We start from the raw sequence: 1,153,433 nt of genomic DNA on the forward strand, positions 1-1,153,433 counted from the left end.
AGAAAGAAAAGTACAAAAAAGAAATTTAACACTAGGATGAGCTACATGAACATGCAAGGAGGTAGAAAAAGAGCGAAATGGCTAGAGATAGAACAGCAGTTGAACGATGACAAAATAGGTGTGTATGCTCCTTCCGCCGTTTATAGAAGGCTACGTCTGAGAAGGGTGCAACAGAACGAGAGCGGGAAAAAAGGATGGATGGGTAGGTATGTGGATACACCAGGGAACAAATTGGCAAATAAGTAAATCATCTTGTAAAGAACATATCTGGGTATCAGGAACAATTGCCGGCATAAGGACATGGCTAGGAGTAGTTTATTTAGGAACAGGACACCAATGCAGGCAAGAAAATAAGGATCTTGTTGAATGTCTCAATGACGATATAAGACAGTTTGGAGACGGGGCCAATATTATTCTGCTGGGGGACATGAACGGCCACATCGACGATCTGGATGGATACACGGATTGAAACAGGAAGCTAATGCTAGATTTTTGTGAGCGACACGATCTCGTTATAGTAAATAGAAAAACAAAATGTGAAGGCCAAATCATGTGGGAATTCCGCAACAGGCAGACGACCATTGACTATTGTCTAATGTCGCAGGAAATTTATAGCAAGACAGAAAAATGAAAATAGACGAAGAAGGGAGTGTAGTCTGGGAAATGATCATAAACGTATTAGTCTGCAGATGGGACCCTTGATGAAAAGAGAAATGGAACTTAGACAAAAAGTAAACGCAAAATTAAACGACGATCAAATAGCGCAGACAGCAGCAGACATAGAGGAAGCAATAGAGAAAAGCCCCATGGAAGACTGGGATTATGAACAGGTAGAACTACTCATAAGGAGTAAAATTAAGGAGGTTAAAGCAGCAAACCGCTGGAATGGAAAGAGGAAGCCACGGAGCTGGTGGAATAAGGAAATCAGGGAAGCTATTGAACAACGACGGGCTGCTTCAAAGGAACACCGAATGGCAAAGAAAGCACAGGTATCTCAGGAGGAAATCGACCAAAAATGGGAATCATATCGACAAAAGAAGCTTGAGGTGCAGGCCCTCGTCCAAAGTTAAATAAGGCAGTCCACAGATCGCTGGATGGCTGACATACACGATGCCTCTAAAGGCGGAGCAAGAAAATTCTGGAACCATATAAGCTGGCTAGGGAAAAAGAATCAAAGAAAGCAAGATCGGATTCAAGATAACGAGAGAAATTGTTTAAAGGGAGACAACGCAGTGAACTACATTACATCAGTTATAGCCGAGTCATTTAAGAGCGACGATAGGGTAATCTCCGCAAATCAGGAAGCAACACAAGGTAGCAGAATACAAAGCAGCTTAGAACTGACCAATCTAAACTGGAAAAAGGCCGAAAAAAATATTCCTAAAAACTCATCTACAGGAATAGATGGAATTCCGATCAAGCTGATTAATGAACTTGGTCCAAAAAGTAAGGAAATGTTGTTAAAAGCTCTGGAAATAGTCATAATGAATAAGCAAATTCCGGACAGCTGGCGGCAGAGTAAAATGAATTTGATTTATAAAGGGAAAGGATGCACATAAAATCCTACAGGCCGATTACCATAACATCTGTTATGTACAGGTTGGCCATGCAGGCGGTGAAATTAAAGGTGCAAGCATGGGTAGAAAGTAACAAGATACTCGGAGAACTTCAGAACGGCTTTAGAAATGGTAGGCGCTTAGATGATAGCCTGTTTGTGCTTACCGAATGCATCGAAATATCTAGAGTGGAAAATAGACGTTTGTTTTTGGCCTTCCTGGACATAAACGGGGCTTACGACAACGTAAGCAGGGAACTCCTGTTTAGCACATTAAAAGAAGGTATCGGTTATGAGATATTAGAGTTCCTACAGGAAATATACCGGGATAACAAAGTAGAAATTACTTGGGAAGGGATAAGAATTGTACGGAAGATGTCAAAGTATGCAAAGGATTAAGACAAGGCTGTCCTCTATCACCGCTGCTATTCATGCTTTATATGATAAACCTGGAACGGAGGATACAACACACTAACCTAGGTTTTAACCTGTCATATAGATTAGGTGGAAATTCGGTAGAGCAGCGCCTCCCCGATTTGATGTATGCAGACGATATTGTGCGATTGTGCTGCTAGCTGAGAGTCTGGAAGAATTGCAAACTCTAGTTAAGTATTTCGGAGACGATGGGGACCCTCTAGGCTTCAGTTTTAGCGCAGTTAAGTCGGGTCTGATTTATTTTCAACGGCTCAACTGATCAGGGTCCTAAAGTACAATGCCACAAAATACCCAGAGTAGCAGAATATGAATATCTGGGAGTGTGGGTAAACGAAGGATTGGCATACATTGGAAAGCATGAGAAATCACTTAAGGCCAAAGGGCGAAGGAATGCCGGAATAATGAAGCATAGGGCACTGTGGGGATACAACATGTATGAGGTTTTGAGGGGTATTTGGAAAGGAATTATGTTGCCCGGACTTGCTTTCAGAAATGCGGTTTTGTGCCTAAAATCAGAGATACAGTCGGCATTAGAAATAAATCAGAGAGCCGTTGGACGATTAACACAAGGTGCCCACGGCAAAACCACAAATGAGGCAGTAAAGAGAGATATGGGCTGGGCATCTTTCGAAGTACATGAAGCTCAGAGTAAAATATTAGAAGAGGAACACCTGAGGAAATTGGACTGTAACAGATGGGCAGCTAAAGTATTTAAATACCTGCACTTAAAAAGCGTTGACTAACAATGGAGGAAAAGAACTAGGAAACTAACTAGTAAGTATGCTAGTCACAAGGACGAAGAAATAAAGAGCATTAAGCAACAGGTGAAAAACATAGAAGGTAAAAATTAGATAAATTCGATGGAGGAGAAACAGAGTGTGGAATTATACCGAAAGTGGAAAATGCAGATCAGGAAGGAAGCTTTCTTCGATAACTCAAGACGCAGAGCCCTACTTTTTGAAGCTAGATCAGGGTGCCTTAGAACATGCAGCTACAAAAAGAAATTTAACAATGGAGATGACGCATGTGCTGCATGTGGTAATTCCAGTTTAGCAATTGGCCATATTATACTCTAATTTAATGGTATCCATCCGGAAGTTGATGCAGGCGCAGTAACTGTTCCTGAAGCTCTGGGATTTAGAGATACCAGTGGCCGGGTGAATTAACCGGCGGTGGAAACTAGCAAAAATTGACTGGAAGATTGGTGGCTTAAAAGCAGAGAAGTGACATAATGTTAGTACTGTAGAAACAAAAAAATTATAAACAGAATGATGGTTTAGTTAACCAATCTAAATCAATAGTTAAGATATAGGGAGAACAATGAGCATGATAGCTACTGCTACCACCCCGTTTCAAAGGGGACGCTCCTATATTCCATCCATCCATCCAGAACGTCAGCGACCTGCTTTTGTATGACACGCTGAAGGGTGGGAGTGAGCGGCGGCGCAGGCGCAGGCGCTGGCGGGCAGGTAGACAAGGAAAGCTGGCGTGCGACTTCCTCATGAACAAAGTGTTCAGTGTGCTGAATGAGCGACTGTTGGTCCAGGGCACCGTCCCCGGAGACGGCCAAGCTGGAAAGGGTGGCCAGCACGTCGTGTGGAATGCCGCCTTTTGCGCAGCTCATCGAAGCTTTGGCAGAAGCTGATAACCTCGGACACAGTTTGTGGGTTTTTGGCGACGAGCATCTGGAAGGCGTCATCGTCAATGCCTTGCATAATGTGCCCCATCTTATCGGCGTCGCTCATGGTAGGGTTTACGCGCTTGCAGAGGTCGACGGCATCTTCTATGAAACTGGTGAAGTTTTCGCCGGTTTGTTGTGCGCGACTTTGCAAGCGTTGCTCGGCGCGAAGCTTACGTATAGCGGGGCGGCCAAAAACTTCGTTCAGGCTGCTCTTGAGAGCCGTCCAAGTAGAGATGTCACTCTCATGGTTGCGAAACCATAGATTGGTAATGTCGCTCAAATAGAAGATGACGTCTGTGAGCTTGACGATGTCGTCCCACTTGTACGCACTTAGGCGTTCATACGACGCAAACCAGTCTTCCACATCCGTGTTATCGGTGCCGCTGAAGATGGCTGGGTCACGATGGCGCGCTGCTCCGGGACAGATGACAGGCAATGGTGTGGATGGTTGGTTGGCGGTCTCAGGCATCGCGGAAGTGGTAGGCAACGCTCGGCTGCGAAGCTCCAAGTTGAGGGGATTGCTGTCACCTCCACCACTTGTAGTAGGAGACCTTTCACAGGGCGCTACGCCGTCAACAGTCAAGGGAACTTTCGGCGACTAGTGGTAGAGCTTGTGTCAGCACACGCACGAGCGCGAGTGTCGGAGCGAGCGTCGTCGTCGTTGTCTTTCCTGACCGTCAGGCGTTGAACATGGTTGTCGTCGTTCTCTTCAGCATCATCAGGCACTGAACATATCAGAGCCGAATAGCTGTTTTACAATATATATATATATATATATATATATATATATATATATATATATATATATATATATATATATATATATATATATTGACAAAAAATATAGTCGACGACGAAGCGGAGACAATCAGTGGCTAGTTGACGTAGACGATAAAGTGGTTGCTGGTTGGCGTAGACGACGAAGTTGGTTGCCTGGAACCGCTCTCGGACTTCGGCAGTCTTCTACGCTCAGGGCGTTGCCTGGACGTTTGGCGCAATACCCGTTACAGTCTGGTGGAGTCCACTGGGTACGCTTTCCCACGTTTACATGCTTCACGACGGATCTGACTCCGGTCCACCAGCGACTCAGTCGCCGCTTCCGCGGACAGTCGCCTGAGGTTGAGCCCCTTTCCACCCCTACGAGGATAACGCAGCCGCAACTCTCGAGCCACCTCGACATGGCCACTGATATATATATATATATATATATATATATATATATATATATATATATATATATATATATATATATATATATATATATATATATATATATATATATATATATATATATATATATATATATATATATATATACATATACATATATATATATATATATATATATATATTGTTACGGATTTGTTCTCAAACAGAGCACGGAGGAAGAAAGAAGGAAGAGGAAGAAGTGTGCGCGCCCGTTCGACCTCTGTCTTGTGGCACCTGCGTCGTTCCCGCTGGCCGTGTGTACCTAGCGTACTGAACCGACTAGAACGTCTCGGTCGCGACGCTAAGGGCGTAACGTTGTGGTGGAGGTGCTGTTAACGATCCCTGGCGCTACACACAGTACCGATGCAACTGGAGCTTCGCCGGAGTCGTCGCCGTGCGGGCCTCGAACCGCAAACCAGCGCCATGCAATCGGCCAATGACCCGCAAGCAGCCCGTGGTGTCGCGGTGATCCAGGCGGAAGAGCGGCCTGCGGGCGCAGCGAACAGTTCCTCGCATCACTATCGAGAGCCTCGAACTTTCGCGGGAGCGGCAGGCGATGACGTTGACGAGTGGTTGACCCACTACCAACGGGTGAGCTGCTACAATCGATGGGACGCCGCCGCTAAGCTCGCAAACGTGGTTTTCTTCCTAACACATACCGCTCTTGTTTGGTTCGAAAACCGCGAAGACTCTCTTACCATCTGGGACCGTTTCGTTACCGAATTGCGCCAGTGCTTCGGCGACTACCTTGCACGAAGGAAGCGAGCTGAATAGACGCTTACGCACAGAGCTCAGCTACCTGGAGAAACATGTACAACGTACATAGAGGAGGTCCTGAAGCTATGCAAAACAGCAAGCGCTAATATGACCGAGGAAGATAAAGTAGCACATCTTCTGTAGGGCATTATAATTTTCTAATTGCCAAAGGTGACCTGAACGCCGTCTGTGACGTAATTCGTCATGTTCGCACATTCGAGACATTGAAGACTCGTCGCATAACGCCAAAATTTGGGCGGCTTGCCGACGAAGCATCTGTGGCGAGCATTGAAGACAACTTCATGGACTTGTCGTCGACGATCCGGCAAATAGTTCGCGAGGAACTGCAGCTGTTTGAGCCCCCTGTACGGTATCCAGCATCTTTGCCCTCTGACGTTGTCGGCTCTCGAGGGCCACGCTCCTTGCTCCTTTCAATGCTCGTTGTGAATTCTATCAATACGACACACGCTGACGCTTCCTCCAACAACCCGACGCCAAGGTTCGATAGCCCTGGTCGCCCGCCTCGCTACGACTAGCGCCCGACTAACTTCTTGCCGCACTATGATCAGCACTATGAGTACCATCCTCAACCACCACCTGCTCGCTATTTCCGGCGTCCAACCCGAAGACCTGAAGATGAGTTTCGATACCCAATGCACCCTGTCTCCTCGGAGCCCTCCAGGGAACAAGGTTTTCGTCGCACAACCCCCGTGTGCCGGCGCTGCGACATTGAGGCATCGATACTGCCACAGCCGCCCACTCACCCGTTACGATCGGCCCGTCCAAAATGCTCCGCCACGTAACCGTTTCTACAACTCTAATTGGCAATGGCCCCCATCTTCGTATGAATATCCCCAGACCAATGGACCGCGCAGCCACTCTCCTGCTTCCGACCGAAGTGTCTCACCACCACCTGCCTCTTCTGCGCGCCGCTTTCCGTCACCACGGCCACGGCGGCGGTCGGCATCGCCTTTGCCGGAAAACTAGTCAGCGCGGCCGCTGGAGGTCAAGTCGCTGGATACTGTGAGCTGCCTGAAGAAATTCCTCCATCTGCTGTTATGTTAAAGAACACGGTCTATGTGCTTGTGGATGGTGTGGCGACAAAGGCTTTAGTGGATACCGGGGCAAAACTTTCGCAAAGTTATGTTTGTTTGGGACAGAAATGTGAATTTTCATGGCGCGGGTGGTGAGGTGTTGCGTTCCCTGGGAATGTGTAGTGCTTCGGTGTCCATGGGTGGAACGGTATTCGCAGCGGAGTTTGCAGAGCTTTCGCGATGCACGCATGACATAATTCTAGGTATCGACTTCTTGAGAATTTGTGGCGCTACGGTCGACTGCCGCTCTGGGGAATTCTGCGCTGATGGTTCCCTTCCTTCTGGACTCTTAGAGAAGCCACACGTGCGTGAAGATGTGTTCTGCGTAACAGAGGATACCAATGTGCCAGCCCTGTCTATGGTGTGCGTCCCAGTTTTGTGCCCCAGCCGTGCTTCCGACACCTTCGACGCTACTGTGGCACCGCTTCATTCTAACTGTGCAAAGAAATACATTCTTGTTCCTCATTACCTACTGTCGGTGGTCAAGGGCTGCTCACGGCTGTGGGCCAATAATTGTTCTTCGCAACCAGTAGTTTTGCTTGTGAATATGAAGATTGCGACATGCAGCCAAGACGACGCCCCGTTGGTGGCTTTGGTTACTAATGCACCTGGCGAAAGTGCTGCCGCTCCAGCCCCTGACTGACAACTGCATACGATGATCAGCCGCTCTCTAACCAGGGACCAGCGTGACGCTTTGGAGGCCTTACTGGTCAAGTATTCTTCCATGTGATTTTTCGGAGCCTAGCGGCTCACGGTGCATCGCATTGACGCAGGATACTCACACCCATTTCGACAGAAGCCGTACAGAGTGTCACCAACAGAACGCCAGGTCGTCAGTGGGCAGGTTCGGGATATGCTGGAAAAGGGTGTTATTCAAGAGTCATGCAGTCCCTGGGCCGCCCTTGTAATTCTGGTGAAGAAGAAAGCTTATACATGGCGCTTTTGCGTCGACTATCGCCGTCTGAATGCTGCAACAAAGAAGGATGTGTATCCCCTTCCCCGGATCGATGACGCCAATATCCGTCGATCTGCGATCGGGATATTGGCAGATCCCCATGCATCTTGACGACAAGGAAACAACGGCTTTTATCACACCCGATGGCCTGTTTGAATTTAATGTAATGCCTTTCAGGCTCTGCAATGCTCCTGCAACTTGCGAGAGATTTATGGACGCTATCCTACGGGGACTAAAATGGCAATTATGTATGTGCTACCTCGATGATGTCATTTTTGGCCAGCCATTCAATGAGCACAATGAACGCCTTGCTCTCGTGCTGGACTGCTTCAAAAAAGCCGGTCTAGTACTTAATTCGAAGAAGTGTCTCTTTGGTGAGCGTCAGATTTTGGTACTAGGACACCTCGTCGATCGTGAAGGCGTCAGACCTGACCCTCAAAAGACCGCGGCCGTTGCATCGTTTCCAACACCTCAGAACGTGAAGGAACTCCGAAGTTTCCTAGGACTGTGCTCATATTTCCGCCGCTTCATTCCCCGTTTTGCTGACATCGCTAACCCGCTTACGTGCCGTCTCCACAAAGACGCTCCCTTCGAGTGGACATCAGAGTGTGACTCTTCTTTTTGCCAGCTAAGTTTTTACTAACATCACATCCAATTTTCCGGCATTTCAACCCTTCTGCTCCAACGGAACTGCACACGGACGCCAGTGGTGTTAGCATTGGTGCTGTGCTGATTCAGCGTTACGGCGACAAGGAACATGTTATTGTTATGCCAGTCGTTCCTTAAAGCAAACCTGAACGCAATTACACAATCACTGAGCAGGAATGCCTCGCGGTAGTTTTCGCCGTTCAGCGGTTTCGCTGTTATCTATACGGGCGGCCCTTCACAGTGGTCATTGATCATCACTCCCTGTGTTGGCTGATAAACCTCCGTGAGCCATCTGGCTGTCTTGATTGGTGGGCATTCCGTTTACAAGGGTTTGCTTACACAGTTTCGTACAAGAGTGGACGCCGGCACGCTGACACGGACTGTCTCTCAGGTTTACCGCTTCCCACCGCGGAATGTGACGCCGACAATTTTGATCATTACATCGCTGCAGTTTTACCACCATTCCCCGATACCCGTACGTTCCGCACTGAGCTGAGGAAAGATGAGAATCTCCAACCAATCGTTACCGCTGCAGGGGACCCTACAGCTTCCAGCCCCTATTGTATACGGAGTGGTTTTTGTACAAAAAGGACTATTCTCCCACTGGTCTCCGCTACCTTCTGGTGGTGCCCGTCAGCCTACGCTCCTCTGTTTTACGAGTTATGCATGACGACCCCACTTCGGGACACCTGGGATCTGCGCGGACGCTCTATCGCATCCAAGAACGTTTCAACTGGCCTGGGGTGCGTGAAACCAATGAGAAGTATGTGGCTAGCTGTGCTCAGTGTGCGAGTCACAAACGCCCCGCCGGCACTCTTCCTGGTCTCCTTCATCCGGTGACGCCTCCAAGATCCCCTTTTGATGATGATGATGATGATCTGGTTTTTTTTTGGCGCAAGGGCATCTTAGGCCAAAGAGCGCCAAACACATGGTGAAGTATCAACTGAAGTTAATAAAATGTCCGATGTGTGGTGTTTATGATGAACTTAAAAAACGGTGGTGTATAGGGCCTAAAAGTTATTTCGGAGTGTATAGTCTAAAAACAGTGGTGTATAGGGCCTAAAACACTGAATTTCGATGTATAGTGATCCGAGTAAAAGGAAAAAGAAAGCTATCTAAGTAAAAGAAACGGGCTTACGCCCACGTTGATGAATAATTCCATATAAAAAGCCTACTTTAAATAAATATTTAAAAACTCTATCTAAAGAAAACATTGGATCATCACCAAGAAAGATGGACGGATGTGTGGGTATATGTTGGTTGTGTAATTCGGGAAAATGTTGTCTCCTTTGCTGTTGAAGTCTCGGACATTCAATTAAAACGTGGATCACTGTTAGTCGGTCTCCCCATCTCGGGCAATGTGGTGCAGGAGAGTTTGTTAAAAGGTAGGAATGTGTTGTATATGTGTGACCTATCCTCAGTCTGCACAGAGCTACTTCTTTGAATCTGTTTCGTTTTTCTGTAGTGTACCTGCCTATTGTTGGTTTTATTGTGTGTAGTTTATTCTCAGTTGCTGTGTCCCATTCCTCTTGCCATTGTTGTTGAATAATGTTTTTGATGTGTGGCTTGAGGTCCTGATATGATATGTTGTCAATGTCTGCAGTGTTTCGAAGGGCAGCTGATGCAGCAAGCCTATCAGCTGCCTCGTTACCTGGAATACAGCGGTGGCCTGGCACCCAACACAGTGTAATTTTGAGTTCTAGTTTGTTGGCAGAGATAAGAGTGTTATAGAGAGAATTCAGGACTGGGTTCTTATTATGCCACTTCCAAAAGGATAGGGACGTTACAACACTGAGGGAGTCTGTATAGATGATCGATGTCTGTATTTTATTTTCTATAATGTGTCTCACAGCTAGCAGGATTCCATGGCATTCAGCGGTAAATATACTTGTATGGCTGTTCAGTGTTTTTGAAAGTGAAAATTGCGGTCCATGTGCTGCACAGGACACTTGAGCAGACTTTGAAGCATCACTGTAGTATTCATCACAAGTGTACTTCGCCTGAAGTGACATGAAGTGCTGCTGTATGGCAATGGGAGATGCGTGCTTCCCCACTTCAAGAAACGACAGGTCACAATTATCACCGTGCATTTCCCAAGGGGCAATTAGGTCTTTTATGGAAGTTGTATAAGGACTGGTAACCGGAACGTCCAGATGTTCAATATGCGTGGCAACTCTGATTGGGTATGGTGGTGTTAGGGATGGTTTTCTTGAGAAAAGAGCTATGCCAGTTTTATCAAGCAGGAGCCGCCGACATGGATGATCCAGTTGGCACAGTACCTTCATAGCATAAGTTAGAGAAGTAAATTGTCTCCTTCGTTGCAGTGACCATCGGTTCGCCTCGACATAAAGGCTAGCAATTGGGCTAGTTCGAAAAGCACCCGTGGCGAGGCGAAGTCCGAGGTGGTGCACGGGATCGAGCAATTTTAGCGCAGAGGATGATGCTGACCCATAGACCATGGAGCAATAGTCAATGCGTGATAGAACTACACTATTCAGAAGGCTCAGAAGGCAGTCGCGTTCTGTGCCCCATGACCGGTGAGAGAGAATTTTTAGCAGATTCATTGCTTTGAGACACTTCAGTCGCAACTGTTTTATGTGGGCAATGAAAGAAAGTTTTTCATCAACAACTACGCCAAGAAATTTGTGTTCCTTTTTAAGGGCTAGGCTCTGACCATTCAATGTTATGTTGGGGTCAGGCCTGATGCCACGCTGCTTAGAGAAAAGTACACAAACACTCTTTTCAGAGTTAAATTTAAACCCATTGTCATCAGCCCACCTGGACAATTTGTTTACACCTAGCTGAATCTGTCGTTCACAGATGGCCAGGTTGCAAGATTTAAAGCTTATCTGGACGTCATCAACATATACAGAACAGAAAATAGTTTTTGGCAGCACGCTTTTTAAAGAGTTCATTTTGACTATGAAAAGTGTGCAACTGAGAACGCCACCTTGAGGGACACCATTTTCCTGTATGTACTGCTTTGAATATGCATTGCCAACACGAACTTTGAATGTCCGTTCAGACAAGTAACTTCGTATTGTATTCAACATGTTCCCTGTGATGCCAAGAGAGAAGAGGTCGCGGATGATACCTTAGCGCCAAGTGGTATCATATGCTTTTTCAAGATCGAAAAAGACAGATAAACAATGTTGTTTATGTACAAAAGCATCCCTTGCATAAGACTCAAAGGCAATGAGCTGATCAGCTGTTGACCGCCCAGCTCTAAAACCAGCTTGATTTTGATGAAGAAGACCATTGTATTCAAGGAAATGGAGAAGACGACGATTAACCATTTTTTCAAAAAGCTTGCATAAACAGCTGGTTAGTGCGATAGGCCGATAACTAGCAGTAAGTGTGGGTTCTTTTCCGGGTTTTAATATGGGGATGATGATCGCTTCCTTCCATGCTTTAGGAAAGCGTCCTGTGGCCCATACTTTATTATACAGGCAGAGTAGGGTTTCAAGAATGTCCACATGCAAGTGCTTGAGCATTCCATATGTGATCCTGTCAGGACCTGGTGCTGTGTTACCACATGCGTCTAGTACAATCTTCAGCTCCTGCATGGTGAATGGGCTATTGTATCCTCCTGTGGATGGTCTTTTATCATGTATGTGCTTCTTCTCCTCTCTTGCCTTGTGCCGCAAAAAGGAATCTGTATAGTGCGCTGAGCTGAATATGTATTCAAAGTGTTGCCCTAGTGTGTCTGCTTGGTGTTCAAGAGAGTCACCACTGGTGCTGACAAGGGGCGTTGGGATTGTGCTATATCCTTTGAGTGCTCTTATCCTGTTGTGAACTTTGTGTGCATCCGAATAAGAGTTCACAGAAGAAAGGAATGATGACCAGCTTTCTCGCTTGGAAATGCGTCGAACACGCCTGCCATTTGCCTTTGCACGCTTAAACGCTATTAGGTTTTCGGTTGTGGGGTATCGGCGTAGTTTCGACCATGCCCTGTTTTGAGTTACACGGGCAGTCTTACATTCTGCATTCCACCAGGGTCTTCGTTTATTTCGTGGCTTACTTGACGTCTGTGGAATGTATTTTTCTGCTGCCTCTATAATGTGCAGCGTGATCAAGCGCTGAGTTTCATCAACGCCTAAGTCAGTAACTGATGAACAAGCCAATGATGAGTGTTCCCTGAACATCTCCCAGTTGGCTGCATATTCTTTAAACTTTCTAGGATTAGACGCATTTTCATTTTTATTACGAGCATACTTTACAGAGATCGGAAAATGGTCACTTCCATATAGATTGTTAATTACAACCCACTCTGTAGCTGCTAAGAGCATTGGAGAGCCAATAGCTAAATCTATGGATGTGTATGTGTTATGTAATATGTTGTAGTATGTTGGCTCTTTTGTGTTAAGTATGCAGGATCCAGAGGACAATAAGAATTTTTCGATTAGCACACCTCGGGAGTCCGTTCTAGTACATCCCCATAATGGATGATGTGCATTAAAGTCTCCGACCAGCAGCCATGGTTCTGGAAGTTGATCAATTAGGTTTTCAAAACTTTCGCTACATAACCTATAATCTGGAGGAATGTACAGAGAACAAACTGTTGTTATTTTACCAAAAATTAATGCTTGTATTGCCACTGCCTCTAGGTCTGTATTAAGTGAGATGCTTCGGCATGGGATTGATTTTTGAGCTACAATAGCAACACCGCCAGAGGGGCGTGTGCTGCCTTGCCTATCCTTCCTGAATATGTGATACTGCTTGAGGAAACCTGTGTCTACTGGTTTTAAGTGGGTCTCTTGCAGACAAAATATATTTGGTTGGTGCTCGGCAAGGATTTCATATACATCATCCAGATTATTTAGTAGTCCCCGACAGTTCCAATAAACGATACTCTCAGTAGCCATTTTTGTAAGAGCGGGATGTGGATGAGACAGTGGGTTTAAGAGTCGCCGCCTTTATCAGGTGGCTTAACTGGCGTATGTTTTTTCAATTTGAAGCGGTCCGGTGGGCACCGCCTCTCATTGGCGGACTCCCTAGGCGCCACTGACGCTGCGGAGTCCACGCTAACCTCCATCGCCTCTGGTGTAGGCATGGAGGCAGGAGGTTTTTCCAGAGGAACCAGGTTCCTCTCAGATGTCTTTGCTGTCCCGGAGGTCTGGGAGAAAGTGACCTTCGGGATTGCAAAGATTGGTGCAGCCGGTGGCTGCTTAGTGAGGAGCCGTGGTGGGAGCACGTCAGCAGCATTGCACTGCGTGCCCACCGTTACTAGACGCGGCCTGGCCCCTCTGCGGGCTGCGTTAGCATAGTGAGCGGAGGAAAGCATTCTGTGCTTTTTTCGGGCCTCTCCGTATGTTATCTTCTCAGTTATCTGTATATTGATTACTTCTTTTTCGGCCTGAAAGGCTGCACAGGACCGTGAGTATGCAGGGTGGGTGCCCTCACAGTTCACACATTTGTAGTCAGTTGCACTGCATTTATCGGTTGCATGGTCATGCGCGCTGCATTTTGCACAGGTAAGGCGTCCTCGACATGTCTGGCTACCATGCCCGTACCGCTGACACTTGAAGCACCTGCGGGGGCTTGGTATGTACGGGCTAACTTTGCATCGGATAAATTCCACATTGACAAATTCAGGAAGTGTGCTCCGGTTGAAGGTGAGAACAATATGTTTCGTTTTCATTTCTTCGTTCTTTCACCTAATTGTTATTCTTCGTACTGCTGTTACACCTTGATTCCGTAGGCCCTCAAGGAGATCTGATTCTGTTTCGTTTAGGAGGTCTCGCTCAGAGACAACTCCCTGGCAGCTGTTAAGACTGCGGTGGGGTGATACCTGAACGTCAAGGTGAGCAAACGTTTTTGTTATGAGAAGGTTGTCAGATTGACTTTTGTCTGATACCTCTATTAGCAGGTCACCAGATCCTAGTTTTTTCGCTTTGTAGTTTGCCCCAATGATGGCCTTCAGAGTGTTGGCAATCAGAAAGACTGATAGTTCATTTACTGGTTGAGATTCGGTTACAGAGTGCAAGACAAGAAATTTTGGAAAGTTCTCAGTTGGTGTACTGATTTTTTGCGTCACTTCGGTGCGACTCCTTTTCGGGGGTCGATCAGGTTTTTTTAAAGGTAGTTTTTCCATGCAGTATGGAATGTTTTAAGGGGTCCTAATATATGTCGCCTCTGGTTCACCCTTATACGCAGAGGAAGGTCCCGGAGCTCCTCGCCTGGTGGACAGGCGAGGAGCCCATCGGCCGAGGCTTGACCATGGCCTCGACCGCCACCGTTCAAGGTTTCTTCCCTTCACCTCACAACCTATTGCCACGGTACGGATTACAGCTTCGGTATGGGGGCTCAGGGTCCGTGGTGGCACCAAGCACCAACACCTAGTTTACACAAGGTGCCCTTGCGGGGAAGATCCCCTTTTGAGAAAGACGGGGTAGACCTCTTGGGACCCTTTCCCAAGTCTCACTCTTGCAACCGCTGGATCGTCATCTGCACTGATTAGCACACTCGTTACTGTGAGACGGCAGCCCTTCCATCGGCTACTGCACAACAAGTCTCCCTCTTCCTGCTGCAGTTGGTTATACTGCGCCATGGGCCTCCCCGAGTGTTGATCAGCGACCGAGGGCGTCAGTTCACCGCTAATGTTGTCGAAGAACTCCTTCGTTTGTGCCAAACGCATTTCCGGTATTCTACCCCGTATCATCCGCAAACAAATGGGTTGACCGAGCGAACCAACCGGACACTCACCAACATGCTTTCAATGTACGTCGCCGCCCCTCACAGTGACTGGGACTCTGTGCTACCATTTATAACATACGCATACAATACCGCCGAATAGGAAACAACAAGTTACAGTCCATTCTTTCTCCTCTATGCCCGGTCTCCTTGACACATCCTCGACACCATGCTCCCGTTCTCTACAGACGACGATGCTGGGATGGCTGAGATCCTCTGCCGGGTTGAAGAAGCCCACCGGATAGCCCGCCTGAGAACTCTCGCCTCACAAAAGCGCTCGAAATCCCGCTACGACGACCACCATCGCCACGTCACCTACCTCCCTGGCGAGATCATCACATCATCATCACATCACTTTATTACCTTATAGTCTGGCTTTGGCGTCCACTAAGAAAGCGTGGCTTATGTCAGAAACTGCTCGCGCACTATATCGGTCCTTATGTTATCCTCAAGACAATCAGTGACCTCACCTATCGGATTGAGCACCTTACCAAAAGTGGCGGACGTTCTTCACGAACTGAGCTTGCCCACATTGCGCGTCTGAAACCCTGTCACCCTTGTGCTGACGATTGACTCGCCCGGAGGGCTTTGCCTGCGACGGGGGAAGTGTTACGGACTTGTTTTCAAACAGAGCACGGAGGAAGAAAGAAGGAAGAGGAAGAAGAAGTGTGCGCGCCCGTTCGACCTTTGTCTTGTGGCACCTGTGTCTTTCCCGCTGGCCGTGTGTACCTAGCGTACTGAACCGACTAGAACGTCTCGGTCGCGACGCTAAGGGCGTAACAATATGTATATTTATATATCAATGACATTATCAACTTTGATTGTATTAAAAATTTGGGATCTATGCCGATGACACAGCACTGCCATTTTCAGCTGTTACAACGGAAGAACTTGTACCTCAAGCTACACCACACTTCGAAACATAGGATTATGGTCAATGTGCAACGGGCTCGATAGTAACGTCATTAAAACAAAGGCAATTATTTGCCTCCCAAAAAGCAAGATTATATCCACTGATCACAATATCATGCTGAACAATAGTAAAATAGCGATAGTTAACATCTTCAATATATTTGGGGTGACATTTTCAGAAAGGCTAACGTGGGGCGGCCACATAAATAACAAATGGGTCGAAACTTTCAAGTGTCGCAGGAGTAACTTATAGGAGCAGACACGTTCTGCCGCCCAAGGTGAACCATTTTATTTAAGCCTCTCTTTTTTAGTCCCATTTAAGCTACTTGTGCTTGGCGTGGGGGACCATAACCTAGACGAACTTAGAAAAAATACATATTTTACAGAACAACAAGAGTCAGAAGCATAGCAAACTCTGCATACCATGAACCACCAGCCGCACTTCTTTTGCAAATACAACATCATTATACACAACATGTATATTTGTAATAAACAGCGCGAAGGACGAGGATGGAGATCAGAAGGACACAAACACAGCGCTGACTGACAACTGATTTTATTTCCAGAAGTTGGCAAGTATATATATACATGGCTCGAAGCATGACAGAAAAAATAGATGCAATGCGCATGCCGAAACCAAAGTCAATTATCTCGTTTTATGTATATAAAACACATGTATATGTATATGTAACATGTATATGCGCCGCTTGTGCGTACCTTTCAAGAGAGAAACAAAAAACAATACTAACTTCCTTTCTCGTATGGCCTCTTTAAATGATAGTATCGGTATACACAACATGACAACTTGAAAATTGGAACGTGTTCCCTTCTAGGAGTGCTTATGGGGAACAAACCATGCAACGCAAATTTCCTGACGTGTTAAACTACTGCAAGGTTTGTAATATTCAGCTGCACACAATACCTAAGTAAATTTTCATGATTTTTTGTTAACCGGAGTCCTGATTAACTCTTTTATATTCCTGAGTTTTACCACATCATTGCACCTTTGTCGTATCATTGTCGATTCCCAGCATATTTTTATTTTTCTTATTTATTATATACTGTTGGCCTCACTTTGAGGCCGTAACGGGATCGGGTTTACATGCATATGAAAGAGTACGGAAACAAAAAAGACACACAGCTGAGAAGCAACTTTTTCACTCTTACACAAACAAAAATAATAAATCGCACATGGTGACAATGTGTTTACAATTATTCAAAATAGCTTGTCAACTGCGGCAGAAAAGTTTCAAGGCACACTTAGTTTACAATTTCGGGGGACAACGTATTCCACTCATGAATCTCATTGGAAAAAAATGAAAGTTTGTATCACTACGGTATTTGCATTCGGATAGATGCTTTGCATGTTTAGTTCTTGTGACACGTGTATTAGGTTCAAGTAGATATCTGGTCTTATCAAATTTAGTGTTATTGTTTAAAAGGAGGGGAAGAAACTTGAGCGTCAACCGTCTGGCTCGCCTGTGAATCGTGGGAAGGCCGGCTTTTTACAGAAGCAGTGTGGGTTTAGTCATGACGACTATTTATTGAAAATAAATCGGGCAGCTTTTCGCTAGACGCTCTCCAGTCTATCAATCTGTTGTTTGGTGTAGGGCATCCAGATAATAACACCGTATTCTATTACCGAACGGACAAGTGAAATATATGCCAGAAGTTTTGTTTCCGGTGAAGAAAGTCGAAGGGAACGTGTTATCGTGTAAAGAGCAGAATGCGCCTTTGAGGTAGTGTGTGTCACGTGCTTTTTCCATCGTAAATCGGAGTCGATAATCAAGCCAAGATACTTGAAGTGTTCTGCTTTAGTGAGTGTGTTATGTTCGATTTCATAAGGGAAATTTAATGGATATTTCTTTCTAGTGACCGTCATGCAGACAGTTTTTTCCAGGTTAAGGGTCACACCATTTTTACACGTACTGCAGTGAGTTGTTCAGTGCTATTTTGTCGGCAGGGCTATTAATTTCTTTGCAGATAACGCAGTCGTCTGCAAACATGCGTCGATATTGTTGGTTAGATTATTGATATAGAGAAGGAAAAGAATTGGAGCAACTACAGTGCCCTGTGGCACACCAGATAGCACTTCTGCCAAATCCGACTGGCTGTTTTCGAAGTAGACAAATTGGCGTCGACCATTTAAATATGCTGTAAGAGTACGTTCAGTCTCAGGTACTGAGGTCGATGTTCCCGTCGAACCTTTTAACTAGCAGGACAGTCTCTTGCGTCATATTCTTTGTCTGACGTCTTCTTTTTTAGCACGCGCCTTTTTAGATACGCTCGTCTTCTTTGCAACAGTCACCGAGCGTTGGTGCGACACTACAATTATTCCCGGGAGAAAAAGGAGGCATCCTGCCGACTCATGGCGTCGACACAACATTCGGGTCATAACAGGGCTTGATGCGGGCAACGTTCACTGTTTCACGCCCGCGGCGACGCATATCTTGTGTCGGTGCAAGCGGTTCTATTAAGTAGTTCACTGGAGATGTCTGGCAAATAACCCGATATGAACAATGATACTTGGAAGCAAGTTTCGTAGAGAGGACGCGTCCTCTCTACGAAACTTGCTTCGTGTGGCTTTGGGCGGGAACCCAAAGCCACACGAGGGAGTCTGTGGTGTATGAAGGAGCTAGACAAGTCGGTGCGCGAAGGAACTGCTGGTGGCCCTGATTCTGGGTCGTAAATGATCGTGCCAACTGGCGACATTCTTCTGCATATGCGGCCGCTTGAGCGACTGTGGTCGATTCCGAGTTGTCAGGGTGATAAGGGAGTATGGTGTTAATAGTTGAGGTGGGTTCACGGCCGTAGAGAAGGAAAAAGGGGGAGAAGTCGGTCGTGCTTTGTATTGCAGTATTGTAAGCGTACGTGACGAACGGCAGAATTCGGTCTCAGTTTGAGTGGTCGGACGCGACATACATGACCAGCATGTCAGTAAAGGTGCGGTTTAAACGTTCCGTCATGCCATTTGTTTGTGGATGGTAAGCCGAGGTAGAACGGTGGACAATGCGGCACTGCTTAAGAAGGGCTTCAATGGTCTCGGTAAGAAAAACACGGCCACGGTCACTGAGCAATTCTTTAGGTGAACCGTGGCGCAGAACAAGATGGTGCAGGACGAAAGACGCAACGTCTGACGCCGACGCTGAAGGTAAAGAGGATGTTTCTGCGTAGCGGGTAAGGTGGTCAACAGCCACGATGACTCAACGGTTACCAGCTGGAGTGACTGGCAGAGGCCCGTAAAGATCAATACCCACACGGTCGAATGGCCGGCTGAGGAAGGGCAAGGGCTGTATCGGAACGGTGGAGTGGTGTGGAGGGTTTTTGTGACGTTGGCATTCCTGGCATGCGCGGATGTAATGACGCACGAAGCGGTACATACCTCACCAGTAATAGCGGAGGCGAAGACGAGTGTGAGTTTTCAACACTCCGGCGTGGGCACACTGAGGATCAGCGTGAAAAGCGAAGCATATTTCCGAACGGAGGTGCCGAGGAATGACAAGGAGCCACTTGCGTCCGTCGGAAAGGTAATTTCGGCGGTAAAGCATGCCATCGCGGATGGCAAAATGACGAGCTTGGCGACGAAGCGTTCGAGAAGCTGGGCGCAGAGAACGTGTAGATAGAAGCGTGAGAAGAGAAGCGACCCAAGGGTCTTGCCTTTGTTCATTGGGAATGCCGGCAATTTCTAGCGAAGATGAGTCACCTACGGTGATAGCTGTCTAGTCAGAGCTGCATTGAAGAGGTGACCTAGACAGGGCGTCGGCATCAGAATGCTTACGGCCAGACCGGTATGTGACCTGAATGTAGTACTCTGTAAGCGGAGCGCCCAACGAGCAAGACGGCCGGATGGGTCTTTAAGGGTGGACAACCAGCAGAGTGCGTGATGGTCCGTGGCAACAGAGAAGGGAGGACCGTAGAGATATGGGCGGAACTTCCCAATGGCCCAAATGATGGCCAAGCACTCCTTTTAGGTTACAGAATAATTTGTTCGGCCTTTGCTAAGGTGCGGCTGGCATACGCAACAACATACTCTGGGCAGCCGGGCTTTCGTTGTGCAAGAACAGCGCCGAGACCTACACCGCTGGCATCAGTGTGAAGGTCGGTAGGCGCCACAGGGTCAAAATGGCAGAGAATCGGAGGCGACACTAGAATGCGCCGAAGCGTCGAAGAGGCCTCATCACAGTCGGTCGTCCAAGACGAAAGAATGGCGTCACCGGCAAGGAGCTCAGTCAGCGGCGTGATGATCGAAGCGAAATTGCGGACGAAGCGTCGAAAATACGAGCACAGCCCGGTAAAACTACGCAGCTCTTTTAGGGAAGTTGGGCTTGAAAACTCAGCTACTGCACGGAGTTTCGCAGGATCTGGACGAACACCGTCTTTCGAAACGTGTCCCAATATGGGAAGCTGGCGAGCCCCGAAGCAGCACTTTTTCAAGTTTAGTTGCAGGCCGGCGTCAGTCAAACACCTCAGCACATGCTCGAGACGGTCTAAATGTGACGTAAAACCTTTTGAAAACACGACAGAATCGTCCAGGTAACAAAGACAGTCATGCCACTTCAGTCCGCACAGAATTGTGTCCATCATGCGTTCGAAGGTGGCCGGCGCGTTGCACAATCCAAACGGCATGACGTTAAATTCAGTGAGACAGCACAAGAAATTCGGCGACGTAAAAAACACCCTGAATAACAATTCGAGCTGTGCACGCCGCAAGAGGTTGAATGCGATGCGAGCTGGCAGTTCGGAGAAAACTTTTTGGAACAGGCGTCGTAACTTTACGAAGTCGGCGGCAAAGGTTGGCACTTATAACAGACAAAGCGGCGCCAGTGTCCACAAGCGCGAGAACTGCGACGCCATCAACAAACACTTCGATAACGTTGGCCGGGGAAGACAGAGGACTTGCACAAGTAGAAGAAAACGCAGTTCTTGCCTCCGGAACTACGGCTGGTAGTTTTCCTCCGGGCCAGCAGGAGAGCGACGGCGCAGCGGCGAGAGGGAATGACGGCGGGGAGACGGCGATCGACGAGAGGAGTGGGAGGAGCGGTCAGGATAAAATGAGTCCGTAGAGGTGCCAGCAGCGACAGGGGGAGGGGAAGGTTCATAGTTGTAACTGTAGTTGGAAGTGTACAGGCGGGGGCCATTGCGATATGACTGCGCGCGCTGGCGGCAAAGCCGAGCGACGTGGCCAGGAACGCCACATAACAGATTGGGCGGTTATCGGAGGTCCGCCATGGATTATTGGCCAGGCGTCGAGGAGGCAGATAAGGGCTGGGCGGAGGTGGTGGTGGTGGTAACGGCGCAGCATACGCGATAGGGCACGGTGGTGGTCTGGCTGTAACAGCGGCGTACGTTAGCCACAGGCGTAAGTTGAGAGTTTGGCGGTAAAACTTCTGCAACTTGCTCCTGAATGGTTCATCGAAGTGCAGGATCTAGCGATGGGGTGGTTGCGGCAGAAGCAGGGAGGAGCGACAGTTGGCGAGCGGCGTCTTCCCGTATAAAAGCCTTGATCGCTGGAAGGAGGGAAGGCGGTTAAGATGCGAGGCCGCAGGCTGTCGGAGGCGGGAATAACCGATCGTTCATGACAGAACGTCGGGTAGAAGCTCGTTGCCTCCTAAGGACGTCGTAACTTTGACAAAGCTGAACCACTTCGACGACGGTTTGCGGGTTTCTGGCAGTCAACATAATGTTACGTGGTGGCATGACAAGCGATGGAACACGGCGACACAACAGAAACAGAATGACGTGATGACATGACGATGAAATATGCTTTAATGGCCAGCGGGCCTGGCGCGAGCGCTCCGCCCCGCGCCACTGCCCACTTCGTCATCTTCGTAGCATTACCCGGGGCCACCGAGCGATCGTCCCGATCGATTGCTTGAAATCCAATGCATGACGTGACAATGAACACAGACACAGAATTGGGACATGAAACGCTGGACACCACAATGAATGCAAAGATGGGAAGAATGCTTGCACCGGAGCATCAAGTCCAATCTTCACCATTTGCCGAAGGCCAGGACTCATAAACACGCCGAACGGCTTGGGTAGGGGTGCTGTCTTCACTCGAGTGGTCGTGAGGTCGCTTCGTCGTGGTGTTGGTAGGGCGGTAGGGTTGGCTTTGGGTTCTTCCTGGTCGTCGTGTGTTGTGGTCAGGGCTGGGGACGAGGCGGGAGACAGCGGCTGGTCGGGTCTGAGCAAACAGGGCTGGGGCAGAGCTGGGCGGCGATCTCCACGGGCTTTCGGCAGATGGACCCGGCGTACGGTTGGCTTCGACGGTGCAAGGCGAGGATGGGGATGAACTGCACCTCCAACCAAATGTTACGTGGTGGCATGACAAGCGATGGAACACGGCGACACAACAGAAACAGAACGACGTGATGATATGACGATGAAATATGCTTTAATGGCCAGCGGGCCTGGCGCGAGCGCTCCGCCCCGCGCCGCTGCCCGCTTCGTCATCTTCGTAGCAATATGAAACGCATCGTCGGAGATTCCCTTCAGGATTTTGGTGATTTTGTCAGCTTCGGACATAGAAGGACTAACACGTTTGCAAAGATCCACAATATCCTCTATGTAGCTGGTGAATGTTTCGTCAGGAAGCTGAGCGCGGGCTTCGAGGCGTTGTTCGGCGCGGCGTTTGCGCACGGCGGGGCGCCCGAAAACCTCGGAAAAGCTTGTTTTAAAGACCGACCAGGTGTCAGGTCGGGTTCATGGTTGCGAAACCATAAATTGGCTACGTCTGTCAGGTAGAAGAGGACGTTAGCTAACTTGGTGGTATCGATCCACTTGTTTCCTGCGCTTACACGTTCATATGAGGATAGCCAATCGTCTACATCCCGGTCATCTGCGCCACTGAAGAAGCTGGGGTCACGCTGGCGAAGCCCACCAGAGCACAGGATGGTAGGTGTAGCTGTGGTAGCAGTCGAGCATGGTGTAGCGGTCTGGCTTATAGCCTCTGGCATAGCGGATGGCGGAGCGAGTGTGCGACTGCGAAGCTCCAGCGTGAGAGGAGGGAAAGAAGAGCAGCCTCCACCAAATGTAAGAGTACGTTCAGTCTCAGGTACTTTCGAACCTTTTAACTAGCAGGACAGTCTCTTGCGCCGTCTTCTTTGTCTGACGTCTTTTTTAGCACGCGCCTCTTTACATACGCTCGTCTTCTTTGCAACAGTCACCTAGCGTTGGTGCGACACCATAATGCTTTCAACCAGTTGATTGTTCCATTACCAAGATAGTGAACCAATTTATCATCATCATCATCAGCCTGACTATACCCACTGTAGGGCGGAGGCCTCTCCCATATTTCTCCACTTAAGCCGGTTCTGTGCAAGCTGCATCCACTTGACCCCCGCGAACTTCTTAACCTCATCCGCCCACCTAACTTTATGCCACCCCGTGCTACGCTTTCCTTCTCTTGGAATCCAGTTTGCCACCCTAAGCGACCATCGGTTATCCTCTCTTCGCACTACATGTCCTGCCCATGCCCATTTCTTCTTCTTAATTTCCACTAGAATGTGGGTAACTTGAGTTATTTCTCTGACCCACTCTGCTCGCTTCCTATCTCTTAATGTTACCCCTACCATTTTTCGCTCCATAGCCCTCTGGGTTGTCCTCAACTTAAGTAGAACTTTTTTGGCTAGCCTCCACGTTTCAGCCTCATAGGTTAGTGCAGGTAAGATGCAACTGTTGTATACTTTCCTCTTGAGCGATACCGGTAAGCTGCTAGTCATAATCTGCGAGTGCTTGCCAAATGCGCTCCACCCCAATCTTCTTGTTATTTCCTTTTCATGGTCCTGATCTGCGGTTACTACCTGTGCTAAGTAGACCTATTTATACAGCAGTATAATTGCGAACTGTTGTATGCTTTTTATCGAACCCCTTATGAGGCCTGTTTCATATGAGCTTATCTGCTTTTTTATAGTTTAGTGCATATTGCGTGCATACTGGGCTGCATTGCGAGCCTTCAATAAATTTTGTTTAGTTTGTAAGGGCCGGAGGGAGCTGTTCAAGCTTGCCTTCCGGCTTTGTCTTCCAACCTGCCGTCATCAGATTGGATGAAAAATAAAGGCAATATTATTATTATATTCTTATTATTATTTACATTAATATTATTCACGAAAAGCTGGCCTTCCCCGTTGGAAAGCCAGTTGGTGGGCCAAAATGTGGGACTTTCTACGAGGCTGCGGCTCCGCTGTCAGAACCAAACGCCACTCCGCTCGCTCAGACTACAATGGTGGCCCCAATAAACATCACGAGCACCCAGGAGCCAAAGGTTAACCGTTTATTGGAGGAGTTCTCCGTCTGGTCTTCATTAGCCGCGCCCGCGGTGATGCAAGAGCAGAGTTCACCTTAGTCCGTTGGCGTCGTGGACGTGTCCGCCCGCTTCGCTTGTCCGGTCCTCACTGCTTGGTCGCTCGCACTGCCGCCGCAGAAGAAGGCGGGAGGGAAAGGCCCTGCATTCTTCGCTGCAGAAGGCACCGGCGAGAGGGAAGGCAGCCACGTGGAGAGAGAGAGGGGAGCAGTGATGGGCCCAAGAGTATGATAGATTTCCAAAATATCTATAAACAAATTTTTACAAGTCCTGTTTAAACTGCGTATTGATCGTTTCATATTTTCATTAATGTACGGGAACGAAAGCAGCGCTCAATGCATTATCCGACATATTATTTTAACATCACGTTCCTTCTGACAGTAATGTTTGCCTTGGTGGCTCTTAATGCGTGCGCCAAACACAGCACAAACGTATCGCATGCTCCAACAGCGCCCGAATATCGCTACCTCCATGTTCCAAATATCATCTTCGCTGATGCCTCTATAAAACCAAGCGCGAAAATTGACGCTATTTCTATTCCCCCGCCCCCCCTACAGTAACTTTCTTTTGAGAGCAGTCGCCCTACACAGCTTAATATCACAGTTTAAACTATCAATCGATATTCAGCGAAACATCGTAACTATCCTAGCACAATGCGTCTCATTTAGCTCCCGGCGGCCTGCTGGTCGACATAAAGGAGCGTACAGCGTACCTCATTAAATCGCGGCGCTAAATAAACGAAGTGAAAACAGCAAGCTACACACCTGTATCCTTGACGTGGGCCTTTGACAACTTCTGATATGCTTCGTGGGAGCCACGTTTTATACACCTGCGCGCAGAATGCGATTCGTAGCATCATGTCGGCGTCAGAGAATCCCTTGTACCCATCGTGGGACGTGTATTGGAGGATTGGTACCTTGTTTCTAGCCTTTTTGTCCTTTCAAGCAGTGGTAAGAAAGATTTTTGGTTATTTCACCTTAGCTTATAGTGGGCATATTTTCAGCTTCTAAGAGTATTCTTGATTTCTGCATTACGTAGTGTTGGTTATTTCAACAGGTGAATGTAACTGTACTTCATCGCCTGATGTCTACTGTACCATTATTTATTGTAAATCACACTTCGGTATCATTATTCTTTTTAAGTGTGGTACCCTTGCCGATGTGCAATGCGGAGATTAGGCCTTGTCTAGAGACATCCAGTGCATCTTATCTACTCCCCGCGGGCACCGTGATGTACTGTTGAAAACAGACATGATGACGCGATTGGTAGTCACGGTAGATGGCTAGTCCTTCCACGTGATAGTTAATAGTGCGGGAAAGCAGCCTAATCGTCACTGCATTGTCCTGATGTTGATTCTGAGGACGGCGAGAAAGGGACGACGACAAAGATGGAACACGAAAACAACAGGACAGGCGCCACCTTCCTTCTTTATGTTCGTCCCTTTCGCGCCGTCCTCAGAATCAACATCAGCTATGAACCAACTGAATACGCAGTGCCTGGTGTCATCGACGCTACCGGAACCATGGAAGAATGCAAACATTATCCTCATTCATAAGAAAGGGGACTCTAAGGACCTTAAAAATTACAGACCAATCAGCCTACTGTCTGTTACGTATAAGGTATTTACTAAGGTAATCGCTAATAGAATCAGGACAACCTTAGACTGCAATAAAACAAAGGATCAAGCAGGATTTCGGAAACGGTACTCTACTATCGATCATATCCATACCATCAATCAGGTGATAGAAAAATGCTCGGAATATAACCAGCCCTTATACATAGCATTCATTGATTACGAAAAAGCATTTGACTCAGTTGAAACCTCGGCGGTGATGCAGGCATTGCGAAATCAGGGGGTAGACGAGCCGTACGTGAAAGTGCTGGAAGATATATATAGTGGCTGCACAGCAACCATAGTTCTGCATAAAGAAAGTAACAAAATTCACATAAAGAAAGGTGTTAGGCAAGGAGACACAATCTCCCCAGTACTATTCACAGCTTGCTTAGAGGAAGTATTCAGAGACTTGGAATGGGAGCAGTTAGGGATAAGGGTAGATGAAGAATACCTCAGTAATCTGCGATTTGCTGATGACATTGCCTTGCTAAGCAACTCGGAGGATGAAATGCAAATAATGGTTGATGACCTAGACAGGAAACGTAGAAAGGTAGGCTTGAAAATCAATATGCAGTAGACTAAGGTAATGTTCAACAGCCTCGGGAAAGAACATCAGTTTACATTAGGTAGCGAAGTACTGGAAGTAGTAGGCGAATATGTCTACTTAGGACAGGTAGTAACCGCCGATCCGGACCATGAAAAGGAAATAACAAGAAGAATATAAGATTGGGATGGAGCGCATTTGGCAAGCACTCGCAGATTATGACTAGCAGCTTACCGGTATCGCTCAAGAGGAAAGTATACAACATTTGCAGCTTACCTGTACTCACCTATAGGGCTGAAACGTGGAGGCCAACCAAGAGAGTTCTACTTGAGTTGAGGAAAACCCAGACGGCTATGGAACGAAAAATGGTAGGGAATTAAGAGATAGGAAGCGTGCAGAGTGGGTCAGAGCAATAACTCAAGTTACCGACATTCTAGTGGAAATTAAGAAGGAGAAATGGGCATGGGCAGGACATCTAGGGCGAAGAGAGAATAACCGATGGTCGCTTAAGGCTCGACTCCATAGACACCTCTGCTTCCTACGCGCCGGGCGTTGTGCGCATCTGCGCGGTGAGCACCGCGCCCCGGCGCGTAAAAAAAAAAGAAAGAAAAAGCGGTTCACAACTCCAAGCGCATAGCGCGGTGCGCGCCCGGTCACGCGCTGCAATAATCGGCGGAACTTGTCGCGGAGGCTTTTCCACCGCTTCTGGAGCGTTTTTACAGCCTCTGTGACGAAAACCCAAGAACATACACATGAAATGTTTGATATATACGACATGAATAATGAATATACACGCTATGAATAACGAACGATCAGGTTCAGCATCTCACCTTCGCGCGGGAACCCCGGCACAAGTTCCGCGGCCACTGCTATCCATAGAGCCGCCGTCAGCAGCTCCTTCTAATGACGCGCGTGGCTCGCAAGCCATATCAGCTACCATCGTTCGATGGCGGCGATGAGCAGCTCGTTGTTGCCTTCACTTATTTGGCTGCCAATGCAGGACGACGCGCTTCCACTGAGGTGGAGATCCGCCATTTTGCTCAAAACATGCTTGGAAGGCCCGCCAGACCCACCCCGGAAGAAACAGACGCAGAGCGCCCGCTGATTGGTCAATGCTTGCACGCCGGATTTCGGAGGTGCGCTGCCGCACGTCTAAAACTAAATGCCTCAAAACAGTCTAACAGTCTAAACCTCAACCAAAACAGTCTAAAACTCAATTCAGTACAACAAAAGCCGTTCTCTTCCATCCCAGAAATAAAGCATTCGAGCTGCCTTCTCTTGTACTCAGTGGCAGGAAAATAGAAATTGCTCACTCTGTGAAAACGTTAGCCGTGTACTTCTCAGAGCACATGACATGGGATGTTCACATAGAATATTTAGTCAACAAATTATCACGCACAATAGGTTCTCTACGCCGACATTTTCGTGTATTTCCACTTACTATTAACATTATGCTTTATAATTCACTGTTTTCGTCTATCCTGAACTACTCCTTGCTAGTATTGGCAACAACAGCAGAAAACATTACAAAGTTACTACTTCTTCAAAAACGTGCAATAAGAAATATTACTAAAATTTCTTACCTCGAGCGTACAGGACCAATATTTAAGCAGCTAATAATAGTTAAAGTAACATCTTTGTATAACTACAGGCTTTTGCGATTATATAAACAAGGCATCAGTAAAAAAAACAACACACTATCACTCATAGCAGCGCTTCAAGACAACATAAAAACATACAACACCCGTAACCCGGAGCATTGGCACGCTACAGCGTGCCGGACGAACTATGGCAGGCAGATGCTTCGCTTCAGGCTTCCTACCATACCAAATCAATACTTTGGTAATAGTGGTCAAAATTTCTCTCTTCCTCCCATTAAAAAAATTCGCGAAATGTTTCTATAAATCTTCAAAGTATTTATGTGCTTTGTTCTCTAAGTCTTTGTGTGACAGTCAAGTTCCAAGAGACTGGAGAACAGCAAAAATAAAGCCTCTCCATAAGAGTGGTAAGAAAAATCAAATTACAAATTACCGCCCCATTTCATTAACTTCAACATCATGTAAGCTTCTTGAGCATATAATACACAAACATATTTCTGAATTTCTTGACAAGTACAACATTCTATCAAGCGCTCAACATGGTTTTAGAAGAGGTTTTTCCACGTCCACACAGTTAGCTATTACCGTACATGATTTCGCAGCTACAATAAATTCAGGTAAACAAATCGATGCAATCTTTATGGACTTTGCAAAAGCTTTTGACAAAGTTTCACATAAAAAGTTACTATTTAAGTTAGATAAAATATTAGCAAACCCACAGCTCATTAATTGGATCTCTTGTTATCTTTCGAACAGACAACAATATGTTTCTTTTAAGAATCAGAGTTCTTCTAAGGTTTCAGTTGACTCCGGCGTGCCGCAAGGCTCTGTTATTGGACCTCTTTTATTCTTGATTTTTCTCAATGATATTACAAATAACATTGATGTTAAGATTAACCTGTACGCCGACGATTGCGTCATTTATTCTGAAATTAACAGCGCTAATGATCAGTTAAAGCTAAATGAATCATTTCAAAGAGCTGTTTCATGGTGTGAAGAATGGCAAATGGAGGTTAATTTTGAGAAAACAGTATTTATGAAAATAACCCATAAAAAGAACCCTCTTCATTTCAGGTATTCAGCCCGGAATATTTTTCTATCTGAAGTTGAGCAGTTTAAATACCTCGGTCTTTGGATTTCAAAAGATCTTAGCTGGACAAATCATATTAAATACGTAGAAAGTAATGCTAATCAAAAACTCTTTTTTCTAAGACGAGCATTAAAACTATCCACACCCGCTGTCCGGTTAATGGCTTATAAAACCATTGTCCTTCCAAGCATAGAATACGCCTCTATTATCTGGTATCCCTATACACAAAAACACACCAATATGATTGAAAATTTGCAGAAGAGGGCAGTCCGTTTTATTTACAATAGCTTTGGGCGCACCTCAATGACAACACTTTTAGCAAAGGCCAAACTTCCTTCTCTTACCGAAAGGAACAGAGCACTGCGCCTAAAATTTCTATTTCAGTTGATAAAGGGTGATTACAAAGTTGACGTGTCACATATAATTTCTTTCTCTACAGGATATGCCACAAGACAAAGACACGCCCTAACAATAGCTCCTTATTCCACTCGCAATAACTGCTTCAAATATTCTTTCTTTCCCAGGACTATCACCGAATGGAATAAATTAGACAATGACACTGTTTCACAGCCATCTGTAAACTTATTTTGTTCACGCCTTAATCTGTCCGGTTTTGTGTAATCATTACAACCATCTGTTTTGCCATGACTTACTTTGTTTGTTGTTTCCGCCTCTTATTGAACTTTGTATTCTTGTTGTTGTTGCCTATGTTATTGTCTATAAGGATGTATCCCACCCTGCTAAAATCCCGCATGGGATTGCAGTATTCATAAATAAATAAATAAAATAAATAAAATAAATAAATACATATTGTTAAGTTAGGTGTTCTGTCTTGCGGCGTTTCTGTTTTATTTTCATCTATTTTTCCTGATTTACCTAGTGCTTTTTTGTAGTCTAATTATTTCTCCATTGATTGTTTACTCACTGCTTGGGCGTGACTTTCTCTGCTGTGAAATGCCGTCATATGCAGGGGCAGCCGCCACGTCAAGCTGCTCTTCGAAGCAGCTTTTTAGCGGCTGCTCCTTTCCTTTCCTTGTTGTAAAGGAAAAATAAAGTATTATTATTATTATTATTATTATTATTATTATTATTATTATTATTATTATTATTATTATTATTATTATTATTATTATTATTATTATTATTATTATTATTATTATTATTATAGTATCTGGCACTGTCGGATCCGAGCGTCGTGAACGCGCTCGGCTCTGGGCGGCGCGTCGCGCATGCGCAGACTTCCTCTGGCCGGCGCGCGCGCAGCCAAGCGCGCAGGACTCGCGCTTCGATGGCTCATGGAGTTGAACCTTTAGGGTAACAAACTGGATTCCAAGGGAAGGAAAGCGTATCAGGGGGCGGCAGAAAGTTAGGTGGGCGGATGAGGTTAAGAAGTTCGCAGGGGTCAAGTGGATGCAGCTAGCCGAGAACCGGGTTAAGTGGAGAAATATAGGAGAGGCCTTCGCCCTGCAGTGGGTATAGTCAGGCAGATGATGATGATGATGAACCAACTAGCCGAAACCAAAGTATTTCCTGCATTGTCCGTCCACGTAATTGTTTTCAATGCGAATTTAAATAAATGTGTTACTAAAACCCCTTGACAGTTTTACTGCATTTGCAAGAAACCTCAAAGCGGTATCTTACGATGGTTCGCGCTAGAGTGTGATTAGGTTCAGTACGCGGATTCATGCGATTGGTTACGCGGTTTAGTATTCATCTACTGGGAAAGCTACGGCATTCCGTACTCGCTACCGCAAGATGTTGTTACGAGGCGCAAGCCGATGAAGGAAGGAGACAGAACATGACCGATGCCGATGGTAGAGGACGTTTTTATGAAAGATGGCGAACCGGCACCAACGCGCCTGCCCATGCCGATGTCCGCTTCTTTTCATCGCCCGTAACACCATTCGGGCCCACCGAGTGATTGTCCCAATCGGTGGACGAAAAAGAAGTTAAAATTCCATCAGATTTATAACATGACGATGATGTGTGGATTGGTGAAGACAGAAGAGAAAGAAGGTAACGGCTTGCCACTATAATGACCGATGAAGCCTGGCCAAGAAAGTTTTTGCTGCAATGGGCATGAGGTTTTGACGAACGGGACCCAGGCTCGCATTAAACGGCACAGACGGGGGTGATGTCTACACTGTAGTGTTGTACTGGGTGGGTGGGTTCGTCTGGTCGGCGTCTAGGGTCGATCGGGCCTTTCATGCGCTGTCTTGTGATGTGTTCTCGAGTTTTCGTGGTGTCTCGGGTCGGTGGGTCTTAACGTCGGCCTGCTTGTCTTTCTTCGTGTCTTGTGGCCAGAGAGGGGGACTGGGCCGGGGCTGGAGAACGGTGATGTCACGTCGGGTCTGGCAGGCTGAGGAACCGCCAGGCGATGCGGCGTCTCAGGAACCCGCTGCCGACGGCGCAAGAAGACACAGGGGGCCGAAGCTCCGGGACAGGATGATGAGTGCAGACGACGTAGCCCGCGCCTCCAACCAGAAATGTTACTAGGCGGCAAGTCGAGAAGAAAGCAGACAGAACTTGACCGATGGCGATAGTAGATGACGTTTTTATGAAACATGGCGGATTTAGCGCGAGTGCGCCTGCCCACGCCAGTGCCCGCTTCTTCATCGTCCGTAATAATATTCCTGGTTTTGAATCTCCTTTCCCGTCAATTTTTAAGGTGCAAGAATTAAAACAGATACACAGGCGTTATTTTACTGGGTTCCATAAGAGGATTGACATGGTAAGAACGATGATACCGATCCAAAGCACTTCTTAAGGAGATTATGAATGGCCTAAAATGAGGTAAAGCGAAGCCGTCGAGCAATAGGTACTCCCTCACGAGTCAATTCACCGCAAGAATGTTTATGCTAGTTTCATTAACACCGAAGATATCTGCGAATAAAAATAGTGGCTCCTCCTCGGCTCCCTCAACTCAACACTTGCAGACACCAGAAAAAAACGAAAAAAAAAAAACAGATCGGGAACTCCGCCCCGCCTACAAAGCGTCATCGGGTGACGCTCGGTTCTCAGACTTTGGTTGCTGCGCCTATTTTCCCGAGCGTCGCCTACGCATTCACGGTCTCTGCCTTTTCCGTCCCGTCTGCGTTTGCGTAGCTTTCAACCTTGTCTGATGTCTTCCTCGGCGCCGGTTTCTTCAGTTTTTGACCTCTCGGAATTGCGTACGATAGCAGCCCGAACGACTCGGGTCGTTCGAGAGCGCATACCTGTATGTGGGCACGCTGCTGTCCCAGTAGCGTCGCGAGGGGGATGCGGTCCGCACCGTGTGCCGCACTCAGAGGGGTGCAGCTGGGCAGTGAGATGAGGAGAAAAGATGGGGGCGAAATGAATTATTGTGGAAAGATGCGGATACCTTTTTTGACGCACGTTCCATTTAAATATTGTTACCGGGAAGCGCGTGACCGAAGTGGTGTGCTCACAGACAACGACGACGATCGAGGAACGCGTGGACGACGAAGTGTTCAAAAAGACGACGACGCTGACAGAGTGAATGCTGCCCGGCTACTGAAGGCTTTGGGCCGAGTTCCGCCCATAGCAGCGTTAGTTAAATCGAATACATCCCCTTAACCCCTTGGAGGTGCGGGGTGGATGGAGCCGCGTCGGTTGTCATCGTGACGGTTCCGAGGTGATGGCTGCTGCAGATATCCAGCGTCAAAGCTTGTCGAACCCGCGACCTTCATCAATATCAACACGCCGCACAAATGGTCGATGCTGCAAAGACGAGACGGGACTACAGTACGCTTCTGAGCCGTCGGTCGGTACACGAAGGTTAATGCTGCCTTTTTAATCGGTACGGTGTCCAATCGGACCAGCTCGTGCTCTTTTTCCTCTCGTGCGCCGACGTGCACTTTCAGTCGGACGCCACCACCTTCTCGGTTAACATCGAGACCCGAAGCGCCAAGCTCGGGTTCACGCATGCATTGCAGCAATCGAGCCGACGACTTTCGCAGCCACGGGAAGTGTGTCCGTGACGTCACGGCTGCAGCCAATGGCAGCCTGTCGTGACCTGTCACTCTTGGTACTTGTGACGTAGGAACTCACGGCAGAATAGTTTCAGATCTCACCGCCACGCGAGAACCGAGCAGCCCGCGAATTAAAAAAAAAACGCAGTTCTTAAACAATAATAAATCACTGCCTTTTTTGCAAGGCAATTGTACTTTGGGGGAACGCTCGGAAAGATTCGTTCTACACATTCAAAACGTTTATCAGTGACCTTTCTAGCCATTTCCTACTTCCTTTAATTCACCGCATCAGGACACGCAATGTATGAGAACACGCTCTTGTTGGCCTGTCAGATGTCAGGCGCAAGCAAGATCCTTGGTCAGCAATGATGATCGTATGAGTGCTCCCGCATTAACCCATCTGCAAGTAAGCCCATCAGTTTCCTGAATATAGAGCTCTTCGAGTTCTCGGCAGCAAGGGTTTACTCCCACCTCTCGCCTAATACATTATGAAGATGTTCCAGTAGGTGACGCCGCTAATTTTACTGAGGGAACGAATTCAACGTGACTTGGCGACTTATGAATCAGCGGCTGAAGAGGCTGTCGAGATTGTTCTGAAATGCTGGTGGTGGCGCTGCTCCTTCTTCAGCTCGTTGCCGGCGCTCATCACACGCTCGGATCAAGGAGGTTATAAAATACTACTGGAGCGGAGGTCCCGCGTACCCGCCTATGCGACCGGGTGAAGCCTGGCGGCGCGGCCGGCTGCCATCTTGCTCAGGGCAAACGGCGCTCGCGCGGCTAAGCGCTGCGTGGAGAGATGATGTGGCTGAGGCTTGGAAGCGTTCGCTACCGCTCGTTACGACGATCAAATTATTTTTCGCATTATGGGGACACTTAAGGTTTTCTTTTTCTTGGATACTTTGCCCCGCGGCACTTTCATGGGCGGCTGCGTGTGGCAGGTTCCTTGAGGGAAATCTTTGCTCACGTGCCGCCACCAACTCCGCGGCGGTCCATTCAAATCGGCAGGCTATTTTTATCAGCTGGTAGAGTAGAAAAAATGTTTTCTGTAAACAAGAACACTCACGATGACTAAGAACGACAAAAACAAAATAAAAATTTATTTTGTTTCTCTTGATCGCAGTTGAGTTTTCTGATTTTACTCGTCACTCTGTCTGCGAGCAGCTTTAGTGTTCGAATAAAAACTGAACAACATAACTGACGCAGCAGTTATATCTATAAGCTTCTGTCAAGAACAAAAATGATCTGAACCACAACCAGAGGAGGCCTATACTAAATATAGTCATATATTTAGCGGGCTGCAAGAAATGGCGAGCTTTTTTATGCGTCTGAACAATGGAAAGACACTGATGACTACAGGTAAAAAAGCGTGGATATGCTTCACTGGTGCTTGAATATTATCTCTCCGATGAGCACTTGTCTCACCTTGTTTTTGGAGTTCTTTTCATTAATCATCTTTGCGATGGGATGGACCCTGATTTTCATGTACATGTTAGCAACCTTTTTGGACAGGATGTAAATGTGATTATCGAGGGGGTCGCAGTCCAAAAGGTGAGGTTCAAGCTCGCGAAACAGCGCCGGCTCAAACACAGTTGTCACCACTTCTGCCAAGATACTTTGACATCTTATGTGCAGGGTTCTGACATCTTTGCACTGATGTTGAAGAAGTCGTATGCCCTTTTCCACAATGTTACATATCTTTACGACATCCTTGGATGGTGCAACGAGACCGCCTCGGCTTTTTGCGGCTGCCAAAGCCGGGCACTCGGTCGACTGTAATGCCATGCCGCACTTCTCACATGAAGTCGCATCGCGCACTCTACGGGCCACAAACCCTGCTATGTAGGGAACTACTGCTCGAGCGAACTCCGACAGGCTCTTCGGGAGATCCACGCGATCTGTATAGTCGTGATCGTCATCCCAGGCTTCGAGCACAGACCTTTACGTTGCAATCTCTGTCGACGATTCGGCATAAAATACGGTGCTTGACACGTTAAGCACGGTCACTAGATCTTTAGAGCAGTTACCGGCTTCAGATGAGGTGACCTCTGTCTGTATCAGAAGCCTTTTGTATGCAGCTCTGAACTGACAGGTAGTGGGGTTGCAATTGTAACTACCCCTTCCTCTTACGCAACCAAAAAATGTTTCCAAATGGTCCTGTGACGTCTTATATGTCAGCAAGTACCTGAGTTTGCCAGTAGCCACTAGAGTGTCGAAAATAGCTGTCACGCTTTGAATGCAAATGAGCATGTCTGAAAATCCAGTTTTCTTCAGTCCTTCGATCATCGGTTGTCCCGCAGCATCTTTGAGCCCTCTTATATAGGCCTCTGCTGTGTGACAGAATGCCTTCCGAGTGGCTGCGTTCTCTTTGCGAAGGGGGGCTTTATATGACCGTGCTAGAGGATTCCTAGAGTTGAGGATGTCGAAAAAAATGGTCAAAAATGCGAATGAATTCTGCTGTAGCGTGCGCCCCTTGGAACTGCGGCAATTTCAGCGTGAACTCGCAGAAGTCAAGTGCATCTGCAACGGATGAACTCAGGGTTTGAACTGCCAATTTGACTTTCATTTTCTGCTCAGCCCACTAAACGTGAACCTTTCTCAGTTTGTTGCCAAGGTGGAGTCCTTCTTGCCGTTGCAGTGCTTCCAATTCTTCAATATATAGCCATTTCACATGTGAACCATTTGGATCCACGAGGTAAGGAACCGATCCTAAGCAGTTCCGTATCAATTTTATCATGTGACAGGCATCTAGTAAGATATGTACTCTTCCTGCATCTTCTGAGAACTGGAAACTGGTGTTGAATGCCGTCGAGTTGCAGTTCAACTGCGCACCAAGACACTTGGCCATAGAAACATTTGACGCTGCCCCGTCAAAGGTAAGCGAAACTATTTCGATGCCCAGTGATGATAGTCTGGAGAGGCATTCTCTTGCGAGCTCAGCTCTCGGAAAGGGAATCTATGAAGAAGTATGCAAGTGGCAATTTCAGTCTCATATCCATGGCTACAAGCATAAAAACGCAAGCATTTGTGGCTTCCGGCAAGCTGTCGTCCGAGGTTTCGATTCCAAGCTGCCTGCTCGCAGCCTCGTTGTTTGTCCTGTTCTATCGAAACAGCTAGCTTCGAAATGAACAGAACACAGCAGTTTTCTTGGGTGTCCAGCCAACTCGCCGCACTGCGCGCTCCCAGGCTGCACGCTGGGCGGCATCTTTGGGAAACCTGTGATTCACGAACAAAGGTTCACGTATAGTATAAATCCTCAGGCATGTCTTAAACAATGCCATCTAGTGCTCCTACGGATTCGCGCTATAGATAAAGGGTATGATGCAATAGCGTTAATAGCTCCCATCTTAGGCTTCCCTCTTGGTTCCTCTTTCCAAGCAAGTTGTAAGTCGTGTTCGGCGTACTTACACATGAAAAGTTATTCCCCGCGTCTGCTTCACGCGATTGGCAAAGCCGAATGCAACGCACGAGCCCACCATCACCTTCCGGTAGGCTAGAATAAAAGCGCATGCAAAACTCGACCTGTACTGGCGCGCAATGCTGTGCGTGCGCTATGCCGTGCGCGCGCTTTCTGCCCTGAGCAAGATGGCGGCGCCTCGGTTTCGGCGTTTGGGCGCCACTTCCACTCCAGCAGTATTATTGCTCGTATTGAGGTTCCTTCATGGGCTGTCAGTCGAGATAAACAGCGGGTTTCATGTTTGTGTCCAAAAAGTCTAGAGAACAGTCGAGAGAATCCGGGGGCAAATTCGAAGCACGTTGGTGGACACTTTGGCTGTTCATCATCAGTGCTTTATTGGTGAACAGGTGAAGAGGCTACTTGCAGCAACATACCCCGAAAAGATTGTGTCAAGTGTTGCGGAGTCCTTGCTTTCCGAATGCAGAATACTGAAGAAGAGCACTGACAGTGGCCGACCTGAGAAAAAGGATACACCATGCATCCCTTACGTGCGCAAAAGATTCGCACATTAAAAAACATTGTGTAGATGAGGTCTTAGATTGCGTTTTTTTTTTTCAGTAAGAGATAAACTAAGCGAATTGTGCAAACGAGTGAATCAGGCCTGTTTGGAACGCAGTGGCTGCGTGTGGCTTGCCAGTATCTCACATATGCTGGTGTAAGCTCGACATCATCGTCCACCAGATCGATCGGACGGCCGAAATTACACATACGTTCGAGTACGTTTTAAATATTGTTCACTCATTTAGGTCGTGCTGACAGCATAGTGTATATCTTGCTATACAATGATCAACATTGCCCGATTATCTATCCAGACTGCTAGCGAGCGTTGGTAAACAACTTACCCTAAGACTGCCAATATTTCAGGTATCTTGACATGCACTGGACAATCCTGTTCTGTTTGTAAGGATGGAGTTGTTCTGAGATCTTGTATCTGAGATCCTTGGTGTTCAAAATACCTTTTTCCGATCTGTAAATGAACCATAAAATGTCCATTTAACTTACTCTTGTGCATAGATTAGGCGACCAGACTACACAAATTGCAGGAATAATTGTCATCTGCCATATTTGGTAGTAATTCTCGTAAGCCTTTTGACCGCGGTTAATGAAGCTTCTGCCAAATTAGCTAGCGTGCATTGTTACATCACTTAACTTTAGGCAGTCGCATTCCTAGGCTACTCCATTGGGTTGCAGTGTCAATTTACGTGCGGTTTTCGAGATACATGCCCCGAGTGTAACCATTACATCCATGTGAATATGCCCACAGGACACAGAAAATGTTTGAAAAACATCCTTGACGCAGCTAGCTTTTGCGCTGGGCATTTCTTCAATCACCGCATCTAAAAGCGATAAGAAAAGATCTTTCTTCTATGCCCCTGGCAGAATAGTTGCTTTAAAAGCTCTATCACAGAGGAAACAGTTTTGGCAGCCATCGTGACACGGCCGCATGAGGGAACCAAAACTGATTTTTTGAGAGCTGAATAACAGGTAACGCAAAGTCTTTTGGTCAGGTGGTCTTTTGTCCATCTGGCAACATTGCGCCATTTGATGAAGTTTTGATTATTTGCTGTTAAATATCTTCTAACTATACAGATTAGCGGCGCCAAGCTAATTCAATGACTTATTTAATTTTTCATGCCGACAAAAAGGTAGTCAACATTTGACGACGCACTTCACAAAAATGGCGCTACACTACACACAAGGATTTCAATAATACAATGGATCTAGTATGAGGCAAAATTAAAGATGATATTGGGAAAGTGACACTAATAAAATTGTGGAAGACACCTTGCCAAGACGAAAGTGTTAAACGGCGGAATCCTGAAGCCATTGCCACTGATTTGGCGGGACAAGGCACGATACCACAAAGCAGACGGCCGCCATACGTGACCGTGACGTCAGGCCACCCAACAGGAGGCGTCGTCGAGCAAACAGCAGCCGCCGATGCAATGAGTCATTCCATGCACGCACGCCAATCAGGAGGCGCACAACTGCGTCTAGCGGCAGTGACGTCACGACACGGAGGAGAGCAATTAGGAGGCCGGAACGCTGTCACAGTTTTTTCTAAACTTAAACGGAACCCTCTCAAGTTGCGCGCCAAAGATAAAGAAAAAAGCATGATTGCACACAACTGAAAATTGTTGCAACAAATCAGGTCAAAAATATTATTATCTGTGCACGCTGATTTCGGTCGAAAGCGAATTAAGGTGGCGTATTTAGTGCGGCCAATTCGTCTCGATCAAGCTCACACATGACGTCATTGATGAATGCTGCTGGTTTGTTTTCAACTGGTTTTCTCTGGGTATATTTGGATGTGCGCTATTCCGCTTTTCTTTTTCTTTAGTTTGCAATAAACACAGATTGCAAATATTGCAAGCTGTATCCATATACTTGAACTGGACAGCTTATCAAAAATATAAAAAGTTGTTTATATTCATAGGACTCTTTATAGTCCACTGTTTGAGCCAAATGTGCGGATAACGATGCGCCCATTCACTAAAATTATGTCAGCTTTCTTTATCCTTTTAAAGGCCCACTGTCCACCCTCCGGTCGAAAATATTTTCTTCCCCGGTGACTGTGAGACTTCGCCCCTGGAACGCAAGGCCGCAAAATGTTTTTGAAAAGAGTAACTAATAACGCAGTTACAGCCACCGCAATCACCCGCTTCTATCCTGCCTCTCTCCTTCCGTTCCCTCGCAAAGGTTTTCCACTCTCCTGCCCGAGGTCGTCTAGCCTCCGCAATACAAATTCCCCTTCCTCCTCCGCGTTTGGCGGGAGGTGGGGCGTGGCTCTCCGCGAGCGCGAAAAAAAAAAAAAAAACGGTCGAGGGAGCGCGCGCCGCTGGATTCAGTCTGGCCGTGGCGAGGGAAAAGCGCGCTGCGAGCGGTAGACACCCATCCTTCTCCCGTCAGTCAGCTAGACGGACCAACGGACGTCGTTCCCGATAAGTACGTCATTATCGGGGCCCGTCGGGCCAGCGCAGGGAGCGGTGAAGCTGGCTTCTCAAAGGAGAGCATGAGGGAGCTTTGAATTGTATTTCCGATGCTTTGCGGCGCGCGTGTCGCTGTAGAATTTTGCAGACTATCTCCGGTACCTGATCGAAACACTGGGCTCCTTTTCTTAAAAGGGCCTTCCCTGGACAGTGGCCCTTTAAGCAAATGGCGCATTTAGAATGAGGAGGCAAAGTAGTTAAGCTGGGGTTCTAGAACATTCATTTATATTTCAAGGTGAGGGGAAGTTATATCTGAGAGCAATTATGTCCATTGACACAGTAATATATCGAACCACTAATGCTAAATGAATGCGATCAACAGAAGTGTCAAAATAGCATAGCAGTCCTATTCTTATTCGCAAGGCCGGTTTAAGCAAGAAGCTTGACCGCTTCCGGGCGCTGTGTGCTGGCCAGCTCGAGCAGAAGCGGGACGCATACGCTGGAAGGTGACGCAAAAATTTTGTCGCAAATTTTTGGAGATGACAGGGTGCAAAACAATGCACTCGCTGTTGACGGATGCTTCTTTCCTCCCCCTCAAACACTGAAGTAGTGTTCCCCGAAACCCTCCTGTAAGCTCGATTGGCACAGGTAGCACCAGTACTGGCTGACATCTTTCTATCGGTCATTGACTGTGATCTGGCACGCCTTTTTGACGACGAAGTAATTCTGAAAGTTTTTAGACAGGTTGATGACTATTTGGTTTTTGGTAAACATCAACCTAATGTGCCCTGCACTGTGACTGCGGAAGAGATTTTATCCTTTTTTAGACGACACGGGAAGGGTCTAAACTTTACCCACGAACTTCAGGAGCATGACAAACTACAGTTTTCAGATATTAACCAGATTTTAACGCCAGATCACGTATGCTGGATGTACTCATCACGAACCCAGAAAGACCTGTTACCGTTTGGATCGGCACATTCGAAGACTGAAACGGGCCATCGCATGTTATTGTATGGAAGGCTCCTTGGATAAGTCTTGCGTGCACCTGGTAGATGCGAGTCTCAGTAATCAGACAAATAGGTTGGTGAAAGCTGGGTTCCCGATTTCTGTAATTGCCACTGTGACAGAGAAGCTCCTAGGGAAGCTAAAAGCCAGACCGTTTCACGAGGGTGGCAGGTCAGAAAAGGAAGGCCTGCGGTGCTGCCCTACCTCCACAGGGTTTCCCACAACTTGAAGAATATGGCGAAGAGATAAGACGTGCCGGTGGTGCTTTCTGCACCGTGCAAATTGGCCTCGTTATGCCCGCTTATCATGTCCGAAGAGAAAAGTACGCAAGACTGCATGAAGCGTCACGCCGACCCACATGTTAGTTGTCGGACGGGCGCTGTTTACGAGGTTGTCTAATCTGTGGAAGGGCGTACTTCGGCCAGACGGGCAGATGTTTAAATGACGGCTTAAGGGAACACCAGCTTCCTATGATTGGTTTGGTTTGTGAGGTTTAACGTCCCAAATCGACTCAGGCTATGAGAGACGCCATAGTGGAGGACTCCGGAAATTTCCACCACCTGAAGTTCTTTAACGTGCACTGACGTCGCACAGCACACGGGCGCCTTGCTTTTCGCCTGCATCGAACAGCCGCCGACGAGGCCGGGATTCGATCCCGCGTCCTCGGGAACAGTAGTCTAGCGCCGTAACCACTGCGCCAACCCGGCGGGGTAGCAGCTTTCTATGATGACTAAGACAGGGTTGAATTTAGCCTTGGACTGCGACGCTTGTCCGGAAGCTACAGGCAACAAGCCATGCCTACTTTTGCTAAAGAAAACAAAAATGTCTTAAGAAAAGCAGAGACCAGGTCGCACGTGAACGTGCCGAGGCGGTTTTCATTGGTAAGCGTGGGGGCGATTGTGTAAGTGACCGTTCAATCAACCTTTATGAAAAAGAAGGCAGATTTCTGAACTGCGCATGAGTCTAGATATGACGCTTGAAGGCATATAAGATGTGTTTCCTTCTATACGAATTTCAGTCGCAAGTCAGCGCTTGTTTTGTACCTTTCTCGTCCTTGTTTTTTGTGTGCGCAGTATACCTTGAAGATATGTCTCACCATAGCCTCCTTTATACACTCTGTGCCTGGCAACTCTGCGCTCCGCGGCCGTCACCACCGCTCCTCCTCCGTTGACATGTTACGCCGCTGGTTGCCGAGAGATGGCGACAGTGACGTAGGGTCACCCTCACCAGGCGAGTGCCTGGTGCGTCGCGTTGCAAAGCGGCCCGGATAGCCACACGCTGCCGCTTTCTCGCTGTTTCATGGACTGTTTTGCAGTGTGCAAGGTCATGCTTCTACTTTTCTCTGTCTTCGAGTGCTACAGGAATACAGCATTTCACCAACTGGTAAGTGCCAGCTTTGCTTTGTCCTTCCGCGATCGCTGCGTAGTGTTCAGCTGCTTTGAGGCTTGTAAAAAATAGTGACAGCAGCAAACACTGTTTATTAAGCCTGAATACTGCAATAGTAATGTTAGATGTGCACCTGTGCTTTCTGGACTGCAATGCATAATTGCTTCCCTGCCTAGTTCGTCTGCGTAGTGTGTTAGATGAGCTCCTGTGAAATATTTTTTTTTGCAGTATACGCTAATTATGAAATTTTGTGATAAAATTGAAACACAAGATTTACCTATTGTGAAGATGATTACTTTAAAGTGAGTTAAACCGAATCGTGCAAAGCCTATATTAGTTTTCCTTGTCAACTAAATCGCTGTTCCTCTCTAGCATCGGAAACCGCAAAACTCTTACTCAACTGCATTAAGGCATGTAAAACATAATGACAGCACCAGAAGTGCGTTTATTACTCGTCAGTAAGGTAATAATAATATTTAATGCGCACGTGTATATTCTAGACTGCGATGCTAACTTCCTCTCTGTTCATCCCTGCTCGTCTGTGTGGTATGTGACATGTGCTCCAGCGCAGTACTTTTTGTTTCGCTAACTGCGTAATTCCGTGAAAAAATGAAAACACGAGCTTTGCCTCTTGTGACGATTATTTTGGAGTGATCGAAACAGAAAGATGCAACGCGTATATTTATCTTTCCTTGTTTTTCTAGTTAAAAAAAAAAAAAAAAACGTTTGTACGACGCGCTGAACCATTGAAAGTAACAGCTGATACCAAAATTGTTCTCCTTACAGATCTCAATGGCATACTGCGATGGAGTTGTTCCAATTATCTGTAAATCAAGTTGGCGTCTGAAGTGCTATCAGTGACATCTGTCCCCGTGAACATTTTTCCTACTTGTGGCAACCATTCATCCCACCCCTTCTACATGGAACTCTTGTAGCACAATTGCTGTTGTGAAATGTGTAAATAAATGCTGGTGTCTTTCTTCTTAAAGTTTGTTTTATTGCAGCGTAGACTAGCATTGTAATTTTTAATTACCATTGGCGCTAAAGGAGCAGTGATGCAGTTTTTCGAGCCATGCGCAATTTCTTGAAACAGCCTGACATAAAATGTCATATAGAGTTGGTGTTATTGCCTAATAAGTATCATGATCACTTGTTATGCTTAGTGGATGTCAGCCTTACAAGCAAATATGCTGAATATGCACGATTCATGCTTAGGAACAGCGCTCCCGCCCCGCGCCGACGTTCTTACCCGTGCGCCTCGACCCCTACGTAAGTGGTGCCCTCAGCGAGGGAAGCAGTAGCGCCGCGCAACTTTACCCGACGGCGCCGCTCTATTGTTCGCGCGGCGCGTTGACACGGACAGAGAGTATAAAGGAGGCTATGGTCTGACCGACTCGCTCAACAACGCTATCTTTTAAAATAAGAAAGAATTTAATGCGTCGGTTTCCGCTAGACGCGAAAACGAAGACCACTCGGAGTACAGGTTACCACAGTATCGAGGAATGGAATGCAGTCGTCGGTCTCTTCATCGACTATAAAGTTCCTTGACGGTTGAATGGCGTTGAGGTGATCAAGGAAAGTGCGCCCGTGCTTTCGGTCCATGACTGTCGCATTATGAGAGAGGGGGTTCGTGGACGAAAGGCTGCTGCCAATTTCTAACTGCACTCTCAGTTACCAGTTTTGGTGGGAAGAGGGACAAACACCTCTACCCGAGTGTTACTAATGCAGGACCAGGTGGCTAACCGGCGATAGGTCCAAGCTTGATAAGCCACCGACTGGAAGCACTACACAGGAGTCAGGAATGAAAGGAAAATGATTTAGTTAATTAAAAAAATCAGCACATTAAAAAGTGTTAAATCCTAATCCAAAACAAAGCAGGTGGCACAGAATAAACAGAACAGAATAACAGCATCCAAGTATACAGGTGAAGGGATATGCAACACCAAACAATTTGGAAGGGAATAATTAAAGAAAGAGTTCTCAAGATGATATGCAGTGGGTGCTTAGCTGTTCGGGATAGTAGGGTCCGATCCAAGGTGAGCGTATGCTGTCGTCGTCGGCTTGCCTAAGAAATTCCTCGCTGGGCCAGACACCTCGCGATGAGCAGATGCCCCCTGGCTGACGCACCACACACACGCGCTTTTAGCGAGCACACCACCACCACTTTCTGAGTCTCGATCCCGACTGAAGTCTGACGCATTGCACCGTACTCCCTCCCTCCACCGCCGCCGTCTGTAGACAGCCCTGGACGGACGAATCAGCGGCTGCGGTGAAACGTAAACTCCCCGGCCGAACCGTCTCGCCCCGAGCCACCGGATGCCCTCGCAGACGCTCGCATTCCGGGAAACACTGCTTTCCCGGAGTCGGGAGCCAGACAGTGGGAGATGGGGGACGGAACTTTCGAGACGGCGTCCCCGGCGCTAGGTTCAACAACCGCGTCTGGCGGTCGCAACACGGGCGAAGTCTGCTTCACCCGTTAAGAATGTTATTCGCAATAACATTTCACAAAAAGACAGTGGAATTCGCGCACGTTCGCCGAAAGCCACACAATAATATTGCATCGAAATCATATCACTTGTAAAATATCCGCATAGAACAATATAACACTACACAACAAATTGAATACTGAGAACAAAGGAAAAACGCGCTGACTGCTAGTGGTAAGTAACAAATCTGCTGGATGCGGTGGAACTTGACGCCCGGCTGAGGTAATCAGTCCCGACATTATTTTTCCGCCGCATGTTCTGCACTGTCAAATCGTACTGCTACAGTAGGAGTGCCCAACGGAGCAGTCGAGTGTTCATGAACTGCGCCTCGCGGATGTATTTTAAGGGTTGATGATCTGTCTGGGGGGGGGGGGGGGGGGTGAGGGAGGTGAATTTCTTCCCATACCAAAAAAAAATTATTAAATCGCTTGGCGGCCCAAACGATTGCGAGGCCTTCTTTTTTGACTGCTGAGTAGGCTCGCTCCCGCTGCAATAGCTTCCTACTTGCGTAGGCCATGGGAGAAGCACTCTGGAGAAGTACGGAAGTATGGGTGGCTCCGAGAGGAGTGCTTTCAATTCTTCGAAGGCGCGTTCCTCTCGGTCCCCCCACTTTACCCTGTTGGGCGCTAGCTTCTTAATTAGGTCGGTCAAGGGAGCTACCACAGTGGCGTTGTTTGGAGTGAAGTCCCTGTAGTAGCCCGACAGTCCCAAGAATGCCCGAACGTGTTTAGTTACAGGCCTAGGAGCGTCGCAGATCTTCTCCAAGGTGCTCTTCATTGGGCTTAGGTTGCCCCATCCGATATTCTGTCCGAGGAAGGAAAGTTCTTCAAAACCCAGATAGCCCTTTCTCGTATGCGGATTCGATCGAGAACTCTGATTAGAGCCTCAACGTGGTGCTCCCAGTTTTCGGCCGTTATCAAGATATCATCATAGCAGTGGTACACGCTGTCAACTCCTTGAAGAACTTTCCTCATGAGCTTTGCGAACACGGCTGGGGCAGCTTTGATGCCGAATGGCATGTTCTTGAAGCGGTTATGTCCGCACGAGCTAGAGAAGGCGGTCTTTTCTTTTGAGTTTTCCTCCAAAGGAACCTGCCGTATCCCTTTGCTAGGTCCATCTTCGAAAAGTACTTCCTCGAGCCAACTTCAGCAATTAAGCAGTCCACCCAGGGAATCGATTCTGCGTCTGCCACTAGAACGTCATTTAGTCGTCGGAAGTCCACGCAAAACCGGTACGCACCGTCCGGTTTCTTGACCAACACAACAGGGGTGTTGTAGGGAGAGTGGAAGTTTTCAATTACTCCCAGCGGCACCATGTTATACACCTCCTTCTCGACTGCTTGCTGGACGGCGTAAGGGAGTGGACACTGCTTCATGTGGATTGGCTCGCTCTTCTCCGCCGGTAGAGAACATTCTGCCCATGTCGTGAAGCCTGGCTCCTCCATGAAAACGTCCCGATATTTGAATGCCAGGCACTGTTGAGGCGTTAGCTGGTCTGAGATAGCTATGTCTTGTGGGCCTACCTAGTCTTCCAATGGCCACATCAATTCGGCACACTCTTCGTCTGCCGCTACCATGGAGACAATCTGCAATGGGGGTTCTGGTTGCGCCCCTCCCGGGCAAAACAAGTTGTTAGCTTGTTGGCGTGAAAGTCTTTGTTAAGTCCTCGACATCGATAGCGTAGTCCACTTCGCCTTTTCATCCCACGACTGCATACGGGCCTTTCCACTCCATTGTAAGCTTGTTATGCTCCGTGGGCAATATGAGAAGCACTTGATCACCCACCCGCAATTGCCGTGGCTTGGCTTGTTTATCATAGTATGCTTTGTACCACTCTCCCGCCTGTCTCAATGCTTCGTGAGCAATTTGGCATGTCGTCTCTAATCATTCTTTTAGATCGATGACATAATGGTAGGCCGTCTTCACCACTTCCTCAATCTTTCTGCCCGTCCACAGTTCACGCAAGATGGCCAGTGGCCCTCGGACATTCCGTCCGTAGAGTAACACAAATGGTGCGAACCCCGTGCTAGCCTGCGGCACCTCTCTGTAAGCGAACAGGAGTGGTTCGATGAATCTATCCGTCTTTGGCCTGTTCGGCCCACATGCATCGCAGCATCTACTTTAGGGTACCGTCCATTTTCTCCACCAAGCCATTCGCTATGGGGTGGTAAAAGGCGTCGTTGTTTGTAGGCGCAGCATCAGAAGGCTCCCAACCTCAGACATTAGCTCGGAGGTGAAGTTCGACCCTCTATCGCTTAGCATCACTTCCAGCAGTGCTTCGACCACTCGCTCCATCACAACGCTTGGAAGTGCCACTGCCTCAGGAAATCTGGAAGCGTAATCTACCAGAGTCAGAATATAGCGGTTGGCTCGGCTCGTGGTTGGTTTGAGGGGTCCCAATATGTCGACAGCGACTCTGCTGAATGGGGTGTCGACGAGAGGCACTCGCTGGAAGGGAACCTTACGCACTGTACCACGTGGCGCAGTGCGTAAGGTTCCCTAAGCGTTCTGCTTAGGGAACCTTACTAAGCGTTCTGCTTCAGACATCACGCTTACACGAAACAAATCAGACGAAAAATATACGTGCACGCTGCTGTGCCGTTGCCTCGCGGTCAGGGCTAATCGAAGTTAACGCAAGGTCCTGTGCGCGGACGTCAGTTTGGCACGATATGAGAGAAAGGGTTCGTGGACGAAAGGCCGCTGCCAATGTCTCCCCGCACTTTCAGTTACCAGTTTTGATGGGAAGAGGGACAAACACCTCTACCCGAGTGTTACTAATGCAGGACCAAGTGGCTAACCGGCGATAGATCCACGCCTGATGAGTCACCGACCGGAAGCACGGCGGAGGAGTTGGGAATGAAAAGAAAAGGATTTAATTAAAAAAATCAGCACATTCAAAACTTGAATCTTAATACAAAACAAAGCAGGTGGCACAGAATAAACAGAACAGAATAACGGCATCCAAGTATACAGGTGAAGGGATATGCAACACCAAACAATTTGGAAGAGAAGAATTAAAGAAAGAGTTCTCAAGATGACATGCAGCGAGTGCTTAGCTGTTCAGGGTTATAGGGTCCGATCCAAGGTTAGCGTATGCTGTCGTCGTCGGCTCGCCTGAGAAATTCCTCGCTGGGCCGGACGCCTTGCGAAGAGCAGACGCCCCCTGGCTGACGCACAACACACACGCGCGGTAAGCGAGCACACCACCACCACTTTCTGAGTCTCGATCCCGACTGAAGTCTTACCAGACGCATTGCACCGTACTCCCTCCCTCCACCGCCGCCGTCTGTAGACAGCCCTGGACGGACGAATCAGCGGCTGCGGTGAAACGTAAACTCCCCGGCCGAACCGTCTCGCCCCGAGCCACCGGCTGCCCTCGCAGACGCTCGCATTCCGGGAAACACTGCTTTCCCGGAGTCGGGAGCCAGACAGTGGGAGATGAGGGACGAAACTTTCGAGATGGCGTCCCCGGCTCCGGGTTCAACAACCGCGTCTGGAGGTCGCAACATGGGCGCATTCTGCTTCAATGGCCCAGAGCCAGTTGTCCACATACCTTAGAAATACTTTCGTTCGCGGTTCGAAGGTGACCATAACTTTGCTTTCGCTGGCTTTCATAGCGATGTTAGCCGCTGTTACCGACATGGTTGCCTCCTTGATGTGCCAAAAGTCTGCTGGTAGAAGTTACCGCTGTATGTAATATGCGTGTTGGCGAGACAAAAATGCAAGGGCTGGGACAGTTTCGCTGCTACGGACGGTGTTTGATCTTGCCGCGACGCATCCTTCTCCGGACGTTGTTTGCATGCCTCAACTACGAGGTCAAAAGTAACGCTTGCAAATAGCGAGCAGGCATCAAAAGAAACGACCTCGTCTGTGTCTTCTAGGGCGAACACTTTCAACTTGTCAATGAAGTCGGATGAACTCTTGATATCCGCGCCTGTCCTGCCCACTAGCGGAGTCAGAACGCCATGAAGTTAATGTGACAACGAGTACAATTCAGACTTTCTATAATTCAAATTTGGGCGCAGGGGAGTCCCTGGTTTATGCACCTTTGGCAATCCGAATATGGCGGGCGCTGAACCGTTTGGACATAGCAACTGATAATAAAGCCGTTTCATACACCGGGGGGCCCTTGAAAATTTCTGTGAGCAGTTTTTGAACAGATGACTGCACTTTAGGCGTAGGATGCGGAAGTGGGCTCATCTTGAAGCATGGCCTCCTTGTTCATTTTGAACAAGGGAGCTGTAGCGCTCCTGAAATGTCATTTGTGTTTGACCATGATCATTGACCAGTGGACCTTACCTCATCAAGCCTTAATTCATGACTAGACGGTATGCCGTCGAACCCTAGACTGCATCACTATACACCTGCTTAAGTGGTTTATGACCGCAAATCACAATGTGTCCGCTTCAACCAGCTAGGTGAAGTTGCTGCATAGCCAATGGACCATAGCATAGGGGAGTTAATTCTCTTCAACAATTATATACATCAGAGTACGGCAAGCTACATTTAAGAGGGCACACGAACATTGCCATCCGCCGCAAACGAACTGACTGTGGTTGCCCGAAACTCGATATTGCTTGGTCTCGAGCCGGAAAGCATTCCTCGTTTTGAGTTAGCATAAATAAAACAGTAATGTAACCTGCAACATTTACTAAACAAACCCGCGCATGTCTTTCATGTGCAGCAAAAGACATCATTCTCTTGATGCTTACCGCACTCGAAATACGTTGTTCCCACGCAGCGCTGCCTTATAGCACCAAACGCAAAACCTTCATACAAAATTATAAACTTCGCTCGGAACGAAAATGCATATTACTCGTACTGGTGAACAGCGCAATAAAGGACGAAACATCCCGCCTTTTGTGCGCTGTTCCCCAGTATGAATTCATGGAAACTCGCCTGGATCTCAGCTTTACTAAGCATATTACTCGTCCCTAATTCCTGATATACTGCGTCTCAGATTCCAGTCTTGCTGAGTTGATTATTCAGACGGCCTCTGGACATTCCTCCAATTTAGCCCCTTGCCGTCCTCTGCAACAATACCGGCTCCGCTTTCGGAAACCCCCAATCACTAGCGACATAACACGGACATCGACACAGAGTCTTTGAGTCAACCTGCCACAACTTCCACACCGTATCTCATCTGTGTGCATCACTTAATACAGAAATCTAATACAGAATACAAATATCTGGTTTGCTTGTCTTCAGGGCAATGTCCAGAGTTGCTCTGTAGCTCTCTGCATGAAAATGAGCCCAAGCCACGGAGCAAGAAACCATTCAGGAGGTGTAACTCCCGTCAGCGCGAGCGAGCGCGGGCGACCAGATAAGGTCACAATTGTAGCGCCGACGGCGCGGAGCATAACGCGGCCGTATGCAGCTGCCCATCTGTTACTGTCCAATTTTCTCAGGCGTTCTTCATATAATATTTTACCCTGAGCTTCCCGTACTTCGAAAGATGCCCAGCCCATATCTCCCTGTACCGCCTCATTTGTAGTTTTGCCGTGGGCACCTAGTGCTAATCGTCCAACGGATCTCTGATTTATTTGTAATGTCGACTGTACCTCTGATTTTAAACACAAAACCGCATTTCCGAAAGTAAGTCCGGGCACCATAATTCCTTTCCAAATACCCCTCAAAACCTCATACCTATTGTATCCCCACAATGCCTTATGCTTCATTATCCCGGCATTCCTTCGCCCTTTGGCCTTAAGTGATTGCTTATGCTTTCCAATGTATGCCAATCCTTCGTTTACCCATACCCCAGATATTTATATTCTGCTACTCTAGGTAATTCATGGCCTTGCATTTTAAGACCCTGATCAGTTGAGCCGTTGAAAATCATCATACCCGACGTAACTGCGCTGAAACTGAAGCCTAGAGCGCCCCCTTCGTCTCCGCAATACTTAACTAGAGTTTGCAATTCTTCCAGACTCTCAACTAGCAGCACGATATCGTCCGCACACATCAAACCGGGGAGGCGCTGCTCTACCGCCTTTCCACCTAATCTATCAGTTCAGTTTAGTCGTTCAGTCGTGTCCGACTCTTCGTGACCCTATGGACCATGGCACGCCACGCTTTCCGGTCTCTCACTATCTTCCTAACATCAAATAACTTCATCTGCAGTGCCTCGAGGATGCCATCTAACCAACGCGTTCGCTGCCTACCCCTTCTCCGGCGACCCTCAACCTTTCCCAACATCAAATCTTTCTCCAGCGACTCCTCTCTTCTCATCAGATGACCAAAGTAGCTGAGCTTTAACTTTAAAATTTGACCCTCCAATGAGCAGTCAGGGTTTATGGTCGACAATATCTATATGACAGGTTAAAACCTAGGTTACTGTCTTGTATCCTGCGTTCCAGGTTTATCATATAAAGCATGAACAGCACCGGTAATAGAGGAGAGCCTTGTCTTAATCCTTTGCATACTTTGACATCCTCCGTACTTCTTATCCCTTCCCACGTAATTTCTACTTTGTTTTCCCGGTATATTTCCTGTAGGAACTGTATTATCTCATAACCGATGCCTTCTTATTTTAATATGTTCCACAGGAGTTCCCTGCTTACGTTGTCGTACGCCCCGTTTATGTCCAGGAAGGCCAAATACAAAGGTCTATATTGCACACTTATCGCCCCTCTAGCGCCCTCTACTTTTGTCACACTGACGTCACCTGACGTGACCATGAGCTTAACAATGGTCACAGGCAAATTGGTGGCCTTCATGACTATGCCTCAAAGTCACATGGCGACCTCCAGGTCATGTGACCGTGGCATTGACAGTGGTCACGGGCCACTTAGTGGCCTACGTGACAACGCCCCAAAGTCACTTGGCGATCACCAGCTTTTACACAGACGTTTGAACTCAGTGGTTATTAGAGGCTCCAACTACCTAGCTTAGGGAAGTTTTCGCTTCAAAAACAAAATAACAGGCGTTACTGTAGCACGTAGAAATCCGATTGATTGCTTAAATGACAAGCGGAGCAAGCGAAAAAGCTTGTCATTTCTAACAATGAGTCCCATACAAGACTTAAATATTAATTTCTAAATGTGACAAAGATCCTTTCATAACCCGCTGCGTGGGGCCATTGCCACGACTTCGTGGTTATTCCGTTGGGGTTGTAAGCTGTCATTAATGATGTCTAGGTGACATTGTAGGCTGCTTGATATCTGCTACATCGCCTTGACTACAGATTAACTTGAATAATTTGCGGTCCTGTGCTCTGGGTCTAGGACATTGGCAATTTCACTCGACTTGTTTCCAGCCGTGAAACCTCAGATAACTAAGAGCATTCTTAATTACACCAAGGTTAACCCGAATGTGCAAACCCAACATAAGACGGTTGTGATTACTGACCTCGAGCCGGGCATCCTGAAGAGTGAAGTTGAATGGGCCTTAGCCAGCCTTGCTAAGAACAAAGCTAGCGGAATTGATGGCATTCCAGCTGAGTTGCTTCAAAACCTCAACCATGGCGCTGTTAACATTCTGCATACATTATGTCAGAAGATTTGGACAACCCTGCAGTGGCCACAGGATTGGAGGAGGTCAGTTTACATCCCCATTCCAAAGAAAGGCAGCGCCAAATATTGTTCCAACTACTGAACGATCGCGCTTATTTCGCATGCTAGCAAGGTGATGTTGAAAATCCTCCAAGGTAGGCTGCAGCAGTATGTGGTTCGGCAGCTTCCGGATGTGAAAGCTGGGTTTCGCAAGGGCAGAGGAACTAGAGACCGAATTGCCAACCTTCGCTGGATCATGGAAAAAGCAAGAGAGTTCCAGAAACCCATCTACTTCTGCTTTATTAATTATGCGAAAGCGTTTGACTGCGTAGATCACAGCTGATTGTGGCAAGCTCTCCAAGAGATGGGAGTTCCAATTCACCTCATCTGTCTCCTCAGGAACCTGTATGAAGGGCAAGAGGCCACAGTCAGAACTGGGCATGGTCTTAGTGATTGGTTTCCGATTGAGAAAAGAGTGAGGCAAGGCTGCATACTGTCACCCTGCCTATTTAACCTATATGCAGAGTGCATCATGAGGAAGGCCAGTCTGGACGAGTCTTCAGCTGGAGTGAAGATTGCTGGAAAACGTATCAACAACCTTAGATATGTGGAGGATACCACTTTAATGGCAGAAAGTGAAGTGGAACTCAAGAGACTTCTGATGCGCGTACAAGAAGAGAGTGAAAAGTTTGGGCTTAAAGTGAACATTAAAAAGACAAAGATCATGGCGTCTTGCCCTATCAAGTCCTGGAGCATCAATGGACATGAAGTGAAAGCTGTGACAGATTTTCTCTTCTTGGGCTCCAAGATTATCTCGGAAGGAGACTGCAGCCATGAAATTAGACGCCTGCTTTTGGGAAAGAGAGCAATGGTTAGCCTTTACCGCCTAGTAAAGAACAGAGACATTAGTCTGCCAACCAAGATCCGTATAACTAGTGCTATGGTCTTTCCAGTTGTGATGTATGGATGCGAGAGTTGGATTGTGAAAAAGGCTGACCGCCGAAGAATTAACGCGTTTGAATTGTGGTGCTTGCGAAGACTCTTGAGAATTCCTTGGACTGCCAGAAGATCAAATCAGTCGATATTGTCGACCATAAACCCTGACTGCTCATTGGAGGGTCAAATTCTAAAGTTAAAGCTCAGCTACTTTGGTCATCTGATGAGAAGAGGGGAGTCGCTGGAGAAAGATTTGATGTTGGGAAAGGTTGAGGGTCGCCGGAGAAGGGGTAGGCAGCGAACGCGATGGTTAGATGGCACCCTCGGGGCGCTGCAGATGAAGTTATATGATGTTAGGAAGATAGTGAGAGACCGGAAAGCGTGGCGTGACATGGTCCATAGGGTCACGAAGAGTCGGACACGACTGAACGACTGAACTGAACTATATACTCTCACACAAAACTACAGCAGTGTTGTGTCAAATTAAACAGAACAGGAATACAAATTGCAGCGAACCATAAGAAATGAAATAAAAATTAAACATTCGTGGGTATGTTTGCATTTTAAACCTGAGATAATTAACAAATAGACTGTTGGTTGTTACCTAATCTGTCTTATTTCAAATCCCGATGAGTACTGTCACGCCTACAAATTGAAATTTTCGACAAAAGACCAAATGAAATTGAAATCTGATATGTTACGCTGATGAACGTAGTTTTTTGACCGAATTTCCGAACTACGCTTTGCTACATTCTGAGGGTTAGAAAATATATATACATAGGTTTTGCCGCAAATCATTCAAATCTTTATTAATTTCTCGACAGCCGCCGGCAAGAGGCCTTATCACTGCGATTCTGGCACGAGGATCAACTCTGTATTTTTTGTTTGGTCACGCTCGTTGTCGCGAGACGCAGTTTTATCTGTTTCTTTGTCGCGCAAGATGCGTCAAGATGTGTCTTGAAGCTTCCGGAAACTCGCGTGTGTCCACAATGTTTTAGGTTGCGTTAGGCACTGTTTAAAGCGTTATGTAGATGTTTCTTCGCCCCCTTTAAATTCAGCGGTAACGGATTCGACGGGCATTGTATATTCGACGACCGCCGAGCACGATTGTTGCTATCGCTGCCGCCGATTCCTTAGTTCTTTTGCGGGCGCAAGTCAGCCCAATAAAGATTTCATTCAAGTGTAACGCCGGTGTCATCATTTTTGGCTACTAGCATACGCGATTACCTTTTCCTTTCCGCCAGTTTTGTGAACGAGAACGGCGCCTAAGCCAGAACTGCTTACGTCGGTATGTATTTCTGTCTCCGCGTTTTCGTTGAAGTTTAGCTTTCTTTGGTTTGGTTTTTATGGTTTAACGTCCCAAAGCGGCTCACGCTATGAGAGACGCCGTAATGAAGGACTCCGGAAATTTCGACCACTTGGGGTTCTTTAATGTGCACTGACATCGTACAGCACGCGGGCACCTTGCTTTTCGCCTCCATTGAAAAGCGGCCGCCGAGGCCAGTATTCGACCCCGCATCCTTGGGAACAGTAGTCGAGCGCCGTAGCCACTGTGCCACCCCGGCGGGGCGTTTTCGTCGAAGTGTCCAAGGACAGGAGGGGACTGTAAGAGGCGCTTAAGTTCCTTGAATGCTTCTGCTTGCAGTGCTTCCCATATAAAAGCCACATCAACACTTGTAAGTTGCTTCAGCGGTTCGGCGATGCATGAAAAGTCCTTGAAAATTTGACGGCAGTAAGCGCGCAGTCCAAGGAATCTGCGCACAGCTTGATTTTCGGCAGGGGATAGAAATGGCGATCGCAGCTGTTTTCTCCGTGTCTGAGTGAACACCATCCTTTCTAACGATGTGAACAAGGAACAGCAGTTCCTCGCAGGCAGGGGCCTTGCTCTGGTCTTAATGCCAGCCCTGATGACTTGATTGCTTCGAGCACTCTCCGCAGCCTTTTCAGGTGGTCTTCGAAGCTTGAAAAGAACGAAATGACATCATCCAAGTATAGCAGAAAATCTGCCACTTCAAGCCCAACAGCACAGTGTCTATTACCCGTTGAAACTTCGCTGGTGCGGACCAGAGACCAAAACATCACCTCCGGATGCGGATGCGGTCTTCTAGAGACTTCTCTTGTCGATCTCAATTTTACATTAGCCGCTCTCCAGGTCTATCGATAAGAAGTACCTTATATTACAGAGTCGGTCTAATGTGTCGTCGATGCACGGGAGTGGGTACCCATCCTTTTTCGTTATGCCGCTTAGCAGCCAGTAATCAACACAGAAACGAATTGTCCCGTCTTTAGTCTTCGCAAAAACGACTGGCGCTGCCCCTTTGATGACCGGATGACATTGTCAAGAAGCAGGTGCTCAACTTGCACGCGGATGGCTTGGCGTTCTCGCGACGATACGCGGTAGGGGATTTGACACAGAGGTCGGGTGTGTTCATCCATTATAATACGGTGCTTGGCAAGTAGAGGTTAAAGAAAAAACAGCGCGAAAATGAAGACGAGACCACACAACACTACACAGCGCCTGTGTTTTCGTCTTCGTTTTCACGCTGTTTGGAACCTCTGTTATGCACCAACTAGCCCGCCAAAATGCATGCTTGGCAAGGGGTGTTTTTCCAACCTTACATGCTGACGAGAAGCGCTTCGAAGATGACTGCGAATCTGGTCTTTTCTTCTGTGGGGTAATGCCGAAGTGATGTTAAACGTAGGCTGGCGAGCTTGGTCAGGTGCATATATCTTCCAGGAGTTGGTCAAGGAGGGCAAATCTATCTCGTATGACCGCTAATTCGTCTAGAAAAGCAATCGTCATGCCCTTGTTCAGATGCCTGCATTCGTTTGTGAAGCTTGTTATCAGTATCTGAGCTTGTCTTCTCCGGAAGTTGGCGACGCCTTTTGCGATTCCGAGACCTCGTTTCGAAATCGACAGGGTATTTTCGTCGATGACGACTTCAGCGGTTTCAAAGTCTGCCCTACCCACGCAGACTACGACGCTTGATCGTGACTGCGCTGTCCAATTTCCGTTGAGGACCTTTAGAGCGACGTGTTGCTTCGGAGGCCTCGCAGCAGGTACGGCATTGTCCGCAGAGAGGCTTGGATCGGAGCTCGATAATCGCCCTATGTTCCTTTCAAAAGTCCATGCTCAAAATCACGTATCAGAACCACGAAGCTCTTGATGTAAATACACCCATTTACGGTTAAATACGGTGTAAATACACCCATTTACGCCCCGACGGAGTAATGAGGGTATAAACAGCGGTGCGAATCAGCGGGCCATCCCAAGCATACGTTACTTTCCTGAGCTGGGAAGCAAACGGTCCACTGATGACTGAATAGTCAGCTCCGGTGTCTTTTAGGGCAGTGGCTGTACGACCCTCGGCTGCCACTTCAAGGTCGCTTGTTCGCGTCCTCACATTGCACGTGGGTCTTGGTGTCAGTATCCCGGCTCCGTCGTTTACTGACGTGACGGTCGTGGCACACCGTTGTCACTTTGCTAGGCGGCGGTGTCCGTTTGCATTCTGGTCGTGTTGTCGACGTTGTCGTTGTAAATAGCGGCGGTATCACTTAAGAGTCTGGGGGCGAGATCGTCGAAGGCGCGTCGTCTTAAAAGCGGTGTCACTGCTGGCTTCGTCGGCGGCGGAGAATCTTTGACTTTGCGCCGTTCAGCAACCTCACCTCCAAATGTTGATGTCTTTAGTTTCCCCTGCGCCTGCTAGGGAACCTTCCTCGCAGGTAGCTTTGTCCCGGCGACGCAAAGCGGAACCTGGACGTTGTTGGGAAGCGTGACAGAAGACTTGGCGACGCATGCTCTCTCCTCCTCAGGAAGTCGTCGATATCCAGTGGTCGCTCGCCAGGACGAGATCATGGGATTTCGATGGCGAAGCCACGCAGGCCGATGCGCCTGTACGGGCAATGACAAAAGACGTGTCCAGCCTCTCCACAATGAAAACAGTGTGGTCAGTTAGACGTCTCCAGGAGCCGCATTTCCTGGTGCTTGGAGGTCGTTGGTAGTTTTGGCGGGTTGGGGCCAAGGGGTGGGTGTCGGGAATAGGACGGTAGCAGTGAAGGCTTGGGAGGTTACGTCGTAGTGCAGGACGACGTAATGCAGCGTCATAATTCGGAGCCATCGCTTAAGGAGCACCCCACTGCTTGCTCCCTTTGTGGTTTCTGGGCTTTTAATAACAATGTGAAAGCATATATATATATATATATATATATATATATATATATATATATATATATATATATATATATATATATTGTCACGTCACTGTCGACGAGGAAGGATTGTGATGGTCTGGGAGAAGAAAAGGAGAAAGCGTTGGTGCCTGTGGGCTAGTAGGCGTCACCTTATCCCACTGCCATATCACTGTAAATAAACATCCCTTTGCTATTTCATCGTAACAACTTGGTGGAAGGTGCTCCGTTCAATCCCTAAGTACGGCGCAGCAAAACCAACTGGAGTTTCGACGTAGTCGCCGCTTTGCTAGACTGCCACCGCTTCCAACCATCATGGACCACACCGAATCTGACAGTGCCAGCCGCGATGTTGCAAGCCAGGCTGGTGACAGGCCTGCCCCCTCCAGCTCTATTCCCTGCCAGCCTTACCGGGAACCACGACCGTTTGCAGGAGAAGAAGGTGAGGACGTTGAGAATGGCAGCTTCATTATGAAAGAGTTAGTCGGTACAACCGGTGGGACCCTGTCACCATGCTCACAAATGTCGTTTTGTTTCTAACTCACACGGCTATGACATGGTTCGAGAATAACGAGGACAATTTTACAACTTGGGAACGGTTTGCCACCGAGATCAAACAGCGTTTTGGTGACTCTGTACCGAGCAAAAAGCGGGCTGAGCAGACCCTTGCCCAAAGAGCTCAATTGTCGGATGAAACTTGTACCACTTATACAGAAGATATACTCAGATTGTGGAAATGTATGAATTCCAACTTGCCCAAAGAAGACAGAGTCGGCCACATTTTGAAGGGCATCGCGGCTGACGTGTGCAACTTTTTAATCGCCAAAGACACCCTTGAAACCGTCTCCGATGTTATTAAACACATCCGTGCTTTTAAAGCTCTCAAAACGCGTCGTATTGCGACAAACGTTTGGCGGCTGGCCAACGTGCCTACTGTGGCCAGCCTTGATGACCACGCCCAACTAGATCTTCCGTCGACGATCCGGCAAATCGTGCGGGAAGAACTCCTGCGGCTCAACCCACTTCCCCTGCACGAATATGCTGAGGTCTCTGTCCAGAGGGTATCTAGACGGCCGGCTTCACCACCACAAGCGATTACAGTGCAGCCTTTCCCACAAGCTCCTGAAGTTGCAGCTTCTATTGACTATCCTCCTATGCATTTCGCCAACCGGAATGCGTCGATACCTGACGCCCCAAGGTATGACGTCGCCTCAAGTGCACATAGATCTTCAATTCGATCTACCAGTATTCATGAGCAGTATGAGCCTTCAGCCAGACCTACGACGCACCCAGCTGTTCCCTGCTCGTATCCACAACAGCATTTTCTACCTTCCCCGCCGATATGCTACCGCTGCGGCGTCGAAGGTCACATCTCCAGATACTAGCGCAGTAGGTTCCCACCTCGCTATAACCGTCAGGCGCTTCCAACTGTACCCAACAATCGGCAATACAGTCCCGTTTTTCAACAATCAAATGCTCAGCGTGGGTATTACCGCAACACCCATAACCAGAATCTCCGCGACCACACCCTGCATCTGATAGAAGTGTCACTCACCACCCGCCTTCCGTGCGCGTCGTTCTCCATCACCGCGACGGCGCTCCATGTCGCCTCAGCATCCTCAGCAGGAAAACTAACCAGCGCGACCAATGTGGGTGAGGCCGCTGGAAATGTGCTGTATGCCAACATCCCTCCAACTATAATGCTCAAAAACAAAATTCGCTTGTTCATTGATGGTGTGTGTACATTAGCTTTGGTGGATACGGGTGCGACTGTGTCTGTGATGAGTAATCAGTTTAGGTGCTTCTTGGGACGCAAAGTGATGTTTGAATATGACCGTGCTTTAACGTTTTGTGGTGTGAGTGGAGAGGCGTTGCGGCCACTGGGTGTGTGTAGTGCGCAAGTGTCTGTGGGTGGCGCAATGTTTCAAGCCGAATTCGTCGTCGTACCCCACTCTACGCATGACATCATTTTAGGAGTTGGCTTCTTGAAGTTTTGTGGCGCTACCGTGGACTGCCGAAGTCAAGAGGTTCATTTTGACGGCTCATATCTGCCGACTTTTTTTGAAAGTGGCCGCAATGAAGAAACACTTTTTAGTATTACCGAAGACACAGTGGGTGCAGCGGTGGCGTAGCGGTAGAACATCCGCCTCGCATGCAAGAGGACCGGGGTTCAAATCCCGGTGCCGCGCAATTCTCCACCGGATGAAAAGAAAAAAAAATCCGCATGTTGATGGAATTGCATAAACAGGTTTGGGGTGCGACCTGATGCCGGTGAACACCTCCGGCAACGCACTCCCTCACCAGAACAGGAGTTGGCCACCCTGGTGCAGTAATTGGCCACAACCTCCTATGATAAGCTCCATAAAACCCCGGCCCTCAGTCACCAGCGGCTGCGGAACAACTGACCACGGCGGCGGTCAGACCTGTGACGCAGCAGGGGGTGCTAAGAAAGTCTGACCTATGGGGCTGAAACGTGGAGGCTAACCAAGAGAGTTCTACTTAAGTTGAGGACAACCCAGAGGGCTATGGAACGAAAAATGGTAGGGGTAACATTAAGAGATAGAAAGCGTGCAGAGTGGGTCAGAGAAATAACTCAAGTTACCGACATTCTAGTAGAAATTAAGAAGAAGAAATGGACATGGGCAGGACATGTAGTGCGAAGAGAGGATAACCGATGGTCGCTGAGGGTAATAAACTGGATTCCAAGGGAAGGAAAGCGTAGCAGGGGGCGGCAGAAAGTTAGGTAGGCTGATGAGATTAAGAAGTTCGCAGGGGTCAAGTGGAGGCAGCTAGCACAGAACCGGGTTAAGTGGAGAAATATGGGAGAGGCCTTCGCCCTGCAGTGGGTATAATCAGGCTGATGATGATGATGATGATGATGAAGACACAGTTCCACCTTTGTATGCCATGTTCGTCCCCGTGTCCGCTCCATTTCTTGACCAGGTTTCATTTCAGGCCGTGGTGCACCCTGTTCACTCAGCATGCCTAAAAAAAAATGTTATTATCCCTCACTGTATGATCTCCGTGCATCACGGTAGTGCCTCGTTATGGACAATCAATCTACCGTCCGAGCCCACAGTTTTATCAACGGGATTGAAGCTTGCCTCCTGTGGACCCGACGCGCCCCACATCGTTGCTTTGGTCATAGATGCTACGAGTGGCACCGTACCTCTTCCTGCTGTTGAAACTTCGATCTTCCGCATCATCAGCGCCGATCTCAGCTCACCTCAACGCCGTACTCTTGTGGATATTCTTCTACCTTTTTCGCCTGTTTTCCTTTTCTGAAACAGATGGACCGACCTCTCGCCCTGCACATCGGACCCATCATACTATCGACACTCGTTCGGCTCGTCCCATTCGTCAAAAGCCATATCGCGTGTCCCCATCTGAGCACAAAGTCATTCATGAGCAAGTGGAGGACATGATATGGAAGAGAAGGAGGTGATACAGGAGTCATCTAGCCCCTGGGCTGCCCCTGTTATTCTTGTACGCAAGAAAGACGGTTCGTGGCGATTCTGTGTCGATTATCGGCGCCTAAATACTGTTACGAAAAAGGACGTCTATCCTCTTCATCGCATAGAGGATGCCCTCGACTGCATTTCTGTGCGTGCTATTTTTCTTCACAGCGAAGCGCTCAAAATCACAAAGGACGAGGAGGGGACAGGACAATAGCGCACTTTCAACAAATGTTTATTGCTGTTGCGGAGCATATATATATACACTTCAGAATCACAAAAAGAAAGAAGGAAAAACATCTACACGTACCGCCTAAGCTAAGAAATCCAGCTCAGTTTTTGATAGAGCCACCGACGGTTTGCTGACGCATTCCTCCCCTGATTGTGCTATCTGCGATGCTTCCACAATCTCCCTAGTTAGGCTGGTGCAATAGTTTTGTCAAACAAAGGCTGGCAAGGTGTCTCGCTGTCACACTTTTTGCAATGCGCAGCTAACGGTCCGTCTATGGCAATATTGCCGACCTTTTTAGAGTGCTCTTGCAGCCGAACGTTCAGACATCTTCCAGTTTGGCCGATGTAGTGTCTACCACACCAAAGCGGGATCTTGTACACAACATCCTTCTGGCAAGATACCAATGGATCCCCATGTTTGAGATTGCATGCTGGTTTTTGCGTACGTGTGGGACAACTTAACCTACAAAGGCTCATCAGCTTCTTTGGTGCCGAAAACAAAACTTTTACTCCGGATCGCTGCCCAACTTTCTTCAGATTGTGCGAGAAACCATGCACGTACGGAATGACAGCTACCTTCTCTTTATCACGTCTTTCTTTTCTATTTTCTGCTGTCTGCTCGTTACTCAGGCTCGCCTCTGATTTACGTTTGCGATTCAGGGCCTCCGCTACAGAAACTACCCCGTGCCTGAGGTAACCTGCCGCCTCCAATCGAGCCACCTGTGAGCTAAGACTGTCATCAACGGTGTGTTGGCATGACTTTCTAATAGCACTCGACAAGAAGGACAGCGCGATATTCCTCTTGACCAGCTTAGAATGCGACGAAATATACGGTAGGGGAGGCTTGTTGGCCCTTGGCTCATACACCCAACACGCGTGATCTTTAAAATACAATCGCAAATCCAAAAACCTAATGCTGTTCTGCTCGGGCAGTTCTGTGGTGAGTAAAAGTTTTGTTTTCGGCACCAAAGAAGCTGATGAGCCTTTGTAGGTTAAGTTGTCCCACACGTACGCAAAAACCAGCATGCAATATCAAACATGGGGATCCATTGGTATCTTGCCAGAAGGATGTTGTGTACAAGATCCCGCTTTGGTGTGGTAGACACTACATCGGCCAAACTGGAAGATGTCTGAACGTTCGGCTGCAAGAGCACTCTAAAAAGGTCGGCAATATTGCCATAGACGGACAGTTAGCTGCGCATTGCAAAAAGTGTGACAGCGAGACACCTTGCCAGCCTTTGTTTGACAAAACTATTGCACCAGCCTAACTAGGGAGATTGTGGAAGCATCGCAGATAGCACGATCAGGGGATGATTGCGTCAGCAAACCGTCGGTGGCTCTATCAAAAACTGAGCTGGATTTCATAGCATAGGCGGCACGTGTAGATGTTTTTCCTTCTTTCTTTTTGTGATTCTGAAGTGTATATATATATGCTCTGCAACCGCAATAAACATTTGTTGAAAGTGCGCTATTGTCCTGTCCCCTCCTCGTCCTTTGTGATTTTGAGCGCTTCGCTGTGTTGGCGATGAACCAACACGCCCAAACATTCTTCCTTCTATTTTTCTTGTCTTGATCTCAGATCTGGCTACTGGAAAATTCCAATGGACCCTGCGGATAAGAAAAAGCAGCCTTCGTAACGCCAAATGGCCTTTATGAGTTTAATGTTATGCCATTCGGGCTGTGTAATGCGCCAACCACATTTGAACGCTTTATGGACACAGTTTTGCGCGGCTTAAAATGGGACATTGCTATCTGGACGATGTCGTCATATTTGGGAAATCCTTCCAAGAACACAATGACTTTCTAGTACGCGTCTTGAATTGTCTGCACAACGCAGCCCTAATTCTAAACTCGAGAAAGTGCCGCTTTGGAGAGCGCCACGCGCTGGTGCTAGGACACCTTGTCAATGGTGATGGTGCAATGCCGGATCCCCAGAAAAGTGCCGCTGTTGAGTCTTTTAGACCCCCGCGGACAGTGAAGGAGTTGCGCAGTTTCATAGGGTTGTGTTCGTGTTTTAGACGCTTTATACATCGCTTTGCTCACTTTGCTTACCCATTGACGTCCCTTCTCAACAAAAACTCTACTTTTGACTGGACACCAGACTGCGATGCATCATTTCGTCAACTGAAGTTTCTTTTAATATAGAAACCCCTCCTACGTCACTTTGATCCTGCTGCAGTGACAGAAGTTCACACGGACGCTAGTGGAATCGGTCTCGGGGCAGTCCTTGTCCAACGGCACGATGAACGAGAGCATGTTATCGCGTACGCAAGTCGTACCCTGAGCAAGCCGGAGCAAAACTACACAGTCACCGAACAGGAATGCCTGGCTGTAGTTTTCGCTGTGCAGCGTTTCCGTTCATATTTGTACGGACGGTCGTTTACTATCGTAACTGACCATCATTCACTCTGTTGGCTGCGGATCCTTCGAGACCCATGTGGTCGCCTCGCACGCTGGGCCCTCCGGTTACAGGAATATGACTTTGCCGTGGTGTACAAAAGCGGGAGGCGTCATGCAGACGCAGATTGTCTTTCTAGGATGCCGATGGCCACGACTGGACCTGACAGTGACGATTTCGACAATTATATATCGACCCTCGAGCCAGCGTTCCCCGACACGAATGTTTTCGAAACGGAACAGCAAAATGATAGCAGTCTGCAGCCTTTTTTTGCCGCCGCCGAAGCCAGCGTATCTACAAGCCATTTTTGTGTGCGTGATGGCCTCCTATGGAAAAAGAGTTATTCACCTGTCGGCCAGCGGTACCTACTCGTAGTTCCCAAGACGCTGTGCACGGACGTATTGCGTGTTATGCATGATGATCCAACTTCTGGGCATTTGTGATCTGTTCGAACACTTCACCGTGCTCAAGAAAGATTTTACTGGCCCGCAATGCGCTCGACGATTGAACAATACGTTGCCAGTTGCAGGCAATGTGAGCGCCACAAACGTCCAACTGCAACTCCATCTGGCTTGCTGCACCCTGTGAAGACCCCGACAGCACCGTTTGATCAAGTAGGCATTGGCCTCGTAGGTCCGTTTCCGAAGTCCGTGGATGAAAATCGCTGGATTGTAATCTGCGTGGACTATCTCACACGTTACTGTGAAACCGCCGCTCTTACATCTGCTACGGCGCATCAGGTGTCGCTTTGCTTGCTGCGCTCAGTCATCTTACGACATAGGCCGCCACGAATTGTCGTCACTGATCGGGGCCGACAATTCACTGCTGATGTTATTGAAGAGCTCATGCGTTTATGCTCCGTACCTTTCCGACACTCGCCGCCCTACTATCCCCAGACAAATGGCTTGACTGAGCGCGTCAACAGAAGGCTTATCAACATGCTAGGCATGTATGTGGACGCAGGGCATAAGAACTGGGACACCATACTACCCTTCATCATGTATGCGTTTAATACCGCCACGCATGAGACGACTGGGTACAGTCCATTTTTTCTTCGCTATGCCAGACCGCCATGCTACCCCCTGGATACTATTCTGCCCTTCACAAGCCGTGAAGACCCCTGCCTGGCTGAGACCCTATGTCTCGCCGAAGAAGCTCGGAGAATCGCCCGATTACGGTCAGGTGCTTCACAAGAACGTTCTAAAGGGCGATACGATGCCAGTCACCGGCGGGTCACGTACTCTGTAGGGGATTTAGTCTGGCTGTGGCGTCCAAATCAGCGCGGTGGCCTACATCAAAAACTCTTGGCCCACTATGACGGACCAAATGTGTTTGTCAAACGCATCAGTGACTTAACTTATGAAATAGCCCGCCTGACAGCATCGGGTCGTCGGTCTGCCAAAACCGAACTATGTCATGTTGCCCGCTTGAAGCCGTGTCAGCCTCGCACGACTCACGAACACGCCCAGAGGGCTTAGGCTGAGTAGGGGGAAAATGTCACGCCACTGACGACGAGGAAGGATTGTGATGGTCTGGGAGAAGAAGAGGAGAAAGCGTTGGTGCCTGGGGGCTAGTAGGCTTCACCTTATCCCACTGCCATATCACTGTAAATGAACACCCATTTGCTATTTCATCGTAACAATATATATATATATATATATATATATATATATATATATATATATATATATATTGCCCCGCGACAGCTACAAAAGTGTGTTGTTTTTTGGCAGCCGCCGGCATGCAGCCTTATCACTCTGATTCTGGCTCGCGTATCAGTTGGGTATTATTTGTTTGTTAATGCTCGAATTCGAGAGGCGCACCTTTTTCAGTTTCGTTGTCGCGCAAGATGCGCCGAGATCTGTCCGGAAGGTTCCGATCATTCGCGTATGTTTCTACAATGTTCCAGGTTGTGCTAGTAGCAGTTTGCGACGTTATCTAGATTGTTCTGAGCAGCCTTTAAATTGAGCGTTGACGAGTGCGACGGCATTCTTTGTTCGATGATCGACAAGCGCGTTGGTTGCTATCGCCGCTGGCAACTTGCTTAGTTCTATTGCGGGCGCAAGTCAGCCAAATAAAGAGTTTGTTCAGTGGAATCACCGACTCTTCATTTGTGTCATCGACCTTGTCACCATCACGTGACATCTGTTGGAGGTGCTACCCTTGATCCTTCAAGCGAAGACCTCAGCCTAGTTCTTGTCACCCTTGGGGACAAGCCTACAGGTCACCTAGCCAACCGTCGACTCAAATGCCTACAAACCGAACACGGTCTGCTGCCTGACCCAGTTCGACTCCGGAAGGCATCGAATTTGGAAATGGCTCAGTCAACAATAGCAGTCGTCTTCGTGCAGCCCTGGGAGCCCCCATCTTCCAAGGACTGCCCAGTGAAGATACGGAAGACTGGATGGACCTTTTCGACCATGTGGTAGAATTCAACGGCTGGAACGACGCTGCGAAACTCAGGCAAATCTACTTTGTTCTTCAAGGACATGCCCGAGTTTGGTTTGAAAATCATCATACTTTTTAAATTATTAGGAAACATTCAAAACATAGTTCTTGATGGCCTTTGCAAGTTCTGTTTGAAAGGAAAGATCACAAGCCCTCCTCAATCAAGACTTGAACTCCGAAACGTGCCCGCCCTTGTCTACGTAAAGGAGATAAAGCGCCTGTTTCGCCGCGCCGACCTTAACGTGACCGAAGGTGAGAGAATGAAATTTTTAATGCGAGAAGTTAAAGATTCGTTTTTTGCAGGACTTGTCCGGAACCCGCAGAAAACTGTGGACGAATTTGAAAATGAAGCATCGACCATTGAAAAGACGTTGGACACCCGAATGCGCCACTACGAGCGACCACTTCAACCGCACTACTCAAGCCACTACCCAAGCGCATCTGCAAGCGCAGAGTACCGTAGAGGAACGGCTGATTGGGCGAGTTCGTGCACAATGATGGACAGTAATATAAGTGCGCAACAAAGACGAGACAAAGAGGAGAAGTGTACAATGACAGCGCCGTCGTTGTCCGCTTCTCCTCTTTGTCTCGTCTTTGTTGCGCACCTATATTACTGTCCATCACGGAGAGAACCTTCGGGACCTCATCCGGGAGATCGTGCGAGAGGAGCTCCACCGATTGCTGCCATAATCGCGACAACCCCAGGGTTGCGACGCTTTAGGATGTCGTCCGTGAAGAAGTCCAGTAGGCGCTGGGCGTTCCTCAAGCGACGGCTGCGACAGTTCCAGCACAAGAGGCAAAAGCGATGAACTACGCTGCTGCATTACGTCTCCCTGCACCCCGACGTGATGACTTTCCAAGCCCTTGCCCCTACCATCCTTTTCCTGAAACCCGTCCCTTGGCCCCTGCCCGACAAGCTTACCAACGACCTCCAAGTCCCAGGCAGTGCGACGCCTGAAGGACAACAAACAACCGGCCATTATGCTGCCTCTGCGGTGAGGCCGGCCACATTCTGCGCCACTGCCCGCACCGACGAATCGGTCTCCGCGGATTTGCAATCGACGCTCCACGACCACGCCCAGGTGAACGACCGCAAGAAATCGACATCTGCGTAGCGGTGAGATTGCGCCACCAAGCCGTCGGTTCAGGTCCCCATCGCCGTACAGGGTCCGCTTTGCGTCGCCAGGCCGTAAATACGATGAGAGTGTGCGCGGAAGGTCCCCAAGCCCCCACAGGGGAAACTAAATAGAGCAACCTTTGGAGGGGAGGATGCTTTACGGCGAAAACACGAAGATCCTTCATCGCCGACGATGAGGGACGACGACGCAGCCATGAAATCCACAAGACGGCCACGTTGACGAAATTATGACCAGACCTAAAGCTGACATCGCCGCTCAGCGACGTGACGACGGTGAACCCCGGCCGCGACTTCAGTACGAGACAAAGCAGAAATCGAACACCGAAGCCAACGTACGATACTAGGACGCGAACAAGCGACCTTGAGGTTGCTGTCGCTGGACGCACGGTTACCGCCCTAGTGGACACCGGAGCCGACTACTCTGTCATCAGTGGAGCTTATGTCGCCCAGCTAAAGAAAGTGACGACCACTTGGCACGGCCCGCTAATCCGCACCGCTGGCGGTAATCTTATTACGCCTTGTGGGGATGCACCGCAAGGGTTACAGTAAATAGATGTACCTGCCCTACCAGCTTCGTCGTCCTACAGCAGTGTTCCCGCGACGCGATTCTGGGCATGGAGTCTCTGAACGAACATCAAGCGATCATCGACCTCCGATCCAAAACCATGAAGCTCTCGACCGACAAAGCCATACCTGCTACGAGAACTGCGATGCATCACGTCGCTCTCAACGTCCTCGATGGAGAATTGACCGTATCGCGCCGATCAAGCGCCATCGTCCCTGTGGTTACAAAAGAAGTCGAAATAACGGGAGGGGTTGTCGAAGGAAACACTCAGTTGTTACTGGATAGAGGACTCGGCATCGCAAGAGGCATCGTCCGTTTCCGTCATGGACAAGCTGATGTGCTCGTCACGAACTTCTCTGACGAATACCGGCGCCTGAACAAGGGCATGACGATTCCTTTCCTTGACGAGCTAGCGGACGCCCGAGAAGTCTTCGCCCTCCCCAGCCAACTTGAAGACGATGCCCCTAACCGAGCCAAGCCGCCGAATTTCGACATTAACCCAGCGCTCCCTCGAGACAGACAAGCCCTGTTTTGCACTGTTCTTAAAAACTACAGCGAGTGCTTTTCTTCAGCGGCGAAGGCGCGGCAAACTGCGTGGCAGAGCATCGCATCATCATGGACGAAAACGCTCGACCGCTACGTCAAAGCCCCTACCGTATATCGCCGCGAGAACGCCAGGCGATCAAGTTGAGGAAATGCTGCATGATGACGTGATCCAGCCATCCAACAACCCCTGGGAGGCACCAGTCGGCATGGTTAAGAAGAAAAACAGCACGCTTCGCTTCTGCGTTGATTACAGCCGCTTGAACGGCATCACTAAGAAGGATGTTTACCCGCTTCCCCGCCTCGACGACACTGTGGACCGGCTCTGTAACGCTAAGCACTTCTTGCCGATGGACGTGAAGAGGGGGTACTGGCAAATTGAGGTCGACGAAAGAGACTGCGAGAAGACGGCGTTCATAACAGCGGACGGCCTCTTCGAATTCAAGGTAATCCCATTTGGCTTGTGCTCCGCACCACCCACGTTTCAAAGAGTAATGGACACTGTCCTGGGGGGCTTAAAGTGGCAGATGTGTTTGGTATACTTGGACGACGCCGTTGTGTTCTCGTCAAATTTTGAAGACCATCTGAGAAGGCTTCGAACAGTAGTTGGCGCAATCAAGTCCTCAGGTTTAACATTGAAAGCAGAGAAATGTCACTTCATCTACAACGAGATGTTGTTTCTTGGTCACATCGTCATCAAGGAGGGAGTTCGTCCCGACCCACAAAAAACAGCTGCAATCGCAGTTTCCACATCCAGGTGAGAAGAACGCTGTGCGCCGATTCCTTGGACTGTGCGCACATTACCAACGATTTGCCAAGAACTTTTCGCGCCTCGCCGAGCCTTTGACACAGCTTACAAAGGGAGACGTGCCATTTCAATGGGAAGCACCGCAAGTGGAAGCCTTTGAGGAACCTGAGCGCCGCCTACAGTCTCCTCCTGTGCTAGGCCACTTTGATGAGAACGCCAAGGCTGAGATACATACCGACGCGAGCAGTCTGGGCTTCGGCGCCGTTCTCTTCCGCGGCATTCGTGCCGGGAGCGGTGAAGAGGACGCCCATTTCCGGTGGAATTAAAAGTTGTGCAACCAACCAATCGTTCTGAAGAATGCTGGAGAAGAGAAAGTAATCGCCTACGCTAGCAGGCCCTCTCGAAAGCCGGAGCCAATTACTCAACGACCGAGTGGGAGTGCCTCGTGATCATCTGGGTCACTTCAAAGTCCCACCCGTACTTATACGGCCGGCCATTCAAGGTGTTAAGCGATCACCACGCGCTCGGCTGCCTGGCAAATTTGAAAGACCCCTCCGGCCGCCTTGCGCGAAGGAGTATAGTCTTAAGAATTGGACATCACAGTCATCTATAAGTCAGGCCGCAAGCACTCCGATGCAGACTGCTTATCACGAGCCCCTGTTGATGCGTCGGCGAAAGAAGACAACGAAGACGTCTTTTTTGGACCGGTAAGTGTCAGCAGTTTCGCAGAACAACAGCGATCAGACGCTGAGCTGAAAACGCTAGCCGATTACTTAGAAGGAAAGACCGCTTCCTCTACTGCTGTGTTCAGGCGACATTTATCATCGTTGTCGTTAACCAATGGTCTCCTCGGGAAGAACTTCGCACCCAACAGGACCGCGCAGTTTCTTGTTGTGCCCAAAAATCTCCGGCAGGAAATTCTGCAGGCGTTGCACGATGAGCCCACAGTAGGCCATCTCGGGTTTGCGCGCATGTTGCGTCGAATCCAGAAGTATTACTGGCCGCGACTGCCTGCCGAAGTTGCCCACTACGTGAAGACATGTCGTGAGTGCCAACGACGCAAGACGCAGCCGATGAAATTAGCAGGACAACTAAACCCGATTCCGCCCCCAAACCTGCCCTTTCAACAAATTGGGATGGATCTCCGCGGCCCCTTTCCATCTTCGTCTGTGGGTAACAAGTGTATCACCAGGGTTGACGATGAACCAACACGCCCAAACATTCTCCCTTCAATTTTTCTTGTCTTGATCTCAGATTTGGCTACTGGAAAATTCCAATGGACCCTGCGGATAAGAAAAAAACAGCCTTCGTAACGCCAAATGGCCTTTATGAGTTTAATGTTATGCCATTCGGGCTATGTAATGCGCCAACCACATTTGAACGCTTTATGGACACAGTTTTGCGCGGCTTAAAATGGGACATTGCTATCTGGACGATGTCGTCATATTTGGGAAATCCTTCCAAGAACACAATGACTTTCTAGTACGCGTCTTGAATTGTCTGCACAACGCAGCCCTAATTCTAAACTCGAGAAAGTGCCGCTTTGGAGAGCGCCACGCGCTGGTGCTAGGACACCTTGTCAATGGTGATGGTGCAATGCCGGATCCCCAGAAAAGTGCCGCTGTTGAGTCTTTTAAACCCCCGCGGACAGTGAAGGAGTTGCGCAGTTTTCTAGGGTTGTGTTCGTATTTTAGACGCTTTATACATCGCTTTGCTTACGTTGCTTACCCATTGACGTCCCTTCTCACTTGATCCTGCTGCAGTGACAGAAGTTCACACGGACGCTAGTGGAATCGGTCTCGGGGCAGTCCTTGTCCAACGGCACGATGAACGAGAGCATGTTATCGCGTACGCAAGTCGTACCCTGAGCAAGCCGGAGCAAAACTACACAGTCACCGAACAGGAATGCCTGGCTGTAGTTTTCGCTGTGCAGCGTTTCCGTTCATATTTGTACGGACGGTCGTTTACTATCGTAACTGACCATCATTCACTCTGTTGGCTGCGGATCCTTCGAGACCCATGTGGTCGCTGGGCCCTCCGGTTACAGTAATATGACTTTGCCGTGGTGTACAAAAGCGGGAGGCGTCATGCAGACGCAGATTGTCTTTCTAGGATGCCGATGGCCACGACTGGACCTGACAGTGACGATATCGACAATTATATATCGACCCTCGAGCCAGCGTTCCCCGACACGAATGTTTTCAAAACGGAACAGCAAAATGATAGCAGTCTGCAGCCTTTTTTTGCCGCCGCCGAAGCCAGCGTATCTACAAGCCATTTTTGTGTGCGTGATGGCCTTCTATGGAAAAAGTTATTCACCTGTCGGCCAGCGGTACCTACTCGTAGTTCCCAAGAGGCTGTGCACGGACGTATTGCGTGTTATGCATGATGATCCAACTTCTGGGCATTTGTGATCTGTTCGAACACTTCACCGTGCTCAAGAAAGGTTTTACTGGCCCACAATGCGCTCGACGATTGAACAATACGTTGCCAGTTGCAGGCAATGTCAACGCCACAAACGTCCATCTGCAACTCCATCTGGCTTGCTGCACCCTGTGAAGACCCCGACAGCACCGTTTGATCAAGTAGGCATAGGCATCAAATTCACTGCAGAAGAAGAAGCCAACGGTAGCATTCCATTTCTGGATGCCCTAGTGACACGCTCGCCGTCCGGCCTAAAGTTTAGCGTCTACAGAAAGCCCACCCACTCAGGAAGGTACCTCGACTTCAAATCTGTGCACCCATTAGCTCACAAACGCTCAGTAGTAGCATCACTCGTAAACCGGGCAGTACGCACGTGTTCCGATGAGCATATGCTCAAACAAGAATTGGAAGTTATAACAACAGACCTGCAAAAGAACGGATATCCGAAAAAGTTTATTCAAAGCATAACCAAACGACAGATCGAAAAACATTCCCAGCCGGAGCCCATACAAAATTCCACGTCGTCCTCTCGACCAAAACGCGCGCCCATCCCGTACATCCCGGGCATAAGTGAAGCCTTGGCACGTGTTTTCAAGAAGCACAATCTACACATTGCCCACGTGCCAACCAGCAAACTGCGCGGCGATCTCTTCAATGTAAAAGACGCTTTGCCCCGTTCAAAGTTCCCGGGTATCATATATAAGATACCGTGTGACGATTGTAGCTCTGTCTACATCGGCGAGACTGGAAATCTGCCCAGGCGACTAAAAGAGCACCGCAATGATGTCGCCAAGAGCCGGACAGCGTCAAACGCTGTGGCAGAGCATGCGCAAAAGGAGGGTCACGAAATTGCTTGGGATGACGTGGAAATCGTCGCTACCGAAAGAAACCTGTCAGCACGACTGCACCTAGAATCTTTGATCATCCAGTCAACGGCAAACACTATCAACAGAACAAAGGGAAACCTTCCCCCGGCTTACGCAAAATCATTACATCGCCTTTTTTAAAGCTATTTAAGCGCCTCTTCTATCGCCCGGTTCTCCATTGTGAACAAGGAACCCGTAGGGGTTCCGAAACGTCAACCTTATATTTTGACAAGTGGTCAGTGACCCTACAGAATAACTAGGCATTGGCCTCGTAGGTCCGTTTCCGAAGTCCGTGGATGAAAATCGCTGGATTGTAATCTGCGTGGACTATCTCACACGTTACTGTGAAACCGCCGCTCTTACATCTGCTACGGCGCATCAGGTGTCGCTTTGCTTGCTGCGCTCGGTCATCTTACGACATAGGCCGCCACGAATTGTCGTCACTGATCGGGGCCGACGATTCACTGCTGATGTTATTGAAGAGCTCATGCGTTTATGCTCCGTACCTTTCCGACACTCGCCGCCCTACTATCCCCAGACAAATGGCTTGACTGAGAGCGTCAACAGAAGGCTTATCAACATGCTAGACATGTATGTGGACGCAGGGCATAAGAACTGGGACACCATACTACCCTTCATCACGTATGCGTTTAATACCGCCACGCATGAGACGACTGGGTACAGTCCATTTTTTCTTCGCTATGCCAGACCGCCATGCTACCCCCTGGATACTATTCTGCCCTTCACAAGCCGTGAAGACCCCTGCCTGGCTGAGACCCTATGTCTCGCCGAAGAAGCTCGGAGAATCGCCCGATTACGGTCAGGTGCTTCACAAGAACGTTCTAAAGGGCGATACGATGCCAGTCACCGGCGGGTCACGTACTCTGTAGGTGATTTAGTCTGGCTGTGGCGTCCAAATCGGCGCGGTGGCCTACATCAAAAACTCTTGGCCCACTATGACGGACCAAATGTGTTTGTCAAACGCATCAGTGACTTAACTTATGCAATAGCCCGCCTGACAGCATCGGGTCGTCGGTCTGCCAAAACCGAACTATGTCATGTTGCCCGCTTGAAGCCGTGTCAGCCTCGCACGACTCACGAACACGCCCAGAGGGCTTAGGCTGAGTAGGGGGGAAATGTCACGCCACTGACGACGAGGAAGGATTGTGATGGTCTGGGAGATGAAGAGGAGAAAGCGTTGGTGCCTGGGGGCTAGTAGGCTTCACCTTATCCCACTGCCATATCACTGTAAATAAACACCCATTTGCTATTTCATCGTAACAATATATATATATATATATATATATATATATATATATATATATATATATATATATATATATATATATATATATATATATATATATTGCCCCGCGACAGCTACAAAAGTGTGTTGTTTTTTGGCAGCCGCCGGCATGCAGCCTTATCACTCTGATTCTGGCTCGCGTATCAGTTGGGTATTATTTGTTTGTTAATGCTCGAATTCGAGAGGCGCACCTTTTTCAGTTTCGTTGTCGCGCAAGATGCGCTGAGATCTGTCCGGAAGGTTCCGATCACTCGCGTATGTTTCTACAATGTTCCAGGTTGTGCTAGTAGCAGTTTGCGACGTTATCTAGATTGTTCTGAGCAGCCTTTAAATTGAGCGCTGACGAGTGCGACGGGCATTCTTTGTTCGACGATCGACGAGCAAGTTTGTTGCTAATGCCGCCGCCGAGTTTGCTTAGTTCGTTTGCGGGCGCAAGTCAGCCCAATAAAGAGTTTCTTCAGTGCAATCAGCCAACGCAGGAGGGGTTGGAGGCCGCTCTGACCAGCTCGGACGAAAGGGGTCAAAATGAACTTCGAAAGAGCGCGGACAGCAGCCTACGCCATTGGGGTTCCGGACTGAAGACTCTAACCACTGCTACAACCTACTAAACATTTTCAATAAAATGTTTGTGCCACCACCACACCGACTCTTCATTTGTGTCATCGACCTTGTCACCACCACGTGGCAATATATATATATATATATATATATTGTGAACGAAGAACGGATTCACGAAGACGAGGAAGAGAACGACTAAGTGCCGCTGCGCTGCTCGAGCTCGCTTGCTTTGCGCCTTGACGGACTGTGTTCTTGTTCTGTTCGCCGTGCGGCTTACAGAGAGCAATATTCCCTGTTGAACCCTCAGTAAAACCCCTTTCACTTGGCTGAGATGAGGATTTCCATCCACCCTGGAGCTTCGCAGCCGCGCACTACCAACAACAGCCATGACCAACGCTACCACCTGTAGTCCAACCAACTGCTTAGCCCCCGTCTTCTGCGCTCAGGCTTTGCGCCAACGGGACCCTCCAACCCTCAGCGGAACCGGTGACCGCGACGTCGAAGATTGGCTCTCCTCTTATGAGCGGGTCAGTACCCACAAAAAATGGGACGACTGCCTTAAATTAAATAACGTCATATTCTACTTAACAGACGTTGCCAACTTGTGGTTCCGCAACCACGAGGCCGATATCCCATCGTTGTCTGCTTTCAAGAGTACTTTTGCCGATGTCTTCGGCCGGCCTGCAGTCCGCAAGCTGCGCGCTGAGCAACGCTTGCGCGGCCGTGCACAGCTACCTGGCGAGAATTTTGAAAGCTATATTAAAGATGTTGTAGACTTGTACAAGCGCGTGGACACTTCAATGACAGAACATTGCACAGCTACCGGTGGGCTCGGTAGCTGTGCAAAAGCGCAGACTACTAATCCGTTTGTCTTCGTAATGCACGTTGGTAACAAGTTCTCTCTTTTCGCTAAAAAACTAGTAATTACTTCCTTAATGCAGCTGCCGAGCCTGTAGTGCTGCGCTAGTGTTGTTGTTGATTGTTCTCGTGCCATGTCACATTTGCCCTTGCTAGGCGTGTGACCACGTTACTTAAGCGCTCGTCGTGTTGACCTTTGCTTTCGCCAAACACTAGGACATCGTCCATGACATTAACGACCCCCGGCAGGCCACCTAGTATTTCAGACATGCTCTTTTGGAAGTACTCCGGAGCGGAGGTAATTCCAAAGGGTAGTCGCGTGGAACAGTATCTACCGAAGGGTGTTAAGAATGTGGTTAGCTCTTCTGAGTCTTTACTGAGTCGCACCTGGTGGAGGCCTGAGTTGGCATCGAGCTTTGAAAACCATTTCGCTCCCGACAGTGACCCTAGAGCTTGATCCACAGTTGGTAACGTAAATCGCTCTCGAACTACGCATTTGTTCAATTTAGTGAGGTCTACGCACACTCTCAGGTCTCCTGAAGGCTTCACTACCGAAACTATTCCGGCGCACCATTCGGTGGGGCCATCCACTTTTCTGATTATTCCTAAACGCTCCATTTTATCTATTTCGCGCTTCAGGGACTCCCTCAGGGGAATTGGTACCCTGCGTGGAGCGCTTATGGCATGCGGGATATCGCCAGCTTGTAGCCTGATGGTGTACTGCCCTGGCATCGTACCTAGACTGCGGAACATTTCTGGAAAACGAGTCTCGTATTGTAGGTTTCCTGACTCGACCGCGTCTGCAAATTTCACGATACCTAAGACCTCAAGTGCAGGTAATCCTAGAAGGACGTCGCGTAACGGACTGACAACGTAGCATGTTTGATGCACTGTTTTCTCTTTCCATGCGATCTCTGCTACGAATTTGCCTAGTACGTTAAGTTTACTGCCTCCTGCACCTTGTAAGATTTCATCAGTTTTTACCAGTCTGGACGACAATCCCGGAAACGTTGATGGTAATACTGACACTTCAGCACCTGAGTCAACCTTTGCAAATATGGGCACAGAATTTATGGGCACCTGAACGAATCGCGCTTTTCTGCATGCATCTACTGATCCCACGAAGGACTTTCCAGTTTCCTGGTTGACCGCTGAAACGCGTACCTTTCGTTGAGCGGGAGCCGTTGCTTTCTTCAAGCAGGCCTTTGCGAAATGTCCCTTCTTGCCACAGTGGAGACACTTGGCAGCTCTGGCTGGGCACACTGTCCAGGGGTGGGCTTCGCCACTGCAGAAAGGGCACTGCACCTCCGGCGTTCGTTGCCCATGCTGCGGGTGCACTTTCAGACGTCCCTTGTGCCTTATGTTGAACCACCACGTCCACATTGGGGTCCTGGTTACGAATTTTCGATGACTGCTGGCTGTGTTGTCCTCGTAGAGTACTTTGCTGCTGTTGGACGCTTTCCTTCAAGCGAGCCTTCGACAGCGCCGAAGCCAACGTGAGCTGAGAATCCATTTGCAAAGCTTCCGAGAGCTTTGCGTCGCGGAGCCCGACAACCAGTCTGTCTCGGATCATCCGTTCTTTTAGTTCACCGTAGTCGCAACGTTCCGCCAAGCCGTGTAGCGCAGTGACGAACTGGTATACCGACTCTCCTGGCATTTGTAAACGTCTGTGAAAACAGGCGCTTTCGTACACGATGTTGCTCTCTTTTACAAAGGGCCCGTCGAACTTTTTCTTTACGGTTTCATAGTTCTTGGCGTCTTCGTCAGATAGTGAAAACGTCCTGAATATGTCACAAGCTTGCCACCTCATTGTGTACAACAGCGTGCGTACCTGAGCCTCCCCGGAGCATTCGTTGAGTCCCGTTGCATATCGGAAGTCGTCGAAATGTTCGATCCACGCCGGCCACTCTGACGTGCGGTCAAAGTCCAGCGGTGGCGGTTGCTGCAGTCCATGCAGCCGCATTGAAGGCGTCTTCGACATCGTGGATGGAAGGTGCCTTGCTCAGTGGGAAGATTCTTGACCATCTGACATCATGTCGTAGACGGCCACTTCTGACACCATGTCGTGTTAGCCCAGGCAGGGGGGCGTAGCCGCACACGCGCCGGAGCGTTGTGCGGCTACGCCCTGACACCGTGCTCCCGACCGAAAGCAGTCCCGACACCGTGCTCCCCAGTGACGAAAATGACCCCCCGTTTATTATCGCACTCCGCTTTTATACACTTGCGCCGCAGATCCACTATCGCAGTCGCAGCTGCCAGTGGCTGCTGACGTGGCGCGTCAAGCCGAAACAGATGATAACAGCACAGACCGTATCCGCGAGGTCATTCGGGAGAGCTGCGCCGGCTACTTCCATCATCCCAACAACCTCAGGTAGCGACACTTACAGACGTCGTCCGAGAAGAGGTTCAGGAGGCACTGGGCGTTCTTCAGGCGGTGGCTCCGAGGCTAGAGCCCACATAGACGAACTATATATTGCCCCGTTAAGCTGTCCTGCGCTGCGGCGAGACCCTTCAAGCACCCCTCGTCGCGGGTCCCCGCGCGCCAAGTCTAAGAACGACCACAGTCTACCGCACCAACGAATAGGCCACCGCGGATTTGCAGTCGACGTGAACGACCCAGTGAACGACCTTAAAGAAATCAAGAACTATCCACGTAGCGGTGCGTTTGTGCCACCAAGCCGTCGGTTCAGGTCTCAATTGGAGTACATGCTCCGCTTTTCGTCGCCAGGTTGCAGCTACGATGACAGGAAGGGGAAACTAAAGGTCGCAACATTTGGAGGTGAGGTTGCTTCAAGACAAAAACACGAAGATCCTCTATCGCCGACAACGAGTAACGACGTTTTAACCAATGCAGCGCCGCAACACACGATAACGACATCGACAACAATGCGACCGCGCGTATAACTAACACCTCCGCCCAGTAAAATGACAACGGTGTGCCCTGGCCGTGACCTAAACAAACGTCAAAGCAGAGATCGAACACCGAAGCCAACAAGCAATACGAGGACACGAACAAGTGACCTCGAAGTTACTGTTGATGGTCGCACGGTTACGACCTTAGCGTACACCGGTGCTGATTGTTCTGTCATCAGTGGAGCGTTCGCCGCGCAGGTCAAGAAAATGACAACTTGGGATGGTCCGCTAATACGAACCGCTGGTGGTAACATTATTAAGCCGTTTCGGTGATGCACGGCAAAGTGGTGACAGTAAATGGGCCTATTTATTCTACGAGCTTCGTGGTTCAACAGAACTGCTCGCGAGACGTTATTCTAGGTATGAATTTTCTCAATGAGCACCGGGTGATCGTTGACTTTCGCTCAAAGCTCATCAAGCTCTCGACGAACAACGCAATACCTTACACGACGACATCGACGCACCACATTGCTCTAAACGTCCTCGACGGATACATGATCGTTCCGTCCCGATCAAGTGTCGTCGGCTGCGTGGGCAACGCAGACATCGGAACTGCCGTAGGTGTCGTCGAAGGAAGTAACCAGTTGTTCGTGGAGCGTGGACTGGGCATCGCAAGAGGCGTCGTCATTTTCTGTTATAGACAAGCTCAAGTGCTGGTCATGAACTTCACTGAAGAATACCAACATCTGAACAAGGGCACGATGATCGCTTTCCACGATGAGCTAGCGGAGACCCGCGATGTCTTCGCTCTTCCCAACCAACCTGAAGACCACGCACCAAACCGAGCAAAGCAGCACACGTTCCAAAAATAATGCAGCACTATCCTGTGAAAGGCAAGGCCGGATTGGCACTTTTCTTGAAAGCCACTGCGAGAACTTCTTTTCAGCGTCGGAGGTGCTACAAACTCTGTTGGCAAAGCACCGCATCATCACGGACGAACAAGCTCGACCGCTACGTCAAAGCAACTACCGTCTATCGCCGCGAGAACGCCACGCCATACGCGATCAAGTTGAGGAAGCGCTGCGTGATGACGGGATCCAGCCATCAAAGAGCACCTAGCTGGGCGGCACCAGTGGTTTTGGTTAAGTAGAAAGGCGGGACACTTCGCTGCTGCGTTGATTACCGCCGCTTGAACAGCCTAACGAAGAAGGATGTCTGCCCACTACCCCGGATCGATGACACACTAGGCTCGCTCTGTAATGCTAAGTACTTCTGATCTATAGACCTGAAGAGCGGGTACTGGCAAACTGAGGTCGACGAAGAAGACCGCGAGAAGACCGCGTTCATCGCGCCTGACGGCCTTCTCGAATTTAAGGTAATGCCATTCGACCTCTGCTCCGCACCAGCGACACTCCAGCAAGCAATGAATACGGAACTGGCTGGCTTGAAATGGAAAATTTGTCTGGTATACTTAGACGACGTTGTTGTCTTCTCTTCCAACTTGAAGACCATCTGAGAAGGCTTCGAACAGCACTCGACGCATTCAAGTTGTCAGGTTTAACGTTGAAAGCAGAGAAGCGTCACTTCGCCTCCGAAGAGATGTTGTTTCTGGGCCATATCCTGGGACCATGAGATGACTTTTAATGAAATGTTAACGGGCCTAGCGCGAGCGCTCCTGCCCGCACCACTGTCCATTTCTTCTTCCTTGCTTGTCCGTAACAATATTGTCAGCAAGGAGGGAGTTCGCAAGACCCGCAGAAAACAGCTGCGATCGCACAGTTTCCACAGCTCGCTGTCAAGGAAACTGTGCGCCGAGTCCTCGGACTGTGTGCGTATTACCGACGATGCGTCGAGAACTTTTCGCGCCTCGCCGAATCTTTGACGCAGATTACAAAGGCAGACGTGCCATTTCAGTGGGAAGCACTGCAAGCGGAAGCCTTCAAGAAGCTTAAGCGCTGCCTACAGTACCTTCCTGTACTGGGTCACTTTGATGAGAACGCCGATACTGATATATATTCAGGCGTGGTGCCAGCACACAAGAAGGACACACGCTGAGGGTAGGCGGACATGACCCACTCTAGACTTGCAGTTGCAAGTCTAGCATGTGTCCTGTCCGCCTGCCCGCAGTGTGTGTCCTTTTGTGCGCTAGAACCATGCCTGAATTCGTTCACCAATTAGCCCAGTTAAGAGTATTGACTGAGATATACAATATCGACGCGAGCAGTCTGGCCCTAGGTGCCGTTCTCGTTCAGAATAATGCCAGACAGGAGAACGTAATCGCCTACGCTAGCAGGCCCCTCTCGACAGCCGAAGCCAAATACTGCGCTACGTAAACAACGCTGCGTTCGCTGCGCAACATTGCTCAGTTAGACACAAAAATCACTTTGTGCCCTGTCACGAAGGTGTTGTATATTCCATTCTGCTTTCTTGCGGGAAACAATATATCGGGCAGACGGGACGTTGCCTCAATGAGCGCCTCAAAGAGCATCACTACAATGTGCACGAAGCAGTGAAAGGGCACCTCGGCATTCACTGCAGGGACTGTGATAATTGCACGGTATACAATTCGAACAAGCGAGAGAGATAAAGAAACACCGCAATCAGCGAACCCGTGAAATTCTGGAAGCCGTTGAAATCGCGAGGGTAGATCATGATTGTGTTAGTAGTGCTTCGGAGGCTGTAACAGCGAAGGAACTGAGGTTTCTGAACGCAAGCCAATGACGCCGCTGTTGTCATCCGCAGCGGGAGATACTATGTATCTATGTATATCACTGTCATTACGTTTTCTTTTGCTGGTTGTTCCCAGTATATATTTTCGCAGGACAAGCAATAAAGCATCATTTGAAAGTCAGGGCTCGTTTGTGTACTTCTTAAGGCTGAATCGCATGCACGCGAAAACTCATGCGAACGCGACGGCGGCACGCGTCGCGCGAACAGAAATGCATGTGTCGCTTGGCTCGTCGCTCGGATCTGCCGAAATAGCAAATTTCGCTCGTTCGCCCGGAAGTAACCGTACGTCACTGCCGCTCATTTCGCATGATTTCTTTATTTTGCTGTGTTGCATTGTGATAGTGCATTATGGCGTAAACATTTCTCTTTGTACGAACAATGGTGGATAACCAAGGATTCAAAGAACGTCTAATCGCAACCGAAACTACAATAGAAACAAGGGGTCACGTGACTATTCGTGCCGATTACAGTGCAAGTTCACACACATTCGATACGGTTGGCGATAAATACATTTTACTTTGCCATGTTGTCGCAAAATAACTTTAATTCTTGCAATCGCTACGACTGTTGTTGGATTTGGCAATAGTTTTGCGGTGTACTAAGCCACTATGGCAGCCAAATGCTAGCCACACAACCTACATAGAGCGTTGTCGTCGTTTCGCTCGGTTCGCGCTGTCGCGTGCATGCGTCTTCCCCAGTAGGCGATGGAGCGAACTATGATCGCTTTCGCCGCGTCGCCTTGTCGCTTCGCTCACTCTTTCGCTCACATGCGTTTCACGGTTTATGTCCTCGTCCTTTTTGCGCTGTTCACCCTCAACCAAATACTCGCCGACCGAGAAGGAGTGCCTCGGGATCATCTGGGCCAGTTCAGTCCGTACCTATAATGTCGACCATTCAAGGTGGTAAACGATCGCCATGCGCCCTGCTGGCTGCGAAATTTAAAAGACTCCTTCGGTCGCCTTGCCCGATGGTGCTTATGACTTCAAGAATTTCACATGACTGTAGTCTTTAAGTCGGATCCCAAGCGTTCCGACGCTGACTGCTTACCCGCGCTCCCGTCGACGCTCCCCCGAAAGACGATGAGCACGACGACTTTTTGGGACCGGTAAGCTCCAGCAGTTTAGCGCACCAGCAGCGCTTGGACCCGGACTTGAAAGACCTAGCCAATTATTTGGATGGAAAGACCGCTTCCCCACCTGCTGTGTCCATGCGTCATTCATAATCGTTCGGGTTAAGCAATGACATCTTCGTGAAGAACTTCGCACCCAAAAGGCCCGCGCAGGTTCTTGTGCCTAAAAGGCGCCGGTAGAAAATTCTGCAGGCTTTGCGCGATGAGCCCACAGAAGGCCATCTCGGATGGCGCGCACGCTGCAATCAAATCCAAGAGAAGTACTACTGGCCGTGAAAACCATTACGTGAAAACGTGCCGCGAGTGTCAGAGACGTAAGACTCCGCCAAGCAGACCCTCTGAGCTGCTGAACCCGATCCACCTCGACCATTCCTTTTCAACAAGTTGGGAGGGATCTCCTCATCCCCTTTCCACCTCCATCAACGGGTAATAAGTGGATCATCTAGACCACCGAATACTTTACCCATTACGCCGAAGCGAAAGCACTGCCCAGTGGTACCGCAACAGAAGGCGCCCAATATTTTGTCGAACAAATTCTCTTGCGACACGGCGCCCCAGAGGTGCCCATTACGGACTGGGAAATGGCATTTACGGCAGGTGTGATGCCAGCCATCCTGGAATACAGTCATACAAACCATCGACGAACAACTGCGTATCATCCCCAGAACAACGGAGCTACTAAGCGCCTGAACAAAATGATCGCGTACATGATCGCCATGCACGTCGATGCCGAACACAAGACCTGGGACGCCATCTTGCCGCACGTGATGTTTGCGTACAACACGGCCATCCAGGAAAGAACCAGAGCGACCCCGTTCATGCTTGTGTTCATGCTTGCGTGCGCGGGCAGCCCACGGCGACGCTCGACGCGATGCTGCCGCACGTGACTGAAGACAACCACGACGTCGCCGCCTACCTGCAGCGTGCAAAGAAAGCCCGACGGCTCGCACGGCTGCTCATCAAATACCAGCAATGCACTGACGCCCGGTGGTACATGCGATGATGCGACGCAGAGCACAGGCCGGGAGGTCAAGTGTGGGTTTGGACGCCGATACGCCGCCACGGTCTAAGTGAAAAGCTCTTGCGGTGGTATTTCGGCCCATACAATGTCCTTCGGCACATCGGACCGCTTAATTATGAAGTCATCCCCGACGGCACGACCACTTCTCTGCGGCGTAGGACGCACCGAGAAATCATCCACGTCGTGTGCCTGCAGCCTTATTACGCGCGGTAAAGGCCCTGTCTATTTTAATTTCTCATATTTTGTTTAATTTTTGTGTTTGTTTTGCAAGCGTTGAGGCGATGTGTTTTGAGAAGGGAGAAATTCCGCGAATCATTCCCATCTTTGTTCTTTTTATACAGCCGCTGGCACGCGCCCATATCACTGTGAATCTAGCGCGCGCATCGATTCCGTATTGTTTGTTTATTCATGCCTGTTGTCCCGAGACAAAGCTGTATCATTTTCTTTGTAGCGCAAGACCTGTCGAGCTGTATCTCGAAGATCCCTGCCAGTCCCATGCGTTTCTACAATGTTTCAGGTTGTGCTGATCACCGTCTGCGGATTCATCTAGACGGTTCTTCGTCGCCTGCAAAGTGAGCGTTGAAGGGCGCGAAATGCATTCTTTGTTCGGCGACCAGTGAGGACGATTGCTTTTATTGCCGCCGTTTACTCGCTTAGTTCTTTTGCGGACGCAAGTCAGTCCAATAAAGAGGTTTAGTGCACTCCCGGACTCTTCATTTGCTATGATTGGCCTTGGCACCACAACTTGACAATATATATATATATATATTGTAAGGTAACGCGAAGGTCGGACTTGGGGAATCAGGCTTTATTGCAGACCTGAAGCCTTGGTCGCACACTGCAGCCAAACACACTCCGCGAAGACGATGGGTATCTACAAGAGGGAGCAGGATGAAGATGAAGCAGCACGTTCAGCCGTGTGGAAGATGAAGCGCCACACAGTGCTCACACTATTTCGCCCGCGCAGTTGAAGCGGCCAGCCTGACCGCAATTAGTCCGCAGGATTGCGCCGAATAAAAGGTTTCATACGTGAAACGTGGACAACTTCAGTGCCACGGTAACGACAGTCCGGAGGAGGGTAAACAGGGGAGACGCGATAGTTGACCGGGAAGGTTTTTGCAAGAACTGTGTAAGGACCAATGTAACGGTGCTGTAACTTGTCACAAAGGCCAGGAGTGCGTAATGGGGTCCAAAGTAACACCTCGTCGCCGGGACGGAACGAAACTTGGCGATGGGTTGCATCATAGCGGCACTTGTGGTCTTCCTGGCTAGCTTCCGTGTTGACGCGAGCAAGCCGGCAAGATTTGGCTACTCGGGAAAGGAACTGGTCAGGAAGAGAGGATGAGGAACTGGCATGTGTAGAAAGAAAAGAGGCGTCAAGAAAGGTAGCGGCAGAACGGCCGTAAACGAGGAAAAACGGGGTGTAACCCGTGGTCCGCTGTACAGCCGTATTGTAGGCGAACGTAACAAAAGGAAGTATTACGTCCCAGTTTTGGTGGTCCTGGTCGACGTACATAGACAACATGTCAGAAAGCGTGCAGTGGAACCGCTCAGTCAACCCATTGGTCTGCGGGTGATAGCTGGAGGTCAATTTGTGATGTGTGGTTGAGGTCTCAATAACTTCGGCTACAATCGTCGACAGAAATGTCCGACCACGATCGCTGAGAAGCATTTGAGGGGCCCCATGGCGCAGTACGAGCGATTCCAAAAAGAAGGTCGCGACCTCATGTGCTGAGCCATTAGGCAGGGAAGCGGTCTCAGCGTAGCGTGTTAGGTGGTCGACGGCGGTGACGACCCAGCGATTACCTCGTGCGGACAATGAAAGTGGCCCGTATAAGTCTATGCCAACAACGTCAAAAGGAGTAGCAGGGCAAGGTAGCGGCTGTAGTAGGCCAGCAGGAGGAGAAGTGGGCCGTTTGCGGCGCTGACATGGCAGACAAGAGGCGACGTATTTTGCCACACTTGAGGCGAGGCCTGGCCAGAAGAAACGGGTTTTCACGCAGTGGTAAGTTTTATGAAAGCCTAAGTGACCGGCTGTAGCATCATCGTGGAAAGCCGCCAGGATACGGGTGCGAAGCGCTCTCGGAATAACGGGGACCCAATGGGTGCCTTCAGAGCAATAAATATAACGGGAGAGCCCGCCGTTGTCAAGTTTGAACTTTTGGAGTTGCCTGCGCATCCTAGCGGTAGGAGGGTGAGAAGCACCGGTGAGAAGGTTGATTAGGGAAATACAGTAGGGATCTGCTCGCTGGTGTGAAATAATGACGTAGCGATCTGGAGCAGCGGCATGAGTAGCCCAGGTGATGTTTGGAGCTCTGGACGACATGTGGACGTCGAGGGTGCACGCAGGAAGGTGCAAAGAAGCACTAGGTGGTGATTCTGATAGCGGGAAGCGGGAAAGAGCATCGGCATCTCGATGTTTGCGTCCCGATTTGAATATGACATCGAAGTGGTATTCCTGCAAACGCAGAATCCAACGGCCCAGGCGTCCAGTCAAATTTTTGAGGGTTGATAACCAGCACAGAGCGTGGTGATCGGTAACGATCGTGAAATGGCGGCCGTAGAGGTAGGGGCGGAATTTCTGAACTGCCCAAACGACGGCGAGGCACTCTTGCTCAGTGATGGTGTAGTTGCGTTCCGCTGGTGTTAGAGCTCGACTGGCAAACGCAATTACCTTTTTCCGAGAAGCGGTATCACGTTGCAGAAGTACGGCGCCGATACCGAGGCTGCTGGCATCGGTGTGAAGAATGGTGGCAGCAGTGTCGTCGAAGTGAGCGAGAACAGGGCCCGAAGTGAGGGCATTCTTTAGGGTTTGGAAAGGTTTTTCGCATTCTTCGGACCAATTTAAAGTAGTACGGTCGGTAAGGAGGCGATGGAGCGGTGCAGCAATGGTAGCGAAATTGCGAATGAAACGGCAAAAGTACGAAGACAGGCCAAGGAAACTGCGTAGTTCCTTAGTCCGCTGAGGGCGTGCAAAGTTGAAAACTGCAGCAAGCTTGTCAGGGTCGGGTCGAATGCCATCGCGGCTGACGAGGTGGCCCAGGATCTTGATTTCTTTCTTGGCAAAATTACACTTTTTTGTGTTCAGCTGGAGACCGGCGGATGCCAGGCACGTTAATACTTGATCAAGGCGGCATAAATGATCAGAAAAAGTCGCAGAGAAAATAACTATGTCGTCCAGGTAGTACAAGCATGTTTTCCACTTAAGTCCTCTAAGAAAAGTGTCAATCATGCGCTCAAACGTAGCGGGGGCATTACAAAGTCCAAAAGGCATGACATTGAATTCGTAAAGCCCATCGGGAGTAGCTAATGCGGTTTTTTCTTTGTCGGCTTCGTGCATCGGAATCTGCCAGTAACCGGAACGCAAATCCAAAGTGGAGAAATATTCGGCGCCCTGAAGACGGACGAGGGAGTCGTCAATTCGTGGCATAGGGTAAACATCTTTGCGAGTGACTTTGTTAAGTGCGCGGTAATCAACGCAAAAACGCACGGACCCATCCTTTTTTTTTTACCAAGACGACCGGAGATGACCAGGGTATAGCTGATGGCCGAATAATGTCTCGTCGGAGCATATCATTCACATTATCTTCTATGATTTTACGTTCTGATAAGGAAACACGGTAAGGGCGGCGGCTAACAATAGAAGTACCTTCTGTAATAATGCGGTGCTGTGCAGAAGACGTTCGGCCCAAGGTCGGAGAAGTGACATCAAAGGAGGCTTGGTGTTTTCGAAGTAATTCCTGCAAAGCTTGCCGGTGAGTCGCAGGAAGGTCATGATTGATGGTGCCAAAGAGAATACGAAGAGAAGCATCGGAAGAAGCTGCTGGTGAGGAAGAGGGGGCGGTAAGGGTGGTGAGGGATACCGGGCGAATGTCCAGGGCACAAGGAAAACATGTCCCTTTAGTCAGCAGAATGGGCTCTGGGGAAGTGTTCGAAGCAGCGACAAGTGCTGTGCCATGCTCAAACCGAACAAGACTTGGTGGTAGCGCGATTCCACGGGTCAGATGGCGATCAGAAGGCACGATTAGCACATCTTCGTTATCAATGTCAGTAGAAGTAAGCGCGACAACTTGTTCGCATCCAGGGGGCAACACTGAGTTAGTAGCGGCAAGCAGGCGATAACGGGGCTCGGGAGGTTCAGGAGACGGATCGCTCTCGTTCATGTAAATGACCCTGTCGCGACACGAAATGCTGGCTGATGCGGCAGACATAAAATCCCAGCCTAAAATAATTGGGTGAGCGCACGGTGACATCACGGCAAATTGTACATGGTGGCGGACACCATCAACAAAATCTCGCACAGTACACTTAGCAGAAGGCCGAATTATTGCACCGTTAGCTCCACGGAGTTCAGGTCCATCATAAGGCGTTTTCACTTTTCGCAAGCGGGAGCACAAGTCAGTGTGTATCACAGAAACAGCGGCGCCCGTGTCAACCAAAGCCTCAACAGATAAACCTTCAACCCGTACTAAAATAATATTCCAGGGACGTTCCGGAGGATTTTTGGGATGGCCGAAGAGTGCAGTTTTCCCTCCTAAAACTGCAGTGGTCAGTTTTCTGACAGGCGGGGGGTCGTCAGAGAAGCTTGACGGAGAGGCGAGGTTGAGCGGCGAAAAGGCGAAGGAGAACGGCGTCTTGAAGGCCTGTAACCAGCAGGCGGAGCGGGGCTTTCTGGCGGGGGTGATGAACGTCGGGGATAATCAGGGAATGAACGGTGGTTAGAGCCGGAAAAGCGAGGAGGGTAGTCTGCTTCAAATGATTCGTAGTCGTGGCGTTCATTCTGGAGCCTGCGACGACAGAAACTGGAAATATGGCCTCAGTACCCGCAGTAATAACACACAGGGCGGGCTGGGCGCCAGTTGGGGTAGTATGTCGGCGCCGCGGCAGGTGGTGCCAATGCAGCGACATGAGCAGTGGTAGGCGCCGGTGGCGTAGGCGCTCCAACTGCAGGCGGCAAGGACGTGACTTGGGCGTACGTTGGCACCTGAAAGATGGTAGGAGCGACCGATGTTGGCGGGGAATAGGTCATTGAGGCCAGCTCTTCTTTGACAATGCTACGCAGGCCGGCACTAGAAGGATGTGGCTCAGATGCAGGGCTGCACAAATTACCTTGAGCCGAGAGCTCTTCACGAATTAATCCGCGAATAAGCGCACGGAGGTCAGCTTCGGCAGTGAAACCAAATGAAATGGGATCAGGCTGCAGGCGTATTGACTGTAGTTCGTCAAGGTGTTGACAAGTCGATATGATGGCGTAAATTGTGGTAGGGTTCTGCACGGCCAGGGCGTTATAGGCGAGTGGCCCAATACCTTTAAGGACGTGCCGAACCCGCTCGGCCTCTGGCATGGTGTCATTTATGCGCCGACAAAGTGCAAGAACATCTTCGATATAAGAGGTATAGGTCTCATTGGACCGCTGAAGTCGGGCTTCTAGCTTCTTCTTGGCGCACTCCGTGCGAACAGTAGGAGCGCAGAAAATCTGGCGTAACTTTTGTTTAAAGGTAGCCCAGTCCGGAATCGTCGATTCATGATTTAGAAACCACGTTTTGGCCACATCCGTCAAATAAAAGGACACATTAATTAGTTTAAGAGAATCGTCCCACCGGTTGAAAGCACTGACCCGGTCGTAGCTGTCGAGCCAGTCATCAGCGTCGTCGCCTCAGAGACCGGCGAACATCTGCGGGTCGCGCTGACGGCTGCTGACAGTCCAAGTGGCAAGGGGAGCTGGAGTCGAGCTGGTAGAAGCCGAAGTAGCGGAGTGGCCCTCTTGAGTCATGACGATGGTGGTCGGGGTCAAACGGCGGCCAGAACGAAGCTCCAGGTGGATGCAGGTGACGAAGCAGCGGGGAAATCAAGGCGCACCTCCACCACGTGTAAGGTAACGCGAAGGTCGGACTTGGGGAATCAGGCTTTATTGCAGACCTGAAGCCTTGGTCGCACACTGCAGCATGCCAAGCTTTCCGAGACACGGGTCTTTAGTTCGGCAAACTGGCACCACGCGGCGTACCACCGTGAACTCCTCCTTTCTATTTTCTTCTTCCCTTCCCTCTCTCACCTAAGGGAGGGCACGAGCACCGGCCAGAGCTGCCGGGCTCAGCAGCGGGCATTTTTACGTCGCTTCGCAAACGGGAGGGAAGAAGACTCGGCACCACGAACTTATTTCCCCCCCCCCCTTTTTTTTTGCACGCTCGACCACCAACCACCACCACCACAGGGGTGGGGATGCATGGGCACGGGGAGACGAAGCTCTTGCGCGGGCACCAGTACCTCGCTTTCTCGCCACTCGCATCGTCGCGCGGTTGCTCGCCGCCGCAGTCTCCACTGTCCGAGCGAAGCAGCGAGGAAATCGAGTCGGCGAGAAGGCTGGCACAATGACATCGCGTCAGCGCTGCACTGGCGCGTTGTATGTACAGTCCCAGCCATAATAATATGGAGAATGCCTCGGTGATAAAAACTCTCGCCACGCGTAACCTAGCGAATATTAGGAAGTATGTAATTGCATATATTAGTACTTGCCGCCGATGCATACACGAGGAAATTGCGTTTCGAAAGGAATAAAAGAACAATACCAATTACGGCTCCGAAAATTATTCACATTAAATTACAATTACTTCCGATATGTAATTCATTTAGTCTCAGATTACTTTCCAGTTATACATAAAAAACCAAAACGAAAACTAAGTGAACGAAACTGCAACCACTCTCCAGATCGCACTTATTACCACTTTATTTAAGAAAAACACAGTAGAGGCTATTAAAACGTGCGTGAGGTGTGGAAAACCGCAGTAAGATATTTTCCGTAACGGCAACGAGCCGCCGAATCCATACTGCACCGCAATATTAAAAATGTAATGCCAATTCAATAATGACACTCGATGTCCCAAGAATTCGTCTAATTTCTACTTTTAGCTTGAAATTTAGAGCTCACTGTTTCGAATTCCACAGCTTGCATACGTTTTGTTTTCTTCTTTATAAGTTTTCCAATGACGCTGCATTATTTATTTCTCATTGGTGAACTCACCCCCCCACCCCCCCCCCCCCACACACACACCTTGTTTTCATTTGTGTGGGTAGTGGCTGTTGGCTCCCCTTTTATGTATCTCATTGCGAGCCCCTCATTGTGCTTTAATCTTCATCGGCGCACCATTGCATACAAACAAACCGGCTCTGTCTGGAGCTCCACCTGGAACCGAACTGCCATGACACTTTTTGTTGGGATACTATATGAGCAGTGGGTTCTCGTTTAATTTTGCTGCCCTTTATCGTGAACCGCTGGTGTCTGAGCGCTGCGCACTACTTTTCTTTTTTTGCCAACTTTGAGCCATAGGCCTAGAGTGCTGCAGACCAGGCCGAGCACATAGGGTCCCTGTGTGCAGCACAACCTAGCGAACCAACAAACAAACGAAACAAGTTGAGTCGCGTACGCAGAACTCCTTGTCAGTACGCCCCGCGAAGATAACCGCAAGGCGAAAAAGGGCGGGAGGAGGGGGGGGGGGGGGGTAAAGAACGTAAGCAAACAAACGAAAAACAAACAAACAATTAAGGAAGGAAGAGAAGCGGACGCCACGCACGCGGAGTGCGCGTGGGAAAAAAAAGAAAATAGTACAGAAGAAACGAAACTGTTTGGGCGGCCATCAACACAGAAGGGCGCGCGGCGGATGTGTGTGCACACACATTCCTGCGGTGTTCAGGTAGGCGATGATTAGGACACCTTTCAATTTGCTCTACACACTTTTTCCACAATATATTGGTATGCTATATGCCTCCGTGACTTGAAACAAATTGTTGCGAGTTAGCGCTCGTGTGTATCCTGTCCTTCCTGGTCCTCACCTGGATGTGCGTTAATGATTCTATGTCATGTATTACAAGCAAGCCCGAACTGATAGTCTCAAGAAGGCACCGAGCCCATCCCGGAGCCCCTAACCATTTCATGCTTAAATTTACTGTCGATTATGGGAGAGGCAGATAATTTTTGACGTAATCGTTCACATAATGCTAATTTTATAAAGTCTAACCCCGTCATAAAAGGCGTGGATATAATAGGCAGTCGGATATAAGAAAAACCGTTCACCCAAATGAATGGCTGCCGTATGAAATTTATTAATTGGACCTTTGCTTTAACAGACATTCGATGTAGAAGACAGTCGGCTATAAAGGACAAGTTAGCCTTGAGTTTTGGTATACACAGTCTCGCTTATAACAGACATTTTTACTTTAGGTGCGGCACCATCGATCGCCAGGTTCAGTTACAGCTATAGTGAAAACAAAAAAGAGAGACGCGCTTGCGTCATGACGATTAATTACAACTTCATTTTAAAAAAGGCGAGTCAGTCGCCTATCAAATGACTAAAAGAACCACCTGCAGTGGAAATGCAACGTAGAGTAGCTCCCCAGGCTTGCCGCGAGGAGCACAAGCGCGACTGCACATGCGAGCTTCTGCGCGAGCTTACCGGGAGTGCCGTTGGGTTCTCCAATTATTGGAGCTTTCTATCAGGGATATACCGTAGACGTTGTGTCCGCTAGTTAGAAGAATACAGCGGGAATTGTCAATTACGTTGACTTTCAGTATAAACAACAGTCTATCCGAAGAAGGATACACAATGGGGTATTGGTTCACATTGAAAAGGTACAACGCACAAAGACACAAGGCGAAAAGAAGAAGACGGATAGACGTACGCTGACTCGCAACTAAATTTATTGGAAAGAAACGCATTTTTATACGTCTTTCAAGCGATTACAAGAAGCCTATAGCACTTGCGCGAAGCCCATTGCAAGGAGTCAAAACATATCATACGTCATAAACACCAGATGGTAGATTTTTGGGGGATGTTTTCCTGCCATCTCCCGTGAAAACTAAGGCCAATATTATGAATTATCCAGGAACGACGCCTCCTTATCTACTAATATAACCGAAGGCTGGCTTAAACATCGCGACTGTCTTTTTCGGATCAAGTAGGCTTCCATCAGCTCTCTTGTTGTTTTATCTCGGTGTCGAAATAAAATCCTAGTGTTCGCAACTAAAGGGCGGCAGTTCTTCTTTTCTTTCTCTTTTTATCTTTTACACAGTTGCGACCGTTCGTCTTGTGTCTTTTTCCGCTGTACCTTTCCAATATGAACAATCTATCCGGTAAATGCGAAGAAAGCGATCAGCTGGGGCTGCTGACGTAGACACACCATTGTGACTAGAAAGCAAGACATAGCCGAGCCAAATAAACAATAAATAAATAAATAAATAAACAAGACAAATAAACTGCTCTGGTTGCTATTCCACCATGGTTTCAACTTCACTAAGAAATGCTCTGTTGGCTTTTTATTTATTTTGCATCTCCGTAGAGACATTCACAAGTTTGTTACTCACAGCCGATGTTACCCGTTGACAAACAAGCAAAACTTTCCGAGTGATATTTCTGCTGGTGATGTTTTATAGTTGTGGCTGCTTCTAGCACCTTGGTGGTAAGCTGGCTACATTCAAAAGAACGTGGCGCTTTTTTTTTTTTACTTGAGTTGGTGTAGTGTTACGAGACACAGAACTTTTTCCGGAGTTGGGAATCGCTAGCTGCGGTGCCACGTCACATCGCGATGGCACTTTGCAATCGCTGCAAACGCCGTTCGCAAATAATATAAGAAAGTTGCGAAGTGTGTTCAGTGTGTGGTGGTCCATTAAGGAAATGCAGTATCTGAATGAAAGCGATAATAACGCTTATGCTAAAGGATATACATTTCCTTTTCTGCGCATTTTTCCCGTAGGATGCCTAGGTTGAAATAAGGTCTGGTTAGAAAATGGAATTGTATACCCTGCTTATAAGGGACCTCTGATATTGGAGATAAAAAAAACTGCTCACCAGTGCACGTATTTTATAAAAGGATTCAACTGTACTTGTAAGATTTGCAAAAGGAGTCTCCAGGAGGTTGAGAAGTAATGCACCCCGGGAAAGAAGGGCACAGTGACACACAGTGTGCCATGTCTCTCCACGTAGAGCCGTATATTTTCGTTGTGTAATACCAACTAGCCCAAAGCGCCACCTTAGTAAACTCAGATTTACACCCGTGATCAGAAGCCAAACTTAAGTTTATAAAAAGATTTACGCAGTCAACGATGCTGAAACCAGGGATACCGGGTGTTTGGAGAAGCATGTTTTCGTGAAGGCAATTAAAGCGTCTAACGGACCAATGTCAAAAATCATTCAGGGGAGCTGCCGGCTGCGCTAAGATTTTATAATTGCTTTCGCCTGCCTTTGCTGCGGCTGAGTGACCCAGCTGTTTCATCGACGTAATGCTAGTACGAGGTTTGTGTCCGGAACTTAACTTTTCTGATATGAACCAACCATCACGGATAGCTGCGCTCTTCACGAATGTTTTGACGGGAGTGAGACACTCCGGTACAAGCTGAGGAAACAACGTTTTGTTAGACGATGTCTCTCGCTTTGTGCACGCTGAGCGTTCGTGAAATGAGCGGCCAGCAGTGACAAAAAACACTCTCGAAGTTTTTCGTGAACTTTGGCTTTAGCGAACTGTGCTAGAAACACGATCTTCAAGTTTAAGAACTCGGGTCGCGGAATTGCCGACAAACCAAAGTAAGGATAATCCCCCCATAGACACCACCACCACTGCTCTCGCAAAAAGCTGTACAGATCACGAGTAGGATTATTTCTTGGTTCTTTTACATAGCTGTCAAACAGACACATGTACCATTGCTTCAGGTCGATTGTTCAATTTTAATTTAGTTGCTCCAACGACAAGATAGACATGTAAACTTAATTCACTATTCCCGTACGACAGACATCACGTCATTACTCTGTTACGCTGAAACAAAACATGTCGTCTGTTTAAAATATAAGCTGCACTTTTCATAACTCCAGTGCTGTGTAGTCTTGAATTTGGTAGTGGTTGATTTTTTTTTTAAATAATCAAAAAGAAGGAAAAGAGTATGGCCGTCCCGCGGCAACTGCTATCTAAAAAACTGAAGCACTTGAGCTGCGGCCGGCGGGAAGGAAAAGGGGATAGGGAGAGGATAGCGAGGGGAAGTAGAGAGGGGAGCGATAGGAAGAAAGGACAGGGGGAGCTTTGTACATTATACAATGTTTTTCTCAAGTTAACCGCAATGCTGCGTGGTGCTGGAAGTAATTTTGGCACTGTGTGGCCAGGTGTTGTCCGCGGGTCCCTTGGTTGAGGGAAAAGGAGGGGAAACTAGTGGGGTCAGGGTACAAATGTCTTTCCTTCCGAGCGCGCCGTCTTTCTTCCCCTTCTCTGTGTTTATGAGCGCCTCATCCCTGCCCAGTCGGTCTGCAGATGTTCCGGCCTTGAACGCGAGAAGCATCCAACAAAGAAGACGAACAGAAAAAGAAAACAAAAAAAAAAAAAAAAAACAGACGGAAACCTGCGAGCAGTGTTTCGGAATGTACGCTCGCTGGCAAGTGCTAGTTTGTTTTCTCGCGGATCCAAACTGTTGGGCGTAAGCCTGGTGTTAGGAGGGTTAGTGTTTTCGTAGTTTTATTTTTGTCCTTTTTTGTTAAGTAGAGTCTCACATTTCAGCGGGTTCACAGTGGGCGGTGAATTTACTTCTATTTTCAATATTTAGAATTTTGTTCTAATATTGTTTGATATGGCTGTCGCTGGTCTCAGTGCCTGTTTGTCTTAGGTTTTGCGCACGTTCTCCGGGGTATGTATTGCGTTCTGGACGAGGTTGGTGCAATGGCTGTACTGCGTGGCCGACAGCGATTCCATCAGATATATAACGTAGCCGCGACGGACTTTTCTTGAGCTTTGACGTTGGTCACCTTACATGAGCTTCTGGTTTTGCGCGAGTCTGACAGTATACAAGCTTGGATTCGTCTTTGCATGCACGAGTTGGAATGCTTAGTTGCACATGATCCTATTTTGAGTAATTCCTGTCATGTTATCGTTATGTTGGCAATGTTGTACAGTTTGAAGTGATGGTTGCGTAGTGTTTTGTGAATGTTAGTCGAAGTAACTGTCATGCGAGTGTCATTGAGAACGGAGGCAAGGCGGCAAGGCTCATTGCTGCATCTAGTGCAGTGAGTGTGGTGCTGTCTTTAACGACCGTTGCTGTGCTTATTAACACACGAAGAATTTACGAAGTGGAGCATGATATTATATTGTGCTTGATTGAGAGCGTAAGTGCGTGGTGAATTCTGAATGTGTGCCTTGAGCTTGCTCTCCGCCCTCAACTCTCGCGGTGTGGGTAAAAAGCACTTACACCTGCGTGCGCGCTCATCATTGCCATCAGGCCGGTGCATTCCCAATCTAAAGGGGTCTTGTTCTTGATCAATGAGATTCATGTAGCCGCAAAGTGGCGGATGCCGATGCTGCTTTCCGAGAACCAAACGGGAAAAATAATAGTGAAAAAGGAAAAAGTAAAGCTTTCTAGTGCGGTGCTATGAGCTCGACAGGCACAGGAAAGGCAAACTGAGGACTACCGGCCTATTTTTGGCCGCCAAGTGGATGTTGGCCGTCTACGTGGATTTTTCGGTGTGGCGCCCAGGGACCGCTTCAGCGGGAAGCTTTCTTCCATTCTGTTCATTATTCGTTACAGCCTGCCCTGCCAGGCTCCCTTATACGATGGTTATCGCGCGTAATTTTTCAGGGCTGTCTTTCCTGGCAATTACCACGGCGAAAAACCAGCCATTTTCAAGCGTAAGCACCGTAATCTGAACGCAAATACCTCAATAATACAGCTCGTCAGAGTGCTGTTATTACTTAGTGAGCTCTACCGGTCTAGTAGATCTCATTGTGCCTTGAAAGATGCTACATACAGTCTACCTCAGGGGTCTTTTCTGGCATCTTTATTGTTATTAATACATAGCAACACTATTGTTCATAAAGTTTCACGCAAAATGCGCTTGTACGCATAAGACTGCATCATGTGCAGCCCGACACTCAACGAATACAACAGTTAACGATCTAGACAGCTTCCACCAATTGACGCGTCACGGGGAAATGGACGTTCAATTGAAATAAATGCAAATATACTCAATTGACTAGAAAACGTATATCAAGAAGCTCAACATACGGTTTAAATTCTAATCCTTTCGAAAAAAGCTTCCGAATCTAAATTAATGGGCGTGCATACTATAATATGACATTTCATGAAGAACTCATGTCGAATATTTAACTAGCAAAGCATACAGGATATTGAATTTCTCGGCAAAAAATTTCACACAGCCTGAGATGTAAAAGAGCTGCTGTACGTCCCACTTATTACACCAATTCTTAATAGTGTCAGCACTGTGTAACATCCGCGTACGGTAACATCAGACTCTTAGAAGGCACACAGAACCGTGTAGCCGTTTTTTTTTTTTTGTTAATGGCTACAATTTTCGACACAACGTTTCAGCAGTGATGGAATCGTTTGGCTGGGAATTTTATAGTACTGCTATTAGTAGGCAGATCTGTTGCCTTTTGATAAAACTGGGATTGATAAAGCTGTGTAGGCTGCTACTAGATCGACTAAGAAACTCCCAGCCAAACTTCTGAAACGCTTTGCTGAAAATTGTAGGCCAAGCGGGTTACGCGGTTTACACGTTCTAAGATATCTGATAATGTAGCCACACGTAAATCCCACACGGCGCTGACATATTCAACAATCGATGTAATATATGTGTGAGGTGCAGCAGATATTTTACATGTGAGGCTGTATGAAATTTTCTTCAAGATATTCAATACCATGTGTGCTTTGCTAGTTGCATATTCTATATGAGTTCTCCATGAAATGTACTCTCTAATATACACTCTAGGGCATTTAAATTCGGAAGATTTTCCAAAAAAATTGGAATTTAAACAGTATTCCGAGCTTCTTGGATTACGTTTTTTTAGTCAGTGGAACATATTTGCATTCATTTCAATTAAGCGTCCATTTCTCCGTGATGAGTCATTGGTGATGCTGTCAAGATTGTATAGATCGGTAGAGCTCAGTAAATAACATATAGCACTCTGATGAGTTGTATTATGAAGGCATTTGCTTTCAGTTACGCTGCTTACGCTTGAAAATGGTGTGGTTTTTCATTGTGGTAATTGTCGGGAAAGACAACTGTAGAAATGACGCGCTGGGACCACCGTTTAACCGAGTCACGCAGGGCAGGCTGTGAGTAATAAGGAAGAAAAAAAATGAAACAAAGCTTCCCGCTGAAGATGTCTCTGGGCGCCGCGCCAACAAATCCACGTGGAGAGCCAACATCCACTTGGATACCAAAGATAGGCCGGCATGCCGTCCTCAGTTCGCCTCTTCTGTGCGGCCCGACTGCCCACCACACTGCACTAGAAAAGTTTGCTTCTTCCTTTTTTCGCCATTATGTTTTCCGTTTCTTGCTAGGAAAGTAGCACGGCCATTGGACACTTTCTTACTGCATGAACCTCACTGGTCAAGAACAAGATACACCGTCTTGATGTTGATGATGAGCGCCTCGCTGGTGTAAGTGCTTTTTACTCACGCAGCACAGGTTCGGGGTAGAGCATGCCCAAGGCACACAATCAGAATTCTCCACGCATTTACGCTCTAAATCAAGCGGACAATGTCCGCATGTTCCATGTTTTAAATTCTCTGCGAGTTAGAAAGCACAGCGACGGTCATTAAAGATAGCACAACAGTCGCTGCACTCGCTGTAGATGGATGTAGCAATGAGTCTTGCCGCCTAGCCTATTACCCGTTCTCAATCACACCCTCTTGGCACTTATTTCGACTTAGTGCTAAGATTTACAAAACACTACGTAACCAGCACCTCAGTCCTTACAACGCTGCCAACATGTTGATAACATGAGATGATTATTCAAAATAGAACCGCGTGGATCGAAAACGAGAACTAAACATTCTAACCGTATATGCAAAGCCAAAGTCAAGCTTTGACAGTGTCGGACTCGCGCATGACCATAAGCTCATGAAAGGTGACCTCGGGGCTACGTTATATATATGATGGAATCGTTCTCAGCCACGCAGTACAGCCTTTGCACCAACCTCGTCCAGCACGCACTGCACACCATGCAAGGAGCACGTGCGCAAGCCCTGGGGCAAGAAGGTGAGACCAGCAACAGCCATCACAAACAAAATTCGAACAGTACTCTAGATATTGATAGTAGCAGCCAACTGACCGCGTATACTGTGCGCCCACTGAAGAGCAAGAGTCTACAAAAAAGAACAAAAGTAAAATAACGAAAACACTGACCCTCGCCCAACAGTAGGATTCGCTTGAAAACAAACGTGCCCTTCCCAACATGCGCATATTCCGAAACGCTGCTCGCAGGTTTCCCTCTCTCTTTTTTTTTTTTCGCCTCTTTGGGGGATGCCTCTCGCCCACAAAGCCTGAGCATCTGTAGACCAACCCGGCAGGAACAAGGCGCTCGCAAGCCAAGAAAGACAGCGCGCTCGGAAGAAAAGGGCTTTGTACTCCGACCCCAGTAACTCCCCCTACTTTTCCCAGAAACCAGGGACCCCCGGAGAACACCTGAAGAGAGGGAAAATTACTTCTATAGCCTCACGCAGCTTTGGGATTAACATCACTGTAACCTTGTATTTTAGGACTACATACCACTGGAGTCATGAAAAATGCAGCCTACATTTATACAAGCGACATGCTTTGACTCAGCGGAACATAGTAATGACATAATGTCAGGCGAATACTGAATTAAGTTTACATGCTTATGTTGTCATTGGAACCGTTAAATTAAAATTGAACAATTGAATGCAAGCAAGGGTACATGCATGACAACTATGTAAAAGAACTAAGGAATAATCCTACTCGTGCTCTGTGCATCTTTTTGCGAAAGCAGTGGTGGTGGTGTCTATGGGGGGGGGGGGGGGGGAGATTATCCTTACTTTGGTTTGTCGGCTATTCCGCGACCTGAGTACTTAACCTTGAAGATCGTGTTTCAACCACAGTCCGCTAAAGTCAAAGTTTCCGAAAAACTTCGGAAATGTTTTTTGTCACTGCTGGCAGCTCATTTCACGAACGCTCAGCGTGCACGAAGCGAGAGACGTTGCTTAACAAAACGTTGTTTCCTCAGCTTGTACCGGAGTGTCTCACTCCCGTCAAAACATTCGTGAAGAGCGCAGCTATCCGTGATGGTTGGTTCATATCAGAAAAGTTAAGTTCCGGACACAAACCTCGTACTAGCATTACGTCGATGAAACAGCTGGGTCACTCAGCCGCAGCAAAGGCAGGCGAAAGCAATTATAAAATCTTAGCGCAGCCGGCAGCTCCCCTGAATGATTTTTGACATTGGTCCGTTAGACGCTTTAATTGCCTTCACGAAAACATGCTTCTCCAAACACCCGGTATCCCTGGTTTCAGCATCGTTGACTGCGTAAATCTTTTTATAAACTTAAGTTTGGCTTCTGATCACGGGTGTAAATCTGAGTTTACTAAGGTGGCGCTTTGGGCTAGTTGGTATTACACAACGAAAATATACGGCTCTACGTGGAGAGACATGGCACACTGTGTGTCACTGTGCCCTTCTTTCCCGGGGTGCATTACTTCTCAACCTCCTGGAGACTCCTTTTGCAAATCGTACAAGTACAGTTGAATCCTTTTATAAAATACGTGCACTGGTGAGCAGTTTTTTTTATCTCCAATATCAGAGGTCCCTTATAAGCAGGGTATACAATTCCATTTTCTAACCAGACCTTATTTCAACCTAGGCATCCTACGGGAAAAATGCGCAGAAAAGGAAATGTATATCCTTTAGCATAAGCGTTATTATCGCTTTCATTCAGATACTGCATTTCCTTAATGGACCACCACACACTGAACACACTTCGCAACTTTCTTATATTATTTGCGAACGGCGTTTGCAGCGATTGCAAAGTGCCATCGCGATGTGACGTGGCACCGCAGCTAGCGATTCCCAACTCCGGAAAAAGTTCTGTGTCTCGTAACACTACACCAACTCAAGTAAAAAAAAAAGCGCCACGATATTGTGAATGTAGCCAGCTTACCACCAAGGGGCTAGAAGCAGCCAGAACTATAAAACATCACCAGCAGAAATATCACTCGGAAAGTTTTGCATTTTCGTCAAAAGGTTACATCGGCTTTGAGTAACAAACTTGGGAATGTCGCTACTGAGTCAAAAAATAAATAAAAAGCCAACAGGGCATTTCTTAGTGAATGGTTGTATAGCAATCAGAGAAGTTTATTTGTCTTGGCTAGAACAGAACCACTTCTGATATGTTGTTTGTTTTGGTCTTGGCTTTGCTATGTCTTGCTTTCTAGTCACAATGGTTTGTTTACGTCAGGAGCACCAGCTGATCGCTTTCTTAGCATTTACCGGATAGATTGTAGTTTATACTGAAATGCAACTTAATTGACCATTCCCGCTATATTTGTTCTTCTGAACACAACATCTACGGTACGTCCTAATAGGCAGCTCCAATAAAAAAAAAATGCGGTTATGCTCTAGTTAACCCTAGTTGAATTGGGAAAGCAACGGCGGAAGCTTCTTATGCCAGCTACATTATTTGCCTATCACGATCTGTAAGTGTAAGGTGCTACATTATTGGGGACGCTTAAGCACATTCTTTAAGGGTATGAATGAGCTCTGAGTGAGCTCTGAATTTCACGTTCGAAGTAGAAATTATCGAATTCTTGGAAAATCAACATTTATGCACTCTGTGTACCGTCGTACAGATTCCATATCTGCTCTGATGGCGTCCAACAACTGTCACGCGCTCCACTCAAGGCGAAAGTTCTTGCGCCAGAAACGTTTTGTACTTGCTATAGAATCAGGTAACAGCCCAAAAAAACATGGACGGGACACAAGAGCAAGAACACACAACAAGAGCTGCTGCGTGTTCTTGCTCACGTGTTCCGTCCATGTTTTTTGCGCTGTTACCTGAAGATGCGGGCCTGGCCGGGCTCTGGCTTTCGCATAAGTCCGAGCATGTGCAGTGCTCGAAACCCCCCATCCGCGTGGAACAGGGATGCGAACACAGTGTGCGGGTAGCATTCTTCGCTTGTTCTTGTTTCTTGCACATAGTTTTGAATAACGTAATTAGTGCATATAGTTCTGCGGTGCTTTTCTCCGTGTTATTCTCCTACTAACCTCTTCAGTCCCTTTTATTTACCACTGACCGCCGCTCAGGTGCTTACGAAGTAAAACAGCTTCTACGTTCGACAAACACATTTTGTTTTTTTTTTTCGTGTTTATCCTTCTTTGTAACAGCCGCTTCAGAACCTGCAGCGGCTCCTTTGGAGGCTTTCAGTGCCGCGATTGAATTGCCGACGCAATAACTGTCAGTCACCAATTAAGCTTCTGTTCTAAGCAAAGCTTTCCACTGAAAATGTACTCTGCTTTCCGCTTGTAAAAAGCGAACGTTTGGACCGGTCCTCTATGGGTTGTCGCGACTGCTACTGAACAAACAGATTCTCCCATTGTTCAGCACTAGAGCAAAGATGCAGGCCGGCCGCTCTCTCCAAACGGTCGCACCCTCTTTCTGCCTGACTATTCTTTGCTCTTGTTGGACCCCAGTCGCCCGCTTAGTGGGAAGAGGGGGACAGAAAGAGAAAGAAATGGGGATTCTTCTTAGTAAAGAAGCTTCGCTGCCTGTATTTTTTGTGCCCGTTGGCTCTGTGCGGGACCAAGCTTTCGCCACTGACTCCTTTCCGCCCCTCGTCTGTCCTACAAAGGAAGAAAGCATTTGCAGCCGAGACAGGCAATAAAACTGACATCTCTTGATTTAAAGCCCAGCTTATTGCTCGCCTGACGATCCTGAAACATCGGAAGCCCAAGTAAAGAACGTGGGGCCGAAACGTCTGCGCTTGAGCTGAAGCTACAGAACTGGTGTACAAACTTCCTCCTTGCAGCTACCAAGAATTCGAGCACGCGACCAGCTGCAGAAAGAGGTCAAGTGCATTTCCTTAAAGGGACACTAAAGACAGCCAAAGATGGTATGAAAATCTAATAAACTATATTTGGTGACACTGTTGCCGCATATCCGGCAGCAAAAAATCGAATAATTCCTGAGATATTGCGATAAGAAGTTGAGGTTTTTTCTTGTTCCCGCCGGTCGAATTCAAACTGTGGCCTCCAACTACGTAGTTGGAGTTGAGTGACGCACACTATGACGTAAGCGGAGACTCCGTGATAGCTAACGAGCCGGCGCGGCCCGCGGCGTCGCATCCCTCAAGGGCCAACTTGGCAACAGCTTACTAGCAATGACGGCCTCAGCCGAAATAAATAAAACGATGAAGAGAGTAATTTACCGAGCGATGGGCCCATAAATGAAGAAAAAAAAACATAGAGCGCTTGTAATGCACAATACTTTACATGTTTCTCAAGCTTTTGCGCTCCTTCTTGCAGTGTGTATAAACAAACCGAGCCCTCGGTCATCGCAACGCTTCCTGACATGTTTACATACAAATAAGATTTAGTTACCAGCAAAATAGTGTCCTCGCTGCTGCGCTTGTCAGTTTTGAAGCTTCGTCGCACTTTTTTCCTTCAAGGTTTGTGCTACAGCTCCGTTTTCAGCGAAAATTACGTCCACGGTAGCAGAACATGACCGAAGTGCCGGCGCCACTACATTTGCCAGCGCTGTGAAATTCCACATGTTAAAATGGATCCAGTGCACAATATAGTGCGCATAGGCATCCAGAACATTAGTTGCAAGACGTGAGAGCAGGCAGCATGCGCCGATGATCAAGAAGTTATAACTTTTAAACCGACAGCAGAAACACTTTATTGTGAATGGGGCCAGACAGAAAAACTAAAAATATTTGCAAGGTCCTTGTGGCGCGGCGTAGCCGAGCGGTTAGCGCCCAACGTTACGGAGCAAGCAGTAGCGAGTTCGAGTCTTACCGCTTCTGGCGGTTTTTTTTTTTAACCTTTTGTAATGTATTTCTGGTGCTTCGTTATTTTTAGTTTTTACTTTTTACCCGAGGCCCTTTTTTTCGCCGGGCGACGAGCGCAATATATCGACGCTCTCCTTGGTATGAGCGGCAAGTATGCCCCGTTTGTTTACGACGCCTGAAAATAGCACGTTGAAGGTCTTGTTGACGCAGTATATGTTGGTCAGATGTGCCATGATTTAGTGAACAATTGAATGATAATGCGTTTTTCCTTCGGTACTTAGCATATGTATGCTTTTCGTGGCGTACGTAGCTGCAGTCAAGCGGTCAGGTCGCAGTCGAAGCGGCAACGGCGGCGATATGTTGGCGCAGAAGTGTGAACGAAGGAGCGTGTCGGCGGTAGCGGATTTCGCTCGCTCGTGCCTCCGAATGCTCAAATGGGAACCATCAAGGCGCATCTGCTGCTCCAAGCTCGTAATTCAGGCGCTGCAGGTTCAAACAAACTATCCGAGTGCGCACGAAATGCCTGAGCCGAAACATAACCAAAACTGAAGTGGGCGCCTGTGGCGCCTCCAAGTATATTTTTGTATTTGCCTTGCAACGTTTACGTTGTCTTTTCGCCGTCGTTTACGTATGATAAAAGCGTGTTATCATGTTTGAGAAAAAACGTACTACCGCATTAAAACATGCAACGTAATTCGCATTTGTCAGCCTCCGGGATCCCTAGCGCGTCACGTGATTTGTAGTTGCGAGCCTCGGCCGTTTGGCTGTGGTGGCGATACCTGTATTTCTGTTATTCTTCTTTATTACCTTATAACAGCTCTGTTTTCAGTAAGAGTGGTCTTTTTTTAATCAGGAACTGGCATTCTATCGATGCAAACCCACTTCCTTTCTCTCTTTAATGTCCCTTTAACTTTACGAAGGCTATATTGCCGCGAAACCTTCAAAACAGTATTTGTTGTTTTTTAACAGCCGCCGGCATACAGGCTTATCACTCTGATTCTGGACCGCGTATCAGTTCCGTAATCTTTGTTTGTTACTGCTCGATGTCGCTAGTCACACCTTTATCAGTTTTGTTGTAGCGCAAGACGCACCGAGATCTGTCTCGAAGGTTCCGGCCACTCGCTTGTCTTTCCACAATGTTCCAGCCCATGCTGGTAGCTGTTTGTGACGTTATCTAGATTCTTCTGTGCAGCCTTTAAATTGAGCGTTGCCGAGTGTGACGGGCATTCTTTGTTCGACGATCGACGAGCACGTTTGTTTCTATCGCCGCCGCCGAGTTGCTTAGTCCTTTTGCGGGCGCAAGTCAGCCCAAATAAAGAGTTTCTTTAGTGCAGTCATCGACCCCTCATTTGTGTTGTCGACCTCGTCACCACTACGTGACATCTGGTGGAGGTGCTGCCCTTGATCCTTCAAGCGAAGACCTCAGCCGTATTTCTGTCGCCCTGGAAGACCAACCTACAGGTCACCGAGCCAGCCGCCGCCTCCAAGGCCTACAATCCGAACACGGTCTGCTGCCTGACCCCATTCGATCTCGGAAGGCATCGACGCTGACAATGGCCCAGCCTACAGCACCCGTTGTTTTCGTCCAGCCCCGTGAGCCCCCTTGCTTCCATGGACGACCGGATGAAGATGCGGGAGACTGGATGGACCTTTTCGACCGTGTGGCAGATTTCAACGGCTGGAATGACGCCGCGAAACTTAGGCAAGTCTACTTTGTTCTTCAAGGACATGCCCGAGTTTGGTTCGAAAATCATGAGGCAACTATGAAGAATTGGGATTGGGCCCTCCTTCAGTCAAGACTGCAACTTCCTAACGAGTCTGTCCTGGCGTACGTTGAGGAGATGAAGCGCCTCTTTCGCCGCGCCGACCCTAACATGACTGAAGGTGAGAGAGTCAAACTTTTAATGCGAGGCGTCAAAGAATCGCTTTTTGGAAATCTTGTCCGAAATCCGCCAAAAACAGTGGCGGAATTTGAAACGGAAGCGTCTGCCATCGAGAAGACGTTGTACACCCGGATGCGTCACTACGAGCGGCCACTTCAGCCAGACTACTCAAGCCACTACCCTATCGCATCTACAAGTGGAGAGAACCTTCGTGACCTCATCCGGGAGATCGTGCGAGAGGAGCTCCGCCGAATGCAGCCATAATCGCAACAACCCCCGGTGGCGACGCTCGCGGACGTCGTCCGTGAAGAAGTTCAGCAGGCGCTGGGCGTTCCTGAAGCGACGGCTGCGACTGTTCCAGCACAAGAAGCAACAGCGATGAACTACGCTGGTGCATTACGTCGCCCTCCGCCCCGACGTGATGACTTTCCCAGCCCTCGCCGCTACCGTCCTGTTACTGAAAACCGCCCCTTGGCCCCCGCCCGCCAAGCCTACCAACGACCCCCAAACCCCAGGAAGTGCGACGCCTGGAGGACTGCAAACAACCGGCCATTATGCTTCCACTGCGGTGAGGCCGGCCACATTCTACGCCACTGCCCGTACCGACGAATCGGTCTCCGCGGATTTGCAGTCGACGCTCCACGACCACGCCCAGGTGAACGGCCACAAGAAATTGACAACTACCTGCGTAGCGGTGAGATTGCACCACCAAGCCGTCGGTTCAGATCTCCATCGCCGTACAGGGCCCGCTTTGCGTCGCCAGGCCGTAACTATGATGAGAGTATGCGCGGAAGGTCCCCAAGCCCGTGCAGGGGAAACTAAAGGCAGCAACCTTTGGAGGTGAGGTTGCTCAACGGCGAAAAGACGAAGATCCTCCGCCGCCGACGACCACTAACGACGACGCAACCATTTCATCGCCGCTCCACACGACGACATCGACGACAACACGACCAGAGTGTAAGCAGACACCGCCGCCCAGCGAAGTAACAACGGTATGCCCCAGCCATGACCTGAAGAAACGACGCAGCCGAGATCGGGCGCCAAGGCCCACGTGCAATGCGAGGACGCGAACAAGTGACCTTGAAGTTGATATCGACGGTCGCCGAGTCACTGCCCTTGTAGACACCGGAGCTGACTATTCAGTCATCAGTGGACCGTTAGCCTCCCATCTCAGGAAAGTTACAACCGCTTGGGATGGCCCGCTGATTCGCACCGCAGGTGGCAACCTGATTACTCCATCGGGACGGTGTACTGCAAGAATAACCGTAAATGGGCGTACTTACCCCACCAGCTTTGTGGTCTTGCAGCAGTGCTCCCGCGACGTGATTTTAGGCATGGACTTCCTAAATGAAAATAGGGCTATCATCGACCTCCGATCCAAGCTCATCAAGCTCTCTGCAGACAAAGCCATACCTGCTACGACGACTTCGACGCAACACGTCGCTCTAAACGTCCTCGACGGAGAATTGACCGTGCCGCCCCGATCAAGCGTCGCCGTCAGCGTAGGTAGCACAGACATTGAAACCGCTGAAGGCATCGTCGAAGGAAATATCCAATTGCTCTTGGAACGAGGTATCGGCATCGCAAGAGGCATCGCGAAATTCCGGAAAGGACAAGCTCAGGTGCTGGTAACAAACTTCACTGAAGAATACCGGCATCTAAACAAGGGCACGACCATCGCTTTTCTCGACGAATTAGCGGACCTCAAAGACGTATTCACCCTCCACGACCAACCACTGGAAGACGCACCGGACCAATTCCGTCAGCCCACATTTGACATCAATCCAGTATTGACCCACAGCAGGAAAAACCAGATTCGCAGTCTTCTTCGAAACTACAGGGAGTGCTTCTCGTCATCATCGAAGGTACGACAAACACCACTGGCCAAGCACCGCATTATAACGGACGAACACGACCGACCTCTGCGCCAAAGCCCTTATCGTGTATCGCCGCGAGAACGGCAGGCCATTCGCGATCAAGTTGAGGAAATGCTGCGTGATGACGTAATCCAGCCATCGAACAGCCCCTGGGCGGCGCCAGTCGTTTTGGTCAAGAAGAAAGACAGCACACTTCGCTTCTGCGTTGATTACCGCCGCTTGAATAGCATAACGAAGAAGGATGTCTACCCGCTTCCCCGCATCGACGACACTCTCGACCGACTTTGCAATGCAAGGTACTTCTCATCGATGGACCTGAAGAGCGGATATTGGCAAATTGAGGTCGACGAAAGAGATCGCGAGAAGACCGCATTCATCACACCGGACGGCCTTTATGAGTTCAAGGTGATGCCATTTGGCCTCTGCTCCGCACCAGCCACGTTTCAACGAGTAATGGACACAGTCCTGGCAGGCTTGAAGTGGCAAATTTGTTTGGTATATTTGGACGACGTTGTTGTCTTCTCGTCAAACTTTGAAGACCACCTAAAACGACTACAGACAGTGCTGGAAGCCATCAAGTCATCGGGGCTAACGCTAAAAGCAGAGAAGTGTCACTTCGCCTACGAAGAACTCCGATTCCTAGGTCACATCGTTAGCAAGGACGGTATTCGCCCAGACCCGGAGAAAACAGCTGCAATCGCACAATTCCCACCGCCTGCCGACAAGAAAGCTGTGCGCCGATTCCTTGGGCTGTGCGCTTATTATCGACGATTTGTCAGAAACTTTTCGCGGATCGCCGAACCGTTGACGCAGCTTACAAAGGCTGACGTACCTTTTAAATGGGAAGCGCCGCAAGGAGAAGCCTTCGACGAACTTAAGCGCCGCCTGCAATGCCCTCCTGTACTTGGCCACTTTGATGAAAACGCCGAGACCGAAATTCACACCGACGCGAGCAGTGTGGGCCTAGGAGCCGTTCTTGTCCAGAAGAGTGCCGGACAGGAGAAAGTAATCGCCTACGCTAGCAGATCCCTCACAAAAGCCGAAGTCAATTACTCGACGACCGAGAAGGAGTGCCTTGCAATCATATGGGCCACTTCTAAGTTTCGTCCATACCTATACGGCCGACCATTCAAGGTGGTAAGCGACCATCACGCGCTCTGCTGGCTGGCTAATTTGAAACATCCTTCCGGCCGCCTTGCCAGATGGAGCCTACGACTTCAAGAATTTGACATGACTGTAGTCTATAAGTCGGGCCGAAAGCATTCCGACGCAGACTGCTTATCCCGCGCTCCCGTCGATGCTCCCCCGAAGGACGATGACGACGACGCCTTTTTGGGACCGGTAAGCGCCAGCAGTTTCGCAGAACAACAGCGATCAGACCCTGAGCTGAAAGCGCTAGCCGATTACTTGGAAGGAAAGACCGCTTCCCCTCCTGGTATGTTCAGGCGACATTTATCATCCTTCACGTTAAGCAATGGCCTCCTCGTGAAGAAGAACTTCGCACCCAACAAGACCGCGCAGCTTCTCGTAGTGCCTAAAACCCTTCGGCAAGAAATTCTGCAGGCGTTGCACGATGAGCCCACAGCAGGCCACCTCGAATTTGCGCGCACGTTGCGTCGAATCCAAGAGAAGTATTACTGGCCGCGACTGCCTGCCGAAGTTGCCCACTACGTGAAGACGTGTCGTGAGTGCCAACGACGCAAGACACCACCGATCAGACCAGCAGGACTACTAAACCCGATTCCGCCCCCAATCCTGCCCTTTCAGCAAATTGGGATGGATCTCCTCGGCCCCTTTCCATCTTCGTCTATGGGTAACAAGTGGATCATCGTGGCCACTGACTACCTTACCCGTTACGCCGAAGCAAGAGCACTACCAAATGGTACCGCGGCAGAAGTCGCCAAATTTTTTGTCGAACAAATTCTCTTGCGGCACGGCGCCCCAGAAGTGCTCATCACGGACAGGGGAACGGCGTTTACGGCAGAGTTGACGCAAGCCATCCTGGAATACAGTCACACAAGCCATCGACGAACAACTGCGTACCATCCCCAGACCAATGGCCTCACGGAGCGCCTGAACAAAACGATCGCGGACATGATCGCTATGTACGTCGACGCTGAACACAAGACCTGGGACACCATCTTGCCGTACGTGATCTTCGCGTATAACACGGCAGTCCAGGAGACGACCAGAGCGACCCCGTTTAAGCTTGTGTACGGCAGGGAGCCCACGACGACGCTCGACGCAATGCTGCCGCACGTAACCAGCGAAGACAACCTTGACGTCGCCGCCTACCTGCAGCGTGCAGAGGAAGCCCGACGAGTCGCACGGCTGCGTATTAAAGACCAACAGCGCACCGACAGCCGACGATACAATTTACGACGACGCCATGCAGAGTACAATCCAGGAGACCAAGTATGGGTTTGGACACCAATTCGCCGTCGCGGATTAAGTGAAAAGTTGTTGCGTCGATATTTTGGGCCATACAAAATCCTTCGCCGCGTCGGACCACTGGACTATGAAGTCATTCCCGACGGAACGTCAGCATCACAACGGCGACGCGCACGCCCAGAAATTGTACATGTTGTACGACTGAAGCCATATTACGCGCGTTAAAGAATCTGTGGTGTTTAAACTTTGCAGTGTTTATGTTTAAGTTTCTTTGTTTTGGAACATCGAGGTGATGTTTTTTTTAAGGGGGGAGTAATGCCGCGAAACCTTCAAAACAGTATTTGTTGTTTTTTAACAGCCGCCGGCATACAGGCTTATCACTCTGATTCTGGACCGCGTATCAGTTCCGTAATCTTTGTTTGTTACTGCTCGATGTCGCTAGTCACACCTTTATCAGTTTTGTTGTAGCGCAAGACGCACCGAGATCTGTCTCGAAGGTTCCGGCCACTCGCTTGTCTTTTCACAATGTTCCAGCCCATGCTGGTAGCTGTTTGCGACGTTATCTAGATTCTTCTGTGCAGCCTTTAAATTGAGCGTTGCCGAGTGTGACGGGCATTCTTTGTTCGACGATCGACGAGCACGTTTGTTTCTATCGCCGCCGCCGAGTTGCTTAGTCCTTTTGCGGGCACAAGTCAGCCCAAATAAAGAGTTTCTTTAGTGCAGTCATCGACCCCTCATTTGTGTTGTCGACCTCGTCACCACTACGTGACAATATTAAAAAAAGAAAAAAAAAAAAACGGAGATGTCTGTCTCCGCAAAGTGGGGTTCGGACACTTGGGCCACTGCGGGCAGGGGAATAGCTTTCTTCTTGGAAGCGTATTCGCACACTCTGAGATTCCCTGCTGAACGCATGGTAAAGGGGCTTATCCTTAGGTCTTGGTTCATTCTTTTTTTCGCTTTAAAACCCAGCTACGCCCGTCACAGGCACCAGAACAAAGAGCACCATACTGTCGCTTTTTTCTTCCCTGCATAGCCATTCGTTTTGTCAGTTCTATGTGACCAACATGGCTGCCTGACTTGGCCTTCCCGATGACATATTGATGTATGACACCAAGAGTCAGGACAAATGCGCGAAGAGAACGAAGGCTGCAGCATTCGAGTGCTTTAAGCAGGCAAGATTTACTGCCCAGGTTTTATGGGTGGAGAGGGGCGCTTCATGTACAGATACGGAGAAACGAAATGGGACATGGGGCTGAAGCGTGCTTTTGGGAGTAGCGAACGTGCAGCTACACACGCCTGCCCTCCTTGCTCATAGCGTAGCACAGGCGGCGCACTAAATTTGAGACCAAGAAGAAAACTCTCTCTCGTCTGTGCAGTGGATAAATAAACATATACATATATTAGGATCCAGGAGCGCGCGACACACACACACACACACACACACACACACACACACACACACACACACACACACACACACACACACACACACACACACACACACACACACACACACACACACACACACACACACACACACACACACACACACACACACACACACACACACACACACACACACACACACACACACACACACACACACACACACACACACACACACACACACACACACACACACACACACACACTTGCGATTCCGAAAGCTAAATATCTAGTCAGTGAGACTGCGGAGACGTCTCCAGCGAGGGAAAATACACCAGTCAGGTACAGCAGGACTGAAGATAGAAGAAAGCACCCCTGTCCTGCAAGAAGGCGCCAAAACTACGCCCAAGGTTATTTAAGAGGGCCTGACTCCCTTGTACGCTTATTCCTGCATGTGATTGTCTGCCGTTCTGGACCGTTGTTTCTGCACCATCTGGGAGCTCGAGCCACAACATTTGAAACTCTCAAGGATATTGCTACTTTGCCTGACATAAGCTGCATTGGCTGTATAAACCGTGAGCATATTTATATTCAAATTACGTCAACTTTTGCTGACTGATATTCTTTGCTAACCGACAAGAAGTATGCCTTCCTTCTTTTTTCTTAAAGCATTGCTTCTTTTATGTGTCCTGTCTGTTGTGAAATGTTTTTAGCTACGTTCATATTATAGTGACATCTGTAGTGGACTGTTTAGGTTCTATATGTAACAGCAATACATTCTAATGACGCGGTGATTCTGACTGCACAAATTTTGTTTCCGATTGTTGCATAGGACAGTGTGTAATAAAATATTTTATTTTCGCACTATATTCCCCTTTTCAAAACGAACTGCCTTTTTCTAGTAAAGCTAGCAGCTTGCCTAACAGGGGCGATGCGGTTGACTGCGATGGCATGGACAGAGACCTATTCCACTGCTTCGAGTGCCTCCTGGAAAGGATATACAGTAGAACGAAATATAACTTTCAGAGCTTGAAATGTTTGTAAATCATAATTATGCGCGTTTTATTTATAATAAATAATCTGTATGTGCACTCATTTTAAACATGTTTGTTTTATTTGGGTGTAAATGTTTAAAGTTGTGCGTCAAGAACTTTAATTTTTACAAATTTGATTGTGCGGCTAGGTGTCGCTCCGTTTGCAAACAGCGGCCACGTTGGAAAATGTTTTTCCGCTAATACAAGGCCAGGATAATATTCATCACAGTAATACAACAGGCCATAATTTTTTAAAAAGAAACCGAAGATGGTCGAGTGCAATGTCTGGATGAGTTGGCTTGGAATAACCCCGTAGACTCTACAACCCGCGTTGCGCACTGAGCCTTGCGCAGGGACCTCATTAAAAAGCCATAACTATTAGTGCAATGAAATTAGGCAATAAGATTTTAGTGATTATGAAAGCTGATGTAGAGGATAATATGTGGACAAATTTTATGAAATACAAAGTATTTTCATTGTTGTCCGAATTTTCCATTGCGCAGCGTTTGTTGAAGTTAGCCCGATCATAACGCTTAATCGGAAACGTTAGATAGGAGCGCTGGCAGTTTGATAGATAAGTTTCCATGAAATATAATGCGCATTACTGCTGCTTTGTAGTAACCTTTTTTTTATTTAGATACGCAAAATAGCAAAAAAAGTCGTTTTCTGGGCCGACGTTTCGTTAAAAATGTCGCTATAAAAAACAAAAATAAAAATAACTGAGTGGAAATAAAGACATTTTGATATGTAGTCGAACGATTTTATTTACATAACTTTAACATTTAATGTCATTCATAAAAACTTAGCCAAACAGCAGAGCATTTAATTGCGGCGCCAGACCTCTTGGCCATTAATTATAACCGGTGCTTATAGAAAACAAAAATGGATTAAAACCAGTTGCAGATATTTTTTTTGCTTAAACATCAGGAAACATCACACAAAAATTTCGACAAGCCACGCTTTCATCTATCTTAGATGGAATCACCCAACCATCTCCTCTGCGTAACTGCCCACTGCAGGCGCCGTGTTTCATATGCGAGGCGACATCAGGTTGCACATAAAACGGCCCCAGGAAGCTGCATGATTAAATCTATGCCAGATCGACGCAAACCATTTTAATCAGCATATGTTAGGGTACCTAAAACCGGGAATCATTTTCGATATCTATCCGCGTTACGACGCTATACAGTTTCAAAGTCTAAAAAAGAGGGAAATTTTGGTGCCTTGCCATAGGAAGCAATGCATAATATTCAGACGCGCTGGGAAGCTCGTGTAACAAGAGCACAGAGCTGAAACTTCGGCACAATCTTCGGCTAACTATATATTACATAAATCCCGAAATCATTTTGCGTACGTGCTTTTTGTTCACGTTTTACGTATTTTTTTGTACCCGTTCCCATTAAGTAAGGCACCCTGTAGCCGCCACCCGCCGGTAGATGGCGTGAGTAGTACATGTCCCAGAAAGCTGGGCATGCCAAACACACTCCGCGATGACGATGGGTATCTAAAAGAGGGAGCAGGATGAAGATGAAGCAGCACGTTCAGCCGTGTGGAAGATGAAGCGCCACACAGTGCTTACAATGTATATATATATATATATATATATATATATATATATATATATATATATATATATATATATACCGGGTGTCCCAGCTAACTTGAAGCAAGGATTACACAATAATATATTTAAGGTAGGTCAGTAAAACCTGTTGCATACATCTGCCAGCCTCCTTGCGCACTAAAGGCAATTTTTTGTTTTGCAATTGGCTAATTATGTTATTTTTTCTAATTTATTCAATATTAACTTTACACCAAAAATGTGAATTGGTAAGTTGTAGAGCACATTCAGAAACCCCCATTCCATTATTATAGGTAAAGAAAGTCTCATATGTATCCTTTTTTCCGGGCTCAAAAGAAAGCCCGCGAAATACAAATACCACATGACTAGCGCATTTGAGCGCCGCGATTGTGGGGATCTCAGTCGTGGTTTGAGCGAACGAAATTAACTGTGACCGTCTCTCCTCTGCCCCGTTAAAGTAGCAGGCCGGTATACCTGCGATGGCTTCTTCGCCCGCGTAAAACAGCCGGCCCACGTGACGGTGCAAGTAGCAGCGAGCGCGGCGAGCCGACACCACCGAGATTCTAACAAGGCCTTTGCATCACCTTCTCTCCCATCACCGAGCGTCACGACAAACGGATGAGCGATAAGGTATCAGCCACTGGACCTGCGCGTACAGATTCAGTCTTCGAGATGACATTATGTGACTAGACTCAAATTCGCGCTCGCACCTTCATTTGCCGGTAGCTTATCGTTATCCGCCTGTCGTGACATAGGCTGCTGGGGTGCGCAGGCCTTGCCAAGATCGCGGTGGCGACGGGCGAGCTCGAGCTCGCTCCAACCATCGCCAACATTTCAGCCTGCCGCTGCAACCGGACCGTCGGGTCGCGGCCGCAGCTGATTTCGTTCGCTCAAACCACGACTGAGAGCACCACAATCGTGGCGCTCAAATGCGCTAGTCACGTGGTATTATTTGTATTTCGTGGGATTTCTTTTGAGCCCGGAAAAAAAGATACACGTGAGACTTTCTTTATCGCGATTAATGTAATAGGGGTTTCTGAAGGAGCTCTACAACTTTCCAATTCACATTTTTGGTCTAAGGTGAATATTTAGTAAGTTAGAAAAATTAACGCAATTAGCTAATTAAGTAATTGCAAAACAAAAAATTACCTATGTTGCACAAGGAGGCTGGCAGTTGTATGCAACTGGTTTCACTGACCTATAACGCAAATATTTAATTTTGTAACACTTGGTTAAAGTTAGCTTTGACACCCGGTGTGTATATATATATGTATATATATATATATATATATATATATACGCCACCGCGAGGTCGACCTAGAGGTCGACCTACCGAAATGACGGTGGCGCCACGCCACCGTCATTTCGGTAGTGTGGATCGGCAGCCGGCGGCGCTCGCAGAAACGCACGCTGCGTAGGTCTGCTTCCGAGTTTACGGCGGGTTTGTTGGCGATGAAAACGTGTCTTGTGCAGTATTTCTGCAATATTACAGAAAAAAAATCCAAGGATTTCGCCAATGCAGCAGAAGAAGAGCGGATTTTAGGAAAACAAAGCACGCAACCACCAGTCTTCTAGATTTACTTTGTACGTTTCTTGCGCTGTACGCGCTCACGCGCCTAATGCTTGGGCCTGCCTAATGACAGCTTTCTTTTTCTTATCGACTTTTAAACAGTTTGCGCGTGTCTCATGCAAGTGAGACCGGCGAATGCAGTGTCAAGCCCACGCAGATACAAGGTTCGTGCTCTGACGTGGAGTAATTTAGATTGAATCGAGAAAGCCTGGTTCAATATCTCGTACTTGACTCTAGGATTAAGCAGGTGAAATGTAGAATTGGCAGCGCGCTGCATGGCGAGTTGCTTTAGACTGAGTGCACATCAACTCTGGCCCAGACAACCACGCACAAGTATTCCCCAAAAATGAGATCACGCCGACACTATACAGGAAACCTCGCCGCACAGGAAAGCTGATTGTTCACGTGTACAGAGCTGAGTGGATTGAATTTGCCGAGATGCTTTTTGCTGCCACTGTCATAGAATGTGATAGTGTATTAATTCATGCGCCACTAACTGTAAATGATTTCCTGAAACCGAGGAAAGTATAAGGGATTTATTATGTGTGTGATTTCATATATAACGGTAAATTAGTAGAATTATTTTGTTTTGCAATGCGAATAAATTTCACCATGTGAGAGAACTTTTACACACTTGGCAGAATATACAATAATCAGCGATTAATTTTCAGTAACGTTAAAGTGCAAGCTACGAATTACTCGCTGCGAGGACATCGTTATAAACTGCGCATGGGCACTGTCATGTTCTGGGAAGCAATTTTACAGGCTGAAAATTTCTTTATCACTAATTATTTAGCAGTGACTAAATCTTATGCGAAGTAAAATATTAGGGTTGCTTCCAAAACAGATGCCAGATATAAAACTATTCCGAAAGAAATGGAGGTCATCTTATCATGCGACTATAAAAATGTATTTATTCCCGAACTAAACACTGATATTCAAGCCCGCATGAAGCTGTTTTAGTCCCCTTGTCAGAAATGATGAGTTTTGTCGGAAGACAGCACTTGGACGAAAAGGGGTTATAAAGATCATAATAGGCTACCAGTGAAGTACATTGATCTAGGTGTGTTATGTAATATTTAGGGTGACAATTAGGTGCAGGGAATATGTTTCCCAAACATTCGAGCATTTCTCTAAAGCAAAATGTGCTCACTAAAACTTTTACGGATGCACAGAAGCCTTCAACAACAAAAGAAAAGAAAAGAAATGCATATTGGCCCGGGTTTAACGCATGAAAGCGGCATCGGCTATGAAGGATGATTGCAGAGGCTGGTTTCGGTGTCGTTTTTTTTTTTTTTCATTATTAACACATTTACCACGTGGGATTGTTTATTGTGCAGTCAAATCCCACAGCAGAGGAACGCCTTTCGAAACGGTTGTGATTGAATCCCCCGTTCTCGAAATCAGCTTTCGAGCGCTCTTACCATTGAGACACCGCGACAGAGGTTTAAAAGAAAAAAAAAGAAAGAAAAAAAGTACTCACACAACTCTATCGTGCATACAGACGGCATAGTAGGCATAGAGTGGTCTGTTCAAACTGCATTCAGCTGTATGAAGCAGTCTGCGGTGGCATACGTTTTAGTAGCTGCGGTATTACAAACAGAAACGGGAATATGCGATTTCTGAGCGTTTGCACAAACTTCTATTGACGGCAATGACCTGTTTTGCTTTTGACACGGCGGTAACGACAGTACCACTTCGTTTGAGGCATTGCATGTGAAAGGATCTCAAGCGCCGAAGACCGCGATGGATGATGTCCTTCTCCAAGCATGACATGCTCGATACGGGCAAGTATATTTTTTTAATGAAGCGTAAGATTATAGACTGTTCATATTTATTATGCAAGAGGCATATAAGTAAGCAAAAGCTCACAGGAACTGCGAAAAAAAAACACTCCTGTATACGCCGCATGCGCGCGCGTAAATTACTGCGGGCTAGCACGCGACGTGAAAACCCATCCACACTGACTAGGTTTCGCCACTAGGCCGCAAAGTGGCGACTCTGCTCGATCTCGAGGCCAATATATATATATATCTTGTAAGCACTGTGAGCGAACTTCATCTTCATCTGTGCATAATCATCATCGGTGATTGTGTCGTGCGAAGATGACGAAATGTTGATGAGCTGTGGCTAGTCGGTAGCTGCTGCGTCGGCCTATATCTGAAATAGAACGGTGAATTTGCTGGTGCGTCTTCCGCCTCACAAGTGCTGGAGGTGAGTCCTGATCCCAGCGTCCTCAACGCGACACCACCTGGAGCTCCGTTCCGGTCGTGTTCTTTGCGGCACATCAACCGTCATGGCGCAGTCACATCTGCCGACTCTGAGTACCGTTCCGGCACCTGTCGCTACCGATGTGCATCCGACGGCTGCCCATGCCTCTTCTGCACAGCTGATGTCCCATGGTGCACTTCCTCCTCACCATTAGACACATCCAACATGGTCAGTTACCTCACGTCAATGCAACCCTCCTGTTTTCGCCGGTCTGCGCGGAGACGACGTCGAAGAGTGGCTACAACAATACGATCGGGTCAGCGCTTTTAACGGCTGGGACGCTTCTATGAAGCTACTCAACGTCTCATGTTACCTTAGTGACGTGGCTAAGACGTGGTTCCTCAACCATGAGGACGCCGTTTCTGACTGGCTTCAGTTCACGACACAGATCCGCCAAATCTTTGGAACTATTGGTGCTGGTCCGGCCTCTTTCCAAAAGAAGCTAGAGACCCGCGTGCAGCTTCCAGAAGAAACATACACATTCTATATCGAGGACGTACTCACCCTTTGCCGGCGATTCAACAATGCGATGGTCGAAGCTGAACGTGTTGGCCATATTTTAAAAGGAATTGGCTCTTTTGCCTACGCAGCTCTTGCTGCCCAAAATCCCGCCACGGTGGCGGACATTCGTGCCACTGGCCAGCGACTTGACTATCTACAGTCGCGCCTCCTCAATAACACCTGGGATCCGAGCCAAATTTCCGAAGCTGATCTGCGCACCATGATCCGCTCTATTATACAGGAAGAGCTGCACAATGATGTTTCGTCGGTGCCTGCTTTCTCCCGCCCATCTGTTCAATCTCCTGAGTTGCGTGGCATTATCAAGGAGGAGCTTGTTTCATTCAATCGTTCCATGGCTAAAGAACCTCCAGCCCCTCCCTACGTTCCAACGTATGCTGAAGTCACTGCAGCAGCTCCTCCTTGTTCTCCTGCCCATCACGCGCCTGTGCTACCCAGCCTCACCGCCCTGTCCCCGCGACAACCGGTGTATGGTAACTGGCGGCCTCTCCCACCACGTCCAGTGTGTTTCTACCGCGGCATCCGCGGCCATGTAACACGCTTCTGTCGCCGACGACTGCGAGATGAGCGTGCGAGCTACGGGTACGTTCGACGTGGGGACGCCTACCAGCTTCCTCCTCGATACTATTACACCGATAATGACCTCCGTCTTTCTTCATCTCCGTCGACTTCCCCTGACCGGTCTATGACAGCACGGCCATCGCGTCGTCGCTCCCCGTCACATTTTCGCCACATCGTGTGTCTTCAACCGAGCGCAAGGTTATTCAGGAAAATGTTGCTGACATGCTTGCACGCAACATCATACGCCCATCGTCCAGTTCCTCTCATCGCCTGTTGTGCTAGTGCAAAAAAAAGGACTGTTCGGTTCGTTTTTGTGTAGATTACCGTGCTCTAAATAGAATCACTCGCTAGGATGTGTATCCCCTCCTTCGAATTGAGGACGCCCTTGATTCTTTACAAGGTGCCCAATTTTTCTCCAGCCTTGACTTACGATCAGGCTACTGGCAGATCCCAATACATGAAGAGGATAAAGAGAAGACCGCTTTTGCAACACCGGACGGTTTATACGAATTCAATGTAATGCCATTTGGACTCTGCAACGCTTCTACTACATTTGAGCGCATGATTGACACAGTTCTCTGCTGCCTCAAATGGAAAATATGTCTGTGTTACTTAGATGACATCAGCGGTGGCGTAGCGGTAGAACATCCGCCTCGCATGCAAGAGGACCGGGGTTCAAATCCCGGTGCCACGCAATTCTCCAACGGATAAAAAAAAAAAGTCCGCGTGTCGATGGAATTGCATAAACAGGTTTGAGGTGCGACCTGATGCCGGTGAACACCTCTCCGGCAACGCACTCCCTCACCAGAACAGGAGTTGGCCACCCTGGTGCAGTAATTGGCCGCAACCTCTCATGATAAGCTCCGTGAAACCCCAGCCCCTATATAGTCACCAGCTGCTGCGGAACAACTGACCACGGCGGCGGTCAGACCTGCGATGCAGCGGGGGGTCCTAAGAACTTCTGGCTCCGCTGGACAGGCCGCCATTGGAAACTGACCCTGGCAACGTTTAACGCTAGAACCCTAGCTAGTGAAGCTAGTTCAGCAGTGCTGTTAGAGGAACTAGAGGGTATGAAATGGGATGTCATAGGGCTTAGTGAAGTTGGGAGGTCGAATGAGGCATGTACTGTACCGGAGAGGCGAGAACTAGGAGTAGGTTTCCTTGTCAATAAGTATATAGTGGTCAATATCGATGAATTCTATAGTATAAATGGGAGGGTGGCAGGCATTGTAACTGGGCTTTTTTTTTTTAAATACACAGCGCAACAAACATAGGACAAGCGAGTAGACGGGAACAGCGCTGACTATCAACTGCATGATTTATTGAAAGAACACGAATATATACAAAAATGCTCTGACACTCAAGTGCGCATGTTCGCAGATAAAACAACATTTTACTTTAACCAGTTTCGTCAAGATATGAGATTTCTCGGGGATGAATGATAACAGATGGGGTGCTTACGCATGTGTCAGAATTCTTGTGAATGAGATAGGCCTCTTTTAATTCTCGTGTTAATTTCTCTCTGTGTTTGTACAACACTGTAGTTTCTTTGAACAGGGGAGTGCAACATTTTTCAGTTTGAGGGCCAATTGTATTTACAAAAAACAGGCGTGTGCATTGGGTTAAGTGTGGCACCAATTTTAAGTGAAATTTATCTAAGTTATGTTGACAAAGCCATCAATAATAATGTTCCTCCCTTTGTGAAAAAAGTGTTCAGATACGTGGGCGATTACCTTCTGTTTGTAGAAGCGCACGACCTTTCACAGTGCGTCGAAGACGTTCTAAAAGATTTTCAAGACTGCGGAAATGGCCAAAACTTCACATTCAAATCCCCGTCTTGTGACATTCTTCCCTTTCTTGATTTAAGGTTAAATTTAGGGAAAAATCACGTCTGCTGGGCGTTTGCACCAAAATCGAAGAAGCCTTTGCTCAATTTTAAATCTGGCCATTCAAAATTAGTGAAGTGTGGTAAAGCTGTGTCATGCATAGGGTCATCAATTGTAAAATCCTGCCACCATGCCTACATGTATAGCTTCAGGGATCAGATAGACAGATTGAGGTCAGCAGGCTTCCCTGATGACGTATACTCGCTTGCTTGTAACAAGGTCCTGAAAAAAGTAAAGGCCTCTAGAATACGACAGGATCATGAGACACCCCGTAAAAAGAAAAATATTGCCGTCATACCGCATGGGCATGGAATTTCGCATCGCCTACTGCAAGTTGGACATAGGTATGGAGTACAGGTCATGTTTTCTGCGCCCATAAAACTTGGCGGCATTTGCGCTAAAGTAGACCGAAAAATAAATGACAAAAAACGACGTGCAGGTCGTGGCGGATGCCAGGTAAAACATAATGTAGCTTTTCTTCCGTGCACAGAAGGAGTGGTGTACAGAGTGCCTTTTACTTGCGGCAAAGATTACATTGGTCAATCAGGAAGGTATCTTAACAGAAGGCTAAGAGAACATGAAAACTCCCTAGAAAACGCCCCGTCATCGAACCAGGTACTACACCACAAGGAATGTAGACAAAAGCCCCCTTTGCACCCTCCTTGCACTCCCCTGTTCAAAGAAACTACAGTGTTGTACAAACACAGAGAGAAATTAACACGAGAATTAAAAGAGGCCTATCTCATTCACAAGAATTCTGACACATGCGTAAGCACCCCATCTGTTATCATTCATCCCCGAGAAATTTCATATCTTGACAAAACTGGTTAAAGTAAAATGTTGTTTTATCTGCGAACATGCGCACTTGGGTGTCAGAGCATTTTTGTATATATTCGTGTTCTTTCAATAAATCATGCAGTTGATAGTCAGCGCTGTTCCCGTCTACTCGCTTGTCCTATGTTTGTTGCGCTGTGTATTTAAAAAAAAATGATGCACCAACTAGCTCAAATCACAGTTCTTTTGTAATTAGGCTTAATAAGCGTTATAAACTGAAGGTTATACAGGCCTATGCACCCACATGTAGTTATGATGACCAGGCAGTTGAAAGCTTCTATGAAGATGTAGAATTGGCAATGCGAAAAGTAAAGGCGCAGTATACTGTACTAATGGGCGACTTCAATGCCAAGGTAGGGAAAAAGCAGGCAGGAGACCAGGTAGTAGGTGACTATGACATTGGTTCTAGGAATAGCAGGGGGGAGTTACTAGTTGAGTTTGCAGAGCGCAGTAACTTAAGAATAATGAATACCTTCTTCAGCAAACGGAAGAACCGGATATGGGCATGGAAATGTCCTAACGGAGAGACTAAAAATGAAATCGACTTCATAATGTGTTCAACCCCCGCCATTATACAAGATGTCGAGGTAATCGGAAAAGTGCGATGCAGTGACCACAGGATGATGAGGTCCCGAATTAGCCTAAATCTGAAGAAGGAACGCAACAGATTAGAAAGAAAGAAACCCATCAACGAATTAGCGGTGAAGGGGAGGGCAGAGGAGTTCAGGATCTCGCTACAGAATAGATATTCAACTCTAACTGAGGATGGCGAAATTACCCTAGAAGGAATGAACAATAATTTCAGAGATATCATTACTGAGTGCGCTGTAGAAGTAGGCGGTAGGCTAGTTAGGGAGGGTACCGGTAAGCTGTCTAAGGAGACGAAATATTTGATTAAGAAACGCCAGAGTATGAAAGCTTCCAATCTAACAGACCAGATAGAATTGGCAGAGATATCAAAGCTAATCAATAAGCGCAAGGTGGCCAATATAAGGAAGTATAACATGGAGAAAATTGAGCATGCTGTAAAGAACGGAGGAAGCCTTGAAGCGTTAAAGAAGAAATTGGACATAGGCAAAAACCAGATGTATGCGATAAGGGACAAGGCGGGCAACCTCATCACGAATATGGACAAGACAGTCAAGGTATCCGAGGAGTTCTATACAGATCTCTACAGCAGCCTTAGTAGTGAGGACCGTAATGAGATTGGCGGTAGGGAAAAACAGTCAGGCGTTCCACCTGTGATGAAGGACGAGGTCAAGAAAGCATTAGAAACTATGAAAAGGGGGAAATAAGCTGGAGAGGTTCAGATAACTACAGATTTGTTAAAAGACGGGGGGGATATCGTGCTAGAAAAACTGGCCACCCTGTATACGCAGTGCCTGGTGTCATCGGCGGTACCGGAACCATGGAACAATGCAAACATTATCCTCATTTATAAGAAAGGGGACTCTAAGGACCTTAAAAATTACAGACTAATCAGCTTACTGTCTGTTACGTAGAAGGTATTTACTAAGGTTATCGCTAGAATCAGGACAAACTTAGACTGCAATCAAGCAAAGGATCAAGCAGGTTTTCGGAAACGGTACTCTACTATCGATCATATCCATACCATCAACCAGGTGATATAAAAATGCTCGAAATATAACCAGCCCTTATACATAGCATTTGATTCAGTTGAAACTTCGGTGGTGATGCCGGTATTGCGAAATCAGGGGGTAGATGAGCTGTACGTGAAAGTGCTGGAAGATATATATATAGGGACTGCACAGCAACCATAGTTCTGCATAAAGAAAGTAACAAAATTCCCATAAAGAAAGGAGTTAGGCAAGGAGACACGATCTCCCCAGTGCTATTCACAGCTTGCTTAGAGGAGGTATGCAGAGACTTGGAATGGGAGCAGTTAGGGATAAGGGTAGATGGAGAATACCTACATAATCTGCGTTTCGCTGGTGACATTGCCTTGCTAAGTAATTCGGGGGATGAACTGCAATTAATGATTGATGACCTAGACAGGAAAAGTAGAAAGGTAGGCTTAAAAATCAATATGCAAAAGACTAAGGTAATGTTCAACAGCCTCGGGAAGGAACAGCAGTTTACGTTAGGTAGCGAGGCACTGGAAGTAGTATGCGAATATGTCTACTTAGGGCAGGTAGTAACCGCAGATCCGGACCATGAAAAGGAAATATGAAGAATAAGATTAGGATAGAGCGCATTTTTGGCAAGCACTCGCAGATTATGACTAGCAGCTTACCGGTATCACTCAAGTGGAAAGTATACAACAGTTGCATCTTACCTGTACTCACCTATGGGGCTGAAACGTGGAGGCTAACCAAGAGAGTTCTACTTAAGTTGAGGACAACCCAGAAGGCTATGGAACGAAAAGTGGTAGGGGTAACATTAAGAGATAGAAAGCGGGCAGAGTGGGTCAGAGAAATAACTCATGTTACTGACATTCTAGGGGAAATTAAGAAGAAGAAATGGGCAGTGGCAGGACATGTAGGGTGAAGAGAGGATAACTGATGGTCGCTTAGGGTAACAAACTGGATTCCAAGGGAAGGAAAGCGTAGCAGGGGGAGGCAGAAAGTTAGGTCGGCGGATGAGGTTAAGAAGTTCGCAGGGGTCAAGTGGATGCAGCTAGCACAGAACAGGGCTAATTGGAGAAATATGGGAGAGGCCTTCGCCCTGCAGTGGGTGTAGTCAGGCTGATGATGATGATGAAGATGATGATTTTTTTCTTCGTCATTTTCTGATCACCTTACTTGTCTCGATAAAGTTTTGACAGATCTTTCCAGTGCTAGCCTATAGCTAAACACGAAGAAATGCCGTTTTGCATCAAAATCCATTAAAGTGCTTGGCCATCTCGTAAGCAGCTAAAGAATTAAGCCTGACCGTGAAAAAATCGCTGCTGCGCTGCACTTTCCCCGTGCGACTCGGGTCAAAGATCTCCGCAGTTTCCTCGGCTTGGCATCATACTTCCGCAGATTCCTCCGCAATTTCGTCTCTATTGCCTCACCTTTACATGCGCTTCTTCACACCGACACGCCTTTCGTCTGGACTCCTGCTTCCGAAAAAGAATTTGAAACTCTGAAGCGTGCTCTGACTTCGGATTCCGTCCTTTGCCATTTTGATGAAAAAGCTCCGACTATTTTGCACACTGCCTCACAATATATATTTCAAGGAGCGAAGTCTACGAGGGCAAGGTAAAGGTCGTTTTTTTTTCTTTTTATGTTTATACCGTTGGCACTGAGAGGAATTAGTCTTATAGTGATTATGGAGATAAAGAACATTAAATGCATAGCGGAAGGAAAAACAACGCGCTGATGGTGAGAGTCGAACCCACGACCTCCGAATTTCGCGTCCAGTGGTCTTCCAACTGAGCTACATCGACTTTTTTTTTCTTTATTGCCTAATTTATTATCAGATTTAACAGATAAAGAACATTACTCCACACACACACGCAGAATATTACGCGACAAATACACAACATGGGTTAAAACCACGCGATTCGGGTTGCGTGATCCATTACAAATCAGTCATTTGCAGCAACACTTTTATTCTCGGAAGCCACTCAGGGACTTCGTCTTGTGTCTTGAGAACGGCTGTCCAACCTTCCACTTCCTTGGCTACTTACGTTGACTAACCGAAACCTGTCAGCGTGCACCAGCGCCATCCTCATCCCTAGCGGCGGATGTGAAACATCTTGTTATATCGCGAGCGTCACATAGCACGTGATCATCAGGGAGGGCGGCAGCTGGGCTACTACCCTCTTACGCTACCTTTGTTACCACCAGACTGCCAGAACAGAGACCCTCGCAAGCTATTAGGCAGGCAGTTGAAATGGAAATGAGGGGCTCGTTATTAAAGAATTTAAAGGAGTGAACAGTCTCACTGTAAACACAAAAACACCTTTTTGGGCATTTGTTTCATTCAAAACTCGCTTACATTCTAAGTCTTAGGTATCCGTGCCATTGCAAATTACATCTTGCATACCAAAGGGATTTTATGGTTGGAGAATAAGTTCATTTCACATGACGTCATGGCACGAGCGCCGTCCGCCATTTTTTTTGGTCATGTGAGCGACGCCGCCCGGTCGTCGCATACAAAGTTGACATGTGGTGGAGTCACACGACGGATAAAATCGTGAAGCACTATCGCGATCTGGCATTGCGTGACTATAGTGAGCTAGAATATTCTAGCACACTGTAGACGTGACCCTTAAGCCAGGGATTTCCACCGTTTGCTTCCGTCCGCGAGCAGCGTTTTCGCACTTCGCCTCCGGATTCATGCACGAACGACACTTTCATTTTGCTTTTATTTTTTGTAGCGGAAAGCATTCCAGCCACACCCTGGTGCCTAAGCATGTACAGCGTAACATGTATGCTACTAAAACGCCGGAGGTCTCTGAGGGACTGACTGCCGCAAAGCAGGCATGAACGGGCGTCGCACTTTTCTGTATCCCGATCATCTTAGCCCGACGGTTGTAGTGCGCGCAGCGGTATGTCTGGTCAGCGCCTGGTCTGGTACCAACAGTCACAGGAAAAAGATCGCAAGAGCTAATTAGTAACTAGCAATAACTTGAAAGTATTCCTCGCTTTCCTCTAGCGCTTTAGCGCGCTTGCAGTTACGTTGCATACACGTACCGGGAGCAGAAGGGCAGCAGTCCGAAAGAAATTCTCCTCCAAGGGTTTAAAGTAGCATGTTTATGAAGTTGTCATCGAATAAGCCCGATCACTTGCACATACACAACCGCGTATATATCACATCGAGCGGGACAGTAAGCACGGCAATGCTTTAGCAAAACGACGCAGCAGAAGCAACAGTGCAAGAACCGCCACAGCAGGTGTCTACCCCAAAACGTTGACAGCTGCACTGTTCTCGGAGTTTTTACACATGCAGGACCTATTGCCGCCTCCGACAGGGCAACTGACCATTATTGTAGCAAATTACAGAGTTCACAGCACCTTGGATCTTCCGAGCTACCCAAACGAAACCTCTACAGACGAGGACGATGGCCATGGCTATGGCGGACCGAAAGCGGAAAGGCTTCATTTTTCCCATCATCCACCGCGCGGCAGCCGACAGTGAATACCAAGACCGACTGAAATACAGACCTGCACAGATAGCACTGCTCCAGCGCGCACCTTCTAGTTCATAGCCTTCGCCGTTAGGGAAAGAACACTACAGACAGCCTGGCGCTACTGTTAATCTGTTGAATAGAAGGGGATTAGTTTTGTTATTTTTCTTCGCCGTTATAGTTTAATTATCTGTCCACGCTGCAATACACACGCACCTGTTTCGCGCATGCGCAGCGGGTAACTGCAGTGCCGTCGCAAAAAGCGGAATCGCGGTAGGTTCTCTGGCTAGAGAAAAAGATTTAAAAAATAAACACTCTCCGCTAAAATGCAAAAAAAGCAAAATGTTTGAAGTATAATTCGGAAAAAGATATTTTTTTTTTAAATTTGGGTACAGTTTGTTTAAATTAATTTATAATTTGATGATGATGAAATGGCAAACGAACAGGTTAACCGAGCGCTCTCAACGGCGAGAAAGGTAACAAAAGTTGGCGCACGCGTTCCCATAGGACCCTGTTTTTTGTGCAGGTCTGTATTTCAGTCTGTCTTGGGGAATAAAATCATCGCCTCCTCTTGATACAACCTATATGCCTTACGGTGTTACGGGCAAAGATATCACTAATATGCTGAGGGTAGGGCTGCGTAACTTTGTAGCCTTTTATACACAAACGGCGCTGCTGTATTACCCAATATCTTAATAAAGCACCAAAATAACACTAAAATTGAAATTACATACAAGTGCTTTCTAAAAATGAAACTGAAACAAAATTTCACCGCCTGGAGGCCGCCGGTAGCTACCCACGCTCTTTTCAAATTCACAATATGGCCGCTTGCACGTTGGATGCGTTTCCACCGAGGAGGTTATATAGAACTTCGGGAGTGGCGGTCCCCCATGGACGCCAAATGCGAGCGGGTGAAGCCGGCCGAGCCAGCGGCGGCCATGTTGCAAGGGGCAAAAAGCACGCGGCGCCGGTCAACGCAACCGCATCGCGCGCGTTTCGCGAGCACTTGCGCGCATGCGAATTTAGGAAAATCCTAATAAACCATGTTGTGGTCAAAATCCATTGTATAGACTGCCAATTTCTTGTTTCATTTGCCTTACATTGTCATAAGAGTGGATGTAATCGGGGCCGAGCTATCATAATGTTCTCCAGGTTTTTTCACTGCTTCTTGGACCAAAAAACACTCTTGCGCGGCGGCGCGCATTGCACATCCGTAAACGGAGTTTCAAAATTAGAGCCCGCAGTTGACGAACAACTGTTTCGGGATGAGAATATGCCCTTAAATCTGCATTGCGGGACGTATGCTCCTCTGACAGTATGAAAATTTTCTGTCCAAATGAACGGCATTCGTTGCCTGCTTTACCAACGCTGAAACAATTAGGTCTGTTGCTTTAATGATAATTATAGCATTTGAAAACGATATTAACACTGCGACTTCTAGAACTAGTACGACATCTTTCAAATGTTTCGGTAGCACTGTGAGAAAAAATGAAAAATGACAAATATTTTAAGCTGCAAAAGTGTTAAGATGATGCTGCAGGATTTATGAAGTGCAGGAAACAAAGAAATGATCGTGTCTTCTTTCAGATGTTTCTGCCAATAGCTAACCGAGGGGACGCACGTGCCAACGCCAGAGGTTAGTTTCTTTCAAGCGGTCAAAAAAAAAAAAAAATATCGGGCGCCCTTAGCACTCCTTACGTTATCACGCGTTTATTTTACCCTAGTGAGACCCGCGTTAGTTCGGTTTTACATCGTTTTACGTAGTTTACCATTCGATTTTGAATTCTACTCGTAGAGACGTTTTAAACGATATATGACTTTGTTTGCAGCCTAAAGTTTAATTGTTAATAAAATCATTAGCTCATTAGCTAAATACCAGCAAACCGTATAGTGCAGTATCTCGTTCTCGATACAAGCTGTTTAATGATATATGACTTGATGCTGTAGTGGAAAGCTGAATTTTATACAAATAACTAATTTTTTCATTTTTATTTATTTATTATTGATAGCAAGTATAAGGCTTACAATAAGTCTAGTGCAAGTATACTTGACATAAGCTATTCAACAACATAAGACTTGAGGCTCTCATACTCGAGATAATCAACACAGCACATTTATACATACTGTATAAATGCGCTGTGCCGTAGGATCCAATAATGCTGCTCATTATTATAAACATTTTTTTTTTCAAAACTGTTTAGCTGAAGTTTTATTCCATGCGACCCAAAAGAGCGTGAATATTGTTACGACGGGGTAAGACGTCGGAGCGCTGAACAACAAGACGTTAGGGCAGGGAGCTCAGCTGGTCAACGACAGTGCGTCCGGCACGAGACTCTTTTTGCCGTCTTTTTCCTTCACTTGTGTTAAACTTCATCTTCTTCTGTACTGTCACATTTCCCCCCTGGGCAGACGAAGCCCCCCGGGCGAGGTAATTATTCGTTTCCACGAGAGTGACACGGCTTCATCCGGGCGACATGGGCAGCTTCAGTTCTGACTGAGCGATGACCACTGGCTGTCATACGTGCTATTTGGTAGTTCACTTCACTGACGCGCTCAAGCACAACGTAGGGACCAGCGTAATGCGCCAACATTTTCTGGGCTAAACCACGCTTTCGGAGAGGTCGCCAAAGCCACACTAAGTCTCCAGGGGCGTAGGACACATGGTTATGCCGGCTGTTGTACCGAGCTTTCGAACGCTCTTGCGAAGCGAGAATTCGCAACCGGGCGAGACGGCGAGCTTCTTCGGCTCGACAAAGAGTTTCCGCGATGCACGGTTCTTCATGGACGGAGAAAGGAAGAATGGTGTCTAGACAATACCGAGGAGTACGGGCATATTCCAGAAAGAACGGGCTGTAGCCGGTCATCTCATGTGTTGCAGTTTTGAATGCAAACGTTATAAACGACAGTATAGTATTCCAATTCTTGTGGTCAGATGCAATGTACATAGATAGCATGTTTGTGAGTGTGCGGTTTGCGCGCTCCGTCAAGCCGTTGGTTTGAGGGTGATATGGTGTGGAATGCCGAAAATGCAACCAACACAAACGGAGAAGCTCTTCCACAACATCTGCCATAAACTGGGGACCTCGATCACTGATGATCACTCGCGGATGTCCATGGCGGAGGATCACACAACGGAGCAAGAACAGCGATACGTGGTGAGCGGTGGCTGAAGGAAGAGCTGCCGTTTCGTAGTAGCGGGTGAGATAGTCGGCACAAACCACGATTCAGCGATTTCCGTCGGTTGACTTCGGGAAGGAACCCATAAGGTCGATTCCAATTTTCTCAAATGCGCCACGTGGTGGAGTTACAGGATGCAGCAGGCCCTGAGGCGGGGACGTCGGACGTTTGTGTCGTTGGCACTCAGTGCAGCTCGCCACATATCGCTCAGTCGTCTGGCGCATCTTTGGCTAATAAAACCGGTCGCGGGCACGATGAAGCGTTCGTGCAGAGCCCAGGTGACCGGAAGTGGGGTCGTCGTGCATGGCACGCAAGATGCACGAGCGGTAGCTCTCGGGAAGCACAAGCAGAAACTTCGTGCCGGTGCTTGAGTAAGCCTTTTTGTACAAAAGGCCATCACGGAGACAAAATGGGCTGGAAGCAGTGGAATCCCGCGCCTCCGCAAGCAGGGGCTCGAGGCTTATGTCGGTCTCTTGCGCAGTCCGCAAAGCCGAGGCGTCGGGAAACTCGGGCACGACGGAGGCGATGTAATGATCGAAATCACCAGAGTCACATTCGGTCGTAGGAAGAGGAAGACGTGAAAGACAGTCTGCATCGGCGTGCTTGCGGCCACTCTTGTACGAAACAGTGAAGTTATACTCCTGCAGACGAAGGGCCCAGTGTGCCAGACGACCAGATGGATCACGAAGGCTGACGAGCCAACACAGGGCATGATGGTCCGTCCCAACCATGAAATGGCGTCCGTATAGGTAACACCGAAACCGCTGTACAGCGAAAACTACGGCGAGACACTCCTGCTCCGTAAAAGTGTAGTTACGCTCAGGTTTGCTGAGGGAATGGCTTGCATACGCAATTACATGCTCGCCTGTTGCCGAACGTTGCACAAGCACAGCGCCAAAACCAATCCCACTTGCATCAGTGCGGACTTCAGTCGGAGCGGAGGGGTTGAAGTGCCGTAGTATGGGATGTGACGTAAGCAGAAACTTTAGTTGGCGGAAAGACGCGTCATAATCTTAGGTCCAGTCGAAAGATACGTCCTTTTGTAGAAGGGATGTCAGAGGGTAGGCGACGTCAGCAAATCTTGGGATGAATCAGCCCCAGAAAACTGCGGAGCTCCTTTTGAGTCTGTGGTCGTTGGAATGCTGCAACTGCTGCAGTCTTTTGTGGATCTGGCCGAACTCCATCGCGGTCGACGAGATGCCCGAGTACCAGCGCTTGACGTTCGCCAAAATGGCACATTTTAGAAGGAGGGTTGAAATCTGGGTGAGTTGGTACATAGTCAGAGAATAAAAACCAGCCAAGGGACGAGGACGAAGAAAGACGATGTACACACGGAAGCTGGAACTAACAACTGTGCTTTATTGAAATAATAACATTTCCCAAGAAACCTTGCAAGGCATGCGCAGCTCGACGTCCAACACACAGCATAAAAATGACAAACAAAAAGCAACGCTTCGGAGATAGCCAAGATACTAGGGTCTTTGAGATAAATAACTTATTTCTTTCTGCATCAACGATATGGATGCTGTGCTAATACAATTATCTCCTTGCATACTTATGTGATAAGCTTCAAGAACTTCGCGCTCTACCTTACCCTTGCCCCTACCAAGAAATGTGACATTTGAAAACAGCGGATAACAACCGCAATCCCTACAATGGCGGGACAAAGTTTTAGCTCCACTGATGTGTGACAAAGAGTTGTGATGCTCTCGCAGCCTATCATTAATACACCAGCCAGTTTGGCCGATGTAAACTTTTACGCATGTTAGAGGGATCTTATAAATAACACGTGTGGCACAAGGAATATAACAATCATCATGTCGCGTCGAGCATACAGGGGCCTTAGATCTGCCATGAGCAACACGAGAACAAAGACTTGGTAGCTTGCAAGGAGCAAAGAAGACAACTTTAACGCCTTGCCTCGCAGCAACTTTTTTGATATTATGGGAAAGTCCATGCACGTACGGCATCACCTCAAGATTCCTCCATTCAGCTTCAGTAAGCTTGGGCACTTTTTCATTGCCCCTCTTAACTCTTTGTAGCAGCGATTCTGCCACAGGATTCAGAAGTGCATTTGGGAATCCTGCGGCCAGCAGCCGGCCAACCTGGTTGTCAAAGCTACTCTACTCTTGAGGTGATGCCGTACGTGCATGTACTTTCCCATAATATCAAAAAAGTTGCTGCGAGGCAAGGCGTTAAAGTTGTCTTCTCTGCTCCTTGCAAGCTACCAAGTCTTTGTTCTCGTGTTGCTCATGGCAGATCTAAGGCCCCTGTATGCTCGACGCGACATGATGATTGTTATATTCCTTGTGCCACACGTGTTATTTATAAGATCCCTCTAACATGCGAAAAAGTTTACATCGGCCAAACTGGCCGGTGTATTAATGATAGGCTGCGAGAGCATTACAACTCTTTGTCACACATCAGTGGAGCTAAAACTTTGTCTCGCCATTGTAGGGATTGCGGTTGTTATCCGCTGTCACATTTCTTGGTAGGGGCAAGGGTAAGCAAGAGCGCGAAGTTCTTGAAGCCTATCACATAAGTATGCAAGGAGATAATTGTATTAGCACAACATCCATATCGTTGATGCAGAAAGAAATAAGTTATTTATCTCAAAGACCCTAGTATCTTGGCTATCTCCGAAGCGTTGCTTTTTGTTTGTCACTTTTATGCTGTGTGTTGGACGTCGAGCTGCGCATGCCTTGCAAGGTTTCTTGGGAAATGTTATTATTTCAATAAAGCACAGTTGTTAGTTCCAGCTTCCGTGTGTACATCGTCTTTCTTCGTCCTCGTCCCTTGGCTGGTTTTTATTCTCTGACATTTTAGAATTCAGGACAAGGCCAGCCTTCTGCAGGCAATTTAATACAATAGCGAGTCGCGTGTTATGTTCAGTAAAAGTCCGGCCAAAAATAACATCATCTAAATAGCACATGCAGATTTCCCACTTCAGACCACGCAGTATTGTGTCCATAAATCTTTCAAATGTGGCCCGCGCATTACATAGGCTGAAGGGCATCACGTTAAATTCAAATAGGCCGTTCGGCGTAACAAATTCAGTTTTTTCCTTGTCAGCAGGGTCCATCGGAATCTGCCCATACCCCGATCGCAAATCAGCTGAAGAGAAATAAGACGCGGAGAAAAGGCAATCTATGACATCGTCAATACGCGGGAGAGGATACACATCCTTTTTAGTGATAGAGTTGAGGCGACGATAGTCGTTGCAGAACCTCCATATTCCGTCTTTTTTCTTTACCATTATCACGGGAGCAGCCCAAGGACTGGAGGATTCCTGTATTACGCCCCTGTTCAACATGTCTTGGACTTGCTCGGTGATGATCTTACGCTCTGATGGCGACACACGGTACGGCTTTTGACGGATCGGATGGGCAGATCCCGTGTCAATCCTGTGGCGTGCGCGCGACAGCGGAAAACGTTGTGAGCCGTCGGACTGCGCGAAATCAAAAACGGGTAGGTGCTGGGACAAGAGGTTCTTCAATATCTGTCGTTGTGAGGTGTTAAACGATGCGCTGATCATCGGAAGAAGCTTTTCGTCAACAGGTGAGTTAGTAGCGGGGTTGTCTAGGGAAGGAGTAACGACAGCGACACGATTCAGGAGAGTTGCGCTACATGAAACTAGTTTGGAGCCGGCTGGAAAAATAACTGGTTCCGATGAACAACTTATAGTCCACAGTCCGGTACGTCCCTCTTTCACGCGAACCAAGCAATGTGGCACTAATACATTTTTCTTTACGCACTGTAAATTATTAGGCGCCACCGTAGCCTCAAAAGAGTCGTTAATAGCACGGGAGCAGGACACCTGGACACACACTGGACACCTGGACACCTGGACACGGCTTCATCACACACACACAAAACGTCTTCATAATTTGACGTCTCTTCCAAAAGTTCACGAGAAAGAGAACCACTAACACTTAGCTCTCCCGTTCGACAATCAACTGTGGCGCCGCACATGCGCAGGAAGTCAATCCCCAAGATTACGTCGTGTGTAGATCGGGGCAGTACTGCAAACTCCGCCGGAAATACTGTGCCCCCCAAGGAAACTTTAACGCTGCATACCCCAACCGGATACATTAACTCTTCACTTACTCCATACAAATTAGCCGTTTTGTCCCAAACAAATGTAACTTTGTTCTTTAAAAGGTTCTTAAAATCTGAACTCATTACTGAAACTGTAGCACCAGTGTCTACCAACGCCATCGTTGGCAAACCATCAACAATCACATTCACCTTGTTCTTTAACATGCACACAGACGGAGGAATAATAGGTAGTAGCTCACATTGTCCAGCGACCTCACCTCCATTGGCCGCGCTGGCTAGTTTTCCGTCATTGGTAGCGGAGATAGGCGCCGTGGAGACGGGGAGCGGCGCACACGAAATGACGGAGGTGGTGTCACACTACGGTCTGACACTGGCGAATGGCTGCGGAGCCCTTCGTTTTGAAAACGGCCCCTCCTTGTGGAATGTTGTGGCCGATAGCTGTCGATGTAGGGCTGGATGGTGGGTCGGTTCGATGCCGTCGGGGGATCCCTGAACGATGCGCACCGATTGCAGTAGCGGGAAACGTGACCCGCGACACCACACCGGTAGCACACCGAAGAGGTCGGTCATAAAGTGGAGTGTCAGCTGGTTCTTGGATGGTAGGCCGCGGCGAATATCTGAATGGCGGTTCCGGGACGATGTAGCTGTCCCGCGATCGGCGCGATGTATTACTGGAGTAAGGGCGAGGATCTCTACGCTGATGGCAAGAGTGTTGGTAACTCTCTTCCGGTCTTGGTCGCGGAGTGTATAGGTCTTCGCGGCAGGCGAAGTCGGTGGCACTCACAGAAATCGGCGGGCACGCAACCCCATAGGTTGGAAGAGCATATACGTCTCCTCCGAAGCCATTGGGCCGGGCAAGCTGCTCACGTCGTTACATCTCAACTCGAACGATTTCACGGATGGCGCACAGGAGGCTTTGAGATGGCGATTCTTCAATGCTAGCCACTGTAGTCACATTAGCGAGCCGTCCAAATTTCGGTGTAATGCGGCGAGTCTTTAAGGCCTCGACTGTTCGGCAGTGCCGGATAACGTCAGAGAACGAACTGAAGTTTTCCTTGGCAACGAGGAAGTGGTAGACATCTTCCGCAATGCCCTTGAGCAGATGGCCTACCTTATCATCTTCAGTCATCCTGCTGTCGACGGTCTTGTACAACTTGAGTATGGCCTCTATGTAGGTGGTGCAAGTTTCTCCGGCTGCCTGGGCCCTCTGAGCAAGTGTCTGCTCGGCCTGTTTCTTCTTTGCAGTTAGATCACCGAAACATTCCTTGATCGCTTCGACAAAACTTTCCCATGTTGTCAGTGTGTCCTCGTGGTTCTCATACGACATCAAGGCGGTTTGCGTCAGGAAAAAGACAACATTGGCTAGTTTAGCCACCGAATCCCAACGGTTATAGCGGCTCACACGTTCATAATGAGTGAGCCAGTCATCAACACCTTCCTCTGTTTGGCCGGCAAAGGAACGAGGCTTGCGAAACGGTAGCGTCGTATTCGTGGTGCTCGGCGGCACATCGCGAGACAGGGGTAGAGGGTCCCGTGTTGATGTTCAGGGCTGCTCGGTAGTCTGCTGCATTCTTGTTGAGAAGGGTGGGAGACCAGCGAGGCGACGGCTCCGACGAAGCTCCAGCGGTTGAGGATGCATCTTGAGAGTAGTCGTCGATATTCGGTATTTTACCGGCGCGGCGACAGGGGACGAGGAACAAGAAGAGACGACAAGACAAGCGCTCGGACTAACAACTGAAGGTTTAATGAAACATACAAGGAAATATATTCTCACATGACAACCAAAAGCACATGAGCTATCCCTTCCCACCAGAAAACCAAAACATACAGCTATGGATCCAAATATGACAGTTCACAATCATTGATAATTAGTGAAGGTGTGCTAACGCACGTGTCACTATTTTTATGGATGTGATAGGCTTCACTGAGTTCTCTGGTCAATTTGTTTTGATTCCTGAAAATAATCTTAGCTTTATCAAGGATCGGAGTGCATGCGTTTTTCGACACCTTCGATGAATCGGGATCATTAAGATTACAATCTCTGTAATGTAGTGCTAAGTTGGATAAGGGAACTCCTTTAAAAGACGTTTTATGCTGGCGCAGGCGCGTATTGATGCATTTCCCCGTTTGCCTTATATACCTCTTCCCGCATGTAAAAGGAATATCATAGACTACTCCTTCTGCGCACGGCACAAAAGAATGCTCATGCTTGACATCATTTGCTAGTTTTTTGTTTTTGTTCTTTGCATCTCCTATCTACCATAGCACAAATTTTCCCCAGCCTATTGGGAGCCGAAAACAACACTTTAACCCCATATCTATTGCCAACTTGTTTGAGCCTGTGGGATAGCTTGTGAACGTACGGTATTACCGCATAATTATTTTCAGTTTTACTTGTTGTGCCCGATAGATCCCGCTTACCAAATGACTTCAACTTTTTCAGGATTTTATTGCAGGCCAGTATTATCACTTCCTTTGGGAAGCCTGCTAACCTTAATCTCCGAACCTGCTGATTGAAACTGCTGTTGATAGTTTGGACACAGGATTTTGTGATAGCCGAAACTAAACACGACACAGCTATGCCGCACTTGACTATCTTCGAATGTGCTGAATCGTAATTTAATAAGTGCTTTTCAGACCTCTGCTGAAATGACCAGCACACATGGTCCCCTTTTTCTTCTAGTCTCATATCCAAGAACTGGAGCTGATTTCTTTCCGGTGTTGCAAAGGTAAATTTAAGACCGAACCCATTACGGGTATAGATATTTAAAACTTACGGGGTAGTCGTACCCCGCACCTCCACCAATTTGTTACGACGGGGTAAGACGTCGGAGCGCTGAACAACAAGACGTTATGGCAGGGAGCTCAGCTGGTCAACGGCAGCGCGTCCGGCACGAGAGTCTTTTTCCAACGTCTTTTTCCTTCACTTGTGTTAAACTTCATCTTCTTCTGTATTGTTACAATATATTCAGATAAGTGCAAAGTAGCGTAGAGCCACAAATGGGATGCTATATATGGAAGCGCCCCTTGGCGATACCTCCTGCTTGCCCCTTGCAAGATGGCGGACGCCGGCTTCACTTGGTTTCCACCACGTTTCAGCGAATGCTGAATGTGCTTCTTCAATTGTTTACCGGCGTGTAATGTGTTGCGTATCGCGTGCATACCTGTTAAAGAAGTGTGTACGCTTGTGAAGTGCCTTCTACATGTAGTGTTTAACGTTAACGGGAATTTATCGTGTCAGCAAGTGTCCGTGTTTCTTTGTGCTTTGTTCAGGCGGAAGGACTGCTGCACGTGTCATGTTTGAGAGGTTTGAAAAAAGACGGCATTAACGATTTTTTTTTTCTGTGGGACTTAGAGGTATATGCGCCGACTACATTGCACTCGCGCTGAAATCGCACTGGTTGGTTCGGTGCCGGTCATACGAAGGCGGACAGCGTACTACACGGCAGGCGCAATCGCCTGTTAAGGTAAGCATATTGTTACGCACATTGCGCTTTGTGGGAACAGTGTCCTAGTGGATTGCTGTATTCTGTGTCTTTTTGGGCCTGAACAGTCCGGAATGTGCTGAAATGAAAAAAAAAAAAAGGGAAACGCGCTTGATTTCACTTGGCTGCCAAAATGACATCGCACATCTGGTTAGATCTCGCGGCGAGTTACGCAGATTTCGCGCAAGAACATCAGTCTCAACTTGCTTTAACAGAAATAATGTGTGTGCTATGTTTTCCTTGCACTTAGTACGCGCAGGAGATTCAGGAACGAATTTAGTTTCTCGACAGTTTGATACTTGCTCTTAGTTCCTAACGTCTCGGTTTTTTTCTATTATTTCTGTTTGTGCGGCAAGGTCCATGTTGGCGCACCTTAATTATAGCACCTTCGACTCCCTCCTCCTTGATTATTTCTTACACTGCGCTCGCTCGCTCACCTGAAACCTCCTCCCTTTCTCTTGTCTCTTTCTCACCTCCTCTCCTGCATGCACTCGGCGCGTGCCCCGGACCTCCCCCCCCCCCCATCCACCTCCCCTATTTTTTATTGCGAAAGCAATACTACGCTCATGAAGGGCCTTCGTAGCGGTGGCCGGTAGCCACAGCTCGCCGCGCCCATCCAGCTAGAGGCGCTGCGCGCTAGACCTCTGACGTCATACCAGGAGCGAGAGACGGGCTACTAAGTCGAGTTGTCGCGTAGCGGCGGCCGGTAGCCACGCGTGAAGACGCGGCGCATTGCGTTCCTTCTGTTGGAGGCAGTGCGCTCGTTTGACGTCACAATGGAGAGGTAGGTGGCGGAGCCGGGGCTATATACTCGCGTTCATTATTAATATAAACAGCGCGAACACGAAAATAAGTACCAACTCGCCCAACAAAGTATCTTGGTAATACTCGCGTTCACCGTCTGCCAAATCAGTCAGGGAAGGGAGAGGTGAGGTGGTGAAGGGTGGCTGTTCCTGGCCCTACGGGGCTGGGACGATAGGTCAACGCCGCTTGCGGCGGGGGCTATCCAGGCCGTCATTGCATCCGCCACCGCTTAGGGGGTGGACGAGGGCTGTTGCGGCGCGCTGTCTCTCCCTCTTTTTTCTTTATTCTCTACTTTCTCTTTCCTGTCCGCACGAGGCAGCGGAGGTGGCTCAGCTACAGAGTCAGTAGCAGGCCCGTGCGTTTTATTTTCCTTCTTCCTACAGCCACAACAAGTCGGTATCCATGCCTCCACAAGATAAGAGGTGTCGCTGCTAGGAAGCAACGGCGAGCTACGGAGACAGATGAACAGCGTCCCGCTCGACGGTGTGCTCAAGATGCAGCTAGGCGGGCACGTCGATCTTCTCGTGAATCCTGCTCATCTGGGGCACCACCAAGGTACACCAGAAGCCGTGCTAAGGCGTAGCCAAGATGTATTGCTTGCGTAATCTACCAGGCTTAACCAAAGCTAAGCCCCAGCCAATGCTTTTTTTTTTACTCGGAGCATAGGCGCACGCCGCCGCAATGACGTTGCCTCTCCCCCCTCCCGTCCTGCTGTCCTTTTTTTGCACTTTTTGTTCTCGGCGGTCGCACTCTCGGTCTCGAAGGGTGCTGGACGGCCGGCCTGGTTGAACAATAGTTTATTCCAAACTGCGTAAGCTATATGCCGCTATCATCAACCTATGTTACTTTCCCGGCTTCGGAATTTGCGTTTTTAATGACAATGGGAGCAATTTTTACTTTACAGGGATCATATTTTTCGGTTGCATGGAGTGTGAAGTTGCATTTCTATTATACTGATTTTGTTATGGCGTTTACTTTTTCTCTCGAAGAATCGTTTAGATACGTATTTTATTTTCAGCAAGACTTCCATTAAGACACTTGTACACGTGCTAAGTGAGCTGCTGTGATTTAAACCATCCAGTTTTCAATATTTTTGTGGTCACATAACTGACCGCATTACTTGATTTTCGTAGTGTCTTTAGTAGTGACGACTAGATAAATGGACATTTACTACTGATGACTCAGCATTCAAGCAGACGTCGACAGCTTGAATTCAGTGGCCAAATATTGTACCGGAAGTTGCTATTATAGAGTTTGGTTCTGATTAGATGTTTACTTTCTTTTGACTTTTGCTTAAAGGTACAATATGAAGCGGTTGTAATAGCCTTAGCCGCATATGTTTGCCTACTTTGCTGATTACAGTGCGCATATTGCAGGCAAATTTGTGACTTACTGTTATTAAAAATTTGCACTGCATGAATGAAACGCCATACTTGTACAAGGTTTGAGTTATCTTGTGTGACACTGGTTCGGCTAAATATATTGAGACTGTTGTATATATGTGTTACATCGTTTCCTTCAAACACTGCCAGTCATTACAGATTAGAGAAGGATTTTTTTTAACACAGTGCCCGTGAAGTCAGTGTTTCAAAAGCCACAATGTTGCTTTGTTGATAAAAAAATCCTTCGTTCATTGCAAAGTTGTGCAGCACAAGTTGGCTTTATTTCATTATAAAGTGCAAGGGGCAGATAAGGAAAATGCAATATTGCATTCTGCTTTTTTTTTTGTCGACCATTTGTGCAGCATTGATAAGTAAAAATAACCTTTAGGTCTTAATGCTGTTGAACATGCATATTTATAGCAGCCAACCACTTATTATTGGTAAAAATCAACCCTGAAACACAAACTAGCTGCTTGAGTTTTCTCTTTGTGAAGCTAACCTGTACTTTGCCGTGTGTTCTGCTTTTCTAAACGCAGATCGCCAGATTTCTTATTTATTGATTAAATTGATAGGCAGTGTATGCTTCTTTGGACCATGTGTTACTTTTCAGTGCAAAGTAATATTTGGTCCAATCTGTAATCATTGTTATCATTGAAAATTGATGCAGAATACCGAGGCTAAATAAAAACGCGGCCTATTTGGCAATTCAAAATTACATGACAAATGTGTACACAGGAAGGAGCATAGAGATTAAATAGTTTTATAACTTTTTGCACGATAGTTGGAAAGTCCCAATGTCGTTCACATTGATGTTGAAATATGAGAGGAGAAAATCATTATGTGCCTCATGAAAAGGAGGTAACATATTGAACATATTACTGATCCTTGTTTATAGGGGCATTTGAAAAAATGCTAATGTATGTCGTCCTGAAACTAGCGCTTCGTAAGCCTTACTCAGTTGTATTTTTTTTGCTGCCTGTTTCTTGCTCTCATCTTTGTACGTATTGCTGAACCAGTCTCGAAAAGGTTTTTTCTTTGAGAAATGTTCTGAGTTGGGGCATTGCATTAGTCCGCACATCTGCGCATCTATATTCGTTTTTCGTTCGCACAGCAAAAGACTGGAATGACTTACCTGCCGACGTCGTGCTCCATACAGACCCATCAATGTTCAAAGCATCACTCGAAGCAATATTATGCCCTGTAACCCACTCCCTCATGTAATACCCCTTCAATGGGGCCTTTGAGGTCGAAATAAATAAATAAATAAATAAAAATGTATATTTTGTACCACCCACAGGATTCACCACTCTTCATACAAGGAAAAGGTGAAAGTGCTTGAAAGAACACACACGACACAGTGTACAAGGCGAGCACTCGGTCGTACCATGTATGGTGTGAGTATTTTTTATGTAACCTTCCAAAACTTGATGAATAATAGCTCGCCAACGTACGCTACATACGCTTCATCACTCCTCTGAATACAAGAGGTGCAGCCTGCTAGATGTCTTTCAGTGGCTTTGAAGAACTTGTTCACATTTAAATGTTCTGTTTTTGTTTTGTTTTAAGTCAATAAATTACATTGATAGGCTGTTCTCCTTGCAAGGTCTCTCCCAATATTTAAAACACCTGCTATCTTGTACACAGTATTTCTTCAAAAGGCATTTTGTAATTATTCTGTGTGCCACTACAAAAAGATGTGCATGTTTCTGAACTGCAAAAATGCCTTTTTCGTCTATACTGGCACTCGCTGAAGCTGCAAAGTGCCTGCTTGAAGGTTACGTTTAGGATATTTGGCCCGCACTATTTCTGAATTTTTTTTTCTGACTAGCAAAAAGCTACCTCTTGTAAGAATTCAGAAGGTGAAGTAATATTATGAAGAATTTCTGTATTGTGCTTTAATTTCCTTTCACATTCCCATGGGCTAATATTTCTCTCTGGTTGTTCTGTGAATGGCATTTCCAACTATTATTATACTTTAGTGCATGCAGGTGCCATAATTATAATCGATCAGTACCTTTTTTTCAATCTTCTTTATTTCCAGCTATCTTGAAATGCCCTGTCCTGCCACCACTCATCTTTGACAAGAACAAGGTAGCTGAAGATGCATTCTGTGCATCCAGCGTCAGACCGAATCCTGCCTGTCAACTCTGGTGCGGCATCCTCTCAACCTTGATATATTTGTGCAAGATATCACACCCCTAGAACTGCTTGGGTCAGGCATGGGGCATCCTATATAACTCAGGTTAGTTACCGGAGTAGTAATATTTTTATGTTTTGGTATATTGCTCACATTGATGACGAATTTCATTACCGAGTGTCATTTTTCTTACATTTAATGGCCTGTCAGCAGACATTGTCCAAACAATAACAGCGCGAACAACGGGGACGAAGGGTGGAAAAACTGGACAAGCGCTGGCTTCAACTAAAATCTAGTCAGAGGAAACACGAATTTATAAGGGAACAGCCAACAATCGAACAAGACCAAAAGGCATGTGCAACTATGTTAGGTCAAGATAGGCAACCTCACAGTCACGCAGAAGCAGGGATGGTTTGCTGACACACAATCTTGTTTTTTTTTTTCGTTTGGTAATTTTGGTTCACTGATCAACTTGCTTGTCTCGAATAACTTGCAATTGGTAAATGCTGATAAAGATGGTTGCTTTGTCGTATTACCTAAATAGTTTTCAAATAACGCGTTAGTAGCCACCTAGAAATGGATTCAGCCAGTCTCGGCGAATATACAGATGGTAAAAGTCAGGGCTCTACAACTGCTTGAAAATTTGAATCTGGAATGACTTAAAGGCAGTGTAATTAAATAAGGCAAAAATCAACTGTTTGAAGATATTCTTCTCTGCCGAGAAAAATTAAACGGGAATACCATTCCGGGCTATTTTCACGGAGAAGAGTGCCTGGCAACATTCAGTTTCCAGCCATATACAGAAGCATTTGACAGCATTATCTATTGATGATCCTTTTCCAAACTCTGAGTGTGCCATTAAGTTTTTCAGGAGCAAAAACCAGGGCCCGCTTGCACAAAACAATCTTAAGACTGTCTTAGCTAAGTCCAGACTTAACTGGAGTCTAAAGAATAGGCCACTAGCATGGCCGCTTAAGACTGGAGTCAAGACTTGGCTTCAGTCCTGACTTCAATAAGTCGCTTGTATGATTACGACTCTAGTGCTGTCTTGGTTAAGACACAAGGACGCCAGGTGTCTAAGTAGAGAAATTAGGGAAATACAGGGATTCGCTGGCACTGTCCCTGCTGTAAGATGTACACATTCCGTCAATGTTGCGTTGTGTAAAATCCGTGCCATTGCTTTTTGCTGCTTAAGATTGTGTTACGAGGAAAAGTGCCCCAAGTGGTTGCTGAGGCCGTTCTGAGAAGCCACTCTGGTGAACATGAACCCGAAGCGTTCGACGTTCGGAACACGAGCCGTCTTAAATAAGCTTGGTCTTTCTAAAGACACCATTTAAGTCTGGACTTAGCTCGGACTTTATCGTGCAAGCCGGCCCAGGTTTTTATGCTTAGCTTTCAATACAGATGTGGTAGATTTGTTCTACTCTCTTCCGCATAAGGAAATGATGACTGCTATTTTTAATTGTATTACTTTGCACAACTGTGAAGAACAATTAATAATTTTTGTGGTATTTGAGTAGCTGGGTTTCATGAGCTGTTGTTTTTTTACGTCAAGTCTATCATCATGCGAAGGTGGACTCTATACCCAAAACTCGGGAGTTCGTATTGGTTCTAGAGCAGCATCTGCGCTTGGTGACATTTTCTGTCATTCATAGATAGAGGTATCCAGAAAGTGTTGGGTGGGATGACATCGCGGATTTTCAGATACGTCGTTAATTTTTTGATTTTCTTCGAAAAAACGCACTTTTCCAGGCATATATCTGATGTGTTAGAAGTATTCAAAGCTAATACATGGGTTTGCAGTTTACCACTGAGGTACTGGTCGATAACCAGATAAAATTCTTAAAATTGTGTTTGTTGGTAGAGAAGGGACACATGTGTTGGAAATACACACCACTGGTCGATAAGCCGCTGCTACCCTATAAGTTGCATCATTCAAAGGTAGTAAAAAGTGGAATTGTTGTTTCATCCTTGTCATCGGCATTGTCGAAATCCTGTCCCCATGCTATGAAACAAAGCTTCGATGATCAGGCTAAGAGGCTTAGGGATGCAGGTTATCCAAAGGAGCTTTTCACTTTGGGTTGCAGTATAAAATAATTAAAGAGCTGAAAGCCTCGGCTTTGCCACATTCTTTACAGAAAGAACAGAAACGGAAAGAGTTCTCAGTTCTTCCCTTTGTAAACCGTCTTTTTTTGGTCTTAAAAATGTCGCCCATAGGTATGAAGTTGATGTAGTTTTTTTCGGCACCAAATAAGTTACATAAAGTTTGTTTAATTGTTGGAAAAAAGGCCTGCAATCCTAACAAATATTTAGCGTCTTGTGGCATTAAGCATGATAAGAAATATTTGTCGTGCCCCGAGGGAGTTGTTTATAAAATATCTCTGCCCTGTGGTCAAATATGCATAGGCCAAATGGAACGGTGCATTAGGATACTACTCAGAGAATATATTGATTCGTTAGACTCTACCCGCTCCACTAATTTAATTAATCATTGCCGAGACGTTAATGATGTTTCCCTTCTTTATACTACAGTGACATTTGGTATAAACACCCCGACCAGTTGACCAGAGAAATCGTCGAGGCTTAGCAAATGAAAAAAAAAAAAAAACAACTATATTGAGCGTCAGCAAACCATCCTTGCCCCTGCGTGACTGTGAGGTTGCCTATCTTGACCTAACATAGTAGCACCTGCCTTCTGGTTTTGTTGTTCAGTTATTAGCTGTTCCCTTATAAATGCGTGTTTCCTGTGATTAAATTTTAGTTAAAAACCAGCGCTTTTTTGTGTTTTTCTACCCTTCATCCACGTTCACGCTGCTATTTGCTGGAAAATGTATCACCAACTCGCCTGCCTAGCTATCGTGGTGTCAATCAGTAGACGTTGAACTAAACCCCAGACCATACCTAGTACGAATTCATGAGGCATTCAATCGGATTATTCTAAAAGGCCTTCTTGCAGCTGTAACTTATGCAAATACACCATCCTGGCTAAATCATCTATTAGGTTCTGCTCTAAAGAACGTTGAATTTTTGGCTATTTGTCTTTCTGTGCTGGTGAAATAGAAAAGGCTGGACAGACTGAACCTTTGTTGTTTTCTCAAGCTTGGAACGCTGTGCGCCGATTCCCCATACAAAAATGGTCTATGTACTTCAATGGAAAAGTTTATGGTCAGCTATGTCTATCTATGGACATTTATAGTCGACTATAAAGTGCCATTGAAATATTTATAAGCAGCTACAAAAAATTCTATATTACTTTGTCTATAGCTTCTGGACCATACAAAATCTCTTTAGCTAACTATAGAAAACCATATGTCCATGAAGCTATAGACTATTAGTCATATAGTTATCTTTAGCTGTCTATAGAAATTTAAATGGCTCTAAAGCTACAGACTGATAGCCATATAAGTGCAGCAGTGGCATAGCGGTAGAACATCCTCCTCGCATGCAAGAGGACCGGGGTTCATATACCGGTGCCGCGCAATTCTCCATCGGATTAAAAAAAAAAAAAATCCGCGTGGCGATCCATGCGTAAACATGCTTGGGGTGCGACCTGATGCCGCTGAACACCTCTGGCCAGGCACTCCCTCACCAGAACAGGCGTTGGAAACCCTGGTGCAGTAATTGGCCGCAACCTCTCATGATACATTCTAAAACAGCGCAAAAGAACAGGGACGCGCTCGTGTTGTACGTTTCGTTGTCTCGTCCCTGTTCTTTTGCGCTGTTTTAGAATGTATACATACCAACTCGCCCAGGCTTCTATTTTGGCTCTCATGATAACTTCGATACAACCCCGGCCCTCAGTCACCAGCGGCTGCGGAACAACTGACCCCGGCGGCGGTCAGGCCTGTGACGCAGCAGGGGGTGCTAACAATTCCTGGCTCCGCTGGACAGGCCGCCATTGGAAACTGACCCTGGCAACGTTAAACGCTAGAACCCTAACTAGTGAAGCTAGTTTAGCAGTGCTGTTAGAGGAACTAGAGGGTATGAAATGGGATGTCATAGGGCTTAGTGAGGTAAGGAGGCCGAATGAGGCATATATACTGTACTGAAGGATGGGCATGTACTGTGTTATCGAGGTTTACCGGAGAGGCGACAACTAGGAGTAGGTTTCCTTGTCAATAAGTATATAGCGGGTAATATAGATGAATTCTATAGTATTAATGAGAGGGTAGCAGGCATCGTAATTAGGCTTAATAAGCGGTATAAACTGAAGGTCGTAGAGGCCTATGCACCCACATGTAGTTATGATGACCAGGCAGTTGAAAGCTTCTATGAAGATGTAGAATTGGCAATGCGAAAAGTAAAGACGCAGCATACTGTGCTAATGGGCTACTTCAATGCCAAGGAAGGGAAAAAGCAGGCAGGAGATCAGGCAGTAGGTGACTATGGCATTTGTTCTAGGAATAGCAGGGGGGAGTTAATAGTTGAGTTTGCAGAGCGCAATAACTTAAGAATCATGAATACCTCCTTCAGCAAACGGAAGAACCGGAAATGGACATGGAAAAGTCCTAACGGGATGACTAAAAATGAAATTTACTTCATAATGTGTTCAACCCCCGCCATTATGCAAGATGTAGAGGTAATCGGGAAAGTCCGATGCAGTGACCACAGGATGATGAGGTCCCGAATTAGCCTAAATCGGAAGAAGGAACGCAACAGATTAGTAAGAAAGAAACCAATCAACGAATTAGCGATGAGGGGGAGGGCAGAAGAGTTCAGGATCTCGCTACAGAATAGATATTCAGCTACAAGCGAGGATGGCGACATTACCCTAGAAGCAATGAACAATAATTTCAGAGATACCATTACTGAGTGCGCGGTAGAAGTAGGTGGTAGGATAGTTAGAGAAGATAACGGTAAGCTGTCTAAGGCGACGAAAGATTTGATTAAGAAACGCCAGAGTATGAAAGTTTCCAATCCAACAGACCGGATCGAATTGGCCGAGATATCAAAGCTAATCAATAAGCTCAAGGTGGCCGATATAAGGAAGTGTAACATGGAGAAAATTGAGCATGCTGTCAAGAACGGGGGAAGCTTTAAAGCAGTAAAGAAACTGGAATAGGCAAAAACCAGATATATGCGATAAGAGAGAAGGCAGGCAACGTCATCACGAATATGGAGAAGATGAGGAGTTCTATACAGATCTCTACACTAGCCAAAGTAGTCAGGACCGTAACAAGATTGGCCAGTCAGACGTTCCACCAAAAAACAAGAAAGCATTAGAAATTATGAAAAGAGGGAAAGCTGCTAGAGAAGATGAGATAACTATAGATTTGCTGAAGGACGGGGGGGATATCGTCCTATAAAAACTGGCAACCTTTATACGCAGTGCCTGGTGCTATCAACGGTACCGGAACCATGGAAGAACGCTAACATTATCCTCATTCATAAGAAATGGGACGCTATAAGGACCTTAAAAATTAGACCAATCAGCTTACTGTCTGTTATGTATAAGGTATTTACTAAGGTAATCGCTAATAGAATCAGGACAACCTTACACTGCAATCAAGCAAATGATCAAGCAGGTTTTCGGAAACGGTACTCTACTATCAATCATATTCATACCATCAATCAGGTGATAAGAAAAATGCTCGGAATATAACCAGCCTTTATACATAGCATTCATTGATTACGAAAAAGCATTCGACTCAGTTGAAACCTCGGCGGTGATGCAGGCATTGCGAAATCAGGGGGTAGACGAGCCGTACGTGAAAGTGCTGGAAGATATATATAGTGGCTGCACAGCAACCATAGTTCTGCATAAAGAAAGTAACAAAATTTCCATAAAGAAAGGTGTTAGGCAAGGAGACACAATCTCCCCAGTACTATTCACAGCTTGTTTAGAGGAAGTATTCGGAGATATGGAATGGGAGCAGCTAGGGATAAGGGTAGATGGAGAATACCTCAGTAATCTGCGATTTGCTGATGACATTGCCTTGCTAAGCAACTCGGGGGATGAACTGCAAATAATGATTGATGACCTAGACAGGAAAAGCAGAAAGGTAGGCTTGAAAATCAATATGCAGAAGACTAATGCCCCTGTCAAGCGCGCAAAATAAAGTGCACTTACGACGAGTGTCACTTACGAAAAGTGCACTCTACCGCTGCTCAAACAGCGTAACATAAGTGTACTTGCCAAAGTGTGCACTCAGGTCGGAGTGCGTTCACAAAACAGACTTCGATGGCTGAGCGCGTAGCCTCGCCGGCAGAAATTTCTTCGTCACAAATGTATTATGTAATAAGATATGTATACAAGTTGATTTTACGTGTTTTGTACACATTTTCATTTGATGAAATGTTTTATAATAGTGACGGGCAAAATATCAAATAACAAAAACGTGATGTAACCGCGAACGCAACTTCCACATTATGAGTGGTGCGCCACTGCGGCTACGCCATTTTCACTTAGAAGGCGGTTGTTATTGTTCATGGTGTTCGTTGATAAGGGGTCTGTGAATCATGGCCCGGTGTCAAATTTTAAGCATTTTTTAAATGTTTTACTGCTTTAAAAAGCAGTTCCCTGATATTCGCGCTAGAGGTTCCAATGCCTTTTTTTTAAAACATGTTTTTCAGTTGCTAGTTTCGTACCAACGAGTGCTTATGCGAGTGCACTTCGCTTTCCCGTTTAGCACTGCGTAGCGTAAAGTCTCTTTCAAGCTGCGAAATGCACTCCGCGGAAGTGCACTTTAACTTGCACGCTTGACTGGGGTATAAGGTAATGTTCAACAGCCTCGGGAAGGAGCGGCAGTTTGCATTAGGTAGCGAAGTACTGGAAGTAGTAGGCGAATATGTCTACTTAGGACAGGTAGTAGCCGCAGATCCGGACCATGAAAAGGAAATAACAAGAAGAATAAGATTGAGATGGAGCGCATTTGGCAAACACTTGCAGATTATGACTGGCAGCTTACCGGTATCGCTCAAGAGGAAAGTATATAACAGTTGCATCTTACCTGTACTCACCTATGTAGCTGAAACGTGGAGGCTAACCAAAAGGGTGCTACTTTAGTTGAGGACCACTCAGATTGCTATGGAACGAAAAAGGGTAAGGGTAACATTAAGAGATTGGAAGCGTGCAGAGTAAGTGAGAGAATTAACTCAAGTTACTGACATTCTGGTGGAAATTAAAAAGAAGAAATGGACATGGGCAGGACATGTAGTGCGAAGAGAAGATAACCGACGGTCGCTTAGGGTAAGAAACTGGATTTCAAGGGAAAGAAAGCGTAGCAGGGGGTGGCAGAATGTTAGGTGGGCGGATGAGGTTAAGAAGTTCGCAGGGGTCAAGTGGATGCAGCTAGCACAGAAATGGACTTAACGAGATCTCCTCGTTAAGTGGAGAAATATGGAAGAGGCCTTCGCCCTGCAGTGGGTATAGTCAGGCTGCTGCTGCTGCTGATGATGATGATCTGGCTATTGAAAAGTGCATGCTCCTAAAGCTATAGGCTAGTAGTAATACAGTTATCGTTAGCTGTCTATAGAAATGTCAATGCCTCTAAAGCTACAGGCTGCAAGTCATATACGCTGCTTAAACTGGCTATAGAAAAGTGCATGCTCTAGAAGCTATAGACTAGTAGCCATACAGTTATTTTTAGCGGTCTATAGAAATGTCAATACCTCTAAAACTACGTACTGCAAGTCATATAACCTGTTTTAGCTGGCTATAGAATATTGTATATACCAAAAGCTATAGACCAGTAGGCGTACTCTCTTATATGAAAGTACATATATCGTCGGCTCGAATCCCTCGTGCGACTTGTACTCTAGTTTGATTAAGAGTTTTGTGCTGTATGCAACGAGAAACCGTATGTCATCAACTATTACGCTGTACGACAAACGGATTACGTCACAATCTTGGTATAATTGGTGGGAGCACTGTCGCCTGCATGGAAGTACGCCTGCAGTGAGTACCTCCGACCCATGATGGTTTTAGTCGTGGGGACTGCTGGCCAATTTTCAGTTATTTATTCATCGAATTGAAAATAAACGTCCGAAGATATAGAGCATGACACACATGCACGTACACACTTGCGCGTGCACAAACACACGCTCGCACATACACACACATGCGCGCGCGCGCGAATATTCTATAGCTGACCGTAAAAAAATGCTAAAGACTGCAAATACTTACATTAGGACACCAGAAGTAGTCCATAGGTTATAGACTTCGATAGGAGGCTATAGCGTTTTGGGCCAAATATCTATAGCCGACGATACACGGGATTTTCTATAGCTGGCCATAAACGTTGGTATGCGACAATAGAAAATGCTAAAACTGTAGTACATAGGGAGCCATAAGTCTATAGAATAGGTTAAAGACTTCTATAGAATAGACTATAGAAAAGCCTAAAGACTACCATAGGAACGGCTATAGCTTTTTGGGCCAAATATCTGTAGCCGACCATACAAAGGATTTTCTATAGCTTACAATAAACGTTTATACCTGACCACAAAAAATGCTAAAGACTGCAGTAGATAGGGAGCCATAAGTCCATAGAACAGGTTAAAGAATTCTATAGAACAGACTATAAAAAAACTTAAAGACAGCCATAGAAGCGGCTATAGATATTTGGGCCAACTTTTTGTAGCCGACCACACAAAGAATTTTCTATAGCTGACCATAGAAAATTTTGGTATGGGTATGCAGAGTTTGACTCTCAGTGACAAGTACAATAATACTGAAAAGTGCATGCACTAATCAAAATTTGTTTTATTAGAGATGGCGTGATAATATTTTGCAAAAATTGCACTTTTCGGCTTACATCTACATTAGATTTCTGTAAATCACGTGGCTGCCAAACTGGCCTCTCCATTGAACTGGTTTCATGTCTGTTAACATGCCTTATAGTCTTGTTGTTGAAAACATTGATTTGCCAAAAATTGAAGAGATGAAATACTGTGGACAGATTCCTTATCTCAAGATTCCAATGGCCACTACTGTAGCTCTGGCCTCGTACAAAATTTTTCACGGTCTGTAAATCACCTGATCAGGCTGGTCTCCCACTGTTCATAGGAATTTTGTTTGTCTAAGCTTTGCGGTTTGTCACCAGATTTTCCCCAAGTAATATGGTGTGTAATGGGGGTCTTGCCTCACCAAGAGCAGACACCATCATATTGATCTGGGAAGGTAATACTGAGCTATGCAGGTTGAGGAAAGTGTTTGTGGTATGTGCCCATCTCTGGCCTATCCCGCAGTTAGCTGACATTATTGGGTCAGGGAACTTGTCGCTGTATTCATATACAAAATAAGCTTTCAAAAGAGGTAGGAGGAAGGGAAGGGTGACGTCATAGAGGCTGCCTGCTCAGTTTGTATATTTTCGAGCTACGTCATCAGCAGCCGCATTGACCATAAGCTTCTCGCCACCTCGAATAAACAAAGTTGTATCAAAAGAGTGTTAAAGCACAAGAGTGCATAGCGCATTATATATTACCCGTTGTTTACGTTCTTCACCTTACTGTGACAAATCAGTTGGCAGGCTCTTTTCCTCATTTTGTTGGTTTCGATCATGTGTTTCTGCTTGGCCGGTACGGGACCCATTGAGCTATCAGTGAATATTTTCGCAGTAAAAAGTGTTCTAGCGCCTTCAGGAAAATATTTAAAGTTTCTGACAGTAGCCTACATTCCTCATTTCATTTTTCAGTCGTAATTTATTTACCACTTGGCGATGTGACGATCAGAGCTGCACTAATCGAGGTTATATAAGAAAGATAGGCTCACCAATGTGAAATCTAGAAAGAAGCACCTGCTTTCAATTTCTATTCAGTTGTGTATTCAGTTCCAAGAAAACAGTGCTTATTAGGATAATATCTGTGATTTCCCCTTTATCTTGGCCCCAACTTACTGGACTTCCGACTATTTTTAAAATGAGAATGGAACCAGAGGAGACCTAGCACCTGTCCAGCACGTTGTGCCATGTTGGATAACAGCAGAACAGTCAGTCTTTAAAACTAATATCGGCCTTTTTCCCATAATATCAGTGCAATCTGTGTATGACCCATCACAGCTTCACTAAATCTTGCAGGCTGCTAGCGTCCAAAGGAAGTTGAGTTCAGCTCAGTTCATTCGTTCAGTCGTGTCCAACCCTTCGTGACCCTATGGACCATATCACGCCACGCTTTCCGGTCTTTCACTATTTTCCTAACATCACATAACTTCACCTGCAGCGCCTCGAGGATGCCATCTAACCATCGAGTTCGCTGCCTCAACCTTTCCCAACATCAAATCTTTCTCCAGCGACTCCTCTCTCCTCGTCAGATGACCAAAGTAGCTGAGCTTTAACTTTAGAATTTGACCTTCCATTGAGCAGTCAGGGTTTATGGTCGACGATATCGACTGATTTGATTTTCTGGCCGTCCAAGCAACTCTCAAGAGTCTCCGCCAGCACTACAATTCAAACGCGTCAATTCTTCGGCGGTCAGCCTTCTTCACAGTCCAACTCTCGCCTCGATATATCACAACTGGAAAGACCATAGCACGAGTTATGCGGATCTTAGCTGGCAGTGTAATCTCTCTGCTTTTTACCAGGCGGTCAAGGCTAGCCATGGCTCTCTTTCCCAGAAGCAGGCGTCTCCTAATTTCATGGCGGCACTCTCCTTCCGGGGTAATCTTGGAGCCCAAGAAGAGGAAATCTGTCACAACTTCCACTTCTTGTCCCTTGATGCTCAAGACTTGATAGGGCAAGACGCCATGATCTTTGTCTTTTTAACGTTCAGTTTAAGCCTAACGTCTAACTCTCTTCTTGTACGCGCATCAGAAGTCTCTTGAGTTCCACTTCACTTTCTGCCATTAAAGTGGTATCATCCGCATATCTAAGGTTGTTGATACGTTTCCCAGCAATCTTCGCTCCAGCTGAAAACTCGACAAGACCGGCCTTCCTCATGATGCATTTAGCATATAGGTTAAATAGGGAGGGCGACAGTATGCAGCCTTGTCTCACTCCTTTCTCAATCGGAAACCAATCAGTAAGACCATGCCCAGTTCTGACTGTGGCCTCTTGCCCTTCATACAGGTTCCTGAGGAGACAGATGAGGCGAATTGGAACTCCCATCTCTTGGAGAGTTTGCCACAATCTGCTGTGATCTACGCAGTCAAAAGCTTTCGCATAATCAATAAAGCAGAAGTAGATGGGTTTCTGGAACTCTTACTTTTTCCATGATCCAGCGGAGGTTGGCAATTTGGTCTGTAGTTCCTCTGCCCTTGTGAAACCCAGCTTGCACGTCCGGAAGCTCCCGATCCATACTGCTGCAGCCTACCTTGGAGTACATCACCTTGCTAGCATGCGAAATAAGCGCGATCGCGCGGTAGTTGGAACAATCTTTGGCACTGCCTTTCTTTGGAGTGGGGATGTGAACTGACCTCCTCCAATCCTGTGGCCACTGCAGGGTTGTCCAAATTGCTGACATAACGTATACAGAATGTTAGCAGCGTCGTCATGGTTAAGGTTTTGAAAGCAACTCAGCTGGAATGCCATCAGTTCCGCTAGCTTTGTTCTTAGCAAGGCTGGCTAAGGCCCATTCAACTTCACTCTTCAGGATGCCCGGCTCGAGATCAGTAATCACAACCATCGTATGCTGGGGTTGCACATTCGGGGCCTTCTTGTACAGTTCTTCTGTGTATTCCTGCCACCTCCTTTATCTCTGAGGCTTCGCTGAGGTCCATGCCTCGTTCCTCCTTTATCACGCCCAGCTTAGCACAGAAGCTTCCTTTGATATCTTTAATTGTCTTATACAGAGCTCTTGTATTCCTCAATTGGCTGTTGTTTTCAACTGCTTGGCACTATATGTTCAGGAAGGCATTCTTATCCCTTCTTGCTATTTTCTGAAAATCCGCATTGAGAACATTGTATCTTTCTCTTTCCCCCATAACTTTTGCCATCCTCCTTTCCTCAGCTATTTGCAAAGCCTCTTCAGATAACCAGTTTGCTTCCTTGCATTTCTTTTGCTTTGGAACTACCTCAGTCGCAATTTCTTGTATTATGTCACGAACATCAGTCCACATCTCTTCAGGCTCTGTGTATTCTAGATATAATCCTTGAAATCGATTCCTCACTTCCACGGCATAATCTGATGGAATTTGATCCAGGTCATACCTGAAAGGCCTTCTAGTTGTCTGCGTTTTCCTCAATCGAAGCTTAAATGCGGCAATACGAAGCTGATGATCGGTGCCACAATCGGCCCCAGGCCTTGTTTTTACTGCTTGTATAACAGTTCTCCATCTCTGCCGGCAGAGAATATAATCAATCTGATTCCTGTACAGACCGTCCGATGAAGTCCATTTGTACAGGCGCCTCTTGTGCTGTTGAAAATGAGTATTCGCTATGGTCAAGTTGTTTTCTTGACAAAACTCTACTAGCCTCTGCCCAGCTTCATTTCTCACTAAGACCGAACTTGCCTGTAATTTCAGATATTTCTTGACTCCCCACCTTAGCATTCCAGTCTCCTATGAGAAAAAGGACGTCTGATGATGGAGTGCGGTCTAAAAGGCATTGCAGGTCAGCATAAAATATCTAAACGTCAGCTTCTTCAGCAGTAGGGGTTGGTGCATAGACTTGGATAATTGTTATGTTGAAATGGTGACCTTGGATCCGAAGTGAAATCATTCGGTCGTTTTTGGGGCTGTACCCTAGTACTGCTTTGCCCATTCTTCTGTTTACTATGAGAGCGACCCCATTCCTTCTGGATTCGTGCCCAGAATAAAAGATATAATGGTCGCCGGAATTAAATTCTCCAATTCCGGTTCACTTGAGCTCGCTGATACCCAAGAAATCAATTTTCAATCTGTCCATTTCTCGCTTGACGATATCCAGTTTACCTTGCGTCATAGATCTTACATTCCATGTTGCTATGTGATATATCTCCTTGCAACATGGGACTTTCCGGTCGCTTCCCGACACACCCACAACTGGGCGTCCTTTTGGCTTTAGCCCAGCCGCTTCATTCGTGCTGGAGCTACTAGGAATCGCTCTTTGTTCATCCCCAGTAACATGTGGGATGCCTTCCAACCTGAGGGGCTTATATTCCGGCGCCATATCATTAATGCTATTGTGACTGGCCATAGGGTTTTCTTGGCAGGAAATACTGGAGTGGGTTGCCGTTACCTTCTCCAGTGAATCACATTTTGTCAGAACTCTCTGCCGTGACCTGTCTATCTTGGGTGGCCCTACACAGCAGAGCTCACGGCTTCATCGAGTTTCGCAAGCCCCTCCGCCACGACAAATCAGTGATTCATGAAGGAGGGTCCAAAGGAAACATCAGTGCAAAAAACATGCTGCTTTGATACTTGAAGAAGCTGGAAGGTGTTGGTTTTAGCAATAGAGTATCTAGTTTATGAATGCCATTAAACCGTTATGTGGAATACCAGGCAGTAGTTTGGGTAGAACGAATGAAAGAAGATGGTCACATAGTATGAAAGAGCACTGATCAAGGTTGAGGTGAACCTTAGTTCATAATCCTAACACAGTGTTTCCAAAAGAAGACTTTTTGGTTGCAAAGAAAAGCCAGGGAAGGAGGGAGGAGAAAGAAGTAGGGCAAGGTATGAAAGAATGTTTCGTCCCTATGCATTTCTGAACCTAGAAAAGGCGCTCCCATTGGCTTAAAAAGAAAACAAAAAGCAGTAGCAAAAGAAAAAGCTACAATGCCAGGTGGGTGATCATTCAGCACCTAAAGCAGCTTTGATGCTGATGCATTCCAAAGGGTCCTGATGAATACAATTGCAGGAGAGCAGTTATCTAAAACTTTCCACGAGAGCAAAAGGAAAAAGAAACCGAATAATAACCGATCAAGTTAACCACACCTGCCAAGTTCTTTATTTTAAGAAAAGGATTCAAGGGGGAACCAAAGTAGGAAGGGATAAGAAGTAGACCTATTTGAATAACACCTGCAGCTTATGCTATTATGAAAATTGTGTTAACTGCGCGAAAAAATAGAACAGGAAGGAACTCATACGACACTAAGAAACGCATACTGTCAACTTTATTCTTCAAGTAAATGCAAGGCGTATTTAAGCGCTCTTTGCGACGTGCAAAATCGTTAGCCATCCACGTGAACACAAGATAAACACTATATTTCTGAAATCAGCAAGAATGATACTTAACCATGAAAAGACATATATAAAGCAAGCTCTGGGCCAGCTCACGATCACAAAGGTAATCGAGCTCTGCTAAGCTATCAAGGGAACACTTGGCTAAGCCAAGATAACAACAAACATCTCTGTACGAAAAGATTGAATTCAAAATTCCTAAAACACCAACGCACAAACCGTGCAACCGAAAATGAAGGCCTCGACAAAAGGAACACCGTAAGAGACGCCTAGTTATAACCAAAACTGAAAAAAAAAGAATGGCCAAAATTTGCATCACCACTTGAAGGCTACGTCAAATACAGGAGCCGTGAAAAACACTAGTATAAACCAAAACCCGAAAAACATTGCATGAATAGTTCATCAGCTCTTTAAAGCTGCGTCAAGTTATAAGAAACAATGAAAAGGCACCAGGTCAAGAGACCAAAACCATTAAAAAAAGCGAAAAGGCATTAGGACTACAAATTACAAAGCAAAGCTTTCAAGGGGCGAATTTCAGGCGGAACAAACTGAGAGGCATACTAAGAATTAAAGAGTAAAACCACCAGATGATAAGTCAATCCTAAGAACCTTTGGGAAACAGAAAAAAATAGAATGAGTTGTAGGAAACTGGGCCTGTCCTAAAATCCCGCCTGCCCGGAAGGTGTGTGTCTCCTGAAAGCCGTGCAATATAGGGAAGCTTGTACAAAACCTTCAAAAAATGAAAATTCATTCGACATCAGGGCACGGTGTAATATACTCTTACACCGTGCGTCAGGGTTATGGAAATCTTGCTGGAACTGGACAAACGCTGAGGTTAAGCGCAACCTCAGCGTTTGTCCAGTTCCTTTGTCCGTGTAAAACTAAGCAGTGCAGCATTTGTGAGATGTTCCAACTAGCTCAATCTCAAGCACTTCTTAACTTTATTTCGAGTTCAACGGGCTTCTTTGTTCCTCCGTTGCGCTTAACCTCAGCGTTTGTCCTGTTCCTTTGTCCGTGTAAAACTAAGCAGCGCAGCATTTGTGAGAAGATGTTCCAACTAGCTCAATCTCAAGCACTTCTTAACTTTATTTCGAGTTCAACGGGCTTCTTTGTTCCTCCGTTGCGCTTAACCTCAGCGTTTGTCCTGTTCCTTTGTCCGTGTAAAACTAAGCAGCGCAGCATTTGTGAGATGTTCCAACTAGCTCAATCTCAAGCACTTCTTAACTGTTTTTCACACCTCCTGTATTTGACGTAGCCTTCAAGTGCTGATGGAAATTTTGAGCATTCCTTTTTTTTCAGTTTTAGTTATGACTAGGCGTTTATTACGGTGTTCCTTTTGTCGAGGCCTTCATGTGCTGTTGCACGGTTTTTGAGTTGGTGTTTCGAAACTTTGAATGCAATCTTTTCGTGCAGTGATGTCTGTTGTTATCTTGGCTTAGCCAAGTGTTCCCTTGATAGCTTAGCAGAGCTCGATTACCTTTGTGATCGTGAGCTGGCCCAGAGCTTGCTTTATATATGTCTTTTCATGGTTAAGTATCATTCTTGCTGATTTCAGAAATATAGTGTTTATCTTGTGTTCACGTGGATGGCTAACGATTTTGCACGTCGCAAAGAGCGCTTAAATACGCCTTGCATTTACTTGAAGAATAAAGTTGACAGTATGCGTTTCTTAGTGTCGTATGTGTTTCTTCCTGTTGTGCTACTTTTTCGCGCAGTTAACATAATTGCACTATGAACCAATTAGCCCGGAAAATCTTGTTGCTATTATGGATTGGGGATAGAGTGTACAGGCGCTGTGAAACAATTCTACAATTAACGCTATATGGAAATGTTTTCCCAGCGCGTTGTGGTGCAGAGGGAATATATTGTTACGCGAAGACGAAGATCAAGTGTTTACCCTCCTTGCATCGCGGCAAGATAGATGACGACGAAGTGGGACTGTTTTGCTGTGGAGCTGCTCGCTGCTATGCCAGTTGCAATCTTACAATATAGTGTAAATAGATTGAGTGTTCACGTAACGTCTTGGTGGAGGTGCGGGGTAACGATATAGAGTCCATCGGGAATAGGGGGTACAGAGCAGAAGGTGACGTAAGTTGCGGCTTCAGGTGGCAGGCGTACAAAGTCGACACTACAAAGGCGGTGCACACTAGGAGAAGGTGGGTTGAAAGGAAAGAGTAGGTTAAGCTCAACTGTGCTTGTAGCACAGTCTATGATGGCCGGCCAGAAAGTCAGCCCAAGAATGACGTCGTGAAGGGCAATGCTGCAGAACTGTGAACAACACTGTAGTGTAGCAGCCAGATGTGACGTTGCGCCATCTGCGACACGCACGACCTGTACAGGGGCAGGGGTCAGCACTTTTCGCAAGCGACAGCGCAGTTTAGTGCTCAAGACAAACTTGTGCATCAGGGCTTGAGCAGCTACTCCATAAACGAGCAAAGTGAGCACGTTACGGCACGCACGAACAGCTAGACGAGGATTTGTGATCGTAGTTCCTACTGCAGCATCACCTCTAGACGCTGCAGCGCCTAGTTTTCCTTCGGAGAGCGGTCATAGGGACCGGGAGATGAAAAGCGATGGCGTTGGGGCGACCGGAACTGACGGCGGTGTGGGGAGCGCGATCGGTTGAGGCGTGAAGGCTCAGGCTCAACAGCACTTGAATGGTCGTAACGAGGTGAGAAGTAATGAGAGTGGTCATCGTAGATAGAAGAGGGTGGAAGGCGGGACCTTTGTGACTGGAACCATTGATTTCGGCAATAACGGGCGATATGGCCGACGCAGGAGCAAGCAAAACAAATAGGCCGGTTATCAGATGTGCGCCATTCGTCTGGATTACCTCGCCGCGGGGCGACATAGGCAGGTCGGCCAGGATAAACGGTGTGAACGTCGGTGCCATATGCAGGTTAACCCCACGACTTGCACGTCAGCGGCAGTAGGTGGACTGATGGCAGCGACGGAGTTGAAACCCAAGGTGGCGAGCTCTTTGCAGAATTAGAGGAATGTCCGGGTGATGGCCGTCGGCGCAATGTGGCGGCAAGGTAGCAGGAGAGATGGCCTCGAGTTCGCGGCGAACAATACGGGTCACATTTTCGGTCGATGTGGGCAGGTGTACGGGCGGCAAATCTTGACACGAAGATTTCGGAGCAGTATTAGGAAGGCATGCAAATGATGGTACGATGCGACGGCTTTTGTCGTCTTAAAAACGGCGGCATTCTTTGATGATTGTATCAACTGTTTGGCACTCTTTAAGCAAGTTGAATGCATCGTCTGCGATGCCCTTCAAGACATGAACAACTTTTTTGGACTCCGACATGTTGTGATCCACTTTGTGGCAAAGGGCGAGCACATCCTGAATGTAGGGCACATACGATCAGTAGATGTTTGGAGACGGGCCTCGAGGGTTCTCTGGACGTCAAGCTCTCAGCCAAGGGGTTTCCCAAAGCGTTCACGGAGCTTCTCTTTGCAAGCATTCCAACTTTTCAACTGCTCTTCGTGGGTATCGTACCAAGATAGCGCAGTGCCCTCGAGGTAAAAAACAACATTGGCCTGCATGAGGGTGGGGTCCCAGCGATTATATTTGCTGACACGTTCATACTTGCGTGTCCATTATTCCACGTCAGCAGTGTCCTTACCAGTAAAATAACCCGGATCGCGCGGGTGGGTGAGGATGACCGACGGTAAGGCCTCCGGTGGTGTGGGGACGGCATCCTGGGGCATCGTTGGGTTAGAAATGAGGCGGCCGCTGCGGAGTTTCGTCGTGCGGAGATGTTATTTAGTTATTTAGGAATTCTGAACTTTCTTTCGAGATATTTATTCCTGTTATGTCTAGCAGGCTCGGGGTGCGCTCGAAAAGCACAAGCCTCACAACCCACCACAAACGGGCCAAAATGAGGTAATGCAGAGTCGGGCATAACTCCGGGTCGACGCTTGGCCAGCGTCACGACGCTTTAAACGGTACTTTGCCGGCATCTAAATAAAGGTCTACAAACATACATTCCTGTTTGTTCCATTGTTCTAAATTTATGGATTAGATATGCCTCCTTATATTTTCTGCCATTTCAAGATTTAAATATAACTGGACAATAAATAATTGAATTTTTCAGAATTTATTGTCTTTGTGATTGCAATAGTGAGAAACTTCTTTCACGAGGTTTTTGCTTATGTCTGCACTGTTTAGAGTTTTTCTGCTGCTGCAACTATATTTTATTTATCACGCTAATCCCCGGTTTCAGGATATGAAATTCATACTGAAGAAACATTCCTTCACTGCTTGCCCTACTTCTTTCCCCCCTCCCTTCCCCTCTCTCGCTTTTCTTCTTTGGAAGCAAAAGCATATTTAAACCCCTAATAATGATTTTTGCGCTGCCTAGACGCAGGCAAATCCACCTGTCGAAATGTTGCCTCGGCTTGCGACTTGCGGCTCTTCATCAACCGTTGTTTAGTGCTCTTTGATACCAGTCAGTACTTTGGTGTTTTTACCTACATTACATGTCTGCAAAACAATAATTCTTTCAAGCTTAAATTGTGTTAAAGCTATAAGTGTGGTATCCAACTGGGATTTTTCCTTCTGCTTAGTTTAATTGGCTGTTAGCAGTTTTTAACTACAGCTTTAAACAATGAAATAAAGAGCTTAATTAAACGTCGTGGAAAGCAGGAAATTCTCAATCACAGGTGCTTTTGATGATACAGCCTTAGCGTAGCCGTTTTTATTCAACGAAATTGAAGCTGGCATAATTTAAATATGCCATGTGACAGCATGTTCTGGGCATCCAAAAGTACTAGGCTTACAGTGCTCTCATTCGTGACTTGGTGAAACACTAACTGCTGCATGCCTTCTACGCCACCCATGACAGTGCTTTGCATTGTAGCTGGTTCTGAGATAATCACCATTTACAGTTCCCAGCTCTACATAAAGATATCATTGGTACAGCTTAAATGCACTAACGGCAATGCTGTTGATTTGATTTTTGATATTTGCAGTAGATGTTTACTTAGCTGCTCTTTTATGCCTTTTATTCACACGATATTACCCAGGAACAAGAAAAGACTGCCACATCATGCATTGTGAACTCTGTGAGCGGCACTGAGGAAGCTGAGGCGTTGTTTCTTTTCATGAAGCTGCAGCAGCTGCTTCGAGTAATCGACGTAACAGAGGTCATTGTTGCCGTATTGGGACTTTACTGGCTATCCAACCTGCATATGCGAATGGACTGGATATTTTGTGTTGCTAAAATAGAGCAGCAATTATTGGGTGTTGCTGTGTTGAAGGCAAGGTGCACTCCTTGTCGATTTATTTCATTGCAAAAGCCCGAACGTTCTGCAAGTACTGAATAAAAGACTAATTTTCATTCTGTATGAAGCTGTGACTTTTTTTCGTGACATGGTCATTGGAATTTCAGGAAATGTTTGATACTGGTACGGGGAATTTGAAATACCATAGTAATTGCATGCAGCTTCAGCCTGGTAGATTCATGTGCTGGTTTGGCATGACAGACGGTTGCCAGTTATATTATTGAGCTTAACTGCAAATGTGCACACAGGAAAAGAATTAGAGAATGCATAGTGGCAAATGCAATACCTAATAAAGAAATGCAATATATTGATCAAAGCTATAGGAAGTATAACCTACATATTACGATAACACGGAAGGTATACGGGCAGTTTTTTTAAAGGGTGTTAGGTGCAATGTTGTTGCTTACAACCTGCAGTATGTTGTAATGCTGATGAAAACACCTCAGTACATTGGCTCTATAGAAGGGTTTTATGACAACCGAAGCACCCTTTTTTAAGGGTGTACTGGCACTTGGAGGCCAATTTTTTCGAGGGTGTATGGGTGTTAGTTATAGAAATACGAAAACACCTTATAAGGTGTTTTTTTTTTACATGCAAACGTCGTTTTTTATGTTTATACTGTTCGCATTGACAGGAATTAGTCTTATGGTGGTTATCGGGATAAAGAACAATAAATGCCTCGCGGAAGGAAAAAGAACGCACCGATGGTGGGAATCGAACCCACGACCTCCGAATGTCGCGTCCAGCGCTCTTCCAACCGAGCTACATCGGCTTTTTTTTTCTTTATTGCATGAAATGGTACAAATACATCAGTAAGAGATCGTGGTTGCCATGCCCCTTGGCTGACAACCGTGTCTACTGGACTTTCATTACCACAAGTTCGCCCATCAGACTCAAGACCTCCTCCGCAGCGTCTTGCTGCTTCAAAATTTCTTTTAGTTTATACACTTGTTCAACAAAATAATCACATACAGATCGTGCATTGACATCACAGTGTCTATAAGCCATCCTACTCCTCCAAATACTGTGAAGGCCCAAAAGCATGATGAGGTCATACTGAAAATCATCATTAACAGTTGTCAAGTACCGAATTCCACGTGGCGTCAATAGCAGGTCTTTTTAAGTGTCCTTTGTAACACATCCCAGTAAAACACCGCATCCCAACAATCCAGGAACACATGCTCAACTGTTTCAAGTTTCCTACATAGTAGACAGTTCGAGCGCCAAGGTACAAAAGGGCCCTTTTCTTCCATCCATGTTTTGACTGGGAAGGTTCCTGTATGCAATTTAAAAAAGAATGTTTTTACGCCCGGTGCAACAGTCATGTTTTTAACACGCTTGACACGTCTTTCCCTGGGCCTTCACAGTATAAGGTACTGTACAATGGAGCTGGGAACAATTGTGAAATAAGATCCTTGTACAGCCGCTTAGGTGGTACCGTCGCTAAATACTCTACAGAGTACCGCACGCGCAAAAACCTGAACGACCACACCACTTCTCGAAGGAAGCGTTACACAGTGTATGCCAGAGCAGAGCATGAAGAGAGTATAAACTCTGGAATTGCACTGGACAGCATGATTTGCGTAAAGGGTCTCAGAAATGCATCTTTTTGGTCACGTAGGAAACAAAACCTTAAAACCATCTGCCGCACATATAGATGCATTAGAGACAACCCTCCGTCTTTAACTCGCCGAAAGAGATTATCTCTGCTAATTCGTTCCCAGTTGGACGACCAAATGAAGACCGCAAATACACGATGGAACCTTTGTATATTGCTTCGAGCACAATTCAATACTTGAAGTAAATAGATTATTCTTGCCACCAAAAAGGTATTGCATACAGTCGCACGGGCGAAAATAGAGAGGTTACGTCCCATCCATCCTTTCGTCCTTTCCCGTATTTCTTCCGCTTTTTCATTCCAGTAATTCGTATTTTCCCCGTATTTGTACAATGGGACTCCCAAATAAACTCCGGGCTTTGTAACCCATCTTACTCCACAGAAAATTTCCGGTTCCTCTTCCCATTCCCCGTGCCAGACTCCGAGACTTTTCTTTAAATTAACAACACTACCAGTCTGCCTGCCATACCTTTGTGTTACTTTCAAAACTTCCGAAACGTTTTCGCGGTCTTCACAAAAAAGCGCCACATCATCAGCGTATGCCAATATTTTCACTTCACATACTCCCAGCTTAAAACCACGGATGTATTTGTTAGCAGTTACCATTCTACACAATGGTTCTCAATATATAGCAAAGAGGAGAGAAGACAGTGGACATCCCTGCCGCACAGATGCTCTTACATCAATTCTTTCAGATAACACTTTGTTAATCATAAGGCGTGTAGAACAACATGCATAAGCCATTTTAACTCCTTTCAATACAACGGCACCAACACCAATATGTTCCAACAAACAGTACAATATTTCATGACACACGACCAAATGCTTTTTCAAAATCAACTTGAACCCTGGCCACTCTCCTGTTTAGAGCATCGCAGCACTCGAACACACTACGCGCTACATGAATATTATTAAATATGCTTCTGGTCTTTATTCCACATGTTTGATGAGGTCCAACAATATCTTTTATAATATATTGCAATCTCTTAGCTAACACCTTCATCAGAATTTTATAATCAACATTTGTTAACGTGATCGGTCTATAGCTTGTAACTTTTAAAAGCATAGCTGGCTCATCAGTCTTGGGAACCAAGACCGTATGCGCGTTGCTAAACGATGGTGGCAGATAACCCACATCAAAGCACTCCTTGAAAAGCCTATAGAGCATTATAGATAACTCACTTTTAAGGCTCCTGTAAAAGGCCGCACTCAAACCATCTGGACCCGGGGCTTTCCGACATTCAATTCATCAATGGCTTTTTCTATTTCCTCCACACTTATTTCGTTCTCTAACTCTTCAGTAACTTCTTTGCCTAATATTGGCATCAGAGGCAAAAAGTTATCTCTAAACCCTTCTTCACTTGGTGCTTTGCTCGAAAACAGCTCACGGTAATGCTCCACGAAGGCGCTGGTAATTCCGTCTTGATCATCATGCCTCTGCCCCTTGTATTCAATAACCGTTATCTCGTTCGCTCGCGCATATCGCTTTTCATCAGCGAGGGCGCGTTTTGTTGGCGTCTCTACACCGAGCCATTTTTTCGTGCGCGCTCTTATCGCAGCGCCTCTGTACTTCCGGGCATCCAAAGCTTCTAGCCTAACTTTGATGCCTTTTATATCATGCATGAACATACCTGACATTCATTCTTCTTCAAGCCCTAAATATTTTAAGAGCTCTTGTAGTTGCTTTTCTTTTCTTTTCCTCATACTTAATAATGGAAGAACGCTCAATTGCATTCATTTTAACCTCCTGTTGAAATCGTTCCCAGGATTCAATACAGCCTGTTTCGCTCTCATAAAAACATCCATGCTTTCCTTAACTTTTCTTAAAAATAGTTCGTCTTCTGTAAGCCTCGAGTTTATTTTCCATAAGTCCTAGTTCATTTTTGATTTACACTGCTTCGTTCCTCCCAGCGTGACCGTCCAACCTTGCTTGGGTATTTATGTTGACTAACCGAAATCTGTGAGCGTGCACCAGCGCTAACAGGTCACAGCTATATATATATAGTATAAGATGGGGGTTTATTTGATGGTACTCGGATTGGCAAGATTAGCGGCGAACACAGTGACAGCGATCACAGTCAGGTCCAACATGCGCAGCATTAACAATGCCACTGACTGGAATGTTCCCCACGTACTACTTCTTCACAATTACGCGCTGGACGAAGAGGAGCCATCCTGGCTACTTACGGCGTGAGCAAGATGGCAGGGTCGTAATAGGGTTTGAGGCGCTGGACGTAGAGCATGAGACGGCATAAGAGGTCCCACCACATAATTAACCGGAGAGGTGCACTCCAGAACACGGTATGCACAATAGTTATTTAGCAAGAAATTTCGAAGGCAGTCCAGGAGCATTGGAAAGTATCCGCAGCCACACAAGAGCGTCAGAAGAGAAGTCCGGTGTCGAGCGTTGGTGGTCATGGTTGGATGTATGGCGGTACTGGGTGTTGGCCGTGAATGCGCGGGCAATTTGTCGATAGTCTTCCGCATGCAGGGTGGCTTGAGGCACAGGAGTACACTCGGATATGTCAGGCTGATACGGGAGTATGGTGTAGATTGTAGCAGTGGGGTGACTGCCATAGAGGAGAAAATGACAGAAGCCAGTAGTACACTGCTTTGCGGTATTGTAAGCGTAAGTGACATACGGAAGGACGAGGCCTCAATTTGAGTGGTTGGAAGCGACGCACATAGAGAGCATGCTTACGATTGCAAGAGTACGATTGAAACGCTCATTGAGGCCATTAGATTGGAAATGATAGGCGGAGATGATTCTATGAATAATGTTGCACATGGTGAGCAAGGCTTTCAAAACTTCACTGAAGAAAACACGTCTTCTGTCGCTGAGTAGCTCAAGAGGTGCGCCGTAGCGAATAACAAATCGCTGCAAATTGAAGGAAGCTACTTCTGACGCTGCGACAGATGGAAGGGCGGCGGTCTCTGCGTACCTCGTCAGATGATCAACGGCTACGATAACCCAGCGGTTGCCGGCTGCACTGTAGGAAAGCGGCCCGTACAAATCAATGCTGACGGGGTCGAAAGAGCGTAGTGGGCAAGGTAACGGCAGCAACTCTCCAGCAGAATGTTGAGGAGATGGCTTGCGACGTTGACAGGTGAGGTATGAACGAACGTACTTGAGTACGAAGGTGTACATGTGCCGCCAGTAGTAACGCAGCTGGAGACGAGTGTACGTCTTTAAGACGCCCATGTTACCGGATTTTGGGTAAGCGTGAAAATAGTCACAGATTTGCGAACGTAGCTGTCGGGGGACGACTAGCACCACTTGCGGCCATCTGCGCAGTAGTTGCGGCAGTGGAGGAGGGTAACACGAATGGCGAAGTGGGAAGCATGGCGGCGGAGAGCACGCGATGGAGAAGCAACCATAGGATTGGAGATAGAATCGAGGAGAAACGTTATCCAAGAATCTTTTCGCTGCGCTGACAGCATGTCATTGATGTGAAGCGATGGCGGGGAATCGTCGGAAGAGGAAAGGCTCGCGACCTCAGTTGCAAGTGGGCTGCGGGAAAGAGCATCGGCGTCATGATGTTTGCGGCCGGAGCGGTAAACAACGCGGACATCATATTCCTGAACGTGAAGAGCCCATCGTGCCAGTCTGTCGGACGGGTCTTTCAATGAGGAAAGCCAGTAAAGCGAATGGTGGACCGTCACTATCTGAAAAGGTTGGCCATAGAGGTAAGTACGAAATTTAGTTAGAGCCCAAACAATGGCTAAACACTCTTTTTCAGTAAAAGACTAATTAGATTCAGCCTTCGTAAGTTCATGGCTAGCATAGGCGACCACGTATTCAGTATAGCCTGATTTACGGCGAGCGAGCACAGCGCCGAGACCAACAGTGTCCGTGTGGACCTCGGTTGGCGCTGTGGGGTCGAAGTGACGCAGGACAGGTGGTGCCGTGAGGATGCGGCGTAAAGCATTGAAGGCATCGTCGCACGTTGGCGCCCACAGCGAAAGGTCGGAACTGCCAGACAGAAGTCCTGTCAAGAGAGCAGTGATGGAAGCAAAATTTCTAATAAACCGACGAAAGTAAGAGCCCAGCCCGCGGAAGCTACGTAGATCTTTGATGGAAGTCGGTTTAGGAAAGGCTGCTACAGCACGAAGTTTGGCAGGGCCTGGAGATACACCTTCTTTGTAGACAGCATGGCCGAGAATGGTGAGCTGGCAGGCGGCAAAATGGCATTTTTCAAATCCACCTGCAGTTCGGCATCAGAGAGGCAGGTCAAAACGTGCTTCAGACGGTAGAGGTGTGTGTCAAAGTTCGGAGAAAAGACGATGATTTCGTCGAGGTAGCATAGGCATGTCTTCCACTTTAGGCTGCGCAAAATGGTTTGCATTGTCCGCTGAAATGTTGCAGGAGCATTAAAAAGGCAAAACGGCACAACTGCAAATTCATACAAGCCGTCGAGAGTTAAAAAGGCAATTTTGGGGCGATCAGCCGCTTCCAGGGGAACCTGCCAGTATCCGGAACGTAAATCTAGGGAAGAAAAGAGCTCGGCGCCTTGTAAACAATCGAGAGCGTTGTCAATGCGCGGGAGAGGGTAGACGCCCTTTCGCGTAATTTTATTAAGGCGGACATAATCGACACAGAAGCAGATTATTATTATTATTTATTTATACTGTAAGCCTTTTGACAGGCTCATACAGGAGTGGGCGAAAAAAAGTTACAATTTCACAGACAGTGTACAATATATCCTAGAAGACAAAAAAAAAAAAACAACACCAAAGAATAACAAGGAACATTGGACAACAAGGAACATTTTCGTACCGACAATATATGCACATGAAATACACTCAAAGCACTCCGTGATTTGCCAGGGCAATCCGCATAAATGCCTCTGCTCACATTGTTGCAGTTTGCTGGGCAAAAAATATTTCCACCTTGGTGTTGAATTCATCATCTGCAGATGTGGAGGAGACAATGTCGAGTGGCAGATCATTCCTGGCTTCTATGATGGACGGAAAGAAGGAATGTTTAAACGTGTTACAGCGGGTGATAAATGGCCTGATCGTCCTGTCATGGTTTGTTCTGGCTGAATGTTTGTATGGTGGTTTTAGGTATTCTTGTTTGTTGATAATAATACAGTCATGATAGAGAAGGTAAAAAAATTTTAAAGAAGCAATGCGTCGCCGGCTGTTCAAAGTTTGGACGTCTGCTCTGTTGCGCAGCGCGGTTGCCGAGACATGCCGCGAGTACTGCGAAAAAATAAACCGAAGGGCTTTGTTTTGCATCGCTTCTAATTGATTGTTAAGGTATGCTTGACGTGGATTCCAAATTATACTGCCGTACTCAAGGATTGGTCGTATGAGGGACTTATAACTTGCTAGCTTTACTTTAGCTGGCGCTCGTGCAAGTTTCCTCCGAAGGAATGCAAGCTGTCCGTATGCCTTAATGCACGTTTCGTTGATGTGTGCACCCCATTTCATTGTGCTCGTGATGGTAATCCCTAAATATTTAACTCTGTCGACTTCTGTTATTTGAACTCCCATTAGATCATAAGTAAACTTTAAGGGCACCCGTTTTCGGGTTATGCTCAAGGAAGCGGTTTTTTTCATGTTTATTTCCATTCCCCATTCTTGGCACCACCTGGAAATGTTAGTTAAGGAAGAATTAAGGCGTATCTGGTCGTTAATAGTGCGCACTGTAGTGTAGATGACGCAGTCATCTGCAAACATCCTTACCATTATAATAGGTTCGACATGAGAATGAATTTCATTAACAAATATTAAGAAGAGAATGGGACCCAGCACTGACCCCTGTGGAACCCCGGAGTAGACATCTAATTCTTCAGATTCACATTCACCTATTTTAACATACTGTGTGCGGTTTGAAAGATACGCAGCTATCCAGTCTATTACGTAAGTGTCAATACCTGTAGCCTTTAGCCTGTTAATTAGTTTACAATGGGGCACCTTGTCAAAGGCATTGGAGAAGTCTATGAATATTGCGTCAGCTTGAAGTCTGGAGTTAATTACTGTAGCAAAGTAGTGCGTTATTTCGAGAAGTTGGGTTACCGTAGAAAGACCTTTGCGAAAACCATGCTGTTTGGAGTAAAGTAAATTGTTGTCCTCTAAGTAGGTGGTAACTGCCTTGCATATTATATGCTCCATCATTTTACAGATACAACTAGTAAGTGAAACCGGCCTGTAATTGTTAACATGTAGTTTGTTGCCTCCTTTGTGGATCGGAAGAACTTTCGCACGGAGCCAGTCTGTTGGGAGCGTGGCTGTTTGGAGTGATGCTGTGAAAATTGTATGAAGAAAAGGGCTTAACTGCTCAGCGTAACGACGGAGGAAAGCATTTGAAATGTTGTCAGGACCTGGCGATTTTTTAATGTCGAGTTGTAGCAGCAAGTTAAATATTCCTTGCAGAGTTATTTCTACTGGAGGCATCGATAGTGCAGGATCTCTGACAGGTTCACGCCCTGCAATTGCTGGAGTGCGCGTAAAAACGGACTGAAAGTATGTATTAAATGTGTTGCCCACCGTACGTGCCTCATCGATAACAGATCCATTAACCTCAATCTGTGTCACTTTGTTTTCAGTCCTAGATAGGTAGCGCCAAAATTTTTGGGGGGCCTGTGACATAAAAGTTACAAGTGTCGTTGAAAAGAAAACGTTTCTTGCCTGTCGGATAGCAGCTCTCAGCTGCTCAGAAACCTGACGAATATTTTCAGGATTGCGTTTTTTCTTTCGCATCCTTTGTAGCTTTCTTTTTAGGTGAATCACACTACGTGTAACCCATGGGTTTGTACGTTTTGTACGTTTTAATCTGGTAGGAATGAACTTTCTTTGACAGTGAGCTATTATGTCTTTTAGTTTCAGCCATAGATCATTTACTGTGCCGTGCGTTTCAATTTTCTAAACAGTTTTCAAGGTAATCAATAATGCTAACATCATCAGCTTTATTATAATCTTTAACTGCTAGACGCGATTCGTGTTGTGTTGTGTTGTGTTGGGTTTTATGGCGCATAAGCAACTAAGGCTATCATGCGCCAAGAGCAAGGTTAATGTTAAATCTATAGTTTATTTAAAAAGTTTCCTTCTTCTAGGAAACTGAGAACAGATGCTAGGTTTACAAGTGCTCTTTCTCCTAAAAGCAAGGTGGGATGAAATGGGATGGTATGATTTTAAAATATAGTAAAATGTTTTCTCCGTAGTGCCTCAAGTTTTGAGCATGTAATTAGAATGTGGTTTACAGTGAGTATCTCGTCGCATTCTTCACAGGTCGGTTTGTTATGTTTCATTAGCAGAAAGTTATGTGTAAGATGAGTATGTCCAATACGAAGACGGCATACTATCACTTCCATAAAACGTTGTTGATGTGTGCTCGATTTCCATTCTCCTAGTACAGGCTTTATGAGACGCAACTTATTATTTTCTTGGTTGTTCCATCTGGACTGCCATTTATTCATCTGTTTATGTTTTATTAATTTCAAGCAATCACTATGTGGTATGTTTACTATCTGAATCAATTTGTTGTGGACAAGTGCAGCACATTTGTCTGCTCTTTCATTGCCGTCAATGCCTACGTGACTAGGGACCCAACAGAACACTGTGTTATGTCCTTGTGTCGTGATCATTTTTACATTAAGTATTATGTCACCGATTAGAGGCATGGCAGCATTTCTGTGATTTAAAGCCATCAGTACACTCAACGAATCGGTGTAGATGACACTTTTCCCCATGTCTTCATTCACTATTTCTTCTACAGCTGTCAGGATAGCATAAGATGCAGCTGTAAAGATTGATGCGCACTGAGGAAGCCTAATTATTTGTTCCCAGTTCTCTTCAACTACGGCACAGCCAACATAAGTAGAAGTTTTTGATCCATCTGTATAAAACTCTGTATAATTACAGTACTTTTCTTTTATTGTGCGAAATTCTTGTATTATATGCTCTTTAGGAGTTTCGCTTTTGTTGAAGTGTGTTAGAGTGAGATCACAGACATTTGGAAGTTTGTACCATGGGGGTAGGGGGCTGTTTTTTGGTGCAGTGTCGGGCAAGGTGTCCAGAATTTCTAGCTCACTGCAAATGTCTTCGAAACGCATTATCAGTGGCCTCGTTGCTTGTGGTTTATTTGTGAAAATTACTCGTGAGCGGCATGTTGAGACTATTGGATAGCAGAGGTGTTTTTTCTGTGACCTTATTCTAAGGACATAAGCACACGTGAGTGAAGCCCTTCTATATTTCAGCGGAGGCTCGTTCGTCTCTGCATACAGAGTATCAACAGGGGATGTTCTGTAAGCGCCACAAGAAAGGCGTAAACCTAGGTTATGTACCGGGTCCAATTTCCTTAGATATGGTGGTCTAGCTGACCCATAGACTATGGACCCGTAGTCCAAGCTAGACCACACAACAGATCGATATATATGTAGAAGACACGCCCTATCAGACCCCCAGTGTTTCCGAGAGAGCACCTTCAGTATGTTTAGAGATTTTATGGCTTTCCTCTTTAGGATGTTTATGTGAGGCAGGAATGTTAGTTTTCTGTCGAACGTTACACCCAAAAATTTATGTTCGCTCTTTACTGGCAACTCAATCCCATTTAGGTGTAGCTTGGGATTGATCTGTATACCTCGTTTCAGCGAGAACATTACTGCCACTGTTTTCTGTGGGGAAAATTTGAACCCATTTTTAAAAGCCCATGAGTCTGGTTTATTTAGTGTTAATTGTACTTGTCTTTCACAAATTGATATGTTTGAGGATGCGCAGGCTATTTGAAGGTCGTCGACATACAGCGAGAACATAATGGATTTTGGGATTACCTTGCTAATAGAATTCATTTTTACAATAAACAAAGTTGTACTTAAAATGCACCCCTGAGGTACCCCATTCTCTTGAATAAAGTTCCTTGAGAAGGTGGTACCGAGACGTACTTGAAATGAACGACCTGATAGAAAGACCTTCAGAACATTAAGCATCCGGCCTCGGATGCCCAAATCTGCTATATCGCGTAGGATCCCGAACCTCCAAGTCATGTTGTATGCCTTTTCCATGTCAAAGAAAACGGCCAGGCAATTTTGTTTATGTATGAACGCTTCCCTGACAGTATTTTCAAGACGCACTAAGTGGACGGTCGTTGCGCACCCTTTTTTAAAACCACATTGATGAACATTAAGAAATTTATGAGATTCTAAGATGAAAGTTAGTCTGATGTTTAAAACACTTTCAAAACATTTTGCTAAACAGCTGGTCAGAGCTATGGGTCTGTAACTGCCCGCTGAGGTCACCGGCTTTCCTGGTTTCAGAAATGGAACAATAACGGCTTGTTTTCAAGCCTCTGGGTGTTTACCCAGAGTCCAAATTTTGTTAAAGAATTTCACAAGTGCCTCTACAGAGGATTCGAATAAATGAGCCAGCATTTCGTAATGAATTTCGTCAGGGCCAGGCGCAGTCTGCTTTCCAGCAGCAAGGACGTTCTTTACTTCTTGGAGTGTAATAAAACTATTATATGATTCATTTCTGCCACCACTTGTTGGGAGTTTTTGTTTCTCAGCTATGTTTTTGTATTTTAAGAATGTTTCTGTGTAGTGTGACGAACTTGAAACGTGTGTGAAATGTTCGCTTAGTATATTGGCCTGTTCTTCTATGCTAGTCTGAACACCAGGGGCTGTGAGGATGGGAATTGTAAACGGGGAAAAGTTTCCACTGAGTTTACGAACTTGTTCCCACATTTTCTTAGACGTCATTGAGCTATTTATTGACGTGACATACTTCTGCCAGGATTCTTTTTCAGAGTTGCGACGAATGTATCGAGCTTTAGCTTTGGCCTTTTTAAAAGCTGTAAGATTTTCGTGTCTACACACGAAAATCTTACAGCTTCGGAAAACACCCCATGCTTTATTTTGCCGCTTTTTGGCCTCCTTACATTTCCGAGACCACCATGTCTTGTGTTTTTGTCGCACCACACCTAAGGACTGTGGAATGGTGAGGTGAGCGGCAGTGATAATGCAAGTCGTGAACAACTCATTTAGTCTGTCGACACTAAGGGCATCTGAGAAAACTGCTCCTAGATTCGCCTCTACTTTAAAAAGCTCCCAATCTGCTAAGTGAAGTTTACACCGTTTCGGTTTGGTCGGCATGACTGATGGTGAGGATGATAAGCTGATTATTGCTGGCAGGTGGTCGCTACTATACAGGTTGTTCAGAACATCCCATTTAAAATCATTAAAAAGGGAAGGTGAACTAAAAGCCAAATCTAAAAAACTCATTTTTCCTGACCTTGGTGAACAGTACGTGGGCTTACAGGAGTTCAATAAGCAAATGTCTGAACTAAGAATAAAATCCTCGATAAGCTGTCCACGTGTATCACTTTTTTCACTTCCCCACAAAGGAGAGTGTGCATTAAAATCTCCTACTACTAGGTAGGGCTCTGGTAGTTGGCAAAAAAGGTTTTCTAGATCATGGAGTGTTATTTTAAGATTTGGTTCAAGATAGACAGAACACACAGTAAGAGTTTTAAAGGCAATTATTGTGGCTGCTACAGCTTCTAAGGGAGTGTTTAATTTCAGTTCTTGAGCTGGAACTCCACTTTGCAATATGATGGCCGCACCACCCGAAAGCCTGCTTGCTTGCTGTCGATCTCGGCGGAAGACTTGATATTTTTTCAGTATATTCGAGTGCGTGCAATCTAAATTTGTTTCCTGTACGCACAGTGCAACTGGCGAGACTGTATCTAGAATGTCTTTTATGTCATTAATATTCTTTAGAAGTCCTCTACAGTTCCACTGTACCAGGAATGCCATCTTATTTTGTTGAAAGCTTGGAAATTAAGTTAGGTTTTTTCCAGGGCCCGTGATTCGGGCCTTGTCTGTTTTGGTTCGTTCCAAGGAGCTCCGCCGTCTCTGTGACAAAAACGGCAAAGAGCTGTCCGGGCCTATGTCCATTACCTCGTCTGAGGTGCTGGACGAACGTGCCAGAGGCACGTGTTCCTTCTTTTTAGACCTTGCCTCGTGGGCGGAGGTCTTGTGGCCCGCCGACCCTGAGGGACGCGTAGCCTGTTTTGGGGGTGGTGGAGGAGCGGGAGCTGCTTCCACCGGGGCAGGGGATGGCACTACCTCAGCCTCGTTTGAGGTCTGGGTAGGTGCCGAAGGCCGTTGTGGTGCCCCGCCCTGTCGCACCACATCGGCGAGATTTGGTTTCGCTGTGAACTGAAATGTGTTCTTGGTTTTGTTGTACTGGGTACGTGCCTCTTTGTATGTGATGTTCTTTGTTGTTTTTAGTGTTATGATCTGCTTTTCTTCTTTCCATTTTTGGCAGGATCGAGAGTATGCGGGGTGATCCCCCTCACAGTTTGCACAGCGTGGGTCTGCGGTGCAGTTATCAGAGTTGTGGTCGTTCGCAGCACATTTCGCACAAGTTCTGCGGCCACGGCAACTTTGCGAACCATGGCCGTATTTCTGGCAGTTGAAGCATCTCCTCGGATTTGGGATGTACGGTCGGACGTTTATTTTGATGTATCCGACTTCAATTGACTCTGGGAGGGTGCAGCTATTGAAAGTCAGAACCAGTTGTTTTGTAGGGATCTCCTTGTTATCCTTTCGGATTTTTATTCTGTGAATCGCGATGACGTTTTGGTCTGCTAGTCCTTCTGCCATTTCATCTTCAGTGAGAGCAATGAAGTCTATCTCAGATATTACTCCGTTTACAATGTTCAAGGATCGGTGGGGGGTGATGACGACGGGAATGTCCCCAAGCGACACAATGTTTTTCAGGTTGGAGGACTGACACTTGGTTTGTACTTCTAGCAAGAGGTCACCATTTGCAAGTTTTGATGCTTTGTATCCAGGGCCGAGGTCTTTAGTGAGACACTTTGACACTATGAAAGGAGAGATTTTTCGAGCGGGTTTTTCTAGCTCCTCGCTATGTATGACATGGAACTTTGGGAAAGTCTCTTTTGTTTTCACAAAGAAATGGCTTGTAGCATCGGTCCGCCCTCGTTTGTTTGGAGGGCGATCATTTGTTTGGGAGAAAGAATCCATGAAAGGGTTTGTGTTTTCGGTAGTTGTGCCTGCCACCCACCATGGAGCCCAACGAGGGGACGGGACAGGAACTTGCAAGAAGTCCTGCCCACGCCAGCAGTACACCGCTACTACAACCAAATATGGGCAACTCAGGGTAGCTACTCCACACAAGGTTAACCCTCGCCGCCAAGAAAAAAGGAAAAACAAGAAATGAGGAGATAGGAAAGTGAAAGATGAAGTGGAGGACAGGAAAAGGCGACTGCCGATTTTCCCCGGGCTGACCCACCCGGGGGAAATCGGCAGTCGCCCCGGGTGGGTCAGCCCGGGGGTACCGTCTATAAGAAGCGTGGGCCAAAGTGGTGTGTTGCCTCCGCCGAGGGGGCATAAAGGTCCAAACACTCGGCATCGGCTCAACCACCAGGATCCCCTTTTCCCCAGACACGGCGATGCCACGCACGGCTAAGCGTGGGTGCTGGGGTCCGTGGTGTTGCACAGTAAACGCAAACACCTGCTTTAACAGGTGCCCCCTGCGGGCAGACGCGATTCGGGAGCTGCGCCTCTGAAACCAATATTCGCGCTAGATACTGTTATTAGCAGTAGCTTATGGTCCGATATGCCTTCTTCTAGCTTGACATCGGCTGTTAAGTTGTTGGAAATAAAAGCGAGGTCCAATATTGAATGTGCCTGCCCTTTAACGCGCGTGGGATCTGTGACAAGTTGAGATAACGAAAAACTAAATGCCATGTCCAAGAGCAGCTCAGAGCTACTAACATCTCGATTACCGATTGACATCGCACTCCAATCAATAGTAGGCAAATTAAAATCACCAGTAAGAATTAGCTTGTGAAAGGGGGTGTTTACTGTCCTTTAACAGGGATAATAGCCCTCTCCAAGTTGCACAAAGAACCACACAAGAGCACAGCCAGTCTAGGCCTTCCACAAGCGAGCTCGAGCAGCGCAGCGGCACTTTGTCGTCCTTATCCTCGTCTTCGTGGTATTCTCTCCTACTTCATCCTTGTCTTCGTATATCCTCGTGTAGTTCACTACAATTTCCCCCGGGGCGAGGTGGAGCCATCCTGGCGACCTATGGTGAGGGCAAGAGGAGCGGATCGTAGTACGTTTTAAGGCGGCTCACGTGCACAGTTTCGCGGCCGCGATGACGCATGTCCGAAGAGGTAGTGAGTGGCTCCACGATGTAATTCACAGGGGAGGTTTGACGGATAATGCGGTAGGGGCCGTGATACTCGGTTCGAAATTTTGATGACAGTCCCGGTGGGGTGCCGGGAACCCAAAGCCAAACAAGGGATCCTGCAGGAAAAACGTGTGGCGTCTCATCTTTGTCGTGGTGATGCTTTTGGCGGCCTTGAGACTCCGATGTAAAACACCGGGCCAACTGGCAACATTCCTCCGCATGTTTGGCAACGTCTGAAAGGAGAGTACACTCGGAGGAGTCAGGACGATATGGTAAAATAGTGTCCATCGTGGACGACGCCTCACGCCCATAAAGGAGGAAAAAAGTGCTAAATCCAGTAGTTGACTGCGTGGCGGTGTTGTAAGCGTATGTCACGAAAGGAAGAACAGCGTCCCAGTTCGTCTGATCGGCGGCAACGTACATCGTCAGCATATTTCCGAGAGTACGATTGAAGCGCTCAGTCAGCCCGTTAGTTTGAGGGTGGTAGGCCGTTGTGGTCCGATGTATGACTCGACATTCGGCCAGTAGAGCTTCAACGACGTTGGATAGGAAGACGCGTCCTCGGTCACTTAGCAGCTCTCGCGGTGCGCCGTGGCGAAGAACAAAATGATGGAGTAAGAACAGGGCAACTTCACGGGCAGTAGCGGCGGGTAAAGCGGCGGTCTCGGCATACCGGGTGAGGTGGTCGATGCCGACGATAATCCACCGGTTCCCAGAAACCGTGCAGGGAAGTGGCCCGTAAAGGTCAACGCCAATGCGGTCAAAAGGGCGGGCCGGGCATGGAAGTGGTTGTAAGGGGCCAGAAGCACGAGGTGTGGATGACTTCCGGCGCTGACAGGCGATGCAGGAGCGGACGTATTTGCAAATATAACCGTACATGCCGCGCCAATAGTAGCGTTGAGAGATTCTTTGAAACGTCTTGACGACACCAGGATGGGCCCACTGAGGGTCGGCATGGACAGAGGCGCAAATTTCATGTCGTAAATGGCGAGGAATGACGAGAAGCCATCGCCGACCATCAGTCATATAATTGCGGCGGTAGAGAAGACCATCTCGTAGGGCAAAGTGTGGTGCTTGACGGCGTAAAGCCCGAGAAGGTGCAGCAGCGTTAGAAGTGGACACGACGTCGATAAGAGAGGCGAGCCACGGGTCATTGCGCTGCTCCGCAGGCATGTCAGCGATGGTTAGAGAGAAGAGGACGGGATCAGCCGCCGTAGAGCAAGCAGGTTCGTTGGAGAGGGGAGAACGAGACAGTGCGTCGGCGTCCATGTGTTTACGGCCAGAGCGATATATAACGCGGATGTCAAATTCCTGTAGGCGGAGAGCCCATCGTGCGAGGCGGCCGGACGGGTCTTTAAAAGAGGACAGCCAACATAACGCGTGGTGGTCCGTGACGACGTCAAACTGGCGACCGTAAAGGTAGGGTCGGATTTTCGTCAATGCCCACACAATTGCCAAACACTCCTTTTCCGTAACTGAGTAGTTGCATTCGGCTTTAGAGAAGACACGACTCGCGTACGCGACGACGTATTCGTGAAAACCGTTTTTCCGTTGTGCCAAGACAGCTCCGAGGCCAACGCCACTCGCATCAGTATGGACCTCGGTGGGTGCTGTCGGGTCGTAGTGGCGAAGGATTGGTGGCGAAGTCAAAAGACGGCGCAATGCGTTGAACGCTTCGTCGCACTCGACCGACCACGCAGTTAAGTCATTGTTTCCTCTGAGTAGTTTCGTCAGGGGTGCAATTATTGAAGCAAAATTCTGCACGAAGCGCCGAAAATAGGAGCATAGACCTATGAAGCTTCGAAGTTGCTTGAGCGAAACCGGCTTAGGAAACTCCGCCACTGCGCGCAGCTTGGCCGGATCAGGGCGAACACCTTCCTTAGAGACGATGTGCCCCAAAATAGTCAACTCCCTGGCACCGAAGTGACACTTCTTGAGATTCAGTTGCAGGCCGGCGTCAGTAAGGCAAACCAAAACTTGCCGCAAGCGCTCTAGGTGCGTAGCGAAGTCGGTGGAAAAGACAACAATGTCGTCCAAGTAGCAGAGGCAGATGTGCCACTTGAACTTCCGCAAGATGTTATCCATCATCCTTTCGAATGTGGCGGGCGCATTGCACAGACCGAAGGGCATCACATTAAATTCATAGAGGCCATCCGGCGTCACAAATGTGGTCTTCTGTCACAGGCGGCCATTGGTACTTGCCAGTAACCTGAACGTAAATCAAGAGATGAAAAGTACTCGGCACCTTGGAGGCAATCAAGAGCGTCGTCTATACGCGGAAGGGGGTAATTGTCCTTGTGGGTAATTTTGTTGAGGCGCCGGTAGTCGATACAAAAGCGAAACGAGCCATCTTTCTTTTTCACTAGCACCACTGGTGAAGACCAGGGGCTTTGTGATGGACGGATTACACCACGTTGTAGCATGTCCTCAACTTGCTCATTGATCACGCGACGCTCTGCCGCTGACACACAATAGGGGCGCTGTCGAAAAGGCGAGTTAGAGCCGGTCTGAATGTAATGCGCGACTGTGGAAGTGCGGCCGAGAGGTGTGTGGGCGGCATCGAAAGCGAAGCGAAATGTCTGTAAAAGGGCCACGAGCTGAGTCCGGTAGGTGGAAGGAAGAGCGTTATCGATGGCGGTTCGGAAGAAGTCATCTGGCAACGAATCAGGCGTCGGATCGGACTGCAGAGCATCAATGTAGTTACTGCGGTAGGTCTCGGAGGCATCCAGGTCAGCGAGAAGGTGGGCTGGTTGAATAGAACCGGGAGATTCCCCACGTAGCAGAGTAATCGGGCGTGGGGACAGATTGTAGATGAGTAGCTTCGTGAAGCCACCGTGAACATCGAGAACAGCAGATGGCAGCGGCAGGTGCTTGCGGTGGATGAAGGATGCAGACGGCGTAAATAAAACACTAACGTCTGACACAGCAGGACACAAATGAGGCACAAGGGCACAAGCCTCTGGTGCTACGTCGACATCTTCAGCGATGGTGAGCTTTTGAGGACACACTGAACGGTTGTCGTCGGGCAGTGCGTCGCACAGTGCAGAAAATTCTACTTCAGCTCGGGCGCAATCGATCACGGCGTTATGTTTAGACAAGAAGTCCCATCCGAGGATCACGTCGTGGGAACAAGATGACAAAACGACGAACTCGACACTGTACAAAATACTTTCAATGACGACACGCGCTGTACATGCTGCTAAAGGTGCAATTCTCTCTTCACTGGCAGTGCGGAGTGACAAACCGTTAAATGACGTCGTAACTTTTCGTAATCGTCGGCAGAGTTGCTCATGAATCACTGACACTGCAGCACCCGTATCGACCAGCGCATATACGGACAGACCATCGATAGAAATCATTATAACGTTCGTGGGAGAAATATGAGGCCTTGAGCTTTTCGCAGAGTACGCAGTTCTTGCCTCAGGAACCGCGGAGCTTAGTTTCCCTCATCAGCAGGGGGTGGTCGCCGGCGCATTGGTGACAGTGACCTGCGACGTGGAGAAGGAGAACGATTGGTCGTGTACTATGCAGGAGAAGACGGAGCAGAACGAAGCAGCGGTGGGGAGTACTCCGAAGACGCTGGCTGGGGACGCGCAGCCATGCGGCGACGGCACCGACGGGCCACGTGTCCAGGGCAACCACAGTAGTAACAAAAAAGGCGATTGTCAGAAGTACGCCACGGGTTGTAATAGCGCGGAGTCGCAGGATGAAGCGGAGCCGTTTGAGGAAGCGGTGCATGGCGTAGGACAGGCTGCACGGGTGGTAACGGCTCAGGCGGAGGCCGCGCAGCCACTGCCGCGTAGGTCAAAGGGGCTGGGACAGACGGTTGGCTATATTGTAGTGGTGCTCCGACGTATGTCAAAGGAGCGACGGCAGGAGCTTCAGGAAGCGTAGGAAGTGCTTCTGCGACTTGTTCGCGGATGACTTGCTGCAACTTTGGCGCCAAAGAAGAGGAAGCGTCAGGACGATGGGGAACGAGGGACAGTTGACGGGCAACTTCTTCTCGAATGAACTGCTTGATTTGTTGCAGCAAGGGGGACTGTTCTGCGTCAGCTGTTAAAGCTGCAAGAGGCTCCTGGTGTGAGAGCGAAGAACGAGTGATTTGACGGCGCTTGCGTAATTCCTCAAAATTTTGGCATGCATTGATGACGTCGACCACGGTTGCTGGGTTTCTGGCCAGAAGCATCTGGCACGCGTCATCGTCGATTCCTTGTAAAATATGACTAATCTTGGCCTGTTCTGTCATTGAAGCGTCCACGCGCTTGCACAGATCTACAACATCTTCAATATAACTCGTAAAATTTTCGCCGGGTAGCTGTGCACGGCGGCGCAAGCGTTGCTCAGCGCGCAGCTTGCGCACTGCAGGCCTACCGAAGATATCGGAAAAAGTAGTCTTGAAAGCAGACCACGAGGAGATATCGGCCTCGTGGTTGCGGAACCACAGGTTGGCAACGTCCGTCAGGTAGAATATCACGTTATTTAATTTGAGACCGTCGTCCCATTTGTTGTGCGTACTGACCCGCTCATATGATGACAGCCAGTCTTCCACGTCGTGGTCGCCGGTTCCGCTGAAGATAGGAGGATCACGCTGGCGCAAAGCTCCAGCGCAAAACACGGCGGATGAGGGGCCGGTTGGACTGGGGGTGGTAGCGTCGGTCATTGCTTGTGTCGGGAGTGTGCGGCTTCGAAGCTCCAGGACGGCAGGAAATCCTGACCTCCACCAAGTGAAAGGGGGTGTTTACTGTCCTTTAACAGGGATAATAGCCCTCTCCAAGTTGCACAAAGAACCACACAAGAGCACAGCCAGTCTAGGCCTTCCACAAGCGAGCTCGAGCAGCGCAGCGGCACTTTGTCGTCCTTATCCTCGTCTTCGTGGTATTCTCTCCTACTTCATCCTTGTCTTCGTATATCCTCGTGTAGTTCACTACACTTGGAACGATCGTTCAAGCTTCCGCAAATAAAATCTTGTATTTTTGTGATGTAGTCGTCAGTTGCATTTGGCTTCCTATAAATACCGGCGATCAGTACAGGTGACACATTGACGTATACCGTGCACCACACACTTTCATGATCTACAATTCCTTGCTCTTTGCGAAAAGATAACCCATGTTTTATTGCGATAGCGACACCGCCCCCACGACTATCGCGGTCAGAGCGAATGAGAAAGTAAGATGGTGGAAGTATTTCCGAATCATGAATGCCGGCGTGTAGCCACGTTTCAGTTATGACGACAACATCAGGTGAGTGAATTAGGATGATATCTTCTAGTTTTTCTGTTTTGTTAACAATACTCCTTGCGTTAAAGCATAGCACACAAAATGGTATCACAACGCCCTTCTGTCACGCGCTGCTAACATCGACCTTCTCTGCGTCGTCTTGACCTACATCTTCCAAAGGCAGTCTGCATTTTTGTACGTCATCCCATACATACAGTTGATTTTTTATTTTAAGTTTGTCAAAAAACAAGTGTTGGCTTAGCACCCTCGTCTCGTTCGGTTTTACAGGACTGCCAAAGTTTAGTACGTATGTCACCCACCGACGCCGAGAAGTCTTCAGATATAGATAGAGAGCTGTTTTTAAGTTTCTTACAGTTACGAAGAATGGTCATTTTTTCTGCGAAGTCGAAAAACCTTATGATTACTGGTCTTGTACTATTTTCTTTTTTCTTGCCTATACGGTGGACACGCTCAACTGATCTGGTTTCTACACCAAGTTTGTCCTTGAACACACCTGAAACTACTGCTTGTTCCAGATCTTTACTATTTTCATTGCTCTTCTCTTCCAAACCGTAAACAATAATGTTATTCCTGCGACTTCGATTTTCCAGATCATCCAATCTTTTGCTCCGCCTACCCACATCTTTGTTCACTTCGGCAACCTGCTGTTCGCATCTTTCTAGTCTTTCATGGTGCTGTTTGAAAGATGCAAGTGTAGCTTCTATCTCAGCCAGTCTGGATTGAACTCCTTGCAATCCTTCTTCCAGAGCGCGCTGTGATAACTTTATTTCCGTTACGACTTTCAAGATCTCACCCAGTGTATCTGGGGGGCCTGGATTTTCCTCAATGTCGCCACTTAGCAATAAGAACATCAAACGGATTATTCGAAATGAGTCACAGAAACAACATAACATACACTCAGGGCTTGGTAGCACCACTAAGAAGATATCATTTTTGTAACACTTAGCAAAAAGAAATTTCTTTCTAACCTGTACAAGAAGAAGAAAATGGTTGCTCATGGTGTCCGTCAAGGTGCCACCAAGCCCACTAAAGGGGGTCCTTGCTTGCGGCTGCCTTTTATACGCTTCCTCTGACGTCACTGATGACACTGCCTGACCAAAGGGGCGGTGCAGGTTAGGCAACGTAATCTTAGCCGGTGCTCTTTCCGAGGACGTGGCAGTCAGCAGGGTATGAAGCATGATGTAGTGTCGTTCTTGATGCCGTAGGATCGCCAGCGTTCCCGGTGCATGGTGCTCTACTGCTGAAGATGGGCCGAATTTTCCTGTGGTCCCTGTCAGTCCGAGCAGCATCTGTACAAGAAGAAGAAATTGGTTGCTCATGGTGTCCGTCAAGGTGCCACCAAGCCCACTAAAGGGGCTTGGTGGCACCTAGAGCATCTTTCGTTTTTACGAGGACAACAGGTGAAGTCCAAGGGCTGCTTGAGGGCTGAATCACGCCGTTCGGAAGCATTAGGTCGACTTGCTCCTCAATAGCCTGGGGTTCGGTTGCAGGAGCACGATAGGGGCGCTGTCGCAGTGGTGCGTGGGTGCCGGTGTCGATGCGATGAGTGACTGTAGACGTTTGACCCAGAGAACGTGATGAGAGTCGAAAGAGGAGCGAAAGTGATGTAGTAGGTTCAAAAGCTCTGTGCGCTGCGCTGTAGGAAGATCGACGTCGATGGAATGGAGGAACAAGTCTGTAGAGGGGTGAGCGGGCGCAGGTGAACGGGGGCTGAGCGCAATCACGGCAGATTGCTGCGCATCGTCAGGTTCCTCAGAGATCAGAATAGATGCGATTGGCTGGATACTGCCGAGGAATTCACCATGGCGCAAAACAGTAGGAGAGCTAAATTGGTTAGAGACCCATAACATGGAAAGGCCAGCGGAAATAGCGAGCACAGCGTACGGCAATGGAAGGTACTTGCGGAAAGTATGAGCTGGTATGAAGAGAACAGTGCCATCGCTAACAGAGTCACAAGCGACACGAACAAGCACAGAAGAGCAGGGCGGAAGGTCGATATCTTCGGCGACAAGGGGTTTAGCACAGGAATTCGACGACGCAGCGTCTGCCAAGTCATCGGGCAAAGTCAAGAGCACTTCAGCGCAAGCACAGTCGATGTTAGCAGCGTGACGGGACAGAACATCCCAGTCTAGGATGAGCGCATGTGAACAAGATGGCAGCACGACAAACTCGGTAGTATACAATGAGTCCTGGATCATGACTAGAGCGGTGCATGCTGCTAACGGCGTAATGTGTTCAGCAGTGGCCGCGCGCAAAGAGAGTCCTGAAACTGGCGTCTTCACTTTCTTTAACGAGCGACAATATTAGCGTCCATTACTGAAATCGCGGCACCGAGTCGATAAGAGCCATGACAGAAATGCCCTTTACCAAAACTTCAATAAGGATGGCAGGTGAACGCCGAGGTCTTTGAAAGTTCGAATGGGGCGCAGTTCTTGCCTTGGGAACTGCGGCACCTAGTCTTCCTCTTGATTATTCTGGCGACGATGTCGCACTGGAGAGATGGAGCGGCGTCGCGGCGAAGGCGAACGGCGGCTTTAGAGGGCGGAGAGGTCTGGAGAAAAAGGATGACTTGCTTGCTCGTCACATGCGGAGTACTCACTTGATGGAGGCCAGTACCTGGAAGCTTGGCCAGGTGGTGCTGGCACTGAATAAGAGCGACGACAATAGCGGGCAATATGGCCAGGCAGTTCGCAAAAGTAGCAAATCGGACGGTTCTCATTTGTACGCTATGGGTTGCTTACCGTCGACGATATGATGGTAATGGTGATTGCTTGTACAGGCACTGATATTGCAGGGTATGTAGACGGTTGAGGCCTTGCGGCAATTTCAGCATAAGTTAATGGAACGGCGACAGGTCTTGGGCCAACGTTGGTGTAAGTCACAGGAGTGGTAAAAAGTCGTGAGACGTCGGCGTAAGATAGCGGAGAGGCGACAAGTGTGACGGATAGCAGGGGCCAAATACGGTGGCTGTTGGGAGCTAAGGAGAAGTGAAAGCTGACGCGACACCTGTTCACGAACGAAATATTTTATCTGCTGCAGCAGGGAGGAGCTGTCGGTGGCAGGCGCCAATCCGACAAGCGAATCCACTTGCCTTTGGTGCTCGGACTGGGAAGATCAGCGGCGAACACAGCGACAGCGGACACTGTCAGGTCCAACACGCGCAGCGATAACTATTCCACCGATTGAAATGTTCCCCACGTACTTCTTCACAATATATATTGTTACGCTAAAAGCTTTGGTGAAGCACTGGTCGTCGGCAGGGGCACCGTGTCAGCACTCAGTCCTCTGGCTCTACGCGAGCACCACTTTCTCTTTCTTCTCTAGCGCAGCTTCGCCATCCTCGCAGCCCGTTGCATTTCCCCTGCCGAAGCCCGCCAGGCGAGTTGCGACGTTTCACTAAGGTGGCAGGCAGCGTGCGATAGTTGTCTTTTTGCAGAGAGGCATGCAAGCTCGTAGGTCACATCACGGATGCGGTTAATAATCAGGTCCATCGTAGTGAGCCAACAATTTCTGGCCTTCGTAGCGGTCGCCGAAGCCCGGAGCGTAGGTAACATACCGACGGCGTTTATTGGAGCGTTCCTTGGAGCGGTCTTGGGAAGGAATGGTCCGCAGGCGCGCCAGTCACCGAGCTTCTTCTTCGAGACACATCGATGCAGGGTTCATTGATTAGGGAGAACGACAATATGGTGTCCAAGGTGTAGCGTGGTGGCCGGGCGTACCGAAAAAAGAAAGGGCAATAACTCCTAGTCTCATGAGTGGCTGCAAATAAGGCATATGTGACAAATGGCAGGATCATGTCCCAGTTCTTGTGATTCGCAGCCACGTATATTGAAATCATATTTGTCAAGTCCTGTTCATGCGCCCTGTCAAGCCATTAGTTTGCGGGGGGTAAGGTGTGTAGTGGCGAAAATTTGTTGCACATAGATTCATGAGCTCCTTAACATCCGCCGTGAACTGACGCCCCCGGTCACTTATTATCCCGCGGTGATTCATGGCATAAATCCCTGAGCGGAGTAGAAAAAGCAAGATTTGATGGGGTGTAGCTGATGGGATAGCTGCCGTCTCACAGAACCAAGTAAGATAATCGGTGCGAACGACAATCCACCGGATGCCAAAGCAAGAGTTTGGTAATGGACCCAGCAGATCGATGACGATTTACTCAAAAGGCATTCTGGGAGGTGGCACAGGGTGCAGCAGCCCAGCGGGATGCAACTGTATGGTGTTTGTTGCGCTGACATTGTGTGCAGCGTGCCACATATCTGTCAATGGTCGATCGCATCTTTGGCCAATAAAAGCGTTCTTGTGCGCGGTGGAGCGTCCGAGCGATCCGAGATGATCAGACGTGGGGTCGGCGTGCAGTAAGCGCAAAACAGACGAACAGAGGCTTTGGGGAAGTACAGGTAGTACGTGGGCCCAATGAAGAAAAATTCTTTTCCACAAGACGCCATTACGTACAAAAAACAGCCGACACCTCAACGGGCCTGCGGGGCGTTGTAGAGAGTTGCGAGCAGACATGGGCATCCTCACGAGGATGAACCCTCATGAGGGCGTCCTCACCCTCACCTCGTGAGGATTTGATTCAGTGAGGTGAGGGCGAGGGAGGATCGGCGCTGAAAAATTCGTGAGGACGAGGGTGAGGGAGGGCAGAGGCGGTGAGGTGCGGGTGAGGGAGGGAAAGACACAGTGTTTGAGGGGAGGGGGCGAACCTTCCACAAAAGGCGTAGTTTCTGTATTGTAAGAAAAAGCACGCGGCAACATGAAAAGCACGAGTCACCACGCACTTTCTCCTCCACTATTCTGTTGTGTTGTATAGAAAACAGATGGAACGGGGCACAGGTGCTGCAGCAAAAAGAAGCAGGAATGAAAGCCACGAAGTTGCCCCGGTGCTCGTGGTAAAGAAAAGTCTAAAAACGAACGACACTAGAGAGCTGCAGGGAGTCGCTGAAAGCGATATCGCTGTTTCCAGTCTCACGGAACCCGAAGGGACCGGGGAAATACACAGGACAGCCGTTTCTAATTGCTAACTATGTCTTTGCTATTCAGGCAAAAACAGGTCCAGAAAAAAAAAGCGCGTCCAAAAAAGCTGGGACGCGCAGTAGAAACGTTGAACACAAAAGACCGAGGTGGGGTGATCTTATCTGCTGCGACCCTGCCACACGTTTTTTTTTTCTCCCTCCTTCAGAGTGGCTTGCAAGAGTAGTCGACGTATGAGAAGTATTTCTTGACAACGTTTCGTGACTGTCTAGTTAGTAAGATTTTACATAAAACTTTCATAAAAAGTGTAAATTACAATTCGCAACAAAACCAAGGGAATATAAACAGCAGTAAATTTGTGCGGATAAGAGCTCCAATAAAATAAACCACAGTTCAATATCCGATGCAATCTTTGTCATGTGTTTGCAGACACAAGCAGAATTTTTCTATTTCTTTTACCATTTTTTGCTTTGTTGGGAATTAGCAAAATCATCATATCGTTCATTAATATGTGCGGCAAGTAATTACAATGCATTATTTCTTTCTGTAATTTCTATAACATTAGGTCTTAGTTTATCTATGTTCTTAAGTTAGTTTTCTTCAGATGGGTTTTAATATCGTTGGTGAGCATTGAGCACAATTTCAAGAAAGAGTTGTTTCATTTCCACTATCCAAAGAGTGTGTTCGCATTTCGTGTTAACCTGTTGAAGTCCTGTACCGGAGTAATGTTCTCGTATTCTTTATTTGATTTTAACATCCGTTCTGTAGTCAGAATAAGTTTAATGCATCGTAATACCCGACGATCGTAGGGCATTATGTTATGACAGACTCACGCATTACAGGGGTACGTATGACAATGGCGAACCGGGTTCTATGAATCTTTGCCGAATGCGCTTCCGGGTTGGCTTCAGCTATGAGGTGCCAAGGCAAGGGTGCTTTCAGTTCTTAGATACATTTGTTGCTGTTTGCAAAATCAAAGCATGCTGGTGGTATGAGCCTCGCTAAAATAGAAGGTATTTTAAACCACCAGTCAAGTTTCCAAGGGTATTGCTAAAGAAACTACCTGCATGCCGCTCTTGACAAATCGTGCCTACATGAAATGATACATAGCATAGATGTTTGGCTGCAAACACTGATCAGTGCAGGATTTCCCTGTAAGTTGGTTATCCTGTTTTAAAGGGCCTTGCTAATGATGCTAGGGATGCAGAGGAGCACCGCTGAGCTGAAGAAGCTCAAAGTACAAGAGCCGTTGCCATTCCATATTACTATCAAATCTCCAACCGCTTAAAAAACGTGGCTCATCACTGCACCAATAATATTGGCTGGTGTGTGCAATATGATGCAGGGAAAGCACAAGCAGGGATGTAGCATCAAGCGCGTAGGCAGGTTTGTTCCGTCGAAGAGTGCGTTCGTTTACCGTACACGGCTGCCATATGCCAAAAGCTACATAGAACAAATTTGATGTTGCAAAAGCGGCACACCTCAGGAGCTGCACACACGAGTAGGCGCACTGGCGGAGGAAAAGAAAGAGGGGGGGGGGGGGGCAACTAGACGTCTATTGCCGCCACTGCATCAGAACTGAGGCGTGCGACTCGATTCCGTGAAACGGCAATCTTAAGAAGTTCGCGTCTAAACTCAGCAGAAAGGTGTGCGAAGCGTACTGCATTAAGATGGAATTCACCACTTGTGTTAGCAATTGAGGCCTCGGTCGCCTTGTCCGATAACTTGAGGAGTTTAAATATCCCGACATGTCAGCGTGCCAGTCTTCTTAGTTTGCCATTACTTTGCCAAGATCAGCTTCACTGTAGGGGTGGACCATGTTTATGCCGGCTTTCAACGGCTTCTTATCCAAAGCATGGTTTCCTGTGGTTGGTACGTCATGATATATAAAGCGAAAAGGTGATGCTGGTTCAATGCTGCAGAAATAACGCAACCGCTGAAATGAAATTTTTAACTGACACATAGTACGGTTTATATCGAGGACAGCTACAAAGCGTCTCCTCACACTCGGTGATAGAGATTCGCACGGGCTGGGCCCGACCCGCCGTGGAGTGTTTTTCGCCTATTGAGATGAGAGGGCGATATCGAAGTCCAGCCCTCCAGGACGCTTGTATCTTGAGCACAGGCGGTATTTTTAGCTTACGACTTAATGAGATCGTTTTAATAAGTATCCCAACAAGATAGCAAGGTGAGATGAAGTACTTGTATGCATGCCGCCAAGGCTAGAGTCGCATCAGAGAGCACGTGTCTCGCATACTGTTAAAACGTCTGCCAGGTCTGAACAAAAGAAAGACTTCGGGGAAGAAAGCTTCGAGGGTTTGCGTGATACCTGCTCTTGAACGCTACCCTTCAGCGCCTCACACTCACTCTAAGACTGACTCAATAAAGCAGACAGCTGAGGTTAAATGAAATCCAGTTCCGTGTAGTCATGGTATGTACTTGGATCTCTAGCTGGCAGGTTGAAATTATGACAGCACTGCTTTTGTACACCTGATTCTGCTTAGCCATTTCAGTGGAGGGAAAGAGTCCTCCTCTCTTCTGCGGATTCTCTATGTTGTTGTGCAAGAAGTTGTTCGCTCCTCGTGTGAGCGAGATGCCTGCTTCGTCCTGTCCCTTTTTCTGCCTTCTGCACGCATACACCATGTGTGTGTTGCTAAACAAACTAAAAACGAAGCAACGAAATTCGTACTAGGCCGGGAAGATGTTCCATTCAGCGGGCTACAGTGTTCTAGAAGGCTGTAGCCGGAACGTTGTTAGCCGGGACGCAGCTCAGCCTGCGTACACGAGAGCTTTCCGTGGCGGCGCTTTGTTTGAGGACTGTCTCGGCGCTGCTGGGAGACGATAGATAAAGCACAAAACAAGCATGTGTGCGTCGGGCTTTGCCCCCTGACTATACTCCCTTCACAGCGAGGGAAGCTGTCAATAGGAAAGCTGTTTTAAAAAAAATCTCTTCTGCGGGGCGGGCAGACCACGCTCGCTGGTCCATGGCCGGGATCAAGCAGCGGCTGTGGCTGGTCTTATCAGATCTCCCTGAGGAGCCGGGTGGAGACATGGGTGCATGTGGCAGCAGTGCTCTCAGAAGGATACACACGCGTCCACCACCGTTCGTTCCTTTCCCGCTCTCTCTGTCCAAAGGGTCTTCCTTCAGTCCAATCCCCCCCCCCCCCCCCCCCACACACACACACAAAAACAACGCAAAAAAACTACCAGCAAACGGCAGGAACGACGGGGAAGCCCTTCAGTTTGTGTTGCTGTGTGCTTTCAATCAGACCACTCAAGTTGTTGATGCTTATGTTAAAAGCAACAATATGGTGCGCTGTTGCAAATTATATATGCTCAAGGACGTCTGTGCACAATGTTCGCGAATAAGTTTCCATTGCGGCAGTGCCCTCGGATATTTTCGGCAAATGCACGGTCCAAGTCAAAAGTTCGTACATGCAGGTTCGAGGTGAGTTTCACTCTTTTGCGGCTCTTGCCTTCTCAGTGTGGGCAATCCGGTTCTTGGCTTTTGCATATGCGAGTACGGATTGTCCGGAATTAAGAAGATCAGCTAGGAGATGTGGGCTTAGGCATACTGATACAGCTAGAGTGCCGATTCTGGCAAGTTGGCGCGTATGTGTTGCTTTTCTGTCCCCGTTCTAAGTGCTACTTTTTTTCATAAGCGAATCTATAGGTTTAAGCACACAATCCAGGAAGCATAATAGAACCTTAGGCACGAAATGCTGGCCTGTTCATTTTGTACGTCGTACTGCTCTAGTTAGGCGCTGTCTCGTTCTGTTCTCATATAACTTTAATAGAAATAAAAAAAAAAACAAGTTTAAGCTCTACTGAGGCGGCGTTCGCGAAAACCAGAAGCGCAATAGAGTTACGCCCACCCCCCTCGGCGAAGCGAATAAGGGTCAGGACCAACTGACCCCCTCAAAATTTATGCTTCAGTGTGATAGAGTTTTCCTGTTACTTGAATTACATTGCTCTGTTGCCAATATGCCGTCTATGCCTCCTGCCTTCTCCGTCTGCGACTGGCTAGAAGTTCGTATCTCCCCCTGTCGCATGCGGTGTAGAGTATTTCGTCTATATCCTTCAAACATATCGAGTGTGAACTGGTGTACAGGTTTCCCCGGTAAACTATGCCAGTTGTTATTTTCCTTCCTCCTCGAAGTATCGCCTTTTATTGACATGCCTAGGGCGCTGTCCGAATTGTGCTTTGCACTTTTCACAGCCTCTAGCTTCCTCATGCAGTGCATATCTCATTCTCAGCAGCTGTCGGAACAAGTACCAGATGGCTATTGCCTGTGATTGGCTACAGGATGAACGCAGCCACGTAATTTATTTAAGTTCATTATTAGCTCCGAGAAATTCGGATTGCTAAATGATCAACTCGGCTTAACACCGCCGAAAACAGACGCAGAGAAGGATAGTTTACGCCTACTTCGACTCAGTATAACGTTGACATAGATCGAAAATAATGAAAGAGTTAGAATATTAAAACTGCTGAACAGTAGGTTGAGGGTGAGGGAGGGCAAACGAAATGAGGGTGAGGGTGAGTGAGGACTAGGAAAATTTTTTATTCGAGGGTGAGGGCGAGGGAGGGCCAGGAAAATTTTTTAAGTGAGGATGAGGGTGAGGGAGGACCGCCGATTGGAAAATGAGGGTGAGGGATGAAAGGCCAAAATGAGGGCATTTGCCCATCTCTGGTTGCGAGGCCCGTATCTGTTTGCTGTTCCGATCTAAACACTTGAAGATCCGGAAACTCTGCGACCATAACCGAAATATAGTCGTCGAAGTTGTCGGCGTCGCATTCAGTGGTGGATAGAGGAAGACGTGATAGACAGTCTGCTTCGGTAATGTATATTGCGCAAAAAGACGAGACGAAGAGGAGAAGTGGGCAACGACGGCGCAGTCGTTGTCCACTTCTCCTCTTCGTCTCGTCTTTTTGCGCAATATACATTACTGTCCGACACAAAACGCCTAGCTGATGTCCTGGACTGTTCGCCTCACACCTGCCTTATTCTTAATTCCAGGAAGTGCCGGTTTGGCGAGCGGCAAGCAGTGGTGCTCGAACATTTTGTTGACGAACACGGGGTGCGACCCGATCGCCAGAAAACGGAGGCTGTCGAATCGTTTAAGACACATTTTTGAAGTAGAACTCTTGTTTGGGCTAGTTGGTACATTGTGAATCAAAAATAATACGGTGCGTCGGACGAAGACAAAGACATCACACAAACGATAGGACTACCACCTCTTACGATACAAACCTATTATATTAAAAAAGAACGTAGCAGGTGCATGAGCAAGCCTTCCATTACGCTTAGCATTGCAGCGGAAGTGTCTTTCCAGCCGGTTTTATATAGCTAATAGGCTGTCGTTGGACGATGTGTCCGCACGGATTTCTTTTCTTTTTTGATACCCTTGACACAGACTTTGGTCTTATGAGTTGGTTTTTTTTCTTTTGTTTCACTTTTTTTCATGTTTCTATGCTATCACTCCACACGCTGTTGTTTTTATTGCTTTTAAAGTTTTCTGTTGTGTTGATGGTTTCGACTTTTACACCCTCGACGCAGACTTTGGTCTAATTGCACAACTTTTTTCCCCTTTTTTCCACGTTTCCTATTGGTCATCTTATATCACTCCGCATTCGGTTGATAATTATTGTAGATTTGGTGGTTTTGCCTGGGTCAGGCTTGCTTCGTTGTTCTGGCGTAGAGCGAAGGGGAAAGAAATTATTTGTTGTTTTTCTCCCAGATGACCTTGTTAAATATTGATTAGATATCGTTTTTCCTCTTCTGTTAATATGATGTATTCCCTCAGCTGTTGCTCCACCAGCATGCGATAGATGTGTGATGCTCCCTGGTTTTCTACGAAAAGACAGGTGTGATGCGAAATAAAAAAAAAGGCGCTAGTCCTGTGTGACTTCTTTGCCTTGGTCCGTCACGCCGTATTATTTTTGATTCGTTTAAGACACCCAAGACTGTCAAAGAGCTTTGCAGCTTCTTGAGGTTATGTTCTTATTTTCGTCATTTTGTAGACCACTTTGTTGACCTGTCTGTTACACAAGGACGCTTGTGTCGAGTGGACCTCCGAATGTGAAACCTCATTTCGTGAGCATGTTGACATCGCACCCTATTCTACGCCACTTCGATCCTGCAGCGCCGACAGAAGTGCCGACGGATGCGAGTGGCATTCCGGCTATTTTGATTCAGAGCTTCAATGAGAAGGAACATGTGTCCGAATACACTGCAGGAACGTCTAGCAGTGGTCATCGGCATCCAGTCGCCCATTTAGCATTGTAACCGACCATCACTCTCCCTACTGGCTTGTCCCAATGGTCGTCTCGCGCGATGGGCACTTCGCCTCTAGAAGTATAGCTTCGAGGTGGTGTATAACAGCGGCTGACACCATGCCGAAGCAGAAGAACGGCTGATTGGGCGAGTTGGTGAACCATGATGGTATATTGCGCAAAAAGACGAGACGAAGAGGAGAAGTGGACAACGACGGCGCAGAACTGACAACTGAATTTATTCCAAGAATGGAAGAGTATATATATAAGTACACACACATGTTGTACCCACATGCGCATAGTCATAGTCCTCTTCGTCTCGTCTTTTTGCGCAATATACATTACTGTCCATCATGGTTCACCAACTCGCCCAATCAGCCGTTCTTCTGCGTTTTGTGTTACCTATACGTCTTCCCAAAGATAACTACGTCATTAAAGTAGCCCATAAAAATGTCCCATTTTAAACTACGAAGCAACGTGCCCATAAACCTTTCAGAAGTTGCAGGCGCGCTGCAAAGTCCTAAGGGCATAAAATTGAATTCAAAAAGCCCGTCAGGTGTGACAAATGCTGTTTTTCCTTACCATCCAAATGCACAGGAATCTGCCAATACCCGCCTCTTGAATCGACGCAGAAGAGGAGGAGACAGCTGTAAGGCAATCCATGGCATCAACTATGCGAGGGAAAAAATACTCGTCTTTCTTAGTGATGGCGTTAAGAAGTCGATAATTGACGCAGAATCGTCACGTGCCGTCCTTCTTGCGCACCAGAATTAAAGGAACCGCCCAAGGGACTGCAAGACTCCTTAATGACTACGTTGTGGAGCATTTCTCGGACTTCTCCATTGATGATCTTCCGCTCGGATGCTTATTTTTTAAAGGTTTCTGGCAGAGCAAGCCGGAAGAAACGGTGTCAATTATGTGAAGAATCCGGAATAGAAGAAAACAGATGCAGTAGGAGGTCCACTTGCCGTTTAGTACTATCGAGACTGGCGTTCACCATGCGAGCAACTGTCGTATCTACAGGAGGTAAGCTTCAATCCAGCTGGCAGAACAGCAGGCTCTCGCGAGGAATTGATTGCCTACAACCACGCGCGACCGTTAACCTCAGAAAGCAAACATTGAGCACAAGTACAGTCGTGAGCAGCCTTGTCTAGAGCGCGCCGACAGGGCTCTGTGGAGCAAGTCAGCGACATCTAACGTTAGGCTCTGGGTTCGAGCTATGCGTCCCGTGCGCATGCGCGGCAAATCGGAAGGATGCCTGCTCACCACTTCAACATCCAACCCCAGCCTTGCGAACACTTTTCTTGCCTCTAGGGTCGTATTGACTGCATTTGTGATAGGGTGCCTCGATGCGCGCCCGCTCTCCGCATCGAGGCACCATAATTTGTGAGGTTGTGACGGTCCCCAGAACGTCGCGATGACGCCGTGTTTCTCGAGTGCAACGAGACGGCCAGGCAAGCAAGCGCGACTGATAGCGGAATAATGCGCGTTCCTGCATACGCACCACTCATCGTCGCTGTACCTCATCGTGGAGGAAATCAAGTTCCTATATCTATAGCGATGCAAAATGCTGTGTCCCTTATAGCTTATAACTCGGCCCAAAAACACGCCATCAAACGAGACGCCTGAAACGTGCGTGGTCGTAACCGTATACGGACAGGACGAAAACAAACACCTAACAGCCAACTAGGCCCAATTCTCGCACTATTTGCTATGGTGTTTGAAGCGCGCGATTATCCGCTATCAATTGCAATTGCTTTTGAACCTAGCGATAACCCGATATCACATTCCACTTGCCTAGCCGCTTCGTGATTCGCGCGAAACACGTTGGTTTACAGACCGCTGTTACATATCATTAAGCGCGTACCTGGCGGCATGAAGCGCAAGCACTGGATGGAAATGTGGCCGGGAACCCACGAGCAGGCACTGCTTTATTTTGGCCGCGCATGCGCATGGGACACATAACTCGAACTCAGAGCCTAACGTTAGATGGCGCTGACTTGCTCCGCGGAACACTGTCGGCGCGCTCTAGACAAGGCTCTTCTTAACACACGCCGCATAAATAGGCTATACTAGAGCTTCAAAGGCGTCATCACTGAGAGGCGATTGGTGAACATGAGCGCACGCAGTCGTCCACGATGGCACGACTGTGTCTTCGGAGACGCTAAATAAATTTTCCGCATCGCAGGAACGTTCCTAGAGATAAGGCACAAGTGTCTGCTCGAAATAAACCGCCCCACTTCAACAGTCAACGGTAGCGCCAAACATTTTCAAAACGTCCAAATCAAATCCCTTCATGGGTAAAACGTGCAATAACAATATATTCCGCTTGAAAAGTTGATCCGCACAGTTCGACTTCTACGCTACACAGTCCCAAACGCTGTAACGATTCACCGCTTAATGCTGACGTACGGACACACTGAAACATCCCATTGCACCCTAACAATTGTTTAAAGGATAAACTCAATTCTAAAACAGTAGCTGCGGTGGTGCAGTGGTAGAACATTTGCCTCGCATGCAAGAGGACCGGGGTTCAAATCCCGGTGCCATGCAATTCTCCACCGGATAAAAAAAAATTCGCGTGTCGATGGAATTGCATTAACAGGTTGGGGGTGCGACCTGATGCCGGTGAACACCTCCGGCAACGCACTCCCTCACCAGAACAGGAGTTGGCCACCCTGGTGCAGTAATTGGCCGCAACCTCTCATGATTAGCTCCATGAAACCCCGGCCCCTAGTCACCAGCGGCTGCAGAACAACTGACCACGGCGGCGGTCAGACCTGTGACGCAGCAGGGGATGCTAAGAATTTCTGGCTCCGCTGGACAGGCCGCACTTGGGAACTGACCCTGGCAACGTTTAACGCTAGAACCCTAGCTAGTTAAGCTAGATAGCAGTGCTGTTACAGGCAGAGATGGGCAAATGCCCTCATTTTGGCCTTTCATCCCTCACCCTCATTTTCCAATCGGCGGTCCTCCCTCACCCTCATCCTCACTTAAAAAATTTTCCTGGCCCTCCCTCGCCCTCACCCTCGCCTAAAAAATTTTCCTAGTCCTCACTCACCCTCACCCTCATTTCGTTTGCCCTCCCTCAACCTCATGTTCAGCAGTTTTAATATTCTAACTCTTTCATTATTTTCGATCTATGTCAACGTTATACTGAGTCGAAGTAGGCGTAAACTATCCTTCTCTGCGTCTGTTTTCGGCGGTGTTAAGCCGAGTTGATCATTTAGCAATCCGAATTTCTCGGAGCTAATAATGAACTTAAATAAATTACGTGGCTGCGTTCATCCTGTAGCCAATCACAGGCAATAGCCATCTGGTACTTGTTCCGACAGCTGCTGAGAATGAGATATGCACTGCATGAGGAAGCTAGAGGCTGTGAAAAGTGCAAAGCACAATTCGGACAGCGCCCTAGGCATGTCAATAAAAGGCGATACTTCGAGGAGGAAGGAAAATAACAACTGGCATAGTTTACCGGGGAAACCTGTACACCAGTTCACACTCGATATGTTTGAAGGATATAGACGAAATACTCTACACCGCATGCGACAGGGGGAGATACGAACTTCTAGCCAGTCGCAGACGGAGAAGGCAGGAGGCATAGACGGCATATTGGCAACAGAACAATGTAATTCAAGTAACAGGAAAACTCTATCACACTGAAGCATAAATTTTGAGGGGGTCAGTTGGTCCTGACCCTTATTCGCTTCGCCGAGGGGGGTGGGCGTAACTCTATTGCGCTTCTGGTTTTCGCGAACGCCGCCTCAGTAGAGCTTAAACTTGTTTTTTTTTTATTTCTATTAAAGTTATATGAGAACAGAACGAGACAGCGCCTAACTAGAGCAGTACGACGTACAAAATGAACAGGCCAGCATTTCGTGCCTAAGGTTCTATTATGCTTCCTGGATTGTGTGCTTAAACCTATAGATTCGCTTATGAAAAAAAGTAGCACTTAGAACGGGGACAGAAAAGCAACACATACGCGCCAACTTGCCAGAATCGGCACTCTAGCTGTATCAGTATGCCTAAGCCCACATCTCCTAGCTGATCTTCTTAATTCCGGACAATCCGTACTCGCATATGCAAAAGCCAAGAACCGGATTGCCCACACTGAGAAGGCAAGAGCCGCAAAAGAGTGAAACTCACCTCGAACCTGCATGTACGAACTTTTGACTTGGACCGTGCATTTGCCGAAAATATCCGAGGGCACTGCCGCAATGGAAACTTATTCGCGAACATTGTGCACGGACGTCCTTGAGCATATATAATTTGCAACAGCGCACCATATTGTTGCTTTTAACATAAGCATCAACAACTTGAGTGGTCTGATTGAAAGCACACAGCAACACAAACTGAAGGGCTTCCCCGTCGTTCCTGCCGTTTGCTGGTAGTTTTTTTTTCGTTGTTTTTGTGTGTGTGTGTGTGGGGGGGGGGGAGGGGGATTGGACTGAAGGAAGACCCTTTGGACAGAGAGAGCGGGAAAGGAACGAACGGTGGTGGACGCGTGTGTATCCTTCTGAGAGCACTGCTGCCACATGCACCCATGTCTTCACCCGGCTCCTCAGGGAGATCTGATAAGACCAGCCACAGCCGCTGCTTGATCCCGGCCATGGACCAGCGAGCGTGGTCTGCCCGCCCCGCAGAAGAGATTTTTTTTTAAACAGCTTTCCTATTGACAGCTTCCCTCGCTGTGAAGGGAGTATAGTCAGGGGGCAAAGCCCGACGCACACATGCTTGTTTTGTGCTTTATCTATCGTCTCCCAGCAGCGCCGAGACAGTCCTCAAACAAAGCGCCGCCACGGAAAGCTCTCGTGTACGCAGGCTGAGCTGCGTCCCGGCTAACAACGTTCCGGCTACAGCCTTCTAGAACACTGTAGCCCGCTGAATGGAACATCTTCCCGGCCTAGTACGAGTTTCGTTGCTTCGTTTTTAGTTTGTTTAGCAACACGCACATGGTGTATGCGTGCAGAAGGCAGAAAAAGGGACCGGACAAAGCAGGCATCTCGCTCACACGAGGAGCGAACAACTTCTTGCACAACAACATAGAGAATCCGCAGAAGAGAGGAGGACTCTTTCCCTCCACTGAAATGGCTAAGCAGAATCAGGTGTACAAAAGCAGTGCTGTCATAATTTCAACCTGCCAGCTAGAGATCCAAGTACATACCATGACTACACGGAACTGGATTTCATTTAACCTCAGCTGTCTGCTTTATTGAGTCAGTCTTAGAGTGAGTGTGAGGCGCTGAAGGGTAGCGTTCAAGAGCAGGTATCACGCAAACCTTCGAAGCTTTCTTCCCCGAAGTCTTTCTTTTGTTCAGACCTGGCAGACGTGTTAACAGTATGCGAGACAGGTGCTCTCTGATGCGACTCTAGCCTTGGCGGCATGCATACAAGTACTTCATCTCACCTTGCTATCTTGTTGGGATACTTATTAAAACGATCTCATTAAGTCGTAAGCTAAAAATACCGCCTGTGCTCAAGATACAAGCGTCCTGGAGGGCTGGACTTCGATATCGCCCTCTCATCTCAATAGGCGAAAAACACTCCACGGCGGGTCGGGCCCAGCCCGTGCGAATCTCTATCACCGAGTGTGAGGAGACGCTTTGTAGCTGTCCTCGATATAAACCGTACTATGTGTCAGTTAAAAATTTCATTTCAGCGGTTGCGTTATTTCTGCAGCATTGAACCAGCATCACCTTTTCGCTTTATATATCATGACGTACCAACCACAGGAAACCATGCTTTGGATAAGAAGCCGTTGAAAGCCGGCATAAACATGGTCCACCCCTACAGTGAAGCTGATCTTGGCAAAGTAATGGCAAACTAAGAAGACTGGCACGCTGACATGTCGGGATATTTAAACTCCTCAAGTTATGAAATGAAATTTTTAACTGACACATAGTACGGTTTATATCGAGGACAGCTACAAACACAACATCTACTGGGTGCCAGGACACACCGGCATAGCGGGGAACGAACGCGCCGATCAGGTAGCTCGAGGGTACACGAGCCGAGCTTCCTCCCAATCGGACGATCTACCCGAGCGAGTCGGCCCTACGTACTCCGACATTCTTAACTACTATAAGGGGGTACGGATCCGCTATCCGCCGCCTCATCGGGATCTAAAACAACAAGAGGCCGTGTACTGGCGAAGACTGCAGACAGGAACATTCCCTAACCTGCATACCCTGAGCAAAATTTACCCGTCACAATATCGAGACACCTGCCCATGGTGTGGTAGCAAACCTTCGCTATACCACATCACGTGGCAATGTAAAAATAACGACAGCTTTCGTAAAGACCCGAGTGCGGAACAGTGGGAGAGCCGGCTCTCCAGCGGCGATTTGGATTGCCAACTAGGTTTAATCCAGCACGCCCAGCGAGCAGCGAAGCTCAGCGGAGCCCTGGAATAGGGGCACCGACCCTGTGAGAAGACGGAAGATGGAACTCTTCCGCTACTAGCACAAGACCCTCGTAGAGAAACTAACGTATTTCCTATCCTATCCTATCAAGTTATCGGACAAGGCGACCGAGGCCTCAATTGCTAACACAAGTGGTGAATTCCATCTTAATGCAGTACGCTTCGCACACCTTTCTGCTGAGTTTAGACGCGAACTTCTTAAGATTGCCGTTTCACGGAATCGAGTCGCACGCCTCAGTTCTGATGCAGTGGCGGCAATAGACGTCTAGTTGCCCCCCCCCCCCCCCCCCTCTTTCTTTTCCTCCGCCAGTGCGCCTACTCGTGTGTGCAGCTCCTGAGGTGTGCCGCTTTTGCAACATCAAATTTGTTCTATGTAGCTTTTGGCATATGGCAGCCGTGTACGGTAAACGAACGCACTCTTCGACGGAACAAACCTGCCTACGCGCTTGATGCTACATCCCTGCTTGTGCTTTCCCTGCATCATATTGCACACACCAGCCAATATTATTGGTGCAGTGATGAGCCACGTTTTTTAAGCGGTGGGAGATTTGATAGTAATATGGAATGGCAACGGCTCTTGTACTTTGAGCTTCTTCAGCTCAGCGGTGCTCCTCTGCATCCCTAGCATCATTAGCAAGGCCCTTTAAAACAGGATAACCAACTTACAGGGAAATCCTGCACTGATCAGTGTTTGCAGCCAAGCATCTATGCTATGTATCATTTCATGTAGGCACGATTTGTCAAGAGCGGCATGCAGGTAGTTTCTTTAGCAATACCCTTGGAAACTTGACTGGTGGTTTAAAATACCTTCTATTTTAGCGAGGCTCATACCACCAGCATGCTTTGATTTTGCAAACAGCAACAAATGTATCTAAGAACTGAAAGCACCCTTGCCTTGGCACCTCATAGCTGAAGCCAACCCGGAAGCGCATTCGGCAAAGATTCATAGAACCCGGTTCGCCATTGTCATACGTACCCCTGTAATGCGTGAGTCTGTCATAACATAATGCCCTACGATCGTCGGGTATTACGATGCATTAAACTTATTCTGACTACAGAACGGATGTTAAAATCAAATAAAGAATACGAGAACATTACTCCGGTACAGGACTTCAACAGGTTAACACGAAATGCGAACACACTCTTTGGATAGTGGAAATGAAACAACTCTTTCTTGAAATTGTGCTCAATGCTCACCAACGATATTAAAACCCATCTGAAGAAAACTAACTTAAGAACATAGATAAACTAAGACCTAATGTTATAGAAATTACAGAAAGAAATAATGCATTGTAATTACGTGCCGCACATATTAATGAACGATATGATGATTTTGCTAATTCCCAACAAAGCAAAAAATGGTAAAAGAAATAGAAAAATTCTGCTTGTGTCTGCAAACACATGACAAAGATTGCATCGGATATTGAAGTGTGGTTTATTTTATTGGAGCTCTTATCCGCACAAATTTACTGCTGTTTATATTCCCTTGGTTTTGTTGCGAATTGTAATTTACACTTTGTATGAAAGTTTTATGTAAAATCTTACTAACTAGACAGTCACGAAACGTTGTCAAGAAATACTTCTCATACGTCGACAACTCTTGCAAGCCACTCTGAAGGAGTGAGAAAAAAAAAACGTGTGGCAGGGTCGCAGCAGATAAGATCACCCCACCTCGGTCTTTTGTGTTCAACGTTTCTACTGCGCGTCCCAGCTCTTTTGGACGCGCTTTTTTTTTTTCTGGACCTGTTCTTGCCTGAATAGCAAAGACATAGTTAGCAATTAGAAACGGCTGTCCTGTGTATTTCCCCGGTCCCTTCGGGTTCCGTGAGACTGGAAACAGCGATATCGCTTTCAGCGACTCCCTGCAGCTCTCTAGTGTCGTTCGTTTTTAGACTTTTCTCTACCACGAGCACCGGGGCAACTTCGTGGCTTTCATTCCTGCTTCTTTTTGCTGCAGCACCTGTGCCCCGTTCCATCTGTTTTCTATACAACACAACACAATAGTGGAGGAGAAAGTGCGTGGTAACTCGTGCTTTTCATGTTGCCGCGTGCTTTTTCTTACTATACAGAAACTACGCCTTTTGTGGAAGGTTCGCCCCCTCCCCTCAAACACTGTGTCTTTCCCTCCCTCACCCGCACCTCACCGCCTCTGCCCTCCCTCACCCTCGTCCTCACGAATTTTTCAGCGCCGATCCTCCCTCGCCCTCACCTCACTGAATCAAATCTTCACGAGGTGAGGGTGAGGACGCCCTCATGAGGGTTCATCCTCGTGAGGATGCCCATGTCTGGTTACAGGAACTAGAGGTTATGAAATGAGAAGTCATAGGGCTTAGTGAGGTTAGGAGGCCGAATGAGGCATATACTGTCTGAAGGATGGGCATGTACTGTGTTATCGAGGTTTACCGGAGAGGCGAGAGCTAGGAGTAGGTTTCCTTGTCTATAAGTATATAGCGGGCAATATAGATGAATTCTATAGTATAAATGTGTGGGTGGCAGGCATCCTAATTAGGCTTAATAAGCGGTATAAATTGAAGGTTGTACAGGCCTGGGCACCTACAGGTAGTTATGACGACCAGGCAGTTGAAAGCTTCTACGAAGATGTAGAATCGGCAATGCGAAAATTAAAGACGCTGTATACTGTACTAATGGGCGACTTCAATGCCAAGGTCGGGAAAATGCAGGCAGGAGACCAGACAGTAGGTGACTATGGCATTGGTTCTAGGAATAGCAGGGGGGAGTTACTAGTTGAGTTTGCAGAGTGCAATAACTTCAGAATCTTGAATACCTTCTTCAGCAAACGGAAGACTAAATGAATTAATGAACGATAATTTCAGAGATATCATTGCTGAGTGCGCTGTAGAAGTAGGCGGTAGGATAGTTAGAGAGGGTACCGCTAAGCTATCTAAGGAGACGAAAGATTTGACTAAGAAACGTCAGAGTATCAAAGCTTCCAATCAACAGACCAGATAGAATTGGTCTAGATATCAAAGCTAATCAATAAGCGCAAGGCGGCCGATATAATCAATAAGCGCTCGTGTTGTACGTTTCGTTCTCTCGTCCCTGTTCTTTTGCGCTGTTTTACAATATAAGGAAGTATAACATGGGGAAAATTGAGCTTGCTGTAAAGAACGGGGGAAGCCTTAAAGCGGTAAAAAAGGAATTGGGCATAGGCAAAAACCAGATATATGCGATAAGGGACAATGCGGGCAATGTCATCCCGAATATGGACAAGACAGTCAAAGTAGCCGAGGAGTTCTATACAGATCTCTACAGCAGCCAAAGTAGTCAGGACCGTAATGAGATTGGCGGCAGGGAAAAACAGTCAGACATTCCACCAGTGACGAAGGACGAGATCAAGAAAGCATTAGAAACTATGAAAATGGGGAAACCAGCTGGAGTTGATCAGATAACTACAGATTTGTTAAAGGACGGAGGGGATATCGTGCTAGAAAAATTGACCTCCCTGTATACGTAGTGCCTGGTGTCATCGACGGTACCGAACCATGGAAGAAAGCAAACATTATTCTCATTCATAAGAAGGGGGACTCTAAGGACCTTAAAAATTACAGACCAATAACCTTACTGTCTGTTACGTATAAGGTAATTTACTAAGGTAATCGCCAATAGAATCAGGACTACCTTAGACTGCAATCAAGCAAAAGATCAAGCAGGTTTTCGAAAACGGTAGTATACTATCGATCATATCCATACCATCAACCAGGTGATAAAAAGTTGCTCGGAATATAACCAGCCCTTATACATAGCATTTATTGATTACTCAAAAGCATTTGACTCAGTTGAAACTTCGGCGGTGATGCAGGCATTGCGAAATCAGGGGCTAGACGAGCCGTACGTGAAAATGCTGGAAGATATAATAGGGACTGCACAGCAACCATAGTTCTGCACAAAGAAAGTAATAAAATTTCCATAAATAAAGCTGTCAGGCAAGGAGACACGATCTCGCCAGTACTATTCACAGCTTGCTTAGAGGAAGTATTTAGAGACTTGGATTGGGAGCAGTTAGGTATAAGGGTAGATGGAGAATACTTCAGTAATCTGCGATTTGCTGATGACATTGCCTTGCTAAGTAACTCGGGGGATGAACTGCAAATAATGATTGATGACCTAGAGAGGAAACGTAGAAAGGTAGGCTTAAAAATCAATATGCAGAAGACTAAGGCAATGTTCAATAGCCCCGGGGAGGAACCGCAGTTTACGTTAGGCAGCGAGGCACTGGAAGTAGTAGGCGAATATGTCTTCTTAGGACAGGTAGAAACCGCCGATCCGGACCATGAAAAGGAAATAACAAGATGAATAATATTAGGATGGAGCGCGAACTAGTGCGTAAGCACTGTTTTCGGTGTTTTTGTGAAAAAGTCTTGTGTGAAAAAGAAATACAATTTCTGAGCCATCGATAAGGAAATGCTCACAGCTTGCCATGGGCAACCGTTGCGACGTGCAGAGTTCCGGTCATGCATTTTATGTCAATTTTGGATGTTTGTCTTCTTCCTTTCTTGAAACTGTCAGAAACAGTATTTAAAGAGGCCGAGTCTAAACGTCATTTCCAGGTTCAACGCTGTGTCTGCTCTCGTCGTGTGCGCTGCACAGATAATGTCTAACCAACATGCCGAAGCATCTACCTAGTCAGGGACGTTAACTAGGAGATGCCCGGTCGGCTGCCCTACACGTGGTGAAGGGAAGAAAGGAAAAAAACAGGAAAGAAAGAGCGCCATGGAAAGGAGTCTGTCACATGTCCAGAGATATAAAGTAGAAGGGGGTAGAGAGCATACGCTTAAAGCCTAGAACTCAACCTCGCGTCCTCTAAAAACCTAAGCAGCGCCTTCTCTGCTTTTCTTTGTGATGAAGGTTTCGTCGACGGGTCCAGAATTTTAGCGTGAAAGGGTGAGAGTCCAAGCGGCGGAGTGTAGCAGCCAGGAAGGCACGCTCACGCTCAAGCTGAGGGCAGTCGTAACTCAACACACCCGTACTCCTCATACTTTGGAGAGTCTGCCATTCTCGTGAGATGGGAACAGGTGTTTGTAAGAGCTAATCCTAGCCGCAGGCGACGCAGTATTGTAGCATCATTAGTGTCTTGCAGTGTCTGCAGTTTTAAGTAACTGGTCAGAGGTGCGAGCGGGATGTCCACCTTACAGGCGTAGACTATGATTGTCTAGTCACTTTTCAGGCGAGCAGTCGAAGGTGCCTTGCTGCATTGGCTCATGTCAATGGGACCTCGATAGTGTTGGTTGTATCGTGAGCCGATTGAGCAGCATCGTCACCTAAGTCGTTGCGAACAATTCCACTATGGCCTTGCATCCCCTGGTAGATAATTTCGTTACCCTCGTGTAATGTCTGGTGGTGCAAGTGTACTCCGCCACAAGTTTCTCATGGTCGCCATGGCTGAAGACCGATTAAAGACATTGCGGGGCAGAAAATATCACGAGGTGCCAGAGGGGAACATACAAAACACAAATACGTACATGACGTTTCGGCCCTGCTACGGTGCCTTGTTCACAATACGATGGAACGAGATGGTCGTTGGTTATGAAGTTAAAGTGTTGTGCATAGAGCGCATGTACATCTTGGGTAGATATCCCCGCGTCCTGTATATCGCTTCGCTTGTCATTTGGACGTGTAATGATTCCTTGACTGGCGGGTAGATAACAGTTTTTTCTTTAAAGTATCCGCGCGGAATCCCAGTCTATCAGGTGGCCCGTGTCTCGATTTGTGCTCTGCTAGAGCGTTAGAAGTCACTTTTTTGTTCTTAGCTTCAAGCTGGTGTTTTTCAATCATCTTCTGAAATTAATCGCCATTCTCACCTATATAGGAAGGGCTGCAATCTCTGCGAGGAATTTTGTAGACGACGCCAGGGCAGCTTGACTTTTCCAATGGGTCATTCCCCGTACCAGATGGTTTCGGAGATTGCTGAATGGGACACGAGAAACATGAACGTCGTGGCCAGCGAATATCCTGTATAAGGTTTCGCTGACACACTGAACATGACAGAATGTGCAGGACATGGAGAATGAATATTTCTTTCTCTTCCTTCGGTTAGAGGGGCTACAGTGCGTAGTTCTTGATAGCGGAGCACTTCCTTACGCGGCTCATACCACGACCAGGTTTTCCTGAGCTTGAAGAAATCTTGAAGGCCCAATTAAAAATCGCCTGGCTACCGATCCTGACGTATTTTCTGTACGTATTTTAAACCGATGACTGCTGATTACCAGCTGCGCCGGCTCTATTCAGATAGCCCCAGTCATGACAATATCACTCAAGATTGGCGCGAGAAAGGAGCCATACAAATTCCATTTAGTTATGGGACAATATGAGCTTCGAACTGCATGAAGGTGGAGTTGAAGTTTTTCGAAGTTGCTTTCAGTATTCTTAGAATAAAAGGTAGCGCAAAAGGACAAGGACAGAGGAAGGGATATAAACACGAACGCTACTAACAACTGGCTTTATTTCCCGCGGCAGTTAACAATACATATGACTACGCATAGTATTTGCGCATGACAATAGGGCAGCCGCAGCCTTCTTAACAGAACAGGAAATCTCATGACATATCTAACACTCGATGAAAGAACCGGTAAGAAGATAATCAGCCGAGAAAGGATGCCAGAAACAAACACTGAAGAAACCTAATGAAAAACGAGCACGCGCGTAAAAGACGGTACCACAGATCCATGAAGGCGTTGTACTCTTCAGACGAGTCAGACCTTCCTGGGACCACGCAAGCAGACTGTACAAGGTTCTTAGAGCTGAGTTATGATATCAAGGTAGACATTTTAGGACTGGTTACGCTTGACGTGCTGCACCCAGTAGCCAGAGTGGCTCGCTCAATGGATGTACTGTGCCCTCAAGTCCCAGGCTGTGCAGCTTACAGAGGTAAATTTGGCCTTTTAACTTGAGCACCTTCTCAAAAAGGTAGGAAGAAATGAACAAAAAACCACGCGAGCCAGTTTTTGTCGTGGGTAACGTTACTATTACCGATAACGTTCAGAAAGGTTTACAGACAGTGCCTCAATACGTTCTTGAGTCGTATGTGCCAGCTCACGACAAGCTAGCCACCAACAAAAAATTGCCCAGAAGTTCAACGGGGAAGAACGGGAGAGGTGCATTCTTGAAGGTATGGACTGCCTCATGAAGTGCGCTGCAACCCCTTCCAGACATCGTTCGAACCGTATTTTAGACAGCATAGTGAAGTAATTCAACGATCACGAAGAATTTTGTGCACGTGAGGACAGGTGATGTTCGTGTAATAACTAAGTTCATGAACTTCTGCAAAGAGCTCGACTTAACTAAGCTAGCTAATGATATTTCCAGTTGTAGAGGAAACTACATGAATGTCTTCTTGACGGAAAAACTCATAACCCGGTATTCCGCTTAGAACTATTATTATTGGCTCTTGGCAGCAGTGTGTCAGTCGACTCTTGTTGAAAAACCTTAACTTGATTAATTTTAAAAATCCTTTCCTACGAAGTCTCAGGAAGTGGCACAGTTTCTCCAGAAAGACCGACTGGCCGGATAGGCGTTCTCTGTTGATGTTGAGGATTTATTTTTTTTTCTTCCTCAAGTTGAACTTTTAACAACCTTGAAGGAGGCTGTCGAAAAATCAGGGAACCTTCCTTTCAGTCCCCAGCAGGTGTGTCCCTCGATAATTTTTTAAAGCTTCTAGAATTTATTTGAGTATAACGTTTAGCCTATTTGACAAGCAGCCTTTATAGCAACAAAATGACATTTGTATTGGGTTCTGCGTGGCGCCTATTTAAAGTGATATTTTTAAGCTAATATCGATCACCTTTTCGATCATGATCAGTGAAGGCTCAGTTTTAAATATTTTTAGGTATGTTGATGATTATGAATCTGGTTGAAAGCTTTTAACAAGTCTTCTTCCGAACTTTCAGTTCAACATATTTTACAGGTGTTTAATGAACATGGCAAATGCTTGTCTTCTACCCATAACAGCAAGGCGTGACCCGCTTTGTAGACTTGAAGCTGGGGTTAAGCAAGGGACACACTTGCTGGGTGTATTTCCCACGAACCAAGAAAGAACTTTTCCCCTACGACTCCTCCCGCTCTAAGAATGTGAGCCATTGCATCACACTGCTTGGAATCGGAGTTTCGAAAGTCATATTAGCACGAAATGAAAATTAGCTTCAATGATCAGGTTCGCTGGCCTTTGGCTGTTAGCTGCACCGGCGGACAGGATCATGATGACTGGATAGACCATTACGAACGAGACGCCGCATTTAACAATTCAGGCGTCGTCTTGAAGCTTCAAACGTATTCTTTGCTCTTAATGGAACACCGCAGGCGAAATATCAAAACCCCTACTCGTCGCTAACAACGTGGATGAGACTCGTTAGAACTGATTCTTGGGAGAGTTGGTATCCCATTTTAAAGCAGAACAGCGCAACTTGTCACGCTGTTCTTCAAAAAGACGTGGCTGAATTTTACGAGGAAACAGTTCGCAAGCATGGTAAGGAAAGAAAGAGCAGAACTGCTTCTTCAGTCCAAATCCCAGGTCCCCAAACAGTCTGTCCTCGTTTACATCAAGAAATGAAAGCGTGTATATTGACACGCTAACCCAAGCATGGACAAGGAGAAAGTGAAACGGTGATTGCGGGGTGTGAAAGAATCGCTTTTTGCAGGCCTTGCCAGAAATTTGCTAAAAGTGGCCGAATTAGAAAAAAGAAGCATCGTCAATCGCGACACTCTGGAGGCCGGCAAGTGCCAGTACAATCAATCACTAAGCGGTGTATGCGATCTCCTACAACGGATCACCTACAAGCAGAGAAAGCTTGCGATAACTTATCCGCGAGGTCGTTCGGGAAAAGCAGCGTCGACTACTGCCATGATCCCAGAAGCCACAGGTAGGGACTTGCGAATGTCGTCCGTGAAGAGGTACAGCAGGCACTCAAAGGATGGCTTCGACGGAACAGTGAACTGCGATGAAGCACTCTCTTTAAGCCGTCCTGCGCTGCGACGAGACACTCCAAGCTCCCCGCGACGCGGGCAAGCTACGCCTGAACGACGCCCCTTGGCCTACCCCCGCCAATCCTAGGAACGACCGTCCAGCTCTAGGAGATGTGATGCCTGGAGGACCTCAAACAACCGCCCCCTGTGTTTCCTTTGTAGTGAAGTCGGCCACATTCTACGTTATCGCCCGTATTGGTCTCCGCGGTTTCGCCATCGACACCTCAAGACCACGTCCTGGCGAGCGACCACAGGAAATCGAGGACTTCCCATGCAGAGCAGAGAACGCCTTGTCAAGCCGTCTAACCCGTTCTCTATCGCCGTTCAGTGCCCGTTTCTCGTCACCGGGCCGCAGGTACGAGCGAGGAAGGTCCCCTAGTCCCCTGAGGGGAAACTAAAGAGAGCCATTGGAGGAGAGGCTGGTTACATCAAGGCAAAAAAATGAAGATCTTCCGCCACCGATGACTACTGACGACGGCGCCACGTTTACGCCAATGCTCTTTATGAAGACGACTTCGACGATCACGCTCCAAGATTTCTAAGTGACACTGCCACATTACAGTGCCGTGCCCCAGCCATGACTTTGGTACACGACGGAGCTGAATTCGGACACCAAGGCCCACACGCAATGCAAGGACCTGTACAAGAGACCTTGAACTTGCGGTCGATGTTTGCTCAGACACTGCACTAGTAAACACCGGAGTTGACTATTCAGTCATCCGCCGACCGTTTGCCTCCGAGCTCAGGAAAGTGCGGCCCGCTGATTCGACCCCCTGGTGGTAACGTCATTACTCTGTCGGGGCAATGCCTGAAAGAGTAAAATGAGAACTTTGGCGTTCTACAGCTGTGTTCGCGAGACGTTAATTTTGGCATGCACATTCTAATGAATATATGGCAAAAATCGACATCCGATCTAAACTTATCATGCTCTCGACGGGCAAAGTCATACCTGCTACGATGACTTCGACGCAACATGTCGCTCTAGACGCCTTCCATGAAGAATTTACCACATCGCCCAGAACAAGCTTTCGTAGTCTGGGTGGTTAGCACAGATATCGTGCTGCTGGCCAAACACGTTTGCAGAATAACCAGAGAGATTATTGCGGAGAAGACAATAGCTGATGCGGGTACTTCATGCGTCAGCACACCATCGATTCTGTTATCCGAGAAAGAGTTGCATTTCCTTGATGCGCGTAGGTAAAACTGCGATTAGGGATGCCGGGAGATCAGCGTGTTATCTGAACTTGTTGTGTTGTTTACCTTGGAGTTGTCTCGTATTTATTCTGACGCGCTTCTGAATAAAATTTAGTTGTAAGTTCAGGGCTTGTCCCTCTTCCTGTCTGTGTGATTCATGATGCGCTGCCTCATAATCATGGCATACTAACTAGCCCAATTATCTGCTTTACTGAATCTGATTTCTAGTACATTGGGCTCTGTCATCTGTAGTAAGTTGGATCCTAGCTCCCTTATTTCGCTCACTGCAGACGCATCATGCAGAACAAGACTTCTCTCGTTCTGCATCAGGAAAAAGGTTTTGCCACCTAACATAACAGCACTTTTTGGTGCTTAAGCCCTTCCAGAGGGTATGCAACTAGAATATGCAAGCTTCAAAGGTCTGAATGGCAGAGACAGGCGCGCATCTACAAGGATTGCCTTTACGCAGAACTTGAACTACATGGTCCGGTGACGACGAGGAGGAGATTGTGATGTAAGTGGAAAGCCATACCGAACTGGACTATGGAATCTATGTGGAAGATACTTCTCCATCGGCTTCGATACACCTTGCCTCCCACGAAAGGCACAGCTCGGAACCAGGTCTACACAGAGGACACGGTCGTCCTTCCGGAGGGCATTCGTCTGGTTTTGGAGCGAGGACCGAAATTCGCCATGGAACCGAGATTGGCCGTTGCAGAACAGTTGGCTCTGGTGAGACGCATTTCAAAACGGACAACGGAAGGTGATAGCGTAGAGTGTGTATCGCGTGGCGTAGATGTGCCCTTTCAGCATAAGCCATCGACTAGCAGGCTTCCCCTCCATCAGACGTCAGCCTACCTTCAGCGCGAATCGCTCTGTGTCCTTCCTTCGGATAAAGAAGGTGGGCTCGCTGTTTTCCGCGGATTCCTTCAACCGTAAGACCTTGGAGGCTATAGATGCTTTGTTTGATCGCCATAAAGTCTCACTGAAGGTGGTTAAAAGTAAAGCCAAAAAATTGTGCAATTGACTAAATTTGACGAAATTGCCGGATGCTATTCACAAGAGTGAGTGTTCGTCTTTGCGGATGTTCTCAGCGAAGACGCATAAGCCGGAGTGCCCCTTAAGGGTAATCGTGACCGAACGTGGTACTTGGTAAAAGAGCATTGCAACTTTCTTTCACGACAAGCTTAATAAGCTCCCTCTTGATGACCCGTTTCTAATCAGAAATTCAAACGACTTAGCCGGGTACATTGCTTCCCTTGATGGCATGTCGGTGACTGCTTTTTCAATTGATATTAGAGATTTTTTATTGACTTCCGCATGATAGAATTATGCCGTGCGTCGAGAGGTGCATTGACAAGGCAGGAGCTGTTGCTTTCCAGAATGACTCATGTCTAAACGTAGGCGGCTTCTTAGCCGGTACCTCAACGCTTGTTGGCTTCTTAGAGTTGTTACACGTTTATTTGTCATCTACGTACGTAGAATGGGGGGCCGGCATCTCTTTGCAAAAACAAGGTGCCTGTATTGGTTCGTGTATTGCGCCTGTGTTGATCGATTTGCATTTGGCAGAGTGTGATAACTTGTTGTCTACACGATTGGATGGTTGAATATTATAAGGGTGGTTAGATATGTAGATGATTTTCTGATAATAATTGAAAGGACAATGCGACCATGTGACGAAACTATCGGCTGCATACTAGGCAGTTTTGAAGAATGCTTAGCCCCTTTGATATTGACCCCTGAAGTGCCTGAAGAGAACCGCATATGTTGCCAGACTTAAGCCTCCGTTTTAGTAATAAACATACGTGCTGGACTTATGAACCGAGGGGGAAAAACCACTTCTGCCGTTCGATTCGGCAGAAGTGGTTCTAAGCTTGTGAAAAGAGGCATTGCTAGGCTATGCTTCCAAACGCTTTGGACAAGTCCTGCTCTAACACTGTTGAGGAGAGCCTCATGAAGCAGTCAGCCCGTCTCGTTGCGGCCGGCTACCCTAGCCCTCTGCTAGTTTCAGTGGCGGAAGGCATCATAAAAGACAAAAAGGCGCAGCGTCCAGTGTACTGCACCACTGTGGACTGGAGAGGCAGGAACAATTAAAAGAAAAAGGTTGTGGTGACACCTTATATGCATAAGGTATCGCATAACCTTAAGAGTATCGCCCAGAAGGCCGACGTAAAAGTGGTTTTTTGAGCCCCGGTGAAACTGATGAAGTTGTGTCATGCGATTAGCCCTAAGAAGCCGAAACCCGGATGTAAAATAAAACATCAAAATCCATTTGTAGCATGCCAGAAGCCTGTTGTATATGAAATGAAGTGGTCCTGTGGGAAAACGTACATCGGCCAAACATCCCGATGTCTCAACGAAAGATTGTTCGAACATAGCTATAATGTGTGTAAAACCAGATCAGGCTTTCTATCGAAGCATTGCCGTGAGTGCGAGCATGAGCCTGCCTGCCAACCTAACTTCTCGGATTGCAGCATCCTGGCCAAACACGTTTGCAGAATAACCAGAGAGATTATCGAGGCGAAGGCAATAGCTGATGCGCGTACTTCATGCGTCAGCACACCATCCATTCTGTTATCCGAGAAAGAGTTGCATTTGCTTGATGCGCGTATAGGTAGAACTGTGATTAGGGATGCCGGGAGATCCGCTTGTTATCTGACCTTTTTGTGTTGTTTTTGTTGGAGTTCTTTCGTATTTATTCTGACGCGCTCCTGAATAAAACTTAGTTGTAAGTTCAGCGCTTGTCCCTCTTCCTGTCTGTGTGTTTCATGATGCGCTGCCTCATAATCATGGCATACCAACTAGCCCCATTATCTGCTTTATTGGCTTTCAATGCCGATTTACCTTTGGCTGTTAAATAGTAAACTACAACGTCTATAGTATCGCGCAAGGTCTTTAATGATGTCATGCATACAGACGTAATAAAGTCACGGATCGCAGCCTTTTTACTGGAAATACTAACAAGGTTCTCTAAGAACCTAGGCGCAGCTTACTTTGTTCGTGCAGGTAGGAATAATACGATAAGGGCTGTTCTTATTGCACTTTTTTTGATATGATTAAGCCGGTTTTCTAAGTTGAACACATAGAAGGCATGGGCTCCACGCAAAACTTTTATTTCTCTCGTTTTTATTTTGAATTGTACGAAAAGAATACTGGATCACACATTTTAGAAAACGCAAAAAAATCACAAAAAGTAAGAAGAAAGAAGGCATGGTAAAGCGCGCTGCACAGTGTCACGAAGAAAAGAAAAATTGCGCATAACCGCTCTGCGTGTTTTTCCTCCAAAACATCACCCATGAGGGCAGCACAAAATGAGTTGCGAATGGCTAGACAAAAGTAAGGAGGAAAAAATGCAGGTACGCGGAATTTGTATACTTCCACCTTGAGCAATATATGCTGTTAAACATTTCAACGCAACACACTGAATACATAACAGTATCACAGAAATATGCTTATACTCCTGATCGCGATCGAAACTGTCCCGTGCACGTATGAGGAAGGCACTACATGGAGCCCACTATACGCGGCTAATAACAGTAGATGTCCTCGAATATGCAAGCCATGAATAGGCAGCAGCGGCTTTCAGACCACAATGAGAATGCTTTAACTACGACAAGGAACTCGGCATGTAATAATGGTGCATACGAATCGTCAAAAGCGCTTGCATTGAGCAAATACAGCGAAGAAATGCGCAATACAGTGTTCTTGTAGTGCCAAATAAATGTTTGTGAGCCACCGGTAAATTCTGCGTTTTAAACCGTAGTTGTTACGGGTTACTTTAGAAAATTAAGCAAAGAAAGGAAGCACATGTTCTCCAGGAAAACACGATAAAAAAACAAACAGTAACTACACATTAAAAGGGCGTCATGGCTCATATTCTATGTTACATGTGGAAAATATACTCACGTAGCGCAACAAACGACTTACACAAAGGATTCTTTGCTGAAGAAGTACCAAAATAATTCTGCGGGCAAAAGAAAACTCGTTACCGGCAAAACGAGACGACGCACTGAAAAGCGCGGTGAGGTGGGCGTACCCGGCGGCACATGACCGGCGCAGCATCAACATTTATATTCAATGGATAAGAAAAGTGGAAGCGTAGATGCAATGCTGTGTATGTATGATAAGCTGTCTACCTTTGAGATTAAGTGGAAGCCAACATCGCTACACCGCCTCGCGGGTGGTCAGACCCTTACTAGCTCGGCCGCAAAACGGCTCGAGTGTCCGCTCTTTACGTATGTTTCTCTATGAGTGAAGTGTATACCAAAAGTTTTCTTTCTGGTGAAGCAAGTCGAAGGAGACGTCTTACCGGGTAAAGAGCAGAATGCGCCTCTGAGGAAATGTGTGTCACGTGCTTGTTACATCATAAATTGGAGCCAATAATCACGAAAAGATACTTGAAGTGTTCTACCTTAGTGAGTGCGTTATGTTCAATTTCATAAGTGGCATTTAATGGATATCTATTTCTAGTTACCGTGGTCCAGACAGCTTTTTTCCAGGTTGAGGGCCTTCTGACAATCGTCACACCGTTGTGACAGGTTCTGCAGTAAGTTGTTCAGAGCTTTTTGGTCGGCAGAGCTATTAATTTCTTTCTTGATAACGCATTCGTCTGCGAACGTGCGTAGTGTTGCGTCGATATTGGTGCTTAGGTTATTAATATAAAGAAGGAAAAGAATTGGGACACGGACTGTACCCTGTGGCACACCAGATAACATTTCTACCAAATCCAACTGGCTGTTTTTGAAGTACAAAAATTGACGTTGACCATTTAAATAAGCGTTCTACCAATTGATGATTGTTCCGTTACCAATATAGTGATCCAGCTTATACAGCAGTTAGGAATGAGATAACCGGTCAACGACTTTTGATAAATTAAGAAATACTATATCTGCTTGCCTCCTTTTATTGATTGGAATAGCTAGGTCGTGGACCGTTTTAGCAATTGCGTTGTCGTACACAAACCTTCTCGGAAGCCATGCTGACTGGGAATAATAAAATTGTGATTTCCGAATATCGTTATAACATGCTACGAATTAAATATTCTAGGAATTTACAGGCCATACACGTAAGCGAAATAGGGCGATAGGTGTAACTGGGGAAAGAACAAGTTGCAAACTGTGACCCTGGCAAAAATAGATAGGTTGGTCCCTCTCCACTTTTCTGCTTTGTTCTTTATCTCTTTAGCCTGCCCTCTCCAATATTGTTCACTGTCACGGTAAGCCATAAGTGGAACTCCCAAGTACCTATCTGGTGTCGTCATCCAAGGCGCACTGGCAAACCTTCCATTCCAAAGTCCGAGCCATTTCGACCAGTTAACTCCACTGGCGGGACACAATTTCGCGCACACCCTTCACAGCTTGGCCCCCCTTCGTCATAGATAAAAACAGCGATGTCATCTGCATACGCTAACAGCTTAGCAAAGGCATTTGACTGTGTCTAAAATGACCATTTGAATGTCGGTTCTGTTGTCCGTGAGGGCGTGGCCTTGGCGTAATGGAGCTGCACAACGAGATTGATTGTTAACAAATGTTTAGGGGCCCCCATCAGCGTACAGCGACCCCGTTTTCCGTTTGAACACGGTATGAACGCGGCTGTGGTGCTGCTCCGAGCACTGTGCCTTTAATATGGAGACAAATCATCCACACCACATTACCTGCTTCCAGCTTTGGGAGATATTTAGACTGGTGACGCCAATATAAGTGGCGGCTTTGCTCCATTCTGACCTTACGGTTATTGGCTGCCGCTTCTTGTCCCGGATTGCGGTGCGAAGGCAGCATTGGGACTCTCGTCATAAGACATCAGTATCTCCGCTGGGCTGACATTCAAAACACCAGGTGAGGCCCTTTTAGCCAGCAAGGCTACGTCATGGTCACCCGATTTCAAAATGATACTCTTAACCGTCTTTACCATACATACGTTCAACTACCCTGTTTCCCTGGGGGTGCCTCGGACTCGAGGTGACATGACGAAAAAAAAAACCAGTTTTGCAAATTTCTCGAAATCGGCACTGACAAATTGAATAAGAATAAGAATAATGTTTATTTAACATCTTGAGGATGTTGGGTGCGCCGGCAAAAAGCCAGTAGAAAGGCTTGACGAGGCCGACGCACCCTACAGAGGCATTGCAGTGGTACATAGCATAATATCACTTTTAGAAACAAGAACAAACATAAAACAATCGATTTTTTATTATCTATACATTCGTTCACACTGTTTATTTAATTCATGCGGGAGAGGTTGTAGCTCAGTATTTGGTAACCATAATTTGTTCGGATCTTAGGTACAAGCCATTTGGGTGTCGTTCGTGTAGTGTATATTGACTCTGCGTTGCAATCCTGACAGCTTTATTACCAGGCAGTTGTTATTGTGAACACCAATTTCATACCGCCGCAAGAGTAAAGTTTCGTATAATTGTGGCAAGCGGATAATTCGAAGATCATTGAAAATTGGTTCAGTGTGTCCAAGTCGGGGAGCATTCATAACATTTCGAACGGCTTTTTTTTTGAAGGAGGTATAAGCGGTTAATATTAGTAAACGTCGTGGTACCCCACACCAAAAAGCAGTACTTAACAGAAGAAAACAAAGCATTACACAATATTTCCTTAATACACTTTGGCATAAAATATTTCAATCGACATAAGATACCGACAACTTTTGACAGCTTGTTCACCACCATATCAACATGATCATTCCAACTCAAATTCTCGTTGAAAATAACGCTCAAGGTTTTTACCGCCGAGACCGTTTGGATGCATGATGCACCGATCTTTAAACACAGTGGTGGCATATTTGTCAACTTGTTTCGAGGCCTGAAGAGCACAGCTTTGGTTTTTTCAGTGTTTATGTTTAAAAGATTATTTTGAGACCATTCTAGAAGCGACTGTAGGCATTTTGAGGCTTGTTTCTCAAGATCTACCAATTGGGCAGCTTTGAAAAATAAGCTGGTGTCGTCAGCATAGATAACAAAAGTTGGTAGATTACTGATACGGACAACGTCATTGATGTAAGGAAGAAACAGCAATGGTCCCAAGATACTACGTTGCGGAACACCAGAAACCACGTGCTTGACATCTGATAAGCCATTGTTTATTTTTACTTGTTGTGATCGAGAACTTAAATAGGACTGTAATATATAAAGAAACTGTCCGCGGAAACCGTAGTGTTCGAGTTTAGCCAACATTATTTTGTGATTGATGCGATCGAATGCTTTTGAAAAGTCAACGAATATGCCAAGAGTTAGAAGTTCGTGCTCAAAGGACTCTAAAATTAGCTCTTTTTGTGTTAGCAATGCAGTTTCTGTTGAAAAATTCTTTCTGAAACCATGCTGACTCGGCGTTATTATGTTGTATTTGTCACAAAAACATAATATTTGTGTTAACAAGATCTTTTCAAAACACTTTGAGAAAACAGGTAGAATAGATATGGGATGATAATTTGACAGATTATTCCGGTCTCCATCTTTGTGAATGACTGTGACACTGGCAAACTGCATTCTCTTAGGGAATACTGCATGTTCAATGCAGAAGTTAAAAATATATTCCAACACTGGACTGATTACATCAGCTACATGTTTGACTGGGCAAGTTTTGAGGTCGCCGATATCAGGCGACTTGCTGTTTCGTAAAGCCAGGATACAATTTTCGATTTCGCTAGCACTGGTTGGAAACAAGAATGCACTGGAAACAACCCGCGAGTCAATGCACTTCACGTTACTAGAACTGTTATTCCCGGAAACTGCTTGAGACACAAAGTAATTATTGAACTTATCGGCTAGTTGTTTCCCCCTCACTCTTTCATTGTACACCAACAATTCAAGTGATCTAGTAGCAGTTGTAACTCGATTTAAAACTCTATGTTTTGCCACACGAGATCGCTCCTTTTTATTAAATCTTGGTTGAATAGTTTTGCCATATATTCTTTTTTCGCCTGACGAAGAAAAGACGTAACTTTGTTCCGGTATGCTTTGAATTGTACAAGATCATCCGATGACCTGGTTAGGATAAAGCGATTGTACAGGTCTGTTTTTGTTCTTATCATCTTGAGGCATTCAGCGGTAATCCATGGTTTGCGAGCTCTGCGGGGTTTTTTAGATGTTGCAAGAGGAAAACATTGTTCGTAAATAGATTTAAATATGGCAATAAAAGTATTGTAAGCCTCTTCTGGGTCCTCTGTGTTTCGCACAATATTCCAGTTAACATTTAATAATACTGCCCTAAAATGATCCATTGTGTCATGATTAATTCGTCGGAAGGTAGTAAATGGGAAAATACGATTTTTAGGACAGGAGACACTCTCAATAAGCATGTATATTGGAAGATGGTCACTTATGTGGCCATTTATTACTTCAGAAGTCAGACCATCAGCTGAGGAGTTAGTAAAAAACACATCGATTGCTGTTGCTGCTTGCAATCGCGTAGGGACATTTATGACGTTATTAAAGCCGTTGCGCTGCAGTATTGACTCTACCTCTACTTTATTAGCTGAATGTGAAAGAAAATCTATGTTTATATCGCCCCCCAAGAAAGCGTTAATATTGTTCTCTGTGATCCATTGGAGGTATTCGTCAAGGAAGCAGGCAAAATTCGAGAAGTTGCTTTTTGGAGGGCGGTACAATAGAGAAAAGATGTTTTTACCACTTTGCAAAGAGAGTATTTCATAGTCCTCATTAGTTGCAGTGAAATCGGTAAGAACGCTGCCTTTGATATTTCTGTCTATCGCTATCATAACGCCCGCACCTCGCCTATCAACGCGATTTTGCACATACGTGTTATAATGTGGCAATTCTAAGGCTTGGTCACTGCTTTGATACCATGTTTCAGTCACCATAACTATGTTGAAACGAAAATTAAGTGCAGAAAGGAATGATTCAAACTCGTCACCTTTGTTACGCAATGATTGTGCATTAACGTGAAAGAAGGACATGCTTTTCTTTTTCTGAGTACACGCAGGGTTTAGAATAGGTGGCATGAAGAACTGAGGCTTTGTTTGGCTGAAAAGGGAAGGAGGCGGGTTCATTTAGGGTGCGCAAAGTGCATTACTCCCCCTGGCCCCTAAGTAGTTCATCAAGTTTACTTTCCTTTGAGATGACTATCGCTGACAAGCCGTCAGATTTCCTCACCAGTATTTTGCCATTTCGGTGCCAGATATATTTGAAGTCATGTTGTTTTGCCCATTCCTTTGCGTGTTTCAGCAGTTCGCGGTTCCTTTTCGTCAGGTTTTCAAGCACGTGCACTGTACCATCTCCTATTTTTTTCCTGTTTGCCCACCACAAATCCCGGGTTTTGTGCTTTGCGAATCGGCAGATATTAGCAGGAATCGTATCTGGTTTTGAAGGCATACGATGTATGGCATCCTCATAGTCAGGAGAGTGGCGGGAGCTGAGTCTTAGCAGCAATGGCATTAATTTTTCCTAGAAGGTCCTCTTTTTCAGTTTGGGGAATCCCATGAAACTGCAGGTTGGCGCGCCTATTCCGCCATTCCAAGTCATTAAGCTGAGTTAGGAGTGATTCAGTGCATTCACGTTCCTCTAGCCTTCTAATTCTTTTCCTGATTTCCGTTATTTCTTGCTCATTTTTTCTACTCGTTCAAGCAAACCAGTCAACTGATCAGATATGAATTGCACAGCTTTTTCCACATCATCGACAGTTTGTTTCAGTGGCATTAACACTTCCAGTTTTTTGTTCATGGCTAGCAGCATATTCCACATGCTCTGTATACGTTTGGTTCTTCAACTGCGCTCTCAAACGGTTGCGGATTGGCTTTCGGCCCTCTGCATTTAGGACATCTCCAAGTTTTTCGATAGGCTTTTTTTGACTTCAGTGTTGCTTCAGAAACGCCTGCACACTTTCCTACGTGAAACACAGTCAGACATATGCTGCAGGAAACGCCATTTCGATATTCCACCACTGATTGGCATTCCGGACATTCAACATCATCAGGCATTGGAACACGCTTGGCAGCAGCAGCGGTCAAACAATTGACTAGAGTTACGCGTAAAAAAGCGGGAGTACCAACCTGCGACAGCACAGAAAATGCATCAGAAGTATGTCGTCGTGACCACTGCTGCCGCCAATGTGACAATTGGGACAATTGTCGGTCACCACACACTCGGGAATGCCATGTCTCGCAAAAATGCTTTTCTTTTTTGAGAGAATAATGGTGATCTCTGGGTAGCACGAAAGATAGTCTACTACGACAAGTTATTGCCGTCCCTGAATTTGACACAGATGTACCCCTACGTTCTCCCAAGGAAAGGGGAGCGTTGGCAAAGCAATCATCTGTTCGATCTGCTCCGGCGCATGCAGCGCGCAAACGTTGCACTGTTTCACGAAAGACGCTATCTCAGTGCTAAATCCCGGCCAGCAGACAAAACCTTTAGCCACACTGCGGCATCGCGAGATGCTTCGGTGATCGTCATGCAGCTCACTTAGTGCTTCCTTTCGAAGTGTCTGAGGAACGATAAGCCTTAGACCTTTGAGCAGCAACCCGTTCTGCAAAGTAATGCATGCTCTTTTCTGCCAGTATGGCAGAAGATAACAGCGAACATTTTGTTTCCTGGGCCACCCTTTTTGCGCACTACTCGCAGGCTTCGACACACTTCGTTTTTTGCTTGACCTTCTTGTACTCTTGTCAGAAAGTCGTCGCCTGTTTTTAAGCCCAAAAAATTAGAGCACTGCAGAATCTGCATTGTAGTCTTCCGATAACAGCGCAAAACATATGGACGGGACACAAGAGCAAGAACACACAACCAGCTCTGATTATCAAAAAGTTTATTTCGAGGAATACATTGCTTTAAACACTGTTGCGCACCGCACCAGACACAAAAACGTGACTTCTGCCACACGTATCATCATTGTACAGTAACCAACCGCTCCAGCTTTTTTTTTTTCAAAAGCACAGGTGGTTTGCTGATACAATCATCTCCAAGCTTCACTATCTCGGCTGCTTCAATTATCTCGCGAACCAGCTACTCGGCGTGTTCATCGACAACTTTACATCGTGCATACTCAGCCATACAAGTTTTGGATGGGAAATCTCTCGCATGTATTCCAAAATGCCTGCGTGCTTGATAGCCGTTAAATTTAAGTTCTCTCATTATATCGTTAGGGCATCTACCGGCCTGTCCTATGTACTTTTTTATACATTTCAACGGCAGCGAATAAACACCTTCCGCGCATTCGACAAAGCTAGTCTGGTGATTTGTAGCACACCCGCGTAGTTTTTCTAGCTCTTCGCCGTTGACACGCCGGCATAATGTATTCGGGGCTGTGAGCACAACATTAACTCAGCATTTCGGCCTATTTTTATGAGGCGGTGGGAGATGTGGATATAAGGAAGGGCCACAATCCTTCGTTCGTCTTACGGCTTCCCGCTGCTGTCGCGCAGTTTAATCGCTCCGCGACGGATACAAGTAGGTGTAAAGGGTACCCAGCTCTCATAAGGCGTTCAATTTGGCGACGAAAGCTAGCTTCCATCGTGTGAATGCACGACTTCTTAAGCGCCTTTGCCAAACACAGGTTAGCAATGGCCCTTTTAACATGTTTGGAGTGCGCCGATTGGAAATGCAGTGGCGCCTGGTCGCCTATTGGTTCATAGGCCCAGCACACTTCTTCCTTAGTGAAATTAAATCTTAGATCAAGTAATTTGATCGACCCTTGCACTGGAGAGCATGACCAAAGCGGGCTACAGCCTCTACGGTCAAGTTAAAGGGGTTGGTGTCACCGCCATCACAAAGCACTAGGTAGTTCAAATACCTGAACACTTTCAGCACGTTGCTTCCCGTGATGGTACCGAGAAAAGACCTATCTTTTGGTGAAAGGTATAAGTCACTCAGGGGGTAGACGAGCCGTACATGAAAGTGCTGGAAGATATATATATATATATATATATATATAGTGGCTGCACAGTAACCATAGTTCTGCATAAATAAAGTAACAAAATTCCCATAAAGAAATGTGTTAGGCAAGGAGACACAATCTCCCCAGAACTATTCACAGCTTGTTTAGAGGAAGTATTCAGAGATTTGGAATGGGAACAGTTAGGGATAAGGGTAGATGGAGAATACCTCAGTAATCTGCGATTTGCTGATGACATTGCCTTGCTAAGCAACTCGGGGGATGAACTGCAAATAATGATTGACGACCTAGACAGAAAAAGTAGAAAGGTAGGCTTGAAAATCAATATGCAGAAGACTAAGGTAATGTTCAACAGCCTCGGGAAGGAACAACAGTTTACATTAGGTAGCGAAATACTGGAAGTAGTAGGCGAATATGTCTACTTAGGACAGGTAGTAACCGCAGATCCGGACCATGAAAAGGAAATAACAAGAAGAATAAGATCGGGACGGAGCGCATTTGGCAAGCACTCGCAGATTATGACAAGCAGCTTACCGGTATCGCTCAAGAGGAAAGTATACAACAGTTGCATCTTGCCTGTACTCACCTATGGGGCTGAAACGTGGAGGCTAACCAAGAGAGTTCTACTTAAGTTGAGGACAACCCAGAGGGCTATGGAACGAAAAATGGTAGGGGTAACATTAAGAGATAGAAAGCGTGCAGAGTGGGTCAGAGAAATAACTCAAGTTACCGACATTCTAGTGGAAATTAAGAAAAAGAAATGGACATGGGCAGGACATGTAGTGCGAAGAGAGGATAACCGGATAAGAGGATGCCCTCTAATTCCTCTAACAGCACTGCTAAACTAGCTTCACTAGCTAGGGTTCTAGCATTAAACGTTGCCAGGGTCAGTTTTGAATGGCGTCCTGTCCAGCGGAGCCAGTCAACTGTGCAAGAAGGCTGATTAGGCTCATTTTCACTCTGTGAGCGCTCAAGCACATCAACCCGGCCCAGCATTTCACTTAGTGAAGCCGTCATCGCATTATGCTGTTCTTGCACAGCTTTGAGCTCGCTTAAGAATTTTGCCTGAACATTTTCTAACCGTGTCACAATTTCGCAAAAGCCATGGATAGTGGTCTTCGGTGTAATTGCGCTATCAGGACCGGGGTTTTGTTCAACATCGCCATAAAGCTAGAGTAACCACCGGGCCGTATATTTAGAAGGAAACCAAGTGCAGCCATGCAAACACGGCTTAACAGATAATATACACTCAAACACAGCGTCGGAGAACGACACCTCAATAAGGAACGAATTGGACGTGCGATATATCTCAGCGAAGGATAGGTAACTAACCTGTACAAAAAAGGGAGTTGAGCACATGTATAAAGCGATGTCGAGCCCCCGATGCCGCTCCAAGTGGCGGTTTAATAGGCGCGCTGCATCCAATTTGTCACTTTGGGTGCCGGGTTGCCATATGAGGTCCTGGGCACCAGTCAAAGTCAGCGGTAAGTGGTGTATCTCCGAGAAAGTCGCAGGCAATGCAATCGGAAATCCGGAAAAGTGGCTGATGCCCACGCCGGTAGGCGTGTGGTCCTCATATGAAAGAATGCCGTTCAGGAATGGGATGGCAGCAAAAAGGCAAGCCAGGACCTGTACAAGGAAGGGGTGGAGCACATGTCGAAAGCATTGTCGAGCCGAGACACAGTCCCTATTCTTGTGCAAAAGAAAACGCATGGGAACAGTCAGTCACTTGGGCTAAGTGTTTAAGGAAGCGGCCCAAATAATTTGCCATGCCCAAAAATGCGAGCAGTCACTTGGGCTAAATGTGGTAGGAAGCGGCCCAAACGATTTGCCAAATCCAAAATGCTTGTAAGCTCAGTAACGTTTTTGGGTGCTCTCAAATCTTAAGATAGCACTGAATTTCGATGAATCAGGATAAATGCCTTCTTCATTCAGAATGTGATCCAAAAAAGCGTACTTGCCTAGCCCCGAATAAACATTTCTCTTTAATGTCACATTTGCCCTTGCTAGGCATGTGACCACGTTACTTAAACGCTTATCGTGCTGAGCTTAACTTTCGCAAAACACTGGGACATCGCCTATAACATTAACGACCCCCGGCAGGCCACGTAGTACCTCAGGCATTCTCTTTTGGAAGTACTCCTGAGCGGAGGTAATTCCAAAGGGTTCAGTTCAGTTCAGTTCAGTCGTTCAGTCGTGTCCGACTCTTCGTGACCCTATGGACCATTTCACACCACGCTTTCCTGTCTCTCACTATCTTCCTAACATCACATAACTTCATCTGCAGTGCCTTGAGGATGCCATCTAACCATCGCGTTCGCTGCCTACCCCTTCTCCGGCGACCGTCAACCTTTCCCAACACCAAATCTTTCTCCAGCGACTCCTCTCTTCTCATCAGATGACCAAAGTAGCTGAGTTTTAACTTTAGAATTTGACCCTCCAATGAGCAGTCAGGGTTTATGGTCGACAACATCGACTGATTTGATCTTCTGGCAGTCCAAGGAACTCTCAAGAGTCTTCGCCAGCACCACAATTCAAACGCGTCAATTTTTCGGCGGTCAGCCTTTTTCACAGTCCAACTCTCGCATCCATACATCACATCTGGAAAGACCATAGCACGTGTTATACGGATCTTGGTTGGCAGACTAATGTCTCTGCTCTTTACTGATTAAAGGGTAGTCACGTGAAAAAGTATCTACCGAAGGGTGTAAAAGTATCTACCGAAGGGTGTTAATAACGTGGTTAGCTCTTCCGAGTCTTTATTGACTTGCACCTGGTGGAAGTCTGAGTCCCGACAGTGACCCTAGAGCTTGATTCACAGTTGGCAACGTAAATCGCTCTCGGACTACGCATTTATTCAATTTAGTGAGGTCTACGCAAACTCTCTGGACTCTTGAAGGCTTCGCTACCGGAACTATTCCGGCGCAACATCCGCTGGGGCCATCCCAGGCAGCACCAGCTATCGGCCCATTATTGGGGATTGTTAGGGATTACTTGCCAACAAGTGGCCCAATGGTGCCAATGAGCTAGCAATAATGCGCAGCCATGCTATCACATAAACATTATTGGCCCAGTGACCTTCACCCATACCCGTTATTGGCATTCAACCGGCTAACAGCGGTCAATATTGCACATGCATAGCGGTCAATAATGCACATGCATATTGAACCGCTTGCCATTATTGCATACACAATGAGACAACCTGGTAATTATTGGCCAACCAGCTACAATGGTTTGCCAATATCTTCCACACCATGGTATAACCTGGTAAATATTGCCCGGTCAATAACAACGGCTTCTCAATACTGAATATATCTAGGCATACAGTGGTCAATAATGTCCAACCAACTTTGGCGGCTTCCTAACATTGTAATATCTTGGTTTCTACTAGTCGATATTGTCTAATGAGCCTTGATGGCTGACCAGCATTGCACATGTGATGGCATAGGTTAGGCAATAATTTTTGCATATGGCTGTCTTGTCAATATTGAATATATATTGATATGCATTCGTCAATATTGTTCTGACAGTCATGGTGGCCTGCCAACAATGTATACAGATCGGCTTATAGTGGTCAATATTGTTTGATGGACTGTGATGGCTTACCAGCATTGGACATATCATGGCATAGCTTGTTTAATATTGTCCGGCAATTATGGTTGTCTTCTTAACATTGAATATATTGTAAAAGAAGGCTAGGTTGAGACGGCAAGGTCGTGACGGCAAGGCCAGCGATGCCTTGCCTAGCGTTTTAATCCGATGACAAAACCCAGGCGCGTGCTGGAGCCGGCGCCACGGGACGATGATGATGGTATGTACAAATGAAAGAGGAAGATCATGGCATGTACAAATTAAAGAACATCCACGGAAGGCTCACACAGTCTGCCCGGGGGGTAGGAAGCGGCCAGCCTGGCCGCTCCTAACTAAGCGATGCTTCGCGGCGCATAAACGGTTTCAAGCGAGACACACGAACAATTTCAGTTCCACGGTGGCGTCGATCAGCTGGGGGATCAACAGGCGTCAATTTGTAGTTCACTGGGGAAGTTTGGCTTATGGCCTCATAGGGACCTACGTAGCGGTGGTGGAATTTGTCACTAAGGCCAGGGGTGTGCAATGGTGTATAAAGCAGTACTTCGTCGCCAGGACGAAAAGAGACTACTCGATGTGTAGAATCATAGCTAGTCTTGCGGTCTTCTTGGCAAGCTGCCGTGTTGAGGCGGGCAAGATGACGGCATCTGGCCACACGAGATAAAAAATGGGTAGGTACTGATGTGGAGTAGTCGGGCGTAGAGAAGAAGGAAGTGTCGAGAATGGTAGTGGGAGGACGGCCATAAACAAGGAAAAATTGAGAATAACCGATAGTCCGCTGTACTGCTGTGTTATAGGCGAATGTGACGAATGGTAGAATAGTGTCCCAATTTCGATGATCTGGTGTGATGTACATGGATATCACGTCTCACAAGGTGCGATGAAATCGCTCAGTCAGACGGTTAGTCTGGGATGTGGACCGCGTCGGGATACATGGTTCCCACGAGGCTCAGAGGAAGATACTGGAGGTGGGGAGAATCGTCGAGGTGGGCTTGGAATAGACCGGCGTTGATAATATGCTGTTGAAGGCATGTCACTTTCGAAGGTGTCGTAAGCACGGCGCTCGTTCTGAAGGCGGCGACGACAGAAGCGGGATATATGTCCTCTAATACCACAGTAATAGCAGACTGGTCGGGAGGGACGCCAAGGTGCGTGATAGGGTGGTGTAGGTTGAGCCATCGGCATTGCATTGACGTGATTGTAAGTAGGTGCCGGTCGTGGCGGGGGAACCAAAGAAGGGGGGGATGCAGCGACGTGCGCGTAGGTCGGCGCTGGGCGGTTTGCAGAAGGTTCGGATGTCATAGGGTGGCTGATAGTTGATAACTCTTCTTTAATCGTGTTGCGGAAAACGGCTTCACTAGAAGGTGCGGAAGAATGATCGCATCCATGTCGACAGAAAGGATTGAGGGCTTGGAGCTCCTCGCGGATGATTGCTCGAATCATTGCCCGCAGATCAAGGTCAGCAGAGGTCTGACCAGTTGCGAAGCCGGGTTGTAATTGAGAGGACTGCAGCTGGTCGAGGCGTTGATAGGTCGTTGTAATTGAATCAACACTTGAAGGATTCTGGGTAACTAAGGTATGATAAGCCATACAATTGATACCTTTTAAGCCGTGGTGCACACGTTCAGGTTCTGTCATGGTGGGACAGTGTGCCGACAAAGTGCAAGAACAGCCTCTATGTAAGACGCATATGATTCATCGGGACCTTGAAGGCGGGAAGCGAGCTTGTTTCTCGCGATCTCAGTCCGAACTGCCGGGTCGGCGAAGTATTGTCGGAACTGCTGTTTGAAAGTGGTCCAGTTAGTAGTGTGGGGTTCGCGATTAATGAACCAGTTCCTGGCGTCCTCAATGAGATAGAACGAAACGTTGAGGAATTTTAAAGCATCGTCCCACCGGTTATACGCACTGCAGCGTTCATATGTGTCGAGCCAGTCATCGATATCTTGGTCGCGACGACCAGCGAACAGCGGTGGGTCACGTTGACGTGTGGGCAGAGTCGGAGGCAACGGTGCAGCTGAGGTAGAGGGTCCGGCCGGGTCGGGATTGCTCTCGGTGGACATTATTATGGTGGCAGTTGCCAAACGGCGACCGGAACGTAGCTCCAGCGAGAGTCAGGGCCCAAGGCAGCGAGGTGATCGAATTTGACCTCCACCACTTGTGAAAGAAGGCTAGGTTGAGATGGCAAGGTCGTGATGGCAAGGCCAGCGATGCCTTGCCTAGCGTTTTAATCTGATGACAAAACCCAGGCGCGTGCCGGAGCCGGCGCCACGGGACGATGATGATGGTATGTACAAATGAAAGAGGAAGATCATGGCATGTACAAATTAAAGAACATCCACGGAAGGCTCACAATATCTTGGCATGCATAGGTCAATATTTCCCCACCAGCTTTGGTGACACCAACATTGCATATATCTTGGTTTATAGTGGTCAAATTGTTTAATGAGCTTTGATGGCTTGCCAACATTGCACATATAATGGCATAAATTGGTTAATATTGTCCGGACATTATGGTTGTATTGTCAGCTATAAATAAATCTTGGCATACATTGGTCAATAGTGAACCGCCTGTCATGACGGCCTGCCAACAATGTACACATATTGCATTATATTGTTCAATATTGTTCGATGGACTGTGATGGCGAGCCAGCATTGCACCCTAATCATAGGTTGGGCAATAATGTTCTGCCAATATAGATGGCTTGTCAACATGGAATATATCTTGACATAGATTGGTCAATATTATCCCTTCAGATTTGGTGGCATCCCAATATTGTATATATCGTGGTTTCTAGTAGTCATTATTGTCTAACGAGCTTTGATGGCTGGTCACCATTGCACATTTCAGGCTGCGGCGGCGCTAAAAAAACAGTAGAAGCAGCTCTGACCGACAGACAATTTTCAATGTGCATGTATCCCAATATGACTGTTTTTGGGCTAATTTCGTCTCAACTAAATATCTCGCTGGCCCGGACATCAGTTTACTTCAACTGTAGAAAATATTAATATGCCATACGTAATTTGGGCCACCATATATATATAATGTTTTTTGGGATTAATGCACAGATTGTCTTAAAATTGTTTGACTCGCTGACGACACAAAATGCACAGAAGCGCCCATCACGGAAAATGTTGAATATATATTTCTGAATATATTTTCCGTGATTCACGAATTGTTACGGATGACCTGCGAATATATTTGACACTTTTGGCAGAGTACTCTTTTATTGACTATTTCAGGCACGATTAATTGTTATGTAAAATTCTGCATATAATATCTTCGAGACAATTCCTGCAGACTAGAGGGCCGGATGTCGATCACGCGTGGAAGTAGCTAACACAGATTGTGTTCCAAACTTTAGCCATGTTTTGAAAAAATTCTGACAGCACGTAGAATCTACACTGCAGAAATTTGCGAAGGCAAGATTAATGATGCTGCACACGGTGCATCACGTATCATTATCGTTATCAACTAAACGCAGCGTCATTACCATTGATACTGTCATCATTGTTATTATCACTAATTGCGGCGTCATTCTCGTCGCTATCATCACAGTAGACAAGGAGAATTATATATGCTGCTTGTTTCGCGATCCAGGGTTTAGCGCAGTTGGTTAAGGCGCTAGCTAGGCTAGGAGTCCGATTCCCGGTGGAGACGATTTGTTTTTCTGATCTTGTCAAATCAGGATGATTGAAAGGGGTGTAGCATGCTTCCCCGTGTGGCGGTTTCCGCGTGTCGGAGGCAATGGGCCATCTCACCGCAGTGCCGAAATCCCGTGAAGTGCCACGCGTGCATTTCCCCGTGTGTCGACTCCCTATGCTCACAATCCCCTCTCACCCCACCCATCTTGTCGGCAGTCGAAAAAGCCGGAAAGCAGGGGCGCCCTACCGCCCCTCACAGAAGTTAATGGTTTTTAGCGGTCGTCTTGGCGACGAGCTTGTGCGCGTTTCCTTCTTTCTTTTTGTGAAGGGCGCTTGAGGGCGGAGGAGTACAGAGCTGGACCAGGCGACTGGGTTTTGCGAAAAGGGGAAAAATGGCCTTTTGTTCCCCATTCTTTCTTCCAGCTTTCTACAAATAATTCTAAGCTTCAAAAACAGCAAAGCCTTTAATTTTGACAACATTTTTTGCTATGTCGAAAACAGCAGCTGGCGGCTGTTAACCGACTAAGTACATATAAGTAGTGACGGTCCATGGCGTGTGAACACTGTAACAGAAGATACGTGAACATGTCACGCGGCTACTACAGGTGTCTAATAAGCCTCCCGGCGTGTCAACATTCAACAGGCTTTGTTTTGTTTAGAGAGAGTGCAACTGGATAAAAAACAAAATAGCAAAGCCCAAGGTTTTTGTCTAATCTTTACTGCACTGTCCGCTGCAATGAATAGAAGCTATCTTGAGGCCAATTTAAGAGGTTTCTTTTTTGTTTAGAAAAGAGCCAAATGCATCTTGGCGGAAAGAAAGCAAATGCAGTTTTATTTTTTATCCACAGCAACACATTGGAAGGCTATAAGTGACAGCTTTGAAGATGTTTGAGCAAACTAAAAATTGCAGCTGAACTTCGCCTAATTCAGTGCCCAGATTTGGCTCTTTTCGGGAAAAACTAATGCGTTCTTAGTAGTCCTTCTATTTTCTTTCTTGCTTTTCTTCGCGCTTTAAAATTACAAACAACTCGCTTTGCGAACACTTTTGCTTGGGAACACAATTGTGTATCTTAGAAAATGACAATTATATACGAATCGCATATTTGACGATTCACATTCCTTGAACATTGGTTAAAGCGCTTTTTGAAAAGTAGCTGCCGTTTTCTTGAGTGTGACATAGACACCAGGCCATCATACAGCCGCACGAATGAGAGCTCCCGGCTCTCCTCCGCGCGCACTCTGGGCCCGCCCGGTCGGAAACAAACTAACCAACACTAACAAAAGGCAAACAAGAGTAGCACGCCCTTCTTACCCTTCCCTCCTTCTCCCCCTACCCATCATCTCCCAAGCCTCTCCAATGTTCCAAGGAGTGAGGAGGGGTGCGTCGTCAAGAGGGGTTGTCCGCAGTAGGAGAACGACAAAGGGATTCTATAAGCGCGGAGACTGGAAGGTGGGGGAGATAACGCATTTGCAATACTGCATGGTAATAGCGACCTGGGTTTCGACACTTTCTTGTTTCGTGCACACCCCACTGAAAGTGATAGACACATCAGTGCACAGATCCTGAACACATCTCGGCAACAACTCTCGCGCATGGAATTTCGTTTCATGGGACTATATATACGCCTACGAGTGCACAAGCATACGCACACGCTCGAGCACACATCTGACAAGCAGAAGTTTAATAGATGCGTGTCCGCGAAATAACTCCGGCGCAGTCAAGAAACGCAAGGTACTCAAATGCAAAGAACGCAACAGAACGTGTGAGTCGCTTGAACAAACACCAGTGGCTACGTTTGGATAGTAAACGCAGAAATGATGGAATATATCCGGTGAATCCACATCCTGTAGACGTTTGTCTATGATTGGAAACACGCACGCGTAGCATCATTATCTCCGCCTTTTTTTACGCGATAGAAAGAAACCCTATAGAAAGAAAGATAGCAGAGTTGGGAGAGATCGATCGTGCTAGCCAATCAAACACTCACTGCATGATTCGCCATTACGCTAGCTGTTTCCGGCATTCAGCATCAGCACCGACTCTACAACGCCTCAGTACTAGCTGTTGTTATAGACAGATATGGTGGGCTGCTTTCAAGGCCTTCGAGTTCTAATATATACTAAACACAAATCTGCATCTTATTCAGTACTCTTTAGCGCTCTGCTGTGGGCTTCAGCAATAGACAGATAAAGACTGAACGACTTTGGCCATCGGTGTAGCAGCGCATAAAATATTTCAACTCAAAGAAAAAATACAAGCAACATATATTCTACGCTATGTCTAGCTAATCCACTTGACAAGAAAAGAAACCTGAACTGTACTGGAATGGTTGGTATTCTAATGCGACGTAAATCGCACACTGCCAAAACGTTGTGTGCTTGTGGAAGATACTAAAAAAAAATCAACAGCACTACATGTGGCAAGGCAAACGAAAAAAAAAAATAAAACTTTAAAACAATTACCTAGCGTGCAATGAATGCGCGCTCATGAGTCACCAGCATATATGGTAACAAAATTGAAATTGCATAATAACGATGCTCTATATGGAAGTTATTTTTGTTCGAAAGCTGCAATACATGGCTCATAATGATGCATTTGACTACGGCTTTTGACAGCGTTCTCCTAAGCACTGATCAGAAACTATTCTTCAGGCATTCTATGCCTTATTATCCAAGCATATAATCACCGCACCGAAGGCGTTTTCCTCCAGAGAACTAAACAATTCTATTCCATCGTGTCAACCAGGTAGCTAATGGCAATTCATATACATTAAAAGTAATGCGAGTGCGTTATTTAAGCAGTTTTTAGGCATTTTTAGAGAACACCACTCTCGAAGAATTTAACACATGATTGAGAAGTAGGTTTCCTCTAAATATAATATTCTGCCCCTTTCACAAGCGCAGCTTCCGCGGGCTGAAAGATGATTTTATCGCGCTTTTTTCTGAGGACTACACCTTGTCCCAAGTTCGTAGATATAGTTTCAATGTTGACCCTTGCTTTCTTTCTATTCTTTCTTTACTGCCAATTTAGTTCTTCAGATTTTAGCTCGTCAAGTATTTTGTATTTCTTGCTGCTTTATATGCCCACGCTTTGTTCTATGTGGATTTTTTCTTGCTCTAAACGTCCACCTGATTTGAAAAAAAAAATTAATAACATGGTAATTTTAACGTTGAATCACCCGTAGTTATGGTCGTTTTCGCTTTTCTTTTCCCTAATAGGAATACAGCAAGTATACGGGCTGCTGCATCGCTCAGTTGCGCGTGATGACGTTTCAAGAGCACTCCGTCGTGAACCTGTGTGCCATCTTTAGTAAAAAAATATGTCCATTTGTTCGAACCGAGAACGATTCCGTGAAAACTGAAGATTGTTTTACGTATGTGAATATTACTGAAACACATAGGTAAAACGCATTTTGAATAAACAAAAAAAATGTAGCACAATTATCGTGCCGCTGCAAACGTTACCGAGCCAACAGTCGAGGCGACCAAAGAGCTCCGAACGCACTTCTCGTTGTTTTAGCGAAGCTGAGGGCAAAACTCTGCGCCTTCCTCCTGACAAGCTTGGCGCAAAGAACATATGGTTTCCATTCTCTCGTCCTTTCGTCGCCTCTCCGCCCGAGGGCCTTGACTAAAGCAATTTTCCAAACCGCTTTCAAATTCACATCTTGTAGCCTTTTCTCCCCATGAAGCAGTCATCGCGGAAGGGCAGCGATCTTCACTGTCCTTTCTTCCCGGCTAGGCATGCGTTGCTCACAATGCCCCCCACTCTACTCCCCTGCACTCTTCCCTTCCTTCCCGCCAACTTCTTCTTCTAGGATCTGTGGGATATTCTTGGGGGGGGGGGGGGGGGCATACCGGACGCTGGTTATGCCGGCCTAATGTCGCGGTGGCACTCTTGGCGTCCGGGGGAAGGGGAGATGGGACGTGGGGAGGGGTAGGGGGGAGCCAACTTTCCTGGCCGGCAGCCTTCTGGGCTCGCGTGGTCCTACGGGACCTCTTTCATTTCTCTCACCGCCTTTCGAGCATTATGACTGCTCTTTCGACAGATCTCATGGTCTCCTCGATTTGGCTGCACTTTCGGCTCTAGTTCTCAAACGTGCCGTGCTAGTGCAGCGCCAGTTCTTGCGGTGCGAGTGCAGCGCGACACTAGCGCTGTTCGTGGCGCGGCCGAATCGAATGCACGAGTGCAGCAGTGCAAGCCTTGTCGTCTGCTGGACCTGAGTGGAACGCCGGCGCGGTGCTACACTCCTTTGTGTGCATCGGATTTTGCGTTTGCGATTGCGTGGTTCGTGGATGAGCGTGGGTGAAGTTGTTCAGTTAGCCATGGAAATTGTGCAGGACGACGAGTTCGACGCCGAGTTCCAAGCTGCATTTGCCCTCGCGGCATGCAAGCTTCTGCGTGTAGACCGCAACCGCATCAGTCGTTATTTTGAAAACATTACCTCGAGGTACTTCGAGTTCGAAAAACTCTTTAGGTTGTCCCGAGAGACTTTTAACGCTGTGTGTGAACGCTTCAGGCGCTCTTCCTCATATCCTAAGGCTGTGAGCGGACGACGACAATGCTGCCAGATGATGCTGAGATGGCCTGTAGCAATAAAAGGCATGTTTCCTGGCTAAGAGTGGCGGGAAAGGCCCTCATAACACTGTCGGCTGTATTGATGGGAGCCATGTGGATATCTGCAAACCTGAAGAATCCACTGCTTCCTATATCAATAGGAAAAAGTGGCCATCGGTCATTCTGCAGGGAATCTGCAACGGGAAGAACAAATTCCTTGGTGCATTCATAGGGTTTCCAGGCTCTGCGCACGACGCCCGCGTGCTGAAGGAAAGCCTCTTCTTCTCAGAGGCCGCCGGCAAATGTGGAGATGAATGTATACTACCTGCATATATCTGCATACCCACATTTTCCGTGGCTGCTGACGCCCTACAAAGATAACGGAACAAGCTTTGCACCATGGAAGAAGAAGTATAACAAAATAGCCAGCAGAGGGTAGAACACGTTCGGGCTTGTGAAACAGCGCTTCAGGCGGCTCTATATAGTCGATGCAAAAACCATCCTCCAGCGCTGCAGGATTGTGCTGGGCGCCTGCGCACTGCAAAAGTAGTGCAATGCGGAAAGAGATTTCATGGCCGAATTTGCCGATTTTCATCTCGACGACGTGGGCAACGACAATGAAGATGTCGGGATAACTTCGCCAGCGTGCTGCGAGAGCCGAAGGCAAATGATTGCTCGTCACCGGTGCTGAAAACAGCCTAGTTGCGCAATGAAGCAGTAGCCATAGTAGAGTGTTGTTTACACCTTCTCTTTACTGTCGCGAACGGCAGCTATTAGCTCCCGCAGCAGGGCCATTCTGTCTTGGTGGCGTCTCTTCCTTGCAGTCTCTGCCTCTCTCGATCATTATCTGAAGCAAGGACTCCACAGGAGTGTCCTTGCGGCGGCGCCTTCTGCTGACAGTCGGCAGTGGCTGAGGATCAGCAGGCTCCCCCTGCATGTCTTCGTCACTGAAAATTTCATTAGAATGAGCTTTCGTTATGCTATAGCCAATAAAAGCAACTCACCCTGAGCCAGCGTCCTCTTGTTCCGGGGCTTGCTGACTTACGACTTTTACCTGCGTCAGCAGCACAGTCGGAGTGATGTGGTGCTGCTTTTCAAGCACCTCCGACAGCTCGCTGGAAAGTTTAACTAACCCAGGTGTTACAAGTTATAAGCTACAGGCGAAGAAGACATTGAATGCTACTTCTCATAATCACAGTTCGCTCTCGAGTGCCCCGATGAATTGTTTTTTATTTTTGTTTTCTTATATCTTCGCTCTAGCGAATTCCACTTATTTTCCACTTGCAGATAAGTCAGATTGCCCCTAAACTCCGCATTAATTAGTGCGGCAAGTTTGGCCCACATCACCTTCTTTGTTCTGTATGGGTTGGAGCAGAGTATAAACAATACAGTTTCCGTAGCTTGGGTAATGCACGTGCATGTAAGGGCGCAAGCAATTTAAGGTGCAACACCGATGTTTGGGCCCGCTGGTATTAATCAGTCTCGTAAAACGCTAGCAGCACGTAAAAAAAGAAAAATAAAACGTAGAACGCAGTGTTCTTCTTCTACTACATCGTCCTGTCGTGTGTGTTTCTTCGTCCCCTTTCCCCCGCTCTTTTTTGTGCTTTACAAGTTAAGGTAATTTAGTTTTCTTGGTTAAAATAAATTTATGGCCTAGTTTAACATGCGGGTGCTATTGCAAATCAGTTTTTGTTCAGCGTTCACTACAGAAGCTTACCTGAAGCTGGACCACAAGCTCATTAAATTATTTATACTGTGAAATTAAATAAAGCGTTTTGCGCTTCTCCCACACTTCCCGCTCATTATTGGGCGGCAAATGTGCGTTGGCGCTTGCCTCAAGGTCTGCAGCTGCTTCGGATGACCGCCTTCCAGAACCGCAGCCTCTATTATTTAGCTGCCGTTGTCATCCTCCGCGAAGACGACGCTTACGCGAATGCCGTCTATGTAGAAAACAAAAGTTAAATGGATCCGCAAGTGATTACTGGACAGGCCGCATGCCTGCGCTGTCAATCCGCAAAACACGTGTCACTCACCTTCCGTCTGATACAGCAACCCTCCTTGCTCTCCGATGGCGCGGAAGCCGATGTCATCAAACACGGGGAAAACTTCCCGCTCTTCACCATTTACGGGCACGCGCGTCTGCTGCAGAACTCGTGCACTACGTGAACTGGCTACGGCGCGCGTGCAAGCGTGCAAAGAACTCGTGCACTAAAAGGCCTGCACGCGCCAAATCGAGCACCAAAGTGCAGCACTTGTGAACTCGTGCAGAAAGTGCAGCCAAATCGAGGAGACCTTCAAGCAAAAAAAAAGGGAGAGAGAAAGTGAAAACACAATGACCCTTCTGCCCCCTTCCAACCGTGCCTCGAAACTGGACACAAGCGGCGGATTCAGAGGCGTTCGGGCGGCCACACAATCCCCACCTGCTCGAGCTTCTCGAGCTCCCGCAGCTTTGGACAGCAGAACCGAAACACCAAGCATTGTGAAAGTTCCAATTCGTTTTAATGACCATGCCTGAAAGAGGATATCTGTGAGTACCACCAGCATTTTAAGTTGTTTCTAACTCAGCTTTCTGAGATTATTTCTTGCTTTGTCTCGTCGTAGGATCGCTACTTTTTCTTACCAGGTGTAATAAAGCATCAGATCACTGGGATGTACTCCGCGTGGCAACATTCATTTTGGATTGTTGCAACTGAGGTATGGGAATCTGCGCTAGCCGTACGGTAAGATACCTTTTTTGCATGATTTGGTGCTGTATGTTGTCAGCCTTGATCATCATGTCAATAACCGATATGCTTGCGAGAACGGAAAGCCATTTATAAATACCGCACCACTCCAGTCAATTCTGAACTGTATCTTCAGCGCACTATTTTGTATGCATAATTTCTGGTCATAAAGACAAAATTTACGGTGCAGAGGTGGCCAATTTATATTGAAAAAGAAAAATGTGGCCCTGCAAAACATGATGCGTGTTTTTTGTGATTTTCAGGGTACAACTTCATCGCGCATGTTGCGTGTCTGAAGTGATGAATTTATTTCACATACTATATTCAAAACTCATGGTTAAGTTCACCTCTCGGGAACATGGTTTTTAGTTGCGGGCGAATATTTAATATTGTAATTTGCCGTTATGAATGCGCGTTTCAATTGGTCTAAAAGACGTGTAGCTTATTCACGTGTTTGATCTTTCTCCAGCGCTAATCCCGAGTAGTAGAAGTGTCATAAAATATCCAGCAGGTGCAGTTTTACTATCAATTGTACAAAACTAAAAGCGTCCGGAAAGAGGATCTGCCGACGCACTTATTCTTACTGCTAAATTTGATTATCTGCGGAAATATTTAAAAAAAAAACTTGTCGTTCAAAAATGCACTTATCCACAATTATAGATTGTTATATCGCGCAGAAAAAAGGAGTTTGCCTGAAACATGACACTTTATCTTCTACGTGCAAGAGCTTCTACTGTCCGCGCGAGGAACTTTATGAAGAAAAAAATTCTGAAAAGCGGATTCTTATTTACAGTAGCTACCACAGTTCTTATACTTTACCACACGTACAAACTTGTTCCCACAACAAACGTGATGCTAAGCTAAGGATTTCTTGTTTTTTTTTTTCAATTTGAGTATATCATACAAACCCCAAAGCATCTGTGTCGTACGTTGTTTTGGCTCCAGCTTAGACAAATTTTAAAATGTTCTGTTTGCAGTAATGATGCGGTGTACACAAACTTTAGCAGCCGCGGTCGGAGTGCGACTGCCATTTTTTGCGTCTCTTTTTTTTTTCTTGTTTCTTTTAGTTCTTGCGGCAATCTATCCTAACGAAAACTATTCAAAGGAAAGCTATTGATTTGAAGCATGTAGTTATGACGAGGTCTTTCTTCTACAGGTGTTCGATCACAAAGGCACTACAAGTAGAAGTGGGCAAGCACTGACTACCGTTTAACGAATAGATAACGGCAAATATTATTTTGTTTTATGTTTCCAGCGTCAACAACACATCCACATGGGAAGCCGTGCACTGCCAGATGTCGCAACCAATGTAACCAAGCTAATATGGCTGGCCTCACTGAGTATGCAGCCTATTTAAACCTGAGTAAACCAGACAAAAAAGTTGTCTGAGGGCCAACGGGTGCTGCTTTATTTTGCATTTTTACTCCACGGTCTAGCTGTACTTTCACTTTTCAAAAGTTTTCTCTCTTAATGGGATTTATGAATGCTGCTTTTATTTCCAGATGCCATCTGCGAAAGCAAATACATTGTTATGCACGCTGCTCAAGCCCATATCTTTAAAAGCTGCTGGGAGCTGCTGCCCCTACAACCGACCACAAAAGAAGCTGTGATGAACTCAGCGCCTTACTCCAACCTGGGACCTGAGAACACCGTGCCAAGGGACGCAAACACAGGAGGAGCACTGAAGTCTAAGAGTTCTGCCTAAATGTTTCCACGCCCTGTAACCCAACACCACCTAATAAATCACCATGCAATGTACCATTCAGCTGTATTATTTTCTGTGCTTGGATATTCTCAGCATGCTTTATTTAAGTAAAAAGCTACATTAAAAATATCAGCACTGCATACGTATGGGATGGCATTGTAGTTGCCTATTAGCCATAGGACGAAATAGTAACTAGCCGTAGTACTGATTATTGAAACATTCAGCACTATCATGTGCCTGATTGCCAATTGCTCTGGCTGGATGCCAATAATGCAGAACCACTGGGCAGGATTGGATTGGAAATATTGGGTAGCCGATAAATCTGGCTGGATACCAGTTGTGAATATCCAGTGAATAAGCATGGATACAAGATATTGGATGGCCTGTGAGCTTGGCGGGGTAGCCGCTATATAACAACCAGTAAGTGAGCTTGGCTGGAAGATACTGAATAGTCATTGAGTGCCATTGAATGCCACTAAACAAGGTAGTATGCCAGTACTGGTTTTGATAGGAGAGCCATTCAAATTGGCTGGCACATATCTTGGATCTGCCAATATTGGGACCAATATATGCCAATATTGGACCAGTGGCGGTCCATTGACGGCGTGCTGCTTGGAATCCTACTTTTCTGATTGTGCCTAAATTCTTCATTTTATCTATTTCTCGCTTCAGGAACTCCCTCAGAGGAATTGGAACACTGCGTGGAGCGCTTATGGCATGCGCGATAGCGCTGGCTCGTAGCCTGATGGTGTACTGCCCTGGCATGGCACCTAGACTTCGGAACATTTCTGGAAAACGAGTCTCATACTGTAGGGTTGCTGATTCGACCGCGTCAGCAAACCTACAGTAAACCACCACTGCGGAACAATACCTGTGGCCTCAAGTGCAGGTAATCCTAGAAGGACGTCCAGTAACGGACTGACAACATAGCATGTTTGATACACGGTTCTCTCTTTCCATGAGATCTCTGCTACGAACTTGCCTAGTACATTAAGCTTACTGCCTCCTGCACCTTACAAGATTTCATCAGTTTTTACCAGTCGGGATGGTAACCTCGGAAACGTTGACGGTAACGTTGATACTTCAGCACCTGAGTCAACCTTTGCAAAAATGGGCACGGAATTTATGCGCACCGGAACAAAATCGCGCTTTTCTGCTTGTGTCTATTGCTCCCACGAAAGGCTCTCCAGTTTCCTGGTTTACCGCGGAAACGCGTACCTCTCGTTGAGCGGAAGTCGTTTCTTTCTTCAAGCAGGCCTTTGTTGAATGTCCTTTCCTGCCACAGCATTAACATTTGGCAGTTCTGGCTGGGCGCACCGTCCTGGGCGTCGCCACAGCAGAAAGGGCACCGGTCCTCCAGCGTTCGTCGCCCATGCTGCGGGTGCACTTACAGATGTCCCTTGTGCCTCTGTTGAACCACTGCGTCCACTGGTCACGAATTTTGGATGAAGACAGGCTGTATTGTCCTCGTAGAGTACTTCGTAGAGTACTCGTAGAGTCCTCGTAGAGCTGCTGTTGAACGCTTTCCTTTAAGTGAGCCTTTGACAGCGCCGAAGCCAGTGTGAGCTGAGAATCCATTTGCAAAGCTTCCGAGAGCTTTGCATCGCGCAGCCCGACAACCAGTCTCTCTCGGATCATCCGTTATTTTAGTGAACCATAGTCATGTAGCGCAGTGACGAACCGTTCTACCGACTCTCCTGGCATTTGTAAACGTCTGTGAAAACAGACGCTTTCGCACCGATGTTGCCATCTTTTTCAAAGTGCCCGTCGATTTTTTTCTTTACAGTTTCATAGTTCTTCGCGTGTTTGTCGGATAGTGAAAACGTCCTGAATATGTCTCGAGCTTGCCTCCCCATTCTGTACAACCTGTTGGTTAGCGGAAGTAGTCGAAATGCTCGATCCACGTCGGCCACTCTGACGTGCTGTCAAAGTCCAGCGGTGGCGTTTGCTGACGCTCATGCAGCCGAATTGAATATCTGTTCGACATCGTTGGTGGAAGGTCCCTCGCTCTGTGAAGATTCTTGACCATCTGACATCATATCGTAGACGGCCACTCCTGACACCATGTCGTGTTAACCCAGGCTAGGGGGTGTAGCCGTACGCTCGCCATACCGGACCGGACCGTCCGGATTGAGATTCATACCGGACATGATCTGTCCTGAATAAATCTCTTTAAGCTTCATACAGGATTGGTCACACTGGTATGGAATTTATCGGGATAATATAGAACCGGTTAAGACCGGTTTGGCGGGATACGTGATTTTTAACTAGTGTGTTGTCTGTAGGTGTGACCGCAAGCATTCCGTCGCAGGCAGTTTATTCTGCACTCCCATCGACGCTCTCCCGAAAGACGACTATGACAATGCTTTTTTGAGACCCGTAAGCAGTTGCGCAAAATAGCAGCGATCAGACCCTCTGTTAAAAAAACCTAGCAAATTACTTGGAACTCAACACACCTTTTCCTCCTGATGTGTTCAGGTGTCATTTGTCGTTCGCCTCAAGCAATAACGTCATCACGAAGAATTTCGCACCCAGCAGGACCGCGCAGTTTTTTGCTGAGCCTAAAAGCATCAGGCAGCAAATTCTCCATGTTCTGCACGATGAGCCGACAGCGGAGCGTCTCGAGTTTGCGCGCAAGTTGCAGCGAATCCAGAAGTGCTACTGGCCACTATTCCCTGCTGACGGTGCCCATTATTTTAATGCATGCCGTAAATGTCAGCGATGCAAGACGCTGTCGATCGGACCAGCTAGGCTAGTGAACATAATACCTAAGCCAACCATGCCTTTTTAACAAATTGGGAAGGATCTCCTCGGCCCCCTTTCAATTGGAACATAGTGAGAACCGACAGCATATTCGCTACGTCGAAGCAATAACACTGCCCAAGATACCACGGCAAAAGTCGCCAAGTTTTTTGTCAAAAACGTTTCTTGCGATATGGCACCCCAGCAGTGCTCACCACGAACAGGGGAAGAGCATTTACGGTGGAGCTGACGCAAGCCATTCAGGAATGGAGTCATACTAGCTATGGACGACCATTATAAGCTTCATACAGACAAGTGGACTTGCCGAGCCTCTCAACAAAAGGATTGCGGGCGTGATTTCTATGTAAGTCGACGCTGAACATAGGACATGGAACATATCATGCCACCTTACATCTTCACTTATAACATCGCCTTCGAGGAGATAACCATGTCGACCCCGTTCAACCTTACGTATGACAGGGAGCCCACGGCGAAGATCGATGCATGCTGCAGCACGCAAGCGAACCTGGATGGCGCCGCCTACCTTCAGCGTGCAGAGGAAGCCCGACGGATTCCACAAGAATACGCCCCACATGTGGTGTCGTGTTCTTTCTTGTGTTGTCTTTTCGCCGTAGTGTTTTCATTGACACCGGCTTATTTGATGCAGCTACATTTTGATCACTAAAAAGTGTCCTCTTGTGTGTTACACATGCCCACCCGCGCAGGCATTCTGCTTTGTTGTCTCTTACAATCGGGGTGAGACTTGTGAAACATTGAACTGCAATTTTCTGTCTCCCAATCCTTCGACCTGTATAAGATGCAGCCCTGCGCCTGTAAAGTCCTCTTAATAGTTAGTGCTTATGTGCGTGTCTCAACTCCCTTGCCCTTGTCTTTGTTTTCTTTATAAAACCCCTACATCAAACGAACTACGAAGTCGCTCTCAAGAACTTTTAATCGCTTGGTAGAGATTTACAGAAGAGTAAGATCGACTTTGTCCAGTATCCGAGTTGGTGTACTCATATTTATTTGAAAATAATCATATTGTTACGAAGGGGTTGGACGTCGGAGCGCTGCACATATCGAGGAGGCAGGGAACTCAGCTGGTGAACGGCTGCGAGTCCGGCACGGGCACGAGAGTCTCTACGTCTTTTTCAAAGTCTTTGTCCATGTTTTCTTCTGTTTTTCCTCTTCTTCAGGATTGCTACATTTCCTCCCCGGGACAGCCGAAGCCCCCTGGGCGAGGGAGTTAGTCGTTCCCACGGGTGTGGCAGGGCTTCGTCCGGACGACATGAGCGCCTTCTTTTGTGACTGAGCGACGACCACTTGCGGTCATGCGTGCGATTTTGTAGTTCAGGTCACTGATGTGGTCGAGGACAACGTAAGGGCCAGCGTAATGCGCCAATATTGTCTGGGCTAAACTACGTTTCCGGAGAGGTCGCCAAAACCACACGAAGTCTCCAGGTGCTAAAAACACATAGCGATGCTGTCTGTCTTATCGAGCTTCGAACGCTCTTGCGAAGCCAGAATCCGCAAACTGGTGAGAGGCCGAACATCTTCTGTCCGACAAAGAGCTTTGGAGATGTAAGGTTCGTCATGGACGGAATAGAGAAGAATGATGTCGAGAGAATACCGAGGATCACGGGCGTAGAGAGAAAAAAAAAAACGGGCTGTAGCCGGTCGTCTCATGTGTTGCAGTGTTGAAGGCAAACGCTATAAACGGCAATATTGTATCCCAGTTCTAGCGATCTGATGTAATGTACATAGAGAGCATGTTGACTAGTGTGCCGTTCATGGACATAGTTCGCAGTGCAAAGGCACGCGGCCAAAGAAAAGAAGAAAGAAGACGAGGGACGAACACAGCGCTGACTCGACTGTTTATTTAGCGACGCGCACAAGAGTTATATACATCCAGACTAGCGAAGCCGCATACTGTGCCAGGAAAAAGAGAAACAAAAAAGAACGCATCCCACCTTCTATCTCAATAACTTCGGTTGTTGCGCTCCGTCAAACCATTGGTTTGAGTGTGGTATGGTGTTCAGTGCCGAAAATGTGACGAGCACAAACAGAAAGCTCTTCGACAACGTCTGCCGTAAACTGGCGACCCCGATCACTGATAATCACTCGCGGAGGTCCACCGCGCAAGATGACGGAACGGAGCAAGAACATGACATTGGGTGAGCGGTGGCTGAAGAAAGAGCGGCCGTTTCGCAGTAGCGGGCTAGGTAGTCGGCACAAACCACGAGTCAGCGATTTCCGTTGGAAGACTTGGGGAAGAGGGCCATAAGGTCGATTCCATTTTTCTCGATTGCACCACGTGGTGGAGTCATTGGATGCAGCAGGCCCTGCGGCGTGGACGTAGGCTGTTTGTGTCGTTGGTACTCGTATAGCTTGCCACATCCCAAGCAGCACGCCGTCAATGGACCGCCACTGGTCCAGTAATGGGATATATTGGCGTCTGATTGGGGCGCACAAAGATCCAAGATATATGCCAACCAATTTAATTGGCTCTCCTATCAAAACCAGTATTGGCATACTACCTTGTTTACTGGCATTCAATGGCACTCAATGACTACTCAATATCTTCCACCCAAACTCATTAACTGGTTATTATATCACGGCTATCCCGCCAAGCTCACTCGCCATCCAATATCTTGTATCCATGCTTATTCACTGGATATTCACAACTGGCATCCAGCCAGATATATCGGCTACCCAATATTTCCAATCCAATGTTGCCCAGTGGTTTTGCATTATTGGCATCCAGCTAGAGCAATTGACAATCCGGGACATTTAGTGCTGAATGTTTCAATAATCCGTACTACGGCTAGTTGCTATTTCGTCCTATGGCTAATAGGCAACTACAAAGCCATCCCATACGTATGCAGTGCTGATATTTTTAATGTAGCTTTTTACTTAAATAAAGCATGCTGAGAATATCCAAGCGCAGAAAATAATACAGCTGAAAGGTACATTGCATGGTGGTTTATTAGGTGGTCATGGGTTACAGGGCATGGAAACATTTAGGCAGAACTCTTAAACTTCAGTGCTCCTCCTGTGTTTGCGTCCCTTGGCAAGGTGTTCTCAGGTCCCAGGTTGGAGGAAGGCGCTGAGTTCATCGCAGCTTCTTTTGAGGTCGGTTGTAGGGGCAGCAGCTCCCAGCAGCCTTTGAAGATATGGACTTCAGCAGCGTGCATAATAATGTATTTCCTTTCGCAGATGGCACCTGGAAATAAAAGCAACATTCATAAATCCCATTAAGAGAGAAAACCTTTGAAAAGTGGAAGTACAGCTAGACCGTGGAGTAAAAATGCAAAAAAAGCACCACCAGTCGGCCCTCAGACAACTTTCTTGTCTGGTTTACTCAGGTTTATATAGGCTGCATACTCGGTGAGGCCAGCCATATTAACTTGGTGAGATTGGTTGCGACATCTGGCAGTGCACGGCTTCCCATGTGGATGTGTTGTTGACGCTGGCAACATAAAACAAAATAATATTTGCCGTTATCTATTCGTTAAACGGTAGTCAGTGCTTGCCCCCTTCTACTTCTAGCGCCTTTGTGATCCAACACCTGTAGAATAAAGACGTCATAACTGCATGCTTCAAATCAATAGCTTTCCTTTGAATAGTTTTCGTTAGGATAGATTGCCGCAAGAACTAAAAGAAACAACAAAAGAAAAAAGAGACGCAAAAAATGGAAGTCGCACTCCCACCGCGGCTGCTAAAATTAGTGTACACCGCATCGTTACTGCAAACAGAACATTTTAAAATTGGTCGAAGCTGCAGCCAAAACAACGTACGACACAGATGCTTTGGGGTTTGTATGATATACTCAAATTGAAAAAAATAAAGAAATCCTTAGCTTAGCATCACGTTTGTTGTGGGAACAAGTTTGTACGTGTGGTAAAGTATAAGAACTATGGTAGCTATTGTAAATAAGAATCCGCTTTTCAGAATTTTTTTCTTCATAATGTTCCTCGCGCGGACAGTAGAAGCTCTTGCACGTAGAAGATAAAGTGTCATGTTTCAGGCAAACTCCTTTTTTCTGCGCGATATAACAATCTATAATTGTGGATAAGTGCATTTTTAAACGACAAGTTTTTTTTTTAAATATTTCCGCAGATAATCAAATTTAGCAGTAAGAATAAGTGCGTCGGCAGATCCTCTTTCCGGACGCTTTTAGTTTTGTACAATTGATAGTAAAACTGCACCTGCTGACTATTTTATGACACTTCTACTACTCGGGATTAGCGCAGGAAGAAGATCAAACACGTGAATAATCTAAAAGTCGTTTAGACCATTCCAAACGCTCATTCCTAAGGGCAAATTACAATATTAAATATTCGCTCGCAACTAAAAGTCATGTTCCAGAAAGCTCAACTTAACTATGAGTTTTGAATATAGTATGTAAAAGAAATTGATCACTTCAGACACACACAACATGCGCGATAAAGTTGTAACCTGAAAATCACACAAAACACGCATCATGTTTTACAGGGCCACATTTTTCTTTTGCAATGCAAATTGGCCACCTCTGCGCCGTAAATCTTGTCTTTGTGACCAGAGTTTGTGCATACAAAATAGTGCGCTGAAAATACAGTTCAGAATTGACTGGCATGGTGCGGTGGAAATAAATGTCTTTCCGTTCTCGCAAGCATGTCGGTTATTGACATGATGATCAAGGCTGACAACATACAGCACCAAATCATGCAAAAACCGAACGGCTTGCGCAGGTTCGCAGACCTCAGTTGTAACAATCCAAAATGAATGTTGCCACGCAAAGTACATCCCAGTGATCAGATGATTTATTACACCTGGTAAGCAAAAGTTGCGATCTTATGACAAGACAAAGCAAGAAATAATCTCAGAAAGCTCAGTTATGAACATACAAATTAAAATGCTGGTGGTACTCACAGATATCCTCTTTCAGGCGTGGTCATTAAAACGAATTGAAACTTTCACAATGCTTGGTTCTTCGGTTCTGCTATCCAAAGCTGCGGGAGCTCGAGCAGCTCGAGCGGGTGGGGATTGTGTGGCCGGCCGGACGCCTCTGAATCAGCCGCTTGTGTCGAGTTTCGAGGCACTGTTGGAAGGGGGCAGAAGGGTCGTTGTGTTTTCTCTCTCTCTCTCTTCCTCTTTTTTTTGCTTGAAATCTGTCGAAAGAGGAGGCATAAAGCTCTAAAGGCGGTGAGAGAAATGAAAGAGGTCCCGTAGGACCGCGCGAGCCCAGAAGGCTGCCGGCCAGGAAAGTTGGCTCCCCCCCACCCTTCCCCACGTCCCATCTCTCCCCCGGACGCCAAGAGTGCCGCCGCAAAATTAGGCCGGCATAACCCGCCTTCGGTATCCCCCCCTCCCCCAAGAATATCCCACAGATCCTAGGAGAAGAAGAAGTTAGCGGGAAGGAAGGGAAGAGTGCGGGAGAGTAGAGTGGGGGGCATTGTGAGCAACGCTCGCCTAGCCGGGAAGAAAGAGAGTGCAGTGAAGGTGAAGTGAAGAGTGCAGTGCAGCGATGACTGCTTCACGGGGAGAAAAGGCTACAAGATGTGAAGTTGAAAGCGGTTTGGAGAATTGCTTTAGTCAAGGCCCTCGGGCGGAGAGGCGACGAAAGGACGAGAGAATGGAAACCATATGTTCTTTGCGCCAAGTTTGTGAGGAGGAATGCGCAGAGTTTTGCCTTCGGCTTCGCTAAAACAACGAGAAGTGCGTTCGGAGGTCTTTGGTCACCTCGACTGTTGGCTCGGTAACGTTTTCAGTGGCACGATAATCTCGCTGCATATTTTTGTTAATGCAAAATGATTTTACCTATGTGTTTCAGTAATAATCACACACGTAAAACAATCTTCAGTTTTCATGGAATCGTTCTCGGTTCGAACAAATGGACATATTTATTTACTAAAGGTGGCACAAAGGTTCATGACGGAGTGCCCTTAAAACGTCATACCGCGCAACTGAGCGATGCAGCAGCCCGTATACTTGCTGTATTCCTATTAGGGAAAAGAAAAGCGAAAACGACCATAACTACGGGTACTTCAAGATTAAAATTCGCATGTTATGAATTTTTTTTAAAATCAGGTCGACGCTTAGAAAAACTCCGCATAGAACTAAGCGTGGGCATATAAAGCAGCAAGAAATACAAAATACTCGACGAGCTAAGATCTGAAGAACTAAATTGGCAGTAAAGAAAGAATAGAAAGAAAGCAAGGGTCAACATTGAAACTATATCTAGGAACTTGGGACAAGGTGTAGTCCTCAGAAAGAAGCCCGATAAAATCATCTTTCAGCCCGCGGAAGCTGCGCTTGTGAAAGCGGCAGCATATTACAGAGAGGAAACCTACTTCTCAATCATGTGTTAAATTCTTCGAGAGTGGTCTTCTCTAAAAATGCATAAAAACTGCTTAAATAACGCACTCGCATTACTTTTAATGTATATGAATTGCCACTAGCTACCTGGTTGACACGAAAAAATAGAATTGTTTAGTTCTCTGGAGGAAAACGCCTTCGGTGCGGTGATTATATGCTTGGATAATAAGGCATAGAATGCCTGAAGAATAGTTTCTGATCAGTGCTTAGGAGAACGCTGTCAAAAGCTGTAGTCAAATGCATCATTATGAGCCATGTATTGCAGCTTTCGAACAAAAATAACTTCCATAGAGAGCATCATTATTATGCAATTTCAATTTTGTTACCATATATGCTGGTGACTCATGAGCGCGCATTCATTGCACTATAGGTAATTGTTTTAATTTTTTATTTTTTTTTCGTTTGCCTTGCCACATGTAATGCTGTCGATTTTTTTAGTATCTTCCACAAGCACACAACATTTTGGCAGTGTGCGATTTACGTCGCATTAGAATACCAACCATTCCAGTACAGTTCAGGTTTCTTTTCTTGTCAAGTGGATTAGCTAGACATAGCGTAGGATATATGTTGCTTGTATTTTTTCTTTGAGTTGAAATATTTTATGCGCTGCTACACCGATGGCCAAAGTCGTTCAGTCTTTATCTGTCTATTGCTGAAGCCCACAGCAGAGCGCTAAAGAGTACTGAATAAGATGCAGATTTGTGTTTAGTATATATTAGAACTCGAAGGCCTTGAAAGCAGCCCACCATATCTGTCTATAAGAACAGCTAGTACTGAGGCGTGGTTGAGTCGGTTCTGATGCTGAATGCCGGAAACAGCTAGCGTAATGGCGAATCATGCAGTGAGTGTTTGATTGGCTAGCACGATCGATCTCTCCCAACTCTGCTATCTTTCTTTCTATAGGGTTTCTTTCTATCGCGTAAAAAAAGGCGGAAATAATGATGCCATGCGTGCGTGTTTTCAATCATAGACAAACGTTTACAGGATGTGGATTCACCGGATATATTCGATTGTTTCTGCGTTTACTATCTAAACGTAGCCACTGGTGTTTGTTCAAGCGACTCACACGTTCTGTTAGTTCTTTGCATTTGAGTACGTTGAGTTTCTTGACTGCGCAGGGGTTTTTTCGCGGACACGCATCTATTAAACTTTTGCTTGTCAGATGTGTGCTCGAGCGTGTGCGTATGCTTGTGCACTCGTATGCGTATATATAGGCCCATGGAACGAAATTCCATGCGCGAGATTTGTTGCCGAGACAGTACGTTCAGGATCTGTGCACTAATGTGTCTATTACTTTCAATCATCCTGGTTTTATGAGATCAGAAAAACAAATCGTCTCCTTCGGGATTCGGACTCCTAGCCTAGCTAGCGCTTTAACCAACTGCGCTAAACCCTGGATCGCGAAACAAGCAGCATATATAATTCTCCTTGTCTACCGTGAGGATAGCGATGAGAATGACGCCGCAATTAGTGGTAATGACAATGATGACAGTATCAATGGTAATGACGCTGCGTTTAGTTGATAACGATAATGATACGTGATGCACCGTATACAGCAGCATTAATCTCGCCTTAGCAAATTTCTGCAGTGTAGATTCCACGTGCTGTCAGAATTTTTTCAACACTTGGCTAAAGTTTGGAACACTATCTGTGTTAGCTACGTCCACGCGTGATCGACACCCGGCCCTCTAGTCTGCAGGAATTATTTATTTATTTATTTACAGAAGACTGCTGGCTTTATTGCAAAGCCTTAAGCAGGAGTGGGTGTAAAATACACTTTGACAAAAAGAAAACCTCCCTGAGGTACACGCAACTCAGCACACAATACCGAAAGAAACAACATTATACAATATTAGACGACGCCTGGCGTCAAAATGAGCACTGGGGAAAAAAAATAACAATTGTCTCGAAGATATTATATGCAGAATTTTACATAACAATTATACGTGCCTAAAATCGTAAATAAAAAAGTACTCTACCAAAATTGTGAAATATAATCGCAGGTCATCCGCAACAATTAGTGAATCCTCAAAAATATACTCAGACAAATATAGTTCAGTAGCGTGGTTTTTGGGCTTGTTGGTGCATGATTCCAATGCACTATAGCGCAGAAAAAGACGAGGACACAAGAGACGAGAGACGAGCGCTCGTGGTGTTCGTCTCTCGTCTCTTGTGTCCTCGTCTTTTGCTGCGCTATAGTGCATCAGAAAAATATATTCTACATTTTCCGTGATGGGCGCTTCTGTGCGTTTTGTGTGGTCAGCTCAGTCAAACAATTTTAAGACAATCTGTTCATTAATCCCCAAAACATTGTATATATGGTGGCCCAAATTACGTATGGCATATGAATATCTTCTCCAGATGAACGGAAGCTGATGTCCGGGCCAGCGAAAAATTTAGTTGGGACGAAATTAGCCCAAAAACACTGTCATATTGCGATACATGCACATTGAAAAATGTCTGTGTCGGTCAGAGCTGATTCTATTGTTTTTTTAGTGCCGCCGCAGCCTGAAATGTGCAGTGGTGACCAGCCATCAAAGTTCGTTAGACAATATTAGAAACCACGATATATACAATATTGGGATTCCACCAATTCTGATGGGACAATATTGACCAATCTATGTCAAGATACATTCCATGTTGACAAGCCATTCATATTGGCAGAACATTATTGCCCAACCTATGCCATGATATGTGCAATGCTGGCCAGCCATCAAGGCTCATTAGACAATATCGACCAGTAGAAACCAAGATATTACAATGTTAGGAAGCCGCCAAAGTTGGTTGGACATTATTGACCACTGTATGTCTAGATATATTCAATATTGAGAAGCCGTTGTTATTGACCGTACAATACTTACCAGGTTATCTCATGGTGTGGAAGATATTGGCAAACCATTGTAGCTGGTTGGCCAATAATGACCAGGTTGTCTCATTGTGTATACAATAATCGCAAGTGGTTCAATAGGCATGGGCATTATTGACCGCTGTTAGCCGGTTGAATGCCAATAACGCATATGGGTGAAGTTCACCGGGCCAATAATGGTTATGCTGGTAGCTCCTTGACACCATTGGGCCACTTGTGGGCCAGTAATCCCCAATCAGTCCCCAATATTGGGCCGATGGCTGGTGCTGCCTGGGATATCACTCAGTCTTCTGGCACATCTTGGCCAATACAACCGGCTGCAGGCACGGTGGAGGGTTCGTGCAGAGCCCAGGTGACCGGAAGTTGAGTCGTCGTGCATGACATGCAGGATGCACGAGCGGCAGCTCTCGGGAACCACAAGTAGAAAGTCCGTGCCGGTGTTTGAGTAAGGCTTTTTGTACAGAAGGCCATCATGGAGACAAAATGGGCTGTGGGCTGTGGAATCCCGTGCCGCCGCAAACAGTGGCTCGAGGTTTATGTCGGTCTCTTATGCAGACCGCAGAACCGAGGCGTCGGGAAACTCGGGAACGATGGAGGCGATGCAGTGATCGAAATCAGCAGCCATATTCGGTCGCAGGAAGGGGGAGACGTGAAAGGCAGTCTGGGTCGGAGGGTTTGCGGCCACTCTTGTACGAAACAGTGACTTCGTACTTATGCAGACGAAGGGCCCAGCGTGCCAGACGACCAGATGAATCAAGATGGTTGACGAGCCAACGCAGGGCATGATGGTCCGTCACAACCGTGAAATGGCGTCCATATAGGTAGCACCGAAACCGCTGAACAGCGAAAACTACAGCGAGGCACTCCTGCTCTGTAATAGTGTTCTTACGCTCAGGTTTGCCGAGGGAACGGCTTGCACACGCAATTACATGCTCGCCGGTTGCCGAAAGTTGCACAAGCACAGCGCTAACACCAATCCCACTTGCATCAATGGGGACTTCCGTCAGAGCGGAGGGGTTGAGGTGCCGTAGTATGTGATGTGACGTAAGCAGAAACTTTAGCTGGTGGAAAGACGCGTTACAATCTAAGGTCCGCTCGAAAGGGACGTCTTTTTGTAAAAGGGACGCCAGGGGGTAAGCAGGGTAAGCGACGTTGGCAAATCTTGGGACGAATCGTCGAATGTAAGAGCACCGCCTCAGAAAGCTGCGGAGATACTTTTGAATCTGGAGTTGTTCAAATGCTGCAACTGCTGCAGTATTCTGTGGATCTGGCCGAACTTCATCGCGGTGGACGAGATGTCCGAGTACCTGCGCTTGACGCTCACCAAAACGGCACGTTTTAAAATTCAGGACAAGGCGAGCCTTCTGCAGGCAATCCTAAACAATAGCGAGTCCCGTGTTATATTGAGTGAAGTTCCGGCCAAATATAACATCGTCTAAATAGCACATGCACATTTCCCACTTTAGGTCACGCAGTACTGTGTCCATAAATCTTTCAAATGCGACCGGCGCATTACATAGGCCGAAGGGCATCATATTAAATTCAAATAGGCCGTCTGCGTAACAAATGCAGTTTTTTGATGGTGAGCAGGGTGCACCGAAATCTTCCGATACCCCGATAGCAAATCAAGAGAGGAACAACAAGACTCAGAGAAAAGCCAGTTAAGGCATCGTCGATGCGCGGAAGAGGATACGCATCCTTTTTAGTGATGGAGTTGAGGGGACGGTAGTCGATGCAGAACCTCCATGTTCCGTCCTTTTTTTTACCAATATCACGGGAGCAGCGCAAGAACTGGACGACTCCTGAATTACGCCTCTGTTCAACATCTTGTTAACGTGCTAGGTGATCACCTTGCGCTCTGACGGCGACCGAGGTACGGCTTGTGGCGGATCGGATGGGCAGATCCTCTGGCGTGCGCACGACAGCGGAAAACGTTACAACCCCTCGGACTGCTCAAAATCAAAGACGGACATGTGCTGGGACAAGAGTTTTTTCAATATCTGTCGTTGTAATGTGTTCAAAGATGCGCAGATTATCGCAAAAAGCTTCTCGTCAGCAGGAGAATTAGTAGCAGGGTTGTCAAGGGAAGGAGTAACGAGAGTCATATAATTCGGGAGCGCTGCTCAATTTAAAGCTAGTTTAGAGCCCGCTGGAAAAACAACCGGTTCCAGTGAGCAATTTATAGTCCACTGTCACGCAAACCAAAGAATGCGGCACTAACACACTTTTCTTTACGTACTGCAAATTAAGCGGCGCCACAGTCGCCTCAAAAGAGTCGTTAATAGCATGGGCGCAGGACGTACACCTGGATGCACACTGCAGAATCTGGCGGTACAACGACTTCATCACACACACACAAAACATCTTCATAATTTGACGTCTCTTGCAAAAGTTCACGAGGCAGAGAACCTTTAACCCTTAGCGCTCCCGTTCGACAGTCAACTGTAGTGCCGCACGTGCGCAGGAAGTCAATTCCCTTGATTACGTCGTTTGTAGATCATGCCCGTACTGCAAAAGCTGCCGGAAATACTGTGCCTCCAACAGCAACTTTAACGCTGCATACCCCAACCGGATACAATAACTCTCCACTCACTCCATAAAAATTAGCAGTTTTGTCCCAAAGAAACATAACTTAATTCTTCAAAAGGTTCTTGAAATGTGAATTCATTACCGCAACAGTAGCACCAGTGTCTACCAACGCCATCGTAGGCAAACCATCAACCAGCACATTAACCCTGTTCTTTAACATGAACACAGAAGCAGGAATAATAGGTAGCAGCGCACATTGTCCAGCGACCTCACCTCCATTAGACGCGCTGGCTAGTTTCCTGCAAGGGTGACGGAGATCGGCGCCGTGGTGACGGCGCACACGAAATAAGGGAGGCGGTGTAACACTACAGTCAGAATGGCTGCGGAGCCTTTCGTTTTGCAAACGGCCCCTCCGTGTATGTTGTTCTGGGCGATAGGTGTCGGTGTAGGACTGGACGGCGAGCCGGTTCGATGCCATCGGAGGATTCCTGAACGGTGCGCGCCGATTGCAGTAGTGAGAAATGTGACCCGCGACACCACACCGGTAGCACACGGGAATGAGCTGATCAAAAAGCGGCGCTTCATTGGACTCTTGCGAGGTAGGACGCGACGAATATTCAAATGTCGGTTCCGGGTCAACGTAGCTTTCCCGCGGTAGGTGCGGTGTACGGTTGGAGTAGGGCCGAGGGTCCGTGTGCTGATGATACGAGGACTGCCGGTAAATCTGGTTGGGTCTTGATCGCAGGGTGTCCAGGTCTTCGTGATAGGCGAAGTTGGTGTCATTTGCTGGTGTATAGCTGTACGGTGGTGGGCACGTACGTGCATGGGCTGGAAAAGCATATGCTTCGTCCGCTAAGCCAGAGGGCCGGTCAAGCAGCTCACGTCGTGAAATTTAATTCCTAACTATTTCACGAATGGCGCACGGGAGACTTTGCGATGGAGATTATTCGACGCTGGCTACGGTAGTGACATTTGTCAGCCGCCCAAACTTCGGTGCAATCCGGCGTGTCTTGAAGGCCTCGAATGTCCGGCAGTGTCGGATAACGTCGGGGACTGAACTCAAGTTTTCCTTGGCAATGAGGAAGTGGTAGACGTCTTCCGCAATTTCCTTGAGCAGATGGCCTACCTTGTCCTCCTCGGTCATCCGGCTGTTGACGATCTTGCATAATTTCAGTACTGCCTCGATGTATGTGGTGCAAGTCTCGCCAGCTGTCTGAGCTCTCCGAGCAAGTGTCTGCTCGGTCTGCCTCTCGTTTGCAGTTAGATCGCCAAAACATTCTTTGATAGCTTCTACAAAACTCTTCCAAGTGGTCAGAGAGTCTTCGTGGATCTCGTACCCTATAAAGGTGGTCTGCGTACAGAAGAATACGACATCAGCGAGCTTCGCCACCGAATACCAGCGGTTGAAGCGGCTCACACGTTCAACTCATTCTCATCTTCCCCTGGTTGACCGGCAAAAGAACGAGGCTCTCGAAACGGTAGCGTCGCGTGTGAGGCGGTAGGTTGTACATCACCAGACGGGGACAGAATGCTTCGCGTTGATGTTCGGTACTGCTCAGTTGTCTGCGGTATTCTCAGAGAAATGGGAGGAAGACCAACGATGCGACGTCTCCTGAGAGGCTGCAGCGGTTGAGGATGCGTCGTGAGGGTATTCGTACCCAGCGCCTGCCACCACGTTTTTACGATGTGGGTTTGACTTTATAGCCCTGCACATATCGAGGGGGCAGAAAACTCAGCTGGTTAACGGCTACTAGTCCGGCAGGAGCACGAGAGTCTGCACGCCTTTCTCAACGTCTCTTTCTCTGTCTTCTATGTTTTGCCTCTTTAGCATTGGTATAATGTAATCATCGGACATTATTCAATGTAACAAATGCCATTAGCTTCGAAAATAAATTTCACCAGATCTTCCAAGAATGCAAAAACAGTGACCACCTTAGTGAACCTTTTCATAATATGAGTCGCATAAGTGCATATAATTTTTTTTATAGATTTTGGGGGCGGAGTTTAGAACTATTGGATTGGTTATGTACTATACGCGGTTTTTGTCAAACGTTTATAGCCCAAGGGGCTTATTTCTGAGACACACCCTGCGGCTCGTAATGTGTTCCAAATGTCATGGGAGTGAGATGTTTTGCTATCCTTGAATGTTGTTAACTCTATGCAAATATACAATTTCCCTATTACTATATGAAAGCTCCATGGAGCCTACAAGGAAGAATTACGGAAAAAATACGCATAAAATATAGAAAACGTGATTAACACTAACATTTTCTGCATATGAACACAATATTCTCGTAATTTAATATTATCGGCTCATATAAAAATTTGCGATAAGGTTGGCATTCATCGACCACTTCTGCTGCAGGCTCCAAACCTTGCAGATGTCCAGCACGCGTTGACGGAAAGACTTGCTACAAAGTATTGCCGGCGATCAGAGAGATTGTTGAAATTGGTTGCACAATTTCTGTAAAAAGCGCGTATTGCTGCCGATGTCATCTCGGAATGGACAGAGTGGTTTCTTATTCTATTTGCGGCGCCAACAAATTTTGACTTAATATGGTGTTAAATATTGGTTCCTATCCTGTAAAAGCTTTCGAAATAGTCTTCTCTTCGAGCTCATGGACAAGAGCTATTGCGATAAAAAAAAAATCTTAAACAGCAGACTGAAATGCATTTTCTGCTCACTAGTACATGCATGATGCGCACCTGTGTGAAGAGCATACTTTTGGCGATTCATAAAAAGAGTGACATGAATAATGATGTCCTTTCCTGCCTATACCTTTCTGCCTAATTCAATGAACCATGCTCACTTTTCCAGGTTGTAACCGACAACATTAATGCATATGGTGAGTTTTTCTAACTACACTAATGCGGAGCTATGTTTACATTATCCTTTTTTTTTCAGAGTAGGAAAACAAGATAAAACAATTCTCGCATATGCAGTTAAGAGTACTAGGCAAGTTATATATCTAGAGTTCGGGAATCAAGATATATATCCTACTGATACCGCTTCTATTTAAACCTTAGCAAAGGTATCCGTGATTTTATTCTAGTTTCCTGTTTACCAGCAAGATATTTTCTTTCTATTGCAAACACATATTGAAACCACAATGTGCTCGTGTGATGTATTGCAATTTTATTTTTTCGTATTATGTATTTTCGTATTCGTATATATATATATATATAGTGTGAACACTGTGTGGCGCTTCATCTTCCACACGGCTGAACGTGCTGCTTCATCTTCATCCTGCTCCCTCTTGTAGATACCCATCGTCATCGCGGAGTGTGTTTGGCTGCAGTGTGCGACCAAGGCTTCAGGTCTGCAATAAAGCCTGATCCCCCATGTCCGACCTTCGCGTTACCTTACACGCGTTACCTTTGCGACTGACTTTGTTAAGTGCGCGGTAATCAACGCAAAAACGCACGGACCCATCCTTTTTTTGACCAAGACAACCGGAGATGACCAGGGGCTAGCTGAGGGCCGAATAATGTCTCGTCGGAGCATATCATTCACATTATCTTCTATGATTTTGCGTTCTGATAAGGAAACACGGTAAGGGCGGCGGCTAACAATAGAAGTACCTTCTGTAATAATGCGGTGCTGTGCAGAAGACGTTCGGCCCAAGGTCGGAGAAGTGGCATCAAAGGAGGCTTGGTGTTTTCGAAGTAATTCCTGCAATGCTTGGCGGTGAGTCGCAGGAAGGTCAGGATTGATGGTGCCAAAGAGAACACATAGAGAGGCATCGGAAGAAGCTGCTGGTGAGGAAGAGGGGGCGGTAAGGGTGGTGAGGGACACCGGGTGAATGTCCAGGGCACAAGGAAAACATGTCCCTTTAGTCAGCACAATGGGCTCCGGAGAAGTGTTCGAAGCAGCGACAAGCGCTGTGCCATGCTCAAACCGAACAAGACTTGGTGGTAGCGCGATTCCACGGGTCAGATGGCGATCAGAAGGCACGATTAGCACATCTCCGTTATCAATGTCAGTAGAAGTGAGCGCGACAATTTGTTCGCATCCAGGGGCAACACTGAGTTAGTAGCGGCAAGCAGGCGATGACGGGGCACGGGAGGTTCAGAAGACGGATCGCTCTCGTTCATGTAGATGACCCTGTCGCGACACGAAATGCTGGCTGATGCGGCAGACAGAAAATCCCAGCCTAAAATAATGGGGTGAGCGCACGGTGACATCACGGCAAATTGTACGTGGTGGCGGACACCATCAACAAAAACTCGCACAGTACACTTAGCAAAAGGCCGAATTATTGCCCCATTAGCTCCACGGAGTTCGGGTCCATCATAAGGCGTTTTCACTTTTCTTAAGCGGGAGCACAAGTCAGTGTGTATCACAGAAACAGCGGCGCCCGTGTCAACCAAAGCCTCAACAGATAAACCTTCAACCCACACTAAAATAATGTTCCAGGGACGTTCCGGAGGATTTTGGGGTGGCCGAAGAGTGCAGTTTTCCCTCCTAAAACTGCAGTGGTCAGTTTTCCGATAGGCGGGGGGTCGTCAGAGAAGCTTGACGGAGAGGCGAGGTTGAGCGGCGAAAAGGCGAAGGAGAACGGCGTCTTGAAGGCCTGTAACCAGCAGGCGGAGCGGGGCTTTCTGGCGGGGGTGATGAACTTTGCGGATAATCAGGGAATGAACGGGGGTTAGAGCCGGAAAAGCGAGGAGGGTAGTCTGCTTCAAATGTGTCGTAGCCGCGGCATTCATTCTGGAGCCTGCGACGACAGAAGCGGGAAATATGGCCTCGGTACTCGCAGTAATAACAAACAGGGAGGGCTGGGCGCCAGTTGGGGTAGTATGTCGGCGCCGCGGCAGGTGGTGGCAATGCAGCGACATGAGCAGTGGTAGGCGCCGGTGGCGTAGGCGCTCCAACTGCAGGCGGTAAGGTCGTGACCTGGGCGTACGTTGGTACCTGACAGATGGTAGGAGCGACCGATGTTGGGGGCGAATAGGTCATTGAGGCCAGCTCTTCTTTGACAATGCTGCGCAGGCCGGCACTTGAAGGATGTGGCTCAGATGCAGGGTGGCACAAATTACCTTGAGCCGAGAGCTCTTCACGAATTAATTAGCGAATAAGTGCACGGAGGTCAGCGTTGGCAGTGAAACCAAACGAAGTGGGATCAGGCTGCAGGCGTATTGACTGTAGTTCGTTAAGGCGTTGACAAGTGGATATGATGGCATCGATTGTGGTAGGGTTCTGCACGGCCAGGGCGTTGTAGGCGAGTGGCCCAATACCTTTAAGGACGTGCCGAACCCGCTCGGCCTCTGGCATTGTGTCATTGATGCGCCGACAAAGTGAAAGTACATCTTCTATATAAGAGGTGTAGGTCTCATTGGGCCGCTGAAGTCGGGCTTCTAGCTTCTTCTTGGCGGACTCCGTCCGAACAGTAGGAGCGCAGAAAATCTGCCGTAACTTTTGTTTAAAGGTAGCCCAGTCCGGAATCGTCGATTCATGATTTAGCAACCACGTTTTGGCCACATCCGTCAAATAAAAGGACACATTAATTAGTTTAAGCGAATCGTCCCACCGGTTGAAAGCACTGACCCGGTCGTAGCTGTCGAGCCAGTCATCAGCGTCGTCGCCTCAGAGACCGGCGAACATCTGCGGGTCGCGCTGACGGCTGCTGACAGTCCAAGTGGCAAGGGGAGCTGGAGTCGAGCTGGTAGAAGCCGAAGTAGCGGAGTGGCCCTCTTGAGTCATGACGATGGTGGTCGGGGTCAAACGGCGGCCAGAACGAAGCTCCAGGTGGATGCAGGTGACGAAGCAGCGGGGAAATCAAGGCGCACCTCCACCACGTGTAAGGTAACGCGAAGGTCGGACTTGGGGGATCAGGCTTTATCGCAGACCTGAAGCCTTGGTCGCACACTGCAGCCAAACACACTCCGCGATGACGATGGGTTTCTACAAGAGGGAGCAGGATGAAGATGAAGCAGCACGTTCAGCCGTGTGGAAGATGAAGCGCCACACAGTGCTCACACTATATATATATATATATATATATGAAGGAATGAAGGAAAGAAGTACGTGACGCTGTCGGTAACAAAGGACGTTCCACGTCCGCCGCTATGGTTGAGGGTGGCGCTGGTGAACACTCTCAAGGTTCGTATACAGACAACAAATACCCAAGCAAGTAGCAGGAGGGACAGCGGCCGATGTAGATCAGTTGGAAGAGCACCGGACGCGATATTCGGAGGTCGTGGGTTCCGTTCCCACCATCGGCACGTTGTTTTTTCTTCTACTTTCTGTTTAATTATCTTTCCCCTAAACAGATCACATTACTAATTTCTGTGATTATACAAGTAAACATTAAAAAAAAAGACAAAGTACCCTCCCCAACGATTTCTCTGGTCTCGCCGACTGTTGACTTCTTTCCTTCATGTAATATAACAAGCACCCTCATTTCCCCTTAATTGATCTGCTTATATATATATATATATATATATATATATATATATATATATATAAGCAGATCAATTAAGGGGAAATGAGGGTGCTTGTTATATTACATGAAGGAAAGAAGTCAACAGTATATATATATATATATATATATATATATATATATATAAATTTACATTATCCTTTTTTTTTCAGAGTAGGAAAACAAGACAAAACAATTCTCGCACATGCAGTAAAGAGTACTAGGCAAGTTATATATCTAGAGTTCGGGAATGAAGATTTATATCCTACTGATCCTACCGCTTCTATTTAAACCTTAGCGCAGGTATCCGTGATTTTATTCTAGTTTCCTATTTACTAGCAATATATTTTCTTTCTATTGTAAACACATATTGAAACCACAATATGCTCGTGTGATGTATTGCAATTTTATTTTTTCGTATTATGAATAATCATGAGCCCGAGATAAAGGCAGAACTGTTTGCCTCACAAGGCTCCGGGCCCTAAGCGAAAACCACACTGCGGGCAATGCTTAATTATAGGATTCAGATTAATACAGCTTTACAACAGAAGGAGTATACCTTCGTACATTGTCTTTAGCTTTCGACTACCATCTATCCAAAGCAGCATGCCTGTGTTCCACATGTGTTCCACAGGAGTAAACTAAGGAGCATTTCACTTCGTCCCAAACAATTTCTTAGACTCTCGCGCTGTCAGTGCGGATTTGTGGGGGAGTGGCTACCGTCCCTAGTGCCTTCTTCCAAGACGATCTATATATATATATATATATATATATATATATATATATATATATATATATATATATAGGGGCAGAACATACAAGTGGCCTCAGTGACAGCAGAAGTCGCAATAGACCACGCGACTTGTTCGCTAGATTTTAGAGCGAAATTTGTACTAGCCTCCTCAAGCCAAAGCCATAACTGCGGTAAATTTGAACTTCAAATAGATATGGTTTGGGGTGTGCGGTTTAACGTTCCAAATCGACTCAGGCTATGAGAGACGCCGTAATGAAGGGTTCCGAAAATTTCGACCACCTGGGGTTCTTTAACGTGCACTGATATAGCAAAACACAGGGGCGCCTTGCTTTTCGCATACATTGAAAAGCGGCCGCCGAGGCAAGGATGCGATTCCGCGTCCTTAGGAACAGTAGTCGAGTGCCGTAATCATTGCACCACCCCGGTGGGGTCTAAGTTGATATAGGAGCGTCGTTACGTATGTACCATACGTCTCGCCGCCGCAGCAGCGCGCAGAACCGGCGGCGCTTGCTCGGCCCGCACCTACGCGGTACCACGTGTCTCGCCACTCGAGGGCTAAGGCATTTGCTTGGCGTTAGCTGACAGCCCAATATAAACACCATCTCTGAACCCGTCTTTCCAGCGTATCATAGACAACGAGCTGGATGAGATGTTTTTTGGGACACAAAACGGAGTACATGTATAAGTGTGCGCTCTGGCGCCTCCTAGTTTCTCACTAAGGATGAAGCGGCCGGGACCATCTACACCGTCGGGACTGTCTCGAAGACGACCCAACACTCCATAACCAAGCATAATACAACTTTCGCTTTCATAATAGGGCTTAGCGGATCTAAGCTGCAGCCACCTTCTGATTTACAGCATGGTAATGACGCTGGGGGTGTCTTTTGTGTACGATGCCATGAGTGGTTCCTGAGCATTCTAGAAGCCGGTTTGTGCGTTGCATTGGATTGTGCTAACCGTGGGAAGAAATCAGAGATAACGCTTCGCAAGTAAGCCCAAGTTTTTCCTTATATGTTTTAATTCAATTAAGCATGTGTGTGTGTAAGATGACCTTGTTCTAGTTTTTGTGGGCACTCATTTTTTTCTGCTCACGCTAAGCAAGCGGTCGCATCTTTGCTGCTCTTTTAGTATGCCAATTTTCTCACTCCTTTGCGCCTATGTATGTTTTTTCTGTATCGTCTTGATCATTTAAATGCATTCAGAAGAACTTGATAACCATCTGTCGGGGCCGTTGCGCCAAAACTGTATCTAGGTTCGTCGTATAGTCCAAACTGCCGCAACGGCGTTTGCTCGTGCAGTTTATTGGCCGTGTTCTGCATTGTCATACATGTACATTTGATTGTTCGCTCGAGCTAAAAAAACAAATCGTCTGTTGCTGAAGTCGCACAATGTTACCGAAATGATTTAATATTCATGTCACATCGGCGCTTATACAAACACTAATCCGCCTCCGCGACGTTTGCACAATTACAGATTTCCTAAAGACTCCACTCCACGTTATTATTCAATTGCAGCATGTGATTCGATGAGAGGATTGGAGGCCTAAAGGATACGGCCTTTGCTCACCATATTTCGACGCAGCTGTTTCAATTGAACTGGGCAAGCATTTTCCAAGCATATTCAGAACGTTTACAACACCGGTGAATAATTGGCTAGCTTTACGTATTTCATAATTTCAGTGCTGCCAAACACAAACAAAGTATTAAACGTACAGAGGCCTTTTTGTCGAGGAAACTGTTTTCAGTGAAACGACACACACACACACACGCACACACACACACACATGTTGTTACATTAGGCTCCATGACATTTACCCGCTTACCTTCCGAGGCAACAGTATACGTGCCCATGTCACCTTTACCCTCCCTTCCTGACGGCGACTACGTTGTCAACCCCATCACTGACGTCACTATACAGCGTAACGTCGTCCTACCTCTAAACATTGTACACGTCGAGAATATCCTCACCTACATTCCCGTACTCAACTTCAGCATGTCTTCGCAAGTTCTCCCGGGGGGCATTTTCTTTGCCGAGCTGTCACCTTTATCCAGCTTTACTATTTCTGCAGTGCTGTCCGACCGTCATGCCGAGGTACCTGCACAACCTGTCCCGTCACATAGTCCGGAGGACCGCATCTCAGCCATGGTTGCCTCTGATCTTGATCCCGAATATGCCAATGCCCTTGCCAGCCTTTTGCAGTCATACAGCGACATTTTTGATTTCGGTCACGGGATACCTGGGCCAAACGTTCGTCGTCACACATCACATCGATACTGGAGGTGCCTGCCCTATTCACAGACGGCCTTACAGAGTTGCTCTTTCCGAACGGCGGATTATTCAGGAAGAAGTGGAGAAAATGTTGACCAGCAACATTATTGAGCCGTCGAGCAGCCCCTGGGGGCCTCTGGTAGTACTGGTCAAAAACAAAGACAAGAGCTGGAGGTTTTGCGTAGATTATCGACACCTAAACAAGATAACAAAGAAAGATATGTACCCTCTTCCAAGGATCGATGACGCTCTCGACTGCCTGCATGGTGCCAACTACTTTTCCTCCATCGATCTCCGTTCTGGATATTGGAAGATCTCTGTTGACGAAATAGATCGTGAAAAGACGGCTTTTGTTACCCCGGACGGCCTCTACCAATTCCAGGTGATGCTTTTCGGCTTATGTAATGCCCCTGCGACCTTCGAGCGCATGATGGACTCCTTATTACGCGGGCTCAAATAAACCACATGTCTGTACTACCTCGATGACGCCATCGTATTTTCTTCAACCTTTGAAGGCCACCTCCATCGTGTTACGGCTATTCTTAGCGTCTTTCGACTAGCTGGCCTTCAGTTGAACTCCAAGAAGTGTAGCTTTGGTCGCCGGGAACTCAAGGTCCTAGGACATTTAGTCAACACCCATGACCTCCAGCCGGACCCCGACAAAATTCGCGCTGTAAGGAATTTCCCTATACCGAAATCTAGCAGCGACGTGCGTAGCTTCCTCGGACTTTGGTCATATTTCCGGTGATTTGTACCAAACTTCGCGGAAATTGCCCGTCCGCTCACGCAGCTTCTGAAAAAAGAGGTCTCCTTTTCCTGGTGCCACGAACAATCGGCCGCCTTCGTTGCTCTTATTGCCCACCTCACCGGTCCGCCAGTGTTGGCTTACTTCAATCTGTCAGCGCCCACAGAAGTACGCACCGACGCAAGTGGTCATGGAATTGGTGCCGTTCTCGCACAACGTCAGCTCGGTTCCCCTAGCGACATCGCCTATGCCAGCCGACTCCTCCCTGCGGCCGAACAGAATTATTCCATCACTGAACGTGAGTGCTTAACCCTAGTTTCAGCCATCACGAAGTTCCGCCCTTACTTGTATGGGCGGGCATTCATAGTAGTCAGTGACCACCACACATTGTGTTGGCTTTCTACACTCAAAGACCCTACTCGCCGCCTTGGACGTTGGGCCTTGCGCCTTCAGGAGTATAATTGTTTATTAGTTTATAATTTATAGTGCAATGCCTTTTAGACAGCGCTCCATCATCAGACGTCCTTTTCCTCATAGGAGACTGGAATGCTAAGGTGGCGAGTGAAAAAATATCCGGAATTACAGGCAAGTTCGGTTTTGGTGAGCTAAATGAAGCTGAGCAGAGGCTAGTAGAGTTTCGTCAAAAAAAGCAACCTGACCATAGCGAATCATCATCATCATCATCATCATCAGCCTGACTATACCCACTGCAGGGCGAAGGCCTCTCCCATATTTCTCCACTTAACCCGGTTCAGTGCTAGCTGCATCCACGTGACCCTTGCGAACTTCTTAATCTCCTTAATCTTAATCTCCAAAACGAATACTCATTTTCAACAGCACAAGAGGCGCCTGTACACATGGACTTCACCTTACGGTCTGTACAGGATACAGATCGATTATATTCTTTGCCGGCAGAGATGGAGAAGCGCTATACAAGCAGTAAAAACAAGGCCCGTGGCGACTGTGGCACTGATCATCAGCACCTTGTTGTCAAATTTAAGCTTCGATTGAGGAAAACGCAGAAAACTAGGCCTTTCAGGTATGAACTGGATCAAATTCCATCAGAATATGCTGTGGAAGTGAGGAATCGATTTCGAGAATTAGATCTAGAAGACAGAGAGCATGAAGAGATGTGGACTGATGTTCGTGATATAATACAAGAAGTTGCTACTAAGGTAGTTCCAAAGCAAAAGAAATGCAAGAAAGCAAAATGGTTATCTGAAGAGGCTTTGCAAATAGCTGAGGAAAGGAGGATGGCAAAAGTTATGGGGGAAAGAGACAGATACAAGGTTCTCAATGCGGATTTTCAGAAAATAGCAAGGAGAGATAAGAATGCCTTCCTGAACATAGAGTGCCAAACAGTTGAGGACAACAGCCAATTGAGGAACACAATAGCTCTGTATAAGACAATCAAAGATATCAAAAGAAGCTTCTGTGCTAAGCTGGGTGTGATAAAGGACAAACGAGGCAGGGACCTCACTGAAGCCTCAGAGATAAAGAAGAGGTGGCAGGAATACACAGCAGTACTGTACAAGAAGGACCCGGATGTGCAAACCCAACATAAGACGGTTGTGATTACTGATCTTGAGCCGGGCATCCTGAAGAGTGAAGTTGAATGGGCCTTAGCCTGCCTTGCTAAGAACAAAGCTAGTAGAATTGATGAAATTCCAGCTGAGTTGCTTTCAAAACCTTAACCATGAAGACGCTGCTAACATTCTGTATACGTTATGTCAGCAATTTGGACAACCCTGTAGTGGCCACAGGATTGGAGGAGGTCAGTTCACATCCCCACTCCAAAGAAAGGCAGTGCCAAAGATTGTTCCAACTACCGCGCGATCGCGCTTATTTCGCATGCTAGCAAGGTGATGTTGAACATCCTCCAAGGTAGGCTGCAGCAGTATGTGGATCGGGAGCTTCCGGACGTGCAAGCTGGGTTTCGCAAGGGCAGAGGAACTAAAGACCAGATTGCCAACCTTCGCTGGATCACGGAAAAAGTAAGAGTTCCAGAAACCCATCTACTTCTGCTTTATTGATTATGCGAAAGCTTTTGACTGCGTAGATCACAGCAGATTGTGGCAAACTCTCGAAGAGATGGGAGTTCCAATTCGCCTCATCTGTCTCCTCAGGAACCTTTATGAAGGGCAAGAGGCCACAGTCAGAACTGGGCATGGTCTTACTGATTGGTTTCCGATTGAGAAAGGAGTGAGACAAGGCTGCATACTGTCGCCCTGCCTATTTAACCTATATGCAGATTGCATCATGAGGAAGGCCGGTCTGGACGAGTCTTCAGCGGGAGTGAAGATTGCTGGAAAACGTATCAACAACCTTAGATATGCGGATGATGCCACTTTAATGGCAGAAAGTGAAGTGGAATAGACTTCTGATGCGCGTACAAGAAGAGAGTGAGAAGTTTGGGCTTAAACTGAACATAGAAAGACAAAGATCATGGCGTCTTGCCCGATCAAGTCCTGGAGCATCAAGAGACAAGAAGTAGAAGCTGTGACAGATTTTCTTTTCTTGGCTCCAAGATTACCCCGGAACGAGACTGCAGCCATGAAATTAGGAGACGCCTGCTTCTGGGAAAGAGAGCCATGGCTAGTCTTGATCGCCTAGTAAAGAGCAGAGACATTAGTCTGCCAACCAAGATCCGCATAACTCGTGCTATGGTCTTTCAAGTTGTGATGTATGGATGCGAGAGTTGGACTGTGAAGAAGGCTGACCGCCGAAGAATTGACGCGTTTGAATTGTGGTGCTAGCGGAGACTCTGGAGAGTTCCTTTGACTGCCAGAAGATCAAATCAGTCGATATTGTCGACCATAAACCCTGACTGCTCATTGGAGGGTCAAATTCTAAAGTTTAAGCTCAACTACTTTGGTCATCTGATGAGAAGAGAGGAGTCGCTGGAAAAAGGTTTATGTTGGGAAAGGTTGAGGGTCACCGCAGAATGGGTAGGCAGCGAACGAGATGGTTGGATGGCATCCTCGAGGTGCTGCAAAGGATGTTATGTGATGTTAAGAAGATAGTGAGGGACCGGAAAGCGTGGCGTGATATTGTCCATAGGGTCACGAAGAGTCGGACATGACTGAACGACTGAACTGAACTCAATTGCGGTAAAACAACTAATAGATCCAGATGGTGGAAGTATGGTTTCAAAATGCAAGTACCATATGCATCATTCATATCCTGCCTTTAGTGGTTGTAAGATACGCTTTGGTTGCGCTCAGAGACATCTCTTAGAAACAATCGCCTTTGAAATCGCTTATTAGTGACAACAAGTGAGGAGAAAGACGTTCTGGGATTCTACCGTAGAGATAACGGAAACGTAGTTTTGATGGAGCATCAAACTGCACTATGGCGAAATGTTTTGGTGCTGACCTCAGCCTCCAGGCGGGCGACCTGAAGACTTCCTCCTGCCGCCCATCAAGTTCTTGGAAAGAAGTATATTGCCACGTGCATTGTGTCATCTCGAGAGAGCCGAAGAAGAAACAAGGTAGAGTGAAAAGAAGCAGAAGTGTGTGGGGGTTTTGGGAAACGTTAGTTTTTCGTACTTTGTAACTAAATACCGAATTAGTTACTCAGCACGTAACAGCCCAGGTAGCCCAAAGTGGGCTATGAAGGGTGGGGCCTGGTGGGCCCGATGTAGGCAATGCAGGACGGCCCCGGTGGGCTCAATGTGGGTGCTGCAAGAGGGGCCAACGTAGGCCCGAAGGGGGCTGTCGACAAAGCCCCAATGGGCCCCACTAGGGGCCGATGCAGGCAGCCCTTGCGGGGCTGCCCACATTTTTCCGGCATTGTTAGAAGTACACATCCCGCCAACTCTCCGCAATGGTCCTACTTTGGACCGATTTGGGCAGCCGCTTTGGAGGAACATTTTTTTTTATTTCAGTTAGCCCCTCAGATAATGACATAGGACCAATGCGGGTTCTATAGCGCTAGCCGCACTTGAGCTTGCCCACATTATTCTTATAGGGGTCCGACGCAGGAAATTGATGGAAAGCCCTCGTCCAAGTTTTCCCAATCTATATTTATGCACATAATTAAGTAATTATTTTATACATGTCTGCACTTTCTAAACAGCCACAATATTAAATTTTACAATAATTCATACCATTCATCTACCCGAAATGACTTTATGTACATCTTGTTCAGGCTATGGAGATGTGTGTTCTGAACAGTAATATTGTGCTGAGAGTTGCAGGCTGTCCAAAGCAACCACATAAGAGGCAACAGTTAGCAATCAGTTTGTTTTAGCATTTGTAGCGCAATTTGCATGAGCGCGAGAACTAAAGCCATGTAAATTTCTAATCGACTAAACATGGCAACAACTGTTGTACAAATCATCTATAATAGTAATTCAGGGCAAAATATAATGCAAATAAAGGTTGGAAACAATGATTACGCAATTGCACGCACGCCTTCTAGCCCTATCACAGCCGATGTGGGACCTACAGCGGTTTTGTGTGGGCAGCCCCAATTGGGCTGGGTGTTGGTTTTGAACTTAAAGCCCACTTGCTGTTGCACGTGCCTTCAAATTCCCCACAAGGGACCAATTTTGGTATTATGCGGGCCCTCCCGCCTTCCAGCCTCATTACGGCCCATGTGGGATGTAAAGCAGATTTATGTGGGCAGCCCCAATTCGCCTGGACGTTGTTTTTGAACCTAGAGCCCACCTGCTGTTACACGGGCCTTCAAAGTCCCCACAAAGAACCGATTTTGGTACCATGCCGGCACGCCCGCCTTCCAGCCCCATTACAGCCTATGTGGGACCTAAAGTGGTTTAGCTAAGGCTGCCTCATTTGGGCTTCATGTGGGCTTGCCCAAATTGAGCTCTTATTCATATTTCACCTGCCCTCAAGTAACCTACAAGGGGCCGATTGGGGCAGCATGTGGGCATGTCCGTTTTCCTGCCCCACTACGGCCCCACCGATGTAGGTCCCACAAATATTTTATGGGGGCGGCCTCATTTCGGATCTACGTGGGCTTTCCCACAAAGAGCCCACATTTATTTTGGATTGCCCTTAAATATCCGACAATGGACCCTTGCGGTCTGGATGCAGGAATGTGCTCTGCATTAGCCGAGCAACGCCGCTATGGGACCCATGCAGGAGGAATAGGGGCAAGCCCTAATGGGGCTTGCTCACGTTTGCCCCATCGGGGACCGATGCAGGTTTTATGATGATTGCCCCAGCCCCACTTGCCTACATCGGACCTACTGGGGCCCCACATTCTGTGCTACCTGAGGGTATATAATTATTGGTGCTTGCTGCGTGATGAAATAGGTATAAAACTGTTTATGATCAAGTAGTTGCGTGACTTATTTTGATGGCTGGGGTGTCAAGTAGTCATTTGCAGCGAGCAAGACATCACAGGAACGAGTTAGCAAAGGTCCTTCTTGAATGGCAAAAACAAAACATGAAAATAAAGCTCAGTAGTACTTGCGAGCGGGCTAGTTGGCTATAAGACTCCGACGATCTCCGGCGCTGCATGGTTATAGACAAAAACAATACATACACAAGAGAATTGAACCAGGACGTTAACACAGATGATGCGTTCGCTACCAGGTGCCAGTTTTTGTGGTACGAAGAAGAAGAAAGCTTCACACAAAATGTGGGGTTACAATATGAAGAAGTAAACAAAAGAATGTGACAAAAGGTAGACCTAATTTGTCATTATTCTCGTTTTATTTTCATTTATTGTTTTCTGAATTTTTTGCTTACTTCTTCTTTGTTTACTTCTACTTAAGTTGAACTGTGTTCTTGAATTTTGTCCATTTCATTATAGTGACCAGAGTTGAACTTTTGTCCTCAGTTTTTTGTCCATCTTGCTCTGTATTGCTTTATATTCCAATATTTTTGTTGTGTTGCCCCTCTTGATTGGGTCGGCTTATTGGCCTGCAGTATGATTAAAAAATAAGTAAATAAACAAATATGTAACCCCATGTTTTGTGTGAAGCTTTCATCTTCTTCGTACCATAAAAACTGGCAGTTGGTAGCGAGCGTATCACCTGTGTTACCGTCCTGGTTTAATTCTCTTGTGTGTGTATTGTTTTTTGTGTATAACCATGCAGCGCCGGAGGTCGTCGGAATGAAAACTAAGAACTTGCGCTGCAAACCTATAGCTGTTTCATTGCTTGAAGTTACCTCAATTGAAAGGTGCGCATGCCAATCAACGCTAAATCGGATTTTTGACATACTGTTTGACGTTTGATATTCAAGAAACCCACTGTCACGGTTACATAAGTCAATAAAGTTGGAAGGCAATGCAGGTTCATGTAAAGCGTTTCTGCAGAATCAGAAAACTACATCAAGGGGTTAGATGATGAAAGTGTGCGACTGATAATTGAGGTGGAAAAATCTGGGTTTGTCGGCTTCCTCGTATGCACAAAAGCATTGAAGCATTGTTTATTTATTAGGTAGCAAAGAGGATAAGATACTTTTTATCGTACAAGATGTCAAAATACTACTTGGAAATGTTCTTTGGGATCGTAAGGGGAACATGTGGTTACTGCATTAATCCCACTGTATGCCTGTTCGATGAAGCTTAAAAAGCCTCCTCACCATAAAGGGGTTCATAGGAAATTGTTCTGCTGATATTGTAGCAGCACTAAATTGAAGTTAAGTTGGGTGAACGTGGCGGAATCGAGTGTTGTTAAGCAGCAGACATGGTGTACTATACTGGCTCCAGTTGACAATCACCATGATCACACATACCATGTGTATGTACCAAAGAGTTTGTCTGGCTTTGTTCAGTCAAACGTGGCCCACATTTCAGGACCTGCCGCATTAAACGTTGCTACAAGCATATCTTGCGAAGGGAGATTCGCTGCCCTTCAGCCCAGTAGGGTATCAACACTCACCCAAGCAAGGAGCCGTTGTGTGTACTTGCAGCTCCTCCAGAGGATCACATCTGTGAGATGCCATGAAGAACTTTCGACTATTTTCGGAAGAAACTACAATGCTAAGATGCTACACATATCAATTGTAAATGGCTGCGCACGGTACCATTTCTGAATTATGACTTGTTATCCTACGTCGATGTTTAAGAGAGCCTGCTTTTCACAGCCTGAAATACATTTTTTAGATTACGACTCTATGAAAAACCTCATCTACAAACTCTAAAAGCATATTGCAGAGTGCTATCTGAGAATTCGATACATCATATCGCAAAAGAAATAAACCAATGAGATTTTATAGAGGCAGAACAGCGAATGTTATCAGCATTAATAATATTCAAAATAGGAATTCATTCAAAATGTATGATCTCATTTTCTCAATTCCTTTGCTTTGTGTGATCAAAAATGAATGCTATGTAATTGATTTTCTTTCATTGTTTGTTGGAAAATAAATGAAGATGCAGACCCTTTTCAAATTCTTTGTGTTTCACCCCGCGCTGGTAAGCTCGAAGTGGTACAAAAAGTCTAGGTTACAAATATTTTGGTTAAAATACTACCGAGGACGCGCATTGTTTAATAAAACCATTATACAATACAAGTTTACGTTGTAGTACAAACAGCTATTATTATGGCATAGAGGGGGTAATGTGCATCTAGCAGTAGTCATGGGAGTAATAAAAGGTAAACATTGTCGTATTTTTAGCTATCTAACGACTGATCTACAGCAGCCATACAAAGATAGGAATAGAAGGCGGGCTAACCGACAGCTACTATAAGGTGCGTAGAGGAGGTATAGGGCGTCTAGCAATAATTCGGGGAGTAATACAAGGCAACACATTGTCGCGTTTTCAGCTATTCAACGACTAATCTACTGCGGAGCTATGTGAACACTACAAGACAGGCTAAGCGATACAGGCTACAGCTGATATATGGGGCGTATGGGAGGAGGTGTAGTGCATCTAGCAGTAATATGGGGAGTAATAAAAGGGAACGCACTGTGGTGTTTTCCGCTATCCAACTCCTAATCTACTACCATACTATGTAAATTCAACAAGGCAGGCAAAGCCACAGCTGCTATATAGGGCGCAGGAGAGGAGGGAGTAGATTACTAGGTGCACTCTAGTAGATCTAGTAGTAATGCGGAGAGTAAAATGAGAACAAATTGTCGTGTTTTCAGCTGTCCAACGACTAATCTACTACCTTGCCTGTAAAAACTACGAGGAAGGCTATGCGACAGCTGCTATATGGGGCGTACGGAAGGAGGTACAGTGCATCTAGTAATCCTGGGAGTAATAAAAGGGAACACATTACCCGCGCTTCCAGCCATCCAACGCCTAATCTACTGTCATGCCATGTAAACACTACTAGGCAGGCTAAGCGACAGCTACTATTTGGGGCGTAGGAGAGGAGGTACAGTCCATCTAGCAGCAATCCTGAGAGTAATAAAAGCGAACACATTGTCTTGTTTTTAGCTACGCAACGGCTAATCTACTGCGGCGCTATGTGAACACTATAAGGCAGGCTAAGCGCCTTAGGCTATCTAGCAGTATTCCGGGGAACATTAAAAGGAAACGCACTGCGGTGTTTTCCGCTATCCAACGACTAGTTTACTGCCGTGCCATGCAAAGACTACAAGACAGGCTAAGCGACAGCTAATATATGGGGCATAGGGAAGGAGGTACAGTGCATCTAGTAATCCTGGGAGTAATAAAAGGAAACATGGTGTCGTGCTTTCAGCAATCGAATGTCTAATCAACAGCCGTGCTATCTAAAGCCTACAGGGCAGTCGAAGCGACACCTACTATATGGGGCGTAGGGCAGGAGGTATAGTGTAATAGCACTAATCCTGGGAGTAATTAAAGGGAACACATTACTCGCATTTTCAGCTATCCAACGACTAATCTACTGCCGTATTATGTAATCACAAGGCAGGCTAAGCAACAGCTTCTATATAGGGCGTAGGGGAGGAGGTACAGTACACCAAGCATTAATCCTGAGAGTAATGAAAGGGTACACATTGTCTTGTTTTCAGCTATGAAACGACTACTCTACTACCGTGATATCTGAAAACTACAAGGCAGGCTATGGAACACCGGCTGCAGCTGATATATGAGATGTATGGGAGAATGTATAGAATGTATAGAAACAATAAAAAGGAGGAAATCAGCTGGAGAGGATCAGATAACTACAAATTTGCTGAAGGACGGGGGGGGGGGGATATCGTGCTAGAAAAACTGGCCACCCTGTATACGCAGTGCCTGGTGTCATCGACGGTACCGGAACCATGGAAGAATGCAAACATTATCCTCATTCACAAGATAGGGGACTCTAAGGACCTCAAAAATTACAGACCAATCAGCTTACTGTCTGTTACGTATAAGGTATTTACTAAGGTAATCGCTAATAGAATCAGGACAACCTTAGACTACAAACAAACAAAGGATCAAACAGGTTTTCGGAAACGGTACTCTACTATCGATCATATCCATACCATCAATCAGGTGATAGAAAAATGCTCGGAATATAGCCAGCCTTCATACATAGCATTCATTAATCAAGAAAAAGCATTTGACTCAGTTGAAACATCGGCGGTGATGCAGGCATTGCGAAATCAGGGGGTAGACGAGCCGTACGTGAAAGTGCTCAAAGATATATATATATATATATATATATATATATATATATATATATATATATATATATATATATATATATATATATATATATATATATATATATATATATATATATATATATATATAGTGGCTGCACAGCAACCATAGTTCTGCATAAAGAAAGTAACAAAATTTCCATAAAGAAAGGTGTTAGGCAAGGAGACACAATTTCCCCAGCAATATTCACTATTTGCTTAGAGGAAATATTCAGAGACTTGGAATGGGATCAGTTAGGGATAAGGGTAGATGGAGAATACCTCAGTAATCTGCGATTTGCTGATGACATTGCCTTGCTAAGCAATCGCTCAAGAGGAAAGTATACAACAGTTGCATCTTACCTGTACTCACCTATGGGGCTGAAACGTGGAGGCTAACCAAGAAGGTTCTACTTAAGTTGAGGACAACCCAGAGGGCTATGGAACGAAAAATGGTAGGGGTAACATTAAGAGATAGAAAGCGTGCTGAGTGGGTCAGAGAAATAACTCATGTTACCGACATTCTAGTGGAAATTAAGAAGAAGAAATGGGCATGGGCAGGACATGTAGTGCGAAGAGAGGATTACCGATGGTCGCTTAGGGTAACAAACTAGATTCCAAGAGAAGGAAAGAGTAGCAGGGGGCTGCAGAAAGTTAGGTGGGCGGATGAGGTTAAGAAGTTCGCGGGGGTCAAGTGGATGCAGCTAGCACAGAACTGGGTTAAGTGGAGAAATATGGAAGAGGTCTTCGCCCTGCGGTGGGTATAGTCAGGCTGATTATGATGATGATGATGATGTATAGCGCATCTAGTAGTAATCCTGGGAGTAATAAAAGGGAACACATTACTCGCGCTTTCAGCTATCCGACGGCTAATCTACTGCCGTGTCATGTAAACACTACAAGGCAGGCTAAGCGAGAGCTGCTATATGAGGCCTAGGGGAGGAGGAAAAGTGCATCTAGCAGTAATCCTGAGTGTAATAAAAGGGACATAGCGATATTTTAGCGCAAAACAGAGAAGACACACGAGCGCTAATTTCCAACAATTTTTTTTTCCACAGATGCAGCACACTTATACGCCAAAGACAAAATATCACATGTGCTAACAGTATCATCGCCGGAGAAAATACAGTTCCTAATCCCATAAAGAAATCACATAACAGTTCCTTATCACATAAACAATGCCGTATATGCACAAAATTTCTCATAATCTAAAGAGAATTGGACAAAGGGCCAACACAAACATCGTATTTTCGGCTCCGAAAAAACTCACTTCTTTGTGCAAGATTGGCAAAACAAAGAGTAACGGACCTGTTGCTGTTGTGGCTGTAGGAAGAAGGAAAAGAAAATGCACGGGCCTGCTCCTGGCTCTGTAGCTGAGCCACCTCCGCTGCCTCGTGCAGACAGAAGAGAAAATAGAGAAGAAAGAAAAGGAAGAGGGAAAGAAAGATGCGCCCCGCAGCAACAGCCGTCGTCCACCACTGAAGCGGTGGCCGGTGCAATGACGGCCTACAACAGATCAAAATTCGGTGGTAGGCTAGCCCCCGCCGCAAGCGGCGGTGACCTCACAGTAACAGAGCACGTGCTTGCACGACTCTTCATCAGAAGGCTTTTGTATGTGGCATTTAAGGAGTAGTGTATCATATGCCTTTATCATGCGGTGGCCAATACATCGAACAAACAGAACGATGCCTAAATGAGCAATTATTGGAGCACGCACGTAACGTCAAGAACAGGAAGAGAAGTTCACTTGTGGATCACATTCTTTGAACCGACTGCTGTGCTAGCAAGAAGTTTTAATATGACCAAACTTGTAATAATTGAACCGGAGAGAATAAATGCTTCCGGAGAGACATGTGTTAGCACTCCGTCGATTTGTTTATGTGATCTGTCTGTCTTTTCTCCGGCGATGATACAGTTAACACATGTGCTATCTCGTCTTTGGCGTATAAATGTGCTGCATGTGTGGGAAAAAATTTTGTTCGAAGTTAGCGCTCATGTTGTTCGATCTTCTCTTGTGTCTTGTCTGTTTTGCTCAACAATATCGCTATGTCCATGCACCAACAAGCCCAAAAATCTACGCTTTTGTAATAAAAGGGCACACATTGTCTTGTTTTCAGATTAAAATGTAAACTGCGCGAAAAAACGGGACAATAGACGGAGGAACACAACTACGACAACAAGGGCGCAGACTTCCAACTGTTTATTGGTGAACGAAAACACATGTTATATACATGAGGGAACTGATCGAGGCGCGCGACCACTGCTATCTTTCACACAAGAAGTGATAAACGGTAAGAAGGTTAAATTTATCGGAATTTTCTTTTACACTATGAGTAAACATATTACAGAATGGCAAATAAAAGGTCGAGCACTCAAACGTCAAGTCCCAAAAAGGCACCACATCAAAAACCACAATCACACTGAATAAAAAAAAAAAAAGGATTTGGTAAGGCTACGAAACAATGTGTAGGTGTATGGAAAAACAACAGTGGCGTGAAAATGTTGACAGAGATGAAAAGAAAAGGTGAACAAAGTAGAAAAAGCTTTTGCGATAAGATAACAGGTAGGTAGAAAAGTAATGTTCAGTGGTGACTATGCAGTGTTATTCCGTGGTGTCGGTGGTGAACCTTTAGTTCCTCCTGGTGCGTGTGCTTCGGATGTTGTTATTGGCGGCCTCAAGTTTAGAGTAGAATTTGCAGTAGTGCCTCGGTCTACGCATGATGTGATTCTTGGGATTGATTTTCTGCAAGAGTGTGGTGCAACTTTAGTCTGTGGTACTGGAGAGATTGCTTTGAATCCTTCACTACTTTCAGTTCTTGTGGATGACTCGACACCTGAATTTGGAGCATTTGCTGTGGAAGAAGACACAATTGTGCCAGCGTTATCTGCAGCATTCGTGCGGGTTTTCTCTATTCGGAACCAGTGCGAATCTTTTGAGGCTATAGTAGAACCTACGAGATTCACCTGCTCTGAGAAGAGTATCCTTGTGCCTCGCTGCGTCATTCCCGTGACTAGAGGCCGCACTGAGCTATGGAGAGTGAACCACTCCGAAGAGCCAACTGTGTTGCCTCGGGGCCTAAAACTCGCACGTTTCGAGGAAGGCATATCCGGTTCCGTTCTCCGGTTCCGTAAACAGCTCTGTCACTGAGCAGCAGGTGCGGCCAGGCATGGAGACCAAAGTTACGGCTATGATTAGTAAGTTTTTTTCTGAGACTGAGCGTCTATTCTAGTGGAACTACTACTGAAACACGTGACAGTGTTCGACTTTGCCAAGGATGACTCAATGCCACTGCCTACCAGTCGTATTCATCACACGATCAACACTGGGTCCGCCCCTCCAATACGTCAGAAGCCCTATCGAGTCTCAGCAACTGAACGTAAGGTAATAGATGAGCAAGTTCAAGACATGCTAAAGCGCGGCATTTTTCGAGAGTCCTGTAGTCCTTGGGCAGCTCCAGTTATCTTTGCTAAAAAGAAAGATGGGACATGGAGGTTTTGTGTTGACTACCGCCGTTTAAATTCAGTCACGAAGAAAGATGTCTACTCGCTTCCACCTATAGATGACGCAATTGGCTGTCTGCACTCAGCTTCATACTTTTCTTCTATTGACTTGAGGTCCGGTTACTGGCAAATCCCCATGCACATTGCAGATAAAGAAAAAACGGCATTCGTAACACCATACGGACTTTACGAATTTAACGTTATGCCTTTTGGATTATGTAATGCACCTGCCACATTCGAGCGGTTCATGAATACAATTCTACGTGGAATAAATTGGCAAATTTGTTTATGTTATTTGGCCGACGTAGTAATTTTTGGCAAAAACATTTAGTGAGCACAACAGCCGTCTGGATATCGTACTTAATTGCATGGAACGAGCTGGTCTTGTACTGAATGCAAAGGAATGTCATTTTGGCGATCTTGAAACAATTGTCCTCGGTTACTTAGTTGACAAAGGAGGTGTTCGACCAGATCCCAAGAAAATTGAAGCCGTCAAAAGTTTTACCGTGCCCAAATCATTAAAAGAGCTGCAGAGCTTTTTGGGGCTATGCTCGTACTTTCGACGCTTTATACCAAGGTTTGCAGACATCGCTTACCCACTTACGAGTCTACTGCATAAAGATACACCATTCAATTGGACCAGCGAATGTGACTCAGCTTTCCGTCATCTGAAGTTTCTTTTGACCTCGGGCCCAATCCTCCGCCACTTCTGCCCATCAGCTCCAATTGAAGTACACACTGACGCAAGTGGTATCGGTATCGGTGCTGTACTAATACAACGCCATGGACGCGATCAGCACGTGGTAGCGTATGCGAGCCGCTCGTTGAGTAAATGTGAAAAAAATTACACGGTTACGGAGCAAGAATGTCTAGCCATTGTTTTCGCTGTATAGCGCTTTCGTTAACATCTGTACGGGAATGCTTTCACGATTGTGACCGACCATTCCCTTTGCTGGCTCGTGAGTCTTCGTGACCCTTGTGGGCGGCTCGCTCAATGGGCTTTACGCCTAAAAGTGTTTAATTTTACTGTGGTGCATAAAAGCGGCCATAAACACTCAGATGCTGACTGTCTTTCGCGTTTGCCGCTTCAAACGACTGATATTCACTCAGACAATTTCGATGAATATTTGGCTCCAATTTCCCAAACCTTCCCCGATCTCCGAGTTTTCTGAACCGAGCAACGCGAAGACAAAACATTAACTTCACTGTTTAATTCCGCCAACGATCCTATGAAGAACACATTTAGCATTCACGAAGGAGTGCTTTACAAGAAAAATTTCGCCTCTGGTGGAGCACGTATGCTTCTTGTCGTTCCGGAAAGGCTACGTATCACAGTTCTAGAAATGAGGCATGATGACGCCACGTCTGGTCACCTGGGAGTGGCCCGAACACTGCACGGCACACAGCAAGCGATTTTATTGGCCGAAGATGCGTTCAACAATCAAGCGATATGTAGCCAGCTGTGTGCAATGCCAGCGCTTTAAGCTGTCGACTTCAAGCCCACATGGAAAAATGCAGCCAGTCACACCTCCAACAGCCCCGTTTGAGCAAGTTGGCATTGACTTTCTTGGACCTTTTCCACGGAAAGGAAACCGATGGATTCTTGTGTGCGTTGAATATTTAACCCGCTACTGTGAGACAGCCGCGATACCATCCGCTACTGCGTCTCAAGTATCAAATTTCTTACTTCGACTCGTCATTCTTTGGCACGGCCCTCCTGCAGTCATCATTAGTGACCGTGGACGCCAATTCACAGCGGACATTGTCGAAGAACTTCTTCGCCTCAGCGCCTGCAGTTTTCGCCACTCCACGCCATATCATCCCCAAACGAACGGTGTGGTAGAACGAACTAATCGCTTACCACCATGTTGGCTATGTACGTCGCTGCAGACCATAAGGACTGGGATGGCGTTCTACCGTTCACTACGCATGCATATAACACAGCGCAACATGAGACAACAGGCTACAGTCCCTTCTACCTTCTCTATGCTCGCACGCCTCGCTGTGCCCTCGACACCATACTGCCATTTTTCATTCATGACGAACCTTCTCTTGCTACCACACTCTGCAGAGCTGAAGAAGCCCGCCAGCTGGCCAGAGTTCGAATTTTATCTCCACAAGAACGTTCTAAGAACCGCTGCGACGCCCGACACCAACAAGTTTCCTATGCTCCTGGTGACTATGTGTGGTTGTGGACACCTCTCCGTAAGTGAGGTCTTTGTCAAAAACTGCTGTCACACTACACCGGACCATTTGTTGTGTTAGAACGGATCAATGACCTGAATTACGTCATAGCACGCATAACGGCGAATGATCGACGGTCACAGCAGTCTCAGGTGGTGCATGTAGCCCGCCTCAAGCGATTTCATTCCAGAGGTTCTCTGTAACTCGCCCGACGGGCTTCGTCTGCGAGGAGGGAAATGTCACGCGCCTTCGTAGAGCGCCGACGGATGATGAAGAAGAGCGGTCGGGTAGATCAGTGAGGAAGGAAGAAGAGCAAGGGCAGAGGAACGTTTGTACGCTTCGCCGCAGTCCTGTTTGGACCGATTCCTGTACATAAACCCTCCGTGCGTACAAAGCACGTAACAATATATCAAGTTGTTATAGCGCACCTTCTAGGTACTTTTGCGCATACAGTCTTACCAAATAGCGCAGTTTTGCCTATAATTTACGAACAGGATGAGAACGCCAACGGTCAAGCGCATCAGATCGCTGCCTTTACCGCTCTGAGGACGTCGGGGGGGTGGGGGGGGGCGAGATCGGGGCTTCGTTCACGTACACGAAGCCGTCATGCACAACGTATCCTTTACTCGACAGAAACGAACCGTTACACGGGTCAGCAATGTGCTCTCTGTAACTGCAAAATTGAATCGAACCTAATAGAATTGGTAAAGGCCGCGGTAAAAACTTCTCGTATTAGCCGCAAATGAACGTATTTTTCGATGTGAGCACCTGCTCCCTATACGAACCGTAAGTGCTCCGCATATTTGGGAGGGAAAATCTAATCCACATCACCTCCCGCTGCACGCCGTTAGTGCTCCGTTTTTGCAGAGTAAAAAACTACCCCAAATGAATTCCCACGACCACCCGCAAGTGCTCAGTTTTTATTGGGGTAAAATTTTACTCCAATCCAGCATTCTAAACCGAACCTCGTTTAGGGAGGACGTTAGAGGACAAGCCATTTACTCCGGTTTGGGTGGATTCGCGTTTAGTGTGATATATATAGCCTAAACGCGAACACACACCACAGTATGCCTTTGCTCTAAAATCCTATGCAAAATCTTTTCCTGAAGTGGAGGCATGGAGCAAGGCTCCATGTGCTGTGCCATGTCAGTGCACGACAAGGAACCCCAGGTGGTCTAAATGTTCGAATTTCTCCGCTCTTTGTGACGTTACACCCGACAAACTTTTCCTGATGTGAGGTCGCACTGTTTTCTTAAGAATATTCAGCGCTACATAAAGGACACGGACACGGGGAGAAATACACAGGGCAGGCGCTGAGTTGAATAAAATTAGCTGGGTTCAGCCCCCGTCTTATCTGTTTCTTGCTATGTCCGTGACTTTTGTTTAGCGCTGAATATCTTGTTATGAAACCATGCTTCACCAAGTAGTACAGCAACGTGTTATGTTATGAAGTTGATTTTTGAACCGCAGTTTGAGTCGTAAGGTGTGCCATATTTTCCTAACATAGACACACCCCGAATTCCAGGTTGCGGCGTTGGAGTTCCACTTGGAAGAATTGTTAACGGTGAAACAATTAGCCGTCAGCACGTTCCATGGATGGTGGGTAATGCTCCCTTTTCTTCCACATGCCGGTGAAATTTGTTTTGGGATATTTTTTTCCTGAAAACGAAATGACACGAAGTTGGTGTGTTGTGTTATGATTTGCATTTATTGTGCTTTTCAACGGTAGATGTAACGCTCCTGAAAACCACTTCCAATATTTTTTTCAAAAGACATGATCGTAAATTTTGAGGTGAAAATTTCCCATTTTGCCTACCACTAAATCCGAAAACCGAACGTCGGATTTTTTTTACTACGCAATAGGAGGACAAACTTTCCTAGTTTTTTTTTTCCGTGCAGGTAGTGAAAACGTATATGTATATATATATTCCAATTCAAGTATACTGAAATGATGTTCTTGCAGTGCTTACAAAATTGCTGAAATAATTTCATGTACTATTTGATGCCACATATGAATAAAAGAATCTTTTGGGCAGTTTTGTCATGAGCCGACCGAAGCGTGGCAAAAAAAAAAAAGGACCTGCCAAAGAATTTTTACACAGGAGGGGGGAAACTGCATATTTTTCAAGTTCTGCTGATATTACACACACAAAACAGCAACGCGCCTCTGTTGCGGGAGCCTTCCTAACGAGCGTGGAAGTTTTGGCATTTTGATGAAGATTGACAGGGAACAACATGGGGGAAACGGATATGGACACAAGACAAGTACGTGAAAAAAAAAGCGGTAAGGACGCATTCACAAAGACGAAACTGGAAACTTCTTTGAACGCATACTTTCTGCCGCTTTTTTCACGTACCATGCACCAACCGGCCCAACAAGTAACCCTCCTTCAACACGAGACAAGGAAGGACGAGACGCAAACTGCAGAAAATGTAAACCTGCAAGTCGCAATGTAAGTGAAGAAATAAGCTGTCAAGATTCTCTGTGTAGCCCGCCTAGCAACACTGCACTGAAAATATTCAATAGCAGCTGTAAACTGACTCTGAAAGTTATTGAAGCCAAAATTATTCTTGCGTATCCAAGTCACCGATCGGTCTCACTCAAAAGGAAGATTCCGCTTGTCGCGCTTGCCTGATGTTGGCCGTGTTTCTGGCCGATTCACACGTCGGACCATCGGCCCGCGGACCGTGTTTTACGTTATGCTGTCGGCCTGGTCCTGCCCTCTTCAGGATAATGTGCACTATAATTGTCCTCTTGCCTTCTGACCACCCCGCCGCACTACAATAGATAATTGTGCTCGTACTGTCACCCCCACCAGTTTATTTATTTCTTTATTTATTTACAAATGCTGCCAGCCATTTCGGCCCATGCAGGAGTGGTAGAACGTACAAAAACTAGCTGCCAGCTTGATACATCATACCCATTCCAAAAAACACAAACAATACGCAGAAACTTATAAAAAATCTCGAAGAAGACCATGGTGAATGGTACAAATACAGAATACAAATTTCAAAATTACATAAGATAGTCTTCGAGTTTCTTTGCAAAATTATTTGATTCTGTAAGGAAGAAAATGATACAGCGCCGACACAAACGACGATGAAGACTGATGGCTTCCTGGCCGATCAGCTGGCGTGCGCACTGGAAGCTGGGTCTGTCTTGTTCGGGCGAGATTGTGCTTCGCTCTACGACTGTCCTGCATCATCGGTCGCCGTCTCCAGTCCTGCGAACAACCCCCAATAAACCCCTCTTCATTAGGTGGAACGTGCCGGGGTACGACTGTTTTACGATCACCGTGGAGCTCCGCAGCCGTACGATACCTATGTCGACAAACGAGGTAAGCCAACAGCCAGTGGAAGCCCTTTCGCAGTCCATCTCATGTTCCAGTGTCATTCAGCAGCAAGACCCCGCAGGTTTCAGCGGACAGGGTGACCAGGACGTTGAAGATTGGTTGGCCTCGTACGAGCGGGCGAGTCGTCATAACTGGGATGATCGCATGAAGATCAACAACGTCATCTTCTACCTGAGTGACGTTGCTAACCTATGGCATCGAAATCATGAGGCCGACATACCAACTTGGGCTACCTTCAAGGCAAAGTTCACGGACGTTTTCGGTCGTCCCACACTGCGGATACTACGCGCTGAAGAAGCCTTGCGCGCGTACTAACTCAGCATGAAGGTGAAACCTTCACAAGCTACATTGAAAACGTCGTGGATTTATGCAATCGTGTCAACTCGTCTATGGATGAGACTGCCAAGATAATGAACATGATGAAGGGCATTGATGTCGATGCATTTAACCTGCTGTAGGCAAAGAGCCCAACCACGGTGGCTTCAGCATACAACCTTTGTCAAACTTTCGACGAGTTGATCAAGCAACGCCTGTGCAGTCGTCGCTTTCCCGCACCTCCTGCGTCCATCTCTGGCCTGGCTGTGAGCAGCGACATTTTGGCTGACATCAAAGATTTCGGTCGAGGTGAGGTCGCCCGACAGCTTGGCCTTATGCCTGGCCCACGCCCGTCCTCTACAGCCCAGCTGCTTACCCCTACGACCCGATAAACCATCACGCAGGAGGTTGCCGATGCACTTCCCAGTTTGGCTAGCCAGCCCACACCTCTTGCTGCACCATTAAGTCACACCCCCCAGTGGTTGTGCCGCCTCTATCTGTGCCAGTACAGATGACACCCACGTAGGCAGAAGTTACCGCCCGCCCTCCGCCGCCACAGTCCTTTGCGTAGGTGCCGACTATGGCGCCACCGTCTGTCGCTCCACGGTTCCGATCAACGACGGGTCCCTACAATTCTTGGCGCACGAATTACAACCGGCCTATCTGCTATGCCTGCGGTATTCCAGGCCGCATCGCCCGCCTGTGCCGTCGTACTCTGCGTTCCACCTCAGCACGCACTATCCCTGAACACCAGTACAACACTCTGCGCCCACCTTCGGTGACATCTCCAAGGCAGCCGCACAACTCGTCGGCCCGCCAGCGCATTCTATTGCACCGCTCGCCGTCCCCTCTCCGCCGGACCTTGTAGCCAATGTGGCGTTGCAGCATGACACAAGACTTGAAAAACTAGCAGCCGCAGTTCCTGGTGCAAGCACTGCCCACATTTCGCCTACCACAAGTACTCGTCTGTCTCCGCCGAACATTCTCAAAGTTTTTGTTGACGGTGGTCGTGCACTTGCACTCATCGATACAGGGGCCACTCTCTCCGTCATTAGCGAATGTTTTTTGCCGCTCGCTTCATAAAGTCACCGCCCAGCCTTCTGGACTCTCTCTTCGCACCGCCAGAGCCGATTTCGTTCGCTCGTCTGCTGCTTGTACAGCGCGTGTCGCTGTGCCGGACGTCTTATACATCGTCGAGTTCTTAGTGCTTGCCTCATGCTTGCATGACTGAATTCTTCGCTGGGATTTCCTTTCCCGCCACAACGCTGTTATTGACTGCGCCCGCGTCCACGTCGCCTTCTCTGCGCTCTGTGATGCAATTCTTGACGATGCGCCGTCTTTTTCTTGCGCCAAACTTGTTGTCGCCGACGACACCGTCATTTCGCCCAACTGTGCTGTGATGGTTCTTGTGTGTCTGCCCTTTTCTTTAGACGCTACTGTTCTTTTCGCGCCTCCTCCTATGTTTACTTCTCGCCGCCACCTTCTACTTACCGTTGCTATCATCGATATTAACCGAGGTGCCGCAGAAATCGTTGTTGCGAATGCCTCAACCGCTGGGGTCCCGCTACTTCGTGGCGAATGCCTTGGCCATATTGAAGTTGCTGACCTCATCTCGCCTTGTGATATTGATGGGTATGTACCACAGAGTGCCCACGTAGCCTCCCTAACGCCGATTACTGCTTCTTCCGATACACCGAGTTGCGACCTTTTTCAATTATCTGTGGCCAGTGATCTCGAACCGACTCACCGCGAACACCTGTTTGCTCTCCTCAACGAGTTCCGTTCTTCGTTTGACGTTCAGACGACTTCCTTGGGCCGTGCGACCAATGGTGTTCACCACATCGAAACCGGCAGTCATGCCCCTTTTCGCCAGCGCCTTTACCGTGTTTCGCCCACGGAGCGCCGTATCATTGATGAGCATGTCGAAGACATGCTACAACGTCGTGTAATTCAGCTTTCGTCTAGTCCGTGGTCATTTCCCGTGGTACTTGTGAAAAAGAAGGATGGCTCCATACGGGTTTGCGTTGACTACCGCCGTCTTAACAAAATTACCCGTAGAGATGTATACCCACTACCCCGTATTGACGACGCCATCGGTTGTTTACAAGGAGCCGAGTTCTTTTCGTCCATGGACCTGCGATCTCGCTATTGGCAAGTCCCTATGGCTGAGTGACCGACCCAATACAGCCTTTGTTACCCCTGATGGACTATATGAGTTCAGCGTGATGCCACGTGGTCTTTGCAACGCTCCTGCTACGTTTGAGGGAATGATGGACAACATCTTACGCGGCCTCAAGTGGAAAATTTGCCTTTGTTATTTGGATGATATCGCAGTTTTCTCTCCCGATTTTCCGACGCACCTCGTGCGCTTGCACCAAATCTTGAGCTGTCTAACTGGTACCGGTCTCCAACTTAATCTGAAGAAATGTCGTTTTGGCGCCCGCATGCTGATAATACCGGGTCATGTCGTGTCTAAAGATGGCGTCCTGCCCAATCCGGACAAACTACGTGCGGTAACTAAATTCCCGAAACCGACTTCTGTTAAAGAGCTGCGCAGCTTCGTCGGCCTGTGCTCATATTTTCGCCGTTTTGTCCGCAATTTTGCTACCATCATTGCACCGCTTACAAAATTGTTGAATGGTCCCGCCGACTTGCCTACCTGGACTCTTATCTGCGACGATGCTTTCACTACGCTCCGACATCTACTCATTTCGCCGCCCATTCTCCGCCATTACGACCCATCCGCTCCTGCAGAGGTGCACACTGACGCCAGCGACATCGGCCTTGGTGCTGCCATCGCTCAACACAAACCCCGCTTTTCCGAATATGTAGTTGCTTACGCTAGTCGAGGGCTAACGAAAGCTGAAATTAACTACACCGTCACGGAAAAGGAGTGTCTTGCAATCGTGTGGGCCTTAAGAAAGTTTTGCCCCTACTTATATGGCTGCCGGTTCAACGTCATCACCCACCACCATGCCCTCTGCTGGTTGGCTTCCTTAAAAGGCCCTTCTGGACGCCTCGGCTGCTGGGCTCTTCGCATTTCAAGACTGACTTTGAGGTGATATTGTAACCCGCGCTAACCGTGTCAGTTCTGCAGGGAGAAGAAGACGAAGTTCTGCGGAGTGCGCGTGGTTCTGGGACGCCGCTGCTTTTGCCTGGTGAAGCGCCTGCTGTCTGCCTCCTGTGCTTCAACCCCGTCCTTTGACCCTGTCCTTCTGGACTGCCGTCCGGGTAGCGATATAACCCGTGACAATATATCGATCGGGACGCAAACACTCCGACGCTGACGCCTTGTCGTGCTCGCCGCTGCCTTCTCCTGCACCCTCGGACTCGATATCCGAAACCTCCGTTACATCCTTACTTCCGACAGCCTACCTTTTGAACAACGCCAGGTTCCCTGGATATCTTCGCTCTTAGACGCCCTCACCGCGTCCTCAACGTCTTCATTCCCACGAGCCCTTCGTCTCAAGCTTCCCATTTTATGATCCGGGGTGGTCTGCAGTATCGGAACAGCTATCGCCCTGATGGTCGTAAATGGCTCTTGGTCATTCCTCGCCATCTTCGCACTGAAACGTGTGCCCATTATCATGTCGACCACCAAAGCGCACAGGCTGGCTTGTTGCAGACCTACGAGCGTCTCCGCCAGCGGTACTACTGGCAGGGGATGTTCAACTTTTTCCGCCGCTATATTCGCTCCTGTACTGCTTGTCAGCAGCAGAAGTCTACGCGCCCCTCCGCCGGCCCATTACAGCCATTGCCTTGTCCAGCGCGACCCTTCGATCGTGTCGGCATCGACCTCTATGACCCCCTTACATCTTCGACATCAGGCAATCGCTGGGTAATAGTCGCCGTGGGTCACCTCACTCGCTACGCGCAGACTGTAGCCCTGCCTACGGCTAGTGCTCGTGACGTCGCCTCCTTCATGCTGCGTCACTTCATTCTACGCCACGAAGTCCTCGTGAACTTATCAGTGACCGCGGCCGCGTCTTTCTATCACAAGTGGCCCACAAGCTGTTGGAAGCTTGCCAAACAATACATCAATTCATTACAGCTTACCATCCTCAAACCAATGGCCTCCCAGAAAGGTTCAACCGAACTCATGGTGACGTGCTCGCCATGTACTTTTCTTCTGACACTTCTAATTGGGATCAGGCGCTTCCGTGCGTCCCTTATGCCTATAACACAGCGTCTCGGGCAATGACTGAATTTTTCCCATTCTTTCTGCTATACGATCGTGAGCCTTTCTTCCTACTGGACACCATACTTCCTTACCACCCCGACAGTTCAGAGTACACGTCTTTTTAAGCTGTTGCCCGTAATCCTATGCAGTGCCACCAGATGGCTCGCTTTCTTGTCGGGCATTCAAGATCTTCGCCGACATGAGAGCGATCACGGCAAGCCTGCTTCTGACTTTCCAACCAACATCCTTTTTTAGTTCTGTGTTCCGGTTGATTCGAAATTCTCAGCAAAGTATAATGGCCCTTATCGTGTATTAGAGCGTACATCTTCAGTTTACTACGTCGTGGAGCCGGCAATGCCTTCTTCGGACCACCGTTGCAACGGGCGAGAAGTTGGTTACGTCAGTCGACTTAGGCCACACTGCGATCCCCCTGTCGTCTCCTCGCCTTAAGTCGCCAGGATGACTCCCTCTTTCCGCCTGGGCAATTGTAAGGGAGAAGATGATACAGCGCCGACACAAACGACGGTGAATATACTGCTGGGTTCATAGCCGACCAGCTGGAGCGCGCACTGGAAGCTCGGTCTGTCTTGTTAGGACGAGATTATGCTTCGCTCTACGATCGTCTTGCGTCACCGGTCACCCTCTCCAGTCCTCCGAATAACCCCCAATAAACCCATTTTAATTCAGTTATTTTTACCAGCAAGGTATTCCAATCTGCAATGGTTATAGGAAAAAAACCGTTTGAATGCTTCCGTGCGGGCAATAATTGGGGCTAAAGAATTATTGTGATTTTTCGTGCTGGTTTTTCGCGTGTAGTTTCCTGGCGGTTTTGGGTGCTCTCGATCACTTTATGCAATTACCTGAATCTATACCTGTAAGACTTTTGTGCAAAAATATTGAGGTGTTAATGTTCCAATGAGTCTGTAATAGAAGGATACCACGTTGCAGCATCAGAAGTGATGAAGAATCTAGCCTTTTGTATTCGCTAAACACAAAACTGCAAATAATGATTGATGACCTAGACAGGAAAAGTAGAAAGGTAGGCTTGAAAATCAATATGCAGACGACTAAGGTAATGTTCAACAGCCTCGGGAAGGAGCAGCAGTTTACATTAGGTAGCGAAGTACTGGAAGTAGTAGGCGAATATGTCTACTTAGGACAGGTAGTAACCGCAGATCCGGACCATGAAAAGGAAATAACAAGAAGAATAGGATTGGGATGGAGCGCATTTGGCAAGCACTCGCAGATTATGAGGAGCAGCTTACCGGTATTCTTCAAGAGGAAAGTATACAACAGTTGCATCTTACCTGTACTAACCTATGGGGCTGAAACGTGGAGGCTAACCAAAGGTGTTCTACTTAAGTTGAGGACAACCCAGAGGGTTATGGAACGAAAAATGGTAGGGGTAAAATTTAGAGATAGGAAGCGTGCAGAGTGGGTCAGAGAAATAATTCAAGTTACCGACAATCTAGTGGAAATTAAGAAGTAATGGGCATGGGCGGGACATGTAGCTCGAAGAGAGGATAACCGATGGTCGCTTAGGGTAACTGTAGTAGCGGCGGCAGCCGAGCTGGCCGTATTCGAAGAAACAGCCCAGACCAGGTGCAGGATAAGGAATGACGTTTATTCGTTCTTTGACGCGCTTATATAGCCAGCGCGGTTACTTATCCGCTGCTGCTATCAGTTAGCAAGTGGCGCGTCATGCACACGCGCTATCACATTCTTCCTTCCCCCCAAGATCATTGTCTTTAATCCTTTGTTTCAATGACGGAAATCATGAGAAGTGTACCGGTCAGGTGGTTTTCGGGTGCGCTGACTTCTGCGCAGAGGTGTTTGAGAGTCTGAATGAGTTTCGGCTTGCGTCCGAGGATCCCCGATGTCGGCAGCTGGAGGTAGCGCTTCCTGCTCTTTCAGTGGTGGTGGGTTCCGATTTGTAGCATCTTCGAGAAGGGGAGGTGCAGGCGTGCCCACCTCAGGATGCACCTGCTGGCGTGCGGTGAAGCCATCTTCATCCGTGCTGGGTATCTAGGACCAATCGCCTCGGTCTCCGACCCTGCATGTCGGAAACAACTTCGCGAACGCAAATGATCAATATGAACATGCCGGACGACGTTCTGCGTTTCTACAAGGTAGGTCACAGGGCTGATTTGCCGTACTATACGCCCTTCCGTCCATGACACCTTCTCTTTCCTGACTGTTTTCACATATACGAAGTCGCCCTCCCTAAATGAACGGAAAATCGATCTTCGTTGATCAAGCTGCCTTTTTACTACTTCTTGCTTTTTCTCCATGTCATCACGAAACGACGGCTTTAGTAATGAAAGCTTTGTGCGCGGCGTTCGCTTCAGGAACAGTTCTGCGGGAGACTTGCCTGTGACCGTGTTAGGTGTTGTCCGATACGCCAGCAAGAAGTGATCCAGTCTCTCCCGCAGCGATCTGCTGTTAACTCCGTTGCAGTCGTGGAGGAGCTGCTTGCGAAGACTCTTCTTGACCGTTTGAACTGCCCTTTCGGCTGCCCCGTTGGACTCCGGATGGTATGGCGGGCTGTACGTGCGTCGGATGCCACATGTATCGAGGAAGTCCTGGAATTCCTGCGATGAAAACTGTGGGCCATTATCAGAAACCAGTTGTTCAGGGAATCCGTAAGCAGCAAATAGACTTCGCAAGCACTCGATGGTCTTTGCGGCGGTAGTGGAGGACATAGGGAACACTTCGAGCCACTTTGAAAACGAGTCGACACACAGGAGAAATGTCGTTTTTTCAAACTAAAAAAAATCTACATGGACTCGCTGCCAGCAGCGGGCGGGAAACGGCCATGGCTCGAGTGGAGCACGGGGAACAGTATTTTGCATTGCTTGGCAAATGCTGCAGCGTTTTACAGTTTTTTCGATGTCAGAGTCTAACCCTGGCCACCATAGCAGGCTGCGTGCGAGCATCTTCATGCGTGACGCCCCAGGGTGTTCCTCGTGCAACAGTCCTAACACAGAGTCCTGCAACTTTATGGGCACAATAACTCTGTTCCCCCACGTGATGTAACCTGCTTCGAGAAATAACTCCTAGCGTTTGCTATAGTACGGCACAAGTTCGTCATCTTGCACTTGTGCTGGCCATCCTTCCAGTGTATATCGGTATACCTTGCTGAGCGTACGGTCATACTTGCTCGCTTTGGCAATATCTTTGGCCGTCAGTGGCATAGTTTGGAAAACGGCTAGTGTGTATGTTTGATCTGCATTGGTTCCCCCTGCAACAGGCAGTCTGGAGAGCGCATCTGCGACTTGCATTTGAGATCCTTTCCGATATCTCAAGTCGTAACGATAAGAAGCCAAGATCAAAGCCCATCTCTGCATTCGAGCCGCCGCCAAAGATGGAACAGGCTTCTGCGAGCCCAAGATGCCTAGCAATGGTTGATGATCAGTGAACAACGTGAATGTTCGCCCATATAGATAGCGATGAAACTTTTTGAGGCCAAAGATTATCGCTAGCGCTTCTCGCTCGATGTGGGCATAGCCCCTTTCCGCTTGTGATAACGTCCTGGATGCAAAAGCAACAGGTTTTTCCATGCCATTTGGAAGTATGTGAAAAATAACTGCGCCGAGCCCATACTGTGACGCCCCGCCGGGGTGGCGCAGTGGTTACGGCGCTCGACTACTGTTCCCAAGGATGCGGGATCGAATCCCGGCCTCGGCGGCCGCTTTTCGATGGAGGCGAAAAGCAAGGCGCCCGTGTGCTGTGCGATGTCAGTGCACGTTAAAGAACCCCAGGTGGTCGAAATTTCCGGAGTCCTCCACTACGGCGTCTCTCATAGCCTGAGTCGCTTTGGGACGTTAAACACCACAAACCAACCAACCAATCCCATACTGTGACGCGTCGCAGCTCATAACCAAGGGTTGCTTTGGATCGTAGTAAGATAGTACCGGACTGTCCGTGAGCAAGTTTTTTGTTTTCTGAAATGCTTGAACACACATGTCTGTCCATTCCCAACGTTTTCCTTTCTTCAGAAGCTCGTACAGCGGGGCAGCAACTGTTGCCAAGTTTGGCAGGAACTTTGAGTAAAAGGTTATCATTCCAAGGAATGATTTCAGCTCAGTACTATTTGTGGGCTCAGGTGCGTCAGTTATTGCCCTTACTTTGGACCGCAGTGGCTTTATTCCTTCCGCTGAAATTTTGTGACCCAGGTAGCGGACTTCACTGCAAAAGAACTTGCATTTTTCCATGCGCAGTGTCACATTGTGATCCTGTAATCGTCTCAACACTTGTTCTAGCTTTTGGCGACATTCAGTGATACTCGAACCACCAATGATGACATCATCAATGTAACATCCTACTTGGGGAATATCTTTGAGAATACAGTCCATGAGCGACTGTAATATGGCAGGAGCACTTGCGATGCCGTAGGGCAGTCGCTGAAATTGATAAAGACCTTGGTGTGTGTTTACAGTTAAAACAGCCTTCGAGTATTCGTCAAGTTCCACTTGCTGGTAAGCGGCAGCTAGGTCTAGCACGCAGAATACCCTTGAGCCTGCCAACGTTGCGAACAAATCCTCTGGCACGGGGAGAGGGTAATGTTCACTCAACAGTACGGGGTTTACTGTGACCTTGTGGTCACCACAGAGCCGTACTTTTACTCCTCCATCCTTTGGTACTACTACGAAAGGTGTTGCCCAATCGCTTCTAGTGACCCGTTTTAATACGCCAGTCCGTTCCAAGAAGTCAAGTTCCTCGGACACAGCTTGTCTCAAAGCAAAAGGCACTGGACGGGCCTCACAAAACACTGGTTTACTGTTCGGCTTCAAAAGGACTTGTGCCTTGTAGCCCGTTATCAGCCCCATTTGCGGCGAAAACACGGGTTCGAATTTCTTCTTTATCTCAAGTACGGCATCATCTTGCTGCAAAGCTTTAACTTCTTGCCAGTTCAATTTAAGCTTACTCAGCCAATTGCGACCCAGTAGACACGGCAACTCTTCCACCATCATCTACTATCAGCACCGGCATAATCTCAGTTTGATTGCCGTACTCGACTTGCACGTTTGCCGATCCCACGACCGGCACCAGTTCCCCTGTGTACTGTCACCCGCAAAAGTTTGCGGGATCTCCAGCGCGTGGCTAAGCGGCGGGAAACTAAACGGGAAACTGCATTCCTGCGCCATCTGCCGTCAAAGAGCACGGCGTCGAGGCTCACGGAAATGGCGCACCAGGGGCGCTTTGCGCATGCCTGTCCTTTCTTCGCTATCAAGCATGTCTCGTCACTAGCTTCCCCGTGACAACGTTGCGCGTCGTGCAAAACACACCGGCTTGCTTCGTCGTTCATCTTACCCGCCAAAGCAGACACGCGACGATGATGACGCGGCGCATCAGCGGCTGCCGCGAGTGGCAAAAGCGCATCACGGGGAAGCTAGTGACGAGACATGCTTGGGGTCTCGGTTCTGGCAGTCTTGAAGCCATAGGTAGCGTAAGAGGGTTCTAGCACAGCTTTCGCCCTCGACCTTGATCACGTTCTACGTGACGCTGGTTGTAACAAAGGACGTTCCACGTCCGCCGCTATGGTTGAGGGTGGCGCTGGTGAACACTCTCAAGGTTTGTATACAGACAACATAAATACCCAAGAAAGTAGCAGGGGGACAGCGTCCGATGTAGCTAAGTTGGAAGAGCACCGGACGCGTTATTCGGAGGTCGTGGGTTCGGTTCCCACCATCGGCACGTTGTTTTTCTTCTACTTTGTGTTTAATTATCTTTCCTCTAAACAGATTACATTACTAATCTCTGTAATTGTCCAAGTAAACATTAAAAAAAGACGTAAAGTACCATCCCAAACGCTTTCCTTGGCCTCGCCGACTGTTGGCTTCTTTGATTCATGTATTATAACGAGCACCCTCATTTCCCCTTAATTGATCTGCTTGTAGCTTACGGGGGTCTCGGTTCTGGCAGTCTTGAAGCCATAGGTAGCGTAAGAGGGTTCTAGCACAGCTTTCGCCCTCGACCTTGATCACGTTTTACGTGACGCTGGTTGTAACAAAGGACGTTCCACGTCCGCCGCTATGGTTGAGGGTGGCGCTGGTGAACACTCTCAAGGTTTGTATACAGACAACATAAATACCCAAGAAAGTAGCAGGGGGACAGCGTCCGATGTAGCTCAGTTGGAAGAGCACCGGACGCGTTATTCGAAGGTCGTGGGTTCGGTTCCCACCATCGGCACGTTGTTTTTCTTCTACTTTGTGTTTAGTTATCGTTCCCCTAAACAGATTACATTACTAATCTCTGTAATTGTCCAAGTAAACATTAAAAAAAGACGTAAAGTACCATCCCCAACGCTTTCCTTGGCCTCGCCGACTGTTGGCTTCTTTCCTTCATGTATTATAACGAGCACCCTCATTTCCCCTTAATTCATCTGCTTGTAGCTTACGGGGGTCTCGGTTCTGGCAGTCTTGAAGCCATAGGTAGCGTAAGAGGGTTCTAGCACAGCTTTCGCCTTCGACCTTGATCACGTTCTACGTGACGCTGGTTGTAACAAAGGACGTTCCACGTCCGCCGCTATGGTTGAGGGTGGCGCTGGTGAACACTCTCAAGGTTTGTATACAGACAACATAAATACCCAAGAAAGTAGCAGGGGGACAGCGTCCGACGTAGCTCAGTTGGAAGAGCACCAGACGCGTTATTCGGAGGTCGTGGGTTCGGTTCCCACCATCGGCACGTTGTTTTTCTTCTACTTTGTGTTTAGTTATCTTTCCCCTAAACAGATTACATTACTAATCTCTGTAATTGTCCAAGTAAACATTAAAAAAAGACGTAAAGTACCATCCCCAACGCTTTCCTTGGCCTCGCCGACTGTTGGCTTCTTTCCTTCATGTATTATAACGAGCACCCTCATTTCCCCTTAATTGATTTTTCTGTAGTTTTCTGTAGTATATTTCTGTTGTCTGTAGTTCTGTAGCACTTTTTTGTTATAGCTACAGAAATTTCTGACGTTACGACCGAATGTTCTGTTGTCAGAACAGGTTTCCCGTCAAAAACCACACAGAATTTCTGTCGTAACATCAGATAATGCTGTGTAGTTTTTTCCGACTGGGTTGCGTAATACATCTTGCTTTTGCGAGTAATCTTGAAAGTACAATAGTACAAAATATTAGGGCGGGTTTTACAAGAAGTTCCAACTCTGTTTCAAAAACAACCGACGAGCACTGAACACCGAGCTTATCCTGGATCACTTCTTTACGAACTTTATTGCGTAAGTCAGATTCTGATTCAGTTCGGATTTAAAGGACACAAATAACAATTACGTTAGATATACTCTCGCGGTCTCCTAACTCAATGAGTTTGCCACGAAGTGCCTGCATTTGATCCTGAGTATTGCAAACTACCGAACTGATTGTTTCATAAACTCCAGCCTGTGCTTGCAGTTGCTTGACGTTTGCTAGTAAATCACGTAGTCTCTCGTGAAAACTAGTCATCACAGATTCTGCAGAATCTAGATGTGCTTTTAACCCTGCATATAGCCGCGAAACCTTCAAAACTGTATTTGTTTTTAGCAGCGTCCTTAGCGTATGCGTCCTTATCCCTCTGATTCGGACACGCGTATCAATTCTGTATTTTTGTTTTTTATTGCTCAATGTCGCGAGACGCACCTTTATCATAGAGAAACATACTTACGTAAAGAGCGGACACTTCCATAGGGCCGAGCAGCGGCAGCGCCCCGAGCGGCTGGTCAGCCCGGTAATTTCGCCCTCCGAGATTTTCGGCACGTGATTTGCTCTATTTTGGTTTCGGTTTCGATAGACATGCTTTTAATTTTGACCTAACTTTAGCTGTTAAAATATTCAAGTACATCGTCTAGAGTTGCGCGCAAGTGCTTTAATGATGCCATGCATATGGACGTAATAAAGTCGCGGATCGCAACCTCTTTACTGGAAATACCGGCAAGGTTCTCGCAGACATAAGCGTGGCAGACGTAGTTCATGCAGGTTAGAATAATGCGATCAGAGCTGTTGTTATTGTAATTTTTGGCCGTTATTGAGCGGCTTTTCTCATTGGCACACAAGGAGAGAGTGGTTCCATAAAAAAAGTTTATTTTCTTGTTTACAATGGCACAGAAAGGATACTGGATCACACACTTTATAAAATACATCGTATTACAAAGAGCAACAAGACTGAATGTATGGTGAAGCACGCGGAACAGTGTCACGATGATGAAATTCCGCATACCGGCTGTGTGTTTTTCCTCTAAAACATCACTCGTGAGAAGAACAGAAAAGGAGTTGGAAACTGGTAGACACAAGTCAGGAGGACAAAATGCAGGCACAGCCCACGTGGAATTTCTATAAATCAACCTTGATCAGTAGGCTGTTCAGATATTTAAACGCACCACACTGAATACATAATAGTAACCCAATGCTATGCTTGTACTCATGATCGCGTACAAAATTGCCCTCTGCCCGTATGCCAAAGGTATTACAGCGAATCCACTGTTAGCGACTAATAGCGGTATATGTTGTTAAAATGCAGGCCCCGAACAGGCAGTAGCGCTTTTTAGACCCCAACGAGAATGTTTTAGCCATGACAAGGAATTCGGCATATAAAAATGGTGCTTACGAAGCGCAAAAACCCATGCTTTTTGCAAACACAGCGAAGTAAACATCATTCACAAAACGATCCCAAATGCGCAACACGCAGTTCTTGTACTGCCGAATAAAAGTTTGTGTTAAGATACATCTGAGTTACCAATATACTTTGTTGGGCAAATGAGCTAGCGAAAAATTCTTTGTCTTAAAGCTGTCTCAGAAAAATACGCAATCGAAGGAATGCACATGTTCTTCAGAAAAACACGACCCGAAAACATACAGTAACTGCACACTAAAAGTGTTTCACGGCTCCTATTCTATGTTACACTTGCGAAATACGTTGCGCAGCAAACGACTCGCTAAAAACGTTATTAGCTCAAAAAAGAGCAAAATTATTTCTGCAGACAAAAGGAAACAAGTTACCGGCCAAACGAGGTGACGCGTTGAAAAGCACAGTGAGGTGGACGTAACCGGCGGCACATAACCGGCTCAGCGTCAACATTTATATGGAAAGAGCAAGGAAAGCATACGCTTTGATGCAAGCCGGAGGACGTATGATAAGCTATCTACATTTGAGTTGGAGTGGAAGCGAACATTGCTACGCCGCCTCGCGGGTGGTCAGACCCTTACTTGCTCGGCCGCGAACAGGCTCGAGGGTCCGCTCTTTACGTAAGTATGTTTCTTTATGCCTTTATCAGTTTCTTTGTCGCGCAAGCTGGGCCGAGATCTATCTTGAAGATTCCGGCCACTCGTGTATATTTCTACAATGTTCCAGGTTGTGCTAGTGACAGCTTGCGACGTTATCTAGTGGTTGTGAACCGCCTTTAAATTGAGCGTTGATGTGTGCGACAGGCACTCTTGGTTCGACGATCGACGAGCACGTTTGTTGCTATCGCCGCCGCCGAGTTACTTAAATCTTTTGCGGGCGCACGTCCGCTCAAAAGTGGGTTGATTTCAGTACTATCACGGCTGTGCCTTCTTGGAGGGTTAAAAACATCTTAATACTAGGGCCCCGATCAATTTCCACATTACCACAGAATAGGGCTTTACACACTAGATGGTACTCATATGCAATAAGCAAACACACATATGGGCACGGCACAACAACCAACATAATTTCATCGCCTGTCCTAACTTTTGATGCAAAACAACTAACCTGTATAGCAAAAAAAAAAACAAACAAAAAACAATTGCTTGGCGAGCGGCATCATTCCAGCCGCCTCGCCGTGGCCATTGTCGATGGAGCAATTCAGCAGTCCTTTTAAGGGGTCGGTTGATGATGACATCACACACATGCGCAGTTTCCAGTCAAAGAACGATGACGGCAAAGAGCAGCTGTCGATGAACTCAGAGGCGTCGGCAAGCAGTACAGTGAATCCGGTGTTTTTCGATGATCCAGCGCGCAGAAAGATCGATATCTGTATAGCAAAAAGAATTGCGCAGCTTGCCCCGTCTCACGTCGTAGAACGACGACGGCAAGGAACAGCAGTCGATGAATTCAGAGGCGTCGGCAAGCAGTATAGTGAATCCGGTGTTTTTCGATGACCCAGCGCCCAGAAAGATCGATATCTGTATAGCAAAAAAGAATTGCTTGGTGAGCGGCATGATTCCAACTGCCTCGCCGTGCCCACTGTTGATGAAGCAATGCAGCAGTCCTTTTAAGGGATAGGCTGATTTTGACGTCACCCAGATGCGCAGCTTGCCCCGTCTCGCGTCGTAGAACGACGACGGCAAAGAACAGCAGTCGATGAATTCAGAGGCGTCGGCAAGCAGTATAGTGAATCCGGTGTTTTTCGATGATCCAGCGCCCAGAAAGATCGATATCTGTATAGCAAAAAAGAATTGCTTGGTGAGCGGCATGATTCCAACTGCCTCGCCGTGCCCACTGTTGATGAAGCAATGCAGCAGTCCTTTTAAGGGATAGGCTGATTATGACGTCACCCACATGCGCAGCTTGCCCCGTCTCGCGTCGTAGAACGACGACGGCAAAGAACAGCAGTCGATGAATTCAGAGGCGTCGGCAAGCAGTATAGTGAATCCGGTGTTTTTCGATGATCCAGCGCCCAGAAAGATCGATATCTGTATAGCAAAAAAGAATTGCTTGGTGAGCGGCATGATTCCAACTGCCTCGCCGTGCCCACTGTTGATGAAGCAATGCAGCAGTCCTTTTAAGGGATAGGCTGATTATGACGTCACCCACATGCGCAGCTTGCCCCGTCTCGCGTCGTAGAACGACGACGGCAAAGAACAGCAGTCGATGAATTCAGAGGCGTCGGCAAGCAGTATAGTGAATCCGGTGTTTTTCGATGATCCAGCGCCCAGAAAGATCGATATCTGTATAGCAAAAAAGAATTGCTTGGTGAGCGGCATGATTCCAACTGCCTCGCCGTGCCCACTGTTGATGAAGCAATGCAGCAGTCCTTTTAAGGGATAGGCTGATTATGACGTCACCCACATGCGCAGCTTGCCCCGTCTCACGTCGTAGAACGACGACGGCAAAGAACAGCAGTCGATGAATTCAGAGGCGTCGGCAAGCAGTATAGTGAATCCGGTGTTTTTCGATGATCCAGCGCCCAGAAAGAGCGATATCAGTATAGCAAAAAAGAATTGCTTGGTGAGCGGCATGATTCCAGCCGCCTCGCCGTGCCCACTGTTGATGAAGCAATGCAGCAGTCCTTTTAAGGGATAGGCTGATTATGACGTCACCCACATGCGCAGCTTGCCCCGTCTCACGTCGTAGAACGACGACGGCAAAGAACAGCAGTCGATGAATTCAGAGGCGTCGGCAAGCAGTACAGTGAATCCGGTGTTTTTCGATGATCCAGCGCCCAGAAAGAGCGATATCAGTATAGCAAAAAAGAATTGCTTGGTGAGCGGCATGGTTCCAGCTGCCTCGCCGTGCCCTCTGCCGATGAAGCAATGGAGCAGTTTTTTTAAGGGATAGGTTGATGGTGACATCACACACTTTGGCATCTCCTGTCGCAGAACGATGCTGGCAAAGAGCAGCTGCCGATGAAATCGGAGGCTTCGGCAAGCAGTACACTGAATTTGCTGTTTCCGATGATCCGGCGCCCGAAGAGAGCTACATCTGTATAACAAAAGAATTGTTTGGTGAGAGGCATAGTTGAAGCCACTTCGCCGTGCCTACTGTCGATGAACAAAGCAGTATCCTTTTAAGGAATAGGTTGATGATTACGTCACACATGCTTGCGCAGCTCGTCCGGGTAGCACAAAATCGGCGCACATTTTTATTAAGCCGGTGCGGTGCGAAGCCCGCTCGCGTGGCGCCGTATCGAAGTTTATACATTACAAAAACGCCTCCTTCCCAGCGCGAGAGAGCGCGTAGCTTAGTACGCGTCGGCGGCACCCTCTTTCTCATCACCCGGCGATGACGGTGATTCATCATTCCGGAAGATGCCAGCCGGCTCCAGAATGTTCGACGGCATCAGACCAATGACGACGCACGGCTCGTCGGGAGCAAAAGGAAACGCTTCAACAAGCGAAGCTAAGTGTGTGTGCGCGCTAGCCTTGGCGTGTCTTAACAGGCAGATGCGGCGCGCCCTATTTAAGGAGGGCGCGGCGCATCTGTGAGTCAGTCAATGATTGCGGCGTGTCCGCAAGTGCTTCAGCTTGACTCCCGGGCATCAGCCGCTGCTGGCAAGCCCACAGACCTGCGAGGGAGCGACGGTTGTCTTGGATGGCGGCCACATCGTGACTCTCGAGGCGTCGGACTGCAGCAGTTCCCGGTGAATAATTTCGTGTTTTTTATCTGACTCCCTCGTGTATTGTTTTGTATTGTAAGCCTCTGTGTTATGAATACCTCTTTAGTTGCATGCTTAGTGTTGTTTTCTGAGAACCTCTCGTCTGTACATTTTAAGTGATTGCGTCTATTCTGTATCGTATTTTGCTGTGTCTAAAGTTTGTTTTGCTTGCTACTTCTGACTTCGACCCTTACTCTGGCTTGAACCGGCGAAACCTGGGCACCAAACGGCCATCCCTTTCTGTCACTACAAGGTAGTTGAATTCTGAGTGAGCTTGCCACGCAAGTAGAGGACATCTCTTTTGCGACTGAAACAGCTACCCCGTGGGAGTGTGCGCACCGTTAAGGGCGCATCGTTTATAAACCTATAATTATTAACGGGTGATACCGGAAATGTCTCCAGTCGTAGAACGATGAAAGAGCAGCTGTCAATGAAATAAGCGGTGTCGACAAGCAATACACTGAATACGCTGTTTTTCGATGGTCCAGAAAAAGCGATATCTGTATCAGTTCAGTTCAGTCGTGTCCGACTCTTCGTGACTCTATGGACCATGTCACGCCACGCTTTCCGGTCTCTCACTATCTTCCTAACATCACATAACTTCATCTGCCTCGAGGATGCCATCTAACCATCGCGTTCGCTGCCTACCCCTTCTCCGGCGACCCTCAACCTTTCCCAACATCAAATCTTTCTCCAGCGACTCCTTTCTTCTCATCAGATGACCAAAGTAGCTGAGCTTTAACTTTAGAATTTGACCCTCCAATGAGCAGTCAGGGTTTATGGCCGAAAATATCGACTGATTTGATCTTCTGGCAGTCCAAGGAACTCTCAAGAGTCTCCGCCAGCACCACAATTCAAAGGCGTAAATTCTTCGGCAGTCAGCCTTCTTCACAGTCCAACTCTAGCATCCATACATCACAACTGGAAAGACCATAGCACGAGTTATACGGATCTTGGTTGGCAGACTAATGTCTCTGCTCTTTACTAGGCGGTCAAGGCTAACCATCGCTCTCTTTCCCAGAAGCAGGCGTCTCCTAATTTCATGGCTGCAGTCTCCTTCCGAGGTAATCTTGGAGCCCAAGAAGAGAAAATCTGTCACAGCTTCCACTTCTTGTCCATTGATGCTCCAGGACTTGATAGGGCAAGACGCCATGATCTTCGTCTTTTTAATGTTCAGTTTAAGCCCAAAGTTCTCACTCTCTTCTTGTACGCGCATCAGAAGTCTCTTGAGTTCCACTTCACTTTCTGCCATTAAAGTGGTATCATCCGCATATCTAAGGTTGTTGATACGTTTTCCAGCAATCTTCACTCCAGCTGAAGACTCGTCCAGACCGGCCTTCCTCATGATGCACTCTGCATATAGGTTAAATAGGCAGGGCGACAGTATGCAGCCTTGCCTCACTCCTTTCTCAATCGGAAACAATCAGTAAGACCATGCCCAGATCTGACTGTGGCCTCTTGCCCTTCATACAGGTTCCTGAGGAGACAGATGAGGTGAACTGGAACTCCCATCTCTTGGAGAGCTTGCCACAATCTGCTGTGATCTACGCAGTCAAACGCTTTTGCATAATAAATAAAGCAGAAGTAGATGGGTGTCTGGAACTCTCTTGCTTTTTCGGTGATCCAGCGAAGGTTGGCAATTCGGTCTCCAGTTCTTCAGTCCTTGCGAAACCCAGCTTGCACGTCCGGAAGCTCCCGATCCACATACTGCTGCAGCCTACCTTGGAAGATTTTCAATATCACCTTGCTAGCATGCGAAATAGGCGCGATCGCGCGGTAGTTGGAACAATCTTTGGCACTGCCTTTCTTTGGAATGGGGATGTAAACTGACCTCCTCCAATCCTGTGGCCACTGCAGGGTTATCCAAATCCCCTGACATATGTATGCAGAAAGTTAACAGCGTCATGGTTGAGATTTTGAAGCAACTCAGCTGGAATGCCATCAATTCCGCTAGCTTTGTTCTTAGCAAGGCTGGCTAAGGCCCATTCAACTTCACTCTTCAGGATGCTCGGCTCGAGATCAGTAATCACAACCGTCTTATGTTGGGTTCGCACATTCGGGTCCTTCTTGTACAGCTCTTCTGTGTATTCCTGCCACCTCTTCTTTATCTCTGAAGCTTCAGTGAGGTCCTTGACTCGTTTGTCCTTCATCACGCCTTGCTTAGCACAGAAGCTTCCTTTGATATCTTTGATTGTCTTATACAGAGCTCTTGTGTTCCTTAATTGGCGGTTGTCTTCAACTGCTTGGCACTCTATGTTCAGGAAGGCATTCTTTTCTCTCCTCGCTATTTTCTGGAAATCCGCATTGAGAACCTTGTATCTTCATCTTTCCCCCCTAACTTTTGCCATCCTCCTTTCCTCAGCTATTTGCAAAGCCTCTTCAGATAACCAGTTTGCTTTCTTGCATTTCTTTTGCTTTGAAACTACCTTAGTAGCAACTTCTCGTATTATATCACGAACATCAGTCCACATCTCTTCGGGCTCTTTGTCTTCTAGATCTAATTCTTGAAATCGATTCCTCACTTCCACAGGATATTCTAATGGAATTTGATCCAGATCATACCTGAAAGGCCTTCTAGTGTTCTGTATTTTCCTCAATCGAAGCTTAATTTTTGCAATAAGAAGCTGATGATCGGTGCCACAATCGGCCCCAGGCCTTGTTTTTTCTGCTTGTATAGCGCTTCTCCATCTCTGCCGGCAAAGAATATAATCGATCTGATTCCTGTACAGACCGTCCGGTGAAGTCCGTGTGTACAGGCGCCTCTTGTGCTGTTCAAAGTGAGTATTCGCTATGGTCAGGTTGTTTTCTTGACAAAACTATACGAGCCTCTGCCCAGCTTCATTTGGCTTACGAAGACCGAACTTGCCTGTAATTCCGGATATTTCGTCACTCCCGACCTTAGCATTCCAGTCTCCTATGAGAAAAACGACGTCTTATGATGGGGTGCGGTCTAAGAGGCATTGTAAGTCCGCATATAATCTCTCAACGTCAGCTTCTTCAGCAGTAGTGGTCGGTGCATAGACTTGGATAACTGTTATGTTGAAAGGGTGACCTTGGATCCGAAGTGAAATCATTCGGTCGTTTATGGGTTTGTACCCTAGCACTGCTTTGCCCATTCTTCTGTTTATTATGAGAGCGACCCCATTCCTTGTATTGGATTCGTGCCCACAGTAAAAGACATAATGGTCGCCGGAGTTACATTCTCCCATTCCGGTCCACTTGTGCTCGCTGATACCCAATATATCAATGTTCAATCTGTTCATTTCTCGCTTGACGACATCCAGTTTACCTTGCGTCATAGATCTTACATTCCATGTTGCTATGTGATATATCTCCTTGCAACATGGGACTTTCCGGTCACTTCCCGACACACCCACAACTGGGCGTCCTTTTGGCTTTAGCCCAGCCGCTTCATTCGTGCTGGAGCTACTAGGAATCGCTCTTTGTTCATCCCTAGTAACATGTGGGATGCCTTCCAACCTGAGGGGCTCATATTCCGGCGCCATATTATTAATGATATTGTGACTGGCCATAGGGTTTTCTTGGCAGGAAATACTGGAGTGGGTTGCCGTTACCTTCTCCAGTGAATCACATTTTGTCAGAACTCTCTACCGTGACCTGTCTATCTTGGGTGGCCCTACACAGCAGAGCTCACGGCTTCATCGAGTTTCGCAAGCCCCTCCGCCACGACAAGGCAGTGATCCATATAGCAAAAAAGAATCTGTATAGCAAAAAAGAATTGCTTGGTGAGCAGCATGGTTCCAGCCACCTAGCCGTGCGCACTGTTGATGAAGCAATGCAGCAGTCCTTTTAAGAAATAGGTTGATGAGGACGTCATACACATGCGCAGCTCGTCCACGAATGTATCCAGTCTCCAGTTGTAGAACGATGACGGCAAAGAGCAGCTGTCGATGAAATCAGATGCGTCGGGCCAGCAGTACCCTCAATCCGCTGTTTTGCGACAATCCGGCGCCCAAAAAGAGATGTAGAGAGGTATTTGTATAGCAAAATGAATTGCTTGGTGAACGGCATGGTTTCAGCCGCCTCGCCCTGCCCGCTCAGACGCAGGGCGCGAGATGCGCGTATAAGAGCATAGTTACCTATTATACTGCGCATCACCCTGACGGGGCCGAGGCGCTGCTTGCAGTACTATTAAAGGCAGGGGAGGCAGAAGCGCATGGGCCACGTCAGGATGATGCGCACTATAAACGGAAATTGTGCATTATAAGCGCCTCTCGCGCCGCGAACTGGTGAGGTGAAAGTAGGAGCACAAATATCTTTTGTAGTGTGCCGGGGAGATTGGAACGCAAGGCGACTTTTATAATGTGCATTATCCTGAAGGGGGCAGGACAGGGCCAACAGCGTGCCTTGTGTTTGTGTGTGCTTTTTATCTTTTGTGTTGTTAACTGGTCTGCTGCCTTCTTCCAAGAGATGTGCCTTTCATAATAGTAACGTGCGAACACGTATTACACGGTCCGCGGGCCGATGGTTCGTCGTGCGAATCGGCCTAGGTTTGAAATAAGCTGTTGTAAGTCCGCACTCCCATGTCTCTTGTCGTTTCTTTTCTTGTGTCCTAGTCCCTGCTGTTTCCTACCTGCTTATGAGCCTTTCACCAACACTAAGTAGGTGCGAAGCAATTATGCGGCCGCCTGTCATGCAGCCTAGAGAAACTAGAATCTCTATATTATATTGTTCGCGCCAGTTGGTGCAACTCTATTTCTTGCAATTTTTATTAGAGTTGCGAATAATATAGACACACACCTACATGGGGAAAAATTACGCTAAAATCACCAATTTGATATCAACATACGACAGGTTGAAGTACGCGTCTCGACACCAGTGAATAAGCAAAAAGAAAACATTTGGCTTTTAAAGTTAATTGGTGCCCACGGGATGGCGCAAGTGCGATTTGTTTTTTTCAAGTTTCACTGAAAAACCCGCAGCGACATGCCAACACACCTATGTAGAGAAAAATATTTACGTGAGTGTAAGGAGTGGGCAGAATATACAACACCACTCATGGAGATGTGGAGCGCTCTCAGTAATAGATTAAAGCGTTCACTACTTCACTGGTTACACATACAGCCTCTGCACCTGCAAGGCAAGGGCACTATAGTCAATATCCTTTCAGTGAGAAATTGAACAAAATGCCGTCTATCGCGTCGTTAAATCTGCATGCCAACATAAAATGCCTTGCAGGATCCATATAGGCAAGACCACAGCAGGTCATAGATGCTGCTAGCTACACTCTTTCAGACCGCGTCGGAATTGTGCAGAAAGCGCTGTTTCAATTTTTGTACCGGAAACATCGGCGCAAAAGTAGGGATCTCTAAAAAACAGGTAAACCCCACATAGGGTAAATTGAGATAAATGCAATGAAAAAGAAGCACAGTATTTAAATATATCGACACTTGAAATTGCAGATTAGGAAAGAATCGATCTTCGAAAACTCGAGAGGCAGGCGGATCACAGTGCCTCAGGACACGCTTCTACAGAACGAAATTTGGCCAAAAATACACATCAAATCGTGTGACAAATATGTAGAAATTATTGAACACCTTATATTCCATTGTGATTAGACTTCATTTTTAGTACGCTTCTGCCTCGCCAGACGGGTTTCTGTCAAACTTTTGATTGCTTACCTCTGCGTGTCTTCGCTCTCGTAGTTGTCGTTGAGTGTTTAGGGCTTTACTTGCGAACAGTATGATTTCGTTCCGTATCGTTTTGCCTTCAGTCCGTCATATTTCTGTACGTCTTGGTTTGCTGACAACGTGGAGACCACAAAAAATTCAATGTCGTTCCGCGCCATTGACCTTATGCAGCTCGGTCGTCGATCCGTGAGTATGTTTTCTGTCTTCGTTCGCTGACACCGTGGAGGGTGGGAACAGTAAGACATTGTTACCCACTGTTGACCTCGTTCAGCTTTTACGTCGGTTGGTGAGTACTCTTTGAGCCTTCATGTCCGGAGCACGCGGGCTCTTCATGTTAGCCGTTGTTGAATCGTATTTTTCCGGTTCCTTGCCCGCGCTTTGCCTGCGCCGGTCTCGTTAATTGTCCTCGTCGCCATGTCAGCCATTGTTGATCATGATGTCACGACTTAGTATTGAACAAAAGAAGATTTACTGATGAATTAAGCTGGATTACACGACTGATTCCGGTACTCTAGATTTAACGACTTCCGTTGCCTCATCCTCCCTTTCAGGCTCTCTTCTCTTCTGGCGGCGCTCCGCGGAGTTTATTCATGGATTCATAAATCTTTATTCATAAGGATTACGTGAGGCTTAGAAGCGAAGCTTCTGGAGCTTGCTAAACTTGCTGCTGCGTGGCGCTTCCAGTCTTGTTTCATAAAAGGTTTATTAAAATGAATGAGAAGAGCTGGGCGGCAAAGATTTTCAAGTACCTTTACCGGTGCAGTAATAATACGACATGGAGGAGATGAACTAGATGTCTTGAAAATAAAAACAAATGTCATAGGGACAAACGATAGAAAAATCCCCTTGAAACAAACCGTAGAATCCTTAAAAAAGTCCCATTAACAAGAGAATGCTGGACAAATTGACGATGGAGCTACATAGGGTGGCTAAGGTCAAAATTCAAAAGGAAACATTTTGACAATTTCCAAAGTAGCGGTTTACTTTTCGGGGCATGGGTTGGGTGCTTTTGCTACCGGCAAAATATGACAGCCCAGATGACATTCGCTACTGATGCATGAAAATCAGGGAAATGATTTAACATATTGTTACGAAGAAGAACGTCGGCAGTGGCGCGAGAGAAGCCCTCACGCTAGGCCAACCATTAAATCATCCTTCACCCTAGCACCATGTTGTGCTGTCCTCTTTGCTTGTCACCACATAACATTTTGATTGGAGGTGCGGCGTACATGATCCCCAACCTCGCCTTGGAGCATTGACGCCATCTGTAAGCCGGGAGCATCGACCAGGGGCCAGGGACATCGCCGAGCAGCTTCGCCCCAGCCCTTCCAGCCCAGACCCGACGAACTACCACCGCATAGCCCACAGCCCGGATCTGAAGACAAAGATAACAGACAGACCAACCCGAAACCGAGACGAAGGACCCGAAAGACTCGAATGACGACGAACACGAACACGCAACCCCCATCCCAGCCGCCCGACGCGACCTCGAGACATCGGTCCCATGGATGCTCTAGTGGCGGATGGCTGAAGAGCTCCTGGGGAGGCGGATCACCCACGCATCAGACATCGTGATGGCAAGCAAGTCATTCACTCCTGTCTTTCCTTGAACATCCTAACCATTCCGTCAGCATCAGCTTCAGGCGAGCCGATCGGGACGATCGTTCGGTGGCCACGGGAAGTGCTACGAAGAAGATCGGCAGTGGCGCGAGAGGAGCCCTCGCGCTAGGCCAACCATTAAATCATCTTTCGCTCTATCGCCATGTTGTACTGTCCTCTTTGCTTGTCACCACGTAACAATATTATTATAGAATGTAAGGCACTTAAATCACCTGAGCACGACGCCGACGCAGAGATCCGAAACGCACTGGGGTCTCGGACATCCGTGGCAGGCTGAATATGAAATAGTGGATTCAAATAAAAACAGACTTAAGAATTGATAGAAAATGTCAAGGAAGTAGTGTTGGACTGGGCCAAGCATCAATTAACCTAAAAAGTATTGAGCACTAAAAGTAGTTCAAAAAACCAGCGCTAAAAACGGAGACAAAGGAACTTAAAACAACAGGATGGGTGCAGACTACCAGCTGTTTATTCTCGGGAAAACCAAGCACAATATACGCCGAAAGGCAGACGATGCGACCACTTAGAGAAGCGAAATGATAGGAAAGAAAACAATGCACAGTTAAATCAAGTCATGTGTGTACAGCGCTATCTTTTAATAAACGCATCAAGGCACTCTCCGCACATATCTTTGTAGCGCGAGCACCAGATAGCAAAACAAGAGATGAAGAGAGCATGTCATCTCCGCATGACACGTAAAGGATGATTAAGATGAAACTGCTAACAACAGCTAAACACGGCGTGGCATAGGGGCGGTGTCAAACGCAGTAAAATCTTCCGCGAACCCGGCTTCCACGGAGCAGGCCCCGCGATATCTTCAGTCAACAGATGCCAGGGAAAAAGCAACTTGAGACTGTTATCTGAGGTTTAACAAGATAATCAGCGTCCAACAGCAACGGAGGCACGGGCCACTGAATTAATGGGATACCCCAATAAAAGCGACAAGCTACCACCATCACCTAAGAGGGCACAATAGCGTTCATCAGAACATCACATCTTGCATGGCTCGTTGTGCAGGGGCTCCTTCTTTTCTGACCGCTGCAATCTTCCGTGAACCCGGCTTCCACAGAGCAGGTGCCGCTAAATATTCAATCAAGGGATGCCTGGGAAAACGCAACATCTGCGGACGGTTATCTGAGCGTTACGAAGATAATCAGGGTCCAACAGCAATGGAGTCACGGGCCATTGAATTTATGGCATGCCCCAATAAAGGCAACAAGCTACCACTATCAGCTCAGAGGGCACGGCAGTGTTCATCGGAACATGTCATATTTTGCATGGCTCTTTGTGCAGGTGCTCCTTTTCTGACCGCTGCAATCGTCCGTGATCCCGGCTACCACGGAGCAGGCGCCGCTAAATCTTCAATCAAGGGGTGCCTGGGAAAATGCAACTTCTTCGGACGATTGCCTGAGCTTTACCAAGATAATCAGCATCCAACAGAATTGGAGTCACGTGGCACTGACTTCTTGGGTTGCCCCTATAAAGGCAACAAGCTACCACCATCAGCTCAGAGGGCACGGCAGTGTTAATACATTCTGTTCCTGACAAAGTATAAAACGAATAAGTACATGGATGATGAATGAGCCAGGCATGCGCGGTCAATAACTAAAATTTAACAAAAGGCTTCTAAAAAGGCAAATTCGCTATCATGGAGCAGTTTAGACGCTTCACTCACACACACTGAGCCGTTTTGTGCTATGAGGAATGCTTCCTTTAATTCACGGCGTAGGCTGTCTCGACGTCTGTCCAGAATCGCGGTTTCAAGTAATCGAGGCATGAATTTACATTTGCTGCAATGAACCGCGAGATTGGACCCTTTCCTGAGCAGGCGTTCGTGTTCCCTGAAACGTTCATTCAGGCATCTTCCCTCTTGTCTTATATAAACCTTGACGCATGGTAAAGGAACCTGGTAGATAACCCCCTTGCCTACAACCGAAAAACATATGAGCATGCTTTACACCACAGGTTCGCCCTTTCGGACGTTCCTTCTTGATCCTGGAACACAATGTGGCCAGCTTACGAGGGGAGGAAAACACAACAAACACCTTGAACCTATCAGCGACATATTAGCCACTCAGACATGGGCGGTCAATAAATTAAATTTAATGGCTTCTAAGAAGACAAGTTCGCTCTCATAGAGCGTTTTAGAGGCTTCACTCACACACGCTGAGCTTTTTTGGGTTATAAAGCTTTCTTTAATTCACGGCCTACGCTGTTTCGACATCTGTCCAGAATCACGGTTTCATGTAATCGAGGCATGCATTTACATTTGCTGCAATGAACCGCGAGATTGGACCCAGTTCCTTTTCCGAGCAGGCGTTCATGTTCCCTCAAACGTTCATCTAGGCATCTTCCCTCTTGTCTTATATAAACCTTGCCACATGTTGAATAAATCTGGTTTGCGAGACATTTTGCATGACCCGTTGTGCAGGTGGTCCTTCTTTTTTGACCGTTGCCATCTTCCGCGAACCCGGCTTCCACGGTGCAGGCGCACCGGAATCTTCACTCAAGAGATACCTGGGAAAATGCAACTACATCGGATGGTTATCTGAGCTTTAAAAAGATAATCAGCATCCAACAGCGTTGGAGTCACGGGCCACTGACATTATGGGATGCCCCTACAAACACGAGAAGGCACCAAAATTAGCTCAGCGGGCACGACAGTGGTCATTGGAACATGTCACATTTTGCATGGCTCGTTGTGCATGTGCTTCTTTTTTTTCTGACCGGTGCCATCATCCGCGGACCTGATTTCTACTGCTCAGGCGCCGCATAATCTTCACCCAAAAAGGCCTGGGAAGATGCAACTACTTCGGACGGTTATCTGAGCTTCAACAACATAGTCAGGGTCCAACAGCAATGGAGCCAAGGGCCAGTGACGTAATCGAATGCCCCTCTAAAATCGACAATCTACCACCATCAGATCAGAGGGCACGGGGTGTTCATGGGAACACGTAACATTTTGCATGTGCACGTGCTCATTTTCTGACCGCTGCCATCTTCGTCAAACCCGGCTTCCACGGAGCATGCGCCGCGGAATCTTCACGCAAGAGATGTCTGGGAAAAAGCAATTCCTTCGGACGGTTATCTGAGCTTTAACAACATAGTCTGTGTCCAACAGAATTGGAGTCACGCGTCACAGACCTCGTGGGATGCCCCAATAAAGGCGAAAAGCTACCACCATCAGCTCAGAGGGCACGGCAGTGTTCATCGGAACATGTCACGTTTTGCATGGCTTGTTGTGCAGGTGCTCCTTGTTTTCTGACGCTGCCATCTTCCGCGAACCCGGTTTCCACGAAGCAGGCGCCGCACAATCTTCAATCATGAAATGCCTGGGAAAAAGCAACTTCTTAGGACGGTTATGTGAGCTCTAACAAGATAATCAGCGTCCAACCGCGTTGGAGCCACGGGCCAGTGACATCAGATGTCCCTACAAAGGCGACAAGCTACCACCTTAATCTCAGAGGGTACAGAAGTGTTCATCGTAACATGTCACATTTTGCATGGCTCGTTGTGCAGGTCAGTTTCACAACACATACCTTAGTTTTCGAACCAGTTGCTATGCTTAATGGATGGATGGAATATAGGAGCGTCCCCTTTGAAACGGGGTGGTAGCATAAGCTATCATGCTCATTTTTTCCCCTATATCTTAATTATTTTTTTAGATTGGTTAACTATACCATCATTCATTATGTCACGTCTCTGCTTTTAAGCCACCAAGCTTGCAGTCGTTTTTTGCTAGCTTCCACTCCCGGTTTATTCACCCGGCCACTGGCATCTCTAACCCCAGAGCTTCAGGAACAGTGACGGCGCCTGCATCAACTTCCGGATGGATACCATTACATTCGAGTATAATGTGGTCAATTGTTTCACTGGAGTTACAGCACATGCGTCATCTTCATTGTTAAATTTCTTTTTGTACCTGGGTGTTCTAAGACACCCTTATATAGCTTCAAAAAGTAAGGCACTACTTCTTGAGCTATCAAAGAAAGCTTCCTTCCTGATCTGCCTCTTCCACTATCGGTATAATTCCACACTCTGTTTCTTTCCCATCGAATTTATCCAATTTTACCTTCGGTGTTTTTCACCTGTTGCTTAACGCTCTTTATTTCTTCGTCTTTGTGACTAGCATACTTACTAGTCACTTTCCTAGTGCTTTTCCTCCATTGTGAGTCAACGCTTTTTAAGTATAGATATCTAAACACTTTAGCTGCCCTTCTGTTACTGTCCAATTTCCTCAGGCGTTCCTCATATTTTAATCTGAGCTTCCGCGTACTTCGAAAGATGCCCAGCCCATATCTCCCTGTACCGCCTCATTTGTGGTTTTGCAGTGGGCACCTAGTGCTAATCGTCCAACGGCTCTCTGATTTATTTCTGATGTCGACTGTACCTGTGATTTTAGGCACAAGACCGCATTTGCGAAAATAAGTCCGGGCACCATAATTCCTCTCCAAATACCCCTCAAAACCTCATACCCGTTGTATCCCCACAATGCCCTATGCTTCATTATCCCGGAATTTCTTCGCCCTTTGGCCTTAAGTGATTGCTCATGCTTTCCAATGTATGCCAAGCCTTCGTTTACCCATACCCCCAGACATTTATATTCTGCTACTCTGGGTATTTCATGGCCTTGTATTTTAAGACCGTGATCAGTTGAGCCGTTGAAAATCATCAGACCTGACTTAACTGCGCTGAAACTGAAGCCTAGAGCGTCCCCTTCGTCTCCGCAATACTTAACTAGAGTTTGCAATTCTTCCAGACTCTCAGCTAGCAGCACAATATCGTCTGCATACATCAAACCGGGGAGGCGCTGCTCTACCGCCTTTCCACCTAATCTATATGACAGGTTAAAACCTAGGTTACTGTCTTGTATCCTCCGTTCCAGGTTTATCAAATAAAGCATGAACAGCACCGGTGATAGAGGACAGCCTTGTCTTAATCCTTTGCTTACTTTGACATCCTCCGTACTTCTTATCCCTTCCCATGTAATTTCTACTTTGTTATCCCTATATATTTCCTGCAGGAACTCTATTATCTCATAACCGATACCTTCTTTTAATATGTTCATCATCATCATCATCATCATTTATTATTGCCTTAAAGATCCCTATCAGGGACATTACATAAGGAGGGGGGGAGACAACGGTGAGAAATGTGTCATACATTGGCATAAAAAACAGAGGACAAGAATACAAAAATGCATAACATTGACAAATTTGAAAAAAAAAAAAAAACGTTAAGGGAAGAAGAAAAGTCAGGCAACCGATACAGTGTACACAAAATACAGATAACCATGTAGCAAGGCATAACAAAATAAGGATACGTAGTAAAATCAACTATAGTAAACAAGAGAGGCAAACAGATGAATTACAGAAAATTAGACGTTGACACGACAGTGCACGTAAATCGGATCGCTAATAATAGACCGCAAGAAAAAATGTGTATGGCAGGTCGAAGTGATCAGTAACTGCCTAAATTTGGAGGGATTAGACTCGGTAACAATGCTTTCGGGAAGTATGCTCCATTCCTCTATGGCGTTGGGGAGGAAGGATTTGTTGAAGGCGTTTGTGGAACCATGCAAACGTTGTATGCTACGGGAGTTAAATAAACGGCGAGATGAGCGGAAAGGAGCACGGAATAAGTTTTCTCGGAGTGCAGGAAAGTTGAAATATAATTCATGTAGAAGACAAATGATCGCAAGTTTCCTGGCGAAGCGCTGAGGGCTGGAGGCCGAGAGATGATTTCAAGTCCGTAACGCTGTGTCGAGCTGAATACTGGGACGTTATGAAGCGGGCTCCACGATTCTGGATGGCTTCGAGCGACTGGATCAAGTAGCCCTGGGAGGGGTTCCATATTGCTGAAGCATATTCTATTTTCGGGCGGATGTATGTTTCGTAAGCTAGTTGTCTAACGGGTGGAGGGGACATAGCCAGTGTTCTTCGGATGAATCCAAGTGTTCTGGAGGTGCTAGCATAAAGTTTCGTGATATGGTCCGCCCAAGTTAAATTGTTCGTTATTTCAACACCGAGGTACCTGTACGAGTTTGTTAGTGATAATGCAGTGGAGTTTAGGGACTACGGGAAGTGAATAATGGAGCGTTTACGTGAAATGTGCATGAATTTACATTTTGAAATATTAAGCTGCATGAGCCAGTCGGAGCACCATTTCTGGATTTTATTGAGGTCGGCTTGTAAAAGTTCCTGGTCGGTGTTATTGGAAATGCGGCGATAAATTACGCAATCATCCGCAAAAAGGCGGACGGATGACGAAATCCCATGTGGCAGGTCGTTGATAAAAACAAGGAAAAGAAGCGGAGCGAGAACGGAACCCTGGGGTACTCCGGAGATAACATCAGCTGTTTCGGATGCATGACCGCCAATGACGGTGAACTGTGAGCGGTTGGTTAAAAAGCAGCGGATCCAGGTTAAGATTAGAGGATCGAGTGATAGGCATTCAAGTTTACACATGAGACGCTGGTGAGAGACGCGATCAAATGCTTTTGAGAAATCTAGGTAGATGACGTATGTTTGAAGTAAAGAATCTAGATTTAGGTGAAGATCGGTTGTAAATTCGAAAAGTTGTGTTTCGCACGAGAATCCTGCCCTGAAACCATGCTGCTTGGGGAAAAAGAGAGAGTTATGATCGAGGTGATTTGCAATATGGTAGTACAGAATACGCTCAAAAAGTTTACATGATATGCATTTCAGTGAAATGGGACGATAATTCGAGGGGTCACTACGGTCTCCGGTCTTAAAAACTGGCACACCTTTGCTTGATTTTCAGTCATCTGGAATTTGACTGGTGTTGAGAGACTGGGCGAATATGAGTTGCAGGATTTGGCTTATGAAATGCTTAGTTCCCTTAAGAATCTTAGCAGGAATGTCGTCAGGCCCGGGAGATGTAGACGGCTTGAGGCTGTCAATGAGTCTTGATATTCCCTCCGATGAAATGGTAACAGGCGGCATTGAAGCGAAATTCCGGGGCGGTAAAGTAAAGCTGTTTTCGGCTGGCTCGAGAGTAAAAATAGAGGTGAAGTATGAATTTGATGCGTCAGAAAGCTCAGAAAGCGGGACATGTGTGCCATCGTGTTTCTTTAAGGATATATTGTAGGAGCTGTTATTATTGGGTATCAGCAAATTCCAAAATTTCTCGGGGTTAACTCGCAATATACCTAGAAGATCATTGCTATAAAATTTTCTTTTGGATGACCGCAATAACGTAGTGTACTGGCGAAGGCACTCAAAGTACTTGTCCCATTTACCAGATTATCCCGACTTCTTTTCATCACGAAAAAGGCGTTTCTTTTTACGTGATAGTTTTCTTAATGTATTTGAATACCATGGTTTTGTGGCATCCCCGCGGATGCAGATAAGTGGGACGAAGGCGTCAATGAGCGATAGAATTTTGTGTTTGAAAAGGAACCAATTTTCGTTTACAGATCTTGTAGATATATATATATAAGTGAAATGAGGTAAGGGAGTGTTCGAGGTCGGAGTTTATGTTCGCGAAGTCGGCCTTAACGTAATCACGGATGTATTTAACGCAAGGTTGGCGGGTTGGTATTTCAATTGTAAGATTAAAGAAAAGGAGACAGTGATCACTTAGGCCACTGGAGAATGAAAGGAATTGGACTAATTCCTGAGTAGAAACAAGGATGAGGTCGAGAATATTTGAGCCTCGGGTTGGCTGATTAACTGCTTGGAACAAATTGAAGTTAAGAACCAGTTCCAGGAAATCTTTAGACTGGCGAGATGACGTAGTCAGGGCCTCCCAGTCGATGTCGGGGAAGTTAAACTCGCCGCAAAGTATAAGATTGGCATGAGTAAATTTGGATTGCAAGTCAAGAAGTACAGAGTGAAGGTCCATGATAAAAGAAAGATCCGTATCGAGTGCTCGATAACATGCAATTATTATGTTGGTACACTTGGGAAGACACATTTATACACACGTTATTTCACTGTGGCAGTTTATCTCTAATAGAGCGGATGACAGAGAGGACTTTATAAGAGCAAGAATGCCGCCTCCCCGGCGATCTACTCGATCTCGCCTGTAGAAGCGAAAAGATTGGCTGTCATGCAATAATTCTGAATCCTGAATATCAGGTGTTAGCCAAGATTCAGTAAATAAAGCGATGTCAGTGCGATGATCTTCAAGGATGGCTTCAATTGTTTCTTTCTTTGGCATGTAGCTTCGTATATTTGTTAGCAGGGCAGAGATTGTCTGATTAGTTGAAGTTGGACGCAAATAGTTTGACGGCTTGACCTGCGGCAGGGATTGAAAACACGGTGCCGGAATTATCCGCTATAACGGTCGTAGTTCTGCAACTGAGTCAGTTTCGGCGTTGTAGGTGAATACTTTTTTGCCCATAACTAACTTGTCGAACCGAATCTTGAATGAGGCGTTAGTTTTTTGGCCATAAGCGAAAAGCTTTTTCCTAGCTTGTCGGACTTTAGCCGAGTAATCCTCACGGACACAAAAAACGGTTTCTTTAAGTTTATGTCCTGCTACGAGAACTCTTGATTTATCTTTAAAGTGAGCAAGTTTAACTATGATTGGGCGATTTTTGCCTGACTGGAAACGACCCAGTCGATGTGCACCTTCGATGTCTCGAGAGCCAATTGTTATGTCTAAGTGTTCGGGACAGAAAGAAACAATGTGAGCCTCAGACTGGTCCCAACTTTCGCCGAGATCATCCTTAAGTCCAAGGAACAACAAGTTTGAGCGGCGCAAGCGGTTTTCGGCATCATCATACTTGTTTGACAGTGCTCTAACATCGGAATAAAGTTTGGTCAAGTCCGCGTTTGTTGTGGCTGCAGCTTCAATCTCTGGGTGCTTTTCGGCCATTTTTCCAGTATTTCTACTCGCGCTGAAAGGCGGTGCACAGAGTACTGAATGTTTCTTTGTGCGGAGCGGATCAAGCCAAGCTCAGCAAGTACAGCGCTCTGGGAGGATTCAATGCGTCAAATGGCTTCGGCAACAGATTCTAATGACGGTGGTACATTGTCTTTGTTAGGGCCTGGATTTAGTTCAACGTCACCGGATAAGACGAGGAGAAGGCAAGTGAGGTGGGCGTTGATGCAGTGGAAACAAGCAATGCATAGCATCCTTTTACAACAGTCAATGGCGTCTGTGGGGTACGACATCGCCAGCGAGAATGGGTTATTAGAGCGACAGCACAGGGTAGGTAACTAACCTGCAGCAGATGAAAACAGGGCGCCTGCATGACGAGGTGCGATGCGGTGGAGTGCCCCAAATGATTCCAGTGGAACAGCGGCTTATAAAGGTGATCGATTCCCGCGCATGTGCCTGGTTGCCAGATGACGGACCGGTCCACCGCTGGGAGCAGGGGAGGCAGGTCAATGTGGCCGCCGTCAACGTAGCTGTCCACTGGCAGCCAAGCGGCGTCGTTGTCGTCATAGGTCACAAAAAATCCTGAGCTTTCAGCGTTGACGCACGAGGTGGCGGGACTAGATAGCAGGATAACCTGCAGCAGGTGAAAAAAGAGCGTCTACATGACGAGGAGCGATGCGGTGGCGTTCCCCAAATGATTCCAGTGGAACAGCGGCTTATAAAAGTGATCGATTCCCGCGAATGTGCCTGGTTGCCAGATGACGGACCGGTCCACCGCTGGGAGCAGGGGAGGCAGGTCAATGTGGCCACAGTCAACGTAGCTGTCCACTGGCAGCCAAGCGGCGTCGTTGTCGTCGTAGGTCACAAAAAATCCTGAGCTTTCAGCGTTGACGCACGAGGTGGCGGGACTAGATAGCAGGATAGCCTGCAGCAGGTGAAAAAAGAGCGTCTACATGACGAGGTGCGATGCGGTGGCGTTCCCCAAATGATTCCAGTGGAACAGCGGCTTATAAAAGTGATCGATTCCCGCAAATGTGCCTGGTTGCCAGATGACGGACCGGTCCACCGCTGGGAGCAGGGGAGGCAGGTCAATGTGGCCGCCGTCAACGTAGCTGTCCACTGGCAGCCAAGCGGCGTCGTTGTCGTCATAGGTCACAAAAAATCCTGAGCTTTCAGCGTTGACGCACGAGGTGGCGGGACTAGATAGCAGGATAACCTGCAGCAGATGAAAAAAGAGCGTCTATATGACGAGGTGCGATGCGGTGGCGTTCCCCAAATGATTCCAGTGGAACAGCGGCTTATAAAAGTGATCGATTCCCGCGAATGTGCCTGGTTGCCAGATAACGGACCGGTCCACCGCTGGGAGCAGGGGAGGCAGGTCAATGTGGCCGCCGTCAACGTAGCTGTCCACTGGCAGCCAAGCGGCGTCGTTGTCGTCATAGGTCACAAAAAATCCTGAGCTTTCAGCGTTGACGCACGAGGTGGCGGGACTAGATAGCAGGATAACCTGCAGCAGGTGAAAAAAGAGCGTCTACATGACGAGGTGCGATGCGGTGGCGTTCCCCAAATGATTCCAGTGGAACAGCGGCTTATAAAAGTGATCGATTCCCGCGAATGTGCCTGGTTGCCAGATGACGGACCGGTCCACCGCTGGGAGCAGGGGAGGCCGGTCAATGTGGCCACCGTCAACGTAGCTGTCCACTGGCAGCCAAGCGGTGTCGTTGTCGTCGTAGGTCACAAAACATCCTGAGCTTTCAGCGTTGACGCACGAAGTGGTGGGACTAGATAGCAGTATAACCTGCAGCACATGAAAAAAGGGCATCTGCATGACGAGGTGCGATGCGGTGGCGTGCCCCAAATGGTTCCAGTGGATCAGCGGCTTATAAATGCGATAGACTCCCGCGAATGTGCCTGGTTGCCAGATGACGGACCGGTCCATCGCTGGGAGCAGGGGAGGCAGGTCAATGTGGCCACCGTTAACATACCTGTCCACTGGCAGCCAAGCGGCGTCGCTGTTGTCGTAGGTCACAAAAACTCCTGAGCTTTCAGCGTTGACGCACGAAGTGGCGGGACTAAACAGCAGGATTACATGCAGCAGATGAAAAAGGGGCGTCTACATTACGAGGTGCGATGCGGTGGCGTTCCCCAAATGATTCCAGTGGAACAGCGGCTTATAAAAGTGATCGATTCCCGCGAATGTGCCTGGTTGCCAGATGACGGACCGGTCCACCGCTGGGAGCAGGGGAGGCAGGTCAATGTGGCCACAGTCAACGTAGCTGTCCACTGGCAGCCAAGCGGCGTCGTTGTCGTCGTAGGTCACAAAAAATCCTGAGCTTTCAGCGTTGACGCACGAGGTGGCGGGACTAGATAGCAGGATAACCTGCAGCAGGTGAAAAAAGAGCGTCTACATGACGAGGTGCGATGCGGTGGCGTTCCCCAAATGATTCCAGTGGAACAGCGGCTTATAAAAGTGATCGATTCCCGCAAATGTGCCTGGTTGCCAGATGACGGACCGGTCCACCGCTGGGAGCAGGGGAGGCAGGTCAATGTGGCCGCCGTCAATGTAGCTGTCCACTGGCAGCCAAGCGGCGTCGTTGTCGTCATAGGTCACAAAAAATCCTGAGCTTTCAGCGTTGACGCACGAAGTGGCGGGACTAGATAGCAGGATAACCTGCAGCAGATGAAAAAAGAGAGTCTGCATGACGAGGTGCGATGCGGTGGCGTGCCCCAAATGATTCCAGTGGAACAGCGGCTTATAAAGGTGATCGATTCCCGCGAATGTGCCTGGTTGCCAGATGACGGACCGGCCCACCGCTGGGAGCAGGGGAGGCAGGTCAATGTGGCCACCGTCAGCATACCTGTCCACTGGCAGCCAAGCGGCGTCGCTGTTGTCGTAGGTCACAAAAAATCCTGAGCTTTCAGCATTGACGCACGAAGTGGCGGGACTAGATAGCAGGATAACCTGCAGCAGATGAAAAAAGGGCGTCTGCATGACGAGGTGCGATGCGGTGGCGTGCCCCTAATGATTCCAGTGGAACAGCGGCTTATAAAGGTGATCAATTCCCGCGCATGTGCCTGGTTGCCAGATGACGGACCGGTCCACAGCTGGGAGCAGGGGAGGCAGGTCAATGTGGCCACCGTCAACGTAGCTGTCCACAGGCAGCCAAGTGGTGTCGTTGTCGTCGTAGGTCACAAAAAATCCTGAGCTTTCAGCGTTGACGCACGAAGTGGCGGGACTAGATAGCAGGATCACCTGTAGTAGATGAAAAAATGCGCCTGAATGACGAGGTGCGATGCGGTGGCGTGCCCCGAATGGTTCCAGTGGAACAGCGGCTTATAAAGGTTATCGATTCCCGCGAATGTGCCTGGTTGCCAGATGACGAACCGGTCCACCGCTGGGAGCAGGGGAGGCAGGTCAATGTGGCCACCGTCAACGTAGCTGTCCACAAGCAGCCAAGCGGTGTCGTTGTCGTCGTAGGTCACAAAAAATCCTGAGCTTTCAGCGTTGACGCACGAAGTGGTGGGACTAGATAGCAGGATAACCTCCAGCAGATGAAAAAAGGGCGTCTGCATGACGAGGTGCGACGCGGTGGCGTGCCCCAAATGGTTCCAGTGGATCAGCGGCTTATAAATGCGATAGACTCCCGCGAATGTGCCTGGTTGCCAGATGACGGACCGGTCCATCGCTGGGAGCAGGGGAGGCAGGTCAATGTGGCCACCGTTAACATACCTGTCCACTGGCAGCCAAGCGGCGTCGCTGTTGTCGCAGGTCACAAAAACTCCTGAGCTTTCAGCGTTGACGCACGAAGTGGCGGGACTAAACAGCAGGATTACATGCAGCAGATGAAAAAAGGGCGTCTACATGACGAGGTGCGATGCGGTGGCGTTCCCCAAATGATTCCAGTGGAACAGCGGCTTATAAAAGTGATCGATTCCCGCGAATGTGCCTAGTTGCCAGATGACGGACCGGTCCACCGCTGGGAGCAAGGGAGGCAGGTGAATGTGGCCGCCGTCAACGTAGCTGTCCACTGGCAGCCAAGCGGCGTCTTTGTCGTCTTAGGTCACAAAAATTCCTGAGCTTTCAGCGTTGACGCACGAAGTGGCGGGACTAGATAGCAGGATAACCTGCAGCAGATGAAAAAAGAGAGTCTGCATGACGAGGTGCGATGCGGTGGCGTGCCCCAAATGATTCCAGTGGAACAGCGGCTTATAAAGGTGATCGATTCCCGCGAATGTGCCTGGTTGCCAGATGACGGACCGGCCCACCGCTGGGAGCAGGGGAGGCAGGTCAATGTGGCCACCGTCAGCATACCTGTCCACTGGCAGCCAAGCGGCGTCGCTGTTGTCGTAGGTCACAAAAAATCCTGAGCTTTCAGCATTGACGCACGAAGTGGCGAGACTAGATAGCAGGATAACCTGCAGCAGATGAAAAAAGGGCGTCTGCATGACGAGGTGCGATGCGGTGGCGTGCCCCTAATGATTCCAGTGGAACAGCGGCTTATAAAGGTGATCGATTCCCACGCATGTGCCTGGTTGCCAGACGACGGACCGGTCCACCGCTGGGAGCAGGGCAGGCAGGTCAATGTGGCCACCGTCAACGTAGCTGTCCATAGGCAGCCAAGCGGCGTCGTTGTCGTCGTAGGTCGCAAAAAATCCTGAGCTTTCAGCGTTGACAAACGAAGTGGCCGGACTAGATAGCTGGATAACCTGCAGCGGATGAAAAAGGGACGTCTGATGACGAGGTTCGATGCGGTGGCGTGCCCCAAATGATTCCAGTGGAACAGCGGCTTATAAAGGTGATCAATTCCCGCGCATGTGCCTGGTTGCCAGATGACGGACCGGTCCACAGCTGGGAGCAGGGGAGGCAGGTCAATGTGGCCACCGTCAACGTAGCTGTCCACAGGCAGCCAAGCGGTGTCGTTGTCGTCGTAGGTCACAAAAAATCCTGAGCTTTCAGCGTTGACGCACGAAGTGGCGGGACTAGATAGCAGGATCACCTGTAGTAGATGAAAAAATGCGCCTGAATGACGAGGTGCGATGCGGTGGCGTGCCCCGAATGGTTCCAGTGGAACAGCGGCTTATAAAGGTTATCGATTCCCGCGAATGTGCCTGGTTGCCAGATGACGAACCGGTCCACCGCTGGGAGCAGGGGAGGCAAGTCAATGTGGCCACCGTCAACGTAGCTGTCCACAGGCAGCCAAGCGGTGTCGTTGTCGTCGTAGGTCACAAAAAATCCTGAGCTTTCAGCGTTGACGCACGAAGTGGCGGGACTAGATAGCAGGATCACCTGTAGTAGATGAAAAAATGCGCCTGAATGACGAGGTGCGATGCGGTGGCGTGCCCCGAATGGTTCCAGTGGAACAGCGGCTTATAAAGGTTATCGATTCCCGCGAATGTGCCTGGTTGCCAGATGACGAACCGGTCCACCGCTGGGAGCAGGGGAGGCAGGTCAATGTGGCCACCGTCAACGTAGCTGTCCACTGGCAGCCAAGCGGCGTCGTTGTCGTCGTAGGTCACAAAACATCCTGAGCTTTCAGCGTTGACGCACGAAGTGGTGGGACTAGATAGCAGGATAACCTGCAGCAGATGAAAAAAGGGCGTCTGCATGACGAGGTGCGATGCGGTGGCGTGCCCCAAATGGTTCCAGTGGATCAGCGGCTTATAAAGGCGATAGACTCCTGCGCATGTGCCTGGTTGCCGGATGACGGACCGGTCCATCGCTGGGAGCAGGGGAGGCAGGTCAATGTGGCCACCGTTAACGTAGCTGTCCACTGGCAGCCAAGCGGCGTCGTTGTCGTCGTAGGTCACAAAAAATCCTTAGCGTTCAGCGTGGACGCACGAAGAGGCGGGACTAGATAGCAGGATAACCTGCAGCAGATGAAAAAAGAGAGTCTGCATGACGAGGTGCGATGCGGTGGCGTGCCCCAAATGATTCCAGTGGAACAGCGGCCTATAAAGGTGATCGATTCCCGCGAAAGTGCCTGGTTGCCAGATGACGGACCGGCCCACCGCTGGGAGCAGGGGAGGCAGGTCAATGTGGCCGCCGTCAACGTAGCTGTCCACTGGCAGCCAAGCGGCGTCGTTGTCGTCGTAGGTCACAAAAAATCCTGAGCTTTCAGCGTTGACGCACGAGGTGGCGGGACTAGATAGCAGTATAACCTGCAGCAGATGAAAAAAGAGCGTCTACATGACGAGGTGCGATGCGGTGGCGTTCCCCAAATGATTCCAGTGGAACAGCGGCTTATAAAAGTGATCGATTCCCGCGAATGTGCCTGGTTGCCAGATGACGGACCGGTCCACCGCTGGGAGCAGGGGAGGCAGGTCAATGTGGCCACCGTCAACGTAGCTGTCCACTGGCAGCCAAGCGGCGTCGTTGTCGTCGTAGGTCACAAAACATCCTGAGCTTTCAGCGTTGACGCACGAAGTGGTGGGACTAGATAGCAGCATAACCTGCAGCAGATGAAAAAAGGGCGTCTGCATGACGAGGTGCGATGCGGTGGCGTGCTCCAAATGGCTCCAGTGGATCAGCGGCTTATAAATGCGTTAGACTCCCGCGAATGTGCCTGGTTGCCAGATGACGGACCGGTCCATCGCTGGGAGCAGGGAAGGCAGGTCAATGTGGCCACCGTTAACATACCTGTCCACTGGCAGCCAAGCGGCGTCGCTGTTGTCATAGGTCACAAAAACTCCTGAGCTTTCAGCGTTGACGTACGAAGTGGGGGGACTAAACAGCAGGATTACATGAAGCAGATGAAAAAAGGGCGTCTACATGACGAGGTGCGATGCGGTGGCGTTCCCCAAATGATTCCAGTGGAACAGCGGCTTATAAAAGTGATCGATTCCCGCGAATGTGCCTAGTTGCCAGATGACGGACCGGTCCACCGCTGGGAGCAGGGGAGGCAGGTCAATGTGGCCGCCGTCAACGTAGCTGTCCACTGGCAGCCAAGCGGCGTCGTTGTCGTCTTAGGTCACAAAAATTCCTGAGCTTTCAGCGTTGACGCACGAAGTGGCGGGACTAGATAGCAGGATAACCTGCAGCAGATGAAAAAAGGGCATCTGCATGACGAGGTGCGATGCGGTGGCGTGCCCCAAATGGTTCCAGTGGATCAGCGGCTTATAAATGCGATAGACTCCCGCGAATGTGCCTGGTTGCCAGATGACGGACCGGTCCATCGCTGGGAGCAGGGGAGGCAGGTCAATGTGGCCACCGTTAACATACCTGTCCACTGGCAGCCAAGCGGCGTCGCTGTTGTCGTAGGTCACAAAAACTCCTGAGCTTTCAGCGTTGACGCACGAAGTGGCGGGACTAAACAGCAGGATTACATGCAGCAGATGAAAAAAGGGCGTCTACATGACGAGGTGCGACGCGGTGACGTGCCCCAAATGATTCCAGTGGAACAGCGGCTTATAAAAGTGATCGATTCCCGCGAATGTGCCTAGTTGCCAGATGACGGACCGGTCCACCGCTGGGAGCAGGGGAGGCAGGTGAATGTGGCCGCCGTCAACGTAGCTGTCCACTGGCAGCCAAGTGGTGTCGTTGTCGTCGTAGGTCACAAAAAATCCTGAGCTTTCAGCGTTGACGCACGAAGTGGCGGGACTAGATAGCAGGATCACCTGTAGTAGATGAAAAAATGCGCCTGAATGACGAGGTGCGATGCGGTGGCGTGCCCCGAATGGTTCCAGTGGAACAGCGGCTTATAAAGGTTATCGATTCCCGCGAATGTGCCTGGTTGCCAGATGACGAACCGGTCCACCGCTGGGAGCAGGGGAGGCAGGTCAATGTGGCCACCGTCAACGTAGCTGTCCACAAGCAGCCAAGCGGTGTCGTTGTCGTCGTAGGTCACAAAAAATCCTGAGCTTTCAGCGTTGACGCACGAAGTGGTGGGACTAGATAGCAGGATAACCTCCAGCAGATGAAAAAAGGGCGTCTGCATGACGAGGTGCGACGCGGTGGCGTGCCCCAAATGGTTCCAGTGGATCAGCGGCTTATAAATGCGATAGACTCCCGCGAATGTGCCTGGTTGCCAGATGACGGACCGGTCCATCGCTGGGAGCAGGGGAGGCAGGTCAATGTGGCCACCGTTAACATACCTGTCCACTGGCAGCCAAGCGGCGTCGCTGTTGTCGTAGGTCACAAAAACTCCTGAGCTTTCAGCGTTGACGCACGAAGTGGCGGGACTAAACAGCAGGATTACATGCAGCAGATGAAAAAAGGGCGTCTACATGACGAGGTGCGATGCGGTGGCGTTCCCCAAATGATTCCAGTGGAACAGCGGCTTATAAAAGTGATCGATTCCCGCGAATGTGCCTAGTTGCCAGATGACGGACCGGTCCACCGCTGGGAGCAAGGGAGGCAGGTGAATGTGGCCGCCGTCAACGTAGCTGTCCACTGGCAGCCAAGCGGCGTCTTTGTCGTCTTAGGTCACAAAAATTCCTGAGCTTTCAGCGTTGACGCACGAAGTGGCGGGACTAGATAGCAGGATAACCTGCAGCAGATGAAAAAAGAGAGTCTGCATGACGAGGTGCGATGCGGTGGCGTGCCCCAAATGATTCCAGTGGAACAGCGGCTTATAAAGGTGATCGATTCCCGCGAATGTGCCTGGTTGCCAGATGACGGACCGGCCCACCGCTGGGAGCAGGGGAGGCAGGTCAATGTGGCCACCGTCAGCATACCTGTCCACTGGCAGCCAAGCGGCGTCGCTGTTGTCGTAGGTCACAAAAAATCCTGAGCTTTCAGCATTGACGCACGAAGTGGCGAGACTAGATAGCAGGATAACCTGCAGCAGATGAAAAAAGGGCGTCTGCATGACGAGGTGCGATGCGGTGGCGTGCCCCTAATGATTCCAGTGGAACAGCGGCTTATAAAGGTGATCGATTCCCACGCATGTGCCTGGTTGCCAGACGACGGACCGGTCCACCGCTGGGAGCAGGGCAGGCAGGTCAATGTGGCCACCGTCAACGTAGCTGTCCACAGGCAGCCAAGCGGCGTCGTTGTCGTCGTAGGTCGCAAAAAATCCTGAGCTTTCAGCGTTGACAAACGAAGTGGCCGGACTAGATAGCTGGATAACCTGCAGCGGATGAAAAAGGGGCGTCTGATGACGAGGTTCGATGCGGTGGCGTGCCCCAAATGATTCCAGTGGAACAGCGGCTTATAAAGGTGATCAATTCCCGCGCATGTGCCTGGTTGCCAGATGACGGACCGGTCCACAGCTGGGAGCAGGGGAGGCAGGTCAATGTGGCCACCGTCAACGTAGCTGTCCACAGGCAGCCAAGCGGTGTCGTTGTCGTCGTAGGTCACAAAAAATCCTGAGCTTTCAGCGTTGACGCACGAAGTGGCGGGACTAGATAGCAGGATCACCTGTAGTAGATGAAAAAATGCGCCTGAATGACGAGGTGCGATGCGGTGGCGTGCCCCGAATGGTTCCAGTGGAACAGCGGCTTATAAAGGTTATCGATTCCCGCGAATGTGCCTGGTTGCCAGATGACGAACCGGTCCACCGCTGGGAGCAGGGGAGGCAAGTCAATGTGGCCACCGTCAACGTAGCTGTCCACAGGCAGCCAAGCGGTGTCGTTGTCGTCGTAGGTCACAAAAAATCCTGAGCTTTCAGCGTTGACGCACGAAGTGGCGGGACTAGATAGCAGGATCACCTGTAGTAGATGAAAAAATGCGCCTGAATGACGAGGTGCGATGCGGTGGCGTGCCCCGAATGGTTCCAGTGGAACAGCGGCTTATAAAGGTTATCGATTCCCGCGAATGTGCCTGGTTGCCAGATGACGAACCGGTCCACCGCTGGGAGCAGGGGAGGCAGGTCAATGTGGCCACCGTCAACGTAGCTGTCCACTGGCAGCCAAGCGGCGTCGTTGTCGTCGTAGGTCACAAAACATCCTGAGCTTTCAGCGTTGACGCACGAAGTGGTGGGACTAGATAGCAGGATAACCTGCAGCAGATGAAAAAAGGGCGTCTGCATGACGAGGTGCGATGCGGTGGCGTGCCCCAAATGGTTCCAGTGGATCAGCGGCTTATAAAGGCGATAGACTCCTGCGCATGTGCCTGGTTGCCGGATGACGGACCGGTCCATCGCTGGGAGCAGGGGAGGCAGGTCAATGTGGCCACCGTTAACGTAGCTGTCCACTGGCAGCCAAGCGGCGTCGTTGTCGTCGTAGGTCACAAAAAATCCTTAGCGTTCAGCGTGGACGCACGAAGAGGCGGGACTAGATAGCAGGATAACCTGCAGCAGATGAAAAAAGAGAGTCTGCATGACGAGGTGCGATGCGGTGGCGTGCCCCAAATGATTCCAGTGGAACAGCGGCCTATAAAGGTGATCGATTCCCGCGAAAGTGCCTGGTTGCCAGATGACGGACCGGCCCACCGCTGGGAGCAGGGGAGGCAGGTCAATGTGGCCGCCGTCAACGTAGCTGTCCACTGGCAGCCAAGCGGCATCGTTGTCGTCGTAGGTCACAAAAAATCCTGAGCTTTCAGCGTTGACGCACGAGGTGGCGGGACTAGATAGCAGTATAACCTGCAGCAGATGAAAAAAGAGCGTCTACATGACGAGGTGCGATGCGGTGGCGTTCCCCAAATGATTCCAGTGGAACAGCGGCTTATAAAAGTGATCGATTCCCGCGAATGTGCCTGGTTGCCAGATGACGGACCGGTCCACCGCTGGGAGCAGGGGAGGCAGGTCAATGTGGCCACCGTCAACGTAGCTGTCCACTGGCAGCCAAGCGGCGTCGTTGTCGTCGTAGGTCACAAAACATCCTGAGCTTTCAGCGTTGACGCACGAAGTGGTGGGACTAGATAGCAGCATAACCTGCAGCAGATGAAAAAAGGGCGTCTGCATGACGAGGTGCGATGCGGTGGCGTGCTCCAAATGGCTCCAGTGGATCAGCGGCTTATAAATGCGTTAGACTCCCGCGAATGTGCCTGGTTGCCAGATGACGGACCGGTCCATCGCTGGGAGCAGGGAAGGCAGGTCAATGTGGCCACCGTTAACATACCTGTCCACTGGCAGCCAAGCGGCGTCGCTGTTGTCATAGGTCACAAAAACTCCTGAGCTTTCAGCGTTGACGCACGAAGTGGGGGGACTAAACAGCAGGATTACATGAAGCAGATGAAAAAAGGGCGTCTACATGACGAGGTGCGATGCGGTGGCGTTCCCCAAATGATTCCAGTGGAACAGCGGCTTATAAAAGTGATCGATTCCCGCGAATGTGCCTAGTTGCCAGATGACGGACCGGTCCACCGCTGGGAGCAGGGGAGGCAGGTCAATGTGGCCGCCGTCAACGTAGCTGTCCACTGGCAGCCAAGCGGCGTCGTTGTCGTCTTAGGTCACAAAAATTCCTGAGCTTTCAGCGTTGACGCACGAAGTGGCGGGACTAGATAGCAGGATAACCTGCAGCAGATGAAAAAAGGGCATCTGCATGACGAGGTGCGATGCGGTGGCGTGCCCCAAATGGTTCCAGTGGATCAGCGGCTTATAAATGCGATAGACTCCCGCGAATGTGCCTGGTTGCCAGATGACGGACCGGTCCATCGCTGGGAGCAGGGGAGGCAGGTCAATGTGGCCACCGTTAACATACCTGTCCACTGGCAGCCAAGCGGCGTCGCTGTTGTCGTAGGTCACAAAAACTCCTGAGCTTTCAGCGTTGACGCACGAAGTGGCGGGACTAAACAGCAGGATAACCTGCAGCAGATGAAAAAAGAGAGTCTGCATGACGAGGTGCGATGCGGTGGCGTGCCCCAAATGATTCCAGTGGAACAGCGGCTTATAAAGGTGATCGATTCCCGCGAATGTGCCTGGTTGCCAGATGACGGACCGGCCCACCGCTGGGAGCAGGGGAGGCAGGTCAATGTGGCCACCGTCAACATACCTGTCCACTGGCAGCCAAGCGGCGTCGCTGTTGTCGTAGGTCACAAAAAATCCTGAGCTTTCAGCATTGACGCACGAAGTGGCGGGACTAGATAGCAGGATAACCTGCAGCAGATGAAAAAAGGGCGTCTGCATGACGAGGTGCGATGCGGTGGCGTGCCCCTAATGATTCCAGTGGAACAGCGGCTTATAAAGGTGATCGATTCCCACGCATGTGCCTGGTTGCCAGACGACGGACCGGTCCACCGCTGGGAGCAGGGCAGGCAGGTCAATGTGGCCACCGCCAACGTAGCTGTCCACAGGCACCCAAGCGGCGTCGTTGTCGTCGTAGGTCGCAAAAAATCCTGAGCTTTCAGCGTTGACAAACGAAGTGGCCGGACTAGATAGCAGGATAACCTGCAGCGGATGAAAAAGGGGCGTCTGATGACGAGGTGCGATGCGGGGCGTGCCCCAAATGGTTCCAGTGGAACAGCGGCTTATAAAGGTTATCGATTCCCGCGAATGTGCCTGGTTGCCAGATGACGAACCGGTCCACCGCTGGGAGCAGGGGAGGCAGGTCAATGTGGCCACCGTCAACGTAGCTGTCCACTGGCAGCCAAGCGGCGTCGTTGTCGTCGTAGGTCACAAAACATCCTGAGCTTTCAGCGTTGACGCACGAAGTGGTGGGACTAGATAGCAGGATAACCTCCAGCAGATTAAAAAAGGGCGTCTGATGACGAGGTGCGATGCGGGGCGTGCCCCAAATGGTTCCAGTGGAACAGCGGCTTATAAAGGTTATCGATTCCCGCGAATGTGCCTGGTTGCCAGATGACGAACCGGTCCATCGCTGGGAGCAGGGGAGGCAGGTCTATGTGGCCACCTTTAACATACCTGTCCACTGGCAGCCAAGCGGTGTCGTTGTCGTCGTAGGTCACAAAAAATCCTGACCTTTCAGCGTTGACGCACGAAGTGGCGGGACTAGATAGCAGGATAACCTGCAGCAGGTGAAAAAAGGGGGTCTGCATGATGAGGTGCGATGCGGTGGCGTGCCCCAAATGATTCCAGTGAAAAGCAGCTTATAAAGGTGATCGATTCCCGCGAATGTGCCTGGTCGCCAGATGACGAACCGGTCCACTGCTGGGAGAGGGGAGGCAGGTCAATGTGGCCGCCGTCAACGTAGCTGTCCACTGGCAGCCAAGCGCTGTGTTTGTGTCCTTCTATTTTCGTCCTCGTCCTTCGCGCTGGCACCGGCACCTCAACGCTTGTTAACCTCAACGCTAGCGGCGTCGTTGTCGTCGTAGGTCACAAAAAATCCTGAGCATTCAGCGTTGACGCACGAGGTGGCGGGACTAGATAGCAGTATAACCTGCAGCAGATGAAAAAAGAGCGTCTACATGACGAGGTGCGATGCCGTGGCGTTCCCCAAATGATTCCAGTGGAACAGCGGCTTATAAAAGTGATCGATTCCCGCGAATGTGCCTGGTTGCCAGATGACGGACCGGTCCACCGATGGGAGCAGGGGAGGCAGGTCAATGTGGCCACCGTCAACGTAGCTGTCCACTGGCAGCCAAGCGGCGTCGTTGTCGTCGTAGGTCACAAAACATCCTGAGCTTTCAGCGTTGACGCACGAAGAGGAGGGACTAGATAGCAGGATAACCTGCAGCAGATGAAAAAAGGGCGTCTGCATGACGAGGTGCGATGCGGTGGCGTGCCCCAAATGATTCCAGTGGAACAGAGGCCTATAAAGGTGATCGATTCCCGCGAAAGTGCCTGGTTGCCAGATGACGGACCGGCCCACCGCTGGGAGCAGGGGAGGCAGGTCAATGTGGCCACCGTTAACGTAGCTGTCCACTGGCAGCCAAGCGGCGTCGTTGTCGTCGTAGGTCACAAAACATCCTGAGCTTTCAGCGTTGACGCACGAAGTGGTGGGACTAGATAGCAGGATAACCTCCAGCAGATTAAAAAAGGGCGTCTGATGACGAGGTGCGATGCGGGGCGTGCCCCAAATGGTTCCAGTGGAACAGCGGCTTATAAAGGTTATCGATTCCCGCGAATGTGCCTGGTTGCCAGATGACGAACCGGTCCATCGCTGGGAGCAGGGGAGGCAGGTCTATGTGGCCACCTTTAACATACCTGTCCACTGGCAGCCAAGCGGTGTCGTTGTCGTCGTAGGTCACAAAAAATCCTGACCTTTCAGCGTTGACGCACGAAGTGGCGGGACTAGATAGCAGGATAACCTGCAGCAGGTGAAAAAAGGGGGTCTGCATGATGAGGTGCGATGCGGTGGCGTGCCCCAAATGATTCCAGTGAAAAGCAGCTTATAAAGGTGATCGATTCCCGCGAATGTGCCTGGTCGCCAGATGACGAACCGGTCCACTGCTGGGAGAGGGGAGGCAGGTCAATGTGGCCGCCGTCAACGTAGCTGTCCACTGGCAGCCAAGCGCTGTGTTTGTGTCCTTCTATTTTCGTCCTCGTCCTTCGCGCTGGCACCGGCACCTCAACGCTTGTTAACCTCAACGCTAGCGGCGTCGTTGTCGTCGTAGGTCACAAAAAATCCTGAGCATTCAGCGTTGACGCACGAGGTGGCGGGACTAGATAGCAGTATAACCTGCAGCAGATGAAAAAAGAGCGTCTACATGACGAGGTGCGATGCCGTGGCGTTCCCCAAATGATTCCAGTGGAACAGCGGCTTATAAAAGTGATCGATTCCCGCGAATGTGCCTGGTTGCCAGATGACGGACCGGTCCACCGATGGGAGCAGGGGAGGCAGGTCAATGTGGCCACCGTCAACGTAGCTGTCCACTGGCAGCCAAGCGGCGTCGTTGTCGTCGTAGGTCACAAAACATCCTGAGCTTTCAGCGTTGACGCACGAAGAGGAGGGACTAGATAGCAGGATAACCTGCAGCAGATGAAAAAAGGGCGTCTGCATGACGAGGTGCGATGCGGTGGCGTGCCCCAAATGATTCCAGTGGAACAGAGGCCTATAAAGGTGATCGATTCCCGCGAAAGTGCCTGGTTGCCAGATGACGGACCGGCCCACCGCTGGGAGCAGGGGAGGCAGGTCAATGTGGCCACCGTTAACGTAGCTGTCCACTGGCAGCCAAGCGGCGTCGTTGTCGTCGTAGGTCACAAAACATCCTGAGCTTTCAGCGTTGACGCACGAAGTGGTGGGACTAGATAGCAGGATAACCTGCAGCAGATGAAAAAAGGGCGTCTGCATGACGAGGTGCGATGCGGTGGCGTGCCCCAAATGGTTCCAGTGGATCAGCGGCTTATAAAGGTTATCGATTCCCGCGAATGTGCCTGGTTGCCAGATGACGAACCGGTCCACCGCTGGGAGCAGGGGAGGCAGGTCAATGTGGCCACCGTCAACGTAGCTGTCCACTGGCAGCCAAGCGGCGTCGTTGTCGTCGTAGGTCACAAAACATCCTGAGCTTTCAGCGTTGACGCACGAAGTGGTGGGACTAGATAGCAGGATAACCTCCAGCAGATGAAAAAAGGGCGTCTGCATGGCGAGGTGCGACGCGGTGGCGTGCCCCAAATGGTTCCAGTGGATCAGCGGCTTATAAAGGCGATAGACACCCGCGCATGTGCCTGGTTGCCAGATGACGGACCGGTCCATCGCTGGGAGCAGGGGAGGCAGGTCTGTGTGGCCACCTTTAACATACCTGTCCACTGGCAGCCAAGCGGTGTCGTTGTCGTCGTAGGTCACAAAAAATCCTGAGCTTTCAGCGTTGACGCACGAAGTGGCGGGACTAGATAGCAGGATAACCTGCAGCAGGTGAAAAAGGGGGTCTGCATGATGAGGTGCGATGCGGTGGCGTGCCCCAAATGATTCCAGTGAAAAGCAGCTTATAAAGGTGATCGATTCCCGCGAATATGCCTGGTCGTCAGATGACGGACCGGTCCACCGCTGGGAGCAGGTGAGGCAGGTCAATGTGGCCACCGTCAACGTAGCTGTCCACTGGCAGCCAAGCGGCGTCGTTGTCGTCGTAGGTCGCAAAACATCCTGAGCTTTCAGCGTTCACGCACGAAGTGGCGGGACTAGATAGCAGGATCACCTGTAGTAGATGAAAAAATGCGCCTGAATGACGAGGTGCGATGCGGTGGCGTGCCCCAAATGGTTCCAGTGGAACAGCGGCTTATAAAGGTTATCGATTCCCGCGAATGTGCCTGGTTGCCAGATGACGAACCGGTCCACCGCTGGGAGCAGGGGAGGCAGGTCAATGTGGCCGCCGTCAACGTAGCTGTCCACTGGCAGCCAAGCGCTGTGTTTGTGTCCTTCTATTTTCGTCCTCGTCCTTCGCGCTGGCACCGGCACCTCAACGCTTGTTAACCTCAACGCTAGCGGCGTCGTTGTCGTCGTAGGTCACAAAAAATCCTGAGCTTTCAGCGTTGACGCACGAAGTGGTGGGACTAGATAGCAGGATCACCTGTAGTAGATGAAAAAATGCGCCTGAATGACGAGGTGCGATGCGGTGGCGTGCCCCAAATGATTCCAGTGAAAAGCAGCTTATAAAGGTGATCGATTCCCGCGAATGTGCCTGGTCGCCAGATGACGGACCGGTCCACCGCTGGGAGCAGGTGAGGCAGGTCAATGTGGCCACCGTCAACGTAGCTGTCCACTGGCAGCCAAGCGGCGTCGTTGTCGTCGTAGGTCGCAAAAAATCCTGAGCTTTCAGCGTTGACGCACGAGGTGGCGGGACTAGATAGCAGGATAACCTGCAGCAGGTGAAAAAAGAGCGTCTACATGACGAGGTGCGATGCGGTGGCGTTCCCCAAATGATTCCAGTGGAACAGCGGCTTATAAAAGTGATCGATTCCCGCGAATGTGCCTGGTTGCCAGATGACGGACCGGTCCACCGCTGGGAGCAGGTGAGGCAGGTCAATGTGGCCACCGTCAACGTAGCTGTCCACTGGCAGCCAAGCGGCGTCGTTGTCGTCGTAGGTCACAAAACATCCTGAGCTTTCAGCGTTGACGCACGAAGTGGTGGGACCGTGGGACTAGATAGCAGGATAACCTGCAGCAGATGAAAAAAGGGCGTCTGCATGACGAGGTGCGATGCGGTGGCGTGCCCCAAATCGTTCCAGTGGATCAGCGGCTTATAAAGGCGATAGACTCCTGCGCATGTGCCTGGTTGCCGGATGACGGACCGGTCCATCGCTGGGAGCAGGTGAGGCAGGTCAATGTGGCCACCGTTAACGTAGCTGTCCACTGGCAGCCAAGCGGCGTCGTTGTCGTCGTAGGTCACAAAAAATCCTGAGCTTTGAGCGTTGACGCACGAGGTGGCGGGACTAGATAGCAGTATAACCTGCAGCAGATGAAAAAAGAGCGTCTACATGACGAGGTGCGATGCGGTGGCGTTCCCCAAATGATTCCAGTGGAACAGCGGCTTATAAAAGTGATCGATTCCCGCGAATGTGCCTGGTTGCCAGATGACGGACCGGTCCACCGCTGGGAGCAGGTGAGGCAGGTCAATGTGGCCACCGTTAACGTAGCTATCCACTGGCAGCCAAGCGGCGTCGTTGTCGTCGTAGGTCGCAAAAAATCCTGAGCTTTCAGCGTTGACGCACGAGGTGGCGGGACTAGATAGCAGTATAACCTGCAGCAGATGAAAAAAGAGCGTCTACATGACGAGGTGCGATGCGGTGGCGTTCCCCAAATGGTTCCAGTGGAACAGCGGCTTATAAAAGTGATCGATTCCCGCGAATGTGCCTGGTTGCCAGATGACGGACCGGTCCACCGCTGGGAGCAGGGGAGGCAGGTCAATGTGGCCGCCGTCAACGTAGCTGTCCACTGGCAGCTAAGCGGCGTCGTTGTCGTCGTAGGTCGCAAAAAATCCTGAGCTTTCAGCGTTGACGCACGAGGTGGCGGGACTAGATAGCAGGATAACCTGCAGCAGGTGAAAAAAGAGCGTCTACATGACGAGGTGCGATGCGGTGGCGTTCCCCAAATGATTCCAGTGGAACAGCGGCTTATAAAAGTGATCGATTCCCGCGAATGTGCCTGGTTGCCAGATGACGGACCGGTCCACCGCTGGGAGCAGGTGAGGCAGGTCAATGTGGCCACCGTCAACGTAGCTGTCCACTGGCAGCCAAGCGGCGTCGTTGTCGTCGTAGGTCACAAAACATCCTGAGCTTTCAGCGTTGACGCACGAAGTGGTGGGACCGTGGGACTAGATAGCAGGATAACCTGCAGCAGATGAAAAAAGGGCGTCTGCATGACGAGGTGCGATGCGGTGGCGTGCCCCAAATCGTTCCAGTGGATCAGCGGCTTATAAAGGCGATAGACTCCTGCGCATGTGCCTGGTTGCCGGATGACGGACCGGTCCATCGCTGGGAGCAGGTGAGGCAGGTCAATGTGGCCACCGTTAACGTAGCTGTCCACTGGCAGCCAAGCGGCGTCGTTGTCGTCGTAGGTCACAAAAAATCCTTAGCGTTCAGCGTGGACGCACGAAGAGGCGGGACTAGATAGCAGGATAACCTGCAGCAGATGAAAAAAGAGAGTCTGCATGACGAGGTGCGATGCGGTGGCGTGCCCCAAATGATTCCAGTGGAACAGCGGCCTATAAAGGTGATCGATTCCCGCGAAAGTGCCTGGTTGCCAGATGACGGACCGGCCCACCGCTGGGAGCAGGGGAGGCAGGTCAATGTGGCCGCCGTCAACGTAGCTGTCCACTGGCAGCCAAGCGGCGTCGTTGTCGTCGTAGGTCACAAAAAATCCTGAGCTTTGAGCGTTGACGCACGAGGTGGCGGGACTAGATAGCAGTATAACCTGCAGCAGATGAAAAAAGAGCGTCTACATGACGAGGTGCGATGCGGTGGCGTTCCCCAAATGATTCCAGTGGAACAGCGGCTTATAAAAGTGATCGATTCCCGCGAATGTGCCTGGTTGCCAGATGACGGACCGGTCCACCGCTGGGAGCAGGTGAGGCAGGTCAATGTAGCCACCGTTAACGTAGCTATCCACTGGCAGCCAAGCGGCGTCGTTGTCGTCGTAGGTCACAAAAAATCCTTAGCGTTCAGCGTGGACGCACGAAGAGGCGGGACTAGATAGCAGGATAACCTGCAACAGATGAAAAAAGGGCGTCTGCATGACGAGGTGCGATGCGGTGGCGTGCCCCAAATGATTCCAGTGGAACAGCAGCCTATAAAGGTGATCGATTCCCGCGAAAGTGCCTGGTTGCCAGATGACGGACCGGCCCACCGCTGGGAGCAGGGGAGGCAGGTCAATGTGGCCACCGTTAACGTAGCTGTCCACTGGCAGCCAAGCGGCGTCGTTGTCGTCGTAGGTCACAAAACATCCTGAGCTTTCAGCGTTGACGCACGAAGTGGTGGGACTAGATAGCAGGATAACCTGCAGCAGATGAAAAAAGGGCGTCTGCTTGACGAGGTGCGATGCGGTGGCGTGCCCCAAATGGTTCCAGTGGATCAGCGGCTTATAAAGGCGATAGACTCCTGCGCATGTGCCTGGTTGCCGGATGACGGACCGGTCCATCGCTGGGAGCAGGGGAGGCAGGTCAATGTGGCCACCGTTAACGTAGCTGTCCACTGGCAGCCAAGCGGCGTCGTTGTCGTCGTAGGTCACAAAAAATCCTTAGCGTTCAGCGTGGACGCACGAAGAGGCGGGACTAGATAGCAGGATAACCTGCAGCAGATGAAAAAAGAGAGTCTGCATGACGAGGTGCGATGCGGTGGCGTGCCCCGAATGATTCCAGTGGAACAGCGGCCTATAAAGGTGATCGATTCCCGCGAAAGTGCCTGGTTGCCAGATGACGGACCGGCCCACCGCTGCGAGCAGGGGAGGCAGGTCAATGTGGCCGCCGTCAACGTAGCTGTCCACAGGGAGCCAAGCGGCGTCGTTGTCGTCGTAGGTCGCAAAAAATCCTGAGCTTTCAGCGTTGACGCACGAGGTGGCGGGACTAGATAGCAGTATAACCTGCAGCAGATGAAAAAAGAGCGTCTACATGACGAGGTGCGATGCGGTGGCGTTCCCCAAATGGTTCCAGTGGAACAGCGGCTTATAAAAGTGATCGATTCCCGCGAATGTGCCTGGTTGCCAGATGACGGACCGGTCCACCGCTGGGAGCAGGGGAGGCAGGTCAATGTGGCCGCCGTCAACGTAGCTGTCCACTGGCAGCCAAGCGGCGTCGTTGTCGTCGTAGGTCACAAAGCATCCTGAGCTTTCAGCGTTGACGCACGAAGTGGTGGGACTAGATAGCAGTATAACCTGCAGCAGATGAAAAAAGGGCGTCTGCATGACGAGGTGCGATGCGGTGGCGTGCCCCAAATGGTTCCAGTGGATCAGCGGCTTATAAATGCGATAGACTCCCGCGAATGTGCCTGGTTGCCAGATGACGGACCGGTCCATCGCTGGGAACAGGGGAGGCAGGTCAATGTGGCCACCGTCAACATACCTGTCCACTGGCAGCCAAGCGGCGTCGCTGTTGTCGTAGGTCACAAAAACTCCTGAGCTTTCAGCATTGACGCACGAAGTGGCGGGACTAAACAGCAGGATTACATGCAGCAGATGAAAAAAGGGCGTCTACATGACGAGGTGCGATGCGGTGGCGTTCCCCAAATGATTCCAGTGGAACAGCGGCTTATAAAAGTGATCGATTCCCGCGAATGTGCCTAGTTGCCAGATGACGGACCGGTCCACCGCTGGGAGCAGGGGAGGCAGGTCAATGTGGCTGCCGTCAACGTAGAAGTCCACTGGCAGCCAAGCGGCGTCGTTGTCGTCTTAGGTCACAAAAATTCCTGAGCTTTCAGCGTTGACGCACGAAGTGGCGGGACTAGATAGCAGGATAACCTGCAGCAGATGAAAAAAGAGAGTCTGCATGACGAGGTGCGATGCGGTGGCGTGCCCCAAATGATTCCAGCGGAACAGCGGCTTATAAAGGTGATCGATTCCCGCGAATGTGCCTGGTTGCCAGATGACGGACCGGCCCACCGCTGGGAGCAGGGGAGGCAGGTCAATGTGGCCACCGTCAGCATACCTGTCCACTGGCAGCCAAGCGGCGTCGCTGTTTTCGTAGGTCACAAAAAATCCTGAGCTTTCAGCATTGACGCACGAAGTGGCGGGACTAGTTAGCAGGATAACCTGCAGCAGATGAAAAAGGGCGTCTGCATGACGAGGTGCGATGCGGTGGCGTGCCCCTAATGATTCCAGTGGAACAGCGGCTTATAAAGGTGATCGATTCCCACGCATGTGCCTGGTTGCCAGACGACGGACCGGTCCACCGCTGGGAGCAGGGCAGGCAGGTCAATGTGGCCACCGTCAACGTAGCTGTCCACTGGCAGCCAAGCGGCGTCGCTGTTTTCGTAGGTCACAAAAAATCCTGAGCTTTCAGCATTGACGCACGAAGTGGCGGGACTAGTTAGCAGGATAACCTGCAGCAGATGAAAAAGGGCGTCTGCATGACGAGGTGCGATGCGGTGGCGTGCCCCTAATGATTCCAGTGGAACAGCGGCTTATAAAGGTGATCAATTCCCGCACATGTGCCTGGTTGCCAGATGACGGACCGGTCCACCGCTGGGAGCAGGGGAGGCAGGTCAATGTGGCCACCGTCAACGTAGCTGTCCACAGGCAGCCAAGCGGTGTCGTTGTCGTCGTAGGTCACAAAAAATCCTGAGCTTTCAGCGTTGACGCACGAAGTGGTGGGACTAGATAGCAGGATAACCTCCAGCAGATGAAAAAAGGGCGTCTGCATGACGAGGTGCGATGCGGTGGCGTGCCCCAAATGGTTCCAGTGGATCAGCGGCTTATAAAGGCGATAGACTCCCGCGCATGTGCCTGGTTGCCAGATGACGGACCGGTCCATCGCTGGGAGCAGGGGAGGCAGGTCAATGTGGCCACCTTTAACATACCTGTCCACTGGCAGCCAAGCGGTGTCGTTGTCGTCGTAGGTCACAAAAAATCCTGAGCTTTTAGCGTTGACGCACGAAGTGGCGGGACTAGATAGCAGGATAACCTGCAGCAGGTGAAAAAAGGGGGTCTGCATGATGAGGTGCGATGCGGTGGCGTGCCGCAAATGATTCCAGTGAAAAGCAGCTTATAAAGGTGATCGATTCCCGCGAATGTGCCTGGTCGCCAGATGACGGACCGGTCCACCGCTGGGAGCAGGTGAGGCAGGTCAATGTGGCCACCGTCAACGTAGCTGTCCACTGGCAGCCAAGCGGCGTCGTTGTCGTCGTAGGTCGCAAAAAATCCTGAGCTTTCAGCGTTCACGCACGAAGTGGCGGGACTAGATAGCAGGATCACCTGTAGTAGATGAAAAAATGCGCCTGAATGACGAGGTGCGATGCGGTGGCGTGCCCCAAATGGTTCCAGTGGAACAGCGGCTTATAAAGGTTATCGATTCCCGCGAATGTGCCTGGTTGCCAGATGACGAACCGGTCCACCGCTGGGAGCAGGGGAGGCAGGTCAATGTGGCCGCCGTCAACGTAGCTGTCCACTGGCAGCCAAGCGCTGTGTTTGTGTCCTTCTATTTTCGTCCTCGTCCTTCGCGCTGGCACCGGCACCTCAACGCTTGTTAACCTCAACGCTAGCGGCGTCGTTGTCGTCGTAGGTCACAAAAAATCGTGAGCTTTCAGCGTTGACGCACGAAGTTGCGGGACTAGATAGCAGGATAACCTGCAGCAGATGAAAAAGGGCGTCTGCATGACGAGGTGCGATGCGGTGGCGTGCCCCCCATGTTCCACAGGATTTCCCTGCTTACGTTGTCGTATGCCCGTTTATGTCCAGGAAGGCCTAATACACAGGTCTATTTTCCACTCTAGATATTTCGATGCATTGGGTAAGCACGAACAGGTTATCATCTAAGCGCCTACCATTTCTAAAGCCGTTCTGAAGTTCTCCAAGTATCTTGTTACTTTCTACCCATGCTTGCACCTTTAATTTCACCGCCTGCGTGACCAACTTGTACATAACAGATGTTATGGTAATCGGCCTGAAGTGTTGCCGTGCCCTCTGTTGTTCGTATCCATTCTTGATGATTGCTGGTTGATGTTATTACTTCTTTTATGTGGGGATATTGAAGCAAATCCTGGTTGTGACAGTGAAGATGAGTCAATGCTGAGCACAATTTTGGCGGAATTTTAGCTGAATCAAAGCGCGATGCTACTCTTTCATAAATTAATGCAAAGTTAACAAAGTGTGCTCACAATATCTAAGGCAAATGAAGAAAGGATACTAAAGCTCGAGGAAACGGTGCAGCACATACAAAATGTCCTGGCCGCACAAGAAAAACAACTGATAGATTATGAGTACCTCAGTCGCAGGAGCAACTTTGTGGTCTTCGGAATAAAGGAAGATGCTATTGAAACGAGGACCGATGTTGAGGAAAAAGCTCATAAAAACACGTGTAGGGACAAGGTAGAAGTGAATGTTGATTCTCTGGAATGAATACACAGAATTGGCAAAAACGTGATGATCAGCCAAGGCTGTTATTCTTCCATTTTACAAGTATGACGGAAAAACAGTCGTTCTTGCGAATGGCCGCAAACTGAACGATTTCGGAGTGACAATATCGGAAGACTTCTGAGATGCAACCCTAAAAATATGGAAACAGCCAGGGCAATTCTATAAGAATGAAAATCGCCCCTGTGCCAAAATTAAGCTCGTCCACAACAAACTGCATGAAAATGGTAACATACTTCTCGGGACGAGCAAAACAACGGCAGTTTATAGCCGCGTAAAACAGACACCAGGTCTCAGGACTAACAGAGAACTAGACCCGCACGTGTTGCGGAAAAATCACTACGGCTGATATGCTGCTCTCCGATGATCCTCACCTGGATAGCTTCAGCTAACATTCCTCATAGTTGTGTCGTTCCGCCTTCATATACATGCTACAGAAACGACCGTTCTATGAGGGGAATCGCGAATTCTATTTTATGGCCTGATACTTGCCATGAAAGTGTCTCGTGTAGGCTCATGTTCTCGGGAAACTCAATAATTATCGTTGGAATTCAAAGGCCTCCTGGGGCGGAACCAGATTATCAACTGGAATGGTATGATTACCTAGAAATTTATTCAAACCAGATTACTGTTACGGGCGATGAAGAAGAAGCTGGCACTTGCGTGGGCAGGCGCTGTGCTTGTTCCGCCATCTTAGATAAAAACGTCATCTACCATCGCCATCGGTCATGTTCTGTCTCCTTTCTTCATCGGCTTGCTGCATCGTAACATTTTGGTTGGAGGCGCGGGGTACGTAATCATCGCTCATCATCCTGGCCCGGAGCTTCGGCGCCCTGTCTTCTTGCGCCATCGGCAGCGGGTTCCTCAGACGACGCATCGCCTGGCGGTTCCCCCGCCAACCGGACCCGATGCGACATCGCCGTTCTCCACCCTCCGCCGAGTTCTCCGCCCTGACCACAAGACAAGAAGAAAGCCAAGCAGGCCGAAGTTAAGACCACATCGACCCGAGACGCCACGAACACTCGAGAAAACATCCCAAGACACAGGGCATGAAAGACCTGACCAAAAAACTCGACCGACCCGAGACGCCGACCAGAGGAACTTACCAATACAATACAACAGTACACGTGAAGACATCGCCCCCATTTGTGCCGTTTGATGCGCGCCTGGGACCTAGCCGTGAAATCTTGACGTCCATTGCAGCAAAAGTTCCTGGGCTAGGCTTCATTGGTCATCATGTTGTTGTTGTTATTGTCCATATAACGTATGGCACATACCCACAGAGGGGGATCGGCCAAGAATTGGGTAGCAAAGAAATTTTTTGAAGTATACTTGCATAAAAAAATTGATTTGAGGGGTAGAGGAAAGGAAACAAAACGGGAAATAAGTGAAATATAAAATGAAAAATGATAACACACATGCGAGATTGACACTGTAATTGTAGAACAAGTGATGTATAAATATTTAGCGAGGCAAACGATTTGATTCCAGTAAAAAAGTTTGCGTGGCGATGAAAACAGACCTGTGACTGTGCCCGGAGGTAGTGGCGCCAAATGATAACAATGTCGGGCTGCTTAAACTGCGGCCAAGCTGTTGCAATGGCCTTTCTATCAACTGTTTTCTCAACATTGTGAATCCAGGCCTGTAAAGATAGAGATTTAAAGGTCGGATCGCAGCCTTGTTAGAGATTTCTCAAGTTGCCGTGAATGACATAATTTTCTATTCCAAGAATAATTTAGATGCAGGTAGTCATCAGATCTTAAAAGATGTCCGTTTTTCATATTTAATAGAACGTTTCTCCGAAACCTCGCTGCGGTGACGTACGCTGTCACCGGAAGGATAGATAATACGGGGCCATTGAGGGACTCTTTTCCCAAACTATCAGCATATTCATTTAAAGTCTCATTACTGTGGCCTGGTACTCATATCATATGTACAATTTTCAAATGTCTAGATATCAGGGAGAGAAAGGTTTTTACTATTGCAGAATCCACCGACGAAGAGAGGGATGAGCACAAGGATAGAGAGTCGGAAATTACAGCCACTGTAAAAAAAAACAGGAGTCTAATTTTCGTAAAGCGAGTACCACCGCCAGAAACTCCACTTCAAAAATTGGTGTGAAGTCCGGAAGCCGGACAGAAAAAGACCAGTCTAAATGCGGACATTATATATCCACACCCGCCTTTTCATTACTTTGAGATGCGTCAGTAGCTACTACTAAACTAGCAGAAATGCTTTTTAAATGATCTTCTAATAATCCGTTTAGAATAACGGATGATAAGTATTTAGGATTATTCGGGAATATGTCTTCAAAGACAATTTCAACAGATGAACCGATGGTTTGTATGGGTAGAATACTAGGAAGGGAAACATTTAAAGGATCAAGCAAATATTTGACCATAACAACCTGAGGGGTGTGAAATTTAGGCCAATGGACACCGAAAAAGGAAGTCGGTTGACAGCAAAAAATAGACATAGATCGGTGAAACTCTGATTCCTATATCCTTAGGTTCGTCTGAACAGTTAGAATTTCTAATCTATATATCAAGGGAGGAATCCGGGCTTCAAGGTAGAGCACGTTGTTGGTAACAAATTTTGGAAGTCCAAGACACAACCGAAGCGCTTCTCGCTCCAAGAGAACAAGCGGTCGAATTTTATAAGCTGCTGAACCAGAAAACAAAACTGAACCAAACTCTAAAATTGGACGCACATACATAACATAAACCATTAAAAGCACATCTCTCCGCATTCCAGACCTGGGACGACTAATTCGGCGCAACATGTCCACGGCCTGAGCCCCTTTCGTAGCTGTATGGTTATTGTGGGGTTGCCATGAAAGATTATCATCATAAGTTACCCCTAAATACTGTAATGACTGAACCTGTGGTATTATTTGCTGCTGATACATTACAGACAGACTTACAGAATATTTTATATTGAATACGAGGACCGTGCTTTTGTTCACATTTAAAGTGAGACTCAAGCCGCACAACCAATTCTCAATAGAGTTTAGGTACGTTTGCAAGCGGAGATAAAGGGATTGAATATCCGATGCAGTTTCAAAAAACGCAATATCATCTGCATATACGTAAGTGCGAACGTCATGATTGACTGGTATTGAGCTGAGTAGTACGTTGAAAAGGACTGGTGCGAGGACTGCTCCTTGCGGCACTCCCCTGGCTTGCTTATATCTACCAGAATGAACGCCATTTAATGCACAGTAAAACTCTCGGTTTTGGAGGAATTCAGATATCCAGACTACTGGATAATGTGGAAACTGAAGAGATTTTAATTTTAGCTCTAGAATGCTACGTTCAAAGCTATCGTAGGCTTCGGCTATATCTAGCGTTATCAAGGCAGCGTACATTTTTTGGCTCCGCGCTAAAAGAACTCGACTCTCGAAGTCAGCATGCGCTTCCAGATGGAACACTTTTGACGGAAACCAATTTGACAAGGACTGAGGATATTTTCTTTATTCATGAAGTCCGAAATACGTATAAGTATGACTCTTTCAATTAATTTTACAATGTTTGATGTTAATGCAATTAGTCTAATATTATCAACGGACAAGGCACCGCCTTTATTCTTAAGTAAAGGAATTATTTTGGCAAGTTTCCATTCTGGGTGTATCCAAGCATGTTTGATGGAATAATTTACTAGCTCTAATAACGTCTCAGGTGTGACTCCTCAAAAAGAATTTTTAACATTTTTGAAGTTAAGTTACCAGGCCCGGGGGCAGCGGCTGGTAATCTCATAACTATAGGAGAAAGCTCTGAAACGAAAATTTGAGGATCATAATTAACTGGATTCATTGGCATTACAGATATCGAGCATGAAGGAAGTGTAGACGAGAAACGCTTCTCCAGTCCTTTGGCAATTGTTCAATTGTGTCTATTGCTTCATGGGGAGTCAAAATAAGGAAATGTGGATTTTGTGATTGCGGAATCTTTTTCCGCGAACGTGAAAAACAAAAAGAGCCGTTCGGTTGCCAGATTTGGACAGGAAATCAAAATGCTTAACATCATACTCGTCCTTCGTTTTTGCAACTGTACGTTTAAAAGTAGCTGCAATGAACTTATGATCATGCCAGTTTTTCGGGCACTGGTAGTGGAGAAGCTTTTTCCATGCCGCCTTTCTACGTCTGTAATCTCGGGAACAATCAGCATTCCACCAAACAGCTGAAGTATTCCCCTTTGAGCTCCGTACCAAGATCTCGGACTTCTTACGGCAATCCTCAATCACCGAGCATAAGAGTTTCGATTTTTATTCTTCATCTGTGTTAGTCTCTGACACAAGATTAGAGCGTAACATTAACTGAAAGTTATTATTTATTTATTTATTTATTTCCAATACCTCAAATACCCCAGGAGTACGGGGTTTTACATGAGGGGTAGGCTTGACAGTATTTAACAAAAAAAGTTTTCAATGGCGGTTCTGAAATGGCTTGGGTTAGAGTGAGCGACGATGTCAGCGGGAAGATCGTTCCAGTCGATGGCTGTCCTTACAAAAAATGAGTTGAGGTGCGTTGTCGTTCGGGCCAAGGTGTGGCTGCTGATCGGCATGATGACTGCTGTGCTAGATGATAAGGCATGATAAAATTTATGAAATAAACAGAGTCTAGATATTTTACGGCGTGCTTGCAAGCTTAGGAGACCGGCATTAGCTTCAGGTTAGTGGCGCTAGTATTACGAGAATAGTCGGAGAAGATAAATCTAGCGGCACGGTTTTGTGTTAATTCAATGGTAGATATCAAGTTTTGAAGATGCGGGTCCCACAATGCGCATGCGTACTCCATTTTGGGCCTTACAAGGGTTACATAAGCTAGATGTTTAACAGAAGAAGGTGCCTGAGCTAGGTTACGCCGAAGAAAGCCAAGTGTGCGGTTAGCATCGTTAGTAACGGATGTTACGTGAGAATGCCATGTAAGATCACTGGAAATTGTGACACCTAAATATTTCATAAAGGATACCGAGGAGATAGTGGTTCCGTTTAGTAAGTCGTTGTACGAAGAATAGTGTTGGCGTCTGTGGAAGGTAATTAGGGCCGTTTTGTTAACATTTAGGGTCATTAACCAATTTAGACACCATTCCTCGACTTTTGCCAGATCGGCCTGAAGAGCCAAATTATCATTAGGGTTATGTATGGGACGGTAAATGACACAGTCATCGGCAAAAAGGCGGATATTAGAAGAGATGGAGTTGGGTAGGTCATTAATATAAATAAGGAAAAGAAGAGAACCAAGTACGGTACCTTGGGGTACACAGGAGAGAACAGGGGTGAGGCTGGAAGAGTAATCGTTAGCGAGAACAAACTGGGAGCGGTTAGTAAGGAAATCTTCGATCCAATTAAATACAGATGCATTTAAGTTAATTCTTGACAGTTTTAGTAATAGTCGCTTGTGGGGAACCTTATCAAATGCTTTTTCGAAATCTAAGAAGAGTGCATCAGTAGGAATATTAAGGTCTAAGTTGGAAATAATGTCGTTTAAAAACAATGCAAGTTGAGTGTCACAAGAAAGACCTTTCTGAAAACCGTGCTGATTGGGATGGAAAAATTTGATGGATGTTAGGAAGTTGACGACATGTGAGTAAATAACGTGTTCCATGAATTTAGAACATACGCTTGTGAGAGAAATGGGGCGAAAAGTGTTACCTGAGCCCTTCTTAGGAACTGGAACGATCTTGCCTACTTTCCAGTCTTGAGGGACTGTGCCAGATGATAAAGACTGCTGAAAAATGTGTGTTAGGATTATGCTAGTTATATGCTTGGTGTTCTTCAAAACCTTTGTGTTGATGCCGTCAACTCCTGACGATGATGTGAGCTTCAAAGAGTCGATAATTTTTGCTATGCCATGAGGTGTAAATGTGATGTCCGTCATGTTCGGATGAGTTAAAATGGGAAAGGGAGGGAGGTTTGCGTTAGTCTCTCGAGTGAAAACCGCGCTGAAAGTACGATTGAGGGCCTCAGCAATGTCGCCATCAGATAAAGGAATGCCTGACTCGTTAGTTAGACGCGTGTATTTGAACGTTTTGGGTTAATAATCCTCCAGAACTGTTTAGGGTTGTTGCGGATTAATAAAGGTAGTGTCGATGAAAAGAATAATCGTTTAGACTTTACTAGGAGCGAGCGAAAAAGTTTTAATGTAGAATGATACTTCTGCCATGCACGTGGGGTGTTAGTAGATTTTGCCGCTCTGAAGTGTCGTTTTGTTTTGTTTTTTAATCGTTTAAGAGATGATGTAAACCATTGTGATAAAGGACGGTCGCGAATAATCTTCACAGGTATGTACTTTTTGATTAGGTACTGCATTTTAGTTTTAAACATTGACCAGTTTACATCAACTGAACGTTCATTAAACTCAGAAAGGAATATGTCGCAGAATTATTCGAGCTCAGTGTTGATAGATATGTAATCACCTTTGTCGTATAATGATATTTTTTTAATTCTAGCGTTCGGACGTTTGCGCATGCAGTTAAATGTTCCGTGGATTACTATGTGGTCGCTAACGGCGTCAAGATAACTGAGGGAAGAGAGATTATCGAGATGCGATGTTAATATGAGATCAAGTATGTTAGAAACGCTCGCGGTGCTTCTAGTTGGTTAATTGACCATTTGTGATAATCCAAATGTTAAACACGTGTGAACGAAATGACTTTCAATGGTTTGCTTCGAGGTTGTAGCTGCGAGGTCGGACCAGATAACTGACGGAAAATTGAAGTCACCAAACATGAGGATGGGCGCGTTTGGGAATTGGGACGTTACAGCATGCAGGGCGTCGTGAAACTTGGGAACAAAAGTATTGGTTGTGTCTGGGGGGCGGTAGCAAACACCGATGATTAAATGTGGATGCGCGGCATTGCATTTAATGAAAAGAATTTCCAGCGGAGAATTTATTCGGACACGAGTGCACAGCAGTGTGGGATGAGCACCTATAAGGACGCCGCCGCCTCTCCGGTTGAAGCGGTCGCATCTAAAAATGTCGAAATCTGGAAAGCAGGATTCAACTTCGGAGTCGTTATTGAGTTCAACCAGGTTTCTGTTAGTACTATTAAGTTTGCGTGGGATGTGCTGATAAGGCTGTTTAGTGCATCACTTTTCGGCAGGAGGCTTCGGACGTTAGTAAAAAGAAAAGAGATGTGGCCACAGTTCTGAGGTTGAGCTAATACGGTTTGCTATGGTAAACGTTCTAATACTTTCTGGCTTTTATGATCAAACTTATAAGCTTTGTCTCCAATTTTTAAGACATCGTGCCGGAGTTTGTAGGTAGCATTTTGGGATTTTGCAAATTGTAGAAGGCGTTTTCGGGCGGAGCGAGTTCGAGGGCAGAAATCTTCGGACATGCTAACGCCAGATCCCTTGCAGTCTTTGGCTACCCCAAGAACTGACTCCTTATCTTTGAAGTGGGAAAACCTGACGATTACAGGTCTGTTGCTGTCGTCTTGAAACTGACCCAGCCTGTGCGCACGTTCGATATCGCGTGGCTGGATAGTGATTTTCAACTGCGTGGAGCAAAATTCGGTGACCTTTTTTTCGGACTGCGCCCATGTTTCGCCTACGGCGTCCGTCAGCCCGAAAAACACCAGATTTTGTCGGCGCGCCCTATCCTCGGCGTCGTCAAAGCGGCTTGTCAAAGCGGCAATCTGCTCTGAGTTGCTCGCAGAGAGCTCTTGGACAACGTTGACACTTTCTTTGATTTGATGGAATGCGTTACATTCCTTTTCAATTTTTGTTAACCTTTCTTGTATATCTGTGAACTTTTTATCGTTCTCTGCAAGTTGTACTTTTATGGATCTTATTTCATTTAACAAAGTTGACTGACCAGATTTTATCTCATCGAGGGCTACAATTAGTTCGCGGCAACCTCCAGAAACAGATGATTGTGTAGGAGATGCCTGGTTAGTAGCACTAGAGCGGGTATTGGGACCGGGGTTTTCTTCAATATCACCAGATTGCAATAGTACATTGAAAAGAATGCGACCGCAGTCCAAAGCAATCGCAAAACAACAATGTGGGCTCGGCAGCACTAGCAAGGCACGGTGGCTGGTCGGCCGCGCAAATAGGGTGCAATGTTTTTTTACCTGCACGAAAAAGACGGTGTCCCAGTGAAGACATGCCATAGCTGAAGTGCTGCCAAGCCCACTGGAAGGGATGACCGGCGGAGAGCAGTTTTTATGCGGCGCATGGAGCGCCATTGGTGACAAGATGACGAAAAGCCGTTCTGGGGACATGCGCACACTGGGGGGCAGCGAGAGCTCCGAGGGCACGGGGCACTGACGTTGCAGCATGTGCTGTTCCTTGACGAAGCTTGATCCGCTATTCACCTGGCAGAACTTGTCCGGGAAACTGTCACTCTGGGGTGGTAAGCTGGCTTCCTCGGCATTCAATTCGCTGGCAGCGCATGAAGGCAGTACAGGGGCCAGAAGCAGGATCTGCACGAAAAAGACGGGGTCCCAGTGAAGACATGCCATAGCTGAAGTGCTGCAAGCCCACTGGATAGTTGATAAATGACTTCAACTGAGAAGTCGCTGGAGTTCCAGGGCGATTAACGTCAACGCAATCGATATGTGGTCACTAGAGGTGCCACAATCAAGTGTCGACCAATTATTAACAAAAAGACTGGGAAAGGTAAAAGTTAAATCTAACACAGATTGAGTATGTTTTCTTATGAAAGTGGCCGAACCCGAATTTCTACAGGAAAAGTTATTATGTGTTACCCAATCCTAAAGACGCTTGCCACATCCATCTGTCTTGTAGCCCCATGACACATGATGCGAATAAAATCACCAGCCAGAAAAACTGAGTTTTGACAATTAACTAATAGCAGATCTAGAGGTTTTGTATCTTGTACACCGCTAGGAAAATAAGCACTCACTAAGGAAAACGGGCAGTGCCCTCGAATTTCAAAGTCTAGGGCCAACAACCCACAATCTATAGAAGATAGCTGGAAAGAAATCTTAGCCCTGTGACACAATTTTTTACAAACAAATATAATTAAACCCCCTCCTTTTGACTGGCGGTCTTGTCGGAATGAATGATAATTTTGTAAATAGAAATGCTTTTCGGCTGTTAGCCAAGTTTCTTGCAAAATAATTATATGTGGATTTTATTAAGAAGAAATGTAAATATAAATATGTTGAAGCTGTCAGAATTGAACGACAGTTCCACTGTGTAACTTTTAGTGCCCCTATGATTGCGAAATCTGGGCAGCCGCAACTGCCTGCCGAAAATATTATCCTTTGGCTTTGATGCATGCTGATGTTTCTTTGATTTTGTCTGGGACCGCAGAGAAGAATGGTTGGACATGGGAGACCCACACTGTTTTAGAATTCTGACATCTGATTCCGCCTTCTGTGCGTCATTAATGTCTCCATACTCATCTGGAGGAGTAGTCCTGTGAGGCGAAGCAACAGTAGTGCTTTCAAGCAGTTGAGACCTTTCAGAGGGCATGTTTGCTATGAAAGGGGCTGTTCCTTATTGCAGGGCTTGCGTTAGTTTAACTGCCAGAACGTTAGAAAAACTCTCTGTGACAGTAGCAACTATTCGGTCGACCATTTCAGTCATTGAGGCTTCCACTGCAGTCATTATCGCCTTTGCACCCAGAGGCACACCTGATCAGGTTGACACATCTGCACAACCGTGCAATCGCTCTTTAACGCCTGTTACAGCGTCCCGACGAGAACACCGTTTTCTATCTATTACTTCTAGAATTTGAAGCTCCTGTTTTCGAGATTGACACTCCAAGGAGTTTGCAGCGTGGGCTCCACCGCAAAGGCAGCATTTGTCGTTTTGTTGTGAACATGACGAATGATGACCATCGCCACATTTGTAACACCGCATGGAGGACTTACAACCACGAGCACTGTGACTATATCGCCAGCAAGTACTACACTGCAGTGGCTTAGATTCAAGAGTACCGACACGGAAGATATCTCTTTGCTCTCTTCTCTGACGGACGGAAGATATCTCTTACGGACATGAAGTTCCCGCAAATGAGGCAATCACTGACTGTTGGTACCCGCGCATTATTAACCTCCTGGCTGCAACGATACACCGCTACCACACCAGCCGCCGAAAGAAGGTCGAAGGTCTCAGCTTGAGTTAAAGAAGAGTCTACTCAAAATAACGGCTTGAGAGGCTAGTTGGTGCATCATCGTATTCAAATATGTGGCGCAAACAAAGACAAACACAGGAGAAGATCCACAACACACGAAGATCCACGCGCGTGTGTTGTGGATCTTCTCCTGTGTTTGTCTTTGTTTGCGCCACATATTTGAATACGAAGAGTCTACTCCTCGGACCAATCCTTTTGTGCACGCAAGATGAGTAGGAATAAAGCTGCTCACCTGAAGCGAACCAAATGAATTGCATTTGGATCGCTTTAGTGGGCACGGCGCAACGCCAAGATGAAATGCTCAAATCCATTTCTCTTCCTAATTCAGGGTATGCTCGGCTTGCTACCTATGACCAAAGCGCTTGCTACGGAATGCCACGAACAACATGTCTTCCTTCCTGGCCCCCTGCGCGCCGATCCTGGCATTGGAGACGCAGCGGCCTCTACTCGCCCTGCCAGATAAGGACGCTCCACGCAGCGCGACAATGCCTTTCATGGCATCAGCAGGCCAAACGTCCTCGAGGGCCATCGGTATAAAAGAATGTTCCTCGCGATCGGATGGCAGTGGGCACGGCGCCACGCCAAGATCAAATGCTCAAATCCATTTCTCTTCCTAATTCAGGGTATGCTCGGCTTGCTGCCTATGACCAAAGCGCTTGCTACGGAATGCCACGAACAACAGTCTTCTTTCCTGGCCCCCTGTGCACCGATCCTGGCATTGGCGACGCAGCGGCCTCTACTCGCCCTACCAGATAAGGACGCTCCACGCAGCGCGACAATGCCTTTCATGGAATCAGCAGGCCAAACGTCCTCGAGAGCCATCGGTATAAAAGAAGGTTCCTGGCGATCGGATGGCAGTGGGCACGACGGCAACATCAAGATGAAATGCTCAAATCCATTTCTCTTCCTAATTCAGGGTACGCTCGGCCTGCTGCCTATGACCAAAGCGCTTGCTACGGAATGCCACGAACAACAGTCTTCTTTCCTGGCCCCCTGCGCACCGATCCTGGCATTGGCGACGCAGCGGCCTCTACTCGCCCTGCCAGATAAGGACGCTCCACGCAGCGCGGCAATGCCTTTCATGGAATCAGCAGGCCAAACGTCCTCGAGAGCCATCGGTATAAAAGAAGGTTCCTGGCGATCGGATGGCAGTGGGCACGACGGCAACATCAAGATGAAATGCTCAAATCCATTTCTCTTCCTAATTCAGGGTACGCTCGGCCTGCTGCCTATGACCAAAACGCTTGCTACGGAATGCCACGAACAACAGTCTTCTTTCCTGGCCCCCTGCGCACCGATCCTGGCATTGGCGACGCAGCGGCCTCTGCTCGCCCTGCCAGATAAGGACGCTCCACGCAGCGCGGCAATGCCTTTCATGGCATCAGCAGGCCAAACGTCCTCGAGAGCCATCGGTATAAAAGAATGTTCCTGGCGATCGGATGGCAGTGGGCACGGCGCAACGCGAAGATGAAATGCTCAAATCTATTTCTCTTCCTAATTCAGGGTATGCTCGGCTTGCTGCCTATGACCAAAGCGCTTGCTACGGAATGCCACGAACGACAGTCTTCCTTCCTGGCCCCCTGCGCACCGATCCTGGCATTGGCGACGCAGCGGCCTCTACTCGCCCTGCCAGATAAGGACGCTCCACGCAGCGCGACAATGCCTTTCATGGCATCAGCAGGCCAAACGTCCTCTAGAGCCATCGGTATAAAAGAATGTTCCTGGCGATCGGATGGCAGTTTGCACGGCGCAACGCCAAGATGAAATGCTCAAATCCATTTCTCTTCCTAATTCAGGGTATGCTCGGCTTGCTGCCTATGACCAAAGCGCTTGCTACGGAATGCCACGAACAACATGTCTTCCTTCCTGGCCCCCTGCGCGCCGATCCTGGCATTGGAGACGCAGCGGCCTCTACTCGCCCTGCCAGATAAGGACGCTCCACGCAGCGCGACAATGCCTTTCATGGCATCAGCAGGCCAAACGTCCTCGAGAGCCATCGGTATAAAAGAATGTTCCTGGCGATCGGATGGCAGTTTGCACGGCGCAACGCCAAGATGAAATGCTAAAATTCATTTCTCTTCCTAATTCAGGGTATGCTCGGCTTGCTGCCTATGACCAAAGCGCTTGCTACGGAATGCCACGAACAACATGTCTTCCTTCCTGGCCCCCTGCGCACCGATCCTGGCATTGGAGACGCAGCGGCCTCTACTCGCCCTGCCAGATAAGGACGCTCCACGCAGCGCGACAATGCCTTTCATGGCATCAGCAGGCCAAACGTCCTCGAGAGCCATCGGTATAAAAGAATGTTCCTGGCGATCGGATGGCAGTTTGCACGGCGCAACGCCAAGATGAAATGCTCAAATCCATTTCTCTTCCTAATTCAGGGTATGCTCGGCTTGCTGCCTATGACCAAAGCGCTTGCTTGCTACGGAATGCCACGAACAACAGTCTTCCTTCCTGGCCCCCTGCGCACCGATCCTGGCATTGGCGACGCAGCGGCCTCTACTCGCCCTGCCAGATAAGGACGCTCCACGCAGCGCGACAATGCCTTTCAATGAGCAAAAGGTAAAAGACTTGCGCATAAAGTAGATGAAGAAAGAAACGTGACAACAAGACAGAGCGCAATCAGCATCAGATGGAATCAGCAGGCCAAACGTCCTCCAGAGCCATCGGTATAAAAGAATGTTCCTTGCGATCGGATGGCAGTGGGCACGACTGCAACGTCAAGATGAAATGCTCAAATCCATTTCTCTTCCTAATTCAGGTGAGAAAACACTGCGGAATGTCATACCGCAGTGACAATGTCTGCTTGTTGTTGTTGCCGTGCCCACAATCCCTGCAGTTGTGCGAAATGTTTAGTTCGATAGGCGCCTATATGCGAACATTGCTTCTGCTCAGTGGTGATATTGAGACACATCCGGGCCCGTCTGTAGCGAAACGACTGAAAATGATATCTGAGGATATTCAGGAGATAAAAAATGGCAAAGCTGAAACTATTGAGAAGTTGGAAGCAATCGACAAAAACTAGAAAAATGACGAAGCTTGAAAAACTGGTTTCCGACTGTCTGAAAAGAATAACTGATCTGGAAAGTGACCTCGCGTTGAGGTGCAAGAAACTCGATGAGCTAGAAAACAGAAGTCGACGATCGAACCTGATCATTTATGGAGTAAACGAAAAAGAAAATGAAACCCTAGAAATTTTACACGAAACAATTTCGGAAAAGATTTTTGAGGAGATTCTAGACTTCGAAACCACAGGAATTAAAAGAATCCCTCGCCTAGGAAATCGGAAAGCAAACGACGACGACGACAAATGTAGTCCTGTTATTTTAAAGTTGTTTGAAAACCGCGACAAAGTCACAATATTAAGACGATGCTCAAAGCTAAAAGGGTCCGGCTACTCAATCAGTGAAGACTTTCTCGGTCTATTCGGGAAATAAGAAAGAAGCTTTGGGAAAAAACTAAGCCTAACCGAGACCGCAAAGAAAAAGTATTCTTAGTCTACGATAAAGTGCGTATCTCTGGCCGCCTTTTCGCTTGGGACAACGATTCCAACGATATCGTAGAATGTGAAAAAACAACGAAGACCACATTAGCACGCGGACGCGGAGCGCTCGAAACCGCAATCAGCAACAATCCTAAATATAAACGCGCGCAGCCTCGTCAACAAATTTCACAAACTGGAAGCTGTTCTTCTCGCCTATCAGCCCGCCATCGCCATCGTAACAGAGACATGGCTACACTCCAACATTTTAAACCAAGAAATCGTGCCGCCAGATTATGCGATTGTGCGTAAGGACAGGGAAACAAGGGCGTTGCTTTGCTGTTTAGGCGAGGAATATCATTCAGTGTCATGCCCGAGGCTCCCGGGATCGAGGCAGTTTGGTGTACCGTCCGTAAAAAAAATGAAGTGTTCCAAATCGGTGCTGTTTATCGACCACCGGACTCGCATCCACTATTTCTAGAATTGCTCTCAGAATATATAGAAAAACACATAATACGTGGCAGCAAACTAATAGTGGCTGGCGACTTTAACATGCCCGATATAAAGTGGAATTCACTCATCCCGGGAAATGCTACGCACGATAGCATATCAGATATCCTGTTCTCATACAACCTAACCCAGATTGTCAATTTCCCAACCAGGATTGTCGGTTGCTCAAGCTCTCTTTTAGACGTCATATTCGTTAGCAACCACTTCCTTGAAGGCACAGCTCACGTTGAACCTCTAGAAGGCTTATCCGATCACAAAATAATCCACTCCTCTTTAAAACTTTCACATCCTGTCCGAACATTAGGTTCAGCAAAGCGTGTGCTGTCTTTCAAGAACGCAGATGATGCTGCTATTATACATATCTAGCTTTTAAATACGATAATTTCTTAGACTTAGTTTGCAATGAACATTCATCTGTAGATGTAATGTGGACAGAGTTCAAATCCATTGTGATGCACTGTATATACTCACTCGTTCCCCAAGTACAGAAAAGAACTAAAAAACACAGTCCCTGGATATCACGAGACATAATCCACGTAAAGCGAAATATTAAGAGACTCCAGAAAAAAAGAACATTTTGCCCATGTAGAAATAAGAACTGGGAAATAACTCTGCTGACAAGGTCATTAAAAGCAAAGTTCGCATTGCCAAAAACCATTTCCTCAATTATTCACTGCACAGTTTTATCAGGTACTCACCGCAAAAATTCTGGCGCTACCTAAGTGCCAAACGTGACAACATGCTTCATTGACTCCTCAGGAAAGTAACGAGAAAGCTAACTCTTTTAATAAGTATTTTCAATCCATTTTCACCGTCGATAACGGTTCTTGAAACCAGTACCTACCTAGCCACAGCCGGAACAGTGTTCTAGGCATGCCTAAAATATCACAAGCTGGCATTCTGTCCCTTTTGCTGAATATAGACGAAAAGAAAAGCAATGGCCCAGATCGAATACCGAACACGTTATTGAGAAGATATGCAGAACCAGTAAGCAATTTTCTTTATTTAATCTTCTCAAAATCGATCCGTGAAAGTCGCCTCCCAGCTGAGTGGAAGATAGCAAAAATAATTCCGATACCGAAATCAGGCGACTCTTCCTGCCTGTCAGATTACCGCCCAATTTCCCTAACATGTACGTGTTGTAAAATACTAGAACATATAATTTTGAAACATTTGACAAAATTTGCAGAATCAAACAATTTACTTCATTCAAATCAGCACGACTTTCAACACGGACTGTCTACAGTGACAACTGTAGACACGACATCGCACGACATCGCAGCCGCCATGCGCTCACCGCTGTTTCTTGCTCAGGTGCTGTCCTGCGTCCTCTTCTCTTGGTCTCCCGTGGATCCATCATCACTGGATGAGGCATTCAAGCATGCGCCTATCCATTTCAACCTCAGCTCAATTGTTGCCGATGATGCTTCGATAGCAAGTTGCTGCGTCCCGCCTCTGCATCTGCCTCCCAGTTTGGCTCCGACTACGCTGGTGATCTGGCAACACGGATGCACGTGCAGCACTATCTTCGAGGGGCGGTTATTTATTCGTCAGTTTCAAGCCAGCCAGCTGGGGCACGACATCGCAGCCGCCATGCGCTCACCGCTGTTTCTTGCTCAGGTGCTGTCCTGCGTCCTCTTCTCTTGGTCTCCCGTGGATCCATCATCACTGGATGAGGCATTCAAGCATGCGCCTATCCATTTCAACCTCAGCTCAATTGTTGCCGATGATGCTTCGATAGCAAGTTGCTGCGTCCCGCCTCTGCATCTGCCTCCCAGTTTGGCTCCGACTACGCTGGTGATCTGGCAACACGGATGCACGTGCAGCACTATCTTCGAGGGGCGGTTATTTATTCGTCAGTTTCAAGCCAGCCAGCTGGGGCACGACATCGCAGCCGCCATGCGCTCACCGCTGTTTCTTGCTCAGGTGCTGTCCTGCGTCCTCTTCTCTTGGTCTCCCGTGGATCCATCATCACTGGATGAGGCATTCAAGCATGCGCCTATCCATTTCAACCTCAGCTCAATTGTTGCCGATGATGCTTCGATAGCAAGTTGCTGCGTCCCGCCTCTGCATCTGCCTCCCAGTTTGGCTCCGACTACGCTGGTGATCTGGCAACACGGATGCACGTGCAGCACTATCTTCGAGGGGCGGTTATTTATTCGTCAGTTTCAAGCCAGCCAGCTGGGGCACGACATCGCAGCCGCCATGCGCTCACCGCTGTTTCTTGCTCAGGTTGGTTACCGGTTTCCCGCTGTATGCTACTGCAGTTCCAATCGATGTATTATTGCGGTGTCGTGCCCCGACGGCCTGCTTTGTGGTATGAAAAAGTGTGCTGCTATATGGAAGTATGGTCATGCTCTCCTATGCCAAATTTTACTGTTATTATCTGGTGACGTTGAGAGCAACCCCGGTCCCGATTACGATGCTCCTCAGTTTAGTTCGGATAGCGAAGCTATTGCTGGGATTTACGCAGTATTGAAACGTCTAGAACTACGTCAGACGCAGTTTGTTCAGGAACTCCACATGCTCAAACAACAGCAGAGCGCTACAAGTGCGTCTTTGCAAGGCTTCCTGGGCAGTGTCTCTGCGTTAGAGACCGACTTGCATTCCTTACGGCAGACTGCAAATGCTCGTACTTCGAATGCATTACCCTGTATTGACACCTTATCCAGCGATATTGCGCATCTTAAGGCTTGTTTTGAAGATGCATCCAATAGGTCCCGCAGAAATAACCTGCTTATTCTAGGTCTAAAAGATTCCGCAACAGAGAGTTGGTCTGAATCTGAAAAAAATGTGCGCGCTTTCTTTTCCTCTTTTCTTCTCCAAGATGTTCCTTCTGAAAGTATCGAAAGGGCTCACCGAATAGGTCGCTTTGTTGAAGGCAAAACCCGACCTATTGTCGTTAAATTTTGCAGTTATAAGGTCAAGGACAATATCTTATCGTGTGGTTTTAGGCTCAAGGATACTAAGTTCGCCTTGCGCGAAGACTTCACGCCTGCGGTTAGAAAGGCACGTTTCAAGCTTTCACAATACGCTCGTGATCAGGCTTTTCCTTCGAAGTTGCGATTTGATAAGCTTTTCGTAAATAAAAAGTGCTTTGTCTATGATTGTGAACATGACCGAGTTGTTGAGCTTAGGGAATAGCAAAAAGGGAGGCAACTGCCCGCTCACCAGCATGGGCCTGATCTTCATTCTACGCCTTCGGCATCATCAAATTCTGAATTGACAATTCTCATCGTGAATTGCAGGAGTATAAAAAATAAAACTGATGAATTTGCTGCCCATGTTTCCTCCGTTAAGCCTCATGTTATAATTGGCACTGAATCATGGCTGGATGATTCCGTTCTGAGCCCGGAAGTTTTCCCAACTGGTTATAACGTGTATCGTCGTGACCGACACTTGCATGGTGGAGGGGTATTTCTGCTAGTTGAGGAATGCTTTAGCTCTTCAGCAATAACAGCGCCCCTAGTTGGCTGCGAATCAGTGTGGTGTAACCTACGCCTAAGCAATGGAAGGGACCTGACTATTGGTTCCGTCTACCGTCCCCCTTCCACTACCAACCCTGACATTTTCAGATCACTGTCTGATTTCTTGTTTGGCTTAAAAAATGACTTTCTGTTTGGCGGGGATTTCAATATGCCTGATTTCAAATGGGTTGACTACAAACCTCTTCGTACGAATCAATCTTCATTGTCTTTGGCTTTTTGTGAATTAATTACTACTAATGATCTATATCAGTACGTCACTGAGCCTACTCGGGAAACTCAGCACTCATCTTCACTGTTAGATTTACTGTTCTGTAACCGACCATCGGTAGTGCGCGGCACTGTTATCCTACCAGGAATAAGTGATCACAGTTGTGTTGTTGCTAATGTTAGGCATTTTCCTTATTTGATTCCAAAAGGTCTCCCTAGGAAAGTCTTTGTTTTTACCAGGGGCGATTATACATCAATGAATAACGAACTTGCTTCCTTCCTTCCCAATTTTATTACTCTAAGTCAGAGTTTAGACTGCATTTCACTCTGGGAGGTATTCAAAAATAAATTGGGCAGCCTAATTGATCAATACATCCCAACAAAACTTCTTTCTGGTAAGCGGCGCCGCGACAAACCATGGATCACGAGACAAATCAGACGGCTTGTCAGGAAAAAACATCGCCTTCTTCAATCGTATAAAAAGAATCGTTTCCCTGCTGTATTGCAGTCAATTCAGGCCCTTGGCAGTACACTAAAGACTGAAATTAAAGCTCATAAGGATAACTTCTTTAATAATCTGGGTTCTAAACTGCGTAGTAATCCCAAGGAATTGTGGACGTTTCTGAAACACAACGGACGCGAACCAGTCGGAATCCCAAACTTAGACGTTGATGGTGACCTTGTTAGTACTAATGGTGATAAAGCCTGCCGTTTTAATGCATATTTTCAGTCTGCCTTTGCGCCAGCGTACATCGGTGAACTTCCGAACACTCGTGAATCTATTACAGAAACCATGCCTGAAATTGTTTTTACTTATCAGGGTGTTTTAAAACTGCTTAATAACATCAGGACCGCTTCCGCCAGCGGCCCTGATGGTGTACCTACCTTTGTTTTAAAATCATGTGCGAACGAAATTGCTCATTATTTAGTCACCTTGTTCCAAACATCGCTTAACTCGGCATGTTTGCCAAATGACTGGAAAAATGCTAATGTTGTCCCAGTGCATAAAAGCGGTTCGAAAATGTCTGTTGTTAATTACCGACCCATTTCTCTGACTAGCGTGTGTTGTAAAACATTGGAACATATAATTTACAGTGCAGTCATGAAACACCTTGACTCTCATGACTTCTTTACGCCAGTTCAGCATGGCTTTAGAATGGGTTTTTCCTGTACCACCCAGTTACTTGAGTTCAGTAATGATCTGTTTTCCTCTTTTGACCACGGATATCAAATTGATTGTGTATTTCTGGATTTTAAAAAAGCCTTTGATTCTGTACCTCATGTGCTATTATTACATAAGTTACGTTGCCTTGGTCTGCATCCCAATATCCTCGACTGGCTTCATTCATATCTCCAGGACCGCATGCAGCGTGTTGTAATTAACGGTTGTAACTCCGATTCCGTAAACGTCTCCTCAGGTGTGCCCCAGGGGTCTGTCCTTGGACCCCTTCTTTTTCTCATCTTTATTAATGATATTGTTCTTGACCTCACCTGCCAAGTTCGGCTATATGCTGACGACTGTGTGCTTTATCATGTTGTGGAAAGTTCTTCTGACGCATTAAAACTTCAGCGAGACTTAAATCTTATCCAGCACTGGTGCTCAAAATGGCAAATGTCTTTGAACATTTCAAAATGCAAGCTTATCTCGTTCACTCGTAAGCGTTCCCCTCTACCGTCCTGCTACTCAATAAATAATGTTCCCCTGCAAAAAGTTTCTGAATATAAGTATCTCGGCGTATATTTCACCTCTAACCTTACGTGGACGAGACAAGTTGAGCATATTACATCGAAAGCCTGCAGAATGTTTAATTTTTTAAAGCGTAATTTCAGCAAAGCGCAGTCAAATGTCAAGCAGCTCCTGTATTTCACTTACATAAGGCCAATTCTTGAATATGCATGCCCTGTATGGGATCCCCAGTTTATTTACTTATCAGACATGCTCGAACGCGTCCAAAATAATGCTGCCAGATTTGTGTCTAATAATTATAATTTTTCATCTAGTGTCACGTCTATTAAACATCATCTTGGTTGGGAATCTTTAGCTCACCGCAGAAAACATTTCAGACTGCAGATCATGTATCGCATTTATTTTGGAAAGTTCAGCATTGACAAAGACCGGTACCTGCTTCAACCTCACTTTTTTTCTAGACGACTTGACCATCAGTGGAAGATCCGCGAAATAAAATGCCGGACAGATGTGTACAAAACCTCGTTTTTTCCACTGACGATCAATGAGTGGAACCGGCTGCCAGCTGGCATCACTGAGTGTTGCACTGAAAATTTATTTCGGGCTTTTTTATCGGATGTGTGACGTGGCGCCCAGTTCTCTTGCGTGTGTTTCCTTCATTACTTTGTTTTTTGAGTGTTTTCATCACTTTGTTCGTCGCGCAGTTGCCCCCTTTAGATGCATGTTTTTCTTTCCGCATTATCACTTGTGTCCTGTTATTTTCTTATTTTCTTCATTTTTATGTATTTTATCACTGGCGTTCCCAGCAAGATTACGTGTCATCTCTCCCCCTGCAATAATGCCTTCGGGCGCTGCAGGAACTTGTAATAAATAAAAAAATTGTAATAAATAAACTCGTAGAGACCATTCATGACCTAACTCAAAACATTAATGACCAGCTACAGGTAGACAAAATATTTATGGACTTATCGAAAGCATTCGATCGTGTCTTCCATATTAAATTTCTTCGCAAGCTAAACAGCCTACTTGGGGACGGCCCCCTTGTTCGCTGGATCGAAGATTTTCTTTCAAACCGCTTCCCGTACGTGGAATACAAAGACCACTTCTCTGATCGTGTTCCTGTTTTGTCCGGCGTTCCACAGGGCTCTAGTTCTGGCACCACTTCTGTTTTTATTGCACATAGATGATCTAGCAAACCAAGTGGACGTCACCATTCGCCTTTTTGCGGACGACTGCATGTTTTATCATAAGAAGCCATGAGGATCAAATAAAGTTGAATAATTACAGGGTAGTGCAGTGGTGCGCGGATCGGCAAATGGGGATGCATGACGGTGTCAAAGAAACATTCAAGTCTGCTGTTTCCGTACGGTTTTAATGACACCGCTCTTCAAAATGTTACTCAGTACAAATACTTCGGCGTGATCATTTCATCCGATCTTAGCTGGAATGCTCGCATACAACATGTAGTTAAAAAAGCATTGACCAAACTGTTCTATATCAAACGCACCCTATCGCATACCACCAGCCAAACAAGACAGCTCGCTTATGTCAGCCTTATCAGACCGGCGCTCGAATATGCCAACATAGTATGGTTTCCACATAGCAAAAGCCACATTAGCACGCTTGAACGTGTACAGAGAAAAGCGGTCCGCTGTATCTATAACCGCTATAAGCGCACAGATTCACCTACCGAACTCCTTTCCCGTGCCGGCCTCGCAACCCTCGAGGTCCGGGCAAAGCTTCAACGCTTAAAATTCTTATATGCAGATTTACACAATGCTCTACAGCTGAATTCCGCCGCTTTCGTGAGATACAAAAACACCAGACCGACACGACATAAGCACGACTTTACACTAGAAGTTTTTTTGTAACAATGATACTTTTCGCTTTTCTTATTTTCCTCGAGTTGTTCGGGAATAGAATTCGTTAAACCCTGCTATTACTGCCCAGCCTACAATCGAAAAATTTCCCATTGCTCTGGAAGAAACAGTGTGACTAAAATTTGTTTTTCACAACCAACACCTGTGAAGAACCGCTGTGAAAACTAAGGTGAAATACCATGTACTGTAATCGCCTGTGTTTTATGCATGTTTGGTTCCTGTATGGGTTGTCTGGCCTGCATTGTACCTGTGTTTAAGACTACAATGTCCCCACTCCTGTAATAATCCCAATCGGGATTGACAGTATTCTGAAATAAATAAATTGTAGTGTCACACCAACGCTCGGTGATTGTCGACGATGACAAAGACGACGAGCGTTGGTGTGACACTACAGGTGCCGAATTCTTTTCATCTCTGGATCTTCGCTCGGGCTACTGGCAAGTACCCATGGCAGCTGACGATCGACCAAAAACCGCCTTTGTGACACCTGATGGTCTCTATGAATTTAACGTCATGCCGTTTGGATTGTGCAACGCGCCGGCCACCTTCGAGCGCATGATGGACACAATCCTGTGCGGACTCAAGTGGCATGACTGTCTTTGTTACCTAGACGATGTTGTCGTGTTTTCAAAAGATTTTACGTCACATTTGGACCGTCTCGAGCGTGTGCTAAAGTGTTTGACTGATGCCGGCCTGCAACTAAATTTGAAAAAGTGCTGCTTCGGGGCTCGCCAGCTTCCTATATTGGGACACGTTGTTTCGAAAGACGGTGTTCGTCCAGATCCTGCGAAACTCCGTGCAGTAGCTGAGTTTCCACGCCCAACTTCCCTAAAGGAGCTGCGTAGTTTTATCGGGCTGTGCTCGTATTTTCGTCGCTTCGTACACAATTTCGCTTCGATCATCTCGCCGCTGACTGATCTCCTTGCCGGTGACGCCATTCTTTCGTCTTGGACATCCGACTGTGATGAGGCCTTTTCGACACTTCGGCGCCTTCTAGTGTCGCCTCCGATTCTCCGCCATTTTGACCCTACGGCGCCTACCGAAATTCACACTGATGCCAGCGGTGTAGGTCTCGGCGCTGTCCTTGCACAACGAAAGCCCGGCAACCCAGAGTACGTTGTTGCTTATGCCAGCCGTACCTTAACAAAGGCCGAAAAGAATTATTCTGTAACCGAAAAGGAGTGCTTGGCCATCATTTGGGCCATTGGGAAGTTCCGCCCATATCTCTACGGTCGTCCCTTTTCTGTTGTTACGGACCATCACGCACTCTGCTGGTTGTCCACCCTTAAAGACCCATCCGGCCGTCTTGCTCGTTGGGCCCTCCGCTTACAAGAGTACGACATTCAGGTTACCTACCGGTCAGGCCGTAAGCATTCTGATGCCGACGCCCTGTCTAGGTCACCTCTTCAATGTAGCTCTGACTCGACAGCTATCACCATAAGTGACTCATTTTCGCTAGAAATTGCCGACATGCCCAATGAACAAAGGCAAGACCCTTGGATCGCTTCTCTTCTCACGCTTTTATCTACACCTTCTCTGCGCCCAGCTTCACGAACGCTTCACCGCCAAGCTCGTCACTTTTCCATCCGCGACGGCATGCTTTACCGCCGAAACTACCTTTCCGACGGACGCAAGTGGCTCCTTGTCATTCCTCGGCATCTCCGTTCGGAAATATGCGCCGCTTTTCACGCCGATCCTCAGTGTGCCCACGCCGGAGTGTTGAAAACTTACACTCGTCTTCGCCTCCGCTATTACTGGCAGGGTATGTACCGCTTCGTGCGTCATTACGTTCGCGCATGCCAGGAATGCCAACGCCGCAAAAACCCTCCACACCACTCCACCGTTCCGATGCAGCCCTTGCCCTGCCCCAGCCGACCATTCGATCGTGTTGGTATTGATCTTTACGGGCCACTACCAGTCACTCCAGCTGGTAACCGTTGGGTCATCGTGGCTGTTGACCACCTTACCCGCTACGCAGAAACATCTTCCTTACCTTCTGCGTCGGCGCCAGACGTTGCGTCTTTCGTCCTGCATCATCTCGTTCTGCGCCATGGTTCACCTAAAGAATTGCTCAGTGACCGTGGCCGTGTTTTTCTTTCTGAGACCATTGAAGCCCTTCTTCAGCAGTGCCGCATTGTCCACCGTTCTACCTCGGCCTACCATCCGCAGACAAATGGCATGACAGAACGTTTTAACCGCACCTTAAGTGACATGCTGGCCATGTATGTCGCGTCCGACCACTCAAACTGGGACCGGCTTCTCCCATTCGTCACGTACGCTTATAATACTGCCATACAAAGCACGACCGGCTTCTCCCCCTTTTTTCTTCTATACGGCCGTGAACCCACCTCAACTATGGACACGATACTTCCTTATCGCCCTGACACCTCCGAAGCGACCACCGTCTCTCAAGCAGCAGCATATGCAGAAGAATGTCGCCAGTTGGCCCGCTCATTTACAACCCAGAACCAAGGTCACCAGCAGTTCCTTCGCGCACCGTCTTGTCCAGCTCCTTCATACACCGCAGACTCCCTCGTGTGGCTTTGGGTTCCTGCCACCCCTTCCGGCCTCTCTACCAAACTTGCTTCCAAATATCATGGCCCATATCGGATTATTTGCCAGACCTCTCCGGTGAACTACGTTATAGAACCGCTTGTACCGACACCGGATATGCGTCGCCGCGGGCGTGAAACAGTGCACGTTGACCGCCTCAAGCCCTGTTACGACCCGCCTGTTGTGTCCACACCATGAGTCGGCAGGATGCCTCCTTTTTCTCCCGGGGATAATGTAGTGTCACACCAACGCTCGGTGATTGTCGACGATGACAAAGACGACGAGCGTACGTCGAAAGGCGCGTGCAAAAGAAAGAAGACGGCAGACAAAAGACGAAGACGCAAGAGACTGACGCGCTAGGTAAACGGTCGACCTGAACACCGACCTGAGCTTCAACGCACCCTTACAAAATAAAAAAAATTTAAGCAGCTCCTTAACGCAATTGAGGTCTGGAGATCGGCATAGTATCCCGCCACGCCCAAACTGCCTCACTTCTGTGATCGAGTCATACAGGGAAGAGACTGCCTGGAGAGTAGCTCGAACAGTCCTAGGGTTATTCATTTTGATAAATCCGCCATCCCCATGGGCACCAGCGCCACAGGAATGTTTGGAACGCCAGATTGTTGGAACGCTTCTAGAGGTAGATCGTGAGGCATAATGAAAGCCGACCAGGGGGAGCGCCCCTGGCCGGGAGACTGCGTAGACATCACTTTACAGTTACAATCTCTCTGCGGGCGTTATGAACATGGTGAAAAGCGCAAATGCGCAGGGGAGAACAGAAAAAGAGGACCAGCCGCCCAATACTTAGCCGATTCACGCCTTCTGCTCGTAGCGGTGCCTTGCCTATCGTGACCAGTGAGCACCCACCCTTAACGTCAGCCGCAGCGAACGTTCTTCTTCGTCTTCGTTTGAAGCCGTTACGTTCCTCCTCTTCGGTCTGCACCGACCCACACATCATCATGTCATAAATCTTACGACTTCGATTTTTTCTTCCACTGATCGGGACGATCGCTCGGTGGCCCCGAGTAGTGTTAGGGGCGATGAAGAAGAAGCGGGCACTGGCGTGGGCAGGCGTGGTTGCGCTAGGTACACCATCTTTGATAAAAACGTCGTATACCATCGCCATCGATCATGTTCTGTTTCCTTTCTTCATCGGCTTGCTGCATCGTAACTATATCATAATTGCAGGCGACATTAATTTTCCACACATTGATTAGAACATCTCGCAGGTTTTCTCACCCGATGTACGCAGCTCCGAAGTTCTACTTGATATATCGTTCGCGTATAATCTAATCCAGACTGTGCACTTCCTATAAAAAAAAACGGGTCCGCGAGCCACGGTCTCGCCCGACGAGTGACAAATCCAGTCTCTTAAAAACACCGGTTTATTCCGGATAAACAAAAAGCAAAACAAAGAAACATAAGGCGCTACCGCGCTGAGAGCAGGCTGTTCATGTGCGCGACAACTGAACACCAACGGAAAGCGGGAAGAATGTCAGGGTCTTACCGCGGCGAAACCAAACATACTGCGGCGCGAATAAAACGACGAATGGGGCCAAAGGGCCAACGGCGACACAAGAAAGATTGCTCCTCGCGGTACAGCAACTCACAGGAACACGCCTAGACTGTTCCTGCAGGCACTGCTTCCATCGTCGTGTCGGCGATCTTCTTTCAGTCGTCCGTGCACACCCTGCTGGCCCATGACGCTCACCGGTTGCCCCGCGCCGGCCTCTCCGCCGAGGCAAAAAAACCACGCGCCTCGCTTCTGACGCGCTTATCTACCCTCGTCTGTCGCCGCTAACATCACGCCCCCCAAGAGTATCTGCTTGCTCATGCGCACGCGCGCTGCCCGTGCAAACAATACAAATAGAAAGACGTGCGCGCGGTTTAAAACACCTAAAGGGGCTGCGGAGCCCCACAACGCCTAACTAGTTCAGCGTCTTCAATTCTAGACCTCATCCTAAGTTCTGCAGTTATAAAAAATTGCATTACTGAAGTTTGTGAGGGCATGTCTGATCACAAACTGGTATTTTTTATCTGCATGCTTTCACAAAACTTGGAAGGTGCACTCCAAAATTCAAAACTATTAAGCACTTTGACGGGGCAGATTACCCACGTATTATGCCTTATCTGGAAGATGCCCTCTCATCGTTCGACGATGATGACGTAAATGCGTTGTGGGCTGTTTGAATTCGTTTGCGATTACTGCGTACGTAACTATATACCAGACAAAATAAAAAAATAGGAAGAACAAATACTTGGATAAATCGTGAATTGATTCGTTTTGAAGCGAAAAATCAAGCGCTGCAGGAAGAAAAAAATAAACATGTATCACTGATCGCAGAATTAAACGTTTCCCTCAAGCGTAGGTTGCAAGATTGAAGAGAAACATTTTTTTCCGAGACGGTAGGTCGTTTTTCAACAAAACATCCTCGCAAATTCGGGCAGTACCTGTCGAATAAGGATAACAAAACGTTAGAACAAGTAACTACTAAGTGGGGTGTTGTCACCGACAAAAAGAAAATGGCAGATAGGTTCAATCTTCCCTTCCAAAGTGTATTCTCTCGAACTGATAGAAGCTTTGATTACACGTCAGTTGGCAATGACGAAAATAACATTACCACTTCTTCAGAAAGTGTTGTCGAACTTCTATTGCGATTGGATCCACCAAAATCACCTAGTCCTGATAATATAGGGGAGAAGACCTGGGCCAGGGGGCGTTACGCCGCTCTGTGCGTCAGCGCCCTCCATGGAGACCCCGTCAAAACTTCCGCGCACTGCGGCCGCGTCGTCTGCTCCCCGCCGCATAGAAAAGCATGCTATCGTCTGCTCCGCGCTGCTTACCAGCACGTGTTTTCGCGCGCGCGCTCGTTTGTTTCTCTCCTCCTCCGGCCGCATTCTGGCCGCCGTCGCGCTGCAACAAAGGGGGCAAGAAAAAAAAATCTGGAATGAGAAAGTGACGGCGCGCTTTTTCGCAAAACTCGTGAAAGTGTTTTTCTCTCGTCTCTCTTTCGCGTTGAAGCGATGGATGTCGGGTTTTTTTTTCGTACCGCTCGTACCTCGCACCTATGTTTGTAACTCAAGCCGGCCTCAAGAAAAAAATATATGTCATTAATGCCATCACTCGGCTCTTATAAAGGGAAAATACATACGTTAATCGTTCTATCCTCATACGCGATCCTGCTTCGGGAGCTCAAAACTGCGCATTCGCTAGAGGAGATAACTGAACTAGGGATTGCACAGCGTAGTTGTGGAAATAAGAAGACAAAGGTTTACTTGGAGAGATGTCCCCGCCTGCATGAAAAGTCGTCAGGCATTTCCTCGCTCTTCGTCTCGTGGAGAGAGGAAACTGCCAAAAAAATGGCATGCATCGGTTTCTCGTCAGTGATCCAGGTTGTTAAGAAACCTCTCATTGTTAAAGGTAGATAAATCATTGATTTCAGATGACAGGGCCACAGCAGCGAACTCCTCCTGACCGCTGTCACCAGGAACCAAAGGGTAAGGCGGCATGCTTTGTGCATTTGTAGGGAAAGCGTCCTAAACGCGCCGAAAGCAGGCACCACGGCGCCGGCAGCATCGCCTAGAACCTCTGTCCCCAAAGAGTTCAATAGGCCCCTTTCAAGTGAGAAGTCACAGATGGAAAGGAAGCTCCCCAACCAGCGTCCGGAGCACTCGTCGCTGTGTACACGCGTATCAATTCTCAACGACAGGGCTGGACCCTTCATTCTCTGAACAACATGGAAGAGACATCAAGAGGTGCCGCCTCAAGTCCTTCAAAATACCTGTCGCTTGCCTCTGCCTTCGAGTGCCGAATTCGCGTTCGTTTTTTTTATTTTTTTTTTTGTCTTTGCCTGCCAACAAGCGCTCTTTGAAAACAATGTCCGCTGCGATATATTAATCATAGTTTCTCACTTTCGAAAGCACTGATAAAAAGCGTGCCTCCAGCCACCCTCTATGTCAGCCGGGGCACAGAAAAAAGCAAAAATAAGAAACACCACTGGCAAAGAGCGCCGGCTTTGCGCGCACAGACACACGACCATGCCCCCTCGTCCTCACTCTCCTTCTCCCGCTCCGCGTGCACGTGCGGCTGCCTGTAGCACGCGCTCCCGAGCGAGCGGGCTGCGCAGACTCCGCAGCTAGCCGCGCGCAGCGCGGACGCGGATGCGCGTAGGTTTTGTAGTTCCTCTCCGCTCCACTGGAAAGCGAGCGCTGGCGTGGCGGAGCAAACTCCAGCTTTGGTTCCCTATACTCGCGACATTCCTAAAAAGGTATGCAGATATTTTCGCTGTATTTCTCGTCACAATGTTTTAAAAATCTCCAGATTCAGGCTTTGTGCCTCATTACTGGCATGTTGCGCGCGTTGTACCTGTATTGAAGAAAGGAAATCCATTAGAAATCAAAGACCAGTGACCAATATCCTTCACTTCTATACCTTGCAAAGTAATCGATGTATCTAAACCGCGTTTCTCATGTGTCTAAACAGTTCTTTAGAAACGAATGACATAATTAGCAACAAGCAACATGGGTTCCGTCAACGTCTTTCCACTACTTCGCCGCTGATAGATACAGTACATTGGCGATCAAGTAGATATAATCTCCATGAATATTTCTAAAGCTTTCGATAGGGTACCTTATATTAAGCTAATAAGTAAAATGAAAACAATAGGCATTCCTTCCCAAATCACTGCTTGGGTTGCGTCTTATTTACATAATCGTAAACAATATGTGGAAATTGAAGGTCACTGCTCCCGCTCTCTAGACTTTTTCTCAGGCGTTCCACGGGGCTCCGTTTTAGGACCTTTATTGATGAATATTTACATTAACGATTTTATAAGTGTCCGGCAATGAAGCGCGTCGGCCAGGTTATTCGCCGATGGCTGCACTGTCTGTAAAGCTATATACTCTATATCCAATCAACTTGTCCTAAATGCGAATTTACAGCTTCTTGCAGATTGCTGTACTAAGTGGGACATGCCAATTAATTATGATAAAACAGCCTACTTATGTGCTACCAACAAAATACAATTCTCTTATAGTATAGGAGGCTATGTAATTAATCAAGTAAATGAATATAGATACTTAGGTGTGACCCTATAACATCGGATCTAAAGTGGTCATCCCATATCTCGAACAGTTGCTCCTCTGCAAGGAAAAAGCTAGGCTTCCTAAAACATAAATTACGGGATTCTTCAAGTACACTCAGGCTTCAAGCGTAGAAATCAATTGTTCGACCTACACTTGAATCTGCCAGCATAGTATGGGGCAGTCCACATTGAAAAATTTGAAAAAATTGCAAAGTTTAGCAGTAAGATTTATATATTAGCTGGTATAAGCGAAGGGACTCCCCGACAGCCATGTTACTACAAGCATAGTCTAAAAGCAGTAGCTGCTGGGCTAGTTGATTTCGGTTCATATTTAAATAGTATTAAGGTGCAAAAAACAGTCAAGACGCATAGGTAGGTGACAGGACGAAGCGCCTCGACCTGTCACCTACCTATGTGTCTTGTCTGTTTTTGCGCCTTAATACTATTTAAATATGTACAGCAAGCAGCCCTCGAGCCATTGGCTGAAAGAAGAAAGGCTGCCCGGATTCTCTTTTCGCTCTCCGCATTTACAAAATCTAGGTGCTCAGCCACATGACTACTTTGAAAAAGACACAGCCAGACCTTCCAGACATAAGCATAGTCATAGCGTCAAGCCAATGCTTGCCCGCACTAATTTGTTCAAATATTTGTTCTTCCCGAAAACAATACCTGAATAATATTCCTTGCCTCGCGATTCACCTCCCATTTATGCATTGCTGTGACCTCGTATGCGTGAGTGTTTACAGTTAAAATGATGATTGTGATTAGAATTACCGAATGTTTCCTCGTATTTGTTGGTGTGATCGCGGGGTGTTCTTCCTAACAATGTAATTTTTCTGCGACTGTCTACTCGTTTTATTGTTAACTATTTCTATTTTGTTCCCAAGCAGCAATGTTTTGTTAATCAGTGCATGTACCGTCTCCTGCTTGGACTAGTTCGGTCCAGAGTATTGTGGAAATAAATAAATAAATGAATAAATAAATACATAATAAAACAAAAACTTGCTCCCGATCAGTCCGTTACTATCTTACTACGATCCGAAGCAGCACTTGGCTCTGAGCTGTGTTGCGTCAGAGTACGTGCTCAGCGCTGTTATTTTTCACACACTTCCAAATGGCCTACTGCTTTTGGATCCAGGACGTTCATCATTATCATCATCATAAGCAGCCGGTCTATATCTCTTCCACTGCATGCAGGACGTTATCGCGAGCGTATTTCGAGCGAGAAGCACTGGCGATAATCTTTGGCCTCAAAACGGTTCATCGCTACCTGTGAGGGCGAAAATTCACGTTGTTTAGGAACCTCAACCAAAAAAGCCTGTTCCATGTTTGACGGTTGTTGGAATGTAAAGCTGGCAAGAAGCTGGAATCTTCGCATTTTGCCATTACGACTTGAGATATCGGAAATTATCTCGATTGGACGTTGCGTTCTCCAGCCAATCACTGTGGGAATCGACATACCTTTACCGTTATTCAAACTACGTCACTGATATTCCTAAGGCCAGCAAGTATGACCATGGCAGGATATCCTGATGCGCGTCCTGCGCGAATTTTTTTCAGCGAGGCTCTCCATTGGTTTATCGAGATTGTGAAGTTTGTCGATGATAATCCTGAGTGGTTGCCAAAGGCAGAACCTTTGATGGACCTAAAGGAATTTTAGAAAAACGAAGCCAGCCCCTGGCAGGCTTATATCAATGTCTTGTGTGTGTTTGTGTTGTCTAGCAAAAGAGAAAAAAAAAACTGATACACACTGGAAGGATGGCTAGCACAAGACGCCGAGCATGTACCGTACTGTAACTAACGCTCGGAGTTATCGTTCGATGCGGGATGCGTCACGTGGGGGAGCAGAGTTATTGTGCCGACAAAGTCATAGGATTCGGTGTGTGAACTGTTTAACGAGGAACACCCTCGGGCGTCACGCATGAAGATGCTCGCACGCAGCCTGCTATGCTGGCCAGGGTTAGACTCTAACATTGAAACAAATGTAAATAAACTGCAGCATTTTCCCAGCAATGCAAAATATGGCTGCCTGTGCTCCATTGAAGTAATGGCCGTTTCTCGCCCGCTAGTGGCAGCGAGTGCATGCTGAGAACGACACTTCTCTTATGTGTCGATGCGTTTTTAAACAGCTCGAAGTGTTTCCTCAACTACATGAGAGCTTGCGAAGTCTATTTGCTGCCTACAGATTCAGTGAACAGCTGGTTTCTGATACAGTGTTTTTTCATCGCAGCCCTTCCTCGATGTCTTTCATTGCTTAACGAGTCTAATGTGACGATGGCGGGTTTGAAGGTGACACGTTAGACATGTTCTTCGCGGCAAAGACCGATAAAATTAACGTCTCATTCTGAGCCATTATTTCAGAAGCAGGAAGTTGGCAGTACAATGTGTCGAGTTATTTGCAGAAGCACCTTTCAGCGTTAGTGATTCGCGATCCTTTTCTAAGTGAAAAAAAAAAAAGCAGAGAATCTATTGTATTTCCGTGCAGCCGTGTACGGCCGGCATTCGGCCGCATACGGCTGAGCTAGTTTAGTCGCTTTCAACTGTGCGCTTTCATTGGCCTCTGTGTTTCTTAATAATTTTCGCACACATGAATAGTGTTCGCACACAACGAATAGGAGCGTTTCTTGCAAGGTACGGTGCCTTTCCGACTGCTCGTAATTGAGCAACACCTGATTGTTCTCCTGCTTGCCCATTATTGCTTTTGCTGTATCGATTAGTGCGTTGCATAAAAACGAGATTGTCGCCATCATGCTAATTATTCTACGGAGCTCGACTATTTCGCAATTTGTTGACTTATTCAGTCAGAAATACTGCACTATGGAGTCTGCTCTCTGCTGTTAGCAGTATTTGGGAAGGTACGCCCTCTCGATTGATGTTGTCGTGATTGTGTTAGAATTTGTTGCCTGTTTTACTAAAAATAAAATAAGCGACTTGTACAGGAGCTAGTCGTTCCGGCTTCTACTTGGAGGTGTGCTTCGGTTACTAGGTAGAATAATGCTGGCGCTGGAAATGATAATGACATGCATTGCGGGTATTGCGGGTAATGAGCGCTAGCTAGTTGATGTTACGTTTTTCATATACTGAATGTGTTTTGCCATGCTTCCACGCACAAGCATTGCTTTTTTTTATTTATTTAAGGGGTACGGTCAGCCTGCAGGATGTGTTCACGTGATCACACACAATTCTTTGATCATGACTAGTACGCATTGGTCGGTAACCTTCGCTTTGAGAGATAGAGCTCTAAACCCACAAATCTGCTTATTATTGTTGTGAGGAAATATTTCTACAATTGATAAAAAAACCATCCAGAATCATTGCATCAGCTTTCTAAAATTACGAACTTTGAAAATCAATAATGGTTCAGACGTAAAATTAGGAGAATATGTTGCGAGGAACACATAAACCCTTTCACTTGGACGCAAGATGATTTTTTTGTTCATCGTGCCCAGGTTCTTTACTGAAGAGCAGTTTGAGCCGCATCTGTTGTTTCAGTTTGCACACTGCAGCGCAAAAGCCACTTTCACACTCAGGAGGGAAACCTATAGTGATGTTATGTTCGTTGTTCGGCAGGTACAGAAGCAGAAGACGAGAACAGTAGACGATGATCTGATGATGGTCAGGAGAAGATATATATTTACAGATGAAAAATATTATTTACATTGGCAAACAGTTACAGTAACAAGTCACACAGACAACTGCAACTTAAGACAAAATAGACTCTCACACAGAGAAGTCACTACAAGCCCTTACTTTTCTACCGAGCATTTCGGTTAAAGCCTAGGGACTGTAAATACGTGCTAAGCACGGAGCCTCAAACCTGACTGACAAACATGGTCCGAGGACCGCTTTTTGATGACAAACATCAACAAAGGGCCGAGGGCGGTCACCTTCGGTGATCCGCCCCGGAAATAAAGCAGCCAATCAAATTATTCAAAAACATGCCACAACCCCCCCTGGGTTGGGAATAATCTCTGACCCAGGTTCTTAATTACTTCAAATAAAAATACAACATTCAAAACACACACTCTTTCCACTCGCTGGTCCCCAAACCCTCTTACACGGCGCCTGTCTTTGCCTCCCCTCCTCAGCGTGTTTGCGACGCGACCTTGCAGCTGTGCCTTTGTGAAAGAAACGCCGCGGGGGATCTCGAGGCGAGGTCACTCAGCCGTCCCGTTCGAGGAAAAGGGGGTGGGGGGCACTGTCCCAGCGCAGTGTACAGTCGCCGTCGCGTGGAATGTCTCGGGCACAGCGGGAGAACGCTGGGCTGATTGCCTACTTCGGGGGGGGGGGGGGGGGGGGGGGCAAGTGTCGCGCCTATTGTCGCCCTCTGCTGGCCGTAAGCTGGTTCGCAGAAGCGTGCCACTGTTGATCCCGGCTGCGTTCGCGTCTTGGCGACGCCTCGGGGTGAAAGGATGAAACAAACCAGCCTCCCGCGCGCCCCGCGAGCCCGCGCCCAAGAAAAGGGGTGACAAGGAGGAAAAAAAAAACAACAGCGCTCGCTCCTTTGCCTCGGCGCGTGGGGGGATCGACCGCCAGCGCGACTCCACGTGCGAGTCGCTTTTCACTGCGGCCTTACACCTATGAACTGGACTTATTTCAAGCGGGCACACACTAAATAAGACCTACTGCACAAAACGGTGCAGAAGCAAAGAAAAACATTGTGAAGAAGTTAAACTCTGCTAAACCTAGTTAGAGCATTAGCTCTGTTGTTAGGTTTACCTTTCTGCTTGGCTAACTAGCATAATGCATGTATACTTGATTTTTAGCTATCCATCTATCGGGCAAAGCTTGGCTTTAACTGCAATTAACTAATTAACAATAAACATTTTGGGTCGGTAACTAGCACAGCTCATTTGAGCTCAGCCTCAGCTTTAATAATATATATGACTCAAAGGGTGCTTTTGATTGCATATAGATCATAACGCTGATTAATAGGAGCCGCTAACTAGCACAGAGCATTTGAACTGGTCTTACGCTGTTCAGCGGTTATGAATTCCTTCTATAGCTCAAAGATAGATTTTATACGCAATGGATTAATTAGCTCAAATTAATGCGGGTCAATAACTAGCACAGTGCCATTATATTGATGCCTTGGGAGCTAAGCTACAGACAAATTTTAAGGAAATGTGGAAATTCCTAACATCTCATGGACGAGAACCCGTAGGAATCCCGAACCTCTAACGGTGTTACAAGAAGGCCTGTTCATTCAACGATTATATTTAGTCTGTTTTCACTCAGTCCTAGTCAGGTTCCCACTCCGAGTCCCTAACCACCTCTGACTTGGTTATTACACACACCGGTGTCGTAAAACTGCATCAGAATATTAAAGCTGGTTCTGCAGGCAGCCCTGACGGTCTTTCTTCGTATGTGCAGCGCTCCTGTCCCAATATGATTACTCAATATTTAGTTATTATATTCAATAAATCTATTAAGACTAGCTCTCTGCCTGACGAGTGGAAAGTAGCCAACGTGGAGCCGATTCATAAAGGCGGTTCAAGAAATAGTGTAGCTAACTATAGGCCTATCTCCCTTACTTCTATATGTTGTAAAATATTCGAACACATCATTGCAGCTCTATAATTAAACATCTTGAATGCAATAAATTTTTGTTTCCGGTTTTCAACATGGCTTTAGGGCTGGCCGTTCATGCGTAATACCTGAATTCAGTCATGACCTTTCCACTGCATTCGAGAGCCGCAAGCAGATTGACTGTATTTTTTTTTACTTCAAAAAGGCCTTTGACACCGTTCCCCACCTTCTGTTACTTCATATCTATTCGTGTAATCGTTTATTAAGAGAAGTGTTTCAATGAAACAAAAATTACCTTAAAGGCCGCAGGCAACGCGTCTTAGTCAAAGACCAATTATCAGACATGACATCTGTCACTTCTCGTGTTCCGCAGGGATCAGTGTTGGGGCCTCTTCTGTTGTTAATTTATGTCAACGACATAGTGTAAAATGTTACCTGTTGGTGTGGTTTACGCAGATGACTGTGTTCTGTATCATTCGATTAAAATCCCATGTGACTCATATAACCTCCAACAAAACATTGACCGCATTTAAAGCTGCATGTTGCGAAAAATGGGACATGGCTTTGAAGGCTGCAAAATGCCATTCTGTTTCTCTTACCCGCAGGCGTACTCCTATTTTTTCTATCTTTTAAACAACCAGCTTTTACCAAAAATGACTGATTTTAAATATCTCTGTGTTTATTTTTCGGTTGACCTGACCTGGTTAAAACCGGCTAAATACATGGAGACTAAGGCTCAAGAATGTTAAATGTTTTAATAAGGAATTTCAGGGACGCTCCTCAGAAGGTTAAGGAACTTCCATATTTCACTAACATCAAACCAATTATGGGGTACGCATGAGCAGCCGGGGACCCTCGCGTCCAAATCTATTGTGCTATGCTGGAACGCGTGTAAAATCGAGCAGCACAGTTTGTCACTAACAATTATTGTTTTCATTATCGAAGCAGCAACAATAATCAGACGCTGAACGGGGACTCTATGGAGGAATGTCGTTTATGAATTAGGTTAGAATTTCTTTACCGCATTTATTTTCAGAAAACTGATCTTAACGTAGAAACTTATTTGTTGGCACCGCATTTTGTATCCAAAAGGCAAAACCATGAAAGGAAAGTACGCGAAAGAAAATGTCGTACTGATGTATTCAAACGGTTTTTCTTTGCTCATGCCATCAATGAACGGTATAAGCTTCCTCAATGTATTACTGAGTCCGAGGCTAAGCTCCGAGCACTGTTGTCAGGCTAGTGATGTGCATGAACGCCGAGTTGCTGTTTTCTACTTTTCATCTTCTTTCCTTCTTTCCGTGAAATCTGGCTGATGTGAATTCACAGTTGATGCTCTCGTTATTTTGTTTCTGTCATGTGTCATATATTCTTTTCCATCTTGTACGAAAGATTATCACATGCTGTATCATTGATTTTTGTATGTATGCATCCTCCCTGCAATTATGCCTTCACGGTGGTGCAGAAATGTAAAAAAAATAAGTAAATAAATAACTAGCACAGTGTAATTATACATGGTATATGGCTGGATTGTGTAGCGAAAATTTTGGTTTAATTGCAAGTTGCTCAACATTTTGCCCGGTAATTCATAATCATAACTGTAAATCAAACAATGATCACAGCTCATTATTAATCACGTGACTTGTACTATGCTTAGACAAGTAGCTTGACAGTAGCGCAATAGAAGGTCCGCTTTGATCTCGGATATTAAAGTTTAAAGTACCCGCCTCAGTCGCTTTCCGAAGTTTTGCGTTAGTGAACAGAGGTAAAACTCTAAATAGCAAGCACAGACAAAGTTAAAGACAGTTCTAGATAAAGTGCACAAAGTAATACATGTTTCCATGTGACCTAAAGATGTCTGCAGTATTGAGCCGCCTCAAAACAAGGTTTAAATCCTTATTCCCCATTTAACGGCTCTAAGAACTCAACATCTATATAAACGTTACTTTCAGAATTTGCCGTTCTTTTATCATAATTTTTCAAAACACTACTCAAGCGCTGACCTCCCTTGGTCAGCCGGCGGGAGCCAATTAAAAAAAGTGTGTCGTGCAGAGCGAGGAGGAAACGTCAGAGGAGAGTGCTTTCAGATTATCAAGCAGATTTAGGGCTTCAGAGAAAACTCTGCCTAGATCAAAATCCGGCTATAGGTTTCACAGGTTACCTGCTGGCCTGCACGGCCACCATGTTAATGCTTCAAGTACAAGCACACGAACATCTGGTTTAGCAGATTCCCCCTGCGGTGTAAATCACTAATTTGTCAAAACTGCGCGAATAAAACAAAGACCCAGGTGTTCTTGTGTTTCTTGCTCTGTCCTTGTTTTATTCGCGCAGTTTTAAAAAAATGAATGATTTACACCAACTAGCCCGCCAGACGACACTTGTGAACCATATTTCTGCGGGGTAACGAAAACACTCACTGCTTTCCCGGTACAATTTATATGCACCAATTGCCGAGTTCAAAAAAGGCGTTTAGGGACTATTTTGTAGGTCCGCTCCTGCTTCACTTGTACCTAGTTTAAAACCAAAAATATTTCTTATTTTCAAAGCTGCCTCATAGAGAAGCACCTTGCTTTGTCATGAGTTAAGTCGTCATAGTTCCCCTGACTTCCGCATGAAGCTTTGATTTCAGCAAGATGACGGACTCCCAAGTATGCAAGCTCCTGTGTATAGAAGCGGTCGACCCTGCATATTTAATAGCAAAGTTTCGATTACACGAGGCTATGTCACAAAACTGCACATTTTTTCTAGCGAAAAAGATCATTTGTTGTAATGCTCAAGATAAATAGATGGGTTTATTGAAAGGAAAGACTGAAAGGTTGCGCAAATTATTAAAATATCGCCTGCTGCCTGCACTGGGGAAGGGGAGATGGGTGACGATGTGGGAGAAGGGAAAATATATACCGGCACGACAACTTGGTTTACAATCGCGAGTCCAGTGGCGCATAAAAGACGGCAAAGAGCCCGCGCACACTTCCACTTGTGCGGTCAAGCGCCCAGCAGCAATTCCTCCGACAGAGGAATCTTGTTCAACCGCTTCAAAGAAACGACTAGCCCTTTTCGTTCACGCCCATATGTTGGGCACACCAACGGTATATGGTTCACAGTCCCGGGGATGCAACAAGCTGAACATTCCGGGGAGTACGCCTGTCCAAATAAATCACTTGCACGTGACAGCCACATTTAAACGAAGCTGATGTAGCAAGCATGCCTCATAGCGCGGTATCTCACGCGGAACATAAAACGTCAGTTTTCGATCGAATTTTCTCGGATGTATGTGGAATGTGTAATACACCAATTTCTCGATTCAACCAAATGCGTTGTTACGCTCAAGTATAAATTTGTTTTATGTTCCCGTCAGTACCCAATTTTTGTGACAATGTGCTGCATAGCGCCTTCCAGCATGCTCTCTTCGCAGGCATACATTGAGATCCTGTACAAAATCAACGAAACTCGGCGCACCAGAGTCAAATGTGGCGGAAGCATAATATCACCCACCTTTGTCCTCACTGCGGCACATTGCATCAGGGCCAAGTGAGTAATAAAGGACTCGTTTGTTGTACCAGTATGTAATTTGTTTTCCAGTATTGCAGGTGCAGCTTTTGTTGTTGTGAATACCTAAGCGTTGAACAAAGAAAGCCTATTTGTTTCAGCTTTTGTTCTTATGTACCTAAAGTATTTTAAATACAAAATTGGTTCGATTCAGCAAACCGCAGGGCTAAAATGAGGGTAACTAGAATTTATATTCATGAAAATACATAGTTTTTGAGGTAACCGCTCAATAGTAAAAGAAGTTTGTTTCCCAGACCCACCTGCATGGTTTTCTGTCTAAAATTTGCCTGTGCAGCTTTGCTCCGTCTAGTAAACTAACGCATACAATACCGACCGAGTGGTACAGGAAGCGTGCAACGCAATCCGTCAGACATGCATCAGGTGCCTTGAGTATGAAAAGCCCGCTGCATATATGCATTCGGACTGTAAAATGCATTCCACATGATTGGACGAAGGATATAAATATGATCAAATATATGTTTATTGGAAATATTACAAGCAACAAAGCCAACAGTTCGCTGCAGCCATAAAATCACATCCAGCAAAATGCTTACGAAGCTCAGTTTTTCTGTATACTACTGTGTGTTTACGCATGTGTAACACATGGGACAGGTTAGTGTAGTAGTAGTAGTACTAGTAGTATAAGACTTTTATTTGGACAACAATTACAAACGCAGCTTGTGGACAGCCTGTGTGACAAACCTACGCTGTTATCCTCCCCTTCAGGGCCAAGATAGTCGAGCTAGGTGGTGATGGAAGGGTGGAAATCGGACTGCGGAGTAGCTGGGCTGTAAAGGTTAGCACAGGTGGAGGGGAAGATGCGGCAGTGAGTAATGGGTGCATTCGTTTGGAAGTACTGGAAAACTCCACTGTCTGGCACTGTGAGTATCGAGATGAAGATGGTGCTTCCAACTTCCTCCGTGTGGTCGGGCCAAACAATAAACGCGCCTTCAACCTCTTACTGGTCAGGTACCCAATTGAAGAAGAGTGGAACGTTCTACTCAGACAGCTTGCTGAAGAGTGTAGCATGCGCTTCTGTATATGGCTGACGGCGGTTGGAGAGTCGCTATACACTGTGTTCTCCGGAGGGAAGAAGGCCAGGTGGAGGCAAGGTTTTTGGGACGGCGTCAGTACAGACCGTAACCCCAGAATGTTCGAGGAACCTGAAAAGAGGCATTGTAGTAGGCCACTGCCTGGGCAGAGAAGAATGGTGCTCGGCGGCCGCGTGACGGCGTCGCTCTTGGATAAAAGGAGACACTGTGGAAGACACGGAGGAGCCGGGAAGTGGTGTGGAGAGATGGGAATGCCCGGCAGAGATAGTAACCACGGATAATTAGAGATAAAGGAAAGCCGGCATAGCTGGGAGCCATTGAGAAACTTCATAAAATGGCGGAGAGGAAGTGAGACCTGTACTAAAGCTTATAATAGTAGAGGTGGTTTTAGGGTGGCTCAGGTTGGACTTGCTGAGGCTCAGCATTACGGCCTCGAGAGTGCTTAACTCAGTGTCGATGAAGGTAACGTAAGGCACAAAGTGAAGTAAAAGAATTTGCTGAGGTTGATGCATGGGTAACATCGAGAAAATGAATGTCGTGGAGAACCGAGCACAGAGTGAACGCCTGCTCTAGGAGGCAGATCACCGAATCATAATCATCACCATAATCCAGACTATGCCTTCTGCAGGGCGAACGCCTCTGCATATCCTCAAATTAACCAGCTTCTGTGCTAGGCACAATCGATTGACCCCTGCGAACTTCTTAACCTCATCCGCCTAACTGACTTTCTACTGAAACCGCTACCGTACCCGAAGCCAGCAAGGAGTCACGTGTCGAATGACTTCGGGGAACCTGCAAGGATAGGAGTACTGCGGCTGGCGCAAGACGAAAGGTTGAGTCCGACGGCAAATGCCAATAATCTGCTGCAGACGTAGTATAAAGGATGACACTTTACTATTATGGGTATCAAATATGTTACGCGTTTTGATCATCGGTTATTCGTTCTTCGCTCCAAGTGCCCTGCCCATGCCCATTTCTTTTCGTTGACCGCATCAACCCCGATTCCTCCAGATATGCACCTCTGTCCTGGTCAGATGAAGAAGTACGGAGTGGTGGGGTGCCATATTGACCACATCAGCGTCTTCTGCCAGACGTGTTCTTCTTCACTTCCATTACAATGATATTGTTACGTGCTTTGTTCGCACGGGGAGTTTATATACAGGGATCGGTACAAACAGGACTGCGGCGAAGCGTACAAACGTTCCTCTGCGCTTGCTCTTCTTCCTTCTTCACCGATCTACCCGACCGCTCTTCTTCATCTTCCGTCGACGTTCTATGAAGGCGCGTGACATTTCCCTCCTCGCAGACGAAGCCCATCGGGCGAGTTACAGAGATCCTCTGGAATGAAATCGCTTGAGGCGGGCTACATGCACCACCTGCGACTGCTGTGACCGTCGACCATTCGCCGTTATGCGTGCTATGACGTAATTCAGGTCATTGATGCGTTCTAACACAACAAATGGTCCGGTGTAGTGTGACAGCAGTTTTTGACAAAGACCACGCTTACGGAGAGGTGTCCACAACCACACATAGTCACCAGGAGCATAGGAAACTTTTGGTGTCGGGCGTCGTAGCGGTTCTTAGAACGTTCTTGTGAAGATAAAATTCGAACTCTGGCCAGCTGGCGGGCTTCTTCAGCTCTGCAGAGTGTGGTAGCAAGAGAAGGTTCGTCATGAATGAAAATGGCGGTATGGTGTCGAGGGCACAGCGAGGCGTGCGAGCATAGAGAAGGTAGAAGGGACTGTAGCCTGTTGTCTCATGTTGCGCTGTATTATATGCATGCGTAATGAACGGTAGAACGCCATCCCGGTCCTTATGGTCTGCAGCGACGTACATAGCCAACATGGTGGTAAGCATCCTATTAGTTCGTTCTACCACACCGTTCGTTTGGGGATGATATGGCGTGGAGTGGTGAAAACTGCAGGCGCTGAGGCGAAGAAGTTCTTCGACAATGTCCGCTGTGAATTGGCGTCCACGGTCACTAATGATAACTGCAGGAGGGCCGTGCCGAAGAATGACGAGCCGAAGTAAGAAATTTGATACTTGAGACGCAGTAGCGGATGGTATCGCGGCTGTCTCACAGTAGCGGGTTAAATAATCAACGCACACAAGAATAAATCGGTTTTCTTTAGAGGACCGTGGAAAAGGTCCAAGAAGGTCAATGCCAACTTGCTCAAACGGGGCTGTTGGAGGTGTGACTGGCTGCAGTTTTCCATGTGGGCTTGAAGTCGACAGCTTAAAGCGCTGGCATTGCACACAGCTGGCTACATATCGCTTGATCGTTGAAAGCATCTTCGGTCAGTAAAATCGCTGCTGTGTGCGGTGAAGTGTTCGGGCCACTCCCAGGTGACCAGACGTGGCGTCATCATGCCTCAATTCTAGAACTGTGATACGTAGGCTTTCCGGAACGACAAGAAGCATACGTGCTTAACCAGAGGCGAAATTTTTCTTGTGAAGCACTCCTTCGTGAATGCTAAATGTGTTCTTCATAGGATCGTTGGCGGAATCAAACAGTGAAGTTAATGTTTTGTCTTTGCGTTGCTCGGTTCGGAAAACTCGGAGATCGGGGAAGGTTTGGGAATTTGGAGCCATATATTCATCGAAATTGTCTGAGTCATTATCAGTCGTTTGAAGCGGCAAACGCGAAAGACAGTCAGCATCTGAGTGTTTATGGCCGCTTTTATGCACCACAGTAAAATTAAACTCTTGTAGGCGTAAAGCCCATCGAGCGAGCCGCCCACAAGGGTCACGAAGACTCACGAGCCAGCAAATGGAATGGTGGTCGGTCACAATGGTGAAAGCATTCCCGTACAGATATTAACGAAAGCGCTATACAGCGAAAACAATGGTTAGACATTCTTGCTCCGTAACCGTGTAATGTCTTTCACATTTACTCAACGAGCGGCTGGCATACGCTATCACGTGCTGATCGCGTCCATGGCGTTGTATAAGTACAGCGCCGATACCGATACCACTTGCGTCAGTGTGTACCTCAATTGCAGCTGATAGGTAGAAGTGGCGGAGGACTGGGCCCGAGGTCAAAAGAAACTTCAGATGACGGAAAGCTGAGTCACAATCGCTGGTCAAATTGAATGGTGTATCTTTATGCAGTAGACTCGTAAGTGGGTAAGCGATGTCTGCAAAGCTTGGTATAAAGCGTCGAAAGTACGAGCATAGCCCCAAAAAGCTCTGCAGCTCTTTTACTGATTTGGGCACGGTAAAACTTTTGACGGCTTCAATTTTCTTGGGATCTGGTCGAACACCTTCTTTGTCAACTAAGTGACCGAGGACAATTGTTTCACGATCGCCAAAATGACATTTCTTTGCATTCAGTACAAGGCCAGCTCGTTCCATGCAATTAAGTACGATATCCAGACGGCTGTTGTGCTCACTAAATGTTTTGCTAAAAATTACTACGTCGTCCAAATAACATAAACAAATTTGCCACTTTAGTCCACGTAGAATTGTATCGATGAACCGCTCGAATGTGGCAGGTGCATTACATAATCCAAGAGGCATAACGTTAAATTCGTAAAGTCCGTCTGGTGTTACGAATGCCGTTTTTTCTTTATGTGCAATGTGCATGGGAATTTGCCAGTAACCGGATCTCAAGTCAATAGAAGAAAAGTATGAAGCTGAGTGCAGACAGTCAATTGCGTCATCTATACGTGGAAGCGGGTAGACATCTTTCTTCGTGACTGAATTTAAACGGCGGTAGTCAACACAAAACCTCCATGTGCCATCTTTCTTTTTAACAAGGATAACTGGAGCTGCCCAAGGACTACAGGACTCTCGAAAAATGCCGCGCTTTAGCATGTCTTGAACTTGCTCATCTATTACCTTACGTTCAGTTGCTGAGACTCGATAGGGCTTCTGACGTATTGGAGGGGCGGACCCAGTGTTGATCGTGTGATGAATACGACTGGTAGGCAGTGGCATTGAGTCATCCTTGGCAAAGTCGAACACTGTCACGTGTTTCAGTAGTAGTTCCACTAGAATAGACGCTCAGTCTCAGAAAAAAAACTTACTAATCATAGCCGTAACTTGGGTCTCCATGCCTGGCCGCACCTGCTGCTCAGTGACAGAGCTGTTTAACGCCCCGACGGAACCGGATATGCCTTCCTCGAAACGGGCGAGTTTTAGGCCCCGATGCAACGCAGTTGGCTCTTCGGAAGGGTTCACTGTCCATAGCTCAGTGCGGCCTCTAGTCACGGGAATGACGCAACGAGGCACAAGGATACTCTTCTTAGAGCAGGTGAATCTCGTAGGTTCTACTATAGCCTCAAAAGATTCGCACTGGTTCCGAATAGGGAAAACTCGCACGAATGCTGCAGATAACGCTGGCACAATTGTGTCTTCTTCCACAGCAAATGCTCCAAATTCAGGTGTCGAGTCATCCACAAGAACCGAAAGTAGTGAAGGATTCAAAGCAATCTCTACCGTACCACAGTCTAAAGTTGCACCACACTCTTGCAGAAAATCAGTCCCAAGAATCCCATCATGCGTAGACCGAGGCAGTACTGCAAATTTTCCTCTAAACTTGAGGCCGCCAATAACAACATCCGAAGCACACACACCAAGAGGAACTAAAGGTTCACCACCGACACCACGGAATAACACTGCACAGTCACCACTGAACATTACTTTTCTACCTAAACTGTTCTTAAAACTCAAACTCATAACAGATACTGTAGCACCAGTGTCCACAAGAGCCATTGTTTTTCACACCATCAACAAACATTTCCAATTTGTTCTTTAACATAAACACGGGCAGAGGTATGGACGTCATCGACTCGCCGGCGGCTTCATCTCCATCGGCCGCGCCCCCTAGTTTCCCTGAGGCGGAGGGGTAGAAAGACGTCGAGGGGAAGGTGCCCTGCGCGGGCGCTGGGGTGGCGGCGTCACACTACGATCAGATGCAGGAGATGAATTCCGCAAATATATCGAATGGTGTGAGTCTCCAGTAGGCATAGTCGGGGATCGCTGTTGTTCGGTGTGCAGCCGTCCGTGAATGTTCGCGTGGGGTCGGTAATCTTGGACAGTTGGAAAACGACGGCGGCAGTATCTAGCGATATGCCCCGCAATGCCACACCTGTAGCACACAGGTTGAGGGCGCCAGCGATCAGCATAAGAGTCCTCACTAACAAAGTCGCGACGTTGGTTGTAGCGAGGCTCTCGCTGCTGACGAACCACATTTTCAGAGTAGGCGGGTCTCTTTTCCATCGGCTGGTGGTCATAACGTTGAGTACAGCTGCGCTGATCGACCATATGTGAAGTGCCGCTAGGTTGAACCCACGCAGTGGACAGGGCGGCAACATTTGCCTGCGGTGCACAACTCTTCCGCACATATTCTTCACTACAGATGGCGTCCCTAGATCTCGACAATTCCTCGCGTACAATCTCTCGTATCATATCAGCCATGGAAACTGAAGGACAGGCTTCAACACTGGCTAATGAGGTGACATTGGCCAGTCTTCCGAATTTAGATTTAATTCGTCGCAGCTTGAGAGCCTCAAATGTTCTACAATGCTTTATAACATCAGCGGTCGTGCTCAGCTTCTCTTTGCTAATAAGAAAATTATAACCGTCTTCCGCTATTCCTTTCAGGAGGCGACCGACATTGTCTTCTTCAAGCATAGTGGGGTTGACGAGTTTGCATAGCTTTAAGATGGCTTCGATATATGCAGTACAAGTTTCTCCGGGTACTTGCGCCCGGTGAAACAAAGTTTGTTCAGCGCGCTTCTTCTTTGCAGGTTCATCCCCAAATTTTTTTTTTGATTTCACTTGTAAAGATAGCCCATGTACTTAATGAATCCTCGTGATTACCGAACCTGTCAAAGGCAGTGGCGTCAAGGAAGAACACCACATTAGCCAGCTTAGTAGCGGCGGTCCAGTGATTGTATTTACTCACTCTTTCGTAGTGCTTCAGCCACTCATCAACGTCCTCCTCAGGTTTTCCGGAAAAAGTACGCGGCTCTCGATAATGGGGCCAGTTGTTCGCCGTGGATGGTCCTGGCTGCTCGGTACTGCCGTCTTCAACCATGTCTGATGGCATTGGTGGTAGGCCAGCAAGTCTACGGCTTCTTCGGTAGATGAAACACTCCGTGGTCGCTACCCAAGCACCTCTCACCAAGATGTTACGTGCTTTGTTCGCACGGGGGGTTTATTTACAGGGATCCGTACAAACAGGACTGCGGCGAAGCGTACAAACGTTCCTCTGCCCTTGCACTTCTTCCTTCTTCACTGATCCACCCGACCGCTCTTCTTCATCTTCCGTCGACGTTCTACGAAGGCGCGTGACAATATTAACTGAAGTTGATTTCTCTGACCCACTGTGTACGCTTCCTATCTCTTCACGGTGCGCCTACCATTTCCGTCCATAGCATTCTGCGTTGTCTTCAACTTAAGTAGAACCGGGTTATCGTGTCAAAGCTGGCAATGACGCGTGAGGGCTTTGACATTCTTGGCTGCCCGCCTTTTGGCTGCTCGCCTTGGCTGCCCGGCATTTGGTGACGACGGCAATACAATACCAGAGATAGAGAAAGGCTAGATACTGCGCTGTTACGAATAGTGTTTGAGAAGCTCAATCTTGTACTGCGGAGCAGAGGAGAAATGCAGGTATTCTGCATATTACCCGGAGAGCCAGATGAACAGCAGAGAGTGATGCCATCGGCGTAACAGATATGATAGAACAGACATTTGAGCGAGTTGGTACAACTGCGAAAATTTTACCAGCGCTACGACTGGTGACAAAGCAGAGAAGGAAATACAAGCGCTACTAAAAATTGAAGTTTGTACTTTCCTTCTGTCGTGTTTTAGGCAAGACAACTGTGGCAGCATAGCTCAGACAGGAACGGCTTTATTCCGTCATAACGGAAACGAAAGAAATGCGCGCGGTGGCTGGCGCAGCGCTCTTCAATAAGCCTTCTTATCACAGTGGCAAGGGTGAGCGGAGAGAGCGTGGCTAAGGCGAGGTAGTTCCGCAGCTTTGATAACACTTCGCGATACCACACCTTCTTTCCTTTATCCCCTTTCAAGCGCTGGCAAAGTTTTCGAACAGATGTTGTGAACGTCTAGAATTTGATCTAGTTGGGAGGCAAGAGTGGCCATAGGCAGGCTTAACAGGGTTGTGGGCATAACTGCACCTTGAGGTGTTTGATTTGATGGTGACAGGACATATGGGTGCCTACTCGAAAGCCAGCTACTGCATTAGAGCAGAAGGAACTGAGATAAGTGTACATGCCGGACCCACAAACAAGAGAGGAAAATTGTGAGATGTGATCGTAGCAAACCTCACCGAAGGCCTTCCGTAGATCTGCCGTTACCAGACCATGTGGTTGGACATGAAAAGGTGACAGAAAGGTGTTGTGGAGAAAGAACGTTTCCTGATGGTAGACGTGGCGTCGAATGCCAATGAAAGAACGAGAGAAAAGCTCTCCCGTCTCGAGAAAATGAGATGCGACTCAATGCCACCCCTAAGTGCTCTTAGCAGCGCATAAGATCAGAGATATAGTGCAGAGTTTAGAGAGGGAGGTAGGTTTACCTGACTTGCGAATCCTGATAATACTGAAGGAGGCTCATGAGCTAATGAGGCGGCCTCTATCCCAGGTTTCACTAAATATGTGAGGGGAAAGTTCTTTTGCCTGGTCCATGATACTGCAAAGTGTGGTGTACATAATGGCGTCATCAGTGGGTGTAAAACTGGTACGATTAGCAGCCAAGGCCGCTTCACGCTCCCATAGAGTGCAACGACGGTCTAGATTTGTGTTAGGTTCGCGCATGCAGGACGTATGGGAAGGAATAGGAAAGGTTGGCAGATTGATAGGAGCAAGTTAGTCGAAGACGTCAGATGCAGTCTCTTAATTGTGTAATGGATTCATCTAGAGTGGAAGCCAAGGTGTGTCCCGTGTCTGAAAAGATTTCACGAGAGAGCATGTAGACTGGCAGTGCAACACAGAATCGAGACTGTCACAAAGTGAACTCCAACGAGGATGCTCGAATGAGGCGTAGTGGGCGGGTAGTTCGCAGGCAGAGCAAACAATCTGGGAGGAATGTTGGCTTTATGGCTTTGAAGCGTAAAACGTTTGAAGACATTTACGGCCACTGGGTCCTGCATCGAGCGCTGAGAGGGTACCCTCCTGAGTGAAAGCTTTGTAAAGGTGCTGCATGTCCAGGCGTCGTAAGATTAAAAAGAATATGAAGGTAGTGCTGTCCAGAAGGCTTGCCAGTCAGTGTCGGTGACCGCTCGGAATCGAGAATCAAGGAAGAGAGGCTGAGAAAATGATCACTGCGAAGAGTGTCGGCAGTGACCTTCCAGTGACATGAAAGCCTTTGTAATATACAGTTAGTACGAAAACATGGCATATCAAATGTATTAGGAATTCTTGCATTTATGTAGTATAAGGTTCGACGGAACATCATCTGGTCAAGCTGAACTTTGGGTAACTGACCAAGTAAAAATAATTAAGATGACGTTTCTGGTCCCATACGAGGCTCTTGTTCCCAACTGCACTTTCTCAGAAAAAAGGGAAAGCTTATTTAGGTTTTAGTATTCTTCGTAATCGTTTTTGTATATACGATGAAGCTGGCTCTGCGCGCTCTGCGTAGGCCGTCGTATCGTTGTTTAGGGATTCCAAACGTAATCTTGCCGACGTTTTTCTTTCTGTTCTCAAGGGTGCCGCCTCAAGGCACCGTATCTCGTGGCCTGTCGCCAGCGCGTTCTCTGCAATTTCAGTTCTCTTTGTGCGCTTGTTCGGCACATCGATGTGGTGCTCCTTTGTGCGTCGGGGGTAACGTCCTTTTTCTTCAGTGTAAATGGCGAGGCACTCGCTGCATGGTATCCAATAAACAATGCCAGAGGACGTAGCACGTTGTAGTGGGTCCTTCACATTAACAACTTCGGATCGCAGCTTACTTGTTGGCCCGTGGTCAATATTCACTTCGTACTTCTGGAGATTTGAGAAAGGGTCTCGCTGACTTGAGACACGCAGGGGATCGCAGCGCATTTCGTGTTTTTTTTTTCTGATAGCTCTCGTATCGAAAGTTGACGTTTTGCGTCATTTTCTTCACTAAATGTCTGGGGTAACCATGTCGCTAAAGATCCTTTTGTATAAACTTGATTTCATTGCTTAGGCTGGCCCGGTCGGAACAGATGTTTTTTGCACGGTTGATTAGTGAACGCCTGTGAGCAGTAGGGTGGCCGATTCGAAATACAGGTGTCTTCGCGTATGCGTGGCTTTTCAGGATGCTACCAGGAACAGTAGCGTCCCATTCCTGGACTTACTCGTCAAACGCGACGCGCATCGTGTGTCCTTCAGCGTCTTCCGAAAAGCAACGCATACGGGAAGATAACTGTATTTGGAATCGGCTCAGCCTACAGCTCACAAGCGTTTGTATTGCTGGTTAACTGTGCAAAAGCATGTCTTCCGACCCGGCCGGCCTTGGCAATGAAATGAAGGTGACATAGAAGGATCTTGAGCGAAACGGTTATCGCAGAAATTTTTTCAGAAGAGTCACAAAAAAGTCAACCTTACGCGAGGGATACGACCACTATCAGTCAAAACGATGAAATGCGCTGCGAGTCCCTACGTGTCCTCAGATCAGATAGGCTCTTTCTCGAATCTTCGCGAAGCACAGAGGGCATATTGCCCACGTGCCAAGAATTCAGCATCGAGCTGAAGGCGTTAATGTGAAGGACCTGCTACAACGTGTTAAGTTACCTGGGGTTGTTTGTTGTATACCATCCAGCGACTATCCCTGCGCCTATATTGGTGAAACCGAAAATTACTCTTAACCCTTAAACACCGTGGCGTTGTGCAAAACTAGCGCAGCAATAAATGCAACGTGCTGTTCCACCGGGCACAATAAAGGCTGTGTTGTCGTCTCAAACAGGTTGTTGTCTCAACGACCGGCTACGCCAGCACAAAAATAATGTTAGTAATTCTTCCGAAAGTGACCTAGCCGTTCACTGCAGTAAGTGTTGTAACTGTGCTCCATTTTTAAATCAGTGCCATATCATCAAGCGTAGTCGGGACCAACTTAGCCGAGAAATTATAGAAGCCCAGTATATAGCATCACTGGGAAGTACCCGTGTTAGCGCACCTTCGATTTCATTGTTAAAAAAAAAAGAACTTGCTTTACTTAATGTATTGATGCAATCTTGCTTATGTCTTCCTTGCTTCCGTCAGTCTGGGCAGCTACACTTTGTTATCGCGTACGCTCAGACTTTTTTCATGTCCTTGAAGCGATGTAGACTTTATATAGCACTTGAGGTTTCACGAAATAAAAAGTTGGAAGTAGCGCTTATCCCTGCCTGGTTCTCTCAGTCCATGTTGTATTAGCGCTTTCGAAAAATGTCAGATCAGTACGTCAAACAATGACTTACGAGAACAATAAGATAAAAACGATCACGCAAACGATGAGAAGCAAATCAGAAGAGGAAGGGCAAGCTTTCGCCGTTTGCCTCATAAGACACATCTAAGAGACGCTCTTATTGGCACAGAGAAACAGTAGGTTTGTAAACCGCTTTTTGCAGAAAAAGCAATATAGCTTAGGGCACTCCATTAGAGGGAAGCGAGAAAAGTTTTCATGCAAAACAAACGTTGGGTATGAGAGTCCGGAAACGCACTAATGTTCCACTAAATAACATATCGGCATGTCTTTGGTCGGCAGCATTATTTCTTTAGGTTTTCCTTACCGCTTAGCATCAGAAATATTTGCAGTATATTTCAGAAATATTAAGTGAACGTTGAAATGATGTCTGTTTTGTCTCTGATGTCTGATTGTGCGTTCTGCACATCGTCTCAGTTTGACGGGGCTGGAATGGAAGTTTATTTTTCCCTGTGTAGTCCATAAGTAGGGAGAAAGAATGGGCAGAGTATGCTTTGTAAATAGAAAATACGATTGTCGATGCGAGCAACATACAGGATTCAAAGGGAAGGCCGGGGTGAAAAAAGTAGTTGGCGGATGACGTTAAGAAGACAATGTATGAAAACAGAGAAGCGCGCTGATAATTACGCTTTATTCATAAAGGTAGGTATGTTCAAAAAAGTCCATGCGCATGCTATGTTTGAAGCCCTTCTGCAACTGAATGCCGAGGCGGTGTCACCTCTTTATGCTCCTAGTCTTCTTTATTACTTTTAACTCTTCACTTTAAAGCATAACTGAGGCTATGCTTTCGTACTTCTCTACTTTAACTGCCCATATCTGAAAAGCTGCTATTATTTCTTCCTTTCTTTTGGAAAGCCTATTATGGTTGGTCCTTCAAAGTGTGGTATTGCACGCAATGGGCAACTAGTTATGAGTAGCAACTAGGCATGGCGACAACCTTGTGCTCAATCCCCGAAAAAATAGTGCACTTCTGCGATTATATGCGTAATGTCCTGAAGGATACAAGTAACACATGCGAAATTACGCATCAAGAATGTGAAAACGAAGTTATAAGATTCTTTTGGCGCTCGAAATCGATTATATTGGTCAAAACGCAGACGTGTGTGAACACTGGGCTAAAGGAACACTGTAATGATGTAAGTAAAATTACAAAACCTGAAAACCTTGCACCTCATTGCGCGAAACACAAATGTACGCCGGTCTTTGAAACAGCCAACACCATAGAAAGAGAGGAAGGAAAGGGAAATAATAAATGTTTTTCAGATATAGAAAGCTCGAGAAGGCAAGTGTGAAATCACAACCTCAGCTATGCTTTCAAGTGAATAAATAACATTAAAATTAAGTGATCTCTTATATGTGTCTTAAGACGAGAATGGGTAAAGTCTAACCTTCTCTCCTATTTGGCCAACCTCTCTGCCTTTTCCTTTCAATAAATCCATCTATCTATTCTCTCCTATCATTTGCTTCCTATCGTTTGCCTCTTACCGGCGTTCGTTGCAGTGCTACATATAAATATAACTGGTTTACAGGAGAGGAAAGGCGCAGTATATGTCACACTTTCTCCGGCAAGTGGGAGTTTGGACGGAACACCATTGCTCATGTTGCGTGGGGATCCCTGGCGCGTTAAGTGCGGCATTGCAGATGGCTGGAACGCTAGACAAGAGCTAATCTTGTGGCATCTCGCAGGATATGGCACACATCACGCACAGATTCTGCGCACAGGATTTGGTTCCTAGAAAGGCTTTCGTCTTAATAAAGAAGAGCAAGAGCGTAAAAATGCGACACTGCCTTTGCAATGAGTATGCAATAATTCTTCGGACAGAGCACGAGCATGGACAGTTTTATATGTGCCTCCTTTTAGGAATATCCCGTTGTTGTCCTGTGCACGTTGGACGTCCTGTTTTTGTGTTTCTCCTTATGTAGTGCGCAATTTCCGCAAAATGTACGATGGTTTCTTTGAAGGCTAGCATAGTAACTAGAGAAATATGGGAGAAGCTGATGATGATGAGGAAGCAAGTACATTGAAGTAAAATGAAATATATTATTGTTCTTAGCCACATGACTAAGACTAATATAACAAATCTAACTCAATATCAGCCTTGCAAAATTTATTCTCGGATAAAAAGCGATAGCACGTGTATCATTTGCAAGGCCAACCAGATGATTACATTTAGCAAAAACTTCAAAGTTAACGTCGGCTCCAAAAAAAAAGCCGTTAAATGTTTGCTGGTAATCATGCATTCCGACGACAACATGCGCCGCCTCACTAAAAGTGTTAAAATTTGCAAAGAGCAGGAAATGCAGAAAAATATCGCCATGGTAATTTATGCAATGTTAAACGCCCTTATATCCTAAATGGTTTGGGGATCTCCGTAATATGATACCTGGGCAACCAGAAAGATAAAGCAAAAATTTGTAATTAAAGAAATGATATCAAAACTGATAAATTAAAAGTTACGCGGCAGGCACAAATAAAATGTAGACGCAGAGAGTCAAAAACCAAAGAAGTAATTTGAAGCAAGAACAACGGATAGCTTTTGCACTTGAAATGCACTGTGACTCCCGTAACTTACGGAATTTCCATCATTGAAAATAGAATGATTTAGCCAGTCTCATAGTGTCTGGTATAAACGATGTAATAACATTATTTGTGCAGCTGTGTGTGCGCTTAAACGCTAACACGCGGTCCTAAAGTACGAAACAGCAGTAGAGCTTCTACACTGCGAATCATTTTATTGAAATTTATGAAACAAAATGGCTGAGAATTTGCTCCAGAGAACCGAGAGAGGTCTTTTGTAGTGCGATTTCATGAAATGGGCCACACCATTTCGGATAGCTTCAATGTGACAGATTACATAGCCTTACAAAGACCGCAGTAGCACATCAAAGCTTAAAGCGAATGAAAGTTTGATTGGATAGTTTACGAGTGGGATTGAGTGGAAAGCAAAGATACCTTAATTCTGGTCAAATCAAGCTACTTTGTAACACTAAACCGCATAGTTAGCACATGTGAGGGAAAGGTTCCTAATTATTCTCTACTCAGATATGCGCATTGAACTAGCACCATGTTACGCGGCGCGTCACCGACGATAACTTGCTACGGGTTTCGGTCGCCTGTGTACCAGCGAACAATTTCATCTGTTGGCCAGAGTGTATACACGATAATTGAGAAAAGACTACCTAAGGAATAACAATTGGTTTGGCGTTTCGCCACAGTACCTGCGGTTCTCATTGAGTGTATGTCCCTTTTTCTTCTCAGACTAACTTGGTATTCTGCAGGGAAGCCGTAGCGCTTTCGCACTACTCTCCTACGATTGTTGTTCTTCGCTGCCCTTATTTTGGTGCATCAGTTCAAATGCTTCAGTGTGCAGCCGGCTGCAATCATTTTGATATGAGGAAGCAAATAACCCCTTAATTTCTTAAACTCACTCATATAATGAAAGGGGAGATGTAAATGGTTAGTTATTTTTCACTACGTTTCTGCAAGGTATATGCGGTTTCTATGCAGACAGCTTTTATTCGCTAACCACAACGCTACCCCATCAGTTCGTGTGAAAAGCTTAAGTATGTTTTCGCTTTCTTACACTACTAAACACCCGAATGATATTGTTATGGATGAGGAAGGAGAAAGAAGCGAGCAGGAGTGCTCGCGCTAGGCCCATGCCTTGGAACAAACGCCATCTCACTGTCATCGAACATCATCTTTCCGTTCTCTTTCGCCTATGTTCACTGGCTTACCTCCACGTAACATTTGGTTGGAGGTGCCGGGTACTTTATCATCACCTCCTCATCCTGGTCCGAAGCTTCGGCACCCTGCGTCTTCTTGCATCGCCGGCGAAAGGTTAGGATGCATCACATGGCTGATCCTCCACCTGTCAGACCTTGCCGTTCCTCCGCCCCGTCCCCAGCCCTGACCACAAGATACGACGGAGGAGACTGACCCGAGACGCCATCCACGCGACCACAAGACACAGCAACACAGCCGAAGACCATGTGACCCTATTGACCCGAATTGCCAGCCTGAGACCCCACCGACCCAAGACGCCGCCACACATTAACACATGACCCTTGGCCATGTCATGCGGTGCGTGCCTGTGCCTCGGCCATCGGATATTGGAGACCAGTGGTCCTAAAGCCTCCGGGGCGACCATTTATATGGCCCCGGGTTATGTTACGGACGAGGAAAGAGGAAGAAGCGGGTAGTGGCGCGGGTAGGAGCGCTTGCGCTAGCCCGTCAACATTTCATTAAAACGCCATCTCACTGTCATCGAACACCACCTCTCCGTTCTTTTTTCTCCTGTGTTCACCGGTTTGCAGCCCCATAACAGCATTATTAAATTTCAATGGACACTTAAGGTGGTTTTGGTTTTCCTGAAGGTAACGGCTGCAGAACACTGTCGTTTGCACATGATAACATTCTAAGGCATCCTCGCGCTGCATGTATCTTGTCACAGCTTCATCTATCACGTTAGTTTCATGTTCAGCCGTGACTGTGTTAATATATGGCACGCTTCAATGATCTAATTTCTCGTTTCCAAGCATAAATAAAAAGGAAAGCTTGCATGTGCTTCCTAGGAGGGTTCTTTGATGGAAAAGATCCAAAGCATTTTCTGCGTTATCCTTTACACATCTGTGCAAAAGATCTTCGCTTTTACAAACTTATCAAAAAAAGTTAGGGTCATGATGAAATACGATTGCTATAGTAGGGTTGGCAATAACAGAAGTGCGAATGGCATGATGGGCTGTGATCTTTTAACTGACAACATTGTTTTCTCTGTTCATAGACAGAGAGTTCCTTTGCGAGCTATTGTATTCTACAACGACACCAGAAGACGTCGCGGGCCCCGCGCCTTATCTGAAGAGCTTATACCTTATCCTCTATTTCGACAAAAAGCCAACGACATAGGCCTGATAAAGGTGAGATGGTCATTATCACCCTGCCTTTTCACATTACATAATGGTTCCCTTCACATACAGGGTAAGCCTCATAGTTCAGTGCATTTTTCCGCTGTTGACGGAATACCTTGATCAAGTACTGCATATGTTTCGTTAAACTGTGCTTAATTTGAACAGCTCTCTCTGTTCGTCCGGAAAATGTGGCTTTTTGTTGGTGGTGTGAGAGAAAAGCGACAGACATGTCATTTGAAGGTGGTAGAGGCCTCGCTTAGCGCAATGGTCTTTGGTATGTAGGACCCCATGAAGATATTACCAACTCGATCCAGCCTCAGGGACCTCAAATATCCGCAACGTTTTGTTCTCTGGGTAGGTAGGCTACCTTGCAAAAACGAGTGGTACGGCTTTGTTAAAGGAGGCCTTTTACTCAAACTACCCCCATAATTTTGTGCTTCTGTTTTATCACACATACTGAATACCATATAGTCATAAGGTTGAGTAAAAGGCCTCTTGAACGCTCAGTTTTGCAGGTTACCCTGCAAAACCATTTTCTGAGGAAGTTTCTAAAAAAGCTATACAGCTTTCTCAGAAACTTGGTAGTAAGAAAAATTACAGAAAAAATTGAAGGAAAATGCCCGGACAAGGACGAATTTTTCTTTAACTACCAAGTTTCTGAGAAAGCGATATAGTTTTCCTTTGTAGCCGTATGACTGCGCTTGGGTGGATGCCAAAGAGTAATTACTCCCTTATTACAAATCTACTCCACCTTGGGGGGCTTTCCCTAAATGTTCGATCAACACCTTTCCCAATTTCAGTTATAGATTAGTTCGATCTCGCCCTACCATCTGTCTGCTGACTGTCCTGGTTAGCTCAGTTGATAGAGAGACTGCCCCAGAAAGACGGTGGTCCCGGGTTCCGTCCCCGGACCAGGACGAATTTTTATTTAACTACGATATTTCTGAGAAAGCTGTATAACTTTACTATGTAGCCATATGGCTGCGCTTGGGTGGATGCCAATAAGTAATTACTCCCTTATTTCAAATCTACTCCACCTTGGTGGTTCCCCCTAAGTGTATGCCGCGAACTGTTTAAATCTTTATTTGTTCTTGTTCGACAGCCGCTGGCATGCGGCCTGATCATTGTGATTCTAGCGCGCTTATTGATTCTGCATTCCGTGTTTGTTCATGCTCGTTGTCGCGCGATGACGCGCTTTGTCGCGAAAGGTGTGTCGGGACGTATCTCGAAGGTTCCAGCCGCTCACGTGTGTTTCTACAATGTTTCAGGTCACGCTAGTACCGTTTGCGGCTTTATCTAGATCTTTCCTCGCCGCCTTTAAATTGACTGCTGACAAGCGTAACGGGTATTCCTAGTTCGACGATCGACGAGCAAGTTTGTTGCTATCGCCGCCTCCGAGTTGCTTAGTTATTTTGCGGGCGCAAGTCAGTCCAATAAAGACAGAAGAAAAGAAAATGGGACAGAAAATGAAAGCGGGAAACTAAGGGTGATTGAGGCGCACAATTCATTCAGTACAAGTAAAGGCACCAGTTTTTTAGAAAAAGCTAGAAGTACTTATGGGTGTCGTGAGCGTTCCATTCTTGCAAGGAAGGTCACACGAATGTTCGTGATATAACTTGTATTGCCAGCGGGATGCTCACTTCGGTTCACCGTGGCGTGTTTGTACCTGCTTATTGCTTGTACAGCGTCTTTTTATTGCTGATTATTTTGCATGTGCACCCTAGCGCGACTTCTTAACGTAGAAAGACGGGCTGGTTGGTCTTGATAAGTAAAGTGCATATATTATATATTATATATTATATTATTGCATATATAAAGCGCAAAAAACAGACAGGACAAAAAGAGGAGACAGACAAGGGCCGAACTATTTATTAGCACGTATATTTATTGCACGGAGTGTCATCAAAAAACAAATGTCGTCGCCAGGCCTCAGCTACAATAACAGTGTGCGAGGAAGGTTCCCAAGATCCCGTATGGGAAACTAAAGGTAGCAACCTTTGTAAGTGAGGTTGCTATACGGCGAACTAACGAAGATCCTCCGCCGGCGACGATGAGTAATGACGACGCCGCTATGACGCCTGCATTACTTATGAAGACACACTCGACACGCCCAGACTTTAAAGTGACACCGCCGCTATGCACGATCTCAACATCCATGACAACGCGACTAGACTCCAAGCTAACACCGCCACCCAGCGAAGTGACAACGGTGTGCCCCGGCCGCGACCTCAGCACAAGGCGAAGTAGAGATCGAAAATCGAAGCCAACATGCACTACGAGGACGCGAATGAGTGACTTCGAAGTTGCTGTCGACAGTCGGACATTTACCGCCTTAGTGGACACCGGAGCTGCCTATTCTGTCATCAGTAGAGCGCTCGCTGCCCAGCTCAAAAAGGTGATGACCACTTGGGATGGCCCACTAATTTGTACTGCTGGCGGTAGCCTTATAACGCCGTCAGGGTGATGCACAGCAAGGCTTACGCTAAATGGACGTACCTACCCTACCAGCTTCGTCGTCCTACAGCAGTGTTCCCGCGACGTGATTGAGGGCATGGACTTCCTAAATGATCATAGAGTGATCATCAACCTCCGATCCAAGCTGATGAAGCTATCTGCGGACAAAGCCATACCTACTACGACGACTTCGACGCAATGGGTTTTTCTGAACGCCCTCGACGGAGACTTCCCCGTCATCGCCTGCGTGGGCAACGCAGATATGGAAACCGCCGAAGGCGTCCTCGAAGAAAACACTCAGTTGCTCTTGGAGAGTAGGCTGGGAATTGCAACAGTCGCCCATTTCCGTCATGGACAAGCTCAAGTGCTGATGACGAACTTCACCGAACAATACCGCCACCTAAACAAGGGCATGACGATCGCTTTCGAAGACGAGCTAGCGGACACCCTCCAGAGCTAATCTGAAGACAGTGCACCCAACCGAGCCCAGCAGCCTTCGTTCTGCATTAACGCAGCTCTACCCCAAGACAAGACCGGATTCGCATTCTGCTTGAAAGACACATCGAATGTTTTTCTTCAGCGTTGAAGGTCCGCTAGCAAAGCACCGCGTCACAACGGAAGAACGCTTTCGACCACTACATCAAAGCCCCTACCTTGTATCGCCCCGAGAACGCCAGGCCATACGCGATCAAGTTGAGGAAATGATCGAAGAGCCCCTGGGCGGCACCAGTTTTGGGGAAGAAGAAAGATGGGACACTTTGTTTCTGCGTAGATTACCGCCGCCTAAACACAATAACGAAGAAGTGTACCCTCTCTCTCGCATCAATGAATCACAGGACTGGCTCTGCAATGCAAGGTAAATCTCATCGACATACCTGAAGAGCGGCTATTGGCAAATTGAGGTCGACGAGAGAGATCGCGAGAAGATCACATTCATAACACCGGACGATCTATTTGAGTTCAAGGTGATGCCATTTGGCCTTTGCTCCGCACCAGCCACGTTTCAACGAGTAATGTATACAGTTCTCGGTTGCTTAAAGTGGCAAATTTGTTTGTTATACTTGGACGACGTCGTTGTCTTCTCGTCAAACTTTGAAGACCACTTAAAACGGCTGCAGGCAGTCCTGAATGCCATCAAGTCATCGGGACAACGTTAAAACCAGAGACGTGCCACGTCGCCTCGGGGAACTGTGGTTCCTAGGTCACACCGTTAGCAAGCATCGTGTTCGCCCAGACCCAGAGAAAACAGCTTCAATCGCATAATTTCCGCCGCCTGCTGACAAGAAATCTGTGCGCTTATTATCAATGATCTGTCAGAAACTTTTCGCGCATCGCCGAACCGTTGACGCAGCTTACAAAGGCTGATGTACATTTCGAAAGGAAGCGATGCAAGGAGAAGCCTTCGTCGAACTTAAGCGCCACCTGCAGTCTCCTCCTGTACTTGGCCAGTTTGATGAAAACGACGAGACAGAAATTCATACTGACGCGAGCAGTGTGGGCCTAGGAGCCGTTCTCGTCCAGAAGAGTGCCGCACAGGAGAAAGTAATCGCCTACGCTAGTAGATTCCTAATAAACGCTGACGTCAATTACTCAACGACCGAAAAGGAGTGCCTCGCGATAATCTAGGCCACTACTCCACACCATATGGTCGACCATTCAAGGTGATAAGCGACCACCCGCGCTCTGCTGGCTGGCTAATTTGAAAGACCTCTCCGGCCGCCTTGCGCAATGGAGCCTACGACTTAAAGAATTTAACGTGACTGTAGTCTGCAAGTCGGGCCGCAAGCATTCCGACGCAAACTGCTTATCCCGCGCCCCTGTCGACCCTCCGGCGAAGGATGATGACGACGACGCCTTTCTGGGACCGCACGAGCAGTTTTGCACAACAGCAGCGATCAGATTCTCAGCTGAAAGACCTAGCCACTTACTTGGAAGGCAAGACCGCTTTCTTCGTAAAGAAAAACTTCGCTCCCAACAAGACCGCGCACCTTCTTGTCGCGCCTAAAAGCCTCAGGCAGGCAATTCTTCATGCGTTACACGACGAGCCAAAAGCAGGGCATCTCGGGTTTGCGCGCATATTGCATCGAATCCACGATAAGTACTACTGGCCACGAGTGCCTGCCGATGTTGCGCATTACGTGAAAACGTGCCGTGAATGCCAGTGACGCAAGATGCCGCCACTCAGAAGAGCTGGGCTGCTGAAACTTATACCGCACCCAACCCTGCCCTTTCAACAAATTTGAATGGATCTCCTCGGCGACTTTCCATCTTCATCTGCGAGTAACAAGTGGATCATCGTGGCCACCGACTACTTACTCGCTACACCGAAGCAAAACACTGCCCAGTGGTATTGCGGCTAAGTAGCTAAGTTTTTTGTCGAACAAATTCTCCTGAGGCACGGCTCCCCAGAAGAACTCATCACGAACCGGGGAACGGCATTTACGGAAGAGCTGACGCAAGCCATCCTGGAACGCAGTCATACACGCCATCCACGAACTACTGCGTATCATACTCAGACAAATGGACTTACGGAGAGTCTCAACAAAATGATAGCGGACATGATTGCAATGTACGTCGACGCGGAACACAAGACATGAGACGCCATTCTACGCCACGTCATCTTCGCTTAAAATACCGCCGTCCAGGAGACAACCAAGTCGACCCCGTTCAGCCTTATGTACGGCAGGGAGCCCACGACGACGCTCGACGCAATGCTGCTGCACGTAACCGACGAGGAGAATGTGGACGTCGCCGCCTACTTTCAACGCGCAGAGGAAGTCCGAAGACTCGCCCGAATGCGCATTAAAGATCAGCAACGAACCGACGCCCGACATTACAACTTACGGCGACGCGATGCTGAGTCCAAGCTGGGATTTCAAGTCTGGGTTTGACGCCGATTCGCCGCCGCTGACTGAGCGAAACGCTTTTACGCCAATACTTCGGGCCGTACAAGGTGATTCGCCGACTAGAACAATTGAACTACGAGGTCGTTCCCGACGACACGGCAGCATCGCAGCGGCGCCGAGGGCACCCAGAAATTATGAATGTTGTACGCCTTAAGCCATACTACCCGCGCTAAAGGATTCATGTTTGCTTCGCAATGTTTGTTAATTCATGTCTGTTTATTTTGAAACATCGAGGCGATGTTTTCTTAATGGGGCAAGTAATACCGCAAACTGTTTAAATTTTATTTGTTATTGTTCCACAGCCCCTGGCATGCAGCCTTAACATTGTGATTCTAGCGCGCTTATAGATTCTGCATTCCTTGTTTGTTCATGCTCGTTGTCGAGAGACGACGCTTTATCATTCTCTTTGTCGCTAAAGATGCGTCGGGACGTATCTCGAAGAATGCAGGCGCTCACGTGTGTTTCTACAATGTTCCAGGTCATGCTATTGCCATTTGCAGGTTTATCTAGATCTTTCCTCCCTATGTAACGAAAAATGGTAGGGGTAACATTAAGAGATAGGAAGCGTGCAGAGTGGGTCAGAGAAATAACTCAAGTTAGTGACATTCTAGTGGAAATCAAGAAGAAGAAATGGGCATGGAAAGGACATGTAGTGCGAAGAGAGGATAACCGATGGTCGCTTAGGGTGACAAACTGAATTTCAAGGGAAGGAAAGCGTATAAGGGGGAGGCAGGAAATTAGGTGGGCGGATGAGGTCAAGAAGTTCGCAGGGGTCAAGTGGATGCAGCTAGCACAGAACCGGATTAATTGGAGAAATATGGAAGAAGCCTTCACCCCGCAGTGCGTATAGTAAGGCTGATGATGATGATGATGATGATGATGATGATGATGAAAACCAGAGAAAAGACGCAGACAAAAAGAGAAAAGCACACAACACAACTCTGGACTTGAAACTGAGTTTATTGCTAACTCAGATGTCAGTCCAGCGTTGTGTTGTGTGCTTCTCTCTTTGGCTTCGTCTTTGCGCTGGCTTTAATACTCACCAATATGTAAAAACTGACCCAACTCTCCACTCTGCTTTAAATGCAGTGCTGACAATTTTAACGGGTATGCTTAGTTCGACGATCGACGTGCACATTTGTTGCTATGGCCGCCGCCGAGTTGCTTAGTTTTTTTACGAGCGCAAGTCTGTCCAATTGGTTAATTTTAGTACAATCAAGCCTGTGTCTTCTTTTGGTGTGTACGGCCTTGTCACCACTACGTGACAATATTCGATGAACACCTTTCCCACTTCGAATTATAGATCAATTCCATCTCGCCCTGCCATCTGTTCCGCTGACCTTCCTGGTTAGGTCAGTTTGTTTAGCGACTGCCCTGGAAAGGCGGTGGTTCAGGGTGCGGTCCCCGGACCGGGAAGAATTTTTCTATAACTACGAAGTTTCTGATAACGCTGTATAGCTTTCTTGTGTTGCCATATGGCTGTACTTGAGTGGATGCCAATGAGTAATTACTCCCTTTAGAAATCTACTCCACTTTGGGGGCTTCCCCTAAATATTCGATCGAAAAACACATTTTCAATCTATAACTGCAGCTCGGTCGCATGGAAGCTTGCCGTGCAACATGGCGAGGCCGATTTTCAGAATCAAGCGAAGCAGAACGTTTGGTGTTGGCTCCCTGGCGTCATCGCTGCCGCCAAGGAATGAGGGTAGCCAGCGATGGCAAATATATAGGCAAGCTCCGGTATGTATTTGATTCCGCTGATTTGGGGTACCCTGCGCAGTCACGTGCCCTGGCACCCTTTGTCGAGGATGACTTTGTTGTAAAACCGTACGTCCCAGCAGCGAGGGTGCGTAGTCACATGGAAATATTCCGTGCACCAGGCAAGAACAATCTGCAGAATCAAGCAAAGCAGAACGGTCAAAGTTGGCTCCCTAGCGTCGTCGCTACCGCCAATTGATGAGGGTGATTACAAATATAGGCATGAAGAAGACATCTCGAGCTAGTTGGTTCATCACAGAGCAAAAACAGCGCAAACTTCACAATGGACAGAGAAGGGCAGACAGCGCCTGTGTCTCGTCTGCCCTTCTCTGTCCATTGTGAAGTTTGCGCTGTTTTTGCTCTGAAATATAGGCAGACTGCGGTATAGATTCGATGCCGTTAATTTGAGGCTCCCTGCGCAATTGATAGTAACGTGTCCTGCGCCGTTTGTCGGCTGACTTTCTGGTAAGGCCTTATGTTCAAGTAGCGAGGCTGCTCCGTCGTGCTCGGTCCAATGGAAGTTTTCCAGCAACAGCGCGAGACCAATTTGCAAAATCAAGCAAAGCAGAACGTTTTACATTGGCCGTTTGGCGTCGTCGCTACCGATAAGTGATGACCGTAGCCAGCGATGGCAATTATTTAAGGAGGCTGCGCTATGTAATTTTTGCCGCTGACTTGCGGATCGCATTGCAACTGAAGTAACGAGAATGCTCGGTCGCATGGAGGTTTTTTGCGCAACAAGGCGAGACCGATTTTCAGAATCAAGCAGAGCAGAACATTTGATGTTGGCTCATTGGCATCGTCAAGTCCGTCAAGTTATGAGGGCAGCCAGAGATGGCAACAGGCTGCGGAATGTAGATTATACAGCTGATTTGACGTTTCGTGTGGAGTTGATAGACATGTAACCTACCGTCTTTTGTCGGATAAGACTTTCTGGTATCACAGTACTTTCAAGCAGCGAGGGTGCTCGATCGCATGGAAGTTTTCAGCAACATCGGGAGGCCAATTTGCAAAATCAAGCAAAGCAGAACGTTTTACTTTGGCTGCTTGGCGTCTTCGCTACTGCCAAGTGATGACCGTAGCCAGCGATGGCACTTATATAGGCAAGCTGCGGTACGTAATTGATGCCGCTGATTTGACGCTCCTTGCGCCTGTTTCGGCGTCCAACAGCGAACGCGCAGCGCGGAAGCAACAAGAAGAAGAGCGTTTATTCGAGATTGCTTGCTGGTATATATATCCTACAACGGCTACATGATAACGACCAGAGCGCATGCGCGACTGATACAATACATCTTCCTCGGTGTAATCTTTAAAAGTCTGAGAGCACAATACGCGACACTTGGAAATCCTGGTCGTAGTGAATACGATTGGGCTGTCTCTTTTGTCGGTGGATCGCCTTGGCAGAAATTGAGTGGGCTGTATTGTAGACTGCGACGCTTCTACGTTTTCCTGGGAAATGCCTTCGCTGCCTGAGTCATCTTCCGTTACGTCGCTTCGGAATGGCTCACGTGTGGCTAGATGATGTCGGTTGCGTCAAAGCACTTTGTTGTCCTCTGTAAGGGCGCGATAGGACCTTGGTGCCACCAGGCCCATGACTCAAGCCTTGCAGTCCCATGCATTCCCTCGTACTCTTACAACTGCATCTTTTTTGAGTTCGGGAAGATTTTTCTCTTTGGAGGGCCTTTGCTGGCGTGATTGGCGCCGGGACTTCTGTTGACAGGAGCATGACACGACGTCTGGTAGCCGAGTGCGTAACTTTCTACCTTGAAGATGCTCTCTAGGGTACCGGTCTTCGGCTAGTAGAGTCGAGCGATAACCGGGAATGCCCAACCAGAAGTCCTTCATTATTCTTTTGACAATTTGGACTCCTTTCTCGGTGAGACCACTGGACAGTGGGAATCGCGGACTGGACGTCACATGCTTGAAGTCGTATCTAGAGGCGAACAAAGCAAATTCATGTGATGAAAACTGAGGATAGTTGTCGGTGCAGACTTCCAACGGAATTCCCTACCATGCAAAATTGAATAAGCTTAGCAATGACAGTGAATGTCGTTATGTCGGTAAGCTTTTCGACTTCAGTGAAGTTTGAAAACTCATCGAATACGCACAGGTAGGAGTTTCCGCCTTACATAAAGATGTCAACACCCACCCTGTACCAGGCATGATCTTGATCGGCCTAAGCACCACTGGTTTGGTTTCTTGTTTGTATGCGTATTTTTGACAATCAAAACAGGTCTTCACCATGGTTTTAATATCGGTATTCAGTCTCGACCAGAATACCAGGCGACGGGCTCTCTGCACTTATTTATGCCTAAGTGACCTCCATGAATGCGACCCAGTATTTCAGCTCTCACATTCTTTGGAATGACGATTTTTGTCTCCTTCATAATAATGCCCTTAACTTCTGATAACTCAGGACCGAAAGGTTTCATCAGGCCTGCAATTTCTTCTCCATTCCTTAGTTGCCGCAACACTGTCTGCAAGTCTGGGTCAGAGGCTGTCGCTTCTGCCAATCGATCAAACATTTTCTTGCTCACCAGCTCTGAAGTCACGCTCACTGCATGAACGTCGACGTCATCAGTGAAGTCATCACGTTCGATTGGAACGGCTGGCGACGATCTTGAAAGCATATCGGCCAGGAACAGCTGTTTGCCTGGAACAAAGTGAAGAACGTAATCGTATCTTGGCAAGCGCAGGAAAAATTGTTGTTGCAGTCTTGTTGGCATGTCACCAATGGCTTTCGAAACAAGTGCTATCAACGGTCTGTGGTCTGTTTCGATGGCGAACATGCGGCTGTAAACGAAATGAAAAAAAAATTCACAGCCGATAGGAATGGCCATTGCTTCTTTCTCGATTTGCGCGTTTCTTTGTTCTGCCTCTGTCTTTGTGCGGGATGCATAGGCGACCGACCGCCAACTACCACCTTAGTTCTGAAGAAGGGCGGAACCAATCCCATTTTTCGAAGCATCAGCAACGACCTTGGTCTTTTTAGCAGGATCAAAAATGACTAGCAAAGGAGGACCACTCAGTGCGTCACAGACAGCTTGCCATTCCTTACAGTGGTTTGCAGACCATTCAAAAAGGGCGTCTTTTTTAATGAGGCTTCGTAGAAGCGTCGTCCTTTCCGCTAGATGCGGTATATACTTCCCAAAGTAGTTCAATACCCCGAGCATTGTGTGAACGCCGGCTTTGTCCTTTGGCTGAGGCATTTCACTTAATGGTGCGATCAGTGCGGGGTTAGGTCTTATTCCGTCTTTGTTTATGATGTCACCCAAAAAGTCAATTTCCGTGACACCGAATTGGCATTTCGCAGCATTGAGCGTCAGGCCGGCTTTTTTGGCTAGTTGCAAGGCTGTGCGGAGGCGAGTATCGTGCTCTTCCCTTGTGCCCCCCATATCAATATGTCATCGACATAGGTTCGGACCCCTAGAGCCTGGTTGAATATTTCATTCATAGTTCTCGGAAAAACCTCAGGCGCCGAAGCAATGCCGAAGGGAAGTCGCAAGAAACAGAAGCGCCCAAAGGGTGTTCCGATTGTGCATACCCTTGATGTAGCTTCATCTAAGGGGATTTGGTGGAACCCCAAATTTGCGTCGATGCGAGAGAAAAAGGCAGCCCCGGCAGCCTCAGCCTCAATGTCATCTCGTTTAGGCATTTGATAATGTTCTCGCTTTAGGCACTCGTTAATTCACCTGGAATCAATACATATGCGCAGTTTCCCATCCTTCTTTCTTGCTGCAACAAACGGACTCACCCAGTCAGTGGGTTCGCTGACTTTTGGCCACGATGCCAGCCCGCTCCATCCGATCCAGCTCTTCTCGCCGAGGCTCCAGCAACGCCAAGGTCACCCGTCGCACCGTCTGGACTACCCATGTTGCATCCTCGCGCAGAACCATGTGGTAAGGGCGTGCTAGGCAGCCGATGCCCTGAAAGAACTCGGGAAATTCCTTAACCAGTGCTGTTCGTGTGCACAGTGTTCACAAAACACGACAACATATCTAATACTTCGCTTGCAGACAGTCCCAATATGGCTTAGTTTTCCTATTTTACAATGAAGAAGTCGAAGTACCCCCTTTGGTCGTTCACAACTACTTGGAGCGTAGCCACGCAGATGTGCTTTATAACGTCACCGGTGTTTGAGCGGAGGACGGAGGGGCTTGCTCTAAAACCAGACTTCGCTTTGCGCCTTTGAAAAACGGAGTAAGGCAATAAATTTGCTTGCGAGCCTGTGTCTACTTTCAGAGACACTACTTGGGAAGCCACTCTCGCATGAATGACATAATCAGCTCTGTTGCTTAAGCTGACGCCGAGTATTTCAAAACCTTCCTGTTCGCCGCGTACTTCGCTTACTTGAGACACGTTTTTGCAACAGGCCAAAAAATGGTTAGCGCCACGGCACCGGAAGCATGTTTTCCCTAGCATTCATCTTTTTGACGAAGGGGTTACTGCGCTAAAAAATACACGGACAAAAGAAGAAGAGGACAGGACGTGCGCAGACTCCCAACTGAATTGTAATGGATGAAAGATGACATATATACACTGAACAAAATTGCTGTCAGGCCATCACACCGCAAATCATCGCTGTCGTCACATATTTGCTTCCAAATACTTCATTTCGCAATCAGCAAGTGCGACCGAAGGATCACTAATACATCCACTTGCTTTCTTCTTGATAATGTACATGTATTGTTTTGTTCGGCGCATACCTGTTCAGCCTTCCAAATTTCCTCTGCCCTCAGCAAAGTAAGGTCCTTAACTTTCATCATCTTTTCCCGCAATTTCAGATTATTTGTACCAAAGACAACCTGGTACCTGACCATGGAGTCACACAAGGTTCCAAAATTGCAACTTCGTGCAAGTCTCTTCATGTCCCGTGCAAAGCGTTCGAAGGGTTCACTCTCAGCTTGCGTTCTTGAACGAAAGACATACCGCTCGTACATTTCGTTTTGCTGCTCTTTGCAGTATTCCTCGAACTTCTTTGTAACAGTTTGATAATCTTCCTTGCTTTCGTTCTCCGAAAACAAAAATTTGTTGAATACATCTAGGGCGTCTTGCCCGGCTACGGTGAACAGCAGTGCGGTCTTGGCTTCTTCCGTCCGTGGTTCTTTCGTCGACTCCGTGGCCTGCAGGAACAGCTCAAACCGCTGCTTGAAGAGGCTCCAGTTCTTCGCGGTGCTACCGGACAGCACCAGCGGTAGTGACACCGCTTCGATCAGCGTGTTACTGCGTACGTAAACGCCATCGCACTTCTGACACGCCCAGCAACGAACGCGCAGAGTGGAAGCAACAAGAAGAAGAGCGTTTATTCGAGATTGCTTACTGGTATATATAGCCTACAAGCGGCTGCATGATAACGACCAGAGCACATGCGCGACTGATACAATACACTTGGAGCCGTCGCTACCGCGAAGTGATGGCCGTAGCCAGCGATGGCACTTATAAACGCAAGCTGCGGTACGTAATTGATGCCGATGGTTTGAGGTTCCTTGCGACGTTGATAGTTACGTACCCTGGAGCAATTTGTCGGGGAAGACTTTCTCGTAAGGCCCTATGTTCAAGTGCGACGGCACTCGGTCGCATGGAAATTTCCGTGCAAGAGGACGAGACACAATTCCAGAATGAACAAAAGGAGAACGTTTGGCTCTGCCTCCCTGGCTTCGTCGCTGCCGCCAAGCGATGAGGATAGCAAGCGATGGCAATTAGGCTGATTTATGTCAATAATTCCTTTGATTTCAAGTTCTTGCGCACCTGATAGTCAAGTACACTGGCGCCTGTTCTCGGGCCAGGCATTACGATAAGACCGTACGTCCAAGCAGCGAGGGTGCTCAACCTCACCCAAGTTTTCCGTGAAACAGTCCGTGACCAATTTGCAGAATCAAGCAAAGCCGAACGTTTGGCGTTGTCTCCCTGGCGTCGTCGCTACCGCCAAGTGACGTGGGTAGCCGGCGATTTAAGTTATGTAGGTAGGCTGTGGTATGTAATTGATGCTGCTGATTTGAGGTTCTCTTCGCAATTGATTGTCGGCTACTCTGGCACCATTTGTCGGGTAAAACTTTCTGGTAATGCCGTGCATCGAAGTAGCGAGGGTGTTCGGTCGCATGGAAGTTTTTCATGCCACAGGGCGACCACTTTGCTGAATCAAGCAAAGCCCAATGCTCGACGTTTGCTCTCTGGCGCCATCGCTACCGCCGAGTGATGAGGGTAGCTAGTGATGGCAATTGTATAGGCAGGCTGCCATATGTAATTGATGCCGCTGATTTGAGGTTCACTGTGCAGTTGACAGTCAAGTGCCCCGGCACCGCTTGTTGCGTAAGACTTTATATTAAGGTCGTACGTTCAAATAGCGAGAATGCTCGGTCGCAAGGAAATTTATGTGCAACAGGGCGAGACAGATTTGCAGAATCAAGTAAAGATGAACTGCCGCTTAAAATCCCTGGACCCTGACCTGAAGCTCCAGCTTCCGCCTGGCCTACCCCGACGCGAACTTTGTTGTGCCGCCTGTGGGTTGGTGTAGCATTCACAAACTCGTATTCTTTTATGATAGGCATGGCGAACAGCCCTGCATGTACAAACTGTGGATGCGACGAGACTATAGGCCATATTCTTCGTGAGTTTCCCATATACAGTGAGGAAAGACAGTGTCTGTGCCGTACGCTGGAGCATCGAGATGGACGCCCATTGACTGAAATTAAGATTTTAGGTCCCTGGCCACGGCGATCATCTGCGGTGAAGGCCTAATCGAAAGACTATGAGTTTGCTATTAAGTGATATGACTCTGACGTGATGTGATGTGGCATGTCTGTGATGTGACTGTACTAACTTCACCCATCCCTCTCTCACAACTTTTATATCCACTCACCCCCTTCCCCCAGTGCAGGGTAGCAAACCGGTCGCTTTTACGGGTTAACCTCCCTGCCTTTCTTCCTCATCTTCCTTGTCAAGTAAACGTGAACGTTTTGGCGTTGCCACGCTGGCGTCGTCACTACTGCGAAGTGATGAGGATAGCCAGCGATGGCAATTATATAGGCAGGCTGCGATATGTAATTGATGACGCTGATTTGAGGTTGTCTGTGCAGTTGATAGTCTTGTGCCCTAGCACCGTGTTTTGAGTAAGACTATCAGGTAAGGCCGTACGTCCGAGTAGCGAGCGTGCTCGGTAGCTTGGAAATCTCCCGTGCAGCAGTGCGCGAAATTAATGCAGAATCAAGTAAAGGAGAACGTTTAACGTTGGCTCCCTGGCGCCGTCGCTACCGCTAAGTAATGAGGGCAGGTAGTGATGGTAGATTTTCTCTTCTTGGGCTCCAAGATTACCGCGGAAGGAGACTGCAGCCATAAAATTAGGAGACGCCTGCTTCTGGGAAAGAGAGCCATGGCTAGCCTTGACCGGCTAGTAAAGAGCAGATATATTAGTCTGCCTACCAAGATCTGTATAACTCGTGCTATGGTCTTTCCAGTTGTGATGTATGGATTCGAGAGTTGGACTGTGAAGAAGGCTGACCGCCGAAGAATTTACGCCTTTGAATTGTGGTGCTGGCGGAGACTCTCGGGCGTTCCTTGGACTGCCAGAAAATCAAATCAGTCGATACTGTCGACCATAAACCCTGACTGCTCATTGGAGTGTCAAATTCTAAGTTAAAGCTAAGCTACTTTGGTCATCTGATGAGAAGAGAGGAGTTGCTGGAGAAAGATTTGATGTTGGGAAAGGTTGAGGGTCACCGGAGAAAGGGTAGGCAGCGAACGCGATGGTTAGATGGTATCCTCGAGGCGCTGCAGATGAAATTATGTGGTGTTAGGAAGATAGTGAGAGACCGGAAAGCGTGGCGTAATATGGTCCATAGTGTCACGAAGAGTCGGACATCACTGAACGACTGAACTGAACTGAGTGAGGCAATTATATAAGTAAGGTGCGGTATGTAATTGACGCCACTGATTTGAGTTTCCGTGCACAGTTTATAGTCACGTGCCCCGGCGAAGTTTTTTATTTTTTATTTATTTCATACTGCAGATCATAGTGTCACGGTGTTGGCGACTGGGGCTAGGTAACAGAGCCGTTACAGGTGAAATTACACGGTCCAAGGTTTAGTTACGTCCTGCGAGTCCGGAGCCGATTCACTTCAACGTCGTTTTCACTCCGAGCGCCCCCTGGCATTCCTTCCTCCTTAAGCGTACCGCACACAGTCACACGTGCACACAAGCGTACAAAAGCAACCCCCCCCCCCCCAAAAAAAAAAGAAAAAGTTTGTAGATGTAGTTTGTCACAAAGTACGGCTTCAATCGTAAGACATGAACTGTCTCTGGACGAGGTAGCCGACGGCCTGTGTGGTCTGATCCATCCGGGAGCACCTCGTAATTGACGCTACTGGTGCGTCTCACGATTTTATACGGTCCGAAGTAGCGGCAAATTGGCTTGTCTGAAAGGCCGCGGCGTCGAACAGGAGTCCACATCCACACCTGGTCCCCGGTGTTGTAGGAAGCTTGTCTGTGGCGGAGGTTCTACCGGCGTGAATCCCTGTCCTGTTGCTGGGTGATGTGGACGCGTGCTAGTTGTCGTGCTTGTTCAGCATCTTGGGCAAACTGCTCGGCGTCAGAACAAAGTTCGGTATCTGTTTGGCAAGGGAGCATTGCGTCCAGCATCGTCCGAACCTCCCTGCCGTAAACGAGGCGAAACGGCGTGAAACGTGTAGTCTCTTAGACTGCCGTATTGTATGCAAACGTCACATATGGTACGATCGCATCCCAAGTCTTGTGCTGGGCGTCGACGTACATCGCCAGCATATCTGCGATGGTCTTATTAAGCCTTTCCGTCAGCCCATTGGTCTGCGGATGGTAAGCAGTAGCTTTTCGATGCGCCGTACCGCTCAGATGAAAGACTTCGGCCATCATTTTTGAACTAAAGGCAGTCCCTCTATCAGTAATAATACAGGTAGGAGCACCGTGCCGTAGTATGATCCGGCGTACAAAGAAATGGGCAACTTCAGACGCTGTACAACTAGGTAACGCTTTGGTCTCGGCATAGCGAGTCAGATAGTCTGTGGCGATGATTATGCCACGGTTGCCACCAGAGGACCGAGAAGGTCCATGCCGACTTGATCAAATGGTGCTCGTGGTGGTAGTATGGGCATGAGGAGGCCTGCAGGCTTTGATTGCGGAACCTTCCGACGCTGGCATTGTCGACAGCTCTTGACATAGCGCTTAACAACAGTGGTAAGGTCGGGCCAGTAGAATGTCTGTTGTATCCTAGCAAGTGTGCGAGAATAGCCCAAGTGGCCAGAAGTTGGTTCATCGTGGCACTCGGAAAGGATTTCCTCTCTCAGAGCTGTGGGTACCACGAGGAGGTAGGTTCTCCACTCGGATCTAGAGTTGTGCTTATAAAGCACACCACCTCTCAGAAAACCACAACTGGCCCCATGTTGGGCGCCAGTTGTGGTTTTCTACGTGGATATAGGCCACCAACCACCGCGGGTTCGAGCGTCGCGCGAGTCGAAGCCCCGATCAGCCGTTACCACGCGCACACTGAAACACCACAGCGTGCACTCAACCTCCGCAGGGAGGAGAGCGCTTCGCTGCAGTGACACAGAAGACGTTTATTGAACGCCGTCCACCAGCGGTACACAAACACTCAATCACCGCGTCCCAGGAGCGCGCGGGGAGCAAGGCTCCGCTGCGCGCACGCAGTGACAATGAATGCGCGCCGCCAGCACGCAAGGGCGTGCTGTAATCTCTCTCTCGCAGTGACCGGAGGGTTCCTTTGAGAGAGAGTGGGCACCCACCGCAAGGTACGCCTGTCGCGGAACGTTGGATCAAGATCGACAGGCTCGAGCTTCGCTCTCAGGTACGACCCGGAGCAGACGAATTCGAGTACACACTGGTCTGCGCGGACGAAGGCCGGCAGACAGGAACAGTAGCGTACGCACCTTGCGATGTCTCGGAGGGGTCTCTCTGCTTGGGCCCCGCTCGGACGGTCGCGCGAGCGCGGCCGTCGAAGCGGTGCCGTGTTCCCGCCAAAAGGCGCCAATGAGAACAGCCCACTGGGACGCCAGGGCAGAGCTGTGGCCGAGCGACAGTGACAAGTCGTCCGGACATCTCTCCGCCGCCTCAGGCGGGAGAAAGGGAAAGAGGAGAAAAACAGGGAAGCGGGCGGCGGCCGCGCAAAGGGCAGCCGCAGCAAGCCCGAATCCCACAGGGTCACTGCTTTCTCAGTAGAAAACGAGACCGTAGAATTCTGGAGGTCATTAATTGCGCCATATTTACGCAGAAAGTCTACGCCCAGAATCAGGTCACGCGAACAGCTTTTCAGAACAAGGCAGCTTACCACAAATGTTGACTTTTGAATTTGAACTCTGGCCGTGCACATGCCCAGAGGAGTAATCAGATGACCACCCGCAGTGCGAACGTGTGTGCCAGCCCACGGAGTCAAAACCTTCTTGAGAACTGCGGCAAACTGGCTGCTTGAAATAGAATAATCAGCGCCGGTATCCAAAAGAGCTAGAGCATGGCGACCATCCGGTATTATGGGTATGTCCAACGAAAGCTGCTCGCGAATGTCAGGCTTCTGAGTCTGAGTGCTCTGCGTCGGTGTACGCGGTCTGCTTCACCTGCAATTCGTCATCGTTGCAGGTGCGTTGTTGCAGCGTGCATTCCACCGGTAATTCGTCGTCATTGCGGGTGCGTGGTTGCGTCGTTTGTTTCACCGGCAATTCGTCGTCGTTGCGGGTGCTTGGTTACGTCGTCGGTTCCACCGGCACTTCGTCGTGGTCGAGGTGGCGTTGTGATCGGTAAGCGCGGACTTTTCCAATGCCGATGCGTAGTCTTACCGTGTCCGCATCAATCGGGGGTCTCCCGCGCAGCGATATCCAGCGAGCCTACCCCCGAAGGTCGCTGGTTTCAGTTTTCCCTCCGGGGACTGGGCGATCGGCCCTGTGCTGCCTATGAGGAACTCGTTGCAGATGGCGACGGGCGAGCCCTGGGTGACGGTGATCTAGATTGTCGCAGGCGAGACGGAACAATCCGGCGCTGATCATTGACGAACTCTTCAACGGCTCGAGGCCGTTCGCCGTAGCGAGGCCGCGGAGAATCAGCGGAAAACCCTTCGAGACCCAGTCGACGGTAGGGAAAGCGCCGATAGACATGACCCGGTTCGCCGCAGTGAAAGCATAACGGCCGTCGGTCGGGGGTACGCCACTCGTCTGCTTTCCGTGCAGGCGGTCGAGAATCTGTTACGTACTGGATCACGGGGGCTGCTGTTTTCGTCCCAGCTACGTTCGCAGGAATCAGGGACGGCGACGAGGGCGGAGAGTATTACAGCACCTGGGAGTATGTGGGGCGGTGACACTCAGGTGGTGTAAGAGGAGGAGTAGGGCGAGGTTCACCGGTTGGAAATGGAGGCCGGAGTGCTTGCTGCACCTCGTCGCGGACAACGCTCGCAATGGAGGCAGAAGCTGGTTGAGGTGTGCCATACATCAGTCGGAGTTCGTCGCGCACAATCGAACGTATGAGCTCCCGTAGCGCCGATGTGTCCATGCTATGCGATAGGAACTCAGCCGAGACGGAGGTGGCGTGGATGGTGCGATCCTGTGCCGAAGCTCGCTGCTGAAGCACTTTCTCTATAGTGGATGTTTCCGCAAGGAATTCTGCGACAGTTTTCGGCGGGCACCGCACCAGGCCAGCGAAAAGCTGCTCTTTGACGCCACGCATGAGGTAGTGCAGCTTTTTGTCCTCGGACATCGTAGGATCCGCACGCTTAAACAGGCGCGTCATGTCTTCGATATACGCCGCGACGGTCTCGTTAGGCATTTGGATCCGAGATTGTAGAGCGCGTTCGGCCCGTTCGCGGCGATCTGAGCTTCCGTAAGTTGCCGCAAGATGACGTTTGAACTCACTCCAAGAAGACAGCTGCTCTTCATGGTTCTCGAACCACGCCCGAGCGCCATCCTGGAGGCTGAAGTATACACTTCGAAGCCGTGCGGCGTCATCCCAGAGGTTGAATGTAGCTACCCTTTCGTAGTGCTGCAACCAGTCGTCGACGTCTTCGTAGGTGTGCTCGTGAAAGGTCTTTGGGACGCGGGGGTTCTTAAACGTCACGTAGGTGGGGGTCGCGCCAGGCATTCCGGCGACGTCGTGGCTACCGGTAGTCATGCCCGAGGGGGAAAACGCAGGTGGTAGGCCTCGTTGCCTGCGGCTAGTGCGGTGAACAGGCGTTTCCTCGAATATATAACCAGCACTCCTGCTCAGCGTAGGGGTACGGGACATCAGACCTGACCTCCACCAGATTTGTCACGGTGTTGGCGACTGGGGCTAGGTTAACAGAGCCGGTACAGGAGGAATTACACGTCCCAGGTTTAGGTACGTCCTGCGAGTCCGAAGCCGATTCACTTCAACGTCTTTTCACTCCAAGCGCCCCCTGGCAATAGTATAGATTCAAGCAGAACACAAGTAGATATTAGAAATACAAAAGCACAAAGTAAAATGAACAAAATGAAGTTTGCAGCATGACTATGCGCTGTCAGTCATTCTGTCGGAAAACACCACTCTGCTATGGCACGTGGGAGAAAGGGAAATTTAAACGTGTTAGTTCGAGCAAAGTATTGAGTAAGGGCACTGGGATGATGGTGATGTGTAGGGCATGTACTTAAAAAGGATACGTAGAGTGCGGGATCAAGCGCCAGCTTGTTATTTATACGCAAGTGAAGGAATTCTCTACGGATATTTTTTCTTCTTGTCTCAAGGGGTTAGATATTGTGATATTGTTAAAATTCATTGGCTCTGTTTGTCTCAAGGCAGATTCCCCACGCGAATGCAGATAGCTAAAGTGACAGTTTTGCACAAAAAAGGGAATAAAAACAATATCGCGAACTACAGATCCATATCTGTCTTGTCCGTTTTTTCGAAAGGGCTGGAAAAGATAATATTAAACAGAATGTTAAGTTTCAGCAATAAGTACGGGATACTGAACTCTGCACATTTTGGTTTTCGCAAAAATCGATCAACGTAACTTGCTCTATTGACACAAAAAGAGTTTATAATGAAAGCGTTGAAAGAAAAACAGTTAGCTTTAGGAATTTACGTAGATTTTTCCAAAGCTTTTGATTGCATAGATGACAATATACTTTTAAAAAAGTTAGAAATATATGTCAATACAGCGAAGCGCTCAAAATCACAAAGGACGAGGAGGGAACAGGACGATAGCGCACTTTCAACAAATGCGCTATCGAAAGTGCGCTATCGTCCTGTTCCCTCCTCGTCCTTTGTGATTTTGAGCGCTTCGCTGTATTGACGATGAACCAACACGCCCAAACATTTTCCCTTCAGAAATATATGGTTTCCGTGGAACTGCCCTCTCACTTTTAAAATCTTACTTGGCTAGCCGTAGACAGTTTGTTCAACTTGGGCCCTATCTTTCTGACACCAAGTCAATCTTATCAGGCGTGCCTCAGGGTAGCATCCTGGGGCCATTTTTATTTAATATATACGTAAATGATATTGTTGACATAGACGACCAAGCCAAATTTGTCATTTATGCAGACGACACGACATTAATTTTTTCGGCCACTTCGCCTAATCATTTAATTCACCAGGCAAACAGAGCGCTTATAAGGCTTGAAGAATGGTCTGAACGAAACAAGTTAACAGTAAATGCCAATAAAACTAAAGCTATTCTCTTTCGTCTGAAAAATAGAAACGTGCTTATCAATGAAGATATCCGATATAATAATTCAACAGTAGATATCGTTAGCTAATTTAAAATACTTGGTGTCGTTTTCACAGAACAGATGTCATGGGACGCCCAGGTAGATTACATTGTACACAAGTTGTCACGTGCTGTTGGCTTGACTAATATCAACAAACACACCTTCCCTACTCAAGTTAAAGTTCTTATATACAATGCACTGTTTCACTCGCACATAAAATATTGTCATTTGGTTTGGGGAACGACAACCCTAAGAAACATGCATAAAATACATCGACTGCAGAGAAAAATGTTAAGAATTATATCTAACGTTCCTTATGACCATCCATCTCTTCCACTTTTCCAGAAACATAACATAATGGCGATACATGATATGTACACTTATCACTTAGCTTTAGCCTATAAAAAGGAAATACGTAACAATGTCAGCTTTTTGAGAGAACTGCTTGCCTGCAGAGAAAGGAAGTGCATTACACTACTCGTAACTCAGACATATGGAACGAATTTCAATGCCGCACAAATTATGGTGAGCAGATGATTCAATGTCGCCTTCCAAAATTGTTAAACTTACTGCATAAACATGAATTTCAACTCGAACAGTCATCGAAAGATGACGTCAGAGTAGTTTTATCAGCGACTGAACCTGTTTGTCTTTGATATGCTATTTGAAGCCTTCAAAGTTGTTATCTTGATGTACTACCTTTGTGACGGGAATTGATTGCGATTGTTTTCCTTTTGTGTAAAAACTCAATTTTTTAATGTTTTGCTGTCTTTTCTTCTGCTTTTCTGTGTGCGACAGTTTGACACTGCTATTATTATTACTGTCACTGCTGCATTGCTGACACTGCTATTATCAGTACTGCTACATGGAAAGAAATTGGTCCTTTTTTAGTTGTTTTACTTTGCCTGATCCTACTGCGATCTCGCTTTTCTTTTCTTTGTTACCTACTCTCTGTTCATGTGCAATAAGGTGCTGGTTCTTGCCAATTTTTTATGCGCTATCATTGAACGCGATGTCTCGTCGAATATACTTCTATTTATTTTATTTTACTGTTATTTGTGGACACTACACTGCTCTGCCTATGTATATTTACTTTGCATTTTCGTCGGGGGGGTGGGAGCTCGTCAAGCCGATTGCTCGGCTTTTTCTCGCTGCCTCCCCCATCACCTTGATGGAAAATAAAGGTATTATTAGATGGAGAATTAAATGGCGAGAACTTGGAATAAATCAAACTTAGGGCTTTTCTTTGCATTCATTCAAGTTTTTAACATCGGTTTTTACTATAAGGGTACCACACCACGCCTGCATACTCCAGCTTAGGCCTGATTAATGAATTATAGGCGAGTAATTTAACTTCAGCTGGAGCTTTCCAAAGTTTGTTTCGCAGTAAACATAGATTGCAAATGCTGACGAGCACATATTCTCAGCATGTGAATTCCAGGACAGGTTGTTAGTTAATGTTACACCTAGGTATTTAAAACTGGATACTTCATGTAACGGTGATTTCCCTAGGTGATACCTGTGAAGAAATACATATGTTTTACGTGTCGCGCGAAGGCAATCGGTCTTTTCTTCATTTATGACCATGCCCCATTTTTGGCAGCAGGAAATGACGTTAGTTAGAGAAATCTCAAGATCAATTTGGTGATTGATATGCCGGTGATATGCCGGTACAGCAAGCAGTCACCTACAAACAAACGAATATCCGCGCCAGGAACAACTGTTCCAACAATATCACTAATATAAATAAGAAATAATGAAGGCCCGAGTACACTCCCTTGGGGCACTCCAGAAGTGATTGCAAGACCGCCCGATTTCTCTTCGTTAATTGATACATACTGTTTGCGGTTTTGTTAAATATTCTGAAATCCAAGTAACGAACATATCAGGAAGGCCAATTGCTTTAAGTTTTAAAATTATTATGTCATGAGGGACTTTGTCAAATGCTTTGCTGAAATCTAGGATTATCAGATCAACTTGACCATTGTTGTCTAGGGTATGTGCAAGCGAGTGAACGATTGCGATTAACTGAGTTACTGTCGAATATCATTCACGAAAACCATGCTGAAATTTAGATAGAACAGAGAGCGAACCTAATTATTCATTTATGGGATTGGCAATAACGTGTGCTCAATTATATACAACACGAAGAAATTAGGGAAATAGCGCGGTAGTTAGCCATGAGCAAATGATCACATTTCTTGGGTACAGGGGACGACTCGGGCAGACTTCCGGTCATATGACAACTTTCCAGGTCGCAAGGATGGTTTAAACAGAGCACACAAGAACTTTACCAACGGTTCTTCATATAGCCGTAGGAAGATGTTTGAAATGTGGTCGGGGCCACATGTTTTTTGGGTCTTCAAGTTCAGAAGCATAGAAAATACACCCCAGCGTAAGAAACCAAATTTACTTCTGCGTCGTAAAAATGGGCGGATAAAGGGGTACATGAGCTAGATTTTGAAAATACGCTTTCAAAGCAGGTGTTAAATTGCTGCGCAATGGCTCTCTGGTCAGTAATTATGGAATAGTTGACCGATATCTTAGACACAAGGGTCTTGGTTAAATTTATATGATTCCAGAATTTTTCTGAGGCATTCTTTATAAAGTTCCGCAAAGACGTCTTGAAATAGGGATTTTTGGAAACACGGACTGATTGCACGAGTCTCTTGTAATTTTTTGATCACGCAAAGTTACGATTGCTTCTGCGCTTCTGGTGTACGATATCGCTTGTTATCCAGGATGTCTGTTAACTTTCTTTCGTTTGCTCAGCGCAAAGATACCAATGCGGTAGTGGCCCATGCGCTTAAAGCGATCCCACAGGACGCAGACGTCTGTGTCATCGAATTCAGGAAGACAACTTTCAATATGTGCTACGATGCAGGCGTCTTTGGCACGGGAGTAATCTTTAAAATATTTAATCGAGGAATTTTGGCGCTTCTTAAGTGCTGAATAAGAAAAGGAAATACCCACAAGGTAGTGATCAGAGAGCTCCTGCTCAACATGCACAGAATATTCAGTGATATCACGTTTTACGGATACTAAATCTAAAACAGATCTGCTCAAATTATATACACGTGTTGGCTTACCCACCACTTGAATCAAATCATGCGCTAGATTTATATCAAACATAATTTTTATCAAATTTTAGTTGTGATGCGAACATATTTGAAGTAGCTCCCAATGAACACCAGGTAAATATATTCCCCAACTAGAAGGACTCAAGTCTTTTGAAATTGTGACATATGCACTTGCAGTTTCATTAAATAGCTAGGTGGCGAATCCGGAGGCCAGTAGACAGCGCACAGAGCAAAACTATGCCCCTGCATGCTAATCTTATACGTAAACATTCAAGATCAGCAACGAAGTCTAGCATCAAGGCAACTATTTGATTTCTAATCAGCACCGCCACACCACCAACCCTAGATTACCTGTCATATGAGGGTGGAAAAATTTCGCCATCGCTTATTTCATTTCGAAGCCATGTTTCAGTTATTACGGTGATGGGGTCGTGTTGTCGTAATGCAATTTCAAGGGAGCCTCTTTCATTTGTGACGCTGCAAAAATTTATGTTCAGCAGACGTACATGTTTCTTATGACGGTGATGTGAGGGTCGTGTTGTCGTAATGCAATTTCAAGGGAGCCTCTTTTATTTGTGACGCTGCAAAAATTTATGTTCAGCAGACGTACATGTTTCTTATGAACTTCAGCGTGGCGTCAAGTCTCACATTCCGCGCATTCTACAGCTTATCATTTGGTAACATGGCTATTAGTAATCTGAACGCGGAGGGTAAGATTCTGGTAAGGCCGTACGTTCAAGTAGAGAGATTGTTCCGTCGCATAGACGTTTTCAGTGCGAAAGGGCTAGTCCGATTTACACAATCAAGCAAAGTAGAATGTTTCACGTTGGTTCCCTGGCGTCGTCGCTATCGCCAAGTTTTGAAAGTGAAGAGGGTAGCCAGCATTATATGGCAGGCTGCGGTATGAAATTGATGCCGCTGATTTGAGGTTCCTGCGCAGTTGATAGTCACGTGCCCTGGCACCGTTTACCGGGTAAGACTTTCTGGCAAGGCCGTACGTCCAAGTAGCGGGCATGCTCGGTCGCACGGAGAATTTCTGTGCAACAGGGCGAGACCGATTTGCAGGTTCAAGAAAAGCGGGACGTTTAACGTTGGCTACCTGTCGTCGTCGTTACCGCCAAGAGATGAGGCTAGCCACCGATGGCAATTATATAAGTAGGCTGCTTTATGGAAATATTGCCTCTGATTTGAGGTTCTCTACGCAGTTGATGGTCACGTGCCCTGGCGCAGTTTGTCGGGTAAGACTTTCTGGTAAGGGCATACGTTTAAGTAGTGAGGGTGCTCGGTCTCATGAAAAGTTTTCGTGGAACAGCGCGAGACATATTTGCAGATTGAAGTAAACCAGAATGTTTGACGTTCGCTCCCTGGCGTCGTTGCTACCGCCAAGTGATGAGAGGATCCAGCGATGGAAATTATATTGGTAAACTGAGCTATGTAATTCAAGATGATTTGAGGTTCTCTGCGAAGTTGATAGTCACGTACTCTGGCGCCGTTTGTCTGGTAAGAGTTTCTGGTATAACCGTATGTTCAAGTAGCGCATGTGCTCGGTTACATGAAAGTTTTCCAGCAAGAGCGCGATGCCAATTTGCAGACTCAAGGAAAGTTAAATGTTTGACGTTGGCTGCCAGGCATCGTCACTACTTGCAAATGGTGATGTGTTGCCAGCGGTGGATATTTTTCAGTAAGGCTACGGCATTTAATTGAAGACGCTGATTTGATGTTATTTTGATGATGTTATTATGACGGGCTCCAGGGCCCGTCAAACGGCCCTGGAGCCGTTTGACGGGCAAGACTTTCTGATAAGACCGTACATCTATGTAACGAGTGGGCTTGGTAGCTTGGAAATTTTCCGTGCAACCGGACGGGACCATTTTTCAAAATCAAGCCAAGCAGAATCCCTGACGTTGCTTCATTGGCGTCGTCGGTACCACCAATTGACGAGGGTAGCCAGCGATGGCAATTATATAGGCAGGCTGCGACATTTAATTGATGCCACTGATTTCAGTTTGTCTGTGCAGTTTATAGTCTCGTGCCCTGGCACCGTTTTTTGGGTAAGACTTCCAGCTAAGGCCGTACGTCTAAGTAGTGAGCGTGCTAGGGAGCTCGGAGAATTTCTATGCATCATCATCATCAGCCTGATTATACCCACTGCAGGGCTAAGGCCTCTCCCATATTTCTCCAATTAACCGGGTTCTGTGCTAGCTGCATCCACATGATCCCTACGAACTTCTAAACCTCATCTGCCCACCTAACTTTCTGTCGACCCCTGCAACGCTTTCCTTCCATTGGACTCCAGTTTGTTACCCTAAGCGACCATCGGTTATCCTGTTTTCGCACTACATGGCCTGCCCATGTCCATTTCTTCTTAATTTTCGCTAGAATGTCAGTAACGTGAGTTATTTATCTGACCAACTCTGCACGCTTCCTATCTCTTAATGTTACCCCTACCATTTTTCGTTCCACAGCCCTCTGCGTTGTCCTTAGCTTAAGTAGAACCCTCTTGGTTAGCCTCCCCGTTTCAGCCCCATAGGTGAGTACAGGTAAGATGCAACTGTTGTATACTTTCCTCTTGAGCGATACAGATAAGCTGCTAGTCATAATCGGCGAGTGCTTGCATAATGCGCTCCATCCCAATTTTATTCTTGTTATTTCGTTTTCAAGCTGCGGATCTACGGTTACTACCTGTCCTAAGTAGACATATTCGCCTACTACTTCCAGTACTTCGGTACCTAATGTAAACTGCTGTTCCTTTCCGAGGCTGTTGAACATTACCTTATTCTTCTGCATATTGATTTCAAGCCTAGCTTTCCACTTTTCTTGTCTAGGTCATGAATCATTATTTGCAGTTCATCCCCTGAGTTGCTTAGCAAGGCAATGTCATCAGCAAATCGCAGATTACTGATGTATTCTCCATCTACCCTTATCCCTAACTGCTCCCATTCCAAGTCTCTGAATACTTCCTCTAAGCAAGCTGTGAATAGTACTGGGGAGATCGTGTCTCCTTGCCTAACATCTTTCTTTACGGGAATTTTGTTACTTTTTTATGCAGAACTATGGTTGCTGTGCAGCCACTATATATATTGTTACGTGGTGGCATGACAAGCGATGGAACACGGCGACACAACAGAAACAGAACGACGTGATGACATGACGATGAAATATGCTTTAATGGCCAGCGCGCCTGGCGCGAGCGCTCCGCCCCGCGCCACTGCCCGCTTTGTCATCTTCGCAGCACTACCCGGGGACGCCGAGCGATCGTCCCGATCGATTGCTAGGAATGCATTGCATGAAGTGACGATGAACACGGACACAGGATTAGGATATGAAACGCTGGACATCACAATGAATGTGAAGATGGGAAGAATGCTTGCCTCGGAGCATCAGGTCCAATCTTCACCGTTTGCTGAAGGCCAAGGCTCATGGACACGCCGAACGGATTGGGCGGGGGTGCTGTCTTCGCTCGTGTGATCGTAAGGTCGCTTCGTCATAGGGTCAGTCGGGTCGGCTTTGGGCTCTTCTTGGTCGTCATGTGTTGTGGTCATGGCTGGGGACGTGGCTGGGGAGAGCGGCTGGTCGGGTCTGAGCACAAAGGGCTGGGGTAAAGCTGGTCGGCGATCTCCACGGGCTCTCGGCCGATGGACCCGGCGTACGGTTGGCTTCGACGGGGCAAGGCGAGGATGGGGATGAACCGCACCTCCAACCAAATGTTACGTGGTGGCATGACAAGCGATGGAACACGGCGACACAACAGAAACAGAACGACGTCATGACATGACGATGAAAAATACTTTAATGGCCAGCGGGCCTGGCGCGAGCGCTCCGCCCCGCGCCACTGCCCGCTTCGTGATCTTCGTAGCAATATCTTCCAGCACTTTCACGTACTGCTCGTCTACCCCCTGATTTCGCAATGCCTGCATCACCGCCGAGGATTCAACTGAATCCAATGCTTTTTTCGTAATCAATGAATGCTATGTATAAGGGCTGGTTATATTCCAAGCATTTTTCTATCACCTGGTTGATGGTATGGGTATGATCGATAGTAGAGTACCGTTTCCGAAAACCTGCTTGATCCTTTGCTTGATTGCAGTCTAAGGTTGTCCTGATTCTATTAGCGATTACCTTAGTATATACCTTTTACGTAACAGACAGCTGATCGGTCTGTAATTTTGAAGGTCCTTTGAGTCCACTTTCTTATGAATAGAATAATGTTTGCATTCTTCTATGGTTCCGGTACCCTCGATGACACCAGGCACTGCGTATACATGATGGCCAGTGTTCCTAGCACGATATCACCCCCGTCCTTCAACAAATCTGTAGTTATATGATCCTATCCAGCTGATTTCTCCCTTTTCATAGTTTCTAATGCTTTCTTGACCTCGTCCTTCGTCGCTAGTGGAACGCCTGACTGTGTTTCCCTCCCGCCAATCTCATTACCTTCCTGACTACTTTGGTTACTTGAGATCTGTATAGAACTCCTCGGCAACTTTATCTTGTCCATATTCGCGATGACGTTGCCGCCTTGTCCCTTAGCGCATACATCTGGTTTTTGCCCATGCCCAATTTCTTCTTTACCGCTTTAGGGCTTCCCCCGTTCTTTACAGCATGCTCATTTTTCTCCATGTTGTACTTCCTTATATCGGCCACCTTGCGCTTATTGATTAGCTTTGATATCTCGGCCAATTCTATCCGGTTTGTTGGATTGGAAGTTTTCAGAAAGCTTCCATGCAACAAGGCGAGACCAATTTGCAGATTCAACGAAGGTGGGACGTTTGACGTTGGCTCCCTGTCGTCGTCACTACCACCAACTGATGATGCTAGCCACTGATTGCAATTATATAAGTAGGCTGATTTATGTAATTAATTCCTCTGGCTTGAGGTTCTCTACGCAGTTGATGGTCACTTGCACTTGCGTGTTTGTCGGGTGAGACTTTCTGGTAAGGCCGTACGTTCAAGTAACGAGGGGGCTTGGTCGCATGGAAATTTTCATTGCAAACGCGCGAAACATCTTTGCAGAATCAAGTAGACCTAAACGTTTGATGTTGGTTCCCTCGGGTCGTTGCTACCGACAAGGGATGAGGGTAACCAGCAATGGCAATTGTATTGGCAACCTCAGGTTAGTAATTGAAGATGATTTCGGGTTCTCTGCGAAGTTGAAAGGGACGTACCCTGGCGGTGTTTGTCTAGTAAGACTTTCTGGTATGGCCGTATGTTCAAGTAGCGAGGGTGCCCGGTTGCATGGAAGTTGTCTAGCAGGAACGCGATACAATTTTGCAGAATCAAGCAAAGTAGAACATATTTAACGCTGGCTACATGGCTTCGCTGCTGCTTGCAAATGGTGAGAGTAGCCAGCGATGGCAATGTTTCAGGCAGGCTACAGTATTTAATTGATGACGCTTTTTTGATGTTTCCTTCCGTATTGATAGCAATGTGGCCTGGAGCCGTTTGAAGGGTAAGATTCTCTGGTAAGGCTGTACGTTTGAGTAGTGCGAGTGCTCGGTCGCACGAAAGTGTCCGTGCAACAGCGCGGTACTATTTGCAGAATCAAATAGACCAGAACGTTTGGTGTTGGTTCTCTAGCATCGTCTGCCCCGAAGTGATGAGGGTACCCAACGATGGCAATTATATTGGCAAGCTGCGGTATGTAATTGAAGATGGTTTGAAGTTCCCTGGGAAGTTGATGGTCACGTACCCTGGCGCCGTTTGTTTCGTAAGAGGAACGGCGACATCACAGAGACTTGTGGTGTTCCCCTTCCACCCAGAGATATGGGGTCTGATTTGATCGCGCCGAGAGTGAGCTCGTCCGTCCTGTTCGAAAGAAAAGATCGGACGTACCCGAAGACTCTCTCTACAGGATTCAAAAGCGAGAGGCTTTCTAATATCGCCTCGTGCGAGACGTTATCGAAAGCTTTACAGAAATCATGCCCAAGTATTGCCCTCTTTCCATGACAGTACCTGCGATCCAGAACATCCCTCGACAGCTGGATCATGACATCCTGCGTGGAGAGGTTGGGTCTCAATCCTATCATGGTTGAGAAGATGAGATCGTTGTCTGCTACATAACCCTGCAGCCTGTTGAGAACGATGTGTTCCATTAGTTTGCCGAGGCACGACGTTAACAAAATGGGTCTTAGGTTTTCTATGTTAAGCTTCTTCCCTGGTTTCGGTATGAATGTCACTTTGGCATGTTTCTATTCCTGCGGTACCTCTCCTTTCCTCCAGTAGGTGTTCATGAGGTCAGTTAGGGCCGAAACTGAGCCTATATCTAGGTTCCTGAGGATTTTGTTTGAGTCACCGTCTGGTCCCACCGCCGAGGTCGTCCTGAGTTGTCCTATCGCGTACATCTTCACATCCGTAAAGTTCTCGTTCAACTGTTCATTGGGGAGTCCTCCATACATAGGGAGTGTGCTAGTGCTAGGTGTCGTGTTCAGGTATATTTGACATAGTGCTCCGCGTCGATACCTTTATACTTTTGTATAATTTGTGCGAGGTGATCCCGCGCTGTAGATTTTGTTTGCGTTTGGTCGAGCAAGTGTCGGAGTAAAAGCCCGGTTTTTTTACTGCCGAGCTGTCGTTCATTCCATCACAGATTTGCTCCCACTGCTGTTTCTCCAGGTCGCTGGCATGTGCCGCGATCTGCCTCTCTAGTTGTGCAATGCGCCGTCGCAGCGTTCTGTTGAAACGCTGTTTTTCCAACGGCGAAGCAAACTAGCGTGAGCCTCCCAGATGTGCAGTAGCCGCCCGACCGTGGTTGTGTTGTCCTGACCTGCGGATTGTATTTCGGCTGTGGTGCTCTGAACACCATTAATAAGTGCACTGGTCTAGTCTTTCAGGTCAGTTATGTTGGAGGGGGCGGTTTGTTTCCTCAGTTTTCTAAATTTGTCCCAGTCTGTAATTATGGCCTTTGTGGTTAGGCGTTTATGTGGCGTTGTACTGAACTTGACGGAGATGATGTAGTGGTCACTGCCTAGCGAGTGTTGCGTGTTTTTCCAGCTAGCGTCCCGAATGTGTTTGCTTAGTGTTAGATCAGGAGACGTGTCTGCACTTACGCTGTTGCCTATTCTGGTGACTTCCTGTGGATCGTTAAGAACGGAGAGCCCAAAATCTTGCGCCGCTTCCCAGATTACGGTGCCTTTGGGCGTGGTTTGTTGTAACCCCATGCCCTGTGACGTGCGTTAAAATTGCCTACCACCAGTAACTGCGGCCTGGCGCCGTGCTTTAGTACTTTCTCTAGCAGATACCGTATTCCTCACCCTGCCACTTTGGATGAGCTGTTCAAGTTCGGGGTGAAGAGCTTTGTATCTGCTTTTTTCCTGGGGACAATTTCCAGCAATGTGTAACTGGCTTTGGCGTCATCGAATGTATTCTGTATGGCGGTGATATTTCGCTGAATGAAAGTCGCGCTGAGCTGGTCCCGCTTGTTCGACACACCTGTTTGTACAAAAGCTTTACAGCATGGAAAATTGATTGTTCCCATATTTTTTTGGAGTGCTATTGCATCTGCTGAGTTTTGAATGGGGAGCAGCAGGTGGCCCCGCTTGCCGCGGAACATCCTGCAGTCCCACTGCCATACCTCAATTTCTTGACGAGGAGCCATCTTTTTGCTAAAGATTTGACAAGGTCGCCGGAGTTGCCGACATCCTGTCGATAATTATATCTAGTCTGGCGGATTGACTGGCAATTGCTGTTTCTATGGCTGCTACTTTGGTTTCCATGGCTGCCACTCAAGTTTGTAGGTCGCTATCAGTGAGACGTTTAAGGCACTGAGTCTGCTGTGATGGTCAGTTGTGTTGGCATGAATTTTGGCTTCGGGTTTCCTAATGTCCTCGTCCCTGGTTGGTTTTTGAGGAGTTCCCTCAAGGGAGCTTTCCGAAGGTTTTTTGGCTTTGACGCCCTGCTAGTCCCTGGTTGGTTCTTGAGGGGTTCCCTGAATGTATATTTCCGCCGGTTTTTTAGTTATGACTTCCGGCTCACTGTCCGAGGGTGCCGGGCGTTTTAAGCTATTGGATGGTTCAACCTCCATATCTTGTTGCAAAGTCGCGTTTACGATACGCGCGATAAGAACGCCAGTAGGTAGGGGAGGTTTAGGACGCCGTTTATTTTGATGCAGGAACGAACGCTCTCGTGCTTCTTTCGAGCGTTTCTAATCTTTTCATCATGTAAGCTAACTGCTGTCTCAGAAGTTTGTTTTCTGTTGCCAGCTGCTTTTCTAGAGGAGTGGAAGGCGCCGTAATGACTGTGCTGCTCACCTTTGCGTAGATGCCTTGGCTTAGAAGCGGGGGGAATGCTTGGTCCATTCCTTCCTTTGTCCACGCTGGTTGCTCGGTCCGGCCGAGATCGTAGTATCTGGTTTGCCGGCTCGGTGTCCAGGTTTCACAGTCATGTCACTGCTCGGTTGTCGCTCGAAGCGGAGTTCACACTTCCTAGAGTCTGTGAGGTGTTGGTGTCTGCATACGATGCAGCTTGACGTGCAGTTGGGCTGGTCTTTCGGTGTATGCTGCGTTCCGCGCCTCCTTCAGAGGCTTTTCCTCTCCTTTATGCAGGCATCGGCGCGGTGTCCGGGCTTACAGCAATTGAAGCACGCTTCCACCTTAATCCTAGAGGGTTCGCACCGGTAAAGTCGCGAAGCGAACCGCTTACCTGTGGGTACCTGCATGATGCCTGTGAAGGTCACCACGACAGACCTTGACTTTCCTATACGTCTGGCGTCGGGGATCTCGTATTGCGGGTTCACTTTCTGGATGGTCTCAAGAATCTCCTGGTGCGTCTGTCCATCGAGCGCTCCACGTAGGACGCCTTTATTGGAGTTTTCTAGAGCCGCGATGTACGCATTAACGTGTAGCGTCTGGTCTTCGATTTGCACGTACTGCAGGGCTACGCACGCTTCGGTTCTTTTAGTGTAATGCGAGCTTACGGTGAAAAAGTTACTGGTGGGATTGATCCTCACCTGATCGAGGTACTGAGCTTCCTCGAAGTTTTGCTCGGCTGCTTTACACACGGCGCGCAAGAGCGTCTCTACAGTGGCTGCACGGAGGTTAAGACCTCCTTGAGGCCTAAATACTATTTTATAGTGTTCTATCGGCAGTCGAGGTAGCGGCTTCTTTCTCGGTAGCTGCCTCTTGGCCGAGGGCTTAGCAGCTGCGTTGGCGTCCGTGGCCCGAATCGGCAATGTGTTCCCAGGCTTCGGATGGGCCCTGTCGTCGGCTTTGATGGCCAAGGTCCACAGTGCAGGATTGTTATATTCCTCCTCAATGATCTCGTCCCCCTCCACTGTGTACACCATGGTGTCGCATCACGGTGGAACTTGATGTGGAACTCAGACGGAACGCGGCGGCCTAGCTCGCCCGCGGAGCCGATGATCACAAAAAATGCCCAAAAATGGGCCACAGGCAGGTACTTGTCAACTGACAGTCACTCTCCGTGGTCACCACCAGCGTTCTTGAGTCGTGTAGAACCAAACTCGCGAACAGAAAAGTTCTCGACGCAGAAGCTTATGTGAGGCACATCCTCATAGTTCAAGAGAACGGACAAGAATCCTGAATCAAGCAAAACATAAAGTTTGACGTTAGCCCCCTGGTGTCATCGCTACCGCCAAGTGATGAGGGTAGCCAGCGATGGCAATTATATAGGCAGGCTGTGATATGTAATTGATACCGCTGATTTGAGGTTGTCTCTGCAGTTTACAGTCACGTCCACTGGCACCGTTTTTAGGGTAAGACTTTGAGGTAAGGCCATACATCCAAGTATCGAGCGTGCTCGGGAGCTTGGAGAATTTCCGTGCAACAGAGCGAGATCAATTTCAGATTCATGAAAAGCGGGACGTTTGACGTTCACTCCCTGTCGTCGTCGCTACCGCCAAGTGATGAGAGTAGCCAGAGATGGCAATTATACAATGTAAAGACTGAAACTAAGACGCGCTGAGCCGAGCGTCCACTCGATTGCCTAGCCCTTCTATTTCTACTTCCTCCTCTTCCTCCGCTCCACTTCTCTCATCTGTACTTCATCTTTGTTGTTTCGGCATCACAACAAGTAGGCTGCTTCATGTAAGTAATGCCTCTGATTTGAGGTCTTCTACGCAGTTGATGATCTCGTGCCCTGGCGAGTTTGTGGGGTAAGACTTTCTGGTAAGGCCGTATGTTCAAGTAGTGAGGGTGCTCGGTCGCATGGAAATTTTCCAGCAAAAGCGCGATACAAATTTGCAGATTCAAGCAAAGTAGAATGCTTGACGTTGGCTACCTGGCGCCGTCGCTACTTGCAAATGGTGAGGGTAGCAAGCGATGACAATGTTTCAGGCAGGCTGCGGAATTTATTAATTACGCTGATTTTATGTTTCGTTGCGTACTGATAGTAATGTGCCCTGGAACCGTTTGACGGGTAGGACTTTCTGGTAAGGCTGTACGTTTAAGCGGTGAGAGTGCGCGGTCGCATGGAAATTTTCCGTGCAACAGCGCGAGACATATTTGCCAAATAAAATAGACCAGAAGTTTTGACGTTGATTCCCTGGCGTCGTTGCTACCGCGAAGTGATGAGGGTAGCCAGCGATGGCAATTATATAGGCAGACTGCAACATGTATTTGATGTCACTGATTTGAAATTGTTGGCACCGTTTTTTGGGTAAGACTTCCTGGAAAGGCTGTACGCCCAAGTAGCGAGCGTGCTCGGTAGCTTGGAAATCTTCGGTGCATAAGGGTGGGATTTATTTACACAATCAGCCGACGCAGAAGGTTTCACATTGGTTCCCAGGCGGCGTCGCTACCGCCAAGTGATGAAGGTAACCAGCGGTGGCAATTATATAGGCAGGCTGCGATATGTAATTGATGCCGCTGAATTGAGGTTGTGCAGTTGACCATCAGGTCTACAGGCACCGTGTTTGGGGTAACACTTTCAGGTAAGGCCATACGTCTAAGTAGCGAGCGTGCTCGGGAGCATGGAGAAGTTCTGTGTAGCAGGGCGAGACCGATTTGCAGGTTAATGAAAAGCGGGACGTTAGACGTTGGCCTCCTGTCGTCGCCACTAGCGCCAAGTAATGAGGCTAGCCACCGATGGCAATTATATAAGTATAGGCTGTTTTATGTAATTAATGCCTCTGATTTGAGGTTCTCTACGCAGTTGATGATCACGCGCCCTGGCGAGTTTGCTGGGTAAGACTTTCTGATAAGGCCGTATGCTCAAGTAGAGAGGGTGCTCGGTCGAACGGAAATTTTCCGTGCAACAGCGCGAGACATATTTGCAGAATCAAGTAGACCAGAACGTTTGATGTTTGTTCCCTCGGGTCGTTGCTACCGCCAAGTGATGCGTGTAGCGAGCAATGGCAATTATATTGGCAAGCTGCGGTATGTAATTGAAGATGATTTCAGGTTCCCTGCGTTGTTGATAGTCCCATATCCAAGCGCCGGTCGTCTGGTAAGACTTTTTGGCATGGCCGTGTGTTCAGGCAGCGATGTGCCCAGTGGCATGGAAGTTTCCAGCAACTGCGCGATACAAATTTGCAGAATCAAGCAAAGTAGAACTTTTGACGCTGGCTACCTGGCGTCGTTGCTTCTTGCAAATGGTGAGCGTAGGCAGCGATGGCAGTGTTTCAGGCAGGCTACGGTATTTAATTGATGACGCTGATTTGATGTTTCCTTGCGTAATGATAGTATTGTGCCCTGGATCCGTTTGACGGGTAACACTTTCTGATAAGACCGTACGTCCATGTAGCGAGTATTCTGGGTAGCTTGGAAATTTTCCGTACACCAAGACGGGACCAATTTGCGCAATCAAGGAATGCGGAATGCTTGACGTTACTTCATTGGTGTTGTCGCTACCGCCAAGTGATGAGGGTATTCAGGCATGGTGCTAGCGCACAAGAAGGAGACACACAGCGGATAGGCGGACAGGATACACGGTAGACTTGCAACTGAAAATATTTCTGGAAAGGACCCATTTACACATTTCATTTTTTTTTTATTTTTTTTTTCTCCTTCCTTTCCCCCTCCTGCTTAACGTGTGCCGCAGGTGCCGCCTTCAGTTGCAGTCGCGTCAAATGTGATAAAAGCCACTTAAAAAACATTACGTTTACAAAAGCACTGAAGCCATTAAATTCGATAAGCCTGAAATGTAAAGTTGACAAAAACATGGGGAACCCTGTATGAAAAAGGCCCTGGAAAGCAAAAAAAAATATTAATACAAATAAAAACCGTTGTGACGGAAGAAATCTTCAAAAGGCGACCTGAAGGCTGAAACCGACCTGTGTAAAGATGAAACGGACAATACAACCATAAATAATTAAAAAATCTAGATGAAACAGACAATAAAATCATGAATTGATAAAAAACAACACCGCGACAAAAGCAAGATTTCCAGCACATGCCAAGAAGAACCACCACAAGCCTTATAGGGCAGAGGAAATGAGGGATGGGGAAAATTACCCTCCAGATAGTAACAAGGGCTTAGACGAAACATCAGCTACTGTGTGGTGGTAAAAAAAAAAATCCTTCATAATTTTTCATGGCCACCATACCTTTCTAGCAATTGGCATTCTTTATTACTGAGCGCGACAGAAAGCTTACTCACGCATTTTTCGCCAGTTTATTGTAGAGAGCCTCAAGGATTTCTCTGCTCTCCCTAGTAGTCATCTTCCCTATGGCCGCAGTCTCCTCCCATTTTGGAGTAAAGACTGATTGGTGAGGGCACGTTGTGCAATGTTCGGCCAAGTGGCCATCCATCGCAATGGCTGAAACCTTTAGCTGGTGCTCCTGGAATCGTTCGTTAAGGCAGCGGCCTGTTTGTTCGAGGTAGAATTTGCCGCAGGGCAGGGAGATATTGTAAACCATATCTTTCTGACAAGACAAGGTAAAACAGTGCAAAAAACCACGCACAGGACTCAGAAAGGTGAGATGAACACAGGCGCTGACTGACAACTAACGGTTTATTGTTCTGATATCTCAGTAGATATACAGCCGGCATCAAAAACAAGAAAAGAATACAGCCATATCGCAAACAGAGATCAAGCAGGAGCGCTATGATCGCCCAGGTCCCAATAGGAAAAGCAGCTCCTTATCAAGAAGAAGAAGCTATGGAAGGAGTGCTTACGCAGCGATTTTGCAGGCTCGGAATATTCTGGGCCTCGATAATTTCTCCCGTGGTTTTGTCACCACACCTGCGCTGGACATTTGTGTTACTCAAGCCGGGTGTGCATTTACAATCCCGGCAGTGAATGCCAGGATGGCCTGATATCCACTGTGACACATTGTAATTATGCTCTAGTAATCTTTTATTAAGGCATCCACCAGTTTGGCCTACATAGGCACGGCTACATGACAACGGAATTGAGTAAACTACTCCCTTAGTACTAGTTACGAACCGATCACGACGTTTTATGTTGCAACCAATCCTTATTCTGCCGAATTCATTCACAAACTTGCACAGGCAGGTCAACTGATTCGGAGCGGAAAAAAGAGCACCAATACCAGCTCTTCTTTCTATCTTTCTCAGATTGTGTGAAATTCCATGTGCGCAAGGAATGACAACGATCTTACTATTCTTGTCTCTTATTTGTGTCTCTTTTTCTCTTTTTAGCAAGTTCTCTACCACAGAGAATAAAAGCGTCTGCGGGTATCCAGCCCGCATGAGTCGGTGTGTCTGGCTTTGAAAACTATCATGCAGGCTTTGGTCGCACGATTTATTGAGTGCATTGATGAAGCACGAATTAATGGTGCTGCGCTTAACCAACTTCAAGTGCGCTGAATAGAAGGGAAGAAGCAGTTTGTTGGCTCGAGGTTAGAATGCCCAGCACACATGATTGGAGCCAAAATACAATCCTAACTCTAAAAATCTGATGTAGCCATTGATAGGCAGTTCGTGGGTGATAATCAAAGGGTTCAGGATGATTGAAAAATTATAAAGAACCTTGGACGCTTCGGACGGGAGGGTCATTGAGATAATAAAGGTCACACGAGAACCGATGTAATGGACGAACCTATAAATATACCAATCTTCTGAATAAACCACATGAACCTCGAGCCAGATGGCAGATGATTCCTGGCGCAAAAGCAATGCGATGATACAAGTGGAGCAGCTGGACTGCGGGTGTTATAGAGCCAAGAGCCCTAAATGCAAGGAAAGAAAGTGTCCATTAAATAAATGCCTCTAAAAATGATAATAGCATACCACGGCTCTTCTCTGTTTAGTTCACCTATAATTGCCAATGAAAGCTGTCTCAAAAAAATGGATTACTCGCAACTCTATGTTACACAGAGAATAGCATGGCTGTGCCAGCGCGGCTGAGCGATCAGCAAGCATAACAACCGGAAAATGCATACTGATGTTCCATGCAATCTTGACGCTGAAGCAAAGTATCACGTTGCGAAGAACAAAAATAAAAGCAGGCATGGGCACCAAACGTGCGCCACAGAACCGACGCGACTAGACGTGTGCACGGGCATAAATTCTGAGCCCGACCCGGACCTCATGCTACAAACCTGAGCCCGGCCTGGCACTGAAATTGCCTGAGCCCACCCGGCGCTCACACTTAAGGCTCGAGCCCGGCTCGACATGCTATAATTGCAATTGAAGCAACGATACAGTAAGAAAAAAATAGGCGATAATCGCTGGCTATGCGTCGCGCGACGACGACGCCAACGCCTGTCGCTGCCGCTGGTGCACATCGCACGGTGCGAAGGACCTCAGTCAGCGACAGAAACGCGTTTTCAGCGTTGCTTTGTTACCGCCGCCTCGTCGTTCATTAAAGGGGAGTGAAGTTACGCTATATCCACTTTCTTGCTTCAAACAGCATGAAGTACGATAAAACACTGATGAAATTTCTTGAAATGCGTCGCGTCCAAAAAAAAAAGTCCTAGCTCAGCGGTCCGCTACTTCACTGCGATTCAGACATGATTGCAAGCAGTGACTTTCTCCGGAAACTTTCGAAAATTAGCAATATCTAGCCACACTAGCCTTCTTTTTTTTGGATTACTACCCTGCCAAGCTTTTACTAAACCGTCTATGCACGGATCAGACGAAATCAGCCTCTGCAGGCTCTTCGCTCATACCGGACTAGGGAACCAAACTTCGCATGCAAAAAAAAAAAACAACGAAGATGAGTACCCCAAAGCCTTTCGCGATTGGCTGCCTCGCGAGCAGGTTCCGAGCGACATGAGAAATGTTTCTAAAAACCCAGAACCTGGGCAACGAGCGGCAACGCTTTGGCAGTCCTCAGCCCACCGCGCATCGTGCCGCCGCGCGACTCATGCGGTTAGCGCTTTATCGCACCAGAGCCGCATATGCGCCTTTGCAAAAGTTTCATGAGCTCGGGATCGGGGTGCCCGGCCCAGCCCAACGGAAACGAGAAAATATTCCTTTGCGCGGACTCCGCCCACTCCGCCCGAGCCCGAGGCATTCCGAGCGGAGCCGAGCCACGCGATGGCTCTACGCCGCTCCGTGCGCCTTTTCGAATATCCGAAGTTGGCTTTTAGGACTACGATGTCAGGCAGTTGTTTGCTTTTAGAAATCAGTAACACCCCAGCAAAATAGCAACGGTTTAACTTGAAATATGCTGCAAAATGATCGGAATCAAGTCGCGGACACTTTAGAACCACTTTTGAAATGTTAATAACGTAATAAATATACTAAAAGAAGACAAATCTCCCTAGCACATGCTTGCGCAGCCTACAGCAACAATGAAATGTAAGACAACGCTTGTAATTTTAAAAATGCTCAATTTAAGAGGCTAATATTTAGTACCAATATACATGGGGCTGAAACGTGGAGGCTAACCAAGTGGGTTCTACTTAAGTTGAGGAAAACCCAGAGGGCTATGGAACGAAAAATTGTAAGGGTAACATTAAGAGATAGAAAGCGTGGAGAGTGGTTCAGAGAAATAACTCAAGTTAGTGACATTCTAGTGGAAATTAAGAAAAAGAAATCGGCATGGGCAGGACATGTAGTGCGAAGAGAAGATAACCGATGGTCGCTTAGGGTAACAAACTGGATTCCAAGGGAAGGAAAGCGTAGCAGGGGGCGGCAGAAAGTTAGGTGGGCGGATGAGGTTAGGAAGTTCGCAGGGGCCAAGTGGATGCAGCTAGCAAAGAACCGGGTTAATTGGAGGAATATGGGAAAGGCCTTCGCCCTGCAGTGGGTATAGTCAGGCTGATGATGATGATGATGATACATAAAGACTTTATAAAATCGGAATGAAAAATTTGAAAACTTTCATGGAATATTTCTTGAAGAAAGAAGTGTTTTCGTGCGCGGCGCCACCGAACGTCGAGCCGGACGCCATTGGATGGACGAAACAACGGAGCGCCCGCTTTGAAACTAAATGACAACTGCCGCGGTCATTATGGCTAAGCGATTGTCTCGCCATCAACCGGGCTTCGCAGTAATCGCTTTTTCAGCACAACTGCGGCCTCGGCTCTTACCGTCCGTTTAGCAAGCGTTTCCTAGATGGTAGGACTTGAACCATCCTTCAACGATGCGTTGTTACTGCTACTCATCTATGTAGGGCTCTGTGCCAACAGCGAAGCTCATCGTTACTCTGGAGAGACGCCTAGCTGTTTTGTCTACAACGCCCAGACCTGCTCAAGTTGCATTTGGTGAATGCTGTGTTTACTACGAATATTTTGCTTACTGGTAGCATACCAACGGAAATGTTTTCATACAATGGTGCTCAATCGATCGGAATATTTCAATCAACCTGAAATGAGGGTTTGCAGCAAAATTATTGAGCTAAGCATCTCAGTACTACGAGTTGCCACCTCCTTATAAGCTAGTGGCATACGATGCTTACATTTTCTCTCATAACCGCCAGTTGTATATCCACAGCGTCAGCATCATTCTAACTGCTTGATTAGTCGTTTGTGGGCCCGATTCATTAGGCACTTGTTTCTTTTTCACAGTTTAGTTTCTTGCGTATATTAAATTTATTAGCCAAGAAAATGCGGTGAAAATACATTTCTGTATGCAACCTGTTATGAGAGCCCAAGAATGTTTGACAGAACTCTTCAGTGAGTTGGCATGTGGGTGTCATCACTCCATGCACAATATTTGTAAAAAAAGAACCTACCTTCTCCCCGCACGCCTTTAACTGTTACACTACAGGGATAGCTTAGAGAATAAATAAGCTTTGGTAGCGAATTAAGCTCAAATGTAAAACAACGACTGCTTTATTTAATTTTTCAACTCCTTAGTTATTCCTTGTTGCCATATGTAGCACAAGCATTGTATTGCAGTGAACGGCGACGGAATAGCGAATTTGGACGGATGAAGAAAAGCGGAGAAATGTTACAGACTTCTTTTTTTCGCATTTGTGAAAAAAAAAGAAGCCAGAAATTCTAAAATTATGCTACCCATGCACTTGGCAGGCCGTCAGATCAAATGTCGTTCTGCTGAGCTGCCATTCTATTACTGGCTGCTACACGAAGCTCTTTTGTGTTGATATGAAATTCAGTGTGACTAAGCTCCACGTGGATATATTTCGCGTTTCAAGTGCTAGTGAAATGTCGAAGCTAGCCCGCCGCCGTGCCGCGGGCGACTCTAGCTGGCTCTGCGAGCATTTTTGCCACTGCAGTGATTTGAATATTAGCGGCTTGTTTAGCAAATAGCTGGTGTAATCGCTTGCCAAATGAGTGCTTCAAGATAATCATAGAGCATTTACCAGTACCGCATGAGTGCGATATGCCATCAGTGATTAATGCGCCGCGGTCATTGCAGTCGTACTTTTGATTATACATGTATGCGATGGTCTACTCGTTTGCAAAGCCTACGACTTATGTGAAATAGGTATATGAAAGAAATAGCGCCTTTAAGTATAGCGGTTGGCACATTGTGTCGTAATTTCCCGCCTGGGTGGCGGCCGTGTGCACCTTGAACCACACGTGAAGCGTCTATAGCCTGCGTCTTGGATTGCATTGCGCAGCATGTAACCAGAAAACCACACCTGCAGAGCGACCCACTCGGGCAAATCGGCGCCGCTGTTGCTGGCGCCGTGCCGTCCATGTTTGTCTTCCTTTGTTTATAATGTTTTTAATGGACCTAGTAAGCAGCGAACAGAGTGTCCCTATTTCGACGCGAGTGAGTGTGATCACTGGACTCGAACAGAAGTGCGCGGTGCGTCGTCAAGAAAAGCGGACGCTTGAGAAAAAAAATGCGCGAGCGAGTGCGACGAAGAGGAGTAAAACTGTAACCCAGTTAATCTTTTTCAGCATAACCTTATTATTATTATTATTCATATTGTGATTGTACGTGAACTGTTTTCTCTCCAGTTTTATTTTTGTGTTTTCTAATACTTCTTAGAGCGACAACGAAGCAGGAAGAGTCGATACGATTTGCTCTATGTCAGAACGTCCATGTGCGGACCGACGTTTGCTGCTTAATATCTCAGCTTTAATTTAGGTCACCAATGTTAAATCGTTTAAGCGAAAGTATGTGCTGCGACGCTTCGTATTCGTATAGCTTAAACGGCCTAGTTTGTTTTTTCGATGGAAGCGCGCTGGCCATAGTCGATCTGGGTCACATACAAGTTTTAATAAGGTAGACGCTTATCGCTCATTAATTGCATCGCATTGCATGTGCGTCCTGCGGTAATCCTCTGTTTGAAGCCACTGTTTTTAAAACTGATACAGTCGGTGGCAAACACATTCGCTAAAACGTTTGCAATTCTCTTCACCTAGACCAGCAGGAAACGCAACGGGAGAGGCCACGGAAGAATCTAGACCATCACCGAATAGAATACAAAAAATAGCAACCGTTGCCTATGCACGATATATAGCAGGTCATTTTGATTATTTGTAATTTCCCGGTCGGCGCGGAGTTAGCATCGCCGCTGACCTGGCGACCGATGCCGAACTTGATATTTGACGCCATCAACCGATCGTCGGTCTCATCCAAATTTGTCACAGTATACATGCGGATTTATTACAGTGCTTGTTTAAGACAATGGAGGTCTAGTGTAAAAGAACACGGTGTCATGCCAAGCAACATCAATAGCTAGGTGAGATTAAAGAAAACACGATGGTGACCAGAACCGCGGAACTATAATTAATTAGGCACAAGATTTTTTAAGCATTTAAAATTGCAAAGATAACTTGAAAACATTGATTTTAACCGCACAGGTAAAGAATCAAAGTAATTAAATAAGGCGGCTAACCCCAAAAGCCCTTTAATGTGGTTGCCCACAGAATATTTCCAGCCACATGCTAATTTGAATATAATATTGACCAGTAGCCAAAATACACGAGAGAATGCTGACTAAAGAACAAAACAATGCATCTGATTTTGGCGGGACATGGTAACAGAGCTGACAGTATTGTCCAGCATATGCCATAGATTGGCCAACATCAGTGGAGTAATGGCTAACGCTGTTCGATATAGCCATCCTTATGAAATGGTAATGCCAATACCGGTGAAACGTAAGGTATACCAACGTGTGTCTAACATTGGCTTGCCATTGTAACAGAGCTGACAGTATGGTCCAACATATGGCATATATCGGCCGACGTCAGTGGTCTGATGGCTAATGCTATCCGTTTAGCCATCCTTATAAAACAGCAACACCAACACCGGTGATATGCCGGATCTCCAGGCCCATCATGGCATGGCATGTTGCTGGGCGAGTTGGTTATTCATTGTCAGAGACAGAACGCTATAGCAAACGACGGACCAGGAAGAGGAGCGCATGTGTGTGTGTCCTCCTCTTCCTGGTCCGTCGTCTGCTATAGCGTTCTTTCTCTGCCAATCATAACCAGCCTAATATAATGGCAGCGCCGATATTTGTTAAAGCCGCGGATATGGCTTGTCAACGTTGCTATCATTATACACAGGCACTGGCAATATTATTTACCGATGGTATCCTCGGTGCCAGTGGTAGCCGTGTTATAGAATGGCACAACCAATATCAACGGTATAACGGCAGCGCTGGGCCTAGATGGGGCTGATCTTAGCCGGCTCGAAGACAATATTGGCCCAGGCTCTTGTGCTGCCTCGGCCCCTGGCGTCGTTAATGTCACCAAGTTATGAGGGCAGCCAGTGATGGCAATTATATAGGCAGGCTGCGGTAATTGACGCCGCTGATTTGAGCTTCCCTGCGCTGCTAATATTCACGTGCCCTGGCGCCTTTTGTCAGATGAGATGTAATGGTAAGGACCATACATTCAAGTAGCAAGGGTTCTCGGTCACATGGAAGTTTTCCGTCTTACAAGGCGAGACCGATTTCAAGAATTAATCAAAGCAGAACATTTGACGTTGGCTACCTGGCCTCGTTGCTACCACCAAGTGATGACCGCCGACAGCGATTACAGTTACATAAGAAGGCTGCGGTATGTAATTGATGCAGCTGATTTGAGGTTCCCTGCGAAGTTGATAGCCACGTACACTGGCGCCATTTGTCTGGTAAGACTTTCTGGTAAACCGGCACGTCCAAGTAGCGAGGGTGCTCGGTCGCTTGGAAATTTTCGGTGCAACTGGCCGAGACAAATCTGCAGGATCACGCAAAGCAGAATGCCTGACGTTGGCTCCCTGGCGTCGGTGCTACCGCCAACTGATGAGGGTAGCCAGCGATGACAATTATATTGGCAGGCTGCGGTATGTAATTAATGCCGCTGATTTGATGTTCTCTGCGCAGTTGACAGTCACGTTCCCTGGCGCCCTTTGTGGGGTAAGACTTTCTTGTAAGCTATACGTTCAAGTACCGAGCATGCTCGGTTGCATTGAAGTATTCCGTCCAACAAGGTGAGACCGATTTGGGAAGCCAAGAAAAGCAGAAAGTTAGACGTTAGCTCTCTGGTGTGCTCGCAACCGCCCATTGATTATAATAGCAATCGATGGCAATTATACAGGCAGGCAACGGTGTGAAATTGATTTGAGATTTCCTGCGAAGTTGATAGCCACATAACCTGGCACCGTTTTCGGGTAAGACTTTCTGGTAAGCTGTACGTTCAAGTAGGGAGGAGGCTCGGTCGCATGGAAGTTTTCCGTCCAACAAGGCGAGACCGATTTGCAAAATCAAGAAAAACGTGATGAGGGTAGCCTGCAATGCCAATTATAAAGGCAAGCTGCGGTATCTAATTGATACCTCTGCTTTGAGGTTTCCCGCACTGTTGATAGTCATGTAGATGGCGCCGTTTGTCGAGTGAAACTTCCTAGTAAGGCCGTACGTCCAAGGTGGGAGGGTGCCCGGTCGCTTGGAAAGTTTCCATGCAGCAGAGCGAGACCACTTTGCAGAATCAAGCAAGGCCGAACGTTTCACAATGGCTCCCTGGGGTCGTCGCTGCCACTAAGTGATGAGGGTAGCCAGCGATGACAATTATATAGGCAGGCTGCAAGGCCGCTGATTTGAAGTTCATTGCGCAGTTGATAATCTCGCATCCAGGAGCCTTTTGTTAGGCAAACCTTTCTGATAATACCTCATGCACTGCATCAGGACTAGAGCGACTTGCAGAACCAAGCAAGCGGAACGTTTGACGTTGACTCCCCTGACTTCGTTGTAGCCTCCAATTGATGAGGATAGCAATCGATGGCAAATGTGCAGGCAGGCAGCGGTATATAACTGATTTAAGTTTCCCTGCGAAGCTGATAACCACGTACTCTGGCGCTGCTTGTCGGGTAAGACTTTCTGGTAAGGGCTTATGACCGAGTAGCGGGGGCGCTCGGTCGCATGGATGTGTTCTGGCAACAAGGCGAGACCAATTTGCAGAATCAAGCAAACCAGAACGTTTGACGCCGGCTTTCTGGGGTCCTCGCTACCACCACGTGATTACAGTAGACAGCGTTGGCTATTTTATATCAGTATGGCGTATGCATTGGATGCCGCTGATTTGAGGCTTCCCGCGCAGTTGATAGTCCGTAGCCTGGTGCCCTTTATCGGGTAAAACTTTCTGGTAGGGCCTTATCCCTTTATCTGGCAAGACCAGATAGGGCGATGCGAATTTTTTTCTTGATTTGTATTCATTCCTATTAGTCTAAATGTACATCGAAAATATGAGAATGTGTTCGAACAAGGATTTCAAAAAATAAAGAACGTCAACAATTTTGTTATCTGCCAAGATAGGGAGTACAAAGCTGGCAAACTGACATGCGTCAGTCACGTTCTACTTGACGTGGAATTGAAGAAAACAGTTGTTGCCGCTTTTCAGGCACAGGACGTCACATTTCCCAGACGGCCATAGATGTCCGACGGTCGACCGACGGACGTCCGTTTTCGGACCTTCGGACATCCGACGGAAGTCCGGTTATGTTCGATATACGTACAGCGGACGTCCGTCGGACTATCGTTCGTGGATCCGGATCGCGTCCCACGGACGTCCGACGGACAGCCGGAGGCGGACATTCGGACGTTTCCCGGAACTTGCTTGCAGGGCCCGCTATTGGTGTAAAAACTTGCCAATAACATTCGTGTAAAGCTCAGCAAGCATGTGCCATGGAAATTTCAGTCGCATACTAATGCTCAATGCCTTTGTCGTGAGTAAAGCAGACAATAGAATATGCAACAGGTTCAAGTTTCCTGCTGTCTGCTTTACTTTCACACACAAAGCACTGAACAGCAGTGTGCAATTAAAACTTCCATCAAAGAGGCACACATGCTAGCTGAGCTTTACACAAATGCACCATTCCTGAAAACATGCGAAGTACATAGGCATACCAACATGCGAGGTTGCATTTTTTTGGCTTTATTGCAAAAACTGCACGCATAAATAGTCTACACTAAAAAAAATATCGATGTTAAGGAATGGCATGGTAAAATGCAGGCCAACTGGAGTATTAAGAATCTACTTGGAGTATTAAGAATCTACTTGGGGAGGTGGTGGAGGAAAAGGTATTTATTGAAACCTAATATTTCGGAATTAGCGAGGAGATGATCGAGTTCTCTGTGGGCAGCCTCCGCAGGCCGGGATTCCAGGAGCAGTTACTATCCTGTGCATTTGCTCGATCAGCTGTTGCTGGTCTTTCAGGCCTAAGATGGAAAGAGCAGGTTGGGCTCCTCCTGCAATAGAAGGGAAAATGAAATTCAAGTTATCTGTGCTGAACTTTGATTACACATCTCCAAGGACAACTGCCAGTTTCTCTCAATTGCTTTTTCCAGATGGCACGGAACGCATGCATCTCCATTCAGAACTGTCACGTACTATATAGAAAGGTCATATAACTGCAGCAAAACCCATGCAGAATAACAAAAGATACAAACGTAGTTTGACCAGAACCTGGCATTCAGTATTTTAATGTTTTTATGTCATCTCTTTGAACATGCCACTCTGACCAAACATGGCATGTTATGCTTGCTGCTATGCGCCCTCAGCAATGCCCAAGACATGGAGTGCACATGCAGAGAAACTAAGCATAAAGGATGCTGTATATGAACATAAAGCACAGCCAGAGCATTGCAGTATTACACAGGTACGCATTGGCGGCAGAAACCTGCATCTTGAGCGGTTTAACAGGCAGATTTTTAAAGTCATTGTTCCTGCTCTGAAAAGAAGTGATCAATAATAGCATCATTTAAAATTGTTACCTTTTTGTTCTGTAAAGTGCACATTTCGCTGGTTTTCATGTACCCTCTACCGAAGACATTCCCTGGGCGTGTCAGGGGTATATCGACATCAACATCTAGGCTACAAGCGTCTAGAAAACGTCTCCTTAGAGCAGCTGCGACGAAGTAACTTATGTGATAACATGCAAGCTGCTGCAGCAGAATAAAGATAGACATTTGACCTGTGGCTAAAGCCCAATGTGGAAGCATAGCCCGCCGCAGTGATTGCGCAGTGTTCATACTTTTACAAGAGTTAAAAGTAAAGTTATTTGTTTACCCACAGCGCTATATGTGACATTACAATATTATCTGATAACATGCAAGCTGCTGCAGCAGAATAAAGATAGACATTTGACATGTGGCTAAAGCCCAATGTGGAAAGCATAGCCCGCCGCAGTGATTGCGCAGTGTTCATGCTTCTACAAGAGTTAAAAGTAAAGTTATTTGTTTACCCACAGCGCTATATGTGACATCACAATAGCAAGGCTTATAGTTACACAAAACACAAAAAGCTGACAACCACAAGCTCCTGATGTATTACCGGCAGCATGCAGCATGGATGTTAGTTACTGAAATATGGTTGCATAATTCTGGCAACCAGCTGTGCATGTATGTCATGGATTTCTCAACTACGCACAACAAATTACAAAAAAATAATGGTCTTTATAAATGCAGCCAGCTGTTCACAAGAAACACTGTAGCTTTTTTATGGGGAAGGTAGTGGGCGCCAAAGAAACTGCCCCTGTAAAGGCGCCTAATTTGCCCCTATGTAATATCGGGGACAAAAGTGTGTGGACTACACAAACTGCAATCAAAGCACATAACTTTCACATCGACCAGGAAACTCGGATCATACTTGTCGATGTGAAAGTTGAACGTTAGTTCTTTCATGTGTGCAAGAGAAATATGGTCACAATTCGTTTACATCACGATTCTAGTGCAAAATCTCCAGACATACTGTCCAGAGACTTTCGCCCCCGCAGTATAAGCCACCACTTGGGTAAGAGATTAGTAAAAGAAGTGTATAAAAGACATTAGTGCTGTTGGACAGCCATAGCTATAAAAATGGTATTGACATTGGAGTACTGCTTTAAGGCGGGGCCTAGGGCATTACAAAAGCAAGAGTTAGTGTCCGCTGGTCCTCATTTGAAAGAACAAAAAGAGGGGGGGGGGAAGAAATCTACCTCAACTACATGTTTTGAGTGACACCAAGCCGCAGTTAGCATTAAAGATATCACACAGTTTTGTGGAAGATTTGGGAGCGCTTTGCTGCTTTCTTACAGGATTGGACAAAAGAGTTAACCATCTTCAGAAAGGCATGTTATATAGAAATGAAAATAGTGAATTTACTGCATCTGGCCACAACAACTTGCACACGGAGAGGAAGATGAACTGAAAACTTTATACATGAATGTACGTATTTACAACAGGTGAAACAATGACCATGATCTATGCCGAAGAGGAAAGAGATCAAAATCTAGCTCAGAACGAGTTCTCCAGGCCGCGGGGCCGTTTAATTAACTTCGGGACTCCGCCTACATTTCTCATCCCCAATGACAACGAACTCACACATGACTGGCTAACAAACATTTCGGCATGTCTTTCCACTTTCATAAGGTTCTTCACCCTCTCCCTAATACAAGCAATGCAAAAGGGACAACAAATTCGTTTCAAAACAAACGGAATTTAGAGAATGGACCTCGAAATGACTGGCTCACTAGGTCACATGCCAAACTCTCTCCCCTAGGAAATAAAAAAAGAAAAAAATTAGAACCCATCAATACGGTGTCCCACGTGCGAAACCATTGCCCAAAGCTTGCACCCTTGGCGGCTCCTTTTACAGGGCAATTATTGGAATTATTGGCATCCGAGCCAGCAACATTGCGGACCACATCAGAAGAGCCAATCCACATCCTCCCGCTCCGCATCATACTGTCACTGTTACACACTTGCCCTTTTTCAACGCCGCCATCTCCCGCCATTGTTGACATCCAGGGTTGGAATCCTCAACGAGATCCCACTCAGCGCGCCTGCACTGAATAATTGTCACTTTTATGGGCTCCCCAATAAGGAAGAGGGCCTTACACCCTGCAACCTGACAGTGTTTTTTCTTTGAACGATAAGCAGTTCTTCCAAAAGAGGTGCTCGTTTCAAAGCTGTGCTGCCTCCGGGTGATGGGTCCAGTCAGCGTACTAAGGACCCCTTAGTACGTTTAGTACTAAGGACCCCTTAGTTGTATACTGTTCGTAAAGCTCCTTAAAGAAAAATGAGCCCCCTACATGACACAGCAACGAGAACGAACTGCCTGTCCCCGCGTCATCGAGTGCGACAGCAAAGTCCTCAGAATAGGGGACTTCTTTCCCTCTCTGCCTACGTTTCCGTTAAGCACTGTAGCTGCTGTAGCTGCCTCTCTGTACGCGTCTCTCCGCCTCCTGTCCGAGGGCAAGTGGGAGACGGCCGCAGCTGGGCATTGAACAGGTGACCCAAAAAGAGCAGACTAATAATGGTGCCTAGCATACCCACCGATCCCTTACAGAAATCATTAAAGAAATGAAAGTAACACATCAGATAACGCTACAATGTTTCTAAGTGCAAAGTCGACAACACCAAGTCATAAATATATGTACATCTCCGCACATTAACTAGACAGTAACAGTGCAGAGTAAACTAATAGTTCAGTGTCTAGCAACACTATTAAAAGGGGATAAAGGCCACGGGGGGCTACGATTATTAGTACCGTTTTGCTTTTAAACTACAATAACATACTTGTTGCAAGCTTAAAATCAAAGATTCACACCTGTCTCACACACAGCAATGGAACACACATCTGACTCAAGTCTGCAGAGAAAGAGCAAGCTAGACTATTACAGACGCACCCATGGTTGTTTTTCTGGCATTTCTGAGGGTGAAGAATCTGACTTGTCAGTAGCATGTATATGAATAAGAATCCTATGACAGTAAATGCATCAGATTTCCTGGAGTGGCTTTTTTTTGCTGACCACATATGAGGTGAGCTATAATTTATGCAACTTGGCCTAGGTTTATTCTATGAATAACAAAGCTATAGCAGGTACACAGTCGTCCACTCAGGCTGAACATGCGAGTGCGTGGCATGCACCTTTTGAGATGCCACTGCATCCATCACAGCCGCACACCGTAGCGAAGAGGCAGACAGCGTGAAGTACAAGCCTCTAGTCCCTCTATCACCACTGGGGTCCCAAACTAGGGACCCCTTGTTTTTGTCAGGACAATCCCCCTCAGGGTCAGCTAGTGAGTAACCTCCTGTATTTGTATCTGATGGAAATGTTTTCCACCACCACCCACAATACGCAGCTGCGCATATAGCAGATGTGAAGCAACAGCTCCTGGTCCTTCTACGCATAAGCCACTTTGTCTTGATGCATGCCTGCGCACCATAGTAAAGAGGCAGACGACATGACGCAGCAGCTCATGGTACCTTTACACATGAGCCCCCCCATTGTACTTCGATACGCACCATAGCAAATATACAGACTACGCCACACAGCAGCTCCTGGTCCCTCTATGCATAAGCCATTTCGACTCAATACGCACCTGCGTACCTGAGCGAAGAGGCAGACGTGAAGCTGCAGCTCCTGGGCCCTCCATGCACAAGCCACTTAGCATCAATGCACGGCTGTGCACTATAGTAAAGAGGCGAAGGACGTTAAACAGCAGCTCCTGGTCCCTCTACACATCAGCCATTTTGCCTCAATGTGCATCTGCACACCGTAACAAATAGCCAGTTGTGACAAAGAAGCTCCTGGTTTCTCTACACATAAACCACTTTGCCTCAATGCACGTCTGCACACCGGAGCAAAGAGGCAGATGACGTGAAGCTGGAGCGGCTGGTCCCTCTACGCACAAGCCACTTAGCCTTGATGCATGGCTGTGACGGATGCATTGCTATTTTGCAAACTGCATGCCACACATTCCCATTCAAGCTAAGAGTGGACGACTGTGTAAATGTAAAATACTGGTTATTTACTTCAATGGACAATGATAAAAAGTAACATGGTGGACAATGTAAAAAGAATTTGCTCCATAAAGTTTGTTGAAACCAGTTCTACATCCTACATGTAAACAATCTAAAACCTTAATGTCGAAGGGATGTCCTGTGTGTTTAAAATCATCACGCTCAAACAACTTCAACACTGACAATCATGATTCAATATTAATAATATAGATATGATACAATACTCACTTTTAGCCATACTAAAGAAATGATAATGCAAAGGGATGTTCCTGTTTTTTCCCTGTGGATGACAGTTTTCCATGCTCAAAGTGCTGCTTCCTGTTGGCCTACGAAATCGGCTACAGCAAATGGCATCTGAAAAAATTTTGGAAGCCTCATGCTAGTCTTCAACGAGAAAAGCATTGCCATACAGAACACAAATACTTTTACAACACACTAAAAGCACCAACTGCGGTGCTGTTTTTAGGATGACTAGGTACAGGTTTTGCTGTAGCAAGCCAAATGTTAGCCTTCAATAAGGAAAGCATTCCCATACAGAAACAGAACACAAAAACTTTTACAACAAATTAAAAGCATCAATTGCACAAATGCTTGTAAGATGACCAGGTACAGGTTTCTGCTATAGCCCACATCATGTATGTGACCAGCGGTTATCAGAAGCCTTGTATGTGAGCATGATGCCCTAGATTCAATTTATGGCTATCACTGTATTAACAAGCATGGGTTTAAAGCTACTTTAATATGATAATCTAAGAACATGGTAAGAGCTTTCAGTGCGAGACATACGCTCAGTATCATGCACTATAAGGTGCTGCATGGCTCTAGTGTAGCTTTGGCATTATCTCGCTGTCAATAATGCAGTGAAGTTCTGAGGAGCCTTTGAATATCTGTAAGGACAAAGCAACAACAATTTTGTTTTCATCTCACTTTTGCTCAGCTCGTGTTTGTTTTTTTTTCTTTTCTTTTTTGTGCTCAGCTTGTGTTTTTTCTTTTTCTTTTTTTTTTTTGAGCCCACGGCTTGCATGGCCTCCCAGTATGCCTGTTGTGCATAAAAGAAGGCGTTGCAGGCACCAGAGCTCACAGCCCAACTGTATCGCAGCGGCGGTATGTCAAATTCGTGCCAGAACAGCGCAGAACAACGGGTCAAGAAAAAAACAAGTGCTGACTGTTTTTTTCTCTCATCTCCTTGTCCGGTTGTTCTTCGCGGTTCGGTCCCACATGCATAACCAACATGCGCAAGGTGCTGTCCTGGTTTGTCAAAGCTGAAGGAGAGTACTAAACCTTTAGTTATTTAGTAGCTATAGCTACAGCCGTTCCTTCTAGAAACTGTAGTTACCCTAAAGCTCAAAAGAGAAAGATCAGCGGCTGTCCATTAAAAAAAAAAAAAAAAAAAACTCGCGACGTTTTCACAAGTGTAGGCATGTCGCACGATAGGCTCGAGGAGTGCAAAAGTTTTTCGTATAGTTTTTACAACTCAGCAAGTTGCGCATGGTTAACAAATTAACTCCTTTAAAGCTCGGGCAGGCACTCCTTTATCAGAGACAGAGAAGTTGCGCGGCTTACTGGCGCAGCGTCCAGTAATGCCGAGAAAGATGGCCCTCAGACTTGAGGCTGCACTTTAGTTAGTCGGCGCGGAGCCATCCTGTCAGTCTCGCCTAAAACACTCGACCGTTCGGCTGCTGTACAGAGCTGTTTCCTTACCCAAAAGATCAGCACCATCGGTGCATCGAAAAGTTCCACTAAAGAAACAAAAGTTCGGTGAAATACTTACTTTGGAATCGGCGGGTGAACAAAGTGTGCCAGCCTCACCAAGCCACAGCAAAAACAATGCTAGCAGTGCATTACAGCCGTAGGTATTTGTAACTGCGCAGAAAATGCAGAACATGGAAACGTGAAGCCATCTTCCATGACTAAACTTCAACTTGTCAGGTGGATTGGATTGGCTCATTTCAGATTTTTTTGAGGATAGGTTCGGTTTCGTTCTTTTTGAGCTTGCTGCTTGCTGCGTCTATTCAGCCACTGATTAAAATTTCACCGAAGCATCATGATAGAAAAATGTTTAACTTTTAATCAAAAATTTTTGATGAAAGAATTCAACGATGAAACATGCAGAAAATAAAAAAAACTGTTTAATGGAAACGCTTTCTATCGCATCGATTCGCTGTGGCATCATATAATGCAGACTTGACGGCATTACTGATTTATACGCAGTTCAGACGAGCACGACGACTACAGACTATATCATAGCTGTGTAAAAGCAAATCCAGTGGCGGACGTACGGCGGCTGTCCGCTGGGCGAACGGATTCGACCATCCGCTTTCGTACGTACGCCGGAATTCCGGCGGACGTCCGAAATCGGCCGCCGAGTTGCGGCCGAGTTCGGTTGTCCGTCGGACGTCACTGGCCGTCTGGGTTTGGTGCACGTGAAGCCTGACACACCTTTATGGCAGACAGCACAGCGCCATCTGACCTGCTGTGTTGACTTCGACTTCCATAAAATAGCGTTGTTTCCGTGGCTACAAGAAGATGAGTATGTTACTTGTCGGCAAAAGAAAACAAAGACATGAAGTGATGAAAAGCTAACGTTCCGCGGTGCTCATTTTACCTTTATATAAACACGAGTACTCAGATTCTCGCCGTAAACCCTTCCCTACAAAAAAAAGGGACCTTGAGCAGCTCACATACAAGCGGCAACGCAGAGCTAGTTCTAAACAAAGTTTTCTGTGCACCTCTAAGCGTCCTGTATCACGTTCAAACTAAATGTGGATATAAAAACGAACAGCCGACTGCACATTATTGACGGCAAATTTTTACCTTATTCTGGCAGCTCAACAATTTTGTAGACTATGTATGTTGTCCTGCACAGCCGCTTCTGTAGCGAAATAAGTTATACTATTTTGCAAGGGCCACGTTTAGAGACGCCTGTACAAAGAAATAAAATTGTCGTCACCCTTACCTTCGAATACCGGCTGCTTCTGAGGCCAGAACTCTACCAACGTGTCGCGCGCGCAAAGAAGACGATGAATGCCCTTTTAGGTTGAATACGGTCATTGCGGGCCATCTATTGACGACTCATACAACTTTATTTCAGCCTACTTTATAAAAAGGCTACATTTAGATGAACACGTTCTAAATTTAAGGGGAGGCGTTTTGTGGCTGCCTATAGTGGGTCAACAATATTGTTGATCTGCTGGTTAAAGGGCTATGGTCAAGAAGCGAGGGTGCTCTGTTATACCTTTATCGGGCAACAGGTCGAGACCGATTTGCAGAATTAAGCAAATCGGAACGTTTGTCGTAGGCTCCGTGGCGTCCTTGCTACCTCTAAGTCATGAGGGTAGCCAGCGATTACAATTATTTAGACAGGCTTCGGTATTTAATTGATGCCGCTTATTTGAGTCCTGAGAAGCATTATAAAACAAGAGTTCGCCTCCATGACTTCTTCAATCCCCCTCATCGGCCGCCTCTACCAATCGCCTTGTGCCAACGTACGCCCAGATCGCATCCTTGCCGCCTGAATTTGGAGCGCCTACACCAACGGTGCCTACCAGTGCTCATGCCGCCGCATTGGCCCCACCTGCAAAGACGCCGTCATTTACCCCACCTGACGCGCAATCCGCCCTGTTGGTTAATATTGCGGCTACCGAGGTCGTATTTCCCGTTTTTGTTTTCGCCGGCTGAAAAATGAGCTTCGCGGCAACGACTCATTGGAAACAGATTATTCTAACCGCGTATCCACCTATAACCACCGTTCCTGCCCTGATTATCCCCGACGTTCATCATCCTCTCCAGAAAGTTCCGGAACGCCTCATGGATACGGCCTTTCAGACGCCGTTCCCTTTCGCCATTTCGCCACTCAACCTCGCCGCTTCTCCTGGCTTCTCCGATGCCCCCCCCCCCCCCCCCCCCCCTCTGCTATCGGAAAACAAACCACTGTAGTTTGAGGAGAGAAGCTGAATTTTTCGGCCAACAAAAAATACTTCGGAACGTCCCTCCAATGTGATTTTAGTTTGAGTTAAAGGTTTACTTACTCGACATGGGCGCCCATGTTTCTTTGATACATGCCAACTTGTGTTCCCGTTTGCGCAAAGTGAAAACGGCTTACGATCGACCTGGACTCCATGGACATAATGGGACAATCTTTTGGCCTTCTGTTAAGTGTATGGTTCAATTTTCTGTTGATGGTGTCCGCCACCATGTACAATTTGCCGTGATGTCTCATTGCTTTCACCCTAATATTTTTGGCTGGGATTTTCGGTCTGCCGATCCGTCTTCTGACCAGCCCGCGCTCCGGCATCGCCTGCTTGCCGCTGGTGACTCAGTTTGCCTCCTGGAAGCGAACTACGTATCACGCTTACTTCTAACGACATTGATAACGGATATGGGCTCGACGGACCTTCTGATCGCCATATAACCCGCGGAATCGCCGTATCAATAAGTAGGGTTTGGTTTGAGCACGGCACAGCGCTTGTCGCTGCTTTGAACACTTCTCCTGAGCCTATAGTGCTGACCAAAGGGACCTGGTTTCCTTGTGCCATAGACATTTAGCTGGTGTCCCACTCCGCACATACTGCCCCCGCTTCCTCACCAGCACCTTCTTCCGATGTATCTCTCTGTTCTCTTCAGCACCATCAATCCGGATCTGTTTGCTTCTCACCGCCAAGCATTGCAGAAATTACTTCGCAAACACCAAGCATCCTTTGACGTCACTTCTGCGAACTTGGGCCGAACTTCTGCTGCACAGCACCACATCATTACCCAAGGTACCTTTATTGTTACCCGCCGCCCTTAAATTATTTCTTTATCAGATTGTAAACTCATCGAAGATAAGGTGAATGATATGCTCTGACCTCAGCCAGCCTCTGAGCGGTCATCCCCGGTCGCCTTGCTCAAAAAAGGATGGGGTGCACTTAACAGTCTCTTGCAGACATTTATCCTATGCCACGGATTGACGAATCCCTTCAGAGCGCTGCATATTTCTCCACCTTGGATCTGCGTTTTGGTTACTGGCAGATTGCGACTATCGAAGCCGACAAAACAAAACAAAAACCTGCTACTTCCGACGGGCTTTACGAATTAAATGACATGCCTTTTGCGCTTTCCAATGCAATGCTACGTTTGAGCATATGATTGACACTGTTCTTCGTGGGCTTAAGTGGAAAACCTGCTTGTGCTACCTGGATTACATACGTAAGCATTAACGTGGCTGGCGTCTACCGGTCTCCAACTGAACACAAGAAAGTGTAATTTCGCAAAGAAAGAAATCAAGACTCTGGGCGACCTCGTCAACAGCGATGGAATTTCTCCCGACACTGACAAGCTTGCCGCAGTTTTGAACTTTGCCCGCCCTGAGCGAATAAAGAAGCTCGTAGTTTCTTCGGCCTACTCTCATAGTTTCGAAGTTTCATTCGCGATTTTGCAACCATTATAACTTTTGGAAGCGCTGAAACAGACATACACGATAACAGTGGACGTGACAAACGCACTTACAACTGTATAATCGGAACCCTCCTATCCAGAGACCAGTCTTCCTGCTCAGACGCAACAGCATCGGCTGGCGTAACGTAAACAAAAATAAAAGAACCATCAACTAATCAGGGGTTAATGCCACGTGTGCGTGCCTCTAAATAGGCATATATTATGGTGAGGCTATCCAAAAATAGTTGAAAATATGCCTCTGCCCGTGCCACTATGAGGAGCATGTCTGAAAGCTAACTTGTTTTGCACATAAACAGCAACTCTTTCTGCAGCAATGTCACTGACGCTGACGCACGTTTCACCCAAGCCATGATAAGCGAGGCTTCCAATATCTCTCTTTCGAGCACTTTTTTGCCTCGTTCAACGATAGTATTATGTGCAGTGCAGAGGAGCAGCCTGAGAACGTTTTACGGTAGACTGACAAGTTTGAACCACTGCCGGCTCCCAAGGAATGTTCATGCTCCATAAGGCGTTCATTAATACATCGGCCAATCTCGCCAATATACACTTTCCCGCAGCTAAGCGGTACCTGGTAGACGACACCTGTGCGGCAGGGAACATAGGCATATTGGTGCCGCTTTTCGCAATCACCTAAGCGACGCGGCCCTTCTACAAGCCGGCACAGCTGTGAGAGCTTGCACGGCAGGGAAAATCCTAACTGCACGCCATACCGTGGTGTTTCAGTGTTTAGCTTTTTCACGTTGCATGTTGGCAACCTATGAAACTCACTTAGTGTGCTAATAACCATGTTCCGCCGGTTATATAAGCTCGCTACTGAAAATAAACGCTCTTTGTTGTGTTCACCGTTAGGTGAGCTTGTTAGGTGAGGTGTTCACCGTTAGGTGTTCCGCCTTTCCTTCCGCGCCCTTTGCACCTCGCTGTACAACATAAACGGTGACGAGGTGAAACTGTATGACGCATGCCGCCTCCTCCGGACGCGTCTACTTCAAGGGTTCGAGCTCGAATTGCGCCGTCTCCGACAGCAGCCTTTATCGTTCGCGACACCACGCCAGCAAGTTAAGCCTCGCAAATCGCTGGCTCGCTCTGTTGATGCCTGCCTGCACCTCACTCCACGCTGGTAAGCTATAGCTGCCTTTTTCAAGTGCAACCCGCCGCCGCCTCCATTTCTTGCTACGCCTGGTCCTGCATCAGTGCTATTGAAACAGCAGAAGCTTGCGTTCCTGAATTACTTAGGGGCCATCGGTACGGAGGACCTCACGCACTGACGCAGAAAGGCTATCCTACAGAATGCACTGGGCTTGAAGGGTCAGCGATTATATTACAGTTTGGCGTTACTAACCGAGTCGGAGCTGATCAACGTAAACGTCAAGACCGAGCATGACAGCGATGCTTTCGTCGAGGCAGTAGCAATATTAGACAAGCATTTTTCTACAAGCGTCAACGAGCTGATGGAGCGACACCGCTCTCGACAGCGTCGTCAGCTACCGAAGCGTATGCCGCTGCACTGCGTCAGTTCGCCGCAAGTTGCGACTTCGGTGCACAAGCGGAGAAAGCCCTATGAGACCAGCCACTAGAAGGGGCTGCATCGCAACAAATACGTAAACGCCTGCTTTTTGAGGGAACAAGCCTTACTCTGACTCGCGCCGTGGAGCTTGAAATCACATTGAACAAACGCGTCACGAACTCAAGGAGCTGTCAGCTGATTCGGTCGTGCAGAAATTTGACAAGCCTGCACATGGGACTGCTAGTGGCTTTACGGCATGCTATCGTTGCGCGTCTACCTATCATCGTGCCAGTGCAAGGGAATGTCGAGCCAAGAAGGTGAAGTGCCGAAATTGCGGCAGAGTCGGACACTTTGCACCGGTGTGCAAGTTGAGGTAAGTGCGAGTCTCTGGGCAGCCGGGAAGCAAGGGCACGTCTTAAGCGATGAATGCAGTTTCGTTCTCAACTTAAGTCCTGGCTGTGTGCGACGGAAAGGTATCTACATCGACGTTGATGTTAACAATACTACCCTGAGCCTCCTCATTGACACGGGGTCGTCTACCTCCCTTCCAAGTAAGGCAGTTGTCAAGGCCATTTCTTCGGCTGCCCACTTAGGGACACGAAAGTTAGACTGGTGGACTACTCGAAGCAACGACAAAACCACGCGAGAAATTATCGAGGCCCAGAATACTGCGAGCCTGCAAAATCGCTGTATAAGCACTCCTTCGATAGCCCTTATAGATAAGGAGTTGCTTTTCCTATCGGGACCTGGGCGATCATAGCGCTCCTGCTTGATCTCTGTTTGCGATGTGGCTGTATTCGTTTTCTGGTTTTTGATGCCGGCTGTATATCTAGTGGGGTATCATAACAATAAAGTTAGTTCTCAGTCATCGCCTGTGGTTGTCTTACCTTTCTGCGTCCTGTGTGTGGTTTTGCGCTGTTTTGCCTTGTGATGATCAACCAACTAGCCCGCAATGTGTTATTCACGTTCATTTACAGTAAAAGGTTGCTTTCTGGCGAAGGTAGCCTACAAGCAGCTTTGAACATCCGTTCTTTTTCATGCAGTAGAGCAGGGTGCTTCGCTTCTCGGACTCGATGCTATATAGAATCTCTAACTACACATTCAAGGGCATACGGGAATAGAACATGCTGTGAGAAGTTGCCATGATTGTCAAGCTGCGAACAAGCCTGCAAAGCCTGCTAATGCACCCCTGCAACCTGTCACATTTCCGGAGCTTCCGTGAAAGGAGCTGGCTCTTGACATTGTTGGCCCCCTCAAATTGCAGTAGCCAGCCCGAAGCTCATAATCACTCTAGTAGACTATCATCTTCGCCAATAATAGTGACATCTGAAATTGACATAAAAGTTCGGTGTGATGTCTTCAGCCGTGAAGGCTACACTGAAGAACTCGCCTCTGACAATGAACCACAGCTTAAATTCAGAGTTTTTGAGAATTTCCTAAAGGAGAGGGGCATCAAACAAAGTGTATCCTCGGTGTATCACCTGCAAGCCAATGGCATAGTGCAGAAATGTTTAACACAGGGTTGAAAGACTTAATTCAACTTTCTACTTTGGAGGGCCCGTGTGTCCAGTCAACTGTCGTGGAGTATTTGGCTGTGTACAGGGCGACCCCACACGCTACTACAGAATCCCCGGCTGTGCTACTCCAGCACAGCCAGCCCAGGAGTCGCCTTGACATTGTAGGCATGCCATCCAAAGAGGTATTTGAAGAGCTCGCTTTGACTATGCGCCAGCTACGTGCACGTGTTGAAGCAGGGCAGATATATATGAAGGATTATACGGACGAAAGGCGAGCAGCGAAGGCTCCGAAGTTCCGGAAGGGAACCTACGTGTGAGTTTGCACCCCAGCTAAATTAGGATTGGCGAGACGGTCCTCGAAGCCTTTGAGGGGGCTACAGCAGCTGGGATCGAATACATCCGCCTTGAGGATGGAAAGAGCTGGTGTCTGTTCCGAAAGAGTCACAGATCAAGTCGAGCCTCCTACCTACTACGGAGGCTCCAGACCCGGGTGATGAAACCAGCTTCCAACCGTTTCTGAAAGCCCATTCCAAGCCTCCGAGATCACCACATAGTTCACTTTAATCCCCTGCAAATGACAGATCCGAGATATTGATGTCAAGATTGCCGTCTACAAGAGACCGACAGATTCCCTTACGTTTTCAGAACTTCTACCTGTGATTTTTTCTTGTGAAGGGCATGATGCGTTGTCTCAGTATCTAACTTTTCACGTTGCATCCTGTAAACCTATGTAAATCACTGAGTGTGCTAATAACAATGTCACTTAAGTTATATAACCTTGCAACTGAAAATAAACGCTCTCTTTGTTGTGTTCAGTGTTAATTGAGCTTGGGGCTCTACACCGGTGTGTCCGTCCTTCCTTCCGCGCCCTTTGCACAGGCGCCTCGTGATACAACACATCAAAGCAAATCACTTTATGCGAGACTGTGTGCTGTTAGGGCATAATTTCGTACTTTTATTGCGAAAGCAATACTACGCCAGGTCTAACCGCTCGTCGCGTGGTCCGTGGCCCGTGGACCCCTCTGCTCGTCGACCTCCTCGATCAGACTGCCATGACATCTGAATTCATGTTACCCCTTTGCGACGGGCAGGAGCTGCCAACTCGGGTCACTTCTTTCATATGGAAGGGTTGATATCACAATCAGCCTGTCGGAACCATTTCATCATCATCATCATCAGCCTGACTATACCCACTGCAGGGCGAAGGCCTCTCCCAGCCGGTTCTGTGCTAGCTGCATCCACTGGACCCTGCGAACTTCTTAACCTCATCCGCCCAGCTAACGTTCTGCCGCCCCCTACTACGCTTTACTTCCCTTGGAATCCAGTTTGTTATCCTAAGCGACCATCGGTGGTTACCCTCTCCTCGCGCTACATGCCCTGCCCATGCCCATTTCTTCTTCTTGATTTCCACTATAATGTCTGCAACTTGTGTTATTTCTCTGACCCAATCTGCACGCTTCCTATCTCTTAATGTTAGCCCTACCATTTTTCGTTCCATAGCCCTCTGCGTTGTCCTCAACGTAAGTAGAACCCTCTTTGTTAGCCTCCACGTTTCAGCCCCATAGGTGAGTACAGGCAAGATGCAACTCTTGTATAGTTTCCTCTTGAGCGATACCGGTAAGCTGCTAGTCATAATCTGCGAGTGCTTGCCAAATGCGCTCCATCCCAATCTTATTCTTCTTATTTCCTTTTCATGGTCCGGATCTGCGGTTACTACCTGTCCTAAGTAGACATAATCGCCTACCAGTTTCAGTGCTTCGTTACTTAAGGTAAATTGCTGTTCCTTCCCGAGGCTGTTGAACATTACCTAAGTCTTATGCATATTGATTTTTAAGCCTACCTTCCTACTTTTCCTGTCAAGGTCATCAATCATTATTTGCAGTTCATCTCCCGAGTTACTTAGCAAGGCAATGTCATCAGCAAATCGCTGATTACTGAGGTATTCTCCATCTACCCTTATCCCTAACTGCTCCCATTCCAAGTCTCTGAATACTTCCTCTAAGCAAGCTGTGAATAGTACTGGGGAGATCGTGTCTCATTGCCTAACAACTTTCTTTATGGGAATTTTGTTCCTTTCTTTATGCAGAACTATGGTTGCTGTGCAGCCACTATATATTTCTTCCAGCACTTTCACGTACGGCTCGTCTACCCCCTGATATCGCAATGCCTGCATCACCGCCGAGGTTCCACTGAGTCAAATGCTTTTTCATAATCAATGAATGCTATCTATAAAGGGCTCGCTTTATTTCCAGCATTTTGCTATCACCTGGTTTATAGTAGGGATATGATCGATAGTATTGTACCGTTTCCAAACACCTGCTTGATCCTCTGCTTGACTACAGTCTAAGGTTGTCCTGATTCTATTAGCGCGTACCTTAGTAAATACCTTATACGTAACAGACAGTAAGCTAATTGGTCTGTAATTTTTAGGGTCCTTAGCGTCCCTTTTCTTATGAATGAGGATAATATTTGCATTCTTCCATGGTTCCGGAACCGTCGATGACACCAGGAGCTTGGTATACAGGGTGGCCAGTTTTTCTAGCATGATATCCCCCCCTCCCCGTCTTTCAACAAATCTGTAGTTATCTGATCCTCTCCAGCTGATTTCCCCCTTTTCATTGTTTCTAATGCTTTCCTTTCTCACTGGTGGAACGTCTCACTGTTTTTCCCTACCGTCAATCTCAGTACGGTCCTGACTACTTTGGCTACTGTATAGATCTTTATAGAACTCCTCGGCTACTTTGATTATCTTGTCCATATTCTTGATGACGTTTCCCTCCTTGTCCTTTATCGCATACATCTGGTTTTTGCCTATGCCCAATTTTTTCTTTACTGCTTTAAGGCTTCCCCCGTTCTTTACAGCATGCTCAATTTCTTCCATGTTATACTTCCGTATATCGGCCACCTTGCGCTTATTGATTAGCTTTGATATCTTGGCCAATTGTATCTGGTCTCTTGGATTGGAAGCTTTTATACTCTGGTGTTTTTTAATCAAATCTTTCGTCTCCTTAGACACCTTGCTGGTATCCTCTCTAACTACCCCACCGCCTACTTCTACAGCGCACTCAGTAACGATATCTGAAATTATTGTTTATTGCTTCTAGGGTAATATCGCCATTCTCGGTTAGAGCGGAATATCTATTCTGTACCGAGATCCTGAACTTTTCTGCCCTCCCCCTACCGGTAATTCCTTGATGGGTTTCTTTCTTACTAATCTGTTGCGTTCCTTCTTCAGATTTAGGCTAATTCGGGACGTCACCATCCTGTGGTCACTGCATGGCACTTTTCCGATTACCTCTACATCTCGCATAATGGCGGGGGTTGGCCACAGTATGAAGTCAATTTCATTTTAGTCTCCCCGTTGGGACTTTTCCGTGTCCATTTCCGGTTATTCCGTTTGCTGAAGAAGGTATTCATGATTCCTAACTTATTACGCTCTCCAAATTCAACTAGTAACTCCCCCTGCTATTCCTAGAGCCAATGCTATAGTCACCTGCTGCCTGGTCTCCTGCCTGTGCTTTTTCCCCACCTTGTCATTGAAGTCGCGCATTAGTACAGTATACTGCGTCTTTACTTTTCGCATTGCCGATTTTATATCCTCATAGAAGTTTTCAACTGCCTGGTCATCATAACTACATGTAGGTGCATAGGCCTATACAACCTTCCGTTTATACAGCTTATTAAGCCTAATTACGATGCCTGCAACCCTCTCGTTAATACTATAGAATTCATCTATATTACCCGCTATATACTTGTCGACAAGGAAACCTACTCCTAGTTCTCGCCTCTCCGGTAAACCTCGATAACACAGTACATGCCCTTCTTTCAGTGCAGTATATGCCTCTTCGGCCTCCTAACCTCACTGAGCCCTATGGCATCAGATTTCATACCCTGTAGTTCCTCCAACAGCACTGCTAAACTTGCTTCACGAGCTAAGGATTTAGCGTTAAACGTTGCCAGGGTCAGTTACCAATGGCGGCCTGTCCAGCGGAGCCAGGAACAATTTACATTCTTGTTACCCCTAGAACACGCAGGCACGTCCTTACGGCCAGGTTGAAGCGCGACTTTTTATTTATGCTGGTAGCTTAGCTCTCGCGTTATACCCTTAAAGGATGAGCTTAAGTACCCCCAATAATGTAGCACGTTAAACTGATAGAGCGTGATAGGGGAATAATGTAGCAGGCAAAAGAAGCTTCCACCGTTGCTTTCGCAATTCAACTAGGGTTCATCATCATCATCATCAGCCTGATTATACCCACTGCAGGGCGAAGGCCTCTCCCATATTTTTCCACTTAACCCGGTTCTGTGCTAGCTGCATCCACTTGACCCCTGCAAACTTCTTAATCTCATCCGCCCACCTAACTTTCTGCCGCCCCCTGATACGCTTTCCTTCCCTTGGAATCCAGTTTGTTACCCTCAGCGACCATCGGTTATCCTCTCTTCGCACTACATGTCCTGCCCACGTCCATTTCTTTTTCTTAATTTCCACTAGAATGTCGGTAACTTGAGTTATTTCTCTGACCCACTCTGCACGCTTTCTATCTCTTAATGTTACCCCTACCATTTTTCGTTCCATAGCCCTCTGGGTTGTCCTCAACTTAAGTAGAACTCTCTTGGTTAGCCTCCACGTTTCAGCCCCATAGGTGAGTACCTGAGCCAAACCGCAAACAATTGTTTTTCTCTGGCTGGTGTTCTGACGCGCCAGGATCAGAATGAGGGCACTTGTGCTTCTTTAAAAGCGATTCTGCTGCCGCATGCGCGAGCCTTCGGGTAGCCGGCTTTGCTCAGTTTCACGGCCTTTGCGGCCAATGAAACGGGTATCATGTGTTCACAAGACTTTGACAATGCTGATTAGATGATCGTTGTTTTATCGTTTTTACGCTGCGCTAGTCGATGCTGTTGCGTCTGCGCAGGAAGACTGGTCTCCGGACAGGATGGTTCCAATATACAGTTGCAAGAAGCATTTGTTGGTTTGGTTTGGTTTGTAGGGTTTAACGTCCCAAAGCAACTCAGGCTATGAGAGACGCCGTAGTGGAGGACTCCGGAAATTTCGTCCGCCTGGGGTTCTCTAACGTGCACTGACATCGCACAGCACACGGGCGCCTTGCTTTTCGCCTCCATCGAAAAGCTGCCGCCGAGGCCGGGATTCGATCCCGCGTCCTTGGGAACAGTAGTCGAGCGCCGTAACCACTGCGCCACCCCGGCGGGGTGCATTTGTTCCGTCTCCTTCTCTCGTGTATGGCAGCCTCAGCGCTTCCACAAGATATGATGCGATATGAACCAGCCCAGCAAACAACCTTCATTATCATCAGCTGGACTATACCCACAGCAGGGCGAAGGTCTCGCCCATTTTCTTCCAATTAACCAGGTCCTGTGCTAGCTGCATCCACTTGACCCTTGCGAATTTCTTATCTCCTCCACCCGCCTAATTTTCTGCCGCCCCCTGCTACGCTTACCTTCCCTCGGAATCTAATTGGTTACTCTTAGAGATCATCGATTATCCTCTCTTCGAACTACATGCCCTGCCCATGCCCATTTTTTGTTCTTAATTTCGACTAGAATATCAGTAGATTGATTTAGTTCCCTGAACCACTCTAAACGCTTCCTATCTCTTAGCGTTACACCTACCATTTTTCGTTCCATGGCCCTCTGCGTTGTCTTCAACTTAAGTAGAACCCTTTTCTTTAACCTCCATGTTTCAGCCCCATAGGTCAGTACCGGTAGGATGCAACTGTTATATACCTTTCTCTTGAGTAATACCGGTACGCTGCTTGTCATAACGTTTCAGTACCTTCCAAATGCCCTCCATCCCAACCTAATCGTATTCTCTTCGTTATTTCCCTTTTGTGGTCCGGATCTGGCTCACTACCTGTCCTATGCAGACATATTCGCCTACCACTTCCAACGCAATGCTACATATTTCAGACTGCTGTTCCTTTCCCAAGCTGTTCAGCATTACCTTAGTCTTCTGCATATTAATCTTTAGGCCTACCTTTCTACTTCTCCTGTCCAGATCATTTATCATTAGTTGCATTTGGTCCTCTGAGTTACTTAACAAGGCAATACCATAAGCGAATCGCATATTACTGAGATATTCTCCATCGTTCCTGATGCCTAACTGCTCCCATTCCATGCCTTTGAATACACTCTCTAAGCAAGCTGTAATTAGCAGTGGGGAGATTGTGTCTCCTTGCCTAACACATTTCTTAATTTGATTTTTACCGCTTTCTTTACGCAGCACAATTATTGCTGTGCAGCCACTATAGAGATCTTCCAATACTTTCACATATAGCTCACTTACACCCTTATCTGTTTGCATGACCGCTGAGGTTTCGACCGGATCAAATGCTTTCTCGTAGTCAATGAAGGCTATGTATAGGGGCGGTTATATTCCGAGCACTTTTCTATTACCTGGTTTATAGTGTGATTATGATCAATAGTAGAGTACCGTTTTAGAAACCCTGCTTGATCATTTGAATGAGAAAAGTCATAGGTTGTCGTGATCCTATTAGCGATTACCTTGGTAAATACCTTGTAAGTAACTGATGCAAGCTGATTCGTCTGTAATTTTTCAAGTGCTTAGCGTCGCCTTTCTTATGAATTAAGATAATGTTAGCGTTTCTCCATGCTTCCGGTACTTTTGATGACTTCAGGCATTGCGTATACAGAGTGGCCAGTTTTTCTAGCACGATATCCCCTCTGTCCTTTAACAAATATGTAGTTACCTTCACCTCCCAAGCTGCTTTCGCCCTTTTAATAGATTCTAATGATTTCTTAACCTCGTCCTTCGTTACTGGCGGAACGTGTGATTGCTCTTTATTACAGCAAACTTCATTCTTACGCTGACTGCTATGGCTGCTGTAGAGGTCGGTATAGAACTTCTTGGCTAATTTGATTATCTTGTTCATGTTAGTAATGACATTGCCACATTGTCCCTCAGCTCATACATCTTATTTTTGCCTTCTCCTAATTATCTCTTCACCGCTTTCAGGCTACTACCGTTCTTTAGAGCATGCTCAATTTCCGCCATGTTATACTTCGGTATGTAGGCCACCTTGCGCCTATTGATTTGCTTTGATATATCTGCCAGTTCTATCCGGTCTGTTGGGTTGAAGGCTTTCATACATTGGCGCTTCTTAATCAAACCTTTCGTTTCGTACCGGTAAACTGTCTCCTTCGACAGTTTACCGGTATCCTCTTTAACAATTGTGCCACCTAATTCTGCCGCGCACTCAAGTAATGATATCTGAAATTATTGTTCATTGCTTCTTGGCTAAGGTAGGCTTCCTCGGTTAGCACTGAGTACCTATTCTGCCGCAAAAGCCTGAATTCTTCTATTTTTCCCCTTACCGCTAATTGGTTGATTGACTTCTTCCTGACTAATCTTTACCGCTCCCTCTTGAAATCCAGATTACTTCGAGACCTTACCATCCTGTGGTCACTGCACCGCACCTTTCCGATTACCTCTACATCCTAAATAATGCCGCATTTACAACACAGTATGAATTCAATTTCATTTTTGGTCTCCCCGTTAGGGCTTCTCCAAGTTGACTTTCGGTTTTTCCGTTTGCTGAAGAAGGTATTCATGACTCGTAAGTTATGACTCAGCAAACTTTACTAGTAACTCCCCGCTGCTATTTCTTAATCCAATGCCATAGTTGCCCACTGCGTGGTCTCCAGCTTGCTTTCTGCTCACCTTGGCAATGACGTCGCCGATCACTACAGTATAATGGGTTTTTACTTTCCCCATTGAAGCTTTCCACTACCTGGTCATCTTAACTACATGTAGTGCAAATGTTTGTATAACCCTCAGGTTATACCTCTTACTAAGCTTAATTATGATGCCGGCCACCCTCTCAATAATGCTATAGAATTAATCTACATTACCAACTTAGGGTAACAAACTGGATTCCAAGGGAAGGAAAGCATAGCAGGGGGTGGCAGAAAGTTAGGTGGGCGGATGAGATTAAGAAGTTCGCGGGGGTCAAGTGGATGCACCTAGCACAGAACCGGATTAAGTGGAGAAATATGGGAGAGGCCTTCGCCCTACAGTGGGTATAGTCAGGCTCATGATGATGATGACCAGCTATAGCCTTATTGGAAGGAAACCTACTTCTAGTTCTCGTCTCTCCAGTAAACCTCTGTAACAAAGTACATGCCCACCATTCAGTAAAGTATATGCCTCATTTGGCCTCCTCACCTCACTAAGTACCAGGCATTCCATTGCATACCCTCCAGTTCCTCTAACAGAACTGCTAAACTAGCCTCACTAGCTAGGGTCCTTGTATCAAACGTTGCCAGGGTCAGTTTTTCAATAGCGGCCTGTCCTCGGAGCCCAAAAGTTTTAGCACCCCCTGCTGCATCATGTTTGGCCACTGCCGTGGTCAGTTGCACCGCAGCCGCTGCTGACTGAGGGCCGGGGTTTTTAGGACAGATTGTGGCCACTTACTGCACCGGGGTGGCCAACTCCTATTCTGGTGGTTTTATATTTTTTACGTTGCGCTAGTCGGTTGCGTCTGCTCAGGAAGACGGGTATCTGGACAGGAGGGTTCCAATAAACAGTTGTCCCGTCCACTTCTCTCGTGTATGAAAGCCTCAGCGCTTCCACAAGATATGATGCGATATGAACAAGCCCAGCAAACGACCTGGTTAAACTATAAAATTCGCTACCATTGCTTCACCTTCCACCAGCTTAATGTCAACACTGCTTGCACTTGGGTTCAAATAATGCTAAGAAGCGTTTCGAACCGTCAAAGATGCTCTCAATTCAGACCCTGCCCTCGCTCACTTCAATGACAATGCATTCTCTACAGCGATGCCAGCGGCCTTGGTATCGGCGCCGTTCTTCTGCAGCCTGATACCGCTTGTCGGGAGAAGGTAACTGCATTTGCCAGTCGCGATCTGACACCAAAGGAACGCAACTACACCGTCACTGAACAGGAGAGCCTTGCCGTATTTTGGGCAGTTCAGAAATTCCGCCCCTACCTCTAAGGCCACCATTTCACGGTCGTTACTGATCACCACGCTCTGTGTTGGCTATCTACCCTCAAACATTTCCCTGGACGCCTGGGCAGTTGGATTCTGCGTCTGCAGGAATACACCTTTGATATCACCTACAAATCGGGTCGTAAACATTAAGATCGATGCTCTTTCCTGTTGCCCGCTTCTAGAGTCCCCCGGTAGTGCTTCTTCGATACTTCCTGCGTGTAACCTCGACGCCTCAACGTCCTCCAGGGCTACAGACATCACCGGAGCACCTGATGCTGCTGTTTCGGATCACAACGCTCTTGTTTCCCACCAGCGAGAAGATCCATAATGCCGTTCTCTAATCGTTGCTTCTTATCGTTGCTTCTCAGCACCCTACTGCTAGGATGCGCAGGAAACTTCAATAGTTCCCTTGACAACGGAGTGCTTTTCCGTTAAATTTATTGCTCTGAAGGCACCCGTGGGGTTCCCGTGGTACCGAGAGCACTTCGCTCCCATAATCTGGCGGCCCTCCACAATGATGCTACAGCCGGTCACTTAGGATTTCACAAAACTTACCACCGCGGGAACAGCCGTTTCTTCTGGCCTGGCCTCCCCTCAAGCGTGGCAAAATACGTCGCTTCTTGTTGGCCATGCCAGCACCGCAAGCGGCCGATTTCGTCTCCCAGTGGCCGAGTACAACCTCTACCTTGCCCTGCCACTCCTTGTGCCTTTGTCGGCATTGACCTATATGGGCTGCTTTCATTTTCTCCACGAGGCAATCGCTGGATCGTCACCACCGTCGACCATCTAACACGCTATGCTGAGACCGCTGCTTTGCCAAATGGCTCAGTGTCTGAGGTCGCGAACATATGTTTGCAAGCCCTCGTACTGCGCAATGGGGCCCCTCAAGTCCTTCTCAGTGACCGCGGTCGGGCGTTTCTGTCGAAGATTGTAGCTGACATCCTTGAAGCCTCTACCAGACTCAGCAACATGACTTTTAGCTATCACCCGCAAACCAATGGGTTGACAGAGCTATCCCATCGCATGGTTTCCGACATACCGTCTATGTACGTCGACCAGGACCACGAACATTGGGATGTAATTCTTCTTTTTGTTACCTTCGCCTACAACACGGCTGCACAGCGGACCACAGGTTACACGCTGTTTTTCTACGTTTACAGCCGTTCGCCCGCTAATCTTCTTGATGCTTGTTTCCTTTCTACGTCTTTCAGCTCCTCGTCGTTTCTTCCTGACAAGTTCATTTCCCGAGTGGCCAGATGCCGCCGGTTTGCTCGCCTCAACACTAAAACCAGTCATGATGACCGCAAGTGTCGATACGATGTGACTGACCGCCAGGTTTCTTTCCGTCATGGCCACAAGGTATTACTTCGGACACCATTACGCACTCCTGGCCTTTGTGATAAGTTCCAGCGCCGTTTCATCGGTCCACACGTGTCGTGCACGCTGTGTGTTGCCCCGAGCACCGCGAGAACGAACGGTCGGCTTTTGAGTGTTTGTGTATGCCGTGCATCCCGCGAAGCGTTGGCGGACTAAACACATTCCCGAAAGCAGAGCAGCGACGCGGCGGTGGGGACTGGAGAATCGGCGCCGGGAGGACGGCGAGGAGAAGAAATTTATGGGCTCCCGCAAGGCGCACTGCCCGTGTCATTCGAGCTGGCCGCTGCCCGCGGCTGGGAGCGGGAGCCTGCAACGGTCGCCGGCTTCTCGGAAGCGTTCGAACCTCCGAGGTGTCGGGAGCTTGGGACGCCAAGACAGCCGTGGACCTGGCAAGGAGGACTCTCGGAGGGAGAGAAGGATCGGAGGCAGCACGGTGGGCGCAACGACGAGAGGAGAGGACAGAAGGGACTGAACCGGAGTGTCGTGCGGAGAGGCCGCACTCCGAGTGATACGCGTCATATGCGCGCAATATGTAAATAAATTCCTAATAATCAAGATATGCCAAGTGTGGTCGAGCTTCGTCGGGGAATGCCAGAGGGGCAGAGCAAGGGACCTGCCTGACTGGCGCAGTCGACAGGATCTCCGACGTCAAGCGGAACCGACCGGGAACCGGACGGAGGATGTGGGCCCACAGCTGAGCGCGCACCGGGGGCGCCGACGAATTTGCAGTCTTCTCCTGCAGCGCAAGTCTGGACAGGTGGGTGTCTTGTTGGCTCCTGTTTTGAGGGCACTATGGCAACCACGGGATATAACTTGCGGAGTCGCGAGGCCGAAGTAGGGGCCCGAAGCGAAGGGGGGGAGAGGCAGATGGAGCTGGTGTCGACTGCCGAGGTGCGAAGCGTCAGCGAAGGGTCAGTAGTTTCCGTCGCTGACCAGATGGCATTGTTAGAAATGAAATTAAAAATTGCGGAAACAAAATTAGAGCACGCAAGACTGTCTAACAACGGCAGTGCCGGTGCTGCGCTGATGGCGCCTCTGAGCGCGGAGGAAGATAGGAGGCTAAAATACACAAACATGCTGAAGGGAGTGCTGATAGACATGCCAGCGGAAGAGGCGCTTGTCCCAGGCTGGTTTGATGACATTGAAGCAACGCTGGATGCCTACAGCGTCCCAAATGAATGGAGAGCGGGCTTAGTATTGCCCAGACTGAACGAAAAGGCTAGGGGACTGCTCGGTCGGCTCTCGGCGGAGAAGCGCAGGGATTACGCAGCGCTCAAAGAAGCGATTCTCAAAGGGCTCAGGCTGTCGTCAGCTGAATACAGGCGACTTTTTAACTACTCAAAAAAGGGTTCAAATGAATCATGGGACCAGTTCGCAACGCGACTGCAAAATTATTTTGCCTATTATTGCAACAGTTATAACGTTACTTCCCTGGAAGAGCTGCAAGAGCTCGTAGTGGTAGACAAATTGAAGGAGAGGTTAAGTCCCGATGCCCGGGCCTTTGTTGTTCAAAATGAGACTACAGGGAAGGCAATGCGCCCGGATGAAGTGGCCAACCTCGCGGAAAAATTTGATGAAAGCCAGATCGCTAAAGACCCTAATAGGAGCACAGGAGAATCGGTGGGTGTTACAGCGAGCACGGTAAGGAGAGAGAGAAAAACAACTGACTCGGCTAGGACACGCTATGACGGTGCCGGACGATCGGCTCCTTATGCCAGGGCGCGTAGGCTGTGCTACGAGTGTGGCCTTCCTGATCATCTTGCCCGCGATTGTCCGAAACGGCGGTCAGCACAGGCGAACCTCGTGCAAATGACAACAGATGACGGAGGTTTGGTGGCGCGTGTTGCGGGAACTAAATTCGGGAATGCAAACGTAAATAGTGGAAAACGCCCGTTTCGCGCCCTCAAAACGATCGCACTCGGTTGTGGAAAGGCCAAATTCGTGGGGCACTTGGATTCAGGAGCGGAGGTCAGTGTCATCAGACGATCAATTCTGGGAGACCATGTGTCGCTTACCGGTTCAAACATAAAATTAACTGGTGCGTTTGGGGAGCAAGTACTGGCAGAATTGGCATATGTGCAGTTGAAACTGTTGGCTACCCCTAAAGACGTCAGTGTAGCCGCGGCTGGCACAGAAGTTTTGTGTGCTTTGACAGACAGATTAGCCCCAGGGATAGATGCACTTATCAGCCCGGGCACGCACGCGCAGTTGTTGGGAGAGACCGCAGAGACAGCGCATCAGACCACGCCAGCGGGCAGCAGCGGTGATGAATTGTGCGGAGTCGTGGCGGCGACCGGCGTTATTACTGCGACCAGTAAGCCACGCGGTGCTACTGAAAATGACGTTCCTCGCAGCGCAGGCATGGACTCTATGCTGAGAGATGTACGGAAGCAGGTCGGAGCGGTTGGCCACGGCGCGGTAGAAAAGGATGAAGTGAAGAAAACTGATTCTGACATGTTAGATACTGCGCCAAGTATCTGTGCAGTGACAGGTAAGCAGGCATCCAAGGTTGATGCGATCTCTGGTGATGATATACATCCGGAACGGTTAGAAGGTGCAACTGTAGCGTCAGTAGGAGTGACCGCACTAAGCCGGGAGAGCGACAACAGAGAGGAGAGCATAGAAGCAGCTGGGAATGTAACAGTCAGCACCAAGGCTGGTGACGACAAGGCCGTTGTTGAGGGTAGGCGGCGAAAGGGAGAACGAATGCCCCTTGGTCGCCTTTTTCTGTTATTTGGTTTTTGTGTGTCCGCCTTGTTTGGGGTGCCATGGTGCTCTGAATATGGAGCCACGAGACATCTACCCTGTTTGAGTGCCGCGCGACCGGTGCTGAAGTGTGCTGCATTCCTAGAAGTCATGCATCACAGTGGCAATGGGGTGTCGTGCACGCTGTGTGTTGCCCCGAGCACCGCGAGAACGAACGGTCGGCTTTTGAGTGTTTGTGTATGCCGTGCATCCCGCGAAGCGTTGGCGGACTAAACACATTCCCGAAAGCAGAGCAGCGACGCGGCGGTGGGGACTGGAGAATCGGCGCCGGGAGGACGGCGAGGAGAAGAAATTTATGGGCTCCCGCAAGGCGCACTGCCCGTGTCATTCGAGCTGGCCGCTGCCCGCGGCTGGGAGCGGGAGCCTGCAACGGTCGCCGGCTTCTCGGAAGCGTTCGAACCTCCGAGGTGTCGGGAGCTTGGGACGCCAAGACAGCCGTGGACCTGGCAAGGAGGACTCTCGGAGGGAGAGAAGGATCGGAGGCAGCACGGTGGGCGCAACGACGAGAGGAGAGGACAGAAGGGACTGAACCGGAGTGTCGTGCGGAGAGGCCGCACTCCGAGTGATACGCGTCATATGCGCGCAATATGTAAATAAATTCCTAATAATCAAGATATGCCAAGTGTGGTCGAGCTTCGTCGGGGAATGCCAGAGGGGCAGAGCAAGGGACCTGCCTGACTACACGTATCTTCGACAAAACTCCTCTGTCAACTATCACGTTTCCTTTGTTTATCATCCTCCGGACAGATGTTACCGCGGAACTGAAGTTGTACACGTTTCACGCATGAAGCCTTTTATTCTGCATAATCTGCAGACTAATTGCGGCCAGACTGGCAGCTTCAACAACCTCGGGGGAAATAATGTGAGCTGGCGCTTCATCTTTCACGCGGGTACACGGGCTGCTTCATCTTCATCCTTCTCTTGTAGAGACCCATCGTCATCGCTCACTGTGATTCGCTTCGGTGTGCGACCCGGTATTCAGGTCTCCAAACCCGGTCCACCAAGCCCGTCCTTAAAATAGTTTAAAGCTTACTACATTTTTCTCCGCGGAAACATAGCTGCGTTTTTAAACTATACTCTAGTCATTTGATGTCAACGGTCCCTTTGTTTTCTTCGCGAAGTCTTTACCACTTACTTTACCACTGTTTTCTCTAGTATTATAAGCCATGTAACAAAAATTATTGTTGACGTTTTTGGCGTGTTGCCCTCTTCTGAGTTTGTTTTCAATATACACGTACGTAAGCTGCCAGTTCTGCTCGTTTTCCTATAATATTTTTTAAACACTTTAAAGTTCATCGCATATTTCTTTCAGATGGAAATGAGTATTCGCGATATTAATTCTCAAAAACTGCCAGCCTTCGCAGAAGTCCTTGGCCAGGAGTGGGATTACATAGTAAAGAAATTGGAACAGAAAACAAAAAAGCTCTACAAGATACATGTAAGAAAAAAAAGACAAGAAAACATTCATGGTCCGCCCCCTAGGTGGAAAATGCCGCCAGAACATGATATGAGATGAAAGAAGAAAAGGCTTCATCGTTACAGTGCAGTATTTGTATTTTGCCTGTTTATGCATTTTTTAAGCTTAAGTAACATATCTGAAACTTTTAACACATTAGCCGCAGAGGGATACTGGCGGATTTGTTTTCTAACATTTTTCCTCAGCCTAGTCTGTCCATGTTGGTTTTCAGTTTGGGGCTGAAACATGGAGGCTAACCATGAGGGTTCTACTTAAGTTAAGGACGACCCAGAGGGCTATGGAACGAAAAATGGTAGAGATAACATTAAGAGATAGGAAGCGTGCAGAGTGGGTCAGAGAAATAACTCAAGTTACTGACATTAAGAAGAAATGGACATGAGCAGAAGGCCGAAGAGTGGATAACCGATGGTCGCTTAGGGTAACAAACTGGATTCAAGGGAAGGAAAGCGTACCAGGGGGTGGCAGAAAGTTAGGTAGGGGGATGAGGCTAAGAAGTTCGCTGGGGTCAAGTGGATGCCGTTAGCATAGAACCGGGTTAATTGGAGAAATATGGGAGACGCCTTCGCCCTGCAGTGGGTATAGTCAGGCTGATGATGGTGATTTTTGTTTTCCGCTTCAGGCGCACAATGTTTTGGACATCCAGGGATTAGTATTATGCCCAACTTTTCGGTTACATGGCACGAACTCATTTATACATTTTAATACAAGGTTCTTGAAGATAATTCATACGCGGTCGACAGAACATGACTCGGAAAGATAGAGGTGGAAAAAAAGCCATCTAACGCACCGAAAAATTCCAACGTTATCGGCACGTAAAGAAATACACTGCTTTTCTGTTTTCCGGAGCGATATCGAGTTTAGGTTTAGTCTTGGGATTTACCTTCCAAGATGTGTATTTTTAGATCGCGACGAAGCAGTTCCCTAGAGAGAAGAAACCCATCCAGGATGGACGTTGAGCCATTTTGAATGCGTGCGGGCTGCCTTTCGTGCTGAGTTAAATCATATGTCAACTTATGGCTCTGCTGATCTAGATTGGTTCAGGGAATTCGTTATCCCTTTTAATTGGCGAAATATTAAAATGGCCACCTATATTCTTACGCTGGTTGCAATATTTTTGCTCTCAAAAATTATTTCAATTCAGCGATGTTTTTGTGTTCGCTTCTTTCTAGATTCTAGTCTGTCCATGTTGGTTTTCAGTTTTTTTTCTTCCTGTTCAATTGGCCAAGATTCTAGGCTGTAAAAAGCATGCTTTAGGCTTCTTCTGTATATAAGGTCATTCAAGATGAAGTACTGGACACAACGAACTTTTCATATTTTAAGTTAGCTCCATGTGGTCGTTATATGCCCTTTCTCCTAATAGAAATTCATCGTTAGCGCCACAATTATTGACATCTGAAGCTCTGAAAGGTATCAGTCAATGCTAGTGACGTCATATAAAGTAGCATGAAGTAATATCAACGGCTTAGCTACGCGCGACATCTGTCAGCCAGTGTGCGCGGTCTGGGGGCTGATCGGCAGGCACTGCCAGCATCGGCGCCCGAGCGAAACTAACTTTCATTAGTATTTAATTCGAATGAACGAAAAGGCACAGCAGTTCATATGTTGAGGCTTCGACACTGAATGGAAGAGGGAAAGAAAAGATGCAGCATTTCCGAATACTGAAGTTTTTCATTTGATTAAGCATTTTTCTGAAGCTTTTTAACTCAGCCTAAATTTGGCAAAGAAAGCTAAATAACAGCAAATAAAAAAAATATTGACCTGCTGCCTTTTTAGTGTTCTTTTCAATTTTGAGCAGCCATCTATCAATTCTAAGAATTAGCACAAATATTCAACTTTTTATGCGCACCGTTCTCTATGGTTTTTCTTTTTTCTATGTCTCAGAAAAAGGCAAGAAAAAAACATTTTTTAAACTTTCCTCTTGTTCCTTCTCATCTCTACCCACAATGCTACAAACTTCCCGCCCATAAAGCGAAGACTTTTTCTACCTGGTTTCCCAGCTCTTTCATTTACTAGCGGGCAAGATTCTTACGCACAGCGCCATCCTACGAAATGTGCAGCAATTTTTGACACTGCAAAGAAAATTTGCTTATCGGCTACACTGTTCGCCGCCAAGTCGGTTTCCTCAACCGTGTAAAAACGGAGTAATTGAAAAGGAGAAATGGATGAAGTCACCCAGAAGATCCCCGTTTAAAAACGTAATAGCACAACTAGGAAATAAAAACTAATATGATAACTTATCAATGACCTTCAATACATTTCATGCAACTCTGCGTTGACTGCTGTCGCGAGGTCTCTAAGTATTCCCTTTTTGGCAAGGCTAGCCTAAGTTCCAGACTCTAACCTTTCGTCCAATTGCGTAAGGTAAGCACCAGTTTATTACGCATTTGCAATGTGCGTTTTCTCTAAGTGTTCTTCCTTGTTTCCTTTCAGCTGCAGACTCCGATCAGCTTTGACCACTTCGTGCACTCGGTGTGCCTGCCGACTGGAGAGCTTGACCTGGTGGGAAAGTCCGCTCTGGTAGCCGGCTGGGGCCGCATACATGAAGGTGTGTGTATGTAATTCATGGAAAAGGGTGCTACAGCACGCTGCATAGAGAAGGGATAAAGATGAGGAAGGCAATGAGGACGCGAAAAAAGCGAGGAACCATCGCTGGCCATGGGGCACACTTAAATTGTACGCGCTGCCCCCCTTGGTTTTAAATTGAGCAAGAAGGTGGCTCCGCTAAACAGCGGATTCTCTTCCGTGCAGCTTTAATGTTCTGAAAACTGGAGTTTATAGCAGCTGGCTTAAAAGCGCAGCCTTACCGCCTCACCTGCCTGCCAACTTGGCTACGAGCCGCGTGGTCGGTGCATTATGGAAACCTTTACGCAGCTATATGCAGGTTTTACGCTGATGCCTTGAGTTTGCTTTTTTGTTTCTTGCTATGGGAAGCTTGCAATGTGCGACGTCTCTGCACAGTAAATTGCATTTACTCGAGCAAATAAGCATTATTTGCGATCAAGCTTCAAACTAGTGGTGGCTAACTGTCACAGGAAAGTGAAGCTATCTCCATGCGATCTAACAATCAGATAGATTTCTACAAACTGTCGTATTATTTGCTGTGAACGCGTGCAGTACTTGGCTATGGCAATGTTGAAGGACTGTCATGAGTGAAGCAGGGAAGCAAAAGCACTAGAATTGTGCCTTCTGGGCCGCGATACAGAATGCATTCTTTGTGAGGTCGAAGGTGTTGAATACAGTAAAACACGTTGTTGGGCTAGTTGGTGCATTGCATGAAGGAAAGGTCATGTGACTGAGCGCCTATATATATTTGAGCCCCGTTCTTGCTAATAAATCAGTTGGTAGTCCAGCCTCTTTATTTCTGTTTCGATTTTTCCTGTGTGCGTCTTCTTGGCCGGTTAGTCTTACTTCGTGTTGAATACACCTGTAGAGAAACAAAAAGCTGCCATTCCGTTTTGTCAGTTACCGGATTCCGATCGCTTACGACTGCCGTTCGATAGGTTTTTTTTTCTTTGTTTATTCTCACATGCGAATAGCACCAAGATGGCCTACTAAGCATGCATTATAAAGGCTCACTTTGGTGGACTGTAATACGTTAAGTCACCGCAGTCAGCCTGTTCATAAATGTCATGGAGAAATTGTCAGCAAACGCCAATGTGAGCGTTTGAGGGAGAGTCGCCACAACTTCCATTCTCCTTAGCCTCTCTCTTTCTGCGAGAGTCGACAATGAACTGCATCGATGGTGATGTGTCACAAACCCCCGCCTTTACGGTCAAAAGAGGTGCGGGATCCCCTTTACGATTACTCGTCGTTCCTCTATGAGGGTTGTGAACACATTTAAAAGTTAGGCCGGTCAACCCGTGAAGCACGTGTGTCGGTGTGTGATTGAGGAATAAGTACAAATAGGTCACTTTCTTTTACAAACAATTGAAGGTTTATAAATAGCAGACCAAAATTACACTGATAATAATAGAGTACAATGAAAGAGAATACAACGCCACGACAAGATATTGATAAAGACGAAGAAATAAATGATAAGAGAAAAAAAAAATAACCCGACAATGAACAAAACACTGTGATAAAAATATGAAGACTATAAAGATAATAAAGCAGGTATTTCAGATATTATAAGTATAAGCAAAAGTTACATAAGAACACAGCGTAAAATACTACTAAGTCAGGTCAAAAGTTAACAAAGCGAAAATAATGTTCGATTGAACAACAGTCCGTGGCGAATGAAATTCTCACGTCTTTCTTGTTTGCTGAGGCGTCGAAGGCTGTGTTGCTCGGTAGCGGCGGCCGTACAGGTGCAGAGGACGATGCGTCGATCGCGGGCCCGAAGAACACAATACACTTTCGGAGCACCGCGGAGTGGCCGGAAGTTTGAATCTTCCCAAACGCACTGGTGAGGGCGGGCTGCTGTCGGTTATTTTATACCCTCGGCCGACTATGCAGCAGCCGCGTCAAGGACAGGCGGTCGCTGCCCCATCGGCTTGTCGAATCTTGTCCAGAGGAGCGGCGGAGTCCCGTGAATTTCGCTCTATATTCCAGCCATAAGCTCCCGCATCTTCCGCTGTATAATAGGTGAGGCAGCTTGTGACATGATGTAATAGAAAGGCAATCAGTGTACAAAAAAAAAACAGCGTTTCTAGCTTCGCTGCTTGCAGAGGAGTAATTTTGCGGCAGGTGTTATTGTAATAGTGTGTTGTGTTTGACTATACGCTGGTGTAAGCGCCCCCATTCCCCACTTCGACCCGTGCTAACGCGGTGATCAGAAATCGTTGTAGAGTATCTCGCGGCCGAAAACAAAAGTCAAGACGGTCCTCAGCAGTACGTGTGCTTTAAAACAGTCACTCTTTGAAACAGCTGGAGCATGCAACGCGATTTAACGGCTGTTTCTAAAGCTGATAGCTCTTATTACTCACGTCTCAACAATTTGTGTACGTCCATCCGAAAGGGACAATATGGCGGCAGACCACAGGAGAAATTACTTGAGGATTGTATTCATAAGTGGTAAGCCATTATTTCCACATGACCACCCAGAAGTCAACCAAGATGGTTTGGTTTGCGTGGTTTAACGTCCCAAAGCAGCTCAGGCTATGAGAGACTCCGTAGTGGAGGACTCTGGAACATTCGACCATCTGGGGTTCTTTGCCGTGCACTGACATTGAACAGCACACGGGCGCCTTGCTTGCTGCGCGATGTCAGTGCACGTTAAAAAATCTGGTGTCCCCCGTGGATGTCGCGTGTTTCTCACCGCGGTGCTCAAGTGGTCTACCAGGTGATCAATCATGGCTCACCACTATGGGTACAAGGTTATCACTTCTCATGACCTCCAAATAAACTCACCTTGAGGCGCGCCACTATATCGATTATGGCGTGATGTCGCCACAGGGGTAATCGCGCATGGCCGCCGGGTCAGCAGTTACTCTCTACATGCCAGCCCTTTACCCAGTTACCCTCTATATACATGCCAGCCGGACGGATGCCAAGGTAAGACCACGTAGCACCACCATAATAGCCAACATTGTGCCATACTATTAGCACAGTGAGTTCGGAGTGGTTGCAAACAGTTTGGTACGACATGGAGTACAGGTTTATTAGTCGAGTCTAGGCCCAGCGACTGTGAGAGATGCGCATGAGCGACCTTTGTTCCTCGGAGCCTAATGGGGCCCACATTGGCGCCCTAACCAGTGCTCGTACGGCACTTCGTCGAAGAGAGACGTCACTTAGTCGAGTTTAAAAAAGTAAAGCAAATTGTAAACGAATTACAAATGTCATCGTATATAGCGTAAAGCATTTTGAAAAACTTTGTCGGACTTGAGAAATCTTTCTGTGAGGTTTAGGTTTACCGCTCCAAAGCACTGTGGCTACGGTACACGCCGTAGTGGAGGGCTAAGGAAAGTGCGACCACTTGGGGTTCTTTAATATGCACTCATATATCACAGCACACGGGTGTCGAGCTTTTTGGCTCCATCTAAAAACGGCCGCCGAGGACGTTTATCTATATAAAAGTCTAATCGGGCTAATAACTGGACAAGCGCGACGAGGACATGAAAAAAAAGCCTTGGTAGCGAACGCTCTTCGGGAAAACAACTGCCAAAGTGGGGGTGGGTTTTTTTTTTTAACTCCTAAAAGGTAATTGAATTCAACCATAATAGAGACAAGTCAGCGCTATCTGTGCAGGGGCATGCACACTAACTCAAGCAGTATTTACGTGACCAAGGTCAGTAATTAAGCGAAAATAAATAATAATATTTAAGGAACCTATTATTTCTGAATTTAGAAGCCAACATTGAATAAGCAAAGTGGAGACTATGAACACAAAAGCTTAGTTCATTTCATAAATTTTTATCTATCGGCACTATAGTTACTAATACATCATCGCAATAAAAAAAAACGCAATGTGCAGTGCTGGCATCCCGCACTGCACATGTTTAAGATGGCACCCTTGAGCGTTGTATTGTCCCGCTATTCACGTTCACTGATTCTACAAGATAGGGTACACAAACCGACGACATCTTTGAAACAGCGTCGCTGGGCCTGGTATTGGCCCGGTAATCATAATGACTGCTTATACAGCACACAATACACAATGCGACAGCATCATAAAAACGGCGTCGCTGAGCGTTATATTTTCCCGGTAATCAGGTTCACTGCTTAGTAAAATGGCGTCGGTAAGCTTGGATTTGTACCAGTAATCAAATTCTCTTCTTCTGCAGCAGAGATAAGACAAAGCGACGGCATTTTTAAAAAGGCACCGCTTTGCGTGATATTATCAACAAACTCACGTTCACTGCTTCTAGAGGTATCGAATAGACAAAGCGACGACATTCTTCAAACTGCATCGCTGGGCGCGATTGCGAAGGCCTTTTCAACACGGTGTCGTTGTGACCGGTATTATCCATGCAATTATGTCTAGTGCTTATAAAGCATAAAATAGACAAAACATCGCCATTTTAAAGTAGCATCACTAGGCTCGCTATTGTGTTGGTAATAACTTCACTGCTTCTTCGGCAATAATACTCAAAGCAACATTTTTAAACCGGCATAGCTGGGCATCGCTGTTTCGAAAATCATGTTCACTGCTTCTTCAGCATCAATAGTCAAACTGACATTTTTAAAACGACAGACCTGGGCGTGGCGTTGTACCGGAAATCACCTTACTGCTTCTACAGCATAGAAGAGACAAAGCGACGACATTTTTAAAACGGAATCGCTCGGCGTGGTATTGTAACGGTAATGACGTGCACTGAGATAAGACAAAGCGGCAACATTCTTGAGCGGCTTCGATGGCCCTGCATCGTCCCACGCTTCTACAGCATAGAAGAGACAAAGCGAGATTTTAAAACGGCATCACTGGGTCTGGTATTTTCCCACTAACCACGTTCATGATTCTGCAGCATAGTATAGACAAAGCGATGACATTTTTGAAACGGCTTCTGCTGCTATAATACACAAAGCGACGACATGCTTAAAACGCCACCAAGCGTGGTATTGTCTCGGTAATCCCGTTCACGGCTCCTACTACACAGACTAGACGAAGCGACGACAATTTTTAAAACGAAATGGCTTGACCATGGTACTGTGCCGGTAATCACGTTTTCTGCTTCTGCAAAATGAATTTAGCCTCAGCATGAATTCTCTCTTGTGATATCAGATGCAACATTTGACATCACAAGCTTGTATTTTTCAAGCTTTTAGAACACAGTATCCCTCATTTTCGTCTGTCGGTTCGAGAAAGAGGGGTTATGAATCTCTATCCCCCAGAAATATAGATATGAAGGCAGTGAGATGGACTCCGGAAATCAATAAAATGTTCACTTAAAGCATTGACCGAAGGAAACCCTCTCAGGTCAGCACTATTCACTGTTAAGCCTTCCATGTTATTTGGGGAGTAATTCTATTTAAAACTTGATTAAAGCGCCTCCATATTTGTTTAGTGTTATTACAGAATTTCATATCAAAGGGCTATTTGGTAAGTCGTCCTAGCTGTACTGATTTCTTCGTTCGAGAAATTCCGAAATGCTTTTAGGCGACCCATCAATGCGGTATTCTTAGTGCTAATAAATTTCACAAACAGTATTTGTTTACTTTTTACAAGTCGCAGACGTCGGGGCGACATTCAGTGCTTGCGAGTATTTTTTGGCACTTTTTCTTCATTAGTAAAAGAACAATATTGAAAGTTTGGTAAAAATGGCGTCGCTGGGCGTGGTATTATCCTGGTAATTATGTTAAACACTTCAGCAGCATGGAATAGACAAAGCGACGTCCGTTTTAACGCGGAATCCTAAGGGATTTTGCTGTCCCGGTGGTGGTGGTGAACTCTTTTATTGCACCCAAAAACAGGGGACCAGTCAAAAGACCGGTTGCGCAGACTTAGAGGAGGTCGGCGGGGATCCTTTGGGATGCCGCGGCCTCCACCGCGCGCTGGATAAGCCAGCGTTGGTCTGCTGGCTCGGAAGTACACAGGAGAGACTCCCACATCTCCGGGGTGGTTGTGTTGTCTGTGTTGTAATGTGTACAAGTCCACACCATGTGTATGAGTGTGGCCGGAGTTGAGTAGTGTTTACACATGGGGACTATCTGATCCGGAAAGATCCTGCTGTATAAGAGGGGGTGTGGGAAGCTGCCAGTTTGTAATTTGCGCCATTGGACGGCCTCGCGTCTTGTTAGATCGCGGTGTGCGGGAGGACATGTGCACCTTTGGAGTCGGTAGTGCTGGAGCATGTCCGTGTAAGTGGTGAGTAGAGAAGCGCGTGAGATATTAGTGTCAGCGGAAGCAGGGTGGCTGATGATACTCTCGGCTCGGCAGCTGAGATCTCGAGCGAGAGTGTGTGCCTGGGCGTTTCCGCTGAGCGACTCGTGGGCTGGAGCCCAAAGAAGTAAGCGAGATGTGGAAGAGGGTGCTGTAGAACGTAGAATGTGTAACGCCTGGCAAGAGATAAGGCCAGTATCGTAATTGCGAATAGCCTCTTGAGAGTCACCGGAAAACACGTTAAATCCTTCTACAGGAGAGAAAAGACAAGGCAGCGACATTTTTAAAAAAGGCGTCGCTTGGCCTGGTATTTTCCCAGTAACAATGCTCACGGTTATGAAATAGAATAGCCAAAGCGATGACATTTTTTGAAACGGATTCGCTGGACTGGACCCAGTAACCAAGTTCACGTTTATGTAGTATTAAATAGACAATGCGACAACATGTTTAAAATAATGTCACTCAGCGTGGTAATGTCCCACTAAAAACATTAACTGCTTCTGCAGATTATAATAGACAAAGCGACCATATTTTTGAAACAGAATCGTTCGGCGTGGTATTGTTCCGGTACTCACGTTCGTTACTTCTACAGCATACAATTGAAAAAAACAATGACATTCTTGAAACGGCGAAGTTGGCTGGTACTGTCTCAGTAACCACGTTCACGCTTATGCAGCATTGAATAGACCACGCGACGACATGTTTAAAATAACATAAACTGCTTCTGTAGGTTATAAAAGACAAAGCGGCCACGTTTTTGAAACCGAATCGTTCGGCGTGGTATTGTTCCGGTACACCCGTTCATTACTTCTACAGCATGGAATTGACAAAGCAGTGACATTCTTGAAACAGCGTCGTTGGCTTGTATTGTATTAGTAACCACGTTCACGCTTATGCAGCACGAATAGACAAGGCGACGACATATTCAAAACAATGTTACTGAGCGTGGTAATGTCTTACTAATGACATTCACTGCTTCTGTAGATTATAATACACAAAGCGACAACATTTCTGAAAGAGAACCACTCGGCGCAGTGTTGTTCCGGCACTCATGTTTATTACTTCTACTGCATAGAATTGACAAAGCAGTGGCATTCTTGAAACGGCCTCGTTGGCTGGTATTGTCTCCGTAACCACGTTCAGGTTTATACAGCACTGAATACACAACTCGACGACATGTTTAAAATAACTTCATTAGCGTGCCAGTGTCCCACTAAAGACATTAACTGATTCTGTTGATTATATTAGACACAGCGACCACACTTCTGAAACAAAATCGCTCGTCGTGGTAATGTACCGGTACTCACGTTCATTACTTCTGCAGCATAGAATTGTCAAAGCAATGACATTCTTGAAATGGCGTCGTTGGCTGGTATTGTCTCAGTAACAACATTCAACAGGCTTCTGCAGCACAGAGACAAAGCGACACCAATTTTAAACATACGTCACTGAGAGTAGTAATGTCCCGCTAAACACGTGCACTGCTTCCTATGGCTTAAAAAGGCAAAGCGACTACTTATTTGAGATAGGTATCGCAAGGAGTGGTATTGTTCCGGTACTCACGTTCATTCCTCTTACAGCATAGAATAGAAAAAATGATACCATTCTTGAAACGGCGTCGTTTGACTGGTAGTCTCTTTAACAATGTTTTTAATATCTACATAAATGATATAGTAAATACCAGCGCACTTGCATCTTACATCATTTATGCCGATGACACAAGCATTATTTTCCAGTCAGCTAGTATTGAAGAACTCACTGATTTCGCAAATGTTACACTTGCAAAATTCTCTCAATGAACTCAGATAAATAGACTACAAATTAACAATTCTAAAACAAAATCCATATTATTTTCTCCTGTGCAGAAGGTTATCAGTCGAGATATTGACATAAAACTCGGTTCCGCACAAATACAAGCTGTTAAAGAAATAAAAACATTGGGTGTGACGTTCAGTCAACATCTAAATTGAAATGCCCACATGGAACGCATGGCGGGAAACCCGGCAACAGCTTGTGTCGTGCTATGTAAGTTTAGAGTGGTGCTTCCGACTAAAATTAGCCAACCTTACCAAATTAATGCTAATACAAAAGAAAACAATTCGTCATGTAGCAAATGCCTCATATGATGCCCATAGAAGAGAACATTTTCCTTTGGTTAATGTACTCCCCATACACCAGTTACATACACTTAACCTTGTTATGAAGTACAAACACAGTGTTCAAAATAACAATGAAGCTTTCTTCAACTTATGTAATTTACATCGACCTTTAGAAGTGCCCTACATATTCAGAAACAGATAATACTGGTCTATATCCTCTTCCCGCACTAATCAGGGTCGACACATGCCGCAATATCACATGCCTACATATTTGAATTTCATACAAAATAAAAATATAGATATAAATAACCTTAGCAAACACAAGTGGCAGAAATGCCTTATTCTTGAAGACATATGGGTTTAAATATGTTTATTTCTCCGACACAAATTGCTTTTGTACTGCGGATGTATTGTAACTTTTTGCCATCGTCTATTTTCCTGCTTCTATTACATGAACTAGTGTACACCCGATTGTATCTTGCCCTTGGAGCTACTGGCGCCATTATTTTGTTTTCCTGCAAGATAGTTTCTTTTCTTTTCTGTGCGTTGTATTGTGAATTGGAATGAATTGTAACAGTCTGTTGGCCCTGTCAATCAGGCGTGGAAGCTTCGTCAAGCTACTGCGTTTGTAGCTTCTTGCTCCTACCCTAGCATTTCTTTTCTGTTCGTCAGACAAAAATGCTGAATAAAGTTGATTTGATTTGAAAGTTGAAAGTTCAGGCTTCTGCAGCACAGAAGAGACAAAGCGACACCATGTTTAAACTAACGTTACTGAGCGTAGTAATATCTCTCTAAACACACTCACTGCTTCCAAGGGCTTAAAAAAGACTTAGCGACCAGGTTTTTTGCAGTGGACTCGCTCGGAGTGGTATTGTTCCGGTACTCACGTTCCTTGATTCTAAAGCACAGAATAGACAAAGCGATAACTCTCTTGAAACGGCGTTGCATGGCTGGTAGTCTCTGTAACACCGTTCAGGCTTCTGCAGCACAGAGAGAGAAAGCGCCACCACGCTTCAACTATAACGTCACTGAGCGTAGTAATATCCCACAAAACACGTTCACTGCTTCCTACGGCTTAAATAGACAAAGCGGCCACGTTTTTGAAATGTGCGGGAATATTCCGGTACACACGTTCGTTCCTTCTACAGAATAGAATAGACAATGCGATGACATTCTTGAAACGGCGTCAATTGGCTGGTAGTATCAGTAACAACATAAAGGCTTCTGCAGCACAGAGGAGACAAATCGACACCACGTTTAAACTAACGTCAGTGAGCGTATTAATGCCCCGCGAAACACGTTCACTGCTTCCTATGGCTTAAAATATACAAAGCGACCACGTTTTAAAATGGAATCGTTCGGTGTGGGTGTGTTCCGGTAATCAATTTCATTCCTTCCACAGCATAGAATAGACAATGCGATGAAATTCTTCAAACAACATCAATTGGCTGGTAGTCTCAGTAACAACATTTAGGCTTCTGCAGCACAGAGACAAATCGGCACCATGTTTAAACTAACGTCAATGCGCGTAGTAATATCCCGCGAAATACGTTCACTGCTTCCTATGGCTTAAAATAGACAAAGCGACCACGTTTTAAAATGGAATCGCTCGGTGTGGGTGTGTTCCGGTACTCAATTTCATTCCTTCTACAGCATAGAATAGACAATGCAATGACATTCTTGAAATGACAATGCTTGGCTGGTAGTCTCTTTAACAACGTTCAGGCTTCTGTAGCACAGAAGAGACAAAGCGACACCATGTTTAAACTGACGGCACTGAGAGTAGTAATGTCCCACTAAACGCAATCTTTGCTTCGTATGGTTTGAAAGAGACGAAGCGCCCACGTTTTTCAAATCGAATCACTCGGAGTGGTATTGTTCCGGTACCCCACGTTCGTTTTTTCTACAGCATAGAATAGAAAAAGTAATTACATTCTTGAATCGGCATCGCTTGGCTGGTAGTCTCAGTATAACAACGTTCAGGCTTCTGCAGCACTGAAGAGACAAAGAGACACCATGTTTAAACTAACGTCACTGAGCGTAGGAATGTCCCACTAAGCACGTTCACTGTTCCTCATGAATAAAAATAGACAAAGCGGCCACGTTTTTGAAATGGAATCGCTCGGATTGGTATTGTCCCGGTACTCACGTTCATTCCTTCTACGGCATAGAATAGACAAAACGACAACATTTTTAAACGCCATCGCTTGGCTGGTAGTCTCTTGAACAACGTTCAGGCTTCTGCAGCACACCACCACATGCCGAATTACATTAATCTATTAGAGGAAAGCAGTATCGATGTACATAACATCTCAACGAAAAAATGGAAAGAACACCTGATATTAGAAAGCATATAAACCTGCCATTTGCGTACACTATTATTTTTTTTTTGTTTTTTTACTTCTTTTACATTGAATACCAAACAATCATTTGTTGCAAAATGCGCATTTCAATGTCCTGTATTTTCTTTTTTTATTGCTGTTGCTAATCTGAATTTCCGAGCAAGTGCGTAATTACGCGATGTTGTGTTTGAGTCTATGTGATCTAAAGCATTGTGAATTCTGTTTTGTGCATAAGTGCCTGTTTGTTTTTGTCTTCCACCCATGCCTAGACACGGGCAGGAACCCCGTCAAGCTACTAGTACAGTAGCTTTTTGTTCCTGCCATAGTATTTTTTGTACAAAATACTGAATAAAGCATTTGGATTTGGATTTGGATATTGTCCCACTAAACACTTCCACTGCTTCGTATGGCTTAAAATAAACAAAGCGATCATGTTTTTAAACTGGAATCGCTCGGAGTGGTATTGTTACGGTACTCACGTTCGTTCGTTCTACAGCATAGTATAAACAGAGCAATAACATTCATCAATCGTCGTCGCTTGGTTGGTAGTCTCTTGAACAGCACAGAAGAAACAAAGCGACACCATGTTTAAACTAACGTCACTAAACGTAGTAATGTTCCACTAAACACGTTCACTGCTTCCTATGGCTTAAAGTAGACAAAGCGACCTCGTTTTTGAAATGTAATCGCTGGGAGTAGTATTGTTCCGATACTGACGTTTATTTCTTCTAAGGCAGACAGTAGACAAAGCGATAACATTCTTGAAACGAAACGGCGTCACTTGGCTGGTAGTCTTTTTAACAACGTTCAGGCTTCTGCAGCACAAAAGAGACAAAGCGACACCATGTTTAAAGTAACGTCACTGAGCGTAGTAATGTCCGACTAAACACGTTCACTGCTTCCTATGGCCTAAAATAGAAAAAGCGGCCACGTTTTTGTAATGGAATCGCTCGGAGTAGTATTGTTCCAGTACTGACGTTCATTTCTTCTAAGGCAAAAAGTAGACAAAACGATAACATTCTTGAAACGGCGTCACTTGGCTGGTAGTCTATTTAACAACGTTCAGGCTTCTGTAGCACAGAAGAGACAAAACGACACCATGTTTAAACTAACGTCAGTGAGCGTAGTAATGTTCCACTAAACACGTTCACTGATTCCTATGGCTTAAAATAGACAAAGCGATCACGTTTATAAATTGGAATTGCTCAGAGTGGTATTGTTCCGGTATTCACGTTCGTTCCTTCTACAGCATAGAATAGACAAAGCGATACATTCTTGAATCGGCATCGCTTGGCTGGGAGTCTCAGTATAACAATGTTCAGGCTCCTGCAGCATTGAAGAGACAAAGGGTAACCATGTTAAACTAACATCACTGAGCGTAGTAATGTCCCGCTTCGTGTGGCTTTAAATAGACAAAGCGACCACGTTTTGCAATTTTAATCGCTTGGAGTATTATTGTTCTGGTGCTCACGTTATTGCTTCTACAACATAGAACCGGTAAAGTGATTACATTCTTGAAACGGTGCCACTTGCCTGGTGTTGTCTCAGTAACAACGTTAACGCTTCTGCAGCACAGAATAGACAAAGCGACATGTTTCCTATTATAAACAGGTCGTCACTTTGTTTATTCACTCAGTGTAGTAATATCTCATTAAGCACTATCAATGCTTCCTGCGGCTATAAGAGAGACAGCAGTGACGACATTTTCGCAATCGAATCGCTCTGTGTGGCATTGTTCCGGTAATCAAGCTCATTCCTTCTGAAGCGTAAAATAGACAAAGCGATTACATTCTTGAAACGGCGTTGCTTGCCTTGTGTTGTCTCGGTACTCACCACATTTTTGCAATGGAATCGCTCGGTGCGGTATTGCTTCGGTACTCACGTGTATTGCTTCTACACTGTAGAATATATAAAGAGTTACATTCTGGAAACGGCGTCGCCTAACTTGTGTTTTCTCAGTAACAACGTTAACGCTTCTGCAGCACAGAATAGACAAAGCGACAACATGTTTATCATTATAAACACGTCGTCGCTTTGTCTATTCACTGAGTGTACTAATGTCTCACTTAACACGTTCACTGCTTCCTACAGCTATACGATAGACAGCAGCGACCACATTTTTGCAATGTAATCACTCGCTGTGGTATTGTTCCGGTACTCACGTTCAATCCTTCTACAGCATAGAATAGATTAAGGGATTACATTCCTGAAATGGCGTCGCTTGCCTGGTGTTGTCTCAGTAACAACCCCAAGCAGCACAAAAGCAATGACCCTTGATTGGCGTTCTGGTGGCAAAAGGTGGCATGAATATAGGTCCTCCATTGGCATTTGGGCAAATTACTACTTTTTTCAACAATGGCCCCACCATTTATGCCAACGGTATGCCAACCCGTCGCCATTTTAGTGTCCTGAGTATGCCTTCATACAGCCAGCCCTTCGCCACGGGTATGCCAGCGTAGAGCCAAGCTGCCGCCACATTCGCACCAAGCAAGCGTGCGTGCAGCCAACCTGCCACCTGCCTGGTGGCAGGTTTTGCCTGGTGTGCCCTGCACAGCATCAAAACCTCATTTTCTAATCTCCCGTAGGCACCGTGAAGCCATTCACCACCACCTCGCATTCTCTGCAGTCTCCTTCAATTCCTACCCCCCTCTCCTCACATGCAAAAGCTGTATATCAACTTTGAACGATGGTTTACTTTTAAATGGGACAAAAAGTTTCTACGCAAAATGCCAGCAGAACCAAGTGAAATACGCTGAATACAGCAATCAGAGGACACTTTCATAAAAAAAATGAATTTAATTGATATGCTCATGTCGCTCGGGGTGCACGCAGCTGTAGGTACGATTGGGATATTCGAAACCCTTACAAAAAGCCCACCGGACAAACGAGTGTTACAGCTTTTTCACTGAGAGTAAACATCTGCAAAATTAAAATTTTCGTTGCATCGCCACCTCCTTCTGGCTGCGTTCACTCAATCGCTTGTATACCTGTACTTACCTGTACTTAAAAAAATACCTGTACTTAAAATGCGTTGACTCACAATGGAGGAAAAGAACTAGGAAACTAACTAGTAAACTTGCTAGTCACAAGGACGGATAAATAAAGAGCATTAAGCAACAGGTGAAAAACACAGAAGGTAAAAATTGGATAAATTCGATGGAAAAGAAACAGTGTGGCATTATACAGAAAGTAGAAAATGCAGATCAGGAAGGAAGATTTCTTTGATAACTCAAGAGGCATTGCCCTACTTTTTGAAGATAGATCAGGGTGCCTGAGAACACGCAGCTACAAAAAGAAATTTAACAATGGAGATGACGCATGTGCTGTATGTGATAACTCCAGTGAAGCAATTCACCATATTATACTCGAATGTAATGGTATCCATCCGGAAGTTGATGCAGGCGCAGTCACTGTTCCTGAAGCTCTGGTGTTTAGAGATACCAGTAGCCGGGTGAATAAACCGGCGGTGGAAACTAGCAAACAACGACTGGAAGATTGGTGGCTTAAAAGCAGAGAAGTGACATAATGTTAGTAACATAGAAACAAAAATTTAATAAATAGACTGATGGTTTAGTAAACCAATTTAAATCAATAATTAAGATATAGGTGGAAAAATGAACATGATAGCTACTGCTGGATGGATGGAAGGGATGGAATATAGGAGCGTCCCCTTTGAAACGGGGGAGGGGGGGGGGTAGCAGTAGCTATCATGCTCATGTTTCTCCCTATATCTTAATTATTGATTTAGAATGTATGTCAATCCTTCGTTTACCCATACCCCCAGATATTTATATTCTGCTACTCTAGGTATTTCATGGCTTTGTATTTTAAGACCCTGATAAGTTGAGCCATTGAAAATCATCAGACCTGACTTAACTGCGCTAAACCTGAAGCCTAGAGCGTCCCCTTCGTCTCCGAAATACTTAACTAGAGTTTGCAATTCTTCCAGACTCTCAGCTAGCAGCACAATATCGTCTGCATACATCAAACCGGGGAGACGCTGCTCTACCGCCTTTCCACCTAAACTATATGACAGGTTAAAACCTAGATTACTGTCTTGTATCCTCCGTTCCAGGTTTATCATATAAAGCATGAACAGCACCGGTGATAGAGGAGAGCCTTGTCTTAATCCTTTGCATACTTTGACATCCCCCGTACTTCTTATCCCTTCCCACGTAATTTCTACTTTGTTATCCCGGTATATTTCCTGTAGGAACTCTATTATCTCATAACCGATACCTTCTTCTTTTAATATGTTCCACAGGAGTTCCCTGCTTACGTTGTCGTACGCCCCGTTTATGTCCAGGAAGGTCAAATACAAAGGTCTATTTTCCACTCTAGATATTTCGATGCATTGGGTAAGCACGAACAGGCTATCATCTAAGCGCCTACCATTTCTAAAGCCGTTTTGAAGTTCTCCGAGTATCTTGTTACTTTCTACCCATGCTTGCACCTTTAATTTCACCGCCTCCATGGCTAACCTGTACATAACAGATGTTATGGTAATCAGCCTGTAGGATTTTATGTGCATCCTGTCTCCTTTCCCTTTATAAATCACTGCTACCACCCCGTTTCAAAGGGGGCGCTCCTATATTCCATCCATCCATCCATATGTGATAAGCCTTTAAGTCTTGCTGAACTGCAAAACCGAGCGGCTAAGATTCTTGTCTTGCATAAATGATAGATGATCTATATTTCCACGATCGCATTAGACGCTATACAACATTGCGCCTAATCCCGCTAATTAACATTTGTGAACGTCCCCTGGATGCATCTTAACAAAAACGAATAATAACGCTTTTACCATTCTTGAAGTATTACTTCCTGCGCTACTGAACTGAGATATTTCTCAATGAAAGTTGTCCTAAAATCATCATGCGCAGTGCTTTTCCTACTGGAAATAAATTGAAATGAGACACCACATCGAGCAATCAACAAACCGCCTAGAACATTTAATTTCCAAAATTGTCTGAAGGGAAACAGAGTTGTACTCACAAATAGGACTTTGTTGACCGGCTTGTGGACTACGCCGGAGCTGTCGTAAGGTGTCAGAAGATGTGGCTTGCCTTTTCGCTTGCAAAGAACCACGGCCGAACGTAAGCCTGGACTCCAAACGCACACGTGCGCGCCGCCGCCGCTCCGCCGCCATGAGAAATACGAACAGCTCACCACGAGCGGGCAAACATTCTTGTCGTGCTGGTTGTCAGGCAGGCTACCAAACCAGACTCATTACCTCAATTGCTCGAGCGCACGCCAATTGGGTAGCACGCGGGAAGAGAAGGTATGCAGCTGAAAGATGTGTAGAAGGACGAGGAGAAAGGGTTAAGCCACATCATAAGTTTATTGAGGGGCTTTAACCTCATAGCCTCCTGTATACACTGTGTTCCTGGCAACTCCGCGCTCCGCGGCCGTCGCCGCCGCTCCTCCTCCGTTGACAAGTTACGCCGCTGGTTGCCGAGAGATGGCGACAGCGACGTAGGGTCACCCTCACCAGGCGAGTGCCTGGTGCGTCGTGTTGCAAAGCGGTCCGGATAGCCACGCGCTGCCGCTTTCTCGCTGTTTCATTGACTGTTTTGCAGTGTGCAAGGTCATGCTTCTACTTTTCTCTGTCTTCGAGTGCTACAGGAATACAGCATTTCACCAACTGGTAAGTGCCAGCTTTGCTTTGTCCTTGCGGGATCGCTGCGTCGTGTTCAGCTGCTTTGAGGCTTGTAAAAAATAGTGACAGCAGCAAACACTGTTTATTAAGCGTGAATACTGCAATAGTAATGTTAGATGTGCACCTGTGCTTTCTGGACTGCAATGCATAATTGCTTCCCTGCCTAGTTCGTCTGCGTAGTGTGTTAGATGAGCTCCTGTGAAATATTTTTTTGCAGTATACGCTAATTATAAAATTTTGTGATAAAATTGAAACACAAGATTTACCTATTGTGAAGATGATTACTTTAAAGTGAGTTAAACCGAATCGTGCAAAGCCTATATTAGTTTTCCTTGTCAACTAAATCGTTGTTCCTCTCTAGCATCGGAAACCGCAAAACTCGTACTCAACTGCATTAAGGCATGTAAAACATAATGACAGCACCAGAAGTGCATTTATTACGCGTCAGTAAGGTAATAATAATATTTAATGTGCACGTGTATATTCTAGACTGCGATGCTAACTTCCTCTCTGTTCATCCCTGCTCGTCTGTGTGGTATGTTACATGTGCTCCAGCGCAGTATTTTTTGTTTCGCTAACTGTGCAATTCTGGGAAACAAATAAAAACACAAGCTTTGCCTATTGTGACGGTTATTTTGGAGTGATCGAAACAGAAAGATGCAACTCGTATATTGTCTTTCCTTGTTTTTTAAGTAAAAAAAAAATTGTACGACGCGCTGAATCATTGAAAGTAAGTGCTGATACCAAAGTTACTATCCTTACAGATCTCAATGGCATACTGCGATGCAGTTGTTCCAATCATCTGTGAATCAAGCTGGCTTCTGAAGTGCTATCAGTGACAGCAGCCACCGTGAACATTTTTCTCTACTTGTGGCAACTATTAATCACACCACTTCTACATGGTACTCCTGTAGCACAATTGCTGTTGTGAAATGTCTAAATAAATGCTGGGGCCTTTATTCTTACATTTTGTTTTATTGCAGTGCAGACTAGCATTGTAATTTTTCTATTACCATTGGCGCTAGCGGAGCAGTCATGTAGTTTTTCGAGCAATGCGCAATTTCTTAAAACTGCCTGACATAAAATGTCATATAGCGTTGGCGTTATTGCCTAACAAGTATCATATGATCATTTGATATGCATAGTGGATGTCGGCCTTACAAGTAAATACGCTGAATATGCACGATTCATGCTTAGAAACAGTTATCCCGCTAACGAATAACAGCGCTCCCGCCCCGCGCCGACGTTCCTACCTATGCGACCCGTGCGCCTCGACCCCTACGTCAGTGGCGCCTTCAGCGAGGGGAGCGGCAGCGCCGCGCATCTTTACCCGACGGCGCCGCTCTATTGTTCGCGCGGCGTCTTGACAGGCACGGCACATGCAGCGCACTCAGGTGAGAGGGAAAACAGGCTCGAGCAGCCGAGTGAAAAAAGAAAAAAAATAAGGAAAAAGCTCTTTGGGTGGGGAGAAGAGTGGGGCGCTCTTCTGTGAAAAAGGGGCAAGCCAGGAGACGAGCTGCGAAGGTAAGGCTCGGAGGAGGCAAACCTAGCGAAAGAGGACAAAAAAAGGGAAAATGCCTTGTGGGTCGTTCACAGCCAGACATCAAGCGGCGAAATATCCTCTTGCGATTTTTGCAGGGAAAAGCGCGGCTTTGACATAGTTGTCGCTTAGGCATCTCCAAACACTCCCATAATGTGCGCAACCCCGTGCTGTGGTCTTCGTTGGTTAAAGGTGCCATAAAAATGTTGCTATAACATTAAGAAAATAATGTTTAAAATATAATAATCGGAATTGCGCAAAATGCATGCTAATACATTGTTTTACTTAGGATACATGTAGCGCACAAGCTAAGATGCTAAAGCAAAAAAGAAAAAAAATACGGTGGGCAATTGATTCTTTTCGTAGCACAGCAATCTACTACATTGTTTTACTGCAAGAAACCTTGCGGGTCGGCTAGAAACATGATTGTGTGGCCCATCTACCGAAGCGGTGGCCTTGTGGTAGAGCATCCACCTCGCATTCGGGAGGTACGGGGTTCGATCCCCAGTGCCGCCGGGTACCCACCGGTTTCCAATGGGTACAAGATTTCCCCCGGCCTGGTGCTCGGCTCTTCTGGGGTGAAATGCTTGGGAAAAGGGGCAATGAACCAAAATGTTGGTTCAAAAAGAAAAAAAAAGGGCCACATAATGGGCTGTTGCCGCGCAAGGCGGACTTATTGTTGTCCGATGGCGGAACGAATCACTGCCACATCGGCGCAACTATTTGGGCCGTGGCACCTTTTCCCAAGCATTTCACCCCAGAAGAGCCGAGCACCAGGCCGGGGGAAATCTTGTACCCATTGGAAACCGGTGGGTACCCGGCGGTACTGGGGATCGAACCCCGTACCTCCCGAATGCGAGGCGGATGCTCTACCGCAAGGTTCCTTGCGGGTCGGCTAGAAACATGATTGTGTGGCCCATACGTGCCTGCCCAAGCTTTCTTGAAGGGAAGCGAATTGTGGCATGTTCGCATTGCATCGTTATAAAAAAAAAATAATGCACGAGAAAGATTATATCTAAAGTGGGTAAATACTTCGGATGCATCTATTCAATAAATACAACGTCTAAAGCAAAAACGTCGGAAAAGAAATATAAGCACACGCCCAAACAGCAATACATATACTACAAGAACTCCAAAAAATGCTGATAACAAGAATTTACTACATTTTAAACGGAAGGAAAACAAAAACAAAACACGAAATCAAGAAATGCAGGGACATGTGCTAATGACACGATATGCGGAAGCCTGCAATCCTCTCTGCGATCTCTGATTTTAAAACACTACGTGATCGATTTCATTCTATTATTTGCTAAAGCTGTGCGCAAAAGCCGCTCAGAGAATACACTTCTAAAAACTGTGGTGCAGCTGTTCTAATACACGGGTGCAGGCTCTCGACTATGGAAGCCGATGTTTCATGTTAGACCGCGTTCGGGATGATCTCCAGATGCTTGTACCAGCAAATCGCAGAAAACAACTTAAGAATGCCATTCAATCCTTACGAAATAAGCGCCCTTTAATTCCTGGACATCGGTCAAGCGCCATTTTGGAAATGCAGCACCTAGCCCATCTAAGACAAATAATAGGAGCTTGTCTATGCTATACTCGCAGCAGTCATTAACTACTTGACTCGCTAGAGCTGCTTTCCGAGTAAGTATTTTACAGCTCAGTTTTTACTCCGGATGGTTTTCTTCGTTTTCGTTATTATGCGCCAATTCAAAAATTGTGACTGCCAAAGAACTACACCTCATATATGTTGTTTTCCCCTAAAACTGCACGTGTTAAAGTGCATATATATATTACACAATTATTGCGCATTACAGAAGAGAACATCAAGGAATCAGTGACAGGTCCTACACCGCTCCATTTTAAAACATTTACAGGTATTATAGGGGAAACAGCAGACAAGAACTATTGCGGTCAGTTTTTTGGTGTGGCACTACAAATATGGGCAGAGTAAGAGGGACAATCAGGGCCATCGTTGAAAGTGTAACGCAGTGGCAATGCGCATATGGGTAGAAGAGAAGACAAACAAGGCCATCATTAGAAGTGCAACGCAGTGGAAATGCCCATGTGGGTAGAGCAGAGGACAAGCAGGGCCATCATTGCAAGTGTAACGCAGTGGCAATGCCCATATTGGTGGAACAGAGGGCAAAGAATAGAATAGAATAGAATAGAATAGATTTATTTTCATGTATTATGAGTACATACATGAGGAGATAGGAGAAAAAGCTGCAATCATGCAGCTTGACTAGGCTCCCGCCCCCTATACTTGAGCACATCATCAGTTACAAATTCACAATCAATGAAGCAAATGATAAATACATGATTGAACGACAAACAATAAAGTAAAAAAAAAACATTTACAATGAATAGATAACTGACCATAGGAATTCATCACAGTGAATTGAGAAAACAAAAGCACAGAAATGATATAACAGGAAAAATAGTCATATGAGAGTACGTCAATAATTTCATGGATATGAAGAGGAACATGACAAAAACAATCTGTTGAGTGACCTTAAGGTCAGGTTCTCTATATTGATTCCCTCCTTCCTGAAAGCATTCAACACATTCGGAACGGCTACACTCAACATTTCATTTCCGTAATTGGTCTTTGAACGAGGCACAAACCAAAATTCGGGATGACGTGTTGAGTAATGATGACTGTTAGTGTTTAAGCATGCTATATGTGTCAACAAGTTTAATTCATAATTTTGTTTGCTTCTGAATGTTTTGCTAAGGCGATACCTGTACAGGTCTGATAACGCGATTAAATCAAACTTCTTCAACCAAACGTCAGGGTTCCGTGTTGAAGAATTTGGGATAATTTTAATCAGCCTATTTTGCAGTTTTATTAGTTTTTACATATTTGTTGCCATCGTTGTACTCCACACCAAAATATAATACTGTATATGGGAAAGAAAAAGGGAATGACAGAAGACTAGTCTAGTGTTTCTAGGTAATAGATGCCTGTTGCTTAACAATATGCCTAATAAACGGGCCGATTTACTTACAACATGATCGACGTGCGTGTCCCATTGCATATTTTCTTGAAAAAATACCCCTAGTATTTTAAAACTACTCACTATTTCAATGGGTCTTATCCAACATTAAGGGATAAATAAGGTCAACTTGTTTCCGTCTTGCTCGAAAAATTACTGCCTTAGTTTTTTCAGCATTAATGACTAATGTGTTACTCGAAGCCCAGTCTTGAAGTTTCTTTAACGCGTCGGTTGCCCGCTGACAAAGTACCTTGCAATCATCATCTATTAGAAATAGACTGGTGTCATCTGTGTAGATGACAATCGCTATGGATGGATCTAAGTTGGCAATGTCATTTATGAATATATTCAAGAGGTATGGACCTAAAATGCGGCCTTGCGGTACTCCTAGGAAATTAGGTTTAATTGAGCATGAGAATGAATTTAAAGTTACGTATTGTTTACGATTGCCAAGGTACGGCTCAATTACATCATAAGCGGTGCCACGTATGCCGTAAAATCTTAGCTTTTATAGAAGTAAACTGCGGCAAGAGAGTCTAATGCTTTACTAAAATCAACGAAAATTCCTAGTACATAACAGTTTTGTTCGATACCTCTTTCTGATCAAGCAAGGCAAGTTCCGTGGAACGCTGTTTGCGGAAGCCATATTGGTAATTTGTTACCAAGTTATATTTATCTGTGAACCGTACTTATCGTGAAAGGACATTTTTTCAAATATTTTAGAAAATATTGGTAATACCGATATGGGTCGGTAGTTATTCAGATTATTTTTATCGCCTTTTTTATAGAGAAGACACACTTTGGCTATTTGCAAAGCCTCAGAAAAGCAGCCTTTTGTAATGCAGATTCACAATGTAAGTGAGCGGCACTTTGATAAAATGAACAACAAATTTTACTGGGCGTATTTCTATGTCATAAAAGTCGCGGGATGTAGAGTTATTTAACTGCACAACTTTTGAAACTACTTCAGTTTCTGTTACCGGATTTAAAAAAAATTGTATGCTCGCATTCACACCTCATGTAGGCGGCATGGTATCCTAGCGGTGGTGGCGAAATTATATTTACGAAATGGTCATTAAACGCATCTGCCAATTTTTTCTCCTTCAGCTTCACATTGTTAATTACAATTTCTGTAACTGCTGTATCAGCGACTGATGACCCGAAACGCGAGTTGAATTGTTTCCACAGAGCCGCACTGTTATTTGATGATTTGGCCAGTAAGTTGGCAAAGTAGCTGTTTCTTTCACGCTGAATTTCTTTATTTAAACGGTTACGAAACTTCTTAAAGCCCTTCAAGAGTTCAGGGTCCCGTTCAGAGAGGAAACGTCGATACATGTGATTCTTTTTTTCTTAATCTTTCGAAATAATTCTTTACTAATCCATGGTTTCCTGATTTTATTTGGTGGACAGGAGCTCTTTATAGGAAAGCTTTCATCGTAGATTTGCTTAAAAATGGAAAGAAATCGCTCAAATGCGACGGCTGCATTATTTGAGGACAAAACCTGTCTCCAAGATGCATTCGATATTTTCTTACGGAAGTTATCTAGGTTCTGAGAAGAAATATGACGTGTTGAGATGCAAGGGTTCGCCCCTTTTTGTAGGTTTTTTGATGGCTAAAAATATGGGAAGATGATCACTAAGTTTATTAGCTAAATTACCAGCTTTAATGTCGTCCTTAGTAACATTGGTAACAAATAGGTCTATTAAAGTGGACGAATTAATGGTAACTCTTGTAGGCATGCTGATAACATTAGTTAAACCAAAACGTTCGAACAACCATGCCAAATCGTGACTGGCATTATTATCAAATAGCATGTCGAGGTTGAAATAACCCCCACATACAGTTTCAATTTATCAGTACATACTCTATGAAAAAAGTTTTCCAAATGTAGCAACAATTTATATCAATTTCCAGTTAGAGGGCGATATAGAGTAGAAATAATGTAGTTGTTCATCGCCACTGACAGCACTTCAAAATCAGCATTTGAGCATGTGTATTCCTTCAATAAGCTACAACTGTAAATTTTCTTAACATCGATTCCCCAAAACCAGAGCGATCAGGACGATTCAAGCAGAATACATTGTATCCTGACAATGAAAGAAATGTCAACATCATTCGTGTACTATGTTTCCGTTAACATGATAACGTCAAATTCAAATCCTATTTCATTAAGGAGAGCTTCTAAACCTTCTACTTTGTTCATGGCTGATCGTACGTTTACGTAAAAACACGTCAGACCTGATATGTTTTTCCCCAGTTTTTTGGCTAAGTTACCTGGCGAGAGAGCCATTGTAACTCATAGTGAATTAGTGATCATATCTTCCGTCAACCTAAACAAGAGCCTCCAGATCACTTCTGTTTTTGATTACGGTTGCAGATTCACCGTTTCTGCGCCTGACAAGTATCTCCCCGTGGCTGAACCGTCGTTTTCCCGTGCCCATTGCTTTGCGCCAGTAAAAGTGCACGCCCCTGTTTTGTCAGGGTTTCTTGAATCAGCAAATTTGAGCTGCTATCTTGCAATTTCTTGCGGTTTTGCAGCCAAGAATTTCTATCCGATTGCCTGCTGAAACATACAAGGATTCTCGGCGTCCTATCCTTCTTTGCAGGAAGGCGCTGAATGGCAGTGACATCATTGTGTGTAAACTGTGAAGTTCAAGCGATGCTGCAGTTTCATTGATCTTTTCAAGGAGTTCTTCCGAGTCAGCTCACAGAATTTCGTGGAATTCCAAATTCAACTTTCTATTCTGCTATACAAGTTTATTTAAATCTGATTTAATTGCACTGATCTCAAGTTCGTCTTTGTCAGCCTCAATTTTGTCAGTACGTTTTTTTATGCCAGTCATTTCGTTTTCGTGTTTGCCAAGGCCCGCGAGTACTGTGTCGTACTTGGAAGATAGCATCTGCATGCTTCCCTCAACAGCATTGATGGTGTTGTTATGGAGCACCAGAACAAGATGACCAGCGTGGCAGGCTTCTCATTCTGAACAGCCCGTGCCGTGCCTGCGCTCCGAGCACGCGCTGTCCATCTTTATTTTTCTCTAACACTGATCTAAGCGCCTCCGCTTTATATCATCGGTGGGCGCTATAGGGCCCCCCGCCTAGACGAAACGGCGAAATGTACGCGCCGACGGGGCAGAGATGGGGGTGCCACGGCGGCACGCAGGTCTGCAGATAAGCCGGGAACATCTGAGGGGAGCTCCTTGGGAGGTGTCTCGAGGTACGCGGGTTTGAGGCGATCTAGAGAGATGACCTCTTCACGACCATCCAGCAGGATTGTCGCTGACTTTGTCGTCTTGTTGAGGACGTGGTGGGGGCCGTCGTATGAGGGGGTAAGAGGCGCCTTTACAATGTCTCGCCTGAGAAACACATGCGTCGAGGAAGCAAGGTCTGGGTGCACAAAGACTTGATGCGCAGATGAGCGAGGCGGCACTGGGCGTAGATGCTGAAGACAGTATTGTAGGCGATGAAGGTATTGTAGGGGCTAGGACGAGGGAGCCGAAGGTATGAACAAGTCTCCTGGAAGCCGCAGGGATGTACCGCAGACGAGGTCGGCCGCCGAACAGCCAAGGTCACAACGCAGGACGGCACGTAGGCCTTGGAGCACCATAGGGAGGTGGTCGACCCAGTGCTCGCGATCCAGGCGCGCAGTGAGGGCAGCCTTGAGCTGGCGATGAAGCCGCTCGACCATGCCGTTGGCACAGGGATGGTATGATGTGGTGCGGCAGTGTTTAGTGCCGAGTAGCCATGTGAGCGAAGTGAAGAGGGCACATTCGAACTGGCGCCCGCGATCCGTGGTAACAACGCCGGGGCAGCCGAACCGGGAAACCCATGCTGAAAAAGTTCTGGCAACTGTTTGCGCAGTAATGTCCGGAATTGGCATAGCTTCGGGCCGACGGGTGCAGCGGTCTACCATCGTCAAAATATACTTGTAGCCCTGAGAGGGGGGAAGCGGTCCAAGCAGGTCAAGATGAATATGGTCAAAGCGCGATCCAGGTGGCAGGAAAGACTGAGGGTGAGTCTTGGTATGGTGTGCCACTTTGGCGCACTGGCAAGCGAGGCACGAGCGGGCCCACTGGTGAACGTCGGTGCTAATGTTCAGCCAGACGTACCGCTGGGTAACGAGGTGCTGCGTGGCTCGAATGCTAAGATGGCAGATGTCGTGAGGGAATGGAAGATAGCACGACTAAAGGCCTCCGGGATGAACGGTCGCTGTAGAGCCGATGATATGTCGCACCCGAGCGATCCGGGTACAAACTGATGAGGCACGAGCTGCAGACGGAGGGCTTAGAGGTGGGCACGCAGGGCGTGCAGTTCAGGGTCTTCAAGCTACGCCCAGGCCAGAGATTACCAGTCCACAGCAGGTGAAGACACGCCGATGGTTGTAATGCGTGAAAGTGCGTCAGCTGCCTCGTTGTCGGTGCCTTTGATATGTCGAATATCGGTTGTGAACTCTGATATGTAGGCCAGCTGACGAAGTTCACGGGTGACATACTTCGAAGAGTTCGTACGGAACACATACATCAGAGGCTTATGGTCCGTGAGAACGTAAAATGGCTGGCCCTCCAAGAAGTGGCGATAGAGCTGGATGGTGGAGTAAATGGCAAGCAGCTCACGGCCAAATACGCTGTAGTGAGTCTCGGCAGGCTGGAGCTCCCGAGAAAAGAAACCCAGTGGGTGCCACTCGGAGCCGATTTGCTGCTGGAGAACCGCACCAATGGCCACGCTAGAAGCATCCACCATGATGCGAGTGGGAGCGGAAGTCATAGGGTGGATGAGGACGACTGAATCGGCGAGGGCTTGTTGTGCAGCCGTGAAAGCGGCCTTAGCTTCTGGAGACCAGGAAATCGTGGTGGATCAGGACTTGGTGGTGCGGAGAAGGTCAGTCGGGGGGGGGGGGGGCGAAGAAGCTCGGCGCAGTGAGGAATAAAGCGCCGTGAAATATTCACTAGGCCCAGGAACTCAAGGAGCTTGCGTAGCGTAGTGGGGGCTGGAAAGTCCTTAACAGCCTGGACGTGAGAAGGCATTGGACGAATTCCCTGCGCCAAGATGTGGTGGCCCAAGAACTCGAGCTCGGAAGAGCCGAAAACACATTTCTGGGCATTGAAGACCAAGCCAAACTCTTGGGGGCGTTGAAAGAGTTCCCAGAGGTGACGCTCGTGATCCAGGGGAGAGTGACTCGCGACGAGGATATAGTCGATGTAGGAAAATACCGCCGGGATTTCACGTGTCACTTGAGCAACGAATCTTTGGAAAGTTTGAGCTGCGTTGCGTAGCCAAAATGGCATGCGCACGTACTCAAACAGTCCGAAAGGTGTAGTGATGGCCGTCTTCAGAATATCGGCCGGCTCAACAGGGATTTGGTGGTACGCCTTGACAAAGTCCACTTTACTAAAGATCTTGCAGCTTTCCAGATGTCCAGTGAAGTCTTGAATGTGTGGAAGGAGATAGCGGTCGTGGACCATGTGAGCGTTGAGAGCCCGGTAGTCGCCGCACGGACGCCAGTTACCCGGTTCTTTCTTGGACACCAGATGGAGTTGTGACGCCCAAGCGCTGGATGAAGGACGGATAATACCCAGCTGGAGCATGTGGCCGAATTCCCGTTTTGCAATAGCCAGACGCTCACCGAAGAAGCGGCGCGGACGAGCTGAGACAGGTGGACCACGCGTGAAAATGTGGTGGGTTATACCATGCTTGGGTGGCTGATGGCGATTACAAGGCCTCGTGACCTTGGGAAAGTCTGCGAGGTCTTGCGCGTGTGGGCATGACGGAATCAGAGTTCGGATGCCAGTGGAAGCTACAGCCGATATAACGCCAGTGATGTAAAGGCGCGTCTTAAGCGTGGCCCGCATGGAGCGTTTTTCCGGGCGATTCGCCGGCGTCGACGGCAGCGGAGCGCTTTTTTTGCCGCCGGACAGGACGATTTTGCGAAATCGTCGGGATCTGGCTGAACAGATAAAAACGCCGACGACGCGCCGACGCCGGAAGTCGGCAGCGGCAGAGGGCCAATGAGAGCCGGAGCAGCCGTCACGTGATTCCGGTCGGAGCCACGCCGGCCGAGAGAGACTCGCTCTACTCGCTCGCGAGAACGGAAAGAACGACGGGGGTTTGGCGCTCCTACGGCGCCGAGGGTTTCGGGTTTCTCGGCCGAAACGGCCGAGCAGCAAGTAGTCTTTCGGAGTCGCGGGGGTGCACGAGGCGACGACAGCAAATTCCGGGCATCGAGCACCGTGCATTTCCTTTTTTTTAGGTTTTTAGGTTAGAGTTCGGTGAAGGTGGGCCGTCCGCCCGCTGGGGCCACGAGTGCTTACGCTGAGCTCGAAGGTTGTTTATGAGCTGCTAGCCTTGCCAGCGGACCTCTGATACCTCCCTTGTGTTATGGCTTCTGCATTTAGATCCATAGCTGTTGGAAGTGATGCCTGTGCCTGTTTTCTTGACACACCTGACCCAGAAAAAAGAGAGGAAGCCACAACTTGAACCTCGCGGCGACAAGGAAAACCAGATGTGCGCGACCTCGACGCACGGCCGGATGGGGGCGCGTACGTCGCGCAACTGGGCGGCAAAAAAAAAAACGCCGCTCGGCTGCTGACCATGCGGGTGTAAAATCGTCGACGCCGGTGCGGGCGTCGGGCGTGCGACGTGTTTTCGCGTGCAAAAAACGCTCCATGCGGGCCACGCTTTACTGTCGATGAAACGATGGCGACGCATGCAGACGTCCAGATCAAAATGCGTCAGGACTTCGGATCCGAAGATGGGTTGATGTACAGCCTCGTCCACTTCTAGCTAGAACACGGTCACTGCTTTCAAGGTGTCATTGCATCCGACCCGGCCACGCAGTAATCTAAAGTGGCTGGCCATGTGAAGCAGCACATCCGTGTCTCTGTGTGCTTGCATCGCTTTGCATCGATATCTGCCTGCGTCAGATACAATGTTGCTTTAAAGCAGTGACCGTGTTCTAGCTAGAAGTGGACGACCCTGTACATCTGCGACGATGAAGACTATGTGCAGAGAGACGAATCGGAGACCATACATTGCGATGGAGTTTGAGTTGGCCGCACGGAGAATAGGTCCCTGTGACTTGGAAGCACTGTCGGCCTTGGAGGACGGCAGTACGCTGACTTCGGCACCAGTGTCGATGAGCAAGCGCAGGCCAGAAATGCGATCCATGACGACGAAAAGGCGGCCAGGTTGAAGAGCGAGGTCCCACGCCGCCGTCAGTGCATGATCTCGCTCCGCGCTTCCCGACCAGTTGCATGGTGGAGTGCACTGGCGGACGCGGTGCTGGAAAGTTCGGCGATACCAGCAAAGACGCGGAATGCGAGGATTGGACGAGTGCGGACCGCTCGGCGAAGACGAACGGCGACGAGGTGTTGAGGAGAAACCATGCTAGGCATGAGAGGACGTCCGAAGGGCATCGATAGAAGCGGCCAACTGATCGATCCGGGCCTCTGACCGTGAAATGACGGAGGTCTTCGGTGGAGAAGAGAGGGCAGCGACGGAAGGGGAAGTCGCATCGTGGACTCGATCAGCGAGCTGGGCGAGGCGGTCAAGAGTCAAGTCCCCCGCAGCAGCCAAGATGAGGCGGGTGGACTGCGGCAAGCGTTGAAGGAAGAGCTGCCTCAACAGTGCGCCATTCCAGTCGGCATTGCTTTCCCCCAGGAGCTGCCGCAAGCTAGTGAGTAGCTGGGAGGGACGGCGGTCTCCAAGCTATTCGCAGGTGAGCAGCTGCTGGAGGCGCGCACTCTCGGAGAACGTGGTGCGGTCAAGAAGGCCTTGCTTTAGTCGTTGGTACGGGGCATCGCCCAAGGGTCCAGCGATAATGTCCGCTACCTCTTGAGCCACTTCAGGAGGCAGGTTGGAAAGTAAATTACGAAACTGAGATGCATCCGAGGTGATGTGGTGCGGATGGAGGATGACTTCCACTTGGGCGCGAACGAGATCTGCGGACGCTTGGGCCAGAATGCTGGTAGGCGGAGCTGGAGAGCTGCGACGTCCCGTTGGCGCAAGGTAGCGTCAGGCCGAAGGTCGCCTGAGTGCGGTAGGTTGCTGGGGTCTGTCATTTCTTAGGCCGGAGTCATCACTGTTGCGGTGGAGGACCACAGGAAGATTACAATCTTGGCAGGCTTCTCATTCTGAACAGCCCGTGCCGTGCCTGCGCTCCGAGCACGCGCTGTCCATCTTCATTTTTCTCTAACACTGATCTCAGCGCCTCCGCTTTATAGCGTCGGTGGGTACTATAACGGTTTCCTTTAGGCTTTTCACTATCTCTTGCAGTTCTGTAATTGCATATGAAGTGTAACGCAGTGGCAATGCCCAGATGGGTGGAACAGAGGGCAAACAGGGCCATCATTGGAAGTGTAACGCAGTGGCAATGCCCATATGGGCAGAACATAGGCCAATTAGGGCCATCATAGGCAAACAGGGCCAGCGAGTGGCATTGCCTATATTGGGAAGCTAGTGACAACACGGGTACATTATAGGGCCTGATTTGCCAATACTTTGCCATCCCTTTCCCAATATTGGGCCTTTCATTTGTGCTGCCTGGGACATTAACGCTTCTGCAGCCCAGAATAGACAAAACGACGACATGTTTACTGTTATAAACACGTCGTCGCTCTGTCTATTCACTGAGCGTAGTAATGTCTAACTAAACGAATTCCCTGCCTCCTACGGCTTAAAAAAGCGAAGCGACCACGTTTTTAAAATGGAAACACTCAGTGTGAGATTGTTCTGGTACTCACGTTCATTCCTTCTACAATATAGAATAGACAATGTGATGAATTTCTTGAAACAGCGTCGCTTGGCATTGTTAAAAACTAGTACGAAACTGAAAAAATATACTTACATTCCGTTCCTAATGCCAACTTTATCACCACGACTTACCAAACCTACTATTAAGCAACCCAAAGTAACTTTAGCAGGTCTCAAATCCCACGCATCGTTCCCATATTACGTTAACTAACGACTTGCATTAATCTGTTACTGATAACGACTGCGCAGATATTTTTAACCATGCATTCGCACCTGTCTTCACCACCGAGTTTGACACGCCTCCACACTTATCATCCTTGCGCTTGGAATCCTTCATGCCGGCTATCAGCTTCAGCGAAGTAGACATCTCATTCATAACTTTTATTATGAAACTTTCATCTGCAGCTGGTGCGGACCTAATCAATTCAAAACTTTTGAAGAATCTGAACACTACTTGTGCAGCCTATTTATGTCTCGTTTTTTCACTGTCACTCTCTTGAAGAATCATTCCAGCTGACTGGAAACAGGGAAAGGTTGTTCCGGTCTACACATTGGGTAACAGAGACTCACCTTTGAATTACCGCCCCGTTTCCTTAACTAGCGTAGCTTGTAAGATAATGAAAAACGTCATTTACTCACAAATCATCAATTTCCTTGACTGGAACGAATTTTTCCGTCATTTGCAACGCGGATTTCACAAGGGCCTCTCATGCGAAACCCAACTACCCCTCTTCCTTCAGGACTTACATGCTAATCTCCACCGTAACATGCAGACCAACGCATTTTTTCGAGATTTTGCGAAAGCCTTTGACAAGTTCCTTCACCGCCAACTAATACTAAAACTTACGCAGTTCAACCTACACCCTAATATTTTAAAATGGATTGAAGAATTTAAAACTAATTGTTTGCAGTCAATGTTAATGGCCACCTGTCTAAGTCACTCCTAGTAAGATCCGGCGTCCCGCAAGGATCTGTCCTTGTTCCCCTTCTATTCTTAATATATTGTTAAGGAAAGAACACAGCGGTAAACGCTAGTTCACTCTTAGACGCACACAACACACCGCACACCACAGAACGAAGTTAGCTAGGCTTGAGCGTCGTCTTCTTCACTACTTCACATCAGCACGTCGTCGTCGTCTCGATATACTGTGCTCCGTAACAGTTTTCCCCGCGCCGAAGAAGCACCGTCCCGGTGCGTCCTACACAGGAGAACTCGAATGATATGGTTTTAGACGGGCGACATGCACGAGTTCTGGATGAGGGGCTGTGGAAGGATTCTTGGGCTGTAAAGGGGCGATCTCATAGGTCACATCGGTGACTTGCCGCAAGACGGAGTAGGGGCCCACGTAACGAGGCAAAAGTTTTTCACACATACCGACACGGCGAGCCGGGTGCCAAAGAAGTACGAGGGAACCAGGAGGGTAGTGAACGTCTCGGTGATGAAGGTCGTAACGACGTTTTTGAGAGCGCTGAGACGCTCCAAGACGCTCTCGAGCTATGTGGCGGGCAGCATCAGCGCGGGCGATGGCATCCGAAGCGTAGCTGCAGGAAGAGTCGTCAAGAGGCAGCAAGGTGTCGAATGGGAGTAAAGGGTCACGGCCGAAGAGTAGGTAAAAGGGAGAATATCCGGCGGTGTCATGGCGTGAGGAGTTATAGGCGAACGTGACGAAAGGTAAGGAGACATCCCAGTCACGATGGTGATCGGACACATACATAGACAGCATGTTGGTCAGAGTGCGATTGAGGCGCTCAGTAAGACCATTCGTTTGCGGATGGTAGGCCGTGGTGAACTGGTGACGAGTAGCGCATGAGCGGAGAAGGTCATGAACCACTTGAGAGAGGAAACAGCGGCCACGATCTGTGAGCAGTTGGCGTGGAGCGCCATGAATCAAGATGACATCATGCAGAAGAAAGTCGGCAACGTCGGAGGCGCAGCTGGTAGGGATAGCCCTGGTTACAGCATATCGGGTGGTATAATCAGTCGCCACAGCAATCCACTTGTTTCCAAAAGTCGATGTCGGAAAAGGCCCAAGAAGATCGAGGCCCACACGAGAAAACGGCTCTGTCGGCACTGGAATTGGTTGCAAGGGCCCACTTGGTTGAAGCGAGGGTATCTTACGGCGCTGACACAGCTCACAAGCGGCGACGTAGCGACGGACAGAGCGGTAGAGACCAGGCCAGAAAAATCTGCGTCGCACACTGTCATAAGTGCGTGTGACTCCCAAGTGTCCTGCTGTAGGAACGTCGTGAAGTTGGGCGAGGACACTAGAGCGCAGATGAGCCGGAACGACCAGTAAAAGGTCCGCGCCATCTGGACGCATATTGCGTCTGTATAATATCTCGTTATGGAGTACAAACATGCTGGCGGAAGAGTCGGGGATGTTGCGCAGCTGGTCAATAATTGGTTGCAGGGCAGGATCACGACGCTGTTCGGAGCCGATATTGATAAAGTCCGAGATGGACAAAACATAGTCGTATGCAGTATGGTCGGACAAATCGGGAGGATCTACGGGATGGCGGGACAAGCAGTCAGCGTCTTGGTGTAAGTGGCCGGACTTGTACACCACAGTAAATTCATACTCTTGTATTCGTAAGGCCCAGCGACCTAAGCGGCCAGTGGGGTCCTTAAGTGAGGACAGCCAACACAAAGCATGATGATCAGTCACTACACAGAAGGACCGCCCAAACAAATAAGGGTGGAATTTGGTCAGCGCCCAAACAAGTGCAAGGCATTCCCGCTCTGTGATTGAATAATTGCGCTCAGAGGACGAAAGCAGGCGGCTAGCATAAGCAATCACGCGGGAGGAACCATGCTGGGACTGGGCAAGGATAGCACCAATACCATGTCCGCTAGCGTCGGTGCGCAGTTCGGTAGGTGCAGAAGGATCGAAGTGCGCCAGAACAGGTGGGGTGGTGAGGGCGGAAATAAGTGTCGTGAAGGCATAGGCTTGGTCAGAACCCTATGTGAAAGGTACGTTTTTTTGCAGAAGAGAGGTAAGTGGGCGAGCGATGTCTGCGAAGTTCCGAATGAAGCGGCGGAAGTTAGAACAAAGGCCAAGGAAGCTTCGCACGTCACTTGAGCTACGTGGGGTAGGGAAGTCGCGCACGGCTCGAACTTTGTCAGGGTCGGGCTGCACACCATTTGCGTCAACCAAATGACCCAAGACTTTGATTTGGCGCCGGCCGAAGCTGCATTTTTTGGCGTTCAATTGAAGACCGGCGCGGCGGAAAACGTCCAGGACCGTAGAAAGGCGATCAAGGTGGGTTGCGAACGTGGAAGAGAAAACGACGACGTCATCCAGGTAGCATAAACATGTTGTCCATTGAAAGCCACGGAGGAGTGAGTCCAGCATGCGCTCGAATGTCGCAGGAGCGTTACAGAGTCCAAATGGCATCACCTTGAATTGATAGAGTCCGTCGGGGGTGACAAATGCGGTTTTCTCGCGATCCCGTTCGTCGACAGCAATTTGCCAGTAGCCTGAACGCATGTCGATAGAAGAAAAATAGCTTGCACCATGCAAGCAGTCAAGCGCGTCATCAATTCGCGGAAGAGGGTAAACATCCTTTTTTGTTATTTAAGGTGGCGATAGTCGACACAAAATCTCCAACTTTGGTCTTTCTTTTTAACCAATACGACAGGAGACGCCCAGGGACTGCAGGAAGGCTCAATAATATTTTGCGCCAGCATCTTGTCCACTTCTTTCTGTATAACATGCCGCTCAGTAAGGGAAACACGATAAGGCCGTCTGTGAATGGGGTTGGCGTCACCCGTATTGATTCGATGGGTCACAGCGGATGTTTGGCCCAATGGTCGATCACCGAAATCAAATATATCGCTGTACGACAGCAAAAGGTCGGAGAGAGCTTTGGCTTGGTCATCTGGCAGATCCGCGGCTATCATGCCTGAAAAGAGGTTGGAATGAGAAGAAGGCGATATATGCTGCTCCGACAGATACTGAGGGGTTAGAGCCGCAACTTCGCAGTCCGCCAAAGGAAACAGATCAGCGAGTGCGATACCATGGGGTAAAACTTGAGTCGAATGGCTGAAGTTCATTACGGGAAGATAGGTGCGGTTAGCAGTGACAGTCACGACGTTATGGGGAAGTATGACGTTGTGACGGAGAACAACATCGGTAATTGGGCAAGTGACGTATGTGCCGTCAGGAACTGCGGGGATCGGGGCCAGCGGGACATAAATAGCAGCGTCGGGTGGTAGGCGAACAAATTCGGCGGATCGGAGGCGGGGCTTGACATCGGTGTTTTCGGAGCAGTAGGGCAGGTCTAAGCGAAGAAGACCAGTTGAACAATCGATCAGGGCAGAATGGGCCGTTAAAACGTCGATGCCGAGGATCACGTCGTGAGGGCAGTGGTCGATAACAGTGAAGAGGACAGGGGTAGTGCGACCGGAAATACTCACGCGCGCAGTGCCACGACGGCAGCGACGCTTCCATCGGCAACACGAACGGCGGATGAAGCGGCGGGTGTGACAACCTTTTTGAGACGGCGGCGAAAGGATGAGCTGAGGACTGAAATTTGGGCACCAGTGTCAATGAGGGCAGTAACAGGGGCACCATCCACATAGATGTCTAGAAGGTTGCGGCGATGAGCGAGGGTCAGCAGAGGATTTTCGGGCCGGGTCGTCAATGCAGCGTCACCTCCGGGAGCTGCATTGGTTAGTTTTCCGGATGAGAGCCGGAGAAGTGGGGAGATGTGGAACGACGAGAATTGGGCGAGCGGGACCTCCGGGTCTGAGGAGATGGCGAGCGGCTGGGCATGCGCGGGGCTGGCGAGTTAAAGTCACGAGTGCGCGTATCACGGACAAAGGTTGGGTGTGGAACATATTCGGCGTTGCGATCAGAATAGTAGCGAGGTCGAGGTGGCGGAACCCAACGGCTGCGGCAATGGCGGGAAATGTGGCCGACACGTGAGCAGTTGAAGCAGATTGGTCGGTCATCCGAGGTTCGCCATTCGTCCGGGTTGCGGTAGCGGTAGCGGTACCGCGTCTGAAAGGGAGTGGTAGGAGCCGCAGCAGCTACGACAGGAACATTAGGTTGGAGCGAGGGCTGTGCGGAAGGTTGGCCGGAGTTGAAGCCCACGTTCGCTTTGAGGCCCATATTTGCGAACTCCTGGCGAAAGACAGATTGGATTAAGGCTATAGTAGCATCCGCTGGTTGAAAGGAAAGAACACAGCGGTAAACGCTAGTTCACTCTTAGATGCACACAACACACCGCACACAACAGAACGAAGTTAGCTAGGCTTGAGCGTCGTCTTCTTCACTACTTCACATCAGCACGTCGTCGTCGTCTCGATATACTGTGCTCCGTAACAATATATTAACGACTTACCCATGCTGGTTTCCTGCAATATTAGAATGTTCGCGGATGATTGTGTCCTTTACCATACCATTAGCAATCGTGATGATCAACACACCCTTCAGGCAGATCTTAACAGTGTATTAAATTGGTTTCATAATTGGTTGATGTCCTTAATCCTACTAAATGCAAACTCATGACTTTTTCTCGTCATCGTAACTTTTATAACTTTTATTACTCGGTTTCTAATACACCAATTGAGCTACCAGAATTGTACACATATCTAGGAATCACCACCTCTACTGATCTGTCATGGTGTGCTCATATTAGTAACATAATTTCAGCATCGAATAAAGCATTAGGTTTTTTTAAGCCTTATCTCCATCTTGCCCCACCTCAGGTAAAGCTGCTCGCATACAACTCACTGGTCCGACCGAAATTAGAATATGCATCTGCCATCTGGTGATGGAGGCGAAACGAAGAGGCGTCCGTATGCTGTGCGATGTCAGCGCACGTTAAAGATCCCCAGGTGGTCGAAATTACTCCGTAGCCCTCCAACCGGCTTCTCTTACTCTCTTTCCCCTTTCACTCCCACCTTCCTCCCTTCCCTTAGGGCGCGGTTCAGGTTCCACAGACACAAGTGTGACAGATACTGCGCCTTTCCCTTCCAGTGAACCAATTATTATTATTATTATTATTATTATTATTATTATTATTATTATTATTATTATTATTATTATTATTATTATTATTATTATTATCTGCCATCTGGAACCCACATCAAGCATATCTAGTCACTGCATTAGAATCTGTTCAAAATCGTACTATCCGGTTCAATCACTCCTCATGCTCGTACGACACCACGGTAAAAAGGGTACGCCTCATTTCGCAGGTCGAGCCAACGTTTCGACAAGTTGACTTGTCTTCGTCTGGTACCCCCTTTACAATTGTTCAGTGCTCCTTCATATTGTGTAAACCATCTTCTTCCTCTCATTCTACCTCATACGACACCAGTTTTTCAACTTTGAAAGTGAAATCCGGATTGCCACTCCTCTCATTTCGTCGCCGCATCGAAAGCGTCGCTCTTTTTCACAAGTTTTTTTAGTCTTGTTTGAATCAAGCACCATACATCACAGCCGAAGCTCGCATATCTCACCGCACCAGTCACCCACTGCAAGTTGCACACCCACCATCGCACACTACTACTTTTTCTGCTTCGCTCTTTTCTCAACAGCTTCAGACTGGAACGGCCTTCCCTATACCATGTCGTTATCGCTTCGCCATCTGTTTTTCAAGCGAGTGTAACAGATCATCTTCAAGGTCAATTATTCACTGCTGCTTCTTCACATTTTCAAGTATATGACACCGACGTCATCGATTCGCTTCTGTTTTTCAAGGACGTGCAACATATCATCTTCAATGTTAAATAGTCATTGCTGTTTTTTCGCATTGTCAAGTGTATGACATCATCGTTATTGCTTCGACATCTGTTTTTCAAGCGCGTGTAAACGATCCCCTTCAATGTTAAATAATCATTGCTGTTTGTTCACATTTTCAACTGTAAGACATCGACGTCATCGCTTCGCCATCTGTTTTTCAAGGAAGTGTAACAGATCATCTTCAATGTTAAATAGTCATTGCTGTTTTTTCACATTGTCAGGTGTATGACATCATCGTTATCGCTTCGCCATCTCTTTTTCAAGCGCGTGTAAACGATCACCTTCAATGTTAAATAATCATTGCTGTTTGTTCATATTTTCAACTGTAAGACATCGACGTCATCGCTTCGCCATCTGTTTTTCAAGGACGTGCAACATATTACCTTCAATGTTAAATAGTCATTGCTGTTTTTTCACATTGTCAGGTGTATGACATCATCGTTATCGCTTCGACATCTGTTTTTCAAGCGCGTGTAAACGATCCCCTTCAATGTTAAATAATCATTGCTGTTTGTTCACATTTTCAACTGTAAGACATCGACGTCACCGCTTCGCCATCTGTTTTTCAAGGAAGTGTAACAGATCATCTTCAATGTCAAATAGTCATTGCTGTTTTTTCACATTGTCAGGTGTATGACATCATCGTTATCGCTTCGCCTTCTGTTTTGCAAGCGCGTGTAAACGATCACCTTCAATGTTAAATAATCATTGCTGTTTGTTCACATTTTCAACTGTAAGACATCGACGTCATCGCTTCGCCATCTGTTTTTCAAGGACGTGCAACATATCATCTTCAATGTTAAATAGTCATTGCTGTTTTTTCACATTGTCAGGTGTATGACATCATCGTTATCGCTTCGCCATCTGTTTTTCAAGTGCGTGTAAACGATCCCCTTCAATGTTAAATAATCATTGCTGTTTGTTCACATTTTCAACTGTAAGACATCGACGTCATCGCTTCGCCATCTGTTTTTCAAGGAAGTGTAACAGATCATCTTCAATGTTAAAAAGTCATTGCTGTTTTTTCACATTGTCAGGTGTATGACATCATCGTTATCGCTTCGCCATCTCTTTTTCAAGCGCGTGTAAACGATCACCTTCAATGTTAAATAATCATTGCTGTTTGTTCACATTTTCAACTGTAAGACATCGACGTCATCGCTTCGCCATCTGTTTTTCAAGGAAGTGTAACAGATCATCTTCAATGTTAAATAGTCATTGCTGTTTTTTCACATTGTCAGGTGTATGACATCATCGTTATCGCTTCGCCATCTCTTTTTCAAGCGCGTGTAAACGATCACCTTCAATGTTAAATAATCATTGCTGTTTGTTCATATTTTCAACTGTAAGACATCGACGTCATCGCTTCGCCATCTGTTTTTCAAGGACGTGCAACATATCACCTTCAATGTTAAATAGTCATTGCTGTTTTTTCACATTGTCAGGTGTATGACATCATCGTTATCGCTTCGACATCTGTTTTTCAAGCGCGTGTAAACGATCCCCTTCAATGTTAAATAATCATTGCTGTTTGTTCACATTTTCAACTGTAAGACATCGACGTCATCGCTTCGCCATCTGTTTTTCAAGGAAGTGTAACAGATCATCTTCAATGTCAAATAGTCATTGCTGTTTTTTCACATTGTCAGGTGTATGACATCATCGTTATCGCTTCGCCTTCTGTTTTGCAAGCGCGTGTAAACGATCACCTTCAATGTTAAATAATCATTGCTGTTTGTTCACATTTTCAACTGTAAGACATCGACGTCATCGCTTCGCCATCTGTTTTTCAAGGACGTGCAACATATCATCTTCAATGTTAAATAGTCATTGCTGTTTTTTCACATTGTCAGGTGTATGACATCATCGTTATCGCTTCGCCATCTGTTTTTCAAGCGCGTGTAAACGATCCCCTTCAATGTTAAATAATCATTGCTGTCTGTTCACTTTTTCAACTGTAAGACACCGACGTCATCGCTTCGCCATCTGTTGTTCAAAGAAGTGCAACATATTACCTTCAATGTTAAATAGTCATTGCTGTTTTTTCACATTGTCAGGTGTATGACATCATCGTTATCGCTTCGACATCTGTTTTTCAAGCGCGTGTAAACGATCCCCTTCAATGTTAAATAATCATTGCTGTTTGTTCACATTTTCAACTGTAAGACACCGACGTCATCGCTTCGCCATCTGTTTTTCAAGGAAGTGTAACAGATCATCTTCAATGTTAAATAGTCATTGCTGTTTTTTCACATTGTCAGGTGTATGACATCATCGTTATCGCTTCGCCATCTGTTTTTCAAGCGCGTGTAAACGATCACCTTCAATGTTAAATAATCATTGCTGTTTGTTCACATTTTCAACTGTAAGACATCGACGTCATCGCTTCGCCATCTGTTTTTCAAGAAGGTGCAACATATCATCTTCAATGTTAAATAGTCATTGCTGTTTTTTCACATTGTCAGGTGTATGACATCATCGTTATCGCTTCGCCATCTGTTTTTCAAGCGCGTGTAAACGATCCCCTTCAATGTTAAATAATCATTGCTGTTTGTTCACATTTTCAACTGTAAGACACCGACGTCATCGCTTTGCCATCTGTTTTTCAAGGAAGTGTAACAGATCATCTTCAATGTTAAATAGTCATTGCTGTATTTTCACATTGTCAGGTGTATGACATCATCGTTATCGCTTCGCCATCTGTTTTTCAAGCGCGTGTAAACGATTACCTTCAATGTTAAATAATCATTGCTGTTCGTTCACATTTTCAACTGTAAGACATCGACGTCATCGCTTCGCCATCTGTTTTTCAAGGACGTGCAACATATTACCTTCAATGTTAAATAGTCATTGCTGTTTTTTCACATTGTCAGGTGTATGACATCATCGTTATCGCTTCGACATCTGTTTTTCAAGCGCGTGTAAACGATCCCCTTCAATGTTAAATAATCATTGCTGTTTGTTCACATTTTCAACTGTAAGACACCGACGTCATCGCTTCGCCATCTGTTTTTCAAGGAAGTGTAACAGATCATCTTCAATGTTAAATAGTCATTGCTGTATTTTCACATTGCCAGGTGTATGACATCATCGTTATCGCTTCGCCATCTGTTTTTCAAGCGCGTGTAAACGATCACCTTCAATGTTAAATAATCATTGCTGTTCGTTCACATTTTCAACTGTAAGACATCGACGTCATCGCTTCGCCATCTGTTTTTCAAGGACGTGCAACATATCATCTTCAATGTTAAATAGTCATTGCTGTTTTTTCACATTGTCAGGTGTATGACATCATCGTTATCGCTTCGCCATCTGTTTTTCAAGCGCGTGTAAACGATCCCCTTCAATGTTAAATAATTATTGCTGTTTGTTCATATTTTCAACTGTAAGACACCGATGTCATCGCTTCGCCATCTGTTTTTCAAGGAAGTGTAACAGATCATCTTCAATGTTAAATAGTCATTCTGTTTTTTCACATTGTCAGGTGTATGACATCATCGTTATCGCTTCGCCATCTGTTTTTCAAGCGCGTGTAAACGATCACCTTTAATGTTAAATAATCATTGCTGTTTGTTCACATTTTCAACTGTAAGACATCGACGTCATCGCTTCGCTATCTGTTTTTCAAGGAAGTGCAACATATCATCTTCAATGTTAAGTAGTCATTGCTGTTTTTTCACATTGTCAGGTGTATGACATCATCGTTATCGCTTCGCCATCTGTTTTTCAAGCGCGTGTAAACGATCCCCTTCAATGTTAAATAATCATTGCTGTTTGTTCACATTTTCAACTGTAAGACATCGACGTCATCGCTTCGCCATCTGTTTTTCAAGGAAGTGCAACATATCATCTTCAATGTTAAATAGTCATTGCTGTTTTTTCACATTGTCAGGTGTATGACATCATCGTTATCGCTTCGCCTTCTGTTTTGCAAGCGCGTGTAAACGATCACCTTCAATGTTAAATAATCATTGCTGTTTGTTCACATTTTCAGCTGTAAGACATCGACGTCATCGCTTCGCCATGTTTTTCAAGAAGGTGCAACATATCATCTTCAATGTTAAATAGTCATTGCTGTTTTTTCACATTGTCAGGTGTATGACATCATCGTTATCGCTTCGCCATCTGTTTTTCAAGCGCGTGTAAACGATCCCCTTCAATGTTAAATAATCATTGCTGTTTGTTCACATTTTTAACTGTAAGACACCGACGTCATCGCTTTGCCATCTGTTTTTCAAGGAAGTGTAACAGATCATCTTCAATGTTAAAAAGTCATTGCTGTATTTTCACATTGTCAGGTGTATGACATCATCGTTATCGCTTCGCCATCTGTTTTTCAAGCGAGTGTAAACGATCACCTTCAATGTTAAATAATCATTGCTGTTCGTTCACATTTTCAACTGTAAGACATCGACGTCATCGCTTCGCCATCTGTTTTTCAAGGACGTGCAACATATTACCTTCAATGTTAAATAGTCATTGCTGTTTTTTCACATTGTCAGGTGTATGACATCATCGTTATCGCTTCGACATCTGTTTTTCAAGCGCGTGTAAACGATCCCCTTCAATGTTAAATAATCATTGCTGTTTGTTCACATTTTCAACTGTAAGACACCGACGTCATCGCTTCGCCATCTGTTTTTCAAGGAAGTGTAACAGATCATCTTCAATGTTAAATAGTCATTGCTGTTTTTTCACATTGTCAGGTGTATGACATCATCGTTATCGCTTCGCCATCTGTTTTTCAAGCGCGTGTAAACGATCACCTTCAATGTTAAATAATCATTGCTGTTTGTTCACATTTTCAACTGTAAGACATCGACGTCATCGCTTCGCCATCTGTTTTTCAAGAAGGTGCAACATATCATCTTCAATGTTAAATAGTCATTGCTGTTTTTTCACATTGTCAGGTGTATGACATCATCGTTATCGCTTCGCCATCTGTTTTTCAAGCGCGTGTAAACGATCCCCTTCAATGTTAAATAATCATTGCTGTTTGTTCACATTTTCAACTGTAAGACACCGACGTCATCGCTTTGCCATCTGTTTTTCAAGGAAGTGTAACAGATCATCTTCAATGTTAAATAGTCATTGCTGTATTTTCACATTGTCAGGTGTATGACATCATCGTTATCGCTTCGCCATCTGTTTTTCAAGCGCGTGTAAACGATCACCTTTAATGTTAAATAATCATTGCTGTTTGTTCACATTTTCAACTGTAAGACATCGACGTCATCGCTTCGCCATCTGTTTTTCAAGGAAGTGCAACATATCATCTTCAATGTTAAGTAGTCATTGCTGTTTTTTCACATTGTCAGGTGTATGACATCATCGTTATCGCTTCGCCATCTGTTTTTCAAGCGCGTGTAAACGATCCCCTTAAATGTTAAATAATCATTGCTGTTTGTTCACATTTTCAACTGTAAGACATCGACGTCATCGCTTCGCCATCTGTTTTTCAAGGAAGTGCAACAAATCATCTTCAATGTTAAATAGTCATTGCTGTTTTTTCACATTGTCAGGTGTATGACATCATCGTTATCGCTTCGCCTTCTGTTTTGCAAGCGCGTGTAAACGATCACCTTCAATGTTAAATAATCATTGCTGTTTGTTCACATTTTCAACTGTAAGACATCGACGTCATCGCTTCGCCATGTTTTTCAAGAAGGTGCAACATATCATCTTCAATGTTAAATAGTCATTGCTGTTTTTTCACATTGTCAGGTGTATGACATCATCGTTATCGCTTCGCCATCTGTTTTTCAAGTGCGTGTAAACGATCCCCTTCAATGTTAAATAATCATTGCTGTCTGTTCACTTTTTCAACTGTAAGACACCGACGTCATCGCTTCGCCATCTGTTTTTCAAAGAAGTGCAACATATCATCTTCAATGTTAAATAGTCGTTGCTGTTTTTTCACATTGTCAGGTGTATGACATCATCGTTATCGCTTCGCCATCTGTTTTTCAAGCGCGTGTAAACGATCACCTTCAATGTTAAATAATCATTGCTGTTTGTTCACATTTTCAACTGTAAGACATCGTCGTCATCGCTTCGCCATGTTTTTCAAGAAGGTGCAACATATCATCTTCAATGTTAAATAGTCATTGCTGTTTTTTCACATTGTCAGGTGTATGACATCATCGTTATCGCTTCGACATCTGTTTTTCAAGCGCGTGTAAACGATCCCCTTCAATGTTAAATAATCATTGCTGTTTGTTCACATTTTCAACTGTAAGACACCGACGTCATCGCTTCGCCATCTGTTTTTCAAGGAAGTGTAACAGATCATCTTCAATGTTAAATAGTCATTGCTGTTTTTTCACATTGTCAGGTGTATGACATCATCGTTATCGCTTCGCCATCTGTTTTTCAAGCGCGTGTAAACGATCACCTTTAATGTTAAATAATCATTGCTGTTTGTTCACATTTTCAACTGTAAGACATCGACGTCATCGCTTCGCTATCTGTTTTTCAAGGAAGTGCAACATATCATCTTCAATGTTAAGTAGTCATTGCTGTTTTTTCACATTGTGAGGTGTATGACATCATCGTTATCGCTTCGCCATCTGTTTTTCAAGCGCGTGTAAACGATCCCCTTCAATGTTAAATAATCATTGCTGTTTGTTCACATTTTCAACTGTAAGACATCGACGTCAACGCTTCGCCATCTGTTTTTCAAGGAAGTGCAACATATCATCTTCAATGTTAAATAGTCATTGCTGTTTTTTCACATTGTCAGGTGTATGACATCATCGTTATCGCTTCGCCATCTGTTTTTCAAGCGCGTGTAAACGATCCCCTTCAATGTTAAATAATCATTGCTGTTTGTTCACTTTTTCAACTGTAAGACACCGACGTCATCGCTTCGCCATCTGTTCTTCAAAGAAGAGCAACATATCATCTTCAATGTTAAATAGTCATTGCTGTTTTTTCACATTGTCAGGTGTATGACATCATCGTTATCGCTTCGCCATCTGTTTTTCAAGCGCGTGTAAACGATCACCTTTATAGTTAAATAATCATTGCTGTTTGTCCACATTTTCAACTGTAAGACATTGACGTCATCGCTTCGCCATCTGTTTTTCAAGGAAGTGCAACATATCATCTTCAATGTTAAATAGTCATTGCTGTTTTTTCACATTGTCAGGTGTATGACATCATCGTTATCGCTTCGCCATCTGTTTTTCAAGCGCGTGTAAACGATCCCCTTCAATGTTAAATAATTATTGCTGTTTGTTCACATTTTCAACTGTAAGACACCGACGTCATCGCTTCGCCATCTGTTTTTCAAGGAAGTGTAACAGATCATCTTCAATGTTAAATAGTCATTGCTGTATTTTCACATTGTCAGGTGTATGACATCATCGTTATCGCTTCGCCATCTGTTTTTCAAGCGCGTGTAAACGATCACCTTCAATGTTAAATAATCATTGCTGTTCGTTCGCATTTTCAACTGTAAGACATCGACGTCATCGCTTCGCCATCTGTTTTTCAAGGACGTGCAACATATCATCTTCAATTTTAAATAGTCATTGCTGTTTTTCACATTGTCAGGTGCATGACATCATCGTTATCGCTTCGCCATCTGTTTTTCAAGCTCGTGTAAACGATCCCCTTCAATGTTAAATAATCATTGCTGTTTGTTCACATTTTCAACTGTAAGACACCGACGTCATCGCTTCGCCATCTGTTTCTCCAGGAAGAGTAACAGATCATCTTCAATGTTAAACACTCATTGCTGTTTTTTCACATTGTCAGGTGTATGACATCATCGTTATCGCTTCGCCATCTGTTTTTCAAGCGCGTGTAAACGATCACCTTCAATGTTAAATAATCATTGCTGTTTGTTCACATTTTCAACTGTAAGACATCGACGTGATCGCTTCGCCATCTGTTTTTTAAGGACATGCAACATATCATCTTCAATGTTAAATAGTCATTGCTGTTTTTTCACATTGTCTGGTGTATGACATCATCGTTATCGCTTCGACATCTGTTTTTCAAGCGTGTGTAAACGATCCCTTATATGTTAAATAATCATTGCTGTTTGTTCACATTTTCAACTGTAAGACACCGAGGTCATCGCTTCGCCATGTGTTTTTCAAGGAAGTGTAACCGATCATCTCAATGTTAAATAGTAATTGCTGTTTTTTCACATTGTCAGGTGTATGACATCATCGTTATCGATTCGCCATCTGTTTTTCAAGCGCGTGTAAACGATCATCTTCAATGTTAAATAATCATTGCTGTTTGTTCACATTTTCAACTGTAAGACACCGACGTCATCGCTTCGCCATCTGTTTTTCAAGGACGTGCAACATATCATCTTCAATGTTAAATAGCCATTGCTGTTTTTACCCATTGTCAAGTGTATGACATCATTGTTATCGCTTCAACATCTGTTTTTCAAGCTCGTGTAAACGATCCCCTTCAATGTTAAATATTCATTGCTGTTTGTTCACATTTTCAACTGTAAGACATCGACGTCATCGCTTCGCCATCTGTTTTTCAAGGAAGTGTAACAGATCATCTTCAATGTTAAATAGTCATTGCTGTATTTTCACATTGTCAGGTGTATGACATCATCGTTATCGCTTCGCCATCTGTTTTTCAAGCGCGTGTAAACGATCACCTTTAATGTTAAATAATCATTGCTGTTTGTTCACATTTTCAACTGTAAGACATCGACGTCATCGCTTCGCCATCTGTTTTTCAAGGAAGTGCAACATATCATCTTCAATGTTAAGTAGTCATTGCTGTTTTTTCACATTGTCAGGTGTGTGACATCATCGTTATCGCTTCGCCATCTGTTTTTCAAGCGCGTGTAAACGATCCCCTTCAATGTTAAATAATCATTGCTGTTTGTTCACTTTTTCAACTGTAAGACACCGACGTCATCGCTTCGCCATCTGTTCTTCAAAGAAGAGCAACATATCATCTTCAATGTTAAATAGTCATTGCTGTTTTTTCACATTGTCAGGTGTATGACATCATCGTTATCGCTTCGCCATCTGTTTTTCAAGCGCGTGTAAACGATCACCTTTATAGTTAAATAATCATTGCTGTTTGTCCACATTTTCAACTGTAAGACATTGACGTCATCGCTTCGCCATCTGTTTTTCAAGGAAGTGCAACATATCATCTTCAATGTTAAATAGTCATTGCTGTTTTTTCACATTGTCAGGTGTATGACATCATCGTTATCGCTTCGCCATCTGTTTTTCAAGCGCGTGTAAACGATCCCCTTCAATGTTAAATAATTATTGCTGTTTGTTCACATTTTCAACTGTAAGACACCGACGTCATCGCTTCGCCATCTGTTTTTCAAGGAAGTGTAACAGATCATCTTCAATGTTAAATAGTCATTGCTGTATTTTCACATTGTCAGGTGTATGACATCATCGTTATCGCTTCGCCATCTGTTTTTCAAGCGCGTGTAAACGATCACCTTCAATGTTAAATAATCATTGCTGTTCGTTCGCATTTTCAACTGTAAGACATCGACGTCATCGCTTCGCCATCTGTTTTTCAAGGACGTGCAACATATCATCTTCAATTTTAAATAGTCATTGCTGTTTTTCACATTGTCAGGTGCATGACATCATCGTTATCGCTTCGCCATCTGTTTTTCAAGCTCGTGTAAACGATCCCCTTCAATGTTAAATAATCATTGCTGTTTGTTCACATTTTCAACTGTAAGACACCGACGTCATCGCTTCGCCATCTGTTTCTCCAGGAAGAGTAACAGATCATCTTCAATGTTAAACACTCATTGCTGTTTTTTCACATTGTCAGGTGTATGACATCATCGTTATCGCTTCGCCATCTGTTTTTCAAGCGCGTGTAAACGATCACCTTCAATGTTAAATAATCATTGCTGTTTGTTCACATTTTCAACTGTAAGACATCGACGTGATCGCTTCGCCATCTGTTTTTTAAGGACATGCAACATATCATCTTCAATGTTAAATAGTCATTGCTGTTTTTTCACATTGTCTGGTGTATGACATCATCGTTATCGCTTCGACATCTGTTTTTCAAGCGTGTGTAAACGATCCCTTATATGTTAAATAATCATTGCTGTTTGTTCACATTTTCAACTGTAAGACACCGAGGTCATCGCTTCGCCATGTGTTTTTCAAGGAAGTGTAACCGATCATCTCAATGTTAAATAGTAATTGCTGTTTTTTCACATTGTCAGGTGTATGACATCATCGTTATCGATTCGCCATCTGTTTTTCAAGCGCGTGTAAACGATCATCTTCAATGTTAAATAATCATTGCTGTTTGTTCACATTTTCAACTGTAAGACACCGACGTCATCGCTTCGCCATCTGTTTTTCAAGGACGTGCAACATATCATCTTCAATGTTAAATAGCCATTGCTGTTTTTACCCATTGTCAAGTGTATGACATCATTGTTATCGCTTCAACATCTGTTTTTCAAGCTCGTGTAAACGATCCCCTTCAATGTTAAATATTCATTGCTGTTTGTTCACATTTTCAACTGTAAGACATCGACGTCATCGCTTCGCCATCTGTTTTTCAAGGAAGTGTAACAGATCATCTTCAATGTTAAATAGTCATTGCTGTATTTTCACATTGTCAGGTGTATGACATCATCGTTATCGCTTCGCCATCTGTTTTTCAAGCGCGTGTAAACGATCACCTTTAATGTTAAATAATCATTGCTGTTTGTTCACATTTTCAACTGTAAGACATCGACGTCATCGCTTCGCCATCTGTTTTTCAAGGAAGTGCAACATATCATCTTCAATGTTAAGTAGTCATTGCTGTTTTTTCACATTGTCAGGTGTGTGACATCATCGTTATCGCTTCGCCATCTGTTTTTCAAGCGCGTGTAAACGATCCCCTTAAATGTTAAATAATCATTGCTGTTTGTTCACATTTTCAACTGTAAGACATCGACGTCATCGCTTCGCCATCTGTTTTTCAAGGAAGTGCAACATATCATCTTCAATGTTAAATAGTCATTGCTGTATTTTCACATTGTCAGGTGTATGACATCATCGTTATCGCTTCGCCTTCTGTTTTGCAAGCGCGTGTAAACGATCACCTTCAATGTTAAATAATCATTGCTGTTTGTTCACATTTTCAACTGTAAGACATCGACGTCATCGCTTCGCCATCTGTTTTTCAAGGACGTGCAACATATCATCTTCAATGTTAAATAGTCATTGCTGTTTTTTCACATTGTCAGGTGTATGACATCATCGTTATCGCTTCGCCATCTGTTTTTCAAGTGCGTGTAAACGATCCCCTTCAATGTTAAATAATCATTGCTGTCTGTTCACTTTTTCAACTGTAAGACACCGACGTCATCGCTTCGCCATCTGTTTTTCAAAGAAGTGCAACATATCATCTTCAATGTTAAATAGTCGTTGCTGTTTTTTCACATTGTCAGGTGTATGACATCATCGTTATCGCTTCGCCATCTGTTTTTCAAGCGCGTGTAAACGATCACCTTCAATGTTAAATAATCATTGCTGTTTGTTCACATTTTCAACTGTAAGACATCGACGTCATCGCTTCGCCATGTTTTTCAAGAAGGTGCAACATATCATCTTCAATGTTAAATAGTCATTGCTGTTTTTTCACATTGTCAGGTGTATGACATCATCGTTATCGCTTCGCCATCTGTTTTTCAAGCGCGTGTAAACGATCCCCTTCAATGTTAAATAATCATTGCTGTTTGTTCACATTTTCAACTGTAAGACACCGACGTCATCGCTTTGCCATCTGTTTTTCAAGGAAGTGTAACAGATCATCTTCAATGTTAAATAGTCATTGCTGTATTTTCACATTGTCAGGTGTATGACATCATCGTTATCGCTTCGCCATCTGTTTTTCAAGCGCGTGTAAACGATCACCTTCAATGTTAAATAATCATTGCTGTTCGTTCACATTTTCAACTGTAAGACATCGACGTCATCGCTTCGCCATCTGTTTTTCAAATACGTGCAACATATTACCTTCAATGTTAAATAGTCATTGCTGTTTTTTCACATTGTCAGGTGTATGACATCATCGTTATCGCTTCGACATCTGTTTTTCAAGCGCGTGTAAACGATCCCCTTCAATGTTAAATAATCATTGCTGTTTGTTCACATTTTCAACTGTAAGACACCGACGTCATCGCTTCGCCATCTGTTTTTCAAGGAAGTGTAACAGATCATCTTCAATGTTAAATAGTCATTGCTGTTTTTTCACATTGTCAGGTGTATGACATCATCGTTATCGCTTCGCCATCTGTTTTTCAAGCGCGTGTAAACGATCACCTTTAATGTTAAATAATCATTGCTGTTTGTTCACATTTTCAACTGTAAGACATCGACGTCATCGCTTCGCTATCTGTTTTTCAAGGAAGTGCAACATATCATCTTCAATGTTAAGTAGTCATTGCTGTTTTTTCACATTGTGAGGTGTATGACATCATCGTTATCGCTTCGCCATCTGTTTTTCAAGCGCGTGTAAACGATCCCCTTCAATGTTAAATATTCATTGCTGTTTGTTCACATTTTCAACTGTAAGACATCGACGTCAACGCTTCGCCATCTGTTTTTCAAGGAAGTGCAACATATCATCTTCAATGTTAAATAGTCATTGCTGTTTTTTCACATTGTCAGGTGTATGACATCATCGTTATCGCTTCGCCATCTGTTTTTCAAGCGCGTGTAAACGATCCCCTTCAATGTTAAATAATCATTGCTGTTTGTTCACTTTTTCAACTGTAAGACACCGACGTCATCGCTTCGCCATCTGTTCTTCAAAGAAGAGCAACATATCATCTTCAATGTTAAATAGTCATTGCTGTTTTTTCACATTGTCAGGTGTATGACATCATCGTTATCGCTTCGCCATCTGTTTTTCAAGCGCGTGTAAACGATCACCTTTATAGTTAAATAATCATTGCTGTTTGTTCACATTTTCAACTGTAAGACATTGACGTCATCGCTTCGCCATCTGTTTTTCAAGGAAGTGCAACATATCATCTTCAATGTTAAATAGTCATTGCTGTTTTTTCACATTGTCAGGTGTATGACATCATCGTTATCGCTTCGCCATCTGTTTTTCAAGCGCGTGTAAACGATCCCCTTCAATGTTAAATAATTATTGCTGTTTGTTCACATTTTCAACTGTAAGACACCGACGTCATCGCTTCGCCATCTGTTTTTCAAGGAAGTGTAACAGATCATCTTCAATGTTAAATAGTCATTGCTGTATTTTCACATTGTCAGGTGTATGACATCATCGTTATCGCTTCGCCATCTGTTTTTCAAGCGCGTGTAAACGATCACCTTCAATGTTAAATAATCATTGCTGTTCGTTCACATTTTCAACTGTAAGACATCGACGTCATCGCTTCGCCATCTGTTTTTCAAGGACGTGCAACATATCATCTTCAATTTTAAATAGTCATTGCTGTTTTTCACATTGTCAGGTGTATGACATCATCGTTATCGCTTCGCCATCTGTTTTTCAAGCTCGTGTAAACGATCCCCTTCAATGTTAAATAATCATTGCTGTTTGTTCACATTTTCAACTGTAAGACACCGACGTCATCGCTTCGCCATCTGTTTCTCCAGGAAGAGTAACAGATCATCTTCAATGTTAAACACTCATTGCTGTTTTTTCACATTGTCAGGTGTATGACATCATCGTTATCGCTTCGCCATCTGTTTTTCAAGCGCGTGTAAACGATCACCTTCAATGTTAAATAATCATTGCTGTTTGTTCACATTTTCAACTGTAAGACATCGACGTCATCGCTTCGCCATCTGTTTTTTAAGGACATGCAACATATCATCTTCAATGTTAAATAGTCATTGCTGTTTTTTCACATTGTCTGGTGTATGACATCATCGTTATCGCTTCGACATCTGTTTTTCAAGCGCGTGTAAACGATCCCTTATATGTTAAATAATCATTGCTGTTTGTTCACATTTTCAACTGTAAGACACCGAGGTCATCGCTTCGCCATGTGTTTTTCAAGGAAGTGTAACCGATCATCTCAATGTTAAATAGTAATTGCTGTTTTTTCACATTGTCAGGTGTATGACATCATCGTTATCGATTCGCCATCTGTTTTTCAAGCGCGTGTAAACGATCACCTTCAATGTTAAATAATCATTGCTGTTTGTTCACATTTTCAACTGTAAGACACCGACGTCATCGCTTCGCCATCTGTTTTTCAAGGACGTGCAACATATCATCTTCAATGTTAAATAGCCATTGCTGTTTTTACCCATTGTCAAGTGTATGACATCATTGTTATCGCTTCAACATCTGTTTTTCAAGCTCGTGTAAACGATCCCCTTCAATGTTAAATATTCATTGCTGTTTGTTCACATTTTCAACTGTAAGACATCGACGTCATCGCTTCGCCATCTGTTTTTCAAGGAAGTGTAACAGATCATCTTCAATGTTAAATAGTCATTGCTGTTTTTTCACATTGTCAGGTGTATGACATCATCGTTATCGCTTCGCCATCTGTTTTTCAAGCGCGTGTAAACGATCCCCTTCAATGTTAAATTATCATTGCTGTTTGTTTACATTTTCAACTGTAAGACATCGACGTCGTCTCTTCGCCATCTGTTTTTCAAGGATGTGCAACATATCATCTTCAATGTTAAATAGTCATTGCTGTTTTTTTACATTGTCAGGTGTATGACATCATCGTTATCGCTTCGCCATCTGTTTTTCAAGCGCGTGTTAACGATCCCCTTCAATGTTAAATAATCATTGCTGTTTGTTCACGTTTTCAACTGTAAGACATCGACGTCATCGCTTCGCCATCTGTTTTTCAAGGAAGTGTAACAGATCATCTTCAATGTTAAATAGTCATTACTGTTTTTTCACACTGTCAGGTGTATGACATCATCGTTATCGCTTCGCCATCTGTTTTTCAAGCACGTGTAAACGATCTCCTCCAATGTTAAATAATCATTGCTGTTTGTTCACATTTTCAACTGTAAGACATCGACGTCATCGCTTCGCCATCTGTTTTTCAAGGAAGTGTAACTGATCATCTTCAATGTTAAATAGTCATTGCTGTTTTTTCACATTGTCAGGTGTATGACATCATCGTTATCGCTTCGCCATCTGTTTTTCAAGTGCGTGTAAACAATCACCTTCAATGTTAAATAATCATTGCTGTTTGTTCACATTTTCAACTGTATGGCATCGACGTCATCGCTTCGCCATCTGTTTTTCAAGCGCGTGTAAACGATCACCTTCAATGTTAAATAATAATTGCTGTTTGTTCACATTTTCAACTGTATGACATCGAGGTCATCGCTTCGCCATCGGTTTTTCAACGACGTGTAACCGATCATCTTCATTTTTAAATAGTCATTGCTGCTTTTTCACATTGTCAAGTGTATGACATCATCGGTATCTCTTCGCCATCTGTTTTTCGAGCGCGTGTAAACGATCACCTTCAATGTTAAATAATCATTGCTGTTTGTTCACATTTTCAACTGTATGACATCATCGTCATCGCTTCGCCATCTATTTTTCAAGCCCGTGTAACCGGTCATCATCAATGCTAAATAATCATTGCCGTTTTTTCACATTTTCAACTCTATGACATCGTCGTTACCGCTTCGCCATCTGTTTTTCAAGCGCGTGTGAATGATCATCTTCAATGTTAAATAATCATTGCTGTTTTTTCATATTTTCAAGAGTGTGACATCGACGTCATCGCTTCGCCATCTGTTTTTCAAGTTCGTGTAACAGGTCATCATCAATGTTAAATACTCATTGCTGTGTTTTCACATTTTCAACTGCATGACAGCGTCGTTACCGCTTCGCGATCTGTTTTTCAGGCGCGTGTAAATGATCATCTTCAGTGTTAAATAATCATTGCTGTTTTTTCATATTTTCAACAGTATGACATCGACGTCATCGCTTCGCCATCTGTTTTTCAAGCGCGTGTAACAGGTCATCATCAATGTTAAATAGTCATTGCTGTTTTTTCACATTTTCAACTGCATGACAGCGTCGTTACCGCTTCGCCATCTGTTTTTCAGGCGCGTGTAACAGATCATCTTCAATGTTAAATTATCCTTTTTGTTTGCATTTTGAAGTGTTTTCCCTCCCCTCACCCCTTATATAGCACCCTCTGGAAAGCGGGTCTTTGGGAATCAAACTGAACTGAACTGAACTTATAATAGAAAAAACGATGACTTTTTCAAAACGGAATCGCTAGGCGTGGCATTTGTACTGTTATCACGTTAACTACATATGCATCATGAATACAGAAAGCGACGGCACTATTAACACGGCGACTCTGGGCTTCGTATTGTCCCGGTAATTACGTCCAATACTTTCACAGATTTGAATAGACAAAGCGACTGCATTTTTGAAACGGCGTCGCTGGGCCTGGTTTTGTCCCAGTGACTACGTTCATGCTTCTCCAGCCTAGAGTGGACAAAGGAGCGACATTAAAACAACATCACTCATCATGGCAGCATCCCAGTAAACACGTTTGCTGCTTCCTATAGCTTATAATATGACTAAACGTATTTTTAAAACGAATTGCCTTTTAAAACAAAGGACAGCAAAAGCTGCAGGAGTTCCCGAACGAGGGCTCAACCACGGGAGATATATATTATTTTTTTTTGCATTATATAAAGTTTGCTCCCTCTCTCTTTCTCTCTCTACAGCATAGAATAGACGAAAGACCACGTGCTTGAAACAACGTCACTCAGCGTGGTAGCGTCCCAGTAAACACCTTCATTGCTTCTTACGGCTTATAATAGTCAAATCGACGACATTTTTAAAATGTAATCGTTAGGCGTGGCATTGTTCCGGTTATCACGCTGACTGTTTTTGCTGCATGAATAGACAAAGCTACGGCATTTTTAAAACAGTGACGCTGGCCCTGATCTGGTCCCGGTAATTACTTTCATTACAGTACAGCATTGAATAGAAAAAGCGGCGACAATTTTGAAACGGCATCGCTGGGCCTGGTTTTGTTCCAGTAAACACGTTCATTCTTCTACAGCATAGAATAGACAAAGGGACGGCAAGTTTAAACCAACGTCACTCAGCATCGTAGTTTTCACTGTCAATTCACTGCCTTCGACAGGTTATCAAATAGAAAAAGCGTCAACATTTTTTGAACGGAGTCGCTGCGCATTGTTTTGTCCCAATATCTACGTTCATTCTTCTCCAGAATAGAACAGACAAAGGGACGACTTGTTTAAAACAGCGTCACTATATATTGTGGTGTACCGGTAAACACGTTCACTGCTTCCTACAGCCTATAATATGACAAAGCTATATTTTAAAAAGAAATCGCTAGGCGTAATACTGTTCCGATTATCATGTCCTGTTTCTGTGGCATGAATAGAGAAGGAGACTATTTTTGACACGGCGTCGCTGCGACTGTTATAGTCCCGGTAATTACGTGCATTGCTTCTACAGGATAGAATAGACACAGCGACGACATTTTTAACGCGGTTGCGTTAAGGAGCTCGTGTCGCAGAAAAGCCGGTGTCGTCGGCGGCGTTGGCCGTGAGCGATAAAACCCGGCATGCACTTCATAAATAAACATGCACTTCATAAATAAAAAGCAACTTCCAAGATGGGCTGGGTGGGAATCGAACCAAGGTCTCCGGAGTGTGAGACGGAGTGGAGACGGAGACGCTACCACTCAGCCACGAGTTTTTTTTTCTTTATTGCCTGTTTTGAGTTCACATCAATTCAAAAAAGATCCACAATAATGGTAAAACTCGCAACAACCAGTCTTCGGCTGTCACGAAAGGTTTAAAATTTCTTGAGGACAGCCAGTTCATCGAGCACACTGATCCAGTCAGGTGGATCAGAAAGCACCCGGTACGTTTCTCTAAGGAGCAGCACACTCTCGATAAAGTTCTCGCGTACAGAACGCGTGTTGACATCTGCATGTTGCCCTTGCATCCTTGTTTTCCACAGGCTGTGGAGGCCCAAGACAATGACTAAATCCAAAGGAATACCCTCACTCTCGTCTGGAAGGAACCGTATGCCATACGGATCTAACGGAAGGTCTTTCTTTAGTGTTCTCTGGAGAACATCCCAGTGAAAGACTGGGTCCCAGCAATCCAGAAAGACGTGCTCGATTGTCTCTGGTTTTTTGCAAAGGAGACAGTCTGTTGCCCAGGGAACGAATAATCCTCTTTCATGTAACCAGGTTTTAACAGGTAATGTGTTGGAATGTAGCTTAAAGAAGAACGTTTTAGCTGAAGGCCTAACTGGCATCTTTTTCACACGCTTTAAGACATCCTGTCCGGGGCCTCCACGGTGTGGTGCACGGTAAATCGGCAACGGTATCGTCACATCCAGAAGATCTTTGTACAGCTTCTTCTTACACACTTTGCTCAAGTATTCCATTGAAAAACGCGCATGCAACATTCTGAAAGACAAGACAACTTCGCGCATGTACCCTTTTAAAGCGCCACTCATATTCTCACCAGAACAGACAACGTATTCTGGAAGTATTTTACACAGTCGTACTTGCATGACCGTCCTCAAGAATTTGTCGTTTTGATCACGAAGGAAAAAAAACGCGAGACAACTTGTCGCAAAACGAGATGCACAAGGCCCAAGCCCCCCGCCTTAACAGGAAGAAAGAGGTTGGTTCTGCTGCACTTTTCCCATGTTGATGCCCACATGAAAACGGCAAAGAGACGATGAATTTTTTTAATGCTAACACGCGTCGCCGAAAGCACATTCATTACGTACCATATCTTTGCCACAAGGAAAACATTGCACACATAAGCGCGTGAGAACATTGACAACGGCTTGCCCTGCCATGAATCAGCTTTCTCTTCGCCCTCTTTGCTTGGCCAGCCCAGAAAGGGGTGGGATCTTGGTACAATTCAAGCGGCACGCCTAAATACTTGGTCGGCAATTTTGACCATTGCAAACGGGAAAAGTATTCAGGCGTAACATCCCAGTCTCCATGCCAGAAACCGGCACTTTTTTCCCAATTTACTTCACAGCCTGTCTGTCGGCAGAATTTTTCAACAAGGACAGTAACTTCTTGAATGCTTTCTCTGCTTGAACAGAATACAGCGATGTCATCAGCATATGCCAGCATTTTGACCTGTGCTGACTGTAGCATAAAACCAGTTATACGTTCATTGTTTATGATAGACCGGCAGAGAGGCTCGAGGTAGGCCGCAAACAGCAAGGGTGACAGGGGGCAGCCATGCCTCACTGACGACAGCACACGAATGCTGTCAGTGAGCTCTCCATTCACAATTATCCGTGTCGTGCAGTTCTCATACACCATTCGAATACCTTCCCCAATCACTCGCCCTATGTTTGAGTGTGTCAATACTTCGAACAAGGCATCGTGCGAAACGCGATCGAATGCTTTGGCGAGATCCAGCTGTATCATTGCCACTCGAGATCCAATCGCGTCACAACACTCCAAAGCAGTTTGTACCACGTGCACATTAGTTGCGATGCTTCGACCTTTAATGCCGCACGTCTGGTGTGACCCAACCAGACTCGGTATTACACTTTGAAGCCTTTTCGCCAGCACTTTCATGTATATTTTGTAATCCACGTTGGTGAGGCTTATCGGCCGATAAGAACCCATCAACAGGCGTTTTCCTGGCTCATCATACATCGGAATCAAAACAATGTGCGAGGTAGAAAACGAAGGTGGAACCTGCTTACGCTCGTATGACTCGTCTAGCACTTTAAGCAAAATCTGGGCTAGCTTCCAATGGGAAAGTCGCCAGGACCTGACGGGCTTGGCGCTGCTTTCTACAAAGCACTCAGCCACGAGTTCGATGCTTGAAAGCGGTACAAAAGCGCTTCTAGTGAATGCGGTGTTGCATTATAAACGTGCCGTAGAACGTTATACTGCGGTGTATATCGGTAATTATGAGCATGTTACTTACAGAAGTCGCAGTTACACGAGTAGCGAAGTACGTTTCCGCTACATTTCTTCCGCGCTCTGCGCACATGCAGAGCCATCTTGCGGCAAACACAGAAGAACCCCTCCTCGCAATGTGCGGCGCTGCCCCGACACGTGGCGCGCCACTCGCCCCTGACGTTTCGCCGTGCACCCTCACGGGTTGTAGAATCAAGCGTCTTTCCTTTCTTTAGATCACTATCTTCGCTCACCCGCTTCTCCCCTTCGGGCCGCGCGGGTACCGGTGGGAGGATGCCCCAATACCCTTGCGTTTAATAAGTTTTCTCGCTCTCTCCCCTTCCAACATCCAGCGTGCGTCACTCGAACAGTGGTGTTTAGGCGACGCGGCTCCTCTTTCCGCTCACAGCCCGATTGCTAGGTGCAGCGTCTGATGCCGGACGCCTCTGACGTGATCGCTGCGCCGTAGCGCTTCTGCTGGGAAAGCGTCCCCTGCGATGTGTGCCGAGCTGCTTCCAAGGAATCATGCTTCTGCGTGGTGCTCCCAAGAGAGATAGAGGACGATCCCATCAAGGCGTCTGCCCCATGATCGCGTCCGCCTTCATGGCGCGTCGCTGCCCGGCTTTCTCCCTCCGAGACACCGAGTTCTTTGGTTCGTTCCGCTTGCTCAGGCGCACGTTTCGTTGCCGTGCCGAACGCTGCGTTGCTCGGCGCTCACCGCGTGATTCGTGAGTGCAAAGTCCGACGCGGGGTGCATCATCAGTGATTGCTGCGCCGTAGCGCATTGTCTTACACTCCTTGGCAGGTCGACGGGTGTTGTATTGCAGGGCCTTGCGCGCTCGCTCTTGAGACGCGTGTGATGGAAGCGGCGCCGTCTACCAGTGCCGGTAGCGCTGGGCGGTGCGAACGAGGTGCAATAACGCTATCGCGTTCCACTCTTGAAGGCGAAGCTTAAGCGTCCTCCAAATTATTTAAATAGAATCTCTAGGCATGGTATTGTTCCCGTGATAACATTCACTGCTTCTGCGGCATGAATAGACAAAGCAACTGCATTTCTGACACGGCGTCGCCGGGCCTCGGTAATTACCCTTCCCGTTAATTACGTTCACTACTTTTTACGCCATTGAAGAGACAAAGAGACGGCTTTTTTAAACGGCGTCGCTGGGGCTGGCATCATCTCGGTAGCTCCGTTCAATAATTTGACAGCATATAAAAGACAAGGCGATGGCATTTTTAAACGGCGTCGCTGGGCTTGGTTTTGTCCCCGTAACCACGAACATTCTAGAGCATATAATAGACAAAGGGACGAGGTATTTAAAGCAACGTCACTCAGTATGGTAGTGTCCCTGTAAATACCTTTTTGAAACGGCGTCGCTGGGCCTGCAATTATCCTGGTAATTACGTCAAACACATTTATAGCATTGATTAGACAAAATGACAGCATTCTTGAAGCGGCATCGCTGTCCCTGGTATTGTCTCAGTAAATACGTTCACTACTTTAACACCTTTGAATAGACAAAGCGATTACATTTTTGAAACGGCGTCGCTGGGCCTGTAATTGTCCAGGTAATTATGTCCAACACATTTACAGCATTCTTGAAGCGGCGTTGCTGTCCCTGGTCTTAGTTAATACGTTGACTACTTTTAAGCCTTGAATAGACAAAGCGGCGTCGCTGTATCGTCCAGGTAATTACGTCCACATCATTTACAGCATTGAAGAGTTGACGTCTCTCAACCTGGCGCGCACATTCATTCTCGGCAACTCGTACTATGCAGCCGCACATCTTTCACGGGGAAAAATGTACTTTCTAAAGATGAATTCCCGATTTACTCTCAACTATTTGTGTTGATAATGTCCCAGTACGTAGAGTTATCTTTCTTTTACAGAGAAAAGGGGGTTTCAGTGCACCGAGTAAAAGGGATTTAAAGAGCAAAATGTAGTATATCGCAACCTAACAGCGCTGATGTCAGGGCTGACCTTCCAAAGATGTCACGATATACCCCAAATCGGAGGTGTGTGCCCTGTGAGATTAAAATGCAGGTTTTCGGAAAGGATCAAAAGCAAGCTCTTCTGTAGCAAACGCATGCAGATCGCCATGTGTCTGCTGACGTCACACAGGCAAGGTTGCCCGTAAAAAAATATTTAGGTAACAAACGGAAAATTACAAATTCATTTACACTAGAACGAAAGGCTGCCTCACTGCAGAAATTCACACATCTGACAAAAAAAAATTAAGGAGAATGTATCGAGAGAAATTCACTAAAGTTTGAGCTTGTAGCAAAAGCACATAAGCTCCCAGGAACGTCTAGGAAATATCTATATTACTTAGGAATGACGACTCTTATTGACAGCGACAGCAGTAAGAGCTCCCGAAGCACCCTTAAAGTCGTCAGCCTCTTCTCGCTCAGGGAAGCATAACGCTCTAAGGAAAATATATGTGCAGTGCGTTCTATTTAGTGGTGATATATAATATTTCAAACCGTTCATATTCTGCCTCCTGATGACCATCCGCACAACGGTAAACTACTCTCTTGTCCTAGACGGCAAGACATCGGAACATCTTCGCTACATCATCACTCAAGTGCTTCCCTTCGAATCGTGCAAAAAGACATTCAATTGGACCAGGTTGGTGAAGGTCCTGAGCAGCTGCAATGTGATATGTACATCATCGGTATTCAAGGATAGTTGTAAGGTGGGTATCATGTTTTTTTCTTTCTTTTCAAAGCATAGCTGGCTCAGAAAACAAGTCCAATTTTTGAGAGCGTGCGTTGTTGGACTATAGTCGCTTAATCATGCTAAATAAAAGCGGATACTTCGAACAATGTCACGAACATTCGCAAGAAAGAAGGTTCACTTAAAGAACTGTTAGAAAATGTTTGTGTAAATATTGATTTATCAGAGTGCACTTCAACAAATAACCTACAGCACATAGAGGTTTACAAGTGCCTTGCTTCGCTGGCTTTTAACTTTGATTCCTTTGTTTGTCTGCTCATTGGTATTCACTTTCGTTTAATTCTCTGTCACCTTTCGGCCTATATATGGTGTTTCTTTCCGCCAATAAAGTCAGTTGATAGTTAGCGCTTGTGCGTGTGTGTCCCCTCAGTGGTCCTTGCCTTTGCGCTTAAAAACCCTACATCAAGATGAAGGGTTTTTACCCTACACCCACTCACCCATTAGGACGTTTTAATGTTTGAACGTGCCATTTGCAAACTTCTAACATCTTTTATTGAGAAGAATAACATTATGCCTGCTAATCATCATGGTTTCCGCAAGAACAACAGTACTGAGGAGGCACTACTGAACAGCAAACATGAAACACTTTTGCAATACTCGCTTTGATTGTCGGAGTGTTGCTTTTGCAATACTGGAGTATTGCAAAAAGCAATACTCCGACAGCCAAAACGAGAACTCGGTTGGCGACAGCTATGCCGTGAAGAGGCGTAGCTATGGTCGCATCATAAAAAAAAACCTGCCATGAGATTTGAATTCACATTACAGGAGCTACCAACTCGGGTCGCTCCTTTAATGTGGGAGCGTGATATCAGAACCAGCCTGCCAGAACCGTGTGCATTCTCGTTACCCCTAAAACACGCAGGCGCATCCTAACAGCTTAGTTGAAGCGTGGCTTTATATGTGGGCTGGTAGCTTACTGTCTCGCGTCGTACCCTTAAAGGATGAGCTTAAGTGTCCACAATAATGCAGCACCTTACACTAATAGGGCGTGATAGGGTAATAATGTAGCAGGCAAAAGAAGCTTCCGCCGATGCTTTTGCAATTCAACTAGGGTTAACCAGAGCTAAACCACAACTAATTTTTAAAATTTTTGGCGCAGCATAGCCTTGGTTGCTTTTGTGCCATAAAATCCAACGTAACTAATTAACCTTGCACTTAATTGATAGTAATCTGATTGGTCTGTAATTTTCAAGTCCTTAGCGTCCCCTTTCTAATGAATTAAAATATTTTTAGAGTTCTTCCATGATTCCAGTAGAGATGCTGTGTAGAGAGGCTCTTTTACAAAGAATTAAGAGACAGCTGGCTAAAATCAGGACGTCGCGCTAACATACGATTCTTCAGTTATCGATTATCGCATTTCACTAGGCGAGAGCTTGACGGTATTGAGCATCGTAGTTAAATTTTTGCATTTCGAAGACAAAGAACACGTCTTATTGTCCGCCTATAAGGTAAAATCTATCGATTGCGTAATTAGGGAACACTGATGCGCTAACACTTGTCTCTCTCTTAAACGCCATGTTGAATTTGCCAAAGTTAACCGCATGTCTTACAAGCTGCGTCACAATAGACTAATCTCTAAGGGTCCATTCTGCAACTACGAAATTTCTAGACCGTAACTCATAGCAGCTACTCCGGCAGCCCAAAAATGATCTATCACTTCTTTACGCTAATATTCGGAGTATATTCCCAAATGTGATTGTTTGTGTAGTCTTATCCAGTCATCTAGTAACGCGGTTTTACTAACTGTTGCCAAACGCTCCCTGAATTGTTCCATTATCAACGTAGTAACCTTGTTTGAAATGATTTGGGTATGCAGTCATCTCAGTCCCCCGGCGTGCTCATCAGTATATGCTATTAGCCACCTCATATGGTCGTTCATAACACTACTTGAATCGCTTAGGTTTTCGTACCCCAACACCCCGTTTTCTTTTCGGCGATTTTAATTTTCCAGCCATAGTTTGGAGCGATATGGCCAAAACCATAACGACAAATAACGTATCTAGCAAATTCCGGAACACATGCCTAACGTTTGGCCTGTCTCAAATTCTTTCTGAGCCCATCCGTGCTATCACCATTCATCTAACATTCTCAAACATTCTCAAAGTTGGAGTTCATACTACCTTTTTCTGACAACTTGCGCAAAATCCCCAAATCCAAAATTGTTCTAACACTATATGATAAAGGCGACTGCATTAGCATGAAGCATGATCTTCTTGATTTCTACTAATTCGCCTCTGCGTATCACTTAAGATCTATTGAGTCAAACTGGTCTCTCCTCAAATCTGAAATGTTGCGCTTGATAAGACTTTACGGCCCTACCATCAGTAAAACGGAACGAACACGATCGCTTTGGATTGGCTTACGAAAGTATACAACAGTTGCATCTTACCTGTACTTACCTATGGGGCTGAAACGTGGAAGCTAACAAAGAGGGTTCTACTTAAGTTCAGGACAACGCAGAGGGCTGTGGAAAGAAAAATGGTAGGGATAACGTTAAGCGATAGGAAACGTGCAGAGTGGGTCAGAGAAATAACTCAAGTCACTGTGACATTCATGTGGAAATCAAGAAGAAGAAATGGGCATGGTCAGGACATCTAGCGCGAAAAAAGGATAAGTGATGGTCGCTTAGGGCAACAAACTGCATTCCAAGGGAAGGAAAGCGTAAAAGCGTAGCACGGGGCGGCAGAAATTTAGGTGGGCGGATGAGGTTAGGAAGTTCGCAGGGGTGAAGAGGATGCAGCTAGCACAGGACCGGGTTAATTGGAGGAATATGGGAGAAGCCTTCGCCCTACAGTGGGTATATTCAGGCTGAGGATGAGGATGGTGATGATGAAAACGTTTAAATAAAATGGAAAATAACTCCTGTTTCGTTGTGCCAATTTAATTAATACTAAATTTGCATGCAGCAAATACCACGCTATAGCTAAGCAATAATACTCCAATCTAACTTCCGAAACTAAACGCCAGTTCTTTTCCACTACCTTCCTGAAATGTTACGAACCAACCCAAAGAGCTTCTGGAAAACAAGTATCCCTGATTAAATACTACTATTTCACTCCGTGACATCAACGTCTCATCAGTAGGCGCATCTAACATGCCCCACGTAATAAGCTACACATTCGGTTCAGTTTTTACTAAAGATGATATTCAGGATGTTCCCAACCTTCCAACATTGCTAATACATAAATGACTGCCATCACAATCAACTCATATGATATTGGTAATATTATCGGCTCGTTAAAATATTGTTCTTCCTGAGGTACCGACGGATTTATTTCCAAAGGACTGAAAAACACTAAACATGCTTCCAGGTTTGTTTTTGTCATTTTCCAGCAGTATTTTGATACTGGCCCTGTTTCACTTGCCTCATTCTACAAGAAAGGACACCCATAATCTCCAGGTTATTTCCGACCCATTTCGTCAACTAGTGTATGCCCTAAAATCATGGAACACGTCATACATTGTAAAGTTGTTGCATTTATAACATCGGTCAACTTGTTCCATCAACACCAGCATGGATTCTGAAAAAGTCACTCATGTGAAACTCAATTAGCTTTTTTTCCTGTATGATATTCATTCCAATCTTGACTGCCACGTCCCAACTGATGCATTATTCTTGACTTTGAGAAAGCTCAAACATGACACGGTGCAACAATCCTTGCGCCTGTCGAAAGCTGAAAAAACACTGACACTTGCCGGCCCAGTTAACGTCCGTTAGAGTTAACATCACCTGTAGATGGCACTTTACAAGTGTAAACCTGTTCGTGCTTACCCAATGCATCGAAATATCTAGAGTAGAAAATAGACCTTTGTATTTGGCTATTTGGTCTTCCTGGACATCAACAGGGCGTACGACAACGTAAACAGGGAACTCCGGTGGAACATATTAAAAGAAGAAGGTATCGGTTATGAGATAATAGAGTTCCTACAGGAAATATACAGGGATAACAAAGTAGAAATTACATGGGAAGGGATAAGATGTACGAAAGATGTCAAAGTATGCAAAGGATTAAGACAATGCTGCCCTCTATCACCGCTGCTGTTCATGTTTTATATGATAAACCTGGAACGGAGGATACAAGAAAGTAACATAGGTTTTAACCTGTCATATAGATTAGGTGGAAAGGCGGTAGAGCAGCGCCTCCCCGGTTTGATGTATGCAGACAATATTGTGCTGCTAGCTGAGAATCTGGAAGAATTGCAAACTCTAGTTAAGTATTGCGGAGACAAAGGGGACGCTCTAGGCTTCAGATTTGGCGCAGTTAAGTCGGGTCTGATGATTTTCAACGGCTCAACTGATCAGGGTCTTAAAACACAAGGCCATGAAATACCCAGAGTAGCAGAATAATAATATCTGGGGGTATGGGTAAACGAAGGATTGGCGTACTTTGGAAAGCATGAGCAATCACGTAAGGACAAAGGGCGAAGAAATTCCGGGATAATGAAGCATAGGGCATTGTGGAGATACAAAAGGTATGAGGTTTTGAGGGGTATTTGGAAAGGAATTATGGTGCCTAGGCTTACGTTTGGAAATGCTGTTTTGTTCCTAAAATCGGAGGTACAGTCGACATTCTGGCAAATAAAATCCATTGATTGATTGATTAGAAATAAATCAGAGAGCCGTTGGATGATTAGCACTAGGTGCCCACAGCAAAACCACAAATGAGGCGGTACAGGGAGATATGGGCTGGTCATCTTTCGAAGTACGGGAAGCTCAGAGTAAAATATTATATGAGGAACGCCTGAGGAAATTGGACAGTAACAGACGGGCAGCTAAAGTACTTAAATACCTATACTTAAAAAGCGTTGGCTCACAATGGAGGAAAAGAACTAGGAAACTAACCAGTAAGTATGCTAGTAACAAGGACGGATAAATAAAGAGCATTGCTCAACAGGTGAAACACACAGACGGTAAAAATTGAATAAATTCGATGGAAAAGAAACAGAGTGTGGAATTATACCAAAAATGGAAAATGCTGATCAGGAAGGAAGCTTTCTTTGATAACTCAAGAGGCAGTGCGCTACTTTTTGAAGCTAGATCAGGGTGCCTTAGAACACGCAGCTACAAAAAGGAATTTAACAACGAAGATGACGCACGTGCTGTATGTGGTAACTCCAAAGAAACAATTGACCATATTATACTCGAATGTAATGGTATACATCCAGAAGTTGATGCAGGCGCAGTCACGGTTCCTGAAGCTCTGGGGTTTAGAGATACCAATGGCCAGGGGAATAAACCGGCGGTGAAAGTTAGCAAAAAACGACTGGAAGAAAGTAGAGTTCTGGGCTAGTTGGTAATACATGATAAGTGGGAGGCTTAGCGCGGAACAGACAAGGACAAGAGCTCGTCCTGTGTGCCTCTCTTGTCCCTGTCTGTTCCGCGCTAAGCCTCCCACTTATCAACGACTGGAAGATTGGTGGCTTAAAAGCAGAGAAGTGACATAATGTTAGTAATGTAGAAACAAAAATTTAATAAATAGAATGATGGTATTGTTAACCAATCCAAAAAAAATAATTAAGATACAGGGAGAAAAATGAGCATGATAGCAACTGCTACCACCACGTTTCAATGGGGGCGCTCCTATATTCCATCCATCCATCCACTTCTGCAACAGATAAGCGTGCTAAACCTGGCATATTTCACGACGGTAAACGATCGAAGAAACACATCTAGCAATCGTCGAAACGTGGTCGAAAGTACAAAAGTTTGAAAAGTAAGGTATAGCATGCGTAGCTACTGGCAGCCTCCTGGCGGTGAAATTTTGTTGGTTTCAGTTTCATTTTCAGAAAGCGCTTATGTGTGTTTATAATTTCAGCAATATTTTTGGTGCTTAATTTAGGTAATTGGTTATATCAGCAATGTGCTCCTCATGTATAAAATGCTGCGAAGTTACGCAGCCTTAAACCAAGCATCTTAAGTCATATTACCGTAACTCCCTGAGGCAAATTCTCTAACCGCACCCCTTTGTATTTGGTATGCAAGAAATGGTTTGCAATAACATGAACACCCAAGACTCACGGTGTAAGCGTGTTTCAATAATGACGATGCCGAAAAAGGTGTTTTTTGATTTTACAGTGCAAATTCCGAGTTGAGCTTCTTGCCTGCTATGCGGCTGCGTTCTAAAATCAGCGTTCATAGGCGTCTTCTTGCCTTCGGGAGTGCACCCCATCTCGCAAAAAAGTGAATTTTACCTTTTCAACTCCGCAGATGACAACCGAATTTGGTGAGAAGTTTCTTTAATAGATACATAATCCAAAACATCAAAAAGTGAAAAACACGTTATTTTTGTGCGTGAATGTTATGACTTTACCCCTCAATCCCAAATTAACGCTTTCCTGCGTCGTAATTTTGCCTCCTTCGTTTTTCTTTTTTCGTTATTTCCTTTAGTTGTACACACACCAACTCGGCGAACTTTCGCCAACGCTTAATATGATTTCTATTTGCTCTTTTCGTTGGAATAGCCTTCAATGCATCGATCGTGGCGCTCGTCGCTCTTATACCCAATTGCTGAAAATCCAAAATGAGCTGATTTGGCTAACGACTACTTAACATACTGTATGAACTGAGAATAGGAATCACTCCGACTAAGACGACGCTGCTGAGTGCGATCTGGGTTCTCCTGCTGTTCTCCCCATTGTCCCGCTCTCTGCAGCCCATCCGTTCTGGTGTGTAAAGGCGTCACATTTGTCGAGTGTCACAAGTAGTACACCCCAACAAGCAGTTAGAAACCAGACAGAATTTTTTTCAACTCCGAAGCACTACCTGAGATCGGCACTAGCTGACACCAGCAATGCCAACGGCCGGAATAGGGGCTCCTCGTTGAAGGAAAAACATTTTGGGCTACCGTTACCAAGCCCTCCAGGACACTACAGCTTGACAGCGCCACCGAGAGTCTACGGGCACTCACAAGTTGAATGCTTATTTTTCTCGCCCTCTAGCCAAAAACGACCTGCTATCTAGAGTGCAACAGAGAGCGAAAGGGAAAAAAAGGAATAAAAGGCAAATATTGGGCTGTGCCAACAGCGGATTGCCTGGTAAACCAAATAGAAGCTTTGTGACTAAAACGCAACACGTAACCTTCTAACTCTGTCCTTGCACTGTTGGAAGCGTGACTAAGAAAAGTTCTCGAGAAGCTGGACATAGAACAGTGGGCCTAGGCGACGATGCACGCCCAGAATTCAACCAAGTAGTAAAGCTAAAAAAAAAAAACGAAACTCGAAGCAATCGCAACAGATCAGTGTCATGTTGAAAAGGACCTACAGCCCAACGTATGCAACAGGCCCCAAACTTCAATAGCGTGTTCTGAAATCTTTAAACTTAATTTTCTCGCTTTGTACTTTTTGCTAGAGCATATCGTTAGGAAAACTACCATTTCCAAGCTCTTCCACCGAAGGGTTTTTTCAAGGCCATGTCTTGACTGAAATTTTGCTGGGAACAATATAAGGAACTTTTTGGTTTCCTAATTATTCGTTAACAAAATAAAGTGATCGATTATGTGACGTGCAATGACCACAGAAAAAATGCAAATCGTCTTAAAGGGCTCAGAATTTTACAAGAATGTCATAAACAACCCGCAATTTGTCTTACACAGCACAATGAACTATCTAGAAGCTATCTAAGCACAAACTGTTTGCGCACCTCCAACATTTTTGAAATGGTAGTGTGGCAACACAATCTGGGCATACTTCCCCGCAGCTAATTTTTAACCAGCCAAATAACGAGACACAAGAAGAGGACAGTACAAGGTGGGTCTAGCAACTGAACGTTTACTGAACGAAACAAAACAAGACTCGGTCCGAGAAGCACGCGCAAAACCCAACCAGTGAAATGGCAGGAAATTGAGAAGATGAAGGAGAAAATTCAAAGACAATTCAATGTCAAGCCATAACTAACGACTTTTCTAATAGGGCGAATTCCTTACAATGAAGGATAACCGACGCCTTAGCCACACACTTGTCCTCAGCCTTAGCAATGCAATATGTCTCAACCAATTCTCGACAGAAATGTTTACCATTGCTGTAAACTACACCCGTATTACTGAAATCAGGCGTATAGAGACGGGTCATCCTCCGATTTACACTCCCGTGATTGCACATGTAGCGCCAGATTGTACGCCTGATTTCAGTTATCGCAAATGCCAGGTGCCCCAAAGCTGGATAGCCATGGTGTAAACAGAAAGACGGAAGCTTTCAAGTAGTATCAGCAGTGCCGCCAGCCAATGTCTGAGTAGATCTTCTTTTAAGCAGACTATCATGTAGACAAAAGTGGCTGTTCGAAGTTGGGTCCTGAGCAGTATATAAGAAAGGGTCCAGGTGCTGGTCGCTGTGTTGCATAGTTCATAAATCGCGAGTATAGGCAAATCTCGTAGATAAAGCAGCGATGTAATGGTCGAAACGCTCAAGGTAACATTCCGCCATTGCAAGTGGCTAACGGGAAAGGCACTCCGCATCTGCGTGCCGTTGGTCACTCTTGCGTAAAATAGTATAGCGTTCTTGTAAGCGAAGTGTGCAGCAGGCCAGATGACCAGGCGGATCCCGAAGATTGAGTAGCCACCATATAGAATGCTGATCGGTTACTAAGGGTCTCTTCGGCTGACGGCACTCCTGGAGCAGAGTTGTGCCTGACAAACCAACACCGCCACAATCGCAACATTTCGCAGCATGCGCCGGCGTCTCTAGTTAGCACTAGCTCTACACATCATTTGTAGGAAAGTAGGATAATCTCCGAGACAGATGAGGGTCCCGGAGGCTATGCAGGAGTGCGCAGAAAACTCCACGAGTGCCGTCAGCCGAAGACACCATAATACGAAAGGCCGTCCGTACAGGTAGCTGCGAAACCGCTGCACAGCGAAAAAAGCCGCGAGATACTCCTGCTCGGCGACTGGTAAAAACAATATTCGCGGTCATTATAGAGCTGAACGAGGACAGTACCGATGCCTATACCACTTGCGTCAATATGCACTTCTATTGGACAAGAGGGGTGGAAGTGCCTTAAGATAGGACGCGATGTTAAGAGGAACTTCAGTTTCCGGAAAGACGAGTCGCACTAAGATGTCCACTGGAATGGAGTGTCGTAATGTAGCAGGCACGTGAGTGGGTAGACTATGTCTGCAAAACGAGGAATGGAGCGTCGGATATAGGGGCAAAGTCCCAAACAACTAGTGAGCTCATTCACATTCTGAGGTTTGAAGGCTCCGCTTTTAGTATACGGGTCCGTGAGCCATGATCTCGCCCGACGAGTGAAAATCCCAGTCTTTCTTAAAAACACCGATTTATTCCGGATCAACAGAAAAGCAATACATGAAAAAGAAACAACATTTGATGAAGCTGCGCTGAAAACATGTCGGCGAGGTGTGCGACCATGGACAGCCAAGAATAAAACAGAACGAGAGTCAGGGCTTTACCTCGGCAACACAATATCCACTGCGGCGCGAATAGGGCGAGTAATAGGGCCAAAGCGTTAACGGCGGTACAAAAACGTTGCTCCTCGCGTGGCAGAAACTCACGCTAATACTCCTAAGTCATTCCTGCAGGCACAGCGTCCGTCTCCGTCTGGCAGGACTTCGCTCCGTCGTCCGTGTTCGTGCCCTTTGCTGGCCTCCCGCCGGGCCAAAAGCCCCGAGCATTCCTTCCGATGCGCTTATCTAGCATCGTTATAGCACCGATAACATACCACCCTCCGCTCATGGCAGTTCGCTCATGCACACTCGAGCTGCCCGAGCAAATACCAACACAAACAGGAAAAAGTGCACGCGGTTTGAAACACTAAAAGGGGCTGTGGGACCCCACAAGTTGCTGAAACGCGGTAACGGCTACGATCTTCTGATCAGGCTGGACGCAATCACCATCGACGAGTTGACCAAGTACCAACGTCTGTCGCTCAACAAAACGGTAATTTGAATTCAGAACGAGGCCAGCTTGGCCTAAGAAGTCCAGCACGAGTACTAGGCGATCGTTGCGCTATTTTAATGTCCAGCCAAAGATGACTACGTAATCCAGATAGCACATAGAGTTCTCTCATTGGAGTTCGCGTAGTATCATCATCGTCATAATCAGCCTGACTATACCGCCTGCAGGGCGAAAGCCTCTACCATATTACTCTAATTAACCCAGTCCTGTGCTAGCTGCATCCACTTCACCCCTGCGAACTTCTAAATCTCATCCGTCCTCCTAACTTTCTGCCACCCACTGCTACACTTCCCTTCGAATCACGTTTCTTAGAATAAGCGGCCATCGGGTATCCTCTCTTCGCACTGTATGTCCTTCTAATGCCCATTTCTTCTTGATTTCGACTAAAATGTCAGTAACTTGAGTTATTTCTCTGACCCACTCTGCACGTTTCTTATCACTTAATGCTATCCCTACCATTTTACGTTCAATAGCCCTCTGCGTTGTCCTCAACTTATATAGAACCCTCTTTGTTAGCCTCAACGCCAGCTCAATACATGTCCACTCCGGCTACAGCCACGGTGAACCACGATGTGCCAAATAGCTAAAATATTAGCCCACTGCGCATCACAATGCTCGGAGGCACGCCCATTTGCTGTTGCTAATCTGCTCCGGCTGTAGAAACGGTGAAGAATTGTGAGCCACCTAGCTAACACAATAGGATAGAGTGCATAGCAGTGGGAGCAAGTCCGCCAATTTGCTGTTGTTAGCTGTTACCGCCACCGAGTGTGCAGACGTACACGTCCGTGCTTCAGCAGCATACCTTGTGTGATTCTCCAAGAGCGAACACCACTGTGCCTCATCCAAACCAGCACCATAGTGGGTACGACTCTCCCAGAGCCAGAGTGGACACCCCTACTCTTGATTCAAGCCCGCGCCATCCTCCTCTTCTAGCCGAGGCACGGTGTCAAAGGATCGAGGTCTGGCGTGCCCCTGGAAATCGGCCCCTTTGTTACCACTGTGGTAAGGCCGGTCACTTGTTGAGGTTCTGTCCATACTGCCGCGCCGAACTTCGTGTCTTCCATCCGCGTGCACGACGTCCTCGGAATGGTGAACGACCACCCGAAATCGAGGAGTACCTGGCAATACTGGTCCCGCGTCATTACCTTTTCCCGTTACTGTTCCCCAAGCCACGTCCCTCTACATACCGCACTGGCCGCTCGCCGAGCGCCTGCTCGCCGAGCCGTCGGGAAAAATAGGAACAGCAACCTGCGGAGGTCAAGCCGCTGACGAGCCAACTGCCGAACATCTGCCATCACGTTTATTACAAGATAACGGCTATTAGACGGCGTCATGTAACGACGAACCTTAGTGCGCAGCTTCGGATATACCGGTTTTTATCGACGATTTTCTCATTACCGCGTTAGTTGATACGGGGGCAGAATATTCAGTTATGAGCAGTAAGTTCGCCAGGAAATTGAAGAAAGTTTTCATCGAGTGGACTGGGCCTCAGATTCGCACGGCAAGGGGACACCTTATTCCCCCGACTGAAAAGGCGTTGTGAGAGTTGCAACTGACGGATTTGTTTATGTTGGCGACTTCGTTGTTGTTACCCACTGTTCGTGAGACGTCATACTCAGCTTGGAATTCTTACAGGCTAACGGTGCGATAATTATTTGGCAAGAATCACGTGTGACGTTTTCGCCGAGCCAAGCAATTAGAGATCTAGCGTCGACGGTTCATCAACGCCCGCCTTACGTATTGCAGCTGCTGCCGTTACGGTCCCGCCACGGTGCAGCATTATGGTCTTTATAGAAAGCGACTCACCACGCGACCGTGACGTACTGGCAGACAGGAACGTGGGCCTGCTTCTTGAGAAAGGGATCTGCGCTGCAAGAGGACTTGTTTTCTTGTGGGATGGTTGTCTGAAGCTCTGGATTACGAATTTCGGGACCGAGTTTCAGCACATTGCGAAAGGAACGGCCATCGTGTATGTTGCCGACTTTATTTAGCCAGCGAACATCTGTACTGTGGCGCTCGGCCATCGCCAGCGGGATGCGATGCACCCGACATTCTATCCACTGTGGACCTTAATCCCAATCTGTCGGTGGTTGAGTGGCGACGACACCTAGAGCTCCTTCGGGATTGTGCTGGATGCTTTGCAGCGTCTTCAAAAGTTGGACACACCCCAGTAGCCAAACGATGTTGACGCGGAGACCAAGCCTATTTTCCAATACCCATACCGCTTGTCGTCAACAGAATGAGATGCTGTTCGAAGCCAGGTGCAAGAAATGCTTACCGGCCATGTGGTGCAGCCGTCTACTAGCCCCTGGGCTTCTCCTGTAGGGTTGGTGATTATCGTAAGTTAAATGAAGTAACGAAACGGGACGTAAACCCGCTCCCGCGTATCGACGACGCATTGGACCGGTTACGCATTGCCAAATATTTCTTGTCGCTTGACCTCAAGAATGGCTACTGACAGTTAGAAGTGGAGGAAAGGGACAAAGAGAAAACAGCGTTCGTCACCCCCGACAGCCTTTATGAATTTGAATTGCTTCTTTTCGGTCTCTGTTCTGCGCCAGCAACCTTCCAACGAATGATGGACACTGTTCTCTCTGGACTGAAGTGGCAAGCCTGCCTAGTGTACCTCGACGGCTAGTTTTGAGGAGCACCTCGACCGGCTGCGAATGGCACTACAGGCGCTGCGCTCAGCCCAACTGACGATAAAACCACAGAAATGCCATTTTCGGATTCCAGGAGCTCCGCTTGCTTGGCCATGTTATCAGTGCTGAGGGCGCGAAAACAGATCTCGACAAGACTGCTGCTGTGGAAAACTTCCCACGCCCAACCGACAAAAAAGTCCGCTAGAAGGTTTTTGGGGCTTTGTGCCTATTGCGGGTGTTTCGTCGAGAATTTTTCAGTGATTTCCGAGCCTCTTACGCTTCTTACCCTAGACAATGTTCCTGTTTGCGTGGCAAGATGATCAAGAGGATGCCTTCAACAAGTTACGCCGGCGACTGCAGGCCGCCCGGATACTTGCCCATTTTGATGAAAACGCTGCTACGAATATTCATACCGATGCCAGTAATTTGGACTCGGTGCCGTTCTGATTCAGTGGCAAAATGACACTGAGGGAGTTACGAGTCGCTCTCTTTCAAAAACAGAGGCAAACTGCTCAACCACGGAAAAGGAATTTCTCGCAGTAGTTTGGGCGATAAATAAGTTCCGACCCTACCTTTCTGGCCGCCCTTTTAGGGCTTTGAGCGACCACCATTCGTTATGCTGGCTAGCCAGCCTCAAATACCCCTCTGGACGGATTGGAAGGTGGAGCCTCTGTCTCCAAGATTACGAAATTACGGTTGTATACAAGTGCGTCGCGTGCACCAGGTGATGCTGCCCCTCCCGACAGCGAAGACGACGACTTCCCGTTTATTGCTGACATAGCCCAGCGTCAACGGGCTGACCCCGGTTTACGCCCGCTTACTGAGCATCTCGAAGGCCTTGATTTATCTGTCCCACGTGATTTCGCACGGGGATTATCCTCCTACAGCATTCGCAATCGCGTCTTATATAAGAGAAACTTTCAGCACAACAAGGAAACCTTTCTTCTCGTTGTGCCGTCCGACCTTCGGCCTAAAATCTTGCACGCATGCCATGATAAGCCTTCGGCTGGTCATTTAGGAGTCACGTGAACATTAGCACGCATTCGACAAAAGTACAAAAGTACGCATTCGACAATGTTGGACGCTATGCTACTCATAAGTCACGGCGATGATGCCACCAACGCCTATGCATACGTCGACATATTTATTCAGCGGGCCGAAGCAGCGCACCAGCTCGCACGGTGCCGTATTCAACATCAACAATACCGCGATGCCAATCGGTACAACCTCCGACACCGAGACGTTCACTACCAACTTGGCGATCTTGTATGGGTGTGGACACCAGAGCGTCATCGAGGACTCTCTGAGAAACTACTTCGCCGTTACTTTGGGCCATACGAGGTCATTCGGCCTCTTAGTAACGTGACTTACGAAGTTGTTCCTTGGGGTCACGGTGTAAGAGTAGTTTAGGTGAGTGAACGGCACGGGCGAGCCGCTGCGTAGAGACGAAGCCGCGAGATTCTGCTTGCGCAGAGCTTCAACAGATGGCGCTCGCAATTATTGCCCTATTTCGCCCTTCGCGCACGCTTCGCGCCATTCGTGTTCTTTGTCTGCCGCGACTTGTTTCTGCTTTCGTGCTCGCGTTTAATGAAATCTGGATCTCACTGACCAAGTTATTTTATGCGGCGGTGTCATGGTGGAGTGTTTTCTGCCCTTTTGTAATAGCGACTACAAATAATGCAATGAGAAGTACTCGCTTTTCAAGCCGCTGGACGACGAAGCAAGGCTTGAAGCGTGACGGCGAGCAATGCCTCGCAAAGACCGTGTACTGCAAAGAACCGATCGTGTTTGCGAAAGACATTTTGCTCCCCACTTCATCTTGAAGACGTGGTCAGCGGAAATTGATGGCCGCGAGTTAATGTCTGGCAAGAGAAGAGCTGGCCTCACAAAAGACGCTATTCCGTCTATTTTCGTAGAGCTACCTCTGCAAGCGGATCAAGGATCATCGCAAGATAGCGAAGCGACTGTCTGATCGCGCAACTTGAGTCTCTCAAAGCAGCAGCAGCGGCGTCGGATCAACATTGCCCCACGACGCAGCTCTCCCAGCGGCAACCGCTCCTGATGAAAACGACGTTGCGTCATCCTGTGAGACTCTCACGGTTAGCTGACCATTTGAAACGCTCTTCCACGAAGCAGGAAGCATTTGCTTGCCTCAGCATTCGTGGGCAGTGCATCGCACCGACGCTTCAGCGGGGAAGGACATTGTGTTTATCGACGCACAGGTAACACACAGGCAAATGGACGGTTCTCAATAGAAAGACTTTGCATGTGAAGAGTGCCCTGACAGTTCAGGCGTGTGTCTTCGGCAGGCCTAGGGATTGTGCTGCTGTTGGTATAACTTCAGTTGCCGCATCGTCATCTGAAATTGAAGTTATGCTCCAAACTATTGATAGCCTTAATGTGTGCCTAGGAGGGCCGAGTTTGAAGGACTTTCCGAGTGTGCATCCGTAGTGTGCTTCCGTCGACTGCCACAAGAGATGGAGACACAACAAGTACCTATTACTGTCACCTGGAGGTGTCATATGTCATCACTGATTAGGCTTTCCGTGCCGCTTTTCCAGCGGGAGAAGCTCAAAGCTTTGCGTCGTGCAAAACCAGCGTTGCAGCAGTCAGGAGTGCGGCTTATGAAGCGCAACAAGCTCTTGATCAAGCAGATACAGGACACCAGAACAGAGCTAAAAAAATTGCAGGAAGAAGACGTCAGAAGTAAACTGCAAGCCACCAGCTTTTGCTAGAGGAATGTATTTCAGCTGCCCGGAGCGCAACAAAGAGAAACCGGCGATACACAGATGATAAGATTCTATTGTGCCTATTGCTGCACATACGCAGCCCTGCTTTGTACGCTTTTTTACGAAGCAATGTTATTTTGCCTTTGCCATGTGTTAGTGCTGTGAGGAAGTACTAAGCATGGTGGGCCTGAAATGTGGTTTTGACGATAACTTCTTTCAAGCCTTGAAGGTGAAAATCTCTAAGAAGACTCCTTTCCAGCGCCAAGGAATGTTGATAATGAATGAAATTCAAGTAAGAAAAGAATTGGCTGTAAACTCGAAGATGATGACATACGCCGGTCTCGTCGATCATGGGAGAACTCGTCGAAACTCGAGAGAACAAATTGATGTGATTACAGTGGACCTGTCGAAGGCATTTGACAGAGTGTGTCATACGAAACTTTTGCACAAGCTGCAAGAGTTCGATATCGACGTGCAAATTATCAGTTGGATTTAGGCTTACTTGTTGAACAGAGAACAGTTTGTGGTTATTGATAATTTTTACTCATCAACATCACCAGTGTCATCCGGTGTACCGCAGGGGTCCGTTCTTGGTCCCATATTATTTTTGTTGTACATAAATGACATTGTAAAGGACATACACCCTCTCGTTGAAGCTCGATTATTTGCTGATGACATCGTATTATTCTGCCGCATAAAAAGCCTGCAAGACCAAGTCCTTTTGAATGACTCTTTAAAAGTTGGGTATGAATGGTGTGTTAAGTGGGACATGGAAATCAATTTTGAAAAGTCAATTAATATGATTGTGTCGAACAAGAAAACCCCGTTAGTGTTTCCGTATACAATTAATAACATTGAAATAAAACGTTCCAATAGATTAAAATATTTAGGTGTTACGATTTCTCATGATTTGAACTGGAGTGATCATGTACAGAATATTTGTGGGGCAGCTCAACGAAAGCTTGGATTCCTACGGCGAAAGTTAAGAGATGCGCCACCGGCTGTCAAACTAAAAGCTTATAAATCATTGGTAAGGCCAAGTCTGGAATACGCGAGCATAATTTGGGATCCAAACCAGAAATATCTCATCGATAAGCTTGAACGGATTCAGAGATTAGCAGTGAGGTTCGTGTTTTCTCGCTATCGAAGAACACAGTCTGCAACCGAACTTATTTCACTTGCTGAGCTACAAACCTTGGCTATTCGTAGAAATATTGCTAGGCTTAAGTTCCTTTATCAACTTTATAACAATAAACTCAATTTGGATTCCGGCTTGTACCTGCGGCCGCCCGGGAGACTGTCATCTCGCACTAATCATTCCTTTGCAGTGATGTCGTATGTGCCAAGAGTTGATGTATTTAAATTTTCGTTTCTGCCTAAAACAATCATTGAATGGAACAACCTTGACCGAAGCGTATTTGAAAAAAACTTGTTCTTTAGAAACTTTTGAGAAAGAGTTGGAAATTTGTTGTGCTGCTTGAATGTACATCGCCCACCCTGTAACAGCCCGGAAGGGCTAACAGTACTTGCAAATAAAATAAATATATAAATAAAAAAAAAACGGGGAGAGCGACAACCAAAGCAATGAGCTTGCGGACCATGGCCTCGTTTTTGCATTTTCGCCTTTCGGAGAAAATTATTTACTGTCAGTGGCTGTGTTTGCATCGAAGGGGTCAACAAAGGGAACGCTCCTTGCTCAGCGTTTGATTCAGTGCATTGCACATTTAGAGAAGGCCGGTTCGTTTCTACGAACCGCGCAGTGTGGAAGCAGCTCGGCATCAGTGGCGCATTGGGACATGTCGTTAATTGCTTTGAACATCCAACGGACGTTTCAAAAGAGGTGCATTTTTTTTCCGACGCACCGAGGAACCGTTTTCCGAGGAACCTGCTGCACGACAAAAAAGTTCTAAAGAAAGATGGCAAATTTATTATATGGTCGTGCTACGACGCTGTGTTTGTAGCCAACAGCAAGAACACTGGAGCGCTTCGAGTCTGCCCCAAGCTCACTTACACTCATGTAAACCCATCCAACATGCTGAAGATGAGAGTAAAGCTGGCCACGCAGCTCTTCAGTAACTTTGTTGCCAAAGGAATAATGTTTTATGCTCGCAGAGGTGCGCGAAGGCTGGCTAATGCGGAACCGACAGCGAAGTTCACACATTTTCTGAATCACCTGTTCGACGCTCTAAACCGCCGTTTCCCTGGAGAAGGCATTCGACTAGGATGCAAAGATTTCACTACTCTCCAGACTGCGTGTAAGTGGCTGGACTCATGGGAGTAAGAGGTCATAAACGGTGACATTCCAAAACACCTCTTTCAGACCCAATCGACTGCCGAAGGTTTGCGCGTTACGCTGAAATCTGTCCTACAACTTTCTAGATACCTTCTACAAGACTGCGGTTTCAAGTATGTGCTGTCGGCCAAAATGAATCAGGATCCGTTAGAATGCTTCTTCGGTATCATTAGACAAGCGGGAGGACAAAATGAACGTCCGACCTTTCCCACTGTCTTGCAGCTCTATCGCATGCTAAGCATGTATTCTTTGCTAAAACCTCCACAGTTTGGAAACTGTACAGCGTCCGAGAAGGGCCAGACTGCTGTTGTCCCTCTGGCGGATTTGAGGGAGATATACAAAGTTCGGATGAGCAGCGCCAGAACAAACTGCATGAATTGAAGCAGAAGCATCATGGGCTAATTGACGAAGGCAGCTGGGACTGTGAAGACGTTTTTGAGCTAGACGACTGCGATGCAGCGGTTCAAGATTGCATCGTTTACTACGTTACTGGCTTTGTCTCAAGAAAGCTTGCAAACGAGGCCTCTTGCACGGATTGTAAGCAGGCGCTTGAAGAAACGAATGTGGGCACGGCGGGCGAGGTGGAACAATGGCCGTAACTAAGCCCTTCTTCCTTGTGCAGGGCTTCATGCTCTGTGTCGCTAGAGGCGCTGCAACCTGCTGCGTGTTCCCTGGCGATTCCCCGCTGTCTTCAATCGATATATCACCGATCGGCAAGCATGTGACTGAACTGGAACCACCGCTACATGACAGCGCTACTCTGCCAGACATATCTCCCAGATCTGTGACGTCATCGGATGCTTCACCTTTAAAAGAGTTCACGCACGATTTCATCCTCAGTGGGCACGGCGGGCGAGGTGGAACAATGGCCGTAACTAAGCCCTTCTTCCTTGTGCAGGTTGGTTTTTGCTCTAAATCTATTAGGAGTGATTGTCGCTTTTTATTAGTCCTGCTGTGCCCAAACCAGTGCTGTAAAATTGCTTATGACTGCTTTCTTGTCCTGAAACTTCTCGTGTGCGGTATGTTGAGCCACATCCTGGCCCTACAAATGCAGCAACGTTGCAATCAATTATTGATGGCCAGAACTTACTACGCGCTGAAATTGCTGATCTGAAAACTAAAACTGAAAACATGATTGCTGACTTAGGTTTACGTTTTCGAGGGATTGAACTGTACATAGATGAGCTTAAACAAAAAACACCATTTCTCAACAATCTAGACGCAGCCACTAAAATGTACGATAAAGTTGTGCGCTTTCAGCTGCATAAACTTGCTGACTTGGAAGATAGAAGCCGACGATCAAACTTGGTCATCCGTGGCATCTCCGAAACAGCTAATGAAACAGAATCTGACCTTAAAAAGAACGTCATTGACGACACATTCCGCAACAAACTGGGAGTGAAATGTGAATCTGTGGGCCGTATTCATCGGCTTGGCTGACAGCCGGGAAATAGATCTATTATTGTGTACCTTCAAGACTTCAACGAAAAGATAGCCATCTTTAAGAATGTCAGTAAACTTAAAAATACCGGCATTTCTGTCCAGAATGACCTCTCGCAGGAAACACTTAAGAAACGTAAACTTCCGTGGGATAGTGCGAAATCTGAGAAATTGCAAGGAAAAAAAGTTTCACTAGTTCATGACAAGTTGCGGATTGATAACGACACCTTTTTTGGGATGAAGTGAACAATGTTAGGCAGAAAATATCAAAGACGCACCCTAAGCAGAAGGTTTCATGACGTTGTCATGAAAAGTGCATCAGGCTCCTGAATATAAATGCTGGTAGTATTGCGAACAAAACAGACCAACTCGAATCGATTCTTTTAACTTACTGCCCTCACATTCTTGTGATTACCGAAACCTGGCTTCATAGTTCAATCTGCGACGAGGATTTAATTATACCATCGTATAAAATATTCCGTAGAGACAGGGAAACCCGAGGTGGTGGCGTTGCTGTTGTGATTAAATCTGATATTGAGGCCTCCCTCTTACAACGAGTTCAATCTAGCGAATGTTTGTGCCTGAAAATTATTTTTGGCCATTTGTTTGTACTGTATGCTGTATACAGGCCACCAGATTCGGCGCCTGACTTCTTATCAGAACTAAAAACGCATATGGCTGATTACCGATTTCAACCTTCCATCTATAGACTGGGACCGCATACAATCAGGTTCCGATTCTATTAACAATTCTAGTCTTATGTTCGAGATTTTGTTTTATCATGATCTTGTACAAGTTGTGCATGAACCAACGCGTGTCACCGATTCCTCATTGTCACTCTTAGACCTTGTTTTTATTCCTCGTTGCATTGCTGATTATGAAGTGTCTGTAGAACCGGGCATATCTGATCATCACATGGTCGCGGTCCTATTTCCTCTGAATGTCAAAAATTCTTCGGATACATCTGCGCTGATAACAGTTAAAGATTACACTCATGCTGATGATATTGCAGTATTAAATCACCTTAATACCGAGTTCGATAACTTCGATAGCGAAAACGATGTTCATGCTCTTTGGAATAAGTTCAAAGATATATGCTTTTTTTGTTTAGATAACTTCGTACCAAACAAAATTAAAAAGGCTGCAAAGTACACGCCATGGATGACAAGAGATATAATACACCTCATACGAAAATCTAAACGGCTAAGTAGAAAGAAAGGATCATCATGTGACGGTCTCACTGACATTCGACGTACCTTATCGCAGGCTATTCACCAGGCGAAAAGTTTTTACTTCAATAAAACTCTGCCTAGTTTTATTCAAAATGACCCCCCAAATTTTTGGAACTTTTTAAGCGACCGAAAGAAACAGGTTGAGCGGATTTTAGACAATGGTACCATGATTGAAGACCCCGAGCTTATCACGCATCACTTTAATACTCACTTTAGTAGCGTCTTTTCTGATTCATCCGATCTTCAAAGTGGGAGTTCATCACATGTTCCTGATCTTCATATCTCATATCAGAGTGTTCTAAATATGATTCTGCGACTAAAGGTTAAATCTTCGCCAGGGCCTGATAATATTCCGAATGCCTTCCTTCGTCGTTATGCTGAGCCCATAGCCAGATTCCTCGTAATCATCTTTCAAGCGTCAATAACATCAGCAACATTGCCCCTAGACTGGAACTTGGCTAGAGTCGTACCAGTATTTAAAAAGGGGGACCGCCGTTCTGTTCTTAACTATAGGCCAATTTCGATTGTTTCATCTTCCTGCAAGCTCCTGGAGCACATATTGACCAATTACATTAATGACTTTCTGGAAAGACACCACATTTTTTACCCATTCCAGCATGGCTTCCGGAAAGGGTATTCTACCGTTACTCAATTAATTAGCTACAGTAACTCATCACATTGCTTCGATTCTCGATAAAGGTGGTCAAATTGACATGATTTTTCTAGATTTTAGTAAGGCATTTGACCGCGTTCCGCAAGACAAATTAATCTATAAATTACAAATCATTGATCTTCCTAGTTTCATAATTGCTTGGGTATCTGAATATCTGACTGGCCGTAATCAATATGCGGAGATAAAAAAACACACTTCTAACGTCCTACCAGTTACTTCCGGTGTACCCCAAGGTAATGTGCTTGGCCCCTTACTTTTCCTGATTTTTTGTAATGATATTGTAAATCTCATTAACGAGCCTACTAAAATCCGCTTATTTGCAGACGATTGCATCATTTTCAACGAGATACAGAGTACCTCTCACCAACATGCCCTAAGCTCTAATCTTACCAATATTGTAACCTGGTGTAATGAGTGGGGAATGAAAATCAACACCGAAAAATCTGTCCTACTTCGCGTTATCAACAAGAAAAAACCGTTTATATTTTCTTATTCTATAGAGGGCATGCTGTTAACTGAGGTCACTAAATTTAAGTATCTGGGTGGGACGCTAACGAACAACTGGAAGTGGAATTCCCATATTAGCGACATCTGCTCATCCGCGTTTCGCAGGCTTTGTTTACTGCGACATAAGCTTAAAGATGCCCCATTCACAGATTAAAAAAACTAGCTTATACAGCCTTAATAAGATCCAAACTCGAGTACGCATGCGTCATCTGGGACCCACATACAAAGTTAAACATAGATGCGCTTGAAAAAATTTCTCCTCTTCTCAAAGTACAGTCGCACTGACTCTGTTTCAAAACTTATGCATGATGATGGTATCAGAACTCTGCAGTCCAGACGCAAGTTTGTGCATTGAAATTTTTATTTTTATTAATAAACCGCAAACTTGTTCTTGATCCTAACCCGTATCTATCCCCTCTTGCAACGCGCATAACCTGCCATACCCATCCCCTTTCTCTTACACCATATTTTGCTAGGACAAACTTATTCAAATTTTCGCTCTTTCCTTGGACTGTTCATGACTGGAATGATTTACCTGCGTATTGCCTTCACTCGCTTGACTCCATTGACAGTGTGCTGCAAATAAATGATTCATCATCATCATCATCATCATCATCATCATCATCATCATCATCATCATCAGCCTGATTATACCCACTGCAGGGCGAAGGCCTCTCCCATATTTCTCCACTTAACCCGGTTCTGTGCTAGCTGCATCCGCTTGACCCCTGCGAACTTCTTAATCTCATCCGCCTACCTAACTTTCTGCCGCCCCCTGCTACGCTTTCCTTCCCTTGAAATCCAGTTTGTTACCCTCAGCGACTATCGGTTATCCTCTCTTCGCACTACATGTCCTGCCCATGCCCATTTCTTCTTCTTAATTTCTATTAGAATGTCGGTAACTTGAGTTATTTCTCTGACCCACTCTGCACGCTTTCTGTCTCTTAATGTTACCCTTACCATTTTTCGTTCCATAGCCCTCTGGGTTGTCCTCAACTTAAGTAGAACTCTCTTGGTTAGCCTCCACGTTTCAGCCCCATAGGTGAGTACAGGCAAGATGCAACTGTTGTATACTTTCCTCTTGAGCGATACCGGTAAGCTGCTAGTCATAATCTGCGACTGCTTGCCAAATGCGCTCCATCCCAATCGTATTCTTCTTGTTATTTCCTTTTCGTGGTCCGGATCTGCGGTTACTACCTGTCCTAAGTAGACATATTCGCCTACTACTTCCAGTGTTTCGCTACCTAATGCAAACTGCTGTTCCTTCCCGAGGCTGTTGAACATTACCTTAGTCTTCTGCATATTGATTTTCAAGCCTACCTTTCTACTTTTCCTGTCTAGGTCATCAATCATTATTTGCAGTTCATCCCCCGAGTTGCTTAGCAAGGAAATGTCATCAGCAAATCGCAGATTACTGAGTTATTCTCCATCTACCCTTATCCCTAACTGCTCCCATTCCAAGTCTCTGAATACTTCCTCTAAACAAGCTGTGAATAGTACTGGGGAGATTGTGTCTCCTTGCCTAACACTTTTCTTTATGGGAATTTTGTTACTTTCTTTATGCAGAACTATGGTTGCTGTGCAGCCACTATATATATCTTCCAGCACTTTCACGTACGGCTCGTCTACCCCCTGATTTCGCAATGCCTGCATCACCGCCGAGGTTTCAACTGAGTCAAATGCTTTTTCGTAATCAATGAATGCTATGTATAAGGGCTGGTTATATTCCGAGCATTTTTCTATCACCTGATTGATGGTATGGATATGATCGATAGTAGAGTACCGTTTCCGAAACCCTGCTTGATCCTTTGCTTGATTCCAGTCTAAGCTTGTCCTGATTCTATTAGCGATTACCTTAGTAAATACCTTATACGTAACAGACAGTAAGCTGATTGGTCTGTAATTTTTAAGGTCCTTAGAGTCCCCTTTCTTGTGAATGAGGATAATGTTTGCATTCTTCCATGGTTCCGGTACCGTCGATGACACCAGGCACTGTGTAAACAGGGTGGCCAGTTTTTCTAGCACGATATCCCCCCCCGTCCTTCAGCAAATCTGTAGTTATCTGATCCTCTCCAGCTGATTTCCCCCTTTTCATAGTTTCTAGTGCTTTCTTGACCTCGTCCTTCGTCACTGGTGGAACGTCTGACTGTTTTTCCCTACCGCCAATCTCATTAGGGTCCGGACTACTTTGGCTACTGTAGAGATCTGTATAGAACTCCTCGGCTACTTTGACCATATTTTCCATATTAGTGTTGACGTTGCCCGCCTTGTCTCTTATCGCATACATCTGGTTTTTGCCGATGCCCAATTTCTTCTTTGCCGCTTTAAGGCTTGCCCCGTTCTTTACAGCATGCTCAATTTTCTCCATGTTATACTTCCTTATATTGGCCACCTTGCGCTTATTGATTAGCTTTGATATCTCGGTCAATTCGATCTGGTCTGTTGGATTGGAAGCTTTCATACTCTGGCGTTTCTTAATCAAATATTTCGTCTCCTTAGACAGCTTGCCGGTATCCTCTCTAACTACCCTACCGCCTACTTCTACCGCGCACTCAGTAATGATATCTCTGAAATTATTGTTCCTTGCCTCTAGGGTAATGTCGCCATCCTCAGTTAGAGCTGAAAACCTATTCTGTAGCGAGATCCTGAACTCTTCTGCCCTCCCCCTCACCGCTAATTCGTTGATGGGTTTCTTTCTTACTAATCTGTTGCGTTCCTTCTTCAGATTTAGGCTAATTCGGGACCTCACCATCCTGTGGTCACTGCATCGCCCTTTCCCGATTACCTCTACATCTTGCATAATGGCGGGGGTTGAACACATTATGAAGTCGATTTCATTTTTAGTCTCTCCGTTAGGACTTTTCCATGTCCATTTCCGGTTCTTCCGTTTGCTGAAGAAGGTATTCATGATTCGTAAGTTATTGCGCTCTGCAAACTCAACTAGTAACTCCCCCCTGCTATTCCTAGAACCAATGCCATAGTCACCTACTGCCTTGTCTCCTGCCTGTTTTTTCCCTACCTTGGCATTGAAATCGCCCATTAGTACAGTATACTGCGTCTTTACTTTTCGCTTTGCCGATTCTACATCTTCCTAGAAGCTTTCAACTGCCATCAATTAAATGATTGATGTTATCCTTATGTCTTTTGTTTTTGTAGCACCGCATCAATTCATCAATTTGTTGTTTTATTTTTTTTGTGCGCCCTCATCACGTACCATTGCTCCAGTTTATGTATCCTGTGCTTGTATTTCATCGTACTCTACGTCTTGTATGCCCCTCCTGCCTGGGCCTTTCCCCTGCAGTATCAAATAAATAAATAAATAAATAAACAAATGTTCCTGAAGCCGAGCTGGTGAATCTCAAAACAAGGGGCAGGCTGACGCACCCCAACATGCATCTTTTTGACCTTTTCAAGTAGTGCGAGAAGAAGTTTTAAAAATATGCGAGTGACAGGCACGTGTTCGATAAGACCATTGATGCTGTGCTGGAAAATTTCCAGTTTACATTTCCATCCAATCTTCATAAAGAAGACATGCTTGCGAAACTGCCGCACTATTATCTGTGCCTACGCATGCGTCAGTGTTGCAGGCAATTGAAGAGTCAGAAGGACAATAAAAGCCAGGATTTACGGAATTCGTCAAAGGTTGTATGAGCTCGTAGGTAGGGACGAGTGCAATGGTGTTAAATTTACTTTCTCGTGTTTATTTTTCTTCACCTTCATTTCCAACATTAAGGAGACCTTTCGAGACTTGTGTTTGTTTCAGAAATCTTAAAGAGCTATGAATAAGTTACTAACGTGACATTCATGCACTGAAGCGACTTGTCATCTGTTTTTTTTTTGTTTTTTTTTTTTTTGGGGGGGGGGGGGAAGGTAGGAATTTAATTTATAGGTTTGTAAAATGATGGTAAGACTGGGTGGGATGGTTCCCTGTATCCTGTATTTCTCCGGTATCAGCATGAGATCGGTTCTTCAGACAGCGCACTGTTCGGTGTATCTTATAACTAGTAGAGTTAAGCGGTAACCGCATGAGGCGACAACCCGTCGCACGACACCGCCGTCAACGCCTGTCGTTGACGTTGGTGCACACCGCACGGAGCGACGGGACTTTATGACAGAGAGGCGCGTTTTTAGCGCTGCTTTGTAACCGCCGCCTCGGTCAGGGGGAGTGCAGTAACGCCATATCCCGTTCATTTCTAACACTAAACAACATGAAGTACGGTAAAACACTGGTGGAACGCGTTGCAGAAAAAAAAGGTCACAGCGCAGCAGTGGGATAGTACATTGCGAAGCCGACTGGCATTGCAAGCAGTGACCTTCTCCTGCTCCTTTACCAAATTGACATTTTTTTTTCTTCACTATTCTACTAAGCTTTTACAGAATTGTATCGGTGCGCTCATATATGCAAGGATCAGACGAAGTGGGCGTCTGCAGATTCTTCACTCAAATCGGACTAGGAAAACAAACTTCACTTACAAAAAAAGCCAGGATGGAAGTTCAGTACCCCAAAGCCTTCAGCGATTGGCTGCCACGCTAACTGCTTCACGGGCGCACGCAAAATTTTCTAAAAACCCAGAACCTGAGCAACAGCGACGAGCGTCAACACTTTGACGCGCGACGCCGTCGCGCCTCATGGGGTTGGCGCTTTAGTGTGAAGCGTGCAATGCGACACAAAATGTGGCGCTTTATTAAAACGCGTGCCGCCAACGCCGTGTCAGCTTTGCCTTCTTGAGCGGCAGTTATGTTGGTTTTGACGCTCTGCTTTAACCGAACTAAAATTATTTTTGTATATAAAGCATTATTTACATCCTAAAGCTAAATACCAGAGGACAAAGGTGTAAGGCGCATACTGACACAGTGGGGCCAAATGCATGCCGACAGCACCCATAGCGCCGACGTGGCGTGATTCCGTTCTCTCAACGGTAGGGTCCTCTGAGTACCGTCACCTGGCGACAGATAGCGGAAATATTGTAAAAATGAATAAGAACGCATTTAAAGCCTGCTGCATTCGTTGCTTCAGCGGCGCAACGAATTGGCACTACTTACCCTTACCGCTGAACGAGTAGAACATCTATTCGAATCCTTTAAGTGCAACTTTTTTTAAGATTTCTTTTTAACTCGCAAGGTTAAATTAAGCTACCAAGATCTTGTCTGGGGCGTGTTTCCCTTTAGGTTGTATTATGTGCGATTTTTCCTAATTCTTAATAGCGCCAAAACCAGCCATGAACAGAGTCACGAGGTAACGGCTAGATAACGGTAACACTATTAAATTACCTTTACCGTAATCATTTCCTGCCTTCAGTGAGTGTATGTTACCTTTAGGTTGCGTTCAGAGAGACCTTTTGGTAACAATCGCTGTTTCACCCGCTGAGAGGCAACCAGTGAGGAGAAAGAAGTAGCGGGACCGTATATCGTTGAGGAGACGGAATTACGCGCCGACGTGGCCCGGCCGCTCGCGGAGCGGGCCATAGGGTGCCTCGGCGGGCCACAGTTGCTTACGCCATCTGTCGGCAGCCCTCAGAAGTAGAATTCTTCGGCAGAGGACTGGACGCGGCCGTTCTCTCACCTAATCTACTCCTACACCGGGCTCGGGGTCAACGACCCCGCAACACGGCGGCGCTCAAGCGCTGAAAGTGTTCATGTAGTGCGGATGAAACCGTATTATGAGAGGCAGTGATCTTTTACGCGAGTGCAGATTTGTGTTCCCTGCTTCTCATGTGTGCGTAAAGTTTGAGCACACTCTCAGCGTCGAGTCGCCGCTTTAGAAGAAGGGGGTAATGCCGCGTGCCTCTCGGAACCGAGAAAGAAGAGGAAACTTAGTGTAGTGTGTGGAACTGATCCGTTCAGTGTTCGCTGTCTTGTACTCGTTACAATAACCTACAGCGCATTACTGTGCGCTAAAGGGGCCATTTCCTGTGGATAAACAACTCCGGCTACAGCCATGGTGAATCACGATGAGCTGCATAGTCAACACAACTTACAGCGCAGCACTATAGCCACGATCAACTACAATGAGCCACATAGCCAACATAATAACCTAGAGCGCATCACATTTTGTGTGGAAGCGCGCCCATTTCATGTGAATAAACCGCACCCGCTACAGCCATCACGGGGCTGCACATTGCGGACGCAATAGCCTACATCACTGTTCGCGCAAATGTACCTTTTGCACGCATGATCCGCTCCGGCTACAGCCACAGTGAACTACGGTGTGCCACACAGCCAACGCAACAGCCTGTGTGCGCACCCATTTGCTGTGGGCTAACCGCTACGCCTACATCTACGGTGAGCCACATAGCCAACGCAAAAGCTTACAGCTCACCACTGTGTGCGCAGATGCAAGCATTTGGTTTGGATAATCCGCTCCGGCTACAGCCACGGTCAACTACAGTGAGCCACGTAGCGAACAAAATAGCCGATAGCGCTTCACAATGTGTGCGGAAGCGTACCCATTTACGGTGAACTACGGTGTGCCACATATCCAACGCAACAGCCTACAGATGGATGTTTTGACAGATGAGGCTAGTCTTGATAGGCCAGCGCGTTCACAAAGCTGCACTGCCTGCTCCTGCACTTTCGATGGTTTCACTGATTCATTTCCTTGAAGTTCGCCAGGACAGCGGCCTGAGCCTTCTCGTTGTAAACGTCTTTAGCCACGACTACAAAACTGCCCTCCTTGTCCGACTGTAGGAGCTTGACGCTCGCGTCTTTGAGGGCCGATATTACAGCAGTGAGACGGCGGTGGCTTCCTTTCTTCACCTCCTTGGGGAGGGACTCCACTCCTTCCTTTATGCATCTAGCAGCTTCATCCGTCCTTGCTCTTTTCGAAGCCGGCCTAACAAGAGAGAGGAGTTGCGTCTTGTCAAGTCGGGGATGAAGGATTCAGAAGGTTTCACGCGAAACAAATTATCAAAGCATGGCGTGCATACCGTATGTGCATAAAGCTTCTCACAACCTGAAAAAGATTGTCAGCAAAGCCGGCATGAAGCTTCTTTTTTCCTCCAGGAATAAGTTAGGAGGGTTGTGCAACAAAATCAACCAAGCAAGCATAAAGAAGGCTTGTGAAAAGAAACACCGAAATAAATTTGTGAACTGTTGCTGTGGTGTTGTTTACAAAATTCCACTCTTATGCGGCCGATTTTACATCGGAGAAACCGGACGATGCGTTAATGATAGACTGCGCGAACACGCCAAAGACATAGAAAACCAGTCATGCCGAAATAACATAGTCACCCATTCCATCGCTTGCAAGGACTGTGAGGCGTTTTTGAACCGAACCACAATTATTGCCAAATATAGAGATTTGACCTCGCGCCTCATATCTGAGGCTTTTCACATTCACGAACTTGGTGACACGCATGTCAGCCAACCGTCCGTTGCTCTATTCCCACAAGAGCTCACGTATCTCAATCGCGGACGGCTTTGATCATTGCTGTATGATATCAGGACCATGATTGTGTCGCAATTGATTTTTCTTATACGCTTTGGCTTTCTGCTATATATTGCTCCTTGTGTCGCAATAAACCATTTGGTCGTTAGTCAGCTCATGTGTCTTTCTCGCCTTCCTACACGTCCCGTCCGTTTGAGCTGTTCCTTCCTTCCATTCATCCACGGTGTGCTCATATGTTCAACGCAACTGCCTAGAGCAGATCACTGTGTACACAGATGCGCCCATTTGCTGTGGATAAACTGCTGCGGCTACAGCCACGGTCAACTACAGCATAGCCAACAGAATAGCCTACAGCGCATTACATTGTGTATAGAACCACGCCCATTTTATATATTTTTATTTATTTATTTATACAATACTACAGACCAAAATGTTTAGCCCAAGCAGGTGAAAAGTAAATAATACATCCAAATATCACATAAATATAATCACAATGGAGGTGTGTTTCACATGGCAAGAGCAAGATTGAGAAAATGATTTATGATGAGCACGCACACACACAAAAAAAACGCACATAAGCACAAACAATAATAACAGGAAAGAAAAAATCCTAAAGTCATTTTAGGTATTCCAACAAAGCCTTATCAAAGTTGCCACTTTGTAGAACACTCTCTGGTAAGTTGTTCCAGCCTGAAATGGCTCGGGGAAAGGAAAAAAATTTGAATGTGTTTATGCGAGCAAAATAATGGGGAAAAAAAAGTTATGATGATGGCGAGTCTTGCGAGTTTTCAGGGGCTTTAGATAGTCAGTAGGAGAAATTCCAAAGTTCCTGTGAATGAGCGAGTGCTTTCCGCCTAATGCGAAAAGGAGTAATACTATTCGCGGCCATTACATCAGTTGGAGAATCAGTGCGGCGGCACTCATTTACCTAAAGCTGACAGCTCGACGCTGCACCTTTTCACTTCAGCTATGTATGTTTTGTGGGGGGGTCCCAAATTATCAACGCATATTTCAACTTGGGCCTTATTAGCGAGTTATAGGCTAATAACTTGACTTTGCTAGGAGCTGCTTTACGTTTATGACGGAGAAGGCCAAGTTTTCGAAATGCTGATATGTGTTGTACATTAACGGTCCAAGTTAGATGTTTGTTTATGACGACCACAAGGTATTTTGAAACTTCAGCTACTGGACGGTCATTTATGCAATAGTTAAACAGGAAAGGGTTTTTCTTTCGCTTTATGCGTAGTAGAAGTGTTATGTCGGCGTTGATTTCCATTTGTCACACCACTGTTGAACATTTTTTAGCGAATTATTAAGGGACGTCTGCTCAGAAGATAAAGAGACAGGTTTGTACAGGATGCAATCATCGGCGAACAGACCAATTTTAACAGTTGGGTCAAAAGTGGTAACGAGATCATCTATATACATCAAGAAAAGAAGCGGTTCCAGGACGCTACCCTGGGGTGCACCGGAGAAGACTGGGAGAGGCGAAGAGAAACAGCCATCAGTCTACATAAACTTAGTTCACTGTTTCAGGTACGAGCGGATCCAGTTTACTAGAGCTAATGGGATGCCTAATAACGTTAGTTTTAAAAGAAGTTTATTGTGGGAAACATTGTCAAATGCTTCAGTAAAATCTAGGGACAACGCGTGTAATTGTCCCGACTTATCTATGTACTAAATTTGTGAATCGCCGTAACCAATTGTGTAACTGTACAGAATCCTTTTCGAAATCCATGTTGATGTGGGCTGAAGGAGCTATTTGCGTTTAGAATTTCAAGTATATGGTTAGAAAGAATATGCTCAAGAAGTTTACAAGAGGAACTTGTGGGGATTGGCCGGTAGTTACTGATGTTCAAACGGTCACCATTTTTGTGAACAGAAACTACTCTGGCTGTGAGCCAGTCGGAAGCTAATGAGGCGGATTCCAAAGATTTCCGAAAGATTTTTGTCAGTAAATGAGCAAGGGACTCTGCATAGCGACGTAAAAAGGCATTTGGTATGCCATCAGGACCTTTAGAGCACTTTTCATCCAGCCTTAGTAGCATTTCAAGTACACCCTCATAAGACACCAAATGACCAATTCCCGAAAGTCACACAAGAAGTTCGGGTCGTCATCGTGCGTATATACAGAGTGAAAATACGAGTTAAAATGCATATCAATGGTTTTTGGGGCAGGTAATAATGTTATCATTCACCACAACCTGATTCACAGTTTTATGTGAGCTACGAATGTAATTCCAGAATTCCTTAGTGTCATTTCGTATGAAGTGAGCAAGGCTCTCACTGAAGTAGTGCTTTCTGGCTCAAGTAACAGATTCGGAAAGTTCATTTGTCAAAGTAGTTAGAATACTGTTGTCGGCAATTTTCTTTCGCTGAAGCGCTTTACTCGTCTTTTTAGGTGCATAATGTGTCTATTCATCCAAGGGCTAATCTTATCTATGCGCTTTCTGTTATCAAGAACAAACGTTCTAAGGCAAAATTCACAGTGCCTTTTGAATGTAGTCCAAGATCTGAGATGCTGGCATTTTCAAATGAATCGAAAGCTAGTTCTAGGTAATCGAGAACAGATCCGTACATTGCTCTAGAGTAACCTTTGACAATCTTGTGCTTGCTTAGATTTTCTTTTGTTTTGGAGATACGAAAGAATACAGTTAGCAGTTTATGGTCAGATATGCCTTCGTGTATAACTGTAGTATAGTCATCAAAGTCGCGGTTTAGGAAAACTAGATCTAAAGTAGAGCTTGTGACACCGTGCTCACTTGTTGGTTCTGTTATTAGTTCGTTCAAGTTGTGAGCGAGCATTACGTCAGAAAGAATATAAGAATTTCCTCCAGCTCCAAGAAATCCTTTACACCACTCAATGGTGGGAAGGTTAAAATCTCCAGCAAGAATTAGGTTGTTTTTGTCCACTAAAAAAATATGGTCTTGAAGCCTTTCCATATAATCTTTTTCTGAGTTTGGTGGCCTGTATAAAGCACATAACACAAAACTGTGACAGTGGTAAGTTAATTTCTCAAATAGGCTTTCATGCTGATCGAGTTGCTCTAAACGAACTGCATTAATATGTTTTTAACAGTACTGCAATACCCCTTCCTCGGGATCCTCGGCCGCGCCTAAAAACAGTACACGAAGGCGGGAATACACAGTCGTCAGTGATGTCTGGGTGCAACCAGGTTTCGGTTATAAGTGTAACATCAGGATCATGGTTACGCAATGTGATCTCAAGGTTTTCAGCTTTATTAACGACCCTTTGAGCATTTAAATTCAGGATTAGGAGGGTTTCATGGAGGGGACTGTTCATTTGGCAGACGTCATGGCTGAGGAAAACCTAGTCCGCACACTTTTAGAGTTATCCCAGATGGACAGCTCATTGTTCACTTCGAGTTTATTATTCACAAACCCCTGGTCTCTTTTTCTTCGAGCAGATTCCCACAATAGCTTTCGTTTTCGAAGTGTTTCTGACGAGTAGTCGTTCTGTATAGAAAAACTGATCCCTTTTAGTTTGCCTACACTACGAAATACTTCCTTTTTTCATTGAAATCCTGAAAATACAGAATATTTGAACAAGTTTTACTGTCATTCTTGCCAAGTCTATAGATACGGGCCACAGAGCACGTCGAGACGCCAAGGGTTTCTTCAAATATTTCGATAAGAAATTTGCGCCTCAAAATTTCTTAATTTTCATCATCACCTTCTTTGACCCCAAAGACAATGAGGTTAGAGCGGCGGCTGTGGTCCTCAAGGTCTACTATTTTATGCTGGGGGCGATTGAACGAGTCATGCAGTGACTGAAGGTTTTGTTTAAAAGGAGTTATCTTTAGTTCCGGGACCAGCTCCTCAACACGTTCCAGTCGGATAGAAAAGGTGGTCCGTGATGCATCAATTTTACTTGGAAACTTTTTCAAAGGGGTCATGCCACAGTCATCCGATGTATTGCAGTTTTGTAGTCTGGCAGCGCTTTATTATTCTATCTCCGAAATTTGAACGCCCTAGAAGCATTCTTTATTTCGAAATAAGTGGCTGAAGCTCCTCCTACCGAGAGCTATGTTGAAACGTTCTTTGACAGAACGACACCGGCCACCTGTTAACATGACTAACTTTATTCAGCATGATTCTATAGTGTTTAGTTCTTGCCCCACCTTCGGCTCCGATGGGAGCCGCTGTTAACACCACCGAACCCTTCCGCGGATCCCTTGCGCCAGAATAGCATGCTAAAATTTGTTTTTCTCGTAATAATAATCGGCACTCGAAAAAGGAATTTCAATGCTTCTTGTGAAATGCGGACCTATACGGTGCACGTAAACGCTAGCTCCGCTGCTAAAGCGTCGCAGAAAATAATCATTTCTTTTACTACCAAACAGTAGGCTTTAGAATAACGGAGTTTCATGATCTAGAGTAACTTTACTAAATCGCTCGCTGATGTGTTACAAAGTGCCGTCCGCTGTGGCTTCGATGTGAATTTAGGCCTAGCGACGTTTAGGGAAAAGTAAACAGCCATAGCGCCTATGTTCTTCGCGCTCGCGGCCGCCATTGCTGTAAGCTTGTGGTATCCGGTGCTGTAAGCATCGTTAGACTATCACCTACTTTCATGATGCGGCCAGACTTCTGCCTGACAACGAGCAGCATAAACGATGCTGCCGTGGTATTGTGTGCTTGATGTAGTGGCTGCGCTGTCGCACGGTACCCGAAGATCGCACAAAATCATCGTCTTATACGGCACATACATTGCGCATTTTATGGGTTGTTTTTAAGACGCATTTGAGCGTACAACGTGTACGCTGTTGGAGCCGGTCAGCTCGTGCGCCTTTCGCATTCAGGTGCCGACGTGTACCTGAATCCCGCCCACAGGCGCCACTATTTCTTAGGTTAAAAGCACTAATGAGATCGACGAAAAGCTCAGTTTGCGGTAACCTCGGTATGCGGCATAACTTCTGTTTGGCCGACATTCGAGTAACCGCAGTTGACGCTGCACGGAAGCACATGACTCGGCCTATGTCATCACCAGCTGCGTCGATCGACAGATCAGCAAGCTGCTCACAACGAAACAAAAATAACAGTTTTAAAAATATACTTGGAGGTTTACTTTGTTGCACATCAGTAATAAGATGCAATAAACAGCTTATGTTCCATAATTGTGACCCCTGTAAGGATGCGATTAAGGCGAGTTGGTACTGATTCGTAGTGAAAAACAGCGCGGAAAAGGAGACGAAAGAAGAACGACACAACGCAAACGTTGACTCGCTTGTGTTGTGTCGTTGTGTTGTGCCCAGCGCTTTTCAACATCTTCCTTGGCCGAGTACACAAATTAGATAAAAATAAGTGTGGAGGTACACATTTAAATATTTTACGCTACGTAGACGACTACATTGTATTCACTGTGGAGGGAAAGATCACCCAAAGGCTAATTGAAGTATTGAAGGCATCTATAGAAAGAGCTCTAGGGGCTGACTTTTACGACGGAACTTGCTGAAGATGCGGCACTTCAATTTCATGACTTCAGACTACACTAAGAAGCGCACCATGTATGCTGGTTATACTTTCCTAGGTCGACCAAGTATCTCTTAAACTACAAGTCGGGTCATATAAGACTGGAAAAAAATGGCACTATTTTCTCGTGTCTTGAATCCGCCATTTCTAAATCTTGTACAGATAGAATTAACGAGAGTGTGAGGTGTCAGGCTGCCCGAGTAAGGTCTAGCGGTTACACCTCCGATTTGACTTCTCGGGCGTGTGATAAACTTCTTACATGGGTGAAGAAGGGTGATAAGCTGAAACGGGAAAGAAAGAGGTTTGTAGTAGTGCCTGTACTCTCATGGTGTTGCGCATGGGTTGCAAGAAGATACAACGTTGACATTGTGTTTCAGCGCCGAGCAAACTTCACCGCGTGTGCTAGTAAGTGGAGGTAAAAGCGAAGGGAACATGCACGAGAAGAAAACGATGGGTGGTTGCCAGGTCAACCATCATAGTCGGTTAGTACCATGCAGTAGGCGGGGGGGGGGGGGGGGGTGTACAGTATACCTTGTACTTGTGGACCGGTCTACATGGCCAGACGGGGCGATGCATAAATGTTCGTTTGAATTAACATTACAATTGCTCTTGAAATTATTCTTCATGCAATCTTGCCCGCCCGTCTTACTCGTCAAGGTACCGAGTTGTTCAACTTGGTGCCTTGTTTTTCGCCACGTGTTTATGTTTATTCGCATCGTGGGCGTTTTTTGTACGGGCATATATGAAGTGGTTGCGGATTCCCAAAATAAAGTTGTAGTTCAGTTCCTCCGTGCTTTGTCTCGCAGCGCGCCGCAAAAACGAAGTTCTTCCTACTTTGTCAAGAAGGATGAAACACACCACCGAGCAAGGAAAGTGCAAAGCGAAGTATCGGAAAAACACCTACGAACACTTATTAAGGACCCGATGTTCGCCCAGGAGCCATATGTCAAGCCGGCTGAAAAACTATCCTTTTCTCGGAAAATTTCCGGGCTCCAATGAAATTTCGGTTGGACCTAGTTGGTTCATTATTTTCTACCGAACTGAAGAGCGCCAACAGTAGACAATCCGCAGAGAAGACGCTGAGAAGAAAATGACAGGCTCACAAAGAAAGCCAGTACCCGTGCATCTCTGAATGTGTCGATGATTTAAAAAGGACTAAGGAAACTCGAGAGACTAACCGAAGCATAAAGAGACTCGTCGACTTCGCGGCATCTGGTGGCCTTAGGGTCATGGTTTGTGATAAGGAAGGGTACTTTGTCGTCTTTCCTGCTGGCACCTTTGAAAAAAAAAAACGCCGGCATTTCCATAAAAACTTTTCAAGCCTGTGGCAATCATGGCAAGAGAAGCTAAAGGAACTGCCGTTCTTCTTTGGAGCAAAACAATTTGCTACATTTCGCAGCTGATGTTGAGAAGGAGAAGGGGATGCACCTTCAGGTATTCTTCATTGCAAATGCGGATACGAATAATCTGCTTCTTCGTTCTATCGTGTCTGAACAACGGTATCTGGCAGTTTCTGGTGCCAGGCTATCTTCAGAAGCACTTGTCGAATAAGAAAGTTCAAGATTCTTTCTGCGTTCTTACTCCGAAGGTGTGGTTAATCTTCTATAAATCGACAACAGCTTAAACGCGCAAGCGCGCTCATCTTCTTTGGATAAACCGCTCCGTCGGCAGCCACGGTGAACTGGAGTGGCCCATATAGCCAGCACAATAGCCTACACAAACCACATTGTGCGTGGAAGAGCGCCCATTTGCTGTGAATAAACCGCTCCGGCTATATCAAGGGTGAACCATAGTCTGCCACATAGCCAACACAATAGCCTACAGCGCCTCACAGTGTGATTATGAATAAAACGACTAGCGCCTTTAACGGGGACACAGACATAGAGGATGAGCACTTCTATGTCTGTGTCCGGGTGAAATGCGCCAGTCGTTTCATTAATGATGACACACCAACTAGCCCAGCTTTCTGCCGTGGCAACACCATAGTGTGTGTGGAAGCGCTACCATTCGCGGTGAGTAAACCACTCCGGCTACAGTCACTGTGAAACACGGTGCGCCACATAGCCAACGCAGTAGCCTACAGCGCATCGCGGTGAGTGTGTGTGCAAGCGAGCCCATTTGCTGTGGATAAACAGCTCAGGCTACAGCCACGGGGGAACACAGTGAGCCACATAGCCAACACAATTGCCTACGGCGAATCACATTGTGTGGGGAAGCGCGCCCATTTGCTAATTAAAGGGGTCGGTCATCTGATATATTACAGTTTTGTAGTTAGGTAGATAATACATGACCTTATTATTCTATTTACGAAATTTGAAGGCCCTAAATGTATTATTTATTTCGAAATAAGTGGCTGAAGCGATCGACGCTCTGTGGCCGGTGTCACAGAGCGACACCGGCCACGCATCGTCTGCTGCTACGCCGGCGGCGTTAAACTGTCTTACACTGTACTTTGTTCACTCTTTCTAACCTGACTCAAAACAACTTTATCTAGAATGTTTCTGAAAACAGAACACGCTCCGTGGTGTTTGTCTTTTCTGTCGTTCAATGTGTTAGCGCGGTGAAACCAATATGAATAACCAACTAGGCCCAATTCTCGCCATTAGAACACTACACTATCGTGAAGCGCTATTTGCTTCTTGCTCAGGCATCCACTTTCGGTGCGACTGCCTCCATCGTCCAATGGAAGCACTAACCCCCCCCCCCCCATCGCTGTTAACACCGCCAAACCGGCCGTGCCTGCCGTGCAAGCCGTCCGTGACAGCAATACCCCAGACGGCCATAGACGTCAGACGGTCGACCGACGGACGTCCGTTTTCGGACCTTCGGACATCCAACGGAAGTCCGGTTATGTTCGATATACGTACAGCGGACGTCCGTCGGACTATCGTTCGTGGATCCGGATCGCGTCCCACGGACGTCCGACGGACAGCCGGAGGCGGGCATTCGGACGTTTCCCGGAACTTGCTTGCAGGGCCCGCTATTGGTGTAAAAACTTGCCAATAACATTCGTGTAAAGCTCAGCAAGCATGTGCCATGGAAATTTCAGTCACATACTAGTGCGCAATGCCTTTGTCGTGAGAGTAAAGCAGACAATAGAATATGCAACAGGTTCAAGTTTCCTGTTGTCTGCTTTACTTTCACACACAAAGCACTGAAAAGCAGTGTGCAATTAAAACTTCCATCAAAGAGGCACATATGCTAGCCGAGCTTTACACAAGTGCACCATTCCTGAAAACATGCGAAGTGCATAGGCATACCAGCATGCGAGGTTGTAAAAAGCATTTTTTTTTGCTTTATTGCAAAAACTGCATGCATAAATAGTCTACACTAAAAAAATATTGATGTTAAGGAATGGCATGGTAAAATGCAGGCCAACTGGAGTATTAAGAATCTACTTGAATAATATTTTTTTAATTATCCTTGGCCGTGACAGCTCTTCCCTTGGGGAGGTGGTGGAGGAAAAGGTATTTATTGAAACCTAATATTTCGGAATTAGCGAGGAGATGATCTAGTTCTCTGTGGGCAGCCTTCGCAGGCCGGGATTCCAGGAGCAGTTACTGTCCTGTGCATTTGCTCGATCAGCTGTTGCTGGTCTTTCAGGCCTAAGATGGAACGAGCAGGTTGGGCTCCTCCTGCAATAGAAGGGAAAATGAAGTTCAAGTTATCTGTGCTGAACTTTGATTACACATCTTCAAGGGCAACTGCCAGTTTCTCTCAATTGCTTTTTCCAGATGGCACTGTACGCATGCATCTCCATTCAGAACTGTCACATACTATATAGAAAGGTCATAGAACTGCAGCAAAACCCATGCAGAATAACAAAAGATACAAACGTAGTTTGACCAGAACCTGGCATTCAGTATTTTAATGTTTTTATGTCGTCTCTTTGAACATACCACTCTGACATGGAGTGCACATGCAGAGAAACTAAGCATAAAGGATGCTGTATATGAACATAAAGCACAGCGCAGAGCATTGCAGTATTACACAGGTACGCACTGGCGGCAGAAACCTGCATTTTTAGCGGTTTAACAGGCAGATTTCTAAAGTCATTGTTCCTGCTCTGAAAAGAAGTGATCAATAATAACATCATTTAAAATTGCTACCTTTTTGTTCTGTAAACTGCACATTTCGCTGGTTTCCATGTACCCTCTACCGAAGACATTCCCTGGGCGTGTCAGGGGTATATCGACATCAACATCTAGGCTACAAGCGTCTAGAAAGCGTCTCCTTAGAGCAGCTGCGACGAAGTAACTTATCCGTTAACATGCAAGCTGCTGCAGCAGAATAAAGATAGACATTTGACATGTGGCTAAAGCCCAATGTGGAAGCATAGCCCCTCTTCATGCTGAACTCCTCGTGATTTGGGGAGCCTTGTCAGGAGGGTCTTGCACCGTAACTGATTCAATACGTATTCTTACTGATTCCTATTCAGCTTACAAGGAAAGCGCTACTCCGGGTTCACAAGATGCAACAGCTACGGCCATACAGCGCCTCCTTAAACGAAATCGACTCGCGACCACAACTGTCGCTATTCTCTGGACCCCAGGTCGCTCGGACGAATCGGGGGGCAATGCGGCGGCACACGCCGCGGCTGCCTTGGGAGGTGGGATGTCCACATTTACTTCCCCATCCCCCTTGCTTCATCCTTACTCGACCTTGGGCGGGCAACTCACCCCTTCTCTTGCCCTTATGTACTATACTCGGACCAGTCTTCGTAGCCTCATTCAGCATCGCATGCAGGTGGCCACACCAGACCCACCTTTTACGAGAAAAACCCACCTCACCCGAAGTCAAGAAGCCTTTTTGAATAAGCTCATCGCCCATGCGGCTTACACGCCACTTATTATGGCCCGCTGGCGTCAGTATACAGAGAAAATGATTACGTGCCACCACTATACGACTCTAACACGCGGCGGCATATCTCATCTACTCTGGGATTGCCCTGCTTTTTCTACTGGGTGCTCCGAGATCACACCTTACCGCCTGAACTACCGTTCCCTTCTAAAAACTGATGCTAACGCACAGATGATATTTGCCATGTATGGCTCGCTTAGTGGCCTATTTAGAGCAATGTGATTCGAGTGACAACCTAAACAATGAAGATTCTGTCTACTCCCCTTTACCCCATCCATGCCCATGAGCCTTCCCATTCAATAAAGGACATTCAATCAATCTCACTGTAGACAAGGGAAGTTATGAAGAACGTTTCACGGTCCGGGGCGTATCAAATTAACCACGTGGGGGCAGTAACCTTGACCACCGCGGAAGCCACAAAGAAGCTGACCGCTCTCAAGGAGCTTGAAGTCGATGGACGCCACTGCATTGTTTTTGATCCCGAGGACCAGCAGGTGAAGCTTCGCTAGCATTGGATGCTGCACGGCGTTGCTGACGACGATATCCACGCTGCTTTTACGGTGTTCGGGAACGTGACCGAAGTGACGCGGGAGCGCTGGCGTGCTTCCGGCATGATGGAGAAGGGGTCCACCATGCAAACAGTGCTGCTCAAACTGAAGCCGGGCAAGAAGGTGAAAGACCTGCCCCATTAGGATCGAGTCGCCGGTGAGTTGGCTCTAGGGGTTGTTCCCGGGCGGCCGATGCATTGCCTACGTAGCCACGGCACGGGTCAGGTCTACCGCGACGAACCTGCTGCAGCACAAAGAAGCTGAGGTAAAGAAGGCAATGGAGGCCCGCCAGCAAAGCACCAGTGGCCGTAGGAACTCTGTGGCCACCGCTGGGAAGCGTCCCCGTGCCGTCACTAGCACCGACGGTGAGAAGGCGGGAGCGTCCAGCGTCGAAGAACCACCAGCAAAGGCGTCTCTAGAAAGGCGGTCCACATTGCGGACGCGGCCTAACATCTCGACCGAGAAACGTGCCGGAAACAAGCCGTCTCCCCACCAGGGGTAGGTGCTCGCGCTGGACAACGCCGTTGACAGTCGGTGACGTCTAGTTGCGTGCTAGATGTGAGAGGTAAGCACCATGCTCTCGGTTTCTTCTTCTTATGGCTCCTGCACATGTGTTGAAAGTCGCCACCATAAACGTCAGAGATTTGGCAGGAAAGAGAAAGCAAAGCCAACTCTATCGACTTTTACAGAGCAAGACATAGATGTGTTGGCTGTGCAGGAGACGAAAGTAAACGGCGACAAAGAGACCGGGGCCATGGTGCGACGTTTTACGTCTAGCTATTTCGCTGTTCTTAGCCAGGCTGTAGGCACTTCGGCTGGCTGTATTCTTTTTCTTAAAGGCCAACTGTCCAAGGTCACACTGAATCTCACTCGGGAACCCGATCCGAGAGATAATTGTTAGAAGAGTGTCTACCACCTCAACAGACGTCTGATCTTTCATAGGCACGACCTCGGGAAACTTGCTCGCAGGGCAGCCTGCAGTTAATAGATACCTATAATCAGCCTTAGTGGTAGGTAGGGGACCTACAACATCTATCACAAGCCTCCTGAATGCTTCAGTAATTATCGGCGTCAGGGTAAGGGGAGCCTTTCTTCCTTTGACACGTGTCGCACGAATGAACAAACTCCTCCACGTTCTTGAAGCAACCAAGCCAATAGTATTGGGACAAGAGCCTGCACTTCGTTTTCGTGATTCCTAATTGCTCCGACCATCCTTCCTTGTGAGCGAGTTCTAAGAGCTTGTGTGTACTTGTGTGGAACTACCAGCTGGTCTACTTCATTCGCGCCTTTGCCCTTAAAGTGGCGATAAACGAGGCTATTTTTTACATAGAACGAGATATTTGGTGCTGTGTGTTTCTCCAGGCTATCTCGACATCTTGCTAGCTTTGGGTCAGTAGGCTGTTCACTGATGAGCGTGGATTTATCAACCTTTCCCAGATTACTAAAGTTCACGCTTTGCGGTAAATGTCAATGTTCCTATTTGTGCTAGTTGGTGAACAAATTCAGGCATGGTGCAAGCGCACAAGGTAGACACACATTGCAGGTAGGCGGACAGGACACACGCTACACTTGCAACTGAAAATTGATCCGGAAAGAAAGCATTTGTACGTCTTTTCTTTTTTCTTCACTTGCTCAGCTGGTGCCGCCTTCAGTTGCTGTCGCTTCAAAAGTGATAAAAGTGATCTAAAAACGTCACGTCTACAAACTGCGCTGTAGTTGTTAAAATCGATACGCCTGAAATGCAAGAGTGACAAAGAACGTGAAGATTACGGCACGTAAAAGACCTCATCATCATCATAATCAGCCTGACTATACCCACTGCAGGGCGAAGGCCTCTGCCATATTTCTCCACTTAACCCGGTTCTGTGCTAGCTGCATCCACTTGACCCCTGCGAACTTCTTAACCTCATCCGCCCATTTCTGCCGCCCCCTGCTACGCTTTTCTTCCCTAGGAATCCAGTTTGTTACCCTAAGCGACCATCGGTTATCCTCTCTTTGCACTACATGTCCTGCCCATGCCCATTTCTTCTCCTTAATTTCCACTAGAATGTCGGTAACTCGAGTTATTTCTCTGACCCACTCTGCACGCTTCGTTCCATAGCCCTCTGGGTTGTCCTCAACTTGAGTAGAACTTTCTTGGTTAGCCTCCAAGTTTCAGCCCCATAGGTGAGTACAGGTAAGATGCAACTGTTGTATACTTTCGTCTTGAGCGATACCGATAAGCTGTTAGTCATAATCTGCGAGTGCTTGCCAAATGCGCTCCATACCAAGCTTATTGTTCTTGTTATTTCCTTTTCATGGTCCGGATCTGCGGTTACTACCTGTCCTAAGTAAACATATTCGCCTACAACTTCCAGTACTCAGCTACCTAATGTAAACTGCTGTTCCTTCCCGAGGCTGTTGAATATTACTTTAGTCTTCTGCATATTCTTTATTCCTTATTCATACAATAGCCGCAGCGCCACTAGGGCATTACAGCGGGGGGCACAAAACGTAAAAGAAATCCACAGTTTTGCGGCAAACTACATCCTCTTGCAATGCGTTCCAATCATTTATGGTACGCGGAAAAAATGAATACTTAAACAAATAAGTACGGCAGTATTGATTTTCAAGCCTATCTTTCTACTTTTTCTGTCTAGTACCTAACAAACCAAGAAAAATATAAACACGCAATTAAAAAAGACATGGTGGCGAAAGAAATTATCAAAAGGCAACATGAAGGCTAAAACCGACCCTTGTAATGGAAGGCCCAGGCGCATTGTATAAAACAGACGGTACAACCATGAAGTGATAAGAAACTACACCGCGACAAACCCAGCAACAATAAGGGCGAGTGGTACAACACATGCAAAAGAAGATCCACCAAAATCCTTGGCGCAACCACAGGTACAAGCCGTACGGCAGAGGAAATGAGGGATCACTTAGGAAGGGGAGAATATTGCCCGCCACATAGTAACAAGGCTAAGACGAAACAACAGCTATTGTATGGTGCAAAAAAAAACACTTCATATTTTTTGGTAGCCACAATATTGTGACATATATGCCCTGCATCGCTGGACGTTAAAGAAGACAACGATCAGCAACAGTGACACAGAAGAAGACAAATTGGTAGCAAAGTTTGGTGCTAGAGGAAGGTTGACGCTGCTGTGCTTCTGTGCTTTGTGTGCTGTGTCATCCTGGTCTAACCTTTGTGCACTAACCTTGCCACGTATCATCTTGGTGGAGGTGACTAAAGATCCCCGTGTGCACACATAAATCCATTTAAGCAGCCGAAAGCTGTATTTGCGCAGTGGCCGCCACCTACCTGGGATCACAACGTCAACAACGGCCACTATGACCTCTGCGGCAGCTCTTACCACCGCAACAACATCGGCGCAGCCATTCGTCCTCACAAAAATCCGCCACCCTCCCATCTTCAATGGCGAAGACAAGACAGATGTTGACGACTGGCTGTATGAATACGAGCGATGCAGCAGGAACAATCACTGGGACGCGACCATCATGCTGGCCAATCTGATTTTTTATTTGGCAGGAACCGCTCTCACCTGGTTCCAAAATCACGAGCACGAGCTGGTGACCTGGGAAATTTGCAAGCAAAAGCTTCACGACTTGTTCGGGAAGCCCATTGGACGGGTCCTAGCAGCCAAAACCGAACTTTCGTCTCGCGCCCAATCCACCACGAAGTCCTACCTTGCCTACATTCCAGACATGCTCGCGTTGTGTCGCAAGCTCCATGCCGGTAAGTAAAAAGGTAGGGCACATCCTCAAGTCATCGCAGATGACGCGTTCAACATCCTCTTCTGCATGGATTGCTCCACCGTCGAGTCGGTGCTTCAAGTTTGCCGAAGGTTCTAGCAGGCTAAACAACGATGTCTGGTACATCGCTTTGAGCGCCTTGCGAAAACGGCAGCTGCATCATCCTGCGATGATCTGGTTCCTCTGCAACAGCCTTCTCAGTCCACAACAATGACTCGAATTGTCAGGTGTGAACTCGTAGCCTTAGCTCCTGCACCACTCCAATCTCCAGTGTCCGACACCATGGCCATGATATAGGCTGTTGTTCGCCAGGAACTTGCCAACGTGGGTCTTTCCTCCAACCCCGTACCGCCCTCGTCCCCATCGCATCCTGTTCCTGGAGTGGCTGCTGCAACCACTAGCCAAGCTCCCCCACGTCGCTACGTTAGTCGCAATCCTGTAGAGTGGCGCACGTTTAGTCGCTATCCTGCAGAGTGGCGCACTTTTAGTCGCAATCCTGCAGAGTGGCGCACCTCCGATGACAGGCCAATTTGTTTTATTTGCTGTCGAGCCGGCCACACTTCACATTATTGCCGCAGTCGCAACTTCCCCACGCCTCGTTCTTATTACAACGCTGCCCTACGGACCTCGACTCTTCCCTGCCCAACCGGAACAGCTCCGTCCTGCATATGATGGGCCTGGACACTTCCCTCCTCACTCAGATGAACCTAACACCGAAGCCGTCTCAAGTGTCCGATCTCCATCTCAACAGTCTCGTCGATATCGTTCACCGCTGCCCCGTCGCAACTCCTCCCCATCATACGCCGGCACCTACTAGGGAAACTAGCGAGTGCAGCACCAGGGAGGGACGCTGCATTACCGACCTGGACTGTCAACTCGGAACTGACCCTCGCACCCAGACGTAACCTCATCGACATTTTTGTGGACGGAGTCCCAGCTTCTGCCCTTATTTACACTGGCGCCCACATTTCCGTCATCAGTTCCTCGCTCCGTCAACGCCTCAACAAAGTCCTCACACCCGCTTGCTCATCTACCTTTCGTGTTGCTGATGACAACACAGCTACTGTGATTGGAATATGTACTGCGAGCATAACCATTGCCAAGCGCCGTATCCCTGTGCTATTTACAGTCCTCACCAGTTGCCCTCACGACGATATATTAGGACTCGACTTTTTACTGCACATTCCGCGCTCATTGACTGTTCTTCTGGACTGCTTCATCTGGACCTGCCACTGTCCTGACAAACAGGCCTCTGATACTTCAACGCTCCATCTCCGCTCCTCTACATTTACTCGTCTGCCACCAGACGCTGCAGTGTATGCGCTCATGTCGCCTTTCCCCTCGGTTCCTGAGGCGACTACGTTGTTTTCCCCATAACCGACGTGACACTGCAGCGTAGAATCGCTCTCCCTCATAACATCGTGCACGTGGAAAATAACAACACTTATATTCCAGTCTTGAACTTCGGCCTTTTTGTGCACGTCCTTCCTGAGGGCATTACTCTCGCCGAACTGACCCCACTGTCTGACGTCACAGTGACCGCTCTTTTAACTGACCCTGCTGCTAAAGTGTCGATACGACCTTCACCGTCGCCACCTCCGGAGGAACGCATATCAGGAATGCTTACAAACCGCTGAAAATGGGACCAAAGCCAAAGAAAACTACGCACGTCACTGGTACAACGGGGTGTAGGAAATGCACTTACAGCACTATTTTGTCTGGAGCGAGTTGAAGGCCACGGGCGTCAAAAGAACGACAAAACCTGGAGATTCTGCGTTGATTACTGACACCTCAACAATATTACAAAGAAAGACGTTTACCCGCTCCCCAGGATAGATAATGCCCTCGACTGCTTGCACGGTGCCAGCTATTTCTCTTCCATTGATCTTCGTTCCGATTATTGGCAGATCGCAGCCGACGAACGGGACCGAGAGAAGACGCCTTCGTCACTCCCGATGGCCTGTATCAATTCAAGATGATGCCTTTCGGCTTGTGTAATACGCCCGCAACATTCGAGCGCATGATGGACTCTCTCCTGCGCGGCTTAAAATGGACGACGTGCTTGTGCTATATCAATGACGTCATTGTATTTTCTTCTACATTCGAGAGCCATCTTCATCGCCTTGATGCCATTCTTAACGTCTTCCGAAGAGCTGGCCTTCAGCTGAACTCGAAGAAATGTAGCTTCGGCCGACGTGAACCCGAGGTGCTCGGTCACGTTGTCGACGCCCGTCGCCTTCAACTCAATCTAGACAAAATACGTGCTGAAAGTGCATTTCCTACACCCCGTTGTACCAGTGACGTGCGTAGTTTTCTTTGGCTTTGGCCTATTTTCAGCGGTTTGTACCCAAATTTGCGAAGACGGCTCGTCCACTCACCAATCTTTTAAAGAATGACGCTCCATTGTGATAGGACCAAGAACAATCCCAAGCCTTTTTTGTGCTCATTTCAGCCCTCGTGTGGGCCATTACAAAGTTTCACCCGTACTTGCTTGGCCGCCCGTTCTCCGTCATTACTGACCACTATGCCTTATGCTGGCTTTCTAGGCTGAAGGACCCTACTGGTTGCCTGGGCCGTCGGGCCCTCCGCCTTCAGGAATACACTTTTTCTGTCATCCACAAGTCTGGCCGGCTGCACGCTGACGCCGATTGCGTGTCCCGCAACCCGGTAGATCCGCCACCTGCGAGGGAGTGCGACGATGACACATATGTGTTGGTCATCTCTGACCTTACAAACATTCGCCATGAGCAGCGCTTAGATCCCAAGCTTTGCAGCATTATCAATCGCCTCAGCACTGATCACCTTGATGCTACCCTTGCTCTGTTTGTGTTCCACAACGGCACCTTATACCGATGGAATATGCGACCAGATGGCGCCGAGCTTCTGTTCGTAGTCCCCGAACACCTGCGTACCACCGTTTTTCAACAGCTGCACGACGCACCCACAGCGGGTCATCTTGGCGTATCTCGTACGTACGATAGCGTCCGCCGCCGCTTCTTTTGGCCAGGCCTCTATCGCTCGTCTTTACGTGGCTTCTTGTGACCGGTGTCAGCGACGGAAGAAGCCCTCGGCTATGCCTGCTGGATCCCTGCAGCCGATCGCATCCCAGTAGACCCGTTTTCCCGAGTTGGCCTTGACCTCCTCGGGCCTTTCCCACTTTCTGCGTCGGGGAATAAATGAATTGCGGTGGCCACGGATTATACTACGCTTTACGCTGTCACCCGAGCGATACCCATCAGCTGTGCAACTGACATGGCTGCGTTTCTTCTCCACGACGTCACCCTGCTCCATGGTGCTCCACGCCAGCTGCTCACTAACCATGGCCGTTGCTTTCTTGCTCGAGTAGTCGACGAAATTCTTCGGTACTGCTCCATTAAGCACTATTTTACCGCTGCTTACCATCCACAAACGAACGGCCTCACCGAACACCTCAACCGCGCGCTCACAGACATGCTGTCAATGTATGTCTCGAATGATCACCGTGACTGGGCTATTACTTTGCCGTTTGTAACGTTCGCGTACAATTCCTCTCGTCACGACACAATGCACAGTAAAAACGTTTACACCCATATGTGCGCTAAAAGGGTGCTCCTGCAAAATACACCCACCAAGAACCCTAATTCTCATATATACACCCATCATTTCGGTTCAAAAGGGTGCTTTTGCTCTATGCACCCTCGATTTTATGTAGGCTGTAGCAAAGGTGCTGAAAGGGTGCTAAAAGCCTGCTCAGAAATGTGTACAGATAGCATTTCAGTACTTACATATACCTCATACTAAAATAAACAAGCCCAGAACCGCGGTTAAAGAACCGCCACTGAAAGGCAGTTTTCCCAAAGCGCAGCTCTAAAGGGTAATTTGTCTAAATTACATTCTGGAATACTATCTTAGCAGCATAAGCTTTCCAAGATCGCTGGCCATAATGAGCATTCCTAACGCGCCATCTTACCGCATTAATGACATAGAACAAGCTATGCCAATAGTCATTCACTTTATTAACTCTCTTCTTTCTAGCGCGATATTCGTCATGTAAATATTCATGCAAGTTGCAGTTATTCTTCCATCAGTGTAAGAATGGATATAATCTTTTTGACTGTGACCTTTGCATTTAGAGAGGTTCTAGTATTTGATGAATAAATTTACATTTTATTTCAATACAGCTAAACAATCAGGCGCAAAGTAATATCTTTCAACAATCACTATTTTATTCGTATGTAGTAAACCAATGCATAAAACATGGAAATAAGAGAGAAGATGCCTGAGGAGACACCCCGGCTAAAATATCTGACAGCCACACCTACGGTCACGAAAAAAAAGTGAAAACCTGGCATGTGCAAGGAAAAAGGGCCATATTTATTAGTACTGCTTTTATACGGCTCTTCATGGAATCACGCTGTAGGATGTACAAACTATTTCAAAAAATAGTTTTTCTGCGAGAAAAAAAAAAGAAGAACATACGCCGTCAAAGTTATTATCCAGCCTCATCTCCATCATTTGCGCAAATTGAAGTCGGCGACCCAGTTCGTTGTTACGACCAAGCATCCGCATTTGCGCGCTCTATTGTTCGCCTGTGGGCATGGATAAGTGCTGTGAATATGTGGTGATGGTCCAATGGCTCTAAGTGAGCCTGTTTCCAGGAATCCTGTTTTGTAAGCCTGTTTTGCTTTGTGGACACTCTGCAAATGCCAAATTGACCCTGCCAAGAGAACGTCTGGAAAAACACAAAGAAACGTCCCCCTGCGGGAAATGCAGGAAGTGCTTTCTTTCTTTTGTTCACCCTTCCAGTCGATAAGCCCTATCGTCCAGTGAGGAATGCCTACTTTCCAAAGGAGACGACAGAGTGACATGTCCGCTGACGTGCAGGACAAGAAAGGAGCATGACGCATACAGCCATTAAGTGATTTCCCAGGAATGCAGGAAAGATTTGCAATTGTCGAAAACGGACAATGCTGGGAGCGGATGCGGCGCCACGTGCACTCGGGTTTCTGAGAAGTAAAACCACTTGTCAGAACCAGCCTGTGGTTTCTTTGCTGAAGAATAGAAATGTACCTCCTCTCCTCGCCGTTCCCAAGCTTTTCCCGCCAACAAGTGATCACGCCCAACGAATGAATGCCGGACCAGTCAGTGCTTCAGACCATCAGTGCAGTGATGTGTTCGATTGGATGCCGATACCTGAGGGGCGTGCCCTGGATTTGGTTGGTCAGCATCTTCAGAGAGGGGCTGGACATAGGGGGTTTTAAGGACGCTGCAGAGCACGAAATGTCGCTCTGGGCCCTGGGTAAACGGCTCATCCAGTCGCTTCTCGCTATGAACTCTTAATGCTTGTCATTTTGCTGATGTACCCTTCTTTTTCGTGTAAATAATCATGTAAATAAGTTTTCTCAAAGTGCCAGTAAACCTGCTTGTAAATATTTTGCCAACTTCGAAGATTCAATCCTTCATCAACCCCGAGTCTCTGCACGCTACCAAGTGAAGGCCGGGTCGACGTAGTCCCAGCGTCACGACAACTGGTGGCAGCGGTGGGATCTGAATCTACAAGCCACAACATCTGATGACTGGAGGTGGGATCTGGATCTACAAGCTACAACATCTGGTGATTCGAGGTGGATCAGAATCTACAAGCCACATCTTGTGATCGGAGGTGGCATCTCAAGCAACAAGCAGGCGCAACAATCGGCCAACAAGAGAGCAGCTCGGAACATCGATCGCATGTGTGGGTGAGTGCTTGGCTTTTCTTCTGATGTGGACCAGGTTCTAGAACAGGGTTAGATTTTAGAACTGGTAAAAAGTGTTGAAACGCCTTTAGGTTTGGTAGTTTGCACTGTTGTTTTGGAAGTAGCCGACACTCGGAGCGATCATGGACCTACAAAAGCTGCAGAAACCGGAACTGTTGCAATTGTGTGAGGAATTGGGAATTGATACAAGTGGTTTGGCACGAAAACCTTTGATTATAAAGGCAATCACAGATTTGGGAGCCGATGATGAGGAGCTCAGTGAAGCATGGAACCTCATCGCCCAAAAAAAGGAGGAGCAGCTCAGACAGCAGAAAGAGCGGGAAAAAGAGGAAAGGGAGCGCGAACGTCAGAGGGAAAAAGAGGAAAGGGAGCGCGAACGTCAGAGGGAAAAAGAGGAAAGGGAGCGTGAACTTGAGAGGGAAAAAGAGGAAAGGGAGCACGAACGTGAGAAGCTTGAAAGAGAAGCAAAAAAGCTGGACCAAGAAATTGAGCTCCGGAAATTAGAACTAGAGTTGAGCAAGAGGTCGGGCGATTGTCCCCAGCTAGCGGTACCTCATCTCAACAAGGAGGCAGATTTCAAGATGTCAAAGTACATGCAGCCATATGTGATAACAGGGGATATCGGTCTGTATCTGGCTAACTTTGAGCGAACCTGCGAAAAACTGTCCTTCCAGCGAGACACTTGGTCTCAGAGATTATTGACGGTTCTGCCCAGCGAGGCAGCGGAGGTTGTCGCGCGGCTAAGCAAGGAGGACGCGGACAACTACGAGAAGGTCAAAGCTTGCCTTCTGAGAAAGTATAGGCTTAGCGCCGAGGCGTTCAGACAACGTTTTCGGAACGCTACTAAGTCCAGGGACGAGAGTTACCCTGAATTCCTGTACAATTTAAGAGTAAATTTGGGCGAGTGGCTAAAGAGCACAGATTCCTACAGTGATAGGGACGCTGTAGTCGAGCGAATTCTTTTGGAGCAGTTTTATAACTGCCTCCCAGAAAAAGAAAGAAATTGGTTACAGGACCGAGGCGAAATTAAGTCGGCAACTGAAGCTGCCGAACTTATTGAGGAGTATGCTTCGCGCCGACAATTCAGCAACCCAGCAGTGGATAGGCCCCGCAATCCCAAGTTCAGTGTGAAAAACCGTCAGGAAAGGCACTTTGCTAGAGTTGGAAACGAAGAAATGAAGGTTTCTTCAGGCAAATTCCCTAGAAAGGACGGCAGTGAGAAAAGTGGGGAAGTGACCAACGTGCAGAACACAAAGAATAAGCTTGAGGCTAGGAAGCCGCTCACATGCTTTAGGTGTAATGAGCAGGGTCACATTGCCGTCAACTGCCGGAAAGAAAAGATTGCTTTCTCGTATGTCAGGGACTGCGATGAAAATATGCAGCTTTTAGAACCCTACCTGCATGACCTAGTAGTCAACGGGAAGCCTTGCAAGGTACTGCGCGATTCGGCCGCAACGATGGATGTTGTCCATCCGGCGTATGTATCGCCTTCCGACTATACAGGACAGTGTGCATGGATCCGACAGGTAGTTGAGGAACAGAGTGTGTGCTTGCCGATCGCGAACGTGGTCATCGAGGGCCCTTTCGGCGAATTAACAACCGAGGCTGCCGTTTCAGGAAAGCTTCCTAAGTGCTATCCGTATTTGTTCTCCAACAAATCGGACATGCTGCTGCGAAAGAGGGGCATCCTTTTCGGAGACAGAGTTGTGCAAGCCTTAACACGTTCAAAGGCGCGAGAACTAGCTACACTGCTCATTCCAGAAAAATCCACAGCGGAGGAAACGGCAGTTAAAACAGTGGTAAATGCGGAAGATAGCAGGTCAGAAAACTTTGAGAGCGAGGCATCTCAGATATGTCAACTTGAAAGGGAGCTTGATGAGACGCGGAATGAGGACGTTCTTGAGAGTAACCTCTTGCCGCCAGTGTCTAGTAATCTCACGAGACTTTTAAGTGGAACCCGAGAGGACTTAGCTATAGAGCAAGCCAATGATCCCAAGATACAGGAGATAAGGGAGCGCCACTAAGACAGCAAACAATATTTCTTTCGAGATGAGAAAGGGAGTGCTGTATCGCTTATTCAAGGATAAGCGCGGAGTAGAGCGGGACCAATTAGTCGTTCCCCAAAAGTATCGCGGAGACTTACTGCGACTTTCCCATGGCAGCTCGTGGTCATGTCACCTTGGAATAAAGAAAACAAAGCAGAGGCTGTTGCAAGAATACTATTGGCCTGGATGTTTTAAGGACACGGAAAATTTTGTACGGTCATGCGACACGTGCCAGCGGGTTGGAAAGGCGCAAGATAAGTGGAAAGCTCCGATGGTGTTAGTACCAATCATTACCGAGCCGTTTCACGGTTAGTAATAGATGTAGTTGGGCCACTTCCTGTGACAGAGTCAGGGTACCGTTATATCCTCACTATGTTATGCCCAGCCACAAAGTTTCCAGAGGCTGTTCCGCTGCGCGAGGTGACGTCCGAGAGTGTAGTGGATTCGCTGCTGTCAGTGTTTGCACGAGTTGGATTCCCTTCCGAGGTCCAAAGTGATCAGGGTAGCGTTTTCACGAGTGTCCTCACCACCTCATTTCTCGAGCGATGCGGCATTAAGGTAGTGCATAGCTCGATCCATCATCCGCAGAGCAACAGCGTAGAAAGATGGCACTCTGTTCTCAAACGAGTCCTGAGGGGACTGTGCTATGAAAACAAGCGCGAATGGGATACCTGCCTGCCTGCAGCGCTTTTCGCTTTGCGGTCAGTGCCGCACGAATCCACTGGATTTAGCCCAGCCGAGTTGGTGTACGGAAGGTCACTGCGCTCACCTTTGCGAATGGTGCGCGAAGCCTGGGAGGGGCGCGGAGAAGACCCAACAGTAGTAGAATTCATTCTGAACCTCTTGAATCGCTTACATAACACTAAGGAACTCGTTGAGGCCAGCATGAAGTCAGCCCAGGCTCGTTCCAAGGTGTACTATGATAAGACAGCCCGTCAAAGGACGTTTTGTATCGGGGACCAGGTGATGTTGCTGAGAAGTTCAAGGCAGAATAAGCTCGAAGTACAGTGGGAAGGACCGGCTGAAGTCGTTGCAAAGCTTTCTAACACTAACTACGCAGTGAAAATTCCCGGTAGGCGTAAAGAAGTGCGCATTTATCATTGCAATCTTATGAAGCCATATGTGCAGAGGGAAGCCGTGGTAAATCTAACGTTAAACCTTCCCGAGGAGATGGGGGACAACTTGATTTGCCTCAGCGGAAAAGGAAGCAACGCTCAGGAGCTTCTCAAAAAGACGGAGCAGAGAGGAGAACTAAAGAAATCCCAGCTGTCCGATCTGGGCGAGATAATAACAGAGTTTGAGGCCTGCTTCGTGGACAGGCCAGGCAGAACTGATTTGACTGAGCACGATATTGAGCTGACTTCAGACGTGCCAGTGCGATCAAGGTGCTACCGATTTTCTCCAAGGCAAAGAGAAATTCTGGATAGGGAAGTAACTCGCATGCTGGAATTGGGAGTAATAAAGCCCTCGGAAAGCGATTATGCTTCGCCTATGATCTTAGTAGAAGCTCCAGGTAAAGACCCTAGGCCTGTGGTAGACTACCGAAAGCTAAATTCTCTCACCAGGGATCAAGTGTATCCTATTCCGAATATTGAGGAGAGAGTAGAACAGGTCAGTAGAGCGGCATATGTGACTACGCTGGACCTTACTCGAGGATACTGGCAAGTACCGCTCACTGAACGCGCCAGCAGATACGCGGCTTTCGTCACTCCGACGGGCAGCTACCAGCCAACAATGATGAGTTTCGGGCTCAAAAATGCTCCATTTTGTTTTTCCCGACTCATGGATAGGGTTTTAAAGGGGTGTGAAACATTCGCAGTGCCTTACTTAGATGACATTGCGGTTTTTTCCGACTCATGGGCGGACCATATGGTACATCTAAGAGCTGTACTGAGCCTTTTGCGTAAAGCTGGACTAACCGTAAAGGCCGAGAAATGTTGCCTGGCAAGGGCGACCGTGGACTACTTGGGTCACAATGTAGGTCAAGGTTTCAGGAAACCCAGCGAGATTAAGATTTCTGCGGTAGCAGACTACCCGCGGCCGAGCACGAAGACGGAAATTCGAGCATTCCTGGGTCTGACTGGGTACTACAATCACTACATCCCTAACTATTCAGCTTTGGCTAGCCCTCTGACCGACGCTCTCCGCAAGACAGAACCGACAAATGTAGTCTGGGACGAACAAAAGGAAGCCTCCTTCGTAAACCTGAAGGCTGTGCTGATTAGCCGTCCGGTATTGCGAGCTCCAGACTATGGCCGAGAATTCACGGTCCAGTGTGATGCCAGTGATCGAGGGTTAGGTGCTGTTCTCTGCCAGAGAGATGACGACGGTAATGAGCACCCCGTGCTCTACTTGAGCAGAAAACTGAGTTCTAGAGAGAGGGCTTATTGCGCGTCAGAGAAAGAATGCGCTTGCATTGTATGGGCCATTCAAAAATTGCAGTGCTGTTTTGGAGGGGCCAAATTCACCGTAGAGACGGACCATTGTCCCCTGGCTTGGCTGCAAACTGCGACATCGAAGAACAGTCGCCTTCTTAGGTGGAGCTTGATTTTACAGCAGTACAATTTTGAAATAAGATACAAAAAGGGGAAGTTAAATGGGAATGCGGACGCGCTTAGCCGCTCTTTCTAAGCGGTCCGAGATGTTCCTCACCATGTATCCAAATTGATAATCAGGTTTTTTTTTTTTTCGTGCGCTTGTATATGTGTGGCTATGTAAAGCAGCACGTTTGGTTTTCTAGGAATACGTGGGTCCTGAACGTCTTGAGAGTGGGCTTTTCTCGAACAACAATGGCAGTTTTCTTTTAACCTGGTCTCTTCAGACGGGAGCCGAGTGCTTGCTTCGACATGTGGTTGAGTTTCAGACAGCTCGAGCAATTTGGCCTACAACAATCAAGACAACGCGACAAGCAACAGCGAGCTTCAAGCGTTCACGTGCAGGCCATTAAGTCGTCTCTTCATGCACCAGCTGGGACTGCTGCCCTCCGAGACTCTTCTGGCGGGGGAGGAGGCTGTTACGACCAAGCATCCGCATTTGCGCGCTCTATTGTTCGCCTGTGGGCATGGATAAGTGCTGTGAATATGTGGTGATGGTCCAATGGCTCTAAGTGAGCCTGTTTCCAGGAATCCTGTTTTGTAAGCCTGTTTTGCTTTGTGGACACTCTGCAAATGCCAAATTGACCCTGCCAAGAGAACGTCTGGAAAAACACAAAGAAACGTCCCCCTGCGGGAAATGCAGGAAGTGCTTTCTTTCTTTTGTTCCCCCTTCCAGTCGATAAGCCCTATCGTCCAGTGAGGAATGCCTACTTTCCAAAGGAGACGACAGAGTGACATGTCCGCTGACGTGCAGGACAAGAAAGGAGCATGACGCATACAGCCATTAAGTGATTTCCCAGGAATGCAGGAAAGATTTGCAATTGTCGAAAACGGACAATGCTGGGAGCGGATGCGGCGCCACGTGCACTCGGGTTTCTGAGAAGTAAAACCACTTGTCAGAACCAGCCTGTGGTTTCTTTGCTGAAGAATAGAAATGTACCTCCTCTCCTCGCCGTTCCCAAGCTTTTCCCGCCAACAAGTGATCACGCCCAACGAATGAATGCCGGACCAGTCAGTGCTTCAGACCATCAGTGCAGTGATGTGTTCGATTGGATGCCGATACCTGAGGGGCGTGCCCTGGATTTGGTTGGTCAGCATCTTCAGAGAGGGGCTGGACATAGGGGGTTTTAAGGACGCTGCAGAGCACGAAATGTCGCTCTGGGCCCTGGGTAAACGGCTCATCCAGTCGCTTCTCGCTATGAACTCTTAATGCTTGTCATTTTGCTGATGTACCCTTCTTTTTCGTGTAAATAATCATGTAAATAAGTTTTCTCAAAGTGCCAGTAAACCTGCTTGTAAATATTTTGCCAACTTCGAAGATTCAATCCTTCATCAACCCCGAGTCTCTGCACGCTACCAAGTGAAGGCCGGGTCGACGTAGTCCCAGCGTCACGACATCGTCCACTGCAATTAATTTCTCTAAATCAAAACAATGAGCTGGGATACAACATTTTCGGTGCGCTTAGTACTAGGCCAACGCTAATCTCGTGCTCAGTGTACAAGAACCGACTTGAATCAAACGTGAAAACTGGGTCTGATTAGCTGCACCATCTTCGAACATTAAACAGATTACTTGCAGCCTTAACAGCATATCGTATCGAAGCCTGGAACGCATCTGCTAAAGATAAGAAGAGAGCCGAGTCGGTCTAGTAGGTGCGTAATAACAGAAACGACAGAACAGCGCTGTATACGGTTTTTGAAAATACGAACTAAACATATTAACAAAGTAAAACCTCAATTCGCAAAACATAAGAAAGCTCGAAAGACACAAGCTGGGGCATCAAAAGTTCAAGGCGATTGAACAGCCGGTCATCGAGCGATAAAAAAAAAACGGCCACCTGCAGCGCTATCCACAGTGATTCATATATCCAACAGTTAGCTGCAACATGATAGAACAGGGGCGGAACAGCTTTGCTAAAGCCTACAACGTGCGCTCGCTGATAGCCGATACGGTCCGAGCTGCCAAAGCGCATACGTGCGCCAGCAAAACACGCGTGGCGCTCGTGTTTCTGCGTTTCTCTACTGCCTTTTACTTTTGTATATTTCGCGGTTTCTGCAAGGCTACAGGTGTACAGCAGAAAACGGTGACGTGAAACCGAACCGGTGCGGTAGTCCAAGAGACGACGGTGACGCTATGCCGCCGTGCACAAAGGCCCCAAGTTACTCTATCCGAGTGATACGCGTTCAAAGCACCACGAAATGCACTGTGCGCTCTCACACGCTGGCCATTTATTTATTTTTTTTTTGTCGCTCCTTTCCTCACACTCATGTTGGCTAGCTCTGCCTTCCCTGCTTGGGTGGAGAGGAGGGCGCCGCATGACGCTGACGCCATTCCCGCTTTCCCTTACACATGTCCCCAGCGCTGCGGTGTTTATCTGAAGGGCTGATCACGCGATGCAATCCTTCCCGTCATCTCTCCGTTTTTCAAACTGGTGAACCGTTGCTGACGCTTGCGCTAACGGGCTTCTTTGTCTGTCGCCGGCCGTTCGCAGCTAGAAATGTTGCTTGTGAGTTGCTTTGCTTGGTTTCTGCGTTCTATGTCAATGGGAAGAGGATGTTTATCTCTCAAGGCTGCTAGCATGCTTGACACAAGAACAGCATCATGTACTGTGGAGGTCTCGTCAATCCGTCGTCACCGTCGTCGGTGAAATTTCAGGTAAGCATACCTATATTACGTGCTCTTTTTGTCACATACCAATCTTGAAATGAAGTAGGCTTATGTTAGTGGAAATTTTATCTATGCTTTGTGGATGTTTCATTCAGTTAGGCACTGACACTCGCAAGTGAGATAGTTGGTCATGGCGCTTGTTGGCCAGTAGTGCTGTGGGTACGAACGACACTTGAGCGCTGTCAAAGTATTCTCTAGGCCTACCGAAAAATTTCTTTATTCGACATGGTTTTCAAGAACGCATTACGCCACAGTACAAGCTTATAAAGGTAACACGAAGCACAACTGCGGATAACAATTGAGTTTTTTTTTTTCTAGAAGCACTGCTCGCCCTCGTGAAGCTGTCGCAGAAAGGAAATTAGAAGGGAATCCATAGCGTGAGTGTTTTAAGCGTAGAGTTATGCGTGGGAAATGGGTGGCATTAGAGTTACTTCGGGGCTTCGAATAGCCGACCGTGCTCGTAAATAGAGGCGCACGGGCAGCGTGCCGCGCAGCAGACACGTTGATCTCTACGGCGAGTGCGCCCTGTCGTTTCGTGATTGCTTGTTGTCTGCGGTGACTACATGCAGAAAAAAAACAAAATTGCCGCGTTTGTTTCTGGTTTAGGTTCCGACTAGCAATAGGCGGCCACTGACTAATTCTATGGCTCTGGACCTGTTTGCCTTGAATTCCGAATAGCATACAGAGGTTATAGCTGTAAGCCGCTTTGCTTACCTCTGCAAGTTTCTCTTAAACATTCGGCACTACCGCAGTAACACGTTCACCCGCTGAGTTCCCTCCTTGAGGCTTTTCCAGTTGCTATCCCAAAGTCGCATCATATGTCCGCGAATCATTCCCGGAGATTGGACCTTTTTAGTGGTGTCTCTCTGCTGACTGAACATCATTGTGACTTTTGCACAACTTTACACTGCAGCGGTTTCACGTGATTCATTGCAAGAAACTTTGTGCGTGCCGAATATTCAAATATTTTTTTTTATGCATTTTTTCTATAAGGGTGTGTTCAGATAAGAACAGTAATCGAAGTTCTATGACTCTTTCTTTTTCTTCAATCAAATTTTTGTATGTGTGGGCAAATGTCTCTGCACAAAGAAATTTGCTTTAGTTTTGCAAGACACGGTGCAGTTTTCTCGAAAAACAATCATATATCACTGTTCATTACAGTAGAAAAACGCAATTTTTGCCATTTGAAAAAGTTGCAAGTTTGGAGACATGCGGTTAGCGTACTAAAATTTTGCAATCTATTGTTTTTTGCCCACTAAATGTATACGTTTACTCGTATTGGAGCTATTAAATACAGGTTTTGTTCTTGCAGGTGGTTTAGTAAAAAATTGCTAGCATTGCTGCAGAAGCAACGCGCGGCAAAGAAGTACATTTTCAACCTTAAATACAGGCATGATGCATTATGCTTTTAGCATTGTCTTTTTTCCGTTCTTTATTCACATAATTGCCTAAATTTCAGGTAAAATTTGGAGCTCTAAACTGCTACGTGTGTTCTCCACAACGCATAAAATTCGCCCAAGATTCGAAAACAGCAAAAAAGACTCAACTTTAAAGAAACACGTCATCAATATTTAAGAACATCCCTCACAATAATCCTCACTACCTCATAAATATTACAGCCTGAAGAAGTGTTGCATTATATCGTTTAAAATTATAAAAGGTATAAAACTGAAGGCCCGTTTTGACAATTGCCAGCACTCAGCCCTACATTATGGCTCGACTTTAAAGAGTTGCACCTGAAGCGTTTTCGCTATATTATGCAGGACTAGTCCTTTATTTCTGCAAAAATTGAAGCTGTAGATTTGTTTGTTCTTTCTCCATATTATTTTGAAATCGGCCGAAATTCATAATTATAAAAAAACGAACAACTTTGACTCGAATTTGAAAAACTGCCACATTTTCAATTTGTATCGAAGTGTATGAAAACAATCTTAAGTACTTTATAAACATCATGTACTAAACTGTACCGCAATATGTAAATTGAAATGTAAAAATAAATGTAAAACTAAACGCATGTTGTCATTCTATAGAAGTGCTTATGGCTTGCCCTTATGGTGTTGGCGTTAAAGGTTCGGTTTATTATTTGCTGAATTTAGTTACATTTTAACTTCTGCAATATCGAAAGCCTACTCAATGCCTCTAAAATCGTTTGCTGCTTGTTGGCAGTGCTGATGATTGCTTAAGGCGAGTCACACTGCGGAAACAGTTGGTCAACTCTGTCCATCAACGGCGTGTTCGCGTAGTGTTGGCGGCCCTGTCACATCGCGCCAACACGAACTATTCGGAAACATGTCGTTGTCGCCCGCCAACAGCTGCCGCGAACTTGTTCTCAGACAGTTGGGCGACACCGTGTCACACCGCGAAAACTTGCTGCTCGTTGAGACGCCGATGTCAGAAGCCGCCCATTTCGCTACTATTTTGCCCAAATTCATGCGCTATACGCGGGGCTGGGGAAAATTGAATAGCGAAAGAGGCTGTACAATACGTGCACATACCCTGAAAACGTCTCGTTTCTCGAGGAGTGCGCATAACAGGATACTCACCGTTGGAGCGACAGTCCCGGGCGGTTATCCGTGTAGCTCTAGCATTCCGGCATGGAGCGCATTTCATATGGCAGCTTTTGTTGTTGGGCTAGTTGGTTTGATTCCAGGCTTGCGAGACTCGGCGCACAAAGGCGAACCACAAGAACACGAAGGACGACTGGTCGAAGCGGATCAGCGCTTCGTCCTTTTTGCTCTTGACTCGTGCGCCGAGCCCCGCAAGCATGGCGCAGTGAGGGGACCCAACCACACGTCGCGAAACACACGTGTGTACTGTGTGTTTCGCGGCAGCTCCTAGGCCATCGGCACGTCTAAAGGTCCAAAGTTCCATCCATCTTCTGCGTTCAGCGCGCGCCTCAGATTTCTAGAGCAGGCGTCGCGTAGCGAAGGCATTCCTCCAGAGCGGGGCGTGCGCAACCGCAACCGACACTAGCTGCCGTCTACCGCTTGCCGTGTCAGTTGACGGCGAAATTCCCATGATGTTTTCTATTATATTTTTTATGACTAGGCTTCATTCACCACCAGCCCGCGGCGCTCACTCCTATTTTTTTTCTTCCTCCATGACGCCTGCCAAAACAGACTAGGCCCAGCTACGAGTACGGCAGGCAAGCAGCAGCGCATGTCATCGCCTGGCGCACCCCTGGGAGGCGCTGTTGCGGAAAGCTGCTCCACGCTTTGTGCAGGCATGCATGCTGCTGTTGCACGAGTATAGCAGGCAGTCCTTCTGATAGTAGTTTTTTTCTGATACGACCGTGCACTGCATCAAACCCAGCAGCGCTACATATGCTGCGCCGCTCCGCGGTCTCGGCGACGGACAACGCGGATCATCGGCGCACCGTCTGCGACAGCCTCTACAAGTTTTAGTGAATCAAAACGGCAATTAAGTAGAGTTTTGGTTATAGTTAGGCGTACTCAACAATTGTTTACATCACAGCATGGACGTATATAGAATCCCTACGAAACGCCGGTGTGCAACCGCAGCAATCTCGCTCGACAACGGGAGGAGCGACCGTCGCCGCGTGAACGCACGCCTGCATGCGCTGCCTGCAAAACGCCACAACAGCCACAAATGGAAAATGATTTGCAAGGAAACTTCCTACAAAAAAAGTAACTGGAAATAGGAAATGCGCAGGAATGAGTCAATCAGCTCAGATATGAGTGCTTTGGCTGGGGTGTTGTCGCCCGGAAATTCGCCCGGCCGGCGAACAGGCCAAAAAGCGTTGACGGACACTGTTTCCTGCTTGTTTTGGTTGCCGAGCACTGTCACACCGAGGTAACACTGCAGCAACCTGTTCAGCTTCCCGGCTGTTCGTGCGGTGTGACATACTGTTGGGGAGCAAGTTGGTTCGGAAACTTGTTGGCGGCTTGGTTGGCGAACTTGTTCGGTTGATGTCGCTGTTGTGTTTCCGCAGTGTGACTCCGGCTTTAAAGTGGAATGAATTCGTTATTCCTAGCAATTTCATGGGACAACGTCAGTGACGAACTTTTTCACAATCCTGAGAGCTGAGCTAATCTGAGCTTTTCACTACGAAGAGCTGAGCTACTCCATCCAGTTCCTAATTATATTATTTCATTTCTCCTTTATGAGAAAAATTTAAACTAGTCTGTACTTGAAGACCATCTTTCTAATGTGCACATAATTAGAATCATAAGCAACACTCTTTGCAGTATGATAGTTTAGTTGTAATTTTATACTTATTTATAGCAGCAACACGAATGAGCCGAGATGATGAGCCTTCTTGACGACTCAGCCATCTAGCCCAGAAAAAAGACGAGCCAACACGCAGTGAACCCCCTGTCCACCTAACCTGTAAAGTGTATGTAACCTGCAGTTTAGGTGAACGGCGGATTTTCTCTGTGTTAGCTCGCCTTTTTCTGGGCTATATACCTCTGTCGACTAGAACGCTCGCCATCTCGGCTCATTTGTCCTACTGCTATAATGAAATATAAAATTCTACCTAAACTGTCATGGCGCAAACTGTTCTGATTATGATTCAAATTATGTGCAGATTAGAAATATGGTCTGCAAAAACAAGGTATTGTCAACGTTTGTCATTATGGAGAACTGAAATAGCATAATTATAAACTAGAGGGGGGGGATAGCACATCACCTTGCTATACATGTATATATAATGTGTGTGTGTGTGTGTGTGTGTGTGTGTGTGTGTGTGTGTGTGTGTGTGTGTGTGTGTGTGTGTGTGTGTGTGTGTGTGTGTGTGTGTGTGTGTGTGTGCGCGCGCGCGTGACTGTGTGTGTGTGTGTGCGTGCAGAGGATGGAGAAAACCTTCTGCCGTCACTTACACACTCCACAAAGGCATGCGGCTACTTGCAGTCAGTTACGCATCACAGGCAGAGGCTCAGATTAATGATTCGGGACTTGGGTGTAGGCAGGCTGTGATGCATTGTTAGCCATGCTTTGTACCATGAAATAGCGAATTTATTCCACATTAAGCAATAATTAACACTGCCAACAAGCAGAAAACGACATAACAAGCATTGAGAAGTCTTTGGATATTGCATAAGTTAAATTATAGCTAAGTTCAGCAAATAAATCGAACTTTTGACGCCAACATCATAAGGGCAAGCCATAAGCACTTTTATAGAATGACAACATGTTCTCAGTTTTATATTTGTTTTTACATTTTAATTTAAATATTGCAGTATTTCTAGTACCTGATGTTTATAAAGTACTTACGATTCTTTTATGAGCCTTGGATAAAAATCGAAGATATGGCAGTTTTTAATTCGAGTCAATGTTGTCCGGTTTTTATTTTGAATTTTGGCCGATTTCAAAGTAATATGGAGAAAGAACAAACACGTGTAGACCTTTCATGGTTCTAGAAATAGACAACCAGGCCGGGATAATATAGAGAAAATGTTTCAGTTGCAGCACTCTGTTAGGTCGGGCCAGAATGTAGGGCTGAATATTAACAATTTTCAAAATCAGCTCTCAATGTTATATTTAGTTTTATAATTTTGAACAATATAATGCAATACTTTTTCAGGCTGTAATATTTCTGAGGTACTGAGGAGCCATGAGAAGAATTTTCATAAATATCGATGATTTGATTTAATTTGGCATCAAATTTACTCCTTTTAATAATATTACTGTTTACGAAACTTGGTCGAATTTTATGCATTGTTGACAACACACCTAGCAGTTTAGAGCTCACAATTTTGCCTGAAATTTAGAAAATTATTTGAATAATATAGAGAAAGAGACTCAATGCTGAAAAATCGCGCATCATACCCGTATTTAAAGTTGAAAATGGACTTGTGTAGCGAGTTGCTTCTGGAGCAATGTTTGCGATTTTTCGCTCAATCGACTGCAATAACAATACATGTTTTTATTAACCACAAAGTAAAATTTAGACAGACGATAGGTAAAAAAATAGGTGATAAAATGTTACTACGCTAGCAGCAGGTCTTCAAGCCTGCAACTTCTTGAAATGGCAAAAAACGCGTTTTCCACCTGTAGTGACATACGATTTTCTTTCCGGAAAAACTACGCCGTATCTTGCAAACCTAAAGCCCATTTCTGTGTGTTGAGACCTTTGTCCACCACACATAAATATTTCATTGCAAACAAAAAATGGTCATTGGACCTTGATTGCAGTTCTCGTCTGAACTCACCCTCGAATATCTTTTGGCCATTTGTAGTGTTTTTATGATCTTATAGGAAAATTTTATGCAGATGCTAAGCCCATTTTCAAGATTGTGTTGACCTGGCAGGAGGAGATGAAATTCCAGACATGGCGAATAATGCATTACAGCCTGCTGACACCCAAGTCCCGAATCATTAATCTGAGCCTCTGCCTCTGGTGCGTAACTGACAGCAAGTACCCGCATGCCTTTGTAGAGTGTGTAACATCACATATTGCGCACTTTTTTAAACAATTCTTTGCTCACAGAATAACAATTCATCAAGTCTGTTGTGTTGTTGTTGTCTTCAGAGTGACTTTTAAACGGATGTTGATTTCATTGCTTTTCAAATCACACAATATGAAGGCAAAACAATCTGAAAAAACTAGGTTACTCTGTAAATACTACATTGAAATGGACTCTATATATATCCTACTAATGAAAAAAATGATTGCATAACTGACCACCGAGGACACAGAAAAAGGTTTGTGTGTTAAAAATTGCGGCCATTTCATAATAGCGCTAAGGGGGAATGCGCTTGCAGAGACCAATAAGCTTGAATTTTTTTCTTTCCCTTAGTTTAGAAAAGACTTCACAAAGGTCGCAAGGTCAAATGTGCCTGATTGCATTTGTCATGATGTGACAGTAGAGTTAGTCTTGAAAGGGAAGAGAGAAAACTGCACGTACTGAACCAATTAAGCAATTGTTAGAAAAGGCCCCGCGGATGGAGCTACACAAAGGAGGACACAAGTACAGAATAGAATTAGTATAAAAATATTTGAAGCCACTTGAACAGAATTTTTTATTCCTTGCTTCTTTCACTTTCAATATGTAAGCTTAAGTGTTTTTAATTTTGCTATTATATTTATTGCACTAAACAATGCCTCAAATATTTTTTATATGTTAATTGAGCTTTTAAAATGTACAGAAACACTATTGGTTTGATTATTGTGAGAGAGAAAGTTTCTATATAATGGAATCCCCATGAATTTGCCTGCGAATTTTATGCAGTAAAATTGTGAACTTGCATAAAATTCTGACCTTTTGTACAGAATCTACTTTAATTATCTGAACATTTCTTTGAAAAGCATAAATATTGTTTCCCACATTTCTTACACGATATGTTGGCATCAACTGCAAGTCCTTGTTTCAATCAAGACCCAAAATGTACTTTTCGGAAAAAAGAGAGATGTAATTTATCAGCGTACCACATATTAAGCAGTAGTTTCCAAAAATAAACTGGGATTGTCAGGCTCTTATGATAAGTAACTTGGTGTGGTGTGAGTACAGTCTTACTCGCTGAACTTGATTGCCTTTCCTTAAAAGGCAAATTTTGTTTTCACTCAGAAAGTGGCATATTTGCATGTTTTTTCAGACCAGATGTCGCAGTCATGAGGATAACCGCGCTGAGCGTCGGAAAATCCACAGCTCTCCAAGTCATTTTCATACAAGAGTGAGTAAGTCCTATCAATTAGACTCGCATGACGTATGTGCTGTACAACGTGGAAATGTAATGTATTTGTGGCCGAGGAATTTACTTTTAACTTTAAAAGGTTGAGAGAAAATGGCACAAGTTACGTTTTTATATACTTTGCATCTCACAGCTGGCCGTTATTCACGCATATAAAGCTGATTACTGTACTTTCGTCTGTAAGAGCTTTCCTGAAGAATAATTACAATGTCATTCTGCATTCAGTTTGCATAGTATCAGGTAAGTCCTTTTACTAGCTGGTTCTGATATTTTTGTTATCAGACTAGACCTAAATATTGTCAAGAGGGATATTTTCAGTTTAACGAAGTAAAAGCAGCTTAGTACTCATTCAATTAAAACCTTTACAAATTTACCTTTATTTTACTGCACGATCAAGACTCTCCAGCTCACGCCACGCTTTACTGTAAGAAGCTAGCGCCACATGGTGTCTACAACTCCCGGCACGAGGAAGAGAAGACGACAACGCAAGATGTGGCGCGTTCGGGGAGGTGCCACGCAACGAAGAGTGACACGTAGGAGAAAGATCGGCGAAGCAGCGTTGCAGAAGAACAGGTGGTGAAGGAGCTGCGGCTGATCGTGTCCCGCCTGGTCTACGTCACGGGATACCAGATGTAAGGCCGCGGCGAAAAGGGACTCGCACGCGGAGTCGAGCTGGCGATCGAACCCCCCACGCGCCGAGGCCAAGGAGCGAGCGCTGTTGTTTTTTCCTCCTTTTCTCCCCTCTTCTTGGGCGTGGGCGCGCGCTAGGCTTGGTTTGTTTCGTCCCTTCGTCCCGAGGCGTCGCCCAAAAGGGAACGGCAGACGGATCCTTATCAGCCGGGAAAAACAGCGGCACGCTTTTGCGAACCACTTTACGGCCGGCTCGTCCAGCGATTTCCCGCCGTGGCGCCGAGCATGGGTGCAGGGAGACGCCGTTAATGAAGGCTTTTGCACTGCTACAAGCGCTCACTAAATGTCCTGCAGAAGGCGACAATAGGCGCGACCCTTGGCCCTCCCAAGTAGGGAATCAGCCCAGCGGCCTCCCGCTGTGTCGCCAGACATCGGATGCGAGCAACTGCGACTGCACACTGCGCTGGGGCAGTGCCCCCCCCCCCCGTTTTCCTCGAACGGGACGACTGGGTGGCCTAGTCTCCAGATCCCCCGCGGCGTTTCTTTTACAAAGGCGTCAGCTGCAAGGTCGCGTCGCAAAAAGCTGAGGAGGGGAGGGAAAGACAGGTGCCTTGTGAGCGGGTTTGGGGACCAACGAGTGGAGAGAGTGTGTGTTTTGAATGTTGTATTTTTATTTGGCGTAATTAAGGACCTGGGTCCAAGATTATTCTCAACCCACGGGGGTTGTGGTATGTTTTTCAATAATTTGATTGGCTGCGTTATTTTCGGGGCGGATCACCGAAGGTGACCGCCCTCGGGACTTTGATGATGTTTGTCATCAAAAAGCGGTCCTCGGACCATGTTTGGCAGTCAAGATTGAGGCTCCGTGCTTAGCACGTATTTACAGTCCCTAGGCTTTAACCGAAAAGCTCGGTAGAAAAGTAAGGGCTTGTAGAGTGACTTCTCTGTGTGAGAGTCTATTTTGTTTTAAGTTACAGTTGTCTGTGCGACCCTTGTTACTGTAATTTACAGTCTGCCTATGTATACAATTTTTATTCTGTAAATATAATTCTCCTCTTGACCATCATCTGATCATCGTCTACTGCTTCTTCACTGCCGAATGACCACGTTTGGAGAGGCTTCAGCCGCTCCGAAGATTGGCAACGAACAGCTATTCATTACTAGCGCAGTACGACAGGATTCGGCACCCTACCACAAATCAGCAAGAAGCAAGGCCTCGGGCAGCAGCAGCGGCAGCCAAAGCACAACTGCGCAAGCTATCTGCCGAGGAAGACCAGCCAAGGCGTGGCTCTCGGGCTTGGTGCTACAACCCGCAGCGACGCTGGTGATGGGTGAATGGGATTTCTCGTGTCTGGTCGAGGTTGGCTTGGCTTGTGCTAGGGACAGCGAGGTAGTAGGCATTAAGGACGCCAGATATGCTTGCAAGCAAGGCTTACGCATATCCCCTGACGGAGGAAGCGCGTCTGGTAATTCGGCAACTTGAATTAGGTTTTGAGCGAAAAAAAACGGGAAATTCTGAGAGAGGAAGAGAGATTGATGAGAGCGCTGATGCGTGAGCATGCCGGCGGCGGAAAGGCTAAAACTGCTTCAGAAGCAACGCAGCAGCGACAGTTAGACCTTGGCCCCGTGGCAGAAAGCACTATACAGTTGAGGGCTGCCCCTCCCGGTATTCGACGAATGCAGGTAGCCTGGACGAGCGAGGCGTTGCTAGCCCAGGGCAGGGAGCGGCGGAAACTTCTAGTGCAGCCCCAAAGACGCAGCTAGGAGAGCTTGCGTTAGGGGGCGAGACGAACTGCACGAGCAGTGTCGTGGCGCGAATGGAAATTCGCGAAAACGCGGACGAGCCATTCGCAGCAACGGAGCAGCGACAGTTAGACGTTGGCCCGGTGGCAGAAAGTACTAGTTCAGTTGAAAGCTGCCCCTCCCGGCATTCGACGAATGCAGATAGCCTGGACGAGCGAGGCGTTGCTAATTCAGGGCAGGGAGCGGAGGAAACTGATAATGCACCCCGCAGGCGCAGCTAAAGGAGCTAGCGTTAGGGGGCGAAACGAACTGCCCGAGCAGCGTCGTGGCGCGAATAAAAACTCGCGAAGAAGCTGACGACCCCTTGGCAGTATCAGCTATGGCTAAGTTTGGTGAGTCCGTTCGAAAAGACCTCGACACGGAGCTAATTCAAATGAACGGGGACCAGCAGAAGTTACTATCTGAAGAAGACTTAGCATATCGCTCGGTACGGGATAGCGAAAATCAGCGGTCGGTGCCCGACAGCAGCGGCGCGGATCCCGCGCACAGAAATTTCGCTTCCGAAGTGCGAGCTGATCAGCCGACGGAAACGGAGTGCGCTCCTTGCGTGGATCTACGCGCAACAGGCGTTGAGGCTGAGTCCACGGTGAGGGCGCCCGCCCCACCTGAAACGGAGGGCGCAGTAACGCATTCTGGCCAGTTCAATGTCTCTGGTTAAGAGAGCGAACGCGCTCAACTACAGCACAGGAGTGGCGAGGAGTACGCAGGCGCGACCTTCCCTTTTCCTTTTGACAGCGTACTACCTCCCACCGCTAACGCCAGTTGCTACGTTCGTGACACCATCTCCCGAGCTGACGCCGCCCGTGTTATTGCTCGCCGCCGACTGGTCTCCTACCAAAATTCTCAAAAACGGCGCCATGATTCTTGCCACGGGGATGTCCACTACTCTCCAGGCTCTTTCGTCTTGCTCTGGACTCCCGCTCGTAAAGTTGGGCTGTGCGAAAAGCTCTTACAACGCTACGCAGGACACTACCGTGTTTTACGGCCAGTCACTACTGTGACATACGAGGTCGCCCCTGTACATCCGCCGCGACAGTCCTCTATGCCACGCACCGAGATTGTTCATGTCGTCAGAATGAAGCCGTACTACCCCTGCAGTAGTTAGTCATAGTGTGCACCGGGACTGTGCATTTCGGGGGGGGGGGGGGGGTAATGTGACTTATATGCCCTGCATCGCTGGACGTTGAAGAGGATAACGATCAGCAACAGTGACACAGGAGAAGACAAAGTGGTCGCAACGTTTGATGCTAGAAGGTCGACGTTGCTGTGCTTCTGTGTTTTGTGTGCTCTGTCATCCTGGTCTAACCTTCGTGTACCAACCTTGCCACGTATCAATATCTTTCTAGAAATTCCCATTCTTTATTGTTGAGCGCGACAAAGGGCCTACTGACACATTCATCACCTTCCAGTTTAATGTAGAGAGCCTCAAGGATTTCCCTGCTCTCCCTAGTAGTGATCTTCCCTACAAAGTAAAAAGGTTTTACACCTTTAAGGGTGTAATGGCTTGTCGCACGGGAAGCACCTAAATATGTATATTTTAACACCCTTCTGCTGCAGCACCCTTTCCCGAAGGAAGGGTGCTGCAGCAGAAGGGTGTTACAGCACCGTGTGCTACACCCTTCCCCAAGGAAGGGTGCTGCACGCGATATACGTGCTCGTGCAGCAATCCCAACCTGAGCATTCCAAATGACTTTGTATGTCCCTCATAAAGCAAAACGTAGGCTAGAGCACAGTTTGCGTGCTTATATGCAATGTTGCGAGGAAATGAGGTAAATAAAAGTATAAATGGTGAATGGGTAACTTGACCCCTACGCATGTAAAATGCAAACCTATTTACATTCTACAAGCTAGAGCATTGTTAAGACATCTGCATCCAAGCACCAGACCAGCTTCTAGCACCAATGTGCTTACTCTATATGCCTTAGCTGGCTGAACCTGAAGAATGTGCACATAGAAAAACAGTTCTTTGAATAACCAGCCAGAAACAATGTACTTTCGCACTTTCAACCCAAACGAAAGTTTAGAAAATAACAAGGCTGTGGCAACTTCCTAAGCCAGAGTCCATTTGTAAAACACAGTAACAAAACGGCATTTGTAAAACAGTCAGAAATTTCATTTATTGACACTTAACAAATGTATCTCGCCTTTTCTTGCTCATACGCCATCAAGAAAACTGGTATACTTGGCTTGCATTGACTCAAATTAGAGTCCTCAGAACTACGTAGTGCCCAGTACTTTAACATACAGAAGAATGTATAAAAGTGCCACAAAACTTGCACTTATGAACATTGAAATCGCAACCACATCATGAATTTTTTTCACAATCTGGTTCATAAATGTCATCACAACTGTTCCTGGTGTATAAAATTCATCTTCAAGCAGAGTTGCTCTAGGACAACTAGCTCATTGAATGCTTGCGTTTAAAAACGCATTTTGAAGAGCCAATTTTCTCCTAGGAAACAATCGCCTTCTGCATTGCCTGTAGACAACAGGCGCTGGTGCACAACGAAGAGGTAGGAAAAGTTCGTACTTAACCAGCCAAAGGACGAGACACAGGAAAGAAGAGGACAGGACAAGGCTGGACCAGCAACTGAATGTTTGTTGATCAGAAGAAATCAACGAAGACTCCTTCCGTTGTCCTCTTCTTTCCTGTGTCTCGTCCTTTGGCTGGTTAAGTATGAACCCTTCCCAACTTGCCCAGTCGTCAACCTGGTAGAAAAAGTGTTTCTTCAATGCGCTCGCTACAGTAGACTACATCAATCTGAGGAGGTTCTTTAATAACCAGCAATAAAAGCGTTGATTTTGTGGGAATAAACAGACACACGACCAGACCGGTCAAACTAAGAACATCCTTTTATACAAACACATTAGACTAGACTAAAAAGCAACATAACAAATAACAACCTTAACAGGCAAAACAAATATGAATATGAACTGATAACAGTCACCGAACGCTGGAAGAAGGAAGTCCATGTGGACGTTCCCGGTTGCGTGGGCTCGGAGTGTGCGGAACGCCCAGTGTCCACAAACGCTTGGTTCAGGTCAACAGGTGGCTTGGTGGAGGGAGACGCTCGGCCGAGGCGAGAGGCCAAAGGTTGCCGTAATGCAGCAGACTCTAGATTTTGAAGTGCGTCAGTTAGCGCACCCAGCACGACGCTGAACGTCCGTGCTGGCTAAGTACTCCAGGAGCACAACAGGAGTTGGCCACTCCCAGGTCTGGTCATCTGGGTCATAGGACAGGTGGGACGCGATCCACAGCTCCGTGGCCACTCCCAGGTCAGGTATCCCGTGTCGTAGGCCAGGCGGGACACGATCAGCCGCAGCTCCTTGACCACCCGTCCTGCTGCAATGCCTCTTCGCCGATCTTTCTCTTAAGTGTCACTCTTTGTTGCGTGGCACCTCCCAGCACGCGCCACATCTTGCGTCGTCGTCTTCTCTTCCTCGTGCCGGGAGTTTTAGACACCATGTGGCACTAGCTCCTTACAGTAAAGCGTGGCGAAAGCTGGAGAGTCTTGATCCTGCAGTAAAAATGGTAAATTTGTAATGTATAGGTGTTAATTGAATCAGTACTAAGCTGCTTTTACTTCGTTAAACTTAAAATATCCCTCGACAATATTTAGGTCTAGTCTGATAACAAAAATATCAGAGCCAGCTAGTAAAAGGACTTACCTGATACTATGCAAACTGAATGCAGAATGACATGGTAATACATTCCTATTCTTCAGGAAAGGTCTTACAGACTAAAGTACAGTAATCAGCTTTTTATGCGTGAATAATTGCCAGCTGTGAGATGCGAAGTATATAAAAACGTTACTGGTGCCATTTTCTCCCAACCTTGTAAAGTTAAAGGTAAATTTCTTGGCTACAAATACAGTATTTAAATTTCCACGTTGTACAGCACATATTTCATGCGACTCTATGGTAGGACTTACGAACTCTTGCATGAAAATGGCTAGGAGAGCTGTGGATTTTCCGACGCTCAGCGCGGTTATCCTCATGTCTAATACATCCAGTCTGAAAAAAGATGCAAATATGCCACTTTCTGAGTGAAAGCAAAATTTTTTCTTTTAAGGAAAGGCAATCAAGTCCAGCGAGTAAGACTGTACTCACACCACACCAAGTTAATTATCATAAGAGCCCGACAATCCCATTTTATTTTTTTGAAACTACTGCTTAAAGGGGCCCACAAACACCTCCCGAGCACTCCTCACAAACTATCTCAGTCGCTAGATCATGCTTCGATACACATTTGAACGCAATAATACACGTCTACGCGCAGTGCAGGTCCCACAATCCCATTCGAAAGTTGGCGCGTTCTTTCCTTCGACTTTTGCCAGTCCTCCTCCTCCTCTGTGCAACGCTGCTACGTGCATGCGTTTTCGAATGACTATTGGTCTGCTTCTTTGCGACGTCACACAGCCATTAAACTATCGCTTATGCCAGAAAAATCGAAGTACGCTTAACTTTTAATTATCAGGAAAGAAAATTAGGATGTTTTGTAGACAGAAACATTTTTTCAAAGCTTTTTTTTCCTGCACTTCCGGTCTCGCGCGCGCACGCACGCATCTTTGCGTCTTTGCCCTTCGCGCAGGCACCACTGCAATCGCGGCGCGGTCGCGTGCGGCGATCTCGTTTCAGTTCCTTGCAGTGTACTTGCGGGGCACTTTCCGCCTGTGAATGTTCTCGTTTCTTGTGTCGCCCATGCGAAATGAACTTCGAAGTCGGCTTACAGGTTTACAACATTAAGTCGGTGCTTTAAATGTCGGGCAAAATTCAAAATTTCGGAGGCAACCGCTGCTCCGTTCCTGTGTCCACCAAACCAAAATACGCCCCTCGGATCAAGTCAAGGCGACAACATACGCTGGTAAGTAATGTGTTTACTAGCTTGAACATAGCGCACAGATAAGCGACGGTTTCACAGGTGCAATGAGTTAGTCATTGTTGTGATGCATCATTACTGTGGCGGCTATTAAAATCCTACCGTCTTAACCGTTGACTTGATTGCGTGAAACTACTCACGGATGTTGCATTTTGTCTCGTAGAAAGTTTGTAGGTTATAAACTTTTGCCTTATAGTAAATTAGCTAAGACAACTGTACCTACCTGGCTTGGCCGTGCGCGATGCGCGGCGTTGGCAGCTTTCGGCCCCCGATACTGGCGCAGATTGCGGGTTCGCATTGTACTCAGCAGCAGCGAATTAAGCACCCTTACCTGACTAACTGCGAGCAAATAAAAGTTACCGCAATATCAAAGCTCCGTGTGTAGTTTCACCACAAACTACTGAGCGGTTAGGCCGGTGAGATACAAGACGCCGCGGTAAACACATATTAGCATTCGCATGCTGTATCTGCCCCTTGCAAGGTTTCACATGACGTGCAGTGATGAGGAGGCACCGAAGAAACAAAGAAAACAACTTTATTTCGAGAGAAGGCCTGCAGCATTTCTCTAGATAAGTTCTAGAGCATATTCCATTATGTCCTGAGGCAGTAAACAATTGACGTTATTAAAAAAAAAAACTTCTCTCCGCAGCGAAGCGTTGTGCATTCTTAGTCGCTCAGCAGTGTAAATTATCGCTAAGAACACAGTATTATATCGCCCACATAATAATAATAAGCGCAATTACACTGTTGTCTTGTAAACTGTGGACCTTAACGGATGCGGAACAGCGAGCCTGTGAAAAGAGAGATGAGACATGGTCACTTGTGAAGTAGGCTCACTTTAATTACTTCCATTTACTTCCAGCTTGACCTCAAGAAGCTGAACAACTCTGATCGGCATAATTATTCGCTATCTAGCTTTACACACACCCTGAACCCACAGTTGCTCTGTCTTTCCTACTTTTTGTTTCAAGTGGCAGCTTTGATGCAATACTTGAAGGGCCTGCGAGCGGTCGCACACCATGTGGAGTTGCCGCGATAAGCAAACAGCAACATGCTTTGTGTGCACGTTTGCTTGGCCGCAGCCAGAAGCGAAACACAGAGACATGGGTACAAGACTGCACTCACTACGACAAAAAAAGTCATATGAAACTGCGCTCCAGTTATTGTTAGTCGCAGCAAACATATTGAAACAATTGTTTTGGCTCCAGCGGCCAATGCTGTGCCTCGCTGATGCCAGTCTGTTGAGAATTTGGGTTAAGTATACTGACAGTTGTGCTGTGCAATTGAATAGTCATGATGACGCACAAATCGGTGCCCGTGTGCAGCAATTACTTCTTTTGATGGTCTTTCATAGGCATCAGTCATAAGGTGGCGCTCTGAAGCTATGCTTGCAGCTGTGTCTCTGTGTGAAGAGCCCTGATGCCGTTTTTCCGCATCATGGAGGAGCCTCTGGACGTACGCTGCGTGAAATAACCATCGCGATTACAACAGTTAACTTAGTTTTTTGTGTAATAATATAAGTAAAACGGAGTTTTAACTTACAAAATTTTCACTGAAGCGGCACTGAAATGTCCTTTTCTTGATTTTGCCATTTTCACTTTCCAGCCGTCCTCTCCTTTCTTTTTCTGTGCCTGGAGCTTAGAAGGATTTTCATTGAAGTGAATAACAGCCAGATGTGACCTAAAAAGAAGGTAAATATGAATGAATTTCTCATACTTTGGAAAAAAATGTGTTTCTTGTTGCCTACTAGCAAAATTATACCAAGTAGAGGCTACTATAAGAAACCATTATGCATTATATTCACATCACTGCAGCAGAGATTGCTTCTGTTTTAGCTTCTATATCCAGCGCCTTTATATCAAATTAAAAATGTGATGCAATGATCTTCAAGCAGCAAAATGAATGTATGACATGGGCTATACAACTTCATATCGTGGATCACCCGTGTTCTCCCTGCTGTGGTATTCTAGCGATCATCATTAGTCCAAGTGATCAAGTGAACCTTGAGCATTCTTTCAGTTTCAATACATTAGCTTCGGGACATTCGAGATGGTTCTAGAGGGGTCGGAAACTTGCGCTGATAACTTCCAGTTCTTTAAAAATTACCTTTGTCTTGGGACTGCACTAAGATGAGGAGCACAAAAGAGAGACAAGGTGTTTTTCCAGCCAGCCCTCCATGCTCGCCCTCAACTTTGTGTCATTGCAGTGTCTCAGCTCATGTCATTTCTGTCTGTATGTATTCCTGGTGCACTGTTCTTTATCTCATCCCATCTGCCTATTCTAATATAACAGCAATGACTTTCAATGAGGACCCTTGGTGGCCTGTGCAGTATGTCTATAGCCTCCTGTCTCAGTTTTTCCACAGAAGGGGATTACAGAATGGCTAGTGCTACCATTCTACCAAATATGTTTTTACCATATTATATGAAGCATCCTTGAACGTCAGAAGTGTGCACTGCAGTCTCCTCCAAATGTATGGCAATTTGACATGGAAGTGTTCCAAGTTTCGAAAAGAAAGACACAAGATAAGTTCAGCTGATTTTACAGCAGTGTATTTACTATCAGGATAGAAGGATTGTGGCAGCTGGCTCATAAGGTGCATTGAGTGCCTACTTTATGCAGAAGTTGGGATTGAGTTACGTGGAGGGCACTTTTTTTGGCAGATGTCAGGGTCGACTCCTGTGAATCGCAATTGTAGGGTCTCATTTTACCTGGCCTGATAACATGAGAGCTCCAGATCAAGCACTGCACTAAGGAGACTGAAGTCAAGCCCAACTTCCATAAAAAGAAGGCGCCAAATGCGTCCAGTAACACAGCAGCTTCCCCCTCCTCACATTAAAAAAAAAACAAACCTTTGAACTTTTTTTCTGTAAACCTCAGCACTAGACCATGAGAATGACTGTTTTGAGGTGCTTGAAATTGGTCACAAAGCAATTTTTCAGCCCTCCAGGGCTATTCCATAGCACGAACTAAAAGCAATCTGCTTAGTTGCAAGTTCCAATGGGCTGCTTAGCAAGTTGAAGAATCAAAAGGAGCAAAAGGAAATGGAGCAAATGATATGAACTTCTGGTTTTCTTTTTCGCACTGTGTTCTATTTCCTATGGTCTCTGTTCCTTTTATAATGACAATATTATGTACATACATTGAAAGCTTCATGCAAGGACTTATTGTTTGCACATGCCATGCAGAAAAGTTGGACTACATAGTCACACTGGAGGGAAAAATAATGTCTTAGTCTTCTCTTTCATTCAACAAACCTTACTTGCATCCCACCATCCGAGTATGCAACTGATTTGGGAGCAAACTTGATGACAAAGTTGTGAAAAGATTCAAGGGAAGATGTTTGGGCTTCGGGAGACAGTTGTCGAGTGTCAATCAAAAACTGGGAGTTCTTCAGAATGGAGTTCAGCTTCTTGAAAGCACATGAATCTGTTAAAAATATATAAATAAAAAATATATATAAATATTTGGCTGATGAGTTGCAGTGCTGGTGTGTGTTCTAGTCAATCGTAGATGCTGAACCTGCTTACAGCTGCTGCATTGCAGCTGAAAACAGTTTTAGCATCATATTCTTAAAAACACCCCAGGTCTTGTACTACTATATTACGGTGAAAAGAAATCTAAGAGATGTTGTCGAGCAAACGTGCTACACTTTGTCTTCTTTAAAATTGTCAGTATAGGACAGTATGAAAAATCCCATTGTATTTGTGTTCCATACTAGCATGTATAACCAAGCTACCTCAGTATTAAAATATCTTGCAGTCTCAGCACTCATATTTACATTATTTTGTTTCTTCACTTCATTAGGGGTTTCTTTCTCAGCTATGTCATATGTGAACTTCCTGTTATGTGCGAATGCATACAAAGTTTTTTCCATGAAGTTCTATTTGCATTACCTATCTCTTAAATTTATCATTGGTTGACAAATGCCACAAGTGTGAGCCGTGCACCTTCCAAACAACATTAAAGTGAAAACTTTACAAAAAAAACTATACAAAACAGATTACCTCTGCTCATCCATTTCCTGTTTGCAAGGAGCTAATGCAGGCATTTGCTGTATGGTCTATCATGGCCATCACGCTTATCGCATATGTGGTTCAACAGGCTGCTACATGCTGAGTGTCAGGTCACCATTACCCTGGCCCAGGGCAGCAACATAGACTTGTGATTGTCTGGATCCATGGTTCTATTGCTTCACAGCCCTTTGACCTGCTCACAGCTTCCAACTTCTTAAATGCAGTATAGAATATTGTTATTACGATGTATTCGCCCTAATTATTAAAGCAAGCAACTGCATGCATCTTTAGTAATGCACCAAGCATCACAGTAGTGCTGCATGGGCGATTTGCTGCTCTTGCAATATGTCCAGATAGCTGGGTGGTGGTCTGTAGATAGATGAAATTAAAAACTCATTACATAATAATATATGTCAGCAAATGTACCTCTTCACCAATGGTTTGCAACGATAAAACATTTCGTAATTCAATTGTTTGTATTATATAATGATTAATTTGATTCTTTTTATGTATAGACATGCAAGCAGCACTTGCCAAGGGCACTCTTGGTGAGGCTGAAAATAATTTCTCTTAATAATATGCAGAAATTGTCGCCTTTTGTTAAAGACTGCACTGAGACTCGTTAAGTTGAGGACAGGCCCCATGCTCGCACTATTGGGCGCTGCAGCTGACTTCACACAGTTTATATGAATTGCAGCTTGCCAATTTTCATATCGCAGCATTGCCTTACCTCTCCTATTCTTACCTTTTCCCATTGTAGAATATGGTCAGTCTGAATGATAACAACGTTGTACGTGCAGTACTTGGCGCTGTAGCCCGGGGAGTCGCAACGCCCATCTCCTGCGAGGTCCACTTCCATTCCATCCAGCTGGCTGATGATCTGCACCCGCTGTTCCTGGAAAAGCTGGGACAAAAATAAATGTGCATTTGTGAGCCACTTGTAACATTGTGCTGAACTGTGTCACTCGATCGTTGCACTACTGCATGCGCGCGCTGTTTTTTCTTTTTTTTTTATTACGCAAGCTTGCCATAAGGCATATTATAAGAACCCGTGCAAATTATTTTCCGTTAGGAACCGGAGAAGGCTCTTGCTCTTATTGCTGTCGGTGAGCAATTTGGAGAAGTCCTCTTCCCTTGTTGCGGTTAATCCCCCCCCCCTTTCCGCAGAAAAAATCTAGTTGTGTATAACTCCTGTCTTTGCTCCTGTCAAAACCAACTCTTACACTTCCGATCGGCAGCTGATCGCTTAGGGATAAAGAGGCACAACTTTGAGCGACTAAGCCAGTTCACGCGAGTGATAACGTTTCATTCGCGACCCCCCCCCCCCCCCCCCTCCTGCTGAAGGGTAAAGCCTCTTGGCACTTTTTTTTTTCTGTTTCCATCTCTTCATTCCTGACTTTCTTCTCTTTCTTCTTATCAACACACATCTCGGTTTTCACGTTTTTCTAATTCCTGGCCGCCTCGGTTGGTGAACTTGGATGCGGCTCCATCCGCGCGACATTTCAGGGTGCGCTCTGTACAAACACCACACGGCGTTAAAAAAAAAAAGAAAAGAAAAAAAAAAGCTACAGGGCGGGAGTCATGCTGCGATAATAATCGGGCACCGAACAGAGTTTGTTTACTTCCTGTCGGCGCGCGTGTTCGACGTTGGAGTCAGCTGACGCCGAACCGCGGCTGACAAACTACACCACAGCACACAACAACGCAGTCCCCTTCTCCTCATCCCCTTCCTTTTTTTATTTCTTTACAATCGATCGTTATCTTTCACGAAGGGGCATCATATAGTCAAAAGCAAGAGGAACCTAAACACGGAGGTTTCAAGGTTCGGGCAAGGTGCACGAGAGAGTTTCCCTCCGCAACGCCCGGAAGACCGCTCTCTGCGATCTCGATTCTGAATTTCGAGTCTTTCGCTAACATCTCATGCCCTTGCTGCGGTACAGATATTATGGACCCCGAGCTTGAAAAGCGACTTCGGCGAATGAGTACCGAGATGGGACTCGACCCCCATAAGTACACGGCGTTGAAGAATCCGCTGCTGAACCCCGACGATGATAGTATACGGCTTATATGGGTGCATTGGTGCGTGGAGTCGACTAGCATAACATTAAAAAATAATAAAATCCCATCGTAAGCTCGCCACTGGTTTATTTTGAGCAGTGTAGTTCACAGTGATCATGACAAATCTTGCTATATGCATGCCACAACGCCGAGCAAGATCACCTGAGTTAAAAAAAAAAACAATCCACTCTGTACTGTGATAACGCTTCTAAAGCTAACATTATCACAATCTTTTCATTTTACACTTACCGGCAGGGTTGGAAGAAACAGCGTTGGTACCGCTCCTTCACGCAGACTCAGTCTTGTTAGGATCCCCAAATCGCGAACCACATATCCGGGTAAAGCAAACGTAGATAAACGCTGTCTTCACCGATGCTGGCTATCCGATGATCTGTAGCCACTGTTTCCGGAGGTTGGCGTTTTGAAGCACTTGATGCAGAATGTTTTTCCTGCCGTCACTAGCAATACCTTCGCAGCCAGGGACTGCACACTGTAACAACCTCCCGCCCATGTCCCGTCAACAACAAGAATTCAGCGCTTCGATAACTGCCTTCGCGAACTCAAGAGAGTGACTATGTCTAGCCCAGAACTGTTCTGCACCCGTCGCGCACACGACGTAACACAAAATCGAAGGTGAGGTCAACGCCAGGGATGTATAGCGTGGCAACAAAACTTGCGAGTTCTTGCCGAAGGGCGATGACGATGAAGCAGACGACAAGAGGCCCCCGGCGGCGCGTCGGCAAGCAAGCGCGACAAAACGGAAGTTGCGGCGTGTGGCGCTAAGCAAAAAAAGTAAAAGCGCAGATGCGTCAGTTGTGACGTGTCAGTGGGCGAGGCCTTGGAGGAGGGCCAGCCTTTGCGCGCGCTAAAAAGTTGAAAAGAGGAGGAAAGCCGTGAAGGCGCAGATATTCAAAATTTGATGGCAAATAACTCTGCTTCCAAATGCCGCATTTCAAAAATTTTTGCGGGAAGGTTATCTTACATCGACATTCTTTCACATACTAGGCATAGGGAAACTGTATCGCTAAGGCTGTTTTGGGCCCCTTTAATGTGGTACGCTGATAAATTGCATCTCTCTTTTTGGCGAAAAAGACATTTTGGGTCTTGATTGAAACTAGGACTTGCAGTTGATGCCAACATATCGTGTAAGAAATGTGGGAAATAAATTTTATGCTTTTCAAAGAAATGTTCAGATAATTAAAGTAAATTCTGTACAAAAGCTCACATTTTTATGCAAGTTCACAATCTTACTGCATAAAATTCGCAGGCAAATTCATGGGGATTAGATTATATAGAAAATGACTCTCTCACAATAATCAAACCAATAGTTTTTCTGTACATTTTAAAAGCCCAATCAACATATAAAAATCTTTGAGGCATTGTTTAGTGCAATAAATATAATAGCAAAATTAAAAACTCTTAAGCCAATATGTTGAAAGTGAAAGCAAGGAAAAAAAATTCTGTTCAAGTGGCTTCAAATATTTTTATATTTATTCTGTTCTCTACTTGTATCCTGCTTTGTGCAGCTCCATCCGCGGGGCCTTTTATAACAATTGCGGAATTGGTTCAGTACATGCAGTTTTCTCTCTTCCCTTTCAAGACTAATTATACTGTCACGTCATGACAAATGCAATCATCATCATCATTTATTAACCCTTAAAGGTCCCGTTCGGGACATTACATAAGGGGGGGGGGGTAGTACAGGGTAGTTCAGCAGTCATACATGATCATAAATATAAAAGTAATATAGAAGTATAGAAAAAAAATATATATATATAAAACAAATAACAAAATAACATAAAGACACAAAATAGAAACAGCAGGTAAAAAAAAAAGGTGAAAAAAGACAAGAGTAACAAATTCAGATAAGTCATGGCAGAGTGGCAAAAATATAAAACAATTTCAAATAACAGCTATGGAAGTAAAACCGGCTGGTCAGTTTGCAGGGCTTGGTAGCTGACATAAGCTACAGGAAGATTATTTATTTTCATTGAGATAGTCGATTAGGAGCTGTCTGAATCTAGAAGGATTAGTCTCAAGGACAATGTATTCGGGGAGGTTATTCCAGTTTTCAATCGCGCTGGGAAGGAAGGATTTATTGAAGGAATTGGTGGAGCCGTGCAAACGCTGTAAGCTTAAAGAGTTAAATAAACGGCGAGATGATCGTACCGGAGCTCGTAGAAGATTTTCTCGAAGTGCTGGAAAGTTAAAGTACAGTTTGTGAAAAAGACAGAATAGAAATTTTCCTGCAGAAAGCTAATGATTTGAGACCGAGAGATGATTTCAAGACTGTGATGCTGAACTGCGATTTGTACTGTGAGGTGATGAAGCGTGCTGCCCGATTCTGAATGGCTTCGAGTGAATCTATCAAGTAGGTCTGGTGAGGATTCCATATTATTGAGGCGTATTCTAGTTTAGTCCGAATGTACGTTTCATATGCTAGTTGTCTGGTGGCTGCGGTGGACATGGAAAGTGATCTCCTGATGAATCCGAGTGATTTGGAAGCACTAGCACAGTTTGGTGATGTGGTCAGCCCAACTTAAGTTGGTTGTTATTTCGATGCCGAGATACCTGTATGAATATGTTTGAGAGAGCGCTATGGAGCTCAGGGAGTACGAGAAATGAAGAATGGAACGTTTACGTGAGATGTGCATGAATTTACATTTCGAGACATTGAGCTGCATTTGCCAGTCGGAACACCACTTCTGAATTCGGGTTAGGTCGTCCTGTAATATTTCCTGATCTCTGTTATTGATGATGCGGCGATAAATGACGCAGTCGTCCGCAAGGAGACGGACGGATGATAAAATACCAGATGGCAAATCGTTAATGAAAATTAGGAAGAGTAACGGAGCAAGAACCGATCCTTGAGGGACCCCGGAGATTACTCTAGTAGTTTCGGATGCGTGATTGGAGATGACGGTGAATTGCAAACGGTTAGTTAAGAAACAGTGGATCCAGGATAAGACAAGAGGGTGAAGTGACAGACCTGAGAGTTTGGAGAAGAGACGCTGGTGAGGAACGCGATCGAATGCCTTGGCGAAGTCTAAGTAAATGATATCGGTTTGGATAGAAGCGTCTAGATTTAAGTGAAGATCAGTTGTGAGTTCGAATAGTTGAGTTTCGCAAGAAAAACCTGTCCTGAAACCATGCTGATTGGGAAAGAAAAAACAATTGTAGTCAAGGTGAGATGCGATATGCGAGTATATTATATGTTCGAAAAGTTTACAAAAGATACAGGTCAGTGAAATTGGTCGATAATTTGAGGGGTCGGAGCGATCTCCAGCTTTGAAAACTGGTGTAACCTTGCTTAATTTCCAGTCGTGTGGAATCTGACTAGTATTAAGAGACTGGGTGAAGATGAGTTGCAAGATTTGGCTCGTAAAATATTTAGTGGCTTTGAAAATCTTAGCAGGGATGTTGTCTGGTCCAGGGGAAGTGGATGTCTTTAGATTGTCAATGAGGTTTGAAATTCCCTCTGTTGAGATTGTGATAGGTGGCATAGGTGCATAATTTAGACTCGGCGCGGAAAAAGTGCTTACTGTTGCTTCGTGGGTAAACACGGAGGTGAAATAGGAGTTCATTACATCGGAGCGCTCGGATATTGGAACGTCGGAGCCGTCTTGTGTTTTCAGGGAAATATTGTGCGAACTGTTTTTATTGGGCGTGAGTAAGTTCCAACATTTTTTAGGGTTTACCCGCATTATCTCTATGAGATCGTGACAGTAGAATTTTCGTTTTGAAGAGCGTAATAACTGCGTGTATTCGTGCAGGCTCGCAACGTATTTGTCCCACTTCGCAGCGCATCCTGACTTCTTGGCATTACGAAATAGGCGTTTTTTCTTTCGCGACAGCTTCCTCAGTGCATTTGAGTACCAAGGTTTATTGGCATCCCCTCGAATGCTGATAAGCGGGACGTGACCTTCTATAAGCGATAGAATTTTCTCTTTAAACAGACACCAGTTGTCATTCACGGATCTGGCATGTATAGAATTTCGAAAATTATGAAAAAATTCTTCAAGTTGGGAGTTAATCCTTGTGAAATCGGCCTTGGAATAATTACGGATGTATTTAACAGACGGTTGGCGTATAGGAATTTCAATTGACAGGTTGAAAGTTATGATACAGTGATCACTTAGATTACTAGTACACGAAAGCGATTGGACTAATTCTGGATTGGATACAAGGACGAGGTCTAGCATGTTTGAGCCTCGAGTTGGGCCACACACTGTTTGAGTAAGGTTAAAGGTAAGGACCAGTTCTAAGAAGTATTTTGATGGACGAGATGGTGCAGTCAGGTTATCCCAATCAATGTCGGGAAAATTGAAGTCGCCGCAGAGTATGAAGTTGGCATGAGAGAAAAGAGACTGCAAGTCCTTCGAGACAGAGTGAAGGTCATTAAAGAAAGAAGTATCCGTGTCGGGGGCTCGATAGCATGCAATTAGAAAGTTGGTGCAAGAGGGGAAACAAAATTTAATACACAATATTTCGCTGTAGCAATTAATATCAACTCGAGTGGAAGAAAGGCTAGTTTTCATCAGAACAAGAATGCCGCCTCCCCGACGACCCATTCTGTCTCGCCGGTAGGAGTGAAATGACTGAATGTCATGCAAAAGTTCGATATCATCTATATCGGATGTTAACCAGGATTCGGTGAATACTGCGATGTCAGTGCCGTAATCGTCGAGAAGCGCATCAACAGATTCTTTTTTCGGCAGGTAACTTCGAATATTTGTCAGCAAAAAAAGAAATATTATTGCAGGCGTCGATTGAGCGAGAGCGCTGTGAAAGATTGGAATGAGGCGATTGTGGGGACCTCGGTGATTTCAGTAATCGCTATGGCCTTAGTTCGACAACAGAGTCCGTATCTGCATTATAAGTGAAAACCTTTTTTCCGATGAGCAGCTTGTCAAAACGAATCTTGAAAGAGGCGTTGTTCTGTTGACCATAAGTGAAAAGTTTCTTTCTAGCTTCGCGAACCTTGGCTGAATAATCTTCGCGGATAGAAAACGACGTCTCCTTCAGCTTCGAACCAGCAAGCAATATCCCTGATTTGTCTTTGAAATGCGCTAGCTTCACAATGATTGGGCGGTTTTTGCCTACTTCGAATCGACCCAAGCGATGTGCACGTCGATTTGTTTATTTTCAATTCCAACGTCAAGCATGTCCGAACAAAAAGAAATGACGCGTTCCTCAGATTGCGCCCAGGTTTCACTGAGTTCGTCTGTAATTCCAAAGAATAATAAGTTCGAGCGGCGCAAGCGATTTTCGGCGTCATCGTACCTGTACGTCAGCAGTTTGACATCAGAAGAAAGTTTGGTCAGTTCGGAGGTGTTTATAGATGCAGCACCATTTTCGGGGTTGTTTTCAACAATTTTTTCAAGTACTTCGACGCGTAAAGAAAGTCGACACACAGAGTCTTCAATGTTAGTTTGGGTAGACCTGATCAAGGCGAGCTCTGAAAGTATGGTGTTCTGGCTCGATTCTATGCGTAATATGGCCTGTGAGATGGATTCAAGGGACGGAAGGGCGTCGTTTTCAGGAGGGCCTGGGTTTAGCTCCACATCTCCGGATAAAATGAGCAAAAGAGAAACAAAATGGGCGTTTACGCAAAAGGAGGAGGCAATACATAACAATCTTTGGCAAAGGTCAATGGCATCTTTGGGGCACGACACCGGTACAGGAAACGGTCACTAGAGCGAATACATGTGGCACAGGGCAGATAACTAACCTGCAGTAGAAGAAAAGGCGTCTGCATGACCGGTTGATTTGCGGTGGCGTGCCCCAAATGGATCCAACGGCGCAGCGGCTTATGTAGTCGGGGAATTTCCGAGCAGGTACTGGCACCATGTTGCCAGATGAGGGTACTCTTCACCGACGGAAGCAACGGATGCAGGTGAAGTTCGTCGTCTGCGTGGCAGCTCGTAGTCTCAGCAGCCAGCCAGGCGGATTCTTCGGCGCTGCACACATCCGAGGGGCGTGAACGGTAAACGTTGAAAGGTGTGATGGGGATCGTCCAGGATAAGATAGCCTGCAGTAGAAGAAAAGGCATCTGCATGACCGGTTGATTTGCGGTGGCGTCCCCCGCAATCAGGCACATTTGACCTTGCGACCTTTGTGAAGCCTTTTCTAAGCTAAGGGAGAGAAAAAATTCAAGCCTTAATGGTCTTTGCAAGTCGTTAACCAATAGCGCTATTATGAAATGGCCGCAATTTTTAGCATACAAAACATTTTATGTGTCCTCGGTGATCAGTTACGCAGTCATTACTTTCATTAGCAGGATAAATAGAGTCCATTTCAATGCAGTGTTTACATAATAACCTAGTTTTTCCAGATATTTTTGCCTTCATACTGTGTGATTATAAAAGCAATGAAATCGACATCTGTTTAAACGTTACTCTAAACACAACAACAACACAACAGACTTGATGAAATGTCATTCAGTCAGCAAAGAATTGTTTAAAAAAGTGCGCATTATGTGGTGTTACACACTCTACAAAGGCATGCGGGTACTTGCTGTCAGTTACGCACCAGAGGCAGAGGCTCAGATTAATGATTCGGGACTTGGGTGTCAGCAGGCTGTAATGCATTATTCGCCATGTCTGGAATTTCATCTCCTCCTGCCAGGTCAACACAATCTTGAAAATGGGCATTAGCATCTGCATAAAATTTTCCTATAAGATCATAAAAACACTACAAATGGCCAAAAGATATTCAAGGGTGAGTTCAGACGAGAACTGCAATCGAGGTCCAATGACCATTTTTTGTTTGCAATGAAATATTTATGTGTGGTGGAAAAAGGTCTCAACACAAAGAAATGGGCTTTAGTTTTGCAAGATACGGCGTAGTTTTCTCGGAAAGAAACTCGTATGTCACTACAGGCGGAAAACGCCGTTTTTGCCATTTGAAGCAGTTGCAGGTTTGAAGACTTGCTGCTAGCGTACTAACATTTTATCACTTATTTTTTTACTCATTGAATCTGTGTAACTTTTACTTTGTACTTAATAAAAACATGTTTTGTTATTGCAGTCGATTGAGCGAAAAATCGCAAACATTGCTCCAGAAGCAACTCGCTACACAAAAGTGCATTTTCAACTTTAAATACGGGTATGATGCGCGATTTTTCAGCATTGAGTCTCTTTCTCTGTATTATTCAAATAATTTTCTAAATTTCAGGCAAAATTGTGAGCTCTAAACTGCTAGGTGTGTTGTCAACAATGCATAAAATTCGACCAAGTTTCGTAAACAGTAATATTTTTAAAAGGAGTAAATTTGATGCCAAATTAAATCAAATCATCGATATTTATGAAAATTCTTCTCATGGCTCCTCAGGACCTCAGAAATATTACAGCCTGAAAAAGTATTGCATTATATTGTTCAAAATTATAAAACTAAATATAACATTGAGAGCTGATTTTGAAAATTGTTAATATTCAGCCCTACATTCTGGCCCGACTTAACAGAGTGCTGCAACTGAAACATTTTCTCTATATTATCCCGGCCTGGTTGTCTATTTCTAGAACCATGAAAGGTCTACACGTGTTTGTTCTTTCTCCATATTACTTTGAAATCGGCCAAAATTCAAAATAAAAACCGGACAACATTGACTCGAAATAAAAACTGCCATATCTTCGATTTTTATCCAAGGCTCATAAAAGAATCGTAAGTACTTTATAAACATCAGGTACTAGAAATACTGCAATATTTAAATTAAAATGTAAAAACAAATATAAAACTGAGAACATGTTGTCATTCTATAAAAGTGCTTATGGCTTGCCCTTATGATGTTGGCGTCAAAAGTTCGATTTATTTGCTGAACTTAGCTATAATTTAACTTATGCAATATCCAAAGACTTCTCAATGCTTGTAATGTCGTTTTCTGCTTGTTGGCAGTGTTAATTATTGCTTAATGTGGAATAAATTCGCTATTTCATGGTACAAAGCATGGCTAACAATGCATCACAGCCTGCCTACACCCAAGTCCCGAATCATTAATCTGAGCCTCTGCCTGTGATGCGTAACTGACTGCAAGTAGCCGCATGCCTTTGTGGAGTGTGTAAGTGACGGCAGAAGGTTTTCTCCATCCTCTGCACGCACACACACACACACAGTCACGCACGCACACACACACACACACACACACACACACACACACACACACACACACACACACACACACACACACACACACACACACACACACACACACACACACACACACACACACACACACACACACACACACACACACACACACACACACACACACACACACACACACACACACACACACACACACACACACACACACACACACACACACACACACACACACACACACACATTATATATACATGTATAGCAAGGTGATGTGCTATCCCCCCCCTCTAGTTTATAATTATGCTATTTCAGTTCTCCATAATGGCAAACGTTGACAATACCTTGTTTTTGCAGACCATATTTCTAATCTGCACATAATTTGAGTCATAATCAGAACAGTTTGCGCCATGACAGTTTAGGTAGAATTTTATATTTCATTATAGCAGTAGGACAAATGAGCCGAGATGGCGAGCGTTCTAGTCGACAGAGGTATATAGCCCAGAAAAAGGCGAGCTAACACAGAGAAAATCCGCCGTTCACCTAAACTGCAGGTTACATACACTTTACAGGTTAGGTGGACAGGGGGTTCACTGCGTGTTGGCTCGTCTTTTTTCTGGGCTAGATGGCTCAGTCGTCAAGAAGGCTCATCATCTCGGCTCATTCGTGTTGCTGCTATAAATAAGTATAAAATTACAACTAAACCATCATACTGCAAAGAGTGTTGCTTATGATTCTAATTATGTGCACATTAGAAAGATGGTCTTCAAGTACAGACTAGTTTAAATTTTTCTCATAAAGGAGAAATGAAATAATATAATTAGGAACTGGATGGAGTAGCTCAGCTCTTCGTAGTGAAAAGCTCAGATTAGCTCAGCTCTCAGGATTGTGAAAAAGTTCGTCACTGACGTTGTCCCATGAAATTGCTAGGAATAACGAATTCATTCCACTTTAAGCAATCATCAGCACTGCCAACAAGCAGAAAACGACTTTAGAGGCATTCAGAACGCTTTGGATATTGCATAAGTTAAAATGTAACTAAATTCAGCAAATAATAAATCGAAATTTTGACGCCAACACCATAAGGGCAAGCCATAAGCACTTCTATAGAATGACAACATGTGTTTAGTTTTATTTTATTTATTTTTACATTTTAATTTACATATTGCGGTACAGTTTAGTAGATGATGTTTATAAAGTACTTAAGATTGTTTTCATGGACTTCGATACAAATTAAAAATGCGGCAGTTTTTCATATTCGAGTAAAAGTTGTTCGTTCATTATAATTTTGAATTTCGACCGATTTCAAAATAATATGGAGAAAGAACAAACAAATCTACAGCTTCAATTTTTGCAGAAATAAAGAACTAGTCCTGCATAATATAGCGAAAACGCTTCAGGTGCAACTCTCTAAAGTCGTGCCATGATGTAGGGCTGAATTCTGGCAATTTTCAAAACGAGCCTTCAGTTTTATACCTTTTATAATTTTAAACAATAAATTGCAACACTTTTTCAGGCTGTAATATTTATGAGGTAGTGAGGATTATTGTGAGGGATGTTCTTAAATATTGATGACGTTTTTCTTTAAAGTTGAGTCTTTTTTGCTGTGTTCGAATCTTGGGCGAATTTTATGCGTTGTGGAGAACACACGTAGCAGTTTAGAGCTCCAAATTTTACCTGAAATTTCGGCAATTATCTGAATAAAAAATGGAAAAAAGGCAATGCTAAAAACATAATGCATCATGCCTGTATTTAAGGTTGAAAATGTACTTCTTTGCCGCGCGTTGCTTCTGCAGCAATGCTAGCAATTTTTTACTAAACCAACTGCAACAACAAAACCTGTTTTTAATAACTCCAATACAAGTAAAAGTTACATAAATTTAGTGGGCAAAAAACAATAGATTACAAAATTTTAGTACGCTAACCGCAGGTCTCCAAGCTTACAACTTTTTGAAATGGCAAAAATTGCGTTTTTCCACTTTAGTGAACAGTGATATAGGATTTTGTTTTCGAGAAAACTGCACCGTATCTTGTAAAACTAAAGCAAATTTCTTTGTGCATAGACATTTGCCCACCACATACAAAAGTTTGATTGAAAAAAAAAGGGTCATAGAACTTCTATTACTGTTCCTATCTGAACACACCCTTAAAAAAATGCATAACGAAAAATATTTGCATATTCGGCACGCACAAAGTTTCTCGCAATGAATCACGTGAAACTGCTGCTGCCTAAAGTTGTGCAAAAGTCGCAATGATGTTCAGCCAGCAGAGAGACCCCACAAAAAAGGTCCAATCTCCGGGAATGATTTGCGGACATATGATGCGACTTTGGGACAGCGACTGGAAAAGCCTGTGTCATGTTCGCTAGCGCTTTGTGGTCAAGGAGGGAACTCAGCGGGGGAACATGTTACTGCGGTAGTGCCGAATGTTTAAGACAAACTTGCAGAGGTAAGCAAAGCGGCTTACAGCTATAACCTCTGTATGCTACTCGGAATTCAAGGCAAACAGGTCTAGAGCCATAGAATTAGTCAGTGGCCGCCTATTGCTAGTCGGAACCTAAACTAGAAACAAAAGCGGCAATTTTGTTTTTTTCTGCATGTAGTCACCGCAGACAAGCAATCACGAAACGACAGGGCGCACTCGCCGTAGAGATCAACGTGTCTGCTGCGCGGCACGTTTCCCGTGCGCATCTATTTATGAGAACGGTCGGTTATTCGAAGCCCCGAAGTAACTATAATGCCACCCGTTTCCCACGCATAACTCACCGCTTAAAACAATTACGGTATGAATTCCCTTCTTATTTCCTTTCTGTGACAGCTTCACGAGGGCGAGCAGTGCTTCTAGAAAAAAAAAAGCAAATTCTATCCGCAGTTGTGCTTCGTGTTACCTTTATAAGCTTGTACTGTGGCGTAATGCGTTCTTGAAAACCATGTCGAATAAAGAAATTTTTTGGCAGGTCTAGAAAATTCTTTGACAGCGCTCAAGTGTCGTTCGTACCCACAGCACTACCGGCCAACAAGCGCCATGACCAACTATCTCACCTGCTAGTGTCAGTGCCTAACTGAATGCAACATCCACAAATCACAAATAAAAGTTCCACAAACATAAGCCTACCTCATTTCAAGATTCGTATGTGACAAAAAGAGCACGTAATATAGGTATGCTTACCTGAAATTTCACCGACGACGGTGACGACGGGTTGACGAGACCTCCACAGTGCATGATGCTGTTCTTGTGTCAAGCATGCTACAGCCTTGAGAGATAAACATCCTCTTCGCATTGACATAAAACGCAGAAACCAAGCAAAGCAACGCACAAGCAACATTTCTAGCTGCGAACGGCCGGCGACAGACAAAGAAGCCCGTTAGCGCTAGCGTCAGCAACGGTTCACCTGTTTGAAAAACTGGTGAACCGTGAACCGCATCGCGTGATCAGCGCTTCAGATAAACACCGCAGCGCTAGGGACATGTGTAAGGGAAAGCGGGAAAGGCATCGGCGTCATGCGGCGCCCTCCTTTCCACCCAAGCAGGGAAGGCAGAGCTAGTCAACATGAGTGTGAGGAAAGGAGCGACAAAAAAATAAATAAATGACCAGCATCTGAGAGCGCACAGTGCATTTCGTGGTGCTTTGAACGCGTATCACTCGGATAGAGTAACTTGGGGCCTTTGTGCACGGCGGCATAGCGTCACCGTCGTCTCTTGGACTACCGCACCGGTTCGGTTTCACGTCACCGTTTTCTGCTGTACACCTGTAGCCTTGCAGAAACCGCGAAATATACAAAAGTAAAAGGCAGTAGAGAAACGCAGAAACACGAGCGCCACGCGTGTTTTGCTGGCGCACGTATGCGCTTTGGCAGCTCGGACCGTATCGGCTCTCAGCGAGCGAGCGTTGTCGGCTTAGCAAAGCTGTTCCGCCCCTACTCTATCATGTTGCAGCTAGCTGTTGGATATATAGGTGTCATTGTGGAAAGCGCTGCAGGTGGCCGTTTTTTTTTTTATCCCTCGATGACCGGCTGTTCAATCGCCTTGAACTTTTGACGCCCCAGCTTGTGTCTTCCGAGCTTTCTTATGTTGTGCGAATTGAGGTTTTACTTTGTTAATAAGTTTAGTTCGTATTTTCAAAAACCGTATACAGAGCTGTTCTGTCGTTTCTGTTATTACGCACCTACTAGACCGACTCGGCTCTCTTCTTATCTTTAGCAGATGCATTCCAGGCTTCGATAAGATATGCTGTTAAGGCTGCAAGTAATCTGTTTAATGCTCGACTGAAAGATGCTACAGCTAATCAGACCCAGTTTTCACTCTTGATTTAGGTCGGTTCTTGTACATTGAGAATGAGATCAGCGTTGGCCTAGTACTAAGCGCTAGCCCTGCACCGAAAATGTTGTATCCCAGTTCGTTGTTTTGATGTAGAGAAATTAATTGCAGTGGACGAACAGTTTCTCCGGCTTCAATTTGCGCAAATGGTGGAGATGAGGCTAGATAATAACTTTGATGGCGTATGTATTTTTGTTTCTTTTTTCTCGCAGATAAACTGTTTCTTGAAATAGTTTGTACATCCTACAGCCTGATTCCATGAAGAGCGGTATAAAAGCAGTACTAAATAAATATGGCCCTTTTTCCTTGCACATGCCAGGTTTTCACTTTTTTTTCGTGACCGTAGGTGTGGCTGTCAGATATTTTAGCCGGGGTGTCTCCTCAGGCATCTTCTCTCTTATTTCCATGTTTTATGCATTGGTTTACTACATGTGAATAAAATAGTGATTCTTGAACGACATTCCTTTGCGCCTGATTGTTTAGCTGAATTGAAATAAAATGTAAATTTAATCATCAAGTACTAGAACCTCTCTAAATGCAAAGGTCACAGTCAAAAAGATTATATCCATTCTTATATTGATGGAAGAATAACTGCAACTTAGGTATTATATAAATGACGAATATCGCGCAAGAAAGAAGAGAGTTAATAAAGTGGATGATTATTGATATAGCTTGTTCCATGTCATTAATGCGGTAAGATGGCGCGTTCGGAATGCTCAATATGGCGAGAGATCATGGAAAGCTTATGCTGCAAAGATGGTATTCCAGCATGTAATTTAGACAACTTACCCTTTAGAGCTGAGCTTTTGGGGAAACTGCACTTCACTGGCGGTTCTTTAACCGCAGTTCCGGGCTCGTTTATTTTTGTATAAGGTATATGCAAGTACTGAAATGCAATCTCTACTCAGTTCTGAGCAGGCTTTTAGCACTCTTTCAGCACCTTTGCTGCAGCCTACATAAAATTAAGGCTGCTATTAGGTTTAGGGTCGCGAGTGCCTGAGTAGCGTACCGCTGCCACCAGTTGTTACGTGCGTGGCTCGCGTGCTCAGCGCACCGCTGACGCCAGTTCTTACACGCGGCGCGCGGCCCCTCGGTAGCGTTGGCCTGGCGGCTCCGTGGACGGCGGACGGTATGAACGGTCCCAGCAAAGATGAGGCGTCTTTTAACGAAACAACCTTTACTAAAACATCATGAAGTAGCGGGCAGAGAAGCTGACCCGGAGAGAATACAGACATTCTCACACAGCTGGTGTCTAGCGTCGTAACAACGGCGCGTCAAAGTAGTGTCTATCTCAGCGGAGTCGGCCGCTGCTTTTTATAGGTTTTCCAGTTCACAGGGAAAGGGTAAACCCTCACAGGAAAGGGAGAGCCAAACCCGTTTGTACACGACGAGATGACTCAATCGCAGGTGGTCCGACCTCATCTCCTCCACCTCCTGCAGACGGGCGAGCGCGGCGACTCTCTCACGAGCTCCAGGCTTGGCCGGCGTCTGCACACACACGCACGCACACACATTTGGCGCGTGGCAGGATCACGCTGAGACTTGTCCGCGGGAGGAAGCGTTGCGCGGCCGATGAACGGCGCCGAAATGGCCGATCCGCTCGCGGTTCTGCCTGTTGCTATGCGGTGGCCGCGTCAGCTGTCCCACTTGTCGGTGGGGAAACGTAACAGACTGCCCGGCGGGGAAGGGAGATCCCGAAGGGCAGGGGACTGCATCCGCTGTCCGGAGGGATCGGGATATTGCTGCTAGCCGGGGTCGTCCGACTCTGCTTCTCTGGAGCCAGTCAGCCTGAAGAATTCCTTGGCAAGTCCGGGTTTCCAAGGCACTCTGCAACTGGTCTTCAGGAGAGATTTCTGACAACCCACAACGTCACAACCACGCTAAAAACCCAACCGCTCAGCCAGCAAGCACGGCACAAACTTCATTAAGTTTTGCCAGACTATTTCCCTCTTATGCCCCCATCTGTATTAAAGGGCAGCTCAGCAGCACTTAGAACGCGTCCACAAATTTGAAAATTGCGCTTTCAAAAACATCATTCTCAAACAATAATAATACAATGCAATATGTTGAAAATCCTATGCCAGGTATAAAAACACCAAGAAGTGAAAACTGGGGCTTCTTCTCACGTTATGGGCTCCGACTTAAGCCATCGGCGTTACCGTTGAGATCGGCGTTATCGTTGAGACCACCCTTTTCACTAAAACTTCGGTTGTCCGTTTCATGGAACAACCGTACCTTCCTGTTTCTGTGCAAAGAAACGCATGAGCATGAGTCGCTCACCTTTCTAAACAACCTATCCCTTTCCTTACGTGTGGCGCACCAGTCACGCATTTTCTCGGCACGGGCGCATTTGTGCCTTTGCGATAGTAGCTTTCTTTTTCGCGATAGCCTCAACTTGCTCCATTCTTTCTCGCGCCTGCCTTTCCGTTTTTTTTTTTCTGCGGCAGCACTGGAACACGCGCTTTCTGCTTTCTTTTCGCAACCGTATGAGTTTGCTCTCCTTAGGATGGCAGCATTATTTCTCGCGCCTGCCCTTCCGCTTTTTTCGGTGGCAGCACTTGAATACTCTAGTCCTACTATCTTTCGGCGCGAGCTCTGGCAAGCTAGCGGTCAACGTTCTAGCGGTAACCGTAGCTAGTAGGCCACGGGTGTCGTCGAAGCGGTCAAAGTGCGGCGCCGCATCAGCATGGCGGCCAGCAGCGCAGGACTCACTTTCAGTCAATTCCGAACAACCACGGCTGACGTCAGGCGTGTCAGCCCTCCTTCTAGGCATTTGCTCTGGCGGCTCGCCACTCATTGCGTCGCCTCGCTCAGAGCTAACCGGCGCACGATCAAGCTCTTTCGACCGCTGGGGCGCTTCGGATTATGTGAGGGTCATGTGTGCTACGTCCGCGTTCGCACTGGGGTTGCTTTCGCGAATACAACCTAGCGTGGTATCGGAGCACGAACTATTCTGACTCTGCTCTGGTCGCTCGCTGCCGCCTTCGCAAGTCTCGCTCTCTACAGCGTACGCGCACTCCTCCTCGGTCTGCCCTGGCTGATTACAACTCGCGGGCTGCGCAGTTTCCCTGATCGGCACTTCGTTTTTCTGCGTGCTCTGCTCCACGACGAAGCTGATTTCGGAAACCAAAATTTTCTCATTTTCTAGCTGATTTCCATCTCCGCCACACTCTCCACAAGCTTCTGCTTCTGACTCGAGAGGCGGTTCAGCTATTGCCAGTTCCCCACTCTCATTTGATAGAACTGTAACTTCTACAGCTACTTGGGTCGGCGTGCAGTTCACCTCGCTTAACGGCGTCACTTCGGACTTCTCGCCGTTGGAGCCGGCGCTAACCTTCTCAGCTAGTGGCTCGACCAAGGTAACACGATATTCTGTTCGAGGCTCGGTCGGCTGGCTACTGCGGACACGTAGCTCGGCCGCTTCCCCGAGCTGTAGTTTACTCTCTGGTACCTTTGACTTTTCAGGCTCACTTGTGTCTACGGCGTACGTGGTCTTAATCTCAGCGTGCTGTGCCTTCGACCCTTTCTCATTGCTTGACCATCTCTCCGGTACTACCGCCTTTGCAGCAAGCTCCCGAGCTCTAGATCTGGTCAAGGCCTGTAGGCTACCCTCGCCAAACACAAGCCCATTTTCGCGCAAGAGGTGATCGGACTTGTTTGAAAATAGGTACGGGTACTGAGGAGGAAGCACAGATGACACCGCCGCTTCTGTCTCAAGTGCCCCGAAATGTCCCTCAATAAGCACTTTGGCTATTGGCAAACGCACGCTGCGAGCTTCCACGGCCTGTTTGATCCACGCGCCCTCACCTGTGAACATCTCTGGTTCTACGTCAGAGGAGTGAACCACATCCATGGTGGCCACAGAACCGCGAAGCACTCGACACTGTTTCCCGTTCACGAGGAGGTCTCGAGTGTACGGTTCGAGAAGCTTCATGTTCTCGTCACTTCGGCATAATGACAAAAACACGATCTTTGGTTTTGTCTCTGGACACTGTGCCGAAAAATGACCAGACTTCTGGCACGTATAACAGACGCGCGATTGCCTTGCCTCGAACCTCTTTTTCCGTTCGGCTTCGGCTACCACCGTCGCTTTATCGTCGACCGGACTACTTTCCCTCGCATCCGCTCCACGTTTATTCTCCTTGGCTTTAAAGGGCGTGAACTTCGGCCTTTCAAACTTAGAGCCAAATTCTCCCTGTTGACCGTCCTTAGCTCCACGAGCCCGACGTCACAAACTCTTCAGCTAGCTCGGCAGCTCTATCCACCGTACTAACACCTGGCCTATCCATGACCCAATACCGCACGTTCTCGGGTAACCGACTGTAAAACTGTTCCAGCCCGAAACACTGCAGAACCTTATCGTGGTTACCATACGCTTTTTCTTCTTTGAGCCACTCATACATGTTTGACATGAGCTTGTAGGCAAACTCTGTATACGACTCACTTTTGCTTTTCTCATACTGCCGAAAATTCCGACGGAATGTTTCTGCTGACAGCCTGTACTTTCTTAGCAGACTCGATTTCACTTTGTCGTAATCCTCTGCTTCCTCGTTTTTGAAGCGAGCGATTACGTCTGCCGCCTCACCGGGTAACAAAGTGAGCAAGCGCTGTGGCCACGTTTCCCGAGAAAACCTTTGCTTCTCGCACGCTCGCTCGAAGTTAACCAGGAACAAACCAATGTCCTCTCCAAGCTTAAATGGCCGCATTAGGTCACTCATTTTGAACGATTCCCGTTCTCCTGCACCGTGAGCCCGACTTGCACTACCAGCGCGTCCCGCGTCTACCTCGATACGTTTCAGTTCCATAGCGAGTTGACGGTCTCGCTCCTCTTTCTCTTGCCTTTCCTTACGGTCACGTTCCTCTTTCTCTAGCCTTTCCTTGCGTTCTTCAATGATCTCAAGGCATTCCAAAAGCTCGCCATCTTCAGCTTCCAACTCAAGAATAGCCTTTAACACTTCTAGTTTTCTGAGTTTGTCTGACACATTCAGACCCAACTCCTTCGCAAGCTCCAGCAATTTCGGTTTGCGCAACGACTTCAAATCCAAATCCATGGCTGTTCCGAGTGCTGCCTTCTCTACTGCCCACTATTTCCTTGCTGAAATTAACCCAGCATCAACGACAACACAATTACCAGTTCTGTTCTCTACTTAACAAAAGCCTGGCAAAACTCAGAAGAAGAAAGTCCCGCACTCAGCAAACCTCGCAGCCAAGAATCCAACGCAGTCGTTCCGCTGCAGTCAACCAGTCATCACACAGGGCTCGTTGCACTGCTCCCGACTTTCCGCTGAGCTGCTTTGATTCACGGGTCACGCCTGGGACATCTCCGCTCTTCCCACCAGATGTTGCACCTCGGTCAGGCCTGGCTCGTTTCACCGACCACGGTCACTGCTTGGTCGTCCTCGTCTCTCCGCTGTTCACCAGTTGTTGGACAACGGTATCGCCTGGCTCGTCCCTCCAACCACGGTTACGGCTTGGTCGTCGTCGTCCCACCGCTGCCTACCAGTTATTAGGTTTGGGGTCGCGAGTGCCTGAGTAGCGTACCGCTGCCACCAGTTGTTACGTGCGTGGCTCGCGTGCTCAGCGCACCGCTGACGCCAGTTCTTACATGCGGCGCGCGGCCCCACGGTAGCGTTGGCCTGGCGGCTCCGTGGACGGCGGACGGTATGAACGGTCCCAGCAAAGACGAGGCGTCTTCTAACGAAACAACCTTTACTAAAACATCATGAAGTAGCGGGCAGAGAAGCTGACCCGGAGAGAATACAGACACTCTCACACAGCTGGTGTCTAGCGTCGTAACAACGGCGCGTCAAAGTAGTCTCTATCTCAGCGGAATCGGCCGCTGCTTTTTATAGGTTTTCCAGTTCACAGGAAAAGGGTAAACCCTCACAGGAAAGGGAGAGCCAAACACGTTTTTACACGACGGGATGACTCAATCGCAGGTGGTCCGACCTCATCTCCTCCACCTCCTGCAGACGGGCGAGGGCGGCGACTCTCTCACGAGCTCCAGGCTTGGCCGGCGTTTGCACACACACGCACGCACACACATTTGGCGCGTGGCAGGATCACGCTGAAACTTGTCCGCGGGAGGAAGCGTTGCGCGGCCGATGAACGCCGCCGAAATGGCCGATCCGCTCGCGGTTCTGCCTGTTGCTATGCGGTGGCCGCGTCAGCTGTCCCACTTGTCGGTGGGGAAACGTAACAGTGCCTAGAGCAAAAGCACCCTTTTGAACCGAAATGAAGAGAGTATATCTGAGAATTAGGGTGCTAGAAGGGTGCTCTAGTAGGTGTATTACAGTAGCACCCTTTTAGCACCCATAAGGGTGTGAAATGTTTTACTGTGTATTACTGCGGTCTCCTCCCATTTTGGAGTACAGGCTGGTTGGTGAGGGCACTTTTTGCAATGTTCGGCCAAGTGGCCATCCATCGCAACTGCTGAAACCTTTGGCTCGTGCTCCTTGCTCCTGCAATCTTTCATTAAGGCAAACGGCCTGTTTGTCCGAGGTAGCGTTTGGCGCAGAGCAGGGGTATATTGGAAGCCATACCCTTCTGACATTTTACGGCATTTTTGTGTTTCTTGGTGCAGGCATTGTTCTTCGTGCCGTCGTTGACGATTCTGCAAAGCCTGCTCAACTTCATCGGTGTAGTTAAAACTAGTGAGACGCCGTTTCTCCCCCACTATTCTGAGGCGGTGAGACACGCCGTGCAGATACACAACGGCTAATCGTCGACTGTTAGGCTGGTTCTTGCAAGGGTCCTTTGCGCAAACACCATTATAGACCTTTTTTACGAGGTCCTCGGCTACGGACGCTACGACTTCCTTCGGATAGCCCGATTTCCTCATCCGTGCCACCTGCTCACTAAGTTTGTCAAGAATCAACTGCAGGCAGTTATTGGCAGGAAGCTCATGCATAAACCTCAGTCAGCCCCTCCACGCCTTTACGAATTATGTGCATAACACACTCGGCTGCTTCCATTTCAGCTTTCACCAGGGTAGAGCTGTACAACACAAGGAAATCATCAATTTATCGAAACTCCTTGATGAAGGTCTACAATTTTTCAATTTCCAAATACATTGCAATCCATTTGTCACACTGAGCAAGACGTTCGCTCAGAAGAGAAGCTATACAAGAAGCTATGCGTACTCCATCTTTTTGCACGTACCTATGTCATCATTAAATCGTAAATATGTAGACTCGAAGCAGCACTTTAACAGAGCCACAAAGTTTGTCAACTGAAACCCCCGAAGCATTCTGAAACTTTAAAGGGTCTGACTCCTCCATTCTTTCCCGTACAGCACGCAAAAGCTGATCCTTGGGTAGGGAGTAAAACAATTCCTCTATGTCAATAGAAAAGGCTGAAGCAGATTCGCGAGGACGGCTCCTACTGCACAGAAACTCGATCAGGTCCCGCTAAATCCTGACACAAAAGGGGTCGTCTACACTGAGGGTGCTGAAATTTTCTGCAAACATCGCGACAAATCCCCATGCCAGGATCCTTTCTCTGACACCATCGCCCTCAAGGAATATCTTGCTTATGCGGTTTTGCTGATAAGAAAACGCTCAGTTCGTCCTTCAACTTTGTGGCCGCCAAATTCTTGAAGCAACCTACTTAAAATTAAAGTATCGCAAAGGCCTAAGGGTTGCCTTTTTAATCTTCCTGCAGGTTTTTACACTTCTGAATTTCTTATCTATAGCTTGCTTGGCCTTTTCTTCAAATAGTTTTCTTGTCATCATTGCAAACCCATCTTCCTTATCTTCCACTAATAGGGCTAGGTCATTTCGCCGTAAAAAGGAAATGGTCTTCCTGACCGCCAAATCGATTGTCTTTCTTCTACCCTGGACACAGTGCTTTAAACAATCAACGCCTTCCGAAATAACTACAGCCCGTTCCTGTTGTATCGGCGCAACTGGCTATTATTTTAACAGTCGAGAGCAACTCGACAAAATTCAGCGAAGGTTCATTACAAAACTTCTGTCCACCATACAACACAGCCTCTACATCGCGAGGAAGTTGGACGCTAGCCAAACATTTTACCTTCTTGCGGTTCACTTCATTTCTTTCCGAATTCCAGTTCCAGGTACGCAGCGCCGGCAGAACCTGTTCCCTTAGAGGGCCGGATAATCGCTTGGCTTTTCGTGCTCAAGTCCTATGCATTGTCCAAGTCCTTGTTCACTTCCCCATTGATCTTGCATGATAGAAGTGGCTTGTACTCAAAGGCACTGATGAAGGAATCGCACCTGTCTCCACAGCTCCCAGCGCAGAATTTTGAATACTTGTTTTGCATGTCGCCTGTCCTCTTGCATGCATCCGCCTTGCATTCAAGAGGACCTGGGCTCAAATTCTGGTGCCGCGCAAATCTTCACCGGATAAAAAAAATCTGCATGTCGATAGAATTGCATAAAAGGGTTTGAGGTGCGACCTGATGCCACTGTACACCTCCGGCAACGCACTTCCTCACCAGAAGAGGAGTTGGCCCCCCTGGTGCAGTAATTGGCCGCAACTTCTAATGATCAGCAGTCGCCAGCGGCTGCGGAACAAGTGATAACGGCGGCGGTGAGACCTGTGACACAACAGGGGGAGCTAAGAATTCCTGGCTCCGCTGGACAGGCCGCCGTTGGAAACAGACACTGGCAACGTTACACGCTAGAACCCTAACTAGTGAAGCTAGTTTAGCAGTGCTGTTAGAGGAACTAGAGGGTATGAAATGGGATGTCATAGGGCTTAGTGAGGTTAGGAGGTCGAATGAGGCATGTACTGTACTGAAGGATGGGCATGTACTGTGTTATCGAGGTTTACCGGAGAGGCGAGAACTAGGAGTAGGTTTCCTTGTCAATAAGTATATAGCGGGTAATATAGATGAATTTTAAAGTATTAATGAGAGGGTAGCAGGCATCGTAATTAGGCTTCATAAGCGGTATAAACTGAAGGTGTTAAAGGCCTATGCATCTACATGTAGTTATGATGACCAGGCAGTTCCAACCTTCTACGAAGATGTAGAATCGGCAATGCGAAAAGAAAAGATGCAGTATACTGTACTAATGGGCGACTTCAATGTCAAGTTAGGGAAAAAGCTGTCAGGAGACCAGGCAGTAGGCGACTATGGCATTGACTCTATCAATAGCAGGGGGAGGGGGGGGGCTACTAGTTGAGTTTGCAGAGCGCAATAACTTAAGAATTAGGAATACCTTCTTTAGCAAAACGAAGAACCGGAAATGGACATGGAAAAGCCCTAGCGGGAAGACTAACACTGAAATTGACTTCATACTGTGCCAACCGCCGCTATTATGCAGGATGTAGAGGTAATCGGGAAAGTGCGATGCAGTGACCACAGGATGGGGAGGTTACGAATTAGCTTAAATCTGAAGAATGAATGCAGCAGATCAGTAAGAAAGAAAGCCATCAACGAATTAGCGATGAAGAACAATTTCAGAGATATTACTGAGTGGGCTGCTGAAGTAGGCGGTAGGATAGATAGACAGGATATCGGTAAGCTGTTTAAGGAGACAAAGGATTTGATTAAGAAACGCCAGAGTATGAAAGCTTCCGATCCAACAGACCAGATAGAATTGGACGAGATATCAAGGGTAATCAATAAGCGCAAGGTGGCCGATGTAAGGAAGTATAACATGGAGAAAATTGAGCATTCTCTGAAGAACCGGGGAAGCCTTAAAGCGGTAAAGAATAAATTGAACTCGCTTTCTCTCTCTCTCTTTAATAGCACCACTTCTCGCTCTTGAGCGATAAAGATTTAAGTGAGCCGGTGACCGCTCAAATGAGTCGGCTCACTTTAGTGAGCTGAGCCGTTCTACGCCCGTCACTAAAGTGAGCCGCTTTGTCCCGAAGGTTGGCTCGCTTCCCTATGTACATGGAATTGATCATGGGCTAAAGAAGGTAGGAAGCCGCTATAGCGTTCCCTTGTTTTTTTTTTTTTCGGGGTGGGGGGGGGGGGGGGTGCCGGGGAACAATAAAATTGAACAGTTGTGCTCCCAAATATCTCACCGACAGGGTGATGATATCGACAAGGGAAAAGAAATGGTTGAACCAATAAGCTGTTTTTAACCTGCGCTGTCGGTGCAGCATATAAACTGCCTATGTCTTGCGGAGCGGCGCATATATGGCACACAGAATGGTGCCGCAACAATAGGCTATGTGAATAACGTAATTCCCTAAACGATCAGTTTGGGAATCCTCTTGAACATTGCCGCGTATGATGCTAAAGAATGCAAGGATGACACGAGGCAACACACGCGCTTTCAACTGAATGTCTATTCAATGCGTCTACTTTTTTTTTAAGTAAGAGTGGGTGCCTAAACGCCTTCATAATTTTTCCTGGGGGGTAGTTGGTGCAATTTCACTAAAAAAGAAAACAATTTTTGGCGTAACATTTTCTACTCATACGACATGCACGCATCACTATGAATCCTTTTCGAAACAACTTTCACCAGCCACTGAGCGCTTTCGCGGTGTAGCAATTTTCCCTGAAAAAGCCTAACGATAAGTTTACCATGATCTGTTTTCATCGCACATTAACTATTGTACATTGGTGTGGGGCACCACCACTGTTACGTTTCGCCACCGAGAAGTGTGACAGCTGATGCGGCCACCGCGTAGCACCAGGCAAAGCAGCGAGCGTTTCGGCCATTTCGGCGCCGTCCAGTCCGCCGCCCAACGCTTCCTTCCGCGGGCAGGTCTCGGCGTGTTCGTGCCACGCCCCAAGTGTGTATGCGTGCGTGTGTGTGCAAATGCTGGCCAAGCCCGGCGCTAGGGGGAGAGTGCGTTGCTCTCGCCCATCTGCAGGAGATGGTGGAGATGCGGTCGCGCCACCCGCGTTTGAGTCATCTCGTCTTGTTCGAACTTTCAGGGCTCTTCTTTTCTCTCTGAACTGACAAGCCTATAAAAAGCAGCGGCAGACTCCGCTGCGAGAGAGTCTACTGGGAAGACGTCGCAGTGACGACGCCAGACACAAGCTGTGTGTGCGTGTCGGTATTCTCTCCAGGTCAGCATCTCTGACCGTTCCTTCATGATGTTGTATTAAACGTTCATTCTGTTAGAAGACGCCTCGTCTTTGCTGGGACCGTTGATGTCGTCCGCCGAGCCACGGAGCCGCCAGGCCAACGTTACCGAGGGGCCGCGAGCCGCATGTAACAACTGGCGTCAACGGTTGGATGAGCCACGCTAGCCCCAAATGTAATAACTGGCGGCAGCGGTGCGATACCCAGGCGCAACCCAAGTCTAATAGCACGTAGAGGAACCTTTGCAACGTATTGCTTTGACAAAAGAAAGTGTTGCGTGACATCGCCAATGCGCCTTACCTCCACCTATATAAAGAACTATTTTCTCGCAACCGGATAATAAGTGTTATAACAGCCTATGATTTGCGTCTTATTTTCTTATTTGTGTTTGCCAGCAATGTGCCCAAGGCATTACTTGAATGCTTACCCAACTTAACGGTGTAGTGTAGTGATCACCGTACCTGCAGCTGTGATAAAATGCTTATTTCTCACAGACACGCACTGACTGCATTTTGCAGTCCCTGAAACGCAGATTACCTTTTTTACTAAAGAAATTTTTAAACCAAGGTTTCCATTTGACGATTGTCACCCGAAGATAAATACGTGATTTCTTGATTATCTAACACATGACGGCTTCTTTTGATCTGTTCGTATAAAATTTTTCTTGGTGCGGGCTTTTCTTTGTTTCTTCTCCTTTTTAGCGATATATGTGACCTGTGTATATTTTGCTTCTGATCTTGACATGTACACCGAAAAAAAAAGGGGATTATTTTGACTTCTATGCTGATGCGCAGAAAAGCTTTGTATGCTGCTGCCTTGTCGGGCCCCAGGCACCCTCAAGCTGTTTCTCAATAGTTTTTTCGTCTGGCACCCCCAACGACATGTTGGAAAAAAATGATGATGTTGAGGCGTGTTGTTCGGTTTCGCGCTACATCTTTTCGAGAGAGCGCTTCAACACCTAAGCGTATGATCGTCTACGTTTAACAGCCAGTCTAGGCATAGCCATCACAACCGGCTTAACAATGCACGGGTAGCCAGCCTAACCAGAGCTTAGCCGAGGCTTAGCCGAGCTTTCTCTTCCATAACTTGCGCTGGCTTATATACACCGCAGCCATTTTTATTTGCTTAATGCGAGTATGTTTTGGTTGAACTTGATATAAAATACTTGTTGCTTTGTTGTTTATTAGTTTAAGATATTAGGTCTACTTCTTTCAAAGGTCTTTTTCTTAGAATTATGCCGCCAGGGGGACGCCGGTATTCCTTAAAATGATATAAAATTACCAAAGCAATGTAAAGCAATCTGGCGCAGCAAAAAAAAAAGAAAACGGATATACAAATCCTTTGTTTTTTCGTGACCGTCCATAACGGTCACGTTAAAAATGGACACATTGTGCGCAGGGGGACTCCGGGGGACCTTTGACGGTGTGGGCGAACGGTACCCGCTCCGTGCAGGTTGGCATTGTGTCATTTGGCGTCGGCTGTGCGAGACCCGAGCGACCCGGCATATACACGAGAGTGTCCACATTCGTACCCTGGATTGAAGAGCAAATTGCAGATGGGGCGCGGAAGATGCAGACTCCGCAACCTCAGAAAAGAAATCTGAAGCAGGCGGCGAAACCTCGGAATGCACTTTAGTTTGCAGGAAAACAAAAATAAATGAAATGGTGGCAAAAATACAAACAGCATCCACTTATTCGCCTGTATTTCACGAAGAAAAAAGAAACAACGCTTATGAACTATATGTCGAAGGATAGTCCTATGGATATGTTTCAAGGATGGTTTTATTGTCCATTTTAACGATTTCTATTGCCTGTAAGGATTACAAACATCATTTTGATGGCTGTAATAAAGTATTGCGATTTATATATTTATTGGCGGTTTGATAGCGCATTTACTTCCAAGCGCGCAGCGCATCCCCGTCGTCAGCCGTACCCAACATAAAATTCTAAATTGGTCTAGACCAAAGAAAAGACTCATTTCCCTCCATACTTCTAAGTTTTGACCATGCACCGCCCCATGAGTGAAGGTAGGAGTGAAAGAAGGAAATTCCAGCGGTATCTTAGCCAATGGTGGCGGAAACATTTATTGCAAATATCACAGATGGTGAGGCCCCTACACGACATTTCAGTGCCACTTTATTATAGGGAGTTACTCTTCAAACGCTAAGGAGAAAGTGCGCCAGAGAGAGCGTTAGTAATGATCTCGTGGTGGTCCTAATCGGAGGTACTGGCGAGAACGCGCTCCCAGTAGCTTAGGGCCACCTCTGGCTCAGGAAGATGGAAAATAACGCGCATGTGTGCAGGAAGTCATAAAGTATGCCACATAGCTTGCAGACAAAGGGAAATTCATCAGGAAAGTGGGCGTTGAGTAGGATGAGGTATTGGGCTTTGCACGTTTGTAGCCTGCACCAATGAGCGGCTTGAGGAGTTTGAGATTAGCGACAGGGGTGTGAGTGTTCTCCTATTGTTAGTAGGAAAGGATGTATAAACAATGAAAAGGGGAAGGCAGCTGGGGAGGTTTAGTAAACTACAGATTTGTTGAAGGACGGAGGCGATATGCTAGAAAAAAATATCTGCGGTACCGGAATCATGGAATAACGCAAAAAGTAGTTTGACTGATAAGAAAAGGAATGCTAAGGGCTTATCACAGAGCAATCAGCTTACTGTCCGGTACATACACCGCATTTCCAAGATATCCGCTAACAGCATCAAGACGACCTTAGCTTCAGTAAAAACAAAGGATCAAGCAGGTTTTCGGAAAAGGTACTGTACTATCGATCATATCCATCCCATCAAGCAGGTGATAGAGGAAATGCTTGAAACATAGCATTAAATGTTTGAGAAAAAGCCTTTGACGTATTCAAAACACCCACAGTCATGCAGTCACTGCGAAGTCAGAGTAGAACACCGATATGTGAAAGTACAGGAACGTAAGGTGGACGCGTGGGCATGTCGGTTAGGCATTGTCGGTGCAGCGCATACGACGAGGACGAAATATATCTATAGTTGCTTCACATCAGTCATAGTTCTGCATAAAATAACTAACGAAATTCGCATAAAAAGTGTGAATCAAAAAGATGCGATTTCCCCATTACAATTCACAACTTGCTTAGAGGCATCATTCGGAGGCTTGGAATGGGAGCAGTTACGGGTAAGGGTAGATTGAGAATACATCAGTAATCTGCGATTATCTGATGACAATGCCTTGCTACGTAACTCCGGTGATGAATTGCAAAGTATGATTGATGACCTAGAAAGGAAAAGCAGAACGGACGGTAGACATTGAAATCAATACGCAGAAATGTAAGACGATAATCTTGGTGCGGAAAAGCCGTTTACATTATGTAGTGAAGTACTGAAAGTGTTAAGCGAACATGTCTGTTGAGGACAGGTACTGACCCCAGATCCGTACCAGGAAAAGAAACAGTTAAGAGAATAATTTTCAGATAGAGCGCATATTGCAAGTACTCGCTGATTATGACTAGAAGCCGACCGGTATAGCTCCAGAGAAGAGTTTATAATAGTCGCATCTTATATGTGCTTGCCTATGAGGCTGAAACATGGAGGCTAAAGAAAAGGGTTCTACTTAGGCTCAAGACAGCGCTATAGGGAACGAAAAATGGTAGATGTAACGCTTATTTATTTATCATACATACTTTCAAGGCCCGTGGTTGCAACAGAAAGGAGAGGTGAAATTAATACATTATTCGCAGTGCAAAACAAACATTTCATTATAAGGCATTTTGAATGGCGATGCTGAAGTTAGCATTGTCAGAAATGCAGACTGTGGAGGCGGGAAGGCGGTTTCAGTAATTCGATGTCCTCAGTAAAAATGAGGAATTGTGCTAGTGTCACAAGATGGCACTTCGATTTTGTGTTGGTGGTCAATGAGAGATGAGATGTAACTAGGTGCGGTGAAAGAGATTATTTTTCAGGAAAGGACGGAAGCAGCATATTTTATGAACAAGACAGACGAGAGTTCCTGCGACTTAGCGAAAGGAAATAAGAGACGCCATAGTAAAGGACTCCAGAAATTTCGACCACCTGGAGTTGTTTAATGTCCACTGCAGTTAAAGGTTAAGGCTTTGGTGTAGTTGTTTGCTTGCTTGAAAAAAGATTTATTTCCTTTAATGAGAGGACGCTAGCCGGGGAAGATGGTGAACGCCAGCCTTAGTTGCTCACCAGCCCTGTCCGTGCCGTCGCAAGTGCCAGCCACCTCGCGGACACAGCGGGCCAGCCTTTTGGGCTCCGACCGACGATCACCCGAGGAGGAAAACCTCCCAAGCTTCTTCAAAGGAGGTGGGATGGGGAGGAAAGTGGGGTCTAGATTTCATCCCCCCCCCCATGTGGGAGAAAGATCAAAGACTCTCTTCAATATTTCGGGTTTAATATTTGGTTTACTGTGAGCAGCCTGGGCCGGAAACAAGAAAATGTTGGTCTGCAGCTGTCGCAGCACACTTTTGTCGGCCTTCGGCGGCTCCTTCGCCGGAGCTGGGTACCGTTGGTGCCGAGTCGTCAATAACTTATCGAAAGGACAAGGACAAGATATAAGATTGCAAGTAGCCTATGTATTGCACGTAGGGTAGTGTATACGTTGCACAAGGTTAAAATCATGACAGAGGCCACACAATGTTCGGAAAACTTAAACCCCCCCCCCCCTACAAACAAGGGAGACGCAAGGTATCTTATAATAAAGTTATTAATTTCATCATAAAGTAAATTTCAAAATGAGATCGCAGCAGCATATGGTCTATACACGGCACAAAAAATAAACTTGCGGTTAGCAATGCACACGCGTACACAAACAAGCTATAGTATAGTAATGACAGAAGGGAAATGCTGTGCGATACGAGTGAATTTTCGCTAGAGAAAAGTACTTCTCCTCCTGACCTAATGTCGCGGTCATTACGATAGAGGCTGTAAGTGTTTTCACAATCCAGTAATTCACTGCTTGTTAGTTTTGCAGAGAGCCAGGTGTAAGGCCGCGGTGGCTCTTTCTTTAATGTTTCGGCGCGCGCGCCGCAGAAAACGGCGATGGAATGCTCTACAAGCTCCGAGAACGCGACGCGACCGGTTACGTAATCTCGGCCACCGCGCTGCGCCTCCTCGCCCGCGTCGTCATGGGCGGAGTCACGCGTGCATGGCTGATGACAGAGCAACACGCTTTGTGCATTAGTGCATAGCACGGATAACGTGCGAGCTTTATGGCCTCCTGCTGATAGCGACGCAGAATTATTCTTTTGAGAGGCTTCAGACTGGGTTTTGCACACATTTGAAGATGGATGAGTTTCACAGATGCCATGAGTTGCTGCGCCGTAAACATATTGTGACATATATGCCCTGCATCGCTGGAAGTTGAACATGACAACGATCAGCAACAGTGACACAGAAGAAGACAAAGTGGTAGCAACGGTTGATGCTAGAAGAAGGTCGACGCTGCTGTGTTTCTGTGTTTTGTGTGCTGTTCCATTCTGGACTAACCTTCGTGTACTAACCTTGCCACGTATCATCTTGGTGGAGGTGAATCAAGATCTCCGTACGCACCGATTAGCCTATTTACGCTGCCAAAAGCTGGATTCGCGAACCGACCGCAGTCTACCTGAGATCACAACCACGTCTCAAGCAGCCACGATGACCTCCGAAGCAGCCCCTACCACCGCGGGAACATCGGCTCAGCCAGTTGTTCTAACGAAAATACGCCACCCTCCTATCTTTAATGGCGACGACAACCCAGACGTTGACGATTGGCTAAATGAGTATGAGCGCTGCAGCCGGAACAACCACTGGGACGCCATCATCATGCTCGCTAACATCATCTTTTATTTGGCGGGAACAGCTCGAACATGGTTTCAAAACAACTGGGATAGCTGCAAGCGAAAGCTTAAGGACTTGTTCGGGAAACCAACTGGACGCGCTCTGGCTGCAAAAACGGAACTTTCTTCTCGTGTTCAATCCCCCACGGAGTCCTACCTCGCCTAGATTCAGGATGTGCTTACGTTGTGTTGCAAGATTAACACCTGCATGCCGCAAAGTGACAACATAGTGCATATCCTCAAGGGTATCGCGGATGATGCGTTCCACATCCTATTCTGCATGGAGTGCTCTACCGTCGACTCGGTGCTCCAAGTCTACCGAAAATTCGAACAGGCTAAACAAAGACGTCTCGTACATCGCTTTGAGCGTCTTCCGAACACGGCGGCTTCCTCATCCTGCGATGACCTGGCCCCTTTGCACCAACTCTCCCATCCCACGACGGTGACTCGGATCGTCAGCAGAGAACTTGAGGCCCTAACTCCTGCACCACTCCCGTCTCCGCTGCCCGACACCGTTGCAATGATACAGGCCGTTGCCCGCCAGGAACTTGCAAACGTCGGTTTCCTCTAGCTCCGTGCCACCATCTCAACCTGTTCCTTTAGTGGCTGCTAAAACCACCAGCTCCCCACGTCGCTACCTTGGTCACAATCCTGCAGAATGGCGCACCTCAGACGACAGGCCAGTCTGCTTCTTTGCTGTCGAGTCGGCCACACTTCGCGGTATTGCCGTAGCCGTACTTTCCCCACCCCTCGCTTCTATTACAACGCTGACCGTCGGTATTACTATGAACCTCGACGCTTCGTTGCCTCACCAGAGGAGCCCCGCTCCGCCTATGATCGATCTGTACACTCTCCTCCTCAACCGACGAACCTCGCACCGAAACCGTCCCAACTGCTCGTCGCTACAGCCGATCTCCATCTCTCCGGGCTCATCGATCCCGTTCACCGGTACCTCGTCGCGGCTCCTCCCCATCACACGCCGGCGCCTACTCGGGAAACTAGCGAGTGCAGCGCCCGGGAGTGACGCTGCATTACCGACCCGGACTGTCAACTCGGAACTGACCCTCGCACCCAGACGTAACCTCATTGACATTTTTGTGGACGGAGTCTCAGTTTCTGCCCTTATTGACACTGGCGCCCACATTTCCGTCATCAGTTCCTCGCTCCGTCAACGCCTCAACAAAGTCCTCACACCCGCTTGCTCATCTACCTTTCGTGTTGCTGATGACAACACAGCTACTGTGATTGGAATACGTACTGCGAGCATAACCATTGCCAAGCGCCGTATCCCTGTGCTATTTACAGTCCTCACCAGTTGCCCTCACGACGTTATGTTAGGATTCGAATTTTAACTGCACATTACGCGCTCATTGACTCTTCTTCTGGACTGCTTCATCTTGATCTCCCACTCTGTCTTGATAAACAGGCTTCTGACACTTCAACGCTCCGTCTCCGCTCCTCTACATTTACTCGACTGCCACCAGAAGCTACAGTGTATGTGCTCATGGCGCGTTTCCCCTCCGTTCCTGATGGCGACTACGTTGTTTGCCCCATAACCAACGTAACCCTGCAGAGTAGAATCGCTGTCCCTCATAACATCGTGCACGTAGAAAATAACAACGCTTATATTGCAGTCTTGGACTTCGGCCTTTTTGTGCACGTTCTTCCTTAGGGCATTATTCTCGCCGAACTGACCCCCCTGTCTGACGTCACAGTGACCGCTCTTTTACCTGACCCTGCTGCTAAAGTGTCGATACGACCTGCACCGTCGCCACCTCTGGAGGCCCGCATATCAGGAATGGTCGCACCCAACTTGCGGCCTGACCGTACTACAGCACTTACGAGCCTTCTGAGTTCGTACAGCGATATTTTCGATTTTGGCGACCGCCCCTTAGGACAAACGGCCCTCTTTAGACATCGCATCGATACTAGTGACGCCAGCCCAATTCACAGGAGACCTTATCGAGTCGCCATTTCTGAACAACGCGTCATACAAGATGAAGTGAACAAGATGTTAGCAAAAACCTTATAGATCCTTCGAGCAGTCTCTGGGCGTCGCCTGTCGTGCTTGTTAAAAAGAAGGACAACACCTGGAGGTTCAGCGTTGATTACCGACACCTCAACAAAATTACAAAGAAGGACATTTACTCGCTCCCCAGGATAGATGATGCCCTCGACTGCTTGCACGGTGCCAGCTATTCCTCTTCCATTGATCTTCGTTCCGGTTATTGCCAGATCCCAGTCGACGAACGGGCCCGAGAGAAGACCGCCTTCGTCACTCCCGATGGCCTGTATGAATTCAAGGTGATGCCTTTCGGCTTGTGTAATGCGCCCGCAACCTTCGAGCGCATGATGGACTCTCTACTGCGCGGCTTGAAATGGACGACGTGCTTGTGCTATCTCGATGACGTCATTGCATTTTCCTCTAAATTCTAGAGCTATCTGCATCGCCTTGATGCCATTCTTGGCGTCTTCCGAAGAGCTGGCCTTCAGCTGAAATCGAAGAAATGTAGCTTCGGCTGACGTGAACTCAAGGTGCTCGGTCACGTGGTCGACGCCCCTGCCGTTGAACCCGATCCAGGCAAAATATGTGCTGTAAGTGCGTTTCTTACACCCCGTTGTACCAGTGACGTGCGTAGTTTTCTTGGGCTTTGCTCCTATTTTCGGCGGTTTGTACCCAACTTCGCGGCGATGGCTCGTCCACTCACCAATCTTTTGAAGAACGACACTCCATTTTACTGGGACCGAAAACAATCCCAAGCCTTTTCTGCGCTCATTGCAGCCCTCACCAACCCGCCCGTCCTGGGACACTTCAATCCCTCAGCCCCAATGGAGGTACGAACCGACGCCAGTGGTCACGGTACAGGTGCCATACTCGCCCAACTGCAGATGGGTCGCACTCGCGCCATTGCTTATGCCAGTCGCCTCCTTTCAGCGGCTGAATGGAATTTTTCGATCACAGAAGGTGAGAACGCCCGTTCTCCGTCATCACAGACCACCATGCCTTATGCTGGCTTTCTACGGTGAAGGACCCTACTGGTGCCTGGGCCGTTGGGCCCTAAGCCTTAAGGAATACACTTTTTCTGTCGTCCACAAGTCTGGCCGGCTGCACGCTGACGCCGACTGCCTGTCCCGCAACCCTGTAGATCCGTCACCTGTGAGCGAGTGTGGCGATGACGCATACGTGTTGGCCATCTCTGACCTTTCAAACATTCGCCACGAGCAGCGCTTAGATCAGAAGCTTTGCAGTATTATCAATCACCTCAGCACTGATCACTTTGACGCTACCCTTGCTCTGTTAGTGCTCCACAACGGCACCTTATACCGACGGAATATGCGACCAGATGGCATCGAGCTTCTGTTCGTAGTCCCCGAACACCTGCGTACCACCGTACTTCAAGAGCTGCACAAAGCACCTACAGCGGGTCATCTTGGCGTATCTCGTACGTACGACAGCGTCCGCCGCCGCTTCATTTGGCCAGGCCTCTATCGCTCTGTTCGTCGTTACGTGGCTTCTTGTGACCGGTGTCAGCGACGGAAGAAGCCCTTGGTTATCTCTGCTGGATCCCTGCAGCCGATCGACATCCCAGTAGACCCGTTTTCCCGAGTTGGCCTTGATCTCCTCGGGCCTTTCCCGCTTTCTGCGTCGGGGAATAAATGGATTGCGGTGGCCACGAAGTATACTACGCGCTACGCTTTCACCCGAGCGATACCCACCAGCTGTGCAACTGACGTGGCTGCGTTTCTTCTCCACGATGTCATCCTGCTCCACGGTGCTCCACGCCAGCTGCTCACTGACCGAGGCCGTTGCTTTCTTGCTCGAGGAGTCGACGAAATTGTTCGGTAGGGCTCCATTAAGCTCTCTTTTACCACCGCTTACCATTCACAAATGAACGGCCTCACAGAACACCTCAACCGCACGCTCACGTACATGCTGTCAATGTATATCTCGGATGATCACAGTGACTGGGATATTACTTTGCCGTTTTTAACGTTTGCGTACAATTCTTCTCGTCACGACACAATGGGCTACTCACCCTTTTATCTTCTATACGGCCGTGACCCTGCCCTTCATTTTTACAGCACGCTGCAAACCGCTAACGCCAGTTCCTACGTTCGTGACGCCATCTCCCGAGCTGACGCCGCCCGTGCTATCGCTGGCCGCCGACTGGCTTCCTCCCAAAGTTCTAAAAAAGGGCGCGATGATTCTCGCCACAGTTATGTCCACTACTCTCCGGGCTCTCTCGTCTTGCTCTGGACTCCCGGTCGTAAAGAAGGGCTGTGTGAGAAGCTCTTGCCATGCTATGCGGGACCCTACCGTGTTTTACGGCCAGTCACTCCTGTGACATACGAGCTCGTCCCTGTACATCCGCCGCAACAATCCTCTATGCCACGCACCGAGATTGTTCAATTCACCCGAATGAAGCCGTACTACCCCTGTAAAAGTTCGTCCTAGTGCGCACCAAGACTGTGCTTTTCGGGGGGGGGTAATGTGACATATATGCCCTGCATCGCTGGAAGTTGAAGATGACAACGATCAGCAACAGTGACACAGAAGAAGACAAATTGGTCGCAACGGTTGATGCTAGAAGAAGGTCGATGCTGCTGTGTTTGTGTGTTTTGTGTGCTGTGCCACCCTGTACTACCTTTCGTGGACTAACCTTGCCACGTATCAATATGTTTTCTTGTTAATGATAACTTGATGCGAAGCGAGGTTCCTTCGCAGGCGTTTCCAAAGTCGATTAGCTTCTTATACAGTTGTCTGGCACTTTTGCAGAAATCCTGACCCGCAGACAAACCGCAGCCTTTGAGCTTCATACCGCTGAGAAAAGGTACTCTCTAATCCTAAATGTGCTGAAATCTACATAGACACTTCTTAGTCGCAGAAACAGATCCGTATCGGTGGGCTCCAGATATAGCGGTGTTAGGATAGGAAATGTTGAGATGCGTAGAACATGCATTACGACCAATGCTTTCAGACTCAGCCAAATATCTGCGGGCCTACCGGCTACCCCGAAAAGCAGGTTATGCCTTATTGACCGATCATCAATATCATCAACGCGGGGTGTAATCATATTCTAATTTTTAACAGCTACCTTGACAGTTCCTCGCTATCAGCCATTGGTGGTGAGTTTACAAAATTATCAATTAAGGATTCCACCTTGGTCACTCTGCTTGTCTAATCGTACAAAGTTTCAGCGAGCCCATTCTATTTTTAGGATCACCTAGAGCACCCACAGCATCGGCAAGTTATCCGCCGAACTAAGTTGACAGGTTGCTGATTGCAGCCAGAAGGTGGTTATAAGGGTAGATGACCAGGACTCGACATCGCGGCAAACTAGTATATTTCACCATTAGTAACAGCCACAAAAACTTTGGAATAGCACATTGCACACAGAATACGCAGCAAACAATGATTAATCGATCGCGTGCTGAAAGTGACGATTGTTTACCAACCTGCATGCAGAACAAAAAGCGCATTGTCGCCACTATCCCATGTCCACTGAAGGCGGAAGATAAATCTTTGGCGCTTTTGTAGTCATATGAAGGGACAGCCGGTAACGATGCCGCCGGCCAGCATATGCTTGGTATAAGGCCATTATCCAGGTGAGGAATATAGCATGCGCCAGTGTCTTAGAAATTCAATGTTGGTTACTACGCCACCAATGAAACCGCGGAAGCTTCGGAGAGGAGTCTTGGCCGATAAAAGTGAAGTGCTGCATATATAGAACAAAAATGGGTCTGTGAGCAACGAACGCGTTGTCGTTGCTATCACATGTACAATAAAGGCGTAATCGAGATTCCAGGTGCTTTTGTAGTCTTTTGGAGAGCCTACTAGTGACGATGCCACCGGCCAGCAGATGCTTGTTGGGAGGCCATTATCCAGGTCAGGAATATAGCATGCGCCAGCGTCTCAGAATTTCAATGCCGGTTACTACGCCACCGATGAAACCGCGCAAGCTTCGGAGAGGAGACTTGACCGATAAAAGTGAAGGGCTGCATATAGAACAAAAATGGGTCTGTAAGCGACGAACGCGTTATCGTTGCTATCACGTGTAAAATAAAGGCGGAATCGAGATTCCTGGCGCTTTTGTAGTCTTTTGGAGGGGCTGCCAGTGACGATGCCACCAGCCAGCATATGCTTGGTGGAAGGCCATTATCCAGGTGAGGAATAAAGCATGCGCCAGCGTCTTAGAAATTCAATGCCGGTTACTGTGCCACCGATGAAACCGCGGAAGCTTCGGAAGTGAGACTTGGCCGCTAAAAGTGAAGTGCTTAATTTAAACCAGAAATGAGTCTGTGAGCGACGAACGCGTTGTCGTTGCTATCACGTGTACAATAAAGGCGAAATCGAGATTCCTGGCGCTTTTGTAGTCTTTTGGAGGGGCTGCAAGTGACGATGCCGCCGGCCAGCATATGCTTGGTGGAAGGCCATTATCTTGGTGGGGAATAAAGCATGCGCCAGTGTCTTAGAAATTCAATGCCGGTTACTACGCCACCGAGCAAACCGCGGACGCTTCGGAGATAAGACTTGGCCGATAAATGAAGTGCTGCATATAGAACGAAAATGAGTCTGTGAGCGACGAACGCGTTGTCGTTGCTATCACGTGTACAATAAGGGCGGAATCGAGATTCCTGGTGTTTTCGCAGTCTTTTGGAGGGGCTGCCAGTGACGATTCCACCGGCCAGCATATGCTTGGTGGAAGGCCATTAACCAAGTGAGGGATATGGCATGCGCCAGCGTCTTAGAAATTTAATGTCGGTTACTACGCCAGCGATGAAACCGCGGAAGCTTCGTGGAGGAGACTTGGCCGATAAACGTGAAGTGCTGCACATAGAACAAAAATGGATATGTGAGCGACGAACGCGTTGTCGTTGCTATCACGTGTAAATAAAGGCGGAATCGAGATTCCTGGTGCTTTTGTAGTCTTTTGGAATGGCTGCTAGTGACGATGCCACCGGCTAGCATAGCTGGGTGGAAGGCCACTATCCAGGTGAGGAATATAGCATGCACCAGCGTCGTTGAAATTGAATTCCGGTTACGGCGCCACCAATTAAACCGCTGAATGTTCGGACAGGAGGCTTGGCCGAGCAAAGTGACGCGCTGCATACAGAACAAAAACGGGTATGTGAGCGACGAACGTGTTGTCGCCGCTTTCCCGTGTATACTAAAGGCAGACAAGAGATCCTTGGGGCTTTTGTAATCTTTTGGAGGAGCTGCCAGTGACGATGCCACCGGCCAGCTTGGTGGAATGCCATTATCCAGGTGAGGAATATAGACCTTTTCACAAATCGTTGTTTCAGTAGCGCCATATTGCCCGATATGGGCGACGTCTAGCGTCGAAACAGGTTATGCCGCCATTTTGGACTGTGCTTGTGAAACCTGAACCTGAAGCGGACGGCCGTGCACCTGTTTTGTGCCCTTCAAGGCGCCGTGTTTCATACTGCTTCTTCCTTTCATTTCACCTCTGTTGTGCCGCATGACCTAATACGCCATTCATATGCTCACACGAACGACCAGTGTGAAGTAATGGCCAACGCAAACCCAGCCAGCGGATCCGGCGCTTTGTCGTCGGCATTGGTGTCAAACGCGTCGGGTTCGAGGCCCGGCGTGGTAGTCAGTGGTAAGTATTTTTATTTATTACTGCTGCACACAGTGACTGTAGTCGTGGATTATATCTGATCTTTACGTTCCGCGGTTGAGGGTAACCCGATCTAGCGAAAGCAAAGGCGTACGTAGTTCTCGGCAAGGAGGCGCCGGCGGCCAGCCGACGCATGACAGCGGTCGGTAAACATGTGGTGGTTGTCCCACACAATACAACGCAGAAGCAGAAGCCCAATCGTCCTGTTTATCGCACCTGGTGCAACGCAGGTTGCTCTTAACAATTTTAGCAAAAGAAGGAAGCGTGACGCTCGAGTAGTGTGGTACATTCTGCGAACCGGCGCGAGACAGCGGTCGCAGATCTGAGCGTTACTGATGCAGCCAGGTGCTATGTTTCGAAATGAGCTTTATGTGCAGGGCCGCGTAGGGCGCAGGTGAAAGCCGAGACAATATTTTGGCGGGCAAAAGTGCTGCATACATCCCTCATAAGCCATGAATTTCTCAGATTGTTGTGAAGTGTTATATACAAATTGACTAGTTCCTCTCTCAGCATTGTTTAATTTTTTTTTTTATCGACGAGTTCCTCTTTTGGCATTGTTTAATTTTTTTATCGACGAGTTCCTCTCTCGGCATTAATTTTTTTTTATCGACGAGTTCCTCTCTCAGCATTGTTTAATTTTTTTTTTATCGACGAGTTTCTCTCTCAGCATTGTTTAATTTTTTTTATCGACGAGTTTCTCTCTCAGATTTGTTTAATTTTTTTTATCGACGAGTTCCTCTCTCAGCATTGTTTTTTTATCGACGAGTTCCACTCTCAGCATTGTTTAATTTTTTTTTTAGACACTGAAAAAAGTTGTGCTTGGAAGAATAACAAACGTAGCCGCTTCATCTACATACATGAAAGTATTGGGCGAAGAGCTTGCTTCTCGCAAGTTGTTTGCAAATATGGTATGTGGGGTTCAACACCTCAAAGCGACTCGGGCTATGAGGGCCGCCGCACTAAAGAGCTACGGATAGTTAAGACCACCTGGGGATCTTTAAAGTGCACTGGCATCGCAAGAACACAGGCGCCCTCCCAGCCGTGCCGCAAAATGGCTCAGCAAAATCCCATTATTGAGCCAGTGTTTATATTGTTAGACTGAAATGTTAAATGTTTCTTAACCGTCGCATTATTTCTGATGTTCGTTCTACTCAGCAAATTATTTCCAGGGAAGTTTTCAGAAGCATAAATGGGCATGTGAAAAAGAAAGTGGCGTTTTGCTCCCACCTTAATTAATAGAAACATGGAGATGACTGACTTCACTTTTTCTTTGCAGAAAACCTTGTCTACGACCACCCAGACAACATCAAAGAATGGACAGAAGATATGAAGGATTGGCCCGAAATTAGAGGACCAGATATCATATATTATTTGCTACATTCGAAAGCCTGTGACCTGCGAGAAGTACGGTCATACAAGTCCCTGCAATTATATAATTATTTGCAGTCGGGCTGGGCGGGAAAAGTCCTCCTACATAAAGTCAACAATGACATTATGATCTTGAAGGCAGACGTCAGGCCATCACAAGCTGTTCACAACAAGCCTCACCGTGTGTGGGTGTCAGCAACGAAGGAAGGCGAAGTGCTACATGCAGGCTGCACCTGCATGGCTGGCCAAGCTAGAGTCTGTAGCCATGTTGGTGCTGTGCTATGGAAAGTAGACTGAGCAATCGCCCGGGGCCTTACCGGAAGGACATGTACTGATGAAGCGGCGAAGTGGAACAAGGGCACTACACGAAACGTCCAGCCCTCTGAAATTGAAGGAATTAGCTTCCACCTTCAGAAAGAGACTGTTGATCCCACTGTGCAACGTCCAGCACGAAATTCACAAGTGCTGCTTTCTGAAGCCGAAATCAGGAAGTCTCATGAAGACTCCGGTTACCCGGAGCTGTTCAACATACCAGGTATGCTTTATAGCATCTCCGAAATTTCACTACTCATTACGGAATCATAACAGTTTAGAAAATTGCTGTGCTGTATGAAAGAATATCTTGTTATTGACAAGTGGCTTAACTGGCTGCAACCATAACAGCTTAAAAAACACCGTTCTGTGTGAAAGGATAGCTTTTTCATTGATGAAAGTAGCTTAACTGGCTAACACCAACACTATTCTTTCATAAAGCACGTTTTACTGTGGACAATGAACGGTAGTTGCAATTAGTAGCTTTACATTTTGTACGCCGCAGAATACCGATGTTGGTTTCTTATCCTAAAGATCAGAAATGTTTTGAAACTGAGCTCTTGTGAAGCCGTGTTTGCTTGCTAATTGAACTCCATTCACTCCACTGACATGCTCGTCTACATTAACTTTCAGGAACACTGCTGCACGCAACCTTCACAGCACCTCACCAGCCCACACCAACAGCCGAAGAACGTGTTTGCTTGCAACACATCGTCCACGATGACATCAGTGCACTGCCCGAGAGCTGTGACCGGTGCAACAGCTTCTATGCAAAGTTCATAGTTCTTTCACCAAGAGCTGCTGCATGCCTAGAAGAAAATACGAGAGAACAGGACAGCCCACTTTGGAAAGTTGCTCGCTGCTTGAGGCTGACGGCATCAAATGTGAAAAGAGTACCAAAAAAGAGCACAACGTCATGTAAAGCTGCAGTAATGACCATGTTGTCACCAAACTTTTCTGGAAATGCTGCAACTAAGCACGGCCATAAATATGAGGCTGTTGCCCGGTAGCAGTTTTGAAAAAAAAACGGGCTAAATGTGACACTCAGTGGCACAGTTGTGCATGCAACAATGCCTTGGCTGTCTGCCTCACCTGACGGTGTTTTGCAGGCAGCTGATGCACTTTTAGAAGTGAAATGCCCATACGTAATGGATGCGGTAGGTCTAATAAAATCAGGTAAATATGATGTCAAGGAAGTTGGCGATAAGTACATATTAGCAGAGAATGGCCCAAATGGGTATTACATGCAAGTGCAGTTCCAGATGTATTGTACTGGGCGCAAACTCTGCTACTTTTATGTCTGGACAGTGAAAAGTGATGCAATCATAGCAGTGCCTTTTGAAAGCACTTTTGTACGTGCTCAAGTGCCAAGACTACAAAGGTTCTAGTTTTGTGAGCTGTTGCCAGAAATCTAAAAGCAGCATGAAAATGGCAAGCTCTCATTGTGTAAGGAGTACATGAAATTATGTGAACTGTGATCCCAGCAGTGTTGAACTTTTCAGAGCTGGACAAGTGCATGTGCCAGTTCATTTCGTGTGAAGAATTTCTCGCCACGTAACACACAATGCAATAAAGTTTATTGCCAAAAAGACACTATGATGAAGTACAATGTTGATCATTGACTCATCCTTTTCTTCAACATGTCTTGCAATTAAGGGGCCCTTTAAATTGCACAGGCCAGCACAAACAAATATTATGTCACTTATGGTTTTCTTTGATCGTATTGGCAGGGCTTGCTTGAATATTCTAAATGTCTTGATTCTGTTTATGGCCCTTTCGACGTGTATGCGCACTGACGCAATTCTCCTGGTTTGAGTTACTTCACTTTCGCTGAGCTGAGACTTTCCTGTGAAGAAGCAGTAGGTAAACCAAACAGGTTAGTGTAGTCTGAGAAAGAAAAAGGCTAAAGCTGCGCAAATACAAGGACCAGAGGCCGGAAAATGCGACACCATGGGTACACTGCATCCATGGTCTCCTGTCCTCGTCCTATTCGCACAGTCATTGACTTCGGCATGAACCAACTAGCCTGCAAGAATAGTGTGCAATAGAACAAAATTTGGTGCTTACCTTTTGTGAAAGCTGGCACATTGAGCTTGACACCTTGACTTTCAAGATTTGTGCTTAGCACAAAACCTCGGTCAGCCATTACTTCATCACCTGGGCCTAGAAAATCTTCAACACCACTTTCACTCATTATAAATTTGTCCGAAGCTCTTCCACCATACGCAGGTAACACAAACATCACATAGCCATTCGGTGCAATGGCGGTCAGGAATTTGACCGTATTATGCGCTTTGTAACTGCTGTAGGTTTGAGCCCTAGCAAGGAGCTTCGTTGTCCTCTGAAGGAAGACCTCGGAGCAGTCTATGATGCAGGTTGTTTTCTCGTAGCCATTCTCGGTGAAAGATTTTGGCATGCTGTTTCTGATCAGCGACCGTGGCAGCCACACTACAATTTTCTTCATGATCTTGTGCAGCACAGATAAGGCGCGCATGAACAGTTTGTACACGTATGAAACTGATATGCCAAATATCCTTGACAAGTGCCCATAAAGTAGACCAAGCCGCAATCTCATTAGCGTCAGCAGCAGCTGGTCCTCTACTGAGAGCCTTAAGAACGTCTTGCTGCTTTCAACTTTTACAGTATTGACTAAGCTGTCAAATGCGGGCTTTGACAATCCTGTATAAAATTGGCAGTCCTCTTCTCTCAGGTTAGATGACAAGACTTGCCCCTTTCCAAAGGGATACTGCAGACCAGATTTACAATAGGTGTGGTCATTGTGACCAAGATCTTCCCACTGTGTAGACATGTCTTTTCTTGAGACCTGTTGAAAGAATACAGCTGTATTTAGAGGCCACAAAAATAATAATGTGGCATAACAAGTGTCCAAACAATGAAACAATTTTTTTTTTATTGAGGATGTTTTGTGCTTTTATTCGATATTTTACACTTGTGTTATCCTTAATACTAAAATTGCTGCGTGCACCCACCTAGTGTTGAAACAGGTGTTCTGAGACCACAAGCAATTAAAAAAGTTCAAAACGGTAATTGGTTCAAAAACATCACTTGCCGCAGCACTGAGCAATGTAACTTTTCTCAGTGTCCTAGTGCCATGAAACCAGTGCGCACATGGGTAATTCTTTGCATATCGTTAGTGCACACAACACTTAACCTACTTAAACATTGCAGCGTAGATTCAATAAGCGATAAATGCATGCATGATAGACTCCATTAGTACAGCCAGTGTGCCTTGCAGTCTCTTAGGAACTTCCTGCATATTGACATATGACTGTGATATTGAAAAATATAAAATGCGCCATGCTTTTACTTTTCTTAACATTTAGGATATCACCTGTATTACTGATACTGATCATCACAGTTAATAGATGAGTATCTAGTGGGCCCTCAGCATCTCTCAAGAGAAAAGTATTTAATAATTGCATCTCACCAATACTCACCAATGAGGCAAAAGCTTGAAGGTTAACAAATAGGCTTGAAATTGAACTGAAGACAGAGCAGCAAGCTATGGAATGGAAAGTGACAGACATAGGATTAAGGGACAGGAAGGCAGGTTGAGCGGAGAACAAACATGAGAGAGATATCCTAGCTGCAATCAGAATAAGAAATAAGCATTGACAGTGCAAGTAATAAAATGCAAAGGTATCCACTGGTTTTTTTAGTGCAAAAAAATGTATTCCTAGAGAAGGCAAATATAATAGGGAGTAGGTGAATGAGGCGAGGAAATTTGTGGGAATAAGGGTGCTGCAGATAGCACACGATAGGATAATTGGAGGTCAGTGGGAAAGGTCGTCTTGCAGTAGCTGTAGTTATGTAGCCACTAATCAAGTTTATTAGAAATTATCGCAATAGGAGGCCAGCACTTCCCACACCTATAGCACTGCATAAAATTGTCGGACTTTTCCTATCCAAGAGTCCCCTGAGCCAGTCAGAGCAGCCTAGTTGTACGCATCACTCATATTTATGCTTCTTCCAGCTGAGGGCAGGCTATTCGGAAAAAAATGAAGAGACAGCCACTCTGTTAAAAATTCTAGTCATGGGTACTTTCTTGAGATAAACACTGGGCACCTAGCCCAAATTGAAAATGTAACACGAGACCTGTTGCACAAGCCGCTTACCTGATCTTAGTCAAATGAACATGGGAGAGACCTTTTTATTGCCATGTAAGGCGAGGTGGCACTTTGTCCAGATTACAGCATGACCAGTTAAGCTGCAGCATCATAGCAGTAAGCCGGTGCAGCATCGTGGACTCTGCAGTGGCCGTTCAACTTCAAAAATTATTTTCTTCCTTTAAGCAAGATTTGTTTTCAGAAAATAGCACGAGCTAGAAGACAATATACTTTACTACATATAGTCATTTTTTATTTTTTATGTGGGCCGCCAGGCATGCAATCTGTTCCCAAAGTTGAGGAAGATTGTATTTTTTGCGTATTTTCTACTTTAGATAGATAGATCTGTTTACTGAGTGGAAAGGAGAGAGGTCGACCAGAAATATGAATATCTGGCATGCTACTCTGCATTGGGGAAGGACAATGTGGTGAGAAGAGGTATGAAAAAAAAAACACACACACACACGGCGGCTTTTTTTTACATATTTGCTACTTTTTCTAAAAACAGAAGTACAGCTCATGATTCAAATTTATTTTTTTCCTTCTGCTATACCTTACGAATTATTGAGCCTAAAAAGCAATACTGATTTTGAAATAAATTCACAAATAGCAGAATTTTGTAAATTTAAAATATATACAAAATTTGTTGAATACATATTTTTCATCTGTGGATTACACTGGAGTGCAAAGGAACATATGAAGATGTAGGAAAAAATGTGAATCAAGTTTTGTGCTATATAAATATATATATATTTTCCAATGACTGTATTTGCATCTATTTCAAGACCTACGTAGACAATGAAAAAATATTTTTGCAAGACCTTACCTGGCAAATTACTATTCTTTATATGTACCCACAGCTACCATGATTTTTTTAGAGAAATTGTTGATGGTCGAGAGCCACATGTGGAGCGTTTGAGATGGAATGACTAAAATGTTTTGTAGGCAGTTAATGTTAAAGTATGCAGTCTCGAAATGGTTTACTGTCTGCTCACACTCCTTTATTCAATACCTACATGAAAAACACCACATTGTCAACTAACTTGGGATATCAGGGCATCATGGTTGAGTAAAGTGTTATCCAAGGACGCTTTATGCTGTACAGTACACACCAATATTGTGAGTGGTAAAAGCGTTGTTATGAGGATAAAGCCACAGTATGCCCTCATGTAGGCTATTGCAACTGCTACCCGTCAGTGTAGGTGTCTACCAGTGGTAAACTAACTCCCACAAAAGTGCAAGGCAAATACTTCATGGATACTTACTGTGAAGGCGTGTGCGGCTCGAAACTGCTGACAGTCTTCATGTGTTCCCTCAGGCAGTACTTGCATAATAAACACTGCATCGTCAATCACCACATTAAGCAAGCCTTCATTTATCAGAACAAGATGTGTTCACAAAATGCTTTACATTCCATGGTGGGCAACATTGTTGTCAGAAAAAAGCTTCAGTCACTGAATAAAAAGCCAGAGCGTGCTTTTTGTCTTTTGTACAGTCGCAGCTAGTAAATATTGCGGTGTCCACCATTGGTAGGATCATTAAAAGACAAGACAATGCTTTGTGGTTACTCACCACAGCAGCGTTTGGATCTTCCAAATGTTGACTGCCTGTTTGTCCTGCTTCAGGTGTCTCCTGCATGAAAAATGTCATCACCAATCAGCATGTTGTACTGCACCTTCATTAATTGTAAGGTGTTTTCAAAATGTTCTTAACTCTATGCCAGGCATTCCCTTTTATTTCAGAGACAGTACTACTTTCACTGTGAATTAAAAACGCCATACCAAGCTTTTGCCTTTCTTGCATTGTCAGCTAACAGATATTATGGTGTCTACCAATGATATGAACACATCTAGCCTTGGCGGATGATAAAAATCTTCATGGTTACTCACCGTGGAAGTGCCTGCATTTTCAAAATATTGACAGCTTGCGTCTCCTGCCTCAGGCGTTCCCTGCACAAATATAACTCATAGTCAAGATTCTTTAAATATATGTTGTGTTTTCAAAATGTTTTATACTCTATTGTAGGCGTCCCTTATCAGCGGCAAAACTGCTGTCAATGACAATTTAAACGCAATGCATGCACTTGTCAGGTAACAGATATTATGGCGTCTATTAATGGCACAGACCACTGTATCCTTGAAAGACAATAAAAAGCTCTTTGGTCACTTACAGTGCAAATGTCTGCATCATCAAAATGTTGACAGCCTACTTTTCCTGCCTCAGGCATTTCCTGCACAAAAATATCCCATAGTCAATCAGCTTATTGTACAAAAGCTTCTTGTTGTATTTTCAAAATGCTATATAATCTTGTGTAGGCGTCTCTTTTATTAGAGGAAAAACTGCTGTCACTGAGAATATAAAGGCAATAGCATGCACGCGTCAACTGCCAGATATTATGCTGTCTATCAATGGTACAGGCTCCTGTAACCTTCAAAGACAATACAGAGCTATTTGGTCACTTACAGTGTAAGTATCTGCACCATCAAAATGTTGACAGCCTGCTTCTCCTGCCTCAGGCGTTTCCTGCACAAAAATATCCCATAGTCAATCAACTCTGTGTACAAAAGCTTCTTGAACTCTTTCATGGGCAGTGGGAGCTATGCTGCTTGTTGGTAGCAAGGTGGTGATAAACACTTTTCCAGCAACAGCAGCATGTCACTGTCTGGTGTCATCTCTGTGAGAATTGAAAAAAAAAAAAAATATGCAGTTATGCCCTGTGGCACGAAAGGAATCGATTTACAAGTCCATTTTCTCCTAGGCTTTGATAGGCTAATATCAAGACTGGCCAGCTGAGGTTTTCTTTTATTTGTGGCCTGAAAGGGCACGTAAAATCTTGTCAATTGTGTAGTAAGCAATCTGAAAGCATTATTTTAATGTAAATTTATTACTATAATATAAAGTCATCTTCATATAACTTGAACGGAAAGAAAATATTCGGTGAATTTGTGCTCTTACTGGGTGGTGGGAAGAAAGACTATAAAAAGCCCTTTAGTAACTTACAGTGTGTCTGTTTCGTGAACTTGTTTACCATCCGCTTGTGCTCCTTAACAGAAGGGTGTATGGGAATTTCTGGAATACTTTGATAACCTGGCTTGTATATTTTGCAAAAGCTTCATTTAAGTCATTGTTCTGAACACAGTTTACTGTTTACCATAAGCACTACCTTAACCACTGGTGAAGCTGGCATCATTGTAGATATGGAAGCAATATCATGATCTTGTTTTGGTTACACTAGCTGTTAATGAGGATTTCAGAACTCTAAATATGGAACTGATCGCTGCTGTCTTGAAAGGCAATATACAAATGATTTGCTGGTAGTTATCGTAGAAGCACTCACGTCTTGAAGTTGAATTTCTGCTTCCTAGCTACGCACTGCAGATAAACACCATCCAGTAGGCTGCTGTGTGGTGCACTTGGCAAAACAATATGAGTGTTTATTTTATAGTGTGTATTACTTGCAATAATGATAAAAGCCAAGCGTGCTAAAAGAAGATGTTATGCCTTCAGGGGACTTCATATGTTGGATTCTATTTACTTTTCTCGTATGACACTGGAATATCTTTTTAGAAATGATCCCCCTTAAAAAAGGCGTACTACCAAGAGCATACTGCTATCGGAAAATTCTGTGGTATTACTCACGGCATCAGGTTTTGGATGCTGCATTGTACCATCTGCTTCAGCTGTGTTCGGCACTTCCTGCCAAAGAAAACAGTGCCTGATAAGGAAATACCCTTTTTTTGGCAGTGACTTCAGGGGTATCACTGCCACCTACATCCACGACAATCTGTGGAAATCAATAGGAAGCACAGATCAGTGATGTAAACAGTCGATCATGGGGATCTACGGTCTCAAATGTACTTTGAATGGTAACATCGTCGGAGTCAGATATGAGCGCCTTCTGTATTATAAGCAACCCGAAGGTTTTTGCACCAAGCATGCAGTGCAGCAGCACATGACAGTGACCCCCCCCCCCCCACACACACACGCACACAAAATAAATATTGCCCCTCCGCACTCTGCAGTGACAGACTTTATGCATTTTCGCGACCGCTTTATTTCATCACGCAAAACCAACAAGCCCACCTATACCACATGACAAATTCGGATCCAGAAAACTGCACTGTATGTTTGTTATTTTCTTAGTATCCTTGTGTTCTTACACCGATTGTTCCCATGCATACGCAGCTAATGGTCAAAACTTATATCCTCGCCCTTATTTGAAAATCAAAACTAAGCTCTCTGTTACCATATCGGAACTTATTTTGAAAAAGTAAACTCATGCACAGCAATATTTCTCTAGATTAATGCTGGTATATAAATGATAGTAATGACAGCTCTTTCAAGCGCAATACATTTAAGAGCTTCATCATAGTCTCAGTGAATCGAACTTGCTCCAGGAGTCAGATTATCTCTCAGTGCACACTTTGATGAGGTTGTGGTGGGGTGCGTGCATGTCCCACAAAGTGGCTGGAAGTATTTTGAAATTCCCGTATGAAATTGTTCATTCAAGATATGGCCTTCCTGGAGTATAAAATAAATATTTTACTTGCCGTTTCCTCTAAGACGAGATACTTATTTGCTATTCTCCCGGTGCACTGCAGGCTTCTAACACTGTCATGTATTTATTGCCTGAGGTGCTCGCACTGCACAAAAATCAGTTGCTGAAATACTAAATCAAAAGCCACTGAGTAGCACTTGCCAGAGTGTCTTCACTGCTCCCTGTGTTTTTCGTTATTCGGCTCAATTTCATCACGTAGTTAATTAACTATATCGCAGTCTGTCGCTAACGCAGCAACTTTTCCACGTCCGACTTTTTTTTTTTCAAGCGTTGTTAACATCGGCCCCAAACTGACCTCGTGTTCTGGAGCTTCGTGTCCAGAATCTAAGAGCCCACCGTCAGATGTTCTTGCAGTCTCTTCGTGGAGTTCACGTTTTGTCTGCAAAACAAGCCGCAGAAGTCATTATAACGACCATTGGAATGGCTCACTTGAGTACCTTTTTAGCTGGCGGTATGTATTCTTGCCTCACCAGGCGACGCCGTCCCGTAACCACCTACAGAGAATCAGAACGCTAATTAAAATCAGAATGTTCGCGTTTCAAAGCAAAAACGAGGAACTCACCTTTCTCTGGTAGCCCAAGTGCAGCGCGGGCACAGCGTTCACGTCGGTCTTAATTCCGCCGACGAAGTGTCGTGAGCAGACCCGCGACCACGAACTCACTGCAAAATCTTTCCGGTTGATTGCAGCTATCCACTGCCTTCGCATATCGGGTGATGCAGGAAACCGGTGCAACGTAAACATGTCACATCGGCAGTGCTCCCGCGGAGTGCTGTGTTGTGGGCACACTTCAGTCCCCAAAATCGTTCTCTTCCGCTGGTTGTTGGTACACCCATACACAGCGCAGTGCTGCCCTGTAGACTTGCGATTGGCGTATGCCATTATTTGCGAGGGTAAGTCATTCGCGAAGAAAATAAATGCAAACGTCGACGGATACCCACCGCTTCACATTGCAAGCGCGAGGCAAGTCACAGTCCAGCCCAAACAGGCAACATTGATGCGTACTCACGACGCCAGAACGTCAGAAGCGCCCCCGTGAAAAGGTCTATAGCATGCGCCAACGTCTTAGAAATAAAATGTCGGTTACTACTCCACTGATGAAACGGCGGAAGCTTCGGAGAGGAGAATAGGTCGGTAAACGTGAAGTGCGGCATATAGAACAAAAATGGGTCTGTGAGCGACGAACGCGTTGTCGCCGCTATCACGTGTACACTAAAGGCGGACGCAAGATCCCTAGTGTTTTTGTAGTCTTTTAGTGGGGCTGGCAGTGACGATGCCGCCAGCCAACATATGCTTGGTGAAAGCCTACTATCTAGGTGAGGAATATAGAATTCGACACCATCGTCGAACTTCAGTGCGGTTACAGCGCCACCAATTAAACCGCTGAAGGTTCGGACAGGAGACATGACCCAGCAAAGTGATGCGCAAAGTGACAAAAACGGATTTGTGAACAACGAACGCATTGTCGCCGCTTTCACGTGTACACAAAAGGCGGACGCGAGAGCCCTTGCGCTTTTGTAGTCTTCTGGTGGGACTGCAAGTGACGATGCCACCGGCCAGTATATATGCTTGGTGGAAGGCCACTAATCTGGTAAGGAATATAGCATGCGTCAGCCTTGTTGAAATTCAATGCAGATTGCTGCGCCATCGATGAAACCGCTTTAAAGGTCCGACAGGAGACATGGCCGAGCAAAGTGACGCGCTGCATGTAGAACAAAAACCGGTCTCTGCGAGCGACGAATGCATTGTCGCCGCTATCCGTTTTACACTAAAGGCGGACACGAGATCCGTGGTGAATTTGTTGTCTTCTGGTTGGACTGCGAGTGACGCTACTACCAGCCAGCATATGCTCTGTAAAGGCCATTATCCAGGCGAGGAATATTGCATGCGCCAGACTCGTAGAAATTCAATGCCGGTTACTGCGCCTCGGATGAAACCCCTGAGGCTTCGGACAGGAGACTTGGCTGAGGAAAGTGACGCGCAGCATATAGAACAAAACCAGGTATGTGATGCGACGAAAGCATTGTCGCCGCTATCCTGTGACACTTAAAGGGGCACCGCGACGTTATACAAGCGGCTAATTTTTGCCTCCAGGAGGTTCCTTGTGCAGTCTCAATATCAACCAAAGAAAGATCATCGAAATCGGTTCATGAAAACGAGAGTTATTGATTTTACAAAATTAAAAATATAAGCAAACGAAAACACCACCCTTGAGAGGGATACCCTCGCTCATTTCACTCTCCCAAAGGCTGACCAGGGCGCCTCCAATTGAAACACGACCTGATGCTGACGTAGCGGAAGCTTGCGCGCAATGGTGGCTTGTTCAAGTCGACAAGTATCCGCGCTTTTTGACGGCGTCATTTCCATGGCAACAACAGCCACGTGGGTTTGCAGCAGACGCTTTTGCTCTCTTCACTCTCTGTCGTCTCCGCGAGAAAATGAGCTTTCCCGAGACGACAGATACGGAGCGCGAGCTCCTGCGACGCAGCCAGGAGTTGAGTATCCTGCCATACGCGGACACCCCAACAGAAGCGAGGTCGCCCAGTCCAGCGAGCTGCGCTGGTGAAGTCGATGAAGAGGCAGGCCCAACACCGCCGCCTGAAGACCCCGCGTGCGGCGATGACACAGATTGGTAAATATATTAAATAGCAGCTCATAAATATTATAACGACTTTATATCGAAGGGCGTGAGTTTGTATATAACAGGCAGCCAACTATTATTGCTATAATCTGCACGAATTCAGTATTCCTTTATGAAAAAAGAAAATTGTAAACACGTGTTGCCTGTTGGTCCCCTCGTATTTATCTCATAACGAGCCCCTCATTCTCCCTATATTTGTTTGCTCTTCAATGACTGTAAACACCCATGCGATTTTACTGCAGGTGTCGATGTGACCGGTGCCGCGCGATGCCGACAGCGACATAACCAGTGTGCTGCCGGCACATGTCGCAGTGCACAGCGCGCAGCGCACAGTGCATATGCGAGGATGAATATTTTTTTACGCTGTGCCTGGACACAGAAGTATTACGAGTCGCATATTGCGAACTCGTCGAGAGGGGCGAAGAGCCAGAAGTGGACATTCGCAAGTAAGTGAACCATTTCGTTGTGCTGCGCAAACACGCACATGGCATGCTATTCGCGAGTAGTTAAAATGCTTTCAGCGCAAGTCGCTGTTCTGTTCAACGATGACCTACTGCATGTATGTGTCGCTCCCTAGCTGGAACGTACGCTTACTCACGGTCGCCCAGCGCCGGGGAATGCGGGAACAGCCAATTCATTAGCGAGTCGAAACAACTTTAATCAAACTGACTTGCGCCCGCCGGAGCTCCAGCCAGGCCGGCAATTTCACACGTGCATATTATAGGCTAAAAATAAAGTCATGCCTACGCGCAGCTGTGTATGTTTTAAACCATTTACAAACTGTTTTAGAAGTACCAGTGATACGCGTCTCCGCGGTTTCGGCAGGCGAGCTGTACAGCAAGGCCTGCAGATGTGATATGTTGTAGAGCTTTGTTAGTAATTAAAATGAACTATATGAACTTTCAACTGAAAAAGCAATATTGTAATAAATGCTCGGGTATATAAAATAAAGGTTGCACAGTTGGCTTTCCACCATTTCAGATTCACAATATATTACAATTGCTACTTAACGAATACATGTACTTCTAGCATCACAAATAATGCAGGGAAGCCAACTCAGTGGGCCATCAAATGCACACCTTCTACACTTGTGATTTCTAACCACACTGCAGATGTAAAATAAAAAATGGGACTTACCATTGTTGCTGTGGACCTTTATTTTGCAATATTGCCTCTCAAAATTAAAAATAGGTTGCTTAGTTCACTTCAGTTAATTGTCTAATCCCAAGGTCTGGAACAAACAAATGTTTGCTTTGCTGAAAAACTCACCTGCACAAACCACAAAGATTTGTATCTTGGTTTGTAAATGGTTCAAAAAACCACCCAGTACTGTGTGTCATTCAGCCTATCCTGTGGATATAATTCAAGGCTCTCACTTGGCAAGGCAATTTTAAGAAAACAATGGACATCATCCCAGAAAGAACATTTCATCCTTTAATGCACACAAGTAATAGTTCATTTACAAAGCAGGGATATTTGTACTTTTGTTCACACTAGAAGTGTGTGCTGACAATGCTGAAAAATCACATATGCCACATAAGCTTTCGAGCTGTACCTATAAGATAGTGCAGTTGCATGACAGTCATTTTCGAACTGTGAAATTAAGTGATAATGCTGCACAATGATGACTGTTGCGTTCCTAATGTCTATAGGCTTCTACGTTGCAGAGAAGCAGAAAAAAAGCATACATATGTAACTTTATTCATTACAGAAAATATCGATACACAGCATATCGACAGTTTACAAGGTGGATGTGGGGCCGGCTTGGCCAAGGCAACCGGAAGGTTATACCGGCATGTGCCGTATGGATGATCAGAAAGACATTTCCGTCTCTGACCTACCATGAATTTAAGTATCCTGAACTCTAAAAAAATGAATAAAAAGTGCTCTTCTCAATTTGTGTTAAGTGCAGAATTTCTTTCACATAACATCTTTTCCAACAGCACCAACATCTCAAGAAATGCTGTAGTAAATAACTATAGCAGCAACTAAACCATTATGCCCTTAACGAAGGGTTATTTGTTCCTGCTTCCATTTGCTGTCCTCAAGTTCGAAGACGGCCTTAGTGCAATGTACGTCTCAAATCCATTTTCGTGCCCGTCAGTCCTGCTACACGGCGAGTGTCTCGGTCGTATTGAAGAACTTGATCCCGCGCTTGTAAATACTCTTCCTGCCACGCCTACTTCATTAGACGTTAATGTTCTCAGCTCTTACGATATAGCGACCGCTTCGACACCACCCGATGTTCTTCAACAAGCTATTGACGCAGATCTTCCACCCGCACAACACGATCAGCTCGCTGGTCTTCTACAGAACTTCACTTCTACCTTTGACCTTCCTCACACTGCTCTGGGTCGCACGTCTGTCCTCACGCACACAATCGACACTGGTACAAACACACCTTTACAACAGCATCCTTATCGCGTGTCAGCCTCTGAGCGCCAAGTCATTGCTGATAATGTGGACGACATGCTTCGCCGGGGCGTCACACAGCCATCTAACAGTCCATGGGCTTCTCCGGTTGTTTTGGTCACCAAGAAAGATGGTTCCATCCGGTTTTGCGTCGATTACCATAGACTAAACAAGATCACGCGCAAAGATATCTATCCTCTGCCGCGAATAGACGATGCCTTGGACTGTTTACAGGGAGCCGAGTATTTCTCCTCATTAGATTTGCGCTCTGGCTACTGGCAGGTACCGATGGCTGATGATGACCGCTCGAAAACTGCCTTTATAACACCGGACGGCTTATACGAGTTCAACGTTATGCCCTTTGGCCTTTGCAATGCCCCAGCTACTTTCAAGTGCCTGATGGACACTGTTCTTCGTGGACTCAAGTGGCAGACCTGTCTTTGTTATCTGGATGACATCGTAGTTTTTTCCACCGACTTTTCTACTCGCCTTCTCCGCCTAAAGCATGTCCTCACGTGCCTCGCCGACGCTAGGCTTCAGTGAATTTGAAGAAGTGCCACTTTGCCGCTCGAAAACTCAAAATTCTAGGCCACGTAGTCTCTAAGGACAGCATTCTTCCTGATCCCACGAAACTTCGCGCAGTTGCAGAGTTTCCGAAGCTAACCTCCCTGAAGCAGCTCCGGAGCTTTATCAGCCTCTGCTCCTACTTTCGACGCTTCATCTTGAACTTCGCCTCTATCATCGCTCCTCTGACCCAGCTCCTTGCCGGTAGCTCCGACCTTTTTTCCTGGACTCCAGCCTGCGACAAAGCCTTTAACACTTTACGTCGCCTTTTGGTTTCGCCTCCCATTCTACGCCACTTTGATCCGACTGCGCCTACGGATATCCACACTGACGCCAGCGGTATTGGGCTTGGTGCCGTCCTTACCCAACGTAAGCCTGGTTTCAGCGAGTATGTTGTGGCATACGCCAGCCGAACATTGACGAACGCAGAGTCTAATTATTCAGTCACAGAAAGGGAATGTTTGGCCATTATTTGGGCCGTCGGGAAATTTCGTCCCTATCTGTATGGCCGACCGTTTTATGTTGTGACCGATCACCACGCTTTGTGCTGGCTCGCCTTTCTGAAAGACCCATGTGGTCGCCTTGCTCGCTGGGCTCTCCGTCTCCAGGAGTATGACATTCATGTCATTTATCGGTCAGGTCTGCGCTTTTGCCCTACCGCCCTGATGTTTCTGAATCAACGCCACTCTCGGACGCCGCCCAGTACGCAGAATGCCGCCAGCTAGCTCGCTCGCTTACAAAGGAAAACCAGTGGCAACAAAAACACCATCGTGACACTGGCGAGGCTCCTTCTTATGCACCCAACTCCTTGGTGTGGCTCTGGGTTCCTGCCACAACCGCCGGCCTTTCAAAGAAGCTTCTTGCTTGGTATCACGGTCCATACCGAGTCCTTCAAAAAGACATATCCTGTCAACTACGTAGTTGAGCCCGTTACGACCTCTGCGGACTTGCGTCGCCGTGGACGCGAAATAGTTCATGTGGACCGAATCAAGCCATACTACGATCCGTCTGTACTTTCGGCTCCATGAGTCGCCAGGATGACTCCTTCTCTGCCCGGGGGGAAACTGTGGTGTGGTAATCTTCATCGTTATTGCCACTGACATGCATCGCGTGCTGGCGCTCTCGAGGACGAAGAAGTTGGTCGTTTGTCTTCGTGATTCGATACGCCTGACGCTCCGCTGCGAATTCATCCTGAGCAGCTGAATCCCTCTGCGTGGACTGAATAAACACACCCCCTACAGCACTAATAAGTATGCTCACCTTATAATGCAACAGACAGCAAATTGCTTCATAATCCTAGGGCACAAAATACAGTCCGAACATTGAAATTTTGCCACTGATGTAGGTAGCGACACGTATGCATACCTGCCAGGTTCACAGAAAAGGCATTAGGGAGATCTGATAGGAGAGGGGGAGGGGGGCATTTACCAGTCATTTATAATGACCGAGTTGCTTTTCATTTTAGTTCAAATGAGTGGGAATCATGTTTTTGTGTGCAAACCACAGCAGACGTGCCACATTACTCTTCCCTGTGGGGGATCTTCGCAGTAGCAGATGCTGGCCTTTTTGCGAAATTCCTTCAAATGGTCGCCCCTACAACATTTTGCCAAAGAATGTGACCGACGGTTGTGTCGGACACAGATGATCGAAACTGGGCGATTTTTTTTTTTTTACCATGCTGAACTGCCTCTCACATTCAGCATTGTTGTGTGGTATACAGAGAATTCCGAAAATTACTGCTGAGATACGGCTAAATTTCTTTTGCCCATCTACGCTTTTCAGCTGGGACATGGCACTCCGCTGATTGTCAGCACGTTCCTCTTGTAGCACATTTTGAGGAATGTCAAATGCCTGAAGTTTGACATATTCCATTCCGAGAGAATTCAAAGCTTGGTTTTTCTAATCTTGCTGCTTTAGTGGCAGAAAAACCGGAAATCGCTCCACACAAAAAAAAGAACATTCTGAAATGACATAGTATCAATGAAATTCAGATCTGCAACTCTAAATCTAATTACTGCATTGTCAGCCAAAGGAAACTTGAGGCGAATATAACCTCAGGCAGTGACCCTGTATTTCCGAACCACCTCATAAGATTGTTCTTGTTCACTTGGCTCAAGTTTCTGAACAATCCGTTTGGCTTCCAGTCTAACCACAATGTCTTCATCGTCCTTCTGTGCTGGTAATCAACTGTAAGTGGGTCCTTGTGCACCTTTAGAAGGCGTGGCCTCACAAAGCTTGAAAAGAGATTTTCAAAAAGCCCAAAAAGTGAAGACAAAAGTAAAGAAAAATAAAAGGAGGACAACCACGGAGGTAAAAATGCCACAAAAAAAGTAAGTCGGGATAACTAGAACTCGTGTGCAAATTCTGCAGAGGGTACCTAAAGAATGCCCAGCTTATGCCAAGCAGTATCATAAATGTCTAAACAAGGGGAACGTTGCCACAGTGCACCATGAACAGATATAATGCTCAGTATCAAGTGCACTCTGTCGAGGGTCAAGAAAATGCAGAACTGTACGTGTCAGAATTGAAGATGGAAAAAAAATGGGGCAATGAGGCAAAAAGAAATTCTCTTCAACGATGGTAACTCAGTGTGATCCCCCCACCATATGGTGAAGTGAGGTGCAGGATCCCCTTTACGGTTATCCATTGTGCGTCTATGAGGTTTGAGAACACAGTTAAAAGTTAAGCCGGTCAACCCGTGAAGTATGTGTGTCGGTGTGTGATTGATGAATGCATGCAAAGAAGTCACTGTTTCTTTACAAACACTTGGATAATTATACCGAGTAGTCCAAACTATAAGCAAGCGTCATGTTTGTAAACAAAGGTGGCGCTGCGATCGGCAGCGACAAGGGGTGTAAGCAAAACGCAGCGTGCCTACACTGCGCCAAGCGACGCCGCCTTCGAAACCAGTTCGCACGTGCAAATATTCTGAGGCGTAAGCTTTGCTTGTGCGTAGAAATAGTTTGGTCTATGTCTGGAGAGTGGTTCAACACTTTACTAGCCAATTACTGCTGGAATTACGTGACGAACAGCACTGCATTGGCTTCCTTCTCCGTGGCCTCAACAGCGCGTGGCTACAGCAACGTTGGACTGTAGTGGCTGATTAAATTAAATGAAAACGAGAAATCACTATATATAAGAAAAACTAATATATTGTGAACATTGCCCAACTTCCGGGCCTATTGTTAGCGCATGCAAGGACGATGATATAAATGATTGGAAGTGCATTTTTCATATGACGACTATTTTGATGGGTAGTTTTCTGCTGCTCCAAGCACCTTCACTCTAAACAACAATATTACCGGCAACTATATTGAACTAGAAATCATATTTTAGCTCACTGTATACCAGCAAATTAGGTCATAGAATTTCACTGAACAAGAACAACTCAATCTTCTAGTTCTTTGTAACATTCGCCTAGTACTTGTTTTATCCTGCTGCCAACTTGTTTTATCCTGCTGGATAAACAGACGTTCGACGTCTGTTTAATATCGTTATTATCGCACAGACATAGTCAGGGTCATTCACAGGTTAATATATACATGAAGGCTCGAAGAATGCTGTATTTTTGTTTTCTTGTTATGAGCGCAAATGCAATGTTCTCCACAATGTCTGCGATCACTTGCACCACAATTTGCGCGATCTACTGAGCATTTTTTAATATATTGGTGCAATTTTTATTCAAATGCGCGTCATCTTATTCTGCTTATTTTTCATCCCTCACAGTCAATTCTACTTTAGGACATTAAACTTAATGTACCTTATATACCACATTTAAATATCTTGCTCAATAAGAGCTGGTTGTACGTGGTTAATTCGTTCATTATGATCTTAATGACCTTAAAAATAAAATTTAATACTCTGAGAAATAGCGCTGCTTGACTTTGTCCGGATCCTAACGATGTTCACTCGATTTCAAGGACCGTTGATGAAGTGCGCGTCACTCGTTGGAATTCGGGAAAGTGAAAACAGAGAAAAGCTACTTCGCAACTATTGGCCTGTTTCAGCAATATCACGCTGGAGTGACCGCTCAAGGTAACTGCAGTTGCGTTTGCAGCAGCTTTTGTGTCCTTTTTTGTACAAAAATATGTACGCGGGTAGTACCGCAGATGAATGGAACTCACAGCGCGGTTTCCTAGCTGCATTGGATTAAGATCATACGCGCATGGAATATCACGCCTAAACTTCTTATGGTCTGGTAGTATATACACCAAAACGTGAACGAGCTGCAGGCGTTTGTTATTGCGCTATTCGCCATGTGGCCGAAAAGCAGTCAGGACAATTAAGAGTTGCAAAAGAACTGATCAAGTTTCAGTGCAGAAGTGCAACGCACGTTAACTGCCAAGGCAATCTGCCGTCGAAGGGTCTACAATTGTTGCGCTCAAAGCCTCTGTCATTCGCTCTCATCTTTATCCGACCGCAAGAAACAAGTGAGAAGAGATACCATTTTCTTTTTTGTGCCCTGTGGCGCATCAAAACGCACCACACATTGCAGTAATATCGGGAATTGTGCTCGGAAACACAGCAAGCACCATGCATCCAATGCAGACGGCCTATGTTTTGCCTATACCACGAGTCACTGCTGTCGCCAGCGCCGCCGCATCTCCACTGACGTCACGGGCTGACACTTGTGTATATTGCATAGTAGGAGAAAAAAAAAAGACATGATTGGGATATAAGACGACTCGGTAAATGACAAGAGGAAATACTGACAGTGAACAAATACTGCGATAAAAGACTATAAAGATAACACAACAAGTATTCTAAATATATTAAGGCCTTTATAGTCTTCTTTTATCACAGTATTCGTGTTGTGGTGTCATGGATTGTGTCATATTCTTTTTTATTATTATTATGCAGTGCAATTTGGAGTACTCGCTATAAATATCCAAGTGTTTGCAAAAAAAAAAAAGTTACTTTGTTGAACTTATTTCTCAATCACAATGCCCAAACACTTACTTCACTGGTTGACCGGCTTAACATTTAACTCTGTTCTCAAACCTCATAGATGCACGACTGGTAGCCATAAAGGGGATCCCGCCCCACTGTTCATCGTTATGGGGGGGGGGGGCGATGACACTAGGTCCCCATGAAGCTAAGCTGGACACAGAGGCACAGTGCAACATATTACCTCAGAAAAAATTGCCAAAAAAATGGGATGAGACTGCACATGCAACCATCTAACGTCAGGAGAATATAAACATACACCAAACATAAGATCTAAGTGATGCCTGAAGTCAGAGGAACCTGTGCTGTAAGAGGTCAAATCATTAAGGTGAAATTCCGAATCGTCGATACTGACGTCACACCTGTACTAAGACAGAATGCAGTCCAAGAAAGTTCAAGAAAAGCTATTATTCAAGGCGTTGGATGCATTAAAAGTTTTGTGTATGATGTCGGCATCAAGGAAGAAGACAGCAAACAGAGAACAAACCACCGAGAAGGATTCCCGGTTTCAAGACGAGTGCTCAAGAGCTCGGTGCAGGACGACTGCGTGGTATCATAAGACAGGGCTGTCATACCAGTATCATTTGGAGTGAAGTCCGGAGTGTGCTTCACGAAAGTCACCCAGGAAAGGATAAAACGGGGATGGCTGCAGGATGCCACATTTGGTGGCCGAGACAGCAGCAGCATGCTCTCAGCATCAAAGCCAACAGTGCAGTCTCTCAAAAAAGGCCCCCGGGATCACTGAAGCAGAAGTAGAGCAGTTTATGGAGAAGAGGCGACCTTGAATTGACAGAAAGCGGATGCCCATAAAATCCTGCCCCGCCAGCGCAGTGCAGTGGTTAGGGCGCTCATCTGCCGTGCCCAAGAAGGCGGGATCTAGTCCTGGCCTCGGTGGCCACTATTTGATGGACGCAAAAAGCGAGGCGTCTGTGTGCTGTACAATGTCAGTGCATGTTAAAGAACCCCAGGTGGTGGAAATTTCTGGAGCCCGCAACTACAGCATCTCTCATAGCCTGAGTCCTTTTGGGACATTAAACCCCACAAACCAAAACCAAGCCAATCCAAAAACCAGGTCACACACAAGCTGGTGGGCATGCCATCAATGTGAAGGAGCCGGTGTATGCTTAGAAAACCGGGACCGATGCACAGTCACTAGCTCTGCCTTTGACTTCCTTGCTTGATTTAGCTGCACCATTGGCAGCTTTTCAGTGCTTCTTCTCCTGAGTTCAGAGTCTGCCTTCTTGAATGAAGCACACCTGGCACAGTGGTGCAGCATCTCTTCAATGAGCTTGTCCACATAAGCTGAAAAAGATGATGTTACTAATGGCACTGTGCAGTTGGCTTTACATACCATAGGTTGCCTTTGTCGTCACTGGGCAGACAACTTCATCTTTTTTTGCACGCTGCATTTTCCTTTTCCATTTGGGCTCACCACTTGCGGTGGTTGCTTGCAGTCGGCCTGCATTTTCATTCTGGTGCAGAGCTGCCAACTGCGTTCTGAAAATTCCATATCACAGTTAATAACTTCTTTGCACACGGAAGAAACTTTCCTTGGCCTTTAATGCACGGTGGAATCTTACACCTTGAACATACCTTGCAAACATCATCTCGGGTGTGAAAGCCACGGACGTTGGGGCAAATCTGGTTATCAGGCTGTGGTCCGACTCAAGGCTCGAAGTCTGCCCAAAAGATGAGAGCTGCTCGATATATTTTAGCAATGACTTGTCCAGAGCGATCGCCACAAGTCGCGAATAAGGTGGGGTACCTGGAAATGTTTGCTTTCTTCAGCAGACTGCATAAGTGTGCCACATGTGTAACTTTACCTGGCAGCAGCCACTTCCCATTCGGTATGTTATGATGCAGGCACCTTGGATAAACATCCCCGTGACCAATGTGCACATTGATGACGTGGTTGAGCATGCCTAAAGAAAGTTTCAGTGGTAAATATTGCCACAACACAAAGGACAGTGACCAAAAAGTGATATTTACATCCTCAATGAGACCTGGCAAAAAAAATTTGCCTGATGTATTGGACAATGAAATTGCAAGAGCAGTAGCTATCAAAACAAGTCAAGTGTTGCTTTTGTAAAAGCGTTTTCCGACATATGTTTGAAGCCTCTGTAACAGTCTAGTTATCATCAGCGTAATGAGACTTTCCATTGAAAGGCACAGGCCCCTTCCACATTTCTCTTACTGAACTTATCACATGCCTGCTGCAACCACCGTATGTGTGCATGACTTCTAGTTGGTAATGGGCACAAAGACATATCGTGGTGCCACCTCTCGAAAGTGCCCGTGTGACAAAGTGGGATAATGCGCGTTGAACTGCTGCTGTAGAACGGTTTTCCAGAGAGTTTAGTTCCGCGTTAGTATTACGTTCATTTATTTATTTAATATACACCTCGGTCTGGGCTGTATAAGCTTAACTTGAGGTAGTAAGACCACTCAGTCGACAAGAAAGTACTTCACCGAATTAGAGTTGCCGAAGTTGGCGAGCTTTGATGACGACGCGCACCGGCTGCAGCATTGCTGTTGCTTTTATGGAAAAAAAAACACTGAAGCTGGCTTTTGCACGATCCTACGTTTTTTTAGGAGAATAGTGCTCCGTGAAGAAGCGAGCATTGTTTCCATCCTTCCAGCTATAGGATCACTAGCTTCACAACTGATAAGCACAAATTAAAATGCGCGCACCGATCTGTTTAGCGCTAACTCCATGGACTAAATCTTGATCAGTGAAATGTCTGCTGCACGCATTAGAATGGCCACTCGCTTCTTTGCTCATTCAAATCTTGATTAGCGAAGATTATGTGAGCTTATTTTTATGGTAGAAATGGGAGCTTGCGCCATGTTCTGTCGCTTACGTCCGGGTACAGAGCAGTAACGGACCATAAAAACAGCTTAAATAAACTTCAGCAGCCTCAGCAACTATGCAAGACCAAAAAGTGCAATGCTGGCACTCGTTATCAACCAAAATGCGACTGTTAGCTTTTAAAACACACAAATTCAATTGAGCGTCTGCTCCAGCAGCAGTGAAAGGAGTCACGTGATCCCACTTGCTCCCCTAGATCGACACTAGCGCCGTTCGCTCCAGTGGTGGCGCTCACGCCCAATAGTGGAAGTTGCGCAGCCTCTCGTTTTCACAGGAGCTCAAAGAAAGAATGGAGTCTGTGCAAGCGCATTATATGGTGGGGACCAGAACAGGCAACCACATTCATGGGCACCACGAAAAGCAGGAACGCACATTCAAACACTTGTAAGAATGTGATCAGTGGTTATAAATATGCACTCGAGCACAAAGAGAGTGCCAATTTGATTGTACAATGTGCGAACACTTCATAATTTGTCTCTATGGACATTGGCGCATACTTGAAAAGTTTAAGAGTGCAGTCAGAAGTACTCCACAAGGTTGCAGAACCCAATGAAAATTTAAAGTATGCGAAGATCAATGACACAGTCTGCATTGACAGTCTTGGGGAATATTGAAAAACTATGTAAAACCTATAAATATATACTGACTGTACTAATGCAGCACCTCTAATAAAAAAGATACACATAACAGCAGTGTTCCTACAAATTTTTCAACCCATAGCCACGGCAAACTTTACTTACTTTTCCATATGGCTACAAGCAACTGTCCATCACCCGCACTGACAGCTGCACACCAGTACAGGTGGTTCACTACTGGCTGTATCCAGTCAACAAGAGCAGCACAGGCAGTCTTCTTGCTTTCTGCTGTTAGCCGTTTCTTGATCGCTGTAAACAGAATCACAAGAGGTAAATGAGTTGACAACTGCAAGATATGATCCCTCGAAACCAGTATTTCCTTAGCCACCGAGGCACTTTGGCGAATATCACAGAATGATCACTTTGATAGAGGAGCTATACAATGACTTCATTATGCATATAAAGGTGATGGATGGTTGTTTTGAAGATACTGTGATGCCACTTGGAATCTGCAATGCGTTTGCAGCTTTTGAGATTTATGGGCACTGTATTGGGTAGCATGAAATGGCAGATACATTGATGATGTCGTTTTTGGTAAAATGTTTGACAAACATAACAAACGTTTGGTCCGTGTGTTAGACTTCAAGCATAAGCCACCCTAGCTTTCAATTTAAGGATGTGCCGCATTGGCGAGCATCCAGCGGTGGTGCTCGGCCATCTCGTCGATGAACACAGCGAGAGTCCAGAAGGCCTGCAATATCTTGTGGTTATGTTCATACTTCTGATGCTTTATTCACTGCTTTGCCAACGCTGCCCATCCACTGAAGTGCCTTCTCGACGAAGGAGCTTTGTTTGAATTGACGCCCGAGTCTGCCTTATTCTACCAGCGGAACTTTCTTTTGAACTCACATCTTATCCTCCAACTTTTGGCCTCTCTGCACCTGCAGAAGTCCACACTGATGCCGGTGGTGTTGGTATATCGGCACCTTTTTGTTAAATGTAACTACGACCAAGAGTATGTTATTGCATATGCAAGCCACTTTCTTAGCAAGCCAGAGTGCAACTACAGTTTTACCGAACAGGAATGCCTTGCTGTGATCTTCACTGCGCAGCAGTTCCAATCATACATGTTTGGCCGCTCATTCACGATTATGAATGATCTTCAGTCCTTCAGCTGGCTAATCGTCAATATATCTATGTAGTCACCTTGCATGTAGGGCCCTCCGTCTATAGGAGTACAACTTCACTGTTGTATACGACGGCAGAAGGTAACACCCCAAAAAATGTCTTTCTTGAATGCATTTGCTCTCAACCAAGTGTGACAATGAAAACTTCTATCCTTAAATAACAGCTGTCATCCTGTACTTTCCTGTCATTGAGGTACTATTTAAAACTGAGCAGCTCGAAGGTTTGACTCTACAGCTCCTCCTTGCCACATTATGAAAGCTAACGTTGTACGTCTGGTGCAATTTTGTCATCGGTAAGCTTTTCTTCCATAACAAAAGCGCACATTTGCTGCGTTGACAGTGCATAGGACATGCAAAGCTTCTAGAAAAGTTGTGCATAATTCAATTAGCTCATGTAAACAGGGGTCATATTAATGGCATGTCTGTGTTGCCTACTTCAAAAAACATTAGGCAGAGAGAAAGTTGCTCTATCATCACTGCGCTGTATGCAAACAGAATGATGACTACAAGCAATGCAGATATTCCTGCAAAAAGATTTTAGGAGTGTTGAGAAAATTTTCAAGGAAGAGATAAAAAGGAAATAATATTGGTGTAATTACTTACTCTTCGCAACATGCCATGTATCGAATTTATGGTCAATGTCAGGCTCCTTGGTTTTCATGTGCTTCTTGATTGAAGGGTGCCTGTCAGTGGTGAGCGTTGTTACTGCCACATTGTGTTTTTTCAGGTCCTCAAGCCCCTTCACCAAGCCATACTTCTCCATGTTATTGCTTGTTTTGACCTGGTCATTCTACAAAAGATTTGCACAAAGTGATTCAGTTTAGCAAAAATGGCATGAGCAAAATAGGCAAGCAAGAATGTTTTAAGTATTATAAAATAGTGAAAACCAACCTCTCCAACTTGCACCTGGACAAAGAGAATGACTTTGTTCGTTAAAATGTCCATGAAGGTGTAAGTGAGGAACTTGGCGCAAAATCCAGGGGAGTCGCAACGGCCATCTCCTGCCAACTCCACTTGGGCACTCAGGCTTCTCAAAACAATGCCTTGTTCAGTGTCCCAAATCTGCAACATGGGTAGAACGGGAGAAAGAATATGGTTGCACAGTATGAAAGAGCACTGAACAAGGGTTGAAGAGGCACCTCAGCCCAGACAAAGACAAGTTCCGTTGTCGAAACATTGGCTCGACTTGCGAACCGAGGCTCCCCCTCGACTCAGATTCAATGCTCTTTCAAGCCTGGAACATAATTCAGTTGTATGGAGGTATCCGTAAAATCAAAAAGTTCGCTACGCTCGATGCCAAATGAGTCTCTAGAAGCGTGCAAGATGCACTGTTTCATGTCTTAGCTCAATAACTATGCACATTTCATTTACATTTTTACTCACAAAATGAACAAAAACTAAACCAAGGCAAAAAAATGTATGTTTTGCTGGGTACATACATGCTGGATGGCAGGCTGGAAGAGTATCCGTTGGTATGTATAAAACATACGGGTTGATGGCACCTGAATGTTTGCTTGTTTTATCAGCCTCAAAGTCTTTTCTGGGTTTGCACCAGAGAAGCAAATGGCAGCACATAAGACTAAGCTCCTAAGCTCCCCACAGGCTTCCTTTTAAGCATTGGCTGGCTATGCCAGCTTACTTTATGTTTGTATGCGCACATAGCATCCACTCTAAGCATAGAACCACAGACGGCAGTGGAAACTTTGATTGGCGCCTGGCACACCTTGCACAATTTGAAGAGTTCCAGCAGTGAACTTTCAAAAACAATGAACTTCCGTTCTTCCACTGGGGCATCAGAAGGCTCATATCTGGAAACAAAAAGTGTCACACATCACACATTCTTAGCACAACAGCAGTGTATATACAAGCATGACAAACAAGCAAGCACAAAATGTGCACAGGCAACAATACTCAGAAAGTGGTACCGCTGCGTATGCAAAGTCAAATGAATGAAGTCTTACGTCAATGATTCCTCAAATGAGGGTTCATAGGTCACGTCATGGACATCTGGAAGAGTTGGCATTGACGATTCAGAAGGAGGCTCAATTCTGTAAATACAAAGCAGAGACATATTAAATAGGAGCTCTGGGCTACAGTGGATGCAACCCCAACCCTTGGCAGTTCCTTCTCTCTTCCATATTAGACTCCTGCAAAATATGCCATTTCACCTTAACTACACCAACGTAAAAAAAAAAGCACGGTGTGATTAGTACCAGAGTGATGTATTCGTTTTGCAGCACACAAAACACAACCACAGCCCTTAATGCTCAGACGAGGCAGTATAAAATAACAATTAAGGGACTACAGTCCAGGATGCACCCTGGCCCAGCCTATTTTCCTCTCTCAAAGTGATCTATGAACTATTTGAGAGAAGTAAGGCAACAGTGATGGTGGAGGTGGAAAAGTATTTTTCTCCTTATCTAATCTACTGCTCTAGTTACATTTTTTAGATGTTGCCCCCGACCAGAAGATGGAGGATGTCTCACTCCTCTGCAATACCTAAACAAGTGCAGAAAACATCACAAAAAAGGACCCTCCCAGAGTGGTGGGGAAATCCTGTTTTTGCAGCTCGAAAAGATCTCCCAAAAGCTTGACTGAGTCATATTAGGTGAGGGTCCAGTCTCTTTGTCCTGGTTTTCTCTCTTCATACATATCCCTCGAAGTTCCATTATTTGTGTCTTTACATATGAAGCAGGTCAGAATGAATGGACCCCCTCCTCTTACCCTTGAAGATGAGGCCCTGGGCTGCAGCTTCCTTAACCCTCACCTTAATCCAGTGCTGATGCAAAGTGTTGCATAGACTTAGCGGGACTGCTGCCCATTTACAGGTACCAGAAATTCATTGAACAAGCACAACTTGCTGTTACATCAATAAGACTTACATGAACGATTCCTCAAATGAGGGCTCATGGTTTCTGGCCTCTTCAAAAGCACCCGCTGCATTTGGTGTAGAGCACCTGGGAGTCTCATGGTTAAAAGATACACCAGAACCCCAATATGTCTCCTCCTGTACTGGCAATGGCGGTGACTCTGTCTGTGTCCCCTTTGATGTAACAGACTTCAAAAAATGCCAGCCTGCACACCTGAAAAAAAAGTGACAGGAGCAATATTTAAAATAGTGAGAAGTAACCCAATTAAAGGCTCCTTCTAATCTTGCTGTCAGTGCTTAACGTGGAGCGATGAAATGCAATTATGTGTTTGGAACACAATAAAAAGTGGAATGTTTGTGTTTGCACATCTCGTGTCATAGACACTTTGAAATAAAAAAAGAAAACCAGAGGGCTCATTTTCTTTTGTGAAATCAACATCTGTGAAAAGTATGAAATTGTTAAAAGTGAGAGCTACAGTAATAAAACATGGCCATGTCCTTTACCTTTCACTTAGTTACTTTTTTGCTTACTGACACTATCATTTAAGTGAAGTAAGATAAAGTTAAAATGATTTTATATGAATAGTGCTCATGTAGCCATTAATATTCAAAGGAGTTATGGTAAAACGGCTATATAATTCATGATTAATTACGAATAAAGTGCATGAAAGTTCTTGTAGCTATAAATAAAAAACAACTCATTTTCATTTTCTTTTATTCTTGTGTAGAAAAGCCCCTCCTCCTTTAGAAACAATCTGTGGAATCGCCACTGTCATATTCTCAACTGCAATATCTATTACAAGCCTCCATCGTATACTCTTGAAATTTACAGTAAAGCCCACATTGCTTTACTGTATTCATGAGACCTGTAGATAAAATAATACATCTGTGCAGTTTGTTCATCAGTGATCTCCAATAACCCGAAAGGTATACGTACTCACAATAAGAATGCATACTTGTGCAAGCTCAGTTGTCCCAAAAGCAGTGGAATACATTTTACAGGTTGCATTCAAAATGCACTGGCACTGTGCTTGTATTAAAGCAGTTAATACAATACAAAATTGAATATAGAAGGCAGGAATGACTACCCACTTTTGCACTTCAGCTGCCGGGCAGGTTCCTCCTCAGTTTGTGTGGCACTGTGACAGTTCTTCTTGGAGTAAGTGTGGTCTCCTGCAGCAATTTCTCCAAACTGAATAAGAATCAGAGCAATAAAGTGGTAATATAAATTGCTATTCTTTAAAATCATTCTGCCAGTGATTCTACGCACATGGTTTGCATCAGGTGACTCCGAACGCATGTGATGGCATGGGAGATGGTCAGCACAAATTTCCACAGTGGCACCAATGCCATGGTCGAATGTTGCCCACTCAGAGTAAGTTTCCTGTTGGAAAAAAGCCTCATGGTTCAACCCTGTATTGCTTTAGAAATAATCATTCACAGGATGTCTCACATGAAAATCTTCAGCTGGTGACATAGCAGCATCCTCATCTTCATGAATTTCCACTACAGGAGACTCCTGCAAGATGAGATCAAATGTGTCTATCAACCACACTTTCCAAAATAACATGCTTAAATCTTCCTACTTTAATGCCGAATGTTCAATGAAAACGTTTCATTGTGCTAATATAATGTTTGAAGTTTTCTCACCCCAGTAAAAACAGCATAGAAGAATGTTCTGTGTATGAATTAAAGCTTTCATACTAAGCTATTTTTACTAGTGCTTTTTTATTCGGCACAGTTCACATTGCTGCTGCAATTTCTGTACACATTACAAATTAGCAGTGAGCACAGAAGTGCCCCATAAGGCTATCGACTTGAATGCAAAAGGAATGTTTTGCTAGGACGTGATCATATGTGGTGGGCTGCGCGTGTACCACTCTAGCTATATTTTACATGGTGGACTACACCCACCAACCAGCAAATCTAGGAAAGAAAGATATCCATAGCTCTAAGCTTCTCCTCTTACAAACATTTACGGCATGATATATAATCAACTTATACCACTTCTGCCTTTTTCTCTACAACTTCACAATATAATGAAGAGCTTAACTAAAAAAATGAAACCTCTCATGCCTAACCTATATAAGCGCAACCTTATAGCACCACTGCAGATTACATCAGTGCCTTAATTACCCGATGCATAACAACTAGCATTACAAAGCCATGAATAATTCTGTCATTTCATTAATGAAATATGCCATGTAGAGGCAGGTGAGGAGGCGCGTATTTTTTTTCTTTTTGCTTGTATTTTTAAATTTCTGAATTGAATAACTTCACTTTCCATGCGTTGGTTCTTGGCACTCTTTCTGAACCAGAGAATTCCCCACATCAAGCAGCAGCGCTTTGCAGCTCCTTTATTATAATTGCTAGAACCAAGATGGGTTCAATATAGAGAAAAGCGGTGGGCTAGATTTTCAAATTAACGCTTCTTTTTTTCGCATTAACCACTGCACCAAACATCAATTTTCCATGCAATTACAGAAAACGCGAAGCTACATACATTATGCAAGGCAATCACGCGAAGTACAGGTGTTGTACTATGTTCCAACATGATCACAACGGCTGCATTGCATTTGATCATCCATACTGGGAAAACTGGGCACTCACCTCTCCCGCTTCGGTAGGCTGCTCATCAGCAATGCCGGGAACTGCGCCGCAACGAAGCCGTCTTCGTTTCAAAGGATCGGCTGCGCCTTGGAAGGCGTTCTGTTCAAAGTGCAAGGAGCAGACCCTGCGCGCAGTATGGTTCGGCACACCAAGAGCCTCGAGCCATAGTTTCCGTTGCTCAGCGGCGGTCGGGAAGCGATGGAATGTGACTCCCACAGTACCATCGGTGCTCATGCAGCCAAGGGCTGCGCACCGCCTCTTTGCCATGAGAGCAACAAACCACGAAGTTAACGCAGCAAACCACGTACTGTACGCACTGTACGCGCAATGAATGCAGCGAAAAGAAACGATGAACGGCGACGAACGTAACCGAGCTCGCAGCGGTGACGGTCGAAAAGAGCAGAAAGAGCGCGGATATTGACGGAAGCGTGAGGATATAGATAAATAAACTACCTCAGCTGCTTTGAAATTCATAGAGAAATGTACGCCCTATTTCGAAGGAATGGTTTGAAGCAGATAATAGACTAGCGCCTGTCACGTCACACGCATTTGATTGATATTAAAACATGTATTGGTGGGCATGAAGTGAGTACGTTCGAAGACAAAAACAGCCTGTATTTATTTTTCTTGCAGCAACTTTAAGAACATTACTTGCAAAGCAATGAGTGTACGCTCAGCGAATCACCAGACCAGCGCCCACCCAGCGCCCCCAAAAATGTGATGTCATATCCGGTGACAAAAAATTCCGTTTGGTGCTGCCCGCGTCAGCGCGAAAATGCAACTTCGGGAGCCGGTTAAATTATTAAACGACAAAATTTCGTCGTTCTCACTGGCCGTTTGGACATCACCATGCCCCATTCTACACAAATAAAGAATACAAATAACATGGTTAGCCTACGTCGCGGTGCCCCTTTAAGACGGACAAGAGATCCTTGGTGCTTTTGCAGTCTTGTTGTGACGATGCCACCGGCCAGTATATGCTTCGTGGAAGGCTATTATCCAGGTGACAAATACAGCATGCGCCAGCGTCTTAGAAATTCAATGCTGGTTACTACGCTACCGATGAAACCGCGGCCAAGTCTCCTGTCCGAACAGGAGACTTGGCCGAAAAAAAGTGAAGTGCTACATATAGAAACAAATAGGGTATGTGAGCGACGAACACGTTGTCGTTCTATCACGTGTACAATAAAGGCAGAATCGTGATTGCTGGTGCTTTTTTAGTCTTCTGGGGGGGCTGCCAGTGACAATGCCACCGGCCAGCATATGCTGGGTGGAAGGCTCTTATCCAGGTGTCGAATATAGCATGCACCAGCATCGTTAAAATTCAATGCCGGTTACTGCGCCATCTAATTAAACCGCTGACGATTCGGACAGTAGACATGGCCGAGTAAAGTGAAGCGCTGTATATAGGGAACCCAAGGATCGCAGGGTGGCGCTGCGGGCGCCAGTGAATAGCGCCCTCTCCGGCTAACGCCATGTGATTGGTCGGGGAGAGTAAATAGTTCGCCTGCAGACTTTCGTGTTGTTGCGGCTTCTGCACGCGGAAGGAACTTGCTTTGCGCCTGCTCGCTTTCTTTGTCGCTCGCGTTGTTGAAAGCTGCTGGCGCGCGCCCGCGCCCTGGCCGCAGTCTACTCGCTTTGCGCGCGCTTGGATTTCTGTGCTGAAAGAAAGCTGTCTTGCGCGCGCGTTCCTGCTTCTACTTTTCAAACTCGCGCTTAGATGAAGTGCTGTTTGAAGCGAGTGTGCAACAATATACGCGCTGCAATGTGGTTTTGAGAAAATAGCCGACTGCGGTGCCTATTTTCGCAGCGCAATTGCCAAAAAGGGAGAGCTGTTACCCAAGCCACACCAGCCATCGACCCAATAATGGGGATTGATTGGGGATAACTGGCCCACAAGTGGCCCAACTGTGCCAACGAGCTACCAATAATGCGCCGCCATGATATAACCTAACCATTATTGGCCCAGTGAACTTCATCCATATCCTTTCTTGGCATTCAACCGGCTAACAGCAGTCAAACATGTCCATGCATATTGAACAGCTTGCCATTATTGTATACACAATGAGAAAACGCGATCATCATTAGCCAACCAACTACAATGGTTTCCCAATATCTTCCACGCCATGGTATAACCTGGTAAATATATTCCGGTCAATAACAATGGCTCCTCAATATTGAATATATCTAGGCATACAGTGGTCAATAATGTTCAACCAACTTTGGCGGCTTCCTGACATTGTAATATCTTGGTTTCTACTGGTCGCTATTGTCTAATGATCCCTGATGGCTGGCTAGCATTGAACATATCATGGCATAGATTGGGCAATAGTGTTATGCCATTATGGCTGTCTTGTCAACATTGAATATATATTGGTCAATATTGTTCTGACAGTCATGGCAGCCTGCCAACAATGTATACAGATCGGCTTATATTGGTCAATATTTGATGGACTGTGATGGCTAGCCAGCACTGCACATATCATGGCATAGCTTGGTTAATACTGTCCAGCCATTATGGTTGTCTTGTCAACATTGAATATATCTTGGCATACATTGGTCAATATTGCCCCACCAGCTTTGGTGGCATCCTAACATTGTATATCTCATGGTTTATAGTGGTCAATATTGCCTATTGAGCATTGATGGCTGGCCAGCATTGTTCATATAATGGCATAAATTGGTTATTATTGTCCGGCCATTATGGTTGTCTTGTCAGCAATAAATAAATCTTGGCATATATTGGTCAATAGTGACCCGCATGTCATGGCAGCCTGGTTAAATGTTTACATATTGCATTATATTGTGCGTTGGACTGTGATGGCTAGCAAGCATTGCACCCTAATCGTATAGGTTGGGCAATAATGTTCTGCCAATATGGATGGCTTGTCAATATGGAATATATCTTGACATATATTAATCAATATTGTCCCATCAGCTTTGGTGGCATCCCAACATTCTATATATTGTGGTTTGTAGTGGTGGATATTGTCTAACGAGCTTTGATGGCTGGCCACCATTGCACATTTCAGGCTGCGGCGGCGCTAAAGAAACAACAGAAGCAGCTCTGACCAACACAGACATTTTTCGATGTGCATGTATCCAAATATGAGAGTGTTTTGGGGCTACTTTCGTCCCAACTAAATTTTTCGCTGGCCCGGACGTCAGTTTATGTTCAACTGAAGAAGATATTCATATTCCATACTTAATTTGGGCCACCATATATATAATGTTTATTGGGATTAATGTATACATTGTCCTAAAATGGTTTGACTGAGCTGACCAAACATAATGCACAGAAGCGCCCATCACGGAAAATGCAGAATATATTTTTCTGAATAAATTTTCCACGATTCACTAATTGTTGCGGATAACCTGCGATTATATTTGACAGTTTTGGTACTCTTTTATTTACAATTTGAGGCACGATTATTTGTTGTGTACAATTCTGCATGTAATATTTTCGAGACAATTCCTGCAGACTAGAGAGGCCGACTTTCATCACGCGTGGATGTAGCTAACACAGATAGTGTTCCAAACTTTAGCCAAGTGTTGAAAAAATTCTCACAGCACGTGGAATCTGCACTGCAGAAATTTGCGAAGGAAAGAATAATGCTGCAGCATACAGTGCATCACGTATCATTATCGTTATCAACTAAGTGCAGCGTCATTACCATTGATACTGTCATCATTGTCATTACCACTAATTGCAGCGTAATTCTCGTCGCTGTCCTCACGGTAGACAAGGAGAATTATATATGGTGCTAGTTTCGCGATCCAGGGTTTAGCGCAGTTGGTTAAAGCGCTAGCTAGGCTAGGAGTTCGATTCCCGGTGGAGACGATTTGTTTTTTCCGATCTCGTCAAATCAGGATGATTGAAAAAGATATACACATCAGTGCACAGATCCAGACCCTGAACACATCTCGCGCACAACTCTCCCGCACGGGATTGCGTCCATGGGCCTATATATACTCATACGAGTGCACAAGCATACGCGCACACATCTGATCTGACAGGCAAACGTTTAATAGATGCGTGTCCACGAAAAAAATCCTGCGCAGTCAAGAAGCGCAAGGTGCTCAAATGCAAAAAACGCAACAGAACGCGTGTGTTGCTTGAACAAACACCAGGGTTTACGTTTGGATAGTAAACGCAGAAACGATCGAATATACCCGGTGAATCCACATCCTGTAAACGTTTGTCCATGATTGGAAAGACGCTCGCGTAGCATTATTAGTTCCGCCTTTTTTTACGTGATGGAAAGAAACCCAACATGTTCAAGCGATAGCAGAGGCGGAAGAGATCGATCGCACTAGCCAATCAAACACGCACGGCATGATTCGCCATTACGCTAGCTGTTTCCGTCATTCAGCAAAAGCACCGACTATACCACGCCTCAGTACTAGCTGCTCTTATGGACAGATATTTTGGGTTGCTTTCAAGGCCTTCGAGTTCTGATATGTACTAAACAAATTTGTACTGTACTATTTTGTGCTCTGCTGTGGGCTTTAGCAACAGACAGACTGAACGACTTTGGCCATCGGTGCAGCAGCGCATGAAATATTTCAGCTAAAACAAATACAAGCAACATATATTCTACACGAGAATGCTAAATTGGGCGAGTTGGTGCATTCGCATTTTAGGAAACGTAGCGCAAAGAAGACAAGGGCAAAAAAGAAGGAAACACACACGAGCGCTTACTCACTCGTGTGTGTTTCCTTCTTTTTTGTCATTGTCTTCTTTGCGCTACGTTTCCTAAAATATATTCTACACTATGTCCAGCTAAATCACTTGACAAGAAAAGAAACCTGAACTGTCCTGGAATAGTTCGGATTCTAATGCGACGTAAATCGCACACTGCCAAAAAGTTGTGTACATGTGGAAGATAATTAAAAAAAATCAACAGCACTACATGTGGCAAGGCAAATGAAAAAATAAAAATTTAAAACAATTAGCTACAGTGCAAAGAATGCGCGCTCATGTGTCGCCAGCATATATGGTAACAAAATTGAAATTGCATAATAACGATGCTCTCTATGGAAGGTATTTTTGTTCGAAAGTTGCAATACATGGCTCATAATGATGCATTTGACTACTGCTTTTGACAGCATTCTCCTAAGCACTGATAAGAAAATATTCTTCAGACATTCATTGCCTTATTATCCAACCATATAATCACCGCACCGAAGGCATTTCCCTCCAGAGAACAAAATAATTCTATCACATCGTGCGAACTAGGCAGCTAATAGCAATTCATATATATTAAAAGTACTGCGAGTGCGTTACTTTAGCAGTTTTGGGGCAATTTTAGAGAACACCACTCTAGAATAATTTAACACATGATTGAGAATTAGGCTTCCTCTCTCAAATATTCTGCCGCTTTCACAAGCGCAGCTTCCGCGGGCTGAGAGATGATTATACCGTGCTTCTTTCTGAGGAATATACCTTGTCCCAAGTTCGTAGATATAATTTCATTGTTGACCCTTGCTTTCTTCCTGTTCTTTCTTTACTGCCAATTTAGTTCTTAAGATGTTAGCTCGTCGAGTATTTTGTATTTCTTGCTGCTTTATATGTCCACGCTTTGTTCTATGCGGATTCTTTTTTGCTCTAAATGTCGACCTGATTTGAAAAAAAAAATAAAAAGGTAATAAAATGGGAATTTTAACCTTGAAGTACCCGTAGTTATGGTCGTTTTCGCTTTTCTTTTCCTTAATAGGAATACAGCAAGAATACGGGCTGTTGCATCGCTCAATTGCGCGTGATGACGTTTCAAGAGCACTCTGTCATGAACAGCGACCTGTGTGCCATCTTTAGAAAAAAAATATGTTCATTTGTTCGAACCGAAAATTATTCCGTCCAAACTGAAGATTGTTTTACGTATGTGATTATTATTTGAAACACTGAGGTAAAACGTATTTTGCATTAACAAAAAGATGCTGTGAAATCATCATGCCATTGAAAATGTTACCGAGCCAAATGTCGAGGCGACCAAAGAGCTCCGAACGCACTCCTCGTTATTTTAGCGAAGCCAATGGCAAAACTCTGCGCATTCCTCCTCACAAGCTTTGCGCAAAGAGCATATGGTTTCCATTCTCTCGTCCTTTCGCCGCCTCTCCGCCCGAGGGCCTTGACTAAAGCAATTCTCCAAACCGCTTTCAACTTCCGGTCTTGTAGCCTTTTCTCCCCGTGAAGCAGCCATCAAAGAAGGGCAGCGACCTTCACTGCACTCTCTTTCCTCCCGGCTAGGCATGCGTTGCTCACAATGCCCCCCACTCTACCCCCCGCACTCTTCCCTTCCTTCCCGCCAACTTTCCTGGCCGGCAGCCTTCTGGGCTCACGTGGTCCTAGGGGACCTCTTTCATTTCTCTCACCCCCTTTCGAGTTTCATGCCTGCTCTTTCGACAGATCTCAAGCAAAAAAAAAGAGAGAAAACACAATGATCCTTCTGCCTTCTTCCAACCGTGCCTCGAAACTCGACACAAGCGGCTGATTCAGAGGCGTCTGGTCGGCCACACAATCCCCACCCGCTCGAGCTGCTCGTGCTCCGGCAGCTTTGGACAGCAGAACCGAAAAACCAAGCCTTGTGAAAGTTCCGATTTGTTTTAATGGCCATGCCTGAAAGAGGATATCTGTGAGTACCACCAGCATTTTAAGTTGTTTGTTCATAACTGATCTTTCTGAGATTATTTCTTGCTTCCTTTCCTTGCTTTCTTTCCTTGCTTTCTTTCATTTTCTTACCAGGTGTAATAAAGCATCAGATCCCTGGGATGTACTTAGCGTGGCAACATTCATTTCGGGTAAAATTTGTCGGGCTAGTTGGTTCATAGTTCAATGCAATAAAAAGCTGCGCTAATCAGACACGGACGAAGGAAAGGTAGGACGCACACAAACGCAGACTGACAACTTTATTTCGTGAAGAAAACCAAGGCATATATACGCGATCTACGCTACTATCTAATCACAAAAAACAGCAAGCGAAAAAGTGACGTGCACTAAAAACACAACATATCAAATTCTGCTGCAGAGATGATAAACATAACTAGGGCCGGCCCGCTAAGTAAACCAAAAATCTTCCAGTCTAATTGATTATCAGCACAACCATCAAATGGTAATGCACAGTGATGCAAGTCAAAACCAATAGTACAACATACCACCTTCTTCAGGCTGGACAACGAAACATGGTATAAAACCAGGTCACACAAGCAGCTTAAACAAGCCTCGTCAGAAACAAGAAATGCAGTGAAAAAAGGCACCAAGTCAGGCTAAAACCAATTGTCTAACATTAATACCAACCACAACAACAACACTAACGACAAAACAAATATCGCGAAGCTATGACATCCGACCAACACGCGGCCCACAACGCAGACACATGAAAAGGCAAAAGCAGAACCTATACATGACCGTCTAAAAACTTAATTTCTTTTTCCGACAACGAAATAGAGGGCTTGCTGACGCAAACGCTTGTGGTGCTGATGAAGAAGGTCTCAATTACAAGGCGCTCCCATTTGTCTTTCGACCTGGCCAGAAACTTCGTCCTCTCAAAGTAAGGCACGCATTCCCGTTTGTTTTCTTTCTTGCAGTCAGCACAGTGCTCGGCCAAAAACCCTCTTTCATTTTTCTCTACATTCAACTTGTGCTCTTTTGCTCTTTCATTAAAGCATCTGCCGGTTTGGCCTATGTAAACTTTTCCACAACTTAGGGGAATGCGGTAAACTACTCCAGAAGCACATTCTGTGAATTTCCTTTGATGTTTGATAATGCAGGGAGGCTTCCTATTCACTTTCATCATCGCACACACCTTCGAGAGTTTGCAAGGTGCGGAGAAAACGATGTTGACGCCGCCTTTCTTCGCAATTCTCTTTACGTTGTGCGAAAATTTATGAAAATACGGGATTACGTGGATCTTCATTGTCTGCTCTTCTTCATTACTTTTGCTGCCAGACTTCATTTTCTGTAGCAGTTTCTCGCACACGCTCGAAATGATATGCGGAGGATACCCAGCAGCTCGCAAACGCTGAAGCTGATGCTGAAAACTTTTTTCAGCCATATGGGCGCATGACTTTTCCAGGGCCGACGTGATGCACAACGAAATGATGCCTCTCTTGACCAGCTTTGAATGGGCACTGCTATATGGAAGCAGCGCTTTTCTCGACCTGGGTCTGAAGGACCAACATAAACATTGTTCCCCTATGTGCAAAACTAAGTCCAGGAACTGAAGTTGTCCTTCTAAAGGAAATTCGCTGGTGAACCGGAGCCCGCCTGAAACACTTGAAAAAGTAAACAGGACCATCGCAGCCGTATCGTGGATGTTGCCGATCGCAGGAGCACTAAGGAAAACCAGATAATCGTCAACATATCGGCACACACAAATTACACCCAAATCTTGCAACTTCCCTTGTAAGCGCCTGTCAAAGGAAGCCAGAAATATATCGCTTAGAGCGGGAGCTATGCTTGAACCTATGCAAATTCCAGCTTTTTGAATGTGGTACTGTCCGTTGTGGTGGATGGCTGAAGACTTGAGATAAAAATCTAAAAGTTCAAGGAAATTGCCTGTGTGGAGACCAACCGCATTCTGAAACCGCAGTTCCCCATGAAGCTCAACGCTTTCTCTGATGGCAGCGAACAGACCGTCGTGTGGAATCGAATAAAACATGTCTTCAATATCCACCGAAAAGGCTGTGGTCTGAACTGGAAGCCCGCTCTTGATTTGTTCAATGACTTCCTTAGAGCTGCGAACAAGGAACGGGTCGTTCCCTGGAAGCAAGTTCAGGTGTTTCTGAAGGAAATTTCCCACCTTGCGCTGCCAACAGTCTCTGTCAGACACAATTAAACGAAAGGGGCAACCAATTTTGTGTGTTTTCCCGGTGAAAAACACTTCAAGGCTTCCATTGACCTCATCTTTCACGGCCTTACTTAATTGTACCAATTTCAAATCTTTTAAAAGCTTGACAGCTTCCCGTTTTCTTTTCTTAGGGTCATGCTTCACTGGATTGAAGTTTTTGGCCACAGCCTCCAGTGCTTTGCTTTCAAACAAGCCCTGCGGTAGAACTACAAAGCCACCTTCTTTGTCTGATTGGATAACCGTAAGGTTTTTGGACTGCAAATAATTGGCTACCTTTTTGAGCGGCGGCTTCAGAATAACCCGGTCCCTCACATGACGGTATACATTCCACCCCTTCGCCGACAATCATTTCCTTGTCTCGTTTGGTCACACTCTCCCCCAGTCGGTGCACTAACCCGAGCAATCCTGGCCGGGTGCTGTGAGGCTCAAAGCAGTACTTGGGGCCTTTTCTAAGATGTCCAGGATGTCCTTTGGGGTGCTGGCCCCACCTAGCACTGTGACAGAGCTTGAAACTCCGTCCTGACGTCTTGCAACAGGCAGCTGCGCCAAAACTTGCCTCCACAGGAATTCTGTTGACCTTGCAGCCATTTTCAGATGTTCCATGTACTGCCCATGTGATTTCCGGAAATCTGCTTCATCGTACAGAAGACTCTTCAACCAATCACGCAGAAGCCGCACTTGTCGCCAAGCTTCAGACTTCATGATCTTGCAAATTCTTCTGGCATGTGCCCACGACGGACCAATATAACCAAAAGGTAAAAGGACTTGGATAGGCACGATCTTTTTCTTCAAACAAAAGGCCAAAAACATCGAATGGCACGTTGCCACTGCTATTAGACAGGCGCACGAGATCGCTGCATTTTGCCTTGCTTGGTTACACAAGCAAGGCAAGTTTTGGCGCAGCTGCCTGTTGCAAGACGTCAGGACGGAGTTTCAAGCTCTGTCACAGTGCTAGGTGGGGCCAGCATCCCAAAGGACATCCTGGACATCTTCAAAAAAGGCCCCAAGTACTGCTTTGAGCCTCACAGCACCCGGCCAGGATTGCTCGGGTTAGTGCACCGACTGGGGGAGAGTGTGACCAAACGAGACAAGGAAATGATTGTCGGCGAAGGGGTGGAATGCATCTACCGTCATGTGAGTGACCGGGTTATTGTGAAGCCGCCGCTCGAAAAGGTAGCCAATTATTTGAAGTCCAATATCCTTACGGTTATCCAATCAGACAAAGAAGGTGGCTTTGTAGTTCTACCGCAGGGCTTGTTTGAAAGCAAAGCACTGGAGGCTGTGGCCAAAAACTTCAATCCAGTGAAGCATGACCCTAAGAAAAGAAAACGGGAAGCTGTCAAGCTTTTAAAAGATTTGAAATTGGTACAATTAAGTAAGGCCGTGAAAGATGAGGTCAATGGAAGCCTTGAAGTGTTTTTCACCGGGAAAACACACAAAATTGGTTGCCCCTTTCGTTTAATTGTGTCTGACAGAGACTGTTGGCAGCGCAAGGTGGGAAATTTCCTTCAGAAACACCTGAACTTGCTTCCAGGGAACGTCCCGTTCCTTGTTCGCAGCTCTAAGGAAGTCATTGAACAAATCAAGAGCGGGCTTCCAGTTCAGACCACAGCCTTTTCGGTGGATATTGAAGACATGTTTTATTCGATTCCACACGACGGTCTGTTCGCTGCCATCAGAGAAAGCGTTGAGCTTCATGGGGAACTGCGGTTTCAGAATGCGGTTGGTCTCCACACAGGCAATTTCCTTGAACTTTTAGATTTTTATCTCAAGTCTTCAGCCATCCACCTTAAAGGACAGTACCACATTCAAAAAGCTGGAATTTGCATAGGTTCAAGCATAGCTCCCGCTCTAAGCGATATATTTCTGGCTTCCTTTGACAGGCGCTTACAAGGGAAGTTGCAAGATTTGGGTGTAATTTGTGTGTGCCGATATGTTGACGATTATCTGGTTTTCCTTAGTGCTCCTGCGATCGGCAACATCCACGATACGGCTGCGATGGTCCTGTTTACTTTTTCAAGTGTTTCAGGCGGGCTCCGGTTCACCAGCGAATTTCCTTTAGAAGGACAACTTCAGTTCCTGGACTTAGTTTTGCACATAGGGGAACAATGTTTATGTTGGTCCTTCAGACCCAGGTCGAGAAAAGCGCTGCTTCCATATAGCAGTGCCCATTCAAAGCTGGTCAAGAGAGGCATCATTTCGTTGTGCATCACGTCGGCCCTGGAAAAGTCATGCGCCCATATGGCTGAAAAAAGTTTTCAGCATCAGCTTCAGCGTTTGCGAGCTGCTGGGTATCCTCCGCATATCATTTCGAGCGTGTGCGAGAAACTGCTACAGAAAATGAAGTCTGGCAGCAAAAGTAATGAAGAAGAGCAGTCAGTGAAGATCCACGTAATCCCGTATTTTCATAAATTTTCGCACAACGTAAAGAGAATTGCGAAGAAAGGCGGAGTCAACATCGTTTTCTCCGCACCTTGCAAACTCTCGAAGGTGTGTGCGATGATGAAAGTGAATAGGAAGCCTCCCTGCATTATCAAACATCAAAGGAAATTCACAGAATGTGCTTCTGGAGTAGTTTACCGCATTCCCCTAAGTTGTGGAAAAGTTTACATAGGCCAAACCGGCAGATGCTTTAATGAAAGAGCAAAAGAGCACAAGTTGAATGTAGAGAAAAATGAAAGAGGGTTTTTGGCCGAGCACTGTGCTGACTGCAAGAAAGAAAACAAACGGGAATGCGTGCCTTACTTTGAGAGGACGAAGTTTCTGGCCAGGTCGAAAGACAAATGGGAGCGCCTTGTAATTGAGACCTTCTTCATCAGCATCACAAGCGTTTGCGTCAGCAAGCCCTCTATTTCGTTGTCGGAAAAAGAAATTAAGTTTTTAGACGGTCATGTATAGGTTCTGCTTTTGCCTTTTCATGTGTCTGCGTTGTGGGCCGCGTGTTGGTCGGATGTCATAGCTTCGCGATATTTGTTTTGTCGTTAGTGTTGTTGTTGTGGTTGGTATTAATGTTAGACAATTGGTTTTAGCCTGACTTGGTGCCTTTTTTCACTGCATTTCTTGTTTCTGACGAGGCTTGTTTAAGCTGCTTTTGTGACCTGGTTTTATACCATTTTTCGTTGTCCAGCCTGAAGAAGGTGGTATGTTGTACTATGGGTTTTGACTTGCATCACTGTGCATTACCATTTGATGGTTGTGCTGATAATCAATTAGACTGGAAGATTTTTGGTTTACTTAGCGGGCCGGCCCTAGTTATGTTTATCATCTCTGCAGCAGAATTTGATATGTTGTGTTTTTAGTGCACGTCACTTTTTCGCTTGCTGTTTTTTGTGATTAGATAGTAGCGGAGATCGCGTATATATGCCTTGGTTTTCTTCACGAAATAAAGTTGTCAGTCTGCGTTTGTGTGCGTCCAACCTTTCCTTCGTCCGTGTCTGATTAGCGCAGCTTTTTATTGCATTCATTTAGGATTGTTGCAACTGTGGTCTGCGAATTTGCGCTAGCAGTACGGCAAGATAGCTCGTTTGGATGATTTGGTGCAGTATGTTGTCAGCCTTGATCATCATGTCAATAACCGATATGCTTGCGAGAGCGGAAAGTCATTTATTTCGACCGCAGCACGCCAGTCAGTCCTGGACTGTATATTCAGCGCACTATTTTATATGCATAAACTCTGGCCGCAATTACAAAATTTACGGCGCAGAGGTGGCCAATTTGTATTGCAAAAGAAAAACGTGGCCTTGTAAAACATGACTAGTCTTTTGTGCGATTTTCAGGTTACAATTTCATCGCGCGTGTTTTGTGCGTCTGAAGTGATCAGTTTCTTTTACATACTATATTCAAAACTCGGAGTTAAGTTGAGCTTTCTAGGACATGATTTTTATTTTCGAGAGAATATTTAATATTGTAATTTGCCGTTATGAATGCGCGTTTGGAATGGTCTAAACGGCACGTGGCTTGTTCTCGTGTTTGATATTTCTCCTGCGCTAATCCCGAGTAGTAGAAGTGTCATAAAACAGCCACTTAAAATAACTTATTTACAGTTACTACATTAATTCTCATATTTTACCACACATACAAATTTGTTTCCACAACAAACGTGATGCTAAGCTACGGATTTCTTTGTTTTTTCAATTTGGGTGTATCATACAAATCCACAAGCATCTGGTTCGTACGTTGTTTTGGCTGTAGCTTTGACAACTTTTAAAGCGTTCTGTTCGCAGTAATGATGCTGTGTATACTACATTTAGCAGCCGCGGTCGAAATGCGATCGCCGTTTTTTGCGTCTGTTTTTTCCTTCGTAGTGTGGGGCTCCGCAGCCCCTTTAGGTGTTTTAAACCGCGCGCGCTTCTTCCTATTTGTATTGTATTTGCACGGGCAGCCCGAGTGCGCATGAGCAAGCAGATAATCTTGGGGGGCGTGATGTAAGCGGCGACAGACGAGGGTAGATAAGCGCGTGAGAAGCGAGGCGCGGGGCTTTTCTTGCCCCGGCGGAGAGGCTGGCGCGGGGCTACCGGCGAGCGTCATGGGCCAGCAGGGTGTGCACGGACGATTGAAAGATGGCCGACGCAAAGATGCAAGCAGTGCCTGCAGGAACAGCCTAGGCGTATTTCTGTGAGTTGCTGGCCCGCGAGGAGCAATCTTTCTTGTGTCGCCGTTAGCGCTTTGGCCCCATTGCTCGTTTTATTCGCTCCGCAATGTGTGTTGTTTCGCCGCGGTATGGCCCTGACATTCTTCCCGCTTTCCGTTGGTGTTCTATTGTCGCGCGCATGAACAGCCTGTTCTCAGCGCAGTCATAGAGAAAGAGATTGGTAAAGAGCGGTCACTCGGCGAAAACTGGCCCCAGGAAATGACGCGCGACTTTTTGCGCTGCCGCCGATTGATGGATGGCGGCACCAACGTGCGCATGCGCGGACGCGCGCGCGACGGCACTCGCTGCAGCGGTAGCCCGCCGGAGCAGACGACAAGAAGTTGTCGAAGGGAGTGGTTGTGAGCTCGTGCTTCGCCGCGCTTGTGCGGCACAGACCTCTCGTGGGCTGCTGCGCGGAACGACAGCGGTTGGAAACAACGGCAAGTTGAGCAACATTTTTTGCTTAACTACGTTGCATTTCAAGCAGTTTACGCTGACCATGCCGGCCGGTGCCAATAAGTTTCGCAGCTCGTGAACAGGCGCGCCGGCTATTCAGGCGCAGTTCGTTACGCCGTAACTCTGGCGGTTCCCAACCACGGCGAGGTGTAATATGTTGTGTTTCCAGGAAGCAGCTTCATTTCGAACAGTTTAGCTCGTCACGCTTGACAAAGTGGCATGTGAAGGCACCAAGGGACGCCGTTGCGCCAAAATGGCGTGTTCGCCGGCCGGTGCGGCCATGCTGACGCAGTTTGCCGAACGGCTAGTTTTGCTAAGTGTCGCGTTTAGCAGAGCAACGGTAAAGTGAGAAACGTTTCATTCTTGACTTCCTTGTGAAACTACGCAGTATTTCAGGCAGTTTAGCTCAGTACGGCGGTCTGCGCTTCACAAAGTCGCACGTGAAGGGCAGCCAACAGGCATGACAAGGCGCTCGCCAAGATGGCTCGCCGGCCGCGATGACGTGCGACATGGCGTGAGGTTTTGCGAACGGCTAGTTTTGCGTGGTGTCGCGTTTAACAGGGCAACCGCAAGATGAGAAATGTTTTTCTTGTAAAACTGCGAGGCATTTCGGGCAGTTTAGCTCAGCGCGGTGGTCTGCGCTTCACAAAGTCGCGTATGAAAGGCAAGCCAACATGGCGCGCTCGCCGGCCGCGGTGAGGCCAGGCCGCGGTTTTGCGAACGGCTAGTTTTGTGTGGTGTCGCGTTACATTTAACGGGACAACGTTAAAGTGAAAAATGTTTTATGAGGCAAGCTTCAGCTGTTCAGTGCTCTTGAGGAATATTGTTAGATTAGTGGCTGTTATTTTACGCTCTGTAGAAATGCATTTTCAGATAGGTTAGGTTAGCCTGCATTTCCTGACCTCTACGTTGCAAGAGTAGCTTTTGTATCAATTTTACGAATGACAGCTTTTCTGTTCTGGACCATAACTGCTGCTCACCAAGTTTTCAGTACCCACATGCGCAGATGTGCGCGGTGCAGTGGCCTTCCATTTCATTGCAACTTTCTGCATCATGTTCATTCCTTTTCCAACAGCACTGCATGGCCCCGCGGACTGCAGCCGAAGCACGGCAGATGCGACGAGTGAATGGTGTGGCCTTCCCTCAAGCGTCAGTAGCCGCGACTGGGACTGTGTAGTTTATGTATAATGCCTGTTTTGTTACATATCATTGCAATAATTCGGAAATCAGTTATGCTATTTTTTGTCTGTACCTAAGTGCTGTTTCTCATCTTGTGTGTTTTTATTTTTCTGTATTGTGCACATCGCCTAATGTATGTCAAGTATTGTCAATGCATGCGTCAACATCTGTTGCATCTCTTGTGTTTTATATGCAGCAAAATAAATTCATTTCACAAAGCACTTGGCGTCTTTTCTGCAATACTGTTTTGCAAAGGCTGTGGCGCAGCTGCGTTGATGGCCAGTTTTGAGAACAGGGAATCTATTTTTCCTGTTGTTATGCATGCTGAAAATAAATAGAAACACTAGCAGATCATTTAAAACCAAAATAATGCTCCAAAAGGGCAGGGAAGGGCGCAGCGCATGGCTAGCATTCAAATCGCGCGCCTTTCAGCAAGACCGGAAGTAGTTGCCGCCGGCCGCTTGGTGCACTACAGTCAAATGGGCCGTTGGGCCCTATGGGAGTGTCCGCTCTTTACCAATCTCTTTCTCTATGGCGCAGTAGCGACATGTTTCTTTGTTTTGCTTTTTTGTTTATCCGGAATAAACCGGTGTTTTTAAGAGACTGGATTTGTCACTCGTCGGGCGAGACCATGGCTCGCGGACCCGTTTTTTGAAGGCGAGGCCTTCATCTTGCGCCCAACGTGATTTTTTCTCGAGCTTTGTTTTGCCCCGTGAGTGTCGCAACTTTAGTGATAACATTTCATGTTTTCATGCGTAGCTATGGCGGATAATCTCAACTTACCTGGCGCAGGCGCCCAGTTGAAAGCTGAATTTCCACCTACCACCCATGCGGGTTCTATGCATGAGCAATTAGGAGAACAGAAAAGTGAACAGTCGGATTTTCAAAGCGGAATTGTTGGCCTGCTGTCCCAGCTACTTGCGTCAAAGGCACAATTTAGAGAAGATGGGAAGCGAGCCAGTTTCCTCCCTCCCACTCCCACTCCCTTGTATCGCGATAACCATCTGCAGCTAAATTTGCCCGTGCCGAGGTTTGAAGGATATGCCGACAAGAAATCTGTTTGCGATTTTCTTCATGAACTCGATGACTATCAGATGGCAATGGCAATTTCGGACAGTGCTCTTGTCACACGTGTGATTCCTGTAGCTTTAGTAGGTTCCGCAGCAGCCTGGAGGCGTAGACAGCGGCCATTCACAACAAAACAGGACTTTGTACAGCGTTTTCGGGAAGAGTTTTTGCCGCCTGACTACGTCATCCGCATAGTGATGTTTAGCTCGTTCGTTGCCAATCTTCGGAGGGGCGGAAGCCTCTCCAAACGTGGTCATTCGGCAGTGAAGAAGCAGAAGACGATGATCTGAGGATGGTCAGGAGGAGATATATATTTACAGAAGCCAAATAGTATACATAGGGAAAGTTACAGCAACAAGTCACACAGACAACTGTAACTTAAAGGAGGGCATGAAACGGCTAGAAAGGTCACTGACAAACGTTTTCAATGTGCAGACCAAATGCTTCCGAGCATTCGCTCAAAGTAAAACTCATCGAAAAAAATCCAGCGATTTGTTATTAATTTTTAAAAACAGCGTTTTTTGAAATTCGCGGGCTGCGCCATTTCCGCGTGGCGGCGAAATTTGGGATTATTCTGCCGTGATTTCCTACGTCACCAGTCCCAGAGTGACAGGCCACGACAGGCTGCCATTGGCTGCAGCCGCGACGCCCTCTACGTCACTGACACACTTCCGGTAGCTGCGAAAGTCGTCTGCTCGAGTGCTGCAATGCATGCGTGAACCCGAGCTTGGCGCTTCGGTTCGCGATGTTAACCGAAAAGGTGGTGGCATCCGACTGAAAGTTCGCGTCGGTGCAGGAGTGCGAAAAGAGCACTAGCTGGTCCGATTTAACACCGTACCGATTAAATAGGCAGCATCAACCTTTATGTACCGACCGACGGCGCAGCAACGTACTGTAGTCCCGTCTCGTCTTTGCCGCATCGACCATTTGTGCGGCGTATTAATAACTAAATGGAACGTGCGTCAAAATGGTGTACCCTCAGCTTCATCGCGAAATTACACAAATTCGCACCGCTTAAGTGCAGCACCCGATGCCGCCAGGCGCGGGCGCTGCGGCCGACGGCACTGCGGTCGTGCGCTGCTCCCTGCTCGTCGATAGGCCTTGTTTCTTTTGCATCGCAGCCACGGCGGACGGCATTTTAGAATCGTCCGCTTCGCTGCGTCTCTAGTGTAGTCTCTCGCGTGCTCCTGTGCACGATTCTTGCGTGTAGCTTCGGAAAACAGTGACAACCTGCGCTGCCGAACTGAATGTGCCGAGCTGCTTTGCTGATGTTTTGCGCCGTCGATTCAGGCTCGGACGATGCGTACACATGAGATAAACACGCGTGCACGTTGCGCATTGGCACTTCCTAAACGATGTGCGAAAGGACGTCAAAAAAAACACTACACTACACTATCTTTTTTGTTAATCTCAATTTTAAGATTCGCGGACGAATAATTCGTGCTCATCATCCGATATCCAAACTCTGTAGTGATCATCAGTCCGTGCTCTCGTCGGTGATACGTACGCGTATACATTCCATTCGTTATATTGTGGAAGAAGGCCACGTCGAGACGGCAAGGTCGAGACGGCAAGGCAACGGATGCCGAGTCTGGCGTTTTATTCCGATGGACAGAACCCAAGCGCGTGCCGGAGCCAGCGCCGCGGGACGATGATGATGGTATGTACAAGAGGAATAAGAAGATCATGGTATGTACAAATGAAAGAAGATCCGTGGAGGGCTCACACAATCTGCCCGGGGGGTCGGAAGCGGCCAGCCTGGCCGCTCCTAATCAGCCGATGTACCGCGGCGCACGAACGGCTTCAAGCGAGATACATGAACAATTTCAGTTCCACGGTGGCGTCGGTCGGCGGGGGGATCAACAGGTGTGACTTGGTAGTTTACTGGGGACGTTTGGTTGATGACCTTGTAGGGACCAACATAGCGGCGCTGAAATTTATCACTAAGGCCAGGGGTGCGCAGTGGTGTATAGAGTAGTACTTCGTCACCAGGACGAAAAGAGACCACGCGATGCTTCGAATCGTAGCGACTCTTGCGGTCTTGCTGGCACGCTTTTGTGTTGAGGCGGGCAAGATGCCGGGATCGGGTCACACGGGATAAGAACTGGGCTGGTAATGATGAGGAGTAATCGGGCGTAGAGAAGAAGGAAGTGTCGAGGATTGTAGTGGGAGGACGGCCGAAAACGAGAAAAAATGGGGAGTAACCGGTAGTCCGCTGTACTGCAGTATTATAGGCGAATGTGACGAATGGTAGAACAGTATCCCAATTTCGATGATCCGGTGTGATGTACATGGATATCATGTCCGATAGGATGCGATGAAATCGCTCAGTCAGTCCGTTAGTCTGGGGATGGTAGCTTGAGGTTGTCTTATGGAGGGTGGATGAGGCCCGAAGAACTTCGGATACGACTGTCGATAAGAAGGCCGTCCCGCGGTCACTTAGAAGCACCCGAGGAGCGCCATGACGCAATACAATTGACCGCAAAAAGAAATTAGCTACTTCTTCAGCGGAACCAGTCGGTACAGGGGCCGTCTCAGCATAGCGTGTAAGGTGGTCGACAGCTGTTATAATCCAATGGTTACCCCTGTCGGAGAGAGGTAGGGGACCATATAAGTCGATACCGACTACGTCGAATGGCGTGGCGGGACATGGAAGAGGCTGTAGGAGGCCAGCGGGCGAAGAAGTCGGCCCGCTTGCGACGTTTGCACAGATGGCAGGAAGCGACGTATTTAGCTATGGTAGAAGATAGGCCAGGCCAAAAGAATCGTCTTTTCACGCGGTCATATGTTTTGTTAAAACCAAGGTGACCGGCAGTGGCGTCATCGTGGAAAGCCGCCAGTATACGCGGGCGAAGCGCACGCGGCACGACTGGAAGCCAACGAGTTCCATCAGGGCAATACACGTAGCGGCGTAGTATGCCATCTTCGAGCTTGAAATTGCGAAGCTGTCGGCGAAGCCTAGCATTGGGCGGGTTCGAAGCGCCGATAAGCCGGTCGATGATGGGCCGGCAGTAGGCATCAGCTAATTGCTGCGAGCGGAGTGCGTGTTTGTGCTCAGAATCGTCAAAAGAAACTGCTGTGATATGCGTCGGGGAAAGAGATGGTCGGCTGTGGTCAGAGGTAGAAATGCGTTGCGAAGAAAAACAGCAGGCTGATTCCCTAAGTGGGCAGCGAGAAAGAGCGTCGGCGTCTTGGTGTTGGCGACCCGATTTATAAATGAAGTCGAAACTGTATTCTTGCAGGCGTAGAATCCAGCGGCCAAGTCGGCCTGTCAAATTTTTCAGTGAAGACAACCAGCAAAGAGCATGGTGATCGGTCACAACTGTAAAGTGCCGACCGTAGAGGTAGGGGCGAAACTTTTGAACAGCCCAGACGACGGCAAGACATTCCTGCTCGGTAATGGTATAGTTTTTCTCAGCTGGAGTCAAGGTCCGACTGGCGAAGGCAATAACTTTCTCACGCGAAGTTGCATCGCGCTGGAGAAGGACAGCGCCAAGACCGTGACCACTGGCATCAGTGTGCAGGATGGTAGGAGCGCTGTCGCTGAAGTGGCCAAGAACGGGATCTGATGTGAGGGCGTTCTTTAGGTCGGTAAAAGCAGTGTTGCACTGTTCAGTCCACACGAAAGAGCTTCGCGCTTTAAGTAGTTCATGAAGTGGTGCCGCAATAGTTGCGAAATGCCTTATGAAACGCCGGAAATATGACGCCAGGCCGAGGAAACTGCGCAAATCTGTAGTCCGTTGTGGGCGAGGAAAGTTCAAAACCGCGCTGATTTTATCAGGGTCTGGACGAATGCCATCATGGCTAACGAGATGTCCCAATATTTTAATTTCCTTCTGTGCAAAGTGGCACTTCTTGGTGTTGAGCTGAAGGCCCGCTGAAGAAAGACACGTCAGGACTTCATTCAGGCGCGTGAGATGGTCGTTAAAAGTTGCCGAAAAGATAACAATGTCGTCCAGGTAACATAAACAGGTTCTCCATTTTAGGCCACGAAGTACCGTATCAATCATTCTTTCAAATGTCGCTGGTGCGTTACACAGGCCGAAGGGCATAACATTAAACTCGTAAAGTCCATCGGGAGTTGCGAAAGCGGTTTTTTCTTTGTCGCTCTCATGCATAGGTATTTGCCAATAACCTGAGCGGAGATCCAAGGTCGAGAAATATTGGGCGCCTTGTAGAGAGTCAAGCGCGTCATCTATTCGCGGCATAGGGTAGACATCTTTACGGGTAATTTTGTTGAGTGCGCGATAATCAACACAAAATCGTACCGATCCGTCCTTTTTCTTAACTAATACTACTGGGGAGGACCATGGGCTTGTTGATGGACGAATAATATCGCGACGGAGCATGTCATTCACATTTTCTTCGATTACTTTTCGTTCCGAGAGAGAAACCCGATAAGGTCGTCGGCGTACGATCGAGTTACCTTCAGTAATGATGCGGTGGTGTGCAACACTAGTCCGTCCCAGTGGTGGGGAAGTGGCGTCAAAAATGGCTTGATGGGCTTGAAGCAATTCCAGCAATTATTTGCGTTGGTGCGGCATGAGGTCCGGACTGATTGTCTTCGACAGCATGAGAAGAGAGACGTGCGATGAATCACGTTGCTGAGGTAGCGGGGCGGTGAGCACCATCATGGACATAGGGTGAGCATCCACTATGCATGGCAGGGAAGTTCCTTTAGTCAGCACGAGGGATTCACGGGATGTGTTCGTGGCAGCTACTATCGCTGAGCCGCTGCGGAATCGTACAAGACTTGATGGGAAGGCAATTCCACGTGCAAGATGACGATGAGATGGTGCGATGAGTACATCCCCGTCAGTGATGTGTTCTGAGACAACGGTAACAAGCTTTTCGCACTGTGGAGGCAATACAGTATCAACTGCGGCAATGAGGGAATGATGTCCTTCAGAAATGTCAGATGAAAAATCACTGTCTGTCATATGAATGACACGGTCGCCACAAGAAATTAACGCTGAAGCGGTCGACAAAAAATCCCATCCAAAAATCATCTGATGCGCACACGGTGAAAGCACAGCAAACTGCACATGGTGGCGGACGCCGTCTATAACAATTCGAACTGTACACTTTGCTGAAGGATGTAGAGGGACGTCATTTGCTCCACGAAGTTGAGGTCCATCGTATGGTGTCGTTACCTTCCGCAAACGGTGGCACAAACCAGCGCGAATAACAGAAATTGCAGCCCCTGTGTCAATCAAAGCTTCGACCGGTAATCCTTCAGCTAAAACGGAAATCATATTGTACGGGCGATGAGGAGGACTTTTGGTTAGTTCGCAGAGTGCAGTTTCACCTCCGGAAACTGCATCGCTTAGTTTTCCGAGTGACGGATAGGAACAGTTGTTGCTGGTCGAAGTGGAGAAACAGAGCGGCGGTATGGGGAAAGGGACCGGCGTCGGGATACATGGGCACCACTTGGTTCAGACGAGGATACCGGCGGTGGAGAGGATCGACGAGGTGGGCCGTGATTAGGTCGTCGCTGATAATATGAGGGTACGTCGCTTTCGAAGGCGTCGTAACCACGCCGCTCGTTCTGAATGCGTCGACGACAGAAGCGGGATATATGTCCTCGTATTCCACAGTAGTAGCACACTGGGCGAGAGGGGCGCCAAGGTGCGTAGTAGGGTGGCGTAGGCTGAGCCGTCGTCACAGCGTTGATGGGGTTGTAGGGCGATGCCAGTTGGGGCGGCGGAACAAAAGGAGGGGGTGATGCTGTGACGTGCGCGTAAGTCGATGCTGGGCGGGGTGCAGGAGGGTCGGACGCCATAGGTCGGGTGATGGTTGCAAGCTCATCTTTAATGATGTTGCGGAGACCGGCGTCATTAGAAGGTACGGAAGAATGATCGCACCCATGTCGACAGACAGGCTTGAGGGCTTGGAGCTCCTCCCGGATGATGGCTCGAATCAGTGCTCTCAGATCCAGGTCAGCAGAGGTCGGGCCAGCAGCAATGCCGGGCTGCAATCGGGAGGACTGCAGCTGGTCGATGCGTTGGCAGGTCGCAATAATGGCGTCAACAGTAGAAGGATTCTGGGCAATCAGGGTATTATAAGCCACAGAATTCATTCCTTTCAAGATGTGGTGTACGCGTTCAGGTTCCGGCATGGTGGGACTAATACGCCGGCAAAGTGCAAGTATGGCCTCTATGTAAGACGCGTACGACTCATCGGGACCTTGGAGGCGAGAGGCGAGCTTGTTCTTCGCGACTTCAGTCCGAACTGCTGGGTCCGCGAAATATTGGCGGAACTGTTGCTTGAATGTGGTCCAGTTGGTGGTGTGGGGTTCGCGGTTAATAAACCAGGTTCTGGCGACCTCAATGAGGTAGAAAGAAACATTCAGAAATTTTAGAGCATCGTCCCACCGGTTGTAGTTACTGCATCGTTCATAGGTGTCCAGCCAGTCATCGACGTCTTCATCGCGACGACCAGCGAACAGCGGCGGGTCGCGTTGTCGTGTGGGCACAGTCGGAGGGGGTGGTGCAGCCGAGGTAGAGGGTCCTGCCGATTCGTGGGTACTCTCGGTAGACATAACGATGGTGGCAGGCGGTAAACAGCGACCGGAACGCAGCTCCAGCGAGAGGCAGGGCACAAAACGGCAAGGGGATCAAGTCCTACCTCCACCACTTGTGGAAGAAGGCCACGTCGAGACGGCAAGGTCGAGACGGCAAGGCAACGGATGCCGAGTCTGGCGTTTTATTCCGATGGACAGAACCCAAGCGCGTGCCGGAGCCAGCGCCGCGGGACGATGATGATGGTATGTACAAGAGGAAGAAGAAGATCATGGTATGTACAAATGAAAGAAGATCCGTGGAGGGCTCACAATATGCACAAGAGATGCCTCTCGCCGACCATAATGAAAGCAGCTCCGGACTAAAAGTGACGACGACATATGTTTGCACGCGGGCAACTCGCCCTCTCGATCGTCTGCCAGCATCCATGCAGAGTCGATGCTATCGCGTCAACTCCGCGAGGGGTCACCGGCCGCCGTTGGTCAAACCGCAGAAGACTGTACCAAAGAGACTGACCCAGGTAGCGCGAGAGAAGAAAGCGGTCTTGTAGAAAGCCGTGCTCGGCAGGAGTGCATGCTAATTTGCGCTGAATGGGACAGGGATATGAAGGAAAGTGCTCCCTCCGCGGCGGCCGCCGGTATGTGTGGACTCCCACCTGCAGGTATGCGCTCGCGAACGACCCGAGTCGTTCGGCTGCTGTCGCACACAATTCCGAGAGGTCAAGAAACTGAAGACACCGGCGGCCGAGGAAGACAGCAGACAAGGTTGAAAGCTATGCAAACGCAGACGGGACGGGAAAGGCAGAGACCGTGAATGCATGGGCGACGCTCTTGGGAAAACAGGCGCGACGACCGGAAGTCTGAGAACCGAGCGTCACACGATGGCGCTTCGTGGGCGGGGCTAGCGGGGCGGAGTTCCCGAGCTGTTTTCTTCGTTTTTTTTTCTGGTGTCTCGAAGTGTTGAGTTGAGGGGAGCGAGGAGGAGCGCCAATTTTAATCGCCGATATCTCTGGTGTTAATGAAGCTAGCTAAAAAATTCTTGCGGTGAATTGACCTGTGAGGGAGTACCTATCTCTCGACCGATTTGCTTTACCCAGTTTTAGGCATTGCATGACCCCTTTAAAAGAAAATGGAAACTCTACACAGAGAAGTCACTTTACGGACCCTTACTTTCCTACCGAGCGTTTCGGTTAAAGTCTAGGGGGTGTAAATACGTGCTAAGCACGGAGCCTCCATCTTGACTGTCGAACATGGTCCGATGACCGCTTTTTGATACCAGGCATCAACAAAGACCCAAGGGCGGTCACCTTAGGTGATCCGCCCCAAAAATGAAGCAGCCAATCAAATTATTTAAAAACATGCCACAACCCCAGTGGGTTGGGAATAATCTCGGACCCAGGTCCTTAATTACGTCCAATAAAAATACAACATTCAAAACACACACTCTTTCCACTCGCCGGTCCCCAAACCCTCTCACACGGCGTTGTCTTTCCTTCCCCTCCCCGGCGTGTTTGCGACGCGACCTTGCAGCTGACGCCTTCCTGGAAGAAACGCCGCGAGGGATCTGGGGACTAGACCACCCGTCCCGTTCAAGAAAAGGGGGAAAAGGGGGGGGGGGGGCAGCACCGTCCCAGAGAACTACAGCGTCGCCGTTGCTCGCACCCGATGAGCCGCTGCGTGGGGGCTAAGTGCCGCGCCTATTGTCACCTTCTACAGGACGTTTAGTGAGCGCTTGGGGCAGGGCGAACGGCTTCGCTAGCTGGCTCTCTCTCCATCGATGTCTGGCGACACAGCGGGAAGCCGCCGGGCTGAGTCGCTGCTTGGGAGGCCAAGGTTCGCTCCTATTGTCGCCTTCTGCAGGACGTTTAGTGAGCGCTTGTGGCAGTGCAAAACGGCTTCATTATCCGGGTCTCTCTGCCCCGATGTTTCGCCACCCAGCGGGAGATCGCTGGGCGAGCCGGCCGTACAGTTTTTCGTAGAAGCGTGCTGCTGTTGTTCCCTGCCGATAAGGGAGCGTCTGCCGTCCTTTCCTTGTGACGCCTTTGGGGCGAAAGGACGAAACAAACCAGGCCTCCCGCGCGCCCCGCGAGCCGCGGCTAGCACCCGAGTAGAGGGGAGAAAAGGAAAAAAAAACGCTGGCTCCTTGGCCTCGACGCGCGGGGGTTCGACCGACAGCTTGACTACACGCGCGAGTCGCTTTTCAATGCGGCCTTACACGTCCCTCTTAAGAGGGTAAATGAGCTTGGAATCCTGTCATTTCAGCCTAATACAACAAAGGCCGCAACAACCCGCGAAGAAAACAAAACATGTAAGTCACTTCGCATGTGAATGGAACACCAAATGAATCTCGCGACACAAGATGGGTATAACACAAAACAAATCACACATTCGCATCGGCGGACTGGACAGTGTTCGTGAAAGTCCCGCGCGCGAGCAATTGGATGTCCTCATGGCAAGTTCACGCGCCCTCCACCGTTCACATCACACATTGCACCGGGTACGCGGGAACATTCACGCGTCTCCGAAAGGCCATGGCTCAAGCGTGTGCTTGCTCTACGCCCCAAGTCACATTGGGGACACGGGTTAACGCGTCGGCGTTACCATTGCTTGACCCTTTCCTGTGGGTCACCGTCACATTGTAGCGCTGTAGGGCCAGCGCCCATCGAGCGAGTTTTGCCCCATGAGGCGTACTAGTAGTGAGATAGGACAGGGGGTTGTGGTCAGACACCACGTTAATTTCTGCCCCGTACACCCAATGATCAAATTTCTTTAGTGCCCAGATAATGGCGAATGCTTCCTGCTCCATCGTAGACCAGCAGGTCTGCGTCGGCGTGAATCGGTGGCTGGCAAACGCTATCGGCCTTTCCCGTCCCTCGTCTCCCATCTGCGCCAAACAGGCCCCCGCTGCAACGTCGGACGCGTCGCTGAACAGGCAATATGACGTTTTAATGTCGGGGGTGTTCAGCGATGCAGCTTCGCACAGAGCTGACTTGAGCCTGTCGAGCGCGTTTTGCGCTTCCTGGCTCCACGGAATCGTGTTAGGTACACCTCGCGTCGTCAAAGACATGAGTGGTGCGGCCACCTCGGCGTATCTTTCAACGTAATCGCGGTAGTAACCACATAAGCCTAGCAGACTCCGTAGCTGTCTCTTTGTTGCGGGGAGCACGAGCCCACGAATGGCCGATATCTTTTCTGGGTCGAGCCCATGGGTTCCGCCTCCCACTATGTGTCCTAGGTACTTAATGTGGGCCTGTGCGACCTGACACTTTTCCCGGCTCACTTTAGGCTTGGCGTCGCGCAACAAATCAAACATTATTTCTAAGTGCCGCAAGTGTTCAGTCCCCGAGGAAGAGAAAAGGCGATGTCATCGAGGTATGCGGCCGCATAAGCCTGATGTTTCGAGAGGAGCGTGTTCATTATCCGCTGAAAGGTGGCCGCGGCATTCTTTAGCCCGAACGGCATGACGCGCCAAGCATATTGTCCCTCGTGAGTTACGAAGGCGGTCAGATGTTGGCTCTCCGGAGCTACCGGCACCTGCCAGTATCCGCGTCGCAAGTCGATGAGAGTGATATACCTAGCGCGGCCCACCCTCATGATGAGCTCTTTAGGGGGTGACATTGGAAAGGCATCCGTGCGCGTCGCTGCGTTTAAAGCGCGATAGTCAACACACATGCGCACCGATCCATCCTTCTTACCCACGCATACAACGGGATGGGCGCACCCGCTTTCCACCGGATACACCAGCTCGAGGTCTAGCAACTCGTTTACCTGGCGGCTCACCTCACTCCTTAATAACTCCGGCACGCGATATGGGAAAGTACGTTTGAGCTGGTGGCCTTCGTGCAGCTCTATCTTATGTGCCCCAACTCGTGCGACTCCCGGCGTTTTGCTGAACAAATCAGCGTAAGCGGCAAACACCTCCGAGATCTCGAGGCGGTCCTGAGTAGGTAGGTGTGCGAGTTTCTCCGCATCCATCAGACAACCACCACATCTCTCAGGCACAGACCGAGGGGTGTACTCGATTTCACCAAACTCCTCGTCTTCCTCGAAAACTACTCCGACATGGCTGACACGTGCGTAGTAGGGTCGCAGCCTGGTCGCATGCACTATCGCTGTAGCCTTTTTTCCCTTGTCGATTCTGTACGAGTTCTGCCTCTCTTGCGCGGTTTCGACGAATGGACCGAGCCATTTGGGGGCCATTTTACTGCCAGGGTCTGTGTCAAAGAGCAATATCTGGTCTCCGACGACAAACGTCTTGCTCCGTGCGCGCCTGTTATACGCCTGCGCGTAACTTCCCTGACGTGCGCTCGCCGTCAAACCCGCTACTTCTGCTGCTACTTCTAGCTGCTCGCGTAGCTGTCGCAAATACTTCGCGGGTTCTTCCCTCAGTGTGTTCGGGAGGGGCTGCTGGCCTGTCCATGTTCGCTGCAGAATTGCTAGCGGTCCGATAGGGTTTCTACCGAATAAGAGCCGGAACGGTGCCACGCCTGTAGTGTCATGGGGGACTTCCCTGTACGCCCAGAGAACGAACGGGACCAGTCTATCCCAGTTCTTGGGATCTTTCTCAATAACATGGAACAACATGTTCTTCAAAACGCGGTTCCACCTTTCCACTGTCCCGTGACCGAAGGTAGTACTGAAAGTACGTCTTAGTGCGCGAGGTGAACTGCGCCCAAGTTTAATCGCGGCGTTTCGTCGTGCGCTCAAAGCGTTCGAGGTATTCTGAGGGGTGAAACTTCAGCTCCTTTAAAACGGCTGTTCTTACCGACTCATAACTGCCACACTCATCGTCCCCGAGGTTACGGAGAAGGTACCTGACACGCTCAGCTAGTGCTGGCATGATTAAGTGAACGCGGCTTTCGTTTGGCACCTTGTACGTCGTGAAGATTTTCTCGACTTCCTCGAACCATAACGGCACGTCCGCGTCACACGGCAGCTTCAGTCCCTTAAGGACTTTAGCGCATTGGGAGACTGGATCGGGCCCCATTCGACGCTGATCGTCAATGTCTGACATTACAGACGTCTGCCCGCTTCCCGCTATCGCCATTGCAACCGCTGGATCTAGCCCAAGTTTCTGTAACTCTAGGCGTTCCTGTAAAACAATTTTCAATTTTTCCAGCTCAAAATCTAGTTCCATGCGGCGAATTGCAACCGCATCGGATACAGACATCTCCGCTACTTCACGTAGCGCTCCTGCTACTGGCTGAGTTGTCGCTTGCTGCGACTGCTCGCTGTCATCTGTTACATCTCCCCCTGTCTCTCTCTCGCCTACGCTCGCCATCAAACTCCGTGTTAAAACCATACGCCACTTTACACTTGAGCCATAGCCACTTCAACAAAGCGCAAGAAATCCCGCTTACCCGTGCTGGTGTCGCCAGTTGGGGCCTCCGTCCCTTGGTGCCGCAGCCTCGTCAGAGTCCTTCCCCAGAATGCTGCCTCTGGTTCGGGGCCTGGATCACCTTGCTGCTTCAGGCTGGACGTGCGGACGCTTGTTGCCTTGTGGGTTCCCAGGGCCTGGGTGCTCTGGGTGATGCTCGTGGTCGCTGGTTGCCGAACACTCTCATGCTGCGCCAGTGATGTTTCGCTCGTTCGTTGCCAATCTTCGGAGGGGCTGAAGCCTCTCCAAACGTGGTCATTCGGCAGTGAAGAGGCAGAAGACGATGATCTGAGGATGGTCAGGAGGAGATATATATTCACAGAAGCAAAATAGCATACATAGGCAAAGTTACAGCAACAAGTCACACAGACAACTGTAACTTAAAAGAAAATGAAGACTCTCGCACAGTGAAGTCACTTTACGGGCCCTGACTTTCCTACCGAGCGTTTCGGTTAACGCCTAGGGGGTGTAAATACGTGCTAAGCACGGAGCCTCAATCTTGACTGTCGAACATGGTCCGAGGACCGCTTTTTGATACCAGACATCAACAAAGACCCAAGGGCGGTCACCTTAGGTGATCCGCCCCGAAAATGAAGCAGCCAATCAAATTATTTAAAAACATGCCACAACCCCAGCGGGTTGGGAATAATCTCGGACCCAGGTCCTTAATTACGTCAAATAAAAATACAACATTCAAAACACACACTCTTTCCACTCGCCGGTCCACAAACCCTCTCACACGGCATTGTCTTTCCTTCCCCTCCCCGGCGTGTTTGCGACCCGACCTTGCAGCTGACGCCTTCCTGGAAGAAACGCCGCGGGAATCTGGGACTAGACCACCCAGCCGTCCCGTTCGAGAAAAGAGGGAAAGGAGGGGGGGCAGCACCGTCCCAGAGAACTGTAGCGTCGCCGTAGCTCGCACCCGATGAGCCGCTGCGTGGGGGCTAAGTGCCGCGCCTATTGTCGCCTTCTACAGGGCATTTAGTGAGCGCTTGGGGCAGGGCGAACGCCTTCGCTAGCGGGCTCTCTCTGCATCGATGTCTGGTGACACAGCGGAAAGCCGCCGGGCTGAGTCGCTGCTTGGGAGGCCAAGGTTCGCTCCTATTGTCGCCTTCTGCGGGACGTTTAGTGAGCGCTTGTGGCAGTGCAAAACGGCTTCATTATCGGTGTCTCTCTGCCTCGATGCTTCGCGACCCAGCGTGAGATCGCTGGGCGAGCCGGCCGTACAGTGTTTCGTAGAAGCGTGCTGCTGTTGTTCCCTGCCGATAAGGGCGAGTCTGCCGTCGTTTCCTCGCGATGCCTTTGGGGCGAAAGTGTGAAACAAACCAGGCCTCCGGCGAGCCGCGGCTAGCACCCGAGTAGAGGGGAGAAAAGGAAAAAAAACGCTGGCTCCTTGGCCTCGACGCGCGGGAGTTCGACCGCGAGCTTGATTCCACGCGCAAGTCGCTTTTCAATGCGGCCTTACACGCATCAAAGATGAGCATTGTTCCAGGACGCAAGGCGAACACGAGGGTTTGCTCGAGTTTTTGCGCAGCTTTCAAGAGCTGCACGAGCGAGCAGATCCTGGAGCTCCGGAACCAGAAAAGGTGGCTCATGCCATACATCGATGCCATCCGAGGTACCAGCCATATCTCCGGCGCCGCCAGTTCATGGACTTCGAGGACTTGGCCAGGGAGGCCTCCTGCATCGAGGCATCTTTTCTGGTGGAGTTCAACTACAAGCCACCTCGCCCAGCGGAACCTGCCTCGAGCCGTCCTGTGCATGGCTGGGATCATTGGCAGCCTGCAGCATGATGACCTCCAGCTTCCGTATGGGGGCAGGCGACTTCCACGAGGTCGCAATCCCTGGTGTGCCTCCTCCGGTAACTGGCCGACTGCAGAGGGTTCCAGGCCCGACTGGGCCTCCTCCGGTGACTGCCCGACTGCAGGGGGTGGCAGGCCGGACTGGGCCTCCTCCAGTGACTTGCCGACTGCGGGGGGTGGCAGGCCGGACTGGGCCTCCTCCACTGACTGACCGACTGCAAGGGGTGGCAGGCCGGACCGGGTCTCCTCCACTGACTGACCGACTGCAGGTGGTGGCAGGCCGGACCGGGCCTCCTCCGCTTACTGTCCGATTACAGGGAGTGGCAGACCGGACCGGGCCTCCTCCGCTGACAGGCCGAGTGCAGGGGGTGGCAGGCCTGACCGGGCCTCCTCCGGTGAGTGGCGAGCGCAAGGGGTGGCAGGCCGGACCGGGCCTCCTCCGGTGAGTGGCCGAGCGCAAGGGTTGTCAGGCCGAACCGGGCCTCCTCCAGTGAGTGACCTATCGCAAGAGGTGGCATGCCGGACCGGGCCTCCTCCGGTGAGTGACCGATCGCAAGGGGTGGCAGGCCGGACCGGGCCTCCTCCGGTGAGTGATCGAGCGCAACGGGTGGCTGGCCGGACCGGGCCTCCTCCGGTGAGTGACCGAGCGCAGGGGGTGGCAGGCCGGACCGGGCCTCCTCCGGTTAGTGACCGAGTGCAAAGGGTGGCAGGCGGGACCGGGTCTCCTCCGGTGAGCGACCGAGCGCAAGGGGTGGCAGGCCGGACAGGGCCTCCTCCAGTGAGTGGCCGAGCGCAAGGGGTGGCAGGCCGGACGGGGCCTCCTCCGATGAGTGGCCGAGCGCAAGGGGTGGCAGGCCGGATGGGGCCTCCTCTGATGACTGGCCGACTGCCGGCTGTCGCAGGCCTGAACGGGATTCTGGCTGCTGCCTGCTACAATGCGGGCGAAGCAGCGTGGCCAACACAGAGCCTCGTGTTTGGTCATCTCATCACTCGGCGGCCAGGGTATGGGGCTGCTGCAGATGTCAGCCTAAGCGACGTAAGAGACGAGGAAAGAAGTAGTCTCCTCCGGCACAGACAGCCCCGGCACCAGAGGTGATTGGCGGCCCCTTGGAACGTGAATCACGGCCTCAGGACATCAAGGACCAAACGGTAAGCAATTTGCCGTCCACTTTCCGTCTCCAGGATGCCCGCCCTGATAATGCACTGTTGGTGGCTGTTAAAATAGCGGGGATAGAATCAATAATGGCAGCGTTTGGGCGAGTTGGTTAGACATGTTAAACCTGGAAAGCGCATAAAAACACATGGACAACAGCAAGATACAGACACACGAGCGCTCACTTCCAACTGATTTTAATTTCATGCGAGAAGCAGAATATATGTACACTTGAGATCACATTCCCATGCGAAGGAAAAAACTCAAACCGGAAAAAATATTAGCCGGCTGCACATGTAAAAGATGAGATATGCAATCTCTTTCTCAGACAGCAAAATCGACGTCAGTCTCTTGCTGTTGTCCGTATGTTTTTATGCGCTTTCCAGGTTCAACGGGGATAGAAGTTCCCGCTCTACTGCATACAGGTTCCACTGATTCTGTTTTTGGCGATATGGTCAAGCGAGCATGCCATTCAAGACATCTGCAGTTACGAGAAGTGACTACAAAGCTTCGGATGGCGTCGCTACAGTTATCGTCAGCAACCTCTGCAGCACGTCTAACAGTTACCGTCAATAGGCGCGAAATAAGGCAGCGCTTTCTGCATCTTCGCGGACTCTCTTGTCCGGTAATTTTGGGCCGCAACTTCATCTCGAAGGCAGGAATCATTGTCGACCTACATTCAGGCAGCTACCGATACGGCATTAATGCAGAACCACTCAATTTCATTACAAAGATGACAGAGCGTCACTCAAATCTTCTGGTCGCGGATCTCCCCTCAGTCGGAGTGGCAGAAAGTGGTGTTCTCACTGTCCTGCAGTCTTTCACAGGGTCACAAACCGAAAGATCCAGAATCCAGGCGACACTTGAGCCCTTCTCTACCATGTTCACGGAGGCTCCTGGAAAAGCTAACGTGCACACGCACAGGATTGACACCTGATTGACAGCTCCCGCCTGATCCGTCTCAACCCCAGGCCGTTGAGCGTCCACAAGCGAGGACTCCTGGATGCCTCTCTGGATGAAATGGTGGCTACCAGTGCAGTAAGACCCTCAAAGAGCCCTTGGGCTTTTCCCGTTATTCTTGCGCCTAAGAAAGACGGCACAGCACGCTTATGTGTCGACTATCGGCGGTTGAATGCTGTAACAGTCAGAGATTCGTACCCTTTTCCGTCAGTCGACTCTGTTATGTTTGCGCTTGGATCAGCAAAATTCTTCAGTACTCTAGACTGTAGCAGGGGTTTTCTGCAGATACCGATTCACCAGAGTGACATTGAAAAAACTGCATTCACTTGCCATCGGGAATTATTCGAGTTTGTTCGACTGCCTTTCGGTTTATGCAATTCACCTGCTACCTTTCAGCGCGTGATGGATATAGTGCTCGGAGACACGAAATTCAACTATGCAATGGCATACATGGACGACGTCGTGGTGTTTTCAGAAAGCTTAGATGAGCATCTGATCCATTTAACCACTGTTTTGCAACGAACGAAGGACGCACGCATCACCATTAATCCCCGCAAAGTGCAGTTGGTTTCACGCAGAATCAACCTGCTTGGTTTCAGTGTTGAACAGGTCACAGTCCGGCATGACGAGGAGAAATTGCAGGCCATATTGCAGCTGCCATCACCAACAAACGTCAAGAGCCTGCAGCGATTCTTGGGCATGGTCGGTTTCTACCGCCACTTTATTTCAAACTGTGCGGACCTGGCAAGACCCCTTCATCAGCTTCTCCGGAAAGGCGCCCGTTGGTCCTGAACAGACATGGAGCAGGAATCGTTTCGGGCGCTGTCAACAGCTATCGCCGATACTGCTCGTCTGCGGCTGCCGAACCTAAAGCGGCCCTTTACAGTGCAGATTGATGCGAGTCAGTATGGAATAGGTGCTGTTTTACTTCAGGATCACGAAGGGAAGCTTTGCCCCTTGGCATTTGCAAGTCGCACTCTCTCATCGCCGGAACGAAACTACACGGTAACAGAGAAAGAGTGCTTGGCAATTGTATTTGCGCTAAAAACGTTTGACATGTATTTGGATGGGGGTGAGTTTACAATTCAGACCGATCATCAGGCACTGTCTTGGTTGTCAAAGCTGCAAATCCCAGCCGACCGTCTAGCCCACTGGGAGCTCGCTCTTCAGAAATATAATCATAGGGTGGAGTACAAGAAAGGCACCTTCAACAAGGCAGCCGACGCCCTGTCCCGAGCTCCGTTACCTGCAGATGGCGAGCAAGCACCGCAAGTCCTGGTGATCGCAGAAGCCGCTGATGCCTGGGGAACGCTGGTTTCCCGTCAACAGCTGCTCGAAGCTCAGCTAAGCGATCCTCAGTGCATCCAAATACGAAAGGGCCTGGACAGCGCCAACCCTGTAGGAGGCACAGCGCCTACCGGCAGCTATGACTGCTACCTGGAAGCAGAGGATGGACTTCTCCTGAGATATATACCCGCTGCCCACACAAATGGTGGTGAGTCTCCATTTCGTGTTGTACCAAAGAGCCTCCGTAAGCTCTTTTTAGAGTATTTTCACGACACACGCCTTGCACGCCACAGCGATGGCAAGAAAACATATGAAAAGTTGGGTGGCATCGTGACTTGGCCCCGCATGAGAAAGGATGTCGTTGCATACGTCCGTACTTGTCTTAAAAGCCAGACAGCGAAGGCAAGGGGAGGTAAACCACCGGGCTTCTTGCAACCTGTGGAGAGCCGTTACCAGTGGGAAATTGTTGCCTGCGACGTAATGGGCCCTTATCCTAGATCTGTGAAAGGAAATCGCTACTTGCTAGTGGTCATTGATCATTTTTCTAAATGGGTTGAATTATACCCGCTGCGTAAACTGAACTCAAAGGTAGTCTGGGATAAACTCCTACACGCATTCACTCGGTTCGGCTTCCCGGCGCAACTAATCACTGATAATGCGACGTATTTCACGGGCAGGATATTTGCTGACACCTGCAAAGCTCTTGGCGTGCAGCACAAAAAGACTACGCCCTACCATCCTCAGGCCAACATCACAGAGCGGGTCAATAGAAACCTGAAAAACATGCTCGTGGCTTTCACGGAACGTCACAAAGACTGGGATTTGCTAGTGCAGGAGATGGCTTTCGCCACATGAACCACAGTAAACCGGTCGACTGGTTTTACGCCGGCAGCTATTCTTTTTGGCCGTGAGCTTCGATTTCCCATTGAACACGACTCCCATGACTCTGATTTACAGGCTCCCAGTTATTCCAGGTTCACCCAGGATCTCTCCAGTCGTCTCGCTGGAACTCTAAAGGAGGCCAGGGAGAACTTGGACCTCGCCCGCCTGGAGCACTGCGGCCAGTACAACAAGGGCAGACGTCCTTTGCAGTTCGACGTTGGGGATAAAGTACTCCGCCGCTCGCACCCGATAGGTGATGCCACAAAAGGATTTGCCGCATCTCTCGCTCCTCGGTGGACTAGTCCTTTTGTAGTAATAAAGCCTCTTTCGCGGCTCGCTTACATGCTTCATCATGTGCAGGGTGGCCGGGAGACCGGACCAGTCAACGTCGCCGACCTGAGAAAGTACTACGAGCAGCTAGAAAGTACGTAACGGCACTCGGGTCTACCAGATGTGAACCACCTGGACCATCGTCTGAAGAATGCCACCAATCCAGTGGTTTCCTTCAACTGGGCAGCTCTTCAGAACCAGCATTGTTTTTGTACTCCTCCCAGTGCCCTTCTTTGTTTCGTTCTTTGATATCTCGGGAGGTGTCCCGTCTTGAGAGGGGAGAGTGTGGGGCTCCGCAGCCCCTTTAGGTGTTTTAAACCGCGCGCGCTTCTTCCTATTTGTTTTGTATTTGCACGGGCAGCCCGAGTGCGCATGAGCAAGCAGATAATCTTGGGGGGCGTGATGTTAGCGGCGGCAGACGAGGGTCGATAAGCGCGTGGGAAGCGAGGCGCGGGGCTTTTCTTGCCCCGGCGGTGAGGCTGGCGCGGGGCTACCGGCGAGCGTCATGGGCCAGCAGGGTGTGCACGGACGATTGAAAGAAGATGGCCGACGCAAAGATGCAAGCAGTGCCTGCAGGAACAGACTAGGCGTATTTCTGTGAGTTGCTGGCCCGCGAGGAGCAATCCTTCTTGTGTCTCCGTTGGCGCTTTGGCCAAGGTATATATACAATGGTAGCCAAGGCTGGGCCCAAAAACGGTCTAGCGCGATAGCAGCCCAGCCACTTTGGGGGGGGGGGGTCGAAACACTTAGATAATGAAATTCAAAAGCACAAATAAAAACGCTATAAAACAACATAAAGAAATACGTATTTTAATGCCACGTTTTATAAAATAGGTAAACTATTTTAGCAAAACATTACTTTGCATTTTTAATTTTTTGCAACGTTCTTGTTACGCCCCCTGTTGATGAGTGTGCGGTGCATTTGCAGCTTGACTTTGCAGGCCTTGTTTCGGCACCCAGCCACAGTGGCCGCGGGAGCTCACGAAGCGGTTTCTTATCGCCAGTCTCGAAATGCCCCTTTTGCGAAGTTTTCGTCGTCCTTGCGCGTCGCGTCTCTGTCACCGTTTTGTAAAATTTGCACCCCGCCGCACCGCTGCGGCAGTTTTCTCGGTTTTTGTCGCTTCCTTCGACGTGCGGCCAGTGCGAAGTCTTCTTCCGTCTTTGCACGCTTCGCGCTGTTCTTTTGAAGCGCTTAGCGCTTTATTTCAAGATGAGCTTGCGGCGTGTGAAGAAACGATGCGCCGTGGCGCATTGCGACAGCATGAACAGTGCCGTCGGTGTCAAGCTACACCGCTTCCCGCTGGACTTTCACAGGTGTCGTCTGCTACAAGGCGTCTGCTCTAGGTATGCTCCGAATGCTTTCGTTTGGCTGTTCGCTGCTGTTTCTGTAACCAGTTCGTGCGCACGTGGCTTCATTTTTTCGGGGATATTTATGTACTACACTACAGGGCACACACTTTAAGTGCTGAGCTGTGCGAAAGAGGCCCACCATTTGTCTGATTTATGGTGAGTTTCATGCAGCCGGCTATCACCAGCGTTAACTTGATACCGGACTCTCAGGAGCAACCACGCGCATGCTACTGACCGGAAGGCCAGTTTAAAACCAATTGTGCTGCCTGACAAGTCTGACCAAAACACTGTTTAGTTTTCCAACACTGCGAAGCCAATTTGACCCTCGCAACTGGTAGTATCAAAATTCAACCACGTGTATATGCGCGGCCTTGAGGGTGCTTTAACAGAATTCACTCAGCAGGAGTTACTGCCTGTCTTCTTATTGCTATTCTGCATATGCATGACCGTTAGGGTAACTTTAAACGCACTTCATTCTCGTCAATCTTAACCATAGAAAAGTATAGCTACCCGCATGCCATGAGGACGAGCGTACGTAACCGCACTCTTAGGCGCTGAGAGCTTGGGGCGAGCATTTACTACCATAGTTCAGATATAATGGAAATATAATGTACTGCAGTTAGCATTGACAGGAATAATGACGCATTGGCGTTTGGAGTATGCAGTATTCCTTACGGCGCAATTGTGAATAACGTGCACGTTGCATCACGTCCAGGTACCGAGCGTGGGTGCAGTTCTACCACATTGTCAGCCTGGAGAAGAAGACACCATGGCAGCTGCGAGACTTGCGGGTTTGTTCCAAGCACTTCGAACCGTCTGCGTATCTGTCGTCAAAAAGGCTGCGACCCGTGTTGATGCGCCTACTTATGTCATGTCATGTTTGCCTCAATTGAAGCTGTCTTAGCACTGTCTTCTATGCTTTTCAATTTCCTACCTGGCAACGTTCGTGGAACTGCAGGGCTTTTTTCTATCCGCACTGTGACCAATAAAATGAATAGCCAGCTTAAAGAAACTACTGCTTGAGCTGCCTGTGACGTGTATTTTTTGTTGGTGTGCTTTATCACTGTATTTGTTTGGTTGCTGTAATAAACCATGAATATGAAAACCATACTTGCCGTACACTGTATTGCAAACTGTGCACTTGAGCCTGTGCTTTGTGCATCATACCTTGTACTCAAAAGTACTAGCACCAGTATTTCCACCAAGGTTTCCACTACGAATGATGCATGATTGCATTCTTAGCCAGCCAAGGTAAGCCATCGTCTGAAAGTGTTGCTGCCTTTCAATGCTGCCTTCTTTGCCAGTAACTTTCATTGGGTTCCGACTTGCACATTGGCATGGCCATAACTAGCAGGAACTCGAGCACATTTGACTGGCAAAGGTTGGTGCGCACTGGAAGGCAACCTTCATGAGATACCGGCTTGAAAAGGCGGGTTCTATAAAAAGACCACTTTAAAATTCGCGCTAAAAACATACGTATGCGTGACGTCATTCAACGTCACTCATGCGTAGTTGCCCCCCAATATGGCGGTGCCCATAAGCCGCCACTTTTTGGACCAATGGGCGTCTATGGAACCTTCGCTACCATTGTATATCTACCTTGTTTTGGCCCCATTGCTCGTTTTATTCGCTCCGCAGTGTGTATTGTTTTGCCGCGGTAAGGCCCTGACATTCGTCCCGCTCTCCGTTGGTGTTCTATTGTCGCGCACATGAACAGCCTGTTCTCAGCGCAGTAGCGCCTTATGTTTCTCTGTTTTGCTTTTTTTTGTTTATCAGGAAAAAAACCGGCGTTTATAAGACACTGGATTTGTGACTCGGCGGGCGATACCATGGCTCGCGGACCCCTTTTTTGAAGGCGAGGCCTTCAGTAGTTTCTTTTTGGTTTTTGCGGCACACTATCCTAACGAAAACTATTCAAAGGAAAGGAATTGACTTGAAGCGTGCAGTTACGACGACGTCTTTCTTCTAAAGTGTTCGATCACAAAGGCACTACAAGTATAAGGGGGCAAGCACTGACTACCGTTTAACGAATAGATAACGGCATATATAATTTTGGTGTATGTTTCCAGCATCAACAATACATTCACATGGGAAGCCGTGCACTGCCAGATGTTGCAACCAATGTCACGAAGATAATATGGCCGGCCTCACCGAGCATGAAGCTTATTTCAACACTGAGTAAACCAGACAAGAAAGTTGCCTGAGGGCCAAAAGGTAGTGCTTTATTTTGCATTTTTACTCCACGGTCTAGCTGTACTTCCACTTTCCAATAGTTTTCGGTCTTAATGGGATTAATGAATGTTGCTTTTATTTGCTGGTGGCGTCTGCGAAAGGAAATACATTGTAACGCACACTGCTCAAGTCCATATCTTTAAAGGCTGCATGGAGCTGCTGCCCGTACAACCGACCACAAAAGAAGCTGCGATGAACTCAGCGCCTTCCTCCAACCTGGGACCTGAGAACACCTTGCCAAGGGACGCAGAAACAGGAGGAGCACTGAAGTCTAAGAGTTCTGCCTAAATTTTTCCATGCCCTGTAACACATGCACACCTAATAAATCACCATGCAGTGAACATTTCAGCTGTAATATTTTCTGTGCATGGGTATTCTCAGCATGCTTTATTTAAATAAAAAGCTGCATGAAAAATATCTGCACTGCATAAGTAGGGCATGGCTTTGTAGTTGCCTATTAGCCATAGCACGAAAAAGCAACTAGCTGTGGTGCCGTATTGCCAACAGCTCTGGCTGGATGCCAATAATGGAAAACCAGTGGGCAAGATTGAATTGGAAATAGTGGGTAGCCGATAAATTTGGCTGGATGCCAGTTGTGAAATCCAGTGAATAAGCATGGATACAAGATATTGGATGGCCAGTGAGCTTGGCGGGATGGCCGTAATATAACAACCAGTGAGTGAACTTGGGTGGAAGATACTGAGTAGCCATTGAATGCCAGTAAAAAGGTAGATGCCAAAACTGGTTTTGATAGGAGAGCCAATCAAATTTGTTGGCATATATTTTGGATCTTCGTGCGCCCAAATCAGACGCCAATATTGACCAATATTGCGACCAATATATCCCAATATTGGAACATTGGCGGTCCATTGACGGCGTGCTGCTTGGACAGTTGGTGCCTATGAACTTAAAAGATGCGTGGGTTCGTTCGCATCTTAGGCGCGCTTTTTGGTATATGGCGATTGTCGTGCAGTTGCGTACTCAGAGCATTTTATACGTAGCTTCCACCTGAATAGAATGTGCATTCACATGTATACAAACAAACATAAACCATTCTCCTGCAAACGAGTTATTTTCGCGTTTTAATTTTCGTAAATCGCATTCAGCTCCTAATGACTGGTCCCGCAAATGATCGAGTAATTTCAAATCCACAAAGTAAATGAGGCAGTTCTGGACAATATCTAGAAAAACAAATTTTCGCTGTGTGGTTATTACGTTAGTGTTCTTATAACTTTTATATTGGTATATAACATTTATTCAATCACTCTCCCCGCCGCGGTGGTTCACGCGTTAGGGACTGCTGGTTATGGCGACGCGGGGTTGATCCAGGCCGCCGCTCGCTGGAGGCGAACTGCAAGGAGACCTTTGAAATATACGTGCCCGTGAAATAACCACGAAAGGGAGGGGGTGGGTGAAATTATTACAGGTCACCAATACAGCGCCCCTCGTAGCATTGTCGCGCTGAGGTGTGCGTTAAACAGTATAAAACTAAACGAACATGTTCACTCATTTGTAGCTTTGCTTACAGGTCATTTTATATATCCTGTCTTGGAGCTTCAGTGTTTGCTTTCTAAAGAAGAAAGGATCTGCGTCTGAGATTGAGTTGCGAGGCAGCATCCTTGTTCTCGTTTGTTAGTTTTGCTCCTTACGTCGTGGGCTCGAAATAAACCAAACGGCCAGTCTCTGTTATGTGACATGTTTCTTTGCAGCTAGCATGGACATGCCCTGAAAAGCGCCAGCTTGCGGTTTTTCTCCGCCAAGTATACCTGCAAGGCAGGAATTCAGGGGCACTACAAGCATGCTGCTGCTGCGTGCTGTTTCAAAAACTTCCATGAAGATGAGTCCTGCACAAGCCTGGCACAACAATGGGGCAAACCCAGTGGCAAAAATCCGAAACCCTCTTTAGAGAAAATCTGGGCGTTAATGAAATGGGTATAATAAGAATGAAATACCTGCCTCAAATCTCACGTCGTATACTCGATGTGGTCGCTGAATTGCGACCCACACTTAGCCTTCACGATAACAGCGTTGTCTTCTACAATCTGCTGAACAGAATGCACATGGTTGACTAACAGCCCTCCTTTTTTGACATTTGCACTGCGAAAATAGCCGGCCAGCATATGCTTGGTGGAAGGCCATTATCCAGGTGAGGAACATAGCATTCGCCAGTGTCTTCGAAATTCAATGCCGGTTACTACGCCACCGATGAATCCGCTGAAGCTTCGGAGAGGAGACTTTGCCGATAAAGGTGGCGCGCTACATATAGAAGAAAAACGGATCTGTGATCGACGAATGAATTTTCGCCGCTATAACATGTGCAATAACGGCGGACGCGAGATTTCTGGTGCTGTTGTAGTCTTCTGGTGGGACTACCAGCGACGATGACACCGGCCAGCATATGCTTGTTGGAAGGCCTCTATCAACGTGCCGAATATAGCATACGCCAGCGTTGTTGAAATTCAATGCCAACGATCAAACCGATAAAACTTCGGGACAGGAGATTTAGCCGAGCAAAGTGACGCGCTGCATATAGAACAAAAACGGGCATGTGAGCAACGAACACGCTGTCGCCGCTGTCACGTGTGCACTAAAGCAGGCCGCGAGACCATTGCGGCTGTTGTAGTTTCCTGGAGACGATGCCAACGACCAGCGTATGCTTAGTGGAAGGCCATTAACCAGGTGAGGAATATAGCATGCGCCAGCGTCGTTGAAATTCAATGCCGGTTACTGCGCCACCGATGAAACCGCTTAATGTTAGAAACAGGAGACATGGCCGATAAAAGGGACGTGCTGCATATACAACAAAAGTCGGTCGGTGAGCGACGAACGCGTTGCCACCGCTATCACGAGTACAATAAAGAACGACGCGAGATTCCTGGTGCTTTTGTAGTCTTCTGGAGGGACTGCGCATTGTCGCCGCTATCCCATGTACACTAAAGGCGGACGCGAGTTGCCTGGTGATTTTGTAGTCTTCTGGTGGGACTACCAGTGACGATGACAGTGGCCAGCATATGCTTGTTGGAAGGCCGTTATTCAGCTGAGAAAATAGCATGCACCAGCGCAATTGAAATTCAATGCCGGTTACAGCGCCACCAATTAAACCGCTGAAGCTTCGGAAAGGAGACATGGCCGAGCAAAGGGACGCGTGCATAAAGAGCAAAAACGGCTTTGTTTGCGACGAACGCATTAGCCGCTGTCTCTTGTACACTAAAGGTGGATGCAAGATCTCTGGTGCTTTTCTAGTCGTCTGGTAGGACTGCTAGGTGCGATGCCACCGACCAACATACGGTTGGTGAAAGGCCACTATCCAGTGAGGAATATAGAATGCGCCACCGTCGTTGAATATCAATGCCTGTTTCTGCACCACCGATAAATCCGCTAAAGCTTCAGACAGGAGATATGTGCGCAGCCATGTGATGCATTGGATGTAGAACTCAAACGTGTTTTTGAATGACGAATGCATTGTCACCCCTAACCCGTGTACCCTAATGGCGATTAGCAAAGCTCCAGGGTTCGTTGCCCGGTATCGGCCAGTGTTAGAAGTAGCGGCGCAAAAGTCGGAAGGGAGATCATTGGTGCTTTTGTAGTCTTCTGTTTGGACTGCTGGTGACAATGCCGCCTGTCAGCACATGAGAGAAAGGCCATTGTCCGCATCAGGAAGATAGCATGCACCATATTCGTTGAAATTCAATGCCGATTTGTGTGCCGCCGATAAATCCGGTAAAGCTTAAGACAGGAGACACATGCCAAGGCATGTGACGCATAGGATGTAAAACTAAGACGTCTATGTGAACTACGAACGCATTGTCACCGCTACCCTGTGTAGCCAAAAGGGGGAAGCGAGATCTGGTGCTCTTGTAGTCTTGGTGGGACTGCCGATGACGATGCCGCTGCCATGCGCGTGATAGAAAGGCCACGTCATGAAGATGGCATGCGCCATTCTCGTTGAAATTCAATGCAGATTGATGCTCCGTCGATAAACTCGCTGAGCTTCAGAAAGGAGACATCTGCCCAGCGGAGTGGCGCATTGCATGACGAACATTAACGGGTTTGTGAGATCGAATGCGTTAACGTCAATGTCCTGTGTATACTAAAGGCAAAAGCGAGAACTCTCGTGTGCTGTAGTCTCCTGGTTTACTGTCAGTGACGATGCTGCCTACACTTGATAGAATTGCCATTGTCCGGGTCAGCAAGATGGCATGCGCCATAGTTGATGAAATTGAATGCCGGTTCTTCGCCTCCGATAAAACCGCTGAAACGTCAGACAGGAGACGCGTGACCAGGAAAGTAACGCACTGCATGTAGAACACTAACGAGTTTGTGAGTGACGAAAGCATTGTCTCCGCAATCCCGTGTACACTAAAGGTGGAAATGAGATCTCTGGTGTTCTGTAGTCTTTTGGTGGGTCTGCCTGTGACGATGCAGCCGGCCTGCACGTGACAGATAGGCCATTGTTCAGATGGGGAAGATGTCATGGATCATATTCGTTGAAATTCAATGCCGGTTACTGCGCAACCAATAAAACCGCTGAAACTTCGGAGAGGAGACGTGTGACCAGAAAAGTGAGGGAGTGCATTTAGAACACTAATGGGTTTGTGAGCGACGAACGCTTTGTCGCTAATACTCCGTGTACACTTAAGGCGGAAGATAGCTCCTCGCTGCTCTTGTATTCTTCTGGTGGGACTGCCGGTGATGATGCCGCCGGCCAGCACGTGATTGGAAGAAGGCCATCACCCAGTTTATGAAATTCCATGCGCCATATTCGCTGAAATTCAATGCCCCTTACTGGGCTAGCATCGAAACCACTTTAGCATCGGACAGTAGTCATGTGCCCAGCCAAGTGACGCATTGCGTGCAGAAGACTAATCCCAAGCAGCATGCCTTCAATGGACCGCCACTGGTTCAATATTGGGATATATTGGTCCCAATATTGGTCAATATTGGTGCATGATTGGGGCGCACAAAGATCCAAGATATATGCCAACCAATTTGATTGGCTTTCCTATCAAAACCAGTATTGACGTACTACCTTGTTTACTGGCATTCAATGGTACTCAGTGATTACTCAATATCTTCCACCCAAGCTCACTCATTCGTTGTTATATCACGGCTATCCCGCGAAACTCATTGGCCATCCAATACCTTGTATTCATGCTGATTCACGGTTAATCAGAACTGGCATCCAGCCAGATTTATCGGGTACCCAATATTTCCAATCCAATCTTGCCCAGTGGTTTTGCATTATTGGCATCCAGCCGGAGCAAATGGCAATCCAGCACATTATAGTGCTGAATGTTTAAATACTACGGCTAGTTGCTATTTTGTGCTATGGCTAATAGGCAACTACAAAGCCATCCGTTACGTATGCAGTGCTGATATTTTTAATGTAGCTTTTTATTTAAATAAAGCATGCTGAGGATATTCATGCACTGAAAATAATATAGCTGAAAGGTACATTGCATGGTGATTTATTATGTGTGCATGGGTTACAGGGCGTAGAAAAATTTAGGCAGAACTCTTATATTTCAGTGCTCCCTGTTTTTGCGTCCCTTGGCAAGGTGTTCTCAGGTTCCAAGTTGGAGGAAGGCACAGAGTTCATCGCAGCTTCTTTTGTGGTTGGTTGTAGGGGCAGCAGCTCCCAGTAGACTTTAAAGATATGGACTTGAGAAGCATGCATACAAATGTATTCCCTTTCGCAGATGGCACCTGGAAATAAAAGCAACATTCATAAATCCCATAAAGAGAGAACACTTTTGGAAAGTGGAAGTACATCTAGACCGTGGAGTAAAAATGCAAATTAAAGCTCCACCTGTTGGCCCTCAGACAACTTTCTTGTCTGGTTTACTCAGGTTGAAATAAGCTGCATACTCGTTGAGGCCGGCCATAATAACTTGGTTACATTGGTTGCGTGCACGGCTTCCCAGGTGGATGTGTTGTTGACACTGGAAACATAAAACAAAATGATATTTTTCGTTATCTATTCGTTAAACGGTAGCCAGTGCTTGCCCCCTTCAACTTGTAGTGCCTTTGTGATCGAACACCTGTAGAAGACGTCGTCATAACTGCATGCTTCAAACTTAGTAGCTTTCCTTTAAATAGTTTTCGTTAGGGGAGATTGCCGCAAGAACTAAAAGAAACTACAAAAAAACAGACGCAAAAAATGACAGTCCCATTCCGACCGCGACTGCTAAAGTTAGTGTACACCACATCATTACTGCAAACAGATTATTTTAAAATTTGTTAAAGCTGCAGCCAAAACAATGTACGACACAGATGCTTCGGGGTTTGTATGATATACTCAAATTGAAAAAATAAAGAAATCCGTAGCTTAGCATCACGTTTGTTGTGGGAACACGTTTGTACGTGTGGTAAAGTATAAGAACTATGGTAGCAACTGTAAATAAGAATCCCCTTTACAAAATTTTTTGCATAGAGTTCTTCGCGCGGCCAGTAGAAGCTCTTGCACGTAGAAGCTAAAGTGTCATGTTTAAGGCAAGCCTTTTTTTTCTGCGCGATATTACAATATATAATTGTGGATAAGTGCATTTTTGAACGAAGAGTTTTTTTTTATTATTTTCGCAAATAATCAAATTGAGCAGCAAGAATAAGTGTGTCGGCAGATCTTCTTTCCGGACGCTTTTGGTTTTCTACATTGATACTAAAACTGCACCTGCTGGCTATTTTATGACACTTATAAAACTCGGGATTAGCGCAGGAGAAAGATCAAACACGTGAATAAGCTACACGTCGTTTAGACCATTCCAAACGCGCATTCATAACGGCAAATTACAATATTAAATATTCGCTCGCTACTAAAAATCATGTTCCAGAAAGCTCAACTTAACCATGAGTTTTGAATATAGTATGTAAAAGAAATTGATCACTTCCGACACACGACACGCGCGATGAAGTTGTAACCTGAAAATCACACAAAACACGCATCATGTTTTACAGGGCCGCATTTTTCTTTTGCGATACAAATTGGCCACCTCTGCGCCTTAAATTTTGTCTTTGTGACCAGAGTTTATGCATACAAAATAGTGCGCTGAAAATGCAGTTCAGAATTGACTGGCATGGTGCGGTCGAAATAAATGGCTTTCCGTTCTCGCAAGCATATCGGTTATTGACATGATGATCAAGGCTAACAACATACAGCACCAAATCATGGAAAAAAAGGTATCTTACCGTACGGCTAGAGCAGATTCCCAGACCTCAGTTGCAACAATCCAAAATGAAAAGTTGCCACGCAAAGTATATCCCAGTGATCTGATGCTTTATTACACCTGGTAAGAAAAAGTAGCAATCTTAGGACAAGACAAAGCAAGAAATAATCTCAGACAGCTCAGTTATGAACAAACAACTTAGAATGCTGGTGGTCCTCACCGATATCCTTTTTCAGGCCTGGTCATTAAATCGAATTGGAACTTTCACAATGCTTGGTTTTTCGGTTCTGCTGTCCAAAGCTGCGGGAGCTCGAGCAGCTCGAGCGGGTGGGGATTGTGTGGCCGGCCGGACGCCTTTAAATCAGCCACTTGTGTCGAGTTTCGAGGCATGGTTGAAAGGGGGCAGAAGGGCCGTGGTGGTTTCACTCTCTCTCTCTTTCTCTTTTTTTGCTTCAGATGTGCCCAAAGAGGAAGCTAAAGCTCGAAAGGCGGTGAGAGAAATGAAAGAGGTCCCGTAAAATCGAGCGAGCCCGGAAGGCTGCCGGCCACAAAAGTTGGCTCCCCCCACCCCTCCCCACGTCCCATCTCCCCTTCTCTCAGACGCCAAGAATGCCGCCGCGACATTAGGCCGGCATAACCCGCGTCCGTATCCCCCCCCCCCCCCCCAAGAATATCCCACAGATCCTAAGAAGAAGAAGTTGGCAGGAAGGAAGGGAACAGTTCGGGGGAGTAGAGTGGGGGGCATTGTGAGTAACGCATGCCTAGCCGGGAAGAAAGAAAGGGCAGTGAATGTCGCTGCCCTTCCGCGATGACTGCTTCATGGGGAGAAAAGGCTACAAGATGTGAATTTGAAACCAGTTTGGAAAATTGCTTTAGTCAAGGCCCTCGGGCGGAGAGGCGACAAAAGGACGAGAGAATGGAAACCCTAAATTCTTTGCGCCAAGCTTGTGAGGAGGAAGGCGCAGAGTTTTGCCCTTGGCTTCACTAAAACAACGAGGAGTGCGTTCGGAGCTCTTTGGTCGCCTCGACTGTTGGTTCGGTAACATTTTCAGTGGCACGATAATTTCGCTACGTTTTTTTTGTTAATGCAAAATGCGTTTTACCTATGCGTTTCAGTAATAATCACATACGTAAAACAATCTTCAGTTTGCACGAAATCGTTCTCGGTTCGAACAAATGTACATAATTTTTTTTACTAAAGATGGCACACAGGTTCATGACGGAGTGCTCTTGAAACGTAATCAGGCGCAACGGAGCGATGCAGCAGCCCGTATACTTGCTGTATTCCTATTAGGGAAAAGAAAAGCGAAAACGACCATACCTACGGGTAATTCTAGGTTAAAAATAACCTTGTTATTAATTATAAATTTTTTCTTTTTCCAAATCAGGTGGACATTTAGAGCAAGAAAAAATCCACATAGAACAAAGCGTGGGCATATAAAGCAGCAAGAAATACAAAATACTCGACGAGCTAAAATCTGAAGAACTAAAGTGGCAGTAAAGAAAGAATAGAAAGAAAGCAAGGGTCAACAATGAAACTATATCTACGAACTTGGGACAAGGTGTAGTCCTCAGAAAGAAGCGCGATAAAATCATCTTTCAGCCCGCGGAAGCTGCGCTTGTGAAAGGGGCAGAATATTATATATAGAGGAAACCTAATTCTCAATCATGTGTTAAATTCTTCGAGAGTGGTGTTCTCTAAAAATGCCTAAAAACTGCTTAAATAACGCACTCGCATTACTTTTAATATATATGAATTGCCATTAGCTACCTGGTTGACACGATGGAATAGAATTGTTTAGTTCTCTGGAGGAAAATGCCTTCGGTGCGGTGATTATATGCTTGGATAATAAGGCATAGAATGCCTGAAGAATGGTTTCTGATCAGTGCTAGGAGAACGCTGTCAAAAGCTGTAGTCAAATGCATCATTATGAGCCATATATTGCAGCTTTCGAACAAAAATAACTTCCACAGAGAGAATCGTTATTATGCAATTTCAATAACGATTGAAACGAGAGCACAACGAGAATAACGAGAGTACAGGAATAAGATGCAAATTTGTGTGTGGTAGATATTAGAACTCGAAGGCGTTGAAAGCAGCCCAACATATCTGTCTATAAGAACAGCTAGTGCTGAGGCGTAGTATAGTCGGTGCTGATGCTGAATGCCGGGAACAGCTAGCGTAATGGCGAATCAAGCAGTGATTGTTTGATTGGCTAGCCCGATCGATCTCTCCCACCTCTGCTATCGGTTGAACATATGTAGGGTTTCTTTCTATCGTGTAAAAAAAGACGGAAATAATGATGCTACGCGCGCGTGTTTCCAATCATAGACAAACGTTTACAGGATGTGGATTCACCGAATATATTCGATCGTTTCTGCGTGTAGTATCCAAACGTAGCCACTGGTGTTTGTTCAAGCGACTCACACGTTCTGTTGCGTTCTTTGCATTTGACTACCTTGCGTTTCTTGACTGCGCAGGAGTTTTTTCGCGGACACGCATCTATTAAACTTTTGCTTGTCAGATGTGTGCTCGAGCTTGTGCGTATGCTTGCGCACTCGTATGCGTATATATAGGCCCATGGAACAAAATTCCATGAGCGAGAGTTGTTGCCGAGATGTGTTCAGGATCTGTGCACTGATGTGTCTATCACTTTCAATGATCCTGGTTTGACGAGATCAGAAAAAGAAATCGTCTCCAGCGGGAATCGGACTCCTAGCCTAGCTAGCGCTTTAACCAACTGCGCTAAACTCTGGATCGCGAAATAAGCAGCATTTATATTTCTGCCTGTCTACCGTGACGATAGCGACGAGAATGATGCCGCAATTGGTGGCAATGACAATGATGACAGTATTAATGGTAATGACGCTGCGTTTAGTTGATAACGATAATGATACGTCATCCACCGTATGCAGCATCATTATTCTTGCCTTCGGAAATTTTTGAAGTGTAGATTCCACGTGCTGTCAGAATTCTTCAACACTTGGCTAAAGTTTGGAACACTATCTGTGTTGGCTACGTCCACGCATGATCGACATCCGGCCCTCTAGTGTGCAGGAACTGTCTCGAATATATTATATGCAGAATTTTACGTAACAATTAATCGTGCCTAAAATAGTAAATAAAAGAGTACTCTACCAAAATTGTCAAATATAATCGCAGGTCATGCGCAACAATTAGTGAATAACGAAAAATATGATCAGAAAAACATATTCTACATTTTCCCTCATGGGCGCTTCTGTGCATATTGTGTGGTCAGCTCAGTCAAACAAATATAAAACAATCAGTACAAATTCCCAAACAAAATATGGTGGCACAAATTACGTATGGCGCATGAGTATCTTCTACAGTTGAAAGTAAACTGATGTCCGGGCCAGTGAAAAATTTATTTGGGACGAAATCAGCCCAAAAGCACTTTTGGGATGCATGCACATTGAAAAATGTCTGTGTCGGTCAAAGCTGCTTCTACTGTTTTCTTGGCGTCGCCGCAGCCTGAAATGCGCAATGGTGACCAGCCATCAAAGCTCGTTAGACAATATTGACTGCTAGAAACCACGATATTGTGATGCCACCAAATCTGATTGGACAACATTGACCAATCTATGTCAAGATATAATCCATGTTCACAAGCCATCCATATTGGCAGAATATTATTGCCCAACCTATGTCATTAGGGTGCAATGCTGGCTAGCCATCACAGTCCATAGAACAAATTGAAGAATATAATGCAATATGTATACATTGTTGGCAATCCGCCATGACATGCGGGTCACTATTGACCAATATATGCCAAGATTTATTTATAGCTGACAAGATTTATTTATAGCTGACAATCATAATGGCCGGACAATATTAACCAATTTATGCCATTATATGTGCAATGCTGGCCAGCCATAAAGCTTATTAGACAATATTGACCACTATAAACCAAGATATATGCAATGTTTGTATGCCACCAAAACTAGTGGGGCAATATTGACCAATACATGCCATGATATATTCAATGTTAACAAGACAACCATAATGGCCGGGCAATATTAACCAACCTATGCCATGATATGTCCAATGCTGGTTAGCCATCACAGTTCATCAAAAAATATTGACCACTATAAGCTGATCTTTATACATTGTTGGCAGGCCACCACGACTGTCAGAACTATTTTTGACGAATGTATGCCAATATATATTCAATGTTGACAAGGCAGTGATATTGGCAGAACATTATTGCCCAACATATGCCATGTTATGTGCAATGCTGGCCAGCCATCAAGGCTCATTAGACAATATCGACCACCAGACACCAAGATATTACAATGTTAAGAAGCCACCAAAGTTGGTTGGACATTATTGACATCTGTATGCCTAGATATGTTCAATGTTGAGAAGCCGTTGTTATTGACCGGAGAAAACTTACCAGGTTATACCATGGTGCGGAAGATATTGGCAGACCGTTGTAGCTGGTTGGCCAATAATGACCAGGTTGTCTTCTTGTGTATACAATAATGGCAAGGGGTTCGATATGCATGGGCATTATTGACCGCTGTTATCCGGTTGAATGCCAATAACGGATATGGGTGAAGTTCACTGGGTCAATTATGGATATGTTATAGCATGACTGCGCACTATTGGTAGCTCTTTGGCACCATTGGGCCACTTGTGGGCCAGTAATCCCCAGTCAATCCCCAATATTGGGCCGATGGCTGGTGCTGGCTGGGATGGGTTATTGAGCGACGAATGCATTGTCGCCATTATTCCTTGTACAATAAAGGAGAAAACAAGATCCCTGGTGCTTCAGTACTTTCGTGGTGGGACTGCCTGGGATGATGCCTCCGGACAGCACGTGATATAAAGGCCAGGAAGATGGCGTGCGCCATAGTCGAACATATGCCGGTTACTTCGCCCCAGATAAAACCGCTGAAGCTACAGACAGATGTGACTAGCCAAGTGAAGCATTTATTGTGGAGCACTAACAGAAGGGAAAATGTTTGGGCGTGTTGGTTCATCGTCACCGCAGCGTAGCCCTCAAAATCACAAAGGACGAGGAGGGGACAGGACAATAGCGCACTTTCAACAAATGTTTATTGTGGTTGCAGAGCATATATATCTACACTTCAGAATCACAAAACAGGTTTGTGAGCAGCACTAACAGGTTTGTGAGCAACGAAAGAATTTTCTCCAATATCCCGTGTACACTAAATGCGAAAGCGAGATCCCTGGTGCTTCTGTAGTCATCTGGTGGTTAGATCGGTGAGGATGTCGCCGGCCTACGCGTGATATAAAGCTCATTGTCTAGGCCAGCAAGATGGCATGAGCCGTAGTCGTAGAAATTCAATTCTGGTTTCTGCGCCACCGATGAAACCACAGAGGCTTTAGACCGGAGACGTGTTACCAGCAAAGTGACGCACCGCATGTAGAACACAAACGCGTTTGAGAGCGACAAACGCATTGTCGCCGCAATTCCGTGTGCACTAAATGAGGAAACGAGATCCCTGGTGCTTCTGTAGTTTTCTGGTGGGACTGCCGGGGACGATGCACCCCACCTGCACGTGATAGATAGGCCATTGTTCAGATCTGGAAGATGTCATGTACCATATGGTTGAGTCTCAATGCCGGTTAAGGCGCCACTGATACAACCGCTGAACCTTTAGACAGGAACATGTGAGCAGGAACGTGATGCTCTCCATGTAGAACACAAACTGGTTTGTGAGCAAAGAACGCATTGTCGTCGCTATCCCATGTACCAAAATGCGCAGTCGAGATCGTTGGTCCTTTTGTAGTCTTCCGGTGGGATTGCCGGTCACGATGCCGCCGGCCTGCACGTGAGAAAAGGCCAGTATCCAGGTCAGGAGGATGGAATGCCTCATATTCTTTGTACATAAGTGCCGGTGACTGCGACACCAATAAAACCACTGAAGAATCAGACGGGAGAAATGTGGCCATCCAAGTGAGGCATTGTATAGAGAACGCGAACAAAATTACATTTAAAGAAAATAAACTGCAACATGTTTCAGAGCGACGAACGCATTGTCGCCAATATCCCGCGTACACTGCAGGCGGAAGACAGATCCTCGCTGCTCTTGTAGACGTCTGACGGGACTACCGGTGATGACGCCGCAGGCCAGCGTGTGATTGGTGGAAGGCCATCACCCATTTTAGAAATTGCCATGCGCCATTGTTGTCAAATACAATGCCTATTACTGCGCCAGCAATAAAACCGCTTAAGCATCGCACAGGAGTCAGGTGCCCAGCCAGGTGGCGCTTTGCATGCAGGACTAATGGGTTACTGAGTGACCAACGCATTGTCGCTAATATCCTGCGTACACTGAAGGTGAAACCAAGATCCTTGGTTCTTCAGTAGTCTTACTGCCTGTGATGATGCCGTCGGCCAGCAGGAGATAGAAAAGCCATTATCCAGGTCAGGAAGATGGCATGCGCCATAGTCGCTGAAAGTCAATGCTGGTTATTGCGCCACAGATGAAATCCCTGAACCTTCGGACATGCGAAATTTGCCCAGCAAAGTGGCGCACTGTGTGTAGAACAACAACGGGCTCGTGATCGACGAAAACATTTCGGCCCCTATTCTGTGTTCACTAAGCGGAAGCGAGATGCCTTTAGCTTTTACAGACTTCTTCAGGGAGTGCCGGTGACAATACCGCCGACCAGCACGTGATAGAAGGCCATTGTCCAGGCAAGGAAGTTGGCATATGCTCTAGACTTTAAAATTTAGCACTTGTTTCCACGACACCGATAAAACAGCTGAGGGATCTCACAAGAGACATGTGCCAAGCCAAGTAACACATTGTATGTAGAAAGCCAACACGTTTCTGTGTGGCGAACAAATTGTCTCCAATATCCCGTGCAGACTGAAGGCGGAAGATAGATCCTCGCTGTTTTTGTAGTCTTCTAGTGCGACTTCCGTTGACAATGCCGCCGGAAAGCACATGATCAGAGGAAGGCCATTATGCAGTTTAGGAAATACCATGCGCCATAGTCGTTGAAATTAAATGCCCGTTACTGTGTCAGCAATTATACTGCTTAACCATCAGACGGAAGTGATGTGCCCAGCCAAGTGGCGCATTGCATGTAGCAGGCTAATGGATTATACAGCGACGAACGCATTGCCGCCAACATCCCGTGTACAATAAAGGCGAAATCGAGATCCCTGGTGCTTCAATAGTATTCTGATGAGACTGCCTTTGACGATGCCGCCGGCCAACATGTGATTGGAGGAAGAACATTACCTGTTTGAGGAATATATCATGCGCCATAGTCGTTGAAGTTCGACGCTCGTTACTGCGCCGGCAATAAAACTACTGAAGCTTCAGAGAGGAGAAATGGGCAGCTCAAGTGGACCGGAATGGGAGAATTTAACTCCGGCGACCATTATGTGTTTTATTGTGGGCACGAATCGAAGAGAAGGAATGGGGTCGCTCTCATAGTAAACAGAAGAATGGGCAAAAGCAGTGCTAGGGTACAACCACAAAAACGACCGAATAATTTCACTTCGGATCCAAGGTAACCCTTTCAACATAACAGTTATCCAAGTCTATGCACCAACCACTACTGCTGAAGAAGCTGACGCTGAGAAATTTTATGCTGACCTGCAATGCCTTTAAACCGCACTCCATCATCAGACGTCCTTTTTCTCATAGGAGACTGGAATGATAAGGTCGGGAGTGAAGAAATATCCGGAATTATAGGCAAGTTCGGTCTTGGTGAGCCAAATGAAGCTGGGCCGAGGCTAGTAGAGTTTTGTCAAGAAAACAACCTGACCATTGCGAATACTCATTTTCAACAGCACAAGAGGCGCCTGTACACACGGACTTCACCGGACAGTCTGTACAGGAATCCGATCGATTATATTCTTTGCCTGCAGAGATGGAGAAGCGCTATACAAGCAGTAAAAACAAGGCCTTGGGCCGATTGTGGTACCGATCATCAGCTTCTTGTTGCGAAAATTAAGCTTCGATTGAGGAAAATGCAGAAAACTAGAAGGCCTTTCAGGTATGATCTGGATCAAATTTCATTAGAATATGCTGTGGAAGTGAGGAATCGATTTCAAGAATTAGATCTAGAAGACATACAGCCCGAAGAGATGTGGACTGATGTTCGCGATATAATACAAGTTGCTACTAAGGTAGTTTCAAAGCAAACGAAACTGGTTATCTGAAGAGGCTTTGCAAATAGCTGAGGAAAGGAGGATGGCAAAAGTTATGGGGGAAAGAGAAAGATACAAGGTTCTCAATGCGGATTTTCAGAAAATAGCAAGAAGAGATAAGAATGCCCTCCTGAACATACAGTGCCAAGCAGTTGAGGACAACAGCCAATTAAGGAAAACAAGAGCTCTGTATAACACAATCAAATATATCAAAGGAAGCTTATGTGCTAAGCTGGGCGTGATAAAGGACAAACGAGGCAAGGACCTCACTGAAGCCTCAGAGATAAAGAAGAGGTGGCAGAAATACACAGAAGAACTGTACAAGAAGGACCCGAATGTGCAAACCCAACATAAGACGGTTGTGATTACTGATCTTGAGCCGGGAATTCTGAAGAGTGAAGTTGAATGGGCCTTAGCCAGCCTTGCTAAGAACAAAGCTAGCGGAATATCATTCCAGCTGAGTTGCTTCAAAACCTCAGCCATGACGCTATTAACATTCTGCATACATTATGTCAGAAGATTTGGACAACCCTGCAGTGGCCACAGGATTGAAGGAAGTCAGTTTACATCCCCATTCTAAAGAAAGGCAGTGCCAAAGACTGTTCCAACTACCCCACGATCGCGCTTATTTCGCATGCTAGCAAGGTGATGTTGAAAATCCTCCAAAGTAGGCTGCAGCAGTATGTGGATCGGGAGCTTCCGGACGTGCAAGCTGGGTTTCGCAAGGGCAGAGGAACTAGAGACCAAATTGCCAACCTTCGCTGGATAATAGAAAAAGCAAGAGAGTTCCAGAAACCCATCTACTTCTGCTTTATTGATTATGCGAAAGCGTTTGACTGCGTAGATCACAGCAGAGTGTGGCAAGCTCTCCAAGAGATGGGAGTTCCAATTCACCTCATCGGTCTCCTCAGGAACCTGAAGGGCAAGAGGCCACAGTCAGAACTGGGCATGGTCTTACTGATTGGTTTCCGATTGAGAAAGGAGTGAGGCAAGGCTGCATACTGTCGCCCGGCCTATTTAACCAATATGCAGAGTGCATCATGAGGAAGGCCGGCCTGGACGAGTCTTCAGCTGGAGTGAAGATTGCTGGAATTGTATCAACAACCTTAGATACGCGGATGATACCACTTTAATGGCAGAAAGTGAAATTGAACTCAAGAGACTTCTGTTGCGCGTACAAGAAGATAGTGAGAAGTTTGGGCTTAAACTGAACATTAAAAAGACAAAGATCATGGCGTCTTGCCCTATCAAGTCCTGGAGCATCAATGGACAAGAAGTGGAAGCTGTGACAGATTTTCTCTTCTTGGGCTCCAAGATTACCTCGGAAGGAGACTGCAGCCTTGAAATTAGGAGACGCCTCCTTCTGGGAAAGAGAGCAATGGTTAGCCTTGACCGCCTAGTAAAGAGCAGAGACAGTCTGCCAACCAAGATCCGTATAACTCGTGCTATGGTCTTTCAACTTGTGATGTATGGATGCGAGAGTTGGACTGTGAAAAAGGCTGCCCGCCGAAGAATTCATGCGTTTGAATTGCGGTGCTGGCGAAGACTCTTGAGAGTTCCTTGGACTGCCAGAAGATCAAATCAGTCGATATTGTCGACCATAAACCCTGACTGCTCATTGGAGGGTCAAATTTTAAAGTTAAAGCTCAGCTACTTTGGTCATCTGATGAGAAGAGAGGAGTCGCTGGAGAAAGATTTATGTTGGCAAAGGTGGAGGGTCGCCGGAGAAGGGGTAGGCAGCAAACGCGATGGCATCCTCGAGGCACTGCAGATGAAGTTATGTGATGTTAGGAGTATAGTGAGAGACCGTAAAGCGTGGCGTGACATGGTCCAGAAGGTCACGAAGAGTCGGACACGACTGAACAACTGAGCTGAACTCAAGTGAGGCACAGCATGTAGAACACAAACGGGTTTGTGAGCGACGAACGCATTGTCGCCAGTATCCCGTGTACAGTAAAGGCGGAAGCGACATCCCTGGTGCTTCTGTAGTCGTCTGGTTGGAATGCCGGTGACGATGCCGCCGGCATACATGTGACTGAAAGGCCATTGTCCAGTACAGGAAGATGGCATGCACCATAGTCGTTGAATTTCAATTCCGGTTACGTAGCCACCGATAAAACCAGTGAAGCATCAAACAGGAAAATGGCTCCAGCCAAGTGACGCCTTGCATGTAGAACACTAACGAGGTTGCGTGCAACGAACATATTGTCGCCAATATGCCGTGTACACTAAAAGTGGAGCGAGATGTTGATGCTTCTGTAGTATTATGGTGGGGCTGCCGGTGACGACGCTGCCAGCTTGCATGTGGTAGAAAGGCCATTGTCCATCTCAGAAAGACTGCGTGCGCCATATTCGTGGTACTTCGATGCCGGTTTCTGCGCACCGATAAATCCGGTGAAGCTTCAGACAGGAAACATGTGCCCAGAAATGTGACGTATTGAGTGTAGACCTTAAACGTATTTGTGAATGACGAACGAATTGTCTCCGCTATCGCGTGTACCGGAGTCGGAAGCGAGATCCTTGTTGCTTTTGTAGTATTCTGGTGGGACGTCCGTTGACGATGCCGCCGGCCTGCACGTGATAGAAAGTCCATTGTCCACGTCAGGAAGATGGCATTCCCCACGCGTTGTGTGTGTGTATTTGTGCCTTTTTGTCCCGTTGCCTTCGCGCAGTTCTGTTTTGTTATAACCATGCCTAACAGTCGTTGACATTCAATGCCGGTTTCTGCTCCGGCGATAAATCCGCTAAAGCTTCAGAGAGGAGACATATGCCAAGCCATGTGACGCGTTGCACGTAGAAATCAAAAGTGTTTGTGAATGACGAAATCATTGTCGCCATTATTCCGTGTACCCTCACCAGAACGTCCAAAAACGGCAAGGTGCTTCGCTTCTCCATTTCTTGGGTGAACTGAATCTCCGGTTGTATGGAATTTAGATGAGAGAGAGAATTTTGGACTTCAGATTTTCTAATAATTGACAACAGTCTATTGAGATATCTCAGAAAAATTTTCCGCGGTGCGAGAAAAAAGTTCAGGGCTCTTTTTTTGATGTGCTGCATAGTTATATTCGCCGTAGAGAGAGATTGAGGCACCCATTTGTGTTCTCTTAACTTGTTTGTAGAGTTCTCCTCTGAATGAGAAGTATGTGTTTGATAAGCATAGTTCCAGAAGGCGGCATACCTCGTCTACACTGAGTGGGGTTCGTGCGCTGAGTCTATCGTCGCGTTGTAGGGTTTCTCGAGTGGCGGCCAATGCGAGATTTACAAGGACATTTGTAAAAAGGGACACCACGTCCAAGGAAACAAGGCAATCATCGGCCTCAAGGCTTACCTGGGATATGAGTTCGTTAAAATCCCCGGCGTGTCGGACGTGGGTTGCGGTTTTCTTCGTGATTGGTGATATGAGCTTGGGCGGGTATTCCGACAACGAATGGAGGGGGGAGAAACGAAAGTCGACAATCGGACGTAGAGGGGTCCCAGGTTTATGGATTTTTAGAAGACCGTTGAAGGCTGGGGCCGATCCGTTGGTGCATGATAACTGAGGTAGAGCTTTCGGTGGTTTGGGAGGATTTTTTAAAACCTTTTTCAATACTTTGTTAAACTTTGTCTTGGTACTTGTTGCAGCGTCCTTCTTCAATTTTTCGTATTCTTGACTGTTGAGTAGAGAAGAAATTTTCTCGTCATAGTCCTGTCTGTTCAGACCGACTGTTGTGTTGCCCTCGTCCGCTGGGAGGATTATGATAGTCGTGTCTCTCGGGAGGTCTTTGAGCGCCTGCTGTTCATCCCGTGGTAGATTTTCTTCTTTTCGGCTGACAGCAAAGTTTTCAGTACTCGGACTGTTTTGAGCCCGGCTTTTTCTCGAGCCCCTGTTTTCAGCTGTTGGAGGCCGTCTTCAAGAGCAGATACAACTTTCAGGAAAGGAGGTCCGTAAGCCTGAATATTGACTTTGTGTCCCTTGGCCAGAATTGAAGTTTCGGCGGGTGTTAGATTTCTGCAAGACAGGTTCGTGACCACGTTTGAATGGTCAGTAGGAGGGTTGTCAGGTCAAGGTTGTAATTCTGCCAGCTTCTTCATTTGCTTGGTGGGGTTTGTGTTGACTTCTGAAGCTGCTGTCTCCTGGGCGAAGGCTTCAATGGGTGTTAGAAGCTTGGGCGTCTTGTGCTCGAGCTGTCGACGAGCAAAAACGGCGTCGGATTCTTTTTTCTTGATCATCGTGCGGCACTCCCGTATCCGACCAATTACTAGGGGCTGTTCTGCCTTGTCGATGATGTTTCGTCCTTTCTTTGTGAGGACCGGGCTTCGGAGTCGTACTCAGTGGTGTATGACTTTGGTATCCTTGTACTTCTGGTTGAACTCCAGGTGTTTCCGGTACACCGAGCTACTCTTCATAGTCTTGACGTACTTCTTTGCAAGCTGCATAGCTTCTAGCCCAAAGTCTGCTCGGAGAGATTGAAAGCTAAACATTTCGACATATTTGCCTGTCTGGTTGGGTTGATAGCTAAGTGAAACTAGAAATTTCTCCAACCCAACACTTTTTATTTTACAAAACCCGACATTTCGGTTTTCGACACTCGCTACACGAACCCCACTTAGTGTAGACGAGGTATGCCGCCTTCTGGAACTATGCTTATCAAACACATACTTCTCATCAGGGGGAGAATTCTACAAACACGTTAAGGGACCATCAATGGGTGCCTCCATTTCAGTCGGTATGGCGGATATAACTATGCAGCGCATCAAAGAACGAGCTCTCTACTCCTTCCGCCCGCCGCCGAAAATGTTTCTGATATACGTCGATGACTGTTTCTCAATCATTAAGAAATCTGAAGTCGAAAATTTTCTCTCATTTCAATTTTCTCTCATAAAACAAGAGATTCAGTTCATCCTAGAAATGGAGAAGCGAGGCACCCTGCCGTTTTTGGACGTTTTTGGAAGGGTACACGGGATAGTGGTGACAATGCGTTCGTCATTCACAAACACTTTTGAGTTCAGGCCAGAAAGTTGGCATGTGCCCTAGGCGTTAAAATTCAATACCAGTTTCTGCGACACCAATAAAATTGCTCAAGCTTCAGACAAGAGACATCTGCCCAGCCAAGTGACGCGTTGCATGTAGAAAACAAACAGATTTGTGAGCGACGAACGCATTTTCGCCGTTATACCATGTACCCAAGGAGCGGAATCAATATTGCTGGTGCTTTTTGAGTCTTGTGGTAGGACTGCCGGTGACGATGCCGCCGGCCTGCACGCGATGGAAAGGACATTGTCCAGGACGGGAAGATGGCATGCACCATACTCGTTGAACGTCAATTCCGGTTACGTCGCCACCGATAAAACCAATGAAGCATCAAACAAGAAAATGACCCCAGCCAAGTGACACATTGCACGTAGAACATTAATGGGTTTGTGAGCAACGAACATACTGTCGCCAATATGCCATGTACACTAAAAGCGGAGCGAGATGTTGGTGCTTCTGTTTCTCGAGTGGCTTCCGATGAGACTGCCGGTGACGATGCCCCCGGCTTGCAAGTGATAGAAAGGCCATTGTCAAGGTAAAGAAGATGCCGGGCGTCATAGTCTGAACTTCAACGCCGAATACTGCGCCACCGATAAAATCGCCAAAGCTTCGGAAAGGATATTTGTGTCCAGCCAAGTGACGCATTATATATAGAATTTCAACACGTTTCTGGGCGACGAACACATTGTTGCCAGTGCACTGAAGGCGGAAGATAGTTCCTCGCTGCTCTTGTATTCTTCTGGTGGGACTGCCGGTGATGATGCCGCCGACCAGCACGTGACAGCAGGAAGCCCATTACATAGTTTAGGAAATACAATGCGCCATGGTCATTGAAATGCAATGCCCGCTACTGCGCTAGCATTGAAACCACTATAGCATCGGTCAAGATTCATGTGCCCAGCCAAGTGAGCCTTGCCGAGCCCTCCCACGTGGGCAGAGAAATCGTCCACATGGGCGCTAATTCAGCCCCATTTGGGTGCCAGTTGTGGGCGATTCCTCTGCCCCAGGAATACGCAAGACAAACACACAGCAAGCCGTGTAAGAAATATTTTCATGGCGGGGCGGGAGATCAGCGGGGTCGTCGTCTGGGAGGGCAGGAAGCGAGCAGCCAGCGGCTCGACCAGCAGCGAAGAGAGCGAGGCGACGGCGTGCTCCTCTCTTTATAGCCCGCGCGCGGGACCGGTTTTTCCGGAGTGAGCGGGGAGAGGGATTGGGTACAGCACCGGCAATCGGTAGCCGCGGGAGAAGGGCTCCCTTAAAGGTTTACTGGCGCGGTCCCTACAAAGTAGGCTGTAGGATAGTTAGAGAGAATACCGGTAAGCTGTCTAAGGAGACGAAAGATTTGATTAAGAAACGCCAGAGTATGAAAGCTTCCAATCCAACAGACCAGATAGAATTGGCTGAGATATCAAAGCTAATCAATAAGCGCAAAGTGGCCGATATAAGGAAATATAACACGGAGGAAATTGAGCATGCTGTAAAGGACTGAGGAAGCCTTAAAGCAGTGAACAACAAATTAGGAATAGGCAAAAATCAGATGAATGCGCTAAGGGACAAGGCGAGCAACTTCATCGCGAATATGGACAAGATAGTCAAAGTAGCCGAGGAGCTCTATACTGATCTCTAATGTCGTGAGCTGCCTAAGTAGTCAGGACCGTAATGAGATTCGCGGTAGGAAAAATATTCAGACGTTCCACCAGTGACGAAGGACGAAGTCAAGAAAGCATGAGAAACTATGAAAAGGTGGAAATCAGCTGGAGAGGATCAGATAACTACAGATTTGTTAAAGGACATGGAGATATCATGCTGGAAAAACTGGCCACCCTGTATATGCAGTGCCTGGTGTCATCGACGGTACAGGAACCATGGAAGAACGAAGACATTATCTTCATTCGTAAGAAAGGGGACGCTAATGACCTTAAATATTACTGATCGATCACCTAATGTCTGTTACGTATAAAGTACTTACTAAAGTAATCGCTAATAGAATAAGGACAACCTTAGAATGCAATCAAGCAAAGGATCAAGCAGAGTTTCAGAAACGGTACTCTACTCTCGACCATATTGCCGCGAAACCTTCAAAACCGTATTTTTTGTTTTTTTATCAGCCGCCGGCATACGGCTTTATCACTCTGATTCTGAATCGCGTATCAGTTCTGTATTCTTTGTTTGTTAATGCTCGATGTCGCGAGCCGCCCTTTATCAGTTCTGTTGAAGCGCAAGACGCACCGAGATCTGTCTCGAAGATTCCGGACACTCATGTGTCTTTCTACTGTGTTCCAGTTTATGCCGGGAGCAGTTTGTGACGTTATTTAGATTGTTCTGGGCAGCCTTTAAATCGAGCGTTGACGAGTGTGACGAGCATTCTTTGTTCGACGATCGACGAGCACGTTTATTGCTATCGCCGCCGCCGAGATTCTTAGTTCTTTTGCGGGCGCAAGTCAGCCCAATAAACAGTTTCTTCAGAGCAATCATCTCTTCGTTTGTGTCATCGACCTTGTCACCACCACGTGAGATCTGGTGGAGGTGCTGGGTATCGATCCCAGTACCATCATACCATCAAACAGGTGACAGAAAAATGTTCGGAATATAACCAGCCCTTATACATAGCATTCATTGATTACGAGACAGCATTTGACTCAGTAAAAACCTCGGCAGTGATGTAGGCATTGCGGTAGACGAGCCATACATGAAAGTTTTAGAAGGTATATATAGCGGCTGCACAGCAACCATAGTTCCGCATAAAGAAAGTAACAAAATTCACATAAAGAAAGGTGTTAGGCAAGGAGACACGATCTCCCAGTGCTATTCGCAGCCTGCTTAGAGGAAGTACTCAGAGACTTGGAATTTGAGCAGTTAGGGATACGAGTAGAGGAGAATATCTCAGTAATCTGCTATTTGCTGATGGCATTGCCTCGCTAGTAACTCAGGGGATGAATTAGAAGGATGATGTATGACCTAGACAGGAAAAGTAGAAATGTAGGCATGAAAATCAGTATGTAGAATACTAAGGTAGTGTTCAACAGCCTCGAAAAAGACCAGCAGTTCACGTCAGGTAGCGAAGCACTGGAAGTAGTAGGCGAGTATGTCTACTTAGGACAAGTAGTTACAGCAGAACCGGATCATGAAAAGGAAATAAGAAGAATAAGATTGGGATGGAGCGCATTTGGCACGCACTCGCAGATAATGACTAGCAGCTTACCGGTATCGATCAAGAGGAAAGTATACAGCAGTTGCATCCCCTGTACTCACCTATGGGAGTAAAACGCGGAGGCTAACCGAGAGGGTTCTACTTAAGTTGAGGACAACGCAGAGGGCCGTGGAAAGGAAAATGACAGGGGTAACATTAAGAGATAGGAAGCGTGCAGAGTGAGTCAGACAAATAACTCAAATTACTGACATTCTAGTGGAAATCAAGAAGAAGAAATAGGCATGGGCAGGGCATGTAGTGCGAAAAACGATAACAAATGGTCGCTTAGGGTAACAAACTGGATTCTAAAGGGAGGAAAGCGAAGCAGGGGGCGGCTTAAAGTTAGATGGGCGGATGAGGTAAAGAAGTTCGCAGGGGTCAAGTGGATACAGCTAGCACAGAATCGGGTTAATTGGAGAAATATGGGAGAGGCCTTCGCCCAGCAGAGGGTATAGTCAGGCTGATGATGATGATGATGATGATGTCTCCTTTCTGAAGCCACAGCGAGTTTATGGGTGGCGCAGTAACCGGCATTGAAGCTCAACGACTATGGCGCATGCGATCTTCCTGACCTGGACAATGGCCTTTCCATCATGTGTAGGCCGGCGGCATCGTCACCGGCAGTCCAGCCTCAAGCCTCAAAAAGCATCAGAAATATCGTTTCCGCCTCTTGAGTACATGGTATAACGGCGAAAATGTGTTCGTCGCCCAAGAATTCGTTTGTGTTCGACATGCAATGCGTCACTTGGGTAGGCACGTGTATCTTGTCTGAGGTTTTAGCAGTTTTATTGGTGTCGCAGGAACCGGTATTGAATTTTAACGCCTAGGGCACATGCCAACTTCCTTGCCTGCATAATGGCCTTTCTATCACGTGCTGGCCGGCGGCATTGTCACCGGCAGTCCGTCCGGAAGTCCGTAAAAGCTAAAGGGATCTCACTTCCGGCTTTAGTGAACAGCGAATAGCGGCGGAAATGTTTTTGTCGATCGTGAACCAGTTTTTGTTCTATAGGCAGTGCGCCACTTCGCTGAGCAAATTTCTCGTTTCCTCATGTCCATCGGTGGCGGAACAACCGGCATTGAATTTCAGCGACTATGGCGCATGCCATCTTCCTGCTGGCCGGCGGCATCGTCACAGACAGTTAGACGACTAAAGCACCAGGGATTTCGGTTTCGCCTGTAGTGTACGGGGATATTAGCGACAGTGCGTTCGTCGCTCAATAACACAGTCTCCTGCATGCAAAGCGCCATCTTGCTGGGCACCTGACACCTGTGCGATGCTTAAGCGGTTTCATTGCAGGCGCAGTAACAGCCATTGTATTTGAGCACCTATGGCGCATGGTATTTTCTGAACTGGGTAATGGCCTACCTCCAATCACACGCTGGCCTGCGGCATCATCACCGGCGGTCCCGTCAGAAGTCTACAATGCAAACGAGGATCTATCTTCCGCCTGCAGTGTAGACGGGATATTGGCGATAATGCGTTCATCGCTCTGAAACGTGTTGGCGTTCTTTCTTTTATTGTAATGTAAATTTCTTGGCGTTCCAGGCCTCATTTGGCTGGCCACATTTCTCCCGTCTGATTCTTCAGTGGTTTTATTGGTGTCGCAGTAACCGGCACTGAAGTTCAAAAAAAATGACGCATGCCATCCTCCTGACCTGGATACTGGTCTTCTCTCACGTGCAGACCGGCGGCATCGTCACCGGCAATCCCACCAGAAGGCTACAAAAGCACCAACGATCTCGTCTGCACTTTGTGGTACATGGGCTAGCGACGACAATGCGTTCGTTGCTCACAAACCAGTCTGTGTTCTACGTGCAGTGCGTCACGCTCCAGGTCACATGTTCCTTTCTGAAGGTTCAGCGCTTGTATCAGTGGCGCCTTAACCGGCATTGAAGTTCAACCAGTATTGTACATGACATCTTCCAGATCTGAACAATGGCTTGTCTATCACGTGCAGGTGGGGTACATCGTCACCGGCAGTCCTACCAGAAAACTACAGAAGCACCAGGGATATCGTTTCCTCATTTTGTGCACACGGAATAGCGGCGACAATGCGTTTGCCGCTCACAAACGCGTTTGTGTTCTACATAAATAATAAAGTTAAATTGGTTCACAGGAAGGGAAAGGCGCTGTAACTGTCACACTCGCTCTGTAGACACCCGAACCGCGCCGTAAGGAAAGGGAGGGAGGTGGGAATGAAAGTGGAAAGAGAGAAAGAGGAGCCGTAGTGGAAGGCTATGGAGTAATTTCGACCGCCTGGGGATCTTTAACGTGCGCTGACATCGCACAGCACACGGACGCCACTTCGTTTCGCCTCCATGAAAACGCAGCCGCCGCGGTCGGGTTCGAACCCGGGTACTCCGGCACAGTAGTCGGGCGTCTTACCACTGCACCACCCCGGCGGGGCGTGTTCTACATGTAGTGCGTCACATGTCTCCGGTCTGAATCCTCAGTGGTTTCATCGGTGGCGCAGAAACTGGAATTGAATTTCGACGACTACGGCTCATGCCATCTACCTGGCCTAGACAATGACCTTTGTATCACGCGCAGGTCGACGACATCCTCACCGGCATAACCACCAGAAGACTACAGAAGCACCAGGAATCTCGATTTCGCTTTTAGTGTACACGGGATATATGAGAAAAAGCTTTCGTTGCTCACAAACCTGTTAGTGTTCCTCATTAAATGCGTCACTTGGCTAGTCACATCTGTCTGTAGCTTCAGCGGGTTTACCGGTGGCGAAGTAAACGGCATAAGTTCGACTGTGGCGCACGCCATCTTCCTGGCCTTCTACCACTTGCTGTCCGGAGGGATCATCCCAGGCGCCCCACAAGAAAACTACTGAAGCACCAGGGATCTCGTTTTCTCCTTTAGTGTACACGGCATAATGGCGACAATGCATTCGTCGCTGAATAAGCCATTAGTCTGCTACATGCAATGCGTCACTTGGCTGGGCACATGACTACTGTCCGATGCTAAATTGGTTTCGATGCTAGCGCAGTAACGTGCATTGAATTTCAACAAATATGGCGCATGGAATTTCCTAAACTGGGTTAGGGCCTCTCTCCAAGCACGTGCTGGCCGGCAGCATCATCACCGGCAGTCCCACCAGAAGAATACAAGAGCAGCGAGGAACTATCTTCCGCCTTAAGTGTACACGGGGTATTGGCGACACAGCGTTTGTCACTCACAAACCCGTTAGTGTTCTACATGCAGTCCCCCACTTTTCTGGTCACACGTTTCCTGTCCGAAGTTTCAGCGATTTTATCGGTGGCGCAGTCACCGGCATTGAATTTCAACGAATATGATCCATGACATCTTCCCCATCTGAGCAATGGCCTATCTTTCACGTGCAGGCCGGCTGCATCGTCGCCGGCAGTCCCACCAAACGACTATAGAACACCAGGGATCTCGTTTGCGCCTTTAGTGTACAATGGTTTTCGGCGACAATGCGTTCGTCACTCACAAACCCGTTTGTGTTCTACATGCAGTGCGTTACTTTCCTGGTCACATGTCTCCTGTCTGAAGTTTCAGTGGTTTTATCGGAGGCGAAGAACTGGCATTCAGTTTCATCGACTATGGCGCAAGCCATCTTCCTGACCCGGACAATGGCATTTCTATCAAGTGGAGGAAGGTGGCATCGTCACTGGCAGTCCCGCCAGGAGACTACAAAAGCACCAGAGTGCTCGCTTCTGCCTTTAGTATACACGGGCTATTGACGTCAACGCGTTCGTCCCTCGCAAACCCGTTAATGCTCTGTTGGTCATGCAATGCGTCACATCGCTGGGCAGATGTCTTCTTTCTGAAGCTCAACGGGTTTATCGATGGAGCAAAAATCTGCATTGAATTTCAACGAGTATGGCGCATGCTATTTTCCTGACGTGGCCTTTCTATCACGCGCAGGGCGGCGGCATCGTCACCGGCAGTCCCATCAAGACTACAAAAGCACCAGGGATCTTGCTTCCCGCTTTTGGGTACGCAGGGTAGCGGTGACAATGCGTTTGTCGTTCACATAGACGTCTGAGTTTTAAATCCATTGCGTCACATGGCTGGGCACGTGTCTGCTGTCTTAAGCTTTAGCGGATTTATTGGCGGCACACAAACCGGCATTGATTTTCAACGAATATGGTGCATGCCATCTCCCTGACGTGGGCGATGGCCTTTCTCTCATGTGCTGACAGGCTGCATCGTCACCGGCAGTCATAACAGAAGACTACGAAATCACTAATGATCTCCCTTCCGACTTTTGCGCCGCTACTTCTAACATTGGCCGATACTGGGAAACAAACCCTGGAGCGTTGCTAATCGCCATTAGGGTACACGGGTTAGGGGTGACAATGCATTCGTCATTCAAAAACACGTTTGAGTTCTACATCCAATGCGTCACATGGCTGCACACATATCTACAGTCTGAAGCTTTAGCGGATTTATTGGTGGTGCAGAAACCGCCATTGAATTTCATCGAATATGGCGCCTTATGAATTGTTATGAATACAGAGACATGGAATGGGAGCAGTTAGGGATAAGAGTAGTTGGTGTATATCTTCGTAATCTGTGAGGAATATAGCATCGGCCACCATCGCTGAATATCAATGCCGGTTTCTGCGCCACCAAATAAACCGCTGAAGGTTCGGACAGGAGACATGGCTGAGAAAAATGACGCGCTGCATGTGGATTAAAAACGGGTCTGTGAGCAATGAACACATTGTAGCTGAGCTAGTCGGTGGTGGTTCAAGCATTATGGTGTCGCAGCGCTGAAAGACAAGGGCAAAAAGTCGAGGGGCACACACAACTACGGAGATTCAGTGCAGTTGTGCGTGTCCCGCGTCCTTTTGTCCTTGTATGCCAGCGCTGCGACCTCATAATGTTTGAGAACGCATTGCCGCCGCTATCAAGTGTACAAAATTGGCGGACGCGAGATTCCTGGTGCATTTGTAGTCTTGTGGTGGCAGTGCCAGTGACTGTGCCACCGGCCAGCTTATCCTCGATTGGAGGCCACTATCCATGAGAGGGATATAGCATGCATCAGCGTCGTTGAAATTGAATGCCAGTTTTGGCGCCACCGATATATCCGCTGAAGCTTCACACAGGAGACAAGTGCGCAGCCTTTTGACGCTTTGGTTGTAGAACTCAAACGTGTTTGTGAACGACAAACGCTCTGTGACCTGCTATCCCGTGCACCCAAAAGGCGGAAGAGAGATCCCTGGTGCTTCTGTAGTCTTCTGGTGGGACTGTTTGTGACGATGCCTAGCCTGCACCTGATAGAGAGGCCATTCTTCAGGTCAGGAAGATTGCCGGCGGCATATTCATCATCATCCTCATCCTGACTATATACATTGCACGGCGCAGGCCTCTCCTATATTCTCCCAAATAACCCGGTCCTGTGCGAGCTGCATCCACTCGACACCTGCGAACCTCTTAACGTCATCAGCCCACCTAATTTTCTGCCTTCCCTGTTACGCTTTTCTTCCCTTGGAATCCAGTTTGTTGCGCTAATTGGCCATCGGGTATAGTTTCATCGCGCTACATGTCCTACACATGCCAATTCCTTGTTTTTGATTTCCATTATAATGTCAATGACTTGAGTTTTTCTCTGACCCACTCTGCACGTTTCCTATCTCTTAACGGTATTCCCACCATTTTCCTTTCCATAACTCTCTGCGTTGTGCTCAAATTAAGTAGAACCCTCTTTGTTAGGTTCTACGTTTCAGCCCCATATGTATATACCGGTAAGATGCAACAGTTGTATACTTTCCTCTTGAGTGATACCGCTAAGCTGCTATTCATAATCTGGGAGGGCTTGCGAAATGCGCTCTATCCCAGTCTTATTCTCCTTGTTATTTCCCTTCATGGTCCGGATCTGCGGTTAATACCTGTCCTAAACAGATATATTCGCCGACTACTTCCAGTTCTTCGCTACCTAAAGTAAACTGCTGTTCTTTCCCTAGGCTATTCAACATTAACTTAATCTTCTGAAAATTAATTTTCAAGTCTACCTTTTTCTTTTCCTGTCTAGGTCATCAATCATTCTTTGCAATTCATCCCCTGAGTTACTTAGAACGGCAATGTCATAAGCAAATCACAGATTACGACGATATTCACCAACTACTCTTATCCCTAACTGCTCCCATTCCATGTCTCTGTATTCATAACAATTAATAAGGCGGCATATTCGATGAAATTCAATGCCGGTTTCTGCACCACCGATAAATCCGCTAAAGCTTCAGACTGGAGATATGTGTGCAGCCATGTGACGCATTGGATGTAGAACTCAAACGTGTTTTTGAATGACGAATGCATTGTCACCCCTAACCCGTGTACCCTAATGGCGATTAGCAACGCTCCAGGGTTTGTTTCCCTGTTTCGGCCAATGTTAGAAGTAGCGGCGCAAAAGTCGGAAGGGAGATCATTAGTGATTTTGTAGTCTTCTGTTGGGACTGCCGGTGACGATGCCGCCTGTCAGCACATGAGAGAAAGGCCATTGCCCACGTCAGGAAGATGGCATACACCATATTCGTTGAAAATCAAGGCCGGTTTGTGTGCCGCCAATAAATCCGCTAAAGCTTAAGACAGCAGACACGTGCCCAGCCATGCGACGCAATGGATTTAAAACTCAGACGTCTATGTGAACGACAAACGCATTGTCACCGCTACCCTGCGTACCCAAAAGGGGGAAGCAAGATCCCTGGTGCTTTTGTAGTCTTGATGGGACTGCCGGTGACGATGCCGCCGCCCTGCGCGTGATAGAAAGGCCACGTCAGGAAGATAGCATGCGCCATACTCGTTGAAGTTCAATGCAGATTTTTGCTCCATCGGTAAACCCGCTGAGCTTCAGAAAGAAGACATCTGCCCAGCGATGTGACGCATTGCATGATGAATAGAACATTAACGGGTTTGTGAGGGACGAACGCGTTGACGTCAATAGCACGTGTATACTAAATGCAGAAGCGAGCACTCTGGTGCTTTTGTAGTCTCCTGGCGGGACTGCCAGTGATGATGCCACCTTCCTCCACTTGATAGAAATGCCATTGTCCGGGTCAGAAAGATGGCTTGCGCCATAGTCGATGAAACTGAATGCCGGTTCTTCGCTTCCGATAAAACCACTGAAACTTCAGATAGGAAAGTAACGCACTGCATGTAGAACACAAACGGGTTTGTGAGTGACGAACGCATTGTCGCCGAAAACCATTGTACACTAAAGGCGCAAACGAGATCCCTGGTGTTCTGTAGTCGTTTGGTGGGATTGCCGGTGACGATGCAGCCGGCCTGCACGTGAAAGATAGGCCATTGTTCAGATGGGCAAGATGTCATGGATCATATTCGTTGAAATTCAATGCCGGTAGCTGCGCCACCGATAAAATCGCTGAAACAACGGACAGGAGATGTGTGACCAGAAAAATGGGTGACTGCATGTAGAACACTAACGGGTTTGTGAGTGACAAACGCTGTGTCGCCAATACCCCGTGTACACTTAAGGCGGAAGATAGTTCCTCGCTGCTCTTGTATTCTTCTGGTGGGACTGCCGGTGATGATGCCGCCGGCCAGCACGTGCTTGGAGAAAGGCCATCACCCAGTTTAGGAAGCTCCATGCGCCATATTTGTTGAAATTCAATGCACGTTACTGCGCTAGCATCGAAACCAATTCAGCATCGGACAGTAGTCATGTGCCCAGCCAAGTGACGCATTGCATGTAGCAGACTAATGGGTTATTCGCGACGAATGCATTGTCGCCATTATCCCGTGTACACTAAAGGAGAAAACGAGATCCCTGGTGCTTCAGTAGTTTTCTAGTGCGACGCCTGGGATGATGCCTCTGGACAGCACGTAGTAGAAAGGCCAGGAAGATGGCGTGCGCCACAGTCCAACTTATGCCGTTTACTTCGCCACCGGTAAACCCGCTGAAGCTGCAGACAGATGTGACCAGCCAAGTAACGCATTTAATGAGGAACACTAACAGGTTTGTGAGCAACGAAAGCTTTTTCTCCAATATCCCGTGTACACTAAAAGCGAAATCGAGATTCCTGGTGCATCTGTAGTCTTGTGGTGGTTATGCCGGTGAGGATGTCGCCGGCCTTCGCGTGATACAAAGGTCATTGTCTAGGCCAGGCAGATGGCATGAGCCGTAGTCGTCGAAATTCAATTCCAGTTTCTGCGCCACCGATTAAACCACTGAGGCTTCAGACCGGAGACATGTTACCACCAAAGTGACGCACTGCATGTAGAACACGCCCCGCCGGGGTGGTGCAGTGGTAAGACGCCCGACTACTGTGCCGGAGTACCCGGGTTCGAACCCGACCGCGGCGGCTGCGTTTCGATGGAGGCGGAACGAATTGGCATCCGTGTGCTGTGCGATGTCAGCGCACGTTAAAGATCCCCAGGCGGTCGGAATTACTCCGTAGCCCTCCACTACGGCTCCTCCTTCTCTCTTTCCACTTTCATTCCCACCTCCCTCCCTACCCTTACGGCGCAGTTCGGGTGTCCACAGAGCAAGTGTGACAGTTACAGCGCCTTTCCCTTCCTGTGAACCAATTTAACTTTATTATTTATGTAGAACACAAACGCGTTTGTGAGCGGCAAACGCATTGTCGCCGCTATTCCGTGTGCACAAAATGAGGAAACGATATTCCTGGTGCTTCTGTAGTTTTCTGGTAGGACTGCCGGTGACGATGTACCCCACCTGCACGTGATAGATAAGCCATTGTTCAGATCTGGAAGAGGTCATGTAACATACTGGTTGAACCTCAATGCCGATTACGGCGCCACTGATACAAGCGCTGAACCTTCAGAAAGGAACATGTGACCAGGAACGTGACGCACTGCACGTAGAACACGAACTGGTTTGTGAGCAACGAACGCATTGTCGTCGCTAGCCCATGTACCACAAAGTGCAGACGAGATCGTTGGCGCATTTGTAGTCTTCTGGTGGGATTGCCGGTGACGATGCCGCCAGTCTGCACGTGAGAGAAGACCAGTATCCAGGTCAGGAGGATGGAATGCGTCATATTTTTTGAACTTCAGTGCCGGTTACTGCGACACCAATAAAACCACTGAAGAATCAGACGGGAGAAATGTGGCCAGCCAAATGAGGCATTGTATATGGAACGCCAATAAATTTACATTACAATAAAGGAAAGAACGCCAACACGTTTCAGAGCGATGAACGCATTATCGCCAATATCCCGTGTACACTGCAGGCGGAAGATAGATCCTCGTTTGCCTTGCAGACTTCTGACGGGACTGCCGGTGATGATGCCGCAGGCCAGCGTTTGATTGGAGGTAGGCCATTACCCAGTTCATAAAATACCATGCGCCATAGGTGCTCAAATACAATGCCTGTTACTGCGCCAGCAATGGAACCGCTTAAGCATCGCACAGGTGTCAGGTGCCCAGCAAGAGGGCGCTTTGCATGCAGGAGACTGTGTTATTGAGCGACGAACGCACTGTCGCTAATATCCCCGTACACTACCGGCGAAACCGAGATCCCTGGTGCTTCAGTCGTCTTACTGTCTGTGACGATGCCGCCGGCCAGCAGGAAGATGGCATGCGCCATAGTCGCTGAAATTCAATGCCGGTTGTTCCGCCACCGATGGACATGAGGAAACGAGAAATTTGCTCAGCGAAGTGGCGCACTGCCTATAGAACAAAAACTGGTTCACGATCGACAAAAACATTTCCGCCGCTATTCGCTGTTCACTAAAGCCGGAAGTGAGATCCCTTTAGCTTTTACAGACTTCCGGACGGACTGCCGGTGACAATGCCGCCGGCCAGCACGTGATAGAAAGGCCATTATGCAGGCAAGGAAGTTGGCATGTGCCCTAGGCGTTAAAATTCAATACCGGTTCCTGCGACACCAATAAAACTGCTAAAACCTCAGACAAGATACACGTGCCTAGCCAAGTGACGCATTGCATGTAGAACACAAACGAATTCTTAGGCGACGAACGCATTTTCGCCGTTATACCATGTACCCAAGAAGCGGAAACGATATTGCTGATGCTTTTTGAGGCCTGTGGCTGGACTGCCGGTGACGATGCCGCCGGCCTGCACGTGATGGAAAGCCCATTGTCCAGGTCAGGAAGGTGGCATGCGTCATAGTCGCTGAGCTTCAATGCCGGTTACTGCGCCACCGATTAAACCGCTGAGGCTTCGGACAGAAGACATGTGACCAGCAAAGTGACGCACTGCATGTAGAACACAAATGCGTTTGTGAGCGACAAACGCACTGTCATCGCTTTCCGAAGTGCACTAAATGGGGAAAGGAGATCCCTGGTGATTCTGTAGTCTTCTGGAGGGACTGTCGGGGGCGACGCAGCCGTCCTCCACGTGATAGATAGGCCATTGTTCAGGTCAAGATGTCATGTACCATAGTCTTTGAATTTCAATGCCGGTTACTGCACCACCGATAAAACCGCTCAATCGTCAGACAGGAGGCATGTGCCCAGTCATGTGACGCATTGCATGTAGAACACTAATGGGTTTGCGAGCGACGATTGCATTCTCGCCAATATCCCGCGTCCACTAAAGGCGGAAGCGTGATACCAGATGTATTTGTAGTCTTCTGAAGGGACTACCGGTGACGATGCCCCCGGCCTGCACGTGATAGAAAGGCCATTGTCCAGGTAAGGATGATGGCGGGCGCCATAGTCGGAACATCAACGCCCATTACTGCGCCATCGATAAAACCGCCAAAACTTCATAAAGGATATTTGTGTCCAGCCAAGTGACGCATTATATGTCGAATGCCAACACGTTTCTGAGCGACGAACCTATTTTTGCCAATACCCCGTGTGCACTGAAGACGGAAGATAGTTCCTCACAGCGCTTGTAGTTCATATTCAGATATGTGGCGCAAAAAACGCAAACACATATCTGAATATGATCCAGCACCAACTAGCCCCTCAAGCCGTTATTTTTCTCTTGTAGTCTACTGGTGGGACTGCCGGTGATGATGGCGCCGGCCAGTACGTTACAGCAGGAAGGCCATTACCCAGTTTAGGAAATACAATGCGCCATAGTCATTGACATTCAATGCCCGTTACTGCGCTAGCATTGAAACTACGTTAGCATTGGTCAAGATTCATGTGCCAACCAATTGACGCATTGCAATTAGCGTACTAATGGGTTATTGCGCGACGAACGCATTGTCGCAAATATCCCGTGTACACTTAAGTAGAAAACAAAATCCATGGTGCCACAGCAGTCTTCTGGTGGGACTGCCTCCGACGATGCCTCTGAACAGCACGTGATAGGAAGGCCAGGAAGATGGCATGCGCCATAGTCGAACTTATGCCGGTTACTTCGCGACTAATAAAACCTCTGAAGCTTCAGATAGATGCGACCAGTCAATAGACGCGTTGAATGTAGAACACTAGCGGGTTTGTGAGCGACGAACGCATTTTCTCCAATAACCCGTCCACACTAAAGGCGGAAACAAGATCCCTGGTGCTTCTGAGGTGCTCAGATAGGACTACTGGTGACGATACAGTCGGCCTGGAAATCATAGAAAGGCCATTGTTTAAAACTTCAATGCCGGTTATTGCACCACCGATACAGGAAAGGGACGCACTGCATGTAGAACACAAGCGGGTTTCTAATTGAAGAACGCATTTTCGCCGCTATCCCATGTACCAAAATTCGAAAGCGAGATCGCTCGTGCTGTTGTCTTCTGGTGGGATCGCCGGTAGCAATGCCGCCGGCCTGCACGTAGTAGAAGGCGATTATCCAGGTCAGGAGGATGGCATAACTTCAGTGCCGAACTGCGACACCGATAAAACCACTGAAGTAGCAGACAGGAGAAATGTGGCAAGCCAAGCGACCCAATTTATACAGAACGCCAAAACAATTACGATGAAACGTAATAGGGAACGCCAACATGTTTCTGAGCGACGAACGCATTGCCGCCAATATCCCGTGCAAACTACAGGGGAAGATAAGATCCTCGCTGCTCTTGAAGACTTCTGGTGGGACTGCCGGTGATGATGCTGCAGGCCAGCACGTGACTGGAGGAAGGCCATTACACAGTTTAGAAAATACCAGGCGCCATAGGTGCCCAGATACAATGCATGTTACTGCGCCAGAAATGAAACCGCTTAAGCATCGCACAGGAGTCAGGTGCCCAGCCAGATGGCGCTCTGCATGCAGGAGACTAATGTGTTATTGAGCGACGAACGCACGGTCGCTAATATCCCCGTACACTAAAGGCGAAACCGAGATCCCTGGAGCTTCAACTGTCTTACTGTCTGTTACGATGCCTCCGGCCAGCAGGAAATAGAGAAGCCATTGTAGAAGTCAGGAAGATGGCATGCGCCATAGAAGCTCAAATTCAATGCCGGTTGTTGCGCCAGCGATGGACATGAGGACACGAGATATTTGCTCAGCAAAGTGACGCAGTGCCTATAGAACAGAAGAGGGGTCGCGATCGACAAAAACGTTTCCGCCGCTATTCTTTGTTCGCTAAAAGCGGAATTGCGAGATCCCTTTAGCATTCACTGACATCTGGAAGGACTGCCGGTGACAATGCCGCCGGCCAGCACGTGATAGAAAGGCCATTGTCCAGGCAAGGAAGTTGGCATGTGCCCTAGGCGTTAAAATTCAATACCGGTTCCTGCGACACCGATAAAACTGCTCAAGCTTCAGGCAAGAAACACGTGCCGAGCCAAGTGACGCATTGCATGTAGAACACAAGCGATTTTGTGGGCGACGAACGCATTTTCCCCGTTATACCATGTACCCAAACGGCAGAAACGATATTGCTGGTGCTTTTTAACCTTCTGATAGGACTGCTGGTGACGATTCCGCCGGCCTACACATGATGGAAAGGCCATTGTCCAGGTCAGGAAGATCGCATGCGCCATAGTCGTTGAGCTTCAATGCCGGCTACTGCGCCACCCATAAAATCGCTGTGGCTTCAGACAGGAGATATCATCATCATCATCAGCCTGACTATACCCACTGCAGGGCGAAGGCCTCTCCCATATTTCTCCAATTAACCCGGTTCTGTGCTAGCTGTGTCCACTTGACCCCTGCCAACGTCTTAACCTCATCCGCCCATCTAACTTTCGGCAGCCCCCTGCTTCGCTTTCCTCCCTTTAGAATCCAGTTTGCTACCCTAAGCGGCCATTTGTTATCGTCTCTTCGCACTACATGCCCTGCCCATGCCTATTTCTTCTTCTTGATTTCCACTAGAATGTCAGTAACTTGAGTTATTTGTCTTACTCACTCTGCACGCTTCCTATCTCTTAATGTTACCCACGTCATTTTCCTTTCCTGGGCCCTCTGCGTTGTCCTGAATTTAAGTAGAACCCTCTTGGTTAGCCTCCACGTTTTACTCCCATAGGTGAGTACAGGGGATGCAACTGCTGTATACTTTCCTCTTGAGCGATACCGGTAAGCTTCTAGTCATTATCTGCGAGTGCGTGCCAAATGCGCTCCATCCCAATCTTATTCTTCTTATTTCCTTTTCATGATAAGGTTCTGCAGTTACTACTTGTCCTAAGTAGACATACTCGCCTACTACTTCCAGTGCTTCGCTACCTAACGAGAACTGCTGGTCTTTTTCGAGGCTGTTGAACACCACCTTAGTCTTCTACATACTGATTTTCATGGCTATATTTCTACTTTTCCTGTCTAGGTCATACATTATCCTTGCAATTCATCCCCTGAGTTACTAGCGAGGCAATGCCATCAGCAAATCGCACATTACTGAGATATTCTCCTCTACTCGTATCCCTAACTACTCAAATTGCAAGTCTCTGAGTACTTCCTCTAAGCAGGCTGTGAATAGCACTGGGAGATCGTGTCTTCTTGCCTAACAACTTTCTTTATGTGAATTTTGTTACTTTCTTTATGCGGAACTATGTTTGCTGTGCAGCCGCTATATATACCTTCTAGAACTTTCATGTATGGCTCGTCTACCGCAATGCCTACATCACTGCAGAGGTTTTTACTGAGTCAAATGCTGTTTCGTAATCAATGAATGCTATGTATAAGGGCTGGTTATATTCCGAACATTTTTCTATCACCTGTTTGATGGTATGATGGTACTGGGATCGATACCCAGCACCTCCACCAGATCTCACGTGGTGGTGACAAGGTCGATGACACAAAGGAAGAGATGATTGCGCTGAAGAAACTCTTTATTGGGCTGACTTGCGCCCGCAAAAGAACTAAGAAACTCGGCGGCGGCGATGGCAATAAACGTGCTCGTCGATCGTCGAACAAAGAATGCTCGTCACACTCGTCAACGCTCAATTTAAAGGCTGCCCAGAACAATCTAGATAACGTCGCAAACTGCTCCCGGCATAAGCTGGAAAACAGTAGAAAGACACATGAGTGTCCGGAATCTTCGAGACAAATCTCGGTGCGTCTTGCGCTTCAACAGAACTGATAAAGGGCGGCTCGCGACATCGAGCATTAACAAACAAAGAATACAGAACTGATACGTGATTCAGAATCAGAGCGGTAAGGCCGTATGCTGGCGGCTGATAAAAAAACAAAAAATACAGTTTTGAAGGTTTCGCGGCAATATGGTCGAGAGTAGAGTACCGTTTCTGAAACTCTGCTTGATCCTTTGCTTGATTGCATTCTAAGGTTGTCCGTATTCTATTAGCGATTACTTTAGTAAGTACTTTATACGTAACAGACATTAGGCTGATCGATCAGTAATATTTAAGGTCATTAGCGTCCCCTTTCTTACGAATGAGGATAATGTCTTCGTTCTTCCATGGTTCCTGTACCGTCGATGACACCAGGCACTGCATATACAGGGTGGCCAGTTTTTCCAGCATGATATCTCCATGTCCTTTAACAAATCTGTAGTTATCTGATCCTCTCCAGCTGATTTCCACCTTTTCATAGTTTCTCATGCTTTCTTGACTTCGTCCTTCGTCACTGGTGGAACGTCTGAATATTTTTCCTACCGCGAATCTCATTACGGTCCTGACTACTTAGGCAGCTCACGACATTAGAGATCAGTATAGAGCTCCTCGGCTACTTTGACTATCTTGTCCATATTCGCGATGAAGTTGCTCGCCTTGTCCCTTAGCGCATTCATCTGATTTTTGCCTATTCCTAATTTGTTGTTCACTGCTTTAAGGCTTATCAGTCCTTTACAGAATGCTCAATTTCCTCCGTGTTATATTTCCTTATATCGGCCACTTTGCGCTTATTGATTAGCTTTGATATCTCAGCCAATTCTGTCTGGTCTGTTGGATTGGAAGCTTTCATACTCTGGCGTTTCTTAATCAAATCTTTCGTCTCCTTAGACAGCTTACCGGTATTCTCTCTAACTATCCTACAGCCTACTTTGTAGGGACCGCGCCAGTAAACCTTTAAGGGAGCCCTTCTCCCGCGGCTACCGATTGCCGGTGCTGTACCCAATCCCTCTCCCCGCTCACTCCGGAAAAACCGGTCCCGCGCGCGGGCTATAAAGAGAGGTGCGCGCCGTCGCCTCACTCTCTTCGCTGCTGGTCGAGCCGCTGGCTGCTCGCTTCCTGCCCTCCCAGACGACGACCCCGCTGATCTCCCGCCCCGCCATGAAAATATTTCTTACACGGCTTGCTGTGTGTTTGTCTTGCGTATTCCTGGGGCAGAGGAATCGCCTACAACTGGCACCCAAATGGGGCTGAATTAGCGCCCATGTGGACGATTTCTCTGCCCACGTGGGAGGGCTCGGCAAGGCTCACTTGGCTGGGCACATGAATCTTGACCGATGCTATAGTGGTTTCAATGCTAGCGCAGTAGCGGGCATTGAATTTCAATCACTATGGCGCATTGTATTTCCTAAACTGGGTAATGGCCTTCCTGCTGTCACGTGCTGGCCGGCGGCATCATCACCGGCAGTCCCACCAGAAGAATACAAGAGCAGCGAGGAACTATCTTCCGCCTTCAGTGCACTGGCAACAATGCGTTCGTCGCTCAGAAACATGTTGGCATTCGATATATAATGCGTCACTTGGCTGGACACAAATATCCTTTCTGAAGCTTTGGCGGTTTTATCGGTGGCGCAGTATTCGGCGTTGAAGTTCAGACTTTGGCGCCCGGCATCTTCCTTACCTGGACAATGGCCTTTCTATCACTTGCAAGACGGGGGCATCGTCACCGGCAGTCCCATCAGAAGACTACAGAAGCACCAACATCTCGCTCCGCTTTTAGTGTAAATGCCATATTGGCGACAGTATGTTCGTTGCTCACAAACCCATTAATGTTCTACGTGCAATGTGTCACTTGGCTGGGGTCATTTTCCTGTTTGATGCTTCATTGGTTTTATCGGTGGTGACGTAACCGGAATTGAAGTTCAACGACTATGCTGCATGCCATCTTCCCGTCCTGGACAATGTGCTTTCCATCGCGTGCAGGCCGGCGGCATTGTCAACGGCAGTCCTACCACAAGACTCAAAAAGCACCAGCAATATTGATACCGCTCCTTGCGTACATGGTATAACGGCGAAAATGCGTTCGTCGCTCACAAATCTGTTTGTTTTCTACGTGCAACGCGTCATTTGGCTGGGCACATGTCTCTTGTCTGAAGCTTGAGCAGTTTTATTGGTGTCGCAGAAACCGGTATTGAATTTTAACGCCTAGGGCACATGCCAGCTTTCTGGCCTGAACTCAAAAGTTTTTGTGAATGACGAACGCATTTTCACCACTATCCCGTGTACCCTTCCCAAAACGTCCAAAAACGGCAGGGTGCCTCGCTTCTCCATTTCTAGGATGAACTGAATATCTTGGTTTATGAGAGAAAATTGAAATTAGAGAAAATTTTCGACTTCAATTTCTTAATGATTGAGAAACAGTCATCGACGTATATCAGAAACATTTTCGGCGGCGGGCGGACAGAGTTGAGAGCTCGTTCTTTGATGCGCTGCATAGTTTTATCCGCCATACTGACTGAAATGGAGGCACCCATTGATGGTCTCTTAACGTGTTTGTAGAATTGTCCCCCTGATGAGAAGTATGTGTTTGATAAGCATAGTTCCAGAAGGCGGCATACCTCGTCTACACTAAGTGGGGTTCGTGTAACGAGTGTCGAAAACCGAAATGTCGGGTTTTGTAAAATAAAAAAAGTGTTGGTTTGGAGAAATTGCTAGTTTCACTTAGTTATCAACCCAACCAGACAGGCAAATATGTCGATATATTTAGCTTTCAATCTCTCCAAGCAGACTTTGGGCTAGAAGCTATGCAGCTTGCAAAGAAGTACATCAAGACTATGAAGAGTAGCTCGGTGTACCGGACACACCTGGAGTTCAACCAGAAGTACAAGGATACCAAAGTCATACACCACTGAGTACGACTCCGAAGCCCGGTCCCCACACCGGAAGGACGAAACATCATAGACAAGGCAGAACAGCCCCTAGTAATTGCTCGGATACGGGAGTGCCGCACTATGATCAAGAAAAAAGGAACCGACGCCGTTTTTGCTCGTCGACAGCTCGAGCACAAGACGCCCAAGATTCTAACACCCATTGAAGCCTTCGCCCAGGAGACAGTAGCTTCAGAAGTTCTCTTAACTTGTTTGTAGAATTCTCCTCTGAATGAGAAGTATGTGTTTGATAAGCATAGTTCCAGAAGGCGGCATACCTCGTCTACACTGAGTGGGGTTCGTGCGCTGAGTCTATCGTCGCGTTGTAGGGTTTCTCGAGTGGCGGCCAATGCGAGATTTACAAGGACATTTGTAAAAAGGGACACCACGTCCAAGGAAACAAGGCACTCATCGGCCTCAAGGCTCACCTGGGATATGAGTTCGTTAAAATGCCCGGCGTGTCGGACGTGGGTTGCGGTTTTCCCCGTGATTGGTGATATGAGCTTGGGCGGGTATTCCGACAACGAACGGAGGGGGGACAAACGAAAGTCGACAATCGGATGTAGAGGGGTGCCAGGTTTATGGATTTTTAGAAGACCGTTGAAGGCTGGGGCCGATCCGTTGGTGCATGATAACTGAGGTAGAGCTTTCGGTGGTTTGGGAGGATTTTTTAAAACTGTTTTCAATACTTTGTTAAACTTTGTCTTGGTACTTGTTGCAGCGTCCTTCTTCAATTTTTTGTATTCTTCACTGTTGAGTAGGGAAGAAATTTTCTCGTCATAGTCCTGTCTGTTCAGACCGACTGTTGTGTTGCCCTCGTCCGCTGGGAGGATTATGATAGTCGTGTCTCTCTGGAGGTCTTTGAGCGCCTGCTGTTCATCCCGTGGTAGATTTTCTTCTTTTCGGCTGACAGCAAAGCTTCCAGTACTCGGATGTTTTGACCCCGACTTTTTCTCGAGCACCTGTTTTCAGCTGTTGGAGGCCGTCTTCAAGAGCAGATACAACTTTCGGGAGAGGAGGTCCGTGAGCCTGAATATTGAATTTGTCTCCCTTGGCCAGAATTGAAGTTTCGGCGGGTGTTAGATTTCTGCAAGACAGGTTCGTGACCACGTTTGAATGGTCAGTAGGAGGGTTGTCAGGTGAAGGTTGTAATTCTGCCAGCTTCTTCATTTGCTTGGTGCGGTGTGTGTTGACTTCTGAAGCTGCTGTCTCCTGGGCGAAGGCTTCAATGGGTGTTAGAAGCTTGGGCGTCTTGTGCTCGAGCTGTCGACGAGCAAAAACGGCGTCGGTTTCTTTTTTCTTGATCATGGTGCGGCACTCCCGTATCCGAGCAATTACTAGGGGCTGTTCTGCCTTGTTGATGATGTTTCGTCCTTCCGGTGTGGGGACCGGTCTTCGGAGTCGTACTGAGTGGTGTATGACCTTGGTATCCTTGTAGTGTGTCCGGTACACCGAGCTACTCTTCATAGTCTTGATGTACTTCTTTGCAAGCTGCATAGCTTCTAGCCCAAAGTCTGCTCGGAGAGATTGAAAGCTAAACATTTCGACATATTTGCCTGTCTGGTTGGGTTGATAACTAAGTGAAACTTGAAATTTCTCCAAACCAACACTTCTTTATTTTACAAAACCCGACATTTCGGTTTTCGACACTCGCTACACGAACCCCACTTAGTGTAGACGAGGTATGCCGCCTTCTGGAACTATGCTTATCAAACACATACTTCTCATCAGAGGGCGAATTCTACAAACACGTTAAGGGACCATCAATGGGTGCCACCATTTCAGTCGGTATGGCGGATATAACTATGCAGCGCATCTAAGAACGAGCTCTCAACTCTTTCCGCCCGCCGCCAAAAATGTTTCTGATATACGTCGATGACTGTTTCTCAATCATTAAGAAATCTGAAGTCGAAAATTTTCACTCATTTCAATTTTCTCTCATAAAAGAAGAGATTCAGTTCATCCTAGAAATGGAGAAGCGAGGCACCCTGCCGTTTTTGGACGTTTTGGGAAGGGTACACGGGATAGTGGTGACAATGCGTTCGTCATTCACAAACACTTTTGAGTTCAGGCCAGAAAGTTGGCATGTGCCCTAGGCGTTAAAATTCAATACCGGTTTCTGCGACACCAATAAAACTGCTGAAGCTTCAGACAAGAGACATGTGCCCAGCCAAGTGACGCGTTGCATGCAGAAAACAAACAGATTTATTAGCGACGAACGCATTTTCGCCGTGATACCATGTACCCAAGGAGCGGAATCAATATTGCTGGTGCTTTTGAGTCTTGTGGTCGGACTGCCGGTGACGATGCCGCCGGCCGGCACGCGATGGAAAGCACATTGTCCAGGACGGGAAGATGGCATGCACCATAGTCGTTGAACTTCAATTCCGGTTACGTCGCCACCGATAACACAAATGAAGCATCAAACAGGAAAATGACCCCAGCCAAGTGACACATTGCACGTAGAACAGTAATGGGTTTGTGAGCAACGAACATACTGTCGCCAATATGCCATGTACACTAAAAGCGGAGCGAGATGTTGGTGCTTCTGTAGTCTTCTGATGGGACTGCCGGTGACGATGCCCCCGGCTTGCAAGTGATAGAAAGGCCATTGTCCAGGTAAGGAAGATGCCGGGCGCCATAGTGTGAAATTCAACGCCGAATACTGCGCCACCGATAAAACCGCCAAAGCTTCAGAAAGGATATTTGTGTCCAGCCAAGTGACGCATTATATATCGAATGCCAACACGTTTCTGAGCAACGAACGCATTGTTGCCAGTGCACTGAAGGCGGAAGATAGTTCCTCGCTGCTCTTGTATTCTTCTGGTGGGACTGCCGGTGATGATGCCGCCGGCCAGCACGTGACAGCAGGAAGGCCATTACCCAGTTTAGGAAATACAATGCGCCATAGTCATTGAAATTCAATGCCCGCTACTGCGCTAGCATTGAAACCACTATAGCATTGGTCAAGATTCCTGTTCCCAGCCAAGTGAGCCTTGCCGAGCCCTTCCACGTGGGCAGAGAAATCGTCCACATGGGCGCTAATTCAGCCCCATTTGGGTGCCAGTTGTGGGCGATTCCTCTGCCCCAGGAATACGCAAGACAAACACACAGTAAGCCGTGTAAGAAATATTTTCATGGCGGGGCGGGAGATCAGCGGGGTCGTCGTCTGGGAGGGCAGGAAGCGAGCAGCCAGCCGCTCGACCAGCAGCGAAGAGAGCGAGGCGACGGCGTGCGCCTCTCTTTATAGCCCGCGCGCGGGACCGGTTATTCCGGAGCGAGCGGGGAGAGGGAAGGGGTACAGCACCGGCAATCGGTAGCCGCGGGAGAAGGGCTCCCTTAAAGGTGGCTGGCGCGGTCCCCACAAAGTAGGCTGTAGGATAGTTGGAGAGAATACCTGTAAGCTGTCTAAGGAGACGAAAGATTTGATTAAGAAACGCCAGAGTATGAAAGGTTCCAATCCAACAGACCAGATAGAATTGGCTGAGATATCAAAGCTAATCAATAAGCGCAAAGTGGCCGATATAAGGAAATATAACACGGAGGAAATTGAGCATGCTGTAAGGGACTGAGGAAGCCTTAAAGCAGTTAACAACAAATTAGGAATAGGCAAAAATCAGATGAATGCGCTAAGGGACAAGGAGAGCAACTTCATCGCGAATATGGACAAGATAGTCAAAGTAGCCGAGGAGCTCTATACTGATCTCTAATGTCGTGAGCTGCCTAAGTAGTCAGGACCGTAATGAGATTCGCGGTAGGGAAAAATAGTCAGACCTTCCACCAGTGACTAAGGACGAAGTCAAGAAAGCATGAGAAACTATGAAAAGGTGGAAATCAGCTGGAGAGGATCAGATAACTACAGATTTGTTAAAGGACAGGGGGATATCATGCTGGAAAAACTGACCACCCTGTATATGCAGTGCCTGGTGTCATCGACGGTACAGGAACCATGGAAGAACGAAGACATTATCTTCATTCATAAGAAAGGGGAAGCTAATGACCTTAAATATTACTGATCGATCAGCCTGATGTCTGTTACGTATAAAGTACTTACTAAAGTAATCGCTAATAGAATAAGGACAACCTTAGAATGCAATCAAGCAAAGGATCAAGCAGAGTTTCAGAAACGGTACTCTACTCTCGACCATATTACCGCGAAACCTTCAAAACTGTAATTTTTGTTTTTTTATCAGCCGCCGGCATACGGCCTTATCACTCTGATTCTGAATCGCGTATAAGTTCTGTATTCTTTGTTTGTTAATGCTCGATGTCGCGAGCCGCCTTTATCAGTTCTGTTGAAGCGCAAGACGCACCGAGATTTGTCTCGAAGATTCCGGACACTCATGTGTCTTTCTACTGTTTTCCAGCTTATGCCGGGAGCAGTTTGCGACGTTATCTAGATTGTTCTGGGCAGCCTTTAAATTGGACGTTGACGAGTGTGACGAGCATTCTTTGTTCGACGTTCGACGAGCACGTTTATTGCTATCGCCGCCGCCGAGTTTCTTAGTTCTTTTGCGGGCGCAAGTCAGCCCAATAAAGAGTTTCTTCAACGCAATTATCGACTCTTCATTTGTGTCATCGACCTTGTCACCACCACGTGACATCTGGTGGAGGTGCTGGGTATCGATCCCAGTATCATCATACCATCAAACAGGTGACAGAAAAATGTTCGGAATATAACCAGCCCTTATACATAGCATTCATTGATTACGAAAGAGCATTTGACTCAGTAAAAACCTCGGCAGTGATGTAGGCATTGCGGTAGACGAGCCATACATGAAAGTTCTAGAAGGTATATAAAGCGGCTGCACAGCAACCATAGTTTCGCATAAAGAAAGTAACAAAATTCACATAAAGAAAGGTGTTAGGCAAGGAGACACGATCTCCCAGTGCTATTCACAGCCTGGTTTGAGGAAGTACTCAGAGACTTGGAATTTGTGCAGTTAGGGATACGAGTAGAGGAGAATATCTCAGTAATCTGCGATTTGCTGATGGCATTGCCTCGCTAGTAACTCAGGGGATGAATTGCAAGGATGATGTATGACCTAGACAGGAAAAGTAGAAATGTAGGCATGAAAATCAGTATTTAGAAGACTAAGGTGGTGTTCAACAGCCTCGAAAAAGACCAGCAGTTCACGTTACGTAGCGAAGCACTGGAAGTAGTAGGCGAGTATGTCTACTTAGGACAAGTAGTAACTGCAGAACCGGATCGTGGAAAGGAAATTAGAAGAATAAGATTGGGATGGAGCGCATTTGGCACGCACTCGCAGAAAATGACTAGCAGTTTACCGGTATCGCTCAAGAGGAAAGCATACAGCAGTTGCATCCCCTGTACTCACCTATGGGAGTAAACCGTGGAGGCTACACAAGAGGGTTCTACTTAATTTGAGGACAACGCAGAGGGCCGTGGAAAGGAAAATGACAGGGGTAACATTAAGAGATAGGAAGCGTCCAGAGTGAGTCAGACAAATAACTCAAGTTACTGACATTCTAGTGGAAATCAAGAAGAAGAAATAGGCATGGGCAGGGAATGTAGTGCGAAGAGACGATAACAAATGGTACCTTAGGGTAACAAACTGGATTCTAAAGGGAGGAAAACGAAGCAGGGAGCGGCTGAAAGTTAGATGGGCGGATGAGGTTAAGAAGTTCGCATGGGTCAATTGGATACAGCTAGCACAGAACCGGGTTAATTGGAGAAATATGAGAGAGGCCTTCACCCTGCAGTGGGTATAGTCAGGCTGATGATGATGATGTATCCTGTCTGAAGCCACAGCGATTTTATGGGTGGCACAGTAACCAGCATTGAAGCTCAACGACTATGGCGCATGCGATCTTCCTGACCTGGAGAAAGGCCTCTCCATCATGTGCAGTCCGGCGGAATCGTCACCAGCAGTCCTATCAGAATGTTAAAAAGCACCAGCAATATCGTTTCTGCCGTTTGGGTACATGGTATAACGGGGAAAATGCGTTCGTCGCCCACAGATTCGCTTCTGTTCTACATGCAAAGCGTCACTTGGCTCGGCACGTGTCGCTTGCCTGAAGCTCGAGCAGTTTTATCGGTGTCGCAGGAACCGGTATTGAATTTTAACGCCTAGGGCACATGTCAACTTCCTTGCCGGGACAATGGCCTTTCTATCACGTGCTGGCCGGCGGCATTGTCACCGGCAGTCCTTCCAGAAGTCTGTAAATGCTAAAGGGATCTTGCTTCCGCTTTTAACGAACAAAGAATAGCGGCGGAAACGTTTTTGTCGATCCCGACCCCTCTTTTGTTCTATAGGCACTGCGTCACTTTGCTGAGCAAATATCTCGTGTCCTCATGTCCATCGGTGGCGCAACAACCGGCATTGAATTTGAGCTTCTATGGCGCATGCCATCTTCCTGACTTCTACAATGGCTTCTCTATTTCCTGCTGGCCGGAGGCATCGTAACAGACAGTAAGACAGTTGAAGCACCAGAAATCTCGGTTTCGCCTTTAGTGTACGGGGATATTAGCGACCGTGCGTTCGTCGCTCAATAACATATTAGTCTCCTGCATGCAGAGCGCCACCTGGCTGGGCACCTGACTCCTGTGCGATGCTTAAGCGGTTTCATTTCTGGCGCAGTAACAGGCATTGTATCTGGGCACCTATGGCGCCTGGTATTTTCTAAACTGTGTAATGGCCTTCCTCCAGTCACGTGCTGGCCTGCAGCATCATCACCGGCAGTCCCACCAGAAGTCTGTAAGAGCAGCGAGGATATATCTTCCCCTGTAGTTTGCACGGGATATTGGCGGCAATGCGTTCGTCGCTCAGAAACATGTTGGCGTTCCTTATTGCGTTTCATCGTAATTGTTTCGGCGTTCTGTATAAATTGGGTCGCTTGGCTTGCCACATTTCTCCTGTCTGCTACTTCAGTGGTTTTATCGGTGTCGCAGTTCGGCACTGAAGTTATGCCATCCTCCTGACCTGGATAATCGCCTTCTATTACGTGCAGGCCGGCGGCATTGCTACCAGCAATCCCACCAGAAGACAACAGCACGAGCGATCTCGCTTCTGAATTTTGGTACATGGGATAGCGGCGACAATGCGTTCTTCAATTAGAAACCCGCTTGTGTTTCACGTGCAGTGCGTCCCTTTCCTGTATCGGTGGTGCAATACCCGGCATTGAAGTTCTAAACAATGACCTTTCTATGAAGTCCAGGCCGACTGTATCGTCACCAGTAGTCCTATCTGAACACCACAGAAGTACCAGGGATCTTGTTTCCGCCTTTATTGTGCACGGGATATTTGAGAAAATGCGTTCGTCGCTCACAAACCCGCTAGCGTTCTACATTCCACGCGTCTATTGACTGGTCGCATCTATCTGAAGCTTCAGAGGTTTTATTAGTCGCGAAGTAACCGGCATGAGTTCGACTGTGGCGCATGCCATCTTCCTGGCCTTCCTATCACGTGCTGTTCAGAGGCATCGTCGCATGCAGTCCCACCAGACGACTGTTGTGTCACCATGGATTTTGTTTTCTACTTAAGTGTAATTTGACTGAAGATGAAGCGCACGGGAAGACGCACAAGAGCAGTGAGGAACTATCTTCCGTCTTCAGTGCACACGGGGTATTGGCAACAATATGTTCGTCGCTCAGAAACGTGTTGGCATTCGACATATAATGCGTCACTTGGCTGGACACAAATATCCTTTATGAAGTTTTGGCGGTTTTTTCGATGGCGCAGTAATGGGCGTTGATGTTACGACTATGGCGCCCGCCATCATCCTTATCTGGACAATGGCCTTTCTACCACGTGCAGCCCGGCGGCATCGTCACTGGTAGTCTCATCAGAAGACTACACAAGCACCAGGTATCACGCTTCCGCCTTTAGTGGACGCGGGATATTGGCGAGAATGCAATCGTCGCTCGCAAACCCATTAATGTTCTACATGCAATGCGTCACATGACTGAGCACATGCCTCCTGTCTGAAGATTGAGCGGTTTTATCGGTGGTGCAGTAACCGGCATTGAAATTCAAAGACTATGGTACATGACATCTTGATCTGAACAATGGCATATCTATCACGTTGAGGACGGCTGCGTCGCCCCCGACAGTCCCTCCAGAAGACTACAGAATCACCAGGGATCTCATTTCCCCATTTAGTGCACTTCGGATAGCGATGACAGTGCGTTCGTCGCTCATAAACGCATTTGTGTTCTACATGCAGTGCGTCCCTTTGCTGGTCATATGTCTTCTGTCCGAAGCCTCAGCGGTTTATTCCGTGGCGCAGTAACCGGCATTGAAGCTCAGCGACTATGACGCATGCCGCCTTCCTGACCTGGACATTGGGCTTTCCATCACGTGCAGGCCGGCGGCATCGTCACCGGCAGTCCAGCCACAAGCCTCAAAAAGCATCAGCAATATCGTTTCCGCTTCTTGGGTAAATGGTATAACGGCGAAAATGTGTTAGTCGCCCAAGAATCCGTTTGTGTTCTACATGCAATGCGTCACTTGGCTAGGCACGTGTTTCTTGAAAAGCACTAGTCAATAACACATAAACCATATTCGTTCCTTTATTATTGATAAAGTGGCCTTCAGCAATAGTACAAAGCCTGAACATTTAGGAAGATGCTGTGCTAGACAGCTAATATTTCCCAGAAGCCTGAACCATTTCACCTGTAATAATATCTCGACAGTGTGCCCTATTGAAAAAACCTATTTTCGGTTTTAATAGGTCCTGTATGAAAAAATATGGGAGTATGCAGGAGCTGAAATGGGGCATAAAGGACCCATAAAGAAGCATTCAGGACTAGTAGGAGGAAGCATAGGATATGCATATACGTCCTGTTTCTCCTTTTCAGACTCCTTTAACTCCTGTATATCATATGTGGGATACATATTAGGAGTTATCGGAGTTGTGAATAGGTCATGTGTACCATGATACAGGAATTAGATGGGCTCCTTAATCAGGATTTGTTTATGCAAGTTTGAAAAGGCAAAGTTTGATATACGCATACGGTGTCTCAGCTAAATTGAATCAAGAATTAAAAACAAGAAAGCCTTTTCCAAATGTGAATGAAATGAACATGAAAGTTTATTTTTCATTTCGATCTCTGCATGCGCACCAATGAGCGCATGCGGTAATTACAATCAACATATCGCTGCAAGTCTTCCGACCTTATGGCGCACGTTCATATCTGTAACTGATGACGAGTCTGCAATACGGAAGTGCAGGGAAAAAATTCGCCTTTCCACATGAACATAAGTATGCTTGAGCATAGCTCAAAACACACGTAGTCGCCCTCCGAGCCATTCACTGATAGCTGCATATCAACAGCGATGCTTATTTAAGGATTTGCATATGCAAAAGGAGTGATGGGAAGTGAAATACTGCCGCCGCTGCTCAGCTGGCAGCATGCGAAGTTAAAAGGCGATATATGACAAGCGGCTCCATGCGAGATATCTCTGTAGTAGAAAGTAAAATGCGGTCTAACACGGTGAAAAAAATAGCCAGTACGTAACCTAGTCGCATAGTCTTAGGTGTATGTGCAAAAAACTGATACGTTTGAATGATAGATATATTGCCTATTGTGTTGATAGAAAAGGAAAAGATTCAATGTTTACAGTATTTGGGCGTACCTCTAGAATTCTATGAAGACAGCAAGCCACTTTGGCGCGCCCAAGTTCAGGAAGTACGGGAGAAGGCTGACAAGTGGAAAGGAGTGCCGCTGTCTATCTTTGCACGAGCCACTGTGTGTAATCTATTTTTTGCTGCCAAGGTGTGGTACGTCATGCAAGCACTTCATTGTTCTAGGTTGAGTTTTCAAAAGCTGCACCGAATCTTTGCTGTGTTTGGATAGGCATCAAGCTGTTAAAGATGTAGTCGGGGTAACCTGTTCCGGCCAATTAAAGACGGAGGTCTCGGGCTTGCTCACTTATTTGTGCGCCAGCTTGTAAACAGATTTATTTTTTTTCGCGACGTTACCGACCCCTTTTTGCGGACTGTGTGCCAAGTGAGGCTCGCGCGGGCGTTGCCCAATTTCGTTGTTGCTACGAAAAGCATGCCAGGGCGTCTTTCTAGTTTTTTCAAAGAGGTTGTCAGCAGTGTTCGGAATCTGTCAGCTCGCTTCTCGACAGAATACTTAAGTTCAGTGAAAAAGAAGAACCTGTATAAAGCTGTTTGTGACGACTTCTTCTCTGTTCCTGTGTACAGAGCCTTGTATAGCGGCCGTCTAGGTCAAGACGTACTGAAGCGTGTCAAAAGAATGCCAGTTTCTCCTGGGGTAAAGAGGTTTTTCTTTAGGTTACATACAGGAACATTATCGGTACAAACGTTTTTCGAAAGCAAGGGCTTTTATCTGCCATGTGGTTCACTTTGCTTAATATGCAAACAGCCAGAGACAATAGACCATGTATTTCTGCACTGTTGGGAGGGCGTCTATTTTTGGGATGTGCTGCAACGAACGTTTAAAAAAGAATTACCATTAGACTCATACGGGATTATATTCCTGCCAACTGAAAATAATGATGGGATTCCACTTGATACGGTTATGCTAATAGGCCTGCACAGTCTATGGCGGTCCAGAATGTCGGGTTTTCACTGTGACCCTGACGCCCGCCCAGCAAGGCTCTACTTTCGCGAGAGTATACACGCATTGGTTGAAATGCACAAATTGAAGGCCGCTGTGCCAGACTGGATTTCAAGAGTCGAACCATTATGCGAGCTGAAGGAATTTTAACTTGACAAAGGCAACTCGTATAAGCCTGCCGGCTTCTGTATTAAGTGTCATGCTTGGGGCAACCGTTCTGCTGTGCGCCTTCTGTTTGTAGCGGTTTTTGTTGGTTTTGTTTTGTGTTGGTGATGACCGGCAATAAAGAAAAAAAAAAGTCGCCGTGGTGTAGTGGTTAGCATGCTGGGCTAGTATGCGGTGTAATCCGTGAGATCATTGTTCGATTCCTGGAGCGGCAGGATTTTTTATTTTCTTTATTTACGTACATTTGTTTGTTTACCTGAGCGTCTTTTAGCCTGCATCCGCACTGTCCCCACAACAAGAGGCGCTGACCACATTCTACAACGCACATAACCTGCGACTCCTACTACTCCTACCATTCCCACCACTCCCAATATGAACTCCCAATAACCCGATATGAATAGGTCCTATATATAGGTTTTTTCAATAGGGTGGGCTGGGCACTTATTTTTCTGTCTACTCCAACATGCAAAAACTATCATGTGCATTTCCAACAACTTTGTGTCAGGCCAGGTTAAAGTATTGCCATTTAATGTTTTTTTGAGGCTTCAAAACACCCCAATGTAAACAATAGGCGTGTACTTTGTAGAAACACCACATTTTTTAAGTTTTGAGCTCTGTAGTGCAGCCTGATAACAAGTTGTCGATAACGTATTGTCGTCTGACTGTTGCACAGCGCGTGTGAGTCTCTTTACGCCACGTTTTCGGACTTACCACTGCATCTAATAAACACTGCCATGCACTCGGAACATCGGCGATCATAAATGGACACGCTGATGTCTGTCCGGACATCGGCGCACGCATCACATCATCACGGCACTCTCGTAGTCTCACACAGCACTTTCGTTACGATGTAGCATGGACATCATAGCATCTCACTGAAAGCACAAACCGGCGCTTACACCCCATTCGCACAACAAACAAGGATGACGCGATGCTTGGGCCAGAGACACATCGGCGGTACCCAGCTTTTTCAGCGCCGCTTGTATGTATGTAGAACTTGCAGCCCCGCAAAGCACATATAAACCTTGAAATGAGCAGAAAGAGACGCGTTACGTGACGTATCTCATCGCAGATTGAAGCGAGGAAACTTTGAAGAATCAAAACTACATAGTTACCGTCGTAGACGATAATCCACATGATAACGAGAACCAAACGAGCGGGCGTGCGGGCCGCGGGCTGGCCCTGAACACCGCGATTACATGCGCTTGCGCGCTGGTCCTGCTTGCCACCCTGCCGCTGTCCAACTCACGTAAATCTATCATCATGCCATCAGGTAGTATATCACCCATTCTAGGCACTATTCTTACCACTGCACTGTTATTCTTAATTTCACATTTCACGTATGCTTGGATCCACCGTGCTTGGACTACTTGGACCTCGTACACCTCGTATCAACTTCGATCTGGCTACATTTGGCTATCGCTACCGAGTAACCACTACAACACTACAATCTACATATCCGGCTTTTCCGACGTATCCCAAGTCCAAAAGGCCCAGCCCCATCCATCTATCTTGCGTATCCCGGAGAAAAATGCATAGGGTCCATCGGACGTTAAACTTGAACCCCAGCGACCGGGTCCGTCCGCCGTACCTCTAAAAAATATTTACCGGATCCGGCCGACGTATCCCGAAGTAAAAAAAGCACCGGGTCCGTCGGACGTACTTTTAAGACCATTGATGGGGTCCGTCCGCCGTACTTTTAGCCACAGCCTTTATTTTAAATCTGCCGTGCACCTACTACACACAAATGTTCTCGAAGTACTTAAGATCCTGATGCAATCAGCATTTGAGAATTCACCATTGAGTTGTTCGGAATGAATAGACAACAGCGATGTTATAAGGTCCGCTTCTTTGATATTTGAAAAATTTCTGAGAATCCTTCTTGTCAATTATTAATGCCTAGAAAGTGACAGACAGGAACGAGAGGCCAACTCCTTATGTGCATAAGCCATGCAGGAAGATTTGAGACTGAAGTTTCTAGCCACAAGTCGCATTTTGATGAGTTTATGAATATGAAGTACAATGTGTAACTTTGAAGGGCCATTTTTTTAGTGTTTTCCGTTCTTTTCAATTATGCATAACTGTTTATGCTCATTTCCTTGATTAAAAGTTGTTGTTTATTTATGTATTAAACAGACTATGTCTGTCATACATGTGTGCACGGGCAGACCATGGTAGCGCATGCGACCGGCCCGATATTGGAAATTGATTGGCGACGTCTGGTCCCCCAGTGGCGCGGCGTTGCTAATGAGCTACCAATAATAGTACAGCCATGCGATAACATTGACCACTCTTGGACCAGTGATTTACACGTTCCCCCCATGATTGGCATCAATGGGCAATAATGACCTTGCATATAGAATTGCTTGCCAACATTGTATACACAATGATATATGATGACCAATATAACCCAGCCATCGGCAATGTCTTGCCCATAATTCGCGAATCATGGCATACATTGGTCAATATTTTCCTGCCAGTATATACGCCTTGTCAACAGAGGTGGGCATTTGACCTCAAAAACCTCGACCTCACCTCAAACTCAAAAAATATTTGGCGACCTCACTCAACCTCAACCTCAAACTCAAAATGTGAGGTTGAGGTCGGGCGCTCGACCTCAAAAAAAAAAAAAAAAAAGAATCATTAAATTAAACCGTAACTTAAAGCAAATATACATTTCTCGGTAACCCTAGGGTATATAGGCTAGCCAGAATTTTGTCGTATGAAGGCTGTATTTTACTCCTAATTTTATACAACAATTAATATCCCGGTTAAAAGCAGAAAAACTCCGGACACTACATGTCCAACTCTGCACTAAAGTGGCAATCCTCTCCCCCTCGTCGCCTACCCTTTTGTGGTCGGTTTCAATCTAAGGCCTACATGGGTACCACGTTACTACGCATAGGCCCATAATGCAATACAAAGAGTTTATCCCATCTGACCCACGTGAATAAGATTCGTATTAGAAATAAAACAAGCCAGTTCTTACTATAAACTGAAAAGACAAATGCTGTTGACCCTAGTGACGACGACAACAATGACGATATGCTCTTTTGCTTTTCTTGCCACATAGCGCTAAACAGACAAGGACACAGCGGGACACGCGGGACGGGCGTTTTTTTTTTACCGCCCGTCCCGTATGTCTGGCTGTGTCCCTGTCTGTTTAGCGCTATGAAGCAAGAAAACCGACACTAACTCGCCCAAGCTTCCATCCTTGCTCTTTTTCTTAATTCGAAAAAAAATGATGATTTCCGAGCTTTTTTTAATACACTGTACAATGTTTTGGGCCAGAATACATTAAATTAAGAAAAAATAGGAATACAGTCGTGCCTGGCTAGTATGGACGCTTTGGTTTCCGACCAAAACTGTCCATAAAGCGAGTCATCCATAATAACGAGTCATGAATAAAAACGAAAAGTATATAATCGAGAAAAAATATATAATTAATGGCTGCTGTTATAATTAATTTGGGTATATAAACACAGCCGAGATGTCGATGCTACCCTCTTCTCCATAAATCCGTCGACCCGAAACGTCATGTCTGTTCTTAAACCTTGTCAGCCATCCTCTTGAGTAGCTGAAGTCAGTTACGCCTAGACAGAGCGTAGAATAATATTTCTCAGTAAACATCTCCCTGTTTTACTGAACAAAAATTCTGTAAGTCATCACAGATGAAACCTATCAAGACGGAGGAGAAGAAGCACCCATAATGTTGCCGAGGCAGCGAGCCTTCTCTTGAAGCATTTCGTCGCTCACGACAGCACCATTCGCGAGCGCATTCCCGAACCACATTAACAAGGCTCACTCCATTTTTTCGAACTGTGCTGGGCGCTGTCGGACTGTGGCTTTCGCTGCGATGTCAACGTTGAGCCATTTATCGGAGTCCTGTAGTATATATAGATGGTATACCGTCGACCTGGCGAGGCTGAGGCCTAGTTGAACCTGGGTCCAGTCTTTCACGGCTTGGATTGACTAAGATGGCTTTTGCCGCTTGTATTCACAGATTTCTTCGCGCCTAAGTTCAGCTCCATTCTTTTGCGTTTAACTCCCGCTATGCCAAAAGTCAGACCAAAGTTGAGGGTTACAGGCTCCTGCTTCTTTGCACTCTTTTTCCCTAGTTAACCTCCCTGACTTCCCGTTCTTCTGATTCTTTCTTGCCTTGTACTGTTTCTGTAAGGAAGCGAAGGAGTCAAGTTGGCAGGCTACTATACAGAGGGCTATTGAACAGCCCTTTCCTGTTCCGTTTGTATGTGTTCCTATGAAACAAACACTGCAAGCTGAAGTACAGTTTAGAACGACGACTAGCCGCCTACGAAGAGCTCAGACCTTGTCAAGGCCGCATCGTTGACTCAAGGCGAAACCGACATGCGGATCGCTGTGGTGCAAAATGTGGTAGTTCGGCAGCGCAACAGTGACGAAAACCAGGATCATGAAAAGGAAGGGCGTCCAGGACGGGACGCCCGGTTCTGGTTGCGTGCTCGTCGCCTTTCTTTTGTCGCTCTACTTCGTGAGTGTCTTAACACTGACCGAAAAGCGTTAACGGCTTCGTGGAACACACTTTGTATTTTGGGATAGAAAAACTTCAGTTCCCACCCCCAATTTTGGCGCTTGTCTTTCTTCTTATTATTTCTTTCTTACGCTTTTACCGGCCTCTCTTCTGTTCACGTTCAGCAGAATTTATTGCGACCACATGTTGCTATTTTCCCGACTGCGGCCTCTAGTTGCAGCGCTGCCGATGCACCCAGAAATCTCCCGGTTCCCTCCTTTTGGGGTCTTTCTTTGTTAGCTGACCCTCGGTTTGCTGTGTACGATCCCTGCCATCCACCCTCCTTTTCTCCTCCTCCTCCCGTCCTTTCCGCTCTTGCGCCCCCCCCCCCCCCTTCCCTCCTAAAACGACGACACGCCCGCTTTGGTTCTTTCCAACTCCACAGGACTCGTTCAGGCACCCGACCATACGTATGGGCTGTCGCATAGGTCCCCGGCCTGCGCACCCTTCTTTAACTTGCTTTCGGACTCCCCTGCTTTTTTCAAACGATGTCCATATTAACGAGACAAAAATACATAGGCCGAATAGGCTGTGTGCATTCATCCCCTGTCCATTGTTCAGAGAGCGAGTTTCTATATTAACGAGGCATAAATACATTGAAAAATCTTCGCCCCCAGAAAACTGTCCATAATTCGGGTGCTCCATATTAAGGAATGTCATTTAACGGGGCACAAATTTTCCATAATAGCCACTCATGAAACGACTTGTGAAGACTAAATCCATAACAAAACAAACAGAAGAGGAAAAGACAGCAAAACACCAATTAATCATAAAACTCGGCCAACGCCAAATAAACCTTCAGAAAATTTCGAAAACGAATGTTGTTTATCTTATGAGGTCCCAACCGGCCACTCCTGGGCGTTTGTTTATAATTCTGTGATCCCGTGGCGTATTGCAAGAATTGGCGGAATTGCTTCTTCGAACACCACGCTTACATTAAAAAATTGCAAGGGTCAGAACTGCTAGGAAAGAGGGTTAAACGTGAACCACTTTGCTGTCGCGAACATCGGCTCGCCCGTCAAATTTCGCCGGAGCAAAATGTCCAACTCCCACCCGCCTAAAATTAAAAAAAAAAAAAAACACACGATATAAATACTTGTACGTCCGAACTGAATACTGGATGCCATTTCGCCAATTCTGAGATGAGCTTCTTTGTGGTATTCACGTGTTTTCCTTTGAAGACTGAACGAATAAATTGCACGGTGGTGTCTCCGAAGCTGCTTCGCCGCATGCACCGTACGTGAATCTAGAGAAGCCGTTTCCCCGTTAGTGTCGTAATAGTTACAGACGTAAAATAAAGACAAGAACAACAGAAAGGAGGCGAGCAAGCAGCCCGGAGGGACCGCGCCCCCTGCTGTGCACGCGCTCCTCCCTTCGCCGTCCGTCTCCATGCCGTCTCCATGTCGCCGTCCGTCGCATGGCGTCTCCATGCGAGCGTTCCTGCGGAGCGAGCGGACGCGTTTCACCTGGGCTCCGTGTTTTTTTCATTGAACTGCCAGATTTTTTGAGTCGCACCTTAATGAAAGTGCGTCGACCGGATGCATGAAGTTGTGTGGACCACCGGGAACTCGAATTCCGAGGTAGGGGACCGCTTTTGCCAAATTTAAAGGACTTTTGTGTGCCGAGAGGAGCGCCCGCAGCTGGGCCTAACGTCGACTCCGGCCTTGGCCGGAGGAGCGGTAGGCCCAGCCCGAGCCTCGGTGAGGCCGCCAGCGGAACATCGAATCATCGGTGATTACGCAAGTGAGCATTGACCTAAGATAACTACAGCTATGCGAGTAGAGGTGGACGGCGTCGAAATTCCGCCGGACCAGTGCACAAGATCGCAAGGCTGGAAAACTGCCGGCGAGAGGGTCAGGCACAAAGGCATGGGCAAGTTAGGCCTAAATGCCGTACTTCAAACGAACCAAGATGGCGCTAAGGCCATGGCTGCCACTGGCAGCGATACACGTCACTCAAGGGCAAAACGTATAAACAAGGGCAAATTGTTGAAGGGCGCGCGCATGCCAGACTTGCCGCGCGGCGACATAAAGATCGTATTACGACCACGAGACGGGCTCCACGTGAGCGACGTGACCCGCGTTGAACTAAGTCGTGCAATTGTGGCGGCGGCACAGATCCCCGGCAATGAAGCAAGTGAAGATGTCGTGTGCCCCAACCTCCAGCAGAATATCGTTGTGGTGAGCACCTCCAAGAGAGAGAACGCCGACCTATACACTGCAGTCGGAAGGATCGACATACGCGGCACGGCACACGAAGTAAGTACCTACGAAACGGCCCCCCACGGCACGGTGAAGGGCGTCATAAGGGGCATCCCGCTCGAGGATACGGCCCAGGATATTCAGGACAATGTTGTGCACAAGCATAACCCAACGGCGCTACAGGCAAACCGGATCGGTAAGACCCGATCAGTCGTCATTGCTTTCGAAGGGCATAAAGTACCCAAATACGTGAGATACGGCAACCTGCTCATGGAGTGCACGTTACATAGAAAACAAATCGACGTATGCTATGCGTGCGGAAGAGTGGGCCACAGAATAGACGTGTGCCCGGATCCTTCGAACACGATCTGCCGAGGGTGCGGAATCTCCAACCCCGTCGAAGATCACGAATGTGTCCCGAACTGTGGCCTGTGCGGAGGCAAACACCTGACAGCGGACAAGGCCTGCAAAGCCCGCTTCAAGACACCCTACGTCGTCCGCCGGCGGCGCTGGGAACGGCGCCGAGCAGAGGAAGAAGACATCGGGAGAAGGAACCAAGACAAGAGAGGTCCTGCAGGCGGACCCCACCGCAGCGCCTCCAAACAACGGGGCCGGTCACACACGCCGGGCCGCAACAGCAACAACAGTGGCTGTCAACAACAGTCGCCAGAGTCAACCGGACACCGAGGGATCGCCGAGAAAAAGGTGGGCCGGACCAACAGGTCTCCCGTCGCTCTAACCAGCGACACCGAATTCCCACCCCTCACCCCCTCCCTTAACTCACAAGCGAATCCGCAAAAGGACAGTAGCGAAGTGATAGAGCTTAAGAGGATCATAGAGCGCCAAAACGCTCAGATCCAGGAACAGAACGCCCAAATACAGGCGCTTATGAATAAGATCGAAACACTAGCGAGTAACGGCAGCTTGGCAAATTCAGGACACCAAGACAACACGGCGACAAGCAACGCCGCAGGCTTGCGCAAGCTGCCGCGGAGGGCCCCCCCCCCCCCTCTCCCCGCCAAGGGCGGACAGCTGGAGAGGCTGAGGCCATGCAACGTGCAGCAAATAACCTAGAGGCGATGGACGCCGAAGAGAGCCCCGCGAGCGGAGAGGAAACTGCGAACGCAGAGACCGCGACCACGGTAACGACACAGATCCCGCGAGAAGGAGAGCTTATGGCCATTTTGGCCGCAATTTCCCAAATTAACGAAAGGCTCAGCAAAATAGACGACCGACTTAAAGCTGTCGAGAGTCAGCCTCAGACGCCATCGGCGAAGCACAAACGTCAAGCGCTAAAAGTAGCCTCAACATCGGTGAGGAACCACTTCGCGTCCCTGAAAAAGGAGCGGGCCGAAAAAATAAAAAACGCGATCGCGAAAAGGCGCAATCGACTCGAGACAGCCGGAAAGGATGATGCAGAAGCCAAGTAAGAAGCACAAGAAGACCGGGGGGGAAACCACCGTGATTTACCAATGGAACTGCCGTGGGATTCGCAACAAAGAAGCGGAACTAATGTTATACATTGACGGGCAAGACAACAAGCCTGATGTAATTGCTCTACAGGAGACGAATGGGAAACCAAGACTTCCGGGATACGTCACTTACACGGACCCCACGGAGAACGGAACGGCGGTGCTCGTTCGCAGCAACGTGGCGGCAACTCAACATGTTACGGCGCAGAGCGGGTGCGAGCACACGCTGGTCGAAATTCATGCAAGAGAAATTGGCAGCGCGGGCAATTTATTTGTAATGAGCGCGTACTGTCGGCCGTCACAACGGCAGTACGAATTTGACCGCATCGTGAGTCAGGCGAAAGGGTTGGCGGGGACCAGGCCGCTCCTGATCCTCGGCGACTTTAACGCCCCTCACACAACATGGGGCTATAAGTTCCAGTCAAAAAGAGGAAAAGCATTGGCCAAAGCAATGGAGGATCACGAGATTGCCCTCCTGAACGAGCCTGACGTAACTACCAGAAGAGGCAACAGTGCCGCGAGGGACACTACGCCAGACCTTTCGTGGTTATCGGGAACGCTAGACGTCTCCTGGAGAAGCGAAGAAGTGGACCTGGGTTCTGACCACAGCGTGATCGGCATCACGATCCGAGGTTCCCGATATCGGGCTGTATTGGGGACAGCGCGGATCACGGATTGGGACAAGATGAGAAAGTTCACCCAAGAACAAGAAGAGGCGTCTGAGGAAGAATCGGGACGAGCTGAAACACAACAGACCTACACCGAATGGTCGAGGGACCAGAAGAAGACCCTCCAAAAATTTACCCAAGAAATCGCAACGACTTCGCAGACACCGTACGTGGACGCCAGACTGACCCACATGTGGGCGGCCCGGCACTCGTTAACGCGGCGATGGAAACGTCAGCGGCACTACAGAAAGCTGGCCAAGCACATAGCAGCCTTGAACAAGCAGATCGCCGAGCACGCGGCCAAACTATGTAGGGAGAATTGGCTGAAGACCTGCGACGGCCTGCAGGGCAAGCTCTCGACGCGGAAGACGTGGTGCCTCTTGAGGCATCTGATCGACCCGCTGAGTAGCAAAACTGCGACCAATCGCAACCTTACCAAAGTATTGAACATGTACAAGGGAGACGGCCGCAGGCTCCTGGAAGACCTGAAGGCGAAGTACCTAAAGACAGAGAAGGGACAGTACCCGGAGCCAGAGAGGTACGAAGGACCCGACAACGAAGACCTGGACCGGCCGTTTTCCATGACGGAATTGTGGACAGCGATAGATCAAAGTAACAAGAAAAGTGCACCCGGCAGGGATGCCATAACATACAAACTACTCAGTAACATGAGCAGTAAAGCGGCCCGCGGCCTCCTAGGGCACATCAACGAAGCCTGGGAGAGCTCGCGGTTGCCGAAGGAATGGAAGAACGCCGAGGTCTGCATTCCAAAGCCCGGCAAGGCCCTCACGATAGACAACATGCGGCCCATCTCCCTCACGTCCTGCGCGGGGAAGGTGATGGAGCGTATGGTCCTTCGCCGGCTGCAGAAGCACCTCGAAGAAACAGATCAGATGCCGGAGACGATGTACGGCTTCAGGCAACATCTCAGCACCCAAGACGTGATGATCCAACTTCACGAACTGGTCGTCAAGCCGGCAACGAGGCACACGCCGCGCGGGATACTCGCCCTCGACCTGAAGGGAGCGTTTGATAACGTGTCCCACGCGAGCGTGTTGCGGAATCTGAATATGACCAGGTGCGGCCGAAAGACATTCGACTACATCAAAGAATTTCTGTCAAACCGAACAGCGACCATCAGAATAGGGGAGGAGAAGTCAGACCCTGTCGAGCTGGGTGATAGGGGCACCCCACAGGGATCGGTCTTGTCGCCCCTGCTCTTCAATCTGGCCCTCCTGCCCATGCCCGGTCTACTCAAGCAAATCGAAGGCGTGGACCATGCGTTCTACGCCGACGATATTACGGTGTGGACAGCTCGAGCCGGTTCTGATGCCTGGATGGAGGAAGCCTTGCAGAACGCGGCAACAACCGTGCACGAGTACGCAAAGTCATGCGGACTGAGCTGCGCTCCCCAGAAATCAGAGTTGCTTATTATCCAACCGGGAAAATCCAAGAAAGAGCTGCCGCCGAACGTGATCGTCACCATCGACGGAACGGCTATCAAGCCAACACAGCAGATTAGGATCCTCGGCCTACTACTTCAGGCCGACGGGAAGGCACACGCCGCCGTCACAAAGATCAAAACTACAGCCGAACAGATACTCAGTATGATCAGAAGGGTATCTAATAGAAACCGAGGCCTCAAAGAGGACGATGTCATGCGCCTGATACGCGCATTCGTCGTGTCACGGGTTACCTACTCCGCCCCCTATCTCCAGCTGACGAAGGCGAATAGGGACACCCTAAACACGATGCTTCGTAAGGCAACGAAGCAAGCACTGGGCATTCCCATATACTCGTCCACACAAAGACTGCTGGACATGGGCGCCCACAACACGGTGGAGGAGCTCATTGAAGCCCACCTCTCTAATCAGAGAATCCGGCTCAGTCATACGAAACACGGAAGAGCCGTCTTACGCAAGATAGGATGGCCGATTGAGCCAGTACCCCTCAAGGAAGCCCTTCCGGAAGACTGGAAGACGGCCATTCAGACCAAACCCCTTCCCCGGAACATGACGCCGGGCAAGGACGACGAGAGGCGCACCGCGCGGGCCAAAGCCATAGCCCGGAAGCTGGAAGAGAACCCCAGTGTCCTCTACGCGGACGCCTCGCTCCGAAAACACAGTGACTGTGCAGCAGTGGTGGTTACGTCAAAAGACAGGCTGATCGTCAGCGCGTCCATAAAGACAACAGACGCCGCAGTTGCAGAAGAAGCGGCCATGGCCCTCGCACTCGCACAGCCGAGCGTGGACACCCTGGTCACTGACTCAAAGACAGCCTACAGAAGCTTCCGCAGAGGGGTAATATCCTCCGCGGCCCGAGCCATTCTATCCAAGTGCAAGCCTCCGGGAAGAGCTATAGAGCTCGTGTGGGTCCCGGCTCACTCGCAGGTAGCAGGCAACATCATCGCAGACTACCATGCCCGAGAAATGTCAATCCGGGGCGAGAACGAGCCGGAAGAGCTACCGCATCCGGTTACCAGCTTTCGGGAAATTACAAGTATGTACCGAGAGGAAAGGTGCAGACTGTCAGAACCGCACCCCAAGCTCACCAGGCAACAACAGACGATCCTGCGCCGAGTGCAGGCGGGATCGCTTGCGCATCCCGTATTGATGAGCCGCATGTACCCTGCGGAACACGACATGCTCTGTCCTTTTTGTAAAAAAGAAAAGGGCACCCTGCCGCACGTTTTGGCAGAATGCAAACAACTCAAAACCCCCCCTCCTCCCCTTCCCGCCAACACCCCCAATCCCCAACCCCTTGAGCGATGGGAGACCTTGTTGTCCAGCCCCGCCCTATCGATCCAGCTCGCACTGACAGACAGGGGCCAGGAGCTGCTGGAAACATATGGGTCCCGCAACTAGGGAACCACCCCGTCTGGTGCAAGCATGCACCACCGAATTATTTCGGGCTTAATAAATGTTGATTCCTCCTCCTCCATGGCATCTGGCTTTGCTCATGCAGTGAATGCCGAACTGTCACCAATACACACCAAAAGGCAGTGGCGTATGTGTGCCAGCTCCGCTTTCAGAGACTAGATCGCGCTTTCCAATACTTGCAAAAGAAAAAGAAAAAAACTAAATGACCGCGCTGGCAAGTGGAAAGGAGGGTTGTGCTATAGGCCTCTGAAAAGATGCCAAAGAAAGAGCCTAATGTGAGGAAATAAGCCTGTTCTCTTTTCGACAGTTTACGAACTTAATTGACATACAAGAAAATATATATAAAGAAATACCATGTTGACGAAAGTAATAACAAATGTCGCACACTAAAAACAGAAGTGAACTGCGCTTCCCAGAGCGTATAGAAGGTTTAAGACATCGACTTAGTACTGCATTCCTCAATGCTAGCATGTAATTGGCTTCATTCACGTATATCTAAATTGTTTTTAAAGAAAAAAACAAATGTCTAAAAACATTATTCCGACATCTGGCCACAAATATTTTCATCCGATTGATTTGTCCGTCTCGAGCAGACGGGAACACAAAAGAGACACGCTCAGTTCGCTACACAAATTCGTCCGTCTAGACACCAAAATGTCGAGCCGGAAACCACCTCAATACTTTCTAGCTCATAAAAACATGTAGGAGAATGCTTCTCTTTTTTTTATGCGCCTGAATAAGAGATTTCAAGAGAAACCTGATATTATGAAGTTAAGAATCCCTTACTCTCCTCCTTCCTCCTGCATTGCTTGATTTCACTAGAATTTGAGAGAGAATCAAAGGGCCTTAGCGGAGCGAAATCAATTTTTTTTTAATTGGGCTTTACTGTATGCAAGCCCCATATAATTTTTTGTCTCTTCTATCCCGGCAAATAGTTAACATGCGCAGGCTTTTTTTCCTGTATACCAGCTGCGCCTTATAAGCTGTGCCGTCCGTTTCATCCTCTTGCATGTTTTACCGCTATATTGGGTATGTAAGGAACGCTAGCACCTTCATCCCATTGCAGTTGTTCGGGGCCACCTGTGAATCTGTTAGAAGAAACAAGCAGCACAAGACCAAAGAGAGGTTGTTCTGGTGAATACAAGAATATAAATTTAAAGGACCGGAATATAGAACGATGACGTACAATTCGAAAGGGAGGGATTCAATAAAATGCTCAGATGGTATTGTGCCAGTTTTCTTGGTTTGTTCTTGTTTTCCTTTTTTTTATCTGTCAGTATCACGTCCTTTAACAATTTCGCTGCACCATTTTCTGTTAAGTTTCCGTGTAATGTACAGCGGGGTGGTCCTTAATCGAATGTAAGGCAGCAGCCGTGATGTTAGCGCCTAAAAACGGGCATGCACACGACAAACAGGTCTGCACCGCGCCGTCTGCGCAAAGACAGTTTGCTTCGCTTTTTAGTTTGCTTATTTCTTTGCGGCATCCGACAAAGGCACCCCGGTTCAACGTGAGTTATGTGCTTTGCGCGCTCCTGGGTGTTTGAGCCTGCGGCAAGCATCGGCTCAAACAAGTCAGAGGAAACGGGGGTGGCGGGCGGGGGGCATGAGTAGTTCGTGAAGTAAAATACATATATATATATATATATATATATATATATATATATATATATATATATATATATATATATATCCTTTCAAGAAGACCAGAGGGAAGCGTCCTCGGGCTGCGGACATTACTGAGGAATGTCGAAAGCTGGGCAGGGGCTGCGGCATCCGGTCGTCCGAAAGGGGGGTAACCAAACACCGAGAGTCGGCGGGCACACCGCAGGCAGTGCGCTCGAGCTCCGCGTCAAAAGGGGCGCTCTTCGAAGAAAGCCGCGGCAACAGCAAAAAGCCATGGGCCTCACAATTTCGACCTCACACAATGACGACCTCACTCAACCTCAAACTCACGCGTGAGGTTGAGGTCCAATTTCGTGACCTCACTCAAAAAATTTCGAGCTGTCACCGACCTCACCTCAACCTCACCTCACTCCGTGAGGTTGAGGTCATTTTGAGGTTGAGGTCGACCTCATGAGGTTGCCCACCTCTGCTTGTCAACATTGTATATAGTTTGGCATTCATTGATCAATATCATACCGCCAGTCTTAGTGGCTTGCCAACTTTGTCGGCATCTTCAGTTCCAGTTGCCGATATTGCCCAATGAGTGGTGGCCACTGCCCTACATTGAACATATCAAGGCATGCATTGGTAAATATTGTCCAGCCAGTATGGACGGCTTGTTAACATCGAATATATCTTCGTATACATTGGTCAATATCCCCCTGCCAATCGTAACGGCTTCCCAACATTGTGTATATCTGCAGATAAAATGGTCGACGATGACATACAATGGTAAATACTTTCCTGCCAGTATAGCTGGCTTATCAACATTTGTCTTGGCATATATTGGTCAATGTTATCCCATCAGTCTTAGTGGCTTCCCAACGATGTATACTTGTTGGTTCTAGTGGGCAATATTGCCCAATGAGCTATGCAGACTGGCCAGCATTGCACCTATCATGGCATACATTGGTGAATATTGCAATGCCAGTATTGATTGCTTGTCATCATTGAATGTATGTTGGCATACATTGGTCAATATCCTCCCGTCAGTCGTCCTGGGTTCCCAGCATTGTATATCTGCAATTACACTGGTAGATGTTGCCTGACAAAGTGTAATGGCTTGCCAAAATACCATACATCTTTACATACGTTAATCAATATTCGCCTGCCATCATTGATGGCTTATTAACTCGAAATATATACTGCCATACGATCGTCAATATTTTACTACTAGTTGAGATGGTTTCCCAATATTGTATACATCATGGGTTATAGTGGTCGATATTTTAGGGGCAGCTGCACTGGCTCGCCAACATTGCACGCATCATTGTATGCATTGATTGGCACGATCCTCTTAGTATAGCTGGCTTATCTACATTGAATAAATTTTGGCATACAGTGGTCGATGTGGCAATGAATATGATTGGGTTATAGGGGTCGATATTGCCTAATGAGTTTTGACGGCTGGAAAAACATTGCACATAACATGACGTGGGCCGAAATTGGCTTGCAGATATTAACGATCAATTTTCAACCTGTATATCCTGATATATTTTTAACATCCTGAACAATACTGTCGTGTCCTTGGCGATGGCTTTCAAGTATGTCTTATACATCGTCAACGATATAATAACAGTAGTATAGAACATTTATTCAAGAAAAATGGCTTAGGCGGTAAGGGCACGGTTGGTATAGGGTCCTTCGCCATTACTCCGGGGGCTTAACCCCTGGCGGAGTAAGGCTTCATTTCCTTGACAAACCCATGCCATTAGATAAAGGCAGAGATTCTTCAGCCTAAAACATTTAGAAAGGCACGAAATAAATTATTCGGTGGCACTACGCATGCAAGCAGGGCATGCTTCGTGCACGTAAAGTCGGACGCGTGGCTTATTCTGTCTACGAAGCGCTTAGAATTTCCCGACTGCCACTCTGTTCCTAACTGTGAAGAAGTTTAGTACAGAGGTGGAACGCGCAGCAGTTACAGGCCCTAGCATTCCTTCTGTACGTCTTCAGCGTGATGGGTAAGGCCACTCATACGTAAAAATTTTAAAATACTTCTTCGCCGTTCTCGACAAAATCGCAACAAAACAGACACATATTTTTTTAAGCTGACAACGGTCACTGCCTTTGTATAGAATCACAAAACGGTGCAGTATACAAGCATATACACTTCTGCAATCTACAGTAGGCCAGTACATAGCACCTTCAAAACCATATATACTATATAATGTCAGTCCGGCTTAATTTGTTGCGATGAGGTTTAACAAACGCATCCTGAAAACTTTTGTCCATAACTGGAAATAGACACATAAACGCTTTATTTATAAATTATTTCATTTACGTGCTGAAAGAAAAGATTAAATTCTCGAAAACAGAGGTCGAGAGATTGTGCTAGTGAAGGCAAATGCTGCACCGTTTCGTCATGTACGCTGGCTGACACCTCAGCAAGGCGCCAGCACCGACTGTATTCCGCCGTAGGTGGTCTTGTAAGCACAGAAGACGGGCTAGCTGCAGCATATTTTGTGTTGTAGTTTACATCAGCCTATATGCTGGAGTGCTCTGCTTTGAGTGCTTCAGCAAGAGACGAATGATGAACAAACTCTTTAGGCTCTTGATGCAGCATAGCTCATAGTCAAAAGGTAGATCCCCCACATAACAAAAATAGCATTATTTTATTACGCTCTCTACCTTCGCCTGGCAGAGAAAAAAAAATCTAGCTTTCTCAGATGTTCTGGAATGAAGTGTATTTCAATTCAATAGCATTGCACGCTGCCAAATTTTACTACAAGTTGTGTACTTGCTGTGGCAGCTGTTAACTAGTTCGGACTTGACATTTCCTGGTAAAGAGCTGAAAGAGAAAATATTGAAGAGCTTGAAGCATAGAAACCCCACAATTGGAGACTGGAAATAAGTGTCAATGAACTTATTTGCTTTACAGAAACAAAAAACATGAATGCGTGCTCACCACCGAAATATTTGTTAAAACATTATTGTTGCCTGTTCATGCTGCTCTTCAAGGAAATTATTTTTTCCGAAAGCTGTATAAGCGCGTGTATAACTCTCATGCCCTGCTTTCGAATATTTTTGCAAAGTCGGCCTAACATCACTCGTTTAAATACTTGTTCCTGTGTAGTATTCTGGGAAGATTCTGAATGCTTTTTAAGAATATTATCAAAACGCATTGCAACCAGACCGAGGGTATTTCAATCTAGAAGTTACGTTCGTTCGCTCTAACAGTTTAGAAAAAACGTGCCCTCTTTGCCAAAAGTAACCTGGCTGCTGGGTTTCCTTTTCAACCATGTTTGGAGCCCTTCATCTATTTCAAAAGGCAAAAAAAAGGTCTTTACAGATAAGAGTGATGGCTTTTTTTTCCGCGCAGGTGAATAATAATGTGGCATGTCCTGTAAAACGCTTAACTGCAGGGCGAAGGTGTAAATCGGGCGGCCTGGTTACTTTTCGCAAAGACTGTACGTTCTTTCTAGCAGTGTTAGACAAGCGGCCATTTGCGACGCAGCGACGCCAGCCTTCGCCGTGGCAGCGTACGCATCCTTCGTTCCCACGCCTGAGCAGCGTCCAGTCACCCCCGGCGGAATTCCAACTTGTGGTGTCATATGAAACCATGCAGACAGCGCTGCCGCGCTCGCACGACTGGCGCCGGCACGCTCTCAGCCTCTCTATCTTCGCTCTTCCCTCTGCTCTCTACCAGCGCAGGTGCGCGCCTCACGGGTTGTGTGCTGCAGCTCCGTTCGCACTCGGAGAATAAACAGTAGACCCACGACATGCCTCTTCCTGCCTCGCGGCACAGTCTGCAGCGCGGTGTGAGTACTACTGACCCTTTATTTTAAATATATTGTCACGCTACTGACAACGATGAAGGAGTGTGATGGTGTGGCAGAAGAAGAGGAAGAAGCGTTGGTTTTCTGGGCGCTACTAGGCTTCATCTTGTCCCGCTATATCAGCAGTGTAAATAAACACCCCTTCTTATTACACCGTAACAACTTGGTGGAAGGTGCTCCGTACGAACCCTACCTACAGCGCTGCAAGACCAACTGGAGCTTCGACGTAGTCGATGCATCGCTGGACTGCCACCGCTCACGACCACCATGGACCACACCGACTCAAACCGTGCAAGCCGCGACGCTGCAAGCCAGGCTGGCGGCATGCCTGCCCACTCCAGCCCTATTCCTTCCCAGCCTTACCGGGAACCATGACCTTTTGCCGGAGAAGAAGGTAAGGACGTTGAGAAGTGGCTATTTGATTATCAACGAGTTAGTCGGTACAACCGATGGGACCCTCTTACCATGCTAACAAACGTAGTTTTCTTTCTCACTCACACGGCTATGACCTGGTTTGAGAATAACGACGACAACTTGAGGACTTGGGAACGGTTCGCCACCGAGTTAAAACTGCGTTTTGGCGACTCTGTTCCCAGCAAAAAGCGGGCGGAGCAGACCCTTGCTCAAAGAGCTCAATTGCCCGATGAAACTTGTACAACTTACACAGAAGAGATTCTCAAGTTATGCAAATGTGTCAATTCCAACATGCCCGAAGAAGACAGAGTCGGTCACATTTTGAAGGGAATCGCGGCAGGCGTGTACACCTTCTTAACCGCCAAAGACAACCTTGACACTGTCTCCGATGTCATTAGACACATCCGCACGTTTCAAGCTTTTAAAACACGTCGTATTGCGCCAAAATTTGGGCGGCTGGCCAACGTGCCTACCGTGGCCAGTCTTGATGACCATGCCCAACTAGATCTTCTGTCAACTATCCGGCAAATCGTGCGCGAAGAACTTCTACGGAACAACACGCTTCCCCTACATGAATCTGCGGCGGTTTCTGTCCAGAGGGTCTCTAGACGGCGGGATTCACCACCACAAGCGATTCAAGTGCAGCCTTTCTCCCAAGCTCCGGAAATTGCAGCTTCTATTGACTACCCGCCAATGCATTTTGCCAACCCGGCTGCGTCGATGCTTGAAGCCTCAAGGTACGACGTCCTCTCAAGTGCACTTAGATCTTCTATTCGATCTACAAGGATTCCTGTGCAGTATGAGCATTCAGCCAGACCTACAACGCGCCCTGCTGTGCCTGGCTCTTATCCACAACAGCATTTTCTACCTTCCCCACCGATATACTACCGCTGCGGCGTCGAAGGGCACATCGCCAGGTACTGCCGCAGTAGGTTTCCGCCACGCTATAACCGCCCAGAGCCTTCAGCAGTACCCAACAATCGACAATACAGCCCCGTTTTCCAGCAATCCAATACTCCACGTGGGTACTACCGCAACATCCAGAACGAGAATCTCGGCGACCATTCCCCAGCGTCTCATCGAAGTGTTACTCCTCCACCCGCCTTCCGTGTGCGTCGTTCTCCATCACCGCGGCGGCGCTCCATGTCGCCCCATCAGGAAAGCTAACAAGCGCGACCGATGGGGGTGAGGCCGCTGGAAATGTGCTGTGTGCCAACATCCCTCCAACTGCAATGCTCAAAAACAAAATTCGTTTGTCCATTGATGGTGTGAGTACATTAGCTTTGGTAGATACGTGTGCGACTGTGTCTGTGATGAGTAATCAGTTTAGGCGCTTACAGGGACGCAAAGTGATGTTTGAATATGACCGTGCTTCAACGTTTTGTGGTGTGAGTGGAGAGGCGTTGCGCCCACTTGGAGTGTGTAGTGCGCAATTGTCTGTGGGTGGTGCAGTTTTTCAAGCCGAATTCGTAGTCTTACCCCACTGTACGCAGGACATCATTTTAGGAGTAGACTTCTTGAAGGTTTGTGGCGCTACCGTGGACTGCCGAAGTCAAGAGGTTCATTTTGATGGCTGGGATCTGCCAACTCTTTTTGAAAGCGGCCGTAATGAAGAAATAATTTTTAGTATTACCGAAGACACAGTAGTTCCACACTTGTCTTCCATGTTCGTCCCCGTGTCCGTTCCACTCCTTGAGCAGGTTTCATTCCAGGCCGTGGTGCACCCAGTTTACTAAGCATGCCTGAATAAAAATGTTATTATCCCTCACTGTATGATCTCCGTGCATCACGGTAGTGCCTCGTTATGGACAATCAATCCATCGTCCGAGCCCGCAGTTTCACCAACGGGATTAAAGATTGCCTCCTGTGGATCCGATGCGCCCCGCGTCGTTGCTTTGGTCACAGATGCTACGAGTCCCACCGTACCTCTGCCTGCTGATGAAACTTCGATATTCCGCATAATCAGCGCCGATCTCATATCACTTCAACGCCGTACTCTAGTGGATATTCTTCTACCTTTTTCGCCTATGTTTGACTTTTCTCAAACAGATGGACCAACCTCTCGCCCTGCACATTGGACCCATCATAGCATCGACACTGGTTCGGCTCGTCCCATTCGTCAAAAGCCAAATCGCGTGTCCCCATCTGAGCGCAAAGTCATTCATGAGCAAGTGGAGGACATGCTACGGAAGAAGGTGATACAGGAATCATCTAGCCCCTGGGCTGCCCCTGTTATTCTTGTACGCAAGAAAGACGGTTCGTGGCGATTCTGCGTCGATTATCGGCGTCTAAATTCTGTTACGAAAAGGGACGTCTATCCTCTTCCTCGCATAGACGATGCCCTCGACTGCCTCTCTGGTGCGTCCTATTTTTCTTTTCTTGATCTCAGATCTGGCTACTGGCAAATTCCAATGGACCCGGAGGATAAGAAAAAAACAGCCTTCGTAACGCCAGATGGCCTTAATGAGTTTAATGTTATGCCATTCGGGATGTGTAATGCGCCAGCCATATTTGAACGCTTTATGGAAACAGTTTTGCGCGGCTTAAAATGGGACATTTGTCTTTGCTATCTGGACAATGTCGTCATATTTGGGAAGTCCTTCCAAAAACAAAATGACCATCTAGTACGTGTCTTGAATTGTCTGCACAACGCCACCCTAATTCTAAACTCGAAAAAGTGCCGCTTTGCAGAGCGCCAACCGCTGGTGCTAGACACATTGTCAATGGTGATGGTGTAATGCCGGATCCTCAGAAAACCGCCGCTGTTGAGTTTTTTAAACCCCCGCAGACAGTGAAAGAGTTGTGCAGTTTTCTAGGGCTGTGTTCGTATTTTAGACGCTTTATACATAGCTTTGCTGACGTTGCTTACCCATTGACGTGCCTTCTCCACAAAAACTCTACTTTTGAATGGACACCAGACTGCGACGCGTCATTCCGTCAACTGAAGTTTCTTTTAATATCGAAACCCATCCTACGTCACTTCGATCCTACTGCAATGACAGAAGTACACACGGACGCTAGTGGAATCGGTCTCGGTGCAGCCCTTGTCCAACGGCACGATGAACGAGAGCATGTTATCGCGTACGCAAGTCATACCTTGGGAAAGCCGGAGCGAAACTACACAGTCACCGAACAGGAATGCCTGGTTGTAGTTTTCGCTGTGCAGCGCTTCCGTTCATATTTGTACGGACGTTCGTTTACTATCGTAACTGACCATCATTCACTCTGTTGGCTGCGGAACCGCCGAGACCCATGTGGTCGCCTCGCACGCTGGGCCCTCCGGTTACAGGAATATGACTTTGCCGTGGTTTACAAAAGCGGGGGGCGTCATGCAGACGCAGATTGTCTTTCTAGGATGCCAATGGCCACGACTGGACCTGAAAGCGACGATTTCGACAATTATATATCGAACCCCGAGCCAGCGTTCCCGACACGAATGTTTTCAAAACGGAACAGCAAAATGATAACAGTCTGCAGCCTCTCTTTGCCGCCGCCCAAGCCAGCGTACCTACAAGCCGTTTTTGTGTGCGTGATGGCCTCCTATGAAAAAAGAGTTATTCGCCTGTCGGCCAGCGTTATCTACTCGTAGTTTCCAAGACGCTATGCACGGACGTATTGCGTGTAATGCATGATGATCCAACTTCTGGGCATTTGGGATCGGTTCGAACACTCCGCCGTGCTCTAGAAAGAGTTTACTGGCCCAGAATGCACTCGAAAATTGCACAATACATTGCCAGTTGCAAGCAATGTCAACGCCACAAACGTCCAACTGCAACTCCATCTGGCTTGCTGCACCCTGTGAAGACCCTGACAGCTCCGTTTGATCAAGTAAGCATTGGCCTCGTAGGTCCATTTCCGAAGTCCGTGGATGGAAATCGCTGGATTGCAATCTGGGTAGACTATCTCACAGAGAGAGAGAGAGAAAGAGAGAGAAAGCAGAGAGGTTAACCAGGAAAGCTTCCGGTTTGCTACCCTGCACTGGAGAAGGGGAATGAGGAGTTTAAAGGAAAAAGATAGAAGAGAATGATAGGAAAGGTAAAACGGTGAGGAGCACAGTCACAGTTTCTCAATCAAGTTTGTGTCTCTCATAAAACCCATAAGTGCTTTGAAGGCTTTGCCGTTAGACGCCTTCTGTGGCCATGGGCCGAGGATTTTCTCCTCTGTGAAAGGACGGCTGTCAAGATGGTCCAGAGCTGAACGCAGCGCATATCTTTCGCTTGAAAAAGCATGGCACTCGCAAAGGAGATGCTGTGTGGTCTCTTCGCAGCCGCATCTTTCACAGTTAGGGCTATCCGCCATTCTCATCACATAAGCGTATTTTTTGGTGAATGGAACACCGAGCCACATACGGCACATCAGTGTTGTTTCGCGCCGCCCTTTGTTAGGGGGAACACGAAGGCGCAGCCCAGGGTCTAGTTCCCTGAGGCGTCGATTGGAAAATTCTCCTTTGTTCCAGGCTGAAAGCGTTAGCTCCGCCGCTAAGGAACGAAGTAGACAAGCTGCGTCAACTCTAGATATAGGAATGTTCACTGTAGTTCCGTCGTTGTGTGGAGAACGGGCAACTTGGTCTGCCTGGTGGTTTCCCTCAATACCGCAATGTCCAGGTAGCCACTGGAAAATTATATCATGACCTTTTGATGTAGCGTCGTGGTATAGAACGCGGATTTCTGCAGTTAGTTGTTCATGTGACCCACGACGTAGCGCAGCTTGAACGCCTTGAAGCGCTGCTTTCGAGCCCGTAAAAATGGACCAGACACCTGGAAGTTCCTGGCCGATGTATTCAATAGCTGCACGTAAGGCAGCCAGTTCCGCACCAGTTGAAGAGGTGGGGTATGTCGTCTTGATCCTCAGCACGACGGTATCACTACGGACCCCGCGGAGCTTGTTGAAGCAACTGAGCCGTCGGTGTAGACGTGTTCACGATTATTGTTGCATAGAATACAGGTGACCCAACGTCATTTCCTTCAAGGCAGGCAATGGTACACACGTTACTGTGAACCTGCCGCTCTTCCATCTGCTACGGCGCATCAGGTGTCGCTTTTCTTGCTGCACTGATGTTGTTGAAGAGCTCATGCGTTTATGCGCCGTAACTTTCCGACACTCGACGCCATACCATCCCCAAACAAATGGCTTGACTGAGCGCGTCAACAGAACGCTTATCAACATGCTAGCCATGTATGTGGACGCAGAGCATAAGAACTGGGACACCACACTACCCTTCATCACGTATGCGTTTAGTCCATTTTTCCTGCTCTATGCCAGACCGCCAAGCTACTCCCTGGATACTATCCTGCCCTTCACAAGCCGTGAAGACCCCTGCCTATCTGAGACCCTCTGTCTCGCCGAAAAAGATCGGAGAATCGCCCAATTACGGACTGGCGCTTCACAAGAACGTTCTAAAGTGCGATACGATGCCAGTCACCGACGGGACACGTACTCTGTAGGTGATTTAGTCTGGCTATGGCGTCCAATTCGGCGCCCTGGCCTACATCAAAAACTCTTGGCCCACTATGACGGCCCATATGTGGTTGTCAAACGCATTAGTGATTTTACCCATGCAATAGCCCGCCTGACAGCATCGGGTCGCCGGTCTGCCAAGCCAAAACTGAACTATGTCATGTTGCCCGCTTGAAGCCGTGTCAGCCTCGCACGACTCACGAACACGCCCAGAGGGTTTGGTCTGAGTAGGGGGGAAATGTCACGCTACTGACGGCGATGAAGGAGTGTGATGGTGTGGCATAAGAGGAGGAAGAAGCGTTGGTTATCTGGGCGCTAGTAGGCTTCATCTTGTCTCGCTACATCAGCACTGTAAATAAACACCTCTTCTTATTACACCGTAACAATATGTTCATAACCGAGTAGGTTTTTCAGAGAATTTGTTGCTTTATTTTCCTCTCATGTTGCCGCACTTCCCTGCAGGAGTAAAGACTCGGGATTACTAGGACGGACCTTTGCGTGCCAATTTCCTTTTGGGCTGCCTCGGTTGGTCCTGCATGCACGACTGTGCTGGATGACCGGTAAGATATGCATTTTTTATACAGTGGGGCGTATTGACTGGAAATTAATCATTTTGTATGTCATTGGCACCTGATGATTAAGGTTAACAGAATGTGCTGTTCATGTACGCCGAGAGAAAAAAATCTTTTGCTTCAACTCTATTACACCGAAAAAAAATGCATTCTTCGTGGATTTCAATTTCAGCGCACTGATTTGTACAAACTAATTTTGTAGCAGTGGCAGATTTTACTGCTCATGTACAGTTTTCCCAAGCTGTACTAAAAAAAAAACAAATCTGCACAGTATTGCCTCTTATTTTTTGTTTTCGCTGGCAGATGTTTGTACGAAAGGAAGATGGTGACATGGAAGCTGCCCTAGTATACATCGGCAAGGGCGGCTGAAAGCTGCTGTCCTTATAACCGAGAGCTAAAGGCGCATGCTAGAGATGCTGGCTTGGCAGACACCTGAAGCTGCCTTTAGTGCGGCGTCTTCCTACAACCTGGGATCTGCCGACAACTTGTCAATGGACATAACCAAAGGGGAAGTCCTGGAAGTCTGAAAGAATTCTGCCTATTGTTTTTTTTTTCACTATGTAGCACATGCGCACCTAATAAATATCTATGAAACGAACAATTCTGGCTTTTTTGTGTGAATGCATGTGTACTTGAAGGATTCTGTATATATATATATATATATATATATATATATATATATATATATATATATATATGTGTGTGTGTGTGTGTGTGTATATATTATGTATATTTTTTTGTGTACGCAAGCTTGCCATAAGGCATATTATATAAACTCATGTAAATGGTTTTCCGTGAGGAACCGGAGCAGGCTCCCGCTCTTAGCCTTGTCGGTGAGCCATTCAGAAAAGTCCTCTTCCCTTGTTGGGGTTAGTCCCACTTCGCGCAGAGTCTGTGTCCTTGATGCCCTTTTCCCTGCAAAAGTCCATAGCAGGTGGCGAACATCCACTTCTGCAGCTGGTGTGGAACACTTCGGGCATGTGGTTGGTCCGATATCTGCTTGCGATTCCGATCGGCATTTTACCGACGGGGTAAGGGCCGCTCCAGCTCTTATCCTTCTAAGGGAAACCTCCTCCAATCTCGTTAAGTTACGAGGGAGTGGGAATGTACACGGGAGAATGAGGGCACGTGTACTTTTCCTTAAAGGTGATGCTAAGATGGGAACAGCGGAGCGGGCACCGAAAGGGAGCCTGGTGGGGGGCGCAGTAGTGTTTGGAACTTCGTGTGTGAGGTGGTCAACTTTTCTCTGCTCAGCGTTCTCAGCATTGTCTTGTGTTCAGTGTATCTGGATGCTTATCTTTGTTTTTTATTGACTGCGTGGATTTCCTGGGTAACACTCGTCACTTTCTTCAGTTGTTTTATGGCGGCTAAGGAGTCTGTATAGATGTGGGCTTATGTTATCGAATCTATTTTATTTATGGCCTCTATAGCATCGCGGATTGCATCACAAGCATCAAGCATATTGCATCAAGTTCCATCACAAGCAGCTCCGGGTATTCTAAAAGATATCCTTTATGTACCTTTAGTTCGCTGTGTGTTGGACTAGTAGCTGCTGTTCTACCGCCATTTTCTATAATTGATGCGTCCGTATATGCAATGCAGGTACCTGGAAGTGCATCAACCAGAAGCCGAGATGCCAGCTTTTCTTTGCGACGAAGCCGAGTGGTCTTGTTTGTCATAATAGTCGGGAATTCCTACGGAGGGGGTCAGCCATTGGTGGTGTTCGAACTGCCACTTCATTGTACAAGGATGCTATGGGCATAACGTACTTTCGCTTCATATCCCCTGTGGCCTCTCGTTGTTCAATTAATTCTGTCAACGTATTTATCTGTGCAAACTCTTGGAGATGAGGGATAGGGGTAAGTTTTGGTAAGGCCGTGATAGTGCGCATTGCGTTTCTATTTATTGTTTCCAATTTCGCCCATTGCCGCCTCGTGAGCCTTTGGAATTGGGCCTGGTATAGTATCCCCGGCTGTGGCACTGATTCTACAAGACGTCTTGCCATGTCCGCTCGAGCTCCTCCTCCTCTAGCTGAAATGCGTTTTATCAAGTTTAAGGAAGTCGCAGCTAGTTTTTTCACCTTATGAAGCCATTGTGTTCCTTTGCCGTATTTGTGAATTTCTAGGCCAAGAACTCTCAACTCGTCCACCTCTTCCAATGCCTGATTTCCAATCTTTAGGGTGACTCTTTGCGTTGCCAATTGTTTTCTTCCATTCTTGTTGGCAACATGAATGCAACTGCACTTTTGAGGTGATAATTCCAGACCTGCATCTTGCACGTACTCATCTATGGTATTTAAAGCCTCTTACAGATACCGATTCTATTTCTCAAGTTGTTTATGAACAGACCAAATCATGACATCATCTGCGTATATCATGAACCGCACTTCTGGTATTTTAGCTGATTTGCACGCCAATGGGATCAGTGTGATATTAAATAATAAATGTGCTAACACTGACCCTTGTGGCACGCCTCTGTTCGAAGTGTAATTGTCAATTTGTTTTCCGTTTATCCGGATAGAAAACGTCCTGTCCTTAAGCAGATTATGTACTGTTTTTATGACCTGCAAGGGAATGCCCATACATTCCATGTTGCTAAGAATCTTGGAATGTAACACGTTGTCGTATGCCTGCGCCATGTCGGTAGCCACTACAGTGCGCACTAGGTGGCTATAAGGCGACACGTGTATGACCTCTTCAGCGAGCACAGCTAGTCCATTTTCTGTCCCAAAGTTTGTTCGGAACCCAATTTGTCGAGCATGGTATTTTTTATTACTTTCCAACCACCATGACAGGCGGGTGGCTATCATCTTGTCATAGATCTTGCAAATTGTGGGTGTTAGCGAGATAGGCCGCAAAGATTCTAGACTTGTGGGAGGTTTCCCAGCCTTTGGTATTGTTACCGCCACCGAGTGTTTCCAGCCGAGTGGAATGTCTCCTCCTTGCCATACCTCATTTACCACATCCAACAAGCCGTCAACTGCGGCTCCTTCTAAATTCTGAGAATACTTCATAAGGAATATCGTCAAGTCCAGGCGCAGTTCTACCATTCGCTTCTTCTATAGCCGCCAATAACTCCAATTTGGTAAATGGTAATGTTATTCCTGTTTTATCAACCGCATCCACTGTCGGTGAAGGCGCCGGATAATGTACGCGGTTCGGGAAGAAAAGGGCAGCAGCCTTATCTGCAAACTCCTCTGGTGTAAGCTGTCATCATCATCATCATCACCAGCCTGATTATACCCGCTGCAGGGCGAAGGCCTCTCCCATATCTCTCCACTTAACCCGGTTCTGTGCTAGCTGCATCCACTTGACCCCTGCGAACTTCTTAATCTCATCCGCCCACCTAACTTTCTGCCGCCCCCTGCTACGCTTTCCTTCCCTTGGAATCCAGTTTGTTATCCTCAGCGACCATCGGTTATCCTCTCTTCGCACTACATGTCCTGCCCATGTCCATTTCTTCTTCTTAATTTCCACTAGAATGTCGTTAACTTGAGTTATTTCTCTGACCCACTCTGCACGCTTTCTATCTCTTAATGTTACCCCTACCATTTTTCGTTCCATAGCCCTCTGGATTGTCCTCAACTTAACTAGAACTCTCTTGGTTAGCCTCCACGTTTCAGCCCCATAGGTGAGTACAGGCAAGATGTAATGCGAGTCTAATACTTTCTGCATGATCTTTAACCTGCCGCCTCTTTTCCATGCTATGGAAAGTCCTCCAGAGGGCCTTGTTAGTCGTTCCTGAGCCCTAACAACTGCACCACTCATCCCATCTCCTATGAGCCAGCTGTTTTTCATATCGGCGTGCCTGTGCGGTCACTCTGTTTACCTCAATTTTTCTTTGCACGTCTTCAGGATGGCGACCAGCCTGTATCTCGGCCCGTTTTCGGCGTGCCCAAAGTTTTAGTAGGTGCAGGTCGGGAGTTCGCTGATCTTCGTTCACTGTAGTTGTAATGGTGTGATCCTTGAGTACCGCTTGAAGGGTGGTAATGAGAGTATTCGGGCTAACTGAATTCGCTCGAGTATCCTGCCGTACACCATCCCAATGTGTAACAGAAGCTTTCTTTCGAAGTTTCTTCATATGTCCCAAATTAAGACCAATACTAATGGGGACATGGTCACTACCCCACGCATCTAATTCCGCCTGCCATTGTGGTGCACCAGGGCCCTTCCACCACGTCAAGTCTGGTCAGCGTGTTTGTGTTGCAGGTAGTGTTGCGACTCCTGGATGATTTAGCAATGTAAATTCCATTTCTGTGAAGGCAGTATGAACTTGATCACCCCTTTTAGAATCATAATCATATCCCCATACAGTGTGCGGAGCGTTAAAATCTTTTTGGTATCGCAATTAGTATCGATTAGTATCGCAATTCCAGGGTATGAATGGCGAATATGCTTAACTCATCCAAGTTTAAGTACTGTGTTTCATGGCCGAGCGTACACGGACACTAATATAAGGGGCGTTTTGTTCGGACGCGTGAGCACAGCAACTACTTCCTGCTGAGTGTTGCACCACTTGCTCAAATCAAGTGGCGTTTGGGGAATGTTCGCCCTAATATAGACGGCAGCTTTTCCTGGTGTTTCGGCCTCTGCTCTTGCTCGTTTATCAGGGATAGAAGGACACTGGTACCCTATATATCCTGTTATAGAATATAACCTATTGTGCTCCTGTATCAAGAACGCCCATGAATGCAGCTTGCCGTACAATAATTTTGTATTTATTTCCCCAACTTTATTAGAGAGCCCTCTGCAGTTCCATTGTGTAATCTGTTGCCACTTGTTTCGGCTACTTTTATCCAGGATGTAAGCTGCTCTGAATGAGGTGTGTCAGTTGCGTAAGTGTGTCCAGTACCGCCTTCCAAACAGGTATGTTATCGGCAGGTTTACAATTCGGAGCATCCACTAACCTTGCTGTCGTACTGCCTGCATGCGTTTCTGTTTTTCTGAGCTCTCCTTTCGTCGTTGGGCAATATGTGCTTTCTTTTGTCGCAGCTGTGCAGTTTGTGCTGAAAGTATCGCAATTTCTCTTTCTATTGCATCCTGCTGGCTTGTGCAGCCTTTAAGGTCCGGAAAATCATCAGCAGTGAATGCCACTGTGCTCCGTTTTGTGCGTCGTCCAATTTTTAGCGTAGAAGCAAAAGATGCACTGTTCTGTGCCACCACCTCAACAGGCTCTTCTTCTTCTAGCGGGTCATCAAACAGCTCTTCGGCCAGAGCTGCAAATCTGTTTTTAACCATTAACGATGCACATTGTTTATGTCGTCCAGCCCTTGCTAACTCGAGCTTTCGCTTTTTTGTCGGACACTGAGATGAAGTGATATTGTGATCATCAAATATGCATAGGCCGCATTTGAATTTCGCTTCTCCAGATTCAGTTATGTATTCGGGGTTAACTCCATATGGACAAAATTTCTCCATATGGCCTTCTCTGTAGCACCTGTAACAGTGCACTGTTCTAGGTTTGTAAGTTTTGGGTCGCACTATGCGACCGTTGTAGTATAATCTGTCCGGAAGAGTATCTGGTCCCTGTAATGTGATGAGAAAAGTGCCTCTGTTCCCCATACGGCATGCGGCTAACACAGTATGTGTTCCTGATATGAGGTCTCTGGCCACCGTCTCCGGGGATTCTTGTAGGTGTAGGTCATAGAGGACACATCGCTGAGTGTTTGGACCTGACGCAAAATACGTCTGGACAGGAAGATACTCCTCTGTCGTGATTGGAATCTGTGTTACTGTGGTCATTTTGCGTGCATCCTCAATGGTGGCTAAATGTACTGTGACAGTATTAGATGCCCTGTGGCTTACAAACCCCTGGTAACCTGTGGTACCAAGCGCTGCGTCTATTACTCTCTGTATTGCTATGGTGGGTATCTTAGTGATATCAAACTGCACTGTTGGTCTGATATGCACTCTGAAGGATTTCTGCAAGGCTGGTGTTGGATAAGCAGATGCTAGCTTATCAGGGGCAGCCCTTACCTTCTTTGCCAGTGGTGTGTTGACTGGTGGCCCAGGTAGTTCGACCAGCCGGGGTATTCGTTGAGAAGTGTTAGCGACTACTTCCTGTTGCACATCCATAGCCTGATGTGTATCGTTTAGCTCGGGTAGCGGCCCGAGCGTGGTCCTCGTATTCGAAGTAATGTCTACATAGCTCTGTGGCCAAGTCCTAGCTCCAGGTAAAGGCTCCTTACCGCAGCCTGCCGTTGTGCTTACAGAAGTCACAGCGACTACCGGAGGGTCCACTGGCGTCCCCATTCTTGCCATATTATCAGAGCTGAGGCTCCGCGGATCCCCAGTAGGCCTAGCAGCAAGGCCGCGTATCATTCTACAGCTGTGCACCCGGAGGGCTGTGTCCTTGACGATCTTCTTGCCATGCACGGGTTGTTTCGCCTTTATGCTCTTCTTCAAGAGCTTGATGGCCGCTGTGTGGGCGCGGACTACAGACGTAGTTCGAAATCCTACAGGACACGATGTAGCCGCGGTGCTCAGCGACACGTCTACTTCGTCTGCCCAGGCAGCACCAGCCATCGGCCCAATATTGGGGATCGATTGGGGATTACTGGCCCACAAGTGGCCCAATGGTGCCAATGAGCTACCAATAATGTGCGGCCGTGCTATAACAATCATTATTGGCCCAGTGAACTTCACCCATATCCGTTATTGGCATTCAACCGGCTAAACGCGGTCAATAATGCCCATGCATATTGAACAGCTTGCCATGATTGTATACACGATGAGACAACCTGGTCATTATTGACCAACCAGCTACAATGGTGTGCCAATATCTTCCACACCATGGTATAACCTGGTTAATATTGTCCGGTAAATAACAACGACTTCTCAATATTGAATTTATCTAGGCAAACAGTGGTCAATAATGTCCAACCAACTTTGGCGGCTTCCTAATGTTGTAATATCTTGGTTTCTACTGGTCGATATTGTCTAATGAGCCTTGATGGCTGGCCGCCATTGCACACATCATGGCATAGGTTGGGCAATAATGTTCTGCCAATATGGCTGTTTTGTCAACATTGAATATTGTCACGTCTCGGTAGAAGACCAAGGAGAACCTAGCGATAGATGGTTTGAATGGTCGACCAGAACAAGTCTTGTGTTCAAGCTTCTTTCACTTCCAGGCTCGCGCTTGTCGTCATCTTTTGCGTCGTCTTCTATGCGGCATTTGCCCCCCTCCTTAGGAAGCATCGTCCCGATGAGAACAAAAGGAAGTAGGAGGTTAAGGTCAGACTGAGTGGTATGGCTTCATACGCACGACGTGGACGACGTCAGCTTGGTGCTGGCGTCGCTTTGATGTCGACACCCCGTCTGGCATCACCTCATAAGTGACGTCGGTTAAACGTCGCTGGACAACATAGGGTCCAAAGTATCGTCGCAATAGTTTTTCGGAGAGTCCACGGCGGCGAATAGGTGTCCAGACCCACACTTTGTCGCCAGGTTCGTACATTACATGCCGGTGTCTCTGATTGTAGCGTTGTGCATCGTGCTCCTGCTGATTTTGAATCCGCACACGAGCTAGTTGGCGAGCTTCCTCTGCACGCTGAGCGAATTCCTCGGCGTCCTGGTCGAGATCATCGGTGTCGGCATTCGGGAGCAACATTGCATCCAGCATAGTTGTTACTGGTCGCCCGTGAAGGAGGCTGAATGGTGTCATGCGAGTGGTGTCTTGGCGGGCCGTATTGTAGGCGAACGTAACGTAGGGAAGTATTTCGTCCCAATTCTTGTGGTTTACGTCGACGTACATGCAAAGCATGTCTGCGAGGGTCTTATTGAGGCGTTCCGTCAACCCATTGGTTTGAGGGTGATAGGCAGTAGTTTTACGGTGACTGGTACCACTGAGGCGAAGAACGATTTCCAAAAGTTCGGCCGTAAATGTAGTTCCTCGGTCAGTTATAATAAGTGCCGGAGCGCCATGCCTCAGGACAATGTTCTCAACGAAGAACCTAGCTGCTTCGGCGGCGGTACCCCTTGGCAGAGCCTTGGTCTCCGCGTAGCGGGTCAGATAATCAGTGGCGACAATTATCCATTTATTCCCGGCTGTAGACGTCGGAAATGGTCCCAGGAGGTCCATGCCAATTTGCTTAAAAGGTGTCGCTGGCACTTGAAGAGGGTGGAGTAGGCCAGCTGGTTTTACAGGGGGTGATTTACGGCGCTGGCAGTCAATGCACGTACGTACATAGCGTTTCACTGCCGCCGGCAGTTTTGGCCAGTAGTATCCGTGCTGTACTCTAGCCAACGTGCGGGTGTAGCCTAGGTGACCGGCGGTTGGCTCGTCGTGGCACGCTTGCAAAACTTCAGTGCGGAGAACCGATGGGACGACGAGCAGAAGACTGTTTCCCCCAGGACGGAAGTTCTTCTTGTAAAGGACGTTGTTGCGAATAAAAAATGAAGAGATTACTCGGGCGAAAATCTTCGGCACAACCGTAGTTCGCTTCTCCAAGAAATCAATAAGAGGGAGCAATTCCTGATCCTCTCGCTGCTGTTGGGAAAGCGTTGCGTCATCTATGACACCTAAAAACGCAGTGTCTTCATCGGTCATAGTGGAAGGTTCGACCGGCGCTCGCGAAAGGCAATCTGCATCTGTGTGCTTCTTTCCAGATTTGTAAATAACTGCCATGTCAAATTCTTGCAATCGAAGGCTCCAACGCGCGAGTCTCCCTGAAGGGTCCTTTAAGTTCGTCAGCCAACAGAGAGAGTGATGGTCGCTGACGACTTGAAAGGGGCGAGCGTACAAATAAGGGCGGAATTTCATAACCGCCCATACCACTGCAAGACATTCTTTTTCGGTTGCCGAGTAGTTCGCTTCTGCTTTAGATAGGGTCCTGCTGGCGTAAGCAATTACCTTTTCCACACCATCCTGGCGCTGCACTAACACAGCACCTAAGCCCACGTTGCTGGCATCCGTATGAAGCAGTGTAGGGGCGTCGTCATCAAAGTGCGCCAGGACAGGTGGTGTCTGTAGACGCCTCCTCAGCTCATTGAAAGCTTGTTGCTGTTCTTCACCCCAGCGAAAGACAGCGTTGTCACGAGTCAGTGAAGTTAATGGCCAGGCTATTCGTGAGAAGCCAGCAATAAACCGACGGTAATAGGCGCAAAGACCCAAGAAGCGCCGCAATGTCTTTTTGTCCGTAGGTGTTGGGAACTTGGCGACTGCGGAGAGCTTTTCAGGATCCGGCCGAACACCTTCTTGGCTGACGACGTGGCCTAAGAACTGCAGCTCCTCGTAACCGAAGTGGCACTTCTCGGGTTTTAATGTGAGGCCCGCAGATTGTATGGCCTGAAACACAGCTAGCAAACGGAGTAGATGCTCTTCAAATGTAGCCGAAAACACTATCACGTCGTCAAGATACACCAAGCATGTTTGCCACTTAAGTCCCGAAAGCACAGTGTCCATCAGTCTCTGAAATGTTGCTGGCGCCGAGCATAAACCGAACGGGAGGACTTTAAACTCATACAATCCGTCGGGAGTGATGAATGCTGTCTTCTCCCGATCCCTCTCATCCACTTCGATTTGCCAATATCCACTTTTCAAGTCCATCGACGAGAAGTAACGTGCATTTCGTAGGCGATCCAAGGAGTCGTCGATGCGAGGGAGAGGGTACACGTCTTTTTTGGTCACTTGGTTGAGCTTGCGATAGTCTATGCAAAATCGTAAGCTGCCGTCTTTCTTTTTAACAAATACCACGGGGGAAGCCCAGGGACTCTGTGACGGCTGGATAACGTCGTCTCTAAGCATTTCGGCCACCTGGCGCTGAATGGCTTCACGTTCTTTCGGAGCCACACGGTAAGGATTTTGTCGAATCGGGCGAATCGAGTCATCCGTGATAATTCGATGTTTTGTCAAAGGCGTTTGGCCGATCCGCGATTCTGAAGCAAAACAGTCTCGAAATTGATCTATGAGATCCAAAAGGCGGTCCCGCTCTGAAGAAGACAGATTTGGGCTCATATCAACGATGGTTACGGGTGTCTTGCACACTGATCCTCTCTGTTGCAGTAAGCAACAGTGCTGCGCATTTGGGAGGCTGTCGAAAAAGGCCACAGTTGTGCCTTTCGGAATTTGCTGACGCTCGTCGCTGAAGTTTGTCAGCAGCAGTTCGGTATGCCCATTGGTCAAGTTGACCAGCCCTCGAGCTATAGAAACACCTCGGCTGAGTACCAGGGTAACTGCCCGTTCGGCGACGCCATCGCCTGTATGCGCCACGTCGCATTTCACTTCAACAAGAGAACATGATCTCGGAGGTAATGTCACCGTCTCATTGGCGACGCGTAAGGGCAATAGTGGTACTTGCGCATAACCAAGGTCTTCATGGTTATTGGTGAAGGCAACGATGCTGTCACGGATGCTGATTACAGCCCCATGAAGACGCAGAAAGTCCATGCCCAAGATGAGGTCTTTGCAGCAGTCAGGGAGAATAACGAAGCTGCCAACAAACACCACGTTTCCTATTCCTATCCGGGCAGTGCATTTCCCTGTCGGTGCCAGTAGCTGACCCCCAGCACTTCTTATTACTGGCCCAGTCCATTCAGTTTTTACTTTGCGCAGGGTGTCGGCCAGTTTCTGGCTAATAATTGAAAAATCTGCCCCGGTATCCACCAGAGCATGTACCGCCAGCCCATCAATGGAAACGGCGAGGTCAGCGCTAACAAAATTATCTGGGTTGATCGTCCCTTTCGGCATTTGCGGCGGAAGCGCGGCAAGGTCGGCGCTGTTAGCTTCGTCGTCATGGCTGATCATCTGGTACGGCATTTTCGGCGGTAGTGCGGAAATGTCAATGTTAGCGGCGGCGTCAGAAGCCCGGGTTGTCGGCAGTTGCGGCGGTGGTGAGGGTTTCGACACTTTTAGACTGGTTGCAACCTCCCCTCGCGAGGTTGCAGCTCTTAGTTTCCCCGGTGAGGGCTAGGAGACCGCCGTCCGCTAACGCCAGTAGTGTTGCGACGCGTCGGCGAATAACGCTGTGGCGATGGGGAGGAGCGGCGGCGGAAGCCCGGGGATTCGGTTTCCCTGCTGACCGGAGGGTCGTCGTCGATTTGGGCAGAATCAGTGTCGAAGCGGCGGCGAGCAGAAGCAAGCGGAAAGGACTGCCCCTCTTCGCGGTGGCGGCAGTACCGATACACATGGCCAGGTTGTCCGCAGTAGAAACAAAGTGGTCGGCTGTCATAACTGCGCCACCTGTCAGTTCGGCGCAGTTGAGAGCGCCTGGGAGGCGCCCACTGAGGCCCCTGGAGGAACCGAATCTCCTGACGGTTCGGTGAGCTCGGTGGGGCGTGGTCTGGAGGTGGGCGACGAAGGACCGCAGCATAGCTCTCGGGCTGCGGCTCGAGGTAAGCTGCAGGAATGTTGGCCGTGCAGCTGATCGGTTTTGGAGCGTGGTATGGTTCGGAAAGGGGTGCCGCGTTGTGGACTGGATGAGACTCGTTGCATGGTGTAGACGGTGATAGGGCGTATCGAATTTCATTCCTCACTGTTTCCATGAGGGCCCCTGACGACTGAGCCTTCGTAGTCGTAATTCGCTGCAGCTCCTCAAGGACAATGCCTCTAATGATGTCTCGAAGAGTGGTCGTATCTGTTGCAGTCAGCGCCGCCGCAGTCGTCGGGGCACAGTTGACCGGTCGGTTGTACTGGCGGCACCGGTCTTGGAGGGCTCGTTCGATAGCCGTAGCGTCCTTAACGAACTCACTCACGGTTTTAGGGAGGTTGCGGACCAAGCCGGCAAACACCTGTTCTTTGACGCCATGCATGAGATGCCGTAGCTTCTTTGGTTCACTCATATCAGGGTCGGCACGGCGAAAAAGGCGAGCCATGTCTTCCGCAAACATAGCCACGCTCTCATTTGGCTTCTGGATGCGCACTTCAAGCAGGCGCAGCGCATTGTCCCGTCGGTCAGTTCTCGCGAAAGTGTCGACCAGCTGGCAGCGGAAGTCATCCCATGTGGATAAGCTGGCCTCATGGTTTTCAAACCACGTTCTAGCATTATCCTGAAGGGCAAAATAAACATTACAAAGCTTCTGGTCTGCGCTCCACTGGTTGATCTTTGACACTCGCTCAAACTGGTCGAGCCAGTCTTCCACATCTTCAAACGCTTCCCCGCGAAAGCACTCTGGCACCTTGGTGTTCTGTAGAGTCACCGGTGTAGGATTGGTATGTGCCATGTCTTGAGAGGTCTTAGGAACTTGGGCGTTTGAGGAGTCGTTCGGCAGATGAGTGTACTCCGGCGCTAGGCCTAGAAGGCGGCGGCTAGCACGATGGACAGGCGTGTCGATGTTTGGGATCCGCTGTGGACTGCCGGAAGGAGTCCTATGCATACCCCAGCGCGCTCCACCAGTGTCACGTCTCGGTAGAAGACCAAGGAGAACCTAGCGATAGATGGTTTGAATGGTCGACCAGAACAAGTCTTGTGTTCAAGCTTCTTTCACTTCCAGGCTCGCGCTTGTCGTCATCTTTTGCGTCGTCTTCTATGCGGCAATATATATTGGCATGCATTGGTCAATATTGTCCTTACAGTCATGCTGGCATGCCAACAATGTATACAGATCGGCTTTTAGTGGTCAATATTGTTTGATGGACTGTGATGGCTAACCAGCATTGAACATATGATGGCATAGCCTGGTTAATATTGTCCGGCCATTATGGTTGTCTTGTTAACATTGAATATATTTTGACATGCATTGGTCAATATTGCCCCACCAGCTTTGGTGGCATCAAAACATTGCATATATCATGGTTTATAGTGGTCAATATTGTGTAATGAGCTTTGATGGCTGGCCAGCATTGCACATATAATGACATAAACTGGTTAATATTGTACGGCCATTATGATTGTCTTGTCAGCTAAAATAAAATCTTGGCATATATTGGTCAGTAGTGACCCGCCTGTCGTGGCGGCCTGCCAACAATGTATACATATCGCATTATATTCTTCAATATTGTTTGATGAACTGTTATGGCTAGCCAGCATTGCATCCTAATGGCATAGGTTGGGCAATAATGTTCTGCCAATATGGATGGCTTGTCAACATGAAATATATCTTGACATAGATTGGTCAATTTTGTCCCATCAGATTTGGTGGCATTCCAATATTGTATATAACGTGGATTCTAGTAGTCAATATTGTCTAACGAGCTTTGATGGCTGGTCACCATTGCACATTTCAGGCTGCGGCAGCGCTAAAAAAACAGTAGAAGCAGCTCTGGCCGACACAGACATTTTTCAATGTCCATATATCCCAGTATAACTGTTTTTGGACTAATTTCGTCGAAACGAAACTTTTCGCTGTCCCGGACATCAGTTTACGTTCAACTGTAGAAGATATTCATACGCTATAGGTAATTTGGGCCACCATATATATAATGTTTTTTGGGATTAATGTAAAGATTGTCTTAAAATTGTTTGACTGAGCTGACCACATAAAATGCACGGAAGCGCCCATCACGGAAAATGTATAATATATTTTTCTGAATATAATTTCCGTGATTCACTAATTGCTGCGGCAGACCTGCGATTATATTTGACAATTTTGGTAGAGTACTCTTATTTATGATTTTAGGCACGATTAATTGTTATGTAAAATTCTGCATATAATATCTTCGAGACAATTGCTGCAGACTAGAGGGCCGGATTTCGATCACGCGTGGACGTAGCTAACACAGGTAGTGTTCCAAACTTTAGCCAAGTGTTGAAAAAATTCTGACAGCACGTGGAATCTACACTGCAGAAATTTGCTAAGGCGAGATTAATGCTGCTGTATACGGTGCATCACGTATCATTATCGTTATCAACTAAACGCAGCGTCATTACCATTGATACTGTCATCATTGTCTAATTGCAGCGTCATTCTCGTCGCTATCATCACTGTAGACAAGGAGAATTACGTATGGTGCTAGTTTCGCGATCCAGGGTTTAGCGTAGTTGGTTAAAGCGCGAGCTAGGCTGAGAGTCCGATTCCCGGTGGAGACGATTTGTTTTTCTGATGTCGTCTAACCGGGATGATTGAAAGTGATAGACGCATCAGTGCACAGATCCTGAACGCATCTCGACAACTCTCGAGCATGGGATTTCGTTCCATGGGCCTATATATACGCATACGAGTGCAGAAGCATACGCACATGCTCGAGCACACATCTGACAAGCAAGCGTTTAATAGATGCGTGTCCGCGAAAAACCACCTGCGCAGTAAAGAAACGCAAGGTACACTCAAATTCAAAGAGCGCAACAGAACATGTGAGTCGCTTGAACAAACACCAGTGGCTACCTTTGGGTAGTAAACGCAGAAACGATCGCATATATCCGGTGAATCCACATCCTGTAAACGTTTGTCCATGATTGGAAACACCACGCGTAGCATCATTATTTAAGCCTTGTTTTACGCAATAGAGAGAAACCCTGCATATGTTCAAGCGATAGCAGAGGTGAGAGAGATCGATCGCGCTAGCCAATCAAACACTCACTGCATGATTCGCCATTACGCTAGTTGTTTCCAGCATTCAACATCAGCACCGACTCAACCACGCCTCAGTACTAGCTGATCTTATAGACAGATATGGTGGGCTGCTTTCAAGGCCTTCGAGTTCTAATATCTACTAAACACAAATTTGCATCTTATTCCTGTACTCTTTAGCGCTCTGTAGTGGGCTTCAGCAATAGACAGATAAAGACTGAACGACTTTGGCCATCGGTGTAGCAGCGCATAAAATATTTCAGCTCAAAGAAAAAATACAAGCAACATGTATTCTACGCTATGTCTAGCTAATTCACTTGACAAGAAAAGAAATCTGAACTGTACTGGAATGGTTCGTATTCTAATGCGACGTAAATCGCTCACTGCCGAAACGTTGTGTGTATGTGGAAGATAATAAAAAAAAATCAACAGCACTACATGTGGCAAGGCAAACGACAAAAATAAAAATTGAAAACAATTACCTACAGTGCAATGAATGCGCGCTCATGTGTCGCCAGCATATATGGTAACAAAATTGAAATTGCATAATAGTTATTTTTGTTCGAAAGCTGCAATGCATGGCTCACAATGATGCATTTGACTACAGCTTTTGACAGCGTTCTCCTAAGCACTGATCAGAAACTATTCTTCAGGCATTCTATGCCTTATTATCCAACCATATAATCACCGCACCGAAGGCGTTTCCCTCCAGAGAATTAAACAATTGTATCCCATCGTGTCAACCAGATAGCTAATGGCAATTCATATATATTAAAAGGAATGCGAGTGCGTTATTTAAGCAGTTTTGGGGCATTTTTCGAGAACATCACTGTCGAAAAATCTAACACATGATTGAGAATTGGGTTTCCTCTGAAATATTCTGCCACTTTCACAAGCGCAGCTTCCGCGGGCTGAAAGACGATTTTACCGCGCTTCTTTCTGAGGACTACACCTTGTCCCAAGTTAGTAGATATAGTTTCAATGTTGACCCTTGCTTTCTTTCTATTCTTTCTTTACTGTCAATTTAGTTCTTCAGATCTTAGCTCGTCGAGTATTTTGTATCTCTTGCTGCTTTGTATGCCCACGCTTAGTTCTATGCGGATTTTTTCTTGCTCTAAACGTCGACCTGATTTGAAAAAAAAAATAAAACTTAATAACATGGGAATTTTAACCTTGAAGTACCGTAGTTATGGTCGTTTTCGCTTTTCTTTTCCTTAATAGGAATACAGCAAGTATACTGGCTGCATCGCTCAGTTGCGCGTGATGACGTTTCAAGAGCACTCCGTCATGAACCTGAGTGCCATCTTTAGTACAAACATTATGTCCATTTGTTCGAACCGAGAATGATTCTGTGAAAATTGAAGATTGTTTTACGTATGTGATTATTACTAAAACACATAGGTAAAACGCATTTCGCATTAACGAAAAAAAATGTAGCGAAATTATTACGCCACTGAAAACGTTACCGAGCCAGCAACCAAGGCGAACAAAGAGCTCCGAACGCACTTCTCGTTGTTTTAGCGAAGCCGAGGGCAAAACTCTGCGCATTCCTCCTCACATGCTTGGCGCAAAGAACACATGGTTTCCATTCTCTCGTCCTTTTGTCGCCTCTCCGCCCGAGGGCCTTCACTAAAGCAATTTGCCAAACTGCTTTCAACTTCACGTCTTGTAGCCTTTTCTCCCCGTGAAGCGTCATCGCGGAAGGACAGCGACCTTCACTGCCCTTTCTTTCCTCCCGGCTAGGCATGCGTTGCTCACAATGCCCCCCCCCCCCCCTTCTACTCCCCCGCACTCTTCCCTTCCTTCCCGGCAACTTCTTCTTCTAGGATCTGTGGGATATTCTTGGGGGGGGGGGGGGGGGGGGGGGATACCGGACGCGGGTTATGCCGGCCTAATGTCGCGGCGGCACTCTTGGCGTCCGGGGGAAGGGGAGATGGGACGTGGGGAGGGGTGGGGGGGAGTCAACTTTCCTGGCTGGCAGCCTTCTGGGCTCGCGCGGTCCTACGGGACCTCTTTCATTTCTCTCACCGCCTTTCGAGCTTTATGCCTCCTCTTTAGACAGATCTCAAGCAAAAAAGAAAGAGAGAGAGAGAAAACACAAGGACCCTTCTGCCCCCTTCCAACCGTGCCTCGAAACTCGGTTCAGATTGATTCAGGTTGATTCAGAGGCGTCCGGCCGGCCACACAATCCCCACCCGCTCGAACTGCTCGAGTTCCCGCAGCTTTGGACAGCACAACCGAAAACCCAAGCCTTGTGAAAGTTCCAATTCGTTTTAATGACCACGCCTGAAAGAGGATATCTGTGAGTATCACCAGCATTTTAATTTGTTTGTTCATAACTGAACTGAGCTTTCTGAGATTATTTCTCGCCTTGTCTCGTTGTTAGATCGCTACTTTTTCTTATCAGGTGTAATAAAGCATCAAATCACTGGGATGTACTTTGCCTTTTAACATTCATTTTGGATTGTTGAAACTGAGGTCTACGAATCCGCGCTAGCCTTACGGTAAGATAACTTTTTTTGCATGATTTGGTGCTGTATGTTGTCAGCCTTGATCATCATGTCAATAACCGATGCGCTTGCAAGAACGGAAAGCCATTTATTTGGACCGCACCACTGTAGTCAATTCTGAACTGTATTTTCAGCGCACTATTTGGTATGCATAAACTCTGGTCAGAAAGACAAAATTTACGGCGCAGAGGTGGCCAATTTGTATTGCAAAAGAAAAATGTGACCCTGTAAAACAGGATGCGTGTTTTGTGTGATTTTCAGGTTACAACTTAATCGCGCGTGTTGTGCGTCTAAGTGATCAATTTCTTTTACATACTATATTCAAAACTCATGGTTAAGTTGAGCTTTCTGGAACATGATTTTTAGTTGCGAGCGAATATTTAATATTGTAATTTGCCGTTATGAATGAGCGTTTGGAATGGTCTAAACGACTTTTAGCTTATTCACGTGTTTGATCTTTCTCCAGCGCTAATCCCGAGTAGTAGAAGTGTCATAAAATAGCCAGCAGGTGCAGTTTTATTATCAATTGTACAAAACTAAAAGCGTCCGGAAAGATCTGCCGACGCACTTATTCGTACTGCTAAATTTGATTGTTTGCGAAAATATTAAAAAAAAACTTTTCGTTCAAAAATGTACTTATCCACAAGTATTGGTTGTTATATCCCGCAGAAAAAAGGGTACTTCAGAATAACTGCCTGGGGGGCGAGTTGGTGCATGATGGAATTGAACGGCGGCGCAACACGGAAACGGACACAGACAAGAAGGGGACACCACATGCGCACAGAACACATAAAAGGGCCCACTGTAGAAGAAAGGTACTTCAGAATAACTGCCTGGGGGGCGAGTTGGTGCATGATGGAATTGAACGGCGGCGCAACACGGAAACGGACACAGACAAGAAGGGGACACCACATGCGCACAGAACACATAAAAGGGCCCACTGTAGAAGAAAGGTACTTCAGAATCGTTTCCGTGTTGCGCCGCCGTTCAATTCCAGAAAAAAGGGGTTTGCCTGAAACATGACACTTTATCTTCTACGTGCAAGAGCTTCTACTGTCCGCGCGAAGAACTCTGAAAAAAAATTCTGAAAAGGGTATCCTTATTTACAGTTGCTACTATAGTTCTTATACCTTACCACACGTACAAACTTGTTTCTACAGCAAACCTGATGCTAAGCTACGAATTTCTTTATTTTTTCAATTTGAGTATATCGTACAAACCCCAAAGCATCTGTGTAGTACGTTGTTTTGGCTGCAGCTTTGAAAAATTTTAAAATGTTCTGTGTACAGTAATGATGCGGTGTACACTAATTTTAGCAGCCGCGGTCGGAGTGCGACTACCATTTTTTGCGTCTCTTGTTTCTTTGTAGTTTCTTTTAGTTCTTGCGGCAATCTACCCCAACGAAAACTATTCAAAGGAAAGCTATTGATCTGAAGCATGCAGTTATGACGACGTCTTTCTTCTACAGGTGTTCGATCACAAAGGCACTACAAGAAGAAGGGGGCAAGCACTGACTACCGTTTAACGAATAGATAAGGAATCATTTGTTTTATGTTTTCAGCATCACAACACATCCACATGAGAAGCCGTGCACAGGCAGATGTCGAAACCAATGTAGCCAAGTTAATATGGCCGGCCTCACCGAGTATGCAGCTTATTTCAACCTGAGTAAACCAGACAAGAAAGTTGCCTGAGGGCCAACAGGTGGTGCTTTATTTTGCATTTTTATTCCAAGGTCTAGCTGTACTTCCACTTTCCAAAAGTTTTCTCTCTGAATGGGATTACGAATGCTGCTTTTATTTCCAGGTGCCATCTGCGAAAGGAAACACATTGTTATGCACGCTGCTCAAGTCCATATCTTTAAAGGCTGCTGGGAGCTGCAGCCCCTACAACCGACCCCAAAAGAAGCTGCGATGAACTCAACACCTTCCTCCAACCTGGGACCTGAGAACACCTTGCCAAGGGACGCAAAAACAGGATGAGCAATGAAGTATAAAAGTTCTGCCTAAATATTTCCATGCCATGTAACCCATGCACACCTAATAAATCACCATGCAATGAACCTTTCAGCTGTATTATTTTCTGTGCATGGATATTCTCAGCATGCTTTATTTCAATAAAAAGCTACATGAAAAATATCAGCACTGCATATGCATGTGATGGCTTTGTAGTTGCCTATTAGTCATAGCACGAAATAGCAACTAGCCGTAGTACTGATTATTGAAACATTCAGCACTATAATGTGCCGGATTGCCAATTGCTGTGGCTGGATGCCAATAATGCAAAACCACCGGGCAAGATTGGATTGGAAATATTGGGTAGCCGATAAATCTGGCTGGATGCCAGTTGTAAATATCCAATGAATAAGCATGGAAACAAGATATTGGATGGCCAGTCAGCTTGGCGGGATAGCCGTGATACAACAACCAGTGAGTGAGCTTAGGTGGAAGATATTGAGTAGCCATTGAGTGCCACTGAATGCCAGCAAACAAGGTAGTATGCCAATACTGGTTTTGATAGGAGAGCCAGTCAAATTGGTTGACATATATCTTGGCTCTTTGTGCGCCCCAATCAGATGACAATATTGACCAATATTGGGACCAATATATCTCAAAATTGGACCAGTGGCGGTCCATTGACGGCGTGCTGCTTTGGTGTCTTCATCGTCTTATATATATATATATATATATATATATATATATATATACCGGGAGTCCCAGCTAACTTGAACCAAGGGGTACAAAATAATATTTTTGAGGTAGGTCAGTGAAACTAATTGCATACAACTGCCAGCCTCCTTGCGCACTACAGGCAATTTTTTGTTTTGCAATTACTTAATTAGCTAATTATGTTAATTTTTCTAATTTAATAAATATCGACTTTAGACCAAAAATGTGAATTGGAGAGTTGTAGAGCACCTTCAGAAACCCCCATTTCATCAACTGCGACAAAGAAAGTCTCACGTGTATCTTTTTTCCGGGCTCAAAAGAAAGCCCGCGAAATACAAATAATACCACGTGACTAGTGCATTTGTGCACCGCGATTGTGGTGCTCTCAGTCATGGTTTGAGCGAACGAAATTAGCTGCGGCCATGTCTTCATGGCCCCGTTAAAGCGGCAGGCCGATATGCCTGCGATGGCTTCTTCGCCTGCGTCAGACAGCCGGCCCAAATGACTGTGCAGTAGCAGTGAGAGCGGCGAGCCGACGCCACCGAGATTTTAGAGAGATTTAGCATACCGTGATCCGCGATCCGCCACCGTGACACTCTACCGCTCGTGGGCGGGGCGTACAAGCTGATTGGTTTCGATGCGCCAGGTCAATGTGCCGACATCAAGTATGTGGCGCCATCTATCGGCATGAAAGTGATCTGGGCATGCGCAATGAAACGCGCGGTGACGGTTCACGGTAGCGGATCGCGGATCATGGTGTGCTAAATCTCTCTTTTAACAAGGCCTCCTTCTCTCTCATCAGCGAACATCACGACAAACGGATGAGCGATAAGAAATCAGCCACTGAATCTGCGCATACAGGCTTGGGTAAAGGGGCGAGATGACGTCATGTGACTCGACTAAAATTAGCGCTGCACCTTCATTTGCCGGTTCTTTATCGTCATCCGCCTGTCGTGATGTAGGCTGCTGCGGTGCGCAGGCCTGGCCCAAATCGCGGTGGCGACGGGCGAGCTCGAGCTCGCTCGAACCATCGCCAACATTTCTGCCTGCCGCTGCAACGGGACCATCGGGTTACGGCCGCCGCTGATTTCGTTCGCTCAAACCACGACTGAGAGCACCACAATTGCGGCGCACAAATGCGCTAGTCACGTGGTATTATTTGTATTTCGCGGGCTTTCTTCTGAGCTCGGAAAAAAAGATACACGTCAGACTTTCTTAATCGCAATTAATGGAATGGTGGTTTCTGAAGGTGCTCTACAAGTTTACAATTCACATGTTTGGTATAAATTTGATATTAATAAATTAGAAAAATTAACATAATTAGCTAATTAAGTAATTGCAAAACAAAAAATTGCCTGTAGTGCGCAAGGAGGCTGGCAGTTGAATGCAATTGGTTTCACTAAACCTAACTCAAATGTATTATTTTGTAATCCTTGGTTCAAGTTAGCTGGGACACCCGGTATATATATATATACATATATATATATATATATATATATATATATATATATATATATATATATATATATATATATATATATATATCTATTATTAGCTGCATGTAAAATACCTGCAAAAAACAAACTCAATCCCGTGTTTGGCGCACGATCGCCTTAGCTGGCTCTGCGCCGTAACACCCATAAAATCAAAAGATAGTCACAAAAAATGGGAAAATGGGATAGTCGCAAAATGGGACTGCATGGATGTCAGTGATGCAAAGCCAGTGGACAAGCTTGGGTGGGCGATGTTAGGCAGCCGATGAGCCTAGCAGGATAGCAGTTATTAAGAGCCAGTGAGTAAGCTTGGTTGTAAGTATTGGATAGGCAATTAGAGTGACTGGATGTACGTTATATAGGAGCCGGTGGATATGATTGGGGTGGAAGGTATTGGGTAGCCATTGAGTGAGGCTACATGCCAATAAATAACCTAGTCTGCCATTGGTGGCCATTGTAGAAAAGCCAGTCTAGTAGATTAGATGAAATCTTGGCACGGGCAGCGCCCCAATAAAACGCTATTATTGGCCCCAATATTGGGGCCGGTTTTCCCAAATATTGGGGTGATGGCTGTCCATTGACGGGGTGCTACTGGGGGGGCATATTATATTTTATTACATTTGGGTAGCCATCACATGTCATCACATGTGCGTCAGTCGCGATATTAGATATACATCTTCGGTCTTTCAACTGACTAATATGTTTTGAATGACGCTAGAACAGCCCACACCACTAGACAACTGAAATTTTAATTATATTTGTTCCTTACACTGAATCAGACGCGCCATGAATTTTCGCCGGTCATCTTTTGCTCTGAACGAAAACGGCAGTGGTTGACAAAATCTCTGCCAATCAGTTTGCCATGCACTCGCGTCAGGTCGCCCAACACCTACTTACAGCTTTCAAATGCACATTGCATAGCCTACATTTATTTTGGTACAAAATTTAGGGGCAAAAAGTGTGAAGGTAAGTGCACCCGAAGCTTTATTCGACCGTGCGCGGCCGCCCTGACAAAGGCGCGCGCGCGCGTTTATTGACTATTTTATTCCTCGCACAAGATACATCTTAGACGTTGAAAACGGAGTCTTTGTATAAACCATAAGTGGTGAAATGTCAGGACCTGCGGATTGCAACTGATTCGGGTGGAGCGAAGAGCGTTTCCCTTGCGCGTGAACGGCGGTAGCAGAGGCGCTGCAGTGGGGTGGTGGCGACACCACCGAGGAGCGGCGGGCGGTGGAAACGGGCCCTATTGGGGAGGCCGTAAGACAAGATAAGCGCGCTCTCCCTTGAGACCGGTCGTGGTCTCGGCTATTCGAAATCTCTCCAGCCGAAATGATCAGCTCTGTGGGAGGAGCAGTCAGACGTTCTGCCAGTAACGGAGGACGAGGTTACGAAAGCTCTCGAAGCTATGAAATAGTGGAGAGCAGCTGGAGAAGATCAAGTAACTGAAGGACAGTGGGAATATCGTGCTACAAAAACTATGCATAATGTCTCATTGAAGCGACGATGCCGCAATCTCGTAACAATGCGAACGTTATCTGAATCCATAACGAAAGGAAGGCCAAGGACTTGAAAATTACAGACCATGAATTTTACTGTCCGTTACGGTCAAGGTATTTAGCAAGGTGATCGGCATACAATCAATGCCGGTTTTGTTTCTTTTGTATATTAATGATATTCAGTGAGCATAAGGCTGTACTTTGAAATTAATAGCATATCGGACCAATTATAATTGCACTTCAAAAAGTGTCATGACTGGCAGATGGTCATCAATGTTGAAAAAGCGCTTTCATGAGAATACCACGTAGGAAAGATTTATTTATTACAATAATACTTGCTTTCTTAAATATTTAGGGCTGTTGATTTAGAAAGATTTAACTGGAATATAACTACGTAACTGCAGTCGGTAACAGTAAAATGTTTTTCCTCAGGTGTGCGTTAAAGTTTTATATTCTGTCTGTATGCCTTTTGGCCCATAAATCAGTTGTATTACCTACTTTAGACAGTACGCCATCATAATTTGGAACCCTTTTATAAAAACTAATAATGCTGAACTGAAGGTATAGAGAGAAGACACTTTCGTCGGAACTTTGTTATAGATCTTCTACAGAGGACGAATATTCCTTCTTTGGAGGAAAGAAATCGTTACTCATGACTCAAGTTTTTACATCACATGATTAAGGGCCATTGAGATCGGCATAAGTAAAACCATATCTTTTTCTTCAACGTCCGCTCCTCGCGAAAGGCGTAACCTAAGAGCAACACTGTTCCTGTGTCAACCTTAACTGTTTCTTTCCATTTTAGAAAAACACTATCTTATTATATTTTATTTGCTGCATTGTTTCTTCCCTGCAACCTTGTGTGTAATAATTCAGCTTTTTTGGTTATTAAAAGCTTGAATTGCGGCCAGCTGCACCTTGTGTATTATTCTGCTTTTTTTATTTAATAAAAAGTGTTTAGTGCATTATTTTTTTCTGTACATGCCATTGTTTTGTTTTAACCACGCTTGTACCGCTCTGTCATAATAGCGATGTGGTTGTGGCAGGACTTATAAATAAATAATAAAGAAGGCAAACATAAACTTTAATCAACTAAAACATCAAACAGGATTTCGGAAATGTCATTCTATATCTATTCGATTCATAATATCAGTCAGATGACTGAAGTACATTCAAAATATGCAGAGATCGTATACAAGCATTATTTTTTACGAAAAATCAGTCCACTCAGTAGAAACCTTGCCATGCGTGCAGGTACCACAGAATCAGGCTTTAGATCAGCCATATACGTGAAATTACTTGAAGATATCTATAGTGGCTGCACAGCAGCCATTGTTGTGTATAAAAAATATTATGAATTACCATAAAGAAAGGCTTAAGGCAAGGAGACAAAATCTCTCCAGCACTCTTCACATCTCGCATATAGGAGCGACTTAGGATAGGAACAGTTTAGGGATAAGGATTGATAGAGAACATCTCTCTAATGTTCGATCCGCTGATGATATTACCTTCCTCAGCAACTCAGGGGGCGAATTGCAAAGAAGGATTAGTAAGGTATACACGAAAACCAGAAAGGTAGGCATAAACAGAAGACCAAAGCAAAGGGAAGGTAGGGTAAGAACCAAGATACTTTGTTGGGCAAGTTGGTAAACATCTATTATTAATTTAAACAGCGCGAACCAAAAGACACAGGACAAGGTAAAAGGAAGCCACTGTACAAGCTCTGACAACTATGCCTAATCCTTTACACCAAGGCCCAGATAAATACAAATATAACGAAAACAAAACAATCACGTAAAACAACCCCTGGGTTCACCTGCTGCACAAAAAGTCACTCATAAAAAACATCTCTTTCCTTGAAAGAGCAAGAGAAGTGTTGCTGACACACTTATTGTCCGTTGAAATAAAATATGATTCACCTATATCTCTCGTCGTCTTTTCTCTGTGGCGATACAAAATCCTAACGTGGTCAAACCTAGGAGTACACTTCTTCTCCTTCTCCATTGTTTCACATGAATGGCAATGTGAGGCCAGAAATGTTTTGTCCTTGCCACTTTCCAAGTAGTTCCGGTGTTTCAGTAGTCTCTTGTTAATACAGCGTCCCGTTTGTCCTATATAATAGGCTCCACAAGAGAGTGGAAGCCTGTACACAACACCAGTCTTGCATCCAACAAATGGGTCTCTATGCTTCACCCCACATTCTTGATTCTTTGCTACTCTTTCCCTTTGAATAGCCGGGCAAATCCTCTTTATCTTGAAGGGGCGGTCAATGCGACGTCAACACCATACCTCTTGGCTACGTTTTTGAGGCCATGTGAAATTCTGTGCACATGCAGTACCACCGCAACCTTCCTCTTCTTCTCACCCATGCTGGGCAGGGATTTCTGCCTGCGCGTTCCTTTTAGGCTTTTCAATACCCCACGACTGGCCTACTTAATAACCAACTCCCGATAACCGGCCGTTGCAATTCTTGTCAATTGTCTTTCAAAACTCTTGCCCATGCCGTGGTAGCACGATTTCGTCAACGCATTTAACAAGCATGCTTTAATCATCCCTGTCACCACTAATTTAGAATGCCCCGAATTAGAGCTTAGCAAGGGCGTCACCGATCTTGGGTTTAATTCCCAACAAGCATGATCCTCACCGAACTGAATCAATAAATCGAAAAACCGTAACCGATCGTCAACTGGTTCTACTGCAGTAAATTCCAGCCCAGATCCAGACTGAGTAAAAACACCAATAATGTCCCTAATTGTTGATTGAATCCTTCACGGTTCGTGAATACTAAAAAGTCGTCCACATACCTGAAGGTGGAATGATGTAGGTCCTCCAAGTTATCCGCCAGGTGTCTGTCCACGTACATTAAGAAGATGTCACTCAAGACCGGTGCAACACTCGACCCAATGCATACTGCAGCCTTCTGCGTATACAGCTTGTCCTTCCAGCCTATCCAGTGTGTCAGGAAGACTTCTCTTGCTCTTTCAAGCAAACAGATGTCTTTTTTGCTTGAAGTTTTGTGCAGCAGGTGAACCCAGGGGTTGTTGCACGAGATTGTTTCGTTTTTTTTTATATATTTGTTTTTTATCCGGGCCTTGGAGTAAAGGCTTAGGCATAGCTGTGAGTCAGCGCTTGTACTGTGGTTTCCTTTTATCTTGTCCTGTGTCTTTTGGTTCGCGTTGTTTAAAATAATAATGTAATGCAAGAAGAATAAATTAGCATGGGTAGCGCGTGCATTGCAAAGAGAGGATAAAAGGGTAACGAATTGGATACTAAGGAAAAGAAAGCTTAGCAATGTGCGGCGGAAAGTTAGGTGGGCGGATGAGGTTAGAAAGTTTGCAGGGGTCAAGTGGATGCCGCTAGCAGAGGACCGGGAAAATTGGAGGATTATAGGAGAGGCCTTCGCCCTGCAGTCTGGCTGATGATGATGATGAATATAATGTTCAACAGCCTCGGAAAGCAACAGTAGTTTACGTCGGTACTGAACCACTGGAAATAGTGGGCGAATATATCTACTTGAAACAGGTAGAAGATCAAGAACCGGACTTGGAAAGGGAAATAACAAGCTTAGGAAAATTGTACAGGGAATAAAGGCATTCGAGCAGTACTCGCAAATCATGAATGGCAGCTACTGATAACCCTCAAGTGGAAAGTAGATAACAGTTGTATCACCTATGCAGCAGAGAAGGCCTTTAGGACAACGCAAAGGGCTATGGAAGGAAAATGCTCTGTGTCGCATTATTTATGATCCTTGTGTATTTTGTTCTGTAATTGTTTATTTCCGCCGCGTATATCGTACGCGTGCTTGTTCTTATGCAATTTTTCATTATTTGCCTGAGTACATTGCATCATTTTTCCACTTTATTGTTTATTGTATTGACAAAGGAGTGCTGCATTTCGCAGTTTTTATTTTATCTAGTGTGTCGTGCGCATGTTTGGTTTTCTGCAACATTTCTCCCTTCTTTTTTTTCCTTTGTCTCACTGCATCATCTGTCAAATTTATTGCATTGTACATCTATTTGTTTTTATGCTGTTTCCCCCCTACAACAATGCCCCAGTGGGGGCGCTGTAGGTATTCTGTATAAAAAATTAAAAAAAAAATACAAAAAAACGTTACGAGATCGGAAGCGTGCAGAGAGGAAGAATGGCATTTTAGCAGAAATTAAGAAAACGTAAAGTGCATGAGCAGGATATGTCATGCGAAGAGAGGATAACCGATGGCCGCTAAGGGCAACAAATTGTATCCCAAGGGAACATAGAGTTCCTTACACTACCTAGAGGGAAAGCTGAGGGCGCTGCACTTCAGCCACCATGGGCGCGCTATGAATCATGGGCCGGTGTGCTACTTGTTGCGGGACAGTCGGTTTTTCTCGGGTGCGTGGAGTGGCGTTACTGCGATGTTTCTTTTTCATCATCATCATCATCTGAAGGCGCGTACATAGACCGTGAAAGACATAGTAGCGAAGGCGCAAAACCAGACGTCGACAATAAATAGTTTCTGTTTCCCCAAATGGCACTAAAATTTCCTTAGTGATTGCATAACCATGAATATTTTCATAATGTTTTTATATTTCAAAGTTTGCCTATTAAGTGCGAAATATTGGTATTCGTGCTGCTCAAAACTAAGCCAATAGGAAAAAGAGTTATCGCTTATACTGGATAAATCTCAGAATGACATGCTGTTTCTCTCTCTTATTGCAATTTATAGTCATAATATTCAGTCTTCGGACATTATTTACGGTAAACCAATGTTTATCTTTGCATTAGTTTTGGCCAAAAGTTGTAGTTCTGCACTCGGTAGCTCTCCGGCCCATGATGCTTTGAGCGTCCATGGTAGCTGAACTGGCCGTCTGGAAACTCCATGTAAACTCCTATAGACGGCAGCACAGCTTTCCCTCTAGGTAAGAGTAAGAAACTCTATGCAAGGGAAGGAAAGCGTAGAAGTGGGCACAAGAAAATTGGGTGGGCGGATGAATTCGCAGGGGTCAAGCGGGTACAGCTAGCACAGGAGGAGGTTAATTGGAGGAACACGGGCGAGGCCTTCGCCCGTGTTTCTGTGCTGATGTTGATGATTAAATCTCTTTAGTACGGCACGTGACCAGCTTATTCAAGAATCTCAAGGAGCTCCTGGGACATTTTGGATCCTGCAATCGGTCCCTTAGGAATACAGCCATTCATGTTGCGAAGAAAATGTAAAGATGCACTTTATTGTCTTAAATTTAAAACCAGTTCACACCGTTGCATTCTGCCGTGCGCAAAATCCTAACTCAGTAGAAAGCGAGACGGCGCGAGATGGCTGCGCATTAGCGACCAGTTTTCTCATCCCCGGAGAATAATCAAGGTGCGACAGCGTTGACGTACATGCAGTCTCGCCTAATCCCTTAATATATATCTCTTCCATATTCAGTGAAACCGACCTAGATATAAAGGCCCAGCTACAAAAAGCCGTGCACGAACGTTTCTGAGTGGTATCATGCGAGTTTCCTAGCCATTTCGACCGGATCTAAATTAAAAGCCCGCATGTGGCGACAGCCATTTCACGCCCTACAATTAATCAGTGCCAGCAGCCACTTAGGAGCGCCGTGATTTATTGCGGACATTTTGTTAACTCTACGCTGGAACAAAGAATTATTGATACACTAGTTATGCGACATCTCGAGGGATTAGTATATGAGGGAATAAGCTTATTCACGATGCATTCAAGCTGAGTGTAGGGAATGAGGACGAAGAAATAAACGTTATGCCTTCGCACCGCAGTCATGTGGCCAGCTGCTCGAGCGAGGAAGCCATGCGCCTGGCCAGGTGTTCCCAGGTGCTTCTCGCCACCTGCTTGACCTTGCCAACGAAGGCGTCCCACTGCTCCTGGATCTGTCCCGCGAACTCCTCTTCCTCGTGACTGCGCGGGGAGGCGTAGGTGGCGCGTGTAAGCTGCTGCATCAAGTCCCGGCGCGCCTTCTCGCCCATGCTGTGAAGCACCAGGCAGATGCGGTCAGCCGTCGTGTCCGTGCCGTTCAGCAGCACCAGGGGCTCCTTCTTGCCGCCTTGCTGGATCGAGAGCGGTTCGTCGACGACTGCAACCGCAACCTTGGCAACCGAATGAGACACACGCACGTAGCGTGAATAAAAACAGAAATTATATGCGAGCAAGACTTACGCATTGTCGAACAATTACGAGGGCATTGACGTCTACTTCAGTGGAAAAATATGATAGCCTATTAGCGTTTCTTGGTGCTCATCATCCTGAATTACGTGACAGTTTTCTCATGTGACTCCAGGGGGACGTGGTCACTTTTTCAAGTCATTCTGACTCACCTGACACTTATCGTCAATTAGTCCGGACGTCATATGATTAGTATGAAGTTACAAATAACTCAAGTCATTTTCTGCTATTAGTTTTGGTCTCATAAAAATTATGACATCACTCGACTAGTCACGAGTACACGACCAGTTATAACTTGATGTGAAAGCATTATACTATATGACAGCATTACACTACCGCCGATGATACACAACTAATGAGACGACATTCACCTTCGTACGAAATCACGTCTCATCAACTTGCACTCTTGTGTCGTGCTTTTATCTCGTGTTGGTGTTACTTATTTTGCTCTGTTAACTTAGAATACCTCCCCATCCACCTTTAGAGACCATGACTTGCGGCGACACATTCCGTCAACACTTCCGGTAACGGAATTGAACGGCGGCGCAACACGGAAACGGACACAGACAAGAAGGGGACACCACATGCGCACACTACCAACTATTTATTAAACGGAAAGGTGGCATATTTATCCGTCCATCTCAAGCATCACACTCATCGCCACAGTCCGCTCCAAACCCAACACGTGAACTCCGAGCAGCACCAACAGGAAATCAGACAAGATATTTCTAACCTCAGTAGATAAACTATCAAAAAACGAAAAAAAAAAGCCACCAAATGCCAAAATAAATATGCCACCTTTCCGTTTAATAAATAGTTGGTAGTGTGCGCATGTGGTGTCCCCTTCTTGTCTGTGTCCGTTTCCGTGTTGCGCCGCCGTTCAATTCCATCATGCACCAACTCGCCCCCCAGACAGTTATTCTGACTTCCGGTAACACTCCATACAAGACCTTAATATGCAACAGCAAGCTTTGCGCGCTCATGCACTGCGTCCCAGCTACGCCTCTGCGGAAACAACGGCTCTGTCGGCTATCCGGCCTAGCTCGATTGGCATGCGGCGAAAACGTAAAGGGTGCTTTTACTCCAGCTGGTGAGCCATAGCTGCAGTGTAGCGCAAGCTTGGCATGGTCATAGGCGCACTCAAGGTGACTTTGTGTCTAGGCAGCGCTGTGGTCGGACAATGTGGGAAGGAGGACACGGCGGCGTTGAGTTCATGGCTGTTGCCTAGAAGGACTGTCTAAGCGAGTTTTTTAAAGGGCACTTGATTAAAATTGGACACTGCAGCATGCCGAGGAGGCGAATTAGGGAATACAGGGCTACTATGAAATTTGTCCAAGACATAATACCGAAGAAAGATCTTTTTACTACTCAAAATTCAATATGATGCCCATTCTAAGCAGAACAGAAGTCATGTACGGGAACGAGCACAAAATTTCCCCCAAACGAGGCATTGCCTTCTCTACTGTCTCATTTGGAGGAAATTCTTTGCTCGCTATAGTACAGGCTTTTGTTTTACATACAGCGATCAGTATATTGAATTTTGGGCCATTTGTGGTAATAAAAAGACATTTCTTCGGTATTATGCTTTACGTAATTGCCTTCTCTGCTGTCCCCACCGCGGTGGCTCATTGGTTAAGATCCCCCACTACTGTTCCGGAGTACCTGGATTGGAACCCGACAGCCGGCACGTTTCGATGAAGGCGAAACGGAGGGTCGTCCGTGTGTTGTGCGATGTCAGTGCACGTTAAAAATCCCAAGGTGGTCGAAATTACTCCGTAGCCCTTCACTACGGCTCCTCTTTCTCTTTCCACTTTCACTCCCTGTCCCTTTTTATTCTTTACGACGAGGTTCAGGTGTCCACAGAAAGAAGTGTGACCGATACAGCGAAGCAATTATTATTTGTTTATGGTTTATCGGTCTTAACATTCCAATGCGACTCAGGCTATGAGAGACGTCATAGAGAACTCCAGAAAGTTCGGCCACCTGGGGTTCTTTAACGTGCACTGACATCGCACAACCCACGGGCACCTAGTTTTGCGCGGCCGACGAAAGCCGGCCGCCGAAACCCGGGATTCGATCCCACACCTGTGGGAACAGCGTGGTCAAATATTATTATTATTATCATTATTATTATATTATTATTCTCTACTGCCGGCGGCCAAAGGTAGCACACAATCGTTACAAAATTTGTTAGCGTAAAATAGCGCTAGATTTCAATTTTTCAAGTAACTGTTATCGCCAAAGAAAAAAAAATCCTACTTGTATCCTCTGGTACTATGCTTTTTCGAATTAAAGTACACAAGAAGCTCAATTTAGCTTCACAAAGTAGAGAAGTGAGGATCGGAAATTGTTTAGTGCTCGTGGCGTCGTCTTTCCCTTTGTGCCAAAGGAATGGAAATGCACGGGATGAAAGTCGGGCAGCAAGAAGGAGATGAAGCACAACTGAACTCTCGTCGCCTTTGTGTGTGCTTCGTACCAGCCGTGCTCTGCTTTGGGACCTACGCTGCCCATGGCTACGGTTAGTGTCCTCGGCTTGAGCTCACCTTGTTCGAAGGCATGGCGCCAGTTTCAGCTGCCAGCGTCAGTAGCAGCGCCAAGAGCAGCGGAGACATCCCTTCTCCGTTTTCCTCCCGAGCACTGCAATATAATGGCACTTTTATCTTCAACACATCGCTTGCGAGAAATCAACGCTCTTAAGACTGATCATAAAACGGTATATCGTTTAACGAAAGTAAATAAGTGAACTCATCCCGTGTTCTGTATTATTTCACCTTCGTCCTGGGCAAACAATTTCTCAAGAAAGTTTCGAAAGCCTCACAAGGAAACGTAGGGCATGTTGACAGTGAATATATCAGAAAAAGGGAAAGAAGACAGTAAACAAGAGTCTTCTGGCGGGCTAATTCGTGAAATTAATTCATCTTCAAATCTGCGTTTTGGCTGGATTGTGTCTTCACTCATTCCTTGTTTTATTTGCGCTGTTAGTGCATGTGAAAAGAAGTAAATTATCACTCAGGGATCCAATTTTCTTCATTGCGTGTATATGCAAATACACGCAAGGAAGGATATTGAACCCCTCAAGGAAAATTTTATTGTGGCAATGAAATTAGCCTAGTTAAAAACACGAACAGTAATGTTAGAGGTGCGGCTCGGGTGCCACTGGACGGATCCTGGGCCGCATCGACGCCCGCTCTACCCAGGGAGAAGTGCCGCTGAGCGAAGGAGTAGAAGGACGAAGACTTGTTTATTTACATTGCTAGGAGGAGCAGGGAAGACCTGACGATGCCCGAACACACACAAAGTTTTAAAGGGTTTGTGTTCCCCAGTTTTCCTTGGTAAAGGGCGGGCTCTTCGCTGAGGGAGTGTCCTTATCACTATAATTTCACTCACAGTGACACACGTTCCCTCTCGAAGACACGCCCCCTCGAAAGTTTAGACTTGGTGGGGAAGAGGAAGCCGTTGTAGCGGTGTAGATGGCAGCAGACAAGGAGCTCGGTATCTGCCGGCGTCTCATCGTCTGGGGCACTTCCGCGCCGATCGGTGACTGCCGGCGTCTCATGGTCTGGGACACACCTGCGTCGAACGGGCCGCCGTGCCCGTCAGCAAGAGCAATTGGGTAAGCGTAGCCAGCGACGACCCCGTCTGTCACTTCGTTGGAATTCTCAGAAGAGATGTCCGCGTGGCCACTTTGAGGGTTCGAGGGAGCACTGGAACCCTTTTGTTCCAGATGTCCTGTCGTTGATCGCTGTCGCTGACCGTCGGAACAACCCCGCGTTCCTTTTTGCATTTCTTTTATGATGGCCACTCCAAGTGGCGTCTCGCCGTCGCCGTTCCTGACCTCTTTCGGTAGGGACGTCTTGCCTTGATGGTAAAAGCGGCAGCTCCCGCGTCGACTCGATTGCGCTCCCTAACAGCTCCTCTGCGGCCAGGGAAAATCTTGATAGGCTAGTGGTCGCAATCACTTGCCGAAGAGAGATTGGCTTGCGTTCTTTCTGGTGGCCTGGCTTGAAGGGGATCGTCTCCCCCCGGCAACAACACCCAATGCCAACCAACACCAACAAAGGAAAGCATAGGTCGAACCTTCCACACAGCATAGCACTGCCACACTTCCGAGCATCTTAAGTGCTCGGAATCCACTTAAGATGCTCCAGGATTTTTAATCAAACAATTGATATTCCTGCATCCGATCCCTTCAATTTTGCCCAATTTCTAGTCTGAGCAAGCTTTCATGTCCCGTATGAGGTAACCAAAGACAAGTCCTGCCGGCTATATACGAAAACGTGGGCGGGTGTTCCACGGAGCTAGAAAATGAAAACTAAAATTTCATCAGCACTACTCACATCCCCTTACAATCAGAATAACCGAAATCGCCTTCCTATTTTTTTTTTGTCTGAACGTTCAGGCTGACTTTGGAGCACTCACCGCAGTAGCAAAAATACTCAAAACTGTGATGAATCGAAAACGGCAGTCTCCGAACGGACGTTGCGCTTGAAAAAGTCAAGAAAATCAATTATGTGTTTACTAGCCGTCTGTGCTTTTCAGTGTAACGATTGCCAAACGAAAACGCTAAACTGGGCTACTCTGTGCCTCAATTGAGTTTAAATTATGTCTCTTCCATCTGAGTTCGAGACCTCTCCACACACTTCTGTGTATCACGAAACTTGGTAGCTCTGCCGTAACTGACACCTAGCATTCGCAGCTGCTAGGTAGAGTTGCCTTCTTAACCTTCGACTGCAAAACTTCAATGTCCAAATATTTTCAAAGACTAGCGCAAAACACAGTAGCATTTCGTTCCACGTACCCGCAAGCAAAAAAAAAAGAAAGAACAGCTACTTAGAAACACTACGCGGGGGTGATTACGGCCTTGCCCCGTCGAAAAGGTAAAGCTTTCCACAAACTACAAAATCCGAGTGCGGAACAGTGGGAGAGTATGTTCTCCAGCGGCAACCCAATCCTCCGAAGAGCACTGGTCATCCATGCCCAGCAAGCAGCAAAACTGAGTGGTGCCCTGGAGTAGGGATGCCAACCCTGTGAGACGGAGCTACGCCATCGACGCAAAGAAGATGGAGAAACTGTCGGCAATATCTCTAAAGCAGACCAATAAAGTTTATCTCATTCTATCCTATCCCCCCCCCCCCCCCTTTAGGTGGCCTCTGGGGGGTAGCGGCCTGTCTCTTCGTACCTTTGTCGAGGCATGACGAAAGGCGTCGCGACAAGTCGCTACTTGATCGCCGTCTCCCTGCGCACTCCCGGCGCCGCGTATACTTTTGCATGGTGCACGAAGTCAAAAAGCAGTGCGAACAATGAAGGGCAAGCCAGACAAGCATTTTGCCTCCTCCGTCGCGTCGGGCCTTTGCAAGGGTTCTTCCCTCCGCACGTGTTACCGGTGATTCTTTCGCGTGGTGAACCTTCTTGAACTGCGTACCAGTCTGCTCTTAGTTCCGCGCCGCCTATTCCCTCTAGATATCTCAGGCTGTTTGAACTTGAGATCCTATTGTCTTTGTTTCCATACGACGCGATTTAGCTCTTCTTGAGGACCGATTCATTTTCAGAGGTTTCGCATTGGTTGCGGTTGGCAACAGCACTCTTCTTTTCCCCTTTCTGCCGCTAGCGCTTGGGCTGGAAGGGTTTTCCCTGAGCCCCCGCACGCGCATCGAGGCACCCTATTGCATTCATGCTACTATTGCTTCAGGTGGCCGTCTGAGTGATCGAAACTAGAGCTCCACATTTGGCCTGTCTCCGTTTAGCATTTGCTCTAGTTATTGCACGCTTAGACAGTTCCGTGCCCGTTTCGCGAACAAAAATGGCTTCCTGCGGTTTTTGACTGTCACGACGTGAACCATCTTTCTCCTTTTCCAAAATGGCCTCTCGGCTCTCGCAGCGCAGTGTCATCACTCTTGAATAGAGTGGCTGTAATTCATACACAGATGATTCTACTTGTACATTTCGCTGGGCCGTGTACTCCGCTACTCCTACCCGACAGTCCTCCACACTGAGCTCTTCTCGCTTGTGTGACTCATCTATTAAAGGCCTCTCACTCTCTGCATCAGTGTGGCCCAATATCGGCGCTCTCTCGCTGCCTAATCCCTTGACTTTCTCACTTTAGCAAGCAGCTAAGTCTGCCAACTTAGTGCACTTAGACGACAATTGCCGCTTACTTTTTCCGGGCTGAGCGTTGGACCTACCCGCATGCGTCGCACGATCAGAATTTACTCTACTGTGTTTCTGATACGTAGTGAGGATGTTTTCTTTGGTTTCCAGAACACCCGTACCCTTCTCATCAATGACAGTCAGCACAACTAACTCGAGATAGAGGCCTTCGTTGTCTTCCACCACCGGCAGAGGCGCTCTCTTCCCTTCTCGCTGCTGCGTGCCTTCCGCGTGCACCTCGTGTTCGTTAACTAACTCTCCGCAGATTCCCATAGGTACTGCGATACGCTGCGCTCCCGGTTCACAAACAATGCTGTTACTAGCATCGCAGCCAACGGCATACTCTAGAGCATCTACCGAACAACGGCTGCCTACCTTAAGGTTATGTAGCGCACTTCTCTGAGTTTGTCCTCGGATGTTTGCCCATTATCCTGGCTGCCTTTCAGCTCGGCTGACTCCATGTGTCACAAATCTTGTGGTGGCCCCGTTCTACCCTCCTTTGTGTACACTTTCCAAGACTTCCCTGAACTTGGATTCGAGATCACTATATCCTTTCCACGATATTTAGTGCTGCTAAGCACAAAGAAAAGGTGAAAGGAACTCGAGTGACGGACTGGGACCGATTTCGGGAAGTCAGGAATGATACAGTGACCGGGGAAATCGAGGACTTAGGAGCTTGGGTTGAGGCACTCAAGCAGGCCATGAAGAGTACCACAAAAGAGGTTCCAGCGGAGGAGGAGGGCTCTACAGCTGACTCCAGATTGTTACACATGTGGGAAGCACATGCGAGTCTCCTTCGGAGGTGGAGGAAACAAAGGCATAATGGTGTGCTCCGTAGAAAGATGGCCAAGTTAAAACGAGAAATCGAAACGTACACATTGGGGTTGCAGTGCAAACAGTGGGGGACGATTTTTGACCGGATGAATGGGCAATTCGGATGCACAAAAACATGGCAGTTGTTGAGGCACCTTTTAGACCCGACGGCAACCAAATCTGCGCCGAAGGGGCAAATGGCTAGGTTAGTGCATCGGTATCAAGCACGGCTGGGGAGTTTATACATGAACTCCGAAGACGTTACATAAACGCAGAGGCGGGCGGTTGCTTGCCGGATTACTCGGGAGAGGAAAACCTTGAATTAGATGCAGACTTTACGGTGGCGGAGGTGGAGTTTGCAATGGGTCAGCTTCGTACCACGTCAGCAGCGGGTCCGAACGGGGTTACTAATAAGATGCTGAGGAACCTGGATTTCAAGTCAGTAGGGGCACTCACGAACTTGATGAATAAATTTGGGTGGCCGGGGAGATTCCGCCAGAGTGGAAGCATGCTAGGATTACATTTATTCCTAAAGCAGGGAAGAAGCTCTGCATTGAGAATCTGCGTCCCATCTCGCTAACGTCGTGTTTAGCCAAATTGATGGAGCATGTGGTCCTGAACAGGCTTCAGGGTTATGTAGAGGACAAGGAGTTGATACCTGAAACAATGATTGGTTTCAGGGCTAATTTATCAACGCAAGACGTCATGATACAGCTAAAAAAAGACGTGGTTGATCCTGGGTACGGCACGGGCACCAAGGCTATCGGGGCTCGACCTAACTAAGGCCTTTGACAATGTTACCCATGAGGCAATATTGAGGAACCTATCGGACATAAGACCGGGGGGAAGAACCTTCCGGTACATCAGATCGTTTCTGGAGGGTAGGACTGCGGAGATTATAGTCGGAGAAATGAAATAGGATCCCTTCCCATTGGGGGGCAGGGGGACACCGCAAGGGTCGGTATTATCGCCGTTCCTATTTAATCTCGCCTTGATCAAGATACCACCCAGGCTGCAAGGGATATCGGGACTTAAACATACATTTTATGCGGATGACATACTCTTTGGGTAACAAGAGGCAGTGACGCACATTTGGAAGAAACTCTACAGCACGCGGTGGATATTGTTGAGGAGCTAGCAGGGGAAGCAGGACTCTCGTGCTCTCAGCCCAAGTCCGAGCTTTTTGTGCTCAGGGACAAACCAAGAGGGATACATGCGAGGCACTATGTGCCGCCACCGCCTTTAGAGGTCAAAGTGGGGGGCGTACCGGTCGCTGAGGTCCAAACGATCAGGATCCTGGGTATGTATCTGCAGAATAACAGGAAAAATAGCGAGTCCTTGAAAAGGCTTAAAAATACGGTCAATGCTACCGTGAGGCTAATCAGGGGAATCGCTAATCGTAAGAGAGGTGTTAAGGAAAAGGACTTGTGTAAGCTGGTGCAGGCGTTTGTGCTCAGTAGAATAGTGTATGCGACGCCTTTTTTGAAGTTGGACGCGACGGAAAAAGGGAAGGTGGAGGCTATGATTAGCAGGCATATAAAGCGGCCCTTGGGTTGCCTTACAATGCGTCTACCCAAAGGCTGCTGGGATTAGGGGCGACGGCTTTTGGCGTCTTCAACGGCGGCATTCTTTGATGATGGCATCAAGTGTGTTGCAGTCTTCACAATATGACCAACTTTGGCGGACTCCGGCATGTTGTGATCTACTTCGTGGCAAAGGGCGAGGACGTCCTGGATGTAGGCCACGTATGATTCGGTAGCTGTCTGGAGACTGCTCTCGAGGGTTCGCTGTGCGGTAAGCTCTCGACCAAGGGGCTTTCCAAAGAGTTCGCGGAGCTTCTCTTTGCAAGTATCCCACCTGGTCAGCTGGACTTCATGGAGTCTCGTACCAGGCGAGCGCAGTGCCCTCGAGGTAAAAACCAACATTCGCTAGCATGAGGGTGGGATCCCAGCGATTATAGGTGCTCACACGTTCGTACTTGCGTATCCATTCGTCCATGTCCATAGTGCCGGTACCAGTGAAGCTGCCAGGATCGCGCGGGTGGGTGAGGATGACCACTGGGAAGGCCTCCGTTGGTGTGGGGGCAGTACCTTGAGGCATCTTTGGGCAGGAAAGCAGGCGGCTGCTGCGGCGTTTCGCCGTGCGGAGGCTGACGGCGGGATCAACGGCCGCACCTCCACCAACATGTTCAGTGGAAACTCGATGTATTTACAGTATATTTACAGCACAGCTTGAACTGGCATAGCAGCGAGAAGCAACACGGGACCAGTCCCACTTCGTCGTCGTCATCGCGTAACAATTTATATATATATATATATATATATATATATATATATATATATATATATATATATATATATATATATATATATATTGTCACGGACAACAGGGCTAGACGTGACAGACGACAAGACGAAGCTGTACCAGCAGGCAAACGTTCGGCGCACAGCACGCGAGTCAACTTCAGTGTCCTCTTCTTCCAGGCGCAGCAACAACATGGAGGCACCAGGTGGCATTACTCCCCCTCTTAAAAAAGAGAAATAAGGGACGGAGCGATGTCCTACGCGACAACGAAACAAGCGCATAGCGCACTACCGCGTGAAATAGGGCTTCATGCGGACGACGTGCACGACCTCGGAGCGTGGTTGCCGACGCGAGGGCTGCCCAGTACCTACTGGAAGAACTTCGTATGTTACTTCCGTGACTCGGCGCAGAACTTCGTAAGGTCCGAAGTAACGAGAAATGAGTTTATCACACAAGCCGGGCCGACGCACCGGGGTCCATACCCAAACTTTCTCTCCGGGATGGTAGGCGACGTGTCGATGACGGAGGTTGTAGCGGCGTGCATCCGTGCCCTGCTGTTGCTGGATGTGAATGCGGGCAAGTTGACGTGCTTCCTCAGCGCGCTGAGCAAAATGTTCGGCGTCAGGCATGAGTGGATGATCATCTGTGCAGCTCGGAAGCATAGCATCCAACATCGTCTGAACGTCACGTCCGTAGACTAGGCGAAATGGTGTAAAACGCGTCGTCTCTTGGGTGGCCGTGTCGTAGGCATATGTGATGTAGGGAAGAATTTCATCCCAGTTTTTGTGCTGCGAGTCTATGTACATTGCGATCATGTCGGCGATGGTTTTGTTGAGTCTCTCCGTGAGGCCATTCGTCTGCGGATGATATGCAGTAGTTTTTCGGTGGCTGGTATGACTAAGCTCGAGCACGTCGGGCATGAGCTGTGCCGTAAAGGCGGTGCCTCGATCGGTTACGACTAGGGACGGTGCGCCATGACGCAACACGATTTGCTGCATGAAGAATTGAGCGATCTCAATTGATGTGCCCCGCTGCACTGCCTTGGTTTCCGCATAACATGTGAGATAGTCGGTCGCCACTATAATCCATTTGTTACCCGTCGATGACAGCGGAAAGGGGCCCAGTAGGTCGATGCCGACTTGGTCAAACGGCGTCCGAGGTGGAATAATAGGTTGGAGCAAATCCGCGGGTTTGAGAGGAGGTACGTAGCGATGGACGGCGTCAGAAAGTTTAGGCCAATAATAGGCTTGACGAACTCGAGCGAGTGTGCGTGCAAAGCCCAAGTGGCCGGAGGTGGGCTCATCGTGGCAAGCAAAAAGGATGTCGTCGCGAAGGTCAGCCGGCACGACAAGGAGGTGCGCTCGATCAACAGTGCTGGAGTTTTTCTTGAATAAAACGCAATTCCGAAGACAGAATGCAGAAAGGTGCCTTCCAAACTGGCGGGGGACGTCAGCAGCGCGACCCTCCAGATGGTCAATGACAGGTCGAAGGTCTGGGTCAGCTCGCTGTCGGGTCATTATATCTGAGGCATTCAGTAGTCCAAGAAAACTTCTCTCATCCGTGGCGTTATCGACAAATCCGACGGGTGCCCGCGAGAGCGCGTCAGCATCTTCGTGCTTCTGACCAGATTTGTACACAATGGAGTAATCAAATTCTTGAAGGCGAAGGCTCCATCGTGCTAGGCGCCCCGATGGATCACGGAGATTGGCCAGCCAGCACAGAGAATGGTGGTCAGTAACGACTTTAAACGCGCGGCCATAGAGGTAAAGCCTAAATTTCATAGTTGCCCACACAACTGCGAGGCATTCCTTTTCCGTAGTGGAATAATTTGTTTCAGCGCGGGAGAGCGTGCGGCTGGCATACGCAATGACCCTTTCCACGCCAGCTTGGCGTTGAATGAGTACAGCGCCAAGGCCGATGTTGCTGGCGTCGGTGTGGATTTCGGTGGTAGCGTCTTCATCAAAGTGCGCAAGAACAGGAGTAGTTTGCAGTCGTCTGCGTAGCTCCGCAAAAGCCTCCTGTTGCTCGGCGGCCCACACGAACTGTGTATCATCCCGCGTGAGGCGGGTCAGGGGTGCGGCTATCTTGGAAAAGTCGGCGATGAAGCGGCGGTAGTACGCACACAAACCCAGGTACCGTTTTAAACTCCTCTTCATGGTAGGAACGGGAAATTTTGCGACCGCGGCAGTTTTGTCGGGGTCTGGCCTAACGCCTGCGGCACTCACAAGATGACCAAGAAACTTCAACTCTTTTTAGCCAAAGTGGCACTTTTCGGGCTTGAGCGTCAAGTCAGCTGACCGGAGGGCATCTAATACTGCTCGAAGGCGTTCAAGGTGTTCTTCAAAGGTTTCAGAGAACACGACAACGGCGCCGAGATAAACTAAACAGATTTGCCATTTGAGGCCAGCGAGAACGGTGACCATCATGCGCTGAAAAGTAGCCGGCGCTGAACATAGGCCGAATGGCAGCACTTTAAACTCATACAGTCCATCTGGGGTAACAAAAGCTGTTTTTTCGCGGTCCCGCTCATCAACCTCAATCTGCCAGACCCGCTCTTCAAGTCAATGAAGGAGAAGTACTGGGCGCGACGAAGCTTGTCGAGCGAATCGTCGATACGGGGCAGCGGGTAGACGCCTTTTTTAGTGATGTCGTTCAACTTTCGATAGTCAACACAGAAGCGAAGGGTGCCATCCTTTTTTTTCACAAGCACGACAGGGGACGACCACGGACTGTTGGAGGGTTGGATGACACCATCACGAAGCATCTCCTGAACCTGTGTGTGAATCGCTTCACGTTCCGTCGTTGAGATGCGGTGCGGCTGCTGGCGTATAGGCCGGGCATCGTCGGGAGTAATTATACGGTGCTTCACAAGAGGCGTCTGCCGAATTTTCGATGATGTCGCGAAACAAGCACTGTATTTTAAAAGGAGAGAACGTAGTTCGTGCTGCTGTGTTTCCGAGAGATCTGTACTAATATCCAGACGATCAAGGGATGGGTGCACATTTTCAACTTCTCCGAACGTAAAACATTCAGAAACGTCCGCTAAGGCGTCGGCGAATGCGATAGCGGTAGCGCGGAAAAGATGGCGGGGCTCGTTCATGAAGTTAGTCACCAGGAGCTCAGATCGGTCGTTACGGAGACGGCTGAGAGTCCGCGCCGAGGTGATGCCGTGGGTGAGCAAAAGGGACTGGTTGCCCTCAGCGACCGCCGTTCCGTCACGCAGTTCATCACAGTTAACGGTCACAAAAACACTGGAACGTGGCGGAATAAAAACGCTCTCGGCGGAAATTCGAAGAGGGGCGTGGCTTTGGAGGTCTGCGGTGTTAATATCATCCGCTTTCTCAGTCGAAAAGGTCACGGTACGCTACCGGAGATCGATAATGGCCCCATACTCCCGAAGAAAATCGACACCAAGGATACAGTCGCGGGAGCAGTCAGGTATTACAAGGCAGCTTACAACAAACGTGGAGTTGCGAATTTAGACTCTCGCCGTGCACTGACCGCTCGGAGTTACGACATGCCCGCCAGCGGTTCGAATCTGCGTGCCAGACCATGGCGTCATCACTTTTTTTAGAAGCGCCGCTAGCTTCCCGCTTAAAATCGAAAAATCAGCACCAGTGTCTACCAATGCGCTAACCTTATAGCCGTCGAGGGCCACGGGTATATCCAGCGAGAGTCTATCTTCACGTGTGCGAACTGTCGTCGGGGTCGTCGAGTCACGGTCGCTCACAGGTGGCGTTGTCGGCGGGTCTTCGTCGCGTCGATTTGAAGCGGCCTCGCCCCCTGAGGTCTCTGTCGTTAGTTTTCCCGGCTCGGACTAGACGGCCGTCGCTGCGCCATCCAGGAGGTGCTGGGCTGCGAGGATAGTCGGCGTGGAGACGGAGATCGTGACTGTCATCTAGAAGTTGGTGCAAGCGCTGCTGGGCTACGTAGTCCTCAATATCCCGGGGTCGTTGGCCTAAAGGAGGGCTACGCATGTCGATGGGGAAACCCTTCAGTCCCAGTTGTCGATATGGGCACTGTCGATACAGGTGGCCAGGTTCTCCGCAGTGGAAGCACAGGCGCTGCCGATTTGGTTCGCGCCACAGGTCTGCCTTTCGGTGGGGTGGTCGGCGGTTGTCGATGTACGGCTCGGGGTGGGCTGAATACAGCGAGCCTTGGTCGGGTGGCGGTAATTGTGTGGAATCGGTTGGGGAACGTCGCAAGATGTCCGCATAGGTTGGCCGACAGGGCTCGGTGGAAAAGGATGGCGGGTTAGCGGATGGTACCGTAGGCCGAAATGCTTGTTGGAGCTCTTCTCGGACAATACTAGCGATAGAGCCGATCGTCGGCTGGGGAGCACCGAAGAGCGTCTGGAGCTCTTCACGCAAAATGGAGCGGATGATGTCACGAAGATCTGGACTAGCCCCGAAGGCCGAATGCGGCTCCGTGAACGAAGCGGCGAGTACCGGCCTGTCGTAGGTCGTAGACCACTGCTGGAGCATCTTTTCCATCGTGACTGCCTCCGAAAGAAACTCTGCAACTGTGCTCGGCTGATTGCGCACGAGCCCAGCGAACAGTTGTTCCTTAACGCCATGCATGAGATGGCGTACCTTTTTCTCTTCGGGCATGGCCGGGTCAGATCGTCAGAACAGCCTAGTCATGTCCTCCACGTACATGGTTATGGTCTCGTTCGGCATCTGTATGCGAGAGCGTAAAGCCTTTTCAGCTCGTTCTCGGCGATCCGGGCTGGTGTAGGTGTCCAGGATGCAGCGGCAGAACTCGCGCTACGATGTTAGGGCGCCTTCGCGATTCTCGTATCATGTACGAGCGCCATCTTCCAGGCTGAAGAAGACGTTCCTGAGCTTTGCGGCGTCGTCCCACTGATTAAATGCGGCGACGCGTTCAAACTGGGTGAGCCAGTCTTCGACGTCTTCCGTCTGACAGCCGTGGAAAACCTTAGGCAGTTGTGGGTTCTGGAAAGTGTAATACGTTGGCGTTTGCATGACAGGTCGAGGGGCGGCTGTGGTGGTGAATTCCAACGGCCCGTGCTCAGGTGGTAGGCCTAGGTTCCTCCGGCTAGCGCGGTGAACAGGCGTGTCAATTGGCACAGGACCTGAATCCTGGGTATGCGGAGGAGTGCGGGACATATACTGGGATCGATACCCCGCGCCGACACCAAAATATGTCACGGACAACAGGGCTAGACGTGACAGACGACAAGACGAAGCTGTACCAGCAGGCAAACGTTCGGCGCACAGCACGCGAGTCAACTTCAGTGTCCTCTTCTTCCAGGCGCAGCAAGAACATGGAGACACCAGGTTGCAAATATATATATATATATGCTGTTAGCATCCGGAATAAACATTTGTTGTCAGTAGTTCAGTGCTGTGTTTGTCCCTTTCTTTTCTTGGCCATGTGCCGTTGCGCTGCTTCACTAGATATTGTCAGACCAAATCGTTACCAGTTCATGTTTTATAGCGTGAAGGGTTCTTGGCAGTTCTTAAGAGGCCACTATTTGCAGAAGCGTCTGAGGCAGTTACATTAGAGGACCCATTCGCTACAAAAAAACTCCGGTGATGAACGTTTCTTGAATTCCAACTGTCCAATTGGCTATGCATTCTCTGTTGATGTGGATTAGTTATTTTATTAAGTGCCTCATTAAGAAGTGGTCGTTGCAGTTAGAGAATGTATTGAAACAAATGGCGAAGTGAGATTTCAGAACTCAGCCGGTGTGTCAGCAGAAAGCTTCACTTTTATTTGCCAGCCACTTTTATTTATTTTAACAATGATTTTTACATTGAACGACAAGGCATTTGCATTGGATCCTGTGTTGCACCGACCCTTTGGAATATATTTTTAACCGCTATTGACCTATACGCCAATTATGGTTTACTAACCAGGGAGTACTTAAGGCGTTTATATATGTGGATGATGTTTTCATTTTTATATGTAAACAAAGCCTTTGACTCGCTATCATTCAGTGAATAGCATTTAAACTCTTTTTAAACGCTATGGGAATGGTTTGAAGTTTCCGCATTAGCTTCCGACCAATGGTGCACTGCAGTTTTTGTATCTTAGCTTGGAGTTTGGTTTCGATGGAATTGAACGGCGGCGCAACACAGAAACGGACACAGACAAGAAGGGGACACCACATGCGCACCACATTTGAAACGTAGCGGAGACCCTCCTACAAAAAATAAAAGGGAAGAAGAAATCCCATGCTAAGCCGGGATCAAGGCGACCACAAGTGGTCCCCTATATTCACCGAGTGGCACATAACCTGGAGAAGGTCGCCGGCCGGTACGACGTACCTGTCGTTTTCTCCACGCCCAAAAGGCTGAGCGGTTTGTGCTCGAAAATCGGGCAGAAGAAGAAAGCCCTGTACGAAAAGAGGCACGGCAAGCATTACTGTTCCTGTGCCGTCGGAGTGGTCTACGAAATCCCACTGACGTGTGGAGGGGTCTATATAGTCCAGACGGGCCGCTGTATTAACGACAGAGCACGGGAGCATGAGAAATCGTTAGAAAACGGAGACGGGTTAAATTTGTCTCAGTTAGTCAGTCAGTCAGTTCAGTCGTTCAGTCGTGTCCGACTCTTCGTGACCCTATGGACCATGTCACGCCACGCTATACGGTCTCTCGCTATCTTTCTAACATCACATAACTTCATCTGCAGTGCCTCCAGGATACCATCTAACCATCGCGTTCGCTGCCTACCCCTTCTACCTATTGCAAAGATTGCAACTGTGAGCCAATGTTTAACGGTATAAGGATTCTGGGCAGGAGTCGCGATCAGGTGGCACGGGAAATTCTTGAAGCCTTTATGATCAAAAAGAAGGGTAGCATTTGTGTTAGCGACTCGTCTGTATCCCTCCGTAGAAATGAAGTTTCATTCCTTGATAATTTTTTTGTGACGGCATGCACTGTGCGACCTTAAGCCCGGATTTTTTTAACAGCCTTGTGGTGTTTTGTTAGGCGGGTGTTAATTTCGTCGCTCGTTTGATACTGCATTTGCTACCAGTGCTTTTTGTTGCTATTGTTTTAGGTTCGACCGCTGTTGTTTCTTTTGTTTTGACTCTGCTTTTGCTACGATCGTCTTTGTTGTTGTTGGCTTAGTTTTTTTGACTGCCTTTGCTTCATTTGTTTTGACTCTTCTTTGGCTACGGTCGTCTTTTGTTGTTGGCTTAGGGTTCTGACTGCTTTTGTTTAACTGTTTTGACTCTGCTTTTGCTACGTTTGTTTTATCATTTTATTTTTTATTTGATTGGGTTCGGGATGGTCGCTTCTCATGTCTTTGCTGTTTTCGGTCCACACTGCATTTGCTATGAGATATGGCCTGCCTTCCGTTTTATAAAAAAAAATATTTTTCCTCCTTTTTGATAGTTTATCTACTGAGGTTAGAAATATCTTGTCTGATTTCCTGTTGGTGCTGCTCGGCGTTCAAGTGTTGGGTTTAGAGTGGACTGTGGCGATGAGTCTGATGCTTGAGATGGACGTATAAATATGCCACCTTTCCGCCTAATAAATAGTTGGTAGTGTGCGCATGTGGTGTCCCCTTCTCGTCTGTGTCCGTTTCCGTGTTGCGCCGCCGTTCAATTCCATCATGCACCAACTCGCCCCCCAGGCCGTTATTCTGGAGTTTCGTTTCTCTCACGTCTGCTGGCACTATGCTGCCAGAGCGCAGAAACGGCTCATTTCTTACGATTCTGCCCATTCGAAGATAGTTAAGAAAGCCATAGCCAGCTCGTGCCTGGAATCTTCCCTCGCGAAATCATGCCCGCATGCAATCCACACCAGTTTTTAAAACCAGATAAACAGGCTGCTTTGAGCCGGCTTCCCATGCAAGGACATCTCAGCTCTGGCCGAGAACCTTCTTAAGATGGTTGAAAAAGAAAACCGCGAAAACAGTAAGGAGCGGTTGGCCCGAAAAAGGCTACGGTCATCACATATATGCACAAGGTCGCCCACAACATAAAAAAGTGGCAAACTGACATGGCGTCCTTATGGTTTTTAAGCGCCATGAAAGCTCGCAGGTTTATACCCAAGGATTAGTCCGGAAGCACCCTACGAAAAGCATGTGGCGTATCAAATGCCGAAGGATTTGTTAAACCTGCCACGGGCATATCAGTTCTGTATCCGTGTCAGATTACGTATCAGATTCCGCTCAAGTGGGGCCGCGTTTACGTCGTCCAGACCGGACGTTGTGTGAATGAACGCGCAGGGGAGCATCAGCGTTTAATTAGTAATAGAGGAGTGAATGTGCCTGCTCATTGCCTTGCATGCGTAAGTTGTGACAAAAGGCTTTAACTGTGGTAGTGACACTTCTGTTTCCTCGTACAATTCGAAAAATCTTTTTCAGTGGTTTTCGGTGACTGTCGTGGAGGTTTTCATTTGCCCTCTCATTTGTGTTGTTTCTGTAAGCATGTGTGCGCACTGCCGATAAAACGGTACTGAAACGAATAAAGAAACCAGCGGATAGCTTGCGCTCTTTCGACCTACCGTGTGCTTATTATTCCTGTGTGTGTCTTTCGGTACGCAACTCGTTCCTACAATGAATAGGGTATTTTGTATACGACCCCACTTTGGCACGGGCCAAATCTGTTTGCGTGCTTAATGCTTCATTCTTCCTTGTGCCTTCCCAGCACCTTACTGCATAGGCCGGCCAGTTTTTGAGGTGCGGTGAGGCCCACTGGCACGTCGCCTTTCAGAGCAACTTTTTTCAAGCGATGCGAGATCTGGTGGAAATATGGAATGGCAATAGGGTCCTTGTGTTGCGCTTCTTCCCTGTGGCGGTGCGCAGGTACACCCCTACCTTCGCTGGCAAGGGCCTCTAGCACAGAGGTAATTACCTCCTAGGGTAAACCAGCACTGCACAGTCTTTGTAGCTAGAAACTAACGCTGTATGATTGCAGGACTTGTCCAGAGAAGCGCGCAGGCATGTTTTTGCAATACCCCTTTTTACGAGCTTGGAATGAGCTTAAAATAACTTTTTGTCAGCGAGGATGATACCTCCAGCACGCTTGGTTTCAGGGACAACAATAAATATATCCCAGAATTGCAAGGATCATTCCGCTAGCACCTCATGGCGGCCTTCAGCGCACCCCGAAAACTGGCCTGCCTATACACTAAGATGCAAGGAAGGCACGATGAAGAATGCAGTATCAAGCGCGCTGACAGATTTGTGCTGTGCAAAAGTAGGGTCGTATACCAAATTCCCCTGTCCTGTGGCAAAAGCTACATTGGACAAACTTGGCGTTGTGTAAACGTCAGCCTTTCGAACCCCCGCGCGGAAGTAGACGCATTGGCGGGGAGAGGGAATATGGCCGACCATTCTCGCCACTGCCATGATTTCACGCCTCGGTTCTGTGAGACGAGAATCCTTAAGTTTGTGTCTGAACTAAAAAGAGAAGTGCACGATGCCTGCTGTATTATGAAGGAATCCGGTTCGTGTGTGAGCAAAACCTTGGTCAACTTGTCTGATAAAGAGTGTGCATATCTTGGCAGCAGGAGGTCCTGTACACGCTTGCGCACCGTTGTTACGTGATGACCGTTTGTTAGAATAGTGTGTGATTGTAATGAATGTATAAAATCTGACGCATCGTTGTAATAAACCAGGTGAAGTTCCGCGCTTTGTCCTGCTGGTTTCTTCCTTGCCCCTTGTAATTTTGCGCGGCTTCACGCTGCATTCTACTACTAGTCTGAAACTAGCCCGCCCTCACTATTATACTCCTACGTTCCGCCATGGACGAATATGGTGGTAGAGTAAATCTTCAGTAATGTAAATAGCGGAGAAAATCAAAATACTTGAAAACGCAATCAAACTATAGCCAGGCAATCAAAATCTTGAAACCTGTGCGAAGTAAACGAAATCGAGGAAACTGCGGAAATAAACGCCAAAAAAAAAAAAATACTCTCACCTAAACCGTAGCAATGATAACCATATGTAATTGTTTTAAAGAAAATAATGGGCTTAATATCACGCTTTATAACAGACTTGGTGAAAATGTCGTTCTGTGAGTAAAGAATGTTAAAAAAAAAGTGTATTATATGGTGCAACAGATGTTTGGTTTGGGCTAGTTGGTAGCAGTTTCTTGAAGACATGGCGCAAAAAAGACTGAGACAACACAGATGTACACAGGACAGGCGCTAACTGACAACTTTATTTTCGAGGAAAACAGCAGCACAATTTATGTCAAAAATCCCGTGACAATAAAGGGGCCTTATACTACTACCAAACACAGTTTAACAAAGGGCGGCCGACAATCTTGACCCGGAAAAACCATAAACGAAACAAGGAAGAGCACCGGAAAGCCTTATCAACAGATTACATAAAAAATTCAATGTGAACATTTGACAACACAGGGGGCGCGAACAACATTGTGGCCAAGGGGCGGAGCCAAAGAACCCACCTCAGCAGCAAGCAAGCCTAAAAGGGCCCAAAACAAGGCAAGTAAAAGCACAGTCATAGGTAAACACCAGAAGAAATGTGCGAGGCAAAAGCAGAGTCAAAATCTAAAGACAGGCGAAACGTACGAAGCAAAAGCGCAGTCAAATCTAAAAGCAGACAATCTGTGCGAAGCAAAAGCAGAGTCAAAAACTAAAGACATAAAAAACGTGCGATGCAAAAGCGGAGTCATAGGCTAAAGCAGATGATCGGTGGGAAGCAAAAGCAGAGTCGAAACTAAACTCAGACTCAGGAGTGTAGAAGGCTCCCCGCTAAAACATTGAAGTGCTAAACAAGAATAATCAGGATGGGCGAGTGGAAGAACAATTATGAGGAATGAGAAAATCAAGGAAGTAAAACACACCAGAAACCGGGAAGGAATATAAGATATACTACAGACGATAACTCTTTTCATATGAGTCAACAACCGATTGCTAGTGGTAATAAAGCAAAAAGGGTTATAACGCCTAAAGGTGGCCATCAAGGAATTCAAATTCGCTTTCAAGAAGGTTGATAGAATATACGCTGACGCAATCCTGACCGTCCTTTCTAATGAAGTATGCCTCCATGACTTCGCGCTCAGTTTTTTCTTTGGCTGATAAGAAATCTGTGCTATCTAGGAGCGGATAGCATGCGTTATTTGGATCTGTTTTACAAGCTTTACAATGTTCGGCAAGGTTAGTACCCGATTTGGTGCGTACGCATAGTCTGTGTTCTCTCGCGCTCTCATTGAAACATCCTCCAGTTTGTTGATGTACTGAAGCCCGCAATTGATTGTAATCCTGTACACGATATTCTCGTTGCATTCCGTGAACTTGGTTTGATGTTTCTTCGTGCATGCTAGTACGTACTTTCGACAGTTTGCATGGTGCAGAGAAAATAATTTTGACGTTATAACGCGCTGCCAGCTTTTTGAAGTTATGTGAAAACCTATGAAAGTATGGAATCACATGGACTGGCATCTTACTCTTGCTTTCTTCGTTTCCATGCTTACTACGATGACTGTTTGAGGCTTTTAGGTTTTGCAGAAGGCTTTCTGCTGCAATTTGGGCTTAAACTGAACATTAAAAGGACAAAGATCATGGCGTCTTGCCCTATCAAGTCCTGGAGCATCAAGGGACAAGAAGTGGAAGCTGTGACAGATTTTCTCTTTTGGGGCTCAAAGATTACCCCAGGAGGAGACTGCAGCCATGAAATTAGAAGCCGCCTGCTTCTGGAAAAGAGAGCCATGGCTAGCCTTGACCGCCTAGTAAAGAGCAGGGACATTACACTGCCAACCAAGATCCGTATAACTCGTGCTATGGTCTTTCCAGTTGTGATGTATGGATGCGAGAGTTGGACTGTGACGAAGGCTGACCGCCGAAGAATTGACGCGTTTGAATTGTGGTGCTGGCGGAGACTTTTGCGAGTTCCTTGGACGGCCAGAAGATCAAATCAGTCGATATCGTCGACCATAAACGCTGACTGCCATTGTTGGGTCAAATTCTAAAGTTAAAGCTCAGCTACTTTGGTCATCTGATGAGAAGAGAGGAGTCGTTGGAGAAATATTTGATGTTGGGAAAGGTTGAGGGTCTCCAAAGAAGGGGTAGGCAGCGAACGCGATGGTTAGATGGCATCCTCGAGGCGCTGCAGGTGAAGTTATGTCATGTTAGGAAGATAGTGAGAGACCGGAAAGCGTGGCGTGATATGGTCTATAGGGTCACGAAGAGTCGGACACGACTGAACGACTGAACTGAGCTTCTGCTACAATAACGTCAGGGGGAAAACCTGCGTCTTGTAGACGCCTGAATTGCTCGTTCATGCTAGCAGCCATGCGGTGTGTACAGGATTTTGTTGTGGCACCGTGAAGACAAGAAAACACGATGCCACGCTTCACAACCTTGGAGTGTGCGTAACAGGCGCTTTTTTGTACGCGGACAGTACATCGAGCACAGAGTGCGGCCGTAAGAATCCACCTCAATATCTAAAAACTGAATGAGGCCATCTGTAGGCGATTCCTATGTGAACTTTAAACCGGCACCGTGATCAGAAAAGATGCTGAGTGCCTCCTTGACAACATCCCCTTGTCTAGCATGACATTTGCTAAAAATGATCAAAACGTCATCAACGTATTTGACCACTTTTTTAACTGGAAGGTTTGAAAGATTAGCTTGAATACGTTTGTCAAATGCAGATAAAGATATATCACACAGCACAGGAGCGACCGACGAACCGATGCAGATGCCTCTTTTCTGGATATAGAATTGTCCGTTTGAGCAAATAGCTGTTGAATCAAGGTAGTATTCTAGCAGATAAAGGAAAGAATCGCTCCTGGTTCCTGCGCTGTTCTGGAATGCTACTTCCCCGCTTTCCGGGATCGAATCGCGGAGCACCATGAGCAGATCTTCATGAGGAATGGAGTTATAAAGGCCTTCTATGTCAACAGAAAAACCACTCACTGCGCAGTAGGAATTTTGTTCAAGAATGCCGACCATTTCTTTGGAACTTCGAATGATGAAGGGATCTTCCTGCTTCAAGGTTTTAAGACACCATTGCAGGTATAAACTCGCTAAATCTTGCCATGTGCCATTCTCAGACACTATGACCCTGAACGAGCATTCTGGTTTATGTGTTTTAGCGGTATAAAACACTTCTAAACATCCGCATTTTCCTGAGGCAGGCCACCCCATCTTCAAATAGACGGTCTTTGTTATTTTCCGTGGCTCTTGAGGCAGTTTGACGCACTAGCGAAATCAATGTTTCCCAAATTTGCTTTTGCCTCGCACGTTTTTTCTGGTTTTGATATATGACTCTGCTTTTACTTCCCCTGTTTTGGGCTCCTATAGGGTCTCTCGTTGCTGTGGTTGGGTTCTTTGGCACTGCCCCTTGGCCACAATGTTGGTCGCGGCCCCTCTGTTGCAAAACGTTCACAATGCGTTTTTTATGTAATCTGTCGATAATGCTTTCCGGCCCTCCTCCTTGTTTCTTTTATGATTTTTCCGGTTCAAGATTATCGGCTGCCTTTTGTTAAACTGTGTTTGGTAGTAGTATAAGGCCCCTTGATTGTCACGTGATTTTTGACATAAATTGGGCTGCGGTTTTCCTCGAAAATAAAGTTGTCAGTTAGCGCCGGTCCTGCCTACGTCTGTGTTGTCTCCGTCTTTTTGGCGCTATGTCTTCAAGAAGTATTATATGGTGTTATTCACTCCACAAAGGCATGCATGTACTTGCTGTAACTTACGCCCCAGAGGCAGATGCTCAGATAAATGAATCGGGCTTGGTTGTCAGCAGGTTGTAATCAAACTTTCAGCATTTATGGAATTGTATTTTCTCCTGCTAGGTCAACATACACTTGAAATTGGGTATCCGCATCTGGATAATATTTTCATATAAGGTTTAAAAACACTAGGAATGTCCAAAATGATATTTAAGAGCAAAATGAATAAGGAAGAAATATTTGCATATTCAGCAGCCACAATTTTTCTTGTAGATCTTCATGAGGAATGGAATTATTAAGGCCTTCTATGTCAACAGAAAAACCACTCACTGCGCAGTATTAATTTTGTTCAAGAATGCCGACCATTTCTTTGGAACTTCGAATGATGAAGGGATCTTCCAGCTTCAAGGTTTTAAGACACCGTTGCTGGTATGAACTCACTAAATTTTGCCTAGTGCCATTCTCAGACACTATGACCCTGAACGGACATTCTGGTTTATGTGTTTTAGCGGTATAAAACACTTCTAAACTTCCGCATTTTGTCTTTCGGTCAGTGATTAACGTTCCTTTAGAATGCCACTTTCTCGTCTTTTGGCTGGTTAAGTATGAACCCATACCAAAGTGCCTGGTAGTCAACCTTTCTTGTAGAAGATCTTTCTTACAATGCATCACGTGAAAATGTTTTGCAGAAGTCACAGGGATTTTCAGCCAACAGAAAGACAACACAAAATGCCCAATCTCCTTCGCGGACACATGATGAGACGTGGGACAGGTAAAACTCATGTCATGTTCGCTAGCGCCTTTTTCGGCAAGGAGGGGAGTTACTGCGGCAGCGCAAAATGATGAAAGATACAGAAAGGGTACACAGCACAGGCGCTATTTCCGACTGAAAGACACTATAAGGCGACCAAGGCGAACGTGACATGTAAAGACTAACAGTGGCATGCGTGCAGAAAAACCAGTGCAAAAAAAAAAGAACAGACAAAAAATCGCTCAGTGATTAACGTTCCTTTGGAATTCCAGCTCACGTTTGGACAGTGAGATGGGCGGTTTGCTGACACATTTATCATCCAAGGCTGCACCTATAATCTCACGTGTCAGTTGATCTCGGTGTTTAGCCACAACCGAGCACTTGTCCAAATACGATAGACAACCACATCTTTTACAGTGCAGAGAAATTGATTACTGCTAGTAAGCGTATTCACATTGTTTTTGTGTTCGCGATGACTTTCATTCAAGCAATGCCCAGGCTGACCAACGTACTCTTTGCCACAAGAAAGAGGGCTGCTGTAAACAAAGCCCTCAGTACATTTTAGTTTTGTTCGTAAGTCCTTCTTAAGAAACTTGTTAAGACTAATTATTGTAGAGGTACGCACAACGTCTTAGAAGATTACCCACCTTAAGCTGTTAGGAATTGGCGGCAAAGAGGTCTAGAATCACAGAAGCTGTCCAGAACAGCCTAATGCTTGTCTGCACCAAAACCAAGAACAGGACGCGAAATTTAGTCCTTTCTCTTCGCGTGCAGCCTCCATAGAAAAGCACTCACGACACTCGTCATAGCGATCCGCTGCGCGGCACGCTGCCCATGCGCCTCCGGTTGCGGGCTTGGTCGGCGATTCGAAGCGCCCGGCGCAAATAATGCCATCGATCGCCGACGCACAACCCTCCGTCTAAAATAATCATACTGTCAACTGCCGATTTCCCTTAGGTGACAGCTTCGCGCGAACACTCAGTGGTCCGAGTAAATAAAGCCCAATTGCTTTTGTCCTGCGTGTTACCATTATGAGCTCTTACCTGTCGCGTACTGCATTCTTGAAACTCATGTCGAATAAACTCCTCGGCAGGTCTAGAAAATACTTTGACAGCGCTCAAGTGTCGTTTGTATCCACTGCGCTACCGGCCAACAAGCCAGTGCCTAATTGAATGAAATATCCAGAAAGCATTAATTATACAATTTCCACAAACATAAGCCTACCTGACTGCACATTGAGTATGTGAGAAAAAGAGGACCTGATAAACGTATGCTTACCGGAAATTTCACGGACGGCAGTGACGTCGGATTGACGAGACCTCCAAACACAGTGCACGATGTGGTGTTTCTGTCAAGCATGTCAGCAAGCCTTCAGAGATAGACATCCGCTTTGCATTGACATAAAATGCAGAACGCAAACAAAGCAACGCATAAGCGACATTTCTCGCAGCGAAAGTAAGGAGACTGACAAAGAACACGCTGAACCGGCAGAGTCGCCGCATCAGTTACAAAAACGGAGGGATGACGGGAACGATCACGTCACGGGATCAGCGTGCGGGTAAACCCCGCAGCGCCTGCAGCGCCGTGGGCATGTGACGAGGAGCATGACCGTCTCGAGTCGTCGGCGGAATCGGCGCTTTGCTCTCCAGCCAAGTGCCGCCAGGCAGAGCGATCTAGCATGACTGAGAGAAGGAGCGTCAAGGAATTGTGGCCAGCGTCAGAGAGCGCGCAGTGTTATTCACTGCGCTACGCTTCGCGAGTATACGTTTGAACGCGTTTCAGTCGGATAGAATAACTTCCGGCCTTCGTGCACGGCGGCATGGGGTCACCGTTGACTCTTGTCATTACCGCACCGGTTGGGTTTTACGTTACCGCTCGCTGCTGGACCCTTGAAGCCTGGTAGAAAGCTCAAAATAAACCAAAGTAAATAGCAGCAGCGAAACGCAGAACCATGAGCACTACACATGTTTGTCTTTGACGCCGGCGCATACCTTGACAGCTCAGACCGTATCAGCTCAGCGAGCGCACGTTGTCGGTTTTACCAACGCTGTTCCGCGCCTGTTTGGTTTTACGTTGCCGCTCCCTGTTGGATATACGAATTCTAGAAGCCACTGCAGGTGATGGTTTGTACGACTGCTCGATGGTCGGCTGTTCGATCGCCTTGCATTTTTCGAGCTTTCTTGTGTTGCACGAATTCAGATTAATAAATTTAAAATTTGTTGTTATTTATTTTAAATATTAAATTTAATTCGCCTTGGTTAGAACCTTATACAGCTCGGTTCTGTCGTTTCTGTTGCCCATTTGTTCTTAATTTCGACTAGAATGTCAGTAACTTGAGTTATTTATCTGACTCACTCTGCACGTTTCCTACCATTTTCCGTTCCATGGCCCTCTGCATTATCCTCAAGTAGAACATTTTTCGTTAACCTCCAACTTTCTGCCCCATAGGTCAGTACTGGTGGGATGCAACTATTATACACTTTCCTCTTGACTGATAGCGGTAAGCTGCTGTTCAGAATTAGAGTGCCTTCGCAATGCGCTCTATCCAAATCTTTTTCTCCTAGTTGTCTCCCTTTCCTGGTGCAGATTTGCGGTCACTACCTGTCGTAAGTAGACATATTCGCCTACCACTTCCAACGCTTTGCTACATAATTTAAACTGCTGTTCCTTTCCCAGGCTGCTCAGCATTACTTTAGTCTTCTGCATATTAATCTTCAGACCTACCTTTCTGTCACTGCGGCGTATGAATAAAACAGTGATTGTTGAAAGATATTCCTTTGGGCCTGCTTGGTTTGCTGTATCGAAACAAAATGTAACTTAATCAGAAAATACAAGCACCTCTAAAATCCAAAGGCTCCAGTTAAAAAAGTTATATGCTTTCTTATATTGATGGAATAATAAATGCAACTTATTTGAATTTATGGTAAATATCGAGTTAGAATGAGGAGAGTTAATAAAGACCAAGATCATTGACGGACTTTGTTCACTGTCATTAATGCGCTAAGATTCCGCGTCGAGAGTGCTGGTTATGGTGAGCGATATTGGAAAGTTTACGCTGCGAATATCGTGTTCAGGTTGGTAATTTAGACAATTCTTCCCTTCTGAGCTGCCCTTTGGGTGAACAGAAGTTCACTGGCGGTTCTTTAACCACGGCTCCGGACTCTTTTATTTTTCTATAATGTATAAGTAAGTAACTGAAAGGCAACGTGTACTCATTTCTGAGCAGGCTTTTAGCACCCTTTCTACACCCTACATAAATCCCGGGTGCTTACAGAAAAAGCACCCTTTTGTACAGAAATGAAGGGTCCCCAGTGGGTGCCCCATTAGGGTGCTCCAATGCTCCAGTGCTCCAGTTAGGGGTGCTCCAGTGGGTGTATTTTGCAGCAGCACCCTTTTACCACCCTTATAGCTGTAAAATGTTTTACTGTGTAGCTTGCATACGCTGCTCGCTCGCACGGCATAAAATCCAAGCAGAACAAAAATATTATATTCATTTTGTACCAGTTACACCTTTATTTGTTTACAGACTACAACAGCGCTGCAAGAAGCGTCTAAGATGCTTTGTCTCCTGCTTGCACAGGTTAACGGCCGGCAGCTGGCTGTCGACCCTAAGTATTGCTCACCAAACTGGATCGCATCGACGCTTCCCGCTCAATGTGCACGCGTTTTGTGATGTAAGCAGTCGTCGATTTGGCGTCACTATTGCCAGAGCTACTTTGATATCTACATGCAACCGCTAAAGACTGTGAACGCGCGCTTTATAATAGCCGAAATTATACACCCGAACCCCGGGTACTCGCGCTAGGTCTATTTGTAGCGGAAAGGGCCGGCAGTTCAGCACCGGTTGACGTTTCTGGCAAAGGTCATTGCTGATACGAATTGCTCCCATATGAAGTGTATAGCTGATTTTTTTCCGTTTTCTAACATGGTTAAGCTACCGACAATCACAGCTGTTCAGTCCGTTAACTCACCGGGCCTCAAGTTCTTTATCGGCCTTCGATTAGCTGACCAAAACAAATAAGGCGACCGAACTCTGATCAGTTCTGTCGGCATTGCAGGGCCGAAAACCACGCACTACAGCGATATGCGACCGTTTGACGTGCTTGCGTCTTCGCCGTTTTAATGCGACAGATCGGTGCGTCGATAACTGCTAAGGAACTTAACTGCGTAGCCCACAGACTGTGAGCGTGTCTTAGCCGCTTTTTATTTTATTTTCCAGGCCACGTGATCATGGGTTCCAGGCTAATAAATGCATATAGAAGGAACATAAAGTTACGGTAGGCCCTCACGGAGAGCATGACGAAGGGCTGAATGAGCTTGATCTGAAGAGCTCCATGTACAGTCGTGAGCAAAAGTGAAGAGAACATGCCCTTTGAGAAAACTACCCGCCAGCTTTTTCTGACAGGAAAACAGGTATTTTCGAAAAGTGCATTAAGTACCATGTTTAACATACTTGTTTTCTTGCCGAAGCAATTTTCTCTGGCACATCTTTTTATAAAAGCAATCGTAGCAGTTAGCGTGGTCTCTCCACTTTTGCTCATGGCTGTACATATGCTTCGTGCCTTTCAGCGTGCGCTTGATGCCTTCGCTGGTGTCTTTTGATTTCTGCGTTGTGGGCTGCTCGGGCCACTGTCACATGATGCGTGTTGCACGAATGCACTCGGAAAATTATTAAATGCTTACAGAGGAGAGAAATATAGCCAAGGGTATCAGGCTGCCGAATCACGCGTCCCGCCAGTGCTTTCGGGAGCGTTATTGAACCCTCTCTCACTGAAAAAAGGGAACGCAAGGCTCCGAGAGTCAGATCCTTGCTACATTTCACGTACAGCTGGCCGTTACAACGTTGCAGTCAATAGCCTTATATACCTGAGCCCGACGCAAGCCAGTCGAGGAGTGGGAATCCGGCTGTCGCGATGACCAACCCGTCCGGGTTTACATGAACCTGTCGCTACTACACCGCTCGTCGAACGAGTAAACCAGGCGCAGACGGGAGAGGAGGAATTCTCAAACGAACAGCTAACGGTCCTGTCGCCAACCAGCAAGGAAGCAAGATAAGAGGCGCCGGCCCGACGCGACAGCTCCTCGCCCAGCGGGTAGGCCGAGCCAACCCACCCCCTGCAGTCGGGCTGGCGGGACACGACCGACGGTCGTCTAGCTCGACCCACTAGCAAATACATGAGCCCGACTTCGTCGGTCTCATGTAAACCCCCTGAATGAGTAGCGTTGCTACCCCCGGTCGACAGCCGCCGCCTTTCACACCTCGCCTTCCGCGCTTTGCATCGTTCGCGATTCCTGACTTAGCGGTTCGGCTACAGCTCGCTTGTTGCCATGAGTGCACCGCTTTTATTGGGTGCTCACCACCACACTCCATCAGGCGCTTACGTTAATGGGCGTCTCACCGTAGGCTGCGGGGTCGAGACTGCGCGCGAAAGCCGGTGTGCACAATGCCGTCTCTGTCCCTCTTCGGAGACTCACTGTCATTCGGCTCGGTGGGCTCGGTGGCTACGCTCCCGCGCAGTTCACTAACCCATTCGCATTCATCATGCAGGTGTTCACGTTCACTGCCAACGCGCTGTTCGCCGCACTGCTAGCCCTCTCTCCAGCTACTGCTCAGCCTGTGGCCTCGTGCTACAGCGATTACGCCGCCCTGTCCTCTTATCCACCCGGAACCGAAGCTACGTCATGTCCGACGGAGCCCGTGCCAGAATACCGTTCCCCGGAAGACAACTGGAAAGCCTCATCACCACAGACATCAGCAGCCGATATAAAAGATGATCAACCTTCTGTGCTTCTCTGTGGGCTCGGTGGCTACGCTCCCGCGCAGTTCACTAACCCATTCGCATTCATCATGCAGGTTGGTGCCCAGTATTCTTTGCTTACAAAAAGATCTAGTAACTACTTCCTTATTCAGCTGCCGAGCCCACAGTGTTGCATTTCCATTGTTGTTGAGTGTAGTAATGTTGTGCGCGCCTTACTATTTTTAGCAGGCGACATTGAACCCAATCCCGGTCCTAACACTACCGCAGCGGTGCTTGCCGAATTAACAAATCTATCAGCCGGTCAGACTAAGCTAATTTCCGAAGTACTGGACGTTAAGAACCACATCATCTCAACTGACAATTCTATAGCTAGTCTGTCTAAGCGCATAGCCGATCTGGAGGGCCATATACTAGCCTTTTCGACATTGCAGAGTGAATTGAGCACAATTAAAGCTGAAAATGCTGCAATGGCCTCCAAGATTGACCTCTTGGAGGCACGGATCGATGACGCAGAAAATCGCTCACGTCGTAATAACCTCATATTTTATGGTATTCCCGATACTAACCCGTCCGAAAATTACGCAGACTCCGAAGAAATAGTTATCCAACATTGCCTCGCGAACATGAGCTTGGAAATCAGTCCAGAGAGCATTGAACGTGCTCATCGCCTTGGGCGTTACACACCTAAACACACTCGTCCAATCATTGTTAAGTTTAATTCACACAAAATTAAAAGCACAATACTCTCGAATGGCCGTAAATTTAAAGACACCGACTTTAGCGTCGGTGAAGATTTCTCAAAGAAAGTCCGACACGCTAGAAAGCAGCTAATTACGTTTGCTAATGCAAACTCCTCGAAATTCGCTTTAAACTTCAAGACTTTGCACATCGGTTCTAGGCGCTACATATTTGACGAAAGCTCGGAAACAGTACAAGAAATAGCTGCCGCTCATTCTCAGTCAGCAGCAGCCACCCAGTCTCAGTCAGATTAGCAATCATCCCGCCATACACCCGTTTCTGCCGAACACCCGCCGAACACCCGTTTCAATAATCGTCCCGTATCTAGCATCTCGTTTTCCGGTATATACACTAACATTCGCAGTTTTCTTTCCAAGCGGGAGCTTGTTTCTAGTCTCGTTTCATCATCAAGTAGTAATCTACTGATACTAACTGAAACCTGGCTGAACGGTGACATCTCAGATAATGAAATACTTGCTGACTTGCCGAATTTTCAACTTTTTCGAAAAGACCGCAGCGAAGGACGCGGAGGGGGCGTGCTTATAGCTGTCAGCCAGGACCTTACATGTTCACTAATAGATGATTCTTCTGATTTAGAAATGTTATGGCTACACTGTCACGCTGCACCTAACACAGTCTTACTCGGTGTTTGTTACAGGCCACCCCACAGCATTCCTGATTTTTCCCTCCAAATTAATAACACACTTAGTCGACTGATCACAAAGCACCCTAATTCGCACGTCTTCCTCTTTGGCGATTTTAATTTCCCGAATATTGATTGGCAAAACCATACCACACCCATAGCTAATAATAGCGCAGCAAGGGAATTCTTAGATTTTTGCAATAACATGAACCTCACTCAAGTTATACTAGAACCTACCCGCGTAACTGATAATTGCGCGAATATCCTAGATCTCTTATTAACAAATCACCCAGACAGTGTTCAGCCGATTACTTATCTGCCTGAAATCAGCGATCATAAAGTTATTCATGCTAACATCGTCCTCAAACCAACGCGCCGACGGAAACTCAATAAAACTATTCGCCTTTATGACAAAGGAAATTATGACATGATCAATAATGAACTCAATGCAAAGAAGAGACTATAACACACCGCTGTGTTGTATCTCTTCCTTTTTCCTTCTGTCAGGAGGGCGCTAATTTGTTTTCGGTTTGGTTTGGTTTGTGGGGTTTAACGTCCCAAAGCAGCTCAGGCTATGAGAGAGTGGAGGACTCCGGAAATTTCGACCACCTGGAGTTCTTTAGCGTGCACTGACATCGCGCAGCACACAGGCACCTTGATTTTCGCCTCCATCGAAAAGCTGCCGCCGAGGCCGGGATTCAATCCCCGCGTCCGTGGGAACAGTAGTTGAGCGCCGTAACCACTGAGCCACCCCAGTGGGGTTAATTTGTTTTCATAAGTTGAGAATAATAACACCAGATTTTCTGAACATCATAATCTATTATCACCGAAAGTCAGAACTAATTATGGAAAACAATGTGCTTACTTTTCATATATATCTGCGCGGAATTCACTGCCATCCGAAATCAGATCACAGAGTATTCTTCATTCATTTCATAATTTATTAAATACTTACTTATCTTCTACCTTGTTTTGTTTCACAGACTAATGATGTTTATCTGACTCCTAAGTTTCCGTGTTTACACAATTTCATTCGTATTTCAGTAACTTGCATTCTCAGTACCCTGCATTCGCGATAAGTGCATTTTTGTTTGCAGTTCTTGATTATTTAGGATTTTTTACTATTACTCGTTCGCATCATTTTGTCTGCACACATGCGTATATCTTCTTAATAACTGCCTAGTAAGTTACTCGTGAATTTTATTCACTTTGTCATAGGAGGTTCCATGGACAATTTAAACTTCAGGACTTGCTTCTGTACTACTTAATAATATGCCCTGGGGGACTAGTTGATGCATGATTTCAAGAAAACACAGTGCGCAAACCAGAGACATGGGAGAAAGAAAGACGAACACATGCGCATTCGCATGTGTTCGTCTTTCTCCCCTCAGTGTCGTCTGGTTTACGCATTGTTTTTTTTTTTTTGAAATTCTGTAATACTGATACGTATAAGATATTTACTAAGGTAATAGCTAATAGAATCAGGACAACCTTAGACTGCAATCAAGCAAAGGATCAAGCAGGGTTTCGGAAACGGTAATCTACTATCCATCATATCCATACCATCAATCAGGTGATAGAAAAATGCTCGGAATATAACCAGCCCTTATACATAGCATTCATTGATTACGAAAACGCATTTGACTCAGTTGAAACCTCGGCGGTGATGCAGGCATTGCGAAATCAGGGGGTAGACGAGCCGTACGTGAAAGTGCTGGAAGTTATATATAGTGGCTGCACAGCAATTTTCTGCATAAAGAAAGTAACAAAATTCCCATAAAGGAAGGTGTTAGGCAAATAGACACAATCTCTCCAGTACTATTCACAGCTTGTTTAGAGGAAGTATTCAGGGACTTGGAATGGGAGCAGTTAGGGATAAGGGTAGATGGAGAATACCTCAGTAATCTGCGATTTGCTGATGACATTGCCTTGCTAAGCAACTCGGGGGATGAACTGCAAATAATGATTGATGACCTAGACAGTAAAAGTAGAAAAGTAGGCTTGTAAATCAATATGCAGAAGACTAAGGTGATGTTCAACAGCCTCGGGAAGGAACAGCAGTTTACATTAGGTAGCGAAATACTGGAAGTAGTAGGCCAATATGTCTACTTAGGACAGGTAGTAACCGTAGATCCGGACCATGAAAAGGAAATAACAAGAAGAATAAGATTTGGATGGAACGCATATGGCTAGTACTCGCAGCTTATGACTAGCAGCTTACCGGTATCGCTCAAGAGGAAAGTATACAACAGTTGCATCTTACCTGTACTCACCTATGGGGCTGAAACGTGGAGGCTAACCAAGAGAGTTCTACTTAAGTTGAGGGCAACCCAGAAGGCTATCGAACGAAAAATGGTAGGGGTAACATTAAGAGATAGGAAGCGTGTAGAGTGGGTCAGAGAGATAACTCAAGTTACCGACATTCTAGTGGAAATTAAGAAGAAGAAATGGACTTGGGCAGGACATGTAGTGCGAAGAGAGGACAACCGATGGTAGCTTAGGGCAACAAACTGGATTCCAAGGGAAGGAAAGCGTAGCAGGGGGCGGCAGAAAGTTAGGTGGGCGGATGAGATTAAGAAGTTCGCAGGGGTCAAATGGATGCAGCTAGCACAGAACCTGGTTAAGTGGAGAAATATGAGAGAGGCCTTCGCCCTGCAGTGGGTATAATCAGGCTGATGATGATGATGGTGATCAATACTGATAATCATGTACATGTATCTCAAGACGAAAATAAAGATGATGGTGATGATGACGAATACTTACAGGCGGCTTAGAACAACTAAGCCCACAATAAACATTTTCCGCGATTCAGCTGAGCTTACGATAAGTTCACTCCCAACGTCGCTGTCACCCTGCTGCGTTCATCGCTGTGCACAGGGGTACTTTGCTTCAAACGAGCACTGGTTAGCCTTCATGCTGCCACCTGGAGTCCGGGTACTGAAATACAGCCACGCTTCCTTTCCGTCATAGAAGCAACGCCGTTCGAAGCGCAGCGTGAAGTAGTAGCAGATTAGCGTGTGAAGAAAACAGCGATCACGATTGTTTTTAGCCAAACCTTGATGGGTGGTAGAGCTTCCTTGGCCGGCGATAAATAAAAAAATTATATAGCACACTACTGGCCAGAGAATGGGATCTGTTTGCTTTGATTATAAACCCACTGCCGGCGATTCCCATCTGAAAACTGCCATTGGCGCCAATTACGCCATAAGATGGCTTTTCGTGGCGTCACACAAACACAGGCGACTTCTACCCGAAAGAGAGCCTAAGAAGCCGTTGATCTAAGAGGCATTGTCCGCTTCATTTCACAGCGGCACCCAACAAAAGTAATGAAAATTTTCATAACCCGCGCTGGAGCCGCTCCCTGTGTCTTCGTTTCATCTCTCTAGTTGTTTGCTGGCTGAACAGGGCCGCCGTTTGCTACACCTCGCCGCGGAAGAGTGTTTGTGGTTACAGTCTCGCGTTGCACAAAATACAAGCGCGCTCGGAGAATCTATCCGAATTGCCGCTTGTGACAGGAGCGACGGCGAATGCGGCCCCAAATTGCATTTTTCCGGGATTGTGCACAGGGTTTTTGCTTGTACTAAAAACCCCAAGATCACACACGAGGCCTCGGTACCCGTGCAATATCTGGCAAGGAATAGAGCGGCTAACCTCATCTCTATGTTCGAAATATATTTGGAGTTAAAACTGGTTCGGTGCCCTAAATCGAAACAAGCAGTGAAACGGCACCTACCTCGTGAGACAGATGCCGGCCGCCACGTAGCGTATACGCAGACCTCTCCTCATTCCCGCCAGTCAACACGTTGTGAAATGATCTAAGCCCGCAACCGGCGTCGCGGCATTCGACCGCGGCATTCGACCGCGGGGTCACCGAGCCTTCCGATGCGCAATTCCTGCGGATGCCGTCGCGCGTCATTGCTATCGAGATGCACGGCCACGCGTCGCTGCGAAAGGATGGCGGGGAGTCGGAACTTGCGATGGTTTCGTTTGCAGCGCAGAAAGGTTTGCAATGATTGCGCCTTGCGGAAACTGCGATGTTTCCTGTAACTGAAGAGACCCAGAGATAACCTTGCGGTCAGTCTACAGTGTAGTCTCTCGAGGTTTTTTTGCCCCATGTCATAGTTACCGCCATACAATAAGTGCTTCCGCCTTTGCTGAGCGCCACACGTCAACGGCCGGATATGTCTAATCTATGCAATGTCTGCTTCCAGGTGGTGTGCCGGACAGTCTTTGGTCTGTCTCACAGGGAGATCTACAAAGAACCCGTCCACTGACATTGCTGTTGTTCGTCGCTCCTCAGCCTGCTGTTCCCTACTCTTTGTGCTGTGCATCCGTCTTCAACTCCGGTGAGGTTTTCTGCGTGGGGTGTTGGCCAAGTCTAAGGTGCTGTTCGTGTGAATGTGAGGGCGCGTTTGTGAAGAGTCGTGTCTTTGACCTCCCCTGGCGGAGGGTCGGCAGCTTGGTTTGCCTGCTTGCCGGCCCAAAGCCTGCCACTGAATCCTTTCAAAAATGGAATTGATGTAGGTGACTCTTGTCACGATCAGTAACGGTATGATCGAAATAAACATACCTAAAATAATAAACAGATCTCTTACGGCATATTGATTGCAAATCTCTCAAGTGTCGTAGATCCATTGTTTGCAAGTCATCAGACATGGGTAGACTTGCTTGAACGCAAAAAAAAAATCAGTTCAGTTAAGACATTCACTCCTGGACAACCAGCATGTGTGAAAAGTATTGTGCGTGTTGTCGGCCCACCACAGGAAATATTAGAAGAATTTCAGGATACGGGAGTTGGAGTGCTTTCTGGCGGCAGCGGCGGCAGAGCAAGGACGCCCACCTAATTCGCACCTACTTCGTTTTCCAGGCAGGAACCAAGCATTTTCAACAATACCGGCATCAGGCTTACGTGGACTGGATTGGCAGCTGACGTCACATTACCGACGCGCTGGTCGTGCTTTGCTCCTGGTGGCTGTTATCGCAAACGAGGCATTTTGGCGGCAGCGGCGGCAGAGCAAGGACGCCCACCTAATTCGCACCTACTTCGTTTTCCAGGTCGGCCCACTAACCCTGTTGCTGGCTTACCTGTGTTCCATACGACCAAGCGAGGCGCGTTCCACTCATCATTGTTGCGGTATTTCGCCTTCCCAGGCAGGAACCAAGCATTTTCAACAATACCGGCATCAGGCTTACGTGGACTGGATTGGCAGCTGACGTCACATTACCGACGCGCTGGTCGTGCTTTGCTCCTGGTGGCTGTTATCGCAAACGAGGCATTTTGGCGGTAGCGGCGGCAGAGCAAGGACGCCCACCTAATTCGCACCTACTTCGTTTTCCAGGTCGGCCCACTAACCCTGTTGCTGGCTTACCTGTGTTCAATACGACCAAGCGAGGCGCGTTCCACTCACCATTGTTGCGGTATTTCGCCTTCCCAGGCAGGAACCAAGCATTTTCAACAATACCGGTATCAGGCTTACGTGGACTGGATTGGCAGCTGACGTCACATTACAGACGCGCTGGTCGTGCTTTGCTCCTGGTGGCTGTTATCGCAAACGAGGCATTTTGGCGGCAGCGGCGGCGGAGCACGGACGCCCACCTAATTCGCACCTACTTCGTTTTCCAGGCAGGAACCAAGCATTTTCAACAATACCGGCATCAGGCTTACGTGGACTGGATTGGCAGCTGACGTCACATTACCGACGCGCTGGTCGTGCTTTGCTCCTGGTGGCTGTTATCGCAAACGAGGCATTTTGGCGGCAGCGGCGGCAGAGCAAGGACGCCCACCTAATTCGCACCTACTTCGTTTTCCAGGTCGGCCCACTAACCCTGTTGCTGGCTTACCTGTGTTCCATACGACCAAGCGAGGCGCGTTCCACTCATCATTGTTGCGGTATTTCGCCTTCCCAGGCAGGAACCAAGCATTTTCAACAATACCGGCATCAGGCTTACGTGGACTGGATTGGCAGCTGACGTCACATTACCGACGCGCTGGTCGTGCTTTGCTCCTGGTGGCTGTTATCGCAAACGAGGCATTTTGGCGGCAGCGGCGGCAGAGCAAGGACGCCCACCTAATTCGCACCTACTTCGTTTTCCAGGTCGGCCCACTAACCCTGTTGCTGGCTTACCTGTGTTCCATACGACCAAGCGAGGCGCGTTCCACTCATCATTGTTGCGGTATTTCGCCTTCCCAGGCAGGAACCAAGCATTTTCAACAATACCGGCATCAGGCTTACGTGGACTGGATTGGCAGCTGACGTCACATTACCGACGCGCTGGTCGTGCTTTGCTCCTGGTGGCTGTTATCGCAAACGAGGCATTTTGGCGGCAGCGGCGGCAGAGCAAGGACGCCCACCTAATTCGCACCTACTTCGTTTTCCAGGTCGGCCCACTAACCCTGTTGCTGGCTTACCTGTGTTCCATACGACCAAGCGAGGTGCGTTCCACTAATCATTGTTGCGGTATTTCGCCTTCCCAGGCAGGAACCAAGCATTTTCAACAATACCGGCATCAGGCTTACGTGGACTGGATTGGCAGCTGACGTCACATTACCGACGCGCTGGTCGTGCTTTGCTCCTGGTGGCTGTTATCTCAAACGAGGCATTTTGGCGGCAGCGGCGGCAGAGCAAGGACGCCCACCTAATTCGCACCTACTTCGTTTTCCAGGTCGGCCCACTAACCCTGTTGCTGGCTTACCTGTGTTCCATACGACCAAGCGAGGCGCGTTCCACTCATCATTGTTGCGGTATTTCGCCTTCCCAGGCAGGAACCAAGCATTTTCAACAATACCGGCATCAGGCTTACGTGGACTGGATTGGCAGCTGACGTCACATTACCGACGCGCTGGTCGTGCTTTGCTCCTGGTGGCTGTTATCGCAAACGAGGCATTTTGGCGGCAGCGGCGGCAGAGCAAGGACGCCCACCTAATTCGCACCTACTTCGTTTTCCAGGTCGGCCCACTAACCCTGTTGCTGGCTTACCTGTGTTCCATACGACCAAGCGAGGCGCGTTCCACTCATCATTGTTGCGGTATTTCGCCTTCCCAGGCAGGAACCAAGCATTTTCAACAATACCGGCATCAGGCTTACGTGGACTGGATTGGCAGCTGACGTCACATTACCGACGCGCTGGTCGTGCTTTGCTCCTGGTGGCTGTTATCGCAAACGAGGCATTTTGGCGGCAGCGGCGGCAGAGCAAGGACGCCCACCTAATTCGCACCTACTTCGTTTTCCAGGTCGGCCCACTAACCCTGTTGCTGGCTTACCTGTGTTCCATACGACCAAGCGAGGCGCGTTCCACTCATCATTGTTGCGGTATTTCGCCTTCCCAGGCAGGAACCAAGCATTTTCAACAATACCGGCATCAGGCTTACGTGGACTGGATTGGCAGCTGACGTCACATTACCGACGCGCTGGTCGTCCTGGTGGCTGTTATCGCAAACGAGGCATTTTGGCGGCAGCGGCGGCAGAGCAAGGACGCCCACCTTATTCGCACCTACTTCGTTTTCCAGGTTGGTGCTATACGGAGTTTATTTGCTTAATTTGATCTCTGTACCCCCGCCGCTGCTGCCACAGTGCTTTGTTTTCTGTGCTTATTCGTGCACTGTGTCTCAACATGTCTGAGATATGCCCATCTTGTGAAGCTGTACCGCCTGGTGACCGAGTCCTGCTGTGTGCCGAATGTGAGTGCAGCTGTCATCTTGGTAATTGCTCAGGGTGGTCGGAGGCAACCTTCAAATCTAAAGGTGAAGCCGTTCGCAAAGCTTGGCGATGCGTGTCTTGCCGCAGTTCGAAGGCAAATACCGGGCGAAAAATGTCTGTTGATGTGGAACTCGCTGCAAGTCTTGCAGATATCGTTCAAAAGCTGGACGCGCTTTCGGGTTTGCCGTCCCAAGTCGACGAGGTAAAGGCATCTATCGAAATGATGTAAGCTAAATACGATGCCATCCTTGCAAAGCAGGCACAGCAGGACAAAGAGATAGGCAGCCTTAAACAACGTATCCAGAAGCTGGAGCAGACAAGCTGTGACAAAAATACCATTGAGCAACTGAAAATGTCATTAAATGAGCTAGAGCTATACAGTAGGAAGCACAACATTGAAGTTCACGGTGTTCCCGTTGCCCCAAATGAAGACTTGCTAACCGAACTCAATAGCATCGCTAAAGCAATCAAATTGCCAGATCTGCAACCGAGCGATATCGACAATATCCACAGGCTTCCTGCTAAGGTGGGAAAAATTCCCACAATTCTGGTGCGGTTCTCTAAACAAGCGCTTCGTGACAAATGGCTCGAAGGACGAAAAGCTTTGAGAGCTTCGGAGGCATCTGTTTCCATATCCGAAAACCTGACTAGGTACAACAGAAACCTTTTGCAGCTAAGTCGAGACTGGGCAGCAGCAAATGGTTATCGTTTCACGTGTGATGCTGGCGGTCGTGTATTCGTCAGAAAAGCGGAAGGGAAGAGCGCAGTTGTCATCCGTAGCCCAGATGATATCTTCAAACTGGAAAATGCATGATGCAATCGTCGTTTTGACATTTGTCTAGTTATTGTCTGTTTTTCTTTTCAATGTCTGTTTTTCTGTCAAGCCTAGTCTGTACATCGGACCTCGCTTCTTTCTGCGGAAATTCCCAGCAATTTTTAAATATTGTTCATTTTAATCTTCGCTCAGGAAGAGGCAAGCAAGATGACATTGAATTTTTTCTTGCTGAAGTGAAGTTGCCAATTCATGTTCTTATGTTTTCGGAAACTTGGTTTTGTAACGAAGACGATGCCTTCAGCATACCAGCGTTTAAGAGCTACTGCTTGAATTGACAGGTTAAACGAGGTGGTGGCGTATCCATGTTGGTTAAAAATGACATAGAATGTGAACTTCTTGACGAATTTTGTGTAGTTAGCGCCCATTAAGAGATACTTACGCTCAGTCCGCTCATACCTGTTTGCTGTGTGTTACCGCCCTCCTTCCGGCAATACGAGTGTTTTCTTTTCTTTTTTAGATTCTGTTCTTGAACTTGCGAATCAGCACAAGTTGAATATTGTCCTTGGAGGCGACCTGAATATAAATCTCTTGTCAGAAAGTACTGCGACGCGGGAATTAGATGCACTGTTAAATGTTCACCGCTGTATGAATACTATAAAGGCGCCAACCAAAGTAACGGAAGAAACATTGTTAGATGTTTTCATTACAAATAACCAAAATCACTTAACATTCGCAGTAATCAGTATGAAGATTAGCGATCACCTCCCTATATTTCGGTGTGTCAACCACGTACCTAATCTCAAAAGGAGCTTGAAACAATACGCTTATAGGGGCATCAATTCGTTTACGCTTTATAACTTTCGTGAGCAGATAGTCGGTGCAGACTGGAGCGACGTTTTCAACGAAACCAATCCTGAAGCAGCGTACGATAAATTTATCACATTATTCAAACACATATATTCTACTTGTTTTCCCCGCAAAATACATAGTCGTCCACGGCGAGCTCGTAAGCCTTGGATCAGCAGTACGCTACTTAACCGAATAAAAGAACGTGACAAATTGTACAGCCAATTTCTAAAAACGAAATGTCCTGATGCGTTGAAAGCTTTCAAATCTTGCAGAAACGTAGTGACAAAAGAGCTTCGAGCTGCAAAAAAACTGTATTATGAGAATTTGTTTGTTTTTTCGAAGAATAACCCGGAGGTAACTTGGAAGAAATTGAACTCTATCATAGGGCATATAACAGAACCAATTACCAAACTTATTCTTGATGGCATAGAGGTTGAGCGACATGAACTCGCTAACGCTTTTAATGATTTTTTCACTTCTGTTGCCCAAACTTCGTCATCTTGCGAAGAGGTACCGCTCAACTATTCTCGCAATAACTCAACAATATTTTTGAGTCCAGTTTCAGAGGGTAGGTGGTGGCGGCTTTCAACAGTCTTAACAACAGCAAATCTAAGGATAGCGCGGGTGTTCAGATAATGCCAGTAAAATATGTTATTCTTGATATATCAAACTGCCTGACACATATTTTCAACTTATGTTTATCAAAAGGCGTGTTCCCACGTAACATTCAATCGGCGAGGGTCACAGTATTATACAAAAAAGGCAATAAAAACGACCTTTCCAACTATCGCCCAATATCTATCCTGCCTACCTTCTCAAAAGGATTGGAAAAGGTAATTCTTGCTCGTCTTACGTCCTTTATTAATCATCATAATATTGTTAGGGTTTATTTACAGAGCGATTCTGCACCTTAGCCTGATGTGCTAAGTAATAGATGGTGAGCCTCTTCTTCTTTCTCTATTCCGGAGAGCCTCTTTTTGCACTTCCTTCTCCTCTTCTGTGCGCATCCCTGACATTTCCCCCTTGGCAGACGAAGCCCCTGGGCTGTCAGAGTCCCGAGCGAGAGTGGCAGCGCTTCATTCTTGCGACATGAACTACCTGTGTTTTCCGAGAGGGGCGACTGTGGAAACATTGGCGAGACACGACGTAATTCAACTCGTTTATGCGTTTGAGCACAATAAATGGGCCTGTGTAGTGCGACAACAGCTTCTGGGACAAACCACGCTTGCGGAGAGGTGTCCAGAGCCACACTAAGTCGCCGGGAAGGTAAGAGACATCCTGATGCCCACGATCGTAGCGCTGCTTAGAGCGGTCCTGCGAGGCCAGAGTGCGTAATCGGGCGACCCGACGAGCCTCTTCACCGCGGCAGAGAGTGCTCGAAAAAGACGGCTCGGTGTCGAGAGAGAACGGCAAAATGGTGTCAAGAGTACGTCGAGGCGGACGGGCGTAGAGGAGGAAAAATGGACTATAAGAAGTTGTCTCATGCTTTGAGGTGTTATAGGCGTAAGTAATGAAGGGAAGCACGTCATCCCAGTTCTTGTGCCGCGAGTCAACATACATCGCAAGCATGTTTGTCAGTGTCCGGTTTGTACGTTCGACGAGGCCATTTGTTTGGGGATGGTACGGCGTAGAGTGACGCAACTGGCAAGTACAATAGCGCAGAAGCTGTTCCACAACATCTGCCGTAAACTGCCGGCCTCGGTCACTGATAATTACACGAGGAGGTCCATGACGGAGGACGACAGCGTGAAGAAGAAAGAACGAGACGTCAGCGGCGGTGGCAGAAGGGATGGCGGCAGTTTCATAGTAACGCGTGAGATGATCAACGCACACGATGACCCAGCGATTGCCTTTGGACGAGCGGGGAAACGGGCCTATGAGGTCAACACCCACTTGCTCATATGGTGTGGTCGGTGGTGTCACCGGATGTAAGTGGCCCGGCGGAGAAGTCGTGGGGAGCTTGAACCGCTGGCACTGCACGCAGGAGTTCACGTAACGCTGAGTCGTTCGACGCATATTTGGCCAGTAGAAACGTTCCTTAATGCGCGTAAGAGTCCTGGCAAACCCCAAGTGCCCAGCTGTAACGTCATCGTGGATAGAGTGTAGAACAGAGGAGTAGAGGCTAGCCGGAACGACTAGCAGAAAGCGTGCACCGCCAGACGAGTAATTTTTTCGATACAGAAAACCATCGCGAATGCAGAAAGGGTTCGCAGATGCCGGATCACGAGCTTTTTTAAAAAGTGCTACCAAGTCTTGATCTTTTCGTTGTTCTCGCTGGAAAGTGGCAAGATCCGGAAATTGTACGGAAACGGCGGCAAGATAGTCGTCAAAGTTGTCATCGCAGAGGGTAGTTGCGAGAGGCAGCCGCGAGAGGCAGTCAGCGTCGGCGTGTTGGCGGCCACTTTTGTACGACACTGTAAAGTTGAACTCCTGAAGGCGTAATGCCCAGCGGGCCAACCGACCGCAGGGGTCGCGTAGATTCACCAGCCAGCAAAGCGAATGATGATCGGTGATGACTGTAAAGGAACGTCCATAAAGGTACGAGCGAAACCGCTGTACGCCAAAAACGACGGCAAGGCACTCTTGCTCCCTCACGGTATAGTTGCGTTCAGACTTGCTAAGGGTGCGACTTGCGTAAGCGACAACGTGTTGGTTTCCGTCATGCCGTTGTATGAGCACAGCACCCACGCCGATGCCACTTGCGTCAGTGTGGAGTTCAGTGGGAGCGGTCGGGCTGAAATGACGCAGTATGGGCCGCGAGGTAAGAAGAAACTTGAGCTGGCGAAACGCAGAATCACATTCAGGAGTCCACTTGAAAGGAATATCTTTCTGCAAGAGGCATGTGAGGGGGTAGGCTACGTCAGCAAACTTAGGGATGAAGCGTCGAAAGTAAGAGCAAAGTCCCAGGAAGCTCCTGAGTTCTTTCACAGACTTGGGCTCTTTGGCGCAGCTGACAGCTTCAATCTTCTGTTGGTCAGGCCTAACACCGTCTTTGTCAACCAAATGCCCAAGCACAACGATCTGGCGTTCACCGAAGCGGCACTTCTTAGAGTTCAGCACGAGACCCGCTTTCTCCATGCAGTTAAGGACCACAGCTAAACGGCTGTTATGCTCGGCGAAGGTCCTCCCAAAAATCACTACGTCATCTAGGTAACACATGCAAATTTGCCACTTCAGACCACGCAAAAGAGTGTCCATAGATCTTTCAAAGGTAGCCGGAGCGTTGCATAGGCCGAAAGGCATCACGTTAAATTCATATAACCCATCGGGAGTCACGAATGCTGTCTTCTCCTTGTCTTTCGGATGCATCGGTATCTGCCAGTATCCGGACCGTAAATCAACAGATGAAAAGTAGGAAGCTGAATGGAGGCAGTCCATGGCATCATCAACATGTGGGAGCGGGTAAACATCCTTCTTGGTGACAGTATTAAGGCGGCGATAGTCGACACAAAATCGCCAGGTGCCATCTTTCTTTTTCACGAGAATCACAGGGGCGGCCCATGGGCTAGATGATTCCTGAATGATTCCTCTTTGCATCTATCACGGACCTGTTCGTCAATTATCTTACATTCTGAAGGTGAAACACGGTATGGTGTCTGTCTAATCGGGTGTGCAGATCCAGTGTCGATCATGTGATGGGAGCGGGAAGGCGGAATCGGTGGTGGCTGATCTCGAGCAAAGTCGAACACGTCCGCATGTTTCATAAGAACATCCATCAATATTCGCTGGTCGTTGGTGGGTAGCGATTCATTTATCATAGACTTAAACTGGGAATCAGCATGATCGGGACGTCTAGTTGAACGAGCAACGCCTTCATTGAACGCGGCGATGTGCATAGAAAGGCGTTCTTCAAAGTCGGCGAGTTTCAAACCACGCGGCAATACGGCGGGTTCATTGGTATGGTTGACAGTCCAAAGCGTGGTACGGCCCTCGTTCACTCGAACAACGCTGCGGGGCACTAACACACTCTTTTTGGCACCGGAAAGGGAAGTGGGTTCCACCAGAGCGTCGAAGGCATTGGGAACCGCACCCGAAGACACAGCTGGGACGAAGATGGCGGACATCGCCGGAACGACGGTATCTTCGAAGACAGAAAACACTTGGACCGCCCGCGGCGATTCTTCTATGAGGGCCGATCGAAGGCTGGGGCTTATTGATATCTCGCCACTGTTGAAGTCGAGAGTTGCGCCACACTGCTGTAAAAAGTCAACTCCTAGAATAACGTCGTGCGTAGAGCGAGGGAGCACCGTAAATTCAGTTCTAAACTCGTGTCCAGCCATCGCTACATTTACATAACAAATACCAAGCGGAACCAACGATTCTCCCCCTACACCTCGAAATATGACAGTTGTATCCCAGCCAAACATAATTTTGCGGCCGAGATGGTTCTTAAAATCTAAGCTCATCAAGGAAACTGTAGCACCAGTATCCACTAAGGCCATAACACAAACACCATCCACTGACACTTCCAAGCGGTTCTTCAGCATAACGACCGGTAGAGGAATTGGCAATATCGATGACCTGGCGACCGCACCTCCATCGTACGCACACGCTAGTTTCCCGGTGGCGGAGAAGAACGGCGGGGAGAAGGCGATTGTCGGGAGCGGCGGGCAGGAGGAGTCAGGCTGCGATCAGAAACTGGCGAGTCGTTGCGTGGTGGTACGTAGCGGTAGGAGCCCGAAGGAGGGGGATAGGTCGGGTCATGGACTTCTGGGCTCACAGTAGAACGGCGATTTGTCCATTGGCGCTGGTAGCGTGGTGGCGGGTTCCGGCGGCGGCAGAATCTGGATATGTGGCCAAGCATACCACAGCGGTAACAGACGGGTGGTTCACGAGCACGGTCCAAATAATAGCCCTCGGTAACAGGATCGCAGCAATCAGGAAAGTCCAGCCGCTGGGGTTGTTGCGGAGGAGGTGGCGCCCTGTAGTGGGAACGAGCTAGGGGAGCAGGGCCATATGAGTCGTTTCGGTGGTCACGGACCGGAGGAGCGGTAGAACACCAAGAAGAGCGCTGGATGGGAGCTGCCTGCAGGGAGCAGCTATCACAGGGGATTGCACTGCGGTTCACATCTTGATGGCGGGAGAGCTCATCACGGACAATTTGGCGAATCATCTCTGCCAAATTCGGAGGCTCATGTGAATGCTCGTGAGAATCCACGCTTGCAACAGTGGTCACGTTAGGCAGACGGCCGAATTTCGGGGTTATGCGACGCAACTTTAAAGTTTCGAATGTACGACAGTGCTTGATCACGGCCGCGGGAGAATCTAAGTTTTCTTTTGTAATTAAAAAGTTATATACATCCACCGCGATGCACTTTAAGAGGTGGCCAACTCTGTCTTCGTCAGACATGCTCGGATTCACCGCTTTGCAGAGTTTTAGGACCTCTTCTATGTACATTGTGCATGTTGCACTAGGCCCTTGGGCTCGCTGGAATAAAGTCTGCTCAGCACATTTCCGTTTTGCCGTGGTATCCCCGAAACAATTTCGAATCTCCTCTTCAAAACGATCCCAGCTCGTTAGAGGCGCTTCATGGTTCTCAAACCATGTCAGGGCTGTGGAGTCTAAGAAAAAAACAACATTTGGCAGCATTACAGTGGCATCCCAGCGATTGTACTTGCTCACCCGCTGGTAATTGGTGAGCCACTCATCCACATCTTCGCCAGCCTTGCCAGAAAAGGTCCGCGGCTCACGGTAATGCTGCCATACGGGTGCCGCTGGACCTGGCTGCCGTGCGTCGCCGTCCTGGATCATTGTGGTGGTCAAAGGGGGAAGCCCAGCGAGTCGTCGGCTCGAACTCGGTAGAGAGGAATCCGTGGTGATCTTTGCAGCACCTTCCACCACACTGTTAGGGTTTATTTACAGAGCGATTCTGCACTTTAGCCTGATGTGCTAAGTAACAGATGGTGAGCTTCTTCTTCTTCTTTCTCTATTCCGGAGAGCCTCTTTTTGCACTTCCTTCTCCTCTTCTGTGCGCATCCCTGACAATATTTTAAACTCCGCTCAATTCGGGTTTCGCAAAAACAGATCAACTGAGAATAACGGCCTGGGGGGCGAGTTGGTGCATGATGGAATTGAACGGCGGCGCAACACGGAAACGGACACAGACAAGGGGACACCACATGCGCTAACTACCAACTATTTATTAGGCGGAAAGGTGGCATATTTATACGTCCATCTCAAGCATCAGACTCATCGCCACAGTCCGCTCTAAACCCAACACGTGAACGCCGATCAGCACCGACAGGAAATCAGACAAGATATTTCTAACCTCAGTAGATAAACTATAAAAAAAAAACATTTTTTTTCTTTTTTTTTTTTTTTAAACGGAAGGCAGGCCATATCTCATAGCAAATGCAGTGTGGACCGAAAACAGCAGAGTAAGACATGAGAAGCGCCCAGCCCGAACCCTAACAAATAAAAAATAAAACAATAAAACAATCGTAGCAAAAGCAGAGTCAAAACAGTTAAGCGAAAGCAGTCAGAACCCTAAGCCAACAACAAAAGACGATCGTAGCAAAAGCAGAGTCAAAACAAATGAAGCAAAGGCAGTAAAAAAAAAAAAAAGTAACAACAACAACAGTAAACAACAACAAAAGACGATCATAGCAAAGGCCGAGTCAAACAAAGGAAGCAAAAGCAGTCAAAAACCTAAACCAACACCAACATTTGTAGCTCAAGGAGAGTCAAAGAAATGAAGCAAAAGCAGTCAAACACAATCGTATACCAAAGGCATAGTCAAAAAAGGGGGAGCAAAAACAGTCAGGAACCTAAAAGCAACTAAAAACAATCGTAGCAAAAGCAGAGTCAAAACAAAAGATACAACAGCGGTCAAACCTAAAACAGCAGCAACAAAAAGCACTGGTAGCAAATGCAGAATCAAACGAGCGACGAAATTAACAACCCGCCTAACTATACATCACAAGGCCGTTAAAAATTCCGGGCTTAAAGTCGCACAGTGCATGCCGTCACAAAAAAATTCCAAGGAATGAAACTTCATTTCTACGGAGGGATACAGACGAGTCGCTAACACAAATGCTACCCTTCTTTTTGATCATGAAGGCTTCAAGAATTTCCCTTGCCACCTGATCGCGACTCCTGCCCAGAATCCTTATACCGTTAAGCATTGGCTCACAGTTGCAATCTTTGCAATGGGTAGACAAATTTAACCCGTCTCCATTTTCTAACGATTTCTCATGCTCCCGTGCTCTGTCGTTAATACAGCGACCCGTCTGGCCTATATAGACCCCTCCACACGTCAGTGGGATTTCGTATACCACTCCGACGGCACAGGAACAGTAATGCTTGCCGTGCCTCTTTTCGCAAAGGGGTTTCTTCTTCTGCCCGATTTTCGAGAACAATCCGCTCAGCTTTTTGGGCGCAGAGAAAACGACAGGTACGTCGTACCGGCCGGCGACTTTTTTCAAGTTATGTGCCACTCGGTGAATATAGGGGACCACTTGTGGTCGCCTTGATCCCGGCTTAGCAGGGAATTTCTTCTTCTTCCCTTTAATTTTTTGTAGAAGGGTCTCCGCTACGCTGCAAACAACAGAACACGGGAAACCAGCCATTCGAAGTCTTTCGATCTGATTGTTGAAACTAGCCTCAGCCATGTGAGCACAAGACTTGAGTAATGCGGACTCTAGGCAAAGCGAAGCGATTGCCCTTTTTACAGTCTTAGAGTGTGCTGATTCGTACGGAAGCAGTTCCTTTTTGGCACGGGGGGAATACATCCACCACACCTGCCCTTCAAGAACTTTGACATTAATATCTAAAAATTGCAAGCTGTCCTTAACTGGTAGTTCATGAGTAAATGCCAGCCCTTTTCCTTGTTGTCTGAAAACAGATAAGATACTTTCCACTTTGCTGGGGAGCGTCAATGCAGTGTTAGTTCTTTTAAGAATTACCAGGTAGTCATCAACGTATCTAAAAATTCGCAGGACTAGGTCATTGTCAAGGGAAGAAGCTAAAGCACGGTCAATAGATGATGAAAATATATTACACAGGGCAGGGGCAACACAGGAACCTATGCAAATGCCTTTTTTCTGCAAGTACATTTCTGTGTCAAAGGAAACAAACGTAGACCTGAGGTAAAATTCAAGGAGTGATAAAAAATTGTCCACACTGAGCTTGCTCTTCTCGCTCAAAAAGAGTATATATTAACTAATTTTGAAGAAAAGAAACTCGTCTTGGGCATATTTTTAGATTTCTCGAAAGCTTTCGACAGCATCAAGCACAAAACTTTACTCAATAAACTAGACAGGTATGGCATACGTGGCACAGGCTACTCTTTAATATCTTCCTACATAGCAATTAGGACACAATATGTTGAAATAAATGGTTTCTCCTCTACAATCAAGCCAGTCATCTCGGGAGTTCCACAAGGCAGTCTTTTAGGCCCCCTTCTTTTTATTCTCTACATCAATGATCTTGTTTCCATAGATTCATCTGCAAAACACATTATATACGCTGATGATACAAGTCTGTTTTTCTCTGGCCACTCAGGCATAGAGCTATCCAGTCGGGCTAACATAACATTGAAAAAATTGAAAACTGGGCGTGTCAAAACAGTCTAAAACTCAATGTCAGTAAAACAAAAGCCGTTCTCTTCCATCCCAGAAATAAAGCATTCGAGCTGCCTTCTCTTGTACTCAGTGGCAAGAAAATAGAAATTGCTCACTCTGTGAAAACGTTGGGCGTGTACTTTGAGAACACATGACATGGGACGTTCACATAGAATATTTAGTCAAATTATCACGCACAATAGGTTCTCTACGCCGACATTTTCGTGTATTTCCACTTACTATTAACATTATGCTTTATAATTCACTGTTTTCGTCTGTTCTGAACTACCCCTTGCTAGTATGGGCAACAACAACAGCAGAAAACATTACAAAGTTACTACTCCTTCAAAAACGTGCAATAAGAAATATTACTAAAGCTTCTTACCTCGAACATACAGGACAAATATTTAAGCAGCTAAAAATAGTTAAAGTAACATCTTTGTATAAATACAGGCTTTTGCGATTATATAAACAAGGCATCAGTAAAAAGGACAACACACTAACACTCATAGCAGCGCTTCAAGACAACATAAACACATACGACACCCGTAACCCGGAGCATTGGCACGTTACAGCGTGCCGGACGAACTATGGCAGGCAGATGCTTCGCTTCAGGCTTCCTACCATATTAAATCAATATTTTGCTAATAGTGGTCAAGATTTCTCTCTTCCTCCCATTAAATTAATCCGCGAAATGTTTCTATAAATACATATATTCAGGTTAGATGTTCTGTCTTGCGGCATTTCTGTTTTATCTTCATGTATTTTTCCTGATTTACCTAGTGCTTTTTTGTGGTCTAATTATTTCTCCATTGACTGTTTATTCACTGTGTGGACGTGACTTTCTCTGCTGTGAAATGCCGTCATATGTAGGGGCAGCCGCCCCGTCAAGCTGCTCTTCGAAGCAGCTTTTTAGCGGCTGCTCCTTTCCTTTCCTTGTAGTAAAGGAAAAATAAAGTCTTATTATTATTATTATTATTATTATTATTATTATTATTATTATTATTATTATTATTATTGTTATTATTATTATTATTATTATTATTATTATTATTATTATTATTATTATTATTATTATTATTATTATTATTATTATTATTATTATTATTATTATTATTATTATTATTATCAATGCAGTAGAAAGGTGAACGGCTCGCGATTGCCCACTCAGCAATCTTCAGGGTTACGCTTGCCCTAATGAATGAAAAATTTCGCTATTGTATATCCTGGGGACCATCTGCATCCCCGCCATCTGCAATGCACAAGCTGATGACGATTTGGACATAGTGGCAAAGGGTCGAAGTCTGCTACCCTCTGCCGTGTGTGCGCACAAACCCATTCACTCGAAAACTGCACCTCAGATATGCCTCATCGTTGCTTATGTAATAGCAACCATACACCTGATGAGGCAGACTGCCCGAAACGTAGGAAAAAACATAATTTGTTAGGAATTATCCGAGAGAAACGCTACTGAATAGCAGATGCATGTGCGCTTTTGGACCGAAAACAAAAACGTAGTCACACGCAAATCGCGTGCTCTGCTACGTTAGGGAGACTGAGTCCAGTTTTGCAACATCAATTGTATCTACTGTGGAAGAAGCCCTCAATACTGCGGTTGAGCGTATGATAGCCACCTTTTCTGAGGCGTTGGCTCAGACTGTAGCAGCACAATCAGTGTCATCATCAACGCTGGATCAGGCATCAACGTCTGCATCTCTGCCAGCTTGTACAGACAGTGTTACCAGTTCAACGGCCTCTCCTGATGATTATCAGGCAGAAGCTTACATCAGTATTTCTAGTAATGCACATCGCACTAACATCTGAGCAGCAAATGTTGAGATGACGTGCCCGTCCCAGAAGCACCATGTTTGCCGTCGTTAAAATCTTGTCTATTCCAGGTAAAAGCATAAAAAGAATCACTGAAAGCCTTCCCTGACATTGACGTCCTGAAAGAGACTATTACAGCCTCTCTAATTGGTCAGTAATCATGGCAGGTACTATAATTTTATAATGGCATTAACGCTCTATTGTGTATTCCCTTTCTGATTTAGAATATTACTTCTTTACGAGCACAACCTTAAAGGTCCACAGAAACGGTCGCCAACAAGCCACTGATAAGCGTGTTCAGTGTGTAGAACGAATCCTTTTGAGCATTAATCCAAAGTATAACCCTTTGGAACAAAGCCAGCGATTTATCATTAATGTTTAAAAACAGCGTTTTTTCAAATTCGCGGGCAGAGAGAATGTCGCTTGGCGGTGTCGCATAGGACTATTTCCTTAAACCGTGACGTCACGGGTAAGTTGCTGGCAAGGCTTGCTAGAAGCTGCCATTCGCTGCGGCCACTGCAGCCATGACGTCACGGACACAATTCTGGTAGCTGCGAAAGTCGTCGGCTCGTGCGCTGCGCGAGCTCCTCAGGCGCCTCTTCAGGTGGTCAAGCACCGCCCGATGACAGCACCTCCTCGACCGTTGTAAACACCGCCGCTGCCGCCGCTGTGGCCCTTCCTCCCGCATACCGTACTCGAACGACAAGGCGGATCGTTAGCGCCGATGTCCAAAATAAAGCGGGCTAAAATTTGTTGGCGTCTGTAATACTGAGCCGAATATCAAGTATGAACCCCTCCTGAGGATCGCTGACCAGCAGCAAATTGCTGGTAAGCCATCGTACAAGCAAGTTTCTGCTCAAGCCAGCCGCCGCTGGTTCATTTCGGCTCATCCGATCTGCTAGTACTAGTGAAAAAACAGCGCAACAACAACCAGACACACGAGAGACAAGCGCCGACTTAAAAACATCACTACGTCGTCAGAGGATTTCACCTTGGTGTCGTAATAGTTAGTAGTTTTAGTTTTTCCTGCAAAAACTTGCCGAGCGTCTTTTGCCAAGCGCCGTCCTCAGAAACTATTACCCTTAAGGGCCAGTCAGGCTTATGCCTGACTGGCCCTTGGCCCTTGGCAAAAGACGCTCGGCAAGTTTTTGATGGATGGATGGATGGATGGATGGATGGATGGATGGATGGATGGATGGATGGATGGATGGATGGATCTATAGATCGATGGACGGATGGACGGATGGACGGATGGATGGATGGATGGATGGATGGATGGATGGATGGATGGATGGATGGGTGGGTGGGTGGGTGGGTGGGTGGGTGTATGGATGGATGGATGGATGGATGGATGGATGGATGGATGGATGGATGGACGGATGGATGGACGGACGGATGGATGGACGGACGGATGGATGGACAGATGGATGGACGGATGGATGGATGGGTGGATGAATGGATGGGTGGGTGGATGGATGGATGGATGGGTAAGTGGGTGGGTGGGTGGGTGGGTGTGTGGACGGATGGATGGATGGATGGATGGACGGACGGACGGGTGGACGTATGGACGGATGGATGGATGGATGGGTGGATGGGTGGGTGGATGGATGGGTGGGTGGGTGGGTGGGTGGGTGTATGAATGGGTGGGTGTATGAATGGGTGGATGGATGGACGGATGGATGGATGGATGGATGGGTGGGTTAGTGGGTGGGTGGGTGGATGGGTGGGTGGGTGGGTGGATGGATGGATAGATGGATGGATGGAGGGATGGATGGACGACATCTAGGTGTTCCATGAAATGAGAAAATCGGTTTTTAACTCTTTCGGTTCCATGTATTCCTACGGGCTTTAACCCTACTTTTAACCCCCAGTCGACCCAGCCTGGCGGCAGAAGCGCCACCGCATCGTGCTTGCGTCACAGATCGGTGTTGGTCTATACATATTCCTTTCTTCTGAATAAAAAGGCGCCTATACCATTCAGCGTAAGCGGACTCAGGGTAGGTTTGTACGATTGCCAAAACGTTTTGTACGGAGATGCTGGAAGCATTCTGAAAAGCAACTGCTCCGTGCCTGTCAATTACTTAACTGATGCACTTTAGTAGTTTGTCATGCGGGATTGAGCCATACAAGTCTTTGAAGTCAATAGAGAAAGCGCGCAACCGTTTTCTTGGTTATTTTTCCAAAAGTCAATTGCGCTGTCAAATTTGTTCACCTGATAAAGCTTGCAAACAGTTAAGAGACCTAAGCTCTATTGTGGAAACTTCCCCAGACACTTTTGGCATGCGCCGTTCTCCGATATAATCACACGTAACTGCAGACCTAATTTATGATTTTTTGCAGTAAAAAACATGCTCAGGCTCAGCTTTTTGCAGTGATTTATCGAGGAACACAGGGCTTCTAAATTGAGCTTCTTGCGCAGTTTTTGATCCTTCCTTTTGGCTATCGCAGGGTAGGCCTTATGCACATTAAAAACGGAGCAAACCAAATCGCTCGCTTTTTGCTTAAAACAATCCTTAGGGAATACCGCAAAAACCCTCTTCTTTGTCCGCGGTTAACAAAATCAAAGAATTATTTTAATTGACATATTGTCAGCATGCAAGGGAATACTTGAGTGCAAAGAGAAACTGGGAGCCCTGGAAAATGAAGCCTTCTCTCGTCGTCGACTACAGTCTCTTTATCCGAATGAATTGGCCAGCATTCAACTGCGTGCCAATCACAAGGCAGCAATGCATTCCCGCTACTGAAGTTTCACACCAAAGCAAATTTCATCGGCTCATACACTCCCCGCCGACTTATCCCAGAGCTAGACCTGCAACGGTTGTCCACAATATTTCGTCCTACAGACCTAACAGAGTTGAATACTTCGTTTTTAATCTTGGCTTCAAATTCAACCGTGGACCCAAGCCTAACGCTAAAAAGCTGGTATGTGTTGTAGAGAACGCTGTTAAACTAATGGATCGAGAGGATGCAAGGACTCAAGCTATCAACGTACTCTCCAAGTGCCACTCGGGGCCGTTCCCACTCCTCTGACTGCAGAACAGCGCCAAGCTGTTAGAGTTTTCGCAATAGTAACAACCTCGTCATACTTCCAGCCGATAAAGGTAACGCCACGGTCATTTTGGACCGAACAGACTATGTAAGCTGTATGCAGAACATACTTGAAGATGACACTATCTACTGCCGACTTCTCAGAGTCCCAACTACAAAGGTGTTCTCATCGACGTCTTCAGTGTCATCCCTACATCCCACAGGCCACTTTACCTCAAACTGCTGCACACCAACGGTTCAGCCCCCGCTGTCTACGGCCTTCCCAAGGTGCACAAGTCTGGTATGCCGATGCGTCCCATCGTGGACCACAATCGTTCCTACCTTCACAGCCTACCTGGTTACCTCCATCGCATCATCTCCCTTCTTGTTGGCTGTGGCTTGACCCACGTAAGGAATTCGACTCGCTTCATCGAGAAGGCAAGTGACATACCACCGGACAACGAGCTCTTCGTCTCGTTCGACGTCAAGTCGCTTTTCAGGTGCGTCCCTGCTGACCTTGCCATGCAAGCCTGCTCTTCTGCCCTCTAGTCTGACAGCTCCATACCTGAAAGGAGCCCTTTTGACGTTCCTGACCTCGGCAGACGGCTACACGTCTGCCTCAGCAACACGTATTTTTTCTTTCAAGGCTTGTCTTACCATCAACTTCAAGGCCCTCCAAAAGGTGCCTCTATCTCCGTTACCGCCGAGAACCTCACCATGCAATCTGTCGAATGCCGTGCTGTTGAAACCTTCGCTCATCCTCCAAGCGTTTCCCTTAGATATGTAGACGACTACTTCTGCGTAATTCAAAAAGACGCTTTGCCTGTTTTGTCGTCGATTTAAACTCCATGGAGCATGTGCATAATTTCACCACCGAGGTCGAGTCAAACGGCGCGTTGCCTTTTCTAGACGTCTTAATTAAACGCGATTTTGGCAAACTTTCTTTCAGCGTTTATAGGTAACCTACGCACACAGGATGTTACTTTAACTTTAATTCAGTCCACTCAGCTTCACATACGAGATCAGTCGCGGCCACCTTTAAATAGAAGCAAACGCTTATTATGCAGTTCTCCCGAAGATGAGGCAAATGGCGTTGATGTGGTGCGACAAGAACTATCACGCTACGACTACCCCACATCTTTTGTCGCTTTTGTCGAAAAACAGCCGTGTCGACCGGAGTGTGAAAGTGCCGTGGCCAGAAAACTGCGACGTGCTTTAGCCAACGTAAAGGACGTTCGTTCGAAAGAAAAATATCCCGGCGTGGTTTACAGCATCCCCTGCTCCTACTGCGACTGCGTTTAAATTTTCGAAGCTGGTAACTTTGAAGGGCGCCTTAAAGATCATAAAAATGACGTCAAAAAGAAAAATGGATTCCAGTGCTATTGCCGAGCACTCCGTATCAAACCATCAGGTATCGACTGGAGCAAGGCACGTTTTCTTGCGACTGAAAGAAAAAAATTCACTTGCCTTCACCATGAATTTTTGACCATACAAACGACCAGTCACACCTTGGAAAGCAAAATAGCGCACTTAAACACAGACACAGGAAGGGAACGACAACATAGCGCTGACTTCAACTGGTTTTTTATTAGAGAGTGACACAATATACATGTACGAAAAGTGGGCGCGAAAGAATTGATAACAACTGCTGAGTTTGCACGTGGCGTAAAACACCGAACGCAAAGTTAAAAGGCCCACGATAACAATATAGGTCAAAGCAAGGCAGAACGGCAGGGCTATGAAAAATAAAGAAGCGAAAAAGGGGGGAGGCCAATAGGTAAAAGCAGTTAATGATGGCACGATCCGAAGATACATAAACTAAAATCGAAAAAAAAAACCAAAAGGGGAATTAAAAGCGAGAAAGCCAACGGGGGCATTAAGAGCGATAAAAGACATAAAAGGGCATTAGGGTGATAAAAAAACACAAAAGGGGCATTAAGAGCGATAAAAGAACCAGAAGGACAATTAAGAGCATTACAAGACCAAAACGGCATTAAAAACAAAATACCTAAAACAACCAAGGCCAGGCCGCTAGAGGCTGAGGAGTGTACCCGGAACCTAAACATAAAACTAATGTGCGTCTGGTTCAAATATTCTAACTCGCGTTTAGTCAGGGCTATTGAGGGTGTGCTAACACAATTTTGACCTAGCTTTAGAATGTGAGCGGCTTCTATGATTTCGCGTGTGAACTGATGTGCATTCCTCGCAATGACAGTGCATTTATGAAGGTATGGCTCACAGGACTGAGAGGGACATTTTAGGCAGTGAACACCTAGGTTTCTTTTTGTAGGTATTTTTGTAAGTTTTTATAGGTTTTGTAAGGTATGGCTCTCAGTCCTGTGAGCCATTCCTTCATAAATGCACTGTCATTGCGAGAAATGCACATCAGTTCACACGCGAAATCATAGAAGCCGCTCACATTCTAAAGCTAGGTCAAAATTGTGTTAGCACACTCTCAATAGCGCTGACTAAACGCGAGTTAGAATATTTGAACCAGACGCACAGTAGTTTTAATGTTTAGATTCCGGGTACACTCCTCAGCCTCTAGCGGCCTGGCCTTGGTGTTTTAGGTATTCTGTTTTTAATGCCCTTTTGGTCTTGTAATGCTCTTAATTGTCCTTTTGGTTCTTTTATCGCCCTTAATGCCCCATTTGGCTTTCTCGCTCTTGATGCCCCTTTTGGTTTTTTTTTTCGATTTTATTTTACGTATCTTCGGATCGTGCCATCTTTAACTGTTTTTACCAATTGGCCTACCCCCTTTTTCGCTTCTTCTTTATTTTTCATATCCCTGTCATTCTGCCTTGCTTCGATCTATATTGTTATCGTGCGCCTTTTAACTTTGCGTTCGGTGTTTTACGCCACGTGCAAACTCAGCAGTTGTTATCAATTCTTTCGTGCTCACTTTTCGTACATATATATTGTGTCACTCTCTAATAAAAAAACCAGTTGAAGTCAGCGCTGTATTGTCGTTCCCTTCCTGTGTCTGTGTTTTGAAGTGCGCTATTTTGCTTTCCAAGATGATTTACCAACTAGCCCAATCTTCCACCATTGCAGTCACACCTTGAACTGTGGCAATCTGACGACTGCCTACGCATGCTGCCTGCGCCCTGTTTTTACACATACATAAGCTCGTGCCTTCGCTTCTCGTTTCTTATTGTGAACAAGGCTCCCGTTTGGGAGCCTAAACGTCCCCCCATATTGTGTTTCTCTCTTCTGTGAATTGGTCGGCGTCAACAATGTCATGTTTAAAAATCCATCCCGACCAGACGAGGTTTCGTCAAACTTTTGATATCAGAACAGATTGTCTTCTAGTTCCTCAGTTTTGTTTACGATGCTTCTCGCATTTAATGCGAACAAGCGTAGCTGACGAGATTTTAATAACTAGCTTTCGTGATGTGGTCAGTTCATTTTCCCTGTTGGCTTAGAGGCATTAAATTTATCATCCCACGTGTAATACTGGTTGTCAATGCGTACCTTATCGTTTACCAGTACATTTTTGCCCCTGTCTTTATCTACTTTCGCGCTGCGCCAGAGCAGCTTTTGCTTGCGCAACGTGTCAGCGCAGTCCTGGAAAAATGCCAGTCCCTTCAATCTTCGAGCATTATGAAGGACTGCTTGCTGCTCCGTGTAATCTTGAATGTGAAAAATTATTGGTCTCTTCGAAGCAGCCTTTCCCAAGCGTTGTATCCTAGCTACTGATAACAGCTTACTCCCAGTTTTTCTTCACTTTTTTAATAGCTCTGGTACGGTAGAAGAGGCTATGACTCATTAGGGATGTCAGAAATTCCTAAGTGAACAAGATTAGACCTTCGGCTGCGGTCTTCTAAGGCAACTATCTTTGAATGCTGGCTGTTAGAGGTGGGACTTGGGTTCCGCTGGAGTGATTCTCGGCCACATCGACGCCCGCTCCACTCAGGAAGAAGTGCCGCTAAGCGAAGAAGTTGGGAGTAAAAGGACGAAGACTTCGTTCATTTACATTTTTATAAGGAATAGGAAGAACTACGATGCCCGAACACACACAGTTATATAGCGTTCCTGTTCCCCAGGTTCCCTAGGTGAATGGCGGGCTCGTCGTGGAAGGACTGTCCTTATCACTTTAATGTCACTTTAACACATTGTCACTCATGCAGACACGCCCCTTGAAAACGTTGAGTTGGGGGTGAGTATGAAGCCGCTGTGGCGGTGTAGATGGCAGAACACCAAGAGCTCGGTGTCTGCCGGCGTCTCATTGTCGGGGACACACCTGCGTCGGAGGGCCGCCGCGCACTGTCAGCAAGAGTTATTGAAGACGAGTAGCCAGAGACGACCCCGTCTGTCACTCCGTAAGACTTCTCAGAAGAGACGCCCAAAGCCTACCAACACCAGCAAAGGAAAGCATATGTCAAGCTTTCTACACAACACAGCACTGCCAGGCACGGAAGCGCTCGGAACACAATTAAGATGCACCAGATTTTCTGATAAATCAAACTGTAAGAGTACGTTCAATCTCAGGTCGGTGCTCCGGTCGAACGTTCAAATAGCAAGCGTCTCTTGCGCCGTCTCCTCTATCTGACGTCTTCTTTGTTAGCACGCGCCTTTCGACTTACGCTCGTCTTGTTTGTCTTGTTTACAACAGTCACCGGCATTGGTGCGACACTAGAATTATCCCATTATCCCCGGGAAAAAAAGAAGGCATCCTGCCCACTCATGGCGTAGACACAACAGGCGGGTCATAGCAAGGCTTGAGGCGGTCGACGTGCACTGTTTCACGCCCGGGGAGACGCATATCCGGTGTTGGTGCAAGCGGAGAGGTCTCGCAAATAACCCGATATGGACCGTGGTAATTGGAAGCGAGTTTTGTATAGAGACCGAGGGGGAGGGGGGGTAGTGGCAGGAGCCCAAAGCCACACAAGTGATTCTGTGGTGCATGAAGGAGTAGGACAAGTCGGTGCGCGAAGAAACAGCTGGTGACCATGGTTCCGGGTTGTAAATGATCGGGCCAACTGGCGACATTCTCCTGCATATGCTGCCGGACTGAGGGGCTGTGTTCGATTCGGAAGTGTCAGATTGACAAAGAAGTACTGCGTCCATGATTGAGGTGGGTTCACGGTCGTAGAGAAGGAAGAAGGTAGGAAAGCCGGCCATGCCTTGTATGGCAGTTTTGTCAGCGTACCTGACGAACGGGAGAAACCGGTCCCAGTTTGAGTGGTCGGACGAGACATACATGGCGAACATGTCACTCAATCGTCATCATCATCAGCATGACTATACCCACTGCAGGGCGAAGGCCTCTCCCATATTTCGCCACTTAACCCGGTTCTGTGCTAGCTGCATCCACTTGACCCCTGCGAACTTCTTAATCTCATCCGCCCACCTAACTTTCTGCCGCCCCTGCTACGCTTTCATTCCCTTGGAATCCAGTTTGTTACCCTAAGCGACCATCGGTTATCCTCTCTTCGCACTACAGGTCCTGCCCATGTCCATTTCTTCTTGATTTCCACTAGAATGTCGGTAACTTGAGTTATTTCTCTGCACGCTTCATATCTTTTAATGTTACCCCTACCATTTTTCGTTCCATAGCCCTCTGGGTTGTCTTCAACTTAAGTAGAACTCTCTTGGTTAGCCTCCACGTTTCAGCGCCATAGGTGAGTACAGGTAAGATGCAACTGTTATATACTTTCCTCTTTAGCGATACCGGTAAGCTGCTAGACATAATCTGCGAGTGCTTGCCAAATGCGCTCCATCCCAATCTTATTCTTCGTGTTATTTCCTTTTCATGGTCCGGATCTGCGGTTACTACCTGTCCTAAGTAGACATATTGGCCTACTACTTCCAGTACTTCGCTACCTAATGTAAACTGCTGTTCCTTCCCGAGGCTGTTGAACATTACCTTGCTCTTCTGCATATTGATTTTCAAGCCTACCTTTCTACTTTTCCTGTCTAGGTCATCAATCATTATTTGTAGTTCATCTCCCGAGTTTGCTTAGCAAGGCAATGTCATCAGCAAATCGCATAATACTGAGGTATTCTCCGTGTACCCTTATCCCTAGCTGCTCCTATTCCTAGTCTCTGAATACTTCCTCTAAGCAAGCTGTGAATAGTACTGGGGAGATTGTGTCTCCTTGCCTAACACCTTTCTTTATGGGAATTTTGTTACTTTCTTATGCAGAACTATGGTTGCTGTGCAGCCACTGTATATATATTCCAGCACTTTCACGTACGGCTCGTCTACCCCCTGATTTCGCAATGCCTGCATCACCACCCAGGTTTCAACTGAGTCAAATGTTTTTTCGTAATCAATGAATGCTATATATAAGGGCTGGTTATATTCCGAGCATTTTTCTATCACCTGATTGATGGTATGGACATGATCGATAGTAGAGTACCGTTTCCGAAACCTTGCTTGGTCATTTGCTTGATTGAAGTCTAAGGTTGTCCTGATTCTATTAGCGGTTACCTTAGTAAATACCTTATACGTAACAGACAGTAAGCTGATTGGTCTGTAATTTTTAAGGTCCTTAGAGTCCCCTTTCTTATGAATGAGGATAATGTTTGCATTCTTCCATGGTTCCGGTACCGTCGATGACACCAGGCACTGCGTATACAAGGTGGCCAGTTTTTCTAACATGATATCCCCCCCGTCCTTCAGCAAATCCGTAGTTATCTGATCCTCTCCAGCTGATTTCCCCCTTTTCATAGTTTCTAATGTTTTCTTGACCTCGTCCTTCGTCACTGGTGGAACGTCTGAATGTTTTTCCCTACCGCCAATCTCGTTACGGTCCTGACTGTTTTGGGTACTGTAGAGATTTGTATAGAACTCCTCGGCTACTTTGACTATCTTATCCATATTCGTGATGACGTTGCCCGCCTTGTTCCTTATCGCATACATCTGGTTTTTGCCTTTGCCCAATTTCTTCTTTACCGCTTTAAGGCTTCCCCCGTGCTTTACAGCATGCTCAATTCTCTCCATGTTATACTTCCTTATATCGGCCACCTTGCGCTTATTGATTAGCTTTGATATCTCGACCAATTCGATTCGGTCTATTGGATTGGAAGCTTTCATTCTCTGGCGTTTCTTAATCAAATCTTTCGTCTCCTTAGACAGCTTACCGATATTCTGTCTAACTGTCATACCGCCTACTTCTACCGCGCACTCAGTAATGATATCTCTGAAATTATTGTTCCTTGCTTCTAGGGTAATGTCGCCATCCTCGGTTAGAGCTGAATAGCTATTCTGTAGCGAGATTCTGAACTCTCCTGCCCTCCCCCTCACCGCTAATTCGTCGATGGGTTTCTTTCTTACTAATCTGTTGCGTTCCTTCTTCAGATTTAGGCTAATTCGGGACCTCACCATCCTGTGGTCACTGCATCGCACATTCCCGATTACCTCTACATCTTGCATAATGGCGGGGGTTGAACACATTATGAAGTCAATTTCATTTTTAGTCTCCCCGTTCGGACTTTTCCATGTCTATTTCCGGTTCTTCCGTTTGCTGAAGAAGGTATTCATGATTCGTAAGTTATTGCGCTCTGCAAACTCAACTAGTAACTCACCCCTGCTATTCCTAGAACCAATGCCATAGTCACCTACTGCCTTGTCTCCTGCCTGCTTTTTCCCTACCGTGGCATTGAAGTCGCCCATTAGTACAGTATACTGCGTCTTTACTTTTCGCATTGCCGATTCTACATCTTCGTAGAAGCTTTCAACTACCTGGTCATCATAACTACATGTAGGTGCATAAGCCTGTACAACCTTCAGTTTATACCGCTTATTAAGCCTAATTACGAATTCATCGATATTACCCGCTATATACTTATTGACAAGGAAACCTACTCCAAGTTCTCGCCTCGCCGGTACACCTCGATAACACAGTACATGCCCATCCTTCAGTGCAGTATATGCCTCATTCGGCCTCCTAACCTCACTAAGCCCTATGACATCCCATTTCATACCTTCTAGTTCCTGTAAGAGCACTGCTAAACTAGCTTCAATGGCGGCCTGTCCAGCGGAGCCAGGCTTTCTTAGCACCCCCTGCTGCGTCACAGGTCTGACCGCCGCCGTGGTCAGTTGTTCCACAGCCGCTGGTGACTGAGGGCCGGGGTTTTGTGGAGCTTATCATGAGAGGTTGCGGCCAATTACTGCACCAGGGTGGCCAACTCCTGTTCTGGTGAGGGAGTGCGTTGCCGGAGGTGTTCACCGGGATCAGGTCGCACCCCAAGCCTGTTTATCCAATTCCATCGACACGCGGATTTTTTTTTTTTCATCCGGTGGAGAATTACGCGGCACCGGGATTTGATCCCCGGTCCTCTTGCATGCGAGGCGGATGTTCTACCGCTACGCCACCGCTGCAGTCACTCAAGGTGCATTTAAAAAGTTACGTCATGCCATTTGTGTGCAGAGGGTAGGCCGATATAGAACGGTGGACAATACGGCACTGCTGAAGAAGGGCTTCAACAGTCTCAGGAAGAAAAACACGGCCAAGGTCACTAAGCAATTCTTTAGGTGAACCCTGGTGCTGAACGAGATGGTGCAAGACGAAAGACGCAACGTCTGGCGCCGACGTAGAATGTGAAGATGTTTCTGCGTAGCGGGTAAGGTGGTCGGCAGCCACGATGGCCCAACGGTTACCAGCTGGAGTGACCGGCAGTGGCCCGTAAAGATCATTACCCACACGGTCGAATGGCCAGCTGAGGCAGGGCAAGCATCGGAACGCTGGAGTGGTGTGGAGGGTTTTTACGACGTTGCCATTCCTGGCATGCGCGGACTTAATGACACATGAAGCGGTACGACACTTTCACCAAGTCTGCTATAAAGCGTGATATTAAGCATATTATTTTCTTGAAAACAATTAAATATGGTTATCATTGCTACGGTTTAGGTGACATTATTCATCATGAATTCGATGGTCTTTTTTGGCGTTTATTTCCGCAGTTTCCTCGATTTCGTTTACTTTTTTTCGCACAGGTTTCAAGATTTTGATTGCCCGGCTATATTTTGATTGCGTTCAAGCAGTTTGATTTTCTCCGCCATTTATATTAGTGAAAATTTATTCTACCCCCCATATTCGTCCATGCCGGAAGGTACAATAGTGAGAGGCCGGCTAGTTGCTGACTAGTAGTAGAATGCATCGTGAAACCGCGCAAAATTACAATGGACAAGGAAGAAACCAACAGGACAAAGCGCGGAACTTCATCTGGTTTATTACAACAATGCGTCAGATTTTATACATTCATTACAATCACACATTAATCTAACAAACGATCATCACGTAACAACGGTGCGCAAGCGTGTACAGGACCTCGTGCTGTCAAGTTATGCACACTCTTTATCAGACAAGTTTACCAAGGCTTTGCTGACACACGAACCGGATTCCTTCTTAATATAGTAGGCCTCGTGCACTTCTCTACTTAGTTCAGACACGAACTTTCTTAAGGATTATCGTCTCACAGAACCGAGGCGTGCAATCATGGCAGTGGCGACAATGGTCGGCCACATTCTCTCTCCCCGCCAATGCGCCTACTTCTGCGTGGTGGTCCTGAAGTCTGACGTTTACACAAAGCCCAGTTTGTCCACTGTAGCTTTTGCCACAGGACAGGGGTTTTTTCGTATACGACCCTACTTTTGCACCGCACAAATCTGTCAGCGCGCTTGATACTACATCCTTCATCGTGCCTTCTTTGCATCTTAGTGTATAAGCAAGCAATTTTTTGGGGTGCGCTGAAGGCGGCCATGAGGTGCTAGCGCAATGATTTATTTTTTTTTTATTCAGTATGCCCCTAAATACCCTCATTCGAGGGTATTACATAGGGGGGGGGGGGTGGTCCGCGAAAAAAAAAAGACACATGCAACAGAAACATTAATTAAAAGCAAACTAACAATAAACAGGCTAAGTACAACATGGGAAAATAAAAGAGCACCAAAGGATAAAGAAACAGGCTATAGAGAGCAATATAATACAAAGTATAGGTTTAAGAAAACAATAAGGCATAACACAAATGAACGCAACACAGCATGTACATATTGCCAAAAAAGTACATTTCAAATGCCAGCGTCGCTGCGGATGAGATCGTGAAATGTGGAGGCGTTAGATTCAATGGCTATGTGTGCTGGTAGACCGTTCCTCTCTATGATAGTGCGTGGTGTGAATGACTTCGCAAATGCAGACGAACGACACGCGATGCGCTTAACTTTGTGCGGATGGTCGAGCCGTGAAAAGAAGGCTGATAGTGATAGGAAAAAATCGTGGTGGAGCGATGTATGGTGATACAGTTTATGGAAAAGTGCTAGCCGTAATAGTTTGCGGCGGAATGACAAGTCTTCTAATTCGGCGCGATTTTTTAGGGCAGTCACACTGGTAGTATGTGAGTAGTCAGAATAAATAAAACGCGCAGCACGGTTCTGCAAGGACCCAATGTTAGCTATGAGATAGGCTTGTTCAGGATCCCAGATGGCTGATGCATATTCAATCTTCAGACGAATGAGTGTGAAGAACTCTAGTTTCTTCAGGTGAAGGGGAGACTGTCTGAGGTTGTGCTTTAGAAGGCCGAGTGAGCGGTTGGGGGATGCTAAAGTTATATTAATGTGGTTGTACCACGTTAAGTCAGGTTGCAGATGGACTCCAAGGTACTTGTAGGTAGTAGCAAGTTCGACAGAGTTGCTATTTAGAAAATAAGTTGTGGGAAAGCGAGCGCAGCGAGTGAAGGACAAAAGCTTAGTTTTGGAAGTATTAAGTGGCATAAGCCAAGCTGTGCACCATGCGGTTACTGCATCAAGGTCAGTTTGCAAACATCGTTGGTCAGCGATAGAAGAAATATTTCGGTATATTACGCAGGTCATCGGCAAAGAGCCTAATTCGAGAAGAGACAGAGTTGGGTAGATCATTAATATATATTAAAAAAGGAGTGGGCCAAGAACGCTCCCTTGTGGTACCCCAGAAGTGACTTTAGAGTGAGTGGAGTTGTAGTTAATGATGGAGGTGAACTGAACTCTAGCGCGTAGGAAGTCCGCAATCCAAGTAACAACAGTAGGGTGAATATTCAACTGAGTTAGTTTGAGTATAAGCCTAGGATGAGGAACACGGTCGAAAGATTTGAAAAATCGAGAAAAACGGCATCAATTTGACCACCAGCATCAATGGATGAATGCAAATCATGAACGAATCCGGCGAGTTGTGTGTCACAAGAGAAGCCCTTGCGAAAACCGTGCTGGTATTTGAAAATTGTTATTGTTTCCCAGGTACTTAAAAATTTGACCGTAAATGACGTGTTCGAGAAGTTTGCAGAAAGTATTCGTTAGTGAGATAGGGCAATAATTAAGCGGATAAGAACGATCACCGGATTTGAAGATCCGTATTACTTTAGCAAACCGCCAGACACGAGGTATGAGACCAGATGATAATGATTGAGAGAACGGAGCAGTTATTATTGAAAAAATGGAGTGCGATGTGCTTTTCAGTATTTTATGATTGAAGCCATGTTGGTCAGAACTGGTAGAAATCTCAAGATTATTAAGCAGGCATAATATACCAGTTTGACTGAATAATATTTCGGACATTGATATGTTAGGAAAGTTATGTAAGCTGGTAGCTGACGTGGTGTCTTCATTAGTGAAAACGGAAGAGAACGCGTCGTTAAATAGCTGAGCACAGTGGGCTTCAGGAACTGGAATCCCATCATTATCGGTAAGAATTATATCGGGATTGCATTTTGGGTTTATCACTTTCCAGAAACGGCGAGGGTTATTTGCTAAAATAGATGATAAGTCATTAATAAAAAAGCGGCGCCTGGTTGACTTGAGGGACGTTTGGTAAAGCTTATCGCATTCCTTGTATTTCTTCCACGCACTCGAAAGATGGTTCTTATATGCTTGCCTGTAAAGGCGCTTCTTTTTATTACTTAGTCGACGAAGCTGTTGATTGAACCAAGGTGCACATTTATTCTCTTTGATTGTAACTATTGGGACGAAGTTATTGATAAGGTCAGTGTGGGTATCTTTGAAACGTGTCCAATTTTCTTCAACAGAGAGAGATAACAAATAATCCAGGAACTCCAGGGAAAAAAGATGCAGTTTGTTATTAATAGACACAAAGCCGCCTTTATTGTAGCATCGGATTTGTTTTGTTCTTATGTTCGTTTCGTTGAAAGAGCAAGAAAAATTGTCAGTTATAATGGCATGGCCAGAAAGCCCATCCAGGTGATTTAAGTTGGAGCAGATGTCGGGATCGGTTTACAACACAAGTTCCAAAATATTAGCAGAATTAGTTAAGGATCGCGTAGGCAAATGAACGAGCTTCGTTAACGAAAAATCAAGACAGGAGTGGAGAAAAGCATGAGCTTCAGTGTTACTGGGAGGGACGGCTAATGAGTTCCAGTTAATGCTTGGAAAGTTGGTCGCCGAAGATGATCAACTTACTGTTGGGAAAACGCGTACATATCTCACTCAGAATTCGAGAAAATTCTTTCGAAAAGCCAGTCACTAGGTCGGGACAACGATAAAAAACACCGATTATAATGTTAGTTGCTCCGCCCCGCAATGAGACTAATACCCACTCGAGAAATGAAGTAACAGTGACTAGAACAACAATAAATTCTTTTCTGATAGCGAGAAGGACGCCGCCTCCCCTACGAGACTTCCTGTCGCACATAAAAAAATTAAAGAATGACCCCTGAACAAAAATACAATCATCATGAACGGTATCATTAAGCCACGTTTCGGTAAGAGCTACCAGTGATGCAGAACAAGAATGAATCCTTGCAATTCTTGTATACATGTTCAACCAAAGGAAAAAACAGCACTAAATATTAGACAGAACACACAGAAAGACGAACGGGGCAGGCGCGGACTACAACTATGTTTAATGAAAGATACATATGTACAAATATATAGCCCGACGGTGAACGCCTGCGCCAATACAGACAAATACACGTCGTAGATCGTTTTTACTCGGTGCCCCATGGCGACCTGTTCATCGCTGTTCGACAATGCATTGAAGCTAGCGGTATCATTTCATTTCAAAACAAGGCAGGGGTTAGCGTTGAAAATTTCATGTCTTTTTTAGAATTTTATATTAAGTCCACTTTCATTCAGTTTGACAACCGGCGGTTCCTACAACGCCAGGGCATTTGCATGGTTTAAGAGCTCTTGCTCTTAAACTGAGCTACATTGGCCGCTGTCCCTCCTGAGAACGAACGCCGGGTATGTTCATGCATGATATAAAAGGCATCAAAGTTAGGCTAGAAGCTTTGGATGCCCAGAAGTACAGAGGCGCTGCGATAAGAGCGCGCACGGAAAAATGGCTCGGTGGCGAGACGGCAACGCTGTGCTAAAACCCTCTTACTCTCTATGGTTGAGGGTGGCGCTGGCGAACACTCTCAAGGTTCGTATACAGACAACATTAATACCAAAGAAAGCAGCAGGGAGGACAGCAGCCGATGTAGCTCAGTTTAAGAGCTCTTGCTCTTAAACTGAGCTACATCGGCCGCTGTCTCCCCTGCTACTTTCTTTGGTATTAATGTTGTCTGTATACGAACCTTGAGAGTGTTCGCCAGCGCCACTCTCAACCATAGAGAGTAAGAAGAGCTCTTAAACTGAGCTACATCAGCTGCTGTCTCCCCTGCTACTTTCTTTGGTATTAATGTTGTCTGTATACGAACCTTGAGAGTGTTCGCCAGCGCCACTCTCAACCATAGAGAGTAAGAAGAGCTCTTAAACTGAGCTACATCGGCCGCTGTCTCCCCTGCTACTTTCTTTGGTATTAATGTTGTCTGTATACGAACCTTGAGAGTGTTCGCCAGCGCCACCCTCAACCATAGAGAGTAAGAGGGTTTTAGCACAGCATAGCGTAAGAGGGTTTTAGCACAGCTTTCGCCCTCGCTCTTGACCACGTTCTACGTGACGCTGGCGGTAACACAGGACGTTTCACGTCTGCCGCTATCGTTCAGGGTGGCGCTGGCCTTAGGCCTTTACAACCAGAAAGCTTGTCAAGCCATTTCGAAGAACTTCATGCGAGTAAAACCTTCCACCACCAGGATAAAAGCCAAAGCTGTTGACCTGTGCAAATCCCTGGAGCTGCAGAGCCTGGCAAGAGATATTTTGAACTCTACTGTGAGCAATTTGTCTATCTTCTTTGCAGTGAAGACCCATAAACCAGATGCGCCGTTTAGAGCCATAGTTAGCGAGCAAGGTACATCGCAGCAACATATTAGCTGTTTTTTGCTTAAGAACCTGAAAGACCTGCATGTTTCGGACCCTTTTTCCACAAAAAATGTAGTCAGCGTGTTAGAGAGGGAAAAGAATGTTGGTTACATCTCCGTAGATGTTGTAGATCTGTTTTACTCGGTGCCCCATAGCGACCTGTTCATCGCTGTTCGGCAATGCATTGAAGCTAGCGGTATCATTCCATTTCAAAACAATGCAGGGGTCAGCGTTGAAAATTTCATGTCTCTTTTACAGTTTTATATTAAGTCCACTTTTATCCAGTTTGACAACCGACGGTTCCTACAACGCCAGGGCATTTGCATCGGTTCATGTATAGCTCCAGTCTTGTGTAATATTTTTCTTGCGTCTATTGACAACATCTTGGCATCACTAACTGACGACGGAACTGTCCTTAAGATGTTTAGATATGTAGATGATATTTTTTAGTGATTTTAAACAGACACGACACAGGCCGCTATGAGGAGACTGCTATGAAAATATTAGAAATGTTTTAGCAACATGGGAAGGGGCTCTCTTTCACATTTGAGTTTCCTGAGCAGGACTGCCTCCAGTTTTTAGACCTGAACATCAAGCTGGGGGACAAGTGTGTGTGCTGGCGTTACCTACCTAGGGCGAAGAAAGATGTCTTGCCATTCGATTCGGCCCAGTCAAAAACTGTTAAGAGGGCTATTGCCGCCCTCTCTATGGAATCTGCACTCCTCAAGTCGTTCACTCACATAATGCGGGCGAGCTTCCAGGGTGAGGAGAATAGACTGCGTAAAGCAGGGTTCCCAGACAATGTTTTGGCTGGCGTCACCCAAGCATTGCTGCAAAAACTCAAGGGCAAGCCAAAGGGTCAACATCGGAAAGAAACCTTTCGTGGAGCCAAGCCAGTGGTGGTACCTTATATCCACAAAGTGTCCCACAATTTAAAACGAGTTGGCAACAAGTACGTAGTCGCCATGGTCTTCTCCGCCCACTGCGAATTGGCCAAGATGTGCCCCAAGGTTATCAGCAGTGCTAAAGCAACATCGGGGTGTGGAAAGAAACACTCGAAGCCCTACGTAAGGTGTGCCACTGGAGTGGTCTACGAGATCCTCCTTACGTGTGGCAAGGTGTATGACGATCAGACCAGGAGCTGCGTTAACGAGCGTGCCAGTGAATATTATAGGTCTTTAGGGAACGCATCAGATTCGTTCCAAAACATACCCACCCATTGCCGCTCCTGCTTTGATGAAAACAAATAATCTGTGAACCATGATTTGGAGAGATTAAAATTCTAACCAGAAGCAGAGACAGATTAGCTCGCGAGCTCGCAGAAGCCTTTTTTATCAAAGAGAGGGGGGGGGGGGGGGGCAGGTGTGTCAGCACCCCTCCTATATTTCTGCATGAATAGTGAGCACAGTTCCTTGAAAGATGCGAGGTTATAAGTAGTTTTAACTGAGAGCGTTTTTTTCCCCTATCTTTCTGGACATGCGCAGGCGTTCACAGTCTTCGGACTATATATTTGTACATATGTATCTTTCAATAAACTTAGTTGGAGTCAGTGCCTTTCCCGTTCGTCTTTCTGTGTGTTCTCTCTAATATTTAGCGCTGTTTTTGCCTTTGGTTAAACACAATGTCAGACCAACTAGCCCAGCAAGAGATACTCTTGGATATATGTATTGTTGTCCCTGAAACCAAGCGTGCTGGAGGTATCATCCTCGCTGACAAAAAGTTATTTTAAGCTCATTCCAAGCTCGTAAAAAGGGGTATTGCAAAAACATGCCTGCGCGCTTCTCTGGACAAGTCCTGCAATCATACAGCGTTAGTTTCTAGCTACAAAGACTGTGCAGTGCTGGTTTACCCTAGGAGGTAATTACCTCTGTGCTAGAGGCCCTTGCCAGCGAAGGTAGGGGTGTACCTGCGCACCGCCACAGGGAAGAAGCGCAACACAAGGACCCTATTGCCATTCCATATTTCCACCAGATTTCGCATCGCTTGAAAAAAGTTGCTCTGAAAGGCGACGTGCCAGTGGGCCTCACCGCACCTCAAAAACTGGCCGGCCTATGCAGTAAGGTGCTGGGAAGGCACAAGGAAGAATGAAGTATTAAGCACGCAAACAGATTTGACCCGTGCCAAAGTGGGGTCGTATACAAAATACCCTATTCATTGTAGGAACGAGTTGCGTACCGAAAGACACACACAGGAATAATAAGCACACGGTAGGTCGAAAGAGCGCAAGCTATCCGCTGGTTTCTTTATTCGTTTCAGTACCGTTTTATCGGCAGTGCGCACACATGCTTACCGAAACAACACAAATGAGAGGGCAAATGAAAACCTCCACGACAGTCACCAAAAACCACTGAAAAAGATTTTTCGAATTGTACGAGGAAACAGAAGTGTCACTACCACAGTTAAAGCCTTTATCACAACTTACGCATGCAAGGCAATGAGCAGGCACATTCACTCCTCTATTACTAATTAAACGCTGATGCTCCCCTGCGCGTTCATTCACACAACGTCCGGTCTGGACGACGTAAACGCGGCCCCACTTGAGCGGAATCTGATACGTAATCTGACACGGATACAGAACTGATATGCCCGTGGCAGGTTTAAGAAATCCTTCGGCATTTGATACGCCACATGCTTTTCGTAGGGTGCTTCCGGACTAATCCTTGGGTATAAACCTGCGAGCTTTCGTGGCGCTTAAAAACCATAGGGACGCCATGTCAGTTTGCCACTTTTTTATGTTGTGGGCGACCTTGTGCATATATGTGATGACCGTAGTCTTTTTCGGGCCAACCGCTCCTTACTGTTTTCACGGTTTTCTTTTTCAACCTTCTTAAGAAGGTTCTCGGCCAGAGCTGAGATGTCCTTGCATGGGGAGCCGGCTCAAAGCAGCCTGTTTATCTGGTTTTAAAAACTGGTGTGGATTGCATGCGGGCATGATTTCGCGAGGGAAGATTCCAGGCACGAGCTGGCTATGGCTTTCTTAACTATCTTCGAATGGGCAGAATCGTAAGAAATGAGACGTTTCTGCGCTCTGGCAGCATAGTGCCAGCAGACGTACGGGAAACCAAACTCAAAGCTAAGATATAAAAACTGCAGTGCACTATTGGTCGGAAGCTCACGCGGATACTTTAAACCAGTCCCATAACTTTTAAAAAGAGTTTAAATGCTATTCACTGAATGATAGCGAGTCAAAGGTTTTGTTTAGATATAAAAACGAAAACATCATCCACGTATATTGCCGCGAAACCTTCAAAACAGTATTTGTTGTTTTTTAACAGCCGCCGGCATACAGGCTTATCACTCTGAATCTGGACCGCGTATCAGTTCCGTAATCTTTGTTTGTTAATGCTCGATGTCGCGAGTCACACCTTTATCAGTTTTGTTGTAGCGCAAGATGCACTGAGATCTGTCTCGAAGGTTCCGGCCACTGGGGTGTCTTTCCACAATGTTCCAGCCCGGGCTGGTAGCTGTTTGCGACGTTATCTAGATTGTTCTGTGCAGCCTTTAAATTGAGCGTTGACGAGTGTGACGGGCATTCTTTGTTCGACGATCGACGAGCACGTTTGTTTCTATCGCCGCCGCCGAGTGCTTAGTTCTTTTGCGGGCGCAAGTCAGCCCAAATAAATCGACCCTTCATTTGTGTCGTTGATTTCGTCACCACTACGTGACAATATAAACGCTTAAGTACTCCCTGGTTAGTAAACTATGATTGAGGTATCAGTCAATAGCGGTTAAAAATATATTGCAAAGGGTCGGTGCAACACAGGATCTAATGCAAATGCCTTGTCGTTCAATGTAAAAGTCATTGTTAAAACAAATAAAAGTGGCTTTCAAATAAAAGTGAAGCTTTCTGCTGACACACCGGCTGAGTCCTGAAATCTTACTTCGCCATTTGTTTCAATACATTCTCTAACTGCAATGACCACTTCTTCACGAGGCACTTAATAAAATAACTCCTCCACATCAACAGAGAATGCGTAGCCAATTGGATAGTTGGAATTAAGAAACGTACATCACCGTAGGTTTTTGTCGCGAATGGGTCCTCTAATGTAACTGATTCAAAAGCTTCTGCAAATACTGGCCTCTTAAGAACTGCCATGAACCCTTCACGCTATACAAAATGAACTGGTAACGATTTGGTGTGACAATATCTAGTGAAGCAGCGGAACGGCACAAGGCGAAGGGAAGAAAGGGACAAACACAGCGCTGAACTTACAACAAATGTTAATTCCGGATGCTAGCAGCATATGTATATATATATATATATATATATATATATATATATATATATGTTGTTACGCGATTACGGCGACGAAGTGGGACTAGTTCCATGTTCCTTCTCGCTGCTATGCCAGTTCAAGCTGTGCTGTAAATATACTGTAAATACATCGAGTTTCCATGGAAAATCTTGGTGGAGGTGCGGCCGTTGACCCGCCGTCAGCCTCCGCACGACGGAACTCCGCAGCGGCCGCCTGCTTTCTTGCCCAAAGATGCCTCAAGATACTGTCCTCTCTTGGTGCAGCGGTGGCAGAACATCCACCTCGCATGCAATAGGACCGGAGTTCAAATCCCGTTGCCGCAAAATTCTCCACCGGATTAAAAAAAAAAAAGAAAAAAATCTGTGTGTCGACGGAATTGCATAAACAGGATTGGGGTGCGCCCTGATGCCGGTGAACACCTCCGGCAACGCACTCCCTCACCAGAACAGGATTTTGCCACCCTGGTGCAGTAATTGGCCACAACCTCTCATGATAAGCTCCATAAAACCCCGGCCCTCAGTCACCAGCGGCTGCGGAACAACTGACCACGGCGGCGGTCAGACCTGTGACGCAGCCGTGGTCACAGGTCAAAACTGTGACTTCTGGCTACGCTGGACAGGCCGCCATTGGAAACTGACCCTGGCAACGTTTAACGTGCGAGAACGCTTTTGCAGGTTAGTTGGTGCCTAAGCATTCTGTTATCAGCAATGTCAGCACGTGTCAGCAATCCTTCAATTTTGCTCTCAAAAAAAGAATTCAGTTATCTTGCGCAGAATTAAAACTCGAAGCATGCATTCACTCGTGCGATGATGGGATCTGTGCTGATCTGAAATGTATGATTTCGAAGTCCCTTCTTTTCTTCTCCTTGTTGATAAGAGCAGCTGCTGTATTTAAGCAAATGTTCCGACAATAAAAACCTGAGTTGTTAGTAAGCGCTCGTCCTGTCTACCTCGTTTTGTTTGTGTCGTGTTTTTTGCGCAAAATAACAGAACGTTTAACGTTAGAACTCTAGATAGTGAAGCTAACTTAGTAGTGCTGTTAGAGGAACAGGAAGGTATGAAATGGGATGTCATAGGGCTTAGTGAGGTTAGGAGGCCGAAGGAGGCATATACTGTACTGAAGGATGGGCATGTACTGTGTTATCGAGGCTTACCGGAGAGGCGACAACTAGGAGTAGGTTTCCTAGTCAATAAGTATATAGCGGGTGATATAGACGAATTCTATAGTATTAGTGAGAGGGTGGCAGTCATCGTAATTAGGCTTAATAAGCGGTATAAACTGAAGGTTTTACAGGCCTATGCACCTGCAGGTAGTTATGATGACCAGGCAGTTGAAAACGTCTACGAAGATGTAGAATCGGCAATGCGAAAAGTAAAGACGCAATGTACTGTACTAAGGGGCGACTTCAATGCCAAGTTAGGGAAAAAGCAGGCATGAGACCAGGCAGTAAGTGACTATGGCATTGGTTCTAGGAATAGCAGGAGGGAATTACTAGGTGAGTTTGCAGAGCGCAATAACTTACGAATCATGAATACCTTCTTCAGCAAACGGAAGAACCGGAAATGGACATGGAGAAGTCCTAACGGGGAGACTAAAACTAAAGTTGACTTCATAATGTGTTCAACCCCCGCCATTGTGCAAGATGTAGAGGTAATCGGGAATGTGCGATGCAGTGACCACAGGATGGTGAGGTCCCGAATTAGCCTAAATCTGAAGAAGGAACGCAACAGATTAGTAAGAAAGAAACCCATCGACGAATTAGCTGTGAGGGGGAGGGCAGAAGAATTCAGGATCTCGCTACAGAATAGATATTCAGCTCTAACCGAGGATGGCGACATTACCCTAGAAGCAATGAACAATAATTTCAGAGATATCATTACTGAGTGTGCGATAGAAGTAGGCGGTAGGATAGTAAGAGAAGATACCGGTAAGCTGTCTAAAGAGACGAAAGATTTGATTAATAAACGCCAGAGTATGAAAGGTTCCAATCGAACAGACCAGATCAAATTGGCCGAGATATCAAAGCTGATTAATAAGTGCAAGGTGGCTGATATAAGGAAGTACTATAACATGGAGAAAGTTGAGCATGCTGTAAAGAATGGGGGAAGCCTTAAAGCGGTAAAGAAGAAATTGGGCACAGGCAAAAACCAGATGTATGCGATAAGGGACAAGGCGGGCAACGTCGTCACGAATATAGGCAAGATAGTCAAAGTAGCCGAGGATTTCTATACAGATCTCTATAGCAGCCAAAGTTGTCAGGATCGTAACGAGATTGGCGGCAGGCAAAAACAGTCAGACGTTCCACCAGTGACGAAGGACGAGGTCAAGAAAGCATCAGAAGCTATGAAAAGGGGGAAATCAGCTGGAAAGGATCAGATCACTACAGATGTGCTAAAGGACAGGGGAGATATCGTTCTAGAGAAACTGGCCACCCTGTATACGCAGTGCGTGGTATCATCGACGGTACCGGAACCATAGAAGAATGCAAACATTATCCTCGTTCATATAAAAGGTGACTCTAAGGACTTAAAAATTACAGACCAATCAGCTTACTGTCTGTTACGTATAGGGTACTTACTAAGGTAATCGCTAAAAAAACCAGGACAACCTTAGACTGCAATCAAGCAAATGATCAAGCAGGTTTTTGGAAACGGTACTCTACTATCGATCATATCCGTACCATCAATCAGTTGATAGAAAAATGTTCGGAATATAATCAGCCTTTATGCATAGCATTCATTGATTACGAAAAAGCATTTCACTCAGTTGAAACATCGGCGGTGATGCCGGCATTGCGAAATCAGGGGGTAGACGAGCCAAACGTGAAAGTGCTGGAAGATATATATAGTGGCTGCATAGCAACCATAGTTCTGCATAAAGAAAGTAATAAAATTCCCATAAAGAAAGGTGTTAGGTAAGGAGACACAATCTCCCCAGTACTATTCACAGCTTGTTTAGAGGAAGTATTCAGAGACTTGGAATGGGAGCAGTTAGGGATAAGGGTAGATGGAGAATACCTCAGTAAAATGCGATTTGCTGATGACATTGCCTTGCTAAGCAACTCGGGGTATGAACTGCAAATAATGATTGATGACCTAGACAGGAAAACTAGAAAGGTAGGCTTGAAAATCAATATGCAGAAGACTAAGGTAATGTTCAACAGCCTCGGGAAGGAACAGCAGTTTACATTAGGTAGCGAAGTACTGGAAGTAGTAGGCGATTATGTCTACTTAGGACAGGTAGTAACCGCAGATGCGGACCATGAAAAGGAAATAACAAGAAGAATGAGATTGGGATGGAGCGCATTTGGCGAGCACTCGCAGATTATGACTAGCAGCTTACCGGTATCGCTCAAGAAGAAAGTATATAACAGTTGCACCTTACCTGTACTCACCTATGGGGCTGAAACGTGGAGGCTAGCCAAGAGAGTTCTACTTAAGTTCAGGACAACCCAGAGGGCTATGGAACGAAAAATGGTCGGGGTAACATTAGGAGATAGGAAGCGTGCAGAGTGGGTCAGAGAAATAACTCATGTAACCGACATTCTAGTGGAAATTAAGAAGAAGAAATGGGCCTGAGCAGGAGATGTAGTGCGAAGAGAGGATAACCGATGGTCGCTTGGGGTAACAAACTGGATTCCAAGAGAAGGAAACCGTAGCAGGGGGCGGCAGAAAGTTAGGTGGGTGGATTAGGTTAAGAAGTTCGCGGGGGTCAAGTGGATGCAGCTAGCACAGAACCGGGTTAAGTAGAGAAATATGGGAGAGGCCTTCGCCCTGCAGTGGGTATAGTCAGGCTGATGATGATGACTGTCCCCACACCAACGGAGGCCTTCCCATCGGTCATCTTCACCCACCCGCGCGATCCTGGCAGTTTCACTGGTACCGGCACTACGGATATGGACAAATGGATACGCAAGTACGAACGTTATCACCTATAATCACTGGGATCCCACCCTCACGCTAGCGAATGTTGTTTTTTACCTCGAGGGCACTGCGCTCGCCTGGTACGAGACTCCGTGAAGACCAGCTGACCAGTTGGGATACTTGCGAAGAGAAGCTGCGCGTAGTCTTTCGAAAGCCCCTTGGTCGAGAGCTTACCGCGCAGTGAACCCTCGAGACCCGTCTCCAAGACAGCTACCGAATCATACGTGGCCCACATCCAGGACGTCCTCACCCTTTGCGACAAAGTAGATCACAAGATGCCACAGTCCGCCAAAGTTGGTCATAATGTGAAGGGCATCGCAGACGATGCATTCAACCTGCTTGTTCACAAAGACTGCAAGATAGTTGATGCCATCATCACAGAATGCCAGAATGCCGCCGTTGAAGGCGCCAAAAGCCGTCGCATAGCCCACTCATTTGCCCGCCTTCCAAATATTGCTCCGACTTCTTCGTGTCAAGATTTGCCGTCCCAACACTAGCCAACGTCGACCGAAAAGGTAACCCGTATCGTCCGCCGTGAACTCGAGGCCATCGTTTCCGCTACCTTGCTGCCACATTTGGCTGACGGCGACCGCCCGGACGGTCCCCTATTTCAGGCTTTTGTCCGCCAAGAGCTCGCCAATTGGGACTCAACTCCGTGGCTGCCGTCAGCACGCCCCCTGTCGCCGTGTCGCAGTTTATCCTGGTCAACCTCCTTATGACACCGACGTTCGCACAATTTATCCTGGCCGACTTGCTTATAGCCCCGACCTTCGCAAACTTTATTCTAGCAGACTTGCTTATGTTACCCAGAGTCGACGTAATCCAGACGAATGGCGCACATCGGATAGCCAACCTATTTGTTTTACTTGGTCCTGCGTGACCATATCGCCCGTTATTGCCGAAATCGTTGGTTCCAGCCACAAACGTCCCGTCTGCCACCCTCCTCTATCTACGATGACCACTCTCGTCCCTTCTCACCTCGTCACGATCATTCAAGATCAGCGGCTGATACCGAATCTTCACGCCTCAACCGATCACCCTCCCCCCCCCCCCCCCCCGCCATCAGTCCCGTTCGCCCCAATGCCATCGCTTTTCATCTTTCAGACCATATGGCCGCTCTCCGAAGAAACACTAGGCGCTGCAGCGTCTAGAGGTGATGCTGAAGTGGGGACCACGAGCCTAAATCCTCGTATAGTCCGTCGTGCGGACCGTAATTTGCTCACCGTGCTCGTGGATGGCACAGCCGTTCAAGCCCTCATTGATACCGGTGCGCTAGTTTCTGTCACGAGCCCAGAACTCCGTTCTTGTTTGTGAAAAGTGCTGACCCCTGCCCGTATACAGGTCGTGCACGTTGCAGATGGAGCAACGTAAAAGGGTATTGGCTTGTGCTCTGCCCGCGTGACGATTTCTGGCCGCCATACTACCGTCCTCTTCACAGTTCTGCCGCATTGTCCTCACGACATCATTCTTGGCCTCTACTTGCTTTCTGACCATGCAGCCATCATAGACTTTGGTACCAGCGTCATTGAACTTGACCTGCCATCTCCTTCCGACCCACCCTCTCCAGCTCTGCACCGCCATTGTAGAGTCGACTTTCTCCGCCTGCCACCTAAAACCGCAACTTATGTTACGTTCTGCTCTGTACCCTCTATTCCCGATGGACACAATATCGTTACCCCAACCCTTGATGCTCCCCTAACCCGACGAGTTGCCTTTGCTCATACCGTCGTCACAGTGACCGCGAACGAAACTTGCCTCTGTTCTGAACTTTGTGTCGCAAATCCAGCCCCTCCCGCCAGGCATCTCGCTCGCCACTCTGTGTCCTGTAAATGAATGTGATCTGTCTGCAGTCACCAACGGTTTACCGCCCTCCCTCCTCGTCAAGTGACAAAGCCGAGTCACGTGACCGATACTGCTGCTTCAAAAGAGATGGCACGACAGTGGATCGGCAGTGAGCATAGAAGCAACGCTACCGGCAACATGCTGGCAATTTTTTTTTAGTTGCGCCTAAAGTTATATTTGCCCTATTTCCCAGGCAGCACAAGAGCCCGGGCCAATATTGTCAGTGAGTTGGCAGAGATCAGCCCTATGTATGCCCAGCGCTGCCATCTTATGGCTGGTATCGGTTATGTCATTCTATAACACGTCCAACACTGTCCCTGAGGATTCCATTGGTAACCAATACTGGTCGTACTAATTATAATAATAACAACATTGGCCCGTCATATCTGATGCCCTAACAATATCGGTGGTACCATTATACGAGGATGGCAATGATGGGCCTGGTTATCCGGCGTATCACCGGTGTTGGCGCTGCCATTTGATAAGGATGGCTATAACGGACAGCATTGGCCGTCAATCCTCTGATATTGGCCAATATTAGACATAGGCATATACATATGCTGGACAATAATGTGAGCTCTGTTACAATGGCCCGCCAATGTCAGATGTACACTGGCATACCTCACATATCAACGGTATTGGCATTGACCTTTCATAAGGATCGCTATATCGAACAGCGTTAGTCATTACTCCACTGACGTTGGCAATATATGGCATATGGTGGACAATACTGTCAGTTCTGTTACCCTGTCCCTCCAGATGCATTGGCATACACTTTAGTCAACATTGTCTTGTCTATTTCACCTACTGGTCAATATTAGGTGCAAATTACCATGTGGCTGGAAATATTCTGTTGGAAACCGCATTAGCGGGCTTTTGCGGTTGGCAGGCTCATTTAATATTTGGAGTCCTTAACTGTGCTATTATATTAGATATTTTCAAGTTACCTTTGCAATTTTAAATGCTTTGGAAATCTTGTGTCTAAATAGTTATAGTTCCGCGGTGCTGGTTTCCGTGGTGTGTGCTTTAATCCCACCTAGCTGTTGTTGATGTTGCGTGGGGTTACACCATGTTTTTTTACACTAGATCTTCATTGACTTAAGCTGGCACTGTAATCAAACCACATGTATACTGTGACGGATGAGACCGACGATCAGTCAACGGCGTCAAATGTCAATAAGTCCACCACCGTTTGCTGGTCCGTCAGGGGAGCGGCGGCGATAAATAACTCCACGCTGACCGGGAGATTCTAAATTATCAAAACGACATGTCATATATCGTGCATAGGCAATGGTGGCTATTTTTTGTATTCTATTCGGCGATGGTCTAGGTTTTCGAAGGCTGCTCCCGTGGCGATTCCTGCTGCTCTGGGTGAAGAGAATTTCAAAAGTTTTAGCAAATTTCTTTGCCCCCGAGTGTATAGTTTTTACAACAGTGGCTTCAAACAGACGATTACCACAGGACACGCATGCAGTGCGATGCAATTAATGAGCGATAAGCGTCGGCCTATTAAGGCTCGTACGTGACTTAGATCGACTATGGCATGCGCGCGTCCATCGAAATACACTTTAAAAATACACTAGGCCGTTTAAGCTATACGAATACGAAGCATCGTGATCTAAATTAAAGCTGGGTTATTGTGCGGTAAATTAAACGTCAGTCCGCACATGCATGGACGTTCCCACATAAGGCAAATCGTATCGACGCTTCCTGCTTCGTTGTCGCTCTAAGAAGTATTAGAAAAAAAATGGAGAGAAAGCACTGCCCGTACAATCTCAGTAAGAATAATATTAAGGTTATGCAGAAAAAATTAACTGGGTTACACTTTCACTTTTCTTCATCGCACTCATTCGCACATTTGTTTTTTCTCAAGCGTCCGCTCTTGTTGACGACACACCGCGCACTTCAGTTCCAGTCCACTGATGGCACTCACTCGCGCCGAAATATGGACGCTATGTTCGCTGCTTGCTAGGTCCATTGAAAACATTACAAACAAAGGAAGAAAAACATGAAAGCACGGCGCTAGCAACAGCGGCGCCGACTTGCCCGAGTGGATGCGCTCTGCAGGTGGGGTTGTCGGGTTACACGCTGCGCATGAGCATGATAGCTACTGCTACCACCCCGTTTCAAAGGGGACGCTCCTATATTCCATCCATCCATCCAACCATCCATTAATTCATCTATCCATTCTTCCATCCATCCATCCATCCATCCATCCACCCACCCACCCATTTATCCATCCATCCATCCATCCATCCATCCATCCATCCATCCATCCATCCATCCGTCCGTCCGTCCGTCCGTCCATCCATCCATCCATCCATCCATCCATCCATCCATCCATCCATCCATCCATCCATCCATCCATCCATCCATCCATCCGTCCGTCCGTCCGTCCCTCCGTCCCTCCGTCCATCCATCCATCCATCCATCCATCCATCCATCCATCCATCCATCCATCCATCCATCCATCCATCCATCCATCCATCCATCCATCCATCCATCCATCCATCCGTCCGTCCGTCCGTCCGTCCGTCCGTCCGTCCAATTTCATAAAGCCTTTGTGTATATTGGAGCAAAATATTAGCCTCTTAGATCGAGAATTTTTTTAATTACAAGCGTTGTCTTGCATTTCATGGTTGCTGCAGGCTGCGTAAGCTACGTGCTAGGTAGATTTGTCTTTTTTAGCATCTTTTTTACGTTAACTTTTCAAAAGTGGTTCTCAAGTGTGCGCGTCTTGATCCCGATCATTTTGCAGCTTATTTCAAGTTAAACCGTTACAGTTGTGCAGAGTACTAATTTCCTAAAGTAAACAACTGCGTGGCATCGTAGCCCTAAAAGCCAACTTCGGATAATCACGGCGTATAGCCGTCGCGTGGCTCGGCCGCTCGGGTTCCCTCGGATAACCTCGGGCGGAGTCGGCGGAGTCCAGCCAAAACCATATTTTCTCGTGTCTGGTGCGATAAAGCGCTAACCGCATGTGTCGCGCGGCAGCGCGATGGGCGGTGGGCTGAGGACCGCTAAAGCATTGCCGCTCGGCGCTGTCGCCCAGGTTCTGGCTTTTTAGAAAATCGCTCATGTGGCCGGAACCAGCTCGCGAGGCAGCCAATCGCAAAAGGCTTTGGGGTACTCATCTTCGTCGTTGTTTTTTTGTTTTTTGTTTTGCATGCAAAGTTTGTTTCCATAGTCCGGTATGAGCGAAAATCCTGCAGACGCTCATTTTGTCTGATCCGTGCATATATGAGCGCATCGAGATGGTTTAGTTAAAGCTTGGTAGGATAGTATTGCAAAACAAAAAAGGCTAGTGTGGCTAGATATTGCTAATTTTCGAAAGTTGCAGAAAAACGCCACTGTTTTCAATCATGTCTGCATCACAGTTTCGCAACTGGTCTATTATAGCATGTCCAGCAGGGACGGAGCCTTAAGTGGGAGCGCTGGGTGGACTCAGGCATTTCTGTCCCAGGCCGGGTTCGGGTTTGTAACATGAGGCCAGGGTCGGGCTCAAAATTTATGCCCGTGCACACCTCTAGTCACGTCGGTTGTGTAGCACACGTTTGGCGCCCGTGCCTGCTTTTAATTTTGTTCTTCGCACCGTACACTTTGCTCCAGCATCAAGACTGCATGAAACATCAGTATGCATTTTCCGGTCGTTATGCTAACTGATCGCCCCACCGCCCTGGCACAGCTATGTTATACGATGTTTAACATACAGTTGCAATTAGTCCATTTCTTGAGACAACTTTCAATTGAAATTATAGATTAACTAAACAGAGAAGAGCCGTGGTATGTTGTTATCGTGTTTTAGAGGCATTGATTTAATGGAGACTTTCTTTCCTTGCATTTAGGGTCTGCTCTATAACGCCCGCAGTCCAGCTGCTCCACTAGTATCATCGCACTGCTTTTGCACAAGCAATCATCTGCCATCAAAGGGGTGCTGCCTGAATGTGAGGCAGACAACATCAACATTTTGGTACTGCATAACCTGTCAACAACTGTGGGAGCCTTGCCATGAAATATGCTTTGTGTAAGGTAACATTGCCTCGGTAGGTATGACACATTGCCTTTGTTTTGCATTATATAAAGGCTTTAAATGCTTTGCTGACTTTTTCTATATGACTTTTTCTGGCCTTTTAGCTCAAGACTTACTTGCTCAGAAGTCTTGCCCACCAGTATGCAGAAAATAATATCATTCATGTCCCTGGCAGTGCTTTAATAGCTGGCGCTATATTTCGTTGCTTTATTTCAACAGCATGTGACTATTTCAAGTTGAGGCATGATTGAGTGAACCTGTGGTGTAATAGCACAATAACAGACATAGCTTGATGAACTGACGAAGTAGTTGTCATCTGCGTAACACCGAAGTCCAGGTGCTTTAAGTGATGGAATATTTAGCGTACTTGATTATGCTTGCATTACAAGAATTCGCAGGAAGAATGTATTGAGGTTGCAGAGAAGAAAGCCATTCAGTATTGCTCAGGTTATTTGCCTTCCACTATCCCTTCATTAGTGCTGCCTGCACTGTATGTATTTGTTCATACAGACATGCAGTTACTGACTGCTTGTACATTTCTGGTTGCCTACACTGGCTTCAGCCATGTGGATGTAATATTACTCTGATCTAAACCAGGCTATTTACTTTACTCAAAGTGACAATTATAAATAATTCTCTCCACAAGCCATTGAGATTCGCCATTAGCTCCCAACTCGCTTTATTCGCAGCTGCAATGAATTTATTCTGTACACCTAGAGCAAGACATTTACAGAAAGATCATCATGAAATACTTGTTCAAATTTTGTAAATTTTAGAGAACATTCTGTTTGTTTTTGCATATGCTTCTGAGTTTGGAAAACGGAGCAGACTTGCTTGCAGTGCAGGAAGGGTGGGCTGCAAGACTGAAGGATATTATTAGTGCAGCTGCTCATTCAGTGGTGCATTGCTTGTGCATTTATTGCTCTTATGTTTGCCTGCATGCTTGCCAGGGCTTTTTTATTTATTTTCTTTATTTATTACAGGTTCCTGCAGCGCCCGAAGGCATTATTGCAGGGGGGAGATGACAAATAACCTTGCTGGGAACGCCAGTGGTACAATAAAATACATAAAAATGAAGAAAATAACACAAGTGATAATGCAGAATGAGAAACATGCATCTAAAGGGTGCAACTGCGCGGCGTACAAAGTGATGAAAACGATCAAAAACAAAGTAATGAAGAAAACACACGTAAGAGAAATGGGCGCCACGTCACACATCCGTTAAAAAAGCCCGAAATAAATTTTCAGTGCAACACTCAGTGATTCCAGCTGGCAGCCGGTTCCACTCATTGATCGTCAGTGGAAAAAACGAGGTATTATACACATCTGTCCGGCATTTTATTTCGCGGATCTTTGACTGATGATCAAGTCGTCTAGATAAAACGTGAGGTTGAAGCAGGTACCTGTCTTTGTCAATGCTGAACTTTCCAAAATAAATGCAATACATGATCTGCAGTCTGAAATGTTTTCTGCGGTGAGCTAAAGATTCCCAACCAAGATGATGTTTAATAGACGTGACACTAGATGAAAAATTGCAATTGTTAGACACAAATCTGGCAGCATTATTTTGAACGCGTTCGAGCATGTCAGATATGTAAATAAACTGGGGATCCCATAAAGGGCATGCATATTCAAGAATTGGCCTTATGTAAGTGAAATACAGGAGATTTGACTGCGCTTTGTTGAAATTACGCTTTAAAAAATTTAACATTCTGCAGGCTTTCGATGTAATATGCTCAACTTGTCTCGCCCAAGTATGGTTAGATGTGAAATATACGCTGAGATACTTATATTCAGAAACTTTTTGCAGGGGAACATTATTTATTGAGTAGCAGGTCTGTAGAGGGGAACGCTTACGAGTGAACGAGACAAATTCGCATTTTGAAATGTTCAAAGACATTTGCCATTTTGAGCACCAATACTGGATAAAATTTAAGTCTCGCTGAAGTTCTAATGCGTCAGAAGAACTTTCCACAACATGGTAAAGCACACAGTCGTCAGCATATAGCCGAACTTGGCAGGTGAGGTCAAGAACAATATCATTAACAAAAATGAGAAAAAGAAGGGGTCCAAGGACAGACCCCTGGGGCACACCTGAGGAGACGTTTACGGAATCGGAGTGACAACCATTAATTACAACACGCTGCATGCGGTCCTGAAGATATGAATGAAGCCAGTCGGTGATATTGGGATGCAGACCAAGACAACGTAACTTATGTAATAATAGCACATGAGGTACAGAATCAAAGGCTTTTTTAAAATCAAGAAATACACAATCAATTTGATATCCGTGGTCAAAAGAGGAAGACAGATCATTACTGAACTCAAGTAACTGGGTGGTACAGGAAAAACCCATTCTAAAGCCATGCTGCACTGGCGTAAAGAAGTCATGAGAGTCAAGGTGTTTCATGACTGCACTGTAAATTATATGTTCCAGTGTTTTACAACACACGCTAGTCAGAGGAATGGGTCGGTAATTAACAACAGACATTTTCGAACCGCTTTTATGCACTGGGACAACTTTAGCATTTTTCCAGTCATTTGGCAAACATGCCGAGTTAAGCGATGTTTGGAACACGGTGACTAAATAATGAGCAATTTCGTTCGCACATGATTTTAAAACACAGATAGGTACACCATCAGGGCCGCTGGCGGAGGCGGCCCTGATGTTACTAAGCAGTTTTAAAACACCCTGGTAAGTAAAAACAATTTCAGGCATGGTTTCGGTAATAGATTCACGAGTGTTCGGAAGTTCTCCGATGTACGCTGGCGCAAAGGCAGACTGAAAATATGCATTACAGCGGCAAGCTTTATCACCATTAGTAGTAACAAAGTCGCCATCGACGTCTAATTTTGGGATTCCGACTGGTTCGCGTCCGTTGTGTTTCAGAAATGTCCACAATTCCTTGGGATTACTACGCAGTTTAGAACCCAGATTATTAAAGAAGTTATCCTTATGAGCTTTAATTTCAGTTTTTAGTGTACTGCCAAGGGCCCGAATTGACTGCAATACAGCAGGGCAACGATTCTTTTTATACGATCGAAGAAGGCAATGTTTTTTCCTGACAAGCCGTCTGATTTGTCGCGTGATCCATGGTTTGTCGCGGCGCCGCTTACCGGAAAGAAGTTTTGTTGGGATGTATTTATCAATTAGGCTGCCCAATTTATTTTTAAATACCTCCCAGAGTGAAATGCAGTCTAAACTCTGGCTTAGAGTAATAAAATTGGGAAGGAAGGAAGCAAGTTCGTTATTCATTGATGTATAAGCGCCCCTAGTAAATACAGACTTTCCTAGGAAGACCTTTTGGAATTAAATAAGAAAAAATGCCTAACATTAGCAACAACACAACTGTGATCACTTATTCCTGGTATGATAACAGTGCCGCGTACTACCGATGGCCGATTACAGAAAAGTAAATCTAACACTGAAGATGAGTGCTGAGTTTCCCGAGCAGGCTCAGTGACGTACTGATATTGATCAATAGTAGTAATTAATTCACAAAAAGCCAAAGACAATGGAGATTGATTCTTACGAAGAGGTTTGTAGTCAACCCATTTGAAATCAGGCATATTGAAATCCCCGCCAAACAGAAAGTCATTTTTTAAGCCAAGCAAGAAATCAGACAGTGACCTGAAAATGTCAGGGTTGGTAGCGGAAGGGGGACGGTAGACGGAACCAATAGTCAGGTCCCTTCCATTGCTTAGGCGTAGGTTACACCACACTGATTCGCAGCCAACAAGGGGCGCTGTTATTGCTGAAGAGCGAAAGCATTCCTCAACAAGTAGAAACACCCCTCCACCATGCAAGTGTCGGTCTCGACGATACACGTTATAACCAGTTGGGAAAACTTCCGGGCTCAGAACGGAATCCTCCAGCCACGATTCAGTGCCAATTATAACATGAGGCTTAACGGAGGAGGCATGGGCAGCAAATTCATCAGTTTTACTTTTTATACTCCTGCAATTCACGATGAGAATTGTCAATTCAAAATTTGATGATGCCCAAGGCATAGAATGAAGATCAGGCCCATGCTGGTGAGCGGGAAGTTGCCTCCCTTTTTGCTATTCCCTAAGCTCAACAACTCGGTCAGGTTTACAATAATAGACAAAGCACTTTTTATTTACGAAAAGCTTATCAAATCGCAACTTCGAAGGAAAAGCCTGGTCACGAGCGTATTGTGAAAGCTTGAAACGTGCCTTTCTAACCGCAGGCGTGAAGTCTTCGCGCAAGGCAAACTTAGTATCCTTGAGCCTGAAACCACATGATAAGATATTGTCCTTGACCTTATAACTGCAAAAGTTAACGACAATAGGTCGGGTTTTGCCTTCAACAAAGCGACCTATTCGGTGAGCCCTTTCGATACTTTCAGATGGAACATCTAAGAGAAGAAAAGAGGAAAAAAAGCGCACACATTTTTTTCAGATTCAGACCAACTCTCTGTTGCGGAATCTTTTAGACCTAGAATAAGCAGGTTATTTCTGCGGGACCTATTGGATACATCTTCAAAACAGGCCTTAAGATGCGCAATATCACTGGATAAGGTGTCAACACAGGGTAATGCATTCGGAGCACGAGCATTTGCAGTCTGCCGTAAGGAATGCAAGTCGGTCTCTAGTGCAGAGATACTGCCCAGGAAGCCTTGCCAAGACGTACTTGTAGCGCTCTGCTGTTGTTTGAGCATGTGGAGTTCCTGAAGACACTGCGTCTAACGTAGTTCTAGACGTTTCAATTCTGCGTAAATCCCAGCAATAGCTTCGCTATCAGAACTAAACTGAGGAGCATCGTAATCGGGACCGGGGTTGCTCTCAACGTCACCAGATAATAACAGTAAAATTTGACATAGGGGACCATGACCATACTTCCACATAGCAGCACAATTTTCGTACCACAAAGCAGGCCGTCGGGGCACGACACCGCAATAATACATCGACTGGAACTGCAATAGCATACAGCGGGAAACCGGTAACCAACATGAGCAAAAAAAAAGCGGTGAGCGCATGGCGGCTGCGATGTCGTGCCCCAGCTGGCTGGCTTGAAACTGGAGAATAAATATCCGCCCCTCGAAGATGGTGCCGCACGTGCATAGGTGTGGCCAGATCACCAGCGCAGTCGGAGCCAAACTGGCAGGCAGATGCAGAAGCGGGACGCAGCAACTTGCTATCGAAGCATCATCGGCAACAATCGAGCTGAGGTTGAAATGGATAGGCGCATGCTTGAATACCTCATCCAGTGATGATGGATCCACGGGAGACCAAGAGAAGAGGACGCAGGACAGCACCTGAGCAAGAAAAAGCGGTGAGCGCATGGCGGCTGCGATGTCGTGCCCCCTGCGGGAGGTGGTCAGTTCGAAACCCGCCGCCGGACACCCACCGGTAAAATTGGGTACAAGCGTCCCCCGGCCCGGCGCCCGGCTCTTTCAGGGGTGTGCGTTTTGAAGAGGCTCTGCTAACCCTGCTGTGCTCCTTCGTGGGCTTAGTTTTAAACAACAATGGCCTGCAAAGGCCGTGCTGAAGAAAAAAGGGCCACATAATGGGCTTTTGTCGCGCGAGGCGGACTTATTGTTGTCCGATGGCGGAACGAATCACTGCCACATCGGCGCAACTATATCGGCGCAACTGCCATCCATAATGGTTGGCAGTGATCTTGCCGCGTACCTCTCAGGGGGACTGCTCTTTTCCAGCTACCTGCCCACAACCAACTCACCTCCTGGGCTTCAAATTTGTCATACTCAAGGACGATTTTCTGTGTTTGATGTTACCAGTGACGCCATTTAAGATACGCAGTGTGCATCATTGGCCCATTAGTTTCATTTCGGGATGTTGTCACCCCTTATATTCCCTACTCGTATTTCTTTTTCTACATCCCCTTGCAACTGCAAAACGAAATAAGACTTATAAAACTGCCAAACTCCCGCTGTCTCTGAATGCTATGCCAACAACAAAAAACCTTTTGAATGTCTTAATAAAAGTAGAAATGATCCCTCGAATTTTTTTTATTAATTGTCTAGTCAGACGGTTTAGTGAACTGCCACATGACCAAGCAAATTACTATTGTAAGTGCATTGAGGAGTCATGCGTTAGAGCAATCATATTGCCGCATAGAAGACGACGCAAAAGATGACGACAAGCGCGAGCCTGGAAGTGAAAGAAGCTTGAACACAAGACTTGTTCTGGTCGACCATTCAAACCATCTATTGCTAGGTTCTCCTTGGTCTTCTACCGAGACGTGACACTGGTGGAGCGCGCTGGGGTATGCATAGGACTCCTTCCGGCAGTCCACAGCGGATCCCAAACATCGACACGCCTGTCCATCGTGCTAGCCGCCGCCTTCTAGGCCTAGCGCCGGAGTACAGTCATCTGCCGAACGACTCCTCAAACGCCCAAGTTCCTAAGACCTCTCAAGCCATGGCACATACCAATCCTACACCGGTGACTCTACAGAACACCAAGGTGCCAGAGTGCTTTCGCGGGTAAGCGTTTGAAGATGTGGAAGACTGGCTCGACCAGTTTGAGCGAGTGTCAAAGATCAACCAGTGGAGCGCAGACCAGAAGCTTTGTAATGTTTATTTTGCCCTTCAGGATAATGCTAGAACGTGGTTTGAAAACCATGAGGCCAGCTTATCCACATGGGATGACTTCCGCTGCCAGCTGGTCGACACTTTCGCGAGAACTGACCGACGGGACAATGCGCTGCGCCTGCTTGAAGTGCGCATCCAGAAGCCAAATGAGAGCGTGGCTATGTTTGCGGAAGACATGGCTCGCCTTTTTCGCCGTGCCGACCCTGATATGAGTGAACCAAAGAAGCTACGGCATCTCATGCATGGCGTCAAAGAACAGGTGTTTGCCGGCTTGGTCCGCAACCCCCCTAAAACCGTGAGTGAGTTCGTTAAGGACGCTACGGCTATCGAACGAGCCCTCCAAGACCGGTGCCGCCAGTACAACCGACCGGTCAACTGTGCCCCGACGACTGCGGCGGCGCTGACTGCAACAGATACGACCACTCTTCGAGACATCATTAGAGGCATTGTCCTTGAGGAGCTGCAGCGAATTACGACTACGAAGGCTCAGTCGTCAGGGGCCCTCATGGAAACAGTGAGGAATGAAATTCGATACGCCCTATCACCGTCTACACCATGCAACGCGTCTCATCCAGTCGACAACGCGGCACCCCTTTCCGAACCATACCACGCTCCAAAACCGATCAGCTGCACGGCCAACATTCCTGCAGCTTACCTCGAGCCGCAGCCCGAGAGCTATGCTGCGGTCCTTCGTCGCCCACCTCCAGACCACGCCCCACCGAGCTCACCGAACCGTCAGGAGATTCGGTTCCTCCAGGGGCCTCAGTGGGCGCCTCCCAGGCGCTCTCAACTGCGCCGAACTGACAGGTGGCGCAGTTATGACAGCCGACCACTTTGTTTCTACTGTGGACAACCTGGCCATGTGTATCGGTACTGCCGCCACCGCGAAGAGGGGCAGTCCTTTCCGCTTGCTTCTGCTCGCCGCCGCTTCGACACTGATTCTGCCCAAATCGACGACGACCCTCCGGTCAGCAGGGAAACCGAATCCCCGGGCTTCCGCCGCCGCTCCTCCCCATCGCCACAGCGTTATTCGCCGACGCGTCGCAACACTACTGGCGTTAGCGGACGGCGGTCTCCTAGCCCTCACCGGGGAAACTAAGAGCTGCAACCTCGCGAGGGGAGGTTGCAACCAGTCTAAAAGTGTCGAAACCCTCACCACCGCCGCAATTGCCGACAACCCGGGCTTCTGACGCCGCCACTAACATTGACATTTCTGCACTACCGCCGAAAATGCCGTACCAGATGATCAGCCATGACGACGAAGCTGACAGCGCCGACCTTGCCGCGCTTCCGCCGCAAATGCCGAAAGGGACGATCAACCCAGATAATTTTGTTAGCGCTGACCTCGCCGTTTCCATTGATGGGCTGGCGGTACATGCTCTGGTGGATACCGGGGCAGATTTTTCAATTATTAGCCAGAAACTGGCCGACACCCTGCGCAAAGTAAAAACTGAATGGACTGGGCCAGTAATAAGAAGTGCTGGGGGTCAGCTACTGGCACCGACAGGGAAATGCACTGCCCGGATAGGAATAGGAAACGCGGTGTTTGTTGGCAGCTTCGTTATTCTCCCTGACTGCTGCAAAGACCTCATCTTGGGCATGGACTTTCTGCGTCTTCATGGGGCTGTAATCAGCATCCGTGACAGCATCGTTGCCTTCACCAATAACCATGAAGACCTTGGTTATGCGCAAGTACCACTATTGCCCTTACGCGTCGCCAATGAGACGGTGACATTACCTCCGAGATCATGTTCTCTTGTTGAAGTGAAATGCGACGTGGCGCATACAGGCGATGGCGTCGCCGAACGGGCAGTTACCCTGGTACTCAGCCGAGGTGTTTCTATAGCTCGAGGGCTGGTCAACTTGACCAATGGGCATACCGAACTGCTGCTGACAAACTTCAGCGACGAGCGTCAGCAAATTCCGAAAGGCACAACTGTGGCCTTTTTCGACAGCCTCCCAAATGCGCAGCACTGTTGCTTACTGCAACAGAGAGGATCAGTGTGCAAGACACCCGTAACCATCGTTGATGTGAGCCCAAATCTGTCTTCTTCAGAGCGGGACCGCCTTTTAGATCTCATAGATCAATTTCGAGACTGTTTTGCTTCAGAATCGCGGATCGGCCAAACGCCTTTGACAAAACATCGAATTATCACGGATGACTCGATTCGCCCGATTCGACAAAATCCTTACCGTGTGGCTCCGAAAGAACGTGAAGCCATTCAGCGCCAGGTGGCCGAAATGCTTAGAGACGACGTTATCCAGCCGTCACAGAGTCCCTGGGCTTCCCCCGTGGTACTTGTTAAAAAGAAAGACGGCAGCTTACGATTTTGCATAGACTATCGCAAGCTCAACCAAGTGACCAAAAAAGACGTGTACCCTCTCCCTCGCATCGACGACTCCTTGGATCGCCTACGAAATGCACGTTACTTCTCGTCGATGGACTTGAAAAGTGGATATTGGCAAATCGAAGTGGATGAGAGGGATCGGGAGAAGACAGCATTCATCACTCCCGACGGATTGTATGAGTTTAAAGTCCTTCCGTTCGGTTTATGCTCGGCGCCAGCAACATTTCAGAGACTGATGGACACTGTGCTTTCGGGACTTAAGTGGCAAACATGCTTGGTGTATCTTGACGACGTGATAGTGTTTTCGGCTACATTTGAAGAGCATCTACTCCGTTTGCTAGCTGTGTTTCAGGCCATACAATCTGCGGGCCTCACATTAAAACCCGAGAAGTGCCACTTCGGTTACGAGGAGCTGCAGTTCTTAGGCCACGTCGTCAGCCAAGAAGGTGTTCGGCCGGATCCTGAAAAGCTCTCCGCAGTCGCCAAGTTCCCAACACCTACGGACAAAAAGACATTGCGGCGCTTCTTGGGTCTTTGCGCCTATTACCGTCGGTTTATTGCTGGCTTCTCACGAATAGCCTGGCCATTAACTTCACTGACTCGTGACAACGCTGTCTTTCGCTGGGGTGAAGAACAGCAACAAGCTTTCAATGAGCTGAGGAGGCGTCTACAGACACCACCTGTCCTGGCGCACTTTGATGACGACGCCCCTACACTGCTTCATACCGATGCCAGCAATGTGGGCTTAGGTGCTGTATTAGTGCAGCGCCAGGATGGTGTGGAAAAGGTAATTGCTTACGCCAGCAGGACCCTATCTAAAGCAGAAGCGAACTACTCGGCAACCGAAAAAGAATGTCTTGCAGTGGTATGGGCGGTTCTGAAATTCCGCCCTTATTTGTACGCTCGCCCCTTTCAAGTCGTCAGCGACCATCACTCTCTCTGTTGGCTGACGAACTTAAAGGACCCTTCAGGGAGACTCGCGCGTTGGAGCCTTCGATTGCAAGAATTTGACATGGCAGTTATTTACAAATCTGGAAAGAAGCACACAGATGCAGATTGCCTTTCGCGAGCGCCGGTCGAACCTTCCACTATGACCGATGAAGACACTGCGTTTTTAGGTGTCATAGATGACGCAACGCTTTCCCAACAGCAGCGAGAGGATCAGGAATTGCTCCCTCTTATTGATTTCTTGGAGAAGCGAACTACGGTTGTGCCGAAGATTTTCGCCCGAGTAATCTCTTCATTTTTTATTCGCAACAACGTCCTTTACAAGAAAAACTTCCGTCCTGGGGGAAACAGTCTTCTGCTCGTCGTTCCATCGGTTCTCCGCACTGAAGTTTTGCAAGCGTGCCACGACGAGCCAACCGCCGGTCACCTAGGCTACACCCGCACGTTGGCTAGAGTACAGCACGGATACTACTGGCCAAAACTGCCGGCGACAGTGAAACGCTATGTACGTACGTGCATTGACTGCCAGCGCCGTAAATCACCCCCTGTAAAACCAGCTGGCCTACTCCACCCTCTTCAAGTGCCAGCGACACCTTTTAAGCAAATTGGCATGGACCTCCTGGGACCATTTCCGACGTCTACAGCCGGGAATAAATGGATAATTGTCGCCACTGATTATCTGACCCGCTACGCGGAGACCAAGGCTCTGCCAAAGGGTACCGCCGCCGAAGCAGCTAGGTTCTTCGTTGAGAACATTGTCCTGAGGCATGGCGCTCCGGCACTTATTATAACTGACCGAGGAACTACATTTACGGCCGAACTTTTGGAAATCGTTCTTCGCCTCAGTGGTACCAGTCACCGTAAAACTACTGCCTATCACCCTCAAACCAATGGGTTGACGGAACGCCTCAATAAGACCCTCGCAGACATGCTTTGCATGTACGTCGACGTAAACCACAAGAATTGGGACGAAATACTTCCCTACGTTACGTTCGCCTACAATACGGCCCGCCAAGACACCACTCGCATGACACCATTCAGCCTCCTTCACGGGCGACCAGTAACAACTATGCTGGATGCAATGTTGCTCCCGAATGCCGACACCGATGATCTCGACCAGGACGCCGAGGAATTCGCTCAGCGTGCAGAGGAAGCTCGCCAACTAGCTCGTGTGCGGATTCAAAATCAGCAGGAGCACGATGCACAACGCTACAATCAGAGACACCGGCATGTAATGTACGAACCTGGCGACAAAGTGTGGGTCTGGACACCTATTCGCCGCCGTGGACTCTCCGAAAAACTATTGCGACGATACTTTGGACCCTATGTTGTTCAGCGACGTTTAACCGACGTCACTTATGAGGTGATGCCAGACGGGGTGTCGACATCAAAGCGACGCCAGCACCAAGCTGACGTCGTCCACGTCGTGCGTATGAAGCCATACCACTCAGTCTGACCTTAACCTCCTACCTCCTTTTGTTCTCATCGGGACGATGCTTCCTAAGGAGGGGGGCAAATGCCGCATAGAAGACGACGCAAAAGATGACGACAAGCGCGAGCCTGGAAGTGAAAGAAGCTTGAACACAAGACTTGTTCTGGTCGACCATTCAAACCATCTATTGCTAGGTTCTCCTTGGTCTTCTACCGAGACGTGACAATATGGATCTTGTGTTGCTTAGCTGTTTAACTCCAAATATCCTCCCTTGTCAGACAAGATATTTTTTTAGAAAACTGAATGGGAGTGAAGAAACCATATTGGATTCTTAGCAGCATTGTTACTTGTTACACGTGCGTTCCACCCCTGTATACATGAACTCGGCAGAATTGGGTCGAGTACGACTGTCGAGTGAAAAATCAGTTGTGGGGTTCATGTATACACAGTCGGGTCGAGTAAAATAGGCGGCGGAGCGGGTCGCGTTAACTCGCTTGCAGGGGGTAGGTTAATTCGCTTGACCCGCTTATCTTAAAGGCATGTAGACGCTGTCCAGTCAGGGAATCTAGTTATGGGGAAGTCTGGGATATGAAAAAGTCTGAGCAGCGACGAGCGCCACTCAAAACGAATGCTTTTTAGCGCTCATCAACAATAAAAAATAATCGAAGCTCTCGATAGTAAAAGGAAATGGGATCAAATACGAGTAAGAACTTGCACAATAACTTCGAATCTTAATGCTACGCTCTGCTACGATACTTACTCACGAGAAAGCGAGTTCATGTAGACATCAGCCGGGTCGAGTAATGATGACCTTGCTTACTCAACGCTGATTCAACCCGGTGCTGTCGAGTCCATGTACACAGGGCTACTGTAAGTTTAGGTGAACTCTTAGTTCGTGCATTCCATATTAAATTTCAGCGATATTGGTGCTTTTTTGCATATGCGCTGTTTTGTTCTGCAAACAATACAATTTCTCCAGACACAATCTTATTTTTAATTTGAATACAAAATATTGTCCACTTTTGAAAAAAAAAATTAGTGAGGCTGTTAAGAAATTTTGATTTTGAAATATATTCTCAAAATAGCAACATTTTATAGATATTGAAATATAAAATGCGTGCGAAACAACTTTTCAGCTCAGGATTAAACTGGTTTTTCAAGGAACCTGTGATAGGGTGAAAATGAAAAATCAGTCATGCTAGATGTAGTTTTTTTATGATCCCATAGTCACATCAAGCATTGTATTTTAAGGTGTGCTTAAGCAATGAAAATAATATTTGGCCTCAGATATTCAGGCAGATTACTATTCTCTATACGAACAACTACTATGAATTGGTTCGAAGAAATGAGATGCCCGAGCACCACACCTGGTACCTGGACATAAAATCACCCATGTATGCCTAACTGAAAATAATCTTGCACGTGGAAGGTTGCCGATGGTATGGCCATATGATCAGCTGTGATGAGGGAAAATGCATACCAGGTAGGCTGCTAGCTGATAAGGAAGTACGATATCATTGTACTCAGATCTAGCATAACATTTTTCTGCCTATGCAATGTAAATTTCTAGTACTTGCTCAATTGCTCATTGCAGGCTGACTGTAATAATTTTAGCTGAACAAGCATGCACTCTGTGATTAAGAGAATGTCTTATTGGGCTTGTTCGTGTTTATTTATTATAAATTGAAGGCGCCAAAACAATGCACGCACACAAGAAAAGAACGGGACAGAGTTCCAATCACAACTGATTTATTGTGCAGAACAAAGTACATATATATCTCACTGCCGGCACATGCGCAAGGAACACATTCAGTACATCACATTCAGCATCGTGTAGTTTAAGATAAGCTATGTTCAAGAAATGCTTTCTCAGAGAAAGAGGCTGTGGTATGAGGCATGGACTTCTTGAACATATCTTGATGCTACATGATGCTCCATGATGCTGAATATATGCCGCATATGCCGGCAGTGAGATATATATGTACTTTATTTTGCACAATAAATCAGTTGTGAATGGCAATCTGGGCCGTTCTTCTTTTCTTGTTTGTGTGCATGTTGTTCTGGTGCCTTTACTTTATAATGAGCACTGTATGAAAACTATTCCTTGGTACATTACAAGTAAGGCAATTGTTTATAGTAGAATGCAGCAAGCAATAAAGCTGGGAAAACTAAAAGCCGGAACTTGAAATGGTACGGTTATTGTAAACCACACAGGTGGGTCTCATTCTTCACTGATCTTGAGAATATTATATGCGTACACAGCCTTGAGAATATCTGCGATGTACACATCTCCCTCAGTTAGCTGACTGAACATAGCTTGATTGATTCTGTCAGAGCAATGAATTCTTTATTCTCGCCGCAGTAATGTATGCGTGCCTGTAACTGGTGTACTGCAGAAAAATATTCTTTAATGTGTTCTTTAATATCATCCAGTTTTGCATGCTTAGTAATCCATATTGTCTATTGCAGGAATGTTTTAAGGATTTTTTTTTAAATTGAAAGTTCTGGAGCCTGAACCGTCATATTTTCAGGAACTGTAATTCTGTATGAACACTAAGCATCCACTTGAAGTTATCGGTTTGCCGGAAGCAGGTTTTTCCTTCCAAATATCTTTCTTTTGTATCTGGAAAGGATATTATTTTGTATATATGTTTATCATTCCTACGTCATAAGATGCTGCATGCCCTTGCAGGCCCAGAAACTGTCGCAAAGTGCTCTAAAAGAAAAAATGTGTGGCAATCGGCCTTCAATATATACAGTAGAACCCCTTTATAGCAAAGCCACTGGGGCCAGCGAAAACATTTACTATATCATGGTCTTTACTGTATCAGTGGTCTGTGATGACATGGTCCTGAAAGTGCTGTCTAGTAGTTAACCAGGCACTTACTGAACACTTCATGTTGCTTAATGAAAAAAAAAAACCAAAATACCTTCCATCTCGCTTTTATCATCTCTATGTGTGATTTTTTCATTATAAAATTTCTCTACATCTTGTGAAAGTACCTCTGAAGCATGAAAACGTGATTACGAATGCAACCAAGCTCGATTCCGTGTAATAACTAAAGCCTTGCATGAACATGGTGTCCCTTTTTGCTCTTTCTGTCTTTTAAAAGGCAATAAATGATAAACTCGCATGGCAATCAAGTGCTGTAAGACCGTACTCGCTGCACCTCCACTTTTTGCCACCACTGCCTCATGATGTGTACTGCACATTGCAGTGAATGCTGACCCATTTCTTTCCCTTCCCTATTTCGTGCTGCACTTTTACTCCTTTACTTTCTGAATGGAACACGCCGCCTCCTTGCTATGTTTGTAGACAGCTTGACTTTTTTCTTCTTCGCGCTGCGGGCTTTTCCTCACGGCTCCAAGGCTTCCGTAAAGTAGGCTTCTTCTGACTTCTGCTACGGCTAGTAGTAAAGCAACCTAATCGACCACTTGGGGTTATTGTTCTGTTTTCAAATACAAAAAGTCTTGGCCTCGCGACTCTAGGTAATGCGCGAGAGTCGTCGCCATGGCCAGAAGCACTTTAATCGATTTTTACCAAAAGCATCTTTGTTATAAAGGGGGAAAATGTACAGTTGCCTATGGAAGATGAACTGGGACTTCAGTTTCACTCTACTATATCACAGTTTTTACTATAACCGAGTTTACTATAGCGGGGTTCTGTATTTTGTACTCAATTGTATAGAGCACCCAGACTTCAAATATGTGTTTGGATAAGTGTTGAGAAGGTGAGTTTAGATCTTATGGTGATACACGATTGTCTTCTGTGCAGATGTCATTTTTAAGACCCGCGGGCCAGTCTCCTCAACAAACTGTTCCTGAATGGTTGTTTCCTGCGGGGTGCCCAGCTTACTACCTGGGCCATGCGCTTCCCCCGCCCCCTCAACCTCATCACTTGATTCATTGACCCTTCACTGCCAACTATCATGCTCAACACAGTCCACCGCCATTTTCCATCCATGGTGGACACTGCCTTGGAATGCACCCATGCTCAGCCTCCTATTCCTGCAACACCTCTCGCACTACAAGGCTATAGTGCATCAACCCTGCTCAACATCTCCAGCCCTTTCCATCATGACCAATGCACACTGCACCCCACCACCTCTACCTGCACTACCTGGTCATGCGCTGCTTAGTGCCCTGTTTCCAATTACACCTACTATCCTCTCCCATATTAACCCTTTACCCTATGCCTCCTGCACTTTATTTGGCCCTCTGATGTCCTTGTGGCATGTACATGTATGTGAGCTCTCAATAAAATGTTTTCGGAAACTATTTTGCTTGCCTCATTTAATTGCATGGTTTTTATGGCTCCTTCGGGAGATGGCATGCAAGGTGGTATTGGGAAATCACTGCATAAGAAAACCCCAATTGTCAGAGTCACAGTACAGCAAATGGCAGCAGTAAGGGCAAGGGTGAAATAACTGCATGGCTAAAGGTGGCTTAACAGTGGCAGTGCCAATGCCACGTGTGCCGATGAATACTTGTTGCATGCCAATAAATACCAATATGTGATACTAGCGGCACGGCCGGTTAATTGTTAATGTGACATGTGCCAACGAATACTAGTGGCATGCCAATACGTGACACTAGCGGCACGGCCAGCAGATACCCTATGTTGGCAGTGCCAAGACAGGTGCAATAAGCTGGACCAATATATAAAAATGTAGTACTTTCTCAAAAAACCAGTGTTACATCAATCTTGGTACCAATTTTTGTCGACATTGGGCCGCGGTTGGTGCGATGTTGGTGTGCTGCCTGGGTTTGCGGCCTTCCGATGTAATGCGCCGATATTCCGCCGATTAAACGCATCTGATCATTCCGAATTCTTATTCTGGCCCTGCAAAAGTTCACAAGTGGTGGTTAATTCACCTTGAAGCGTCAAATCATCCACTTCGTCACAGAGAATGGTATCATAGCAACGTCGACAAATCCGTCCCACGTGAACGATACTGCTGTTTATTAAGAGACGGCGAGACAGTGGTTCGGCAGCGAGCATAGAAGCGACGCTGCCGGTACCAAGCTGAAAAATCTATTTTTGTTGCGCTTGAAGTTACGGTTGCCCTATTTTGCGGCCTTCCGACGCTATGCACCGATATTCTGGCGGTTAAACGCATCTGACCATCCCGTAATCTTAATCTGGCTCTGCAAAAGTCCACAAGTGGCGATTAATCCACCTTGGAGCATAAAATAATGAACTTCGTCACGGCGAATGGTATCATAGCAACGTCGACAAAGCCGTCTCACGTGACCGATACTGCTGTTTTAAAAGAGGTGGCGAGACAGTGGATTGGCAGTGAGCATAGAAGCAACGCTACCCTTTACATGCTGAAAAATCTATTATTGTTGCGCTTAAAGATACGGTTGCCCTATTTTGCGCCCTTCCGATGTAATGCGCCGATCATCTGGTGCTTAAACGCATCTGATCATTCCGGAATCTTATTCTGGCCCTGCAAATGTTTACAAGTGGTGATTAATTCACCTTGGAGCGTTAAATCATTAACTTCGTCACGGCGAATGCTATCATAGCAACGTCTGCAAAGCCGTCTCACGTTACCGATACTGCTGCTTTAAAAGAGGTGGCGAGACAGTGGATTGGCAGTGAGCATAGAAGCAACGCTACCCTTTACATGCTGAAAAATCTACTATTGTTGCGCTTAAAGTTACGGTTGCCTTATTTTGCGCCCTTCCGATGTAATGCGCCGATCATCTGGTGCTTAAACGCATCTGATCATTCCGGAATCTTATTCTGGCCCTGCAAATGTTCACAAGTGGTGATTAATTCACTTGGAGCGTTAAATCATTAACTTCGTCACGGCGAATGCTATCATAGCTACGTCTGCAAAGCCGTCTCACGTTACCGATACTGCTGCTTTAAAACAGGTGGCGAGACAGTGGATTGGCAGTGAGCATAGAAGCAACGCTACCCTTTACATGCTGAAAAATCTATTATTGTTGCGCTTAAAGTTACGGTTGCCTTATTTTGCGCCCTTCCGATGTAATGCGCCGATCATCTGGTGCTTAAACGCATCTGATCATTCCGGAATCTTATTCTGGCCCTGCAAATGTTCACAAGTGGTGATTAATTCACCTTGGAGCGTTAAATCATTAACTTCGTCACGGCGAATGCTATCATAGCAACGTCTGCAAAGCCGTCTCACGTTACCGATACTGCTGCTTTAAAAGAGGTGGCGAGACAGTGGATTGGCAGTGAGCATAGAAGCAACGCTACCCTTTACATGCTGAAAAATCTATTATTGTTGCGCTTAAAGTTACGGGTACCCTATTTTGCGCCCTTCCGATGTAATGCGCCGATCATCTGGTGCTTAAACGCATCTGATCATTCCGGAATCTTATTCGGGCCCTGCAAATGTTCACAAGTGGTGATTAATTCACCTTGGAGCGTTAAATCATTAACTTCGTCACGGCGAATGCTATCATAGCAACGTCTGCAAAGCCGTCTCACGTTACCGATACTGCTGCTTTAAAACAGGTGGCGAGACAGTGGATTGGCAGTGAGCATAGAAGCAACGCTACCCTTTACATGCTGAAAAATCTATTATTGTTGCGCTTAAAGTTACGGTTGCCCTATTTTGCGCCCTTCCGATGTAATGCGCCGATCATATGGTGCTTAAACGCATCTGATCATTCCGGAATCTTATTCTGGCCCTGCAAATGTTCACAAGTGGTGATTAATTCACCTTGGAGCGTTAAATCATTAACTTCGTCACGGCGAATGCTATCATAGCAACGTCTGCAAAGCCGTCTCACGTTACCGATACTGCTGCTTTAAAACAGGTGGCGAGACAGTGGATTGGCAGTGAGCATAGAAGCAACGCTACCCTTTACATGCTGAAAAATCTATTATTGTTGCGCTTAAAGTTACGGTTGCCCTATTTTGCGCCTTTCCGATGTAATGCGCCGATCATATGGTGCTTAAACGCATCTGATCATTCCGGAATCTTATTCTGGCCCTGCAAATGTTCACAAGTGGTGATTAATTCACCTTGGAGCGTTAAATCATTAACTTCGTCACGGCGAATGCTATCATAGCAACGTCTGCAAAGCCGTCTCACGTTACCGATACTGCTGCTTTAAAACAGGTGGCGAGACAGTGGATTGGCAGTGAGCATAGAAGCAACGCTACCCTTTACATGCTGAAAAATCTATTATTGTTGCGCTTAAAGTTACGGTTGCCCTATTTTGCGCCCTTCCGATGTAATGCGCCGATCATCTGGTGCTTAAACGCATCTGATCATTCCGGAATCTTATTCTGGCCCTGCAAATGTTCACAAGTGGTGATTAATTCACCTTGGAGCGTTAAATCATTAACTTCGTCAAGGCGAATGGTATCATAGCAACGTCTGCAAAGCCGTCCAACGTGACCGATACTGCTGCGTTAAAAGAGGCGGCGAAACAGTTGATCGGCAGTGAGCATAGCAGCAACGCTACCGGCACCAAGCTTAAAAATATATTTTTGTTGCGCTTAAAGTTACGGTTGCCCTATTTTGCGGCCTTCCGACGCAAAGCGCCGATCTTCCGGCCATTAAACGCATGTGATCATTCCGTAGAGTGCTACCGCTGGGCAACTGCGATGCAGTGCTACCATATGTGACGTACGCTTATAACACTGCAAATCATGAAGTTACCCGCTATTCTCCTTTCTAGTTACTCTATGCAAGAAATCCCCACGTTTTCTTGGACACCATCTTCACATTTTCTCCCAGCGACGATGCGTTCCCAGATACTATGCCGTGCCGAAGAAGCCCGTCGCATAGCCCGCTTAGGCACACTGGCTTCTCAAAGCCGCTCGAAAGAACACTACGATCTGCATCATGATGCAGTTGCTTACTACCCTGGAGACTACATCTGGCTTTGGACGCCTATTCGCAAGCGAGGATTATTTGAGAAGTGTCTCTGCAAGTATGATGGCCCCTTCGTCGCGTCGGACCAACTGAATGACGTGAATTACGTCATCGCCAAAGTCACGACGGATAACCGCCGATCCCGCAAGACACAAGTTGGTCACGTGGCTCGCCTGAAGCACTGCCATCTTCGCCTTTAAGGCGAAGATGGCAGTGCCTTTAAGGTCGAAAGAGGCGCGGGATGCCCTTTAAGGTTACTCGTCATCCTCCTATGAGGTTTGAGAACACATTTGAAAGTTAGGCCGGTCAACCTGTGAAGTACGTGTGTCAGTGTGTGATTGAGGAATAAGTTCAAAAAGGTCACTTTCGTTTACAAACAATTCACTTTATATATAGTAGTCCGAATCACACTGCATAATAATAGAGCACAAAAAAAAAATAAAACGCCACGACAAGGTATTGATAAAATACTAATTAAATGACAAGAGGAAAACAAAACCCGACAATGAACAAAACGCTGCTATAAAAAGAAGACTACAAAGATAACAAAGCTAGTATTCTAGATATAATAAATATGGCCAAAATTACATAGGAAACACAGCGTAAAATATTGTTACGTGTTTAGTACGCACAGGGGGGTTTATTTACACAGGGATTGATGGAAGCAGGTCCACGACTACAAACGTCTTTCTAACCCTCGTTCTTCTTCTTCCTTCCCGTGACGCCCCGAAGCACGTGACACTCTCGCAGACGAAGCCCCCGGCGCAAGCAGTTTAATGAAGGTGGCGGGGATGGAACCTTTTTAGCCACATGCACCACGTGGGTCCGGCGTGAGCATTGGCCACTTACGGTGCGGCGGGAAATTACATAGTTCACGTCACTCAGGCGCTTCACAACGACAAAAGGGCCGCTATAGCGAAACAGCAGCTTCTGGGCTAAACCACGCTTGCGCAGCGCACATAAGAGACATGTGGCCGTCGGTTGTCATAAAGCTCCTTCGAACGTTTCTGTGAGTCCAGGATGCTGAGGCGGGCAACGCGGCGAGCTTCTTCGGCTCGACATAAAGTGGCATCAATAGAAGGCTCGTTGTGGAAGGAGAAAGGAAGGATGGTATCAAGACAGCCGCGGGGAACTCGAGCATAAAGGAGGTAAAACGTGATGTAGCTAGTCGTCTCATGCTGTGCAATGTTATACGCGTATGTAATGAAAGGAAGGATGTCATCCCAGTTCTTGTGATCAAAGGCCAAGTACATCACCAACATAGTGGTCAGATTTTAGGAAACGTAGCGCAAAGAAGACAAGGACAAAAAAGACCCTATGTATTCTGTTACCTTTTCTAATAAAAAAATCAGTTGTGAGTAAGCGCTCGTGTGTGTTCCCTTCTTTTTTGTCCTTGTCTTCTTTGCGCTACGTTTCCTAAAATGCGAATGCACCAACACGCCCAATTCAGCATTCTTGTATAGTGGTCAGAGTGCGGTTGGTCCGTTCAACAAGTCCATTCGATTGCAGGTGATACGGTGTTGAATGACGGTAATCGCAGGCGCATAGACGAAGGAGTTCTTCGATAACTTCAGCTGTAAATTGGCGCCCACGGTCACAGATCGGAACTCGAGGAGGGCCATGGCGCAGGACGAGAAATCGCAGAAGAAATTGGGATACTTCGTAAGCAGTGGCTGAGGGTATTGCGGCTGTTTCTGAATATCGAGTGAGATGGTCAGCACATACCGCTATCCACCGGTTACCGTTCAAACATCGCGGAAAAGGACCCAAAAGGTCGATGCCCACCTGCTGAAAGGGTGCGGTCGGTGGCGCAATAGGGCGCAGTGGTCCCGGTGGACGGGAAGTAGGGAGCTTGTACTGCTGGCATTTGACACAACTGGCTACATAGCGCTGGGTGGCCTGATGCATGTTCGGCCAGTAAAAGCGTTCCTGTGTGCGATGAAGGGTCCGAGCGACACCCAAGTGGCCCGACGTGACATCGTCATGCATCATTTCAAGAACGGGAATACGGAGGTTTCCCGGCACGACGAGAAGAAAGCGCGCACCTCCAGGGTTGAAATTCGTCTTGTAAAGCAGGCCGGCACGAACGCAGAAACACGCATCTGTTGAATCATGAGCGGCAGAGAAGAGCGGTGCCAAAGTTTGCTCGTTGCGTTGTTCTGTCTGGGACATTTGAGGGTCAGGAAACGTTGCCGAGATAGGCGCCAGGTAGTCATCAAAGTTGTCATCATCACTACCAATTGACGAAAGCGGCAACTGTGACAGACAGTCAGCGTCAGCATGTTGATGGCCGCTTTTGTATGCCACAGTGAAGTTAAACTCTTGCAACCGCAATGCCCATCGAGCGAGCCGGCCGCAAGAGTCACGAAGATTTACGAGTCAACAGAACGAATGGTGGTCGGTTACGATGGTAAAAACGTTTCCATATAGGTAGGAATGAAATCATTGCACTGCAAAAACCACTGCGAGGCACTCTTGTTCAGTAACGGTGTAGTTATGTTCCGCCTTGCTCAACGAACGACTAGCTTAAGCTATTAAGGAAACAATTTAGCGCAAAAAAACACAAAGGACAAAGAAGAACACATAAGACGTTTGACGAGGGCTATAGCATAAGCTATCACGTGCTGGTCGGTGCCATGACGCTGGATGAGCACAGCGCCAACGCCACTAGCGTCGGTGCGAACTTCGATGGGGGCAGAAGGACAGAAGTGGCGTAGGATAGGTCCTGATGTCAGAAGGAATTTGAGGTAGCGGAAGGCAGAATAGCAGTCAGCAGTCCAATTGAACGGTGCATTTTTGTGCAAAAGGCACGTGAGCGGGTATGCAATGTCAGCGAATCTGGGCACAAAACGATGAAAATAGGAGCCCAGTCCTAAAAAGCTTCAAAGCTTCTTCACTCATTTCGGTGCTGTAAAGCTGGTTACAGCCGAAATCTTCTGAGGATCCGGCCGAACATCATCCTTATCGACCAAGTGACCAAGAACAATTGTTGACGTCCGCCAATGTGGCACTTTTTAGAGTTGAGGACGAGGCCTGCTCTCTGAATGCAATCGAGAACGATGGCGAGGCGGCTATTGTGTTCCTGAAAGGTCTTGCCGAAGATCACAATGTCCTCCAAATAGCACAAACAAAGTTTCCACTTGAGTCCGCGCAGAATGGTGTCCAAGAATCGTTCGAACGTGGCAGGTGCATTGCACAATCCAAAGGGCATTACGTTAAACTCATAGAGACCATCGGGTGTCATAAATGCCGTCTTTTCTTTGTCGCTTGGGTTCATCGGTATCTGCCAGTACCCCGATCTCATGTCTACCGAGGAGAAGTATGACGCCGAAGGAAGACAGTCGATTGCATCGTCAATACGTGAAAGCGCATATACATCTTTTTTGATTACGGCGATAAGGCGACTGGAAGTGTTTATTGATGGCGTGAGAACAATGGCTCTTGTGTACACTGGAGCTACAGTATCTGTTATGAGTTTGAGTTCTAAGAACCGTTTAAGTAGGAAAGTAATGTTTAGTGCTTACCGGGCACTGTTATTTCGCGGTGTTGGCGATGAATCATTTGTGCTTTTCGGTGTGTGCCGTGCGAAAGTTGCGATTGGTGGTTTCGAACTGAATTCACAGTGTTGCCTCGTTCCACGCATGAAGTAATTCTAAGTATAGACTTCTTGCAACAGTGTGGTGCAACGTTAGACTGTCGTAGTGGACAGATCTCGCTGAATGCTGCGTTGATGTCATCTCTTATAGAAACCTCATCGCTCGATTTAGGAGCGTTTTCTGAACGGTTTAGGAGCGTTCTATGTCTGAAGATACAGTGGTACCTGCGATGTCCGGAGAATTCATTCACGTTATTTCATCCACAAATTTGTGCGAGGGTTTCGACGCCGTAGTGGAACCTACAACGCCTGCCTGTGGAAATAAGAGTGTCTAGGTGCCCCGTTGCATAGTTTCCGTCATCAGAGGCCACACCTTGCCGTGGACTGTAAATTATTCAGACGAGCCAGCCCTGTTGCCTCGTGGCACGAGGCTCGCTCATTACGAGGAAGGTGTGTCGAATTCTGTGGCGGCACTAAGTAACTATGCTCTTGAAGGGAGAACATCTCATTTGGCAGAGTCTCGAATCCAGGCAATGATAAACACATCTTTGGGAGCACAGGAGCGCCGAATTTTGACTGACCTGCTTTCCAAGCATGTTTAGGTTTTTGACTTCGCCAGAGATCATCAGCCACCGATTCCAAATTCTCGCATCCATTAATCGATTGATACTGGAATCTGTCGCCCGATCAGACAGAAGCCCTGTAATATCTTCGACCGAACGTCAGCTTACTGACGAACAAGTTCATGACATGCTCCAACGCCATGTGTTGTCTTTCTTTTTAACGAGGATAACTGGAGCCGACCAAGGACTTGAAGATTCCTGAATAACGCCACGTTAGCGTTCATGTTGAAGTGCAGGTCAGTCGTGAATTCTAGCAGTTGCGTATCACGATAAAATCTTTTCGAAAACCAAGCTGTTTAGTGAAGAAGAAAGAATTAAGTTCCAGGTGGCAGTAAATGTGAGAGACGATAATATGCTCAAGTAACTTCCAGCAGATGCATGTTAGTGAAATGGGGCGATAGTTTTCTGGCGAATTTCTATCTCCGTTTTTGAACACAGGGATGACCTTGGCAATTTTCCAGTCTGCGGGGAGCAAGCCAGATGATACTGACTGCTGGAAGATATGGCAAAGAATTTGACTAGAAATCGATACAGTGTTCTTCAATAATTTTGAATTAATGTTATCAACCCCAGAGCTAGTAGAGTCCTTGAGGTTTGCAATTAGATGAGCTATACCTTCAGTGGTGATGTTAATAGGAGCCATATATGAATAATCATGGTCAGGAACACTGGGTATGTTGGAATGATCTTCCTGAGTGAATACAGACGCAAAATACCTGTTGAATTCAAGGGGGCAGTCACTGTCCGAAAATGGTGTGTTGTCGGTATTGCACAATGTAACGTGGTTACTAGTATCGTCTGGAGATATCTCACGCCAAAATATTTTCGGATTAGATTTTAAGAGAGCAGGCAGGTCATGAGAAAAGTATTTGTTTTTGGAAGCGCGAATAGCAGTACAGTAAGATTTTAGGCATTGACTATATTTTTGCGAAGCAAATGGCGTGGGCACAAGCTTAGCATTTCTGTACAAACGCTTTTTTCGGTGACGGCGCAGAGACCTATTGAACCATGGGTTAGTTTTATCGTTTGAGATCGAAACCAAGAAAACATATTTGTAAACTAAATTTGTTATAGTGTTCTTAAAAAGCATCCAGTTTAGTTCAACAGACCTATTCGAAAATGAAGGCAAGAACTTTTTAAGGAAAAATTCGTTAAGTGCGATATTCATATCACTATAATTGGCTCTACTGTAGTCACGAATTTGCCTGGATGTAGCACCTTGAAATTTTAATGGGACAGTAAGCTGTAAGTGGATAAGCTTATGATCGCTAAAACCATCTAGGAATAGCACTTCGCGAACCGTTTCAGGCGCGCTGCAGAAAACTAGATCTAGAATATTGGAACCACGAGTTGGTTGATTAATAACTTGAAAAAAAAAACATAAAAATCTAACGTGAGGTTGACAAGCTCAACTGAGGTGTGGCATGCAGATGACAAACCTGACCATTCTATCCCAGGGAAATTGAAGTCACCAACCAGGTAAATGATTTCAGCTGGGCATTTCTGGATGGCGGACGGAATGCTGGTATGAAGCCCTGAAATGAAGGAATGATCAGAATCAGGTGTACGGTAGCCAATAATTTCTCTGAGGATGTTGTACAAGCAGTCCACACTACTTCAAGGATGGAATCAGTACTGACGAGAAATGAAGGCAATGCTTTCTTGGTGGCGATAAGGACACCACTACCTCTTTTAGTGGAACGATCACGGCGATAAATATTGTAACTATCGAGATTGGGAAAAATTTCATCATCGGCTACATCTGGATGCAGCCAAGTTTCGGTGAGTGCCAAGAAAGAACACAGTTCGTTACGCTTAGGGAGCAGGCTTCGGATGTTTGTGAAAGAAATTGATAACTGTGGACCAGTGACAGATTGTCTGGGCAATGGCGGAATGTTTGTGCTTCGGCCTAGCTACCTTGTAGATAATACAACGGAGTTTGGTCGCGCTGTCATACATGTATGTTCTCTTGTTAATGCGCATTTTATCAGCAACCAGCTTTCCCTTCTTATTCTGCTGTTTGGGGAACTCAAGCAGTTTTTTCCCAGCAATCCTGGTTGATCAAGAAAAATCTTCTTGGATGGAGTGACTCGAGCCTTTCAGCTTGTGCGCAGACGCAAGAATTTGTTGCTTATCTTTGAAGAGTGAGATTTTTGCAATGATGGGCCTATTCTTCTCGACGTCAAACTTTTCCACCCGATGGACACGTTCGAACTGGGCATTCGTAACCGTAATTCCCAGATTTTCTGAGCAGAAGGTAATTATTTTTTGCTCGTAATCATCCCAGCTCTCATTCCCCTCATCCTGAAGTCCAAAAAACCGCAAGTTCGAGCGCCGAAGCCTGTTCTCTGCGTCATTGCATCTCGCGGTAACTTCAGCTAGCTTTACAGTGATTTCGTGCAAAGCAGGGTCAGGAATGCTGGCCCCAGATTTACAACATTCTGTTGTGGCTTCAAGTGCTGTAACTCTGTCGGTGAGCTGTTTTATTGTAACATCTGTTGCATCCTGTTTTTCCCTGACACCCTTCAGTTCATTGAGTATCGCTGTTTGACCGGACTCAATCCTTTGCACTGTTTCCAGCACCGATGCAAGCAATACCTCGAGTTATTTTCTCAGGAGGAGGTCCAGGGTTTGGCTCCACATCACCAGCAAGTAGGAGCAGCAGGGACAGGGCAAAGGAACAACATCGCGACACTGACGATATCAAGCGCTTCACCTTAACGCGGAGCACTGTTGGGCACGACACCGCAAGTAGATAGTAATTAGAACTCGTAGGACAAGTAGAGCATTCCATGCAACTAACCTGCGTAACAAGGACAGGTAAGTGATGCATGCCTGACGCGGCGTGGTGCCCAAATCCACTGCTTGCTTCGTCGCCGTTATTTACCCGGCTGGCTGTGACGTGGATTGTGATCGAAGAAGTACGCTGCCAGATGGAAGGGCCGGTGGCGTCCAAATTCAGTTGCGGCGGCGGTGAGCCAGGAATAGGCAGCAGCGGCGCCTCATCACCAAGCTCTCGATAGATTGCCGGCCAGCAAGCGATGCCACAGAGGAAAGCACCCTGCGTAATCAGGAAAGGTAAGTGATGCATGCCTGACGCGGCGTTGTGTCTGGATTCGAGACTGTCAGATGAGATGTTTTCTCTTCAAGAGCATAGTTACTTAGTGCCGCCACGGAATTCGACACACCTTCCTCGTAGTGAGCGAGCCTCATGCCACGAGGCAATACGGCTGGCTCGTCTGAATAGTTTGCAGTCCACAGCAAGGTGTGGCCTCTGGTGACTGAAACTATGCAACGGGGCACCAAGACACTCTTCTTTGCACAGGAGAGTTGTAGGTTCCACTATGGCGTCGAAATCCTCGCACAAATTTGTGGGTGAAATAACTTGAATGAATTCTCCGGACATCGCAGGTACAGCTGATCTTCAGAAACAGAAAACGCTCCTAAATGGAGCGATGAGGTTTCTATAAGAGACAACATCAACGCAGAATTCAGCGAGATCTGTCCACTGCGACAGTCTAACGTTGCACCACACTGTTGCAAGAAGTCGTTACCTAGAATTACTTAATCCGTGGAACGAGGCAACACTGTGAATTCAGTTCGAAACCCTTGGCCACCAATCGCAACTTTCGCACAGCACACACCCAAAGGCACCAATGATTCACTGCAAAAACCCAGAAACAACACTGCCCGGTCACCACTAAACAATACTTTCCTACCTAAACGGTTCTTAAAACTCACTCAACAGATACTGTAGCTCCAGTGTCCACAAGAGCCATTGCTCTCGCACCATTAATAAACACTTCCAATTTGTTCTTTAGCATAAACACGGGTAGAGGTATGGACGTCGTCGACGGCCTCACCTCCATCGGCCGCGCATCCTAGTTTCCCGGAGGGGAAGAACGATGTCGCGGGAAAAGTGACCGCCGCTGGCGCTGGGGCGTCACACTGCGATCGGATGCAGGTGATGAACTCCGCAAATAAGTCGAATGGTATGTGTCCCAAGCGGACACTGTCGGGGATCGCTGCTGTTCAGTGTACAGTCGTCCGTGAATGTTCGCCGGGGGTCGGTAGTGTTGAGCAGGGAAGCAGCGGCGGCAATATCTAGCGAGGTGCCCTGAAATGCCACACCTGTAACAGGTTGAGGGCGCCGCCAGTGATCAGCATAATAGTCCTGACTAACAAAGTCGCGACGTTGGTTTTGGCTCTCGCTGCTGACGAACCACGTCTCTAGGGTCCTTCCCGTCGGGCGATGGACATAACTTTGGGCAGAGTTGTTACGATCGTCCATATCCGAAGCGCCTCTAGGTTGTACCCACGGAGTCGATAGGGCGGCGACATCTACCTGCGGTGTACTACTGTGCCGCAGATATTTTTCACGGCAGATGGTGTCCCTGGACCTGGACAGTTCCTCACGCACAATTTCCCGTGTCATATCAGCCATTGGAAGTTGAGAACATGCTTCAACACTGGCTACAGAGGTTACATTGTCCAGTCTTCCGAATGTAGGGTGATTCGACAGAGCTTGAGAGCTTCAAATATTTTGCAGTCTTTTATAACGTCGGCGGTGGTGCTCAGGCTCTCTTTGCTAATCAGGAAATTTTAAACATCTTCCGCTATTCCTTTTAAGAGGTAGCCGACTTTATCTCCTTTGTGCATGCTGGAGTTCACTAGCTTGCATAGCTTTAAAATAGCTTCGATGTATGCCGTGCAAGTTCCTCCGAGTAATTGCGCTCGGTGAAGCAATGTCTGTTGCACACGCTTATTTTTGGCAGGTTAGTCCCCAAAATGTTTCTCTATCTCGCTTGTAAAGGTAGTCCATGTGGTTAGTGAATCCTCATGATTGTCCAACCAAACGAAGGCAGTTGCAGCAAGAAAGCACACCACATTAGCCAGTTTAGTAGACTCGTTCCAGCGATTGTATTTGCTCACCCGTTCGTAGTGGTTGAGCCACTCGTCGACGTCTTTATCAGGTTTTCCAGGTTTTCCGGGGCTCTCGGTAGTGTGGCCAGTTCGCCGTCGATGGTCCCAGTTGGTCAGTATTGCCGTCTTCAGTCATGTCCAATGACACCGGGGGCAATCCAGCCAGTCTACGGCTCCTTCGATGAATGGAAAGCTCCGTGGTCGATACCCCAAGCACCTCTCACCACAACTGTTACGTGCTTAGTACGCACAGGGGAGTTTATTTACACTGGAATTGCTGGAAGCAGGACCACGACTAGAAACGTCCTTCTAACCCTCGTTCTTCTTCCTCTCCAGCTTCTTCTTCCCTTGACGCCCGAAGCACGTGACAATATTACTAAGTCACGTAAAGGTTACCAAAAAAAGCGAAAATAATGTTCTATTGAACAACAGTCTGTGGCGAATGTAATTCTCACGGCTTTCTGGTTTGTTGAGGCGTCGAAGGCTGGGCTGCTCGGTAGCGGCGGAGGTACAGGTGCAGAGAACGATGCGTCGATCGCGGGCTCGAAGAAACAATACGCTGTGCCGGAGCGCCGCGAGAGTGGCAGGAAGTCTGAATATTCTCAGGCGCACTGGCATGGGCGTTCTGCGGTCTGTCATTTTATACACTCGGCTTCTGCGCCGCACCTGCGTCAAGGACAGGGGGTCGCTGCCCCTGCCGGCCGGCGTGCTGACTCTTGTTCAGAGGAGCAGCGGGGTTCCGTACGTTTCGCTCTATATCTGAGGCAGAAAATCCCGCAACTTCCGCTGTATAATGAATGAGCCAGCTTGTGAAACTGCCCCCCATTGCCTCGGAATATTCTAGAACTCCACAAGCACCGAGAACGATGTTATTGCGCTCCGATAGACGGGTGCAGTCGATTGGGTCCGTTCGATGCACTGAAGATCGTTCGTCACTCACTACCATTCATGACGCGCACCATATACGCACTGATCAAAACCCGCACAGCACCACAACACTGCAGTTCGTCAGTCATGTTTTGAGCACATGTCACATGTCACGGATCACTGATAGAAATCAAGTGAGCACAACTATACAGGCACATTGTGTACGAGTTTCCTTACACAATCAACACAATGCAGCTAGGTAGTATTGCAAGCTGAATAACAATTCCAGCCGGCTCATGTAATCTGCTCCCACGTTCTCGCTGCCTTTATTATACTCGACACGGAAGTTGTATTCCTGAAGCTTAATACTCCAGCGAAGAACTCGGCTGTTCGCAGATTTTGTTTCCAAAGGCTGGTGGCCCGTCTGAACAAGAAACTTTCTCCCGTAAACGCAGACTTGAAATTTCTCGATTCCGCAAACGAGTTTTAAAGCTTGTTTGTTGTCGGATGTGAAGTTTCTTGTAACGTCTGTTAAGTTTTGGTGAGGGCTTAGGAAGCTCAATCTCGCTAGAGTTTGTGTCTTCTTCTGCCGACAGCTGCCTCGATGGTGTCGTCTTTCCTTTGCTGGTATCTCTTCAGCATGTTAATATAGAAGATTTTGTGGCATGGCCCAAAATAATCCACTACATAGTCGACATCGCCCCTGCGGCTGATGACCGGAAAAGGACCCTTCCATTGCATGAGCAGCTTATTGGGCTCTGTGGGAAGAAGAATAAGAACCTGCTGTAGTAGTTGTTGATTTGATATTAGACTGAACTTTTTTACTACAACTTTGAACTTCAGTGGATTCGAATAAAAGGGAAGAAATCACACGCGGACAAAAACTGTTTAACGGTAACAAAAACACTGGATATATTCAGCAAAGTTTACACGCGTCTTTCCCCGACGAAGGGTGCGTTCCGCACTGTCCCGTCCGCTCTTCTTCTCACTCTCTCTCTCTCAGCCAGTCGTTCAGAGCAGCATTCGCACCCCGCACGTGCGCACAGCCTCCTCGTCGCCGGCCGAGGCCCCTCCTTCTCCTCCGCGGGGTGCCACGTCGACCCTTGTTTCCAATCGCGCGTTCCCCGGTCGTTCCGGGAAAGTGGACCATGCCGTCTTCGGTTTGTAACCTGAAACTTAGCATCGCGCTGACTTTTGCTGGCTGTTCTTTCTCCCGGGGAGCAAGAGCTCGGAATTTCTTCTCTGCTTTGTGCTCAGATTTATGGCCCTTTTTTGATTCTGAAGTCGAGCTACGGGATTGTCGGTTCTGTTTTTCTTTATATATTTTTTACATCCTCCCCCACCCCCCAAAATGAGTGCAACTCATTTTATACCTTTTTCCAAGGGATATAGAGGAGCTGCACCGGCCGCCTTATGATGACCCCGGGAGGCATCTTTCTCTGCTTTCATGCCTCTCGTGAGGCAGTTCGCTGGGTTACTGTTTCCCGGGCAATGCCGCCATCTCTTCGGGTTGGTTGCACTTTGTATCTCTGTCACTCTGTTTTGCAGGAATGGTTTTTCGCCGTGCTTCTAATCCAGTGGAGCGTAGTCAGTCCAATAGAATACATTCATTTGGTGATCAATTGCCATGCGTGATCCATTTACAGCCGCCATGAGCTCCAACCGAGGCAGCGACAAGGCCTTCAGAGGCGCCACGCGTCACTTGGCAAGGATGAGGTTGGCGCTCCTCGTTTCGTTGTCTTCTCCAATGCGGAGGTAGGCACAGCACCCGTAGGCCGACGGACTTGCGTCGCAAAAAATGTGTAGCTGCCCGCAAGCGTGGTCGTTCTGTACGATGCAACGTGGGAAGGAAATTTGTCTCAGATTGGCGAGGTCTAAACACCAACTTCTCAATTCCGCTTCCAAGTCGCTCGGTAATTGGCCATCCCACTCGATACCTCTCTCCCATAGCGTTTGAAGAAGTATCTTTGCCCGCACCACGAACGGTGCGACGAGGTCCAAAAGGTCGAATATTCTTGCCGACGCCTGCAGCACCGCGCGCTTCGACGCAGCTCCGCTAGTTAATGAGCTGATCACACTGGCCAGGGATATTGCCATCTTGTCGTCAGCTGCGTTCCATTTCATTCCCAAGACCTTCGGTTCACCGTTCGAAGGTGTAGTTTCATTGACCCCAAGCGCCGCGCGGACTGCATCGGAATTCGAGGATTATTTCCTTAAGCACATGCCGGCGTCATTTATTATGTCGGTGGCTTCAGTGGCTATTCTCAACCCCTCGTTTACTGTAGCCGCCCCCGTCACCAGATCGTCCACGTAAAAGGAGTCCTTCATGAGGCTTGCCGTTTTCGAAATTTCCTTTGTTGTGCATTCTAGGTGGTGAAGGAGGGTAGCAGTCAGCAAATACGGGCTGTCGTACCGAACGGTACCCGAGTCATTCTCCATTCTTCGATATCTGGCAATGCTGACGGGTTAAGAGGCGGGCTATTGTACCAGAAGAACCGCAGGGCGTCTATATCCTTAGGCCGCACGCCCATCTGTGGAAAGGCTTTCTCGATGTCTGCTACGGAACCGCAAGAGAATCTGCACCAAATCACTGACGAGGTTAGGCCCTTTTTCCAAGTGGTCGTTGAGTGACCGCTTCTCCGGAGCGTGTGATGATGCGTCGAACACGACACGCAGCTTCGTCGTAGTTGCCTCACTACGTACGACTGGCTGATGTGGCATGTAATAAACTTTCCCAGACACTACTTCTTCGGTCACCCGCTCCGCATGCCCTGCCTCGAAATAACTCCTGATGACGTCGTCGTATTGCTCAGCGAGTTCTGGATTGCGGCATAGTCGCTTTGTCAGGTTGTCGAGTCACCGAATTGCCATATTTTTGTTGTCGTTGAGTTCGTTGGATGCGTCTTTTCATGGCAAGGAAACTTCATAGCGCTGACCTTTCTTTTCCAACTTTACCTTTCTCAGTGCTCTTTCGTCGTGTGTCTCTGGGGGATCTTTTATGCCGATGGCGTCTAGTTCCCAGAAATTCTGCAGCGTAGTGTGGACCTGGTCTACAGTTTCCAAGCCTATTCTTAGTATGCAAACATTGCTTGCGATTGCGAGGCTTGAAGTCACACTGAACGGTCCCTTAATCGTCCAACTAAACTTCGTATTCACCGCTGCTAATCCTTCATTTTCGTTGCATCTTTGCACCTCTCCCGTTTGAAATTTCCAAATGTGGTCGGCTCCAATTAGTAATCCAATACCTGGTACTGAAGACATGCCCGGATGGATCCGTCTGTCTGCGAGCAGTGCTCCTCGAAATTCCATCTTTTGCACAAAAATGTGATCTGTGGGCACCTGCCTGACGTCCTTGCATATGAAGGGCACCTCAATAGCCTCTATTGCTATTTCGTGATCTCCGTATTGGCTCCGAAGGCGAACTTCTACCAGCCGGCAGCTTTGGACTTGCGCGGCCGCAGCCCCAAAGGTATTTAGGTGGAAGTCGGTCTTTCCCAAAATCTTCAAATTAAGTGTTTTTGAGATATCTGCTCGAATGAACGTTTTTTTACTTCCACCGTCCATTACGCCCCGGATGTAGCCGTATTTGGTGCTCCCCAAAGCAAAGGCACGGAAAGTCTGCAGTGCCGTCTCTTCCCAAGTAGCACAAAGTGGGCTATTACGTAGGCGCCCGCGCTGGGCCCGTGGGGGCAGCCCATACGGGCCCCATGCGGGATTTGCAACACGTACCCAGAGGGGCCCCGCCTGGGCTGTCTAATTTTGCCGCGATCGGTCCCAATCTGTATCCGTGTGGGCAGCCCAAATAGGGCTGCCCGCATTTAGCACAGGTAGACGAATGTGGGCAGCACACCAGACTCATTAATGAGTCCCATGTTTGTGCAGGCAGTACCGTCCCATTGATCAAGGTTTTAATTTTAAGTCGATTAATCCCTCCAATACCTGAATTGTACAGGCGCAGGATTTGCGGAGGCCAGTCCGTTTCGGACTGACCCACGTGCTGCCCTCATGGGTTGAATCTGGCATTTTCGGGGCTGCCCAAGTTTCAATAATCATCAAGTGCGAAACATTAAGCGCTATTTTTTTTAGAGCGCAGCTCTTTGGCGTCCGTTCCTGGGTTTCGCGTCGGTGTCGCCGGACCTCTTCAGACTTCATCATCTTGTTAACGAAGGTGCTCGTAAGCTGAAAAACCTTGATTACTCCCTTTGCGGGGTACATCAAGCCTCCATTGTCCTTGGTTTTCATTAACCTGTAACTGGTCCAGTTGACTCATATTTCCTGCAACAGGCTCTTGCACTACTGACATGTCGCCTCAAAACCATTACCAAATATCGCATAATATAAGCAACAACCTGGTAGTCATAAACAAAACTTGGGGTTCTTAAGTCTCCTTGAGGAGCCTCGCTAGAGTGCCCGCACTTTGCTACCTGCTTATTCACCGTATCCCGTTATTGCTGCCTCTGTCGCATATCATTAGAATGCAGCCTTAAGCCACCGCAGTATATGAAATAGCACCCTACACATAGCTATATAAAGCCCCTCTTTACCGAAGCCGTACGAACGTGCCCTATAAGAGTTTACTGTGCCTGACTTGGGATCTAAGGGTCGCGCTTTCAATAATTCCCATTTTACCCTTACATATTATTGACTCTCTCTGGTTTGGTAGCTCCTGCCACATTGAACATGTCATGCGTTCTCAATGCGCCAAAGGTGTCCGGCCATATCACCAACTAAAGTGCCTTTTACCAGAGAGGGTTTTTTTCGAATTTCCGCCGACAGAGCGGGCGCCGGATTTTCTGTGGAACGTGGCTTTTCATTTTATCGCATCGGCTCAAACAGTCTGAAGAGTATAAACAAATGTTTTATGCACAGGCTCCTTTACGTGCAAGGTCACTAAGACTAGAGCTGCAAAATTTAGAACAAATTGCACGCTTATTTAAACATAAATCCTTTGTAGCTTTTTCTGATATGTCCTCGCAACATAACCTGCTAGAAAAGCTTCTTGTGCTACCTCACCGTGTTCATCTGTTTCGCAACACATCATTAAAAAACCTAGTTCAATGGCCAGCTCCCTGGTAACTAAGTAGGTTAAACAAAGTGACGGGAACACAGGAAAAGAGGACGACACAATTAGCGCGGTTGTACCGTCTTCTTCTCCTGTGTTCTCGTCACGTTGTTTGCACGGTTAACCTATAATTAATCACCAACAAGTCCGATCTGCTGTCCCCTGTAGCAAATTCAATGGCAGCTGATAGGGCATTATGCTCCAGCATCTGGACTTTTTAACCCCAGCGCCGCTTTCATTTCAGAGGAAGCGAGTGCCTTTCCACTCCTCGCTGCTGTCTGCCTGAAGCGAGGTCAGCAGATAAAATTAGAGGGTCTCTGAGATGTCTCTTAAGCGGAGGACGGCTAAAGCCTACCCTTCTCCTGTCATTTGCCTCTCATCGTTTGCCACAGTTCGTCATTTCAGGTCGTCGTGTGATATATTGATCGTTTCCCAGTCATGATGAGTCTGCCTGGATAGTCATTGTAGCCCTTATCACTCATAACTAAGCAGGTTACTCATTTAGAATCAGCAGTGGTCATTACACGTCGTCGTTTAACATATTGGTCATTTCGTAGTCATTAACAGTAATGATGAGTCATGCCTAGCTATTATAGTCACTACCACACTTTGCTAAGCACTTTTACTCATTTCTAATCAATTGCGGTCATTACATGTCGTAGTTTGATATACTGGTCATTATAAATCATTTTAGTCATTATTAACCATTATTAGTCTTTAGCATTAGTCATTACCTCTATCAATGTCTATTTATAATGTTTATTGATTACCTATCACCATCAATCAATTTCATTCTTAATTTGCCTCCTTGCACATCTGTTTTGCGACTGGCACACCAGTGTGCAGATACGACGCACAGATTACAGGCAAAGCTTTTGCGCAGAGATTTTCGCTCCATGAGCCTAGAACGGCTTTTGCCTTAAAAAACAAACGCATCCCGTCTAAACGTTAACGTGCACACAAAACGTTTGCGTTTACCACGCAGACGCGAGGCGAACGCACCCAGAAAGGAAGCAAACCGCGCGCTCAGAGCCGGCGACCCCGGCGGCGACGTGTCCCCGAACAGTGGCGCCCCCAGCAGAAATAGCGGGCGCAACTGTAAACTCCCCAAGGACGCGCTTGCCCGTTGACGGCGGCGTGACGCAGCAGGCCGCACCCAGTGCGCTTCCATCGAGTGGCCGTGGAACTGCAAATAATGATTGGTGGACCTAGACAGCTAAAGTAGAAAGGTAGGCTTGAAAATCAATATGCAGAAGACTAAGGTAATGTTCAACAGGCTCGGGAAGGAACAGCAGTTTAAGTTAGGTAGCGAAGCACTGGAAGTAGTAGGCGAATATGTCTACTTAGGACAGGTAGTAACCGCAGATCCGGACCATGAAAAGGAAATAACAAGAAGAATAAGATTGGGATGAAGCGCATTTGGCAAGCACTCGCAGATTATGACTAGCAACTTACCGGTATCGCTCAAGAGGAAAGTATACAACAGTTGCATCTTACCTGTACCCACCTATGGGGCTGAAACGTGGAGGCTAACCAATAGAGTTCTACTTATGTTGAGAACAACGCAGAGGGCTATGGAACGAAAAATGGTACGGGTAATATTAAGAGATAGGAAACGTGCATATTGGGTTAGAGAAATAACTGAAGTTACTGACATTCTCGTGGAAATCAAGAAGAAGAAATGGGCATGGGCAGGACATGTTGTGCGAAGAGAGGATAACCGATGGTCGCTTAGGGTTACAAACTGGATTCCAAGGGAAGGAAAGCGTAGCAGGGGCCGGCAGAAAGTTAGGTGGGCGGATGAGGTTAAGAGGTTCGCAGGGGTCTAGTGGATGCAGCTAGCACAGGACCGGGTTAATTGGAAAAATATGGGAGAGGCCTTCGCCCTGCAGTGGGTATAATAAGGCTGATGATGATGATGATGATGGCACTCTTAATCTTGTTCCACAGAAAGTTCCAGTTAGTAAGCGAAACGTTTAAAAAGAGTGTTCCGCTTATATATGTGGGGCAGTGTTCCAGATAAAAGTAGACTGCGTATGTGGAACAACGTTCCCATTAAATTGTAAGGGTTTTATGTGGAGCATACATGTAACTGGAGCATTGTTCCACGTATTCTGGACGTTGTTTCGACCTATCTGCTGGCTTCTCTCCTCAGCATTGATGCCCTACAGGAGTGCCAAACTTGCTTGGTGGTTGAGTCTTTCGATGGCTTCACTGCTCGAAATCGCGGCCCGGCAGGAGTGTCCAACTTGGTTGATCTTCTCGAGTGCTGCTCGACGTCACTGCTTAACAGGGGAGCCAGACGTGCTTAACGGTTGACTGCAATCACACTGAAGTTTTTTGGTGTGCTGGGCATAATGATACTGATTCAGTATCAGGCAGCAATTAACTGTTTACTAGAGCTCTTGTACATGTGAGACAAACGTTTCCACCGTCGATGTTACTTACATACTGAGAGGTATAGTGTTTAGTGTTTACGTGACCCCCCATCTGCTCAAATCGCCGCATGTTAGCTGATGCTGAAGTACTTGCAATCACAGGAAACTATAGTGCAGATGTTTGGTGAATCAGTTCAGTTCAGGCGTTCAGTCGTGTCCGACACTTCGTGACCCTATGGACCATGTCACGCCACGCTTTCCGGTCTCTCACTATCTTCTTAACATCACATAGCTTCATCTGCAATGCCTCGAGAATGCCATCTAACCATCGCGCTCGCTGCCTACCCCTTCTCCGGCGACCCTCAACCTTTCCCAACATCAAATCTTTCTCCAGCGACTCCTCTCTTCTCATCAGATGACCAAAGTAGCTGAGCTTTAACTTTAGAATTTGACCCTCCAATGAGCAGTCAGGGTTTATGGTCGACAATATCGACTGATTTGATCTTCTGGCAGTCCAAGGAACTCTTAAGAGTCTTCGCCAGCACCACAATTCAAACGCGTCAATTATTCGACGGTCAGCCTTTTTCACAGTCCAACTCTCGCATCCATACATCACAACTGGAAAGACCATAGCACCAGTTATACGGATCTTGGTTGGCAGACTAATGTCTCTGCTCTTTACTAGGCGGTCAAGGCTAACCATTGCTCTCTTTCCCAGAAGCAGGCGTCTCCTAATTTCATGGCTGCAGTCTCCTTCCGAGGTAATCTTGGCGCCCAAGAACAGAAAATCTGTCACAGTTTCCACTTCGTGTCCATTGATGCTCCAGGACTTGATAGGGCAAGACGCCATGATCTTCGTCTTTTTAATGTTCAGTTTAAGCCCAAACTTCTCACTCTCTTCTTGTACGCGCATGAGAAGTCTCTTGAGTTCCACTTCACTTTCTGCCATTAAAGTGGTATCATCCGCATATCTAAGATTGTTGATACGTTTTCCAGCAATCTTCACTCCAGCTGAAGACTCGTCTAGACCGGCCTTCCTCATGATGCACTCTGCATATAGGTTAAATAGGCAGGGCGACAGTATGCAGCCTTGCCTCACCCCTTTCTCAATCGGAAACCAATCAGTAAGACCATGCCCAGTTCTGACTGTGGCCTCTTGCCCTTCATAAAGGTTCCTGAGGAGACAGATGAGGTGAATTGGAACTCCCATCTCTTGGAGAGCTTGCCACAATCTGCTGTGATCTACGCAGTCAAACGCTTTCGCATAATCAATAAAGCAGAAGTAAATGGGTTTCTGGAACTCTCTTGCTTTTTCCATGATCCAGCGAAGGTTGGCAATTTGGTCTCTAGTTCCTCTGCCCTTGCGAAACCCAGCTTGCACGTCCGGAAGCTCCCGATCCACATACTGCTGCAGCCTACCTTGCAGGACTTTTAACATCACCTTGCTAGCATGCGAAATAAGCGCGATCGTGCGGTAGTTGGAACAATCTTTGGCACTGCCTTTCTTTGGAATGGGGATGTAAACTGACCTCCTCCAATCCTGTGGCCACTGTAGGGTTGTCCAAATCTTTTGACATAATGTATGCAGTGTGTTAACAGCGTCGTGGTTGAGGTTTTGAAGCAACTCAGCTGGAATACCATCAATTCCACTAGCTTTGTTGTTAGCAAGGCTGGCTAAGGCCCATTCAACTTCACTCTTCAGGATGCCCGGCTCGAGATCAGTGATCACAACCGTCCTATGTTGGGTTTGCACATCCGGGTCCTTCTTGTACAGTTCTTCTGTGTATTCCTGCCACCTCTTCTTTATCTCTGAGGCTTCAGTGAGGTCCTTGCCTCGTTTTTCCTTTATCACGCCCAGCTTAGCACAGAAGCTTCCTTTGATATCTTTGATTGTCTTATACAGAGCTCTTGTGTTCCTTAATTGGCTGTTGTCCTCAACTGCTTGACACTGTATGTTCAGGAAGGCATTCTTATCTCTCCTTGCTATTTTCTGAAAATCCGCATTGAGAACCTTGTATCTTTCTCTTTCCCCCATACCTTTTGCCATCCTCCTTTCCTCAGCTATTTGCAAAGCCTCTTCAGATAACCAGTTTGCTTTTTTGCATTTCTTTTGCTTTGGAACTACCTTAGTAGCAACTTCTTGTATTATATCACGAACATCAGTCCACATCTCTTCGGGCTCTTTGTCTTCTAGATCTAATTCTTGAAATCGATTCCTCACTTCCGCAGCACAGTTCCAGAATAGCAGAATGAAATAACTAGAATTATGTTGATCAGGTAGAATGATCAGCAGAAGATAGCACACCGTATAAAAAAGTGCACAACGGTTCAAAGTGAGCCGGAGTTCGCAAGCCAACGCTTAGTCATCACTTCTCTTCAGCTGGGCATGACAACTACAACCGGCAGTGTTTACACACGTTTTGCCTTATAAAGAAGAAATGTGGTCAAGGGCAGACAAGCAGAGCAAAGAATGAAAGAATGCTCTCTAAAGGATGATTTTTCAGTATAAGAGCCCGTAGTTCAATGACTTCGAAAATAAAATACAGACAAAAACAGGAGACAAAAGTGCAAGGCTAAGTACACTGCTGAGGTATACAAGCGCCCCTAAAAGCCTACAGAACGGCAAAATTCGAAAAAATATAAACTGTCGTAAATTACGCAATATATCAAGGACTTGAATGGTTTTTATCGCTTCCTTGTGTGAACTTTACAATCCATCCCTCAATGTCAGTTAAAGTCATTAAACAGAAGGAATAAATTTGGCTTTCCATTGTTTTACACATTAAGAAAACGTTTTAGATTTCTTTGCTGCTGTTGCTTTTATTTTGCTCTCCAGATAACCAGATTTTTCACCCCGCGTAAGGCTAATTATAGTTTTTGGAAACACATTTTTGAGAACATCTGAGTAGAACCTATTATGCTTTATATAACTTTGAATTCTTTCTTGAAAGACCAAAGCATACAACTATTATGAACCACAAGCGTCATACGTCGAAGCCGAAGACAAGCCCACTTGCAGAAACGTTGGCTCGACCTTTGTTCAGTGCTCCTTCCAACCGTTGTGTGAAGTGAGACATATTGAAAGCTGCACAGATGATGCCCTTTATTAAAAGATATGCGGACACAAACATTTGTCGCTACTAATGCTTGCATGCGAATTATAACAAATATGAGTAAACAGTAGAGCAAATGCAATCATTATTATTTTTATTGTTGTTTGTGTATGTTCGTTTTTATATGCCCGCTCACTCAATGCTTTTCGAGGCCTGTGAGGCACAAATAACTTAAATAAATATTTGTGATGTCCGCAAATGGCAAGAACAGAGAGTTGACATCGGGAATTTGTCGTGTATTAGGCAAGACAACTGAGGCAGCATAGCTCAGACAAGAACGGCTTTACTCCGTCGTAACGGAAGCGAAAGAAATGCGCGGCGGTGGCTGGCGCAGCGCGCTTTAATAAGCCACCTTATCACAGTGGCAAGGGTGAGCGGAGAGAGCGTGGCTGAGGCGAGGTAGTTCCGCAGCTTTGATAACACTTCGCGATACCACAGAATTAGCCTTCAAATGGGGTTTTCACAGTAATGTGCGCATATTTTTATTCAATAAGATATTCTATTTCGTTAGATTACATTATTTATTTTTTCTAAGCGACAAAGCGATATTTACGGTGTGTTTTGTGATTTCATAAATGAGATGCTATCATTAAAAAGGCACAAGGCAAGCTGGGATAGTGGCTTAACCGTGAAGTAACAATTGAAGGAAGAATATGACGGAACATGAAAGGTAGAAAACAATGGTGATAATGTGTAGTGGACGCAAACACAGTACCTGTGTGTGCGTCCCCATTTCTTGTTCCGGCGCTGTATACTTCTGATCCAATAGGCGACAAATTTTTAGGTACCTAATCTTCAAGCAATTTGGGTAAGAATACAAAGGTGTGTGTGACACACAATTTGGTCACAAGGTATGCCACAAGGATCAGTTGATTTCTTCAGCATTTTCAAAACTTTCTCATCCCATGCAATCATGGACATTAAAGGTTGCCACAGTGCAGAGCACAAATTGCTCTTGCAAACTAGTCTGTAAACGAAATTGTTTATGTTAACCGAAAAAGTGGACTCCAGAAACTTCTCGCACTGTTTGTGCCCATTTTGTGGCTCATAAAGCAATCAATAGCTTAGCCATAGCATATCGAAGTTTGTAGACCTTGAATAAATAAAACATTTGACACAGCAACAAAACTGTGTGACTAGCTTTCACGATAACACCTCAGCGGCACATACTTCGTACCTAGATTAGTTCTAGCTTCTCCAAAACAGATTCTAGCTTTAAATTCATGAGATATACCTCAATTGGCTGACAGAGTACGGTTTGAAGTAATCCTAAAGGTTCGCCGAAAGAATTGGGGTATGTCAGGCAGAGGATGAAGTTCGTCGCCAAACAGAACAAAGCTTGTTCAATGCTAGTACCAGCTGCTAAGCAAACAGTATGTTTCCCAGCTCTTCCTGTTACAGAAATACATGATCCAAGTGAAGCTCCAACATCGGAGTTTGGTCCCTTCAACAAAAAAAAAATGTTTCTTTATTGCGGTTATAATGATCAAAATAAGCTCAACAATTCCCAGCATTATTTGCGACAAGTGCTGGTTTATGTATTATACAAGTCACAAGAATTAACGCAGCTAAGACAAAAGCCGTTGTTTTCAGAGGAAAAAACAAGGCAGTTTTTATTACGAAGAATATATACCTACAGTCTGTGCCCTTAGAAATCGTGGCTTCATTTAAAACATTAGGCGTAATATTTAACGAAAAAATGTCATGGGATGAACATGTTACCTTCCTTGTAAATAAATGCTCAAATATTATTGGCCTTATATACAGGAACCGTGAGGTATTACCACGAAACGTAATGTTGATGGTATACCATTCATTGTTCAGTTCTCGTCTGAACTATTGTCATTTAACATGGGGTACAACAACAGCAGGAAATCTTCAGATGCTGCAAGTGTTACAGAAAAAATTCCTGAGGATTCTTGAAAATGTTCCGCCAACTTACCACACCACACCTCTTTTCTTAAAGTACAGCATACTTCCAATAACCAAGCTTTATGACTACTGCTTAAGCAAGGCTATAAAAAACGAGGTCTCAAACAACACTTCTTTTCTTTGTAAATTAGCTGGGCTAGAAAAACGAGAGTCATCATACAATATAAGAAATGCTGAGCAGTGGAGTGTAAAAACTTACAGAACTTCGTTTGGTGAACAAACATTAGCTAATAGACTACCCCGACTGCTTAACAACTTAGCACAAAGCAATATCTTTCTTCCCAGGGCTGCACGTCGGAATTTGTTTCAGTACTTTTTGCATTCAATAGAACAATTTTGTTCATGACTGATTTAACCTGCTTTTTGTGTGTGTGTTCTTTTTTTTCTTTTTTTTTTTTTACTCGCCGTAAGTGTGGGCTTCTATCTGCTTGTTTTGATTGTGTACCTTGCGTTGATAACTGTAAACTGACACGAGCTGTATTTATTATCTCAATGTTTCCTCACCCTTTTTTTTTTTTCTCGCCATAAGTGTGGGCTTCTATCTGCTTGTTTTCATTTTCATTGTGTACTTTGCGTTTCATAACTGTACACTGACAAGAGCTGTATTTATTATTTCAATGTTTCCTTACCTTGTGTTTAAATTCACATGACATGTGCTTTTTATATATGCCTGACTACTGTGGTGCTGCCAAAGTGGGGGCCCGTGGCTTTGTCAAGCTGTCAAACGGCAGCTTTTACCCCGGGCTCCCGCCATCATTGTACCAGGATGGCAAATAAATTGAATTGAATTGAATTGAACTATAATTATACGTACTGTCACTCGTACATGAAGCAGATATTGAGTTAATATTTATGCCTAGCATTTCTATACAGAAACTTTTTCCCTACTACTGAATTTCAGCAACAAGAATCAACAAGAAGGAACAACTTGAGGAGACGGGGCCAGTCAAGCTGCTATTGATGCAGCTTTTATCCCGTCACCCTCGCCACATCTTGTACATCCCCTGTACTTGTTGTGGGAAATAAATTAAAACTTAAACATTAGCGACAGAGGATTTGTATTTATGCTCTAGTAAGGCTCTGTGCTAGCCACTTGGAAGGGTACGCGATGCAAAATAACATTCGTGACATTTTCCTTTGTATGCATCGATTTGCGTGTTTCGCATTTGAAACCTTCAATAACCTCATTGAATTTAATACCTCTGTGATGAGATGGAACGCAGCTCTTCTGGGGCAAAGGTAGCTGCCAGAAAGTAGTCTCCATGCTGTAGCCTTTGCTTCCCTTCAATGAGCTTGGCTTTTAATATATTAACTGTAGTCTCAAAACGAAGCTTTGGCTCAAAAGCATGCTGAAATCGAACAATAATCATGGACAGCAATGAACCAAATTTTGAAACCTCGGTTCTCTAGAAATATTTATTCATTACTCTCACCAAGAACATACACCTCCTTGCTATCACCTATTGGCCATGTTTAGATCGTCTCCATTTAGCAAACATAATTTGACAATTTGTACCAAGCAAACGCAAATAATATTTTACATTTTTATATAATACTGACAACGCACATTTCACTGTTCTCAATCATTCTCCACAGACTAATTTTCTGTTGATTTCCTGGAGAGTACTACTGCTTTTATGACATGATTTTGGCACTGTTCCCTTCTTTAAAATGACATTTTTTTTTTCATACCAATAGTCCTCTGCAGTGAACCCAGTTACCTTTATTATTATTGCTGTGTCGCGCAAATCAGCCTCAAATAAATTAGTCAGGCTGCTTCATTTATGACTTAAATGCTCTGTTTATGTGTTCCACTATTATTTTGACATGACAAATTTTAAGATAGCTTTTCCTAATTTCGCAGTTCCTACACAAAGCTCTCAATACATTTTTAACCTCATGTCACACACAAAAAAATTACTTTCTTCAGGTACCATTTTTCTCCATGGTTACAGCGAGTGGTCACTCGCAGCAGAGATGCATGTGTTCCCGTTTGTCTTATATAGCAACTGACTATATTATATCTTGAACTGGAGTTCGTTCTTTCAGTGCTGGATATGTATTTCTACCCATATTTGAAATGCAGTATTGGGCTCTTATTTTTCAAAACAAACAACAATAAACAGTAAAAATGTAAGCAATTCACTTCATAACTCGGCTATATAGGCAATAGCATTAACCAGTTAGCGCTGTTACCTGTTTGCGTTATATCTGCATACTCCTCCCATCCAACCTTCAGCATAGCTTCTTCCAGCAGGTTGTCAACAATTGCAATCAGGTGACATACATGACAGTGAATGGCAATAAACCCAAGAAAAGTGGCCCCAACGAATAAAACTTAGCCTGGACATGAATTTCCCGCCATAAAAAAAATCACTTGATTGGCAATATTTCACAGTAACTTCACAAAATTTTCTTTCATTGAACAGCTTTCAAATTCATCGCATTAGATGCTTCTAGAACAGAATTTCAGTGACAATGAGCCGTCTTAATTCGTCGCTTAGATAAATTTCAATAATTATATATTCAATACACTTCTCGCCACAATCTTTTCTGTATAGGTATTTTATATTTAGTGTATTATGAAATATTTTCATACCATATGCTGCAGTACAATTTTGACAAACATGACAGTTTCCAGCTGCAAACTGATACATATAAAACGCAGACACACGCTATAGCATTTCATACACGGACGATGATCTTTGTCTTCATTTCATAAATTTTGTTTTTGTTGCTTATTTATTAATTTTTCGTACACCGATACTTTGCCTCAAGAACCATTGGCTTTCCATTCTGAGCAATTTGACATTATGAGCAATGTTTCGAATTTGAATATATAGAATAATTATTGCATCGATTACGAACCTAATTTTCTTCATTACAGTAATGAAGCATTGCCTTTTCATTGTTAGCATATCGAAAAACTTTGATCCCTCTTTTTAAAGTTTTCGTTTCTTCAGCTATAACAAATAACTGATCAATTTAACACAAAATTTTCCCGTTTAGCATCATTAAGTATTGGCTTTTCATTCGGAACATTTTGAGAGCGTGACAGCTTTGAATACCTCTTTTTCAATTTTTATTTATTTTAGTATTCAATTAGAAAGACAAATATTCATGATTACCATCATCAATCATCGGCTTTTCATTTGGGGCATTTTGACACATTCTAACAACCCCTTCGATTTGTTAACACTTTAATTTCCTTAATTATTCCATCATAATCATTCATTAAATCCCCATTGCATATCACACAACAATCAACCAATAATCAATAGAACAATAAATTACTACGATACATTTTTCAACGCAGCCCCCGGTTATATCCGACAAGCTTTGCCGACAACTAAAACGCCGACGCCTTTTCGGCCGGACAAGTTGTGTAAGCTGTAGCGTAAAAATTACTTCCCTCTCCTGGTGAAGTTCCATGCGCTACTGGCGAGTGTACTCATCAAATACACCCTCCCAAGGGCAAATTTCCCTTGGTCACCATTTCCACGGCGCGTTTGAACCCACATGCATGTGTGGATAAGCAGATAAGCTCCATAAAACCCCTGCCCTCAGTCACCAGCGGCTGCGGAACAACTGACCCCGGCGGCGGTCAGACCAGTGACGCAGCAGGGGGTGCCAAGAATTCCTGGCTCCGCTGGACAGGCCGCCATTGGAAACTTACCCTGGCAACGTTTAACGCTAGAACCCTAGCTAGTGAAGGTAGTTTAGCAGTGCTGTTAGAGGAACTAGAGGGTATGAAATGGGATGTCATAGGGCTTAGTGAGGTTAGGAGGCCGAATGAGGCATATACTGTACTGAAGGATGGGCATGTACTGTGTTATCGAGGTTTACCAGAGAGGCGACAACTAGGAGTAGGTTTTCTTGTCAATAAGTATATAGCGGGTAATATAGATGAATGCTATAGTATTAATGAGAGGGTGGCAGGCATCGTAATTAGGCTTAATAAGTGGTATAAACTGAAGGTTCTACAGGCCTATCCACCTACATGGAGTTATGATGACCAAGCAGTTGAAAGCTTCTACGAAGATGTAGAATCGGCAATGCGAAAAGTAGAAACGCAGTATACTGTACTAATGGGCGACTTCAATGCCAAGGTAGGGAAAAAGCAGGCAGGAGACCAGGCAGTAGGTCACTACGTCATTGGTTCTAGGAATAGCAGGGGGGAGTTACTAGTTGAGTTTGCAGAGCGCAATAACTTAAGAATCATGAATACCTTCTTCAGCAAACGGAAGAACCGGAAATGGACATGGAAAAGTCCTAACGGGGAGACTAAAAATGAAATTGATTTCATAATGTGTTCAACCCCCGCCATTATGCAAGACGTAGAGGTAATCGGGAAAGTGCGATGCAGTGACCACAGGATGGTGAGGTCCCGAATTAGCCTAAATCTGAAGAAGGAACGCAACAGATTAGTAAGAAAGAAACCCATCAACGAATTAGCGGTTAGGGGGAGGGCAGAAGAGTTCAGTATCTCGCTACAGAATAGATATTCAGCTCTAACCGAGGATGGCGACATTACCCTAGAAGCAATGAACAATAATTTCAGAGACATAATTACTGAGTGCGCGGTAGAAGTAGGCGGTAGGATAATTAGAGAGGATACCCAGGGTATCCTCTCTCTCCTCTCTAAAGAAACGCCAGGGTATGAAAGCTCCCAATCCAACAGACCAGATCGAATTGGCCGAGATATTGTTACGCCGCGTAGCGGCGCACTCAGAAGCAGCAGGAACAGAAGAAGAAGAAGCGGAGGAAGCGAGGCGCGCGCAGACTGTTCCGGGGTTTTTCTGAGCCGTGTGCGTCCGTTCACCTGGATAAAAACCATTTCATCTGTTTCATTTGGTGCTAGGCGCTGGGTAAAAACGTTCTGGATCCGGTACCTCGTCACAGCCGTCGTGTAGCAGGCTCCCGCCATCATGTAAACGTTGATGGTAAATAAAGTTATTATTATTACTACTACCTCCTCAACAGCACATTTCAATGGCTACCACCCGCACGACGCAGACTCATGAACAGCGACCTGAAGAGACGACGGCCTTTCCCCACCTGCCCCGAAGATGACGTGGGGGAATGGCTGCGACATTACAAAAGATGCAGCAAGTACAACCGCTGGAATTCAATCGCGCGTCTGTACAATGTTGTCTTCTTCCTCGCTGGCACGACCCTGACGTGGTTTGATAACCACGAAGAAATCCTGACGACCTGGGACCGATTTGTTGAAGAAATTTTGAAGTTCTTTGGGGATACCCTTGCGAAGAAGGAACGCGCTGAGCATCAGCTTTCCCAGAGAGCCCAGCGGCCGGTGAGACATGCAGACTTTATATCGAAGAAATATTGAAACTTTGTCGCATTGTAAACCGGCAGATGTCAGAAGAAGAAGACAAGGTAGGGCACCTTCTTAAGGGGATTGCTGAAGATGTGTACAACTTCCTTATTTCGCGGGACACTCTTGCCATAGTTGCAGATGTCATCAAGCAGTGCCGGGCATTTCAGGCGTTAAAGGCACGTCGCATAGCGCCCAAATTTGGCATTCTTTCAAATGTGACAAAAGTTGCCGGTATCGACATTCCGGAGGCTGAATACGTCGCTTCTATGGTCAGGAGGATTATACGTGAGGAGCTGGATATTAAAACATATCCTAAAACTCAGATATGTTCTTTACAATATGATTTATTTCTTTGCCAATTTGTTCCCTGGTGTATCAACATACCTACCCCTCCACCATTTTTTTCCGTTCTCGTTCTGTGGCACCCTTCCCAGACGTAACCTTCTATGAATGGCGTATCTTCTAGATCTCTGAGATGAGTCTCGCAAAGAGCGTACACACCTATTTTGTCATCCTTCAACTGCTGTTCTATCTCTAGCCATTTCGCTCTTTTTCTGCTTCCTTGCATGTTTATGTAGCTGAACCCAGTGTTAAATTTATTTTTGTACTTTTCTTTCTCGACGTCCTCCTTGCCATTATTTTTTTTTTGGAGGGGGGGGGGGGTGCGGGGGGCTCAGCCTCCGTTATTACACTTCCTTCTGCTTCACTTCTAACTACCTCTGTGCAAGGAGTCCTCGCGGACCCCCTAAAAAAGCTACAGCCCTGCCTGCCAGGCGCCAGCCGATCTCTGCTCCCACCCTTCTGTTAAAATGAATGCCATCTCGCTGAAGAGCCCTACCAAAACCTGGTTTATGCATCTCTCTGTTTACCTCAATCACTTCGAAACGCTTCTCCAAGCTTAACTTTCGTATCTACTGATTAACTGTCACCACGTCATTTTCCAGCTTTCCGCTCAATCCTAGCACCTCCGGTACTGTGCATACAACTATCTGCGCTTGCTGTGCTATCTCCCTGATCTCGTCAGCTCGCTTAGCTAAACTTTCCACCACTCCTGCAGCGTCACCATTTAGGACATCGTTTAGTCCGCGGCTACTATCCCCATACTGTGCTCTGCGGAATTTTTCAACAGCCTATTTTTACTCTCTTTCAGCACATGCCCTCATTGTGCTCCCTGGGAAGGCTCCAACCAACACTCTCTTGTCACCCCTTACACGTTCCAAGATATCTCGCTTGCAGCTGTTGATGTTAGAATCTCCGGCGATAAGCACCTGGGCCTTCTCTCTCCCTTTCCCAACTGTTGGCTCCTGCTTTCGGTTATCTGTGTCCTTATCTCTGGGATTTTAATTCTTCCTTACTTCTTCCTTTTTTCAGGCTTCTTAGTAGCTGCTTCTAAATAACTCTGTCGGTTCGGATCCGCCTGACCTACTTTGCTTATGCCTTCCATGCCAGTGCTGGTCCCAGCCACGTGGCCCGCACTGAATGTTCGTCCTCGTTGGTTCCAAGGATAAAGTCTGCCACTATTTTTCAATTTGAGGAAGCTGTCCATGCAGTTTGATTTTCCGCCCTTAGCAAACGTACTTCATTTTCTAAATCATCCACATGAGACACTAAACTGCCCCTTTCTTGATCAAATCTATCTAGACGTGCATTCAGTACGCAACACCGACACAAAAAGTCGCTGCCTTCCGCTTCACCTACAGAGTCGAAACGCGTTTCCTTGAGATTAACCTGCGCCTCACACTGAGTACACTGTACCTTGTTTTGATTGCACACCTTAAGCATGTATCGACTGAACTATATCTATTACGAATTCTGAGAATATACAAATTGCCAAAGGAAGACACAAGAAACGACTAGCAAACACACGTTAAAAACCAATTCTGCGAATGCCAATAGCCTAGAAAAAAAGTATTTATCTAAACAAGATAGTTAAAGAATGAACGCCGAGAAAACCTAGCTGCCGGCACGAAAAACCACGCCGCTAGGACAAAGAGCTAAAATCTATTCCTTAGGCTGCAAGTAACCTAACTAGCTGAAAACAAAATAAAGTTAATAAAAGAAAGAACTCATCTATTTGACACTTCGGAAGCTCCCGCTGTCGCCAGTCCATCCGTTTTCAGTAGCCACGTGCAATCGGAGGAGCGATAAAACACTCGTCCGCACCACACGGCTGACAACTGTCATATAACGGCCCATTTGACTGTAGCGCACCAAGCGGCCGGCGAAAACTACTTCCGGTCTTGCTGAAATGTGCGGGATTTGAATGCTAGCATGCGCTGCGCCCTTCCCTGCCCTTTTGGCGCATCATTTTGGTTTTACGCGCCTTGCTAGTGTTTCTATTTATTTTCAGCATGCATAACAACATAAAAAATAGATTCCCAGTTCTCTAAACTGGCCATCAACGCAGCTGCGCCACAGCCTTTGCAAAACAGTATTGCAGAAAAGACGCCAAGTGCTTTGTGGAATGATCATTTATTTTGCTGCATATAAAACACACAAGAGATGCAACAGATGTAGACGGATGCATTGACAAAACTTGGCACACATTAAGCGATGTGCACGGTACAGAAAAATAAAGATACACAAGGCGAGAAACAACACTTAGGTAGAGACAAAAAAATAGCATAACGTTGATTTCCGAATTATGGCAAATGATATGTAACAAAACAGGCATTATACATAAACTACACAGTCCCAGTCCTGGCTACCTTAGCAAGGGTAACTTGTATCGTTCAGAGCAGAGAGGAGTACTGAAGCTTGGGGGAAGACCACGCCGTTCACTCGTCGCATCTGCCGTTCTTCGGCTGCAGTCCGTGGGTTCATTCAGTGCTGTTGGAAAAGGAATGAACCTGAGGCAGAAGGTTGCAATGAAATGTAAGGCCACTGCCCCGCGCATACATCTGTGCATGTGGGTGCGTCCTGAAGACTTGGTGAGCAGCAGTTATGGTCCAGAACAGAAAAGCTGTCATTCGTAAAATTGATAAAAAAGCTATACTCTTGCAACGTAGAGGTCATGCTAACGAACGTATCTGAAAATGCACTTCTACAGTGAGTGAAATAACAGCCACTAAACTAACAATATCCCTCAAAAGCACTCAACAGCTGAAGCAATGAAGCTTGCAGCATATTAAAGCATTTCTCACTTTAACGTTGTCCCGTGAAATACAACGAGACAACACAGCGAAGCGCTCAAAATCACAAAGGACGAGGAGGGGACAGGACAATAGCGCCTTCACAATCCTTCACAAGGACAATCCTCGTCCTTTGTGATTTTGAGCGCTTCGCTGTGTTGACGATGAACCAACACGCCCAAACATTTTCCCTTCTGAACAACGGGACAGCACGCAAAACTAGCCATTCGCAAAACCGCGGCCCGGCCTCACCGCGGCTGGCGAGCACGCCATGTTTGCTTGCCCTTTATAAGCGACTTTGTGAAGCACAGACCGCCGTGGTGAGCTAAACTGCCCGAAATTCCTCGCAGTTTGACAAGAATTAAACATTTCTCACCTTGTGGTTGCGCTGTTAAACGCAACACCACGCAAAACTGGCCTTTCGCAAAACCGCCTTAAGCCATGTCACGTCACCGCGGCGGCCAGCACGCCTTGTCATGCCTGTTAGCTTGCCCTTCACGCGCGACTTTGTGAAGCGCAGTCGCCGCCGTACTGAGCCTAAAATACTGCACAGTTTGACAAGAAAGTCAAGACTGCAAACATTTCTCACCTTACCGTCGCCCTGTTAAAGGCGACAATTAGGAAAATTAGCCGTTCGGCAAGCCGCGTCAGGCCTGGCCGCTCTGGCCGGCTAATACGCCATGTTGGCGAAAAGGTATGCCTTGGTGCCTTCACATGCCACTTTGTCCAGCATGCTGAAATAAACTGTTCGAAATGCAGCTCAGGTTCGCAGGAACGCAACATATTAAACCTCGTCGCGGTTCGAAACTACCGGAGCGTCACGAATTGCGCCTGAACAGCCCGGCATGGTCATGGTAAACTGCTTCAAATGCAGCGTAGTTCAGCAAAAAACGTTTCTCACCTTGATGTCGTTCCAAACCGCAGTCGTTCCGCGTAGCAGACTACGAGAGATAACAATATGTGGTCTGTGCCGCACAGGCGCGACGAGGCACGAACAGACAACCGCTCGCTCCCTTCGACAACTTTCTGTCGTCTTCTCCGGCGGGCTACCGCTGCAGCGAGTGCCGTCGCGCGTCATTTCCTGGGGCCAGTTTTCGTGACTGTCAGCTCTTTACCAATCTCTCTATGGGAATTGCACTGAGGAGCGCAACGAAACGAAGTCGCATGGTTGATCATCATCATCATCATCATCATCATCATCATCACCAGCCTGACTATACCCACTGACTATACCCTTACCATTTTTCGTTCCATAGCCCTCTGGGTTGTCCTCAAGTAGAACCCCCTTGGTTAGCCTCCACATTTCAGCCCCATAGGTGAGTACAGGTAAGATGCAACTTCAACTGTCTAGTCATCATAACTACATGTAGGTGCATAAGCCATTACAACCTTCAGACTGTACCTCTTATTAAGCCTAATTACGATGCCTGCCACCTTCTGATTAATACTATGGAATTCATCTATATTACCCGCTATATACTTATTGACAAGAAAACCTACTCCTAGTTCTCGCCTCTCCGGTAAGCCTCGATAACACAGTACATGCCCATCCTTTAGTACAGTATATGCCTCATTCGGCCTCCTAACCTCACTAAGCCCTATGACGTCCCATTTCATACCCTCTAGTTCCTCTAACAGCACTGCTAAACTAGCTTCACTAGTTAGGGTTTGAAGGCCTGGCCTTCAAAAAAACGGGTTCGCGAGCCATGGTCTCGCCCGACGAGTGACAAATCCAGTCTCTTAAAAACACCGGTTTATTCCGGATAAACAAAAAAGAGCAAAACAAAGGAACATAAGGCGCTACTGCTCTGAGAACAGGCTGTTCATGCGCGCGACAACAGACACCAATGGAAAGCGAGAAGAATGTCACGGCCTTACCGCGGCGAAACAAAGCACACAGCGGAGCGAATAAAGCGAGCAATAGGGCCAAAGCGCTAACGGTGGCACAAGAAACATTGCTCCTCGCGGGACAGCAACTTACACGAATAAGCCTAGGCTGTTCCGGCAGGCACTGCTTCCATCTTCGCGTCGGCGATCTTCTTTCAGTCGTCCGTGCACACCCTGCTGGCCCATGACGCTCGCCGGCTGCCCCGCGCCGGCCTCTCCAAGGTATAGCCTCTCTGCCGGGGCAAAAAAGCCTGGCGCCTTACTTCCGACGCGCTTATCTACCCTCGTCTGTCGCTGCAGCGCAGCGGGGTTTACGGAGCTTCTCCCAAACGCACACCCCTGGAAAAGCCGAGCGCCAGGCTGGGGGACGCTTGTACCCATTTTTACCGGTGGGTGTCCGGCGGTGAGTTTCGAACTAACCACCTCCCGCAGCCGAGACGGGCGCTCTACCACTAGGCCACGGCTCGCTGTGGCAAGCGTCGTGACCAGCATTTTTGAAGTGGACGCTCACTCACGTAAGATGGGTGAGTGGCACGTGCTTGTAGCGTGAACCACACCGTTGCACAAACTTGTTAGCAAGTGTTCATTCGCGCAGCTTGCTGAGCGGGAACTTGTGGAATATAGAACTTTTATGTTTTGGTTGGCGTTTCGCACAAAATAGTTTATTTGGTTTTGCTTATGAGTGTTAGCAATAAAGAAACTTTGCCTGTAAAATGGGGGGCTCCATTTCCACCCCCGAACGCGGCGGTTTGCTTTAGCCTTCATCGATGTTGAGAAAGATCGCCTCCGCTGCGAAAGTGACATTGAGGGCGTCCCTCTCAGACTGCCTGAACCGGAGTACCAATTAATTTTCGAACCCAAGCGCGCCTGCCGCGTCTGCATATAGAGGTGAAACATAAGGGCGCCGGTGTGCTGTGCCGCTGCCACCGCGGTTAGCTCCGGCAGCGCGCTCGCAGCTGACCGCAGATGCATGGCTCTACAGTGTCCGCGCGCATATATACCAAACACCGGGCGGCGAAATGAGCGGCGCCCATCCGGTGCTGCGGGCCTTCTTTACTTTAATTTGTTAGTATTATCATCATCATCAGCAGCAGCCTGACTATACCCACTGCAGGGCGAAGGCCTCTCCTATATTTCTCCAATTAACCCGGTTCTGTGATAGCTGCATCCACTTGACCCCTGCGAACTTCTTGATCTCATCCGCCCACCTAACTTTCTGCCGCCCTCTGCTACGCTTTGCTTCCCTTGGAATCCAGTTTGCTACCCTAAGCGACCGTCGGTTATCCTCTCTTCGCACTACATGTCCTGCCCATGCCCATTTCTTCTTCTTAATTTCCACTAGAATGTCAGTAACTTGAGTTATTTCTCTGACCAACTCTGCGTGATTCCTATCTCTTAATGTTATGCCTACCATTTTTCATTCCATAGCCCTCTGGGTTGTCCTCAACTTAAGTAGAACCCTCTTGGTTAGCCTCCACGTTTCAGCCCCATAGGTGAGTACAGGTAAGATGCAACTGTTGTATACTTTCCTCTTGAGCGAGACCGGTAAGCTGCCAGTCATAATCTGCAAGTGCTTGCCAAATGCGCTCCAACCCAATCCTATTTTTATTGTTATTTCCTTTTCGTGGTCCGGATCTGCGGTTACTACCTGTCCTAAGTAGACATATTGGCCTACTACTTCCAGTACTTCGCTACCTAATAGAAACTGCTGTTCCTTCCCGGGGCTGTTTAACATATTGATTTTCAAGCCTACCTTTCTACTTTTCCTGTCTAGGTCATCAATCATCATTTGAAGATCATCTCCTGAGTTGCTTAGCAAGGCAATGTCATCAGCAAATCGCCGATTACTGAGGCATTCACCATCTACCCTTATCCCTAACTGCTCCCGTTCGAAGTCCATGAATACTTCCTCTAAGCATGTTGTGAATTGTACAGGGGAGATTGTGTCTCCTTGCCTAACTCCTTTCTTTATGGAAATTTCGTTACTTCCGTTATGCAGAACTATATGGTTACTGTGCAGCCACTATATATATCTTCCAGCACTTTCACGTACGCCTTGTCTACCCCCTGATTTCGCAATGCCTGCATCACCGCCGAGGTTTCAACTGAGTCAAATGCTTTTTCGTAATCAATGAATGCTATGTATAAGGGCTGGTTATATTCCGAGCAAGTTTCTATCACCTGGTTGATGGTATGGATATGATCGATAGTAGACTACCGTTTCCGAAAACCTGCTTGATCGTTTGCTTGATTGAAGTCTAAGGTTGTCCTAATTATATTAACTATTACCTCAGTAAATACATTATACGTAACAGACAGTAAACTGATTGGTCTGTAATTTTTAAGGTTCTTAGAGACCCCTTTCTTATGAATGAGGATAATGTTTGCATTCTTCCACGGTTGCGGTATAGTCAATGACACCAGGCATTTCGTATAAAGGGTGGCCAGTTTTTCTAGCACCATATCACCCCCGTCCTTCAACAAATCTGTAGTTATCTGATCCTCTCCAGCTGATTTACCCTTTTTCATAATTTATAATGCGTTCTTTTCCTCGTCCTTCGGCATTGGTGGAAAGTCTGACAGTTTTTTCCTACCGCCAATCTCATTACGGTCCTGACTACTTTGGCTACTGTAGATATCTCTATAGAACTCCTCGGCTACTTTGACTATCTTGTCCATATTCGTGATGACGTTGTCCGCCTTGTTCTTTATCGCATACAACTGGTTTTTGCATATGCCTAATCTCTTCTTTACCGCTTTAAGGCTTCCTCCGTTCTTTACAGCATGCTCAATTTTCTCCATGTTATACTTCCTTAAATGGACTACCTTGCGCTTATTGATGAGCTTTGATATTTCGTCCGATTCTATCTGGTCTATTGGATTGGAAGCTTTCATACTCTGGCGTTTCTTAATCAAATCTTTCGTCTCCTTAGACAGCTTACCGGTATCCTCTCTAACTATCCTACCGCCTACTTCCACAATGCACTCAGTAATGATATCTCTGAAATTATTGTTCATTGCTTCTAGGGTAATGTCGCCATCCTCGGTTAGAGCTGAATATCTATTCTGTAGCCAGATCCTGTACTCTTCTGCCCTCCTCCTCACCGCTAATTCGTTGATAGTTTTTTTTTTTCTTACTAATCTGTTGCGTTCCTTCTTCAGATGTAGGCTAATTTCGGACCTTACTATCCTGTGGTCACTGCATCGCACATCCTTGATTACCTCTACATCTTTTATAATCGCGGGGGTTGAACACAGTATGAAGTTAATTTCATTTTTAGTCTCCCCGTTAGGACCTGTCCATGTCCATTTCCGGTTCTTCCGTTTGCAGAAGGAGGTATTCATGATTCTGAAGTTATTGCGCTCTGCAAACTCAACTAGTAACTCCCCCCTGCTATTCTTAAAACCAATGTCATAGTCTCCAAGGGCCTGGTCACCTGCCTGTTTTTTCTATACCTTGGCATTTAAATCACCCATTAGTACAATGTACTGCGTCTTTACTTTTCGCATTGCCGATTCTACATCTTCGTAGAAGCGTTCAGCTGCCTGGTCATCATAACTACATGTAGGTGCCTGTACAACCTTCAGTTTATACCACCTATTAAGCCTATTTGCGATGCCTGCCCCCCTCTCATTAATACTATAGAATTCATCTATATTACCCGCTATATACATATTCACAAGAAAACCTACTCCTAGTTATCGAATCTCCAGTAAACCTCGATAACACAGTACATGCCCATCCTTCAGTGCAGTATATGCCTCATTCGGCCTGATAGCCTCACTAAGCTTTATGACATCCCATTTCATACCCTCTAGTTCCTCCAACAGGACTGCTAAACTAGCTTCACTAGCTAGGGTTCTTGCGTTAAACGTTGCCAGGGTCAGTTTCCAATGGCGGCCTGTCCAGCGGTGCCAGAAATTCTTAGCACCCCTGCTGCGTCACAGCCCTGACCTCCGCCGTGGTCAGTTGTTCCGCAGCCGCTGGTGACTGAGGGTGTGTATTTTATGGAACTAGTCATGAGAGGTTGCGGCCAATTACTGCACCAGGGTGGCCAACGCCTGTTCTGGTGAAGGAGTGCGTTGCCGGAGGTGTTCACCGGTATCAGGTCGCACCCCGAACCTGTTTATGCAATTCCATCCACACGCGGATTTTTTTTTAATCCGGTGGAGAATTGCGCGGCACCGGGATTTGAGCCCCGGTCCTCTTGCATGCGAGGCGGATGTTCTACCGCTGCGCCACCGCTGAATCAGTATAAAAGACCATGTATGCAGAATCTATCCGCGGAACTTGTCATCAGAGAGTTTTTGCCCGCCTCCTCAAAATTCGGCCGCATGGACATCCTAAATTTCACTTCTTTCAAATTTAACCAAGAATAGTGTCCAACCTAAATTTATTATCGGCAATGCAATAGTGACCTTCAAATGTGGGTGGGCCACTACCAAACATCATTTCGCTAGTACATGAGATTATGTGCGCGAATATTTCTTCCCTGAATTTTCTTTGGATTATGGGGGCACTAGCCTCTCACCAGGACAGGGAACGGGCTGTGGACTACCTTCAGCGGAACGTAAGTCGTCTCACTTCACGGAAGGCTCCTGTTAAGAGAATCGTGCCCTACCTTAGCGCTAGCAACCTGTCACTAATGGAAGCGGATAAAAAGGGTGGCTTCGTTGTCCTGCCGCATGGAATGTTTGCTGAAAAAGCCAAGGCAGCAGCCAAAGAGCTTCAAACCGATTGAGTTCCGAACCAAGTTCCAAAGGAGGCAAGCTATCAAACCCCTGAAGCGAATGAACCTAGATTCTGTCGCTGGCCGTATCAAAAGCTGAGAGGGGCTCTTTGGAAATGTTTTTTACCGGCAAGACACACAAGCAGGATTGCCCTCTTCGCGCCATTATATCGGAGAGAGGAAGCTGGCAACATGCTCTGGGTTCCTTCCTGAAGAAACACCTCGACAAGCTTGTAGGGTGTGATCGTTTCCTCATCCGCAGCTCCAAGGACCTGGTGGCAGTTCTGAAAAAAGGAATCCCAGCACCTTCTGCGGCCTTTTCAATTGATGTAGATGACTTATTCTACTCCGTCCCTCATGACGGCCTGTTTAAAGCAATCAGGGACAGAATTGACGAACATGGTGAAATAGATTTCCAGCATACTGCCGGCATTAGCACTGACCAGTTTCTGGAACTTGTTCACTTTTACCTCAGCTCATTTACGATGTCCAGAAATCTGGCATTTGTATTGGGTCTGCGCCTTGTTTGTGCCTGTGTGTTTCCTTACGTCCCGTCTTTTTCGCACAGTTTTACTCGTTCAATTAATATGAACCAACTAGCCCTTCAGAGTGTATTACTTCATGTATATTTACTTGGCCTTTGACGTTAAGTCACCACTGCATTGCGGGTAGTCCAGCAGTAATATTGGAAGACGACAAACGTATTTACATTCAGCAGTCGAAGCGGCTTCTCCAAAATCTGTGTTCGTTTTCCGGTTACGAACAGCCGGAAAAAAAGAAAAATTTATGTAATGAACATCTGCCGCCCCAGAATATACGAGACACATATGACATGAATGCACGGAATTAGAATTGTGCCAATAATCATGATAAAATGAAAAAATTCGTAATCAAGCCTAATGTTTTCATCTCCTTTGCTATAGTCCTCGTCAGTGTCAAATACGACGCAAGTGTTAGACATACAGCAGTAATGTTTGCTCTAAATGCGAAGCCAGTAATAAAAAAATTTCAAACTTGGAATCAAATGTATACAGTACGCTGTGTAAAGGTAAACATATTTTGTGCTCTACTGTAACCACCCATTCGAAATCGTAATGTGATTCCAAATGGAAAATTTCCTATTGTGTTTGCTTCTTAGCTGGACCAGTGGGCACTACTTGACGTTTGGTCTAAATTCCAGATGGTGCCATCGGCACTGAGGGAAAAATACAAGTCGAAATTTTCCAGTCAAAAACAGTGCCGGGGTTAATGTGGAACACCACAATGTTTCTTTCGAACACGTTGCGGGTAAGTGGAACGTGCTGAAGTTGGAAAAAAGACTGTTCCATTTAAATAGAGTACGTTCCAGTTAAAACGCGCTCGTTCCAGTTAAAAAGAGAGCCAGAGACGCGACATAAGCGCAGAGTTCCACATAGAACAACCTGATAGCATCTGATTTCAGATACATTATCTGGAAAACGTGATTTATCTGGAACTTATGTGGAACCGGCAACGTTTATGCGGAACCAAAGTTAAGAGTGCACCGCAAATCCGGACCATGAAAGGGAAATAACAAGAAGAATAAGATTGGGATGGAGCGCATTTGGCAAGTCTCAGATTATGACCAGCGGCTTAACGGTATCGCTCAAGAGGAAAGTATACAACAGTTGCATCTTACCTGTACTTGACTAGGGGCTGAAACGTGGAAGCTAACAAACAGGATTCTACTTAAGTTGAGGACAACACAGAGGGCTATGGACAGAAAAATGGTAGGGATAACGTTAAGAGATAGGAAACGTGCAGAGTGGGTCAGAGAAATGACTCAAGTCATTGACAATCTAGTGAAAATAAAGAAGAAATGGGAACTGGCAGGACATGTAGCGCGAAGAAAGGATAACCGATGGTCGCTTAGGGCAACAAACTGGATTCTAAGGGAAGGAAAGCGTAGCAGGGGGCGGCAGATAATTAGGTGGGCGGATGAGGTTAAGAAGTTCGCAGGGGTCAAGTGGATACAGCTCGCACAGGACCGGGTTAATTGGAGGAATATGGGAGAGGCTTTCTCACTGCGGTGGGTATAGTCAGGCTGAGGAGGATGATGGCGATGATGATGATGGACAGTATTGAGTGGCGAATTATCTTCAGTCCATCGGACGGACCCAATATACTACATCTTTCTGTGAGTGCAATAACGTCGTTCTTGGCGCTTACTAATGTCTAGAATATTCTGAGACATTATTCTTCAGTGGTAAGCAGTGTCACAAGCTGCCTCATCTATACAGTAGAAGTTGCGGGATCTCCTGCCTCACATATAGAGCGGAACACACGGGATCTCCCCGCTCCTCTGAGCAGGCTTCGACATCACGTTCGGGGTAGCGACCGCGCGCCCTTGACGCGGGCACTGCGCAGCCATCTGAGAGTATGAAAACGCATACCGCAGCAATCCCACGGCAGTGCGCTCTGGGAAGATTCAGTCTTCCTGGCCTCTCTTGCGGCCGCTCTGGGAAAGCTTCTTGCGTTTCACCGAGCCCGCGATCAACGTATCGATCTCCTCATCCGTACGGCCGCTGCTACGGATAAACTCAGCCTTCGACGCCTCATCTAAGCGGTGGTAAATATATTTTAACGAAAATGTTTAGGAGGTTGTAGCGGCGGTTGGAGTCCTCAGTCCGGAACCCCATTGGCGTAGGCTGCTGTCCGCGCTCCTTCGACGAGTTCTTTTTGACCCTTTGCGTCCGAGCTGGTCAGAGCTGCCACTCACCCCTCCTGCGTTGGCTGGTTAATAATAGTGATAGTCGTATTTTTCTGACATGCCCACATCACATGGTACAGGTCCGCCTTCTCCCCGCAGAATTTGCATTGTGAGGTAAATGACTCTGGATCTTTTGCGCGTAGTCTTCGTGGGTTGTTAAAAGTGTTGGTCTGTATCTTGCGGAGGTGTACCCTTCCTCCCTTTTGTCTAATGTTTTTGCCGGTGGAGGGTAGACCCGGCGAGATTCTTAAGTGCTGAAGTATTTCAGTGTAGGTTAGCAATTGGGTAGGAGGTTCCACGAGATCCGTATTGGGTGCACGGTGGAGAAATGCTCGGGCTGAGGCATGTGCGCTCTCGTTGCCTTGGATACCCTGGTGACCTGCTACCAATACTAAGTGTTTATGCGTGGGTTGGTAGCCATGGGTGCAACTATCTTGCAGGATTTTAGCTGCTGGCGATGCAATCCTGCCCCTGAGGTAACTGCGATATGCTGTCTGTGAATCTGTGAGAATTCTGAGGTAGTGTGTGTTGCAGCTAGGGCAATCGTCATTTCTTCTGCAGCCAGTGTGTCTTGGCTGGGCAATATTACTCCATCCACTGTTTGATTTTGGTGCACTACCGCAACGGCAGCCATTCGCCGTTCAGGACCCGCAGCATCCACATAGAACAACCCTCGCGCCCGCCGTAGTGCCTTTTTATAGCTTCCGCTCGTGCTTGTCTCGGCTGGTGAAAATCGGAATGCATATTCCGCGACAATGGAGTTCCCTTGAATTGTCCTCTCCATGAGGCTCGGATTGCGCTTTAAGGGTCTAGCTGTCGGGGGCAATTAATGTTCAAGTCGTTCAAGACTTGTCGGCCAGTCAGAGTCGTGGATAGTCGTGCCACCTGCGCCGTGAGGTGTGCCTCTATCAGCTAGTCTACCGTGTTGTCGACGCCCAGTCGTAAACGCCCGTCCGTCGATGTCGTAAGAAGGAGGCCCAGGGCTTTCTTGTAGGCTGTTCTGATTATGACGTCGAGGTTCTTGATGTCAAACTTTTTGAGACGGAGGTAGGGTGCTGCACAGATGATGCGGCTCACGACGAAAGCCTACATCAGTCGGAGAGTATCTTCTTCGCGCATCCCTGATGTCCGCGTCGTTACTCTGGCAATCACCCAGGCGACTTGCTCGCTCACGAGGCGGAGTTTCTAGATGGAGAGGTGGTTGTTGCCCTTGTTATTGATGTATAGACCCAGTATCTTGACGGTCTGAGCTTGGGCAGTTGTCAACGTGGATGTCTATCATGGCCTGATTTTTGTGCTGGCGGAAGACTAGGAGTTCACATTTTTCGGGAGAGCAGGTTAGTCAACACGCTCGTGCATAATTCTGAACTGTTGTTGCTGCTGTTTTTAGTTTTTCTTTAATCATTCCAATACCACCTCTAGTTGTCCAGATGGTTATATCATCAGCGTACAGGTCGTGTCGTATGCCCCGCATCTGATTTAGAAGGGGTGGAAGATTTTAGAGTGCAATGTTGAACAGAAGTGGTTGGTTGGTTGGTTGGGGTCTTTGGGTTATTTTTTTGGGGGGGGGGGGATACCGGTCACGGGTTATGCCGGCCGACAGGCGGTGGAATGTCCTCCCCTCGGTGATCCGCCGATCGGGATGCAGGGTCCTCACGACCTTCTTGAGGGGGAGCCTGGAAAAGTCAAAGGCAGATAGATGATTAGTCATACTTACCTGGTCGGAGTTGGCCGCCTTGGCAAGTGCGTCGGCCTCATCGTTGCCCTGGATGCCCGCATGGCCCGGGATCCAGTGCAGCGAGATGACGAAGCCGGCATCCTCCAGAGCCTGGAGGCGCGCTCGTAGATGGCAAGCCGATAGCTGGAAGCAGGACGGCTTGCGCAGGAGCTGCAGTGCCGGCCTCGAGTCGCACCGGATGGTGTACAAGCCTGGGGGCTGACCAGTCTCCAGGAAGTCCGCTGCTAGGTGGAGGCCCACTAGCTCGGCTGCAGTAGAGCTACCTGGAAAGGAGAGCCTGCAAGAGCTGGACACCCCCACCTGTGGGGCCGTCATAGCCGCTGCAGCCTGGCCCGTGGAAGGCAGGACCGAGCCATCAGTGAAGAGGAGGGTGCTCCCTTTGAACTCTTCAATCAGGGCTGCGGCAGCCTGGCCCAGGGCAGCAACTGAGGAGCGGCGCTTGCATACCCCCTCCAGGTCAAGGGTGACCTGTAAAGGAGGACGTGTTGGTGGAGGAGGGAGGATGGAATACCCTGGGGCATCTCCGATGAAGTCCCTGTATACAGCCGTCAGTTGTCCCATCCGTGAATGGGGGGCGCTGCACAGCCGTGCCAGGAGGGAAGCTCCGTCAGGGGCATGGTGAAAGCGGTCCACGTGAGTGAGGCCTCTCTGGAGGAGCTGCAGGGACAGGGGGTAGACACCGGCTTCCGCCTGTGTTGCCGCAATCCTAGAGCACTGCGTTGCTCCCAGCAGGCGTCGGATCCATTTCCTGCGTGCTCCGTCCAGGATGTTCACTCTGGTGGGCCTGAGGAAAACAAAAGGGAGGGCATAAAGTATAAAGTCAAACAGCCGGATTGCCCAGGATGTGGAGCAGCCGTTGCCCCCTGCAAGAAGACGTTGGGCTGCTCGGCCAACCCGGTTCAGATGACCCAGGTAGGCCTTGTCTGCAGGGCTCCATGTGAGGCGGTGATCGATCACCAGCCCCAGGTACTTGACCTGGCGTCTCCAGGGCAGGCTGGTGCCGTCGATCATAAGGGTGGTTGCATGCGCTGACGCTCGTGCTCCCAAAGGATGCACCATGAGGGCCTCCGACTTTGCGGCAGAGAGCTTGAGCCCCCTGTCGCGAAGGAACTGCTGCACGGAGTCGAGGGCTCGTTGAAGGGCTTTCCTGGCAGAGATCATCCTCCTCCTTGGGGCCCGGACCAGAGCGCCACGTCATCAGCGTAGATCGAGGTCAGCACTCTGTGGTCCCGACCCTGTTTGATGGCGCTCGGGAGACCGGCCAGCACCAGGTTGAACAGGAAGGGGCTGGAACAGACTCCTGGGGCAGAAATGGGGATAATACTGCCCCTTGCGGAGTGCCTCTCGTGCTCACCTTCACTTGCGGTGTTTGTTTTGTGCCGATGCCTTCTTACTCTCATTCTCGCTTTGCTGCTGTGATGCGCCGTTTTTTACGCTCTGCCGGCGGCTGCATTTCGTTGGAAGCGAAACGGAGAGACGTCCGTGGGCTATGCGATGTCAGTGCACATAAAATATCCCCATCATTATCATCATCATCATCATCAGCCTGACTATACCCACTGCAAGGCGAAGGCCTATTCCAGCTTCCCGAGGGCAGCTTTTTCTACTATTCCTCCATTTGTAGTGTTAGATGAGAAATAAACTTTGACTTGACTTTGTCGGTTTGTTATCACTTGCTAGATTCATGAATAAACGTTCGGTTGCCAATCCAGCACAGTGGTTGAGCTGGCATGCGCTGTCTTAAGGTTATGGCCTTGAATGCGGCAGCATCCGCGAGAGCGAAGCGGAGCGGTGGCAAGCCCTTCCAGCAGTGCATCATCATGCTACTCGCTGCGAATGAAGACAAGCAAATGATTGGATGAGGCGGAGAGCAGATATTTCACGCACTAAATGTCCTCTTCATGAAGGTGACGGACGTTTCTAATCCATTAATGACTGCGACATTGCAACTAGCGTGGAAAAACACAAAGGACAGTGACAAAAGGTACCGACGGGACAGCGGGACGAATACACACTAACTAGCCCAACTGTCTTCCATGGTCATACTCGTTTCTAATCCGAAGCCGTGCAAGAGCCGTTTAGACGACAGTGCATTTATTTATTAATATTATTTATTGATACTTTCAGCCGTAAGGCTATTACTGGGTGAACACGAATACATGTAATTAAGGAACACACAACCAAAAGTACAACCTTATACATAGATATGTATCGTCCAGCTTTGCAGATACAGAAATTTAGTACAACCCTACCGGCAAATTATTCACTAAATAATTCGGCCTGGAAGCCTCCAAATTCACAACAAAGGAACAATATGAAAAACTAAATGTGACAGGGATATCTAGTCGGATATGTGACTGTATAAGCAATTTTCAAATTCAAGCAGATTGTCTATTTGCAGAAAGGCCTGAGGCAGGGGATTCCATTGTTATTCTTCTGGGGAAAAAAGAATATTTAAATCAGTTAATACGGGCCTTCATAGCTGTGACCTGATAGCTATGACAGCTTCGTACAGGACGACAGGAACGCTTTTGCAAATAGGGCTTGTGTTTATGTTATTATTACACAACAGATATTGAAATTTTAGCCTGGCAATCTTTCGTCGTTTAGATAGTGGAGGAAGTTCTAATTCATGTAGCATATCAGTCACAGAATCTGGGTATCTAAATTTTGATAGAATGAGTTTGGCCACCCTTCTTTGAACCTTTTCAATCTTATCAATTTGCGTGAACTGATAGGGATCCCATATGAGGCTCGCGTATTCCAGTGTCGGACGTACCAGCGAGAGCTAGGCAGTTTTGCTTTTGTGGAAGCAAGCTTCAGTTTCGGTTTAATAAACCATAACTTATTTTCGGCTCTTGAACATATGTTATTAATGTGTGTATTCCAACTTAGATTAGAGGATACAGTAACACCTAGATATTTAAGAGATTACGCGTGTCGCCCCTCTATTTCATAACGAAATTAAAATATATTTTTAGTTTTGTTTGTCACTGTAATATATGAAGTTTTTGTGTAATTCCCATTTGGGAAGTTGTGCACCATTGATTAACAGAGTTCAACGCCCAATTTAATGCTACCCCGCCGGGGTGGCACAGTGATAACGGCGTTCGACTACTGTTCCCAAGGACGCGGGATCGAATCCCGGCCTCGGCGGCCGCTTTTCGATGGAGGCGAAAAGCAAGGCGCCCGTGTGCTGTGCGATGTCAGTGCACGTTAAAGAACCCCAGGTGGTCGAAATTTCCGGAGTCCTCCACTACGGCGTCTCTCATAGCCTGAGTTGCTTTGGGACGTTAAACCCAGCAAACCAAACCAAACCAACCAATTTAATGCCAGCTGGTCTTCTGGCTTTGAAATGACTGAGTAAGTTAAACAGTCATCCGCAAACATCCGGACTGTAATGTGGGCAGGAAGTGAAACTGCAATGTTATTGACATAAAAAGAAATAATATGGGCCCCAGCCCAGAACCCTGAGGAACACCTGATGGCACGCACAGGATGCCAGATTTAGCGCTGTCTACCTCAACAAACTGGGTTCTGTTTATGAGATAAGCTTTTATCCAGTGTACAATATGTCTGTTTATGCCAAGGCCAATCAGTCCGTTAAGTAGTTCTTCATGGGGCACACGGTAAAATGCTTTGGACATGTCTAAGCAAATTGCATCCACTTGATTGCTGTCATTTATTGCATTTGAAAAATCATTCAGGGTTTCCATAAGTAGAGTAACAGCAGACAGCTTCCGTCTGAAACCATGTTGCATTGGAAATTAGCTTGTTTGTGTCCTCAAGCAGTTGGCCACAACGTGCTCAAGTACCTTGCAACAAGTGCAAGTGATAGAAATTGGTCTGTAGTTGTCAGGAGTGTGCTTGTTTCCGGACTTGTGTACTGGCACTACCCCCTGCGGCCAGTCATTTGGTAAGAAATGTTGCTTCAGAGATGCGTTGAATATAATAATTAAATATTTAGAGACCCATTCCGCGTACCGCCTCAAGAACTAATTAGGGATAGCATCAGGACCAGAAGAGTTTTTTGTATCTAAATTAAGGAGGAGGGAAAAATAGCTTTTTGGGAGAAGGTAATATCTGGCATTCCAGACAGTGGTAAAAACAGTTCACTTCTAGAATTCTGGGATAAGGAGGTTTAAGCGCTAAATACAGATTGAAAATAAGCATTAAACCTGTTGGCGATTTCTGATTTATCAGTACTAACAGAACCATCCACTGTAATAAACCCTATTTTTTCATTCGAGGTTCAAAGGTGACGCCAAAAACGCTGCGGGGAAGTTTTCATAAATTGTGTAAGCTTTTTTGAAAGTACTGATCTTTCGATATCAACAATTTCTGTATAAGCTCTGAAGATAAGTGAAAAATTTCATTTTGATTCCCTTCTCTCATGCGCTTTCTCCGCTTTATTTTTCGCTTTATCTGGATTATTTCACGATTTATCCAAGGGCTACGCTTTCTGAATGTTTTATTACGTTGTGGAACAAACTTTTGTAGGCAGTACGTGACTACGTTTTTAAACCGCTCCCACAACGTTGCAGGCCACTGCCTACGACCCGGAAACGGGCACGGTCCGCGAGGCGCAATAATTCGTACGACGGACAACCACAAACCAAATTGGGCGAACCGCTTTTACTTTGGGCAAACACAAGGAGAATAACGAAGTCGCTACTTTTGCGATAGACAGAAAGAAGAAAAACCACGACAGTGTGAAAGTAACAATCTTCACGGAACAGAAAAGTTGAAAGGAACAACCGCACAATCAGGCACTCACACCGAACGTCCGGAATCCGCGTCCAAACACGGCACGACGAAAAAACACTCCGTCCAAGTACGCCCCGCCAAACGTTGCCCACGCCGGACGAAGCAAAAAAAGCCCTGCCCCCTATTCATCAATCTCTTTCTCTATGCCCCTGTCGCGCGGCCTTCTTATCGGGAAACCACTATCCCGGCTTACAACGCGCGGATTTGCTCTCACGCGCTTGTGCTGCCGCGTCTGCTGTTGGCGCGAGTTTTAAGTGCATGATTGCATTGCCGCGGCCGAAGACCGAAGGCCCGACACTCCCCCCTCACAAGACGCGACACCCGGTGTTGCGGTAAACAACAAAAAAAAAAAGGATACGAGAAATACAACACAGCCACAAAAAAAAAAAAGATGAGCACTCGGGGAGGATTAAGAGTCCAAGTCCAGCAAATCTTCCTGGTCTGCGGCCGGTGGTGCACAGCGGTCTTGACGACGGAGAGCGGCGACAGCAAAGTCCGCCAGCATGCGACGCTGGGCGTCGTTGGGTGTCCCAGGCTCCAGTACTCATTGCAGAATATCGTGGATCCAGTGCTGCTCCTGGTGTCCGGTGCTGGCGACGTGTGCAGTCTTCGACACTACACAAGTGTCGCAAAGCCGGCACCAGCCGACATTAGCCTCCTTTGCGAGGGGGCGGAGAGAATCGTCGCGGCGCAGGTCATCGGCACTGCGGCCGGTGAATGGTGCCGGCGCCGGCAGACAGCCCCTCTCGGGGCGCTCCTGAAGGTGCCAGTGGCCTGCCGAGAAAAAACTGGTCTCCGTGCCGCCTCCGATGGGGCACCAGGTTGCCACGTCCCGCCTCCAGGATGCCCGCCCTGATAATGCACCATTGGTGGCTGTTAAAATAGCGGGGATAGAAGTTCCCGCTCTACTGGACACAGGTTCCACTGCTTGTTTTTGGCGATAAGGTTAAGCGAGCATGCGATTCAAGACAATTGCAGTAACGAAAAGTGACTACAAAGCTTCGGATGGCGTCGCCACAGATAGCGTCAGCAACCTCTGCAACATGTCTAACAGTTACCGTGAATGGTCGCAAAATAAGGCAGCGCTTTCTACATCTTCGCGGACTCTCTTGTCCGGTAATTTTGGGCCGTCACTTCATCTCGAAGGCAGGAATCATTGTCGACCTATATTCAGGCAGCTACCGATACGCCATTATTGCAGAACCACTCAAGTTCATTACAAAGATAACAGAGCGTCACTGAAATCTTCTGGTCGCGGATTCCCCTTAGTCGGAGTGGCAGAAAGTGGTGTTCTCACTGTCCTGCAGTCTTTCACAGGGTCACAAACGGAAGGATCCAGAATCCAGGAGACACTTGAGTCCTTCGATACCATCTTCACGGAGGCTCCTGGAAAAGCTAACGGGCTGACGCACAGGATTGACACTGGCAGCTCCCGCCCGATCCGTCTCAACCCCAGGCCGTTGAGCGTCCACAAGCGAGGACTCCTGGATGCCACTCTGGATGAAATGGTGGCTACCGGCGCAGTAAGACCCTCAAAGAGCCCTTGGGCTTTTCCTGTTGTTATTGCGAAGAAAGACGTCACAGCACGCTTATGTGTCGACTATCGGCGGCTGCACGCTATAACAGTCAGAGATTCGTACCCTTTTCCGTCAGTCGACTCTGTTATGTATACGCTTGGATCAGCAAAATTCTTTACTCTAGACTGTAGCAGGGGTTTTTTTTGCAGATACCGATTCAACAGAGTGACATCGAAAAAACTGCATTCACGTGTCATTGGGGATTGTTCGAGTTTGTTCGACTGCCTTTTGGTTTATGCAATTCACCTGCTACCTTTCAACGCGTGATGGATATAGTGCTCGAAGACGCGAAATTCAACTATGCAATGGCATACATGGACGACGTCGCGATGTTTTCAGAAAGCCTAGATGAGCATCTGATCCATTTAACCATTGTTTTACAACAAATGAAGGACGCAGGAGTTAAGTTGCGGGCTTCGCCCAGAAGCAAAGATTCCGAAGGGGCGACCAAGGTCAAGGGGCAACTTGACGCGGGCAGATTTATGACGGTCGCGCGGGCGACCGCTTCTCGGAAGTATGCCCAGAACACGGCGGCTCTCTCCGTCCCTTGCCGCGAGGGAGGCAGAACAGTGCTGTTAGAGCGCACAGCATAAGCGCAGTGGTTGTGGGTTCAGCGCTAACTGCTATGTCCCCCGGGTTGAGTGGAGAGGGCGCGGAGGCCCTAAATCCCGAAACGCGGCGTAACACGGGCCTTGGGAGAACGCGCTGTTGACACGTCTTCTCGTGAAGACGCCTGTGTGTCCCTTTGAATCCGCCGTCCGCGCGCAACCGACCAAGAGCAGGGATCGGAATGTTTGGGCCTGAGGTTTGCGCGTGTGTGTTTTTATGTATTTTCGGAAGTGTAACCGTCGACGCAGTTTGTCTTTGCGACTGCTTGGCTCCTCTTGCGTGGTAGGATTTTGGAGAGGGAAAAGTTGCAGATGTATGTGTTTGTGTGCGCAACCACTCGCCGCTTAGTGCGTGCTTTGTGTGTGTTTTTTTGACATGCGTAGGAGAGGGGTATATGTGGCACAATGATTGGCCAGCCCATTTCAAAAGACTGCATGTTATTGGCCACAGAGTGACTAGCCGTTGATTGGTCAACGGACTAGACTGGAATTTTGAACGCTAAAGGAGGAGCGTTGAGAGAGTTGGGCTTGGAAGAGGGTTGGGCTCGGACGAGAGTCGTGAGCAGACGGGTTGTGCGAGGAGGGAGGCTAGGCTGACGGAGGTCTCAAGGGACTCCGGCCTAAAGTGTAGCAGGAGGCCAAGGCCTGATTCTGCTAGCCTCTGACCTCTGATCGTACACCCGGTTGCAGTTAGCCCTCTATGTTTGGATGTGGGGTTGTTCGAGGAGGGAGGCTAGGCTGACGGAGGGCCCAAGGGACTCCGGCCTAAAGTGTAGCAGAAGGCCAAGGCCTGATTCTGCTAGCCTCTGACCTCTGATCGTACACCCCGTTGGAGTTAACCCTCTGTTTGATATCGCACCCGACGACATTATTGTAAATACTGTAATGGGGCGTTTATTGACTCTCAGATGGAGAGCTGTGAGGAGAGGACCTTGCAACGGCGAGCCCAGCGTACTTCTTCTTTGTCTTCGTCGCACAACGCACTGGTGCATTTTGATGGCTGAAGTGCTGACTATCACAGTACATTTTCCCCCCGGGTAAAAAAAAGGAGCCATCCTGGCGACTTATGGCGCGGAAAGCACGGCGGGCTCATACAATGGCTTCAATCGGTTCAGGTGAACTGTTTCACGACCACGGCGACGCAAGTCCGCAGAGGGCGTGACGGGCTCAACTACGTAGTTGACTGCAGATGTTTGCTGGAGGACCCTATATGGCCCGTGGTAGCGAGCAAGAAATTTCTTTGAAAGGCCAGGGATTGTGGAGGGCACCCAGAGCCACACCAGAGAGTTCGGGAGATATGACGAAGCTTCGCCGGTATCACGGAGGTATTTTTGTTGCCACTGATTTTCTGTTGTGAGAGAGCGGGCGAGCTGACGGCATTCTTCTGCGTATGTGACGGCATCGGATAGCGGGGAAGATTCGGAAACGTCAGGGCGGTAGGGAAAAAGTGTGTCCATGGTACAGGGTGGCTCGCGCCCGTAAAGGAGAAAGAATGGAGAGAATCCAGTGGTGGTCTGTGCCGCGGTGTTATATGCGTAAGTAACAAACGGTAGAACTTGGTCCCAATTGGAATGGTCGGTGTTCACGTACATAGCGAGCATGTCACCGAGAGTGCGGTTGAAACGTTCTGTCAGTCCATTCGTCTGAGGGTTGTACGAGGTAGCGGTGCGGTGTATGATGCGGCATTCTTTCAGGAGAGCCTCAAGAGCGTCTGATAAGAAAACGCGTCCGAGGTCACTGAGCAATTCGCGAGGGGCACCATGGCGAAGAACCAGGTTTTTCAGAATAAAGGCAGCCACGTCGCGTGCGGAAGCAGAGGGCAGTGATGATGTCTCAGTGTAGCGGGTCAGATGATCCACTGCCACGATAATCCAGCAGTTGCCAGCTGAAGTTGTAGGAAGGGGACTGTATAGATCTATGCCGACACGATCAAACGGACGGGCAGGACAGGGCAACGGCTGCAATGAAGCAGGAGACTTGAGAGGAGTTTTTCGGCGTTGGCAAGACTGGCAAGAGCGGACAAAATGGCGGACAAAGCGGTACATTCCACGCCAGAAGAAGCGTAGACGCAAGCGCGTGTAGGTTTTCAACATTCCGCCGTGGGCGCACTGGGGATCAGTATGGAAAGCAGCACAAAGTTCGGCGCGGAGATGACGGGGGATGACTAAAAGCCACTTTCTTCCGTCGTGAAGATAATTGCGGCGATAGAGCAGCCTGTCACGAATTGAAAAATGGTGAGCTTGGCGGGCAAGCGCCCTAGACAAACGACCTGGAGAGTGATTTGAAAGAAAGTCCAGAAGTGTACATATCCACGGGTCGCGCTGCTGTTCCGTGGCCATGTCGATAGTGGCAAGCGAAGACAAATCGTAGGCGCAGATCTCATCAGACAACGAAGAGGGAGGCAGCGGTGAGCGCGAAAGAGCGTCCGCGTCAGTATGCTTGAGGCCTGAGCGATATATGACACGAATGTCATACTCTTGGAGGCGAAGAGCCCAGCGAGCAAGGCGGCCGGACGGGTCCTTGAGGGACGCCAGCCAGCACAGAGCGTGATGATCAGTGACCACATAAAATGGGCGGCCATAGACATACGGACGGATATTGCCGATGGCCCAAATAATGGCCAAGCATTCTCTTTCCGTAACAGAATAATTTGACTCTGCCTTGGTCAAGGTGCGGCTTGCGTACGCCACCACATAGTCTCGGATACCAGGTTTGCGTTGGGTGAGAACGGCGCCTATCCCAATACCGCTAGCGTCAGTGTGAATCTCAGTTGGCGCATTCGGGTCGAAGTGGCGGAGGATGGGAGGCGAAACCAAAAGACGGCGTGAAGTGTTGAAGGCGTCATCACAAGCAGGTGTCCATGCGGAGAGGTCGGAGCTGCCGGAGAGGAGCTGGATGAGAGGAGCAATAATAGAGGCGAAATTTAAGATGAAGCGGCGAAAGTAGGAGCACAGGCTGATGAAACTTCGTAGCTGCTTCAGTAATTTGGGCGTGGGAATTCGGCAACTGCACGAAGTTTGGTGGGATCGGGAAGAATGCCATCCTTAGAAACGACATGACCTAGAATAGTTAGTCGGCGAGCAGCAAAGCGGCACTTCTTCAGATTCAGTTGGAGGCCGGCGGTAGCGAGACAAGTGAGAACGTCCTTCAGTCGGAGCAGGTGGGATTGAAAATCGCTAGAAAAGACTACGATATCATCGAGATAGCAAAGACAGGTTCGCCACTTGAATCCACGAAGCACAGTGTCCATGAGGCGTTCAAATGTGGCCGGGGCGTTGCAAAGCCCAAATGGCATGACGTTGAATTCATATAATCCATCTGGTGTGATGAAGGCAGTTTTAGATCGGTCAGCGTCATCCATTGGCACCTGCCAGTAGCCAGATCGTAAATCCAACGAGGAGAAAAACTCGGCGCCCTGCAAGCAGTCCAGTGCGTCATCGATGCGTGGCAGGGGATAGACGTCCTTGCGCGTGATCTTGTTGAGCCGGCGGTAGTCGACACAAAACCGGAAGGAGCCATCTTTCTTAGGTACCAACACAACTGGAGACGCCCAGGGACTGTTGGATGGCCGAATGACACCACAACGGAGCATGTCGTCCACATGATCAGCAATTACTTGGCGCTCCGAAGCCGACACACGATAGGGGCGCTGGCGCAAAGGTGCGGTTTTGCCGGTGTCGATGGTGTGCTCTACGACAGACGTGCGGCCCAAGTCAGTTTGAGGAAGGTCGAATGAAGAAGCGAAGTTCTGCAAGAGGGCGACAAGTTGATCACGTTGCGCAAGTGGAAGATCAGCATCAATAGCATGTTGGAAAACGTCGGAGGGCGTCGAAACGGTCGCAACATCGTAAGAGCACAGACAAACGTCGAAGGAGGGGGTTGAGTCAGCAAGAGTGGTGATATGAACGGGATCAAGCTCTTCAAGACGTCCAATGCATTCGCCACGGAGCAGGACTGCTGGGCAAGAAAATGGGTTCGAGGCGTAAAGTGCACTCTTGCCGTCTTGTATTTCGAGAACTGCGAACGGAAAAAGGAGGCAGGGATGACTGGAGGCGGCTTCGGAAGGTGTAAAAATCGCAGTCAAAGGAGTTACCCACTCACAAGACAGTGGTACGAGGGCAGCAGAGAACGGAGGAATGTCGGTGTCATGGGCGACGAGAAGTTTTGCAGTGCGTGGAGGGGTATCACAGAAGGAGGCATCACAGAGTGGGGCGAAGGCAATTTGCGCACGAGCACAGTCAATAACGGCTTGATGAGTCGATAGAAAATCGTATCCGAGGATGATATCATGCGAGCAGTTCGGCAGAACAATAAACTCGATGGGGTATAAAACGTCTTGAATGAGCACACGGGCTGTGCAAGATGCGGAGGGGTAAATGTGCTGTGATGAGGCGGTGCGGAGCGAAAAGTCGGAAATCGGAGTGGTCACTTTGCGAATTCGACGGCAGAGCGCTTCACTGATGACGGAGACGGCTGCACCGGTATCGACGAGAGCGAGAACTGTGGCGCCTTCTACAGAAACTTTGATAACATTAGCGGGACGACACGGAGGACTTGAGGAATTCGAAACAAGCGCAGTTCTTGCCCCCGGAACTGCGACTGTTAGTTTCCCTCAACGGTGCTAGTAGAACGTCGCAGCATTGGAGAAAGCGATCGGCGCCGAGGAGAATGTGATCGACGAGTGGCATAGGTTTGGTGATTTTGTGAGACAAATTGAGAACCGGGCGGAATCATTTGCGAGCGTGAGTCGGTATCGTACGGGTAAAGTCGAATGTCAGGCTGTGAAGGTTGGAGGCGCTGGCGACAAAGGCGTGCAACATGGCCCGGCCGACCGCAGGCATAGCAAATCGGAAGGTTATCCGTAGTACGCCAAGGTTTCATAGGATGTGGGCGGAACCTTGAGGGTGGGGCTTGGAACGAAGGCTCAGCATGCGGCGGTGAACGGTAGGCAGGGACCTGCACATAGGAGCCAGACGTGGGCGAAGGTGGTGGCCTAGCCGTTACTTGGGCATACGTGAGAGGTGCCGTCACAGGCGGCAGCACTGGGTTGGAAGGCAAGACATCAGCGACGTGTTCTTGTACGACACGGCGTATTCTAGGGGCCAAAGATGGAGCCAGTTCAGGAACGAGGCGGCCCGAGTCTTGAAAATGGGGAAGGAGTGAGATTTGACGTGCGACCTCTTCACGAATAAAATCTTTGATCTGTTGATTCAGCGGGCTCCCTTCAGAAGTTGGCGAACCACCCAGGGCTAATGCGGATACGCCTTCGTCGCACACACTGGAGCGGCGCCTCGAAGCGCGCCGCTTGCGGAGCTCGTCGTAGCTCTGGCAAAGCTTCACGAGTTCACTAACGCTGGTGGGATCTTTCGCTACCAGCATCTGGAAGGCGTCCTCAGAAATAGCCTCGAGGATGTAGCGGATTTTGTTCGCTTCCGGCATGGCCGGGTCGACTCGTTTGCAGAGATCAACGACGTCTTCTATGTAGCTGGTAAAGGTCTCATCAGCGCGCTGAACACGATCGTGCAAACGTTGTTCGGCACGAAGCTTACGCACTGCCGGGCGGCCGAACACTTCCGCGAAATTCTTTTTAAATGTCGACCAAGATGACAGGTCAGCCTCATGGTTGCGAAACCAGAGGTTCGCCACGTCCGTCAGATAGAATATGACGTTACTGAGCTTGTATGAGTCATCCCACTTGTTGTACCTGCTTACTCTTTCATACGATGACAGCCAGTCGTCGACATCTTGGTCGGCCGTGCCACTGAAGAGGCAAGGGTCACGCTGGCGCACGACGCCAGAACACATGATCGTGGGTGGAACGGCCGGCAGCGTAGAAGTGGACTCGTCTTGCATGGCGGTTTTGGAGGGTAGTGTACAGCTTCGCAGTTCCAGTTTGGATGGGATCGTTTCCGGCACCTCCGCCAATTGTAATGGGGCGTTTATTGACTCTCAGATGGAGAGCTGTGAGGAGAGGACCTTGCAACTGCGAGCCCAGCGTACTTCTTCTTTGTCTTCGTCGCACAACGCACTGGTGCATGTTGATGGCTGAAGTGCTGACTATCACAGTACAATACTAAGTTGTGAAAGGTGTAAATAAACGTGTACAGTCCGAGAAGAGAAGTCGTCATCTCTGCACCGCAATGTGTCACTGAGCCACGGACGCAGCGGTGGTCACCAACACCACTCGGTACGAGCGAAGACAGCAGAAGAAACAGCAAGAACACCTGCTGTACAGGGAAGCCCATCCATTTCCCAAGCCTTCGCACTTTTGAAAATAACTGCAGGCATCACCATTAACCCCCGCAAGGTGCAGTTGGTTTCACGTACAATCAACTTGCTTGGTTTCATTGTTGAACAGGGCACAGTTCGCCCTGACGAGGAGAACCTGCACGCCATATTGCAGCTTCCACCCCCAACAAAAGTCAAGAGCCTGCAACGATTCTTGGGTATGGTGGGTTTCTACTGCCATTTCATCCCAAACTGCGCGGACCTGGCAAGACCCCTTCATCAGCTTCTACGGATAGGTGCCCGTTGGTCATGGACAGACAAGGAGCAGGGATCGTTTCAGGCACTGTCTACGGCTATTGCCGATACTGCTCGTCTCCGGCTCCCGGACCTAAACCGGTCCTTTACAGTGTAGACTAATGCAAGTGAGTATGGAATCGGTACTGTTTTGCTTCAGGAGCATTAAGGGAAGCTTTGCCCCTTGGTGTTTGCAAGTCGCACACTCTCATCGCCGGAGCGAAATTACCCTGTAACAGAGAAAGAGTGCTTGACGATTGTATTTGCACTAAAAAAGTTCGACATGTATTTGGATGGGGCTGAGTTTACGATTCAGACCGATCATCAGGCATTATCTTGGTTGTCGAAGCTGCAAAACCCAGCTCGCCGTCTAGCCTGCTGGGTTCTCGCTCTTCAAAAGTATAATTACAGGGTGGAATACAAGAAAGGCACTTTCAACAAGGCAGCTGACGACCTGTTCCGAGCTCCGTTACCCGCAGGTGGCGAGCAAGCACCCCAAGTCCTGGTTATGTCAGAAGCCGCAGATGCATGGGGCGCACTGTTTTCCCGGCAACAGCTGCTCGAAGCTCCGCGAAGCGGTCCTCAGTGCATCCAGATACGAAATGGCCTGAACAGCACCAACCCTGCAGGAAGCACAGCGCCTGCCGGCAGCTACGACTGCTACTTGGAAGCCTAAATGGACTTCTCGTATACGGTATATACCCGCTGCCGACACGGACAGTGGTGAGTCTCCATTTCGTGTTGTCATACCAAAGAGCCTCCGTAAGCTCTTTTTAGAGTATTTTCACGACACATGCCTTGCAGGTCATAGCGATGGCAAGAAAACGTATGAAAAGTTGGGTCGCGTCGCAACTTTTCCTCGCATGAGAAAGGATGTCGTGACATACGTCCGTACTTGTTTTACATGCCAGACAGCGAAGCCAAGGGTAGGGAAACCACCGGGCTTCTTGCAACCCGTGGAGAGCCGTTACCCGTGGGAAATTGTTGCTTGTGACGTAATGGGCCCTTATCCTAGATCAGTGAAAGGAAACCGCTACTTGCTAGTGGTCACTGACCATTTCTCTTAATGGGTAGAAATATACCCGCTGCGTAAACTGGACTCTAAGGTAATCTGGGATAAGCTCCTAGACGCATTCACCAGGTTCGGCTTTTCGGCGCAGCTTATCACTGACAATGCCACGTATTTCACAGGTAGGGTATTTGCTGACACCTGAAAAGCTCTCGGGGTGCAGCATAAAAAGACTACTCCCTACCACCCTCAGGCTAACACAACAAAACGGGTTAACCGAAACCTGAAAACCATGCTCGTTGCTTTCACAGACCGTCACAAAGACTGGGATTCCCGTGTGCAAGAAATGGCCTTTGCTACAAGAACCACAGTAAACAGGTGGACTGGTTTTACGCCAGCGGCTATACTTCTTGGTCGGGAGCTTCGATTTCCTATTGAACATGCCCTTGCTCATGACTCTGAACCAACGACTCCCAGTTATTCCTGATTCACCGAGTACATATCCAGCCGCCTTGCTGGAAGTTTGAGGGAGGCCAGAGAACTTGGACCTCGCCCACCTGGAACATTGCAGCCAATACAACAAGGGCAGATGAAGATTGGAGTTCACGGTCGGTGAGGAAGTACTTCGCCGCACGCACCCCCTCAGCGACGCAGCAAAGGGGTTTGCAGCCTCCCTCGCGCCACGATGGCATAGTCCTTACATAGTAGCAAAGCGCATTTCTCGTTTGGCTTATCTTCTGCATAAGAAACATGGTGGTCGTGTAATCGGGCCCCACGTTGGGCACCAGATGAAGGCCACTGCATTCGCCCCGGAAAGGGGGAGGGTCCGCGAGGCGCAATAATCCATACGACGGACAACCACAAACCAAATTGGGCGAACCGCTTTTACTTTTGGCAAACACAAGGAGAATAACAAAGTCGCTGCTTTTGCGATAGACAGAAACAAGAAAAACCGCGACAGTGTGAAAGTAACAATCTTCACGGAACAGAAAAGTTGAAAGGAACAACAGCAGAATCAGCCACTCACGTCGAACGTCCGGAATCCGCGTCCAAACACGGCACGACGAAAAAACACTCCGTCCAAGTACGCCCCGCCAAACGTTGCCCACGCCGGACGAAGCAAAAAAAAGCCCTGCCCCCTTTTCATCAATCTCTTTCTCTATGCCCCTGTCGCGCGGCCTTCTTATCGGGAAACCACTATCCCGGCTTCCAACGCGCGGATTTGCTCTCACGCGCATGTGCTGCCGCGTCTGCTGTTGGCGCGAGTTTTAAGTGCATGATTGCATTGCCGCGGCCGAAGACCGAAGGCCCGACACTCCCCCCTCACAAGACGCGACACCCGGTGTTGCGGTAAACAACAAAAAAAAAAGGATACGAGAAATACAATACAGCCACAAAAAAAAGATGAGCACTCGGGGAGGATTAAGAGTCCAAGTCCAGCAAATCTTCCTGGTCTGCGGCCAGTGGTGCACAGCGGTCTTGACGACGGAGAGCGCCGACAGCAAAGTCCGCCAGCATACGACGCTGGGCGTCGTTGGGTGCCCCATGCTCCAGTACTCATTGCAGAATATCGTGGATCCAGTGCTGCTCCTGGTGTCCGGTGCTGGCGACGTGTGCAGCCTTCGACACTACACAAGTGTCACAAAGCCGGCACCAGCCGACATTAGCCTCCTTTGCGAGGGGGCGGAGAGGATCGTCGCGGCGCAGGTCATCGGCACTGCGGCCTGTGAATGGTGCCGGCGCCGGCAGACAGCCCCTCTCGGGGCGCTCCTGAAGGTGCCAGTGGGCTGCCGAGAAAAAACTGGTCTCCGTGCCGCCTCCGATGGGGCACCAGGTTGCCACGTCCCGCCTCCAGGATGCCCGCCCTGATAATGCACCATTGGTGGCTGTTAAAATAGCGGGGATAGAAGTTCCCGCTCTACTGGACACAGGTTCCACTGTTTGTTTTTGGCGCCTGCTGTTGGCGCGAGTTTTAGTTGCATGATTGCATTGCCGCGGCAGAGGAACGAAGGCCCGACAAAGTATTGACGTCATCTTCCCTATCAAATGAATCCAAGGCCATTTCCCTGCAATCTATAGTGCTGACATCGTCGGGTTTCGAAAGTTCATTTACAGAAATAGTTCGCCTTGCTTCCCTTTCAGGTGGTCTCAAGGTTATGATCAGAAAGCCCTTCCTTAATGGACACATCGTATTCAATTATTTTACTGCTTACAATAACCAAGTTCAATGTTGATTCCGCACTTGCTCCGATCCTTGTTGCAGATTAAAAATATATTGTGTGAGATCATTCTTAAAGGCAATGTCTAACATGGCCTCACAGTTTTTAACATTAGTTGTGCCTAAATCAAGAGATTCCCAAGATACACTAGGCAATTTGAAATCACCTGCAATGATTAGGCCTTATTTGGGAGATACATTATTCAAAATGTAGTCTCGTAACGATTCGATTAATGTGACAGGAGCCTTAGGGGCTCTGTACACAACTGCAATAACATAGAACGAGATGCCCAGCTTTATCTTGCACGATGCTCTCCATGTTAGGGCAATCCTTCATAGAAACAAATTCGATTCCGTCTTTAAAAATATGCGCAACACCATCACCACGCATATCACGTTCATTTCTTATCATTCGATATGTAGGAGGTATTATCATGCTGTCAGTTACTTCAGGGCGCAGCCACGCTTCTGTGACTGCCAGAACGTCTGGCTGATAAAGCATGATAATGTGTTCAAGTTCAGCATTTCTATTCAAGAGACTGCGTGCATTTATGTTTACCACTGAAAATTTTTTTTCCGTCCTAAACTGCCATACTTCTTTATTATCTATCGCAAGCGTCCGCTCCACACTCACACGGCAATGGCACTCGTCATCCCAGACAAATGCCTCTTTGTCAATGAAGAGCCTATCATGCTCAAGCCGTATCTTTGCGTCTTTGTCCTATTTCGTCCCGTGCACTTTCCCAGAACTTCTTTCGGTTTTGTAAAGTTGTGTCGGAATAAACATGTTATTCAAAAATGTAGCTGCCCTTTAATTGTGGCAGTTCTTAAATAAATTCATCTTTTCATTGTAGTCGAAGAACCGAACGATCACAGGACGTACCTTTTCCACACCCTTCTTTCCGAGCATTGTATGCGTTCTACTGTGTTAACTTTCACATCGAGGCGTTCATGAAAAATATCGTGTATCACTTTCTTCTTAAGTTCATCAGTAGATTCACTATAAGTTTCCGGTACTCCGAATAGGAGAATATTATTTCGACGACTTCGGTATTCCAATTCGACCATTTTCTGCTGCTGTGAGCGGATAGTTAATTACCTCGAGGTCATGCACTAATGCTTCTAGTTTTTCTTCTTATTTGCGCATACTCAATGATTTCCTCTCAATTTCTAGCATCTTTTCATTGACTTTTTCAAATTGCTGGGAAAGCAAACTGGTTTTCTTTAAGTAGGCTCTCCTCAAGCGCTTTCTGCCCTTCACTGAACATTTGCTCAACAGTATGGCGTTTGGCTGAACATCTCCAGCTAACATCAATAGTAATGAAATGCACTCCAGTACAGCATCAACACAGACTGTGGTACGCGGCAGAACAATAATGATCCTATTACCACTTATAAAACATTTATCTACTAACATTTAAAAGCAGGACAAAAGATTCAGATGGCTTCATTCTGGCAGCCTCGCCGTGCCCACGTGAAGGCTTGCTGAAAACTGAGCTTAAATAGCCAATGCTGTCCGTTAACATTGACGCAGTTGTCCCAGGATGCGCATGCGCCAGTCCGTTCCACTGGGTGGCTTCCCACTCAGGCAGCCGCGAAAGATGAACGTCGTGGCTGTCGGCAACAAGACACGTACTTTTACCATGATCCAAAGTTGAGGCATGACGCAGGAAGGCCTGTAAAAACAGGACAAAAGGTTCAGATTTATTTATTTATTCAAGTTACTCACAGGCCCCTTCAACATGGGAGCATTGTGTGAGTGGGGCAGTACATACGTGAAGTTATAAACACAGCAAAAACAACGATTTGAGAGAAGCGTTATACAATAGCTAGCAAGAAGTACTGAGTAGAATACATTTAAAATTTTTGCCCGCTTTTTGTCCCTCCCTTTAAGATAAAAACACAAGTTATGCATTGGTTATTATTATACAATATAGAATAACTATACAACGTTCAAAATGTGGCAATAGGGAAAGGAACACAATTCGGCACTGCGTTTAAAAGAGCATAATTTTGTTCATATTAAGAAGGACTTTTTGTTGGGCTAGTTGGTGCAGCATTTTTCAAAAAAAAAAAGAACAAAGCGCTAAAGACACATTCACATGAAAGAAGACACGGACAAGCGCTTGTCCGTGTCTTCTTTCATGTGAACGTGTCGTTAGCGCTTTGTTCTTTTTCTTTTTTTTGAAAAAATTGTTCGTATTAGACCAGTAGTAAAAGTGAATTTCCGTAAGGACACATAAAAGCATGACATTAGGTGAGGATCGTGGTTATCATATCTCGAAACGTGGCAGGATTTCTTGTGTTAGTAACACCGTCAGGAAGGCTGTTCCAATGTTTTATGGCACGCGGAAGGGCAGACATGTTAAACGTTTTAGTACGACCAAAAATACGCGCAAAGCTGCTATGATTGTGGCGACGATGGGATGTACGAGATGGCAGTGATAAAGGTAATGCGTGGCTGTGAGGACTGAAAACCATTTTATGAAATAAGCAAAGAAGTGCTACTGTACGACGTGATTCTAAAGACGCAAGTGATAACGATAACTTGATATTAGTGACGCTAGAATGACGGTTATAATCACGAGCGATGAAGCGTGTAGCACGGTTCTGTATAAATTCAAGACTGTGTGTTAGATGCTTTTGGTGCGGTGACCAAATGGGCGAATCAAATTCAAGCTGTGGGCGGACAAACGTCTGGTAAGCTAGTTTTCGAGTGTCAGATGGCGCATCATGAAGATTACGTTTTAAGTATCCGAAGTTTCGTGAGGCTTCGTTCTGGTGGTCTCACCGTGCCCACGTGAAGGCTTGGTGAAAACTGAGCTTAAATAGCCGGTGCTGTTAGTGAACATTGACGCAGTTGTTCCAGAATGTGCATGCGCCAGTCCGTTCCACTGGGTGGCTGCCCACTCGGGCAGCCGCGAAAGATGAACGTCGTAGCTGTCGGCAACAAGACACGTACTTTTAGCGTGATCCAAAGTTGAGGCATGAAGGCCTGTAAAAACAGGACAAAAGGTTCACATGTCTTCATTCTAGAGGCCTCGCCGTGGAGGGATGTAAATTATGTTACAACGCGAGCAATGACGTCTTTGCGAACTCAGTGCACCGCTCGAGGCTCTTTTTCGGCTCGGACGAATGCACGCGGATACGTCCGGTTTCCCAACAACGCCGTCTCTCCGCTTAACCAGGCAGGGCCTGGTTTCGGGTAGCGGAAAGGTGGAAACACGAATCGCGACGCAAGACCTGACGACACGTAATGCGCAAGAGAGGTGAAACGTGGTTAGCTAGCTGGTTGCTCTCCGGCGGCGTGTTCCGGACCTTTCCTCACTTCTGGCAGGCGCGGTGAAAAGCGCGTTGCGCGCCGTCTTCCCGGGGTTTCTAAACCGACGCCTGTACAGTGCAGAAACCACTGCGCGGTCACACTGCTTCTCGCTTGGACCAAAATGAAATCAGCGACCTTGTCTTCGTTTGGCTCACACCCTTTCCAAGTCTGCTTATCGGCTCCCTCTCTCCTCGCTTGACTGCCAACTGATTATCGACACGAGGGAAGACGAAAGACGGACACTCAACCTTCCGGACAGTTCTTGGAAAAGTGTGCGGCGACCAGAGATGAAGGCACGCATCATCTTCGGCTCCCTCTTCCTCCTGCCCGTCTTGGGAAGCCGAGCAGACCGAGGTAAGACCATTTCTCCATTCATGGCCTGACAAAGCACGCGAGTGACTGTAGGCCCAGTTATACGGGCTTGCAAAGCGCATGTAAGGAGCACCTTGTAAGCGCTGCGTAATAACAGATGGCCTACAGGGCTGCCTGATGTAGTTCTAATCACCGCGGATTCCCGGCGGGGCAAGCTTCTCAAACAATGACCAGGGATCGCAATGGCTTTTCTGCGTCCGCATCCGTGGCTGATCATTATCAAATTCTGCGTGCTACGCACGCGATGCTGGAGGGGCTCCGCTGCAAAAGGTTTTTTGCTGGAGTTAGTACGACAGCATAGTTTGTTGGTATTGCTGATGCATAATCGATAAAAAGCTATCATAGAAGACGAGGACACGCGTGGAACAACTTGAACACAAGCTTCCAACAATTTGTATTTCACGAGCATTATGTTCGTTGGCCATGAATCGACGCCCTCTTGCGATGCCGATTAGTCTTTTCGAAACGCCTAACCTTTTATTGCAGAGGAATGCGGAAGGTACTCTGACAAAGTGTGTACTAGTCAGTCAACATTTGTAGCCCTGATTATTTCTGTAGTTATTATATTTTAGCGCCTTCCTATTCACCACCTTCATCAGGCCGACTATACCCACTGCAAGACAAATACCATATTCCGCCAACTAACCCGGACATTTTCTAGCTCTTGAAAACATAGCGCAGATAATATACACGAGGACGGACATAGATGTAGACGGGACAGCCGCTAACATGTAACTTTTTTTTGGGAAAAACTTGACGTCGAATATACAGGAGCTGTTGCCACTACCATTCTGTGAGCGCGCGCACAGAAGAGCACAATCAAGATAACACTTGTTTAAAAAAGAAAATGAAAATAGAATATTAAATGCACGATGTGGGAGAATATTTGCGGCGGTTTCAAGACATTGCTACACGCTAGCCAAAACGAATCATCTCCTGTGCGAGCTGCATCCACTTGAGCCTGCAAACTTCCTAAACTCATCCGCACCCGTAATGTTTGTGGCCACTGCTATAACGCTTGGCTTCCGTGTGAAACAATTTTGTTGCCATTGGTGATCATCCTATTACAACACATTACTCGAAGGCCTTGCAATTCATTACCTCGCAAAAGCCAGCACGATGTCGGCAAGAATAGTTTCGTAAATATGCTTATTCCACCTGACAAAGGGATTGGATTTAAGGCCACACTACGTATAATTTCGTTGTTACTTACGTCCAAGGAGACCATAGCAACGAAGTGCGTAGATGTCCTGTTAAAGATAATAAGCCGTACGTAGCATGGGACGAAGTTGCCATAGGGCCGATCCCACAGCCATGCGGGAGTCAGCATATTGACCAAACTAGAAGGTGTTTGAACAGACGTGTACTGGAATGTGCTCGCAACATTAGGAATGACCGAGGACGATCGCTCACCGACCACGTTCCGGCACGTGAGTCACGGAATGCCAGGGCTTTCCTCGAGCAGGAGAAAAATAGTTTAACAAGTCAAGAGAAAAAATTGGCTGTGGCTTAGCTCGCCGTCCGTACTGCCCCCTCAACTGTGGTTGCGGCGCACGCAAGCTCACCTTTTCAATCCTTCCACATAGGTGGCGAAGCCGAGCGCAACGATGAAGAAAGCGGTGTGATGCCAAATGGCTGCTGCGGCGTGGCGTCCGCCAGCTACACCGGTTACTAGGCAACGGCTTAAGGTCCTTCTGTGCCTCCTCACAGTACCGCCACAGCGAAATCGCAGATTCGCTACAAATAAATTAGTTGTGGTTTAGCACATTTTAACCCTAGTCAAATTGCGAAAGCAACGGCGGAAGCTCCTGTTGCATGCTACATTATTCCCCTATCAGTGTAAGGACACCGTTAAGGGCATGATGCGAGAGCGTAATCCACCAACCCACATTTAAGTAACGCTTCAACCAAGCCGTATGGACGTGCATTAGGGTTAAGGAATTCAAATGGCAGGCTGATTCTGATATCACCCTCCCATATGAAAGGAGCGACCCGAGTTGGCAGCTCCTGCCCGTGGCATAGGGGAAACGTGAATTCAAATGCCATGGCAGGCTGACATTTTTTTGTGGAGACCGTAGTAACGCCTCTTCACGGCGTAACTGCGGCCACCCGAGGTCTCGCTTTGGCTGTCGTAGTATTGCTTTCGCAATAAAATCTGCATCGGAGGAATGCGAAAGCAGTGACGCCTCCTCGACACTCGTTGCCGCTCTTTGCCTGCTTTTCTTTCTCTATCTCTCCAGCGTTATGGGTTACGTTCTCCGCACCGTTACATTCCACACTTCAACCCAGCGGCCTTTTGCGGGACGCGACTGCGCATGCGCCCAACCCCCAGCGGCGTAGTCGCGAAGCGGACTGGTGGATTCGTGGCCGCCGCGATCGGCTCCGGCGGTAAGGTAAACAATCCGGCGGCTGCCCGCGGCGCCTGCATTTCTGCGGTTGTTTCGGTGGTCGTTGTTGGATAGTGCGACGCTCCTGACGATTCCGACTACTTCAGTAGCGTTTGATTGCGATACACAATGTTTAAAGGGAAGCGGCCTCGCCTTTCTTCAGTTTTCAAGCGCTTCACGAGACCGTCTTCACCGCGAAGCTTGAATAAAAGCTGTTCGTCGGCAGGGCGATCAAGGGCGCCCTTGGGAGCCGTCGAGCGCATCAAGACTGTGCGGGAACCATTTTGTAACAGGTACGAGCTAGGTACTGAGGTTAAATATTTGTGGAAGCTGTAATGAAACTTTTTTTAATGAGCAGGAAGGCCCTCCATATCACCGCGGCACCCTGATTTCATCCCGACGATATTCAACTTTTCAAGCAACGAGGCGAAGCGGGCGAATACAATAAGCCGTTTTCAACGTGCGACAAGTCGGACAGCAAAACAAAAGCAACCAGAGGAGTCAGCGACCAGCTACCACCTGCCAGAACAATGCTTGTGGGGACAAACGTGCACACGTCTAAAAGCTATAGAATCTAGTAAACATTTGACTTAAAACAAAACATGGAAGAAACTTTTCTATCATCAACATGCCATTATTTGAAGCTTGTTTCTAGGTGTCGAATATTGTTTTTTTTTTACGAACTTGAGTGACTGCAAGACCGTTCTCAGTCACACCCCTAGAGATCTTGATGGCTGTCCCCTAGCACCACCAAGTTCGTTGCCTTTGAGAGTGTTCATTAAAATTCCATGTAGCATTGGACTATCCACATTCAGTTTCATTACCATTTGCTTGTAATGCATTGAAACTTGATGGATTACAGATGTTGCTGCATTATTTGATGGACATTAAGTGTCACATGCTGACTCAGAAGAGCGAGAAGGCTGTTTCAGAAACTGTTAGATATGTGGTTGCAGCATAGTTGCTAAACTTTCTTTTCTCACATATTGTCAGCACCTCCACCAGATGTCACGTGGTGGTGACCAGGGTCGATTACACAAATGAAGAGTCGGTGATTGCACTGAAGAAACTTTATTGAGCTGACTTGCGCCCGCAGAAGAACTAAGCAACTCGGTTGCTGCGATAGCAACAAACGGGCTCTTCGATCGTCGAACAAAAAATGCCCGTCACACTAGTCAACGCTCAATTTAAAGGCTCCTCAGAACAATCTAGACAACGTCGCAAACTGCTGCTAGCGCAACGTGGAACATTGTAGAAACATACGCAAGTGATCGGAATCTTCGAGACAGATCTCTGCGCATCTTTCGCGACATAGCTAATGATAACGCGTCGTATCGCGACAACGAGCATGAACAAACACTGGATACAGAATTGATACGCGTGCTAGAATCACAGCGATAAGGCCGCATGCAGGCGGCTGTTAAAAAACAACAAATACAGTTTTGAAGGTTTCGAGGCAATATGTTGCCGCTGCTTCAGCAATCAAGAAGCAGTCATAGCAGTGCATCTCAGAGTTATCAAGTCATTTTTTAAGACATTAGCATAATGTACAGAAGCATGGCACGATTCAGTCACTTCAACTTGGCATTTTTATTTAATTGTGGATTCTGCAGTAATGTAGAAACTTTGCAAAAGTGGGATGAAGTACATATGAAAAGGGATAGAAGTACACAAATATTACCCACTGCACAGTTTCTTTCATTTACACTGCTGATTAGAGCACTGCATGGGCCGTAACTATTAGCCTGGGCGGAGCCCAAAGAAATTCTTAACTACTTGCCCAGCCCTCAAATTGGGTGGGCCCGACTGAAGCCCGAAAAAAAAAATAGTAGCTAAGCACACTTCTCTAATGCAGATGTTCTGGTTACTTCAAATTTCAGTGCAGAAAAGGCCGGAATAATAGCATAAAACTAACTCCTGGTTCTGGTTGCATTGGTCTTTGTGTTTTTTTTTTTTGCCTTATATCCCATTTATACAAATGTTTCGAAATATTACGTTTCGTTGGTAGCCTTCATCTTTGAAGCGGTGGCCCTTACTCAACTGACGATCGCATTGCATGCCGGACGACTAGAGTTACCGCTGAATTTGTTCGTCAGTAGGCTTCAGTGCATTCCTCGGGCATGACACTCAGCCATCACTTAGCCCTAGATACCCGCCAGGTATCAGGTGCTGCCCAGGACACGCCATCGTCGTCAGAACCAAAATTATGTGCGCCAAGAAAACGTGCTCCGCAGCGGAGCTCATCGTACGGAGGAGCGTGTCCGTGCGGCGCAGTATCCCGCCAGTTTGGTTGCGGCGTTGTGCACGAGGTGGCACCACAGGAAAACGCAAAAGGCCGATTAAACACCGCGTCATCCAGCGCCGCTGACGAGAGAGCGACTGATGTAGGAGAGGGGCGCCACAGGGCATCATGACGTCACGAGTTGCCAGGATGCGACGTGATGTCATGGTGGCAGCCAACGACCTCCTCCTTAAAGTAGAGAGGCGCCGCCTGGCGTCGATGACGTCACGAGTGCAAATCGGAGCCATGACGTCACCAGCGGCGGTCCCCATAGCAACCTCATCAGTGTAACGTTACTAAATACGCGTAATCATTTTCGCATTTGTTAGCTCTTATATACTTATATTTGCTTGGTTTTATACTTGTATATTTTTATTTTATTAAGGGGCACTCATTACACACTCCAGATAACTATCACATTTGTATTTGGCTAATTAAATCAAACACATCCACTTCTGGTTGGCATGATTCCACTTTTCCATGGGCGTCGACATTAGTTGTACGGCTATTTCGACTTCTGCTTGATTTTACATTTACATTTTTGATCTAATTATTGAACTAATCACCCTATCGACAATTTTTTGGTTTAAAATCATCACACTTTCGTCTTTCGATTTTAACCACTCGCTTGATCCTCTTACGAGAACTACGCAAGCTGTGCATATATTTTGTACACACGACCTTGCCTACATTGCTTTCGTATTAGTAAGTGAGATGAATTGATTGACAAAGCCGGAAATATGTGTCAGCATTGCTTGTGTATTCCTAGAACTCGCGTTTGTGAGAGAAAATCTAATGGCAAGTAGTTTTCTCGCCGTTTTCGTGCTCATAAAAAGTAAAATTTTCGGATTTTAGTTCTGTTGGTTTCTTTTCTGCGTCCTCTGCAGCACCTCTTATTTAAGCTTTGCTGTGTGCAAAAGCACTTTCGGTACAATGCATGGGCGCTAATGGTGATTCGCCTTTTGGTGAAGAAATATACGGGCTGTATTATTTAACTTTCCAGATTTTTATCTGCAGTGCATTTCGATATATTTAACATAATACAAATGCATTTAGCTCCTAAATTTGGGTTCCACAAAGCACATTTTTAAAATGGCTTCGCGGGCCTAGTTTTGTCACCAAAAACACGTTAAACGCTACTTTGGCATATAGTAAACAAACTACATCCAAATTTGCAGCAGTAGAAAAGCGAGCAAACCCATTTTTAAGAATGCAATGCGGGAAGCGAACTTGACGAGCTAAAGAAATGTATATTTTTGACGTTAAATATTTGAAATCCATTGCCAGTAAAGGAATTTAAAACCTAGGCTAATATTTTTAATCTTTATTTACAATACTGTAAGCCCGTATGTGCCGTCAGAAAGTGGGGAGCGAAAAAGTGCGCAAAAACGGCAGACGCACGACAAGAAACACATTTCAGGTTCTTTCTCAACAGCCTCATCTGAGTTGGTGTAATGAAAAACGTGCGGATCCCGATGATTAAATTCAACATTGGTTTTCAGATGGAACTAGTGCTAAAAAAAAGTTCTAGATGGCACTTTGGACCACTAAAGTGCGATGAGGCGAAAGCCTTTATAGCGCGGTGGATCGTAGCCTTCCCTTACAGTACCTCTATCTCCCTCTCTTCTTTCACTCCCACCTTCCTCCCTTCCTTTACAGCATGGTACATGTGTTCGCGTAGAATTGTGAGAGATACTGCGCCTTTTTATCCTGTACATCAATTCCAAACGCCGCTGATGTCTGCTGTACTAACGCTTCCTAGACATCTGGGTCTGCTTCAGTTTGCTGCGTGGTGTGTGGCGTGGCGTTCGAAGAAGCGGCAAACGAAAGGCGCAGCACAGACGCCTGGATTGGATAGCCGGCGGGGTCAGCTTCGAATATGAATAGCCTGTTGACGTCATGACCTGTAGTGACGGTACATCACACGCCCCTTGTCGAACACAACCAGCATTTCATTGAATGGATCAAAGTACACCGGGGTTCTATATAATTCGTTTACAGGAAGGGAAAGGCTCAGTACTTGTCACTCGCGGAATCCCGCTATCATCCTCACGATAGATAAGGAGAATTATGACGAGCATTTTACGATCGATCACTTGAGACAGGAACAAGTTTGAGTAAGCGAAGTTTTTATTTTTTTACGGAAGTTTTTCCATGCGATAACGAAAAAAAATGGGGGGCGTGGCGCAGTTGGTAAAGCGCAGGGCTGGGGATCCAATGGATGAAGGTTCGATTCCCGGTGGAGACAAGATCAATTTATTTTCAACTCTCGCTCTCGAAAGCGTGACGCCTCGGCTGCAAACCTTCTGCTGACAACTTTCTGTTGACCACCTTCTGTCGACATCGATCAGGCTTTCGCCTTAACAGCTCAGGTGTGTACGACATGGTGGCAAATGGGTGGTTAGTACTGTCTGATAACCTTCCTTGTGGTCGGATATACAAATTAGTCTAGGTTAAACTTATTTTCACGCAACGTATAAAGAAAGTTGAGGCGCGCTTTTTTCCACGGCTAGTTCAGCTTGAATGCGTAGAGCTGTCACTGGCTGCGTTTCTGTAGGCACTGCAGATGAAGTTATGTGATGTTAGGAAGATAGTGAGAGACGGAAAGCGTGGCGTGATATGGTCCATAGGGTCACGAAGAGTCGGACACGACTGAACGACTCAACTGAACTAAATTTTTATAACTCCCGAGTTTATTGATATGTTAATGAGAATTATGACTCCTATATAATTCTTGCGTACTCTAGCTTAGGTCGGACTATACTTTTAAATCTTCGTTTTCGTTGAGCTGAACCACGTATCTGATCGATGTGTACGCCCAATTTAAGGTTACTGTAATTGTGACGCCTAAGTACGTTAGTTTGTTGTACCTATGGATCGCAATGTTGTTAATACTATAGGTAAACAGTAGGGGAGATTTCTTACTAGGTATGGTCATTGCGAAAGATTGCATTTGGTTACTTTGCATATCCCATTTCATACACCAATCTTATACGTTTTTCAAACATCGAATTATCAAGACTTGATCATCAATAGTTTTTACGCGGCAAAACAAGAGACTGTCGTCTTCGTACAGCCGCACTTCCACATGACAGTCTATATCTTCAGCAATGATGTTGATGTATATTAAAAATAGTACAGGGCCTAAAACAGAACCTTGTGGTACACCAGCTAATACATGAGAGGTGGATGACTGTTCTACGGACATTTCGATAAACTGCCTCCTGTCCAAAAAGTAAGCGCGAACCCAATTAATAATCTAGAGATCAATGACGCATACATTTTCTTAAGGAGTTTTTGTCAGATACTCCAGTGTGATAGCATCTTGTTCTTTGAGTGGATGGCTGCGGTACGAACAGTTTCAAAAAGTGGACTTACTGCGACGTCGAAAACGATGTTGCTTGGGGTAGAACAGATTGTTATTTTTGAGAAAGTTCAATAAATGTTTAGCTATAACAGGTTCAAGTAGTTTATGCATATACATGGGTTGATAATTTTCTATGTCAACTTTTTACACGATTTGTGAACCTTCGCGAGCAGCCAGTAAATCGGAAAAGAATATTCTCGCAAAGATAAAGTAAAAATCTTCATGAAAAATTCATAAGCTGTCAGATCGGGACCTGACGACATTTTTTGGGGTCTATCCTTAATAACAAAGTCAAAACTCCTTTTTTCGAGATAACAATGTTTTGGTCCTTATAACAATCAGAGTAGGCATTATACATGCTACCGTTGTACTATTATCACGCCTTCGGACAAAGACAGCTGAAGAAGCTGTTAAACATGTTGGCAATTATGGACAGAGTAATGCAGATATTTTCATTCACCTCAACACCTTTCAATTCAGACTTACAGCCGGATAGGTATCACCAGAGCTGTTGAGGGGAACTTCGCAAATATGCTCGTAATGTGGCAGAAAAGTACAGTCTTCTAGCTTTCTGTAACTCTGTTTGCAGCTGCGTCCTAAGCGTAGCAATCTGAACCGAGGTTTGTGGCATTTTTTTGCCGTGCCGCCGCAGTTATCGTCCTACGTGGATTATATTACGCGTTATCCATGTACTGAGCCTTTCTACTCGTCGAAGTTTAGTGGGTAAATTGAGACAAAGTCTCCAGCAACGGCTCTAAAATATGTCCATAAATTATCTACATGACTAGTATTGGGGATACGGTCGAGCACACTCTATATTGTCAACTGCTGCGGTATAGCCGGCTTGATAAAAATTATAAATAGGTACAGTTTTGTTGCATATTATGTTCTTGAACAAGCAAATATTCGCCAGAGAAGCTTTATGGTCACAAATTCCGTCCTTTGTAATTACTTCGTATTGGAGAGTACCGTCTGGCCGAAAAAGTAAGTGCGGTATTTCGCTGCTCTTCTGCCCCTGCACTTAAGTTTTTTGAATAACCACCTAGATTAGACCGTGCTTAGCCATAATTTCTGACATGCAGTCGGCATCCAGTTTTTCTACAGTTCTTGGGATTCGAGACTCCCATACTACACTTGACAGGTTGAAGTCACTCAACAGTATAATTCTGTTACGCTTATTAGCAGCATTCGCAATATAATCATCCACCCCTGGAAAACAAATTCTACAGAGCACAATACGCCAATTAGCGATGTAATATTCTTAGGAAATAAATTGCACTACACTTTCATGGTCATCTATGAGGCGAATATCTTTGCAGGTTAAAGTATTCCTAATTAGTAAGGCCACGCCACCACCTCTTGTTTTTCGGTCCCTCGGAATATTACAGTAGAGTGGAAAAATTTCATCGTCCTGTATGTCTTCGTGCAACCAGGTTTCGGTTACGGCAATTAGGTGTGGTTTGCGCAAAATTGACAAGAATTCGAGACTTTCAGGCTTATTACCAATACTGCGAGCCTTAACATTTAGCAGTCTGAATTCATTATTGACTATTTGTCAATAATATTTATCGGATGAGTGGCTCAGCACGACTGGTGTTTTTAAATTCTGCCACCGTTTATTGCAGTGCGTCCCGGATAACTTGTCAGCCTTTATCGTTCTTTCCTGATTTCTTTTCTAAAAGATTTCTGATGACTACACCGAGACGCTTATATTTGATCCCTTCAGCTTGTTTGAAAACAGCCACGTTTTTATTGTAACCGCGCAGTTTCATGATAACCATCGAACTCTGTCACTTTTTGGTCAGAGATATCTTGTACCACTTTTTTTTCAATACCGGCTCTGGTTTCATTTGCGTCTTATTTACACCAAAAACTATAATGTTCTGGTGCCAGGTCCTTTCCTCAAGATCTGTCCTTTATGTTTATCAACATAATTTATGATTTTAATGATGTCCTTCAATTGCTTAATAAAGTATTGGCCCTAAAATAAAAAAATAAAAAGTCGATAAGTTAACTCTTGAGGGGCGAGTTGGTTGCGGCGGAACGGAGACAAACACGTATATAGACACAGATTGACCAGTGTTTGACAGAAGGGTTGCCGTGATGAGTTTTGTTAGAATCTCACAAACTGGACTCGTTTAGATGTATTAGGAGTGAACGTGATTCCTGGCAGCTGCAGGTGTTTTGGTTTTTCCTAGTTTGTGTCTATGCGGCGGAAGTTTTCGCTCCAGGTAGAACAAGAGGAAGAAGATGTGTACAATATATAAAAGAGCACTGAACAAGGATAGAGGGGGGGGGGGGGGGGGGGGGGAGCCTCAGGTCGAGCCAACGTTTCGACAAGTGGACTTGTCTTCGTCTTGTGGCTGCTGTGGCTGCCGCACTTGGACGATGTGAGTGACGGGCTTGGATGCTGCTAACATCTATGGCTTGAGTCAGTATCATCGTAGAAGTTCCTTGCCCGGATTTAAACAATGATATCACTTGGACGCTGCTAACATTTATGGCTGGCTTGGGAACGAAAAGGCTTGCTAGTGTGATGTACGTGGGAGAGGAAGTTGTGACTGAGTGTGAAAGAGGAAATTTGGGTTCATGTTACAGTTGGTAGTATGTTGTGTTTCTCTCTACAATGTTTGTCTACGTAGCGCCACAGTTCTGGACTCTGAAAACTTAACTGTAGTTAATAATTTAATCACTGAGCTCTGTCACGTGCATAATGTCCACCTCACTGCACAATCTACCTGAACACAATCTACCGATGTATCTCTCCTAGTGTTAAAAAATAACCATCTGTAAAGCATTGAAAAACTCAAGGTATCCACCATTGATAACGCTGCGTTCTAGTTATATCTCGTGAAAGCTTACTTAGCATTGCAATGCACAAAAAAACAGTGCATATCTGTTCCATATCGACAATCTCATCGAGCAGAAGAACAAATATAAGGCAGTGCAAAGAGACCGGGACAAGACAAGACGACAAGGATGGTGATGGATGGCTTGTCGTCTCGTCTTCTCCTGGTCTCTTTGCGCTGCCATATATTTGTTCAAGACAAGTACGAACAAGCCCAATTTAGCAGGTTAATCGAGCAGAAGGCTTCAAAAAGCCATCGAAGCGAAATCAATGTCAAGGATGGCGAAAGAAACAGAGGACATTCCCACGAAATATTTCCTTATCTGAACAGCAGCGCGCGTGTACAGTGCTTACAGATAATAGCGCGTCTACCGAAACGCAAGCTAAATCATGAGCTCCGGAACGCGCGAAAAATTTCCATAGGCACCGCTCCGGGTTTATTTTTTTTCGATTAGGAGTCCAACACAGACGTTCTTCACCAGCAGCATGGTTCAGCGACTTTAGTTATCGACTGTTGATTACCTCAATGTCGTGGATTAAAACCTGCCAGCGGCAGAAGTAGAGGCGTAATGTGAAAATGCCGGTGTGCTATTTATTATATGCGACATGGCGTGTTAAAGAGTCGCCGGATGTCAAAAGTGGTCCGGAATCCTCCATACATCGAGGCGTGCCTCATGGCCCGCGTGTCCCTTGCGAACTAGAGAGTTCTAATACTTCGCACGTAAGCATACGCAGAACCCTTGCGTACGTTGGCGTGCTGCTTACTGCACAGCACGATTCTTACGACTGCGTATACGCTGCTTGCATACCTCTGCATGCGTTCGCTAAACCGTCGGCGTGTATGAGATATGGCTATATGGCCATATGCTAAGCAGCAAACACGTTCGTTTCTTTTTATTGCAGACGATTTGGCGTTTAACTTCATTTGTTGCTCCACCATAGAATCGCAAATTGTGCGACGCACAAGTTGTTTTCTATGGGTGCACTGCGTGAACGCTCCAACTCCTTGCTGGTATACTTCGTCGCCAGAATCGCTAAAATAGTAAGTACAAAGTTTCCCGTAGGCCTTACACCTATAGGCTAAAGCCGTGTTTAAGAACAAAAGGGGAGACACCGCCGCCGACTGGGGGTGAAAAGCACGCACTTGAGAGTACGTGGAAGTGAAGGATTTCAAAGCCGTTTTATGTCTTCACGGGGCACCAATGAAGTCAGTTTTGCTACAGAGGAACCACAAAAATCCTACAACACACTGTGAAGATATGAAACGCTATTTCAAAGGTGTAATATCTTTATAACACTGCGAGACCTATAGAGACGCGAATTGGTAGGGCGACCCTTAGAAAACAACACAACTTATCGCAGTATCTTTCTAATTAGTTCAGTGCCAGCTGCCAATCAATAAACGTTGCTGAGTGCTTTGAGTATGCTGCGTTATTCCAGGGGTACTCTATCACCTTACTAAGTGCAAAACATATTGTCTTTCACCCGCAAACACACTGATCCACCGCACCTACAGCATTTCATCAGTCCCTATCAACGTAGCGCAGTCTTACAAATACCTTGGTGTACATAGCAACTTTCGTGGGTCCCTCAAATTGAATCAATTTTCCCCGACGCTTCGCGCTCGTTTGGCTACCTACGAAGTCATCTTAAATCTGCACCTCCTCAAATAAAACACTTAGCCTACAAAACTTCAGACATGGTTGCGTGAAAGAAGACAGGGTACCGGACGAGCGCAAACTACCAACTGTTTATTGGAAGGAAAAAGGGAACTTATTTAAACCCTCGGCCACTCAGGCGTTCATAGCTTAATCGCTCTCAACCCACCCGGTATAAGAATTCATCAATGGCCGGGTGGGTGGAGAGCGATTAGGCTATGAACGCCTGAGTGGCCGAGGGTTTAAATAAGTTCCCTTTTTCCTTCCATTAAACAGCTGGTAGTTTGCGCTCGTCCGGTACTTTGTCTTGTATGAGTGTCTTCTTTTGCTGAATCATAAGATGTCTCAAGTGCTGCACCAACTAGGCCGACAACATATCTTACTGAAGCGTAAGAAGCATTTGTACGCCCAAAGTTAGAGGCCAAATGGCATCGCCGTGAACTTAAAAGGCTGTCCGTTGTGATGAATGCGGTCTTCTCGCGATCTCTTTCATCGACCTAAATTTGCCAATATCTGCTCTTCAGGTCCATCGATGAGAAGTACCTTGCATTACAGAGCCGGTCGAGAGTGTTGTCGATGCGGAGAAGCGGGTAGACATCCTTCTTAGTTATGCTATTCAAGTAATGCCGCCAAACCTTCAAAACTGTATTGTTTTTTTAGCAGCCGCCGTCAAGCGGCCTTATCACTCTGATTCCGGATCGCGTATCTGTTCTGTATTCTTTGTTTGTTAATGCTCGATGTCGCGAGAAACACCTTTATCAGTTTCGTTGTAGCGCAAGATGCACCGAGATCTTTCTCGAAGATTCCGGTCACTCGTGTATCGTTCTACTATGTTCCAGCTTGTGCTGGTAGCAGTTTGCGACGTTATCTAGATTATTCTGAGCAGCCTTTAAATTGAGCGTTCTTAGTTCGACGATCGAGCACGTTCGTTGCTAGCGCCGCCACCGAGTTGCTTAGTTCTTTTGCGGGCGCAAGTCAGCCCAATAAAGAATTTCTTCAGTGCAATCACCGACTCTTCATTGGTGTCATCGACCTTGTCACCACCACGTGACAATACCAAAAGGGCATTCACTCACTGTTGCGGAAAAGGACCAGTAAGTATGTAGTGTAGTGAACTATGAGAAGATATCGCGAAGACTGCAATGAGAACGACGAAGTGCCGCTGCGCTGATCGAGCTCGCTTGTGTGTGCCTAGACTGGCTGTGTTCTCGTGTCGTCCGCCCAGCAGCATACAGAGGGATATTCCCTGTTAAACACAGTCAAACCCCCTTTCACTTGGTGGAGGTGAGGATTTCCTGCCACTCTGGAGCTCCGCAGCCACACGCTCCCGACAACAGTCATGGCCGACGCTAGCACCTCTACTCCAACCGGCCCCTTGTCGCCCGTCTCCTGCGCTGGAGCTTTGCGCCAGCGGGGGTCCTCCTATCTTGAGCGGAACCGGCGAACACGACGTGGAAGACTGGCTGGCCTCGTATGAGCGGGTCAGTGCACACAACCAATGGGACGATGGCCTAAAATTCAATAAGTCATATTCTACTTAACGTACATTGCAAATCTGTCGTTCCGCAACGACGAGATCGATATGATATCGTGGTCTGCTTTCAAGACTCGTTTTGCCGATATCTTCGGCCGGCCTGCAGGGCGCAAGCTTCGCGCTGAGCAACGCCTGCCCGGTCATGCACAGCTTCCTGGCGAGAATTTTATAAGTTATATTGAAGATGTTGTAGACCTGTGCAAGCGCGTGGAAGCTTGAATGCCAGAACGCGCCAAGATTAGTCACATTTTCCAAGGGTTTGACGATGACGCGTGCCAGATGCTTCTGGTCAGAAATCCAGCAACCGTTGTCGACGTTGTCTACTCATGACAAACTTTGATGGATTACGCAAGCGCCGTAAAATCACTCGTTCTTCGCTCTCACACCTGGAGCCTCTTGCAGCTTTAACACCCGACGCCGAAAAGTCGTCATTGTTGCCACAAATAAAGCAATTTGTTCGAGAAGTTGCCCGTCAACTATCCTGCGTTCACCAACGTCCTGATTCTCCCTCTCCTTTGGTGCCAAAGTTGCAGCAAGTCATCCGCGAAAAAGTCGTAGAAGTACTTCCCACGCTTCCTGAAGCTCCTTCTATTGCCCCTTCGACGTACATCGGAGCACCAGTACAGTATAGTCAACCTTCTGTTCAAGCCCATTCGACCTACGCGGCAGTGGCTGCGTGGCCTCCGCCTGAGCTGTTATCACCCATACAGCCTGACCTACGCCACGCACCGCTTCTTCAAACGGCTTCGCTTCATGTTCCCACTCCGCGCTATTACAACACTTGGCATACTTCGGACAATCGCCCAATTTGCTACCACTGTAGTTACCCTGGACATGTGGCCCGTCGGTGTCGTCGTCGCATGGCCGCTGCTTCGTTCTGCTCCCTCTTCGCCTGCGTCCGCCGACAGAACAGCGTCCGTATACGACCCATCATTCTCCTTCTCCATGTGGCCGGTCACTGTCACCAATGCGCCGGCTTTAGCTCTTGTTTGCGCTGAAAAATAGTGCCTGCTCTTGACAAGAGGAAATAATAGTTATTTTGTCTGCAATTTTAATACATCTTACATTTGCCATCAACTTCATAAAGAGCACCTTTTTTAGGGAAAAAGGATCGGATTCGGTGGGTTTGTATGCTTTTTATGTCGTTTTCGTTCGTGTCGCGTTTAACGCTGCCCCACAACCTTGCCAGCTGTGCTACTAGATGGCGCTGGCTGGGCCGTCCGCGCTGCGCATCTCTTTTTGAGAAAATGATTCTTCGGCGCATTTTTTCTGCAAAATCCGCCCTGCAAAAATGTCTAGGAATGTGAAGCAAGTTATTGCAAACGTGTATGCTCGGAATAGAGCCCATTTCCGCAGGAACCACTCGGCCACAAAACGAGCGGGTAATGATACGTCTCCTTTTTTTTTTTCTTGCGGACTACTTGCGTAGCTTTCGCTGCGTTGCACCTGGTGTATGAAAAGGAGTATAAGCTCCGCTGTTCATGAGGCAACGACTGCGTGCTCTGCGAGAAGCTGAAGGCCTCATTATTTGCCTACCAACGTTATAGTGATCTCTATCTATGGTCTCTCTGTATATGCGCTGGTCGATACTGGTGCTGCAGCTTCAGTGATTAATGAGCGACTCTGCCGACGATTACAAAACGTTACGTAGTGATTTCACGGTTTGTCGCTCCGCACTGCTAGTGAAGAGAGGATTGTACCTTTAGCAGAATTTACAGCACGTGTCGACATTGAAAGTCTTATGCACAGTGCGAGTTCATAGTTTTGTCATCTTGTTCCCACGACGTGATCCTCCTATAGGATTTCATGGCCTAAAATAACCTTGTGATCGATTGCGCCCGAGCTGAAGTGGAATTTTCTGCACTGTGCGACGCACTGCCCGACGAAAACCGTTCAGTGTGTCCTCAAAAGCTCACCATCGCTGAAGACGTCGACGTAGCACCAGAGGCTTGTACCCTTGTGCCTCTTTCGTGTCCTGACGTGTTTATTTACACCGTCTACATCCTTCATCCACCTCAAGCACCTGCCGCTTCCATCTGGTGTTCTCCATGTTCACGGTGGCTTCACGCAGCTACTCATCTACAATACGTCTTCGCGTCCGCTTACTCTCCTACGTGGTGAAACCCCGGTTCTATCTCACCAGCCCACCTTCTTACCTACCGTACTAACTACATCGATACCCTGCAGTCCAACCCGACGCCTCATCCGTTGCCAAACGGCTTCTTCCGAACCGCCATCGATGACGCTCTTCCTTCCATCTCGCGGACGCATATTGTTTGTATAAGCCAGCTCGAAGACACGGGACGGAGCAGAATAAAGACACACAAACAATATGCATAACCAACTCGCCCAAACTGCCTTTCTACTGGACGCAGCTTGTGGCCCTTTTGCTGACTTTTCGATCCCATTTCAACGTCGCTCACACATCTCTCTGCCGAAATTACACAGTCGCGCATGACAGCGGCAGAGCGTCGCGTAATCAGTGAACAAGTTGAGGACATGCTACAACTTGGTGTACTCCGTCTGTCTCAAATCCCCTGGTCTTCACCAATGGTGCTAGTAAAGAAAGATGGTTCCATTCGCTTTTGTATCAATTACCGGCGTCTCAACAAAATTACCCACAAGGACAATTGCCCCATTCCGCGTATAGACGACGCGCTTGGTTGTATCCCCGGTGCCGAGTACTTTTCGTCTGTTGATTTACATTTCGGTTACTGGCAAATGCCAATGGCCGCTTGTGACAGAGAGAAGACCGCATTTGTGACGCCGGATGTCCTCTGTGAACTTAATGTGATGCCCTTGGGTCTGTGCAACGCGGCTGCCACATTCGAAAGGATGATAACATCTTTTGGATGTTCAAGTGGCACATCTGCTTCTGCTACTTGGACGACATTGTTGTCTTTTCCACCGACTTGGCTGCGCACCTAGAGCTTGCGGCAAGTTTTGGTTTGTCTTACTGACGTCGGCCTACAATTGAATCTCAAGAAGTATCATTTCGATGCGCGGGAGTTGACTATCTTGGGGCACATCGTCTCTAAGGAAAGTGTTCGCCCTGATCCGGCCAAGCTGCGCGCAGTGGAGAAGTTTTCTAAACCGGTCTCACTCAAGCAACTTCGAACCTTCAAAGGTGTGTGCTCATATTTTCGGCGCTTCGTACAGAATTTTGCTTCTATTACCGCACCCCTGACGAAGCTACTCGGGGGAGACAGTGACTTAACTGCCTGGTCGGCCGAGTGCGACGAAGCGTTCACCGCATTGCGCCACCTTTTGACATTGTCACCAATTCTTTGCCACTACGACCCGACAGCACCCACCGAGGTCCATACTGATGCAAGTGGTGTTGGCCTTGGAGCAGTCTTGGCTCAACGTAAAAACGGCTTTCACGAACTCTAGCTAGTGAAGCTAGTTTAGCAGTGCTGTTAGAGGAACTAGAGGGTATGAAATGGGATATCATAGGGATTAGCGAGGTTAGGAGGCCAAATGAGGCATATACTGTACTGAAGGACGGGCATGTACTGTGTTATCGAGGTTTACCAGAGAGGCGACCACTAGGAGTAGGTTTCCTTGTCAATAAGCATATCGCGGGTAATATAGATGAATTCTATAGTATTAATGAGAGGGTGGCAGGCATCGTAATTAAGCTTAATAAGCAATATAAACTGAAGATTGTACAGGCCTATGCACCTACATGTAGTTATGATGCCCAGGCAGTTGAAAGCCTCTACGAAGATGTAGTATCGGCAATGCGAAAAGTAAAGACGCAGTATACTGTACTAATGGGCGACTTCAATGCCAAGGTAGGGAAAAAGCAGGCAGGAGACCAGGCAGTAGTTGACTATGACATTGGTTCTAGGAATAGCAGGGGAGAGTTACTAGTGGAGTTTGCTGAGCGCAATAACTTACGAATCATGAATACCTTCTTCAGCAAACGGAAGAACCGGAAATGGACATGGAAAAGTCCTAACTGGGAGACTAAAAATGAAATTGACTTCATACTGTGTTCAACCCCCGCCATTGTGCATGATGTAGAGGTAATCGGGAAAGGGCGATGCAGTGACCACAGGATGGTGAGGTCCCGAATTAGCCTAAATCTGAACAAGGAACGCAACAGATGAGTAAGAAAGACACCCAACAACGAATTAGCGGTGAGGGGGAGGGCAGAAGAATTCCGGATCTCGCTGCAGAATAGATATTCAGCTCTAAACGAGGATGGCAACATTACTCTAGAAGCAATGAACAATAATTTCAGAGATATCATTACTGAATGTGCGGGAGAAGTAGGCGGTAGGATAGTTAGAGGGGATACCGGTAAGCTGTCTGAGACGAGAGATTTGATTAATAAACGCCAGAGTATGAAAGCTTCCAATCCAACAGGCCAGATTGAATTGGCCGAGATATCAAAGCTAATCAATAAGCGCGAGGTGGCCGATATAAGGAAGTATGCTGTAAAGAACGGGGGAAGCCTTAAAGCGGTACAGAAGAAATTAGGTATAGGCAAAAACCAGATGTATGCGATAAGGGACAATGCGGGCAACGTCATCACGAATATGGACAAGATAGTCAAAGTAGCCGAGCAGTTCTATACAGATCTCTACAGTAGCGAAAGAAGTCAGGACCGTAACGAGATTGGCGGCAGAGAAAAACATTCAGATGTTCCACCAGACACGAAGGACGAGGTCAAGAACGCATTAGAAACTATGAAAAGGGGGAAATCAGCTGGAGAGGATCAAATAACTACAGATTTGCTGAAGGAGGGGGGGATATCGTGTTAGAAAAACTGGCCACCCTGTATACGCAGTGCCTGGTGTCATCGACGGTACCGGAACCATGGAAGAATACAAACATTATCCTCATTCATAAGAAAGGGGACTCTAAGGACCTTACAAATTAGACCAATCAGCTTACTGTCTGTTACGTATAAGGTATTTACTAAGGTAATCGCTAATAGAATCAGGTCAACTTTAGACTGCAATCAAGCAGAGGATAAAGCAGGTTTTCGGAAACGGTACTCTACTATCGATCATATGATACCATCAATCAGGTGATAGAAAAATGCTCGGAATATAACCAGCCCTTATCTATAGCATTCATTGATTACGGAAAAGCATTTGACTCAATTGAGACCTCGGCGGTGATGCAGGCATTGCGAAATCAGTGGGTAGACGAGCCGCACGTGAAAGTGCTGGAAGATATATATAGTGGCTGTACAGCAACCATAGTTCTGCATAAAGAAAGAAACAAAATTCCCATCAAGAAAGGCGTGAGGCAAGGAGACACAATCTCCCCAGTACTATTCACAGCTTGCTTAGAGGAAGTATTCAGAGTCTTGGAATGGGAGCAGTTAGGGATAAGGGTAGATGGAGAATACCTCAGTAATCTGCGATTTGCTGATGACATTGCCTTGCTAAGCAACTCGGGGGATAAACTGCAAATAATGATTGGTGACGTAGACAGGAAAAGTAGAAAGGTAGGCTTGAAAATCAATATGCAGAAGACTAACGTAATCTTAAACAGCCTCAGGAAGGAGCAGCAGTTTATATTAGGTAGCGAAGTACAGCAAGTAGTAGGCGAATATGTCTACTTAGGACAGGTAGTAACCGCAAATTCGGACCATGAAAAGGAAATAAAAGGAAGAATAAGATTGGGATGGAGCGCATTTGGCAAGCACTCACAGATTATGACTAGCAGCTTATCGGTATCGCTAAAGAGGAAAGTATATAACAGTTGCATCTTACCTGTACTCACCTATAGGGCTGAAACGTGGAGGCTAACCAAGAGAGGTCTACTTAAGTTGAGGACAACCCAGATAGCTATGGAACGAAAAATGGCAGGGGTGACATTAAGAGACAGAAAGCGTGCAGAGTGGGTCAGAGAAATTACTCAAGTTACCGACATTCTAGTGGAAATTAAGAAGAAATGGACATGGGCAGGACATGTAGTGCGAAGAGAGGATAACCGATGGTCGCTTAGGGTAACAAACTGGATTTCAAGGGAAGGAAAGCGTAGCAGGGGGCGGCAGAAAGTTAGGTGGGTGGATGAGGTTAAGTTCGCAGGGGTCAAGTGGATGCAGCTAGCACAGAACCTGGTTAAGTGGAGAAATATGGGAGAGGCGTTCGCCCTGCAATGGGTATAGTCAGGCGGATGATGATGATGATGATGATGATGAATTGTATGGGCAATAACGAAATTCCGACCCTACCTGTACGGTCGCCAGTTTGACGTCGTCACGGACCACCACGTGTTATGTTGGCTGTCCTCTTTTAAATACCCGTCCGGCCGCCTCGCACGATGGGCTCTCCGCCTTCAGGAATTTGACATCCGCGTTATAGGTATATCGCTCAGGCCGTAAACACATGGGCGCCGACGCTCTGTCTCGTTCTCCCTTATCCAGCGACGCTGTTTGCTTCTTGGCGGCTGATCCCGTCCTCTCATCTTTAACCACCGTTGATATCCCTGCGGAGCAGCGCAAGAATCCGTCGCTGTCCACTTGTCTCGGACTTTACGCCGTCAAGCACCATACTCTGCCGTATGAGATTGCCTTCTTTACCGCCGCAACTATATGCCTGATGGTCGACGGTGGCTTCTCGTCATTCCCCGTCATTTACGATATGAAATTTGCGCCTCTTTCTACGCCGACCCTCAATGTGCCCATCCTGGTGTGGCCAAGACGTTTCAAAGAACTTCTCAACACTTCTATTGGCGCGGCATGTATGGTTATATTTGCAAATAGGTCCGCTCCTGAATCGCCTGTCGTGAGGCAGGACGGAGAAGTAAAGAACAATAAACGACATGTAAAAACACAACAGGCTAATAACTGTAATAATTCCATGGAAAAGCAACGACTCTAGACATATATAGAAATTGGAAAACTCGGATTAAGAAGGAAGTCTTCTATGACAACTCAAGAGGCAGTGGCCTTCTTTTTGAATCTGAATCAGTATGTCTTAGAACCCGGAGCTACTGTAGGAAGTTTAATGAAGAGGATGAAACTTGTGCTATGTGTCGTAGATACCCAGAAACAATCGATCATCTTATACTGGAGTGTGGCAGTGTCCATCAAGATGTTGACGCGGACCCAGTCACTGTGGCCGAGGCCCTGGAGTTTAAATGTAGGAAACGAAGCGACAGCTAATCGGTGGTAGAGATAAGCTTTGAAAGATTGGTGGGGCGAATTGGTGGGGGAGGGGACGAATCGAACCTAAATTGAAATTGAAGCTTGGGTATTTAAAAATAACCCGTGACTAAAAGGAAAGTCGCTAATGTTGACTGATTATCAAGTTAAAAAGCATAAAGAACGGTTGAGCACAGTGATGACTATCAGCGCCCCGTTTCAAAGGGGATGCTCCTAACGTCCATCCATCTATCCCATCCGCTTGCCGCGTTAGCTTTCAGACTCCTGCGTACGTATGCGCTTTCCCCCTGCTGTCTTTCTGTGTCATGTACACGGCCATGCCGTAGCGTTTCGAAAACTACGTGGGCTATTCGTACGTAGTTCTTAATACGCTGTGCTAAAACTATCTAAAAATGACAGCGTCAGGGGGAGTTGCAAATTGGTGCAGTATTTGGTTAATGTCCCTCGAACCTACTAAATGCAAATAATGTCGTTTTCTCGCCATCAAAATCCCTATCGTTTTTTTAATTCAGTTTCTAATACATAGGTGGAGCTAACAAAATCACATGTTTTTTGCCTCTGATAGAGTTCTGATGTAGCGCGAAGATTGCCGCGGCTGCCGGTTGTCGCCGCACAATCCCACTTGTGGCTTCGGCGCTTCCGTATGTGTATGTTGTCTTATCTATACGGAATAAAGATTGTTGTTAATATTATTATTATATAAATACCTAGCACTCACCGACCCTTTCAATCTATTATGGCGCGATCATATTAGCAGCATCATTGCAGCATCAATCAAAACACTAGGTTTCCTTAACCACCATATCCGCCTTGCTCCACCTCAGGTAAAATTGCTTCCTCATACTCTTATGACACCAGTGTTTCGGCACTGAAAGCAAAATCCGGATTGCCGCTACTTTCTTTTCGTCGCCGCATTGCAAGCCTTGCTCTTTTTCAGAAGTTTTTTTATTCACCTTTGGACCAAGCACCGTACATCAAAACCGCAGCGCGCATATCTCACTGCACAAGTCACCCACTTCAAGTTGCGCGCCCAAAATCAGACACTACAACCTTTCCTTCTTCGCACTTGTTTTTTGAGCACCTGCATACTGGAACGACTTTCCTAAGACATCGTAGCCATCGCATCGTCATCTGCTTTTCAAGAACGTGTAATCGATCACCTGAAGTGTTAAATAACCATCGCTGTTTCATTTTAGTGTTTCAAGTGTATTCCCACCGCTTATGTAACACCCCCTGAAATGGGGGCCTTTAAGGTATAAAAACTGAACTGAATGTTGATCATGAAAGCAGTCAAAAAGGCAAGGGATGAAAAATAAGATACATATGATGCGCTTACGTTAGACTGATTTCATTTCGTGCTAGAAGCGGAATTTTGTGCTCTCAATCATGTTTGAAATAAAAGCAGAAATGACCATTCATGATGAAAACAAATCGCAAAAGCACTACGGCGTGAAGACGATGCAAACAGGTCTTTCCATCCTCAGGCTTCTTTTGCACTTGGTTTTTATAATAATCATCGTCATCATCATTCGTCTGATTATACCCACTGCAGGCCGAAGGCCTCTCCCAAATTTCTCCAATTAAGCCGGTTCTGTGCTAGCTGCATCCACTTGACCCCTGCGAACTTTTTAACCTCATCCGCCCACCTAACTTTCTGCCGCCCCCTGCTACGCTTTTCTTCCCTTGGAATCCAGTTTATTACCCTAAGCGAACATCGGTTATCCTCTCTTCACTCTATATGTCCTGCCCATGCCTATTTCTTCTCTTGAATTCCACTAGAATGTAACTTACTTTTCTGGCCCATTCTGCACACTTCCTATCTCTTAATATTACCCCTACCATTTTTCGTTCCATAGCCCTCTGGGTTGTCCTCAACTTAAGTAGAACTCTCTCGGTTAGCCTCCACGTTTCAGCCCCATAGGTGAGTACAGGTAAGATGAAACTGTTGTACACTTTCCTCTTGAACGATACCGTTAAGCTGCTAGTGATAATCTGAGAGTGCTTTTCACTCCCCGGGAAAGCGGAGCGCCAGAACAAACCACACGAGAGCAATCAAGCTTATATTACATGTGTTGACGCAACTCCTTTTTTCCTGATGTGATTGAATCTTGCATTGCTTTGCTAGTTGAAGTTGTTGAGCAGACGGATGTGCACAAATTCGAAAGATCCATTGATGTTTTGTATAGAGAGCGTACAACTTGACAATTTGACGTCATTATAATATGTTATGAATTGAATTTTATTTTATGCCCTCAAGCGAGGGTTAACAGTATCAATAAAAAAATTTCGCTGCATCCAAATCCTATTCTTCTTGTTATTTCCTTTTCATGGTCCGGATCTGCGGTTACTATCTTTCCTAAGTAGACATATCCGCCAACTACTTGCAGTACTTCGCTACCTAATGTAAACTGCATGAAGGTACACCAACTCACCAAACTTTCCGCTCTAATGCATTGTCATTCCTCCCTCTGTTGAAGCTTTGTAAGCATGAGCAGGTGAATACTAAGAGTACAAATTTCCACTCCTAGCATTGCACAAAGTTGGTTTAAAGTGATGTATCATTCTTCTGCTTTTGGTGGATGCATAGACGGATGGATGGATGGAATATAGGAGCGTCCCCTTTGAAACGGGGTGGTAGCAGTAGCTATCATGCTCGTTTTTCTCCCTATATCTTAATTATTGATTTAGAATGGTTAACTAAACCATCATTCTATTTATTAAATTTTTGTTCCTACAATACTAACATTATGTCACTTCTCTGCTTATAAGCAACCAATCTTCCAGTCGTTTTTTGCTAGTTTCCACCGCCGGTTTATTCACCCGGCCACTGTTATCTCTAAACCCCAGAGCTTCAGGAACAGTGATTGCGCCTGCATCAACTTCCGGATGGATACCATTACATTCGAGTATAATATGGTCAATTGTTTCACTGGAGTTTCCACATACAGCACATGCGTCATCTCCATTGTTAAATTTCTTTTTGTAGCTGCGTGTTCTAAGGCACCCTGATCTAGCTTCAAAAAGTAGGGCACTGCCTCTTGAGTTATCAAAGAAATCTTCCTTCCTGATCTGCATTTTCCACCTTCGGTATAATTCCACACTCTGTTTCTTTTCCATCGAATTTTTCACCTTTTGCTTAATGCTCTTTATTTCTCCGTCCTTGTGACTGGCATACTTACTAGTTAGTTTCCTAGTTCTTTTCCTCCATTGTGAGTCAACGCTTTTTAAGTACAGGTATTTAAATACTTTAGCTGCCCATCTGTTACTGTCCAATTTCCTCAGGCGTTCCTCATATAATATTTTACTCTGAGCTTCCCGTACTTCGAAAGATGCCCAGCCCATATCTCCCTGTACCGCCTCATTTGTAGTTTTGCCGTGGGCACCTAGTGTTAATCGTCCAACGGATCTCTGATTTATTTCTAATGTCGACTGTACCTCTGATTTTAGGCACAAAACCGCATTTCCGAAAGTAAGTCCGGGCACCATAATTCCTTTCCAAATACCTCTCAAAACCTCATACCTATTGTATCCTCATAATGCCTTATGCTTCATTATCCCGGCATTCCTTCGCCCTTTGGCCTTAAGTGATTGCTCATGCTTTCCAATGTATGCCAATCCTTCGTTTACCCATACCCCCAGATATTTATATTCTGCTACTCTAGGTATTTCATGGCCTTGTATTTTAAGACTCTGATCAGTTGAGCCGTTGAAAATCATCAGACCCGACTTAACTGCGCTGAAACTGAAGCCTAGAGCGCCCCCTTCGTCTGCGCAATACTTAACTAGAGTTTGGAATTCTTCCAGACTCTCAGCTAGCAGCACAATATCGTCTGCATACATCAAACCGGGGAGGCGCTGCTCTACCGCCTTTCCACCTAATCTATATGACAGGTTAAAACTAGGTTACTGCCTTGTATCCTCCGTTCCAGGTTTATCATATAAAGCATGAACAGCACCGGTGATAGAGGACAGCCTTGCCGTAATCCTTTGCATACTTTGACGTCCTCCGTACTTCTTATCCCTTCCCACGTAATTTCTACTTTGTTATCACGGTATATTTCCTGTAGGAACTCTATTATCTCATAACCGATACCTTCTTCTTTTAATATGTTCCAAAGGAGTTCCCTACTTACGTTGTCGAAGGCCCGTTTATGTCCAGGAAGGCCAAACACAAAGGTCTACTTTCCACTCTAGATATTTCGATGCATTGGGTAAGCACGAACAGGCTATCCTCTAAGCGCCTACCATTTCTAAAGCCGTTCTGAAGTTCTCCGAGTATCTTGTTACTTTCTACCCATGCTTGCACCTTTAATTTCACCGCCTGCATGGCTAACCTGTACATAACAGATGTTATGGTAATCGGCCTGTAAGAGTTTATGTGCATCCTGTCTCCTTTCCCTTTATAAATCAAATTTATTTTACTCTGCCGCCAGCTGTCTGAAATTTGCTTATTCGTTATGACTGTTTCCGGAGCTTTTAACAACGTTTGCTTACTTTTTGGACAGAGTTCATTAATCAGCTTGATCGGAATTCCATCTATTCCTGAAGATGGGGTTTTAGGATATTTTTTTCTGCCTTTTTCCAGTTTAGATTGGTGAGTTCTAAGCTGCTTTGTATTCTGCTACCTTGTGTTGCTTCCTGATTTGCGGAGATTACCCTATCGTCGCTCTTAAATGACTCGGCTATAACTGATGTAATGTAGTTCACTGCGTTGTCTCTCTTTAAACAATTTCCCTCGTTATCTTGAATCCGATCCTGCATTCTTCGCGATCCTGCAGCTTATATGGTTCCAGAATTTTCTTGCTCCGCCACTAGAGGCATCGTGTATGTCAGCCATCCAGCGATCGGTGGATGGCTGGATGGCTCTGGCTTATTTTACTCTGGACGAGGGCCTGCACCTGAAGTTTCTTCTGTCGATATGATTACCATTTTTGGTCGATTTCCTCCTGAGATACCTGTGCTTTCTTTGCCATTCGGTGTTTCCTTGAAGCAGCCCGTAGTTGTTGAATAGCTTCCCTGTTTTCCTTATTCCACCAGCTCCGTGGCTTCCTCTTTCCATTCCAGCGGTTTGCTACTTTAACCTCCTGAATTTTCCTCCTTATGAGTAGTTCTACCTGTTCATAATCCCAGTCTTCCATGGGGCTTTTCTCTATTGCTTCCTTTATGTCTGCTGCTATCTGCGCTATTTGATCGTCGTTTAATTTTGCGTTTACTTTATGTCAAAGTTGCATTTCTCTTTTCATCAAGAGCCCCATCTGCAGACTAATACGTTTATGATCACTTCCCAGACTACACTCCCCTTCTTCGTCTATTTCCATTTTTCTTACCTTGCTATAAATTTCATGCGACGTTAGACAATAGTCAATGGTCGTCTGCCTGTTGCGGAATTCCCACGTGATTTGGCCTTCACATTTTGTTTCTCTATTTACTATAACTAGATCGTGTCGCTCACAGAAATCTAGCATTAGCTTCCCGTTACAATACGTGTATCCATCCAGATCGTCGATGTGGCCGTTCATGTCCCCCAGTAGAATAATATTGGCCCCTTTCCAAACTGGCTTATATCGTCCCTGAGACATTCAACAAGATTCTTGTTTTCTTGCCTGCATTGATGCCCTGTTCCTAAATAAACTACCCCTAGCCATGTCCTTATGCCGGCAATTGTTCCTGAAACCCAGATATGTTCTTTACAAGATGATTTAATTCTTTGCCAATTTGTTCCCTGGTGTATCAACATACCTATCCCTCCACCTTTTTTTCCGTTCTCGTTCTGTTGCACCCTTCCCAGACGTAGCCTTCTATAAACGGCGGATCTTCTAGATCCCTGAGATGAGTCTCGCAAAGAGCGTACACACCTATTTTGTCATCCTTCAACTGCTGTTCTATCTCTAGCCATTTCGCTCTTTTTCTACCTCCTTGCATGTTTATGTAGCTGATCCTAGTGTTAAATTTCTTTTTTGTACTTTTCTTTCTCGGCCTACTCTTTGACATTTTTGGGGGCTCAGCCTCCATTATTACACTTTCTTCTGCTTCACTTCTAACTACCTCTGTGCGCGGAGTCCTCGCGGACCCCATAAAAAAGCTACAGCCTTGCCTGCCAGGCGCCAGCCGATCTCTGCTTCCACCCTTCTGTTAAAATGAATGCCATCTCGCTGAAAAGCCCTACCAAAACCTGCTTTATGCACCTCCCTGTTTACCTCAACCACTTCGAAACGCTTCTCCAGGCTTAACTTTCTTATGTCCTGATAAACTGTCACCACGTCCTTTTCCACCTTTCCTGTCAATCCTAGAACCTCTGGTACTGTGCATACAACTATCTGCGTTTGCTGTGCTATCTTCCTGATCTCGTCAACTCCCTTAGCTAAACTTTCCACCACTCCTGCAGCGTCACCATTTAGGACATTGTTTAGCTCCGCGGCTACTATTACCATACTGCGCTCTGCGGAATTCTTCAACAGCCTATTTTCACTCTATTTTAGCACTGCCCTCATTGTTCTCCCTGGGAAGGCTCCAACCAAAACTTTCTTATCACCCTTTACACGTTCCAAGATATCTCGCTTGCACCTGTTCATGTTAGAATCTCCGGCGATAAGCGCCTGGGTCTTCTCTCTCCCTCTCCCAACTGTTGGCTCCTGCTTTCGATTATCTGTGTCCTTATCTCTGGAATTTTCATTCTTCCTTACTTCTTCCTTTTTTTCCGGCTTCTTAGCTGCTTCTAAATAACTCTGACGGTTCGGATCCGTCTGACCTACTTTGCTTATGCCTTCCATGCCAGTGTTGGCCCCAGCCACGTGGCCCGCATTTGAATGTTCGTCCTCGTTGGTTTCAAGGATAAAGTCGGCCCCTTTTTTTCCAATTTGAGGAAGCTGTCCAAGCATTTTCTGATTTTCCGCTCTTAACAAGCGTACTTCATTTTCTAAATCATCCACGCGAGACACTAAACTGCCCCTTTCTTGATCAAATCTATCTAGACGCGCACTCAGTACGCAACACCGACACAAAAAGTCGCTGCCTTCCGCTTCACCTACAGAGTCAAAACTCGTTTCCTTGAGATTAACCTGCGCCTCACACTGAGTACACTTTACTTTCTTTTGATTGCACATCTTAAGCGCTCGTCGACTGAACTATATCTATTACGAATTCTCAAATTATACAAATTGCCAAAAGAAGACACAAGAAACGACTAGCATCATTTTGTAAAAATACACAGCGCCACAAACTTAGGACAAGCGAGTAGACGGGAACAGCGCTGTTCCCGTCTACTCGCTTCTACCCCCTGTTCAAAGAAACTACAGTGTTGTACAAACACAGAGAGAAATTAACACGAGAATTAAAAGAGGCCTATCTCACTCACCAGGATTCTGACACATGCGTAAGCACCCCATCTGTTATCATTCATCCCCGAGAAATCTCATATCTTGACGAAACTGGTTAAAGTAAAATGTTGTTTTATCTGCGAACATGCGCACTTGGTTGTCGGGGAATTTTTGTATATATTCGTGTTCTTTCAATAAATCATGCAGTTGATAGTCAGCGCTGTTCCCGTCTACTCGCTTGTCCTAAGTTTGTTGCGCTGTGTATTGATGTAATGATGCACCAACTATAGCTCAACTCACAGTTCTCTTGAAACGACTAGCAAACACTCGTTAAAAACCAATTCTGTGAAAGCCAGTAGCCTAGAAAAAAGTATTTATCTAAACAAGATAGTTAAAGAATGAACACCAGGAAAACCTAGCTGCCGGCACGAAAAACCAGGCCGCTAGGACCAAGAGCTAAAATCTATTCTTTAGGCTGCACCTAACCAAACTAGCTGAAAACGAAATAAAGTTAATAAAAGAAAGGACTCATCTGTTTGAGGCTTCGGAAGCTCCCGCTGTCGCCAGTTCGTCCGTTTCCGGTAGCCACGTGGAATCGGAGGAGCGATGGAACACGCGTCCGCACCACACGGCTGTCAACTCCTGTTCCTGTGGTCCTGTTGTCCTGTTCAGTGGTCCTGTTATTATTCAGCGCTTTCACGTCCAATTTCCGGGCAGATTCATCATGGCAAATTTTCGACATAATTTTCGTTTACCTTTTATTTCACTTCCTTAAACTGACTGGACCCCGAACTATCGAATGCTACTCCTCAATTAAATTTTGTCTTCATAATGTTTAATGGAGCAAGAGCGCCACGATCGAAGGCGAAATTTTTGAGGCGTCTGCGTATATGTGGACCATTGGGGCGATAATGAAACACCGGAAGAATGCATGAAAGTCTTGTTTTAGTGATACACCGGCTATATTGAAACGCTGGATGGAGGAGCTTGGTGATCAAGAGACCGATGACAGTGAGAGGATTCTATAAATGATAGGAGCTCAGTGAAATTGTGGTAGTGGTCCAGTAACTCCACTCCGTTGCAGAACTCTACAACCACGGCCGAGTGTAGGAGTAGCCTATCGAGTAGACAGCCGTTGGTGATAGAGGAAGATCCAGTTTGCCGTGACTGTCGATGCACCACTGAAGGCCCTGATGAGGAAATGGGCACACATCTAACAGAACTCTTGCCTGCAGTTTCGCGGTATGCACTGCGATTCCCGAATTGTTTTATTTTTCTTTTTTTCCATTGCGCAAACTTCCTCACACAATCGTGCTTGATGAATTCTTTGATTTATCATCTGTGATTTAAATTTAATACAGTTCAGTTTAACTAGCACATAACTCCATTAGTACAGAAACTTTGCTCATGACGGCGCACTTCGCGCTTTGATGTACTCGAGGAAGTTAGATAATTCAATTCTAAGCCGGCCGTCATCTGGTTTCGCAGATGCGTTTGCCTTTACTTCCATATGGAGATTTGAAGCTCATGCCACATACCCAATGTCTTCATAAATGACAAAGTTGGTCTAAAGTGCCTCAATTCGCAAGCTTTGTCGTAGGACTGAGCGCGCTCCCGAAGGAAATCGGCTGATTTCGACAGGCGAAAATAATAATGTTCCGTGGCATACCTTCGTTTTTTTTTAAGACTGTTTGTACATAACACCAACATTATAGTCACGCTGAATTGGCCAACGGGTACTCGCCGAGCGTAATTAAAAAAAATACGCCTCCGATTATCTTCACATAAACAAACATCTCACTGTCCAGAAGGCTCTTGCGAGGTATTAAGCATTAAATGAGAGAAACAGCCAGTCACCTTTGACTACCGGGAAATGGAACATGAGGGAGTCAACGAACATGTCGCGGAACATCGATGTGGTGACCTGCGGTCGTCAGCGGCTACAAAACGAATCTCGCCTGTACCACAGCCTGCAAACCTAATATATAGTGTAAAAAAGCAACTCAGCGGAATAATTTAAGGTGGGAAATACCCTTCACTACAACGCAGAGGAGCCTACATGGTGGCTACTATGGCGGAACCTTTTTCTTACACTTTGTAAACCAGCCGGAATATCCTATTTACCTGAATATCATAAATTGTTTTCGGCCCGATCCACATTTGGCCTCAGATCTTTCCTCTCCAGTCGTTCCTCGCTCTCTCCTACATCTTTAGCGGCGTTTTCGGGAAGCTTTCTTCGCAGAATGTTTTTCATAGATCACACTTTCTCTGTGCTGGCTCTTCACATGTCCTTTCTCGAAGCTCATTAACTGTCCTAAGACATATTTCGCAGTCTTGTCAGCATTTTCTGCAGCCTTGGTCATGTTTGGCCATGATCAGCGTGCACAGCTGGTTAATCTTGATAACGCCTCAGTTACTCACATCGCCGAAATGTCCTTGGCATTGAAAACGATGAGATATTTTGTAATATCAACAAATAATGTTATATCTCATGACGTTTCGCATTCGTGTTTTATACACTCTTTAATCATGCATCAATCAACACCGTATGCATTAGTCAGAGTCTACAGCTACATCCAGCTCAATTTGGAACATTCGCTTTCGCCGTTTTCAGTTCTCGGATCTGAATGTATATATTTTTCCTTTACAGTCGTTCCTCTCGATGTACCCTCTAACCAATCAGTGGTACCTGGGGGCGTCAGACTGGGCTCGAGAAGATTTTCTCTGCTTCTTTAAAGTCACCTCCGCGCCAATATGTTACGTAGCCACTCCTCCCGAAATTCCTCGTTGGGCGGTATTTCATGCTAACAAACTTGCTGGCTTCTTACAGCATTGCATTCACGACGCGGCAGGCAAGATTTTAGGCATTACTAGAACCCCTGGGAGCCAGATTTGGCAAACACGGAGCCTAAATGTTTGTGGTGTCCGTATGGGCATGACTCTTGAGGTTATTTGTTGTGGTGGTAGTAGAGAATATAAAAAAATTCGGTGCGGGGGGCGCACAGTTCTATAGCGTCTCCTATAATCCGGGACTATCGCTACGGGGCTGTGCAGAGGGGGGGAGGTGAAAGACATGAGTAGATGAGGGTTGGTGGAGAGGGAGGAGTGGGCGTTAGGCATATAGAGAGGGGAGATGGCGTGAAGCTGCTCGGACGCACCTGCCCCGTTTAGAGGCGGGGGCGAAGGTGGGTCGTTTCCGGGAAGACTAACAGCAACCTGAAGGCGGCAGTTTGTTTAGCTCGCGCACAGTTCGGAAAGAGCACGTCATCAAATGATGCGGAAGGAAGTCCCAGCCAAATTTTAAGGCGGCTCGAGGCTGGTCGAGGGCAGAGCACGTTGAGTATTCGAGATGGGCACCACAAATAGTACACGCAGATCTGATTGCACTACGGAGGCGGTGCGCACACAACCAATGCGTAGCCGAAGAAGACAAAGTCACTGCGCTCAAACTCACGTGCGTCGAGGAGACATGCGCTGTTTGGCGGCCGTATGTCTGGCCGGGTGCGGACTGCGAGCGCAGTGAGCGATGATAAGTCTCGCTGAGTCGTAGTGCGAAGCTGAATGGCGAGAGGGGGACGGAGAGCTGGTGCGCCTGCTTAGCTAGCTGGTCGGCGGTCTCGTTGCCGTGAACGACAACATGTGACGGGGACAATTGAAAAGAAACTTGCGAGCCATATAGCTCCAACTCATCGAGCTTGGCGCTGATGACGAGTGGAAGGTTAGAGCCTCTCGAGTGGTGGAGAAGAGACTGCCACGCAGACCGGGAATCAGACATGATTGCAGTATTGATGGGGTGCGGCATGTCGAGAATGAGATCCAGTGCGCGATCAAGAGCCACGAGGTCTGCGATGGTTGAGGAAGTGGGCGTGGGGAGTCTGCATTGCTTTTACAATCCGAGAGAAAGGGAAACACAAGCAGTTGCTGCGGAGTTTCCATCATTGATGACGGAGCCGTCAGTGAAGATGAATGTAAAGTTGGCGCATATTTCGTGCGATACAGTGGTTACTTCCTGCTGTAGAGCACAGTGAGGGGTGCGACGTTTGCTTGTAACACATGAGAGCTTGGTGCCAACTGGAGGCGGTTTGTAAAGATGGGGAGGCCTGGAGAGGTAAGCTGACTTGGGAGGTGTTCCCAGGAGCTCATTTAGGAGGATGACGGCTCTTCCCACTCGTGAGCGAATATTGCTGCGCAGATAACGCAGCAAGGGCGCGCACTCGGGTGCACGGTGCATTAGCTCGGCGCGATTAAAGAGCGTTTTGAGGGACACGGGCCAAGAACATGTCTCCGCATATGTGACAGGAATGGTGGACGAGTGGTGACCGATGGTCTGCGTCCAGGCCACTTGGACGGCGCGAGGTTGACGATGGGAAGGGCAGAAAGCCCCTTAAAAGTAGCCATAGCATCATAGAGGCACTAACATTGGGCTGGTGGGGCGCCTTCGCCCCGCACGAGGAAGCGACGTGGTTGATGTGCGACTTGCTCTTTCTCCCTTCGGAGAGTTTTGAAGCGGGTGACCACTTCAGAGAGCAGCCGATTTGTAGGCCCAAATACCGGACCTTCTGGCTCCATGGAATAGGTTGGCCGCCTAGTCGGAGTTTGGTGGCACCCCAACGCGCTTTGTACCACGGCGACGTAGCATGAGCGCCTTGGATTTTTCACTCCAAATGGTTAAACCTATGTTGCGAGGAAATCCACAACACAGTCAAGAGCGCACTGCAAGAAGCGAACTGTGCGGTAGCGCTTTGTTGTTGAGGAGGGCGTGAAAAGCGCTATGTCGTCGGCATAGACAGCGACAGGCACCACATCCCAAACTGAGATATGAATGCAGTCCGCCAGCACTAAATTAAAAACAAAGGGGCTCAAGACACTGCCCTGTGGGACACCACACGGTACTGGGCGAGAAAAGTGTAGCTCTAAATGGACGCGCACACGACGCTCGGGCACTGAGGAAGGAACGGACGTAGTTGTAAAGGTGTCCACAAATTCCCATGGCTGTAAGAGCATTCGAAATGGACCAGTGTGGATGTGGAAGGCAATCAAATGCACTTTTGACGTCTTGAAAATGAGAAATCTGGCATGACGCGAGACGAGGGATATCTCCAGTCCCGAAACATCTGCGATGGAGTCCGCTATAGAGCGAAGTTTCGAAAGCCACTGTGTTGTGGGTCAAGCGCGTTGGCAGCCATTGCTACCCAGTTGAGTCGAAGAAGGGCCATAGTTTCTAGCACGTTTCTCGGTGCGGAAGTGAGGGACAATGGTCGTTACATGGTGAGATCGCCGCGGATTCTATCTTTCTTCAGAAAAGGGACGAAAATAGCCCCTCGCAAAGATTGCGGCCTGTCACCGCTGCGCCAGACCTTGTTAAAGGCAGTAATGAATTTCTGCGGTTTGTGAAGGTTTCGGAGCATTTCAAAGCAAAATTCCATCTAGGCCAGGGATGCTATGCTTTTTGCGGTGGTCTAGGGAGAGACGAAGCTCGAATGTGGTGAAATCCGCATCGCATAAGGTAGAAACTTGGTCATTGGCAGCGAGACCGAGGGCAGGCCTCACCGAACTGGAGAAGGAGCCGAAGCGGCTGTCATGGTTGGTGCAAACTGTGTGACCAGCTGCTCTGCGAGTTCAAGGTTCCTGATGCCCCAATAAATGGCCACTGCCACAACCGGACTCTGCGGGATTCCACCCTGTAGAAAGAAGCGCATTATGCGTCATACTCGATGCAGGTGATGCTCTGCGCGAGAGAGGGCTGCGCAGAAGCTGGCCCAGCTGTGTCGACGCAGGCGCTTTGCTGGCAACGGCAAGCCATATCAATAAGGTTATAGATTGTCCAGAGTTCTCGTCAAAGAGCGCGGATAGCACGACGCTGGACAACACGGCGAGCGGCAACGAAGGTTCAGTAGTTTTATATCCGGCACCGGGGCACCCACGGCCACAGTAGACTTTGTTGTAGCCATTTTTGCGCAATGGCTTAGGTGAGCGAGTAAACCTGCCTCTCTGCTGCCACCGGCGCACAACTCACGAAAATGTGAACAGCGAATTACGCTGTAAGTGTGCACAGCGGACGAGACACAGGGGGACACAGATCGATCGGATAATGATCCGACCCGTTTGTGTCAGAGAGGAATTTACACCGAACGGCATACGCACAGGCTTCGGTAGCAAAATTGAGATCAATTGCTCTGCACGCCCCGCGTGCACTGACAAACGTTACTTGTTATTCATTGATACGAAGAAGACCTGCAGAGGTGGTAGCGTCAAGTAGTTCTCTACCGCAGCGACTGGTGGTGGAATTAAGTAAATTAAAGCATCCGAAGATAGACGATGAACAATGCGGGAAATTACTGTGGCGCCCCAACTAGAGTTGGGGCGAACGTAAATACTCGCAATTGAGGCGTCGGTATCATTCACACGCACTGTAATGGCGACACATTACAAAGGGCCACTCAAAGCACCTGAAACATCGATTACAGTGCGTGGAAGTTTGGAGCGAACATACACAGTCACCCCGTTTCCCAGCTGGGTGAGAGATAGGACGGGACAGCGGTGCACACGGATGAGACACATTTAATAAGACCACTGCATCCTGTGTAGCCATGAAGAGGCACGTCCTCCGCGCGCGTGTAAGTTTCCTGCTATCCCAGAACATGATACGCGCCGCGGAGAAGGTGCTGAGCCTGTTCAGCTTGTCTGCAAGCGTACGGAGTTACCGTTTCACTGTAGAATGCGTGGCCGAAAACAGCTGATCTAGCTATGGTAGGAAAGAGTCAGTTGGGAAGCTAGGGCCCCAGCTGACGCTGAGTGGACGTGCAGGGGAGTTGGGAGGGAGGTGATCGATGCCTCCACAGCAGCGGAGAGTGCTGCCATGACTGCATCACGCTGATCAGCCTTTGGTGGCTGAGTTGGAGCATTGCTTGCGGGTGCGACGTTCCCGCTGGAGACATCACAGAAGGAGTGGACTTGGACCGGCGGCGAGGGTTTCCTCATTGATGTGGGATCGGAAGGCTCATCACTCATCACTTTGAACTTGCCCCGGTGGCTTTTGCACTCGGACAGAGCGCAGGGAGTTTTGGCGAGTCGTGGATTGCGTCTAGGACGAGAGAATGGTGGCGACTTTACGCTCCTCCTGCCAGCAAGGGCAGCGGGGCTCAGTGGCTGCATGGTTCCCAACACAGTTAACGCACTTGGTGGCTTCACAGTCAGTTTTGATGTGGCGACCGCCGCCGCGAAGGCAGCGGGCCGAAGGCCCCGAAGTTGGAGTACTGCACAGGACGAGGGAGACAGGTTCGCACATGTCGACGGAGTTTAAAGAGGGCCACCTCGTCCGGTGGCGCAGCACTCGCAAATCGTACTAGGGCGTTTCTCACGGTTCAGGAACATCCGACAATGGGCGACTTGCTTTCGAGGCTCTCAACAATGTCCTCGATAGGGAAGGAGGGGTCGACTGCGTAGATTATACCAGTGCTTGGTGTATAATATACCTATTTTGCCCGAAAAGAGATACCACACTCAATTGTGACAGCGAGGAGTGGCGCAATGTTGGCTGACTGCGGGAAATCTACTGCAACAACATTCCCGTGGAATTTGATGCGGACTTGCTTCACAGCAGTGAGCTTAGAACATTCCGCCGCAAGTAGATCACCAGAGGCACCAAGGAATGTGGTTCTTTCCGACAGGTCGGAAAAGAACGGTTTCTGGGTTTTGGATTGAGAAAATGGCTTATACGTGCGGCGCTGAAACACGTCGCTGATGCAAGAACCAGCTGTTGAGCAGTTTTCGGAGCCGAAGCTGTGATGTGTGTAGCCGTCGGTTGGTTTCGAAGCAGGTGTGTTGGCGGCAGAACAAGCTGCGGAGGGCAGGGATTACTTAAAGGGGCGGAAGGCAAGGCGACGCTTCTTTCGGGTGTCGCGCTGGCAGGCGGGGCCTGCTTCCTGGGAGCGACGACATCATCTTTTGGCTGAGGCTAGACTTTTTACGTGGTGGTTTTCTTTGGAGCGGGAACTGTAGCTCCATCTTCTACGGCGGCTGTAGCTGTGTCAGCTGGTGGCTTGGAGGGGTCTTGCTTTGTTTGCGGAGCATAATCTGCGTCTGAGAAGGCGTCGACAATGCGAGCGGTTGGAACCACTACCAGGGCGGCGCCCTGAATGGGAGGGAGAGGAGTAAGGACGCATCTTGGAGAATAGATGCGACTTGAGTGGTTCCAGCGGAAACTGAACCATCGCTCCAGTATTGGAGTGTGTTCTCGCTCACACCACTTTGCGGCGTTGAAACAAGGAAGGGGGCTTCAGTCCTCGCGCTCTCTTGAGCGACTGAGGCAGGGGTGAGGAAGAGAACACTGCTCTTTTCTCCTTGTTGCACCGGAATGGTGAAGTAAGCCGCTGCCGCTTGCTCTGGTGAGGTGGCAGCTTAGCCGTTGGTAGTTCAGCTGTTGCCCGAAGGCTGGTCACGCCGAGCTTTTTGTAGGTTCTGGTTCTGCTGTGATGTGACATCTTGCGTCGGTGGTTTTTTGATTGCCGCTATTAGGTGACGAGCGTCTTCCTGAGACGCCAGCGACAGGTTGGCGTAATTCAGAACCTGTTGCAGGGAACTTTCAGGGGAAATTTCCTCCATGGCTGGTAAAGACAGACGTCAGACGTGCGTCTATGTGTCGGGGAAGTGGAAGAACGGCCGTTCAAGCCATCCAGAATCCATGGTCCACACGAGAAAAGGGTGCACCCCGCACTTCCCACACAACATTACACTCACGAGTGCGAGCACATGGGTAAGCCTCGGAGTGTATCACAGCACAGAGCCTCGAGTTGGAGACGCTGGGCAAACGCGCACAGGGCACAGCAGCCAAAAGGTGCGCTCAGATGCGTGCACAGGGGTGATCACAAAAGGACCGGCGCGCACCGGGAGAATGAACAGAGGATGTCACATCATAACAGAGACAGGGCGCAGCGCGGAATGGGGACACCACGAATAACAAGTTAGGACTGTCTGATCAAAAAATATTCAGGAGAGTAAACGGGAAGCTGGCCAAATCACCGCCTCATGCGATGTAATACACAACCGCCAGGAAACAGGAAGCGATCCAAATGGGAGTAAATTCTAGAGGGCACTTTGGGCCCCTATAGTGTAATGAGGAGAAAGCCATTATAGCACGGTAGATCATAGACCTCCACTACGGTACCTCTATCTCCCTCTCTTCTTTCACTCCCACCTTTCTACCTTCCTTTACGGCACAGTACATATGTCCGCAGAGAATTGTGAAAAATATTGCTCCTTTTCAATCCTGTAAATCAATTTGAAAAACAGCTGATGCCTGCTGTACTAACGCCACCTAGACATCTGGGTCTGCTTCTGTTTGCTGTGGTGCGGCGTTCGAGGAAGTGCCAAATGGAAGGCGAAAACAACAAGCATTCCATTAAACGCATCAAAGTTCACCAGCGTTCTATAATTTGTTTACAGGAAATCAAAGGAGCAGTATCTGTCACTCGCTAAATCCCGCTATCCTCACGGTAAACAAGGGGAATAAATAATAATAATAATAATAATAATAATAATAATAATAATAATAATAATAATAATAATAATAATAATAATAATAATAATAATAATAATAATAATAATAATAATAATAATAACTTTATTTATTTCATCACCACAAAGTACATGGTGGCAGGATGCCTACAGTAAAAGCTGCCTCTTGGGCAGCTTGACAAGGCCACAGGCACCCAGCCGTTTACTTTGATGGTGAACGTTTGATGATGATGAATTATGATGAACGTTTAGCGGTCCGGGGCGTGGCACAGTTGGTAAAGCGCTCGGCTTGGGATCCACGGGACGGAGGCTCGATTCCCGGAAGACACAAGGTTTATTTATTTCATTTCAACTATCTTCCTCGAAAGTATGACAGCCTCTGCCGACAGCTCCTGTTGACAACGATGAGGTATTAAAGGCTTTCGCCTCGAAAGAGAAAGTGTAAGAAACGAACGGGTACAACGCGAACTCATCTGGTGGTAGGACTACGCCGGTGCGCGTCCGCCACCGCGTAGCGCGGAGACGACTGAGGAGCATTGAGGGCGAGGCCTCGAAAGCGCGGACCTACGGGAGGCACAGAACGGCGGACGAATGAGCTGAGCGCGACGAGAGAACGAGAGCACGCGGAGAGGAGGGAGCTCGGCGCGTTGCGTCCGATCACTCCGAGAGCTGTACGAAGAAGCGACGTCAGCAGCTCCCCCAATGCCTTCTCCTCCCCTAATTCCGCTTACCCTACCCCTGGTCGCCAATAGTGATGCCACAAAGTTGACCGACCGACGAAAGACGCGACCAGTATCCCTTCCCCAAAATATCCCATAGTCGTCACCACAACCACCAGCATGATGAAGACGATAAAGAGAAAGCGTCGAACGCGCCCGCTGCGATCCGTGAGCCCCGAATGAGAGCGAACCAGGGAACATCCTTTTGTTCGGCGAACATTAATACACCAATTTCCGGCTCTTCGCAACTGCGCAGTTAGGTTAGATTAGGAACACTAAACAAACGCAAGGATAAAACACAAAGCCACAGCTGTGTAGCCAGACGCCACGCCGGCCTCCCGGAGTTTTACCTATGCCTGGCGTCCTCAGTAGCTGGTGTTAAAACTGGGGCGTCACACGCTTCCCACTGCCTGATCCGCGACTCGGCAGGCCGCTTCTGCGGAAGTTTCAGTTAGAGCAAAGGAAACGAAGGTCATCGCATTTCGTCTGTTGCAATGCAGCCAGTCATCCTTGAAGTTTTATTGCGGTAGCAATACTATTTTAGGTTTCGAGCTTTCAGCGTAGCGCGGCCGCTAGCCACCTCTTACTCGCGTGACGCTGTGACGTCACACCCCATGTGACACTAGGGTGTGGGCTTGCAGGAGCTGCCACTTGGATCTCTCGTTTCACATTGGACGGTTATGTCAGAATCAGCCTGCTAGGACCCAGGCGTTCACGTCACGCTTATAGGCCACTAAGAAGGAGGACAAAACATTTATTGACGCAAGGGTATTCGGGGCCATCTGGCCTCTTTGGTCACCGCACGACCCCACCGCACTCAAACGTTGATGTTCATACGGCTTGGTTAAAGCGGGGCTTTATATGTGGGCTTAGGAAGAAGAAAATGAGAAGAACGCTCGGTAACCCGCAGCTAATGCTTTCGCTCAATATTTGTTTCAGCAGCGTTGAGCCCTTTTAATTTTTTCTGTCTATTTTCATTTTGCGCCACAGGCGCAATCTTTCATTCTTAGTCTTAGCAGATGTGCAAAACGTCTACCGGTCATCAGGAACAACGGGATGGCTTTTTGCTTTTGTCGCGGTCTCTTAAGGCTGCCAAAAATTACGACGATAGCTGGATTTTTTTGGGAGAAAGCTAGCATAATGTTTCGTAGACCAAACTCTCACGATTAGTCTATGAGAGCGCGATTTCGGCTTGTCCTAATTGTTTTTTTCTGCGATGTTTATTGCCTCGGGGCACAAAAAGAATGTTCTGAAGGATGAAGGGTATGATCAAATAAGTTAAAAATGGCTGATGTAATAAGTCGAGGAGCGAACGAAGATGCGGTCCCTACGTCCAAGTAGCATATGACGACGAGTTATGGGGGAGAGGTCAGTGGCCACCGGATGCCGGATCGGCTTCGGCTTCAACGCTGGACATTCCCACAGCAGGTGGTGAATATCGGCTTCTTTATCTCTGGGCTTTCAGGCGAGGCACCTGTGGTAGGGATACAAATACTGAAAGTGAGGCCACTTTCCAATCACTGCAGTTGTTAGAGCCACACAAACTAGAATCCTCCAAAGCGCCATCTCCTCAGCTCGGGTTAGACTGCGGGGGATGCTTACCGTATACGGAGATATGAGAGCACGAGTACGGCGTCGGAGGTGCTCCTTTCTTGTTAATAGTATTGTAGCATTGTCCAATTTTACCGGCTTTGGAGATGATGATGTTGAGGTCGAAAGGTGGGTCGCAGCATTCGCATGGCTTTGCGCACTTAGAAGGTCACGCGGAGTCCATTCAATACGAATTGGCTGCGGTATGTGTGCCGCCAGACTGTGTATGTTTCGGTAGATTTCTGTGCAGTTACTAACGCGTCTAAGTAGCTTTGTCACCTGGAGGGCATCAGTGCGTATGATAATATGGGCCGTGGGAAGCATGAGAATGGCAGTCACGGAGCGAAGCGCCTCTTGCACAGCAAGCAGTTCCGCACAAAATGAACATGGAGGTTCTGGTAATTAAAACGTTGATGTCTTGTTCAATGAAAACTTCCTAGGGCAGTAAAATGCAGTTGTTACTTCGCAGTCTTGAATGTTTGCGTCGACGTAAATTACGACGAAACCTTGCAGCAAGCGGGCGTCCTGTTCCACAATTCGGTCGCGAAGTAACGACGCCGATTCCTGTGTTGTCGGTCGTCATAAGTTAGTCGGCTTATCACACAGCTGCACAAAACGCTGTACTGGCAGAACTGGCAGCGGCGGTGGTAGGATTGAATGTGACGAAGCATGAGCCCTCTGAGTGTACGTTGCCTGAGAGAGGGTGGCCTTAAGCATGCGTGCATCACGTCGTTACTGCACCAGTTCATCTATTGTGTTCAGCTGTGCGTTTTCTTGGAGCTCCACAATTGGTGTGATGCAAGGAATGCAGGTGATGACCCTCTTTGTCTCTCGATTTATAGCTTCAATGAGGTCCCATTGTGCCCTTGTCAAAGTCTAAAACTGGGCTTGATAAACAAAGCGGGGTTGCACAACTGCCCGCACCAACTGTCGTTCAACATCTTAGCGAGCACCGCCCGATTTTAGAGCAATGCGTCTATCAGGCCCTGAGTATATAACGCCTGTTTTTTAGTGTGAGACAGCATTGAAGTTCCGGTTCATGACTCATGAATAGTTAAACCAAAAATTTTTACTCTTGAACTTTCCTGAAGTGTGGTTCCGGACAGATGTAGACGAGTAGATGTTGCCGCTAGTTTACGGCGCCGCCAGCGGTTGGCGACTGAACGTAGTTTTACTGGCGAAAAATACAAGCCCAATGGAAGACGCATATGTAGACGTAATGTCTAAAGCTGGTTGCAGGGCAGCGGATTGAGTCAGTAGGTCGCTGTGCGTGCTGATGATGTCGTCACTATGATGTCATAAGCATATATTAAGAATTTAACATCAAGCATTTCATGTAACCGCCATATAAGCGAGATACATGCAATAACAAATAATGCTGGTGACAACACTGATCCCTGTGGTACGCCGCGAAGAGGTAAAAATGATCATATGGCATCGCCGCTGCGGCGTATTGAAAATTGTCTACCTTCAAGGAAAGATTTTACAAAATTGCCTATTCTATGTGGTAAATAGAGCATGTCTTTTTTTCTTTTTTTCTTTATTGCCTGACTTCGGCAGGGACCACAATAAACAAAACCACTTACAGGGCACAATGAGCAATCATTAATACAACATTCAGCCAGGTGGGTTGTGGCGTCGTCATGCTAAAAATTTTCTTAGGGTCACTAATTGCTCCAATCTTCCGAGCCACTCGGGAGCTTCAGGAGCAAGTTTCTGAATTTCAATATATCTACTCATGCCTTCCCGAAAATAGATCCATGCTGGCCGTGCGTCAGGATCGCAATGGTATCCTGCCATTCTCGAGCGCCAAATACAGTGGAGGGCCATGGAGGACCAGGACGCGACGTTCTTAAGCGGGTGAAGGCGATGCAGGTGCCGTCAAATGCAAAAATGGAGCATGTCAACTGAATCCAGAATGGCAACATCACTGATATTATCAAAGCGTTTACGACATCCTTAGTGAGGACGGTGCGTACATTGTGGCCGCGGGTAGATGATTACACTGAGGACGCCAAGACAGCTTATGTGGTTATAGATGGTCGAAATACAATTTGCTCTGTGTGGTAGAAACTGTTATTTTCAAGTCACCACGAGATTTGTGTGGTGAGCATTTTCTCAGCGAGCTAGCAAAATGTTGGCGTTCAGGGTATATAGAGCGAAGATTGCTAATGTCTATTGGCGTTTTCCCCGGGTTTGGAACAGAGATCAAAAAAGTCGATTTCGGCTTCTCTGGCACATCGCTGTCTAGCCATACCTTTTTTATGGTGTCACGGAGTTGAGGAAGTGCATCACAACTGAGGTTCTTGTAAACCTCGTACGTAATAGAGTCCGGACAGAGCGCTGTCTTTAGGTTGGCTTCATCTATAGCTGCAATCAATTCAGGCATGGGGAATGAGCTCGCGATTCCCTCGGCGTCGGCGGCAGATTGCAGTCCATCGACATAAGCTGGCATGCCCCACAAGTAAGTTCTTGTAACTGGTACAGGCAGCACGTCATACTTCGAGAAACACTTCCACGCTGCTGCTTGTCTTGCGAAATCATCCGCAGAAACATTTGCTGCAAAGCATGCTGTGTCCGCGGCATTAGGACGATGACAACCGTGCGCCATGTCATAGAAAGTTCGCCAGAGATAAGCAATTGATGACTGTGTTCGCATCACAGATGTCACTGAGGCCGTGAGAGATCAGACTCGTACCTTCGAGCCTTGGCAGTAATGTATTTCAGTCCTGTGCGGGCTTGCACAAAATTTGAGTCTCTAGTTGCAGTCAATTCCACTTGCATATGAGCAGCGCGAAAGTTCAGCAGAGGCACATCCGGTGCTGGTCGACCAACCTCCACCCAGGTGATGGTCGTAACCTCATTTAGTGCGCCTTTTATGCTGTCTAAAAGCAATGGTTTGGACCCCAGTGGACAACTGAACATATGCAGCGTAATCGTCGAGCTTGCGATGGATAGAGGCCGATGATGGTAGTATGATGGTCACTCCCCCAGGAGTCCGGCTCCAAGTGCCATGAGGGAGTGATGGGTCCTGTCCACCGCGTGAGATCTGGAGCGTATGTTCCACTTCGAGTATGAAGCACAGCTCTCGTCGTTGTATAGGGATGGTTCAGGAGAATAAACAAAGCATCAGCAAATGCTTCCCGCACTCGCCTGCAGTGAGGACTTAAAAGGGAGTGCCGCCAGTAGGATGAGGTGCATTGAAGTCACCACCAACTAAAACTGGACATCCCGGGTATTGTTGCCTAACGTTCAATAACTATCCCAGATTTATGCGGGACGGAGAGCCGCCGTTAAGTCTGACATAGACTGACACCACAACAGTTGCCTTACTGAACTTAACTGCCACTGTAACTACCTCCTGATATGGAGTACACCAGTTTTCTAGAGCAAGGCGCACCTGATGAAACCGTGCGTCAACATACACAGCCACCTTTCTCGGAGGGTACCCGTGTGCACACGTCCGTCGCTCATGGAAGGAGACACGTATCCACTGAAACCAGGAATGGCTAGCAACGCGTTGGTCTCCTGCTGTAACAGGGCCCATACATGGAGATTGTTCTTGCAAAGATGGGATTTGAGCTCTCCGACCTTTGTGGAGAGCCCTCTGAAGAACACCGCGATAACTTGTAGCCGCCATCTTGATTATGAGTCCTGGTGTCGCAAAAGCACAGATGTCAGGTTATTAACTGAGTTACCATAAACTTCAATAAGTTGTTCTTACTGTGCATTTTGTCAAAACAGTCTAGATGGAGGAGGTGGTGGGGATGAATTTACGTGGATAAACGGCAGCTTTTGCCAAAGAGCGGGAGATTGCAGGTATTCATTTTTTTAGACGCGACAGCACAAAAGACCCAGCTAGAAGACGCTGTGGGGTAGCTTGTTGCTTCCCTCCCGTAGTGTAGAGCGCAAGGGCCAAAAATAATGGGCGAGCAAGATGCACAAACTTGGACAGAGAAGCACAGGACGGAAGGTTTGGAAAGCAGCGCAGTGGTATTGCATCAACCGTAACAAAACTGGCTAAGAGGAGGGCCCTATAGTTTTGCTTGCTATTGTTGAGTATGAGACGCCGATTAAATGGTAACAATACGACTCCAGTCGGCTTTCACACCACAAGCAATTACATCGCTAGCCTGATACCAACTATCATCTATGTTAGATTTGCTAAAAATAGGGAAGCGTGCTATTTTGTGAATTCCACTTGCGGATCGCACAGTGCACCGCAGCTGCGGTAGGTAGATCTAACCCCCGCATGGAGACATAGCTGGAATTGCTAGAACAAATTCGCACTTAGCTCCCAATTCCAGCCAATGCAATTTGAATCGTCCCACTTACGGCATTGCCACATGATATCTAAAATGCTCTTCATTAAACGCACCTAGATTCGTAGAGGTAGTACATCGGCCACGCCTGCAAGATAACTGTGAACCGAGTGTGGATAGAAAGCTTTGGCTGCGGGCGGGCGAGCGTTGCATCATATACAACCAGCGTTCCGTTGAACCCACTAACTTCACTGGCGTTTTAGGTGGTGGTGTTAAAGGCATCTATTGCTTCTAAATATGGGCGACATTTGAACTATCCGCCTTTAAAGGTATGACGTAATAGCGTAGGTATGACGCAATAGCCTACGTATTGCCGCATGGATGGAGTGAGTGAGTGAACTTAAATAACTGCTCGGGGATCTTTTTCTTAGCCTCTTCAATCGAGGCTGACGAGCGGTTGGCGCCCCCAGTCCAGGGCACCACTGGCTTTCGCCAGTTTGCGAGCTCTTGTGACCAGGTAGAGCTGAGCCTCCGGGTCAGAGCTGGCCAGCAAAGCCTCCCACTGTCTTTCATTTGGGTTTTCAATTTTTTGTAGCTGATGTGAGCTGCATTCCCTGTACCACAAAACATGCCGCATGGATGGATGGATGGAATATAGGAGCGTCCCCTTTGAAACGGGGTGGTAGCAGTAGCTATCATGCTCATTTTTCTCCCTATATCTTAAATATTGTTTTAGATTGGTTACCTATACCATCATTCTATTTCTTAAAATTTTGTTTCTATATTACTAACATCATGTCACCTCTCTGCTTTTAAGCCACCAATCTTTCAGTCGTTTTTTGCTAGCTTCCACCGCAGGTTTATTCACCCGGCCACTGGTATCTCTAAACCCCAGAGCTTCATGCGCCTGCATAAACTTCCGGATGGATACCATTACATTCGAGTATAATATGGTCAATTGTTTCACTGGAGTTACTACATACAGCACATGCGTCATCTTCATTGTTAAATTTCTTGTAGCTGCGTGTTCTAAGGCACCCTGATCTAGCTTCAAAAAGTAGGGCACTGCTTCTTGAGTTATTAAAGAAAGCTTCTTTCCTGATCTGCCTTTTCCACTTTCGGTATAATTCCACGCTCTGTTTCTTTTCCATCGAATTTATCCAATTTTTACCTTCTGTGTTTTTCCGCTGTTGCTTAATGCTCTTTAATTCTCCTTCCTTGTGACTAGCATACTTACTAGTTAGTTTCCTAGTTCTTTTCCTCCATTGTGAGTCAACGCTTTTTAAGTACAGGCATTTAAATATTTAACTGGCCATCTGTTACTGTCCAATTTCCTCAGGCATCCCTCATATAATATTTTACTCTGAGCTTCTCGTACTCCGAAAGATGCCCAGCCCATATCTCCCTGTACCGCCTCATTTGTGGACTTACCGTGGGCACCTAGCGCTAATCGTCCAACGGCTGCCTGATTTATTTATAATGTTGACTGTACTTCTAATTTTAGGCACAAAACCGCATATCCGAAAGTAAGTCCGGGCACCATAATTCCTTTCCGAATACCCCTCAAAACCTCATAACTGTTGTATCCCCACAACGCCCTATGCTTCATTATCCCGCCATTTCTTCGCCCTTTGGCCTTAAGTGATTTCTCATGCTTTCCAATGTATGCCAATCCTCCGTTTACCCATACATCCAGGTATTTATATCCTGCTACTCTGGGTATTTCATGGCCTTGTGTTTTAAGACCCTGTTTAGTTGAGCCGTTGAAAATCATCAGATCCGACTTAATTGCGCTAAAACTGAAGCCTAGAGCGTCCCCTTCGTCTCCGCAATACTTAACTAGAGTTTGCAATTCTTCCAGACTCTCAGCTAGCAGCACAATATCGTCAGCATACATGAAACTGGGGATGCGGTGCTCTACCGCATTTCCACCTAATCTATATGACAGGTTAAAACCTAGGTTACTGTCTTGTATCCTCCGTTCCAGGTTTATCATATAAAGCGTGAGCAGCAGCGGTGATAGAGGACAGCCTTGTCTTAATCCTTCGTATACTTTGACATCTTCCGTACTTCTTATTCCTTCCCATGCAATTTCTACTTTGTTATCCCGGTATATTTCCTGTGGGAACTCTATTATCTCATAACCGATACCTTCTTGTTTTATAATGTTACTCAGGAGCTCCCTGTTTACGTTGTCGTACGCCCCGTTTATGTTGAGGAAGGCCAAATACAAAGGTCGATTTTCCACTCTAGATATTTCGATGCATTGGTTAGCACGAACAGTCTATCATCTAAGCGCCTACCGTTTCTAGAACCGTTCTGAAGTTCTCCGAGTATCTTGTTACTTTCAACCCAAGCTTGCACCTTTAATTTCACCGCCTGCATGGCTAACCTGTACATTACAGATGTTATGGTAATCGGCCTGTAGGATTTTATGAGCATCCTTTCTCCTTTCCCTTTATAAATCAAATTCATTTTACTCTGCCGCCAGCTGTCTGAAATTTGCTTATTCGATGACTGTTTCCAGAGCTTTTAACGTTTCCTTACTTTTTGGACTAAGTTCATTAATCAGCTTGACCGTGATTCCATCTATTCCTGTAGATGTGTTTTTAGGAATATTTTTGTCTGCCTTTTTCCAGTTTAGATTGGTGAGGTCTAAGCTGCATTGTATTCTGCTACCTTGTATTGCTTCCTGATTTGCGGAGATTATCATATCGTCGCTCTTAAAAGACTCGGCTATTACTGATGTAATGTAGTTAACTGCGTTGTCTCTCTTTAAATAATTGCCATTGTTATCTTGAAACCGATCCTGCTTTCTTTGATTCTTTTTCCCTAGCCAGCTTATATGGTTCGAGAATTTTCTTGCTCCGCCTCTAGGGGCATCGTGTATGTCAGCCAATGTTATCTTACCGGCGCCGCCATCTCTGGACACTGGCACGCGCTCGTCTTCTTTCCTCCCGGTGCTTGCCCGCCAGTCGGTTCCGTGCCTTCTTTTTTTTTGTGCTTTTGCTTAGTTTGTAAGTAAACAAGCTTAACCAGTTCCATTGGCTTCTGTGACATTTTTGGTGATAGCTTCCGGGTAGATCTCATGTACTGAGAGCCTCTGGCTGCCCCCTACTCCCATCTACATACCATGGACACGACACCTGTGCACAAAGCGAGCCGCCGCTTGGCAGGCTTAGCTCCCGAGTGTGGTCCTCTTGTTTCCCCATCGCGAGCCGCGATGACTACAGCGGCAAGCCAGACCATTCAGCTTCCCGTGAGTGGCCAGCCGCTGCTCTTCCATGCTCCGCGTATGCCCACGCCGTTTCATGGTGATAATTTTGAAGACGTTGAGGACTAGTTGACCAGCTACGACCGGGTCGCTTTGCCGAAGAGATGGCCGAACTCGCTCTACAGTCTCGAGCACAGTGGCCTAATGAAAGCGTCGCCATGTTTAGAAAAGAAATGACTCGCCATTTTAACCGGGCGGACCCGTCCAGCAAAGAAGATGCGCCACTTTATGCGAGGCGTCAAGGAGCAGCTGTTCGTTGGCCTTATACGTGACCCTCCACGTACTGTGGCTGATTTTACGAATCAACAAGCATCGAGCGTGCCTTGAATCAGCGATTCGTGCATTTTGATCGCTCTGCGTACATCGCTGCTGTAGACTTCCGCTTGCCAATGACAAGAGACGACAGCGAAGCCCTTAGTGAACTTATTCGAAGCGTCGTGCGCGAAAAGCTGCGAAAGCTTCCCTCTCTCGAACAGCATCTACGGGTTGGGGGCACCTCGGATGCACATCATGACGTACAGCGACGTGTTGCGTACCCGTGCGCCTGAACCATCGGCACCCTGCAACCCTGCTCCTCCCGCTCGTCCTCCGATTAAATAGCCAGTTTCGACTGCTGTGCCTGAAGCTCGACCACCCGTTCGCAAAGCACGCGCGTGGCGCAAGCCGAACAATCTGCCTTTATGCTTTCACTGCGGCGAAGCCGGTCACGTTCTGCGCCACTGCCCCTACCGTCGGATGGGCTTGCGCGGATTTTCACCGGATGCCCCTCGGCCACGCTATGGCGAACGACCTCGGGACATCGACCGATACCTCCGCGACAACGTCCCACCTGCGTCCCTTAAGCGACGCCAGTCCAGGTCACCATCGCCGAGACAGTTTTCCTCCTGTCGCCGTTCTTCCTTCAGGCGGTCCCCAAGTCCGCGCCGGGAAAACTGAAGACGGCGACCCTCGGGGGTAAGGCCGCCGTCGATGAGCACTACGACCAATATCCTCAGCTCACCGATTCGATCACACAGACCGACCTCCCACCCTTCGCTCCGACTAACAGTCCGACCACTTTTTGACGATCGCCGAAGCTTTCCTCCGACGCCCCGCAATCGACGCATCGCACGACCAACGAGTCCGACTACCTCCCGATGCTCACAGGAGCTTACCTTCGACGCCGCAATTCGATGCAATGAACGACCCGTCAGCCCGACGATGCCTGACACGCCGCACTTGGTCGACGGTGAGCTACCGTCCGCCGAGACACCGTTCGTCGTTGATAACCACAACACGACTGCCCTTGTAGATGGCGGCGCTGATTTTTGCGTTATGAGTTATAGGCAAGCTTGCAAACATTCTGCGAAAAGTCCTGACTTCTTGGCACGGAGCTCCGATAAGGACAGCCGGAGGGCATGTGGTAACGCCGCTCGGACGTAACTTTCTCGCATTGCTTCGTTGTGCTAACAGTGCTCCAAGGACCTGATTCTCGGCCTTCACCTTCTTAGAGAAAACGGCGCAATCATCGATCTCAGTGACTTCATGGTGACTTTTTCCACTAACCGCGCAAATTCCGACGACTACACACAGCACAGCGATGACTACACAGGCAGGCCAATTTTCTGAGTGTGCGACGACCATGTCACTCTACCTCCGCGCATCAGCTTGTTTGTTACAGTACAGTGCGACAACCCACCCGGCCTTCAAGGCCTCGCGGAAACGAACATGAATTTATTGTTGAGCCTACAAGTCTGCGTCGCTCGGGGGGTCTTTGCCTTGAGAAATAAACGAACTGAACTGCTTTTAACGTGCTTTAGCGCCGAATACCGCCATTTACCGCGAGGTACAGCCATCACTTATTTTGACGAAGTCAGTGCGCCCTTTCGCTGGCCAACGAGAACCCTCCCAAGAGCGCTGGACATACTCGTCAAACTGACGTGAATTCTGCTCTCTCTTTTACCCAGAAACGCTGCCTTCACGTAATTCTGGACAGTTACCGTGACTGCTTTGCCGTCACTTCCAAAGTGAAACAGAAGTCAGTAGCCAAACATCGAATTATAGTTGATCCCACCGGGCGTCCTATCCGCCAACACCCCTACCGAGTATCGGCGAAAGAACGAGAGGCTATTCGGGCGCAGGTTGATGAATTGCTCCGCGATGATGTGATTCAGCCGGCCACAAGCCCATGGGCCTCACCAGTTGGGCTGGTTGCTAAAAAAGACGGAACACTCAGATTCTGCGTCGACTATAGGAGGCTCAACCAAATTACGAAAAAGGAAGTCTACCCATTGCCTCGAATCGACGACTCGTCCGACCGACTCCGCCGCGCCCGATACATTTCATAGCTAGATCTACGCAGTGGGTACTGGCAGATCGAAGTGGATGAGCGTGATCGAGAGAAGACCGCGTTCATCACTCCTGATGGACTGTACGAATTTAAGGTGCTTCCCTTCGGTTTGTGTTAGGCTCCCTCAATTTTTCAAAGATAGATGGACACTGTCCTAGCCGGCCTGAAATGGCAGACGTGCCTCGTGTACCTTGACGACGTTGTCATTTTCTCTGCGACCTACGAGCAGCACCTCAAACAATTAACGACCATGCTAAATGCCATCCGCATGAATGGCTTCTAACTAAAACCAGAAAAATGCCATTATGCATTCCAACAGCTCAAGTTTCTGGGTCACGTCGTGGGCGCTGAGGGAATTAGCCCTGATCCAGAGAAGACGGCTGCGGTAGCTGCTTTCCCGACCCCCACTGTGCATATTACAGATTTCTGCACGACTAGTCTAACAAAGGACGACCAGCCTTTCATCTGGGCCGACGAGCAGCAAAGGTCGTTAGAGGAGCTTCGCAAGCGCCTTCAAACAACGCCCATACTTGGCCACTTCGACGAGGAGGCCGACATAGAATTGCATACCGACGCCAGTAACGTTGACCTCGGTGCAGTTCTCGTTCAGTGGCAAGATGGCGTTGAGTGGAGGAGTGCTTACGCCAGCCGCACCCTGTCTCGTTGCGAAGCGAGTCATTCTACTACCAAAAAAGAGTGCCTTTGCAAGCCATGGTTGTTCGAAACTAAGCCCCCAAGGGAGCACAGCAGGGTTAGCAGAGCCTCTTCCAAACGCACACCCCTGAAAGAGCCGGGCGCCAGGCCGGGGGACGCTTGTACCCAATTTTACCGGTGGGTGTCGGCGGCGGGTTGTGTGGGCGGTAACAAATTTCGGCCGTATTTGTATGGTTGGCCGTTTAGAGCGGTCAGTGACCACTGCTCACTCTGTTGGTTAGCAAACCTTAAAGATCCTTCAGGCCTGTTAGCCCGCTGGAGTCTCCGCTTAGAGGAGTTCGATGTCACTATTGTGTACAAATCCGGCAAGAAACACAGTGACGATGACTGTCTATCCCGAAACCTTATCCCGTGTTCTTCAATTGAAACAGATGACACCGTTTTTCTCGGCGCTCTCACGACGCCAGATCTAGCTTAACAGCAGCGAGACGACACCGAACTGCGGCCCCTCATCGATTACCTCGAGGGAACCGCCTCATCGCCGCCTCGCCTTTTCACGCGTGGCCTGTCGTTCTGCTTGCTTGACGGCGTCCTCTACAAGAAAAACTACGCTTCCGCAGACATTCAGTATCTGCTGGTGGTCCCAACGCCGCTCCCTACCGACGTTTTACAAGCACGCCACAACGAGCTTTCTGCCGGACATCTCGGGTCTTCTCGTCCCTTGGCACGAGTACGACAAACGTCCTACTGGCCTAAGCTTGACTTATGATTCAGCGCTATGTTAGGACGTGCCGTGATTGCCAACGTCGGAATATACCACCTGTCAAGCCGGCCGGCCTGCTGCAGCCTATTGTTCCTCCGCGAGCACCTTTTTACAGAGGCGGTATGGACTTGCTCGGGCAATTTCCTGCGTCATAATTGGGCAACCGGTACATTACAGTCGCCACTGATTATCTTACCCGCTATTGTGAGACGAAAGCTCTTCCCAGTGGCAAGTCTACTGATATTGCAAACTTTTCATCTTTAATCTAGTACTTCGTCACGGTGCCCCGGCGATCGTTTTACCTGACAGAGGCACGGCATTTACTTCAGCTCTAACCCAGGAAGTGATGCGGCTCAGTGGCACTTGTCATCGCAGAACAACTTCCCATCCTCAAATGAATGGCCTTACTGAGCGACTCAGTAAGACGATCGCCGATATGCTTTCTATGTACGTCGACGAAGACCATAAGAACTGGGATCAGATACTACCGTATGCAACATTTGCGTATAACACCGTAGTCCAGGAAACGACTCGCTTCCCACCGTTTTGTTGGTATACGGTCGCGAAGCTGTCACCATGCTGGACGTAATGCTGCTCCCAGATGTTGCCCACCCATCGATTGCTGGTGCTGACCAATTCGTGCAGCATGCCGAGACCGCTCGTCAGCTGGCTAGACTGAGAGTCCGGACACAGCTAGCTAAAGATGCCCAACGTTATACCCTTTGTCACAGGGAAGTAATTTACAACCCTGGCGATCAGGTTTGGGTGTGGACACCTGTTCGATAGCGGGGTCGCTTCGAGAAGCTTCTGCGCCGTTACTTCGGACCGTACGAAGTGCTGCGCAAACTTTGCGACGTCACCTACGAAGCGATTCCGCAAGGAACTGTTCGCTCATCCTGACGGCAAGCACAATCAAAAGTCTTACATGTCGCCAGGATGAAGCCCTTCTACTCCCGCTAGGTCAAGCTACATGGTCAAGCTACATTGCGGCATCCTCGCCGAGTACGGTTCTGCTCGCCCTAGCCACTCGGCATCGGGACGATGCCTTTTCTACCGGGAGGGGCAATGCCGCAATGTTATCTTACTGGCGCCGCCATGTGGCGAGCTCGGGAGACTGGCACGCGCTCGTCTTCTTCTCTCTCGGTGCTCGCCCGCCAGTCGGTTCCGTGCCTTCTTTTGTCTGTGCTTTTGCTTAGTTATAGTAAACCTGCTTAACCAGTTCCACTGGCTTCTGTGACTATATAAAGCCCCGCTTTAACCAAGCCTTACGAACGTGCCTCAGTGGCCTATAGGGGTAACATGAATACCAGGGTACTGGCAGACTGATTCTGATGTAACCGTCAAATGTGAAGCGAGATACCCAAGTTGGCAGCTCCCGCCATGGTGCCCAGCCGATCGCTTGAAGACCTACAGTGGTGTATCTTTCGCTACAAAAAAATGACAAAACATTAGCGTGTCGATGTAATAGCGTAAATAGGTTTGGGGTGCGTCCTGATGCCGGTGAACCGCGACCCTCAGTCACCAGCGGCTGCATAGCAACTGACCACGGCGGCGATCTGACCAGTGACGCAGCGGGATTGCTAATAAATTATAACTTCGCTAGACCGGCTGCGATTGGAAAATAACCGTGGCAACGTTTAATGCTATAACTCTAGCTAGTGAGGCTGGTTTAGCAGTGTTGTTATAGTAACTAGAGGGTATTAAATTAGATATCATAGGGATTAGTGAGGTTACGAGGCCGAATGAAGCATATACGGTACTGAATAACTGGCATCTACTGTGTAAATATTGAGGTTTACCGGAGTGGAGAGAACTAGGATTAGATTTCCTAAGTCAATAAGGATATCTGAATGGTCAGGCTGTGGTCGAGGCGAAAGAAAAACGGCGGGGTTATCTGTACGGTAGTCATAAGAAAATTCGATGCAAGGAATCGGAAACCATCGACTGCGGCAATGCCGGGGTATGTCACCGACGCAGAAACACTTGAAACATATGGGGCGGACATCAAGCGTCCGCCATTCTGGTGGATTTCGGTATTCTGTAGCATTAATGTGAGGGTAGAAGGCATCTTAATGAAGCTTAATTTATTATTTATTTATTTACACTGTAAGCCCTTTGACAGGCTTACAGCGGGTAAAAAAGTCACAATTTTGCGTACAGTTTAGAATACATGCTAGAAGACACAAAAAAAGAAAAAAAAACGGAATAAAAAGAAACATTGAACAATAAGGAACATTAAGTATCTCGCTTAATACCGACGATGTATGCACACGAAACACACTCGACACACTCCACGATTTGTTAGATCCATCCGCATAAATGTTCATATTGTTCCAGTTTGTTGGGCAAAAAATATTTCCACCTTGGTGTTGAATGCATCTGCAGATGTGGAGGAGACAATGCCACGTAGCAGATTATTCCATTCTTCTATGATGGACGGAAAGAAGGAATGTTTAAACGTGTTACAGCAGGTGATAAATGGCCTGATCGTCCTGTCATGGTTTGTTTTGGCTGAATGTTTGTATGCTGGTTTCAAGTATTCTTGATGATATAATACAGTCATGATAGAGAGGGTAAAAAAATTTTAAAGAAGCAATGTGTCGACGGCTGTTCAAAGTTTGGACGTTAACTCTGTTGCGCAGCGTAGTTGCTGAGACATGCCGCGAGTACTGCGAAAAAATAAACCAAAAAGCTTTGTTTTGCATCGCTTCTAATTGATTGTTAAGGTATACTTAATGCGAATTGCAAATTATACTGCCGTACTCAAGGATTGGTCGTATGAGGGACTTATATCTTGCTAGCTTTACTTTAGCTGACGCTCGTGCAAGCTTCCTCCGAAGGAATGCAAGCAGTCTATACGCCTTAATGCACGTTTCGTTGATGTGTACATCCTATTTCATTGTGTTGGTGATGGTAATCCCTAAATTTTTAACTGTGTCGACTTCTGCTACTTATACCTCCATTCCATAAGTAAACTTTAAGGGCACCCGTTTTCGGGTTATACTCATGGAAGCGGCTTTTTTTCATCCTTAATTCCATTCCTCATTATTGGCACCGCCTGGAAATGTTAGTTAAGGAAGAATTGAGGCGTATATGGTCGTTAATAGTGCGCACTGTTGTGTAGATGACGCAGTCATCTGCAAACATCCTTACCATTATATTAGTTTCGACATGAGAATGAATTTCATTACCAAATATTAAGAAGGGAATGGGACCCAGCACTGACCCCTGTGAAACCCCGGAGTAGACATGTAATTCTTCAAGTTCACATTCACCTATTTTAACACACTGTGAGCGGTTTGAAAGATACGCAGCTACCCTGTCTATTACGTAAGTGTCGATACCTGTAGCCTTTAGCCTGTTAGTTTCGAATGGGGCACCCTGTCAAAGGCCTTGGAGAAGTCTATGAATATTGCGTCAGCTTGAAGTCTGGAGTTAATTACTGCAGCAAAGTCATGCGTTATTTCGAGAAGTTGGATTACCGTAGAAAGACCTTTGCGAAAACCACGCTGTTTGGAGTAAAGTAGATTGTTGTCCTTTAAGTAGGTGGTAACTGCCTTGCATATTATATGCTCCATCATTTTACAGATGCAACTAGTAAGTGAAATCGGCCTGTAATTGTTAACATGTAGTTTGTTGCATCCTTTGTGGACCAGAAGAACATTTGCACGGAGCCAGTCGGTTGGCAGCGTGGCTGTTTGGAGGGACGCTGGGAAAATTGTATGAAGAAAAGGGCTTAACTGCTCAGCGTAACGACGGAGGAACGCATTTGAAAAGTTGTCAGGACCTGGCGATTTTTTAATGTCGAGTTGTATCCCTTGCAGAGTTATTCTACTGGAGGCATCGATAGTGCAGAATCTCTCACAGCTTCACGTCCTGCACACCTGAATAAACTGAAGGTTGTACAAGCCTACACACCTATATGTAGTCATCATGGCCAGGCAGTTAAAAGCTTCTGCGAAGATGTAGAATCGGCAAAGTGGAAAGGGAAGCCTCACTACGCTGTACTAATCGGTGTCTTCAATTCCAAGGTTCGGGAAAAGCAGACTGGTGACCAGGCAGTGGGTAATATGGCTTGGGTTTAGGAATAGCAGGGGGGGTTACTAGTTGAGTTTCCAGAGCGCAATAACTTAAGAATCATGAATACTTTCTTCAGCAAGCGGCAAAACCGGAAATGAAAATGCAAACGTCATAATGGATAAGAGGCGCAAACGGAACGCAGACACAGAGAAGGAACAAGACAATCGCCGTTTTTGTTCCTTCTCTGTGTCTAAGTTTCGTTTGCGCCCTCTTATCCATCATGAACAGCTTTCAACTAGCCCAACTTTCCATTCTGCGGAAACGTCCTAACGGAGCAACAAAAAAGAAAATTGGCTTCATACTGTGTTCTAAGCCCGCCATTATGCAAGATGTAGAGGTAACCGGCAAAGTGCAATGCAGTGACCACAGGAGGCCTGGAATTAGTCTAGATCTGAAGAGGGAACGAAATGAAGTTACGTGGCAGGAGGCGTGTACACCACGTAGAAGACTAGTACAACGCAACACAAGCACAGGGCGCACCGGATGTCAAACCACATACCGCTGCCCAGGATTTGGGCTCCGAGCTTTCGCTAAGTGCAAATACACGTCTGCCTAATCTTCGATGAGTCGACCATCTGGGCGCAGATGCACTGTCACGGTGCTCCTTAGGGAGTGTCAGAACAAGGTAGATTGTAAGACTTAATAAGGCGCGGGACGTGAAGAATATCGGAGGGTGCGGTACGGGAAGTGAGCTCGGGAAAGGCAGGTTCAGTCTCGTAGGTGACGACGGTGACTTGGCACCGCACCCGATACGGACCCACAAAGCGCGAAAGGCGCTTTTCCGAGAGCCAAATACGGCGAGAAGGCACCTAGAGCAACACTAGGGACCCAGGTGAGAAGGAGCTGTCGAGACGGCATAGTGTTCCTACAGAGAAGCTTTAGAGGCTTGCAAGCGGGAACGGGCGACTTGGCGAGCATGGTCGGCAAGGGCAATGGCATCACGGGCGTATTCAGAATGGGGGGAGGGAACCAGATGTTCGAAACTATGTTTCAAGCGGCAGTTGAGGCTTACGGCCGTACAAACGGTAAAACGGAGAGTAGCCGGCACTGTCGTGACGGGATGAGTTATACGCAAATGTAAAGTATGGGAAGGCGACGTCCCAGTCACGGTGATCAGAGGAGACGTACATGGCGAGACACGCCCATCATCATGTCATCGAATTACCATCGGTAACTTCCTCGTCCACGATCGGGACGGTCGCTCGGTGGCCCCGTTTCATGTTACGGACGAAGGAGGAAGAAGAGAGCAGTCATGCGGGCAGGAGCGCGCGCGCTAGGCCCGCAGAAAGTTTCATTAAACGTCATCTCACGACCATCGAGCATCTTCTCTGTCCTCCTGTTGTCATCGGCTTGCCGCTTCGCAACAATATATGTAGTGGCTACACAGCAACCACAGTTCTGTATAAAGATAGTAACTAAATTTGTATAAAGAGAGGTGTTAGGTAAGGAGACACGATCTGCCCAGTAAATGCACAGCTTGCTTAGAGGAATGTTCAGCTGTGGAATGGGAGCAGTTAGGGATAACGCCACCGCCATCTGCGATTCGCTGATGGCGTTGCCTTGCTAAGTAACTCAGTAGATGAATTGCAAATAATGAGTGGATGCAGCTCGCACAGGAGGGTAACCCCCTCCTGGAAGGGGTTATCCTCCTCTCCCATTGGATGAATATGGGAGAGGCCTTTGCCCTGCAGTGGGTATAGTCAGGCTGATGATGATGAACATTGATTTTGATGTTGACTCAGTCCTGGGGCAGTTTTGCCTAAACGAGTTTCACGAATTTCACTTTTGAACTGGCTCAAAATAACTCGCTTCAGTTTTTGGATCTACGACTGTGTTTTAACATGATAAGCCACATTGTTGGGCCTGTATGCCACGCACAAAGACATCTCTACCGTATCATTTCTCACATTCTAAACTCGTGAAACGTGGTATCGTCTCCTTGTCGTTTAGATCCGCGCTTTCTAAGTCGTGTATTCTACTAGTGGAATCGAGTTTCGCAATTCAGGCCGATCGCCTCAAGGATGCTGACTGTTCCCTTTCTGGCCATTTTAGAAATTCTCGCCATTTTAGGAATTTCTACCGGAACTTTAATGGTTTCATTCATTGTGTCAACACTTTTGAACCATGCGGGAACCATTGGATCCTTTTCTGGCATAGGCGCTAGCACCGCTTTAAGTTCTTTTGCATAATCCCCCAACTTCGGACCGGACCTCTGTCCACATTGCGCATCCGCCAGTGGTTGAAGTTGCATTTGATTCAGTTTTATTTCTTCCAGTCACTTTGGAGCTTTAACTTCTCAGTTTTACACAATTGAACCTTATGCTCCTTCTCTACCAGCAACGCCTGCATGACAATTCCTAGTGCCTGCTCTGACAGTAGTGGCTTTGATGACGCAGATTGTCCGTTAGGCTCTAGACCATTCCCTGCGGCATCCATTCCTGTATCAGTCATTGTGGCTACCTATAGCGTACGATCACTACACAGACATGGCAAATTCGGAGAAAGCAAATAGATGTCCTACCTATTTCGATGTTGCGTCGACCGCGCTGCTGTCGCACTCGGTTTGATGACAGCGGGCTCCCGGGAAGGTTTATGCCCACGAGTTGCTTCCGGTCCCTCAGTAGCTGGCCGCCTTGAACGTTGCTTGACTTGGTCGCCTGGTTCTTGCTTTGAACCTTTCGATGTGGAGGCCTGGTTCCTTGCAGCAGTGTGCTGTCTCGAACACTTGATGACTTGTTGCCTGGCTCCTTCAGCTCCTCACTGATTTGAGCTTCCGACGTCCTGTCGAACTCGACCGGTGATCTTGAAACTTCTCGACGTCAGTTTCTCGGCGCAACTTCCCATTTTCTCCTTTAGGATGAACTACCCTGTAGCTTGTCTACCGACTTCTTGTCACCTTCCGTCAAATGCCTCGAGTAGAAAGACGTTGCGATCCTGCCATGACTGCACCAGTTGCAGTTTCCCCTTCACATTACTTAAGGATCGGAATGGAAGGTTAACTATTTTAGTTACACATAAATAAAACAAGAAGACACAAGCAAGGAAAAACTATTTACATGACTGACCTGCTGACCCTATGAAATTCAGGCCTGGTTTAACCCAGAGCACTTACTTTTAGCCATCTGTCTCCGTCCTTGGCGGGGACAGAAGCCAATAAGCAATAAGGCAACTGTTCTCAGCAATCAAAGACTGGGGAAAGGATATTAACTAATCAATCACTTGGGAAAGGAAGTCTCAGGCGAACGTAAAAACAGCACTGACGTGACTGCAATCCGAACCTTGCCTTTCCCAACATTTCTTTTTCCGCACGCGTGCATACCGTACTGGTGCTGCGGTACGAAAAAAAGAAGGAAGCTGTTGCTGAGGGGTAAAACGCTCAGGGCCAAATCCAGCTTATTCAAGCGCTTCTTCTGAGCATCTACAGCTCAAACGAGCCATTGTGCCTCATGGCGCACTGATCAGCCACCGTACACCTGCATCCCAGCAAAGGATGCAGGTTCATTTTTATTGACTTCATGACCTACTTTCTTCTCACCCATTCTCCCCTTCCCACTCCCTCAAACCTACTTTCTTCTCACCCACTTTCCCCTCCCCAGCTTTTCTTCTTCGGAAGCAGAAGCCTATTTAAACCCCTGCCAGTGATGATCGCTTTGCCCAGAAGACAAGTCCACTTGTCGAAACGTTGGCTTTCTTTCTTCCTCTCGTTCTACCTGGATCCTCAACAAGTTGGGTCACTGTCGAAAAACCCCTCCTAAGACCGTGCTGAGGTGGCGAAAGAATAGGATGAGTATCAAGAAATACGCTACTGTGTTTATGAATGATGTGCTCCAATAACTTGCAGCAGGTACAGGTTAGAGCTATTGGTCGATAATTCGAGATGAGTTGCTTGTTTTCGACATTTACGTAACGGTTTTATTTTTGACAATTTCTTGTCTTCCGGCAAAGTACTTGATGAGAGGGATGCGTTGAATATAACTGTCATAAATTTCGACGACCATTCAGTGCACCTCTTTAAAAAGGAATCGGGTGTTTCATCTGGCCGAGGTAATTTTCTCTCGTCTAAATTCAATACAAGGTTAAACATGCCTGTTCAGTTATTTCCAAATCATCAATGGCAGGCAGGCTATCAAATCCAGCAAAATGAGGTCTGCTTGAGTTATCAGATGTGAAGACCGATTTGAAATGTTCATTAAAGGCGTCTGAGATTTCTGCTTCATCAGATGTGGACCGATTGTTAATCACAAAAGTGTCAGCGCGAGATGTTTTTGGTGATATGAATCGCCAGAACCTAGCCGGAGATTCATTTAATAGCCTACTTAAGTGACCATTGTAAAAATTCTTCCTTTCGTGATGAATTTTATTTTTTAGCTTCGTGGACAAAAGCCAAATTTTGTCATCTATGTTTTGAGTGTAGCGTTTCTTCTTCTGTTTTTAAGACTAATAAGTTCTTTTTAAACTAATTACATCTCTCGTGATCCATGAATTAGTCATGTTTGTTTTCCTAAGTTTAAAGAAAACGAACAGCTGAATACAGGCAAGTACAGTTTTCTTGAGCTTCAACCACATTGAGTTTACGTCATCAGAATTGTTATTAACGCTATTTAGAAGTTAACCAAATGATAGTTCTATTTTATCTATAATGCTAACGTCATCTGCAGAAGAAAACACTGGCACACGAGCTATATTAGTTGACCTTGTTTGTTTAATTGAGCTAAAGTGAACTAAGGCAGCTGTATGGTCTGAAATGACATGAACAACCTCGCATTGAATTTCACCGGAGATGTTGCCACGTACAAAAACCAGATCTAGAACAGACTTACTGGCACCCTGAATCGCTGACCAACTGATTTAAATCTAAACAAAACGCAATGTCAATGAGCTCTTCATTATGGGCAACATCACTACCACCTGACGAAAATGTACGCCAATCTATACCCGGAAGATTAAAACCGCCACAAAGTACAATCTTGGTATTAATAGTCGTGCTGCTCATAATGTAGGTCTTCACGTTCTCTAGAACATCCATTCCAGAACCTGGCGATCTGTAAACAATGCCAACTATTACAGAGTGTTCATCAGAGAGCATATTGCAAAACAAACATTCAATGTTGTATCAATCATGCGCGGAACTTAGTTTTTTCCTAAATAGTAGCGCGACGCCGCCGCCCCTATTGTTGCGATCCCGACGATAAACTTTAAAGTCAGGGGGAACAAAATCACTGTCATATATCTCATCATGCAACTAGGTTTCAGTAATTGCTACCACGTCTGGGTCATAAGTGCTAATCATGTATTCTAAATTTGCTGCTTTATTTACAATGCTTCGGCAGTTAACGTTCAAGAGCTTCAAATGGAAGGCGCTCTTTTCTTGTCACGATTTTGTTCGATTTGGAACGGCTACTTTTTGTAGTTTATTCCATAGGTAAGATATACATTCACTGATAGTTTATCGAATACTGGTTTCACGCCATCATTACGGTCCCTGTTGCTAGCAGTGCTGTCCCACAATTGTTTTCTAATAGCGCGTATTTTCTGCGGGAAATCATCAGTGACGTATTGCCCATATCCCTTCAGCTTTGAGCAGTTCCTTAATATCAAAACCTTTTCTCGGTAATCCGTAAGCTTTAGAATAACCGGAGAAATTATTCTAGCAGATTTTGTTCCAAGCCTGTGTCAGTTTTCTACTGCATGAAGTCTTATTTTCAGTTTACTCTGCAGAACGTCTTCAGTCACTGTGTCGCGCAACGTTTCGAGGCTTTAGTTGGCTTTTTCCTCGAGACCATGAATGGTAATATTGTTAAGGTTTATTTACAGAGTGGTTCTGCACCTTAGCCTGATGTGCTAACCAACAGATGGCGAGCTTCTCCTTTTTCCTCTATTCCGAAAGCCTCTTTTTGCACTTCCTTCTCTTCTGTGCGCATGCCTGACATTTCCCCCTTCGCAGACGAAGCCCCTGGGCTGTCAGTCAGAGTCCCGAGCGAGAGTGGCAGCGCTTCATTCTTGCGACATGAACTACCTGTGTTTTCCGAGAGGGGCGACCTTGGGAACATTGGCGAGACACGACGTAATTCAACTCATTGATGCGTTTGAGCACAATAAATGGGCCTGTGTAGTGCGACAACAGCTTCTGGAACAAATCACGCTTGCGGAGAGGTGAGCCACACTAAGTCGCCGGGAATGTAGGAGACATCCTGATGCCGACGATCGTAGCGCTGCTTAGAGCAGTCCTGCGAGGCCAGAGTGCGTAATCGGGCTACCCGACGAGCCTCTTCAGTGCGGCAGAGGGTGCTCGAAACAGAAGGGTCGGTGTCGAGAGAGAACGGCAAAATGGTGTCGAGAGAACGTCGAGGCGGACGGGCGTAGAGGAGGAAAAATGGACTATAAGAAGTTGTCTCATGCTTCGAGGTGTTATATGTGTAAGTAATGAAAGGAAGCACGTCATCCCAGTTCTTGTGCCGCGAGTCAACATACATCGCAAGCATGTTCGTCAGTGTCTGGTTTGTACGTTCAACGAGGCCATTTGTATGGGGATGGTATGGCGTAGAGTGACGCAACTGTCAAGTACAATAGCGCAGACGCTGTTCCACAACATGTGCCGTACATTGGCGGCCTCGGTCACTGATAATTACACGAGGAGGCCCATGACGGAGGACGACAGCGTGAAGAAGAAAACAAGACGTCAGCGGCGGTGGCGGAAGGGATGGCGGCAGTTTCACAGTAACGCGCGAGATGATCAACGCACACGATGACCCAGCGATTGCCTCTGGACGAGCGGGGAAACAGCCATATGATGTCAACGCCCACTTGCTCATATGGTGTGGTCGGTGGTGTCACCGGATGTAAGTGGCCCGGCGGATAAGTCATGGGGAGCTTGAACTGCTGGCACTGCACGTACGAGTTCACGTAACGCTGAGTCGTTCGACGCATATTTGGCCAGTAGAAACGTTCCTTAATGCGGGTAAGAGTCCTGGCAAACCCCAAGTGCCCAGCTCTAATGTCATCGTGCATAGTGTGTAGAACAGAGGAGCAGAGGCTAGCCGGAACGACTAGCAGAAAGCGTACACCACCAGACAAGCAATATTTTCGATACAGCAAACCATCGCGAATGCAGAAAGGGTTTGCTAATGCCGGATCACGAGTTTTTTCAAAAAGTGATACCAAGTCTAGAACTTTTCGTTGTTCTCGCTGGAAAGTGGCAAGATCCGGAAATTGTACGAAAACGGCGGCAAGATAGTCGTAAAGTTGTCATCGCAAAGGGTAGTTGCGAGGAGGCAGCCGCAAAAGGCAGTCAGCGTCAGCGTGTTGGCGGCCACTTTTGTACGACACTGTAAAGTTGAACTCCTGAAGGCGTAATGCCCAGCGGGCCAACCGACCGCAGGGGTCGCGTAGATTCACCAGCCAGCAAAGCGAATGATGATCGGCGATGACTGTAAAAGAACGTTCATAAAGGTACGAGCGAAACTGCTGTACGCCAAAAACGACGGCAAGGCACCCTTGCTGCGTCACGGTATAGTTTCGTTCAGACTTGCTAAGGGTGCGACTTGCGTAAGCGACAACGTGTTGGTTTCCGTCATGCAGTTGTATGAGCACAGCACCCACGCCGATGCCACTTGCTTCAGTGTGGAGTTCAGTGGGAGCGGTCGGGCTGAAATGACGCAGTATGGGCCGCGAGGTAAGAAGAAACTTGAGCTGGCGAAATGCAGAATCACATTCAGGAGTCCATTTGAAATGAATATCTTTCTGCAAGAGGCATGTGAGGGGGTAGGCTACGTCAGCAAACATAGGGATGAAGCGTCGAACGTAGGAGCAAAGTCCCAGGAAGCTCCTAAGTTATTTCACAGACTTGGGCTCTTTGACGCAGCTGACCGCTTCAATCTTCTGTGGGTCAGGCCTAACACCATCTTTGTCAACCAAATGCCCAAGCACAACGATCTGGCGTTCACCGAAGCGGCGCTTCTTAGAGTTCAGCACGAGACCCGCTTTCTCCATGCAGTTAAGGACCACAGCTAAACGGCTGCTATGCTCGGCGAAGGTCCTCCCAAAAATCACTATGTGATCTAGGTAACACATGCAAACTTGCCACTTCAGTCCACGCAAAAGAGTGTCCATAAATCTTTCAAAGGTAGCCGGAGCGTTGCATAGGCTGAAAGGCATCACGTTAAATTCATATAACCCATCGGGAGTCACGAATGCCGTCTTCTCCTTGTCTTTCGGATGCATCGGTATCTGCCAGTATCCGGACCGTAAATCAACAGATGAAATGTAGGAAGCTGGATGGAGGCAGTCAATGGCATCATCAACACGCGGGAGCGGGTAAACATTCTTCTTGGCGACAGTATTGAGGCGGCGATAGTCGACACAAAATCGCCAGGTGCCATTTGTTTTTTCACGAGAATCACAGGGGCGGCCCATGGGCTAGATGATTCCTGAATGATTCCTCTTTGCATCATATCACGGACCTGTTCGTCAATTAACTTACGTTCTGGAGGTGAAACACGGTATGGTGTCTGTCTAATCGGGTGTGCAGATCCAGTGTCCATTATGTGATGGGTGCGGGAAGGCGGAATCTGTGGTGGCTGATCTCGACCAAACTCGAACACGTCCGCATGTTTCATAAGAACCTCCATCAATATTCGGCGGTCGTTGGTGGGTAGCGAGTGTTGAAGTCGAGAGTTGCGCCACACTGCTGTAAAAAGTCAACTCCTAGAATAACGTCGTGCGTAGAGCGAGGGAGCACCGTGAATTCAGTTCTAACCTCGTGTCCAGCCATACATTTACATAACAAATATCAAGGGGGACCAACTATTCTCCCCCTACGCCTCGAAATATGACAGTTCTATCCCAATCAAACATAATTTTGCGGCCGAGACGGTTCTTAAAATCTAAGCTCATCACGGAAACTGTAGCACCCGTATCCACCAAGGCCATAACACAAACACCATCCACTAACACTTCCAAACGGTTCTTCAGCATAACGACCGGTAGAGGAATTGGCAATGTCGATGACCTGGCGACAGCACCTCCATCGGCCGCACACGCTAGTTTCCCGGTGGCGGAGAAGAACGGCGGGGAGAAGGTGAACGTCGGGAGCGGCAGGCAGGAGGAGTCAGGCTGCGATCAGAAACTGGTGTCGTTGCGTGGTGGTACGTAGCGGTAGGAGCCCGAAAGAGGGGGATAGGTCGGGTCACGGACTTCTTGACTCACGGTAGAACGACGATTTGACCATTGGCGCTGGTAGCGTGGTGCCGGGTTCCGGCGGCGGCAGAATCTGGATATGTGGCCAAGCATACCACAGCGGTAACAGACGGGTGGTTCACGAGCACGGTCCAAATAATAGTCCTCGGTAACAGTATCGAAGCGATCAGCAAAGTCCAGCCGCTGGGGTTGTTGCGGAGGAGGTGGCGCTCTGTAGTGGGAACGAGCTAGGGGAGCAGGGCCATATGAGTCGTTTCGGGGGTCACGGATGGGAGGAGGAGCGGTAGAACCCCAAGAAGAGCGCTGGATGGGAGCTGCCTGCAGGGAGCAGCTATCACAGGGGATTTCACTGCGGTTCACATCTTGATGGCGGAAGAGCTCATCACGGACAATTTGGCGAATCATGTCAGCCAAATGCGGAGGATCATGTGAATGCTCGTGAGAACTCACGCTTGCAACAGTGGTCACGTTAGGCAGACGGCCGAATTTCGGTGTTGTGCGACGCAGCTTGAAAGTTTTGAACGTACGACAGTGCTTGATCACGGCAGTAGGAGAATCTGCGTTTTCTTTTGTAATTAAAAAAGTCATATACGTCTACCGCGATGCCCTTTAAGAGGTGGCCAACTCTGTCTTCGTCAGACATGCTCGGAATCACCGCTTTGCAGAGTTTTAGGACCTCTTCTATGTACATTGTGCATGTTTCACCAGGCCCTTGGGCTCGCTGGAAAAAAGTCTGCTCAGCGCATTTCCGTTTTGCGGTGGTATCCCCGAAACAATTTCGGATGTCCTCTTCAATACGATCCCAGCTCGTTTGGAACGCTCAAACCATGTCAGGGCTGTGGAGTCTAAGAAAACATTTGTAGCATTACAGTGGCATCCCAGCGATTGTACTTGCTCATCCACGTCTTCGCCAGCCTTGCCAGAAAAGGCTCACGGTAATGCTGCCATGCGTCGCCGTTTTCGATCATTGTGGCGGTCAAAGGGGGAAGCCCAGCGAGTCGTCAGCTGGAACGAGGTAGAGAGGAATCCGTGGTGATCGTTGCAGCACCTTCCACCACACTGTTAAGGTTTATTTACAGAGTGGTTCTGCACCTTAGCCTGATGGGCTAACCAACAAATGGTGAGCTTCCTCTCCTTTTTCCTCTATTCTTCTTCTTCTCCCTCGTTGCAATGTCTCATACCCACAGTGGGGGATTAGCCAGAATTCGTTGTAGGTGACATAATATTTTTGATATGGTCTATTTGACTGTATGATATAGATAACCTAATAATTAGGAGCTAGTGTTGTTGAAATAACTTGAAATTTGGAGGCGATGTAATAGAAAGCAATGAAAAAAAGGAGTAAAATTGTAAATTACTAAAAATAATAATAAGAAGAAAAAATACAATTCAACAGATCAGCGCTAACACACCAATCTTCCAGTAGCAATATTATAATTATGAAGTAAGTCACACACCGGTTTTAGGGCATACCCTTTGACGGTTGCACGAAAGGAGAGGAGGAAAGGAACTGTAAATGGCAATCCTAGGTGAGTAAGAGGTATTTCTAGATAACTTCTTCTCTGAGTAGCATACCTGTGGCAGGAGAGGATGTAATGTTCAATTGTTTCCACGTCATTACATGACGCACAATGATTCGACGGCGTGAATCCAGAGCGACATAAATAAAGAATGAGGGAAGGAATTCTACAACGCATGAGCGTCATGGAAATCTCACATTGCCTCGAGGTACAACATCGGACATTCCAATGGAAATTTAAATGGTTAAAATCCATAGTCGCAAGGAGTGGCTCATGGCTCAAGGAGTTTAACGTTTGAAATCGTTCAAAACGGGATATATTTAGCTAGATAATATTGGGTACAACATCGGCAACAGGCCCACAGAGAGCTGAATTTGCTAAATAATCCGCCATTGTAATAGAAGCGATGCCGCAGTGTCCCGGAACCCACTGAAAACGTACTTCCTGTAAATGTATCGGAAGAAAAAACATCAGGGTTTGTTTCAAAAGACACATTTTCGAGCTTTCTAATACTGCTAAGACTGACAAGCAGTCAGAGAGTATGATTACGTGAGTAACATTACCGGGAACTTTTTGAAGTGCCAAACCAATTGCAAGCAATTCAGCAGTAAATATTGGTGTGTAATCAGGGATCCGTACAGAAAAACTCCAATCAAATACTTGGGAGTAAATTCCTATTGCTGCTTTTTCATTTCGTTGTGAGGCATCTGTGAAAATAGGTACGTGTCGTGGATACTGTAATAGATAATCTTCAAGGTGTCCCTTTATTACCGTGGTAGTCAAGTGTTTTGCATTCGATGGCAACGACTGGTCGAAGCATAGTGTGGAAGTAGCTTGAACATTGCCAACACGTCTTACTGACATAAGCAAAACTGCAATTTTGGACAGCAAGGACTGAGTAAATACAAATTGTGGTTGCTTATATTGCGGCCAATGATAATCTAGAAACTGAGATTGGTGTGTAATAAAAATGGGAGAAGCCACCCCAGACAGAGATTCCAGAGCTCGTAAAAAGGTTCGCACAGTGAGCAGCACAAATCGAGAGTTCAAGTCGCGTACACGGGCCTCTAAATTGAGGACTGCATTTGAAACTGTTCTTGGCAACCCCAAACATAGTCGTAAAGCGCGCCTCCCCAGTAGCAACAAAGGTCGTAGTTTGTATTTAGGACTGCCCGAGAAAAGAACACAGCCGATCTCCAGAATTGGTCTCAAATAAGTTTTATAGAGAAACAAGAGTATCTTTACGCATACCGAATTTCTTACGGCTAATTCGAATCAGGCGACCAAGGGCTCGCTCACCTTTCAGGCAATTACTTTTGATATGAGGCCGCCAGTCTAATTGGGAGTGGTATAATACACCTGTAATAGGAGTCCTTGAACAGGGCACTACGCCGTCAACAGTCAATGGAGCTTTCTGCGATCAGTCGTTGCACTTCTGTAAGCGCACGACCGAGCGTCGGAGAGAGAGCTTCGTTGTCGTTTTCTTTCCTGACCGTCACGCGCGTTGAACATGGTTGTCGTTCTCTTCGGAGCATCAGGCGCTGAACATATCAGAGCCGAATACCTGTTTTACAACTTCCCCCGGGCGAAAAGACGCCATCCTGGCGGATTATGGCGATGTGACGATCTCAGGGTCGTAGTAAGGCTTCAGGCGGTTACTGTGTACTATTTCCCGATTGCGGCGACGGTGGTCAGTGGATGGCGTAAGGGGTTCGATGAGGTAGTTGACGGGGGATGTTTGCTTGACAATACGGTAGGGGCCCTGATACTTGCTCAGAAGTTTGGATGAAAGGCCGGGACTGGAAGAAGGCACCCATAGCCAGACCAAAGAGTCTGTACGATAAGTAGGAAGAAGTGCAGCTTGATTTCGTGTGGTTTTCTGCTGTTGCTGAGAGTGAGAAGTGAAGGACCGGGCAAGCTGGCGGAATTCTTCAGCATAAGTTGCAGCTTGTGAAACAGTCGTGAATTCGGAAGACTCCGGTCGGTAAGGGAGAATGGTGTCCATGGTGCAAGAAGGCTCACGACCGTACAGAAGGAAGTATGGCGAGAATCCTGCGGTTGCTTGAGTGGCAGAGTTATAAGCGAATGTGACGAATGGAAGAACGCGGTCCCAGTTGGAGTGGTCGGAAGCGACATACATTGCCAGCATGTCGCCCATGGTGCGGTTAAAACGCTCAGCCATTCTATTTGTTTGCGGATGGTACAAGGAGGTGGCGCGATGAACGATTTTGCATTCTCTAAGAACAACTTCGACAACTTCAGAAAGGAAGGTATCATTCAGCAATGTAACTCAGCAATGCTTTGGGAGACCCGTGGCGAAGAATGATGTGATGGAGGATGAAGGAGGCAATGTCTTGGGCTGTAGCAGATGGCAAAGACGCCGTTTCGACATAGCATGTGAGATGATCAATTGCAACGATGATCCAGCGATTGCCTGTTGATGTGCTAGGAAGCGGGCCGTACAGGTCAGCGGCTGCAGAGGAGCGGCGGGCTGGCGAGGTGGGTGTTTTCGGCGCTGACACTCTTGGCAGGACTGGACGAACCGACGAACATAATGGTACATCCCACGCCAGTAGTACCGCTGTCGCAGGCGAGTGAAGGTTTTCAATAAGCCTGCGTGGGCACACTGGGGATTGTCGTGGTAATGGAAGCAAATCGCAGAGCGCAGATGGGTCGGAATTACAAGCAGCCACTTTCTACCATCCGGAAGGTAATTCCTACGGTAGAGGAGCTCGTCTCTGATGGCGAAATGGTGAGACTGGCGACGGAGAGCGCGGCAAGGAGGTCGTGAAGCACGGCCGGATAAAACATCCAGGATTGAAGCGATCCATGCGTCTTTGCCTTGCTCGGAAGTCATATTGGTGGGCATGTCGGTTGTATGTAGAACGGATATAGCAGGAGTGGCTTCAGACGGCAATGGAGAACGTGAGAGAGCATCAGCATCGGCATGTTTACGGCCAGAGTGATAGAGGACATTAATGTCGTATTCTTGGAGCCTCAGAGCCCTACGGGCCAGTCGACTAGAAGGATCTTTCACAGAAGACAGCCAGCAGAGGGAGTGATGATCGGTGACGACATCAAAAGAACGGCCATACAAGTAGGGGCAAAATTTTGCTATTGCCCAGATGATAGCGAGACACTTTTTCTCGGTGACGGAATAGTTTGCTTCAGCTTTTGTTAGGGTCCGACTGGCGTAAGCGACAACGTACTCATCAAAGCCAGACTTCCGCTGAGCAAGTATTGCGCCGAGGCCGACGCCGCTGGTATCAGTGTGGATTTCTGTGGGAGAAGAAGGGTCAAAATGACGTAGGATTGGCGGAGTCGTCAGAAGGTGGCGTAGTGTCGCGAAGGCATCATCACAGTGTGGAGACCAGGCTGAAAGATCGTGGCTGGACAGAAGCGTGGTGAGAGGGTTGATGATTGTGGCGAAATTGCGAACGAAGCGGCGGAAGTACGAGCAGAGGCCGACGAAGCTGCGGAGTTCTTTTACATTAGTTGGCTTGGGAAATTTCTGCCACAGCGCGCAGTTTTGCCGGATCAAGAAGAACGCCATCCTTGGAGACGACATGCCCGAGAATGGTTAGCTGTCGTGCTCGGAAACGGCACTTCTTTAAATTTAATTGGAGGCCAGCGTCGGTCAGGCATCGCAGAACTGTCTCAAGGCGCTGGAGGTAAGATGGAAAATCTGGGGAAAAGATGACAACGTCGTCCAGGTAACAAAGGCAAGTGTGCCATTTGAGCCCTCTGAGTAGGTTGTCCATCATGCGTTCGAATGTGGCAGGGGCATTGCATAGTCCGAATGGCATGACATCATAGAGCCCATCGGGTGTGACGAAATCGGTTTTTGGGCGGTCGGCCTCTGCCATCGGCGCCTGCCAATAGCCGGAACGCAGGTCTATTGAAGAAAAGAACTCAGCTCCCTGCAGGCAGTCAAGGGCGTCGTCGATACGAGGGAGAGGATAAACGTCCTTGCGCGTAATCTTGTTCAGTCGGCGATAGTGTATAGAGAATCGGATGGAGCCGTCTTTCTTCTTGACCAGGATGACCGGAGACGCCCAAGGGCTGTGCGACGGTTGGATCACGTTCCGCTGGAGCATGTCAGTCACCTGTTCGTCAATAATGCCGCGCTCGGCGGCTGAAACACGGTACAGATGCTGGCGCAAAGGGGCATGCGTGCCGGTATCAATGCGGTGAGCAACGGCAGTTGTGCGCCCCAACGAAGGTTGCTGGGAGTCGAACGAAGCCGCTAAACGCTGTAGGATGGCGACAAGCTGGGCTCGTTGTAAGGGCGTCAGGCCGGCGTCGATGGACCGGTGGAAAACTTCGAGGGAAGATGGAGTGGCGACAGGAAGAGGCGTTATGGCGCTGATGTGAAGGCCGGCAGTGTTATCGACGAAGGGATAGGTGGGAGTGGAATCGAGCAAAGCAACTCTACCCAGTGACTGGCCACGAAGCAAAGTAGTTGGGCAGGGGCACGGGTTACAAACAAAAATAGCACTTGAGCTGCGAAAAATTGTTAGCACAGCATGGGGCAGCAACACCGATTTTTGGTCAGCGCATCGTAACGAGGGTGTGTAGATAACAGTGGCGTCGGAAAGAGCAGCACAGTAAAGAGGCACAAGCACTGAGGAGAAAGGCGGAACGTCGGTGTCCTCTGCGACGTGCACGGTAGCGACAGCAGTAGCGAATGCGTCGAAAGAAGTGGCACTGAGGGGTGATAACTCAAGTTGAGCACGGGCGCAGTCTATTATGGCGTTATGATTGGAGAGGAAGTCCCAACCAAGGATGACGTCGTGTGATGAGCGGGCGAGGACGAGGAATTCTATTGTGTATTGAACGTCCTCGATAACAAGGCGGGCGGTGCAGGCGGCTAATGGTCGAATGTCCTGAGCGCTGGCAGTGCGAAGAGAAACGGCAGGAAGCGGCGTCATTACCTTTTTGAGTTTGCGACAGAGGGTGTAATTAAAAACTGATACGGCTGCGTCAGCATCTACAAGTGCTTCGACAGGAACTCCCTCAATGAATACGGTAATAATGTTCGCTGGTACGGAAACAGGTCTTGTGTTAGTCCCTGATGGCGCAGTTCTTGCCTCCGGAACTGCAGCCGTTAGTTTTCCGGGTGAACGGCTGATTGGCGGCGGAGCATCGGAGAACGGGAACGACGGCCAGGTGAAGGCGAGCGGTGGGATCGGCGATCGTAACTTGAAGATGACTGCGGAGGAGGCCCAGGGAACACGGGCGAGGGGGACGGAGTAAAATTGTACATCGGCTCACGTGTATAGTCTTAGGGACGATGGCCACGATTGCGGCACAAACGAGCTACATGGCCGGCGACTCCACAGGCGTAGCAAATGGGTCGGTTGTCTTGTGTGCGCCAGGGGTTGGAATGCTGTGGCTGTAATCGACGGCGGAGAACCGGACGATGAGGGGGGATTGTAGGCTGCTGAGGTTGCTGATTTCCCTGAGGCTCGTATAGGAGGGGAGGCCGGCTGTATACAGGAGCGACAGGGGGTGGTGGCCGCACCAAAACATCAGCGTACGTGAGAGGAGCCGCCACTAAGGGCTGCTGAGGAGGTGAAGGCAGAACCTCAGCGACCTGCTCTTGTATAACACGCTGAATGGTGGGATTGAGCGGCGGTGCAGGCGCAGGTGCTGGAGGCAGGTAGACAAAGAAAGCTGGCGTGGGACTTCCTCACGAACAAACTGTTGAATCTGCTGAATTAGCGACTGCTGATCCAGGGCACCGTCGTCAATGCCTTGCATAATGTGTCCGATCTTCTCGGTGTCGCTCATGGTAGCGTTGACGCGCTTGCAGAGGTCGACGACATCTTCTATGAAACTGGTGAAGTTCTCGCCGGTTTGTTGTGCCCGACTTTGCAAGCGTTGCTCGGCGCGATGCTTACGTATAGCAGGACCGCCAAAAGCTTCGGTCAGGCTGGTCTTGAGAGCCGCCCAGGTAGGGATGTCACTCTCATGGTTGCGAAACCATAGATTGGCGACGTCGCTCAAATAAAAAATGATGTTTGTGAGCTTCACGTTGTCGTCCTACTTGTTGTACGCACTTACGCGTTCATACGACGCCAACCAGTCTTCAACATCCGTGTCATCGGTGCCGCTGAAGATGGCTGGGTCGCGCTGACGTGCTACACCGGGACAGATGACAGGCGATGGGTTTGGCGGTTGGTTGGCGGTCTCAGGCATCACGGAAGTGGTAGGCAACGCTCGGCTGCGAAGCTCCATGTTGAGGGTATTGCTGTCACCTCCACCACTTGTAATAGGAGTCCTTGAACAGGGCGCTACGCCGTCAACAGTCAATGGAGCGCTGTGCGATCAGTCGTTGCACTTCTGTAAGCGCACGCCCGAGCCTCGGAGAGAGAGCTTCGTTGTCGTTTTCTTTCCTGACCGTCACGCGCGTTGAACATGGTTGTTCTCTTCGGAGCATCAGGCGCTGCACCTGCACATATCAGAGCCGAATACCTGTTTTACACACCGAAGTATTTGAAGGATTCAACCTGTGGGATTTGTGAAGCGCAATACGCAAGGGAGATATAAAGAGGGTGTGCCAGAGGGAAAACGAGTACCGAGGTTTTCTTCACGTTGAGAATTAATTTTACTTTACTGAGCCAAACTTCAAGGGCATTCAAGTAGGCTTGCAATAGCCGATATAAGGAATGAACATCTCGTGCAGAAGAGAAAAAGGCAATATCATCCGCATACACGTACACTTTTATATTTGGATGAACAGGAATATCTCTCATTAATATATTAAATAGCAATGGAGACAGCACCGATCCCTGAGGCACGCCTCTAGTTTGGTAATAAGTTTCAGAAGTTGTAGAACCTCTCGTGCAGAAAAAGTTTCTATTGCTTAAGAATTATTTTAACCATGCAAACATGTAAAAAGATGACCTAATTTTGTTTATCTTATTCAACAGAATAGAGTGTTCTACACTGTCATATGCTTTGGCGATATCCAAAGTGTCCAATGAAGACCCTTCTGTCTTCTTCATTGCTTACCCAATTCTACTCTCCAAATCTGTATGAGCCGTTCAAATGGAGCACCCTTGACGAAACCCAATTTGTGCCTCATTAAATGCATTCAGGGTCATCACATGGTTTGTGAGGCGCCGGTGAACTATGCGTTCAATAAGTTTCACTAGATTTGAAGTTAGAGAAATTGGCCGAATATTATCCAAATCAAAGCCTTTTTTCGGATCTTTGAGGCTTAGTGTAATTTTTGCAACTTTCCAGTCTTGAGGTAACCAAGCATTTTCCAGAAAAAAATTGACAATATTCAACACTTCCGAGCTGTGGTCTTGCACTAAAGCTTTCAGCATAGCCACTGTAATACCGTCACACCCAGGAGCTGCAGGTTTCAGAGCAGCCGCTATACAATGCAATTCCGGTGGCTCAACTGCAACGAAATCATCAAGTGGCGTAGGTCGAAGTAACGGAGCCACCGTTTGCGCTTGAAAGCGATTAAGACCGTTCGCAATTGTTCAAGTTTCTCTTTTGCTTCATTGGGTGATAACACGTCTTACTCGGTTACATGTGGTGGAGAAGAACTTTGGTTGCGTTCCATGAACCTATACAATGCCTTCCGATTGATTGGATTAGAGATAAATATTCATATTAGCATTTTACTCATCCTTTGCTATATGAATAGTTTTTTTAAATGCAGCCGCATAAAATTTATAATTTATCCAATTTTGGGGACACTGAATATGGGAAAGGCTCTTCCACGCAGCTTTTCTACGACGGAATGCTTTCTCACATTCTTCGTTCCACCATCGGCATGACATTTTGTTAGGGACAGACGATTTCACAGTGAACACTGAACGCTCAGTGGCATCTAGCAGAGAAGAGAGTGCTTGTTGAGCACGTTCAGAATGCTGAGATGATGCTATGGAGGAAAAAGAGGAGTTCACAAACTTTTTAAAGAGTTTATGGTTGACAAATGTTTGTTCACAAGTGGTTACTCTAAGGGGAGTAGATTCTATATTAAACTTAACTGGAAAGTGGTCGCTAGATGTACCACAATCCACCGTAGCCCATGATGAGACCCTTAATCCATTTGCTGCTAACTTTAAATCAATTACTGACCTAGAAGCTGCTCGCACGTAGTTTATGCCTGGACTATTACAGCAATGCACATCATTTACAGACATCCAGTTCCAAAGTCGTTGCCCACATATATCTGAACGGTAACCCCAAATAACATGGTGTGAATTAAAATCGCCAGCAATAATCAGTCCGTTGGTTGAACTCAAAAGATCACTTAAATCATCTGTTGTACGGACACCTGTTGGGAAGTAGACATTTGCAATAGTGAGAGGAGCAGACTTTTTTTCACTTCCTTCTCCTCTTCTTTGCGCCTGCCTGACAATACTGTTTCGACGGCTACGGTTTCCAATTTCTTTAATTTTACCTGCATTGATAACAACATCCTTTTCAATTGCTCGAATCAGAGTTTCCACGACCATGACTTTCTCTTGAGAAGCCGATAAGTAGGAAAAAATCAAGTATTTCCCTGCATTGTGCTAACGCATCTGTCAGAGAAGCCTGTGTTACAGAGAATTTGTTCATACGGCGAATGATTTCGTTCTGACTGTCTAGAACCCTGAGGAGGAGGTTATGATCGGTCACTGCAGCAGTGGTTGAATTAGTGTCTGAGTTTTCATTATTTTAAACCGAATTGTTAGGCCCTGGATTTTGCTCTATATTGCCGCATTGAACGAGGTCAACAGAAAAAGCGCAGACAACTAAAAAACACACTTTTAGACCTGTCGGGGCTAGACAGCAGCACAAGACAAACGTCGTTACTTGGACAACACTTTGTATTGGCTAAATGACTGACCTGCGGTAAGCATGGTTGGAGACCTGCCGCTGTCTTGCCCTCTGAAGGACCAGTCCCTCAGCTCAGGCTTTAAATAGTCCAGGCAATGTGACGTCACATGGAAGGAGGAGTGGCAACGGTTGATGATGGAATGAGTCGGTGTCTGGAAATCAGTGACATCACAGGCTTCCGGGTCGGTAGGTTCCTTGCCGTCTTGAAGAACTTCCACGTCGGCATGCAGTATATTTAGCATATGATAGGGGAGTGTTTCCGATGATGAAGGCGCCGAACAACTGCTCAAGAAAAAACATATGCCTGGTATGCATTGTTGCTGACATGCTGCCGTCTTGCCCACTCACCTCGATCCTGTGAGAAATACAAGAGCACTCGTCCCCTACACGTCTGTCCGTTTCTTTTTTAATTTGGCCCATTTTGCTCAGAGTTTCCACAAGCCTTTGGAAATTAAAATTCACCTCCACCGAGGAGTCAACACGAAAACCGGCGTGGCGCTCAATTTCACAACTGCGCCTCCAGCGTGTCCAATGTTGCTTGCTTTCAATGCAACGTAGTTTGGTAAAAGAGCATTTCGCACCTTGCTGCAATCGGATACTTCTTAGGTCATTCACTGCCAGCTGTACCAGATTTGGCGCTCGATCAGCCCGAACTTTTTAATGAATTTTGGGGCTCTATATTGAGCAACCTGAAATAATTACCTTTAACTTCGGCAAAAATTACCTGGTCATTTGACAGCCCTGCAAATTTCTTGGAGTGCAAAAGTTGGTAATAATAAAAAAAATTGCTAGACATCAAATATTTTACTTTTGCGCTTGAAGTGGTTTCAAGCGAAAGTTGCTCTACGTTCGGTGAAGTCAAGGTCGCCGAAGCCTGAAATTGACCTTAAATTGACCTTGGCCATCGTTACTATAAAAGAGGGCTGCCGCACTCACAGCCTTCATTCTATCGCTAGGATCAAGCCACGTTTAAGCCGCCAAAAATTTTTGTCGTCATCAGGCAGCCCGCCAGCAGAGTGCGGGCCTCAATGAAGCCGGTTATGGCCGCCATAAAAAAAGCCCTAGATGGTTCTCCCTATCCGGCTCCCCTCGCGTTTCTCTCGCTTTATGAAAAAATTAGCTCTGTTTTAGCTTCGGTTAAACCTGGTGAGAAGCGATAGCTTCACGTGGCTGGGAAATCTTTGTTTCTCGACTTGTGTAACAATTGTTGCTTCTTTGGACCTTCGGACGTTCTCTGGGAAGTAGAGTGGGCAACCGCAGCAACCTCCAACGTTCGGCGATCCCGCTTATAGCTGCGTCATTTCACGAGGCGCTCCTTTTGTTCGTGCGATGTTTCGGCTGCTCTCTTTGCCTCCTAAAGCCTTTTCCGCAGAATATCGTGGCGACTTCTGCCGGATAATTAGAAGCGGCTAACCATCGCCTCTATCATGCGGTTGCTCACTTGTTCATCGCCTGACTGTATGGCTCTGACTGCAAAGCGTCATCGCTCCCTGTTTCATTCACGGTTGGAGGCATGACGTCACGGCCTACAGCGCCCATATGGTGACCACTTGACTCCTTACATGGCCTCCGAGATCACTCCCATGCCCATGTTTCTGCGCGAAAGTGATCTCGGAGGCCATGCTCTTTCATGCGGGAGCCGTAGCTGCCTCCAATGCTCGACTCCGCTGCCCCGTTTCATATATGGCTGGCGGCGTGACGTCACGGCGACAGCGGCCCCACGGCAAGTCTCCCACAGTGGTTGTGCACATGACCTTTTCCTGGTTCCCCACTAGCATAATGTAATGTTTGTCCTTGGCTAAACCTTGAAGGTAATTGTGATACACACCCCTCATAGTGAAGCTACAGAATAAAAAACATTCTTATAGTATGAAGGCTGCCTACGCGCGATAGATAATACGTCGGTCATGCCACTCACAGTGTCGCCTGCAAATCTAATAAAACAGTTTGTGAAGAATGCGCGATTGAAATGCTTCATAATGCTACGCGAGCAGAGGCTGCTGAAGCAGCTGTTGGTGTTAGTTGGTGCGCGGAAGCTAAACAGCTGCTTTCGAATTTCGCTTTAGGGAATGTCACCCGTAGAATATTTTCGTCCCACGACTCAGTGTTGATCACAAGAGCGACGCGCCGGTTTCCTTCGTTACTGACGAATTTCTCTCCCGTGCAGGAAGTGACGTCCCCGTGTTACAGAGGGACGTTCGGACTCTTTCGGATGGGCCGGGAATGGCCGCAAGTATTGCCACTATATTGGGCCTCCTACAAGCGTCTGGGATGCCTGACAGACCAACGCACAGCGATGGCGGCAGTTCGCTGTCCCTCAGCAATCAAGTACGTTTTCTACCGCTCTATCTTGGTTCATCATCATCATTATCAGCCTGACTATACCCACTGTAGGGCAAAGGTCTCTCCCATATTTCTCCAATTAGCCCGGTTCTATGCTACCCAGGTAGCAGAGAATGTGGGGCCCCAGTAGGTCCGATGTCGGCAAGTGGGGCTGGTGCAACCATCATAAAACCTGCATCGGTCCCCGATGGGGAAAAGTAGGCAAGCCCCATTTGGGCTTGCCCCTATTCCTCCTGCATGGGTCCATTGTCGGATATTTAAGGGCAATCCAACCTAAATGTGGGCTCTTTATGGGAAAGCCCACATAGATCCGAAATGAGGCCGCCCCCATAAAATATTTGTGGGACCTACATCGGCCGTAGTGGGGCAAGAAAACGGACATGCCCACATGCTGCCCCAATCGGCCCCTTGTAGGTTACTTGAGGGCAAGTGAAATATGAATAAGAGCTCAATTTGGGCAAGCCCCCATGAAGCCCAAATGAGGCAGCCTTAGCTAAGCCGCTTTAGGTCCCGCATAGGCTGTAATGGAGCTGGAAGGCGGGCATGCCCGCATGGTACCAAAATTGATCCCTTGTGGGAAATTTGAAGGCACGTGCAACCGCAGGTGGGCTCTAGGTTCAAAAACAACACCTAATCCAATTGGGGCTGTCCGCACAAAACTGCTTTATATCCCACATGGGCCGTAATAGGGCTGGAAGGCGAGCAGGTCTGCATGATACCAAAATCGGTCCCTTGTGGGGAATTTGAAGGCACGTGCAACAGTAAGTGGGCTTTAGGTTCAAAAACAACACCCAGCCCAATTGGGGCTGCCATGTTTAGTCGGTTAGAAATATTACGTGGCTTTAGTTCTCGCACTCATGTAAATTGCGCAAACAATACTGATACATACTGATTGCGAACTGTTGCTCCTAACGTGGTTGCTGTGGATAGATTGCAACACTCAGCACAAAATTACTCTTCAGAACACACATCTCCACAGCCTGAACAAGATGTACACGAAGTCATTTAGGCTAGATTAATATTAAGAATTTTTGTAAAATTTAATATTTTGGATGTTTATAAAGGGCAGACATGCATAAAATAATTACCTAATTATGTGCGTAAATAATGATTGCGAAAACTTTGACAAGCGCTTCCCATCAATTTCCTGCATCGGACCCCTATGAGAATAATGTGGGCGAGCCCAAGTACGGCTTGCGCCATAGAGCCCGCATGGGTCCTATGTCATTATCTGAGGGGCTAACCGAAATAAAAAAAATAAATGTTCATCCGGAGCGGCTGCCCGAGTATGTCCAAAGTAGGACCATCGTGGGGAGTTGGCGGGATGTGCCCGTTTGGCAATGCGGGAAACATGTGGGCAGCCCCGCAAGGGCTACCTGCATCGGTCCCTATAGTGGGGCCCATCGGGGCTTTGTCGACAGCTTCCTTCAGGCCTACGTCGGCCCCTCTTGCAGCACCCACATTGAGCCCACCGGGGCTGTCCTGCATTGCCTACATCGGACCCACCAGGGGCCCCCCTTCATAGCCCACTGTGTGCTACCTGGGTAGCTGCATCCACTTGACCCCTGCGAACTTCTTAACCTCGTCCGCCCACATAACTTTCTGCCGCCCCCTGCTATGCTTTATTTCCCTTGGAATCCAGTTTGTTACCCTAAGCGACCATTGGTTACCCTCTCTTCGCACATGTCCTGCCCATGCCCATTTCTTCTTAATTTCCACTAGAATATCGGTAACTTGGGTTATTTCTCTGACCCACTCTGCACGCTTCCAATCTCTTAATGTTACCCCTACCCTTTTTCGTTCCATTGCCCTCTGAGTGGTCCTCAACTTAAGTAGCACCCTCTTGGTTAGCCTCCACGTTTCAGCCCCATAGATGAGTACAGGTAAGATGCAACTGTTGTATACTTTCCTCTTGAGCGATACCGGTAAGCTGCTAGTTGTAATCTGCGAGTGTTTGCCAAGTGCGCTCTATCCAATCTTATTCTTCTTGTTATTTTCTCTTCATGGTCCGGATCTGCGGTTACTATCTGTCCTAAATAGGCATATTCGCCTACTACTTCCAGCACTTCGCTACCTAATGTAAACTGCTGTTCCTTCCCGAGGCTGTTGAACATTACCTTAATCTTCTGCGTATTCATTTTCAAGCCTATATTTCTACTTTTCCTGTTTAGGTCATCAATCATTATTTGCAGTTCATCCCCCGAGTTTCTTAGCAAGGCAATGTCATCAGCAAATCGCAGATCACTGAGGTATCTTCATCTACCCTTATCCCTAACTGCTCCCATTCAAATTCTTTGAATACTTCCTCTAAGCAAGCTGTGAATAGTACTGGGGAGATTGTATCTTCTTGCCTAACACCATTCTTTATGGGAATTTTGTTACTTTCTTTATGCAGAACTATGGTTGCTGTGCAGCCAGTGTATATATATCTTCCAGCACTTTCACGTACCACTCGTCTAACCCCCGATTTCGGAATGCCTGCTTTACTGCTGAGGTTTCAACTGAGTCAAATGCTTTTTCGTAATCAATGAATGCTATGATAAGAGCTGGTTTTCTATTTTTCTATCACCTGATTGATGGTATGGATATGATCGATAGTAGAGTACCGTTTCCGAACATCTGCTTGATCATTTGTTTGATTGCACTCTAAGGTTGTCCTGATTCTATCAGCGATTACCTTAGTAAATACCTTATACGTAACAGACAGTAAGCTGATTGGTCTAATTTTTAAGGTCCTTAGAGTCCTTAAACCATTCTTTCATGGTTCCGGTACCGTCGATGACATCAGGCACTGCGTATAATGGGTGGCCAGTTTTTCTAGCACAATATCCCCCACGTCCTTTAACAAATCTGTAGTTATCTGATCCTCTCCAGCTGATTTCCCCGTTAGGACTTTTCCATGTCCATTTTCAGTTCTTCCGTTTGTTGAAGGTATTCATGATTCTTTAGTTATTGCTCTCTGCAAGCTCAACTAGCACGGCCGCTCGATGGAAGCGCACTAGGCGCGGCCTGCTACATTGCCCGAAACCGGCGGGAGGCGCCAACTTCCTGTCGCCACCGCCGCGGCGCCACCGTTCGGGGACAGCCGCGCGCGGAGAGCTGCGCCTGGCGGCGCTTTGAGGGAGGCGCCGGCGTGGCAGAAGCGCCTTATTTTAAGGATATAAGAGCTCCGCTTCACGCAATTTGGCAACAAGAATTAGTATTTACTGTCATGTCCAGTGCGACGTTGTCAGCACTTAGCGCTTGCTGGGCAAGGATGTACACTGGAGTGTACCACAAAAACCTTATAGTGACGGTGGTTCAAGGCCACTCGATTGGAGAGCCCGCATTGCTGTGATGTTGCATTCGGATCCAGTTGTTCGCCACAGTAAAATGTGACCCGGCTGTGAACAATTCGAAGCTGTTCAGCTGCCATGGTAGCCTAATGCATAACCACTTAACTCTGTCGCGAATTCCGTGTGTCATTTTCATACCATTTACTCATTCCTGCATACAAGTTTATACACAAATTGATGTCAACCTGTTCTAAGCTGCCAGCGCTATCCAATAAAAAAATGTCCTACTATGAGCAACCTCTGTGAAAATGCGACATGTAACCAACCTTTCTATCTCATTGTGACAAATTGTACGGCGCAAATATGAAGATGTTTATTAGGTTAAATCTAGATGATAACCTGGGATCTTCGACTCAGTTGGAGACCTTAAACTTTGTACGCCAGAACGCTATCCGTCATGGCTTCCCGCATTTGGCATGACCAGACAAAGTAAGCGCGCTTGATAGAGCCGGTCTGCCTCAAGGTGCTACGTATATGCGCCGAAAGTTTTTAATAATATTTTTATTGGCTGCTCGCAAACCCTTACAATTTTGCTGGTTCGTAACTTTCAATGGAAGAACGCGCATCGAGTGTTGCTGTTGTGAAACTATTAGCTGTGATCACAAGAACGTTCACGCGTCAGAGCGCAACTGCAGCCGAGATTCAGCGAGCAGCCAAGTACGCTTATTTAATGGCCACGCAAAAAAAGGAGGGAAATTACCAATCGCAGACGGAAAACCTTTCTTGAGAGATCTTTATGCATAGCCATACACACCGCTCCACTGTTGAGTTGACATTTCCAGCCCAGCTCGCTATAAGGGGGGGGGGGGGGGGGCAACAACTTAAAGATATCTTGCATAGCGCCTTAGCATGGGCACGATCATTGTTTTTACAGATTAGCTGCAGGTACTGTGTACAGTGAGAAAACAATGATGAAACCAAAAGTTTACACAGCTTGCTACTTCACCGGACCTCTTCAGACTTCATCATCCTGTTAATGAAGGTGCTCGTAAGCTGACAAAGCTTGATTACTTCCTTTGCGGGGTATATCAAGCCTACATTCGACATAGCCGCAGCGAAAAAAACACAATCACAGAAGGAAGACACGTACACAAGGACCAACGCTGCAGCGTTGGTCCTTGTGTACGTGTCTTCCTTCTGTGATTGTGTTTTTTTCGCTGCGGCTATGTCGAATGTAAGCTACCATTCTTGATGGAACAGCGCAAAACATTGGGACAAGAGACAAGCGCTGACTTACAACTGGTTTTTATTTCGAAGAAAGATTGCTTCTTATACCTTCATCACCCTCTCACAAAACACATGCGTCGCAACCATATCGTTCAAGCGTCCACAAAAAAGCATAAGACACATGATCGCAGATATTTATAATCACATTTTTAACATGTCAAATTCTTTCTTAGTCAAAGCAACGGACGGTGTGCTGACACAATCGTCGCGCAGACTCGCTATCGAAGCTGCCTCGATTATTTCCCGGACTAGCTGGTCTTTGTGATTAGCCAAAGCTTTGCATTTTTGGAAAACCGGTGCACAACTAGTTGAAGGGCAATCTCTACAATGGATTCCCAGGTTCCTGCAAGCTTGCTCGAAATTATTTTTGTGTTCTAGCAGCCTTTCATTCATGCACCTGCCAGTCTGCCCTATGTACTGTTTACCGCAAGTCACTGGCAACGAATAAACAAGGCCTTCGGTGCACTCCACAAAGGGGGTTCGATGCTTTATCGTGCATCCCTGCTTCTTTTTGGTCGGATCGGAGTTGACTCGTCTGCACAGACTTTTGAGTTTATTAGGAGCAGTCATCACTACATTCACGCCAGCTTTTCGACCTATGCCTTTCAGGCGATGGGAAATATTGTGAAGATACGGAATTGCAACTACCGGCCTCCTTTCTTTCTGTTTCTGTGCATCATCTTGCTGCTGATGCACAGATGATGCACAGAAACAGAAAGAAAGGAGGCCGGTAGTTGCAATTCCGTATCTTCACAATATTTCCCATCGCCTGAAAGGCATAGGTCGAAAAGCTGGCGTGAATGTAGTGATGACTGCTCCTAATAAACTCAAAAGTCTGTGCAGACGAGTCAACTCCGATCCGACCAAAAAGAAGCAGGGATGCACGATAAAGCATCGAACCCCCTTTGTGGAGTGCACCGAAGGCCTTGTTTATTCGTTGCCAGTGACTTGCGGTAAACAGTACATAGGGCAGACTGGCAGGTGCATGAATGAAAGGCTGCTAGAACACAAAAATAATTTCGAGCAAGCTTGCAGGAACCTGGGAATCCATTGTAGAGATTGCCCTTCAACTAGTTGTGCACCGGTTTTCCAAAAATGCAAAGCTTTGGCTAATCACAAAGACCAGCTAGTCCGGGAAATAATCGAGGCAGCTTCGATAGCGAGTCTGCGCGACGATTGTGTCAGCACACCGTCCGTTGCTTTGACTAAGAAAGAATTTGACATGTTAAAAATGTGATTATAAATATCTGCGATTATGTGTCGTATGCTTTTTTGTGGACGCTTGAACGATATGGTTGCGACGCATGTGTTTTGTGAGAGGGTGATGAAGGTATAAGAAGCAATCTTTCTTCGAAATAAAAACCAGTTGTAAGTCAGCGCTTGTCTCTTGTCCCAATGTTTTGCGCTGTTCCATCAAGAATGAATAACCAACATGCTCAAGCTGCTGTCCGGGTAAGCTACCAACTCGCCCGAAAGCTTGTTTTACTGAAGCATATCAAGCCTCCATTGCCCTTGGTTTTCATTAGCCTGTAACTGGTCCAGTTGACTATATTTCCTGCAACAGGCTCTTGCTCGCCTGACATGTTGCCTCAAAACCATTACCAAATATCGCATAAATTATGCAACAACCTGGTAGTGATAAACAAAACTTGCGGTTCTTAAGTCTCCTTGAGGAGCCTCGTTAGAGTGCCCGCACTTTGCTACCTGCTTATTCACCGTATCCCGTAATTGCTGCCTCTGTCTCATATAATTAGAATGCAGCCTTAAGTCACCACATTATATGAAATAGCACTCTACACATAGCTATAAAAAGCCCCTCTTTACTGCAGCCGTACGAACGTGCCCTATAGGAGTATAGTGTGCCTGACTTGGGATCTAAGGGTCCCACTTTCAATAATTCCCATTTCACCCTTACATCTTATTGACTCTATTTGGTTTGGCAGCTCCTGCCACATTGAACATGCCATGTGTTCTCATTGCGCCAAAGGTGTCTGGCCATATAACCGACTGAAGTGCCTCTTACCAGAGAGGTGTTTTTTCGACTGTCCGCCGACAGAGCGGGCGCCGGATTTTCTGTGGAACGTGGCTTTTCATTTTATCGCATCGGCTCAAACAGTCTCGAGAGTATAAACAAATGTTCTATGCACAGGCTCTTTTACTTGCAAGGCCACTCAGACTAGCGCGGCAAAATTTAGAACAAATTACATGCTTATATAAAAAAACAACCTTCGTAGCTTTTTCTGATATGTCCTCGCAACATAACCTGCAAGAAACGCTTCTGGGGCTACCTCATCGTGTTCATCTGCTTCACAACACATAGTTAAAAATCCTAATTAACTGGCAAGCTCCCTGGTAACTAAATAGGTTAAACAACGTGACGGGAACACAGGAAAATAGGACGGCACAACTAGCGCGGTTATACCGTCTTCTCCTGTGTTCCCGTCGCGTTGTTTGCACGGTTAACCTATAATTAATCACCAACAAGTCCAATCTGCTGTCCCTTGTAGCAAATTCAATGGCAGCTGATAGGGCATTATGCTTCAGCATCTGGACTTTTTAACCGCAGCGCCGCTTTCATTTCAGAGGAAGCGAGTGCATTACCACTCCTCGCTGCTGTCTTTGCCTGAAGCGAGCTCAGCAGATAAAATTAGAGGGTCTCTTAAATGTCTCTTAAGCGCAGGGCTGCGAAAGCCTAGCCTTCTCCTATCATTTGCCTCTCATCGTTTGCCACAGTTCGTCATTTCAAGTCGTCGTTTGATATATTGGTCGTTTCTCAGTCATGATGAGTCTGCCTGCGTAGTCATTGTAGCCCTTATCACTCATAACTCCGCAGGTTACTCATTTAGAATCAGCAGTGGTCATTACATGTCGTTTCACATGTTGACAATTTCGTTGTCATTAGCCGTAATGATGAGTCATGCCCAGCTATTATAGTCGTTACCACACATTGCTAAGCACTTTTACTCATTTCTAATCAATTGCGGTCATTACATGTCGTAGTTTGATTTACTGGTCATTACAAATCATTTCGTCATTTTTAACTATTATTAGTTATTAGCATTAGTCATTATCTCTATCAATGTCTATAACTTTTATTGATTACCTATCACCATCAATCATTTTCAATCTTAATCTCCCTCCTTGCACGTCCGCTTTTGCGACTGGCACACCAGTGCACAGATGCGACGCACAGATAACAGGCACAGCTTCTGCGCATAGATTTTCGTTCCATGGGCCTGGAACGGCTTTCGCCTTAAAAAACAAACGCATCCAGTCTCAACGTTAACGTGCTTGCACACGCGCGCACAAAAAAGCTTGCGCTTACCACGCAGACGCGAGGCGAACGCGCTCAGGAAGGAAGCAAACCGCGCGCTAAGAGCCGGCGACCCCGGCGGCGACGTGTCCCCGAATAGTTGCGCCCTCAGCAGAAATGGCGGGCGCAACTGTAAACTCCCCAAGGACGCGCTTGCCCATTGACGGCGGCGCGACGCAGCAGGCCGCACCCAGTGCGCTTCCATCCAGCGGCCGTGCAACTAGTAACTCCCCGCTGCTATTCCTAGAGCCAATTCCATAGTCACCTACTGCCTGGTCTCCTGCCTGCTTTTTACCTACCTTGGCATTGAAGTCGCCCATTAGTACAGTATACTGCGTCTTTACTTTTCGCATTGCCGATTGTACATCTTCGTAGACGCTTTCAACTGCCTGGTCATCATAACTACATGTAGGGTCATAGGCCTGTACAACATTCAGTTTATACCGCTTATTAAGCCTAATTACGATGCCTGCCACCGTCTCATTAATAGTATAGAATTATTCTATATTACGCGCTATATACTTATTGACAAGGAAAGCTACTCCTAGTTGTCGCCTCTCCGGTAAACCTCGATAACACAGTACATGCCCATCCTTCAATACAGTATATGTCTCATTCGGCCGCCTAACCTCACTAAGCCCTATGACATCCCATTTCATGCCCCCTGGTTACTCTAACAACACTGCTAAACTAGCTTCACTAGCTAGGGTTCTAGCGTTAAGCGTTGCCAGGGTCAGTTTACAATGTCGGCCTGTCCAGCGGAGCCAGGAATTCTTAGCACCCCTGCTGCGTCACAGGTCTGACCGCCGCCGTGGTCAGTTATTCCGCAGCCGCTGGTGACGGAGGGCCGAAGGTTTACGGAACTTATCATGAGAGGTTACATCTTGGTTACAGGTCTCCAAACAAACTGCTAGAAATTAGCTACCTATTCTGCTAGTACTCACGACGCATTGTAACGAACAGCACTCTGAAGGCGTACGTGTTATTACTGGTCATTGTCATTAACAGCAGCCTAGCTGCCTCGACTTAATCTTGCCGTGACTCTGGTAGGTCGTCGCAAAATTCAAGTTTTCATCCGACTACCTGATGTATCAGGCACGTATATGACGGTGCGTCTGTGCCGCTGACATGCTCGGTGCGAGGCTGCCTGTTATCACTTGCGGGCTATATGGGCACTCTTCACTAAACGCACGTTCTTCTTGTTCCTGGACACCATGCTGTTGCCGCGATCTTTCCAACACGGATACACCTGAATCTGCTAGCCCGTACCTTCTTTCGGAATTCATAATTTATCAGCTGTGCAATCTGCACATGTTATCTTTGAGCGCGCAGCCCTTGAACCTGTGTTGATTGCAACTAGCGTATATATCAGTCGATGATGTTATTCTTGCAATCAACGTATTCCGTCCCTTAACGCTATTACAGGGTCATTTTCATTTTTGCAGATTTCGGCGTCCTGTACATTTTATGCTCCTCGTTAGCCTTGGAAGTTGGTGCCCTATCGGAGAATACTGGCAAGATTGCAGAGCTCCAACCAGAAGGGCTTTGTTTTATTGCGGAGACTGCCAATACACGCGGCACCTCTCATTTTATTATATAAGCGTGTTTTTAGCTGCAACAAAGTTTCCTTAAAGGATACCAAGGGGGAACCATATTATAAAATTTCACTAAATTCTAACTCCCTTTCTGGGTGTGTGGCCGTTTGCCCAGCAGCGAAGTTGCTGACAACGTATTTACTTTGTTAATTTTGTCGTAACTCGCTTGTCGACTACTGTGCCCAAGTGTGCGGGATCAAATCCCGGTCTCGGCGGCTGCTTTTCAGTGGAGGCGAAACGCCAGGCGCCCGTGTGCTGTGCGATGTCAGTGTACGTTAAACAACCCCAGGTGGTCGAAATTTTCGGACTCCTCCACTACGGCGTCTCTCATAGCCTGAGTCGCTTTGGGCCGTCAAACCCCACAAACCATATCGTAACTCGCTTCAAAGTTGTGTGGTCTTCACCGAAGGTGAGTAGGCCTACATTACGTAAACGGCGGTGTTGCGTCGCCTGAAGCGAGCAGCAATAAAAAACAGCATCGACGCATGGTTTCTGCCGACAACCATCTTTGCTAGTAATATCCTGATTACTTATGATAGCTGACAAAATGCACTATGGTGACAAATGCGCTTCAAGCTGCCTATACTAAGAGTTGTGCCCCCATGGCGCACTTCAGCTTTGTAAACGAAGTGTAATGCCTTTATCGCGCTGGTTACTCGTCTTTTCTGGTCTCTTATCATTGCGAGAACATGCTACAAAGGTTAAAAGAGGAGGGAGGGGGGGGATCAAGAAAACTAAGGAAAAAGAGTAGAGCCACGTGGCAGTAATCCCCTACTTTCTCAAGGTGTTGCACAACGTTAAAAAGATCGCTGGAAGGTATGATGTGCGGGTTTTCTTTTCCGCCCCATGCAAGCTGTCGAAGATGTGCGCACTGAATACCAGACCTACAAAGGCGGCATGCACTACTAGGCATGCAGAACGGCACACCAACTGCCATACCACGGTGGTATATCGGACACCGCTCACATGCGGCAGAGAGTACATAGGGCGGACGGGATGGTGTTCTAATGTTAGGACCAGGGAGGAAAAAGATCACTTCCTTAATGTAAAAATCCGATGCGGAGGAAATCTTTCAGATCACTGCAACCAGTCTGGCCACACCTGCGAGCCGATGTTAGCGAGCACGAGGCTCTTGGTGACGGCAAAAAACAAAACTAAAATGGAGGTATCGAGGTTTTTTTCATAGCTAAGCCGGACGACTCTTGCGTCAGCACTCCATCGATTTCAACGCACAGAAAAGAAATGCGTTACCTGGATCATACCTAAATACCCCCTTTTTTTTTCGCTGTTATAAGTTTTTTCGAATGAGACCGTTGTAAATCTCTGCCTGTTCACCCTCTTATTTACAGAACCGTAGCCTGGGTTGTCAAAGTACTTTTTAATCCCCCTATTTCGCCTAGATTATCATTGGGATTACCAAAGTTTGTATAATGGTGTATATTTTAGGTTGTGCTTTTGCTACGCTGTTTTTTGTCGCATTTACCTGCTCATTAGTTGTTTTTCTTTTTATTCTTTCTGACACCGCCCCTAGGCCACGCCGTTGGTAGCTGTTTCATCTTTTTCATCCTTTATGTGTCATGCAGTGATGTCATGCTCCCCATTTCTGTATTTGCTATCTGGCGCGCGTGCTGCAAAAATCGGTGCGAGGGGTGTCTTGATGCGATATTTAAAAAAAAAAAGAAGCGCTGTACACACATGACATGATTTAACTGTTTTTTTCTTTTCGCCCCTTCTCCCGATAGTTACATGGTCTGCGTTTTGGCTCATATTGCGCTTGGTTTTCCTGAGAATAAATATTTGGCAGTCAGCGCCCGTCCTCGTTGTGTTCCTTTGTCCTCATTTTTTGCGCTGATCTTTTTATGTGCGAGGTCAAGAAGTTCACAGGGGTGAAGTGGATGCAGCTAGCACAATACCAGTTTCATTGAGGAATACAGGACAGGTAGTGGGTATAGTCAGGCTGATGATGATGAGTCTATGTCAATCCAAATGCCTCCCTGAAGGCACATCAGGGCATCAAATGCTACATACCAACCCATTTGGGAAATTATGCTAAAACGTCACAAAATAGCCTTCCAAAACAAAAATGTCAAATTAATTTTAGCGTTACACAACAATCTCTCTGACGCAGGTCGGCCTGCAAGGTGTCAGCAGAATGATCACGCAGATGACCAACAACGCGCGCCAGGCCGCCCTGGAGGAGACGCGGCGCGTGTACTGCGGCCGCATGGCTGCCTGCGAGCGCGGCCGGCAGATGGCGCTCAACATGGGCCATCATGAAGCGGAGTGAGTCTGCTTTGGGCTCCATTGGTCATACCGCTTTCACCTGGGCATGAGGCAAATTTATCAGTGGGATTCGGTGGTATGTTTGAAATGTCACACTGTTGAATCCGGAGACCGAAAACGGGACAAATGGGCCCCACAAAGCGATTCTGACACTTGTGGATCGGTCGAAGGCACATAACGTTGCTGAGGGGACCTTTTTGCTCCAGGAAAGCTGAACACAATGAGGGTGGAAATCTCGCAGCCATTCAAACCCGGTCGCATCGAATCTAGTTCCCTGCCCATAATGCGAATGAAGTGTTTTACCGACCGATCTTGTATCTATCTAGAGCGAACGTTTGACTGGGCACATATATTGTCACGCAGTGATGACAAGGCCGATGACACCAATGAAGAGTCTGGTAGTGCACTGAAGAATTGTATTGGGCTGACTTGCATCCGCAAAAGAACTAAGCGATTTGGTGGCGGCGATAACAACAATTCTACTCGCAGTAGTCGAACAAAGTACGCCAGTTCAACTTGTCAGCACTGAATTTAAAGGCGGTGATCAAAGATCTAGATAAAGCCGCAAACGGCGACTAGCATGACTTGGTAGATTCTAGAAACACACACAAGCGACTGGAATCTTCGTGATTCGTCCCGTTCGTGATTCGTCCCGGTTCATCTTGCGAGACAAATAAAGTGATAAGTGTCGTCTCGTGATAACGAGCATGAAAAAACACGGAATACTGAATCGATCCGCGCGCTAAAATCACAATGATAAGGCCGCATGCCAGTGGCTGTCGGAAAAGAACAAATAATGATTTAAATAGTTAGCGGCATTACTCCCCCCCTTAAAACCATCACCTCTTTCTTTCAAATAAACAGACATTAATTAACATAAACATCTGGAAGTTAACATGAATAGCCTTTAGCACGCGTGGTATTGGTTAAGGCGCACAACATGCACGATTTCTGGGTGCGCTCGGCGCCGCTAAGAGGCGATCGCGCCATTGGGAACGACCCCGTAGTTAATTGTCCTAGTCGGCGAAGCAACTTGTACGGCCCATGCATCGGCGTAAATTTTCGCTCAGTCAGCGGCGGCGAATCGGCGTCCAAACCCAGACTTGAAATTCCAGCTTGGACTCAGCATCGCGTCGCCGTAAGTTGTAACGTCGGGCGTCGGTTCGTTGCTGATCTTTAATGCGCATTCGGGCGAGTCTTCGGACTTCCTCTGCACGTTGAAAGTAGGCGGCGACGTCCATATTCTCCTCGTCGGTTACGTGCAGCAGCATTGCGTCGAGCGTCGTCATGGGCTCCCTGCCGTACATAAGGCTGAAGGCCTTGGTTGTCCCCTAGACGGCCGTGTTATACGCGAAGATTACGTACGACAGGATAGTGTCCCAGGTCTTGTGTTTGGCGTCGACGTAAATCGCAATCATGTCCGCAATCGTTTTTTTGAGTAGCTCCGTAATTCCATTTGTTTGAGGATGGTACGCAGTCGTTCGTCGATGACTTTTGCCACCGCAGTGCAGGATGGCTTGCGTCATCTGTGCTGTAAGTGATGTTCCCCTCTCCGTGATGAGCACTTCGGGGGCGCCGTGTCGTGTGGCAGCAAAATGCGTTCGACGAACCCCTTGGCAACTTCTGCCACGTTACCATTAGGCAGTGCTTTTGCGTCAGCGTAGCAGTAAGGTAGTCAGTGGCCAAGATGATCCACTTTTTACCCGCAGATGAAGTCGGAAAGCGGCCATAATAATAATATTAATAATAACTTTATTTACCATGAACGTTTACATGATGGCGGGAGCCTGGAGTAAAAGCTGCCTTACGGCAGCTTGACAAGGCCTCAAGCTCCCCACTTTGGCAATGGTACATCAGCGGTCTTATCACAGTTGATAAAAACATTTGGGAAGCAATTAATCAATGTATAATAAATAATAGCGGGTAGAAATGAAAAAAAAAAGAAAAAAACAACACAACACTGCCTAATGTATACAATGCATTGTTTTGGATTATGGAATACGGGAAATAAACACATAACACAAGCAATACATTCACAGCAATACATAGCACAGAAATAGATAGCGGAAGCATATGAAAGAAGAGAAAAATTGGCAGAAATGTTCACATTTGAAAGCATTTTTTTTTCAAACAAACAAATAAACACACACACACAAAAAAAAAACATATCATGGGATGAACCTGTGTTTTAAGAAAGAAAGTATGAAAGTAATTGTTGGAATGATGCCTCTGAAAGGATAATATTGCCTTGCGATAACTGATTAGGTAAGCGGGGCAATCTATTTTCCAATGTGTGCAGCCCGTATGTGGTCCGGTATGTGTTAAGGTTCCAGGGATCTAGATTGCGGATTGCGTATGCTTGTACTCGTTTTTGTAGATTAGCCAGTGAGCGACGAAAACATGTATTTTGGGAAATTTCTCTTTTGTAAGCACGACATAGCGCGTAGTTAAGTAGCTTTATTACTGGGATTATGTTGTGCTTTAAGAAACATTGACTGGTGGAATTAAATTGTGGTACACGTTCAACTATGCGCAAAAAGCTTTTTTGTAGAACATGTAGTTATCGCAAGTTTTCCTGTGTTGTCGAGCCCCAGATTAAAATTCCATAATTTAGGCGAGAATGGAACAGGGATCGATATAATGTAATCTTCACATTGGTCGGTAACACATGACGAGAACGATAGACTATACCGATAACTTGTGATAGTTTTGTTGTAAGATGATCGACGTGATCATCCCAGCTCATTTTTTCGTTAAAGATAACACCTAATATTTTGAATGATGATATGACTTCTAAAGGAACAGACCTGTAGCATATGTCTCTGGTAAAATAGACTTGTTTATTCTTAGCTCTGAAAACAACATTCGTTTTAGTAATATTTATTTCAAGTGCATTTCGTTGTGTGCATAAGTCTAACTGAGTTAATGTGCTATTGGCTGAATCTATTAACTTGTCAACGCTATCGCCGGATAGAAATACGCTTGTGTCGTCAGCGTAAATAATAAATTTTGCGAATGGTGCAATGCGGACGATGTCATTAATATAAATATTAAAAAGAAACGGACCTAATATACTTCCTTGCGGAACACCACTGGAGATGGATAGAGTTTCAGAAAGAAAACCGTTTACACTAACTGCTTGTTTGCGGTGTCGCAGATATGATTTCAAGAGTGATGCAGCGCGCCCACGTATACCATAGCAATCAAGTTTACGGAGCAGCAATTCATGGTTTATCATATCAAATGCTTTGGTGAAATCTATAAAAATACCGATAACTATCCGGCTCTGTTCTAGTTCTCTTAATACGTATTCTTTTTGTTCGAGCAGTGCAAGTTCTGTGGATAAGTGTTTTCGGAAACCAAATTGTGAAGCAGTTATTATGCGATGTTTACTTTTGAAAGATATTAAACGTTTGTGAATAACTTTTTCTACCAACTTTGAAAATATGGGCAAGACGGATATCGGCCTATAATTACCAAAATTATTCCTATCGCCTTTTTTAAAAAGCACCGACACGCGCAGATTGCATGCGACGAGGGAACACAGCATTAGATATGCATAAGTTTATTATATGTGAAACATAGGGCGAGATTAAGTCAATGACGTAAGCGATAGGTTTCATTTTTAAACCATCGATGTCGGTTGCTGTTGTGCTATTCAGATCGTTGAAAGTCGCCATTATTTCACAGTCATCAACAGGGCTAAGAAATATAGTATCGAGTCTGCAAGGAATATCGTTAAGATTATTCTGTGGGCACATATTTCTAGAGCTGTTAAACTAATCGGCTAATTTTTGAGCAGTTAAAGATTTCCCGACTACATTTATAGCCGAAATTTGTTCTTTTTCTTGTTTATAGGCTAATAGGCTGTTCAAGTTTTTCCACACAATATCGGTACGACCACGTGTTGATTGAAATTTACTGGTATAGTAATCCTTTCTGGCCTTTTTTAATGCTTTATCCAAACGATTTCTGAAAGATTTAAAAGCATTCAGGTCATTTGCATCTTTAGTTTTCATAAACTTATGATATAACTTATTCTTCGTGTCTATTTTGGTAACAAGTTCCTTTCTAATCCAAGGCTTTCGACAACGCCGCGTTTGTTTCAGTGTTTTTATTGGAAAGCAGGCAGTATAAATGGGTTTGAAAGTGTTCATGAAAGTCTCATATGCTTTTTCGGCATACTTTTCCGAGAGAATAGTATTCCAGTTCGCATCAGCTACGGAGTTCCTAAATGCAGAGAGGTTATGCTCGGTAATATCCTGGAAAAAAAATGTCTGACTAATTTTCTTTCGCTTTTTTTGTTTGAAGCAAAAAAAAATATGGGAAGATGGTCACTCGCATCTGAAATAAGTACACCTGAGTTTACAGCAGTAATGTCCAGATTCGTAATAATTACATCTAGTAACGATGATGATCTAGTTGTGATTCGTGTTGGTTCTTTAATTACATTCACAAGTCTATTAGCGTGTAGCAATACATCCATATCTTATTTGTATCAATGATCACTTAACATGTTGATGTTGATATCACCGCTACACACAAGCTTCGCGTCTGTGTCCCGAACATAACAAAACAGGGAATCAAAAAACGAAAGAAAGCTGGGTACAGAGCCCCGTGGTGGGCGGTAACATACAACAAACACTGTGTTTTGTGAAACCAAAGATAATCAGGCACAGAAAAAGTAAATTGCGGTTCCCAGCCTTCCTGGAAAAGCACCGCCTCCACGGCTTTAGCTGCGGTTTAAAAACAACGTCTGATAGTTTGCAAGACGAAAAAGTTCTCTGAGTCATTTGTACACCAGGTTTCTGTAATCATTATCACTTCAAACTGTGTATTCAGTTCTGTACTGTTAAATCCAGTTGTTTGTTGCTAACGGACTGTGCGTTGAGATGAAGGCATTTAAAAGATTTTCTCAAGTCTGTGCCAAGTTCACTTAAAAACTTGTTACGAAACACATAAGAAAGTGTATTCTGGATGTTCGCCATATTGATCCTTATCCACTAAAAAAGAAAATGCTGCCGTTTTTCAACCTCGGACAAACCTGTCTAGGTCACTCGCACCTGAGATGACTATTGCTGATGCGCCTTCCATTTGCCTCATCATAATTTTGTCATTGCTGTGCCAACCAAATTTATAGTTGTTTGCTTTGGCCCAGTTTTTCACCTGTTTCAACAGAGCCCGTGTTCGTTTTGTCAGGTTCTCAAGTATATGCACATCTTTACTTTTCCGAGAAATGTTCCGTCTCTTTGACCACCATGGGTTTCTTACACTCTGCTTTGCAAAACGGCAGATGATACCAGGCACTTTATCTTGCTTGGACGGCAAACTGTGCACCGCTGCCACATCACCATCAGACAATTCTGGAAGCCTGCTCTGGACGGTAATCGCATTGATCTCAGCAAGATTTTCATTTTCACTTTGATGCACCCCGTGAAATTCGAGGTTAAGACGGCGGCTGCGCCATTCAAGCTCATCCATTTGGAAAGCTAATGTTTCAAACTTTTTGTCTAGTCTTTCCGTATTTAGAACTTTCGCTCTGAGATTTTTGATTTCACGTTCGTTTGCACCCGTACGTGCTATCAGGTCTGAAACTTGGGTTGACATGAATTGCACAGCATTTTCAATAAGGTCAACAGCTTCTTTTAGTGGCATCAAAACTTCAAGCTTCTGGTATCAACCAGAAGAACCGTGCTTCAACCTATCAAGCCTGAAGCACGGTCCACATGTCACGCAAATTAGGCTCTTCTTACACTTTTTCACTCTGTGAACGGGCCTTAGGCGCCCTACATTTTGTGCACCTCCAGCTTTTCCGATAAACGTCTCCCTTCGATTTTGGAGTTGCTGCAGCTACTCCGGCACATTTGGCCGTGTGAAAAGTACTCATGCATGCCGTACACGATACACTCTCATCGGTATCAACTACCTCATCTTCGCGTACCGGGCAATCCGGCATAGCAACACCTCTGGCAGCAGCAGCAGCAGCAGCAGCAATAATACAGCAATGAGGGTAAAAACAGTTTTGTTCTAAAAATGCAACACCAACCTGTAAGTATATAACAGATAGTTTAGTGCTTCCGTGCTTCCGAGGCCACTGCCACTGCCAAAGTGATCTCTGCTAGACTTGGGTGTCCCTTTATGAAGCCCACAATCAGTGACAGGCGGTCACGCGCCAGATCACGTGGCTGGCCCAGAAATTGATTACGGCACAGTCGGCCGCAGCAGGTAGCCCTTGAAGAAATTTGCTATCGCAGTTCACGCATGTGCAGCGGTACGCTGCAAGTATATGACAGATAGTTTAGTGTTTCCGTGCTTCCGAGGCCACTGCCGCTGCCAAAGCAGATCGATCCCAATTTTCTGAAAGGGGTTGGTAGGGGTCAGTATGGAGGTCAGTAGCCCAGCTAGTTTGATCGGGGGCTTTTTGAGTCGCTGGCACTCACGGCACGTTATACATAATGGTAAACTTCGGCAGGCAGCTGCGGCCAGTAATACCTCTCTTGGATGCGATGGAACGTTCGCGACGTACCGAGTTGTCCTGCGGTCGGCTCATCGTGGAATGCTTGCAAAAGTTCCTTCCGGAGTTCCCTAGGTACGACGAGGAGGTATGTTGTCTTGTTGGGCGCGGAGTTCTTCCTCACGAGGACGTCGCTACGCAGCGCGAAGGATGACAACTGACGTCTGAACACAGCAGGAGAAGAAGCGATCTTTCCTTCTAAGTTGTCTGCCAGGTCCCTCAACTTAGTCTGAGAGCTGCTGTTGAAGGAAACTGCTGGCGCTTACCGGTCCTAAGAAGACATCGTCTTTGTCTTCCGGGGGGACATCCCCAGCAGCCCAGATAAACAGTCTGCGTAAGAATACTTCCGACCTCACTTGTAGACAACTGTGATGTCATATTCTTGGAGACGTAAGCTCCATCCAGGAAGGCGACCGGATGGATCTTTGAAATCAGCGAGCCAGCAGGGCGCATGATGATCGCTTACGGCGTTGAAAGGTCGACCGTAGAGTTACGGACGGAACTTCGAATTGGCCTAAATAATCGCGAGTTACTCCTTTTCGGTCGTTGAGTAATTGGATTCAGCTTTTGAGAGGGACTTGATAGCGTAGGTGATTACCTTCTCCTGTCCGGCATTCTTCTGAACGAGAACGGCGCCTAGACCCGTGCTGCTCGCGTCAGTGTGTATCTCAGTCTCGGCGTTCTCATCAAAGTGGCCTAGGGCAGGAGGGGACTGTAGGTGGCGCTTAAGTCTCTCGAAGGCTTCCGCTTGCGTTGCTTCCCATTCAAATGCACGTCTGCCTCTGTAAGCGGCGTCAACAATTCGGCGAGGCGCGAAAATTCCGTGGCAAATCGGCGGTAAATTTCGCACAGTCGAGGAATCGGCGTAGAGCTTTTTTGTTACCGGGTTGTGGAATGTCGCTTGTGCGGAGCAGAAGCCGAATGGCATTACCTTGAAGTTGAAAAGGCGTCTGGTATGAGGAACGCGGTCTTCTCAGGGTCTCTTTCGTCGACCCTAATTGGCCAGTACCCACTCCTCAGGTCCGTAGACTATAAGTAACCGCCGTTATAACAAAACAGAACTGCGCGAAGGAAACGGGACAAGAAGGCATGAATACACACACACAAAGCGTTTTGTGTGTGTGTATTCGTGCCTTCTTGTACCGTTTACTTCGCGCAGTTCTGTTGTGTTATAACCATGAACCGACTAGCCCAACATCACGTCTCACTGGAGTAAGAGCCGGTTCAGTGTGTCTTCGATGCGGGGAAGCGGGCAGACATCCTTCTTCTTTATGCTATTCAAGCATCGGTAATCAACGCAGAAACGATGTGTTCCGTCTTTCTTCCTCACCAGGACGACGGCTGCTGCCCAGGATCTCTGAGATAGCCGGATGACGTCGTCACGAAGCATTTCATCGACTTGATCTCGGATGGCTTGGCGATCTTGCGGGGATACCCGATAGGGGCTCTGACGAAGAGGTTGGGCGTGTTCGCTAGTGATAATGCGGTGCCTTTCCAATGGCGTTTGTAGCTGTAAAGCGGTAACTGTAACTTTTAAGAAAACTGCGAATCTGGTCTTCTCCGCACCGGGGTTATGCTGGGTTGACGATTAATGTAACCAGATTTCTCCGGGTGGTTGTTCGAATTGGACGAATACATCTCGTGTGTCTGCTAGCTCGTCGAGAAAAGCGATCACCGTGCCCTTGTTGAGATGCCGGTATTATTCGGTGAAGTTCGTCACCAGCACTTCAGCTTGTCCTCCCCAGAAATTGGCGATGCCTCTTGCAATACCGAGACCTCGTTCCAAAAGCAATTGGGTTTTTCCTTCTGCGATGCCTTCAGCGGTCTCGATGTCAGCGCTACCCACGCAGACTACCACCCTTGACCGGGGTAACATGGTCAATTCTTCGTATATTGCATCTAAGTAGCCGTATTAGGGGTGGCGGTGTCCGCCGAATGCTTGATGGGTTTTGATCGAAGGTGGATGATCGCTCGATGTGTACTGCGAAATTCTATACCCAGGATAATATCTCGCGAGCAGACCCTAAAGCTCGTAAGATAAGTACGTCCATTCACTGTCACTCTTGTGGTGCATCTCCCGGAAGGCATAAAAGGTTACCACCAGCGGTGCGGAAGTGGTCCTCACTTTTCCTTTCAGCCCTGATTTTTTTTGCAACTCCAGGAGGTTTTCTTTTATAGTATTCTGCTTCACTATCACTCAAGAAACACATCCACAAAAGAAAAAGTTCCAGAATTTCATTGGTATAAAATAAAGTGTCGTGTCCTATATTTAGGACACCAGGGCTTGGTGGTTGCAAGAATGAAAACAGGAACGTTTAGTGTAAGTTTTTATTTTCAAGCTTCAACGAAAATTAGAACGTAGAAAACAAATTCTACTTGCTCAGGGGTTGTAGCTAATGTTGAACATTGATTAGTGAGTGTGGAACGCTTTGAAACAGTTGTTTGCACTTGATATGCACAGGTGGACGCTGCACTTTTCGTACTTCGCTTTTGGCCTGCCTTTGCAGCCTTCAATCTTGCATCGCTGTTGGTCTTCCGTCATTAGGGGCCAGTGCCCGATTTTGTCGTATCTCACGTCATATACAGGCCTCTGGGCTGAGAAATTTTTTTGCCTTTTGAGAGGCTGCAGGGGAGAGGGCGATTGTCTTTCACGTTTTTGTGGCTTGTAAGTAGCATCAGGTTTTCCACGATACTTAAAGTAAATTCAAGTAAATGCATCTTTTCTTTGCTTAGCCCTTGAATTTCAACATCGCGCCTGTAGTCAAGCCACGAGGTAGTAACGGACAAGTTCATGAAATGCGTGGTGACTCGCGGTGTCCATTTTCAGTTGCGAATGAATGTACGGTACAAGCTGATCAAGGAGGCAGTCTTGTCGACTCCTCCCATAATTACGTTGTACTCCCGAACAGCTGCGGGGCGTTCACATTCACATCTTTCAAATCTGCTTTACTCCGTCACGGAACTTCATCCTCATCATCAATGCCGAGGAAATTAGGTTTACCGCCCTATTGTCCATCCATCTCGTGATGATTTTTGCATTGCTGCCTCCCATGCAGTCAGAGGACCTTCTTTCCTCCTTTTTCAGTTGGCTTTCTGGTTTCAGCGGGCATTTCTCAGTCCGGTTTGATCTGATTGTTCCTGCAGCATATCTAGTCTTCTCACGATGCACCCGCAAAACAAAAGTTTATGCCCATCACAATCCCGAAGGCGCTTCGCAAGATGGAGGACAAAAGCTCTGGTCACACCGAAGTCCTTCTTGTCGGCTGGGATAAGTTCCATAGTCGAACCTTGATAGACGAGGAAGTCGTAGATAATCCCCGAGGCTCTGCATAACATATGTAGTGTGGTAATCTTCGTCTTCATAGCCACTGCCATGCATCGCGTGCTGGCGCGCTCGAGGACGAAGAAGTTGGTCGTTGTCTGTGTGAATCGCTACGCCTTACGCGCCGATCCCCCTCTGTGGGTATGTGCCATAAGTTATTTGGACAACAACAACAACAACAACAACGCGCCGCTGCGAGTTCATCCCGAGCAGCTGGATCCATCTGCGTCAACTGAATAAACGCACCCCTACACATAAGTTTCACTCCCCATGGATTTGGCTTCCCTTTGATGTACCGTTTGATATCGAACTATCCTTCGAACGGGATAATTTTTATGTTCTAAAGGCAGTTTTAGGCATCGTTCACGAAATGAGACTAAAAGTGACCTGACCTTCCAGAGACTAATGCTGTGGCTTTCATTCGCATCAACAATGTGCAAGCAGTTCCTCAGCTTTTTGAGCCGGTTTCGGGACATGTACACAGTTGAGACGAGCTCAGTTTTGAGTGATGGCTTCCAGTACATGCGAAGGCGTGGGTAAAGAAAGATGCCCATCGCCAGATGCAGTGAGATCAGCTTTCTGATTTCAAACAAGACAAGACAAACAGAATACCTGCTTGTCTTGTCCGCAAGGCCAACAAACGCGCTTTTCAGCACATATTTAGAAAAATACTCATACGGGGTTGCTGGACCATCAGAATCATTCTCTTTATAATCACCAGACACTTCAGGTTGATACTTGGCTGCTGGCGTTTTGAAAACTTTCGTGCTCCATTTTTCTTCCTGTGTTGCTTTCTCATCTTCATCATCGCTAGAGGAAGCCGACTGCTCCTCTTGTGCCTCACTAGCCCCGTCGCACACGTCTTCCTTTGCATCTTCAACCTCCAACACGTCACCATCCCTCAGAGCGGCAAACATGACTTCTGGATCCTCGAGGCGCACATGCCTTAATCGAAGCCTTTTTGCAGCTGAATAAAACAGCCCGGTCGGAATTCGGGCTTCTACAATAGAAAAAGAATCCAAGAGAAAGTTGTCATTACAAAAAAAAAATGCTTTGCCTTCGCACTCAACACAATACGATGGTTTATACCCAATGAGCCCTGATGTCCTTTATATAGGACACGCACATCGCGCAGTGCTGTGACAAATATAATAACAATTAAAAATCCTTTCTACAACTGTTGAGGCCCTGAGCATCTTAGAAACAACATATAAAGTACTAATCACGCATACCTTTGTAGGTATTGAGTGGAAAATGGTACAATATCGCTTACCACTGGTGGCGCCGTTTCCACTTTCCGCAATTTTGTTTGTTTACAGTCAGCTCTACGAAGAGGAGCAAGATGGGAAGGCTGATGTCCGTTTTGATCGATCTGCCTTCGGAGCCGGCTGAGTTCTTGTTTCCGTTTCCATATCATTCCAATCTCGATTTATAGCCCTTTTTCTTCATGTCCTTTATATAGGACTTGGCGGCGAACGCTCCACTGATGACAGAATAGTCAGCTCCGCTGTCCACTAAGGCAGTAACCGTGTGATCATGGAAGACAGTTGGGCTAGTTGGTGTGTATTCGTTAATGACTGCGACATTGCAACTAGCGTGAAAAAACACAAAGGCTAGCGACAAGAGGTACCGATGGGACAGCACGCTTGTGTCCCGTAGGTAGCTTGCTGTCCCGTCGGTACCTTTTCTGGCTGTCCTTTGTGTTTTTTTCAAGCTAGTTCCAATGTCGCAGTCATTAACCGTGTGCCCGTTGACAGCACAGGTCACTTGTTCGCGTCCTCTTATTGCATGTTGGCTTTGGTGTTCAATCTCTGCTACGTCTTGTGCTGAGGTCGCTGCCGGGGCCCACCGTCGTCACTTCGCTGGGTGCGGAGTAAGCTTGGAGTCTGGCCGCGTTGTCGTGGATGTTGACGTCGTGCGTAGCTGCAGCGCCGCTATGAAGTCTGAGCGCGTCGAGGGAGTCTTCATAAACAGTGTCGGCGTCATAGTGACGTCGTCATCACTCGTAGTCGGCGGAGAAGAATCTTCGTTATTCCACCATTTAGAAACCTCACGTTCAAAGGTTGCTACCTTTCGTTTTCCCTACAGAGTCCTGGGGACCTTCCTCGCGTACTGCCATTATAGTTGCGGCCTGGCGACGCAAAGAGGGCACTGTACGTCGATGGGGACCTGAACCGATGGCTTGGGGGCGCAAACTCATCGCTACGCAGATAGTTCCCGATTTCTTGCGGTCGTTCACCGGGGCGAGGTCGTGGGGCGTCGACTGCAAATCCGCAGAGGCCGATGTGTCTGTATGGGCAGTGGCATAGAATGTGGTCGGCCTCACCGTTGTAGAAGCAGAGCGGGCGACTGTTTGTCATCCTCGAGCCGTCGCACTTCCTGGGGCTTGAAGGTCGTTCGTAGGCTTGGCAGGCGGTGACCAGGCGGTGGCTTTCGGGAACAGGGCGGTAGCAGCGAGGGCTTGGAAGTTCACGTCGGGGCTCAGGACGACGTAACGCAGCACCATAGTTCATCTCTGCTGCTTACTGCACTGGAGTCATCGAAGCTGTCGCTTCAGGAAAGAACAGTGCCGGTTGGACTTCCCCACGGATGACGTCCGTGTGCGACGCAACCTGCCGCTGCGTTGGCGATGGGAGGAATCGGCGCACCTCTTCTCGGATGACTTCACGGATAGCTCTAGGGTCTTCGCGAGAACTTAAGCTCGGAACGTCCTCGGCGAAGCTTCTGACGCTCTCCGCTGGGCCCTGAATACGAGTTTGTAGTAGCTCTTCGGTATGCTGTGGCGAACGTGGGTTCGCTCTTGCACGTCTCCAAAGATGTCAGCGAAGCTTCGTGGTTCTCGAGCCAGTGCTTCGCCGGTGCCTCCGGCGAGAAGTAAATGTTCTGCACATATTGATCCGGTGTACACCCGTTGGGGCGAGCAGCTCGTTCATATAGCTGCATCCAGTCTTCAACGTCATCCAGGCCATCGCCCCGGAACGTGAAGACAGTCCTTAGTGTTACAGGCACGTAGACTGGCGCTTGGCATTGCTCAGGTCGGCTAGCGCGGATCTCAGGTGCTGCTGCGGACTCCAAGAAATTCCGGTGGCCAGGACGTAATGCTGAGCTCAAATGTCGTGTTGCATGACATTCTTTACCCAGCCGCTCCAGCAATGTCACGTCCTGACGCACACGGACACGACGGCAGCAGAGACCTCGGGTCAACACGGCAACGGCACAGGGCAGCGCTACAGTAGCGGAACCAGCGCGCGTGCGAGTCACAGCGGCAATGTCGTCTTCGTGTATGATATCGCGCTTCCTATTCTTCGGGCACTATAATATCAAAATGCTGGGCCTGATGTTTGTAGATAGGATACGTAGATCCTTCTAGGCTTCACAAGCCTCCAAATAAAATGGCGGGTGGAAGTCTAGTGGCGCGGTTCCTTCACTAGAATAGTTGGAGGGCGCAAAAAACAGACAAGATATGTAGGTAGGTGACAGGACGAAGCGCTTCGTCCTGTCACCTACCTACATATTGTTTCGAAGCGGCAAGCCGATGAAGACAGGAGACAGAACATGACCGACGACGATGGTAGATGACGTTTAATGAATGTTCGCGGCGGGCCTAGCGCGAGCGCTCCTGCCCGCGCCACTGCCCGCTTCTTCTTCCTTGTCGTCCGTAACATGACCCGGGGCAACCGAGCGATCGTCCCGATCGTGGACGAGGAGGTTTAGCGATGTTAAAGATTTTATGGCGTGATGATGGGCGTGTCTGGATGCTTGAAGAAGAGGAAGAAGGAAGAATAGAACGGCTTGCCGGTACGATGTCTGATGCGTGGGTGATCCGCCTCCATTGGAGCTGTCAACCATCCGTCACCAGAGTCCATGGGACCGATGGCTCGAGGTCACGTCGGGCAGCTTGGGCGGGGGTTGCGTGTTCGTGTCCATCGGTTCCTTCGGGTCTTTCGGGTCCTTCATCTCGGTTCTGATTGGTCTGTTCTCCTTGTCTTCAGGTCCGGGTTGGGGGCTGGGCGGTGGTTGTTGTTCATGTCTCGGCTTTAAGGGCTGGGGCGAAGCTGTTCGGCGATGTCCCTGAGCCCTCGGTGATGGTCCCGGCTTGAAGATGGCGTCAATGCTCCAAGGCGAGGATGGGGATGCCGTACGCCGCACCTCCAACCAAATGTTACGAAGCGGCAAGCCGATGACGACAGGAGACAGAACATGACCGATGACGATGGTAGATGACGTTTAATGAATGTTCGCGGCGGGCCTAGCGCGAGCGCTCCTGCCCGCGCCACTGCCCGCTTCTTCTTCCTTGTCGTCCGTAACAATATCTTGTCTGTTTTTTGCGCCCTAAAACTATTCAATCATGAACCGAAACTAACTAGCCCAGCAGCAAGTGCTTTGTCTTTCACTCAAGTTCAGAGTCACAATATCAACTGTGTGCGACTGTTCCATACAATGACCGCGGTCATGCGCAACCCCACCGACAGCACCGCGCGCGCTCGCGCCTATTTCCTTCTTTCTCTTCCACCCTCGACGTTGCGGCTCGCCCTGGCGGGTTCCCCGCCGCTGCAAGGGCTCCTTCTCCCAGCCAGTTTTTGCCTCCGTTATGGTGTCGCTGCGCTGGCAGACAATGACAAAGGACTAGGGACACACACAACTGCGCTTACTCTCCTCGCCTTCGTCGCGCAGTAATTTGACGGAGGAAGGTAGTTAAAGGTCCCCTGAAAGGGGTCACAAAGAAGGGTAAACAACGCCATAACACTGATACTTATTGAACCACCCATCATTCTCCCGCAAAAATGTTCGATCTAGCTTCTGCAACACCAGAGATATCGGCGATTAAAAATGACCCTTCCAATTTTCCCTCTCAACTCGTACGCCGAAGGGAGCCATAAAAAAACAAAGAATACAAGCAAGTTCGAAGCTCCGCCCAGACATACGTCACTTCGACGAACTTCCGGTTGCCGCGCGCTCGCTCGCTGGCGTACTCGTGCCAACCCGTCCTCGCTCGCACACGCCTGAGGAGTTCGCGCAGCGACGGTTAGTGTAACCGCGAACCCGTGGTTATCCTTTGTTACACGGCGGACCAAACCATGGTTGCACCACTAACCGCGGTTACCGCAAACCGAGCTTGACGACCTCGGTTTGCGGCTTTAACCGAGGTTATGACGGCGTCTGTTGACGGAAGCTACTCGTCGGCGCCCGAGTGCGCGAAACGTACGAGCGGGTCTGCTTCACAAAGTTATTCATTTGCCCACTGTATCACGTTTAAAGATCGATGTATAGATTATGGTGCCGCCCGACGTCTTCGATTACGGCCGACAGCGCAGCGACTGCGTACTGAAGCCTTCTCTTGCCTACAGTATCGTTTGAACGGCTTGTTGCTGAGCAGAACGTCAAAAAATACGCGGCCTTAGCTATGAAAGTACACGAGTTTGCAACGCTTGCAGCACGGGATGCCGCGAGCAGGCTGAGGTACGTTACACAATTGCCGCGGGGGTGGAACGTGCGAGCGCGGCGAACGCCGGCGCCGTGCGTGACCGTCCCTAGTCGTCGCAAGGCCTACATTGTTTCGCTTCGAAGCCGCGGCGGTCGACGCTTTGGAACATGATCAACGCTGTCGTAAATCGTCTACTAATGAAACTGCCTTATAGTGATTCCTATCCTGCCATAGTAAAATAATTATAGGATTAACTCTGCCGGCGCATTAATCGCAGAGCTAGTACGAGCAGATCGGATCAGCCGAAATGCACCAGTGGCACCTGGCTTGAGCAGAAACTAGCTTGTATCACGGCTATCGCTCTTACCAGCAATTTGCTGCTGGTCAGCGATCCTCACGAGGGCTTCATACTTGATATTCGGCGCAGTAGTTCAGACGTCAACAAATTTTAGCACGCTTTATTTCGGACATCGGTGCTAACGATCCGCCGTGTCGTTCGCGAACGGTATGCGGGAGCAGGGGCCACAGCGGCGGTGTTTACGGCGGTCGAGGAGGTGCTGCCATCGTGCGGTGCTTGACCGTGCTGTTGACGTCTCGTCGGACGACACTCCGATACTCCTGAAACCACGTTATATAAATAAGATATTTGTAAATGCAGCTTCGTTCTGCCGATCCCTGCGTCGCTTCGGTTGTTGCACTTAATGGGCAATGGCCACCTAACCGATAAGGGCGGCGAGCTGTGTAACAGCCCGCACAGAGTTCGAGCAGGGCACGAGCAGACGACTTTCGCAGCTACCGAAAGTGTGTCCGTGACGTCATGGTTGCAGTGACCGCAGCGAATGGCAGCTTCTAGCAAGCCTTGCCAGTCAACCGACCCGTGACGTCACGGGACTAGGAAATAGTTCCATGCGACACCGCCAAGCGACATTCTCTCTTCCCGCGAATTTCAAAAAACGCTGTTTTTAAGTTTTTAAAAATTAATAATAAATCGCTGGCTTTGTTCCAAGGAGTTATGCTTTCCTTTATTGCTCAAATGGATGTGTTCTACACACTGAACACGTTTATCAGTGGTTTCTTGGGGGCCGTTTCCGTGGACCTTTAATGGTGCCGAAATCGGGTGGCTGTCGCCGCGGCTGTTTCTCTATTGTGCCGCCGGCTTTAGAGCGACTGACTCCGCCCACGAAAGGCGGACCACTAAGCTGCAGTGTTCTAGAAGGCTTCATAGTTGCAAAAGTGGCGCTCTCGCGGTGAGGCGGTTGCCGCGACGTGGCGCTGCCGTCGACTCCTGGAGCAGATTCCGGCCCGCCGCCGGTAAGCGCGGCAAGCGCGGTGCGCGGCTACAAGGGCCGATGGGACAATCGCGGCGTTCGTTGTGGCGTTATCTCATACAAATCCACTTTTTTACGCAATAACCTAACGGCCCCGTGTCACAGAAAATCCGGCGTCGGCGTTGCTGTGGGTTTAACGCGAAAAGCAGCCGGAAGCAAAAAATAAAAGGAAAATAGCCTTGCAGACCCATTTAATCGAACTCGGTTACATTGATGTGATAATTTAACTTATGAAAACTGTGCAGCAATCTTTTTTTTTTTTTGCGCAGTGTTCAGGATGGTGTCATACCATTTCGCTTTCCACTTAGTCGCCATTTGCTAGACCAGTTGAAGGCTAGTCTGCGATATGGATTATAATCCTTACGGCATATAAATATACGTACGTACCTCCGACTGCATGATGGTAATTGTAAGCGTAGGCGTCCACTGAGAACTGAGAAATACTGCTCCTTCCTTTCCCCAAAATCCAACATTACAAAAAAGAAAAAGATTACGAATTGAAGGCGGTGTTAAAGGCACTACCATGCCAAAAAAAATAAACACGCTTGAGCAAGCCTCTTCTAAGCTTTCTCTCTTGCTTTTTTCCCGCCTGACTGTCACGAGATGCATAAAACCGAAAGGGACCTTGCTTCCTACTCTTTTTAAGTAAATCAGTTGTCTGAAGTAGGTATTGTGTAAGGAAGAAAATGATACAGAGCCGACACTAACGACGATGAAGACGCCAATCAGCTGGCGCGCGCACTGAGAGCTCGGACTGTCTTGTTCGGCAGAGATTGTGCTTAGCTCTACGATCGTCTTGTGTCACCGGTCGCCGTGTTCAGTCCTCCGAACAACCCCCAATAAACCCCTCTTCATTTGGTGGAACGTGCCCGGGTACCGTGGAGCTCCCAGACATACGATATCTATGGTGACACACGAGGTAGGCCAACAGCCAGTGGCAGCCCCTTCGCAGTCCATCTCATGCTCCGGTGCCATTCGGCAGCGAGACCCCTCAGTTTTCAGGGGGCAGGGCGACCAGGACGTTGAAGATTGGTTGGCCTCGTACTAGCGGGTGAGTCGTCATGATGATCGCATGAAGATCAACAACACCATCTTCTGCCTGAGTGACGTTGCTAACCTATGGTATCGAAATCATGAGGCCGACATGCCAACTTCGGCTAACTTCAAGGCAAAGTTCACGAACGTTTTCGGTCGTCCCACTGTTCGGAAACTACGCGCTGAAAAAGCCTTGCGCGTACCAGTTCAGCATGAAGGGGAAACCTTCACAAGCTGCATTGAAGACGTCGTAGATCTATGCAAGCGTGTCGATCCGTCTATGGATGAGGCTGCCAAGATAAAGTACATAATGAAGGGCATTGATGTCGATGCATTTCACATGCTGTGAGGAAAGAGCCCAACCACAGTGGCCTCAGTATACAATCTTTGTCAGAGTTTCGACGAAATGCTCAAGCAACGCCTCTGCACTCGTCGCTCTCCCGCACCTGCTGCGTCCGTTTCTGGCCTGGCTATGAGCAGCGACCTTTTGGCCGACATCAAAGATTTTGTTCGAGATGAGGTCTCCCGACAGCTCGGGCTTTTTTCTGGCCCACGCCCGTCGTCTACAACCCAGTACAGCCCAGCTAATTACCCCTGCGGTCCGACACACCATCACACAGGAGGTTGCCGATGCACTTCCCAGTTTTGGCCAGCCAGCGCCTGTCGCACCTCATGTCGACCCTGTTCCACTGCAGCCCGCACCTCTTGCTGCGCCATTGAGCTACAACCCCCTGTTGTCATGCCGCCTCTACCTGTACCAGTACAAATGCCTCCTACATATACAGAAGTTACCGCCCGCCCTCCGCCGCCAGACCTTTTCGTACGTGCTGACTATGGCACCACCGACTGTCGCTCCCCGGTTCCGATCAACGACGTCTTCCTACAATCCTTGGCGCACGAATGACAACCGGCCTATCTGCTATGCCTGCGGTATTTCAGGCCACATCGTCCGCCTGTGCCGTCGTACTCTGCGATCTGCCCCTGCGCGCACTATGGCTGACTGCAATTATCAGTACGACACCCTGCGCCCACCTTTGGTGGCATCTGCATGGCAGCCGCACAGCTCATCGGGCCGCCAAAACATTCCACTGCACCGCTCGCCGTCCCCTCGCCGTCGGTCCTTTTCGCCAATGTGGCGTTGCAGCGTGACACAAGACTCGCAAAACTAGCAGCCGCAGTTCCTGGGGCACGAACTGCGCACATTTCGCCTACCACAAGTCCTCGTCTGTCTCCGCCGAACGTTCTCGAAGCTTTTGTTGACGGTGTTCGTGGACTTGCCCTCGTCGATACAGGGGCCACTCTCTCCGTCATTAGCGAAAGTTTTCGCCGCTCGCTTCATAAAGTCACAACCTCGCCTTCTGGACTCTCTCTTCGCACCGCCAGCGCCGATTCCGTTCGTCCGTCTGCTGCTTGCACAGCGCGCGTAGTTATCGCGGATGTCTTATACATCGTCTAGTTTTTATTGCTTGCGTCATGCTCGCATGACTGCGTCCTGCCTTTCCTTCGTCCGTGTCTTAATAGCGCCGCTTTTTATTGCATTGAACTATGAACCAACTAGCCCGACAAAGTTTACTTAATTCTTGGCTGGGATTTCCTTTCCCGTCACAATGCTGTTGTGGATTGCGCCCTCACCCACGTTGCCTTCTCTGCCCTCTGTGATGCAGTTCTTGACCATGCGCCGTCATTTTTCTTGCGCCAGACTTGTTGCTGCCGACGACACGGACATTCCGCCCAACTGTGCTGTGATTGTTCCCGTGTGTGTAACCTTTTCTTTCGACGCGACTGTTCTTTTTGCGCCTTCTCCCATGTTCGCCTTCCGACGTCACCTCCTTCTTCCCTTTCCTATCATCGATATTACTGCGGTGCCGCTGACATTTTTGTTGCGAATGCCTCAACCGCTGTGATCCCGCTAATTCGTGGCGAATGCCTTGGTCGTATTGAAGTAGCTGACCTCATCTCGCCGTGTGAGGCTGATGGGTATTTACCACAGAGTGCCCACTTGGCCTCCCTAACGTCGATTACTGCGTCTTCCGATATACCGAGTTGGGACCTTTCAATCGTCTGCGGCCAGTGACCTCGACCTGACTCACCGTGAGCAACAGTTTGCTCTCCTCAACCAGTTCCGTACTTTGTTTGACGCTCAGACGACTTCCTTGGGCCGTGCGACCGAGGTTGTTCACCACATCGACACCGGCAGTCATGCCTCTCTTCGCCGGCGCCCTTACCGTGTTTCGCCTACGGAGCGCCGTGTTATTGCTGAGCAGGTCGACGACATGCTAAAACGTGGTGTAATTCAGCCTTCATCTAGTCCGTGGTCGTTTCCCGTGGTACTTGTGAAAAAGAAGGATGGCTCCATAAGATTTTGCGTTGACTACCACCGCCTTAACAAAATTACACGTAAAGACTTATACCCACTACCTCGTATTGACGACGCCATCGATTGTTTACAAGGAGCCCAGTTCTTTTCGTTCATGGACCTGCCTTCTGGCTATTGGCAAGTCTCTATAGCTGAGTCTGACCGACCCAAGACAGCCTTTGTTACCCCTGATGGACTATATGAGTTAACTGTGATGCCGTTTGGACTTTGCAATGCTCCTGCTACGTTTGAGCGAATTATGGACAACATCTTACGCGGCCTCAAGTGGAACATTTGTCTTTGTTATTCGGATGATATCGTCGTTTTCTCTCCCGATTTTCCGACGCACCTCGTGCGCGTGCACCAAATCCTGAGCTTTTTCACGGGCGCCGGTCTCCAACTTAACCTGAAGAAATGTTTTGGCGCCCGCAAGCTTACAATACTGGGTCATGTCGTGTCCAAAGATGGCATCCTGCCCGATCCGGACAAGCTACGTGCGGTCACTGAATTCCCGAAACTGACTTCTGTTAAAGAGCTGCGCAGCTTCGTAGACCTATGCTCATATTTTCGCCGTTTTGTCTGCAATTTCGCTACCATCATGGCACCGCTTACAAAATTGCTGAATGGTCCCGCCGACTTGTGTACATGGAACCCCACTCTGCGACGATGCTTTCACTACGCTCCAACGTCTACTAACTTCGCCGCCCATTCTCCGCCATTACGACCCATCCGCTCCTACAGAGGTGCACATTGACGCCAGCGGCATCGGCGTCGGTGCTGTCCTCGCTCAACGCAAACCCGGGTTTTTCGAATATGTGGTTGCTTACGCTAGCCGAGCGCTCACCCCGTCACGGAAAAGGAGTGTCTTGTAATCGTGTGGGCCTTAAGAAAGTTTCGCCCCTACTTATATGGCAGCCGCTTCAACGTCATCACCGACCAGCATGCCCTCTGCTGGCTGGCTTCCCTAAAAGACGCTTCTGAACGCCTCGGCCGCTGGGCTCTTTGCCTTCAAGATTTTGACGTAATATATCGATCGGGACGCAAACACTCCGACGCTGACGTCTTTTCGCGCTCACCGCTGCCTTCTCCTGCACCATCGGACCCGATATCCGAACCCTCCATTTCAGCCCTCACTTCTGACAACCTGCCTATTAAACAACGCCGGGATCCCTGGATATCTTCGCTCCAAGACGTCTACACCGTGTCCTCAACGTCTTCATTCACGCGAGCTCTTCGTCGCCAAGCTTCCCATTTTACGATCCGGGGTGGTCTGCTGTATCGCAAAACCTATCGCCCGGATGGTCATTCCTCGCCATCTTCGCACAGAAATTTCTGCCCGTCACCATGCCGATCCGCAAAGCGCGCATGCTGGCTTGTTGAAGACATACGAGCGGCTCCGCAAGCGGCACTACTGGCGGGGGATGTACAACTTTGTCCAATGCTATATTCGCTCCTGTACTGCTTGTCAGAAGCGGAAATGGTCTCCGCGCCCCTCCGCCGACCCATTACAGCCATTGCCTTGTCCATCGCGACTCTTTGATCGTGTCGGCATCGACCTCAATGGCCCCCTTCTATCTTCGACATCAGGCAACCGCTGGATAATTGTCGCCATGGATCACCTCACTCGCTACGCGGAGACTGAAACCCTGCCTACGGCTAGTGCTCGTGACGTCGCCTCCTTCATCCTGCATCACTTCGTTCTACGTCACGGGGCTCCTCGTGAACTTCTCAGTTACCGCGGCCGCGTCGTCCTATCTCAAGTGGTCAACGAGTTGTTGGAAGCTCGCCAAACAATACATCGAACCACCACAGCTTACCATCCTCAAACCAGCGGCCTCACAGAAAGGTGAACCGAATGCTTGGTGACATGCTCGCCATGTACGTTTCTTCTGACGCCTCTAATTTGGATCAGGTGCTTCCGTACGTCACCTATGTCTATTACACAGCGTCTCAGGCAACGACTGGATTTTCGCCATTTTTTCTCCTATACGGTCGTGAGCATTTCTGTCTGCTGGACACCGTACTTCCTTACCACCCCGAAAGTTCAGAGTACACTTCACTTTCTGCTGTTGCCCCTAATGTTTAGCAGTGCCCTCAGTTGGCTCGCTCATTCACTTCGCACATTCAAGATCTCCGCGGACATGAGAGCGATCACGGGAAGCCCGCTTCTGACTTTCCTACCGACACCCTCGTTTGGCTCTGTGTTCCGGCTGATTTGAAATTTTCTGTAAAGTATAATGGCCCTTATCGTGTATAAAGAGCGTACATCTCCAGTTAACTACGTCGTGGAGCCGGCAACGCCTTCTTCGGACCACGGTCGCCGCGGGCGAGAAGTTCTTCACGTCAGTCGACTTAAGCCATACTACGATCCCCTTGCCATACCTTCGCCTTAAGTCGCCAGGATGGCTCCCCCTTTCCGCCGGGGCAATTGTAAGGAAGAAGATGATACAGCGCCGGCACTATAACGACAATGAAGACGCCGATCAGCTGGCGCGCTCACTGAGAGCTCGGACTGTCTTGTTCGGACGAGATTGTGCTTCGCCCTACGGTAGTCTTGTATCACCGGTCGCCGTCTCCAGTCCTCCGAACAACCCCCAATTAACCCCTCTTCAATAGATTTATTTTATTTATTTTTTCAAGATCGGTGGCTACGGGAAATATATACGACTTCCCAACACTCGTTAAAGTAAACAATACAGGCCATCACAATTATTACACACATCACAACTTATGTTGTGCGCAACATAAATCTACAAGCGTGCCGAAACTGACTGTGGCATAATAAGGAGAATAATACTAATATATAATATGATTACATATGGCACAACTACACAAACAATTATCGCTGCTTTGAGAAACGACAATGAAGTAAAACTGCAGGACTGTGTGAGAGAGAAATAAACTTTAATTCTTCAAAAAAAAAAGAACAGTTTTGTCCAGATCGAAGCTCTGTACGTGCTTGGGCAACTTAGGTGCAAGCCTGAAACGCGTTCTGTGACACGATCGACGATGTTTCTCATCTATTCAGTGGTTGAAAAAATTTGGAGGACGCTTAAGCTTCGCCTTTAAGAATGAAACGCGATAGCACAAGAAGCACCGTAGTGCGCCCGGCGCGGGTAGACGCAACCGCTTTCATTACACGTCTCTCAAGAGCGAGCTCATGTTCCGACGCTTCATGCCCTAGCGGTGACGTCATCGCTTCCCCTAGCGGCCTCTGCGAGAGAACCTTCCGGCTCCAGATCGCGCGTACAAGTGTTCCTTCGCTTACAATGCGGCTGAGGCGTGCACTAAGAAGAGAGGCTCTGTTCCGAATTCCTACATAGAGCAACTTGCTATACTGATAATCTTCTTTTGTACATACCATCGTCATCGTCCCGCGGCGCCGGCTCCAGCACGCGCCTGGGTTCACCATCAGATTAAAAACGCTGACACGGCGTACGTTGCCTTGCCGTCACGACTTTGGCGTCTCGACCTGGCCTTCTTTCACATTATTTTTTATTAATCCTTCCGGGACGTAGAAGCGCTTTCAGCCACCTTGCCGAAAAGCGCGGGTCTCAAGTTGCAGTCTTAGTTCGTCGGCAACATCGTTGCCGATCCTAGCCGGCGCGATGAAGATCTCGGAGGCCATGCCCTGTCTATCTTATTCCATGCGCCACACGCATGATGGCGCTACATACACTCCAAGCGAAGAAGAAGTACAGCGGAAAAGTAATTTGCCACTCGCTTAACTGCGTGTTCTGTAATTTACATGCTCATAATTGTTATTATACGCCACAATACACTTCTCTAAGGGACATTTCTGAGACAATACCGCAATAAATAGACGCGCCTTTGTCCATTTCAAACCATCTAGCTGGTGTGTTGGAGTGGTTAGCGTGCTCGTCTCGCACCCCGGAGACTCCCGTTCGATTCCTCAGGTCGGCGATTTCTCCTACTCGTTTTTATTTATTAATGCTTCTGGGAGTTTTCGCTCACGGCCAACGCCGGACGACGGGAGACGACGGGCGCCAACGACGACACCGACTTTCCTGTGACACGGGGCCCTTAACGCTATCGCGTTAAAAGTGCTGATTACCCTGCGGTGGAATGAAGTGCAAACTTACAGCTACAAATTAATTGGAACGTAATGGCACTCTGCTCAATTTTCTGAGCACACACGGGGAAATATGAAAGCAGAAAACCCGCTGAAAATATATTTTAGCGGACATTTATTTGCAGCGAAAATGAGATCCATAATCAAAGTCTTGTTCCTTATATGCCATAAAAATGCACGCATGTAAAATAGAAAGACATAGGTAGATTATATTTTTATCTTGCGCACAGTGCGCACGAATGAAAACATACATGACAACCGTAAGTATAAACATCGCACATTTTGAAAACGATTGGCACTGGTGCAAGTTTGGCTCCTTCGAAGCCCACTAGTAATTCAAGCTCTGATGTAGATGGAATAAAGAGGGGAATTGAGAGAGAAAGCGGGTTGCGCACAAATCGTTTTAAGGGGGAAAAATTTAAATGTGGGCTTTTGCTCAGTTCATGACACATACTCGAAAAAGGGAAGTGACACATGCGCTGTGCCAGTGTCCTCAACAGTAGGTGATGTAAAACAGCTCGCAATAAAACAAAGCTTTGACACCTGCAATGTGTTTAATATTTTTCGTGAGACCATTACCATATTGTTTTGCCATCGATCGAGGATCGTCTCACGAGTCCCCACGAGCTGGAATCGAGATCTTAATCACAAAAGTAAACACTTGTAAATTATATTTCTGCAAATTAATGTTCAATAATACACTTTAATAGAAAGTGAGTCACATAAACTGGACAAAATATGACTAATTTCGCTGCACAAATGAACGAAAGAAAATATCTCTCGGAGAGACTTGGCGCGAGTGCAGAATGAGTTACAGCCTTAGTGCGGAGAAAGCGACTTTTCTCGGCTGAGGGATTCAGGAAACATGGTAACGATTCTTTCTAAAACACTGCAAAGTATTTGAAACGATAGAGAAAGAATGTTAATATTCAGACCACCACTGACAACAAGGTCAAAAACTATTGCCTTACTTATATTCATGCAGTCTTTAAATTAGAGCACAGAAGGCTTCAGATCCTTGTCAAATACTGATGGGAAGATCTCCGTGCCCTGACAGGCAAACACCCCGAAATTAACGCATTAAAGTCTGGTGCGATCGACATACGTTTAGCGACTATGCATAGACAACGGTACAAATTATCACCTAAAATGCCATCCTGTCAGTACTCATGTGATTAAGAGTGATAGAACACTCTCATGCCTTTTTCTGGCTTTCTATCGCAGGAAGCGCTAACGTGATCGAATAAAGAAGGAAACGCGCCTATGAGCCCACAGAAATACACAATGTAGAGCAATCTAGTTTCAGCGACAGGAAAGTAGCGCAGGACGAGCAGACACAAGGCCGTTGGTCGTACGTACGAACTCTGATTTTCAACTCGTTTATTGCCCAGTATCGAAGTACGAGAAATAGAAAAAGCTAGCCTGAGAGGCCGCCTTTGGAGGCCATCTCGTTCTTAAGCTGTATTCGATCGTAGGAACGAACCAATTAAGCAAAAAAAATAAATAAATAAAAGCGGGTATAAAAAAATGCTCTGTTGCGCAGTTTCACTGCTCCAGGTATTTTTCACTCTTTATACGTTACAGCGACGCACACTAACCTTCGGGATAGCAATGCTTCCGTGCAGTGCCAGTTCAGGCGGCCTGTTCGCGGCTTCCCTTCTGTTGAGTGGTGTCACATCTGTGAGGGAATCCCCCCGCGTTCTCGCCCCCATGCATATTCCTGACTATATTTTTTTTCACCTCAACACGACTACCAGCCGAATTCGTCGCTTTCGTCCAACGGTAGCGCTTACACTCGCTGCGATGCGCCTCGCTCCTACGCCGCGCTGCGAAGCAGACAGCCAGCTTTTCTCCTCCGATGAATGGATGGATGGAATATAGGAGCGTACCCTTTGAAACGGGGTGGTAGCAGTAGCTATCATGCTCATTTTTCTCCATATATCTTAATTATTGATCTAGAATTGTTAACTAAACAATGATTCTATTTATTAAATTTTGTTCCTACATTACTAACATTATGTCACTTCTCTGCTTTTAAGCCACCAATCTTCCAGCCGTTTTTTGCTAGTTTCCACCGCCTGTTTATTCACCCGGCCATTGTTATCTCTAAACCCCAGAGCATCAGAACAGTGATTGCGCCTGCACCAACTTCCGGATGGATAACATTACATTCGAGTATAATATGGTCAATTGTTTCACTGGAGTTTCCACATACAGCACATGCGTCATCTCCACTGTTAAATTTCTTTTTGTAGCTCCAGTATTCGACGGCAGCGCCGCGCGCGGCCAACCGCCTTTTTTGCCTCAGCGCCTCCCAGCGAAACGCGCCCCCCTCTTGCCACTACAATTCTTTCTAGAACACTGTAACTGAGCGCTCTCGCTTCTCACGTGACTCTACTACAGTGGCTAGAATAGGGGAAGTGTGCAGACCGCGTTGCAGACTTTGAAGCCCTTCTGTGATTCTCCGGAGTGGGAGATCAAGGGGGCGCTGACGCCCGCCTAAGCCGCGTTCAGACTAGGTGCGCATCCGTCGTAAGTATCGTATTTATCGCAGTGCGCATAGTGGCTGGAACTCCCGTTTACGTAGCTTGCGACCGCGCATGTTCACACTTAGCCGTTCGGTAAGATGCGTTCTTTACGACCGGCCAATCAGCGCTCTCAGCATGGCGCCGGTTAGCAAGCGGCTGATAGCGGAGGTCTGGGCTCTTCAGGCTCAAAATGAGATGTGAAAGAAAAGACTGGACACACAAATAAAATACGAAAAACAACAATGAGTATATTAACAATTAACAACTCGATTATAAATACGCTTCGTTTCACACACGCACGTTCGCACACAGTTTTCAAACCTCCAATCCTTCGCACATTTCTTCACGCGCCCGCTCTCATTGTCGACGTATCGCGCACTCTTACTCGGTGTCACGTGATCGCACTCACTCGCACCAAAACAGGCGTACAGTCCGCTTGCATCCCTGCTTGCGATTTTACCAGTGCCCCGGAGCGATCTTGGAGACGGGCCGGGGCGGTGACTCAAAGGCCGTACTACTGACTCCAAACAACGAGCCGGGGCGCGCGGCAGAGACGAAAACGTCCGCGGAACCTCGTCCCCCTCAGAAAATACTGTTTTCTTTTTCTTTTTTGCGGTGAGCTTCTTTCAAACTTCGACGAGTCCGCACCAGCTTCGTTCTGCGGCCCGACCGCAACGTCGCCCCGCATCGGCCTTTCGCTGAAGGCCAACTGTTTCCTCACTTGTCAACGGAGCCGATGGGCTGCGAGAATGCACGGGGATGAAGCGGGCATCCGCCGCCTCCTTAATCTCACTTTTCTAAACTAGAGGAAATATTTGCTTGTTGAGACCTTGTTCGCGCATGAAAAAAACGGATTGATAAACCACTTACTACTTTGACTCAACGCGCTGGTCATTTGCAGCCAGGCATTGTTTTGCACTTCTCTTTGTGCGATTTCTGCTACTCGTAGTAGAGAGCCGGCCTCTGCCGAACTTTTTTATGACAGGCTGATAATTCCACAGCGAAGATTCCGCACTGCACATGATCAAGCTGCGGACCGACATAATCACCGACACAACACCAATAACACCGGCGAGCCGAGACACTGCAGTAGAGTTGAAGCGTTGGATGATGTCGCCTACTAGTGGTTTGCGCGCGAAATCTGGGAGGACCGGAAGCCCCGTGAGCGGAAAGGGAAAACCGAAACGGCTGTGCGCATTTGTCGCGCGTAACAGACGTATCTGTGCTTTTCGTAAAAGTCGCGGGTCCTTCGACATTTACGACCACGCTGGGTGCGGACGTTACGCATCTTACGCTCAATGCGATGGCAGTCTGAACAGACACATTACGTTTTTTTGCGGTTACGCTTACGATCCTTACGAACGACACGTGCGTTGCGCACGTAGTCTGAACGCGGCTTTACACGTCCGCTCACTGCGTGTTGTCTGCTAGCCGCGCGGTTAATCGGCCGCGTATGAGACATACCTTCAAGATCCGATGCATACTTTCTGCTCTTACGGTGGCCCCTACTTTTACACGGAATTTTTATTTCTTTGCCAACTATCTAAGTCATGCTGATGTAATTTTATTGTCCTGTACAACGGCTATTTTTAGGCGGAAGAATTGCAACCCGCATTCTAAGCGGGATTTCGCCAGGTTGGCTTTGAAACCTCCTCAGACTATCACTCCAAGAAAAACTGGTGCCACCAGACACGAGCCGAGGTAAAAATATTAACTTTGCTGGCCACAGTGCTAGATAGACCACTGCACAATTTCGGAAGCTTTTTTTTTCACGTACTAAGCTGCCAATCATTAAAGCTGCACTTTGAAGGTCGTTGGCTTCACCCAATAGGACACAGCGGCACTAAAGACGTTAATTAGGCCTCCTTAATCCCAAGGAATCATTTAAGCACTTAGCTAAACGTGGCAAGGCGTGGTATAACAAAGCTACAGGAGGCAATACTTTTTTAAGCATGAGCTGTAAACATTCCATGTATATCTGTGCCAAAGTAAACCACTGTTGAATTTTTTCACCTTGAATTTTGTTGTTTTTCATAGATAGGGGGAGCAGCTGTACAATTACTTGCGAATAGTTGTAATTTTGTTTTCGGAGTTACTGTCCTGCTTCGCTGCTTTTTGCCTGGGCTGTTAAATGTATCGCCGAGGAACGCAGACAGGGCATGGCAGGCCGTGAGCAAGGGGAACAACCAGCCGCAGGTTTATTCTTCTGTTGCGTATATATCGCAACTGGGAGAGGGTGTGTTTCCTGTGCGTTGAACGCCCCTTGTTGACATCACACGCTTTATCGATGCGTGGCTCGTGCAACGCTCGATACGATACATCTTCCTTGTTTACTAAGGAAATCATACACATCACACAGTAGAAGGGACCCAAACTGTTCAGAGCACAGGCTATGGCACTTGTACAAGGTTCCGGTCTAAGTCAACCTATGTGGCGGCCTTCGTGGTCGCAATGACCTTCTTGGAGCAGGGGAAGGTTGATTATGCTGGGGGACGCTGACAGGTACGTTGTCTGTGATATGCCTGCTTTCAGGGGTTGTCGGAAGCTCTGGGGCATTGTGGCTGCATGGTGCTGAAGTAGAACTTTGATCACCTTCCTGGCTGGCATCGGAATCGACGTCCCAAGAGCTTCTTTTAAAAACCTGCTTTGTTTGCAGTAGATGCCGTCGATTGCGCCGTAGGATCTAACTTGTATTACAGCGCGAACCACAAGAAGGGACGGCTACAGACAGAGTGAAAAGAGCGCTCTGTACATCGGGCTCTCTTCTGTGTTCTCTACAGCGCTCTTTTCACTCTGTCTGCCATCGTACCTTCTTGTGGTTCGCTCTGTAATACAAGTTAGATATGAACCAACTAGCCCGCCAAGCAGCCATACCGTAGGATCGTTCCGTCTTCTGTAATGACTTCGTACGATCTAGGATACCTTGAAGTTTGAAGGACTTGTGCTTTGGTTGCCCACGCCCCTTTCTTGACACGAATATTGTCTCCAGGGTTGAGCGGTGGAAGTTGTCGGCTAGAACGACTTGTCTGTCGGCGCTTCTGCATGTTGCGAACCGGGCGCGGCCGCACATCAGGCAATGTTGTTTGTAATCTCCTCCCTTGTAGCACTCCGTCAGGTGACGGTCCGGACTCCAAAGACGTAGACCTGTAGACAAGAAGACCCAGCCAAAAGTCGGCTCGCAAACGCAGCTCGCAAACAGCAGCGTTGAGCCTTTCACTAATTTCGGCAGACTGAACAACTCTTCCTAGTACAATTTGTGCCCGCTTTTGTAACGAGGTACAAAACAATGACTTTTTCGCCACCTCATCATACACCGTCAAGCGGAATTTGCACCAAAAAGCAGCGCAAAGCGCCCACATCCCGTGCACACTCAAGGGTTCAAGCACGCGCTTCATGCGCAGAACTAACGTGTAAGTAAAGCCCCTCTATCTGGAAAGTAGCGAAACTCTCCTCTTTTCGGCTAATTTCCTCCTCCATTTTCCTCTGATTTCACTCTCCCACCGGCGGGAGCGCTGCGCACGGCACTCAGGGTGCCTTAGAACATGCAGCTACAAAAAGAAATTTAACAATGGAGATGACTCATGTGCTGTATGTGGTAACTCCAGTGAAACAATTCACCATATTATACTCGAATGTAATGGTATCCGTCCGGAAGCTGATGCAGGCGCAATCACTGTTCCTGAAGCTCTGGGGCTTAGAGATACCAGTGGCCGGGTGAATAAACCGGTGGTGGAAACTAGCAAAAAACGACTGGAAGATTGGTGGCTTAAAAGCAGAGAAGTGACATAATGTTAGTAATGTAGAAACAAACATTTATTAAATAGAATGATGGTTTAGTTAACCAATCTAAATCAATAATTAACATACAGGGAGAAAAATGAGCATGATAGCTACTGCTACCACCCCGTTTCAAAGGGGATGCTCCTATATTCCATCCATCCATCCATGAACCTGCCGGCGCTCGAGGGGCGCCGCGGAAGGGGTAGTGAATGGCGGGGGCTTGTTGTGCTGCCTTTTAAAGCATTCTTTTAAATCTGCTTTGCACAGGCAAATATATAATCGATTTGAAATTGTTGTGTTTGGTTTTAGCTGCACATATCGCTCGCAATAACAAAGAAGGAAGGAGAAGACACGCTCAAAACGGCAAGAAATGTTTACACTCAGCATCGCGCTCGGGTACTCTGAAGCATCAAGAACGGAAAATAAACTGAGCAGGCAATTATGGTGTCATCTGTGTTGGGTGACAGATAGATGCCCCTGAATGAGGGCCAATGCCTCCTTCAGAAATCTTCTGCATCTTTTCGCGTGAGCGGCAAACCGGCGAATTCTGATATCGATCGCTTCTGGCCAACCTATAAGCAAAAGCGTCGGTTGTTTTATGCTTTCATTTTAAAATCGCATCTGTAAAAAAACGATGAAGCAATGTTCCTACGGCTGCTAATCGGAGGCAGTGTAGGTGCAAAAAGTGGCTTTTATTTCTTCGCAAAATCAATTGATCAGCAAAGTGACTCAGGCAAAATAGCGTCTTATTTATTTGGCACAATACTGGTTTGTTTTAAAGGTCGTAAGATGTGGCGCATACAAAATAGTTATAGTTACAAATACAGAAGAAATGTAGCGATAAACACTTTTGCACATTGGAACCAAATAGCATCTTTGATTTTACTGACACAGCACTGGTCGCTTTGAAAAGGGTCGTGAGACATGGCGCAGGCACATTAATTCAAAGCACACATTTCCGAATAAAAATGAATGCACAGAAAACCACTGTTAGACAATTGGAAGATGCTGAGAACCCTTTACGAAATGAAAAGATATGAAAACAAAGCACTAGCAAATAATGTTCGTACAAACATTTTTCACACATGCTGCAATACAATTTTAATTTCGATGATAATAAGCTTCAGATATGCACGAGAATGTCTTCAAAAGATGCAAGGAGTTACCAGAAATTTTAAAGTATTTACAGATTCATTCAGGCGACAGGCAAAATGATAATTGTATACAGATTTTCAAACCACAACTTTCACAAATGTTTCAAATTAATAAAACATAAAATTACGAATGCATACTGTCACCAAGTCTGAGCTGCAGCAACTCGCATGCCTACGCTTGTGCTACCGCATTTACTGCTAGTCACTGGAGACAATTTGGAGGCTTCATCTCGGACAAGGATCTGGATCCGTACTTTCGCGAAAACACTCGCAATCTCTTTTACAACATCGTGGCAGGCTGGAAAGCAAGATACCAATGAAATGCTATCTTTCATCCGGGCCTGCAGTTGTGCAGTGCTGATTGGATTTTTGAGGAAAGCCTCTGTGTTACTGCGGAAAACGTTCTCAGCAACTTTTACAGTTTCGATGACGGCTGGCGATGGGTTCGTCAGTGACATGTGAGACTATGAAAAGTTCTTCAACTCAATTAACCTTGCCGGTGCCGTGTTGGTAATCAGCAAAGCGCGGCAGTCGTTCTGTTCTACTGTTCTGCGTTCTGTTCTACTTGAACACTGAAACGCGCAGCAGCACGGCATCGCGCGCACGACACTGCACGCACGCAAGCCACAGGAACGGCACGACGAGGGAGTTTAATGGCGGCAGTGAGATAATAAAAAATAAGCACAACAAGATTTTCCGTGCGTTGATGACGTATGGTGACATATGGCACTGTGAGGGGGCCCAGCAGCCAACCACAAACCAGAAAAACCGCCCTCACTCTCTCTTTTGAGAAGGGAGCATAGAGGAGCGAGGAGGAAAGCGCCGGGAGAGGGAAACGGCTGCAAAGATCTTACAATTTCGCTACTTTCTAAGACAGAGGGGGTTTACGTGGATGGATGAATGGAATATAGGAGCGTCCCCTTTGAAACGGGGTGGTAGCAGTAGCTATCATGCTCATTTTTCTCCCTATATCTTAATTATTGATTTAGAATGGGTAACTATAGAATCGTTCTATTCATTCAATTTTTGTTCCTACATTACTAACATTATGACACTTCCTTGCTTTTAAGCCACCAATCTTCCAGTCGTTTTTTGCTAGTTTCCACTGCCGGTTTATTCACCCGGCCACTGGTATCTATAAACCCCAGAGCTTCAGGAACAGTGATTGCGTCTGCATCAACTTCCGGACGGATACCATTACATTCGAGTATAATATGGTCAATTGTTTCACTGGAGTTTCCACATATAGCACATGCGTCATCTCCATTGTTATTTTTTTTTTGTAGCTGCGTGTTCTAAGGCACCCTGATCTAGCTTCAAAAAGAAGGGCATTGCCTCTTGAGTTATCAAAGAAACCTTCCTTCCTGATCTGCATTTTCCACTTACGGTATAATTCCACACTCTGTTTGTTTTCCATCGAATTTATCCAATATTCACCTTCTGTGTTTTTCACCTGTTGCTTAATGCTCTTTATTTCTCCGTCCTTGTGACTAGCATACTCACTAGTTAGTTTCCTAGTTCTTTTTCTCCATTGTGAGTCAACGCTTTTTAGGTACAGGTATTTAAATACTTTAGCTGCCCATCTGTTACTGTCCAATTTCCTCAGGCGTTCCTCATATAATATTTTACTCTGAGCTTCCCGTACTTCGAAAGATGCCCAGCCCATATCTCCCTGGACCGCCTCATTTGTAGTTTTGCCGTGGGCACCTAGGGCTAATCGTCCAACGGATCTCTGATTTATTTCTAATGTCGACTGTACCACTGATTTTAAGCATTAAACCGCATTTCCGAAAGTAAGTCCGGGCACCATAATTCCTCTCCAAATACCCCTCAAAACCTCATACCTATTGTATCCCCACAATGCCTTATGCTTCATTATCCCGGCATTCCTTCTCCCTTTGGCCTTAAGTGATTGCCCATGCTTTCCAATGTATGCCAATCCTTCGTTTACCTATACCACCAGATATTTATATTCAGCTACTCTAGGTATTTCATGGCCTTGTATTTTAAGACCCTGATCAGTTGAGCCGTTGAAAATCATCAGATCCGAATTAACTGCGCGGAAAATTAAGCCTACAGCGTCCCCTTCGTCTCCGCAATACTTAACTAGAGTTTGCAATTCTTCCAGACTCACAGCTAGCAGCACAATATCGTCTGCACACATCAAACCGGGGAGGCGCTGCTCTTCCGCCTTTCCACCTAATCTATATGACAGGTTAAAACCTAGGTTACTGTCTTGTATCCTCCGTTCCAGGTTTATCAAATAAAGCATGAACAGCACCGGTGATAGAGGACAGCCTTGTCTTAGTCCTTTGCATACTTTGACATCCTCCGTACTTCTTATCCCTTCCCACGTAATTTCTACTTTGTTATCCCGGTATATTTCCTGTAGGAACTCTATTATCTCATAACCGATACCTTCTTCTTTTAATATGTTCCAAAGGAGTTCCCTGCTTACGTTGTCGTACGCCCCGTTTATGTCCAGGAAGGCCAAATACAAAGGTCTATTTTCCACTCTAGATATTTCGATGCATTGGGTAAGCTCGAACAGGCTATCATCTAAGAGCCTAACATTTCTAAAGCCGTTCTGAAGTTCTCCGAGTATCTTGTTACTTTCTACCCATGCTTGCATCTTTAATTTCACTGCCTGCATGGCTAACCTGTACATAACAGGTGTTATGGTAATCGGCCTGTAGGATTTTATGTGCATCCTGTCTCCTTTCCCTTTATAAATCATCATCATCATCATATTCAGGCTTATCATCAGGCTGCAGGGGTATAATCAGGATTTATAATCAGGCTTTATAAATCAAATTCATTTTACTCTGCCGCCAGCTGTTCGGAATTTGCTTATTCGTTATGACTGTTTCCAGAGCTTTTAACAACGTTTCCTTACTTTTTGGACCGAGTTCATTAATCAGCTTGATCGGAATTCCATCTATTCCTGTAGACGTGTTTTTAGGAATATTTTTTTCTGCCTTTTTCTAGTTTAGATTGGTCAGTTCTAAGCTGCTTTGTATTCTACTACCTTGTGTTGCTTCCTGATTTGTGGAGATTGCCCTATCGTCGCTCTTAAATGACTCGGCTATAACTGATGTAATGTAGTTCACTGCGTTGTCTCCCTTTAAACAATTTCCCTCGTTATCTTGAATCCGATCCTGCTTTCTTTGATTCTTCTCCTAGCCAGCTTATATGGTTCCAGAATTTTCGTGCTCCGCCTCTAGAGGCATCGTGTATGTCAGCCATCCAGCGATCGGTGGACTGCCTTATTTTACCCTGAACGAGGGCCTGCACCTGAAGTTTCTTCTGTCGATATGATTACCATTTTTGGTCGATTTCCTCCTGAGATACCTTTGATTTCTTTGCCACTCGGTGTTCCCTTGAAGCAGCCCGTCGTTGTTCAATAGCTTCCCTGATTTCCTTATTCCACCAGCTCCGTGGCTTCCTCTTTCCATTCCAGCGGTTTGCTACTTTAACCTGCTGAATTTTCCTCTTTATGAGTAGTTCTACCTGTTCATAATCCCAGTCTTCCATGGGGCTTTTCTCTATTGCTTCCTCTATGTCTGCTGCTACCTGCGCTACGTGAAAGCGGGAAGGCGCGCCATCTAGCGGAAGCGTCACCAGACGGCTTCAACGCTCCCCACAGACGCCGCTTGGTGGTAATCACCCTTCAGTATTCTAGCCACTGTAACTCTACATCACGGCTTGCGTGCGCGACTGAGCGAGCGTCTGCGAAGCGGCAGCGCAGCCCACGCGGGTTCGCATGCAGACAACGGTGCGCGAAGAGTAAGGAAAAAAAAAAAAAAGCCTGGGCTGCGCTCCTGTCCAGTGCCCCGCAACACGACCCCCGACAAAGCCTTGCGATGTTTCAGCTGATGCGCTAGCTTGTATTTTTGAATGGGTTTATCAAAAAAAAAAAAATTTGTAAGTACTGCCGACCCATTTCTTTATTGAGGACAGAATTAATTATGTTCCTGTGCATTTCTTCTATTTCGCTCATTGTCAAGAACAATATTGTTGGAGTACAGTGGAAAGCTGGGTAGAGTTGGTCCGTGTGGTTTGGTTCTCTTTGTATAACGTCCCTTCGCGCTGGTTTTTCACCCGAAATGAAATTATTGGAGTGCGCATTTACGCTCCGCTTGGATGCTGGCTTCTATATATTCGTACCCATTTGTTTTTGCGTAGTTCGCGCGCTGTTTGTACTGAGGCAGAGGTAAGAAGGCGTCCCAACTTCAAACTGCCGCAAAAGGTCAAGACACTACATGCGCAATATTCGAATTACAAATTGCTTTTATCTGGGGCGCCGAACTAACACTATTCTCAAATAGCAGATCGGGAATTTCATTCGCTTCCATTTAGGAGCCATCGGAAACTGTACGCCGTTGAAAAACGTTCAGCTGGCAGTTCTTCTCACAAGCGTAAGCGGATCCAAACGAAGAAAAGGACTTTGGCAAATGTGGCTCGAAAGTTGAGCTAAGAGCCATTATATCATCATCAGCCTAACTATACCCACTGCAGGGCGAAGGCCTCTCCCATATTTCTCCAATTAGCCCGGTTCTGTGCTAGCTGCATCCACTTGACCCCTGCGAACTTCTTATCATCCGCCCACCTATCTTTCTGCCGCCCCTGGCTACGCTTTCCTTCCCTTGGAATCCAGTTTGTTACCCTAAGCGACCATCGGTTACCCTCTCTTCGCACAACATGTCCGGCCCATGCCCATTTCTTCTCCTTAATTTCCACTAGAATATCGGTAACTTGAGTTATTTCTCTGACCAACTCTGCACGCTTCCTATTACTTAAAGTTACCCCTACCATTTTTCGTTCCATAGCCCTCTGGGTTGTCCTCAACTTAAGCAGAACCCTCTTAGGTAGCCTCCACGTTTCAGCCCCATAGATGAGTACAGGTAAGATGCAACTGTTGTATACTTCCTCTTGAGCAATACCGGTAAACTGCTAGTCATAATCTGTGAGTACTCGCCAAATGCGCTCCATCCCAATCTTATTCTTCTTGTTATTTTCTCTTCATGGTCCGGATCTGCGGTTACTATCTGTCCTAAATAGACATATTCGCCTACTACTTCCAGTACTTCGCTACCTAATGTAAACTGCTGTTCCTTCCCGAGGCTGTTGAACATTACCTTAGTCTTCTGCATATTGATTTTCAAGTCTATATTTCTACTTTTCCTGTCTAGCTCATCAATCATTATTTGCAGTTCATCCCCCGAGCTGCTTAGCAAGGCAATGTCATCAGCAAATCGCAGATCACTGAGGTATCTTCATCTACCCTTATCCCTAACTGCTCCCATTCCAAATCTTTGAATACTTCCTCTAAGCAAGCTGTGAATAGTACTGGGGAAATTGTATCTCCTTGCCTAACACCATTCTTTATGGGATTTTTGTTACTTCCTTTATGCAGAAAATTGCTGGGGAGCCACTATATATATATATATATATATATATATATATATATATATATATATATATATATATATATATATATATATATATATATATATATATATCTTCCAGCACTTTCACGTACAACTCGTCTATCCCCCGATTTCGCAATGCCTGCATTACTGCCGAGGTTTCAACTGAGTCAAATGCTTTTTTCGTAATCCATGAATGCTATGTATAAGGGCTGGTTATATTCCGAGCATTTTTCTATTACCTGGTTGATGGCATGGATATGATCAATAATAGAGTACCGTTTCCGAAAACCTGCTTGATCCTTTGCTTGATTGCAGTGTAAGGGTATCCCGATTCTATTAACGATTACCTTAGTAAATACCTTATACGTAACAGACAGTAAGCTGATTGGTCTGGAATTTTTAAAGTCCTTAGAGTCCCCTTTCTTATGGATGAGGATAATATTTGCATTCTTTTATGGTTCCGGTACCGTCGATGACATCAAGCACTGCGTATAGAGGGTGGCCAGCTTTTCAAGCACTATATCCCCCCCGTCCTTCAACAAATCTGCATTTATCTGATCCTCTCCAGCTGATTTCCCCTTTTCATAGTTTCTAATTCTTTTCTGACCTCGTCGTTCGTCACTGGTGGAACGTCTGACTGTTTTCCCTACCGCCAATCTCATTACGGTCCTGACTACTTTGGCTATTGTAGAGATCTGTATAGAACTCCTCGGCTACTTTGAATATCTTGTCCGTATTCGTGATGACATTGACCACCTTGTCCTTTATAACACACATTTGGTTTTTGCCTATGCCCAATTTCTTCTTTACCGCTTTAAGGCTTTCTCCGTTCTTTACAGCATGCTCCATTTTCTCCATGTTCAGTTCAGTTCAGGCGTTTAGTCGTGTCCGACTCTTCGTGACCCTATGGACCATGTCACGCCACGCTTTCCGGTCTCTCACTATCTTCTTAACATCACACAGCTTCATCTGCAATGCCTCGAGAATGCCATCTAACCATCGCGTTCGCTACCTACCCCTTCTCCGGCGACCCTCAACCTTTCCCAACATCAAATCTTTCTCCAGCGACTCCGCTCTTCTCATCAGATGACCAAAGTAGCTGAGCTTTAACTTTAGAATTTGACCCTCCAATGAGCAGTCAGGGTTTATGGTCGACAATATCGACTGATTTGATCTTCTGGCAGTCCAAGGAACTCTCAAGAGTCTTCGCCAGCACCACAATTCAAACGCGTCAATTCTTCGGCGGTCAGCCTTTTTCACAGTCCAACTCTCGCATCCATACATCACAACTGGAAAGACCATAGCACGGGTTATACGGATCTTGGTTGGCAGACTAATGTCTCTGCTCTTTACTAGGCGGTCAAGGCTAACCATTGCTCTCTTTCCCAGAAGCAGGCGTCTCCTAATTTCATAGCTGCAGTCTCCTTCCGAGGTAATCTTGGCGCCCAAGAACAGAAAATCTGTCACAGCTTCCACTTCTTGTCCATTGATGCTCCAGGACTTGATAGGGCAAGACGCCATGATCTTCGTCTTTTTAATGTTCAGTTTAAGCCCAAACTTCTCACTCTCTTCTTGTACGCGCATCAGAAGCCTCTTGAGTTCCACTTCACTTTCTGCCATTAAAGTGGTATCATCCGCATATCTAAGGTTGTTGATACGTTTTCCAGCAATCTTCACTCCAGCTGAAGACTCGTCCAGACCGGCATTCCTCATGATGCACTCTGCATATAGGTTAAATAGGCAGGGCGACAGTATGCAGCCTTGCCTCACCCCTTTCTCAATCGGAAACCAATCAGTAAGACCATGCCCAGTTCTGACTGTGGCCTCTTGCCCTTCATAAAGGTTCCTGAGGAGACAGATGAGGTGAATTGGAACTCCCATCTCTTGGAGAGCTTGCCACAATCTGCTGTGATCTACGCAGTCAAACGCTTTCGCATAATCAATAAAGCAGAAGTAAATGGGTTTCTGGAACTCTCTTGCTTTTTCCATGATCCAGCGAAGGTTGGCAATTTGGTCTCTAGTTCCTCTGCCCTTGCGAAACCCAGCTTGCACGTCCGGAAGCTCCCGATCCACATACTGCTGCAGCCTACCTTGCAGGATTTTTAACATCACCTTGCTAGCATGCGAAATAAGCGCGATCGTGCGGTAGTTGGAACAATCTTTGGCACTGCCTTTCTTTGGAATGGGGATGTAAAATGACCTCCTCCAATCCTGTGGCCACTGCAGGGTTGTCCAAATCTTTTGACATAATGTATGCAGTGTGTTAACAGCGTCGTGGTTGAGGTTTTGAAGCAACTCAGCTGGAATACCATCAATTCCGCTAGCTTTGTTGTTAGCAAGGCTGGCTAAGGCCCATTCAACTTCACTCTTCAGGATGCCCGGCTCAAGATCAGTAATCACAACCGTCCTATGTTGGGTTTGCAAATCCGGGTCCTTCTTGTACAGTTCTTCTGTGTATTCCTGCCACCTCTTCTTTATCTCTGAGGCTTCAGTGAGGTCCTTGCCTCGTTTGTCCTTTATCACGCCCAGCTTAGCACAGAAGCTTCCTTTGATATCTTTGATTGTCTTATACAGAGCTCTTGTGTTCCTTAATTGGCTGTTGTCCTCAACTGCTTGACACTGTATGTTCAGGAAGGCATTCTTATCTCTCCTTGCTATTTTCTTAAAATCCGCATTGAGAACCTTGTATCTTTCTCTTTCCCCCATACCTTTTGCCATCCTCCTTTCCTCAGCTATTTGCAAAGCCTCTTCAGATAACCAGTTTGCTTTTTGGCATTTCTTTTGCTTTGGAACTACCTTAGTAGCAACTTCTTGTATTATATCACGAACATCAGTCCACATCTCTTCGGGCTCTTTGTCTTCTAGATCTAATTCTTGAAATCGATTCCTCACTTCCACAGCATATTCTAATGGAATCTGATCCAGATCATACCTGAAAGGCCTTCTAGTTTTCTGCGTTTTCCTCAATCGAAGCTTAATTTTGGCAACAAGAAGCTCATGATCGGTGCCACAATCGGCCCCAGGCCTTGTTTTTACTGCTTTTATAGCGCTTCTCCATCTCTGCCGGCAAATGATATAATCGATCTGATTTCTGTACACTGTCCGGTGAAATCCATGTGTACAGGCGCGTCTTGTGCTGTTGAAAATGAGTATTCGCTATGGTCAGGTTGTTTTCTTGACAGAACTCTACTAGCCTTTGCCCAGCTTCATTTGGCTCACCAACACCGAACTTGCCTGTAATTCCGGATATTTCTTCACTCCCGACCTTAGCATTCCAGTCTCCTATGAGAAAAATGACGTCTGATGATGGGGTGCGGTCTAAAAGGCATTGTAGGTCCGCATAAAATCTCTCAACGTCAGCTTCTTCAGCAGCAGTGGTCGGTGCCTAGACTTGGATAACTGTTATGTTGAAAGGGTGACCTTGGATCCGAAGTGAAATCATTCGGTCGTTTTTGGGGTTGCACCCTAGCACTGCTTTGCCCATTCTTCTGTTTACTATGAGAGCGACCCCATTCCTTCTCTTGGATTCGTGCCCACAATAAAAGACATAATGGTCGCCGGAGTTAAATTCTCCCATTCCGGTCCACTTGAGCTCGCTGATACCCAAGATATCAATGTTCAATCTGTCCATTTCTCGCTTGACGATATCCAGTTTACCTTGCGTCATAGATCTTACATTCCATGTTGCTATGTGATATATCTCCTTGCAACATCGGACTTTCCGGTCGCTTCCCGACACATCCACAACTGAGCGTCCTTTTGGCTTTAGCCCAGCCGCTTCATTCGTCCTGGAGCTACTAGGAATCGCCCTTTGTTCATCCCCAGTAACATGTGGGACGCCTTCCAACCTGGGGGGCTCATCTTCCGGCGCCATATCGATAATGGTATTGTGACTGGCCATAGGGTTTTCTTGGCAGGAAATACTGGAGTGGGTTGCCATTACCTTCTCCAGTGAATCACATTTTGTCAGAACTCTCTGCCGTGACCTGTCTATCTTGGGTGGCCCTACACAGCAGAGCTCTCGACTTCATCGAGTTTCGCAAGCCCCTCCGCCACGACAAGGCAGTGATCCATGTTATACTTCCTTATATCGGTCACCTTGCGCTTATTGATTAGCTATGATATCTCGGCGAATTCTATTTCGTTTGTTGGATTGGTAACTTTCATACTCTGGCGTTTCTTAATCAAATCTTTTGTCTCCTTAGACATCTTACCGGTATCCTCTCTAACTATCGTACCGCCTACTTCTACAGCGCACGCAGTAATGATATGAAATTATTGTTCCTTGCTTCTAGGGTAATGTCGCCATCCTCGATTAGAGCTGAATATCTATTCTGTAGCGAGATCTTGAACTCTTCTGCCCTCCCCCTCACCGCTAATTCGTTGATGGGCTTTTTTCTTATTGATCTGTTGCGTTCCTTCTTCAGATTTAGGCTAATTCTGGACCTCACCATCCTGTGGTCACTGCATCGCACTTTCCCGATTACCTCTACATCTTGCATAATGGCGGGGGTTCAACACAGTATGAAGTCAATTTCATTTTTAGTCTCCCCGTTAGGACTTTTCCATGTCCATTTCCAGTTCTTACGTTTGCTAAAGAAGGTATTCGTGTTTCTGAAGTAATTGCGCTATGCAAACTCAACTAGTAACCCTCCCCTGCTATTTCTAGAACCAATGCCATAGTCACCTACTGCCTGGTCTCCTGCATGCTTTTTCTCTACCTTGGCATTGAAGTCGCGCATTAGTCCAGTATACTGCGTCTTTACTTTTCGCATTGCCGATTCTACATCTTCGTAGAAGCTTTCAATTGCCTGGTCATCATAACTACAAGTAGGTGCATAGGCCTGTACAAGCTTCAGTTTATACCGCTTATTAAGCTTAATAACGATGCCTGCCACCCTGTCATTATTACTACAGAATTCATGTGTATTACCCGCTATATACTTGCTGACAAGGAAACCTGCTCCTAGTGGTCGCCTCTCCGGTAAACCTCGATAACACAGTACATGCCCATCCTTCAATACAGTATATGTCTCATTCGGCCTCCTAGCCTCACTAAGCCCTATGATATCCCATTTCATACCCCCTGGTTACTCTAACAACACTGCTAAACTAGCTTCACTAGCTAGGGTTCTAGCGTTAAGCATGCCAGGGTCAGTTTACAATGTCGGCCTGTCCAGCGGAGCCAGGAATTCTCAGCACCCCCTGCTGCGTCACAGGTCTGACCGCCGCCGTGGTCAGTTGTTCCGCAGCCGCTGGTGACTGAGGTTTTATGGAACTAATCATGAGAGGTGGCGGCCAATTACTACACCAGGGCGGCGAACGCCTGTTCTGGTGAGGGAGTGCATTGCCGGAGGTGTTCACCGGCATCAGATCGCACCCCAAACCTGTTTTATGGAATTCCATTGACACGCGGATTTTTTTTTAATCCGGTGGAGAATTTCGCGTCACCGGGATTTCAACCCCGGTCCTCTTGCATGCGAGGCGGATGTTCTACCGCTACGCCATCGCTGCACCTTATATAGACACAACCAAAACAAAAAACAAATACGGCATGGCAAACAAGGTTCGCGACAGTAAATATTGGCATTGGCGAAAAACCTGTTGGCTAGGCAGGCGAAGAAGTCAAGAAGACTGCTGCACAGGTGAAGTAGGGAAAGAAAGAGGTAATGGGGGAGGCCACCATAGAAAGGAGCAGATGTTAAAACTGAAAAAAAAACAGAAAAAAAAGGAAACAGCGGATGAATGGCGCGGCAAGAAAACGTAATCAAGGGGAGTAAACCGACTGTTTGCCTCTTCCTGTAATAAAAGCTGCGACGCAGGCACATTTTCATGGTTGCTACTCCTTTCAAAGCCGCATTCTTCCCCACAGCCGATATCAGTGTGATACTATTTAAAATCGTATTGCATAGTTGATAAATGGCGATTTAAGAGCACTCTAAAATTTGTGGTGACAGCTCATGCTTCTGTGCTTTTTTCAATTTAGCTGCTTACTTATTAGAGTAATGTTACAAGAGTAATGTTATGCTACTCTTTACACTTTCTTCTTATATTCGAACCATTTGCTTACGCGCTATACGCGCGGTGCTTTGCAGTAAACTGTGGAGTTGCGTAGATGGCAACGCGTTTCATCCCTAAACCACAAAATACTGACAACAAATTTATTTTATTTTGCAATATGCAGGGCGTAACAAGTTGCAATATACACTGCGTCGCTACTTCCGACAGATTTGCGTGAAATATTGGTCCGGTTGGCGCCTTGTTAGCTTGATTTTTGTATCTTGTACCCTTGTATCAAAAGCATCTTGCCATATTGTTGCAAACAATTCTTTTATTGATAAAAAAATTCACTATTCTCGTGGCCTTCAATTTCGAAGAATACTGTAGTTGATTTGTAAAGGAAATTAAAAAGAAGAAATGTGCGTGGGCAGGACATGTAGGGCGAAGAGAGGATAACCGATGGTCGCTTAGGGTAACAAACTGGATTCCAAGGGAAGGAAAGCGTAGCAGGGGGCGGCAGAAAGTTAGGTGGTGGATGAGGTTAGTAGTTGGCAGCGGTGAAGTCTATGCCGCTAGCAGAGGACCGGGTTAATTGAGAGAATATGGGAGAGGCCTTCACCCTGCAGTGGGTATAGCAGGCTGATGATGATGAAAGCTTTGGAGTGAGCTGCAGTTTAATACATGCTTGCTGTAATTATACCCATTTCGTCTGGCGCAGTACGCGCGGTGATTGTACCATTACCGAAGCTGATATGAAAGCGCGTTCTAGCTCTAAGCTGCTGGTTGTGCACGTGGGACAGCACGCTTCTTTGTTTATTCTCATAGAGACGAGGAGAACACGGCTTCCGCCGCTACCGCAAGGAAAGTCGGCCCCTCAGTTTTTTTTTCCTTGCAAGAGAGAAAAAAAAGCGCTGACGTGGAGTCATGTGGTAGCAGCGAGGTTCCGCCCGAACAGGTTTGACGGCGTCCAGCGCCCCTTTCTGTTTGAACATCGCGACCCTCCATCCATCGTGCGGTTTTCCCCGCCGCCGCGACGGAGAGGAGCACTGGCTGTGAGATTGAGGTCTTATTCGGAGAGTAAACAGTTAAAGCACGTCTGCGTTGTCTCGTCCTGGGGATCGCACTTGTATCGTCTTGCCGCTTATCCTGTCTTGTCCTTGTCTCCGTCTTTTGTTCCTGCGCTATGCTCTGGTGACCCGGCTTTTTGCGCACCTAAGTAATGTAGGTTGCCAGAATTTCCCCAACAAACGAAGATTGGACATAAATCCATGCTGCTGGCATGGACCAGAATCAGGCATAGACTCCTGGCACGAGCTAGACAACGCCAGGCGGGCCCAACCAAGCCGTCTCTGACATATCTGTTCGCGTCCCACCATACTGGAAAAGCAACCGGGATGTGTGGTGCATAAAGTGGAACCACAGTTCCAGCTCGGCTGAATCACATCACAGAAACATAAATTCCATCACTTGGTGAGTCAACTGAAATCAACAGTTCCAGAGCAGATGGCCAATATTCGCACTTCGTTCAGCACCAGTCCCCCGGCTGAAGGCAACCCTACGGCAAAGAACGGCCGCATCAAAGAGGAATTCAACGCTACCCTCCACGGAGGAGCTCGGTGACCGACGGCCAAGTCGTGAGTTGTAGATAAAACCTCGGGACCAGCGCACAAACTACACAGTGCTGTGTTAGGCGAACTTTTTTCTACAGCGCCTGCCATTCAACACGCAAATGGTGCTTGCCACTGCCGCAACCATGAACTTGAGATCACCAGCTGACAAAGTGATGAAGGTGGTCACACCACATCATCTGTGCCGTCACACAAGCATCATTGTTGGCCGCTACTCTCCAGCAGCCTCATCTCGCCGTCACTTCTGAAGTTGACCGCCTTTGTTTAAGGCTCGAGCAATTCATCGCGGCAACAACAGTCTCAGAGTCGCCCCGACGCCATGGACTCCAAAGTTGTCGGTCGTTGACGCCTCGCCGGCATGAAGAACGGGAACGAAGAGTATCCGGAGGCCCCACAGCATGCTGCTATCGAGCATTGCGGTGTCGCAGCGCTGGCAGACGAGAACAGAAGAACGAGAGACACACACACACAACTGCGCTTGTGTGTGTATCTCTCGTCCTTTTGTCCTCGTCTGCCAGCGCAGCGACACAATAATGCTCGACAGCCCAGCAGTACACCCTATATGTTACTATCACTGCCGTTTCGGCGCCAACGCCCATCATTACCTTTTGCCTTGCACCTGGGCGGAAAACCAGCCAGCGACCACTAGCGGCGAGGAGCGGTCAGTGGCAAGTAAAAGTGTCGCCTCTTCCGCGTGTATGGCCGAACCACCAGGCAAAAGTACCTCATTTACACCGGCCCCAGGTGAGCATTCTCCCAGCCACATAAGCACAGCGCACTTCCGCTGCATTTTGTACCTACAAGCAGTGAACGGAATTCGCATTCTAGTGTACAGTCAGCGCTCTTTGACACTCAACATGGGCCTTCGAATAGTATTGCTGTAGGCGTTCTTGGTCTCTGACGCTGGTTCTGCAATCATCACTGCCGACTTTCTCATCAAGCACGACGAGCTCCTCGTTAACGTCAAGCGAAAGAATCTTCTTGACTCCGCAACTAAACTCTTCATTCATGGCATCGCAGCGAGCGCAACTACTGATGCAGCACCCTCATGTGCTACAGCTGCCAAGAGGTGTTCGCAGCCCTAAATAATGAGTTCCACAAGCTAATGTAACCGCCGTATTGCCCTCAACCAGTGTGCCACAACATCCAGCGCCACATTATATCATCAGAACTACCTGTTCTCTCCCGTCCTCGACGCTTGGCTCATGACAAAGTCAAGGTGGCCCATACAGAATTTGAGCACATGCTGGAATTTGGCATCAGCAGTGCCTTCTCCAGAAACTGGGCATCTCCACTTCATCTTGTCCCGAAAATGTCAGGATACTAGAGACCATGCAGAGACTACAGGTTCCCAAACAACAAGACCAGCCCAGATCACTACCCACGGCCAAACATACAAGATTTCACATCAGCGCTACATGGTGCAACCATCATCATCTAAGATAAATCTTGTTCGAGCCTATCACCAAATCCCGCTAACAGAAGACGTCTCCAAAACCGCAATCACAACACCATTTGGACTATAATATGTTAATAATAAGTTTATTCGGACATAAAGTGTTTGAAGTTTAAGAATGCCTATAGGCATGCCGCACAAACTGCCCAGCGTTTCAAAGACTCATCGTGTTCTCTTACGTGGATGACATTCTTGTGCCAAGTTCACACACTGAAGAACACCTGAAACACCTGAGCCTATTTTTCCAACGCCTTCAGGCAAACGGCATTGTTATAAACTCAGAAAAAAGCGAATTCAGACAACCCCCACTTAAGTTTCTCGGCCACCACTTGGACACCAATCGCATCCGCCCGCTTCTCGACAAAGTGCAAACCATCATCGAGTTTCCCAAGCCTACTTGAATCACGAAGCTCCCCCAGTTTCTAGGCCTCGCGAACTTCTACCGCCGAATCATCAGAAACTGCGCCATCTTCCTGGAAACTCTACTGCATGCTTTGCTGCAAAAACTCGGCGAAAACACTGCACTGCGACACCGCTGCTGATGACACCTTTGATTCCATCGAGCGCACCCCGGCCAACTTTACTCGCCCACCCAATCCCGGATTCTCCCCTCGTGCTCATGATAGACGCCTCGAACACAGGACTCAGCGCGGTACTTCAGCAGCAAATCAGTAGCATGTGGCAACCGTCGCATTCTTCCTTCAGCCCGCAGGGGGCACCTGTTAAAGCAGGTGTTTGCGTGTACTATGCGACACCACGGACCCCAGCACCCACGCTTAGCCGTGCGTGGCATCGCCGTGTCTGGGGAAAAGGGGATCCTGGTGGTTGAGCCGATGCCGAGTGTTTGGATCTTTATGGCCCCTCGGCGGAGGCAACACACCACTTTGGCCCACGCTTCCCATAGACGGTACCCCCGGGCTGACCCACCCGGGCGAAATCGGCAGTCGCCTTTTCCTGTCCTCCACTTCATCTTTCACTTTCCTATCTCTTTTTTCAGCACTGTCCTGTCTCCTCCTCATTTCATGTTTTTCCTTTTTTCTTGGCGGCGAGGGTTAACCTTGTGTGGAGTAGCTACCCTGAGTTGCCCATACTTGGTTATAGTAGCGGTGTACTGCTGGCGTGGGCAGGACTTCTTGCAAGTTCCTGTCCCGTCCGCTCGTTGGGCTCCATGGTGGGGGCAGGCACAACTACCGAAAACACAAACCCTTTCATGGATTCTTTCTCCCAAACAAATGATCGCCCTCCAAACAAACGAGGGCGGACCGATGCTACAAGCCATTTCTTTGTGAAAACAAAAGAGACTTTCCCAAAGTTCCATGTCATACATAGCGAGGAGCTAGAAAAACCCGCTCCAAAAATTTCCCCTTTCATAGTGTCAAAGTGTCTCACTAAAGACCTGGGCCCTGGATGCAAAGTATCAAAACTTGCAAATGGTGACCTCTTGCTAGAAGTACAAACCAAGTGGCAGTCCTCCAACCTGAAAAACATTGTGTCGCTTGGGGACATCCCCGTCGTCATCACTCCACACCGATCCTTGAACATTGTAAAAGGAGTAATATCTGAGATAGACTTCATTGCTCTCACTGAAGATGAAATGGCAGAAGGACTAGCAGACCAAAACGTCATAGCGGTTCACAGAATAAAAATCCGAAAGGATAACAAGGAGATCCCTAAAAAACATCTGGTTCTGACTTTCAATAGCTGCACCCTCCCAGAGTCAATTGAAGTCGGATATATCAAAATAAGCGTCCGACCGTACATCCCAAATCCGAGGAGATGCTTCAACTGCCAGAAATACGGCCACGGTTCGCAAAGTTGCCGTGGCCGCAGAACTTGTGCGAAATGTGCTGCGAACGACCACAACTCTGATAACTGCACCGCAGACCCACGCTGTGCAAACTGTGAGGGGGATCACCCCGCATACTCTCGATCCTGCCAAAAATGGAAAGAAGAAAAGCAGATCATAACACTAAAAACAACAAAGAACATCACATACAAAGAGGCACGTACCCAGTACAACAAAACCAAGAACACATTTCAGTTCACAGCGAAACCAAATCTCGCCGATGTGGTGCCACAGGGCGGGGCCCCACAACGGCCTTCGGCACCTACCCAGACCTCAAACGAGGCTGAGGTAGTGCCATCCCCTGCCCCGGTGGAAGCAGCTCCCGCTCCTCCACCACCCACAAAACAGGCTACGCGTCTCTCAGGGTCGGCGGGCCACAAGACCTCTGCCCACGAGGCAAGGTCTAAAAAGAAGGAACACGTGCCTCTGGCACGTTCGTCCAGCACCTCAGACGAGGTAATGGACATAGGCCAGGACAGCTCTTTGCCGTCTTCGTCACAGAGATGGCGGAGCTCCTTGGAACGAACCAAAACTGACAAGGCCCGAATCACGGGCCCTGGAAAAAACCTAACTTACTTTTCAAGCTTTCAACAAAATAAGATGGCATTCCTGGTACAGTGGAACTGTAGAGGACTTCTAAAGAATATTAATGGCATAAAAGACATTCTAGATACAGTCTCGCCAGTTGCACTGTGTGTACAGGAAACAAATTTAGGTTGCATGCACTCGAATATACTGAAAAAATATCAAGTCTTCCGCCGAGATCGAGAGCAAGCAAGCAGGCTTTCGGGTGGTGCGGCCATCATATTGCAAAGTGGAGTTCCAGCTCAAGAACTGAAATTAAACACTCCCTTAGAAGCTGTAGCAGCCACAATAATTGCCTTTAAAACTCTTATTGTGTGTTCTGTCTATCTTGAACCAAATCTTAAAATAACACTCCATGATCTAGAAAACCTTTTTTGCCAACTACCAGAGCCCTACCTAGTAGTAGGAGATTTTAATGCACACTCTCCTTTGTGGGGAAGTGAAAAAAGTGATACACGTGGACAGCTTATCGAGGATGTTATTCTTAGTTCAGACATTTGCTTATTGAACTCCTGTAAGCCCACGTACTGTTCACCAAGGTCAGGAAAAATTAGTTTTTTAGATTTCGCTTTTAGTTCACCTTCCCTTTTTAATGATTTTAAATGGGATGTTCTGAACAACCCGTATAGTAGCGACCACCTGCCAGCAATAATCAGCTTATCATCCTCACCATCAGTCATGCCGACCAAACCGAAACAGTGGAAACTTCACTTAGCAGATTGGGAGCTTTTTAAAGTAGAGGCGAACCTAGGAGCAGTTTTCTCAGATGCCCTTAGTGTCGACAGACTAAATTAATTGTTCACGACTTGCATTATCACTGCCGCTCACCTCGCCATTCCACAGTCCTTAGGTGTGCTGCGACAAAAACACAAGACGTGGTGGTCTCGGGAATGTAAGGAGGCCAAAAAGCGACAAAATAAAGCATGGGTGTTTTCCGAAGGTACGCTACACACGAAAATCTTACAGCTTTTAAAAAGGCCAAGGCTAAAGCTCGATACATCCGTCGCAACTCTGAAAAAGAATCCTGGCAGAAGTATGTCACATCAATAAATAGCTCAATGACGTCTAAGAAAATGTGGGAACAAGTTCGTAAACTCAGTGGAAACTTTTCCCCGTTTACAATTCCCATCCTCACAGCAACTGGTGTTCAGACTAGCATAGAAGAACAGGCCAATATACTAGGCGAACATTTCACACACGTTTCAAGTTCGTCACACTACACAGAAACATTCTTAAAATACAAAAACATAGCTGAGAAACAAAAACTCCCAACAAGTGGTGGCAGAAATGAATCATATAATAGTTTTATTACACTCCAAGAAGTAAAAAATGTCCTTGCTGCTGGAAAACAGACTGCGCCTGGCCCTGACGAAATTCATTACGAAATGCTGGCTCATTTATCCGAATCCTCTGTAGAGGCACTTGTGAAATTCTTTAACAAAATTTGGACTCTGGGTAAACTCCCAGAGGCTTGGAAACAAGTCGTTATTGTTCCGTTTCTGAAACCAGGAAAGCCGCCGACCTCAGCGGGCAGTTACAGACCCATAGCTCTGACCAGCTGTTTAGCAAAATGTTTTGAGAGTGTTTTAAACATCCGACTAACTTTCATCTTAGAATCTCATAAACTTCTTAATGTTCATCAGTGTGGTTTTAAAAAAGGGTGCGCAACGACCGACCACTTAGTGCGTCTTGAAAATACTGTCAGGGAAGCGTTCATACATAAACAAAATTGCCTGGCCGTTTTCTTTGACATTGAAAAGGCATACGACACGACTTGGAGGTTCGGGATCCAACGCGATATAGCAGATTTGGGCATCCGAGGCCGGATGCTAAATGTTCTGAAGGACTTTCTATCAGGTCGTTCATTTCAAGTACGTCTCGGTACCACCTTCTCGAGGAACTTTATTCAAGAGAATGGGGTACCTCAGGGGTGCATTTTAAGTACAACTTTGTTTATTGTAAAAATTAATTCTATTAGCAAGGTAATCCCAAAATCCATTATGTTCTCGCTGTATGTCGACGACCTTCAAATAGCCTGCACATCCTCAAACATATCAATTTGTGAAAGACAAGTACAATTAACACTAAATAAACTAGACTCATGGGCTTTTAAAAAGGGGTTCAAATTTTCCCCACAGAAAACAGTGTTCTCGCTGAAACGAGGTATACAGATCAATCCCAAGGTACTCCTAAATGGGATTGAGTTGCCAGTAAAGAGCGAACATAATTTTTTGGGTGTAACGTTCGACAGAAAACTAACACTCCTGCCTCACATAAACATCCTAAAGAGGAAAGCCATAAAATCTCTAAACATACTGAAGGTTCTCTCTCGGAAACACTGGGGGTCTGATAGGGCGTGTCTTCTAGATATATATCGATCTGTTGTGCGGTCTAGCTTGGACTACGGGTTCATAGTCTACGGGTCAGCTAGACCATCTATCTAAGGAAATTGGACCCGGTACATAACTTAGGTTTACGCCTTTCTTGTGGCGCTTACAGAACATCCCCTGTTGATAGTCTGTATGCAGAGACCAATGAACCTCCGCTGAAAGATAGAAGGGCTTCACTCACATGTGATTATGTCCTTAGAATAAGGTCACAGAAAAAACACCTCTGCTATCCAATAGTCTCAACATGCCGCTCACGAGTAATTTTCACAAATAAACTACAAGCAACGAGGCCACTGATAGTGCGTTTCGAAGACATTTGCAGTGAGCTAGAAATTCTGGACACCTTGCCCGACACTGCACCAAAAAACAGCCCCCTACCCCCATGGTACAAACTTCCAAATGTCTGTGATCTCACTCTAACACACTTCAACAAAAGCCAAACTCCTAAAGAGCATATAATACAAGAATTTCGCACAATAAAAGAAAAGTACAGTAATTATACAGAGTTTTATACAGATGGATCAAAAACTTCTACTTATGTTGGCTGTGCCGTAGTTGAAGAGAACTGGGAACAAATAATTAGGCTTCCTCAGTGCGCATCAATTTTTACAGCGGAATCTTATGCTATCCTGACAGCTGTAGAAAAAATAGTGAATGAAGGCATTGGGAACAGTGGCATCTACACCGATTCGTTGAGTGTACTGATGGCTTTAAATCACAGAAATGCTGCCATGCCTCTAATCGGTGACATAGTACATATTGTAAAAATGATCACGACACAAGGACATAACATAGTGTTCTGTTGGGTCCCTAGTCACGTAGGCATTGACGGCAATGAAAGAGCAGACAAATGGGCTGCACTTGCCTACAACAAATTGATTCAGAAAGTAAACATACCACATAGTGATTGCTTGAAATTAATAAAACATAAACAGATGAATAAATGGCAGTCCAGATGGAACAACCAAGAAAATAATAAGTTGCGTCTCATAAAGCCTGTACTAGGAGAATGGAAATCGAGCACACATCAACAACGTTTTATGGAAGTGATAGTATGCCGTCTTCGTATTGGACATACACATCTCACACATAACTTTCTGGTAATGAAACATAACAAACCGACCTGTAAAGAATGCGACGAGATACTCACTGTAAACCACATTCTAATTACATGCTCAAAACTTGAGGCACTACGGAGAAAACATTTTACTATATTATACAATCATACCATCCCATTCCATCCCACCTTGCTTTTAGGAGAAAGAGCACTTGTAAACCTAGCATCTGTTCTCAGTTTCCTAGAAGAAGGAAAATTTTGAATAAACTATAGATTTAACATATCCATTTCCTCTTTTGCAACCAAAACATATATTAACCTTGCTCTTGGCGCATGGTAGCCTTAGTTGCTTATGCGCCATAAAACCCAACACAACACAACACAACGCATTCTTCCTTCAACGCATCACCTCTGCTCAGACAAGGTACAGTGCTTTCGTCCGCAACTCCTCGCCATATGCCTGGTAGTACGTCCGTTCTGCCACTTGCATGAAGGCCGGCGTTCACCGTTTTCACCGATTACAAGCCATTCACCTACTCAATTAGTCATTCTGCTCAACATCGCCCATCCTAGAATTCGCGCAACCCAAAAGCTGATCTGATCCCGCTTTTTCGGTCTCGCATGAACACCGACATTCGCGACTGGGTCCGCGCGTGTGCACCATGCCAGCGTGCACACGCGCGGTACCGGTACCTAGTGCCACCAGCCCAGCGTTTCCTGCAGCCTGACCAGAGTTTCGCATTTAGCCAGGGTGGCAGCTTGGGCTTGCTGGTTTTCGATGTTGCGCACATTTCCCACCGCTAAAAAGATTGAGCGCATAGCAAGCGTTAGTGTTGTTTACTGCTTCGAAATAACTGAAAAGCCTCTTCAGACGTGTGGACGCAGATGGGTCGCAAAAGCAGCACGGATGCACAAGAAACCACCGGAGTAGCTTCGTGGAGTGCGCGGAAGCCGATGCTTATTCCGTATCCTTGAAGTGTAGGAAGCAATACGTGGGACAGACTGGCAGATGCTCAAATGACAGGATGAACGAAAGCAAAAATAACGTCTATCAAGCAAGCAGGCATTTCGGAATACATGTCAGAGATTGCTCTTCGAAATCTGGTTCCGTGAAATTCACACGATGTAAAGTGCTAGCAAAACATAATGAGCACCTGGTTTCTGAAATAATCGATGCCACAGAAATAGCCAGATTTCTGGAACGATGAGCAAACAAGCTGTCCCTATTAACAGAAAAGGACCTTGAGCGGCCAAATGTGCAATATTTTCCGTGAGTGCGCAGAAGTTAGTGTACCGCGTTGTCTGCAAGAGACATTTATGTGGCACGTGTGGTGCGATTATGACTGTGCAGAGGTGTGCAAGGTACTTGTACGTGGCATGTGTGGTGCAGGGGTATACACAAAAGGGCATGCTTTTAAATATAAACGTTGAAATTCAGTGCTTGTTGCGTCGTCTAGTCTTGTGCTCCCGTCCACGTTTCGCGCTGTTACCACACGTTTCGTATACGGCCCACATCGATAGCGTTGACCCCTTGCCCTCTTATCAAGGCTACCGATATTTATTAACATGCTTCGACTGCTTCACCAGATGAAGGCAAAGCCAATCGGTGACATCACGGCGGCAACGTCGCCTCGGCCTCTATTTATACTTGGGTGGCACGTTTCGGTTGGCCCACAACCATCCTAACGGACCGCGGACCCAGTTCGAATCCTTGGTTTTCACAGAACTGCTCACACTGCTCGGAACAGGACGACTGCGAACTGCATCGTCCTGCAGACGCATGGAAATTACCAGCTGCTGCCGACACAGATGGAATTGCGAGCCCCTTTTCGATGTGCGAGCTGCTGGCTGCAATTGACGATGCGAAACGGAAAACAGCGCCCGGCCTGGACAAAATTCAGTATGAGGTTTACAAAAACCTCAGTACTGCTGCACTTCCTCAACTACTAGACACCATAAACAAAGTGTGGCTTGATGGTGTCGTACCCGAGAGCTGGAAAACCGCTGTCGTGATCCCTATTCCCAAACCTGGGAAGCCTCCAACGGACCTCGCCAACTTGCGACCAATCTCCTTAACATCAACGCTTTGCAAGCTCGCAGAGAAAATGCTAGCCACACGACTTTCTTGGTGGCTTGAACAGCACGGTTTTTATCACCCTGCTCAAATTGGATTTCGTCCATACATAGGTACAGAGGACGGGTTGGCTGTCTTGGCCTCAGCAGTTCTGTCATCTACCCGCAGCCGCGATGTACGTACCATATTAGCAATGGATGTTGAAAAGGCATATGACAACATCAGTCATGCTGCAATCCTGAATGCCATTGACATGCTCCATCTCCCTCCGAGAGTACGCACTTTTGTCGCATCATTTTTGGACGGACGAAAATTTGCAATACGCCTCAGCGGTGACACTGTTGGTTCATTCGTTTCACTACGTGGCGTGCCCCAGGGATCAGTATTGTCTCCGACGTTATTCAATATTACTTTCATCCCATTGGCGTGGCGCTTACATGATATCCCTGAAATCAAGTTTTTGCAGTACGCAGATGATATCGCGGTATGGAGCACTCACCATGATCTTCTCACTCAAGAGGCCGCCCTTCAGTCAGCATTAGACGTAACCTCTGATTACGCATCCTCCATTGGCCTTCAACTTTCTGTGTGTAAAACTTCATACACGTCAGTCGCCAACCGCTGGGGACGCCGTAAACTTGCCTCAAATCCAATTCGTCTCTCTCTATCAGGCACCCCAATACAAGAAAGTTCGAGCCTGAAAATTCTGGGCTTAACAATTCACCAATCAGGATCAGCGACTGCTTGGCTCTCTCAGGCAAAAAAGCAAGCACTTCAAACTATAAGTTTAATAAGAAGAATTGCACCTAAAACGGGTGGCGCTGGCTCGTCTGTTGCACGCCAGTTAGTGAGGGCGGTTCTGCAGCCCCGTATTGTTTATCAGGCCCAGTTCCAGCATCTTACAAGGGCACAATGGGATCGCCTTGAAGCCGTAAATCGAGAAGCTATGAGGACCATAACATGCCTTCCACGAATCACACCGGTCGTAGCTTTACAGGAGAATGCGCAGCTCAACACCATCGATGAACTGGTGCAGCAGCGCCGAGATGCTCGCAGACTCAAGGCCACTTTGTCACATTCAACGCAAGCACTGAAGGCGTATGCAACGTCACACATTATTCTTCAGCCACCTGCGCCAGTTCTCCCTCCCTGGAAATTTATACAGTTAGGAGACAACAAGCCAACTGACATCCGCAGACCGACGTCTGCCAACTCTGCATCGTTGCTACGCCAGAGATTTGAAGAGCAAGATACTAACCTGCCTCAAGATTCCATAGTAGTGTACGTAGATGGAAGCCTGCAAGGCTGTGAAGCCAAAACGGCAATCCACTGTCCACGGAGACCTATCCTGAATCAGACAACTACGTTTCAGCTTTCAGAACCACTTACATCTTTCTGCGTTGAGCTTGTGGCAGTTCAAGAGGCACTCTGCTCCTTGACTTCTATAACCATGCTCCCTACAGCCCACATTGTCATCCGCACTGACGCACTACATGCAGTACGTCAGCTCCGACGTGTCAGCCGCTGCCCTAAAATTTGCCAGGACATCCACCAGCTTGCGGCGCGCATCCCACAGTCAATACGCATTGAGTGGGTCCCACGGGATCTGCTGCCTTCCCAAAGTCAAGCTGATTTTGCAACCCGCCTCGTGAACCAAGACGCATCAATCCCACGGCGTCTCGAAGTCGACGACGCTACCCTCCTTTTGTCAAGAAAGGAGCACCTCCGGCGCCGCACACGTGCACTTATCCCTCCGTGTGCGATATCCCTTCCCCGCGGTCTCACCCGTGCAGAGGAGGTTGCGCTTAGGAGGATCCGGGTCGGTGTTGCCCTTACACCAGCTGTAACTAGGACGTGGTCATACTTCCAACACTTATATCCACGCCCAGGATGCCCGATCTGTAACAACGAAGATGTCGAGGCCGACATCCACCACTTGCTGTGGGACTGCCCAGCACTCAAGCCAACACGAATCCGGCACCTGAGAATAGCTGGCCTTTCAGCAACCAATCCTGCCTCATACGTCACTTGGACGCAGGGACCTCATCATCGCTCACTTCTGGACTTCATGAAATCAGCCAACCTATTTCCATTCATTTAATCATTTATTCATCCTTCATCTCATAACCTACTGATGCCCTGAGGCAATAAATATCGACTTTAAAAAAAAAAAAAAAAAAAACTGCATCGTACTATCCACAAACCAACGGACTCGTGGAGATTCTGTCGCCACCTGATATCAGCGCTAAAGACACATGGTCATCCAGACAACACCCGCCGAGGTGGTGCAGGGGTAAGACGCCCGACTACTGTGCCGGAGTCATCATTATCATCAGCCTGACTATACCCACTACAGGGCGAAGGCCTCTCCCATATCTCTCCAATTAACCCGGTTCTGTGCTAGCTGCATCCACTTGACCCCTGCGAACTTCTTAATCTCAACTGTGCCGGAGTACCAGGGTTCGAACCCGACCTCGGCGGCTGCGTTTCGATGGAGGCGAAACGAAGAGGCGTCCGTGTGCTGTGCGATGTCAGCGCACGTTAAAGATCCCCAGGTGGTCGAAATTACCCCGTAGCCCTCCCCTACGGCTCCTCTTTCTCTATTTCCCCTTTCTCTCCCACCTTCCTCCCTTCCCTTACGGCGCGGTTGAGGTGTCCACGGAAAAGAACTGAGACAGTTACCGCCCCTTTCCCTTCCTAAATCAATCAATCAATCCTTTTCTCTCTCTCGCTTGACACACCCTTTCTCCTTTTCCTCCGCTAGGGTGGCGGCGGCGGCGGCATCACTGTCCCTGTGACGTAGTGCGGCTCTCGCTCATGCGCAGCTTGGTCGGCGCAGAGCTCATGCGAAACTCCTTCCAACCCGCATATTGTAGCTCACGCTACAAAAGTGGCACGTCTATTGTCTAGGGATTAGTGAGGCGGTGGGTATAGTGGCCGAGAAGCTCTATGGGATGGGAGGGGAGATGTGGGAGAAGTAAAAAAGCGGAGAAAGGGAGGAGTTTACAGCAGCAGCCATGGCACTTATGCCATGGCAGCAGCCATGGCCATAAGTGCCATAAGTGCCATGGCCATGGCATAAGTGCCATGGCCATAAGCAGCCATGGCCTGTGCATACCATGCGACTCCGGAGTCTGAGCCGTAATGTTGGTGGAATGCCTTATCACGGGCTATACGCCGCTGTTCGTGGAGATTGGGACGCACATTTCAGGGAAGGGGCTTGGTTTTAGGCTCTTCGTGGATGTTCTTGGGGTACGGAAGAGGTCTGAATATTTGACAGGTATTCTTACTCTAAGATGAGAGAGCATGTGCGTGCGAGTCATGAAGTGCAACATGGTGCCAGAAATGTGCTGGAGTTTCTTGAGTGGGGTGATGTTCTTCCCATTTGATTGTATGTGGAGTCCAGTATTCTGAGGTTGGGAATATCAGGTCTTCAATGGCGAGTGAAATCGGGGCACACGGAGAGTAACGTGAACAGATTATTAGTTGTGACGAATCAGGGCATCTAGGTGTTTCAGATCTTTCGAAACAATGTCCAACTCCTCTGATATTTTCGCGATGTCTCGTTGCTGGGGGCTGAGGTCATCCGTCTTCTTTAGTCCAGCAAGCTCCCCGTTGAATTGGTCCAGTACGGCGCGCGTCACCTCTCTCTTTGTTTGGGGTCGATCCATCGCCGTCTTCCGTTGCAGTTGGAATCGCTGGCTTCAAGTTGCCGTTGTTCTTCGCTTATTCCCGAGTTTCGGCACCCAAAAAATTGTTCGTTTGTGAATGACGTTAGGGAGAACTTTTTATAACAACAACATGACTTTTATTGTCCAACTTCGCACAAAGAGGCACTGGCCGGAAAGCGTCGAAAAGGAGCACCGTACTGCTCCAGAGTCGCTGAGTGTCTGCTATCCGATCTTGAAGGAAGCGCCCCCTCCACCCGCCAACCCACTGACCACACAACACAGGCGCACACAGCCGTTCCCCGCGGGAACGATGGGCGATTCCAGTCCGTGTCCTACACCGGCCAATACGTCCCTGCACCGGAGTCAGTAGGATGGCCCAGATGTTATGTCGTGAAGACTGCGATAGTGGAAGTGGCACGCGGAATATTTAACATGACGCATTGTCTAAGCATTCGCTTTGCTTTCCCAATGAACATTTGACAAGAGATGACTAACGAGGATTTCATGGCTAAGTAGCCAGCAGTTAACAGAAAATTCTTAATAGTGATTATAAGCTTAGGCGAAAAAAAAAAGGTGTTTAGAACGAAATATTCCACCAGAGTGGAGTGGCTTGTTGGGCGAGTTGGCTGATCATTATTTTTAGACAGCGCGCTAGAACACGGACAGATAGAAAGAGACTAACACACGATGACGCTCAACTTTGGCAACCATAGGAGACCAAGACTTGTGTGGTTGCCAAAGCTGAACGTCGTCACCTTCAGGCAGGGATTGAAGAATATAAGCTGACAACGAAGCGAATAGAAACCGAACTGTCTTTTTAAAATCTATTGTTGAAATTTATCGCTCTGAATGTCTTCGCCTGCATTCTGTTGGTTGCGAACGTAGAAATGTACGGAAGAAATGAGAGGCATGTCAAGTCGCAAAATCAAAAGCTTTAAATGATGAAAATTTGTGTGGCCGTCATAACCTTATTGCACAAACCAGTGCCACTGGGTCCCAGCGCCCCAGCGCCTTACATGATTATGGGCCTAGTATGACGCTGGAGACTGGGCGCACTGGGAGGCGGCATACTGGCACGCTCCGCACTGGCGGCACTGGTCACCGGGAGAAAAAAGGTCTATGATAAAAATTAAAAGCTATAAAGTAACGAAGCGCCTCAAATACATAAAAAGCAGCTAAAAAAGTAAAGCAAAATAAAAAGAGCAGCACGTAGCGCGCGTCGAACTCGGTTCCTCTTACCTGTAGCTCTCTACGCTAACTACTCGGCCAAGCTGAGAAATGGAAACCTATGAAACATTTTTGCATTTTATGTCGCGCTCGCATTTATAAGGTTGGGATTTCATGTTTCGCAGTCTATAGGCCATTGCTGCCGCCCTAACAGTTACAACTTCTTCATCATTGGAGCTTGCTGCCTGCTTTCACGACTTGCAACTAATGTTCTGGATGCCTATGCGCACTATTTTGTGCACTAGAATTATTTTAACGTGGAGTTTGACACGCTGGCAAATTTAACAACGCCGACTCTTCGGTGATGCTGCCACCATGGGCGTCATTTTCAGTGAACACGGAGCTTTAGTAGAAACCTTCAAGGAAAAAAGTGCGACCAAGCTTCAATACCGGCAAGCGCAGCAGCGACGACACTTTTTTGCGTGTAACTAAACCTTATTTGTATGTAAACATTTCGGGGAGCGTTGCGATGACCGAGGGCTCGGCTGCTTTATACGCAGAGCAAGAAGGAGCACAAAAGATTGAGAAACATGCAAAATATTATGCATTACAAGCGCTGTATGGTTTCTTTTTTCTCTCATGAGCCCATCGCTCGGTAAACTAATCTCTCCCTCGTTTTATGTTTTTCTTTCGGCTGTTTATACTGTACCGCGGTGCAGGCTACGCTCACCTGAGATTGAGCCCGCATTGAACATTTTGGCAGTAATCATTGTGTTAGAGTTCCCTTATGATCAGCTATGAAGTTTGTTATGCATAGTAGCTCACATTATTCAATTCCAGGTATAGTTGTATGTTAATTGTCAGTGTACAATGAGATATCAGAGGAGCGGTGATCGTGGTCTCTGTCGAAAGGCTCGAAACGAATTATCGAAACATGGAAACTAGAAAAAATCTACTGCCTTTGTTTGTTACAGGTGGGCAACGACTTCGCAGCAAAAAGCGCTTACTTGAGCCATATTTTTCATAAGCGCCCCGATGGTCGATTTCGAGTACGCTGTTGCCATGTTGGCCCCTGAGGGATGCTAACCGGGACCAGTGCGGCACAAGCGCACATCCAGCACTTCTCCCAGTGCATAGCGGATGCCTGCGACACAACCAGCGTCAAAAAAATAATCCCATGCGTTTTTCTCCCATCGTACCAGTGCAACCAGTGTCTTCCCGTCACTGCTGCAGTGAATATCGCAGACATCCAGCGTCCCCAGCAGACCGAGTGCAAAACCAGCGCGAAAATTTTACTGGTTTCGCACTGGAAGACGCTGGGAAACGCTGGTTTTTGGCAACAGGGAAGAGCCACACAAAGAAACTGGACCCATCCGCAGCAAATGTACTCAGCCGAGGTTTAAATTTCAACAAGCGAAGGTAACGGACCCACTAAATGTTGCCTGCGCCGTAGAAGGAACAGTACGACTTCTGCAACGATACATTTAGGAAGAAGTTCAAACGAAGGCATTAGGAGTGTTGCCACGCATGAAGACGTCATCGAACCACCCTCTTGGTCAAGACTATCGCTCAGCAATCCGAAGCCTCGGCTGACAAGGATATAGCCATCCTACCAGCAAATAAAGGTAATGTTACTATTATCCTTGACCCGTGTTCATACAAGGAAAAAATGGAGGCCATGCTTCAAGACAAGACCACTTACGGCCGGATCCCGAAAGACCAAATACCTAAACTGGAACATCTCTTCAAAAGTCTCACATAAATCTTCAAAGGGCTCCTTCTGTCTATGAATGGGCTTTATTATCAGTTGTTATGTATAAACTGTTCATCGCCTGCCATATGCGAACTGATAAGGGTGCATAAACCCAAGAGTGGATTTTAAAATTCTGCATTTTCACTGCGCCTTCATGGTCGCGATTCATCCTACTTCAACGACAAAGTCTCAGCGGTTGTCCTAGAAGCCACAAACGAGATCGTGCCCTTCGTTGCTGCTCGCTATTTACAAGCTCATCTCGCAGTTGAGAGATGTAAAAAGCATCTCGAGAAGAAGCCTCGTAGAAAGATTGGACGCCGTTTGTAGCAGCGGAACTTTGCAACTTTTGCATTTTTGTCTAGTCAACAGGTATTCTACATATAGTAGCAAATTTTAACAGCAGCCTTTTGGCACAGCAGTGGTGGTAGCCACTTTGGGCACAGCGGCATCGCGACCAAAAGTATTTCTAAGGTATGTCGATATCTGCTTCTTCGTCATTGACCGAAAGCACACGAGCACTTCCCTCGATCATCTCAACGCCTTTGAGCCCTCAATCAATTTTCTAGTTGAGGAAGAGACTGACAGCTGCCTTCCGTCTGTGGTAGCAGGGATCAGCGAGGGGCTAGCGCGGATGTTCCGAAAGCACGCCATCCATGTTGCACATGTCCGAACCAGCAAGATCACAAATGAGCTTGGAAACGTGAAAGACCAGCTCGCTCGGGCCACGTTTCCCGGCGTGGCTTAGGAAATTGCCTGCGCTTCCTATTCGTCAGTTTACGTAGGCAAAATACAAGATTTTAGAGATGCCTGAAAGACCATAAGTACGATGCAAATATTAACCCTACAATATTTGCCTGGATCGAAAGCTATCTTCCCGCCGACAGTGCGTTGTATTACATGGAACAAAATCTAATTTGGCAGATATAACATCAGGTGCCCCGCAGGGCTTAGTTTTTGGACCCCTCTTGTTCTTAATATATGTAAATGATATTTGTTGCGGAATCAATTCTAGCTTACAGTTGTTTGCCGATGACTGTGTTTTATATAGACAAATTCGAAATCAAGGCGACGTCGCCCAGTTACAAAGTGACTTATCATGTGTTCTTGAATTGTGTTCAAAATGGAAAATTAAGGTAAACACTAAAAAATGTATTCATATTACCTTACTTACTCGTAAAAAAATAAGTTAGCCTCAGAGTATAGGATCACCAGTGTTACAGTGACGCAAAAAGTGGTGAACAAATTTTTAGGTGTGGCGTTTACACGCGACTGTTCATGAAATACAGATGTGGATACCCTAGTTGCAAAGGCCGCCTGGACCTTAAACATTATACAGCGAAATCGGAAACACGTGCCTCCTTGTGTGAAATCAACAGCCTACTTAGCATGCGTTCGCCCACTGCTCGGATACGCTTGCGCCGTATGGGAACCTTGGAAATCAATACTGAGCAACAGAATTGAAAAAATCCAAAACAGAGCAGGAAGGTTTGTCCTGTGTCAGTACTCGAGAACTGATAGCTGTACCGTCATAAAGAATGATTTAGGGTGGGAAACCCTTTCCTCTCGACGAAGGAAATTGCGACTTAAACTCTTGTACCAAATATATCACAACAAAACAGGCATTTGAAAGCAAATATACTTAGTTAGGCCACATTATGTCTCTGCTCGCACAGATCATTGTTTTAAAATTTTGGAATACCGCCCAGAACTAACATGCATGCCAGTTCCTTTTTGTTCGATCTATCAGTGAATGGAATCGGCTTTCAGGTCATCAAGTGTGCTCCATAAATGAAGATGTTTTTTTCCCACTCGTCTAACCCTTCTGCTGTAGCGCCCTCAGGCTAAGCGGGGTAATCATCGAATAAAAAAAAAGAATAAAGAAAAAGTGACAACTAACGCAATCGCGCTGCATGAGCAGGAGACTGGCCACGAAATTAACTTCAATGAAGCAGATATAGGGACAACGGAAAAGAATGTCCGTCGAAACCTTGAGTCACCAGTCATCATGTCTTACACCTAACAGGATAACCAAGAATGACTGCATATTGCACCCTATCTGCGCGAAATCTCTAAGAACAATACTAACCGCTACAAAAAGCCCGGTACCTCCAGCCGATTGCTAACTGTGAGCAAGGGAGCCGTAGCCCTCCCTCATTTTTGTTTCACCATGCTATGTGACCATGCAGTGAACCAGATCAAAGTACAATAATATTTAAAATACAACAGACATCCTTGGCGCATGATAGCTTCAGTTGCTTATGCGCCATAAAACCCCAATACAATACAACAGACATCCATTGAGGGTAGATAGCGAAAACAAAACGAGGGCGTATGAAGAACACAAAAGAGCGCTGACTTTCAACTGATGCTTTATTGTTTGTCCCGCGAAAATATATACATAGGAAACAATCACCAAAAGCAAACGTAGTGACATTGATATAAACAGATACAAAATATCTTCAGCTGCGGATGACAACAGCGGCGTCATTGCCTTGTGTTCAAAAACCTCAATACCTTCGCTGTTAGTGCCACCGAAGCACTACTAACGCAATCTTTATCTAACCTCGCGATTTCAACGGCTTCCAGAATATCTCGGGTTAGCTGATTGCGGTGTTTCTTTATCCCTCTAGTTTGGACGAATTGTGGCGTTCAATATCACAGTCCCTACAGTGAATGCCAAGGTTCCCTTTCACTGCTTCGTACACATTGTAGTGATGCTCTCTGAGGCGCTCTTTGAGGCATCGTCCCGTCTGGCCAATATATTGTTTCCCACAAGAAAGCTGAATGGAACATACAACGCCTTCCTGACAGGGCACACATTGATTTTTGTGTCCTACTGAGCACCGTTGCGCAATGAACGCAGCATTGTTTACCTTCTTGCAAATCATCCCCAGCTTGTTAGGTGCCGCCAGGACGGCTCTGATATTAAATCGGCTTCCTATTTTCTTCAATTTGTGTGAAAGGCCGTGAATGTATGGTACCACTGTAACTTTTTCTTTTTTCTGAATGGTTGCAGGTGGAGCCTCATCCTCGTTCCTTTTCTTCGACTTTAAACCTGAAAGAATTGATTCCGCGCTTCTGACAAACAGCTGCTTGGGATACCCTGCACTCACTATAGGCGTTGAGTTTGACAATTGAAGCTGTCTTTCATGGAATGGAAACATGACTTTTTAAGTGCATTGATATAACAGGACTTGACAACAGCTCTTTTTACTAGTTCAGAATGAGATGATGCAAATGGAAGTAATGGTTTACTGTTTCGTGATTCGTACATCCAGCATGTATGACTAGGCGAAAACGACAGCTTGAGGTCAAGAAATCTGATCGCGTTATCTATAGGAAATTCACCAGTTAACTGCAAGACACTGTTTTTTTTTTTGTAGTTTTGGACCATGACCTCGAGCTCCAAGAAAGTCGCGTGTGCTGGGAATACCAGCCTCGCGCAAAGAAGGAACTTCTATCTTTTAAGTCTGCACACTTAAAAATTGTTAAAAGAGGCATTGCGTCTCCATGCGTGGAATCGTCCCTCAGAAAGTCGTGTGCGCATAAAATGCAAGCACGTTTTGATATTCAGGCGCGCCGGCTTTTGGCAGCAGAATTCCCTTTGTCACTCTTGACAGCCGTTCCCGAGACATTGATACAGAAGCAAAAAAACCAGAACTTCAAGGCAGAAGGCGGCGGAACGTGAAATGTTCAGGCCAGTGGTAATGCCCTAAATCTTCATAAGGTGTCACACCATCTCAAGAAAGTTGCCACCAGGCATTGTGTCCCTCTGGCATTTTCTGCCCCAAACAAGCTGTCTAAGCTGTGCTCCCGCACGTGCGGTGATGGAAGGCATGGTTTCCAAATAAGGCACGAGACCAGCTACGTCCCATGCAATATTGGAGTGGTTTATGCCATCCCTCTTACTAGTGGAAAAACCTACATCGGGCAGACAGGCCGATGTTTTAATGAGCGACTCAGGGAGCATGCGCGAAATGTAAAAATCAAAGGTGACAAATTTTTCACCTCGTGTCGCACATTCTTGACTGCAGGTATGCACCGCGAATTTCTGATACGTCGATTCTGGGCAGAAGCAGTAAGGAACGCGCAAGGTTGGCACTGGAAGCATATCACATAAAAAAGAAAGTAGAAGACTGCATTAGCGATACCTCCACTTCACTTTACGCAGCCGAATATAAGTTCATGTGCTCGCGTCGTTGTTAACTTGCATTGAATGACTTGTTGTCTTGCATTGAAGAAGCTGTCGATTTTTGCTTGTTTTGCTCTGCTTTGCAATTGTGGCCGAGGGCATATATATGCGTTATCATGAAGAATAAAGCAATTGTTAGTTAGCACCTGTCCTTGTGTTTGCCTCTTTTTTGTGGACCCTCTATCGTTCGCGCTTCAATTTACCTTGGGAATAATGCCCCAACTAGCCCCAACAGAAATTTTATTGAATTAATACACAGTCATAGCATTTGTTATAATTTCCTCTAACCTTCCAGTGAAGGCTTCTTTGCATGCCTCCTCCATATGCTTTTGAAATACTGTCCAGTTGATGTGCATGTGCTTACCTGGGGCGGACGCACCGACTCCAGTTAATTAGTAACAAAGAATACAATTTTTCTTTGAGTGGTACTGACTGGATTTGCTATGGACATGTGACTGAATGGTACCTGCCCTATAGTCTGTTAAATAAACAATTTCTAAACCAGTCTCTGTCCTTCCCTGTTTTCTGTGCTCGCCTTTTCGATCGGCAAGAACCTGTTTTTCAGAGAATAAAGCAAAAAGTTATTTTAGGCTGACATCCCGGCTTATGTTATTCAGTACCACATTTTGAAATTGCATATTTCGCTATTTTTGTGTGTCACAGGAAGACTGTGGACAAAGACATGGAGTACCTGGATTCCGTCATGATGGGCATCCGAGGCCTCGACTGCCGTAACATGTACCGCGGCTGTACTGACTTCCAGTGAGGCAACCTGTCCTCCACGCCATTTGCAGGACTGCTTTCAAAGTGGAAATAAAGTCTTACGTGCCAGATGTGGCGCTTCTGGCTTTTATGATTAAACTTGGCAAATCAGTCAGTAGAATACGAACACATAGAAGAGATACACGTGCGGTACAATCGCTGGTGTCCCTTTACTTTTAAACATCACGCTTAGTCTTGCACGGCTCAACACAGCAAGAAATTAGCACTGGCGTTCCAAAAGCCTTCTATATGAACTTTTTATTGACTCTCTCAGCTCAACAAGAACGACAAAGAGACAACCAAGGTGAGCTCAGGAACACAGTTGTCATCAAAAGTGCACCTGCCGGGTGTACATGGTAACCCCACATCGGAGTTACGAGTGCAGAAACAGGGAACACGAGCTGATTCGTAGGCGGAGCCGGCTAGTTCTCTTGCGCTTTGAGAAAAAAATATTTCCATCAGTTTAAAAAACATCTCGAAACTGCGACACCCACTGCCTACAACGAGTGCCTCTCGAGGCTTTTTCTTTCGATGTGTCAACACGATTTGAAATGAAAATGGCAAGGCAAACATTTTCACCGCGCTCAAATTATAATGTTACGCGTTCTCTAAGCCCCAGGAGAATAACTGGCTGTTCTCCACTTCCGAACGACCAGCGAAAAGTGCGTTCTGCGTTCTCTAAGCTCCAGGAGAATAACTGGCGGTTCTCCACTACCGAACGACCAGCGAAAAGTGACTGAACAAGTTTCCAGGTCTTGCGTGAGTTGAGGTGACGGTCCCCAGTCGGATGTCCCCGGTTGCAACTTTGTATATATGCCTCGGCGCACACTGCATCATCTTGAATCAATGATTAGAGAAAATGCGGTACACCAACCCCTAATCTAACCAACGGCATATCATATGCCGTCATGTAGCGCTCCTCAGAGTATTTTTAGGTTTCGCTTAATAAGCGAAAAAACTAAGGTGGGCATATTGTAAAATTTTTAATATTCACTTTGTGACCAATTGACTTTCATCTAGTTCTGGAGGGGTCTCGGAAAAAGCCTATTTAGATTTTTCTACCAATGTAGCTCCAACTTGGTCGCTTTCTGACATTCGAAGAAAGCCCGCGAAATATTAGAAAAAAACGCGTGACCACGGGGCATTGCAGCGTTCCCAACTGCGTTTGGACGAACGAAACGTGCGCACTCACCTCGCCCAAGCAAGCGGCTGCAGCTAGTTTCGACGGGATGCACCATGACACAAAGAAAACTGAGCCTGCCTTGAATATCGCGACTTCAATGATTTTGTGATAGCCCGATAAAAGCTTGTCCGAGTTGATTCACAGGGGCTTCCAAACATCATATTGTCACGTAGTGGTGACAAGCCCGGCAGCCACAAATGAAGACACTGGCGTTGCATATGAATAAAACACTCTATTAGGCTGACTTGCGCCCGCAAAAGAACTAAGCGAATATGCGACGGCGATAACATCAAACTTGCTCGTCGGTCGTCGAAGAATACCCGTCTCACCCGTCAACGCTCAATTTAAAGGCGGCACAGAAACATGTAAATAAAGGCGCAAACAGCGACTAGTGCAACCTAGAACAATGCAAAAACATGCGCGAATGGTCGGAATCTTCGAGACACATCTCGGCGCGTCTTTCGCGACAATAAAACTGATAAAGCGGCGTATCGCGACAGTGAGCATGAACAAGCAAAGGATACAGATCGATATGTGCGCTACAATCACACTGATAAGGCCGTATGCCAGCCGCTGTAATAAATACAGATTTGAATGGTCAGCGGCATTTCTTCTTCAATAAAAAACATCACCCCGATGTTAAAAAAAAGAACCAAATAAGCAGAGAAAGGTAAGCATATACATTGGAAAGTTTAAAAATCACGGATTCTTTAACGCGCATAATACGGCTTCAGGCTTACAACATGTACGACTTCTGGGCGCGCGTCGCCGCTGGGAGGCTGTCATACCGTTAGAAATGACTTCTTAGTCCAGCTTTTCGACGCGGCGAAGAATTTTGTATGGCTGGAAGTATCTACGTAACAAATTTTCACTTCGTCCCAACGGCGAGTCGGCTTCCATACCCAGACTGTCTCTCCCGGCTTGAACTCAGCGTGGAATCGTCGCAATCTGTATTGATGGGCGTCGGTGCATTGTTGGTCCTTATGCGCAGCCGAGCGAGTCGTCGGGTTTCCTCTGCACGCAATAAATCACTGTGAAATAAAATGGTCAAAATGACGGAAAATTCCTGGCAGCTCTATTTCCAAGCATTACGCGTCATTTCAACTCATGGTGCTTTTAGTCATTTTGAGGTTTACTTAAACTGGAATACATTTAAGCCGCCAATATGGCAGTTGATCATCATTTCCATATGATGGTGCATTTTATCATTATGATATAATGTACTTAAGTTGTAAATATGACAGTTGATTGACATTCTCAAATGACTGTTCATTTCATTATTTGGTATAATACACTTAGGCCGTCAGGATGATGGCTGGCTGTCATTTTCACATGATGGTGTTGTTAATCATTTTGACGTACTGTTTGTGAACCAGGAATACAACGGAGTCTTCAATGTGCCATTGTACAATGTGCCGGCATATTGACGGTTGTTGTGTCAGTTTGAAATATATTTAAAGCGTCAATATGACAAATTGACATGTTTTCATTTCACTGTCCAATGACATTAAGCACTTTTTTGTACAGTACAGCACCAGCTAAACATTTTTTATAATTTACATAAATGCTATATGAATCCATCAATATCATTTAAGCTATGTGAATCTGTAACACATTTATTTAGAATTTCCTACAGCCTCGGTTGTAAGACGCTAAGCAAAATTTAAGTTGAACTTTGTGCCGCTCTGAAATCGAGCCTCAAGAACAAAGTTCAACTGCTTCTCTCTGTCATTTGGATCTGTTTCTTTTTATTTTTAATCAAAGGCTTCCACTGCTGCTTCTGTCAAGCTGCAGTCTGACTTGAAGAATATCTCTAAAGAAGTCACAATAATTTGCACTTTTAAAAAGCCCTTTATTGTTTTAAATGCGCTAAAATGTAATGTAAAAATACATTTTGAACTTGCAGCTTGCTGCTTGCAAATTCTTCCCAAAATCATGCATGGTGTATCTAGAAAACAGAATATGACGTATACTCATACTAGATACACGACCATGTTAATATGGGGTCATAAGAAAAGCATCCAACATAGGCTGAAACTAACTTCGGATGTAAAAAATACAAACATTCAAAATTTGGGCAACTTCTGTACCATCATTGCATACCAGTAATTTCTATAAAATGAGACAACAGAAATCTCTCCAACTCGTATTTATGAACTTTGGGTCATTTTGTCCAGCCTCTTACCTGACTCTGCGAGAGATAGGGATTTTGTCAAGCTAGCATGACATTACAGTTTCCAAGTCCACTTTTCCCAGCTGTTATTTCCCAAAGCCTTAGAAAATAAATAGAAAATAAACAATTTGTAGGACAAGTGGGCAGATGCTTGAGTGATAAGCTTTGGGACCATGGGCTGGGCGTAAAGAGCATGTGCGGGAAAGGTTTATCGACCCACTTCCATGTGTGCGAATGCATTCCCCATCTCAGAAAACGTGTGATTTTAAAAGTGCATAAAACAGGTTAACACGTGAAATAATTGAAGCCCAGTGGATCGTCCCTTTTGAAAGAAAATTATACAAGGAACGCTTCGGTCGCACTGTTAAGGGAACTTGTGTACCTGTCAGATACGCTTTGCTAGCGCATGGCTGATGGTCCTTTGTGATATGAAGGTATAAAAAAAACTTCCTTTATTAAAATAAACATTTGTTTGCACTGCATGTCTCTCCTACTTGTCTCCATGTCTTTTTGCGCTAAATATTTTTTTTTGAGCTCACTAAACGACCACATTTTGTGGGACACTTCCCGGCATGATCTTGTAGTTCATGTGGCAAACTACTTTCTAAATACGGCAGTTGTAGCTGCGACAAGCCACCACTGCTACTGTGTTGCACTGCAGAAGGGTGTGCGAAGGCACTCACAATTCTGAATCATTTCTTGAAAATTTCCAAGAATGTGTGCAAAAGCAGAACACTAGATGAAATGAAAAAAAAAATGGTCCTTGGCGCATGGTTTTGAATAATATTCAGAGCGTTCATTAGGCAAAAGTACTGTGATGCTGCATGTTCTTGGCAGTTTTGCCAGATTCATAGGGTCATTCAAAAATTCTAAACATTTACCTTGTCTCTTATTGATGAATTAATCAGGATTGTTGTATTTGCAAAGAAAGCAAGCACATGTGAGCTCTGCGAACTTTGAGCAGTGCAAGCTTTGGTAGTAGACGAAATCTCAGAACAGTAAGAGCTTGCAGCCATTCGCATGCACTGAATGAACCCTTTTAATAGGCTCCTTTCTGGATTAAATTTTCTGTCTGATCCCATTTTTGGCCCCCTTGAATTCTGAATTATTGACTTTCCACTGTGCATAAAATATAGTGGTTCGGCTTTTTGCAGCAGCACTTCGACGAATATAAAAGGTATGAAAAACTGAGAACATTGGCTCTATAACTACTGCTGTGGTTCCATGAAAATGTCCAAATAATCGAGAGTCGGAAAACTCACAGGTCCGAAATTTCGCCTTTGACTGTACATAGTTGGTCGTTTTGCACATTGCCTTCTTCGTCTCAGTAGTTCAACTACTGATATTGAAATTTTTGGAGCTGGAAGAAGTAATCATAGTAAAGGGTTTTTTTCAATTTACTTTAACTACTACAGCAACTACCAGCTGCCGCCGAATATTTCCTTGTCTTATTCTCAGACGAATTTATAATACAAATGAATTCTTTCTTAATGCACCACACAATTTGCAACTTAGCCTTTCATGTCTAATGGTGCATCAATCAAGGCACACTGAACACTTTCTTTAAAAAGCCTTTCATGCAACAATGAGGTTCCTTGAATTAAGAGGAGTGAAGGAAATCCCAATGCATTAACTCTAGCCACTGCTATAAGCTATCACAGTAGCATGACTGTGATCAATTCAAATGTCAACTCACCAGTGTAAAAACATCCGTAGCAGGCTCAACAACCTCGGTTAAATACCGCTGGCCCTTTACCCTTTTCCTCGGCCCTTAAAAGGATTTATTTATCCAAAGCACCTGTAAGATATGAATAGTAAAATAAATTCGATTGATTTGGTGAGCGACGCTGCTAACAATGGTGCATTAGAAAGCAGGGGGGTGGGAGAAGCAAGAAAGTAAAGATATGGCATGAAGTAGTTCCAGCATATACTCAATAATTTGTCTAAAAATGGCAAGGCCAGTGATGGCATGAAGGAGCAATGAACAAGGGTAAAGGGGGTACTCCTCAGTTCGCAGGTCGAGCCTACATTTTATCAAGCGGACTTGTCTTCGTCTGGCCTAGACGAAGACAAGTCCACTTGTCAAAACGTTGGCTCAACCTGCGAACTGAGGAGTACCTCCTTTACCCTTGTTAAGCGCTCCTTCATACCGTGCAAACCATCTTCCTCTCGTTCTACCAAGGCCAGTGATGGAGATATTTGCGGCAACAGGTGCTACCCTAATCAAAAGTAATGCGTGGTATAAATAAATCAATATTTTTGTTGAGCAGCATATTGTTTAAAGTTTGATTACGCATGGATACAGGCTACTAAAATGTCGTTGGAAAGGTGAAAAAAATTTTGGCTCAGTTTATAACAATATATGGAATATGTGCCCATAAGATAACTGCAAAATAATGGCAAGCTAGGTTTAACAATTATTTCATTTTTGCAACACTAACAAAGAAAGAGTAATTAGAATGGAGGAGCAAGAAAAATAATTCTTGACATACTCGAAATTCATTTCCAAGTCGTATACTGTGACTCATATATTTTGGCATATAGTTGTGGAGAATGCCTTGAATGTTAATATTGCATAATCTTGTTTGAGGCTGCGTATACTGAAGTGGTGGAGAAACATTTTTGAACATGGTAATGGAAGACATGTTCACACTCTTATTATGCTCAACTATACACAATCATTTCTTTCTAGACATGCTTCAAGAGTAAACGAGGTTAATCTTCAATAGTAGTAGGTTGCAGTTAGGGCAAAAGACTAAACTTACATCAAGATGCAGCTTACAAAATTGTCTATGATCACTTTATGCGTTGTCTTTAGAAAATATGATTATAGAAGCTATCGGCCATCAAAAGAATGTCTTTAGAACACATATGATCTATGTATGACCACCCTTCCGACAATTGGCCACCGTGATTCAAAACGACGTATTTTCATAGAATGCATTTATACTTCCTATGATTGGCTTATTGACAATGTATATGGACACCGTAACGACTGTGTTCCGATGATTGGCCACCGTTATTTTAAAGTATCGTGTTTATACAAAGTACTAATATCTTGTGTTATCATGCTAATCAAATTTCAAGTGTTCAATAATAATGTGTATTTTACTCACTGTTCACATGTTTGTAATATTTCGTGAAAAGTGAGACTGGTCAAAGAGAAAGATCAAAACTCATACCTTCATTTATTGCACAAACCCTTGACACAGAAACGCTTGGTTTCCTACAGCAACAATGACATTGTGTGTTCGATGAAGCAGCCATATCCAAATTTATCATGTGTCACCTAGAAAAGAAATATACATGCTCAAAACGTTTTTGCCAATTTCACATGCTTTGTGCTAGCATCAGACACATCTCTCTTCACTCAGATGCCCCCTTTTCCTAAAATATATGATAACTGGTTTCCGACCAGTTTCTGTACAAGCAAGTACCTGCAAAACATCCTTAGGAGAAAGAAACTACTGCTCTCTTTAGTTGTATTCCTTTTCATCCTCTACATCATTCGACATTGGTTAACCACAAAAAGGGCCCAAGAAACAAAGGAGTGAAATTTACTTGCCAGAGTGCTTGGTCAGAAGACTATTAATAGTAAACTCTCCCCTCTGCCATTTGTTACATCAAGCAAAGAGACATGTTGAGTAGCAACTTATCAGTATGTATGCATTCATTTTGGTGCATGCTACCAGCAAGTGATGCCACTATGCCTGTTTGCTCCCATTTTTCCTAATGAGTGATGTCTGTTTGCTGTAGCAGATAACATACACACCTAAGTAATTATTGAAGAAAATCAGCTCACCAAGTTTCTAGGTGAATACCAGAGCAATAATAAGGAATGATGAAGTATATTATAGATACCTGGGAACATGCAGTCACATATACTTTTTGCTACATATGCAGGTAACAAGCCTCAATAGTGTATTCCCGAGAGTAAGAAAATAGGGAAAGTGCCACTCATGCCCATCTTTTCCTTTCAGCAGCTTGTCACCAAGGTAAATCTTGATCACATATGACAGAAAAATTTAGGAAAAATACCTTTCTTTTATAAGAATTCCACATGGATGCTGAAGAAACCACACTGCAACGTCCCACTGCTACTGGTCCCGGAAGTCAGGTTGCTTCGTTTTTACTTGTCGGCACGACAACGGCAACAGGGAGTCTCCAGATATGGCCGAATGAAGCAACAAGAGGACTGCACGTACATACGAGAACACTAGTCAGAACAGCAGGAATAGTTTTTTAATAATAAAAAAAAGAAAAGTCAAATGCACAAGTAAAAAAAAACACAAGAGGAGTATTTCATATGGTTCCTGAGTAACAGCATAAAAAGAGGCCCAGAATAGGAAATGCAATGCTCCACTAAGGAAAAAAAACATAATCATAAAATATATAATAATCAAAGTATACTTAGGAATAGTGGCAAGTCTTATGTAGGCACTATCTTTTGGTGATATGCGGAAAGAAAGAAAGTCAGATGGGCTGGTAAAAAATGGCTGGTTTTGTTTTTGTGGTTTAACGTCGCAAAGTAGCCCAGGCTATGAGAGACGCCGTAGGGGAGGACTTGGGAAAGTTCGACGAGTTGAGGCTCTTTAACGTGCACTGACATCGCACAGCACATGGATGCCTTTTTGCTTCCATCAAAAAGCAGCCACCGCATACTTGGGCATAGAAGTCGAGCGTAACCACGGCACTACTGTGGCAGGTAATAAAGAATGACTGCCTCTCCTATAATTTAAAATGGATGCTAGCATGAATCTGTATGGGCTCTGTGGTGGTCATTCCATTTGGAAGTGGCTGCATAATTAGAGGCCCTAATTTAGTCCGACGTTTTCGACACGACAGGCAGAGCCGGCAACGTCGGCCAAGGTACGTCGGCTACGATGGGCGCGTCAAAAAACTGCCGTCACTACAGTCTGGCGCGGCAGGCGTACACGGTGCCACGGCGCGCATGCGCAAAAGAAGCTCTTGAGGGCTGGCACGTTTTCGGTGTGCAGTTCCTCCCTGCAGGGCATCTGCAGGGAGTAACCGGCTGCCTATCGAGGCACTAATTACTGTTGTGATCAAGGTAATGATAGGATGTGTTTACTGCGAATGTTCAAATGGCACAAAGCATTTACAGCCAGCCTTGGAGACATCCAGCCCAGCAATGGCCTGAGCCCGCGTCGAAGACTGCTACTGATGGAACTATGATTGTGCACGTACGTGTTTTACTGAAAACTAATCATAATTTAAGTATCTGTACAATTACAGAAGAGTTAGAGACTACACAGTAATGAGGATCACTTTCTCAGTCGGCCGCAGTTCTTGTAGAATTCCATCAATTTCGCGAATTCCCTGGTGGTTGAGCCACTGACGTTCCGTGTGGCCAAATCTGGTATGGCCTTCGATTCCGGCGTATATACCGGTCACAACTCTATGCGAAGCCGCTTCCGCAGTTTATGGTATTCTTCTACTGAATGTACTGCAGATTTGAGAAACAACATCATTGTTACATCTCCTAGAGCACAACAACAAAACGGGTATGGGCCACGCACTGCAGCGAAGAACTACCAGCTGTGCCCGGCCGCACTGCTCACAGATTGCATCCCAGGCATTTTTTTTTTTCCTCTGAACGTCTCTGTAGTCCAGTTTGGTATCATAGAGTCAGGGTTGCCCTCGAATTCTTTCTAGCAGCTTTTCCGCAACAGTGTCTGAAACGCGCGCGCGGTTGCAGTCTACATAGCAGGCCGCCATCTTCACTGCACGTGAGGACTGCTGGGATGCGTAGCCGACGCGGCGGACGCGGTCGGCGAGAAATAGGCGAGATTCTAATTGCGCGGCGGCAACGTTGGGTCGCGTCGGCTCGAGCGCGCTACTTCCATCACGCCGTGACGTTGGATTTTGCCGACGTCACGTCGTGGAGGCGGACGTGCGCGCGCGAGTTACGTCGGACTGTATTGGGACCTTAAGGCATTGTTGGCCAGGGTGGCCAGCCTTCTGCTGTGGCATGTAACTCACTTTCCACAACCTGCTTTCTTCCTCATGTGATCAGGCTAAATAGCTGCAGGCATGGGGATTTCACAAGCATGCTAAATCATGTGGTGACTCAACTAATTCGAAGTCACTACTGATCTGGTAACACTCAAGTTGGGTTGGATGCCAGTTTTGACAAATTTAGGCAAAGTCAAATTTTGAGCATCCAGTAGGGGAAGCTTTAGTGGTCGACCGATCTAAATTTGATGGTTTTGCTTGGTTTAGGAAATTTAACCTTCCAAAGCAACTCAGGTTATGAGATGGTGTAGTGAAGGGCTGAAATTTTGACCACCTGTGATTCGTTACGTGCATTGACGTCGTACACCCCATGGGCCCCTTGGATTTTGTTTCCCCTCTCTCCCCCCCCCCCCCCTTAAAAAAAAAGGAGCCGCTGATGTCAGGATTTGATCCCGCAACCTTAACCACAGTAGTCGAGCACCCTAAACACTGCATCACCCCGATGGGTACCACCTAAATTTGATAAGCATCGCTGAGTTGGTCTTATAGAAATTGCAATGAACACTTGTTTTGGTAAATATGAATGAAGCCATATTTTGAGGGTGCAGGGACGAAGTTTGGGAGATAGTGCATCTGAATATTGAAGGCACCACTGAATTGGTCATATTAAAAAGAAGCAGGACACCAATTTTGGTCAAATTTGAATGAGCTCAAAAGTCAAGTGTTCAGAAGGGCAAATTTGGGGGGTGGTCCATTTAAACATAAATATCACCGCTGAATTTGACGTGCTAAATTTAAGTTGGACACTAATTTGGTGAAAGGAGGATGACATCAATTTTCGGGGCACCAGAGTGCAATATTTTAGGGGTTACACTTCTAAATTTTGAGCTCACTGCTGAACTGGCCATACTCAAAATAGGTTGCCGCTACTTTTGTTCAAATTTAGACGAGGTCCTTTTCAGGATACCAGACTGGCATGTGTCCGAGACACATTCTGGGAGACATGTTGGCCCTATACAAAGGCTTAAAAAGTGGAGGGCTTGTCTCATTAAAACCCACTCGGCCCCCGCATAATCACTTTTTGGTGCCTGGTATTGCCTGTTTTGGCTATTCAATTCTAGGTTACTGACAATAGAGCTAAAGCGTTTCATTAAAAAAAAATCATGCAGCTTACAGCTGGAATATGCAGTCACACATACTTTTTGGTACATATGCAGGTAACAAGTCCTAATAGTGTATTCCTGAGAGTAAGGAATTAAGAAAATGCCACTCATGCCCATCATTTCCTTTCAAGAGCTTGTCACCGAGGTAAAATCTTGATCGCATATGAAAGTACAGTTCAGGAAAAATACCTGTCTTTTATAAGAAGTCCACATGAATGCTGAGGAAACCAGGCTGCTACGTCCCACTGGTTCTTGTCCCAGAAGTCAGGTTGCCTCGTTTTTCTTGTCGGCACAGAGCACGGCAACAGGGAGTCTCCAGATATAGCCGAATGAAGCATAAAGAGGACTGTATATACATACGTGAACACTAGTCATAACAGCAGGAAGAAAGTTCTTTTGAATTATAAAAAAAGGAAAAGTCAAATGCACAAGTAAATGAAACATATGAGGAATTTTTAATATGCTTGCTGAGTAACATCATAAAAAGAGAAGCCCGAATTGGAAATACAATGCTCCACTGAATAAAACTACAGTAACATGCTCGTGCACAAAATTCTCTTCCATAGTGGAAGATTCAGTGATATAGGCAAGGGATTACATTTATTATGCATGCGTACGGTACTAAATGAGAGCATTACTGTCTGGGAAGTCAACCTCCACACCACCAGGTATCAAACTATTTCACAAGTTTCTGAAAGATTTGTATGCAATGACAGGAAGATCTTTCACTATCAAACACAGTAGAAAACAACACTAAAATCTAATGAGTCCACGTATGTTTCTCATAAAAATGTGTGGACAAAGGAAATGTAGTTGCTGCTCGTTGTATTTATTTACTTGTAACTAATACTGCATCATTTCCAGCTATAGCATGCGTGGTGAACATAATGCAAACACACACAGTATAGGTGAACAAGCTTATCTAAAGCTTTAGAATGACTTCTATGCAATAAAATGCACAAAAATCATTTAACTAGCCATGTGCAGGAGACAATGCATGTACTAAAGGAGAGCTGCACAGATTTAAGAGCCTTAAAAGCTCTAGAAAAACACCCTTTTTTGTTATTGTTTCCTTTTTCACAAATACTAAAGGCTGGCCGAGAGCTAGTTTACATACAATACCTCTAATTATCAAACATTCAAACTTATCACTTTTTCAAATACATTGATAAGCTCAGGTACACATGACTCAGCTTTCAAAACATCATCTTTTGGACTGAACCCTCAATATAGTCTTGGATAGGACTGATAATAAAGATCAGCATGGCGAACAGCCATTTGGCGCTTCCATGCGCTATGCAAGCTTAATAGCATTATCATATCTTACAGAACACTGTCGTCGTATTCCACAGCTGAGAATCAAATTTCATGGGGGTTTAAAGGGACATCTTTGAGCAAAGTTCACTGTAATATATTGCCCCCCAAAAACCCAATCACAACAATCTATAAACACATGTTCGACAGCCTCTGGCTTTCTACTCAAAATACTGTTCACACCCCATGGCAGAAAGATCATTCTCCGCCATCCATGTTTACCCAGGCAGACCGCAACATGCAATTTAAAAAAGAATGTTTTTTGCTGACTGTAAAGGCATTCGTTTTGCACGTTACAATACATTATTATTTGATACCCATAAAAGGGCAGCCACACTGATACTTTTTTCGTCTTGCAGCCCACCCCTTCTGCAACAAGCCCACTAATGTTCGTAGAACTCAAAAACACAAATTAAACAAAAAATGTTCTCCAAAAAAGATAAATATGAAAAAATTAGTTCTGTGAAAAAATTAGTAGCTGTTTGGCTCTAGGGTTAACGATGCATTTATTTAGGTTGTGTATAAAATGAGTTGGAAAGTTATTTGTAGATCTTGGTGGCTAGGAAGAAAGTAAATATTTGTGGCAATATGTTGCTTTGAGCAAAGTAAATATTCTCATTTAGTTACAGAAATACAGTAGACTACCACTTGGATGAACGTAACTTAAGGTCCTCGGAAACGGTCCCCAAGAAACCACTGATAAACGTGTTCAGTGTGTAGAACACATCCTTTTGAGCATTAACGCAAAGTATAACTCCTTGGAACAAAGCCAGCGATTTATTATTAATTTTTAAAAACAGCGTTTTTTGAAATTCGCGGGCAGAGAGAATGTCGCTTCGCGGTTTCGCATGGAACTATTTCTTAGTCCCGTGACGTCACGGGTCGGTTGACTGGCAACGCTAGCTTGAAGCTGCCATTCGCTGCGGTCACTGCAACCATGACGTCACGGACACACTTCCGGTAGCTGCGAAAGTCGTCTGCTCGTGCGCTGCTCGAACTCTGTGCGGGCTGTTACACAGCCCGCCGCCCTTATCGGTCAGGTGGCCATTGCCCATTAAGTGCAACAATCGAAGCGACGCAGGGATCGGCAGAACGAAGCTGCATTTACAAATATCTTATTTATATAACGTGGTTTCAGAAGTATCGGAGTGTCGTCCGACGAGGCGTCAACCGCACGGTCAAGCACCGCCCGATGGCAGCACCTCCTCGACCGCCGTAAACACCGCCGCTGTGGCCCCTCCTCCCGCATACCGTTCGCGAACGACACGGCGGATCGTTAGCACCGATGTCCGAAATAAAGCGTGCTAAAATTTGTTGGTGTCTGGAATACTGAGCCGAATATCAAGTATGAAGCCCTCGTGAGGATTGCTGACCAGCAGCAAATTGCTGGTAAGAGCGATAGCCGTGATACAAGCTAGTTTCTGCTCAAGCCAGCTGCCGCTGGTGCATTTCGGCTGATCCGATCTGCTCGTACTAGCTCTGCGATTAATGCGTCGGCAGAGTTAATCCTATAATTATTTTACTATGGCAGGATAGGAATCACTATAAGGCAGTTTCATAAGTAAACGATTTACGACAGCGTTGATCATGTTCCAAAGCGTCGACAGCCGCGGCTTCGAAGCAAAACAATGTAGGCCTAGCGACGACTAGGGACGGTCACGCACGGCGCCGACGTTCGCAAGCGTTGCAAACTCGTGTACTTTCATAGCTAAGGCCGCGTATTTTTTGACGTTCTGCTTAGCAACAAGCCGTTCAAACGATACTGTAGGCAAGACAAGGCTTCAGTACGCAGTCGCTGCGCTGTCGGCCGTAATCGAAGACGTCGGGCGGCACCATAATCTATACATCGATCTTTAAACGTGAAACAGTGGGCAAATGAATAACTTTGTGAAGCAGACCCGCTGGTACGTTTCGCGCACTCGGGCGCCGACGAGTAGCTTCCGTCAACAGACGCCGTCATAACCTCGGTTAACGCCGCAAACCGAGGTCGTCAAGCTCGGTTTGCGGTAACCGCGGTTAGCGGTGCAACCATGGTTTGGTCCGCCGTGTAACATAGCATAACCACGGGTTCGCGGTTACACTAACCGTCGCTGCGCGAACTGGCGAACTCCTCAGGCGTGTGCGAGCGAGGACGGGTTGGCGCGAGTACGCCAGCGAGCGAGCGCGCGGCAACCGGAAGTTCGTCGAAGTGACGTATGTCTGGGCGGAGCTTTGAACTTGCTTGTATTCTTTGTTTTTTTTTTATAGCTCCCTTCGGCGTACGAGTTGAGCGGGAAAATTGGAAGGGTCATTTTTAATCGCCGATATCTCTGGTGTTGCAGAAGCTAGATCGAAAATTTTTGCGGGAGAATGATGGGTGGTTCAATAACTATCAGTGTTATGGCGTTGTTTACCCTTCTTTGTGACCCCTTTCAGGGGACCTTTAAATGAAGTATTCAGTTTTACGAACTTTATTAAACCCCCCCACCAAACCTCCATTGAGCACTATGCAAATGCCTTTCATTTTAACTAACTTCAATTATTGCTCATTACAGTTCTACAAACATTTTCCGCGGCGCTATCCTGTGTCTTCAACATCATATGAGCACTTAAAAAAGCACAATCTGCACTCTTTGTTCCATATTTTTATGTTGAAAACCACTCTTCATTATCGCGGGAAGAAAAGTGGCCGTTATTTAGCTTTAAAGTGAATTGGCTGTCTAAACTAGCTTGTAACCAGCCGAATGCATAGCTGTCTTTGCACGCCTAATTAGATGTACAGTCGCAGCCAGTCAAAGCCAGATCTTCAGTCCTACTAGCCCATTGAGCTCCAAGAATTGCGTACATGTGCATTTTGGTTAACCACGATCTGTTTGGGGCAAATGAAAGCCTTTTCTCCTCAGCCAGCCATTGCGATTGGCAAGGCTCTCAGGAGCTTGCACACTGTGACGGAGTTAAAGACCACTGTAGTCCTTGCAAAAGTGCTGCAAAAGGTTACGCATTCCTCACTTGCAATTGAGCGCAGTGACAAATAAATGGGCTCATATAAGATTTTAACAACCTACGTTTTTTGGAGCTAATGGAAATAATCTTCCACACATTTATTTCAGATCAATGAAATTTCATTTTTTAAGGTCTCTTGAACATCATTCAAATGAAGCTTCACTGTAAGTGTACATATGCTTAGACAGTCTAAATAACCAGTAATTGAATGTCAGCATCAACACACACACATATACACAGTGCAGTTAGCTATATTATGAAGCCATGCCTGTGCTTGAGCTATTAAAACATAGGTTTACTCCATTTTGCCTCAACCAGAAATAGTAGGTATTGCTGCAATAAAACAGCTAAGTATATCTCCCGTTTTAAAGCACTGAAGAGGCCAGGAAAAGTTTTCTTTAGCGCAGACTATCAGCCAGATACACCAACAGGCCAGTCCTGAGTTGAAAACACAGCAAGAATCACATAACAACACCCAGCTAATTTCAAGCTTTGCTTTGCCTGTTACACATACACCCTTTATGCTCCCAAAGGAAAACAGTACACGCAACAGAGCATGAACCAGTAAAGCTTTGACAGTCATAAAGCAAACACAAGAATGCAAAAAATATCAGCATGTGATACCTACCAATCCAATGTCTCCTTTACAAGAAGGATGCTTTTGGGCAAGGCACCAATTGCTAATAGATTAAACTGTTCCAACAGATTCATGACGTTGTCTGTCTCATATTCAGGCAGCACTCCCTCGATGGCGGATGAAATATGCAGCAAAAGCAGTGTGACAATACAATTGTATCAGCTGGACTGCGAGCACTATTGACAAATAGCCATAAACGCAGTAAAAGAAAGACTTCATTAAATCAATGTTTCTAAAAATCCGTGATATATCATTACTTTCCCTATACTTCTAAAGAAAAGCGACGAAAAGCTGTCTCAGAAAATAAACTCCAAGCAGCTCTAGGTCACACACGCCATAAGCCCCCAGCAAACTCGATCCTATCATCTGTTTCAATTCTGACCCTTGTCAGTAATGTCAAACATTTATAAAAGGAAGAATTTCCATAGTTGAAATTCACTTTTCAAAATATGTTGCTTCTCTGTGAAGCTTAAAGGTTCTTAGAAATTAAACAAAACAGGAGACTAATTTTCAAAGCTCGAATCCCTTAATTCACAGCCAATTTTTAGCTTGACCCACAAAACATGCCACGCCTCCGTAAAAAAAAAAACAAACTTTGTGTCTGTACTACATGAACAATGCATACTGACCTACTGAGGATATAAATATAACTATTACTGCATTGGAGTCTGCGAAATGTAATGAATAAAATTAAATATCACTATCTCTGCTTACTCTAAAGTAAAGCTTAAAAAATAGTATAGCTTTACGCGCAAACGTCGTTGCTTATGGACTATTCTAATAAACCTCCAATTACTGGCTCTATGTGCAAATAGCTCAACAAAGAAACGCTATAAATAAAAAAGATAGGTAGCGAGCGATCGCACACATCTGATGGAATATAAAATGACAGGTTTTATACGCCTACACAGCTTTCACGCAGTACAAGGCCTCTCTCAATATTTGAAGTATGACAGTTCTGGCTTCGAGGCCAAGCGATTGTTTACCTTTGAATAATTAGTAATAGCTCGGCAAAAAAAAACGCCTTAAAGATCTGAACTATGTTGCAAAATGATCGGAAAGAGGCCGCGGACAATCGAGGATCACTTTTTAAAACTGAACTAGGTGATTAAAACGCTAAACGACAAAACATCTTCCTAGAACATCAGTCGTGCAGTATGCAGCAAATTAGAAAATGGGTAAAAGCTTGTAATTTAAAAACTGCTCAGTTCAGAAACAAAATTTTCCGTGAGTATGCGCAAAGGGTTTATAAGAAAAGAATGAAAAAGATTGGTAATTTACATTTAAGGTTTCTGGCAGAAAGAACTATTTTCCACGCTCGACATCGCCAAACGCCGCCTCCCCGTCACGGGAGAAGTTTTTTGCAGATCTTCGGTGCACAATCGCGTGACATTGAGCGACGTCACGCATGCATAACGTAGCCTCTTCGTCGTCGCGGCCATGGTTACCATGGTCGCGGGAGAATATTTTTGCAGATGTTCGGTGAGCAATCACGTGACACATGGCGCCTTGCGTCCCGTGTCTCGTGGAGTTTGCTTGTTGTTTTTCCAGTCGCGCAGCCGCGCTGCTAAGACGAAAGGCCGGATGAGTGAAATTCCGAGCGAGCGCCAGTTCTGTGCGTTCGCAATCTTTTGCTTTCGTTCTTTTATTGCGGAAGCAATACTACTTTCACTTCAGTTCTTCGCGTAGCGAGGCGGTAGCTGCCATTAACCTTTAGCGTGACCTTTGGCGCGCCGCCAAGCACAGCTGCGCAAAAACAGGGCGCCAACTCGCGCCGTAAACTCGCGAGGCGGTAGCTACCAACCGCGGCCTAACTCCCGCTCCCTCCGTGAGGGAGCGCTACAGGCGGAGTGACGTCATTCTATCTGCCGCAAAAACAGGGGCCCCAACTCGCGCTATCGGCTCGCGAGGGTAGCTACCACCGCGGCCTAACTCCCGCTCCCTCCGTGAGAGAGCGCTACAGGCGCAGTGACGTCATCCCATCTGCGGCAAAAACAGGGGCCCCAACTCGCGCCGTCGGCTCGCGAAGCGGTAGCTAGCAACCGCGGAGCTGCAGTTGTGCCACATGCTCCTAAAGTTAAGAAGAATTATGGGGCTGCAGCCGCAGCTACCGCCGGGGGTGCAACTTTGGATTCTATAGAAGGTGGCCTAGCGGCAGGTAGAACCAACACAGTCTCCAGCGATGCTTTCATTTCTGCTGGCGTAAAGAATGCCGTTGCAGCCGGGGCCGGAGCGGCAGTTGTACATTCTGTCTTAACTTCAACCACAACCAAGTATATCGTTGCAGCCACGGCACATCTTGCCTCGTTACTAGTTATACATAGAATAACCAGGTAGCACCCCGCAATAAACAATTGTTGAACCATATGCCGTGGCCACAGTGAATAACTGCATAACCATAAGCATAACCACAAGCACCACAACCAGCTGAACCTAGGCGTAGCCATAGCTATTGCTTTCGCAATTACCAGGCTTAACCAAGCTAAGCCACTGCCAATTTTTCGTCCGGTGGTTTTGTGGGGTGGCTGGTATTCGAGGCGACGCAGAGACTCGAAGTGGCGAGCCCACTTCTTCACAGCGGGCTGCATGGATCATGTGTTTGCTTTCCTCATTGTAATGAAAACTTTTTACCGTATGCAGGGCCGCACATATTGAGTACCTGCGCATGAGTTATTTGCACACACGCGCGTTCACACACATGCAGCTTTGCAGCGGAGGAAAAGAAATAGCTCTCAAGGCTCAGAGCATCATACATTTGTGCTAAATACACGCGAAAAACTGATTGCTGATTTCGTTACTTTCAGTCGGAGACAACTTGGTGAATATTTTATGAAACTTTAAACCCATCCTTTTTGCTATATTGATGACATCCCTGCGGTAATACCGTGAAATTGCGCTGTTATTCGGTAAATAACACATATCTATTTTGCTTTCTTTTTCCTTCTTTTGCTTGTTATGCTGTTGATCTCAGCAATGCCTGCAATGTTTATGCCTGTAATGTGTTCTATGTAAACTGGCTTGCGGTTGGACTGTCACCTGCTGATGTATGCGGGGGTCCTTGGCACTCTCAAGCAGCGCGCAACTGCTTTTTCGCTGAGGTGCCCTCCCCCTCCCCCCCTGCCGTCCTCTGGATTTGAAAATAAAAGATTGACTGGTTGATTGAAGGGCGCGTAAATATTGACGTAGCAGTCAAATCGTCAGCTTTACCTAGCGGCCGCTCAGGATAAAGCAGTCCATGCCTATGTAGGGGAAAAAAATAAACGAAAGGAAGAAAGCGTGCAACCTGCTCTGTGCTTTGCCGAGGGAAGCTACATTTTTCTCTGCGCCACCCAAGACGTCACCGCGGCCAACAAGATGGCCCGGGAATTCATCCTGAAATCAAGTGAGGGCCCACGTCCTCTCGTTGGCCGCGCAAAACTCAACGGGGAGGTGTGTCGGGGTGTCATCACCGTCCACGAGGGGAAGACCTCGGCTACTCTTCGCAACAAACTCATCTGGTGCGACGGAGAAATCGCTTTCGTCCGCAAGCTCGGATCCTCGTCTGTTGCGCTGGCACCTTCGTGGGCAGGAAGGGGCCACGCTTTCTCCTCTACAACTCAACCGTCACGCCGGTGCGGGAGTACAAGAGCACAATCCCTGCTTGTTACCGGTGTGGAACCTCGCCCGGTAGAAGAACGCTGCGGCCATTGCGGTCAAAACGTGGGGACGGTTGCCGATGGCATGGCGCTCCACGAGTGCAAGCTGGCCTGCATGGTCTGCGGGGAAGCCCATCTCACGGGCTCGCAGGCCTGCAAAGGAAAATTTCGAAGGCTTCAGCAAGCCCGGAGCCCCAAAGGGCCCCAGCAAAACGACATCTCCAGTCGCTGGGCAAGGTTTCTGGAGGTGATCCCGGCGGCAACGCTGACGGCGCGCCGGTCAATCAGAAGCTACCTCCATCCTCCAAGAAGCCGTCATCGAGGACGTCACCGAAATAGATTTCACAGGACCAGGGCGATCTGGTTATCCACGCTGAGGACTTTCCGGAGCTCGGAGGCAGTGGGTCATCAACCTATGCAGCTTCCAAGAAGTTGTTGAGTTGAGTTGGGGTCTTTGGGTTATTCTTAGGGGGGGGGGGGGATACCGGACACGGGTTATGTCGGCCTTAATTTGCGGCGGCACTCTTGGTGTCCGGGGGAAGGGGAGATGGGATGTTGGGAGGGGGAGGGGGGTCATCATCGTCGTCGTGGAGTCACTCTCGTCGTCCTTGTCATCGGCCCCGTCGCCAGAGCTGTGGCCAGCAGGTCAGCAGGCCCGGTGGTGGGCTACAGTCTTGCAGCCAGGCCGGACTCCTCCAGGAAGGCCAGCAGGAGCCGGTGGGCTGCCAGGGGGCTCCTGGCCGGGAAGAGCAGGTGCTCCTCGGTGGCAGCAGGAAGTCCGAGGGCCCGGTAGCCTGCCTCCATCTTGCGACGGTGGTGGGCGTGTGCCGGGCACACACAGAGGAGGTGCTCCAACGTTCCTGCATCACCGCAGGAGGGGCATGCTGGGGTGGGGGCCCGGCCACGGACATACATCTCCGTGGGCGTCCAGGAACCTCCGGTGCGGAGGCGTAGGAGGAGAGCTCGTTCCCTGCGGGCGAGCTTGTCGGACAGGCGGTGGAAAGTCCTCCCCTCGGCGATCCGCCGATCGGGGTGCAGGGCCCTCACGGCCTTCTTGAGGGGGAGCCTGGAAAAGTCAAAGGCAGATACATGATTAGTCATACTTACCTGGTCGGAGTGGGCCGCTTTGGCAAGTGCGTCGGCCTCATCGTTGCCCTGGATGCCCGCATGGCCCGGGATCCAGTGCAGTAAGATGACGAAGCCGGCATCCTCCAGGGCCTGGAGTCGCGCTCGTAGGTGGCAAGCCGATAGCTGGAAGCAGGACGGCTTGCGCAGGAGCTGCAGTGCCGGCCTCGAGTCGCACAGGATGGTGTAGAAGCCTGGGGGCTGACCAGTCTCCAGGAAGTCCGCTGCCAGATGGAGGCCCGCCAGCTCAGCTGCAGTAGAGCTACCTGGAAAGGAGAGCCTGCAAGAGCTGGACACCCCCACCTGTGGGGTCCAAGAAGTCAATGAATAAGGTAGGCAGCTGGGCTGGGGTCGCCTCCTCTCCCCCCTCTCGCGCTCCTTCCTCTCTTTCCCTCGAAATCGTAGAAATGCGCCGCAAAATGGCAGCGCTTCGTGCGCAGGTAGCTCAGCTAGCTGCAGAAAAGAAAATTTTACGCTCTGCACACGAAGCCCCACCTTCCCAGCCGTCATCGCCGGCGAACCCAGTGGTGCTCCCTGCGGAACCCGGGCCTATGTGCGAGGGCCTGAGGGGCCTCGCAGATAGACTCAGGTGTTTTCTACAGCCCATAACGGCTGTAGAAAACACTAGCTGAGTTGGTAGGCCAGCTTTCCAACTTTGGTAAAGTCCTAGAAGACATCACTCAGAAGGTGACCATTGCAGTAGTCACCAGTAACATCAAAACCTGGTTGAACGAGAATGGTTCGCGCCTTGGCCGCAGGCTTAAGTCACCGAAGGAAGTTAGGCGCCCGTCAAAATGTATGCGCAAAATTGACCTGGATGAAATCGCCGTAGATTCTGCGGAGCTCCTCCCAGCTGCTCAGGGACTGGGAGACGTAGCTGCGCAGTCTAACTAGGCCCAACTCGAAATTCAACATGGCGGTGGGAACTAATCCATACTGCAGCCCCCCGAAACATGAGGCTTTTTCTCTCATGCAATGGAACTACCGGGCTAATAAAAACTCTAAAAAGAGAGCTAAAGTAAGATTATATCTCGAGACTTTTGAGCACCCATCAGCACTCCAAGAACCTGGGACTGCGCCGAAGCTGTCGGGCTATAACACATTTCTACGGGATCCGCCCACCTGTCTTCTTGTCCACAAAGGCTTTACCGCGCAGGAGGACGATCTTGAACTCAATTTATCTTATTTGTATGTGATGGCGACCGTTCTCCCTCTGCGCCGTACTGATTCACCCGTACACATCTCAAATATATACTGCCTCCCTGAACTTAAGAACATTACGTTCTCGGACATCTTTAGCAAGGCAGGTCGCGATCCCCTTCTGATTGGGGGGGGGGGGGATTTCAACACCCCCAGTCGGTTATGGGGCTATCGCGAGGAAGAGTCGCGTGGCAGAAAGCTTACGGAACTAATCTCCACGCTGGGCATTGCTCTTCATACTGACCCCGTCCATCCAACACGTGTGGGTAATTCCGTAACCAGGGACATCTGTCCCGATCTTACCCTCACCCGCAACATAAGACACGCTGACTGGATCAACACCGAGGAAACCCTTGTCAGTGACCACTGCATCATCAACACAATCATTTACACTCGTCCCTTACGCCGCACCATAACACAGGCCCTTCTGCCAGACTGTACGGCTTTCCGTAGATCCCTGACAACCTCCTGTATGCCTGGATACGACTATTCTGCCTGGGCCCAGAACCTCATTCAAACACTACACAAACGCGAGAAGCAGATACAACTCACAGATAAGGTAACGGATGTGGACAACCATCTCCTTCATCTTTGGAAGCGTGGCGCCGTCTCGCTAAGAGTTGGCGCCGTCAGAAACATAACAAGGAACTCCGCTTGAGGATTCGCCATCTCAACCAAAAGGAGGCTGAGTATGCTTCCCAGCTCACCGACTCTGAGTGGATCGCTGTAACTCTGCTGCTAGACAAATGTCTAGTCGCAATACTTGGAGGCTATTCCGTAGGCTCATAGATCCCACTCAGACCCGCACAGAAACACAGAAACATCTGCAACGAGCAATTCATAATTTCAACGGCAATACGGAGCAGCTTGCACAGACTCTACGGGATCAGTATCTGTGTCAAGTTCAAGACACCCGTGGACAGGAATATCTTTATGCAGGCAGAGATAATCCGGACATGGATCGTCCGTTCCAGCTCCATTATCTGCGGGCAGCTCTTGCTCCCGGCAGGGACAAAGTTACGGTCAAACTTTTGGCCAACCGTCCTGATCCGGCATATGAGTCCCTGCTAAAATATATGAACGCTATCTGGAAAAAGGAAACACCCCTCCTCCTAGAATGGAAAACAGCGCTTGTCACCTTCTGCCCTAAGCCGGGTAAGCCGATCAATACCGATCACCTCCGACCTATCTCCCTAACTTCTTGCGCAGCCAAGCTCATGGAGGCCATGATTCGAAATCGCCTCTCTG

At 47.0% G+C, this 1,153,433-nt stretch overlaps 6 protein-coding genes and 2 pseudogenes across 6 annotated transcripts; 3 read left to right on the forward strand and 5 right to left on the reverse strand.

Moving 5' to 3' along the window:
* Positions 1-3,504: 3,504 nt before the first annotated feature.
* LOC146201326 (uncharacterized) lies at positions 3,505-4,140 on the reverse strand. The gene has a single exon (XM_084592521.1). The coding sequence runs from the start codon at positions 4,138-4,140 to the stop codon at positions 3,505-3,507; it is 636 nt and encodes a 211-aa protein (XP_084448647.1).
* Positions 4,141-116,717: 112,577 nt separating this feature from the next.
* LOC146201327 (venom peptide isomerase heavy chain-like) lies at positions 116,718-627,642 on the forward strand. The gene is made up of 7 exons (XM_084592522.1): positions 116,718-116,988; positions 276,606-276,679; positions 372,582-372,697; positions 388,941-389,073; positions 465,937-466,051; positions 524,843-524,994; positions 627,406-627,642. The coding sequence occupies exons 1-7, from the start codon at positions 116,718-116,720 to the stop codon at positions 627,640-627,642; spliced, it is 1,098 nt and encodes a 365-aa protein (XP_084448648.1).
* LOC146201328 (uncharacterized) lies at positions 449,368-456,485 on the reverse strand (annotated as a pseudogene).
* Positions 627,643-643,045: 15,403 nt separating the features above from the next.
* LOC146201329 (uncharacterized) lies at positions 643,046-647,854 on the reverse strand. Its single transcript, XM_084592523.1, has 4 exons — positions 647,733-647,854; positions 647,159-647,218; positions 646,842-646,901; positions 643,046-643,796 (listed from the first exon to the last, which is right to left on the reverse strand). The coding sequence occupies exons 1-4, from the start codon at positions 647,852-647,854 to the stop codon at positions 643,046-643,048; spliced, it is 993 nt and encodes a 330-aa protein (XP_084448649.1).
* Positions 647,855-661,329: 13,475 nt separating this feature from the next.
* LOC146201330 (uncharacterized) lies at positions 661,330-662,311 on the reverse strand. The gene is made up of 4 exons (XM_084593012.1): positions 662,213-662,311; positions 661,983-662,154; positions 661,741-661,886; positions 661,330-661,691 (listed from the first exon to the last, which is right to left on the reverse strand). The coding sequence occupies exons 1-4, from the start codon at positions 662,307-662,309 to the stop codon at positions 661,489-661,491; spliced, it is 618 nt and encodes a 205-aa protein (XP_084449138.1). The 5' UTR covers positions 662,310-662,311; the 3' UTR covers positions 661,330-661,488.
* Positions 662,312-811,558: 149,247 nt separating this feature from the next.
* On the reverse strand, positions 811,559-815,530 carry LOC146201331 (uncharacterized). The gene is made up of 2 exons (XM_084593013.1): positions 815,077-815,530; positions 811,559-812,457 (listed from the first exon to the last, which is right to left on the reverse strand). Exons 1-2 carry the CDS (start codon positions 815,143-815,145, stop codon positions 812,131-812,133), a joined length of 396 nt encoding a protein of 131 aa, XP_084449139.1. The 5' UTR covers positions 815,146-815,530; the 3' UTR covers positions 811,559-812,130.
* Positions 815,531-886,089: 70,559 nt separating this feature from the next.
* On the forward strand, positions 886,090-890,286 carry LOC146201332 (uncharacterized; annotated as a pseudogene).
* An 84,794-nt stretch (positions 890,287-975,080) lies between these two features.
* On the forward strand, positions 975,081-1,130,871 carry LOC146201333 (uncharacterized). Its single transcript, XM_084595771.1, has 4 exons — positions 975,081-975,866; positions 1,053,324-1,053,484; positions 1,065,098-1,065,252; positions 1,130,702-1,130,871. Exons 1-4 carry the CDS (start codon positions 975,800-975,802, stop codon positions 1,130,802-1,130,804), a joined length of 486 nt encoding a protein of 161 aa, XP_084451897.1. The 5' UTR covers positions 975,081-975,799; the 3' UTR covers positions 1,130,805-1,130,871.
* Positions 1,130,872-1,153,433: the final 22,562 nt, after the last annotated feature.

This window comes from Amblyomma maculatum, chromosome 2, assembly GCF_055883805.1.
Source record: "Amblyomma maculatum isolate TAMU_Amacu chromosome 2, ASM5588380v1, whole genome shotgun sequence".
Lineage (NCBI taxonomy): Eukaryota > Metazoa > Arthropoda > Arachnida > Ixodida > Ixodidae > Amblyomma > Amblyomma maculatum.

Coding starts and splice junctions, on each gene's coding strand:
- LOC146201327 (XM_084592522.1), top strand. CDS start 116,718: ATGATCCGCTCTATTATACAGGAAGAGCTGCACAATGATGTTTCGTCG. Junction 116,989..276,605: donor CCCGCGACAACCGGTGTATG/GTAACTGGCGGC, acceptor CCCGAATTCCAG/GTTGCGGCGTTGGAGTTCCA. Junction 524,995..627,405: donor TATTCAAGGATAGTTGTAAG/GTGGGTATCATG, acceptor CATTGTGCGCAG/GGGGACTCCGGGGGACCTTT.
- LOC146201333 (XM_084595771.1), top strand. CDS start 975,800: ATGAAGGCACGCATCATCTTCGGCTCCCTCTTCCTCCTGCCCGTCTTG. Junction 975,867..1,053,323: donor GGGAAGCCGAGCAGACCGAG/GTAAGACCATTT, acceptor TCTCCCGTGCAG/GAAGTGACGTCCCCGTGTTA. Junction 1,053,485..1,065,097: donor CGCTGTCCCTCAGCAATCAA/GTACGTTTTCTA, acceptor TCTCTGACGCAG/GTCGGCCTGCAAGGTGTCAG.
- LOC146201329 (XM_084592523.1), bottom strand. CDS start 647,854: ATGAAAGAGTTCAAGAAGCTTTTGTACACAGAGTTGATTGACTATGGG. Junction 646,902..647,158: donor AAAATGCAGGCACTTCCACG/GTGAGTAACCAT, acceptor TTTTTCATGCAG/GAGACACCTGAAGCAGGACA. Junction 643,797..646,841: donor AAGATCCAAACGCTGCTGTG/GTGAGTAACCAC, acceptor CGCATTTGACAG/CTTAGTCAATACTGTAAAAG.
- LOC146201326 (XM_084592521.1), bottom strand. CDS start 4,140: ATGCCTGAGACCGCCAACCAACCATCCACACCATTGCCTGTCATCTGT.
- LOC146201331 (XM_084593013.1), bottom strand. CDS start 815,145: ATGTCTCCGCTGCTCTTGGCGCTGCTACTGACGCTGGCAGCTGAAACT. Junction 812,458..815,076: donor GCGCCATGCCTTCGAACAAG/GTGAGCTCAAGC, acceptor TCGGTTGCCAAG/GTTGCGGTTGCAGTCGTCGA.
- LOC146201330 (XM_084593012.1), bottom strand. CDS start 662,309: ATGCTCAACCACGTCATCAATGTGCACATTGGTCACGGGGATGTTTAT. Junction 662,155..662,212: donor TGGGAAGTGGCTGCTGCCAG/GTAAAGTTACAC, acceptor AAACATTTCCAG/GTACCCCACCTTATTCGCGA. Junction 661,692..661,740: donor GACGACAAAGGCAACCTATG/GTATGTAAAGCC, acceptor CATCTTTTTCAG/CTTATGTGGACAAGCTCATT.